The 997561-nt window shown below is 38.6% G+C and overlaps 1 protein-coding gene and 2 long non-coding RNA genes across 4 annotated transcripts; 2 read left to right on the forward strand and 1 right to left on the reverse strand.

Annotated features, from left to right (window-relative positions):
• Nucleotides 1–196252: 196252 nt before the first annotated feature.
• On the reverse strand, nucleotides 196253–774240 carry UNC13C (unc-13 homolog C). Of its 2 annotated transcripts, XM_004578069.4 has the most exons (33): nucleotides 773725–774240; nucleotides 736907–740147; nucleotides 646050–646072; nucleotides 645414–645478; nucleotides 580595–580673; nucleotides 579497–579502; nucleotides 578426–578497; nucleotides 569086–569305; nucleotides 556290–556517; nucleotides 554304–554445; nucleotides 504207–504376; nucleotides 500874–500989; nucleotides 498954–499117; nucleotides 472085–472241; nucleotides 461439–461507; nucleotides 459736–459825; nucleotides 454233–454361; nucleotides 418728–418861; nucleotides 393122–393207; nucleotides 349792–349918; nucleotides 343018–343114; nucleotides 342042–342185; nucleotides 333383–333460; nucleotides 328364–328441; nucleotides 313014–313102; nucleotides 309682–309831; nucleotides 303992–304115; nucleotides 300359–300415; nucleotides 293460–293540; nucleotides 283447–283594; nucleotides 201219–201311; nucleotides 199547–199706; nucleotides 196253–196811 (listed from the first exon to the last, which is right to left on the reverse strand). In XM_004578069.4, exons 2-33 carry the CDS (start codon nucleotides 739893–739895, stop codon nucleotides 196526–196528), a joined length of 6651 nt encoding a protein of 2216 aa, XP_004578126.2. In that variant the 5' UTR covers nucleotides 739896–740147; nucleotides 773725–774240; the 3' UTR covers nucleotides 196253–196525. The 2 variants fall into 2 exon arrangements, with proteins under 2 accessions (XP_004578126.2, XP_036351254.2); XM_036495361.2 differs by lacking the exons at nucleotides 579497–579502; nucleotides 773725–774240 and having other exon boundaries at nucleotides 736907–739929.
• On the forward strand, nucleotides 215663–220976 carry LOC131480533 (uncharacterized). The gene is made up of 3 exons (XR_009245597.1): nucleotides 215663–215777; nucleotides 216216–216361; nucleotides 220516–220976. It is a non-coding gene; the product is annotated as an uncharacterized LOC131480533 (long non-coding RNA).
• A 160089-nt stretch (nucleotides 774241–934329) lies between the features above and the next one.
• LOC105942227 (uncharacterized) lies at nucleotides 934330–937046 on the forward strand. Its single transcript, XR_009245540.1, has 3 exons — nucleotides 934330–934455; nucleotides 934926–935039; nucleotides 936876–937046. It is a non-coding gene; the product is annotated as an uncharacterized LOC105942227 (long non-coding RNA).
• The last annotated feature ends 60515 nt before the right edge of the window (nucleotides 937047–997561 follow it).

Consider the following 997561-nt stretch of genomic DNA (forward strand, 5'->3'; position numbering starts at 1 on the left):
TAATTAATATTTGTGTCCCACCTAGTAAGATATAAGTGAATCCATGCTGACCGTTTCCTGTCTGATTCTAAGCTTTCCTTGTTTTTCTCTGTCTATTCTAGATTTTTTGTTTGTTTGTTTTGAGGGGTTTCTGGAGCGATCCTGATGGTCATTACAAGAGAGAGTGGGAACCCAAAGTTGGAACTAAGTAAGGGCCAGAGAAAGCTCCCCTCCCTAGTCCCGAAGGAAGTTTACTATTCTTCTGTTTCTGTGGACCGCTCAGGGCTCCTGGCTGTTGTTCTGAGGACCTTGGATCCTGCGAGGAAGGATTTGGACTTCCTCCATCCCATGTGGTAGATCCAAGTGGGAGTGGATGACCTCAGAATTCTTGGCCTCCGAAGGCACTCCAATTCCCCATGGTCTCCTTGGCAGTTGGGATGTAGTCCTTGATGCCCATACTGATAGTCCTTGATGAGAATCCAGGTGTCTTCAGGGTTGGGATACAAGTCACTTCCTGTCCCCCTGCTGCGCTCTGGGTTTCCTCCACCCCTGCTCTGTGCATATGACCTGCTGTTAAGAGGTTGTCAGGATTGCTCTTGATTCCCCCTGATGTCTTTGTAGTTTAAACTATTGTCTAATGCTGATTTCAGTCGGTTGTCTATTAGTTACCAGTTATGTTCCTGGTATGTTGTCTCAAGAGCTGTATCCTCTGCCGGGAGAGAAGGCAAAGTGCAAGGTTTGTGCATTCCATCCACTGTACACAGGCATCTCTCCTGTGTTGCAGTGATGGATAAAGGACTGTGAAGTCCTGAAACCTTATTATTTTTTGGCTTCACATGAAAAGTGGTCACCGGTGACTGATTCAGAACAACAATGAAAAGTGGCTCTAGGAGTTTCTTTGTAGAACTCAAACTCTTCCAATCATTTGGTTTTCATGCTTGCTCATGGGCTCTGGAAGATTCACTGGGCCATTTTCTTTTCCAACAGTGTCAACTGAAATGCACCCAGAAGTTCAGGTTGTAGCCTTAGTATTGGACTTAGTGATATACTGTGGATTCTTCTTTACTTGGAAGCATTGTGCTTATTTTTTATGACTCTTTTGAAATAGTTAAGTGCTTGAGTACATCATCCTGAAAAAGTCATCACTTATTGAACCCCTGTTTCCATTAAGTGAGACATTGGATCTGCCCTGCAGGTTATAGTTAAAACAGTGCTGTACTCTTACAGTGTTTTTCAAAGCAGTAGATTGCTGTCAAGGGGCAGAAGTGCAGGTTTAGACTGGGATAGATAATAATCTACATAAGTACTGTTGTTTTAGGGGTAATTCTGTTTTTTTTTTTCCAATTTTTTCTAAGCCTCTGAAGCAGTGTGCATCAACTTAGAGGTGCTGTATTGTCATTCACATAGTAATTTGCTTTGGTAGCATGTGGAAGAACCGAGCTTTGCTGCTTCATGGCCAACTTTGGCTACTTCCAACTTGAAGGCTTCGTTTGGTCTTTCAGCTCAGTATTGTTCTTGTCTATTCTGCAAGGTTTGATGTCATTCCTTGACTATGCATGGCTGACTTCCCTCGGAAACTGAACAATTGCTGCTTTCCTCTCATTAGTCCCATGATTTAGAGTGACTGACAAATATGGCAAACTGGAGCTCCCTCATCAGGTTTAGGATTATAGGGTTTGCTTGAAGAAACCAAGGAAATGAATGAGTGGGTCACTTGGATGAGCTATTGCCCAATGCATAATTCTGTTGCAACCCACTTTAATGATAATATATTACAAGGATATTTTGATTTCAGGTTACAGTGACTAGAAGATTATTCACTAAAACTGTTGGACTATGGCTGTAGGAATTAAAAACTATTGCACCACTTGGTTATGATGAAAAATCATCTTCACTATTTTGTAAAACAGATACTCTTTCGCATAAAGACATGCTGTCTTGTTATTTAACGTGTACCCAAGAACAAATAGCATCAATATCACCTTGCATGTTGTTAGAAAAAGTCTGTACTCTACTGAAGACCTAATTTATCACCACGTGTATGTGCACAGTAAGATCTAAGCTGCACTGTTACAGAACTAGCCATTTTCTTTTTCTCCATTTTTTTTTTCCTGCTGGGGAAAGAGCTGAATCTCCTGTTTGAAGGTAGATACATTTCAGGGACTCCATCTCTCTTTCAATGCTCTGTCCCTCATAAAGATGGTGTTTTTTCATGGCCTTACCATTATGGTGTATGAGTGGGCCATACAGCGGCTGAGAGCAGGTGGTCCACTCAGTCCCTGCCATGACTTTGACAGCTTGTATAGTTCTGAGAGAGGTCTTGCATGCATGATTGAGGTTTATTGTATATAGGCAGTGAAAAATGGACCTGGCCTGCTCCTGTTATTTTGATTGCATGGTCACAGTATCTTGGAAAGGTCCATAAACTGTCTGTTCCTGAGGAATTGTCCAAGTGTATAGTCGAGTGTGGTGCTGCAGTGGCCTCCTTATGCTGTTGAAGGACCTGGAGGCCAGCCTGGTGCCAACTCAGAAGGCCTTAGAACTGCATGCACATCTGGAGGTTTGGCTTCCACTTTCCTGTTGGTTTGGCAGCCAATCTTGGCAAGCTGTAGGCTGCTTGGGGACAGTTGGCCTGGAAGTGAGCATTTCTGTCTGAGTGTCATTGGTAGGAAGAAACTTGTTTTTGCCTGCGAATGCAGATTAACAGGCAGCATAGTAGCTTGCAAGTCTGGGTTCTGATTTCACGCGTGAGTTACAAAAGCTTGAATAGTCATGTAACCTCTGTGGACCTCCGTATCTTTCTCTTTTAGGAAAGAGAAGGAGATTAGCTTTGTTACTGTTTCCAGTTGTAAAATTTTGAGTCCATCATGCTTTTGAGAATATTACAAGGAGCCTTTAGATTGTGGATCTGAATTTATGTCTTCAGTTGGAAAAGTGAAAAAAAAAACCTACAAAAGTTGCTGGGTCACATCATAGACGTTTCACTTGGATTAGTGCTAATCATCCTATAGAGACCTTGCTGTTCTGAGGTACATGAGGATTGCCTGATTGATCCTGGCTTGCTGTCAGAGAACTTCTGAAATATTGAGAAGTTAGGAAGATTAATGATAATTGAAAGGAAATATGTAGAGGATGAGTGAGAACAAAGGATTAGGCCTTGACTCTTGTGAAATAGTGTTTTTAGAAATAATCTAAGAAATGGAATTAAAAGGAACTAAATTTTTCCGTGGAATCAAAGAATCATCTGTTTGGCATAATAGTCAAGTTGTCATGAATTGAATCATTTATGAGAAGAGGGGAATCTGACTCCTATTTGTTTTTTGTTTCCATTTTCATTATGTTTATAGAGTACATTACTACTCTCACTTCATTCTTTTCAGCTCTTTTCCATGCCAATGCTTCCACTGGGCTTCCACTTAAAAATGGAAATGATTAGAAATTTCAGGTAAAGCTCTATTTGAGAGGAAAAGAGACAGACACACACACACAGACACACACACGCACAAACACACACACACACACACACACACACACACTGAGAGACCGATCTTGTGCACACCAATTCATTTCCTAAGTATCAGCAGTGGGCAGGGTTGCAATTACTGATTCTAGCCCAAAATTTGGAACTCGGAACTCCATTTGGGCCTCTTGAAGGCATTGCAAGGGTTCAGCCATTTGAGTCATCGCATACTGCCTTTTAGTGCACACATTAGCAGAAAGATGGATCAGCAGCAAAGCTGAGGTTGGAACAAAGTGTTCTGATCTAGGATGCTGGCATCCCAAATGATTTCTTAAATGCTGTGCCAAATAGGTTCTTAAATGATGTACCAAATACATACTCCTAGTTTTTTCTAATAAACAAATGGTCTATCAGTGTTATTGTAAAATAATCCTACTGTTGTTGTAAGACACCAAATTCTTACTCCTGTAACTGCAATTCCACAGTTTTAAAAAAATATTTGATAGAGATATTCTGTCAGCTGGTTCACTCCTCAAATGGCCGCCATAGTTGAAGCTGGGCCAGACTGAATATTTTCATTATTTTATAATATTTTAAAAAGTCAGATTTTGGGTAATTTTTTTAGTTTTTTTTTTTTTCCTTTTGATTGAAAAGCGCCTCAGACTACTCTTGCTTTCCTGTAGGTTTTAGTACTGTAATTTCTGTGGAAAAAAAGGTCATTGATTTTTTTCCAAAATGTAAGATACAGTTTAGCCACATTCATTTCATGTGTGGACATCATGCACATACCTGTATGTGTTATTTTTCTTAAAATTACAGAAACTAATGGCACAAAGTGAGGGATTCATGATTGTGATCATCATATGGGGAGAGATCTCCTGTACATGGCATAATTCAATTAAGAAATGTTTTCATAGGGCTTGTATCTATGTATCATTTTGAGCAGTATGGACAATTTAACATTGAGTCCTCCGAGTCCATGAACACAGTGTGCCTTTATGTTTCCTTGTGTCCTCTTGAATTTCTTTCACCAATTATGTCATTTTCATTGGAAGGATAATTTTCTTCTCTATTCTGAGGTTGTTTTTCAAGAACTATTGATAGTAGGATTGCTTTCTTGATTTCTTTTTCAGATAGTTTGGTATTGGTTTCATCAATGATATTGACTTTTAGATATTGATTTTTGTATCCTGTAATTTCACTGAATTCATTGATTTGTTCTAATAGTTTTCATTACCATAGCTCCATAGTAAACTTTGAGATATTGATGCCTCCAGACTTGTTATTTTTGGTCTTTCATTTTCCATGTGACTTTTTAAAAAAGATTAATTTCTTCATTTGAAAATTAGAGATTGATAAAGAGATCATCCGTCTGCTAATCCACTTATCAAATTTCTGTAACATCCAGTGCTGGGCCAGGCGGAAGCCTGGTGCAAGAGCTCTTTCTGGACCTACCACGTGGGAGACAGGGACCCAAGCATTCCTGCATGTCCCAAGCTGTTATGAGGAAGCTGGATTGGACATGGTGCCACTGGGTCACAAACAGGAATTCGTATGAGATACTGGTGTCACTGGCATTGTGATGTGACATTACAGTGCCAGTCCCTCTGTATAAACTATAAGATTTTTTTCCTACAATTTTGTGAAGAATGTGATTGAAATTTCAGTGGAGATGGCAGTAAATCTGTAGATTGTTTTGGGTTGTGCATTATTTCTGCTCATTACAACAGAAAATGTGAGCTAGCTAACATACTGAAGAGAAATGGTATATTTAGTTCACAGTTGCGGTGACTAAATAACCAAGCCATTTAATGCAGGCTTTGGTTATGGTGAGGATCACATGATGAACAGAAACACACGTACACAGGAAGGATCCCATAGCAAGTCAGAATGTAGAAAGGGGTGGGCCCAAGCTTTGGTTTTCAACATCCCTTTGAGGAAAGAACTTGGGAGGCCACGTGAGGACCACTTTGTAAGGACATGAAACTAATGACCAAACACCTTTCAGTAGTCTGCCACTTGCTCATGGTTCCACCACCTTTAACAGACAGCTGGGGGACCAAAAATGTAACACATGTGCCTTGGTGGGGAGTGGTGGGGATGCCTCTAAACTGATATCCAGTCCATAGCAATTGTGTGGACTTTTAAATAGTGTTGATTCTTACAACCCATGAACACAGGAAATTTTCCCATTTTTGGATACCTTCAGTATATTTCACCAGAGTGTTGTAATCTTATTGGAGAAATCGTCCACATTTTGATTAATGTTCTCCAGGGTTTGTATTTTTTAATATGTGTTATGAATGGAACTGTCTTATTATTTCTTTGTGAGTTCATTACTGGCAAATAAAAATGCTTTTGGGCCTGGCACAGTGGCTCAGTGGTTAAATCCTTGCCTCGTATGTGCCACGCTCCTTTATGGATTCTAGTTCATGTCCCATCTGGTCCACTTCCCATCTAGCTCTCTTCTTATGGTCTGGGAAAGCAGTAGAGGAGGCCCCAAAGCCTTGGGACTCTGTATCCATGTGGGAGACCCAGAAATAGCTCCTGGCTTTAGGTTGGTTTGGCTCCTGCTGTCGTAGCCACTTGGGGGAGTGAACCAATGGATGGAAGATTTTTTCTGTCTCTCCTCTTCCTATAAATCTGTTTTTTAATAAAAATAATCTTTAAAAATGCTTTTGAGTTTGTGCATTATCTTTGTATCTTATAACTTTATTGAATTTGCTTATCACTTGTAAAAGTCTTCTGGTTGAGTTCTTTGGTTTTATATCTAGTAAGTGATGTCATCCACAAAAGAGTATAGTTATAATTGTTAGTAGCGTGCCTTTTATTTCATTCATCTGCAGTTGCTGCAGCTAAAGCTATTTGTACTTTATTGAGTAAGAGCATGAAAGACATATCTCTTTTCTGATGTTAACAGAATTTTTGTAATGTTATATGTGTGCCGTAGCCATTTTTGTGTCTATTTTGTTTAATCTTTGATCTTTGCTATTGTATAGTTGGGTTTATATTGTTTTTTCTGTTTCTTGTCTAGATGTGTTAGATAATTCACATAAAACATTTTTACTTGATATAGGTGCTTTTTAATACCTCTTTGTTTAGTACTGGTTTTGCTGTAGTGCATAAGTTTCAGTATGTTATATTTCCATTTTCATGTACTTCAGGAAATTAAATCCATTTGATTTCTTTGGTATTCCACTGTTCTGAAAAAGTCCCAATGTATATGTTTAATGTCAAAGGTCTAGTTTGGTTGTGCTCAAAAAAGATAAAAGAAACTTTTTTGATACAAGAGATTTGTAATTGAATGTGCAGAAATGTTCTGTAGAGTATTCTGTGTGCTGATGAAAAGAATGTGTACTAGAACTGGTGGTTTACTATATTGACGAGATGTAATTCTTCTCTGTGTCTGATTTTCTATTGGCGTTTACATTTCCACCTGTTTTTCTGGTAGTGGTTATTGTTCTTTGGCTTGTGGTTGTAGCATTCTCTTAAGAATCCTTCCTAAGGTCAGTCCATGGTATTGTGATACCCTGTTTTGCTTGTGTTGAAAATCTTCATTTCTTCTTCATTTATGAAGAGTAGCTTCTCTGTGCTTAATGTTATAGATTGAAATTTTCTCTTTTGGGAGTTAGAATGTATCATTTAATCCTTTCTTTGCTTGCAATATATATGCTGAAAAGTCTGTCCAACAGAGAGTTTTTAATGTGACTTGGTATTTTTCTGAGGCAGTTAAAAGAATCCTCTCTTGTGCTGTACATTTTTTTTTAGGTTGGTATTATTTGTCATCATAATTTTATATGATCAACTGGCAGGCTGAGTACTTTGCCCAGGATCAAACAGCTATTAAGTGTCAGAATAAATTTTCTTTTAAGTATTCATTTATAAATTTCAGAGAGAAAGGACAGAGTGTCCTGTGGATAAAGGGGCCTGAAGCACTTGGGCTATCTTCCACTGTTTTATCAGGCACATTAGAAGAAAGTTTGATTAGAAGTGGAGCATCCAGAAGGCGAAGTAGCACCCATATGGGATGCAAGTATTACAGGTGGTGGCTTTACCTCCTGTACCTCAATACTGCCCTCCTGTTGCTTGTACCTGTACTTCTATAATATACTATGGTGAGAATCTTCACCGTATTTATGGTTCTGTGGATCTCATGTACTGAAATGTACCTACTGTGACTGACTGAAGAATTGTTTGACCATTATTTCCTATAATAGCTTTGTTTGCTTTTTTTCCGTTATTCCTCTTCCAGCATCCCCAAATTTAGAATATTTGTTGTTAAATGGTTTTCCAAAGGTCTTGGAGGCTGTCTTATTTACTTTTAAATTGTGTTTTGTCTGCGATATTTCAAATACTCTTTCTTCAGCTTCTGATAGTTTTCCTCTGGTTGATGTGTACTACTGTTGAAGATGTTGGTTGTGATTTATATTTGCGTTCCTTATTTACAAGATGCTGTTGCTTTAGTTTTTTAAGACTTTTAACTGTTGAATGTCTCATGCATTGTTATTTCAATTTCATAAAACTGTCTTTGTAGCGATTTTGCTTGCACTCATTCTTTTGAGTACTTTGACGTGTCCCCAGTCTTCTCTTTTTGCCCTCCATTGATAGTCACTGTATTCCTTTGGAGGCCGTGTGTAGCCTTGTTATTCCATGCTTGTTTGGTCCCTTAGTTGGTAATTATTCATGTGAAAGATTAGTGTCTCTATTCCTTTTAAAGAATAGCTTTCATGATAAATTTTTTTTTCCTGAAGATTTGTCTTTGAGTGTTGATTTGCTGGGCTACTTTGGCTTTATTTCAGTAGGACACTGTAGTGTAGTTTCCTTATACTTCTTGTAATGTGATCATTGGCAGTGATGGTTAGAGTCTGGGTGGTTGTATTATTCTCAGGGCTGCTCACTTGGGACCTGGCAGTGGCCCACATTGGTGGGACCAGAATCATGAAGGTGGTGTCATGTATGCGTGTATGCCTGGTATAGTTGCATGGGTCTCAGCAATGGCTCATGGTGGCATGAATGGGGCTGTTGATGGGGGAGCACTACTGGCAGTACTAGTTGGGCAAGTATGACTTGTTGGCAGCCCATGGCAGGCTAAAAAGTGCTGGGGTCATGGGATTACTGAGCAGGCAGTCCCACTGTGGGGTTGACAGTCCCATTGTCAGCAAATTGTTCTCTGGGTTGTCGGAAAAGAGGTGACTGGATCCAATTATTCAGAGCTAGGTATCTGTACTTCTAGTAGCAGGGTCTGCCTGATATGCTAAACTTCCTGTCACATGAATTTCAGTAAATATTCCAACAGTGACGACTTTCTCAAGAGGATACTTCATTGCCACAACCTCTGCTCTGATCGTTGGGGCAAATGTAGGTTAATTCTCTGAAGCAAAGCTACTGGTCATAATTGGGTACTAAACCTTATTGAGCTGTAAGCCACTGATGGCTAACCATGGATCCCTTATGTTGCTGAGTTTGACAGCACCCAAGGAGATGGAGTTGACTGGGCCTCTTCTCTAGACCCTTCTCTGGAACTTGGGTCTGGGACAGTTACTTGTTTTGTTCCTTTCTCTTCCTGCTACCTCTCTGGATCTCTGTGACCTGCAGGCTTCCCATATCTCCTTGCTGGGTTCTATTGTTCTCCCCTGAACCTTACTTGAAGTGAAGTTACATATTCATTGCTTTGGTTTGTTGTGGAGCAAGTGGTGAGTTATGGGCACTTCTCTTAGGCCAGTTAGAGTCTATAATCTTTTTGATCTGATCTTTTTGCGTGTGTCTTCTGAAAATCTGATGTTCTTGATCCTGAGGCACTCTGGTTTATAAATTCTTTTCTTTTCCAGATAATTGGCATTTTGGTATTAGAAGATTAATTTTGCATGCGGTTGCTGTCTATATTGATTAAAATTATAGCCTCAGAGTTCCTGCTTTTGAAACCTAGGCTCTCAAAAAGATAGGATTTTGTTTTTATTGGAAAGAAAAATGCTTCTGATAATTGCTTACTTGTACATATGCAATAGACATTTAGTAATGAGACAATCTGAGGTTGTGAGTTTCTTGGTGAAAAATCTGGACACTGACTTGGGGATGACTCAGGCATTCTAGATTCTAAAGGACTGACCTCTGAGACTTGAGAAATCCTACCCATTTTCAAGTCTTGAGTGGAAAAATGCTGTTCAATTTTGCCGTCTGTGTCTTATGGGAATTTTATGCTTCACTATTTCCTAGAGACAAACAGGAAAAAATAAACAATAAAGAATGACGTTAACTACAACTTTGCAGTTGCTGAAAGTGGCATTTGCTTATTGATGACACTTGAGAACTATAATGCACAGTTTATGTGGTTCTTCCTTTAAAAAAAGTGCTAATGTGTTTAAGGAAATAGGACTCAAGCCAGGGGAAGGGCTACTGATGTGCGATGCAGCCTAAGAGCTGTCAAAACATATAGCTTAGACAGATTTTGGCTTGCCGAGGGATAAACTTCCAGCGGCTTATGCTACAAAGTATGTGACAGTTAGTGACACATTTTTCTACTGCATCTTATTTGATGCCATCAGTTGGTAGTAACCAAATATTACCAATGCTAAAGGGAAAAGGGAATAAATTTTTTTTAGAGAATGAAATAAGCATTTGGATGAGTTAATGTTTAAAAAATATACAGATTGCTACTGTTAAGATTCCCAAGAAGGTATAAGTCGTACCAAGAATAGGATCATCAGCCCTAATGTTTTCTTGATTGCTGGGTTATAAATGAAATTCACTTATAAATTTTTTTTGAAGGACAGACTTTGTTTGAAAGGCTGAGTTAGAGAGAGGCATGGAGAGAGAGAGAGAGAGAGAGAGAGAGAGAGAGAGAGAGAGAGAATGAATGAATCTTCTGTCCCTTTGTCCACTTCCCAAATGAATCTGACTGCCAGGAGTGGGTTAAACCAAAGCCAAAACCCTGAGACTCCATCCAGATGTCTCACATGGGTGGCACTTAGGGCATCTCCACTGGCTTTCTAGATAAATTGACCGAGAACTGGATCAGAAGTGGTGCAACTGTCACTCTCACTGGAACTCACATTGGATGCCAGCATCAAAGGTGGTACCAAGATGTCAGTCTTGATTATGCATATTGAAGCAAATTTTTGTTGGCTAAACATTCTTTCCAGAGATGTGTATAGGAATATGGAAAAAATTAGGTGTATTCTGTAAAGGCTGTGCACTATTTTACTTGTATCAGATGCTATTAATTATGTATCTATATTTCCACTGGAAAGGCATATTTACACAGAAGAAAAGAGACAGTAAGAAAGATCTTTTGCCCACTGGTTCACTTCCCAAGTGGCCTCAATGGCCAGCACTTAGCTGATCTGAAGCCAGGGCCAGATCTTCTTCCAGGTTCCCCACATGGGTGTAGGGTCCCAAGGCTTTGAGCTATGCTCTGCTGCTTTCCCAGACCATAAGCAGGGAGCTGGATGGGAAGTAGAGGAGCTGGGATTAGAACTGGCACCCATATGGGATCCCAGCACATGCAAGGTGAGGATTTAGCCACTAGGCTATTGCGCCATGCTCTAATAATTTTATGTGTATTTTACTACAATAGAAATTTGACTAATAAAAAAAACAGGTTTATTATGCTCATTTGAAGTTAATAAACCTGTGTTTATTGTCTGCATCTGAAAAACCAGGTTCAGCAGTGAGACAGATAAAGTGAATAGGATGTGACACTTGTCCTTACAGATGCTGAATCTTCATTTTAGAATACTAGGTAATCAAAGAATTCTAAGTCATAGGTAAGCCATTATCATTCATTTTCAACTGAAGTTATTGGAAATCCCATCGAAGAGGATAACTTGAAGGATATTAGAAATTCAGCAGACAGATGAGGAAACTGACAAGGCATCTGAATAACTTGATGACTGTCACACAGCAGTGCCAGCAGAAATTGCAGGATTTATGGATACTGTATTTGTAAATTTTCCTACTTAGAAATATTTGACATACACTCATGGTCATCCATAGACATGCACAGGATGGCAAAGTTTGAGATTCCTACTTCACATTTCCCCAGCTGAAGTCAACCAAGATGATACTCTGCCCTTTTTTTTTTCAACTTTCAAACTATGAACATAAGTCTTTTTATAGTAATTTTTATGCCGTTTTCATTTTTGTAAGTTTTGTTGGTGATTTCACTGTTTAAAGCGGCTCCAACAGACACTGAGTCTCCTCAAGGTGATGCCTCTCTTTGGGATAACAGTATCCCACATTTGTGTCCTTGGGTTTGACACCCAGTGCCAGTTCCTGACTTCAGCTTCCTGCTTATGCAAACCCTGGTAAATGAGGTGATGGCTCCAATAACTGGGTTGGGCCACCCACATAACGGACGTGGGTGGAGTTTCTGGTTCCTGGCATGAAGCGTGCCAGGATGGGCCTTTGAAGGGTAAATCATTAGGTAGACAGTAGCTTTGTTCATATGTCTCAAAGTAGCTAAAAATGATTGGCAAGTGTATTGCTAAAGTGCTGTCTACTATTCATAGGTTATAAGAAGGCTAAGTAAGCTGACAGGGCCTTACAGAAAAAAAAATGTTAGATAAGCTTCATTCAGGAATCAAAATCATGCAATTGTGGAGCATCATTGATGTCTGGAGGTTAATGTGTGAGTGATACTTGCTAAGTAAGAGGTCTCTAAACAGAAATGCATACAAAGGAAGGTTGTATATCAATAGGCTTATAAACATGTTTCTGCCAGAGGCTTACAAAAGCCTAACCTTATATTTTCTCTAGGATTAATGGTTTGTGTTCACTAATTCAGAGTTTGCAATGATTTTATAGGCATGCTGTAATTACTTCATAATGAGAACAGACTGCGTTTGTCATTATTGTCTGCTGCTAGGGTTGAAATGCCCTAGACTTTCTCCACTCATTACTTACAAGAATTTACATTGAGTGCCTGAACACACATGCACACTTCTCCCCAGTGAGGGCTACACAGTTTTCAGGATCTGGAGCACAATGAAAAGACAAGCATCCTTGTTCATTAATTAGGGATTTTAAGACAAGGACAAACATTTAACATAGCAGTTAAGGCATCCTTTGGGACAGTCATATCACGTTTTGTGGAATGCCTGGATTCTAAAAGTGAGTTTACTTCTAGAAGCACTGGTGACTCAAGTGGTTGTGTCCCTGTCACTTTTGTGGGAAATGCGGATTGAGTTTCTATGTGAATAGCAGATGGTAGAACTCAGGCTATCAAATGGCCTTTCAAATAGGAAAACAATCATGTAGGAAAAAATCATATGCTGTTGAAGAATGGAAAGATGGGAATGAGTTTTATTCTGCAGGATGAGATTTAACAAAATAGTGCAGGTGGGATGGCCTATTGGTATTTTCAGTACTTTTTGTTTGTAATGAACTGCTGTCTCCATTCCTACCTCTATATGTAGTACCCAGTTCGCTAATGAAATAGATCGAGACAAGTATGTTTCCTTAAGTGAAATAAACCCAGTGCATTCTTCTTTGGGGTATTTTTAGCCCAATAAGCAAGTATGAAAAATCATGTGTAGCATTTAAAAGGAAGCAAATTTTGGAAAAAAAATTAGAGATAGCCTACAGAATGTCAAGGTATGTAAACTTTTTGTTGGAGTTGCAAAGCAGTAGATCAAAGGAACTGAATCAGTCTGTGGATAGATCTGCATGTATGTGGAAACTTGATTTATAACAAACGGCATTCCAAAGCTATTTGGAACTAGATACAAAAGTCAATTAAAATAAACATTTTTTGAAAGCATAATTTACAATAAAGCATATAAATTGTGCACTGCAGTTCTTTAGACTTCAGGATGGAGAAGAATTTCTTAAAATGAAAGCTAATTCAGTGGGATAAAGAACTTGTGGTTCATTAAATTAAAAATTGTTTTCTATCAAAAATGTTACACTATACATCTCTACTCCTGAATAAAAGGAGGATTCCCAACGAAACTGTTAAATATGTATCTAAATATGATGCTAGATTTTCTACCATTGCCTATAACTACAATGTCATGATACATTTTCTTTTATTATTATATTTTGGACAATCTTTACATAGTTAATTACGGTAAAAAGGTTCAAGGGCTACAGGGAAGTGAATGTCATGATACATTTAAATAGTAGAATGTTGGACTTTGTCCTATTGTAATACTATGGCAGAGAGTGGGAGGAACAAAGGACAGAAGAGGGCAGAAATTCTTACGCTTACAAAACTATCATGGAAAACAATAATAACGCAATATATAAAAAAGAAAAGGTAAGTTGCAAGATGAACGATACATTACATACAACTAAAAAATAATGTCCAAAGTGCATTAAAGATTCTTACAATCCTGAAGACTATCATCTAGTAGAAAGTGGTAAAAATCTGACAAGATAGTTGTCAAAAGCAGTCTGAGATAGTATTCATGGTTCCCTCAATCAGAATCAACTTGAAACTGATTCTGACTCCTGTTTTCTTTCAGCTTTCACTTTAGAAAACATCTACTTGTAAATCTGTTTACCACCTCCTTGAGATAGAGGTCTTCTCAAAATCGTTGGCTAGTTATATAATTGATGAATGTCTGTCTTAGAGATTGGGGATCCAACTTCTTTAAATGTAATCATCTAGGAGATCCTTTCCCTGTGTCTCAGTCTGTGGGAAGATAGGACTTAATATTAATGGGCCTTAATTGAAAGTATCGGTGACCTTGTCACATAGGATGTTGACTGCAAACTTGTCCCCCTGATCAGCCTCTCTGTTAGCAGCTTTTGCTACTAAATTAAATGCTCAAGACAATCTTTATGAATAAGAGATTCATTATGGTTTCTGTGTTGGAGAACACGAAATGGTCCAAGATTGGACATCCCCATTGGTCCGACATTTGGTGATCGTGTTCTTGCCAGGAGACATCCAATACAATGAGAGAATTACATCCTTGAAGGCAGGGGCTGCAGAGGGAGGATCAGATGGCTGATGAGGCAGGGAATGCAGGCAGTGTCTGGTTCTGACTCAGATTTTAAAACACTTTGTCAAGAACTGCTTTCTGTCAGCATACCCTAATGACCTAAGGATATACCACTAGGGTCCCACCTTTTATCATGATTGAATTGTTTCTAATCTCTTCGTGCCATTAAATTAGACTTTCTTGGTTGACATGCTTCTTAGTTTGGGAGCTAATTTTTGTTCAAACTACAGCAATGTCCATTTTAAACTTCTTCCACTAGTTTGCCACACTATTTAAAAATAGTCTCGTCCTTGCAGTCAGTGAAATTTTTAGATTTCATTCAAGGAGTAGCTTTGTATGGTTTTCCTTCATTAAACTTTGTCCATTCAGTTTTTATTTTGATATTTCTAATTAGGAAAATCTAAAAGCAATTGGTATGTGCTTAATGTTTCTAGAATAGCATACATTAGAATAGGAAGCAACAAGAGCTTTTTTGCAATTTCTAGAGAAGTTGAAGCCGAAGCTGTCATCTGACAGAACAACCCTGCTTACTGACGTACATCCCAGAGAAAATGTCCTTCAAGTTTGCAAGAACACTCACAGAAAAGTGTGTTTTGGCAGCTGTATTAGCAGTAACAGAGTGGAAACAGCCTTATGGCTTATGAGAAGGGGAATGTATTAAAAAACCGTTGTCTGCCTGTAAAACTGTTTATTATGGAGTAATGGATAAATCTCACAAATACAAACTTGACCCAAGAAAATAAACTTCAGAAGAATACACACAATACCCTGTTATAGAATCTAAAAACATGTTAAGTAATGTATCTCCTAGAGATTCATTCATTCTCTCTCTGTCTCTCTCTCTCTCTCGTGCACGCATACACACACACACACACACACACACACACACACACACTCTGTCTAATTCTGAGCATCGCCGCCTCGAGTTAGGGTTGGATGAAGAAAGACAGTAATGGATGAAGAAAGAACATGCGGGGGATTTCACATAGTTGTTCAGTGTTTGTTTCTGAGCCAAACAATTGAAATACAGAGGTTACAATATTCTTCAGACAAATGTTTTACATAAAATTTTTAAAATACAGAAATGATTCTAGGCAAACAATTTGTTTGCGTTTCACTACTGCAACATTTAGTTATCACTTTGATGTTTTACTGTGACCTTGAAGCAGAGTGCTATTAGAATTGCAAATGGGATTCTTGTAGATTTTAGTTGGTGTCTAGATATAACTCCAGTTCCAGCTCTGTCTGGAACATGGTGTGGTTGCTTAGTCACTTTTCAAACACTGAACCTTCCTTTAGGAGGAGGCAGGAATGCAATACTTGGGCCACTGTTCTTGGGAATAATGCTTCATGGGACAATTAGGTTTCTTTTATCTCTAAGGCAGAATAGTGAAAAACAGTCAAAGCAAAGATTGAAAGTAACCGTGACTGAGATGAAAACAGACAGCAGTTTGGAGTTGGAGATGAGCTTCTTGTAGGATTTCTATCTGTCATCTCCCTCTTCTCCTCAGTGGTAATATTAGGAACTATGTTTATCATAAGCATGGGAGTTCTTAGGAACGCTGAACAGTTCTGGCAGCGTTTCTAATGTCCTGGCAGGGAACAAGGGTTAAGAAGGATGCTTGTGACACACATGCAGGAAGAATGTGGAAGGACACATGCTCAACAATTATCACTAGTTACTCTAAAATGTGGAATAAGGAGGGGGGATTATTAGCATTTTCTTCATACATCTTCCCACGATTTTGTATTTCACAGTAATGATCTATCAGAAAACCACATGGTGATAGTCCTTTTAAGTTGTTGATGAGATATTCTGTTTGTTTTTGCATCCCTTCTCTGTTCTTTGGGTGAAATTTCTAGTCCCCATTTCTTCTTATTTCCAAACAGTGTTCTGTACCCTTAGGAAGAGTGAAGTGTAGCTCTTTGTTATGTGGGGATTAAGGGTCCTCAAAAAGCCCTGATCCTAAACTTTCAAATTTCTTTTAGTTTTACAATATGCACCTGTGTATTTTCCATCTGTGAATTTATCCTACATACTGTTTGTGTTTGTACTATATCCTAGAGACTGAGGGAGACCCTGGGGATAAAGTGGGCAATGAGCTAGGTCCAGTTTATGTCCTTGAGGAATTTATTCAGTGGTAGATGCATGCAGAGGGATGAGTGTGCTAAACAGGCACATTCAAGTTATTGTCTAAGAAGGGAACCAGAGTTAATACCCTGAAAGAATTTCTGAAAATATGGCAAAAATAACCGTTTACAAAGGCTTAGCCTAACAAATATCTCCCAGCTCATGAACTCTTGAAAATTAACTGTGGCGTTTAGTCGCATCCAGTGTTACCAAAGCATTAAGAGCTTGGGTTTAATTTGGTGAGAATGAGGTTAATATTCTATCAATGGCAACGAATAGCGACCAGCACTATTCAACAAGGGCACATAATTTCAACTGGAAAAACTGCAGGCTATGCATTCAGCTTCAGTTGAGGGAGAGGCGATATAGCATACAGTTTCTCTGAGATCCTCAGTACCCACAAAGGAAATGAGAGTTGCTAATGAAATATCCCCCTTCTTTCCGAGTGAATTTCATAGGAACTTGATTCAGCTCCATGTTAGATCTTCCTGTGTGTCAAAAGATGTCTAGAGACATGAAACGTTTGACCTATTTGCTGTTTCTATTAAAACTCCCTTATGACCACTCACAGTAGTAATCTCCAGATGAGCAGGAACTCTTCAGGGGGTTGTGGTACAATATGCAAACTTGGAGCATGTTGGAATCTTATTTTCAAATATCTCCAGTCACTGTGCTCTCTCATAGGACTCATGGACATAGTTATTGGGAGAACAACAGAACTGCAGTCTGGAGAAAAGAGATTTGAGTCAGGGTGGAACTCTGGTGGTATTAGAGAAAGGTGATTGGGGTCCTATCTGCTCTATACACATAAACTGGAAAGCGAGGTATGTGGTTTTCTAAAGTATTTCTGACCTTTAACTTGTTGAACTATTATGTGTTTATATTTACATGGAAATCATGATTTTTTAAAAAAATCTTCCTTAGAAAGGTATAACATTGTGTTCCACAGAATATCCCAAAGTACACTCTTCAAATTACTAGTTCTTGTTTTGGTTACTAAGAGATTGTATATGTCAACATCTGACCAGCATTAAACAGATTCTTTATTGTTAGCATTTATCACTTTTAAATATGCAGAGGTCCAGTTTAATCTCGAGGGTGGTGGCGCCAGTGCTAGTATCCTGAGGAGGGTGGTGGTTTAGTCTCCTGAGCCTTGGCCAAAGAAGGCTTTTGGAAAAGTATTTTGAAAATCTCTGCTTTAGCAAAAATTATGCAATAGAATTTACTAAAGTTTAGACCAGCTTGGTTTTTGTAGAGGAAGACTGAAAAGGAACAAAATTAAGGAAAAAGAACAAAAGTATAGAGAACTAAGCAAACTAAGCAAACTAATCTAGAATCAGTCTTGTGATTGGCTATTAGTGATGTGCCCAACTCCTACTTAATTAGTGATTAGCTATTAATAATGTGTCCAACTCCTATCCCCTACCTGCCTTATTTAGTCAGAGATATGTGAATGCCCTTTAGCATATGGCTCAGTAAAGATACTTCAATGTAGTGTCACGGTGGGTGTCTCTAGAGTGTCCAGGACTGCTGGAACTGTTTCGAAACTTTGGACTAATTTACAGTAGAACTATAAACGTGTTTGAGTTCGTGTGAAGAAACCCAGTCTGGATGGAAGAGAAGCAGATTGTTGCTTCTGTGTGTGGTCAGTCAGGGAGAACCTGCTCATAAACTGAGCAAAATTAGCCAGTGGAGTCCAGAAAGCCCAGAGCTAATGGGACAGCGGATTCTCCATATCTCTGTTTTATTTTGATTTTTAGAATTGCTACTTGGCTTATAAATGTGTCATGTCCTTGACTTGTAGGGCATTTGAGATGAAGATTTAGAAAGGATTCTTTGTTAGAGGTGCGTGAACACACACACACACACACACACACACACACACACACACACACACAGAGAACTGTGCATCCCATCTGTTGGTTTATTCCTAGAAATGTCCATGATAGTTGGTACTGCCCCAGGTGGAAGCTCAGAGCCAGGAATGAAGTCTAGTTCTCCCAGTTCCTACTGTGGGCATTACTTGAGTTTATACTGTACCTCCAGGGTCAGCTTCACTAGGAAGCTGGAGTTGTGCTAGTGCCAGGAATCTAGTTTAGATTTTGTAATGAATAAGGTCTGACTACGAGGCTAAATACCCACCGCAAGAGTGAGAGTTTATCACTACTCTATGCAATCAGGTGCTGGTATCTATAACTTTTGTGTTATATTTATTTGGTGCAAATGCTGAAGTAAGCATAAAACTTTGTGCAGTACTAAGCAGTCAGCAGAAATCCATGAGGATATTGTTTGGCAGATATATTTTTGTACTATTTTATGCATTTTTAATATATCACTGTTTTGACAAGCTACAGTTGCAAAAGTAATTTGCACCTTATTGTTGAAATTTTACACCTTAAAGCTGGGATTTTTTTTCTGGTCTGTGTATTGTTTTAAGTTTCAGGTTCATGTTCTTCAGAGAATCTTCTAAATTACAGAATTAATTTTGTTAGTTTCTGAAATTTGGGTTATCATCTGGGGGTAAATACAGATCTAATTTATTGAGTCGGTAGCCAAATGACTCTCTAGGAAGTTGTTGTTTTGTAACTTTGTAAAACTCTGAACTGGCAAAGTCAGCAAAACTTCAAGGAGATATTACTCCATTCCAGGTAGATTAGCTATTAGGAAAAAGACAAAAAGTAGCAGATGCTGATAAGGATGTGAAGAAAAGGTAACCTTTGCAAATGGTTGGTGGGAGTATAAATGTGGACAGCTGTAATTGAAAATAGTATAGAGCTCAAGAAACTAAAAGCAGAGTTACTGTCAGTGCCACAGCTAGAAAAGCAAAGCCTGGGTGTCTGCATTTCCACCTTTATGGCAGTACACTGTTCCCAACAGCCAAGGAACAGAAATAATCTAAATGTCCATTTACTAATGAGTGAATATAGAAAAATCATACATACATATATAATGGGATGCTACTCACTTGTGAAAAAGGATGAATGATTGCCATTTGTGCAGCACAGGTGGTACTGGAGGTCATTATGTTCAGTGAAATAAGCTAAGATCAGAGAGAAGTATTGCATGACCCCAGTCTTATGTATGGTCCAAAAAAGAAAAAAAGGTCATCTTGTGGAAATTAAAAGTATGACAGCATTTAGCAGAGAACAAGGAGGGTGGAGGGAAGGAAGAAATGGGGCTAGATCTATTTGGGTACTCAGTTACAGGTAAAAAAAAATAAGAAAGTTTAGCTTTCTATTGTATAATTGGATAACTATAACTATGAATATGCATATTTTTCTATTTAGAGAAATAATACCATTTGGAATGTTTCTACCATGAAGAGCAGGCAGATGTGTGAGGAAGTAAAGGTTTCTATGTTGGTTAACTACAATACAATGAATACACATATCCAGTAATAGATGTTTTGACTAGCTGGGAGTTAGAACATTGGATTGCCCATGCTTTTACTGTAATTCTATCTGCCTTTGAATTGGTCCTTCAATCATTGCATTAATGACTTTCTTTGTCTCTTTTAACAGCTTTTATCTTAAAATCTACTTTGATTTTAGGATAGTAATACCTGCTCCTTTTCACTTTCTGGTGCATAGAGTATCTTTTTCTATTCTTTTAATTTGTATGTGTATTTGTAAGATGTCTTTCTTGTAGAGAATGAATGATGGGTCTTGCTTTTTAATTCAACCAATCTGTATCTTCTAATTGGAATGTCTATTCCTTATGCGTTCAAGCTTATTATTGATAAGTAATGACTTGATCCCTCCATAAATATTCTTGGTTTTGTAACACCTTTGCACTATTAGGAGATTTTCTGCCTTCACATTTTTTGTTACCTTCCTCTCTTGCTGTGTATAGTATATACCTAATTATTATGTTCAAGATGGGCTGAGTGGTGACAATTCTTTGGATTTCTGTTTGTTTTGGAAAGTATTTCAACTTCATTTACAAATGACAGCTTCATTGGTTACAGTATTCTATTGACATTTTCTTTTTTTTCCTTTTTTATTGCATTTCATTTTATGACATTGTTTCATAGGCTCTGAGGTTCCCTCATTCCCCTCCCCCAACCCCTCCCCCCATGGTGGATTACTCCACCTTATTGCAGTATTACAGTTCAGATCCAGTCATGCTTCTTTCATTGCAAGCATGTACCATGCATAGAGTCCAGCATCTTATTGTCCAGATCAATTCAAGAGTTTCTTGGGGAGACCATCTCTGGTTTAAAAGCAGAGCTGGCAGAATATCATCCCAACCAATTAAAAGCCATAACATAACATCGATAACAGTTTACAACATTATGGAGTTAATTGAGATGGTATTGAGTGACTGATATGTTAGAAAATGCAAGTTCTTAACCATATTGACATCTCAATTTTAGTTTATACACAGCCAGCTTCTATCCACCTTAAAATGACTATAGGATACTATTTAGCTGTCTCATGTCTATTTTCGTTTTTGTATTTAGCATTATTTTTACTGAACTTGGCAGATTTTAGGATAGTCCAAACTGGCTTATAACTACCAAGGCATATGTCAACAGTTGAGGCACAGAACAGTTTTAGGAGGGGTGTGCAGAGAAATCTTCAATACCCCAGTGAAGAGTAACTTATTTTCATGTCCTACGTAGTAAGGTATATGTGAGTCCCCGCTGACCATTTCCTGTCTGGTTCTAAGCTTTCCTTGATGTTCTCTATCTAATCTATTTTGTTGTTGTTGTTGTTGTTTTGTTTTCTTTTCTTTTGTTTTTAGGGAGGGCCTCTGGGGTGACCCTGATGGTCATTGCAGGAGAGGGTGGAGACCCAAAGTTGGAACTAAGTAAGGGTCAGAGAAAGCTCCTCTCCCTAGTCCCGAAGGAAGCTTACTGTTCTTCTGTTTCTGCAGACCGCTCATGGATTCTGGCTGTTGTTCTGAGGTCCTTGGATCCTGCGAGGATGGATTTGGGCTTCTTCCATCCCATGTGGTAGATCCAAGTGGGAGTGGATGACCTCAGAGTTCTCGGCCTCTGAAGGCACTCCAATTCCCCGTGGTCTCCTTGGAAGTTGGAACGTAGTCCGTGGTGCCCATACTGATAGTCCTTGGTGAAAATCTGGGAGTCTGCAGGGTTGGGATACAAGCCTTCTCCTGTCCACCTGCTCCACTCTGGGTTTCCCCCTGCTCTGTGCATATGACCTGCTGTTAAGAGGTTGTCAGGATCGCTCTTGATTCCCCCTGATGTCTTTGTAGTTTAACTATTATCTAATGCTGATTCGAGTCTGTTGAAATTTTCTTTAGGATTTGGATTACATATCTCAAATCTCTTCTACCTTATAGAGTTTCTGATGAGGAATCTGTCTGTGTGATTGACGATCCATTAAATCTGGCATTCCTCCTTTGTACATTGTACCATATTTTCTTTTTGTTTGCTTTTGAATGTGCTACAGTGAAGATATTCTCTGATCATAAGTATTAAGGGTTCTGTGTGTTTCCTATATTTAGATATCCATATCTTTATCTAAATTAGGAAAATTAGTGTTGCTCTAATTTCACTAAAAAGGTTTTCAAAGTCATTCTGTTTTTCTACTCCTTTAGGAATGTCCAGTAGACATATATTTTGTCATTTGATGGATCTCATAAATCCTGAAAATTTTTATCAGTTTTTCTAATTTTTTCTTCTCTATCTTTTGTCCTATTTCAAAAAGTTTGTCTACTAACTTAGATATTGTTTCTTCTGCCTCGCTGATTCTGTTCTATGTTCTCTGAGTTATTTAGTAATCTTAGTCATTCATTTGAGTTGATTTTCTTTCATTTAGTCTATCTCATCTTCACAGTTCAGACTATTTGTGTTTTGCTTGGAGTCATGTTGTCTTTCTTGTTCATGATTCTTCTAGTTCTGTGCTTATTTTTATACTTGCTGATAGCTTGCAAAGCGTTTTCCTGGGGGAAACTGCTTCTAGGCACATTGGAAGGCTGGGTGAGATAAAAGTCCAGGGTATCACACAGGTTATGCATGGTAGCTCTCCTATGTAGTTTGAATTTGAAAAGGAAGAATCACCCTGGCTGATATGGTCATTGCTTCCACCCTTCTCAGCCAAGGTGAACATGTCTGTGCCTGTACCTTCCACTCATTCAGGTTCATGCATCCCATGAAGAATCCATGCCCTCGGTATTTTGAGCATGGAGCCCTCTGTGATTGCTGTTCCCAGTACTCGGGGAACTCTGAGCATCTGGAATTAAACTCGTTAATTGCTCCCAGACCCAGCCACACCCCATGTTTTCATCAGTTTACTTGCCTGTTGCACAGTCACAAGATTCCCACATCACAGGATGCAGGGTTCCTGTAGTCATTGACTGAAGGGGATTTACTCTCTGTCCTACAGACTTCTCCATCCAAAGACAGTCATCCTGGTCCCTGAGTTGGGCACTTTGGTGGGAGGAAAAGAAGGAAAACATGCCAAGTGGGCACCCTACCTCCTATCAACTCTCCAGGTCAGACTCTGCTTACCTTATTGAAAACAGAAAGCACTTTCCCTGATAGTCACTGGATGCCTTTGGTAGGGAGGAGAGGGAAGCAGGTATCCTCCATTCATGGAGTCAGGTGAGTACCCTCCTACCCACTGGCTCTTCCTAGACTCAAAGTCAGAGGAGAACCCTGAGACGCCTGTCCTGGACAAGGTGCCATAGGACCACAGCATCCTACTGACTCCTCTCATTTTGCTTTGAAAAGTGCTAGCCATGGGAGTTGCTGGAGATGATTCGCAGAACTGCTGCAGGCCTCTGTAATCCTTGCCGATCCTCAAAGTCCCCCCTCTTTCTGTAGCGTTCTCACTGAAAACGTCTCTTTAGCTATCTCCCGAAACAGTTCTTCCCTTGTTGCTTTTGGTATCTTTCTGTGGTCAAAATCAGCAAATCTTTTTCCTATTTAGCCATCTTGGATTCCTCCTTAATTTTCATTTACATGAAACAACATCATTGATTCATTTGGCACAAATTTTCTATGAACCTTTCTGGTATTTTCATGATGAGCTTCAAATGCTTTGTATTTCACGACTAAGATTTTTTTTGCAGGCCATTAACAAGCCTTTTTTTATTTTTAAAGGTTGTATTCATTCATTTTAAAGACAGAGTGATAGAGAGGGGAAACGAGAGAAAGGGAGAAAGAGAAATATCTTATCTTTGTTACATCATTCCCTAAATGGCTATAACAGTCAGTCAGAGCTAGGATGAAACCAGAACAGGAACTCAATTGGGTCTCCTACATGTGGGGTAGGGACCCAAGCACTTGGGTCTCTTCACTGCTTTCCCAGGTGCATGATCAGGAGTAAAATAACTGGGACTTGAGCTGTTGCTGTGACATGGGATGCTGGCATTGACAATGGCAACCCAAGTTGATATACCAGCCCATGCAAACCCTTTTAGACATTGCTAATATTGCAATTAGTTTTGCAATGTATCTGGGCCTGAAGTAGAGTACAGTTGAGTCACGTAAAATTTTTTTCCAACAAACTTGTATTTTAAAATAGGCACAAAACCATTTACCCATCACTTCACATACAAACCATACAAGTTCTTTTTAAAAAAGATTTATTTTATTTTTATTGGAAAGTGAGATATAGAAAGAGGAGGAAAGACAGAAAGGAAGATCTTCCATCCGTTGATTCACTCCCCAAGTGGCCGCAATGGCTGGAGTTGAACCAATCCAAACCCAGGAACCCAAAGCCTCTTCCCATATGGGATCCCATTACATGCAAGGCGAGGACTTTAGCTGCTAGGCTATCACACTGGGGTATGCAAGTCCTTTTAATACTTGTGCCAGGCACTCATCCTAAAACGTTCTTCGGTCAAGGTTGTATGTGTGCATTTTCTAACTAATAACCCCTGTATCTTCCCTTGCCCCACTCTTCCATGCCTAGTAGAAATCAAGGGACAAACATAGGGAAAGTGATTTTAGAGAAAAGCTTGAGCTTTGATAAGGTGAAGGTAGAGGAGCATATGTGAATTCCCTAGTTTTCTGGCATTTAGTAAATTTTAGAAACCTCTGTCTTCTATGTCTTGATGTTCCCTGCAAGATACTGAAGGCAAATGCCAACACAGGACACACTAGAGCTCTTAAAAGCATGGGAGAAATCTCAAAATTTTGGTTTGTCAAACCATGGGTTTCTCTAATACTGTCTATGTAAAAGCTAAGAAAATGTGTAAAGAGTTATGGCTAAACTCTCAGGAGAATATTATTCAATTGATCTGAAGTTCTTCATTAAAAAACTTTTAATGATGATTTATTTATTTATTTGAAAGGTGCATTTAGAAAGCTGAGGTAAGCTTCAGAAGCATCTTCCAGGTCTCCATTGTGGTACAGGGGCCATCCTCCACTGCTTTCCTAGACCATTAACAGGAAGCTGGATCAAAAGTGGAGTGGCAGGACCCAGTGCGGTGGCCTAGTGGCTGAGGTCCTTGCCTTGAATGTGCTGATATCCCATAAGGACACTGGTTCTAGTCCTGGCAGCTCCACTTCCTATCCAGTTCCCTGCCTGTGGCCTGGGAAAGCAGTCGAGGACAGCCCAGGGCCTTGGATCCCTGTACCCCCATGTGAGACCCAGAAGAAGCTCCTGGCTTTGGATTGGCATAATAACGGCCATTGTGGCTGCTTGGGGAGTGAATCATCGAATGGAAGATCTTCCTCTCTGTCTTTCCTCCTCTCTGTATATCTGCCTTTCCAATAAAAATAAATAAATCTTTAAAAAAATTGGAGTGGCTGGGGTGAAAACTAACACCATGTGAGGTGCAGGCATGGTGCCCCCTTAATCCTTTATCTTAAAACAAGAACTTTGAATTGTAAGCAGTGAATTAAAGAAATACTAGGAAGTAATTTGATTCAGGCTTATAGTACAAACTGAGAAAAATAATTTTAATTGTAAAACACTTAATGGGACTATTAGCAGTAAGAAATGAGACTATTACCAAGTTTTGATGGATTAAATTTTACTCTGCATGTGTCTCCGCTTTGGAAAGATAGCAGGAAATTTCATGTCATTAGTTCAGTGAGTCATACTTCACTTTTCTGACCCAAGGCTGTATAGAAAGGAACTGCATGGCTTTTCTTTGGTCCACATGCTTCCCCTTCTAAACGCCCATTCTTTGGTAGCAGCTCTCTGCTTGCCATGTAGAACTAACTGTTCATCCCTGTTCTAGTCACTTGAGCTAACTAAAGTCCTAATTCCATCCTCCATTCCTCTTGAATGCTTCCCTCCTGCCTGGCTAACTGGAGTGCTGTAGAGAGGTCACCTACATTAAACTTGGAGGAATATTGGTCTGTTTGTAGCGTCTTAGTACCCGACCCCAGAACACGAAGTGAAGGAGGGTAGCATGTAGAGAAGCTGAGATGACCTGGGGGAGAAGGGGAAGAGGGAAAAGAGGAGGATGTGCTCTGAGGTCATGGGTAGAACTGATCTTGGAGTCGGCATCACCTGTGATATTAGGGTTTGGTTGTATGAACCATTGTGATCCCTATTGTACGTAAGTCAGTTTAAGTGGCTTTTTGTCATCTGCAAAGAGAATTCTGGTTAATATCTTGGCAGTGCTTACTCACTTAGCATGATTGATACTTTAGGTTAAAGTTAAGTAACACTTCTTATATTCAAACAGGCAAAAATAAGCACCTAAAAAAGTAAAAGAGGAAACAGCGTAAACTCTGTTAGAAGAGGGAATCTTTTTTTTGGGTGGGTGGGGGTCACTCTAGATCTTTGGATAATCTTGAACTTTTCCCCCTCATAAAAGCCCATAGAATCCCATTCCCACTGTTTAGGGCTCATCTCAATCTAATAAATATGTTCTTCATGCTCTCATCAGAACGCTACTTTGATGAATCTGCCGGAGATTAATTTGGCAGGTTGAGGGCTCGAATATGCTTGCATTTGTAGGCAATTATGACCGAAATGTGTGGTAAGGAGTTGATTTGAGACATGGAAAGAGGAACAGGCTAATAATCGGGAATGCTGAATAGATTTCTCAGCATGATGGGGTGACTGGGGAACAGGAGCCTTGGGTATGAGGGGAATGTGTGGGCAAAGGATGGATCAAAAGTAAGATTGGTGACTAACAAGGAAACTAACTTATATAATGAGATTTTGGGAAAAATAAACAGCACTGGAATAGCTGAGACATAGAAAGGGAGAAAGCCATTGGGCAATAAACACAAGGTAGATTATGTTGTATGGGTTTCCAGGATCACTTAATCCATCAGCAAACCATGTGAACATTTAAAAACAGGATATTGAAGTCATGGGTGTAGTACTTTAACACAGTCGTCTGATAGTGTTAGAATCATTTGGTTATCAACTTTCCTTTGTTATGCTTGCGTTTACTTATATGTTAGGATCATACTTTCTATTGGACAGATGACATGAAGATAAAATTGTATTTTCTTCTCATTTGCATTCTGTTTTCAGTCCCCATGGTTAAATACTGTTTTATTTATTTCTCCAGTATAAATTGTGACAATTTTTTTTGTTCCAAATATATTAGCAAGATAGGACCATCTGGGAATAGCAATATGTTGAATGTAGAGGAAGTTGGTAGGCATACTCTAGTTAGGGATGAATGATAGGGCTCAGAAAATACATACAATGTAGTATTTTTCAGTACTTGGGTCGCCTCCTGTTATAATGTCTCCAAAATGATTGGACTCACATTACAATTTGATAATCTCTAATCTCGGAAATCATTGCATTTGAGTAACAGTGTTCTTCACGAAAAACAGTACTGCAATTTACATTTATTTTTCCTGCTGTGAAAATGCTGAATAAGAATATATAATTGTCCAATTTCATTTAGCATTTGTAAATTGGAGTTGTGCGTAACTCAAGATTGCCACAAAATTATGTTAGGATCCTAATTTGCCTGAAGGAGTAATTTGGAGGCTGATGTTTAAGGCTCACTGATTTGTTTTCTTCCTGTTGCTTAATTCTTGAGCTTTTGAATACTCTTCCTCCTACAGTTTGTGATGTCCCAAGTGCTTGCCTTTAGGTTATGGCTCTTCCAAACACTAACTCTTCTAGGTAAGCACACATACATTCGTATGTGTAGAACAGGGTCAGTCAGTGTTTTATATATGGGCAAATATTTTCTCTTCTGAAATTTTCATTTAATTGGTGTGCTAGTTTTTGCTCTGAATCAGTTTTCTCTTTGAGACCTGCTAGTCATTTAAACAGATGGATTAATCTTGGCTATACGGCAGTTTTTCTCTTGGAAACTTGTGAGAAATGATATACATTTTAAAAGATTTTTTTTTATTAGAAAGGCAGAGTTACAGAGAGAAGTAGAGGGAGGAAGGGAGAGAGTGGGGGAATGAGAGAGAATGAGAAAATATCTTCCATTCACTGGTTCAATCCCAAATGAGCACGAGAGCACAAGGGTTGGATGGGGCTATATGAAGCTGGCTGCCAGCAACAACTTCCTGGTTTCCCAGATGGGTGCAGGGGCTCAAGAACTTGGGCCATTCTTTGCTGCCTCCCCAGGCAATAAACATGGAGCTGGAAGTGGAGCAGCCTGGACTGGAACTGATGCCCATATAGGATGATGGTGCTGCAAGCGGAGGCTTAACTTGCTGTGTCGTCATGCCAGGCTAGAAACATGATACATACCGAGTTAATTCTTTGTAGTCATATCTTCCTGTTGAGTTGATCCCTTAGTCATTACTTAATGACCGTATTTTGGTCTCTTAACAGTTTTTTTTTTAAAATTTTAAAGTGTATTTTTTCTGATGTGTGGTGGCTGTTTGTTTGCTATTGATTTCTACTTAAGTGGAATATATTTTTTTCACCCTTTCACTCTCAGTCTGTGTATGTTGTTGTTTTCTTTGTTTTGTTTTCCCCTTAGCTTTTGCAGAGAGAAAATCTCAACCTACTTAATGACATGCACAATTCACCATTAACCATAATATTCAGCGAGTAAAAAGTAGACATTTCCACAGTGGTATAAACAAGGGCTAAAACCCACAAACCATTCTCAAGATGCCTCTTTCATTCCTGTATATACTTTTCATCTTCTATATTAACTGTCATATATTAGAGAAAACACTATATTTTTCTTTTTTGGGACTGACTTATTTTGCTAAGAATAATGGATTCTAATTGCATCCATTTTCCTTTTTTTAATTATTCATTTTATTACAGCCAGATATACACAGAGGAGGAGAGACAGAGAGGAAGATCTTCTGTCCGATGATTCACTCCCCAAGTGAGCTGCAACGGGCCAGTGCGTGCTGATCCAAAGCCGGGAACCTGGAACCTCTTCCGGGTCTCCCACGCGTGGGTGCAGGGTCCCAATGCATTGGGCCGTCCTCGACTGCTTTCCCAGGCCACAAGCAGGGAGCTGGATGGGAAGTAGAGCTGCCGGGATTAGAACCGGCGCCCATATGGGATCCCGGGGCTTTCAAGGAGAGGACTTTAGCCGCTAGGCCGCCGGGCCCTACATCCATTTTCTTGCAAAAGACAGGATTTCATGATGTATGGCTGAGTAGTAGTCCACAGTGCATGTATGCCACATTTTCTTTATCCAGACATCCATTGATTTGTCATCTGGACTGATTCCATCTCTTAGCTATGTCGAATTGAGCTACAATACACATGGAGATGAAGATACTTCTTTCATATGCTGATTCCATTTTCGTTGGGTAAATTTCCAGGATTGGGATGACTGGGTCATATGGTAGGTTTGTTTTTACATTTCCAAGGATTAGTCTTATTGGTTGTACTAGTTTACATTCCCATCAACAGTGTTAAGATACCTTTCCCTATGTCTTCACTAGCATTTTTTATTTTTATTTTTTATTGTAAGTGATAGCCATTCTAACCAGGGTAAGGTGAAGCAGCCTTGTGCTTTATATTTATCTTTCGCTGATAGTGAAGCGGAGATTTTTTTTCCTGGCCTGTTGGGTATTTCTCTTTCATACCTGGAAAAATACATGACAATTTTAACCCATTTCTTAATTGCATCATTTCATTGTTGTTTCTTACACTCCTTATATATGACAAATATTAATGTTTTATTAGCTATACAGCTGGCAAGTGTTTTCTCACATGCTGTAAGTTGCCTCTTCAATTCATGTTTCCTTTGCAGTGCAGAAGCTTCATTGTTTGATGTAATCCCATTGGTTCAGTTTTGCTTTTATTGCCAATGCTTCTGGGTTCTTTTACAAGAAGTCTTTACCTTTGACAATGTCTTGCTGGCTCAATATTTCCCCCTAGTCTTTTTGCAGTTTGAACTCATAGACTCACATGCTGGACCTGTTGTTCATTTGTTTAAGTTGTAAGGTAGGGATCTTGTTTCATATTTCTGCATACGTAGAATCCATTTTCTAGTATTTCCTATTGTAAAAGACTGTCTTCTGGGAATGATTTCTAGCTCTTTTGTCAAAGATTAGTTGCTTTTAGATGTGTGGATTAATTTCTGGGTTTTGTATTGTGTTCATTGATCTATGTGTCTCTGTTTGTGCCAGTACCAGGTTGTTTTGATTATAACTGCCCTGTTCAAATCTTGACATTTGATAATGTGATGCTTCCAGATTTGATTTTGTTGTTTAAAATAACTTCAGCTATTTCGGATCTCTTGTGTTTCTATATGATTTTAACATAGTTTTTTTCTACATCTTAGAATACTGTTGGTGTTTTGATTTGATGATATCAAATCTGTAAATTGCTTTGGGTAATATGGATATTTTTATTTTCTCCCAATCGACAGACATGGACTTTTTTTAACATTTTTTTTCACATTTGTGATTATTTTATTTTACTGGAAAGTCAGACATACAGAGAGGAGGGGAGACAGAGAGGAAGATCTTCTATCTGATGATTCACTCCCCAAGCTGCCACAGCGGCTGGAACTGCGTCAATCCAAAGCCAGGAGCCCTGAACCTCTCCTGTGTCTCCCACACAAGTGCAGTGCCTCAAGGTTTTGGGCCATCCTTGACTGCTTTTGCAGGCCACAAGCAGGGAGATGGATGGGAAGTGGGGCTGCTGTGATTAGAACTGGTGCACACATGGGACCCCAGCATGTTCAAGGAGAGAACTTTAGTTGCTAGGCTACTGTACCAGGCCCTGTAATTAGTTTTTGAGGTTAGTTTTCGTTTTTGGATGTGCTTGTATTTGTCTGTAAGGGTACACTCTTACACTGCATTCATCAACTAAAGTGCCTGTTATACCGTGTAATACAGTGTGGACTAAATTGTACCTGATTGTAAATTTTTTTCCACTTTTTCTATTGTTTCCTCGATACCTAGCCTCAAAGCATGAAGTAAGAAAGCCATCCTTGTTTGATTTGTGAACATTATTAACCTGAGTGTTAATTTCATTTCAAGAGGCCATACTGGTATGAGTCCATGCCTTCTAGTAAAAGGTTTACATGAATCGAGTGATAATTTCACAGATAACCATCTTTATCCTCTTGCGATCCAAATATCTATTTGCTATTTCTGTATTTCTTTTTTTTCTAAATCTTCACTAAAATGGTCTGTTTTGAAAGAGGAAATCTTTGTTTTTTTTGCATTTTTTGTATTATGATATGTTATTAATCTCTAGCATTTTTTTTGTTTCCCTTTTGATTTGTAATAGTGCTCATCAGGAGTCTGTCACTTGCCAAGTGCTTGCGTATTTTCTGGAGTTCACTGTTTATTTTCAGCTTACTCTAACATGGTAAGAAAAGTTATATTTATTTTCATTATGTTTTAAAGCTGTTGAGGCTTGCTTTATGGCCCAATGGATGGTCTGTCCTAAAGTAAGTTTCCTTGAGCTGGTGGAGAGAATGTACATTCTATAGCTAACGGAGTCAACATTCTGTAGGTATCAATGAGGTCCGTTTGGTCCGTAGTGTTTAGAAGTTCTGTTGTTTCTTTGTTTAGTTTTGTCCAGTTTTCTGTCCAGTGATGAAAGTGGGATGTTGAAGCCCCATATTACTGTATTTGAGGCTATGTTTCCTTTTACATCATTACCATTTGACTTAAATAACTGGGCAATTTGGCTTTGGATGCGTTTACTATAGTCACATCTTTGGAAATTTTTGTCTTAGAGTCTATTTTATCTGGTATAGGATAGCCACTCCGGTTTATTTTTGATTTCATCTTTCCATCCTTTTACTTCTAGTCTGTGTGTCTCTGTTGAAGTGTGTTTCGTATAGGTAGCATACAGATGAATCTTGATTTTTTTTAATCCATTAAGCCAGTTATTATCTTTTTAAAATATAGTTTTATTTTGAATTTTGAATTATGTGGTACAGTTTTGTATAGGCTAGGATTTCCCACCTCTCCAAACTCCCACCCCCATTAGATTTTTCCCATTTTGTTACTATAGTGTAGTCCTTCATAAGGAATCATAATTCTATCAGTCTATTGTTTAAGTGAGTTCTTATCTTTTAAATGAAGAATTTAGTCCACTTACATTCCAGGTTCCTGTGTGACTTGATCTTGACATTTTCCTGTAGGTATTCCTATTGTTTTGTGTCTCCTTTGTGCTGTTATTAGGAAGTGTTCAGCCTTCACATTGTTTCATGATGGTAGTTATCCTTCTATTTCCCTGTGTAGTACATCCTTAATTATTATTTACAAATCTAGGTGGGTGGTAACAAATTCTTCCAATTTGTATTTGTTTGGTTAAGTATTTATTTTACTTTCATTTATAAATCAGATCATTGCTGGATACAGTAGTTGACAGCTTTTTCCTTTAACTCTTTCTATTTTCTCCTCACCTGTAGGGTTTCTGATGAGAAATTTCCAGTCAGTCTGATTGAAACCCTTTAAAGGTGATAGGTCGTTTATCTCTTGCACATTTCACGGTATTTGGGATTTTCTTCTGCTTTACTTTTGAATGTTTGAGTTTAATGTGTACTGATGAAGATCTCTAGTAGTGTCTGTGGGGGTACTGTGTGCCTCCTATGTTTGGTTGTCCATCTCTTCATCACATTTAGTACATTGTCTACTATTATTTGACGGAGTAATCTTGCCAACTCATTCTGTAATTCATTCCCCCAGAAATGCCAAAATGATACATGTATTTTGTCACCTGATGGTTTCTCACAGAGCCTGAATGATTTCATTTTTCATTTTCCCCCCAACTTTGTAATTTCAAAACTTTGTCTCCAATTTCAGATATTCTTTCTTTGACATTATTGGATCTATTGTTTAGGTTTTTCACTCTTTTTTTTTTTTTAGCATAATGAGGTCTAAATTTCTAGTATTTCAATTTGAGCAAGATCTCTATTCCTCAGTGAAATTTCTTATCTATGGCTGTCTCTACCATTCTTGGTGTAAAGAGGAGCCTTTCTGCGCCTGTGTCAACTATTCAATCAGGTGCCTGCACTGTATCCAAATCTCTGTGTTACATACTGTGAGCATGGCATCCTGCAGTCTTATAACACAGTTTCAGAATTCCCACAGTCACAGGATGTTGGGGCTCCACTGTCACAGTGTACAAGTGTAGAGGGGGATATACTATCTGCCCTCAGGACCTCTGTATCCAAAGAGAAAGCCACTCCATTGCTCAGATGGGCACCTTGGTGAGGATAAGGTGGAAAGGCAATGTGCCCTTTTTAAACTGAATTAAATGGGTATCCTTCACCACCTCCAGTCTCAAAGTCAGTGGTGACCTCTGATTTCTTCTTGTAACAAAAATCCCCTGGTGTACTGATCCCCACAACCTCCACTCTCCTTGTTCTGAGGAGATGGCACTTTCCCAGCTGGGAATGGAGCAATGTGTCCTGTGTTTAGAGTTAGGTGCGCATCCTACCCTGCTGCTGACTCATCTACCCAGACTCCAAGTCAGTGGCAACCTCGATTTCTCCCTCTGACAAAAGCCATCAAAGACTTGTAAGGCTTTGGAAGCTTCTAGCCACTTTAGCATGAGAAGATGACCCACTTTTCCGATGGGTAGGGGGAGGGAGCAGTGTACCTTCTGCTCAGAGTTAAGTGACATTGCCCATCCACCAACTTGTAGACTTGGAGTGAGAGTCAGTGGGGACCATGAGTCTCTTCCCCAGACAGGATCTCCAATGGAGTACAAGTTTCTGTAGAATCTGCTCCCCTCATTCTGAAAGATGGCCTGCACCCCAGTTGTGGGTCACAGGGGTTAACACTTTTTGAGATTTATTTCCGGTGTGAGAATATTTCAAGTCCTGGCATATCTTTCATGTTTTCCATTCCTTTGCATGGAGTGTTCTGTGGTTTTCCTTAGGTCACCTTGGCTTGCAATTTTCATGTTTTGCTTTGTTGTACTGATTTTCTGTCTACTTGTTCTATTGACTACTCAGAATTATTGAATCTGCTGTTGTAATTGTACATCATTTATTTCTTCAAGTTCTGTCAGCTTTTGATTCATGCATTTTGAACTTCCATTACAGAAAGCATGTGTTTTGAGGAATGCTATGTCTTTTTGATGAATGGACATCTGTAGCATTATAAAATGTCCCTATTTATCCCTCATATAATTTCTTGATCTTTCGTCCACTACTATTTCATAGAGCCACTTTAGCTTTCTTAGGATTATGTTTGAATGTAATATTTTTCTACTCTTCCAGTTTCAAATATTCTGTTTATTATCTTTAAAGTGGGTTTCTTGTAGACAGTTTATAATTGGGTCTTGCTTCTTCATCCATTCTGACAACTCTACCTTCCAGGGGAGTGTGTACAATATTTATGTCTCTGTATCACACAAGAGTAATACAGGAACTTTGTTAAAAAGAATGAAAGTACCAGAGGAAGAAGGGAGGAACTAATCGGTCGACTACCCCAGCATATACTGACAGCAAATATCTGGGCAAAAGGAGACCCTCAGGTAGACTGTGTCAGCCAGTGTACTCTAGAAGGATTTCCTCATCGTTGGTGAGATAAACAGCATTTCAGAACTATGAAAACCACTTGACCAGAACCTTTGGAGCAGGCTCCACATCAGGGACCCTGGGGTGACATTGAGTGGCCATTCCCCATCGCTGGGTGCTAAGGTGATGGGAGGCTGGGTGTAGCTTCTCTCCTTGTCCCCCGACTCCCCAGATACAGGAAGAAGAAACAAACTTTCCCTTCATCCTCGACCCTTCACCTCCTCAACAACTATGTAAACATTATCAAAAATAAAATTTAATTAAAAAGCAAAGAATGAAAGGAAAATATTTTGGTGCAATAGTTTGGAAATCAGAGGGCAATGTTTCTATTGCATATGCTTTCTGTAAACTTTTTGAAGAATCCATATGATCTGATCTATTTTTGAAGTAGATGTTTACACAAAAAAGGCTGAAAACAATCTGGGTGTGCTTATACACAGTGAAATGATTATTCAGAGCATCATCTCACATACTGTTACTATCTTCTCCTGGTAAGACCACCTACTATTTCTTGTAGCAACTTTGTACTAGACAATGTGTTGTTATTTACTGTACTTTTCACAATTTAATCAGATTTCCTAGACATCCTGATCCTGAATACCTTGAACATTTTGCACTCGGAGTTGCCTGTTTTCTTCCCCTCTCTATCCCCTGCCTCTGTTACACTCCCTAGCCACTGTTTCTCTATGCTGTTGGCTTTATATATATATACATATATATACATATATACATATATATACATACACATACATACATATATATTAAGATTTATTTATTTTTATTACAAAGTCAGATATACAGAGAGGAGATCTTCCATCCAATGATTCACTCCCCAAGTGAGCTGCAACGGGTCGGTGCTGTGCCGATCCATAGCCAGGAACCAGGAACCTCTTCCGGGTCTCCCACGTGTGGGTGCAGGGTCCCAAAGCTGTGGGCCGTCCTTGACTGCTTTCCCAGGCCACAAGCAGGGAGCTGGATGGGAAGTGGAGCTGTCGGGATTAGAACCGGCGCCCATATGGGATCCTGGGGCTTTCAAGGCAAGGACTTTAGCCGCTAGGCCACACTGCCGGGCCCTGCTGTTGGCTTTTTTAGATGGTATTATGTAGGTGAGATAATGCAGTATTATCTTACTGTATAGTTTACATCTATCATCCAATTTAATTCATGCTTGTCACTTTTGTTATTTGTTCTATTTTCCCCTTGCTTTTTCTGATGTTAATTGAGCAGTTTTTAGTATTTTAGTCAAACGGTTATGGATTACAGTCTGGAATCTCTACACTCATTCCATCTGTTTGTTTTCTTTATTTTTTAGTATTGGGATTTTTATTCTTAAACAAATGTTTATTTCAAAGAATAATTTTAAAATTTTTAAGTTGCTGTTATCATGAAAAGCAGAAAAAACCCCACATTCATGCAAGTAAGCATACATGAGAATCCCAACATCTTTAAGTATTTTTTGTAGGGCAGATTTGAAAGAGGCATATTCTTTGAACTTTCATTACTGTGGAAGCATTATATTTCATTTTCAAAGACGAGGGAAAGTTTTGCTGGGTACGTTATCCTGGGCCAACAATTTTTTTCTTTTAGAATCTGGAATATGTCTCTTCATTCTCTTCTGGCCTGTAGAGTTTCCTGTGAGAGGTCAGCAATGAGTTTAATTGCCATTCCTCTATAGGTCAATTGCGTTTTTTCATGTGCACATTTAAGGATCTTTTCCTTATGTTCAATTGAAGAGAGCTTGATTATCATGTGTCTTGGTGAAGATCACTTTTGGTCAACCCTGTTGGGAGTTCTGTGGCCTTCCTGTATGTTGTTTCCCAATGCTTTCTCTAGATTAGGGAAAATTTCCCTTATTGATTCATTTAATACATTTGCAAACTCAGCTTCTCTTTCGGCACCCTCTGTGACTCCCGTAACTCTTATGTTTGGCCTTTTAATAGTGTCTTTTAATTCTTGAATAATTTTTTTGGTCTGATCCAGCTCTGCTTCCAGCTTTTGATTATTTCCCCCTAATGACAGGAAATATCTTCCAATTCTCAGATTCTTTCTTCTGCCTCCTTCATTCTGTTTTGGAGATTCTGAATTTGCTCCATTATATTCTTCATTTCTGATATATCAGCTCTCATTTGATTGATTTCCAGTGTGGCATATTCCTTGAATTCCTTGAATGCCTGCTTTACATGGTTCTCGTTGTTAAGAAGCTTTAAAACAAGTGTTTTGCGTTGAACTTGAACTGGACAAGTGGGATGCTGGACTCTGTATGGTGTGAACTTTTAATTAGGGAATCTCAACGGAACTTGAGCTGTGGTTATGCATCAAGGTGAAGGAATTCACCATGGGGGAAGGGTTTGGGGTGAAGGGGGTGGGGGGAATCCCAGTACCTATGAAATTGTGTCATGTAATACAATGTACTTAATGAATAAATGAATATATATATAAAAAAACAAGTGTTTTGATTTCTGTATTTTCCATTTTCTTGATGTCTTCTTCAGTTAACTCTGAGGTTGGCAAAGGGTTTTACTGCTTTCCAAGGGAATCTTCAGTAATACTCATTGTGCTTCTGTTTCTTCTTCTGTTCTTGGTCATTGTACTTCTGGATAGCAAATTCTTCTCCTGAGGGCAAGTCTCTAAGCTGTGTCTCTCACAGGTCTGCAATTTGATTTTATTTATCGTGGTTGGTACCCGGTTCTTTGTTTGCAGTCACTTGTGCCACTCCCTCCAGCAAGTTTCAGATCTGGGCTGTTAGACTTCCACGATGGACTCTGCAGTTCTATCTCCTTGCTCACCTCTCTCCACCCCCTGTGACCCCCTGCCGAGGCTGCATCATTACCTGTATAAACTTTCCCCCACTTCTGGTTAGGTTTGAGCTGTTCCCTAGAGTGAGACACCTGATGTCCTCAATAGTTAGGTTGTTAGCAGTGCTGATCTTGTCAGACCTGTTGGCAATCAGTTCGGAGGGCCACACAGAACTGGTTGCTGCTGGAGTTCTGGCTGTCAGTGGTGTTCAGATCATTGCTTGCTGAATGCCGCTGGAGTGTCTGGTCACTGCAACACCACACCAGTGTCTCCCTCCGCAGCTTTCCTGTGCCCATCAGTATCCAGGTGCACCTTTGCCGTCAGTCTGTTCTCTCCTGTATCCTGGAATCTGCCCTTTCTGCTTCATCCTCACTTTCCTTCTAGCCTCACTGAATGACAGTCTTCACTGAGGACCTACTACCAGTAAACCATCCTTCTCCATGTTTTGTGTATTATGCTGTTTGATACCCACAACATTGTTCTTTGAGCTACATTTTGCAGTCTGTAAAACCTCAAGGCTCAAGAGGCACAGTACACTTTCAAATACTTCAGGAAGTGAGTTTAGCTGTTAGAATATCAAATAAAATAGCAGAGGGGTAATGGGAAAAAAGTATTGAGTATGTTTGTGCTGGAAGTCCACAGCTGGTCATATCATGCTGCCATATTTTAGGTTTACTTGGGCGAAACCACTGTTGGGGTTCATGTAGGTCTGAGCATATTTGGGAAATGATGGGGGAAGCTGGGATGGAATCTACTTGTGTGAGGCATTCTGTTGGAAAGTTTTATGTCTAAAGAATGAGGAAATTCAAACATGATTGCTTCGTAGATGAGCTGAACAGTAAAAGGTAATAGGACAGGTTGGGTGCTAGAAAGTATCTAACCGGCTATGAGAATGATATTCTGTGCTGCCAAGGCACAACTCAGTATTGAAGAGATGACTGGAATTTTTTCCCTTTTTTTCTTTGTTGCTTTCTTTTGTGGAGCATAGGGAAACACATGTGTAAGGTTCATGGTTTTTGGACAGAACTGCTTTAATGGAGAATACTCTTTCTTTTGGAGGATATGAGGAGCCATTTCATCAGTGCTGTAATACTGTATTAGGGCTTAGTGGAAAGTGAACATTGAAGGGGAAGTTGTGAGAACCTAATGAAAGGGAAGAATCTGAGGTAACAAGTCACAAGGTTCCAGCTAGAGGCAGAATGTTTACTTGTGTGACAGCCTGACTTGAGTAATATAGTGGACATTTACTGATGCTCTGATGGAATTTCACTCTTGCACAGTATGATTTGAAGAAATATCCTCAACTGTTCTGTATGCTTGATTGACCTGAAAGTATTTTTCCCCTCTTGATAGAACCAATAATCTGTTTCGACAATAGAACCAAGAAGCTATTTCCCAGTGGACCTTTGATTTAATGAGATGTAAGGGAAAGTTTACTGGTGCATTTGGGAAAATGTTTTTTTTTTCCTCTTTAGAGTGTGCCTTAAGAAGTTGGTATTATTTGTGCTGATATGTACAAGTGGAGGGTGTCATCCTACTTGTCACCCACCACCCAAGGAGAAACAGAATTAAGCTGACCTGTTTGTGGTATCAGGGGAATAATGGTGAGTTTTGGATGATGTATATGAAATGCTGCATCAACCCATCTGGAAGTTTGATATTCATGATGTACGTTTTTTGAATTGAGTTCTTGCTTACTTTTAACGAAGTGTTCTGGCTTTGCTGTATAATAGAATTCAACAAAAACTTTTCAGTTTTGTTTTTATAACTTACAAAAACTTTTGAAAAATCTTTTGTTTTTATAACTAACGGTAGACCTACAAGTAAACAGATTATTTCTGCTAATGTACTAGAGGGATTAAATTTGTAGCAGGTTAAAGAGATCTTTGCAATAAAAGCATAATGAGAAGATAATGCCTGGCATCCAGACTGGATGAGGTGCTGACAGTCGATCAAATTAATGCCTTAGTGCATTTTGAGTCTTGGTTATTCATTTAGAGTGAGGAATGGTATAGGGAAGACTTGAGGCTCATGGTAAATGTTTCATCAACTAGCTGGTATTTAGAATGAGAATGCCATCCATGAAAAATCAATGCTGAGAAACACAGAGGGCCCAGCTGAGGCTGGAGATCATAAATTTACAATGGAACTAATCAGGTTGTTGATGAAATTTTCTTCATAATGTCTGTATAGGCAAAAGACAGAAGAAGAGTAAAGGATAGTAGGAGACCCTTCCAAGCTGAGAGCTGGCAGAATAGGTAGAGCAGAAAACATGAGAAGCCAGTGATGCATATTTTGCACAAAAATAGTTCTTAATATTAATTTAAGCTCTCAACAAGGTTTTGAAAAGCCTTGCTTATTATTATGGCTTTGTTTTTATCCTAGTTTGTTAATGAAGAGTTGGAGCCTGAAATTTGTGCATTTTTATATTCATTTACTATTTTTCATATACTTAGTATGTGTGTGTTGGATGCCAGATTTTTTCCTAGGTATTAAACATTCTGAAATGCAGAGCTTAGAGTCACAAAATACATACTGTCTGTGGAAATGCAGATGAAGTAGTAATGAAATATAAAACAATGCAGAAGAATTCACAGTTGGTTGCTGTGGAAGCACAAGCAAGATGGTTTTACCAAAGGTATAATTTATAAGTGAGGTTTGGGGAGTAGAAATTAATTGGGTAAAGGAAGGGATAGGGGGAGTAGAGGAGGAGGTACAATATTGTGCATACAAAGGAAAATAATATATCCAGGAACTGTGACCATTCTCAGATGCTCTGTTTCTGTTTGTTTGTCTCTGTCTCTTTTAAAGATTATATTTATTTATTTCAGTGGCAGAATGTTGGTGGTGGGGAGATTTTCCATCCAGTGCCTTACTTTCTCAATTTATCATAATGGATAAAGCTGTCCTATAGTCACGCCAGCAGCCTAGAACTCCATCTGGTTCTCTCATGTGAATGGGAAGGGTCCAGCCACTTAGACTTCGTCTGCTTTCACAGATGAATCATCAGGGAGCTAAACTGGAAGTGGAACAGGCAGGACCTGAACCTGTGCTCTGATTCAGGATGCTGGTGTTGCCATACCAGGTGCTAGATTAATGTGAGGCACTGCAATGCCTATAGCAACCGTTCTTCAAAATTGGGGACCATCATGCAAGAGGATAAAACTGGCAGTTAAGGCTGAAAGTGTATATTGGACCTTAGATAATAGTCTTACTGAGTTTGAATTTTACCATAAAACACATAGTTATTTAGCTCTGAAAACTCAGATAATGATCATATAGGGAAGGATATATGAAAGGTGAAATTTAGATGGGTTGGAAATGGAGACACTGGCTGAGATATCATTGTAGTCTTATAAGAACGGGTGGGTGCAGTTTAAGAGGAAGGTAGTGCTTAGCCATTGAAGATGAACCAACTAGTAATTGAGGGTTTACAGAATGAGGGATGGAACTCTAATACGAACATGGTTAGGAGCTGAATTACAGAGCCAATTATAGATCAAGTAATGGGAAGACTTTGAGGACTTTACTTGAAAACTCACGTATCATGCTTGGTACCTTTGAGATATTATCACTGTGTTATCTAACTGTAAAGACTACACAAAAGTAGAGAAAAGAACAAAGTGTTGTAAAGGCCAAATATAGTTGACTTATCGGGAGTAATAACATCAGTACCCTCAGTGCCTTCAAAGTCCACTTAGGTCTGTATCTAAAAGATTAATCTTTTCTACAATAAAATCATTTTTTATTTCTCTTGCTTTAGAGTAGTATTAATATTTGCAACTGTTGAATCCACTTAAAGAATGCCTGTTTGTGTAGCACTTTTTCACCGTGGTCCATTCATAGCCTCCAGCTCTTGCGGGATGTCTCGGTGTAGATAGTTAGGATCTTGAGTCTGAGCTCCACTTTCTCAACCAGCCTCTGAGTCACAGCTCAGCTAGTGGCAATAACTCAGCTTGTCATCTTCTAGTTCTGCACAAAATTTCCCCTGATGTTCAGAATCACAAGGACTGATTGATAACAATTCTCTGCCCCTCTTTTTGGTTCTACCCGCATTTTCCTTCTCCAATTATCTAAAGGATGAAATTGCCCCACAAAGAGCTTTAGAACATACCAATTAATGAACAAAGATTGGATTTCAAAGAGTTTTTAAGTCTTTAAAAAATATGTTAGGTAGGACTCTATTAATACATTCTGTGGCATTGCATTTTCCTGTTACATCTCCAATTCCAACTTTTTATGTTGTTCCACTTCCATTGTCTCGCACCTCTATATTCTTCTTTAGAATGTACATTTGTACTGAGGGTTGTTACTGCTAGTGGGTCCCATATCTTTACCACTGCAGAGTTCCAGAGGGAAAGACTGCTATAATGTCCTTTGTTACGGTCTTCCAAAACCTTTGGGACTTAACTGTGTAAAGACCCTTTGATTTTTGTTTTGGTTCTGAAGCAGTTGGTAAGATGCTGTAGCTGGTTCTTGTACGTGTCCTTATTTATGTGTTCTCCTGTAGCTTTGCCATACACATCATGTCCTATTATTTGTATCCTGGGTTGTATTCCTGTTATGAGAACTTCTATGGGGGAGCCCACTATGTCTGCCCTTCTGTGCCCTCACCTTGATTTGGAGATGAGAGAACTGATTCCCAGAGAAGGAAGTGGTATACGTTGGAGGTCAGAACAGAGCCAAGTGTCCACTCTCCTGACCCATTTACCACTACATTTTTGGCTCATGAGAATCAAGTGAGGCAAATGTACTTCCTGAAATCTGAAGTGTTCCTGTGAGTTTGTTGGAAGAGAAATCAACTGTTAACTTATTTTCAAGCCTCAGAAACACCATTGGAGGAAAACCTTAGTAAGACTTACCAACCTGACAGATATGTTTCATGTGTCAGAGCTTACCTGTCTGTGCTGCATGAACTTGGAGGCCAGGAACAGTGAGTGTATTTGAAGTTGATCATTCACGTTTTCTTGCCAAAAATGGATATCCCCTGTTCTGTCTGGCTGTGTCTTCTCTGATAGGCTGATTGCCATGGCTAATTACAAGTAACCATTTTTATAGCTTCTCATTTTTTTGAGGAAAATTAGAACTATTCTTCCTAATATGAGGATGATAAGATGTTGAAATAACCCTGCCATGAAGTTAGAAAGTTAGAATTGCTACTGCAGAAGCCCTGCCAGTTGTGTGCTTCTGGGGCACTAGGTTACCCCTTGGCTTTATGTGGGTGCTGAGTCCTCTATTGTCTGAGCTGAAATGTAGCTGCGAGAAACTGTGGGTTTCAGGTCCTCTGTTAACTGTTGTCAGGAACCAGATAATCTCTAAATCTCCTTCCAGCTATAGCGCATCAGATACCCTTTCTGCAGTGTTCCTGTGACTGTAAGCTAGATTCAAAGATTCATTTTTTTTTTAGTAAGAAACTCCATAGTTGTTTGATGAAATAAAGATGTGGAAGTTTTTTTTTTTCAAAAGCATCCATATGAAATAATAGGTGTAATTATTATGTAAGTAGCTTGGTATTTTCTTTTCTTACTAGGTAACTGCTTAAATAACACATTTTCTAATATGTCATGGAAGATATGATTAATTCCCTTTTGCAAGGAAAAGGATTAACATGAAGTTCTACATAGTCATTAAAACCTTGATTTTATGAAAAAATTATTTGAAAAGAAGAGCAATAAAGAAAGGGAAAGTATAAGGGAGAGAGTAAGAAATCATCCATCTACTGGTTCATTCCTTAAATGCCTACAATAGTTGGAGCTGAGCAGGTGGAATCCAAGAGTTCTGACCAATCTTCCAGATGGGTGCCAGGGATCCAAGTATTTCAATCACCATCTGCTGCCTCCGGATGCACATGAGCAGGAAGGTATCTCAGAAGAGGAGGCAGCACTTGATTCCAAATGCTTGGTGTGGGAGGCAGGTTGTCCCAAGCAGTAGATGAAGTCATTGTGTCATAATGCCCACCCCTGATTTTGTTACTTTACTCTGTGACTCAGACTACAGTATAGATAGAAATGAGTGTGACCCTTGGGAATATTGTGGGCTCTGTGTCACAGGACAGCTTCTAGCAATGTGGTCATACCAAAATGAGGACATTTTGTTCTTCTAAAATGGTCATGGAAACAGTTCTCTTTGGGGAGGCTTGGGTGTGTATAAGAAGTGGAAGATTCATGTAACTTAAAGTACAAGGGATCCACCGTATTGTCTGGTCAGAGATTTGTAGACACAAGATCTTGAGGTCAAGTGGATTGTGCTGGTAAATATTGAGAGCCAGGGCAGCGACTGTGTTGTGTTATGATGGGATAGCTGCAGTTCATCTCTGTTGTTTCCATGTTGGTTGTGTGGGACCAGTGTTACTGATACTTCAAGCAATTATGCTTTTTTTAAAGACTAATTTTCCTGATGTCTCAGTGTTGGAAAATGTGTTTTTTAAGCTGAAGATCGACTTTACAGACTACAGATGAGAGGTTTGACACAGATCAACCCTCTCACTTTACTTAAAATGTGTTTTATTCTCTTCTTCACCAAATATGTGTATTCACTGTATGTTTGTAACTTTCCCTAAAAATAGGGATACAAAAAGGAGTAGAGTCCAGGTCTATATGAAGCAACCATGTAACAATAATCATATCGTTAAATAGATAACTGTAATGCAGATGTATTTGAAGTTCAGTGGGAGATGACAGGTGACAGTCACCTGTATTAGGAATACTGCATTTTAAAAATCACACTTTGGATGAATTTTCTTTAATATCCAATTGCTCATGTTTATTCCACGAGTGATGACAATGTACCAAGTGCTTAAGTTGCCACTTGGGATATCTGCAACCTGTATCTCAGGAGATATGAATATATCTTCCTCAGGCATGATTATAGTTAAAGTATTTTCCTTCACGCTTGGGAGAGAATAATTGTGTCTATCAAAACAGCAAGGTAGCAGTTGGATCCCAGAACACTGGTTATTTTGCTTTTCTGGAAAAAAAGTGTTAGAAGTACCATTTTGTATTGCATTGATGGTCATTGCAGATGTGGGTTTAATTGTCCTTCTAGAAGCTGGACTTAGTCTCCCTTGACTGTTTCCAGTTTGCTGTCTGCTCCAGTTCCTTGAAGTGCTCCAGATGTTTGTCTTAATGAGTACCTGGTGGCCGCCTCCCAAAGTGGAAGATTGACACAACCTTGACTGGTCCCAGTGGTACCCATCCTCTGCATGGGCTGCATATATAGGCCATCTATGGATCATGGGTGAAACGTGTGTTTACCTGCTCTGAACCCAGCAGTTTGGTATAGTAGTTGAGCTGCCACTTGGGATACCCACATCTCGTATCTTAGTACCTGGATTCAGGAACTCTATTCCTACTTCTAGCTCCCTGATAATGGATGCCTAGAGTAGCAGGAGATGATGTTCGAGCGACCTGGTCCCTGTGACCCACTATGGGAGACTCAGATTGTGTTCCTGACATAGTCACACCTATTGTGAGTATTTTAGGAGTGAATTAGAAGACAGGATCATTTTGTCTCTCTGCCTTTGTAATAAATAAAATAATGAGTAAAAATATAAACCATTAAAAATTCCTTGTGAGAATCTTGTTAGTGGGTGGGTGTGGGCTGGTCTCTGTACACAAATAAAGACTTTGCTGCCTCTCATGCCCCTGATCCCCATTTCCTCTTTGAATATACATGTTTTAGATGTCTCCTCACTTCCCATTGGACCTGGTGGGGAGTGTGTGTGCTGTTTCTCTTTGGGATATTGAAGTAATAAACTGGGCTTCTAATTTCATGGGTTATACTAAATTGCCTCTTTTATGTCTCACCTAATTACCCTGTTTTTTCCCTATTATGCTCTCACAGAGGCCGAAGAGCTTAGCACAAACAAGCCAGATACAGAGAATGCAGGACACAGAAGGGCATCTTTCAGTGTGAATGAATGTCTTGTGAGAAGAACAGGTGATCACAGGCCAGTTACATAGGCCATCAACCAGAGTAAAGATGCAACTTATGGAAAATACAGTGATACCAACTGTGACTACATCCTTGGAGCCCCAGCAAAGAGGGGCTGGGGTGTACAAGGAACTCAGGAGAGAGTCCCCATGACAAAATTATAAAGAAAAAATTAAGGAATCAATGAGATCTTAATCTTCAGGATTAAGTGCATTTAATTTATGGATAGTCTTAATTGGAAAATATTTGGTAACCTTGATTGTCTGACTATGGTTAGTCTCAGATACCACCCCTCGCTCAACCCCCATCCCAGTCCAGGGATGGATGTGTCTTGGGGAATATGAGAGAGATTTTCTTTGAAGAAGTGTGAAAGGGAGATACTATATTTCCCAGCTTCTGCACATAGTGCTAACACCAGGAATCAAAAGATTAACTTCACAAACTTTAAATTTTTTACCTCTTAAATTATATGAGCAAATTTTCCCAAACAAATTGAGAGGAAGTCAAGCACTTTATTGAACGTATATTTATTGATGGAACTGTGTAGATTGTGTACGTCTGTATCAGGAAGCAAATCAAGACACAGAAAACATTTTCCTTGTTTCCCATTGGGATACAGCACACAGATATTCATAAACAAATGAAAATGGAGACAGGGAATTGGGCTTACAGTTGTTCTCACTGCTTTATTTGTACTACAATCACCTAAATTATGTTGGATTTTTAAGAGTGTATTCGGTTTTGGCTCACAACATCTCTATGCTATTATAACACACACACACAGACAATCATGTATTTCCAATGAAAGTTTGCCTAATTGCTTGAGATCATCCCTTTTTCCGGCGTGTGGCACACAGTGACAGTGAGAGCTGGCCTTGACTCAGCATTTGGAGAATTGGGTTCTGTGAATTGTGTGAATGCAATAGAGTGCTACATGTTTGTATGACTTCAGCATGTTCTTCGGAATCACTAGGGAAAGGTTCACTGGGCTATGAGGGTTTGAGAGTACCAAGTTAGTGACATCTCTGAATCACAAGATTCTGTGTTGTCAGTCCCGGGTTTTGTAGTTAATGGGTTGACATGGAAACTGCTGAAAGGTGGTTGCCTGGCAGAGATTGATAAAAGCTATTAATTGTGGAAAACCCTTAGCTGGTAAGAAGTAATTTGGGGTGACTGTGAGCTAGCTTGTTTTCCCATGGAAAAATGATGAAGTAAGCAAAATACAGGTGTCTGCTTTGTCCTCAAATCTGTTCCTACCTTAGACACACTTTTAGTTCTTCCCTCGGGCTGCATTGCATCCTGTCATTCCTCTCTTGTCTTTCCCATTATGTTTACTTGTTTCTCTTCTTTTTCTGATCCTGCTGAGAGCACAGATGCCCAGTGACTAGACCTGAATCTTCCCTGTCTTCCTGATCCTTGTAATCCTCAGACAATGCCCGGCAAATAACAAGCACCAAAAAACATTTTAGAAAATTAATAAGACTGATCCTACTTGGCAGTTTTTTAATAGAAATTTAAACAAAAAAAAAAACATGTTACATTACTGTTTAGAATTTTCTTTTTAAATGTTTACTTTGACCTAGTTGTCAACGTCAGTGAATTGGTAAGTACTATATGATTTCCCATCAATCTATCTTTGCCATGTTAGTATTAATCATGGCGTAGAGACTGAAAACAGTATATTAACATCAGCATAGTTAATCTACAGACATGACACATTTTCCTGTTTTGGTGTTTTAAAAATTAATCCAAAATCTCACAGCATATTTGCTTATCGGGTTAATCCTGAGACTATGCAGTTTTCTCTGTGTGTGTGTGTGTTTTGAAGACGTATTTATGTGACAGGTAGACAGAGATAGATGTAGAGATAGAGATCTTCCATATTACTGTAGGGGGTGGAGGCAGACTGAAGCCAGGACCGTGGGATTCTGCACAGGTTACCAGTGTAGGTTCCAGAGATTCAAGTTCTTGGGGGCATCTTGTGCCTTCTCAGGTGAATTTAGAGGGAGCTGGATCAGAAGCTAAGCAGCTAGGATGCACATTGGTGCCCTATGTTGGGATGCCAACATCACAAGTGGTAGCTTAACACACTGTGCCACAACACTGGCCCGCAACTTCTTTTTAGTTTAATGGTTTGAATCTGTTTAAGGAGCACTGAGTAGTTACTTCGGAGACTGTTTACTGATTTGGGTTTCTTGTTATGATCTTACAATGGCAATTAGAGTAAAGGTTATGCATTTTTTATGATTGTTTTCAGTCAATGAGTATAAATGCAGATTACAGATTCAATGTTAATCATAAATAAATTTCTAAGAATACAGGAATATCCCCTTCATTCTTGCTGCTCTTCCTTTTCCTGTCATTTCCTCTCTCCTTCCTTTCCTCCTTCGTTTAGGAAGGCTATGCATTTTTAGAAAAAGGTGCTATTCAAATGATATTATATGACCATGCATCACTTGACGGGGTACCCGATGTTGATTGGTCCCTCTCCAGTGAAGCCACTTCAAGTCACTTCGTTACAGAGGTCTTCAGCATATGTTTCAGCATATGAGGTTAGTGAGTATCGGTCAGGGAGATTCTATTTCTCATCACAGTTTTTTGCTCATTATTTTTTAAAAGATTTATTGTTATTGCAAAGTCAGATATATACAGAAAGGAAGAGAGACAGAGAGGAAGATCTTCCGTCCGATGGTTCACTCCCCAAGTGACCGCAAGAGAAGGAGCTAAGCTGATTTGAAGCCAGGAGTCCAGATCCTTTTCCAGGTCTCCCATGTGGGTGCAGAGTCCCAAGGCCTTGGGTCATCTATCTATTCTAATTTTTGTTGTGGTTGTTTTGTTTTTTTTTTGGGGGGGTGCTCTGGGGCAACCCTGATGGTCATTGCAGGAGAAGGTGGGGATTCAAAGTTGGAACTAAGTAAGGACCAGAGAGAAAGCTCCTCTCCCCAGTCCCGAAGGGAGTTTACTGTTCTGTTTCTGCAGACTGCTCAGGGCTCCTGGCTGTTGTTCCAATGACATTGGCTCCTGTGAGGAAGGATTTGGGCTTCTTCCATCCCATGTGGGAGATTCTAAAACTGTTCTGTGCCTCAACTGTTGACATATGCCTTGTTAAAGTTATAAGCCAGTTTGGACTATCCTAAAATCTGCCAAGTTCAGTAAAAATAATGCTTCAATACCATAAACTGCTAAATACAAAAATGAAAATAGACACGAGACAGCTGAATAGTATCCTATAGTCATTTTAAGGTGGATAGAAGCTGGCTGTGTATAAACTAAAATTGAAATGTCAATGAAATGTCAATGTGGTTAAGAACCTGCATTTTCTAACCTATCAGTCACTCAATACCATCTCAATTAACTCCATAATGTTGTAAACTGTTATCGATGTTATGGTATGGCTTTTAATTGGTTGGGATGATATTCTGCCAGCTCTGCTTTTAGACCAGAGATGGTCTCCCCAAGAAACTGTTGAATTGATTTGAACAATAAGATGCTGGACTCTATGCATGGTACATGCTTGCAATGAAAGAAGCATGACTGGATTTGAACTGTAATACTGCAATATGGTGGAGTAATCCACCATGGAGGGGCACAGGGAGGGGTTGGGGGAACCTCAGAGCCTATGAAACGATGTCATAAAATGAAATGCAATAAAAAAAGAACTAACAGTTATAATCCTGGCTCCCCTATGGGATCCTGGTGCTTTCAAGGTGAGGACTTTAGCTGCTAGCCATGGCGCCAGGCTCATTAATTTTAAAAATCCATGCATCCATGGATAGTCTGGCCCACAGCAGTTGTTACTGTGATGTGGGACTTGACCAGGGTTTCTATTTCTATCCGTCCTTTCATTTGGAATTCATTTTGAGGGAATTTCTGTATCTTCTTCCTGATTAGTTTATTTGGTTATATCAGAATAAATTGGGTATTTCTGTTGTTCCTGGAACAGTCATTCAGAGTGGCTGTTCATCGTTTTGCTCCAGTTGTCAGCACTGTCTTCAGGTTGGTTTCTGTTACCTTCCAATTTGACCTGTCAATTTTGGAACTCATTCATCCTAAGGTATTTGTAACATATTTTATATTTTCTGAAATTTAGATCTAGATCACCTATTTTAGAAAGAATTTTTTATGTATTAGAAAGTGGCATTTTTAACTCAGGATCTGAATTATGAGTTTTCTCATTGCTCAGGTGATGGGAAATAGGAATTATAATTTTTAGGCCCTTACAGTGGTCTGAAAATGTATACATGAGGAAGAACACATTCATAAGTGTGTATGTATATGTATGCATTATGTGTATTAATCTACATATCCATGAAGAGGTTGTGGGGTTTTAAATTTGAGTTGTTAGCTTTATAAATGAGAATTTAGATGTTAAAATGTTGCAATGATTTCCAATAATAGATTAGTGTCATACTAGTTGTTCCACTCTACTTTTGTTTGCCTAACAATTGTCACCATAAAAACTCTGTGTTGTGTGCATATTTATTAAGCATGTAGTGTGTGTTCCTATTATAAATGAGGGTTCCTTGATGTTACGTCTTCTGTAGATTGATTGTGGGTGGAGGGGCCAAGGTGTCCTTTTGGTAGACATGATTTTGGCTATGTTAGTGATCTTTTGGCTGACTTCCTTTGTGAATTTCTGTCAGTTGCTTTCAACCTCCTCTAGCTCACTGTGAAGTTTCAAGGTGAAACTTAAGACATTTGAAATGTCTTAAGTGTGAAACAAGGACATTTGAAATTGTGTGGTGGGTACAGTGATTTTTCTCTGTTAAAGTGCATGAAATACTGATATTTTGCATTGAATCTGAATGTGTGATTTTGCGCAGATTATTTTCCCTTGTTTTGTGTTTTTTTTTTTCCTTTTTTGGAGGAAATACTGAGAAACAAGTTTTGTTAGGTGACTCTCATTTTTTAAAAGCTACCTAGTTTTAAGTTAAATTCTTAACATTTTTGATGGGGACGTCATGATTATGTACATTTATGATGTACAAGTCATGTTTTGATATGTGTATACAATGGAGAATTATTAAATCAAGCTAATATATTTATTACTTGGTTAGCTTATAAGTTTTTATGGGGACAAAATTGACCTTTATTTTGAAATATGCAGCACATTCTTACTATCCTCACCATGGGATGCAGTAAATTCTGAAGTGTTTCCTTCCTTTCTGTGTGAAACCTGATACCCTTCCTTTCCATCTTAACTCCCCTTTTCCTCCTGTGCCTCTCTCCTCCCCAGTCCCTGGAAGCCATCCTTCTGCTTTCTAATGTGATGAGTGCAACAGTTTTAGGTTTTGCATACAGTTGAGATTCCAAATGTGCCTGGCATATTTCACTTAGCACTGTGTCCTGCAGTTTGATTGCTATTGTTTAGGTTTACATCCTATATATCTGTTGTTATTGATATTGTAACTGGAAATATTAATTTCCTTTTAAGATAGTTTGTTACTGATATAAGGGACATCACTAAGTTTTGTATGCTGATTTCATAGATAGATTCTGAAGCTTTATTTTATCATTTGTAATTCTGTATGTGTGTGTAGGTATGATCTTCTGTAATAGTATGACAACAGCAAATACAATTTCACTTCTTTAATCTAGGATTCCTTTTCTTGCTCTTGCCTAAGTTCTCTGGCTTGAACTTCAAGTATCACCTTTACCTTGTGTTGTCGCTGATCTTAGAGGAAAAGATTCCAACCTACCTCTAATAGGGATCTAAATAACTACATATTTGTTGGTACAGCCTTGACTGTTTGAAGTGCTTTCGCTTGATAGCTAAATTCACTAGAAGTTATTTTTTTGTTATCAGAGGTTTGAAATTGTGTCAGATGATTTTTCTGTGAATTTTGAACAGATCATAGGATTTTTAATCTTATTATTAAAAATTACATAAATACGTATACCTTGTACTACCTGTTTATAGACATAAATTGCATTAGATCATATTAAAGGATTATTGTTAAATTCATTTTTTAGTTTTCTAGTGTTGGGAATTTTTACTTGTATGTTCATAACAAGTGTATTAACTAGCAATTTTCTGTTCTTGTAGTGTTCTTGCCTGTCTTTAGTAACTGGGTGATTTTGACCTCATAAAGCCAGATCTTTTATTGTTTTGAATAATGTGATGCAAATTTGTGTTCTTCGAATATACCTATATATATGTTTTTCTTTGTTTTTCAATAATGAAGCTGTCTAATGTTTTTTATTAGATTTTTTGGGTAAGATTTATTAATTTTTATTGAAAAGTCAAATATACAGAGAGGAGGAGAGACAGCGAGGAAGATCTTTCATCCGATGATTGACTCCCAAAGTGACCTCAGTGGCTGGAGCTGAGCCAATCTGAAGCCAGGAGCCAGGAGCTTCTTCCCAGTCTCCCACACGGGTGCAGGAACCCAAAGCTTTAGGCCAGGCCACAAGCAGGGAGCTGGATGGGAAGCAGGGCTGCTGGGATTAGAACTGGCGCCCATATCTGATCGTGGCGTGTTCAAGGTGAGGACTTTAGCTGCTAGGGTGCCGTGATGGGCCTCTTTTTCGATTTATTTTACTTATTTTAAAGACAGAATTGCAGAAAGAAGATTACATAGATATAATATTATATACATTATATACACATGTTAGAGAGATCTTCTATGCACTGCTTCACTCCCCAGGTAGCATGAATGCCAGGGCTGGGCCAGGCTGAAGCCAGGAAACAGCAGCTTTTGCCAGTTCTCCCAAATATGGGTGGCATGGACCCCACATTGCATCATCTGCTGCTGCTTTTCCAAGCACATTAACAGGGACACTGGATTGGAACTAGAGAAGCTGAGACTTCAGTTGTCATCCTATAGGATGCCGACCTTGCAGGTGGCAGTTTAACCTGTAATGCCATAATACCAGCCCTGAGATTGTACTTTGCTATGGGATATTTTTAGTGTTGCTGGTTAGTTCAAATTTCCCTTTACTATAGTTGAGTGTTGGTTTGATGTGTTGGAATTTATTTCTTTATTCTAAATTACCCTGTTTGTTGGCATGTGATTGTGAATAGTAGTTTTTATTTTTAATTTATATAAAATGAGTCTATTTCACATTTTCACAATATATATGTAAAACCATAGGCTTTTCACCTCATCCCCTTTCTCTCTTCCCTCCCTATATTCTTTATTTCTTTCCCCAGAATTATTTCAATTGCCTGTTCATTCACATCACAGTCACAAGCTTAACTTTCCAATGCTTAAAGACATCATGGAATAGCACAAACCATGAGTATAGATTCTCTGTATACAGCAGTAAATTCCCAGTGTGCTAATCTTACTCATGGTATCTTAGGATCCTTTATATATCTGTGCTGTCCCTTATAATATCCCGTTTAATTTCTGATCTTAATTATCTGGTAGTCCTAGCTGAACTTTTTAATTTTCAGAAAGCTTGTAGTGGTAGATTTAGTCGGAGTGGCTTATTGTAAACTCAGCCTGTACTTTTTCTTAGTGTTTCCTTCCTTGCTTTGTTTTCCCCCTTAGATGCTGGTACAGTACAATATCGAGGGAGTTCAAATTGGAACCTGAGATTACAAATTTAGGGCTTACACGGCCAAAATAAGCAAACTGACTCTAGGACTGGGAGCGAAAATTGAGACGAATGTGAGCATGTTGGTTCAAAGCAGAAGAATGAGTGGGCTGCAGAATGAAAGGGGAAGGGTCTGCTGTGCGGCTGGCACCCAGCAGCCTCTGCGAGGCTGAGCAGCTCAGCCTTCATTCTGGCTTGGCTCTCTGCCTGGAGGTCTGTTACTTGTGGCTTGTGTCCTCAGAGGGAGAGTCATTCACCCTTCCCTAGTGGTGCCTCCACACGACCCAGGGGTATATGCAGCTGTGTATCTTTACAACTGTATTTCTGCTACTTCTAGGGAGGGAAGTGAGCGTGTCGTCCGCCTGGGAGTCTTCCCTTCACCTCCACTGAGCTCTGTGTGTCTGTAGCTCCAAGGGCATTTGGCTCCACACCTGCTGATGTTCTGATGGTTCATTCCCGTGTGATTCACTCTCCTTACAGCCTCCTTCCCCTTGCAGGAATGGTTAATAATTAATGAGTGATTTTAGGTAAACTGAGGCTTGGTGCTAGCAGTTAGGATGAATGTAGAAGAGTATTCTCTATAGATTTAGTACTAGATATAAAATACACCCCCAAGGACTTAACATGAAGCAGAAAGTACAGAAACATTTTAGTATGCTCTCCTCTTCTGTACATGGGTTAGGTCCAGCTCTGGGAAGGGGAAAAGTAGAGATGTGGGCATGTTTTCCTGTGCCCCTCCTTTACTCACAATTAGTCTTTGGGGTGTGGAAGGCATTTTTCCTCAACTCTACCCTCTTCAGTTATCTTGCTGTGGCTGCTAGATGCCAGCCAAGCTTCCTGGGCCAGGGCTGTCAGCCTCATTCAGAGCTCTTCACATACCCGAAGCTCTTTCTTTCACTCACGCTTGGCATACGGGTGATGTTCTCAGTTTCCAGTATCATGTGTGTTAAGTGTCTAACAGCATGCTGACCTTTCTTTGTTGCAATGAATGGATTGCAGGCTGAAAGAAACTCAAGTCTGAGTCTGTTTTCCTTTTGATAGTTCAAAAACACAGATGTTCTGATTAGAGGATGAGAATTGGGCCTGAAGTTAAATTGAGCTTTTCATTTTGAGATATAGACCTAGGATGCAAATTGTGGCAAAGGCTGTGTGCAGAGAGTAAGATCCAGGGTGTGTAAGTAGAATTTTTAATACTGCTTCTACAGCTTGAACAGGAGGCATGGAAGAAATGGCCATTGCTTTTCTGCCGGAGACCAGCTCCAGCTGACTGAGAGCTTGCAAAGGATGCGTGGATTGGCGAGACTGTAAGAGGAAAAGATAAGACACGGACCACTATGGCTTGATGCTCATAATGGACAATTCAGAAAAGTTGCCTCCTTTATTTATACACAAATCATCACAAACTTTTGCACAATATCCAATTGTTTCATTTTTACATCATGGTTAAGAAAATGCAAAAACAATCCTAACATATTATTTACTTTAAAGAAAACATTTTTGGCAAACCATTACTCATTCAAACCTGCAGTGACCTGGCTAAAGCCAGGAATTCCACAGTTGGCAGCACATGCAGTTACATAGTGAGAAGTAGTTTACTTATACTCAAAATTAATCTTATACTCAAAATCAATTTTTACTAAACACAAACTAATATTGATTAAAATATTAAGAATACAGAATTAAAAGATTATAAATGAAAGGATCTTATACAAGCATATAACATAGGTTCTTTGCTAAATCTTATGATCAAGTAATGCATTAATTACCGTCACCTTCACCTAGTGCTGATTCAATTGTTTTTTGTTCTTTTGTTAAAGGGCAGTGAAAGGGATCAAGGCAACTCAGCCAATCTACAGAGGGTCTTTACAAAAAACTTCCTTTTATCTATATAAACTGTTTTCTTTCCCTAAACATAAGTGCCAATATAAGACAAAAGTTTTTATAAACTGTTTTCTTTCCCTAAACATAAGTGCCAATATAAGATAGAGATTTTAAGCCATTTTGAGGGGGTTCACATTTGTTTCCCTTTAGAAGATGCCGCATATACTTTTGCTTTCTGTGGTGAGAAACTAGAATGCATCATATCATGTGTTGTAACAGTTCGAGGCGCATGGTAAACAAACTCTTTGTACCTCCATGATTGCCATCAGTTGCAAGATATTATCAAGCCATTTCTTAAGGAAAACATTACTTATACTAGGGCAAATTCCAGGACAAAAGTGGGCACATAACAGGATGTTTGGAGACACTGTGGGCTCAATTGTACTATTGTATACTTTTAGCTGTGTGTCATAGCCTTACGTCGCTAAAGATGTTTTTATCATAACATGATTGATCAATTTGAGGTGTCATACTAGTTACAGGAATCACTTCCCATTAGCAGAAAAACAACAACAACACCCTCAGGAGAATTCTATGAAACATCAGAGAGGTGATTGAGTGTCCATACAATGGGCTGAGGCAGCAATGAGGTGACCAGAGACATTCCTCCGGGCCTTGCCTCGCTGCTAGAAACTCCTCGTAGCCTTGCTAACCAAGGAGTAGTGCTCATCACACACCCATGACATCCGACCCAACTGCATGGCTCCCCACACTTTTCCAATACAGCAGACTTCTGCTCAGATGGTTAGACCCCAAGCACATTAGTTTATCACTGTTTCGTCAGTCCACATCGTGGTCTACTGTTTGGGCATTTTTTTGGAGTGCAGGATACACAAAGGAGGATTCATGGAAACGTGAGGACCATAGACCTAGTGGGACCCATGTAGCCTGTCTTTTGTATGCATCTCCACCTGAAATAAAGATGGCGAATGTTACAACTGAATAGTTCACATTGTGAACCGTTGCAAACCTGTTTCTGTTCTTTTTAACTCAGATATTAACTTTTTATAGTGACTTATCTGGGAACTAATTGTCTGGGCTGGTGTTGTGGCACAGAGGGTTAAGCCACCACCTGCTGGCTCAAGTTGCTTCTACTCTACTTCCAATCACCTCCCTTCTTCCCTGCTTCCAATGCATCCCAGAAAGCAGCATATGATGGCTCATATGCTTGGACCTCTGCATGCGCATGGGTAACCTTAATGGAGTTCCTGGCTCCTAGCTGCAGTCTGGTCCAGCACTGACCATCTAGATAACAAACTAACAGCAGAAAAGTTTTGAATCTTTTTGTCTTAATAATGAAGCTAATCATGGACCAGAACATTATCAGAGCACACATGATCTGGCAAAGAATTGTTTGTTTTTCCTTTAGGGAATTGTTTAGAATGTTAAGTTGGATGTGTGGTTATTAATTCTATTTTTAAGATCACCTCTTGCACGGGTGATTGGGCTGGTGAGTAACACTCAGGTTGTGGTGTTCACTTCGTACATCTGAGAGCTTTGGTTTGATCGGTTTGATCTCCTGATCCCAGCTTCCTTCTGATGTGACCCTGGGAAGCAGCATAGTGGCTCAACTAATGAGGTCCCTGCCATTCACTTGGAAGACAAGGATTGAATTCCTAGTTCTGTGCTCGATCTGGCCTAGCCTGGTGCCATGGTGGGCAATATATAGGAGTAATCTCTCTCTCTCTCCCTCGCTTGCTTGCTTATTCTTTTTCCTCCCGTCTTTTCTCTCTTCACTTTCCATGTCACCTTGTGTCTCTCAGTCTCTAAAACAAATGTAAAAAAAAAATCACATCTCTGTAAGGTGCCTGTGAAACTTACCAACAGTTGTGCCCCCAGGATGCTCAGAGTGTCATCTGCCTGATCAGAGGCACATTATACTGCAGTGTGAATAATCATGGATGGGAGTCAAAACTTCCTGTGCTCAGAGGGTCACTTCTACACTGTGGTTCTCTGCTCTGCAGCTCACCAACAGCCAGAGACTTCATCTGTGCTGTGTGCTTGACTTTTTTCCAGCGCATTGTCTAATTTATTTCAGTCATCTCTTTTTGAATCTTTAGTGTCTTCTAACTAGAACCTCCAGTGACCCCAGTCCCTGCTTTGTGATTGGATCTCCCCCTTTGTCTGCATGCAACTTTCTCCTTTCCTTACGGACGGAGTCCAGTTCTCTTGCCTTGTCAGTGCCTCTGACTTAGCTAAGTGTGAAAGAGGATTTCATTCTTCCCAGGGCCTGTGCTGCTTTCCAAATGGGGATGATGCTGTTCTGTAAATAATCAAGAAAATATTGGATTGCTTGCATTTATCTCCTTCTCCCTGCTGTGTGCCTTGTGGCTGATTTCATAATGAAATGCACAAAGGCAACACACCTTGCTAAGAAGGATATTAATGCTTTTCCAAAGCCCGTGCACCCAGGAGTAAGTTTTTCTTCAATTAACATATTCTTTACACAATTCTCAGTCTGGTGTCACTTCACTGAAGAGATATCTGCTTCTTTATTGGACCTGCTTTTGTTACTAACTACCCTATTGCAACCTAGAGCACCTCTGTCAAAGTTTTAAGCCTTCTAAGAAATATGGTATAAGTTTCAAATAGATGAAGTTTGTTCAGTTTCTTTTTAGCTTGCAGATGAGTGTGTGTGTGTGTGTGTGTGTGTGAGTGTGCACACACATGCTTGCTGTCATGTTGAGGGTAAGTGGGCATTTGTTTGCACCTGCTACACCCCAGAGCATATCACAAATAAAGAATTGTTGTTAAAGAGATTCTTTTCTATCTTTTGAAAATCGTTATTGTTTTGGGAGGGTGTGTGCTTGTATCATCATCAGGGACTCAGTAAGTGCCTCTTGATGGTGATAACCATGACTCAAAAGAATTGAATTACACATGCAAAATAGAATTCCTGCAAATGGTTGCATTATCAAGTGTCTGGGAAAGTAGTGTTGCTAGGCACTGAGGCTCATATCCTTAGGTCATTTCCTGGAAAATTATTATCATCCATTGTTTAAAGTTATTCTTGCAGTATACAATCCTTTTACTAGGCATTTTGAAATACATAAGGCATCGTGAGATTTAAATTAATATATTAGGTACCTAGTCTGGGGAGAACATGTTTCTGGGTCATTTGGGAGCCATTTGAGTGATGCTGGAGCATTAAATGGCTTTCGGCGCGTGATTAATTCTCTCCCTCCCTGCAAATAGGGATGATAGAAGTGTTTCTGAAGATAAATGTGAGGTGAGCAGAAATTATTCTTTATGCTTATTGACAAACAAAGCAACGTTGCATCTGTAGCAGTTCTGATTAGTATCTTGTGCCCTACCTCCTGGTGCAAGGATCACTCATTTTTTATAAAAAAAAATTTATTTTATTCTTATTGGAAAGTCAGATATACAGAGAAGAGGAGAGACAGAGAGGAAGATCTTCCATCTGCTGACGTACTCCCCAAGTGGTTACAAGGGTCAAAGCTGCACTGATTTGAAGTCAGGAGCCAGGAGACTCTTCCAGGTCTCCCATGCAGGTGCAGGTTCCCAAAGCTTTGGGCCATCCTCTCTTGCTTTCCCAGGTCACAAGCAGGGAGCTGGGTGGGAAGCGGGGGATTCCAGGTTACGAACCAACCAGTGCCCATATGGGATCTCAGCATGTGCAAGGTGAGGACTTTAGCTGCTAGGCTACCTGGGCCCCACTCATTTTTTTTAAGGTTTATTTTTGTTGGAAAGGCAGATTTACAGAGATGAGAGACAGAGAAAGATCTTCTATCTACTTGTTCACTCCACAAGTAGCCACAACAGCAGGAACTGATCCAATTTAAAAGCCAAAAGCCAGCATCTTCCTCTGGGTCTCCCACGTGGGTGCAGGATCCCAAGACCTTAGGCCATCTTCTACTGCTGTCTCAGGACACAAGCAGTGAGTGGGAAGGGAAGTGTAACAGTTGGAACACAAACTGGTGCCTGTGTGGGATGCTGATACTTGCAAGGCAAGGACTTTGGGTACTGGGCTACTGCGCCGGGCCTTAATTGTGTTTTATACACACAGTGTTATCATGTTTTGAGTGAATTCAAAAGGCAAAATGTTCTTTCCCTGTTGAGTTTGAAAGGTTTATGGCTCTAGTTCATCAGACAATTGAGAAAAGTAAGCAAAATTATCTGATGGAAATTTTAAGCAACATTATCAGTAAACTGTAGTGTACATGAAACAAGCATATCAATCTTTTGGCAGTAGAATTTTGCCACTTGAGTGACAAACATAAATAAATAAACATCTAAATAAAATGAGAAGCAATTAGAAAAACAAGCAAACGGAGAACATAAAGTCTTTGTTAAAGGCCTTTGCTGCCATTACTAGGACAAAAATGTCAACATGATACAATACAAGGTCTTGGAGTAGTCTCAGCCTTTAAAAAAAAATTATTTACTTGAAAGACAGAGTTAGAGAGACGTCAAGTGACAGAGATATCTTGCGTTGTTTGGTTTACTCATGGTCACAACAGCCAGAGCTGGGCCAGGCTGAAGTCTGGGGCTTCTTCCTGGTCTTCCCTAGGAGTCCAGGGGTTTGAGTCTCGGACCATCCCTGTTGCTTTTCTAGGCACGATATTAGGGGGCTGCATCAGATGTGGAGCAGTGGGGACTGAAACTCCCAGGTGATGCTGCCATCACAGTTGGTGTCTTGAACTGCCACTCCGCAATGCTAGCCCCTAGTCAGAGCTTTTAAGTGAATTTTGTATGTTACCTGTCTTCTCTGGGTCTCAGTTATTTTGTTAAAGATGATTTTGGGCTAATTGCAAGTGGTTTCAGAATACAGTTTATAGGTCAGTGTTATCTGATTAAACCTTAATGAATAGAAGGCAAAAAATTTAGAACATTTGAAAAAAAAAAAAAACAATGTGTGGAGGTGGGTGTTTTTCCTACTATTTAAGAAGCTGGCTAGGACTCTGGTGTCTCATGTCAGAATTCCTAGTTTGTTGAGCTCCCAGGTCCAGCTTCCTGTTCATGCAGATGCTGAGATCCTGGGGACATTTGGGCAGATCCTGTTCATGGCCAGCTCCCTGTCATGCAGAACCTGAGATCATGGGGGTATCTGGGGTGGGAACCGGTCCATGGGAGCTCTCTGTCTCTGCTCAGACAGCTCCGTTTTATTTCTCTTTGTCCCTGCATCTCAACTGAATAATGATTTTTTGAAGATTTATTTATTTATATTGGAAAGGTAGATATACAGAGAGGAGAGACAGAGAGGAAGATCTTCAATCTTCAATCCGATGGTTCACTCCCCAAGTGACCGCAACGGCTGGAGCTGAGCCAATCCGAAGGTAGGAGCCAGGAGCTCTTCCTGGTCTCCCACACGATTGCAGGGTCCCAAAGCTTTGGGCCATCCTCAACTACATTCCCAGGCCTCAGGCAGGGAGCTGGATGGGAAGCGGGACCGCCAGGATTAGAACTGTCGTCCATATGGGATCCTGGTGCGTTCAAGGCGAGGACTGCATTTGAGGGACTTAGCAGGTGCATGTACTGGTAGATTCATGGTGTAGCACACAGAGTAGGCATTTGTTCTAACAGTGTCATGTGGCATATTTGCATCCTGTGTTGGACTTCCTAGTTCAAGTCACAGATTCTCTGGCTGTCATCCAACTTTCTGCTGGTGTGTGTGCAGCCTGCGAGGCAGCAGGCAGTGGCTCAAGTGCTTCGCTGTGGCTCATGTGAGAACACTGGGTGCAGGTCCTGGCTCCTGGCGCTGGCCTCACCCATGCTTCACTGATGTTGGCGTTTCAGGAGTCAGCAGATCAAAGACTTCTCCCTGGCTCTCTGTCTGTTTTTCAAATAAAGTGAAATGTACATATTTATATTATGAAAATAGAATTAAAGTAAGCACATTTTGGTGTGAAAATTGGATTTGTGTATTAGTATGCATGTACTTCCAATTTTTGCTCCCCAATTTTTAATTTCTTTGTCCCTGTTGGTTTTGAGATACCTATGTGTGATTTTTTTTTTTTTTTTGGAATTAGAACTACAGTTCTGTTCCCTAGAGATAAAAATTAGATATTGATTCTCCCTTGCTTTTTATCTTATATTTTCTCTATCATTTCCAGTTCTTTATTTTTTGTCATTTTTCGAATTTTTCTCATTTCTCATGTTCTGTTACAGTAGTATATATTCTTCCTTGTGCTGTTTACAACATCATCATCTTCTCCACAATGATTCAAGTTTTGTCTCCTTTATGTCTGAACTCAGCTTGCTGTGTCTCTTCCTGCTACCTTTAACATATTCACATAGCAGTTACATGTCCCATTAGAACTATTTGTAATCAAGTACTTAATATTTTGAAGTCAATTGTTACATTCATTAATTCCATTTTTCTGAAAGTCACAATAATTTCATGAGAACTTTTTTTCACCCCCCAAATAAAAGCATTATGATATGCCCAGGTGGCTCTGTGGCTGATTTCCTTAAAATCACTACTCAGGTGGGCTTTTCTTGGACCACTAATTCCATAAAAAATCATGTTGGGAAAGAACCAATGAAATCGTTGAGTCTGGCCACGAGAATTCCTCCTTGCTATCCTGTAAAAATCCTGTCTGTGAGGCAGTTCTTTCCCCATGCTTGCCCCTTGTCTGCAACAGTAGGAAGCTCTGGGGATATGGGAAGATCAGGCCGAAATCTGTTTCCACTTCCTTTAGCTCTAGCCATCCTTGTTTCTCTGAGTGTAAAACCTCGATTAGCCAAGGTTTCTGGTAACAGCTCCTGGTTTTTCTCTGTTGCTTCGTTCTAGGCACTGTTGGCTTTGCCTGCTGGGTGGGTCACCTGTTGGAGGTCTTGCAATAGCCTAGCTTTGTTGTGAGTGCATCCTAGGCTATCTTCTCTGTATACTTTGCTATGTTTGACCCTAGGATTTTCATTATGTTATTTCATATGTTTCATATGTTTTGTTATTTAAGGTTTATTTGTTGCCTGTTTACAGTTGTTTCAATGCTGAAAGTAACTAGAGAGACCACTAAAAGTAACTAGAGAGGCCACTAGATAGTTCATGAGAAAAAAAGATTTCAGTTTAAAAGCAGGATTTACTCCATGAATACTTGTATGACATAACACAGCTATTATTCTTTTTTCCCTGATTACCACCTTTTTAAAAAGATTTTATGTATTTTTATTAGAATGTCCAATTTAAAGAGAGAAGGAGAGACAGAAAGATCTGCTGAATGCTGGTTCACTTCTCAAGTGGCTGCAATGGCTGTAGCTAAGCTGATCTGGAGCCAGGAGCCAGGAGCTTCTTCTGGGTGTGCCACGTAGGTGCAGAGTCCGAAGGTTTTGGGCTATCTTCGACTGCTTTCCCAGGCCACAAGCAGGGAGCTGGATGGGAAGTGAAGCTGGGAAACAAACCGGAACCCATATGGGATCGTGGTGCAAGCAAGGCAATGACTTTAGCCATCAGGCTGCTGCACTGGGCTCACCTGATTACTACTTTTACATAGAGAAGATATGTATGAGATTTTCAGTGTTGGTTAATTTTTCCTAGAAAGCTATAAAATGTGTGTGTATTAACATAGGAATTCTACATGCCAGAGGATTCTTAACTAAACAAACAAGCAATTTGATAGGCTCAACTATCTTACCAATATTTTTAGCACAACGTATTGAATAACAAAGTTGCCGGTTTCCCTTGAAATACTTTAATATACTCCTTCACATCACATATCAGAAACCTGTTTGTGCTTCTAGCATTATGTTAATATGGCCCTGTAAAATTTTAAAAGGAGCGAAAAGCCCAGCTGTCCCATGAAAGGCTTCTCAGATGAAGAAGCGGTGGGATGTGAAGAGATTCTGTGGGAAGCTGTACACGCTGCGATGTGCCAGCTGCTGATCCATGGAGGTGAATGCCTAGGATTCTGACCTGTGTGCAAACGAGAGCAGGGTGTCCCCAAAAGCCCTGCTTCAGATTCCTAGATTCTCTACTGGGTGTTGATCATGTTTGGAGTTTTCTCATCAAACGGCCTGGTTTTATCCATTTAGGAACCCTCGGGGTAAATGGTGTCCTTGCCACTGCACACACCCACAAATGGGCATTCAGAGTAATTATGTGATCTTCAAAAAGTCGTGTCAGCCAGTTCTTGCCACGGCTGGGACTGGTCGCGTGTTCTTAGACTGCTAATCTAATGCCCTTTCCACTCTCTTATCCTGCTCCTGGGCAGCTGTCTGGTTTCCAGCTATACAATTCTCACATCAAATGTACCCTCTTAACCTAGTTTAGTTTCCATTAATTTTATATCAAGCTTGACTTTCTGACTCCAGCTTTTGTTTGACCTCCACTGATGGTGGAGACCTGAACATCACGCTGACGATAAATGATTGAATCTCTCACAAGGAAGCTCTGTGGGGTCAGGAAAAGACATTTCCCCCATTCAATCTTATTGTGCCTGGGGCTGCCTAGATTATGGTTCTTTTATTGGGTCCTTTAATATCTTAGAAATGGTGTGCACGAACAAAGAAGTCTTTGAGGCACTAGGGACATTTTTAGAAATAAAGAAACATGTGAGGCCATCACATTTGGAGCAGGTAACATGCAGGACTGACAATGACAATGTGGTAGTGGGGCAGGTGGGGTGATTTTCTAAGAATTGTTCAGAAAATTCATGAAAATTGAATTAAAAGATAAATTTATATGAAATTCTTTGAAATACATATGTAGCTTAAATTTTTTTTATTTATTGTTATTGGAAAGGCAGCTATACAGAGAGGAAGTGCCAAGTGTTCAGCTCCTCCTTGGACATTTGCCTAATGGCTTCCTACGGTCCTTAAATCTTCATTCAAGAAAGATCTGGTCACCTTCTGAAATAAGCCTCCTTACTCTGTTATTTCTTGCTTTTGAGGCCTCCATATTCAAGTCTGATTCAGTTAGGGTATATTCTTCTATGTGACACTAGTTTGATTTTATTTCTATATAAGGAGCCAGTTTTCCCAAACACCTTGTCCTGAAAAGTTCATCCTTTCCCATATTGATTAGCTGTGTCACCATAGGTGTATGGATCTGCATATTCACTGTTTGGGAAAATTATATCAAAATAAAATTATATAGAAATAAAAATCAAGAATGAAGGTTTAAGGACAGTCAGCAGCCATAAGGCAAATGTCCAAGGAGGAGCTGATCACTTGGCACTGAGTGTATGAATCTCAGGAAGAGTACATAATTCAGTTTCCGTTTTTCCCAATATTATTGACAAAATTAACCAATTCTGACAGCTGGAAAGAGATTTCCCAGAGTTTCAGAACCAGGGACAAAACTAGTATTGGATCTTTAGACTGGCTGATAGGAAAGTTTAATTCTACAGTGTTTAACTGTGGAGTTAACTAGATGTTAGTTAAAATCCTTGACTCCATGTTTTTAAACAGTTGTTCCATGTGTTAACCACTGTCTCTGTGGTGGCAAGGGAATATTTTCTGCAAAGGGCTATTTACACATTTATAAACGTCATTTGTGGGTAATACAAAATTATTAACTGAAAAATTAACCTATTAGCCTGCTATGGTTTTATTGAATTTTGAGTCCTGCCTGTGGCAGCAGACCAGGTCATTTTGTGTAGACTTAATGATATGGCATGAAATTTAAGTTGTTGCTTGATCATTATATGAGTATTGTGGAACATGTCTTACTATATGCAGCGGAATGTGTAGAACTTCTTACAAGCTATTTCTCCAATCATTTAAAAATTGTGGAGACATTTTTGAACAACAGTTCTTGTGCAAGGGCATGGTGTAGTATTTCAAGGCACATACAATGGTTAAACTGCTCACAGCAGATGCTTGGTTTCTTATTTTCTCTTTGTAGTTGGAGCACACAGGTAATATTTTTTGAGTTCTTAGCAGTGCATATATCATATTTGGGATATAGCCACTGCTCTGTTTTGAGGAGCACAAAAACTTGTTGCTTACATCTGATTGTGTTTTGTGTCCATTACCCCACCTCCTTTTCGGTGCTTCCCCCTTTCTAGCCTGTCTTTAAGTTCGGATGAGCCTTTTTTTTTTTTAAAAAAGATTTGTTTATTTTTATTTGAAAGGCAGGTCAGATTTACAGAGAGTAGAAGAGACAGAGAAAGGTCTTCCACCCACTGGTTCACTCACTAAGTGGCCACAATTGACAAAGCTGAGTCGATCTGAAGCCAAGAGCTTTTTCTTGGTCTCCCATGCGGATGCAGGATCCCAAGACCTTGGTCATTCTGTACTGCTTTTCTAGGTCACAAGCAGGATGCTGAATGGGAAGTGGAGCAGTCAGGACATGAGCTGGTGTCCATATGGGATCCTGGTCCTTGCAAGGAGAGGGTTTAGCCATTGAACCATTGTGCCTGGCCAAGATTAACCAGTTTTTTTTTCTTTCTTTAAACCTCCACGCATGAGGAATGACAAGTGGTGTTTGATTTCCTATGGCAGACTTGTTTCACATCATGGTGATCCCCAGTTACATTTATTTTGCTGCGAATGTCAAGATTGCATTTTTTTTTTTTTTTTTTTGGAATTTGAGTGATACTACATTGTGAATACAAACCACATTTCCTTTATTCTTTTATGTATCAGTGGGCACTTGATTTCATCTTACCCATTGTGGGTAGTTGGGCGGCAAGCGTGGGAATGGGCATCTGTAATATGCTGGTTTTACTTTCTTTGGCTATATAGCTAGAAGTGAGATAAATTTGTTAAATGACAGGTCTATTTGTGTGTGTGGTTTTTTTTTTTTGGAGGGACCTCAATGTTCTCCTTACTGGCTCTGTGACACTGCAGTCCCATTACTAGTATATAAGGGTTCCCTTTCCTCAGAATCCTGACCAGCATTTGTTATGTTTGTCATTCTGATAAAACTAGTTGTAGTTAAAGTAATATGACATCTCATTTTAGTTTTGATTTTCATTTTCCAGTTGATTGGTGATATTGATCATATTTTTCATGTATTTTTGGCCATTTGTATATTAAGAAATATCTTCGTATACTTGGCTCATTTCTTCAGATTTTTAATTTTCTGTTTAATTTTGAATTTCTTATTTATTCTGGATATGAATTCTTGGTCAGCAGAATAGCTTACAAATGTTTTTTTCTCATTTTCTTGGTTGCCTTTTTCCTCTGCTAAAAATTTGCTTTCTTAGTTCAATGTGATCAGCTTTATTTTTACTTTTTCTATACTTTTGAGATCTTTTCCCCAGCATTGTTGTGTTTGCCAATATCTTGAAGTTTTTAACCATTTTTTCTACCATTTTCATACCTTTTCACCTTTTATTAAATCTTTGAGTCTTCTTGAGTACAGACTGAAAGAAAGGGGAAAGATCTAATCTTGTACATACGTGTATTCAGTTTTCCCAGCATTATGTAATGAAGAAAATGTTGTTTCTCCAGCTTATGTTTTGGGTACCTTTGTTAAAGACTGGTTGGCTGTATGTGCATGGATCTGTATCTAGGATCTTTCTATACTGTCTCATGTATCCATTTGTACTGTGCAAAAATGAACATACTTAGGGCCAATTGTGGTGGCCTGTGGCTAGAGTCCTTGCCTTGAACCTGCTGGGATCCCATATAGGCACCAGTTCTAATCCCAGCAGCCCCTCTTCCCATCCAGCATCCTGCTTGTGGCCTGGGAAAGCAGTTGAGGATGGCCCAAAGACTTGGGACTCTTTACTCAGGTGGGAGACCTGGAAGAAATTCCTGGCTCCTGGTTTCAGATTGGCACAGCACAGGCTGTTGCACTCACTTGGGGAGTGAATCATCAGATGGAAGATCTCCCTCTCTCTCTCCTCCTCTCTGTATATCTGACTTTGAAATAAACATAAAATAAATCTTTAAAAAGAACATATTTAATAGGTATAATTTGGTGAGCTTGATAAAATTGGTACATTCGTGTCACCATATTCAGTAATAAACATATCCCCTCAGAAAATATATCCTCTTTTTTATGATTATAGTATTAACATAAAATCTACCCTCCAAACAGACTTTTAAGTGTTGATATCTCCTTGTTAACTATGGGCAGTATGTTATACAGCAACTCCTTGGTGGATGCCCCTCATGGATGACTATAACCTTGTATCCCTTGAACAACATTTTCCCATTTGGCCATGCTCTGCTAACATCCTTTCTGTTGTTTACGTCTGTAGTTTTTACTTTGTTAAATGGCTCAAACCAAAGGAACTCTTCAGCAGTTGTCCTTCTACGAGTGCCTTATTTTACTAATCTAATACTGTTACAATCATCTCAACATCAAGACACCAGAGGATTGATCTATTCAGGTATAGCCTTTTGAGTTTTTCCCCTGTCTGCTAGTTATTATTGTTCTGTGTAGCTCAGTGGGAAAAATAACCCAAGATCACAGTTCAATTAAGAACAAAGCTTCTATCTTCAGTAGGTTACATTTTAGCATCAATTAAATGCTTGACACGTTCCCTGATTAAGTGAGAAGTAAAATTCTGTTTCATCTTCATCTTCCCTATTGGTTTCAGTTATAAGTATTTCGATTTAAAAAAATATTGTGTAGTGTGCCTTTTCAGAGACAAGAAAGCTACAAAGGAACAAAACCTCACTTTCCCCCTCAAAATAGGAAGAAAATTATGTTGAACAGTATGTTTTTGTGCTCAGTTAACTCACTTATGTTCCATGTAGTAGATTAAGAATGCTTTTATTTCAACCTGCTCTTATTTGTCAGTAGTTAAGTAAAAAGATGCTACACTGTGTATCATATTTTCTCTATTTTGAGAGTATACATAAAACAACTAGGTGATTGGTGTGTGTTTAAAATGTTTTCACCTATGTTGTATGTTGAGCTGTTTCATCCCAACATTGATATTTGAAGCCCTATCCGTTAGTATTCGGAATGTATCCGGTTTGGGGAATTGAGTACTTACAGATGCAGTAAAATCATATCGACTATGTAGACTGTTACCCAGTCTGTTTGTGTTCTAATGAAAGGGAAATATGGTCACACAAGCATACATAATATCATGTGCAGATGAAGGAAGGTGTGAGGATGATGAGTTTACAAACCAAGCAATGCCAAAGTTGCCATTGAACCACAAGAAGCTTGGGAAGTGGCTTCTCAGTCCTTGTAAGGAAACAAACTCAGTGACACCTTGACCCTGGATTTCTTAGCCTTCATAATTGAGGCCACAACGTTGTTGACTAAGCTTCACCCATCTTGCTGTGTTGTGTGTTAGTTATGGCTAACTAATAGAATTTGTGAGCAGTGCTTTGGAAGTGACATCTTCAACAGATGTTCTAGACTTGTTTTCATATTCTGTTTCTGCCGTATGCTAACTGGTGCACTTTTAGCAACTTTGCCAAGTTGAAAAATCAGACTTTTATTTTTTTGCATTGTCCCTGGGCTGCCACACAGTCCACCTTCACACCTCCTCCACATTTTTTTTTCTTTTTTGCCAATGAAAACTAGGGTAGCGACTTGGAATCTGGGTATTTCCTTTCTCAGTGTTCTGTTATTCCGTGAGAAATACATGGAGTAAGTTTTCTGGGGAAGTTAAAATGAAAATCATGTGATGAAACAGTCCTCCTCAAAAATTTTTTGGGGGATCAGAAGTTATTTTCTATATTTATTTTTAAAAGATTTATTTATTTTTATTGCAAAGTCAGATACACAGAGAGGAGGAGAGACAGAGAGGAAGCTCTTCTGTCTGATTATTCACTCCCCAAGTGACTACAGTGGCCGATATTGCAACTATCCAAAGCTGGGAGCCAGGAACTTCCTCCAGGTCTCCCACGCAGGTGCAGGGTCCCAAAGCTTCGGACCGTCCTCGCTTGCTTTCCCAGGCCACAGGCAGGGAGCTGGATGGGAAGTAGAGCTGCCGGGATTAGAACTGGTGCCCTTATGGGATCCCGGCACGTACAAGGTGGGAAGTTTAGGTGCTAGGCCACTGTGACGGGCCCATATTTTCTATATTTAATACTAAAATCGATTTAAATGAAAGATCACAGGTAGACGTGGGGCATATTTGGGGGAGAAGAAGGGGAGGTAGAAGGTGGGAAAATGGAAATTGTTTCTGCCTTCCATTCTTTGTCTGCAGGAAGAGATTGCCATTTGCATAGCCAGGCTTTATGATCTTGAGAAGGGAGTTGGTTTCATGATACTACCCTAGTGAGGAAAATGTGTCCTGGTGGAAGGATCATTGACTGACTTAGTGTGTGTGTGTGTGTGTGTATGCATGTGCTCTGGGGAGGAAGTGGTTACAGGATTTCTGATTTACACAGCTACAACCCTTGTCTCTGTGTCAGGCTAGCCAGTCAGAGCCTCAAGTCAGTCCATGCCCACATTGGGGATTAGCCGCAGGGGGAATTCAGCATAATGAACAAGTAGTAGAAACTTGGACTGCTTTGTCCAGTGAGAATGAAACTTTCCATGTGAATAACTTGAAATCCATGCATAAGAAGCTATCCATCCAGCTTGTGGAAAATGTGTATTATGGAAAAACATGCATGGAATTTTGAAGTTTTTGCTTTGTAATAATCTTGCCATTTAATTCCAGCTCTCATAAGCTTTTTGATGTACCTTGGATTTTGGGAGTAACTTCCTGCTTCCTATGATTTTCAGGTTAACATTGTAGTACCTTCTCGATGTATATGCATAGACAAGGCTGTCGTCTTATTACTGTGTAAATTTCAGCTCCTGCTTCTAGTGTCAGAACTTTTCAGAACTTAAGATGCTAGTTTTGAGAAGACATTGACTATATGACCTGTTGGATAATGTTCTTTGGAGGGGAGGTCAGTTTCATTTACTGTTGGCAGAAATCACAAGTCTATCATGTTCATTTTTCTGCTTGTGACTTCCATAACTCTTCATTAACACACAGCTTTATCAGGAATTGATTTTTCCTCCTGTGATAGAGACTAAACTTCTATGTTTTACTGTTGTGCTTCTGTTCAGGGCCTAGCTGAAACCTATGACCGCTAATAAACAGCCTGCCCCTATTGGAACCATTTCCGATGTTTCTCCAATAAACAAAAATATTTCTTCCTAAGTGAAATCAATTGTCATGCAAATACATATTTAAATATCAATATTTACATGATTTGTTCAGTTGGTGATATGTAGACATATTGAAATACATCATCATACCCCACAAAATATGCAAGTGTTACATGTCAATAAAAAAGATTTATTTATTTATTTATTTATTTATTTATTTATGCGCACAGAACCCTAGTCATTGGTCTTATTTATTTATGTGGGCCTTAGTGTTTGTTCTGCATTGTTATTCTCCAAGGACTTGCATGATTGCCGCTTTATGTAGCTAATAATAGGATCACGGACAAATAGCCTTTATAAAGCCAGCACCTTGTCTTCTGTTCTTTGTCTTTTATTTTTCTTCTGTATTTTGTACCCTTTCTTCTTTCTAGTTTTCTTCTTTAATTTGTCTGTGAAGCAGAAAATAACAATACCAAGAACTGTAATACCTGGTCTCACTTGAATTGCTGAGTGCTTGACTTGAAAAGCTTTTTTCTCCGTATTTTTTTCCACATGACAAGAATGCCAGATAGAAAAACAGGGCAGAAGCAAAATTTGTAGGAGGGGAAAACACTATTGAAACTCAAGAGTTGTCTGACTCTGGAACTCATTATTTTAACTCTTCTTTCAATCTATCCTAACTTTGAGGTTGTTTTGAGTTTTGACTTTGTGATTTATCATTACTCATAACTGTTTAACGGTTACTATGGGATGAATAATGTGGTAGATGAGGGAAATCCAGTCATTTCACTTAGTGGTCATCTACAAAGATGCTATCTCTCTTTCTCGCTGTCATACAAAACACACATACTCCAGTAGCTTCAAGAAAGAGGGTGAAGATCAAATGAGGTCAAGATGGGAAGATATCAATAGTTAGTAATAGAGCATTAAAAGAGGGACAGTCTTTTTATTTTTGTCTTTGTATCACTGATTCTCCACAGAGATGGAAACTGTCTTTTCATGTTATTGAATAAAAGCAGCTCCTTTTGGAGTAATGCTAGGCTCTACTTAATGTAATTCATAATAAATATACTCAGAATTTCAATCTCATTTTTCTTTTTTATTTTTCATGATACTTTTTTCTTTTTTATTATGTTATGATAGTTTCATAGGCTCTGGGATTTCTCCTCTCCCTCTGAAATTCCCCTGCCCTTTCCCCCGTCCCCTAGTATTACTGATTCCTCCCCCTGCCCCAGTATTGCAATGGGTAGTCTTCATGAACAGTTGTAAGTCCATCATTCCGCTATTTCATGATACAGTTCTGTGACTATAAGGATTCCTTCCTCTCTTCTTTCATTCCTTTTTCTCCTTCCACTAATTTCCCCCATATTATCACAGTAATAAATCCCTTAGTAACAATAACACGTTTAACCTTCAGCTATTTAAGTGTATCATGGCATTATGGGTATACACAAAGATAGAAAATCTGGTGTCACACTACAAAAGTGTATTTAAATGTTTCATTGGGAGTCCTAGTTTGATTTTGGAGTAGACATGCATACTGCAACATTTCTTCCCAGTTTGCTAGTCTCCATTATACAGTTCATCCATGATACTGTGTATGTACTTGATTACCCGTATGTATTTATTTTGTACTTTGCATAAAGACTGTCTTGTATCTGAAGGAACATACTCTACTGTTAGGAATACAATTTTTTACAGCTGTTGTGGAAGACAATGTGGAATGCTCTTCAAAAAATTAAAAAATAGAATTGTAAGATGGCCAGCAATCCCATTACTGGGATTCTCATTACTGCATACATGGCCAGGAAAAATGAAACCACGTATCAGAGGTATCTGGATGCAGATACTTGGTAGAGCAGTATTATGCCATTTGGATTATCAGCATCCCATATCAAGGTATGGAAGAGTCCCAGTTCTACTCCTATTATCAGCTTGATGCTACTCCAACCTCAGGGAACAGTGATTGATGATTCAAGTGGCTCAGTTCCTGTCACACTAGTAGGAGAGCTAGATTGAGTTCTTGGTCCATACTGAAGTGTGACCTAATTTTAGCTATCGTGGACATTTTAAAACGGGGAATGCAATGATAAGAAATGCCTGTATGAATCACATGGTCTCTGTTAAAAAACCAATTAACAGCTAAAACCAAACCGAAAAAGAAAAACCAAAAGTGAATTGAGCATTTTTTCTACTTACAGAATACCAGGAATTTTACCTGCATTAACTTATTTATTCCTCAGGGCGTGGCTTTGGGGTAAATGCTCATTTTGCATATGAGGAAGTAGACACAAGAACAAGTGACTTCCGGGAAATCTTACAACAGTGACAAGCTACAGGCAGGCGTCCCCTTTCAGGCACTGTGCTGTCAGTGGCTCAGTCACCTGCCGCCCCTCAGGATGCTGCCCAGGAGCTGCCAAGGCAGGCCTCTCCCTTCCTCTCTCGATTCCGCTTGACTTTCCTTCTCTTAGCCTTCCATGCTTCTCTTCAATTTTCATTCCAAAAATTATAGTTTGGTCCTGTTCTCTGCTCCTATTTCCACATCATTGTTTCCTTGTCTCTCCAGTACTCTCTTAAAGAGCGTACACCAAGCTCTTTAACATAATATGTGGAATAACATTTCATGAAAATTCTTACAGGTAAAGCCTTTATAGTAAATTGTTTGATATAAAGAGCACTAAACATTCAGGAGGGAGTGTTGTCTCCATGATCTTCTGACAGAGATCTTCAAAATACTTAACTATTAATAATAATAATTAATAAATGGTTGCTTTTCTAATTAAAATGTTGTAGAAATTCAGCTTAGGCATGAAAATACAGAGATGATGAGTAAAATGACCCTACACTTTGGCGCCGCAAAGGTCGCTACTATTAACATGTTTTGATGGAGCCACAGGAAGTAATTGACAAACACTGGTCAGGAAACCTTGTAGTGCCCATGTATGCTGATTCTAGCACAAGGTAGTCTGCACGCTATCTAAACAGCCTCACTTGTTAGAATTTGCTTTTTTTGAAAACATATGCGGCTTTCCAATAATAATAATAAAATCTTTAAAAAAGAAAAAAAGAAAACATATGGAAATATCTGACACGGGCATAGCCATTCTTTTTCTCTACACCTTGACAGAGTTCACTAATTGATCATGGTGCTTTATCCCTAAGCCTCAAGGTAGCCACTGCCAACTTTCAGAAATGGCACACACGACGAATTCTCTTTTCCTACTTTGCTCCATGCTGATTCTGAGTCATTGATCTCTTTCCTTGCAGACTTTTATTTAACTTTCTGCCAATATCTAAGTGCTCTGGGAAATCACCTGTAGATGTACGATGTGTTTTATTTCTTTTTATAGTAACAGAGTAGTGACTTTAAGAACTTTTTTTTTTTTAGCAAGACTCATCTTGATTTTATCTCCCTTTAAGCTTTAGAACATTGAAAGCCAACAAGTAACAAGACTCTTTGGTATGATAAAGTTTTTGTCTTTGACAGTCAGCTATGCCTAATTCAGTGCCCAGTGGTTGTCCAAGTACAGCTGTATTAAATGTGCTTCAGATCTATATGATGGAGGAAAGCTGGGTTCCGTTCTTGAAGCTAACAGGCTAACCTTGTGAACACTGAGTTCTGCCTAGATGAAAGTGTTTCTTACAATGAAACTGAGCCCTTTGTTAAGGTAAAGAGTAGCTGTGCATCACCTTTTGCTGTGTGTACAGTTTTCATAGGAAAATGAAATTTTGTTCTCTTGCTCAAGGAAAAGGCTTAGGAACTGGCTATTCCATCAACAGAAGGTAACAGTGAGATGGAGGAGTTTGGCTTACCCCTGATGCCTCTCTCTCACTGCCCACACCCAGTCTATTAGCAAGACTAGTTAAATCTGTCTGCAACATTCATCTTGGATCTGGGCACCTTTTACCTGTGTCAGTCTTTCCATGTTCATTGCCTGGCTCCTGACCACAACAGTGGTAGGATTCTGGGATCCTTGCTTTATCTTTGGTTGCCTTGCTCAGTTATAAAAGGAAAGCAGTAATGTATTACTGTGTCAGTGTTATATGGGAATCGACTGAGTGAGTATAAATAAAGCAACAAAAAAGTGGGTGCTATTTCAAGCGTAAGTGTTACACACACATCTTTTCCTGTTCTTACAGATGTGTGTGCCATGCATGGCTTGTGGAGTATCAGTGTTAGTGAGACTTTAGGGATGTGTCGGCCTAATAGCCTACATAAGAAACCCAAATTTGAAGCAGGTAAATTATCTGTGAATTCACATAATGAGTGGAGATGAATTTAAATTAGAATGAAAATGTCCATACTGTGTTGGGAGTCATGAGCCCCCATCTACTGGACATGCTTGGCGTTTAGAATCACTGTTTGATGATTTTCTTTCAAAAATTTCCAACCAGTTTCTTGACCCTCAGTCATTGGTAAGGATTGCTTTTGAATATTGTCAAGCTCTGTACTGAACTTTTAAGACTGTTAAGGGCACATTGACAACATTTTCTGTTACAGTAAATCCTTGGTCAGTTTGGTTCAATCCCCACTTTACATCCAAGTCTGTATATTGCTTTCATGACAGACCATATTTTCAGCTGTGTGACAGAACATATTCTCAGTGTGTGTTTTTTTTATTTGAAAAGTTTAAATGCTGCTTATTTGAGAGACACATTATGGAGGCAATGGAAGGAGAGGAGACAGACAGCCCTGTTGGGCCAGCAACATCTGGGGCCAGGTGGTGAGCCAGGACTGGAGCAAAGTGCTGGGAACTCAATCCAGGTATCTCATGTAAATCATAAGAACTTAAGTTATCAGCCCTGCTTCCAAGGATTTTCTTGATGGATCTGGGGTCAGGAGCCAGAGCTTGGAATCAGGCTTGTCCGCTGTGATGCAGGCATTTCAGCCATTGTTGGCTGACAATCTGATTCTCTGTTTTCCATATGGTTTTCTAGCAACTGCCCTTGGAACCTCTCCACACTGTCATTTACTTTAGGGAGGTTCTAATGAACTTATCCCAGATTTTCTGGAGGGACCAAGTAGTTTCTCACCAGAAAAGAGTGAATAGTGCTCCATTAGATCCTTGTAGGAAAACAAACAAACAAACAAACAAAAAACCCTTGTAATTGCTATCACAGCCTTTGAACTGCTGTGTCCCTACAGATTTCCAGGTTTTCATTACTGCTCACAAGGTCCTTTTTCATGCCCTGGGTCTGACTCTAAAGTGCATAAGTCCCTTTGTGCCCTGAACAAATGATCTTCCTTCTAATTCCAACTCAACACTGCAGATTCTGTTCTAGTTTTCCTTATTTTCATCTTATTCCTTCAACTATAAGAAATTAGAAAAAAATTCAGTTCACTAAATGATTTTTTAAATAAACTTGAGCTTTAATTAATTTTAGAACACAGAAAAGTTACAAAGATAATACAGAGTTCGTGTGTAACTTGCAGTGTTCTTACAACATGATCATTTTAGATAACCCTGATATATTGGCCGAAAGTGTAGAAAAAACATGATGGCACAACAGGATTAAATTTTGAATGTTACTCATATTTACCAGTTTTTCCTGATGCTCTTTTCTGCTGTTCCATAGCATTTAACCCTAAATGTATGTCAAAATCCTGTCCAAATAGTGCTGCTTCTGCATCTGAAAAAGGAGTGCCCAGCCTCCTTTCAGTGCTCTTTAATGTTTAAAAGGTAAAATTTTGTAGTATTTTTAAATAAAGCTAAATTTTCATCTCACTTTGCACAATATGTTGTTGAAAGGTGTCGAGACACAACACTATGAGAAGTCAAGGTGAAATGGACATTTTCCTAAGAGCAATAAAAACTTAGGGTCGTGAAATTATTTTCATCATAAAAGCATAAAATGTGTCAGTGTTGGCTTTATTATCACTGAGAGTTTTGTTGGATAAATTCTATTGATTCAATTTATATGTAAAATTATAGGCTCACAGAAAATAGGGTTAGCCAAGATAGGTAAGGAGATTTCAGCTCCTGGTAGATTGCAGCTGCCACTTTGCTTACAATTAGCCTAGTATTGTGCTGGGAGTTTTTATACACATTAACTTAATTTTATAAAATCTGATGTTAAGTCTGGAAAATAGGAGCTTCATTAACACAGGGAAATTAATTAATTCGTGAATGTTTCAGTACATAGCTTGTTTTACCTGAGTGGAGCGAAGGAAAGAAAGGATCTTAGTATCACAAAAAGCTGGTTCCTTGAATCTGAAGTCAGCTTCTGTTAACCTCTCACTTTCCTAGGCAGAGGAAGACATTTGAAATGCTTCTTTCACTGCTTTCTTCTGAGTCTCAAAACAATTATGCTACCTTCCCTTTCAGTTTCCAAGGTTTCTTTCACCCTGAGGTGTTCTACCCTTTTGCTCTCTGAACTTCTTTATTGTATAGGTACTTCTTTTCTCTAGGCTTTGCCTGAGCAAATCTGTTCTTTGATCTGCATTCTGTGCTTTTGAGTTGATTCTTCCTCTTCATCTTCAACATCTGGAGAGAGTACCTGCACTTTCTGAGTTCAGCATGGCTGAGGAGTCAAACACCTATGTTCTGATCCTAGGTCTGCACTTGATTGTGTTCATTTAGGTAACTGCCTCCATTTTAAGCTCATTTGACCTTTATCAAGTTGCAGAGAGCTCGTGGGTCTGATTTCACAGGCTGAGCTTGGGACATTTGTCACCCTCCCTTTATTTCTTGAAACTTGGGATTGGAGTGACTAGAGTTACAATGTTCACATCTTACTGTGAGCTTGTTCTCCAAACATGTTTGATTACCCATTGACTATAATTTTACCTGATTTTGAATGTTCTCAAGTCCCCTCCCTTTTTTGTTTCCACATTATTAGTATTATTTTTCTGTATCTTGGGTAAAGGGGGAGATAAAGGGAGAAGCCCCTCAGAGCCTCCCACCCATCCCAGGTGCCCGATGTGCGGCATGCTCTGAGTGTCCTGCTCAAGTGGTTTTGATAATTTAACAGTTCTGAATTGCTGTCAATCTGACTGTTCCAAGCACGATGAAATTGCTGCAGAATCCACTGGTTGACATAGTCCATATTAGAGTCTCCATTTGCCCAGATTTTCACTGCCAAAACGTGTCTGAGGTTGTTGATTGATTTGTTCTGTCCTCTGTCCTCTGTTGTGGTACCAGGTATCCTCTGCAGGTTCCGACGGACTGCCACATCCTCCATGTGCATGTGGATATGCAGTCTACTACTCTGTCTGAGCCTCTGAGGAGGCTTAGCTTTGACACTTGAGTTCCATGGTCAGACCATAGAACCTGCACTTCTCTTTATGGTTGGGGTTCTTAGTCTGGCAGTTCAACTGGGGAGATCCCCAAAGAAACTTTGGCTGAGGTGATCCCAGACCAGATTTTTGTGTGTACTTGCCAGTACAGTGTCCGGCACAGTCCGTTGCCCCACCCAGCTGGTGGTTGCAATGGCTGGATCAGTTCTGTTTCCAGCCCTGTCTTCCACATGACCCAATGGACAGCCTGATTCTGCCCAGTACACACTCGGCCCTCACACAAACAGTGATAGATGCAGCCTAGTCAGAGTGACCCACAATAATCCCCACCAGGCCTGCCCCCTGCCCTGGTTCCTGTGCTTGCCTGTATGTACAGCAGACAAGTCCAGTCTGTCCCACATCCCATTCAGCTCTCATACATGTCAAGGGGCCTTGAAGCCTAGGTCAACCCAACCAGCTCCACCATCGAGCCCATGCACATGTTGGTGGGTACTGTTCTGTCCAGCCAGGTCTGCCCCAGTCCTGGTTTTCATTCTCTCCAGTGGGAATAACCCAAGAGGGAAGTGCCCACTATTTCCCTCCTGTCAAGTCCCTTTCTTAAACAGCAAATGATAATCCTAAGTTTTCAATGAATTTGGTTTGCACAACAAATTAGCACATTGTCTAAGCATCTGCACTATGTGTAAAGACAGTGGCTTCACTCATAACCAAGCAGTTGTCTGCAGTGTGGTCCCATAAAGTAGTTACTTCCTTTCTAAGCATAATGTGTTTTCTTCCTATCCCACTTGATTGAAACTATAACCAGCTTACCATTGATAACATTTTTGATAACAAGTTTCCTGTATACCTTACAGGCACAAATTGGCATGATTTGTTGCTTCAACATGCTAGTAAGAATCCTACTAGGGCATAGAAGACCAAGAGTAAAGAAATATATTCTCTTCAAGCTAGCATTTCTTGAAAGTACTTGTCCACTGATTTTTTCTTCATTCAGCTAATACATTATGACTCATCAGAGAAACACAACAAATTAGAGGAGGTATGGAGAAGGATGATGATATTTATAATAAGGAACTGGCTCACAAAATTGTGGTAGGTGACAGGTCCAAAATGTGTAAAGTGGGCTAGTATGCTAGGGAAATGTAGGAGGAGCTGATGTTACGTTTGATGTGTCAAGGTAGTCAGCTGAGGGAGTCCAGAGGGATGCCCTTTCCTCAAAGGACAAGAGGTTCACCCAGAAAGCCAGCTTTCTCAGCCTTACAGTGAACTGTCAGTGAGCCAATAGACAGAAATTGGTGTGGCACATGCATTGTTAGCTACGCCCCATATTTCTGTTAATGCTTGCAGATCAGGAAGCAACAACATAACCCAAGCATAGAAGTTAGTATGCGAGTGTGTCAAGGACACCTTTAAATCACACTGCTTTGTGGCCTTGAAGCATTGCCTAACAATGGACTCTTGCCAACAGACATTGGCATTGGTCTCAGACTGTTGCCCACAGAGTTTGACCTTGGTCTCCCTTGCCAGTAGTTGGTGAACTGTAGATTCCAGCACAGGCTATCCTGCTCTTATGTATCAAGTCATGCTGTTTTTTTCCCAAACTGCAAAAATAAAAGGAAAAAAAAATCTGATGATATTTTTAAGACTTCATGTGTTGATTATGGAGGGCTCGAGATCAAATTTGTTAGGAAAGAATACTGGAATGCGGGGTTTTGTAGATGATGCTAGACCTCATATCTAGATCAATAAGCCTTGTGCTTTCTTGATAGTTGGGCATTTGATTATAAAGCCAACTGAAAGCTGGAACCAGTAATTTCATGAGGACTCCAAGAGGAGAGCATGGCTGTGCATGTTGGTTGTTTAGTATGTCATGCCAAGCTACTTCATTTCCATAGGAATGAGGATCAGAATAGAAATGAGCAAGAAAACCCAGCACTTCAAAGCAGACAATCCTTAATTTGAAAGCAATGAATGCCGATCAAGACATTAACAAAGCCAACCCTAGACCCTTACTATTGGGGTACAACACTCGTTACAGTGAACACATCTGAGACAGGGAGAATCAGGGTCAAGAAGCTGTTCAGGGTCTGATTATGAAAGCCAGTGATCCACAGTAAGCCCATTACTGTTTTTCTTTACAATTTGTTTTGCCTTGGTTGGTGCTCATGTTTCACAGCAATGAGCAGTTCCACACGTTCAGCTGACCTTTGACTCCAACCAAGTTGCCGTTTTCATTTTCTTCTATACTATTTCCAGTTGTTTCACTTTAGAAAATGCATCTTTGTGAAAGTGTAATCTTTCAGATCAGTGAGTCAGCTCTAAAGAACTCGGCCAACCTTCAGCCTTTAAGATGAGAGTCAGAATAGGAGCTACTCATCAGAGTCTGTTACTACCCGTGACCATGGGCTGAAGGAAATCATGGTTGCTCATTAAGCTCCTGTTACAATTATTCTACCAGCCATATGAGCTGTAGATAATGGGGGCAGAGATGAAAGAGGATGAGAGATTGTGTCAGAAGTAGGAGACATGCCATCTGACTTTAGGTTTGAGAACATTTTTTGTACCATGGTCCTGTCAGTATTCAGAATTGTGGTAGAGACATTCAGGGATTCAAGAGAAGAACAAGGTATGATCTTTCCCCTGTTAGTTTTACATTGTATCCCCTACCCATACTAACCTTGGTGGGTAGGGCAGGGAAGGTTCTCTCATATAGAAAAAAGCATAGGTGTTTGTGTTTTCATCCCCGGTGGAGAGAATTGGTTGACTGTGCCCAGCCTCTTTCTGCCAGACTTATAAAACATCATGACCATTTTACAATTGCTTTTCTCATCGTTATTTTAGATTTGGGTAGAAGATAGTTGACTATTCTTACTGTGTTTTCAAAAAATAGATTAGGGGCCTGGAACGATAGCCTAGTGGCTAAAGCCCTCACCTTGCATGTGCCAAGATCCCATATGGGCACTGGTACATGTTCCGCCTGCCTGTAACACATCCAGCTCCCTCCCTGTGGCCTGGAAAAGCAGTTGAGGATGGCCCAAAGCTTTGAGACCTTGCACTCCCATGGGAGACCTGGAGGAAGCTCCTGGGTTTGGATTGGCTCAGCTTCAGCCGTTGCTGCTACTTGGAGAGTGAACCATTGGATCGAAGATCTTTCGCTGTGTCTCCTCCTCTCTGTAAATCTGACTTTCCAATAGAAATAAATAAATCTTAAATAACTTTGTTTTCTTGCTGTTCTCCTAATTTGCTGCACAAATATTGGTAAACATTTGACCTTGGTGTTATGCAGGATATGTCTTATCAAGAGTTACGTTTGTTGGGCGGTAGTTTATGATTTCCTCACATGCAAGTTGCTTCTCAATGATGGCATATTTTTTTTTCTGACTCTTAGAGATATTTACACTTGATGCCTTCTGTTGGTGCCCACTGTTGGCTTGGAACCGGCCTGTATAACGCAGGTGAAAGGTGTTGTGGGGCCACACAGTGTCAGACTGGGTATGGAGAAGGCAGATATCTTCTTGTTCATGTCGAAATAATATACACAGAAAAACACTTTACAACTTTACAACTTTTACTTGGGACTTAAAGTATGTGAAAACATGTGGAAGGACTAAAAATTAAGTGGAGGAGTAGTAGTATTTAAAAGTATGCCCTGTACACCTATGAGGACACTTCAAATGCTTTTGGAAAATGAAAGGCGCAAAATAGTTTTGCTACAAAAATATTGTGATCTTTGCATAGTCTTTTCATAATATACATTTTATAATATACATAATATACATTTTTTAGAAATATGGAAGACGCCTTTTATACATGAGAATAACATATAAAATGTGAAAGTGAAAACATACCAACTGACGTCTTACGAAAGGCTACTGTTTGGAACTCTAGGCTACTTGGGAAGCCAAAGTTAAGAGTGACAAGGGACAGGTGAGATTTGACACTGCATGAAAAGGACAAATAACAAAGACTTAAAACCACGAAGAGCTGTGATAGGTGAAAGTACAATTTGGGTTTGCAATAAAGGCTTTGCAACTGGAGCAAGCAAGACCAGAATAAGAAAAGTACCCTAGTCCAGGGTAAAGAAGAGTTAGAGACATGGGGTGAATGTTCTGAGGGAAGGGAAGGAGGTTTAGCAAAGATATTTAATATACCAATTTTAAGGAAATCTTTGGAGTCAGGATTTGGGGTTCAAGTTTTAAATTGTTATGTATCATTCTGTGAAGTGAAATTATAGTCTGCTAATTTGTAAGATGAATGTAATGATACTATTTAGGGTTGGTAATAGGATTAAATGGGGGTTTTAAAAGTCTTTTTTTTTTTTTAAAGATTTATTATTATTGGAAAGCTGGATATACACAGAGGAGGAGAGACAGAGAGGAAGATCTTCCATCCGATGTTTCACTCCCCAAGTGAGCCACAACGGGCCGGTGCTGCACCAATCCGATGCTGGGAACCAGGAACCTCTTCCAGGTCTCCAACGCGGGTGCAGTGTCCCAAAGCATCGGGCCGTCCTCGACTGCTTTCCCAGGGTACAAGCAGGGAGCTGGATGGGAAGTGGAGCTGCCGGGATTAGAACCGGCACCCATATGGGATCCCGGGGCGTTCAAGGCGAGGACTTTAGCCGCTAGGCCATGCCGCCGGGCCCTTTAAAAGTCTTTTGTGCATAATAACAAGCTGTATCAGAGCTACCTTTGGTTTATTATAAATTAAATCTGAATGATGGCTTAGGCCATATGTGACAATTCAGGTTCAATAAGCCATTATAAAATGGTTATAAATTTGTGTGTTCTTTTTACTAGATGAGAAAGTGGCTTTGAGAATCTGGACACCATTTCAAGGGCTTACCTAATTAGTAAATAGAAGGGTAACATTTTTTCTTGTATGTATGTTATCCCTTCAAGTAAGAAGTCAAAGATATGCAAGGAAATCTTTAAAAACCTGAACCTATGTACTTTTTTGCTATGTAACTCACCATCACACTTTCAGAATGTCAGTAGGATCTATCATTTGTGAATTTTTAACAGACTCATTGGATAAATGATAGTTTATCAGACCCACATAAATCAGTTTGTTGGATTTAGTCCAATTTTTAAATGTCAGCTGGAGATGAAGGAGTAACAGTCAGTTTTCTGTATAAGTTTAAATATGCACACTGAAAGCAGATGGAGGAATGAAGTATAATAGAAAAAAATAATGTGAGCCAATAATAGATATCACTGGGTATAAGATTGAAATTTTCCTAAAATGTAGGTTTTAATAGGCTTCTTAGTTTTTCCTATTCCTTATGTGACAACAGTTTTGACCTATTGCTCTTTGTAAGCATTTTAAGTCCAAGAACTCTACCTAGTTCTGTACAGCAACTCCCTTGCTGCATATTCAAATCCTGCCATAGTCAGCCAGGACAGGTTGAATTTTGCTCTAGTCTTTAACAGCTTCCTAACTTAGTGGCTTTCTCTACATCATGTCGCAGATCCATTTTAGCCTTGCCATTGTTTCCATTAAGTGAGCAGAAATCCCTACTGGCTGAAAACCAAGTCCAGTGTCTGAATAAGGCCTGACTTTGCAAAAGAGAATCCTGACACAAGGATGCCAATGTTGGCAAATAGGATTGGCAACTATTAGCTACTAGAGAGGGCATTGAAAGTGGGACAGTTGCTGTCTGTGGCCTTGAAAGATGATCTCTTCCCAAGTAGATAACCTTGGAGGGAACTGAGAAAGCAGCCAGAGGGGGAAAGAAGAGGGATCAGTAGTCATCATTCTACCATGTAGGCTCATTATGTACCTTCCGTTTGGACTACAAGAGTTGAAACTTGGGGAAAAGAACCAAGGGAAACGGCATCAATTCCATGTCTATCGAATGGCCAAAGAAGCTTACCCAGAAAATTTTGCATTTGAGTTAACAGGGGTATATCATTCTGCAGCATGGGGAATTGAGTAGTTAACAAAACTTTAATCAGTCTTTCATGTACTGCTTCAAGTGGTGTTGTATATCAAGTAGTCTGTGGGACTTCAGGAAAAAGGCAAGATACCTCTCATTTCCTCAATTCATGACATGATTTTCATCTTAGGATTTGATTGTTTATGCCTACTATGGTCTGTTTGAGCTCCTCCAAATCAATCAAATTAATACCTAAAATTCTAACCCTTAAGTGGGGAGTATAGGATGCTGTGGACTTCAGGAAGTTTTTGCTTTCTTGAGTGAAGCACTCATGAATGTGGTCTTGGCTTAGTTTAAGGGAGACTCCAGACAGATTCATTGTCCTTTTGTGAGGTGAGGATTTGAGGCAATGTTCAGCTTAGAGGTGGGTCCGTGCTAGAGTGCAACCTTGCAGTACCCTCATCTTGTACTTGGATCCTCCTGAACTTTGATCCTCCTGAACTCAGCCACTCAGTTTGTTTTGCTTTGTAATAGTCTCCTAAATGGACTCAGTGAATGTTGTCCTTTCTGGATAGCTGATTGGTGACATATCTTGAGAGACAGGTTTATCTTACCCATTGACTTATGCCTAGTAATAAGTATTATGCTTGGAAAATGAATAATCCTTATGAACCATCCTTTTTGATGGTCTTGAGGAAAAGACTCCTTTGTGTGTCTATCCTGTGTAACAAAAAGCATCTTAATTATCCAAAGTATTATGATATAGGTAACAGGACGGTTGTATTAACAGAGATGGACCATACTCACCCTTTACCCCATGTTGTTGCTTCCAAATTGTAAATGGAAACTAATGAGTAGTTGGAAAGAGTGCAGATAATGTGGCACTTGGGAGGAGACAAGACAATCTGCATTTCGTCATGTCTTAGTTGGCTTTAGAGTGTGCAGCATACTTAGGGCTTCATCTACAAACCCTGTTTTTCTGTCACCTTTGGTCTAAGCAACTGAAGTTCTCCTTGCCAATTATCATTTTCAGAGTTCCTGATACCTTAAGTCTTACTAATGATTTCATGAACATGTCTTTTAGAGAGCAGTTTTAGATTCATAGCAAAATTGGGTGGAAATACAATTTCCTTATAACTCTGCCCTAGTTGTAATAATTTTAGAAGTTAGAATTCTGCATATGTTTTTAGTAAACAGGTTAATCCTTTTTATCTGGTTTCCATTAGTAGTATTTCCAGGTATTTTGGAAAACAAAAACCTCCATATTTTGTTTAAAGTTTTACCTACATTTATTTGGAAAAGGGTTGCGGTGGGAGAGTAATCTTTAGCTTCATTGTTCATTTCCCAGATGGCTACAATGGCAACCACTGGGTTAGGTCAAAGTCAGGAGTTTTATTTTGATATCCCACAAGTTGAGACAGGGCCCCAAAACTTGAATCATCTTCCACTTCTTTTTCCAAGTCATTATCAAGGAGCTGGAGTGGAAGTGGAGCAGCCCGGATATGAGTGTTGTAGGTGGCTATTTGCCACAATGCCAGCCCCCTCACTTGTATATCTAAAAGAGTAATACCCCCGTGCTTTTTTTTTTTTTTTTTAAAAACCCACTTACAGGCTTATTCAAAATCAGTCTCCAGTTAATTAATTCAAACATACATGTTTTATACAGGCTGAGAGCATCTAAAATTGCATAACAAGTAAAGCAATTCTATACTTGACAGTATGTATTATAAAATGCTAAATTTGAGAATAGAAAACATAGGGCATGGTTAAAATCAACATTTTGAATGTGTGAATACAAATGTTTGAAATGAACACAAATGTCTAAAATGATTAAAATGTAAATTTCTTTAACAAGTAAGAAACACCAGGAGAACATTTTTGGATAGTGTGTATGGAAATGGTAACCACCCAGTACTGTAGCTAGCGTAGTGCCATTGGATAACAGGAGTCTTATTTTTAGCACTGTTTTCTTTTTGCTTGCAATTTTCTAGGCTTTGAAATGGCAATGGAACATTCTCAATCTGACTTGATATGTTTCCAGTTTGCAGGTAATGTCGTTACCCTTGCAATTCTAATTTCATAAAGAGGATGAAGACATGAGTGACAGTAAAATATTAAAACTTTGCAATTATGTGCATACTGGTGTTGGAACAGAAGGTGAGGCAGGGGTCTGAAGATGAGAGCATGGAATGTGAGGAAAGAAAGCACAGAGTGATCCTGTGTGGCAGGTGCTGTTTCATAAGCTTCATATATCCTGTCTTAATTCCTCGCGCAGCCTTTTAAGACCGTAACCATCATACCTGTCTTAGAGAATAGAAAGCTGAGGTTGAGCGTGAGTGAGGAACAAGGCACCTTAACGCAGCCAAAATGAACATTCACAACTTTTCGTGCCAAGACTCTAGAGTTTATTCTCTTGTATTGTTCCTTGAGACCTGTAGAGAAATTAAGACAGACTTTTGCAGTTGCAAGTTTGGAATGAAGAGATACTTGGGTAGAAGGTTAAAATGCTCAGGCTTTGGTAGTAGTCATTGCTAGGACAATCATCCTGGCCAGTGTGTGAATCAAGGCAGCTGTGTAAGAAAATGGTGTTGTATCCAGCAGTGTACTAGGATGTCAGGGAGGTAGCAGTGATGGAGCACCTGGCTAAAGCTCTAGAAACTTTCCTTTTTTTTTTTTTTTTTTTTTAGGAAAAAATTATCTTGCTTATTGTAAAAAACAGGGAGAAGGAGATATATAGAGAGAAATCTTCCCATCTGCTGATTCACTCACACCCTAAATGGCTGTAAAGGACAGAACTGAGCCTAACTGAAGTCAGGAAGCAGGGGATTCTTCTGAGTCTCTCAAGTGGGTGCAGGGTCCCAGGGCTTTGGGCCAACCTCCACTGCTTTCCCAGGCCACAATCAGGGAACTGGATGAGAAGTGGAGCAGCTGGGACACAAACTGGTGCCCATATGGGATTCTGCTACGTGCAAGGCTAGGATTTAGTCATTAGGCTATTGTGCCAGCTTCCAAATTTCTTTTTGAGTGGGAGAATAAATTAGAATGTAACTGAGGAAAATGGTGTATGAGCTAACTGTGCAGTGTGAGTTTATTCCTCTTTCAAGGGCAGTTTGTGTGCCTACTGGGTTTTGAAATTCTCTTTGCTTCTAATAAAATATCTGATTTCAGTTCTTGGCTTCTTAAATTTTCAAGATGAAATGAACAGGCTTTGTGTATTTCATAGGTGTAATTCTAAGAAGATAACCATACTTCTCCCCCTATCCTCCCTTAACCACCCTCCTTTCTTTATGCTTTAATTTTGGCAATAGCATACTTTCAATTTACTTGATAATCACAGCCAGAATTTACCAAGAGCATTATATTATAATGTTCAGCAAGTAAAAATCAGGCCACCGTTCCACAGAAATATAGACAAGTACTATAAATAATAATCAAATTGTAAGTTGTCAGTTTCATTTTCATATACTTTTTTTGGTATTTTCTATTAACTACAACCAATCGAAGAAAACATATGGTATTTATCTTTTTGTTACCAACTTATGTAAGTAAGAGTGATGGTCTCCAGTAGGTGCAGTGATTACTATTTAGGGTGAAATCACTACATTTTTAGTGTTTGTGAATATTGAGAGAGAGAGCGAGAGAGCGAGAGAGAGAGTGTGAATGTGTGAATGAGGGAGAGAGAGCAGAGGGGAGGGAAGGGCCAGCATGGGGAGAAGAGGAGGAAGGAGAGAGAAGAGAGGGCCCATACTATCTCCCCAAATGCCCACCACAGCTGGGGCAGAATCAGGCTGAAGGTGGAGCTGGGATCCATTTCCATTCTGGCATCCCAGTTAGGCTGCCTCAGAGACTCAACTACTTACTCTATCACCTGCTGCCTCTGAGAAAACTAGAATTGAAAGTGCAGCTAGGATTTCAACCTAGGTGTGCTCACATAGGTATTCCATACAGTGGCTTACTAGCTAGATCAACCATAGCCACAAGATCATGATTATTTTGAAAGACAACATTACATATTTTCTTGTTTGTGAATTCATGTATAAAATCTCATAGCATACTGTTAGGTATTTAGTTACAAACATTGTTTCATGGAATCCTATATAAATAACAACATACTCTTCTTTCCACATATTATATCATTGTCACAAATCTTTCACTCTGATAATATCCCTATTTTCAAGAAAAAATGGTATAAACATGATGTATGTATGTGTGTGTATATAATACTACTTATGAAGTAAACATGGCAAAATGTTTCACTAAAATAACAAGGGACAATAGGGAAATGCCCGTATACTTTTATTGTACTTTTATCTTACTTCTCATCTGAAAAACAGAGTTCGAAGAGATTTGAAGTCATAGGGGTGCAGGGTTGCTTCATGTTAGAACAGGTATTTGAATTGAATCTGGAAGGCTGAATAGGATTCAGCAAAGAGAAAGGAAGAACAGACATTTTAGGTGTGAAGGCCTAAAGAAAGCTATAGCCTGATTTTGCTTTCATGTAAAACCACAAGGAATTGATACATTTTTGAAAGTTTTTATTGGTACACTTTGCAATAGTGTTACATGGCTAAATAATCGTGAGAAATAGGCCTTATATTTATGTTTTAAATTTCCCAACAGTGAAAGAATAGAAAATGTGAATTTGATAAGTGAAGTATACTAACCTGAGAAAACTTTAGACAGGTTTTTCCTGACTCAAGATGCCTGATCAATCTCCTATTTTTCTTAGGGCATTTATCCCAGGGAAATTACAAGTGTAAATTCCTTGTTTCTCGTTACATAATTTAAGTTGTTTAAAAGGTCTCCTGCAGGCTTTACAACTCTGGATGTGTTTCTCCAGGACCCGATGCTGTCCTCTGGTAATGTAGTCACAGGAAATCAAACACCTTGTCTTCTGATCTCAGTGGAAGGGGAGGAGCCCAGTGAGCTACAGTACCTTGATCAAAGTTGTGTAACTTCCTTCTCTCCTGAAAATGAGACCATGTGCTACTTTTTTGGATAAAGCCAAGCAGCAAATATAAATGTCCTAAATTCCCCTTTTTCTACTTTCTAAAATCTGTCATCTGTTAGTGGAGCTGAAGCGATTACATTCTGCAGTACTTTTGGAGTTAATTTTTAATGATTAGCTTGTTCAGTACTGATTTTATTCTGAAATGTGCTATCATTCTAATTATAGATCCTTGTGGACTTCTGACGCTAAGACCACCTCAGTACCAATTTAGTTTTTTTTTCAGTTAGATTTTTCCTACGGAGCAAATAATGTAAACTTGAACTATATATCCCTGTGAGGAGAGTCGTATGCTCACAGAATCTCAGAGAAAACTGTTATTGTTAATTTCTATGCAACATGTTAATAGGAATGAGCAGTTTCACTGGTGAATTCACAAGGAGGTGGGTTTTTTTCATCCTTGATTGAATATTTTCAAAATCTAAACTCTAGATGTGGCTCTCAGGTTTAAAATCTTCCTTCTAATTATTACATGCCCTTGGGCAAATCTGCACACATGCACATATCTCTATATATGTTTATATGCATATACATACATACATACATATGTACGTACATGCCTCCCATATATGTATGCATGCATACATAATTTCTGTTAACCAGTTAATAGCTAAAGTTTTAGTTGTCAATATTAGTCATTGTTCTAAGAAAACCTAGACTTTTGAGATCACTTAATATTCTTATTTCCTTTTTCTGTATTTGCTTGTTTGTTTTACTGTTTTTGTACTTTGAAACATTCTCTTTTTGGAGGAACTAATGCATTCAAAGCAGGGTACTTGTCACCCAAGGTCCAGAGGAATGTCCTGGTGCCATCCCTCCAGGGATAGCAGGAACGATAGATAACATCATCATTGGTGTTTATTAAATAGAAGCTTCCTGTAGACTTTGCAGTGAATTCACAAACTAAAAAAAAAAAAAAACTGCTGCCATTTTAAAAAACTTTAAAAAATTTATCTGAAAAGCAGAGAGACAAAGCAAAAGAGACAGATACAAGAGAGCTCCCATCTATTGATTTCCTTCCCAGAAATTTACAGCAGTTGAGATGAGAAAGGCTAGAGCTAAGAACTCAGGCTTGGCTTTCTAACTGGGTGATTGGAATAGAATTACTTGAACCATCAATGTTGTCGATTGGGGTCTGCATTAACAGAGACCTTGATCTAGGAATCAAACGTGATGTGTTATGGGCAACTTGTTAGGCCCAAATACTTACCCCACCTCATTTTTTTCTCTTATTGATAATTTGTATATTGTTAAAGCACCGAAGCAACAACAAGGTTCTTACTACCTTTTATCCAGTTTCAGGCAGAAACATTTCTGAAATACAGAATGGGCCAGTTTTTGACCTGTGTTGGGGACATGGCAATGGTAATGTTTTGGAACTCTCAGGGGGCATGGATTCAGACTTAATTGGTCAATAGTTTGTTTTAAGGGCTCAACTCCACTGAGAGAATGAGTCTCTTACAGTCAGCACTGTCTCAGAATGCTGCTTATCAATGAGTAGAATTTTTATATTTCAAACTGTGTTATGGAAAATGGTACATTCTGGATTCCCAAGAGTCAGCAGGATGGAAGGATGTAACACATTAATTATGAGAGCAACTCAAAATTTTTCCCTTGGGTGTTTATGTGACAGTTTCAAAACTGAATGGGATTCCTTTGGGATAAAGAAAACAGACAAATGGGTAAAATAAGAAAAATGATCTCATCCAATATGACTTGCAGAAAATTGGCAGCATCAAGAGTGAAATATTAGCTCAACACACACACATGCGCACACACACGTGCGCGTATACACACACACACATGCGTTCTGTCCCTCTTGCTCATGGCTTTTTGCGGCATGATACACATCTCAGGTGGATATTTTGAGAGTTTTCTCAGGTTTGGCAACAGAAAGACCCTTTTTCATGCTGGCTTGGTATCAGTTTATATGTGACTAACAGTGGGTGTTAATTAAAATTTAAGGTCTTTAGTGTCTGACAACTATGAAAATTCTTTGTGTTATAAAAAACTAGACTGCAAGTTTTCTAGTTGTCAAATCCAAATATTGGTATTTCCAGGATTTCTATGACAGAATACTGGGGCTATCAGGTGTGGCAGCATTGCCGGGGCAGGTGTTGTTTGTGGAATTGCAGGCATATTTGGGGAACCTTTGTTGACTTCCAAAGTAGATTATTTTTAGTATATTACAGATAAGTAAAGATATCAGGTATTAAATGTACTAATATGCCTAACACAGGATTGAGGAAAGCTCAGGATCTGAAAAACACTGTCTTTACAGTTTTTCTTTTTAAATTTTCTTCTTTTAAAATGCTATGTTCACATTGTTTTCTATTTAATGATAAAGATCCTTCAAAATACAGATAACTAAAATAAATTATTGTAAATGCATTTTTATCACCTGAAGCTATAATAGCTTTCCATAAGAGTGAGCAAATAGAGAAGAATTGCAAAAGTCCTTGAGGGTCTGGTGTAAGCTCTTTCTGTTCTCGTAAACCAATTGTCAGAGAACTGAGTGGACTGGTATCTGATTACCTATTTACTGCTGAGTGGTCTTAATATGAATTTTTAAATTTTTCTTTGGTGATGCAACTCAGATATGGCTTATGACCTCATTACCTCCTATCATTGATAAGCACCTCAGGATATGTGACTATATCAGCAAGTTCCAGTCAATAAATTGGTGCTCTGTAGTAAGTGCTCCTGGGACATCATCATAAGAGGAATATGGCCTTTATTCTCATTTTGCCTTATGCTGCTAAAATGTGATAGAGCACTGAAATTCTGTCTCGTGTAGTACCTTCTGTTTTAAGCTGTGAAGACATGAGGTGCACTGTGGAGGTGGTATAGCTGAGGATTTGAGTAAGCTGGGCCCCACTGACAATGTAGAAGTCATATTGCCACTGGACTGTCTAACGTCTGGAGTTCTAGCTTGTTGAGCAGTTGTTTTCTGCCATGTGAAATGGGAACTTACACAAGGCACACTTTAAAACATACTAAGGGCTTATTCAGTCATTCATATTTCCTTATCGCTTCTTATGGATTATGTGCTATCAATGGAGAGACAAATGAGACATATACTGCTTAACTTGAGCAAGTATGTGAGCCAGTTGGAGGTGGGGTTTGATGTGAACAAAGAACTGTGAAATAGAGTTGCAGTCATGGAGGCACGAACCATGGTTGGAAGGATAAGAGGACGTGGGCGATCTGATCAGAAGGAGGATTCACTCAAGGGGAAGTATCTGATTTTTGGGAATTTTCTTGATAAGAAGGTCTGGAGGAATGAAGGTTGTTTGCTCTATAGTTAAAAAATATTGCTTTAATGAAAATGCCATGCAAATAGCAATTTAATCTTCTTTCCCTGTATTATGATCAATCATGAATGCATCATCTTCTGATATCAATATTGCTTACGAGGAAAAATTGCTACATATCGTGTATATAATGGGTACATTTGAAGCGAAAGCGCTAATGTTACGACTTTAAAATAAAAAAATTAAAATTAATTAAATTATATAAATGCCTGAGGGCATGAAACAGAACGCCACATTAACAGAATTTTAATTACTTTGAAAGAAATTAGTTATAGAATGTGGTAGGATATTAGTGAATCAAGCCATTTTATGTTGGGTGAGAATGTGTGTGTCTTGCTTTACTTCTGTGGGCTAGGGAGGAAGATGGGGTTAGTTTTGTGTTCCAGTCAGCTTTTACTTTCGCAGAGCTTATTTTCACTCAGAATTTATCATGTGCCAGAATTATATTTCAGAAGCATTTTTTCACTTAATGCTCATAACATCTTTTCAAAATAAGCCTTATTACAATATTCTTTACATATGGGAACATGAAGACCCAGAAAAAGAAAAGCAACTTGCCCAACATTGTATGTTTAATAAGCATTAAATCTAAGAATCAGTTTTGGCCTTTTTGCTTCTGTAGGCCATGCTCTTAGATTTCATCTTTTTTTCTGCCTGTTTGTCTATCCACTTTCCATTCTACCACTCATTCATTGCAAAAAAGTCAATTATATATGAATATCAACAAAATTGAGTATGGATGATACTGCTAATACTTTGAGATTATTATTGTAAGTAATTCAAATACTTGATTAGCAGAATCTGTCACTGAAATTTTGCTATTGGCAAGCAATTTAAGAAGTATTAGGCCAAACTTGGTGATTTACAAGTATATATTTATCAGTATTTGTATCTAGATCTGTATGTTTGAATATCTGCCACTCCTCTATCTCATCACAGAAACATGCACCTGAAAACAAAACCCTTCCAGAGAAACTTAACTCTCAGAACTGTAGGAGAGCAATCATTGTTCCAACACAATTTGCATTTCTGAATTCTTGTCCCCTTAGCAAGCGGCTTCCCATTAATAAATGCCCAAGGACAGTTCTGAAGTACAGACATAATGTATTGATTTATTGATGTAGGTAATTCAGAGTCCTTTGGAATAGGAGAAAGCCTTTATAAGGTAATAAATAATGTATTCAAATAACATGCCAGCTGGGTGATGATGATCATTCCAGGGAGCCAACACAGTCATTGCTCGTTTAAGTGGTATTTTGGTTTCTTCAGGCCTCTGGACTGCAAATATGGGAATATTGTTCATAGGGAGGCTGATTCTGCAAGTGGTTAGACTCCTTTTATGGAGAAGGTAGCTGTGTGATGAAGCAGCAGACAGCTGAAGCTGTGCTTCTATTATGAAATCCTAGATCTTGCCCTCTACCCTTGTGAAAACATGTTTAAGGTCTTAGCTTTTTTTCTTTCTGATTATATTACTGTGAACCTTATAACACCAAAAGCATTGTAACTTTATTTCTAGAACAGATTGTACTTTTACTATATGTTGTCGTTCTTTTGGTTTCTAGAACAAAGCTGGAAATAAAACACATTTTCACTTAATTTTATAAAACTTCTGAGATGTTCAAACATATAAGTCTTACAGAAAAAAAGAAAAATAAGTTATGGACACAAAATTAAGCAAATGCATTTTTTTGATTCCCTAAAGGTTTTCATTCATGATTTCCATAAAAGCAGAGAATCTGGCATATACAAATCAGTTGGTAGACCCCAATCAGATGGACAGCATTCTCTTAAGAAGTATGAGGTTTGAGGTAGAAATAAAACATGCGCAAAAAAGAGTTTAACATCAAGTAAAGTGAAGAAAGCAGCTGGGTGACCTGTTTCCAACACTCAGATTGCGGTGTGTGAGTTTACAAATGGTGGAGTGAAGTGGTTTGAATCCCTCTCTTTCCCTGAACATAATCCAAAGCAGTAGTCATACTCATTGCAGCATACTCATTCTCATGACAAGAGGCTGATAGTTATAATTTTGTACTAGAATAAGTCAGGATAGATACAAGGATTGTTGTGGCAATTAATTTTGTCTTTCTACTGGAGAAAAGGGTCTGTATGTAGTTGCTGAATTGTTTGTGCAGTTCATGAGGATGGTTCCTGATGATAGTGCCATCTGAATAGGTGGATGGATTAAAGATCCCTGGAAGTAGTGTGAACTGAAGCATACATCATCTTCTGGCCTTGGTCCTCGTTTTTTTTTTTTTTTTTTTCTACTTGAATTGAGACTTGGTCCTCACCTGAGACATGGACTAAATGACATCACTGACTTGAGTGGATCTTTAGTCTGAAGACAATTTCTCTGCCTCGATATTCATGAAGGTCAGTTCTCAGGATTTATATAAATATTAATACACACACACATATAGCTCTGAATAACCCTGAATATTATGGTCTAGGTCATTGAGTATTCTGACCACAAGTAAGACAGTGTATAGATTATGGATATAGACTATGGGGGTGATTTGAAAATTTGTATGAAAGATGGTTATAGTCCAAATTTCTGATCCGTGCAGCTGCAAGTTCTTCCTGCTTTCATAGGAAACCAGAGATTGATTCTAGGAGAAACTGAACCACAAGTATTCCAATGTTGGCAATAGAGGAGAGAGTTAGATGCTATGTTGAAATCGGGCGATTGCGTCTGCATATTGAATGGGAAACTTTAGGCTATTTGTTTGACCCATCTTCACAATTTCAGTGCTCATGTTTACTTACAGCCCCCTCTGCCCCTCCCCAACCTGGCTGTTCAGGGTCATACTGGTACATCTCTGCTATTACTTTGAATTCTTCCGACATGGCCCTTTTCTCACTCCGGGCAACTAAAAGGATAATATCTGATAGGAAAGTAGATCCTGCTCCAGCCCTTCTGCGTCATGGCCTTTTTGATTGGATGGTTTGATTGTTCTAGATATGAAGTGTTTTCAAAAATTTTCCTTCCATCTTTACCCTGTCTTCACAAAGGATGGCATGAAACCTTCCATGGAGTCTTCTGTAACCAAGACTTAAAGGTATTGACATGGATATTTTTAGGTATACATCTCCAAGAGGCAGACCAGAAAGTTATACCATCACCCTATAATTAAATCTAAAATCTCCCCAGCACTTCAAATCAGTTTTATAGTCTGTGGATTAGCAATAACACGTTAGAAAATCCTCTACTATGAAAGAAATAAGATAAATACTATAGGCCACTGAAATAAGAAGAGGAGTGAGGAATTTAAAATTATTTTGCTAGTATTGACTGAAAGAATAGAAAGAAAGAAAAAAAGAAGAGAGAATAGACTTTATTCCTTCCTTAAAATATGAACAAAGTTGTACATGAAAATAATTGAGGAAAAGATAGTCTTTGTGGAATTGTGTAAAATAGGAAAATTCAGTGGACATGTTAGAAAATATTCAGAATGTCTACCAGCTAAATATATGAAAAGAAAAAGCTATGACTGAAACAATACCAAAAAAAAAAAAAAGTGAAGAAAAGATCCAACCGATCAACTGTTGGCTGTATACTGGTATCCGTATGGGTGTGGGTTAAAGATCTAGGTGCTCCACTTCTTTTAAATATAATTCACTTATTTAATTTTTTAAAAAAAAAATATATTTTTTTGAAAGATAGATTTGCAGAGAGAAAAATTTTCCATCTTCTGATTCATTCTCCAAATGGCTGCAAGGGTCAGAGATGGGCCAGGAATTTCTTCCAGGTCTCCTGTGTGGGTACAGGGTCCCTGGGCCATCCTCTGCTGTTTCCTCAGTCCATAAGTGGGGAACTGGATGGAAAGTGGAGTATCCAGAACACAAATGGTTGCCCATATAGGGCGCTGACACTTCAGATGGTGGTTGAGCAGGTACCCACCGCACTGGCCTCTGTTCTACTTCTGATCCAGCCCCCTGCTAATGCTCCTGGGAAAGCAGCATAAGATAACTCAAGTGCTTGAGCATCTGTATCCATGTGGGAGACCCAGAAGAAGCTCTGATCTTCTGACTTCAGCTTGACAAGTTCCTGTCATTGCAGCCATTTAGAGACTGAACCAACAGATGGAAGGTCAGACTCTGTCTCTCTCTGTCACTCTCCCTCTGCTTCTTTCTCTCTCTCTAGCTACCTTTCAGTAAGTAAGATCTGAATCTTAGAAGATTAGAGAAATACTGGTTTTAAAGTTTTAAAGAGATAGACCTTTAAGGACATGGGTTTTCAAATACACTGAAAGTATGTCATTGCAAAAGTTGAACATTAAAAAAGGAAGGTGGAAAGAGGGTGGGAATGTAGGTGGGAGGAAAGCTAGAGTAAGAAGTATTATTTTCTTGACATTTATATATGACGTAAAATTTGTCCACCTTACAGAAATAAAAATTTACAGCAATAAAAGAACACTTGGAAATTCCAAGCTTTGTGGCTGACTATATTTGAAGTAGCCAGAACAGAAAGACCATTGTTAAAGATTGCAGAGAGGGTGTCCCCAGGGCTAAAGCATTCACGGACAACCTATTTCTAATTCGGGGTTTCTTACGTAGTAAGATGCTCCCTTGCCACAAACTATTGAAAGTCAGCCCTTGACACAAGGATTTGAAAAAAAAAAAAGAACTTAAAAAATCAGAAAAAGCAAAGCATAACAAAAGATTGCAGAGAAAAAAAACTAGGCCACAGGCAGTACAGATGACATCAAATTTGCCTGTGGCGATGTTAGAAGCAGTGTTTCCAAAATTATGAATGAAAATATAATTGTCCATCTGTCAAGTCACTTTGAAACATGTAAGTGGTTAAAAATATACTTGCCAAGTGCCTTTCTTGAGAAGCTAATTAAAAATTTGCCTTCACAGTTTGAGTTCAGATCCCTGCTTCACCCCCTACTACTGTGTAAACCAGGACAGTATGCTTACTGTCATAGTTCTCTGGTTTTCTTGTCTACAAAATGGGAATAAATGTGTCTCCAACAGTATTGCATTGATGTCAAGATCAAAGGAGAAATAAATCTGAAGTGCTTAGAACAGTGAGTGGCATGTGGTTTTGCATTTAACGTTCAGTAAATGTGAGTTGTTACCATTTTAGTATTAATATAGCCTAACAGATTTTATTGTGTCTTCTTGAGGGTGTGTATATGTGTTTTACAGAGCCTCTAAGTATGGACAGACTCAATCATGATTAAAAGAAGATTGAATAAAAAAGGAGAGGCAATTGTTAATTCTAGGAGAAATTAAAAGAGAGAATGAAATATTAACATGCTATGCATGATCTTTGATGGCTTAAAAATAAAATGCATGTAGTAGTAACTGTACTTTGAGTTTAAATTTCCATTTGCTTACTGGGTTAATGATGGGACTCTCAGTATCCTGGGAGGTGATCATGAGCTGCAGATCATGGTCAGCAACACAATGACAAGGGTGAACAACTGAACTCCCTCAAGAGCACTGTGTTGCTAAGCTACATTACTTGGTAGGTTAGGTATGTTAAATGCATTTTCATTTAAGTGGTTAGTGGTTCAAGGGGGATTATGGCCCTAGTACAAGTTGAGGAGTATCTGTAGTTGGCTTGTCATTAACATTCACTTGACTAATTCATATATTTATGAAGAATATTGTGTAATGTAAATAGTTACATTGGGAAGATGACAGCAAAAGGAATTTGAGAAAAAAAACTTTATGCACTGTAACACACAATCATGCGTACTTCAATTTTTAATTGAATATAGAAATAACATGTTAAAACTTTCATTTTAAAAGATTTAAATACCAAGAATTAAAAGTTAAATGAATTGAAACTACTCACTTAAGTTTAGTATACTGTATATGAGTGAAAAACAAAAACTTTTAAGTATACCCACATTTAGAAAAATATGTATAAGAGAACACAATTGTGCTATTTATTATAAAATTCCATGTTTAGATTTACTTATCTGACAAGATATTTTTCTATTAGTTATTAAGTAGTATTTGCATGACTATCCATTAATACATCATTGAAGAAGCAGTTTTTCAGCTCATCTTTGGAGAAAGATCCAGAATTATAGAGAGTAAACAAAATCCTGTTTATTGCAGGGTGAAAAAAGATATTTTGAAAGGATAAAATGAGCTACTGTGATTCTCTTATTTTGTGCATTGGAGGAACAAAATAAACAATTTGAAGCTGTTTCCTATAACAGCCAAGGCTGGACCAGGTTGAAACCAAGTCCAGGTTTTTCTACCTGGGTTCCAGGGACCCAAATACTTAAATCTTCACCACTGTTCCTTAGAGGGCATATCAGCAGTGTTAAGTATGAACCTAACAAGCAGGAGGCTGGAACTGGAAAGGACTGCAGGACTGCAACCCAGGCACTTGGACATGGGGTGCGAGTGCCCTGGGAGACGAGTTGAGCTCTATGCCAAACACTGCCCCGTCCCTGAAATCCACCTGCTCCTGGTCCATGGCAGTGACATGCAAACAGATACATGTGTTAGATTGTCCTGATATGGTTTGAGACAATACAGAATTTAATGTGTATCAAGAAAGCTGAACTTTCATTTATTAAAAAAGGAATCAGACAATCAGATAAGGGGAACAGGAAATAAAAAATGGGGAGGGTGGAATAGAATATTGGTGAATATAGAATGATTAGAACAGAGAATGTTGACAGAAAATGCTTTAGGCAAAACATTGACTCTGGTCTCTACCTTAACTGAAATGGCTGGGTTTTGGGACTCTAGTTGTCTGTATATGCACATGTAAAGATCATCACAAAATTTATGAATAAAAGTACAAATATTAGCGTGAAAACCTTAAAAATAGTTATTTGATTAGGTATAGCTTTAAATTTTATATTCATTTCATGTTCTTTTATCTAACTTCTATTTTTATATCTAAATCAAGTCATAAAAATGATAATGCCCCAAAGAATTTTTGGAAGTGCCAGTTAACACCTAAATATTTGATTAAACAATTAGAAATTAAATGTCTCTCCAGGGAGCCTTTTATTTGAGGCACGAATTTTTATAGACATCTGTTCCCGTCTAAATATATTTTATTATTCAAAGGAAGGTGTTACTTAAAATCATAATCCCCTAAAAGAAAGAGAAGATATGAACACAACATGAAAGTAAGATTATTGACTTTTTATTATGTGTTTTATATTGATCAGCCCCTGCTAGTGACACTAGCGACCCATATCAACGTGTCAATTTGAGTCCTAGATGACTTATGTCTGACTCAACTCTCTTCTAATGTGCTTGGGGAAGCAGTGAGAAATGGCCCAAGTGCTTGCACCCCTGTCAACCATATGGGAGAGCTAGGAGTTCTAGGCTCCTGGCTTCAGCATGACTCAGCTTTGGCTGTCATGGCCCTTTGGGAAGTGAACCAGTGGGTGGGAGATTTCTCTCTCCTTACATCTGTCCTGTGACTCTGCCTTTCAAAAAGTGGACCTTATAAGTTGGAAAGTACTTTAACAACATAAATGTTTGACTGATTGTTCCATGGTTAATAATACTGAATATTTAGAACCAGAAGTGTTTGGTTTTTGTGAATTTAGATTTTTGCATGTACTTAGTGAGATACCTTGGGGATGAGATGCAAGTCTATGTAGGCCTTTCATTTCTGCCTCACATAAACTTTAACCACACAGGGAGAGGATAATTTGATGCAGCATGCTGAATCATTTTGTACATAATGCAAAGCATGGTTCATTGGAAACCAAAGTGTTTCTGTCTCAGCCACTCTTGTTCAATTTATTCATATTCTCATAAATTCCTGACTTCACATGCAAATGATAACCAGTCATTTTCTTATATGATTGTTGCCTAAGAATTCAACAATCAAGTTGATGATGCAGCATTAACACAGTGGAAAAACCAACTGAACAGCATGGTAGCATTTGCCAGAACACCTGTGCCAGCTATGGAATAAAGGCCCCAACAAACCACAGCAGGCTTCCAGTCTCTCCCTGCATGCTGTGTCTTGGTTAAAAGGGTACTTCCTACTGTAATTTATACTTTTAGGTGTGATGCCACCTGAGAAGCAGGTGAAGGACTAGGAAATGAATCCTGTAGGAATGAAGCATGCTTCTGGTAGATGGAATTTACAATACTGCTTCTGGAGTCAGCTGCCACCTTAATATTGATTTTGTACATTTCCCTTGTTGCTTGTTCTGTTTGAGTGCACACTTCTCTAGTCCTTCAGTAAGCCCATCGTGCTTTTAATCATGTTGCTTATTGGCAATTTTTATTCATTGTTAATAGCACCATGTTGTGATCACTGTTGCCACAATCACTTTGAATTAAAATTATTTTGGACATTTCATCATTGATCAGTAAATGAACAACCAGAGCCTTGTTACTGATGATAAAAATTGCTTGGATTTTCATGTGGTGCAGCTTATCAATGGACTCTGAAGAGGTTTGTGTGTGTGTGTTGCAGGCTTCATGTTGTATCAAGCAGGTATGATTGTGTCTGTCCTTATTCACTATATCCAAAGAACAGGCAGGCAACAATGTATATGATATGTTTTGTACCATTTGCAAATCTTTCAGGCCCATACCTCTGTCCATTGCTCCTATCAAAGCTATTCAACAGTCTGTTTATATGTTTATCCTTTATTGGCCTTAGGATATTCTAGTCCTATGTCTAGGTTAATTGAGTCAACCTTGCAGAATAGCAAGTGATACAAAAACTGTTTTCTTGAGAATTTCAACAGGGAAAATCAGTGGAACCATTTGTCAAGGAATGAGAAAATCTTGCTACCATCCAAATTTCTCTGAATGAAAATGAACCACTAGTACAAGCCATATGAGGAAACCAATGAGACAATATGTCTGTGGTGATTCATGCTTTGTGTTAGCGTAAATCAAGACTGGTAAGAAGTTCTTAGTTGTGAAACAGCAAGGGTGTGAGTTTGGGCCCCTTGTAGCAAGCTTTTACGCAGTGTGCCTGGTGTGTTAGTATATTCCAGCACAGTTATTCTGTCTGTGGTATCCTTAATACATGCAGGAGTGTCACATCCTGTAGTTACTGTTTTTCTTGAGCAATAATGCCAAAATGGTGATAATTCATTAGTACTTTAGGTTTGTTGTGGGGCTAGGTTTTTATCAGCAATGACTATGACTGATCTATCAGTGATGTTACCCATCATTTCATTATCAGTGGGTGCTTTACCATCATGAGCCTTTCAAATTTGAATGCTGTGAATTTTTCTCTTGAAACTTTGCAACCAGCTTGTTGCATGTTTACCGTTCCTTTGAGTTTCCACTGATAGTTGTCAACGACCTTTGTTTCAGGTTTAATGTACAAGTAAGTGCTATGTGTTCCCTGTGTATTGGTTGATTATTCTGTAAGTATACTTTGAGAACAAAATCATGATCTTTATTTTTGGCTTCATATGCCATTTCTTTTTTTCTATTTTTCATTTCTTTTGGTCATCACTTTCTGCTTAGAGTGTTGACCGCTTACTCTGGTTTGTTCAGGCCATGCATGTTGGACATTCTAGCACCAAACTCTTCTCTTTGATGTTTTATAATAACATCGCTGCTCAGTTTCTCCAATGGCTTGAACTTCACTGCTTTAAAAACATAAATGTTGCCTCCTGGAGACATGAGTAGTAAGTTGGGTGAGAAGTGAAGGAGCCAAGAAAAAAAAAGCAGCCAATATTGAAACCAAGCAATTTGATTTTGATTTTGGATGCAGCTTGAACCACTGGGCCACAATGCCTGTGCCCATCATTTTTATTACTTGTTTCTATAAAGCCTTTTAGAAATATGTTATTCTCTTCATGGTTGCTTAATCTGTTTTTCATATTTTCTGTCTCTTGGTCTTTTTAGGTATGACCACAGATCATCCTTTTAGTTTATTTAATCTCTTCAGAGTGATCTAGCAGTCTGCCTCTTAATCTGGAGAGTCACTGTTAGATACATATTTTAATCAGATAAAATCTTTATTAACAGTGCTATTTTATTTCACTATACTTTATGTATGTGTATAATAGACTACGCAAATTTTGTCAGTTGAAAGACCACAATTTGTATTTGTCATTCATATTATTGTCTCATTTTCCATCTTGTGAAAAGCATAACCTCTATTTAGTATGTCTTTTTATTAGTTCCTTTACAATCTATCATAAGTTATTTCATACATTTTTGTGATGAAATCATTTGCAATAAAATTTTGTACTCTCCTTAAAAAAAACATAAATGCTCTTTTATTTTTTGAAGATTTATTCAAAATACAGAGAGACATCAAGCTCCCACCTCCTGGTTATCCCTTGACCCCAACCCCACCCAATGACCAACAAGCTGGTTGCAAAGTTTCAAGAGAAAAAATTCACAACATTCAAATTTGAAAGGCTCATGATGCTAAAGCACCCACTGATAATGAAGTGATGGGTAACATCACTGATAGATCAGTCATAGTCATTGCTGGGACAGTCTGAAGCCAGTTCCACCAGGAACTCCATGGGTTTTCTGGAGTGAAGCACTTTGGCCATTTTTTGCTGCTTTCTCAGGCACGTTGGTAAGGAAGTGAATTGGAACCAGAGCAGTCAAGAATGAATCATCTCACAAGGGATGCTAACATCACAGGGGCAGGTTAACTTACTATGTAACAACAGATTCTTGCTTTCATTCTCATCACTATTACCAACAGGGGAATCTGTAAGCCTTTTATATTTTTAACAGTCTTCATTCCACAGAGAAAAGACTGAGCCAAAACAACAATAAATTAGAAGTACCACCAAATAAATCAAACCAACAAAACAGAAATGTGCATAAGGCTTGATTCCATGTGCAGTATGGCCGTAAGCCTGCCTTTGCTGCAGCCAGCCTGCAGGTGTGTGATTTTGCCACTGTTTGTTGGTGTGCTTGTGCTGGTGCAGTCTGGGCATGCTTGAGAAGATATAGCAGTTGAATGGCTAGATTTTCCTTTGGATACACTGAGTAAACTCTGCTGGGCCCTGCACTTCCGTTGTGAATCAATGTGTGTGAAATTTTCTGCTTCTGACTTCAGGTAAGTGCTCAGAGTATTTTAGATTTCTGGATTAAGAATGCTCAGTTTGCATCAAAGATTTGATATTAAACTGGTTATATAACTCTGAAAACATAACTGCTCTAAGCACATGGTGATGAGAAATTAGTCAAAATAATTGCCATCACACTAGGTCTCCTTTGCTTGCTTGTTTCCCTGAAGAACCTAATTCAGGAGATCTGATTTGACTCTCTGGAATCTGGGAAGTCCGAGGCTTCTGTTAGGTGCTGCCTTTGGTTATTCTGATGTTTAAGCAAGTTTGGAAAGCACGGATGATGTGCAGCACCAGCTGGGCTGCGCATTAGAATTTCCTGTGGCATTAAAAAATATTTGTGTAAGGGCCCTCACTGAATGAATAAAATGAGAATCGCAGCAAGTTGGGCCTGGGCATGGATGTTTTAATAGGTGACTGTGATGTGCAGCCTGTATGGACCTGAGTTAAATTATGATCCTAGCGAGCTTGTGGGAACCCAGAGAACCTGGGGTAATGTAAATATAGAAGTGTGCCAGGCATATGGTAAAGATGATTTAGAAATCCAAAGCAAGGAAAATTATATAATATGAAATTGATCAAGTCATAAAGGACCTGAATTATGCTGCCTCCATTGGGATACCCTCAACCCTTTCTAACAACAGTAGACAATTTTCCTCATTGCTTCTGGCAGGAATGATGGACTGTTGTTTCAAGTGCCATACACCTGTGTTTTCTTTAAGCCAGAGATAAAAACAAATATATCAAATTTAGTGAGCCTCTTCATGAAAAGAATCAACAACATAACAGTGAAAGTAAATCAACTTTGGACATATTCATTAGCATAATCTGAGGTTCTTTATAACAAATTAAAGCAGAACAGTTATTTCTGCACCTAATTTTCTTTATCTTTTCGTTCTTCCTTCCTCCCTGCCTTCTCCCTCCCTCACTTCTCTCTCTCTCTCTCTCTCTCTCTCTCTCTCTCTCTCTCTCTCTCTCTCTCACTCACTCACTCACACACACACACACACACACAATCTCCCCCACCCCAAGTTTACATCTACTGCTTTATTCCTCAAATGACAGCAACAGCTGTAACTGGGCATGGCTTCAGTTGGGAACTAGGAATTCAGTTCAAGGTCTCCCATATGGGTGGTAAGGACTGCAATGCTTAGTCATCACCTGCTGTCTCTAGGGTGTGCAGTATTTGAAGCTGGAATTAGGAGTTGAAACAGAACTCAAACTCAAACACAGATATGGCATGTGGGCGTCTTTTTTTTTTTAAGATTTATTTGTTTTTGTTGGAAAGTCAGATATACAGAGAGGAGAAGAGACAGAGACAAAGATCTTCCTTCCACTGATACACTCCCCAAATGACCACAACAGCCAGAGCTGAGCACATCCAAAGCCAGGATCCAGGAGCTTCTTCCAGGTCTCCTATGCAGGTGCAGGGTCCCAAGGCTTTGGGCTGTCCTCAACTACTTTCCCAGGCCACAAGGAGGGAGCTGGATGGGAAGTGAGGCTGCTGGGATTAGAACTGGTGCCCTTATGGGATCTCAACATGTGCAAGGCAAGGAAGGACTTCAGCTGTTAGTCTACAGCACTGGGCCCTAATGTGGGTGTCTTGTAGTCCCAACTACCAAACCATATAAGTTTTACATTTTGACTTACCAGTAAGTTTTATACTAAATGCAATTAATATGCATTTTCATTGTTGAGAACATTTTATATTTGAAGCAAAGAAAATAATATAATTACAAATCTGACTTCCACATTAATTTAAACAATGATGTCAAATTTCTAATGATTATTCTTGTTCCAAGTTGTCAGCCTAGGGCTGTTACGAATTAAATTACCAGCTCAAAATGGAAACATGTTAATGTCTTTTTTTTTTAATACTATTATGCCCATATTGTTTCCATCATGTATCTGAGGTAAAGGGGGATATTGAGGGAGAAGCCCCACCCGGTTTCCCGCCCACCCCAAGTCCCGGATGTGGGGCATGTTCTGAGATATTTGCTCAAGTGGTTTTAATAGTTCTCCAGTTATGAATTGCTGCCAGTTTTGCTTGATGAGGTCATCCACTGATTGATATGGTCCATCATAAAGTCTTCGTTTGCCCCATATTTCGCTGCCAACATATAGCTGAGATGAATGATTAATCTGTTCTGTCTTCTGTCTTTTCTTGGTTAGAGTTCTGAGTCCAGCAGTTCGATTGGGGAGATCTCCAAAGAAACTTTGAGGTATTCCCAGACCAGATTCTTGTATGTTCTAGCAAGCTCAGGGCCCGGCACAGTCCATCACCCTGATCAGCTGGTGGTTGCAATTGCTGGGTTGTTTCTGTTTTCAGTTCCGACTTGCACTGGAACCAATGGGTGTTGCAGTCCAGCCTGGTTCTGCCCAGCACATACTCGGCCCTTACATCAACCCGTGGGAGCTGCAGCCTAATTGGGGCGACCCACAATAACCCCCACCAGGCCCGCCCCCTACCCTGATTTGCCAGTATGTGTAGCAGTAGACCAGTCTGTGTAGCAGTAGACCAGTCTGTCCGTCATCCCATTTGGCTCTTGTACTTGTCAATGGGTATTAAAGCTTAGTTCCATCTAACCAACTCAACCATCCAGCCCTCACGGATGTTGTTGAGTGCCCTCGCGCGGGAGTAGTGACCCAAGAAGGGGGAACCCAATTTTCCCTTCCCTGTTCTCTCTCAGTCCCGGTTTATGCACTCTTTAGGTGGTTCTGTGATTTGACTTGACAGAATTAGTCCCCAGTGCCAGCTTCTGCCAGCTTCTGCTGCAGCTAAGCCCAAACATTCCTCACCCACTCTGATTTATGCTTGTACCGGCAGGAATAATCAGCCCAGCCTGGCTTTTCCCTGATCTGGTCCACATGCAGCCCACAGGTGTTGCAGCCTTGCGTAGTCTGGTCTGTCCCCATCCAAGCCCACGCTCTCCAGTGGGAGTAGCTGTCGGGCGAGGGGACCAGCACCTTAATCCCCCCGCCAGCTCTGCCCCTTCCTTCCTGGATCTCACGTGTGCTGGTTGGGTGCTGCAGTCAAATCCAGTACAGGCAACCTCACCCTGGCATTCCATATATGTTAATGTCTTGATGGATCCCTTGCTTTCCATTCCTGCTTGTCTGCATGCCCAGGTTATTTTGCTGCATAAAAACTTGTAGAGTACACATAAATGTGCACTGGAACAATTTAGTATTTTGGCATATTTATATTCTTGTGAAACTCTCAGGACTACAGAATATAACCTCCAGTCCCCACATTCTCTCTTGCTTTCTGTATGCCTCTGCTGCCACATATCCCCAATCTTTATAGATTCATATTGTCCTTTTTTAGTGTTTCTACCCAAAGTAGTTGTTTGGGGATTCATTTATACTGCTGAAAATACCAGCAGTTAATTTCCTGTTATTGCAATCCTTTGGTTATATAATATTACCAGGTTTTGCACACTTTCCTTAATGTTCATGCCGAGTGTCTTCGAGGTGTTGGTTGCTACCGATGAAGCCGCTGAGATCATGCTGTCGCATGCTTTGTATGGACATAAATGGGTCCTGGAGTAGAAAGACTGAATCCAATAGAATGCCTTTTTAAAATTGTTATTTTAAGAAGCTTAAAAAAGAACTTCACAAAGTACTTGTTCCATTTCATTCTCCCACCAAAGTTTTCTCCGGAGATGAATCCTCCAAGACCTGCATGCCAGTACGAAGCTGTCCTCAGTGCTTCCGATCTGGATGGGAGAGGTGGCATTGCACCTCATGCTTTCAGCAAATCCTCTTGTTAGCACGATATCTTACCCTGACTTATTTGGCTTCCTTGATTTCAATTCTGAGACTCTCAGGCTCAATTTACCCAAGGAAGAAAATCAGTTATCTCCCAGAACCCTGACTAGAGGAAATCACTTGTTTTAGTGGTGTTAAGGAAAGGAAACAGTCTAACTCCTGTTATCTAGACTACTAGGTAAACTCTCATTTTCACTATTATACCTTGCCCTACCCCACACTGTCACAGACCATTAGGGTGTCCATGACCTGATCACTTTAAGTGAGCTTATTTCTCACTGACGTTTTCCTTAATATTTGTTTTTGTAGTGTCCTATCACTTTTCAGTTTCTCATCTTTAAGCACTTGATTACCATATCGCTTGCTCTCAGTGTGGTGCTGTGTGATAGTTGATTGCTGACACTCGAAAATTGTTTGGAGAGGGAGAAGTGATGATAATTTCACTTCATGACACTGTTGCTGCAACAATTAAGGAATATAACCCGTATGCACTAAAAGACATCAAATTCAGATGAACAAACAGCTGATATTCTATCAGTGTGGGTTGTTAATGCTACCCAAGTTTAAAACACCAAAACACTTTATGCAGATAGGCTGTTAAAATCGGCCCCAAGCCTCTGGCCCTATGAAGATCCCTGTGGCATAGAATATTCATAGTATATTTGGACTTGTTTCTTTGTTGTTCTGCCATTGTTTCATGTTCTTAAATCTCTCAAGCCATCTTAGGACTTCCAGTGGCTTTTCTGAATTATACTGCTTTCCTGCCATTCACAGGAAGAATATAAAACTTCCCCCTTTTCTCCTTACTCATATCTAGGACAAGCTCGTGCTATGTCATAAACTTAAGTAAATGTCGATGGCTAGGAGGTAATGCCAGGAGGTGTATTCGACTCCACTTAGCACTGTTTTCTTTCCCTACCTAGATAGAGAGATAGCCCTGAGTTCCTGCCCAGCTCCTGGCACACTGCTGCTTGATTGCTCTGACAATATCCATTCCTTCACGGAAGCCCTCACCCCAGCTATCACAACGTGATTAGACTTTCTTGGCCCAGGAGATACGTTCGTGATGGGTTGCCAGTGCATTTCTCAAAAGTGGAACTATTCTGTCTCAATTTTTTTATGTAACTCCACCAGATTAGACCAAATATCTATTTACTGAGGGGAAAATGAAATCTAAATTTCCATCAGCCATTGTCCCTAAAAATAAGTATATTTGATTTACATTCTATTGCAGAATACATAATATTTCAGCCTACACTGTTTACCACAATTTGATAGGATTTCAGAGGTTTTTTTTTAGGTCCTTTATTTTTGTGTTACTGAAGCACCTGGTTTTGTGATTTTTTTTTTTTTAAGCAGGCTGAAAAACAAAGTTGCTAACAAAAAAAGTAGCAAATTACTGGTAGTGCAAGTGTTGTTTCTAATTTTATTTTTAAAAACAGCCTTATTGAAATATAAGTCACATATTTTAGAGCTTATTGAAAATGTACACTGAGGGACTGGTGTTGTCTCGTGGTAAGTTAAGCCTCTGCATGCAGTGCCACCATCCCATGTAGGTACCAACTGAAGTCCCATAGACTCTACTTCTAACCTGGCTCCATGCTAAGGCACTGGGAGATGAGCAAAATATGGGGTGAATCCTTGGGTCCCTGTACCCATGTGGGAGACCTAGATGAAGCACCTGGCTCCTGGCTTTGGATTGGCTGACTCCAGTCATTATCCCCATCTGGGGAGTGAACCAGTGGCCAGAAGAGCCTTCATTCTTTGAAAATCTGCATCTCAAAAATGAATCGTTTTTAAAAAAATAATGTATTCTCCTTGTGGGCATCTAATGTAGTGTTTAAGAAGCCACATTAGAAGCCCCATATTCAGGTCTGGCAGCTAAAGTCTTTGCTTGTGCACACCAGGATCCCATATGGACACCTGTTCTAATCCTGGTGGGCCCGCTTCCCATCCAGCTCCCTGCTTGTGGCCTGGGAAAGCAATCCAAGATGGCCCAAGGCTTTGGGAGCCTGCACCCACATGGGAGACCTGGAAGAGGCTTTTGACTCCTGGCTTTGTTTGGGCTCAGCTCCGGCCGTTGTGGTCATTTGGGGAATGAATCATCAGACCAAAGATCTTTCCTCTCTGTCTCTCCTCCTCTCTATATATCTCTCTTTCCAATAAAAAAAATAAATCTTTAAAAAAAAGAAGTCTTGTGTTCTACATCAGAATCTCTGCTTTTCAATACTCAGCTCTGAATCCCGACTCCAAGTTTCTTCCTTAGGAAGCAGTGTTCATAGCTCCAGCAGATGGGATCATCCCAGCATGTGAGGAAAACTGGATGAAGTCTCCCCAAACAGCCACTATGTATTAGAGAAGGGAACTAGCAAATGAGAGCTTTCTCTTTTTTTCCCTCTAAATAATAAACAACAATAACAGTAACATTATACAGTTCAGTGATTTTTAATGTACTCACTTCTCAGCAAACAATTCTCATCACAGTCTAGTCTAGTTCTCATTACTTACATTAGAGACCCATGCACTTCAGTGACAGCCTCCCTATGCAGCGTTCTCAGCCTCCAGCAGATGCCTGTATACTTTCCATAGGTTTGCTTGTTCTGAATATCTGATTGGTTTCTTTCACTTAGCACATATTCAGGGTTCATTCATGTAACACTATTCATCAGCACTACATTTCTGTTTGTGACTGAATAATTATTTCTTGTATTGGGACCTTTTTTGTCAGATGGATATGTGAATGATTTCTATCTTAGGACTATCAGTAGCATTGATGTAACCATCGTTGTTCAGTTCTTTGCTTTTTGAAGATTTGCTTGTTTAGTCAAAAGGTAGGAAGAAGGGGAGACACAGAGGGAATCTCTTCCATCTGCTGCTTCACTCTCCAAATTACCTCAATGATTGGGGATAAGCCAGGAACCTAGAACTCCATCCTGTACTTTGGCCTTAAACTGCATTCCTGGCATATTAGCACGGAGCTAGATCAGAGGTATTGCAGCTGGGACTTGAATTGGTGCCATTATGGGATGTTGGTTGTGCAGAGTTGGCCTGCTGCAGCATGGTGCTGGCCTTGGGTGTGTGTGTGTGTGTGTGTGTAGGCAGGCATATATATTTACTTCTCTCGAGCACATATGTAGGAGTAGAATTTTTGGGTCATAGGTAGGTGATAGTGTGAATCCTCTTCTTCTAAGATGATTCCTTGCTTGTTTATTTGAGAAACAGACTGACGCAGAGCTCTGATTCACTGGTTCACTCTGAATTCCCACAGTGGCTGAGCCTTGACTTGGACATAAGTGGGAAGAGGAATAGGATCCTGGTTTTCCACATGAGTTTTAGGGACCCAACTGTGTGAAACATCCCTTGCTCCTCCAAGGATCTTTACTGGCAGGAAGCTAGAATCGAAAGCCAGAGCAGTGTTAAAAGGGATAGAGAATGATAGTCCCACAGGTTCTGGGTAAATATGATAATCAGGAGTTCCTGAAGCTAGAAAGCCACAGGAAAAACATTGATTCTAGAATTTGGAAGATTAGTGGGGACGGGAAAAACAGACAAAATATAGGTTTTTCATCTTGGTGTAAAAAAAATTTCGTTCTTGGTGAAAATTGGACAATGTTTTCTTTCTCAGAAATTTTTTTCCTTGGTGCTGGCATTTTTCACAGCTAATGTATTGGTACTACCTGGGATATGTCTAATTTCATTTTATGCAACTCAAATGTTGCTCTTGTCATTAAGAGTCACTGTATTTTTAAAGTATATAGTCATAAATACCAAAATGCTTAATGAATTTATAAGAGAGTCAATGAAATGAATAACAACAAAAAAAAACCGCTGAGCAAGACATCAAACCCAGGCTGATGTCTGATATGGTATGTGGTAGTTTCCACTGCTGAGCTAAATACCTCACCCAATCCTGTTCTTTTTTAAAAATTAGTTATAGGCCAGCGTAATAGTGCAGTGGCTATATGCTGCCGCTACCAGTGTTAGGGCAGGAAAGAAAACAAGCTCTTGGCCTAGCTATGAGCTCCAGTGCCTCCTGAAGTCCAGGGGTCTCCTCCCAGGCCACTGCTTATCAAGCATCTAGACTTGCTGTGGTGAGATGTGGAGAATTGCATCCTAGAGGGACACTGTCATTGAGAAACTAACTCCACTAGCCGCCTGCACGTAACCTGGAGGACACGGGATTTAGATCCATTAAATTAATTAATTACTTTTGGTCACTCTTTGACTAAATCTAGGCAGATAGCAATAAACCACAGGATAATATCTTTGGACTCCATGATGGGTGCTGGCAAAGCTAACATTGGAAAGGTTTTGGCTGTCACTGCAGCTGCCTAGGCTGCTGCCTGTTCATTGAGTCTCTGGACCTTTCCTAGGGTTGTTGGAGTTCTGTGGCTCCAGTGGACTGGTCTTACATCCTGTCCACAGTCACCTGTGGGTAGTTGTGGTAGCTTCAGGATGAGTCCAAGTAGAAAGCAGAAAGCCCACAGCAGTATATGCTTTGCTGCATTGGCCTTTGACCCAGTGCTGAAAAGTGATAACCATGGGATTAAGCCCCAGGAAGAAGCTTGCAAGAAGACATTAGCCCTTTCTGAACACTCCCCCACTTAATTCTGAACGACTTAGCAGCTGGCAACTTGAGACAGATTTGGGCTTGGGGCCTCCTCTAGTCCTAAAGCAATAACGTCACAACAGTGAACTTGAAGCACATGTGGGTACAGGAAGCCATCTAGTATTGAAATACCAGAACTGTCTACATGCTCAGAAAATAAAGTTTGCTTAGAACTCAGACAGCTACAAATAAAGTTAGATTGTAAAAATGAGAAAAACCGAATTCTTCCATGCACAGATGGCATTGTCTATCAACTGTTAAGTGTTTTCAGGGTACCATGACCTCATGTAAAACACAATAAGATGTCACAAGCCAATCCGAAAGCAACTGACATTTGCAAAATTGTGGTTGAATTCAAAATAGTTTTATAGAAATTCAACACATTCAAGAAGACACAGATAAATGATAAAATACTGCGAAAATAATTAACAGAGAGTTAAAAGTTATTGTTTTAGAAAGAACATAAGTCCCAGAATTCAGAAGTATGCTAAAAGAAAGTGAAAATGTGATAGAGAACTTCAATAGCAAAATAGATCAAGCTGAAGAAAAGATTTAGTCAGCTTATACAGACCATGTATACAATTCAATCAGAAAGAAGGTCAAAGAATCAAGAGGAATGAAGAGTGCTTACAGGAACTTGAGAGAAAAATGCTAAGGGCATTGTTCAAAGTGAAAGAAATGCTAAGGAACAAGAAGACTATCAAAAGCAGAGAGCTCAATGGCAAGAGTAACTAACTACACAGCAACTTCTGAATGCTGTTATATTATAAACTTGCTTATAAATTGTTAATACCCAAAAATACCAAAAAAGGGAGTGGAGACAAAAACCTACAAAACTGTATTGTATTTAATAAACACATTAAAATATATAAATAAAATTTAGGCATAATAGATGTAAGTAAGGTGAGGTTTTTCCATTTCTGGTTCTTGGTTTCTTTATTTCATGGAGCCAGTAAGCCTTTAGTTACTTCATAAAAAATGAAGTATTTTTAAAAAGAAATAAAAAATCTTGGACTGTGGTGGAAGAATTGTTACTTTTGTTATCTTTCTTTGTTTTTTTAAAATCGATTTTAAGCTTTTCTCATTTTATAATGTAATATATAACCAAAAGAAGTTTCCTGCAAGTCTCATTGCAAACAAAACTCTGTGAGCTACCAAAAATAAGCAACAAAGAATCAAAACACATTATTACAGAAAATCATTTAACTCTTTTGAAAGATGGAAGAGTGGGAGAAGGTGCGATGAGAATTCCAAAATTACAGAACTCAAGTAGCAAAGTTATGATGGCAAGACCTTCCCTATGAAAAATTACCTTGGATGTAATTGGAGTATTTTCTACAGTTGTCCAGCTGACATGAAGCGACTGAACACATTAACATCCAGCTGTAGGTTGCTGACAGGAAACTAAGTTCTCTTCTAAAGGATGGAATAAGAATCCGTATGAATATAAAAAACAAAACCAAAATCAACAGTAGCTATATTTACACGGCAAAAAAGGATCACAGTAAGATGTAGTAAAAAGAGACAAGGGGCGCTCACTGTGTATTGGTGAAGGGCTCAATAGAGCAAGAGGAAATAATGCTTGCAAATATTTGCACCCACTTGTATTGGGGTTCACAGATATTATAATGCAAATATTAATAGACCTAATGGAAGATACAAGCTTTATTAAAACAGCAGTAGAGGACTTGAACAGCCAGCCCACTTTCCACACTGGGCTGATCATCCAGATGAAAAATGACGTAGTAGGAGAAAATTGCGTTTGCAGTGGCACAGAACATATTTTCTCAGCTGAACACTAAATGTTCTTTAGGGTGTGTTACATGGTAGGATTAAAAAAAGACTAAAATGAATTTTTGATTACAGTGAAATGAAACTAAAGAAGAAAAAAATTGTATGCTATCTACATAGAAATTTTAAAAAGTCATAAATACCAGTGGATGAAGCAGGAAAATTGATTTTGCAATGATATAACAAAACATAAGAAATATAGCAAAAGCAGAAAAAGTGGAAAATTTATTGGAATCAATGACTGTATCAGCAAAGGAAGTTCTTAAATGAAGTTATCACTGATTCTCAAGAAAATAGACAAAGAGCAGAAATAGAAACTACAAATACAAGATACAAGTGAGGCCTGGTGTGTGGTTGTAGTGGATTAAGTCACCTTCCTTGTGGATGCTGATTGGAGCGCTGGCTTCTTCACTTCTGCTAGCCTTCCAGGAAAGCACTGGGATGCAGCCCACGTGCTTGGGGCCTTTCACCCATGTGGGAGACTGAAGAGACTCTTGGCTTACACTGACCCAGCCTGGAGGTTGTGGCCATTTGGAGTGTGAGGGTAGTGGAACAGAGGATGGAAGATTTCTCTCTGTCTTTCTCCTTCTGTAGTGCTTCTTTTGGAGAAGAAAAAAAAATTATATCTATATATATATATATACACACACACGTATATACATATATATTTTTGGAGAAATTTTTAAAAAGATAAATTATATAAATAGCTGATTCTTTGAAAGAAAATTTGACGAATTTTGGTTAAACTAACAAAAAATGACAGAAGACTCAGATCTTTTTTGATAAATTTGAAACATTACAATTGACTGACACAGCTGATCAGCAATTGTGCATAATTTTATCTAAAAAAGATTTAAACCAGAAGAAGCAAATTGCTGAACACGTACACCTTATAAAGATTGAATCATGAAGAATGCCTGAACAGACAAATAAAATAGAAAGAGAGAGAATGAGAGTGAACAACTCTCAGCTTATGGTCCTCTCCCCCAGTTGCTGCAGAAGCCAGCAGGGCCACTCCAAAGGTAGGCAGGAACTACTCGATTTTCATTTTTTTAAATTAAGATTTATTTTTATTGGAAAGTCAGATATATAGAGAGGAGGAGAGACAGAGAAAGATCTTCTGTCTGCTGGTTCAATCCCCAAGTGGCTGCAGCAGCTGGAGCTCAGCTGATCCAGAACTAGGAGCCAAGAGCTTCTTCTGGGTCTCCCTCACAGGTGGTGGGTCCCAAGGCTTTGGGCCGTCTTCGACTTCTTTCCCAGGCCACAAGCAGGGAGCTGGATGGGAAGTAGAGCTGCCAGGACACCAACTGGTACCCATATGGGATCCTAGTGCGGGCAAGGTGAGGACTTCAGCCATTAGGCTACTGTGCTGGGACCAAGGACTCAGTCTTGGTATTCCACTTGCGTGGTAGGACCCAGGTAATTGCTTCCCAGAGTGTGCGTTAGCAGAAGTATGGAGTGTAGAAGGGAGGCAGAACTCGGACACACACCCTCCCCTGTGAGATGTGGGCATGTAAAGCACCGTGCTAACCATTGCACCAAACACCACCCTTAATTCTATTTGAATCTACAAGAAGTGTACATTCATTTGATCTTTAGGCTAAATTCACACAGTAAAGAGCTGATGGATCCAAGATTGTGAATACATTGCTAATTATAGACTGGGTTCTGTGACTAGATTTGTCAAAATAAATCCTTGGCATAAGTATTAAGAAAATGTGTGAATGGTGTATTAAAAAAACTGTAAAAGACAGCTGTTTCAGTCAAGATCATTGTTAAAGCTTTCAGCAGTTTTATTTGTGGGGAGGGAAGTAAGCATACATTTTATTTTTTATTTATAATATTTTAAGCCCTCAAATGTGGCATATGATTTTTTTTTTAGAAAGTGAAGCATGAGAAATAAATGGTAAACAAGGAGAAAGAAATAGGTGTCCAAAAGGCTGGGTCAAATGATGGCAAGAAGTAAAGGATGGCAAAGAGAAGTTGGTATTTGCTATTGTGCTCCTTTTCGCAACCTGACTTTGTAGTAAAATCAACATTTGTACTCTTTTCTGTCTGATCCGTGTTTACTTGGATGAAATGTAAATACCAGAACACCTAAAAGTCATTCTTCAGCAGGTGATTGTGGCTCTGTGGGGTCTTCTGCAGAGAAAATTTGTTTGCCATTCCGCTAGGTGGGAAAATGTGATTAAACAAAAGTATCTCTTTAAGTATCAAGGTAATTGGCGAGGACTTCAAACATTGGCAATAACTTTTTCACTGCAAAGATAAACAAACAAAACAGGAGATGCTCACAGAAAAAAGGTTAATTTAGAAACTGTAAGCATTGGTTCAAGTGCTCTAAAAGGAAGTAACATGTAAAAGTTGAAGGAGACAGTACCTTTGAAGATCTCAGCACTATTGCAGATATTTAAGTGTATCTGAAAATGATTGGGCAGAAGGAATAGAGCAGTGAAAGCTTTTAAGATCAAACCGCCTTGAGAGTGGATAGCTTTCAGAATTCTCATTGGCTTGTCTCTCTCTGACGTATTTGCATATATTCAGTGCTGTTCTTGTGTATTTTTCTCTCATTACAGTGTTAGAAGTTGAATTTACTGGTCATGGTTTTCCATTCTTTGCCGTTCCTAGAAGTAAAATCTTTGTATGTGAAGCAGTTTCTAGTACAAGTCTTCCCATAGGAAGGGAAAACTTAAGTGGATCTTAAAGATACATTTGTAACCTCAGGAACATGAAACATAATGTACATGAAGCATAACGAACTTTTGTTCTCAAATTTGGAACGGAGCACCTGACAGAGCTTTTTTTTCCTCTCTACAAAAATTCAAGTAAGCATACCCTGCAAAACTCTGCAGCAAGAAAATTCTGGAAACTAGAGATCAGAAAAGAGAAGAGGAAAAGTGATGTGTTGCAGCTAATTATTGAGAAAGTGCAGTGCTCAGAGAGTGAGCAAAGAGGTGGGCATTGATCCAGAGATTATGTAGTCTGTCTGCTCTACACGCCTTGCCTGGAAAGCTCCAGAAGACTGGCTTTGGAGCCACTGTACATCAAGAAGCAGATGTGGTGAAAGGCCTGTCGGGGTCTATGAGTGCAGGGTTGCAAGGGGGCATATGACTCACTCCTTTATGCTTATTCTAACTCTGCATTCTTAGTGGGCATCACTTAAATTGCTTCTTTTCTTAGTGTATACATGAATAAAGTTCTTGTCAAACTTAAAGGGTTCTGTGCTTTTGGAAGATGATTAATTATTCAAAAGACACATTTTAAAGTTTAATATACAGTGCTTATCTGTCCTGATCTTTAAATTAACCCTAGAAGTACAGAACGGAGAACATTCTCAACTCACAACTCAATGTTGAATCCAGAAATTGGAAGTGTTTAACTGAGTGAGCCACAGGAGTCATTTTATTTCCAAGTTGTTTTTTCCTCTTTAAGCAAGGACAGGATTATCCAGTTGCACTTTGGGTACCCTGCTTAAAAAAAATGACCAATGGATTTGAATTGCTTCAATCAATTTTTGTTTTATTCAAATAAATATTGTAAGATGTGTTTATTGAAAAACACAGTGAGAAAGAGAAAGAAGAACTTCTGTGTGCTGGGTCATTCCTCAGATGGCCTCAGAGACTAGGGTTGGTCTGGGCTGAAGCCAGGGGTCTGAAACCATCTGTGTTTCCCACATGATTGCTGGATGAGTAGTGGAGCAGCTGGGACTTGAACTGATGCCCATATAAGATGTGGGTATTGTAGGCACAGGCTTAATCTGCTTCACCGTGGTGTCAGCCCCTCAGAAAAACATTTCAGATTCACTTGACTCCCGTGTAGTAGCCTCTGTTGTCTTTCTAGCTTTCTCTCACCCACATGTATCCCTGATCTGTTGATTACATCGCAAATATGAACTGTCTGTTTTCTCCCTGAAATCGCTGTTTCTCCTTTTTGCTATAGCAGTTCCCTCATGTATACAAACAGCACTTAGCACTCTTATTTAAAGTCCACATTACTCTCTTCTTTGCTTTTTGGAAAATCGGAACTTCAGAATCAGAGGAGTTTCTGGTGCTTCATTCAACTTGTTGACCATCTTAGGGTCAGTTATTGCAAACTTCCCTGAGCCCAATTTCTTCATTTGTAAAATGGACTCATGAGACTATCTGGCTGATAAGCCTCCAAAGGTTGTAAGCAAAGGACTTACCCTGTTGTTGGCCCATAGTGGAAGTTCAGGTGATGGTAGTGTTGGACAAGGGGAACTGTAAAGGTATTAGAATAGTCTGTTCTGTCTTTGTTATGACGTCCTTCACATTGCAAATGCGTTCACATCTGCTTGAAAGCACCTAATGTGTTCAAGTTTGTTCCTTCTATATACTTGCAAGTTACTTTACCCCTAAATGTCCCTGATGACTTCTGCAAGGATAAGCTGATCTCTGTAAAAAGCAAAGGGACCCTGATGCCTGAGAGAAAAATAATTTCACAATGTTTCCATCCATGTTAGCTGTTTCTCTAAGTGTGACCTCCCCCCCACATTCCACTTTGTTTCCACTCTTCCTTGGCCTACCATTATATACTGGAGTACACTTTATTGAAATGGAATAATTCTATCATCCTTCTGATCTTCAAGCACAAGAATTCTGATGTGTGTGTTATGAGGAGTGGATTAGATGGGCCGGTAATTTGCGGTTCACCCACTCTGCCTTTGATTTTTAAATAATCAGACTGAAATTCACAGCAACTGGAGAAGAGTAGGCTCAACTGCTGAGTATGTCCTACATGTAACAGCTCAATGGTTAGGTGCACAGATAAAATTGGGAACATTTATCCTGTTGAATGTAGCTTGTGAGCACACAGAGTTCATTTTGGTTCCTAAAAATTACTGTAATGATTCGTGAAGAAAAAGAAAACATGTTTAGTTGTCCTATTAGACAAATTTCTGTGTTTTTACAGGTTTGGATTGTGTAGTTGCTTAATTTTAGTAATGCCCAGCACACTGAAATGATTGGTGACTGGTGGGGAAATCCTATTTTGGATCGGTACTTGTGTCTGTTATTGATGAATAATTACGGCTTTCTAATTTTTATCTGGACCTTTAAAATATGGTCCCTGTAGATTGCTCAGTTTTATGGGACAGGCATTTTATTTTGTCTTTATTAAACTGATAATCATGATGTAAACATTTATAAACAGTAAAATAAAAGTAATATACTAAAGCAGCATTGTTTTGCGGAAAACAAATGTTGGTAAGAGTGGTATTTTATTGTATTAATTTGTGATGTGCAACATGATGTTTTGATACATAATGGCCCTTCAAAAGTTTGTGCAAATTGGACTTGAAGATCAATTTGTTTTGGTGAAAACAGTTATTTTAAAAAGGATTTTATTTGTTCAAAAGGTAGTTATAGAGAGAAAGAAGTTCCATTCTCTGGCTTGCTCACTAAAGGGCTGCAGTGGCTGGAGCTGGGGAAGGCTGGAGCCAGGAAGCCAGGAGCCAGGAAGCCAGGAGCCAGGAAGCCAGGAGCCAGGAAGCAGGAGTCAGGAGCCAGGAATTTGGCCTAAAAGGCAACTGTTGTACTACTACTTTGTGTGTTTTTTTTTGGTTGTTGTTGCTTGTTTGCTTTGTTTAAATTTAAAATATTCTGAGATAAAATATTCTTAAAAGCTTAATGAGATCAAAGTAAGAGAAAGAGTGAGCAAGCGAGAGGCAGAGACAGAGGCATAGATGAGAGAGAGAGATTTCATCTGTTGGTTTATTCCCTAGATGGTTGAAACAATTGGGGCTGGGCCAGGTTAAAGCCAGGAGATTCACCCAGATCTCCTGTGAGTGGTAGTGGCCCAGGCATTTGGGTTTGCATCTACTACTTCTCCAGGAGATTAGAAGGGAGATGGGTTGGAAGTGCACAACTCAACATGCACTGGAGCCGTATGTGATGTTGATGTTGCAGGCTGCAGTTTCATCCACTAGGGTGAAATGCCAGCCTCTGTATTGTTCATGCGAGGAACCTTGATTTTCTTCACAAATGAAATGTGATTTCACATCTTTACACCTGTGTAAATCCTGAAATCACCAGTAAGGTCTTGAATTTTATTTGCTTTGGATTTCTAAACTTTATCCTGCCTCTCCATTTATTGTACCTCTGAAACGAACAGGAAATTCATGAACATAACAGTAGCACTTTAAGTAAGCCACTTGTTTATTGAGTAGCTTGTGCCATTGCTAGCATATTGAGCTAATGTATTTCCAAATGCTTGCGTAGCATGGTAAGTTTGGAAGCACGAGTGTATCTGTCTCCAGGGACATTTTATACACCTCTAATAAAATAGGAAAAATATACTGACATCGCAGGATGTTTGTATAATGTATCTGGTTATCATTTATTAGAACTATGTTAGATGAATTAATTACAGTGTGAATTTTAAAATGTCACCTGGTAATGTGTAAGACTAACACTAGTGAATTAAAATGTTACCCGTTCCTTCCAAATATGAAAACTCGTTGGCATTGTGATTACATTAGTTTATTTCTGTTGATTTCTATGTTTAAAGTGTGACTGCAGAGATAGTTTTGTTTATAACATGAACGAACCAAGAGGTAATTGCTGAGACCATACTGTCAGAGTTGGTCTGATTTATATAAAGTTAGTATTTTTGTTTGAATTCGGTGTTTATTGATGTCCATGTCATTCAAGGTTTGTGAATACTACTCTTAGGCATGGAATGTGATGAAGGAATAGCAGTGAAAGCTCCCAGGAGCATCAATCCCTTAAGCAAAATTTACTATTGTGCATCAAAATGTCTGCTAATGGATATCATTTCCCAGCACCAAAAATATACTGACATCTCCAAAACTTTTCAATCTAGGCATGCTCTGTTGAAGTAAGAATTCAGAAAACTCTGCCTGCCCATACTGGAAAGTTAAATGGTGAGTAGAATTTATACTTTTGAATTCTTCTAGTTTTTTTTTTTAAATTACTCATTAGAAATTTCAGAAACATATTTGAAAATGTGTGGTCAAATAGATGTGGCACTAACAGATCTATTGAAACAGTATAGTCTTAATTTTTAAAATAAAAGCTATTTAAAATGTTTTTGGGCGTAGACAGACAACATGGACATGTTAGACAAAAGGAGGGGAAAGGCAGAGAGAGCAAGAGAGAGATACAGCAAATGAGAAAATGAGAGAATATTTCTATTCATTCATCCTTCAGTTTACTCTCCAGATGGGCAGGCCAAAGTCGGGAGTGGGGGATGCAATCCACGCCTCACTAGTGGATGCTAGATTTCCATGGATTAGAGCCATCACACCTGCCGTCCAGGGCTGCATTAGTTGGAAGCTGAAGTTAGGCCTGAACCAGGAATGAACTCAATCCACTGTCCCAATGTTGGACTCAGATGTTGTAACTGCCACTAAATAGCTACTGCAAAGGCAGACTTAATAAAATGGATCAGGGCATATATCTCAACTCTATTTGCTTTGATTTAATGTAAGATCCTGTAAGAATTTGATTAAAGGAACTCATGGACCCAAATAATCTGTCGGTTAACTAAATGTTACTTCATATACTGAATTTGCAAGGATTGTCTCTTCTTTAAAAACATTAGTTCAAGGATAACTGGTAAAATTCTGCAGTGAATCTGGGTTCTGGTCTGGGTTAGTGGAGGCTTTTTATTACCAAGTAAATCTAGATACACTGTAAGTTTTTATATTGTTTCTTCATGATTCAATCCTGGTAGAATGCATGTGTTCAGGAAATTTTCAATTAATTTTTTTGTAATAGTCTTTTTTTCTGAAAAAGAAAGATTTATTAAATGGGTAGAATACTGGGAATAAAATGTATTATCAAAGTAAAAAAAGCTACATACACACACACACAGTCTTTCTTTGCTCATTCAGAACTTTCCAAGTTTTTGAAACCACGCGATTCACTTGAAAACTCACACAACACTATGAATTTGATGAATATCTTGTTTTGTTAGCATCAACTGGCATTAATTTATTCATTTTTAACTTTTGATAGTGCTTACATAGTTGAGAGGGATGCAACTCTGATTAGGTTGAAGAGAGAAGGTAGAGGTATGGAGGAAGGTGGGTGAGACAAATGTTTCAGTTAATTTTTTTTCTGTGTCTGCAGCAGGGAAGGGGTAGGGGTCACGCCTTGCTGTTAAGCTACATCAGCACGTGGGAGTGGGGGACAGTCATTTGATGATGCCTTAGAGACCCCAGTGTGCGGCAGTTTCCAAGGTTGTTGCTCCAGTGGTTTGAGTAGTTCTGTGATGTCCTTATCTGCATTGCACCAGGGTTGAGAAAAAGGTCTATTGGTTGACAAAGTCCACTTTTGTGCATCCATAGACCCAGGATTCTGCTAGCTTGACCAAGAGAATTGTCCACCCTGTTCTACTTTCCATCCTCTGATGAGACACTCAGTGTCCTCTCCTGACTTAGATGAACTGGCTGTCATGTCTCACATGTGCATCTGGGCATGCTGTACACTGCACACACATTGTAATGGCCTTTAACAATTCAGTATTTCTGTGGTGTCACTCATGATGTCTGTGTTTTCATGTTAGATTCTTACTACATTAATCTAAGAATTCGTGAATCTTGTTTATCTTTTCGGAGAACGAGCTCTGTGTTTTCATAGGTTGTTTATGCAGTTTTTTTAGTTGCTGTGTAATTTGTGCTATTTTATTGTTTCTTTTCACTAATTTTGGATCCTGTTTGTTCTTTGTTGTCTAGTTCCTTGTGGAGCAGAGGAAAAATACTTAGATCGCTTTCTTTCTTTGTTTTTTTTTTTTTGGAGGTAGGCAATGGCTGCTATAAATCTGCTATTTAATACCACTTTTAATGCATTCCACAGGTATTTGGCTTCTGTTTTCATTTATTTCAAGAGATTTTAAATTGTCCCTTGCCTTTCTTCATTGACCCATTGATTGTTCAAGATTGCTACTTATTTTCATTTATTCTGAGTTTGCATTTTACGGCATTGTCATCAGAAAAGATACTTGATGTGATTTCTACCTTTTAAAAATTGTCTGGTTTTGTGACCTACTGTATGGACTCTGCTGGAGAATGTTTCATGTGATGTGGAGAAAGTATGTGTTCTGTAGCTGTTGTGTGAAGTGAAATGTAGATACATTTAAGGTACAAATGATTGAGGGCAATTTAACCCTCCTGGGTTTTGATTTCCTGTGTGAATGATCTTTCCATTTAGAAGATAGGGTGTTAAAATCCCATTTGCTAATTTTATATAAGTTTATTTCTTACTTTAGACCCAGGAACATTTGCTTTATGTATTTGGTTAAACTAATAAAGATATATATTTATGTAAACAATATACAAGCTATAAATTTACATATTTATTTTATTCAATACAGAAAGTATTTCTTTATACTTAAATATTTAAGTATATATGTGTGTGTGTATAAAATTATATATTTCATCCTGATGAAATGAGCTGTTTATCATTAAGTTACCTTTGTGTCTTTATTCTGCTGTTGATTTATAATCTCCTTTATTTGTGAGTATAGATATCTTCAGTTTGGGGGGGATTTAATTTGCATGGTAGATTTTGCTGTTTCCTTTCACTTTAAGTCTGTGTCCTTAAAGGTGTAATGAGTTGTTGTTAAATAGCATATAGCTTGCATCTTGTTTTTATCCATTCAGTCACTGTATATCTTTTAAAAATTTTAAAGTTGTTGTTTGAAAGGCACAGTGTGTGTGTGTGTGTGTGTGTGTGTGTGTGTGTGTGAAAGGGAGAAAGAGAGAGAGAGAGAGAGATACTTCCTGTGCATTGATTTACTTCTAGAATACCACAAAACCTCAAGGTGCAGATGGTACAATTCCATAGGCTCTGGGATTTCTCCTATTCCCTCCCCAAATTCCCTCCCTCCAACTTATTTCCCCCATAATAGTATTGTATATACTATCGTATTCCCCCTTAATAGTATTGTATTGCCCCATGATAGTATTATAATACTATTATTATAATAGTATGGTACTTCATAAGCAGTCAGAAGTCCATCATTCTGTTATTTAAGTCTGTTCTGACATTGCTCGTACAGACAATGGCATACAGTCCAGCATGCTATTGTCGATATATCCAACAGTTTCATTAGGAGTCCATCTTTGATTTGGAAGTAGAGATGAATACTGCATGGTATCTTCACAACTGCATTTGGTAGTCTCTATTGTGCAGTTACTATAAATTCCCTTAAATGAGAAGGCATAAAGCAAAATCCACAACAGGAATAAAGAAAAAGCAAAATATTTACAGCACCATGGAGTTGGGTAACATGCTACTGAATAACCAAAGTGTCAATGAAAAAATGAAAAAGGAAATGCAAAAGCTTCTTGGGGAAAATGCTGCTACTGTGTGATTTATGAGCCAGTGAAGAATTTAATAAGAGAAAAGAAACTGTTTTGAAGAAATAAAAATAAACACAATGTCATAACCCATGGGTTGCAGGAAAAAAACAGTATTGAAAGGGTTATTGATTTTATAATTTGCATTATGCTTGCCTTACATCAGAGAGAACTACTACTACCATCTTGATACTTATTTTTGAGGTTTATTGTCATTTCTTTCTCCCTTTCTTAGAGACTATAGGCCAAGGTTTGGAGGAGCAATGGTAAAGGTGGTCCCTTGGACTGGTTTATTAACCCTACATCCAGCATGTTGATGCTGCATGCTTTGCCCATGTGAGGCTGGTAGTGATACATACCAAAGTGGGTCTTCATCTAATGCAGGGATATATAATTTATCTCCATCGTTGGGCTCAAGTTGAGGATAGAGGTCTTTAGCTTTCATCGTATGCTGGCCCTCATTTGGGTGAATACAGCTCTAATCTTGGAAAGGTCTAGGTTTTCATCTCCTACTCTGCTCTACTAAGGCTGCAGTGGAGGTGGTGTGCAGTCCTCTTTCCTAGGAGGGTCCAAACACTCAGCGTGCTGGTAAAGCTTAAGGAAGGAGCCCTGGGGCCAAATCTGACTCGGAATTCTATTGCACCGAGCTTGGTACTTGGATTCACGGGGATTTGGGATCCAGTTTGCATTTTCTTCTCCAAGTGAGAGACATCTCTCTTCCTCTTGGGATACTGGAACTGGGGGGAAAGGATGACACAGGCAGCTCTTTCCTCCCTGTGTTTCACTTCCCTTATTGTTATGCTAGAAGAAAACCTGGTTTGTGAATTGCTGTTCAGATTGGTGTGTCTGTAGCTAGGGAGATTTCAAGACATGTTACTTAGCAGCCTGTTTCCATGAGCCATCTTGCTCCCAGCCTCTGGATTTTAATTTTTTTATTCACTTTTTGTTACTGAATTGTGATAAGATGCTATGTTTCTTGTGTAGAATTGAGAATTTACTTTGTGAGTTGTTCTCATGAATTTTTCATATGCCATTAAGAATGAGTTCAGGGATCAGATTTTCAGGGAAGTAGTGATGGATGTGTTAATTTGATTGTGATAATCATATGGTACACATCTATACCAAATCATCACCCAACACACTTTGATTATATGCAGTCTTTATTTGTCAGTTAAATGTTTTAAATTGAAGGTGCTTTTATTATTTCAAATTATGAAGTATGATACATATTCATGAGCTCTAATGTCATTTAAGCCTTTTGTAAATCTCTGCATTTTTTTTCCGTATGACCTGTATTAAGCCAAAAGTGATGTTATACGTGTTAATGTGTCTTATTATGGGTGTATTTCTGTCATTTTCTATTTGTCTGTAGTTTGTGCTTTAAGAATGTCCACAGTGATTTTTTTTGTTACACAAATTTACAACTCACATTTTTATTGTAAATGGTGGCTTTTACTGTTTAAGCTATTATTTTGGTTTCAGGTATTTTTGCCAAAATTTTAGTGTTTTGACACAGTGTTGCGTGTCCTGCTTCAGTTTGGATTTCTCTTGTGCCCATTTGTTTATTCTTTATTTTTTGGTCTTTCTGGACCATTTTTGGTTCCGTCCTTTATAGAATAGGGCCTTATGTTGCTTTAACATACAACATGAGGGGTGATCTTAGTTGTAGTGTGGGTTGAATTGCTACTTGCAAAACCTGTATTCAATATTGAGCTGCCAGTTTGAGCCCCAGCTCCTCCAGTTTGGATCCAGTGTCCTGCTGTTAACAGACAGGTGATAATGGATTAAGAGCTTGGGTCCCTGGCCCCATGTGCTAGACCCAGATGGAGTTTGACATCAGCCTCACCCGACCCTGAATGTTGCAGGCATTTCAGAAAGAACTAGTAGATGGAAGAATGGATGTTCATTTGCTCTCTCTCTCTCACACTGTCTTTCAAGTAGCTGAAAATAAACAAAAAGTTAGAACTCAGTTTTTGAGTTAATGACTTTTGCAATTGTTGGTGTGAATTGCAAATGTGATCTCAACCTTGTCAATTTTATTTACTAATTTATTTGAAAGGCAGAGAAAATGAGAGAGAGAGATCGCCGTCCACTGGTTCATTGTCCAGAATGCCTCAACGGACAGAACTGGACCAGTTTGAAGCCAGGAGCTTCACATGTTGGTGGCAGGGACACAAAAACTTGCTCATCATCTGCTGATTTACTCAGGCCGTTAGTAGTGAGCTAGAACTGAAGTGGAGGAGCCTGGACATGATGCTGGAGTCAGTCAGTGGCTAAAGCCCCATAAGTGTACCACAATGCCAGCCCCTCAAGTTTGTCATGCTTTTTAATGTTGTTTTCTGCTATATTTGTCATATTTTTCCCTCTCTGAGTGTATTTCTTTTCCTCTTTTAAAATGTAATTTATCATTTTGGCAGGTTTGAATTACTTGTTGTAATTTTACATTTATAGAAGTAGTTTTTATGATGCTTTGTGCCCTTTTCCTTATTTGAGCTTGGTGTATTTCAGTTGTGCTGTTTGCTACCTACAAAGCTGTATTTTAGTTCCCCATCTGATCTCTGGGACAATCATTGTGCTCATGTTGCTTTCTCATCTCCTGTCTTCTCTATTGCTTTGTGTTATTGTTGTGTTAGTAGGGGGCAGCTGTCCAGCTATGACTCTACCAATGTCTTAAGATTAGTTATGTGTTTTCAGTACACACACTATTCTTTACTAAACTCTTGCCCATCATCTCTTGAAGGCATAAAACTCATTCTGTAGACTTTTTAAAAAGGCTTATTTATTTGTTTGAAAGGCAGAGTAACACAGCAAGGGGTAAAGGTCAGCCTTCCATCCTTGGGCTCACTCTTGACTGGGCACAGGGTCTGGGCAAGGCTGAAGCTGGGAGCCAGGAACTCCATCTTGGTGTCCCTCATCTGCTGCTGCCTTCTCTTGTGCATCAGCAGGAAGCTGGAGTGGAAGCAGAGCTACTGATTCATGAACTGATCTGCTAATATGGAATGTGCGATTCATAAGGAGCAACTTAACATGCTAAGGTAAAATGACAGCGCAGGATTTGCTGTAACATTTTTTTTATTTACTTGAAAGCTGGAGAGAGAGAGAGAATTGGGGAGAGAGAGGATGGCGTAGGGGGTCGAGGGAGAGAGAGAGAGAGAATGGGAGGAGGTGAAGAGGGGCGATGGAGAGAGAATAGGGGAGAGAGCACACAAGAGCAAGTGCTCTCCCATCCATTGGCTCATTCCTCAAATGGATAATATAGCCAGAGCTGGACCAGTCCAGAGCCAGGAGCTTCTTCTGGGTGTCTCACTTGGGCTCATGAACCCAAGAACCTGTACCATGCTCCGCTGCCCTCCTAGGACACTATCACGGAGCTGGAGCAGAAGCAGAAATAGAGAATTAGGGACTGAAACCAGTGCCCATTTGAAACACCAGCACTGCAGGCAGTGGCTTTATATACTATGCCATAGCTCTGTCCCCATACAAATCTTTTTAAATATATTTTTAACAGATATTTGATTAACGTGAAATACTTGTACAGTATTGTGAGATATAGTGCATCATTCAATATATGTTTATAGTATGAGCGCCACAAATTAGACAGTTACTGCTTCTGTCTCTCTGTTTTGTGATTGGACACTACCAGCTCTACTATTTAGTGTGTTACTACAATATAGGGTACCTGATTTGAAGATACATAGTGCTTCTGCAACCAAAACTGCAGGATACTTGGATAAAAATGGACCCATGGATCCCTGGAACAATACAAAGACCCAGTAAGAATTCACATGTTTATTGCCAGTTACCTCCCTACCAAGTTGTCAGTTTATACTTGTTTTTCTCCAGTTGCTATGGATATTTACTGCCTTTTGCTTTTGCTGTGTGTTTTTCTTGAGATATTTGGCAATCAGTTTTTCTCCTTTTTGATCACCTAGTTTTTTTCTATGGAACCCAAAGGATTATTTTATCTTAAACTTTTTGCAGAGTTTTTTGTTTGTGTCTTTGTTTCTTGATACAGTTTAGTTGGCACTGTGGTTTACCTTTCCCATCCCTAGGTCCCCTCTCCTCCCCTCTGCTGTCCTCTCCAGTCTTACAATGGGTGTCTCTTGAATTTTCACAAGTCCATCATGTTGCCACTGGGGTGTCTCCCATCAATGTAGGAAACTGTCAGTCATTTCATTGCTCCTGTGTCCTTGTGGTGCATGCCCGAGGACTGACTTCTCTCTGCACCTATGAACATACTTATTTCCGCTGCATTTCCATGATGTATCTCCTTGGGTACAATCCACCACAGAGAGACAAAAAAAGAGAAAAAGAAAGAAAAAAAAGACAGTGAACCTTCATGCACATGAGGTCAACGAATATATAACAATGGCATCATTGTGACTCTAGGGTTGTGAAAAAGAGTGTGTGGCATCTTTGCGTAGGAATATTTATCTTAAACTTTATTGGTTTTGTTCTTTTCAATATAGAGAGTTGGATTTTTGCTATTTCTGCAAAGTCTTCTTGGCTTACAATTTTAAATCTGTCTCTCCCCTCACTCATTCTCTTTCCGCTTCAGGGACTCCAGTAAGTTATTAAGTTAAAATTTTTTAAAAATTCAGTGAAACATAAAAATTGTGAATAAGCATTTTTATGTTTATTATGTTATGGGTCACCAGGTGATATATTGATACATGTGTACATTTTGTAGAAGGTAAGCATATCTTCCTCCTTAAATATTTACAACTTCTTTATGGTGGAAATGCTGAAAATATTCTCTTCTAAAATCTTTCAAAATAGATTTATGTTAATGCTACTTTCAATTATGTGATTGCAATAATATACTAGGTTCTTATTTATCTACTTATATTTATGTGATCTCCAAACTCTGTTGCATCTTTTTAAAATTACCATATTTTTTCTTAGTTTTTATATATTTTCATTTTTCTTAGTTTTCCTTTTAATGTTGTGAGCTGTGCCTGTTTTCCTACACAAATTATCATTTCTGAAAATGAATCTGCATTTCTTTGATTTCATTGGATTTCAGTTGTCTCATTGCTGGCCTTTTAAATTTTTTTCAAAAACATATTTTTATTTTTATTGTTAAAGCTGGTGTACAGAGATAAGGAGATACAGAGAGAAAGATCTTCCATCTGCTGGTTCACTTCTCAAGTGGCTGGAGCTCAGCTGATCCAAAGCCAGGAGCAGGGAGCTTTCTGGTCTCCCACCTGGGTACAGGGTTCCAAGGCTTTGGGCCATCCTCAATTGCTTTCTCAGGCCACAAGCAGAGAGCTGGAAGGGAAATGGAGCAGCTGGAATTAAAACCGGCACCCATATGGGATCCTGGTGTGTGCAAGATGAGGACGCTAGCCACTAGGCTACTGTGCTGGGCCCACTGCCCTTTTTTTTGTCTATTTGTATTCAGAGTCAAATATTTCATTCAAACCCCTTGAAATATTCCCAGGTGCTTATTTGAAGAGGCACGATTCAGGTTAGTATCTTGTGTCACAGTCTTTCCTATTCTTTGTGTTTGTTCATTTGAGCAGATATTTTTTTATCAGTGAAAATGTTTTCTAATTCTTTCTTTCTTCCCTGCCTTTGTTGTTTGTCACTCTTGTGAGTGCCTTACATTTTCAATGTCTGGCGTTATCAACTATTTCTGTTAGGAGTTTAGTGATTTGGATAGCTTACTGTATGACTTAAATCATTCTCCTCTTATGCATTTTATCTTATTAGAATTCTGTATTTTATCTTATTAGAGGGAAAGAAGAGGGAAGAAGGGAATGATTGTCGATCATGCTACTGTAAATATAGGAAACAGTTTGATTTATCATATGCATATTTCATTTCCTTTAGATATATTCCCAGGAGTGGGATAAATGGGTCACATGGTAGGTCAGTTTTCAGTTGTCTGAGCGTTCTTCATGCTGACTTCCACAGTGGCTGCACTAGCCTACACTCCCATAAAAAGTGGAGTAGCGTTCCTTTTTCCCTACATATTTACCAGCAGTTGGAGATTGATTTGTTACTCTTACTGTGGTTAGGTGGAACCTCAATATAATTTTTTTGTTTGTATTTTTTTTTAATCACAAGGAAGCCTTGGCATTTTTTCATGTGTCTATTAGCCATTTGAATTTGTTCTTTTGAGAAAGTCTGTTCATTTCCTTTGTCCATTTCTTCACAGTGTTGTTTGTTTTCCTGACATTGAGTTTCTGAAGCTCTTGTCAATCCTGGATATTAGCTTTCTATCGGTTGTGTAGTGTGTAAAGATTTTCTCTCATTCTGTCGGTTTTCTCTTTGCTTGTTCATTTCCTTTGCTGTACAGAGTCTTCTCAGCTTGATGTGGTCCAATCTGTTTTGGCTTTGACCACTTGTGCTTTTGGTGACTTTGCTAAAAAGTCTTTCCCAACTCCTATATCTTGCTTCCTATGTTCTCTTCTAATAGTTCAGTGATTTCTGGGTGCAAATTTATGTCTTTGATCCATTTAGAGCTGATTTTTGTGTAAGGTGACAAGTGTGAGGGCTCCTCTTCTGTGGGCTGCTGTCCAACTGTTCCAGCAGCATTTGTTGAAGAGAGTAGACTTTTCTCCTGGACTATTTTCAATTCTCTTATCAAAGATGACTTGCCTGTACATACGTGGGCTCCCTTCTTGGGTTTCTATTCTGTTCCACTGGTCTTGTTCTCTGTATGAATAACAGGTTTTCTTAAAGCAACGTGCACAAGTCTTACTACTTACTTGAAAAGAAGACTGCTGAGTGAATCTGAAAGAATAGCAACTGAAATGATCTTTCCATACAACTTAAGGATCTGACTGTGTTTTTGGTTATAAAACTTCTGGCACCAAAAGAAGACCAAATGACTTCATGTCCCACATTTTACTCAAGGTGTAATTGAGAACTGTCTCTAGGTAATTAGTTCATTAAACTGTATTTGCATGTATGTATTTAGAATAATACCTAATCATTGCAAACATAGACTGCCTTTATAACTACAGCCTTAAAATTGTCCTTTGGCCTTTTCAGCATTGTACATATACAATGAAGCTAATTTTCCTTAATTTTTTAGTATTGTACAACATTTTGGAGTATATTGTTAAAATGACTCAGCACTAATAATAACATAGTTAAAAATGAATTCATTGCTGGGAAAAATAATGTTACTGAGCATATATCAAATGAGTTATTCAAATAAAAGGATTACAGGTGTCAAAACATCTATAAAGTATATTATTTCACTGTGAAACCTATTAAAATGATTTGAGATTTGCAAAGTTTAATGTGACACTTAATATATTTAGAATTTTATTGGTTCTAGGTTTTTGTTAATTTATGAATTCTATGTGGCTTTACAGTTGTATAAAAGCTGCAAGTATAGGATTGTTTATTCTTTTTATATTTATATGTAGGTAAAATAAAACCTAAATTAGCTATATTCTAGGAGTACACAAGAATTGCTTTCCTCTGTAGTGTATCTGGTATTATTTAATTTTCAGAAATACTAAGTTATATAGCTTATAAGCTCTTTCTGTGTTTGATGGTACCGAATTCAATTTGCTGCTGGCTCGATAAATTACATGAGTTGTGTAAGTTTCAATTTCCATATATATACATACATATATATGTATATGCATATATGGAGAAACATTTACACATTTTAAGGTTACTGTCAGGTTTGAATCAACAGAATGTGCATGTGAAGCAATAGGCGCTTACAGAATTGGACAAATTTTTACATTTGTGACTTACTGACGCATAGGACTGTGAGCATGCTGTCTGTATTCTGTTAGATGTTTAAAAAGGGCCATCTCCCTGCTGTATTAACTCTTTAATTGTATTTCCTCACTCCTCTCATGATTTTATCTATAACTAGTCTTGCCTTGTGCTTTCAGGTGAAAATGGAAGCTATGAGGATAGGACTCTGTTCTTTCTGATATTAGTCTAAAACAATACCAGGATTCATGTTCAAGTTTCTGTTTCTTCTGATTGCAAAGGAGGTGAGTTCCTGCTCTTGTGAAAACCATTCTGTCCGAATGTTCTGTATTCTATGCTTCACTGCCTTTGCAATGAGCTCTCTCTCTGTCTTGTTGTGGGGTGGCATACTTTCTTCCTCTAGCATTTTCAAATGCTTTCTGTGTGTGATTTTTTTTTTTTTAATTATTTATTATTTAACTTCAGTAATTACATTGTATTATGTGACACAGTTACATAGATACTTGGGTTCTCCCCACCCCTCCCCAAACCCTCCCACCATGGTGGATTCCTCCACCTTATTGCATAACCACAGCTCAAGTTCAGTTGAGATTTCCCCATTGCAAGCGTATACCAAACATAGAGTCCAGCATCTTATTGTCCCGTCAAGTTCAACGGTTTCTTAGGTATACCCTCTCTGGTCTGATGACAGAGCCAGCAGAGTATCATCCCAGTCAATTGAAAGCTCCAACATACCATCAGCAAAAATTTACATCATTATGGAATTAATTGACATAGTAATGAGTAACCAATATGTTAAAAGTAAATGCGGGTTCCCAGCCACCTTCTGTGACCACCTCACCTATACTTCAATTTTAGTTTATACACAACATATAACATTCAAAACATAACATGTTATACATAACATCATATCATCTTAAATTAAGGCAAACATGTGGTATTTAACCTTTTGGGATTGGCTCATTTCCCTTAGCATTATGGTTTCCAGTTTGGCCCATTTGGCCACAAAGAACTGCATTTTGTTTTTTTTAATAGCTGAGTAGTATTCCATGGAGTAGATGAACCATAGCTTTCTTATCCAATCCTCTGTTGATGGGCATTTTGGTTGTTTCCATGTTTTTGCAATTACTGATTGTGCTGCTATGAACATAGGAGTACATGTTGGTTTCTCATAGAACAAGTGTTCTGGATATATTCCTAGGAGTGCTATTGCTGGATCATACGGTATGTTGAATTTGAGTTGTTTGAATATTCTCCATACTGATTTCCATAGAGGCTGTACCAGCCTGCAGCCCCACCAGCAGTGGAGTAGGGTTCCCTTTTCCCCGCAACCTCGCCAACAAGTGTCGTTGGTGCTTTTATTCATGTGGGCCAGTCTTACTGGCGTTAGGTGGTACCTCATTGATGTTTTAATTTGGATTTCCCTTATTGCCAGGGAACTTGAGCATTTTTTCATATGTTTATTTGCCATTTGGGTTTGTTCCTTTGTGAAGTGTCTGCCCATTTCCCAGAATTCATCTGGGCATTTTTGTTTTATTCCAGGGTCCTATTCAGGTAATGATTTTATTTTGCTTTCCTTTATTACTGAAACCCAGGCATTTTTCTTCATAGTTCACTGTTCACTCATTTTAAAATTCATTCTTCTTTAATTTTTTAACTCCACTTCACCCTTGAACTTGCTTTTTGGTGTATTGGCCAATGATCTCCATGTTGTCAAGTATAGGTAGGTAAATGTTATTTCTCTTCATCAGATACTCTTTCCTTTTGGCATCTAAGTTGGTGTGCCGACTGATTCAGCTCTTATTCTCTTAAGCTGTTTCTCAGCTTCTCCTTTTCAGACTTGTCTTCCTTTTAAATTTTCTACCTAGAAATATTAATCCATCTCAATCCTTTAAATAACTGTTTCTACTGTTTTCTGATCTAGTTTACTTTTCCTCATTATGAAGGTGGGATTCTTGGTCCTAAATGGTATTACTTGACCAAACAGAGGACACAGGGCACTGGAAAGGTGAGACTCTAACCACTGGACAGAGGATATTCACAATAGTTCACTAGTCACATAGCTTCAGAGCCGCAGGAAACACAACACCACAGGAAAAGCAGGGCCAGACGTGCACTGCACTCCAGGGTAAAACAAAGCAGCAAAGCTATCATGGGCAGGTTTTATAGCCATGGGAGGGTGTGCTTGACTTATCTGAATATGTTGCAGGATAGCAAGGAAGGGAAAACCTTTAATGCTGAGAACCAAGTAAGGTGTAGCTGGTCAGACTGTTGGATTTTGTGAGAGAGATCTTTTCCATACCAAGAGAAGAGTTTACTGCGGAAAAAAGGAGAGCTGATGATTAGGTCTGCTGCTTTAACCCGTAGTGAGGCTGGAAGATGGTGAGCTCTGACATTTAGTCTCACAGTGTGCATACATATGAATCTGAAACATTTCTCTTCACTATACACTTTTTCTCTATGCTCCATATTTCTTAAGATAGGCCACTCTATATTTGAAATTTTCCACTGAAATATCCCATTAGTTAAATCTCACATTTTCCCGGGTTCTGCTTCCCATCACTCCTTGTTGACTTGGTATTGTTTCCCTGTATTTCCTTATCTCAGTAAATGAAATCATTATCTACCCAATGATAGAAGTCACAAATTTGGCAGCAATATTCTATTTCTACGTTTCTTTAACCATCAGAATTTATGGAGTCTGAAATTATACTTTAAAAACATAACTTTTTTTTATTAATTATTTTGCATTATGTGACAGTTTCATAGGCTCTGGGAATCCCCCGACACCTCACCTCTCCCCTCCCCCCTGGTGGATTCCTCCACCTTGATGCAGTATTACAGTTCAAATTCAATCAAGATTCTTTCCTTGCAAATGTATACCAAGCATAGAGTCCAGCTACTTATTGTCCAGATGGGTTGAACAGTTTCTTGGGGGGACCATCTCTGGTCCGAAGTTAGAGCTGGTAGAATATCATCCCAGTCAATTAAGAGTCCCAATATAACATCAACAGCAATTTGCAACAGTATGGAATTGACATGGTTTTGAGTAACCAGTATGTTATAAAAAAACAAAAAAGCAAGTTCTTAACCACAACCTATGATTAGCTCATTGACATTTCAATTTTAGTTTATATACAGGACCGGCTGCTATATACCTTAAAATGGCTATAAAGGTACCATTCAGCTGTCTCATGTCTATTTCATTTTAGTATTTAGCCATTTGTTGTGTTGAAGTATAATTTTGCTGATCTTGGCAGATTTTAGGATAATCTAGACTGGCTTGTAACTCTAACAAGACATTTGTCCACAATTAAGGTGCAGAACATTTTTTTGGGGGGGGCGTGTGCAGGAAAATCCTCAACACCATGGTGAGGAGTGACTAATCTTTGTGTCCCACCCAGCGAGGCATGAGCCAATCCACGCCAGCTCTTTCCTGTCAGATTCCAAGCTCTACTCTTTGTTGTTTGTCTATTTATTTTAGTTTTTTTTTAGTTTGTATGATTGTTTGTTTGCTATGAGGGGTTTTCGAAGCAATCCCAATGGTCATTGCGAGGGAGGGTGGGGGTCCAGAGGTGGAGCCAGGCTCGGACCAGAGAAAGCTCTCCTCCCTGGTCCCGAAGGACGTTTATTGTTCTTCTGTTTCTGCGGACCGCTCAGGGCTTCTGGTTGTCTTTCCGATGATGTTGATTTCTGCGCGGTAGTGTTTGGACTTCTTCCATCTCCTGCGGAAGCTCCGGTTGTGGGTGGGTGACCTCAGAGTACTCGGCCTCCGAGGGCATCCAGTTCCCTGTGGCCTCCTTGGCAGTTGGGATATAGTCCTTGTTGCTCGTATTAATAGTTTGTGGTGAAGGTCTGGGAGTCTTGATGGTTGGGATCCAAGCTTCCTCCTTACCACCTGCTCCACTCTGGAGTGCCCCCCTGCTCCACGCACATGACCTCCTGTTAAGAGGTTGTCAGGATCGCACCAGATTCCCCCCTCATGCATTGGTATAATAGTTTTATTGTTGTTTAGTGCCGCTTTGAGTCTGTTGTCTATGAATTACCAGATTTGATCTTGATAGGCTATATTGTACTTTTTCCTCACTCTTTTTAAAAACATAACTTTTTATAAAGATTTATTTATTTTTATTAAAAAGGCAGATTTTTAGAGAGAAGAAGAGACAGAGAAAGATCTATCTACTGGTTCACTCCCCAGATAGCTGCAACAGCCAGAGCTGAGCCGATCCAAAGCCATGGATCCAGGAGGTTTTTCTGGATCTCCTAAGCTGGTGCAGGTTCCCAAGGCATTGGGCCATCCTCATTCTTTACCAGGCTACAAGCAGGGAGCTGTATGGGAAATGGAGCAGCTGGAACATGAACCAGTGTAGTCATGTAAGATCTTGGTGCTTGAAGATGGAGGATTAGCCAGCTGAGCCATTGCACTGCTCCCCTACCCCCACAATAATTCTTGTTTCATCACCATCCATCCCCATCTTCATGTCCAGATAACCATCATCTTTCCCGTTGGCAGTTATAATGGCCTTCTAGTAAGCCTCCTTGTTTCATTCCCGTCACCCTGATCCATTGCCATGGGCCAGCTGGAGTGAACCTCTCCAAGATTACTGACTCTGGGCTCTGGCTCAGTGTCCATCACTAAGTAGGACTAGTTTTCCTGGGTGTAAGAGTAAAGGCCATGATAAAAGGCTAGGCTGTGATGACATTGCTGATGCTGGGACAACTTACACAGGGCACATATTAAAAGATCCATGTTTTCAGTCTAGGATTCCTTTCAAGAGATGATGTGCCATCCCCAGATTCACTTTTGTTCTTGACATGAACATAACTTAATTAGATCATACATTTGTCTCCCTGTTAGTGTTTGTTTAATTTGGAGAGAAGGACCTGTAAGCCAGGCTGTCTTGGGATGGTGTGTGAGATCACACTCAAGTGGTTTCTGGCTAGTTCACATCTCTCTAATGTATTTCTTCTGTGTCATTACCCTCCTTAGCAAGCCTGTTTCTTCACAAAGTTTTGATAACGCATGTAGTTCTCTGGTTTCATTGCTTTTACCCTTTTTGTTCCCACTGGTTAACGCTGGTGGATTTCTTTTCTCTAATTGAACAAATTTATTTTTAAATGAATTCTGCTCACTCAACACAGATCATGGAATTCTTTTGCTTGGGATACTTAAAGACTTCCTACTAAACTCAATAAAATGTGAAGTTCTTACTGTCCAAGCAGGCATGCAAGAAAAAGCTCTTAGTTTCCAACTTCGTCGTTTCTAGTCTCCCCTTTGCTTATTGTAGCAAAGCTACCTTTTCTGGTTTCAGTTATTTGAATACCTCAAGCTGTTCAGCAACCTTACATGTTACAAATTATTCTATTTTCTCTGACAGATCTCCTTTCTATCATTAAATGCATTATTGTTCCTCATCCTGATTGTAACTCTCCTGGTGTTTCCTGGAGCTTTGTTCTTCTCTATTTTCCTAAGTAGTATGTTGTTCGATTTCATTAAAACTGTACATGTTTGTATTACATGTATAATATATTTATACTTTTCTGGCTTCACTATAAATAAAGGCTCTATATTGTTCATCACTGTGTTTCCAGGGCTCTACAGTGTTTTGATCAGAATAGGGCTCATAAATATTTATTGAACTGTGAATAATAGTATGAATACACACACATAATAAAAGATGTAGATGGAGCATAGAAATTTGTGATTGAACTCTCTAGCAGTTATAAAAAATTCTTCTTGGATTCTCTCCACATTCTTAATGGGGGATCCAAAAGAATTTTTTTAAAACATAAATTACATCTATTAATATTGATCATATTAATTAGATGAAGTGCCTCAAAGATACCTATTTTAGAAGAATAATAAAATAATTTTATTGATATAAACCTTTGAATATAAACATTTGAAAAATTTATGAGGTGAGAATTTTGGCTTTTCATGGTTTTTTCACATCTCTCTCGGTGGTAGCATTTAGATGAAGGTTGGAGATTCAGCGGTGTCACATAGTGAAGCTACTGCCTGGAACACAGGCACTGCACACGTTTGTGTCAGAGCTGCTCCACTTCTGGTCCAGCTCCTTACTAACAGTGCAGAAAAAGCAACAGAATCTCTCCCAAGTGCTTGTGCCCCTGCCACCCTGTAGGAAACCTGGTGAAGCTCCTGGCTTTAGCCAGAACCAGCTCTGGTCATTGTGGGCATCTGGGGAGGGAAACAGCAGATAGGTCCCCTTTATTCACATCGCTATAATTCTCACCAAAAGAAGAGCTGATTTTCTTAACTACATCTGATTCAATCCTTTTGTATAATCCATCATTTAATCCCTGAAAATCCTCACTATACACTCAGGAATGAATAAAAGTTGGAGAAAAATTTGCTAACATCTAGTGTGATCCCATGGAAAGTTATCCCAATACTATATTTTGAGAATTGCTGATCTAAACCCTCATTAATTGTTTGAGTAGATATGGTTTGTATAGTCCTAGAGGGGTCACTCAAAAGTTTTAGGTAAAGATTGGGGCAGTGTCAAGATGGAAAGGCATGCTTAAGAGAACTGGGCTGTGACACAATGTACTGCATTATGCATGCCTGCTTGTTAGGTCTTCCTTTGAAGAATGGAAGTAATTGTGTACCTTGATGCTCGCTATGATAATGATAAATAAGATACAGTAGGCACACATTGTTGGAAGAAAAGTCAGCAGAGGCGGGCAACTTTTGGACGCTGTAGGTTTTCTACCACCACCCTTTTTTATCATCCTGCCTCACTAAATGAATAATGCACGCAGGGTTTTTCCTCAATGTAACTTCTTTCTCTGTGAGTTTGGGTTTTCATTATATCCACTGGGCAAGAGGAACAGTATTACCCTGATTCTGGCCTTTGTGATGCTTTCTGTTGTGGTAGGAAAGTATGGAAATAGGTGAGAGAACTCCTGCTATAGTTTAGGAAGTCTGTTTTCCATGGAAATACATTATTCACCTCATGCAAAAAGTTACTTGTAATCTATTTCATGTGGATTCTCTATTTGCTCAACACCAGGAGATGCAGCGACTTTTTAGTGATTCAGCTGCCCTGACAACACTCTGCATGCCCACCTGCATGTTTTCTTTCTTTTTTTTTTTTTTTAAGATTTATTCATTTTATTACAGCCAGATATACACAGAGGAGGAGAGACAGAGAGGAAGATCTTCCGTCCGATGATTCACTCCCCAAGTGAGCCGCAACGGGCCGTTGCGCGCCGATCCGATGCCGGGAACCAGGAACCTCTTCCAGGTCTCCCACGCGGGTGCAGTGTCCCAATGCATTGGGCCGTCCTCGACTGCTTTCCCAGGCCACAAGCAGGGAGCTGGATGGGAAGTGGAGCTGCCGGGATTAGAACTGGCACCCATATGGGATCCCGGGGCTTTCAAGGAGAGGACTTCAGCCGCTAGACCACGCCGCCGGGCCCGCCTGCATGTTTTCTAAACAGTGCTCCCTTTGTGGAGTCCCGGATTAGTGTTAGAACAGTCCTCTTGTCTCTATCCAAAGTTTTCTATCCAAAGTTGAGTTTGCTGAGTATTTGTTGTATAGACACTTTATGCTGTCGATTGAAAATATATTTGTGAGCTGTAGGTACTCTTCCAATAGGTAGAAGGCCTGGTAGAATAATGTATTTAGGAGATTAGATAATCTTCCCTCCATGGTTTTGATAAAATCAGCCATTCTTTTAATTTTTACTTCTTGTAGATTTTATAATATTTGAAAGAGTTGGATATAGAGTGAGATATTTTCCATCTGCTGACTTACTCCCCAGACTGCTGAAGGTCAGGAGACAGAGGCTTTATTTGGATTTTTCCTGTGACAGGGACTCGAACGCTTTTGTCATCTTCTGCTTCTGTTCGCAGGGTGTTAGCAAGAGGCTGGATTAGAAGTAGAGCAGCTGAAATGTGAACTGGTACTCAGATGGGATGCTGGCATTGTAGGTGATACTTCACCCACTATACCACAATACTGGCCCTTTGGTTTTTAAACAAAAATAGTTGTTTGAGATTTTCCACAGCTCTTAGTGTTTTGCCTCAAGGCAAATCGAGTCAACTCCTGAGAAGTTGTAAGGTGGGCAAAATGCTATCTGCATATGTTTTTTAGTATTTCAGCCCAGTGTGGCATCTTCTCTGGCCTTGGTATGCTCGTCATTAGTGTTTAGGAGGACATCCTGGGGCTCCTGAAAGCTAAGCAAGCCTTCCTCCTTCCCTTCTCACCAGCAGATGCCATCTGATAGCTGTATCCTGCCCAAGGACTGCTGGACTAGTCCTGTTCCATAGTTCTTTGTTGAATTCAGCAATTATTCTGAATTCTAAGACTTGCATGTCATCTTCCAAAATCCACATTCAACCTTTACTATCCATAAACCTCTCTGTAATTTTATTTTAAAAGTAGAATTGAGTATTAAAACTGAGTGACGTTCAGAATGCCTCACACTATCAACAGGTAGGAGGTCTGGCAGTATAATGTATTTAGGAGGTTGCTCCTTGGAATAGATGGATCCCAACACTTGTTTTTTCCTTTCCCACATCCCAACACCTTCTGATGAACACTCAAGGGCTGAATGTCCATCATCAACTAAAACTTCTTCATTCTTAATCAGTCTGCCAAACGTTCTTTCACCTTGTTGGTTTCTGAAATGTAGCTTTCTCCCTCCCCCCAAAAAAATGCCTTCAAGGAAGCTGCTTTCAATTGGGATTATCTTCTGAGTATTTTTGAACCTGGGTTCTGGGATAGGTAAATATTCTCTTGACTCATTTGATGACTCTTCTTGAAGATACATGGTCTTGACCTTGATCATATGCTAGTGCCTTTCATTAATCAACCTTGTTGCAGGCATGTACATATTCCAGATGTTTTTCTCCTCCTTCCTCTTCCGTCAACACCTTAACGTCTATTCAGTTCTTCCCTTTCTCAGTAGATTTTTTTTTTTTTTTTTTGGTTTGGCACTTTTGTTGCCTAAATATCCATCATTCAGTTCCTAGACCTCCTCTCCTGCATGGATAATCCTTGTGCTATCTTTCTCCAGCATATACTTCCATGGTTATGACTTAGATATTAACATACTAGTAGTTTTTTATAGTTTTGTTTTCTAGAATTATGCTTTCCAAACATTGCTCCTCTTCTGTCTTATAACCTCCAGGTAATTTCCCTGACCCCAAGAATCCTTAAATCCTACTGGTAGCTTCAAATACGTTTCTTTTCCCACGTTGATAATGCTCTCCATATACTCTATGTCTTCACTTGCACATTCTTGTGGAATCCAGATCCAATCATTACAATCACTCCCTTGGGTATACCTTATGTTCTGTTTCTTCCTATGTTATATTTCCCTAGAAAAGAGTTCAGTGTGGCTAAATTCACTTGTCACTGTAGTTCACAGAACAAAGCAAAGACTGCCTTTATTTCTTCCATACTTTTCCTCTGTGACTGGTGGAACATCTGTAACTCTTGTCAAAGACCACCTTTTTGCTTCTGTACTGGAGCTCATGCTTGCTCAATTACATGACCCCAGTGATTGTACTGTACCCATTTTTTGCATCATCCCTTCGAGCTTATTTTTCCCTTTACTCAAGTGAACTGTAATATCTATATTTTAAAAATACAACCTTGTCAACCTCCCTCACATATTTTTCCACTTTAGTGTATCAATCTCAGATTTTTTTCTCAGCAAACACTTCAAGGAAGTTGTCTTCCTTGATTCTCCAGGTATGGGCAAATGCATAGAAGGTAGCCTCAAAACGCTCAGCGAAAACACAGGCTGAATACAGTGTCACAGATTGTTTTTGGGGGGCTGTTTTGTTTGTTCTTTTTTTTTTTTATTTTGCACTGTAGTAAGTTTACTTCTAAAATCTATTTGTTCATGATCTTAAAATATCCTGATTTTTAATTTTGTTTCTCCTGCTCTTGTTTGCATTTGCTTTAGTCACCCCTTCTCTCCACAACTCCAAAATTGTTACATTACTAATATGGTGCTAACACCAATGATTAATTCCTAGTCATTGTCTTTCCTAATTTTTGAAAACAGTAAAGACATTGCCTCAAAAATTAGGAGGCAAAAAATTAAAACACTGGAATATTGCAAAGTTCAATCATCAAGGTTCTGTTGTTTTGTTTCTGTGAATACTACTAAGTGGTTTAACAAACAGAAGTATTACAAATAATGCCAGTCAGATGATGGACTTCAATTTACATCTCCTCTTTCCCTAGAACACAGACCCATGTATTTGGTTACATAACCTCCCTGAAAATGCCTAACAGTCATTAGAATTTATCATGTTAGAGAATCCCAGCTAAATCATGTCTGGTTTTATTCTGCTTTGTTTTTCTCATCCCAGTTGGTAACTTTATCCTTGCGTTAGCCAAAAATCATGGAGTCATCATTCTCTTGTGCCATTCATCTGCAAATCCTATTAGCTCTATCTTCAACACACATCGGGAATCTAAGCACATCTCATCATTATGCAGCTACTGTCCTAAGGTAAATATCAACATTGTTTCCATTTTCTGGGTTATGGGAATTGCTTCATTGCTGGGCTCGAGGCTTGCGTATGCCCCATACCTTACAATTTATTTTCAATCTTTCATCCTCAGCAGGATTTCTTAAAAAGTTGGGCTCTGTTGATTTTCTGTTTAAATTCCCCCATGTCTTTGTATTCTTCAGGTTGAAAGTTTAAATCCTCACAATGAGCTGTGAGACTTTGAATCATTGTGAATCCATGAGTCCCATTATAACCTCATTTAGAACATGCGTTTTATCATTTCTCTGTTTTGCTCCAAGAATATCTTTGGAATTTTGTATTTTTTCCCCCATACAGTGGATACACCTAGCCCAGATATCTGCACAGCTTACATTCCTAATCCCTTTAGGTCATTTTTCAAATTCCATTTCATCATTCTGACAATAATACAGTGTCCCTTGTTCAGCACTTTTTCTCACCTTGTCGTATTTTCTGTCTCAGAGCTCTGCCACTGTTTGATAAATGTTAAATTTGCTTTCATGTTTAATTACTCTTACCAAGATGAAGTTTTTGCAAGTTAATATTTTGAATATACCATATACTAATACTAATTCCCACATACTAAACTGTCCTTGTCAAATATTAGTTACCACATAAATATTTATTAAATTATTTGAATGAGATTGGTGACTTTGTAGAACACTGAAGGTGACAGGGATGCTAAACTAAATGATCCATGTGCGATACAATTGGTTTTTATTTTGTGCTGGACTCTTTTTAAAAGATTTTGCTTGTAGAATCCTAATTCCCCAATTGCTGTGTGTTTAAGATCCTATAGAGCAGTCATGATGATAAATGATAATAATGACTAAAATTTTAGTAATGACAAAATTAGTTTCCAGTTGAAAGATTTGCTTTCAGTGAAATGTGGGAAAACAACATTGGCAGAGAGTTTGCAAAAGTTTTCTGTGTCCCTGGTGAGTTTTTCTTTGTTGAAATTGAAAAGATAACAGAAGCCAATTTTGTATTAGGAAATTAGACTCTGTCAGCTTAAATATAGTATTTAAATAGAAATATGGTTAGTTTTCTAATTAGAAAAATGGAACAGTTTCTTCATTAATGAAAGTAAGTTCTCTATGCAATTAAAAAAAATCATTCAGGATCTCAAATTCTCTCTACTGGCCTTCATTTATAGTAACGCTAAGAAGATGTAATGGAAAACCCGGAAACCAAGTAGGTATTCCAAGTAGACTCCAAGTGAAATAAGGAATTTTGGTTGACAAGAGCATGAACACAGGTGGAATGTAAAGTGTGTTTGAAGTTAAGTAGTCAGATGGAGAATAGGAAAAGTGAAGGAGTAGTGAAGAAAAAATGATTAAGAATTTGAGAAAATTGAGGAAAAACATGAAATCACAAATTCATACCCAAGGCACATAAATCAAATAGAAAACTATAACATATTATAGCAATGCTGCAAAGACAAAACTTGAAGTATGTATCAGCATAAAAAAAAACTCAACCATCAATTAGGGAAATAGATTTTAAAAATATTTAAGTACAAAAAAAAGAGGAGGAGTAAAAGAGGTGTTGAAGGGAGGGGAAGAAAGAAGAAAGAGAGATTGATATCTGATGATTTCCCGTCTCTTGGTTACCTGTACAAAAGGCCACAACAGTCAGGATTGGTCCAGGCTGAAGCCGGGAGCCAGGAATCGCATTAGGGTCTCCTGCATGATTGGCAATGTGTTGTAATTTAAGCATGATCTTTTTTTCTTCTTTCCATATATTTCTTTTTTAAATTATTTTTGTTTTTTCATACAGTTTAGTTGGCACTGGGCTCTCCTTTCCCCCTTCCCCAAGTTTCTTTCCCTTCCTTCTGTTCTCCCCTCCAGTTTTACAATGTGTGCCTTTTGTAAACTTTCCTAAGCCTATCATGCTGTCATTGGAGTGTCTGCCAACTATGTAGAAGACTATCATTTCGTTGTGAGTTCGTTTTTGAATCCTAGAGCCCTAATGTAGGTACAATGAGGATTAGATGTTTGTTATTTATGGGCAGTACCAATAACAGTGATGAAAGGGACATTGATCATCTCAGGTGATTGTAAACAGTCAGCCTCTTGTGGGTGGTTGACTAATGAATTACATCCCAAGATCTTGTTACTGAAGGTTCAGGTAAGTATGAAGTGATACAGAATAAGATTCACATATCATATCACTAGATTTGACATCATGTTATCTTATATTAGAGCCAACATGTGATATCTGACCTTTTGGGATTGGCTCATTTCCCTTTTCATATTGGTGTCTAGCTTGACCCATTTGGCCACAAAGTATTGTATTTCATTTTTTTAAATAGCCAAGTAGTATTCCATAGTGTAGAGGACCTACAGTTTCTTTATCCAGTTTTCTATTAATTGGCATTTAGGTTGCTTCTATGTTCCTGTGATTGTTGATTGTGCTGCAATGAACATTGGAGTGCAAGCTGCTTTCTTGTTTAACAAGTCTTTTGGCTATATCCCTAGAAGTAGTATTGCTGGATCATATGGTAGACGAAGTTTTAATTGCCTAAGTGTTCTCCATACTGACTTCCATAGTTTGCCACAGCCTACATTCCCACCAGTAGTGGAGTAAGGTTCCTTTTTCTCTGCAACTTCTGCAGCAGGTGTTGTTGGTAGTTTTCTGTATATGGACAATTCTTTCTGGCATTAAATGGAACCTCAGTGTTGTTTTTATTTGAATTTCCCTTATTGCCAGATCTTGTTGGGCAATCACCACTCTTAGACTTTCTCTCCTTGTTCTCTCCAGCTTTGGTTTAAATGCCTTCCTTTGCTGCTAGATCTTCATTCCTTTTTCCGTTTGTTTTCTTCAGTGTTGCTGCATCTCTGTAAGTGCACCGTTTTTTAAAATGCTGCTGATCAGGACAGCTGAGCAGGCCTTCTGATGGATACTCATTGCTTTCCATTAGCTTGGAATTAGAACCAAGATTTGAATCCCAGTTTGTTTGTAGAACTCCTGGACCATTACTACTGTGTTCAGACCCTCTGAATGTCTGTTGGATTCCTGTCCTTGTCTCCTGGGACATGCCAGTATGATTGCTGTAATTTAATGTCTCATTTTCCTCTTAGAAAAATACACATTGCTTTGGACTTCGGTTGCTATGAAATATTTGTTTGAACTTCTACTTGCTATTAAAAATTTTCAAAGCTGTGAAGAAATTTTCAATGTTCTAGTAATAGATTTATAATGAAAGCCAAAATCATACGTTTGTGCTTTTAAATGTGTAGGAAGATATACATCAACTCAGATTTTTACCCTGCTTATAGGACTAGAGCAGAATTTCTCCCATTTTTTGTTTTAATTTGTTGAAACTAATCACATAGAATCAGACATTTATTATTTTTAAAAATATATACACTTAAGCTATAGTTGGATTTTCTCATTTTAAAGAGATTTAATTATTTATTTGAAAGGCAGATTTATAAAAAGAGGAAGAGAAGCAGAGATCTCCTTGCCTGTTCATTTCATATTTCCTTGGGCCGGAGTTGAGCCTGAGTGAAGCCAGGAGCCTGGAGCTTTGCTTTCAGGTTTTCCACATAGCTGGCAGGAGCCCAGGCATCTTGGCTCTCTGTTGCTGTTCCTCCCAGGCTGTAAGCTGGGAGCCGGACCAGAAGTGGAGTGCCCATATGGAATGATGGTGTCACTGGTCTTGGCCTTACTACATCACAGCACCAGCCCCTACTCTCAGACTTGTTTGAAGGGGCTTATTAGAGAAATGTGGTATTAGATAAAATTGTATTGGGTCTGTTAAATTTGCTGTTAAAAAAAAGAGCAAACATGAGCAAATATTGCGCTTTATATTTGCGAAGGAATAAAGCATAAATACTAATTGATCATGTCGTAATGTGGAACCATTGGAAAATCAATAATCACATGTATTATAATATGGTATATATAAAATATATACATGGCCCAACTCATTCACAGTTTTTCCATGGCTTCAGTGTTGACGGTAATTTCTTATTGCTGATAATTTTTATTTGAAAGCATTTTCGATTTAGGTGATCAACCTACAAGAAGCCTCATGAATCACAACTTAAATGAGCCAGAGGAAGAAGTTTCATCTATTGTAATTATTGAAAGAGAATTAAATAAGTGTAATTTTAAAGCATATATGCTTAGAGAACATCTTAGCAGGTTGGTGTGATTCTGCAGATGGCTAGCAGTGAGGACGTCATGGAAGCTTGTGTGGCAGGCATTCTCCAAACAGGATTCTCTTCAGCCCAGGGACTCATTTCTCCACCAATATACCTGGGGGTATTTTCTCCCTATCTCCTCGAGGAGGTTGGAGACACTGTAGTTAATGGATGTATAAACACATAAGCATGTTTGAAGTGCTTTGCAGCCAAATTTTTATAATTCTTTGTATTGTGTGTAGATGAAGAGGTGAAAACCTTTATCTGGAGAAGTTCAGGCCTTCCCAGTCTATTAATATTACACGTGTAAACGAAGAATTATCGTAGCCAAGGACTTCGATACACATAATTTTATTTCATTCTTGCAAATGTTGCAAATGGTACAGCAGGAATCAATGCTTCCCTGCCTGTTTTTCAATTTATTAAAGTGGAGATTTAGAGGTATTTATTATACTTGCAACAGTAGTACAACCACAGTAGTTTGGGAGTATTGATCAAGTTATCTATATGGTAGCATAGTTAGATGACATACTGAGGGTGAGACAGTCACGCTTTGGTGATGCCTGGATTTGTGATAGGATCTTAGACAAACTGAGCTGCTTTCTAGTATACCATTGTCATCTTGTTATGTTTGCATTTTGTGTTTATCATTAGAGATATTCATTTGAGAGCTTTCACATTATTATTTCAAATGCAGTAGGAGTTTTATTTTTCTGAAATTGTATTAGAAAAGCAGGTGTTATTTGTATTACAGTGGTAACAGTGTGAAAGGGAGAATACAGAAATTGACATTGGTGAAGCAAGCATATACTGTTTTTGTGTTGTCAGGCTGTGAGTAATGCAATATACCTGACTATCTGGATAACACAGGCTTTCTACCATATTTTTCTATTTCTTATGTAAATTTGTTTGATCAATGGGGAGAATTAATAGGCTATGTTTTGGCAGTTGATGTTCATTTCTCAATTTTTCTGTGACTAAAAATAATAGATCAGAAATCTTAGAGATTCTTAAGCTATTCAGGACACAGCCAACCCAATTTCTAACCAACAGGTGAACTAATATTTGATGTTTGTATCTGGCTTGACCATATACACTGTCATTTAATATCTGTATTATTGCTTGATTTTTGCAAAAGCCTTGAGATAGAAATTCAAAGGAAAATGTCCTTCCTGGTTGTCTGATGAAACTGAGAATGTTGTGGAAGTGGTAATATTCATGACTGATATATTAATTCATTGAAGTAAAACAGCAAAGGAGACAGGCATGCTGCAGTAACCACTCTGGAAGGAACAGATGGGATGAGATAATTTCTGTTATCTCTACAGATCAACTGCCTTCAGAGTTCCCATTGTACGTGCTAGTAAGAAAAATATTTTGACCATGCACATCCATATTTAAGTATCAGCTGCACAAGTTCTTTCCTAAATGTCTGTTGTAGGTTTCCATCTTGCTTCACTTTGTATCAGTTACTTGTTTCACATAACTATCAGAAAATACTGTTCTTTTTAAATATGTTGTCCCAGAAGCCATGGAAATTCCTGAATTATTTTCTTTGAAATCAGGTTATTCTCTTTCTGAAATTATAAGGTGAATAAATATGAAAATTAAAGTATATATTTTAATTAGATATAATTATATATTCTATTCTATTCTATTCTATTCTATATAAATAATTATTCAGAAGACATAGAGAGAGGGAGGGAAAGGGATGCTAGTTCATTTCCCAAATGGCTGCCATGGCCAGACTGGGCAGGTACAAGGCCAGGAGCCAGGAGCAGAGGCCTAAAGATCTGTCTCATCCTCTGTTGCTTTTCTAGGCCATTAACTGGGGTCTGTATAGAAAGGAGCCACCAGGACTCGAACCCATGTCCATATCGGTAGCCTGTGCCACTGGAGGAGACTTAGCCTGCTGCACCATGAATCTGGCCTGGCCAGTTTTTAAATAGGAAAGCTTTAAACACATATCTTGTGTTTAAATGACATTACTCTAGACAAATTCCCACATATCATTTAACAATTTCTTTTGATGTTACTTTCTTCTCGTGTTTAAAAATAATGAATAGCTTTTCTGATTCATTGGTTACAATTATCTTCATTTTGGAAGGACAAATTAAAAGTGAGTCTGGTTTTAAAACCTGATTGTGTTACTTCTCACAAAAAAGATCAGGGAGTGTTTGTTCTCTGTGTAAGAATAATGTCTGAACTATCTTTTTATTATGCAGTTGTTTTAAGTTCTTTGCCATGAGTGAAATTCTGTATGTGCAAAAAACTTTAGTGCTTTCTCTCCATATCATTATTACTATTTAAAGGATTCTTCAGTATTTTAAAATTCTGTATTTTAAATTTCAACAATTGAGCACTTGATTATACCTGTTAGCAGTTAGTGCATTTTTAGCTGTAGCCTATTTTGTTGCCTTTGGATAAAATGAATAGGTGAATAATTAATGGATATAAAATATATCCTTTTTCTACTGTTCTAATCCATCAGTGGTTATATTTGCATTTTCCCATAAATCCTAACTAACAAGGGGAAAGTTTCATGAGAATGTATATACTTCCATTTAATAGCTGCAAAATACTAGCAAATGTCTCTTGAAGTTTTCTTAAAACACAGAGCTGTTGAATATGATGTGCCGAGCTGTTAGATTTATTCTTTGAAATGTTTAGCATACTTCTCATTGTCACATAACTGATTGAATGCTTGTTTCTTGAGGATTGCAGCGCTGTGTCTGTATCCCTGTAAAGCATCATCTGCTATTGAAATGACTTTTAGTCACCTCAGTGTACAATGTCCTATGCCAGCATGCACCTGTTTTTACTGCTTCAGGTGGAACAACTGCTGTCTGTAAAGCTAGTTTTCTTCCTCCTGAAGCCTGTGCTGTGTAAAGAAATCCTCAGAAGAGATTTTTACCGCAGCTCATGAAATTTGGAAATCCTTCCTTAAAAAAAAAATCCTTATTGAATTAGGAGCAACCATTACATAATTATTGATTCAGTTTGTTTTTGAAAAAGTACTTGTTTTTCATGACACAATTGTTTAGGCTCAAGGATTTCCCCCTCTACCCTCCCTCCCTCACAACTCTTTCTTTCCCACCGTATTTTAACAATAGTCCCTCAACAACAGTCACAACTCCATCATCCTACTATTTAGGTGTATCCTGCTATTGTAGGTATAGACAATGGTAGAAACCCCAACATTCTAGTGTCAAGACATATCTAGTAGTTTCATTGGGAGTCCTCCTACTGGGGGGTGGTATAGAGATGCATACTGAAATGTAAGCTTACTTCCTGGTGTGTTAGTCTGCATTATATAATTACTCTAGGTGGATATATGTATATACCTATTACCTATATATCTCTTGATCTTACATTTTGTATAAAAGTTGCCGTATGTCAGAGACAATGTATTATACTTTTCCTTTGGGGTTTGGCTTATTTCAGTGAACATAATGGTCTCTAGTTGGGACCATATTGTTGCAAATGGCAACAAATTGCTGGTTAGTACTCCATGGAGTAAATGTGTCATGGTTTCTTCATTCTTTCAATGGGCTTCTGGATTGTTTCCTTTCTTCATTATTACAGGTTGTGATGCTGTATGCAAATATAACATTACAGATCATTTTCTCTTGTGCAGATTTCATTTCGTTTGAATATATTCCCGAAAGAGGGACAGCTAGGTCATATGATAATCAGTTTTTCAGTTATCTTAGCACTCTTTTTTCTGACTTCTATATTGGTTGTACTAGCCTATGCTCCCAACAACAGTGAAGTACGATGTGTTTCTTTCTACTATGCCAGCAGGCATTGTCAGTAGTTTTCTGAATGTAGACCAAGCCCACTGCAGTTAGTTGGAATCTCAGTGTGGCTTTTATTTGTGTTTATCTGACAGCTAGGGAGTCTGGACATTTTTTCAGATGTTACAAATTTTTATAATTTTTTCTTTATTTTTAAGAATGTATTTTATGATAATGTTCCCTAGGCTCTGGGGTTTCTTCTTCCTCTCACCAAGTCCCTTCCCACCTCTGATTTCCCCTTTATTGCTACAATAGTCCTTCAAGTAAGTCATAAGTCCAACATTCTGGTATTTAAGTGTGTCCTAACATTATAGGTATGGGCAGTGGCAGAGTCCAGCATCGGATTGTCAAGATACATTTAACAGTTTTATTGGTAGTCAATCATAGATTTTAAGTAGAGATACATATTACATTGTATCCTCACATGTAGATATGGTTTCTATTATACAATTCCTCTAGATGACTGTATGTACATGCGTGCTTATCTATTGATCTTGTTCTTTGCATGAAGATTGCTTTCTAGCAGAGAGAACAGTATGATCTTTGTACTTTTGGGATTGGTTTATTTCACTGAGCATAATAGTCTTTAGTTGGGATCATTTTGTTACAAATGGTAGAATTTCATTTTTAATGGCTGAATAGTATTTCATTAAGTAGATGTATCATGGTTCTATTAGGCATTTTAATTTGTTCTGAAAAATGTTCATGTCCTTCCCCCATTTCTTCAGTGTTGTTTTGTTGTTTTTGAATTTCTGAAGCTCTTTATAAATCCTGTATTTAGTTCCCTCTCTGTTGTGTATTATGCAAAGATTTTCTCCCATTTTGTTGATTATTTCATTTGCTGTACAGAGGCTTCTTAATTTGACGTAGTCATATTTGTTTATATTGGCTTTGACTGTTTTTCGTAAATTTTCTAAGAAGCCTTTACCGATGCCTGTATGTTATAGAATGCTTCGTTATGCTTGCCTCTAATAGTTTTATGGTTTCTGGACCTAGATTTAGGTGCTAGATCCATTTGTATCCGTGTCAGTCCTGTACTAGGGAACTTCCCTTTCTCTAGTTGGCACAATACTGGAAATAGAGATTTGGCACAAAACTGGTGTTGATATGTGTAATGCATGAAATATAGTTCTGTAATTTTCTATACAATTGTGTCTTTCACTTAAAATATAAATGAATGTTCTAATATATTTCTAATTTTTGATGTTTACATATTTGATCAGTATTGCATGGATGGAGGGTTAGGGAAAGAGGGTGTGATCATTGTTTGCAAATTTTTTAAATTTCTTTTTCCTATTTCTGGGAGAAGGAGGGGAGACAAAGGGAGAAGCCACACCCAGCCTCCCAACAATCCCAATACCTGGGGATGGGGAATGGCTACCCAGTATCAACCCAGGGTCCTGATGTGGCACATGCTGTGAGAGATCTGCCCAAATGGGTTGGATAGTTCTGAAATGCTGTTGATCTCACCAGTTCAAGGATGAAGAAACCCTTCAGTGTCCATCAGCTGACAGTTCACCAGAGTCCATTCCCCCAGATTTTTGCTGTCATTGTTTGGCTGGGATGGTTGTCCAGTTTGTTCTGTTCTCCTGGCTCTGCGATCGTACCTAATGTCTTAGGTAGGTTCCAGTGGGCTGCCATATTCTCCGTGTGCCTCAGTGCTTGCTGTCCCCTGCTTCATCTTTTACTCTGAGGAGGACCAGTTCTCATAGGAGGGCCCAAGGGCCTGGAGCAGGAGACCTGGGGCTCACGGACCTGGCACTCATTGTGCAGGTGGACTCAATGACCTGGTCCAGGTAACCAGGGCCTCACTGGAATCCTAACCCCCCAAGGCTCATGTCCCTGGTGCCCCTTGTAAAGGCAGGCCCAAGGACTCAGGGTCCACTGGAACCCCGACTCATGGGGCTTAGGCATGTGGCACCTACCACCCCCAGACTGGCATGTTTTGCCTCATCTCGGCATCCACCAGCAGGTGCTGCTTTCTGGCTTGGTCCAGTCTGCCTCCAGTTCCAGCTCTTCATGGGGTGCTGCAGTCCATTCCGGCCCTGTCAACCATCAATCCTGGCCCTGATGTGAACTGCCTGGTGTGATGGCCTGACCCAGTCCCTCCTATAAACCCTGTTCATCGATTAGTCTTCTGTTGTCATTTTACTGAGATGTTTTTCCCATTTGCCTTCGATTTTGTTGGGTGTTGTTCCTCTTCTCTGTTAAGAGAACATCTTTATGTATCATTTGTAGGGCAGGTTTGGAAGAGGCAAATTTTTTTAACTTTTCTTTACTGTGGAAGAATTTTATTTCATTTTCCAAGACAAAAGAAAGTTTTGCTGGATATGTTATCCTGGGCCGACAATTTTTTTCTTTAAGAATCTGAAATATGTCACTCCATTCTCTTCTTGCCTGTAGAGTTTCCTGTGAGAGGTCTCCTGTGAATTTAATTGGCATTCTTTTATGTGTCCATTGATTTTTTTTTCACTGACACATTTAAGGGTCTTTTCCTTATGTTCAATTGAAGAGAGCTTGATGATCATGTATCTTGTTGAAGATCACTTTTGATTAAGCCTGTTGGGAGTTCTGTGCCCCTCCTGGAACATGCTTCCCAATTCTTTCTCTAGATTAGGGAAATTTTCCCTTGTTATTTCATTAAATATATTTGTAAAACCAGTTTTTCTTCACCTTCTGGGACTCCCATAACTCTTTTTTTTAAAGATTTTTATTTTTATTACAAAATCAGATATACAGAGAGGAAGATCTTCCGTCCAATGTTTCACTCCCCAAGTAGGCCGCAACGCGCAGGTGCTGTGCCGATCCGAAGCCGGGAACCAGGAAACTCTTCCAGGTCTCCCACGCGGGTGCAGTGTCCCAAAGCTCTGGGCCGTCCTCGACTGCTTTCCCAGGCCACAAGCAGGGAGCTGGATGGGAAGTGGAGCTGCTGGGATTAGAACCAGCGCCCATATGGGATCCCGGGGCTTTCAAGGCGAGGATATTAGCCGCTAGGCCACGCCGCCGGGCCCCTCCCATAACTCTTATACTTGGCCTTTTAATAGTGTCTTTCAATTCTTGAATACTTTTTTGGCCTGATCCAGCTCTGCTTCCAGCTTTTTGTTTGCTTCCCCCTAATGACAGGAAATATCTTCTAATTCTGAGATTCTTTCTTCTGCTTGTTTCATTCTATTTTGGAGACTCTCCACTGTACTTTTAATTTGCTCTATCGTGTTCTTAATTTCTGATATATCAGCCTTGATTTACCTTATTGTTGCTATTTCTTGTGTAACATTCCTTAAATTCTTTGAACTCTTGTATGTGATTTTCACTGTTGATCAGAAGCTTTATAATGAGTTTTATGGATTCTGTGTCCCCCATTTTGTCGATGTCTTCCTCAGCGAACTCTGAGGTTGGCATAGGATTTTGCTCCTTTGTAGGGGAGTCTTCAGTAATATTCATTTTGCCTTTGTGTTGCTCTTAGTCATTGTACTTCTAGTTATCAGATTCTTCTCCTTGGGGCAGGTTTCTAAGCTGTGTCACCCACAGGTCTACAGTTTGGTTTTACTTACTGCAGTTGGTACACAGCTCTTTGCTTGCAGCCAATTATGCTACTCCCTCCATTGAGTTCTAGGTCTGGGTGTTCTTATGTTAGATTTCCACCAGTGTCTCTGTAGCCCCAGCTCCTGGCTCACCAGTCTCCAACTCCTATAAAACCGTGCTGAGGCTGTACAGTTGTCTCTGCAACCTCTCTCCCACTTCTGGTTGGAGTAGTTGCCAGGATTAGGGAGACACCAGGTGTCCTATATAGTTAGGTTGTTGTTGGTGCTGATTTTGCCTGAACCTATTGGCCGTTAGGTCTGTGTGCCACACGGAGCTATTTTGACTCACATGATGCCACAGTCGATATTATTTTCCTGCGGGACCAGTGCAATCCACTGAACTCAGGGAGTTCTCGCAAGCTCAGCACATATGCAGTTCACTGTTGTCTACTGCAGTCCTAAAACTTTTGCCACACTATACAACACGTCCCAGTTCAGCGTATGCTCAGTCCTTTCCCTTGCCTTTGCCTCCTTACGCAAAATGGCACCCAATTTAGCTCTAGGTGGTTGACTGGCTCTGAAATCCACCCTGTTCTCGCACTGCCTGTCTGGGATCTGCCACTCTGTCTGTGCTCCCGGTCAAATCAAACAGACCAGCAGGAAGGACAGTTCTTTGTTTGGGCTCACCTCCTGAGCTCCTGGGTAAAGTCCCTTCCCACCTGGTTGCTGGTGGAGTTCAGATCACCATTTGCTGAATGCAGCTGGGTCATTGGTCACAGCAGCACCACTCCGTTGTTTTTGCTGCTTTCCTGTGTCTGCCAGTCTCTAGGTTCCCCTCTGCTCTTCTGTCCTCTCCTATTTCCTGGAATGTGTCCTCTGCTTCATCCTGATTAAATGTTTCTGTTTAAACGTGTCCATACTCTTTTCTGTCATCTTGCTTCCTCTATGCACTGACTTCTAATAAGTTCAGTCATACATTTAGGTTCCTAAGTCTATGTGGAGTGGTATGCTCTTGCAGCTCACAGCCTTTAAAAAGCACATAGCTACTTTCTTGGTTACAAATGTGAGTATTCTCTGAAAGAGGGATGGGTGATGTGAGGGAATCCTGAGCCCCTGAATCTGTCACTCTGGATTCTGTTTTATTATTGATTCACTATGTGTCAGCAGGTGGATTGTAAACCCACTGCCTAGTAGTCATCCTCTATTAAGCCACCTTAATTTTACTGATTCTAGTTTGTTGACAATGTTTATACAAAGATATTTTCTGTTTGCTATGTGAGACCATTCAAGTAATACAAGTATGACCAGTGACTGATATAAAACCGTATGTTCTCTGTGTAGGTCTATATATTTAGTATGAGTTGGATTATTCTCTCAGAAAATTCCAGTAACCTGTAGGACATGATATATCATTGATACTACTTCAGGGTTACCACTTTCATTACTCATAGTACTGGTTTCTTAACTTCCTCAGTGCCCTCTCCTCCATGACACTGATATTCTCCTAAGGCACATCTTTTGGGACCTGATGCAGTTGTGTCTGTTACCTGCCAGCCATAGTTGTCTTGCCAAGAATCCAGCTAGCTGGGTTGGTCTTTAAAAGTGAAGGCACTGAAGCTGCACATTCTTAGTGCTAAGGGCACTGCTGCTGCCAATGTTGTTGCCTCCTGACAGCATTGTTGAGATTGCAAAAGATTGATGAAAAGAGGGTGGTAATGCTTATAGGTCAGGCAACTTTGTGTTTAACTTAGCTTGATGTCTGTAATATCTGGACATGGGTGGATGCTTTCAAAATGCTAACTGAATGAACAAAAACTCGTTTGGTACTGAGCTAAAGGTGTTAAGGATTCTGTGTTACACTTTATTCAATATATAAAATCGCCACCAATGGAGTGTATATATAATGGTTGCCATCCTATTCAAAGTCTTTCCCTCTCAAGTTGGCTTTTGAGTGTTAGAGACCAAAACTATCACAAGCAGCCCTATGGGTGCCCTGGGCTCTAGATGTCTGGCAGTTATTTTGCAATTTGAATTAACTTTTTCTTTTCTCATAGTTTCTCAAAGGAAAATTAAAAGATATGCCAGATAGGTCATTTTAATGACAAACTCTGGAGATTTGACAGCCATTTGCATGTGCCTTGCAGATCTGCAGTGCAAGGAGTACAACTGCCAAAGGTGTTAGCCATTATGCTCTAAAATTCAAGCCTCTGTTTGTATGTAGGTATCCTTCTCAAAATTCCCTGTCAGCGAATGAGTGCAGAAGCAGGAAAACATGGATATCCTTTGCTGGCCAACTTTCCCAAGGCTTTGTTGAAGCTCACTTAGACTAGGACATGTCCACCCATCTGTGCTCTGTTCTGTCTGGAACATCATGTCCTCAAGATTCTTCCAGTCTCTCCTGGCTGCCTCCTCATTTCCTTTTATACAGGCATTTCTTCAGAAATAAAACATAACCCCTGTGTGTTTGATTCTTTGTTGTTGCTTCCTGTGTGTTTGATCCTTTGTTGTTGCTTACTCCTCGAAAAACAATGATTAAAACAGAAAGATCATGAGAAGATTTCCTCTCAGAGTTTTCCTTTGTGGTTGTTCTAATCTCTGTGTTACATGTTTTGATCTTCAGGTTGAGAGTATTTTTCTTGTATGTGTATAAGTTACTGAATGGCTTCTTTCCAAATTTCTCTGAACTTGTGTAAACACCCTATAATTTGTGGCTTCAGTGTATATTAGAATTATAAATGTGATAGCAGAGTTGTTTGCTTGCTGATGAGACAGAAAAAGAAAACAGGAATCAGTTTATCCTGACCCACTGAGTACAAAAGCAAGATGTAAATAGCCCTGCACCAAGTCTGCATGTTGCATTAGTTGGTGCCAAGATGTTTAAGAGATCACACATAGAAAAATTTCCATAAAATATCGCTGGTAAAGAGAACATTCTTGCTTGTAATGATTTATATTTTCGCTTTTTTTTCCCCTGAGAGTAGACATAAGCAGTTTTGTAAAAAGAAGAGGGCAAGAGAACTATCCTTCTTGAAAGTCAAATTGGCAAACATTAGTGGCCAAAATGAGAACATATAGGAGGGCCAAAGACAGAGTTAAGATAATGGAAAAACACAGAGTACTCAGGGTTTTAGTGGAAATTTTGTTCTCTGAAATTACAACTGTGTGAGACAGCTTTGCAGTTCATATCAACTACTGGCTTATATTGGCCTGAAAATTGTATCTTCTAGTCATATACATTGAAGTTGACCAATGGGGCATTAATTAAAAGTAAAACTGTCATGTAGTACATTTTGCTTTGTTGAGAATTCAAGGAACTTTGGCAAGAAATATACAGAAAATCAGAGCAAAATTTACAGTAAGTGCACAACTTAGGTTGCACAGAATATTAGCCACTCCCAACCTAAAACTACACAGGTAGTTGTTCTTAATCAGACTGAGTGAACTAGGTGCAATGCATTTGCTGCTTAGTTAAGAATCACCCAGATAAGACCCATGGTTTTCAATGTCTGCCTTTTACGTATGTGTTGTGTGTGTGTGTGCTTTGAATGCATGTTTAATACATAGTGGATACTTTAGGACACTTCAGGAGATGGCTGTCTCATGACAGAAAAGTTAAAAAGGAATTCTCTTTAGTGTCATGGAAGAACTCTGCTATTTTCGGAGCAGGCATGAAGGACTTGACCTGATTGTTTATAGCAAGAGCTGATTGTTGTCTCAGCACCATCATACATACCATTAAATCTAGAAGAGGGCTGTTCTAACTGGTTAATATTGTGCAGTTTGTGGGAAAAACCATGGAATGGTGTCTTGACTGGTATACTTTAGCAAACCTAAATGATGGAAAAAGATGACTTTCACTTAAGGAATCTTCAGAAAGTTCATGAAGATGTGTATTTAAAAGTAAAGTATATGGGTTTTAAGAAGTTTTTGCTGCAAAATAACTTTTTACTTCTATCTTCTCCACAAAGTTTCTGAAATACTCTCACAGGGTGTACAGTGAAACCCAGGACCTAAAATCAAACTGTGATGGACAGGACCAACAGCTAAGAAAGTAAGACTCACAACAAAATGTAGCACTTGTGGAACACTGAGCATTTTCGATTACTAGTAGAGATTGTTAGAGTTGAGTTAATTTTTTTCCCCTTTTAAGTAAGTCCTGGTCCAAGTTCTTGGAAAAGTCTAAGAGCTGTCAAGCTACCAGGCTGTGTACAAGGTGGATCCGGTTAGTAAAGACGGGCATTCTCGGGGGAAGATTTTCTGATTTCTAACCATAAAATATTTGCTAGAAAGGAAAAAAAAAATCTTGGTGTTGCATGTGTGTCGCTGTAAGTAGTGATTGGCCCCTGGGACTGGTACTAGGACATTCAAGGGAACAGCTTTCTTTTAAGGTTAGCCTCTGATCGAGGATGGGTGGGTGGTTGTGTTTTGGCTAGTGAAAGCTAGAGAGGGCTAGATGTTCAGCTCAGCAGGCAAGGCGCCAGTAGCCCATGGTAGAGTGTGTGCCTTTCACGCTCTCCTCCAGCTCCTAACTCCAGGTCCCTGCAGACCCTGGGAAGCAGTACTGATGGCTATGAGGACTGAACTCCTGCTACTTTTGTGGGGTTCCTGGATCATGATCCCCATTCTCTGGTTTTAGGGTGTGCTTTCAGAGTGAAGCAGTGGATGGGAGCATTCCCTTCTCTGCCTCTCAGACTGAAACAAAACAAAAGAAGGAAGGAATGGAGGAAGAAAAAAGGAAAGAAGGAAAAGGAAAGGAAGGAAAAGAGCAAACAGGCAAAAACCAAAATAAACCTGAAAATAAAGATAAAAGGGAGAAGAAAAAAATTCTCGGACTTCTTTTCCTGCTGAGAGATTTTCCAGATACTTTAAAAAGTGTTCTTTTTATTGCTCTCAAAAATGATTTCTTGTGCTTTCCATAATAGGGATATAAACTTTAGAGGTGTTTATTTACCAAATAAATATTATAAATGGATACTTTGTTTAGGCCTTTTGAAATTTTCATACAGCTTGAAGATGATGATTTCTACGCTAAGAAATTCTAGTTGGGATCTTTCTTATTTCTTTTTTATTTGGAAAGGCTAATTCTGTTAACCATATTATCCCCTAGTGTAGGGATAAATCACTGTTCCATTTAATCGATCTGCCCTACTAGGCTCTTGGTCATCATTGCTGTGTAACTTACATGCAGGTGTTGGTTTGTTTTGTACAGAATCTTTCTGGTCCCCTTCAACTGGAGTTTGGATAGGGCAATTATTTAATTCTTTATTATTATATTACACTTTGATTCCTCGAGAGCCTAATTATATTCTTCCTTGTTCTTACATGTTGCCTCTTGATGTTGTGAATGTGGGAATCAAATAATTTAAAAATGATAGTGAGGCTTAACTTCCTCATCAGACTATAATTACAGCAGAGAATCAGATGAGTCTTAGCCAATTTGTCTTTGTTTATTACATCCTCAGATTCTCAGTGCTTTAGTGTAACCCCAGCCCAGTCTGTTCTCTTGAAGATTTTTCCCGTTTCAAAAACTCAAAATTTGTTCTGGAAGGTTCTCCCTCTGATTCAGAAACCAGGAATTTGTTCTTGTTTGAACTGAACTTTCAGAGCAAGGTAGTCCATTTGACACAGCTGAGCTGTGTCCTCCAGTGTCCCCCTCCCCCCTTTTGTTTCCTCTCTGTAATTTCTTATTCAGATAGACTCTAATCATTTCTATTCCATCCCATCAAACTTTTGAGCTTTCACCTTTTAATTGATTTTCCCCGTCGGATTATTCTTTGGGAATTAAGCTTCTCTGAAGTTAGTAAAGTGTTTTCATCCCATAGACGACATATTTCTGTAATTTTTCTCACAACTGGGAAAGAAAAAGTGATATGTTCCTCCACATCTTATTTCCCTGTTTCTGTGAGCTGATGAATCAGTGTTACTTGAATCTTCACTAGGTACTTTGCTTCTATGCACTTCCTAATGCAACTACAATTTTTTTTTAGTATTACTTAAAATGCATTGTGTCCTGTTACCCTTTTATTTTGTTTGCTATTGGAGGAATTAGATGCATAGTCATCTTCTTCCTTAGGTATTCTATTGTGTTGGAAATTCAGTGTAGGTACAGTAGGTGGGTACCAGTGTTGACTGCCTGGAACAAGCATGATTACCAGCAGGTACATGACTGCCTGTATGTCTGCCTGTTTACTTTCTCCAGTCATTGTGGTTTTAGTCCTGCAACTTACTCTTACTCTTTTTCTTTGTGCATGGATGCCTCCTATTCTGATATTGTTTCTTGCTTTCTTCCTCTGTCCTGAGTGAAATGATCGGGGTCTGGGTCAGCTCTCAGAAATTTTCTCTGACTACTCTGTTATGTATCTTGAGGCATAGTTTATGTGCTTTTTTCCCTACCTTTACCTGGGAAGTTTGAGTTCTGATATGTATAAAGAACAACTCATGGTGAGACCCGAAACACATTCATCACTCGCAGTATCCTCAGTTGACCGACCAAACAGATTTCTGGGATGGTAATATTTTCTTCTTTCCTTTCGAAACCTATTTTCTTGCTTCAGTGAATGAATATCTTGTTAGGGAAGTTATGTCTGTCTTCTCCCAACACAGCCGCATAAATGCACTACTATTTTTAATGCCTTCTTTTTCTGAAAACTTCTCATGAGATTTTTCTGTTGCATAACAGACTACCCTGCATTTATGGGGAATGTGTGTTTGCTCAGTAAGTCCCTTCCCTTGTGTGCTGAGCTTGGAAATGTGTGCTTCTCCCTGCCTGTCTTGATTGTTTTGTCATCTTTGCAAGTCTGAGCAGGTGACTATTTTTCAGAAATGCACAATTACAGAAATCATCTCTCTTCTTTTCCTATTGCTAATAGCAACACCAGTAGGTTTGTTTTGGAAATAGTTGTGTTATTTTGGCTTATTACATTCTATATCCACATTTGATTTCCAGATCCACAAAAATGTGAATTTTCTTTCTGATCCTGTACCTTCAGTGAAAAGCATCCAGCTTTAATTCTTTCTTTCCTGCCATAATTTTATTTCATTTTGTACTCCTAGAGAAACCTGTTTTTTATTTATATAATATTTTGTTGCTGTTATAACTTGTATTCACTTAAATATATTGTTTTAAAGATTAGTGTGTTTATTTGCAAGACTGAATGACAGAGATAGAGGGAGAGAGAAAAAGACAGATTTTTCCACCTGCTGATTCCCCAGACAGCTGCAACTGCAAGGGCTAGGCCAGACCAAAGCCAGGAGTTTAACTCGGGTCTCACACATGGGTAGCAGAGACCTATGGATGTGGGCCATCTTCCATTGTTTTTCCCAAGACATTAGCAGGGAGTTGAACTGGATGTGGAACAACTGGGACTCAAACTGGCACCCATAATGGGGTCCTGGCCCCGCAGGTGTAAGCCTCAGCTGCTATGTCTCAGCACCACTCTTGTGTTCATTTTTCATTGAAGAGAAAGAAATACCTTATGATTTGGGGGATTTCTTTTTGCTCTGTGATCAACTGGTATCAAATGCATTTTTAAAAGATTTATTTATTTTTATGGCAAAGTCAAATATAGGAGGAGAGACAGAGAGGAAGATCTTCCATCCAATGATTCACTCCCCAAGTGACTGCAACAGCCAGAGTTGAGCCAATCCGAAGCCAAGAGCCAGGAGCTTTTCTGGGTCTCCCATGTGGGTGCAGGGTCCCAAGGCTTTGGGCCGTCCTCAACTGCTTTCCCAGGCCACAAGCAGGGAGGTGAACGGGAAGTAGGGCTGCCGGAATTAGAACTGGTGCCCATATGGGATCCCGGCGCATTCAGGGCGAGGACTTTAGCCACTAGGCTATGGCACTGGGTCCATCAAATGTATTATTTTTGTGAGCACTTTGAAATGGTGTCTGTGATGGATTTTGGTCACGAGGTTATGAAATCTAGTTTCTGTTTGCCTCAGTTTATTGCTCTGTAAAATGGAAGTAATAGCATTCAGAGTTTCAAACAGTAAAATTAAGAAAAGCATACGTAAAAGACCTTTTGGGAAAACATATGAAAGCATATATACTAAGAAGAAATGTGGAGAGAACATTCCTAGAATGTGACCATAGGAAATATTCTCCATATGGTCAATATTAGTATTGTTTGTAGCATGTGAACATTTCAGAGGACATCTAAATAAAAATTACACCTTTGATCATGTACTGCTTTGTACACAGATTATCACTGCTTTTTCTCTCCTCCTGCGAATCTTTCTACCTAATTTCAGGATCTTCCCATATTTCCTTGTACCGTTCTTTCACCGGAAATGCTAGGTTTCTAAGGAAACAGAACAAGAAAGCCAGATCTTCGCTTAGCCCTTCCTACTTCACTCATTTCTTGATTTCTGTATTTCCTCTGCTCTTCAGTTCGTTCTTTTTCAGTGTTTTGCTTTTGTTTTCTATTAGTTTGCATTTTCACATGACCCTCATCTCATTTGACAACAACCTTTCTGAATTAGGGTGGGGAAAATTAAATGAGGGAAAAGCTAATATGCAATCATAACCTCATAACCTCTAATTTAGAAAGTTTTTGTCTAAATTATTATTATTTTCCTGTTAGCATCTAATATGTTTCCAGTTCTCTTCCCATACTGTAGTCTTTAAATTATCCTAATACCATCGACTACATTCTTTTGCCTGTATAAATCCCATTGGATTAGAAAACTCATAGGATGTGGAACTCCTACTGTTTTATTTTTTTTTTAAAGATTTATTTTATTTTTATTACAAAGTCAGATATACTGAGAGGAGGAGAGACAGAGAGGAAGTGGAGCCGCCGGGATTAGAACCAGTGGCCATATGGGATCAAGGCGAGGACCTTAGCCACTAGGCCACACTGCCGAGCCCACTCCTACTGTTTTATTACTAAGTGAATCAACCACAGAAGTTTCTTGTTTGTTTGTTTGCTTGTTTTGCACTTGGCAAATAAAGCTGTCAGACATATCTAGTTCTCAATAGACTCCTACTTTGAGATATTTTTCCCTACCTGGCTTATAGGTCTCCTTAATTCAGTACTTACCAAATATGTCTTTGTATAGATATTGCTTGGCTGGGCAAGGGGTGGATTTTAAAATAAGATTAAATGCCTGAGTCACACAAGGACTGGCTGAGGATTACTGTGCCTGGGGATCAGGAACCGGCATTTTGTGAAAGCTTCCCACGTGAGTCTTCCTTGTGTGTAGCTGGCATTGAGAAGCATGGCTGCAATTAGACTTCTAATCTCCTTGGTATTTTTATTTCTAAATTCAGTTTCAATACTTTTGGAACCAAGGAAGCAATTTTTCCAGATGACATTTTGTTTTCTGGTGGAATTTTGCTGTTTAATTAAATGGAAAAAAAATGGAGTTGCTTTGAGGTAATACTTGAGATTTACTTAACTGGTTTCCTTTAAACCCCATATCAGAACCTATAATGCCTTCTATCATCTGCTTGAGAATCATTAGGCTAAGAATGGTGTTCAGCATCATTCTATATAAGGAACATAGTGAATGCATTTAGGGATACATATCATTTATTCCTCCAACCCCTACATCAAGTGTACAGTACTTGGCCAAGTGCCTCTGCTTTTCTAATTCTGTATAAACATTACAAGTTTCTACACAGATTATTATGCAAGAAATGTGGTAAGTAGTGGCTCAAGAGTTTATAAATTATTTGAAAGTAGAGTTGCAAAGAAAGAAAGAGAGAGACAGAGAGAGAGAGAGATTAGAGGCAGATGAGACAGAGAGCTCACTTGTGGTTACAACATCGTGGACTGTGCCAGGCCAAAGCCAGGAGCTTCTTCCTGGTGGCAGGTGCCCAAGTACTTAGGCCATATTCTGTTGCTTTCCCAGTATTGGTAGGGAGCTGCATCAGACAGAAAGCAGAGCCCATTTGCGATGCCAGGGCTGTGTGCAGCATCTTTACCCACTCTGCCACAGTGCCGACTCCTAAGAGGTTTGTTTGTTTTGTTTTGAGTTATCTCCCCTCCTATACCACAGTTAAGGCTAAAAATTTCACTGAAATGCAGAAATCCTTCCTGCTTCTGTTAAGAAAACTGCAGGTTTATCCACTTTCATTCACTCTGCTTTCTTTCCAGTGTGTGTTGGTACTTTTCAAAACATGTGCATACTTAAAAATGAATCCTCAACCAGTTTGTAACAGGTGGCACTCAAGAGGGGGATTTCATCATGGTTACTCAGGATTTAACAGTGAATAGTAGCCTTGCTTATATGCACGCTTTTATAATAGAAACTATACCCACAGTGGAATGGGTTTTTCCATCCAGGTTTCCACCTGCTTATAAGAGCATCCCAGAAGACAGGCATATATTCTGGGTCATTGATACTTATCTCATTTTGTGCATATAATGAATTACTGTTGGGTGTCGTTTTGAGGGCATTATAGCTGTCACCTCTAAGACAGTAAGCCTAGAATTAGATCTTGCCATTTCAAAAGCTATTTGTCTTCATTAGTCTTGATTTGTGTCCCTGTTTGTCCTACACAGTGTGACCTGAATAGCTTACTCGTGGTGGTGTTGTCAGGAGTCCTCAGTGTGACACACAGACACATCCTGTAAATGCTGTTCTTTGTACATCTGAGTAATCTATTCCTTTTGTCATTTTGTTGTTGCTGTGAGTTAGATTTTATTTTGCTATCTTATTGGTAAATTCTGCTAAGACTACTTATGTTTTCCTATTTTATAACTGGGGTGGTTAAGAACCAGTGCAGGCAAGATTCTATGATCTAAAGCAGTCACAAAATGTTTGCTTAACTCATCATCTGTCTTCTGAATGGTTCTTCTACTTGAATAAAATGTCTTTCAGATCAGGATTGTGTCTTTGTCTTCATGCTTTGTTGGAGCAGTTGATATGTTGTAGGCTCTTGAGTGGATAAACTTTTATGATGAACTAAGGAACTAGAGAATTGTTTGAAGCATGTAGCAGAAGTACAGGACAAGCTGATTATCCTTAAGTGTCATAAAAATGCATATGGGCAAAACTCTTATCCTAGAAATCTGTGTATTATTCATGTTAATCTTCCTCCCATAACAGAAAGTATGCATTATTATACTAGCGTGCCTTGGGGTGACGGGCTCCAATGAAGAAACACATGTTGACACTCAGTGTGTGGAAGGACTTTCCATGTAATCTGAAAAACAGTGTATGTAAGAAGACAAGAATGGTGTTTAATTTGTCCCTTTAACATTCTGAAGTAATTTGTGGCTTTCCTTTAGTTTTGTACATTTCAGATGAATTCGCTGCCATTTTGACAGTCTCTGAGAATCACTAACAATGTTTCCTGCAAAATGCTGTCACTAGGACTTCCTTTGACATTAAATCATGTATATTCATTATTTTTTGTTTAATTATTACTATAATTGCTTTCGGCGACTGTGTCTCTACATGAGAATTTTCTTCTGTCCTTTTGCTGCTAACCTGATAACCACTGTTTGATATTTTTGTTTGCTTTTTTTACATAAAATATGCATCTGAGTAAGCTCTCATAACCCTTGCCCTACCCTTCAGTTTTGCTACTTCTCCAAGAGGCACTGGTTCTAGTGGATTGTTCTTTGTAGACTATAAGCCAGGTGTTTGTGATGCTCATTGCAGCTGTGTTTTTAATGCTTTTAGGCTATTTGCTATGGGAATAACTAGAAAATATAAAGAAAATAAACTATTGCTTCAGACTAAACAATGTATGGTTTAAGTTACTGTAAAGCATATGCTTATATTCTTCCTCTTGAAATTAAGCGTCTTAATTCCTTATAACATTAGCGTACTTATTTGTCTTGTTCTATAATAGATATGTAATATTTGCAAAACAGCAAAATTAGTATTAATAGTAAGGCATAATATAAAACTGTATTCCTTATTTCCGTATAATATATTTGTGAGAATGGAGAGTGGTCACTGTTAGTATAGAAAGATATTTTCAATTTTTTATTTGTTTTGCCATATTTAAAAATTTCTTAAAATTGTGCTAACAATGCAATGTTATTGTGCTCTCAGATCCCCTTGATGGAATGCCCTTTTTTATTTTATCACATATTCTCTGCCATCCACTTTCAGTATAAATTTATATTTATCATAGATATACATATATACATGTTATATACATAGTATGTATTATATGCTTATTACTGTTATTCTTTTTGTGATCTGCTTTAAAGCAAATTATAGATATTATGTGCCATTAGCCCAAAATATCCCATTGCTTAATACCCCTACTGTTTGCTACAACACTACATAATTATCCATACCAGAAAATCAGCATGAACATAATAGTAATCTCTAGTTCACAGATCATATTTAAATTTCACCTACTGTCCCCAAATTGCCTCATTATTATATCCATTCCTTGATCCACATCATTATCATGGATAGAATTTAGTTGCTGTTTTAAGAATTTCCTTTAAGCAATTTTTTTGGCTTTCTTAGTTTTCAGAACTTAAAAATTTAATGAAAGAAAGACCTTCCAATTTGTAAGATGTCCCTCAGGTTGAGTTTCTCCATTGATCTGCCTGGTTACCTTTAAGTCACATGTCCTTGTCAAGAGTGTGATAAAAATTATGCTCTGCACTTTTCAAGAGCATCAGGGGCTGGGTGCTGTTGGGCAGTGGTTTAACCTATTACATGGGCTCCTGCATGCCATATGGGAGACTCTGATCTGGCTTCCTGGGATGCATCCTGGGAGGGAACAGAACGAGACACATGATTTGTTAAGACTGCTGTTTCAGGTTTAAGAATGTGTGCTTGGGTCCTTGCCAACCACAAGGGTACCTGGATTGAGTTCTGACTCTTACCTTTAGCTTAACTAAGTCCTGGCTATCGTGGGCATTTGGGGAGTCTAACGAAAATGGAAGATCCCTGTCCCTGTTTCTTTCTGTCACTCTGCCTTCCAAGTAAATAAAGAAAATAATCATTGAAAAAGAATGTGTTGGGCTTGGCAGCGTGGCCTAGTGGCTAAGGTCCTCGCCTTGATCCCATATGGCCGCTGGTTCTAATCCCGGCAGCTCCACTTCCTCTCTATCTCTCCTCCTCTCAGTATATCTGACTTTGTAATAAAAATAAAATAAAAAAAAAAGAAAAGAAAAAGAATGTGTTAAGATCTTATTATTGGTTAGATTAACCTTTGTAGTCTGGCCATGTTAGTCTCTTCCAGGCATCTCAAAAATAATGTCACCATTTCCCCTTCTAATTTATTGGTATTTTGTGGGGAAGTCTGTGAGACTCCATTAATGTCACATTCTTCATCAAGATGTATAGACTTACACTGTTGTTTATCGATAATTCCTGACTGAATTAACTGCTGTTAGATTGGCTTAAATATTGTTTTGCTATCATTCATTTTTCACATTTCATTTGTTGCTTGCTTTTTTTTTTCATGAGGAGTGGTTTTTATTTATTTATTTTTTTGTAATAGAAACTTAGAAATTCTCCATTCTTAAACATTTTGAGATACATTATTATTTTTAAAGCTTAATTAATTTGTTTGGACGTCAAAGTTGAATGGAGTGACAGAAAGAGATCTTCCATCCTACTATTCACTTCCTAGATAGCATCAGTGAGCAGTGGTGGGCCAGGCTGAAACTGGGAACTTTATCCAAATCTACCACCTGGGTGATGGAGATCGCTTGGGGCCATCTTCAGTTAATTTTCTCAGGCCATTAGTAGGGAGCTGGATTGGAAGTGGAGCAGCTGGGAAATGAACCAACACCCATTAAGCTCCATCCCACAGTGCCAGCCTCGGGAGATGAATTACTGTTTCTAGTATTCATTTTGGGGCTGCAAGTGTTGCTTATTTGAGAAGTGGGCACGCATTAAAGCTTACTTCACTCTTAAAAATTAAACAGTGTAGAGGCCCGGCACAGTGGCCTAGTGGCTGAAAGTCCTCGCCTTGAACGCCCCGGGATCCCATATGGGCGCCGGTTCTAATCCCGGCAGCTCCACTTCCCATCCAGCTCCCTGCTTGTGGCTTGGGAAAGCAGTTGAGGATGGCCCAAGGCTTTGGGACCCTGCACCCGTGTGGGAGACCCGGAAGAGGTTCCTGGTTGCTGGCTTTGGATTGGCTCAGCTCTGGCCACTGCAGTCACTTGTGGAGTGAATCATCGGATGGAAGATCTTCCTCTCTGTATCTCCTCCTCTCTGTATATCTGACTTTGTAATAAAATAAATAAATCTTTTAAAAAAATTAAACAGTGTGGTCAGTTGAGCTACTGGCATCCCATATGGGTACCAGTTCCTGTCACTGCTGCTTCATTTCTGATATACCTTCCTGTTAATGACTTTAGAAAAGCAGTGGAAGTTGGCCTCATTGTTGGGGCCCCTGCATGCATGTAGGAGAGCCGGTGAAGCTTTGACTCTTGGTCTGACTGGCCCAGCTCTGGCCCTGCAGTAATTTGAGGATTGAACCAAGGGATGGAAGATTGTCTCTCACCCATTCTCCTTTTCTAAATACTACCTCCCTCTCTGTAAATCTACCATTCAAAACAATAAGGTGATTATTTATAAAATCCACTACTAATACTATATAGGCTCTTCCTGAAGGCTAAAGGTAATCATCTTGTTCTGTATTTCATATTTTTACTAACAGTAGTTTTTAATATATTTTTGTTATTTTCCATGATGTAGTTTTGCAGGTATAGCGATTCCTCACCCTCGTGCCACATTCTCTTCCCATTTCCCTTCCACACACCATTTCCCTCCCACACACCATTTCTCTCCACATGATTATAGTAGTGTAGTCCCTCAGCAACAGTCCAGCATTCTGCTATTTAAATGACCATGGCATTGTATGTGTAGGCAATAGTAGAAAATCTAATATATATAGGTATATTTAACAGTTTCATCGAGAGTCCTCCCTTTATTCAGGAGTAGATATGCATAATGCAATACATCTCCACTTCTTGGTATGCCAGTATGCATTATACAGCTCATCTATGACGATATATGCATATACTTGTGTGACCATGTATTTATTTGTTTTTCATTTTGCATGAAGTTGCCTTTTATCAGAGAGAATAAGTTGTATTTGTCCTTTGGGGACTGGCTTATTTTACAGAGCGTCATGGTATCCATTTGGGACCACTTTATTATAAATAGTAGAATTTCTTTTTTAATGACGATGTAATATTCCATGGAATACATGTACCACAGTTTCTTTATGCATTCCTTTTTTGACAGGCATCTGGGTTGTTTCCATGTCTTTGCTGTTGTGGACTGTGCTGCTATACCTATAGGGATGAAAGTTGCTTTCTCATGCAACTTTCTGTTGGATATATTTATAGGAGTGGGATGACTGGGCATAGTTGTCTGGGCATGCTCCATACTGACTTCCATAATGGTTTCACTATTAGATTCTCTTGCCTCTCCCAAAAGGATAATGGTGAGATGATGAGTTTAATTTGTTTGAGTATGATAACAATATCACTGAGCATAAGTATATCATAATGTTATGTACTTTAAAATCTATAACAAATAATAAATATTAAAAATTCATTTCTCAAGGAGCATGAAGTATAAAAGTAATAGTTTTTAAAAACAGAAAATTATGAATTCATCTAAGGCCCATGCAACTTGCTTGTGGAAGTAAATTTTGGGGGTATTTTCTGCTTATCTACTAAGATCTCTAGCTCAAACATACTGTTTCTTTGACATCTTCCGTTCATGTGATTTTGTTGGCTATCCTCCCTCCTACGAAGAGCGTATCCTCTTGGGTGGTTTGCTTTTGTGAAACTAAGTTGAAAATCAATCAGACCTAAGGCTTTTTCTTTCTCTCCAGTGTGGTCATTAAAATGATGATCCTGAGTTATTGGCAGTATATATATATTTAAAAAAAACTCTATCAGACTTTATTGGGAACTCCCATTCATAGAGTTACTCAGCTATATGTTGTCCTTGGAACAGCAAGGAAGTAGCACACACTGAGTGTTTCTCCATTGAGCCTTTGCTTGCTCTGTTACACTGGGTTATCGTTAGTTTGCTCAGTCTCACTTAGTGATACCATTTCCATATTGTTAGTGAAGATGGTGATCAGAAACGTCATTTCCTTCCTTCATTTCCATTTCTGCACCAACCAGTCAATTGGATTCCTTTTGTATCGTTTATCTCTCCATCATTCTAGACAAAGATCATTATCTTTTACACCAAGGGCTCTTTTATCAAAGGCTCTTTCAGTAGACTCATCTTTGGAAAAATAACATTTGTGCGTTTAATTCAAACTTTGAAGTCCTAGATTTTGAGCTCTGTTATTCAGAAAGTGCTGTAAGGGATGCGTACTGTTTCATAGTGGGCTAAACTTCCAACAGGTATGCTGGCATCCTGTACCAGAGTGCTTGGTTCTAGTCCCAGCTACTCTGATGTGCAGGATAGACAGGAAATGATGTTCCAATTTTATAGGTTCCTGCGACTCCCATGGGAGATCTGGAGTGTCAGCCTTCTAGATTTGCCAATCTTAGCTCTAGCTGTTGGGGACATTTGTACAGTGACTCAATAGATGTAAGTTTCTCTGTCTCTGTCTTTCTCTGTCTCTCTCTCTCCCAATCTGGCTTTCAGATAAATGAATCTGTTTAAAACAAAGAAGAAGACAATAATAGTATGTCATTCATACATGTCATTCCAGCATTATGTTGACATTATATAAAATGATTAGTCATTAAGATGAATATTCTTAAGCCATTAACATTGAGAATTAGTATTCAGTGGTATACTGTGAGGTACAGAAAAAATATGAATAAATGGAATAAAAATCCTATTTTCTAAGTTTTTAAAAGTGATTCTTGGGTACTCTATGTGTTGTAATCATTCTTTTATTATCTGGTTGCCCTTAGAGTTTCATAATACCATCACAGAAAGAGAAGAAATATAATATCTTTATTAGTTTTCTGTACAACTTTTAGTATGTGGTCAGAAGCAGACTGCCTTGGTCTAAACCTGTCTTAGAGAAGGAACATTCCAAGGAGATTTTAAAAGTCTAGTAATAATGATTCTCATTTTTTTTTACTTTTTAAAATTTTTTAATAAAGGGAGCACACTTCATGTCTTTCATATATGCAGTTTTAATACTTTTCACCTTACCCTCCCTCCCCATCTTCCTCTAACCCTCCTCCTCCTTCATATTTTTATTTTTACAATGACAAACTTTCTGTTTACTTTATAATGACGAGTGAAACACTGCATTAAATACGAATTCAAGAAGTAGTAGGTGGAAAAACAAGTATTCCTCAAGAGTATAGACAAAGGCTATAAACAGTAATTAAATCTGAAAATGTCTTACTTGGTTTCCTTTTTGTTTTGCACTTTCATACGTATAACCAAGGATAGGAGACAATTCTTGTCTTCCTTTAGGGTCTTTATCTTACTGATATCCCAGAATGTTTTGATAATTAAACTGGCCAAGAATAAAAACAATCACAATTTTTTTTTTGCTTGATGTTTAGCATTGTTCTATTCTTGCCTTTGTTCAGGGAGACCTCATATTGGCTCTGAGAAAGTTTGGGAGGCTGAGTATTCTGGGATAATTAACAGGCACCACTGGAAAGCTCTCAGCAAACAAGTGCCTTTCAGCTCAATTCTAGAAAGCTTTGAAGATATAAAATCTGAGATGGGGAGTCAGCAGAAGGGAAGCTCAAAATTTTTTGTCTGAATCCATTCCAATTTTATTTAAGCTCCTAAATTCAAATTGAAAGTTTAAGGTTTTAATATTTCTGTAACTTTTAAACCTAGTATTTTTTATACCGTGAAACATGAAGATGGATTTTTAAAAGAATTGACTTTATAATATTTTAAACACTAGATGTTAGGTAACAATTAATATGTTGAAATCAATGAAACTATTTAGAAGTCAAATTAATGATTTATTAAAAATTACAGAATACAGGGACTTGTGTTTATGTGTAACACTCCAATCATCCATCTATCTATCTATCTATCTATCTATCTATATAAATCTATATTGTGTTAAAGTTGGAAAGAATGTATTTTGATGATATATAATTTGAACTTGATGTCTTCTTATTCATTTGGAAGACTGGGTTCAAAATGTGTCGACATTATTAGAGTTCCAATATCATTATTGTGGGAGAAATGCTTGATGAGAATCATGGAAGCAATCTTAAATTGTCTTAACATGCATCTTTGTGAGTGTCAGCCCTGATTTGCCTTTACTGAGTGGAAGCATCAGAGCATGGTACTTGATCAGGAAAAACTTGGAGTCAAACTGTGAGCTCCAGCCCTGTCTATTGTTCATTTTTGAGTGGGATACTTGGTCCAATCTGTGGGAAATGGATTAGAAAGGATTAAAATCTTGTCTGAAATCACCAAGTTGTGTCACTCGGAGTCTGGGAAAGGCATAGTCCGTTCTACGAACAAAGTGAAATGTTTACCTAAAACTTTATGTGCGGCCTGGGATGTTCATCATGGCATCATGCTGAAGTGCTTCCATCCTAGAATTGTTCATTCCTGATAAGCTGGTGCTGGATCCTAAGTTTTTCCCACCCTGCTTCTTTGTCTAAAATTAGGTAGACCTTTTTGTAGTATTGTGGCTCACAGGAGGTGCATTTTGCTCTCTCTTTTTCTTTAACATTAATTCATATTGCAAAGTCAGATATACAGAGGAGGAGAGACAGAGAAAAAGATCTTCTGTCCTCTGATTCACTCCCCAAGTGACTGTAACGGCCAGTGCTGCGCTGATCGGAAGCCAGGAGGCAGGAGCTTCTTCCAGGTCTCCCACGCGGGGGCAGGGTACCAAGGCTTTGGGCCATCCTCAACTGCTTTCCCAGGCTGCAAGCATGGAGCTGGATGGGAAGTGGAGCTGCCGGGACTAGAACTGGTGCCCATATGGGATCCTGGCATGTTCCCGGCGAGGACTTTCAGCCACTAGGTCACCGCCTGGGCCCGCTCTCAAGTATCTTAAAGCAGACTTTCCTTCGCTGTTGCTGGCCCTCTGGTACGGTTTGAAAATTGGCCATGAAACATCCTACTGGGAGATTCTGATTTATTCTAAAAGCTTGTCTGTGACAGAAAAACCAGGTGGTGTTTATGAACCCATATAGTCTACCTCTGAGTGTCCTATTGGTACAATTTAAGTAAAATAGGACCTTTGTCACCTTTTCCCTGTTGCTGCTTTATCCTGTAAGCACTGCATCTGACATCTAGAGCTTCCAGCACAATCAGAAATCTCCTGAAAGTTACTATCACTTGGGGTAGCCCCTTAACACTCACAGGTCACATGATGACACAAACTGATTTTGATTATTTACAAACTGTTTTTCGTAAACTAACCCATAACTGTGCTCTTATAGATCTGCAGTATTATATGAGTGTACCAACTATAAACCTGCGTAACTAATGTTTTTGTTAATGTGCTCAGACCCTAGGTCCTGAAATTTCTGGGATCTCCTTGATAAGTATCAGTGTCTTGGGACCATCATTGTCAGTCTCTCTGCCTCTCAAATTATTTGTTTGATCATCCCATAATTTTGCTGCAAATCTTCGATAAGCCTTTAGATTTACTGAGGATTATGCCTTACTAAGAGGAAGATGCATTGAGATAAACTTAGGCTACTGTCATCTCTTTCTATCAGCACCAGCCCCTTGCTCCCCTGGCCCTTTCATGCGGCTGTCTCATCATTTAGGAGACTGATGGAGAGGATGCAGTTTCACTCACTGTGAGCTCACTCCCAACTGTTGGGGAGTTCAGGACTCATGAAAAACTAATAAAGTCCTTGTGACAAGCGAATGTTTGATTGGCTTGTTCCCAGCTGCATGCACAATGGCACTCCCTGGACATGGCTGATCCAGTCCTGTGAGGGTAAGGGATTGATGTTCTGTCGAGTATTTAGCAGGTGGCTGGATACCAAGGCAGGTAGGAATGCGAATCAGCCCTACCTGCGTTCTGGAGCCGTTGGGCTCCACCACTTACTGGATGTGTGATGTATGATAAGTTATGTAACTACTCTAAACCTCAGGGTCTTATGTGATTAAAGATGATAATGCTGTTTATCTCATGCATCTGTCATGAAAATTATAAATACAAAATGCCTAAAAGCCTAGCATAATTTATGGTATGTGGTAGTTATTTCTCAAGCAAGAGCTTTCCTCCCATCCCAACTAAGAAAATAAAATAGTTTCGTGTTTTTAAAGATTTTTTTCCAGGCTCTGATTTAAGTTGTCTACAAACTTACCAAAGACTATCTTATAACTGCTAAATGATGGTCATAGCTCTAGAAAAAAAATGGTTCCAGATTCTAACTTGCTTTGAAATTATTAAATCTAAAGCAAGCAGTAAAGCACTTGAAATGAGACTGCTCCCAGATATAGCTGGAGTTAAATCATGGCCGTCGATTAATACCCTGCTGTCTTAAAGAAAACCTGAGATTGATTAATGCCTTTGACTGGATAAGCTTGCTTTATAGCTGCTGTTAATAGAACTCGTCTGATTGCACAATAGCCCCGTGGTTCTCAGAAAGGGTATTGTCAGTAAAATGTCAAAATGGATTAGACATAATTCTAGACCTGTCAGTGGTCATTCAATCCTCAAGGAAGCACCAGGGCAAACTGCAGACAAATTGTGGGTGCCGGCGTCTTGCTGAGAAGTCTTCATTTGCAGTGTAGGCAAAGCCATGGTTTGGGCCAAAAGCCCACTGACACATTTGGCTGTGTTTCCTAATACACTGTGAAACACCTGGATGTAATTGTCCACCTGCTTTCAGATGTGGAGCTCTCATCCCCTGGCATTTCTCTGTTGGGCACCTGGGGGGAACTAATAGCTGGCAGACTGGAGTTAAGCAGCTTGTAAAGGGAAAAGCGAAAGCCATTTGGGATTACATTTCATATCCTTGTGTCAGCCAGGCTTAACAAGACCTCAATAACAGAGTCAAACAGGAAAAAATAGATGTTGTTAATACCAGGGGAAACAGAGTATCTGTGTTGTGGGCTCCTACTTAGTGAACGGTAGTATCAGTGGAAGTGATCTTACTACTTTTCTATTTCAGCAATACGGATTTCCGTTGAAGCACAGAACTAAGTGGCATGTTCCTATTGTGAATATTCTTAGATTTTCTCTCTAAACTTACTCTCCACTTTTACCTTGTCTTGTGTTCTGTGAGGTTAATGTCTATGGGTTACGCGAGCCTGGCTCCTTTAGCTGCCAGTTTTGGATTGGACTGGGCCAGGGAGAGTAAGCATTAGGAAGCTGGAGTATGGGAAGAAAGAAGTTGGATCATTGTTAAACTCCTTTTAGCAGTCCATTTTGGGCAGGTATTTATTTCCAAAATTTATTCATTTTTATTTGAAAGGCAGGTTTCACACAGAGAGAGGAGGAGAGATACAGAGAGATTTTTGTTCATTCCTTGGTTCGTTCCCCAGGTGACTGCAGTGGTCAGAGCTGAACTGATCCAAAGCCAGGAGGCAAGAACTTCTGGGTCTCTTGTGTGGGCACAGGATTCCAGGGCCCTGGGCTGTGTTCTGTTGCTTTCCCAGGCCATAAGCAGGGATCTGTATCAGAAATGGAGCAATGGAGCAACTGGGACACAAACTGGCACCTGTGAGGGATGCCAGTACCACAGGTGAATGATTAGCTTGCGTGCTACCATACCAGTCTCGATATTGTTTCTAAATGAGGTGAATGTAGAAAAGGAATCATAAAAAATCATTCATGGATTTCTATCAGCTTTGACTAAATATCATTGCAACTTCTATATATTCTTGATATCTGTACATCTTCGACAGTGAGTTACATCCTGAGATGAATAGAACACTAAAATACATCTCAGAATAGACTAATGGGCAAAAACTTTCATTGAGAAAAATGTTAAATGTTTGGAAGTTGTGATATTATTAAATAACCCTGGGTCAGACAGGAAATAAGAAATTAGAAAACACTTGAATAATTCAAAACCAAAAGTAAAATCTATTTATTGTGTTATTTTCTGTAGCATGGATGCTTATTACATCAAATAATCCTTGATTTCTATAGTGTAGAAAAATGATGTAGAGGTGAAATTTTTCTGTTTGAAAATGCCATTTATAGGAGAAGAAAAGTAAAGGTGACACTTTGAACAAGCTATATGCCTGATATGTGCTCTGAATACTATAAAATATTGTTAGAGAATTTAAAGAGATCCACATGATTGTATTGTGGGTCAAATGATTCAACATTAAGGTGTCATCTCTTGTTACCATGCTCCATAGATTGACTGCAGTTTCAATTAGAATTATGTGGTCTTTCAGTTTTTGCTGTTCTTTTGGCATAAATTGACATTCCACTTCTACAATTTTCATGAAAACGAAAGGGCCTTGAATATTCTAGTTTGCTTATTTGAGAAGGCAAGGGAGAGCACAGAAAAGACAGCACACTATCTTTTGGTTTACTTTCAAGTTCCTACAGTGACTAAGACTGAGTAGAACTGAAACTGGAACCCCAGAAGTCAGTCCAGGTCTCCCAACTGAGTGGCTGAAACCCAACTACTAAGCACATTGTTGCTGTGTCCCAGGATCTGTGTTAGCACAAGCTGGAGTCAGGACCCAAGAGGTTGGATTGAACATCAAACCCAGGCACAGACACTGGGCTATTATTGAACAACACAGAGGGGGATAGCTTTGCAAGAACTTTTCCAAATGCATGGAAAATGTGGACTAGCTTATACATGGATTACAAGGACTTTCTATTTACATGAACATAAATGTAGTGTTAATTCCATTTTCTATGCATTTTTGAAGTCCATTTCTAGATACATATTTCTCATGGTTTTAGGATGTTTTGCAGGAATGAATCATATTTTAGTCAATTATTCATCCTACTATTGGCCAACTAGTTTGCTTCTGTCTTCTCTGTTTGCTATTACAGATAATGCTACTCTAAAAATCTGTCTGTGCTTTACGTATCCAGACTTTTAGCTGACATACAAATCAGGCCCAGGAGGGATGCATAGAACTGAGCCTGACTTTGATGTTGTCATTATTCTCTCAAGGTCTTTCAAAGATCTCTGCATATAAGGAATTCACTGCACTGGCCCTCCCTTGAGTTCCCTCTCCTCCCATCTACTCTCCCCCCCCACACCAGTTTCACAATGTGTGACTTTTGTAAATTTTCCTAAGTCTATCATGCTGTCGCTGGAGTGTCTCAATCATGTAGGAGACTGTCATTTTATTGTGAGTTTATTCTTGAATCCCAGGGCCCTAATGTAGGTACAATGAAGATTAGATGTTTGTTATTTATGGGCAGTACCATAACAGTGATGAAAGGGACATTGATCATCTCAGGTGATTGTAAACAATCAACCTCTTATGGATGGTTGATTAATGAATTACATCACAAGATCTTGTTACAGAAGGTTCAGGTAAGTATGAAGTGACATAGAGTAAGGTTCACATATCATATCGTTAGATTTGACATCATATTATCTTATATTATAGCCAACATGTGATATCTGACCTTTTGGGATTGGCTCATTCCCCTTTTCATATTGGTGTCTAGTTTGACCCATTTGGCCACAAAGTATTGTATTTCATTTTTGTTTAATAGCCAAGTAGTATTCCGTAGTGTAGATGAACCAGTTTCTTTATCCAGTTTTCTGTTAATTGGCATTTAGATTGCTTCCATGTTCTTTTTTTTTTTTTTTGGCTCTTTGAATCTTGCCTCTCATTTTATTATATTTTTGACAATCTTTACATAGTTAATTAGGGGGAAAAAGGTTCAAGGGCTATAGGGAAGGGGTAAGACTGTTATTTCCATATTGTTTCCTTCGTGCATCTAAGGTAAAGGGGGATATTGAGGGAGAAGCCCCACCCAGTTTCCCACCCACCCCAAGTTCTGGATGTGGGGCATGCTCTGAGATACTTGCTCAAGTGGTTTTGATAGTTCACCAGTTATGAATCGCTGCCAATCTCACCACTCCAAGCACAATGAGGTCATTGAAGAATCCACTGGTTGACATAGTCCATTAGAGTCTCTATTTGTCCAGTATTTCACTGCCAACATATAGCTGTGGTGGTTGATTGACTTGTTCTGTCTTCCGTGTTGTGATGGTTGACTGTGCTGCAGTGAACATTGGGGTGCATGTTGCTTTCTTGGGCTTGCCCGTCTCTCATGATTCTTAGGACTCAGTATATCCCACCTTTAAATATTCTCAGAGATTTTGATCTAGATGTCTCTGGAATAATATTTTAAGGAGCATTTAAATTCCAAGTATTCTGGGAAAGCTGCTTATTTCATTTGAGCTTCAGTCCCCACATTTTTTGATGTAGAATGCAAAATCCATCAGGCAAGTTGTTTTTGCCTATTTTGTCATTGATCAATCTCCAGGGCAGATGATAATGTCCAGGATATCAAACACTTCCCATCAACATTTGATAAACTAAGGAGTGCATAATTGATTGAATCTATGAATTGGGCGGATGCCTAAGGTTCTAATGCAATAGTGCCTTGTGGTGGAATGGCCTCTGGGGCACCAAGCAATTGTGAACTTTGCTATTTGCTTTAATGTTACAGTAACTAATGTACAGAGAATTCTGGCTGCAGTTTAATGGATGATGTCACTTAAAACAACAGCAGTCATAATACCATAAGCAAGATGACGTTGCCATTTCAATGGCACAAGTATTGTTTTTTTAGTGGAAGGATCAGTTTTTTTGATCTGTGCCTTATTTTTTACCAAAGAATCCATCAAGATGGGAGCATTCACTACGTGAAAATATGCTACAGGAAACTATACTAATGTTGCTTATTATTAAAAATCAGAATTTCTAAGTGCATTGCATGTGTGTGTACATGTACACATCTCTGTATGCCTGTTTGTAGAATAGAGTAGTTGTCAGAAAGGTGGAAGATCCATGTTTTTAACATTATCTTAAGTAGTCAGTTTAATTGGAATTAAACCAGTTCTTCCACACAGCATACTATGTGTTACCTATACAGCCCCTGATATACATTTCTTGTGAAGAGTACTAGGACCTCGCTCTCCCTTGTTTGCTGTGGAAATGCATTGGTTTAAGAAGAATACAAAGCTTTGCAAACTACCAGGTTTATTAGGGTACAATACAGAACTTCTGTTTCTCATTTTCACTTACTGTTTAATTGAGCATTTAATTTCATACTCCAGGCATTTCTTTGAAACAGTGTTGCTATTCAGGGAGTTGTGACTAACATGATTTTGCCAGGAAACTACTAGAATGGTAAATTCCCAGAATAGAAATCTAAGATTTAGTTTGAAGAGCCTTAGAGACAATCATAAACTTTTAATGCAGCGTTTAATGTTGTTATTTTGGAAAGAGAAGAATAAGATCGCAAGACACTTTGGGGTGTGTGAAACTCATGCTGATTAGTATGATTCATCATTTAATAGATATTATACTTTGAAAAAGTTCTGTCTTTCCCATCAGAAGTAAGACAGAAGGCGTTGTCTTTTGCCCATAAGCATGATATTCAGGTCCTGTCTTTAGGTGAAGTAGAGTGGGTTACTTGGAATGGAAGCAGATTAATGTGTTTATCATTCTTTCCTGGGAATTAAGAAATTTTTCCAGGAATGTGACCTGTTAAGGGTGATTTTATAGAGGAGATATTGGTAATGTAAAAAAAAACAAGAGAGCAACATTTTTGTCCTTAAAGAGTCAATGCCCTCGGCCCGGCGGCGTGGCCTAGTGGCTAAAGTCCTCGCCTTGAACGCACCGGGATCCCACATGGGTGCCGGTTCTAATCCCAGCAGCTCCACTTCCCATCCAGCTCCCTGCTTGTGGCCTGGGAAAGCAGTTGAGGACAGCCCAATGCATTGGGACACTGCACCGGTGTGGGAGACCTGGAAGAGGTTCCAGGTTCCCGGCTTTGGATCGGCGCACACGGACCGTTGCGGCTCACTTGGGGAGTGAATCATCGGATGGAGGATCTTCCTCTCTGTCTCTCCTCCTCTCTGTATATCTGGCTGTAATAAAATGAATAAATCTTTTTTTAAAAAAGAGTCAATGCCCTACAGCAAAATAGTTTGTTTCAGAGGAAAGCAGAGTGAACTGGATAGAAAGTAAATATTTTATTCAAAGTACAGGACTGTGAAAAATCACAACAGAGAAACACACCATCGACATAATATATTCCTGAGCTCCGTGATGTCTGTTTTAGTTATTAGTAAAATTGGCTAAAAGTAACTCTATATAATATCTTGATTGGAGAAAATTATATTGGAGAGCTTGGTATGTTTCCTGCACAACAGTCTATGGTAAGGCAGGTCTTGCCTGGCCTTGGCCAACTCCACAGATAATAATGGCCAGTCCACAGAAGCAAGATTGTAATGAGTGTATAGAAGAGCCATATGCCTTAAACACAATGGAACGTCTGAACTCCAGTTTCGTTAGGCTTTCTGGGTTTTATAACTATGCATCTGCATTTGTTTGAAACATTAAGTATTTTGCTGCTTTGAAAACAATTGTTGCTATAACACATTTTGAAGAGAAAAGTAGTAAGAAAGTAGTGAGCACATTGAATTAGAATACAGTAGCAAAGATATGAAAATATGTTAATTCAATACATACAGAACCAAAAACTTTTAAAATAGATATGATAGAGGCCATATGCGTGTAGTTGACAGAAAATATAATAGTGAATAGGCGAAATCGGAAAGAATTTACCTTGTAATTCCGAACAAGGCAAAGCTGCCCATTGTCATATATCTTCATTCAGCACATCACTGAAAGCCATAACCAAGGCAATCATGCAAGGAACAGTAAAAAACAAAAAGGAAGGCATTGCAATTGGGAAAGAGCAAGTCCTCTTGTCACCGTGTGCAGATGGCATTATCTTGTATGTGGAATGCTTCAGTGATTCCACCAAGGAACTCTTGAGAATAACAAATGAGTTCAGCAAAGCTGCAGGATATGATGTCAAGATACAAAAATGAATAATGTTTTTGTGTACCAATAGCATATTTTCTAATAGAGATCAACAAAGTAATACTACTTTCAGGAAACACAGGAAACCTGTGATAAATTTAATAAAAGGAGATATAGGGACCTGCAATAGCAATGACAAAGAAGTGGACAGCCTGTGTTAATGAATTAGAAGAATCAATTTTGGTAAAGTTTGCATACATACCCAGCAATCAGTAGACCGATTCTAGTGCCTGTCCAACTATCAATGAAATTCTTCACAGAACCTAAAATTCAGTCAGAATGATCAAATTTGTTTAGGCAAGTTGGTTTTAGTTAAAAGAACAAAGCAGGCAAATATACCACTACAAGACTTAGAAATCTAAACCTCATAATTAACAAAATGCCATGCTGTTGACATAAAAAACATGCATAGATGACTTGGAGAGTAAACCAAAGGGTCAGAGATTTTTCTCTATCTCTGTCTATGTCTTTGCAACAGTAACTGTCAAATAAATCTTTACAAGTAGTTTTAGTCTCTAGCTGGCTCTCAGGTGTCAGGGACCTCATCTCTCAGGAGTATCTTCTGAAAGTGAATCATCTGGGAGAACTGTAGGTCACACACTGGAATCCAGCTACTGCTACCCCAGCAGCTGGGACTGTCAGTGGGCTGGATTTGGTTGCAAAAACCATGGAGATGATAAATAACTCTTAGAACACATGACTCACATTAGAGTTCTATATCCCCAAGGGCCAAACTGGGAGGCTTGTTTCATTTCTCAGGTGGAGGACGTTTGTAAGGTCACTTTTGGGTATTGTGTTTGGACTAGGAAAAATGCACTAGGACAAATTATTCCAAGCCCCCAGAGAGTGGGAATCATTGTTGAATGATGGAAATAGATAAGGACCTGTGTCCATGGGATGGAGCAGGGGTGTCTGTGGGTGTGGGTGTGAGGAGATACTAAGGTTTCTTGCAGAAATGTGACTTCTGGGCTTGCCAATTAAAGGGAAGGGTTTAAAGCAAGCGCAGTTGAGACTTAGGACAGAACTTGAGTTTGAGCCCCATTTGTACTTGATTTGTTTTGTTTTGTTTTGTTTGTTTGGTCGGTTCTGAGAGCAGTTTACAGAATCATCAGTCCATCTGAAAGACAAGTCTCTCCATGAAATCTTTCTCTTACTCAAAAATGAGCTAACTTTGTCTCCAACGTGAGGGCTGACCATATCAGAAACCATCTGAAAGGGCTGCTTGGATCACTTCAATGTGACAGGTGATAGGAGAAGGCCCTCCAGGAGATGAGAGGCATCAGTGGGTTTACAGCTTCACTGGGTGTGCTAATGATGATGGAAGACTTTCAGAAAGAGCAAGGGTGCAAACTACGACCTCTATGGGTTTCTGAAATGAGCTTGTTTTTCTCTGTTTTAAAGGATACAGTATTGAGTAGAGAGGTGTGGAGTTCCTCACAGATGATTCAGCAGAGATGGATGAACTGTGACAGGAAGAACAATGTCCCAGTGATAAATGCGTGTTCCTGTTTGGTCCAGTTGCAGTGTCCACTGAGCAAAGAGCCCAGAAAAAAAAAAGACCTTTGAATAAGACATCTGTCTCAGGAGCTCACAGTCTCTCTCCTAGTGTCATGTCATATTTCAGTATAGTTTTTTCTCAGTCACAGTTGTGATGTGAAAATTCAGTGCAAGTCACACACTGACAGAGAAAAGCTACCACTCTCGATAGAAAGAAACAGAGATGTCGGTATGTTTGTGTTGCTTAATCAGTAGCTGAATTACATTAAGATAAAAGTAAGATTTTCCCCCCATGTTTGTTCATTAGTGAAAGATCAGTAAATGTTTCATAGTAACCATCAGGATGGTATAAGTGAAAGCTGTTTTCAAAGTCTTGTGTGACATTTTACTCTGAGATAACCATTCGTGGATGCCATCCTGACTTTTGGAAGTTGTTACTGTCATTATTTACTTCACACGCCCCCAAGCTTCATAAGTTGTTTGTGGCATATATTCAGTCATGACACTGTCCATAGTTTAACACTTGAGACTTCACATCTTTTGTGATGATGTTAACTCAAGTATTTCTCTATATCAAAAAAAATTAATTCAAACCGTGATTTAAAAGACACATCTTTGATTTAAATATTATTTATAATCTAATATAACTTTCTGAAAAAAGGGAAAGAGTGCTGATATTAATGAGTACTTGCTATGTGCTGGTAGGAAAAATCACAGTTTTTTCTAATGAATTCTTAGACCAATTGGGGGATGTGTTGAAGTTCTGAGGTTATAAAAGTTAACAGGGAGCAGGATCTGAGCTGAGGGCTATGGATGCCAGTTTTCTTCCTGTTTCTCTCATATCCCTTTCTCTGTCCCTCTACTGACATGCTAGACTGATTGAACTCAAACACCACTACCACAAAGCAGACAAAATATTCCTTGTTCCTTCCGACAAAATATGAGATTTGGGATGCTTCACAGAGGTAGTTTTAGAACCCAACCCAAAGTGATAAAGCTTTAATTTACTGATGAATAAGGAAAGGATTAAAAGATTAAATAAATGACTCTTTAAAAATAGTTAAAGAAAAATATTTGCTTGGATACATTAGCGTTTTTCACCAGGAATTGTATAAATATTTCACACTTCAAAACAATTTTAGTAGTTCATGCCATGTTTAATAATAATTTCAAGGTTTGAAAAGCCTCCAAGTAGTTACAGACATGTAAGAAGACTATGTGAGAGCTCTTAGGAGTAACTTTTCTCCTCTAACACGAGGAAATATTGCATTAACTGCCAGTTAAGTATGTTATTCTCTCCTATGTTTATTACACAATGTATGCATGTATTGAAACATTATGTTATGTGTTAATGGAGAAATAAATAATATGCATGTATTGAAACATTCATATTTTTATTTTTTGTTACCTACAAAATAACGTATTTGTAAAGGATATGAATTATCTGAGACAGATGCGATTTGTGTAAGACAGTTCTGCCTGTTAGCAGGAGGAGAGAACCAGCCAAGCACAGCGTAGGTCCATCATTAACAAAGAGCTCCATCGAGACAAATGAACAGGCTAAGTGACATGATGCACAATCAAGTTTACTATAATGTAAGCAAGTAGCCTAGGAAAGACTGAAATAAGCTGGTGTTTAAACGGTGAATTTTAAGACAGTATCTAGTATGCTGAAATTTTGCAAGTTCTTCATTCCTGGGAGGATCCTGCTCCTTTCTGTTTTATGAAATTGGCTGAAGATGTGCTTATGGAATGTGCACTTATTGCAAGTCTGGCTTGAAGATTTTTTAAAATTCTCTCTCTAGAGGTCAGGACTGAACTCACTGGGTCATGGATTGGGTGTGGAATTTGGGAGCGGAGCACATACTTTATGCCAGTAAAGTATGGTGGTTGGTTTGTTCGCTAACGAGAACATATACTCTGCTTGAAAGGAGTAAGTTGTGAAAGGAAGGTCCTGAATTTAGCTTCTGAAATGTTTAATTTAATGCTTCAGACTTTCACATTGCAATAGAAGCAAGTGGTTTGGCATATACAATTAAATATTCAATTGTGCTAAAATATTTGGGGTCCTGGCAGCAGATGATAATTGAATTTATAGATAAAAGTTCACCACTAAGATAGGGCCTTCTTCTTTCTTGTTCTTCTTTCTTCCTTCTTCCTTCTTCTTCAGAGCAAGGGACAGAAGGTGTTTCACTCCTCAAATGCTCCACAATGGCTTGGGCTGGGATGAGGCCAAAGCTGGGTCCAGGAATGTCATCCAGACATCTAATATCAGAGATAGGAATTGAATGATCAGAGTCACTTCTGCTGTCTCCCAGTGTGTGCATTAGCAGGAAGTTAGGAGATAGAGCTGTGGGTTATCAAAACTAGGTACTCTAATGTGGGACATGGGTATCTTATCTGTTAGAATAGCATTTTCTCTCTCCCTTTTTGTCACTCTCATTTTAAAAAAATTTCAGTTACACTCCCCTCTCCTTTCTTTCATCAGTTTTCCACTTAAGTAGAAAGCAATATTATCAAAAGAAATGTCTGATAACTTGTGGTGAGACTGAATAATTTGTTTCTTGAAAATGTTTCAAGTTGATCAAACACTAAATGCTGCAGATACTGGTAAGACAAGTTGCTTAAAGCATTTTTAAGCTTTTGTCCCATCCATCCTTAGACTGCAGTTTGGTTATCTCCCTGGTAGTTTAGAAGAAGCAATATACACAGGTTAAGTTTGTTTCCAATCTATATAATAGTAATTTGGATACACAGCGATTATTTTTCTTCATATGAGTGGGTCTAGAAGTTGCTATCTGTGGCTGGTTATATTAGTTCCATGGCTGTTAGGATTTTAGCTTAGAATATATTATTAAGGTTGCTTCTTAATCCAAGACATCTGCTACAGTTAGAGCCACGACATGTGCGTTCTTGGTGTGTCTCTCTTGTCTTTCTCATTGGGATGTATTTTGAGAGTTTTTGGAAACAAAATAGCCATACGATTATCAGAGTAGTTCTGATGAATCTGAACAAATGCCATGTTAAACAGGCAGTTGACCACCTGAAACATCTATCTGTTTTTCTGTTAGAAAGGAGGGGAGCAGCAGTGTGGGAGGATGACTAAGCCTCTTTGCCTGAGAGGGTCCAGTTATGTAGAGTCTGAGATTAGTTGTGGGCCATGTGGCTAATGGGATTTGTTATCATGCAAACTCCTCTCTGAAGAGTAACTGACATGCTGTAGGTTAAAATGATATTTCATAAAAGCATTGTACAATATTGCTATTGTTATTATACCTCGTGGAATTGGCTCTATGAGTACTTGAAAAATACTTGAATCTTTGTTACAAGTATTAAAAGACTACTTGAACTTAAATGTTAATGTTCTAGAAAGACAAGTTATTCCAATAAATGTATCAGCATTAGTTTTCCATAGTCATCCTGAAATAGAATTTTGGGTCTTGTTTTCCTACTTAATATTATATTTTAGGCACTGTCACATGTTTGCACATAATCTTTATTGTCATCCATTTTAGTGGCTGTGTAACAGAGTTCATTATTGCAAACCTGTTATTATTTTAGTATATGTACAAGTGAATCAGAAGTCACACTGTGTCTCCCACCCCCTGTTTCACTCATGCATTATTGCAGTCCTTCTGTTATCCGAGTGGATGGATTGTCTCAGTTCTTTTTTTTGCTGATGGAGTAATGAATTACAGTTTAGAGAGACAAAAACAGGGATGGCAAAGTGAAATTTGTTAAAGTACATGCCAAGGAAGGAAGGAACTGGCCAGTCCAGAGAGCATGCAGCCCCCCTTTCTGGTGTGGGGCTTGACTCCCCAGCGTACGATGACTCTTCATTGGTGCAGACATGATGCTCATGACTGGCACTTGGGGGAGTCTCTTGCCTTTGAGCTCCTGAGCATGTGTTAGCCATCTGGACTTGCCTGAGTTGCCTGACTCGCATTGTATTAGAATACCTTAACTAGAGTTGAACTGCATTGGACAGTCTTGATTGGGTCCTGACAGCAAGCAGGGTTCTGGTTTCATCTATGGAGGAGGGGCCTTTAACTCAGACACTCGTGGACATACTAAAATATCAACAAAGTGTTAGATACTGCCACAGTAAAAAAAAAAAGTCTTTTCCTCATCTTGAAGGGGTTAAGAATCAATCAACCTTTTAGCCAGCTGAGGGCTGAGGGGTGTTGTATACCAGGAAACAGAGATGAGGAGGGGGGAATATAGCAGTAAGTGGCAGGAATATCCATGGCTTCTTTGGCACATAGAAAATATAATTCTCATAACTGAGAGTTAGTTGCCTTGTTTCTGCACTCTATGATCTAGTCTGATGGATGTCATGGTGGTTGTCTACTGTCATGGCACTAGTCTCATTCAGCATAGAAGCCTGAGCTTTGGCAAGGTTGATGATTCAGCAGTGATGTGTCTAACTGGCCCTAGCCAGGTTGCTTACAGGGCAAAGGTGTTGAGTCAAGGTATCTTGTCAAAGAAAAACAAAGTTGAGGAGGGGTGGAAATTAACTGTTGAGGCTTTGCCTCAAGTTAGAAAAAATGACATTTTTTGTGTTTCATTCTGATATTTTTGTTAATGAATTTTCTATTAGATTTTTGTATTCTTGGTACATACTCTGGTGAGTAGATAGTTTTGATATTGCATGGGGCAAGTATTTCAGCACCAGGATTGAGAAACTGCTGAGAACACTAATGTCTCATATCAGAGTGTCTGGGTTTGAGTCCCAACTCTGCCTCAGGTTCTTGCTTGTGAATCTCCTCCTCTTCCTGTCCCCAAAAGCACCAGGTTGCAGTCATAGACCCAATTCCCTTGTTAGAGATATTTGGGAAGTGAACTAGTAGATGGATGATCTGTTTTTCTTTGTCTACATCTTTGTTTTTTCAAATAAAAAAATTTTGTTAATAAAGGCCAATTTTTCACTTATACCATCACTTACAGCTTAGTAGTAACATGCATATTATTTATCATATACCATTAGTTAAATACTTTACATACCAAATTTAATCTTCTCAATAACTCAAGAATTGTGTATATTTTTATCCCCAACTGATAGTTGAGCTGGCTGGGAAGTGATCAGATTAGAGACTAGTGTTAAATTAGTCTCATAACATAAATGGAGTCTTTTTCTTTAACTCCAGAACCATTCATATGATAGTAAGATGCTATGTAAACATTTAAATCAATGAGCTTAGAATTTCTCTAGAAGAATTTCTCTTGAAGACCTGGTGATGGTAACATTGCCCGTGGCTGCAGCTTCACTGTGAGTCATACTGGTTAGGCAAGCGCTGGCTTGGTGCTCAGTGATGCTGGGTTTCTTCCTGGAGAGCCAGGGCATTGCTGAGCATCCATTGCAGCCAGCTCAGGCGAAGGTGGGTGGGAGTGATGGATGCTGCTTCAGTGACTGCCAGAAAGGGTAGCATAGAACATTTGTGGTCAACCTCTCTTATCTGGATGGCTGCAGGTGGAGGAAGGATGCTCATGTTACTGCCTGAAGAAAAGCTGCCCAGAGGCCAAGCAACTCACTTGAGATTTATTCTAAATAAGAAAAAATATGGGTTGGTGACACTGTGCCATTCTTTTACATTGCTTGTTAGGGTAGATTATGTTATTCACTCCAATGAATTTTGTAAATGCAAGCTTCTCAGTACAACTGATTTTTTCACATTTTAATTTATTAGCATAATAACACATTTAATATGTAATAGGCATTTAACAAAATATTTGTGGTGGTTTCATTTTTTAAATAATCATGCCATTTATTTTTTTATTCCTAAGTTTGCTTATCGTGTAGCCCATAATTTCATTTTTTGTTTGCAAGAATTTTATTTTTATCTTTTATTTCTCTTGTAGTGTACTTTCTCTTCCTTCCCGCATTCTACCTTCTGTTTGTTAAAGATTCAGTTTTGTTGTTGTTGTTGTTGTTGTTTAAGGAAGAGTGAAACAGAGAAGGAAGGAGAGAGGGAAGAGGAGAGAGAGAGAGAGAGAGAGAGAGAGAGAGAGAGAGAGAGAGAGAGAGAGAGAGAAATCTTCCATCCTAGTTCACAAAGCCTACAGTGGCCTGGGATAGGCCACCACAAAGCTGGTAGCTGGGAACTCAACCCAAATTTCACAAATGGGTCAAAGAGGACCGACTGCTTGGGCCATCAGCTTTTGCCTCGCTAGGCATGTGCTAGTAGGAATCTGAGTTCAGTGCCAGAGCTGGGACTGAGAGTAGATGCAAACATTCAGCCAGGGTCTTAACCTCTAGGAGGAATACCTTCTCCAAGGCATGAATATCCTAATGGAAATTTCAGTGTTTAAAATAGTGAAAAGTTTGAGATTGTGCACCTGTTGTTACTTTTATACTTTTTAATGCTTTTCTAAAAACTTTTTTTTCCATTTTGCCTATTTATTGGAACATATTTCATAACTCCCTCTGTGCATTAAGTTGGTATAGCCAACAGTTCTCTTCATTCTGTGTTCTGTGCTATAATACCTTCTGCTTTTACTTTTTAGTCCTGGAAAATATTTACCTATGTAACCAAATTTTTCAAGGAGTAAAATTTTGGTTTGTTCAACTCCTAGGGGATTTCCTTCAGCTGGGTGACTTGTAGCTCTCATGTTCTTATGTTTCATTTTGTTGTTTCTTGACTTACTTCAGTGCTTGTTTTCCAATTTAGGGAGTTCATACAGCAGTCCACTGCCATTCCTCCACTGATGTGTATTTTTTTTCCTCAGCGGTTTTAGTTATTTAAAGGTACAAAAACTCAAAAACGGAAAATTTCTGAAATATAGGACACATTTTAAATTCCTCTCTGTTTTGATTAGCATGATGAAATCTTCTGCATTATCCCACTTGGTTCCACTCAGGGCATAAACCATTCCTTTGTTTTATCCGTGCAAAGTTACACTGTTTGCCTTAGCCTTGTAGTTGCCAGTTGGGTTATAGGATTAACTGTCATAGGTTAAATACAGATTACTGGGACAAAAACAGTATTTTACTATGAGTTGCAAAGTACAAGAGTAGCAACACTGGGAATTATGCTATAGTATGTTGCCATAATCATTGTGTCTTATCATTTGTTGTTAATCTCTTACTGTGATGACTTTATAAAATTTATAAAATACCTTGTCACAGGTATGCATTGAAAGGAAAAATATTATATGATGTATACAGCTGAAGGTTCAGTGCTTTTTGTACCTTCAACTATCCACTGGGGGTCATGGAACACATGCCTGTGGATAAATGGCTATCTGTAGTTGACATGTTTCTGATAATTCCTTGTCCATAAACTGTGTATGTTGAAATGCATATATTGCAATCTGTATGACTTTTATAGTTTCATGGGTAGGATTTTAAACTATAAATCACATATTTCTTAGTTGCGACTATGTTTTCTATTAAATATTTGAATGGTTACTGGTTTTCTAGCTCATGTAATTTTAATTTCTTTTTGCTAATTAGTACTTCATTGCATATTGTCAGAAAGCATAATTGGTGCTTCATTGATAATGACCTTGCCTTAGTAGTTAGCAATTTGTCTAGCTAGTATGCCTTTTCAGAAAAATTATATTCACTATAGAATACACACTACCCTTGATGTCCTTCAGCAAATACTTCCTCATCATAATAATATTACAAGTAACATCTAATAATGTGAAGTAAAACGGTAATAATGCCTAATTATTTTGGCTCCATCTATAAATATCTCACAGGCATATGCAATTCTTCATGCTAGGTTTGTTGGCTTTTGTTTACAATGTTACAAATATAGGTTAGTGTCATTAGGTGCAGGCCTGGATCTCCCAAGGATTAACTCCACAACTTAGCTTGTTTCTCAGAGTGTAACAGGATGGGCAATTTTGGCCTGGTACATCTAGCCACTGGCTTAACCGCAAGTTCCTGCTTCCTATTTGTCAAGTTATCTGCCAAGGGATTGGATAAACACTGGGAGGAACTCGAGGGATTTAGGGTGGCCACTAGAGGATTGGATAAACACTGGGAGGAACTCAAGGGATTTAGGGTGGCCACTACTGGGAGGAACTCGAAGGATTTAGGGTGGCCACATGAGTACTGGATAAACACTGGGAGGAGCTAGGCAGAGAATAAAAGAAAGCCTGGAGTTTCAATAAAAATCAATCTAGCATCGATCGGCATTCTGTGTACTGCGTGTAGTCTTGTCTTGTCTCACTGCGTCGTCTTTTTTGTAACCCTAGTCCCTACGCTCGGCTCGGGGTACGTGGCGATGCAGGCATTGCCAACAATTAGGCAATTATTTTTTACCCTAAATCACAACTGAATATTTCTCTCTACAGTATTTTCTCTGCAATGAATATTAGAATATATACCTCATGATAGTATTGAGGATATTAAACAAATTGGTGTATTTAACATTTAGTAGCATTGCATTAATGTTAGCAATTGATTGCTAAATGTTGAAGTCACCATGATTGTAGCTTTCTTGTTTTTTTTTTTAAAGTTCCCCTAGAACTTTAAAGTTTGTTGTATTCCCATTCATTTGTTTTCACTTTTGTTGCCTGTGGTTTTAAGCTCATATCCAAGAAAGTTATTACCTAGATGCGTGCCATGAGATTTCGTATTGTTTCCTTTGGGTAGTTTTATAGTTTTAGATCTCACATTTAAAGTTTCTAATGTGTTTTGAGTTGATTTTTATAGTGGTCTTAGATAAGGATATGGTGTCACTCGTAGTTGTGTACAAGTTTTCCAACATCTTTATTATAGTTTGAAGAAATCCCATTAGCATTTCTTTCATAACTTTTTGTTTTTCTAATAAATAATTTTAAGTTTTATTATCTATATTTACATACTCAAAAAGTATTATCATTCAGTCTGGATATCAAATAAAGAGATCAAGTCAGATTAATTAGGCCTCAATCATTCAAATATAATTTTTATAAGATGTGCCTGGTGATGTACTCCCTCAGTTCTCATTTGTTGGATGAAGTCTTCGTATTTTTGTTTTTGAAGGGCAGTTTTTTCTAGGTACACTGTTGGTGCAGGTGGTTTCTTTTTGGCATTTTGAATATATTCTCCTCCTGTCTCTTGGTCCATCTGTTGAAATGCCTGCTGATACTCTTATCAGAACTCCTCATTGGGCCTATGTCTGCATTATGGGCGCTCGTAGATCAGTGCTACTCCACATTGAGGATATACGTGGAGTTTACCTTCAATGCTGCTGCTTCATGGCAAGCAGGTAGGCAGCTGTGTTTCTGGGGAGCTTTGTGCTGCCAGGGGCTATTCTGGTCTGTGGAGCGGGCTGCCAGGAACCACGCTGGTTCCTGCTATCTGTGTGGTTGATACTGATGACTTTCGCCATTCTTTGCTTCAAGCTGTATCCAGGTGTATCAGGCATGCTGTCATGCTGGTCTCACTAATTTATTTTTTTTCTATAAGGATAGTCTGTGTGTGTGTGTTTGTTTTTTAAGATTTTATTATTATTATTGGAAAGCCGGATACACAGAGAGGAGGAGAGACAGAGAGGAAGATCTTCCATCCGATGTTTCACTCCCCAAGTGAGCCCCAACGGGCCAATGTGCGCCGATCCGAAGCCGGGAACCTGGAACCTCTTCCGGGTCTCCCACGCGGGTGCAGTGTCCCAAAGCTCTGGGCCGTCCTCGACTGCTTTCCCAGGCCACAAGCAGGGAGCTGTATGGGAAGTAGAGCTGCCGGGATTAGAACTGGCACCCATATGGGATCCCTGTGTGTTCAAGGCGAGGAATTTAGCTGCTAGGCCACGCCGCCGGGCCCTGTGTTTGTTTTTTGTTCCAATATGTTGCTACAGATGTTTCAGTGGGTTGCTGGTTCTTCATATCTCGTGATAGCGGTTTATATTTTACTAAATGTAGGGGCTATTAAAGGTGGTATCCCTTTCTATACCATCTTGGTGATGTTCCCTTCTGAATATGGTCATCTCTTAAATAGGCTTGCCTTTCTATCAAGCACTGATATTTTAGCTTGATTTTTTTTAAAGATTTATTATTATTGGAAAGCCAGATATACAGAGAAGAGGAGAGACAGAGAGGAAGATCTTCCATCCAATGTTTTACTCCCCAAGTGAGCCGCAACGGGCCGGTGCGCGCCGATCTGAAGCCTGGAACCTGGAACCTCCTCCAGGTCTCCCACGCGGGTGCAGTGTCCCAAAGCATTGGGCCATCCTCAACTGCTTTCCCAGGCCACAAGCAGGGAGCTGGATGGGAAGTGGCGTTGCCGGGATTAGAACCGGCGCCCATATGGGATCCCGGTGCGTTCAAGGCGAGGACCTTAGCCGGTAGGCCACGCCGCCAGGCCCGCTTGATTTTTTTTAAAATGAAATGCTCTGGGTTCCATTGAATCCTGTGTGAGTGCCTATAAGGCAATTTGTCAACTGTCTATATTCATAATTTTCAAACTCAGAGTATTTTTTTCTCTGATTTTGTGGTTTGTGATTTTCATTGACTTCTGAATTTCTAGTCAATTTTCTTCTATTGTTTGGACTATTTGTTGGCATTTGTCTTATTTCCATATAAATTTGGGAGATATTTTAAGTTCTTGTGACTGATAGCTTTTTTTGAAAGATACATATTTCTTTTATTGAAAAGGCAGATTTACAGAGGAGAAAGGAAAAGAAAGGGAGGGAGGGAGGGAGAGAGAGAGAGAAAGAGAGGAAAATATGAGACAAGAGAGATGAGAGAGATCTTCCATCTTTTGGTTCACTCACAAATGGCCACAATGCTAAAGCTGAGCCAATCTGAAGCCAGGAGCTTCCTCAGGGTATCCCTTGTGGCTTTCGTGTCCCAAGCCTTTGGACCATTCTCCACTGCTTGCCCAGGCCACAAGTAGGGAGCTGGAAGGGAAGTAGAGCAGCTTGAACATAAACCGGCACCCATGATGGATTCTGGCTCCTGGAGTTGGAGGATCAGCCAGTTGAGCCATCCAAGAACTATGTATTTATTTGAAAGAAGTTACAGAGAGGGGGACAGAGAGAGACAGAGAGAGGGAAGATAGTTATCGTCCACTTGGTATTTTACTCCTGAAGTGGTCCAGAATACCTGGGGCTCTGCCAGGCTGAAGCCAGGGGCAGGAGATTTTTGGGAGGCTACCATGTGGATTCAGGGGGTCCAAGCGCTGAGGCTAGCTCCCATTACTTTTCCAGGCACATTTGCTATATTGTATTTGAAGCAGCCAAGAACTGAACAGCTTCCCACATGGGATGCCATGTCTGTAGGGAGTGGTTTATCTTGTTATACAACAAAGCTATACTCCTTCTTTGTTCCATTTTTGTGATCAAATATCTACAGTGATGTTTATTTCAAATTATAAATACTTATATCTCTTGTTAAAAATCTCATTTCGTAAGTTTATCAGATAATTTTGCAGCAATGAATTAATTCTGTCATTTTGACTTTTTTTTTAGATAAGCTATTTTTTTTACCATGTTTTTGTAAAAGATTTATTTTATTTTTATTGCAGAGTCAAATATACAGAGAGGAAGATCTTCCGTCCATTGATTCAGTCCTCAAGTGCCTGCAGTGGCCAGTGCTGAGTCGATCCAAAGCCAGGAGCCTGGAGCCTTCCTTGGGTCTCCCATGTGGGTGCAGGGTCCCAAAGTTTTGGGCCATCCTCAACTGCTTTCCCAGACCACAAGCAGGGAGCTGGACAGGAAGCAGGATTGCCGGGATTAGAACCAGCACCCATATGGGATCCTGGTTCGTTCAAGGTGAGGACTTTGGCTGCTATGCCACTGTGCCGGGCCCAACTTTTTACCATGTTTTAGTCATTACATAAGTTTATTTTTATTCTTGCATGAATAGGTAATATTTGGTTTTGTTAATTTGTTTTGTTTATGACTTGGGCTTGACTGGCATCAATTCTTTTGCTAATGAAGAGCAATAGTTGAGTATTTATGTTGTAAGTATATGTCTTATTGTATATTCCCTTCACAGTTCTGAGATTGGTACAACAGCCATGGGGCAGATATGAAAATGAATTGAAGAAGTGTAAATAGGTGTGTTTGAATTGAGCCTATTGTCCATCTGTAGCTGTTCTTAACTTTGCAGTCATGGCTCTGAGCTGAGGTGAACTTCCCGCTTGGCTGTGGTGTCTTACACGTCAGGGAACATTCCTCCTTGTCGTGATCCGGGGATGGGGTTGTGATCCCGTGCTCGGGTGCTTACTCTCTTGCAGTGCATGATTAGCCTTGCACAAGAAAGGAGCATCCTGCTCCTTTGATGTCGTCTACATCAGCACAGCGGCTTTTGATTTCATCCAAAGTGCATCTCATTTTTGTCTTGGCTGCTGTATGACACTAATTCCTAGTCTTCCTTAAAGTGCATCATTTGACCATAAAGGAATTAAAGTGGAATTCAGAAAAACAGATGCGTAAAATCCAACAATAGTTTGAAGTGTAAGAAGATACCTACATGTAAGCCATAGGTCAAAGATGTTACAAGGAAAGATAAAGTGTTTTATCTCAATCAAAAGATAATACGGAACATCAAAATTTTAGCAAGACTTAGAGAAAAATATCACTTTAAATGCTTATATTTAAAGTCTGATCTTAATAATAGAATAATTGAAATAGAATTTAAACCCACGTGAAACAGATAAAAGGAAATAATATCAGAAAATGTTGAAAAACACACAGGACGAAAACAGAAAAGTCGATTAAATCAGACCTGATTGTTTAAATAACAATGGCTGAATCTTCGGTCAGATTGATCAATAACTGAAGTGATAAGAGTATTGCAAAACGAGAGTACAGTAAAATAAAGACCTAGAGAGGAGAAATCACTGCAGAGCAAGGATTTTAAAGATAATAAAGAGATATTACAGCAACTGCATCTCTTAATTTTGAGCATTTTAGCAATTACTTATAAGACACAGTTTGAGATCACTCGAGGTAACAGATAACTTTGATATTTAGTTTGAGTAGCTCACGTCTCTCAGCCGAGAAAGCAAGGTGATGTATCAGTGCTATGCATTTTGCCTCTCATAGAACTGGGCGCTGAAGGAGTACATTTCAGTTACACTAATTAAATGCACATACTTTAAAAATGCCTACAAATGACCTTTTATGTATTTTTAAATGTTGTTTCATGATTATATCTATTCATTTCCAAGTCATTCAGTGAAAGACAAACCATTATTTTATTGTAAGTAATTTAGATAGCAGAAAATGAAAATAAGATAACAGTATACCAAATGATTATGAAATGGTTTCTGATTTCCAAGTTTTTTTTTAAAATGGGCAAATTTAATTATATAGAATGTGTTACCTTATTTTGGACGGCATCATCTGTGAAGTCTCATGTCCCAGTTTTACATTCTGAAAAGCATAATTGGCCTGGACCAGAGAGGAGTCATTTGGGGTTTAAGAAAGTGAAGGAGCCAGCTGCTTCCCTTCTCTTTGTGCCTCAGGTCAAATATCAACTGAAAATATTTCCTGAGTTTGGAATAAATGATTCTTTCTCCATTATTAAGATTAGGGCCCGGCATGATAGCCTAGTGGCTAAAGTCCTCGCCTTGAATGGGCCGTGATCCCATATGGGCGCCGGTTCTAATCCCAGTGACCCCGCTTCCCATCCAGCTCCCTGCTTGTGGCCTGGGAAAGCAGTTCAGGACGACCCAATGCATTGGGACCCTGCACCCGCGTGGGAGACCCGGAAGCAGCTCTAGGCTCCTACTGTACATTGGCGCACATTGGCCCGTTGCGGCTCACTTGGGGAGTAAATCATCAGATGGAAGATCTTCCTCTCTGTCTCTCCTCCTCTCTCTATATGTCTAATAAAAATAGATCTTTTTGAAAAAAGATTAAAGCTGCTATAACAGTAAAAGGTATATCTTTATGGAATTGAGATAGAAGAAAATAAAGCTTTAAATTTTTTTTTTAAAGTGAAAGACAAATTTGTCATTTCTGAATATACCTCATTTCAGGTCTATGCAATAGTTCAGTTGTTTTAGAAGTGAAGCTGAGATGGTTCCGGGGTTATCTGATTAGCACAATAATGCATCAGCATTCCTTTGACTAGTGAATGTTGAATTGTGATTCAAATTCTTCTACCATCGCCAAAATTGATTGTAGCCACATATTTAATAATCTACAATGAATACAGCTTTTGTGCATTTTATCTAGACTATTATGGATAAATTGTCACACATGTTAATGAGATTTGGGGGTTGATAGATGACTGTGAACCTTAGAATTTTAAGGTAAATTTAATTTATTCTGAAGACAACGGGAATATTTCTGGGGAGGAAAAAAAAGTGTGCAGAATTCACAACCACTTTGAACTTAGTACCTGAGCTTTCTGATGGTAATAAAAAGGTTTTAATTCACACTGTCACTATTAGCCTCTGATAAATGCATACGGGAAAAAATACTTAGCTCATAACTTTTTAGTGCCAGTGCGAATCTGAATTGCAATTTATTCAGATGTGATTCATGACATTAATGTGCTCTTCAGAAGCTCAAGTCAGTTTTCTATAAAAACAAATCTCGACCCATCAATCAATTAAGACGTATGTGTTTTTGTCACACACATATTTGCTGAATCTATTTTAATGACTTTCAGATTCTAACAGTGTGAAGAGTATTGTATACAGCAAACAAATGCCTCACGTTTCACGCTGTGTGAAGTCAAAAGGAAGAAGGATCAAGAAAGGTTTGCATGTGCTTAATATATATTCATTTTATTTATGCAAAATGCCAGAGGATCACATTGTACAATGCATTTGGATAAGTCATTAACAAAGCAATTGTCTAACAATTTAGTATGGATTAGCTGATCTCACCGGGCTGTGTTTGTTCCCAACAGCACAGTTTCTGAGTACTGATACTGATCATGTGCATTTTGATCAGACCTGCTTGCTCACAAAACATTGCAGCTGTAATGGGGGGGGGGGGTTCTCTCTGCATTGATTGGGAGTCCACCAACAGTTATGACTTTAAGTTACAGTTACAACATACAGCCAGATATTTCGGGAACAGGCTGTAAACATCAATCATAAGTGTCAATCAAAAATAGTTTATGAAAACCTACATTTTCTATATCTTATTTGAAAACCAGTCTATATTTTTCTGTGCTGAGCTGTATTTTCCTGTCACATTGCTGTGTTTTGGGCTTGTAACAAACTAAAAGCTTTATTTTCCTTAGACCTTCTTTTTACATTTTTTACTGGATAGACAATGTTTGGCTTCAGTGCAAGGTAGTAATGCTGCATTCAAAAATCATTGATTGTTAGAAATATCTGCCTGATTATAAAGACAGTCATTAAGTGTTATAAGGAAAATGCTAACCATGTAGGTTCTTACCATAGACAGTTTGAAGAAAAGAGCCTATCTCTTCCCTTACAACTTCTCAAAAGTGAAATGTGGTAAAGCTCAGACTAAAATCTAGCATGGCAAATGCATCAATTTACCTTTTTGACAAATGTAATGTGACCTTGGCAGCGTTAAGGAACAAAGTTTTGTCAATATATCAAACATCAATAACAAACTATTTAGCATCACGTTGTATAAGTTTGCTTTGTTAGCATTTCTTCACAGTGATATTTCAGAAAGGTTGGAAACTGATCAGCATAAAATATTTCCCACCTTTTCTATTACAATTGTATGCAAAAAATCATCACAATATTTCTGCAGCTAGAAAATTACAAATACTTTCTAGAAGTCACTGCATATCTACCTAAGTTAGAAAAGGGCGTGATTGTAAGATGTCTAATGAGGTAAGTCTAATTAAAAGAAAATTTGGGTAATAAATGCTTCCTCTATGGGTGATACAAACAAAGACAGCTAATGGACTCATTTGAAGGAATGTGTGATATGTTTAATGGATTAGAGATTTGTCATGAAAGGAAAGGAACATTTAAAATATGTTCTTGGTATTTGACATAACTTTGGCACTTCATGGAACATGTATTCTCCCAGGACCAGAACTGGTAGAAAAGTTCAACAGATCTTCACATGCCTTGTACACATTGTACTTGAAAACGGGCAAACATTGAAACAGTGAAATAAACATTCCTGTGTATTTGCGCATGCATGCAGTAATCCAATAGTCATAGTTTTTGAATTCTTAAAGATTGTATCTTGCAGTATTCATTTTAAGAATTCTCTTCAGTGGATCTTGTTTCAGATTTAAGTCTTACAAATTCTTTAGCCACATCGTCGCTGGTCCTCTGAGAGAGTATTCTAAGGATGGTCAAACCAGTTTCATCCATAGAGATGCTTTTCAAAAGAGGGTACCACGCCCCATGACTTCCCTTTTCTGCTATGTTCTGTAACTGAATCACAGTCATCCCAATAACTCGATCTTCCCGGGCAAAGCAGTAATCCTTAACAGAGAGATGAAGCTCATAGGCCCCAGGACGGTTTTCCTTACCCAGGGTGCTGTAGGAAGTAGAAATTAAAATGATGAGTAAAAATTGATATCATTCTTGAGATTGACATACTTCTAAAATACTGCTGAGAACTGAATAAATTGCATACAATACTATATGTGCAGCATCGGTCTAGCTTAACATGAGAAATGAGAATTAAAAGACTTTGCTTGGTTTAATCATTAGAGGCTCGACAGCCCAGTGGTAACAAGATTGTAGGTACAATGGTGCTAACTACTTCTTGCAAGAATTTCTTTGCCAATATAGCCATGGTAACTATAATCTCTTCTTGACTGCAGAGACCTGGATGAGCTATTACACCCAGCAGCCTTTTCTCGGGAAAACACTGCACGGATCACGAAGCAGTAGTCACAAGACGCTAGAGCACTCCAGGCAATCCGGTCCTGCAGACTCTGCAGCTTCAAGGTCAGAGTTTTCTGTGCAACAGTTAGACCTGTCAAGTGTGACTGAGGATGGCCTTGGCCAGTAACAACCTGAGACAGCTTGTCACAGTAGAACCTAACATAGTGAGGAAAGCTGAGTGATGATCCACGGGAAATCATCTCCCTCTAACCCTTCCGTTCATTCATTCTCATCTATCCTTGCATTTCCAACGAATGCACCTCTAGTTCTCTGTAGTACAAGTTTCCAGTGAGATGTTTTCCGAGTGTAACTTTCCCATGTAGCAGATACTAATAGCTCAAGTGTACTCATTTTAGAGAAAATGTAAAACAATGTAGGTTGACCATAGAAACGAGATCATCTAGGGAATTTAAATTCAGCCATGTTTCCAAGAATAGTGGGACTGGTAGCTCACAGTGTTTCATCCACGTTTTTTTTTTAGGTGATTAAGGTAGAGCCAAGTATCTTTAAAGATATTTTAATTGGACCAATGGCTTGTTGTAATTTGGAAGGGTAAGTTGGTGCAATCTCTTGAACTGGCTTATTAGCAAGGTCTACTGATGTAGTAGTTCACTATTGTCTAATATGAGTTAAAAGTCTTCTGAGCAGTAAGAAAGTGAGAAATTGTTAAAGATGTGTGAGAAGGTAGAAGTACAGCGCAAGGAATTATTTGGGTGAATGTGTATGCAAAATCACTGGGGCTCTCTCCTGGGTACCCATTAGGTCTCCCTACTTGGGTCAGCTCACTTAGAGCTATGACAGTAAGTGGTATATCAATGCAGGTAACGCTCAAGTTAAATCCAACTACATTCTTGATATCATCTTTTGGGTGTCCAGTAGTCACCTCCAAATTAATGTCTTTAAAATAAAATCCTTGATATAATTTCCTGTCATCATGCTTATATCTGGGTAAATGTACTCAACCACTTGTGCTAAAATGCTAGGGGCCACTCGTTTCATTCAGTAGCAGATACCTTCTGTTCGCCTTATTAGATCCATTCTCTTGCTTGCCCTCTCACACTTGGAAAATGAAAGGCTGTAGTGCTTTCTCAGTAGTGTTTCCATGTTCTGACTTCCTACTGACTCTGGCCCTAAGGGGGTCCTGTAAGGAGCCTGCAGGTCATCAGGATCTGTAGCCCCCTTACTGCTAGTGTCTGAGGCTGTCCCTTCACGAGGCCCCATTGCTCCTTTTAAGATGCCTAAGTCAACAACAAAGATTTTATTTTCCATATTTCAGCAATGTGTATATCTCTCCTTTCTTTATGCATGAGAGTTGAAAGAGCATGCCTCAGCTCACATTTTGGCGTATTTTCTCCCTCTGATATTTTTCTTTGTTCAGTTATCTTAAATTAATTATTCCTAGGAATCCGAAATACTCTTGCTTTTGCATTCTACGTCCTGTATCCCACAAGAGTCTCGTTACAGGCAGACTGCTCTCATTTCCTTCCCCTTTTCCTCGAGAGGTGGGGAGTGCATTTTCTTGCCAAGCATCATTTGTGGGCCATCCAAAATCATCATGTATAAATTAGGCTGCTCTAGGTGTATTGAATTCTCACTCCTTCCTGCCAATGCCATGGCAAGGCAAGGCCAAATGATTTTGTAGGCCTTATACAGCCTGTGGAGCACACAGTCCTCACTTGGTCTCAGTCATCTCTGGCCTGGACTGTTAGAGCAGTCTCCTCATGTTCTCTTGACATTGTGGGTCTTGGTTTGCTGTGTGATTATTTGCACAACAAATGGAGTAATCATTACAGAGAAGAGATGGATAACCTGATCTGCATCTGTAAAACTGTCCTGAGCTTCACAATGCAAAGCCCCATGTGATTTGTCCTCACTGCCTCTCCAAACTCATCTTGCCCCTGACCAGAGTCTTCAGTGTTATCTGGCCTGTTTCTAGAGTCCTCAAACTAGCCTTGTTGTCAGGCCTGGAATGCTCTCAAACCTCCTCCATGCACCCCTATCTTCCCTGCTCTTAAGATCACTGACCCAGAGGCTTTCTTGCTCATTCAAAGCTAGGAGGAGTAATATATCAGTCTCTGCATTGCATCCATTACACAACAGCCCATTTTTATCCAATATTTCTCGTCTCCATCTCTGCAACTTCCGTGAAGGCAAAGACCTTACAGCGCATGTACCCTATACTGCTAACAATGCTGGATGCATTGCAGACACTGAGCAGAGAAGAGACAGGATGATCAACCTGGTCTTCGCCATTTGCCTGGGGCCTGCAATGAAAACATGTACTTCAACTGGTAGCTGTTTTCACTCCGAGTCCCTGAATAAGCTGTGCGCTGCAAGAGCTACCGTGTATGGCTGAAAGAACAGATTTTGTTTTTGACTTACAATTGAAAGGTCTCATTGTATTTGGGTGACCACGTGTTGCTCTTTGTCTTTGTGCCTTGTTTTCTCTTCTTTTCTCCGAGGTTGGGTCCCAGGATGAAAACTTCTACAAAGGGACGAAACATTGCTGTGGTCTGCCAGTTTAGATCATTGATAGCAATCACTGCAAAAATAAAAAGGGAGGAAAACAAGAAATTTCATAGAAAAGACATACATCTGGAAACTACATTTCCTAGTTGGTGTGTAGAATGAATTTTTATGTGCTGTATGGTTTATAAAGATTTGATTATCGTTTGGTAGCAGCATAATCCCAGTGATTGAGAAAAATGCTTTCAGAAAAACATTTTTTTTTCAAATACCCATTTGCTAGAATTTTCAGCTTAGTGGTATGGTGCTAGCATAATGAACATAGGTGGAATCAAAATGACACTGTACTACTGAATAGCCACTGTTTTCTTTAGATGAAAAATGGCATTTTTTATTATAAAATTTATATGTTCATCATGATATATTTCAAATGAAAATCAAGGTTCTTTCACCACTCAAAAGCAATGGCTTGGTACTTTGGAGTTGTGCCTTCAAATAATTATGTTTGAGATAGGAATATCTGCATGGATATTTCATCCTATATTTAACCAGCCACTTACTGTTAACCAATGGCTATTTCCTATTTTCAGATTTCATGAATAATACTTGAATAAATATGCTATATAAATTTGCTTAGCCTTTGAGGATGATATATTTAGAAAGGAGTCTTAGAATTGATAGTGCAAAAAAAGTCATTCAACGTGGTATACACAGGTTGAATATCTTTTAATTTGAAACTTTGAATGCCAGTGCTGAAAAATGTGGATTTGGGAGTATTTGAGTGTTTAATTAGATATATTCCGCTGGTGATTTTTTCCAAAATAGAAAAAAACATTGAAATCTGAAGCAGTTGTGGTCTCAGGCATTTTGAGTAAGAATACAACCTATGTTATGAAGTCATTTTTAATAAGTAGAATCCCTGAGGACAGGCATATCCAGATATGCGTCCCCAACTAGTGCAGCATTATTAGTGTACAGTACATGGCATATCTTTGTATTATAAAATACTAAGAGGCTGTGCCTCTATTCAAAATGGCTGCTACTGAAAAGTTACCAAGTCCATTATGTTAAAAACAGAAATGGATATAGTGAAAATAAACCTTTAGATTTTACTTCTGAAATGATCCCTGCCTTGGAAGCATTTAAAAGGAACAGACAGAGTTGCTCATTTGAAAACAAATGAAACCAGTCTTTGGAAATGAGTTAGCAAAAACGTAAGTAGATTATGTGAATAGCCATAGTGAGCTAGAATTTAAGAGTATGATCAACATGGTATGGAGCCAATGACAGTACTAATGTTCAATGTATGTCACAGCTTTAGCCCCAGAATAAATCTCATATATGTATGTATACACTTTAGAAACTTATTCATATACTTGGATAATTTATGTATTTTAAGTAGTATAGTACAATTTTTGTACTATTTTGTCAATTGTATAAGTTTTCTGGTTTCATGAAGAAATCCTGAATATATCCTATAATACACTGTATTTAACAACAGAAGAATAATTTGATTTTTTCATTATCCTTAGTACTGTGGAAGTTAAAGCTGATTAGGCTGTCTGACGGATGTGGACTGGAGACATACCTTTTACTGTGACTTTATGGTCTGCAGTTCCTGGGGTGGCAGTAATGTCCACATGAACAGAGATCTGACCCACTGCATCTGTGGAGGAGCGGCCTGGAAACAAGCAGATATGTATTGGCCCAAATTTTCAGACTATTATTTAATAGACATCCACACTTAATATGTGTTACCCAAACTTGGCAGTTTTTTATTTTACTGGCTCTTAATAGGTATTGGGTACAAGGTCACTCATTTATTTGATCTTAGGTGTTAGAGACATGATGTCATCTGCCTTTGCTTGCTATATTGCAAGTTTCATGTTGCGTACAGATAAAAGGTATTATGTTACTATTATTTCTGTTGTAAGATTCCTTACTAGGTGTATAAAACCCCATTTAGTCCTGATACAACTTTGCAGTGCTATGATCAGAGTCGCCAAGATGAATGTTGAGCAATTGCCCTTGAGAAGTTCACAAACTAAGAAATGACAACATGAAAATATATGGTTTTAAATTAAGGTGAGTTCTGTAATAGATTTGTTACATCTATCAATGACATAAAAACACATAGTCAAAAAAGAGAAACATAGCTTTATGCTATCATGAGTAACCAAGCAGTAACTAAGATGTACTGGAAATAGCTTGTGATGTACAGTCAGCAAACATGAGGTCAAATCATAGTTATGCCGCTAGTGGTTCTGGAATTCTAGATAATGCATTAATTTTAAGCATTAGTATTTTAATTTGTCAAATGAGACCAACCAGAATCCTTCAGTATGCACGCATTTACTCATGAATCTATGACCATAGACAATTTTTTCACAAGCAAATTTTTTATTCATTTGTTCACCTAAGATATGTCCTGGAGTACAGTTAAAGTACATAGAAAGTTGTATCCACATGGTTATATATGGCTTGGGGTGTCTCAGTGCAAATAAAGAACCAGTGTAAAATTCCTTGAAAATGAATCATTGAGCTGTTTAAAAGTATGTAAGACATATATTTGGCTTGTCTGTTCCATGAATTACATGTTTTGATCATGTTTTGAAGACTTAATTCTTAACAAATCTTTACTTTTTACCTCTACCAGTTTATTTGCAGTACAACTTTAAAAAAATGGTTTAAAAAAAGGAAAAAATGGTCTTTTAAAACTCAAGTTTATATACTAGCTAATATAAAAAAAATTGAAAAATTCTGAAGCATGAATCAGTTGGCTTTGTGTTTGGATATTTAAACTGGACTTGATGAAAAGAACGAGGCCATTACAAGGGTCTCACTCCCCTATATGTGTGTGTTTGCAAATAAAAGGACTGGAAGGAAAAAAAGTTATCACTTTGGGCATAAATGGAAAGCTCATTCTGTATTCTACTGGAAGGCAGAGGAAAAATATTTCCTAAAGAAAGAAAATTGAAGAAACATACTGAACTCTAGAAATAATAGTATAATGATCAGTTCCTTAGTGGACATATTGCTGACTTAGTATGATCTCAATAAGTGTGTGGGGGTGAAAAAAAAACACAGAAAGTCATTAAGAAATAACAATCCTTTCTATTCCAGAATGGAATATAGCCATCCATTGTTTCTATAATGGCTGTGTGTTCTGAAAAGTACATTAGTAGGCAAGTTTTTGTCATGTGAACCTTGCAGAGTGCACTTATAGCAACTTAGCTTGGCTACAGCAGCACAAGGAAATACAATTCTGTGGGGAGAAATCTATATCTATATGTATATCTAGGCCATTACTAACTGCAATTTCATTATATAACTCCTGTGTTTCCCAGTATTCAAATCATCTTGCTTAGATTATATCAGTTTGCTCCGACATGTTTAATTTTAGTGTGTTTTAATTGGGATTGGGTGGATTCCAATTATTAACAGTAATAGAGGTTGTTTAGTACTTTGTTTTTAGTCAAGCAAGGCAACTGACTAAGTTCATGAAGGATTTTTGCATAATTATTTTGATGTTGCAAGTGCAAAATTGCTTTCAGTCATTGAAAACGTTAGCTTTTCCTTTATTGTTTGCCTTAGCTGACTTTATTGGTTCTACTAATAAAAGTTGTAGCATAATGGTCTTCCAGAAACATATGATTGTGCAGGATCCTGTATGTTATCGCAATTCATTTTCTATGCCTTTGCAGACTTTATAGTATCATAGACTCATCTTTGTGGTAGTATCGGTAGTCTCCTCTGTACTCTAGCAGTCACTGTAGTTGGAGAAATGGAAGATTTTAGCCAGAGACCATTTAGGAGAAGGGGAACTGGGTCAGGTATCTGTTCTGTGGTTTCACATATGAGTGGCTAAGTCATGTAGGTATAAGCCAGTTTCCCACAGCCCAAGGGCCGTAGAGAGAGCGAGAGAGCGAGAGAGCGGCAGAGCGGCAGAGCGGCAGAGCGGCAGAGCGGCAGAGCGGCAGAGCGGCAGAGCGGCAGAGCGGCATTGTATTGTATTGTATTGTATTGTATTGTATTGTATTGTATTGTATTGTATTGTATTGTATTGTATTGTATTGTATTGTATTGTATTGTATTGTATTGTATTGTATTGTATTGTATTGTATTGTATTGTATTGTATTGTATTGTATTGTATTGTATTGTATTGTATTGTATTGTATTGTATTGTATTGTATTGTATTGTATTGTATTGTATTGTATTGTATTGTATTGTATTGTATTGTATTGTATTGTATTGTATTGTATTGTATTGTATTGTATTGTATTGTATTGTATTGTATTGTATTGTATTGTATTGTATTGTATTGTATTGTATTGTATTGTATTGTATTGTATTGTATTGTATTGTATTGTATTGTATTGTATTGTATTGTATTGTATTGTATTGTATTGTATTGTATTGTATTGTATTGTATTGTATTGTATTGTATTGTATTGTATTGTATTGTATTGTATTGTATTGTATTGTATTGTATTGTATTGTATTGTATTGTATTGTATTGTATTGTATTGTATTGTATTGTATTGTATTGTATTGTATTGTATTGTATTGTATTGTATTGTATTGTATTGTATTGTATTGTATTGTATTGTATTGTATTGTATTGTATTGTATTGTATTGTATTGTATTGTATTGTATTGTATTGTATTGTATTGTATTGTATTGTATTGTATTGTATTGTATTGTATTGTATTGTATTGTATTGTATTGTATTGTATTGTATTGTATTGTATTGTATTGTATTGTATTGTATTGTATTGTATTGTATTGTATTGTATTGTATTGTATTGTATTGTATTGTATTGTATTGTATTGTATTGTATTGTATTGTATTGTATTGTATTGTATTGTATTGTATTGTATTGTATTGTATTGTATTGTATTGTATTGTATTGTATTGTATTGTATTGTATTGTATTGTATTGTATTGTATTGTATTGTATTGTATTGTATTGTATTGTATTGTATTGTATTGTATTGTATTGTATTGTATTGTATTGTATTGTATTGTATTGTATTGTATTGTATTGTATTGTATTGTATTGTATTGTATTGTATTGTATTGTATTGTATTGTATTGTATTGTATTGTATTGTATTGTATTGTATTGTATTGTATTGTATTGTATTGTATTGTATTGTATTGTATTGTATTGTATTGTATTGTATTGTATTGTATTGTATTGTATTGTATTGTATTGTATTGTATTGTATTGTATTGTATTGTATTGTATTGTATTGTATTGTATTGTATTGTATTGTATTGTATTGTATTGTATTGTATTGTATTGTATTGTATTGTATTGTATTGTATTGTATTGTATTGTATTGTATTGTATTGTATTGTATTGTATTGTATTGTATTGTATTGTATTGTATTGTATTGTATTGTATTGTATTGTATTGTATTGTATTGTATTGTATTGTATTGTATTGTATTGTATTGTATTGTATTGTATTGTATTGTATTGTATTGTATTGTATTGTATTGTATTGTATTGTATTGTATTGTATTGTATTGTATTGTATTGTATTGTATTGTATTGTATTGTATTGTATTGTATTGTATTGTATTGTATTGTATTGTATTGTATTGTATTGTATTGTATTGTATTGTATTGTATTGTATTGTATTGTATTGTATTGTATTGTATTGTATTGTATTGTATTGTATTGTATTGTATTGTATTGTATTGTATTGTATTGTATTGTATTGTATTGTATTGTATTGTATTGTATTGTATTGTATTGTATTGTATTGTATTGTATTGTATTGTATTGTATTGTATTGTATTGTATTGTATTGTATTGTATTGTATTGTATTGTATTGTATTGTATTGTATTGTATTGTATTGTATTGTATTGTATTGTATTGTATTGTATTGTATTGTATTGTATTGTATTGTATTGTATTGTATTGTATTGTATTGTATTGTATTGTATTGTATTGTATTGTATTGTATTGTATTGTATTGTATTGTATTGTATTGTATTGTATTGTATTGTATTGTATTGTATTGTATTGTATTGTATTGTATTGTATTGTATTGTATTGTATTGTATTGTATTGTATTGTATTGTATTGTATTGTATTGTATTGTATTGTATTGTATTGTATTGTATTGTATTGTATTGTATTGTATTGTATTGTATTGTATTGTATTGTATTGTATTGTATTGTATTGTATTGTATTGTATTGTATTGTATTGTATTGTATTGTATTGTATTGTATTGTATTGTATTGTATTGTATTGTATTGTATTGTATTGTATTGTATTGTATTGTATTGTATTGTATTGTATTGTATTGTATTGTATTGTATTGTATTGTATTGTATTGTATTGTATTGTATTGTATTGTATTGTATTGTATTGTATTGTATTGTATTGTATTGTATTGTATTGTATTGTATTGTATTGTATTGTATTGTATTGTATTGTATTGTATTGTATTGTATTGTATTGTATTGTATTGTATTGTATTGTATTGTATTGTATTGTATTGTATTGTATTGTATTGTATTGTATTGTATTGTATTGTATTGTATTGTATTGTATTGTATTGTATTGTATTGTATTGTATTGTATTGTATTGTATTGTATTGTATTGTATTGTATTGTATTGTATTGTATTGTATTGTATTGTATTGTATTGTATTGTATTGTATTGTATTGTATTGTATTGTATTGTATTGTATTGTATTGTATTGTATTGTATTGTATTGTATTGTATTGTATTGTATTGTATTGTATTGTATTGTATTGTATTGTATTGTATTGTATTGTATTGTATTGTATTGTATTGTATTGTATTGTATTGTATTGTATTGTATTGTATTGTATTGTATTGTATTGTATTGTATTGTATTGTATTGTATTGTATTGTATTGTATTGTATTGTATTGTATTGTATTGTATTGTATTGTATTGTATTGTATTGTATTGTATTGTATTGTATTGTATTGTATTGTATTGTATTGTATTGTATTGTATTGTATTGTATTGTATTGTATTGTATTGTATTGTATTGTATTGTATTGTATTGTATTGTATTGTATTGTATTGTATTGTATTGTATTGTATTGTATTGTATTGTATTGTATTGTATTGTATTGTATTGTATTGTATTGTATTGTATTGTATTGTATTGTATTGTATTGTATTGTATTGTATTGTATTGTATTGTATTGTATTGTATTGTATTGTATTGTATTGTATTGTATTGTATTGTATTGTATTGTATTGTATTGTATTGTATTGTATTGTATTGTATTGTATTGTATTGTATTGTATTGTATTGTATTGTATTGTATTGTATTGTATTGTATTGTATTGTATTGTATTGTATTGTATTGTATTGTATTGTATTGTATTGTATTGTATTGTATTGTATTGTATTGTATTGTATTGTATTGTATTGTATTGTATTGTATTGTATTGTATTGTATTGTATTGTATTGTATTGTATTGTATTGTATTGTATTGTATTGTATTGTATTGTATTGTATTGTATTGTATTGTATTGTATTGTATTGTATTGTATTGTATTGTATTGTATTGTATTGTATTGTATTGTATTGTATTGTATTGTATTGTATTGTATTGTATTGTATTGTATTGTATTGTATTGTATTGTATTGTATTGTATTGTATTGTATTGTATTGTATTGTATTGTATTGTATTGTATTGTATTGTATTGTATTGTATTGTATTGTATTGTATTGTATTGTATTGTATTGTATTGTATTGTATTGTATTGTATTGTATTGTATTGTATTGTATTGTATTGTATTGTATTGTATTGTATTGTATTGTATTGTATTGTATTGTATTGTATTGTATTGTATTGTATTGTATTGTATTGTATTGTATTGTATTGTATTGTATTGTATTGTATTGTATTGTATTGTATTGTATTGTATTGTATTGTATTGTATTGTATTGTATTGTATTGTATTGTATTGTATTGTATTGTATTGTATTGTATTGTATTGTATTGTATTGTATTGTATTGTATTGTATTGTATTGTATTGTATTGTATTGTATTGTATTGTATTGTATTGTATTGTATTGTATTGTATTGTATTGTATTGTATTGTATTGTATTGTATTGTATTGTATTGTATTGTATTGTATTGTATTGTATTGTATTGTATTGTATTGTATTGTATTGTATTGTATTGTATTGTATTGTATTGTATTGTATTGTATTGTATTGTATTGTATTGTATTGTATTGTATTGTATTGTATTGTATTGTATTGTATTGTATTGTATTGTATTGTATTGTATTGTATTGTATTGTATTGTATTGTATTGTATTGTATTGTATTGTATTGTATTGTATTGTATTGTATTGTATTGTATTGTATTGTATTGTATTGTATTGTATTGTATTGTATTGTATTGTATTGTATTGTATTGTATTGTATTGTATTGTATTGTATTGTATTGTATTGTATTGTATTGTATTGTATTGTATTGTATTGTATTGTATTGTATTGTATTGTATTGTATTGTATTGTATTGTATTGTATTGTATTGTATTGTATTGTATTGTATTGTATTGTATTGTATTGTATTGTATTGTATTGTATTGTATTGTATTGTATTGTATTGTATTGTATTGTATTGTATTGTATTGTATTGTATTGTATTGTATTGTATTGTATTGTATTGTATTGTATTGTATTGTATTGTATTGTATTGTATTGTATTGTATTGTATTGTATTGTATTGTATTGTATTGTATTGTATTGTATTGTATTGTATTGTATTGTATTGTATTGTATTGTATTGTATTGTATTGTATTGTATTGTATTGTATTGTATTGTATTGTATTGTATTGTATTGTATTGTATTGTATTGTATTGTATTGTATTGTATTGTATTGTATTGTATTGTATTGTATTGTATTGTATTGTATTGTATTGTATTGTATTGTATTGTATTGTATTGTATTGTATTGTATTGTATTGTATTGTATTGTATTGTATTGTATTGTATTGTATTGTATTGTATTGTATTGTATTGTATTGTATTGTATTGTATTGTATTGTATTGTATTGTATTGTATTGTATTGTATTGTATTGTATTGTATTGTATTGTATTGTATTGTATTGTATTGTATTGTATTGTATTGTATTGTATTGTATTGTATTGTATTGTATTGTATTGTATTGTATTGTATTGTATTGTATTGTATTGTATTGTATTGTATTGTATTGTATTGTATTGTATTGTATTGTATTGTATTGTATTGTATTGTATTGTATTGTATTGTATTGTATTGTATTGTATTGTATTGTATTGTATTGTATTGTATTGTATTGTATTGTATTGTATTGTATTGTATTGTATTGTATTGTATTGTATTGTATTGTATTGTATTGTATTGTATTGTATTGTATTGTATTGTATTGTATTGTATTGTATTGTATTGTATTGTATTGTATTGTATTGTATTGTATTGTATTGTATTGTATTGTATTGTATTGTATTGTATTGTATTGTATTGTATTGTATTGTATTGTATTGTATTGTATTGTATTGTATTGTATTGTATTGTATTGTATTGTATTGTATTGTATTGTATTGTATTGTATTGTATTGTATTGTATTGTATTGTATTGTATTGTATTGTATTGTATTGTATTGTATTGTATTGTATTGTATTGTATTGTATTGTATTGTATTGTATTGTATTGTATTGTATTGTATTGTATTGTATTGTATTGTATTGTATTGTATTGTATTGTATTGTATTGTATTGTATTGTATTGTATTGTATTGTATTGTATTGTATTGTATTGTATTGTATTGTATTGTATTGTATTGTATTGTATTGTATTGTATTGTATTGTATTGTATTGTATTGTATTGTATTGTATTGTATTGTATTGTATTGTATTGTATTGTATTGTATTGTATTGTATTGTATTGTATTGTATTGTATTGTATTGTATTGTATTGTATTGTATTGTATTGTATTGTATTGTATTGTATTGTATTGTATTGTATTGTATTGTATTGTATTGTATTGTATTGTATTGTATTGTATTGTATTGTATTGTATTGTATTGTATTGTATTGTATTGTATTGTATTGTATTGTATTGTATTGTATTGTATTGTATTGTATTGTATTGTATTGTATTGTATTGTATTGTATTGTATTGTATTGTATTGTATTGTATTGTATTGTATTGTATTGTATTGTATTGTATTGTATTGTATTGTATTGTATTGTATTGTATTGTATTGTATTGTATTGTATTGTATTGTATTGTATTGTATTGTATTGTATTGTATTGTATTGTATTGTATTGTATTGTATTGTATTGTATTGTATTGTATTGTATTGTATTGTATTGTATTGTATTGTATTGTATTGTATTGTATTGTATTGTATTGTATTGTATTGTATTGTATTGTATTGTATTGTATTGTATTGTATTGTATTGTATTGTATTGTATTGTATTGTATTGTATTGTATTGTATTGTATTGTATTGTATTGTATTGTATTGTATTGTATTGTATTGTATTGTATTGTATTGTATTGTATTGTATTGTATTGTATTGTATTGTATTGTATTGTATTGTATTGTATTGTATTGTATTGTATTGTATTGTATTGTATTGTATTGTATTGTATTGTATTGTATTGTATTGTATTGTATTGTATTGTATTGTATTGTATTGTATTGTATTGTATTGTATTGTATTGTATTGTATTGTATTGTATTGTATTGTATTGTATTGTATTGTATTGTATTGTATTGTATTGTATTGTATTGTATTGTATTGTATTGTATTGTATTGTATTGTATTGTATTGTATTGTATTGTATTGTATTGTATTGTATTGTATTGTATTGTATTGTATTGTATTGTATTGTATTGTATTGTATTGTATTGTATTGTATTGTATTGTATTGTATTGTATTGTATTGTATTGTATTGTATTGTATTGTATTGTATTGTATTGTATTGTATTGTATTGTATTGTATTGTATTGTATTGTATTGTATTGTATTGTATTGTATTGTATTGTATTGTATTGTATTGTATTGTATTGTATTGTATTGTATTGTATTGTATTGTATTGTATTGTATTGTATTGTATTGTATTGTATTGTATTGTATTGTATTGTATTGTATTGTATTGTATTGTATTGTATTGTATTGTATTTCCTCACCTCTTGACAGAATGCAGGCTCTTCCTGTTTCATCTTGGAGAAAATATTTGCACACCATGCATGCGATGTACACAACTAGGTGCAACAGGGTTTCCACTTCCTAGACAGTGCAACGTAAACACACAGTGTGGATGCCACACAGATGAGGGATTGGTAGAAGTAATATTACAGAGAAGGCCGGTACCTGGAGTGAGTTTCACCGTCGTTTCACGATACACTAGAAATGCTGGGAATTCCTTGCGCCTGTGTAACTGGTTAATTTTCTCCCTTTCACTCTGTCACGCTTGATAACCTCAGTTTCACTTCCTTCCATCATACATCTTCACAGCCAAAACTTGTCTAAGATTCATTGGACCACCTTTCACTGTATCCACACTATAATTACTTGTATTCATAATAGGTCAACTAGTTTATTTTTAAATATTCTATCCACAATCTTTATTTTCTTGGTTTTCAATACTGTAGATAATACAAAGAATCATTTTATTTATTTTAAATTAGGACTTGGAGAGAATTTCCAGCTATTGATTCACTCGAAAACGGCCACAATAGGCTGGACCACAGTGCTTGGAATTCCATCTGTCTCTCCTATTGGTTGCAGGGGTTCAAGTGCTTTTTCTTTTACTGGTTTCCCAGGTACCTTAGCAGGAAAGTGCAGCAGCCAGGAGTGGAACCCGTGCTCATATGGGATGCTGTTATCAAAAGTAGTTGCTTAACATGCTGAGACACAATGCTATCCCCTTACTTCTGTTTTAAAGGGGGAATACAGCTACATAACATGATAAAAAAATTATTTAGCATGCATATTATTATAATTTAGTTCTTAAGATTCTATCCAGTCTTGTCAAATTCTTTGTATAATTTTGCATGGTTATAAATTTAAAGAGGGCCTGGCATCATGTCATATGGGCCAAATCTCCGCCTACAGTGCTGGCATCCTGTATCAGTGCTGGTCCAGCTTCTGGCTGCTCTCATTTCATCCAGCTCTCATTAGTGGCTGCAAGAGCAGCAGAGGATGGTGTAAATTCTTGGGCCCCTGTTTCCATGTGGGAGACTCAGAAAATGCTCATGGCTTTATATCAACTCAGTTCTACCAATTGTGGCTACTTGGAGAGACCCAGAGCATAGAAAATCTCTTTCAAATAAAATCTGCAAAAGAATCCTGTGGATATTATGAGTATCTGTAACTATCATCACAATAACTGTTGAATTCTTATCTGCTTCATTAAATATTAGTAGTCAAGAGTATAAATGTAAGAGCCTTCAATGAAAATACATTTCACGTGATTTTCATTTAGTACGAAAGAGTTTTCCAAAAACTATTAAGTGCCTTTACATGCATTAACTTATGGAATAACGTAGCAATAGTTATTTGATGTCACAAGTAAGCTCAAAGTATGGTTGAATTGTTCGATTTAACTATTTGTAATTTACAGAAATCTCATAGTCATTACGGTCGTTCTCAGGAATTGATATTCATCTGCGTATCCATTGCTATAACTGTTTATAGAATTAGAAGACATGTAATAGAGTGAAACTTTTTTTCCATCAGTATAATAGGTAATACATTGAGCAAAAATTACCATATTTGAAAACAAATAGCAGCTGACAAAAAACGTGCCCCAATCCTTTAAAGTACTGTAGTCTTCAAATGTATAAAATTTAAGTTTCTCCCCTTTCTCAAATTGCTTTGCTCAAGTCTTCCACTTGCGCATCCCGACTCAAGGTACGTTTTCTAAAGGGACAATGAAGGTTACACTATTTTAAAAACGGTGTTTGCAGATTCAGCAGCACTTGAGTCATGTCCTGAAATCTCTGAAAACAGTTTTCTCTCTCATATACAAGGTAAGCTGAGTGCTTAACAAAAGATACATATTAAGAATTGACTGCTTTATGTCACATAACAAACATGGATTCAGGAATGTAATCACATTCTGAAAAACTGGGATAAAACCAACTGATTAAGTTTATCATTTCTGACATCACTTTTTAGCAGTTATGCTCTTTATAACTACACATTTATGCTTGCCTGGTATTTACAGCACTTTGGTACCCATGTGTTATCTAATAGAGTTTTTAATCTATGTTCCATAATTAATGACAAGAGACCTCTTAATATACTATATCTTCTTCTAGCTACAGGTTCACTTAATGCAGCTTTAGTTTTCTTTGAACTATAGCCTAAAAAATCATGAGTTGGAAACTTCTAACAACTCATGACATTTAAGTTGTGGGTTGAGTAGCAGGATGGAATCTCATGACATTCTGTAGCATCCCACCTGGAATATGAATCATCTCTGTTCACCTAAGTGTACCTCCTACACTTGTTCGTCACACATTAGCCATCTTAGTGTCAGACTGCTTGTGTACTAGCGTGTGTACTGCATCTCAGTGACTACACCTTTCATCTTATAGCACACAAGAAAAAGAAGGGAGAGTGCAATACAGTGAGACACTGTTATAAAGCACCGCCCACCCCTGAAACCATCCCTAAGATCAGTTGCTTGGATAAGCAGCAAGCCAATCTAATCTGACACTGAGTGGTTAGAATAAAGTGGTTAATTATGCAATGAACAGAACAAGGAGTTGAGTAGCTGTTGCTCCAATTCTGAACTTCCACAGGAATTTAAATGTATTAAATCATAAAGCTCGGGATGAATAGTGGCTTCTCATCACTCCATAATGCTTATAGCCTTTTAAGAAATTTGTTAGCAGAGTTTTTTTTTTTTTTTAAAGTATGGATGGAAAAATGCTGTTTGACTCATCTAAGGGTGTTATCAATTGATTGGTTATTTTTTTTTCATTCAGAAATTTCAGATTTGAAATTTCTCTAAGTATCTCTAACATCAGGATGCCAACTAGAGAGGTGCTGAATAAATTCTGAGCCTTGAGTCCTCTGAGGCCATCCTGTGAAGCCTCATCGCACTTCCTACACGTAGTGAGTTAATCCGCAGTAACAAGTGGTCTTGTGGTTACTTGAAGACAGAGGAACTTCTGGCAGAGGGAGAGAAACTAACTTAATTAACTTTACATCAAATGAGGCAAGGGCTAAATTACAGATTTTGAGAGACCACATTCATATAAAATTTTGGCAATTAATGATTCAATGTCTTATAAATTATAAGACACTTTAATTTATAAATTAATTATAAATTAGGCTTTATTATATGTCTAGTACTCCCATGCTTAATGGGAGACTACTCAACTAATGCATGCTTTTAATCTAATTCATGCAATTCACATACAATACAAGTCAATTTGAACATAGCCTTCACTACAAAGCCTCCATATGCTTAATTTCGGCTTCCACAGTTTGTCATTATTAGTGTACATCAGATGGGTTGCATTTGCAACTATTAGACTTTATGGACTCATTCTTTACCCCATAAATCACTGGTAATAGGCCAGCACCAAGATCAGTGACCCTTCACATCACTTCTAAAGCTGAACCATTTGCCACTGTGTATCTGTTCAGGGCACACATACACAAAGTATTAGTGACTCGCATTTTACAAACATGGATCAAACTCTATCTTTGAGACAGCTGTTATACGTAATAGCTAAAGCTACTACTTGTGATGCCTGCAGCACATATGGAAACTGGTTTGTGTACTGGTGGCTCAACTGCTGACCCAGTTCCCTGCTAATGGGCTGCAGAAACAGCAGATGATGATGACTCAAAGTTTGGACCGCTGTCACCTGTCTGAGAGACTTGGTTGAAGCTCCTGGCTTTGGCCAGGTCTAGCAATTTGTTGTTACCAGATTTTTTCTCTTAATGATAAATTAGAAAGAAATCCAAGACTATCTTGGTCTGGAAAGGGCAGCTGACACAAAAACGTTAGACATGGAGTGAATTTTGAATACAGTGTCAGTGAGTTAACAGTAGAAATTACTGATTTTAAGAATGTCGACAGGGCTGTCCTTGAGAGGCTTAAGAGAAGCAGGCATTGGGCCCGGCAGCGTGGCCTAGCGGCTAAAGTCCTCGCCTTGAAAGCCCCGGGATCCCATATGGGCGCCGGTTCTAATCCCGGCAGCTCTACTTCCCATCCAGCTCCCTGCTTGTGGCCTGGGAAAGCAGTCGAGGACGGCCCAATGCATTGGGACACTGCACCCACGTGGGAGACCCGGAAGAGGTTCCTGGTTCCTGGCATCTGATTGGCGCGTACCGGCCCGTTGCTGCTCACTTGGGTAGTGAAACATTGGACGGAAGATCTTCCTCTCTCTCTCTCCTCCTCTGTGTATATCTGGCTGTAATAAAAATGAATAAATCTTTAAAAAAAGAAGAGAAGCAGGCAGGTGACTCAGTGAAGGTGAACTCATTGGCACAAGTGAGCAAAGAGAGGCTGATGTGTCGTCAGAGAACATACTCATGTTAAAGAAACTGTTAAAGAATAGAATACAAAGATATAACAGCCCAAGATTAAACAAGATACTTTCTAGGTACACAATGAGAACAAACAGGGAGGTGCTACTCAAAATGGTAAAAATTTTCAAAAACAATGTAATTCTCCAAATGTGCAATGATTTAATATGAATCTTTCCATGTTTCATACCTCTAGACAAGATTTGTTTGCTTTTTTCAAAATGGTTTAACAAAATTTTTTAAAAGTCAGAGAACTGCAATTTTCAAACTACTTGTCCAGAATGCTGTACATATTTTCATTATTCTGTATTTTTAGGCTATTATTTTATCAACTGAAGTGGCTGTGTCTATATTTAAGTTGATTTAATAAATTTGCAGATTTGGGAGCCATGCCAAATGCCAAATAGAAGAAGATGCAAGTTACATGTGCTTTTTCTTCCCATCAACAGGATTTGGTATATTACAGCTTCACCTGCTTTTCCAGATTTTTTGTGAAGGCTGAAGCAATGCAAATGTCTAGTATAGGACAAAAATGGGACTTAACAGCATTTTGAAGTCAAAGGTATTTCCATTTCTCATGGAATTGGATAACAATCTTGTGCTCATTACTCATTGATGTAATGACATGGTAATATGCATGCATATAATGAATGTTTAATGCAAATCTATGCCTGTAATAAACTTGTCTCTAAATCAGAGTTGACACAAGGATCTGGATGTACAGGATGCATTGTTTTTTTGTCACCAAGTCAATGTTTTAGGAAGGTGTCGGGGGCAAAGGTCAGGAAGCTCGAGAATTGATGGCCTACTTTCTTTAAAGACCTTTTTTAGAACAGATGCTTTTGAGGATAAAAGATACATTATGATAAACACTCTGCTACACTGCATCTCTTCCTTCCTACCCTTGGCATTCTCTGGAGAAAATGGATAATTTGTTAACATTTAACAACAACTATTAATGTAAGACATAATTGTTAATTTCTTGTAATTCCTCTTTCAGTACAAGAAATACTAGATGCAAAACATCACAACTTTTCCAGAGATCTCTGCAAGTTAACCAGATTGCTTCAACCTACGACAAAGGAGCAGGAACACGTGGACTTCAGTTGTGCTCCATGATGCGGGCAGTATCATGAAGCAGCACGGGTAAGCTATCCCCCTACACTGAATTCCGTAGGTCACTGGATTCAAGATGATAAAGGGTGGATAAATTGGACAATGAGTCCACAGAGGAAGCAATGAGTCCACAGAGGAAGCAGTGTCTGATCCTCCAACCTCTTCCCTGATTCCTCCTCTGCTTAATTGCTCTCTTCCCTTGTAATACTTTTTTCCACTCTTCCGAACTACAAAAAATCCCTCTCTAAAGTCTGCCACATCTTCACTCCCTTGTCTGTCACTGTGATCCTCCACCCTACCCCCCTCTTCCTTCCTCTTCCCGCCCCTCTCCTTCCTTCAGCCAGCCTTGATTACCCATGTCCCCCCTCGCCCCTTCTCCCACACACTCTCCCATGGTGCTACCCAAACCTACTCAGCCACTGAGGGAGGTGGTCAGAAAAGAAGACATCTGGTTAGGGTTTATATGCCCTTCTAATAGACCTTAGCCAGACTGAGGAATGTTTGGGGTAATTTTCACATTCCCTCCCAATACTGTAAGGGGTTTCTGTGTCTGACCTGGCATGGTCTCTCATTCTATATTCAACCTTAGTTCCAGATGCAGTTGAAGGTATTCGGCATGCTGCTGCACAGTGTTCAGATGAGATGGACTGCCAGGCTCCAGCAATACCCAACGTTACTTAGCCTATCCCTAGAGCCAATTCTAACCCAGATTTAATCTACTAACCTGGGGGTCCATGATCTCCTTGCCTGTTAGCAACTAGCAACAGCCCTAAACAGGTTGACTCTAGTAAGATTCAGGAGGTCACTCAGGGACTTGAAGAAACTTGTTCTAAGGCCTGCTTTACAGAGGCAATGACAAAAAATGCCAACACAGATCCCAATTCCCCTGACAGAGAGATGGCTCATTTTTAAAAACCCACTTTATGCCCCAGTAAGCCCCAGACCTCCAGTACCAATTCCAAAACTAGGATAGTGATCCACAGACCCCAGAGAGACCTCATTGATGTGGCTTTTCGTGTCTTTAGCAATATTGACAAGCAATGAAGGACTCAAAAGGTTAAAAATGCAAAATTAAAACGTCAGATGTTTTCCTTAGTCATCCTAATTGCAAGCCAAGTCCCAATCCTCAGGGAATCTTGTTACTGGTGTGGTACTGCAGGGCACTGGGACAAGGCCTGCTTCAGCTTCTGTCTAAATTGCTGCAATGAAGGAAAGGGGGCCAGGAACTGCCCTAACCAAAGAGCTTCAGCTGTGAACTCACAACTTATTTCCCAACTGTGGACAGTGGGGTCACTGGAAGATAGACTGTCCCAGAGAGGAAACCACTAAATCTGGGACAGCCCTGTGAACAGCCCCTTTTGATATAGGGCACAATGTCTCTGTAAAGTTTAACCAAATGAGGCGGCTCAGGTGCCACAGTCTCCTGAGCAGGTGAGTCCACATAACCTAGGGTTAGAGGGAGTGTGTCTGGAAAACAGATTTCTTTCTTGTTGAACACTGCAGCTGGATAATCTGTTTTAAATGTATGTGTCTGTGCACTCCTTCATTTCTGTGTCTCTTGTTGGCATGGAAGCCTTATCAAGACACTCCGTAAGATTCCTCCTTTATTTTCCTCCCTTGAAGATGCTGTTCTGCCTTCTTTTCTTGCCCCTCCTACTTCCTCTCCTCACTCTTTGAGCAGAGACCTTTCCTGCTGCCTAGAAGCATTGGTCTCCACCCCCTTGGGAATGAAGCCTGGACCTTTACACGTCCTCCTACCTAACTCTCCACTTCAATTGCTTTCTCTTCCTCTGGTTAATAAACTATGGGGCATTTTTCCCCTCCTGTGGTTACTACTCACAATACCCCCTGTTGACATTTCTCTGAAAGACACCACAAAAGCTGTTTCCTGATTTCCTTTGAGGCCTGAAACTTATTGTAGACTGTCCCATCCTTGCTCCTATACTCATTCCCATGTATTCTCTCCATAACATACCTACACTTCCTATTAAATAGCTAGATGGTACTTATCACCTACTATAGGATTTTCAGTGTCATCACTGCCCTAAGACCTATACCTTCCTCTTCCAAATACCTCCACTTTCTTCCTTTTTAGTCCTAGACCTGATGGATTCTTTCTTCATCCTTCGGCACTTCCCATCCTCATCCCCAACCATTCTTTGCCTATTCCGGTCTGAGCCTGGACAGCTTACCTGGGCAGTGTCACCCCCAAATTTTCACCATCAGCTCCACCTCTGTGGATTGGACCACAAGCCAGATTTAGCCTCTGGCCCAAAGTAGTCAGTAAACCCACTTCCCTTCCTGTGCTCTAAGCATGGCCTCTCCCTTACCTAGGGCTTGTGGGATACTTTTACATCTGCATCCCCAGCTTCTCCCTTACCATTAAACCTCTCTACAAAGGTACCAAAGGTCATCCACAGGAGTCCTTACAAGACACTTCACACCTACAGACCCCACCTAAAGCACAAAGAGGACCCTTTTACAAGCACCTGTCTGCTTTCTCTTGCCCACTGCCACCTTCCATCACTCCTCTCAACCCAGCTATCCATGATGCTACCCCCCATAGAACCCAATTCCTGCCCTCACTTCCATGACCTCTCGGACTATATTTCACCACTTCATGGACACTTGCATTCTCCAAGCCCTTGATTAGTTCTTTGATGGCAGTGCCTCCAACCAGACACCCTGCCTTTTCCTGCTGGACGTGCAGTTATTGTGGGTTAATGTGATAATGCCTCCTCTTTTCCTCCCCAGAGGATTATTGAGGCTAAGCCACTGCCCCAAAGCACTACCCTCAACAGGCCAAATCATTAGCCTTGATTGGAGCCCTGACCTTACAAAAGAAAAAATGGTCACTATATACATAGACTCCCAGTATACCTGTAACATCATCCATTCCAGTGACCAGATGGGCAAGAAAGGGCTTTCTGCCAGGTCAGGTGTCCTCTACAATAAATGGCATTCTAATCAATGGCACCTTTTGTGGGCATCTGAGTAGTCAAGAATGTCTTATTAACTACACAAGCCACCAGAAGGACAAATACAACCTGGCTCATCTGACAGCTAAGGCTGTCTAATCTGTTTAATCTAGCCCCTAAATACTAACACTCAGAAGTTTCTCAGCTCCAACAAGAGGTCTCTAAGGAGGACCTGTGGTGGTTTGTGGATAACAAACTGTTTCTCTCCTTTCTGAAAAGTATCCACTCTCATTCCAAAGTCTTCATTGTCTGGAATCACACCCATACCTAACTTTCATTGTGTAACTAATCTGTTTGGCAGATGCTACAAGTTTGAGATATGCTAACCTGGTAACCCCAATTTTAACATCAGACCACCCCTCAGTTCCCTACTCACCAGGTTTATGGATCCATGCCAGGCAAAAACTAAAGGTTGATTCCACACATACACCCTGGGTAAATGAATGTATTACCTCTGGTTATGGCACACACCTTCCTGGGCTCGGTGGAGACCTTCACTATCACTACTCAAAGGACTTCCACCAGTTCTATTATACTAATCAATTATATTCCAAGAGTTGGAATACTTCTGTGCAGTGAGTTATGAACCCAACTTTGCCTCTGAAATTACCTGAATGACAAATACCTTTCTGCATAGCGCATGGTATTCCCACCTTTCCTATCTCCTGTCTTCTTCAGGAAACTTAGAATGGATTTCAGAATTTTAAGATAGGGTCTGCATAAACTCTTCGAAGTCTCTTTCAGATTACATAAAACTCCTTTTAGTCTTGCTAAGGATTACACCTCTCCCAAAAGCCAATTACTGCTAGGCGCATTAGATATCAGAGATGGAAAGCCTTTCCTCGTACCTAACGTTCCCAGCTCCTGCCAGTGAAATGCCCTTTCATCACTGGGTCTATCCAGATGCACATCTACCCAAACTGCACTACCTACCTTTTGATTATACTCTTGCCACCTGGTGATGGGTCTGTATTAAACAAGATACGGCAGTCCTAAAGCCTAAAGGGAGGGGACATTACAAGGTGATATGAACTACCTCTGCCAGTGCCCAACTCAAAGTGCCCAGTACATTTTACCTTGTTATAACTAGCTATGTCTCTTATATAAGTCTACTCTCCCAGGATGCGTAACTCTCAGGTTCACAGGCTTCCTGGAATTTCAGAAGAAATGCCTTCGTCTATCACTGACAATCCCTTGATTCCACAGATTTCACCAAGTGATTCTACAGAAGAGCCATTGGTATTCAACTCCAGTCTACCTTCCTGACTTTGATTCCAATTGCTGGCTCCAGGGCAACTGCTGAGACTTCACACCTACGCAGATATCCTTTTTTATCTTCTTTTTTTATGTTCTCCTGTAAAGGCACTGTCCTTCTCTGCTACCGTCTGCAACCACAGTCATAGCCTTAATACTGCAATAGGTTTAGCAGTAGTCACCTCCACTGACTGAAGAAGTCCCCTTAGCAATCTCCTTCCTATCTGGGAAGGACACTTTACTCCTAACTTTTATCAGTCTCAATCTCCCACATGCCTCTCAAAATTCATACATACCTCTCACCAACATTTTATATACTATATTCGTAAATATAATCCCATTATGTATTCATGTTAGGTCTGTATACACTGTCCAGAGTACTGGAAGGAAATGCCCCACCCCTTTACTCTGGGGAAAAGCCCATGGGTGTGTTTAAGTCTTATGTACTAGAGCTATAGGAAATAATATCCATAGTGTCATGGAAAAGCATAGTGTCAGTTTCATCTGTTATTTTCATGCTAGTGCCCCACTGATTAGTTAGGCCCTTTTTGCATGAAGTGTGTCTCCTTTCTCTATTCTTAGGATGAGGGTTCATTGCCCCACACCTCCTGCAAGGATTTATCATTTCAGAGCCACCGTCTGACACAGCCATATCTCACATCCTATCGAAGAGGCCTCTATGACAGTAATCACGCTCAGGACCAGAACAAGGGGCGTTCTTGCCATGCATGGGTGTCTTTCTACTAACTGGGCAAAGACTTGTACTCCTGTCTTCCTGTTCCCTGCTTTGTGCTACACCCTAGCATCAATGTCTATATATCTGTCTAACCTAACATCAACAGGAGTTTTGGACTACTCTCACATTAACAGCATTGGATATCCTGGCAGGAATTGGGATAGGTCATTTTGACTGTCAAGCACATAAAATTGTGGACTTACCCCTCAACTCTCCAGGCAAACAAACCAACTAGCACTGGCACTCTCATCTGCAGGATCATGGGATACGTTGGTGGCTTTAGTCCTTTAAAACCACTGATTAGATCTTCTTACCCCGAAAGAGAAGGACTTTACCCAAAAAGAGACAGACTGTACTGTTTGCATAAAAAATGCACTAATGAAACATATTAAATAATTCTACCTCATGTTGGCCATCCTTTCCACCATGGACATTGTCTGTTATTTCCTAATATCCTTCTCATCATAGTGCTGCTATTTATACTATATTTAATAAATGCATTTTGAAAGCTTACTGGAACCAGTGACTGCTATATCCAGAGCCATCAGGCAGGAATAAAACCAAACACCTGTTCTTTAACCAATTCACAGTATAGAGAATCTTGTCCCACATCTATGCCCCTTATCAGAAGGCAGCCAGAAAGAAACCAGTGAGTAACCTATGTTATCTATACTCAGTCTGGATTGAGAGTGTAAGGATGCAAATTTTACACTCCTGACCTTGAAACAAAGAGCCCCTCAACAAGGATTTGCTCTTGCATTCCAAAAGACACATTTTAACCTGTGCTTCTACTGCCCTCATCCTCTGCATTCTTTCCAAACTCTAGGCCCCAGGGAGCAAGCTTACTGAGATCAAAATGACCTGGGAAAGCGACTCCAGCCTCACCCCCTTGCCCACTGCCCAAAAGGCCCACACCCCTACAAAACTATAAAATGCCTACCCTTGCTGAACCATGGGGCTGCATGCACCTCATATCTGCAGTCTGGAGGTTGGCCATCCTCTTCACAGACCAATGAGAATAAAATCTAAGTTCACTTTCCATTTCCTCTCTGTTCTGTAATTCTTCCTTAACAGTCTCCAATAGAACTGCTGCAAAAGACAGGATGTCATTCCTTTTATGGCTGAGTGGTATTACTTTATGTATATCTATAACCACATTTTCTTTATCCAGTCAGTTAATGGATACCTGTGTTGATTCTGCATTGTAGCTATTGTGAACTAAACTGTAATAAACAGGTGGCTACAAAGAATGTTAGTATGCTGATTCCATTTTGTGGGCATAAATTCCCAGCATTAGGGTGGCTGGGACAACTGGTGGTTTTATTTTCAAATGTCTGAGGAATCTCAAGGTGTTCTATCATGGTTGTGCCAGTTTACATTCCCACCAACAGAGTAGGGTACCTTGTTTCCCTATATCATCACCATGATTTGCTAATATTTTATTTTTGGATGACACCCATTCTAACCGGGGTGAAGTAAAACACTGAATTCCCCTGATGGTTGTAATTGTTTCTATGAAATACAAGAAATCTCCTCTCCTTGTATTAATAAAAATTTAAAAAGTTAACAGATGATTTATCCAAGGTTAGGTGGTAATTATGGGAACCAGATATTAAGTACCTGTGTACGTCCCTAGAAGATACAACTTAGATTTGATCTTGAGTTTCTGACTCAAGTAATGGTATATGCTATTCAATTACTCCTTTGTATAGTAACTCTCCCTACTCCTTCGCATCCATGTAAAGTCTCACTGAATTCAGTGCAGAACAAATCTAAGGGTGATACTCTAGCAGTGTCTCCTCCTAAACCAACTGCTTGAACTATTCATGTACCACGTCATCTTCATAAGAGCTACAGAAGCATACCTATGTAGATTACAGTGCCCAGTTTTAACATGATATTACAATACAACACTTTGAAGATAACAAGGAAGAAAAAGTATTTACGTTACCTCTCCCCCAGCTGCATGTTGCACAGTGGGGTAAACAAATTTCTTGCTGGAAAGAAACCAATGACCCTAAGCAATAACTGCACACTAAATCTACTGTTATTTTTAAAAAAATTTTTCCAATTTTCTTCAAAAGGCAGAGTGAAAAAAACATCTACAATTCACTGGTTCCTTCCCCAAATGACCTTACCAGCTGGGACTGGGCCAGGCTGAAGTCAACAGACAGGAATTCCATCCAAATTGCCTCCTAAATCTGCAGGGCCTAAGAATTAGACCATTACCTGCTTCCTCTCAGGAAGCTGGATGGGAAGCACTAATGCTGGGAGCACAGCTGGATCCAGCACTCTGATATGGGATGCTAGCTAACATCACAGGAAACATAAACTCACTGCACCACAGCATTAACCCCCCAAAGTACATCTCTGAATACTCCTGAGACATTTGTCCCGGAGATTCCATTCTCCATTCCTCCTCCTATCTTGGAAGAGAACAGAGTAAAATTTGAGTTGTTGAAATGAAAAGCTAAACATAACTTCAGGACTTGCTCTTGGAGCTTAGAGTTCCACTGCGCCCCCCCCCCTCCCACCCCCAGATCTAGTAATTTACTATATTCCAAGTACAAATGCTTGAACATGGAACCTGTACCTTTGCTTTGGCATTAGTAAAAATTTCCCCAAAATTTTTATTGTCATTTAGTTACCTATTTCAAAGACAGAGGGAGGGACAGATAATCCATCTATTGGATTTTTTCTCCCCAGTTGTCTGCCACGACTAGGGCTTGAAAAACCAAAACAAGGAGCTTCATTCAGACCTTCCACATTGGTGGCAGGGGCCAAAACATTTGGGTTCTCTGCTGCTGCTTTTCTCAGGCCATTGGCAGGGAGCTGGATTGGAAGTGGAGTAGCTGGGACATAAAACAATACCCAAATGGGATGCCAGCCTCACAGTTGGAGGCATTACTTACAACAGCGCAACAAAGTCTCCATAACACCAGCTCTTGGGATTGGGTATACACCTCAGACTGAAAAAAGAAGTGTGGCATATTTAATCTCAATGACAAGGGAGCAGCGTTATCACCCAACTGTAGAGAGTAAGAAACCACAGAGAACTCAAACAGGTGCACCCAGAACTGAGCAGATTCTAACAATCTGAGGTGGGATGAGACCTTCACAGCACTCAAGTGAAGGTGGGAGGGGATTACTGTCATTCTAGATGACTGTATTCAGCAAAGCAAGCCTTTAAGGAAGAGTAAAGTCATTTTCAGCTGAACAAAATCCGAGAAATGTACCACCACTAGTGCATAATGTAGTCAAGTAACTGGTAAACACTTACACATGCAAACTCACAATGCTCTAATATTGTAAACACTATAGGTAAACAAGAACAAAAACTACTGTATACTCCACAAAAATAGTGAGGAATCAGGCCTTGAATGCGCTGGGATCCCATATGGGGCACCCGTTCTAATCCCAGCAGCCTCACTTCCCATCCAGCTCCCTGCTTGTAGCCTGGGAAAGCAGTTGATGGCCCAAAGCCTGGGGACCCTGCACCCGCATAGGAGACCCAAAAGAGTTCCTGGCTCCTGGCTTCGGAGCGGCTCAGTTTCTGTCGTTGCAGTCACTTGGGGAGTCAGTCACATAGAAGATCTTCCTCCCTCTCTCTTCCTCTCTGTATATCTGACCTTGCAATAAATTTTTTAAAACAAGTCAAATGACACTATTATACACGCTTATAACCACACAAAAAGATGAAAGGAATAAAAATCAGCTACAGTGAAACTGAAAAAATATCCAATTCGAAATAAGCAATAGCTTATGACTAAAAATGAATAAATCTTTTAAAAATATTATTACAGCCAGATATACACAGAGGAGGAGAGAGAGAGAGAGGAAGATCTTCTGTCCGATGTTTTACTCCCCAAGTGAGCCGCAACAGGCCAGTGCGCGCCGATCCAAAGCCGGGAACCTCTTCTGGGTCTCCCACGTGGGTGCAGGGTCCCAAGGCTTTGGGCCGTCCTCAACTGCTCTCCCAGGCCACAAGCAGGGAGCTGGATGGGAAGTGGAGCTGCCAGGATTAGAACCGGCGCCCATATGGGATCCTGGGGCATTCAAGGCGAGGACTTTGGCTGCTAGGCCACGCTGCCGGGCTCATGACTAAATATTTTTAAAGCATATGTACTAAGTTCTTCAACTAAAAGGTAGCATAGTTATTGTGTTTTGAAAAAGTACGCAAGTATATGCTGCTTGCAGGAGACTTTCTTCACTTGTAAGGACATGTATAGACAGAAAGTAAAAAAGATTTTTATGAAAAAGGGACCAAAGAAACAGGAATAGCTACACTTACATTAAGTAACATACCTTAGACTGAAAGGGGTAAAAAATAAAATTACTATGCAATAAAATCAAGCAAGAAACATTGTACATATAAATACATCCATTATTGGAGCACCTAAATAATTAAAGGAAGCTGAGGTAAACTGAGAGGCACATTATAATAGCAGAGAACTTATCAACTTATCACCCCACTTAAACTAATGGACACGTAATCACAACAGAGCATCCAAGAGACAGAACAAAAAACTTTAAATTCAAGCTGAATAACAAATACAGACCGGAACACTGAATAGCTGCAGTGAGTGCATTGTTCTTAACAGCACATGGAATAGTAAATATCCAGTAGAGTGCAAATGGTAGGTCATGAAATTGGTCTCCACAAAATTTTTCCAAATCAGATTTATCTCCAAGTATCTTTTCTGATCATAATGCAATCAAATCAGAAATTAGTAACAAAGATGACTTGAGAACTATCTAGCTACATGGAAATTAACTTCTGAACAGTTAAGATGTCAGGAAAGAAATTCAGAAGTTTAAAAATGCTTTGATAAGAACAAAAATTGAGATATAGCATACAAGAACCTATTGGAAACAGTCAATTCAGTGTTAAAAGTTTACAGCAGTCACTGCCCAAAGCAAAAAAGGTGAAGTTCACAATTTATTACTGCATCTCAGAGAACCAGGGGACAGAAACAGATCAAATCTAGTACTGTAGTAGGAAAAATTAAAACCCAGAGAACAGATAACAGAAACAGCTGATGTTTTGCAAAAGTAAAATTTTCAAATTCTTAGCTAGACTAAGAAAAGATTCAAATGCTATGAGATGAAAAGGGAGACAATACAACTCACATGACAGAAACAAAGAATCAGAGATCAAGATAAACTACAGATGGACATTTGATCACTTGGAATAAATGAGCAAGTTCTTTGACCGTATTCCCAAATACAAATATGAAGCCATAAAGAAACAGAATATATAAATAAGCCAGTGATGATTAACCAAATTAAAATTAGTACTAACACATCTCCCACCCAAGAAAAGGTAGCTTAAGTCATAAATTTCAAAAAACATTTAAGAGCAGTTTTTTATATTATTCCTTATAAAGAATGCTTTTGAGGTTGAACTCTTCCAAACATATTGAAGGTGACCAACACCCTTGATGTGAAATCCAAATAAGGAGACACACATTTGAAAGCTGAGAAGCTTCTAGCATAGATGTAAAAATCCATTAGAGAATGCCATCAAATAAAATCTAAAAAACATTACTCACGTAAATTGATTTTCATCTGAAAGATGTAATGATGGTTCGATAAATATAAATCAATAAAGGTGATACACCACATCAATAGAATGAGGTAAAAACAATGAATAAATGCAGAAAAGGTAGTTGATAAATTCTAACTTCTTTATGATAAACCTCAAGAAATTAGGCATTGAAGAAGAGCACAACAATATAATGGTTGAGTATAAAAAGAGATAGCAAACTAAACCAAGAAAAGCTGAACAATCTACAGCATAATATCAGCTTTCACCACTTTCACTTAGTTGGAGCAATTTGGCAAGAAAAAAACAAGAACCCTAATTAGAGAAAACTAAAATCATTATTTGTAGATGACATTATCTTAATCATAGACTCCACCAAGAAGCTATTATAATTAATAAATGTAATTCACAGAGTTGTAAGACACAAAGCAAAGGAACAAAAATCAATACATTGTTACATGACAAATAGAATTTGCTATTTCCAATAGGTGCCAAAAACTAGAAGAATTAGCTCTATCATGTAAAGTATTAAACATTCATGAGGATGAAAATGGTGAAATGATCCCACATTCCTAGATTGAATGCAGCAACATCATTAAATTACCCATGTTATGCAAGTGCTTTAAAGATTTAATGCATCCACAGAATCAGAAAAAAGCCAAAACACTAATGTTATGCATAACCAGACTTCAAATAGCCAAAGAAATTTCTAATAAAAAGATGAATTAGGGTCTATACTACATGCCTTTCAGATATATTGCCAAGCTGAATTAAAATGTGGTTTTATTATGAAAGCAGAAACACAAAATCAACAACAAAAAATTGAAGCCCTAGAACTATACCAATGGATGTAAAGCAAACTGATCTTTGATAAAAATTCACTGGGAAACTTTTTTTTCAAATGGAGCATGGAGAATTATATGTCTACGGAGTAACATTTTTAAAAGTCACTTTAAGATGAAATAAAGATTTAGAGCTAAGATATGAACTAGTCAGTAACCAAACAAAGCATACCAGAGAGGCTCCAGGACACTGTAACAGCTGAAGTATTTTACATCAAACACTAAAAACACAAGAAAAAAACTGACTAACAGTGTGGATGACAGGGAGGAATGATGGAGAAAAGTTGTCTCTCAGGAATTACAGATATGGGTGGATACTTATGTTCTAATATATGATGTGAATAGTTAACATAAATATATGGAAGTACACAATATCCCTCAACAAGAAAAATCCTGGAAGGCAGTATATTGAATGTATATCACAAGGAAGTATTACCTTTATTATTAGTATTATTTATTTTTATCACAAAGTCAGACATACAGAGAGGAAGAGAGAGAGGAAGATCTTCCATCCAATGATTCACTCCCTAAGTGACTGCAATGGCCGGTACTGCACCAGTCTGAAGCCAGGAGCCAGGAACCTCCTCCAGGTCTTCCATGTGGGTGCAGGGTCCCAAGGTTTTGGGCTGTCCTCCATTGCTTTCCCAGGCCACAAGCAGAGAGTTGGATGGGAAGACAGGCAGTCGGGACTAGAACCGGCGCCCTACATGGGATCCTAGTGATTTCAAGTTAAGGATTTTAGCCACCTGGCCACCACACTGGGCCCAAAGAAATATTATATTAAGAGACATATATTCTGACACTGAATGAGATATTAGAATACAGTGTATGCATGTGTTGAATCACATAGTAAGCCCAAAATATCTAAAATTTTATGTGTCCATTACAATTCTTGCTGAACTAAATTGAACAACATAAAAACACATACTATTTAGTATGTCTTCACTGGATTACTGCTTAGATTCCTCATCCATTTTCCTATTGTACTGTGGTCTTTTAGTTTTTAAATGTTATTTACTGGAGTCTTTAAACCTTAGTGACATGCTAATTTTATTCAAAACTATCAAAATAACATCTAGATATAGTTAAGATTTTCTGCAATATTTAGCTTGTATTAAAATTATTCATTAAAATCCACACTAATCTTCCAAATATTCTATTTCCTTATTTTTGCCTCCTAGCACTCTGCTGTTTGACAGCTCTCTAAAGCTTTTTCATTAAACTTACTACTCACTGAACCAATTTATATTTGCTACCTGTTATGAGTCTCCATGACTACAGTTTGCTAACTTATGCTTAGATATGGGTTAAGTGTCAAATTCTTGCAGTTACTGTACTAAAGGGACTCTTTCTAGAATAACTTCAAAATTTTGATGTTTCTGATTCTTCAGATTTAAGACATGTTGGTGGTAGAGTGAGCTCTGAAGAAAACTGTTCCAATTTGTTTTGACAGTGAAGAAGTTGAGAATTAATACTTTGATGAAACTTCTGGCACTGGTATGTGTCAGTGGCAGATGCGATTATTTTCACTTCAGGATTCATTCTACTCACAAACTACAGCTGCCTTAAAAGTCTTCAAGGGCAAGAGAAAGGAGCCAGCACGGTAGCCTAGTGGCTAAAGTCCTCACCTTGCATGTGCCAGGATCCCATATGAGCACCAGTTCTAATCTCAGCAGCCCTGCTTCCCATCCAGCTCTCTGCTTGTGGCCTGGGAAAGCAATGGAGGACAGCCCAAAGCCTTGGGACCCTGCACGCATGTGGGAAACCCTAAGGAGGCTCCTGGCTTCAGATAGACTCAGCCCTGGCCATTGCAGCCGCTTCGGGAGTGAATCAACAGATGGAAGATCTTCCTGTGTCTTTCCTCCTCTCTGTACCTCTGACTTTGCAATAAATTAAATAAGTCTTAAAACAAAAATGTCTTTGGTGACCCAGAGTCCTGCACAGAACTCAGAACTCCTGCTGCAAGGGAAAGCTCTAAAGAAGTAGGAAGAATTTGTACTATAGAGCTTTTCTTTCCATTGTTTTTTCCCACTTTTCATGGCAGGAAGAAGTGGAAGGTGGAAAAGAATTGAGGCTTTGTTTCTTGGAAACCCCAGACTAGTATTATGAAGGATACCCTCTGAGTTTATTATTCTTTCATTCTAGTTTTATTATAAGGAATGGCAACTTGGCACACGTAACAAATTTCAAAGACATTTATAAAAGCCAATGGAATTGGTTCATGTACATAGTGATGATTTGGCATCTACTTTGTCACTCCTCAGAAATTCTGTGCTGAGTATATGCCCTCACTAGTCGACTCGATTTTCATACTTGTGTAACATTCATAGTGCTCTCTACCTTTAAAGAGTTTATATATAGAACACCTTTGCATCCTTTTATGAACTGGATATAATACAGAGCAAAATAAAATACTTGCCAGTTTTTCCTAAGTGATAAGTTTATTATAGAATAAATCCATAAATTTGGGAGAATCAAGATGGAGGAATAGGGTAAGGACACATTTAAACAGATGGAGAAATATTAGCCAGTGTGAAGAAGAGGGCACATTCCAGGAAATAGTAGAGGACAGAACAACAACAGATGGTTACCTGGAGACTGACAGACACAGGAAAGCAGCAAAAACAACGGTGTGGTATTGCTGCGACTGATAACCCAGCTGTATTCAGCAAATGGCAATCTGAACTCCACCAGTACAAGGTGGGAAGGGACTTTACCCAGGAGCTCAGGAGGTAAACCCAGACAAAGAACTGCCCGTCCTACTTGTCTGTTTGATTTGACCAGGAGCAGAGACACAGTGGCAGATCCCAGAAGGGCAGTGTGGGAACAGGGTGGATTTCACAGCCCAGTCTGTCTCCTAGAGCCAAATTAGGTGCCATTTAAGAAGGCGAGGGCTATTGGGCAGGACTGCATGTGTACTGAGCTGGGAGTGATCTCATTTCTGGCTCAGTGAACTGCAATGAAGTAGCATCTTACAAGTTCCACACAAGACTGGTCCTGGTAGCCCTCAGACCTGAAGGCCAGCAGATCAAGAACCCTAGTAGTGGCACATCAGGTGCCATTTCTTACAGTATGGCAAAGAATTTAACACTGCAGGGACAACAGTGAGCTGCACATGTGCTGCTGAGCACACCAGAACTCACTGAGCTCAGTACATTGCACTGGTGCCGCAGGAAAATAATACCCATGGGACCGTACGAGTCAAAATAGGTCCATGTGGCCCACAGACCTAAAAGCCAACAGGTTCCAGCAAGATCAGCATAACCAACAGCCTAGCTATATAGGACACCTGGTGTCTTCCCTAATCCTGGGACCTACTCCAAGCAGAAGTGGGAGAAGATTTGTATGGACAATGGTGCAGCCTCAGCATGGAGGTGGAGACTGGTGAGCCAGCAGCTGGGGCTATGGAGACCATGGTGGAAATCTAACATAAGAACCCAGACCTGGAACTTGCTGGAGGGAGTGGCACAATTGGCTGCAAGCAAAGAGTTGTATACCAACTGCAATAAGTAAAATTTAACTGTAGATCTGTGGGTGACACAGCTTAAAAAACCTCCTCCAAGGAGAAGAATCTGCTAACCAGAAGTACAATGACCAAGAGTAAAAGAAGAGATAAAGACACAATGAATATAACTGAATATTCCCCTGCAAAGGAGTAAAAGCCTTTGCCAAACTCAGTTAACTGAGGAAGACATCGAGAATTTGGGAGATACAAAATTCAAAACACTTGTTATAAAACTTCTTAACAATGAGAAACATGTAAAGCAGCATTCAAGGAATTTAAGGAATATATTACACTGGAAATGAATCAATTGAAAGCAGTTATATCAGAAATGCAGAATACAGTGGAGCAAATTAAAAGTACAGTAGAGAGTCTCTAAAAAAGAATGAAGGAGGCCAAAGAAAGAATTTCAAAATTAGTTATTTCCTGTCACCAGGGGGAAACAATAAAAAAGCTGGAAGAAGAGCTGGCCAAAAAAGTATTCAAGAATTGAGACACTATTAAAAGGCCAAACATAAGAGGTATGGGAGTCCCAGAAGGTGCAGAAAGAGAAGCTGGGTTTACAAGTGTATTTAATGAAGTAAGGGAAAATTTTCCTAGTCCAGAGAAAGAATTGGGAAACAACATCCAGGAGTGCACAGAACTGCCAGCAGGCTTGACCAAAAGTCATCTTCTCCACAAGACATGATAATCAAGTTCTCTTCAATTGAACATAAGAAAAATATCCTTAAATGTGCACATGAAAAAAATCAACTGACATATAAAGGTGTGCCAATTAAACTCACAGGAGATCTCTCACAGGAAACTCTACAGGCCACAAGAGGATGGAGTGACATATCCAGATTCTAAAAACAAAAATTGTCAGCCTAGGATAATGTACCCAGCAAAGCTCTGCTTCGTCTTTGAAAATAAGAATTCTTCCACAGCAAAGAAAAGTTAAAAGAATTTGCCTCTTCCAAACCTGCCCTATAAATGATACTTCAACAAGTTCTCTTGACAGAGAAGAGGAATAGCACCTACCAAAACCAAAAGCAAATGTGAGGAACATCCCAGTAAAATAACAGAAGACTAAATGAATGAACAAGCTGTTGCTAAAATGATAGAACCAAATTACCACCTATTTGTATTAACCCTTAATGTAAAGGGCTTAAACTAAAACATAGATTAGTAGACTGGATTAAAAAACAAAACCCAACTATTTATTGCCTACTGCAAACACATTTCACCAACAAATAGCGGAAACTGTATCTCATGGATTTTGATTTTTGTTAGTTTCAGCTTTTCAAAAACACTTTCTTCTGATCAAATTCTTCAGTAACTCCTAGATCATATAGTAGCATCATTTTTTTTCAAGAAAGTTCTTGATTTTCTTTTTCATTTCTTTAGCGACACATTAGTCATTCAGTAGTGTGTTATTTAACTTTATGGTGTTGTTCATTTGTTTTTTTTCTTCCTGTTTATTTTGTTCTGGGGCTTTTCATTTAAGAGTATGTATAGTAACTGTAATGGAGACTATCATATCCAAATGTGAGGATACAATTGCAGTATGCATCTCTACTTCCAGGCAAAGATGGACTCCCAATGAAACTGTTTACTATATCCTGACAATAGGATGCTGGACTCTCTGCCATTGTCCATGCCTGCAATGATGGACACATGGCTGTGTATAAAGCAATGATATATGGGAACTCAGTGAGGAGGGAGGGAATTGGGTTGGGATAAGGTAAATCCCAGGGCCTATGGAACTGTACTGTAAAACAATAAAAAGTAAAAAACAAAAATACGTCACATTTGGTGTTAAGTAGGCATCTTAGGATGTGACCGATGTTCCTACAAACTCACAGGTTGGAATAAATCTTGCTTGGTGCTTGGAATTATTTCCAATGTATTTGGTGTTTATTTTAGGTAAGCCATCAGCATCTTTCGACATTTCTTCATGCCCACATGATCAACAGCAAACTCAACTACTTAGTAGACAGAGGGTAAAGAATTACGTCATGCAGTAGCCTGTATTTCCACAGGCCATTACAACCAAGAAAGTACTGGGAGTGATGGATTTTGGGGATGAGATCTTTTGGATGTGCCTTACTTTTTTGATGGTTACCAGTCATTAAATAAATGAATGGGAGCAGTTTTTGCAAGAGAGAGGTGAGTCAGACTAGGGGATTCAAACTTGCACCACTGGATTCATATCATTGGTTCTATTTGTAACCAAAGAGCAAAGTGGGTAAGAAGGGTCATGCTATTTGCCTGCATGTTGAAAAACTGCATACGAATAGAGCTTCACGTCTGAGGATAAGTGAACACCAAGCTCAGCAAAGTGCTTCTGAGCACCACAGAAGAAGTAGGTACTAAGGACTTAAGGATTCAGAAGAGAATCCCTATCTGTGGAAATAAAATTTCTGAAGAAATCAGGAATAAAGTCAAGGAGCCACGATGGCAGCTGTAGTGAAAGCAACTCACCTGATCTAAATATTTAATTTTCAGAGTGCTTTTCTTTTCCCTAGGAAAATAGTCAAAATACCACCAGCCTATGGTAGGTTAAAATTTTATAATTTAAAATATATTGGTCAAAATACCCCACAAATACTTAATAAATATCTGATATACAAGGAGAGCTCTCCAGAAGGCCTATATTTTAAAACTAAGGAATGAAGCAATACTTCAATTATGGAGATCATCTGTATTCCCCAAATTTTAAATGCAGCTAGATATTGTCATACATACATATATCCTTTAATACATACATTTACCCTGCAAGAAAAAATGACTCAATGTTATTTCAGCAACGATAACCCTCAATTGAAGACTCTGTTGTGTAAAGTGTGACAGCATGGAAATTGTGTAAATGAGTAATGGTGCATATCAGATGCATTTATGCTGTTAGAGTTTATGAGAGCAGAGATAGTCTTATGTAATTTTGAATTCTCAGTGCCTCCCTGACAAGGCCTCCCTAACACAAACGCGCACGTGCGTGCATACGCATGTGCACACACACACACACACACATACACACGATGGGGGAGTTTAACAAAGGGCAAGTGCTAAAAGGGGTGTTTGAACTGTTTGCTCTCTTGGGTTTTAATGTAGGTATATTGTGTAAATCTGTCCATGGTTGAAACAATGAATCTCACTAGGATTTTTTTCTTAATTTGGTGTTTGTATATACCACCGCCCAGCTATGTTCTATATTGCAGTATCTCTGGACTTAAGCAAATTACCACATTTACAGAATAAAATGTGGATTCAAGTAAAAGAGTAATTCTTTGAATAGATGCTCAAAGACTGTAAATTTTTCTTTTAAGGAGCTCAAAAATTCTTATGTCAGTCTCACCTCTTAATTCTTGTGCGTGTGAGGTTGCAGATGTTGGTTATGGCCCAAGATCCATTCATTAGGATATTAAAGTAGAAGGAGAAAATATTAACAATCATGTACTAATAAATGCGGGAAAGTTTTAAAATGAGATAAATTCTATAAACTAGGTGCAAAATTTCTCCTGATCTTACTGCATTAAGAGTTTAACAGGAAAGCAATATAACTCTTTAACAATTACTTTCCACCAAATGCACCTGATAAACCAGTTTTATTGTTTAAATAGCTGTGTATTAGTGAGTTAAGGTAGAGCTGTTGCTATTATTATGTTTCTCAGCACATGCAAGCTCCTGGAAGGGACAGTGTTTGTTCTGATCACAAACAGTGTGCTAGTACCTAAAGCAATAGTATTTGTTCACTAAATACCAGAAATGCATAAGTAGGAAATTTGAAAAAAAGGATAGTAATCAGGTTTAATAGTTTTACATTATAAATATTAGTAAACAATGCTAAACTGAATTTATAATTTGTATGTTATTATCTACAGTTATCTACAGTATTTTGGTTAGCAGCTCAAAAATTTTCACAGAAAGTGTTAAGATCTCATGAGAACTCTTGTACCGTTTTCTGTCAGATTCACTGGTTGTAAAAACATTATGCATTTTATGGATCATATTTATAGGTTTAACATGTTTGAAAATGTTATCAAGAATATGTTTTTGTTCTCCCCATATTTATTGCTTTACAAGTTTACTTATGTTTAAATAAGTGTTGCTACACTTTAAATTCTTGTATTGGATACAATTCATTACCATTTTATAATTACCCATGCATTCTTTTTTTTTTTTTTTTTAGTAATCTGGAGCCATTTTAAGGTGTATAGAACCCAGTTGTATACAAACTAATAATTGAAATGTCAATGAAGAAGTAACAGGATGTGGTTCAGAACTTGCATTCTTTCCTTTTTTAACATATTGGTTACTCAATACCATGTCAATCAACTCCACAACGTTACAAATTGTTACTGATGCCACGTCAGGGCCTCCAATCGATTGGGATGACACTCCGCAGGCTCCACCCCCAGACCAGAGATGGTCCCCCAAGAAGCCACCGAACCCATCTGGACAACAAGATGCTGTCAGATTGTTAATATATGGCTTGTTAGAGTTAAAAGATTGTTTTGATTGCCCTAGAATGCATGCAGTTCTGTAAGATTTTGCTTGAATACTATAAACTACTAAGTTTAAATATAAAAAAACAATTGTCTCTAATCCTTTTTTCTTCATCTAAGATATTGAGGATGCCAATGGCAAGGGAATTTATGGGAAATATGATTATTCAATAAAATATTCTAAGTGAATTGGTTGCTATTTGGGTCAAAGAGTTCCATTTACATCTTGATCATATCTAATAGTAAATATAAATTCCAAGGAGTTTAAAAAGTTAAACATTGAACTGGGGAACACGAATAAATTTTTATTTTCAATGTGTGTGTGGAAAAGTCTTTAAACTTACAAAAAATAAAAAAACGTTTAAGACTCTTGTACATGCTACACTAGATTTGAAGTTAATTCATTAAATGGGAAGATATTTGCAATGAATGCATGTTACTTAAACATGATTCCTTCAATATATTAATCATTAATTACAAAAAATCCTCTAACATACTAGTACTTTCAAATGTGCAATTCACAAACTGCTAATCTTAAATAGTTAATCATTGGAAAATTTTAAACTTTTAACATCAAATTAATATACACTGAAAACAATATGCTGATATTTTATGCTGGTATTTTATATCATAGGAGCTGATATGTCATTTTTAATGTTTTAAAAATTAACATCTAGGATGGGGACCACCCCAAGCCTGGAATACACAGGCTAGCTGCCATGTACACATGGAGAGCTGCCCCCAGGCCATGCCGGAGCTCCCATGGCCTGCCGTCTTCGGGGGTGAGTGTGGGAGTTCTGTGAAGCAGGTCTGGACACTCACTCCTACTGCTCGCCGCGCGGTTTGAGCTGGGCAGAGGACCAGGAGGGGACAGGGCCAGGGCCCGAGGAGTTAAACCCCGGCAGCCACCCGGCTTCCGGGGGTCTCGGGATGGGGACCGTCCCAAGCCTGGAATACACAGGCTAGCTGCCATGTACACATGGAGAGCTGCTCCCGGGCGGCCAGTGTGCCATTTGGTGCCAGGCTCCGCCTGCTAGCCAACCGATCGAGGAGTTGTGGGATTTTAAAGTTTAAATACCACATGTTTGCCTTAATTTGAGATGAAAAGATGTCAACCTGCAAGATAGTACCTGTATATTGCAATATGTTTGCAATCTCTACCGACCTGTATCCAATGCAAGATAACGCGATGTAATCTATAAATCAACAATTAATGTCAGACTGCTTATGATCTGCATCAAAAACTGAAACCTAAAGCACTCTTAATACCCTATGTTACTCCATCACAGGGTGGGAGTGTGGAGCAATCTTCCATATCCCTAAAATCGTGAGGAAGATGTGTAATATAGCCTATCAAGATCAAATCTGGTAACCCATAGACAACAGACTCCAGTCAGCACTAGACAATAGTAAGCTACAAAGGCATAAGCGGGGGAAATCGACAGAGCGATCTTGACAGTCTCTTAACAGGAGGTCATGTGCATGGAGCAGGGGGAGTACTCCAGAGTGGAGCAGGTGGACAGGAGGAGGCTCGAATCCCAACCCTGAAGACTCCCAGATCCTCACCACGGACTATCAATATGAGCAACAAGGACTACATCCCAACTGCCAAGGAGACCACGGGGAATTGGAGTGCCTTCGGAGGCTGAGAACTCTGAGGTCACCCCCCCCCCCATCTGGAGCTTTCACAGGAGATGGAAGAAGTCCAAACACTGCCGTGCAGGAACCGGCGTCATCGGAACAACAACCAGGAGCCCTGAGCAGTCCACAGAAACAGAAGAACAATTAACTTCCTTTGGGATGAGGGAGGGGAGCTCTCTCTGGTCCTGGCCTAGTTCCGGCTCTGGATCCTCACCCTCCCTTGCAATGACCATCAGGGATCGCTCCGGTAACCCCTCAAAACAAACCAACAAACCAACATACAAACACAACAAAGAGGCCTAGAATGGATAGACAGGACAACAACGGGGAAAACTTAGAATCAGACAGAAATGACCAGCGTGGATTTACTCATACCTCACTAGGTGGGACACAAAGATTAGCTGCTCTCACACTGGGGTATTGAAGATTTCTCTGCACATCCCTCCCCCCAAAAAAATGTTCTGCACCTAAACTGTTGATACATGTCTTGTTAGAGCTATAAGCCAGTTAAGACAACCCCCCCCAAAAAACAATAAAGTTCAGCAAAATCAAGCTTCAACACTATAAACAGCTAAGTACTAAAATGAAAATGGTCATGAGACAGGTGAATGGCAATCTATAGCCATTTTAAGGTGTGTAGAACACGGTTAAATATAAACCAAAATTGAGATGTCTATGAATAAGTCACGGGATGTGGTTCAGAACCTGCATTTCCCTATTAACATATTGGTTAATCAATGTCATGTCAATTAATACGATAATGTTGTAATTGGTTGTAAATATTATGTTGGGGCTCTTAACTGATTGGGATGATACTATTCCGGCTCTACCTTCAGACCAGAGATGGCCTCACCAGGAAACCATTGAACTTACCAGGACAGTAAGATGCTGGACTTTATGCTTGGTAAATACCTCCAATCAAAGAGTCTCAACTGAATTTGAACAATGGTAAAGCAACAGGGTGGAGCAATCCACTGTGGGTTAGGGTTTAGAGAGGGGGCGGGGGGAATCCCAGTGCATACAAAAATGTGTCACATAATGCAATGTAATTAATAAAAAAATAAAATAAATAAAAATATTAATATCTAGGGCTACCTCAATGAGGTAGCCCTACCTCGCCTATCCTTTGCCTGCAAACATCAGCATCCCCTATGGGCAATGGTTTGAGGAATGGCTGCTCCACTTCTGATCCACCTCTGTGCCTACAACCCGGGAAAACAGGAAGGGTGGCCCAAGTACTTCTTTCCTTGCACCCACATGGGAGACCCAGAAGTAGCTCCTGGCTGGCTTCAGATCAGCTCAGCTCCAGCCTTTGAGGCCTTTCAGGAAGTGAACCATCAAATGTACTCTTTTCTTATTCTCTGTAGACTGCTTCAAATAAAAGTTACTGTTAAGAAACTGACATATGTTTTTATCTTGTACAACATGATGCTCCGAAATATGCACACACACACAGACACACGGTGGTGGAATGATCAGATCTGGCCATCTGACAAGCATACTATGAAATGCAGTTTTTGTTTTTGGAGGCAACACTTATTTTAAATACATGAAGTTACCTCATGCTAAGGAGGTTAATGGAGATATCTAGCCCATTGAGGATGAGTAGCTAAATTGAAAGACAATTTGGATTTATTGTTTTCTGCACATTAAGAACTTTGAATGCAATAATTTAAAAGTCCAGGTTTTTCAAAATACAATTTGACAGAAAATTTTTACATGGAGAAATAGAAAGGTATCAAATAAATGTTCCATTAATGTGTATCAAAGACCCAGAAAAAGCAATCATGTCAAAAATTTAGCAGAGAACTACCTGAATAAAATTGGAATAAAAATATGTGTATAAGCAATAAAATGAGGATTTTTGCATATTTTCATCAAAAATCATCATGCCAGCAAACAGGAAACATCTAGGAGAAATGGATTTCTGTACACATATAAAATCTACCCAACTGTCAGTCACAAAAACACCAATAGCCTACATAGTCCAATAACAAAGTCAGAGATGTACCAAGGATCTGACACCACCAAATTACTGGAAGAAATCACTGGAACATTTTCCAAGACATAGGCATAGTCAAGGACTTCATGGGAAAGACCGCAGAAACAGGCAATTAAAGTAAAAGTGAACATGTAGGATTGCATTGAACTCGAAAGCTTCTGCACTGCAGAGGAAATTGTCAATAAAATACACAGCCAACAGAATGGGACAAATATCCACAAACACCACAACAGAGGACTAACATCCAAGATTTAGAAAGAAATTCAGAAATTCAACAACAGCAAAACCCACAGTCCAATTAGGAAAAGCATGGAGAACAGGAACAGATATTTTTCAAAAGATGGATCTTTTTTTCAAAGATCGAATAGATACATGAAAGTGTTTAAGTTCTCTAGTTACCTTATGTTTACAACACTGTCATGTACAATAGCTAAGATATGGAACCAACTCAGATGCTCTTCAACTGATGGCTAAAGAAAATGTGTTATATACACACTATGGAAGACTACTCACCCATAAAGAACGAAATCTCATCATATGCCACAAAAGGCACCCGGCTGGAAACCACTGTATTTAGTGAGATACGTTAGTCCCATAAAGACAACTGTTGTAGCTTCTCTGCTCTGTGACAACACACAGAGCAAACAATATCTAAGATTAGCACACAGGGAGTAATACTGTACACATGATGTGTCTTTATTCCTAACAGTAATAGTTTTCATTTTTTACTTTTTCATCTTATTTTACTTTACCTTTATTTTATGTTTTTCGTCTACTTGTTTCTGCCATGACACATGTATATATTGGATAGTAAATCTTGTTACTGTGAAGAACATGATTATGCTATTGAACTTATTTGGTAGAAAAAAAATAGGGAGGATGGAGAAATCCATATTTCTAAATTCATGTCATGAAAAATATGAAATCTCATTTTACATAAAAAATACAAAAAGAAAAATAAGTCTATTTGCCTAAAAATTTTAGTAATACCCACAAATGACCAAGTCAGTGTGGTAATTTTAAAAATGGATTGGGAAATAATTCTGTTGATCCGGCAGAATTATGAAGTAGGGTACATATGAAGGAGCAGCTCAGACTATGATCTGTATTGCCTGTGATTGAATTGAGACAGTATTAGGTATTAGCTGGTGATGGTGGGCAAACTCCAACATCTTTAAGATTTACTTCCCTCATTGGATGCCCTCGGAGGCCGAGTACTCTGAGGTCACCCACCCCCAACCGGAGCTTCTGCAGGGGATGGAAGAAGTCCAAACACTACCATGCAGAAACCAACATCATCGGAAAGACAACCAGAAGCCCTGAGTGGTCCGCAGAAACAGAAGAACAATAAATGTCCTTCGGGACCAGGGAGGAAAGCTTTCTCTGGTCCAAGAGCCTGGCTCCACCTCTGGACCCCCACCCTCCCTTGCAATGACCATCAGGATCGCTCCGAAAACCCCTCATAGCAAACAAACAATCATACAAACTTAAAAAAAAACCTAAAATAAATAGACAAACAACAGAAAGTAGAGCTTGAAATCTGACAGGAAAGAGCTGGCATAGATTGGCTCATGCCTCGCTGGGTGGGACACTAAGATTAGTCACTCTTCACCATGGTGTTGGGGACTTTCCTGCACACCCCCACCCCCCAAAAAATGTTCTGCACCTTAATTGTTGACAAATGTCTTGTTAGAGTTACAAGCCAGTTTAGATTATCCTAAAATCTGCCAAGATCAGTAAAATTATACTTCAACACAACAAATGGCTAAATACTAAAATGAAATAGACACGAGACAGCTGAATGGTACCTTATAGCCATTTTATGGTATATAGCAGCTGGTCCTGTATACAAACTAAAATTGAAATGTCAATGAGCAAATCATAGGTTGTGGTTAAGATCTTGCTTTTTTTTTTTTTTTAACATACTGGTTACTCAAAACCATGTCAATTCCATAATGTTGCAAATTGCTGTTAATGTTATATTGGGACTCTTAATTGACTGGGATGATATTCTACCAGCTCTAACTTTGGACCAGAAATGGTCTCCCCAAGAAACTGTTCAACCCATCTGGACAATAAGTAGCTGGACTCTATGTTTGGTATACGTTTGCAAGGAAAGAATCTTGATTGAATTTGAACTGTAATACTGCACCAAGGTGGAGGAATCCACCAGGGGGGAGGGGCGTGGGGAGGGGTGGGGGGGATTCCCAGAGCCTATGAAACTGTCACATAATGCATAATAATTAAAAAAAAGTCAAAAAAAAAGTAAAAAAAAAAAAAGATTTACTTCCCTCTTCTATAATATATATTCCAATTTTATTCTGGAAAACACCTGTTATGAACAATTATACACAGATTTCACACTGTCTTGCATCAAAGTAAGTGTATCAGCTAATGGCAATTTCTATAACTTTTTGAAGTAAACCTGTACATTTATGCATCAAGGATTGTGAGAAAGGAAACATTAAATTCACACATCAGAGATGAAGTTGGCCAAATGTAGGAGCTCTGCCACCATACTTTCCTATCTTGATTATTTTTGTTGGGTATACCTTTTGATATATAAAAGGGAACCAAAAGATAGCAGGAAAATATCTATGGCAAACTTCATTAATATGAGAGTTAGTCCCTTCCGTTTAAAAACACATACTTCACTGATGGGGCTTGGCTATTTTGACCTGCACATTATCTACCCTGCTAAGCAACTATCATGAACAAATTGCTGAGTGCAGCATGCAAGCTAGTAATTGAACAGTGTTAAGAAGGAAATTGTTAATTTACACAGATGGGTGGATGGAGAAGTGTCCACAGTGATCCAATAATAGGCACCTGGATGACAGCAGAAGACAGAACTGCCCTTTTCCAGTAATCAGACAGGAATGCTTAGCCAGAACACTCAAGCAGCAGTAGTAAAAAACAAAAAAAGTAATAAAAAGATACAATCACTTTTGTTAAGAACACGCAGATAATTACAAGAGGTGACCAGTTACTAGCAGAGGTCCAGAACCCACGGCACATGGCTCACAATCTAATACCAAAACCCTAATTGCAAGTGAAAAATAAATTTCTTGGAAAAGTTATGTATTAATGCTGAGGTAGTAAGAATAACTGACCATCACCTTGAAACAGCTACTCTCCATGAGACCAATCTGTACAAATTAACTTCAGCCTCAGAATGGGAACCAGACTCAAAAATATACTGCTCTGACCTTTTTATCAGGAACAGACAGATGCAGCATACTTCTACAAGGACAGTATAACAAGATAAAGGAACTGTAATGCTCACAATGAGTAACTTGCATTGGGAACAAAATAAAGAACTGATACTATTCCAAACTCAGAAGATGGAGTGAATACAGAGGATGGAAGAAAACCATTGATTCCTTAGCTTCCCTTTATTTTGTACACTGCTGAAAAAAAAAGTTTGGGATCTGGAACATATGAAAATGTGAAGTATAAGCACCAATTTCTTCACTTGTTAGTCTGTTAAACTAACTTCTTTGGGTATCATGAGAAACCAAAAAAAAAAAAAAATACCAAGCATGTGGCACTCTTTTTTTTTTATAAAGATTTATTCATTTTATTACTGCCAGATATAAAGAGAGGAGGAGAGACAGAGGAAGATCTTCCGTCCGATGATTCATTCCCCAAGTGAGCTGCAACGGGCTGGTGTGTGCCAGGAACCTGGAACCTCTTCCAGGTCTCCCACACGGGTGCAGTGTCCCAAAGCATTGGGTTGTTCTCAACTGCTTTCCCAGGCCACAAGCAGGGAGCTGGATGGGAAGTGGAGCTGCCGGGATTAGAACCGGCGCCCAAATGGGATCCCGGGGCTTTCAAGGCGAGGATTTTAGCCCCTAGGCCACGCCGCCGGGCCCATGTGGCACTCTTTATGTCAAAGAAGAATAAAATGTATTTATAAAACTCTTCTTTGGATGGCCTGGTGCAATAGCTAAATCGTCACCTTGCAAGTGCCAGAGTCCCATGTGGGGTCCGGTTCCTGTCCCAGCTCCTCAGCTTGTCATCCAGCTTGCTGTTTGTGGCCCAGGAACTCAGTAGAGGATGGCCCAAAGACTTGAGATTCTGCACCCGAGTGGGAGCTCCTCGCTTCTGAATTCAGATTAGCTCAGCTATGGCCATTGCAGCCATTGCTCCCACTGGGGGGTGAATCAGCAGATAGAAGATCTTTTTTCTCGTCTCTCCTTTTCTCCATAAATCTGATCTGACTTTCTAATAAAAATAAAGCTTTAAAAATGTTCAGTAGAAAATGGTTTTTGTAAGATGAAAGATATGATTTGAATCCTGACTCCATCATTTACTATCTTGAACAGTTGTTTTAGCAGCTATAGTTTTCTGTAGAACAAATCTCAAGTTGTTAAACCTGTTAATTCCTTTCTATATTCACTTTTAAAATTTGAGCAAGATCTATTGCAGAACTTCAACAGGTTTCTGGAACAATGTTGCTAATGATAGCCGTAAAGGCCCATGTTTTGATACAATGGATGAAGCCTCTACATGACATGCCAGAATCTCCACATTCAAGTTCTGGTTGGTGATCCAGGAGCTCTACTTCTGACTGAGCTGCCTGCTAATGCACTTGGGAAAGCACTTACACACCAGCATACAGAAGTACACTCACTGCTTTTCTCTCTCTATCCTTTTGGCCCCAACCTAATTTTTAAAATTTAGGTTAGTGTAAGAAGTTTTCAAATTTGTAGCTTTCATAATGCAGATTTTGCATGAATTTTTTGCATTTCTTTGTATTTCTTTTAAATTTTAATATTTTTACTTAAAAGCAAGATTTAGAGAGAGCAGACAGAAACTATGAAGATCTTCTGTCTTCTGGTTCACTCCCTAAATGGCCACAATGGCTGGAGTTTGGCCAGTTTGAAGTCAGGGTCTCCCATGTGGGTTCAGGGGCCCAAGGAACTTTCCCAGGGCATAAAAGAGTTAGATTTTATTACATTGTATTATGTAACACAGTTTCATAGGTACTTGGGTTCTCCCCACCCCTCCCCAAACCCTGCCACCATGGGGGATTCCTCCACCTTGTTGCATAACCACAGTTCAAGTTCAGTTGCGATTCCCCCATTGCAAGCATATACCAAACATAGAGTCCAGCATCTTATTGTCCAGTCAAGTTCAACGGCTTCTTAGGTATACCCTCTCTGGTCTGAAGACAGAGCCAGCAGAGTATCATCCCAGTCAATTAAAAGCCCCAACATACCATCAGCAAAAATTTACATCATTATGGAATTAATTGACATAATAATGAGTAACCAATATGTTAAAAGCAAATGCGATGTGCGTGGAGCAGGAGGACACTCCAGGGTGGAGCAGGTGGTAAGGACGAAGCTTGGATCCCAACCATGAAGACTCCCAGACCTTCACCACAAACTATTAATAGGAGCAACAAGGACTACATCCCAACTGCCTAGGAGACCACAGGGAATTGGATGCCCTCGGAGGCCGAGTACTCTGAAGTCACCCACCCCCGCCGGAGCTTCCACAGGGGATGGAAGAAGTCCAAACACTACCGTGCTGAGGCCAATATCATTGTAAAGACAACCAGAAGTCCTGAGCGGTCCGCAGAAATAGAAGAACAATAAATGTCCTTCGGGACCAGGGAGGAGAGCTTTCTCTGGTCCAAGAGCCTGGCTCCACCTCTGGACCCCCACCCTCCCTCGCAATCACCATTGGGATTGCTCCGAAAACCCCTCATAGCAAACAAACAATCATACAAACTAAAAAAACCTAAAATAAATAGACAAACAACAGAAAGTAGAGCTTGAAATCTGACAGGAAAGAGCTGGTGTGGATCGGCTCATGCCTCGCTGGGTGGGACACAAAGATTAGTTACTCCTCACCATGGTGTTGGGAATTTCCCTGCACGCCACCCCCAAACAAACAAACAAATGTTCAGCACCTTAATTGTCGACAAATGTCTTGTTAGAGTTACAAGCCAGTCTAGATTACCCTAAAATCTGCCAAGATCAGCAAAATTATACTTCAACACAACAAATGGCTAAATACTAAAATGAAATAGACACGAGACAGCTGAATGGTACCTTATAGCCATTTTAAGGTATATAGCAGTCGGTTCTGTTTATAAAACTAAAACTGAAATGTCAATGGGCTAATCACAGGTTGTGGTTAAGAACTTTTTTTTTTTTTTTATAACACACTGGTTACTCACAACCATGTCAATTCCATAATGTTGCAAATTGCTGTTGATGTTATGTCGGGACTCTTGGTTGAATGGTATGATATTCTGCCAGCTCTAACAACGGACCAGAAATGGTCTCCCCAAGAAACTGTTCAACCCATCTGGACAATAAATAGCTGGACTTGATACTTGGTATATGTTTACAAGGAAAGAATCTTGATTGAATTTGAACTGTAATACTGCATCAAGGTGGAGGAATCCACCAGGGGGGAGGGGCGTGGGGAGGGGTGGGGGGATTCCCAGAGCCTATGAAACTCCTCTGCTGATGGGCATTTTGGCTGCTTCCATGTTTTTGCAATTACTGATTGTGCTGCTATGAGCATAGGAGCGCATGTTAGTTTCTCATAAAACAAGTGTTCTGGATATATTCCTAGGAGTGCTATTGCTGGATCATACGGTATGTTGAATTTGAGTTGTTTGAATGTTCTCAACAATTCCAATCAAATTGCCAAAAACATTCTTCACGGAACTGGAAACAATGATCCAAAGGTTCATCTGGAAACACAAAAAACCAGGAATAGCCAGAACCATCCTGAAGAACAGGAAGTTAGCAGGGGGAATCACAGTTCCAGACCTCTGGACATACTATAGGGCAGTGGTTATCAAAACAGCCTGGTACTGGCACAAAGATAGAGAGGAAGATCAATGGAGCAGAATAGAAACACCAGACAGGAACCCACACAGGTACAGCCAAATAATCTTTGACAAAAGGACAAACAATAATCCTGGCAAATGGGAAAGTCTGTTCAATAAATGCTGCTGGGACAACTGGTTGATAGCCTGCAGAAACAAAAAGATAGAACCACATCTCTCACCATACACCAAGATCAAATCTAAGTGGATGAAAGACCTAAACCTACATCCAGAAACCTTTAAACTTTTGGAAGAAAATGTTGGAAATACTCTGCAAGATCCAGGGGTAGGTCCCTACTTCCTAAGAAGGACTCCAAAAGCAATAGAAATCAAGACCAGAATAAACAAATGGGACATCAAACTAAGAAGCTTCTGTACAGCAAAGAAAACAATAAAGTAAAAAAGCAGCCCACAGAATGGGAGAAGATCTTCGCGCACTACATAGGGGATAGAGGGCTGATCTCCAGAATATACAAAGAACTACAAAACAACCAAAATGTCAAAACAAAGAAGCCACTCAAGAAATGGGCATGGGAAATGGGCAAACACTTCAAAAAGAACAAACCCAAATGGCAAATAAACATATGAAAAAATGCTCAAGTTCCCTGGCAATAAGGGAAATCCAAATTAAAACATCAATGAGGTACCACCTAATGCCAGTGAGACTGGCCCCACCAACAACACTTGTTGGCGAGGTTGTGGGGAAAAGGGAACCCTACTCCACTGCTGGTGGGGCTGCAGGCTGGTACAGCCTCTATGGAAATCAGTATGAAGAGTTAGATTTTAAGTGAAGTAGCTAGAACATGAATCCACGTCCATATGAGAAGCTGACAACACAGGTAGAGGATTGGCATGATATGTCACTGTGCTGGCCCCAAGTTCCCTTGTGTTTAAATATTAAAGCAAATTAGAGTACACTTTTTATGAATATATTTTGTGTAAGAAAAATATCTGGAATAATTGGAGTTTAGCAATTTAAGTTTCGACTAAGCTTTACATTTGACCAGACAATTAAGCATTTGCTCTTATATTATTTTCTTCCAAATATGTTGAACTTCATGTGAAAAACTGAGAGAAGCAAATTTCTCCAATTTTGGAGAAGACATAACATTTCAAAATAAACACAAAACCAATGATTTATCAAAATCCGTCAAAAGCAAAAACAACCTTAGAGACACAGGTTTCAAAAGTAGCTTTCTATTTTACAACTACTGTTAATCTAATAATTTCCTGCATTCCAACACTTCTGAGGAACTTGCTCGTAAGCAATAGAGCTAAAAGCTTCTTGTAAAAAAATATTGAGCCTTTGACATTGAACAAAAGTGCACAAGGAGGTGGATGAAAATGATCTGAAGACGTCTAAAAGAAGCCTTGTAGTCATTCATGTGGCTCAGACAGTGCTCAGTCACTTGGTCCTCACTTCATACTTGCTGGCATTCATACCGGGTAGTCCTTCCCTGACTACAACAGAGGGTAAGACTTCAGTTAAAGCCAGCCACTTTTTACAGTCATGTTGCAAGATTTGCCACAAAATTAGACTTGTCATTGTTTTTATTTCATCAATTTTTATTTACAACTTTTCAAAAAAACTTAGAAATCTGGGGATTGAGGCTGAAAATAAATGCCATTTTCACATTTCATTTTCTCTGATCCCTCCATATAAGTCATTTCATGCTCTTGTATCTGCTTACTGATTATAGTTATTGACATGCAAAATACATGTATTTCCAACTCAGTAGATTGTAAACTTCTGAAGCACAGAGCCTATGAAAAATTCATCTGTCCAATCCCTTGTCTTGCTCAACATCTTAAACTTAATTTACTCTCAGTCATGGAACACCGCAGAGGACTTGGGGACACAGACTCTGCAGTCACACACCTGCCTCCACTTTGAAGTTTTGCTTCCAAGTCAGCTTATGGCTTGGAAGAATTACTTTACCTTTTAAACTGTTTGTATTTGAAAAATACAGTATTTATCTCATAGGAGTGTTGCGAAATTTAACAAAAATTTACAAGGCACTGATACAGTGCCTTGTAAATATCTGCTCCAATGCCAGATAGAATCAGATTTCTGGGTTTGGTTAAGGCATTTGTGTAGCTGAAATTTACCTTTTTTTAAAAAAAAAACAATCAACCAACAAAAACAATGTTCATCTCTCTAGTTTTCCTTAGGGCACATGTAATTCGTATGGCAATCTTTTTAGTGACACATGACCTTTGGAGTTACTACTGATAAAAGTTCTGGCAAGATGGTTGACTAGAAGGACTGGATGTGCTTCTCTGCTTCCTCACAAAAAGGACAATAAAGATCCTAGAACAAATAGCTGCTATTATAGCATGACTCAAATAGAGATAATTAAGGAACATCTAGACCCCTGGTCATCTGGTAAAGGGGAAATCAAGTATCTTGCAATCGCTGCCCCATCATCCCTGTGTGGCTCAGTTTTGGACTCTTTCCGATGATAGGAAAAAAGTAGACTGGAGGTGCCCAATAACCCATGTTGGTGCCAACCATGTTGCTAGTTGCCTAGGAGATACTGAGCCCAGAAGTTGTTGTTGGGAAACGTACACTGTATCAACATTCTAGAGCACAGTACATGAAGCATCTTTGCTTACCCAAGCTCCTTCTGAACAGCACTGTATTAAAACAAAACTGAACCATACCCCACCCTAGTTCTCAGTTACCATTCACATCCTCCAGACTGGTGGAGTGGTTCTACAGTCCAAGATTTTTGGGATGTCCCTCTAACCAGTGCACACTGGATAAACCATGCTACATCACCACAGCAGGCATGAGGGATCCCTCTCCCTCAGCCCCAACACAGACCTGAGGCACTCTGTCTTTGCTGTACCTCAATCACCTGGGCAAACTTTGGTGACCTTAGTCCCACTTAGTCCTTAAATACTGGTCTATTACAAGCTAAGATCTGTCCTGCTCCCATTCCCTGTGGGCTGCCTGTCATTCACCTCAAAATGTGTGACCCCAGTCCTAGCCAGTCCGCGAGGACTGATAGATATGCACGGCTATGCGCTTACAGGCACTCGGCTCTGCTCCTTACAGTATCACTGTACCAGCCACAGCCTGTGGCAGCAGTTTCATGCTTGTAAGCTCCTGAAGACTGGCTAGTGTCTTGCTACTGCTGATACAAACACCACAACTGCCGTGAGCACACTCACATCTGTAGTGCTGCTTCAGATGTAACACTCCTGCCATCACTCATGTATACTGTACTGCAAAGCCTGGGTCTGTTGGAATGACCCTTCAACAGGTACTGTCATTTGGGTTCTAGGTGTACTACTATGACACTGAACTGTCCTTACCCCTGATGAGTGTTTTGTCGATGAGATGTATCCTTTTTCCTTGCCGCTGTACCAAATGCAGTCAGTTATCCATTTTGGTTGAAGAAGCTTTATATAAGCTACACTACAGTGCTTAATGGGAAAAAAGCAAATATTGCCTACCAAATCAACATCCTAATCTGTATCTCCAGAGGTAAGATTTTTACTATGAAAGTCATGCTATAAAATTAGGGATAACTTACTGCCAAAAATCAAGTGGCAACCTAAGGACAAAATAAGTGCCTACGTGCGCACACAGACACACACATACATGCACGCGCGAAAGGCAGCGTAACCTTATACCTTCCATGGGAAAAGTGACTTTAGTAATACACTATAAATAAAATTTGAAAAAAGAAAATGGCAATAATTGTAGCTTCATGATTCTATGGAAGCTCCAAGGTACAAAAGAATGCAATTAAATGAATTTAGGGAAACAATGTTCCGAATGTAAAATTCAGCAAACAGAGATCATGAAAATATGTAAACATTTTGGAAATAAACCCAATCAGAAAATCTAGTTGGGGGGGGGGGGTGTTTCAGGAATGGATTACATCAAGCAGAAAAAAGTGTGAACATTAAGACAGATATTTCAAAATAATGCAGATGAACTGGGGAAAACAAGAAAAGTTACCACAGTAAAGAAAGCCCCCAAGATTTTTGGGATGTCCCTCTAACCAGTGTTTTGGAATTAGGGGATTCCAAAAGGTGAAGAACAGGGAAATGTCCTGGAGATTCTATGCAGTTAAATGATAGCAGAGAATTGATCTAATCATGGAAAAGAATAAGCATTCAGGTACAGGCGGCCCTAGGAATCCAATACTTTTGACCAACCTCCTAACCCTCCAAAATTTCTCTTTACTACACGTAATAATCGAAATGTTGAAAGCCCAAGGCAAGAAAATTTCTAAAAATATTGAGAAAAATGCTAGATCATATTTGAGGGTCTTCCTACTAGACTATAACAGCAATTTTCAGAACAAGGCTTACAATGCTACAAGTGAATGCAGTGACATATTCATAGTTCTGAAGGAAAACGAAAGAATTTTTAAAACCTAGAAGGATAGCATATTAAGCCAATGAAACTGCATCAGGACAAAAAGAAGGATAAACCATCACATGAAATTAGTAAAGTAGCAGCTCTAAGTATCTGCATTCAAGGTTGTCACTGACATGTAAACATTAAATTTTCCATACAGATTGCTTGGATGAATCAACAAGCAAGGCCTAAGTGATATATTAGCCATAACAGCTCTTATCTTTAAAGACAAGCACACAACAAGTGAAGGTATTCCACATGTATGGAAAGGAATAAGAATGGTTTTACTTAGAATGAATTTATGTCAAAAAAAAATCAGACACAAGGAAGCTCACTATCTAATTAGGAGCAATTTATATGGTGAATATAGTAACTATAGTACCTGGGAACCAGATTTCCTAAAATGCACACCATTAGATCTAAAAGGAGACACAGGCTCCGTAACAGTAATATCTGGGGACTAAAACACTCTGTTTTGTCTTATCTGCCCATTGATGAAAGCAAAGTCAAATTTATCTGTACAATGGGACAAAATGACCTAATGACATTAAAAGAACATTTAACCTAACAGTTACACATTCTTATAAGCAGAGGGAATATTCACTCCACTATACATATGTTAGGACACAAAGCAAACCTCATAATTAAAATCATCATGTATTTATGTCAACCACAAATGAATAAAATTTGAAATCAATTTTACAGGCACTTTATATGAAAACTAGGAACTATGCTATTAGTTTAATAGGTCATTGAGGGAGATAGGAAAATAAAAACAATTCATTGAAACAAAAGTGAACATATCAAAAATATTGCATCACAGCAAAAGCTCTACTCAGAGGGAAACTTACAGAAGTACCCATATCAGAAAATACAACATTCAAAATAAAAGCTATAATGATACACCAACAAATTCAAAAAGAGCAAAGCAAACACAAAACAAGAGGGAAGAAATAGAGTAGAAAAACAAAATCCTGACCAAAAAAAAAAAAAAAAAACCCAAAACATTCACACAAATTTAATGAAATACTTGGCTTGTTGAACAATCACCTAGATCAACAAACCTTTTGCTATTATTAACCAAGGAAAAATGAGGAAAGGTTAAAATAACTGATGACAAAGAATTTGGTAAAACTGACACAACAGGGGCTGATATAGTGGCACAGTGGGCAAAACAGCTGCTGGGATGCCAACATCCCAAACCAGAGTTCCGGTTTGCGTTCCAACTGCTTTGTTTTGGATCCAGTTCTTAAAGCCTGAGGAGGCAGTGGAAGTTGCTCTGAGTGTTTGGATCCCTGATATCCTTATGTATTTCCTGGCCCTTGAAATTGCCAAGCCTTGGTTGTTGAGGCCATTTGGGCAATTAACCAGTGGAAATAGGACCTTTCATTCTCCTCTAGCACTCTGGCTTCCAAAATTTCGAACAACAGGTATCACAGAATTACAAAGAATCACTAGGAACTATTTAAGTAACAGTTTAACAACCTACTGGATAACCTACAAGAAAAGGATAGCTTCATAGACAAAAATTATATACTAGAAATGGAAAAAATGTACACATAAAAAACCTGAACTGATGAATAGTGAGTAATGAGACTGAGCCAGGATTCAAAACTCTGACAAAAGAAACTGAATCCTACCAAAATACTTGAGAAGGACAAACGTCAATTCTTCTCAAAACAATAATAGAGAAATAAATGGAAAGGGAGAAATTTTTTTTCTAATTCATTCTTAAGTGGTCAACATTAGCCTGATCCAAACATAGACAAATACATGACAAAAACAAAAGCAAAACAAAACCCACCAAGATTGTAGACCAATCTGGCTGATAAACACGGTTGCAAAAAAAAAAAACCTCAAAATGCCATCCAACAGAATATCACAGCTCATCCAAAAGGTCACACACCAGGACTAAGTGGGATTTCCCCCAGGGATTCAAGAATGACGCAACATTTACAAAATCAGTAAACAGTACAGATTAACAGAAAGGACAAAAATCATAACCATACCACTTTTTCAGTAGATGCAGAAAAAGCATTCAAGTAAGTCAAGAACTCGTAATACTAAAATCTCTCAATAAATGAGGGATACAGCATAATAACATAAACATATACATAAGTCCACAGCATAGTTCTTACTGAATGGGGAAAAACAAAGCATTCTCTCAACATTGTGCATCAAAACAAAGTGGTCCATATTAATTACTCACTAAACATAATGCTGGCATATTAGCCAGTGCCAATAATAGATAACAAATATATACATAGGAGAAAAGGAAGTCAATTCTTGTTTGCTGATGGTGCGACTATACACAGCAAATTTAACTTGAAGGAATTCCTGGGTCCTATCTTCAGCCTGGCCCAGCCTCAGCTGTTGTGAGCACTTGGAATCTTCCAGAAGATGCAAGGTTTTAGCATCTCCAAGAATTGAAACTGATTTTTAAAATCCAGTGGGGTCAATGTTTTGGTAGGAGGAATTGGGGCTTTCAGTGCAGGAGAGGCACTCTACTGGACCTGCATTAGATCGGCTCTGGGTGCTGCTGCAGGCTTTACAGAGAACTTGGGTCCAGATCTGAAACTCCAGGACCAGTGCCAGTAAATCGAAATGCGCTGGGAAGTGGCATGTTCCCTCTCACAGACCCTCCTGGGTATTTGTGATCGGATCCACACCGGAACTATGCTGCCTCAGTGATTGGAATTGGTTGCTATTTCATACTCCCCTGGTAGCACTGCTGGCTTTTTCCCCAGTAAATGTCACATTGTTTTCTCTCCCCATGATCTCACTACTCAAAGAAGTAGCGAGTGTCAAACTATTAATACGAGCAACAAGGACTATATCCCAACTGCCAAGGAGGCCACAGGGAATTGGATGCCCTCAGAGGCCGAGTACTCTAAGGTCACCCACCCCCACCGGAGCTTCCACAGGGGATGGAAGAAGTCCAAACACTACCGTGCAGAAACCAACGTCATCGGAAAGACAACCAGAAGCCTTGAGCGGTCCACAGAAACAGAAGAACAATAAATGTCCTTCGGGACCAGGGAGGAGAGCTTTCTCTGGTCCAAGAGCCTGGCTCCACCTCTGGAACCCCGCCCTCCCTCGCAATCACCATTGGGATTGCTTCGAAAACCCCTCACAGCAAACAATCATACAAACTAAAAAAAACCCAAAATAAATAGACAAACAACAGAAAGTAGAGCTTGAAATCTGACAGGAAAGAGCTGGCGTGGATTGGCTCATGCCTCGCTGGGTGGGACACAAAGATTAGTCACTCCTCACCATGGTGTTGAGGATTTTCCTGCACACACCCCCCCCCCAAAAAAAATGTTCTGCACCTTAATTGTCGACAAATATCTTGTTAGAGTTACAAGCCAGTCTAGATTATCCTAAAATCTGCCAAGATCAGCAAAATTATACTTCAACACAACAAATGGCTAAATACTAAAATGAAATAGACACGAGACAGCTGAATGGTACCTGATAGCCATTTTAAGGTATATAGCAGCCGGTCCTGTATATAAACTAAAATTGAAATGTCAATGAGCTAATCATTGGTTGTGGTTAGGACTTGCTTTTCTTTTTTTTTTTTTTGACATACTGGTTACTCAAAACCATGTCAATTCCATAGTATTGTAAATTGCTGTTGATGTTATATTGGGACTCTTAATTGACTGATGATATTCTACCAGCTCTAACTTCGGACCAGAAATGGTCTCCCCAGGAAACTGTTCAACCCATCTGGACAATAAGTAGCTGGACTCTATGTTTGGTATACGTTTGCAAGGAAAGAATCTTGATTGAATTTGAACTGTAATACTGCATCAAGGTGGAGGAATCCACCAGGGGGGAGGAGGGGTAGGGGAGAGAAGGGGAGGGGAGTGGTGGGGGGGGATTCCCAGAGCCTATGAAACTGTCACATAATACAAAATAATAAAAAAAAAGGAGTGAGTGTGTGAAGTGTTTATTTTCTTTTCCTTCTTTCTCTTTTCCAGATAGGCAAGTCTAACTCATCATCTTGGTCAGGTTTCACCAACAGATAGAACATCCTTGGAGATAAGGAAATTACTCTAGTTAAAAAACAAAAAATTATTTGGTATGCAGAGTGATAGAGGGGAGTAAGAGATAGAAAGAGGTCTTCCATCTACTGCTTTACTTCCCAAATGGCTACAACTGCTGGCTCTGTGTCGAAGTGAAGCCAGAAGACAGTTTCTTCTGGATCTCCCAAGTGGGTGCAAGAACCCAAGTACTCATGCCACTCTCCTCTGCTTTCCCAGTCACACTAGCAGAGAGCTGAACTGGAAGTGGAAGCTTGCACCCATATGGTATGCCAGTGTCACAGTGGCAGTTTGTTCGGCTACACCACAGTGCTGACCCGACAATTACTCTTCAACATAGAAAATATTGCTGAGCAGGCTTCAGTCAAGATTACCATAAACTTTTTTTCCCCTGTAGCATTAAAATTTTATTTATTAAAATGTTTTTTAAATTGTATTGGATGATTTTTACTTAGTTCATTAGGGTACAGTCAAAGGCTAGAGGAAAGTGGGTAAGATCATTGTTTTAGCTTTTTATTGTTTAATAAACAAGATGGCTATTTGATTTTGCTCATGCGGTCTATTATGGTAATAATCCCCTTCACTGGCTTCTCCCAATAGCAGGACATCATTAAAAGGTGTCCACGATGTTGCTATCCCAGTAATGCTCCAGACAGACAGTGGAAGGGAGTCTTAGAATGGAAATACCCTAAGAAAACAGCAGGGTCAGAGGAGCCTTATCTGATTATAGACATTAGAGAAGGGTTTCCCTCAAGGGAGAAGACTTATTTTCTGAGTTATGCATTACAACCTGAACTCCTTTTTGGACATCTGGGAACTTTCTAGTAAGGGGGGTCTGTGTCAGAGATCCTAGAAATCGAAAAATCTGTTACTGCCCCAGTCAAGGTAATGACTGTAAGTGAATATGGATCTAAACTTGTAGGTATTGTGTCTAAATGTGACATTTCCATTTGCTTAGGAATAAAATTTCAAACTTTCACTTTAATTTAAATCAAACTGAAAGAAACCTAAAGATGTTACTTAAATAAATACCTGTGAATAAATCTACATGGTTATGATATACCATCTAACTCATCATTAGAAATTCTTAATACATGAATGCATTAGGTTATGATGATACTATAAAAAGCAGGCTGGGCGGAACACATAAAATGATAAAGGACCAGCTGGTCCAGTGTGGAATTAAGAAAAGAGGGTCTCTCCATGAAAAGACAGGCAGGGGTTTGTGTCACAGATCACAAAGATGAGGGTTAAGGTCATCAGAGGCAGTGACAGGCCTGAAAGCCTGGGTGTCAGGCATCTATTGTCAGAACAATTGGGGAGCCTGTGGTAACTGCGGATAACCACTCAGACTGGACATATTGCACACTGGAAAAAAACTCCGAAGAGCTATGTTGAACAATGAGTTTTCATAAAGTCTATTTGCATAATTATTTGCATCTTCACAGGTCATGGATGGAGCCATTCAGGGGTGGGAATGCTTGTAACTCTGGACTGAAAGAGAAGAAGCAAATCTGTGTACTTCTGAATGAATGCAGACCTACTAACAAGGTTCTGGCAGCAACTGAGTGGCAGAATGATTAATCTCCAGAGAACGCATCTCTTCATATACAGCACAAATATAGTCACCCAAAGTTGCCACTACAGCAGTCTTTCTGAGTGGCAATTATTTTGTCATTAAAAAAAAATCCAGAAATCTATAACTTCAAAATTATGTCACAAATAATGAAAAAGTGTCATCTTTAGCTGAATTCCAGGCAGGTGGCCCAAATGTGACATCTCCATTTTTGAATCTTACAAAATTCAAATATGTATAGAGCCTTACTTAATAAAGTTAGGGAAAGGAAAAAAGTTAAGGGAAACATGGAACCACAAGCCAGCAGCCTTAAGGTCAGAAGTGGCGTCTGCGTGGAGGAGCAGCACAGGGGTGGAGAGACAGCATGAAAGGGCAGGAGCGCCTTGGAAGTCGTCATGCACATCCTACTTATCTCACTTGTGCGAAGCAATGTGAGCCCCCTCAGCTCTCAGGACCCAGCAGCTACCTTGGAGAAACACTGAAGCACATGGACATGTGGAATTAGATAGTGTGTTGATTGCCAGTCAGGTTGGAGTATCCAGGTTTTTGGAATTTTGTAACTAAGCAACAAATTACTCTTAAAAATTAAATTGTAAAGACATGAAAGAGTATAGAAAAATAAAATAGGTCACAAAGGATATAATTTCTACAGATTTGTTCTTGGGTATTAAAATTGGTTAGTAAGTACTGTATAGTCTAGATCAGAGAGCGCTAGAATCATGATTGGCATAGGGCATGTGGAGGAACTTGTGGAGTGGCTGGCAAAGTTCTCCTTGCTGATCTGCTTGGTCCTTGCACTGGTGCTGTATTTTATAATCAAAGTAAGAAAATACATAAAACAGTTGAAATACTCTTAAATACATTCAAGGCTTATTTCACCTAAAGTTAAAAAAAAAATGTTTAGAGGAAAGATCCATTGGCAACAAAAAAAGCTTCTCAAAAATTAAAATATAGGGCCTGGCGGCGTGGCCTAGCAGCTAAATTCCTCGCCTTGAAAGCCCCAGGATCCCATATGGTCGCCAGTTCTAATCCCGGCAGCTCCACTTCCCATCCAGCTCCCTGCTTGTGGCCTGGGAAAGCAGTCGAGGATGGCCCAAAGCTTTGGGACCCTGCACCCGTGTGGGAGACCAGGAAGAGGTTCCTAGTTCCGGCATCAGATTGGCGCATACTGGCCCGTTGCGGCTCACTTGGGGAGTGAAACATTGGATGGAAGATCTTCCTCTCTGTCTCTCCTCCTCTCTGTATATCCGGCTTTCCAATAATAATAAAATAAAAAAAATGAAAATATAAAAATATGCCTGTTTACATGGTATTAGAACGACGGTGGCCACTGAAAGAAAACTCCTTTGTCTCATTTTAGGGAAAGCTGTGAGTGATGGAGGATTGTATTCAGTGGTGAGCATTTTTTCTCTCCTATGCAAGTTGCTTTGAGCCTCACTTTCAGCCTAGTGAAATTAATGTTTTGTTCTGAAAAATGAAAAACAATTGTGTTTATTAATGAACAGTCTGTTACTAAGCTATTGTAGTGAATAAGGTGTTTCAGAAATAAAGTCATCCCTTTACCTGGAGTCTGCCAAGCTCCATGGAAACCACCTATGGGCTTGCTGCCTTTGGCAAATTAGAGTGCAGCTAATCTCTTCTCAACAGCTGCTAATTGAGGAGCATAAGCACAAACCACTGGGCTAGAGAGGGTCTAGCTAGGAGGGCAGGAATGGAGGACGAGGGAGCTGGCTTTAGGAACCAGCACTGAATGAATCAAGAGGGCCATGCATCAATGCTGGTCTTAGATGGGTAGTGGTGGCTAAGGCTGGGAATCACACAGCATACATACACCAGGGGGTCTTGTGCCATTTCTTCACCTTTGCTCCTCTTACTTCTCTATTTTAAATGGAAACAGTATCTTAGCTGAATGAGGAGGGCACGTGCTTCCTTATGACTGTTGTCATATTCAACAGTGTCATAATTTCTGGGCAGTAGTCGGGGGGGTGGGAGGACAACAGATGGTTTTCTGGACTAGTCTGTTATGTCCCTAAAGAGAAAGAGCCTGCTGGTAATGAGCAGAAAGAGCCTTGTGTTCTCTGTGAGCACCAAAATCTTAAGACTCTTTGTTGATGACTCTCAAAGGCAGTAGGTGCCTGTAGGAGACACTGAAGCAAAGAAGGGAGTTGCTACATGACTTTGACACCTTTCTTTTCTTTACAGGTTGATGACTCCCTGAGATCCCAACCCAGGCTAGGTCTCTGATCCCCCAGTGTCTTCTCAGTCCATTCTTACCACATTGTGCTTTCTCTTTTGTCTAAGCCCAAACACTGTCCTGGAACATCCTTTTAACTCTGTCTTGGCTTCTAATTAATGTGATTTGTGGCATATTTGCCCATAGGTTATTTGCTTCATGTTAGAGACCTGGTTTGATTACATTCTGTGTTTACCTAAAATATCCGTGACAGAGCTGGGCATAAGGGCCATCAAAGCACGATTATTACTTCCTGGATTTGTTTTGCTCAAGTTCACTGTGTGACACAAAGTGTTCTCTGGAACTACAGAATTGCAAGGAAGAATGTGTTCGTGATCTTTAAAGCCACATGTTAAACAAGATCAGGGAATAGGGGTTTAAGTACTCAATGCTGCATGCAAGTCTAGAATTGTGCTCAGTCCATGCTAAACACTAGGGTAGCATTTGTATCCTGAACAACCAATTATCAGTCTATGGAATTGTTATTAAAGATATTTTCTGAAGACAAAATAGACTTCTTACATAACACAAAACAAGAACCACCACAAATTAGGTGACAATTATGTTACATAATTCAGAAATCCTACCCACTAATAAGTACCTGAAAAATAAGGCACCCAAACAGTGAATTATAATTAATCAAAGTTAAAATGTTACAATTATGCATAGTCAGCCATTAAAGGCTTCTCAAAGTTCTCCTCTAACCCAGTCCCATCTGCTTGAGCTCAGCTTGCTCTCCAACTCAATCTTCTGTTTCGTCCCATTTGGCCAGTTCCATTTCTACCTCTTTGTCTTTGGTTGCTACCATTGTGCTCCTAGAAAATCACTTCTTGCTTAAATCTTTCTTATCACTACACTAAAATCTCTCCTTAGAGTCCCTTAATAGACCATTATCCTGGGTAACAATTCCACTCTTGAAATTTTAGTCAACTGAGACTGAATGACAACCTGGAACCTGCCACATTCTCCTATCTAGGTACTACTTAGAATAGCCTTTATGTCCCACTACAAATGAGATTACAAAGTACTCTGGATCAGGAGTGGCACATATTACTACAGTTTCAATGTATTTCATGTACAGGAGATTTTTATTTTAAAGATTTTATTTTTATTGGAAAATCCTATATAGAGACAAGGAGAGAGAGGAAGATCTTCCGTCTGATGATTCACTTCCCAAGTGGCCCCAACAGCCAGAGCTGTGCCAATCCGAAGCCAAGAGCCAGGAGCCTCCTCCAGATTTCCCACATGGTATAGGGTTCCAAGACTTTTGGCCATTCTCTGCTGCTTTCCCAGGCCACAAGCAGGGAGCTCGATGGGAAGTGGGGCTGCTGGGACACAAACTGGCACCCATATGGGATCCCAGTGTGTAAGGCGAGGACTTTAGCCACTAGGCTACCATGCTCGGCCCAAGCTTTTCTTCTTTCTTTAAAGATACACCTGGGATATTTCTTCCTATAAGTTGCTAAAATTAAATCAATTACTTTTTAAGAGATGTTAATCTTTTCACTATCCATTACTCTAAAAGCATAGATATTTACTGTTCTCTATAAATTTATTTTCAATAACTAGGAAAAGGTCAAAGTGAGGAGATATTATGATACCTCGAGTTACATGTAGTAAGGACCAGATGTTTTTAACTTTGGGGTACAGAAACATAATATAGCCCAGTACATTATCCAGAGAACATTCATTTTGAAGGGGGAATGAAATTTTTATCAACGAAGTGACTCAACATGGAGTTAGGTCACTTAAATTGTTATACAGAGCACACAGTGTAGACAATAAATTTTGGGTAGTTTAAACATTTGATTATTGTTGGGACAATTACTTTTTGAGGTTCTCCCATGTGTAGACCAAATTTAATCAGGCAGTCTCATTTCCAGAGGCAGAGAAATTATTTCTCCCTTTAATACTGTTTGTGGGTACAAATTTAACAATGATTCCAAATAAATTATTAGCAAATACAGATCACTTGCATATTTATAGGAGATTTAAGCACAGGAACCTGGTGCTCTGTGGTATAGTAGGTAAAACAGCAGCCTGTAGTTTAGGCAGCCCACATAGGCACCAGTTGGATTCCTGGCTGTTCCATTTCCAGGTCAGTGCCCTGCTGATGTGCCTGGAAAAGCAGTGGAAGAGGCTCCTGGCTTTGGACTGGTCACAGTCTGGCAATCGTGGCTGTTTGGGGAGTAAACCAACAGACAGAAGATATAATTTCTCTTTAGCTCTTTCAAGTGATTTTTCTTTTTTAAGATTCAAGCACAAAGTAAAACAAAGGGAAAGTCATGAAATTCAGAGGAATTCCTCAAGTTGCAATGTTTTTTCATCTGTACCTCTTCAATTCGCATAATTGCTCAAGTTGAGAGGACAAAACAGTAACTATATAATCATAAAACCTGTATGTCCTAGCCACTAGCTATGTGACTTTCAGTGATTCTTTAACCTTCAGGAACCTCTATGTTCCCTATTGATAAGCTGGCATTTCTCTACCATTTTTGTGATAATCAAGTAATATGAACATAGATATATTTCATAAATTAAAATCTGCAATTGACACAATCCATATGATTAGTGTAGGATTAGCTAAGAAATAGGATAGTGACAAATTCAGTATTACTTGAGTATTTACCTATTGTTACTTTTTACAATCCCGTAACTGTTGTTCCTTTTATTCACTAGACATTTATTGAGAAGTGGGCAAATAGGTACATAAATAAAAGGACCCTGTCATTTTTGATGGAAGACACTTATTTAAATATGAGCCTTTGTACCCCAATACAGAAAACACTTAGTGAGTACTTGCTAGACTACCATTGACACATGAATGTTTTTGCATAAATTGTAGGGGCTGACTCTTAGCACTTAAAGCAGCATTTCATCTGGGATCAGCCAAAGCAAGTTTTAGAATGAAAAACATAAGCTATTTAGCAAAAATTACATCAACAGAGATGGACATTAGTGCAATTTGAACTATGCAGAGCTTGATGACACTTTCCTAGGGTTGTTTACTTCAATTTGATTCAACAGAACTTAAATCTACTCAGATACTTCAAGCTGTGTTTTGTGGTTAGCCAGGCAAATTGGAAAATGGTTTTTTATCATTGATTATGCTCCATGAAAACTAGATATAATTGCAAAATTACTTTTGTTATTGCATATACCTAATAGTATTTTTATGTCATAATAAAAATTCTATAGAATCTATTTACTTTAACACTTGAAGTCATTGTTAATGTTTGCAGCCTGACACCACAGAGTACTACATTATTTTCTTATTTATTTACTCAAGTAGTATTTAGTTTTTAATATGTTTCAGGCAATTGGTTATCAGCCCATAAAAAAGATCAAGATCTATTTATTGTGATTTTTACATTTCATGAGATGGGACTGCCTTGTGCCTCCTGCAATGAGAACACTCTGTGTGCCTATCATTCCTCCCTTTCCATGTGTTCTCCCTGAGGCACACCAATGGGGTTCACAAGCAGTGGGAACGCTCAAGTCAGCAGTGGTTTAGGGGTGGAAGGTCTTTCTATTCTGTCCAGTTATCTCTTAATGAGCCAGCTGTATTTCTGGCATTCCATTGTCTTCGGTTTTAGCTTTCCTGAATATGGTCTGGACCTGCTTGTGCATTCTTGATTCTAGAGATCAATTACATTCAGCCTCTTTACTCATTGACACATGGACCCACGCATTCACAGAAAGCCGGGGATCTAGAAGTCATTCAAGTTTGCATCATGATCATATTCATTACTTACATTCCAGCTCATTGAGGCTAATTCAAAGTTACTAGAAATAGGTCTCGTTAAAAGATGTACTGAAATTATCTTTTAGCTGTATTTTCTAAAGATTCTTTGGAATATTTCTGGTAGGTAATTAAACTCCCACCAAACTAAAGCTACCATGATTGGTTGGCTTCCATAGCCAGTTTCCTTTGGAATATCTATTATCTAGGATTCACGGGGAGGAATGTTTGGTCTGTGCCTTACGAAAGATTCTTCATAATTAGCAGCTCTGTCAGGAGAAATGCCCATGTTTAGAATTAGTCTAAAAAATGCATCTTCCCAATAATGCTTTTCTGTTTTGAACTTTTCAGACTAAGCAATTCAGATCTTCTCCAATTCACCTGGAATGAGTCCTGTCCTATGTTTGACCAAAATTATTAGGCATTTAAAAACTCAAAGGAAGCCCCAAACAGGTAATTTTGGGCTGCTAATGAAAATGTTGCTGTGTTTTTAAGTTTTAAAACTAATCTTTACACTTAATATTTGTTATATGTTTCAGTAGAAGGCTGGCTATATAACAATCATTTCTAATGATTTATTCATTTACTTACTGAAAGTAAGTGGCAGAGAGGGAGGGAAGGAGGGAGGAAGGAAGGAAGGAAGGAAAACAGACACAGGGTGACCAAGATTTGTTTTGTCTGTGCATGCACTGTCCAAATGCCCTCAAGTCTTGGGGCAGGCTGAAAGCAGGACCCAGGAACTTCACATGGTTATCTCTTCTAGGTGGGAGAGGTCCAAGTACTGGATGTATCCTGTGCCTCCCAGAAAGCAGAGACACTCCACTATGGGATGCAACCATCACAGGAGGCAGTATAAACATCAGTATCGCAACACTCACCTCAAATTAAATCGTTTTGAGATCAAGCACTTAGCAAAATGAATACAAAATTAGTTCAATTATCTGGCTATCTTTTCTATATAAGATCAAGTGCAAATTATTTGAATAGGCCCAAGAATGTAATCAGTGGAAGCTGTCCAATAATTCTGAGTTATTTCTGGGGAAATTGTTATGCAAACGAATCCCTAAAATGCTTCAGTCTGAGTGGAAGTAAATGAATTTCCATATAGTTTTCATGAAAGAACAAAAAGCTAAATATGATTTACTTAGATCATTTAGATTAAAAAACAGTATCACTAATTATGTGATTTACAATGCACCTGTATTATGAGGAGTGGGTGTGATGGCACAATAGGTTAGTCCTCCCCCTGCTGCTGCTTGCATCCCACATGAGAGCCAGTTCATGTACTGACTGCTCCACTTCATGATCCAGCTCCCTGCTCATGACCTGGGAAAGCAATGGAGGAATAGCCCAAGACTTGGGGCCTCTGTAGCCACATGGGAGACTTGGAAGAAGCTCCAAGCTTCAAATTTGGGGAGTGAACCGTGGATGGAGGATCTCTGTCTCTCTCTGTCTCTAACTCTGATTATCTAAGTAAACTAAATACATCTTTAGAAAGGTAAAACTAAGTATTCATCATGTGCTAGGAATAATTCGAGGAGATTTACATAGAGTAATTCATTTAATCATTTCAACCACCACATTCATGGTAGTCTAAATTTTACTGGTGAGGAAACAGGCACTGAGAAATAATAATGTGAGGTTACAAAGTTAAGAATGGACAGTCAGCATTTACAGAAAGTAGTAATAGGATCATATTTTCAGAGAAAATCTTAATTTACTTCAGAAAATAAATTATACCACTAGGTCCTTTGCATTGGGACAGATAATGCTTTAACCCAGGACTATATAAACAAGCAATCGAAGCAAGGTGAGACAGATTTGGGTCAACCTGGAGTGGCAGCCTGCAACCAAAAGAACCTCAAGATCACAGAAGTAGAAGGCCAAGGACTACAGGCAAAGGGTATCCTGCCAATTTCCTAATCCTCTGCCTTCTTATCTAGGACTCTCCAACTTATGCCTTTTGGTTTTATGTAATTCAGAATATGGTATACAACTCTTCCCAAGACTGGTATGTTACCCATTCTTGGCGCCTAGAATCAACCTTGTTTGCTTTAAAACATGGCATAACGATGTACAACTAATTGCTTTCTTTTAAAAGTGATCATCAATGAAACATTCCCAACTGGATTTTTCTTCCTGTATTAATTATTCAATATCTCAGTATTTTACATGAACAGGTCTACTTTTTATTTCACTCAGGAGATGCTTGTCCTTTGTATGTAGAATAAGAAAATCAGAGGGGCAGTTATGGATTTGCAGACATACATTTACAGGTCATCTTACATTTACTTATTCTCTTCAAGAAAAGATAGCCTGGGGCAGGGGGTGGGAGGTGAGCCCCTACTTCATTGAAAATACCTGTGAATGGATAAAAGTGTGGATGGGTATACCAAGGTCTTGGGAACTAATCTAACTCCTTGGCTTTGTAGAGACCATCTAATTATGACACTTATGGAATTACAGTCTTTCCAATGACTGCAGAATCCTCCATACTTTGACAGGCATTTTGAGTGAGTCACACTGTATAAATTAGTTGGCAGTTCTTTTTAAGAATTGGCAAAGAATTTAGATGACTCTGTCCCTCATAGTAGATGCAAGCGTCTGGCTACATAAACATTTCATGTAGTTCTTGAACTGTTACAACAGGAAAATCCTGTCATCTGCTTTTCTGTCATTTCATTGTCTAAGTATTTGCATAAAAACAGCATCATGCAGTCTGAACAATCAAAACCTAATTTTGAATCCGAACCAGCAATTTCATATCACAAAATCTATAATAGCTAACGTCAGAAATACATTGTTTGGGCAGCTCCTAGCCATCCTGGTTTGTAAAATGAATCTATGAATGATTAAACAGAGTAGATGGATACTTGAATAAGTGAGTGGGATGCGTGTCAATTACTAGTGACCGCTATCCCTTTCCTATGTACAGCTTACATCACTGATTCACTAAGTGACAGCTTCCATGCCTTTACCATTCCAGCTACTTTCTTTCCAAATCAGAACAGTCCATTGATTCCTGTGCCAAGCAGCAGCTGCCTGCGCCCTTCTCATCCTGTAAATTTAGGACCACTCATCCCCATGTTTTACTTCTTTTGATTATCACTTATGATACATGATTACATGACTGCTTTCTTGTTCATATTATTTATCTTCTTGTAAACACAGCCCGTCCTATACAAATTCCCATTATATTCAAGAAGCTTCCAAAGTTGTTAAGAAAGATACTATCTTATTGTCCAGTCAAGGACAATAAGATGTTGGACTCTATGTTTGGTATACGCTTGCAATGGGGGAATCTCAACTGAACTTGAGCTGTGGTTATGCAACAAGGTGGAGGAATCCACCATGGTGGGAGGGTTTGGGGAGGGGTGGGGAGAACCCAAGTATCTATGTAACTGTCACATAATACAATGTAATTAATGAAGTTAAATAATAAATTTAAAAAAAGAAAGATACTATCTATAAATTAAGTGCACTAAGGCTACAACAAAAAAATGATGGGAGTACATAATATCTAGCACTTACATGGAACAAAATTACCTTATCATCAGCGGTTTAAAATAATTTCCTAATATATATTATTAGATTATCCTAATCAATTATAACTTACAATTATGTTAAATTATATATTATATACCCTTATACCATAAATGCAAAGTTCTTTATGAAACTCCCATAGTAAACATAAAGAAAAATACAGCAGGTACACAGATCAAAGAGAAAGGGATTACAGTTTGTCAATATAGGAAGCCAGCACATCACACAGGTAAACCACACAAGAGGAAGAACAGAACAGTGATTAGAAAACAAAATGACTGCCAAAGTGGCCTAGGTCCTTAACTATCAGTCATAACCTTAAGTGTCAATTAAGTTCTCCAATTTAAAAAAAGAGCATCTGAATGTATAAAAATAAGACACATATATGTAGGTGTTTCCCCTGAGACTAAGATGCCGGTTAGGCTCTTTGCATTCCATATCAGAGTTCCTAGGTTACAATGTTGGCTCTAGAGCCTGACTCCTAATATCCTCTTACTGCAGGTATTATGAGGCAACAGTAACAAGTGCTTTTGTGCTTATGTGACTGTCTCCCACATGTGAGACTTGGATTGCATTCCAAATACAATCATTGGGCCTGGCACAGCCCCAGCTCTTTGAGGGAATTTGGGCAGTGAACTGGCGGTGGAGAGTGCTCTCCAACTCATAAATTCAGAAAATTGTAAAAATACAAGACACATCTCTCTGCAGCCTACGTGGATCCAATTTATAAGTCAGTACACACAGAATAAAAATGAAGAAAGAGACATTCCATTAAAATGTAGACCAAAATGAAGTAGCTTACTAATTAGATAATATACTTCAAGTTAAATTTTACAATGATAGAGGGTCGTTATAAAATGATGAAGCACTCAATTCAGCAAGAGGATGGAATCATTATAAATGCATATGCACTCAACAGAGAAGCACCGAAGTATATACAGCAAATATTAACAAATCTAAAGAGATAGACTGCCATACATTAACAGTTAGGAATTTTAACAATCCACTCTTAGCAGGGGACAAGTTATTCAGACAGGCAATCAACAAGGGAACATTGGACTGAACAAGTAGACCTACAAATTTACACCATTTTCCATACCACCCAATGCATATTCTTCCTAATATCACCTATTTAGTGGGTGTCAGGATGGCCGAGTGGCCTAATATCACATATGACATTTTTCAAGATGTATATCTGGGCACAAAAAAATATTAATATTGACCACAATGGTATAAAATCAGGAATCATTTAATGGAGCAAATCTAGAAGTTTTTACCAGTGTAGTCACACACTGCAAAAAGGAATCTCTGGCCATAATGGGCCATACACAAAGCAGTGGACCTTAAAGACTGTATTGGGGGGCAGTGCACACTTGTGCCCTAGTGGTTGACATAATGGTTCAGACATCTGCATCTCATATGGGAGTGCTTGGGTTCAAGACCCGCCTCTCAAATGGGAAGACCCCCCCCACTAAAATTCATAAGAGGATAGTCAACCAGGCAGAGATTCTAATAGTCACAAATACACGCTTGCACACTTACATGCACTCATGGCAGCCCAAAATCAATTTCTCTCAATATTATCTCTAAACACAAATGGCCTAAACTCAACAATCAAAAGGCATAGATTAACAGAATGGATCATGAAACAGAAACCAACAATCTGTTGCCTACAAGAGACACATCTAACCAGAAAAGCCTCTAAGAATCTGAAAGTAAAGGGATGGAAAAAGATATTTCATGCCAATGGATGAGAAAAAAAGGCTGGGGTAGCTATTCTAATTTCAGATGATATAGACTTCAAGCTGACAGACATCAAAAAAGACAGGGAAGGGCATTATATATTGGTGAAGGGACTAATACATCAGGAAGTAATCACCATTGTGAATATATATGCACCAAATTCCAATGCGCCTAGCTACGTGAAGCAATTACTTACAGACTTAAGAGGAGACATTGATATGCACACAATAATAGTGGGTGACCTTAACACCCCGCTAACAATAGACAGATCAACAAAACAAAAACTCAAAGAAACAACAGAGCTCATACAAACAATAGAACAACTGGACTTGGTAGACATTTATAGAACTTTTTACCCCAAGGCCACAGATTATACATTTTTTTCAACAGTACATGTCACCTTCTCCAGGATCAACCACATGATAGGACACAAAGCAAACCTAAATAACTTCAAAAAGATAGGAATCATACCATGTACCCTCTCAGACCACCACGGAATGAAACTGGAAATCAGCAATTCAAAATGCCCCAGGAAATACAGAAACTCTTGGAGGCTGAACAATATGCTATTAAATGAACAATGGATCAGAGAAGAAATTAAAGATGAGATAAAAAAATTTATGGAAACCAATGAAAACTCTGACACAACATTCCAAAACTTGTGGGACACTGCCAAAGCAGTGCTACGGGGTAAATTCATCGCAATTGGAGCCCATGTCAAGGCCCAAGAGAGGCGTCAAATACAGCAACTAAACACACACCTCCAGGATTTGGAAAAACAGCAGCAGATGAGCCCCACACACAACAGGAAACAAGAAATCATTAAAACAAGGGAGGAAATTAATCAGATAGAAACAAAAAAAACTATACACAAAATCAATGAATCAAAAAGCTGGTTTTTGGAAAAGATAAACAAAATAGACACCCCGCCAGCCCGACCGACAAAGAAAAAAGAGAAAGCAAGAATTAACAGCATCAAAGATGAAGAAGGCAACATAACAGACATTACAACCATTAAGAACATAATTAGAAATTACTACAAAGCACTATACTCCAACAAATCAGAAAACCACCAAGAAATGGAAAAGTTCTTAGATGTATACAACTTGCCAAAACTTAGCCCAGAGGCAACAAACGACCTGAACAAACCCATAACTGAAGCAGAGATTGAATCAGTGGTTAAAGATCTCCCAATAAAGAAAAGCCCAGGCCCAGACGGCTTCACTGCAGAATTCTACAAAACATTCCGAACAGAACTGACCCCAATCCTCTACAAACTCTTCAATACAATAGAAAAAGAGGCAACTCTTCCAAACTCATTCTATGAAGCCAACATCACCTTAATCCCAAAACCCGACAGAGACCCAACTGAGAAGGAAAACTACAGACCTATTTCTCTGATGAACATCGATGCTAAGATTCTCAACAAAATCCTAGCCAATAGAATTCAAAAAATCATCCAACAGATCATTCATCCAGATCAAGCAGGATTCATCCCTGGAATGCAGGGATGGTTCAACATTCGCAAATCCATAAATGTGATACACCACATCCAAAAATTGCAAAACAAGAACCACATGATAGTATCAATAGACGCAGAAAAAGCTTTCGACAAAATCCAACACAATTTTCTGCTAAAAACCCTAACCAAGGTAGGCATAGATGGAAAGATCCACAACATAATCAAAGCAATATATGAAAAACCCAACGCCAGCATCATACTGAATGGAGAAAAACTGGAACCCTTCCCACTGAGATCTGGAACAAGACAAGGATGTCCGCTTTCTCTGCTGCTGTTCAACATAGTCCTAGAGGTACTCGCTGAGGCCATAAGAAAAAGAAATCAGAGGAATCCAAATGGGAAACGAAGAAGTCAAGCTTTCACTATACGCAGATGACATCATTCTCTACATAGAAGACCCAAGAGACTCAATACAGAGACTGCTAGATCTTATACGAGAGTTTGGAAGAGTGGCAGGATACAAAATTAATGAACAAAAATCAACAGCCATAGTGTATGCAAATAGCCCAAAGATGGAAAAAGACCTAACCAGCAAGATACCATTCAAAATAACTGAGAAAAGTATCAAGTATCTGGGAATAAACCTAACCAAAAATGTAGGAGACCTATTTGAAGAAAACTACAAACTGCTTAAAAAAGAAATTGAGGGCCCGGCAGCATGGCCTAGTGGCTAAAGTCCTCGCCTTGAACGCCCCGGGATCCCATATGGGCACCGGTTCTGGTCCCGGCTGCTCCACTTCCCATCCCTCTCCCTGCTTGTGGCCTGGGAAAGCAGTCGAGGACAGCCCAATGCATTGGGACACTGCACCCACGTGGGAGACCCAGAAGAGGTTCCAGGTTCCCGGCCTCAGATCGGCGCGCATCTGCCCGTTGAGGCTCACTTGGGGAGTGAAACATTGGAGGGAAGATCTTCCTCTGTCTCTCCTCCTCTCTGTATATCTGACTGTAATAAAAAATGAGTAAATCTTTAAAAAAAAATTGAACAGGACCTCGAAAGATGGAATAACATCCCATTCTCCTGGATAGATAAAATCAATATCATTAAAATGTCTATACTGCCAAAAGCAATATATACATTCAACGCAATCCCAATCAAATTGCCCAAAACATTCTTCACAGATCTGGAAACAATGATTCAAAGGTTCATCTGGAAACACAAAAAACCACGAATAGCTAGAACCATTCTCAAGAACAGGAAGTTAGCAGGGGGAATCACAGTTGCAGACCTCTGGACATACTACAGGGCAGTGGTTATCAAAACAGCCTGGTACTGGCAAAAAAATAGAGAAGAAGATCAATGGAGCAGAATAGAAACACCAGACAGGAACCCACACAGATACAGCCAAATGATCTTTGACAAAAAGAAACGACAACCCAGGCAAATGGGAAGGTCTGTTCAATAAATGCTGTTGGGACAACTGGTTGATAGCCTGCAGAAACAAAAAGATAGAATCACATCTCTCATCATACACTAAGATCAGATCCAAATGGATAAAAGATCTAAACCTACATCCAGAAACCTTCAAACTTTTGAAAGAAAATTTCGGAAATACTCTACAAGATCTAGGGGTAGGCCCCGACTTCCTAAAAAGGACATCAAAAGCATTAGCAATCAAAACCAGAATAAACAAATGGGACCTCATCAAACTAAGAAGCTTCTGTACAGCAAAGAAAACAATCAATAAAGTAAAAAAGCAACCCACAGAATGGGAGAAGATCTTCGCGCATGACTTAGATGACAGTGGGCTAATTTCCAGAATATACAAAGAACTACAAAACAACCAAAATGTCAAAACAAAGAAGCCACTCAAGAAGTGGGCACGGGAAATGGGCAAACACTTCACAAAAGAACAAACCCAAATGGCAAATAAACATATGAAAAAATGCTCAAGTTCCCTGGCAATAAGGGAAATTCAAATTAAAACATCAATGAGGCACCACCTGACGCCAGTAAGACTGGCCCACATGAATAAAAGCATCAACAACACTTGTTGGCGAGGTTGTGGGGAAAAGGGAACCCTACTCCACTGCTGGTGGGGCTGCAGGTTGGTACAGCCTCTATGGTAATCAGTATGGAGAACATTCAAACAACTCAAAATCAACATACCATATGATCCAGCAATAGCACTCCTAGGAATATATCCAAAACACCTGTTTTATGAGAAGCCAACATGCACTCCTATGCTCATGGCAGCACAATCAGTAATTGCAAAAACATGGAAGCAACCGAAATGCCCATCAGCAGAGGACTGGATAAGAAAGCTATGGTTCATCTACTCCATGGAATACCACTCAGCTATTAAAAAACACAAAATGCAGTTCTTTGTGGCCAAATGGGCCAAACTGGAAACCATAATGCTAAGGGAAATGAGCCAATCCCAAAAGGTTAAATACCACATGTTTGCGTTAATTTAAGATGATATGATGTTATGTAAAACATGTTATTTTATATATATTATATGTTGTGTGTAAACTAAAACTGAATTGACAATGAGGTGATCACAGAAGATGGGTAAGAAATTGCAATTGTTTTTAACATACTGGTTACTCAATACTATAACTATTAGTTACACAACAAAGTTAATTGCTGCTGAGGGTACGTTTGAGCCTTTAATTGATCGGGTTCATAGTCTGATGGTTCTGCCCTCAGACCGGACAGGGTCTCCCCAGGAAGCTGAGGAACTAGATTGGACTATGGGATGTTGGACTCTTTGGTTTATGCTTGCAAAGAGGGAATCTCAACTGTACTTAATCAGTGGATATGCAACAAGGTGGAACATTCCACATGGGGGGAGTGCGGGGGGAGGGGTGGGGTGATTCCCAGTTTCAACGAAACTGTATCACATAATACAATGTAACCAATGAATTTAAAAAAAAAGAAAAAAGACCCGCGGCTCGCTGCCTGCTAACACAGACCCTGGAGACAGCACTGATGGCTAAAACAGTTTTCCTACTCTTCTGACTTGGCCATTATGGGCAGGTGCACAGTGAATGCTTCCTGTCTCTCTCACCTGCTAAATTACTCACAGCTTTTTACTTTCCCTACTTCCCTCCTGTCTCATTCTTTCTCCGGTCTTGATCTTGCTCACTCGCTTGCTCTGCTCCCCCAGATTTCTGTCTCCTTACCTTACCAAACTCTTCCCACAGTTTACTTAGAAATTGGAATGATTGTTTTATTTTAAAATTATGGAGCTGAAAAATTCCTGTTGCTTAATCATATAGTTGTGTTATAACATTACAATGCAACACGTTTCTCAGCTGTTTGTGGTGATGCTGCAACAAACTTACTGCATTACCAGCCCTGTAATCACAGGAGTGCAGCACACATATTACCTACCGAGCATCGTACTTAATGCTTGACTCTGTCACTGGCTTACATATACAATGCTTGTGTTATTTTACAGCACACCACTTAGAAAAGATACTATAAAAACACTATGTTATATTGCATCAGTGGCAATCTACAGCTCACATTTACTGTGTCCTTTTTGCATAAAGATGCCACACTATGTGTAAACAACACCGCTTTTTACAATAAAACCCATTTTAGGGAACAAAGTTTCCACAACAAATCCTAATTCAACGTAATCATATCCTTTCAGATCCTACCTTGTGATAGTTTATGATGGGACCAAGGTTTTTGCAAATGAATTTGGCAGAAGCTCACTCAGTTTATTTTTTTTAAAAAAAAGTTTTTTTGTTTGTTTGTTTTTTGGTATGAGGAGGCAGGCACATCAGAGAGCTCTCCCTTCCCTGTGCACAGAGCAAAGGCCCAAAGAGGACAGAGTTATCAGCCAGCTATCAACATACATCTCAGCAGCCATCCTTGCTGTATCCTCTGTCTTGGACTTCCAGGTAGAACTGCGAGACATTAAGCCACCCAGCTGTGGTATTTTAAAGTAACTGCCTTTGTAACTGCTACAGCCTCCCACGCCTTTGAGCTTATCCTTTGTTTTCCTGAAATAAATGGCTTAAGAATTTCATGGAAAATGTGTATTCATGGATTCCCATTTTTTTTTGCCATTAAGTAATTTTAGCTTTTAATTGCATTTTCCATGGAGCATTTGAAATACCCTGATAGGTAAACCTCTTAAAAGCTAAATTAGTCTCTTCAGATTTACAACCCAGGAATGCCTCTGAAGGCCCCCAGAACCAGCTTTTGGAAACACATCATGGAAGATCGTGGCTGCAGCTGTGTCTTTTTCCCCTTCCAAAAGTGGAATAGGAATCCAAGTTCAGTGGTGTTTCATGCATCAAATTTCAAAATTACGTATTTACATCAAACTATTAGAAGCTTATTTTTGCCTTGCATAGAGATAGTTATCTAACAGGGATAGTTAATTCAATTACTAAGTACACTTAAGATAAGCTATGAGTAACAAATGCTATTCAATCTAACTTGAAGAAACATTGCGGGCTTTCAGAATACATATGTAATACTTTCTACCTGCTTGGCTATCCAAAAGTGTCAAGGTTTTTTTTTTGTATTTGTAAAATCTTAGCAGATTGTGATGTACATCATACTCTGGCTTAATATTTACTCAATATTATTCAAAACCAATATGCTTATTTCATCTATGTAATAAGTTTCCTAGGTTGGGAAAAGGTTTTGCTCTCAAGCACTTTTCTCTAACATTTTGCAATGCCAGGCCAACTGTAAGTCATTACATAAGTAAAAATGTCTGTTGAGGTACCTGTACTTTTCCATTTCTATCACTACAATATCCACACAATGAGAAGTTATGCTCAACTTACTTACACCTTAACTCTACTGCTTGTATCACACGAAGAGGAATACACTGATGAGGGATAAAAGCCGTACGCTAACATTGGCTTTATTCCTATGGCCATGGCACCAATTGCAATTTTTGGAAATTAGATTTCTTTGGTATGTGGGCTCATTTGTGCAAAGAATCCTTTGCTTGTAGCCTGAAGGATTTATATTTGAGCCCATTTACACCACCTATTTTCCATGTGACTTAAAATTCATTCTAGACTCTGGTCTTTTCATAGAGTTTCTTATATTTCTTACAGGTTCCAGAGAGGACTCTGTGGATCATCACAGATGTACCTGATAAAACATTTGGATCATTCTTTTTCCTGTATTAGCAAACACTGTTCTTCAGAGCAGCATTTCCCTATTTACAAACTGACTTAATTCAAAGAAAAGGAACATTGAGTTCTTCCCCATTTTACGTTAATTCTACTCCCTTGAATTTATTAGTAGTGCATCCCCTTCCAACATCATGTCATTTCCTTTCTTTAGTAATGTAGGACATAAATGCCTATAGTTTTGCTCTGTTTAACTTGGTTCCGTATTGGGAGTTAGGATTGCTAAGGAGGATGCTCTATCAGGTTATCTTGTTTGTTCAGTTAGAGAACTCAAGGTGTTTTTAAAGCTAGGGAATGAAATGACTTCAAGTGGAAAATAAAACAAAATGAAGCGTAACTGCATACTGCCAGATAGCAATGCAATTTAAAGCTAGAGTTGGCCTAGTGTGTTCTAAATCTATCATGAACACATTTTTGGATTACAAACACATTTTATAAGTAAACATTCACACTCTTGGTAATGATTTCTAGTTTCAGATTTCTTTCGAATTTGGTCTTGAATTTTGCTCTGTTGTGAGTGGTCATAAGCCAAGATGACCACCGTGTAAGGAGTGCCCTGATCAAGCAGAAGTTCAATTTAGACGCGTGTGTCAAGTGAGATCCCAGGATGGGGAACCAGCGTGCACAAAACATAAAAAAAACCGCACTACTTACACGTCCTAGAGAGTGCAAGGGTGCCTGTGTGAGTCCGGCGGGTCTGGCGGAGAGTTCGGTGGGAAGCCTGGAGGCAGTGGAGAACACGGAGGACTTATGGGATTCTGACTTAATTGGTGTCAGGGTGTTACCGTTCCGTAGGTGTTGTGGGTTAGCTCATTTAAAGAAAATGTGTGGAGGCTGAATGCACGTGATTCTGTAGTCATTGTAGGCAGCAGCTGTGGTGCGTGTTGGGTTTTGGGGCTGTGGGATGAGGAATTAATTGGCTAAATTGCAAACAACCACGAGAGTTTTAACCATACTTGGTGGTGGTGGAGAGGGGGGTAGAGGGGGCTGTGAAGAGATTTCAAACAACTTTCTGTAACCTAAATATGGATGACAAGACAACTGTATTTACCAAATTTTGATATTTTTCCATAGAAGCTGAACTTTAAATTAGCTACACAATATTTTATGTAAGCTCTAAACTTTACAAATAATTGAAAGTCACGCGTGCCGGTATCAGATTTCTAGTTTTCTATTATATGTAAAAAAGGTGGTGTCATCATTTTTGATGAAAACTAAGACATAAGAAAGATATGAAGAAAATATGTAGACCTGAACTTCAGTTCTGGCAAGTGTGTGTTTCTGGTTTTGTTTTACAAAGACCTCTCTCTGTTTCAGTTGTGCCATTGTCAGTGCCATCTACACGAGGGTCTTCTTTAGAGACCAAAAATATCTTCTATCATTTGGAAATAACATTTTTGTAGACCCTATTTTCTTGTTAGAATTGCCAGGTTTTTATCTGAAGGTTTCAGTCTACAAACACATTGGTAAAAATGCCTTCTATTCCAGCTGCAGCCAAGGTATTACCCTGAATTAGCTACAGCTGCCCTCAACCTTAGTGTGAGATTAAGCAGGGATTTTCCAAGAGTGGCCCCTGGTCTAGAAGTACTGCTGGCCCCTGGGACCTTGTGGTAAATGCAAATTCTCAGACCCCCAGACAGACTTCCTGAGTCAGAGGGGCCCAGTCGTCTGTGGCCTTGTATGTCCTTCAGATGACTCTAATGTGCTCTAGGCTTGAGAGAAATCACCCATATACCACAGTAGACATCTAAATAAGGTAGCCCATTACCTACATAGAGATAATCAGCCACTTACGGCTTTCCAGAGTGTGCTGAAGGCCGTTATTTTGTTTAGTAATGGGATCAGACTAAGTGTGGTTGTCAAAACTCTGGGCTGCCTGGATGTGCTTGATAGGCATCAGGACTTACCCCAGGGAATCCCAAGGAGTTGCAACCCTGGCCCTTCTGAAGTGCTCAGATTGAAGACTTTGAGAGATAGTAATCAAGACAAGTGTTCAAATGACACTTAAAATTATGTAGTGTTTATCAATTCAACAACTAGTTGTTATGTGACTTCTGCTTGTCTCCCCTCACTGTGAGCTTGCACTGGATCCCCAGGATTCAGTTATAACCTGCTGAATGTTTTTTCAGAAGCAATTGCTCTCTAGACTACATCTTTCGTCTGCACAGTGGACACAGTCCCTTAGCTCTCCTGCTATTAACACTGACACAAAGAAATACAGCTCAGTTTGTGGTAGCTTCAAAACTGCTCCTTCCAAATCTTTATACCTCAGTGACAGGCAAATTTACAGACCTAGTAGTGACCTAAGTTGACCACTCTTTTTACTGTACTTTTCTTATAAGGAACTATATCTCTTCCTTCATGACATTTCTTATTCATCCCTGTTTCTGCATTGCTTCTATTATTACCCTGAGACCGTGGGTTTTCAAGTCTTTCTTGGGCCCAGCGCAGTAGCCTCGCTGCTAAAGTCCTATCCTTGCATGTGCTGTAATCCCAAATTGGGCACCGGTACTAATCCCAGTGGCTCTGTTTCCCATCCAGCTCCCTGCTTGTGGTCTGGGAAAGCAGTCGAGGACGGCCCAAAGCCTTGGGACCCTGCACCCACATGGGAGACCCAGAAAAGGCTCCGGGCTCCTGGCTTTGGAAAGGCTCAGCTCCAGCCATTGTGGCCGCTTGGGGAGTGAATCAATGGACAGAAGATCTTCCTCTCTGTCTCTCCTCCTCTCTGTATATCTGACTTTCCAGTTAAAAAAAATAAATAAAAAGAAGGCTTTCTCTTATATTCCATCCTGTGGGATGTACGGACATTGTAAAAAAAAGTCTGTCTTACCTTTATTCCTTCTCAAAAGCACATGGCATAATGAATATGTGAACCTGTGTCATCTCCTCTCCTTCTGAGCCTCATAATAAGACCAAGTTTTGATAACAGCCAACTTTATTTCTGCCCTACTCTTTACTGTTCTGGCTCTCAAATCTAGCACCACCCCAGAATGTGATTAGAAGAAACTTTAGAACCCAACTCCTGTAGTTTCTCTCTCGGTAGTTTTAGGCTGAAAGCCAAGAACCTGGATTTCTAACCAGTTTCCAGGTCTCATGAATATAATGTGTTTGTCCCATGCCCATTCACTTGTTGAAGCTAACACCTTCAGTGTTAGTTGCATTTGGGATGCAGTCATGAGTGAGATAAGGTGAAAAGGTGGGCCTCTGGCTGTAGATAACAGGATTTGTGTCCCTGTGAGACACGGAACACCTTCTCTCTACCACAGGGAGGCAGCAAGCAGGAGGTGCTTTGCAAGCTTTGGAGAGAACACTCAGAAGAGAATGAGCTGGAACATTTCGAACTTGCCAGCAGTTGGAAGCACTAGTAAATGGAGGCGGCAGAAGGTGATCCTGATGCAACTGTTCCCAGCACTACACCTCCAGAATTCTCTACTTTTCCGGGGGTGCTGTCGAACTCTTTGCCCAACAAACCACCTTCTTCTCTCCCTACTTGCACCTTACAGGCTCACAAACTTTCTGAAGAACCCCTGCTATGCAAGTTGTGATCAATAATGTGCCGGCACCCATCTACGCCACATACCCCTCCATTCCGAGAACAGGTGCTCAGTAAGCAAACATGGGGATGATGGCTCGGGAAGGACAAGTAACTTGTACTGTTCGTTGCTTTCTAAACTTGGTGACTTGATGAATGTTTTTCTGATATGACATCATTCTCATAAGATTCTCAAACAACTGATTCTAACCACTGTTTTCCTTTATATCACACCTAAAAGTAACAGTAACAACACTAAGAGTATCATAGTTACCCTCAATACTATATATATTATGATACTCACAAGTATAATAAGCATTACCATATTATTATGTGTATTTTATGTATTAAATATTATAATATACATAATATATAATATTATATATATTTTGTATATATAAATATAGTGATTTTTAAAATAGCTACATTATCATCAACTCAGCATTTGCTTACCTTTAATAAAATAACTAAAATAAATTTTATAAGAGTAAATATTCTACACTTCATTTTTTACGTAGGCATATGTTTGTATATAAATGTGTATGTGTATATATGTATATATGTTCATATATATGTATGTGGGTATATATACACACATACACATGCATGTAGATTCTGTATGTGGCTCCCTCTCCAAAAATTTCTCCTACCCATAGTGCAATTTTGACGTCCTTTAAATCCTAAAGAGAACATTTAATTGGGCTTTGATTTAAATCCACAGATGAAAATCCAAGGCCCTAAAAGGCACAAAATCTATTACTTTGAATTAATTACATGTTGGTAATCGATCAAACTAATTTACCTTACATAACAAAATATGCTTTCTGTATTCTTTTTAAAAACTATTTTAAATGGAGTTTCAGGGAGAGGGGGGGAACAAAGATATTGGGCCATTCTTTGCTATTTTCCCGGTGCGTTTGCTGGATCAGAAGTTGGAACACTGGGGATATAACACAGCACCAATATAGGATGCTGGCACTGCAGGCAATGACTTGCCTGAGTCAACACAGCACTGGCCCTTTTCCATATTTCTTTTTGAAGGAAAATTGTGTCTTAAACTCCTAGGCATTTGGGGATAATTTGAAAATAGAGAAAATTTTAAGACAGAACAAAAATCACTGTAACTTACCATACAGAACATTTGTTTTATTAATTTAACCTCACTTGCTCTAAGCTAATCTGCTCAACTTCATTTTGAATCTGTCTACATCTCTCAATCTCTATTCTCACTACCCGCTAACTGAGCTTTTGCTACATCCTCCAACTGGTCTACTAGATTCTGGTTTGCTCTTCAGGCTATTATTTACACAGTTACCCAAACCATATCACTGACTGTCTCAAGGGGTACTAAAGACACAGAGGGGAATATAGAGTAAAGATCAAAAAGCCTGTCTCCCATTGTAGGGTTCGTCTGATGCTCAAGGGAGAAAAAAGCTTGTGAAGGTGGCTAGGAACCACAGAAATCCTCAAAGAGTTGGGACTCAGGTAGATCGGCATCCCTACAGAATTTTCGTTTGGGGAGTGCAGTTGTGGCACAGTGCATAAAGAAGTTGTCTCTGACATTGGCATCCTATATGGGCACCAATTCAAGTCTCGACTGTTCTGTTTCTGATTCGGCTCCCTGCTAATGGCATAAGCAAAACTTTGGAATGAGAAATGAAGCAAATTCATTGTACAAATACACATAGAATTGTCAATCTGGTGTTATAACAAATTTAATCATTCAGGTTTCACGCCAAACAGTGAGTAAATAGTAGAAGTGAATCTGTTCCAAGCTAGAGAAATATATTTAGTCTACCTGTAAACTAAAATGTGCCTTTTCCCCATTGTTTGGCATACAACAAACGTGATGATTCCATGCTGCTTCAATACTTATGATCTACAACTGATATCATCATTGACTCCCAGTTATCTCAATGTTATTTTGGTTTTCCAGATGAGATGAGGTGTTGGATAGGTAAAGTGTGAGAAGGGAAGGAGTGTTTGTGATTTTGATGTCCTGCCCAGAATGTAGTGGAAATATTCCCTCAAAATCTGTTTTTGTTCATTCTGGACAATTCATCATACGTTTTTCACTCTAAAGACATTTTTTTCTGAGGTTTGATCAGCTTACCTGCTTGTTTCAAAATGTGTTCTTTAGTATCCCCAGTGGGAAGAAAAAGAGTAGTCAGGGAAAAACAGCAGCAACATCACGAAGATTTATTTGCCTTTGTTTTTATGAAGGAATTAATACCAATTATATAGATATTCACATTACAGTAATTTTTAGAATAAATTAAGAAATAGTTTTAGTGGGTTACTAGAGAAACCACAACAGAGAGTGGAACTACCTCCACTTCTAGTTCACAGTTACTAAAGGGCAGAAGGAGTTATTTGAATTCAGAAAGAAAAATTTCTCGAAGAAGGATACATTGAGTGTCAGTGTTCCTGGCCAGCCTGAGCAAACCACTGGCCAGCCCAGAGAATTTCTGGAGAATGAATACTTTTCATGAAGAGGAATATCATTTGGCAACTTCTGGTATGAAATGACCGATGGTGCAAAGGAGATTTCTGTAGGTGGGGGATAAGGAAGCAATTTTACAGCAGCAAAATCCCACACTCAGATAAACACATTGCACACAGGAAAGGACTCAGTCTACATTAGAAAATGTTTACTATCAGAGAAAAACAAAGGAAGCATTCTTCAAGATATAAGAACTGGGAAAGCCTGCTTAGAAAAGTTACCAAAAGCACAGACAGTTAAGGCCAAAATAAACAAATGGGACTACATTAAACTAAAAAGCTCTGTACAGCAAAGTGAAGAAGCAACTAACAGAATGGGAGAAAACCTTTGTACACTACAAAACTGATAGATGACTAATATCCAAGATTTACAAAGAGCTTCAGAAACTCAATGTCAGCAAAACAAACAGCCCTGTGAAGAAACGGGCAAAGGAAATGAACATTTTTCAAAACAACAAATTCAGATGGCTAATAGACATATGAAAAAAATGGGCCAGCTCCCTAGCTGTCAGGGAAACACAAATAAAAGCCACGTTGAGGCTCTACATAACTCCAGTGAGACTGGCCGACATTCAGAATTCTACTAACAAATCTGCTGCTGTGGATGTGGGAAGAAAGGCATCCTTCTTCACTTATTGGGGGAGTGTAGGATAGTACAATCACTACGGAAGTCATAGAGAGTGCTAAGTGAACTGAAAATTGGCCTGCTTGTGTGATCCAAGTATCCTACTGCTGAGAATATATCCAGAGGGAATCAGTCTGCACATGAGAAAGGGATCAGCAATCCTGTATTTACAGCAGCACAGTCTACAATAGCAAAGACATGGGAACAACCAGATGTGCATAAAAGGAGTGGATGAATAAACCATGGTAAATCTACTCATGGAATACTACTCACTACTCAGCCACTAAAAAGAGTGAAATTCCACCATTTGCAACCAAATGGTCCCAGCTAGAGACCATTATGCTCAGTAAAATAAGTCAATCCCAAAAGTACAAATATTGTATTCTCTTTGATATAAGGCAACCTTCATGCAAAAACACAATATCAATAGCCCTTTAAATACTATTTTTGCTATATCACATGGATTTTAACATTTTTGTTTTTAATTTTCATTTCCTCAAAAAAGGTTTTTTTTCCTTATTAATTTCTTCACTGATCATAGGTCAAAAGGTATCATTGTTTTCTTCAAGAAGGTTTTTTGTTTGTTTGTTTCTCCAGCAATACATTGGTCATTTAGTAGCAAGCTATTTAATGTCATGCTGTAAATCTACTATTTCTCTTCCTGTTGTTAATTTTGTTTCATGGCTTTTCATTTAAGGTGATGTATAGTAACTGTGTAAAGAGACTATCATATCCAGATGTGAATAGACAATGTGGTATGCATCTCTATTTACAAATCAAAGATGGACTCCCAATGCAACTGCAAAATATGTCATGACAATAGGATGCTGGACTCTACCATTGTCCATGCCTACAATGTCAGAATGCACTTAGATGGCAGAATGTTGGACTTATGGTTTATGAGGGACTATACTATTATAACAATACAGAGGAAATCAACGGGTTGGGGAAGGGATTTGTGAAAGGGGCAGGAGAAATCCCCAAGCCTATGGAACTGTATCATAAAATGATAAAGTAGATGAGTATAAAAAAGAAATGCAAACATTTGGTCTTGGGAGATAGAGGGCAGAGCTATCTAGTCCAGTGGTTCTCAAGTCAGGCATTGACACACATATATTCAATAAGATCCCAGACCTCGGCTTATCTCTAAAGAGCTTGTTGGCTAAAATGAGAAGCCACTCTGTATTTGGAAGCAGCATCAAGTTGAAAAATGACCCAGTGGGTCATTACTGCCCCACACAAGCTAAAGATTTCCCCAGGATTTTTCCCACAGACAGTTATCTAGGTGAAGTTTCAGATGAGATCCTTTGCCCAAATATTTCATTTCCCTGTTTTACCACCTGTTCTGCCAAATACATGTCATTAATCCTAAGTTCCCCTGCATTTATGATAAACTGGATACGTGGCTCTTTTCTACCCCGGAACAGGGCTTCCAGTTTGACGAATGTTAATGCTTTCACTTGTGAACATGATTGTCTCGGAAACTACATTTTTCCCTCTGAAGAATACAAATATGCTTAGATACATAATTTTGCATTTAAAATTCTCATTCTATATTATGGTTATTATCACAAGTAATACAAATTTTCCCACTTAAATCATGAAAATGACCAATAAATTTAAGAGTGACCAATACAACATAGCATTAATCTAATATAATGACTGTAGTGAAATATTCATAAACTTCAAGGCATGAATCAATAGCTGTCTTCCATTTCAAATTTAAATACATTTTATACTGCTTTTTATAAGTTATGACTAAAATTACATGGTTTACATTTTAAGAAATCTCACGTAAGCAGGGCCTCAAAGATTTTAGTTATAAAAAACAAACAAGAAATTGTATATTTCAACTGACCTAGTCATTAATTTAAAAAGTTTTCTTTTTTTATGAAAGAGCTCTAATTACATGTAACATATCCCTTTTCTGTGTAAAGCTTTTGTGGCTGAGGTTTCTCAAACAAACAAACAAAAAAGAAAACAAAATAAAAACAAATATAAAAACACTCGGATAAGGAACCAGAATACAGCACAGGATGTCTGGGTAATTAATCATTCTGTACCTCACCCCAAATTGCATTACCCATTGAACGTCTCTGCTTAATAGGTTATAGTATTATACATTTCTCACTGTCTGCTACTGCATGAAATATTCAAAGAACTCTCTGTATAACAAAAGAGCTGTTAGGGAAAACTTTGTTTGGATGATGAATATTGCTATCAAGATATAAAAAATTATATTTCACATCTGTTTTTAAAACTGTAAGTAATACATTCTTCAGAATTAGTATAAAACTATCTTTTCAAGCACATACCCATATTAAAGCACAGCTTTCACAGCAAAAATATGTAATAGCAATTACAAACAGGAAAATCATTTCTATGAATATCACCAAATCTATGGTACCTTTGTTATATACAGTAATCATCCTTACCCATGATTTTGCTTTCTATGGTATCAGCTGCCACCGGCCAATCATAGTCCAAAATAATTCACTGAAAAGTTCTGGAAATAACTTATATGTTTTAAACCTCAGACATTTCTGAATAACGTCTCGGGCCATTCTGCTTTGTCTTGCCTAGGATGTGAATCATCGCTTTTCCCAGTGTAACCATATTTATTGTAACAAGAATTGTTCTATTTATCATAATTCTAGCATTGAACTTAGTTTACTGTCCAGTTTACCTTTTAGTAAAATCCAGTGTATTACTTACTCTGTGATGTCTGAGTGTCTATGAACTTCTTTATCAAGGCATCTGTAGTCTGGGTATATAGACTGAGAGCATATTTCAGAGATTGAAGATCTGGGCTTTTCTCCAAGAAATTCTTCTTCAGGCCATTTCCTCCTGCATGAAAGTATTGCTAAAAAGAAAAATAAATCATTTAATCAGAGGCAGTTTAAAAGAATTACTGGGTGGAGTGACTATGTTACACAAGTAATGAAACTCCAAAGATATAATGTAATATAACCTTTGCCAGGCAGTGGCACCTTTGGCTAACTACGACATCATTGTCATCAAGTTTAGATACTCGACATGTCTCTGAAATGCTAGTCTATGTCATGAATGCTGAATCTTGAAAGGTCGAGATTTTTTCCTTACATTCAAAAATCTTGTGAAACAAATGGAATAATAAAGACACTAAAACAGAATCCTTGCATGATGATGGATTTAGGTAACGGTTGTCTTTTGTTTCTAGAGTGTAAAGACAAAGTCTTAGGTTGTCATATGCATAGGTGAAGATAGTGCCTGGCGATATATTTCCCAGACTCTACCCTGAGATTTTAGGACAGATATTTTCTGATTTCTCTTAGCTACCCTCTATATGATACAGAGAGGGATCAACCTGGCAAAGCAGAGTGTTCTGGGAAATCCAGTGCCCTTGAGTCTGATCACTGAGTTCAACCTTTGCTATTTTCATCCAACAAACTCAGGGCATGTCAATAGTTAAATATTAGAGTCAGAATATATTTATTAACAATTATCATGGTCACTGACAGATATTGGTATTTTTCATGCTGTAGGTGTAATGTCACAGGCATCTCTTAGAAAAACAAAAAGTCTAAAATAAGTTATAGAACTAAGGATGTTTTATTACAACCATTTATACATAAAGATATTATATTTATAATAATCTATTAAGGTTAGATAAATGGCTCAACTACCCTGCACCCATTCCAAACACAAACTTATTGTTATTTCCTGTACTAACAATGCAGATGAAACACCCATTGGTAACTCTGAGTCACTGACTCATAACTTTAACAGAATGGAATATCCTGAAGAAACGCATCAAATGATTCTGAAACAATTGTTTAAATGGTTACTTATCATTTCTTTATTCAATCTTTCAGAATGTCTTAGGTGGAGAACTCATAATTTTCATTTCTCACCCATTCATGGGGGACATGCAGAGGTCTATTGTGGATATTTGCAAACTTCAGAGTAAACTTTCAAAGAGCATAATGTAGTGAAGGTTTGGAATACAGTTCCGAGAATGTACAAAAAGGGAATATAATCTGAAGAAAGATGATTACAATTGCAGCTACCCTTCTCAAGGCGAAAATCTTATAATCAGGTAAAATATCATTCATGGATTTTTAGATGTCAACACAGTGAAAACACAAATTATTGCAATGTCTGTGGAGAGTTAGGAAGAGGAGTCACAGCAAAATGGGAAAATGGAGGTAGGCATTGCGGCACAACAGTTAAGCTGCTTGTGGGATGTCCAAACCTCATACTGGAATTCCTGGGTTTGAGTCCTTTTTCTGTTTTGACCTAGCCTCTTGCTAATTCACCTTCCAAGAGATAGCAAATGATATCTCAAGTACTTGGGTCCCAACCATCTATGTGTGAGACCCATGTGGAGTTCCCAGGTCCTTAGTTTCGGCCTGTCCTGGCCCCTGCTATTGGGGGCACTTGAGCAGTAAACCAGGTAGGAGGCTAACCCCATCTCAGCATCTTCCAATTACATAAGAGTAAATGAATAAACAAACATTTTAAAATAAAATGGAAAATCTTTTTAATACCTTTAAGAAAAAAACAATATATAAACCTTTAAAAAAGAGTAAAGAATAGTATTACAAACTAAGCCTAGAAGGTAGGAACTCAGGAAGATACAGTATTCTCTCTGTCAATGTTTCTCATGAAATCTCAGCTTCAATAGGTCTCAGCATCAGTATCCAAAGATGACGATGACTAGGAGAATAGAAGAAGAAGGGTGGAAGAGAAGGTGGGGGTGGAGATGGAACAGGAGACGGAGGAGGAGATAGAGAAAGTGGAGGAGGAGAGGGAGCAGAAAGAAAGAGAGGAGGAGGAGTAACAGGAAGAGGAAGGGGGAGCAGAGGGAGGAGGGTAGGAGGAGGAATCGAAAAGTGGAGAGCTCCACAACCCACTTTAGGAAAAAGGGCAAAAAGTATGAATCAATATTTTCACTGCTGTGACCAGCTGGATTGTATTTATTTGTTATTGCCTTTGAATTGTTTAGAAACTCTATAAATTTAGTGGGGGTTTTTTGGTCCATAATAACACAAATTAATTGTTTCTCATGGAAATAGCTGAATGTTGCTCCGCGGACAGGAATATCTTGCTTATAAGTGCAGGCTTATTTCAGCTCTGTTTATTGTTTAGACAAGTGTTGTGGAGTCTTTGGAATTCTTTGAACCAGTTCGAACATCTCACGTGGTCCCTCTTTAATGAATGAACTAAGTAACATTCTCATAGATTTTATAACTCTACAGTTGCCACAATGACATGTTCTTTTAAACAATGTTCTTAACCAGTCTATATAGAGCATCACCTACATAAAGGATGACAGTTTTCACTTTCTAATCTGTGAGGTCTCAGGCCATATGGTCTCCTGGACAGCTTCAGCATAGTGCCTGCCATCCTACCTTATCAAATATTTATTAAGCCAGCACCCTGAGGCAGACCTTGTGCTGGATGCCAAAGATATACAGCAAAAGACGGATCATGATTACTTTCAAAGATATTTTACTCTAGTGAGAAATGTAACCAAAGTGGAAACATTTACTATAGGTATAAGAAAAATGCATTGAAAATGCAGATGATGGAGGGGATAAAGCTGTTAGGGAAGGAGTAAAGGCTTTGAAAGAGGACTACTGACATTGAGAAGCCAGTTTTAGATGACAAAATCTGATTCAGAAATGATCTTGGCAGTCTCACTTGGAGAGTCAACATTTACAGGATGAGCAGGCAAAGAGAAAAAAAAAGCCTGCTTTCATGACAAATATTCATGTTTGTTTACTGACAAGTAGACAGGATGGCATGTTAATATGCCTGAGTTTTTTAGAGATATAGTTTTATTTTTATCTTTGGTTCATCACATTTTAATACATTAGGGGAGAGTTAAAGTGAATAAAATCTGATCATATCAAAATACATTATCAACAGGCCAGATAGAAGATGTAACTTTTTTCCACTACTTAGTACATATATGGTATATTAGGTTCATTTCTAGGCCTCTTCATTTATAAGAAACATTACAAATGGAGGATCTCCAAAGGTGATGAAAGTTTGTCTTGGGATAAGCTCTTCAATGGGTAGCTACAAATGACCCAGGGCACCATAAGTGTTTTCTTCAATTGTGCGCAAGACTATCACAGGGGAAAGGGAGTAGAATAATTTTGCACTAGTTTCAAAGGAAAGGAAGATCAATGTACGGCTTGAAGCAGAGAAGCATTTTTTTTGTTGTTGTTGTTATTTGGTTAAAGAAACCCTTTAATAAAATTCTACTTTTCAAATAAAAATTGCTCCTTTACATTAAGTGATGGCCAGATCAGCAATTATAGAAGCCATCTCACTGTAAGCAGGAACAGGAAAGTTTTGGGCCATATTTCTTATTCTGAGATTCTAGAATTTTCACTTTTAAAGATTATTTATTATACAAAAAGAGGGAAAGACAGAGAGAATGGCATCTTCCATCCTATGGCTCACTCCACAAATAGCTGCAATGACTAGCACTGGGCGAGAGCGAAGCTGGAAGTGACGAAATTCATCCTGGTCTCCTATGTGAGTGACAGGTTCCCAAACACTTGGGTCATCCTCCACTGCTTTTCCCAGGCAATTAGCAAGGAGCTGAACTGGAAGTGGAGCCATGTGAACCATCATCAATGTGAGATGCTGACACTTAAGGTGGTGACTATACTTGCTATAGCACAGTGCAGGCTCTCTCTTCATCACTTAAAAAAATTGTTTATTTGTGAGGCAGTGACAGAAAGACACACAGAGAGACAGAGCAACATTAAGAGATGGGGAGACAAGACTGGTTCACTTCCTAAAGGCCAAGATAGCTAGGGTTGCACTACACTTAAATCAGGAGCTAGAACTTTATACAGGTCTCCCACACGGGTAGCAGTAACTCATGTACCTGAGTCATTATTCACTGTTTCACAGGCATGTTAGCAGGGAGGTAAATTGTAAGCCAAGTAGCTGGGACTCGAATTCTGATACGGGATGTAGACATACCAGGCAGGGGATACTGTGCCACAAAATCACTTCCTTCAATTTTCAACTTCTTGCTTTTTACTTTATAATATTCTAGCAAATATAATTTATCATCTGCCCTCCATACACTGTGATTTTTTTGAAGGTTATTTAGCCTCTCAGAATATAATTTCTTTCTTTACAGGATGGGTAGCTGATATATCCACATTGCTTGCAGTGTCACAAAGATGTAGTTAATTACTGTTTCTGAAAGAGCTTTATAAACTGTAAATTCTACAACAGGCTGGAGAGCAAAACCTCCAGGACTTGACCCATTGCTTGGGGTGAGGAAATTGCATCTAACAACTAGTTTCATTGAGAGACTGATGATTTATTGGGAAAGAAGGAACAAAACACATAGGATATAGCAAAATACGTAGGGTCTTGGATTTAAAGATGGAAAGATGGCTTTCTGAAATCAATAGCCATGCCTCAGACAACAAGGTAACTAATATTTATGAAGAGTTTTCTGTATGAAGAATTGATTTAATTATATTACATGTGATAACACATTTAACTTATTGCTAATTATGCCTTAAGTGGTATATTATTATTCTCATAGGACAGTAATCTGCTCACATGTACATTGCTAGCAATCATGATCCTGTGTCAGTGATATAATTCATGATTTAGTTTCAAATACTTTTAAATATTTATTTATTAATTTTATTATAAGGCATATCATATTTATAGAGAGATAGAGAGGCAGAAAGATCCTCCATCTGCTGGCTTACTCCTCAGCTGATCTGAAATCAGGAGCCAAGAACGTCTTCTGGGTCTCCTATGCAGGTACAGGATGCCAAGGTTCTGAGTCATCCTCAACTACCTCTCCAGGCCATGATCAGACAACAGGATGGGAAGTGGAACACTCAGCGCATGAACTGGCACCCATATAGGATCCTTGTGTTTACAAAAGGAGGGTTTAGCCATTGATCTATTGGCTAAAGAGCTCAGTTACGGTTAAATATGTCATTTGTTTCTACATTTACATTCATCCTCCTAGATGGGTGAGCTTCATGAATGTTAAGGGAGGTAGGTGAAGAGTTTTATTATTTCTGAATAGGGTTTGGTGTGAGCTATGCAGTAAATGTCTTCCCCTTTTCTCTATTTAGAAAAAAAAAAAAACAACAGAAGCTGGTGCAATGGTTCAACTTGCTAATCCTGCACATGCAAATGTTAGCATCTCTTATGGGGACCAGTTTGTGTACTGGCTGTTCTATTTGTTATCCTGGCTGTTCCACTAACCACCCAACTCCCTGCTTATGGCCTGGGAAAGCAGTGGAGGATGCTCCAAATTGTTGGGACGCTGCACCCACATGGGAGACCCAGAAGAAGTCCGTGGCTTCTGGCTTCAGGTTGACAGATCTGACCGCTGCAGTCATTTGAGGAGTAAAACAGCAGACGGAAGATGCTTCTGTCTCTCCTTCTTTGTGTAATTATACCTTTCCAATAAAAATAAATAAATCTTTAAAAAAGAATATTTTACTGTTTCTTGTATTCCTTATGAAACTACATAAAATAAAGTCCTTCAGAACTCGCTGTGATTTGAGAGGGAAAAAATAACACTGCTAAATAAAAAGATCACGATAAATATTGTCTGTCTGTGTGCTCAGCAAACCTTTCTTTTCATAATCCCAACAAGACTATAACTTTGTGTAACTTCAGATTTGTTATGTATTGTTGATCTCCCCAATCCATTTTCACAGATTGAGAGGAACAGCTTAATGTTTCTTTACATAATTGCAAACAAAATTTCATTTTTGGCTACATGTACTATTTTGGTAGCAATTTTCTGTCATCACTTTTTTTTTCAACACCTGTATCCTGCTTTGGCAAATCCATGCAGATAATTCATTTTGTGAACTGAGGCATAATCCTAATCCTCTTGAACCACTAAAGTTTCCGTTTTGGAATATTACATGATATTCAGAAATTCTTTTCTACAACAGCTGAAGCCTTTTGGGGGGGGGGGGGGAATTAAACCATTCATTATTTCCCTTTAGCTAACATGGTAACTTTGGGTTCTTTAGCTGAGTGCCGAAGCATCCTCTCTCTGGCATCAGCCTGACGGTGCGCTCTCTCCCTCTGATCTCTACACAGTCATGATCCACCCTGCATCTTCGTCTATTTGAAATTCTCTGGCTGACCGCACCTTCTATCCGGTCACTCAAGCTTTTTTTTTTCTATACCTACAATGTTCTCTGCCCTCTGTTTTCTCTTTTTCCTTTAAATCCTAGAATGTTCCTTTTCAGAAAGCCTCCCAAGAAACTTGCCTCAAACATTCAAGACAGACTCGTCACTCTCTGCCCACCCAGCACTCCGCCCCCATTTCATCTTCTTGATGGTAGATGTTTTGCTTCCACATCAAAAGCAACAGCTCTCATTCCCAGGCTCCTCTGTGCAGTCTAACACCTGCTTTCTGCATCTGGTGAGACCTCAGATAATGATTTCTGAATTGTGGTACTCTAACGAGGCAGGTTATTTGTTTTCCTAATCAGCAGTTGAATTTTCATCAATGCAAAAAACAATATAGTTACAAAAAAGAAGATACAGAGAATCGGTCACTAAAATTGTTTCACAGAGGCAGTAAGGATAAAGTAGACTTTCAGTAAGAATCTAAGAAGCAACAAGTTGAAGTTCAAAGCCATATTTTGCTATTTGAGCACAACAAATGGTGCAAGGATTTGGTAAGAAATTAATAACAACTCCAAAGTCATGGATGAGTTTATATTTTGCCCAGATTCTCTCTTTTATAAGAAATGCAGGATTTCTACAGGACCTTGATGTCACCTCACCTATTATTTTCAGAGAAATCTCTGAATTACCACTGTATGCTGTTCTGGTTTACATATGCAGTGAAGGTTCTGCAGAATTTCAGAAGGTGGGGAAACATCAAACCAGACAGGGTTTTCCTTTTATAGTTCAAACCTCACCATGAAACAATCTCTCAAGTCATGCTCAAGTTAGAGCTGCTTGGAAAAGTTTTCTCTTGGAAAGAAATCCTCATTTCAGGACATCCTATGGCAATCCTGAATCTTCTTGAGATATGAGATCAGTACACAAAAGCCAAACCAGTACACCATCCAGCTAGAACCTGTCAATTGGCATTCTGTTGGTTTTCACACATCTTTTAGGCCATAGGTTCTCTACCTCATAGCTGCCCCGTTACCACTTTAACTTTGAAATACTCTTGATTGCCTGCCATGGCTGGTGAACGGCATGTATCAAGCGCAACCATCCCCAACAGCAGATCATCATAATTTCTGTTACTTTTGCTATTCTTTAAACTCCTGATTTGTAGTTTAAACTACATGGCATGAATAACTGTTTCATCTCAATGAAAGTTTCAGTATTTAAGAGAATAAATATGTTTATCAATGCTTACAAGGAGATACAAATGTTTTAAACTCATTTGTAAATAATTAGAAAGTCATCTAAATTATTGAAAGATGGGATTATAATGTAGGAAGAAGTACTCTCTCCAGAGACACATGATCCATTCTGGTCTGCTACATTTCATTTACACTTTGTGACTCTTTGGTGAAATTGTGATAATTTGGAAGCCCAGACATTGACTCTAGAGTCTGTACATTGATTTTAGAGTCTGTAGTCTTTTTGCAGTTCTGCCAATTACTAGTAGCAATGTGTCCTGGGACAACAACTTAATCTCCGCTAATGACCAATATTCCCAAGTATGTAATGTGGTCATTCTGTACTTATTTAACGTCCAGTATATTCATAAGGATCAGGTGAGATTATAGGCATATAAGATAATATTAAAGAGAGCCACATATAAGGTCAGTTTATTTTCTTCAAACCATAGCTTCCTTATCCTTCCTTTCTCAGTTCCACCTTCTTTAGTTAAACGGAACTAAAGAAGAATTAAGGCACATCTCTTCGGCAGTCATTGGCAGTTAGCCTGAGTAACATCTGCTACTTTGGTCTAAGAACATCTTTCCCAGTGGGGCATTGCTGCAATTACTGAGCTCTTTTTGCTGGGCTCCAGACACTCACTGAATCTCTAGTTCTTGGAATTACATGTGTTTTAAGTAGTGTTCATTCTCCTCTGTAATTTCTCTGTAGTCAACATTAATCATATTTAGCACATGGTAGCTTAGTCATTTGGGGCCAATCTCAGAGACAAATGAGCACAAGGGAGCCTCAGTTTTGCCAAACTGATTACTAGGGGGCATTGGAAAGTAGTTATCAGGTGATAACTTGGCAGACCATACAAACTCCAATAGCAGGCCTGAAAGAAAAACTGGCATCAGGAAAGTTAGGAATAGGACAGCTGAAAACTTGACTCCTGGCTCAGGAGAACTGGAATCATTTTCTAGTAGTGAAAGAATGTACACACATCCGTTTGGTACATGTTGGATTCCATATGGGAACTCTTTCCCGAAAGGATAAGCCAGCTATCTCATAGGTGACACACTTTGGATGTGGATATCAGCAATCTGCTTGGAGATCAAGACTGTGCCAGAGTTTGGAGAGAACTAGACATGCAGGCAGTGGTCACATGACACGTCCAAGAATAATTAGCAAAATGTTGGGGCTAGGAATGAGAAGCAAGCCTGTTACTGCGAAGGATGCCAATCTTTATTTCCAAAGCACACATTTCTTTGTACTAGTACTTACTTATGCACAATTGTTAATCTTCCCATGACCTTAAAGATTAGTCATTTATTCCTCAATTAAAAAAATAACTTTATAAAAGTAGTTTTGATATTTTTACTGAACTGTTTCTCATGTGTTCCTGTTTTTATTTTCCTCAAAATTATTTAGCAAAAATTTCAACCTACTGAGACAATACTCATGCTACATTCTTAAGGCACTCTATTTTGGCAATATCACTGTGTCAATCCATGATTTTCTGGTGCCACCAGGCACCACAAAAGTCTTACAATGTTCATTTCAGTTTTCAACACTGAAGCACCAAGAGGTGAATTCATATTGAGCATGAAAATATACAACAAAAGGCACTTGCTAATAGTTTTGTGAAGGTCTACAATTATTACTCAGATAAGGCTCTGATTTAACAAACACTGTTTCATGTCTGTTGGTATCCAGTGGCACAGTTGTGTGCTCTAAAATAGCTCATGATAGATTCCAGTCCTTGGCTAAACTGTGCATGTATCCTGAATAATGGATGCTTTTCAGAGTGAAGAGTAGAAATACCTGACGGAGTTTCCATTCAAAAAATAAATTCATTTTCCAACTATTTTTTTAAAAACCCTACATATATAAATGTAATACTAAGCTACATCTTGGAACTGCATATGATAAGTCTATATTAGAATATCTTTTAGTCAGTCAATGGCTATGAAAAAATGATACACATAGTACAATATCTAGTAGTTGTCATAAAAATATTGTATTTACTAAAAAGAAAAGGTTCATACTTCAAAAATAACGCCAAAAATATATTTTAAAAGAAAATCCTGTTAACTCAAATTCCTCTTGAGGCATTGGCTTTAAGGAGTTTTCCTTTGAAAATTTTTGTATGTAACATAGGTTCCAAGGCATCATTTAAGGTAAAAGGACAAAGGAAGCAAGTCTAGAAATGGTGTGACAGAGATGTAATAAGGAGGTGATGTTCCAGGGTCCTTTCTATTCAACTATTCATGGTATTCTTGGATGACAAAGCTCTACAAATATGCACCAGGAGTATGTATCTCTTGGGGATCAGGAAGACTACACAGTCAGGGGGTCTATAGCCATACCTTGATGGTAGCCAGGACCACCTCCATTATTGCACATTGCCTTGGCGTTAGACCCTTGGCATCCTCCCGAATCATGTGCTCCTGGAAAACAGGTTAACAAGTACTTAGAAGATAATCAATTCAAAATTGTCAAGAACGATACATGAGGATAATTATAGTGATTCATAATTATCGTAAAATTTGCTGTAATTGACATCTTTTCATTTGATGACTGCATTCCTGCTAAACTATGGTGTTTTGGCTGTTGAAATGTTTATTTAGTATATTATTCAAGCTTTGACTATGATGTAAATTCAAACAGTACTAAAAGTAGCTATTTCATTTTTAAACAATTGTGTTTGAACAAAACCTATATAGTTCTCATAAGCATGGACTCCCAACTTGAAACATATTCCACATCCCCGTGCATTTTCAGTGATTATTTTTTTAAAGATTTATTTTATTTTTTATTGGAAAGTCAGATACACAGAGAGGAGGAGAGACAGAGAGGAAGATCTTCCATCCATTATCTCCCAAGTGACCGCAATGGCCAGTGCTGCAATGGTCTGAAGCCAGGAGCCCAGAGCTTCTTCCTGGTCTCCCATGTGGGGGTAGGAACCCAAGGCTTTGGGCCTTCCTTGACTGCTTTTCCATGCCACAAGCAGGGAGCTAGATGAGAAGCAGGGCTGCCAGGATTAGAACCAGTGCCTATACGGGATCCTGTTGCGTTCAAGGCGAGGACTTCTGCTGCTAGGCCACCATGCCAGGCCCTCAGTAATTATTTTGTCATATACTTAATAAATATCAATTTCACCAACAGGAGAAATGCAACACAGTGCTTTGATAGAGTTATGGTTTTACTTTTCACATGCAAGTTAATGTTATAAGCAAACAACAACAAAAACAGAGAGAGACAGAGAGAAAGGAAGAACTCTGGAAAATATGTTCCTCAGCTTTTCCACCTGATTTCTTTGACATGTGGTTTGTTAGCCATTTGATATAGGGTTTAAATCTCCTGTTTGAGACACCTGAATCCCACATTGGAGTACCAGCTCCACTCTCCATTCCAGCTTCCTGTTACTTCACTTCCTGGGAGTGGGGCCCAGGACAGTAATTAAGGACTCAAGTGGTTAGTCCCTGGTTCTCATATGGGGGACCCAGATTGAGGTCCTGGCTCCTGATTGCAGTCTTGTTCAGCACCCAGTGCTGCAAGCCTTTGAGAAATGAATCAGCAGAGGGGAGGGCACTCTTAGTCTGTTTCCTTTCTCTCTCTCTCTCCTTTCAAAATATAAAACAAAATAATATAACAGTAACACTCCCACTCTTTAAATTTTTCTTGGATTCCCTTAGTGTTCACTCATTACTGTGAAAAGCTATGAAGAATGAACTGCTTTGGCTAATAGAAATACAATATCTCAGTATAATTTTAAAAACTATACTACAACTGATTCTAAAACTAGATTCATTAATTTACAATGAGTTTTCCTTGTTATTTACCATGTCTGTCACTAGTAATCATACAAACCTTAGTTAAGAAAATGATGGTAGAGAAAATCAACAGGCTGATGATCCTCTACCTGCAAGTACAAGCAGGCCATATGGGCACCAGTTCTTGTCCCGACTATTCCACTTTCCATCCAGCTCCCTGCTTGTGGCCTGGGAGATGAGTGGAGGATAGCACAAGTACTTAGGATTTTGTACTTACGTGGGAGACTCATAAGAAGCTCTTGGCTTCAGCCTGTTGAGGCACCATGAAGGTCCCAAAGAATTCAAAATTCCTTTTTTTACCACTATCCTGTTCAATAACATTCAACACATACTTGGAGTTTTTATCATGGTCTAGTACTTCCCCAGGTGATTGAGAGCCCTGCTCAATACAATGAAGATTTGCTTTCCTGGAGCTTACATGTCAACTTAGGCTGGTGCCTTCATGTGAATCAGAGGAAAGGTCCCATGTGGGCAGACAGAACTCTAAGGATGCAGGGTTTAATTATTGGGTCAGTGTGTTTTCTTCAGCAATAAAGGAGCTTCTCTTCTACGACAGTACAGCTCTGAGTCAGCACACTGGGCTTGGTCAGTGCAGCATGGCTCCAAAATGCATTGTTACTTTCTTCCTGAGCTGTACATTCTATTTAATTCATACACAATATCATCAATCCAATTGTTTGTTTTGTTTCATCTTTAATTTTTATTTAGTACATAACATAGATCATCTCTGCCTCTTACTCATTCCTTCAATGTTTCAGTGCCTACCATGGTAAATGTAACCTCCTAGGCAGTTAATACATTTTTTTTAGTTATTTAATTGAGCTTCCTTCAACACTTCCAAATGTGCAGCATACTTGAATAGAATAATCATCATTGGATATTATTGAAAATATCATTTAATCTTTCATGGAAACGTGTTATACATTTATGCATTTTACTGCATCATTATTTGATGTAGGAATTCCAATTTAAGCATGCATATTCATTTAGCATTTTAAAAAAAAGATTATAAAATAGTCATTGAAACTCAAAGCATGAGGGGAAATTGTTGCTGATTATGGGATCAAATGTTGTGGGATAAATAATTCTAAATATGTAAAATAAATCTGCCTGGATTCCTCATTATTACTCAGTTTTACAATGTGGTCTCATATTTTTAAAAAGTACTAACGCATGTTGGCGCTACAGAAAAACATAATTCTTGCTAGAAATAACTTTCTAAAATTCAACAGCAGTTCCTTCAAATAAAGATATATTAAATATATGTGTATATTATGTATTTGTGTACATATATGTATATATTTAATATATCTTTTACTTATATAAATTACTATTTATTTAGTTAGTTAGTTGAAAGCCAGAGTTATAGAGTGAAAGAGAGGGAGATAGTAAGAGGGAAAGGAGTGGGGGGAAAGAGAAGGGAAGGAGAGTGAGGGGAAGGGGGAGAGAGACGGGGAGAGGATGGGGAGATAGAGGGGGAGAGGATAGGGAGATAGAGGGGGCGAGGAAGGGAGAGAGGAAGGGAGAGAGAGGGGGAGAGGAAGGAGAGAGAGGGAGAGAGAGTCGGGGAGGGTGGAAGGGAAAGGGAGGGAGGGAGCAAGAGAGAAAGAGACAGAAAGAGAGAGATTTTGTTAACTTCCCAAATGGCTGAACTGGGTCAGGCCAAAACCAGAAACCTGAAACCTCATTTAAGGTCTCCCACATGAGTTATACAGGCCCAAGTACTTGGGCCATCTTCTGTTCTTTTCCCAGGCATATTAGCAGAAAGCTAGATCAGAATTGGAGTGGCCAGGGCTTGAATTAGCACTCTCATAGTGGATGGTAGTATTACAGCTGTTGGCCAGAGCAGGGATTTCTGAAAGAGGCTGGCCAAGACTTGGTTGAAATGACTTAATATGTGTTTTCATGATTGTTTTTGATTTAATATCAATAAACCATGAAGACTTATACATATTTTAGCAGCATCAAATAAATCTGATCCTAATGAATAATAAGAAATTGGATATGCATAATAAACACATACTATAAAGTACCAGAGGGACATAATATTAAAAATGTTAAATTATTGAATACTTGTTTAATGAAATACTTGCTTAATGAATTCATATTAAATCATGGTAAAATGCAAAGCAAACAATAAAAAAAATAGCTTCCCACATTGCTCTAATTTTCTTGGTTTTGGGTTAAGATAGTTAACTGTTAATATTTCTATGTTGTAGTTTTGATACTATCCATCGCTATTTTTATTTCAAACAATTCCTTTTCCACAGATCAAATATTTCCTCAAATTAATATACAAAAATGTGAAGACAAGCCAGCACTGTTGCAAAGTAAATGACTGTGGTGCTGCCATGCCATTTAGGCACTGGTTTGAGTTCGAGCTACTCCAGTTCTGACATAGCTTCCTGCTAATGTGCCTAGGAAAACAGAGGAGAATGGTTTCAGCATTTGGGTCCCTGAACCCATATGAGAGATCCAGATTAAATTCTTGTCTCCTGGCTTTGGGCTGGCCCACACCTGGCAGTTGCAGCCATTTGGGGAGTGAATCAGTGGATGGCAGACATTTCTCTCTGTCTCTCCTTCTCTATATGACTCTACATTAAAATAAAGATTTATTTATTTTTATTGAAAAGTCAAATGATATTTACAGAGAGAAAGATCCTTCATCTTCTCTTCACTCTCCAAATTGTTACAATAGCTCGAGTTTAGCCAATCTGAAGACAGGGACCAGAAGCCAGAAGCTTCTTGTGGATCTCCCACGTAAGTCATGCGACCGAAGGCTTCAGTTAGCTTCGACTGCCCTCCCAGGACACTCTCAGCAAACTGGATGGGAAGTGGAGCATCTGAGAAATGAAGTAGCAAGCCCTGTGGGGTCCTGATGCTTACAAGGGAAGGATTTAGCCATTGAGTAACCATGTTAGACCCTGTAACTCTACATTTCACATAAACTCTACCTGCCAAAAAAATGAAATAAAAATGTTTTTTCAAAAGTAAAGACAAAATACTTAATATACAAAAGGAACTGATATGTTGGTAAAGTACAAGAAAATAGCTTTGTAAAATTTGAAGTTCTTCAAAGTAGCTAGAGCTTAAATTTTTACCAGAAGAATGTAAAGGATTTATTGATCTGTAGCCCAACAATATTAATTGGATGAGCTAATAATTTAAAAACTAGAAAGAATCAAGAGTCAGTTACAAAAAAGAATGATTAAGAACTTACTATTTTCTAAAGATCTTCTGATAGCAATATTCTATTTTAATCATCCAAATTATTTCAGTGTTAATGCAATAACCCTGACATGACATTTATTTATTGTTGGCTTCTAGGTGATTATAATTAACAGACAATTCACTGACATGGAAAAATCTTGGGTTCACAAAGGATGAGAATGTGTTTGGCTCTACTTTGGACTCCTAGCATGACTGTACCATCTGTGGAACCAGTTTCCATACCATTCATCTTGTAAGATTTTGGCAGAACTGACAGGACCCAATGCTCTGAAGTTTTCATAATTGTCTCTGATAGTAATAACAATAAACCATAAAGATGTGTGCATATTTTAGTTATGGCAAATAAATCTAATCCTAATGCATAGTAATAAGTTGAACATGCATAATATACACATATTATGAAGTATCAGTGAGAAGTAATTTTGAAAGTGTCAGATTATTGAGCACTTGTGAGTAAAGTCAGTTGGTACATGTCACTTCCCAGATCTGGTGATTAGCTTAGGGATGGTGACAGCATTTCCTCAACCAATGATTAGTCAGTGAAGTTCAAAAGGGGTAGAGGCAACCATCTTACAATCAGGAAAAAGGTCTGTTGTGGAACTACATAAAACAAGGAAAAGCAGACATTACTATCTTTAGTGCTGAGCTGAGTCTTTTCATAGTGCTTGGATCTCTCATCAAGCAGTGAGGAAAACCAGAGTTAAGCCTGGACCACAAAGTATCCCGTGCTAATCAATTACCTCTTGGCTTGTGTCACTTTGGTTTTCTATAGCTTGAAACTGGCACCATTTCAGCTGAAATGGCATGTAACTAAAGAAACAGGAACCTAAGGAGATGGAGTGTGTTTCATATCACACAGAGGCAAGACACAGACAAGGACTCATCTTTAGTCTTTAGGCCTGGGCTGTTTCTTCTGCATGGGTTTATATGAGAAATTCAGAACTATGTATATCCATTTTTCAAGATAAGGTCTAGATGACTCAGGGAGTCAACAAAAAGGGAGTCAACTAGAGGAACAGAGGTCCAAGATCCAAAGGGATATTAGTTCTATCTACTTTCTCCCTTCCTTCAGCAGCACTAAACACCTGTAAGAAACACTTTTAGATGAGTATGTCTTCTAGATGAATCACTGATTTTGATTCTTTTTTTTCCCTAAGGAGGTAAATAATGTAGATGATGACAAAAAAAGGCACATACTTTACTTCAGTAAATAATAATGCAAATTGATTCTTCTCCTCCAGTGTTAATACACACAAAACAATACTATTGATCTCTAACTATGAGTTACCAGCTCAGAGAGAAATGAAGACAGTTTCTTGTTTCAACATTAAGATGGCAAAATCTTCAAAGTGACCAAGCAGAAATAACACATGCATTAGTCATTTTATCGCACAGCAATCCTATGAACCCAGCGTTCAAATGTTCTGTTTTGCTAATGCCATCTCTGAAAATTGGAAAAATACTTTGGCCCATGTTACAAAATCAAAGTAGTTGAAGCGTAATTTTAATCCAGGTGTTTTATGCCTGGAACCTATCCCCTAAGCTGCATTCTAGGAGGTAGAAGTACTGTTTGAGCAGTCAAGTTTCTGTCCCAGAGTGACAGAGATGGAAATTCCCTGCATAGCTCTGAATTTTGGCAAATTTCAAGAGATAATTAAGGGAAGTGAAATTTACTTTGCTAATCCCCACTTCCAATGGCATTGAACATGTAGGTAAATTTGTATGTTTTGATAAATTTCATTGTCTTGACTTTATAACTTATCTAGACCAAAGTAGCTTTCTATGCTGTATTCAATTTTCCCTTTATTCATACACAATTTCAATATGTGAAAGAGAATTTGTGTTCTCAAACATGCTTCATAAGTTTAAAAATCCCAAGGCAGATTGTTACATTACTGGCATTTAAGGAGACATCAAAGATTTTTGCACATTATTTTGACCAAAATGCCAAGAAGTGATTAAAACGTTTTAGAAAAAGGGAGTAAAACGATAAATTTATTTTGATGTAATAATTAAAATCCATGCAAAGAAAGGATCTTCAAAAAGTTCTTAGAAAAGCATGAATTCCAAATATTTTATACCAAACTATTTTTTAAAATTTGATTCTTTTCACAAACTTTCTAAGGAAGATGGTTTCTTACAGAGATTTAGTTGGCACTTTTTTTTTTAATGGACAATCCAAAATTTCATTATTCTTTTACCTTCAGTTTGGATAATTGTCCAAGATCTTTGGCTGCAATGAAAATCATCTGAGGTCCCTAAGACGCAGAGAAAAAAAGAGAGATTTAGGGTTAAGATCTTTAGTATTATCACAACAGAAATGTGTAATAGAAAACTTTATTTACATTATTATTACATCTGTAGCTTTAGCCAGATACATTTAATTGCTCTATTTGTAAAAGCTGGATTTATTTGAAAAAGCAACAGGGAGAGTGAGATTGATCTATCAACGGTATTATCCTACAGAGGCCCACGGCAGCTGGGGTGGGACCAAGCTGAAACCAGGGTCCAGGAGCATCAGTGACGTTTCCAATATGGTTGGCAGGGAATCAGGTGCTTACTCCCTCATCAGCCGCCCAGGTACACTATAGCAGGAAGCTGGAGGTGGGGCTTGATCTCAGACACTCCCACGTGGGATGCAGGTATCCCAAGCAACACCCTAATAGTTGTCCCACTAAATGTTCTACTTTATTTTTAATGACTTCAAATGCATCTAGCAGTGCTCACACTATAACACTCATAGTAAGTGGTAAAAATCTTAACTTTGGGTTACTGAAAGAGTTGCTGCTACTGTAGCATTTTAATACAGAGGAAATATTTTCACTATTTTCGGAATAAGCCTGTACAAAATTTTAATTTATAAGACTGAAGAAGGTGGAAGTGCTCCAGGCTATTTAAGTCCTGTCTAGTTAGCCACTTCCTCAACAAAAGCTTTTCTCGACAATTAGAGAAAAGAAATGGAAAACACTAAAATAAGACATATAATGCACTATGAGGTTTAGACTAGAGCAGGTCTGTTGCCAAGTATAAAGTGGAAAAGTCCTAGTTTTGGCCCAGTTCATTTGTAACTCAGCATCCTAAGAGTAAGAAAACTCAGTAATTCTGATATTCTTTTATTTTAATGTGTTTTTTTGCAGTGCGTATACTCATTAGGAAATTGAAGACCATAAGTATCATTAGAACCACAACCATAGCTACTTTTGCTCATATTTTATTATTAATACCTAGCACTGTATATGATAGAAGCTCAAAAATTTTTCAATAAATGAATAAGCAATATAATGGATAATACTATATAAATAATATAACTTTACACTTGGACATGTCAATACAAGAAAAATTCAAGAGATTATAACCTTTCCTAGGGAAAGCCAATGTCAGAAATGCAACTCCTATACTCACAAAAATGCAATGTTGTGTATATTAGTTATGTTGTAACATGATTCCTTTTTAAGGATTTGTTTATTTGAATGAAGGAACAAGAGAGACAGAGAGACCTTCCATTCACTGGTTCACTATCCAACTGGCTGTTAAAAGCCAGGCTGAGCTGAAGTCAAAAAATCAGAAAACTCCTCCTGACTGTCCACTGAGTTGTTAGGGGCCCTACTCTTGGATGATTGTCTTCTGCTTTCCCAGGCATATTAGTAGGAAGTTCATTGAAAGCAGAGAAGCTGGGACTCAAAGCAGCATTTCTAGATGGATTGCGAGTGTGGCAAGTGGTGGGTTAACTCAATGTAAAACAAAGCTGACCCATGTAATATGATTCATTGAAAATATCATTGCATGCAACATTATTCGCTGAAAGTAACAAGGGCTAAGGGGGAAAAGAGCAGTGGGCACTGCAACCCCTACAATTCTTCTAAGAACTAACCAAAATCATAATTCCTGCCTTGAGGGATGGCTTGGGCAGTATTAGGGAATGCTGTGAAGCTGATGGCTGCTTCAAGGGATTTTAAAAATGTGAAATCAATAAGCAACAATAAAATGATCAAGTACAATTGTAGGCTGAGACCACACCCATGCAGTATAGTCTCAGCACAAGAAGATGGAGACCTGCTAGATGTCAGAACTTTGCAAGCTACCTTTCTCTAGAGAGGGAGCCTATGCATATGTGCTGTCACATCTTTTATAAGATTTATTTATTTTTATTGGAAAGTCAAGATATACAGAGAGGAGGAGAGACAGAGAGGAAGATTATCTGTCTGCTGATTCACTCCCCAAGTGGTTGCAACGACTGGAACTGCACTGAACCGAAGCCAGGAGCCAGGAGTTTCCTTTGGGTCTCCCACGTGGGTGCAGGGTCCCAAGGCCTTTGGATCAGCTCCTAGCTCCTGGCATTAGATCGGCTCAATTTCTGGCTGTTGCAGTCATTTGAGATTCAATCCAAACTGTTGCAGCCATCCAGCAGATAGAAGATCTTTCTCTGTTTCTCCTTCTTTCTGTAAATCTGCCTTTCTAATAAAAATAGATAAATAAAACAAAAAACATAGTAGGTTTATTCTATACTACTTCTATTCTCTAGTGGGTTTGCAATAAAATAAGTAAAATATACACGCAGACTACATAACCTTTTAAATTTAACTGGAATACTTTGGTTCAAGAAAAGAAAAGGTGAATTCCAATCAAGTGGAAAGTTCTATTGCTATTGTCACAATATTAAATAGATTTGGTTGAAATTTTTAAATTGATCAATTATTGTTAAGAAACTGCTTACACAAAAACTAGAGTGGGTGAGAGTTGGTTGGGTTTAGCCGCAGCATTAGCTGGCAGAGGCTGGCACTGGGAGCTAATTTTGTCAAGTCAAATGCCAGAACTACCTGGAGAGTGCATAATCTGGGAGCGGGTGTGGCTTAGAAGGGTAATAGTGGGCACCTCCCTTGGGGCTACCACTCTCACTGGACAGCATGAAAACCAGGACAGGGGCAGGGGTGGCTGGACAGAAAGGCATCTGCCAGTAGGTGTATGGGCTAGATAGTAGGTTGGTTGGGTTGAACTAGGCTTCAATGCCCATTGACATGTGCGAGAGCTAAACAGGATGTGGGACAGACTGGACAAGCCTGCAGTGTGTACTGGCAAGTATGGGAACCAGGGTAGGGGGCAGAAGTGGTGGGGGTTATGGGGAGTTGCCCCAACTAGGCTGCAGCTCCAACTGGTTTGGTGAGGATCGAGTATGAAGTGGGCAGGATCGAACTGGACTACAACACCTGTTGGTTCACAAGGAAGACAGGGTGGAAACAGAACGGATCCAGCAATCACAACAAACAGCATGTGCATAAGCAGATTAATGTGACGGACGGTGTTGGACCCTGTACTAGCAAACTCACACAAGAATCAGGTCTGGGATCATCTCAGATGAAGTTTCTTTGGAGATCCCTCCACCTGAACTGCTGATCTTAGAACCCCAACCATGAAGAGACTGTCAGCCAGCAGACTCTGAATAGGTTTCATTGCGATTGAAACTGCGAGATTGGCAGCAATCCAGAACTGATAAAATATCAAAGCTGTTTGAACAGGACCCTCGGAGCACGCCTCCCGTTGGGGATCTGGGATGGGTGGAAGGTTGGATGGGACTTTTCCCTTTGTTTCTCCCCTGACCCCAGATACAGGGAAAAATGATAATATTAGTGTGGAAACAATGGTATTACCCACTTTTACCCTGTAGCCCTTGACCCTTTGTACCCTAATCAACCAAGTAAGATTATTAAAAAAAAACTGCTTACAAGAGTGTGGTCCTAAACTGGATTTATCTAATATTTTATTAGCATCAAAGCCATTCATTTAAATGAAAATAATCAGATGGATTACTTTGAGTGTAACAAATGTGCAATACTTACTGTTTGATCTGTTAGAGGAGGCAGAACAATTTGTTTCTCTATTTTGTTAAGCACTAGCTTCCACAGCTCTTTTAAAACTCGCTTCAGCACTGTCTTCTCACAGATTTTTGCTGAGAGACTTAGTCTGAAATGAAAAAAAACAAATAATGAATTTTAAGTCTCTTAGCAGTATATTTCATGAATGTATTAATCAGAAGTTAACATTAATTTCTGAGATTCAAAGATATGAGTAGTCCTGTATAATTTTGAAGTGTTGAATTCCACTCACTGAAAAAGAAACATAATAACAAAAAGTCTATTTCCCCATGTTAAAGATAATGCAATGTTGGGGTAATTTATTGGAGTATTGCTTTCCTAAGTTTATAGGTTTCAGAGAGGAAAACATCTCTAACTGCAAAGATGCAATTTAAGGCTAGGCATCCCCCTTTGTTTGTCTTTGGTACCTATATTAGACAAGAACATTTTCTGAGATCAGTTAGTACGGTTTGGCTTGGCATGAAAGTTGAGAAAATGATGACACAACTTGATAGAAGCAGAAGGCTGACTTCTCACCTTGGTAGCTTAAGGCTAAAAAAAAAAAAAACAGCCTCATCTTCACCCTCTTGGGTTACGAATCCAGCACATGCCTTTTCATAGTCTAGGGCAAACCATAAAGGCAAAAAAAAAAAATCATCGAAAATAGCCACTGAGCCAATGTTGCAATATGACCAATAGGCTTATAATTCCACTCAAGAACCAAAATGAACCAACTTTGATCACCATTGGGTATTCTGTACAAATTTTTCCAAGTGAGGTTGTAACATCATATTATAAAGCATTTGCAGAAGAGTTTATCATACTTCCTCTTTAGAACCCTCTTCTACAAACAGGAGTAGTTTTTAAAGTAAAAAGGAGGCCCAGAAGGTTTGGGGTACTTATCCAAGGAAGGGAAGTTAGTAAATGAGATTTACAATTGAGCTGTCTTTTTTAAACTCCGCGTGTTTCCCAGTGCAGCTCACTGCCTATGATGAAAATGGCTGTGTGTGAAGGTCCAGTGACTGCAGAGGCTCAGTGGTGCCCAAGCATCTAGTAAACAGATTATAATAAGATACTGGAATATTTGAGACTCCTTTACTAAGCAGAAATTCAACCTGCTACATAGAGTTTCAGACAGGGTCATGTATTTCGGTGCTATCTCACTGACTCCTGCAGCTCTTTGAAGTTGGTAGGCTGTGGGACTCCAAAATTATAACCTACAGGAGCTTCTGATAGAATACGCTTGCCAATAATGAAATACACAAACAACATATTTGCATATAAAAATAATACATATGATATATACAATATCAATAGATATATACAATAACAATAGTTAATGAAGACAATTTAATGATTTAAAATTATTCATTAGTATTTAGGGGTATATCATGTGTGAGAGGCTTAGAGAAATTTCTAAAATATATTTTCATGTAGAAAGACTTTAAAAATTATCGTGTAGAAACACATTATATAAAAATACACAAAAATTGCCTCCTCTGGATGGATACTCTGGCATATCACAAAAATTCAGCTCCACTAATTCAGAAATACATGTTCAAGGAGAACTCATCAGCTTGGTGGTGAATGTTTGCAGTATGGACTGGGGTATGAATGAGCGTAAGTGTCACAGCTATTCTCAGAGAAACTCACAGGACAGTCTGGTATACAACACATCTGCCAGGTTTGCGGAAGGTGTGTAATTTCTGTTCACAAGGTCTGAGTTGAAGATCTAGATGTTGTTTATATGGTCAGGTCACACACTTGACATGCTAACTAACTGATTAGACAGCAACGGAATGAATAGCAACAAAATCCTTGACATATTTACAGCTATTTATGAGGTTTCTACTACGTGGTGACTGAGTTTACAGCTCAATTTATGAAGTCGTTAGTTCTTGGTGGAGAAGGTGAAATGTGAGAAAATAAGATATTTCATTTATATGGCTGCACAAAGGCAAAGCGAATCCACACATTTGTAACATAATAGGCTTTCAGGATCTTCTTTCAAAATCACCCAGAATGCTCCCATTCCTCCCTTGCTTTCAGTAGAAAAAAAGCACAAGTTAATAGTTTTTTAATGACTCAGAGTTAACTAATTTGATAATGCCAGCTCAGAGGCAAGAGTTTTGGAAGCTAAGTTATCTAAACTGAATGAACACAAACCACCTACCAAACATTTCCCAAGTGTTATGTGTGCTGGCTGGCAATAGAGACTTCCTGCTAAATACTTTGATATTCTCATGAAAGCTTACCCAGCTGTTTTCCCTCCTGCTGAATGCCTGTCCTTCATTTTTGTATGCAAAACATACTCATTCTTAAATATGTGGCATTAGTCAAATTTCTGCTTCATTGCTGGAGACACAGTTAGCACTTCATACCTTGCTGCGTTTATCTGTCTATGTCTCATTTCTTCTGTTAAACTGTTGGCTCTTTGAAAACAGAATCAGTATCTGACTTAAATATCTTCCTGATTCTGTAACCTTATACTAACACATAATTATTTAGAATGGAGAACTTCTACAACTTTCTATGTCTGATAAAATATCTCCCCCCAAAATAATCTAAAATTTTCACAGATTTCTTAAAGCTCATAAATTTTTCTCTGTCTTATACATTACGTTTCTAACTGTTATAAGAAAAGGCACCCCCTGCTGTAGGCAACTGCCTAGGTTGCATTGTACCTAGGTGAGTATTCCACTGCTGGGACAAAAGGAGTTAAAAGCTGGTGGACATTCTGGACCTGGGTAATGCCAATTTGTATTAACTACACCAGTGCACCATCAGAGTTGCCTTCTCTTTAAGATACGCAGGGCAGACACTGGCACCTGGCAGACAAGGTCTGGGGTCAAGGACAGGCGAGCAGGGCCCCAGAGTGGCACGACATACCTCTGGGAGGACTGGGTTTGGGGATCTGCATGCTTGGAGGTCTGGGGGGCTTTGGATTGCCCAGAAAGGGAATGTGGGGATATGGGGAAGAGAGGACTGCTGAGGGAGAATGTGACAGGTGAGGAGTGATTTCTGGGGGACAGGCCTGGCTGGACAGGCAGTGGCACCTGCCAGCATGAACATGGATTGCATAGTGGGATTGGTCAGGATAAGCTGGGCTCCAATGCCTGTAGATATGTGTGAGAGCAGAATGGAATGTGGGACAGAATAGACAAGTCTGTAGCATGGGCAGCAACCAAGACTGGGAGTAGGGTCTGGTGGGGACCATTGAGGGTTGCTCCCAGTAGGCTGCAGTTTCTGCTGATGTGCATGGGGGTTGAGGCATGTGATGGGTAGAGTTGTTCTGGGACACAGTAGCCATTGGTTTACATGAGATGGGGCTGGGAATAAAACTGACAGGGAAAGGCCAACAACCAATATGTTTGTAGGTTGATGTAGGTGATGGACTGAGCCAGAACCTGCACTGGTCGGCACACACAGGAGTCAGGTCTGGGGTTACCTCTGGCAGGTTTCCTCTGGGGACCATCAACTGGACCACTGGATTCAGAATTCCAGCTACAGGGAAAATCACAGGATCTGTGGTCTCACCGTGGAGTGCATGTGTCAGAACTGGGTCTCTTTGGTTGTTGAAGCATGTGTAATGGATGGCATGCCCAGATGCACATGGGGGACATGACAATTATTTCATTGAGGCCTACAGAGGACCTCTAGTATCATGGAGGGCAGAACAATTTGGACAGCTCTCCTGGCTAAGCTTTGACAGCAAGTATCTGTGAAAATAGAGACTCTGAGGTGGGCAATGTCAGCCAACAGACTGTGGAAGGATTTCCTCAACCTTGAAGCAATGAAATCAACAGCACCACAGAACTATCAAAACAACCTATGCAGTTTCCTTTGAACATGCTTCACATGGAGGATCCTGGGATGATATCAAGTGGCCATCCCCAATCCCCAGGTAGTGATGTGGCTGGGCTACTGGGGCAGCCCTCTCCCCTTCTGTCTCCACTTTCCCAAGATACAGGAAGAAAAAAAAGGATATTTAAAAGTTATCTCATCCACTTTCCCCCATTCCTTAACCCTCCCCACCATAATCAGTGATCCACATGGCATGCATTTAAACATCACCAAAAATAAAATAAATTATAAAAAGGAAATGACATGTATGGTAACATACTAAGGCATAAGAAGAAGGAAAAACTGAAGATTGAGTATATATAGATTAATGGAGTATGTATGGATCAATAATAAAAGTCAACCCATTTTCTTCCATTTTGTAGAAACTGACATGGATCCCAAGTCACTGCTAATACTTACTTGTATCAGGATTACTTTAAACTTTGGTTACAGACTACACAAAACAAATAGGTTTGCTGGTGATAAATGATGTGTCTCCAAACTACAGGTTGGAGTTCTAAAAACAGAAGGCAACTCAGTAGGGAGCTTTGGGGAATTATTACTGCTTGATTCACATTCACAATCAAATGCTGGTATGTTTCTTGTGATTCAATTCTGTATTGTTGAAAAACACAGTCATAGCCAAGATAAAAATTTCCAGAGAACATGCATGAAATAATAGTAGTTAATGTTTATGTCAAGAAACTAAAGGCATGAAAAAACTTATCTTTTTTTCTCCCTTATTTCATTTTTAAAATTCAGCTGCTAGTGTTGACCTAATTAGTCACCTTTCTTCTAGATATTTGACCTCCCTATGGGACTAGAAAATAAGACTTTAATCTTCTGCCAAACACTGAAATTAAAGTGAGAACATTAGTCCATTCACCGTAGTGACAGTACAACCAAGCAGAAATAATAAATAAACAGAAGAGATTTTCCATACTATTTTTTTCTTGTTCTTGTCTTAAAAGAAAAGCATCATGTCCTAAGTCCTTTTTTCATCTTGGGCCCTTTGGTATTAACTTTTGATACAGTACGAGATGTGATGTGCAGGAACTACACACAACATTGGTTTCTTGGTAGGCATTGGAAATCTACTTTTTTTTTTTTTCTGATTTTGGGTTTCAGTGTCTAAGAAATGCCCTATCTCTGGTTGCTCTTCATTAGTGATCCACAACTATGAACTCACATTTAAACAGATTTCCTGACTACACATAGGAACACTGCAGACACATTTAGATACAAACAGCAAGCAATCAATAAGCATTTACAGTAAAGCGCACCATTGCAGTGGGTTACAGAGGCCAGCATGCTCATCCACTTTCACTGGTAGTTGACTGCCTTGCCCATGGTGGCCTTGCCTTTGTTTTCCATCTCTGTCTACAGCTTATGCATTTGCTAAATAATCAGACAAGTCTGTTTCAGACATCTATCTGTTGGCTTCTGAGCTGAAAAAATTCTAGTCACATTCCTGCTATTCTCTTCTTCAACGGGTTTCTCACAGGAAATCACACATTCTGAACTCGACTCAACCTTTCTCAATATCTAGGAAGCTGCAAAAACAATATGTTATCTGGCAAGCATGAAATCCTTAATCTACTTGTGCCCCAGCTTAACAATATTTATTTTCGTTTGTTTCTTCTTCCCTGTAAAAAAGTGATTTTTCTTATCTATAATGAGTTAAAAGTGTGTTGCCTTTTAATGAGCTCATTTATTTCTATCAACGTTCTTTTAAAACTGTTTCACAAGAAGGAAAATGAATTTTTTTTCTTGAAACACAATCTGTTAAATTTAGGACAAGGATTGAAGAGAAAACTGGGTAGAAAACTTACATTTTGTCTAAGAAGTCCATGAGGGACCTCAGCACAATCTCGGCGTCCATCGCTGCACTGTTCTTATTTGCAGTGGCACTTCCGTTTGCTCTCATTTGGTTTAGTTCACCACTCATCTGTTTTATACACTCTTCAATTATAAGCTGAAAACTGAAAAAAAGTCTATAAATCCTAGGATGCAAGTAAACATTTTACCAGTGCCTACTGTAATTCTACCCTGAGGAGTCTGATCTGTTTCAAATGGCTTGAATCCCTCTGTTCATTGGTTTTCACACTTGTTCCTACTGCAAGCAATTTTGTGGAAATGAAAGATTACTAGGGACTCTATAAAAGAGTAGATAAAAGTGATGGTCTTCAGGCTGAATTAGTTTGAACCAGGGTCCACTGGGCCTCACATTCTGCCAAGGAGAGCAGACAGGCTCCCATCAGCGCTGCTTGAATAAAATGCCTAATCTTCAAAGGGTTCTTGCATACAACTTCTTCATGTTGTTTCTGTAACTTTACAACATGTTAGCTTTCTTCCAATCTCACCGGATACCCCTTCTCAATTTCCCAACTTCTAACCATGGGAGGAGGCTGATAGATCAATCAAACAAAACATAAAACACCCAGGGACATTTGAACTTTAGATGGTGAACATTAATATAAATATTCATTTAGCATTTGGGCCATAATTGTAACAATATAATCTTATTTATTTATCTGAAATTGACAGTTAAGTTGTTATCCTATACTTTTACCTGGTAACACTGCATATAATTTGGAATATGCCAAATGTCACTTTCTTCAGAAAAGTCTTCCTTGAATACCCAAGATAACAACATTTCCATCATCTTGTCTTACTTTGTTCTTTATTTTTCTCAGTTTCCCTATCCATTATTTGATGTCCTGCCTAGTTTTAGTTTGTCCATTGCATCTTGGCCTCACTAGAATATACACTCCATGAGAGTTGCTAAATGTTTTGTTCTGTGCTGCATGTCCCTATTATCTCATAGCGTGCCATGCCTGGCACAGGGGGTAAGGGGATAAATCTAGACACATAAGGAACAACTCTGTAAAAGTGATACATACATTACTTTTCTGAAATGTGGTGATTATTTCATAATGTATATGTATGTCAAACCATCAAGTTGGCATCTCAAATATATACATTAAAAGAAATACTGGGGCCTGTCTTGGTAGACTAGTGGCTAAAGTCCTTGCTTTGCATGTGCCAAGATCCCATATGGGCACCGGTTTGTATCCCGTCTGCTCCTTTTCCCTTCTTCCTCCCATCTTGTGGCCTGGGAAAACAGTGGAGAATGACCCAAGGCTTTGGGACCCTGCACCCATGTGGAAGACCCAGAAAGAGGCTCCTGGCCCCTGGCTTTGGATCAGCTTAGCTCTGGCCATTGTGGCCACTTGGGGAGTGAACCTACAGATGAAAGATCTTTCCCTCTGTTTCTCTTCACTCTGTATATCTAATAAAAACAAATCATTATTTTTAAAAAATTATTGACTATATTGATTCTATATATAGTAATTGGAGGCTGGTTCCATCACCGGAGGAGTAATGCAGAGAACGGCAAAGATCACTGCAGTATGGCAATCAAGCCAGTCCTGTTCTTGGTGCTTTTTCTACACCATGACTTCATAGTTAACATTTTTCTGAAAAGTATCCAAATTCATGGATTTGTCTAATTTTACAAAGAAGTTTTGAAATGTTTAGTATATAATGACTCGATTACTAATTTAAACTATGCATGCATATGTGAATTTTGTAAGTATTTAATATATTTGTACATGTCCCAATCATCATTTTAGATGTTGGGTATGTATTGCGAACCACACAGGCACAGCTACTTAGTATTATAGCATGTATGGGACATTTTATTTTAACATTCATATTCTGGTTAGCCTGTTGTCAGGTGGTGAGTTTTCTTTTTGTTGTTGTTGCTGTTTTACTACTTGACTTGGGAAATCTTTCATAGGTTTGAAATCCTCACAACTTGGGCAATTTCCTGCTCCCACATTTTTGATAGTAAGTTTATGAACACACTGAGTTATGATCTGAGCACACAGTCAAGGCTACATTCCACATCTGCCATCCCGCTGGGCCTGTTGTATCTCTCTCTGGCTGCTGACTTCTCTTTGACTTTCTTATTCCTTTGGAATTATTTTTGATGTTTGTTTACTTGAGTTTTGAATATCGGACAGGCCTTGTAGATATAGTTCATTTCTTTGTTCTTTGCATATTTATCTTGTGCAAGGGAACATCTTTCAAGCACTTTTCCAGAAACAACCAAATCCTTGCCTACTCGCTAGTATCTGCCTGGATCTGTCTGTGAAGTGCTATGAGGTAGTGACTGCAAAGGGCAGCAGAGAAAGTGCTGAGGAGGATACTGCTTTGTGATGGTGTGTATTTAATGGGGATAATTCCAGCTACTCAATTTAACACTTGATCATCAAAAATATTCTCTAGACAGCTAATTTAGACCCCAAGAATGGTTGACTCTGACTAGCTTTATCCGGTTTAACTTTACATGACTCATGTACAGGTGATGAGTGGCATTCAAAGAGTTAGCTCTTATTGTAACAGCAGTTTTTCTTTTAAGTCTCATGTGAGAACTAAGCATTGAACAATGAGTCAATATTGAGGCAATGCTTAAAGCAATTTCTCTATTAAGTGGATGAACTTCTTCAAAGCTATATTTGTTTTTCTCTCTATCTTAGTAGTTGTTGATGGGATGATGGCTTTTCCCTACATGATCAATATGAAGCTTATTCAGAGTAAATATTCTCTTTCTTTAGAACCACACCATAGATGAACAAACCATAGAGAAAATAGATTCATCAGTAGTCTCTGGCTGCCCATAGCATAGGTACTTCTGACTCCTATTCTCTCACACCAAGAAACCTGGGCTCAGTGACTTGCAAGTGCTATCATATTGTTACCTATACCATAGAACAGCTCACAATTCTTACATACGGAAATAAAATTTTATTTCTTCCTCTCTCCCATCCTCTCCCTATTCCTTCAGTGGCGAATTTCTAAGGTCAAAATGGTAGACCAGTTTTTGCTTTTAAGAATCATACATAAAAGTGAGGGAGGCACATCCAGGGAACCTGAGAGCAGAGTGTGAAGAGCTACTGAGAGAAGGATGCTCAGGGCTGAGGTAGGGGAGGGGGACCAGGGACGACACCGTTCGTTTAGTGGGTCATGGAAAACTTCAGAGGAGATGATGCAGACCTTAATATTAAATGGATTCAGCCAGTTGGACGATAGAAACAGCACTGATTTCCCATGCACTGGAACCTGTTACATTTTGATAATAGCTACACAGGCCACATACCTTTCCCCATAAGTGACACTGAGTTCATCCAGAACTCCGTTAAGTTTAACTTGAAGTTCTTTGAGAACAGTACTGGCTTCTGGATCTAGCTGCAGAGAGACAATAAATAATATTACTTGGGAGTTCTGGGAAAGCATGTTTGCATTCTTACAGTTTGCTTATTTTATTATAATCTTCAAAGACAACAAATATGAGTATATACTTCATTCTCACCTCTTTCATCATTGAAATCAAATTCAAAAGTTTAGGAATTTGTAAGAACACCAAGAAGACCTTCAAAAACTTCATGAAAAATGCCTCTGATTTTAAAAAAAAATGCACAGATTTAAAAAATCTTTACATCAAGATTATATAAATTCCATTTTCCACAAATATTTTGAAGTACACTTGTATATCAAAAATTGGCTGAAGTTCATGGCATGCACAGAAATAAGAGCTAGCTAGCAAAGCCTTTTGGTACAGCAAAGAGATGCAGGAAGGCATGGCAACAATACCTTCCAGAACATTTCATAATTCAGACAATCTCACACATACGTTGCTTTGAAATATTTCAATATTTAATAATCCTGTATAAAATACATAATGTTATACTTCTACAGATCTATTAAAATTACAAATGCAGCTAAATATTGGGGTTTGAGTATTCCATTATACCTTACTTGAAGGTGTTTATATTTTTTTTAATTTCTGAATTAAAATTATGACAAAGTTTTCCAAACACTTCTAGCTTTCTCTGTATATGATAGGAACTATTTTTCCTGGTTCTCAGTTTGCAACTCAGAGTTCAGGATTCCAGATTGCACATATTTTTTTATTATTCTTTCTTTCAGCATTTAAACATTTGTATTTGGGAATAACCTCATGAACAGATTTGAGAAAAAAAAAGAATTTAATTAAGTTAGTTTATTTTTTGATGCTTGTTCATACAGTGCAAATTTTAAAATCCCAATTTTTCTTATTAATTGATTTTCTCTCTTGGGACTTATCAAATTTGTCTTTTTAATTTTAATTTTTGAAGTAGTTTTTAACAGATCCAGCATGATTTGTGGACACAATCTCAGAACATTACAATATTCCTTTCCTCCTTCTCTTCCACTCTCTCTCTTCCTCCTTCCCCATTCTTTTTTTAAGAATTTTGAGACTACTTTAAATTTACATTACAGTAAAAAAGACTGAATACTATTTATGATTTATTCTAAGATAATATTATTTATTATAATATAATCAATATAATTTATTAATACATACAGATAAATAAGAATAAATGCCAGTTTATTAAGTTAGCAGAAATTGTTTTCATGATTAACCTGACGCATCAGCACATATTATTAGGAACTTATGAAATTTTATCCTGTTTGCTAACTGCAATTTAAAAATTATTTTTAAAAAAACCCTTACAATACTTGTATTACATCAGCTAGGCAGACATTTATGCAAAGAGTAATCTAGAATATTCTATGAAATTTGAATTTATTTTAGCTGTCCTTCTTTTAAGTCTTCAGAAATTTTGTTTACCAACATTAGTTCTTTTTAATTTTTGCACAAAATTATCTACACTGAAGAGAGGATAGGAGGAAGCTAACTCTTCAAGGTAAAACAGATTAAAGCATGACTTGAAATGAACAAGAGAGTCTGTGAAAGACAGGAGATCAATATAAGACTCAGTATCAGTTTAAATTCCTGCACCAGTGCTCAATCAAGAAAATTCCCTAAGACTGCACAAGAGAAATAAATCCTTTAGTCCTCTAAGAGCACCTTTGAATACTAAGATATGATTAGCAAGAATATTATATCCATACCACATTAGCTGAGTAGCTCTAGCTTGTAATGACAGGATTAAAATATTGGACTGGAAATTAAAAATTGTATTTGGAATCTCAGATATAACTGATTATTTCAACCAATTAAAAAATCGTTTTGTTAGAAAGGCAGATCAGATTTATGGAGAGAAGGAGAGACAGAGAAAGATCTTCCATCTGCTGGTTCGCTCCCTAAATAGAGTCAACGGCTGGGGCTGAGCTGATCTGAAACCAGGAGCTTCTTCTGGGCCTGCCACATGGGTGCAGGGTCGCAAGGCTTTGGGTGAACCTCCACTGCTCTCTCAGGCCACAAACAGCCTGTTGGATGTGAACCAAAGCAGCTGCGACATGAACCAGTGCCCCTATGGGATCCTGGCACTTGCAAGGTGAGGGTTTAGCCATTGGGCTATCATACTGGGACCTCAACGAATCTTGGTATCAATTTTGACTCAAATCCAGGTAATTTTCAAAATTGATTAGTTTTAGTTCCTCTATTGGAGCCAATCAGACAGACTTACAGTTGTCTACACACACATAGTTACAATAAACACTTCTCTTGGAGAGAGAAAAATTAAAATAGCTTGAGTATTGGGCTTTCTAGGAGTTTTCAGCTACAGTCAGTTGTAGGGCAGCAATTAAGGAGAAAAATTATATGGTGTTTAATTTAAGAAGGTTTAAAAAAAGATTGTCATTTCAACATAATTATCCTGACAAATCATAATTTCTTAATTCTTAAATAGGAAAATGCACATACTTCTTCTTCCAGTTCCAAGGCATCACATAAACTGATACTATCATTATTTTTTTTTCCTGCTACTGACCCATTATAACTTGACTTCAATTCTATAAAAAAATGCTGGGCCAGAGGGCCTGGCAGAGAAGGCTCCCTCATTCTTGCAGATACAAATGGCAGCTCCCATCACATTTCTGCTGTTCTGAAGCCCCATTTCTTGGGGGATGAGGTGCTTATTTCACAGGTGCATCTGGCTTTTGTATTAGTTTAATACACAATTGAGACTGTTTACTTGTGAAGATAACGACTTAAACGTCCTTCACAAATGGGTACATGGCTCTCTTATGTGGAATTACCATACTTTTCTCATAGAATTATTTTATTCTACCTTAAGTGTTTTTGGAAAAGCATTGCCTAAGTATTAATTGGTTAAAACTTGAAATCTAGGGCCCTAGCGACTAAAGTCTTCATCTTACATGTGTCGGGACCCCATATGGGTGCCGGTTCATATCTGGTGGCCCTGCTTTCCAACCAGTGTCCTGCTTGTGACCTGGGAAAGCAACAGAGGATGGCCCAAGGACTTGTGACCCTGCTCCCACGTTGAAGACCTAGAAGAAGCTACTGGTTCCTGGCTTTGGATTGGCTCAGCCAGCTGGGGAGTGAATCAGAGGATAGAATATCTTCCTCTCTGTCTCTCTTCTTTGTGTATCTGCCTTTCCAATAAAAATAAATAAATCTTTTGAAAAAACCTTGAAATCTGAAGCTGTGAAATAACAGTAGTTTAAACATTGATTTTTTTTATTGATACACATAGGTGTTTCTATGTAGGTTTTAAACAGAATGCCTCTGTCTTGTAAAGGGGATGAAATAAACAGGGTGGAGGGGGCTAAGGGAAAACTTCAGTTCCAGATAGGTATTTAACAATGATCTGATCCAGATAGTATTAGCAAGATTGGCAGAGTGATTCTGAAAGCAATATATGTGGCTCCTGCAAATTTCAGATCTTTTGTAATAAGGCAAATATGAGGTACAGGAGTCTTACTTATCTAATTATGAAACAGTCCCTGGGGCAACAAAATGATCAATTCTTAGGTTCTATTTTCTTTGTATGCCCAAATGAAGAAAATATTTCCTAATCCTACAAATTCCCCAAAGTCTTTGGAAATAATACACAGGAATTTGAGTGCTCCTTGCTTAAATTAGCAGCAGCAGCAGCTACCAAAAATTGGCTCCTTTAGAAATGCAAAAAAAACTACCTAACTTTTTGACAAAACTATGTGGTATATGCAGTCTCATTAAGGTAATAGTAGAACACCAAAATTAACTCAAATCTTTTCGTACTGATATTTAGAGCTACTGTCAAAAGCAAAAAAACAAAAACAAACAAAAAAAAAACCCGAGAAACATTAAAGAAAGAATTTTCAGTATTCAAAACATAGTCGATAGATTTATTTTTAATCAGCTTATTTATATATAATGAACAAATTTCATGTGTTTCACAATACAGACTTAGGGATGTAGTGATATTGCCTATACTACCCTGCCTCCTACGATTTAAAAATTGAATTAACATTTGTATTTGAACAGGCTAATTGACTAAATTCATAAAAGCTTTATGTAAACAGAAATACACATAATGAAAATTCAGCAATACTGAATCAAAGTGAATTTAAACAGGAAAAATTTCAAGAGATTTTACCCATACTCTATGAAAATATGGGATATTCAAAGCTAAGCTGGTAATGTATGGTTCTAATATCTAGACTAAATCATATGTATATGAGTATAGGTAGGAACAATTTTATGTCATAGAGATATTTTATTTTACTCCACAGCTGCGGTAATATAAATAACGTATCTGGGAGAGACAGGTAACAGTCAAAGTTCTTTCTCCTTGAGGCTCCCTTTTTACTTTTCTCTTAAAGGACAACTCTGTTATGCAAGTCTTCCCCCAGTCACCCACCAGAGGCAGGTAGCAGCTCTAGTCTGTGCACTAACTATGTGTGGATTCTTATTCTGTGTTTAGTACTTTCTGATAGTTGTTCTTGGACAAATTTATGTCATCCACAGAACTGCATTTTGTTTTTAATTAATTATTTTGTATTATGTGACAGTTTCATAGGTTCTGGGAATCCCCCCCCACCCCTCCCCCTCCCCTCCTCCCTGGTGGATTCCTCTACCTTGATGCAGTATTACAGTTCAAATTCAATCAAGATTCTTTCCTTGCAAACATATACTGGCCACCTGCCACAGTGTTCTGAATGCCTAGGCACTCACAGAATGACAGAGAAAGGAGAAAAGATTCCATCACACTAGTAGTCCTGATATTCAGAATGCTACTGCACCGAGACTGACACTTTGCATGAACTTATTGGGGCACTTTTTCTTTCATAATCTTTTATTCCCTAGCAACCATATATTATTGGAATTATCAAGCTTGGTCTTGAATTCTAATATTCGTCCTGTTGCCAGGGCATGTCAGATTATGCTCTGGCATTTCCTTGGTTCTGAAAAGATGATGACCATACTCACTCTGCCTTCTGTTATTGTTTGTTTTTTAACTGATTTTCCCTAAGGATCTAAAGATAATACATGCTGTTTTAGCCATTCATAACAGCAATTGTTACACTGATCATGAAGGTCTTGTTAGAGATACAGCTATGGGACTGCAGTGTGGCATTTAAACCCTTCAGATAGCTAAACACATAATTTTGAAAACATAAGACTTTGCATGGAAGATGTCAAAGATCTTTATTGTGAATTTTATTTCTCCACTGTATGCACTGCTGTCTCATTTCTTTCCTTTCCTTAGGCTATCTGGTTGCCTTTTCAGCTCAGCGATGCTGGGCTCTGTTATTTGCCCATCTGAAGAAATAGAGATTAAAAAGCAAAGTTGCTTCCTGGCTTCCATTTTCCCAGCATCGAAAATTTCGTAGTTACTCTGGTGGATTTCACATGGTTTTCAATGTTTTTGCAAAATGAAGGGAACTTTCACCGTTATTTCTATGAAACAAAGAGTGCCATTTTGAAGAAAAATGCTGCTTGTTTTCCCTTGTTTTGGATTTCTTTCTGTGAATTATCCCTTTCCCTATGCTTAATCCTTCAATCATTAATTTTATTAACCCATATTTAAATATGCTCAGACAACTTTTATGTTAAAATAAACAGAATAATGGAAAAAAATGTGAATCCTATTTGGAACTGCCTTCTCTCTCTCATTTACATTTTGCTCCAAACTATTTACAACATAAAATTTAAAAATAAAAATAAAGATAAAAAATAAAATTTGCTAACTCCACTTTCTTAGATCTTGAATTTTCATTGGCTCTCTGACATGTGGCCTCTACTCTCAGTTATACTACTGAAATGTATACCTACATGTTACTCTGTTCCAATTTTTTTATTATTTGGGAGTGAGATAGATACAAGTAACTTCTGTCTGATGGTTCACTCTCCAAATGTCTTCAAAGGCTGCAGCTGAGCCAACCCAATCCAGGTCTCACATACAGGTGACAGTACCAAACTATTTGAGTCATCACTACTGTTTCCCAGGGTAGTAATGGGGAGGAAAGTAGAATCAGGGACAGATCCAGGACTTGAAGCATCCCAGAGGGACATATGGATTCCAATCATTGGCCAACTGCTAGGCCAAACACTGATACATTAATTGTTGAATCTAGTATCTAATTAGATCTCTTGCTCAGCCTTCATTCATGTTGCTGTTTATTCTTATGTTTTTATTGTTGTCTCTACAATTTGTCCCTCTTGTTGACTTCATTTTTTGTGTATGTCCCTTTCATAAGAATGTGATACAATTTTCTCCTCTCAGTATTCTTTTGTTTCTCTCCCCAAGCAACTGAATTCATGACTTTGGTTTTGGCTATAACCTATATGCTAAAGTCCTGCAAATCTGTTACTTATAGCCTTAAAGCATGCCTGAACTTGTTAGACTTTTACAGTCTGATGGCCCATGGATACTTCAATCAAATGGAAAGTATTATCTGTCCATAGCTTAACTCATTTCTCTTCTTTTTGTATCCTGATTTGGTTAGTGGCAAACAACTATTTAACATCGAAATGTGAATATTATCTTTGACTTCTCTGTTTTCTTCCTTCAACTTTGGCTTTGATATCATTATGATTAATAGTATCTGAAATGTTTTCTCCACCAATCTTGTTTGTCCACTACCTGGTTCAATATTTTTTCTTGTCTAGATTATTATAATCATCTCCATGTTTTTTTCTTGTTCCACCTTTTTTTTCTCCCATCTTTCTTACTGTCTTAACGAAACACAAATCTGATCATTGCACTTTCTGACCCCTCAATCTATCTTTCAGCCAGCGAAGTGGTTTAAGCAATTTCTCACAGTCTTAATTGGGCTCTTGCTATTTCTTTTATTTTGAAAACATCAATTCTCTCAGACCCTTCCACTTAAATAGGATCTATTCCTCACTTATAAGGACTAGTTCAACTTAAAATACATAATGGGGAAATCAGCAAAATTTCCCAAGTGAATTCAGAGCAGGGAAGTATTCTGCAAATGCCCTACATCATTTGTAGGGTATTAGGATCTGCACGGATAGTGTGAAATGCTATCAGAAAAGACTACAAGGTCCACTGTATTGCAAATAAATGTGCCCCAGCTCTAACAATGGTATCTTTCTTTTTTTAATGTTCATCTTAGGAGAGACTTTCTCCAGGGAACTAATAACCACATTTTCTTTGTTTCATGTGGATGTGTGTGAACATTATGCCAGAGGAATTTAGCTATATGAATTCACACTTCCAAGTTCATGGTTTCAAAAAGCAGAACATCAGTAGTTGAGTCCTGTTCTAATTAAGGAGAGAATAAAGTAAGCCCAACTGTCATTGTACTTTATATCAACTAAATGCCTTTGAGATATGTTAAATTAGGTTTTTCAGCCTAGACACTGAAGAGAGAGAAAGATTGCCCTATCTTTCATCATTTACTCAGAGTTGTTTTGAATTAATTAACATACAGGACATTTTAGATTTTTCTATTTCTCTTTGGACCAGTTTTATTTGAATTACACATTGGAGCCTCATACAAATGCATGCCGTCATTGTTATCAGCTAAAATTTGTTTTTGCCCTTCCTTACCAGCAACACATTTACTCTCAATTGTGTTTTATGGAATGTTAATAAGGTTCTTGCCTTTAGATCACAGACCTGTAGAAAACCATGAATCTCAGAAGTCACACTGTTCAACTTTCTCCTTTTCACAGGTGGAGAAAAACAAGCCTGTGACCAGGTACTATGCAATTAGAGTCTCATGCAGCCTGGACAGCAGAATTTTTAAGACACTGTTTTCTCTCAAGGAATTCTGTACTGAACATGTTTAATGATAAAGCTAATATTCCCAAATAAGATGACTTGATTGGAAAGGAATGTATAGCTCATTAGCTGCTTCTGGCTAACTATACGACAGGACAGAAAAGGGATAGATTAGCGCTAGAGGATGAGACCCTATGTGCTTGGAATTTTATTCTGCAAAGATTAGGACAGCTGAGCCCTGAGTTGTCTCTTCCATTTGGCTTTGCATAGGGCTGTATCCATACTGAACCGCTGTTCAACAGTGGGATATGGTCTGTTCCTTTCACTGGATTCTGTACCTGCTGAACATTGAGGGATAGAGACAGCATTCCCTGAATTTTGAGCCTTTTGAAGTGGGTGTCTGGGGACCACTGTGTAAAGCAAAAGAGGGAGGGTCGACTGTGTTAAACTGCTAGGTTTTACTAGTGACCACATTGATATATATATACCTTGCTGGGGGAGGCATAAGCAATAAAAAGGGATCATAGCACAATAATGAAATGAATTTATCATAGAAGATGGCAGTTACAGTGAGATTCCATTTCTCTTCTTCCAGAAGGTAGCATGTCCCCTCTAGTTTTCACTTTTCTTAAGGTTCAGAGAGTTTGGTTTTTCAAAAGTAGTGGTGCTAGGTGGCACTCTGAGCACTCCTCAGTACTCTGGATGATGAGCTGTCTGGCCTGGGACTCTGCTTCATCTGCACATGAAATGCCAGTTCACAAAGCTCTCAACCTTTTGAACTGCACCTTTTCTTAATTTCACCTGCTTAGTAGGTAGCTGAACTTTATGTGGTAGCAGCACTGAATTCTTAATCACATTTATTAAATCACTTCAATGCAATTTGTCTTTTGACCCTCATTATTTTCCTAATTTTCTATTAAGTCCAATTTGTTAACTCTAATTACAGTGAGGATCAGAAGGAGAAAGAAATCCAGCAATATTTGCACACTGCCACAGCAAAAGCTCAGTACTTCAAACATTCAATCCTCCTGGTGCTATCAAATTTTAAAAACAATGATAAAGCAATAGTCAGACAAATGGCATCACACTTTTGACTTTCATTCATGCAGTCCTTGAGTTTGTGTGGCCTATTGTATAACAATTACAACTGTCTTTTGAAAAGTTATTTCCCAGTTAAGAAAAAGGTTGCATTTTTTTTTCTCCCACAAATCTTATTTCCTTAACTGTTCAGAATCCCCTAATAAAATCTAAGGTGTTTGAAGGTAGGGTTTACATCTTTGTAATTATTGTATCTTACACCCACAGGAAAATTTGCAGCCTTGTAATAGATTGTCATCAAATAAAATCTTTGTTGAATGAACTAATGGAGGAGTATACATTGTGTTCAAGTCTCATGTGCCTTTCCCTCTGCAGTCCACAGGTCAGTCAGCTCCATGTAAAGAGTCACTTTCAGCGGTCTAGGTGACGAGGAAGATCTGACTTCTGAGTCTTTCTTTCTTCAGGTACTGAAAGGTGTCTCTGGGGCTCAGTGCAATGGCTCAGTGGCTAAAATCCTCGCCTTGAATGCACCAGGATCCCAGATGGGAACTGGTTCACGTCCCAGCTCCTCCATTTCCCTTCCAGCTCCATGCTTGTGGCCTGGGAAAGCAGTGGAGGATGACCCAAAGCCTTGGGACCCTGCATCTGGGTGGGAGACCCAGAAGAACTCCTGGCTCTTGGCATTGGATCTGCTCCGCTATGGCTGTTGTGGCCACTTGTGTAGTAAACCTGAAGATGTTTTTTCTCTGTCTCTCCTTCTCTCTGTAAATCTTTCTAATAAAAAAAAAAACATAAATCTTTTTAAAAGGTATATCTGTCTTAATTGTTTTACAAAGTCTTATGTCTTCAAAGCTTGTTGAGGTAAGATATATCTAAAAATTGTTTTATATTTCCTACTCTGACCTTTGCCTCCCATCAATACAGCAAATGCAAGTAGGCAAGAATGAATATCTACACAGGAAGACTCGCCAAACTGCCTTAGAAAACAATTTTGCACTAAAAGAATATATAACTGATTGAAATAGTTTGTTTTGTTACAAAATAGTGTCTAATATGATTCATGATACATTCTATAATTTGCTTTATAATTACCAGAAAAGGTCAAAACAGAAAACAGATTCTGATTAAGTTATTAACTAGTAGATTATGTCTTAAATTACATTAAGGAAAAATATTGGGGCAGGATAAAAACACAAAACTAGTCTCTGAACATAACGTTTCTCCTTTTTACAACTATACTTCCACTTATGCAATGATTGGAAGTGTAAAGAATGTGAACCAAGATGCTGGACTTGGGACATGCCTGCAGTCAGCCGCCTACAGTCTGAGATGCCCATATTCTTTAATACAAACTTTGCTTTCACTCACTGTGACTGCCTACCATATCAGTGTCAAACACATTCACTCCCTTGTCTTCTCAATCTCCAAAACACAGAAAGTCAGTCATTTAAGCATGGTAGGCAAACAGGTTATTTTGAGCTATTTCATAATTATTATTATGAAATCATAATTCTCAGTACATAGTCCTCAGCCCAGCAGCATCAATATCTCCTGGGAATTTAATATAAGCAAAAATGATTGTATTCTGGCCAAGACCCACCAAATCAAATACTAAACTTAACAGGTAGTTTATTGCATAAGGAAGAACTATTGGCATAGGATAAGTTAGCCCTCAAAGCAGTGATCTCCAATCTTCTATCACCTGAGCACACATACATTTGAAACGGTAACACCAAGTGAATAATGTTGGAAGTTCATTTCTTCTCTTTTCTAGCCTGGGATTGCTTAACCAATTCCATAAGCTAATTGATTTTTAAATGAACTTCAATAAACTACATGTTCCCCACTCTTATGTAGTCCATTGTAATTTCTATTTGACACATTCAATTCATCATGAAAGTCTGGGTATATATTAAATATATAAAACTTTATGAAGCCAAGTCATTTCTTTTTTTTCTTGCCCTGATTGTAGATTCCTTGCAAATTCAGTCAATATTACTAGGCAATAAGAAATAATATTGTGGGGCCCGGCGGCGTGGCCTAGCAGCTAAAGTCCTTGCCTTGAACGCCCCGGGATCCCATATGGGGGTCAGTTCTAATCCCGGCAGCTCCACTTCCCATCCAGCTCCCTGCTTGTGGCCTGGGAAAGCAGTCGAGGATGGCCCAAAGCTTTGGGACCCTGCACCCGCGTGGGAGACCCGGAAGAGGTTCCTGGTTCCCGGCTTCGGATTGGCGCAGCACCAGCCCATTGCGGCTTACTTAGGGAGTGAAACATCGGATGGAAGATCTTCCTTTCTGTCTCTCCTCCTCTCTGTATATCCGGCTTCCCAATAATAATAAAATCTTAAAAAAAAAAAAAAAGAAAGAAATAATATTGTGAGGCCCAGCACAGTAGCATAGTGGTTAAAGTCCTTGCCTTAAACATGCTGGGATCCCATATGGCACCAGTTCTAATCCCAGCAGCCCTGCTTCCCATCCAGCTCCCTGCTTGTGGTCTGGGAAAGCAGTCGGGGATGGCCCAAAGACTTGGGACCCTGCACCAGCATAGGAGACCTGGAAGAAGCTCCTGGCTCCTGGCTTTGGATTGGCTCAGCTCCAGCAGTTGCGGTCACTTGGGGAGTGAACCATTGGGTGGAAGATCTTCCTCTCTGTTTCTCCTCCTCTCTGTATATCTGCCTTTCCAATAAAAACAAATAAATCTTAAACAAAAGAAATAATATTGTGAAGTAATGCATCTTTTGCCAACACAGACTAATCACTCTTATTCTAAAACAATTAAAAATTCTATAAAGGTTTATAACCAATATCTTATGACATTCTGAAGATAATTTTAGATTCATTTAATTTTTAAAATATACTCAAATAAGTTGATTTAATGATCAAGAATATACTGTGATTTTCATGGGCAGCAGCAAGTTTTTTTAAACAAATTAATATTGACTATTTGCATTTGACACATGCTTAGTTATGCCTAAGAAATAAACTATCGAAGTATTAAAAACTAAAATATGTAAGCTTTACTTCTGAGCCACAAGTTAATGAAACACTCATTAACTAATAAATAAAAAATATTACATGATACTTGGGTGATGATTTTTTATCTCTGTATAATACAGCCACATGGGATACCCTATGAGGATAGCAGTGTGCAAGTTAACTTTTAGGCTAAATCAGTCTTGGCATAGGCTGGTTACTTCACCTGCTTTAATGTAGTGCTTGCTGGAATGTTTTTTACATATAAATCACTTACTGTACATCTTTTAAAAGGGAAAGAAAAGAAAAAATCTAAGCAAACAAAAGAAAGCAAAACAGACCTCCTTCCTGAAGTTTACTTCTGTTTGATGACTTGTGCAACTTACTATTGTGTATCCTCCAGAAGAATCAGATTTATATTCTAAAACAAGTTTTTCATTTGTAGGTAGGGAAGAGTATTGTGGAAGTATGTATAGGGGCATACATTTGTTAATTTTCTCTTTTGACAATTTTTTCTCTTAAACAGAGCATTGGGGAAAAAAACAAAAGCAAAAACTTCTGAGTTGGCCCACAGGACACTGTGTACATAACTGATGCAGATTGTTCTAGGGGTCGACTGCTTTGGAAGCCATTGTTAGCAATTACAACCTCAAGATTGTCCCAGAAATGTCTCCATCCTGGACTCCACACATACAGAGAATAATTCCATCAAAAATGATTTTGAACACTACCAATTCTTGAAGGGAAAGCAGGTGATACTGTGAAGAAAGAGTAGCTTCCTGCGAACACAGATGATGTTTAAACAGCAGAGAGCTGCAGCATCATGCAGCCATGCCCACGAGCGGCCAGCACTTTGCAGATCTTAGTACAGGCAAGCAACGCTGTTGTTGGAAGCCAACTGATAGCCATAGGGCGCTAAAGTCTATTTCAAGCAAATGCACAGGCAATCATTTGCTAATTAAATTTTTTTTGTAGCAGGAAGTATGAGTCTCAGCACAGATGGTGGGGGACAAAATAACAAACTTCTGAAAGAATAATGATATCCAGGCTGTGAAGTTTCTCTTAACCACACCACTGGAGATATTCTAAGCAAATTCATTTGCCTTGTGAGGAAAATACACATAGAGGGTCACATGATGTAACCTCTGAAGGTCACTGAAGACGTTGTGCCGTAAATACTCCTCGTATCTTGTGGTGCTTTTGAGATACTCAGTCAGATTCTTTTCAATCTTTATAAAAGCCCACTTTATAAAATTCATTAGACAGTGCTGTATAGAGATATCTTCATTGGAAAGATGAGCTTGTTAAGCTGAGATACCAGTCCTTGGCATTTAGACATAATTCTGCATTATTAAGACATACCCCTGTCTGGGAGGCTGCGTGTTAGAGCCAGACTTAGATTCAAGTGCTGCTTTCTCCTGATACTTCATCAGTTCTGATGCCAAATTTGCCCAGCGCTGATTAAAGTTTTTTCTTAGCAACTGAGCAAAAGAGATGAAAATGGAAGAGAACAAGAGAAAAAGATACTATGCACAGAAAGAGAAACAGAAGGACAGGAAAGAAGGTAAAGAGAGAGAGCACAGATGGAAAATATTCAAATGTAGGAAAACAAAGGTGTTGGAGTCAATGCTACCAAAAAATGCATGACATCACTTATAATTTAACTTATTTAACTGAATTTTCCCTTGAGATTCTGTATGGGGAATTTAGCACATAGACATTGTATGAGTTATAAACGGAGGAGGCATCCAACTCACTATTTCTGTCTTCATTATTTTCTCCAGGAAAGAAGAAACATTCTGTGATTTAGTCAAAACCAAAATGTATTTTAGATATAGTCAAAGCTAAATTTATCATGTGAGACTTAAACATTTCAAGCTGGAAATCTTATCTTAAAGAAGCAGCACATTTTTGGTTGGTGAACGGGCCATTAACAACATTTTCAGTTAGGTTCTACACAGGTTCCTATAAGTGGAGGATTTGATTTATCTGTTTGATCATTCTTTTTGGATTTGTTTGCTAAAAACCCACTCAGCAATATACTTCTAACATTGGCACTGAAACACAAAATAGCAATTAAATAGTAGAAGCATGAAGAGAAATTTCTGGAAATATAAATTTTTAAATATAATTTCATATTTAAATGATTTGTGGTTTGAAATTTCACTGAAAGGAGATGATATTTCCCATAAAAAACAAGTGATTCCTTCTCTACTCTTCAAAGTAACAAACAGACTTAAAGTCTGGATGTATAACTAAAATTTAAAAAAAGCAAATCTCAGGTTATTGTTCCAAAATTATTTGTGCTCATTAACATAGAAGAATTCTGAAGTGAGAGCAATCCCCTCAAACCTAGCAATCAGGTTGACATACTTTGGGGAAAGCAGCTTTATTTTGCATAAATCAAACAGTAAGCAAAGTGCAGTTTATGAAGGTTCATTAAAAAAAAAAAATCTCTTGCACCATTATATATGTATTCTTGCTTCCCACTTGTAGAAAGCTCAACAGCAAATTCATTCTTCAAAGAACAAAGTGAAATGGACAACTGTTGAAAGCTGATTGAAAGTCAAATCATACATGAAGAGACCAGAAGGAAGCATTTATAGCCTCATTATTTAGAAAGACAAGGTATATGTGCTTTGAAATCCCACTTAGCTTCATACAGATCTTACACAGTGAGTCAGATAGCCTTGGAGAGAAATACCTACACGTTCTTGACAAAGCCACCTTGAGCCTGATACACTGGGCAGAAGGATAGGAAAACCCTGTTTCATGATCCTGCATCTGGGCATCTTTTCCCGTGCTGAACCTCCAGATGCTCACCTCGATTCAGGAAACAGACTGTGGCAGGCATGAACAGGCAAAGGCACAGCTAGCATTTCACTGCCTATCTGTTCCATTCAAGCAGATGAGAGTAAGGAGAAAATGCAATAATCCTTAGGTGTAGGGAAAGAAACACAGCCAGGTAAAGGATTAGATGCTTACTATCACAAACCTCATAAAAGAATCTTTCTCCTTCCTTCTTCTGTTCATGGAATTGCAAGTCAAAGGTGGTGGACAAAGACATGACACATTACAGACACAACACACATTTGGACACGCTTTCTTCATGTGACAAATAAGCCTCAATACACCAAAACCCATTACTGCCACAAAGCATAGGTCAGAACAAACATCAATAGCAAAGTGACCATGTACAATACAATAAAAAATGATAACTGTCAAACTTTACAGATCATTAGCATATTTGCATATATTTAATTGTGTTTATATGATTATCCTATTTAAAAAAGCTATTCTTTTCTCCCACTTGTATTTACCAAATGTACTACAGCATTCATTTGTGGATAATAACTGCCTTAATTTTAACAGGATCTTAAATGATTATCATTTTCTATTCATTGATAAACCATGTAAAATCTTGATTAACATACCTTCCATAGAAAAGATATGTACTGCTAATGATCTCTAAGTAGGCATTTGGAAAATATAAGAGTAAACATACACTCACCTCTTTGCCTCCCATTGATTCAAACATTTTTTCTAGCTGTACTCGTAATTGCTGAATATTGTTCATCAGGATGCAAGGCTATAAATAAAGAATATTTGAGTATTATGCATAGCTCTCATATATTACATTTTTCAATCCTTTTAACTTAAAATGATACTAAGAAGCTATCAAGGGTATCTTATTATATTGAAATTCTGTTATTTCAATTCTGCTTGTAATGAAAAAAAGAGAGGTGTATTGATCCTCGGAGGGGGATGAGTTTAAAAAAAAAAATATATATATATATATATATAGTCACATTTTTTGAAAGGCAGAAACAGGAAGATACAGAGAGAAGAGACAGAGATCTTTCATCCTCTGAATCATTCCATATGTACGTAGGCCAGGCTGAAGTCAGGAGCCAAGAACTCAGTATGGGTCTCGTATACTGGTAGCAGGAACCCAAATACTTGAACAATCCCTGTCACTTCCCAGAGTGCACATTAACAGAAAATTGGAATCTGAAGCAGGATTGGGCCTTAAGTCCTGTTACTGTGGAACTGGATGGGGGTGTGAATGTGCCTTCTTTACTACTATGCCAAAATCTTCAACTCAAGAAGGAATATAAAAGCAACCTGCACAAGCAAACCATTGGAGACACCCTACAGGAATTTCCTTGACATTGTCGCATTCTTTACTTGGAAGTTAACCACATACTGTCTTTAAAGATGTATTTCAAGGAAAATAGATTAAATTCTGCTATTTCACTGTTTTAAAAACAAAATGCCCCCTTTTCGGCTCAGGAAGCAGTGATAATAAAACACCTTTAATGAATTCTTCCCGGAGAGTTAAATTCCCCACCTGATATTCAAGGCCCTTTGCTAACATTATCATTGTCCTACGGACTTGAGCTATACCTACCATTCGGATTAGACCTTCTTCCCGTTTTATGATTTTATCACTTGCCTGGCATTTGTTTTGTGTTATTTTATATTTGAGTTGATTTTCACTTTCACTGTCTTACTAACTGTAAATACACTATGCATGCTGCTATTTCTTAGGGCAGCACTGTGCTGTAAATACTACACACTTAACAATTTTCTGATTTGTTTCCAAAGAGATAGAGATAAAATAATTACAAAGATATAAATCTTTCTGACAGAAATTGATCTGACCTTACAATGGTAGAATTATTTATAATTGGAAAATATGATTCACCATAATTACAGGATCATTTAGATTTCCTGCATATTGATTGCAGACACACAGCAGATCGAAGAGGGAGACAAGAAGCAAAGAAAACAGAGTGGAAATGTCTTCTGAGTTCCTAGGACACGAGCCAATAATGAAGTAGAGAGTCAGGTAAAGCACTTGCGGGATGTTGAGGAGGTACTGGCTCTTACAATTGGGAAGATTTTGCATTGCTTTAGCCACATAGTGACCTCTGAAAAACCTTCTGCTTGACCACATCCCTGCCTTAACTGAGGAAAACAATTTTAAATCTCTAATGGTTGCCTTGATGCCAGTCACTGAAATACCTTTCTAAAGACACACACAGGTATTTGAGCTGTATCCCCCAGGGACTGTGAATCAGTGCCACTGAATCAGAACGTTTTCCAGATGATTCTGATTCCCAGGCATGATCCACAGCAGCTCCTCCCAGGCTTAGTCCTTCCCACTGTGGGTTTGGGACAGATTTCTAGATGTTTTGGATCTTTTTCACAGTCTGCAAATCAAACCAACAGACTAGGTTTCTACTAGGAAATAAGGGTGGTGCAATTCCTTTTTCTTTGTAAAATGGGAATACTTGGGGACTCCTACCAGTGAGAAATCCAAGGTCAAAGATCATGATCTTAACCAGAAGCGTAAAGATTATATAAGCAAAGGTTTCTATCACTTTGCTTTCATGGTCTCAGCTGGTTTAGTGGACTCTTCTGTGATTGTTTTATTCTAGTATCTAGCTGAACTTTCTTGGCACAGGATTTGAGACCCAGCTTTGCATATATACAGGCCATGAAACACTACTGACCCCAAGTAAGCCACAGAGGAAAAAATAGATGTAGGCATCCTGAGAACTATAAATAAATCAGAATTTTCTCCTCTGCGACCTTGAAATGTACTAAGTTCAACTTAACTGAATGGGATTATCAAATCAGAAAAACAAATAGATATAAATTTATCATACATTTACTTACTTTCAACAACTCCATAGAAGACGAAGAAATAGACAATAGAGAGAAAATTACACAGGTTCATGAGCTTGTCAAGGAGCTCAGTGAAAAAAACCAACCTGTGTTTGAAATCAATGCTTCTATTTGTTGTACGTTTTGATTTTTCGCCTAAAAATATCAGTATATATTTCATAATGAAACAGTTGGGAACCTGAAGTATGATGAATGTGAACATCAATTTTCATTTAGACTAGAGCCATTTCTAAATGGGTAGCGTGTAATTATTATTTTAATAATGAAGCTTTGTTATATTTGAGAATGTGAAGTAAAATGGAAAAGATGCTGTGACCCATTTGCAATTTAACATGCCACAGTAGATAAAAATTATTCTGACACAGACATTTTGTTTAACTATGGTGCAAAATTGTACAAAATCAAATGTTCGGGTAATATCTTCAGTAATATCTATCTTTAAATGTGTCTCAATTTTAGATGATATACACGGATACATGTACATATATAAGCACATGTGCACTGAGAAATTATGATAATGAAATAAATTTGTACAGTTTTGTGAACTTACATAAATGTACAGAAGCACTTCTTTTTTAATTCATCTCTGGTGGAAGTAAAACTTAAGTAGCTAACTGATACCAGATGTTATAAAAGCTAATAGGTATATGAGTGATAGAGTGTAGGCTTGGTCAAGCTATTAGTAATCAGGGAAGTATGTCATTGAAGAAAGACCAAGAAATTTTCCATTTTATAATTGTAAACTTTTCTTTTTTTAATAATAAATTCATTTTATTTTTGATGATGTTTACATAGTTGAGAAGGATGTGGGCTGATATGCACCACTGATTAGGGTGGGCAGTGTCAGGGAATGAGGGAAACTGGGTGAGACTTTTCTCCTTAAAGATTTTAAATATAGAAATCTATGGAGACCACAGAAAAACATATAGACTAATACAATGAGTACTGACTTATGATTTTGATTTCAGTGTTTTTAAAATATAAGGAGCATTAGCACATCAAGCTTGCAGGGGCATTTAAAAGCTATTTTTGTTTAGTTTTCTGAATGACAGAAACTGAGCATTCATAGGCACATTTCACAATCTTCAGTTTGATTATCCCAACACAGAGAATCCTGTCTAAAGTTTTCAGACACTGATTTTTAAAATAGCATTTTAGCCATGTATTGTTCCTTGATTATTAATGTGTGTTTTCAAGGAACACTTAATCTTGATTTTGGGAGTGTTTATAAACGATAGTAAGTAGAAATCACTGCTGAGCTTTCAGAAAACTATAGTAAGTTTTCTGGGCAGCACAATAACTTAAGAGGAAGAAACTTCTAGAATTTCCAAAAACCAATGGGACAATCTTTCCTCAAGATGCTGTTAGTAAGAGGTAAGAGGTGTTTTAGAGAGCACACTGGTAGGATTCTTTAGACTTCCCTTTTAAACTTGTTGGATAGTGAGGACTATTTTTGTTTGGGTTTGGGGTGGAGATCTGGCATTCCTTAAAAAAATTTGGTAGTTGCTGTTTGAACACCTCCCCGCTCCCAGTGCTGCTCTTAAGAATTCTTACAGAGTTGCTAATATAATTTCTGCTATATAAAATGATGAAACAAAAAATGTGTCTTTTCCTGCCATGAAATTCGTGGTATTATATTCCAAATAACTTTAGCGCCTGGTGTGATAGCCTAAAGGTTAAATCCTCACCTTGCATGTGCCGTGATCCTATATGGGTGCAGGTTCGGGTCCCGGCAGCTCCACTTCCCAAATAACTTTGGTTTATTCTGCTTTTGTTATGTCTTGCTGATTGGGTTGAAATGCTGGTTTGGGGTTTATAAGTATTCCTCATTTATAAAAATGGGACTAGATTTGAGGTTGGTGTTGTGGTACAATAGGTTGAACCACTACCTATAATGCCAGCATCTGCTATGACTGCTTGTCGGTGTCTTGGCTATTCTGCTTCTGATCCAGTTCCCTGTTAATATGCCTGAGAACTTAGCAAAGCACGTCAAGTACTTGCACCTGAATCCACATAAAGGAGACCTGGAAGAAGCTCCTGGCTCCTGGGTTCAGCCACGTTCTCCACCTACTCCTCTCCCACTCCAGTCCCTGGACCACACCTTTGGTCTTTGTGGCTGTTTGGACAGTGAGCCAATGAGTGGAAGATCTCTCTCATTATTTCCATTTCTCCCACTGTCTCTATAAATTTGCCTTTCAAATAAATAAATAAATCTTTAAAAAGGGAGGAGGGGAAGCTAAATTAACAGTTCACAGTCAAAACCAACATTATTCCACATATTAAGCATCCTTCTCAATTTATTTGAAAATTAAAATACAAACATTTAAGTTGGTACCAAATCAAAACTATGTACTTATACCCATTAACTTTTAACTCTTTGGTCTTCAGCTTCACCATTCTATGAGCAGTATATTTTCAGTTACTAATGCTTGTCTTTTCCCTATCAACATGGAAAAACACAAGCTGGCTGTAGGCTCTCTCAGTTTTCCAGTGAATCCTGCGTTTAAATCACTTCCAGACCAGAGAAGCTTTTAAAGACTTTATTGAGTTCCCTTGCTTATCTTTCTTTATAAAAACTGAAAGTAGGGCTTGGTGGTGTGGCCTAGTGGCTAAGGTCCTCGCCTTGATCCCATATGGCCCCTGGTTCTAATCCCGGCAGCTCCACTTCCTCTCTATCTCTCCTCCTCTCAGTATATCTGACTTTGTAATAAAAATAAAAAAAAAATTAATCTTAGAAAAAAAAGTATATTAGGTTTAAAAAAAACTGAAAGTAAATAGTTTCCTACTTGTTCTTTATTTAAGAAGTGAGAGCAACTGAACAGACATTTTTACTTACCACATTTTCTTTATCACAATAGGAGTTGAAATCATTTTTGACAATCGCAGCATACTGGAGCAGCACTTTGTTGATCGTCTGTGAAAGAAAACATTATGACATTTATTCAGGAAAGTATACAGCTGTTGTTTGTTTTGCTTTGTTTATAGGATTGCTTGATTAATTTGAAAGACAGGGTGACAGAGGTAGATAACACTGAAAGGAAAAGATCTCCCTTTTGCTGGTTCATTCTCCAAATCCCTGCAGATGCTGGTATAGGCGAGGCTCAGGTTAGGAGCCCTCCAGGTCTCCTGTGTGGGTGGCAGGAATCCAAGCAGCTGATCCATGATTTGTTACCAGTCAGGTGCATCAGCAAGTAGTTGGAACTAAAGCACAGATTAGCTGGGACGTGAATCAGGCATGAGATGTGAACAACCCAAACAGGGCCTTAACCTTTCCCCAGTACATAACTAAACAGATTTACATTAACTTGGTCAATGCTGGGTCATGCATACTTTTCAAATACTTTTCTTCGGTCTGAAAGGGAGTCATACATAGAGATCAATTCTACATCTTACCAATAGAATGATCTCAACCAACAGAATGATCTCAATAGAATAGATTTTGAATAGACTAGGCTATTCCAAAGACAGTCGTCATAGTGCTGAATGCAACTGGAATACAATCCATATAGATTCTGTCCATTTTTCACTGTTTTCTCCATGGTAAATTTGTTTATTTCCCAAGAATATTGATGACGTTGTGATTACCTCCTCTATGCTTAAATAATTATCAGTGATGGTCCCTAATCTTTTTTTTTTTTTTTGTACTAAATAGACATCTTTGGCTTTGAAATACTATCTCATCATCCTTTTCCCATATTACACCTACCAACTTATAATTATTTTAATGCTCAGTTTTTAAAACATTCTCCTATGCTTTAAAATATCTTGTTTATAAGTGGGGTCAGAAAGTTCCTCTACATATCACTTGGTACTGACTACTCAAAAGAATTTTCTTTAATAATGAGTTATAGTAAACACCATCTAAGACACCCAGTCAAATCTGAAACTTCAATTTTCATTACATTGTGGCATTTCTATACTTCAACATATCCACCATTTGTTTACTAGATATTTAGTAATGGATTGCTTGCTAAAATGACTGCATAGTCATTGCCTTTATGCTGTTCTTTGTATCATAATTTTTATTTTTCTCTCTAATAAATACTGCTGAGCCCGAGGTTTCCCTCTATTTTCATTAATTAGAAAAAACAGAGAAAAATGAACCATGTTAATTAAATTTTATTTATTTAAAGATAAGTTGATGAGTTTGCATGCCACTGCTTTTCATATAACTTGAAGTATAATGAGCTAATGTGAATGTGAATTTCATATTAATGATGAAGTAACAATAGCAGTAGATATGTGTCATCTCTTTTCACAGAAGAGCAAAGGCTTTAATTTTCTTTTTTGTACAATATACTTGTCTGAACTTTTTTTTTAAAGTGTCTAGAAGTCAACTAGAAGAAACACTCCATGGAACTAAGATGAAAGAAAGATGCTTAAACAACAAGCCTGAATTTTCATATCAAATGTGACCATGAACTTGCTTTACTGACTTAAATTTATAATAAAAATCTAAAACGAGTGATAACACACAGATAGGAAATTGATAGAATTACACAGCAATGTGATAACATGCACCAATTTAAACAGAAGTTGACCTAGAAAAACATAAAATTCTAGCAAGGAATCTACTAATAGCTCCAGGAAAGCAGATGGCTAATCAGGCTGTAATTTCTTTCAAAAGCACCTACTCAAAGTATATACTATGTATAATGCTGAGTTAGCATAGGCTTGCCTATTCCATTCATGCACAAATGCTATTTCTTAATTCACAGTCTCTTCTTAATAATAGTGTAAACTTCAAGAATTATTCAGTGGTGTACGCGGACAGGAGGAGGCTTGTATCCCAACCCTGAAGACTCCCAGATCCTCACCAAGGACTATCAATACGCGCACCGAGGACTACATCCCAACTGCCAAGGAGACCAAGGAGACCACGAAGTGCCTTCGGAGGCCGAGAACACACCCCCATCTGGATCCACCACATGGGATGCAAGCAGCCCAAATCCTGCCTTGCAGAATCCAAGGTTATCGGAATGACAACCAGGAGCACTGAGCGATCCGCAGAAACAGAACAGTAAACTTCCTTCGGAACTAGGGAGAGGAGCTTTCTCTGGTCCTTGCCTGGTTCCAACTTTGGGTCCCCACCCTCTCTTGTAATGACCATGAAGATCGCTCCAGAAACCCCTCAGAACAAACAAACAAGCAAAAAATCTAGAATAGATAGACAGAGAACAACAAGGAAAGCTTAGAAACAGACAGGAAACGGTCAGCGGCGATGCACTTATACCTCATTGGGTGGGACACAAAGATTAGTTTCTCCTCACTGGGGTATTGAAGATTTCTCTGCACACCTCTCCGAAAAATATTCACCTAAACCGTTGACATATGTCTTGTTAGAGTTATAGAGTTAGACTACCCAAAAAACAGCCAAGTTCAGCGAAATCATGCTTCAACGCTATAAACTGCTAAATACTAAAATTAAAATAGACATGAGACAGCTGAATAGTAATCTATAGCCATTTTAAGGTGTATGGAACCCGGTTGTATATAAACTAATAATTGAAATGTCAATGTAGAATTCACAGGATGGGGTTCAGAACTTGCATTTTTTTTCTCTTTTAACATATTGGTTACTCAATACCATGTCAACTAATTCCATTACGTTAAAAATTGTTACTGATGTAGTGTCGGGGCTTTTAATTGATAGGGATGATATTCTGCCAGCTCTACCTTCACACCAGAGATGGTCTCCCCAAGAAACTGTTGAACTTATCTGGACAATAAGATGCTGGACTTTATGCTTGGTATATGCTTGCAATGAAAGAATCTCAACTGAATTTGAACTGTGGTAATGCAACAAGGTGGAGGAATCCACCATTGGGGGGGTTGGAGAGGGGTGGGGGGAATCCCAGTGCCTATAAAGCTGTGTCACATAATGCAATGTAATCAATGAATATATATATATATATAAAAATTTTAAATCTGTACAAAAAAAGAATTATTCTGCAATTTGGCACAAATACAAGACATTATCTTGACACCAGAAGCTTGGTGTAACTCAAATATTATATTTTATTCAATATTTGACTTCACAAAATTCCATAAAGACCATTGTTATTTGGGAATCTGCTGAGTGGCTTGTTGGCCAGCTTCCTCTTTCTCTCTCTCTCTCTCTCTCTTTTAATACACCTGATCTTTGCCAAAGGGCTGAAAATTGATTTTTCCTTTTTTAAGAGGGATGAAAGGGAAATTCTGACATGTACTCAAGAGCATTTCCAAAGTATATGCCCCTGCTTAGAGCTTGGCTTTACTTCATAGGAAAATGAGTTTCCCTTGAAACTTTGCTTAGAGAAAACAGATACTGGGATTTCATATCCAATAGCCTGAAAATGCCAGTGGATTAGTAAATCAGATGGTTTGCAAGCTGAAGCAGCACACAATCACAGGGGACATAGTTTAAGATGGTGCTTCCATAAAAACAGCAGACACCATTTCTTCACTGATATACAAAGCGCAAGTAAATGGGAATGTGCAATGCACAGTTCAAAAGCAGTGTCAGTTCCATCATAATGTATCCAAGGAAGTCATCAATATCAGACTTTTAGCTATCAACTAGTAACAAGAAACTGCCAGAGCATGTCTCGTAACTCATTTCTTCTCATAGCCTGATGCTGGGATTAGTAGCAGAATAAATTGCCTAGGCACTGGTGGAAAAGCAGATTCTCTGACCCCTTCCCTGATTCACTGGTCAGCAGTGTGAGGTGAGTTTCTGCAAGTTTACATTTTACTAAGCTTCCAAATGAAGTAAGACATACACTATTTGAGCACCAGGGTGCTAATGCACGGTAATGCGGAAGTGACTCTTCAAGGGCAACTTGTTGGTGAAAAAAGGACCTATCAAAGGTTTCAAGGTAAGATGTCCAGGTGTAAGGTCTTAGGTCATGATTTTAACATCTTGGGGCCTGTACATTTCTAAATGAGGACAGTGGAGAGAGGGGATGGGGACAGAACAGATGGCCTGGTGGAGGTTAACAATGTACAATGGGAAAAAAAAAAAACAACTAAAAGAACAATGTACACAAAGAGATAAGCATGAATGTACCACAGATGCAGCAGGTTCTTTGATAGAGCAAAACATCTCCTATTCAAAGAGCTCTGTGTTAAATAAAACAAAAGTCTAACAGGATTGTGGCAGGAAAACGAGTGATTCTGCAGACCTGAAAGGATCAAATAGAAAAATAAAATGTTTCCTGATTTCACAGGACAAAATTGTTGGAACATCAAGTAGGATAGCTATCAATGACTCAAAGGCACTTTGGTTTCCTGAGCTAATCCCACACATGTAAACATCCCACTATCATGACCAACAAGTTATGAGCTCTGATTCAAAATCCATCTTAATAATTCACATGTTATAAACAAAACAATGCAGCATTAAAGTAATACAAGGAAGAGAAAATGGTTGCATTGAAATAACAGACCTGATATGAAGGATTCCACTATGAGCTGGGCTCCATCTTAGGTGAGGTATCCCCCTCCACATGCCACACTTCCCAAACACACAGACCCATGAGACTAACTTCACTGAGAAAACTGCATCCTGCTTGGCATAAATGCTTGAATCCCAAGCTAGACTGTTCAAGCATGACTAGGAGAAAAAATGAGTTTCACCTAGTTCAGCAACAAAAGCTTCAGTTAGTAATTTTTTATCCTGAAGGTAGTTCTGCATTAGCTCAGTCCTCCTGCACCCCTCCCAGTTTGTGACTTTTGTCTCTATAAACCCTGCTTCTTTGAACTTCGGGGTCAAGAAATCCTTAGGGCATGAGCCACTTGAGAGATCCTTGGTGCATGAACCATTCTTGACTGCTGGCAATAAAAGACTTTGAAATCTCACCAGTGTGTGACCCTTCTCTGAATCAGCTCACTTGGGTACAAGAGTATCAGTTCAGTAATGTTGGAACTGTGAGTTTATTGCTTTATGTACTATATATATATATTTTAAAGATTTTATTATTATTGGAAAGCCGGATATACAGAGAGGAGGAGAGAGAGAGAGGAAGATCTTCCATCCGATGTTTCACTCCCCAAGTGAGCCGCAACGGGGCGGTGCACGCCAATCCGATGCCGGGACCAGGAACCTCTTCCGGGTCTTCCACGTGGGTGCAGGGTCCCAAAGTCTTGGGCCGTCCTCGACTGCTTTCCCAGGCCACAAGCGGGGAGCTGGATGGGAAGTGGAGCTGCCGGGATTAGAACCGGCGCCCATATGGGATCCCGGGGCTTTCAAGGCGAGGACTTTAGCCGCTAAGCCACGCCGCTGGGCCCTGTACTATATTTTAACAAAACCAACACGTGATGGAATCCTTATGTCTTCTAAAACAGATGCCTAGGTTTTACACTAGGGATCAAGATAAATGGTGAGACTCTTTGCTCCCAATTGCCAATGATTTCTAATTGCACCAAAATGAGAAGGAACTCATATTAGTTCTTGCTAAGTGCCTTGGTGTAGTTATCTAAACATTTTTAGCTCATTTCATCATTTGGATAATTAGGGGAAATATCAGTACCCACTTCATGTAGTGGTTGTGAAAGATAAGTGAGACCATGGATTTAAAGTGATTATAATAAGGCAATATTCATTGAATTGCTGTATAAAAGTTAGTATTAACTTCACAGAGAATAATGCATAGGAATATGTACATCATATTCACATTATCTGCCTCATTCATTGCATGTCCATTATATAGTAAATCAGAGTCAGAACCCAGGGGTCAATAAATATTTGTTGAATTGTTTTAAGTAATATTAAAAATACCATTACTTAGTCTTCCTTTAAAATGTAAACTATTAAATCTGTCAAAAATCAGTACATTTATAGAATGTGCCTATCATAGCCCTTGAATGTTCTTGCTATAGAATTTGTTAAAGATATTTTTTCATGTAATGTATTTATTCCTTGAAAGGAAGAAAGACTAACAGAGAAATAGAGAGAGTTAGAAATAAGAGAGAGTTAGAAATGAGAGAGAGAGAGAGAGAGAGAGAGAGAGAGAGAGAGAGAGAGAGAGAGAGAGACAGTTCTTCATGCAACAACCAGGACTGGCTCAGACTAAAGAGCCTATAGCTTAATCTGGGCCTTCCCATAGTTCAAGGACTCCAGTACTTGCGCCATCCCCTACTGACTCTCAAGGTAGACATTAGGTAGAAGCTAGAATTGAAAGCGGAGGTAACACTTGGGCCCAAGCACTCTGATACGAGATGTGGCCTTCCTAAGCCTCATTTTCACCACTGTGTCAAACACCCACAAATGCTGCAAAATCTTCAGTGTTTTTGTGTATTGACTTGGTCAATGCTACTGACACATCAGTAAAAGTGCATCACCCTTTACATCTTATTTTAGAATGCTAAATTCTTCAAAATATCTGTAGATACCAGGATGCATCTTTTCTCCAAGAGATGGTATACATCACTGTAAGTAGCTGACAGTAACAAGAATTCCAGCTGTAAGGATAGGGTATTCTACAGCAATGGTCACAGCTGACGAAATACTACCAAACTCCAATAGTCCGTTGTTATTGTGAAATGGCTAATTATTTTAATCACAAACTCCAAGTTTTAACTATTTTGTCCCATAAAATACAAATTACAGTCAAAAAAGGCTAGTACTGCTAAAATAAATTTGAATTGAATTGATTTTGCTTTTTATTTTACATGGCAAACCATGGTGAGAATTAAAAAAAACAAAGCTGGCAAGACTTTTAACCATGATTCTTATAGAATAGCACTTTTGTTTTTAATGACAACTACTAATTTCTACTTTCCTAGAAAACATTTTTCATTTTACTTACATAATTTTCCCTTTGCTAATAATTGGATTCTATTGAATTTTCATGGATTAAAATGTTTTGGTTGGACTTTTATTGCATCAATAAAACTACACACGTAGTTTTATTGATGCAATAAATTAGGCTACTACGTATAGCCGGAGGATAGAGTGTTTTCCTGAGTGTGATTCTAATACAGCACTTTGGGGCTTCTCTCTCCTTTATTATTCCCTGAAGTCCACCTAGTTATTCACTCAGCACTTTCAATACACCTAGATTCAGTTTCTGGGCCAGACCTGCTGAGAGGTGTGGCACAGACTGCAGCTCAGGACTCCAGAGGCGACTTGATCATCCTTATACTCCTACTGGCCTCCCCTGTCTCCCACATCACTTGTTGCATGACTAGTCTGAGTGAGAATCCAACTTACTTTACCAATATTGTGCATGGCAAGAAAAACATGTTACTAAGTAAATCTCCTCTGAAAATTTTAAATACTCATATGTTCACGCCTCCACCTTAAATTGTAGAGTACTCAAGCACTATCCTTTATGATTCTGTATCATTCTTTCCTTGGTATTCACCCAACATGCATCTGATAGTCAAGAAAATACTTAGAAAATTTCTATAGTGATTTTCCTGTGACTTCCACCATATTTGTAATCATGTACGACCAAGTTAAGTCCCCTCTAGGAAGAATGATCTTCTGCCTCTCAAGGTGGACATATTTGAACTATTATCTAAAAAATGTGAGTTTTTAATCTTTCAAATTAATAAATGTTATGATGAGTTTAAAATATTTCAAGGCAACTAAGTAATCAGTATACTTTAGGCTGATACTGTGTCTAACTAAAGGCATTCAGTATTTCCTATGAAACATGTTCGATTATTCTGCTTATTTGTTGTTTCCGTTGTTCACCAGCAAGTTATGTGTAAGATTCTTAATCCAGGAGGGAGAGTTGATGATCTGGGTTCACCTTCACTCTCCTGATAATTCCTTCTACTTTTGCCAAAAAAGGTTATTCTTCCTCCTTTGCCACTAAGTTCAACCTCAATTCTATCTTTGTTCCTGCTATTGTTTGGCTTAGAATACTTTTCCCAACTTCACATGTGCCTGTGTGTCTATGACTTAGGGTTTTATGGTGAAGCCTCATTTTCAGCTCTCATTAGTTTCCTTCCACTCTGCTTTTAGTGGGTCCTATCATAACAGAAGCTGATTTGAGTTCATTTTCTTGTCATCTTCTATCTACGTCATGTGTTCCTTGGTATTACATGTGTTTTCTGATAAGATTAAGGATATAGAGATTACTTCTATTACTTGCAATATTTCCTTTGAAACATTTGGCAAAGGAATAAGTATGGAGTAAGCTCCTGTATCCCGGCTTGACTTGGCCCAGCTCCGGCTGCTTTCATCTGGGAAGCGAACCAGCACATGAAAGATTCTCCCATTCCCTTTCTCTGTCTTGCCCCTTCTTGTCTCCCATTTTCCCTCCCTTCTCCCACTGCTCTCCGTCTCTTTCAAATGGAAAAACACATCCTTTTAAAATAGACTGATGAGCCCAATAAACATAAGTGCAGGAAATCAGATTGCAAATATGCAAACTACTAAACTTACGGAACAGAATGGCAAATTATATTGGAATAGCAGTTTTAAAGCAGAGTAACAATATAAAATAATAATGTCTTTAAGGTTGTCATCATTGCAGAGAGGAAAATTTATCCATTTAACTTACCTTCGCGAATCTTCTCATTAAGTGAGATAATGCTTCAGGATTAGGGCATTCCAGTTTCCTAATAATCTCAAAGCTCTGGTTAAGCTGAGCAAAGACATCAACCACAGAGCAAGAGAAGAGGGCATGATCGGATGTCTGCTGGAACTGAGGGGAGAGGAGACAAAACCAGGGTAATAAGCACATTATGCAGGATGTGGAAAGAGTATTCATCATTTCATAGAAACACCTGAGTCTCTCACATCATTTACACACATTCATCAAAAATAAAGTGCTTAGATACTTGGAAAAACTTTACCTGTTTTTTTTCCTAGAACATGTAATGAAACGAATATATCATTGTTCTGCTGAACTGTGGGACTGGCTTTTGTATATTGGTTCTTTCCTACAGGCATTAAGATCTCTTAGCAAGCAAGTTGTGACTGATGACTGAGCCTTTCTCCAAAGGCTCCAGGGGTGGGGCTAAATACTTCTAATCTAGAAATCCTGGCCAGCCTCCAGGATGAAAATCATGCTTTGCCCAAGCCCAAAGGACTTAGAGGTAGAGGCCAATTCAAGAAGAATAGAAGAGTATCAGGATCAAGAGTGATTGATGATTTCTGTTTCATTTTTAAATTTAAGAAATTCCCTAGGCTTTTGACTAGCCTTTAGAAATTATGCCCTAAAATTATTTGATAATGGCTACCAAAATGCAGTTGGGTGGAAATAATAAGTTCTGGTGTTTCACAAAAGAGTAGGATAGCCACAATTTTTGACAAATGAAGTGGAAGGGGTATTGGCCCAGTACAATTGGTTTAATTAAAATATTGCACAATACCCCATGAAATATGCAGATATTTTATGTTGCTATAATATCTCAAACAATTATTTAAAAATTTTTATTTTTGTCACCAGTGTTCTAAAACTGAACAAGCCTACAAATTCTTGCAGCTTAGAAATGAGTCATGACAATGAACAGTCTGACAGCACTTGAACTCACCCCGTCTTTCTTGTCTCTTCCCAGTGCTCCATGGAGGAACTCCATTGACACGTCTTCATTTTCATCCAGCCACTGCATGACAAAAGGTTCAAACCACCTGAAAAACATGAGAAACGTAACACATCTAATATGGCATGTGAATATCCCACACCATCCCTTAAACATTTTGCCATAATACCTATCACTAAATATCTTTTAGTTATTAACTCATACATCTTCAAATTTGGATGTCTTCTTGTGTACCTTATTTTTATTTAAATTTCCAGGTGTGTGTTTGTCCTATAAAGATAGCATATTTTTTTTGTTTATGTAACCATTATAGCTTTATGTTCCCCATTTGTCTTTGCATAGCATGAGACTCTTAGCATAATGTTAACGAAAGTGTTACTTTCACATACCTTACATTTTAAACTGTTTATTTACTTGAATTATAGAACTAGAGAGAGAAGGGAGAGAAAAAGAGAAAGGGGAAAGCTTCCTTTGGGTCTTCTGTTTAGGTGGCAGGAACTCAAGTGCTGGGGCCACCTTTTACTGCTTTCCTAGGCTCATTAGTAGAGAAAAGGGGCAGCCAAGACCTGAGCCAGCACCCACGTGGGATGTGGGTGCTGCAAGTGGCAGCTGAATTTACCATGGCAGTGTTGGTCCCCTGTTTCATTCTTGACGTATGCAAAGGCATTCAAGTTTTAACAAAATATTATGTCTGGTATAACATTTTTAGGAATTTCCTTAAACGTGGAAAATTGCTTCGTATGATTTTAAAATATTTATCCAGGAGTGGTGTGCTATGACACAGCATCCACTGCTCATACTGAAATCCTGGTTTGGCTCTGGCTACTAAATGCTTCTAATCCAGGTTCCTGTGAATTCACCTCGAAGACAGATGATCTCTCACTTTCTGTATCTCCCTCTTTGTTTTTAAAATCAATGAGTGGGGCTCGGCAGCGTGGCCTAGTGGCTAAGGTCCTCGCCTTGATCCCATATGGCCGCTGGTTCTAATCCCGGCGGCTCCACTTCCTCTCTATCTCTCCTCCTCTCAGTATATCTGACTTTGTAATGAAAATAAAATAAATCTTTAAAAAAATCAATGAATGGATGAATAATAAATAAGTCTTTCAAGAATATTTGAGCAGTTATATTACAGGACTCTTGGAGTCTGTATCAGATTTGTTTTAGAGATATGAACCTTTGCTTAGGTCATGGATTCTATTACCTATTATTTGTGTTTTTTTTTTGAAAATGATGTTTAGGCCAAAAGCTGGTTGGTTTTTGTCTTTATTTGTCACATTCTCAGTAAGAAATAGTAGTGATGCTGTGCTAACTTCCAAAAATGATTTGGGAAATTTTCCTTTACTTTTATGTAACAGTTTATATAATGCTTTTGATATTTTTTCCCTTTGGAAGCATTCCATTTGGCACCAACTAGGCCTTACATTTTTATTTGAGACATGAATTTTTTTTTCTTAATGAAGAATTTCATTTTTAAAAATAGCTCAGGTTCATTCAGATTTTATATTTTTCCTTTATCAGCTTAGTAAGTTCTATTTTAAAAGGAATTTGTACATTTTCTATAAAGTTCTGACTATTCAATCATATATTTTCTTCTTGGATTTACAAGTCTTTTTGATGCCATATTTCTGATAATAGTGATTTGTGGCCTCTCTTGTTTTATTAATTGGCCTTAAAAAGGACATTTTGATAACATCAGTGCTTTCAAAAACCAATTTGTGGCTTTGCTAATTTCTTCTATTTAACATTTCCATTTTATTTTTACTCTAGGTCATACCAAGCATTTTATTTCTCTTTTGTTGTGATTTCATTTTCTGTTGTCACAGTTTCTTCTGGTAGAGACTTACTGATTTTCTATGCTTTCACATTTCATACAAATGTAACTAAAGTTAAAAGTTTCCCTTTTTTCTGTTTTCAATGTGTTCCGCAAATTTCAATATAACATTTCATTTTTGCTTATTTAAAATGTTTTGTAAGTTAAATTATTTCTTTATTTTAGTCAAGAATTTTATGGAATAGTCTGCTAGATATTCCTGTCAGGTGATTTTCTAGTCATTTTCTGGAACTGGTTTTTGCCTTAATTCCATAGTAGTCCTAGAATATATATGTTTGCAGTCCTTTAAAATTCATTGTATTTGGGCCCGGCGGCATGGCCTAGTGGCTAAAGTCCTCGCCTTGAAAGCCCCGGGATCCCATATGGGCGCCAGTTCTAATCCCGGCAGCTCCACTTCCCATCCAGCTCCCCGCTTGTGGCCTGGGAAAGCAGTCCAGGACGGCCCAAAGCTTTGGGACTCTGCACCCGCGTGGGAGACCCAGAAGAGGTTCCTGGTTCCTGGCTCTGGATCGGCGCGCACTGGCCCGTTGCAGTCACTTGGGGAGTGAAACATCGGATGGAAGATCTTCCTCTCTGTCTCTCCTCCTCTCTGTATATCCGGCTTTCCAATAACAATAAAATCTTTAAAATAAAAATTCATTGTATTTGCTTTGTGGACCAGAAGACAGTATATTTTATTAAACATGGCATGCTTGCTCGACAGCACTGTGTATTTTGTCATTGTACATTCAACGAAGGGCCCTCTAAAAGGTCATGGGAAGTGTGCAGTATGAAGAATGAGTCATTGCTTTAATCTTTTGCACCAAATACAATTGACCGTTTTACATTTACATGAACATTTAAAGTGTCCCAATGTACGCATAGTCGGTTTATGTGTGTAAACAATGTCCATAAAATTATAGGTAGGTCTTTTGGACAATCAATACAGATTTATGTAGACATAGAGCTACAGAAAGAAATCTCTAAATGTACTGTTTATATTGTTCAAACTTCTGTTTTTCTTATTGATGCTTTGCCTGATGTTTTCAATCTATTGCTGAACAAATATCATCTTCACAAAGGATTTTGGATTTGTTGGTTTTCTTTTGCTTCTGATGATTTTTGTTTTTTATATTTGGCCAATACATTATATAACCCACAAACTGAGAAATGATATTTTTATGAAATTCATCCTTGAGTCATCATGAAATACTACTTATGTTTTATTTAATATCAGTGTAACTTAAACAAAATGTCTGCTTTAGTCTATGTTAGTATAGCTCTATCATATTTATTTCAATTTTTTTTCATAATTAGGCACTCATTAGTAAGCATGATGTTTTGGATTTTGCCATTTTATCTGGTATGCTAGACTCAATTGATCTGAATGTTAACCTACCTAAATTTAATCATTACACTGAATTTTAAATTTAATTTTATTGTCCCATTCCCTCACTTTCCTACCTGCATTTTTGAAAACTTTTTTCTTTCACTTTTTTCCTTTGCCACTTTCCTTACTAATACATGGGGGGTTACACTGCAGATTGCAATACACATCTGTAATGTTAGAGGCTTTTTCAAATAAGTACTTTATCTTTGCCAAAAGCTAAAGGATCTTAAAATGTATTACTCCATATCACGCCTACTAATGCTATTCCTATATGTTTATTCTACATGTATTTTATCATCTAAAACTTTTATAATATGTTCTAAAAATATTTTGCTTATTTTAATTGGAACGGCAGATTTACAGACAGAAGGAGAGACGGAAAAAGTTGTTTTCCATTTGTTCACTCAAAATGGCTATGGCAGCTGGAGCTTAGCCAATTCAGGGCCAGGAGCCAGGAGGTTCTTCTAGATCTTCCATGTAGGTTCAGGGTCCCAAGTTATGGGCCATCCTCTGCTGTTTTTCAAGACCATCAGCAGGGAGCTGGATGGGAAGTACAGCAACCTGGACAGGTGCCATACCAATACCCATATGAAATGCTGTTTCCCACAGGTGGTAGATTAGCTAGTTGAGCTATTATACCGACTCCAAAATCACTTGCATCTTAGCAAATTAATATATTTAAAAATTTTATAGTTTATTTCTTCTTCCAAATGCTTTCCATTAACCTTTTTTCTTCTTTCTATTACACTGATGTTATGGGGGGTCATTTTCCTTTATCTTAAAGTATGGTTTATGGGCCCGGCGGCATGGCCTAGTGGCTAAAGTCCTCGCCTTGAACGCCCCGGGATCCCATATGGGCGCCGGTTCTAATCCCGGCAGCTCCACTTCCCATCCAGCTCCCCGCTTGTGGCCTGGGAAAGCAGTCCAGGACGGCCCAAAGCTTTGGGACCCTGCACCCACGTGGGAGACCCGGAGGAGGTTCCTGGTTCCTGGCTCCGGATTGGCGTGCACCGCCCCGTTGCGGCTCACTTGGGGAGTGAAACATCGGATGGAAGATCTTCCTCTCTGTCTCTCCTCCTCTCTGTATATCCGGCTTTCCAATACTAATAAAATCTTTAAAAAAAAAAAGTATGGTTTATGATTTTGGTAAAAATCTGCTGGGAACATGTTTGTTGTGTTTCTGAGTTTTGTATAAGTCTTTATTTCAGTTTATGTTTGTAGCAACATTGTACACACATAGAATTTGCTTTCTTTGGGGATTTCAAAGATGATATTGCGTTGTATTCTGGTTGCAATCACTACTTCTGATGGATTTGCCATTTTGTGTATCCTCTGGAGGTAAAATTGTTTTCCTCCTTCAGTCTGATAAATTTTAAGATTAGTCTGATTCTTTTTGGTTTTAATTATCTCTCAGTAGTTTTTCTTGAATTTATCTTTCTTAATATTTACATAACTTCCTGATCTATAGCTTCCTGTTTTTTTTTTTTTTTATCAGTTCTGATATTTCTCTGATACTATTTTTTCTCTGCTTTACTTTTCTGGTATTCAATTCATATTAGTTCTTAATTTTTTGCCCTAAACCCTCATTTTTTAATATTTTAATATGTTTTATTTCTATGTATTTTACACAAATATATCTTTCTATAATTTTAGTCCCTTTTGTATTATGCATATTTATAAACGTATCTATTACACTTTTCATTTTATTTTAATTCTGTAAGTTCCATTTTATTCTTGTTATAGATCTCTTTTTTTCTGTTAAAATTCTCCAACATTTAAAGTATGCAACATAGTGTCTATCTTATATCTTTCTAATATTTGCCATTTTTTTCTTCTCCATTCTAGTTATACAGTCCTGCTAGTCATTTTCTTGTTGCTGCCAAGTATTTTTTTTTTAAAGATTTATCTTATTTTTGTTTGAAAGGCACAATTGCAGGGAGAGAGATCTTTCATCCACTGGTTCACTCCCCAATTGGCTGCAACGGCCAAACCCGAGCTTATTCGAAGCCATGAGTTTCCTTTGGTCTCTTACATGGATGTGGGGTCCCAAGGACTTAGATCATCCTCCACTACTTTTCCAGGCCATAAGCAAGGAGCTGGATGTAAAGTGGAGTTGCCAGGACATGAACTGGTGCCCATAGGGGATTCCAGTAATGTAGGTAGAAACTTAGCATGCTAGGTCATGGTGCTGACCCTGTTGTTGCAGATTATACATTGTCTAAAAACGTGAGCACACTGGTTGCACACTTCCTCCAAAAATTATTTAAATTTTTTTTTGTAGACAGAATGCAAGGTAAACAGCTTGATTCAGACAAGCTTGAGGTTCTGGCTGGTCTTTTTCTGATTGACACATTTTTCTAGGGGTCTCCCCTGAAAGCCTGGGGATATTCATAGTCTTCCTTTCCTTCTATAAGCCTTAACCTCTAATTTAACCCTCTTGCACAGTGAGACTGTTGATGCCTCTATGAACTTTAATGTCTACTTTCTATATGAATTTTCTGCTTCAGTCTCCACATAGAGATTAAGTGCATAACAGGAATCAGAAATTACTTCAAAGGAAACTCAGGAGTGCTTGGGCTGTCAGCTTCCCTTTTTTGAAGTTTTGGTTCCTCAAGTTCATGTCCTGGACACCAATGTTTGTTATGCAAGCTCAGGGAAATTTCTATAAACTCCAAGCTACTGTCATATTTGGTCTCCAAGCCCTGAATTACAAAGTGCCAAATATTCAGGAGTGTGGAGCAATGGGGAGAGGCCATAACTTGAACATCACCCAGTTAGGTACATTACTCTTTTCTCAGTACCTGAGCGTTCCCTGGTGCTGCTGAATTTTATTCTTTTTTCCTAGTTGACCTTTGAGTGACCAGACAAGTCTAATTTTAGTCCAGTGTAATAACTTCAGACAGAATCAGAAGCCAAGGTCTCTAGCTAATGACTCTTCTGCAATATTACCCTATTCCAAATAAACATTACCAGCTGGTAGTAAGCAACTGGCAGTGACTCATAACTGGAGAACTATTAACTCCACTTGAGCACATATCTCAGAGCATGCCCCACATCCGGGACTTGGGGTGGGCGGGAAACCGGGTGGGGCTTCTCCCTCAATATCCCCTTTTACCTCAGATACATGATGGAAACAATATGGACATAATAGCATTGCCCACCTCCCTATCCCCCTGAACCTTTTTTTTTTTTCTTCTCTTTCTTGATTTTCCTTCAACTATAGTTAACTATGTAAAGATTGTCAACAACAATACAATAAAATGGATTATAAAAAAAAAAAAAGTTTTCTTGTAGCTCTTTTATTAAGGATATAACCTCATCAAATGAGGGATATTTCTTTTTAAAGATGATATTCAAGTAAGGCATAAAAATGCAACATAATTCAGTGAAATATAGTTCTTAAATAACACAAACATTTTAATGATCACTTTATAACAGAAATATCTGCATGGCGATGAAGATTGTATGAAGAGATTTTAGTATGGCACAATTCAGCTGTAATTTTACTGTGTGTCTGTGCTGTGAGCTTGGAAAAAAGTGCCACAGTATGAAAGTCACTACTTACAAGGAGTATTCAGGTACAGCATCCTTGAAGGCAGGAAGTTCACGCACATATTCATTATAAAACCATTTCACTTTGAAATGCAAATTCATATAATCGGTGCTCTTGCATAATCTCTGCTTCTCATGTTCTGTAACAGATAAATCAAGCATTTAATAAAGTCTGGTATACCAACAATGCAGCTGTGTCCCAACTGACTTTTGTCATCCATATTTCTGAAATAAAGAAATGGTATGTTAATGGTAACACCAAAGATTTCTTGCTAAATGCAGACTTGAAGTTTTAGATGATATAAAAATAACTGTAGATGACACATAGTGTGGCTCCAGCAGTAATACAAAAATACCTTGATTATTCTAATGTGTTTTGCTGAGAAAGGTGAGAGTTTAGTTGTGGTTACAGAGTAATAGAACATTAAAAAATGTCTAATAATCTTCATGCTCATTTATTTAGACTACTTTTAGCCACATGCAAAGTGACAGAAGAATTAAAATTCAAAACACAAATAAAACCAGCAATCCCAATCATGGTTTAATATTACATATGTAAGTGAGTAAATCATATTCCATCCCAGTCATTCAATAATGAATTAAGATAGCTGGAAAAAGAGGAGACATTTCTAACTTCTAAATATGAATTCTGAAATACCTTAAGTTTGTTTAAAATTTTTGGTACTCTGTGACTTTTTTGACATTTATTTAGCAGTATTTTTTAATATGCATAATGAAATATGATTCTTCACACTACATTATGGAAATACGAAATGAATCAATTAGGACACTAGAAAACAAGTTAAGGGCTCCTTAACCTTCTTTGCAAAACCTGACTACAGAGGGACTTCAAATCTAATGGCAAACACAAGAGAGAACATAGGCTCAAATTAAATATTGTTTGAGTAGAATGGTCAATTCAGCACAAACTGCACATATCAGAGAGGAAGGAGGCGGCACCACTCAGAAACAAGAATAAACAAATACTTCTAGGCCTAACTCCTGACTCACAAACAACATTGCGAACAAGATGCTTTGCTTCAGATCCCTCTAAATTTATTTCATCTGTTTTTTTTTTTAATTTTTTTAACCATTCAATTCAGCTCTCTTCCAATCTCCTTTCAGGCATCTAGTGTCCTATCATATTTAAGACAAAGTATTTATTTGATAATCTTGTAAGTAGTAGCTTTCAAGGCATCTTCAAAAGGTGTCAGTAGGAAACCAGTGCCCTGGGATCCATGTATGTCGAGTGCTCAACCTTGCACAAATACAGACAGAAATTAGACCGCTTCTGGGCTCCTCTTCACTTGTGTCCCTATGCTTGGTGCCTGCACAGGGAACGTGGGATGCTCAGCATCTGCTTGTGGCTAACTCCACCTGCTCTTTGATGAATACCCTCTAAGACTGGATAAAACATGGTGGACTAATTTGGTTGCTGTTGCTGTTCAAGACCTGGGGGTGGCAGGTAAGGGCAAGATTGTGTTCCAACACGTCAAAGCTGCACACTGTGCCACTGCTAGCAGCAGAAAAAGTCACCACTTTGGTTTGTGGGGAGAATTATCACTGCAGAAATCCTGAGAGGAGAGAAGGATTTACAAAGTGGCGTAGCACAGCATTAGCTCAAAAATTAATACGCACTCATTTTCTTACTTTTCTTAGGTTTCAATCAGTGCTTCTGAAGGCACTCAAGAATCAAAAGAACTCATGTAAGAGCTGGGAAATACTTTTAATAAGAAGTAATTCATTTTTCCAATTCTTCTGTAGTTCTAGATGTAATATACATGAAGGCTAAAACTGATTGGCCAACTAGATGACCACTGATGCTAAAATTTCCATTATTTTAATTTTTAACTTTAGATATGAGACTTCATTAAATTTTAGTTTTAGTGTGATAATATAAATGGAGTCCAAAGGAAGACAAAAGCTTTTAAAAAGTAGAAAAAAATCCAAAGTGAAAAATTGATTACATTTTTAGAAACAAGAAAAAAAGGAAACTAAGCAGACATCACGTGACTCTTGTCTGGCACCACTTTAAATGGAGCACAAACTATTTCAAATATTTTATTTTAACTGCACAATTTGTCATTTTGCTGAAATAAAGGTGAGAAGCACATTTTATGGAACAAAGGTTTAACAATAGATCATTTACATAGTAATGTATTTTAAAACCCAACACTGCCTGTATAATGATAATGCCCAAATATGCAAGTAGTACCTATCTACATCTTAATAATTAAATCTTAACTTTGATGTTTTATGGATTTTTGGCATAATTAAAGCATACTTATATTAAACATTATTTCATTATGTTGCTGTGAAGATGTATTTAATGAGGTAGCAATATAAATTATATTTTAACACCAGGATTTGGAAATTTTATGTCCATGGTACATGGGCCTCTGTGTGTGCTCTTTCCTCTGTAAATGTTAAGAACAATCCTGACTTTACATGTTGTTTCTTCCAAGACCATTTGCTCATGAACCAAATGCTGAAGGGAAGGGGGGCTCAAGTTTATTGAATGGGATCCGTCTTTATTGATAGTATACCTTGTGCTGGAACATGGGTGAGGCACTGGGAAAATGAAGACAAAATATATATGTTCTTGGATTCGCAATGTCTTGAGCTTAAGGAGAAAGGTAATATGTTAACATCAACCCAATACTATATTGCAAGTGCCATGATTTTTCTAATATACAGTATGTCATGGTCTTGTGGAGAAATGAACTTAGCCCAGCTTAATGCTTTAAGTGACCATTTACAGAATTGATTTTCTCACAGTGAAACTTAATGTGCAATGAGGAATTTACACACACACACATTAGGATTTAATTTTCTTATTCCAAAGAATACTGATTTTATTTTCTATGAAAGGGAGAATTACAAGGAGGAAGAGAAGGAGAGACAGAGAGTAGGATCTTTCATCTCCTGATTCATCCCTCAAATGGCCAAAATGGCAGGTGCTGGGCATGACGGGAACTAGGAGTCTGGAACTCCCACATGGGTGGCAGAGGTCCAAGTAATTTCACTATCTTCTTCTGCATTTTCCAGGCAAAACAGCAGGGCACTGGATCAAAAATGGAGCAGCTGGGACTTGATCTACTGTTCATATGGGATGCCAGTTAGCTTAACCTACAGTGACGGAAAGCTGGCCTCCAAAAGGAATAATGTTTAAAATGTGTGTGCTCCTTCTGTGAAATTATGTTATGTTTCAAGTTAAAAATTTCAGCTTCTTTCTTGTCTTTTTTAGCCCATTTGGATGATCCTTGATAACACCTTATGCATAAAAGAAAAGTCTTCACCAGTTGCTGGTGCTGACAATGCAGCACCCTCTATGCTGCCGAAAGCAAGTAAAAGCTTTGCAGCCAGGGCCTGCCTGCAATTTCCTTGCCATTCCACTTCTCCAAAACCAATGAACTTGTCTATTGTTCATTTTGGGGACACCCTGCTCAGAATACATGAGATCTCTGGAACAATGTTTTCCAGCACTCAGCAAGCTCTCTGCATTCCTTCAGCCCCTCGTTCTTGCCGTTCCTGCGTGTCAGGACACACCTCTGTGTACCCTGTTTATTGAAGCCACACGTTGGCCAAGCCTCCACTCCTCTCCTAATATGAGCATCAAAAATGGATATGGGAAAGAAGATTGAAAGGATATCATTGATGTTTCAAAGACAAAATCTGGCTTTGTTCTCATCTGGAGACTATCCTTTGTAGTTTCTAAGAATGTGTCTCATACAGCAATGCTAGCAGAGTTTCTCCAGCCCATGTGCTGGAAAAATATCTTAGAATAATTACTGGATTTCTTTTTACACAAATTGTGAATTCCATAGGTGTTAGTTTCAGTCCTGTGACTCTGTGTTTCTCTCACTAATAATTACTGCTCCCCATGGGTAGAAATAAGACACCTGTGCCATCTGTTTTCCCCTTCTGTCAGAACAGCACAAGAGTAATTGACGTCTTTCCATGTGTGATAACACTTTGGCTGCTACAACCAGAAGCTTGCAGCTTGAGTCGGTTAGTGGTGAAAATCTGCACTTGAGGACACTGCAAGTAGTATAGGGAAGAAGGGTGTGCCCCTGCGTAATGAGGACTCCTTGTAGCAACTACAAAATAGGAGCATTTTCCCCATACTGACATCTAGTGATGGCCATTAACTTCAATATTAGTGAATAGCTGAATCAAATGATCACCAAAACATGTTTCATTCCTTGCATGCACACAATAAGACTATGTTTCCTGGTCTTCCATTTAAATCTTGGACTGAAATAATGTACCTCAGTTCTAATCTTGCCCTAATTCATTCCTTGTAAATCCTTCATGACCTCTTCATTCTCATGTATTTTTTCAAAGATTTATTTATTTTTATTGGAAAGGCAGATATACAGATAAGAGGAGAGACAGAGAGGAAAATCTTTCACCCGATGATTCATCCCTCAAGTGACCACAACGGCCGGTGTGGCATCGATCTGAAGCCAGGAGCTAGGAACATCCTCCAAGTCTCCCACGCAGGTGTGGGTTCCCAAGGTTTTGGGCCATCTTCGACTGCTTTCCCAGGCCACAAGCAGGGAGCTGGATGGGAAGTGGAGCTGCCGGGATTAGAACCGGCACCAGTATGGGATCCAGGCACGTTGAAGACGAGGACTTTAGCCACTAGGCCACTGCGCCAGGCCCATTCTCATGTTTTCTGAAGACACAGAAGGTTTAAATGCGGATTTCATTTCTCTAATAGGGCCAGGGAAACGTTTTTTTTTTTCTATCCAGAGCCATTTTGATATTCACTATTCCTGGGCCATGAAAATTATCAACTTTAATATTACATATTAAATATTAATATTCTATAGATTGAATTGAATTTTTAATACTGCCTGTGGTTGTCCTGGTATTGACAAACCAAATGATCCTGTTAGCTTCATGTGTCCCAGGGGTTGCACAATTCCTAATATTACTATAAAATGGTAGCAGGCTGGGTTTTCAAGAAACCTCTCAGAGAAGAGCTCCCCAAAGTTTGCCTTACACAAGCAATTCATGAACAAACTTGGACTGTGATCAACTGTTTGTTATGGAGTTAGAATATATGCTATTAAATTTGCTGAATCATAAAAATTGTTCTCAAAGACTGAGTTTCACTTGTCAATTGTTTTCCTTACTATTATATAATACATAGATGTGTTTATGTGTGTATACATGCATCTGTATATACACATGTGTCTATAATCTATCTAATATACAGTTGTATGTATTCAGGAATCTCCTTGCTTTGGGGAACTTTGCTGATCCCATTAAAAATTACTTACCCCCTCCCATCACAAAGACAATCCAGTTAACCAAACTTCATTGAGCTCAGGTAAAGATAGAATATAGGTGTGGAGTGAGGAAATAGCATAGAAGTCTGATACAAGAGTGCGTGGATGGATTAATATTGGTTTTTATCTCCCTTCCAGCCTTATTTCATTTATCTGAGTCCCCATTTATATCCTGGATGATTATCACCATTTAAATGATTCTATAAAAATGCACAGTTATTGTTACAAAATGCATTGCCTGTTTTCATCATCTTTTGCTATATTCCTGTCATAAACTATAATTACATATCATACAGGCAATTTTCGAACAAACCACAATTATATTCTAAAAGCTACCTATCAAACATCAATGAGATTTCAGCAAACTCAGAAATGCAGTTCAAATTATTTTTATTTATACTCAAATTCCACTTAATAGTACTCTGCTGAAAAATTGCATCTATCCCATTTGATGTGAATGCGTCTTAGAATTTATCTAGACATCAATCTTACATTTAAAATTTTTGACAACCAAGATTCAACTAGCTCGTTTCATTTACAAAACAAAACATTTAATTGGTTTTCCAAACAGTGAAATAATAATTCTGTTAAAAATTTAACCTTTGATTTGCATTAAGAAACATAAATATTTTAGTACTATAGTAAGAATGTTTCATTAATATTATATAATAAAAAGGTTTAGTAATTTAGAAAATATGACTCTTCTTTTAAATGGCACTTACTAGCATTTACTTGGAAAGAATGTATGCTTTTCAGAAAGTTAATGTGTATGCATGGAGTTTTTTATATTATGCATAAATGTATAGGTTTGCATTTGTTTGTATAGTAGGGATTATATACACTGAACTTATTTTCATGCCAAACTCAAATCTTCGCATGAGACATCTGCTTCATACATAATGGGCATCATGAATTCTCCTTTATACACAAAAAGATGAGCAATGAAATTGAAAATTACAAATAAAGTAAAATCTTAATTTTCCATTTTAGAAACGTATGCAGGTCATGAGCTGAATGTGCCTTTCTCAATAGTCTGCTCAAGGAAGGTCTCTGTGGAGATAACTGGAGAACGGGGTTAAATGAAATCAGAACATAAATCATACAGATGTCTCCTCAAAGAACATTAATTCATAAAAATTTAAATTTGAATTCATAAAAAGAAAGAAATAAAGAAAGCAATTACGTGACTCTCAAGTAGAGAGTATGCTAAACTAGGTTGAAGAGATGCAAGAAAGATTGGTAGAAGCCAAGTTAGGAATGGAGCGTTAAGACCTGGAGTTCAGAGAGCAAGCAAATCACAGAGCTCTATAACTCATGATAAACACATCTGAGCTGTAGAACTAAAACTGAGTGACTTTGGTCCAATTTACATTTGTAAAACATTTCTTTGGTTTCTATCAGGAGAACAGTTCATGGGAATTAAAACATGGTGCAGAAAAGCACACAAGGGGACATAAAAAAAATCGGGGGGTGAGGAAGCAGAAGGGACTGGCATTTACCTAGAGGTGAAGTTACTGGGCTCAGCACCATCTCCTGCTTCCAGCTGATGCAAACCTTGGGAGGCAGTGATGAAGCCTCAAGTAACTAGTTTTCATGCTATGCATGTAGGAGACCTAAATTGAATCTGCATTATCTTCTGGTGTTGGCCCCTGGTCTAGCCTATGAATGCTGTTTGTGTCTGTGGAGAGCCAGTGGGTTTACTCTTGCTAGCCACTAATTTGACTTTGGCTTTGATTGTCATTTTTCTTCCAGATCATGCTGGGAAAACTGTTTCTCACTCAGCTCCAGTTCTTTGAAGAAAACACACAGGATTTTGATCCCACAGGTGGAAAAGTTCCACTGAAATGTATATTTTTTTCTGCAATGGTTTTGGTACTCATTCGTTTACAGCTTTGCTTCACTTAAACTTTTCCAATTAGAATTTGTAATTTGGGGGCCAGTCTCTTTCTCTCTCTGTCCCACCCTCTCTCTGTTTGCCTTTTCAGACACTCTTCTCATATAAATAAATATTAAAAAAAATTTGGAGGGGGCCGGGCATGGTAGCCTAGTGGCTAAAGTCCTAGCCTTGCATGTGCCATGGTCCCATATGGGCACTGGTTTGTATCCTGGCTTCTCCACTTCCCATCCAGCTCCATGCTTGTGGCCTGGGAAAGCAGTAGAGGATGGCCCAAAGTCTTGGAATCCTGCACCCACATGGGAGACCCAGAAGAAACTCCTGACTCCAGGCTTGGGACTGGCTCAGTTCTGGCCATTTCGGTCACTTGGGAAATGGACCAATGGATGGAAGCTCTTTCTCTCCGTCTCTCCTTCTCTCTATAAATCTACTTTCAATAAAAAGTTAAAATTTTTTTAAAAATTTGGGGTGCTATTTTGGTGTCATAGTTGCTAAAGTTGCTGTCTTCAGGGTTCGCATCTCATATAGATGCCAATTCGAGTCCTGGTTGTTCCTATTCTGATTCAGCTTCCTGCTAATGGATCTGGAAAATCAATGGAAGATAGCCCAAGTCCATAATGCCTAGCTCATACTAAGCCACCTACAAATAATCATTTCATCTATTTCTCAGAAGTTTATAAGTTATTGCAAAATTATTGTTTGCATTTTTTGTTCAGAGTCAGATCTGTATGGAATCCACTTCCTCTAGTTTCCTGTGTATTTTCTCATTGTTTACTTAAATGTATCTTGTAGTTGAGATCCCATTTTAGGATAAAATTAATTTCTATGAATAACCTGCAACATAGTAAACATAAAAGGAATTTTTCCTTCTTGTAGATTTAGACTTTTTTTTTTTGCTTTCTGAGTTCGTCAATATCTATTACTCATTCAAAAGGAAGTAAAACTAATTGATATCATGAAGATAAAGTGACAAATATCTAACATGCTTTACCTGGAAGTAATCAAACATCTTAAATGTTAGATTATAATAATTTTTGTTACATGACAATAATTTTCTTGACTTACTGATATTTTTTAAGGAGTCAATTTTCTCACTCTGTATGCCTCATTTGTTTTGCTTTTATCTTGTTTTGTTTAGTTTGCAGGGCAGTCAGAAGTCTGGTACTTAGCCAATTCCAATTCTGTGCCATATTACTCAATGTGTGCACAATTGTGGATGATCATTTGCAGAAAATAATTGGCTAGAAATTGTCAGATGTATGTGTGAAAGGCTTAATTGTCATGATTGTATGCCTGGAAGTCTGGACCCTCCAGAGGCTTGCCTGAACCCTATTATGAGAACACTCTGCTTCTTGAAACACCAGGAAGTAAACAGGAGATAGGTAGTTCCTTGGAGTGTGAAGATTTACAGGATGGACAGCTACCTTCGGAGCATTCTGTAAACTACTGTTTGCACTGAAGTGAAAAGATCAGATACCTGTGCTTATACATTGTTAATCTTCACTACCTGCTTTTTGCTTTGTGTCACATAGATGTCCACTCTCACGTAGATACCCACTGTCACAATGGTCACCCATTGTTGCGTTGATACTTGCTATAAACCTCCCCACACACTTATTTTGTTCAAGGCACTTCTTTGTTCATGGCAAGAAGTGGCTGCCTGACTGAAGAATAAAGACATTTCATTTGCCTTGGAGTCTTGCTCAATTTCTTTGAACTCTGAGAGAGAGAGAGAGAGAGAGAGAGAGAGAGAGAGATTGTGTGTGTATGTGTATGCTCTGAGCATCTTTATGTTTCTGTTAGAGAAAAATACACAAAGAAGAGGAAACAGGGCAAGAAAGAAATGCCAAAGGTCTAAAGGACTCTGGGTGCCAAATTTAAATCACATTAGAATCCTATGTAATGACAAAGAAAGAGAATGAGTCATGTGGAGAAAACATTGTAGTGCTTATGAGAAATTAAGAATAAAGGAAAGGAAATGTCATGAAGTAGTGATTTTCACATTAGTCTGAGTTTGTTAAAATACAATTATGGAGTGGGCACTGGTGCAGCTATTAGTTTTTGTTTGGGAACTTACATCCCACACCTGCATGCCTGAGTTCCGAACCCAGCTCCCTTCCATTCCCCAGCTTCCGGTGAACCAACACTCTGGGAGGCAGCTAGTGCTGTATTGGGTAGTAGACTATTATTCATTCATCCCTGACTTCTGACTTTGGCTCCAATCCATACCCCACTATTGCAGGCAGCTTGGTGGTTTACTCCTGAGAGATACATCTACAGTATCCTCTTGCCCTTCTTAAAACATGTACACATTTGTAAACTGCTGATGTCTTGGTGACATTATCCCTTAAACTTTCTGTGAGTCATAGGGGATTTCACCATTCATTCACCCAAGGTTCACAACAACTTTGAAGTTGGTCCTTGTTTCAGTTTTAACAGTATTCGTGTTTCTCTACTAGGCATACTTACTAAGTTGATGTTTTATCCTTCTTTGTTCTAGGTAGAATATCTGTGTGTCATGGGGTTTCAAGAAAAAAAAAGTGCTGATTCCTGATTTCCATTCTCATAGAATCAGTAGGTCTAGAATGAGGCTTTGCATCTGAGCAAAACATAATTATACAACAATCAGCATTCAGGTATTTCTGCTGCAGAAATACTCAAAATAACTCAAAAAATACTCAAAATACTCAAAAAAACTCAAGATAACCTTAAAAATGGAAAAAAGCAACCCAAAAGATATTTTTCTTTTATGAAACAGAAACTACATAAGAGAGTAGGTTAAGGTGATAAGAGTATTAATTAAGGCAGAATTGCTGCTCTTACACTCAGTTTATTAGAAAAGTAATATTTGGTATGAGATTAATATTGGATAAGGGTAAAAACTACCGACAATTTTTGTAGCACTCTGATAGATGATGCATTTTTAACAAGGAACTTTATAAAGCAATTAACAGTTAATAAACCAGTTTATGGAAAGGAACAGGGAATTCATATAAAGAAGGAAATGGCCATTAAACTTATGAAAATGCATAAATGTGTTCATATTTGTAGAAATGAAAATACATAGGGATGATACTCGTGTCCCAATTTGGTAAAGAATAAAATAAATGTTATTTTGTCATATAGGGACCAAAAATAATGGCATAGCACATCAAAATTTTAAATGTGTAACTGGTTATCAATACCATTGGTAAGAATTTCATTTTTTTACATATTTGCATATATTAATAAAAAGTGTTAATTTGGAGATTCTTAGAAATGATTAAAATTAAATATTTATTGGCATAGGAGAAATTAGTGTGTTTCACATATCATTCAGTTGAAAACATTATGACAAAGAAAAAATATATCTAAATGATTTTATACGAGTTGCTTCAAAGGCTTATAATAGAAATACAAGGTAATATAATTTCTTCAGTTCTTTAAAGTCTCCTTTACAGCACTGATCTCAAGTTTGATTGGTAAGTAAACTAACAAGATAGAAAAAATAAAGTCACTTTCTCAAAGTTATAATTATATTTTTTTTATTATTATTGGAAAGCCGGATATACAGAGAGGAGGAGAGACAGAGAAGAAGATCTTCCGTCCGATGTTTCACTCCCCAAGTGAGCTGCAACGGGCTGGTACGCGCCAATCCCATGCCGGACCAGGAACCTCTTCCGGGTCTCCCACACGGGTGCAGGGTCCCAAAGCTTTGGGCCGTCCTCAACTGCTTTCCCAGGCCACAAGCTGGGAGCTGGATGGGAAGTGGAGCTGCCGGGATTAGAACCGGTGCCCATATGGGATCCTAGGGCTTTCAAGGCGAGGACTTTAGCCGCTAGGCCACGCCACCGGGCCCTATATTTTAACATCCATTAAAGTATTATTCATGATGCTCATGATCTGGGACTTCGGAAGCAATTGTTTGTTAGCAATTGAACAGATAAAACATATGGTATGCATATTTGATGGAATATTTGTCTTTAGAAGGTAGGAATGCTGCTATTTGTGTCAACGTGCATGAATGTTGAGGAAATGAGGCTAAATGAAATCAGGCAGGTAGAGAAATACAAACACAAGTTTTAGCAATTTTTTTATAAAGTACAGATTGTCATTCTGCATCTCACGGAGATGCGCAGGACGCCTAGGACATCAACTCTACCAAAATAAGAGAGACTGGTATTTCATAAGGCTGCTGTTTCAAGTCTCACCTGCTCTCCTTCTGATTCAGCTCTCTGATGGGTGCTATTGGAAAAAGCAGCAGAAGATAGTTTAAATGCTTGGCCCCTCCAAGCCAGCAGGAATCCTACTAAAAAAGTCCTGCCTGCTGATTTTGCTCTGACCCATCCTTGGCCATTGCAGCCATTTGGGGAATGAATCAATAAATGGAAGATCTCTGTCTCTCTTCTCTCTCTCCGTGTGTATGTGTGTGTGTGTGTGTGTGTGTGTGTGTGTGTGTGCGTGTTTCAAATAAATAACTATATTAGTGAGTGCATGTGTGTGCGAGAGATCTAAATAGATGCAATGACCAAGACTGGGCCAGGTGAAAGCCAGCAACTTGGAACTCCATCTGAGTTTCTCTCCCACATAAGCAGCAGGGGCCTAGGCAATTGAGCCATGTTCTGCTGCTTTCCAAGGTGCATTAGCAGGGAGCTGGATTAGAAGTGCAGTAGCCTGGACTTGAACTAGCGTCCATACAGTATTGGAGTTGCAGGCATTAACTTGCCCTGCTGTGTCATAATATCAGTCTCAGTTTTTAGTTTTTTTTTTTTTTTTTTTGCAATCAAATGTGATACTACATATTTTCCTTGGAAACTGTCAGTTTCAGAAAAATTGCAAATTTCTTTGCCTGCAATTTTGTACATTAATCTCTTGGAATTTAAAAAAAATTTCTTCTGTTTCAGTGACTTTCTAACTTGTGATTTTTAGTTTTAAATATTTATATTTTCTTCATTTTCTTAATTAAATGTGGTAAAGTTTAGTTAATTTTTCAAATTTTTTAATTTAAAAATCTTTCATATTTCAGATGGTATCATTACAAAGAAATATTATTCACTTGGAAATTCCTTTCTGAGCAATTTGCTCTTTGACAAACACCCTACCCTGGCTTCCATCTCCTTCTTTAATGCGCTGAAACCCATGTTTTCTCTACAAATACAAAATCTCTCCTTATCTAATTGCTTTGAGGCTGTAGCTCATGATCCCAGTCTCTCCTCCATCTATACTCTCAAAGGTTTGGCCAAGCTTGAACAAGTCCTCCTTCCTCATCTGTTGTGTGTCTGTATCCTTGTAAACCACTGACTGGAAAAGTATACATCCATGCTGACTGCTCAGATAGTAAAGTGATGGCCAGAAAGCTCAGAAGACCCTCCCTCCTGCCTGCTGGTACTGACGGTTATCTCTACCAAACTATGCACTTTTGCCTCCAAGTTTCTGAGGCCTTTATTTCATACTAGTATTTTCCTTTACCTCATTTTCAGCTGACTATTTAGGGTCTAGAGCTCCTACAACCACATTTATCATTATGGGTTCTTTTTTTTTTCTTAATTTTTATTTTTATTGGAAAGTCAAATTTACAGAAAGGAGGAGAGATGTAGAGAAATAGCTTGCATCTACTGATTTATTCTCCAAATGACTGCAAATGCTGGAGCTGAGCTGATCTAAAGCCAGGAGCCTGAGCTGACTCTGGGTCTCCCATGTGGGTACAGGGTCCCAAGGTTTTGGGCAATCCTCCTCTGCTTTTCCAGGCCATAATCAGGGAGCTGGATGGAAGTGTATAAGCAGGCTACAAATTGGTGACCTATATAGGGTGCTGGTGCTTACAGGCAAAGGATTAACCAAATGAGCCATTGTGTTGGTCCCACCAGTATGGGTTCTTCTGTAAGCTTTTGCTTTCTTTGTCTCTCCTTCTACCATGACTGAATTACCCATTCTACTAAGGCTAAGTTGTTTATGTGTGTACTGAATGCTCCAATTTCTCCTATTCAAAGACTTGTCTGTTGCAATTGGGTACTTGTAACAGATCCTATTACATTATCAATTTTTTTTTCTGTTACTGAATCATTCCTATAATCATATAAGCACATGATCATGGAAATAATATGAAATAATGGAAAACAATTATTAAATGGATTTTAATGCAAAAATGAAGAACAGTGGTATTAAAGAATTAACATTATTCCACTAGAAATAATCCTAGACTAACAAAATACTTTTATGAGATAATATTTAATTAAGCTAAACGAAACTAAAGAAAGAGAGAGAAATATCACAGACTAAAATAAACCTCTGTAACAAAAACAATGCAACATAAATAGGAAATACGTTGAGAAAAATACAGGCAGTGATTTTTTTATGTTAAGATTTGTATAATTAAGTCATATAATTAAAATGTAAGATGATATTCATTAAAGGGAATCCATGAATTTTTAAAAAAGCCTCAAGCAGAAATAAATTAATGCATAAATATATAACAAAGGATAGCTCCTTAGTTACTAAAAAAATTGAAGTATACACAATTAGACCACTTTCTACACTTTGCACAAGGACTAACTTAAGACCAGTGCAATATTCTATTGTGCCAAAGTGTGCTGAAATGAGAGTACCCATCCATTGCTGCCGACAGTGCACACTGTGAAAAACACGGGAAAGTATGTGGCAGCATACTTTAAAGGCACAGAGTGGCAATCATCGTTATCTCAATAGTTCTGCTCTTGATAATTTGCTAAAGGTTGTAAACAAAATAAGGAAAAAGTAAAGTAAAATAACATGTCATTTCAGCATTATTTATAATATATATACATTAATAATATAGTTTTAAAATAACAGCCTGATTACTCACAAATAGGGAGTTGTTAAAAAGTTGAGGTTTATGGACTTGGAATCATATGCAACTTCTCATGTGGTTTTGAGACTTTGTACTCATGGACCACAATGCAAGAAATGTGAAAATGATAGGAAGCACATCTTTACTATTGTTAAAATTATATAAAATCCAACATGCTAGAAAATGGAAAGTAAAATAACAGGTAACTAACAAAGAAACATTATTTCTGGGAACTAGCATTGTGGTGCAGTGTGTTCAGCTGCCACTTGTGATGCCAGTATCAATATGAGCTTCCCATCCTAACCCCTTCTAATGTGTCTACGGAGGCAGTGGAAAATGATTCAAGAGCTTGGGCTCCTTACATCAATGTGCAATCTTGGGCTCCTGACTTCAGTCTGGCCTTCCTCCAACTATTGCAGCCATTTGCGGAATGAACCAACAGACAGAAACTCTCTTTGTCTCTCTCTCCTCTCTGCCACTCTTTCAAATAAATAACTAATTTAAAAATGTATTCCTGCTACGCTAATGAGCAATAAAAACAACAAACACTATTTAAAGGGCTTAATAATCAGTTTTCATGGGCCCGGCGGCGTGGCCTAGTGGCTAAAGTCCTCGCCTTGAACACCCCGGGACCCCATATTGGGTGCCAGCTCTAATCCCAGCAGCTCCAATTCCCATCCAGCACCCTGCTTGTGGCCTGGGAAAGCAGTCAAGAACAGGTCAAGGCCTTGGAACCCTGCACCCACATGGGAGACCCAGAGGTTCCTGGTTCCCAGCTTCGGATCGGCACAGCACCGGCCGTTGCTGTCACTTGGGGAGTGAATCAACAGACGGAGGATCTTCCTCTCTGTCTCTCCTCCTTTCTGTATATCTGACTTTGTAATAAAAAATTAATAAATCATTATAAAAAATAATCAGTTTTCACGCACAAATTTTGTAGGTTTCAATGAATGTTTTGGATCACCTATCTAATGAAAAGTGGCAAAGGCACTGGGCTCTGATTGTCCTTTCAAGAGCCATACAATACTACATACAAATGACAATTGGTGAAGGGTTATGTATTCTTCTATCATAAAGAAGTTGTTCTTGATATTGTTATTAATGGGGTCCTCAAGAAATCTCAGTATTCAGAAAAATCTGAAGTATCAGAGCAGGAGGGAAAAACATTGTGAGCTGAGATGGGGTCATACGGCAGGAAATAGGGAATTTGAGTGACTGAGGGCTTAAGAAGGAAGATGTGAGAAAAATGAAGTCCTGCACCAGTAGCAATAGGTGGGTGTGAGGCGGGAAGGGAGAAAAGACTTAGAAGTGGGAACTGAGAGGTCTTTGACTTTGCAGTTGAGGAGTATGGGTACAAGTAGGACCACCTCGTCTGCTTTAGGGACCTAATCATGGTTACTGGGGTCAGTGTGAGACCATTAAATACAATAAGAAATGTAGGAGAAAGAGCAGCTTGGAAACCAGGTAATATTTGATGTGCATGAGGGAGTGTGGAGATTTTCACCTCCACCAATCCTCTAGAGGGATTAACTGTAAGTCATAAGCAGTTCAAGACATTGATAAATGGTTCTAGATATCAAATCCAAGAATGTGTGCTTTGTGACAGGAGTGTAGACATTTATAATGCATTCCATTTATCATTATTGAAAGGGAAGCAGCTTTTGGCTACATGGATCTGGTAGCACTGCAAGAGGATTCCTTGGACTCCTTATGTTTACTGTAGAGTAGACAGCTTGAACCAAATTAAAATGTACATATTAAGAAACGTGCATACTTACAAAGGTGAGCACAAAGCCTTGGAAACAAGGGAATTCAACATTTAAATTGCAACTCTCTAGTAGACAAGGCAGTGTTTATTAGCGAAAAAAGCAAGCAGATGGGCATCTTTATTGTATGATCTACTTCCATCCATATTTTAGTAGAAGAATCAGGGTCATTAGTAGACACATTTTTGGGAGCTGATTCAGTTTGAAAGATCTAATCACAAAATGTATGCAGCTTACAGTCCTTGGGGAATCAACCCTGTGAATATGTGAACTGAAAGAGCTACCATGGATAGGACCACTAATATGGGGGTGGGAGGGTAATCTATAGGCTTTCCTTAAGGATAGCCCTGCCAAATATTCTATAAAGAGATTAAACTGGTGACTGCTAAAATTGATTTTATATTATTTTCATTTTAAAAACACAATCATCTTTGTGAAATCATGAAATTTATCAGTTTCTGATGGTCAAAAATATGAGATAACATATAACAGTGTAAGAGTGATTTATTACTTTCATCATACATTCAAAATGCAATGATTTCTTGAGCTACTTTTCAGCAGTTTACTCCAAAAGTAATTTCAATTTTATGAGTCTCAAAAGTTTATTTTAACTGTGATCCTACAATATGTATAATACAAATTATTCCAGATGTGCCCTGGAGAAGCCTCAAAGTGCACTAGCTGTGTTCCAACCATCTGAGTAATTCTGAGTGATTCTGAGTAATCATCAATGCTTCCTTGTGGTCCTTGTTTGTCATTGGATGGAGTTGGACTAACTGATCTCTCTCTAAGGTCTTAAGTGTGAAGCTTCCCTACAAATAAATGTCATCATGATCTCATTTCTGGGAAAGCTTCCCAACCTTGTGGGAGGTCAGAAAGCAAACAGTCAGTCAGAGAAAGGCAGGACTGTAATGTGAACCATCAAATCAATCATGAGATCACAGTCAGATTTTAGGATAAAAACGGCAAATATGTTGATGTTGCAAGTTTTATAAATTTTGAAGTATCTGTTGAATTTCTTTGCAGCTTATGTAATAAATGCAACGATAATATTTAGATGCTCCTGAATATGTATGTCAAGCTTGCCAGCTGGAAAGTATTTCATAACTAAAATATCCTAAGCATAATCCAAATAACTAAAGATGGATAAGCATTTCCTCATTTGGAAAGCTGAGTACACACCAACACAGAAAATACTTGAGGCTAAATGATGACTGCTAAGAGCATTTATCCAAGGAGAAGCTAATTTGCCAAGGAAGAAGATACAGTTTTGCTTTTAGATACCAGAAACTGCTGAGTGCATAAGCCCATAAACCAAACAATCTGATTCCAACAACAGAGAAAGGAAAACGCAAAATTTTACAGGCAGTGTACTGATGGGATCAGTGTTTTTACCTAAGATAGAGTAGTTCCAAGGAAGTATTTTTTGCTTTCAAACTTTTTCATTAAGAAAGATCTCAACTACAGCCATAAGTCCATCATTCTGCTATCTAAGTGTATCATGACATTGTAGATACAGAAAATGACATAAAACACAACATTCTATTGTCAAGACAGAACTGACAGTTTTCTCGCAAGTCCATCTACTAAACTATTGTTACAACAGAGGGAAAACCATGGAGGAGAGGGAGTTGCAGAGGGCAAAAGGGGAAATACCTGAGCCTAAGGAACAGTATCATGAAAAGTGACTTAATAATAATTTTTTAAAATATTTTCCCATTCCTTTTCAAATCATTAACTCCCACTTGCTCTTTAGATCTCCAGATAAAAATCATTTCCCTGGAGACTACATTTCTAAATCTGACAAAGCAAAATCCCCCTCTTGAGTGCTCCTTTGGCAATGTGTGCTTGTCTTTTATGGCAGGCATCTTGGTTACTTTCATCTAAATAAGCATGACAACTTGATTGGTCCCTGTCTTCTGGCAAGACTATGAATAGCATATTTCTACTTTTTTTGGTCCAAGTACAGTGTCTGATACAAAATAGATATTTAGATGTTAATTTTTAAGTGTCCAAATAAACAAGTAGCATGTTTAATGGTGATAAACATGCATTTAAATACAAATGAAAGATCAGTTCTCATCTTAGGACTATTTTGAAATAGATACTCAAATGATTACACAAAATGCTTATTTGGTATGTTATGGTATTGTAACCGAGAAGATTATATGGTTCGAACTCCGAGGTTGATCCTATCAATATATGTTATTTTGCTGTATATAGAAGCTATCTTTTACTTGTCAAACCAAGTATCCTATTATTTTAATAACGTTTATTTATTTAAAAGGTAGGGAGACATGCAGAGATCTTCCATGCACTGGTTTACTCCACAAATGTTGCTAACAGCTGGGCTGCACTGAGCTAAATCCAGGAGCTAGGAATTCTATCCAGGTCTCCTGTGTAACGACAGGGCCTGAAAAACTTCATTCATCACAAATGCCTCACAGGAGAGGCAGCAGAGAAAACAGGAATCAGAAATGAAGCTGGGATCCATCCCACGCCCTTTTAAGGGATGAATGCAATCCAACTGCACCTTAATTGCTGGGCTAAACCCTTGCTCCCTGTATGTCCTGTTTTTATGTTTAAAAAGGTATAGTAACTGTAACTACATGATATTCTGAATTCTAGCAAATGCTACTTTTATCAAGGAAAACTACAGGTTATAAAATCAGCAAGCTTCCAAGCGACTTCTTCAGTTGGAATCAATTCATATCACAGATTATAGCACTTACATGAAGTGTGCTAGAGAAAGAGGATCTCACAAAAACAGTGAAACAGTAAAAATCCACTTAATCAAGAAGTATCAAGAAATGAGGTTTCTTTTTTTTTAAAGATTTATTCATTTTTATTACAGCCAGATATACACAGAGGAGGAGAGACAGACAGGAAGATCTTCCATCCGATGATTCACTCTCCAAGTGAGCCGCAACGGCCGGTGCGCGCCAATCCCATGCCGGGAACCTGGAACCTCTTCTGGGTCTCCCACGCGGGTGCAGGGTCCCAATGCATTGGGCCATCCTCAACTGCTTTCTCGGGCCACAAGCAGGGAGCTGGATGGGAAGTGGAGCTGCCAGGACTAGAACTGGTGCCTATATGGGATCCTGGGGCTTTCAAGGCGAGGACTTTAGCCGCTAGGCCACGCCGCTGGGCCCAAGAAATGAGTTTTAGAGTACATTTTAACATGCACACATTTCAGTGGACATTTTAATATGCTGGCAGGCAACGCCAGCATGTGACAACACATGAGACGCACTGAACGCTCAGCCATGAGAGCAATAGAAAGCAGGTTCTGAGACCCACTATGATTCACTCTCCAGGCAAGGGTAAAAAAAGTGTATGATTCAGACAATAGCATTGGCAGAGCTAGTCACACCAAATGATATAACCTATTTGAGTAGAATTAAGTTCAGGGATTTTTATTAACTATTTCAGGAAATTGATTGTTTTAAAACTGAATGAACCTTTTTCATTAATCTTATTGATTGTACAATTTACTAAACTCAAACATCTACCAAAATAAATCCTGATATCCAATTCTCTCTCAGCTGTAATTATTTTGAATATTACTCCTTGAGTATTGAGTTCACAGATTCTGTTGCTTCCAAGTACAGTGGGAAGCAACAGCGTATCAATGTTTCTACTTCGGGTGTTACTACCTCCTTTCCAGATTTTCTCCAAAGAGAATTGTCAATACGGCTCGTGATATCTGAAATTCCCCACAGCAAGAGTATTTGGATCACTGTGTAGGGAAGAGCTGTCCAAACCCACACACATACCAATTGTTCCATCAGTTCAATTAACTCTTTGAAGACAGATGCTCTCAGTAGAATAAAGGAAAGAGCCTCATCTCTCAGTAGGCTCATTCTATTTGAAATTCCTGAGGCAGTATTATTGACTGTGGTGATTAATCTCATGGGCCCCCTCTTCCATGTAGTGGCAACAAAATGTGATTTATATTCCCAAATAATTTTAGTCATTTTCTGACAATTTGAACAAGTTAGCTCTTTCAAATATAGTAATATGTAAAATATGACTTGAGGAATCATTTAGCCTCTATATATCTTATTTTTCTTAATATTTAATATTAATTTACCAGATCAGAGCATAATAAGCTAATGAATATGAACAATTAGGTCATTTTTTAAACATTTATAACTTAAAAAATTAACTATGTAAGAATCATTTTGAGACTGGATTTCTTTATATACTGCCAAAATTTTAGGATTCCTATCCAGACTTCCTATATGAATGCCTGATTTTACCAGGGTCTGTTGTCCAAGGTCATCAACTCAGGTTCCCTTCAGGGATGGATTTACTATGTGAAACTAAGAGCAGCTGTTTCCAAAGTCTTTCAGAATCTTTTATACTGTACTGCTCTTTCCCCTTGTATTGTTATCTTTGTGAGCCATTTTGTTTTGGACATGTACCCAGTTTAGTGTCTGGCAATGCTAGATATGTAACAGAGTCCCACATACTCTTTTTTAAGTTAATTGTTCCATTCTTCAAGAAAATGCTGCTTTAGCCATGCTGGACTTCTTATTGTCTCCTCTGTAAGCCAGACCTTGGTTATTCCCTAGCCTGGAGTGTCTTCTTTCTTCCTTGAACATAGATTTATATCTGCACCCTACCTCCCAATCCCTTGGCCATCTCAGGGTCCCAGTTAACTATTGTTCCCCTTAACTAAACATCTGTAGTAAAAATGGGGTGGTCTTCTTTGGGGGTTGATTCTGCGTGGGTTTGAAAGAAGGAATAAATTCATTCTCATTTATTTCCCTTTATATGGTCCCACTTGTTGGGAAATTCTGTCTCAGTTTTTCAAAAAGGTATTTCTACAGTTCTTCAGAACGTCCTCCTGGTTCATAACTTCTCCCTTGAATTTGGAATTAAGCAAGGGGTTAATCATTTTCCTGTTTTACTGTACTCTCAATTCCTAAGGAAGAAGGGCTTGAGGATTGATCCCCAAATTCCATCTGAAAGTAGAGTAACTACATGAGAACTACTAAATGATCACGAGTCTGGTAGCAATGTAGTTTTCCAGTTTCATCCTCACGATAGGACTTAATTCAGTAAAAAGTGAAACAGGATGAAATTTCAGTGGAGGAACATTTGAGAAAATTTGAGGACGGTGTAGAAGTAGAGGACAAAGTTTCTTGTGCTCCCTAGTTTTGACTGGGGTCGTTGGCCATTTTCTTCTGATTGTGCCTAGTGTGTTCCAGACACTTTGCAGAAGAACTCCCTGTGAGGTTTTATTTCTCTTCATAAACTTCAATGTTCTTTCAGTTCCTAATATCACTTGTGCTGTAAGTCCAAGCCATCTGCTTCCCTTTTTCACTTTTTGGTAAATCTCTCAGCGTTCCCTTCAGAAAGTCCTGAGACTTCTAGGTTAACAGCCTATCACCTTTCTCTTCTCCTTTCCTTAATACTTTCAATAAACTCTCAGCTACACTTAGGTATTTTTACTCCAGACTACTTTATATAAAATACTAGATTCACGTAAGAGATATAGTCTGGGCATGTGTGTATTCTGTCTGCCTTACTGGATTATAAGCTTCTTACAGGTAGCATCTTTTTCTGAGTCATCGTTGAATCTCACATAGTATCTTATTAAAAATATATTTTGACTGAAAAAAAACTAGAGTATGAGACACCTGATTCCAGTTGTGTTCTGTTCTCAAGCACTAACCAAAATAATATATTATCTTAATTTTCAGAGTGGGAGATTAAATAATGTTTTATTACCTTAAGAAAAGTAGAGTAAGAGTTGATAAATCAAACACAAAGAATAGAGAGTAAACTGATAGCTAATTAATTAAGAGTTTTTTTAATTTGAAAGGCAGCATTATTTATAGAGATGAAGAGAGAGGGAGAAATAGAGAGAAGTCTTCTACCTACTGGTTCACTCCCGAAATGGCAACAATGGCTAGGTGGGGTCTGTCCAAAATAAAGAGTCTCTTATTCCATCCTGACCTCTTGAGTGCATGGAAAATCTGCTGCCTCTTACAGATGTAATAGTAAGGAACTGGTTAGGTAGTAGAGTAGCTGGGACTCTAACTGGTATTCATATGGGATACGATCATTACAAGTAGTAGCTTAATCCACTATACAACTACACTGGACTCCCAGTTTACTTTCTTTGTTCACAAAAATAGTGAGAATAGATTATCAAATATGCCAACATACTGTTAGATTAGATACTGTTTCATGGTTAAAGACATGCTTGAGTATGAGGTATGTTTTAAAAACTGAAGTGATATCAACTATACATTTATTTCCATGTCCATACACTTAATTGCCATATTGCTTTAACAATAGCTTTGGTGACAAGTATACATGTTAGTATATGAAATGCCTTTAATTACATAAAAGATAAAATATTAAAATTCCATTTAATTATATAATTCTTACATTTTACCTACAGTTACATTATTTTTCACTTCCTAATACTTATTAAGTCACTTGACATATTTTCCCTTTGGCAAGCAGAAATAAATTACAGTAATGTGAAATAGTAATATTGTCAACATACTGACTTCAAAGTGTCAATGTCAATTTTCCATGGAGATAAAGAAAAAAAAATCAGTAGAGATAAAACCTGAAAGTAATTAACTTGAATATAATTCAATTAAGAAAGAAACTAATTAAAATTACAAGTGAGAGAAATTCACAAATGTCAGGACTTCTTTATAGTGGAAATTATCTACCTGTATTATGCTATGCATGAAAGAACTTGATAAAAAAGAAATAATGAAAAAATGCTAGTCATATCTAATATATTAGGGCTAAATATAACTACGTTTTTATATTTCACTACATTACTTCTATCATTTATGAGAAATAATTGTTGTGGCTTGGAAAAATAAGGACAGACATCACCGCATTTTTTTGTAAAAAAGTTAAAATTGGAGATATAGCAAATTGCTAATAGAATAATGGTTTAATCTATTGCCACTAGCATTTTTTCTGCTTACCTTTCAATAGCTTGGAAACACTTACATAATATTCTTCTTCCAAACTAGTTTTTATAACAGCTTTATGAGACAAAATAACAGAAAGTTCGTCCATTTAAAATGTACAGTTCAATGAAGATCAGGAGACAGGAAGTGATTATTAATGGGCACATGCTTTATTTCTATGGTGGTTGTTGCACAACCCTTGAAGACCTTAGAAGTCACCTTAGTTCATCTATAGATCAACTTTTCAGAGCCTAGGCTCCAGGGATGGAAGCCATTCACATGCAAGAAAGCATAATAAATTATGCAATCCATGGTAAACACGGGTCCGGATTAGAAGTTGTGCCCTCATGGGGACAATGTGAGCAAACCATGGCTGTTAAGAATGGGCCAGGAATGCATCAGTCCTTTAGCCTTCAATAGAACACTGTGCAGCAGGAGGCAGGGAGCCTCACCAGGCGGTAGGAAAAAATGTGGAATCTTTGAACCATTTGGAAAGCACACACAGGACCCAAGGGCACACTGCTGGGCCACTCTGCAGCATTGCCTGCTAACACATACTTTGCATTTGACACAAACACTGTACCAGGAAACCGCCCTGAGGAATCCTCTCCTATGACCTATGTGTTAGGTCGATGACATCCACGTACCAAGTACTTTTCCAGATGCTGGGAAAAAGTAGGAGAGAAGGCAAAAAAGTCCTTACACACAGCCCACATGCTCTACAGGCATAATGGGCAATAAGCAAATAAATCTATCAGTGGGTAAAAGGTTGTAGATGAATCCAGTCCCTACTTTATAACGTAGCAAAGCCTTCCTTTTAGAGAACTAAAGTGAATATGCATATCAATAGAGAAAGCAAGGGAAAAGACATTCAGACAGGTGTATGGCATTCAGAGTGTGTACAGCATTCAGAGTGGTGGGAATGGTGATTAGTGAGTGGTGGACAAGGGATATAGACGCCAGTGGAGGAATGTGCTTGGCGTTAGGAGACGCATTTAAAGGAAGCACCACCTGGGACTAGAGTTGTAGAGTTGTAGGCTGATGCCTGTAATGAAGTGGATGTCTGTAAAGACAGCATCACATATTGTTTGTGTTGCAGTTGTTCCAGTTTCCACCCAGCTCTCTGGATGGCTGCAGAAGTACTTGGGTCCTTGCCACGCAGGTGGGAGACAAAGAAGCAGCTCCCACCTCCTGGTCATTGGGCTATTTGAGGAGTGACTCTGCAGATAAAATTCTCTTGTGTGTGAGTGTGTGGCTCCTTCTATCTCTGTAACTTTGCCTTTCAAATACAAAATCTTTTATGTATGCTTTAAAGAAGCCAGCAGCAAGGTTGTAATGCCTCATTTAGCCCATGGTAAGAACTTTGGTTTTTATTCTTAGTGTGATGAAGGTAATGGCTGAGTTTGTCATTTCAATGTAAACAAGGCATAGCTATTTTCACAATGAAAAAAATAACCCACCTATCACATTTTAGAGATCTAAACTGTTATAGACAAAATTAATAGTGAAAGCAATACTTTGAAATTGTTGATCTTTGAAAAAAATAAGCACCCAGGTTAAAACAGAAGAGGTTGTATACAAAGCAAAAAACAAACCAAATAAATCATGTTGTGTCTATGTTTCATTGTTATAATCCTATATAACACAGGAGAATAAGGGTGAATTTTCTAAAAATACATGATGAAGCAATTACATCCCAAGTAGGTTCAGGCACAACTTAGAGATCAGTTCTCAGTTTAGATATATAGAGGTTCACAATGTATAATCATGTAGCTCATAACAATGACTTGCTTATATGTATACATAATAGATACATGATTAAATTAAGCATATATTTGACTGTAGAAAAACAGCCAAGCACAAAGCAGAATAGAATATATTTCACTGTTTCCTATAAAAACCATTTTGGTTAATTATCTATAAAGGAATAAATATAAATGCATTTATAGGAAATTGTATGTGTAAAATATATGCAACTATAGAAATAGCTTCTGGATTATGATAATAAGTGATCTCAGTGTTTCTTTATATATCCTAAACTTCCAGTGTTTTTTTTTAGTTAGAAAGATGATATGCTCACTCATTTTTCAATAGAAAATGAAGAAATAATCTTGCTATATCCTTTGATATTTACTAAAATTTTGCTTTGTAAAAAATTCTGTGCATTCTGAAAGAAAGGAAAAAATGGGGCCCGGCGGCGTGGCCTAGCGGCTAAAGTCCTCGCCTTGAACGCCCCGGGATCCCATATGGGCGCCAGTTCTAGTCCCGGCAGCTCCACTTCCCATCCAGCTCCCTGCTTGTGGCCTGGGAGGGCAGTTGAGGACGGCCCAATGCATTGGGACCCTGCACCCGAGTGGGAGACCCAGAAGAGGTTCCTGGTTCCCGGCATGGGATTGGCGTGCACCGGCCCGTTGCGGCTCACTTGGGGAGTGAATCATCGGACGGAAGATCTTTCTCTCTGTCTCTCCTCCTCTGTGTATATCTGGCTGTAATAAAAATGAATAAAATCTTAAAAAAAAAAAAAGAAAGGAAAAAATGAATTTGATGTCCTTAATGAAACTGAAGAATACTAATTCAGATAGGACTTTAGAGTATGTTTGAGAGTATTTTCACTCAGGATTGAGAATTCAATCTTCCGTTTGAGCAAAGAATTTCATCATCATCATCATCATCATCAAAGCCAGTATTTATTGAACATGTATTGCTGCACTAAAGACAATTCTGAAATGACTGCCTAGACAATATCTTACTTACTCATCATAACAACCTTATTTTTCAGCGGACAGGCACTGGGGTCAGCATTGTGGCACAGTGAGTTAAATTGCTTCTTGCAGTATCAGCAGTCCTTATTGCAGCACTGGCTTTAGTCCCACTGCTTCACTTCCAATCCACTTCTCACTAACCCACCTGGGAAAGCTTAGGAGGATGGCCCAAGCGCTTGGACCCTAGCTACCAATATGGGAGATGAGGAGGAGTTGCTTGTTTCAGGCTTTGGCCTAGATCAACCTCAGATTTTCTGCCCAGTTTGGGGGTGAACTACAGATGAAATATCAATTGATCTCTATTCTCCCTTATCCTTTCTTAGTCTCTTTCCAAATAAATAGTTAAACAAAATCAAGGCATAGTGTTAATACAGCCATGACTCAATGCCACCAGGCTGGTAAGTAATGAGAACAAAAGTTCCTCTTCGATCTGTCTGAATAAAGTTAACACTCTCTATATAAAAAGTAGGTCTATTTTTTTTTGTAATTAAAAAACACTTTGTTAGAGGCAGCCTCTAAAAGAACCTAAATCATCCCCTGTCTTCTGGGATTCCCACCCTTGGGTCAACCCTCTTCTTGGGTATGGACTTGACATGGTGACTGACTTGCAATGTCCAGAACACAATGAAAGTTACAAGCTAGAACCTTTGTGATTACATTGCAAAAGACTATGGATTTCCTTTCCTCACAGAAAGATTTCCTTTCCTCCTCTACTGCTTTCTTGGATTGCAAGCTTCTTTTGATACAGCAGCATATCATGCTGGAGAGGTGCAACTGTAAAAGAACTACAGGCGGCCACTGGCTAAGTGCCAGGGAGAAAGGCAGACAACTTCTGGCCTTAATATTCATTTGGTCAGTAAACATCTTTCAGGCTTGGTTGTATTATGTGGAGCATATGGTAATACTTCTCTAGCCGCTCATAACTTGGATTGTGATTCACATGCCCTGTTTGCTTTCCTGTTTGGAAACCACTGGCCATTTGTTGCTATCCTACACCTCTGAAGACTCTTCACGTTGCTCCTATTCCACTTTTTCATACCCAGAATCACTCCTGGTATTTCCTAGCTTTGTAGTCCTTAAATAGACCATTGCAGTGATTCCAGGATGTAGTGTTGTGGCAACCTGGTGTGTAGCAATGAAGTTTTTAGTCAATATGGTGATGCCATTCATGTTTGTAAATTATTTATTTATCCTTTTAAAGGACAAACTAAATGTAATATGGCCACTCTGATGGTCTCTTCTGCTAAATAGATTCCTGCAAGGAGAGACAATGCTTTCTTGCTGCTTATGGCGTTGTATTGTAGCTCATCAACATAGGCTCTAGTTGGGATCCACTTGAAGTCAGGGTCAGTGTTTTTGAGAAATTCCAAAGAATCCGTCCAGTGACAAGTGATGTAGAATACACTAAGATTTCTTGTGTTACAAAAGAGGATTGCAAACTGAGAGCACAGCACAATGTAATAAGCTTCCCCATGAAATCTCTCTGCTGTCTTTCAAAGTGTTCCTCACATTTCAACTTGAACCGTTCTAGCCATCAGCCTGCCAACAGATCTCATAAATTACAGGATTGTGTGAGCTGGAAGCTACTCTGACAAAGCATTTCCAGGTAGTTTCCTGAAAGCATGACACACAAGAATATTATCTATCACACTTGAAGAGCTCTTCATGTTGTGAGCAGGTAACATTGAAAGCCTATGTAACTGACAATCACCCAAGGAAAAGCAGTGGGAGACCGTTACTCCAGAGATTTTCCAAGATCGTCATATTAAACCATGCAAAACAAAACAAAAGCAGTGCAAAGGACATGATATTTTGTAGTCCTCCTCAGGAAAAAGTTACTGAAAAGCTGCCATCATTCCAATGCTATCTGGTTCCCACATTTCATATTTTGAAATAATTTCCACTGACTGATTAGCAATGGCCAAAGATGAATATTTTAGATCAATATATGACCAAAAAAGTCTGAGGTATTTTATTTTGTGGTTACATCTGTATAGATAGATATATTAGTGGGATTCTGATTGCTTTTACTGAATGGAGGAAACTAGATTTGCAAGTTTCACAATTAAAGTTTAAGTAGGTTAAAAACTGTTCATTTTTTCCAGAAGTATTCCTTCCCCTTTAATATCTGCCTAGGGTGGCAAGAGAATGGCTAATATCTAAGGCCAGGTCATGTAAATATTTCTATTTTCTTTTAAGCTGAGTTTTTTATACTCACTTTAGCAATCATTTTCAATTGACTATTGCTCTAAGTTTTTTCCCTCCAAAAAAGGCTGAATAAGGTCTCATGGCACTTTAAAATTTTATTTCATCCTCTAGCTTTTCTCACAAGAGACAAGGCTAAGAGAATACTGGCAAGGCAAGGTACTGCTAAATATATATAATATATATATATATATATATATATATATATACACACACACACACATATATATATCCACTTTGTGCACATGTGATAGTTTACTGTACAGTACTAACAAATGTAGACTGTAGCAAACTCCATTCCCTTATTTCACCCAAAGGTAACCTTGCTTTCTTGATTGTACTCTTACTACATTTTCAACCTGGAAAGTATCACTATAGTAAAGATTTAATTTTTTCTGAGATTTATTTTATTATATTTTTTTAGAAATTCAGATATACAAAGAGGAGGAGAGACAGAGAGAAAGATCTTCCACACAATGATTCACTGCTTAAATGGCCGCAGCGGCTAGAGCTGAGCCGATCTGAAGCCAGGAGCCAGAAGCTTCCTCCAGGTCTCTTGCATGGGCACAGAGTCCCAAGGCTTTGGGCCGTCCTCTACTACCTTCTCAGACCACAAGCAGCGTGCTGGATAGGAAGCAGCGCGGCCACCAGGATACAAAGTGGAACCCATATGAGATCCTGGTGCATACAAAGTAAGAACTTTTAGCCACTAGGCTACTGTACTGGATCCAAAGATTTATTTTATAAATGCTCCATTCAAATACCTTGCCAAGAGATGATAATTAGTCATCATTAGTCTTAAGCAAAAATATGTTATGCCTAATTATCATATTTTCATGATAGATGTTTAAAAATAAAAGCAAGCAATGCAGAAACAGGCACAAAAATATGGCAAACTTACAAATATTATTTTGGAAATCATGTAAATGCAGTTATTTTTGCAAATGTATGAATGTGTAAATAAGGTTTAAGGTTTTATCACAGAATATATTATAAAATTATTCAATGACCATATTTTGAAAACCAGTGTTAAATTATATATGAAAATAACTGGTTTCTCCACGAATAGCTAGAACCATCCTGAAGAACAGGAAGTTAGCAGGGGGAATCACAATTCTGGACCTCTTACATACTATAGGGCAGTGGTTATCAAAAACAGCGTGGTACTGGCACAAAGATAGAGAGGAAGATCAATGGAGCAGAATAGAAACACCAGACGGGAACCCACACAGATACAGCCAAATAATCTTTGACAAAAGGACAAACGACAATCCAGGCAAATGGGAAGGTTTGTTCAATAAATGCTGTTGGGACAACTGGTTGATAGCCTGCAGAAACAAAAAGATAGACCCACATCTCTCACCATACACTAAGATCAGATCTAAATGGATAAAAGATCTAAATCTACATCCAGAAACCTTCAAACTTTTGGAAGAAAATGTTGGAAATACTCTGCAAGATCTAGGGGTAGGTTCCTACTTCCTCAAAAGGACATCAAAGGCAATAGCAATCAAGATCAGAATAAACAAATGGGACATCATCAAACTAAGAAGCTTCTGTACAGCAAGGGAAACAATCAATAAAATAAAAAAGAAACCCACAGAATGGGAGAAGATCTTAGCGTACTACATAGGGGACAGAGGGCTAATCTCCAGAATATACAAAGAACTACAAAGCAACTGAAATACCAAAACAAATAAGCCACTCAAGAAATGGGCACGGGAAATGGGCAGACATTTCACGAAGGAACAAACCCAAATGGCAAATAAGCATATGAAAAAATGCTCAAATTCCCTGGCACTAAGGGAAATCCAAATTAAAACATCAATGAGGTACCACCTGACGCCAGTAAGATTGGCCCACATGAAAAAAAGCACCAACAACACATGTTGGCGAGGTTGCGGAGAAAAGGGAACCCTACTCCACTGCTGGTGGGAATGCAGGTTCGTACAGCCTCTATGGAAATCAGTATGAAGAACATTCAAACAACTTAAAATCAACATACCGTATGATCCAACAACAGCACTCCTAGGAATATATCCAAATCACCTGTTTTATGAGAAACCAACATGTATCCCAATGTTCATAGCAGCACAATCAGTAATTGCAAAAACATGGAAGCAGCCAAAATGCCCATCAGCAGAGGATTGGATAAGAAAGCTATGGTTCATCTACTCCATGGAATACTACTCAGCTATTAAAAAAAACAAAATGCAGTTCTTTGTGGCCAAATGGGCCAAACTGGAAACCATAATGCTAAGGGAAATGAGCCAATTCTAAAAGGTTAAATACCACATGTTTGCCTTAATTTAAGATGATATGATGTTATGTAAAACATGTAATGCTATGTATGTTATGTTATAAGTTGTGTATAAACTAAAATTGAAATGTCAATGAGGTGGTCACAGAATGTGGTTAAGAACTCGCATTTATTTTTAACATATTGGTTACTCATTACTATGCCAACTAATTCCATAATGATGTAAATTTTTGCTGATGGTATATGGAAGGGTCTCCCTAAGGAGCCGTTGAACTAGACTGGACAGCAAGATGCTGGACTCTATGTTTGGTATATGCTTGCAGTGAGGCAATCTCAACTGAGCTTGAACTGTGGTTATGTAACAAGGTGGAGTAACCCAACATGGGGGGAGGGTATGGGGAGGGGTAGGGGTATCCCAGTAGCTATGAAACTGTGTCACATAATACAATGTAATTAAATAAACTAAAATAAAAATAAAAATAAAAAAATGTATCACATAAAAAAAAGAAAATAAATGGTTTCTGACTGCATGAGGCTTATTTTTAGAGTGATATTTTTAAACTGTTAGTTGAAACTTATCAGTGAGTCACAATATCAATATGCAGGATTAAGAGCAGGACTTTAGTCTACACTCATTTATATGCATGTATACATATATGTATATGTATGTGTGTATGTTTGTATGCATTCTATATATATGTTTTATCTAGTCATTCCTCAGTATCTCTGGGAGTTGGTTCCAAGATCACCTTACATAGCAATATCTGGAGCTACTCAAATCCCCTATATTACCGTATTTGCATCTAACCTATGCAATTCACTCATATATTTTCAATTATACCTAGAGTACTTATAATATCTAATGCACTACAAATGTAAAATAAAAAGCTGTTTAGGGCATAATGACAAGAAAACACCTTGCTCAGTACAAACATAATTTTTTTCTCCATTTTTTTTATGTGTGTTTGGCTGAAGGCACAGATGCAGAACCCAGGGACACAGAGGGTTACATGGAGGAGATAAATGAGGTGGCATCTCAAAACATTCAAGGGGAAATGGAATTCAATGTTAAATTTCCTTTGTTGAAAAAAATGTTAAGCACGTGCACAGTTTTTAACATGCATTTTCATGAAAGCTTGAAGGACCCTCATTGATAAAACACATTTTGGAGTTTGTCGTCTTTATTTTTTTTTAATTAGGAAGTTTAATTTTTTTCTTTTTTCTTTCCTTCCTTCCCTACTTTTTTTCTTCCCTACTTTCTTGAATTCTTCCTAACTTTCTCGAATCCATCCATCCTCCCTCCCTCCCTCCCTCCCTCGCTCCTTCCCTCCCTCCCTTCCTTCTTTCCTTCCTTCCTTCCTTCCTTCCAACCAATGACACAGCAACAGAAAGAGGCAGGAGACAGTAACAGAAAAGGGCAGGGACAGACCTTTTGCATCCACTGATTTACTCCTCAGATGCCTACAACAGCTGGACCTGTGCAAGCATGAAATCAGGAGCCAGAGACTCTATTCCACATAGGTATCAGGGAACTAAGCCCTCAGGCCATCCTTCACTGCTTCTCAAGGACATCAGCAGAGAGCTGGGTTGGAGCTGGAGCAACTGGACCCATGGGCTTGTGGTTTCACACATTGTGGCTTAACCTATCTTGACACAATTCTCACCCCATATCACTTCTATCCTTCTCCAAGCTTCTGGAAGTTTTTATTTGGTTCATTATATCTATGCACCTATCTGTGTATGTGAATGGATTTTATCCACAATAAAAGTATTTTTTACTTTAGATTATAATTTAAACAATTATAAGCAATTCTCCAAAGAGAAAAAATGAAAATAAGTGAATAAATAACTGGGCTAAGTTACTAAGCACTTTGGAAAAAATTAAAATGATATGTACATATGGAAACATGGTAAGGAATGGTACTGTCAGGCGAAGTATCAAAGGAGGTGATGTGTGAATTGACATGCAAGAATAGAAAGCAGCTGCCCATGCAGGCAAAGGCAGAATTTTTCAGGAGGAAAAAAGAACAAAATGAATGTCTTAGTATGGAAACAAATTTGGTGTATTTGGGGAACAGACATGATAGCATTAGGGATAGGGCTATGTGAGATGCAGTCACTGAGAAGAATTTGCAGTGATGAGTAGAGCCCAGCCACATGGTGCATTGTAAGCCGTAATTTTAATTTTTTTAATGGACTTCCATCTATTAAGACAGGAAGCCTTTGGAACATGTATATATAGGAGAATGTCAATCTAATTTAAATTGCACAAGTCAACTTACAAGGCAGAAGCAAATGGATCATACAGAAGCAATAGTTGAGATGTGTATCTATTAAAGATATCATTGTGGAGAGGATCCGTAGATAGAAACAGTTAAAGGTAATAGAGACAGAAGGAATGCAAATGGGGATCCAGATACATTTTGGAGGTAGAGCAGGGAGCATTCATCCATGGATGTGCACACATTGTGTGTTGGGATGGGAATAGGAAGAGAAATAAAGGACTCAATGACAATGTCTCATACCACACAATGGTAGCATATGTTGATATAAAGGGAAAGGTCATGCTAGGACTAGGATCGTGATCGCAAGGTTTTAATCTAGAGGTTTACTTTTAGCATATAAGTTTGAGATGTCTAGTAGACACATTGTATTTCATCCATAATACTGAGCTTTTCATAAATATACATTTCTATAATTATTTGATTATTAGATTATAATGTAGAAGTTTCTCAAGCCTTTTTCTCTGAAGTTAAAATAGGAGTTTAAAAAGCCTGATTTGCATGTTGCCTGGCATAGAACAAGAATTCAAGGAATACCTTAAATAATGAGCTAAAATCTTTATTAAAAAGATGTATTTATTTATCTGGGCCCTGCACAATGGCTCAGTGGCTAAATCCTTGCCTTGCCTGTGCCCAGATCCCATATGAGCCCTGGTTGCTGTCACAGCTGTTTCACATCCCATTCACCACCTTGGTTGTGGCCTGGGAAAGCAGTAGAGTATGGCCCAAAGCCTTGGGACCCTGCATTGATGTGGCTACCCTGGAAGAAACTCCTGACTTCAGGCTTTGGACAGGCTCATCTTCGGCCATTGGGGTCACTTGGGGAGTGAACCAGCAATTGGACACTGTTTCTCTGCATCTCTCTTTCTCTCTCTGTGAATCTACCTTTCTAATTTAAAAAATGTATTTGAAAAGTAGAGTGACACACACATGAGTTGAAGGCAGGAAGAGAGAAAGAAAACTTCCTTCTGCTGATTCACTTACCAGGGCCAGGCCAAAAGTTGGTGGGAACTCTATCCATGTCTCCATATAGGGTGGCAGAGGTGCAAGCATCTGGACTTTTTAAACTTTTCCTGAATGCAGTGTCAGGGAGCTCAATTGGAAAATTGAGAACCTAGGATCCAAACTAGGGCTCTGATAGGGGATGTCAACTTATTTACAGGGTTAACCCTTTATAGACTTGTTAAGGACCAAAAAAAAAAAAAAAAAAAAAAAAAACCAAAAACCAAATTTAGAACAAAGTGTAACAACTTTTGAATTTCTGAATAGATGATTAGTAAATGAGAGTAATATCATGGGGATATTTTTAGAAGTCTAGATTCTATCCACAGTAATTCTAAAATACAGTGAGAGCTAAAAACCACTGTTCTGAAATGAAGATAGCACAGCCATGAGTAAATTCCTCTCTTGGACATTTGTGCTTATTTTATTCTCAGAAATCAGACTATTCTTTTACTGTGAGTAAAGTTCGGAAAGCCAGAAATGGCTATCAGGAGTTTCAAGCATATCGAAAAAGCATGTATTTTTCCAAATTATCACTTTTACTTTTCTCTCCTTTGCTTGTGGTCATAGAAGTGGCTGAGGAAAGGGGCACAAGAAGCTTGCTTTCATTCATGTTGAATAAAGTAATGATAACAGAGGCAAACATGTAAGGTGCTAGCCAGGCTCTAAAACGAGCTGAGGGTTTTCTGTTTTATTACGTTGGTGCTACTACAGGCTATCTCTTCATGTTTTTCTTTTCTGACACATTAAAGCCCAAGTATGATGGTTAGGTAGCAAAATAACAGCTGAAATAGTGGGTGAGCTGTAGAATGGACACAGTCACCTGAAATGGGAAATGCAAGAAAGCCCAGTGTTTCTTAACAGCTTGGATGGTCAGGGTGCCAACCAACCCAGTCAACTATTGGTTTCCATTGCTGTTGCTCATTTAAAAAGTAACTACAATTATGTGAGATACAACTACAGCCTGAGTCCAGGCAGGGAGAAAATATCCAGTATGATTTTTAGGTACTATTTATATTCTGACCATGTAGCAAATACATGAATGGTAACTCTCCATTTCTGGTTCTAATAACCCAAGCCATTTACCTGCCATTGATCATTGTGGGAAAACTGAATTAAGAGCCATTGAACTTATTTCAGAATGCACAAGAGCTGTGTTTGATAAATGCATTTTCTTGTATTGCTAGGAATACTATCTTTATAGTTTGAAAAGTTAGCTTAGCTCTATTTTAGCATTTCATTCTAAAATTTTAAAAAAGTTGATTAATTATGTTTATGTATTTATTTTGCTCATCTACCTGAAAGGTAAAGCAGGAGCAAGACCAAGAGGGAAAAATTTTGCATCTTTCCAGTCACTCCCTCAAAACCCATGAGAGAGAGAGAGAGAGAGAGAGAGAGAGAGAGAGAGAGAGAGAGAGAGAGAGAGAGAGAGAGAGAGAGAATGAATCCAAGGAAGGCAGGGCTGCAACACTCTATTTCAGTTTTCAAGATTTACTCCCACTTGTATCTATTTCCTCATTAAATGACATAGGGGATTTATTGGAATACTTTTACTCTAGATTATATAACTAGACAACGGATTTTTATTACCAGCCCATTAAATTTGTTTGATGGCTAAATTTGGCTCTTTCTCATGAATGTAGAGTTTTAGCGTATGTTCTGAGTGATGTGCTTGCTAATAGAAAATGGATTGTCAACAGCAGAAAGCCTTGGGCTAGGGATGTATGATGAAAGGCTCAACTGATGAAAGGCATTTTGATGAATTGAGGTGTTACTGTGCTGCTGTCCCAGTCATGTTATGGACAGTTAAACTGATGAATAATGTACTCTAACATAGAACAGACCGGGAAAAATACAGGAAATTTAACAATGTGCAAACCTTAGCTCTAATCTACATAAAAATCAATCTATACTCACAAGCTCCTAGTCAGTTTTAGTGTGACTCAAATTGTCACTCATTTGTGATTTATTGATCACCTCCTAAATGCCAGGTTTATGTTTGAACTTGGTTAACCTAATCCAGTCTCTGAAAGGGCTCATAGTCTCACAATTAAAAATATTACTCATGAGTCTATGTATTCTGCCAATAACAAGATTTTAATCTTTAAAATATATTCAAAACATGTCAAATAGGAGAATAAACAAATGTAATTATAGGAAAAATATTATCATAATCCTCAGAATCAACTCTGATAAAAATCAATAAAACACAGGTGTTAAATTATTAATCATCTTGTAGAAAATGTGGTTTATGTATTGTATGATATAAAAAAGCACAAATATTTAAAAATGCACTAAAAGAATTTAAGAAAGATATAAACACTAAAGAAAAATTATTTGCTTGGTAAAAATTGGACCCTAAGTCAAGAAAAATGAGAAATACTTGACATGAATACACTTTGCATTTCCATCTTTTCTATTAATAGTGGGTTAAACAAAACAAAGCCTGGAATGGAAGTAAGGTTCACTTCCCTGTTACCTTCCCACTCGTAAGAGCTGTACTTCAGTTTGCCTGAGTCATCAGTATCTCTTCCACTCTCATTACTCCTCCTACCGAATGTTAAGCCAATGGACTTGACCTAACTCATTTTCTTCCTCCATTTATTCTCTTGAGGCATATTTTTAAAATTTATTCTCCTACACATGCATAGATTTACATTGTTAACCTGATTTTCTTCTTTGGTTTTGTTTCTTTTGGAATTTGTTTCATTTTTATATGGTTAACATAACTATACCAGGTGCTATAGAAAAGTAGATCAGAGAGAGCGTTAACGAAACTCTTCTAGTCTCTCTTCCAACTACAGTCTTTTAGGTATGGAGTGGTGTAATATTTATTTCTCTCATCTGTTAAAGACTGAAATTAGGAAATAGGAAAATAAAACAGTTATTTCCAAAAGACACTTTTCATTATAAAAATTATTTTTTTCTGTATCAAAGTGGGGATCAAGTTCATTGGCTACAAACGATGTGTGGGACGAAAAGATCACTAGGTAAAACAGAAAGACATGAAGTATCAAAGTATTAACCTGAGGAAGACCAACAACATGGCAGACTAGACAGATACTACTATGAGAACACTGTGAGGCCAGAAGAAATTCACGGGGCTATGCATCTCTTATTTTGCTTTAAGCAAGTTTCAGCACGATCAGGAGAGCTATGGCCATGCTTTTATGACCTCATTATCTTTATTGTTATAAGGCCAGTAGCAATTTCCTGAATCTCACTGGGTGGCTTGAACAGGGAAAAAAAAAGGCAGTGGGGATAATACTTTGTGAGAGAAGCTCCACTGATCCTCCCAGAAATGTGAGGGGAAGAAAGTACCCGTGGAAGGTGCCTCAATTAGTAGACATTTGTAAATCAAAATTCGATAAGGCATGGTAACCATGAGAGCAACACCTGTGCATTTTAAGGTGCTGAGTTCACCAATTGGTGAAGTCCAGTGTGATAACTGAAGTAGTGGACAATGGAGATTTGTGAGTAAAAGATAAATCGGCCAAAGCTGAGACATGGTTTTGACTGCAGAGGTGGGGCTTCTCAGCTTGCAGTATACCAACCAGCTGTCTAAGCATCACCTCGGAATTAATTAGAAGGGAGAAAAACATCCTTTCCGCAGCTCAAGTCTGCTCAACCAGAAATTGCATTTTAATGAGGTTCCCAGGTGATCGTACACACACTAAAGTGCAAGGAGCATTTATTTAGAAGACTTGACTAAAGGGAGGTAAAAGATGACTGTGTTTTGCACTTTCCAGTTAATTCAGTTACTTCCTAAGTTGATTAGATGAAACAACCATTTTAACTGATCCATTTTTAGTGATTATTTTTTAATTCAAAGATCTATCTGAGATTTTGTCAAACGCCTTAGATTGCTCTTCATTATTATCCCTCAAATATAGCTGCCAATTGAACGATATAATTTGAAACTAGTCATGAATTTGAGTTTAAGAGCCAGTGTTTCAAAGAATCCCAAGTACTCATTTACAGAATTATTAATTAGAAAACCACCTGAATCTGTGTGGACCCAACCTACCATCTGGCCACTGTCTTGGGACATAGCAGGATTAACTCCTAATAAAGATTTTGAAGACACAGGCATATGTTACACAGTCAGTGTCCTGAATAGAAGGTGTCTTGATTTAAAAACTGCCAGACAACCAAATTCAGAATACCAAGATAACAAATGGGTGGAAGACTTCAAAATATTAATGGTAAAATGATTATTATGAAAAAATTATTATACATACATTTCAAACATTTTTGCACCAAAATAAATATATTGCCATTCTACTCTCCAGGAAATTTTTGACATGTCTTCAATATCTGTGCTCCACTGAGATTATCAATGAAATATTTTAGTTGCTGATAAGCATTCAGTAGTATTGTAAACATTCCCTAAGATATTGCTGAGTAAACTGCAACACTCTGGTTTAACATAATTTCTGTTATGTGTTCAGTATTTATTGTATGTTACTTCTGCTCCAATGTCTAACTTCCCCTTACAGCAGTATATAACACAATTTTTTAATCATGGTTTGTAAATGTGAAGAGTGAGACTTACTAACTTGAATATATTACTTAAAATCACAGTTAACAAGTAAATGGAAACTTAAATTGCCAAACCCTGCATTTATATTTACCAGAGTAAAGGCAGCAAAACTTTCAGGATAAATTCCTTTGAAGCTCTGAGAAGCCAACTTATTTTTATAATTACCAACATAAAATGATATTTTATCTGAGTCCTTTTTCTTCCTACACTCTTAATTCTTATGGCAAGTAAGTTTTAATATGTAAGATGATTTGGCAAGATTGTTTTCTATAGTGATCAGATCAGTTACTGTTGATTAAATATGTATATGATAATAAAATTGAAAAACAAATAATTTGGTTCATATAGGCTGAATAAATTTTGTAATTAGACTATTCCTATTGCAGCAGTGATAAGTTCATGAACTAAAGCAAAAACAGAACAAAACAAATAAAACTTCACAAACTCAAGATTGCAAGTTCCATTGGACTGATTCCTCTAGGGGTGGCTTATAAGTCAGAATCAGATGCTTAAATCACAAGACAAATTATGTAGCCTAAATTATCAAACAGCAACTCAACTTTCTAGGTCAGCAGTTAGAAGCTCTACTCCACAGTCAATTAATTTTAACAATTTTCTACATGGCAAATAGGGAGAACAGGAACATTGCTATCAGTGTGTAAAAACTTGCCAAAGGGATGCTTTCTAAATACAGTCTTCAGCTCTATCAGATACTCTCCGCTCTAATTTTCCTGTAATAATCAATCATGTTTTACATACTATTTTTTTAGAAAGGTATTTCTTTAAATTTGCTATTAGATTGAAATTATTTAAAGGAAGAGGAATGAGACAGAAAATTGACTATGACGCATTTATAAACTTTCTCCTAGAAGGTAAAACTCTGCTCCCTACAGGAGACCATTTGAGTCTGACAAGTCTTTCTCCCTTTCCAAAATAATAACAACCTTCTCTGATCATTAACATAGCGCTTTAGAGTTTGCAAAGTACATTAAGGATTCATTTAATTCTCACATCAACTGTGGAACCATTATCATCATTTTAAAAATAAGAAAACTAAACTTTGGAGAGAGAGGTTATGCATTAATTGCTTTACACAATTAGCAAGGGATAAAGTTTTCTATATTGTGTCTCCCAAACTTTCAGATTGTCTAGTGTATTTCAATTTGCAGTACCACAAAAAGTATGCACATGTGATGTGTTATGGGTGTGTTTGAAAGATTTTTGAAAGAATTATTTTTTTGCACACAGTTGTCCTATTTTGGTTCGATTCAAGGAAGCAACACACATTGAGCTTCATTAAGACTCCATGAATATAAGTATGCCAAATATAATATACAAAAAATCTTTTTATCTAGTGAATGAACATACAACATTTATTAACCACAATTAAAATAACTCCTTAATGTGTAAGAAAGAAATCCCTGAAAAAATAAATAGGCTTACAAATTAAACAACTTTAACAAACAACACACTTTAAGTGACTTGCACTGTGCATGAATCTCAATAAAATAAATTTCAGTAAGACTGATATTTTAAGAGCTTGAATTAAAATTATTGTTAAAAAAGAGGCTCCTGTTTCAGAAAAGCTAAAATAGTGACACAATTATTATTAATTAGACCATTAATCTTTGACCATTTTCGGTGACATAATATTAGCATTTGGACTTGTCTTTTGTACTGAGTTCAAAATTACTATTTTACAAGCAACAAACACCTAGCCAAAAGTTGTACACCGTTTTTCTTGCAGCAGTTCTTATTCCATTGTTTTACTTATATTAAAAATTTTATATTCATACTTCTTACACAGAAATATATTTCCCCATCTAAAATTGTTCTTTGTTGTGTAAGTAGAGGTAGTGCAAAGTGAAAGATCTAAGTCCTTGTACAGATGCTTCTGTGCAAGAGACACTCTGTTCAGCCAGAAGCGCACCAGGAGGCAGTACCAGCCTAGAACAGTCCCCAGAAGCACACCAGTAGGAGGCAGTACCAGCCTAGAACAGTCCCCAGCAGCGCACCAGGAGGCAGTACCAGCCTAGAACAGTCCCCAGAAGTGCACCAGGAGGCCGTACCAGCCTACAACAGTCCCCAACAGCACACCAGGAGGCAGTACCAGCCTAGAACAGTCCCCAGCAGCACACCAGGAGGCAGTACCATCCTAGAACAGTCCCCAGCAGCGCACCAGGAGGCAGTACCAGCCTAGAACAGTCCCATAGAATCACTCAGAGTCTGGGCAGGGACTACTCTTCCCTTCTCAGTCCTCCTATTCAACCTGAATCTTTCACTTTGAGGGAAGACAATAAAACACAAAGGTATCGACCTCTTAGTACGTAACACCCACAAAGATCACAAATGGAAGAATCTTCCACTTTCCTTCCCACTGTTCCATTCCATTGGAATTCCCTGGTAAAGATTTAACTTATTCAATAGATATCATTATATGCGACATAGATAATGTTAGTAAAAACCATAGACCAAAAAAAAAAAAAAAAAACACTTGCATAGACCAAAAAAATGTGCTGAGAAAAATACATTAAAAGTAATCATATTAACTAGCCAAGATTTTAAAAAAGATATTCATTTTGAAAAGAATTAAAGATATTCCCAGGGTAGCTATGCATATCTATAACTTCAGCCAGGGAAAACCTCTTTGAGGAAGTTACATTAGTTGAGACCTGCACAGCTGCTTGTGCAAGTAGGTGGAATAGAGAATATGAAATTAGAGACAAACAGTAGATAAACTGTAATGCAAGCTCCGCTTTGACTGTGGTGAAGACACAAAGGGAATCAGTGACAAACTCTCCATGTTTGCATCAAGCAACTGGCCAAGTGGTGCTTTTAGTAACTCCACAGGGAGCCAGGAGAGACAGCTGTTGGCAGTAGAGATAAAGAATTTTTCTTGACTCTGTAAAGTTTGGGATACCTAATAAGAGTGGAAGAGTACAGTCATGAAGAATCAAATGCAACCTTGGGGCTGGCATTGTGCCACAGTGGGTTAAGTTGCTACCTTTAATGCTGACATCATATATGGGGACTGGTTTGAGTCCCAACTGTTTCACTCCTGATCCAGCTCCCTGCTAATGTGCCTGGGAAAGGGATGGAAGATGACCCAGATACTTAGGCTCCTGTCAGCCACATGGGAGACCCAGTTGAAGCTTCTGGAAGTCATTGTGGCTATCTGGGTGATGAAACAATGGGTGGAAAAATCTCTGTTGTTCCCACTCTCTTTGAAACTGCATTTCAGATAAATAAAAACAATCTTTTACACAATATTCTCAAAAACTTTAATTGCCTAATTGTAGTTCTGGTTTGAGATTTTGTTGCTGTTCTGGATCCAAGAGACACGATTAAAAAAGGATTCTGTAAAGCATGTACTTGGAAGGAGGCTGAGATGGGGACAGAGGTGGACAATACTGGGCCATCAATATACTGGGAAAGGAATAATTCACTGTGGAATAAGGAATTTGTACCTCTGTACAGTTTCGTGTAATTTTTCTTTTGCATATTTTTTAAAAAAACTGATTTGTTTATTGCAGTTGGAAGGCAGGATTTCTCTCTCTCCTTTTTCTCTCTCTCTCTCTCTCTCTCTCTCTCCTTTCTCTCTCTCTCTCTCTCTCTCACACACACACACACACTCACACAGAGACACACATACACACAGACCTCTTGGATAGACTGATTGATTCATCACTTTCTTGATTGATTGATTTTCTGTGTGCCTGTAAAAGCTAGGGCTGAGGTGGGCCAAACCCTGGCATTCCCACTTGGAAGGCAGGGGGTCAGGTAACTGATCCATCCTCTACAATCTCTGAGGCTGCACTAGCCAGAAGCTAGATTGGTAAAAAGAGCAGCTGGGACTTCAGCCAGGCACTCTGAGATGCGAAGAGAGCACAGCAAATGATACTCTACCCTGTGCCGCACATCCTACCTTGCTGTAATTCTGAAATTAGACAAACCTCTCTATCTGCAGGTGGAGACTAGTTCTATGAGAAAGCACCAACCCTATCATTTATTACATGATTTCCTTCAATTAGAAAATCTTTTATAAGTCCTTTCTAAATACCACAACCCCAAGCTTACATTTTAGCAAAGGGAAAAAAAAAATGGCACAAAGAACAAAAGCTCCCGATCAATTTTACCCTACCAACCTATGTTTTACACCGCAGTCAAAACAATGTTCTAGCTTACAAATCTGAACAAGATTGATCCCTGTTGAAAATACTTTATGGTCCTTCTCTCTCCTGGTGGATCACAGCGTAATCACTAATTAGATCACAACATTAGTCTCCTCACCATGGCTGACAAGACACTGCAAGCAAGCTGATCGCTGCCAGTTTGTCCAGACGCAATTCCAGTTGCCTCTTTTTCAGTCAGCTTGCAGAGGTTTTTATTCTCATGTGACCTTTGAGTTCCTTGTAATTTTTACTGTTCTATTCTCCATCAGAAATTCTTCTTACTCCTGTTTTCCCTTCAGACCTTCATTCCTATAAACAGCCTACCTTGTTCCATCATCCTAGGTCTGATTTACTCCCCGTTCCCACAGACACCACTTTATCCTTAGCCCTAACCATTTCATATTGCAATTGTCTGCATACTGGTATTTCTAGAATCTTACTGACGGCAGGGACCACAGTTGTCCTGTTCATGACTATGATATCACACTTTGTATGTCTGAAGCTATTTATTATCTATGAACTCTAAATGCATTTTGTTGAATAAGTTCAAAGAAACATTTCTACAAGGATATGGACCTGCTAGATAGTTCAACCTCTAATTTTAAACAGCACACGTACTCAGAAATCATTTTCAGGATTATTTAACTTTGAGATATCTTTCTCTGATTGATATTATATGACCTGGATTTGTATTAAACAGTTTTGCCTTTGTTACTAGGTAGCTTTAATTAGCTTCTAACCTGTATACTCATGGGTACTCTTTCCATGTCATTTAGGCAAATTCCTTGAGTAATACAGTCACTCACCCACTAAGTTAAGTGTGTTTTGGTAAATGAACTGCCATAAAATTCCCTACATTTGAACATCATCATCCCACAAACTAGACCAAATGATTTAAAGTGTATGTGTATATGTGTGTGCGCACCCACATATACATATAGTATCCTATATTTAAAATAAATTATCCTTTATTTATATTTCAGATTTTAAAATATGCCCTTACCTAATGAAATGTCTTGGAGAGGAGACCCAAATCTAAATACAAAATTGGCTTATGTTTCATATACACATATCCTAAAGGTAATTTTATAAGAATATTAAGATAATTGTGTAGATAAAATTTCACAGTATGGAAATTTCAATGTACGATATCACATTGGTGCTATAGCAGTTTCATATTTTGAATATTTTAGAATTCAATTTCTAGATTAAAGGTACTCAACATGTGGCTCTTTAGGACTTTCATATATTTTGGGACATTTACTTTCATATCATGCAGGAATAAGTTTTAGAAGTAATTATATCACTATACGTACTAATATATACTTTTTAAAAGCTAAGAACAAATCACAAGTTAACTGAAACACGTGGTCTAGTAAGTATAGGTATATGTAATTACCTTCTAACGCATATTTCATATCCAGAGCAAAGAGAGTCCACATAATTTCAGCACTTACTTTCCCCATGTTCAGTTCTTGAGGAAACCTAAAAACAAAACATTTTTGTTTTAGTGCATCAAAAAGCAGGTATCTGAAAGTCCACATGCTATAATTTACATATATATGTCAGTTCTTGCAGTTCATAAATAGTTTCATTTCTGAAAATCATTTATGAAAAAATTCATACATGGGTCTTAAGAAAGTAGCATACCCAATTGCAGGGATAAGCAAGTATTGCATGATGGGGAAATAGATTTGATTATGTCAGAACCAAAGTAGTGGCACCCTGGACTCCCCCAGATGTGTGATGCTGTGCATGAAAGGCACCTTCAGATTTGTTAAACACTTCATCTTCCTATACCCTGATTATGAGTGTAAATCAAACAAGAGTAGCAAATACCATGTAACCCCAAATACGTACACGACACGAGCATCTCTGTGCCATTGTCTGGAAGAGTGCTTCAGGCCTTCTGTTCTCTATGCCCATGAAGTGAATTATTTCACAACTCCTCTCTCCCTCCAGTGAAAGAGCTGATCACGAAGCACTATTCAGCACTTTTGAACTCCCAAGTTGGGCTGTGTTTTAGATCAAACAGGCTCAGGCTGAGCACCAGAGCCCTTCTGCTACTTAGGACACACTCTGTTTATATGTTTCTAATTTCCTAATGAGGATGCTAATACAAGCTCAGTGGGTAGTTTGAGAAAAATCCTTCCATTACACTGCAAGTATGCCATGCCAGGTTGAAAACTGAAAACGTTTAGTCTTTCAACAAATATACATGTCAATATATGCACAACACATAATGCATTTACACACACATGAACAAATTTCACAAATACAGATATAGACAAAAATAGATCTGCCATTTATATTTATTTTTAATCCAAATCTAAAATGAGTAATAGAATCTTGTATAGGATCTTGTATAGGATCTAATGCACTATGATCTGAATATGACCTCAAGACACTGAGACACAGAACTATCTTAGCCCAACTTCCCACCAAAAGCAGGATGTGTTTCACTAATGTTCCTCAATGATTGTCATCTATCAATCTGTCTTACAATGTCAACTGATATTTTAACACCTACATGAAGAAGCTTTGAATTTATCAAATGGTTAAACTCAGATCTTTACTGTAATTAGAGAAAATTAACCCAAATCTATGCAAATTAGTTTACATTGCCAAATTCTATTTTATCAATATAAAGATTAGCATGGCACTCAATTTATTTCAAAAGATTTCATATGTAGGTAATGCTAACATCATGCAGTTTGTAGCATATTAATTTTGTGTAATAAATATGCAGTAGAAATTATCATTGCTAAATGTGACAGCTCTTTGAGCTCCTAAAAAGCGATAATTGATTAATCATTTTAATTTTTTGAATCAAGAATAATGTAAGTACATGTTGGTTAACCTCACAGTGCCCCAACATGAAAAACAAAGATATTACATAAAAAGGAAATCACAGAAAAATATTTCGCATAAATATAGATGCCAAATAATTAATATAAGTGACATATTCAATTTTTTAATATATAAAAAAGATAATATATTGTGATCAATTGATGGTTATCCCCAAATGAAAGTTGATTTAGTATTTTAAAAAATTAACCAATAAAAAACTTAACCAATATAACTTACTAAATCAAAATATTAAGAAAAATTTCAATAAATTTTCATATGCTCTCAAGACACATTAAAATGTACTTGATACACTTAATATACATTCAATATATTAAATAAAAATGAAAATGAGGAATTATAATGAATTTTTTAAATTTTATAACAAGATCTTACCAGAAACTATTGCTAACTTAACACTCATACTAAGATCACATTCAAAGCAATGAGGTTTATTTTGCTTCTACTAAACATGATATTGCACTTCCTAAATCTTGCCAAGTGCAGGAAAAAGAAGTACGTGACATATATACAGGGAAGAAAGAAATCCAGTTTTGTAAACTGATTTCTATTTGTAAATAATAGGATTATCTACATCAAAATGATAAAAAATTACTAACAGCATTATCTATTTAGAAAATATTCAAACTCACGGAATATAGAGCATGCTTCTTTATTTATATGCAAAGAATTCATTGGAGGTTCAAATTAAAATAACAGCAGTACTTATCATAGCATCAAAGTTTGTAAAATAATTAGATACAATATAACAAAAGTACAATACACATACAATCAAAACTACAAAATATTGGGACATCAAATATTAGTTGAGAGATATGTGTTGTATTCCTAGCTTTGTACATTCAATGTTATTAGAAGGTTAAGAGGTTAAGTACTTTCAAGTTACTTTGCAGATTAAGTTAGAAGTGCCACAAGATATTTAACAGAAATTGGTAAACTAATTTGAAAACTGACATAGTAAAGGCAAAAAAAAAAGCAGTGCTTAAAAAAAACCTGAAAGGATTCCTATCACCTGTCCTTGTAGATTTCTATGAAACTATACTTATCATTACATGTGTCATAAAATATGTCAACTAACTTTTAACAAAGTATAATAATAAGTTAGTGGAGAAAGTATAGATATCCAAGCAAGTGACACAAGGATAACTGGATATATGCATGCAGAACACACAGAGGAATCTTGACCCAGACCTTAGCACACAAGAAAAGAGATTCAAACAGTACAGAACCAGGGAGCCTCTAAAATAAAACAACAGAAAATCCCCTTGATCTTAACCTAAGTAGCAGCTGCTTATGTGTGCGATGTAAAAAGTACAATTTATAGAATAAAATATTACTAAGTTGTACTGTACAGATTAAAATTTGATCTTAATGATTCTGTTGAAGGAATGGAAAGATAAACTAATACAGGGACAAAGAACTAGGAACAACATGTGAATTCAAACACTTTTACTCAAAATGCATAAAATACACTAAAGATTTCTTCAGAAAGACAACTTTCCAGTTAAAAAAATGGAAAATTATTTGAATGCCACTTTAGAAAGAAGAGAATTAGATGGCAAATAACCTTCTGGACATGTGCTCACAGAATTAGACATTAGGTACTTATTAACAAGATTACAAAGTGAAACCACTACAAGAAGTCTGTTCGAACATTTAAAAACAAAATAAAAATAAAAATAAAAATATTAAAACTATATACAGACAGAAGGGGAGCTGAATGCACTGATTCTTACAGTGCAAATGTTACACTTGTGTTGGAAAACACATGTTCTAATTTCTTACATATTAAATATACAATTGCCAGCCCAGTGTGCTATTCACTGACCTCTTCCATCTGGACCATTGCACCACCAGGTCATGAGTGGTGTCTTTCTGGGACTCGCTATTGGGAAGAACTTTTCTCCTGTTCCTATGCTTTTACATTGTCAGTGTCTAAAGGGGAGAATACTGGCATATATTTAATAAGTTATTATTATTATATGACCTTGAGGTTCGAATTCATGAACATTAAAAATACCGTTCTGGGAAAAAAACACCATGCTGGGCCTGGCGTGGTAGCCTAGTGGCTAAATTTCTTGCCTTGCATCCACCAAGATCTGATATGGGCACTAATTTGTGTTGCAGCTGCTCCACTTTCCATTCAGCTCGCTGCTTGTTGCTTAGGAAAGCAGTCAAGGATGGCCCAAAGGCTCAGGACCCTGCACCCACATGGGAGACCTGGAACAAGCTCTTGGCTCCTGGCTTCAGAATGGCTCAGCTCCAGCTGTTGTGGTCACCCAAGGAGTAAACCAGCGGATGGGAGATTTTTCTCTCTTCTCTGTATTTTTTACTTTTCAATAAAAGCAAATACATTAAGAAAAACTACCATGCTAATAGCCCTGTGTGGGTGAGGAGTAAAGGGAATTGGATTCATAAGGTTTATGTTTTCATAAGGCTTTAATCAAGTCTGCAGTGTTTTGTTCATTTTGGAGAAAATCCCAAATCATATACATTTACATGAAGTAAAAATAAGAAGTATTATATTTCAAACAGCTGCTGATGTAATCGGCTCCTGCACTCCTTTAATAAGCATTTGTTGACAGAGGGCCCAGTACGCACCTTCTACTGTGCTAATGACAGACATCATGCTGCTAAATAAAAGAGATGTCTCTTTACAGTCTTATAGTACTCGCAACGAAGTTGCACACATACTAACTTAGCTTCATGCACATTGATAAACTATTATAAATCTAAGAAGGAAATCATGGGGTAAAACGAAAGAGATGTTTGTAGGATTCTCAAGTTTTGCTGTTAGGCACCAGCTGAGATAGAAGACTTGATAACTACTACACATGGAGTCCATCCAAGATGTCCAAGGGAATCAGACAGTAACCAACTTGAACAAAACGATTTTCTAAAATTCTATTTTAGATCATTGGGTTGATGCAGCTTCAATGATTATGGTTTATGAGAAATAAGTTAGACATAGAAAGATAAATACTGCATGTTCATAGTGATAAATAGAAAATTAAGGAAAAAACCCCTCAATCTGAATGCAATATAGTGAGTACCAGGATCTGAGAGGGATAAAAGGGGAAAGTGGGGTTTGGAGAATGGGTACCAAATCTGAGTTGTATCAAAGGATTAAGGTCCTGGTGCTACATATTGCAGTGGGCTTAATGATTTATTCAAAATGACCTTTATGTATTTTATGAACAAGTGGCAAGAGAGTTCAGGGGTCCTAATAACTAGGAAATATCAAAGAAGGGAAAAATCCTGCAACATATACACATACTCACTTGTCACATTGTAGCCCATAAATAAGCATGATTATTGTCAATACTAATTTAAAAAAATTAATGTGACTTACAATTAAAACAGGCATATCATTCAGCAAAAATTACTACAAATGATATAGCTAGAAGTTCAAGATGCAGAGAAATATCCTGATACAGTTATTCATAGAAATTAGTTGTTAAAAATAATACCCTATGAGTCACTGAAGAATTTAATCATAGATTATACAGTAGCATCATTTTCTTCAAGAAGGTTCTTGATTTTCATTTCTTCAGCTTCATGTTAGTCATGTAGTAGCATGTTATTTAACTTTTGGTGTTGCTAATTTCTTTTTTCTACCTGATGTTGATTTTATTTTGTGGCCTTATATTTAAGTGGATGTATAATAGCTGTGTAATAGAGACTGTCATATCTAGTAACATATTATTTAACTTCATGGCATTGTAAACTTCTATTTTTCTTCCTATTGTTGATTGTGTATTATGACTTTTCATTTGAGGGGATGCACAGTAACAGTGAAATGGAGACTAACATCCAGATGTGAGGATACAATGTAGTATGCATCTCTACTTCCAGACAAAGATGGATTTACAATGAAAGTGTTTATTATATCTTAACAATAGGATGCTGGACTCTCTGCCATTGTCCATGCCTGCAATGATGGACATACGTGTATGAAGAACTATACTTTAGTAATGATATAGAGAAACTAGGTGGGGGAGGAATTGGGGCTGGGATAAGGGAAATACCAGGAGCCTATGGAACTGTATCATAAAAAGTAAGTAAATCCTGGTTCATACCAAAAAAAAATGATTTTAAAAAATGAAAAAAATAATACCCTCTAAATTTGAAGGAGAATAAAAATAAAGTGATAGATTACAGAGGCTACATTACCCAGATAATGGTTGTAATTGTACCAGAAAAGACTCTCAAAGTCATCTCTAAAATATTTTTTCTTTAATGTAAAAGCTTCAATCAGATACTTTCAAAACATAGCATCTAAAATAAGATGTTAGTTTCAGGGTTTTCTCAGTTATGTAAGCACTGTCAAGTTTGATCTTCCTCCTTGAAAAAATGTGATTTAAATTTCTCATTACTACAGTTATATCCCAACATTGCAAACATCCTGGAAAAATACACACAAATTTATATAAAAGGCAAAGGAGTAATACTGTTAATAGTAAAAGAACTGATACAAATCTAAAAGATGAAATGTTGAGAAAAATGCTTATGGAGATGGATGTGCAATTAGCAAAGAAACAGTTGGGGCTTGGAAGATCTCTCTCTCCTGGTCTCTTCCTTCGTCTTCTCTTCTAAATAAATAAATAAATAATAAACAAATCTTCTTAAAAATAAGGATTTGTTATCGGAATTTGAGATATCTCCAATAGGGAAAAAACATATGTTCAAATTCCTTTGTACTTAGTGTAGACATAAAGCCAACTTACAACACACATTTATTTTTAACATGTTGGCTGCTCAATACTATGTCAATTAATTCCATAACGATGTTAATTGTTGCTGATAATATGTTAGTGCTTTTATTTGATCGGGATGATACTCTGCTGGCTCTGCCTTCAGACCAGAGAGGGTCTCCCCAATAAGTAGTTGGACTTGACTGGACTGTAAGATGTTGGACTCTATGCTTGGCATATGCTTGCTAAGAGGGAATCTCAACTGAACTTGAACTATGGTTATGCAACAAGGTGGAGGAACCCACCATGGGGGGAGGGTGTGGGGAAGCGTGGGGAGAATCCCAGTTCCTATGAAATTACAACACAATGTAATTAATGAATACATTTAATAAAAAATTCAGAATCATTAGAGATTAAGAAATGTATACATAAAAAAATCACTGATACAATGAGAAATACAGCATATGGTTCTTTGTTCATATTTCATAATAATAAAAATTCTAATCATTGAAAATTTCATTTAATTTTTCTTCCCTTTTTTGTATGGTCTATTGATTTTGCTATAAAATATCTAAAGTTCCAATTACTGGCTTGTTACTTTATGTATTAGTCTTTCTTCAAATTTAAACCTCAAGATATACTTCTTTTTAAATTATTTTTATTATCTTTACAGAGAGAGAGGAGAGTTAGAAAGATCTTCCATCTGCTGGTTCATTCCCCAAATGACCACAATGGCCAGAGTTGAGCTGATCTGAAGCCAAGAGCTTCCTCCAGGTTTCCCACACAGGTGCAGGGTCCCAGGCACTTTGGCCATCTTCCACTGCTCTTCCAGGCCATAAGCAGAGAGCTAGAGCAAAAACAGAGCACTCAGAATACTAACCTGCGTCCATATGGGATATATGACCATGTATCGCTATGTATGCTATAGGGTTGAGGATTGACCTGGTATGCCACTGCGATGGCCCCAACACCTACTTCTATATAGAAATCAGTCTTTTGAGTCTTAGACATCATATTAATCTGCATTGGAAGAAGTTTTGTTCCATTATAAGTATACAATAGTATGCTTGATTAAACTGGGCTGTGGTCATTATTAGCTATGAAAGCAATAAAGAGCTTAAAATAGAGCAAGAAAATTCAGAATTTACTTAACAGTTGCTCATGTTCTCCTGAAGTCTACATTTTCATTTTACTTTATTACCTCTTTATGATATTCGGAAGTATTATGTGAGCTTTGCTTCACTTTTCACTTGTGAATCTAGACAACAATACTATTCATCAACTTCTTCATAGTCTATGAAATCCCTTTTCTCCTTCTTTCTAGATTCGCTCTTGGTGTGTCTGTGTACTAAGCTCATCTCTTCCTTATTTCTATGGTCACATCACTAATTCAATTTCTAATTCTCATTTGTCCTTAGGATTATACTAGTTTATTAGTTTATCTCTTTGTGTATCATCCTCTTCCAACACATCCTTTTAACTTCCAAATTACTATTTCAAAGCAATTTCTTGTCATACAACCATTAACACACACACACATTTCAACTTATTAACATGGCTTTACTGGCATCCTTTGATACTATTTCTCTTTTTTAAAAAAAGGATGCATTATTTGAAAGCCAGAATGACACAGAGAAAGAGAGGGAAGAGAGAGAAGATCCAGCGGTGAACTGTTCAAACACTAAGCACAGTCACTGCAAAGAGGGCACAAAGCCAGGAGCTAGGGAACTCCACCTGTCTCCCTTGGCTGACAGGAGCTCAAATATTTGGGCCATCATCCACTACTTTTCCTCCGTGCAGCAAGCTGGATCAGAATCAGAGCAGCCATACTTGAGTAAGCAATAACTTAACCCACAGTACCACTAGTTCCCAATCCCAACTTTCATTTCTTCCATCTCATTTCCCAAACACTTGAGGTATCCAAGCCATCCAGATGATACATGATTTCTTGGCATGCCTGAGGTCCCATGTCTTCTGATCATTTTTTTCCTCTGCTCAGTTTTCTATTTCTGTGTGATCCTTACCACTCTCAGCATCTTCAAAGCATAGTACAAGTATCCCTTCTCTATAAAATCCTCTGTTGTATTTGGAAAAACACAGCATTAGCAATGATTGAACAGAGGCGATGGATGAGTGCAAGCACAGTTCACCAAGCCTGTAACTGGGTCAGAGCTCACCTAGTATAAAGAGGCAGTGACAGTGTTGGTGTTTTTGTACTGCACTGATTCTGTCATGTTATTTTTGACACAGAATTGAACTCATCTAGTATGATTTTGTTGACATTCCCTTTACAGTTCAAAATGGTTGAAATGACAGGATTATTTTTCTCTTAAATAATATTGTCTAACATGATAAATGTTCTTTTTTATTAACAGAGTTCAAGTCATACTTTCTCCCCAAATAAGGCACCATAGTGTTCTGAACATTTTAAGATAAAAGGATTTGAGAAGTGACAAGTGCAGGAAGACTTTCTTACATTGCTTTGACGCAAACTGTAAAATGTAGGAAAAAAGAAGGTGTTTGGCCTAGTGGCCAAGATACTAATTAAGAAGGTTAGGGGATCCCAGATCCCCATTCTAGCTTTCTGCCAATGTACACTGGAAGCAGATAACAGCTGACAACCATGTGGTGAATTAGATTGAATTTCTAACTGTTGAATCCAACCTTGATTCAGCCCCAGTTACTGTAGGCACTTGGGGAATAAATCAACCATGTGGGCACAACACACACACACACACACACACACCCCTAGGAAGGATTTTCTGACCACAAGAGCAGGTGAAGTGACCTGTGTGGGAAAAGTTTTACTCCTATGCCTAAGAAAAGGGTCTGTCTGATGTTTGATAATTGGATAGGAATATAAAGAAACAGGTAGTGTTATTTCCCCTCATTTAGTACATTTTTTCTTTGTTATTGTTCTATTAGATTTCTCCAAACCTTCCACCCTTCATCAACTCTAGGTTGGACAGTTACTCCAGTATGACCAATTTGGAGGATCTTCATTTGCTTATCAATGCTTCCATTTTTCACATGGTTGATGTGTTGAATTTCTGCAATTTTTTGTGCTCTTATGCTTTTCTCTCATTATCTGCCATTGGTTATAGAGATTCTAGCAAAGAATGCAGAAGGTATGCTTATTTCCATATCTCCTCACTACCAAATTGTACCAATTATGTTAATATCTTATATCTGTCATCTATTCTGTCAACATAAACTATTTTGTGAGAGAATATAATCTGTAGAAAATATTTGCAGGCCCAGCGGCGTGGCCTAGCGGCCGGGATCCCATATGGGCGCCGGTTCTAACTCCGGCAGCCCCACTTCCCATCCAGCTCCCTGCTTGTGGCCTGGGAAAGCAGTCGAGGACGGCCCAAAGCTTTGGGTTCCTGCACCCACATGGGAGACCCGGAAGAGGTTACTGATTCCTGGCTTTGGATCGGCAAAGCACTGGCCATTGCGGCTCACTTGGGGAGTGAATCATCGGACGAAAGATCTTCCTGTCTCTCCTCCTGCTTGTATATCTGACTTTGTAGTAAAAATAAATAAATCTTAAAAAAAAAGAAAATATTTGCAAAACTAATGGCTTCCAAAAGAATTTTTGTATTCCATTGTACTTTTTTAAGGGACAAAAATTCACAATTATGAACTATATATAACAAATGAAAGAAGAAAGGCTTGATGTGATTGGAGACAAATAACATATTACTCATAACAAAACTTATATCAAGGTCTGAATGATTATAGTATTAGCTAGACTTCACTTCCAATCTAAGAGATCTTAGAAAATATGCCCATACGAGTTTTCTTTTATTGCAATATGAGCAAATTTCTGTCACGGATTTGTAAATCTACCATATCAGTTTGACACTAAATTCATTTCTTAGCATTGCCATATTTCTAGCGCGATATCAAATGTAGAGTTGCTTTTTTTTCTAATTAACTCCACAGTTCTTTGGCCTAGCTTACACTTACTAGACCATTTTCCACAATTTAATGCATTTCTTGTTATTTCCTTAGCATAATCCATGGTACTATCATGTAGGAGATAAATCTCAACTCAATCCAAAAAATAGAGATTTCATTTCCCCTCTGCTATTTAACTAACTTACCCAGTGGATCTCTTTGAAACTCAATTTCCTTATCTGCCAAATGGGGATAATAACAACTACACCTTGGGGGTTTTTCTAGGACTACTAAGGAGAATTAAATGGAATTTTACATGTAAACAATCTGCATACTCACTGGAACATGTAAAGCACTGAGTAGATATTTGTTGCTGATAATGAAATTCTAGCTATAAACGAGCCATGCAGCTACCCCTCTTTAGATTCTAGAGATTTCAAACATGAAAAAATTATCAGAAAAAATAGACACTTATAATTGTTTTGCTAGTTCTAATCTGGGGAAATATGTGATTTTAATAAAATTAATAGCAATAATCTTACTGCTGAAGGAGATTTCTTATATATGCAGCATAATAAACTGGTTCCATATATGTCAGATATTCTAAGAAAGACATTAACAACTTACATGCCAATTATATTAAGTTCAAAATTATGACCCAGACTTTTCCACAACTGTGCCTAAACTGGAGGAACTATTCTATGTCCTTGCATCAATAATGCATAAATATGATACATTAAATATCCTATTCTATCATTTATACAGATATAATAAGTTTCACTTATTTCTTAGTGGAAAGGCAGATCTACAGAGAGAAGGGTATAAAGAGAACAAGATCTTCTGCCTGCTGATTTACTCCCCAGGTGACCACAACAGCTGTAGCTGAGCCGATCTGAAGACAGGAGGCTGGAGCTTCTTCCAGGTCTCCCCACGCGGGTGCAGGGTCCCAAGGCTTTGGGGCATCCTTGACTGCTTTCCTAGGCAACAAGCATGGAGCTGGATGGGAAGCAGAGCAGCTGGGACACAAACTGGTGCTCCTGTGGGATCCCAGCTACTAGGCCACCACACTGGGTCCTAGGTATAAATTTTAAGTTATCCTTTCATATGCTAATATGAATTTTTCAGCTTTTGCTACAAATTTAATTTTCTTTCTTTTTTTTTTTTAAAGATTTATTTTTATTTTTATTACAAAGTCAGATATACTGAGAGGAGGAGAGACAGAGAGGAAGTGGAGCTGCCGGGATTAGAACCAGCAGCCATATGGGATCAAGGCAAGGACCTTAGCCACTAGGCCACGCTGCCAAGCCCTACAAATTTAATTTTCTAATGTATATTTTTCTCATGTATATTTCCACAACAATGTATATTTCCTCCCACAACAAGGATGTGGCCTCTGCCGTGTGCTCCTTTGGCTACCTCCACAGTACCTCTGGCACCGCCCAGTACAAACTACACCGCCTGCTCCAAGGCAAAGAATGGATCAACACAGTGTACCTGCCGACTAACCTCTCACGGCTCAGGAAGGCCTACAATTATGTCACTGGTCAGCTGAAGCTATTGGGAATCCCCTTTCTCAGTGGTGGCGCTGGCCTCTACATCTGGATCAACTTGAAGTCGTACCTGGAACCATGTACATTTGATGAAGAACTGGCCCTCCATCAGCACTTTGTGGACATGAAGGTGATGTTATCCTATGGCAAAAGCTTCAAGTGTAAAGAGCCTGGCTAGTTTCGCCTCATGTTTGCAGAAAAGCTTCCAACGCTGGAAGTGGCCATGCAACGGTTGCACAACGCGTTACAGATTCAGAAACAGATTCAGGAACAGAAACAGATAGAGAAGATGCTGGCGGATGCGTCTGTTTCCTAGCCTCCGGCTCTATCCAATCATGTGCTTGGGGTTGGGAGGGACAGTGTGAAGACTGGGGTCCTGAACTGTTACTATGGACTAGGCAAACAGGCTCCTCCACGAACGGTCTTACCTGACCCATCATGAGCCTCCTCGAGCTAAGTATTTGCCATCTTTAGAAGCTTTGCCTCTTTTTACTCTTTGCTTTTACACCCAAAATGTTTTTATTGGGATCAGGACGGGAAGGTGTGGAGGTGCCTAGATGGATAAAGGGAGTTGCCTGGGTACCTATTTTAGATGGCTTTGGTTCTTGTGTTGATTATCTAATAAATTCCATATTCTCTTAAATCCCCCCCCCCCAAAAATCCATTCACACTCTCCCCGAGGGGAGGGCGAGTCCTTCCACCTTCACGCCCGGTGAAGGGCAGTTCACCTGTCTGGCGCCCTGCTCTCACAGTACCTGGGAGGCGACAAGGGGCGCTCAGGGTCACATTAACTACTTCCTCCTCTTTCCTCCGGGCCGCGGTCCGCCTCCCCTCTTGCCACCCAAGCCAGAGCTTCCGGGCTTCCCCTTGCTCCCCAAGCTCCCTTTCCTCTTCGGCCCTTGGCCGGGTGGCCCCCCTTTCCGCTTGCCTTCGGGACCCCCTTTCCGCTTGCCCTTCTGGCTCATCTTCCTTTTCTTGGCGGCCTCCTCTTGGTCCTCCTCCCTCATCTGCTTGTTGGTGGCCCTCGTCACGTCCAGCTTGGGCTTCTTGCTGTTCATGATGCGAAGGAGCTCCAGCTGGCTCTTCTTCTCGGCCGCGAAGTCCCCGAAGAGGGGCTGGAACTGCCTCTTCTTGCCGGGGCCCGGGGCGCCTTCTCTTTGGGGAGGCGTTCCTGGAAGCGCCCCAGGGAGGCGGTGGAGACCTTGGCCACCAGCATGGTGCGGCCCAGCTCCTCTTTGCTCTGCTCATTTTCAATGCAGTCGAAGCTTAATCTTTTATTTATAAAGAAGCTTAAAGAAATAAGTGATCCATTCCAGCATTATGAGAATGTCTCCTGTTTTAATTTGCAGCAATTAATACAAAGCATAAATGTTTAAATCTTGAGTCTTCGGAGACACAGCAATTTAGTAACCCAATTTATTATCCTGCAAATCTCCTAACGGAAAATAAAAAAAATCCACTTCTGCTAAATTTGATAATGCTGATTCATTAGTCACAACAGATAAAATTAGAATCCATTAAATGTGACATTATTTTGATATGCAAAGTTTGTCTTTGAAGAACAGTATATTCATTGTTTCAAATGAGTAAGCAATAGTTCTGTGTTATTGCCTGGGATGTATATGATAAAGCTTCATTATCATAGTTAAAAATTGAGACATTTAGTTTGCTGTGTTCTTCTCATACTATAAAAAAGACTTTGTTAATGTTTTCCACTTAAGAATAATTGACATGCATTACTGCAATTAACTGCCATTAATATGAGCAGTTAGGACAACCAAGAAAAAATGAATTTGATTAAGTAGGATCCTATTAAAATGTTATAAATTGGTTTTACAAATTAATGTTGTAACAAAGTGAAAGACTGAAACATACCCTAACGTTGCAACTAAGAGTGAACATCAACTTAAGCAATGGCATATGAACCTACCTGATTGAACACTTCTTGTAGTGATCCTATGTCATTTTTAACTATATCTACATTCTCTTATGCTGAAAACCAAGTGAATTTTCAACATCATTTAAAGACAATCATATTCTAGACCTTTTGTTTTACCTATATTTCTATTTGTACTTATACCTACTTCTACTAATTTCTACTAATATCTATTTCTATTAATATCTGCTAATCTGTTAAGAACTTAAGACATCGTTTTAATGAACCTGAGTCTCCATGTATGAATTTAATTTTAACATGGAAAGTAAAACTTGGTATGGGTCTAGATTAACTATTGAAGTCAGTAGATTTGTAAGATAAAGAAATGGCCAAGGTAGAGAGCACTAGAGCAAGGATAAGCACTTGTAATTTGTGCAGTGTCAGAATAACCAAACTGAGCTGATCAAATTCAGAGAGCTCTTGGGTAGACTGATGCAGTGTTTCTAATGGAGAGATCTGGGACGAGCTGGACCTTCTGCCTCCACTGTGGGGCAGAAAGCATCAGGCAGAAGAGCAGAGATGAGCGGTACTGCTGTGGCTGCGCAACACTTGATACAGACACTAGACCAAGTGCTTTCTAGGCACCGTGCCCTCGGTTCCTGATGATGGCCCTATGCATCACATTTTACTTACTGGTTTTTAAAATACTGAAAACAGCAGGAAAGATGTTGCAAAACTTTCCTAAGATCTCACAGCTTAGTCTGTCTTACTCAAGGATATCCAATATCCAATCCACTGAGCCATCTAAATCTTCCCAAGTTTCAAAACAGTGTATTTTCTTCATGTTTATATATACTTAATATACTCGCTTCACTCAAAAATATTAATTGACTTCTAAGATTATAATCATAAATTAGATTTAATGGGATGAAACCTAGAGGAAATTGGAAAAACAAAAATAAAATGAGATCAGATGGTCCTTATGAAATTATTAAGCATGAGTTCGGGTATGACATTCCTGTCACTAAATAGTGCACAGGGGAAAAGACAATTTGTAATACCTCCCCAATTGCCAGGGAAGCAAACTTACTCAAAACAATGAATGCAGAACCAAATGTCTTTTGTAATTTCTTATAATGGAGTCAGGGAGTCTACAGTGAATGTTACCATTTTTCCCCTGATAAATACACATCTCAATGTGTCTTTCGATTTAATCGTCTTTGATTGCAACTGTTACTTTTTAACATCTTGAACTTTATATTGCTGTAAGCTTATAATGAAATCATGCTACAGATTGAACATGGAAACATCAGAAATTTTTATGTTGAAGGATTGATGTCCATTTTTTTTACTAATAGAATTCTTTCATTGTGATGAATCATATTAATTTGAAGAGTGGCTTAGGTGCTTATTCTGTCTTTTGCTGGTTGTGTGTCTTGAGAAAGTTTCTAAGTTCCCTACTTGCCACAGTTTAATCATCTGCAATTGGGGGGAATGATAACAGTACCAACCTCATTAAAGTCAAATTTATGATTAAATATCACAGTGTCTGGTTCCAGTAAATTTCCATGGATCCCTATAGGATGACGTTAATATCTATCAAAACTATTAAGTTGCATTTAAATTTTCTAGCAAGCATAAAACCTTGAAAATCCAAAATTATTTTCCTCTTTCCACTGTAATGTGTAGTTAGGGAGGTGGCAACAGAAATCTTCACAAGAGTTGGGATTAGTGCAGTTCTTCATAAGTATTCTTACAACTGCACTCCCTTGCACTTAAAATACTCTCATCCTTTCCATACCATGTATTATTTGGGGAATTTGTAGCAAAATACCTGATTTGCGTTAAAATTCAAAAGGAATATGATCGACATAAGTAATAACTTCCAAATTTATTTTTCAATAATTCTAATATTAGCTAGGCATTTCAGCATAGATGCTTGCAATTTCTGGCTATCTCTTTTCCCCATTATATATTCTTGGTCTGTATAATCGATCTGTTTGCAAAGATCCTAAGAATTCAACATAAAGCATTCTCTTATACATTAATCTAACTAAAACTATATTAGAATATATGTGCTAATCCACATATTATCATACTGATCTATGCTACTTTGCTTACAAGGACCAGAGATTCAAAGGACAAATATTAAACAGATCATTTTATATAGACTGCCTTGTTGTGTTGTGCTGGAAGGTGAGGGAAGCTGAGCTTGCTTTAATGTGTGTAGTGCTAGAAGCTTCAGGCCTCCCAGAACCTTGGACAGAAAGGTGAAGTCAGCTCTGTGGAGGCAGCAAGTAGCCGTGAATGGAGATCTTCACTCCAAAAATCCATTACTTTGGTGCTCTGATTTCTGTGTTTCCTTCCTTTTCCTTCCTTTCATTGACAACTGCATTCTTGTTCAGCTCTTTATTTCCTAGTTTTTGCTTATATCCCCCCATTCATCTCTTAATTTCAAATCTTTCTGTACTTATCTCTAAACTTGAAACTAAGCAACATCCACTTTTTGCCAACTGTCTTATTCTCCGTGTTTGGGTTGCGTGAATGTAATTTTCCTTGTACCTATATTCTCATAGATTTATTTCAATGAAGGGGTGTAAGGAAAAGAATTCAACTCCAGAATGACTTATGAATATTGCAGGCACAGCAATTAGCCAGGTTCTGATTCATGATTAATTTTGCACATGTTTTCTGAAATAAATTTCTATGACATCAACTTTGTATAGTGACCAGTATATAATGATTCCTCAGTCCATATTCATTAAATTCAAAGTGTGAATGGGATTTTTGAAAGATGAAAGAGCAAATAAAGGGCCCAGCACCGTGGCCTAGTGGCTAAAGTCCTCGCCTTGAACACACCGGGATCCCATGTGGGCGCCGGTTCTAATCCCGGCAGCTCCACTTCCCATCCAGCTCCCTGCTTGTGGCCTGGCAAAGCAGTCGAGGACGGCCCAATGCTTTGGGGCCCTGCACCCATGTGGGAGACCTGGAAGAAGCTCCTGGTTCCTGGCTTCAGATCAGCGCAGCACTGGCCGTTGCGGCTCACTTGGGGAGTGAATCATCGGATGGAAGATCTTCCTCTCTGTCTCTCCTCTCTGTTTATCTGACTTTGTAATGGAAATAAATTAATCTTTAAAAAAAAAAAACAAACAAAAAACTTTAGGCTAAAAAAAAGATTTAAATATTAACCCTATCTTTCCTGTAGATACTACATATCAAAGTAACTAAAAAAGCAGTATCAATTAGCAAAGATTTTCTTTATAATTAATCATAACTAATAAATGTTGAAAGAGTGATAGTGTTATAAAACTAAACTTCATAGAACTGTAGTGTAATAAATGATTTTGGAATGATAAGTCAGTGAAACCATTCCAGGAAATGTTGATGAAGTTTGCAATGGACGTATCAGGCTATCAGCCTGAATATTAACCTCCAGAACTAAGTTCAGCCTGGAAAGCAATGACTTGGAGGATCAAGTCCAATAGCACCACAGGACATAAGTATAATGACCAAGAAAGTGACACATTATGACTAACACATATAGTTTAAGAAGTCAGTGGCATGGGTTAAAAATATATCAGGGGCTGTTTTGGGATGAATGAACTAGAATGAATAGACTCATAGCCTACAAAACCATACATTTTGGGCAGACATAATTTGGGTCCTAACTGAGAAGTATCAAATGTAAGAGTGAAAATACAAGAAAATCAGAGCAGGAATTAAAAACGGCACATATTGCTAATCACATATTACTGCTAGTTAGTTGTGATATATCATTTGAAATAAAGGAAAATGACCATCATGTTTAGAAATTATTAACAGTGAATGGATGAAATAATATTTGTCTGACATTTGTTTACAAGAATTCAGCAAATAGAAAAACAAAGCGGAAGTTCAATAGAGAAAACATTGTAAATTGTTGGATTGCAGGGATAGATATATAGTGTTCTAGTGCACATGTTGTATCCTTTTTAGTACTGTGAATACTCTGACAATGATTTCTTAAATAAAAATAACTTAGGAAACTATAGTGCAAAGAAATCAATAGTTTCATTATTTTAAACATTACTTTTGAATCAGTAAAGATGCAAATCCCTAAACAAAGTAGCTGAAAATCTTTTTCCCTGCAAAAAAAGTAACATATTGTATTCTAAAACAATTTGAAAACAATAGTCTGGCTTATCCCATAGCTCTGAGAAAGTAAAAGCAACATTTTATCTTCACAAATAAAATATCTTTTAAAATTGACCTATTTTTCTACTCCACAAATTGCATATTTTCTGATATTTATTATTAAAGAAGAAATAAAGTGAAATCTCACTATATTTATACTTTTGCAGGAGGCTGGATGAGATTTCAAACACAATACATACAAGTAAATGGAATAACTGCATGAATTGTATTTCTGCTCACATTTTGGTCAGCATGTAGAAAAAGCAACATAAAATCTAGAGAGTAAAAAATCTAGATTTATTTAAAAAATAGCAAGATTTCTTACTTTTCAGCATAGATACTAAACCTGACCTATATACCATATTTAACTGATATCAATTTAAAGATTGTTGTCTAAGTACACAGCTGCCTGCTGCATATGCAATTACTTCCCGAAAGTTAGGTCACTCAATCTTTATAAATGGTAACATAGGTCACTATATACATCCTCAAAGTGAAGCTTGCCCCTGTAATTCTGTTCACAGTTAAAGGTACTCCTATAAATATTACATTTTCATTGTCTCTACTGTCTTTTCCCTTGTTTTACTCAAGCCACGTTGTCTAACAGATCTGCTGATTTATGGCTCTTAATGGTTCACAGATCCTGACTCGAACTCTCCATCATCTTTCCTCTGGATTACTGGTATAAATACTTAACAGATATGTCTGCTGACAGAAGAAAAGCAATAATAATGACAGGAACTCAGTTAAACTTAAAAATGAAAAATAATTCAGAAACTTGAAATCTCAAACTGTATTTTTTTTTTACTCCAAAAGGCAATACAGTTCACAGATGCGCAGTTAGTTGGGCAGTACAAAAAAAAAGGAAAGAAAGAAAGAAAAGGAAAAACACAAATATGAAGTACAATAGGAAATCTGACAACTAAAATTGAATGGAAAATTCTTTAAAACATATAGACTACAAAAGCTTAATCAAGAACAAGTAGCTAACCCAATTACGTCTCCACATAATGAAGACAAGAAACTCTTGGTTTGAAAACTTCCTATGTAGAGCAGAAGTTCGGCCTGGTAATACGCCTGGGTTCTGGCTCTGCCTCCTGCCCGGTCTTCCAGCCAGTGCACACTCTGAGATGCAGCAGGGGTGTCTCTGCCGTTGGATTCCAAGCACACATTGAAGTCTCGCCATCGCCAACATCTGAGTAATGGACCACTGGATAGGGGTCTCTGCTCTCTCTTGCACTGTCTCCTCCCTCTCTCTTTCTCCTCTCCTTTCTCCTTCTCTCCTCTCTATTCCTCTCCTCCCTCCCTCGCTCTCTCCTTCCCTCTGCCTCTGTCTCTCCTCTGTCTTTCAATGAAAATAAATAAATTAGAATATTTCTACATAGAACACTCTAGGTCCAGGCACTCATTAAGGAAAAATTCAGATTCTACCAGAGAAACAACAGAAGATAACACTTCCTGACTCATTCTATAAATACTTTATATATAAATGCATTCTATAATTTATATTCATCTAAAAACCAGATGATGTCACTCTACAAAGATTTAGTTACACCGATCTAAAGACCAAAGATAACTTCATGAGAAAATCATGAATCAATATCCTCATAAACAAAGAGGAATAATTTTCAAACAAAATTTTATCAAAGAAATGTAATAAAATGTAAGAAGCAAGGTTAACTTAAAATTTCAAAACTATAAATACAAACCAAATAAACACCTTAGAAAATAAAATTACATGATTATCACAATGTGAGTGGAAAAGATACTGACAGACTGCAACACATTTATAATTAAAAAATACTCTCAGACTATCAGGAAAAGAATGGAACTTACTGAACTTGATGAAGAATTGTTTATGAAAAGTCATTCATTTAACAATTGGGATAATGTAACTATTCTTACTAGTTTTGTTCAGCATTCTCTTAGACAGCTTAGCAAGATCAACAAGCCATGCAAAAGAATAGAAGACATTCAGATGCAAAAAAAGGGGTAAATGTGTTTGTTTTAAACAAGAAGATCAATTATTTAAATAATCGTGAAGAATCAAAAGAAATAATAAAAGAAATCTCTCAAGGCTGCAGGTGTAAGAGGAACAGGTAGGGACCAGGGTTGTGGCATCTACTGAAGCTGCCTCTCTTATGCCTGTTGGTTTCAACTTCCTCTCCTGCTCCCTTGGAGGGGTACCTGGAAAGTGGCCTGGGACAGCTTAGTGCTCTGGCCTCTGCCACCCATGCAGGACATCTGTATAAAATTCCAGGTTCTTGTCTCTGGCTGTTATGCCCTTTGGGGAGTGGGGCAGTGGGGCAGTGGGGCAGTGGGTGACAATCCTATCACTCCCTCTCTATAATCCTGCCTTTCCAATCAATAAATTGGTCTTTAAAAAAGAGCAAGATATAAAAGTCAATTGTTACCTATAAGAGAAATATAAAAGGGAAATTGAAGTGAAATATAGTTTATGATAATTTAAAATAGCAAGTACTGAGAAAGAAAGTTAACAATTGATGCACAATACATATTACCTAAAATGATAAAAACTGATTTGAGAAGTCCAAGAGCTTAAGAAATAGATACATATGAATATATTATGTACTTTAAAAAAGGGATTCAATGCTTTATCTTTCTAGTTTTCCCTAATTAATATATTCCTATTCAAATGTTCAATAGATATTTTTCCTTGTAGAAATTGACAAACATCCAAAATTTAAATGGAGCTGCAAAGGAGCTAAACTTTTAAATTAGTATTTTGAAAAATATAAGAAACCTATATATATATAGGTATATATATATATATATATATATATACACACACACATATACATATATACTCAATTGATTTTTTATACCAGTGACAAGGCAATGTTACAATGGAAAGATATTTTCAGTACTTCAACAGAGCTGAAAAAATTAAACTTTTGCAAGCACATCAAAGAAGCTTTCATAGTTTATGAAAGAATTGACATGAAATCAAGCATAGATTTCCAAGTAAGATATGTAGCAAGAAACAGTGATGTTGCAAGTTGCTTATAAAGATTTCTTGATTAAGATACAAAAAGCCCACAGTACGAGGAGAGTAATCAGAAATTTGGATTACTCTATCAAAAAAATTTTAAAAGCTGCTCTTCAGATGATATTTCTAAGAAAATCTAGAAAGAAACTAACAGAAAAGGATAAATACATCGCATAATTGCTATCTGAAACATATTTGCATTTAGAATTTGTAAAGTACCATCACAACTCAATAATAATAAGTTAAACATCCCAATTTTGACATGGGAAGGTGATTTGAACATAAAGTTTACCAAAGACATATAAATTAAAGATAAGTACATGAAAAGATGCTCAATTTCATTGGAATTCTGAAAATTGCAAATTAAACCATAATGAGGTATTACAATACACCTATCAGAATGACCACATTTAAAATATTAAGCTTGCCATGCTATAAAGATGTTATGGTATATCTAAATGGAAAATTACTCAGAAATAAAGGAACTACATAAAATGTTCCAATCTCCAAATAACCATAACGGAGATGAAAGAGACGAGGCAAAAGAGTTCATGTGAAATATGATGATATTTATATATAACAATAAAACAGAAATTTCTGAACTAATGCACAGCACAAGAAAATCAAGGGCTGCCTAGTAGGTTGTGGAGGACAGAATGATCACAAGGCACACAGCAACTTTTTCAAGTGACTGATATTTTATCTTGAACGAGTGATGGTTTTGTGGCTAGATGACTATGTCAAAATGAATAAAAGTATCTACTTAAATGTGTCAGTTTTGGTAATGCAATATATGTGTGTGATATATGCTAGTGAAAAATGTAGAAGAAAATGTAGAAGAAATAATTTTTCATGTTTATATTTACAGTTACTATAAACTTATCAGACTTGAACACAGAAAAACTTACAGAGAATGCTCAGAGTCAGGATAATAAAACTTCATAAAGTACATTTTTATCAATAATTCTAAGATATACTGAAAGAAATGTGGAAATGAATTATATTTAGAAATGATTCATTTACTTGACACAATTTTCAAACTAAACCTAAACTTGTTTGAGCTTGACGACTCTTTCCCAAATTGCCTATGCCTTTGTATTTTAGTACTTACAAAACACACAAAACAACCCTTTAATAGTACTGTAGACTTGTGGGCGAGCTTCAGATTATCTGACTCCATGGATGTGGAATAGGGTTTAGAATTTGCAAACCCCACTAGGATCCTAGGGGTCCTGGTCACAGCTGTCTAGATGTCTTGTTCTTTGAAACACTTCAATACCGTAAGATGATGTTAAAAGACCCTAAATATGATAAGGCACTCTAATTTAACAGATGTAAATATAAACCTCAGGAAATTGTACAAAGGCAACACTGTACCCCAAGACTCCTTCTTTAGAGAACTTGACTTAAAGCACCTATTCAAGTAAAAGATGAAAGTAAATGTCCTTAAGCAAGTACAGAAACCTTGGATCGCCCTTAACATACAGTCATAAACTGCAGATTCCAGACATATGGTCAATTTCTAAAGGCCAAGTGTTCAGAGAAAAAAACAGTACATGAACTTTGATGTTAAACACAAAATTAGATTAAAAAGAAAATTAGATCCCTCCTCTTTTCCACTTGTCATTGCTTACGTTTATACTTAGCTTAATTTACTTTTATCACTATACATTTATTTTTTCCCAAAGACAAAGGTATTTATTCCACTTCCAAAGAAGTTCCTGGCTCCTGGGTTCAGATCAACTTAGTTCTGGCCACCGCCACCACTTAGGGAGTGAACCAGTGGACGGAAGATTTTTCTCTCTGTCTCTCCTTTTTCTGTAAAATCTGCCCTTTCAATAAAAATAAGTAAATCTTTTTTTTTTCAAAAAGGAAGATTTATTTTAAAGCATGGTTACAAAATGAAGGAGACATTCAGAATAAAGAAATTTTCTGTCTGCTGGTTCATTACCCAAATGGCCAGAACAGCCAAAAATGGGGCACCCTATTTCTATACCGACTTTCCATGTGGGTGCAGGGTCTCAAGAACTTGGGCCATCTTCTGCTGCTTTCCCAGACTCATTAGCAGAACTTGCTCAGAAGTAGATGCAGAAATTGATAGCAGTGGCTTAACCTGTTGCACTACAACTTCTCTGCTCCACTTCCTTGAAGGCTTATGAAACTCAACGACAGTCTTTATGCATTTTTCATGGTATATGTTTAAAATAAATGCAGAAGATTTTAATGTATGATTTTCTTATGTATTTTTAATGGTCATATCCAGATTTAAACTATTTGACAATGCAATGAAACGATTCTTTTAAAACAAGTTTTACTCATATGAAAGGCAGAGAGGAAAGAGCAAGGGATGCCTTTTGTTTGCCGATTTACTCTCCATATGACTGCAATGGCTCTGACTGAATCAGGCCAAAGTCAGGAACCAAAAACTCAGACTGGTCTCCCACATCTGTGGCAGGAACACAAATACATAGATCACAAACTCCTGCCTTCCAGGCACATTTGCAGGAAGCTAGATTAGAAGGTTGAGCAGCTGGATGGGAAGAGGAGTGGCCTGGGAAAGCAGTCAAGGACGGCCCAAAGCCTTAGGAGTCTGCACCCATGTGGGAGACCTGGAAGAAGCTCCTGGCTTTGGATCAGCTCACCTCTAACTGTTGTAGCCACCTGGGAAGTGAACCAGCAGATGCAAGATATTTCTTTTTCTATCCCCTTCTCCCTATACATATGCCTTCCAAAAAAAAAAAATCTTAAAAAGAAAAAGGCTTGAACACATGGAATTCAAAGTAAGCACTTAGATGTAGAATACAGATGACCCAAGTAGCAGCTCCTGGAATTTCTTTGGTAAAAACATAGAAGTCTTTCAAGTAACTTTTAATCTGAAATACTTAACAAATATTTGCTTTCATTCATATTTTTCAGAAGGCCTCCGGCAACTCAAGCACACAGTCTTGAAGCAAATTCCTGATTTAGCAGTCTTTAAGAAAACTACTGTGTCCTGAAGAAAAGGCCAAAAGGGAAGAAAATAATATTCTATTCCAAAGGCTGCCAGAGAGCTGAGCATGACTTCCAGGGTCTTTCATAGCATATAGACAAGTCAGGGCTTAAGAAATCCCATGGTCTCTGCTGAGCCATCAGGATAAATATGACCATCAAAGACAGATGCACGGTTTGGGTGTTGGGGGAAGAAAAACAACATGAAAAGCAAAGTTGACACTGTGTTGGCTGCATATCAAAGATAGGACTGTTTTTTTTCCACAAGTAAGATAGATTTAGGGCAGGTGAAATGGATAGTTAAGAGTCAGAGAAGAATGAAAAACAATGAACTAAATTCATTTTCTCTGGGCCCCTTGCAGTGATGCAGTAAGCTAATCCTCTGTCCTGCAGCACAGGCATTCACCTGTTTGTCTAGATGCTCTGGGTTCCAGTCCAGCTCTCTGTTCATGGCCTGGGAATGCAGTGGAGGACTTTCCAGGTCTTGGGCCTCTACATTTATATGGAACCCAAAAAGAAGTTCCTGCTTTTCGGATTCAGATCAGCCCAACCCTGGCAACTGTAGCCCTTTGGGAAATAAGAGAATGGATGAAACCCTTCTCTCTGTAAAATATGCTTTTCAAAAAAAAAATACATCTTTACAAAAATGTATTTCCCTTGCAAGTTGCGTTAAACGCAAACTGTGGCCTTATTTTGACTTGTATAAAGAACAAGAAATAGTACAACAATGTACATTTGAATTTGCTTTAGGGCTCTACTTCATTCTTTGTGTATTTCTGCTCACATCCTTTCAAATCCCACCAGAACATCAAGACAACCTCTTTATTTAATTAGAGGGTACGTGCCTGGTTGGCAGTTTACTATTATTTGGCTTGTATTGCCTTAAGTGTGGGTGTAAAATAAAATCTAAATGTTTAACATTAAATTTGAATTGGATCTTGAAAATCACTGGTAGTATGTCCTCATTTTATTATGGAGAAAATTGACACCCATGAAACTTAGACAATTTTCTCCAGGTCTCATAGCTGGTACCATGAACAGTCATGAATTTTAATTCATCTGCTTTGACTTGGAAGTATAGACTTTAGGATGTAATTTGCTAAAAAGGTATTGTCCTAATACTGAACTAAATTCTGAAACTAAATACTGAACTAAATTTTTTTTATTTTTTTATTTTTTAATATTTTTATTTATTTTATTACAAAGTCAGATATACAGAGAGGAGGAGAGACGACAGAGAGGAAGATCTTCTGTCCGATGATTCACTCCCCAAGTGAGCCGCAACGGCCGGTGCTGTGCCAATCCGAAGCCGGGAACCAGGAACCTCTTCCGGGTCTCCCACGCGGGTGCAGGGTCCCAAATCTTTGGGCCGTCCTCGACTGCTTTCCCAGGCCACAAGCAGGGAGCTGGATGGGAAGTGGAGCTGCTGGGATTAGAACCGGTGCCCATATGGGATCCCGGGGCGCGTTCAAGGCAAGGACCTTAGCCGCTAAGCCACGCCGCTGGGCCCTGAACTAAATTTTTAAACCCAATATGCACAACCACTTTGAAAGCACCTTTGGACAGTTAGTCTTGAACAGCTGGAATGGAGTCAGTTTATACTTGCTTTCCAGATTCTTCATAACCATGAAGGGGAGTATACTTCTTTTCCTTTGAGACAGTAGAATAGTTACGAAATGAATTAGAGGAAAGAAGAAATCTTTATATCAAATAAGAATCAAATATTGGGAAATACTTGTTTTCATATCCAAAGAACCATGGTCCTCAAACAAAAAGTTTGTATTATCATTGGCATTTCTATTGATATAAGTAGAAACTACTCCTTCCTACAGGTCAACTTTGGAAAAGTTCGTCCTTCTCATAAGAGTCTAAGCTGTGTGTAAGATGCTCAGTGTTAACCACAGTTTAATAAAATGCATTCATTCCTAAGGCAGTGTACTTACTGATTCAGGACAGGTGTGTAAGCAGTTTTATCCTCATCAATAATAGTGACCATCAGTGTAATAAGTTGGGGCCAAAAATCCAAATTCTTGGTAGTAGGTCCCTGTTCCTCCCGGGGAATGTCTTGTTTCTTGCTCTGTTCACAGGGTCACACAACATGCAAAAGAAAAGGTTAAATGGTTGATTTTAGTAAGATGTCACTGTCAGACAGAAGAATCAGAGTACAATAATCATAGAAAGCCATAGCTCATGTGAGCCAATGCTATTACCTCAAGCTTCCTTTTTCATTGAATGGCATCCCATAGGCTAAATTCACAGTGGTCAGACTTGTATTTCTAATCACTCTTATTTCTCATAAACTTCAATCGCTTGCTTTGTTTTGTTTTGATTTTGGTTCTGAAATGGAAGATTTTCCTCCCTTGATTATATTGGATGATCTAGTAATCATTATTTTAGAAACTACTCTTAACTTGGCTTCTTCCAAGGATAGAGATTGATTTTGTATGCACAAAGTTGCATGTGTGTAGAATTTAATCTGGCTAAATATTTGTGCAAAGTCACATTTGTAGTGTGCACAATTCAAATCTTCCTGATTAAGCCAGGTAATCAGTACTGTTACATTCAAAAATATGTATTTAGACATTGATTTCTCCATTCTGCCCACAGTTTTACTTAATAAATTATCTAATTCTGCCTTTTCCCCCCATCTTTTAAGTTACTTTGAATCCTTTCTAATTTATTTTTTTGCCTATCTGCCTGGTCATGTGTTCTATGGTGATCTAAATTTACTTTGAAGTTGGCAGAGGACAATAATAACTCTAATACAGAAAGAGTTCATATTTAATATATACAATTCTTTAAAATATAAAAAATTATTCTGATTAATTTGTGATTATCTTTCTTATGAATTTTTTTCACTTGAATTTTGGATTAGGCAAAAAATGAAAGGAAGCTATAATTTCCACTAAATTGTACAACTAAGCTGGAAGAATGATGGCTTCTGTGATAGTGCTAAAATATTGACAAATTTGTTAGCTTAGTATATCTGAAGACTGATTTTTTGGCTCAGGAAACTCAAAGACTGACAAAAAGCATGTTAGTTTCTATTTGGCTATTTGAGCTAGAGGGTAGGAGTCAAGCTTAACTCATCTGCAAATGTATGGCCAGGTTGCCCAGCACCATTCATCAAAGGAGACTGTCCTTTCCCCAGTGTATAGTTTGGGTGCTTATACTTAGGGGGCAGTTGGTTATCAAAGCATGAGTCATATCAGGGATTTCTATGTAGTTTCATTGATTTAAGTGTGTGTTTTAAAGCTATAACCATGCTGTTTTGATTACTATAACTGTGTAGTATCATGAAAAATATGTCGTGATAGGCCAACTGTTTTCTTTGTGTTTCAAATTCTTATGGATATTGCAAACCTTTGGGAATTCATGATGAATTCTAGTATTACAGTTTCTAGCTCCTCAAAAAATGGATATTTTGAATATCAAAACAGATTCCATGAATTAGTAAATTGTCTTTAGTGGTTTGAGCATTTTAACAGTAAGATTATTGAACTTGGTAAACCTTCCCATTTTTGAATCTTCTTCAATTGATGCTTTATAATTTTAATAGTAGAGGCCTTTAACATGCTTGCTTAAACTTATTCCATGATATTTCATTTTATGTAGCTGTTGAAAATGTCTTTCTCTTACACTTTTTTGCTATGATTTCTTTATCAGTAAATTTTTATTAGAATAAAATAATTGATTTATGCATCTTGCTTTTGTTTCCAGCAATTTTGCTTAGATTGTTGATTAGTTCTAGTGTTTTTCAGCAGAGTATTCAGATTTTTCTATACATGAAATTATACCTTTTACAAACAAGGATAATTTTACCTCTTTTTTTACTTATTGCAGGCTTTTTGTTTCCAACTCTTAGCTTATTTCCTTGGCTAACCCTTCCAATATTAAAGCAAATGAGTGTGGTAAGAGTAGACATTTTGTCAGGTTCCAGACCTTAGAAATTTTTATTGTGTAAAGCTTCCTATATAAGTGCTTCTCTGAACACACTTTGAGAAACAAAATACTACAAAAAGAAGATGGGGGAATAAGAGAAGATGGAGGGTCAAATTTAGAAGAATTTTGTGTATTTTGTCGAGTAGTTTGCATTAAACAAAATTTGATCAGGACTATGAAAATATTTTAAACATTGAAGGACTTTATTATACTTCTTAGATTATTTTAGATTATTTGTCAGAGCAGATTTAACAAAGAGGAAGGGACACATTTAGGGAAGTGTTAACAGCAAAACATGGAAAAACTCATTGATGAATCGGTAAGAAAGAAAAAGCAAGTAGGACTAAAGTGCAGCTTTCCAGAAGATAATTAGGTGAGTCTTACTTTGAAAAGCATCCAGTCTGCTGATGTAGACAGAATAAAAGAGTGTATGTAGCACAAGAAATCATGAATTGCCAGATACTCAAAGAGAGAGAGAATACAAGGCCACTGACAAAGTTTTGGTGAAAATTTTAAAACCGAGAGGATAAAAATTTTCAAAAAGAAGGATGTTAACAGGAGAAGGGCTTTTCCTAGCTAAATGACAGATGGGCAAGATTCATCAAATATGGAGGAAGAACACAGTTCCATGTGAGTCAGATGATGAAAGTCTGGAAGTCTCACTGATTCTTTGGAAGGACAGCTAGGAATTCTCATCCTAAGAGATGTTTAGGCAGAGTATGGGAGTTTGAAACAACACAGGCAAGGAATGAAAGAGACTTCTGAATTAACCCCATAGGGGTATTGCCACGTGGCTCAGGAACTCAGGTGAGGCTGGGCTGAGACCTTACAAGTTGGTTTTCTCCAGTCCTATATCCAGAAAACAAGGAAACAGAGTTGCATTAGCTATAAAAGTGCAAATGAAAACAGGGAAAGAGATTTGAATGTTGAGCAAGGACAGATGAAGTACTGGAACAAAATGAAAATCAAGGAAATAATTGAAAGAAACCAGATAAAAGATCTAGAGAGAGTGAGACAGAGGAAAGTACCAGAGATAAATTCTGTAAAATGTTTGTGTTTAGGTATTCAGACAATCTGAATGGGAGGCAAAAAAGAGCAATGAGATAAAGGGTTCTAGAGCTGAAGTTGGGGAAGCCAAGCAAATCATTCCTTACGACAACAAAGCCTTGATAATTTGTTTCTTAAATGAATTTTCCAATATGCATTTATGTGTATGTGCATGCAGGGGTATTTGCGTATGAGTAGGTAGATGATAGCAGTACGAGATGGTTTTATTTTAAGTGATTAATAATCTTGGCAACAGGCTTATTGATGCTAAGAATTTGAAATACCAGGAAAGGGATGTATATAAAGAAAGGCAAAAATAAGAAGACATAGGAATGAGTCTGGATATTTCAAATGTAATAAGCTCTAAAGTGTTACAAAATCAGCAAGGCAAAAATGAATATTAAATCAGTGGTTAAATCACCTTTATATGTTTGCAACTTCCTATTTCTGCTTTGATAGCCTATTTCAGCTCGTTTCCTAAGATGAGACAATTTTTGTCCTAGAAGTTTGCAATTTATAAAAATAGCAAGCTCATAAATTACAAAAACAGTAACTATGTCATTGGCATTGTGAAGAGCAATGTGTACAGTTTATTAGCAATGGGAAAGCATGGAAGGTTTATTTTATCCTACACTTAAACATGACCAAAAATATTTTTTTCTAACTGCTTCCTCTAGCTCGATACAACCTGTTGGGACAGTGTTGGCATCAGTGGACCCACCGTTGTTACTTCTGTCTTCCAGACATTGCTGCCTTTTACTCATTGCCTAATAAGTCCCAACCGCTTCCAGAAGCAGCAATGAAGATATTGTTTCAGGACCGGAGAGGTGGTGTTATAGGATAATTATTTGCCTGTGATGCCAGCATCCCATATGGGTGCTGATACAAGTCTTGGCTGCTGTGCTCCCTGATCTAGTTCCCTGCTTCAGAAAGAAGCAGAGGATGGCCTAAAACCTTGGATCCCTGTATCCATGTGGGAGAACCGGATGAAGTGCCTGGCTCTTAGCTGAAGATTGGCTCAGTTCTGGCATGGCAGCCATTTGGGGAGTGAACAAAAGCATAGAAGTTTTCTCCATCTCTCTCCCTCTCATTCTCTGTAACTCTTTTAAGCTAAATAAACAAATATTTTAAAAAGGTGTTCTTTTAACTCATTCTAACATAAATCTTTTAAAAATAAATTAGCTAGTTTTGAGTATTTAATACACAACTAAACAATGGCTGGAATTTATCTGACAGAACTCTGGCCCATGATCTCTGCAGCAGTAATTCCAACAAATTCAACTTTAAACTCTGCAGCTACTGAGAGACTAGGGTCAGCGAGCTCTCAATAGCCACTGGTTTCCTATCACTTCCCTGATATCCAACGCAGGACCATCCAGAGAAAGTCATATACACATCCCAATCCAATTAGATAAGATGTCCCACTTCTGTTTAACTAATTGCCCAGGTTCCCATGGCCAGTAAACACCAACTGATTGCTTCTGAAGCCTTCTGTTTGTTATAATGAGGTTTTCCCACTTTTCCTGTCTGTATTTGAATCTCTGACAAATACAAGTGATGATGATTTTTTTTTTGCTCTAGCAAGACACAAAAATCCTTTTCCTCATTTCCAAATATTAAGATATATTTAATCTCATTTTAGAAAATAGTAAATTGAGACTTAGCTTGATTGTTACTAGTTCTTCTTAACTGAAAATTAAACATACAACCTTGGTTTTCCCTTTTTAGCCCCAACATCTGGTTATATAGTTTACAAACACAGATAGCAAACTGCATTAATAACATGAGGAGATTAGTGTACTCTGAGTTATATGTCCTGAATTAAAAGCAAAAATTTCAGAGAACAAATTTATTAGTGCCTATGTAAAGTCTGGGTGCACTTTCCAAGTTCTTAACTGTCACAACTACCTAAGCATTCATTCACAGTTTGTGAGCTACTGGCACAATCAGTCTAGTTCCAAGTTTATTTTCAATAGATTTTTTCCCCAATGTTGGAGACTTAATGGCAGTGTCTTATCATCCTAAATGTTCCCACTACATTTGCTCATCTTTGTTGTTCATCAGATCATGATGATGTAGCTTATATCAATTGAATGGCATTCTCTTTTCACAACAGGATTGGCTTAATCATGTTCAGTTTTGAACAACAGAGATAACCAGTCACAGACACAAGGAGAAGAGTCCAGGAATTAAGCTTTCAGATTTCCACAGAATCGCTATTCTGCTTTCTAAAATAAAAAACCATCAAAATATATCACAACATCCAGAATACTTGTTTTAGCATAGCTTGTCTTGATAATCCTGCAAAACCAAATTCCAACTGCTTTTCTGATGACATGTAAGCAAAATCAATTAAATCTATTATTTTGGTGTGAAGAGGTGGACAAATGGTAAGACAAACAAACAAAAAAAAAAAACAAGAGAAACAAAGAAAGCAGGATATGAAAATATTTTGTGAAGCATTTAATCCAGACAAAATAAGATGGAACAGGAGAATATTTGCTGAGATATATTAACTTTATGTGAGCAAATTTTATTCCCTCAAAGAGATTTTTATAACCACTTCTCTTCATCAGCTCCTCCAAAGCAGTCAGATTTTATTCAGGATGTTGTGGAGGACCCTTAGACAACAAAAAGGTGCAAAAATCTTTGCAAAATTAATGCAAATATTTTTCCTTAATTCCAAGCTTTTGAGCACCTCTTCACAGCCCAACTCCCCACGCTGCCTCTTTTCCCCTCTGTAGTATCCAAAAGGCAACAAACAGCAGTGAGGACAAAGTCTGTGTTTCAATCTGAGATATTTTCAAGGGATCTATCCAAGATCATGTAAGGTGAGAAAAGAAATAGCCAGGTCTTAAAAATTTAATAGTCTCTAAAGAGTATACTATATCCATTTTCTTGCTTTTAAAGCCGAAATATCACTTCAATTAACAGACAACAGAACAACATTTTGCTTTCCAAGCATAAGGCAGCAAATCAAAGCACTAATCAATAGGACATCTTTCCTAATTAAAAAGTATGAAGGCCATTTCTAAATCGAAGCACAAATATTTTACATTTATGATGTAAGAAATCTTCCCACCTATCTTAAAACCTAATATAAATTTGGGTTTGACAGCCTGCACTTTGGTGACATCTCTAAGAAGTCTTTGCTAAGAGCTATAGCCTACTAAGACCTATATCTTACAGAGTGCTTCCTATGTTTTCCTCTAATAGTTTGATGGTTTCTGGATGCAGATTTAGGTCCTTGATCCACTAAGAATTGATTTTTGTATAGGGGAAAGGTGGGGATCTTGTTTCTTATTTCTTCTAGCTACTATCCAATTGTCCCAATGGCATTTGGTAAAGAGGCCATCTTTTTCCCTGGATTATTTTTAGTTCCCTTGTTGAAGATTAATTAATTGGTTGTGCATTTGTGTGCTCATTCTGAACAACCAAGGAAATGGTTAACAAAGTGAAAAAGCAACCAGTAGGATGAGAGAAAAGTTTTGCACACTATACAACAGATAGGGAACTAATATCCAGGATTTAAAAAGAGCTTCAGAAACTCAACAACAGAAAAAAAAATTAAAAAAGGTTAAGACATCAGCAAAGGACAGAAGCAGACATTTTTTCAAGAACAAATTCAAAATAAATGGCTAATAAAAATACAAAAAAAAATGCTCAGGCTCCCTAGTAGTCAGGGAAATAAAAATAAAAACCACTTCAGGATTCCACCTAACTCCAGTGAGATGGACCTACATTCAGAACTCTACTAACACCAACTGCTGGCATTGATGTGGGGAGAAAGTTACCCTAATTCACTGTTTGTGGGAGTGTTGGCCAATACAGCACTGTGGAAGTCAACATGGAAAGTGCTAAACCAACTGAAAACTATTCTACTGTATGACCCACATCTGGAATACATCCAAAGGAGATGAATTCCACATAGGAGAAAATTACCTGTAACGCTATATTTACAGCAGCATAATCTACAATAACAAAGATATGGAAACAACCCAGATGTCTGTTGAAAGAAGAATGGATAAAGGAGCCATGGTATATCTACCTCATGGCATACTACTCAGTCAATAAAAAGAATGAAATTCTACCATTTGCAACAAAATTATCTCAACTAGAGACCACTATGCTCAGTGAAATGAGCCAATCCCAAAAGAACAATTATCATATGTTCTAATAAGACATTCTTCATGCCAAATATAAGATATATACACACGCACACACACACACATATATATACACACACATACCTACCTAGGGGAACTGTATAATGAAGCTAGCATGCCAAGAAGCAAAGACACATGACTGTATGCATCTCTACAAATATACCTTGACAGTAGGATGCTGGACTTTCTACCATTGTCTATACTTAGAATATCATGATATACTTAAATAGAAGAATGGTGGACTTTTGTCTGTTGGCCAAAGACCATACTATTGAAATAATATGGAAGAAAATAGTTGGAGGAGAAAGGGAATGGAGATGGTGGAAGGGGGAAAACCCTGAATATATAGAACTGTAGCATGCAAATAAAAATTTTAAAGGCTAACATAAACAGAGCATCTATTTTAAGATTGTGCCAAAAATTTTTATTTACTTTTGTCCTTTCCTCCCTCTCTGGCACTCAATTTTGTGTCTTAAAATATTTTATGTATCTTCTGGGTCTTTCCCAATTTCAGTAACTTTGATCTACCCTATTTCCAAGGCTCTTCCCTTCATTAATATTAATGCAATCTCAAAATATTAACTACAAAAGCTCACCTTTGTATTATTTCAATTTCCCCACAAGTGTCTTCACTGTAAATATTATTTATTCATATTTAATGTTAATATGTCGTTTTAATCTGTCAGCTGAAAAATAATACTTTTAAATATACATAACAGAAGTGCCATGAGCATATGTGAATTACAGTAATAATTCAAAAGATAATCCAAAAGAAACTCACTGAGGAATGAGATTTAAGACTACATTCAGGACCTGTGGCATAATGGCCTGCTATGTCACAATTCCTATTACTTTGACTGATGCACTATAAATATATACGTGTGTGTGTGTGTGTGTGTATATATATATATATATATATATATATATATAGTATTATACACATCTATATATAGTATTATATACATCTATGTTTAATTACCACAGCATTTATCCCACATAAATACATGCAATTAAAAACATTAATGAAAAAGTAAGTTGACTCATTTAAAAAAATCTCTTCTGCCAGCCTATGCCTTTAATCTGGAATGCCAAACTTCACATTTCTAACATTGAAACACTTCTGATGATCCCAACAAGCACAGATGACTCCTATCTTACAATAATTTAACTTAAAATTGCTACTCTACAATATTGCAAAGCTATATGCATTCATTGCAAACCCTACTTGGGTTTCTGGAGCTGGATTGCTCCCTTGGCCAATATGCGGTTCAAAACTCTCTTGAGATACAATTAGTCAGTCATAGGGCTAAATAACCTAATCCATAGTCTATTGTGTTGATATTCAACATGTTAGGTGTACTAAATATATTTTCAGTATACGACAGTTTGAAACTTATGATGACTTTATTAGGACATAACCCTATTGTAAGTTAAAGAGCATCTGTATACAGATGTACTTCAAAAAGTTCATTGAAGGGGCTGTCACAATGTCTCAACTGGCTAATCTTTTACTTCCAAGTGCTGGCATCAATATGGGTGTTGGTTCATGTCCTGGCTGCTTCACTTCCTATCCTGCTACCTGCTTAAAGCAGTGAAAGATGGCCCAAAGCCTTAGGATCCTGCACCGACATGGGAGACCTGGAACAGGCTCCTGGCTTCTGGCTTCTGGTACCTAGCTTACGATAAGCTCAGTTCTGGACATTGAGGCCACTTGGGGAATAACCAACAGATGGAAAAGCTTTCTGTCTCTTCTTTGTAAATCAGTCTTTTCAATGAAAATAAATATTTTTTTTAATATTCATTTATTCATTAATTACATTGCATTACATGACACAATTTCATAGGTACTGGGATTCCCCCCCCTTCACCCCAAACCCTTTTTTTAAAAGTTAGTAGAAAATAGACTTATTATAAGCTTATTACAGCACAAAAGATTTCCAAATCCATGTATAAGTTTTATAATACTATTTTCACAAGCTTTTTAAAGGTTATCAATATTTATAAAATATTAATGTATATTTACTGCCATAATACATGAATGCTCACATTTAATTAACTTTTTAGTATATACCCTGCACAGCTGACAAAGTTCTTAGAAGAAACTTTGAAGATATACATATAAAATTTTCTTGGCTATTCAACATTACTACTATTTGAATGGATAGATTTTATGCTTATTCTTTTGTCTTTACATAAATTAGAATGAAAATGAAGAAGTAATAGCTCAAGCTGGTGGCAATTTATTTTTATTTGAGATGTCATATCTTTAAATTGCTGGGAATGTTTTAACCAAGGTAAGCAAACTTAGGAGAACATGATTACTTATTTCTAATACATGATGTATTATTGTATAGGACGAGATCAAAACATAAATTGGTACTAGTGCTTGTAAGTAAAATTTCCAACAGAGAAGACTCCAGTACAACATAACAGATTTTGTCTAAACATAGATGTTTCCCAAAGTTGTAAATTCCTAACACAGAAACACCCTTTGTTAGGGAGTGCTGTACAGGGAACCAGTTAAAACTGTCCACATGCTGAGTTTCTTTTTTAACATACATTTCCAGATTATATGCTTTCAAATGACCTCTCACATGAAGGCTTCTAACTTGAATGCTTAAGAAATAGGCAACCACCAATGCTGGTGTCTTGGGACATGTGCTCTTAAAGTACAGTCACAATGGTGTCAGGAAGCCCAAGCAGACTGTGCAAAGGTCCATGTGGAGAAAAACAGAGATCCAGTGGATTTCCCAGCCAGTAGCTGGTGCCACTTGTTAGCCAAGTAAGTAAACTGTTGGAAGTCTTTCAGCTCCAGTAAAACTATGCCAGCTGAAGCCAAATGGAACAGAGATACACTGTGATCATGCAGCTCTGCTTATGTATTTGTGAGTGAAACAGGCTATCATCATGATTTTGAAAAGCTAAGTAATGGGATAGTTTGCTATCACTGAATTATTGTTGTTATTTGATGAAAAACAAAACAGAATCTGATGCTGGAAGTGGGACACTAACAAAGCATAAGACAGATGATGCTGACTTCAGAATGAGACAGTGAGCAAAAGATGGAACGGCTTCGAGGAGATTGTTAATCACTAAGGAGATAAATTGGTGACCGCTTGTAATACAATGAAGAAATTATTATTTTAGGAGAACTAAAAGATTACTCCTTTTAATTTTGCAATGACAATATGGCCACATTGTCGCCTGCATTAAATATGAAAGGTAGGGAGCAAATTGCAAACTGGTAGACATGGCAAAATGCTGGAAACTACCCTGATTTTCTCATAGTCACATGGGAAAATGTGGAATAAGATATAGCAGCAGGGAGAAATGGCCTCACAGGCAAACTATTTTGGAAGATGAATTCAGTGAAAACGTAAAAACCCCAGGACACTCTGGACTCAAAAATATTACTTTTTCATCTTCAGTCTCTCCAGAAATCAAGATTCCAGATGTATAAAACACCTTCAGAGAACATGTCAAACTCAGTATGTTCACCTGGACAGGTTTTACTTTCTAAGATGCTTGGTTCTAAAAGAAAGTTTGCAGGTGGCTCATGGATATTTAGTATAAGCCTGGCACGGCCTCTAAGAATCTTAAGTTCATTGTTACACAGTCCCATATTTTTTATGTAAAAAAAGTACATACATTGCAGAAAGAAATGTAGGCGTTACTTTCACCTAATGGAATGTCCACATGCATTTGAAATAAGAACACAACGTTTTGAGTGAAAGTGATTGAATCTGCATGAAGTGAAATGCAGTCCTGGACTGTCCGTTGTCTATAAGTAAACATCCTAGAAAGCTACTTAGTTGTAATCATGAGCTATTCATTGAGTAAAACGTGAGTCAAACTCAAGACCAAGGGCACAGAGAATGAAGCAGGGAGCCAAGGAGAATCATTCCAAGAGATTAGGACTAAGCTATAAACAAGAACTGGGAATATGGTCCTGGCTGGATTTCAGAATTTCCACGGGCAATGGATATTAGATATTTTCTGTTTCCGCTTTTTGGAACAGAAATTCTTACTGCAGTGATTCAAATTCCACATCAATTCTGTGGAATACCACAGTTGGTATAAATGTCTTAATTCCTATTGACACTAAATGCTGGAACTGGTTTCAAAATGAAGAAAGATGACAAAAACAGAGTGTATTATGCTATAACATACTGAATTGCTTGCATTTTTCCTCTAAAAAACAAAGGCTTACTTTTAGTTCTTTCATTCTCTCAGTATTTAAAGCAGAAAGCATGTCCTGGGTATTGTATGTGGGCCAGAGGAAGGAGGCACTCCTCAACATGAACAAGATTCAGATTTTCTCTTTAAGTGTCCAGGGGTACAAAAGGGGCACTGAGGTTTGCCAACAAATAACATGAATTAGAATAAACTCTAAAAATAAATTAAGGTTTAGGAGATGTTTTTATGGTTATTCTATCAAGATATTTATAGAAAGGTTATATTTAAATATAACCTTAATGACTAGGTGGGAATAGGAAAAGTGGAAATGTTAAGAGGGAGGAGCTATGTAAGGGAATGCAACGCAGGGAGAATATGTGAGCCAAATACTGTGATAACTTTAATTTCCTTGAAATATAAGGTACGTGGGACTTTGCTCCTTAAACTTTATTTGTACCTTCTAATAGCTTATGAGAAATAATATTATTACAAATGTTTTAAATTCATATATTCAAACTGATAAATAACCATGATGTCATTAATAGCTGATCATATGCATAATTAAACCCAGGGAATTTTAGGGTAGTTTTGATCCCCTGAGATCTGATGACGGGAGTCTTCCTGTGAAAACACAGTGTGTGTGACAGCCAAATAGTTCCTAGACTGGGTCTCACAAAATAGTGTTGTGGTCTGTTAAAACAGCAACAAGAGTGTCTTGTATTCTGCACCTGAGATGTTTTCAAGTATGTTTTATAGGCAAGTCAGCTATTTTTCAGAAAAATGAAGAAAATATCTATTGAATATCTGTGAGAGCTAAGGCACAGTATCATAATCAAACACCATTAACACTCCAAAACGACGTTCAATAGAAACGCCAATCCAAAATTCCGAAATGATGTATAATAAAAACATCACTGAGAGGCTTCCTGTTTCCTTTCTGTCTCAGATTTGTTTTTTTTCCCCCAGCAAATCCTGACTTTCTTCATCACAGCCAGTATCCTGGGACAAGGGTCAGTTAATTTTTTTTAAAATAATGCTTAATATTTATTTAGCATTTTATCACACAAACACTGTAACCTGTATTATTAAAAATCAAGATGCAGAAGTTAGCCATAGTCATCTGGTTGCTGGTTGGGACACCTGTGCCCTTTATTGTAATACCCGGGTTTGAGTCCCATGTCTGCTTCTGATTCTAATTTCCTTCTAAATGTGAATCTTGGGAGGCAGTGGGAAATGGGTCAGACAGTTAGGTCCTCACTATCCAATGGGAGGTCTGGGTTGGATTCCCATTTTTTGGTCTATCTGTTGCAGGAATTTGTGAACCAAACCAACAGATGGGAAATTTCACTTACATGCTTCTCCCTGCCCTCATTCTTGCTCTTGCTTTTTCCCAAATTAAATTTGAAGTAATGAATAAATAAAAAGCTGCTATATATTAAATTTCTAAATTTTGGATGCATGCATGTGCATGCATATTGCTATGTGTTCCTATGTGTGTATAAGTAAAATGTAATTACACTTTTTTCACACAAGAGCGATTTATATCCTAGGCATATGATATTGGACTAAATGATGACTCACAGGGAAATACAAAATAGGACTAAAATCCACATGTGTAAAGTCATTAGGGAAATCTTAAAAGTCTGAACATATGTACCATAAAAGTACAAAAGTGAAATTCTGTATAGATGATACATCAGTAGTTAACTCAATATTAAAATAATCATCATAAACAAATATTTTAAAAATACATATTAATGCTTTGTATCTGAGGAATGGAGGCTTATTTTTAAAAACAGGATATAATTCCATTAATCACTCCCATTAATGCAGAACCAATCAATTATCAACCTTATTTTTCACTTGTGTTAGATTAAAATGGTTTCAAATGAAATTAGGACCATGGGTCAAACTTCTCATGTATCTTCAGTTGTGAAATGACTCAAGTGACTTACCCTCTTTTCCCTGTTCTTCTTCACTGTCACATGGGCAATATTTACATCAGCATTATGGCTGAAGTGGCAGCATTAAATAAAATAGCAGCTGTAAAACATCTCATAATGCAAACTTTCAATAAATACCACCACGTCATTCTATCGAGACTGCTTATGCTGCTTCATTTCGACTGCAGTGAAGAGATATTCAAATGTACTGATATATTGAACTTAACTACAATGCTACAATTTTTTTTTGACTAATAATGAGCTTCCAAGATATCTTATCATGGTTTCTCTGAATATCATCTGTCATGAGTTGGATTATTTAAAGCCACTTTTTCCAACTTGAGGCCATGGAAGTAACACAAAACAATGAAAAAAGCAACTACTAGGACATCCCATTGATGCTGACACCATAACCTTTGATACTAACACCATATGAAACAGAGGGAAAAAACCTGAGGTTTCAAGCAATTTCATGGTCCCACAGGTGTGCTGAAATTAGCACATGTCCAAGATCCACTTTGACATTGCAGTCCAACTCAGACCACCATGATTGCCTTAGCAGCTTAACCCTCATTAAAACAAAAATGGACTTTGGCTGCTGTCGCTAGGGATTGATTCCATCAAGGATTATATAAAATGTCACCAAACAAAAAGTAAATAAATAAAAACAAGACATATAAAATAATATAACCAGGCAATATAACAAATTGCCTTTTTTCTATGGAACAGCTACACCATCACAGAATTTCCAAAGTGACGCAAAGGTCAGAAAAGTTAACATATTTGTTTTTCTGAGGTGGAAAATTGGAAAATACTATGTGTCTTTTCCCTTATAAAAATACACATTGTTCTTACAAATGAATAAGATGAGCAGTCCAAGAACTGAACCTCTAGAAAGACATTGTACAACGGGCAAAAAAATTCTAAACAATGTTTCCATAATGGGCAAAAAGTGAGTGAGTTTCTGGGGTTAGGATTTTGTAGGGATGGTATCTAAAAAAATTGCCCTAGGATGACTAACCAGAATCAGAGTCTTTAGTGATACCATGGTTTGGCTGTGGTCAGCCTCCTAAAAGCTCCTGGGTTGCTGGCTTGGTCCTCAGCATAGCTATGCAGAGGTGGTGGAATCTTTAAGATCTGGAGTCAAATGGGAGCTACTTCAATATCTGGGAGCATAGCCCTTGCAAGAAATGAAAGTGGTTATTCTGGGACACTACTGATTTCCTTAGAGATGGGGTGAACATAAAAGAACGCATCTGACTCCTCCCTGATCTCCAGTCTCTTTTCTCCCAGGGTTACCTCTTCTTCACAGGATGCCCCTACTACGAGGACATCTGCTGACTATGTTCCAGCCAAGGGATTTCTCACCAGAGGTTGAACAATGGAACCACCTGATTTTGAATTTTCAGCCTCAAATGTTGTGAGCAAAATTAATCCCTTTTCTTTTTAAAGTGCTCAGTCTCAGATTCTATTACCATTAAGATAATACAAAAACAGCTTTATATATTTATCTCAAATCCTGAGTCTTCCATGATCACTTTTATAAAAAATCACAAATCCACATGAATTTCCACATTTTCCCAACTTCCTAGTTAATACAAAGAATATCTGGTAACTAAAAGAGAAATAAATTTGCGTGATAAAACCAAAACTTTTGAAGGTCTTTATGATGGTCATAATTTCATAGTTGTAAACTTAGTCTTGATTTATTGAGTTGTATATTTTAAGTGCATTCAGCTTTGAATATGCCAGTCACACTTGGCATATAAAATAGTTAAAAAAAAATAAAAGGTAAGGCTACAGGCCACATCAGTAGCAACTAGAAATGTTGGTACACCTATACATCGAGGTACAATGGAGATGAAGGGGAATACTTCCAATGGATACAATGGACTTAGCCAGTCAAGCTCCAGTAAGTCAAAAGCAAGAGTGGATTGAAGGCATGGATGTCAGAATGGGATTGTGTCCAGCGGAATCAGGAGCAGAGTTGACACAGGAAAAGACTGAGAGTACCATGACAACAATCCACTCCTGGGCCAGGCTCTGAAACTCTTGTGCGACATGGAATAGTGTAGTTCTCTCAGGAAAGTTCCTCCCAAAGACTAAGGAAAGGAAATGATTGTCAAATTTGGACTGGTGCTACGACTGTTCCGTGGCAAGGGCTAGAGTCTCAGACATAGCTAGAATACCAGTTACAACTAAGTCTGAATGATTTAATAATTGGCCCATGGCAGAACTAGTATGCTACAATTAGATCCATCCAAAGGTTTCTGGTTCATTGTTGATCAGTGGGAATCAATCACTAGATATGTGTGTTTCCAGTGGTTTCAAGACATAATTATAATGCAGAAGGCCTATTAACTCACTTAATGAGACCACGCTAAGTACAATCAGTACTCCATTGCATTTTTAGTGGCCTGATATGACTATCACACAGAATTACTATCTTTAAAAACATTTGAATTTCTAAATTCAGATCAGCATAATAATTTTTTCAAAAAAAGTTATCAAACTGAAATTTCAGGTTACTCATTAAAAACATTAATTGAAGAACTGGCATTGTAGCAAGTAAGTTGAATTATCAGCTGTGGTAATTGTACGTATGCCAGTTAATATCCCAATTGTTCCACATGCATTCCAGCTCCCTGCTATGCCTTAGAAAGCAACTGAAGATAGTCCAAGTGTTCAGGTCTCTGCCACACAGGTGGGAGACCTGGATGAAGCTTCTAGCTCTTAGCCCAATCCTGGCCACTGCAGCCATTTGCAGAATGAATCAGTGGACAGAGATCTTGCTCCCTGTCTCTCTCCGCTCCCATCCTGTGATTTCAACTTTCAAATAAATAAATAAAACTCTGAAAAATATTATCTTCAACTCAAATTATAAAAGCAACTGCCACTCAAAACACAATATTGAACTGAACTTGAATGTGTTGAAAATGTCATTAAATCCCAGTAGATTCTTCCTTCAACATGCCTAAGAAAAATGAACATTGAATTGGGTCACTGCTCAAATTCTGAGGACACAGGGCTTTTCTGAAAACGAATGCTTTTCCCTCTCATAGCACATTTGAGTATAATTGCTTACAAATAAAATGTGACGCTTCTCTGAAATTCTGAACTACTTTCATATAATTTAATTTCATTTTTCTCTTCGGATCTCTCTTCAGTCTAATGCTTGGGTGATCATCAAATTCACTTGGGCTTAGCAACATCATCTAATAGATAACATGCCATGGTTTTTAATCTTTAGATACAAAGATGCATATTATTCGTTTTCCTCACAACAAATTCTACTTCTCTTACTTTTTTACTCATTAAGCAAAAGCTAATTGAGAAAAAATTTTATATTCTCATGTTTGTTCTCCAGTTATACGTAAAGTGTAAATGGAAATTTCTAATCTGCCTTGAATAACCAAAGTGTCTATGATGAGTTGATGTAATTTCAGGCAAAAGAAAAAATGAATTTTGCTTTTATACAAATGTATGATTGATTGGGCTTAATACACTGCTAGTAACTTTTTATTCCTCATTGCTTTCCTTAAATACCTATGTTCTCCAAACTGGAAATCATTATTTAAGAGATAAGATTTTTATCTTTTTGTGTATGCATTATTTGTACTCAGCCTATATCACACAGCTAGAGCATATTTTATAATTGATTCTTGTAGCAAGAACAAAACAGCTACTAACAGGAAATTTCATGCAACAGATTATCCAAGTAACTTGTTAGTTGTTATCTTTTCTTCTAGGCTCTTCCTTTCAATTGATAATGCAGCCAGATCAATCCTTAAGACTACAAATCTGATCATGCCATATGCCTACTTAAAATTCTTAGTGGCTCCACATTCCTTTCAGTACAAATAAAATCCCTTAACACGGTTTACAAAACATCTGCTTTTCTTCAGCCTTATCTACCATCAGTAAAAGGACACTATTTGCTGTTCCGACCACTTTCATGGTTGTAAAGATCATCTGTAACATCCCTCCTTCTGGATGAGCTCTGATGATTAGCTCCACGCTGTGGCTGGTAACAGTTACTTCTGCCTTCAGCTCTGGGTAGCACACCCTATCACACCTCTAAGATTTTGCATAATTGCAACGTTCTTTTATTTACAAGAGATTCTCTGGCTCTTTGTCTAATCCAGCCCCAGATTTCTTTCCCTAATACACTCTTCTTCCTTGCCTTACTATCTTTTACCCATTTTAGAATGCACTTAAATTAAAATGGTGTGGTACTGGTACAGAAACAGAGAGGCAGTCCATCTTTTATTTAGAAGTAAGGATGGATTCCCAATGAAACGGTTGACTATATCTCAACAATACAATACTGGACTTCATTTATCATTCTATACCTACAGTATCAGGATACACTTAAATAGTACAATGATGGACTTGTGACTGTTGCTGAGGGCCTAAATTGTAATTACAATATGGGGGAAAACAGTAAAGGGAAGTGGATGAGGGAGGGTAGAAGGGGAAAATCCCTAAGCCTATGGAATTGCATCATGAAAAACAAAGAATTAAAACCAAAGAATGAAATAAAGAAAGCAAGGGAAAAACGAAGATCAATGGAATAGAATAGAAACCCCAGAAGGGAGCCCACACATGTACAGCCAGCTAATCTTCAACAAGATGGCTGAAAATAATCCAGGGAAAAAGGTTAATTTCTGCAACAAAGCTATTGGGACAACTGGATAGCAACCTGCAGTGGTAGGATATAAGATGCCCTATATATCATCTTATAAAAAAATCAACTCTATATGACTCAAGGACCTAAATCTGCACCCAGAAACACTTAAGCTGTTAGAAGAAAACATAGGAAACACCTCCAGGATATGGGTATTTATAAGGACTTATAAAAGTTACCAAAGCTACAAGCAGTCAAAGACAAAATAAACAAATGAAACTACATCAAACTAAGAAACTTGTGTACAGCAAAGGAAACTATCAACAAAGTGAAGAATCAACCAACACAATGGGGAAAAAAAATCTTTGCACACTACACAACAGATAGGGAACTAATGTCCACGATTTACAAAGAGCTTCAGAAACTCAACACCAGCAAAACAAACAACCCTGTGAAGAAATGAGCAAAAGAAACAAGCAAGCATTTTTCAAAAGAACAAATTCAAATGACTAACAGACAAAAAAAAATGCTCAGGCACCATATCTATCAGGGAAATACAAGTAAAAATCACATTGGGATTATACCTAACTCCAGCGAGATGGATCTACATTCAAAACTCTACTAACAACAACTGCTGGCACTGATGTGGGGAGAAAATTACCCTAATTCACAGTTTGTGGGAGTGTAGGCCAATTACAGCCATTGTGGAAGTCAGTATAAAAATTGCTAAGACAAATGAAAACTGCTCTACTGTATGATCCAGCTATACATTTGGATATATTCCCAGAAGAGAAATGTAATCCTATATTTACAGTAGCATAATGTACAATAGCAAAGATTGGGAAACAACCCAGAGACCCATTGAAAGAGGAATGGATAAACAGATTGTGGTAAATATACCTCCCCATGAAATACTACTCAGCCAGTAAAAAGAATGAAATTCGACCATTTGCAATAAAATGATTCCAACTAGAGACCATTATGTTTAGTGAAAAAAGCGAATCCCAAAAGGACAAATGCTGTATATTCTTTCTGATATAACGCATGCTTCATGGAAAATACAAGATCAATATATATATAGGTAAACATGTATATATACATATTTGCCTAACATAACTGTATAATGGAGACTAGCTTACTTAGAAGTCAAGATACATTGTGGTACATACATCTATTCCCAATTATATGAAGGATTCCCAATGAAACTGTTAAATATACCTTGACATTAAGATGCTGGAGTTTGTACCGTTGTCTGAACCTATAATGTCATGATATACTTAAACAGCAGAATGATAGACTTGTGACTGTTGGTAAAGAACTATATTATTATAATAACAGGGGAAATCAGTGTGTGTGTGTGTGGGGGGGGAATAAGGGATGTAGGAAGGTGAAATCTGGAGCCTATAGAATTGTATCACAAAAAGTAAATAAAATAAAATAAAATAATTTTAAAAGTCTTAGACCTTCAAGTTGCCACTTTCGTATAAAATTATTATTTTACTTTTATTGAAAAGAAAAATATCACAGAGAGAAGGAAAGAGACAGAGAGAAAAATCTTCCACCCACTGTTTACTCCCCAAATAGCCACAAGGGGTAGAACTGACCCAGTCTTAAGCCAGGAGTCACAAGCTTCCCCAGAGTCTCCTGCAGGGGTAACCATGGCCCAAGGACTTCGCCATTCTCTGCTACTTTTCCGGACCATAATCAGGGAGTGGGGAGCAGAAATGGAGCAGCCACAACATGAACTGATGCCTGTAAGGGATATTGGCACCAGTAGAGGGAGGTTTTACCTACGGAGCCGTAGTGCCAGTCCCTCAAGCAGCTACTTGTAACACAAGCATCCCATGTAGGCTACAAGTACTAGTTACCCTACTTCTGACCCAGCTCTCTGCTAATTTGCCTGGGAAAGCAGAAGACTCAAGTCTTTGGGTCCATAGTAAACCTGGCAGAAGCTTCTGACTCCTGGTTTCAGCTGGGCCAGGACTTGGCTGTTAACAGCTATTTAGGGTATGGAGTAGCAAGCAAATGGAAGGTCAGTCTCTGTCTCTGGTTCTCTCTTTAACTCTCTGTAACTGCCATTCAAATAAATACATAAGTAAATAAGTATATCTTTAAAAACAATTTGATCAAGGATATGAATAGGCTTTTTTTTAAAGAACCATAATTGGCTAACAGAGACATGAAAAAGAGCTCAGAAACACCAGCTTTTAGGAATATGAAAATCAGCCACTCCAGTCAAATAAAGTCTAGTGAAGTTGGGAAGAAAACTGTACCCTGAAACACTTTTGGTAGGAATGCAATTAGTACAAACTTCATGGAATACAGTAAGGATATTTCTCAGAAAATTAAAGAATATATTGTTCATGGGGCCCTGCTATACCTCTCTTCGTAGACTATCCAAAGCATGGGAAGTCAGCATTTATAAGAGGCACCTACATTCCTGTATCTATAGTAGTTCAACTCATGATAGCAAAAACACAGAATCAACCTAGATGCATATTACCTGGTAACTGGAGAGAAATAGTGAGGTATATACACAAGATGAAATAATAGCCATAAAAAATAATGAAATCATGATATTTGCAACAAAAGTGATGGAAACAGTCACCATGCACAGTGAAATAAGCCAGCCCCAGAAAAGCAAATATCACGTGACTATGGTTGTTTGTGGAAGTTAATGGAAAAAAAAACATTCGTGTGGCTGTCATATCATTTGTTAGAGTTAAAAATACTGCTTCACTGAAATCATACCATGTATGTGAAAATATATACGACATTATGACCATTATCATAAATCTCTCATTTTGTGAAGAACTGAATAAATGTTATGAGCTCTACATATGAAGCAAATGAGGCATAGTGCTAAACTTTTAAAGCTAAAAAATTAACTTAATTAAAAAGAAAAATGGTACCTTGAAAGCAAGACTTAGAGTTATTCACCTGACATATGTAGTACTTAACACATGTCAATGGCAGAAGAAGCATAAATATTTACTGCACAAATTTGCAAATTTGGAATGTGCATATATTATCATACACTTAGAGGTAATGCATTGCTTAAAAATCTATGTGACGTTTTCCCAAAAATAATACAGGATGGCAAGACTCCCTAGTCTTTCCACATTCACTGCTACAGCTACTACACTGTCACGTGGTCAACTTTGTGGCCTCTAAATTGATTAAGAGGACAATTTAGGTTGCATAGTGATTAAATGCAGAGTTCCCTCGATTATTCCTTTTTCTGATGAATTAAAGAGCTAAAAGACGTCTTTGAGTTACACTAATTAGTATAGCAAAGGCCCCATGGCTTTTGATGAAAACTGAGAACAGACTACACTAATTTGAAGAAGAATATTTGCTTTGTAAAAAAAGTTCTATTTTAAGACCAAGTAGGAATTTATACAGACACTAAAAAAGTGCTTACAACAGAATGAGACAATGTGCAGAATTTTGCCATCTATATTTCCTCCTGGTTTCTCAGTGACTATTTATTGCTGTGGCTTGCACAAACTTGATCTCTCCAACTTACACGCTTACATTCAAACCCCTAAGTCATACATTAATGGTGCTAAAAGAGTGTTACATCTTGACACAGTGATAGTAGGTCATGGCCTTAGGCAGTTCTCACAAGCAGGTTAATTACAAAGTTCCAGTTGGACTGCCCTGCTTTCTCTGAATCCTAACTGGCCATGTGATTTGATTATTCCTCTCCACATTCCCCAGCATTGCCAGGCTCCAACCTTACCAGGCTGTTGAACCAGTGGGGCTGTCCTGAGCTTCGACTGCATACCTTTACAACCAACAGCCCTTCTTCACAAGCAGCTGGTCTCAGGAATTTATTGGTAGTACCAGAAATCTTCCTTATACACCTCTCCAAATTACTATCACTCAAAAAGATTAGACCATGTAGACTGTTTATTTTTACACTAATTTGAGTTATCTTTTTGATGCATGAGTTTGCCAAATTGTCTTCAAATTTTGTTTTGTGTTTTAAAAATGTTTATCAGAGTAAAATACATAGGTGAAAATTGTGTAGTGCTAAAGTTTAGCCGCTTTCCTTTAGAATCCCAAGTAATAAGGTAGAAATGGAAAATTTTTTAGCTCTAATGCTGAGCTTGACAATTATTTCCAAATTTAATATCTCATGAAAACAATTTACCAAGAGTCCCTTTGGAGACTGGAAGGAAACTAGGAAACATTTCAGAGTCCTCTGGGTTGTGTTTTAGGATGGACTGAAAGCTAAGCAAAAATGTTATTTATTTATTTGATCCTGCTTTACAATTCACACTTAACATTTTCCCCCAAATTTGTAAGTAAACTTTAAGACAGTGTTTCTGTCATTCTTGATACCAAAATAAATCCATGTGAATTATAAGCTTAAATTTAAAAAAATTATAACATTCTACATATAAAGATGGGATAAGATTTTAAAACAATTTTAAGTGGGTATGGCAAATCATGATATAGCATATCCTACATCCATTAAACCTAGTAGCCTTTATTAAAGCAAGCCTTGCTATGTCCCCATTAATACAGAATGAGATCTTAATGATCAGAATAACATGGTCCAATAAAAATCCAAGACATTTGTCAGACATGGGCTTTTTAATATATGAAACATATGGGCAGGCACTGTGGGACAGCAAGTTAAGAGCCGCTTCTTGTAATGTCTGCATCTCATATTGGAACACTGACTCAAGTCCTAGGTGCTCTGCTTCCAGTAGAGCTTCTTGCTAATACAACTGGAAAGGCAGCAGAGACAGCCCAACCACTTGGATCCTGCAACCCCTGCGGAAGAGCAGGATGCAGTTTCTGGCTCTTGGCATCAACCTGGCCCAGACCCAGCTGTTGCAGACATTTGGTGAATGAGTCAGCGGATGGATGATCTCTTTCTCTCTCTCTTTCTCTGCTCACTCTTCCTTTCAAATAGATAAGTGATTTTAAAAAAAGAAGAAATGTTTAGACTTGTTAATATCAAAAGATACATAATTTGAAAGTTCCCCGTAATATTTTTGCATATATGAACCTAATTCAAAAATTGATGGCTAAAGATAGGTGTTTGCAACTGAACTTGAACTGTGGTTATGCAACAAGGTGGAAGAATACACCATAGCGGGAGGGTTTGGGGAGGGGTGGGGAGAATCCCAGTACCTATGAAACTGTGTCACATAATACAATGTAATTAATGAATAAATTTTTAAAAAATTTTTTTAAAAAAAGAAGAAGAACTAGCAAATTTGGAAGCAATGAATTCACCCAATTTTCCCTAAACTTCAATCCTTCCTACCTTGAGCAACCATGTAGTTATTATTTTAAAAATAAAATTTATTTTAAAAATTCTAAAAATAAAAAAAGATAGGTGTTTGGCTTAGTAGGTAAGATTCTGATTAAGATATTTATGTCTAGGCTGGTATTTTGACATAATGGGTAAAAGGTGCTTCTCATAATTGGTCCGAGACACAGTTGCTCCACTTCTGATACAGTCTCCTGTTAATGTGTGTGGGACAACAGTTCTTGGATCCTTGTTCTCATATGCAAGAACTGTAAGAACCCCGAAGTTGCTGGTTTCAGACTGGCCCAACTCTAGCTACTACATCCAGTTGAGGAGTGAACTGGTGGATGGAATATTTATGTCCCTCTATGCCTCTCCCTTCTCTCTATAGCTCTGCCTTTCAAATAAATAAGAAAGTCTATTTAAAAAGATATTAGTTTCCCAGGCAATAATGCTTGAAATTGATACCTCACTCTGGTTTTCCTCATTCCAGCTAGGGGAGACTGTAGGATGAAGTGTTGGTAGCTCAAATAACTGGCTTTCTTCCTGTCATGAAAGAGACCTGGATTTCATTAGCTCCAGGCTTTGGTTCAGTCCTGAGGACTGAACCAGCTAGTGAGAGCTGTCTTTTTGACTCTCAAACACATAAGTAGAATTTAAAAACTCATTGTGTTCTTTGCCCTTGGAGTGCATGGACTGCATGGACTGGGACTGGGCTTCCCTACTTGCTGATGCTAGTGCAGTGAACAGCATGCCCCAGATGCACATGGGGGGCATGACAGCCAGCTCATCTAGGCCAGCAGAGGACAATGAGTGCCTTCTCAGAGGACGAAAAGCAGAACAGATTGGACAACTCTCCTGGCTTAGCTTTGCAACAGGTTATGGGGTCTGTAGTCATTGAGGCAGACCTGCTCAGCCAATAGGATTTGGAGATTTTCTCAACCCTAGTGCAATGAAGCAAACAATGTCTCTGAACTGTCAAAACTACTGAAGTAACACCCTTGAAACACTCTTCCCCATATCAGGGTCTCTATGGTCTCATCAAATGACCATCCCCCATCCCTGAGTGCTGGTGTAGTTTGATTGCAAGGAGTGGCTGGCCCTCCACTTCTTCACCTGCTGCAGATACAGGAGAAAAACTAGAGCCGAAACATCTATCCCACCTACCTTCTTCCATACCTCAACTTTCCTTACCCTAATCAGAGTCCCAAATGTGCATATATCCCTCTCAACTATGTAAACAATATTTTAAAAATTAAAAACAAACTTCATTGTGGTATGAGTGTTAGTGTCCTCTCAAAAATTCTAGACTGGAGCTTAAAACCCAATATGATTACATTAAGAAGTGAGAGATTGGGGAAACTGGGAACGTCTTCAGATCTCTACCCTCATGAATGACATGAGCACTCTCACAAGGAGAACAGATGGAGAGAACGTGAGAGGCCACACCTGCTGGTATCTTGTCTTAGATTTCTGGGTCTTCAGAACTGTTTGTCTTTTTCCACCCATTACCCAGTCTAAGATAGTGTCATTAGAGAAGCCCAAATCAATTAAGACACCTGCTTCAGTTGAACAGCTTATGAGTGAGATGTAGAGCAATGGCTAGATGGACTGAAAAATTAATAAAACCTGTCTTAGTCTATGTTGCATTGACATAAGAAAATATTTGAGGCTGAGCACTTTGAGAGAATTTAAGAGGTTCAGGGCTACCACACCAGTATCTCCCTAGTTCCAATGAGGTACTCAAAACACATGGCACCATGTGACAAAAGTGCATCTGGAACAGGTGAAAATCAGATGAGGAAGAGGGATTCATGGGACGTTCCAGCTCCATTATAACAACCCTTCTTTCCAGAAACTGGTGCCACAAAACCTGCTTAACTTCCACTCAATGGTAGTCACTCCCATGACCTATTCACCTTCCATTTGGTCCCTCTCGTAATAGCTCCATGACCTCAAAGCTGCCAAGCTGGAGGGCAAGCTCCTGATACTTGAGGCTAAGGGGGAGAAGCCATATCTGACCCACAGAAGTCTCTTGGAAAGATAGCTGGCTGGTAGTCATTAATATTACAGATTTATTTTTGTCTTTTGTTACAGCAAGCATAACTTTTATAATTTCAGCCAAGAGATGTAATTTTCATCAAAAGTTAACAGTATGATATATGTACCACTTCCTCCAGTTTTATTCATAATAGCATTAAAAACTCTAAAATTCCATCCATAGGGACAGAGCAAATAGATAGTAAGATATTTATCTTATTAATACTGTACAGACACAAAAGTGAGAATTTTTAATCCCAATTTATGTCTTATGCAGAATTTGAAGGCAATATCTTTAAACTGTTTTCCTTGGATAATAGCTGAGTTATATCTCTGGCATTGGGAATGCTTTTATAACATTCTGCCTGTCACCAGTTCTGAAAGGAATCCAGGCCAGAAATTAAGCCAATGCAAAGAAGGAAAAGAGTGAAAGACATTTCCCACAGTGACAATTCTGGAAGGATTTCGGTGCCAGTTTGAGGTACAGGACACATTCCAGTGCCCCTATGTACCTGGAGGATGCTGTGCTGGCAGGTGGGGAGTGGCAGCAATGTGCACGTCTATATTCCATCAGTGAATTTAGTACAAGTACCTGAATACAACTGGGTCAGCTACAAAGCTTGATCTCTTCCTAAGAAACCACCATTCCAAGTCAAAATGAGACAAGTTCAAGAATGAACTGTGAGAATATTTTACAATAAAAAAGAATGCTTTGCTTTTTCCTCCTGGGCTAGATAAAATCCCTGATTTCCAAATGTTTAATGTCCTCCAGGTGTTCAAAAAAGCTGGACAGCCTTGTGTTCGAAGCACTGGGCTGAATAACTAAGTGTAGCTAGAGTAAGAGCCAAGAAAAGCAGTCAGGAAACCAATATCTAAAGGCCCAGTGAAGGAGGAGATTTGTTAAAAATGATAATAATGAAAAATAAAGAAGGGAATGCCTAGAAAGCCAGAATAACTCAAGTAACAATGATTAAAAATTTATAAAATGAACTATTACAGGAGGATGGAGTAGCCAATAGCCACCGATGCTTTTGACCTATTGAATGAGATTATAGAACTAAGCACTTGTTCAGGGAGACTGGTCAAACAGCTGGGATAGTATTAAGAGAGGTTGTGTCTCTGAGGCCCAACCAAAGAGAGAACAGGTTACCTCTTCTAGGATGAAAACCAGAACTGCTCCTTATGACAGCTAGCCTCTGCCACACTGTGATTTTTGAATGGAGGTAAGACAATGTTTTCTTTAGTTTTAGCTTTACATCATATTCTGGGTCTATCTGAGGAGACATCTCCAGAATTACCACCTCTTGGGAGAGAGGGACCTGAGCGGCTTTGAAAGAGAATCCATATTCTGCTCAGCTTCTCCGTGGGTTCTTGACCAGGACAGTGATCCCTTTTAGGCACTCGAATGCTACATGGTGGTTTTCCTTCCTAGCATGGGAACATTGTTTAGTTATTGTGATTATTTTCTTAATGCCTGCCTTATGGAAATATTGTGAGTCCCAAGATGACTGAATACAACTTGTTTACTGTTCCTCTCATGATTTTCAAAGTGTCTGGCCCATAATAAAACACCACGCATTTCAACTTTGTACGTCTGTCAATGAATGAAAGACTTTCAAATTTTTTTCCTGAAATGGAACCTATTATGTGTAAAGTGCTATATCATGAAGAATTATATAGTGAAAAACAGAACAAATGTCCTATTCTATTCTGGTGAGATTTATAATCTGCTCCACCTATCATACGAATTTTTTAAAGATTTTATTTCATTTTTATTGGAAAGTCAGATATACAGAGAGGAGGAGAGACACAGGAAGATGCTCTGTCTGCTGATTCACTCCAAAAGTCACTGCCATGGCCAGAGCTGAGCCAATCTGAGGCCAGGAGTCCACAGCCTCCTCCAGGTCTCCCACCTGGGTGCAGGATCCCAAGACTTTGGGCCATCCTCCACTGCTTCTTCCGACCACAAGCAGCGAGCTGGATGAGAACTGGAGCCACCAGGATTAGAACCGGCACCCATATGGGATCCCAGGTGTACAAGGTGAAGACTTTAGCCACTAGGCTACCATGCTGAGCCCCCTATGATTTTTTTAAAGATTTATTTTTATTGGAAAGGCAGATTCACGGAGAGAAGGAGAGACACAGGGGAAAGATCTTTCACTTGCTAGTTTACTGCCCTAGTGGCCACAAAGGCCAGAGCTGAGTCAGCTTAATACTAGTTTGCTGATTGTTTTTAATCACAAAGTAAATGAGATATCACCATATATATTCTCTCTTTATATATATTTGTGCAAATATGATATTCCTTCTTTGACTAAATGCCTTATTAAAATTATTTTGATGTTGAACTATCTTTGCAAGTCTGGGATAAAATCACTTTTATATTTTATATCTTCAAAAATGTAATTGATTTAGTCATTTCTCTTCAACATTAATCAGCAAGTTTATAATTTCCTTTTCATGCAGTCATAATTAGTTCTAGAACAAAAATTACAGTTATAGTGATACAACATATTCTTTGTTTTATTAATTCTTCTAAAACGTGTTAGTTTCATCTGTGTTTTAATTTACTGATATCATTATAAAGGTTTATTTGTTCTATTTGCAAGTCAGAATGACAGACAGAGAGAGAGATCTTTCATCCGCTAGTTCATTCCACAAACTGCTGCAATGGCTAGAGCTGTGTGGTCTGAGTTTGGAGCCAGGAGCTTATTTCAGGTCTCCCATTGGGGTACAGGGACCCAAGGACTCATGCCATTAGCATGCCATTAGTAAAGCAGCCAGGACTCAAACTGATACCCATATGGGATGCTGGCACTGCAGGTGGAAGATCACCCTAGTACCCCACCTGCTGCCCCACAGACCTCATTTTTATAGAATAAATGAAACATACACTGATGGAAATAGAACAGTCTAATATTTAGACTTTGGACTTTTGTATTTCTTCTCCACATATATTCAACTCACACTGAGCAACTTTTTATAAATAGGATTATTACATTATGAAGTTGGCAAAAAGAAATTCACTATTTGTCATCTTTATTCTATAAATTTAGAATAATAAAATTGTGATAGAAAATTAAGTCTATGTATGTTCACATTTACTCAGATTTCATGCCAAGCCATGCTACCATGAAGTAGTCGAAAGGCAACTTCCTTAAGAGTGAACCTAACTGGGGCCTTGAGATACAGCATAAAAAGCTGCCACCTGTGGTGCTGGCAGCCCATATGAGCCCAAACAATCCACAGGGGAAACATAGAAGAAGCTCTTGGTTTCCATGGTCCAGTTTTGGTCATTGTGGCCATATGGGCAGTCAACCAGCAGATGGAGGAGCTCTCTCTCCTCTTTGAAATAAATAAATGAGTCTTCAAAAAAAATCAGAGCAGAATGAAATCAATTCCCTAACTAAAGAAAATGGTTGTATAAGAAAAAATATAATTCAAAGAGAAAAATAACTTTTAAAAATTTGGGTGTTTCTAGAGAGTTCCTTAATTATTTCCATTTAAATATTATTTAGAGTTACAGGATTTTAGATTTTTTCCCTACCAATATATTTCATGGGCACATTTTAATTGTTACTTTTATTTTTCCAGTACTGAATTACTTACAAATTGGCTAGAAGCAAAGCAAAAGACAAACAGCTAAACCACTTTTTGGTTGAAATAATAGGAAAGATTCTACTAATAAGGCATGGATTTTCAGAAGTTGTACAAAGAAATTGGTGGTGTAAAGTATTGTTGGAAGGTAAGTTCTTTCTCCCAAGGAATTTTCAAAAAATTAAGGAGTAAGGTCCTTCACAGACTGGTTTTCACAGAATGAACAGTTGCTGAGATTTTTCGCTCAGCAAGGTCCCTTCAGAAATGTTTTTACAAAAAGGTCCAGGCCTGAGCATCTGGCCTAGTGTTGTAGGGATGCAGGTTCTGTTGCTCATGTCCCTCATCAGAATGCTTGAGTTTGGCATATGCTTCTGACCCTTGACTCCAATTCCTGCTGGAAGCAGGAATAATACTGGAAGAAACTCAGTTCCTGAAACTAACATGCAAGATCTGGATGGTATTCCCAGCACCTGGCTTTGGTCCCTGCCCAGCCAGCTGGGCAATGAACCAGCAGAGGAGAGCTCACTCTTGTTCCATTTTCCCGCCCCTCAAACAAAACAAAACAAAACAAAACAACAACAACAACAACAACAACAACAAAAATATATATATATACACACACATATATAATTTAATTATATATAACTTAATTGTATGTATATAACTTCATTATATATGATTATAATTAAATCATCCCCATTTACAAATATGAGGTCTTTTCTTAATGTACTTTAGTATGATGAGCATGTTCTTGCTTGGAGATAATTTCTGCTGAAGCTTCCTAACTACCTTTTCCTGTGTTTGTTTATTTATTAGAAATAATCTGTCATTTATCCCCTGAGGTTCCCTTGTAACTTACACTAGTGCCTAGAATACACTTACATTAACTTCTGTTTAGTTCTTAGCTATGCTACTGGCATTCATGGCACCTGTTGATTTGGCCAAGGTAAAAACCACCTATGAACTTCAACTTGCCACAGAACATCACACTTCTACTCTAATTCAAAATATTTCAAATTCTCCATCAATTTTCCTCTTTTTCACTCCAAGAGTTTTATTTTAATTTATTCTCCAGTATTTATTTGAGGAGGAAAAAGTATGTTTCCATGTTGAACTATAAATAACACCATGTGCAACCACCTAAGACTTCTTCAGTTTTGGTGTTAGATGTTATATCGTTCAGCCAGAATTTAGACAAAACAGAAGCAGCATAAATATGAAAATTAAGCTTTGATGAAGAAACAGAAACCTGGGGAGACTCAAAATCTCACACACACAGGCACACTAAGTATTGAACTTCGGATTTGTATCTAGAATATTTGGTTGCTTCTATCAGATATCACAGTCTTGCCAGTCACATGATAGACAAAGATTTTCTGTCTGCCTCTTCATCACCCACCAAATACCTTTAAGAGCTGGGGCAGGGGTGATCCAAAGCCAGGAGTCCAGAACTCCATTTGGAGTTCTTGTGTGGGTGGCAGGGTCTCAATCACCTAAGCTATCACTGCTGCTTGCTAGGGACCCATTTGCTGGAACTGGCAGTGGAAATGTGGCTTGAACCAAGGCATTCTACCACGGGACACAAAACCCCAAGTAGCATGCTAATCATTGCTCCAAATGTCTGCCACCCTAACATAGGTATTAGAGTGGTTGAAGGACACTAACCATAACTAATGAGGCAAGCTGCGTTCACAGACTCTACTTTGAGATACTTACATTGTTTCTCAACCATCCTGTGAGTCAGATTCATCACTGGGTACTGGGAATACAAAAATGAAACTCACAGTTCTATAGGGATGACAGGTCAAATTTAACACACATTAGGAGCCTAATGAATTCAGTATGCTACATACACTGGTGGTGCCATGTGAGAACATTATGAAAACAGGAAGCTGAGATACCCAAGTTGGGTAGGAAAGTTCAAAAAGACTTTCTGAAGAGAAGTGGATGCTCTGGAGTAAGTCATGAGCTGGGGCCTTGAGGACATGACACACTGCCTCAGCAGGTAAACACACAGGCAACGGCACCATAAAATTTAAGGAGCTGAATCACAGGATGAAAGATGGAGATGATGTTGAAATAAAAAAAGACAATCAGGACTCAGACCTTGAAGGTCTTGAACAATGGCAAGGATTCTAACTTAGTTTCACAAGTGAATGGGAAGCCAGTTGAGTTATAAACAGGATAGACACATGAGGATGCATATATTTTAAGGAGATAATCCAGGTGGCAGGTTAGAAAGTTATTTGAAGTCCATTAGTCAAAATAAGCCAGGTGGTCCTTCACTAACAAATGATTCTCCAAATATCAGCAGCTTAATGGAATGAAGGATTATTTCTTAAGCATGTGAAGTCTGAAGCTTGCTGGGCAGTCTTTCCCATCTGGTAAGTAAGGATACCATCTGGAGTATGTGTTCTTACAGGCTATTGAAACAGAAGAGAAAGCGGGAGGATACTGCAAAATGTTTTTACACATTGGGGTGAGAAATAGCTTGCATCAATTTCCCCCAAATTTCATTGTCTACGGCCTGCCAGATGTCTCAGCTAACCGCGTGAGGCAAAAAAGCAATCAATGATTGTGTACCATAAAACTGAGCACTTCTGCCAGTTGTGTTTATCATAGGCTAAATATACCTTTATGCTTTTATTTTTCAGGTTGAGAAAAATCAGCTTATAAGCTTATTGATCTAGTAAACGTTTCTTAGCAGCTACTAGGCTCTATCATATGTCATGAGCATTATCACAATAATAAATAACATGATAAAGTTTTGTTAGCATTCCTTTCTGTGTAATTCTGCATTTGCTTTCCACTTACATAGTGACTTGTGTGAAGGGGAAAGAACATATTGATTGGAAAGTGTAACATGGGTCAGATTATGTGGGGTTTTATCATCCTTTGTAACGACTGTGTATGTAGCTTACACATAGGGTCTTCAGAGCAGTCAGTGTGAGACTTTTTTTTTTAGTGCAAATGTGTTTTCTTTTTTTTTTTAAACACACTTTTATTGCATTTCATTTTTTCAAAAATTAATTACATTGCATTATGTGATAGATTTTTTATGCACTGGGATTCCCCCCGCCCCTCCCCACACACTCCCCCCACGGCGGATTGCTCCACCTTGTTGCATTTCCATAGTTCAAAATTCAGTTGACATTCTTTCATTGGAGGTATTTACCAAGCATAAAGTCCAGCGTCTTATTGTCCTGGTAAGTTCAATGGTTTCTTGGTGAGACCATCTCTGGTCTGAAGGTAGAGCTGGCAGAGTATCATCCCAACCAATTAAAAGCCCCAACATAATATTTCCAACCATTTACAACATTGTGGCATTAATTGACATGGTATTGATTAACCAATATGTTAATAGGAAAATGCAGGTTCTCAACCACAACCTGTGACTTCTTCATAGATATTTCAGTTTTGGCTTATATTCAACCATGTTCTATACACCTTAAAATGGCTTAGATTGTTATTCAGCTGTCTCATGCCTATTTTTAGTATTTAGCAGTTTATAGCATTGGAGCATGTTTTTGCTGAACCTGGCTGTTTTTCAGGTGGCCTAACTCTATAATTCTAACAGGATATATGTCACAGTTTAGGTGAGCATGTTTAGGAGGGGTGTGCAGAGAAATCTTCCATACCCCAGTGAGGAGTAACTAATCTTTGTGTCCCACCCAGTGAGGTGTAAGTGCATCCCCGTTGGCCGTTTCCTGTCTGTTTCTAAGCTTTCCTTGTTCTCTGTCTATCTATTCTAGATTTTTTGTTTGTTTGTTTGTTCTGAGGGGTTTCTGGAGCGCTCCTGATGGTCATTAAGAGAGGGGGTGGGGACCCAAAATTGGAAGCAGGCAAGGACCAGAGAAAGCTTCTCTCCCTAGTCCCGAAGGAAGTTTATTGTTCTTCTGTTTCTGCGGATTGCTCAGGGATCCTGGCTGTCGCTCCAATGACCTTGGATTCTGCAAGGCAGGATTTGGGCTTTTTCCATCCCATGCAGTAGATCCAAATGGGGGTGGGTGACCTCAGAGTTCTTGGTCTCCGAAGGCACTCCATTTCCCGGTGGTCTCCTTGGCAGTAGGGATGTAGTCCTTGGTGCTCATACTGATAGTCCTTGGTGAGGATCTAGGAGTCTTCAGGGTTGGGATAAAAGCCTCCTCCTGTCCGCCTGCTCCACTCTGGGGACCCCTCCCTGCTCTATGCGCATGGCAGAAAGAGACTTTTCGAAAGGGTTGTTTCAGACATTCTAATGAGAACAAACTTAGATGGTAGGGAGAAAGCATGTATTTCCTTTAGGATGCTAAACTTTCACAGTAATCCAAGTGAGCAGTGATGGTGGCTTGCACCAGGATATAATTATATAGTTAGTGAAAAGTATTTAGATGTTTTGAAGTCAAAGTATTGAAGTTTGAAGATAAAATCATCAGAATTTGATGACAGGTCAGATATATGCAATCAGATGAAAAGGCCTGGAGCTTTAAGAATGATGTTGCAGTCAAGTGAGCCGTAATCACTTGATCATTCCTGGGCACCTGCAGAAGGCTCTGGGGAGAATTATAATCCTAAATCATTCATATCAGATGGTACTTCCTTTAGAATTTAAGAAGGGTGCTTACAGAAAAAAACAGCTATTTTTAAAATCTGAAGTTTAGCTTAAATATTTTCCATACTGATTAAGTTTGATATTAAAAAAATCTAGAGATCTACCTATCTAGAAAATAAAACTGGGGTGGGTGTTTTGTTGTAGGATTAAGCCTCTACTTGAGAAAGACAAATGTAATATCAGAGTGTATGGATTCAGACACTGCCTTAATCTCCACTGCAGTTCCCTGCTACTATAGACCCCGTGCAAGGGGTACAGTGAGGGAATAGGTAACATCTCAAGCATTCAGGTCCCTACCACTCATGCAGGAGACCCACATTGAGTTCCAGGTTGCCACTCCAGCCTGGCCCAGCAATAGCTATTTCAAGACATTGCGGGGTGTGAACCAGCAGAATGATATCTTTTTGTCTCTGTCTCTCAGTTCTGTAGCTCTTTTAAATAAAAGATACAAAAATAAACATTTTAAAAGATGTATAAAAGAAAAAAAATATTTAGTAACGTGAACTTCTTGTGTGAAAGCCACATTAGAAAATACTGTTATACTGCATTTATTTTTGATGGGGTACAATTCATTTACTTTTTCTTAGGGGTGTATTGATCTTATCAGAACCTCTGATGAGGCTGTCTGATAGAAATAAACAATTTTATGTGGCTATTATTATTATTATGATCCGCATCATCTTAGTAAGTCACTGAGTGTAGGACATATCCCTTTTGTCTTGACTTGTCCATTATGTGTGGATTAGTAGGCCAGGAACTGCCCACGTTTGTTTGGCTATATTTGGTCAGAATCTTCTAAGTTTTATTTTAATTGGATCTATATTTCTGGGCTTCCATGGAAGCTTTTGTGTTTTCCAATTGTAGAAAGAATCCTATGCTAGTTTAGCCAGAATATTTATCATCACCAATTTCTGACCACCTTTTAATATCCAATTTGATTTTCTTCTTTTTATCCTCCAGCTGTTATCTAATCATCCCAATCTTTCTTCACTAAGAATCCTGTAGGATCTGTGTAGTCAGAATCCCTCACTTACAGCTAATATCCTTTCTTACCGATTTCTACCCAGTGACACCTCTTCCCCCATCTTAGTTTCTCTACTATAAATTCCTGATTGTGCCTGTGTTATTTGGAGTTGAGCCCAATCTCCCTCTCCCTTATAAGACCCCATTTTCACGGTGCCCTATAGCAACTGCAGAATACTTCCATTTGAGTCGTCTACTTGACCTTTGTTTAACAAGTACTAGGAATATGCTTTCTCTTTATCCGAGGTAAACTAAAGCTATATTTTGATGACAGCAGGAAGCAAGGAAAGAACATTCTGAGCATAAACAGTAGGTTGCTTCAGTGCATGGATATAGAGGAGGATGATCAATTGTTGAAATTAGAGAACTTGGGATTTGTGAGGCAGACTGGTTTGGAATAAAAAAGGGCATGAAATGTAGGCTGATCACTGATTATGAGGTTATCAATGGGAACTTCTACTGTAGAATAAAAAAAATCTCTATTTTCTTTTTCAAGTCATATTTAAAAATAATGTTAAAAAACAGAATAATTGAAAAGGCCTTGTTAAGCATGTGAAGTATACAATAGACAAAGGAAAAACATTAGGAAGCCACATACTGGCTTAAGAGAGTGTAGTGAGAATTTAACACCTAGACAGTGAGGGGAACGAGGTGTCCGCACACATGGTCTCAAGTCTGCCAGTTACCACTTCTACCCTTCCCCTTGGCAATTCACTCCATGCCTTAAAAACTGATGACTCACTAGATATGCTTGAACATTATCATCTTCCTTAACTATACAATGTTGTAAGTAGTGAATTAATTTGAGAATATGAAAGTGTTATTTAACTGTGATGTCAAGGATGGAAATTCCCACACCTGTGATTAATATATATATGTATATAATGAACATTACTTCTCATTGGTTTTCATCCTAAATGTTTTTGAAATCCACATTGGAAACAGACAAGTAGAGAGTACAAAACACACACACACACACACACACACACACACACACACACACACAAATACACTTTTTCCTTACCGGGTCTATTAGTTGAGAGTAGAGTTCATGGCAATTGTCAAATATATATTTATATGTGGAATCCAAGCATGCTCTGACACAGTCCTTCACCACCATGCTGGCCTTCGGTGGACTCTGCAGCTCTAGAACCTGACAAACACACACATTTTAAAAGGCAACAATGGAACGTTGTGGCCCACTAAAAACAAGAAAAATAACATTCAATAAATACTTTTGGCCAGTTTTTCTGTACTCTAGATATGTTGCTAGAAATGTTTTTAATGTTTATTCGTTATTTTCATTTGTTTGAAAAATAGAGTGATGAGAGGAGAGAAGAGGTTTTTATCTCATGGTTAACATCCCAAAGATCCAGAGCAGGTCCAGGTCAAAGCTCATAGCTGGAAACTCTATCCAGGACTCCCATATGGCTTTTCAAAGCACTTTAACCATTATCTTCTACCTCAGAGAATGCATTAGTAGAAAATTGGGTTGAAAATGGAGTATTCAAGACCCAAACCAGCATTCCACTATGGGATGTGGCATCTTAAGCAAGACATGACCTGTGATGCCATAATGCCTGACTCTGGTAATATTTTAAATACAAAAAGAGATGTCCATCATTACTTCCAGATAAAACAGCTTATTTTAAACTATTCATAGCTGTAATTACTCAAATAAAAACACAATGCAATTCACTACATCATTCATTATTCAAAAAATATCACTTACCATACGCCACTTGATAGTGATATTGTAATGAATAAAAGAAACAAAATTCTCTTTTCCCATGGGCTTACATTTTAGCTTGTAATAAACTAGGCAAGTTAAACAGATAATTTTCTGATGCATTTTCAAAAGAAAACAGGAGGGGAATAGAAATTCTTTCAATAAAATAGAATTAAACTGATAACACATGAAGTTGGAGCAGTTTATGGCATAGGAAAAGGGAGAAATCCATATTGGCTTTGGCAAGAACCCCAGCTTTGACTAGAAGGGAAGAACTTGAGCCATTTCAGCAAGAGTAAAATTCAACAAGCTCTGATACTTTATGAGGTCCTTTCGTGTCGTGTCAAGGTAGGCTATTGATAAGGAAGACAGAGCAGATAATAGGAATAATGCAAAGAAATCAGTCATGAGAAGATGATGCTTACACCAAAGTGGTAGGACTGTAAGCTGAAAAACAAATCATAAATACAACCTAATAAGAAGAGGGCAGGCACTTGTTTCAGCAGTGAGAGGCTTCTTGCATGATAAAGGCACACAATTTCTTTCCACAAGAAGAAATCAAACTAATAAAAAATGGAAGCATACTCAAGTTTTTTCACAAAAGAGGAGATTCAGATAATAAATAAATTTGCTCAACATTATTTATTTATAGAGAAATAAAATTAGGACTATAGTAATGTACAACTTTACTCCTGCTAAAAGCATGACTCAGTATATACACAGACAAATGAATAGAAAAATACAAAAAGAATCACTACAAGATACAGAAAAACTAAAACTCTCATACATTGCTACTGGCTATGCTCATGTAATTAAGCTATACATTGATATTTATAAGTTTTACTTGTAATAATTCAAAGTTAAATACCTATTAAGTAGGGACTATGTGAGCAATACACAATACATATAAAACAAAGAATTACTATTCTGTATTTAAAAAATATGAAGCTGGAGCTGGCATGTAGTTGGTGGCATAGCAGGTACCACCTGAGACAGTGGCATCCCAAGTGAATGCCAGTTTGTGTCTCAGCTGCTCCACTTTAGATCCAGTTCCCTGTTAATGGCCTTGGAAAAGCAGCAGTAGGAAACAACCCAAGTATGAGGGTCCTTGCTCCCTATTATTAGGTTGGACAGAGCAGGATGGACTCTACCACCCTACCAAAGTCATGATGACACCCCTATTCAGGAATGTTTGGGATGCAGAATCACCCTAACCTTGTCTGCTCATAATGTCAACACCTGCCATGATGCTGCATACACATCATATACATGCGCAAATCAAGGAGCTGCTGCCTTTTCCAGCCTCATTGCCTAAATTGTATAAAAGTCCAATGCTGCATGCCCTGGGCAGCCATTTTCCTCATATGGTCACCCAGCCACATGGATGTGGTCCTGAGCAGTCTCCCACCCGGAAGCAGTCTGTCAGACTCTCTGCCTGATTAGTGAAACTCTGCATGAATCACAGTCTCTCACTCACCCTGAATGACCTCTGAACCTTACACCTAGGCAGAAGACTGGAAAGAACTTGGGACTCTTGGTTTAGGCCTGGCCCAGCCATAGCCATTGCAGTCATCTAGGTAATGAAGCAATGGACAGAAAATCTCTCTCTTTTTTTCTCACTCTCCTTGTCTCTTCTCACCCTCTCTTTCTCTTTCCTTCTCCTTCTCCCTCTTCAATTTCAAATAAGTAAATAAATACATCCTTTAAAATAAGAGTGAATCTTTGAGAACACTCCACAAAATGGAGGGATTCCCAATGCATTGTGTGACACATGTACCACTGTCTCATTGAAGTACTGTTCTGGCAGAGGGAAACCCGTAAGTGGAGAACATCAGTGGTTGCTAGGGTGTAGGAGATGGTGGGTGATGAAGGGCAGTACCAGGGACTCATGCAGGCTGTGGATCTGTGCTATGTCTGATCGTAGCAGTAATTCTGCAAAGACACTCTTATGGAAACTAACATAAGTGTACCACCAACGGAGCTGCTTTCATTGTTTGAAAAGGGAACAAAAGACAATAGGAGGAGGAAATGTGTTTAAAACATAATGAGAGGAAAGAAATTGAAAACATCTAGATAACTATTTTGAGATGTTTAGCTACTGAGAGAAAAGAGAACCTGGGGTGGTAGCTACCGGATAAAGTGAATCAAGCAATACTTTAAAAATAGGAATTAATAGCATGTTGAGTACTGAGAAGCATGCGGTAGCGGAGGGAAATTGATAATGTAGAAGAGTAGGGAAGGCTGTCGAGGTGAAATCAATGGTACAGGTCAAAGAAGTGACCTTCCCTAGGACTAATAAAAAGAAGGCCCAGAGCAGACACAGATGCTCATAGCTGCCACGCCGAGTGGGTGGTAGGAACATGTAATTGGAACCTGAGGATGCCCTCTAGCTTTCCCTTCTGTTCAGTGCAAGAGGGAGCAAAGTTATCATAAGTTGGGCATTGGGACTGTGCTTTCTGAGCCTCATAAAGCTTGTGAGAGAGACCTGGCAGATATGTAGGGTGGAGCTATGACTCCCTACGTCACACCCACTCATCCCCTTGGCCCTCAGTGCCAACAGTAGACATCCGTTAGTCAACTTTACTGCTTTCTGGTTGAGTTTCTTGCTGTTATTCTCTACACTCTGCTCTAGAAGCAACTGTGGTAAATCAGATTTGATGGAAGTTCTCCTCATCTCAGAGGCCCAAATCAACCTTACTTCAAACTAAACAATATTAATTAAATTTAAGGATCTCAGTTGCTATTGACATACTATTGTTTTATTTTCTCTCTCTTACATTATAAGATACTGTATTTTTAATGCTTCTGGGGAAAAAATCTGGGCAACTGACAAGATAAATATAAATATTTCATTTTTGGTTTCTTAGTTGTCTTTCCATCTGGTAAGCTTTTGAGTTATATCAGAATTTAATCTTTCAAAAAGTAAACTTTCTAAACTTTTAGCTTGGAGACCAGCATTGATGTTACCTCCCTGCTGGTCTTCCATATGGTTGCTGGTTTGAATCCCAGCAATTCTACTTATGATCCAGCTCCCTCTAAAAGGTCTGAGATAAGTAGCAGAAGATGGTTCAAGTGTTTGGGCTCTTACACCCATGTGGGAGATCTAGAAGAATTTCCTGGTTCCTGGTTTTAGCATGAGCCCACTCTGTCCTAACCCTGAACATTGTGGCCATCTGGGCAATGAGCCAATGGATAGAAGTTCTCTCTCTCACTCCCTACCTTTCCTTTTCTCTATGAAACTCTGAATTTAAGTAAGTAAATCTTTTGAAAAGTAGCTCTTTTGTAAAGGCTTTATGTTTGTGGCATTACTGGCAGAAATTACGAATGCAGAGAACTTGACTTAGAGCAGAGGAGGTAAATTTAAGAGAAATGCTTCGTAGATAACAGCCAGTTATATCAGTTATGTCAGAGGATTAAATGAATACATAATTTTTCTATGTAGATATTACCAGGGCTACAAAGCATGATGGCACAATTAGGATAAATGTAAAAGAAGCTATTGAGAAAAAATGTAAACAAAAAGCATCCATGTTATACATCAATTAAGAGAACTTCATTACTATTTAACATTCTTGACAATCTATGAAAATGTGCAATGTCCACTCAATCAAGAGTTCTGTTTAAGATGAACCTAGTATTTTTTAAAAGTATTATTTATTTTTATTGGAAAGTAAGATATACATAGAGAAGGAGAAACAATGAGAAAGATATCTTTTATTCACTGTTTTACTCCCCCAAATGACTGCAATGGCTGGAACTGAGCCTACACAAAGCCAGGATAACGGAGTTTCTTCTGGGTATCCCATAGGGTATGGGATCCCAACGCCTTGAGCCATCCTCTGCTGCTTTCCCAGGCCACAAGCAAGGGACTGGATGGAAGTAGAGCAGCCAGGACTTGAACCAATGCCCATATATGATCCTGGTGCTTATACGGGGAGAGTTAGCCAAGAGACCATCATGCCAGGCTGTAGATGAATTTAATTTATTATTATTATTATTTTTAGCGTTTATTAAGGAGTCTTTATTAACCAAGCTTGGTGATAACAACAGGGCCCACTGGAAATAGCAAATCTCAATCCCATATAAACACAACCCCAAGAGAAACAAATGGTCATTACCCTCAAATCCATCTGTTAAGCTAAAGACCTATGTCCCATCTTCCCCAACAATATAAGTTGAGACATACAATGAACAACCTGGACACACTTCCAAAGCTGCAGACATTCACCTTTCCCTGGCTTCTCTGCCCACATTCCATTACTGCTAGGCCTCACCTCTCCTGGAACTCTTGAAAGTATACATTAGAAACATAAAGCATTTAGCATTGCTATCTTTACTGTCCCACCTGAGCAGTGAACAGAGGTGAAGAATACAGACACACAGGGGCCGTGCTCAGGGGACACCTGTCCTCAGTCTGTCTTTGGAAAACCAGAGAGCAAACAGGTACTGGGGAGGCCAGCAGTCACAGTGCTGAACGATGGAAGAATGGGACTAGGAGAGCAAGCCCTTCCCTTTCGTGGGCCTCTCTCGGGCCTTGTGAGGGGAGTGGTTTGAATTTAATTTAATTTAAATTAATGTGATGAAGTTAATTTAAATTAAATTTGAACCAGATGTACCAGGGTATCTTAAGTGCACAGAATAATCCCTTCCTCAATACAGCTTGTATTGGAAGACTCAGTGAGCTCAGGCAAATGCAACATTGCTTGATCTCTGATGAACATTATTGATCCACAGGAGATGTAACAAGATTGTATCAGTGAATGAATGTGTTCACTGTGACATGAACAAAAGTATGTACCTTCATCCTAAAAAACGTGATGCTTGTCAGAAGGTCAACAGTTGACTTCAGGTCTTGCAGTCTTTCATTATTGCTGGCAGGAAAGTTTTCCTGGTTAATTAGGAAACAGAAAATTGGTAAGGTTTTTAGCACTAAAATACAGTGGGAAAATAAACCAAAAATAATATTCTGTAAAAGAAAATGGGCAGAAAACTGTGTAAAAATTGAAAAGATCCCTAAGGTATTCTTGAAAAAATTTTAACTCAAAAAACAGAATAGGAAGTAAAAAATTTGGAGATGTTATTTTTGGTCTTAGAAGGCATACCCTTTTTTAACCTCACAATGTATTAAAACTATGCAAAATACCATTTCCACAAGGTTATGATATTACTAATTCATATTTATCAAAGAATTTCACTACTTAATGAAGGATAGGTAATGTATATTTGACAATGTATTCATGGTTTTCTCAAGATAGTCACATTTGGTTTCCAAGAATACTTTGGGCATTGTACATGTGCTGCATTAAATTTACTCTTAGTTGCCAGGGGAGTTTTACTCTTGAGAAGGTTGCCTGCTTAATCCCATAGTCTCTCCTAAAATATCATAGTTTTCAGTGAAAAGTTTCATTACGTGAGACTTGCTATGAAGTGCCATGCCAAAACAGATATTCAGAATATTGAAAAAGAAAAGGCCTGGTTATGAAAATGTTTGATCCAAAGACTGCATAGACATTGAGAAATTTCTCATATTAATATTCTCTCAGCTTGGTTTCCTAAAGAGCAACCACATTTAATTTCTGGATATTCATGAACTCAAGAGAGTTCAGGCACCAAAAAGATGGTGAATGATGTGGCCTCTGGGTCCTTCTGGATCCCAAATGACTTTGCTAATGGTTAGAATGGCAGTTCTCTTCCCATCATGTTAGCCCAAGTTCCTCAAACAGGATTTTGGTAAAATTTGGCTTATAATTTCCAGAAACATGAAATAAAGATATCTGTCAATATAAGAGTAGTTAAAAATGAATGTAGGACAGATACCTATGTGAAAATAAGGAAATACTTACGACAAATGGCTGAGGAATATAAAAACGAAGAGGAGCAGCTTTATTTTGGCTATAGATCATTTTGTTTTAAAGATATTGATTGAGTGGCTAAAATTATATGAGGAACTTTTTAAAAGTTCAGAGAAAATGGAAATCATGATCATCTTTATGAATGTTCTGAACTCTCCTTCTATGTGTAGTTATGTTTCAATCTGAGATGAAATACAAAATGACTGCCAATTAATTCTGAACAGTTTTGATGAAGCACATTGAGGATCTAGCGGACAAGATTAAATAGTAAATTCCAGTAGCAACCTCAGAAGCTAAGAAACGTAGTAGCCCAAAAACCAGTGGAAAAGTTTTGAAAAGTGAACTGGTCTAAACATCTACTTTATGAATCAAATGAAGGTCACTAAACATGATGTTAACTTAAAACTTTAACTGTACACGAACATAAGGAGAATCACATCCACAAATATACACAGACACACACAGCCTTGCAGGTTTAGGTCATACAAAAACATTTGACAAAGGAGAGCTGTTGGAATACTTTTACTGTGACAAGACTCAAAATCAATCTTTTTACTTTTACATTACCTGTAATATTTTGTACAATATGACAAGAAATAATATAGGCCAATTACAATAGTTTACTTTTTAGTCATAATTTTATACATACCCTATATTTTGACAAATCAATCCTCAAAGAGTTATGTAACTGGTCCAGTAGTTTAATGAATTTTTCTCTCTGCACAAAGAAAACAAAAATGGGAGAATTTAAGAAATGGTTTTTCTAAATGTGGGACTTGTCACAATTACATGGGTTATTGTTCCCATTTCATAAAGAGATCAAAGGTGTAGACGACTTGTACAAAACCACAGGGCTAGTCTACAGCAGAGCAGTTGTTCGAACTCAAGTTTCTTCTGACAACAAATCCACGATATAACAAATCACAATGTTTTGTGGTGAAAGAAAAATGTACAACGGTTTTAACAGATTTCTAGAAGCTGCTTTCCACAGAAAGAGCTCAAACGGATTCCATTCCATTTTTCTCTATGTAACGATTTACAGGCATATAATGCATCAGTGAACGAAAATACATTCCACTCCCCACTCTATTCTCACACACCATACCAGACAATGACAATTTTCAAAATTTCTTCCGCCAATGGTAGTGGCAACAGCAGCTGATCTTGTTAGAAAACAATTTCAAAATATGATCTCCTTTTGGAAGGCAGCATAAACTTTGTATTTGGAAAGGATCTGTTGCTTTTAAAGATGTTTATGATTTTGCACTAAGAGTATAAAATCAGGGCAAAAAAAATGTTGCTCCCTCCTTCTGATGCTGTTTTAGTACTAGAATATTCTCTTCATAATTGGATTTGAAAAATGTGTGAGTAAGGAATTTTGGTAACAAGGGTAAGAATCAAACTGTATAGATCTTTGAAAAACAAGGTAAAAACATCAAGACCACACAAATTTTGTTGACATGCCATGACTAGGGATTAAATGATAGAAAATACTTCTGCCTATATTAATATTCTTCAAATATCAAATTATACTTTACGGGTATATCAGTGCAATGGCTCAACAGGCTAATCAGGCACCTACAGTGCCAGCATCCCATATGGGCACCAGTTCATGTCCCAGAAACGCTACTTCTGATCCAGCTCCTGTTTATGGTCTGGGAAAAGAGAATGATGGCTGCAGAACTTTGGCCCATGCACCCATATGGGAGACCTGGAAGAAGCTCCTGGCTTCAAATTAGCTCATTTAGGGAGTAAACAAACAGATGGAAGATCTCTCTCTCTCTCTCTCTCTCTCTAAATCTGCCTCTCAAATAAAAATAAATAAATCTTTCAAAACTGCATGTACTTTGGAAGATAGTGATGGAGACAAACTTCCTGGCAGTTTGATTTAGGAGATGTATTTATGAGCTATAAACCTCATTCCTTCATGGCATTAATCTGAATAGAGTGAGTTGAATATTAAGAGTAGTCCAAGTGTTTCTAAGCTGAAGCTTCAATATTCTGAGTAAGGTGTCTTCATCAGATTTACACTTCAGTGAACAAAGTTTATATATTCCCTCTGTGTGAATCCCTGTGGAGAAAATAAAGGGAACTAAGAACTGAATCTTGCCTTCTAGAAGCTTGCCATCTTGTTAGACTACCAATAGAGATACAAAAAAATATAGATGAGCCATATGGCTGATTTTCTCTGCCATTCTCCATTAATACTTCCCAGGAGAGAAGACAACCGATGTCCTCTTTTATTATCTCTGCAGCTCATCCACATGGGTCAGTAATTCTCAATTAAAATGGAAAAATAAAAGAGCTACTACAGTCATTAACTTAGGGCACAGAGAAGTCAATCATTCAGATGAGTATAAAAGTCAGTCTGACTCAAGTCTCTGAATGCTTCACTTGATCTCTGATTGGAACTGACTCCCTGTGGGATGTCCCACATCACTGGCCCTATTCTACTCAGTGGGGCAAACTATGCTGGCTGTCTTCCCAGCATCCAATCATCCACTCTTCTTTGGTATCAGGACCTCATGGATTAAATGTGCCCAATAGAAATGCTCACCTTCCCAGATCTCATTGTTTTCAGGATGTTTAGCAGGGGTGGAGGACCATTTTTCTGCCAAGGACCACTTAGATATTTATAACAACACTACCGGGCCATACAAAGTCATCAACTTACAGATTAGTTTGCTTTAGATTTTCTGAATTTTGAGCCCTGCCTGTGGTTTCCTTGGCAAAGCCAGGAATTGTGAAGACTTTATACAGTCAATGGGTTGGGCATTTTCCACTGTAGAATAAGACTGAAGCCAATTAAAAGTATATAGTTTGTTAAACAGAATGGAGTAACACCCTAATATCAATAAACCATCATTTGGGAAGATTCTAAAAGAGAAACTGGCATATAATGCTTGTTATAGAAGTATGTGCAACAGCTTCTGCGCTCAAAGTTTGATTGTTTGCAGCTTGTGAGCCTCTACTTTTTCCACACTAATCATGGATATTAAAATGTAGTGCTGGGCCCAGTGCAATAGCTTAGTGGCCAAAGTCCTCACCTCACACGTGCTGGGATCCCATATGGGCACCAGTTCTAATCCCAGCAGCCCTGCTTCCCATCTAGCTCCCTGCTTATGGCCTGGGAAAGCAGTCAAGGATGGCCCAAAGCCTTGGGACACTGCATGTGTGTTGGAGACTCTGAAGAGGCTCCAGGCTCCTGGCTTTGAATTGGTCCAGCTCTAGCCGTTGTGGCCATTTTGAGACTGAATCGATGAACAGATGATCTTCCCCTCTGTCTCTACTCCTTTCTGTATATCTGACTGTCCAATAAAAATAAATCTTAAAAAAAATGTAGTGCTGTTGCTTCATGACTGTAAAATGAAAAGCTAACCAATAGGAAAAGTATGGCAGACGCAGAAACCAGAAGGAGCTCCCACATTCTCCTCCACCTATCTAGTCCTTATTTTTAATACATAATTAATTTATTTAGAGATAGCTAAAGAAGGGAAGGAGACAGAGGGGGCAGGAGGTTCTATCTTCTGGTTCTCTCCCCAGATGGCCCCGGTTGCTAGTGTTGGACCAGGCCAAAGCTGAAGCTTAATCTGGATCCCACGGAATCAGATATGAAGCAGCTGGGACAAGGACCGTTGACCACACGGCATGCATGCATCTCAGTTGGCGGATTAACCTGAACACCACATTATTTCCCACCTGCCCACTCCTTAAAAAACAAAAATCTTATAGCTGGCATTTGAGCTAATACTGAGGATGTGCACTAAGAGGCCTCTGCTGACTCCAGTTCCTGCTAGTGCAGACTGGGAGGAGGCAGCGATTACTGAAGTAGTTCAGTTCCTGCATGCCATGTGACAGGCCTGGACTTAGCTTCTGATACCTGGCCTTCATCCCAGTCAGGGCCCTTGTGGGCATTTGGGGAGTGAATCAGAAGATGGGATTTCTGTCTTGTTGAGTCACAGATAAAGAACAAAGATAAGCAAATTGGGCCTGGCATGATAGCCTCACTAAATCCTCGCCTTGCATGAGCCAGCATCTCATATGGGCTCCAGTCCATGTTCAGGCTGCTCCACTTCCCATCTAGCTGCCTGCTTGTGGCCTGGGAAAGCAGTGGAGGACGGCCCAAAGCCTTGGGACCCTGCACCCGTGTGGGAGACCCAGAAGAAGTTCCTGGCTCCTGGCTTCAGATTGGTTCAGCTCTGGCTGTTGCAGCCACTTGAGCAGTGAAACATCAATTGGAAGATCATTCTCTCTGTGTCATCTTCTCTCTGAATAGCTGCCTTTCCAATAATAAATAAATAAATCTTTTTAAAAGAATAAAGATAAGCAAATAAATAAATACTGGCAGCTCCACTGACTCTGAAAGCTTTACCTTGGGACTTAGGATGTATGAAGGAAAAATCCTCCATGAAGTTTGTTTAGTTGAACTTCTGCTTTACACAATCTAATAGAATTCTAACAGAGATCACATATTAAATCTCCTGATTTGGATCTTCAGTGCCCAGCTGGAAAATTTACATTCCAGGAAAATAAAAAACCATGAAGACTGTTGGGCTTCTTGTTGCAGGATCCCAAACAATATAGGATGATGGGAAATTAACAGTGTGCTGCTGATTAAATTTTCAAAGAGATTCTTCCAACAGCAGGACAGCTTGAAATTTGATTTTATTTACTGTACTATTATTTAACTAGAGTGACTTTATCCTTATGAGAACAGCAGAGGCCTGTAGCCTGTAATATGCAATTTGAGAAACAATGAAAGACTGAGTGATATAAAGCATTTCTTCTGAGGGCTACATGATTTAGTTTTTTATATTAGAGAAAGGTCACATAGGTCCAGTAAGAGACAAATTAGTGATAAATATACTAGGCATTGTTATTTATCACAAAATCAGATTTAATGAGTTGATCAGAAGAACTAGGCCAGAGGTCAGCAAACTGTCTACAAAGGGCTAGAAAACAGAAGCTGTCGACACTGTTATTTCTCCACATCAACTCACTTCTGACACTAAAACACAGTAACTGCTACAGATAAAATACTGGCTGTTTTTTCAGGTAGAATCTTAACACACATTTAAATTTAAATTTAATACAATTTTCATGCATCAAAACTGGTCATTTTAAATTTTTCCTCAACGTTTAAAGAGAGAAAATCATTATTAGATTCTGGTTCATGTGAGCCTGATTTAGCCATTAGGCAGAGGGGAGATTTTGGGAGAAAGAGAGCAGGTGCACTTTTATAACTTCCCAGAACTCTAGCAACTGCTGAAACAAGCTTTGGCATTATCCTCAGCTTCCTTTGTTAATTTCTTTATAGCTTCCTGTTTCATTCCTGCAGCAAGGGAGAGTCGTGCCAGAGGCTAATGATGCTCAAGTTTCAGGGCTCTCACCTGCCTCCCCTGAGAAGCCCCAGCTATGAATTCACATGACCTTAGGTCTTCCTACAGTCTGCATGTGTAAGACAAAACTTCTGGATCTATGCTAGCACACTGCTAGACTTTTTTCCCAATAATTTTACTGAAAACAACAATATATTAAAAAAAGACAGACAGAAATTATAAAAAGAGAATAGTTTATTTTCAGTTAGTGCTTTGATAATTTGATCATGTTAATCACAGCAATACACTGGACATAAGTTTATGTTATTTAATTATTTGAGCTTGATACTAATCCCAACAAAGTTAACATAAAATTATAAAATACCAAGGGTGGGTGACACGGTGTAGGACATAAAGCTGCTAACTGTGGTGCCAGCATTCCACCTGGGTACCACTTTGAATCCTGCCTACTCTACTTTCAATTTGTTCCCTGATAATGTAACTTGGGAAGCTGTATGGCCTGCGTGCTTGGAACCCTAAAGCCATCTGGGAGATCCAGAAGAAGCTCCTGGCTTCTAGCTTCAGACCAGCCCAGCTTTAGCCATCATGGCCATTTGGGGAGTAAATCAATGGATAGAGCTCCCTTTCTGTCTTTAATTCTCCCTTTCAAATAAAGAAGGATTTAGAAATTATAAAACATCACTATACTGATGCTTCCAAAGTGTGTTGATTCACATACTTCACAAGGCATGAAAGCACCAATATGTTGGAGTTCACTCAACAGGACTTAAGCCTGTGAAAGCAGGACCCATCCTTCTAGTCTGTCTCTCTCAGCTGGGTGTGTCCTTGCCCATCTTTTATCCAATGACTTGAGAGGGTGATTGTGTTGGTCCTAAAGGTTCTGAACATTTGCCTATGCAACTGACAAGAAAACTAATGGTCAGATTATCCAGAGGGGTTTGTCTTGAGAAATTCTAGGTTCAAAATGTGATTTCCACCTTCAAATAACCCCCAGACCAACAGGAGCCTATCTGGCCATCACAAATTCCCTAAAGAGCATGGCATTGTTGAACAATCAAAGGAAAATCCCAAGTATTACTAACCAGGAAGGAAGCTGGACACAAACTGACCACATACTATTTAGCCCCACTGTCACTTTTACCCCAAATGTCTCAGGGAACCTAGGGATTAAGCAATAGCTTCTTGGCTCCTTGCTCTGCACTTTGTAATAAACACTGACTTTCTTCCACCACCCCTATGTCAGTGATTGCTTTTTTACCCTAGTTCGTAATTTCTATAGCAACACCTTTGACCAATTTTTGGTGTTATACAGCAACAATGCTACTTTTTAAAAAAAGACAGTGTATCTTACACTTCAATCCTGTAATATCTCAGCCCTCTGCAGTGGGAAGGATACATTCTGCTCACTTTTTTCAATTTATTTTCCATCTTTACTTCTCCTTGGTTTCCCTCAATAATGTGCGAGGCTAATGGCAGCTGTTTTTTTATTACTTCTTAAACTCTGAAATGGCAGCAACGCCTAACAGTACTGTTTCTTTGAGTATTGCCATGAATCTCTGAAGAGAGTTCTTAGTTCTTGGTCAATGACAAAGTTTTTTTAGGGTTGGCAAAATTCCTTTGACATTATCATATTTTTGGAATGATCAATCAGTATTTTTTACTTCTTTATGCGATTTACTCACTATCAAATAAAGATTCAGATGCCAAATGTATTTTAATACAGTACAAATGAATGAATAAGTGAACAAATACAAGAACAGTGGTACTTTAAAGGAAATATTTATTGGCATGTTCGTTTTGGCTTAGTACTGGCTATGTCAAAGAGAATGGAAGTAAATAACTATAATTTTTTTATCAATTATTTCCGTCACAATTATACCTTAAGATAACTCACTAAATATACTTCTAAGAATATGCTCAGAGTTGAAAATATTGATCCTCACCTTATGAAAAGTTTCTTCCTTTTCAAGCTCTGATCTACCTGTGATTTATTCCAGTATCCTTGGAGACATTTTCTCCAATAAAGTTCTTTGATCTTAGCTCCAAAGAGTATTTACACTCAGTGGGGTGCTGGTAAACTGGTTTTCTGAAAGCATGAAGCTTTGATTTTAGCATTTGTCAATGCCCATGATGCAAATACTCTCAATATGTTAAACTTCAGTGATGTTTGTGTATAACAACCAGCTTTCAATATTTCAAATAAATTTAGGAATTAGTTTATGGGAGCAGGTATGAGCCAGCTGTAGCCTACAAGTTTTAGGTCCAATTTTCAACAATCTATCACCAGAGTTATACCAAAACTTTCTCCTCTGAAATACTAACTTATGGGTAAGACATTCTCTCTCCCTCTCTCCCTCCCTGCCCCCTTTCTCTGCCACAGTCTTCATAGTGCCACTTATCAGAGAGCCCATGACAAATTGCTTCAACTTCTTTCTGCACAGTATCCTCTGCATACAAATTTCCTCTGCTTTGGCTGCTTATTTTCTGAAACATTTCATCCTTGAGCCCATGGAACCATCTGTCATGTCTTTTATGATATCAATGTCAGAATGCTGACAAATCCTGACAAAAATCTCAGAAGCCCATGAAATGTGTGATATCAAATTTATAGTGCCCAACATCAATGGTTACCTTCAGATTTAGTAGGAATTCTCCTGCCTGTTTCCTACCATTCACTTCAGTAGCTTATCCAAGCCATTACTACCATCCTCCACCCCATATCCTCACATTGCAGGCCTTGTTTTATAGATAAAGCACTTCTGGCCATTGCAGACACTCAAAGAGAAGTGTAAGAAAATACATTATGGTCTCCCTAACTTTGTACTTCTCGATTGTCAACAAGATTCTCTGTTGAAAACAAATATTCCTCCACATTTTATCTAGGACATACATTACTTACGAGAACTCTTTGTTAAAACTTGATTAGATCTTAGTGAACAAATGAGCTTTAGTTCATACAATTGGTCATCTATTAATTCCCTGAATAACTCCATTAAATTAGGATTTAATATCAACTGTTTCGCTGAGTCATTGTTCTAGTTGACAAATCTCAGTGGTTAATCTCCTTGCACACCTCACCTTAACATTTTACAATAACTGATGCTACTATTCACTCCCCTTTTCCAAAAATAGTTAACCATACATTCCACACCACATCTTTTACCATTTTCATTCAGTTTCTACAGCCATTTTATTCAGTAAACTTGGTCAGTCTCTTTTGCCTACACCGAAAGTTCCTGTCCTTGTCAGTCTATTTTGAGTGTTTTTCATCTACATCATGGCTTAAAAAAATTATATAAAAAAGACCTGAACTTATCAATGTTATAGTTCTCTTATAGGTTTGCTTTATACTTGTTCCAGGTAGGAAGTCTTTCTACCCATTTTATTGTTTGGGATGCAAAGGGTCTTGTTTATACCTAAAGAAGAGTAAGAATGGATCATATGACTGTCCCAGGACCCCAAGTGACATTGTCAATGTCAGCAGTCAAGTAAATAAAAACTTGGATCTCCCAACAGGAGGCAGAGACATTATACTCTGTAGATATTGGAATTAGCTGGTAATAGTAGCTTCAATATTTAGAGAAAAATACAGTTGTCATCACATAAATAGATGAGGCTGATGAATATATACTGTCACAGATAAACAATATAATAGAGACTAGCACACTGGGAAGTAAAGTTACATTATAGTACGCATCTCTACTTTCAAATAAAAGTAGGACTCCAATTTTGAAGCATATAAAATTGTCCATACAGCATGAGATCAGATTTTTTATCTCTACCTATACATACCATGTCATGATATACTTAAAAAGTAGAGAGTTAATCTTGTAACTATTACTGAGGGACTATACTACTGCAATCATTCAGGGAGTAATAGCTGGGATGGGGAAGAGGAATAGGAGAGGGAGGGAAAGCCCTCTACCTGCAAAACTATATCATGTAAAATAATAAAACTATTTTTTAAATATATAAATAAAAACAAACAAAAAAGATGTAATTGGAAGAACTATTTTGACCCTACTCTATAAGCTTTTCAATGTACAAAACAAAGTTTTTATAATCATGTTGCCACTGAACTACTGAGTTGTACTTAATCACGCTGTTTTCTCCTCTTCCAGTCTGCTTGAAGTAAAGAGGCATGCCCTCTAATTTCCCTCCAGGTAGCTTTTATGGGGGATATTAATCATATAAACCCATATTCTTTCTCAGTGTTCCACAAGTCTGGCTTATTCCCCACAGTGTATCCACACAAAATAGTTGAAGCCAAAACAATTCCATAACACAAAATGTTTTATGTTATTTGGAGAATCCCCAGATGCATACAGTTACCAAGCTGACGTTTTTGTAAGAAAACGCTGCTGTGATCTGGTGTTTGGTCATAACAGTGTTTTGCTGAGCTGGGAAAGCTCTTTGGCCCCGGGTTTTACAGAGCCAATCTTTCTAGCCAAACTAGCTGATGACATAGCGGTTACACTGTAGTGGGGCACAGAGAAAAAAAAAATCCTCTACCTTACATAATTTCAGCACCTTGAAATTGCTTCCCATATTTTATGTCACTTAATATTCATCAATTTGAGAAACAAATTAGAGCACAAATTATTATCTTTATATAACATGTTTTGGAAGTAAAGCTTGGATAATTCAACTGACTCTTGCCACATTTGAATAAAAGTTCCAACTTCCAAAGCCAGCTCAGACTATTGTTTGTCACTGGTATTGACTTCTAATTGTCCAGTAAATCACAACTATTTGCTTTTATCATGACGCTCAACTCACATACAGCATCCACATTCCTTTTCAGAGGAAAAGGACAGAAAAATAATCATAGACATACTATCTTTGGTTTTTACCTTTTTATTTTCTATACTTCGCTGGCTTCTTTTTTTAAAAATAAAAATACAACAAAATTGGATTACTAATAATAGATTCAATAACAGAGACCAAATCAGTGAAGCTATTTGGAAGTGCTGTGCAAAAAATAATTCTGGTGTCAGAAACCACTTTTCTAAAATGGAACTTAGTTCCTACCAGAGAGAAGAAACAAAAAAAAATGTTTCACTGGGTATTGGATATCAGTGCTGCCATCCACTTGGCCTAGCTGCAATTTTGGGGTTTTCCAGGCATCCTTCCCTCATTGCCTGCCTCCCCACAGATACCAAGTACTTCAGACGGTCTTGAGTTTACAGTCTCCAATGACCTGGAATCTATCCTTTTCTCTTTATCACCTGTAACTCTGAATTTGAAATCCTACAATTTTTCTGAGTTTACTCATGGATTACATTCTATTTGCATTCTTATTCATTTAGATTTTATTATAGGGAATGAGTTCTAGGGACAAATGCAACAAATACATTCTTGAAACATCTTGGAAATACTGCAGTACTAGTTTTTAGGTGTGTCATGATGTCTTTGAATTTTACAAGTGGGCAGTCTTAATTAAGTGCAGAAAATTCTCTAGGATTCTTTACGCAACTACTGATTTTGACTTGCAGTATGTGTCATTATCTGTCAATGTCAGTAGCCACCAACAGGAAATAAATGCAAATGGAGCCACGCAGGTGTCAGAAAAAGCAGCTATGTTAGTTATCAGGGAACTCTAGCTGAAAGTAGGTCATCTAAAACAATGAATCCCATGTTTATATATACAGAGACATCCCTGCCGGACCCTAGTACTCTCTTTAAATACTCACGTCTTGTTCTGTTAGAAAAGATCCTTTCAGATATGGGGATCCAGTTTAGTGAAAAGGCCTAGTATCAAAGACAATTGCACTGAAGATGTTTCAAAGGAATTTTGAGCTGTATGCTACAGTGTATGATTAGTTGTATTATACTAAGAGGTAATCTGTAAGATTCCCTTCAACAATACAATTCAAGAATATCCTGAGTCCAAAGCTGCTTGTAAGTGCCGTCCCACAAATTCCCAGGACTTTCAAAACACAAAAATGATACTTACACCAAAGTTGGTAGCGGCGAATCGATCTGAGGCAGAAACCTGTACAGTGGTGGAGACGGTTGTGTGAGCGTAGAAAGCATTTATATTAGCCAGCAGAGTGCTCATGACAGCCGGGACACCAGGGCACATGTATTTAGAAGATAGACATGAAAAGTGCCTGAGGGATGAAACATAAAATGTTTCTAAAACAGGAACTAATTAATTCATAGAACAGCATGTCTTCTAACGCCAACAGTTAATTCAACTTCATCTATGGAAAGGGTAGAGAACTCTCACAATGGAAAGAGAAAACAGTGTCAGCCTGTTGAAAATCTCTCATTCATAAACGAATGTGATTTGTCAAAGGGATGTGCCCCACTCCTTTCAACCTGGGGCCCGCTGCAGATGTGCAGTACCCTCTGGAATTCAGCATGTCTGGAAGCAGCAGCAGAGGAAGAGGCTCCCTCCCTTCTCCAACTGCCCTCCCCCTGACTTCTGTTCCTGGAATTCTGTGTTCCAGTCAAAACACTCTTGCATAGTTGTATGCCTCTGACTCTGAAGAAGTAGCAAGAGGCTCACCTGTCATGAATCATTAACTACACAAGTCAACTTCATGGTTGACTTAAGGCAAGTCTGTGACGTTTTTCAGAAACGAAGATCTTCCCTGAGCAAATCTGTTTCCCAAGTACTTTGTTACAGATATGATTTAATTAGGCAAACATGAATAGTGGGGACAGATTGAATCATACCAGCTTTGTGATTCAAGACCATTTCTTTTAAACCTTGAATAATAGTACCATTCACAACCGTCATAAGCCTCAAGTGTTCAATCCTGTTACTTTTGTCAAGGAAACTTGTTTCATTTGAATTATAACAAAAGATGTGAAAACTGAAAGCATGGCTTACGATAAAAGTAAATGATAAAATATTTATGGAGGAAAGAAACAGCCAGTACACAACCAATTTGCTCTCACAGCTTAGTAATTTATCCTTTTTGATATCTCTGGATTTTGTGTTACTGAACACAAAAACAGAATATACAAAAATATCCCAAAAAGTGGCTATGAACCAAATATATGGTAGTCTATAGATTTTTGCTGCATTTTAATGCTAGGATAGCTTACTATTTATTATGTCATGATACTAGCCAATGAACATAGCATAAATTTCTAAATATAGATTTCTTCAGTCCTGAGTGATAACTTTAACCATGAGCAAGATTTGACTAATGTATTTTCACCTCAAAATTTGATTATCATTGATTGCCTTTTGTTTTTAAAGATCTATTTATTTTTATTGCCAAATCAGATATACAGAGAAGAGAGAGACAGAGAGGAAGATCTTCTGTTTGCTCTTTTACTCCCCAAGTGACCACCACGGATGGTGCCGTACAGATCCAAAGCCAGGAGTCAGGAACTTCCTCTGGATTTCCCATGTGGGTGCAGGGTCCCAAGGCTTTGGGCCATCCTTGACTACTTTTCCAGGCCACAAGCAAGGAGCTGGATAGGAAGCAGGGCACCTGGTACTAGAACCAGTACCCATATGGGATCCAGGCGCGTTCAAGGAGAGGACTTTAATCACTAGGCCACCGCACTGGGCCCCATTGATTGCCTTTAAAAGTTGAATAGCATATTTTGTCTTCAATATGTTCTAACACTATAATAATACATATTGAGCACAGAAATTATGTAAAACAGAAGTTAAAAACAAAGCTATGTTATTATTTTCTTTTGAAATCTGCAAGTAATTAGATATTTAAAATCAAATCACAGCTCAAGAGTGGCAAAATTTGTTATGTCCTGGGTGATTGTCAAAAGGAAAAATATATATATACCAGGGTTTAGGGGACAGAAGGGACATGCTTGTCAGTTGTTAAAGCGAGTCATCAAGTATCTCAGACTGTGGTGGGTGTGGAGGGTCTGCTGGCATTGTGGCATAGCAGGTAAAGCCATTGCCTGTAATGCCAACATCCCAAATGGGTGCTGGTTTGTGTCCTGTTGATCTGCTTCTGATCCTGGGAAAAGCAGCAGTAAGTGGCCCAAGTACCCAGGTCCCTGCTACTCATGTGGGAGACCTGGAGGAAGCCACAGCTCCTGGCTTCAGCCTGGCCTACTCCTAGCCATTGCGGCCACTTAGGGAGTAGAACAGAGGATAGAAGATCTCTCTTTGTCTCTTTCTCTCACTTTGTAACTCTGACTTACAGACAACCAAGTATCTGAACCCAGCTTTGTTTACTATATCCTGAGTTGATTAAGCAAATATTTTTAAAACTTCTTTTTAAAAATTTTTTCAGTTGAAAGTATATGGTAGTTTTTTAAAGGCTGCTGGCATGGTAATTGTAAATTCAGAACTCTACTGTGAATTAAATATACTGTGGGACTTAGCTTTAACCATAACTTCCGGAGAAGAGTATAATTATACTTCAACAAGACTTCATGAGATCCTTACTGAAGAAAAATATACAATGAAATTTTAAATTAAAAAAAAAAAATCAGTTGGAGAGCCAGTGCTAAGGCTTGGCCTGCAATGCTATCACATATGGGTGCCGGTCAGTGCCCTGGCTATTCTGCTTTCAATCCACCTCCCTGCTTTTGGCCTGGGAAAGCAGTTGGTCTGGTCTGGGACGTTGCGGGAGAAGCAGAAAAAACCCCTGGTCCAGACTGACTCAGCTCCAGCCACTGCAGCCATTTGGGGCAGTCATTGTTGCCACTGTCTCTTCTCTGTCTTTTTCTGTAACTTTGTCTTTCAAATAAAAACAACAAATTAAAAATTAGTTGAAACACATAATTGTATACATGTTTTACTACACATATATTGAAATATATATTCATAGATGTATGGAGATATCTATGATATTTAAATATGTTACAATGTATACATTATACTATATATTTGAATACATATAGTATATAAACATATGTACACATATTTTTTAAAATTTCAAATATATGTACATACACATGCATTTCTATAAAAACAGGCATTTATAAAATGCCGTTTATTTATTCTATGGTGTTATTCATATTTTATTATATTGTACATTATACACACATATAAATATATACCTACATAAAGAAAGGATATAAGTAGTAAATTAACTTTTTAAAAGACCTATTATTTACATTTTTATTTGAAGGGAAAAGCTACACAGAGAAGGAGAGAAAAAGAGAAAAAGGCGCAGAGACATTTTCCATCCTTTGTTTCATTTCCCACATGGCCACAAGAACTAGAGCTGAGCTAACCCAAAGCTAGGAGCCAGTACCATCCTTGAGTCTCCCACGTGGGTAAAGGAGCCCAAGGCTTTAGCCCATCTCCTGCTGTTCTCATAGTCCACACGCAGGAAGTTACACGAGCAGTGAAGCAGCCATGACACAAACCATTACCCACATGGCATGGGAGTGCTTCAGGCAGAGTATTAGCCTACTATACCACAGTGCTGCTCCCCCACAAATTAGGAGAGTTGTCATAATGCTTTTATAGAAATGTTTTATCTCTTTAAATTTTAGTATATAAAGAGAACATGCAAATGGCTGAAGATATTATTGCATTAGAATCCCACAGAAATTTTTCACAGCCAAAATGAGAGTTTTAGTGAATAATTTATAGATTAGATGATAACTTGAGGATAATATACCAAAGCCTCCAAAAGTATTTCATTTTGAATTATCTAGTTTCATATTATCCTTTTTTTCTGTAATTAATAATATGCATGATGGAAAGAAAATTTGGGAGCACTGACAATGAATTCAAGCTTCTATTTATACTTTCATATCATTACAAAATAAAGTCAAGTTATACCTCAGCAATAATCATAATAGTTTTTCTTACAAAAATTTATTAGACTTAGAATCAATTTCATGCCTTTATGCTCTTTGATTTTTAGTTCTTTTTTCAATATTAAAGACCATCAGACTCCTGTTTCTTCATTAACTCTATCACAGTTCTGGCACTTCTTTTAGTGGAAAGGGTCTGGAGTTGATTAAACATGTTATTGACATAAAAACTACATGCATCTAATTGGGAGGCACATACATTAAACCCTAACTTTGTCATGTAGCAGCAGAAAGTGGTACACAGATACAGAAAAAAGGTTTGGGTGGTCTACAGGACAAGGCGTAACACCTAGGAGTATAAGACAGATCTCCAAAATCTGAGTTGAGTTTACTGAAAGTAAAGAGAGAATCCAGAGGGAAATGTCTGTGCTAAGATGCAGATTAGAAGTTCTTGAGTAATGAACTGGAAGAGCTTAGTGTCCCTGGAATGCTGCTCAGCAAATATTTATTGAATATGTTCAAATGGCAAGAGTGTGTAAGTACTAGACCGTGTGCATACAATAATGAATCTACTGATGGCTTAGTAAGAGATTCAATCATGTGGTAATTTTAACAGAATTAGGAGGAACATATAAAGCTTATTGAAGTTATGAGACACAATAGAGTGCTATGACAGAATTTACATATAATGTCCTGGTTAGGAGGGTCAGAGAACTTGTCATGAAATGAGATGAACTGTTCATTAAGAGAAAGCAGAGACAAGTAGGACTTGATATCAATGATCAATAAGGAAGGTAATCCAGACAAATGGAAAAGTGAAAACCAAAACCCGGAGCCACTGTTGTGATTCAGTGGGTTAATCCTCCACATGCAACACTGGCGTTCCATATGGCACCAGTTCAAGCCCCAGATGTTCCACTTCCAATCCAGCTCCCTCCTAACACACATGGAAAAATCAATGAAAGAAGGCCTGACTATTTGGACCCTTGCCACCCACAAGATTGGCCCAAATGCATTTTTTTAAAATAAAAATTTTAAACACCTTTATTTGCTTTAAAAACATAAGACTTCTTGTATAATAAAGCACAAGCATGTTTCATCTACAAAGTCAGAATATCTTCCTCATGGAACATGCAGGAAGAAAGGAAAAACACACACATGGCAAAGTAGTCACAGATTACCTCTAAAATAATTAAGACTTTCGGCCAGAAAAATTAATCTTTTGAAAACAAAAGTATAACAATAACAAAAAGCCATATTTCACACCTGGTACTAACAGTAAACATTCATAGTACAAAATTATCTATTAAAATCAAATTCCTATATATTGAAAGTATTAATATCATCAAAATACCCATCGTACTTAAAGCAATTTACAAGCTTATTGCAATCTCAAAATACCAAACACATTTTTTTTCTCATATCTAGAACATTTTTTTAACTATTTTTCGGATTGACATCATTTCATAATAGCCACATCAATCACAGCATGAATAAAAACAGCAACAACGTCAACAACAAATTGTAGCACCTTGATTAAGTAATGTGCCACTGAGTAGGCAGCACATGCTTAACTAAAAGGAAACACAGAAGTCTCTTAGGAACTATGCTGCCATCACATACTTCATGGGCACTTGATGAACTCCACTAGAGAAAAGAAATTATTTGGAAGCAAACAAACCGACATAAAAACATCAAAACATCTGAGATTCAGCCAAAACAGCCAACAGACGCTCAAAAAAACAATATAGATTGGACTATTGGAGTTACCCTTTCCAAACGGATTTTAGATTCCTGGTTTAGGCCTGGCACAATCCTGGCTATCTGGGCTATAAGGGGAACGAACTAGTGGATAAAAGATCTCTCTCTATCTCTCCTTATCTCCTTGGCTCTTGACTATCTACAACTCCAACTTTCAAATGGATGATTTTTTTAAAATTAAAATACAATGGAAAGAAAAAATTATGACAGATATGAAGAACATTACCAATCTCAACTTTCCAGATTTCCAGAACATTTCACACTTGGAATGGCCAGATCTTTTAAATTTTACAGTGACATATATTTTATTAACTTCAGGATTATAAGCTTAACCTTCCACTAAATGAAGGATTTGACAAGTAGTGACTAGAAAAAACACTAGGGCTGTAAATAATAATCAAATCTCAAAACGTATGAGTATCAGAAAAAAAAACATTGCCAAGGAACACTAGCTCGTATGAAGTAGGAAGCGATATATCAGTCTGTAATTAATTTGTACAGGGATACAAGGAGAATAAAATCAACAAAAAATAGAATTTACAAGGAGAGTAAAACAGAGTTCAATTTGGAGGCTAGGAAGTTAAGAGATGATAAATATCCTAGCTAAGTCAGAGGTGTGGAAACAAAGAGGGGTTAAATTTGATAAATGCTGAGTTGAAAAGCCATCAGGAATTTAATTTACTAAGGAATGAGGTATGGGGGTGTGAAAATTTGAGTTCCAAATTTATAGTTTGGATGATTGGATATGTAGTGCATCTTCCAAATGAGTTTAGAAACAAAGGAGATGTAATTCGAACGTGGTAATGATTTTGTTGACTCTGAGCTTAATGAGCTTATAGAACTTCCACTTAGGAACGTTCCTGGTTACAGGACACTTAGATCTGGGAGAGTCATCAGGACCCATGAAAAATGATGAGACAGGATGAGATCATCCAGAGTATGTAGAACATAAGAATGGGAATTGAGAATCACTAATAAAATGAAAATTATGGGAAAGGGAAAAAAGTAATTTCTATGACTGACACCAAATATAAAAGCAGACAGGTTAATGGCAAGTTGGGAAGTAGGAACCATAGAAATGATAGGAATAGGAAGTCTGAAGGGGGAGGAGGCTGGATAGAGTGCAGTGAGAGCCTTACAAAGGACAGAAAAGTTGTTATTGGACTTGGTAGGTTCCTATAATTGTGATCTCAGCAAGATCAATGTCAGAGGAGTGGCAGGAGTTTGTGTGAAGAAGAAATAAAATGAACATTAGGAGGGGACTGGGAATGACGCTGGTTACACCCAGTAATTGGTATTTAGCTGTGTAATTTTGACGTTTTCTTTTTTTAAAGATGTATTTATTTTTATTACAAAGTCAAATATACAGAGAGGAGGAGAGACAGAGAGGAAAATCCTCCATCCAGTGATTCACTCCCCAAGTGAGCCGCAATGGCCGGTACTGCGCCGATCTGAAACCAGGAGCCAGGAATCTCTTCCGGGTCTCCCACGCGGGTGCAGGGTCCCAAAGCTTTGGGCCGTCCTCGACTGCTTTCCCAGGCCACAAGCAGGGAGCTGGATGGGAAGTGGAGCTGCCGGGATTAGAACCAGCGCCCATATGGGATCCCGAGGCGTTCAAGGTGAGGACTTTAGCTGCTAGGCCACGCCACCGGGGACTAATTTTGACTTTCAAATGTGGAAATTTGAGGTTTTTGCGGAGGATTGTCATGTTACCAGATGAATCTACTTGATATAAAGGTGGGCTAAAATAAATAGGTAGTGGAAGAAAATCACAACAAACAGTGGGAAAGTGAAAACTGACACTTCTGTCTTGCTGGCAACATGATAAAATACGTCTAGTTGTACACTCAAGAAAAAACTGTGCTCTGTACTTTGATAATCTCTAAGTCACAGGATCACATCATCTTCTTTGGAACTTTAAAGTATACAACCTTAAATATTGCTCCAAAACCTGAATGTCCTGAAAAACAATCTTAAATCTGATTTAGACAGTTATCAATAAGCGATTATTATGACCTCTAGGAATATGAAAAACAGGTGGGAAACTGCTTTTTCACCACAAATGATATATAATAAAAAGTAATAATAAGCCCTACAAGCAAACAAGGTATCCTAGGCATTTGGGTTTTTTTTTTTTTCTTTAAATGTACCATTACCTTTGTTTTCTGTCTTTAATGTTTCTGAGATCTGACATCTTTTTTGAGATTAAAAATTTTCTTTCCTTTCTTTTCCTAATTTTCTCCCTAAGTTCAAGTAATGTACTTAGATTTCCAACATTTAAGTTTAGAGATGTCTGTTAACAACTAACATATGTCTTCACCTCATTGATCTTCCTTTTTAAAGACAAAATGTTAGAAATAATTTATGTAATGCTAACAAAAAATACTATATCTCTATTCTGTGTAACCTTTTGCCATAATCCTCAAGTACTAATGGGAAATAAAATTAAACAAATGTATTTTGTTCAAAAAGTTTTTGAAATCCATGTATAATTCTACATAATGTACATTCTGGTGAACCTTTTGAAGATTCCTCATATACTTGGATTTCAAAAACTTTCCTTTTAATTTCATTTTCTACAACCCTTTCGAATCTTTTTTGATGAATCCAAGCTAATTAGCATAGGTATTTCTTCACACCCTTCTTGATGAAAGGATGCAAAATTAACTCTGATCATTTTTCAAGAACATAATACATTGCCATTTGCTATAATGTCATGTTTAGAATGGGTCTCTATCATGCATCCCTCCTGTTTCACTGAAATTTTGTATGATATGACCAACATCTCTCCAAACCATCTCTCTCCCACAACCTCTGGTAACCACCATTGTATTCTCTAGTTCTTTGCGATGGCCGTTTTTAGATCTCACATAAGAATGAGCTCATGTGGGATCTTTCTGTGTGTGGTTTACTAGACTCAAAATATCCTTTGGGTTCAATCATAACATTTCAAAGAGCAGCGTTTCCTAATTTTTGAAGGTCAATAGTTTCCACTGTGACATATATGTATTATATTTTATTTACCCACTTTTTGCTGATGGACACTAAAATTCACAATTTGGCTATCTGAATAATAATGCAATGAGCTTACAAATGCAACAGTTCTTAGACATCCTGATTGAACGCTCTTCGGTTCTCCTCCCTGTGTTCAATGCTGCATATTGTGTTTCGTAGTCTATTGCATTGCATTTTGTTCATACTTTGTTGTTCTTTTATTCAACACACATGCATCACAGTGTTTTTCTGGATATAGGAATTGACTAATGTTTGCTTCTTAATGAAAATAAATTAGAGTAATATAAATCAAAATTTAGGAAGAGGTGTTTAGGAAGAATTACAAAAATACTGAATATTGGCTTGAGTACATAGAGTATAACAATTTGTCAAAACATCCAACTACTGAGCATTTGATTAAAATACACAGCAGTTAACACTGTAATGACAACAGCTACTTTGAAGATTAATATTATTCCACTTACAGGTGATATGCTGATAGCAGTATTTTAATTTTTCTAGAGTATTTAGGCATGCATTCATCTTGGAAAGTTGAGGAAGATATTTTACTTTTGGATGAAAATTTAACTGAGGTAATTTCTAGGGTTGATGTGCAGAAGATGGTTATTTACAGTTTATCCACTTGAAGTAACCCTCAGAACTTTCAAGGAAAAAAAAGCATGTAAAATCACAGGAGTATTTGCCATTTTGGGCAGCAATGAAAAAGTTTCTTAGTGTTCAGGGAAAAAAAATTCTCTCGCTATAGGAAAGTTGGCTAGAGTGAGAAATACTCGGTGATTGACTGGTGTCTGAGTAGAAAGGAATAGGAAATACGTCTAGAAGCCATCCCCTACACATGGATGTGTGCAGACCAGGGATCTGGGGCTTAGGCTGCCTTCCAACTAGGCTATCAATCATTCTGTATTCCATGGTAAAGGCCTCTCGAGGCAGTAAAGCTCTCTCTCATTTCCCACAGCTTTTCAATCTATATCCATTAAAGAGTCTACCACTCCCAAGACTGTAATACAACTCCTGTGTTACAGAATGGGCGATGCAGTAGCAATGGTCAGAAGAAAGGGAAAGAAGAACACTAAGAGTACACCCTGGGGCTTGTGTATCATATTTTGTGTTCTGCACCTTGCAAGACAAAGTTCACAGGCTGTTTATATTGTTCAAATAGCATAGCAAACCAAAAACAAACAAACAACAATAACAACAACAACAAAAAAAGCCCACAAAACCAAATATAACAAAAAGTCAAACCATCAGGGATGCTTCAATAGAAGCAGGTGAATGATTTTCTCCAGTCCGAAAGAAAGCTACACTGGAACAAAACCATTGCAAAGAGTGGAGAAATGTTACAGGTTTGCCTTTCAGATTAAGATCTGCACTGCACCTAGATACTGACAATTCCCAGGTAAGCAATCAGCAAATAGGTATTTCACATAAACTTTGTGTTGCCAAAGCCTGTAAGATGCAAATACATTTGCTTATCCTTATCCTTATCAGACACATGCATGAGTACCAGGCAAACACCTGGCCAAAACAGACAAAAAGAATCAAAATAAATGATCACAGTGTTTTGTTTATAGTTGAAGCCAAAATTCTTGTGATTTGAAAAAACATGCTGAACTTTCAGAAAATTCACCATCTGGAGACCAGCACTGGGGCACAGGGATTAAGCTGTAGCTTATCAATCAGTGTTGGCATCCGCATCAGAGTGCCGGAATCCTGCTGCTTCAGTGACGATCCAGGTCCTTGCTAATGTGCCTGGAAAAGCAGCAGCAGAATGTCCATGTATGTGGGCCTCTGCAATCTACATGGGAGGCCTGGATGAAATGTCTGGATCCTGGTTTTGATCTAGCCCAGCTCTGGCTATTTCAGCCTTTTAGGAAGATCTGTCTCTCTCACTCTTATTCCATCTTTCAAATAACTACATCTAAGAAATGTACTATACTAGCTTAATCAGAAACAAACATTTGCTTCTCGGCTTTTTGGCTAAGTTCAAGTGTAGGAAAAAAAAAAAGATGTGTATTCTACATTTTGCTGACTTAGCTTTTGCCTTTTGTGAATTGTATCTATTGTTGGTTATTATTTTTTTAAGTCAGTGGGAATTTTTTTTTTATTAAATGATGCTGGGAAGAAATTGAGTTAAGAAATCACAGGTCTACATCACTGTTAATCTTATGTCTCAATCCCATTTAAATAACTAAGTAAGGTCTTGTGATTACACACAATTTAATGGCTTCTTAGTTATTGCTATCCAACATATTGATTATTAAAGCCTCTGGAATCCTGGGCCCTAAAAGGAACCAAAAGAGAATTCAGCATTAAAAAAATTCCCTATGACTAATTCTTATTTGACTACTTGGTTTATATTAAATATTAAATATTAAAATATTAAAATATCTAATGTAAAACCATATGAGCAAGTATTAAATAAAATGGTTTTGAATAAATCAAATCACACATACGTTTATTTAGTTATTGTATTTTTTGAAAGGAGGAGGCGTGGAGTGGAGGATAGAGAGAGAGGGGGAAGGAGAGAGGGAGAAGGGGAAATAGAGAATGACAGCAAAGGAGAGGATGGAATCTGATGCGCTGGTTTATTCCCTGAAGGTGTAAAACAATCTGAGCTGGAGCAGGTTAAAGTTAGCTGCTGGGATTCAAACCATTTCCCCGTCCCAGTGGCCAAGACCCACAAATTTGAACCATTATTGATACCTTTCTGGTTGTTTATTAGTAGGAAGCTGGAATCGGGAGCAAATCCAGGACTTGAACAAGGCCCTCTGATAGGAGAAGCAGGTGTTCCAAGTGACATCTTACCCACTTACATAAATACCCTCCCCACTAAGGTTTTTCCCTTTTGAACTGATCAATCAGCAAAGCTTTGTGATTTGATAAGAGGGGAAAAGTCGATAGATAAAAATCACAATATAACCTGCCTAAATTGGTTCAGAATTAAATTTTACACATTGTACCACACTTGGGGGTTACAGATAAAACACTTGGGAAATAGTTTCGATCTCCTAGCACTTGTATTAAAAGGCACTGGCCAGCACTGTGGTGCAGACAGCTAGGCCTCTACCTGTGATGCCAGCATCTCCTATGGAGGCTGTTTCATGTCCCGACTGCTCTGCTCCCATCCAGTTCCCTATCTATGGCCTGAGCAAGCATAGAGGATGGCTCAAGTCTTGGCACCTGCACCTGAGTGGAAGACCCAGAAGTTCCTGCTTCCAACTTCAAATTGGCTTAGCTCTGTTCCTTGCAGCCATTTGGGAAGTAAACCAGCGAATGAAGATCTGTCTCTCCTTCTCTCCATAACTCTGCTTTTCAAATAAGATTAAAATCAAGTTTGGGGTTAGGATGGAGAACAACAATACACTGGACAGCAGAGTTGACCAGAAACAATCATTTCTCTCTTTAGGTATCTCCATGTTACACATCTGGCTAAAATATCTCCCTCTGAACTTGGGTGCACTCTGTCTGTATGTGTGGTTATAGTAAGGTAAATTTTCTCTCACTGCTAACCATCTTTGATAAAGACCACAGTTGCAATTCTACATGAACAACTTTTGTGATTAGAAGTACATTCCACAATTTAAAATGACTGAGAATAGTCCTGTTGAAATCAATTCTTACAAAATACCCCTTCAGGGATCATTTTGATGTAGCCAGTTAGACCACATCTTGCAATGACAACATCCCATTTCAGAGTGCTGTTTCATGTTCCAGCTGCACTTCTTCTCACTGAACTTCCTGCTGATGCATCAGAGGAGGCAGAAGATGATGGTTCAAGTTGTTGGGCTCCTACTCCAAGGGAGAGACTCAGATGGAGTTCTGAGCTCTTGGCCCAGCCACGATTATTGCGGGCATTTGGAAATTAAACTAATGAATGCAAGATAGAGACAGACAGACAGACAGACAGACACACACACACACACACACACACACACTACCCTTTCAAGAAGAGTAAAATAATTAGGTAGTGTTTCAATAAATTAGGTCACAAAGTGCTACTGCAAACTCTGGAAATATTTAACACTTTCTGCCCAAAGGTGTGATTAAAAACAATGGATGACTTTACTTTTGCAAGTAGATGAGGTTATTGTCAAAATGATTTAACAAATGGAATATCAGTTCCAGGGGCAAAGGTAAGTAACCAGTTCCAAAATAATAATGCTTAAATTGTGAATACTGAAGCATTGGCTTAAACAGAAACACATAAACCAATGCAACAGAATTCAGAGCCCAGAAATAAATTCATGCATTTGTCTCCAACTGATTTTCAAGAAAGGTGCCAAGAACATGCAAGGAGGAAAGGACAATCTCTACAATAAATGGTGCTGGGAAAGCTGGTTATCACCTGCAGAAGAATGAAACTCAAACCTTACCATGCACTATAAATAAATGATAGCACAAAATGGATACTTGCCTCAAGTATATGACTCAAAAGCACAACACTACCAGAAGAAAATACAGCAGAAAGTTGCCATGACATTGGTCTGAGCCTGATTTCCCTGATGGGACTCCAAAAGCATGGCCAATACAAGCAAAAAATAAAAGGACACAAGGAATTATTCACATCAAATTATATGGCATCTGTACTGTAAGGGAAATAATCATCAGATGAACATACAATCAACCAAAAAAGAAGAAAGCATTTGAAAACTATACATCTGATAAGGTTTTAATGTCCAAACAATTCAATAGCAATAAAACAAACTAATCAGAAATGAGCAAAAGGCTTGCATACATGCTTCCCAAACAAGACAAATAAATGGCCAATAGGTTTATGACAAAATGTTCAACATCACTAATCATCAGGGAAATGCATATTAAAACCATCGTATCACCTCACTCCGGTGACAAGGTCAAAGTGGTAGGCATGTAGCACGGCAGTTAAGACACCTGCACCATATTCACAGACTGCATAGGTACATTCCTGTCTTGATCTCAGCTTCCTACTGCTGCAGACTTTACAAGTCAGTGGTGACAAATCAAGTGGTGGGATTTCTGTTACTCAACTGAGTCCCTGGCTTGCAGCTTCAGCCTCAGTCCAGCCCTGGTTTTTGGGTAGTTGGTGAACCAACCAGAAGATTGGCACTCTGTCTCCCCTCACTCCCATTCTCTCTCCTTGCTTCTTCATTTATAAACAATAAAAATGTAAGACAGGAGATCATGTTGAGGAGGATATGGGAAAAAAGAAATCCTTTCACATGGTTGGAAGGAGTGGAAATTAGTACAGCATTGTGAAAATGCTATCTGTCCAAAGGAAATGAACTCCATTTACTGAAGAGCTGCCTGTACTCTTATGGTTAATATGGCACTATTTGCAAAGGTCAAAATAAGGAAACAACCTATGTGTATACTGAAGGATGAGAAGATGAAGCAGATGTGATATAAGTACAATGGAATGCTACTGAATCATAAAGGTAGAGGAATCCTGTCAGTTTGTAAACTGGAGGACCCTCTATTAAATGCAATAAACTAGGCATGAAAACCAAATGCCACACAAAAGCAAGGATGGGGCTACAAATTACTCTCTCTTCAATGCACATAAACTGTGTGTGGATCTATTCCTTCATGTGTATGCTCTAATGGCACCCTATGGTACCTCAATTATCACTGTTTTGTTTGCATTGAACTTCTCTCTCTTCCACTTAAAATAGGAGCTCCTTGGATTCAAGATCTGTTACTCATTCATTACTGTGTCTCCATAGCTTTTACCTATGCATCTCAGTGTTTGTGTCCCCACCAAATTTCTATGTGAACCCCAAAAATCAAGGTTATGACATAAGCAGATATTGACTTTAAAAGGTGATTGGGTCATGGCAGTAGAGCTCCCATGAATGGAATTACTGTGCTTATTAAAGAGGCTCCAAAGAAATCTCACACTGCCACTCCAGCCAAAGGAAGACATGCCTGCAAATCACGAATGGGTCATCCCCAGGCACTGAATGTGCCAATCCTTCCTCTTGGACTTTGCAACCTCCAGGACTATGAAGAAGAGATTTCTGCTTTTTTGAATTACCCTGGTTATGCTATTTTGTTCTAGGAGCCTGTACAGACTAAGAAACACTATTTCCTCAAATTATATGCTCAGGAAAGGTGTTTTTACTTAATGATGATTCTGAATTCCTGTTGTATCCATATGCCTAAAAAAGTTCTGGCACATAGTCAACCGTCAAGATGGATTTCTTGAATGAATGAATGATTCAATAAAGTGATATTCTCCTTAGAAAGATTATTAATGCAAACAGCTAAAAATGCTGGTGACTTTAAAATAAACAGCGTCCTAACAATTCTGGTCATAATACAAATTAGATGAAGATGTCCAATGCCAAAACACAAAGTGGTTGTTAAGCATAAAGATCAAAAACAATGGTCTAATTTCTTTCTTTCATTTGATAATGTGGAGGCATAACCATAGAGTCAGAAAATCCTCACATTTTGTTGAGACACCTTGAGCTTCATTTTATAATAAAATACTCACTAAACACTCAGATAAAATGTGTTTGTTCCACAGAAATCACCTCCCTGTATGACTAAATCTTTCAAACCTGACATGAAAGTCCCAGAAAGTGCTGGGTGGTGAGTACCTCACCTGTCAGAACATTATTAGAAATGTGCCTGTTTGCATAAATAGACGAAAAGAATCCAATTCCACTCAAACTCTCATGATATAACTAGTCACTCCAACTGACCCCACAATCTAAAATATTTGAAGCAGCCTTCTTCTCTGAGAAATGGAACAGACTATCATTCTTACTGTCACAAATTAGAAAATTGCTTTTGTGTTAGATGGATGACAGCATTCACCATGTGGAAACTGATTCTTCATGTCCTTGATAAAACACTCATTCAAACAGCAATATGTAATCCTTTTCTTTCCTATAATGGACCAGAGGAAAGAACAGCTTTTTATGTAACAGACCTAAATCAATTGTACCCTCTTAGAAAATTCTCCAGGGTGAATAGAGAATGCATTTATAGTAAGCGTGAAGAGTCTTGCAGGATTAGGAAGTTAAGCCTTAAGGTTCATGTTATTTACCAGCAAAACAGATTCAACACTTTCTTCTATGATGTGAGGTATACAGGAGAAAGATTTAAGAAGGTGCTACTAGCCACTGATTTAATACATACTTCCTCTTATGTATCACTTCTCCAAACCCATCTTCAAAGAAATAGGAATACACTTAAATGAAGACAAGGGATAGCTAATGCAAGGAAGATTATGAAGCTGTGTTGGACCTGAGGTGAGTTGTATAGGGTCTTTAAGAATCAAAACAAACTGTACTTTGAGTTCTGCTTTTCATTGCGTGGCATGGAAAAGGAAAGTCCACAAGCATTAAGTAGGTTTGTTCTTTCCCAAGGTCACAGACTTCACTGCTACACACACAGCACATTCTTCACTGAATTCCTTCATTTTGGGTTTCTAAGAACTTGAAGGCAGTAATTCTGAGACAAGTTTAAAATCTCAGTTTCTGTGTTGCCTTGTAGTTGTTGTTGTGGGTGGTGATTCGTTATTTTCCTTGGGATTTTTCTGGTGCCCAGAAGCAAGATTTGAAAACAACAGAGCAATATTGACTCACTAGCCAACCAGCTTGAACATGAAGAGAGTTTTACTTATAAACATTATTTTTTCTAGTTTTATTCTTTGCTGGATAACAGCAGGTTGGGACTCAAGTTAGCTTAGTTGCAAAAGTGTCACCTTTTAAGTATGACCAATACTATCTCTGAAATGTTATTTTAACAGAGAATGAAAAATGCTAGCATTTTAAAACTCTCCCAATGATTAGAAATGAAAAGAAATGAATAATCAATGTGATATGCTTTATAATAATTAAATGCAACAAAATGGTTAAATGGATATCTTTAACAGCTGAGTGAAACTTGTCATTTCTTTTTTGTTAACTTGAACCTTCTGAAAATCTTTGACATCCAGACATATGGCAGAAGTTCAGACAAAAGGTATTTCTGAAATAAAACTTCTTATTCTGATTTATTTAATTATAAGTATGTAATGAGCTTCATTGTGTACTCAGAACTTTTGCCAGGTAGTAATGAAAGATACAATTCCATTTCAAGATTTCCTTTTGAAAATGCTTGAACAGAACTCAAGTGTGCTTCTAGGTTGTTTTATTTTATTCTCACTTAAACCTAATTTTTTACAATAGAGTTGTATTAAATATCAATATAAAAAGGGTACATACAGGTTTTTCTGGAAAGTTCATTTATTACCAGGATCTCATGACTATCAACAAAAGTAAATGAAGAATTTATATGTATATTGAGAGTAATTTTTGCTCCCAGAATTACTGGATTATCCAGCACTCTTTTTGTTTTGACAGGATGGCAACAAACTGTTTTATCAAAGCAAAATTGTACACAAGTGTCAGAAATTTTTGTTTGGAGCTGGCTCTGCGGCAAAGCAACTTAAGCCTGTGCTTGTAGCACCTGTATTCCATGTGGACCTGGGTTCATCTCTTTGTTGCTCCACTTTTAATTCGGCTCTCTGCTAAAGGCCTGGGGAAAAGTGGAGGATGGCCCAAATTGTTGGGCTCCTACACCACAGCGAAGATCTGGAAGTTTCAGGCTCCTGGCTCTGGACCAGTCCAGCTCCAGCCTTTGTGACTAATGTAGGGGAGTAAATCAGCAGATAGAAGATTCCTCTCTCTTTCTGGCTCTGCTTCTCTCTTTGTAACACTGCTTTTCAAATAAAAATAATTATTTTATTAAAAATTCCATGAAAGACTATTACAATAAGGAGCAGGGTTTAACAATCTTTACAGGGGAGGAAATGTGGTCCAGCTGAGGTCAGCTAAGATGCATGCATCTGTGATCATAATACCTGGGTTCATATCCTGGTACTGGCTTCCAGTTTTGCCTTTTTATTAATGCAGATCCAGGGAGGATACAGCAATGGTTCAAGTGATTTGGCACTTGCCACTCACGTGGGAGACCAGGTTTGAATGTCCGACTTTTGGCTTTGATGTGGCCAGTCCCAACCATTTCAGACATGTGAGAAGTTAATCAGCTGACTGGAATATTCTCTTTATTGCTTTCCTCTCTTCTTTCCTCCCACCCTTTCCCTTTCAAATAGTAGCAGAAAAATGAGATCTCTAAGAAGTAGTGAAAAATGTATATTTATAAGTTTTCTAAAGTAAGCGCCCTAAGGAAATGGCAAGCAACGGGTCTTTGGGATGAGGTCATTGGATTTTTTTCTTTTTTTTAAATTTATTTATTATTTTTAATTCATTAATTACATTGTATTATGTGACACAGTTTCATAGGTACTTGGATTCTCCCCACCCCTCTCCAAACCCTCCCACCATGGGGGATTCCTCCACCTTGTTACATAACCACAGGTCAAGTTCAGTTGAGATTCCCCCATTGCAAGCATATACCAAACATAGAGTCCAGCATCTTATTGTCCAGTCAAGTTCAATGGCTTCTTAGGTATACGCTCTCTGGTCTGAAGGCAGAGCCAGCAGAGTATCATCCCGATCAATTAAAAGCTCCAACATACCATCAGCAAAAATTTACATCATTATGGAATTAATTGACATAGTAATGAGTAACCAATATGTTAAAAGTAAATGCGAGTTCCTAGCCACCTTCTGTGACCACCTCACTTACATTTCAACTTTATACACAACATATAACATTCATAACTTGTTATACATAACATCATATCATCTTAAATTAAGGCAAACATGTGGTATTTAACCTTTTGGGATTGGCTCATTTCCCTTAGCATTATGGTTTCCAGTTTGGCCCATTTGGCCACAAAGAACTGCATTTTGTTTTTTTTAATAGCTGAGTAGTATTCCATGGAGTAGATGAACCATAGCTTTCTTATCCAATCCTCTGCTGATGGGCATTTTGGCTGCTTCCATGTTTTTGCAATTACTGATTGTGCTGCTATGACCATAGGGGTGCATGTTGGTTTCTCATAAAACAAATGTTCTGGATATATTCCTAGGAGTGCTATTGCTAGATCATACGGTATGTTGATTTTAAGTTGTTTGAATGTTCTCCATACGATTTCCATAGAGGTTGTACCAACCTGCAGCCCCACCAGCAGTGGAGTAGGGTTCCCCTTTCCCCACAACCTCGCCAGCAAGTGTTGTTGGTGCTTTTATTCATGTGGGCCAGTCTTACTGGCGTTAGGTGGTACCTCATTGATGTTTTAATTTGGATTTCCCTTATTGCCAGGGAACTTGAGCATTTTTTCATATGTTTATTTGCCATTTGGGTTTGTTCCTTTGTGAAATGTCTGCCCATTTCCTGTGCCCATTTCTTGAGTGGCTTGTTTGTTTTGGTGTTTTGGCTATTTTGTAGTTCTTTGTATATTCTGGAGATTAGCCCTCTATTACCTACATAGTGCGCTAAGATCTTCTCCCATTCTGTGGGCTGCTTTTTTACTTTATTGATTATTTCCTTTGCTGTACAGAAGCTTCCTGATTTGATGAGGTCTCATTTGTTTATTCTGGTCTTGATTTCTATTGCTTTTGGAGTCCTTTTTAGGAAGTAGGGAACCTAACCCTAGATCTTGCAGAGTATTTCCAACATTTTCTTCCAAAAGTTTGAAGGTTTCTGGATGTAGGTTTAGATCTTTTATCCATTTAGATTTGATCTTGGTGTATGGTGAGAGATGTGGGTCTATCTTTTTGTTTCTACAGGCTATCAACCAGTTGTCCCAACAGCATTTATTGAACAAACCTTCCCATTTGCCAGGATTATCGTTTGTCCTTTTGTCAAAGATTATTTGGCTGTATCTGTGTGGGTTCCCGTCTGGTGTTTCTATTCTGCTCCATTGATCTTCTTCTCTATCTTTGTGCCAGTACCACGCTGTTTTGATAACCACTGCCCTGTAGTATGTCCAGAGGTCTGGGACTGTGATTCCTCCTGCTAACTTCCTGTTCTTCAGGATGGTTCTGGCTATTCGTGTTTTTTTGTGTTTCCAGATGAACCTTTGGATCACTGTTTCCAGTTCCGTGAAGAATGTTTTTGGCAATTTGATTGGGATTGCGTTGAATGTCTATATTGCCTTTGGCAATATAGACATTTTAATGATATTGATTTTACCTATCCAGGAGCATGGGATGTTACTCCATCTTTCGAGGTCTTGTTCAATTTCTTTTTTAAGTTGTTTGTAGTTTTGCTCAAATAGGTCTCCTACATTTTTGGTTAGGTTTATTCCCAGATACTTCATGCTTTTCTCTGTTATTTTGAATGGTATCTTGCTGGTTAGATCTTTTTCCAACTTGGGGCTGTTTGCATATACTATAGCTGTTGATTTTTGTTCATTAATTTTGTATCCTGCCACTCTACCAAACTCTCGTATAAGTTCTATGAGTTTCTGTGTTGAGCCTTTTGGCTCTTCTATATAAAGAATCATGTCACCTACGTATAGTGAAAGCTTGACTTCATTTCCCATTTGGATTCCTCTGATTTCTTTTTCTTGTCTTATGGCCTCAGCAAGTACCTCTAGGACTATGTTGAATAGCAGTGGAGAAAGTGGACATCCCTGTCTTGTTCCAGATCTCAGTGGGAAGGGTTCCAGTTTTTCTCCATTCAGTATGATGCTGGCGTTGGGTTTTTCATATATTGCTTTGATTATGTTGTGGATTTTTCCATCTATGCCTACCTTGGTTAGGGTTTTTAGTAGGAAGTGGTGTTGGATTTTGTCGAAAGCTTTTTCTGCGTCTATTGATACTATCATGTGATTCTTGTTTTTCAGTTTTTGGATGTGGTGTATCACATTGATGGATTTCCGGATGTTGAACCATCCCTGCATTCCAGGGATGAATCCTACTTGATCCGGATGAATGATTTGTAGGATGATTTTTTTGAATTCTGTTGGCTAGGATTTTGTTGAGTATCTTAGCATCAATGTTCATCAGAGAGATAGGTCTGTAGTTTTCTTTCTCTGTAGGATCTCTGCCCGGTTTTGGGATTAAGGTGATGTTGGCTTCATAGAATGAGTTTGGAAGAGTTGCCTCTTTTTATATTGTATTGAAGAGTTTGTAGAGGATTGGGGTCAGTTCTGTTTGGAATGTTTTGTAGAATTCTGCAGTGAAGCTGTCTGGGCCTGAGCTTTTCTTTGTTGGGAGATCTTTAATCACTGATTCAATCTCTGCTTCAGTTATGGGTTTGTTCAGGTCATTTGGTGCCTCTGGGCTAAGTTTTGGCAGGTGGTAGAAGTCTAAGAACTTTTCCATTTCTTGGTGGTTTTCTGATTTGTTGGAGTACAGTGCTTTGTAGTAATTTCTAATTATGTTCTTAATGGTTGTAATGTCTGTTGTTATGTTGCCTTTTTCATCTTTGATGCTATTAATTCTTGCTTTCTCTTGTTTTTTTCTTTGTCAGTTGAGCCAGCAGGGTGTCTATTTTGTTTATCTTTTCAAATAACCAGCTTTTTGATTCATTGATTTTGTGTATTTTTTTTTATTTCTATCTGGTTGATTTCCTCCCTTGTTTTGATGATTTCTTGTTTCCTGTTGTGTGTGGGGCTCATCTGCTGCTGCTTTTCCAATTCCTGGAGGTGTGTGGTTAGTTCCTGTATTTGGCGCCTCTCTAGGGCCTTGACATGAGCTCCAATTGCAATGAATTTACCCCGCAGCACTGCTCTGGCCGTGTCCCACAAGTTTTGGAATGTTGTGTCAGAATTTTCATTGGTTTCCATAAATTTTTTGATCTCATCTTTAATTTCTTCCCTGACCCATTGTTCATTCAATAGCATATTGTTCATCCTCCAAGAGTTTCTGTATTTCCTTGGGCATTTTGAATTGCTGATTTCCAGTTTCATTCCATGGTGGTCTGAGAGGGTACATGGCATGATTCCTATCTTTTTGAAGTTATTTAGATTTGCTTTGTGTCCTATCATGTGGTCGATCCTGGAGAAGGTGCCATGCACTGCCAAAAAAATGTATAATCTGTGGACTTAGGATAAAAAGTTCAATAAATGTCTACTAAGTCTAGTTGTTCTAATGTTTGTATGAGCTCTGTTGTTTCTTTGTTGAGTTTTTGTTTTGTTGATCTATTATTGTTAGCAGAGTGTTAAGATCGCCCACTATTATTGTGTGTATATCTATGTCTCCCCTTAACTCTGTAAGTAATTGCTTCACGTAACTAGGTGCATTGGAATTAGGTGCATATATGTTCACGATTGTCATTACTTCCTGGTGGATCAATCCCTTCACCAATATATAATGTCCTTCTCTGTCCTTTTTGATGTCTGTCAGCTTGAAGTCTAGGTCATCTGAGATTAGGACAGCTACGCCAGCCTTTTTTTCTTGTCCATTGGCATGAAATGTCTTTTTCCATCCCTTCACTTTAAATTTCTTACAGTCTTTTCTGGTTAGATGTGTCTCTTGTAGGCAACACATAGTTGGGTGTTTTTTGATGATCCATTCCGTTAATCTATGCCTTTTGATTGGTGAGTTTAGTCCATTTGTGTTTAGAGACAATATTGAGAGGGTGTGATTTTGGGCTTCCATGAGTGTGTGTAAGTGTGCAAGTGTGTATTTGCGACTATTAGAGTTTCTGATTGGTTGACTTTTCTTGTATGGATTTTAGTGGGGAGGTCTTCCCATTTGCCATCTTTGATTTTGGTTTGTATTTTTTCTTTCTGGGTTTAGCACCTTCCTGAGGAGATTTTCCAGAGCTGGTTTCATGTTGATGTATTCTTCGAGTTTCTCTTTACTGTTGAAGTATTTCATTTCATTCTCAAATACAAATGAGAGCTTTGCTGGGTACATTATTCTTGGTTGGCAGTTGTTTTGTTTCAGGATTTGATAGGTTTTACCCCATTCTCTCCTTGCTTGGAGAGTTTCTTCTGATAGGTTGGCTGTGATTCTGATTTGCCTTCCTCTGAAAGTAATCTTATCCTTTTTTCTTACTTGTCTTTGAATAGTTTCCTTATATTCACTTGAAGGTAGCTTGAGGACCACATGTCTGGGTGAGGATCTGTTTGGATCAAATCTGCTGGGGGTCCTTTGTCCTTCCTAGATTTGTGCTGGATTTATATTTCCAGTGTTCTAGAAGTTCTCCTGTATTATCTCATTGAGCACCCGTTGCAAGCCTGTCTCCTTTTCCACTTCTTTGGGAAGGCCTATTATTCTAATATTTGATTTTTTGAGGTTGTCTTTCATTTGCTGTATGGACCTATTGGCTTTCTCTAGATTTGTCTCCAACTGCTTAATGAGCTGCTGCCTTTCATTCTGATTGTCTTCCAATCTGATAGTCTGTCCTCTGCTGTGTTCATTCTGTTGGTTAGGCTTTCAATTTTGTGCTCTATATCGAGGATTCCCTTTTTGACTTGATTTATTTCTGCAGTGACATGGTTTTCGAATACCTTGGACTCTTCCCGGTGCTTCTCACTGTCTCTGATGAATTTCATCACTAGTTTCTTAAAGTCCTTATCTGGTATTTCCTCTATGTCATAATCTTGCATCTCAGATATTGAGATTAGTTTTTGGTTGTATTGGGAGGGAGTGCTTGATCTTTCTTCTGGGTCATTGCTTTTTCTGATACTTCTCCTCATTGTGTTTTTGCTTCTTGTTGTTTTGGAATTTTAGCGTCTGACTTGTTTGTCCACAGCTGTTGCCCTCAGTGCTGTAATCTATAGGTGTGATCTAGCTGCTGCTGTATGGGGTGCTGGCATAAGCGTTATATTTCTTACTCTATTGGGGACAGCAGGTGATGGTGGGGTTGTTGTTGGGTTGCTCCGTTTGCGCCTGGGTTTATATTTCTGCCACCTGGCTCCGTTGCAGCTAGTTGGTTAGGAGTTGTCCTACGTGCGCCACCACCTCTGAGGCTCCAGCTGAGTAGAGCAGGGGGTGCTGCCTGAGTCACCAGCTGCTTGCTGCTCAGAGTTTGTAATCTACAGCCCTGAGCTGGGTCAGGAGGCTTTGTGGGCCAGCCCTAGTGCCAGGCCCCTTCCCCTGCAGCACCCTCTCAAAAGCTTTGCCCCACTGAAGACTTCCACCTCAGTGCCAAGCCGATACACTCCTTCAGGGCTTGAGGTTAGCACAGCAGAGGCCTCTGCTGCTCGAAGCTTGAAATCCCCAACCCCGGGCTGGGTTGGAAATTTCTGCGGGCCTCAGTACCGAACTCTGCTCTCCAGAATTCCCACTCAGAAGTGCTGCTCCGCTGAAAGGTGCAACACCGCCTCCACCACCGGGCAGGCAGGCTTTTCTGAGTGGGCTCCTGCTGGGAGAACCTGTCTGGCCCATTTGGCTGAGCCCAGCAGGGGATTCTGCCTGAGGCAGTGGCTGTTCTCTGCTTTGAATTCACAGCCCTGGCCCTATAGGAAGCTACTTTCTCAGTTGCACTTTCCCAAAGGTGGAAGCGGAGCCCTGAGAGGCACAGAGCTGTGAGGGGCACACAGCCATGCCCCTACTAGTTTGCTCTTCTGCCCAGGTCGTGAGGTTCTTCCGAGTGTTGCCCAGCCTCTGGAGGCCAGGCTGAGCCCAGCAATAGGATCCACTGGATTCTCTAGCAGCTAGTCCACTGTTTGGAGCTGATATGGGGATTTCTGAGCCCCAGTCCCACAGCGCCGCTCCAGTTCCCTCTGCACTCTCTCAAAGCTGCTGAGCAGTTGGGAGGGACGCTTCTGGGAAATCTCCCCTGCTTGTCCTCCACTTCTGCAGGGGATGATGCCCCCTATAATCAGTCCAGTAGCCTCCTCTCAGGGCTCCTGCCCTCCAGTGGACTGGTGCCCCTGTCGGTGTGGGCGCCTATCCTTCCAGCCGCCTTTGTTTTCCCTGGGACAGTTGAGACTCTGCCACCTTCCCCCTGCCTGGGATCATGACTCACCAAGTTTCTCGCAGCATGCTGTATTTTCTTTCCCACTTTTTGCGGCTGTTTCTTCACGCTGTGTAGATCTTCTTGCTTTAGTGAACTCCAGTGACCTTCCCACTCTTCTCCCTACAATTTTGTGTTTCCTGGCCTGTTTCTCTGCTGGATCGGTTCCCCTCTTTCCCTACTCCACCCTACACCAGCTCTCTGCGGTCGGCCATCTTTCCCCCCTGATCACCTCTAGGTCATTGGATTTTGCAAGGACCACAGTGAAAGGGATGCCAAGGGTCTAGAGAGAGAAAGAAGCTTGTCTAAAATTCTATCAAGCTGAGAGAACAATGAAGGTTGTCTTGAGCAGTACCCAAGGCTAAAAGAAAGGAGTAATAAAAATCCAATATTAATCAGGGAGATATACACTACCATATCTTGGTAAGATGTATATCTGTTAGTTTGTAACAATAAAATAAGATGTTTTGCTTCTACATGTCTGTCTGCATTTCTTTTATCCTTAAGACTTATGTTTGGTGACATATAGCCCTCAACTCAAATCTTGACTATGATTTGCTTTATTGTGAACAAACGTATTTACAAATTTTATTTCTAAGAACTCAGCTATGTCTTTGCATTATAGGGTTCACAAAATGTTTGCTGTCTCTATCTTTATAGCAAATAAGTACCAACCTTTTCCTTAGATTGTTATTTAGTATTATCAGGGACTTGTCAAATCTGAGTCATATTTATCTAAGACTCAATTTATCTATGAATCACTTCATAGTCAAAAAGTATTTATTCTCTTTGTATTCTTATGGTTTATTCTGATTAAGAAGCAAAAGAAAATTACATGTTATAAAACAAATGTTTGTTTTCTTTCAACTTTCTGACATTTAGCATTTTTTCGTTTTATTGTGACTGTATTCTTAGAGACAGGAAACATAGAAATAATTTGACAGCTGCTCCCATAGATACTTTGGGATAGATTTATCTGTGTCATTTCTTTGACCAGGAATCTTGCCAGAAGCAGGTTTGGATACAACAGTTCATTTGCTTTAGACTGTTAATCATAGATGAATTTTAATCGTGTGAAAATTTGCACTAGGTGTTCTCTTGAGTTAGAGCCATCCTTGCAGGAGACAGAAGATGCAGCCACACATCTGCTTATGGATTCTCAATTACAAAATAAGTTGCTGCAAAAGGTGTGATCTCCCTGATACTGGATTTGAGCCAGCAGAACAATCATGGTCAATCCATCACAGAGATTCCTGATTTGGGAGGCACATCTAGCTGGATGACTCCTAATGTCCCATATGTGCCTAAAATTCTGAGTATCCACATCAATTTTGCTTGAAATTTACCTAAAGGCTGTCTTATATCAGAGAGAACATGTATTTGTTCTTAAATATATTTATGCAGCATGATGTTGGATATTCTACCTCTACCCACACCTAACACTTCATGATGCAGTGAAATAGCAGCTAATCTTGTAACTGTTACTTAGGAACTATACTACTGTAATCAGTTGAGGAATAATATCCATAACAGCAGAGGTTGGGGAATGGGGTAGAAAAAAGGGAAAAGCCCTATATCTACAGAACTGTATCTGGTAAACAATGAATACATTTATAAAATAATCTGAATATCTAATCTATATATTATCTAGCATCAGGACACTTAATAAGCTGAAAATGCACACACAATTGCTCTATCAGTAAGTAAAAAACATATATTGCTATATTTCATTGTTCTCCAATTGTTAACAATGATTAAATGGTATAAACATTAGGTTCTGAAGAGGAATACTGGTTTTGGTCCAATTCACATCAATCATTAAGATGATTTAAATGTATTTTCTGATCCAGGATTTATTCAATTTATATGAAATTGTGATCTTATTTTAATATAAAAATCTATTTAAGCATACAAATAGAATGCAGGTTACACATGCTATATATGTGAAAAAACATGTAGTTATACTAAATCTCAAAAAGTAAATTATAAGGAAGTAATGACCCAACTCTAAATCCCCACTGAAGCTCCTCGGTATGAATTAGCTATTTGGAGGAAGAATATTGTGTAGAATCACATTTATTCTATAGTGTTTAGATTGTATACATGCTAAGGAAATAGTTATTTTGCTTAATTATTTGGGGCAAGGGACTGTAAAGGCTCTGGATAGGTCTCTGATATAGAGACTCATCTTAACAAATCAAAGGTTAAGTTTCTCAGATATCAGAGAAGGCATTGGTTTTCAAACTTTAGAACGTAAGAGAATCACCTGGAAGGCTTGTTAAAATACAGAGCTCAGAGCTCTTGGAATTTCTTAGTGGGTCTTTGCTGTGTTGGAGAATGTGTTTCTAAATTCACAGATGCTGCTGATGCTAATGGTCAGGAACATATTGGGAATGATCAAATCTCTGATATTTTACAGCTATTAGGCAGAGGGAACACAGTGTCATTACGTACGATAAAATGTAACTGCATTTTAATCAAAGGTTCACATGAAACAGAAGAGAGAGGAGTGTTCTTTTTCTATGTAAATATTCTTTAGTACTTACGTCATAGCTTGATATATGGATTCAATTCCATAGCGCATGGCAAATTCATCAACTATTTCTTGGGAGGCATCATCAAAGAAAACCTTCCAGGCCTCATCGCCTTTCACCTCTGGGATTTTCACGGCACCGTTACATTTCACTTCAGTCAAGTAGTGGAATAGATTCTAAAAGCAAATAGTTTTCAATTGTTCATTGATTCCAAAGAACGGGACAAATATTGAACTATACATTTGCATTATCATCACAGCTATCTATCTCCAAGCGAGAGGAATATCTTGGATTTGAAACTAACACCAACTTTGATGCAAAATCTCTTTTTATTTCTGCCTGAGTCTACACAGAGTCACTGGTTCAATGTTTCGTACTTATCACATAATTTTACCAGGAAATAACCATTTCTGCAGGTAACATGTGCATAAGACAGACATATTTTACATTCAGTGATTCCTGAGTAAGCAAGATAAAAGTGTGATGTTGACTGTGTTTATTCAGGATGTTATAATAGCAATAAATCTGGAGGATTAGCTGCAAAAAGATTAAGATTCAGAACAATACAAAGTTTGAAAACAAAAGTGTGAGAGAAAAAAAGTTCATCCCTCTCCTAATTTCTGTTAGCTTCTAAAAAGTTCGGTAGTTGGTACTTGGATTAAGCCTAGGTCAACCAAAGATCCACTTCCCAGATTTCCATTCTCTCAGGATTTTGCTCTGAAATACAAGGCATGCTGCAGGTTTCTAATCTATATCTTCTTCATGCATATTTAAGGCCAGAGGACCACATCACACCTGTTCAAGGGATTTCTTACAATTGGTCTGCAGAATTGTTTGTATTCCTTGTGTTAAAATGCCAAACCTTAGCCTTATACTACAATTTTATGATATGTAAATGTCTTAAATATCATACTACTTATTTAATAAAATGGGCTGTGAGTATTCATGTGCATAAATTTTCATAGACATATGTATAAAAAATATGTAAAAAGGGAAACTGTCTTTCAAATGTCCTTTTCCATACTAAGTAGGCATTTTTATCCTTTTGTGTATATATAAATGTACATTCTTCATATTTTATCTCATTTATTTGAAATATGGCACAACTATCATTTGAATTAGGGAATGTCTCTAGTGATACTTCTAGATAATTTCTCAGAAATGTATTCAATAGAAGCAAAGATCATTTGTGTGTCTGTACTAAGGAAATAAAGCAAATTGGCCAATATGCCGTGCACATTCATGCTTGGTGCTCTGTTTTTCTTTACAAGGCAGCCGGGCCTTATCTTTTGGGTAGGTGTGTAGTGTCCATTGGTGAGTAAACCCATTTTTATCCTTTCTATAGCTATATGTGTTTGTGCAAGGAGTTGTTAACATGGGGAAGAGCTAAGTAGTATGAATCCCTTCAGTGTACTCTGAATTAGGGGAAAATGTAACTACTATGACACTAACTCTCAAAGCCACTGTAACAGCATCTGTATTTTCAAGGGAAGGAGCATATAGTCACAACAAGCCTCAATGAGAACTGAAGCTGAACTCAGAATTCACAAAGCAATCATCATTTGGTCTTCTTCTACATTGCTAAAATACTATAATTTTAATGCTTCCAAAATATTTGATGGAGATTTATTCATTCAATTGATACTTTTTACTCCTTTCTCCCTCTTCAAATAATGATTTATCATATTTCAGCTTATAATCTATTAATACCTGTTTTATGGGATTCCTATAAGATGATTATAGAACAAGCTCTGCATGGAGATAAAGCACAGGATTTTGACATGTTAGCACATCACCTGTTCTATGATAAAGTCAGAACTCAAAGAATTGTACAAGCCTTATTGGGTTTTAATCAAACACTCTGTCTTATGATCCATAATCAATACCATTTTGTTCTTCAGATTTATTATCTATAAAATTCAACATATTTACCTCATGTAAACATGTATATTGTATATGGTATGGAGCAACTTTCTCTTCTCCTTTAATTTCCACATTGATTTTCAACCTAATGGCACCAGATACAGCAGATTTATCTGTCCGTTTTTCTGTTTAAACAAAAAAGTAATCGTCATTTTCAGCAACACTGCATTTCCAATAGAAGTTCTCAGAAACTTTGAAAAAGGGACCAAAGGTTAAAAGTCATTTTTTTCCTAGCTCTTATTTAACTAAGTAACCATGACACCAATAAAAACAATACAAAATATTTTCCTATTGTGCCCTTATTAACTGTATTTCAAGAAATATCCCAATTTGAAAACCCCATCATTCTGATATAAATACATGTGTTCTTGCTGACTTGGAACAATGAAATCAAATAAATCATTTGGCACTTAAAAGCAAGGTAAGTAAAGTATGCAGCTAACCAGGAAAGTATTTTATTTAAAGGCTTCCATTGCTCAATTTATTCTCTTTCTTTCTGCACTTGAAAAGATAGCCTGAAATTCAGGTAAACAAAAATCCCTCTATTCATACATAATTGCCACTGTTTGTGATTCATAAAGAGATATTGTGTATAGCTCAGGTTTTCACAGAACTTTTATATATATATATATAAATCATATATAATTATGGTTTATTCAGCCAAATACTGTGAGTCTAAAAATGGACATCAGCTGTGAGCTAATCAACAGCTATGAGAGTAACAATGTTACAGTGAGGGAATTTTTAGAATAGAAGTTCAGTCTGATATCATTTACACAGGTCAAATAATAGGAGCAAGTTAACCCACATGCTTTGTAAGATGCAGCTAAATCCTGAGGGCTATTTTCCTATTGTAGAATGTCTGCTGATTTCTTATCATTATCATTTAATAGTCCTTGTGTTACAATGATCCTTCCCTTAGCAGTGTGGGATCTTTGGAGCATGGCCTACTTGCTGAGAAATGTTTGGTTATTGATAAGGATTAAAACACTGTGATGAGGTCAGGGGTCTGGGTTTTCCTACCCCACACCTCTTCCTCAGGAAGAAAACAAGAGAAGTGTTACAGTTCTTAGGCTGTAACTACTGCCGTCGTAATGGATCCATGGATGTATGCGTGACTTGGACACCAGGGCTTTTAGCCAAGTCTTTCTTTGTACAGTAGAATGAGTTCTAAGAGATGAAGCAAGGGGGAAGTTATACCAAGACTGAAAGTGTAATAACTGTGAGAACTGAACCTAAGGAAAGATTTCATATAAATTTTAAGAAAATTAAACCTTGTTCTGTCTTCTCTCAATGACCGAACACCAGCTATAAGGTTGCAACTGAAGAGAGGTTGGCAATGGTTTACAATATTGGATTGCATTTGTTCCTCCCCTAGGCCTGAGGGGGCAGGTTCCACATAGGGGTTGATTAGCTAATATTTCTAAGAGCTCATGAAAATTTTCCCAGCAAACTAAATATGCTCATATTTTTTAAGAGAATCAAATTGTTCAACCTCTCCTTTGAATTACATTTTTGCCTTGTCTCAAGTACATGTTAAAGTAGTATAGATCACTGTCCAGATACAGGTAGATCTCTTTAATAAAAATGTAACTTGTGAATCTTGCAGAGACAGTGGCCTGAGGTTTACCTTTGTTTAATATATTTATCTTCATATCTAAATTTATATAATAATTTAAATAAGATAGGGAAATATTCATTATAATTGAAGTAAAAAAAAAAAAAGAAAAAAAAGCCCTAAACCAGGACCAGTATTGTGGCATAGTAAACTAGTCCTCTACCTGCAGTGCTTCATGTCCCTGCTGCTATATTTTTTATCTAGCTCCCTGCTTATGGCCCGAGAATGCAGCAGAAGATGGCTCAAGTCTGTGGGTCCCTGGACCCATGTGGGAGATACAACTGAAAGCTCTAGCTTTGAATCAGCTCAGCTGTTGCCATTGTGGCCACTTGGGTAGTGAAATAATGGATGGAAGATCTCTCTCTTTCTCACTGTCTCTCTGTAAACCTGCCATTCCAATAAAATTAAAGATTTCAAAACATCCTACACCAAAAATACAGAAGTATCAATTTTCATTAGAGAGTATGTCTTAAAGTGTTTTTATATGATTTTAGTCCAGCATGAATCATGCACATCCATATAAGTTAAATATTTTTAAAGATTTATTTTAATTGGAATGGCAGATTTACAGAGACAGAAAGATCTCCCATCTGATGCCTCATTCCCTAGATAGCTGCAACCACTGGAGTGGAGCCAATCCAGAGCCAGAAGCCTCTTCCAGGTCTCCTATGTGGGTGCGGGGTCCCAAGGACTTGGCCATCCTCTGCAGGGAGCTAAATAAGTAGATTGGTTAGGACATGAAACAATGCTAATGTGGGATGTTGGCATCGCAGGAAGGAGGATTAGCCTGCTGAGCCACCACACCATTCCCTGATAAATGTTTAATTAATATATAAATTAGAGTTTTATGGATTACCTGTGCATTTTTCCCATTACTTCATTCACTGTCATACAGCTTGAAGTATGGAAGTTTTGAAGAATACAAAAATGATGTTTTGGTTTTGTGAAATATGAGAGAATACTAGACAGGACTGTGCCGACTAGTCTTCATTTCATGAGCAGCATGCTCTCTAAATAATTTAATTAAAACATTTCTGAAGATATGATTAAGATATTTTTCAATCATGTCCTTTGTGGAAACTGAGATGATCCATGTATGTTTACCATAAATCACTATTCAATATCCTATGTTATTATTTAATGCTTGCAAAAATAACATTTAAATTTATCTTTAATTTCTGATTCTATAATAAAATTTCAATTGAAAACTATGTCTATTAAATTTGTTTGGAATATCATTTTCATCAGTTAGCTGAACCCCACACAATACTTGCCTTTTCTATGTGAAGACTACTTTTTAAATAAATATTTTTTAAAAAATTAAAGCATGCTATTCCTTTATTGTCAAAGTATTCATTAACAAGCCAGAAGGAACTATGACAAGCAGTATTAACTTCTGATCCAGGTTTCTGCTGTGCTCCATATACACTGAACAGATTTTTTGAAGCTGTACGAATTAAACCATTAAGTACATTTTTATCCTGCTAAGGATATTTTGTGTCTGTAAATGTTTTTGTTTATTCATCTAAGAATTACCAAAATGCTTTTTTACTAATGCTACATTTGAATAATTAATAGTTTCTTGTTACCAATTAATCCATCTAAAGACCAGTAGCATACTGTAGGGCAGAACTGGTTATTTTTACTTATATGGGAATATAACACATCACAGATGTCCTGCAACTTGATTTAATTTGCTTTGAAACAGCTATAAAGATACTCACCTAAGTTGTACCAGACATCCATTTCTCCACTCAAGGTTCGCACTTCTACAATTGTCTGTCCCAGAAAATCATCTGATTCCTTTTTAAAATGTTGCTTGACTCTGGATTTAATGTCATCATCTTCATCCCACACTCTGACTTTGATTCGATCTGTGGAGTTATGGCACTCACTGAAAATAAATGTGGATAAATTAACAAGCACCAATGACTGTCTTACATAGAATACAATATAAGTTACTTAGTATAGAACTATTAAATACAGAAAAGCATGGTATTTTATCGATACATTTGAGTTTCAATTCACAAATTCCACCTATGTTGCAGGTATTTAATGTGTGTGTATGAACAGAAGTAAATAAATAAATAAGAACACTCTTATTTCTCCTGTATTAGAGTTGGAACATAATGCAATTTTCAAAAAAAATTTATGTGCAGGTTCAATCATATATTATATGGACTGTGCATAAGATAAGTAATTGTAAGTTATTTAATATCAAAGGGTTCATTGGGTCTGATAAGGCTGAAAATTAGCAACTAGTATTAATTTCCATGGATCTCAGCTTAGCTATAAAATGGAAAATGGGTATTACCTGTCCTACGAGTTGTTTATGGTTAATTACTGAGATGGTGCCAGATACATGGTATTTAGCCTATAATAATCATTATTATTGTATTATTATCTCATGAATTTTTTTAAGTTTTGGCCTGTGTTTGCTAATAATTTATTCTTGACAAAATTCATAGCATACATCTCTCAAATGAGAGAAATTTTCTAAGTAAAATGTGGTAGAGAAGGAGAAAGAAGGAGAAAGGTAGAGAAGAAGATAAGAGGTAACATTACTCCTCAATATTATGTCTGTGGCAGCTAACAAAGCTCACTCTCCACTAGAGAGATAAGTCAGAATAATGCAACTGTTCCCCCTGTTCAAAACACACAGACACAGACACACAGCCATACACCAACACATGCAAACACATACACACCACATATACACACCCCTACACACCCCACACACACATACACATACATACCACACACACATACATACCACACACACATGCAAGTACATACACCCATACACACATATCACACACACCACACACATGAAAGCACACCCACATGCACACCACACACCCATACATATACATTACACATACACGCATACATGCACATCACATGCACACCAACACACCACACACATGCAAACATGTACACACCACATACCCACACAGACCATACCACACAGACCATACCACACACACATACACACAAACCACATACATAGACATATACCCCACATGCATACCATAGACAAACCCAGAGTACACACACACATACTACACAAAGTACACACACACCACACACATGCACCATATGCATACCTGACACACAGATCACAAACAAACTCCAAACACAGACATACCACACACACCACACCACACACGCACTCCACACATACACACCATAGACATACCACACATACATGCTCCACTACACAGTCACACCAAGCATAGACATACCATAGATATACACCACACATGCAAGTAACACATATACCACACACACCACAGACACACATACCCACACATACACACCATACATAGCACACACAAACACAACATACACACGCATCACACACATGTACACACAGCTGAAATTATTGTAACCAGGATATTGGAATAGTATAAAACTGGCAATTTCACTAAAACTGATATTAAAAATTGGTAAAATTCTAAATTCTTTCCCTTGAAACAAAAGACTATATAGACACAAAATCTACTGCTAGTTTGTTTGTTTCACTCTTATAGCAAGATTTAAAGCAATTTTAGAGGACTGAGAAAAACTAATTTCATTGTCATAAGCTTAATATTTGAAGCATTGCAAAGAGAGAAACATGTTCTTATTTATCTTCTTTTGATTAGATATATTACAAGAGTTCATGCATTCTTTAGGAAATAATTATCTAATGTACACATACACATGAAAATATATACATATTTCCATAAATTGCCATTACAGAAAATTTTTCTAAAATATATCCCTTCGAAAGATTAAAACATCCCATCTATTTAGAAAATGTTTTCAAATTCTTTTTTATTATATAAAGTAAATGTTTTACTAGCAAAAAAAAAATATAAACAAGTGAGAATCCAAATAAAACAGAGATAACATAGACAGAAGGTCTTTAGAAAGATCATGAAAATGTATATTACGGAATTTTTATGTACTGATGTCAAAACAGTTTTGTATCAAAAGAAACTTAGATTTAATTCCATTTTCCATGAACTTTGCAAATACTCTAACGTACATGGCAAAAATAATGTCTATTTATATATAACTCATCAACACATGGACATTTATGCATTATGTGTGTATATTACCTATACATAGTGTAATTGAATATATATTATACAGCAAAAAAGAAAGCAATAACACTACTTTTTTTCTGATTCTTCTTAGCTGTGCACATTTCTGTTACTAAATTTTTACTGAATTTCCATGTATTATTTTAGTTATGAAACCAGAAAGGTCAATATCCCTAATCCATGCATACATTCAACCAGTCAACCATTTAGCACATAGTGAAGACTTACTATTATGTTAGGAACAATTGGGATTTAGTGAGACATACAAATCACTAAATCAAGTGTTTCAATTTGTTGAAGAGAATTTGAGTCTTACTTCATTGTTTTCACTGTTACTGGTTTCTCATCTTTAATTAAATTCCCAATTTTGGAATGATTGTGCATTTTCTTAATTGCAACAACAGAATAAAGAGTTCCTGTAAGTCCATTCCAGAATCCCCAACTGTTAACATGTTACATTATTGGCTCTTTGTCACAACTAACACTGGTTTTAACTTCTGTTTCCTCATATTGCTTGATCAGCTACTACTACTTTTTATTTTTCCTTTTTTGTTTTTCTGGGTTTTTTTGTTCAAAGAGTTGTCTTAAGAACTTTTTAAATAGTAAATATTTATTTTCATTACCTTTAAGATAAATCCTGTCAGAAATTTGTATTTTTTCTCTATAACAGAAAGACAGCCAGGACTGCTGTTTAGTAAGCACAGCAGCCAGAGATATAACTTGTGATGGTGTGGGAGGTATAACCCCAGGCTGTCCACATTTCTGATTTCTGCTTCTATTATAGCTGTCTCCCGTTCTTTATTCATCTCCTCAAAACTGAAGCTAGATAACCCACATTTCTAGATTTCTTTTTAACAATAATCCAAATGTTTGCCCTGCACTCAACCAAATGTGAACTTGGAACTGAGCACAGGGATTAAATGGCTTTATACATGGGAATTGTCCTTTTGGCAACCATGACTTTGGGGGCTTGACTAGTTTTCTATTGAGTTTCTGGTATTTAGTCCTGAGGAGTGAAATAACTGAATGTAATGGTGGTTTCTCCAAAGCATCTCCATTATATAATCAGACATTGTTAATACATAATAACTTGAGTTACTAATTTCAAGGCATAGAGGGATCTGAAAGTAACAGGACACAAAGTATGAAATACACTCTGTGGAGGAAATGGGGAGACAGTGAAGAATCAATCATAGCAGGTTGGAATATACCAGTACAGAACAGCTGGTCAAACTGTTGAGTGTTAAGCATGTGCACCCTAGCCATATACTACATAGATATGTTTATTAGTGATAACAAAAGGAAAAAAGTTATGCATGTTTACATGTGCTTATCAAATCATGCCACAGGGAAAAATACTTTACAGAAGAGATTTTCATTCATATATTAGAGGTGGACAGGTTGTAAACAGGATGCTGAGTAGCACAAGGTATACCATAGAGCTTAATTTTATCTGTGCCTTGAAATAAAAATTGACCAAGAACATCAGATTTGGGAACCCTTCAGGGCTGAGAAAAGACATCTGCTCTGGGATCTAAAGAATCACTTGTATAAACAGATTTCTAAATGCAATTTCTAATAGAGATGAAACTGTTGGTACAGTGTTTTTTCAAATACCATTTTTTAGGACTTCATTCAGTGATATTGAAGGGGAGGCAAGGTGAAGAACAAATCAGATTAAAGGTGCTGCTTTTTCACTTTGGTATATTATTTTATTGAACCCAAGTTTGTAATCATTGTATTAGGGGACAGGAATTAAAAGAAAGGAGCCCAAAGGGGCTAGTTAAAAATTTCAGACTCAAGAAATTGCCTTAAATTTTGAATGCCTAATAAATTTCTAAGAGAAACCAGTATTCCTGAATGCACCTAAAAATTGGCTGGCATCAGCTGTTCTTATATAATGGCAAGTCCCAAGAGTCAGAGCAATAGACAAAGAGCTCTGTGTGCAATGTTCTTCAGCTAGAAGGATCATATGCCTGGATTTTCGGGGATGGCTGCAGTTTGTGGATATTGTGAATAGTATTACACTTTAAATGCATTTTAAGAGTTCTTTTTCATTTACTTTTATTTTACACAAAACCCACTTTGAGTGTAAGCAATGACAAAACTGGAGGGGGAGGTGGTGGAGGAATCTATTCAGATGTGAACTGTCGGACTTGGAGGAAAGTGGATAAAGGATATTCGGGAAGACTTTCCAGAGTCTGTCAAGTTGGCCAATAAAGGAACAATTATTGCTGCTGGACCAAGAAGTTCATTGCACATCTGTCCAGCAGTACCATACTTGTTGTGTACCAAGAAGGGTCGGATAGTTTTCATTTTCCCACTTAATGAATGGAAAGCTTAGAAAGTTCAATATTGTAGCTAACCTGTCTTCTCTCTTCACAAGGACATGGGGTGGGATGAGGGCATGGGGTGGGATGAGGGCGAGCATTCGGGGATAATTTATTGGTTTCAAAATCACTACAGAATCAAATATGCCACTCTCTGGAAAACTAAGTGATGATCCTGGATGGTAATGTTATAAAGAGTAACTGGCTATAATTTGGGGGTTTCTGAGATTCGAAGGGGAGAGGATTAATTCATTGCATTTTAAGTATGGACAGGAAGGATATAAATGCTGTGTAGCCAAAGAGGTGGTGGCAAGCATATTGTAAATCTGCTTGTCTAACAACCACTTCTTTTCAGTCTCTCCGCCTTTCTTTTTCCTGGCCTTAAACAATTTCCCAACATCCCTTCAATTAGACATGCACACTTGCCAATGTTTTGCAGTGAGGTATAAACTACAATTTTCTGGTGCAATCTCTCCTGCTTTCTTCATTTATTATCCTGTCACATGAATGTAGAAGAACTTCCACTAAAGATATTAAAGTAGAAACAAGAAGCCGTGACAGATCTTTCAGTCTGCAAATGCCAAACACGGGAAATGTGTGTTGAATGAAATAAATAAGTCTAGCTTTTTATTATTCCCAAGCTGTGGCTTAATGTGAAAAGGAACAAAACGTCGATAGAACCAGATGGGAAATAAGTGAAAGTTCCTTGTGTTTCAATATATCCGAAGGGATATATGATATGTTCAGTTTATGAACTTACTATTTCTTATACATACTGTGTTGTAGGAATTCTGTAATTATTTAAAATGTGCTTCAAAATACTGAAATTTTGAAAAAAATTAAAAAGCAAAAAAAAAATTAAAAAGCTACATTTCAATGAAATTATAGATCTTTGTAGTAGGCAGAATTTGGTAGCAAGACAAGTAACTCTGCATTCATCAGGAAAAAAAATGTATCTGTATTTTAGATAAAACATGGTGTTACTAAGTCTTTTCTGCTAGAGCTTGCCAACGTGGTTAATTAAACAATAATCCCTAATTTAGCAGTTTATGAAGTTGGCATTTTTTAAATAAACAGAAACTTAGAACTTAAACTAAACCTTAATAAATAAATACTATGCCAAATGATCTGCTTTTACAGTATTGCTTTTAATTAAGAAAGATTCCTTTCATAAAATTTGATTTATATATTTAAGATTATATTTTTCATTAGAGAAAGGATTGGTTTTGTCCATGGGGAAAAAAAGGATTCAATTCTTTCCCAAACTAACAGAAAGCATTTTTCCCCTTCTGGACATGTATTACTAAATGTCTGGATTTTGTTTTGCTTTTATTGTTTGTTTTATATTCATGGATGCCCTATATGTTCTAAGCCAGTCACTATTGGCCAGGTTACTTTCAAAAGCCATCCAATTGACTAATTTTAAATAATTACTTATTTCAACTTTGCAAATGGACCCAGTATAAACATTTTTGGATTTAGAGTTTTCTATATGTGGCTAATAGCTATAACCCCTTTAATTTGAAAAAAAAATTCTCCTCACTCTGAATTATTAGAGCTTAACTCATTCTGAGATGGACTATCTTACCTACAGAGATGTGCTATGGCTACAAAAAAATCAATAATGCTTCACTGCCTGATTTTAATAGAACTGGAAGCAAGTTTCTACCCAAGTCATCATCCCCTGATGTGAAATCATTACTAAAACAGCATATTAACAAACATTTGTTTAAAATGTGGATTTCTATTATAATGCAGCTAGATCTAATGATGCAACTAAAATATATCTCATGTGGCAACTATGTCAGAAAAAAAAAGTAGTAATCATGTCACCATTGAAAACAGGTTCTTGAAGAATATGAGACATTCGTGCCCGCATCATTTTAGTATGTCAAATGTGATTCTGCAATCAGATGAACAGTGTTGTACTAGGCATCGCTAAAAGACACACTGGTGAGAGAATCTTTAATCTGTCTGCATAAATACAACTACATAAAATAAGAGGTGCATATATATCAAAACGTAAGTGGTGTAATCAGGGGAATTTTCTCCTTGATTCTTTATACTTTTCTGTTATAATAAAAAATGTAGTTTGACAAAGTTCCTAGTAAGTGTAAAAAAAAAAAAAAACCTCATTTTAACTCAGACAGAAAAAAAAAATCTGCCAGAAACTCCTGTAAAAGCCTTCCTGAGGCAGAGAGCAGTGACAGCCTTTTAAACAGTAATTAAATTATCCAGTTACAGGGTAATTGCCTAAACTGTGGCCCACAAAATGGAAATACTATGAGACATTCAACATTCACATTTCCTCTTACTAATTTATTATGAATTCTGTAACCCATTTCCATTGCAGTATTACTGTCTCATTTGCCAGTGAATCAAGATCCCTAACCCTGTTATCTTTGAATTCTATTACAGCAGAAGCACAAGTTTTAAGTTCAAAACGCAAGGACAATGCAGAGAAACTTTTGCTAGCTGCATTTAACCAGGACATTTAATTACAGAAATTAGGATAAAAGATGATGCTGTCCAATATGTGATGTGGCAAAGGACTTTACAAAATAAAAATAAAACAAAATTAAATTAAATTAAATTAAATGTTACCCTAGGATGGAATGCAGCCTTCACACACATGCTAGCAACAGTTCCAACTTCTGCACACAAGGACAACATGTTCCTCAGAATGTGTGTGGAAAGAATATTAAGTGTATAAAGGGATATTAGTTAACAATTTCAGTAATCTACTCTGACCCTCACAGTTCTGGGTAATGACCCTTTTGTATTCTGCAATACCAGGACTGTAACCACTAGATCTAAATTTCTTAGTTCCACTGTAATTTACCTGGACATAGAGAAGAACCTACCAGCATCACATCTTTGAACTCAGAATCACTAGACTACAATCTGCTGTTTACCTAACAGTCACCGTGTAGAACTGGAGTAAGTTCCAGTTTATATCTCCAAGTCCCAAAACTAGATTATTGGTATTATAATTCAACTGTTAGACTCTCCTAAGAGGACCCAAGAGAGTCCACTTGCATCACATAGCTTGAAACAAAAGTAATTGGTTTTAAAAGCTCCAGCATCACTCAGGCTTGCCAGTGGGACAAGTGCCACCTTTGTCTCTTTCAGGATATGAAAAACAAGAATAAAGTTGTGTCTGTCATAACCCCAGGGAAACTGACACAAATCTGTGGGGAAAGATGTGCACCTCAGGACACCATCTGCCTCTCCTAGTCACTCTCGTATCCCTGTGACTTGCAACAGACTACACCACTGAATCACTTACAGACACAATCAAAACTATCAAAACAAAAGAAATCACACAGAGGCTACATTTCTAGGCTTACCTAGGATCAAAGCCAAAACAAGCCAAGTGATACTCTACATTCCAGTTAAACCATAAACTCTGTTCCATAAAACCTACTCTATGAATCAGAAGGAGTGATACCACGAGATGAGGAGATATCAGTATGGGGACTGAGGAGACATACTGAAGCAAAGTGGTATGACACCTCCAAAAGAACACAACCCCCCCACAATTAGATCCTGATCTGAAGGAAACCTATGACATGCCATACTTCAAAATAATGACTATAAGGAAAACCAAATGATGCAAGAGAATAAAAATTGATGAACAAAATGGGGAAATGAATGACTTACATGATTGAAGACAGTACTAAGAAGGTAGAAACCATTAGGAACTACACAGAAATTTTGGCAATAAAATATTTAAATAGGATTGAAAGCTTTAGCAGTCACACAGGGCAAATAAAATAAAGAATTTCTGACCTCAATATCTGACTTTTGATATAACATAATCAGTCAAAAATAAAGATGAAAGACAATGAAAAAATCTATGTGAAATATGAGATATCATTAGATGACTAAATTTTATATTATCTACATCTAAAGGAAAAATAAAGGAAAAAGTAGTTGAGAAACTCTCTTTTTTAATTTTACTTCTTTTTACTATCAATGTTATTATTATTAACATTTTATGATACAGTTCCATAGGTCCTGGGATTTCCCTTATCCCCCCCCCCCCAATTCCCAACCTCCCTGAGTTTCTCTATATTATTACTGTAGTATAATTTTTCAGAAACAGTCATATGTCCATCATTGCAGGCATGAACAATGGCAGAGAGTCCATCATTCTATTGTCAAGATATAGTGAACAGTTTCATTGGGAGTCCCTATTTCGTCTAGAAGTAGAAATACATACTACATTGTATCCTCACATCTGGATATAATAGTCTCCATTACACAGTTACTATATATCCCCTTAAATGAAAAGCCACAATACAAAATCAACAACAGGAAGAAAAATAGAAATTTACAATGCCATGAAGCTAAATAACATGCTACTAGATATGACAGTCTCCATTACACGGTTACTATACATCCCCTTAAATGAAGATTCACAGAACACAATCAACAGGAAAAAAGTAGAAATTACCAGCACCATGAAATTAAATAATATGCCACTGAATGACTAATGTGCCATGTGTGTGGAGAGGCTGGTGGGGACTGCTGCAGTGAAACCACTGGGGAGGTAGGTTCCTGGAAAGGGCATGGCCAGGAATGTTAAGGAAATCTTTTTTATTTACTACAGCACCAATAAATGTCTTGCTGTTAAATTAAATTCTCAACCAGGACATCTGCTCACAATTGTATGAAATGAAATGAAATGAAATGAAATGAAATGAAATGAAATGAAATGAAATGAAATGAAATGAAATAGAAAAAGAAAATCAAGAACCTTCTTGAAGAAAACGATGCCACTGTTACAATCTATGAATCACTGAAGAAATTAATAAGAAAGTGTTTTGAAGAGATGAAGCTAACTTTTAAAAAAAATCAAACTCCATGAGATACAGTTTCCACTGATTTTTGTTGGTGAGATGTATCTTCTGTAGACAACAAATAGATGGGTTTGTTTTTACTAATCCAGTCCACTAATCTATGACATTTGATTAATGAGTTTAAGCCATTTACATTTTGAGTTAATATGATTGGGTGGTAACTTGGTCTGTCCTTTTAGCAATGGATTGTTACTAGCAGGAGACCAAATCAATTATTTTCTGGGATGTTCTTCCATTTACCTTTGGTTTCAGGTGGTGCTATTCTTTTCTCTGTCAAGAGGACATTATGGTTTGTAGGGCAGGTCTGGAAGAGGCATATTCTTTTAATTTTTCTTTACTGTAGAAGAATTTTATTTCACTTTCAAAGACCAAGAAAATCTCTGCTGGGTACGTACTTTATTCAGAGCTGACAAATTTTTGCTTTTAGAATCTGGAATCTGTCACTCCATTTTCTTCTGGTTTGTAGAGTTTCCTGTGATTCTAATTGCCATTCCTCTATATGTCATTGATTTTTTTCACGTGCACATCTAAGGATCTTTTCCTCATGTTCAATTGAAACAGGCTTGATTGTCATGTGTGGTGGTGAAGATAGCTTTTGGTGAACCCTGTTGGGAGTTCTTTGCCCCTCCTGGATGTTGTTTCCCAGTTCTTTCTCCAGATTAGCTAAAATTTCCCTTATTAGTTCATTAAATACATTTATAAACCCAGCTGCTTTTTCTGCACCTTCTGGGACTCCCATACCCTTTATATTTGCCCTTTTAATAATGTCTTTCAATTCTTGAATACTTTTTTAGCTTGACCCAGGTCTGCTTTCAGCTCTTATTTGTTTTCTCCTGGTGACAGCAAATATCTTCTAATTTTGAGATTCTTTCTTCTGCATCCTCCATTCTATTTTGGAGACTCTCCACTGTACTTTTAATTTGCTCCACTGTATCCTTTCTTTCTAATATATCAGCTTTCATTTGATTCATCTCCTGTGCAACATAGTCCTTAAATTCCTGAACGCCTGCTTTTTCTGCTTCTTGTTGATAAGAAGCTTTATAACAAGTGTTTTGAATTCTGTATCACCCATTTTCTCTATGACTTCATCAGTTAACTCTGAGTTTGGCAAAGTGTTTTGCTCCATTGCAGGGGAGTTTTCAATAATATTCATTGTGCCTCTCTCCTCTATTGCTCTTGGTCATTGTGCTTCTGGTTAGCAGATTCTTTTCCCTGGGGCAGGTTTCTAAGCTCTGTCACCCACAGGTTTAGAGTTGGATTTTACTTATTGCACTTGGTATACGGCTCTTCATTTTTAGTCACTTGTGCCACTCCCACCAGCAAATTTCAGGTCTGGGTTCTTATGTTAGATTTCCACCATGGTCTCCGTAGTCCCAGCTCCTGGCTCACCACTCTCAACCTCCTGTGAAATCATTTTGAGGCTGCACTGTTGTCTGTACAACCTTTCTCCCATTTCCTGTTGGAGCAGGTCCCAGGATTAGGGAGATACCAGGAGTCCTATATAGCTACATTGTTCGTGATGGTAATCTCACAGGAACCTGTTGGCTATTATGTCTGAGGGCCACACAGACCTATTTTGACCCATAAGATGCCATAGTTAGTATTTTCCTGTGGGACCAGTGTAATGAACTGAGCTCAGTGAATTCACTCCCAGTTTAGTGCATGCACAGCTCACAGTTATCCCTGCAGCCTTAAAGCCTTTGCCACACTATACAAAATGTTGCCTGATGTGCCACTACTAGAGTTTTTGATCTGCCAGTCATCAGGTCTGGGGGCTACCCAGACCTATCTTGGGTAGAAGCCGTAGGATGCCAAGTTGTTGCAGTTCACTGAACCAGAAATGAATTCACTCCCAACTCAGTGCATGCTCAGTACTTTCCCTTCCCTTTGCTTCCTTAGACAAAATGGCACCTGATTTAGCTCTAAGGGGTGGACTGGGCTGTGTAATCCACCCTGTTCCTGTACTGCCCATCTGGGATCTGCCACTCTGTCTCTGCTCCTGGTCACATCAAACACACTAGCAGGATTGGCAGCTCTTTTTCTAAGTTCACTTCCTGAGGTACAGGTGAACGTCCCTTCCCACCTTGTTGCTGGTGCAGTCCTGGCTGTCAGTGGAGTTCAGATCGCCATTCATGGAATGCCGATTGGGTATCAGTCACTACAATACCACACCATTGTGTCTGCTGCTTTCCTGTGTCTGTCAATCTCCAGGTACTCCTCTGCTGTTGTTGTGTCCTCTCCTATTTCCTGGAATGTGCCCTCTCTGCTTTACACTGGCTGATGTTTCTCCATCAGTTTAAATGTTTCCTTACCCTATTCCCAAGAAACTTTCAATTGAAATAACGGCTGGAAAATTTGCAATGAATAAAGAGACAAGAACATTCAGATAAAAGATGCTCAAAGAATTTTAAGCAGAACCAATCAATAAGGATCTCCAAGGGCTTACAGCTGAATTGTCAGAAATTAAGAGCAAGGAGAGAATCCTAAAAACAGTAGGAAAAAGTGTCAAGTTTCATGTTAAGATAAACCAATTCGATTAATGTGACTTCTCAGTGGAAATACTACGGGCTGTAGAGAGTCGAATGATATATTCAAGGCCTTAAAGGGGAAAAGGAAAATCTTACAACCAAAATGGTACATTCAGTGAAATTATGCTTTAAAAGTGGAGGAGAAATACAGTATTTTCCAAACAAAACCACAGAGACGAGAATTCACTAGCACCTTATGAGACTTACAAGAAAATTCCTAAGGGGAATCCTGCATTAGAATTAAACATTATTAAACACATGACACAACAAAACTCAATAAGAAAGCAAGTATAATCAGTATCCCAACACAAAACTCAGTCAGAAAGCAAGAAGAATCAGTATCCCATCAATAAAATGGCACATGTGAGTCATTTTTCCAGCCAAAAGACTTAGATTTGCTAAATGGATTAAAAATAAAGACCCCATAATATCTGACTGCACAAAACTCACAAACTCACGTTAAAAACAACCATACACATCGCTTCTCGGCCTTTTGGCTAAGATCAAGTGTAAAAACAACCATACACACAGACTGAAAATAAAGGATCACAAAAAGATAAACCAGGCAAATGGAAATTCAGACACAAGCAGAAGTAGCCATTCTAACACCAGGTTAAAGACTTTGTATCAAAAACTGTAGTGGTGAAGACAAAAATCATACTTTTTCTGTTTTCATTTTTTATATCATCTTTCACATTCTCAAAAATCATATTCGCAAAAATCATAAACATAGAGGCACTCAACAAAAGACTACCAAAAATATACAGAAAATACTATTTGACCTAAAGGAGAAAAAGATAGATTTGAACACAATATTTGTGAGTGACTTTAACTCCTCAGTCTCATCAGTGAGCAGATTATCCAGACAAAATTTCAACAATGGAACAACTGATTTGAAGTACACAATCAAGCAAATGTACCTGTATCAAACACTCTACCCAGTACTTATAGAATACACATCTGTCTCATCAGCACATAGAACATATTGTAGGATGGAGCATATACAAAACCCCAAACCAAGCCTCAGTACATTTAAAATGACTGAAAGCATATCATGGATCTTCTCAGGATATGAAGAAAGAAAACTAGAAATCAACAGGAAAAACACCAGAACCCTCATAATACAGGAAATTAAGGTTGATGAGTCATTGAAGAAACTACAAAAATAAAAATTTTCTTGAAATAAATGAAAATGAAAATGTAGCATATCAAAATTATGGGATGCTGCAAGAAACAATAGTAAGAAGGAAGTTTATAAATACATTAAAGAAAGAGAAATGTCTCAAGGCTATGATGCATCATGAAGAACTGAGAAAAATAAGAACAAACCAGAAACCATTGGGAGGTGAGAAATAATAGGAAATTAGAATCCAAACAAAAACATAGGCATATAGATCGATGGAACAGAATAGAAACCCCAGAAATTAATTATACAGCTATAGCCAACTATTGGTTGACAAACTGAAACAAATCCCTGAAAAAAGGACAAACTGTTTAAAGAATAGTGCTGATAAACATGATGCACACAAACAGAAATGTGAAAGAAGAACTCTACCTCACACCTTATGCAAAAGAAATCTACTAACAAAGGATCAAGGACTAAAACTCAGAACCTGCTACCATCAAATTACTGGAGAGAAACATGAGGCAACTCTACAAGACTTCCCATAGACAAACATTCTCGGAAAAGATCCCCAAAGCACAGGCAATTGAAACAAAAGTAGGTAAATGTGATTACCACAAGATGAGAAGATTCTCCATAGCAACAAAAACACCAAAGTGAAGAGAAAACTGACAGAATGAGAGAAAACATTTGTAAACCAGAAAAGAGATCAGTAAAGAGCTCAAGGAATGCAACATCAATGAAACAAACAAGTCAGTTAAGAAATTGGGAAAGACCATGAGCAGGTATTTTCAAAAGAAAATCCAAATGGCCAACAGACACATGAAAAACTGCCCATGATGTCAGCCATCAAGGAAATGAAAAGCAAAACAAAACAAAACAAAAAAAACCAACAAAGAGGTGTTATCTCCCAAAAATTAGAAAGGCTATCATCCAAAAATTTTAAAACGAATTATAAATGCCAGTGAAAATTGGGGAGGGAGAGAAGTATCCCAAAACACTGGTTGTAGTAATACAACTCAATACAACTATCATGGAAGACAGTATGAAGATTCCTAAGAAGTCTGAAAATAGATTTGCCATATGACCTGGCTATCCCACTCCTGAGAATTTACCCAAAGTTAAAGAAATCAGCCTATGAAAGAGTTATGTGTTCAATCCAGTTCAAATTACAACAGCTATTGTTTAGAATCAGCCCAGATGACAATTATTTGAAGACTAAATTTTAAAAAGTGTATATATACACCTAGAATGCATATGTACACCATAGAATACTATTCAGTCAAAAAAAAAGAATGAAACTCTTTTGCAACAAAATGTATGCAACTGAAAATCCTTAAGCTTAGTGAAATACGCTAGCCTCAAAAAGATAAGACAAGTAGGGGAGATATCGCAAGATGGCCGACATAGGAGGAAGACTGTGAGAGAGCTCACAGACAGAGAGGGCTAGAACGCGACAAAAGCGTAAGTGGAGCAGCATAGAACTACAGGGAGAAGAACGTGAAGTTCCCTGGACAGTGTGGAGCCAAAAAAATCCACACAACTCGGAAGAGCAACCAGGGAAAAACAAAGCAAAGGACAGGGAAGACGACTTTCCGCTCCTGACCTGCTGAGTCACCTCTTGAGTGCAGACGCTGAAAGCCGCCGAACCCACCCAAAGACCGACCTGAAGACGCTGTGGCCGTGAGGACCGGAGGTGATTGGGACCCGCTGGCATCTGCTCACCCTGGTCACCAGGACTCGCCAGGACCTGCCCCGCTGCGGACACCAGGACCCTGAATCACCGGGACCCGCCGGCATCTGCCCACCCTGGTCGCCAACCCCCGGGACCTGCACCAGCCGCAGCCTCCAGGCTCCATCGCGACCCGCGCAGAGACCAGCAACGGACGCAGCAGTCGGGAGACGCACTGGCGGCCAGGATTCCCACCAGAGGAAGAGGCAGACTGCAAGAACCTGAGGTTTGAGTGAGTTGGGTGGGGACAGTGGTGGGTTGGAGGCTTCGGGAGTTGGCCCCCCAGGGGCACGGACAGAGCCTGAACACAATTGGCCTCCCCGCCCCTCCCCCCCCCAGGCTCCAGCCTCTAGAGACACAGGGCGAGTGCCTTGAGACTGCCAAAACTGTGTCTGGGAGAAAGGCAAAAGGCACACTGGATACTCCCCTGTGCCTTTGCGGTGTGGCACTCAGCTGGGCGGTGCTATCCCACAGGAACCCAAGCACGCCTCTGGGCTGGGCAGTTCCCTGCTAGCGCCGGGGCGGTCGGTCCCCTGCAAGTGCTGGGGTGGGCGGACCTGCGCAGGAGGCGTTTCCAGAGAGCACCTGGAACACGCCCTATAGTCCCTTGCTCCGAGCCCTGTGATCCAGTAAACAGGGTGCGCGCACAGAGAGTGCCTTCACTCCCCCACGCCCTGTGGTAGCATACCTGTAGGGGACGAGCTGAGAGTGCGCTTTGAATCCTCTGGGCCCTGGAAGAGGCGCCCTGAGGTCCAGTGTTCTGGAGACGCACCAAAAGTGCCTTGAAAATTCCCACACCCTGCTACTCCACGCCTGCAGACTCCGATCTCTAGAGGATAGTGCTTGGAGACCCCTCAGCACACTGGTGCCTAGGTCTCTCAAAAAAGAAACACTAACACAATGGGAAGAAATACCAGAAAAGGTAATGATCCAGATGAGAGTGCCAACACCCTACCAATAAAGGATCGAAAGCCAATGTCTATTTCGGAGATGCAAGATGAAGACATAGAAGATCTACCAGACAAGGAATTCAAAAAAATAATGTTAAAATATGTCAGAGACAATGAGAAGAATTGGGAGGACTTCAAGGAATTCAAGAACCACATAGCCTCAGAAATACAACAAATGAAAAGTAAAATCCTTGACTTAGAGCACAAAATTGAGAGCCTAACCAACAGAACAAATACAGCAGAAGAGAGGATCTCTGAAACGGAAGACACACAAAACGAACACACCCAGTTCATGAAACAGCTGGAGACAAGTCTGAACAAAGCCAATAAGACCATACAAGAAATGAAAGACAACCTCAGAAAATCAAATATTAGGATTATTGGCCTTCCTGAAGGAGCGGAAAAAGAATCAGGAATGCAAATGGTGCTCGACGAAATTATACAGGAAAACTTTCAAAACACTTGGAACATGAATCCAGCTCAAATCCAGGACGGTCAGAGGACTCCCAGCAGATATGACCCAAAGCGATCTTCACCCAGACATATGGTGCTCAAGTTCCACTCCAACGAAGACAAAGAAAGAATCCTGAGACAAGTACGAAGCAGAGAAAAGATCACATACCGGGGAAAACCAATCAGGATCACGGCTGACTTTTCTGAAGAGACCTTACAAGCAAGAAGAGAATGGACAAAGATCTTCCAAATCCTGAATCAGAACAACTGTCAACCAAGAATATTGTACCCAGCAAAGATCTCATTCGTATTTGAGAACGAAATCAAATACTTCCACAGCAAAGAGAAATTAGAAGAATATGCCAGCACAAAACCAGCTCTACAAAATCTCCTTAGAAATGCACTAATTCCAGAAAAAAAGGAGGTGAATCATAAGCAAAGATGGCAAACAGGAAGGTCTCCCCACTAAAGTCCACACAAGGAAGGGCAATAACACAGATATCAACACCCACAAAAACAAGTATGGCAGGGCAAAATCACAACCTCTCAATTTTAACTCTCAACACAAATGGCCTGAACTCACCAATCAAAAGGCATAGATTAACAGAATGGATTATCAAACAGCACCCAACTATCTGTTGCCTACAAGAGACACATCTAACCAGAAGAGATTCAAAGAAGCTGAAAGTGAAAGGTTGGAAACAGATATTTCATGCCAATGGACGAGAAAAAAAGGCTGGGGTAGCTGTCTTAATTTCAGATGATGTGGACTTCAATCTGACACACATCAAAAAGGACAGGGAAGGACATTATATATTGGTGAAGGGACTGATCCATCAGGAAGTAATTACCATTGTGAACATATATGCACCAAATTCAAACGCACCTAGCTACGTGAAGCAATTACTCACGGACTTAAGGGGAGACATAGATATGCACACAATAATAGTGGGTGATCTTAACACCCCACTAACAACTATAGACAGATCAACAAAACAAAAACTCAACAAAGAAACAACAGAACTCATACAAACAATAGAACAACTGGACTTGGTTGACATTTATAGAATTTTTTACCCTAAGGCCACAGATTATACATTTTTTTCAGCAGTACATGGCACCTTCTCCAGGATCGACCACATGATAGGACACAAAGCAAACCTAAATAACTTCAAAAAGATAGGAATCATACAATGTACCCTCTCAGACCACCACGGAATGAAGCTGGAAATCAGCAATTCAAAATGCCCCAGGAAATACAGAAACTCTTGGAGGCTGAACAATATGCTACTAAACGAACAATGGATCAGAGAAGAAATTAAAGACGAGATCAAAAAATTTATGGAAACCAATGAAAACTCTGACACAACATTCCAAAATTTGTGGGACACTGCCAAAGCAGTGCTACGGGGTAAACTCATCGCAATTGGAGCTCATGTCAAGGCCCAAGAGAGGCGCCAAATACAGGAACTAAACACACACCTCCAGGAACTGGAAAAACAACAGCAGAAGAGCCCCACACACAATAGGAAACAAGAAATCATCAAAACAAGGGAGGAAATCAACCAGATAGAAATAAAAAAAACCATACACAAAATCAATGAATCAAAAAGCTGGTTTTTTGAGAAGATAAACAAGATAGACACTCCACTGGCCCGACTGACAAAGAAAAAACAAGAGAAGGCAAGAATTAACAGCATCAAAGATGAAAAAGGCAACATAACAACAGACACCGCATCCATTAAGGCCATAATCAGAAATTACTACAAAGCACTGTACTCCAACAAATCAGAAGATCACCAAGAAATGGAAAAGTTCTTAGACTTCTACCACTTGCCAAAACTTAGCCCAGAGGCAACAAACGACCTGAACAAACCCATAACTGAAGTAGAGATTGAATCAGTGATTAAAGACCTCCCAACAAGGAAAAGCCCAGGCCCAGACGGCTTCACTCCAGAATTCTACAAAACATTCCGAACAGAGCTGACCCCAATCCTCTACAAACTCTTCAAAACAATAGAAAAAGAGGCAACCCTTCCAAACTCATTCTATGAAGCCAACATTACCTTAATCCCAAAACCAGACAGAGAACTAACAGAGAAGGAAAACTACAGACCTATCTCTTTGATGAACATTGATGCTAAGATTCTCAACAAAATCCTAGCCAACAGAATTCAAAAACACATCAGACAGATCATTCATCCAGATCAAGTAGGATTCATCCCTGGAATGCAGGGATGGTTCAACATTCGAAAATCTATAAATGTGATACACCACATCCAAAAACTGAAAAACAAGAATCACATGATAGTATCAATAGATGCGGAAAAAGCTTTCGACAAAATCCAACATCACTTCCTACTAAAAACCCTAACCAAGGTAGGCATAGATGGAAAAATCCACAACATAATTAAAGCAATATACGAAAAACCCAACGCCAGCATCATACTGAATGGAGAAAAGCTGGAACCCTTCCCACTGAGATCTGGAACAAGACAGGGATGTGCACTTTCTCCACTACTATTCAACATAGTCCTAGAGGTACTCGCTGAGGCCATAAGACAAGAAAAAAAAATCAGAGGAATCCAAATGGGAAACGAAGAAGTCAAGCTCTCACTATACGCAGATGATATGATTCTTTATGTAGAAGAGCCAAGAGACTCAATACAGAGACTGCTAGAACTTGTACGAGAGTTTGGTAGAGTGGCAGGGTACAAAATTAATGAACAAAAATCAACAGCCATAGTGTATGCGAACAGCCCCAAGATGGAAAAAGACTTAACCAGCAAGATACCATTCAAAATAACAGAGAAAAGTATGAAATATCTGGGAATAAATCTAACCAAAAATGTAGGAGACTTATTTGAAGAAAACTACAATCTGCTTAAAAAAGAAATTGAACAAGACCTCAAAAGATGGAGTAATATCCCATGCTCCTGGATAGGTAAAATCAATATCATTAAAATGTCTATACTGCCAAAAGCAATATATACATTCAACGCAATCCCAATCAAATTGCCCAAAATATTCTTCATGGAACTGGAAACAATGATCCAAAGGTTCATCTGGAAGCACAAAAAACCACGGATAGCTAGAACTATCCTGAAGAACAGGAAGTTAGCAGGGGGAATCACAGTTCCGGACCTCTGGACATACTATAGGGCAGTGGTTATCAAAACAGCGTGGTACTGGCACAAAGATAGAGAGGAAGATCAATGGAGCAGAATAGAAACGCCAGAAGGAAACCCACACAGATACAGCCAAATAATCTTTGACAAAAAGACAAACGACAACCCAGGCAAATGGGAAGGTCTGTTCAATAAATGCTGCTGGGAGAACTGGTTGATAGCCTGCAGAAACAAAAAAATAGATCCACATCTCTCACCATACACTAAGATCAGATCTAAATGGATAACAGATCTAAACCTACATCCAGAAACCTTCAAACTTTTGGAAGAAAAAGTTGGAAACACACTGGAACACTTAGGGGTAGGCCCTCACTTCCTAAAAAAGACTCCAGATGCAGTAGAAATCAAGACCAAAATAAACAATTGGGACCTCATCAAACTAAGAAGCTTCTGTACAGCTAGAGAAACAATCAACAAAGTAAAAAGGCAACCCACAGAATGGGAGAAGATCTTCGCACACGACATAGGTGATAGAGGGCTAATATCCAGAATATACAAAGAGCTACAAAACAACCAAAATGTCAAAACAAACAAGCCACTCAAGAAATGGGCACGGGAAATGGGCAGACACTTCACAAAGGAACAAACCCAAATGGCAAATAAACATATGAAAAAATGCTCAAGTTCCCTGGCAATAAGGGAAATCCAAATTAAAACATCAATGAGGTACCACCTAACGCCAGTAAGACTGGCCCACATGAATAAAAGCACCAACGACACTTGTTGGCGAGGTTGCGGGGAAAAGGGAACCCTACTCCACTGCTGGTGGGGCTGCAGGCTGGTACAGCCTCTATGGAAATCAGTATGGAGAATATTCAAACAACTCAAATTCAACATACCGTATGATCCAGCAATAGCACTCCTAGGAATATATCCAGAACACTTGTTCTATGAGAAACCAACATGTACTCTTATGTTCATAGCAGCACAATCAGTAATTGCAAAAACATGGAAACAACCAAAATGCCCATCAACAGAGGATTGGATAAGAAAGCTATGGTTCATCTACTCCATGGAATACTACTCAGCTATTAAAAAAAACAAAATGCAGTTCTTTGTGGCCAAATGGGCCAAACTGGAAACCATAATGCTAAGGGAAATGAGCCAATCCCAAAAGGTTAAATACCACATGTTTGCCTTCATTTAAGATGATATGATGTTATGTATAACATGTTATGTTTTGAATGTTATATGTTGTGTATAAACTAAAATTGAAGTATAGGTGAGGTGGTCACAGAAGGTGGCTGGGAACCCGCATTTACTTTTAACATATTGGTTACTCATTACTATGTCAATTAATTCCATAATGATGTAAATTTTTGCTGATGGTATGTTGGAGCTTTCAATTGACTGGGATGATACTCTGCTGGCTCTGTCATCTGACCAGAGAGGGTATACCTAAGAAACCGTTGAACTTGACGGGACAATAAGATGCTGGACTCTATGTTTGGTATACGCTTGCAATGGGGAAATCTCAACTGAACTTGAGCTGTGGTTATGCAATAAGGTGGAGGAATCCACCATGGTGGGAGGGTTTGGGGAGGGGTGGGGAGAACCCAAGTATCTATGTAACTGTGTCACATAATACAATGTAATTACTGAAGTTAAATAATAAACAATTAAAAAAAAAAAAAAAAAAAAAAAAAAAAAAGATAAGACAAGTAGAAACAGACCAGAAAAAGAGTCTATGGAACTGAACCATATACTTATAATTATAATAAACAGCAAATGAGAAATATACATATTTAAGATATAGAAAGTATCAATTAGCCAACTTTTTAAGTCAGTTAATAATCATATACACTAACAATATTCTATGATAGCATTAATATTGTAGAAATGTACTCATAATTGTTAAAACAGATCAATAAGACAATAAATACCTTAATGTAAAAAAAGGTTATGGGCTTTTGTACGTAGTCATGAACCACATAATGATGCTTCCGTCAATGATAGACCACACGTGAGAGTGGTCCCATAACATAAAAGTGCCAGTGAAATTGCAGCTATGATGTTCACACAATGAGGAAAACAACGACATTCTGAAAAGCATTCCCATTGTTACGTGACTGATGACACTCTGACACTTATTCTTTCTTTCTCTCCCTATTATCTCTGTGTATATTCTTGCCAATTTGGCATGCATGCATATATGTGATTGCATATGTATATGCTGAATATTTACTTACAGACCGACATACAACAGAGATATACAAGGTGTCTTCAAAAGTCTTATGGAAAATGTACATCCATGATTTTTTTTTCCTTTTTAATGTTAAGGTCTTTTTTCTATTTATTGTTATTATTATTATTGATATTTTATGATACAATTCCATATGCTCTGGAATTTCCCTGAATCCCTCTCCAAACCCCTTTCCACCCATTAATTTCACCTATATTATTACAATAGTATAGGTCTTCATAAAAAGTCATAAGGCAATCATTATAGGCATTGACAATGGCAGAGTACAATAACCTAATGGCAAGATAAATTTAACAGTTTAACTGGGAGTTCATCTTTGATCTGGAAGTGCAGATGCATACTGCATTGTATCCTCACATCTGAATATGAAATTCTCCATTACACAGTTATTATACACTCCCTTAAATGAAAAGCCACAAAACAAAATCAACAGGAAGAAAAATAGAAATTTACAATGCCATGAAGTTAAATAACATGCTACCAAATGACTAGTGTCATGGAAGAAATGAAAAAGAAAAGCAAGAACTTTCATGAAGAAAATGATGCCGCTTTTATGATCTATGAGTCTGTGAAGAACTTAATCAGTCCAAGCTGACCATTTCCTGTCTGGTTTTAAGCTTTCTTTATTGGTATCTATCTAATCTAATTTTTTTGAGGGGGGGTGGCTCCGGAGCTACCCTGATGGCCATTGCAAGAGAAGGTGGGGATCCAAAGTTGGAACTAAGTAAGGACCAGAGAAAGCTCCCCTCCCGAGTCCCGAAGGAGGTTTACAGTTCTTTTGTTTCTGAGGTCCACTCAGGGCTCCCGGCTATTGTTCTGATGACATTAGATCCTGTGAGGAAGGATCTGGGCATCTCTTACTCCTCATTAAGGTATTGAAGATTTCTCTGCACATCCCTCCTAAAACTGTTCTGCACCTCAACTGTTGACATATGCCTTGTTAGAGTTGCAAGCCAGTTTGGACTATCCTAAAACCTGCCAAGTTCAGCAAAATTATGCTTCAACACTATAAACTGCTAAATACTAAAATGAAAACAGACACGAGACAGCTGAATAGTACCCTATAGCCATTTTAGGGTGCATAGCAGCCGGTTGTGTATAAACTAAAATTGAAATGTCAATGAAGCAGTCACAGGATGGGTCACTCAATACCATGTCAATTAACTCCATAATGTTGTAAATTGTTGTTGATAATAGGTTGTGACTTTTCACTGGAGGGGATGATATTCTGCCAGCTCTGCTTTCAGACTGGAGATGGTCTCCCCAAGAAACTGTTGAATTGATCTGAACAATAAGATGCTGGACTTTATGCTTGGTATATGCTTGCAATGAAGGAATCATGACTGAATTTGAACTATAATACTGCAACAAGGTGGAGGAATCCACCATGGGGGGGCGTATGAGGAGGGTTGGGGGAATCCAAGAGCCAAGGAAACTCTGACATAAAATGAAATGAAGTTTAAAAAAAGAACTTTACGAGAAAAAAAATGTTTTGAAGAAATGAAACTATAAAAAAAAAAACATCAAATTTCATGAGATATACTTTCTGCTGATCTTTTTTGGTGAGATGTGTCTCCCATAAGCAACAGTTATATGGGTTTTGTTTCCTAAATCAAGCTACCCAATATGACCTTTAATTCATGAGTTTAATCCGTTTACATTCAGGGTTAATATAAATAGGTGGTAATTTGGTCCTGTCATTTTAGCAATGGGTTATTAATTGTTTGATTTAGTTTCCTGTTGTTATTTTGATGGGATGGTCTTCATATTTGCCTTTGGTTTCAGGTGGTGCTATTCTTTTCTCTGTTAAGAGAACATTATGGTTTGTAGGGCAGGTCTGGAAGAGGCATATTCTTTTAATTTTTCTTTACTGTAGAAGAATTTTATTTCACTTTCAAAGACCAAGAAAATCTCTGCTGGGTACTTTATTTAGAGCTGACAAATTTTTGCTTTTAGAATCTGGAATCTGTCACTCTATTTTCTTCTGGTTTGTAGGGTTTCCTGTGAGAGGTCTCCTGTGATTCTAATTGCCATTCCTCTATATGTCATTGATTTTTTTTACGTGCACATCTAAGGATCTTTTCCTCATGTTCAATTGAAAAGAGCCCGATTATCATGTGTGGTGGTGAAGATAGCTTTTGGTGAACCCTGTTGGGAGTTCTTTGCCCCTCCTGGATGTTGTTTCCCAGTTCTTTCTCCAGATTAGGGAAATTTTCCTTATTAGTTCATTAAATACTTTTATAAACCCAGCTTCTCTTTCTGCACCATCTCCCATCGAACTCCTGTAACTCTTATATTATCTTGAGTATATTTCTTAGCTTGACTCAGCTCTGTTTCCAGCTTTTTGTTTCCCCACTATGACAAGAGATATCTTCCAATTCTGAGATTCTTTCTTCTTTCTCACTCATTTTATTATTGAGAATTTCCACTTAATTTTTAATTTGATTCATTGTGTCCTTCATTTCAATAATTTGGCTTGATTTTCTTTCAGTGTTGCTATTTCCTCTGTGACATACTCCTTAAATTCCTTGAACTCCTGTATGTGCTTCTCCTTGTTGTTAATAAACTTTATACTGAGTTTTCTTGATTCTGTATCCCACATTTTCTCAATGTATTCCTCAGTTAACTCTGAGATTGGCAAAGGCTTTCGCTCCTTTGCAGGGGAGTCTTCAGTAATATTCATTGTTCCTCTGTCTCTTCTTTTGCTCTTGCTCATTGTACTTCTGGTTATTAGCAGATTCTTCTCTCCTTATGCATGTTTCTAAGCTGTGTTACCCTCTGGTCTACAGTTCAATCTTACTTATTGCGATTGGTACCCAGTTCTTTGCTGTCACTTGTGCCACTCCCTCCAGTGAGTTTCAGGTCTGGGCTCTTTTGTTAGACTTGCTTCAGAGTCCCAGGCTCACCACTCTCTACCTCCTGTGAGGCTGCATTGTTGCTTGTACAACCTTTAACCCAGTTCCTGTCAAGCAGTTTCCAGGATTAGGGAGACATTAGGTGTCCTAAATAACTAGGTGGTTGGTGGTGCTCATTTCGCCAGAACCAGTTGGCCATTAGGTTAGCGGGCTACCCCAACTTATTTTGACCCGTAGACATCGACACTTTTATAAGTTTTCACATATAGGATTAGAAATGTACAAGAATGCTTTGAATAGTTCACAGAACAACTGAATTAAAAAGTTTACTTTGTCAAAATTTTGAAGTCTATGCAAAATACCTTTCATAATTCACATTTTCTATGGATTTTAAAAGGAACTATTGAGACATGCTAAAAAGTGATGAACCTTAAAAACAGTCTAATGAACGAACATAGTAAGACACATCCTTAAAATGTGTGAATCGTCTCATGTGTAAATTAGGTCATATTAGAACTGCTACAAAAAGTAAAAATGAGAGCTCAGTTCTAATCCAGTTCTAGTGTTAATTCTTTCTTAATAACAATGTTGTAAGAATTAATTCAATTATGTGTGTATCAGTGTGTGAATCACTTGGAATCGCAGTTAGGAGATTATAGGCACAGAGTTTGCTCATAAATATCGGCTGAATAAATCCAAATATTCTTTTCAACCTCATTTCTGACTAGACAGTCTTGTTTTCAGCCTTTCTCCAGTTGTTGCATTGTGAATTACCTGTGAACTATAAAAGCAGAAATCTTCCAGGAAAGCATACCTTTTATTTTTATTTTTATTTTCACCTCTGTGTGATATGTTTGGTTTAAAATAACTGCTGCGATATAACTTACTTTAGTCTTATTGTCGATGTGAAAAATCAAATACTATGAGCTCATTCGAAACATGTGATACTTTCAGCCATTTTCTGTAAATGTAGGGTACATTTTGGTAAGGAAAGTATGAAGGGACCTCAAGCAAAAGAAACAGCCAACAGCCTGCGTGGCAGTAAAGCTGTAAGAAACAGTAGTAACCTCCATTCTATGGCCCTTCTAGGACCATGAAGAGCAGCCAGTGACACAGACAGACCCTCTGCTTTTCCCTTGATGAGAAGTTTGTGTGAAAACATTGGGTTTTGATCAAGACCAAAGGCATGTGCTCCAACCCAAAGCACTTTTTGCTGTCTAAAACTGCTATGCTTTGCTGGACCATCATTCTGGACTCTTGAGTCCTGTTCTACAGATGAAGTTTCAGTTGTGACCTTTTCCAAATGGAAATATTCTGATATTGCTTGTATCTCACTCCACATTAAAAAAAAAAAGACACAGACTAAGCAATCTACTTGAGTAGGGATCATGCCTCACTCATTTCTACACTCCAAGTGTGTAACTCACTGTCTACTAGCAGATGTTGGATACATCTGACTAGTGACTAGGGTTCAAATCACTGCAGTTCAACACAATGCATTCTGGCAGTTCAATTTTGCAATTATTTCATAGAAATGCAGCATAAACATTCTTAGATCTTTTCTTACTGAGAAATAATTAACACAGAAAATGATATATTCTACTCTTTCTTGAATGTCACAAAACATGAAACATCTATACAAGACATTGCTCTTCCCTGATCATGTGAACCATTCCTTAATAAAATTCGGGGGAAAAAAAGGAGTACTCGAATGTATCACTAGAGTAGATACACAGTTGGCAAGTAACAACATGAAATAAGCTCAATGTGGAATGTCACTAAAGAATTCTAAATTAAAATTACAGGGAGCTAGTACTATATATCTATGAGTGATCAAAAAGGTTTCAGAAAAATGTACATGATACTCAATTCCATTTTCCCACACACTATTAAAAGTACCTTGAGAGTAAAATAACCTAACTTCAGAACAGTGGGAAACATAAATGCTGGCAAGGATCTAGAGCAACAGAAATCTCCTTCATTATTTTCGGGAGTACAAAATTGTACAATTGCTCTGGAAAATAGTTTGGCATTTTCTTACAAAATTTAAACATACTTTTCATATATAGTCCAGCAAGTATGTTCCTTGGTATTTATGCAAAGGAGCTAAAATTTACATCTATGCAAAAAAATCTGTATGTTTAGAGCATTTTTATGCATACTGGTCAAAACTTAGAAGCAATCATGAGGTCCTTCCTTATGCAGGAAAACATAAAAATAAAATATGGCAGATGAAAAATTAAGTATGAGGAAGTACACCTGAGCAAATTTATCAGAACATACTGACTAAATTGATTTAGTTAATATCAGAAAACACTCTGGGAACTTAATATAAAGAGTTTCTTATACTGGTACTAGAATATATGAGAAGCCAAACAAGAGAAGAGGACATTCCAGACATTAGTAACTACAAAAGTTTCTATGAATCACCTTTGTATTGGGTGGACATAAGGAAGAAATATACAAGAACTTAGAAGCAGGGGCTAGAACCCTGAGTAGGGACTGGAAAGAGGGGAGGGAACACAGAATGGGTCCACCCGGCAAGGGCTTGTGTCAGAGAGGAGACCCAGACACTTGTTGGGATGCCACCTACAGGAAAGCGAGGAGGGGGATGTCCTGGCTCCTCCCAGCCTTGTTCCTTTAGTATTGTTGCAGCTCTTCCTCACAGATACCAAATGGTCAAAGGGAATCTGAAAAGGATAGCCTGTCATGTTGCCTGAGATAAGAAAAAACACAAGAAACTTCAGGAGAAATTAGAATAAGCACATGAAACCATAAAAAAGATACATTATACCTGACTTAAAATATTTTATTGATTTCCTGAGTCCTATAAGCTTTTTGTTTGTCATTCCATGAATATGTTTCTCATTAAAAAGACATTTATCTATTTTTATTGGAAAGGTAGGTTTACAGAGAGAAGGAATGATGGAATAATTTTTCCATCTGCTGGTAGAATCCCTCAAAGGCAGCAGTGGCAGAAGTGAGCCAATCTGAAGCCAGAAGGCTGGAGCTTCTTTTTTGTCTCCCATGAAGGTGCAGGGTCCCTAGGCTTTCGGCCATCCTCTGTTGCTTTCCCAAGCAACAAGCAGGGAATTGGTTGAGAGGTAGAGCAGCTGGGGGCTGAGACATGAACTAGCACCCTAATGGTATCCTGGTGTTTGGAGGCCAGGATTAGACAGGTAAACTATTGTGCCAGCCCAGGTCTTAGCATTTTACCTTAAGAGAAAAAAATATTAAATGCTAAGGCATTTTTCTAGCATATATCATTCAACTCCCATTATTTCAGAAAAGAAAATTGATTAAAAAATTATAAGAGATATACTAGTTGACACAAAGAGTGAATTGGAAATGAAGAAAAAAACCATGAAAATGCTTTGGGTTTGAGGGAATCATTTGGCTTGGCAGCTGAGCTGCCAGTTTGGATCCTCCAACTCTATATTTGAGTATTTGACTGACATACATTGTGGTGGCTCCCAGTTTCTGTTCCTTCTAATGCAAACCTTAGCAGAAGTAATGACAGCTCAGGGAGCCATATTCCCATGACTCACATGGGAGGCCTGGATTGTGCTCCCCACCCTGTTCTTCTGGTGCATCTGGGGAATGAGTCAGAAAACGGCATCTCTCCCCTTCTCCCTCTTGTTTTCTATCACACCTAATAAAATAAATGTAAATAAAATACTTTGGAAAAACTGTACTGCTTTATAAACTATTATATTGACATTATTATTAATTACTGCATATTGCTGGAGACTTTAAAATTTTTAAAGTCAGTGTTGCTAATAATGGTTAAGTATTTCTTTACCAATTTTCATCTGCCTCAAACATAATTCTTAGCATCATATCTTCAATGCATCATTTGACTCATTACATGTTACTGTCGATATTTAAAGGAACATTTTTACTGTATCTTCAAAAGGTTAAGTATATTGCTTTCAAAGTAGTTAGGTATTTTTACTTTGAATTTTACAGATATGGAATAACACTATGTATAATTTGGCACTGTAGTTTTCACAAAACTCAGTATATCAGACACATCCTGATTTTAATATGTGTGTATCTTCTTTAAAAATTATTACACATTATTCCACTATACAGATGTATACTAATTTATTTAATTTGCCCTTTAAATACAATAATTGAGACATTTAGGTGATTTTTCAGTAATTTGCTATTCAAAATTTCGTAAAAATATCTTGGTCAAGGGGCTGCTGCAGTGGCTCAGCAATCCAATCCTCCAACAGTACAGGCATCTCATATGGGCTCTGGATAGAGTCTCAACTTCTCCACCTCCAATGTAGAGTCCCACCTATTGCCTGGAAAATCAGCAGAGGATGAGCCAAATCCTTGCACCCCTGCACCCATATGAGAGACCTGCAAGAGGCTCCTGGTTCCTGAGTCCTGACTCAGGATTAGCTCAACTCTAGCTATTGTGGCCATGTAGGGAGTAAACCAGTGGATGGAAGCTATCTGCCTCTCTCACTGTCTCCTCTTTCCGTAAGGTTTGCCTCTTAAATAGAAATAACAAATCCATTTTTAAAAATGAAAATAATAAAAAATATTGGTCAAACAAAAGATTTTACAGGATGAAAAGTATGCATATTCATTGCATATGAATACACATACACCCCTAAAATGTCAGTAATACATGTAAGTCTCAACAGTTACTGCCTAGACTTTATCTGAACACCAAACGTAAATCAGGAAAAGCAATCATAAACGTTAACACAATTAACTAACACCCCTCTCAGCTCAAATATCATAAACACAATAACACAGAAGCAGGCTTAAAGAAAACTTCTACATTAATCACCAGGAAACTGCTGAAGAAAAGAAAGGCTAAGACATGCCATAGTCTGATTAACTTTTTCACTTAAATCTAAGCTTCAACCAATTATCTAGAGTAGAACAACTATGCTTTAGAATTCACAAATACACATAGCGCAGTAGCCTAGTGGTTAAAGTCCTGCCTTGCATGATCCAGAATCCCATATGGGCACTGGTTCTAATCCCGGCAGCCCCACTTCTCATCCAGCTCCTTGCTTGTGGCCTGGGAAAGCAGTCGAGGAAGGCCCAAAGCCTTGGGATACTGTACCCACAAGGGACTCCCAGAAGAAGCTCCTGGCTCCTGGCTTCAGATCATTGCAGCAACGGTTGTTGTGGCCACTTGGGGAGTTAAACAGCAGCTGGAGGATCTTCCTCTCTGTTTCTCCTTCTCTGTGTCTTTCCAAGAAAATAAATACAACTTTTTAAAAGAAGAATTAACAGTGTTGTTGGTTTATCTCAGTAGCCTATACCCTTTCACTGGATGGTATAAACAGTGCAAAGAGAAGGAATACAAAATAGAAAATAATATATACCAACTCACTGCACAGATAGAACAAAATAAGGAGGGCTGAGTTGCTAGTACTCATACTCATCTGGAATGGTCACGCATCACCCTTAAAATGCAAACATTGCTGCCGTTAAAACTTAAGTTGCATATATACAATAATGAACAACTGGATAAAATTTCTATCAAACACAGCTTTGAATGTATTCAAAACTTCTAAGGTTGGCAATGAAAACAATTAATTTGAATGCTGAAGTTTTCAAAAAGTACCAAAAATATTGTGCTTTAGGTACTATAAAGAGAAGACTCAGATGGAAAGTATAGTTGCTCTTTCTGTTGACATTAGAACCATGCATCAGTAATTTCCATTGATCACATTTCCATATAGGAAGCCTTCTCTGGTATTGGTTCCCTAAGACTGTTCATTGGTTACCACCTACATTTAAAAATATCCTTGTTGCAGAGGAGCTTCCAGCCTGAGATCAGGAGGGCCTCTTCTGAAACATTATCTGCAATTTAGTGTTCCTACAATGTAGCACTTCCCCCCTTTATTGTTATATCAAAAAAATTAGTTTTAGGCCAGTGTTGGGCCACAGATAGTAAAGCCACAACCTACAGCACAGGTATCCCAAATGAGTGCTGGTTCAAAATGCAAAAGCGCCACCTTCAACTCAGCTCAACTCTAACACACCTGGGAGGTAGAAGAGTACTGTCCAATTACTTGGGCCCCTGCACTCATGCTGCGGACCCCAAAGAGGCTCCCGTCTCTTGGTTTCAGTATGGACCAGTTACAGTAAAACTGAGCTTATATGGAGAGTAAACCAGCAAATGGAAAACCTCTCTCAGTGTTTCAAATAAATAAGTCTTTAAAAATGTTTTTGCTGAAATCAGCTGGGCTCATTTCAACTAGAAGCATACACACAACTAGAATGTAACAAAACAATGTATAAATAAATAATAAAATCAAATAGCTTTGATGTACAACTAGAACATAACAAACAATCTATAAATAAATAACAAAATTAAGTAGCTTACAAAGCATACTTTATAGCATTTTAAATATGGCTTTGTGCTAGCAAAGTTAAAAATATGATGTCACTTTTAATTCAATTTTTCCAACACATTTTATCTCTCAGTAGTAGAGTTTTTTAAAAGTCATGAAGTCAGAGTGTTTTATGAATCATTGATGATAACATGTTCCAAAGGCCCCCCCAACACACACACCCAGAATTATGGATAGCTTTCCATCCTGTGCTTTCTTAACTTTCTACTTAGTTCTCAGAGGACAGAATGAAAAGAGATGACATAAGCTCAAGTACCAGAAAAGTTCAAGAAGTTACCTCTCTTTTCCTCAGTGCTTTAACCAAGGCAAAGTATACTCTGTCCTTTTTATTGTCCCTCCAAGCATACTTCTACTCAAAAGTACCATCCCTGTTTATTGGATAACTGTAATTGGAAGAAAATAATAACCATCTCTCAGGTAGGGAAACATTCTGGAGATGTTAATAAAAAAAAAGCCAACATCTGAGTTCACTAGAATAACGTCCTGGTAGTGCAGGTGGACAAAAACGACAGGGATTTTGAATGTCTTGGAAGAAAAATAACTCAAGATAAACTAAGAAGAGAAAAGAAAGATGAAGCAACAGTGCCCACAGATGAAAAAGAATTAAAAGTTTATAGAAGCATTTTTTCATGGCAAGAAGCTTGGAAATTTTCATTTAAAAATAAGCACTAAGTAGATCCGGGGGATTAATTTTCAGACAATTCTATTTTATGAGATACAAAGTCTTTAAGAAGCTCAACACATGCATGATAGAATGTTAAAATAGATAAGGGACATGAAAATCACCAGGCACTATATTTTTAAAACGCTCTAAAATACTGTAAGACCAATGGGAAGAGTAGTAGATTCAAAAGAATGTGCATAAACAAGACAACATGCTCTTTAGAGTACAAGCTCTGCATATACAAGTACTAATTATGAAAAATTTCTAATTACTATTTTCAATTTATACCTCTAGTATGATCAGGAATATTGCATATCATGTGCTTTGAGTAAGATGGCAGCAATTGGGGTTCTGGCTCTAATGTTTATAACTTCAAACAGAGCTGAGATTCATTTACTCAGCTATGAATATAGAGACAGAAGTTCTCCCAACACCTGTGTTTCCTGTAAGGTTGAATTTATTTTGGATGGGTGGAAGAATACTCTAAAACATGAAATGACCAGAGCACAAAATTTGGTGAGGTAGAAGTCAGTGACATCATTTTCGATGTTTGTCATTATAGAAGGACATTATGACCCTGGAAGGTCAGTGAGCACAGGATTACAACTGATTGAAAACATTTGTATGAGAACAACCAAATGGAAACCTTTTGTATAACTGTGGATATCATTTGTATGAAAACAGTTGAGTGGACAGCATATGAATAAGAACACTTCGTGGAATATACAAAAACCAAAGGAGTTCCAAACAAAAGTATAGAAACAGTTGATGGGTTTTGTTGATAAGCTCAACACTTCCTCCCTTATCCCACTGACCCTCAGTGTATAAAGTCTGATGCCACCAATAAACTTTGGCTTTTGACCATCAGTCAGAATCTATGCAATCTATGCATGTTATTATCAGCTCCATGCACCAAGTCCATCACTGCAGCATAGCGACAAGTGGCTCCTGAACAGGGACTTGAAAGAAGAGAAAGTGCAACGGAGACCCACACAAAAGTGGGAAACTGGGCCAGAACCAGTGTAGAGCACAGTCTTTTATCTCTCTTATGAAGAAATTTTTAGTGAAAAGTGGAGCAAAGGTAACTAGGCAGCAACTGCATTCTTATTTAAAGCTTATTGGTGAATATAACCCGTGGTCTCCAGATGAATAGACACTAGACACTAGAACTGAATTTAAGAATTTTACTCAGAAAAATGGTGAAAAGGCGGAAGGATAGAAGATATTCATGTTAGTTTTTGATTATATGGGCTTTAACTAAAGCTGTTATAATTTTAGAAGGGGAACCTGCAAGAAACTTGTCTAAAAGGAGACACCCCCATAATGTAGCTAAAAAAGAAGTGTTTCATAGTATGGACAAGGAAGAAAGAGAAAGGGAACTCTTAAGAGGTCCACCTAATTGGAAAGGCCACTGTAATATGGCAAAAAAAGAAACATTTCATAGTACAGATGAGGAGGATGGCAAAGCGGAAACCATGAAAGCCTTCCCTAATGGGAGACACCACCATAACATGGCTAGGAAAGAAACGGCTTATACTACAGAAGAAGATGGAAGAATGTGTGAGACACCCTCCTATGAGGAGACACCACTGCAATGCAGCTAAAAGAGAAACACTTTATACTACAGATATGGAAATTAAAAAAAGAAAACTCAGGAGCGATCCCCCTGATGGAAGATATTACCATAATGTGACAGAAAATGAAATTAGATCTAAGAAAAAGAAGAAAATTTTCAGTGTTAAACCACAGGATTTCTCTAGTGAGGTAAATGAGGATGGGATAAAGGAACAGTTAAATATCAGCCCCTGCCGTCTCACTCTTAAATCTGATCAAAGATGTTTCCAAATGCCTGATGTTCCCTGGAGACCTCATGAATTCCACTTTCTTTTTCCAATTATACTTAGTCAAGAAAATAATCAACCTACCTATGAAAGGCTAAATTTTAATGCCATTACAGCTCTTAAAAAGGCTTCGTGTCCTATGGACCTGCTTCTTTGTATGTGTGGGAATATTTAAATGGCTAGAGCCAAGGAGCAAACTGGATTCCATATGATTCTGAAGTAATAGCAAAAATAGGGCTTTCTCCTTCTCAGTATTTACAGTGGAAAATGTGGAGTGGAAAAGTGATATGGCTAAGGAAAAATTCCAATCCTTAGGAGCATCAGGTCGGCAACTTCCTGGAGGGGGGCAACTGACCTATGATATGTTGGTTGGAGATGGGCAGTGGATTACTACAGACCAGCAGATGAAACTATCTCAAGCTGCGCTCACCCATTTATGAGATACAGCACTGTGAGAGTGGGAGAAAATTGAAACTGGGTCTGAATTTGCAGGCAGTTATACAAAGTAATCCAAGTAGCCAGAGTGATCGCTGGCCTGTATTCCTGACAGGCAGCCAGGGTCCATTCTCTGGGAAAAAAAGGATGTTGAGGAGCTAGATGCGATGATAGGCAGCTAGGGTATGTGGTCTCTGGTGAGGTCATCTTTGTATAATATATAATATTGTTTCTCCCCATTTTTCTACTCTTCCAAGAACGTGTTCCCCCTCGCTACATCTTTCAGGCCTAATTTTACAAAACACAGAAGGGGATTTGTAGCAGGACATTATGACCCTGGAAAGTTAGGAGCACAGGATTACAACTGATTGAAAACATTTGTATGAGAACAACCAAATGGATACCTTTTGTATAACTGTGGATATCATTTGTATGAAAACAGTTGAATGGACAGCATGTGAATAAGAACCCTTGGTGGAATATACAAAACCAAAGGAGTTCCAATCAAAAGTATAGAAACAGTTGATGGGTTTCGTTGATAAGCTCAACACTTCCTCCCTTATCCCACTGACCCTCAGTGTATAAAGTCTGATGCCACTAATAAACTTTGGCTTTTGACCATCAGTCAGAATCCACGCATGTTATTATCAGCTCCATGCACCAAGTCCATCACTGCAGGATAGCAACATGTCATGATCATCTACCATACACAGTAATTGTACATAAGGTCTAATTTGTGGGACTCAAAAATTAACAAAATACTGATCTGTTAACAATTAGACAAAATATATTTTGAGCAAGAACTTTGTATATTTAACAACTTACTGAGATATAATAACATATAACTCATTATGCATCTTTAAGACATACAATTAGATTTTCATCTATGTATCTATCCATGGATCAATCCCTGTGAACAACGTTATTTATATAAGTTTATAAAAGTGTCCATGCAGTTCCATTTTAACTAATCCTGCTACCATTTCTGTTTCTCATTCTCCAGGCAACTACCATTCTGTTTTCTTATACTATATATTAGTTTATACTGTCTATAATTTTACATAAATGTAATTATACTGCCCTTTCTGAATTCTGCCATTCAGCATGATTATTCTGAAATTTAACTATCTTATGTGTACTCATGACTAAGTAGTAGTCCAGTCTACACATAACTTGTAAGTCAAATCAATCTGTTGAACATGTTGAGTGTATTCATAATTTTTACTTTTTCTAAAGAAAAAAATTATTAGTATATCTATACAAGTCTTTGTATTGTTACATGATTTCCTTTGGGAAAATGAACAGACTACTCTTCCAAACAATTTTGCAATTTTATATTCCAACCAGCAGTGAAGTAGGATCCTCCACATTCTTGCTAACAATCAATAAGACCAGTGTAAAACTCTGGAAGAGACCATTAAACATGGGCTCTTGTGATTTTCTTATACTTCATGATCAGCAATATAACATCACCAGTAGGTTAACTATGAAAATATAAAGCATATGATAGAAAATTTGAGGAAACTACTAAAATAACAGAACAAGAAAAGATTAAATGAAATTATAAGTAGTACTAAATGGTCCAGAAAAAAGGACAGAAAAACAATGAGAGGCAAAAAGCACAACATTCTACTAGGAACCAAGTATTTTAAATCGTACTTAATGTGTATTTCCCTAATGATAATTGAGCATCATCTCATATATTTACCAACAAGTAACATGGTCTGTTGAGCACTTGAGAATGTGTTTTCTATTGTTGAGTGAAGTACTCTACGCAGCTGACCTATAAGAAACACACCTATTTGTGTCCCTAAAGTTTGTTTCTTAAACATAGTATACTTGTTTTTTATATACAGTTTGACAATATCTGCCTTTCATTTGGGACATTTAGGACATTTAAATGTTTATGTTTAATGTGTCCATTAACATACTTAAGCCCAAGCTATTGTCTCTTATTGCTTATTTCTCCATCTGTTTTATTTTTATTTAAAATTTTTGAATTATGTGGTACAATTTTGTACAGACTGGGATTCCCCCGCCAAACTCTCACCCCTCAACAGATTTTTCCCATTTTACTACAATGATATAATCCTTCATAAGGAATCGCAATTGTATCAGTCTCTTATTTAAGTGTAACCCGACATTGCTGGTTCAGTGTCAGACAGTCCAGCATCCCATTGTCTACACATGTCCAACAGTTTCATTGAGAATCCATTTTTCATCTGGAAGCAGGCATGAATGTTGCTTTATACCCCTGCATCTGGATATGGTGGAGCCCAGTACTCAATTAGTAATACATTTCCATAACTGAGAAGCCATGAAACAAGGTCAACAACTGGTATGACTTAGAACAACCGCAACAACAACAATGACGACAAAAACAAATTACAGCACCATGAAAAAATGTGCCACTGAGTAATCAACACATGGGTAACAAAAAGGAAACACAAAAGTCTCTTGGGAAAAATGACACCACCATGTAATTCATGAGCCATCAATGAATTCGGCAAGAGAAAATAAAGTTTTTGGAATAAACAAAACTGAGATAAAGAACATCAAAACACATGGGATGCAGCGCCCCCGCCCCCCCCAAAAAAAAGAGAGAGAGAGAGAAACCAGTATGGATCAGATTATTGAAGTTATTCTTTCCATGTTGATTTTCTTATATAAGGGAGAACACATGCTATTTGTTCTTTCATGATTCACTCATTTCACTGAGAATAATGGTCTCCAGTTGGGAATACCTAGCTGTAAATGGTATAATTTCATTCTTCTTAATAGTTGAATAACATTCCATGGAGTAGATGTACAACAGTTTCTTTAACTACTCTTCTTTGGACAGGCATCTGGATTGTTTCCATGTCTTTGTTATTGTGGATTGTGCTGCTGCAAATATAGGATTACAGATCCCGTTCTCATATGCAGATTACACTTCTATTGGGTATATTCCTAGGAGCAGGACAGCTGGGTCATATGGCAGACTGATTTCCACAGTGGTTGTACTAGCCTACACTCCCACCAGCAGCAAAGGAGGATACCTTTCTCCCTCCATCCGCTCCCCATCTGTTTTTAACTTACTTTATTCTTTTTTTTTTTTGCCTGTTTTGAGAGTATTGAGGCTATATGGTGCATTTTTATAATTTTGCTGACTTTTAAAAATTATTTATTTTTACTGGAAAGTCAGATATACAGACAGAAGGAGAGATAGAGAAGATATTCAGTCTGATGATTCTCTCCCCAAGTGGTCAATGGCCAGAGCTGAGCCAATCCAAAGCCAGGAGCCAGGAGCTTCTTCCGGGAGTCCCATGTAGGTGCAGGGTCCCAAGGTTTTGGGCTGTCCTCGACCACTTTCCTAAGCTACAAGCAAGGAGCTGGATGGGAAGCAGGATGATGTATTAGAATCGGTGCCCATATGGGATACCAGGTACACTCAAAGCGAGGACTTTAACCACTAGGTTACCACACCAGGTCCCTTTGCTGGCTTGCTTATTTATTTATTTATTTATTTATTTATTTATTTATTTATTTATTTTTATTACAAAGTCAGATATACAGAGAGGAGAGACAGAGAGGAAGATCTTCCGTCCGATGATTCACTCCTCAAGTGAGCGCAACGGCCGGTGCTGCGCTGATCTGAAGCCGGGAATCAGGAACCTCTTCCAGGTCTTCCACGCGGGTGCAGGGTCCCAAGGCTTTGAGCCATCCTCTACTGCTTTCCCAGGCCACAAGCAGGGAGCTGGATGGGAAGTGGAGCAGCTGGGATTAGAACCGGCGCCCATATGGGATCCCAGTGTGTTCAGGTGAGGACTTTGGTTGCTAGGCCATGCCACCAGGCCCACGTTTGCTGGCTTTTTAACTATATTTTCTCACTTTAGTGGCTACTTCAGAATTATAATATATCAAGTTAATATAGTAATAGTCAATGTACAATGGTAATTTGCACCTTTGTGGGTAGTATACAACCCTTATTGTTGTATACAATCAGTTCTACCCACCAGAAGGCTATGTAATCTCTATCATATATTTCATCTGATAAGAACCCAGGAGCAAATTTTTATCATTTGTGTTTATGCATTCAGCAATTTTTACAGAAAATCTAAATAATATGATTTTTTTTTGTAGTTAACACTACTACTGTTCTTCACTTATCTTCATACCTTTCCATAGGTTCATGTTTGCCTGGCATTACCTATCTTTTCACTAAAGAGCTTCTTTTAACATTTTAGTGCAGGAATTTTTACAACTTTTCATATTTGAAAAAATACTTATTTTTTGTTTTTCAAGACTACTTTCTTTCCTTATTTGTTTGTTTGTTTAAGATTTATTTTTGGGCTCAGGATGGTACCCTATTGGCTAAAGTCCTCTCCTTGAATGCACCAGGATCCCATGTGGGCATTGATACTAATTCTGGCAGCCCTACTTCCCATGTAGCTCCCTGCTTGTGGCCTGGGAATGCAGTGGAGAACGGCCAAAGGCCTTGGGATCTTGCCCCCATGTGGGAGACCAGGAAGAGGCTCTGGGCTCCTGGCTTAGGATTGGCTCAGCTCCTGCCACTGTGGTCACTGGGGGAATGAATCATCAGATAGATGATCTTCCTCTCTGTCTCGCCTCCTCTCTGTAAATCTGACTTTGCAATAAGAACAAATAAATCTTTTTTAAAAAGATTTATTTTTATTGGAATGACAGGTTTACAGAGACAAGAGACAAAGAGAAAACACCTTCCATCTGTTGGTTCACTTTCCAAATAGTGTCAATGACCAGAACTGAGATAATTTGAAGTTAGGAGTGAGGAGTTTCCTCCATGTCTTGCATGTAGTTCAGTGACCCAAGAACTTAAGTCATTCTCAGCTGCTTTCCCAGTCCATAAACAAGGAGCTGAATTGTAAGTGGAGTAGCACCCATATGAAATGCTGGCAACCACAGGTGGAGAATTAGCTTGCTATGTCATTGCAATGGTCCTGCCTTTGTTTGAAAAAAAAAACAAACACATTTCCTATGAGTATACAATTACAGTTTGATGCTTTCTCTTTCTATAACATGCTGTTCCCCACTATTATCGTTTTCATTGTTTCTATCAAAGTGAGATGATACTCTTATTTTTCTTTCTCCATGTGTGTCTTTTTTGTCTGGCTGCTTTCATGTTTGCCTCTATAATGGAGGAGATCATAATGTGTCTGTGTAATTTTTTGCAGGCTTTTTTCGTTTGGGGTTCATTAAGTATCCTCTGTCTATGCATTTATCATTTGGATCATATGCACAAAATAATTGGTCATTATTTCCCTAAACAATTTCTATTTCTCTCTCTCTTTTCCTTTGGGATTTCAATTAAAAACATTTTAGGCTATTTGAAGTGGTCTCACAGTTGCTCATAACACTGATTTTATTTTTTTGGTTTCATTTCAAATTTTTCTATGATGTTAGTTACTTATAATTAATAATCTTCTCTTTTGCACTCTGACATTTATGTAAAGTGTAGTTTCCACTTCGTACGCACTATAAATTTCTGGACATTCAATTATACTCCTTTTTATGGCTTCCGTACCTTTGTAGCCTTGTCTAAGTGAAGAGTCTTGAATTTTCCCAGGACTCTCCTTGGTAGATGACTTAGAGTAACTGGCATGAGTGAAAGAATGCCGGAGTGCCAAAAGAGCATTTATTGTAGTAATGTAATTAATGTATAGGACCTCTCCTATTTGTTGGACAATCTTTAGCAAAATCAAAGCAAGCAGAAAACCTTCAATTTCCCTGAACCTTATCTTCCTCAGGTGCAAAAAGTCAAAAAAAAGTCATAATGATAATACTTTATAACTTATTGTGAAGTGTAATGCATGTGAATGGAGTTGAGACACTATAAATAGGCACACAAAGTTTGTGTCCATCATTATGCAATAATTTTCACTGTGGTTTTTCTTCCTATTCAATATTTCTTCAAAAATTGCTTCTCCACCTAAAACTACCTTTCCAAATTCACAAAACAGAATATTTATGTTTATAATATTTCAGCCACAACTTGACTAATAACCCATGACGTATTTGATCTGTTTTACAAACATCAAGGGCTAATTGGCTAAAAAATCAAACATGGTTCTGGCAGCAAACTGTTGCTGTTGGAATTAGGAGAGACACGAGTCCTCAGAGATAACATGGTGTTGAAGGCATTGGATCAGTAATCAAAAGGTATGAAGGAAACAGAGTTGGGAAATAAAAAGAGGCTGGGAGACATAAATTGAAGGAGGGTGGAATAGATACAGATGAATGTACTGTTCAAGAAAATAAAGGTGAAATAAAATAAATGTTTCTGCCCTTGTTGTCTTTTTGGTGTTTGACCTTGCTGTTACTCTGGGACAACTCTTGTTCCCACGCACTGAAAACCATCCTTTGCCACACCCTTTACTATAGATTAGTTAAAGGGCCAGGTGTTCTGATCAGAACAGATTCTTACAGAACAGATCCCATAGCCACAAGCACTGCTGGTTCTAACTTCTTGCTAACAATTTGGAGGACTGAATTGTTTGATTCTTCACTTAAAACTAAGAAAATTCATTCTATTCTACATCTCTCTCTACAGAGTGTCACAGTGGTATCTCAAAGGAGGCAACTGATCCCTTTGATGAAACTAAGTTTTTATTTCATGACATTCACTTCAGATTTCTTTCCAGAGCCCATCCCACTCCTTATTACAAAACTCTTAAGTTCCTGTGTGAAAAAAATAAATGCTATTGCATTGGCTCTGCTGTGTGGCTGGGTAATGGTTCAATCTCTTTTGGTAAGTGAAAGGCAACAGTGGTTATTCTATTCCCTGAGTACAGGGCATTTTCACAATGCAGACAAAAGCTACCTTAAGCAATTCTAATCTCCTAAAATTTAACTGCACTCATTCCTGCTTTAGACTACTGTGCGACTGTCCTTTGTGACAAATAACTTGCTGGTTCAGGCAACTATGGAAATACTACCTTCCATTGTAGTTAAAGGAAGGCCTGTATCCCTAAGCAAGGCAATAAATGTAATTCCCAATTACATTCAGGCTGCAATTTTAAAATGTTAGTCCACTATGCTATGAATATATTTTAGTTAATTGCTGGATTAAATAAGCTGTCTACAAATGAATTAGTTTATGCTTAATTCATCTTCATCCCCGGCTGTGCTGCCACTGCTCTGATGGACAGCAGACGGACTGAGGCTCCCTGCCCTACTGCTCAGTAATTAGGAATTGGATGCTGCTTTGAAAGGGTCAAGGCACTCATTCCTTGAAACCACTGCTGTATGAATTTATGGGGCTTTCCATGGCTGTTAGGATAGTGCTTAGCATACAATGATTACCATGGCAACACTGGTGGAGTTCAGTTAATAACCAGAGAAGCAAAGGAACTAGGAGCATGTTTAAATAACACTGCTTTGCATTTTCTGTTCCACAAAAAATAAGACTGTCTTTGCAATTTTAGCCTGGGAATCAAATTGAACAGACATCCTGTTACTAACAAAATTATTTACTCCAATGGTGAGTACCAATTAGAAGGATTTAAAAGCACATCACAATGTAAGCTTTAGCACCCTCTCTTCTCTCAGAAGAAACCCAGTACAGATTAATCTGTATTTGAAAAGTTTGTAAAAATGAAACAACTTATATCAAATATAGTACCAAAACATAAAATGGAAGTTTCTTAACTTCTAATTTTCATATCCAAATGAGCAGATGGCATTGCTATTTCCCCTTTGCAACCTATTGGGAGAGTCTGTTTTTTTTTTCTTCCTGAGGAAATGGTTTATGATAAGCATAAAACATTTCATTTACGATAGCATAGGAAAGTGAAATCAGATGTCAGAATTAATCTTGAAATGATCAGCTATACAACATATCAAAGAGCAGAGGTAATGAGTACCTTAGTTCATCATTTTCAAAGCAGTTTCATGTGCATTATCCTATTTAATCTTCATGTTTTATTTTAGAAACTAGACATGTGTTTACAACTGTCCCTAACCCAGATTCCTATTAAGCCTTAATTAGCTGTTCTTTGCTGTTTCCTGCAAATATCTTTCAAAATGCCCCATGTCAGCTTTACAAAGTATCTGTGGGCATTTAAAGATTAAAATTTCAAACTCGTTTAAAACTATAACAGAATAAGTAAAATTTAAATTATTTAGCATTAAAATTTCCAAACGGGTGGATTTAGTGTGGTGGTTAAGATGCAGTTTGAGGGAATTGAGATGGATGAATAAGGTAAGGACACGTTTAAACAGAGACAAACATGTCCATGGGAAAACAGTGAAAACAACAGTGTGGTGTTGCAGTGACCAGACATCCCAGCAACATTCAGTTAGCAGAGATCTGAACTGCACTGGCGCTGGAACTTCACCAGCAACCAGGTGGAAAGGGGGAGTTCACCAGGAACTCAGGAGGTGAACAAAAACAAAGAACTACCCGTCCTGCAAGTTTGTTTGATTTGACCAGTAGCAGACAGAACAGCAAATCCCAAACAGGTAGTGTGGGAACAGGATGGATTCCAGATTCCAGTCCCCCCACCTGCACCCCCGCCTAGAACTAACTGGGTGCCATTTTGTACAGGAGTGTTAAGGCTATGGGACAGGACTGTACATGCACTAAGCTGGGAGCAAACTCATTTCAGGCTCAGCGAATTGCAACAACGTGGATTCCTACAGGTTCCACCCAAAACATGTCTGAGTAGGCCCCAGAGCTAACAGCCAATAGAGCAACAATTCCACAAGTGGCACAACAGGTGCCATTTTGTAGAGAGTGGCAAAGGCTTTGACACTGCAGGCACAACAGTGAGCCAGGCATGCACTGAGCTGGGAGCGAACTCACAAGCTCAGTGAATTGTGCTACTCGCCACCTATTGATGGGACTGGCACAAGTGACTGCAAGCAAAGAACTGGATACCAACTGCAATAAACTCAAATTGTAGACCTATGGATGACACAGCTTACAAACCTGCCTAAAGAGAGAAGAATCCGCTATCCAGAAGTACAATGAGCACTGTCCACTACTGCAATGTTGGACTTATGACTGTTTATGAAGAACTATACTGTTGTAGTAATATAGGGGAACTCATTGGAGGAGAGGGGAATTGGGGAGAAGTAAGAGAAATCCCAGGCCTATGGAGCTGTATCATAAAATGATAATAATAAAAAAAAGACAATGAAAAAAAAGATGTATCTTGAGACACCTATATCCCATATCAAGTGTATGGATCTTTTCCTGACTCCACTTAAATTCCAGCTTCCTGCTAAGCACACCCTGGAGGCAGCAAATAATGGCTCAAGTACATAGATTGCTACCATTCACATGGGAGATCTGCATCACATTCTAGTCCTTGGGCTTCTACCTGATGCAGTACCAGCTATTGTGGACATGTGGAGAATGAACTAATGCTTGGAAGATATTCTCTCTCTCTCCTCCTTTCTGCCTCTGTCCCTTCCTCCCTCTCTCCCTCCTCTTTCATATCATTCACCTCCCAAAATAAATAAGAACAACATTTTAAACATTCTCTGGAGAATACCCAAATGCCAAAAAAAGGAGTGAGGAGTCAAATTAAGCTTTCGAATCAAATCTCGTTGTTGAAAAATTATTCTAATTACATTTTTATTTCACCTGCTTTTTGACTGCTTGTGTTTTCAGGTCACAGCCCCACCCGCCCTTTCTTTTAAGTAAAACTTCGGATATAGGAAAAAGACACACTTTTAAACTTCTATTTGTTTCTTTTTTGTGATTTCAGAACAGGGAGTTGCTCTGTAACAGCACTGGCTCTGCTGTAACCCATCTGAACTTTAATTTTCTCATCAGCATAATGATGGACTTGGTCAATCTATCAGGCTGTTTGTTCAGTCTCACTTCTCTGACTTGTATCATAGCAAGACTTTCCTTTTCTTTTTATAGCATTCTACTTATTGATTCTTTCTTGACCTTGCCATTTGGGGCACAATTTCTCTGGCACAAGAATACTGCTGTTACCTTTGTACTAAAGTCCTGCAGCTCAGTGCAAAGGAAATGACTGTTGAATATGTACTCACAATAATAATGTTAATAATACAACTGTCATGCAATGTATATACATTATCTCAACAAAGGTAACAATGCTGTGAGATATGAATTATCATCCTAATTTTTCATACTAGAAAAGCACCAAGTCAGAAAAGAATTACTTGAAATGAAACGTAAGCTCATGCTGTGAATAAAGCATTCCATGTTCAAAATGACAGGGCACCTTCTCACATCCCAGTTTGAAGGACAGAGTAGGGGAAGGCTTGGTTTAGTTCATTTGTAACAGAAACCTATTTTTCAATGTTTACTCAAAAACACAATAAACTGGTTTTCTTCTTCTGAGAACAGTCATTTGTAAAGCAAAGGTAACTCTTGTGCCATTTTCATGGTAAAATGAAATTCTGCATAGGAACCATTCTTACAGGATTCCTGCAATTAGCAATATAGGCCCTCTAGTAACAGAGGCTAGTAACAGAGGCTCTCTATTAGACACAGAATTTCAGAGTTCTTAAAACTGGTGAAAAAATGTCTACAATATATTGGCACTTTTTTGATATTAAAAAGATGAACAACTACAATTACAAATGTATCTTCACCAAATTCAACAAAGTTAACACATAAAGATGATGTTAAAAAAAAAAGTAAGGGACATACATTCCATGCTTGACAGGCTACAATAGATTTTAAATTAAATTTCTTTTTATATGAAAGTAATATTATATAACAAGTGCATATGCTGTTATTGCCAATCCAAATGGTTCCTTTTATCAAAAGGAAATAGAGGAGTGGAACATGCAAAATACAAGAAAATAAATTATTGTTGAAATAAGAATGAGTCAACTGAAAAAGAGAAAATGATATATAACATGGTGCTTTTCCCAACTTCTTTAAATGATGAAAAGAAAAAAAAAACCCAAGTTCTATTGGGTTTATAGTTTAATGGCCCATTCTACTACATACTTCCCTGCAAAGAACAATTATGCTTTCTAGCGTGTGTGGTGGGTAAAAGCATTTCTGCTAACCTGGATAATACTGCAAACTCCCATGTCTACCTACATCTTTCAGATGAACTTTACCATAGCCTTGGGTAATTTCTCCATATTCATGCACTTATCAGTGTGCATGATTACACAAGAGGAAGGCTCGTCAGGATAAAGCATTATCACAAATAATTGTTTCCAAAGATCTACTTGTTCTTATTGCAAAGGAAAGCTTGCAGAGAAAGAAACAACACAGTGGGAATGGAGGGGATGGAATCTGCTGGTTCATTTCTCCAAGTGACCACCATGGCCAGAGCTGGACTCTTGCAAAGCCAGGAGCTTGCTCCAAGTCTCCCATACATAGGGAGAAGAGCCCAAGCACTTGGGCCATCCTGCAAAGCCCTCCTGGGATACTAGCAGGGAGCTGGAATGGAAGTGGAGAAGTCAGGACAAGAACCTCCACATCCATATGTGCTACCAGGGCCGCAGGTTGATGCTTGATTTTCTACACCATGACACTGGTCTGTTTAACAAATCATTTTACATCTGAATTCATCTGCAGCGATATTTTTTATCATACAGACCATAACTGGTAACTGATGGATAAAATACCTCCAGACATGTCCTCCACTGGCTCTCATACTGCTTTATTTATTTTCTCATCAATTACATTTAGATGTCCAGACTTTCTAGTCCAATCTAGAGGGACTAACTAGGGATCTAAGATTCTTCCCATATGAACAATCAAAGTGAACAAGTAACATAAAGCAATGCTTTCAACACAGTGGCACTCTGAAAATCAAGAACAGTGATCCTGGAGAAGCAGAACAAACAAAATAAATTTTAGGGTTATGTCATTTTGAGAGAATTTCCCAGCCATTAACCAAGCAAGGAAAACCTAGGCAGAGATGGTAAAACTCTCTGAGTTTAAAAGACAAAACTAAGGACTTGGAAAAAATGCAGGACCTAGAAGTCATGGAGCACAATGCTGGAAAAATGAAAGAGTGATGAATGAAGAAATATTTCAACCATCAGTAGGTAGTTCTTGAGGAACTAGCTACATAATTAAAAGTACATCCATGTGAAGAAATTATCAAAGGCCAAGATGAGAGTCCTTAAAGCAGGAAATCTTTTACTCAAACACCAGGTCCACAAACAACTTTGGACAGATTAAAAAAACCATGAGTCAGTAAGCAGAGGGAAGTCCTTCCTGAAGAGTGAGGAATAATTACCTGTCACAGAGCACTATTTCACTCTCATCTAACATTTGCAAATCTAAGGTTCAATGAATTATACAACTGCTGTGTACTTCCCAGGTAAATAAAATATATCCAAAATAATACTTATAAGATGCCAAAATATCCAGGAACTAACAAGGTCATATTTCAGTGTCTATAATTTAATCTCAAATGACTGATCATGCAAAGTAGCACAACATAAAAACATATAATGGGATAATATATGAGTCAAAAGTGACCAAAATTACAGAAACGTTGACTGACCAGTTAAGGACATAAGAACAGTTACGATAAGTATTACATATTTGGAAAGTTAAATAGAAAACAAAACATCGAACATAAAAAATGAAGTGTCTTCGGTACATTTCAAACACACTAAAGAAGAAAAGGCAGTTAAACACATTGTAGTGGAAATGATCTGAAATGAAACACAGAGGGAAAAACCAGAGATAGAAAAAAAACAGAGAAACAATATCAATAAACAATTGATCCACTTCAGGGTAGACACATTAAAAAATAAACACCCAGAAATTAATCTATCTACAACCAACTAATTTTTGACAAATGAGATGAAATCTCTCCCTAGAGAGAAGACAGACTCTTCCACAAATTATTTCTAGAAAAATTGGGTTTCTATATGCAAATGTATGAAACAAGAGTCCTACGTTATACCTTATTCAGATATTAATTCACACTAAATCAGGAATCTATATCTAAGGCCCTCGAGCCATCAAAGCACTAGATTTTGGAAACACAGAAGAAATACCGCAAGACATAGACATAGGCAGACTTCTTCAGTAAGTTCCAGCAGCACAGGCAATAAAGGCAAAAATTGAACCAAGCTAAAAAGCTTCTGCACAAGAAAGGAAACACTCCACAAAGTAAAAACAGAAAGATTGGCAGAAATCATTTTAAACTATTCATCTGATAAAAGATTAACATAGGGAAATATAAGGAACTGAGAAACTCAATGACAATAAAACAAACTGTCAAGAAATAGGCTAAGGATATGAAGAGCAATTTTTTGAATAGGATAAAATACAAATGGGCAACAGGCACATGAAAAGATGTTCAGAGTCAGTAGTCATCAGGAAAATAAAAATAAAAACTGCTATGAGGTTTCACCTTACTCCAGTTCAAATCACCATCATTCAAAAACCAAGAAAAACGATAAATTCTGGCCAGATACTGTTGATGGGAATGTAAGAATGTAGAGATTCTTCAGAAAGAGAAAACAGACATACCATATGTCGATCCATTCCACTCCTGGAAATTTGCCCAAAAGAAATGAAATCAGCATATTAAAGATTTAGATGTACCCATGTTCATCACAGCTTCACTCACAATAGCTAAGATGTGGAATCACACAAAACGTTTAGCTAGTGACTTGTTACAGAAATGGTGGTATACACAGGATGGAATACTAATCAACTGGGAAAACAGTGAAGCTCAGTCTTTTGCAACAAAATGAATACAAGTGAGAATTAATCATGCTTAATAAGTCATTTCCAAAAAGACAAAACTGAAAACAACCCAACATTCTATCCAGAAGTGAATGCATAAAAAAAATATCTAGGCAGCAACATTTAACCAAGTATTAAAAAATTATCATACCCTACAATACGAATGGATTGCAACAAAATTTTACCGAATAAAAGGAATCCTATGGAACAAAATAAATTTTTCTACAAATTCTACCATTCCAAATTCAAAAAATAATAAATTTTATCAAGTATGTTGGAAAACATTATCCAAATCCAGTCTTGGTGTGTTTTTCTACCCATGTATTTTGCAGCTCAATTTACAATAAATAAGAGATGAAATCAACCCAGATATCCATGAATTGATCACCAGTATACATTATCGAATATTATTCAGCCACAAAAAGTAATTAAATCCTGCCTTTCACAACAAAATGGATGCAACTGGAAATAAATGAAACTCGAAAAGAAAGATGTTTCTCTGACTTGTAGAAGCTAATACAGAACATACAGTACAGTACAGTAACAAAAGTGTCACTTTTGGATGGGACTGTCATTATGTGCATGATTAGACAGCATTGGAGATGGGGTCTTGTGCTGAGTATGTTTACTTTTTATTTGTTAAATAATATAAGTGGTGAATTAATACTGTAAATATAGAATGAATGAAAATTATGACTGCAAATACTGCTGAAGAGAGGGAAGGAGTGAGGGTTTGGGGAGAAACAGAGGCACAAGGAAAGTGTGATTATCTTCTTGGAACTGTACCTTTGGAATGCATATAATCCTTTCTCTATATGGTAATTTAAAAAGAAAGAAAAGGCAAAGTACAAAGAAGTCTGTATCACTGAGCAGCGGATTTTGGATAGCAGTGACACAAGGACGTTAGGATGGTCAACTTTCAAAGGGGCATGAAGAACAGTCCAAGGGTGATGGTTACCTCTGACGGTATCTGTTTTGACAATTTCACAGAGGTACACCTATGTCAAACTTGCATGTTATGCTTTATATATGTACATCTAATGTTATGTCAATTACATACAATTAAATTGTTTTCAAATTTTTAAACTCACAGCCATTCCTGGAAAACATGCACATGTGTACATACACACACACACACACACACACCTGGCAGTTCTGGCTGCATTGTGTTTGCCTGACTGCATGGCAATGGAAGTTGTCTAGGAGTTATGGAATCTGATTTGTCAGTATCTCTACCTTTCCTCTGTTGTCTGTCTGCTTTATTGAATTACTTGATGACATAAGGGATGTTAATTTTCAACTGCAACTTTTCTCTTCTACTTCTAAACACAGAGGGATACTGGTGTCTCTCGTAAGTCTGAAAGCAAAAACAGCCCAATTCTCTAATTAATTCTGTAGTAATCTGTATTTATGTCTTAACACTTTACTTCATCAGAGCATATACACCAGAAAACTGCTTCTTGCACACTACCACTTACAATTCCAAATAAGCTGTTTGTCCTGGGTTCACTTGCTTAACATGGTAGCCAGATTTGTTTTCAAGTCAGTTGTAAACAAAGTAGAAAACAGAAATCACTGAATTTAAAGTCACTTAGCGGAGTGGATTTTGCGGCTCATTGGCTTAAGCTGCTGATTAGAACACCTGCACCTCACATTACCAAGCCTGGGGCAAGTCCTGCTTTTTAAAACTTCCAATTCAGTTTCTTGCTACCATGTCTAGGAGACAAGAAATAGTGAGCCAACAATTTCTTCTCTGTCCTCCACGTGAGAGACCGAGTTAATATCCCCGGCTCCTGGGCCAATGTTCAGAGCCTGCAAATGAACATTCCACTTCTCCCTCACTAGATAGTTTCATTTCTATCAAGCGATAATTGAAGTTCCTTATTCTTTTTTGATTTTGTTTCTCCAATGAGGAATAACAGAAAAGAACCCTTAAGAGAAAACATGTTTTCTGATGTTAGGCAGAAGATATCAGAAGTTCAAAAAGCGATGTTCCCATAAAATATGAGAATTCATGAAAGTTACCATCAACCATCTCGCCAACACAGATGCAATAGGCAAAGTTCTATTCCAAGACATGGGCCAGGTGACCCTTTAAGTCTTTCTGTTGCCATTAAGCTGCATCTACAGACAGTGAGATATTGCTGAATGATGCCAGGGAGTTCTAAGCTGTTTTGGATCAACTCAAGTTATAGTTCAAGATAATTACAAGAAATTTAATTTTTCCTTTCTGAAAACTGATCACAACTGAGCCATCTAAAAATGTTTTACAAAGTACTTTTTTGTATATTCTTTTTGTTCACTCTTTTTAAACACACAGAAAAAAATAACTATAATGAGATGCTAATGGCATAACAGTTTCACTCCTCTTTAAATTCTGATATGAGATCATTAAAACATGATATAATCACCACTTGTATATATTGAATGCCTGTTTTAAACTTATTCTCAGAATATTGTAACGTTTGTAACAGTGTCACAATATCTACTCACAAATGAAACTTTTCATCCCATACTGGATTCAGGTTTCCAAAAATGGTTTTAGTTCTTCTTTTGTTCTTTCCAACTTGAACTGTAACATAAGGGTCACTGGACCCCGTTTTGTCTTTTGCCTGCAAGCCTTGTGCAGAAACCACTGAAATAAATCAAAATAAGCATTTCAAAATAATGCTATCTGGGTTAGCAGATGCACTGGCATTGCTTCTAATCTCAGGACATTAAGAAACAGTTGAACTAAAGACAAAGTAAATACTAAAATCTTCCTTTTGTGTTTTATGGCTGAATAGCATTTTTGAGTGTGGATACAACATGTTCTTTATCCATTAATCCACTGATGGACACTCAGGTGAGTTCCCTTTATTGGCCACCATGAACAATGTAATAATCATGAAAGTACAAGGTGTTTTCAGCATAAATACATTTTTTGAATGTATGCTAAGTAATGGAACTGCCAAATATTCAAGTTCTCTTTTTACCTTTTTGACCAACTTTCATCTCATTTTCTGTAGGAGATGGGCTAATATACGTTCCTTCCAACAATGTGCGCAAGGTTCCTTTCTTTCACATCCTCAACAGCATGTTGTTGCTTATTTTCTGAATAAGGGCCATTAGAACATGTGAAATGATTTCTTATTGTGTTTTTAATGTATATTTCCATAATAATTAATATTGTTAGACATATTTTATATATCTATTGGCCAGTTGTATGATTTGGGGGGAAATATTTATTTAAAATTTTTCCCATTTTTAACTAAAAAGGATTGAAATCCACTATTTTCAATCATATGGAAGGACATGTTGTTAAAGAAAATAAACCAACACAGAAAGACCATTACTGTATCATCTTACTCATTTGTGCTATCCGACAAAACCTAATGCCTTTAGAAATGGAGAGTGCAATGGAGTTAGAACTTAGAGGAAGTAAGAAGTTGTCAAAGGGCACATAAGCAGTTAAAGGAGAGACAGACTTTTAGAGATTATGGCAGCAAGGTGACTGCAGTTAATGACAACTTACTGTATTCAAGAAAGACATAAAAAGAATGTGCTCTCAGCAAAAAATTCTAATTCATGCATTTGCTAACTGGCTAGATTTATCTATTTATATATGTGAATATATACACATAAATGTAACTATATAAATATACATGTATTTTTAAGATAGCATGTTACACATTATTGTAAAAGCATACACTTTTGTTTCTATTTTTTTTTAAAGAAGGTTAAGTTCTCCTTTGAGCAACATTGGCTTCTGTCTCTAATAAACTTTGGTTGCATGCATAGATGTATTACCTATATGTACCAAAACATAGTATTGTAAATCTTCATAGATTAATGAGAAAGAAAATGAGAATATAAATGCATAGAATGTGAAAAACATTATCCAAGAGAATTCAAAGGTCTAAGATTTAAATTTTACTTATTTATGAGTTTCGTTGTCAGTAACGAACAACTCATCCTAGTGAAAGGACAGTCTTGTAAAGCCAATATGAATATTTTAAGAGGCTTGGTAAATGTTGACATGATGCATATGTTCCTTGTTGCTGTATTACAAATGTACAAACGACAAGAGATCACTAGGCCCACATTTCCTTTGCTTGAGGACCAAACAATGAGCAAACAGTGAATAAGTTAAACGCTTTGTCATTTTTTTTTTAAATAACAGAAGAAGTATTGGCTGGCTGGCTGTAATTTATGTCACAGTTGGCAGCAAAGCAAAGCAAATCATGTAAATTGCAGAGAACTGATTAGTGTATTGAAAACCAGGAAGGGTTTTCCGATGAAAGAATTTTTAATGAGAATAAAAGGTGGAAACTACTGCAATTACTTAGCACATATTTTAGCAATCTGAAATACCAACTAGACCTCTTGTCAAAATTGACAAGATTAAGTTCTATTTACCTATAATTATTAGTGGTGATTTTCTGAGACACATAAATATCTTCTCATGCAATAAAACTTGTGAAGAAGACAGGGTCTTACCTGTGATGGTTATTTTTGCAGACCACTTAGATGTCCCGTCCAGAACACTTTGTTTGGCTGCCTTTGTGTACTGCACAAAATCATCCTTAGGAATCTGAAACATTTCCTGAATGACTTCAAACACTTCCGGTCTGTTTTTCTCCCTGATCTTCATTCTTTCTTTCATTGCTGTGATAATGGTCTGGGTCTTATCTTCTGCACCATGCTTAGAACTCTTCTCTGCTGCTCCTGTAATGGAGAGGTCAGTGATGATGACGTGAGCACACACACAGTAACTTTCTGCAGGTTTGAGGGGAAAAGAGAAGGAGAAATACGAGAAAGATTTTTAAGCCTGTGAATTCAGGTTGGCTTTTTGGGGGAACAAATTACCAGGCAGAGATGCAGAATAACCTGTCCTTGTTTTTGTTAATGCAAGTAAATGGACCTTTATGGTTCCCAGCTTTTGTGTTTTTTTTGGAAGAAATTATGGATTGTAGTTTTGCTTGAGTTTTCAAAACAAAATCCAAGAGAATACACACAATATTTTATGAAAGGCATATATTTGTCTCCCGAGTGAATATAAATAACAAACATCAGTTACAAATCAGTTCTCTGACCACCTGAATTCATCAAGTTATTTTTCTCAACTGGATTTATTATGATTAAATGCATTCAACTTTTTCTTTACAAATTTTCATTTTCATTTTTTGTGCATTGAAGTATGGACTAAAATCTCAATTGAAAAAAATATAATTCAGTTAGTTTAACAAAATTAGAAGCTAGTGGAGATAATATCAAGTGTCACATTGAGGCTTTTTTCCTCTTGCGTATCCATATTTATGAACATCTGACTTCTCACTTGTTGACATTTAAGATATTGCTTTTTGATCCTTGTGGTCTCTCTGAGCATTTTATCTGTGGTGCAGATCCTTCTGACAGTGGAGCATTTGCAATATTCCCTTCTCAGTTCCTTTATTTCTATATCCAGCAGATATATTCTTGTTGCTATGGGGAACCCCTCAGTTGCTCAGTATTACCCAAGTAAATAGTGAACCAAGATTCCAATCAAAAATCCCTTAGTGAATCTCAAGTGAGAAGATAAAAGCCTTTCTCACGACTCTGTAGGAACTGCCACTCTTAAAATCTTTTATGATTGCAGAGAGGCAACTAAGATTTCCTGTAGAAAAAAAAAAAATCCGACAACATGTCAAAGAGTCAACAACAGCTTCAATTTTAATCTACATGATTGTAAACACTATGAAACTTATAATTTTTCTGAAATATTATATTATAAAAATAGGCATATATCTCATAAAAATGTTTGCAGATTGATGGGATCAATTATCTGCATATCTTAAATAATATGCCTTGAATCGAATTCTGTGAGTATTGAACTTGATTCAAAAATAAAAAGATAAAAAGAGAGTAGTCAACTATCAAATTTTCTCTTGAAGCATTTTATATAGTTTGAGAACAAAAACTTAGTAAAAGAGATTATTTGAAAGTTTAATGTTTCCTAAAGTAGAAAACAAATATTGACAGTAATTAGGATATGTACCATAAAAACTGAGATTAAAATTCCAGCGGTACTAAAGCAGATAACCCACCTTAACCTTGATTTTTAACTTTATGGACTTAAGCCACATATTTAAATGAATTTGGAAAATGAGTGATTTACACTTAATGTAATTTAAAATAAATTCTGTGAGTTCTACTCATTTATTGAAAAATGCCCTAGGATACACATTTTTGTAAATTTTGTACCCTTAATCAATTAAGTGCTAATTTATTAAAATGGCTTAAACAATTTCTCTTAGAATGTAATTTACTTTTAAATATGTATATGTTAATTTGAAAGGTATGGTTACAGAGAAGGAGAGATACACAGAGAGAGCTCTTTCAACCACTGGTTTACTCCCCAAATGATTGTAATAGGCTAATCTAGACAGGTGTTGGACACTAGAAATTTCAAATAGGGTCTCCTGACTTGGTGGCAGGGCCAAAGCGCCTGGGCTGTTCTCTACTGCTATCCCAAGTGTATTAGCAATGAGATACATTGGAAATGGAGAATCTGAAATACAAACCAGTGTCCAAATGGGATGTTAGTTTCCCAGGTGGCAGTTTAACTTGTAACACAACAGCGCAGGTGTCACAATGAGTAATTCTGAAACAGTGAAACTTTTTATTCCTGAACTAAATACTTGCAGCTACCCACAAGTAAAATGTTCATTAAATGTAAGGGATATTCCTGGCTGGAAGACATTATCCACTTGTTTCAAAGGGCTACAAAATTTTGGTCTTTGATAGCCATTCAAAAAATGCTGTGGATACAGTGTCTTATAAATGTTAACTCTTTCCAAATTTAGGCTTTAAACACTTATCATTAATGTGGTTACTAGTACACTCAAACACTTAAGTAAGAGTGCCCAAGTCCTGCAGGGTTAGATGCACTTTGGATTATTTTTTCCAAGTTCAGAAACAGCCCAGTTAATGGCAACCCATACAATATATATCATTTCAAGCAATAGCTTCAAAAATCAAAGGTAGAGTCTGGAGTGATTTCTCCCCCAAACAAATCCGATTCCTGGTCTCAGAGTGCTTCTTGAAGGAAGGGAAAGAAGAGAAAGAGGGAGGGAGAAAGAAAGAAAAAAAAATCTTGATGAATAACTTTGAAATTTTTTATCAGTGTCCCTGGTGTGGATATAGAGTATGTTCAAACAGAGACAGATTCACAGACCAAGATCCTCAGAGCATTTCAGCAGGGACCAAAGTGTTTTTATTTCTGCTATTTCTAGAAAAGATTTTCAGCTTTAAAGTTTTTCTGCTATTACAGCTTTAAACATCTTTTATTTATTTATATTTGAGGAACAGAAAGGGGACGAGAGAGAGAGAGAGAGAGAGAGAGAGAGAGAGAGAGAGAAGTGAGAGAGAAATGAGAGAGAAATGAATTACTTCCATCTACTGTTTCAGTTTCCAAATATTCAACAACAACCAGGGACAAAGGCAGTAACTGAGAATTCAACCAATGTATCACATGTAGATACCAGAACTCAATCACTTGAGCCATTGGAGTTGCCTCCTCCTAGAACTCACATTATTAGGAAACTAGATGCTGGAGCCAAGTGTCTCCTAACTGGTTCCTCCACCACTAGGCTAAATGCCTATTTCTACGTTACAGTTTTTATCTACAGATAATAAACTGATTCAACTTTGATTTGCTTTCATTCATATTAGACACGTAATTTGTCACTGATCTATAAGTATTTTTAACTTCCTACTGTTTATTAAACCCACACATCTTTTCTTATTTTCCTAATCAAGCTATTTCTTGATCATTGAAATTTGTCAAGACCTTGCATTCATTTGAGTATATTATTTTGTTTCAGTATTGTTTCGCTTATCTCTCAGTAATCAGAGATTGGTTCAAATTTGCACACGTCTTTCTACAAAGTAGAAGGTCTAGTAGTTTCATGTAAATATAGTAATATGTCAACAGGAAATAGAGATCAGCCATAAAAGAGATGAAAGGAGAGAAAGAGAAGGTCAAATATTTTAAAAGATAACACACTATGCAAATGAAATGCTCCACTGTTACTTCTAAAAACAACAGATCATAAAATACAAGAATGGACTTTGGCATGGAAAGAGAATTCAACATCAGAGACAAACTTATCCTAGACAAGTCAAAATATTTCTCTTTTACACAGTTTATGGAACAACTAATCAGAAAGCTACGTTTAACAATCTTAAATTACCACCAAAAATATCTGAATGTCTCAAAATCTACATGGAAAAATTCTAACTTTAGTGTTTTTCTAAACAACTGTCTAGCTACATATAAAAAACTTTAATATTCTCCCTTGATCTCTTCTTTCTTAGTTCTCTCAACAGGTGTCCCAAAATATTTCTATTCTGTTACCTACCTCACTCCCACTACCCATCAATACGCTAAGCATAAAATCAAACTTCTCCTTAGAAGAAAGTGGGAATCTCTCAAACTTAATGGCCACAGTTTGCTCTCCTCCCCTACAGAAAATGAAACGAAACAAAACAAAAAACCAAAGTAACCCAAACCTTATTTATGGTATCAGCAGATTTCCGTGATATGAATGACCTAGACACGGCTGAGAAGCACAGATCTAATACAGCCTCAGCTCCACTCCAGCATGACTCCGTTTCTGATAGCAGAAGTAGGCAGGACTCTGCTTCTAAGTAACCACATTTCACTGTAGTTTATTCTGCCACCAAGCAAAATCGATCAATCACTTCCTGCTGCGCCATCTCCAAATCATGCAGTTAAAATATTGCTAATAAATGCAACTTTCAGAATGAATTTGGAAACAGCAAAATGTTGAAGAAATAAACATCTGACAATGTACTGCCATAATCATATGTTAAAACAACTTAGATTTTTAAAAAATGTCCCAATGATCACAAGAGCTAAAAACTAACTGACATGATTCAGGAAAGAAAAAAAAAATTAATTGTAACAGAATTTTTTCCATTTTCAGTGTATTTTATTTAGCAAGGGAAGAAAAACAGAAAATGTGAGAGAAGGCAGGAAGAAAGACATTTTTGTTTTTAGCAAATTTGGTAACATATTGCTTTATATCTTTTAAGAAATAATAATAACTCAAACTCAAATTTTATAATATTTTAATGTATATCCTATTTTTTTCTTTCTTAACTAAAATCTAGCCAGCGACAACACTGTCACTATTCAGTGTTGTTTGTACCTGGCCTCATGGTCATAGCTTTGGCATACTGTTTTCCTGTTGCACTTGAAGAGTCAACTCCACCAGCCACCTCAATAATGCTCACTATATGGTAATGTTGATGGCAGGTATAGAAGGCCACTTCATTACTATGAGCCCAGAGAGAAACCTGTCAAACACAAAATACCAAACATTCCTTTTAGGGCTTAATAAGTGCAACCACTGCTTCTTCACCAAGAACAGAGGTTGCCTCGCTCTAGTCTGACTTTCTATTCCAGCTAACATTTATAAGCTACCAGATGATGGACTTGTCTTTACTTTCAGACAACAGCTAACAGAGCATGCCTGTTTTTTAGCATCACCTTGTTGAGGTGGCATATGGTTCGCCTGCATGTGCACTCTCTCTTTTACAGTAATGGGTAAAACCACTATCAGTGTGTTCCTAGAGGGCTTCAGTTGCTGGCCCAGGACAGCTATTATTCACTCATTTCAAGTATGAAGAAAAGAATGCTCAGGGAGATTTAAAAAAAAATTCTAGTAGTCACAGACACTGAAAAAGCAATCTCAGGCCCGGCAGCGTGGCCTAGCGGCTAAAGTCCTTGCCTTGAAAGCCCCGGGATCCCATATGGGCGCCGGTTCTAATCCCGGCAGCTCCACTTCCCATCCAGCTCCCTGCTTGTGGCCTGGGAAAGCAGTTGAGGACAGCCCAATGCTTTGGGACCCTGCACCCACGTGGGAGACCCGGAAGAGGTTCCAGGTTCCCGGCATTGGATCAGCGCAGCACCGGCCCATTGTGGCTCACTTGGGGAGTGAATTATTGGACGGAAGATCTTCCTCTCTGTCTCTCCTCCTCTCTATATGTCCGGCTGTCCAATAATAATAAAATCTTTAAAAAAGAAAAAAGAAAAAGAAAAAGCAATCTCTCTAAAGTAGTTCAAGACTACCAAAATGTACATTAACATCCAATGAGCATATTATGTAGACTTCACTATGATAACGCACAGGATATTCACATCTCATAGTTCATCTTGAAGAGCCAATCATAGTTTCTGGAAATGCCCTATGACCAGTCTGCTCCTTTAGGTTAAGGAACCAACTATTGTATGAAGGTAATTAACTGTTGGTTCTATTTTACCCAAATTAACATATCAGATTATTTCCATCTTGCAGTTGTTGAAAGTCAAGGTAGTAACATGTAGGGAGGGGGTGGTGGCAGGATCTATGGTGTGTTGGTGGGTTAGCCACATAGATGCCAGGTCTTGAGAAGAGATCATGGTGGGAAATTCTGAGAAGCCAATGTTTGGGCATCACAGAAGGTCAACAAGTCAGGGGAAGAAAGTGGGAAATAACTAAACACAATATTACAACTTTCCAACTATTCCATAGGATCAATCTTACATACTTAGTAATGTTAGGAAAGAAATACTAGACTTGGAGTTTGTGGAAACAGGAACAAAATCAGGCTGTAATATTCACTTGATTTTGTTTTTATAAGACACTATAAAGGGAGGAAAATTGGATTCACTTTCATAATTCACTCAGAGTTCCTCTATTATCAGTTGCTCAGATGGAAAAATGATCTTCAAACTATTACAGGCTATTTCTCATTGTATTTCTCATGACTATCTACTGTCTAATTAATATCTAACAAGCTACTTCCTGTACTTAAATGTGTGTTACTTTCTATGGAGATCAGTACTATACTATCTGCTGTGTAGCAGTGGATAAACTGCTTGTTGAACATTATGGGCATCGTCATATCTTGTCCAAGTGCTGCTCAAACAACTGCTAAAGTACCCCAGAGATGTGGTCACTTCTTTCATTTTAGGGTTCATTCCAGAAAATATATCACTTATATTTTCTACCTCCAAAAGACCAGAATAACATTCCCAACCACAGGAGTGGTTAAATATTTACAAATGCTTGAAGGTCTTGAAAGACCATGGTTGTAAAATGTGGCAATAGGACAACAGAAAAGTGAATCAATGCCTGTTTTGCAAACAAGAATATCAAGTCAGATTTTACTAATGTGAATTTCTAATCGCTTGTATTAGTACACAAAAGGGCTAACAATGTAAATGGAAAATGGCACAGAACTAATGAACAGGTCTTGCAAGATGCTGTTTCACTAAACTTGGTGAAATCAATTTTAACCTTACATATAGGTACTTCAAATTTCTAATAGACAATTAAAATCAGGCAAAATGTTTTCTAAGTAAGACTTTGAAATTCCATCCATAGAGACACATAGAAAGTGAAATCCAGCTGTGTTAGGTACCAAGATTACTGGTATGTTTTTCAGTTGCTGGGTTTCTTGTTTTTTTGTTTTGCTTTAAAAATATTTTTATTAATTTTTTTTTTTTTAAAGATTTATTTTATTCCCATTACAAAGTCAGATATACTGAGAGGAGGAGAGATAGAGAGGAAGTGGAGCTGCCGGGATCAGAACCAGCAGCCATATGGGATCAAGGCGAGAACCTTAGCCACTAGGCCACACCGCCAAGCCCTATTTTTATTAATTTTAAATAGGGTAGGAATGAGAGAGAGACAGAGACAGAGACACAGAGAATGAATCAATTTTGGGGTCCACTCATTAAGCACCTGCAACAACTAGGGCTGGATCAGGTAGGTGCCAGATACTCGCTATGCCTCCTGTGTGGGTGGTAGGAGAGCCATTACCTGCTCCCCACCCCCCCCCCCCGCCAGGGTGCATACTAACAGAATGTTGGAATCAAAAGCTGAGCTGCACCTCCATCTGGGAGACTCTAATATGGGAGGCAGGTGTCTGAAGCAGTGGCTCAAATGCTGAGCCAAACAACCAACTCCTCCTTTTTACATTGACAAAACAATCAAGGAAAATATTTAATATACTATCTCTCTTCAACAAACAGACTCAGCCCAGCCAATAGGCTCTTTTTCTTTTTCAATGTTGCTTTATTTATTTATTTTTTCCTGGTTTAAAGCTGCCAATACTGCTCATGGAAGTTCCTTATTGGTTATATTATTGGTTTTATCATTATCACTTAGGGTCATAATATGCTCTTCTATTTTCTACAGTTCAATTCTTCTACATCTGGATACGTTTAGCAAATAAAAATAAAATGTCTCTCTAAATGATAGGATACAAACTAAATATGGATATGGCAGGTGAACTCTGGCTGCTCCCACTGGCTTGGAACTGAAGGTGAAGTAAATCAGTTCTCCTTTCTCAGATTGTAATCCCTGGTTCCTTTTGTTCCAGTAAACCATGCCCACAACACTATGGCTGCAAGTCTTGAGTCAGAACTGCAGGAACTTGCAGGAACCACTACCAAATGAGATCAACCAGAGAGGAAATGAGATGAAGTTACGTGTGAGTTTATCTAAGACCTTTCAGGCATCTCTGAATCTGCATAGAATCATTGATGCAATGAGTGGCATTTCACCATCACTTCGCTTTTACTGGACTGCATGTGTGCAAGACACAAACCTTACATGTGAAAGAAATGGCAAGCTCACATCAGTGTGAAGTAATTGAATATAATCTTTTGCATGGGTCATTAAATAACATGGAGAACTTTTCTATCAGAGAGAGAGAATGAAAGAGGAGATAAACTATTGTGACTGCAGAAAAAAAATCAGTAAAATAATGCAGGTTCTAGAAATCCAAAGAAGGTGGAATAACTATTTTTAAACACCTGAAAAACCATCATATGCAATGGAAGCCAATTTGTTAACTATTTTCTGAGGAGATAAGGCACAGCTCAATGGCTAGAAAGTATAAAGGGGTAAATTTCAGTTTAAATTTTAATTTAGAAACTAGAATCTTCTAACAATGAGTTAAGCCGTTTTATCACAGTGTTAAATTTTCTCTAGTGGCATTCAAACAGATTAAATCATGTTTTTAAAAAGAAAGCTACAGACCTTACATCTACAGGAAGCTTAATTAGCTAGATCTCCCAAATCTGTTATCTCTTAACCTTTTTTTGTTTTGTTTTTGTTTTTAAGATTTATTTTTTTTTCTTTCTTTTTTCTTTTATTTTTAATTCATTAATTACATTGTATTATGTGACACAGTTTCATAGGTACTTGGGTTCTCCCCACCCCTCCCCAAGCCCTCCCACCATGGGGGATTCCTCCACCTTGTTGCATAACCACAGTTCAAGTTCAGTTGAGATTCCCCCACTGCAAGCATATACCAAACATAGAGGCTAGCATCTTATTGTCCAGTCAAGTTCAAAGCCTTCTTAGGTATACCCTCTCTGGTCTGAAGACAGAGCCAGCAGAGTATCATCCCGATCAATTAAAAGCTCCAACATACCATCAGCAAAAATTTACATCATTATGGAATTAATTGACATAGTAATGAGTAACCAATATGTTAAAAGTAAATGCGAGTTCTTAACCACCTTCTGTGACCACCTCAATGACATTTCAATTTTAGTTTATACACAACATATACATAACATAATATGTTATACATAACATCATTTCATCTTAAATTAAGGCAAACATGTGGGAAGTGGGCAGACACTTCACAAAGGAACAAACCCAAATGGCAAATAAACACTTGAAAAAATGCTCAAGTTCCCTGGCAATAAGGGAAATCCAAATTAAAACATCAATGAGGTACCACCTAACGCCAGTAAGACTGGCCCACATGAATAAAAGCACCAACAACACTTGTTGGCGAGGTTGCGGGGAAAAGGGAACCCTACTCCACTGCTGGTGGGGCTGCAGGCTGGTACAGCCTTTATGGAAATCGGTATGGAGAACATTCAAACAACTCAAAATCAACATACCGTATGATCCAGCAACAGCACTTCTAGGAATATATACAGAACACTTGTTTTATGAGAAACCAACATGCACCCCTATGTTCATAGCAGCACAATCAGTAATTGCAAAAACATGGAAGCAGCCAAAATGCCCATCAGCAGAGGATTGGATAAGAAAGCTATGGTTCATCTACTCCATGGAATACTATTCAGCTATTAAAAAAAAAAACAAAATGCAGTTCTTTGTGGCCAAATGGGCCAAACTGGAAACCATAATGCTAAGGGAAATGAGCCAATCCCAAAAGGTTAAATATCTCTTAACCTTTAAACTCCTTCCTTTGTTCCAGTGTTGGCGTACATGGAGCTATCAAGCATGGTGTGATTATTGCACATTGCTCACTTAAAATAACAAAAGAGTAAAATTTCTTAAGGTAATTTTGTTGATTCTTAGAGACAATTGTAAATTTTATTGCTAGGTATACCAAGCAACAAACGGAGAAACACACATTTGCAGAGCCATCTTCTGAGCAATGTGAAAGCATCAATTTTAGGGAAAAATACAGGGGAAGGATTATTAAAGAAAATGTCTCAGCATGGATACATACATAACTGACCTTACGGTTCTCTGATTTTTGTTCTTCCAATTTCTATGTGCATTTTACTGAATGCTCTCAGTGGAAATTTGGGATTGCATACCTCATTTAGCAAAGATTGGAAACACATGCTGATTTAAGAAAAAGGAGACAGATTCTGAAGGCATTTCTAAGTTTGATGAATGGGTGTCAACTTAAAGACCAAGAGAACAAGGAGCTCCTGGATCTATCTCTTGGATATGAGTTCCATTCTTTCTCCCTGAAACATTCAAGCCTTCATTTCTAGAAGGCAACATTCTATTTTCTCAAACACCACTATCCTAGTATGTGTGTTTCTTAAGATATGTTTGCAATTCATTTTTTTAAATCAGTAAACTTTAATTCTAATAGAATTAGGTTTTGCAAGTGAATTAGATAAGTAATGCCAAATCAAGCCACTATCATTTTAAGCAATCATTTTTTAAAAAACATCTAACCATCTAACTCCTCAAACTAATGCTTTCTGATACCTTAAGCAATCATTTTTAACCCAAACGTACCTTGTTTTGTCTCAGAAAGGTTGTTACTTTTTGTGGGGAGAAGAAATAATTTATTTTAATTTACACAATTTCAATTTGATATCTGTAAGGACAATACAAATTTCATAGAAGAAATTGCAAAACATGAGATTTCAACTACAACAAGCCAGTTGTGACAGTATCTCTGATTTCGTCTTCAATATGTTTTTTCTGTTTTCTCCTCAGTAGTAGGCAAGCTTACATTCTACACTGACTATATTCATTTAAACAATAAATGACACAATTTTTAAGTGTAAGAAAAACTTATGGTGAAGTGAACAACCATGGTTACTATGTTAATTTGGCAATTTTTTTATGGTAATGTCCATGGGAACTACTCAACAAATACATCAGTAAAAAGTCAATTACATATGTAATTTAGAGTCTGATATTTTGACATTCCTAAATGTCAGAAAAAAATGGAAATGAAAAATGTAAGCTAATTGGTCATAAAAAGTGAGGTGGCACAGATTCATTCAAAACTATGAAAGGAATAAAGAGTCATTAAAATTCACTGAGTATCTACCACGGGCCAAACTTAGCACATTTCATGTATCATTTCATTTAGCCTTCCCAATGATTCTCAAAAATAAGCGTTATTATAACTAATTGAGGACCAGGAAGCCTCCAGAAAAAAATTTTTTAAAACTCCACCCAATGTCACATATCTGTTAAGTTTTATTGCTCTTTGACATCCAGATCAAGACCCTCAATTCCAGTTTCTTGGGTTCTGTCAGACTTGCAGTTAATGTGACTGCATGGGGGGGCTGGTTCTTAGACACTGTCTGGAGACTACTTTCTTTTATTCTGGATAGCCTGTTCTGTTTCACTGAAACATGTAGGCCCTGGAGACAGTGTCAGTACACTGGGCCTTCAGTGACTCAGTCCTTTTTTGATGATGTAGGCAATGACCCCCATGCCTGGTATATGTATTCTGTCCAGAGAATTCAGCATGGCTTCAGATATCACTTCAAACACCTTAGAGAACATGATTTTCCATACTCTTCCATCCCCCTTGACATATGTGGCTATTCTGAACACCAGTAAGACACAAGCTGGAATACCCACTGAAATTTTATTCTTGATAAATTGTTTTCCTCATCAGGCAATCACTCAGGATGCTGACAGTGCCTGCTTCAATGCAGTAAAAATATATCATCAACAATGATTTGGCAGTTAATATATATCACTTAGTGTCAGCAGTAGGAGGCTCTGACTAGGCTGCAGTTCCCACTGGAATACATGAGGGCAGAGTGTGTGGTGAGCATGGTTAAGCTGGGCTGTAGCATCCACTGGTTTGTGTATGAGTTGAAAGTGGGAACAGAACTAGCCAGGTTATTGCAGCCATCATGGTGTGTATTAGGCTGGTGTGATTGAGCTGGACTTTGCACTGGCTGGCACACAAAGGAGTTAGGATGTGGTCATCTTTGGCAAGGTTTCTTTGGGGTCCCCCAATCAGATCACTGGACTCAGTACTCCAACCATGGAGAAACTACAACATTATGGGATGTATGTGTCAGAACTGGGTCTCCACGATTACTGAAGCCTGTGCAGAGGATGGCATGCCCAGATGCTCATGGAGACATGACAACCAGTTCACTGAGGCCTGCACAAGACATCTAGTACCATAGAGGGTAGAACAAATTGGACATCTCTGGTCAAGCTTTGACAACAAGGATTTGGGCGAATAAGTACTCTAGGTGGACTACATCAGCAAATGAACCTTAGAAAGATTTCCTCAACCTTGAAGCAATTAAATCAACAGCACCTCACAACGATCAAAACCACTTAAGCAGTATCATTTGAACATGCTCCACATTGGTGACCCTAGATCATACTGGGTGGCCATCCCTCATTCCCATGGACAGCTGTGGTTGGGATGCTGGAAGCAGCCTTTTTCCCTTCTCTCCTTACTTTCCCCAAACACAGGAAGAAAAGAAGATTAGAAGAAGTCATCTCATCCCATTCCCCCTGTTCCTTGACCCTCCCCACCCTAATCAGTGTCCACACGGGCATGCATCCCTCTCAACTATGCAAGCATCATCAAAAGTAAAAAGAATTTGTTTTTAAAAGAAGTGGAAGAGATAAAATGAGTGGGAATTATCGAAAACCCCAAGAGAGGAGTATCTGATCTAGAAACATATGGGATAAGACAGGCTTTGCATACCACTTCCTCAGTCAAATCAAGTACTCACTCTGCAAACAGTCAGCGTTTAGGAGGTCCTGGCACTTTTCATGGCATTTCACTCCACATTCCAAACACTTCATGCCTTGCCGGGCAATGCCCCACAGGAGCCCTTCACACTCGTAACAATATGTGGGCGTCGTAGCTGTCCAGACCTCAAAATTGTGTGGAGTGGTGGAAGACATGGGGTAGATCAATGCCTGCAAGGTCTTCTTGAAGACATGCATTTTCTGTGAAGATGAGAGAAGTCACCAAGGCAAGCCATGTCAGTGAGTTTGAAGAACTGCAACATAAGAAGAACCCTTTTATCACTTTTCCCTAAAGATGCTGTTTTCAGAGACTCCCCTGGATGATAGCAAGAACAACTCTGCCCACTTACACTTCACTCAGTATTTTAGAGACCAGTTCCATTCATTGAACATAATGAAATCCTTGATCTTGCAGATTGGACTTGACCACATAGGACAGCTTCTCTTACAGTACCACACATTTCCAATATGCTGGTATTTATGTCTTGTATTTATATCACAAACTCCACGTGGGCCAGAATGATAAATACTGTGTTTGTACTAGATCAATTCTCAGAGTCTAGCAAAGGCCCTGAGGTGAAAAACATGGTTGAAATATTAATTCAAAAACTAGATCCATCTTTGAAGTCCAAGTTGGCTTTGGTTAAGTTGTGAAATGTATAGAAAGTATTCTCCATGCTGACCCTAAACTCTCTAGAAATACCCCCATCCTTCTTTCACATCCTTCCTTTTTGTGTGTGATTCTTTGGGCTTCACTGACATTTCACCACTCCTTATCCCCAACGTGTGCTTCTTCCTAGTCATTCTGCAGTGAAATGCTTCCAACACCAGTTAAGCAGAAACGATCTCAACAGCTAAGTCACAAGAAAATACTAACAGAAGGCAAATATGACATGTGTCACTCTCCTGTGATCATTTCTATTTTAAAGGTGTGTGATTTTTGATAGTACATGGACAGAATTCATAACCACAAACCATCAGTGAATTGGAAAATGCACTCAACAGGCTGCCAGAACATCTGTTTTTGTTTTGTAGACTTGGTTGATTACAAAATATTTAAAATGGGTTCTTTTAGTTGGGGACTACCTTCTGTTTTTCTTTCTTTCATGCCTCAATATTGATTATTATTTTTCTTTATCACAAGGTAGGGGTAGAAATGATTTTTTTGAAAAATGAATGGTATCTATTTATGAACCCCTTCATGCACAGAGATGTGAAGTCTCTAAACTTCCTTTCTCACTCAGCTCTCCTACTGCATGCATTTTTTGGAAGATAATCATATAATGGTAACAAAATCTTATATAGGCTTCGAAACACTAAAAAATTCTAAGTATAGTACTAACAGATTTTTAAAAAATACTGGGTGGTAAAAATTAAGCTTACTGATACACTCTTCTCTATGTTTCTCATACCCCACTGTGACAGTGACCTCCTAAAAGAAATACTAATATCTCCAAGGATATATTTCCAAATAATTTCACATGACTACCAATGTATAGTGGATGCTATTCTCACAGATGCTCTAAGAACACTGCTGACGAGAGATGCTTGAATAGAAGCACTTTATTATGCACTAATCACTCTTTAATATCTTTTCAGAATATCTTTCTACAGTGTTGACATGACTGACTTTCCATTCTTTTGCAATTCTAAAAGGCAGAAACAGCGTATTGCTGTTTATTAGTGTGTTTTCCTTACTATGTGTTCTCCCAGAACATGTTGGGTAATGGTGTCAGAGGAATCCTGCAAGGGAGTTAAAGTTTGAAGAACAATTTTCTATCTTTGAATGTTCAGCTCCATATATTTTGCCAAATCCCACTTTTGTTTCCCTATTATGCATTGCTTCATTGCAGTATAAGGTGACTATATACATATACATACATATACACATGTATTATATATGTATATACATATATAGATTTAATATAATAATCAAATCCGTATAAGTACTATATCCATTGCCTCTGATATTTATGTTGTGTGCTATTTTTCAACATTCCTTCTTCTCTGATGCATGAATTTAAGGTCAACAATTTTTCTTCTGCTTACTCATTTTGTTATAGGCCATTAGTCTTCATATTTCTTGTCTTCCCATGGCTTTTTATACTTTAAGTGAGACACAGAGCAGTATGAACATCATGGGTAGCAGCCAAGTGGAAGACCTCAGGACTAGGGTTTATTTTAAAAGATCAACTGGACCCATCACTTTTTGGTGCAGATAGTCTGAGCCAAAGAAATTTCTAGGCTTCATTTAATAATGAAGGTGTCATTCTAAGAACTGTTGATACTTCTTGTAGAAACAGGAGTATGTATTATTCACTTTAGCTGCCCAGCTACATTCAATTCCATTACAGTATAGTGAGCAATCCTTGGCACAATCTATTTCTCTTTAGCCATTCACACTCACTAATTCTCCTGTCCCACCTGCTGAGTAAGGCTCTATGGGCTTTGTGGTCAAGCCTTTAGTATAGCATTTGTAGTCTAGTTGAACATCTAAGGAAGGATTAAGTTATACTTAGAATTACAGGAGTCAATTTGACCTAGGTCCTAGTAAAAAAAAAAAAAGCAATTATTCTAACAAAATGGAATACTAAATAGCAGTATAATAATGTACTGTTGGTGAATACAAAAGAAGAAATTAATATAATTTACAAAGCAGACCTACGCAATGGGTTATTTGTGAACATCAATTTCTCTCTTAGTTCAATACTAAATGAATATTCATGTATTTATCAATTGCCCTTTGTTTATTTTCTTTTTATTAAATTCAAGTATCAGTTCTATAAGTCCTTCAGTTCTATAGTAAAAGAACAAATACGAAAAACGCTTGCTAAAAATTAACTGGTCTTGGACCCAGAGGCGTGGCCTAGCGGCTAAAGTCCTCGCCTTGAACGCCCCGGGATCCCATATGGGCGCCGGTTCTAATCCCAGCAGCTCCACTTCCCATCCACTCCCTGCTTGTGGCCTGGGAAAGCAGTCGAGGACGGCCCAATGCATTGGGACACTGCACCCACGTGGGAGACCCGGAAGAGGTTCCAGGTTCCCGGGATCGGATTGGCACGCACCAGCCCATTGCGGCTCACTTGGGGAGTGAATCATCGGACGGAAGATCTTCCTCTCTGTCTCTCCTCCTCTCTGTGTATCTGACTTTGCAGTAAAAATAAATAAATCTTTTTAAAAAAAAATTAACTGGTCTAGAGGAAGTTGATAAAAGCTCTGAATAGATCATTTAGAAAGTTTTCTGGAAGTGTTACGTTTACTTTGGTTTTGTTTAAAAAAAATACACTATCCATCTTATGCAAAAGCAGAATTATACAAATGGAAAATTTATTAAACAAACCATGAAAATCAGCTGAATCAGCATTAAGACTTAACCCAATACACAGAAGTTATAGATGCTGACAAAAAAAGCTTGAGCTTCTCATTAAAACATGTGCATCTTGACTTTTGAAATATGAACATGTGTTTGTCAAAACTGAAAATTATTTTTAAATGAAAATGTTACTTATTTCAGCAAGTACAAAATGGGATGGTGATCAGTTCAGAATAAAGAATGTAGGAAGAGGAAAACTTGCAAAAACACATTTTATAAAATGGGATTCTTACATTTAACCGTAACATGGGATCTGAGGGAAAGAACGTGCTTTCTTAGCAACAAACCCAGGTTACTTCTCACAGGACCATCAGACAGAAAAAATGTCTAGAATTTTTGTTGGGTGAGAAAGTAAATTAAAAAAACAATTGATAAAATCATCAAATGCAGACATCATGTCAAATGGAAAGTTGTAGCTTATCATTACATTAGGACCTGGATTAAAGGAAAGAGAGTTTCTGTCTTTTGTGTTTTGCTTTTTTTAATGTAGCACCTAGAGTAACCAGACAGGTAAAGCCAGTAGAAAGCAGAACATCAGCTGAAGAAGATGAAAATGGGTAGGCAATCTAGAGAGACACTCTGGCTTAGGCATTCAATGTGGAATCAGAAACCGTTGAGCCTCTGTACTCTTAGATCCCACGTCCATGGGTTCATCAGTGGATGAAAAAATCAAGGGAAAACACATGTATTTAAAATGTACAGATTATTTTTTCTTGCAATTATTTCATAAACAATATAGTACAATATCTATTAAAACAGCATATATATGACACTAAGTACTATAAGTAGGCCAGAAATGATTTAGAAGTATATAGAGATTGTACAATAAATACCATATTATTTTTTTAAAAGATAACTGAGCATGTGCAGATTTTTATATCCTTTGGAGACTGATAATCAATTCTTCATGGATATAGAGGAATGATTTAGAACAACAAAATGTAAACTAGTGTGATTAGGACCAGAAGACAGACCAATTCAGTAATATGGGTGAGTTCCTGCTAAATTATGTTAAATATGTTTTTTAAGCTTTTTAAATCTTCTATAGAAAGCACACATTTTCAAAAAATGCATTTGTTTCTACATATATGTATATGAAAAATATATAAAGTGCATATTCACTGAAAAACTTATTGATAAAAACTCACTGAATCAAAAAATAAAAATTATATGATTGATTTTTTAAAGTTAGGAATGGTTTAGTATATGTCCTTTCAGTATTTTTCTCTGCATAGACAGGAAGAAAAACTTGCATAAGGAAGCAAACAACATTATTCTTATATTGCTTAAGTGATTCTAGTGAAGAAGATAGCTTTTAGTGTTCAAGGATGCTGTTTGAAGCTACAGAAATAAGATTAACAAATGCCTCAATTTATGGATCAGTCTCTGTTGCCACATACAATCAATAGACCACAAAGAAGAGGATGTTTACATCCTGGCCAAGTATTTTGTCAAAAATTTCTTCTCAAAGAAATTATGTAGAGTGAGTTGTACTAACGTATCACATTGTTTAAAAAGCAAATAACATATTATAAGGATATTAGTTGTCTCTGGGCCCAGCGCAATAGTCTAGTGGTTAAGTCCTTGCCTTGAACATACTGGGATCCCATAAGGGCACCTGTTCTAATCCCGACAGCCCCACTTCCCATCCAGCTCCCTGCTTGTGGCCTGAGAAATCAGTTGAGGACAGCCCAAAGCCTTTGGATCTTGTACCCAGGTGGGAGACCCAGAAGAGGCTTCTGGCTCCTGGCTTTGGATTAGCTCAGCTCTGGCTGTTGTGGCCACTTTGGGAGTGAACCATCAGATGGAAGATCTTCCTCTCTGTTTCTCCTCCTCTCTGTAAATCTCTCTTTCTGATAAAAAAAATTCCTTAATTTTTTTTAAAAGTTACCTTTTGCATTCATAGCCTTCTGAAGAAACTACAAATGAGTCTGAGAAATAAAGCAATCAAGCTTCCTGCCAAGAGCAATACTTAGGTTTTTAGACTATCAATATCAAAATTTATCAACTGTTAATAAATGTACTGATTGCCTCCATTTGCTTTATTTTTTTCTCTTTTTCTCTCATTGTGTTGACCAGTGACTAAGTTAATAAAGTAAATTCTCTTTCATTTTGCTGTGAATTCCCCTGATGTGGTTATGTAAATTTTCATTTGGTATACTCAAAAAGCATCACATTTTTATAATCTCAAGGAAAGTATGTGCTTTTTTGTACTGAAGTGTCTTTTATGTACTCGTGCATGCTCTCTTCAGGGAAAAACATATTTTACTCAAGGACTGAATAAAAAAATGAGAATTATTTGCAGAGCAAATGTAATTAATGAAATACAGCATAAATGTGAAGAAAAATAGATGCCAGAATAAATTCCTGAGTATTGTAAAAATACAATTTTAGTGTTGATTTATTTATGTTAATAATCATCAATAAAACTGATTGTAGAAGTTAAACCACTCAAGTAAAAAGTTTTTGTACCAGAGAGTACACACACACTGCAAGTTATATGCTCATCTGTGTGCAAGACATTTTCTTTTCCTTATAATATTTTGTAACAGATATTAATTATCATCATCCTAAGAAACCTATGTGGTAAGTCAAAATGAAGAGGACAGAACAAAGACCAAGTACATGATTAATTCATTGAAAGACAGCACAATATAGGACATGCCATCTGTTATGCTACAGGGTATATTTTATAGGTACTATTGATGTAATTTTTCTCTCGACTTCAAACTTTCAGTGAATAAGCAAATTTTATAAACTGACTCAAGAACAAACATTCAAAGATCGCAAATGAATTGCTATATTGAGTTGCTCAAAACAAACACCAACTCCACATGATTTTAGAGGCACGTTTTCTAATCCTTCAAAGTACAGCAATTTATTTATGGAAAGCATTGTGGAGACGTACAAGGAAAGTTTGCCATCATATTTTATGTAGCAAGTTCCATATTGATGCCCAAATTTTGCAAGGCCCTGTTTATTTGTAAACATTAGCACAAAATATATGATTAGTAAACATATGAGAAAAGAGTGTTCCCTTAACTTGCCCAATGACTCACAGCTTGTATTGTGAAGCTGGGACAAGACCTATCTCAATAGGGCAACAGCAATAGTGACACACCAGAGATACTCTTCAGGCATGATTACTGCCTGTTTCCTGGTCAGCACTCCCTGGAATGGAAGCCAGCCTTGGCTGTGAACAAGAGGAGGCACTTATGGAAACTGTGGCCATGTGGACCTCACCCAGGGTCATCTTGTGTCACACCCTAGAGCCTTCTACTTCTTTGGAAGAGATGACTGAAGTTTCTATTGTGTGTTTTCTTTAATTAAAACACAAATTATACTATTTGGTATCTCCCACATGGAAAAGTCATCTCGCTGCACGCAAAAACAAGTATTTCATGCTTTTACTCAGAGCGTATCTAGTAAGACTTCCAGCACCAAAGCATGGAAGTTATGTGTTTCACCATTTATGAGAGTTGCCTACGAAATGACTGAATATGACAGCTTGTCCAGAGTGACATTTAATATGCGTGTTACACAGAAATCATATTTCATTTACTTTTTGAGATATGGGCCTCAGGGAAATGGTCTTTATGAACTTGACAGGGATCTGATGTACTTTATTTGTCATGGCAATGCCTACACAGAAAATCCTTTACTGAGATGTCTGAAAGAAAAGAAAAGATTTGCCTAAGATGCTAAAAGTTGAATCTATAGTAAATTGAACCATAGAGTAAGGATGTGTTCTTTGTGCAGACATTCAGAAAATGTAGTTTCAATCTAAAATTTCTATTGTTTTATTTTTAAATAGATATTTGTAGGTCAAATGAAATACCATATTTGAAACACAGGAAAGGAATCCTATAGTAGTTGATCACCACAAGTCCTTTAACCTTGATGCTGTCCTAAAGAATAGAAGATTATAGGTTCTCAGATCCTGCCAGCAAGACAGGTTTCTTTAAATATACACATGTATAATTAAATCTTTTCTATATTTATTATTGTATCATATGTTTTATATATTTTGCATATAGTTTTTATATTTCATTTTATTTATTTTACTGTCTATACATTATATACCTTAGTATATTTATTAAATATTTATTTAGTATGTTTTAATATAGAAGATATTAAAATTCACAGGTCATATTTATAATATATTATTTTGTATATATTACATTTATTATTGTATCATGTATTATATTGTAGATATTAAATGTATACATATATATTTAAAGATTTATCTGTTTTTATTAAAAAGTCAGATTTACAAAGAGAAAGAGAGACAGAGAGAAAGATCTTCTGACCGCTGACCACAACGGCCAGAGTTAAGCTAATCCAAAGCCAGGGGCCAAGAACTTCCTTTTGATTTTCGATGTGGGTATAGTTCCCAAGGCCTTGGCTATCCTCTACTACTTTCCCATGCCAGGTTTCTCATATATTTTTAAAGATGCTTATTTTCTCACATACCCAAACTACATTCAAAATAATACTGGACATCATAAACCTAATGGATCATAGTGAAAATAAAACTTAAGATAACAGTCACATTTTTATATCTTGTTGCACAACTATACATGCATTCACTTGGCTGCAGCTTCCAGGTTTTCAATAGACATTCTCAATGAACATGAATGTCTTCTCCAACATTTTATGCTTCTCAGTGGTTACCTGTGTATTGTGGTGAAAGGAGCTTGCTAATGAAAAAAAATGTAGGAAAGGTTGATATTTGTGTGACAGGAACAAGGCAATGAGAAATATAGACAAATAATAGTTAAATATGAAATACACATACACATTTTAAAGTAATATAATTATGGTGGATTATGTTTTTGTGTGTGTGTGTTTAGTTTTTAATGGCAAAGTTGCTGAAATAGAGAGAGGTTAGGTATATTAAATTTCATATAGGAGGACACAGGTGAACTGTCCCAAGCAAACATTCAGTCAAGTATGGATAGATTTGCCTTAGCATAACACATGCACATGTGGGCATACACATATTAGGCTTTTACAAAATCTCAAACCTATTCTACATGTAGGGCCAATGAGGTTAGAGTGAAATCCAAGCATAGATATATTTTAAAACTCCTCTGGGTCCTCTGATAAATCATATTTATTGATTACTGACAAAAGCATTTCTAGCCTATGTGTACCTGCCAGAGAGGCTGTTTTTTCATGCAACAAGAATGAACAAAGTATCTTTCTTATAATGGATGAAAACATTTAGTTTAAACAACAAACAAAGCTGAGTGCTACTTGTAAGGAGCCTTAAGTCTAAAGAGAAAGTTTGATACCTAACAATCAAACTGATTTTTAAAAAGATAATAGCAAAGTAGCACCCATGAACTGCTGACTACATTGTAGGCTATGCCCAATGGCAATGAAGTATCAGTCCCGCCCACCCCCACCCAACCCTCTAGGTTTTATTGTTGCTGCACTTTATAGATGAAGGAACTCTGGTACAGATAAGTTCAACCTGCCAAATATGAGCCTGCTAATTGAGCACCAGATGGGACTCACACCAAGCAGTCCTCACCTTTATCCATCATATGTTGCAAAAGTCATGATGAAATGCTTTAAAACCCCACAGGAGGAAGCCAATATTTCAACCAGAAGGCAAGGAGGGCATTTGGAGAAAGCCTCATTAGAAAAGTAAAACTTAACATGTTGATGATGGGAAAAAAAAGTTGTTTTTCCATGGGGAGAAAGCAGGAGACTTATTTTAGGTTGGAATAGCACATCTAAAGATGGGAACGTACATGCGTTTTTCAAGAACAGAGTTTGTGATACTCAAGTGCAGGATCTGGGGACATTTGTGGTCATGTTTTTGTCATGCTCCCAGTTACTCCCAGAACTTTGGAATAAATATTCCAAAGAAAAGTTCAAGTAGAATGGCTTTTCTCCTATGACTACAATTAATACACAGCAGTTGACACCGTACCTACCAGTTCCTCATTGTTCAGTGATGTCCTAATCACCATGGCTAGAGAAAGACCAGATTTCCGGGCAGCCAGTGTCTAAAAAAGCCAAATAATAATAACTATTATTATTATTAAATACATGAAGAAGTTGCCAGAGCACACTGCTTAAAAGAACATGAAAAAGAAAAAATATTGACTATCACTGTTCATGTGTCAGTCAATAGGAACCTGCCTTGGTTTGGAAGTCGACCAATTCACCAAGAACATGGAACTGTAGCATTAAAGTTAGAAAAGATTCCACTAACCATCATGTTTACCGTCTGTAGTTTACAGGTGATGGAACTACAGCCCTAAAAGGCCAGGCCATGTGCTTGAGTTCTCTAACTATTAAGAGCCTTCCAGGATTTTGTTATCATCCAAAGTAGTTATATCACATTCCTTCATTTTATGAACACTGACACAGAACCAACCTGACTTGGGTAGTGGTCCTCAGTCACAACTGGTATTACATGATTCTTGGGTTATTTTTCAACCAAATCAGAATTCTTTCTTTCAAGAGCCCATTTCATTTACTGAGACTCAAGATACCTGGAATTCATCTCCCTGACTTAGTGTTAAATTAAATGAGCCAAATGCCTTTAGTTCCTACAGTTGTAAAATAGGACACCTGTCACCTGCTCCTACCTATAACATATGTGATACAATGTGATACACAAAACTCTGTGAGTTAGAAGTTCCCTAATGGGATAATAAATCTTCTATCTCAGTAGGATTGGAATTACTCATTCCTGATCACTCCTCCTTCCTTCTGACCCTCATCTCAGCCTTGGCATAAAGCTTACCTCCAAGGATTCATCCATGATAATCTTCATAAAGTAAGTGATTCCCCACAAAATTATTTGTATTTTTAGTCTTCATTTACATAACAAAGTCTTTTTCCTAACTGAACAAGGGGTTAAGTTCTTTAAAAAACTGTACTTATTCCTGCATGTCTTTATCTCTTTATTCTCCCATTACGGGTTCTTTTATCCCATGAGCAATTACATTTTGTTTGAGATCAATAAAAGTTAACTAAATAAATTGAAAAATACTTACCATTGCCTGAAGATTCCAGGGGTGAGAGGAAACAAAATGCAAATGATTAGACACATGCAAACTGAGAAGAGAACATAGTAATGTTAAATTAGCCTAACACTTTAAAATAATACCTGCATTATAACAATGGGAATTTGAGTTTATTGTACTATCATGATATGATTTCCAGTAAAATATGTTCCAAGTCATATCTTACTGTGAAAGCAAAATGATAGTATTCACCTGCAGATTTTAACAAAATTAAAAATTTCAAATATTAAAAAGCATACACTGTAATTAAAATAGAAATTTATGTTTCTCTGGAGAAAAATACATTTTCATGTTGTTAATGATTAAAAATTCGCTAACAGGAAAATGTGAATAAGTTTTAGGTGACTTAATACTGGTAACTTATATGAACTTGAATAAGAGTCAAATCTATTTTCTGCTTTCATAAAATAGTATGCTTATCACTTCCCTCATGCTAATGGGATTTTCAAACACTGTAATGCAGACTATTATCAATTCTTTTAGTTTCTAGGTGGTCCCCAGCACATATCATTACAACAGAATAAGTTGTTCAGAACCATGCACTAATAAAGGACTAATCATGATTTTAATGACTCAGAGACCATGGCTTCCTTTAGATACAAGAACTTATTAATATAGTTAGAATTGACCTTAATACAATACAATAAAGAATTCATTAATATTATCTGCTTGTTTTATAAAGTGTTCAAGTCTACTGGGTTAAGGTTAAAAAAGCTAAAGGCAAACCCTAAAAGTGTGCAAATTAAATTTGTGCTCATTTATAACACTGAACACATCAAAGCTCAATTGTAGATGCTTATGCGACATGCTGTATCATTTCTTTTCACTCAATTAAAGAGGCATTTTTAACTCAATCTTTAATTTTAGCCAATGTCAAAACTATCAAAGGGTTGGAGTTATCTCCTTTGTCAAATAGATTTGAAACAAATAGTAAATAAAATACTGGGTAGAATTTGGCTTTCTATGAAACATTTACAGATGAGGCAATTGATGAGCACACAATCACATTTTAACAGAGAAGAAGTGAACACATGAAATCAAAGACACCAACAAACAGGTACAGCTTACCACATCTCGTACAATAGGCAAAGTTTTCTTCCTCCGGAGATCTGGCATGCTGTCGATGCCATACAGCCCCCGCGCAGCTCTGGAAGAGAATACAGAAGCAATCACTTCAGCAGGTGAAAGGATGTCTTATTTAAAAATAATAAAAAGTACTGTTTGTACTACACAGACTGTAACAAATCAGATTACATGTAACCACTGTTTTCAGCAGATTTTCACATCAGCAAGATCCCAGATTCCAGGACTTTGTCATGTGTATGGGAGTGCTACTATGCCAGTCATGATGGCTATTCACTTGCCCTGTTGGACAGCTCTATATGCTGAGACTTTAATACATACATGACCCATGTGCATACATGAACTTATCAGGGTGACATACAACCCAAACTGTTAAGCATGGAAGTTTTAAAACCCTAGAAGAAAAACAGAATTAAACTTTTTGATGGGATTTGGCTTGTTTCTCTCCTATGGTAAAGGAAATACAAAAATAACACTGTTTTGTATGCTGTCCCTTCAAAGATTAAACTCCAAAATGCCATCAATGTCTTCATAATAAATATGATTTTCAACAGAAAAAAAAACATTTTAAAGTTGTACGTATCTAAAGGATCCATCTAAAGGATGCCTTCTAAAGCATCTAAAGGATCCATCCAGAGATAAAGGAACAAAATCAAAATAATTTATTAAATAAGATGTTAACTGTCTTCTTTTTGTAGCACCACCAAAATGTAGGTAACATAAGAAATTGCCACTCAAATATGGACTAAATGAATTTGAGATTATAATATCTACAGTGAATGAGGTAAACAAGCATATGCATGAAAAAATGCTTAATATTTTAATAGAAAGAACAAGTAAAAACAGAATAAGTTTATGCATTAGTTAAATGTCATCTTCTATGTATGAGGCTACACATGAGTATATGCTCAAAATACCTAGAAAGAAATGTACAAAACTGAGAAAATTGACACTACATAGCAAAATTAGATGTGAGAAAAACAGAAATCTGACTATGTTACAGATTTGGTAATGTTCAATGTCTTCATAATAACCATTATTTTCAACAGAAAAAAAACATTTTAAAGTTGTATGTATCTTTGCTGCTTAAAAGTGAGATTGGTAAGTTGAATTTGGTTTCTATGACATAAAATCTAGTCATTTATACAGCAATAAAGTACTACAATCACAAGTAAAACAACTTCGTTTCATGCCCATTTTAATTCCAAATTTCTTTCTGACTCCTTTTGTTAGCATCAGTTTTATTTTTCCATAAAAAATACAGTTCATGCCCTACGTTCTTTGTGGATAGTTCTGCCAAGGAACTGCCCTAGAACAGCTGCTATAGCTTATGAGCAAGTTATATTCTAGGTATACAATAACAGACAGGTAGCTGGATGTCCTTTCTGCTCAGTGTTATGGAGGGCTTCCTGTCATACTGGATTCTTCCTAATCTTCATGGTCCTAAGTCTACAACTTCCTCTATGTTTTTATTACTACTTTGATAATAATCTTGGATTATTATAATAATAATCTTGAATATAATCTTGGATTATACACTGAACTTATCATACAGCTTATAATAATGAAAGTAAAATAAAAAGAAACTAAACAGCAATGTCATCATCTATGTGTTTTGCAATAAAGATTAAATGCAATATATAAAAAATATTAAAATCATTGTGCATGTGTAAGGAAGTGTCAAAGATAAACATTGCTTTTATAATCAGGTATTTAAACCACAACTGATCTTAAATTTAGGTCACAGAATAAAAGTAAAAGAAATACATGTGGAATACAGCTTAAGATAGAGGAAAACAAGAGAGGCAGATAGCAAGGAAGTAAAGAGAGATGTATTCAGGGGAGAGGTAACATTTAAGATACTTTCATAACTGATTTTTATTATAAATGACTGTAATTGTGCATTTCCCCAAATAGTATCAATTGGTGCTCTGCAGGTCAAGAGCTGCAACAGTCAGTTAAACTTGGGAATTTAGATGCCCCCGGAGGCCGAGTACTCTGAGGTCACCCACCCCAACCGGAGCTTCCCCAGGGGATGGAAGAAGTCCAAACACTACCGTGCAGAAACCAACATCATCGGAAAGACAACCAGAAGCCCTGAGTGGTCCGCAGAAACAGAAGAACAATAAACGTCCTTCGGGACCAGGGAGGAGAGCTTTCTCTGGTCCGAGCCTGGCTCCACCTCTGGACCCCCGCTCTCCCTCGCAATGACCATCGGGATCGCTCCGAAAACCCCTCATAGCAAACAAACAATCATACAAATTAAAAAACCTAAAATAAATAGACAAACAACAAAAAGTAGAGCTTGGAATCTGACAGGAAAGAGCTGGCGTGGATTGGCTCATGCCTCGCTGGGTGGGACACAAAGAGTAGTCACTCCTCACCATGGTGTTGAGGATTTCCCTGCACATCCCGCCCCCCCAAAAATGTTCTGCACCTTAATTGTCGACAAATGTCTTGTTAGAGTTACAAGCCAGTCTAGATTATCCTAAAATCTGCTAAGATCAGCAAAATTATACTTTAACACAGCAATGGCTAAATACAAAAATGAAATAGACACGAGACAGCTGAATGGTACTTTATAGCCATTTTAAGGCATATAGCAGCCGGTCCTGTATATAAACTAAAATTGAAATGTCAATGAGCTAATCATAGGTTGTGGTTAGGACTTGCTTTATTTATTTATTTATTTATTTTTTAACATACTGGTTACTCAAAACCATGTCAATTCCATAATGTTGCAAATTGCTGTTGATGTTATATTGGGACTCTTAATTGACTGGGATGATATTCTACCAGCTCTAACTTCGGACCAGAAATGGTCTCCCCAAGAAACTGTTCAACCCATCTGGACAATAAGTAGCTGGACTCTATGCTTGGTATACGTTTGCAAGGAAAGAATCTTGATTGAATTTGAACTGTAATACTGCATCAAGGTGGAGGAATCCACCAGTGGGGAGGGGCGTGGGGAGGGGTGGGGGATTCCCAGAGCCTGTGAAACTGTCACATAATGCAAAATAATTAATTAAAAAAAGAAGTAAATCACTGGCAGCATGCTCTTTCACTTGATAATTTTGTTTCCACACTTAAATTTTTAAAAAAATGTACTTGAAATGCAGAGTGACAATGGGAGTGGCAGAGGCAGAGGCAGAAGGAGAAAGAAATTTTGCTTCTACTGATTCTCTCCTCCAATGCCAGTGACAACTGAGGTTGGACCACACTGAAGCCAAATGCCAGAAACTCCTTCCAGGTCTCCTCTGTGGGTGGCAGCAACCCAAACACGTGGACATCATCTGCTGCCTTCCAGGCACGTTAATAGAAACTGGATCACAGGGTGAGCAACTCGAGCCACACTATGTCTGCATCCCAAGCAGGAGCTTCACTTGTATCATAATGCCCACCTCTGCATTATTTTTAACTGGCAAATAATAATGTTGCTTATTTTTTAGGTAAAGTGCAATATTTTGATCTATGTACACATTGTAGAAAACTGAATTCAACAAATTAACATATCCATGGCCTTACAACTTTATAGTTTTGTGTGTGATGAGAATTTCAAATGCTCCTCTGAACTTTAAGAAATGTCAGTGTGTGGAAGACAAAGATTTTTTCCCTCTTAACTCTCATTTGCACAAAGTACATCAAGTTCTTTATCAACATGACTCCTTGTTTCCTTCTGCTCCTGTGTGCTTATCACACCCCTCCCTGCCAATCCATGCTTGACACTCTAAAACATTAAACACCAAATAATAGGAAATGAGCTGTGTGAATGCTTCACGGAACTTTTCCACAGTCATTCCTTACGCTGTATTTCCAATCAGTGTGTATGCTTTTTCTTCTGTGAATAACAACAACATTAAGGGCACATTAACAAATTCCAACCTTTTGCCTATCAATCATTAAATAACTGCTTTTAAGTGTTTTGAAATGTTTTGACTTCTAATAACGTGACTTCCACAGTTCTGTAAAGAAACATGTTGAATTGAGATAATGATTAACAAAATGATTTACAAAATACAAAGTGTTACATAAATGACATATTTTCCCCATCAAAGATCTTGTTTTCTTTGTTTTCCTTCTCAGATTCTCAAAGTGCACACTGAATTGTAAATCCCGTATAATCACAAATTTGTGGATCAGTTGGCAAACATACTTTCTTGGTTCTGGCCTTTCATTTCTGTGCTTCTATCTGCAGATCAGAGTTTTCCAAGTTGGAATACACGCATCCAAAATCCATTCCTGTATCATCTAAGGCTGTCATTTAATTTCACTGAACTTACCTTCTGTAATTCGAAAAACCCACAAGAGAGGGAAAATGTTCTCTTAAGTCTTAAATAAAACCCTCATATTTTTTATCAGGCTGTAATTGCTTGTATGTCTTCATTTTTATCCTTACTATAAGGAATTTATTTGAATATTTACACTCATGAGTATACTCAAGTAATAATAAATATTTTGCTCCATATATAGATCCTAAAAAATGTTTGCACTACCAGTTTCATCTCATGAATTAACAAACACTGGATAAAAAGTATGAAGCTTTACACAATTATTTTGTATAGCTTATTTGGAAGTTTCGTAGAAGATATGACAGATGTTAAACAACACAAATGGTGAGGACTGGAAATATTAGCAAAAAAACATTATTGACTTTCCAGGCCAAAGATCATGTTCACATAAACACACATAGTTCAGTTAAAATTTAGCAGAAATTATCTAGGCTTGATGAGAAGGTCTGAGGCCACCAAATCAAACCATGGCAGAATGGGCATTTGGTCTTGGGAGTAAGACCGCAGCTAACACATGCACATTCCATATGGGATTGTCTGGGTGAAGGGCCAGCTCCCTTCCTCACCTCCCTTTCCTCCTCCTGCGTGCTCCAGGCAGCAGCACATCATGCATCAGGCAGCTAGCCCTGCCACTCACGTGGGAGACATGGATTGAGTTTTAGGCTCCTAGAAACTCTAGCTATTGTATTTGTGGGAAGTGAACCATGGTTGAAAACAAACACGTTTTTTTCTGTCTCTCTTGTCTCACTGACTCTCAAATAAATTAATTAATAAAACAAGTGACAGTAGACAAACTATGAAAATGAGGCCCATTTTTAAGGAAGAATATGTTAGATATCAGCCACTTGGGGTTAGACTGATTTGCTAATATGCGCTTCTACAAACCCAATAAATTAGTAAACAGATGACCTGTAAGTAGTGCTTAACAAGGAACACAATTAATGCAAAACCATATATAACTAACCATTATGAGCACCATTACTCTAAGTGATATACTTGCATTTCTCTATTTTACTTAAAAGAAATCTTAAGAACATGTGCCATTCTTTCTATTATTTTGTCACTGAGGAAATGGAGACATAATATCTCTCAGAATCATTTGCAGAGTCACCTCATCCATCAAAGGTGGAAGTATTCCCACTAAATCAGGTCTTTATTGCTTGTCACTTGTTAAACTTCTTATTTGGTGAAGTATTAAGCCCTGTTACTGCAATGACCATTTAAAACATGTTATCTCAAGAACTAAAAAGAAAAAACAATTTAAGAGGAAGAAAGGAGAATGGGAGAGAGGAAAGCAATGTCATTATGCTAGTACACTTGTTTATGCAGCTCATAATAAATTGGTAAAAAAAAAAAAAGCCCACCTAGGGCCTGGTGCAATAGTGTAGCAGCTAAAGTCCTCGCCTTGAACATGCCAGGATCCCATATGGATGCCAGTTCATATCTGGCAGCCCTGCTTACCATCCAGCTCCCTGCTTGTAGCCTGGGAAAGCAGTCGAGGACGGCCCAAGGCTCTGGGACCCTGCACCCGCATGGGAGACCAGGAAGAGGTTCCTGGTCCCGGCATCAGATTGGCAGTAGCAGGATTTGCACAATAGACCATGGGGCTCACTATGCTCTCATACTCACATGATTGGGTCTTCCCATGTCTGTGTTGGTGACAGGAGCTGGGGTCTACAATTAATGCCATTTTACATACAAATGTCAAATACTGGACATGCACTGCTGCCTATTATGGTAAGCCACTGTTTGCATTGCCAGCATCTCATACTAGAACATCAGTTCAAGTGCCAGCTACTCTGTCCCATCCAGCTCCTCCTCGCTGTGCCTGGGGTGGTTGTGTCCCAGAAGATGATCCTGGTAGGCCCCTGCTACCTACAACATAGATCAGTAGTGAGTTCTCATCTCCTGGCTTCAGTCTGGCCTGCCCTGGCTGCTGTGGTTATTTGGGGGGGAAATGAGCCAGCAAATGGGAGATCTCTTTGTCACTCTGTCTTTCAAATAAGTAAAATATACCTTCATAAAGAAAACACATCAACCTCCATCGAAATATTTTCAAACAACAGCAACAAACTAAAGTCCAGGAGTTTAACCAGGTACAACTATATACCAAGTATAAGATAATATTAGCGCTTGATTTTCAAGGCAGCAATGTCTCAAACTGAATGCTCTTTATAATCAATGGGTTTTCATCTAAGAGGAAGTACAGGTCTGTCCTGGTTGTTCAGTGTTACCATCATCGTGTAGATATTTCTTCAGTGCTTCTCAAGAAAACCTTCTCTTTAACCAGAATTTCTGTTTCTCTATACAATACCCCAATCCTTCCCCATATTCCGCAAACTATGCAAGTGTTCTTTCCAGGAAAAGGGAGCTTTTTAGATTAAAAGTATTGTAAAGGTATGGTAGAATAGGTAGAGAGCATGGAGAAATATCTGCCTGTAAAATTGACACAATAGTTTTATAGGCTAAATTAAGCAAGGTTTACTACCATTTAAGATTTTCATTATTAAGGAATTTTAACATTTACATTCTACTTTAAAAATAATTGCATACAGTTATGAGCACAATGTGAGATTTTGCTGTATGAAGAGTATGAATTGGTGAGTCAAACTAATTATAAAAGTATAAACAAATGTCTGTATAAGTGGCTATTTACTCTATACACACAATTTATTGCCAACTCATTTTAAAATTATTTACTTATAAGAGGAAGAAAGAAGAAAGAGGGGCAGACAGATAGCCTTCCAGCCACTTCCCATGTGCTAATTCATGGCCCGAATGCCTGATAGCCGGAAATACAGTCCAAGTCTCCCGCACACTCCAGTTCTCTTGTGTTTTCATATGAATTTGTTATTGTTTTCTCATCTAATAGGATATCTTTGGTATTTTGATAGGGAACACTGAACCTTTAGAACTCATTTGGTGATAAGGATATTTTGGTGATATTAATTTTCTCAATCCATGAACAGAAGATTCTTCCATTCTGTTTCTTCTTTAAATGTTTTATACTTTATTTTTCAGAGATATTTCCCATCCTTGATTAAAGTTATTTTGGTTTTTTTGTAGCTATTGTGAATGGTACTGCTTTTAACAAGTGCTTTCTCAGCCACAGCATTATTTATGCATAAAAAGGCTATCAGGCCCAGCACGGTAGCCTAGTGGCTAGATTCCTTGCCTTACATGCAGTAGGATACCATGTAGGTGCCAGCTCATGACCTGGATGCTCCAGTTCCATCCAGCTCCCTGCTTTTGGCCTGGGAAAGCAGTTGGGGATGGCTCAAGACTTGGGACACTGCAGCTGCATGGTAGACCCAGAAAAAGCTCCTGGCTCCTGCTTCAGATCGGCTCAGCTTCAGCTGTTGCAGCAACTTGGATACTGAACCGGCAGATGGAAGATCTTTCTCTCTGTGTCTCCTTCTCTCTGTATATCTGCCTTCCAATAAAAATAACCAATTTTTTCTTAACAAAAAGGCTTTGGGGGTGATTTTATAGCCTGCAATTTCAGAACCAAACTCTTACATGTATTAATGGAGTCTTCTGATCTCCTTACTTGCAGGAGCATGTCATCTGTAAACTAGGATAATTTTATTTCTTCCTTTCCAAATTGCATCACTTGATTTCCTTCTATTGCCTAATGGCTCTGGGTAAAATTTCCAGAACTGTATTGGATAGTGATGGTGAGAGTGGGCATCCCTGTGTGGTTCTGGATCTTAGTGCAAATGCTTTCAACTTTTCTCCATTCACTGTGATATTGGTTGTAGGTTTGTGATATATTGTCTTGATTGTGCTAGAAAAAATGTTCCTTCTATACACAATATGATCGAGATTTTTTTATGAAAGGATGTTACATTTTGTCAAATGTTTTTTGTGTGTCTACTGAGATTATGATTTCTATTTATTTTGTTAATGCTTTCTTAAAATGAGTTTATTCCACAGATCCTAAATGAAAATAAGCTACTGTTTTTCCTTAAACTTCTCTGAATTCAATGTTATACAATTTCTCTTGAATTTAGGATTATTAATACATGCTATATTTTCTAAATTACTGCCCTTATGTCCTTCCAGAACCACAGAGATTCTGGTTATTTGCCAGGTTTTTTTTTTATTGTGTAAAATTGTTCAATTACAGTTACTTTTTTTCTGTGCAGCAAACAGGTGTGCTGCAGGTTTTGAAGCTGACAGGCTTTTCATTTTATAAAAATTACAAAAAGAGAAAAGCAGGGTTCCCCTCTTTCTCAGATCATCCTACTTAGCAGGTGCTCTGCTAAAAAGCAGCATCAGCAACAGTAGCAACAAACCTAGTCACAATGTAATCCTTTTCCATGTGTGTACAACCAATGATAACTACCAATGCTGCATGGTGGTCAGTATTTTCAATATCATTAATTATTAAGAGGCATCTTAGTTGATTCTAATAAGCAAATGAGTGTTGCAGAACTGTGGGCATCTCTTTCCTGAATTTCTTCAACTCTTAAATATCTCTATTCATAGTTACCATCCTGACTGAATCTCTAAGCTTTGGTGCCACCGTATTTTTTTTTCATTGCCAAAAGAGTTATTTTTCAGTAAAAAAATGCATCCATTTTCTGTAACACAAATATAAATGCTTTTTCATACTCAGAATACCTTTTTGCATAAGGCTATAAGACAAACCTGTTCACATCCTGTCCCTCCACAGTTGTTTCCTCGGACTTCTCCCAACTACTCCCTTACTCCAGCAACTTAGGCTTCAGTGCAAATCCTTGGAATCAAAACACTATTGCACACCTCACTGCTTTACTGCTCCATTCCTTCTGCTGGTACTGGCCTCCTCACTGAGCTGTCATCACCTATCTGTCATTCAGAATTCCAACATACCACTTAATGATCCCAAAGAGAGATACAAGTGCTTCCTCCCAATGGTAAACTATCTCACTCTCCTGTCACAATAACATCAGAGAAAATATGGGAAGAGGGGAAGGAACAGAAATTCAAAGCTATTACGTTTCTGTTGGGCTTTTCAACACCTGCATAAATTGAAGATAAACATGTTGCTGGCCAAGTTTTCAAACAAATCAAATAAATGCAAACATGCATAAATTGTATTCATTTCTACTTTCCTGAAACCAACTCTGGGAGGTAGCAGGGATGATTCAAAACTGTAGATCTCACTAGATAAACTTGGACATTAGAAAGACAGATATTAAATAAGGCAGACATTAATTTCTAAAATAATAAGTTAAAATATCAAATCAGCAGCCTGAGGATGAGAAAGTTGGAGACCTCATTAACAGGGGCGAATAGTCAGGGGCCGAGTCACAGGAAAGAAGATAAGAAACTACCATTTACTAGGACAGTTAATAATTTCTTTTCGATGAATACCAGTTACCTCCTGTGGAAAATGAAAACTATTGCCTGCTTTACAGCACTGTTGGGAGCATTTAATGAGATGAGCAAGTAGGTTATATACTACTGGAGCAATTATTATCAACTTTGTAGGCTGCACAGTGTTTCAGTTGGCTGAATCAATGCCTGTGGCCTGCTGCCTTGGGGTTACTATACTCCTCCAAACCATGCCTCTGCAGATATAAGCCTGAAGGTAACTGTCTATACACAGAATGGGAGAAACAGCAGGCCATGACATCAAGATTTTGATGGATAGTAATTTCAAATTACTCCAACTTCTCTTTAATAAACCCAGGAATTGTCCCCCCATACAGATGGATGTTTTTATTGGAAAGTATATGCTGTACTCTACTGTAACACTGAATCTCCTTGAGAAAAAACATGTAATCTTTTAAATCAGACCAGTACAGCCATGTTTTTCTTTTTTTACCTTGAAGTGATCACTAGCTATTTGGTTGAGCATAAAAGGAAATATTTAGATTCAGTTTAGAAATTATGATTGAATGGAATATATTTCAATGTCAGGAGTCAGGGATTAACTTCTAATTAATTAATAATATATACCTTTTAGAACTCAATTCCTTAAAAACTCTTTTATCAAATAAATAGTTAGCATGCCCCTCCCTCAGATACAGGAAAAAAAATTGTCTAAAAAAAAATTATATCTGACGAAGAGGGGAGAGAGATAAGGGGATTTCAGGGTAGGAATTCAGGGAATAAGCTAAGTGTGGTGTGTCCTTGGGATTGTATGGAACAAATGAAATCTTTCCTCTGCATATTAATACATTGAAAAAAAAACAAGTAGTATAGCCTTTGGGGTGGGCCCTGCAGTTCCTTTTTCCATTATATGAACTTACATTCAGGGAAACAGCAATGCTCATGCTTAGGACCAACAGGAAAATGAAATTCAAAAAGAGAACAACATATTGGTATCTTTCATTTTGCTCCTTCGTGGCATATGTTAGCAATATAGTGGAAACTCTAAAATTGCTGCATGTTATGGATATGGAAATGAGCTTCAGACACTTACGTGCTTCTTCAATACGACTGACAGTAAACTAAACGTACACAGGATCCAGGAGGCCTGGCTGTCTATATTCAAGCGCCATCTCATTATCAAGCCTTGTCCATCTCTCTCCACAATCTTTTTTGTCTTTCTCACACACCCTTACACACTTTCTCATTCATGTCATCCTTCCTATTCGAATTACCTTATTTTTGTTATAAATTTTTACCATGTCTTTTTTTTTAAATGATTTTCCTCATCTCCAATTTATCTCACCTTCAGTTCATGATAACCCAAGCTACCCCAAAAATCTTCATACACATCTTTAGTCACGAGGCCAATATAATGAAAGTAGTCCTTAAGACCATCTGGTACCACTATTTATGATGTATTGGAGCATAAATAATAGAGAGGTAGTCTAAGAAATTGTTGAATAAACCAGAATTCTTTAATATGTTTCTTAATGGGGGCTTGACTGAGGTGGTCTCAGGTTTGTTTGCTTTTATATAGTTCATTCAACTTCACAAACCTTGATAAAACTCCTAATTTAAAGTGCTATAATGTTTATTTTTAAAGATTTATTTTATTTTTATTGGAAAGTCAGATATATAGAGAAGAACAAAGACAGAGAGCAGGATTTTCTGTCTGGTGATTCACTCCCCAAGTGGCCTCAATGGCTGGAGCTGAGCCGATCTGAGGCCAGTAGTTTGGAGCCTCTTCCAGATTTCCCACACGGTACAGGTGCCCAAGGATTTCTCAGGGTCCTTGACTACTTTCTCAGGACACAAGCAGGGAGCTATATCGGAAGCGTGGTTGCTCAGATTAGTTCCGGCACCCATACAGAATCCTGGTCATTCAAGGCGAGGACTTTAGTTGCTAGGCTACTATACCAGACCCAACGTGTTCTAATATTTTAAAAAATGAATGGTTTCATTGTCAGATAGAGGCTTAGTTTCTACTAAATTACCTCTTTTCTTGGTAATTTGACCACTTAAAGCTCCGTAATGCTCCTTAAATGGGTTATTTATTTTTTCCTTTAAAATCTTACTCCTTTAAAACTCGATTTTAGAACTACTGGTTACCTCATTATTCATCTTTACATTATTTTTTGTAAAATAATGTAATGACACTTTTGGTTCTTAAAAGGGTTATGAAAGACATCATATCCTGGTGAGAAAGAGATGGCAAATTATATTTCCAGCGAGTAAAATATTTTCCATAGCAAAATTACTACTCAAATGTGTTAGATTTTTATGATGAGTCAGGATAAAAAACCCAAACTGAACTTCAATGCATTCTTGAAGGTTTTCTCTAGATTAAGCGTGGGGACACATCAGGTGCCAGGGATTAATTTTCAACAATTCAATCATAGCATATACCTTTTAGGGCTCATTTCCTCAGAGAATTCAAGCAGATACCACAGCCCTCAGAGGGAGGGGATGTTTATTACTGATACCAAAATTCTTTCTCACCCTTCCCAGAATGTTATCTGCACCTAAGTTCATTTTAGAAAGTATTATATGGAACAAACCTCAACTCCCAAACTTTCTCATAAATTATCACCAATTCTTGTTTGAAATATAATTCTCCCTAAATCAAAGTTCATACCATATATAAATTCAATCTAAGATAATAATTTTTAAACTTCTAAATCATGCATCTGTGACTTAATGTTAAATATAAAATATGAAATCGTGTCTTTAGTCAACTCCTTCTGAAAAGTCTCAGAATCCATTTACAGTTATTAAAACACAAGAATTTACAATTAAAGGTGAGTTTCTTAAAAGTATCCATTTAGGTATCATTAAATAGAATTAAATATCCAATAGCAAGAAAACCACATTTCTTAGAGCTGAAACCTGAGGTTTCTTTTAATTATACAGTTCTTTCAAAATAAGCCACTATCTAAGTCCCTAAAAGTTTGGACAATTTTTCTGTGACTACTAGTGAAAATTAGCAGAACCTGAAGGCAGAGAACAAATAAGGCTTTCTTATTATTAAGAAATATTTCTGGCATTCTTCCTAGCTCCCTCCTGACAGGAGTGAGGCGTGTGTTGTGGTTCAAAGTGCTAAACCTCCTCTCACATGACCACATCCTAAATCAGAGTGCTGGTTCAAGTTCTGCCTGCTTGGCTTCTGATTCAGCCTCGTGATGACATGCCTAGAAGGCATCAGTTAATGGTCCATGTGCTTGGATCCTTGCCACCCATAAGGGGGGCCCACGTGCAGTTTTCATGTCTGTTTTGGCAGTTGTAGCTATTTGGGGAGCGAGTCAGTAAATGGAGGATCTCTCTCTCCTCTGATCTACTGCTCTTTCAAGTAAACACATATATAAATGCATTTACAAAAACAATGAAGCAAAGTGAAGAAAAGGGAAATTTGGCATTTCAGATTCTGCTTGGGACTTCCACATCCCATAACATAGTGGTCTATGAGTTCAATTCCATCTGCACACCTCTGCTTGAGGTTCCAGCCTCCTGTTAATGTGCACCCTGGAAGCAGCAGATGATGGCTCAAGTACTTGGTCCCTGACACCCATGTAGGAGACCTAGATCAAGCGCTGGTTTCATGGCTTTGGCCCAGCCCACATTCAGCTTGTTTGAAAGTGAAGTGACAGGTGGAAAATCTCCCTCCTCTGTCTATTTCTGCCTTTCAAATAAAATGAAAAACAAACTTTAAATTAGAAAGAAAATTTACTCTGTAAATTTCAAAATGTAACCTACTCAAAGATGAGGTAACTGAAAAAAGCTCTATTTGTACATTATCCCATGACTGGTTTATCTTTGAAGACAATTTACAAACATCTAAGTATAGTATTATAATCTAGCTTTAGAAAATTCCATCAACACCTACCGGGCATTGCTTTGATGGATAGTACATGGGTATTCGAGGAATCCCAACTCACCTAAATAAACAAATTTGGGATGTAATAATGTTATACTATCAGTTACACTTCTAACAAGTTTCACTGAACAGGGCAGATATTATAGTGCAGCACGTTAAGCCACCTTGACATCCCAAATCACAGTGCCAGTTTGAGTACCAGCTGCTCTGCTTCTAATCCCACTTCTTGTTGCTGATCTTGGCCTAGATAAACTCTGGCTACTGTAAACATGCGAAGAGAGAACTAGCACAATGGAAAACAATGTCTTCCTCACCTGCTACACTGGCGCCCATTCCACCCTGGAAATATGATCTCAAAATAAAGAGTTCAACAGTTGTGTGCTAAAGACATTCTGTCATCTCCGGAAGCTTCTTACGTGATTATGTGCTTTGGCAATTTGTGAAATGGCTCCCCCAATCTACTCACCTGGTAAAAGAACTTGCAAACTATAAAAACACACAAGAGAATGCCTGATCTCTTTTTGCATAAATGACAAGAAGCTCAAAAGTTGACACAACTCAACTGCAGACACTCAAGTAATCTTATTCCATAGCCAAGGATCAACGTGATTATGATAATATTGCACTCAATATATTCCCTTTATAACAAAGGTTGACAAGAAAGGTTAAGCTTAGTTCTAGATTTATTTTTTCACATCTAACTTTCACAGACTATGAATTAATCAAAATTAGGGTATTATAAAACTTGCTTCCCATTGCTATTGTTTAAAATTCACACATATGCAAGTAAGTTAACAATAGAATTAATAGAAATTTCTCTTTAAATATTCCATACTAAAGCAATGCATAAATATGCACACACACATTCGAATCCCTTGAGTCATTAGGAATTAGAAGATGACGGTAGTTTTCCTTTCTGCCTCCTGATATGACACAGACTACTGCTCTAACAGATCATTGAAAAACAAATTGTTTCTCTAATACAAATGCATTATTTAATGTTCTTGGCAGTGGCGTATTTTGCTTTGTCAAACAAATTGTTTCAAAATTTAATGTATATGAGTGAAATAGACATTTTTTAACTTGATTAGTATTTATAGCCCTTGTTTATATTCCACTCAAACAACAGCCTTTATTATTTTGTTGAACTCTTTATTTTGTTAAGCACTAAGCCTTTGAGTATAATAGACATTAAAAATAAGTTGAAAAAAATAAAGCTGGAGGCTTACGTGCCTTATAATGACATAGTAAAAAAAACAGAAGTCAGGAAAAACAAATCTGTTTATAAAATGCCTTATATTTTCAGTTATAGTTCTTGGAAGTGAAACAGAGCTTAATCAAATGCACAGCTGTGAGGAAATAAAAATGTATGGTTCATTTTCAAAAGTACGTAAAGTGGTGTCATGGAATCACTAGCAAGTCTCCTCTAAGTGTGGACATCATAAGTTTAGCATTAGCTAGCATGGAGCAAAATTGATTTAAAGATGTTGGAATGGGATAAGTTCAGTTTAGCATGGCAAACAACCCACTTCTGAGAAGTAACAACTTGGGTAGTGTAATTGGAAAAACTTAGTCTAACGCACACATTCATTACACAACACTACCTACAACTATGGGTTTCACACTGAATTAGTCCTGCAAAAGCTTTTGACCTTTCTATAAACTAGAAACTTTATGGGCTAAGGGGATTTCATCGTACTTAACCAGGGAGAATGGGACAATCTTTGGCAACTTCCAGGAAGAGTGTAACCTGCTGGGCACTGACTCGATGAGGAAAAGAGGAGAGGGACTTGTATGCTAGGCAGTAAGTACCTTGTGCCTGTTCTGCGTGTGCCCTCCTAGCATTCGCTTTCCTTGCCAGCCTGTGAACAATACCTTGCTTTTTACTGACCTTCCATGCCAGACTCCGTCCTTTGGTGAGAAAGAAGGGCACTGGTGAGCCTCATTTTCCATAACAACCAAAAAGCAATTACAGTTATATAAATGAAGGCAAATCCCTTCACATTTAACTTAACATATAATCAACTCTGCTAGAAGACTGCTAAATTAGTATTACAGAAACACTTTCTTTAGAACTAGAATTTAAAATAAACCAAGATTGATCTAATTTGGACAGAGGGGGAATAAATAAAGGAGGCCAACCATGAAAGTTTGGGACAGGACTAACTGAAAGAGAAGGAAATACTTGTTTATTTTTCCCAGCTTCTGTAAGGAACACATTGTCCTACATGCACAATTTTGTAGTCTTCTTTAAACATGTGTCTACAATCAAGCTGGTTTTCCTGACCATATATGAATCTCTAAGCTTAGGCTGGAATTGTCTGGTCAGTGCTTACATGACAACATGCATATTTCTGACTTCGCTCAATAATTCAACCAGGCTACAAAAGTCTACCAAAATTTTGCTTTGTGATTTTGCTCACCTAATTTTTGTCTACAGCACTCCCCCAGCACAGAGATTTTTGCTCAGCAATGTGACACGATGATTATTTCACCTTAAGAACTGAGATAAAACGAAATATATATTAAATATGTATGAAAGGTACAAATACTAAAATAATGAAACCTGTGCAGCAATTGTGTACCAATAAATAAGTGCTACCCACAGAATATATTTGTACTGGAATGGTAATTTGGTCATTTTTCCTCCCTGTACAAATTAAAACAGTTGATCTAATGATAGTCAGGATATCATACAAAATAAATGTGGGCTGGGGATTAGTAAGTCAACAGACAACATCCTCTGGTTTTAAGTTACAACCCTATACAATGTTTCAGAGGAGTGGATTTTTGCCTCTGATAATAAAAAGAGTGTTGTAGGGTATGGTATAAAACCATTGTAAGGTCCTGCTCAAAGGTTAGAAGGCTATGAGGGAAATCCTTCTTTATTATTTTTCTTTAGAAAAAGCAACTAAGATTATACTTGCCAAATGCTTCATATCCCAAGAAGCCACACTAATGCTGCTGCATCACTTTGCTTATCCTGGGTTGTGGTGGAGGGCGATGGGGAGAGAACAGAACAAGACTTTAGGAGCAGTGAGCGTCTGTCTGGTGCTGTTCCTTCCAGGTTGTTCAATCCTGCAAGTGTCGCTCTGGGACTTACTCCTATGGTCTTATCTCCAGATTTCTCTTTAATCTTTCCTTCCCTCCATATTCAGAAAAGAGTAATTTTCACAGTTAGTGATTTGTCATAGGAACATAACCCAGAACAGAAATAGACAAATCTTACAAATTCGTCCTTTTCACTGCACACCTCTCCAGTGGAGTGCCAGGGGCGGCGACAAATTTATCAACAAATCACTAACCACAGCTCTTTCTAGGATTCCAGTAAAGAACATCTATGATTTGTCACTTCACTAAGTGAGCCAACTCTTTATTCTCCCTCATCTCTACCTTTGATTGAGATGGGTACTTGGAATTTTTCATCGTTATCTTTTCATATATACCTGAGTTCATAATACATTCAGGGCTGATGCTTTGCCTGTCGCACTCGCATCCTATGATCACCAGTTCATGTCCTGGCTGCTCAACTTCTGATTCAGTTCTGTGCTTGGAGAGAAGGCATTGGAGCTTGGCTCAAGTCCTCGGACCCTGGCAGTCACCCAGAAGAAGTGGACAGAAGTTTTATTCCCTCTCTGCATCTGACTCTACTTCTCTATCTCTGCCTTTCCAGTAATAAATTTTTAAAAAAAGATAAAATAAACCTTTTAAAAATAAAAATAAATACTATTCGCAGAAACAACACTGAAAGGGAAGATATCATAGAGATACACAGAAATGTAGTTAACAGTAACAGATTCAACTCAGGGCTCTCTTGAGATGATTCTTTGGCCAAATTAATTATATTCAACATCTAACCAAGCTCTTGTTCAGTTAGTTTATATGCACCTTGAGTACCAAGTTGTGTGAAATTTTAGGGACAAAATCCTTTATTATTTATTTTGCATTTCTCTACATCTTACTAGTAGAGACACTGATTACTTTTTGTGTGTCTCCTACTTCGGAGTAAGCAGATTTGTTTGTTGATCTATGTAATATGATCTATCCCTGTGAGGTAAAATTTGGTTTGATTTTCTTTGAAAGATTGCTCCAAGTTAAAAAGTGATGTTTGTTCACTGCACATGTGTGTAGCTATGTCTCCACCAATGTCATCTTGTAGGACTTAACGAGCGAATAAAACATGCAAACTTGAAACTAATGCTGCCTGTTGTTCAAGAGTAATGAAATAATTTGTCTCTGGACAAGCAGTCAGGTGTCTTCTGCTAGCACCTGTGAAACTTGAGGAAGGTTAACATATCAATTCTCAAGTAAACAGAATTTCAGAACCCTTACAGTTCTTTTTTTAAATTTTTTAAATTATATTTTTGACAATCTTTACATAGTTAATTAGGGTTAAAAAGGTTCAAGGGCTATAGGAAAGTGGGTAAGACTATTATTTTCATATTGTTTCCTTCATGTATCTGAGGTAAAGGGGGATATTGAGGGAGAAGCCCCACCCACTCTCCCACCCACCCCAAGTCCCAGATGTGGGGCATGCTCTGAGATGCTTGCTCAGGTGGTTTTGATAGTTCACCAGTTATGAATCGCTGCCAATCTCACCACTCCAAGCACGATGAGGTCACTGAAGAATCCACTGATTGACATAGTCCATCATAGAGTCTCCATTTGCCCAGTATTTCGCTGCCAACATATAGCTGAGGTGGTTGATTGGCTTGTTCTGTCTTCTGTCTTTTCTTGGCTAGGGTTCTGAGTACGGCAGTTCAATTGGGGAGATCCCCAATGGAACTTCGAGATATTCCCAGACCAAATTCTTGTATGTACTAGCAAGCACAGGGTCTGGCACAGTCCATCACCACGATCAGCTGGTGGTTGCAATTGCTGGGTTGGTTCTGTTTTCAGTCCCGACTTCCACTGGAACCAATGGGTGTTGCAGTCCAGCCTGATTCTGCCCAGCACATACTTGGCCTTCACGTAAACCACTGGGAGCTGCAGCCTAGTCAGAGCGACCCACAATAACCCCCACCAGGCCCGCCCCCTACCCTGGTTTGCCAGTATGTGTAGCAGACTAGTCCAGTCTGTCCCACATCCCATTTGGCTCTCGTACATGTCAATGGGTAATGAAGCTTAGTTCTATCTAACCAGCTCAACTATCCAGCCCTCATGGCTGTTGTTGAGTGCCTCTCTGTCTAGCCACCCTAGCCCCTGTCCTAGTGGTAACCCGAGAGGGAAGAGCCCACTATTTCCTTCCCAGGTTGCTCTCACTCCTGGATTATGCACTCTTCGGGTGGTTCTGTGGTTTGACTTGACAGAATTAGCCCCCAGTGTCAGCTTCTGCCACCTGATGCTGTGGCTAAGCCCAAACAACCCTCACCCACTCTAATTGTAGTTTGCACCAGTAGCGACAATTAGCCCACGCTGGCTTTTCTCTGTTCTAGTCCACATGAGGCCCACAGGTATTGTAGCCCTGCTTAGTCTGGTCTGCCCCCATCCCAGCCCACACTCTCCAGTGGGAGTAGCTGTCTGGCAAGGGGACCCCCCTTATTCCCTCTGCCGGTTCTGCCCCCTCCATTCCTGGTTCTCACGCGTGCTGGTTGGGTGCTGCAGTCACATCCAGTACAGGCAACCTCTCCTTGGCATTCAATATTATGCACTGGTTTTTGTCGCGACCAAACCTGGTTCAACCAACACTCTGTTCTGGTGCTCGGATTTGCCAGTGGATGACGTGAACTGATTCAGCCTGGTCTACTCCCAACCCATGCCAAATGTATTCCAGTGGGAAACTTTCCATGGCCTATTCTGGGCTGTTTTCTATCATGCTTCTTGTGCTAACCTGCAGGGTCTGTGTCCTGCCAGAGGAGTTGCCCAGGCTCCTCCATCAGAACCCCTCCCAATGCCAGATTTTGCGCATACCAGGGGTTCCATGAGCCAGCACTACTTAATCCACTTCCTGTCCTAGCAGGAACAGTGGTTTTTCTTGACTGGCCTTCAACCCAATCTGGCTCTTGCTGTTGGAAGTTTCAGCCCAGCCATGGCTCATCCATACCCACATACAGCTCACATATGGCCCAGTAGGGGTTAAGACCTAGCCTAGGGGCCCGGCGGCGTGGCCTAGCGGCTAAAGTCCTCGCCTTGAAAGCCCCAGGATCCCATGTGGGTGCCGGTTCTAATCCCGGCAGCTCCACTTCCCATCAAGCTCCCTGCCTGTGGCCTGGGAAAGCAGTTGAGGACAGCCCAATGCATTGGGACACTGCACCTGCGTGGGAGACCCGGAAGAGGTTCCAGGTTCCCGGCATCGGATTGGCGCGCATCAGCCCGTTGTGGCTCACTTGGGGAGTGAATCATTGGACGGAAGATCTTCCTCTCTGTCTCTCCTCCTCTGTGTATACCTGGCTTTAATAAAATGAATAAATCTTAAAAAAAAAAAAAAAAAGACCTAGCCTAGTCCATCCCACATTTCCCCTGGTCCTCCAGGACACCAGACGGTGTGTTGGGGTCTGACCTGGCCTGGTACATCCAGTCCCAGTCCACACTTGTGCCAAGGGAGACTATAACCTTTTCCTGATCAGAATGCAACCCCCATTCCAGCCCACGTGCCCCTTGGTGAGAACTTCAACCCAGTTAGGGTGTCCCCTTAGCTCCCCAACCGGGCCTGTTCACAGGCATAGATCACATGCATGCCAGTGGTTGCTCTGAGTCAGCTTAGCTCAGCCCCTCACCTGTCCCAGCCTCTGTCTTAGACACTGTGGCTTAGTGCCCCTGGCTCACGCAGACCAATAGGTCCAAGAGTCTAGCTCGGCATGACCTGTGCTCCATGTTGGTTTCTAGTTTTGTTTGTGGGCTAAGATTTGCTCAGTCCTGCCCAGTACACCCTGTTCCAATACCAATTCACACATTAGCCAGCTGTTGGAGCTACTTTGCCCAGCTTGTCCAATCCCCAGGTCTGGACCACATGTTCACCAGCGGGAGCTAAGACTTGCCAGGGGCGTTTCCCAAGTTCCTCCACTTGATCCACTCCCAGACCCAGTTCTCATACATGCCAATGGGTTTTACCAGTGCCCAGCTCAGTCTGGCCTTCCATTTGGCTGTGTATGAGCTGGTGAATGTTGCAGCCCGGCCCACCCCACACCCCATTCAGGATGCACATTCGGGTGCTGCTGCCTTGACCAGTCCAGACTGTTGCGGGTTCCTTTCCCTATGATTGATGGCAAGCTTCTTGGTCACACCTAGCTTAGTCCATCACCACCCAAACTCTTGAGTTAACCAGTGGGACTAGAATTTCCACAAGTTGTGGCTCACACATCCCCCACAGAATCCACCCCCGGATTTGGTTCTCAAGTGCTAGTTAATGTCATGGCCCTGCCTAATGTGACCCGTTTGCTGATCCATCATCATGTCAGGTAATAGGACATCTTGCTGGACAAGCCCTGAGCCTTAGCTTTTGCATGAACTGGAGTTCGGTGCTCAGCATTGTTAAGTGATTACAAGTGCTTCAAAGGAAGAGTTACTGTCATTGGGAATCTTTAGGATTGACTCACATCCCAGAAGCATTGTGGGTTCAACCTGGAACTACCTAAGCAGCGATTCAAATAATCAAAACCTCAGAGGTCCAGGCCGGGTGGTGAGCAGGTGGAGCCTGGCGCCAAATGGCACACTGGCCAGCCCAGGGACAGCTCACTATGTGCACATGGCGGCTGGCGTGTGGGATCCAGGCATAAGACGCCCTGTCCTGAGGCCAACCAGCAGCCGAGAGGCTGCTGGAAGTTTAAACCCCCAGGCCCAAGGTCGCACCCTTCCCCAACCCCATTCACTGCCCAATGAGGGCGGTGGGTGGGCCCCGGACCTACCCAGTCATGGAGACTTCCCCCTTCGGTGTACTCACTCAAAAGGGAGCAGCCCCCAGAGCCCAGGCAGGCCCAGGGACAGCTAACCATGTGCACATGGTGGCTGGCGTGTGGGATCCAGGCATGAGACGCCCCATCCTGAGGCCCCATCCCAGCAGCCGGGAGACCCCTTACAGTTCTTGAAATGGACAACATAAAACAAGTTAATTTTGACTTCAGGAGACATATAAACTTTGGGGGGGGGGGGTATGTGGTGACTCTTGGTCCACTTAATGGTAAAATGTTCAACTGCACAGAATCAACACATTTGTAGGTGTGTCAGTCAAATCAGAAGCGAAAGCCTTGGAGCATATGACTTAAATCTCTCATCATGAAACAACATACGAGATAGCAATGCATGTCAGTACAAAATGAGTATTTTTTCCTTCATGATCATGTGTATTACACTACCAATACAGCAACATACACATTACTTCACGCAACAAATCTGTGAGGCCAAACTAATGCTGTTCTGATTCCATAGTGTAGCAAGCTAAAGTACTTAGGGTGGATGCATATTATTTAAAAGCATACAGCTAAGAAACCAAGAGCTGAGATTTGAACGCAGAGAGTCTGGTTTGAAAGGCCATCTTCAATCACTGGGATATTGGCTGATTTTTGCAGCAGGGAATTGACTGGTTTTAAGAAAATACACACATGATATTTTAACACAATTGGTTCTCTGTATATGCAGTTATTTCATGGTAAATTTACATGACTGTCCTTATTTTTAAAGCTTCAATAATTACACACTTTCAGCTGACCTATTTCTATTTCTAAGACTTCTGCTCTTTCCTTTCCATAATAGTCATCCCTTTCCTTTAACACTCCTATAATTCCCTGTCTCAGGAAACAGGCAGACTAATTGGAAAACACATTTCTCAATCACTATGGAAATAGGAAATACTAAGCATTCTGAGAAATACTAAGTATTTTGAGAAAACACATACATAAGGTTTTTAACACACTTGATGGCATAGTCATCAAAGGCATCATCACCTTATTTATAAACATCATGTCACCACTACATTAAATTAGCGCAGTGCTGAGCCCACGGATGTCAAATCATGATATTCACACTTGCATTAGGGACTCAAGATATTCTTGCTACTTCAAATACCTCGGGTTTTATTTTTATCAGGCGTGTGTTGTGTTATTAACAACCGCAGCTCAACACTTTATATAGGGAGCTACACACACAACCACAGGTCACAACATTATAAACTTCTGACATTCATGAATTATGTTCTGATGAGGGCAATTTAATAAGGCAAGAGCTTGGGCCTAGCAGTTTCACTTTGTTGGGATTCTCCAGTCTGTGATTGTTTGACCAAACTGAGCTGACTCTTTAGAAGCATGAAGGGGCTCAAGAAGTTAATGGAAAATTGTATTACAATAAAACCTGTGCATGCTTTCAAAATTTTTTGCAATGAAAGCATCTTAGCCTGGAATTCTAGTTCCTAAAATCCCTTGAAGTACCCTCTTACATCTATTAATAACTATGTGAAGTTTCCATTTTCACATCACATTTGCTGACAAGCATCATAGATAGCTGTAATACAATTTACTCTCAGTCTAGACAGAATCAAATCTGACAGGTATTTTCATCACTGGATCCTGGCTTACTGTCTGACTTGGAGGATGATCTGCTTTGTCTATGGAAATAAAAGCTACATGGTAGAGTTCTTATATGCTAACTCAAGATCCATTTTGTTATAATCATAAGTCATTTAAATTTCAAAATAAAAATTTCTATGATTCCAATTATGAATCTTATTTTCAGGATGCTATTATCAAATTGTTGTTTACACAGGTTAGTTGAGAGTAACCCCAGTAGGAAAGAATTCGACCCTTGCTATTGTGGGTGACAACTTCTATTCATGTGAGTTATTATTTAAGTTCAAGTATGTATAAGGGATAGCAGATTTTTAAAGGTCAGTTTAGGAGGATGAAATGGCTGGCAAACAGAGTTCAAAAAGAATAGAGCAGCACTGTTATTAAAAAAAACAGACAATTATCATCTACAAATATTGTTAGGAAAATAATGCTGAGATTTCTGATGACCACGAAATCAGGAATAATTTTACCTTTATTCAACTAAAATTTAAAATCACTGATTTTATTATAGAGCTCTTGGAAGAGAGTAAATCATTAACCAAAAACTAAATTATGTCCTTCTCCTTTCAAAGCAATAACTTAATAGTTCAGGTAGCTATTTGTCTTAGATAAGCCCAGTTTAATTAGGTGGCAGTAATAAATTCCCAGAAGCGGAGTTATATTTTCAACAGACTGACTTACATCTTTGTCACTGCACTGGTAGTCAATTTTGGATGCATATGACTGCCGAGCCAAAAGAAATACTAATAGAACGGTACTCCAAAAGTGAAATATTTACCTTCCAAATTATACTGAATGGTTGTAAGGACCGCAGATATCTGTGAACCCGTAGAGATTAAAAAGTGGCCTGGCAAAGCTCTTTAAATTTTTAAGCAGACTTTCCTAACACAGAGAAAATGCACCTGTTCTCTTTTTTATTCAACAAAACAAAGGGTAATACAATTGTTTTATTGTTGTTGTTGTTGACTAGAACAAAACAAGGGGCAATCTGAGAAAGCATTGGGGAGATAGCTGACTCCCCATTAATCACAGCAGCTATAGGCATCATTGAACTAGCATAATTGACAGAGTTCTTCCCAAGTGCTGAGTGAGAGGTGCAATGCAATGAAGAGAATGAAAATTGTCAGGCCATTTTTTGACTGTTAATATTTTCAGACAATAAGAAACTAATATTAGCAATTAGTATAAGAATTGCTTTATGAAAAAAAAAGAAAAAAAGAATTTTTATGAGTACCTTGCCAATACAAATTCACAAATTGAGATGGACTGACTGTCTTTTAAAATAACGACAAAAAAAGAAATCTTTTACTGGAGGAAATTAATGAGAATTTCCCTTCTTTTCAAAACATGTTCAATCGGACCAGGTGCAATGGCCTAGTGGCTAAATCCTTGCCTTGAAAGTGCCAGGGGATCCCATATGTGTGCCAATTTGTGTTCCACCTGCTCTGCTTCCTATCCAGCTCCCTCCCTATGGCCTGGGAAAACAGCAGAAGGTGGCCCAAATCCTTGGGACCCTGCACCCATGTGGGGACTCCCAGAAGAAGGCCTTGGTTCCTGGCTTCGGATCAGCCCAGCTCCGGACATTGCAGCCACTGGGGAGTGAACCAGTGGACGAAAGATCTTTCTCTTTGTCTCTCCTTATCCTTGTAAATCTGCCCTCCCAATAAACAAATCTTTTTAAAAAAAAAATAACATATTCAACCATACAGTTTAATGGAATGATTTTTATATGTCACACTTTTCTGTTGGACAAAAACTAACATTCATATCATATTTGTAGGAGAGCCTTTCCCCATGGTAAGGCATCACTCACTTGGATATCCACAGGACAGAATTTGTAGGATGACTGAGTTTGAAAAGGAGGTAAATGTTGTCATGGCTATGAGCATGTAGTCCTACGAGAAAGGTGGGAAGTTTTGCACATAAGGATAGACAGTGAAGAAAAAAGTCAGTAACAAGACACAATAGAACATATTTTTGAAGAAGCTGAATAGCTTATTTTAAATTCAGCTTCTGTATTGTAAAACAATACAGTTAAGTGGTTTACACCAATGATAGTCATCAGGGCTGTTTTGGCTTTATTTTCCTGACATCTCAAGTGGTACTACTTAACACTGGGCACAACTGAAGAGAAACTACCGGTAGAATGAGAAATTGATCTGCTAAGACCATGAAGATTGAAGAGTAATTATTAGATTTTAATGTTCAGAAGGGGAACTTAAGTAACATGAAGTTTGACTTGTTTTTGGATCGGGTAACTTCTTGATATTAATGCTGTATTTGCTGATTCCTCTATAGCTGCTTGTCTCCTGATACTGTACCATCTATATGGCCACAAGGTACAGAAGTGCCTATAAAACACTGTTTACTATAGCTTCCCAAAGTAGTTTGCCACACTTTCTATTCTACAGAGTTCTGCATTATTCTATTCTAACCAGAGAAGCAAACACTATCAAAAAAAATTCCATGACAGTAAACATAGAAAATACTCCCTCAGAGTTAATTAAGAGTGTCCACTTTAAGGCTTCTCTTCACAGTTTCATTTTATACTAAAATATTTAATAATGAAAATATAGATCAGTATTTATCTCAGTACCAAAGATAGCTATTAACTTCACAATATAAAAGTAGTCTACAAATGAAATTCAAGATTGCCACTATGACGGCTCACCTTCAATAAAGATGAAAAAACAGATACTAGCGAAAATAGAAAGTGAGGGAAATAGAGTAAGATTTGACTAAATACCTTGCAGGGCTTCAAGACACCGGCATTTGTGTCTATCACTGTCATAGTTGAATGCATCATTCTGTTTTGTATTTAACTGATCTAACTTGTCTACACTGAACAACCAGCGTGATGCCTGCAAATGTAGGTCAAGTTTCCTAATTAAAATCCTCTACCTTCTAGTAAGTCCTTTACTTTCTAGTAAACTGAGCATGAAGTCCATTCACTTCATGAAGGTCTTTTGGCCCTCAGTAATAATACCTCTATATCTTCACAAATTCATCTTCAACTTCCCTTACACTTAGTTCACTGCATTGTATTGTCCAAGACTTTTTTCTGTCCCTCCACTTAGCTAAATTAATTTCCTTCTCTCTCCTGTCAAGGATCTTTTGGGTTACAGAATTCATAATCAAATCTCACTGTATTTATCACTTCGAGTGGCCTGTCTTGTGGTGCAATGAGTTAAACCATTGCCTGTAGCACCAATACTTCATTTGTGTGCTGGTTTAAGTCTTGACTACCACACATCTGATCCAGCATTCTGCTACTACACCTGGAAAACCAGCGTATGAAAGTCCTTGGGCATCAGAACCCATGTAAGAGACCCACATGGAGTTTCAGGCTGTAGGTGTTTTCAGACTTCAGTGTAGTGGAGTCCCAGCAATGGTGGCCATTGGAGAATGAAGCAACCAGTGAACGGTTTCTCTTCTCTCCTACTCTACATACCATCCCCTTTTCACTAGCTAAATAAATCCTTAAAATTAGTGACTAAATAATTTCAATTAAATCAACGGTACTCACTATTGGAAAAGCAGATATACAGAGAAGGAGAGACAGAGAGGAAAGAGTTTCCATCAGCTGATTCACTCCCTAAGTGGCTGCAATGGCCAGTGTTGAACTGATCCTAAGTCAGGAGTCAGAAACCTCTTCCGGGTCTCCCATATGGGTGCAGGTCCCCAAAGCTTTGGGTCATCCTCGACTGCTTTCCCAGGCCACAAGCAGGGAGCTGAATGAGAAGCGGGCCACCAGGATTAGAACCAGCATCCATATGGGATCCCGGCACGTGCAAGGTGAGGACCTTAGCACATATGCTACCTCACTGGACCCTGAAAAGCATTCTAGAAAGTCATTTTGATAGTGCTTAGTATTTATTACTTTTTCCTCCATGACATTTAACTTTGCCCACTGCTTGTTTGTTTATTCATTTTAACCAGTATAATTGAATTGAATTCCCTGAGAGTGAAATTTTATTTGTTCTGTTTGACTATTGTATCAGGTACTAAGACATTGCTAATTCGTTTAATCAGTATTGCAACAAACAGTATTATAGAACTACCTCTGTGCTTTTGAACCAATCACGATTTGTTGAACAAATCAATCAAAAAATTTCTTCAACAGTAGAGAAGTACATTAGCTTCCAAGACCAGAGATAAATTGCTCAAACACAGAGAGAGCATGTGAAAATGTATTTCAGATAAAGCCGATTGATAACAGGGGCTCATAGAAAATCAGTATAAAGTTCATTACTAAGCTGAGTTTAAGTGAAGAAAAACAACTGAGAGAATTTACATTGTCACGGAGCAAAGATGGAAAAGTTTAACAACTACTGGGAAGGTCTTAAATCCTTGAAAACAGGTAAAATGGGTTGTAAGTAATTGAGGGAAACAGATGTGTATTTTTTTTTCTCTTTGAATGGAATGTAGGATAGAGAAAGAAAAGTTAAGTGTAATTTAAATAATTATCATTTGTATATAAGCTCATTAGAACCTCATTAGAAATAAAAGACTTAATTGCAAATAAGAAATCAAGCCCAAGTTTGTACATTTAGCAATTGATGCACACAGGGAACAGGGACATTTTGGCAGAGAAATGCACTTCCCTTAATAAAAAACCTTTTCCTCAGCTAAGACTAGGTCACTTAACCTTCTGTTGTTTCTATTTGCTTGTGATAGCAAATTGGCTCATTCTTTTAAGGTTTTTTTAAGTTGTTTATTTTTATTGGAGAGACAGATTTACAGAGAGAAGGAGAGACAGAGAAAGATCTTCCATCCGCTGTTTCACTCTCCAAATGGCCATGGTGGTCAAAGCTGAGTTTATCCAAAGACAAGAGCCAGGACTTTCTTCCAGAATCCCATGTGAGGTACAGGGTCCTCTACTGCTTTCTCAGACCCTAAGTAGGGCTCTGCATCTGAAGAGGTGCAGCCAGGACATGAAACAGCATCCATACAGGATGGCAGAGTTTGAAGGTGGAGGATTAACTTTTTGGCCATGATGCTGTCCCTAATTACCTAACTTTAATATTTGCAACAGGGAACTAGAACAGAGCAGATTGGAAAATCAGGAAATTGGGCATATTGTTTTTTGATAAGTGTGACAAAGGAAAATGCTGTAAAGTAGAAAGATTGATAGGTTGCTCATAATATTAAGAAGGTTGTAGAGCTGAGTTGGATAGGAAAAAAGGGAGAAAACCAGAAAGTACTTGGAAAAGCAAAAATTGTAGGCTTTTGAAAAAAAAATTATGTGCTCAATGAGGCAGTATCATCACAGATGGGACATCTGTGCCTTAATTAGGCTTCTTAGAGAAAGAAAGTTGTCAACTGGATAGATACATCTGATCGTGCACGACCAGTAGTAACTAGTTGCAAATTTATGACTTCTAAGGAAATATGTAAAGATTTGAACATTGAAAGAGAGAAACCAACCTGTCTGCCATTGTGGTATCCTTTGCTATGTATTCACCATCATTTCTTTTAGAACGTCATAACATAGATGAAAATTACAATTTTGTACATACCCGATAATACAAATTGGAGCAGCACAAATTTAAGATGGTAGATTTCTTAGAAAAATGGTAGTACATATTGATAATACGGTATAACTGGGTAACTGAAAATATGAAGTTGAGGTCTTTGATTTCTACCTACACAACATAACCAATCCCAAAAGGTTAGATACCACATGTTTGCCTTAGTTTAATAGGATATGATGTTAAGCATATCATGGTATGTTATGGATATTATGTCATTTGTAGTATATAAACTAAAATTGAACTGTGAATGGGGGGTCACAGAAAGTGGTTAAGAAATCGCATTTATTTTTAACATGTTGACTGCTCAATACCATGTCAATTAATTCCATAACGATGTTAATTGTTGCAGATGGTATATTAGTGCTTTTATTTGACCGGGAAGATACTCTGCTGACTCTGCCCTCAGACCAGAGAGGGTCTACCCAATAAGTAGTTGGACTTGTCCGGACTATAAGATGTTGGACTCTATGCTTGGCAAATACTTGCAAAGAGGGAATTTCAACTGAACTTGAACTATGGTCATGCAGCGGGGTGGAGGAACCCACCATGGAGGGAGGGTGGGGGGAGAATCCCAGATTCTATGTAATTACAACACAATGTAATTAATTAATAAATTTAATTAAAAAAAAACAAAACAACAAAAAAATAGCATTGTGTTCTTCCTTCTTAAATGAGAGCAAGACGGAGATACAGAAACAGAGAGATGAGAAAATTGTTTTAAGCAGAAGCAGAAGAAATATAGTTTCAGCTAAAACTTATGACACAATTGTCAAATGTAATGAAGTCCAAATGAACTGGAATAAAAGGAGACCCCTCAGTTTTGCAGTTACAGATTTCCACTGACATGATTTTAAAAGAACATGATTTAAATTTCAGATCCCATTCTGTGTAAGAAAACCAATTATTGCTCAGAGTGCAGAAAAACACGTGACTCAGACTTTGTGTGGTAGTGAAATAAATGAAGAACCTACAGACAGAGGAATCACCCCAGGCATAATAACTTGAGGGGGGAAAAACGGAGATTCAGTGTGGATAAAGAAATCACAGTGTGAGGCGTGTGGCACCTACCAATGTTAGCTGCCAGTGGAGAAATAAAAGGTAAAAAATTCAGAGAAAACACAGCTCCTGTCAGCAGGTATGACCCGTGAAGAAAGGACTGTTGCCAGTGAGGATCTTCAATTGGTACAATCTACAAGAAAAGCTCATTTAGTTCTGCTTTCTAAAAAATGACTGAAATTCGACAACAACAATAGTAATGGGAAGATACCACAACAATAAAGGATAAAATGAACAGAAGAATAAACAATAAGGAGGAACGCTGTGAAAGTACAGATGTTCCCCATTGAAGCAAAATTGGGGTGAGAACTCTACTTCTAAGAATTAGTTCAAGAATTATGATAAAGTGATTGTCCCGCATGAGAACCAAGAATATCTAATGCAATAGTATCTAAATTATTGGCAGACAAAATGGAAGAAGGAAGAGGGAAAAGAAAAAAATTTGTAGAAATAAAGAATGAGAACAGGGTGAAAAACACACATTTTTGAAAATAAATATCAAGAAGGAGAATAAGATTAAAAGAGTGAGCAGACTAACCTGGACATAAATGTAGTGTCTCAGCGAAAAGACTCATTCAGAAGGCCCACATGAAAAATCTCATGTGTTTCCCAAATGCTTAAAGGTGAAGAAATCGTAACATGCTTAAAGATAAATTTAATATTTTCAAGAAATAATGAAATTTTGCAACATATTTAAAGATGCATTATGCTTCAGAACGAAAACAGCATTAAATGATCAATATCAAGACGTAGCATGGGGGGGGATACGGAAATACAGCAGATTAAGATGCTACTTGGGTTACCCACATTCCACAGTGTTGGTTTAGGGACCAGCTATCACACATTTTGGATTCATCCTCCTGTTAATGTGCCTGGGAAGCAACAGGTAATGGCTCCACACGTGGGCTCCTGTCACCCATGTGAGAGATCTTAGATGAAATTCCTGGCATCTGGAGGCAGGGGAAGTGAGCCAATAATTATTATTTGATTCCACAATACTCATTTCTTAAAGTTGAATATAAGGGTGCAAAGATTCTTTAAAAACTTCACAGTAAAACAATATAAAAAATTAGCTTATTTTTGGTTCAACTTTTTAAAAAAAGCTTTTTATTTACTTGAAAGGCAGAGAGAGAGAAGGGTAGTACAAAAAGTTTTGATACCCATCCATATGATAGGTGTTCACAACAGATCATGAAGAATGTGTGTAATGAATAAGATATGCCTGGATTTTAATTTGCTGGCACCCAAGCAATTTTTATCTTTTGAAATCGTATTTTCCCATGAACTTTTTGAAATATCTTTGTGTGGTGACATGAAAGTTTATGGAATAGTAGAAGTGAGCTCCAGCTGACTAAGAGGCCAATGGAAAAACTATTGCAGAAGAAATAGGAAAGAATACTAAATCATTTTATTGTCATACATAGCCAAAGCATGCATGTATATAAATGAAACAAATTCCTTGTGCGGTAATGAAAATAATAGTCCAAGCAAAATCAATTATTTAAGCTGTCCAAAGGTATCAGAATACCAGAAGAGTGACCTAACATACTACCCTATACTTCTGTGCCAGGAGTAATTGTCCACACAGGACAATTTGAGAGAATCAGGTTAGTCTTTGAAGCTTTCTTCCAGATGGAAAAACATAGTCACTGGTAACAGGACAGATCGCTTGAAATGTTACATAAAATTTTTATAATTATTTTTGCAAATTATATACATCAATTATGTTGTTTACAGAACTCCTTCCAAAATAGGATTTTTTTCCTTGATGTGGGAATCAAGTGAAATCACAGAATAAAGATGTCATAATGAAGCAAATACTGATGCTGCTTTCCCTTGATGTAAACTTGATCTGAATATGATCCTATAAAATTTGTAACTAACATTGACTCATGTCCATGAAATCTTTTCAGGCAAAACATTCAATTATCTACATTATCTTGTTTCTACTTACCTAAAATATCTAGAAAATTACTCCAATTATTTCATTCTGTGGCTGAAAGCACAGTTCCACAACCTGATACACTTAGAATTTCCCAATAACTTCTACTCAAATAGTTACTGCTTTTGGAGATCATTTTCCTAATAGTTATAAAAGATTCATAGACAACTTTTGCTAAGAGCTACTCTTTTTCTTGCAAGTATTATTAAAATCAGTTGAATTTTTAAAGTGATAACATCAAAGGGCTTACTTTATAAGGAAATTCTAAATAGAATATGAACAGGCAAAGTGAATACCCACATTCTCCAACTCATGCATGCCTCTTGGGGCCAGAGAATGTCTGTATACTGGGTTAGAAGACAGAATCTGCTGAGACATTTTGGATGCTCTATTGCAGTTCCAGACATTGAACTGAGGAACAAAGAAAATAAGTTTCTTATATATCACAAGGACCGATGAGCAAGAACTATAGCAGCCAGTGGCATGCCCTCACTATTTTTTTTCCAATTTCAAGTAATATTTGACTATTTTAGGGATATATCATTTGTCCAAATCCATCATTTAAAGCAATGATAGTGTTGACTTTTAATTGAATTTCATCAGTAAACATATGCACTACTATTGCAAAATTTGGAAGCAATGAACCAGAAGGATAGGCTCATATTCCATCTAAAGAACAATTTCATTTTTAGAAAAACTAATAACATTTAAACTTTAATGATTTCCCATTATTTATGAAAAGAAAAGACAGAGGAAATACTGCAAGGCATTGGCATAGGCGAAGACCTTTTGGATAAGACTCGGAAGCACAGAAAATAAGGACCAAAATAGACAAATGAAATTACATCAAGCTAAAACACTTCTGCGCAGCAAAGGAAAGATTAAAAAAATAAAAAGGCAACTGACAGAACAGGAGAAATTATTTGCATATTATACATCTGATAAAGGATTAGATAAAGGATTCATATATGTGAAGAGACGCAGAGAGTCACTAGTTGTTGGGGAAATGCAAACAAAAACTACAATGCGGTTTCACCTTACGCCAGTTAAAATGGCTATCAACTAAAAAAAAAAACCTGCTGGTGGAAAGTTAAACTCACACATTAGAAAACAGTTTGGTGATCCCTCAGACAGAAATATGAGATAAATTTATATCAACCAGCCAAACTACTCTTAAAAAGTTACCCAAAGGAAATGAAGTCAACACTTGGACAAATTATTTGTATCCTGTTTTTAGCAGCTCAACTCACAACAGCTAAGATCTTTAGTCAAACCAGATGTTCATCACTGATGACCAGGAAAAAGAATTGTGGTACATATGTACATGATGCTACATATAAAAAATAAAACCATGTGTTTCACAGCAAAATGGGTGCAACCAGAGACAATTATGCTCGTTGAATTATACCAACTATCTTATGTTGTCCTTCATTTATGGTAACTAATATATAGAACACAAGAAAATGAATGTGTATAAGCAAAAGTGACATTTTGAGATTATTTACATCCAATGCCTATACTCTTGAGGAACAGTGGTTTTCTACTTGATACTTGATGAGTACCCTGCTTCAAAGATTTATATTTATTTGAAAGTTGGGCAGAGTGAGAGAAATCCTCCATCTCCTGGTTTACTCCACCAATGGCCATAACAGCCAGGGCTGGGCCACGCTGCATCCAGCAACCAGAAGCTTCACCTAGATCTCTCAAACGAGTGCAGAGAATCAAGGACTTGTGTGTGTGATGAGGATGTCTTCACACTGTTTTTCACAGCCATATTATGGGTGCCGGATCGAAGTGGAGCAACTGAGCCTGGAATCAACACCCATACGGGTGTTGCAGGTAGCAACATAATCATCTATGTCACAACAACAGCACCTTGAATTCTTTATTTAATGAAGGGCTAAGTTTGCCATTCTACAGAAAATTATATCATTGTAAAAGTTAAAAGAAAATTAAGGAGGAAGGAGGGTGAGAGTGAGGGAGGGTAATGTGGAAAGCATTAGTATGTTCTTAAAACTGTTTATATGAAATATCATGAAATTTGCTCCCCTCTATAAATTTTTTCAAGTAAAAAAACACAAACATTCATTCTAGAGTTTCAATAAATATAAGATACATTCAAATTAACGTACCTATCCAGCCAAGATTATCAAGTGAGACAATGTATATAAATGCATGAATAAAGCATTTGTCACACACCGGTGCTAAACATTGATGATTAATATTATATAGATTATATGTTACCACAGCAAAACAGAAGGGTAATTATTAGAAACAGTTTCTCTTGAGTCAGGCATTATAGTTTTGAATCTCTTTAATTGCTTTAAGGAGAGTTAAAAGAGGTAATATTTGCTAATTATTTAGAAGAGTACTGTTCATCTTATGAATTCCAAATAAACGTAGTTTTCTGTACTTGATTATCATTGTCACAAATTACATTATGTAATTCTATGAAAATTGCATAAGTCTTGATAAGAAAAAAAAACTTTTATCTAATTACTATTGTCTGCTTCCATTGCATGAACTCAATGAATAGTTTGCTCTTATACAAGCACAACCAGAAAATTACTTGGCAAAGTTTGACCTTATTCTAAACAAGGTCAGCTTGTGCCTTTTTGTGCAATTGAAATTACTGTAAGTGTGATGATTTTCTACTTAATTAAATGGTAGAAGGAGATGAAATAATCACTTATTGAATTTTGCTGTGTACTAAACACAATATTCTGGATGCAAGGGAGCCAACAGTGAGTAAAAACACACACAGTCTGAAATGTTGCAGACCTCACCGCCTTGTGAAGAAAGATGAGATTAGTCAAATTATTATGCTGATAATCTATGAATACAATTAACTAAATGATGAGGTCAAATGCTCTTGATGCCATGAGCATTTTATCATAAAAAATCACGCTACAGAAATTGGAAAAGACTTTCCTAGTGGACAAATGGGCAGAAACTTGTTAGGTGGATGGAAGAAGCTGACTGTGCAAGGCAGCAATAGAAAGCAGAGAATGATCAGAGATGAGGGATCAGTGATCAAAGAAGACGGCAAAGGGCAAGACTAAGAACGTTACAAGATGTCTTGGTATCTTACGGACGGATTTGATGTTGAAGAGTAATGGAATAGCACCAAAGAACGTTAAGAAACAACACATGATCATAACTGAATTTTAAAATACCCATCCTGGCCAGTGTATATAGAACATCTTGGGAAAAAGTAAGGAAGGGTATAGGTATTTGAAAGATCCATCAGATAGACACAATATGACTTTAGATCAAAAAACTGCTCTCAGAACACATGCATGAGCTCTCACGAGTCCAGATAAATGCTACAGTTTTCCTTGTCTATGTATCACGAAACACAACAGCAGGTAGAAAAGGGCAGAATGCATTATCAGTTAAGTCAAATGCATTGTTCTCTTCTTCAACTACATAAATATTTTTTTTTCCAAAAAGTCTAAGCAGTTCCTTAGTGGAAAGCGCATGTCATCCACCCTTCTCACAAACATTGGATTACTTACCACAATGAGGGTAGGTTTCTGTAAAATATTCTAAAAATCAAGTCATCTTCACTGAGGAAATTCTTATGGTGAGATATAAAATTAATAACCAAATTTACTTTTATGATTCTGAGATACATTGCAAAATTAAGAAGAAAATATTTAGTATTGTTAAACTTGATTGATTCCAAAATTATTAACATGATTTTTCAAGAAATAAGTACATACAAAGAAATTATTATTTTATCTATTTCCCTTCAATGAAAAACAATTAAACCATAGAGCAAACATATAAAGAATTAGGGCCTGGTGCAGTGGCCTAGCGGCCAAAGTCCTCGCCTTGAACACCCCGGGATCCCATATGGGGCCCGGTTCTAATCCCAGCAGTTCCACTTCCCATCCGCCTCCCTGCTTGTGGCCTGGGAAAGCAGTCAAGGACGGCCCAAAGTCTTGGGACCCTGCACCCGCATGGGAGATCCGGAAGAGATGCTGGCTCCTGGCCTCAGACTGGCTTAGCACCGGCCGTTGCAGTCACTTAGGGAATGAATCATTGGACAGAGGATAATCCTGTCTGCCTCTCCTCTCTGTATATCTGACATTGCAATAAAAATAAACAAATCTTTAAAAAAAAAAAAAGAATTAAATAGCTAAATACTGGAAGAGTCAACATAGGAAAACATCTTGACCTGTTTCCTTTTAACTTTCATACTAGCAATGATTACTTCGGAAAACAAGCCAGACTCTTAAAAACAAAGATATACATAGACATGGTAAAATACCATCAATTTTAAGACAATTTTTAAGGCTAGCATGGTGCCACCTGCTACCCTGATATCCCAGAGTGGAGTATTGATTTGATTCTCATCTGTTCACTTCCAGTTCTGCCAATGCTCCTGGGAAAGCAGTAGATGACTGACCTTGCTACCACTGTGACTGACATGGATGGAGTTTCAGGCTCTTGGCTTCACCCTAGCCCAACCTTAGCTACTGTAACCGTTTGAAAGGTATCCCAGTGGATAGAAGACCTCTCAGAGATAGATACATAGCTAGATAAACAGACACTCTTTTTAAAAAGATTTATGAAAAATGTAACTATAAATAAGTTTACTTTTAAAAGATGCTTTTTATTTTTTTTTTTTAAGTTGGTGATCTCAGGTGCATTGTATATCAGTTAAGAAGCAATGTGGGATGCTGTGAAGAGTATTAGAGTATCTAGATTCAAGTCCTGAATCTGGCCCACTTCTGAGTCCAGTTCCTACAATGCAAGGCAAGGGTGATAGTTCAAGGAATTTGGTCACTGACAACTACACAGGAACTGAATTATTGGCCCCTGGCTTCTGCCAGGTCCAGCTGTGGCTGCTGTGGGCAGTGAAGGAGTGAATCAGCTGGTCAAAGATTTCTCTGTGTGTGTGTCTATTTTTACTCTTCCTCTCCCTGCCTCAAATCAAATAAACAAAAATCTCAAAAAAGTTAGGTATGCAATTACATTATTTTTCTAAACTGGTTAAACATTTTTTTTCAGTTTTTAAGATATAGATAATGTCCCTGGTCCTTTGTGAAGACTTCTAGTTGTTATTCTGACAAGACCAACTGCTCTTTTACACCATTGGACAATACAGGGCTTCGGAGTTCACAATCTCTCATCTCTGTTTGCAATATGAGTCTCCACGAATAATCTGACACGCTTCTTTCATCTCACAGTGCCTGGTGCCTAACATAAAGAACTAGCATACTAGGAGCTCAAAAATATATTAAACAGTTGTTTCACTATTTATTCTCCAGAATATAATCTCAATAATCATTGTTCCTCAGATCTTACAAATTTACTATAGGGGTAAATTTCTTTCTTATATATTTTAACACAAAAAGTAGCACAATGATACTTATCATCTTATTTTGTCATTGCTTATTCCAGGATTGTAACAATAGTTTCCATTAAAGGTCGATAATTATCTTCCATCCCAAAACCCATATATTTTGTTGCTGTCTGCCTTTTTAGACTAACTGTAACCTTGCTACAAGTATTCACCTTTTATATCTCCCTAAATCACCACTCATACCATATACATACCTTTTGTACAAATCAATGAGGTTGGAACACTTATTGGAAGTTCTTAAGGATCAAGCTTTAATTCTAATGATATCAATAGAAAGAGCAGAGAGAAACAATACCTATATTTGAGCCTAACAAGCCACCATTCACAAGTTTGCCATTGCAGAATAAATTTTAAAATACTCAATAGTACCAAACATGTATACGTAGGATATGTTTTTTATATCTAAGCACTAACATACTTGATCTACAATTAAATATGTAATTCATTGTGTAGTAATTGTTTCACTTTGCTACATGGAGCACAAAGATGCATCATTTATTTAGATATGATTAGCTTTTTGATTAAGAAGGGACACAGAGACCATAAACCCACTCTGGAAAAGAGAAAATGGAACCTCATTTTTCTCTGTTGCTTTAGTGTGAGCTCTTCTGTTGGCCTGTTTCCTGATAATTTAATATGAAAACAAGTTTTTACTTAAACATACGTGTCAGGGTTCATGAATTGCCAGAAAAAACCTATAGTGAGCTCTTGCCTCCAAGTTATGATACAATATCTGGTTATTGCCACATATCCGTCACTAAGTTGTAGCAGTTGGTTTTGTTCATGTCCAAAGAGTGATTTCTCTATTTCAACAAATGAGGTGCCATAGCTTTCATGAGCCTCAACAGAAACCCTTGACTTTCATGACTCTTGCTATCTTTTTTTTTTTTTTTTTTAATTATTTATTATTTAACTTCAGTAATAAAACCATGGGTAGTAAGTAGTTCCTAAAAAGAGGGATCAATATAACTAAAGTATATTAACAAAACATCAATTCCAAAAGGGGCAATTTTTTTTTATGGTGCAAAGTGGACACCTTTTCTTCCTTTTTGCTAAGGAGTAGTTAACAGTTTGGGTGTTAGATTAAGGATCCAACTTGGCTCATATAACACAGAAGATGAAAGAAACAAAGGAAATTTCTGTGCAAAACTTCTATCAGCTTTTAGAAATTCTGGGAGCTCAGAATCTTATTGTTCTTCCCTAAGCATCTTTGAATGCAGAGACCAGGCTGAAGGCCAAGGAGATTCCTAAGGTCTGACACTTTCCCATACTTTTACAGAACTAAGGAAATAAAATCCCACAAGAAGACTGCCTCAAGCTACACCTTAGGAATGCAAGACCAAACAGCAAATCTCAAAACCTTCAAAAGGCTGGCGGAATCTTCCAAAATCACTTAGGAATAAAGAGATAAACACCTTCTGGTGTCTGAATAAAAATGCAAAGCCTGAGAAATTAACAGAAGAACAAGGAAGAACTGCACAAATTTTCTTAATATTAGTCCTGCTCAATCCATAATTAAGTAGAAGTGACTAATAACCAATTCTCACTCATACCCTCCCTGCCTTCCAGAGGAAAAGGAAATCATATCTAGAAATAAATAAAAAATAAGCTAGAGCCTTTTTATTTCCTGAATGCATAATATGCACCTACAATAAAAGTTAACTAGTCATGCAAGTAGACAGAAAAATGTGATCAACAATTGAGCCCTTTCTGTGCAAAAGCCTCTTAGCTTGATGATCTCATTTTCTATGTCTATTCATTTTGTATTATTGCCTGGGCTTTAGGGGTTTTATCCAACATGATTTTAACTATGCCAATGCCTTTCAGTAGTCTTTCTAATTGTTGAATTATTTGTTATTTACATAATAAATAATAAAATTTATTATTTAGTGGATAATTCAGTTTGTTATAATGTAAGTTATGTCGTCACAAAAATTAGAACAAAAAAAGGAAGGAAAAGGGAAGGTTGCTAGGATGTATCAGTAAGTTCTTAAAAACCTATGCGTGAAATCTACCAGATCTGCTCTCAGTACAGAAATAAATATAAATATACATACATACGTACACATATATAAATGTTTTAAATTATGGTTTACATGTAATTGTTATGTAACCTCACTGTTGTATTAAACTTTTTTTTTCTACTCCCTTTCTTTGTTACTTCCACTCCCCACCCTAACCAAGTCTTAGGGAATTGTGGAGCTCAGAAAGACACAGGCACACATCACTCCGCTTCTTTCGGCCACTGGCATGAAATCATGCAAATGCAAGGAGAAATGAGAAGGGGTCAGTGGACTTGAACTTCTCCCAAGAAAATTCACAGAAAGTTTGTTAAAAGCAACACTTGGTCTTCGGATGAATTTAAATTCAAAGTTTAGAAATTTGGCACAATTGGCCTCTCAGTGAACCTGAAATTAAGATAATTATCTTCATTTTAATCTGTTCTATCAGTGAATGTGCTTAAATTGTTCATCAGTGGAAAAGGCCGTATGAGAACACTGTTTTGCTTATGAAATGATGTTACTTCAAAAGAGTTAACTGGGTCTGGGGATGACAGAGTTCACACATGATCTGTGTTGCATTTTGACTTACTTGTTCCAGAATTTCATACTAAAATATTTATTTATACTTACTAAAGAAGCTGATATGTTCTAAGTACAAATTGGTTTTAATTAACTTGCTCTGAGTTTTACTTCTCATACTTCATTGTTGTAGATACAATAATTGAATCATACCTGAATTGGTCCATTTATTGATTTAATTAGGAGATAAAACAGTGAAGATACATTAACAATAAAATCAATACGGAATGTGAATGATCTATTCACAAATGACAATTGATTACACAAATGAACCAGCTCACTAACTGAGATATTCTGGGTAAAAAGATAAAAGCCACATGCTTTCTTTTGTATGTGGAGTTAAAACTGAAAGAAAAAACTTAAAAACAAAACAAATCCTGTGTGTATCAACATTTTGTCTTCTTTCTTTTTATTTCTTTGACAAACAAATGGTTAAGAACTTTACACTACCAATATTTTAAAATTTATTGTTGATGGCTGTCATTATTATCTATTCCTTTGATAATTGTTTATAGCCCTGCCTCTATTCCCATTGAACTAGGACCTTCCTACTTTCATATCCCCTGATATGTTACACCCTGAACTGTAATGTAAATTAAGAGTATGTTAGTTCAAGCACAGAAAAGAAAGAGTGGGAGGGAGAAAGAGGACAGGAACAGCATTGTATTCACAGAACTGTACAAATGGGCTATAGTGACTCTCTCCCTTATCACATTCATCAACATAAAAAATTAAGTTTCAGATGGCAAGAAATAAATACACTCGCACTCCATTGAAGAGCAAGCAAACTATTTTTAAAAATCAAGAAAGAACACTCTCCTAATTATTTTTATGAGGACAGCATAATCCCAGAACTAACTACAAAGACATTAGTGGAAAAGAAAACGTGAAATAAATTTCCCTCATGAAAACAAAACAAATATAAAGTCTTTATAGAACACTAATAAATTGAAATCAGCAAAAGACACAAAGAAAAATATAGCACACCCAAGATGAATTTATCCTTGGGAAGCAAGGCTTCCTCAATGTTTGAAAATCATTTAGTATAACCCACTAAATACATAAATTAAATGGAATAATACATACTAACCCTCAATGAATAAATAAATCACATTTGATAAAATCCGACACAAAGCACACAAATTTATGACGAAAGGTTTTTAGGAGCAGAAGAGCAAACAAGGGGAAACTATGAGAAACCTATTGCTAACATATTGAATGATAAAAGCCTGAATGCTTCTCCAAAAATTCATATGTTCTAAATAGAAGTTGGTTTTAATCAACTTGTTCTTAGTTTTTACTCCTTGACAATACATTGAGTTATGTAGCAGGATATCTCTTCTCTTCAACCATATTTAGGCCCTTCTTATTGTAGTGAGGCAAGAAAACAAGCAAAACCAAAAAAACCTATTCATACTGTAAAGAATGAAATGAAACTACAAATGCAAAACACGAGCTGGACACAGAAAAATCCTAAAAAAAAAGTGCAGAAATGTTATGATAACCATTGAGTTTGGCAATGTTACAAGCTATAAGTGCAACATTACAATACTAAATTCAATCTCAATGGGAAGCAAGACACTGAAAACCCAAATTTTAAAATGAAATTTTACAGCACTATCTCAAACCATGAAATACAAGATGCATGCCATACTGTGTGTTGTAAACTACAGCAAAGTACACAGAGAAATTGAAGATTTAATTGGAGAGACTGGAGAAACTGTCCATGTCCTTCCAACAGAACAGCTATTATTTTTCTTTTTCTTTCTTTTTTTTTAAGATTTATTTATTTTTATTGGAAAGTCAGATATACAGAGAAGAGCATAGACAGAAAGGAAGATCATCCATCCGATGATTCACTCCCCAAGTAAGCACAACGGCCGGAGCTGCGCCGATCCAAAGCCAGGAACCTGGAACCTCTTCCAGGTCTCCCACATGGGTGCAGGAACCCAAGGCTTTGGGCCATCCTTAACTGCTTTCCCAGGCCACAAGCAGGGAGCTGGATGGGAAGTGGAGCTGCCGGGATTAGAACCGGCACCCATATGGGATCCCGGCGCATTCAGGGCGAGAACTTTAGCTGCCAGGCCACGCTGCTGGGCCCCAGCTATTATTTTTCAAAGGACAATTCACCTACAACTGATCAAGAGGTTTCATGCATCACCAATCATAATCTCTGCACACATTTTTTAGTAGAACACATATAAAAAATTTATACAGAAAATCAAAGGACTTAGAACAGCTTAAAATATATAATAGGAGAAAATAAGAGAAATAGACTCTTCTCTAGCCTTACAACAAACCTGTGGAGACTGTACCACTGGCATTGAGAAATACAAACAGAGCAGTGAACAGGATAGAATCCAGAATCCATATGAGATGAGCACATTTTCAACAAATGACACACAATGCAGGTGCATTTTTACTTGACAAAAGAGAATATATTTCTTACTTTTAGAGTTGAAACACACAGACAAAAATAATTCTGAATGGATCATAGTTCACAATACAAAGGCTAAAATTATAAAATTTCTCAAGCATATCAGAAGAAAATCTTCACAAACTTGGAATGAGAAAATATTTCTTAGAAGGCAACGCATTCTATATAGTAAAGAAAGTAGCCATATGAATTTGACATGATACAGATAAAATCTTAAGCAAGAATGTTCGTCGAATCTATATTAAGACAGCAAAAACAAACAAAATAATAGCCTCACCTAAGCTGGAAATACCTCAATCATGCTTAAGTGGAGGGTTCATCAGCTGTGCTATGTACAGTAGAGTTTACTATTCAGCAATCAACAAGAATGAACGGTTGATACAACCAACAATATCATTGAGCTAAAGAAGCTTGGGTCAAAGAATCCTTACCTCGTATATATAACATTCAAGAACAAGAACAAATTATCTGTATTTGCTATTAATTAAGCAACGGTTGCTTGCAACATATGGTTTTGAATTTATTACAAAGGAACATGAGGAATGTTCTTCAATGAAGGCAATAGTCTGAGTGGTTACTGGTTACACAAATGTGTGAACATGTGAAAGACTGGTTGAATTGTCCACTTGAAATGGATTTGCTCTCTATGTATAAATATTTGCCCAAGCCTAGTAAATTCTCCAACCTCACACTTGGAAATAGTCCTTTGCAGATAAAACTGTAATTCCATTTTGTAGATACCATCTGCTTATTATTCATTTCTCCACAGGAAGTTGTTAGCAATTTGACTCATGAAGCCACTTTACATATTAGGCATTTGGGGAAAAAATGAAAATTTTAGAAAGGATATAAATTTAACTAATAAAACTGTAATGTAGTGAAAAAAATAAATGCACTTAAATAAAAAGGTACACAAGTAAAGATGTACAATTTGTGAAATTATTTAGTTAGTACCAGTGCCTCCAACATCTAGCCCAAGAAATAAAATATTTTCCATAAAAAAAGATAGTTTGAAAGGAATATCCTGCAAGGTACACTCTAGAGCATTATTTTTGCAGGGCACATGCCTTCCTAATACAAGTATAGTCTCTAACCTAAAACCTTCTTGTACAAGGTATCAATTGTGACCAAATCTCCCAACCTAACAAATTAAAAGGGCTATCTATTATGCAGAAGGAGAAACATTTAGAAAAAGAAGATAAGAAAAGCCTTACCAACATTTTGAATGTCAAAAGGGGCATAGGGTGGCTGTCCTGATGCAGTGAGTTAATTCACCAACTGATAGACCCACAGTCTGGATTGGAAGGATTGTGTTCTCCACTCTGTTCCCAAGTCTGTATTCTGCTAAGGTATTTGGGGAGACAAAAGATGGCTGTCGTGTTTAAGCTCCTGCTCTTCTCTTGGGAGACCCAGAAGGAGCTCTATGCTACTGGCCTTGGCTTGGTCCCACCCTGACAGCTATGTGAATCTGGCAAAATGAACCAACATACAAGAAGAAATCTGATAGTCTTCCAGTACCACATATAATGATGACAATGGCATTTTTGGAAAGTCCCTGAAGTATGACTGCTCTCCTTTTACATATTTATGCTCCTGTCATACTGTCTTGATATTGGGTCTTACCTTTTTAATGAATGTGGAACTCATGGCCTGTGTATTGTGATCCAAATGATTTTTCCTTATTTTTTTCCTCTCACTGTTCTTCAGTTTTATATTTGAAATTTCATCATGGACTGTTTATTCAACTGATGTGTGTATTTCTCATATACACATGCTTTTCACATGGAAATCAATTTAATCACTATCAAACAGATATCCTTGTAGGAACAAGTATTTCTCCTTTCCTTTCAGACAGACACATGGAGCACCTACTATGTAGTATGCATGATGATACATGTTGGTACAGTGATTAGAAATATATCCTGACCTTGTTGATATGGAGTTTGCAACCTTGTGGGAGGGCAGATAAATATCCAACCCATTAATGCACAAAAGATGAGATTTACAGACCATGAAAGTTTCCCCAAAGGCAGGGGGAGGGGAAAGCACCTGGCCAGGGAAAACATCTTGGATGGAAGATCTCCTAAACAGAGGTCTCCTTAGATGGTGAGGAGAAGGCGGCTTGCTAAGCGCACTCCAGGCTCTGAGCACAGAGCATTGAAAGCCTTACCTCTGGGAAGGACAATAATCACACAACAGAAAACAGCATAGCGCAGTGATGAAAGGCAAGAGGGGCATGAAGTGAGCGTGGAAAAGTGCCCAGACCTTACAGGTCAGTGAAGTGTATTGAATTTTAATTCTAAATGTCCTGGGAAGTCATTATTTACAGACAAGTCATCTTGCAAAGTCCAGTCATCAAATGAGTAATCACTGGAACTGACAGGAGGGCAAAGTACTTAAAAGATCAATAACTTTTCTACTTCTTACTTGTTGAATATTATGGTTAGTGATGCATTAAGCCCACAATTATAGCATGCACTGAAACTTCTTTCATAATAATTACAGATAAAAAAAAGGAAGGAAGAGAGGGTTGAGGGAGGAAGAAATGAGGGAAGTATAATTGTTTTCTTAGAACGGTACCTATGAAGCACATGAGATCTCTTTATATTAATAAACCTAAAAAAATTTTTTTTAAGATTTTTGAAAAGATCAACAGCTTTTCTACACAGAGACAGATCCATATTTAGGAGCAAGCTAGGTTCTGAAATGTGGTTTGTAGTTCCATTAATGCATAAGATTCCCAATGACTAAGCGAAACATAAGCTTACGCTCATGAAATGCGATGCCACAAGTCATCCATCAAAATCATTTAATCACAGAAAAGTGATCTAAATATTCCCTCAGGATTTTATAAAAGGAACAACATTCATTAGTATTTTTTAAATTAAGCAATACGTTTGCCCATTTGATGGTGTCAGTGTCTCATTTCCACAGTAACTGGATTATCTGTGAAAGTTTCCTTGCCATTTAGTTTGAGATTAGAAAACAGATGGATGGAGAAATATTTATGTGTTATAAGATTTAAAGTGTGCTAAGAGTGATGCAAACTATTCAGTTTAATGTTTTTAAGAATGAATTAGAAAATATCCATGATTTTTAAGTATAAAAGCATGGAAAAGTCTTGGAATAATTTTTCCAGATGTTTTATAACATCATGCTTTAGCTAACAAAGTAACAATTGGTTATTTTGGAACATCTCATAATTTTTAAAAGAAATTTTATTAAAAAGGAAAATATAAGACAGTAAATTGTAATTACTTCTAAAATTCTATAATACATATTAGAATGAATAGTTGGCATGCATACCTGTGTGTGTTTATTGTTTTAAAATAACCCATGCTCACTTTAAAATTTCAACGAGCTATAATAAAATAAAATTTCCACCCTTCCACTTACAGTATATTTATACTGTATATACTGTATATATATACATTATGTATATATACTGCTCCACTTACTACAGTAGAGTTTTATTTGTGGCTTTTGAATACTGCCAAAGATACTTCAGAGTGAAGCATACGCACAAATAAAATGAAGCATGTGTGCATGTGTGGCAGTTTAATAAATGTGGTTAGCACATGTATAAATCTAATCATTTTCACAAATATTAACAAAGTATTCTGGGCATTTATTTAGAAAATTCTGAAAGAATATACCACAGGTAAAATGTTCCAAATGTTATCTATGTTCCAGGCACTGCCAATCTTAATCCAATCATCTCATTTAATTTTCACAACTCTATGTTTTCCCAGTTGGTAAAATTTTACAGAGGAGGCAACTGAGGGGTGGCAATGAAATTCCAGCACAGTAAGAGGAGCTTCAAATATTACTTAAGGAATTGTTATGTTTGATTTATCACATCTAAACCCAAACTGTTTACTTACATAGTTATTTCAATTTTCTTAATGAAGGGCCTGAACATATTTCAAGTATACTTACAATGTTAGCTTTTTAAGTGGCACAAGTATCACTGATATGTAATCAAAGTTTTAACTGCCCATAATGTCTAACATAAAACAATTCTATGGGTGTTTTAATTTTATCTGAATAAATCCAAGCATGGAAATGATTGTTAATAACATTGGTGAAAAATTGGTTTATACATATTCTAAAAACATCTATAAACTCATTAATACACATTCCAGCACATATCTGCACATCCTTGTATTTCTTTAGTGTATTTCTGGGAGAGTTTTGAAAAATTATGAACAAAGGTTTATTTTGGAAATTGGCACATAAACTACTTTGAGTAGAAGGATAAGAAATTTATTTTATTCTTGAGACCTTTCAAAATGTTTTAGTGGCCATGGATTGTTTTTTAAACAACACACACAAGCCAACTATTCATTTAAGATTTTTATGATAAATAGAATTTTTAAAATGACTATGATATCTATGACATAAGTTTTAAGTGTTCACAATGGGAAGTATAGGGTGCAGGCGAGTTTGGGGCATCAGGGAATCATTAGACAGGGTGAAGCACAAGCAGCAGATTCCAGGAAAATACCAAGGTCAGGCAGCTGGCAGAGAGGCACCTGGACACACCTGAACACAGGGAAGCAGCAATGACGGGGGTGTGGTACAGTGAACAGAAAACCCACCAGCAGCTGGTGAACAGTGATCCAGACACCGGCAATCTGGACTCCAGAGGCAGCAAAAGATCCGGCAGGGGCCCCGGCACCTGCAGCAGCCAGACGGGAGTGGAAGTTCACCAGAAGCTTAGGAGGTGAATACAGGCTAGGAATTGCCCATCCTGCTGATCTGTTTGACACAACAGTGAGCAACAATGAGCAGAAAAGGAGCAGCAGATTTCAAGGGGTATTTCAGGAGCAGGGTCGATATCACAGCACAGACTCTCAGTATTACCAGATTGGGAACCATCTTGTACAGTGGGGCAGAGAGTGTGGATTTGAAGGGATGGCCCAGAGCAGGCTTATTTCTAGCTAATCGCACTGAGCTGATCTCACAGGGAAAACAGCACAAGCCTTGTATCTTGCAGGGTCTGTGTGGTCTCTGGATATGACAGTCAGCATTCCCGGATCTCCATCAGTGCCCCCCCAGGTGCCATCTTGTGCAGAGTGGCAAGGACTGTCGGGACTAGAGGAACAGCAATAAACCATGCATGTGCTGAATAAGGGGCAATCAGGTGCCATTTTCACAGGACCAGACACTGTGGTGCGCAAGGGGAGCTGCACAAGTGCTAAACTGGGAGCAAAATCACTTCCGGCTTAGTGCATTGCAAAGGCCCCTCAGAGAAAACAGTTCCATCGTGGCACTCTTCAAGCTTCACCCAAAATAGTTCCAGGTGGCCCTAAGACTTAATGTCCTTCAGGTGCCAGCAAGATGAGTGCCACCAACAACCCAGTTATTTAGGACAGCTGGTGTTTTCCAAACCTGGGACACTGCTTGAACACAAAATCGACTTGTAGACTTGTGGGTAACACATCTTAGAAATCTGCCCTAGGGAGAAGAATTTGCCAACCAGAATTGCAATGACCAAAGGTAAAAGGAGAGACGTAGGCACTAGGAACATTACTGAAGACTCTCTGGCACAGGAGCAAAAACCTCTACTACTCTCAGAGTTAACAGAGGAAGACATTGAGAAAATGGGAGATGTAGAATTCAGAAAACTGATTATAACGCTTCTGAACAACAATGATAAGCACATACAGGTGTTTAAGGAATCTAAGGAATATGTCACATAAGAAATAGAAGCAATGAATCAAATGAAAGCTGACATATTAGAAATTATGAACACAGTGGAGCAAATTGAAAATGCAGTGTAAAGTCTCCATAATAGAATGAATGAAGCAGAACAATGAATATCAGAATTGAAAGATATTTAATGTCACAATGGGGAAACAATCAAAAAGCTGGAAGCAGACCTAGGTCAAGCTTAAAAAGTGTCCAAGAATTAAAATATATGATTAAAAGGCCCAACATAAGAGTTATGGGAGTTCCTGAAGGCACAGAAAAAGAAACTGGGATTAAAAATGTATTTAATGAAATAATAAACAAAAATTTTCCCCTATCTGGAGAAAGAATTAGAAAACAATATCTAGGAGGGGCATGGAACCCCCACCAGAGTTGATCAAAGGGGAACTTCACCACAACACACGATAATCAAGTTCTTTTTAATGAACATAAGGGAAAGATCCTTAAATGTGCATGTGAAAAAATTGACCTATAGAGGAACCCCCATCAAATTCACAGCTGACCTCTCAAAGAAAATGCTACAGGCCAGAAGAGAATGTTAGCCCAGAATAACGTATCCAGCAAAGCTCTCCTTTGTTTTTGAAAATGGAATAAAATTCTTCCACAGTAAAGAAAAGCTCAAAGAATGTGCCTCTTCTAAACCTGCCCTACAAATGATACTCAAAGACATTCTCTTCAAAAAGGAAAGGAAAAGCAACAACCAAAACCATAGGCAAATGTGGAGAGCATCCCAGTGAAAGGCCAAAAAAGACTAAATCCAAGAGCAACCCATTGTTAAAACAACAGGACCAAACTGTCACCTATCCATATTAACATAGAATGTAAATGACTTAAACTCATCAATCAAACGCTATAGATTAGAGGACTGATCAAAAATCAAAACCCATTTATCTGTTGCTTACAGGAGACACCTCTTACCAACAAATAGCAGAGGAAACTAAAAGTGAAAGGATAGAAAAGATATTCCAAGCTAATGGTAAGGAAAAATGTGTGGGTGTAGACATTCTTATATCAGATGATATCAATTTTGATGTAAAAAAACATTAAAGGAAATGAAGAAAGACAGCAATTATTAAATGATCCATTCATCAAGAAGGTATCACCATAATGTATATACGTCAAATGCAAAAGGCATCTAGTTACATGAAACAAATATTAATGGATTTAAAGGGAGAAAAGACTCCAATACAATAATAGTTGGGGACTTTAATACCCCATTAGCATCAACGGACAGATCAATCAGACAGAAACACAGCAAAGAAACAACAGAACTCACTCAGACATTAGAGCAAACAGGCTTAGTTGATATCTAGTGGAACTTTCATCCTACAGAGAATACACTTTTCTAAATCAGTACATGGATCCTTCTTCAGAATTGACCATGTTATAGGCCACACAACAAGCCTCAGCAAATTTTTTTAAAATCAAAATTATACCATGCATCTTTTCAAACCATCATGGAGTGAAATTAGAGACCAATAAGCCAAAAAACCCAGGAAGATATGCTACTAAATGAACAATGAGTTAGAGAGGAAATCAAAGGGGAAATTTAAAATTGCTTGAAACAAATCAACACAACATAGCACAACTTATGGGATACAATCAAGGTACTGTTAAGAGGAAAGTTCATTTCAATCAATGTCTATGTTAAGAAATTAGGAAAACACCAAGTAAATGAGCTAACCTTACAGTTGAATGAGCTAGAAAAACAGCAAAGCAATCCCAAAATTACTTGAAAAAAATTAATCAAAATAAGGGAAGAAATAAGCCAAATAGAGACCAAAAGAAAAATAAGTAAGATCAATGAACCAAAAAGCTGGTTCTTTCAGAAAACAAACAAAATAGATTTCCCACTAGCCCAACTAATCAAAAAAAGGAGGGAGAAGATACGCATCAACAGTATCAGAGACGAAAAACGAGATATAACAACAGATACCTCAGACATACAGAGAATTTTTAGGAACTATTACAAGCAATTATATGCAAACAAATCATAAGACCTAGGAGAGATGGATAGATTTTGGGACACATACAATCCACCAACATTGAATCAAGAAGCAATTAAAAATTAAACAGACCTATAACATGGACTGAGATTGAATTGATAATTAAAGCCCTCCCAACCAAGAAAAGCTTTGGACCAGATGGTTTCACTGCTGAATTCCATGAAATGTTTCAAAAGGAACTTACCTAAATTCTCCACAAGCTTTTCCAAACAATAAACAGGAAGGCAATCTTTCCAAACTCTTTGTATGAAGCCAATATTACCTTACTACCAAAGCCAGAAAAAAAAGAAAAACAGAACTACAGACTGATATCCTTGATGAAAATTGACACAAAGATCCTCAACAAAACACTAGTCAACAGGATCCAACACACATCAGGCTGATCATTCACCTGGACCAAATGGGATTCATCCCTGGTATGCAGGGATGTTCAACGTTCGCAAATCAATAAATGTGGTACACCACATCAATTGAAAAATAAAAATCATATGATCATCTCAATAGATGCAGAGAAAGCATATGATAAAATCTAGCACCATTTCATGCTGAAAACCCTAAGATAGGCATAGAAGGAACATTCTATAACACAAAGCAACATGTAAAAAACCCAACGCCAGCATCATATTAAATGGGGGAAAGACTGGACACTTTTCCACTAAAATCCAGAACTAGCTATGGATGTTCCTCTCACCACTACTCTTCAATATAGTGTTGGAAGTCCTTGCCAGAGATACTAGGCAAGGAAACAAAATTAAAAGAATTCAAATTGGAAATAAGGAACTTAAATTATTTCTATTTGCATATGACATGATTCTCTACATAGAACCAAGACTCAGTCATGAGACTATTGGGACTCAAAAGAGACTTTGGCAGGGTACCAGCATACAAAATACATGAACACAAATCAATGGCACTAGTGTACACAAATAATTCCATGACTGAGAAAGAAATTGTAAACATCTTTAAAATTGTGGAGAGGAATCTTAAATACCTAGGAATTAAACTAACAAAATATGTAAAGACCTCTATGATGAAAATTATAGAGCATTAACAAAAGAAATAAAAGAAGGTATTGAAAAATGGAGAAACTCATCATGTTCCTGGATTGGCAGGATCAACATCATCAAATTGTCCACATTACCAAAAGTAATATACAGATTCGACATAACCCCAATAAAAGTTTCAACAGCATTCTTTTCAGAAATAGCAAATAAAATACAAAAGTTCATCTGGAATCACAAAAGACCACGGATAGCCAAAGCTTTCCCGAAGAATAAAAATCAAGCTGTAGGAATCACAGTTCCAGACCTCAAGACATACTACAAAGCAGTGGTCATCAAAACAGTCTGTTACTGGTTCAGAAACAGAGAACAATGAAACAGAATAGCAACATAGGAAGGGAGCCTACACACGTATAGCCAACTCACCTTTGACAATCCAGGCAAAAAGCCTGGTCTCTTCAACAAATGCTCTTGGGACAAATGGCTAGCAGCCTGCAGAATAAAAAGCAAGACCCACACCTGTTGCATTATACCAAAATCAGGTATAAGTGGTTCAAAAACCTAAACCTACACCCAGAAACCATCACACGATTAGAGGAAACCATAGGAAGCACTCTCCAAGATATGGACCTGGGGAAAGAATTTTTGGAAAAAACACCAAAAGCACAGGCAGTCAAAGACAAAATAAACAAATGGGATTACACCAAACTAAAAAGCTCTGTACAGCAAAGGAAACAATTAACAAAGTGAAGAAGCAATAAATGGAATGGGAGAAAATTTTTGCATACTACACAACTAATAAGGGACTAATATCCAGGATTTACAAAGAGCTTTAGAAACCCAGCAGCAGTAAACAAACAAACAAACAAACAAACAAAAAAACAGAACAACACAACAACAACAAAAAAACAACCTGTGAAGTAATGGGAGAAGGAAATGAAAAGACATTTTTCAAAAGAACAGATTCAACTGGCTAATAGACATATGAAAAGATGCTCAGGCTCCCTAGCCATTAGGGAGATACAAATGAAAACTATGTTGAGGTTCCACTTGACTCCTATGAGGTTGGCCTACATTCAGAACTCTACCAGCAACAACTGCTGGCATGGATGTGGCCAGAAAGGTACCTTCCTTCACTGTTGGTGGCTAGTATAACCACTATGGAAATCAGTATGGAGAGTTCTTAGAGAACTGCAAATAAACCTGCCACATGACCCAGCTATCCCACTTCTACTAATATAGCCAAAGGAAATGAAAACTGCATATAAGAAGGGGATCTGCAAAGACATGGAAACAATCCAAATGCCCATCCAAAGAGGAGTTAAAGAAATTGTGGTAACATTTACTCCATGGGATTTTACCCAGCCATTAAAAAGAATGAAATCATACCAATTTCAACTAGGTGGTCCCAACTAGACACCATTATGCTCACTGAAATAAATCAATCCCAAAAGAACAAATGCCATATGTTCTTTCTGACATAAGGCAAACTTCAGGCAGATTGTAAGATCGATAACCCTTTCCACACTATTTTTGCTGCATGCCGTGTGTTTTGATGTTTTTATTTTTATTTTCATTTTTTCCACATAGTTTCTCTTCTTGAATTAATCGCTGACTCATGGATCACACAACAGCATTACTTTAACCAAGAGGATTTTGTGTTTTGTTTTTCATTTCTTCACCCGTGAGTTGGTTATTCAGTGGCATGTTTTCCAACTTCATGGTGCTGTAATTTTGTTTTAACTTCATACCTGTTATTGACTTTGTTTCATGGCTTCTCATTTAAGGGAATGTATAGTGATAGCGTGATAGAGACTATCATATCCAGATGTGAAGATACAATGCAGTAGCATCCCTACTTCCAGATCAAAGATGGACTCCCAATGAAACAGAAGGACATATTTAGAAAACGGAATGCTGGACTGTATGACATTGTCTGTACAAGCAATGTCAGGGCACACGTAAACAACAGATTGAAGGTCTTATGACTGCTTGTGAAGCACTACACTACTGTAATAATATGGGGAAAATCAGTTGGGAGGTTGGAATTTGGGGAGGGGTAGGGAAACCTCAGACCCTATGGAATTATATCATAAAACTCAAAATTTTTAAAAAATTAGAAATAAATAAAAATGTCTATAATATCCCTCAAAAATATTCACAATGTTGAAGTCATTATATCTAACTTAAAACACACATTTTTCTGTGTTTTCATTTTATTTGATGAGTGGGCAAAGAGATAATGGTCATCCATGTATTATTTCACTTTCAAGCTGTCTACAATGATCAGGAAGGGCCAGGCTAAAGCAGTAGCTAATTTATACCCTGGGAAGTTTGCTGCCCCCCAGGTATCACATCAGCAGGAAGATGGACTCAGGAGCCCACCTAAACCACTCTGCCAAAGAACAGCCTCAACAGTCTACTTTTGGGCCAGCGTGGTAACCTAGTGACTAAAATCCCCACCTTGCACGCACTAGGATCACATATGGGTGCCAGTTCTAATCCTGGTTGCCGCGCTTCCCATCCAGCTCCCTGCTTGTGGCCTGGTAAGAGAGTCAAGGACGGCCCAAATCCTTGGGATCCTGTATCCACGTGAGAGACCCTGAAGAAACTTCTGGCTCATCCCTTCAGATTGGCTCAGCTCTGGCCATTGTGGCCACTTGGGAAGTGAATCAATGGATAGAGGATCTACCTCTCTATATTTCCTCCTCTCTGTATATCTGACTTTCCAATAAAAATAGAAATCTTAAAAAAAAGAGAAGAAATAATTGTCATAAACTTGAAGTGCAAAAAATCATAACATTACAAAAAAAGAATCTACTTTTAAAATGTAGTTTCTTTTCTCTGTTCCTTCTTTTCTTGCCATTTTCCCTCACTCTTTTCCTCTCTCCCTCTTTTCTAAGATGCACAATATGATGTGGCTATTTTATTCTAGCAACATAATTTACAGCTTGCATAGCTACATTTTTTTTAGTGGTAAAAACATCTAAAATCTACTTTCTCAGCAATTTTCTATTTTATAATATTATAACTATATTCCATATATTGCATATTACATCTCTGGGCTTATTCTTCCTATAACCCCACTGTAAGATAACTTTACAACTTAAACTAAAGAAAACAGTTTTAAAACTACGTTTCTCTCATATCTCATGGAGCATTTTAACCCTGCAAATTTATTTCTCAACTCGTGATTTCAACAAAGATTTTAATGTCTTAGAAACACTGATGTATTAAAATAATACCTAGCACAGCATTCAGAACCTAGCAGTTTGTGTCAGATTGATAGAGCATTCTCAAACTTTAAGAAGTGGTAGAGAATTTAGACAAGTGGCTTTGTTGATCATACTGTATAGGAAAGCAGACGTGGTGCACACAGAAAGAGAAAGAAGAAAATATTCTCAAATACAGTTCAATAGTATATTGAGTGCTTATTTCAACAATTCACAGAGCACAGATTAAAAGGATAAAACTAAATTTAGTGAGTTTGGATTGTTCATTATTTACTTTCTCTTGCTTTCTTTCTCTTATTTAATCTTACTGAAATAAGGGAGGAGTTGGTGCTGTGGCATAGTAAATAAAGCCACCAGCTTGATGCCAGAATCCCATATGGGGACTGACTCAATTACCATCTGCTCCTCCTGATTTACCTCTGGAAAAACAACGGAGGATATCTCAAGCCCTTGAGCTCCTGCGCCCAAGTGGGAGGGACCCAGAAGGAACTCCCAGCCAGGCTGGTCCAACCCTGGCTCAGTGGCCAAATGGAAAGTGAAATGGTGTATGGGAGATACCCTCTCACCCTCTCTTTGTAACTCTGCCTTTTAAAGAAATCAGCTAACTTAAAAAAAAAAACGGAGAACTTAAAAGATTACTTAGGGACTATTCTAAATCCAGATGAGAATTTTTCTCTTACATCTCTGTTAAGAGACTAGTGAGCAAGTGTATTAACATGAAAGTGAAAAATATATAAAACAAATTATAAGAGTTTGTGTTGTGTCCAGCGAAAGGGAATAAAGACCCAAGAAATTGTTCTCATTACTTGGTTGGAAATGGTTTTCTTGAATTAGCCTCTATGAAGAGAAGATACAATAGAAGTTAATTTACAGACAGGATTCTGGATTTGATACAGCTTTATCAGACTGAGAAGGTGATAAAATATTGAACTTGTTTCTGAGGGAGAAAGGCTTGAAGCCTGCTGGCCAGGAGGTATTTCAGAGTGAGGATGTGCTGCCAGTGGATCTGCTTGCAAGCAATGGCCTGCAGAATCTCCATGAAACTTTCCATAAGCCAAGTTTGTCAAGTCTCTACATTCTGCAACCTCAGGGCACATGTGCCAAAGTGAGCCACCTGGAAAATAGATCTATATCTGCTCTTTAGTGAAATTGGTGGTGGTTACTGGGCACTTTGAAAGTTCATAGAAAATAAAATTGGATGATGTTTGTTTAGAAGCCAAAAAACCAGAATGCATTCATAAGAGAAATTCTTCCAATGTTCACAGAAAATGTTTACTATGAAAACGTTACGTGCAAATTTCAATTATTTTTGTGCTAAAATAAACGTGTTATCTCTACTTTTTCAAAAACGTTTGAAGTGCCTTCAGATGCTAATGCTTGCTTCAGCTCTGATGTAACAGAAAACAAAACCAATATTCAACAGTGGACATTTGCTATCCATAAATGCTCACACACATGCACACACATGACAAATTAACCAATAATGACAATAGGGCTCTAACATGTGTAACTTCCTATAATTTTCTAATGACCAGAGAGCAAGCAGAATGGAAATGATAAGATTGGGTACCCACATAAAACGTATGCTTCAGAAAAATAAAACAAATCCCTCCAGGACACAGGCCATTGCTTGGAAATAGCCACATTTCTAATGGTACTTAATAAAAGGCTTACTGTATCTCATATGAAACAAATCCAAAAGCATTTTAAAATCCTCTAAGCTCTTGAAAATATTCAGATTTTATTCCCATTTTAAATAATACCATAGCACTATTAATTCTACTAGATCACTGAAATAAGCTGAAATTAATATGCAATTAAATTGGCCAATTACAATTATACTGGACAATATCTTGTGGCTAAGGGCATTTTCTAGCATTGTCAAACTGGGTGTTTGTGCCTGGCATCAAATTAGTGTTGAATGACTAATATACAGAGTATAAGACTTCTCTGTTTGCACATTGGTCAGTCTTAAGTTGCTGGTGACTGATTTATAGAATCACCCTGAGATGAGAGAAAGACTCAAGAAATTTCCAATCTGGCACTGAGTTATCTTCAAACTCCTTATGTCCGCCCAAATCAGGAGCCTGCTGCATCTACCAAACCAGAACATTTGTGTCCATATCTAAGTGATAAAAGTATGCCAGGTAATCACTTAGGCACCTTTTAACCACAGGGTCACCTGATGCTTCAGTGTCTCTACCAAAGTCAACATGAACATGGAAAGAGGCATCTATATACTTTTGTATCCTTTCCCAAAAACAAATCATGGAAGAGCCTTTACACTTGGCAGACCCTTAATTAGTATTTTTACTTTGATTTAGTTAAAATGACAATATTCCCACTTTTGTTTTCTCCTATCTATTAAAATCTATCTGTTTTTATGCTGAGTCAGACTTTTACTATGTTCATTCTCTCCATCTAGTGAACTAAATAGCATTTACTGCTAGGGAAACTTATAAATTATTCTATCAGTGAGCTTGCTGGACAGTTCTCTTGCTGCCTGCAAAATAGGGAACATAAAATAGCTAATTTATAATAAGTGAGACATGTTGCCAGTAGCAAAATGTTTAATGGTGTGGTGCGAGGAGTGTCAAGTTTCTAAGCAGTGGCAAGATTTGTTTCCGGCTTTAATGGCAACAAGAAGTGGGCCTTCCTGACAAAGAAAGTGGAATAAATGCTATCCATGCCCTGGTTTTCAATAACAGGAAGAAAAGGGCTGCAACCAATGGCCAAACAATCACAGCTAATGATATACCATAGTAGGGGGCTGGAGCAGGCAATTATTTTTCTAAGCTTGAATCCATGCATTTTCTTGGTCAGAAGCTTGGCGAAGCAGAGCTGTACAGATAAAAGTACATGCCTAATTTCTCCAAATTAGAGTGTCTATTGAGCGGCACAAATTTAAATTGTGGGGCACGGTGGGGGGCAGTCAGAACTCCCCAAATCCCATGGGGTAACCAGCTCATTTAATTGTGTAGGACCTGCCTGATTTTACAATACAAACTGCATTGCTGGAGACCCTTCAATCCTAGGAAACCCTGTCTCTAGTCACCTTGAACTAAGTCTATTTTTTTCTAAAATGTATCATAAAACATCTCTGTTTTATAATATGTGCTAAATAAAAAGGCTGAGAGTCACTGACTAGCCCTGTGATTATATTCTGACTACAAACTGTACTTTTCAAATGAGTCTGGAACAACCATTCGAGCACTATTCCCTGAAGAGATGTTTATAGGCAAAGATGATGTGGCAGATGATATCACATTGTGGAAAAAGATTTGTGGTCCCATCATTCCAAGCAGGATGGCTTCTGCAGATCTCATTCTTTGGCTTTTCCTACCTGGCAGCTTAGCGCCTAAACATTAAGATAATGAGCAGGAGCTTTGGTGACGCTGATCGCAGCTGACACAGTTGTGTCAAAGTCCTTAACGCAAAGGAGATGCCTGCTGTGCCTGAGTGCACTTGCTTCTAGATGAGTGTCTTTCTAAAAATTAAGTTTCTCATCTTTCTGGCAGCTGATTCTGCCTAATGAAAACTACCCATTCTTGTGAGTATAACTTCACCTACTTCGTCTTTCCCGATATTACAATTACACCACTTGTAATTACTTAATTCTATGTCCCCAGGACAATTGAGTCACTTTGTGCAGCATGCAGATATTCTAAAGTATGAATGCATTTTACAAAAATTATTATACTTAATAACTTAAGCACAGATTCACATTTTTACAGACATGCCCAAACAAGACTTCCACATTTCATTTCCACTCAGTCTGCTTAAGACCTAACACCCTTCCATGTGCTCAACATTACCTACTTGTTCTTAATGCTTTCTGGGTTGCATTTTCTTTTCCACTCACACAAGTTAAAATTATAGTTGAACTCTAAATTCTGATTCAATGCTTCCTTCTTCTTAAAGTATGACCTGATAACTGAAAGTCAGAAATATCTCGACCCTCAAATTTTCAGAGACTTATCCATCCATCTAAAAAGTAAATACTCTGCGCCCTATGCTGTAACTGAGATAATGAAGCAAATACCCATAAGATAATGATATTTTATAGCAGTTTTTTATTATTCCAAACATAAAAACACTATGTTAGATGAGGACAAAAATTAAAAATGCTTTAGCTTTTTCAAGTTGTGAAAAATATATAATTTGGAGAATACGTAATTGTAATCTAACATAATCATGAATAAGTATAAACAATGGCCTGAGTCATTCATTTCTCTGACAAGGAGGTAGAGTCTACGTCCACATTTTTTGGACCCTGATTGGACTTACAGCTTTGTGTGAAATAAAACAAGAACGAACACACAAAAAGGAACCAGAGCCATAGCCTAGTGGCTAAAGTCCTTGCCTTGCATACACCAGAATCCTATACGGGTGCTGATTCATGCCCCGGCTGCTCCACATCCCTTCCAGCTCCCTGCTTGTGGTATGAAAAAGCAGTGGAGGATGGCCCAAAACCTTGAGAATCTGTACCCGTGTGGGAGACCTGGAAGAAGTTCCTGGCTTCTGGCTTTGGATTGGCTTAACTGCAACCATTGTAGCCACCTGGGGAGTGAAACAGTGGACAGAAGATCTTTCTGTCTCCCCTTCTCTCTGTAATCTGACATTCCAATAAAAAATAAATTTTTCATTTTTGATTGTTATCATTTTATGATAGAGTTCCATAGGTGCTGTGATTTCTATTACCTCCTCCCAAAATCCCCACACCAAGTTCTCTTATATTATTATAATAGTATAATTCTTCATAAACAGTCTTAAGTCATTGCAGGCATAGACAATGGCAAAGAGTTCAGCATCCTATTGTCAAGACATATTTAACAGTTTCATTGGGAGTCTATCTTTGGAAGTAGAGATGCATACTGCATTGTATCCTCACATCTGGATATGATATCCTCACATCTCCATTAAACAGTTGTTATACATCCCTTAAATGAAAAGCCACAAAACAAAATCGACAACAGGAAGGAAAAAAAGAAATTAACAATACCATGAAGTTAAATAACGTGCTACCAAATGACTAATGTGAAGCAAAAAAAAAAAAAAAAAAAGAAAATCAAGAACCTTCCTGAAGAAAATGATGTCACTGATGTATGAGTCAGTGAAGAACTTAATGAGAAAAAAAAGTGTTTTGAAGAAATGAAACTAAAACCAAAAACATCAAAATCCATGAGATTTAGTTTCTGCTGGCCTTGCTGGTGATGTGTCTCCTGCAGGCAACAAATAGATGGATTTTGCTTTTTATAATCCAGTCTACTGTCTATGACATTTGATTGATGGGTTTAAGCCATTTACTTTCAGGGTTACTATGAATAGGTGGTAATTTGGTCCTATCATTTTAGCAATGGATTATGCATTGATTTAGTCTTCTGTTGTTATTTTACTGGGATGTTCTTCACATTTGACTTTGGTTTTGGTGGGTCCTATTCCTTTTCTCTGCTAAGAGAACAAAAAACTCTGTTAAAAAAAAAATAGAGTTACCAATTTCAGTCTTAGAAAAAAACGACATATGCATTTTCCTTTGCTTCCTTAGAGTTCTGTCACCACCACATGAACAAGTTCGTTCTGGTCTTCTGGAGAAAGACATAGGTCAATTCCTTCCTGTTGCTCCAAGAAGAACAGGACAGTAGCCCAATGTGCAAGGACTGAAAACTATGACAAAACAGCAACATGATAGAAAAAACATTAACTCAAATGTTTTTAGTTTTATTAATTATCTGTAGCTATTCCTTCAGGAAAATATATACAGAAAAGAAACTCCTGATGACCTAACTCACAAAAATACTCTGTTTAACCTGGTTTATGCAAGAAAATGTAAAGTTTATTCCTACTCGCTGAGCTGCTGCTGCTAATTGTATTTCCCATGAACAGAGCTAACAGTGTGCCTGCAATGCCTTTCTTGTGAATCCACACAGTGAAATCGTCACTTTGGGTCCGGTCACTATGACTGATAATCAAAGCCTACACCAATGATTTCATATCTCTCTAACCAGAGGCGATACCAAATGTTGCTAATTTATCTTTCAAAAAAGCTTACTGAGGCAGCTAATTGTATCTAAACTAGAGAACTGAGAGATACGGGGTAGGCAAGCATTACATAGACAGTATTCTTGGCTACATGACACTAATGCCCCAGTAATCATTTCATGATAAATGAGGTTTAGAAGGCTGGATGGCAATTTTGTTTGCCTGATCAGGAGTATCTTTCCCTGAGCCAAGTTATGGTATTCAGGATATGATGTGTTTTCTCTGGAAGTTTTGCAGGCAGAATGCAGGGTGCCAGAATTATTGATACAATCAGGACTCTCCCCAGTCTTACTTGAGGCTTGGTCTACCTGCTGCTATTCCCCTGTGATATGATTGTTCCTTGATACAAGCAAAGAGATGTAGGCAGCACTATTTCCTAGAATGCCTTAAGCAAATCAATTGTTTTAAAATGCTAATAATTTAAAACTTGGGACATCAGAATTGTGTTGAATGCATACAACTAAAGAAACTGACACATAACACAGGGATGACACAAGCATGTGAACGCTCAGGAAAGAGAATATTCTACCAACAGAGACAGAAAAAGCAAGCAGGAAAGCTAGCTAAGGTCATGTGGGGAGATTTATAATTCACATGGTAGAAAAACAGGAGAAATTAACACATCTAAGCCAACAAGGACTGTGTTTTTTGGAGATTAGAGCAGTATGTAGAGAGCATGCAGAAATGAACTGAGGGATCAAGAACAGTCAGAGATCAATTTGCAATTGCCCAATTATCATGGCAATTCAAGCCAGGCTTCTGTTAAGCAACAGGAGTACAAGTAGGTAAAAAACAAAAATAACAGCCAAGGTGATGACATTGATATACAACAGTGAATTGTCAAAGTGGACAATTCACTGTTTGCATCTGATAACCTTTACAATAATGAAACATTTCTAATTTACTCCTATCTAAATCTGTAGTGAACTCCTCTAGATTAAATTCTCTAGAGTAAAAAGGAAAGCTTCCATAAAAGCAATTAACTGGGAAGTTAAAGACAAAAGCTTCCATTTCTGTAAAAGATTGACCTGCTGCTGTGATTGAAGCCAACTGTTACAGAGGAACTGACATTTTCTTTGATTCAGAGCATGTGAGGGTGTTTGGGCAGCATGAACTGTCGACCTGTGGGGAAGGGATTATACTATTAGAAATAACTATTGTTCAGGTTTAGGAGAATTTCTGACTTTCCAGAAGTAGTGAGACTAACCAAAGACAGGAAAGGTTTGAATTGTGTAATAGGTAGAAAATAATCTGAAAGAGTTCTTAGCTACTGGAGAGACCATTGTTAACAAGGAAAGGCAAATAAAGAACCTCTATTGAGTCAGAATAAGCTTATCTTCTATGGATGATTTCAGGCCCAGGCTAATTATAACAGAAATATCAAGATTATATAAAACTAATTATACACACATATTGTTCAACCTAAATCATGTTAGTTCCTAGAGTAACAACAAAAAGTGCTGCATTTAGTCAAGGCAAATTTAAAAATAAAGAAACACTATGGTACTGAAGCTGATTCAAATCCTTCAAGTTATTTTTTTTCATAACAATCACTGAACTACCTTGGAAATCATGGAACATTTTTCCCTTTTTGGCAGTTGTACATATTTGAAAATGAGGTTGAGACAGAAGCTGGCTCCTCTCCGCTTGGCAGTCTCTCGGTGCCCTGCCTTTCAACAGTATCTGCATTCATTTTTCCATCTGTGCTTTTTCTCACCTTTCTCATAACCTTTTCTTCCCCAAGGGGATTCAGTAACTCTGGTTGTGATGGACAGCAGTCAGTCACCAGACTATTGAGGTTAAGGAAAGCAAAACAGCCTGCTTCAGAGCCAAGCAAAGAGGATACACTTTCTCTTAGATGGGGTCAAGAAACTCAGTACTCATGAGAAACATTCTCCGAAGCTGAGGAAAACAGACATGATCACAACCTCTTCCTCCAATTGTCTTTCCCTACTCTACCACTGTTTCATATATTTGCCTGAATTCTGATACACAAAAGGCTAACAAATGAGAGATAAAAAGAGAATAACATCTATATAAACCTTGAGATGGTGTTCCAAATTCCACCAATGAAACTTTGACTACAATTATCCATCCGGGGAATGGTGAACTCAGATCATAGAAGTTCCAAAGGATTATTAAATTAAATCTCAAATTAAAACAATGATTCGTATTTGGAGAAGATATTCAATGATTTCATTCACCATCGCTTGTAATATAGATTCATAAAGTTCCTGAAGGGTAGACATGAAATTTAACTCCGACTTCTTTGAGCAAAATGTACTTTGAGCAGCACTGATCACAGTTCCAGCAGGAACACCTTTAAAGTTGAGCTTTCATGGAAATGTACATTATTCTAACCTCTATCTATCTCTATTATCTCTCTATCTTTATCTCTATCTATCTCTATCTCCATCTCCTCTCTATCTCTTTATTCACTTTCAATTGCCCTCTACCATTTTGCTTCCCAGAACCTGCCTGGATATTTGCCTTGGCAGATGGCATTTTTTTTCCAGCAACACTTACAGGAAATGTACAAAGAAGTGAGCAGGAAACAGAAGACGAAATTCTTAAGTTTATTATCTGGTTTCAGTGGGTATGAATTACTCTTTCACTGACACCTGAGAGGAAAGAAGGATGCATATGCTTTCGTCCTGAACTGATGAGAAATGTTGAAGGCCAGAAAGTGAATGATATAATAGCATTGTCATTAAAAGGTGGTGACTTCCTATTTTAAGGTTTCTGCATTGCCTGTTTTCCAGGACAGTAGAAGCTGTGCTACTTGGAAGAAGTGCAGCTGTTGCTCATGTTAAGAAATACATTTTAAATGTAAAGTAAGAAAATATCTCTGGAAGAGCTTTCGACTGAGCACTCATATTCCAACAATAAACCACAAGTGCTTCAAGAGGAAATGAGTTCAGCTAATCTCAAGCTACCTAGATGACTGAAATTGTCACTCCCTTCTCCTACCATAAGGATGCCTAAATCCCTTGGAAAGTCCTTGAAATAGTTTCTCTAAAAACAATGATGTACAAAGTCTGTAATACAAACATGACCTAGTTCAGACAGCCATTTGGCACAACATAAACTTGGCAAAAAGCATGGATGTAGTGTAAATCTGATACTTTAACCACAATAATAGCCCATCTTCAGACATACATTAGGAAGTCAAGATGTCAGGAAGTTACTGATAGGATTACAGTGAGTGAGAAAATGCAGGGTATAAAAGATCATTAACTCAGTTAAACCTCCAAGACCTTGACATGGCATTCCAACATTTTCTTATACTTAAACTGGAATCCAATGTAATTACCTTCCAAGCTAATCATTTTATTCAATTTACCAATTATTATTTTTTGTAAATAAGAAGTAAAAAGTATCTGGGATAATAGAGATTAAGTTATTTAGTACCTGAAATTTCTGTAGATGAATCAAAATAATCTGACCAGAGGTGATTTCTATAATCTATTTAAACCATTGTGACACCAAATAAAATGTGAGTAAATCTTAATTTATTCATAATAAGAATAGTGCTATATATATTATCCTAAACCATATCTTAATCACTTCTATTTGGAATATAGATAGATGGATGCTGGTTTAAATTAGAAAATTTAAATCTTATCAATGTCTCATTTAAAATAAACAACATGCAGACATGCATACAGAGTCACCAAAAATATTTTTCATGGAATTATAAAACTAAATTATTCCATAAATTTCCCTAAAACGTATCTATTAATTTTGCTTCTATTAATATTGTACACAGCTACATTAATACAACATTTATCCCAAACTAAATATATATGTATGGATATTGATAGAGATACAGATGGATATGGAAGATAGGTAAATAGACAGATAAATACTATGCATAAGCCTTGGCCTACATATTTTACTTTAAAACTATTACATTATGTTTGTTACAATACCATTTACACCCATAAATAACCTGAAAAGTATCTGATAGAATTCAATGAGAAATTATATAAATTCTTGAAATATTTTTATTACTTAGAAACAAGAAGCCGTTTTACAAGCTATGATTTTCAATGTTAATATGAGAAAAAAAATTATAAGTGAGAAGGAATATAACAGTGGCTCAGATAATAGACTTTAGAATGAGATTAACTGAGTTTTGATACTGATTGGCACTTCTTTGCAGTCCTGCTAGAAAGTTTTCTACATGTTTGTACTTTAATTTCCTACTGTGTATAATAAGAAGAAAAATAGCACTTACCTCATAGACTACTGTAGGGATTAGATGATACATTTTATATAAAGCAACTAATATTTATTAACATATCAGCAGTAAATTAGTGCTTATATACTTACATATGGAATTACCTTGTTTATGTTAAAATACACAGACATCATAAAAGTCACTTATTTGATGAGATCATAGATACATGTTTGTACACACAGAAAAAATATGAGCATATGAGTGAAAATGACTCCAGTGTGTACTGTGGGGTGTTAAAGTGATGCTATCACTAAATTTTACTCTGATGTGTCTAGGAAATGTAACTTACTGACATGGAATGATATCTGCGCACAAATCATTGCATGAAGACAAGTGTACCAAACAGAACATGTGATAATATACATTTATTCATGTAGAATTATGTAGTTGTATTTGCCTACTGAATAATGAGTACACATGCAGGTCCTTACTGTTTAAAACTTCTGTCATGCACATGTATCATCTTTTTAAAGGGAGTTGCTTTATTATGAAAATAAGCGACACTGCAGCTAGACAATTATACCATCATGCGCTATACTACATTCAAACAATACAGGCTGAGAGAATGGCTAAGTACTAGCAAATCAAAGAGTACATGACAAAGACACTGCAAGTACTTACCCACCAAACACCTGCAGAGAAGAGAATTTGGAAGCATCCAAAGCAGTGCCATTTACTATTCGTGCCTTAAATGAAGAGTGAGAGAAAACAAAACAGTCTTTTAGCATATCTAGCTAATTACACATGAATTTAGGACACGGGTCAACTGCACTACACATGTAACACCTAGTATGACAGATGCTAAGCAGGGTCAGCTCCAAGTCAAAGCTGTGTTTTGGGGAGCGGTGGTTTGGAAATTGGCTGTCAGCATTTAAACAAAAGCATTGGCAGAGACCAGTAATATAGATCATATTCTCTATACAATTGACCCTTAAAACTTGATATGCACAGTGATGTTCATGAATCAGTCAGGAAGGTCATGATTTAGCCAGACTTAAGAACAGATGCTGGGTTTGACCGTAGCAGACCCTAGGTAGGCAAGTGTAAGCTAAAGTAAGCGCAGCTGGCAAGGTGTAACCTTTTCAGAAATGCAACATATCAGGGCACAATTAAAAGACAACCAAAGAATGGAAAGCTGGGATAACATGCACATTTCACAACTGAAACAAAGGAACCAAAACAAGTCTAGTGTGTCACAAACAAACATGTACAAAAGACAAGATCCCTCAGGAGGGAAGAAAAAGTATGATTTAAAACCTTTTCATCCACAGAACTGCTATCTGAAAGAGAATCAGGAAAAGAAGGGATACATGTTAGATGGAATACATTTCAAGAAATCATAGAAACACACATATGAACAAGTGTTACTGTTACATTGTTTTAAAAACATGTATGAAGTTTCAACGGACAGGGCAGTCCATTATAATTTAGAAAGCTAGAAAATGTCACAGAACAATTGGAAAGTATAAAACATGATTAATTGAAGAAAGCATATCATATCACAAACAAATTAGTTGAATCAGAGGTCCTATAATCTAACTGGGGCTCTGAAACAGGAAGGAGACAGAAATTTCAGTCATTATTACATTGCAAAACTGCTTCACAGTACTACACTGAAAGAACCAAGGGAGATCAGCTGCTTAGATCAGCTGACTATCTAGAATTGTTTTCATAAGGAGTTATTTATCACAGAATATGAGAATCCAAAGGCTAATTACATTGAATGTCTGCTACAAATAAGAAACTACTATCAGAAGGTATACAGATCACAGACACAGTAAATGGCACAAATGGAATACAAATGCAAGACGACTCCTCCTCCTCTGCAGCTTTTTAGAGTCAATGTTTCAGGTTTGGATTGGTTTTCCCATAGCCTCCCATTATAAGTTAAATTATAGGGGCAAAATTTCCCACTTTCAACCACTCGTGAATCCAAATTGTTGGACAATAGAATATAGTGTGAATATTTGGCTAGTTTGTTTGATAAATTCAGGTTTCAATCTTCCAGGGTCATAAGGACATAGTACATTTTTACTTAACATACTGGTACTCTCAAATGTATTCAGCTTTGTTAATTAGCACAAAACTGGAAGACTTCTCTGAGGATTCAAATTAGCAGAATGCAAGAGCTTAAGTGAACTTGGAATTCATTGCATTCAAATAATCGGTCTATGTAGATGAGCCTGACAAACCGACAGATTTGCCACAGGTCATGTAGCTCAAATATGAACCTTACTAATGGAATCTGAAATATGTTCATATTTTTGACTCATTGTGATTGGACTGAATGCTGTGACTAAATGCTTCTGTACAATTGCTCCAATTTCTCAGAGCTATATATTCAAACACAAATCATGATAAAACAATTACATAATAGAAAAACAAATCTTATTCATGACCATTAATTTTTAATGTACTATGTAATATATGCCAAATTTTAAGTGCTATTCAGACTAACATACCATATCCAATATGAGTTTATCCCAAGGATGATTTAAAATCATGCAATAACAAATTGAATATGATTCATCAATTACTCTGAAAATTCATCATAGCTGAATTTCAACAGTTAGTCAAACAAAACCTGAAACAGTTTCAAGGCTTTGAAACAAAATTTTTTAAGACCTAAAAAATAATAGGATTGGAATAGATATTCCTTAGGTCAAATATATTCTAATCAGCTGCCTTTCAGGAACATTAACTTGTATGTAGTCAGGCACTTCCATTATCGCAAAAAGTCTAACCAAGCTGTTTACTATTAACATTTGCTTCTGGAAATTCTATCCAGTATACTAAAACATGAACAGAAATAAACAATACAGCTATTAGAAATCAGAAACAAAGTTATTATTTTCAATTATTATAATTTCATATGCAGAATACAAAATTTCCCTGGAAATTTTTAAGAATTAATAAGGCACTTGGCAATGAAACTGTTTGATTAATAATATAAACAAAATAATAATAATAGTAAAAAGCTGTCTCTTACATACTAGCAATAACTAGTTTGTACATTAATAAAATTAGATTGATTTCAAACATCCCAAACTAGGGTTGGCATTGTGGCATCATGTCAAGCTGTAGAAGGTAACACTAACATCCCATGTTGGAGCTCCAGGTCATGTTGTAGCTGCTCCTCTTCCAATTCAATTCCCTGCTCATGTGCCAGAGAAGGCTTATTGAATAAGATGGCTGAGAGAACAACAGGTATCAATGGGAGAGAATGAATAAGGTCCATTCATTTACTCATTTTATTTGATAGGTATTGCCACAGAGAGTTGGATTCAAAGAAAGAGAAATTTCATTTCCTGATTGACTCCTCCAAATTGTTGCATCAGTTTGGGTGAAACCAAGCCCAAGCAGGAGCCTGGGATGCCATGCAGGCCTTCTTCCTGGACAGCAGCTGCCCAAGTTCTTGGATCGTCACCCACTGCTGTCACATCTCAATATCATATTCTCTATCTACCAAACATTTAACAACTGAAATGGAAGGAACCTAACAATGAGTTAAAGAACAAATAATCCTCACGATTTCCTAAACAAATGAAGTAGAGGCAATACTTTCAACCTTGTTTTGCAAGGCCAGCCTTACTTACACTTTTGTGATATATAAAGATACTACAAGAGAATACTATTATAGATTCATACCCTTGAAGCAAACAATCAAAAAATTCTCAACAAAAATGCTATCCAAGTAAAATGTAGAGCATAACTATAAAAATTGAAATAAACATAAGAAAAATAAAGGGTAGGATGACAAAAGGTAGGAAGAGGGCAGGAAACATTATTATGCTTCTTTTTAGCATTTATTTTTTTAATATATTTTTATTTTGAATTTTGAATTGTGGTACAATTTTGTATAGGCTGGGATTTCCCCTCCAAACTCCCACCCCTGTCAGATTTTTCCCATTTTGTTACAATAGTGTAATCCTTCATAAGGAATCATAATTAGCATTTGTTTTATTTTATCAATTAGAAATCTTTTTTAAAAGACATAAAATCGCACACATTTATAGCATGTGATGTTCTGAGAGTATATATTTAACATGCTCATTTAACACTTGTCTTTTTGTGAAAACAATATTCTATGGTTCATTTTGTTTTTGAATAGAGAAAAATGGTGTATTAATAATATAGTCTACTGAGTAACAGAATCCTAGAACATCTTTCACCTATCTAATTATGAGTTACTGTGCATTAATCAACCTTTCCTTTTCTCTCCCTCCCAGTTGACCGCTCCAAGGTCTGGAAACAGCACTATAGTTTTAACTTCTCTGAGACTATGCTTAAAATAAATTCCATACGTAAGTGAGATCACATTGATACTTTTCTTGCTGTAATTGATTTATTTCATTTTCTTCCTTATTTTTTTAAAAAAAAGTTTGTTTATATAAAGGAAACAAATTTCACGTATACAGTTGTAGAATACTTCCTACTGTATACTCCTTCCCTCATATCCTCCCTCATCTTTCTTTATTTTTTTATGATTTTTAAAGCTATATTATTTATAAAAGATGAGCAAATTTTTACAATACAGATTTAGCAGCACAGTGATACTTTCATTGCTACCTCCCATCCTGTTTGTTACCCACCCTCCTTCCTCCAACCTTAGCTATTTTTCTTTTAATTTTCACAATGACACACTTAATTCCTCAGTTGTATACATGAAATTTGTTCCCTTTACATAGACTTGAAAAATGCTAGGAAACCAAATTTAACTGCATATTTAAAAGATAATATTTAAAATCAAGTTGGATTTATCCCTAGATGCAAGAATGGTTCAATATATACAAATCTACAGGCATAGTATACAATGTTAACATAATGAAGGGCAAAAGCCATATAATCATCTCAATAAGTGGGGAGAAGTATTTGGCAAAACACATGTTTCCATGATTAAAAACTCTAAAAAAATCAGTGACAAAGGGAACAGATCTGAGAATAAGAACACTATATATCCACAATTAACTCAGCAGTGAAAAATTGAAAGTTTTTTTTTGAAGTCAAAGATTGGAAGCAAGCCATTCTCATTGCTCCTATTCAATGAAGTACTAGAAGTATTACAGCAATCACACTGGTAGAAAGGGAGCATTTAAATTGCAGAAGAAATTGCTAAATTCTCTGGGTGGAAGTAATGCGGTCTTACATATGTATCTACCTCTAGAAAAAAATTCTAAACACACCAGAAAAAAATTCTTAAAATAAAAACACATCAGTAATATGATAACAAGGAAAAAATATTAAATCAGCAACTTTTCTGCATATTATTAATAAAGTATATGAAAATAAACTAAAGAATATTTGTCATTTATAATATCTTTAAAAAGATAAAACACCTGGATATAAATTTAACCACAGTGATGAAAACTGTAAAACTACCCTGAAAACTATTAAGAAATTTATGAACTCATTTGCAGAAAATACAAACAATTAGAAACATACCCAAAATTTACACCTTGGAAGAATTCATAACACATTATATAGCTTATGATGTTTTCACTTAATAGTTTCTGATTTTAAAGTGGTGCAAAACTGATAAGAATCCAGTAAATTATACTTCGAGTCTGATTTCGTTCTATTACCTGGTAGTGATATAGGTTACAATACTTAATAGTGATGCTGGGCAAGGAATTCACATGCTAATAAGAATAAATGACCAGTACTCTATGGTATAGTGTGTTGTTTAACTATGATGTTTGCTATGCTATCTTATAAAACTCATTTCTAATCTGTGTTATTTTCCATTTCTGATGGTTTTATTAGGCCATAATCCCAAGACAAATCCAGGAGAGTTTGTGTTATTAAAATCTGATACTATACAAACTGATGTGCAGATTGAATGCACTCTCCATCCAAAAATTCATGTAGAACCTAAGTATAAAAGGCAATCTAGATAAATAAAATGTAGTTTCAGGCCATCTCTCTCTCTCTCTCTCTCTCTCTCTCTCTCTCACACACACACACACACACACAGAGAAAGAGAGAGAGAGATACAAGGAATTCTACTGAACCATAAAAAAGAATGAAAGCTTGTGTTCTGTGACAAATTGGATGCCCCTGGAAACTATTATGCTTTTTGAAACAAGCCAGCCTGAAAAAGACAAATGTATGTTTTTTGTGATATTTGGTAATTTATACACAGAGTACCAAATAAGTATAATCTAAATGATTGAAACTGATATTCCATTGTTCATAGCCTTTGTTCATACTGGCAAGGAATAGCAGATTTTTATTTGTTTTCTTTCTATTTGCTGCATGTTGATATCTTTACCCAGCGGAGTGTTAAGCTTGGATTACTAAGTGAAATGAAAGTATACCATTGTAAAAAATATTTTAAAGAAAGAAAGAATTGGTGGTGGAGGAGGGTAGGCGAGGAACATGGGCAGGAAAGATAATAAGGTGAAAAGTATCATTCAATTCCAAATTTGAATTGTGAGATATACCAAGTTTGTCCACTTTATATAAGTTATTTTTAAAAATCTGTAGAAAAGAGGAAACCTGGAGCTATCACATACCCCACATTCAAGCCGTATTACAAGGCTTTGGGCAGTTAATACAGAATACAGAAAAATCTATAGGGATGAAACAGATTTCTCATTATCTGATAGTCAATTTTCAGCTGTTACTTTTACTCCTGTGGAACTGCGATCTTCCTGCTTTTACTTGTTAAATATTATGGTTAGTGATGAATTAAATCTGTGATTACAGAGTAGATTAAAGTGATGTCTTTGCAAAGACTAAAGAAAAAATGAGATAAAAAAGAGGTGGATTGAGGGAAGGAGAGGGAGGGAAGCATAGTTATCATCTTAGAACTGTACCTATGAAAGACATTAACTCTTCTCTCTCTTTATATTCATAAATATCTTCCAAAAGAAACCAGTCAGTACACAAAAAGTAGCACCCCCACCAAAAAAGAAAAAGAAAATCAAGCAATATTATACTTGTATAAAACAAAACAGAGAACCCAGAAATAAACCTGTGTGCATATGGTCATCTAATCTTTGATGAGGGTGCCAAGAATACAAAATGGGGAAAAGATGGTGAAGGAAAAATGGTGTATAATTGGACTGCTATTTTATCATACATAAGGAAAACTCAAGGCAAAATGAATTAACGTGTTAAATGTAAAACTGAAACCACAAAACTCCTAGAAAACCATGAAGAGGTGATGGAGAGGAGGGGATCCTTACAAAGATCTTGGCATTGATTTTTTGGACATGACATCCAAGACAACAAAAGCAAAATAAAGAGGTGGAAGGCTTTATGCCAAACTAGAAGATTTCCACATAGCAAAGGAAATAATAACAAGAAAGGCAGCTTTCATGCTAACAGCTCAAATATACAGGAGTACACAGAATATATGTGCTTCTTTTGAGTTTACATCCAACACAGGTTCCAATGTGCATATCCCAAAGAAATGAATTGAAACATGATCTGAAGCAAAATGTTTTCTCCCTGATCCTCAGTGCACCTTCAAGGATAAAGATATGCAGAGCACATTATCTAAGGAATCTAGCTGTAAACTCCAATTTGTTTCACCTGGGTAGTGATGTTTCTAACAAGGAATACACATTCACTAATTACTGACAAAAATATTCAAAATTAATCCCTAATGTCTAAATTTGAAACATATATAATCAATTTACAATATATGAGACAAAAGTTAAAATGTTTGCGTTTCCTCACTGGATATTTCTGAAGGAAATTTAGATAGAAAATATTTCCAGGAGGGAACAATTTGATCTCTAGCCCATCTTGCATAGAGCTCCCATAAATCTCCCTGTTCTAAAATGCTTCCTAATAGCATCAATTCCACCCCTTGTCGCACTACTTTTCACTATCATTTTTGGGAAATGGTTTGCTTTATTTACTGTCATACCCCAAAATGCATAACTATAGAAATATGGAAATTTGCCTAGTAGGTCTGAGAAAGCCATCACATGGGATATGAAAGCAATACCAAGAATAATTATTAACATCACTAGAGGAAACTTGAGATGCCATTAGCTTTTACAGACTACCCATTGTGTACAAATTAGTTTTTGCCCAGCCAATAACTAAATTATTTGAACTGTCTTCTAAGGTAGCAATATTTATTATATGCTACCAGCACAGAGAAGATTTTATGCCACAGTGTGGCATTTTATAAACTGCATGTGTATTTCTCAATACAATTGTATGAATGCTGACTGAGGGATTAATGTAATTCATTTCTCATTCACCACTGATTTCTCATTTACGGCCTGGGGTAACCTGAAATACTGAGTCAAAATGACACTACAACGTATTAAGGATACATGGAGACCATGAATGAAGTGATATGAGAATGTATTTCACTAATGAAAGAAGTCAAAGACATTTACAAATAGATTCGTGTTCACGGATTAGAAGAATTGCTAAATGACCATATTGCTAAATGACCATAATACCCAAAGTGATCTAAAGATTCAATACAATTCCCTCAATACAATTTTATTCGATACAACGAAAGGGGAAATGACATTGTTCTCAGACAAACCAGAGTCCTAAAAATTATCCACAGGAACAGAAGGTTCCTAAACTGTCAATATAATCCTGAAAAAAAAGAAAAAAGATGGAAGTATTGGTGCATCTGACTTCAAAACATAGCTGTAGTCATACAGTCAATATAACGCCGGCATAAAAGTATATATTTGAATCGATGGAAGAGAATGGGGATTCTGAACTCATCTTTCTACAGCTGACTTTATTGGGTGTTGAGGGGCAGGCATTGGTTTGGCTTGATTCTTCTGTTTTTACAAAGTTTATAAAAATAGACATTAGAGAAAGAAAAAAATTGCTTTAGTAACTTCTATTTGGAAAACATTCTTCATATTGAAAACAAATGAAACCAGAAAACATTCCTCTCTCGTCATGTAGAAAGATCAACGAATTAAAGATAAATCTTATGAAGAAAATTTAAGAGAAATGCTCAAGACCTTAATTTGGGAAAACAAAAAATTGGGTAGGACCCAAAAATCATAGGCAGCAAAAACGGACAAATGGGATTATGTGAAACTATAAACTTTCTATATATCAAAAAATAATCAACAAGAAAAGGCAGTTTGCAGAGTGAAAGAAGACATTCTCAAGCTATTCATATGACAAAGGACAAATACCCAGAATATGTATATATAAGTATACGGAAAAAATGCTCAGCAACACAAGTTATCAGGAAATGAAAATCTATAGCATAACGGGCCAAACGTTGACCCAGTCATGATGCAATAACCAAAAGGATAAAAACTTCACAAGTGGTGGTAAAGACGTTGTAAAGAGAACCTCCCTTAAAGTGTTGGTGAGAATGTAAAACAGTGCAGTCATTATGGAAAACAGTATTAGGTGCCTTGATAAACTCGAAATAAGTGGCCAGTGTTGTGGCACAGGGGTTGAGCTGTGGATGTTGACAGCAACATTTCAGAGTGCTGCTTCTAATTCTACTGTTCCACTGCTGCGTTTAGCTAACTGCTAATGTCCCTAGAAAGCAGAAGACAGTCCAAGTGTTGGGCCCCTGCCACCTATGTGAGAGATCTTAATGGAGTTTCTGGCTCCTTCTTCAGCAAAATCCAGCTCTGGCCATTGTGGCAATGCAGGGATGGAAGACTTCTCTCTCTTCCCCTATATGTAAAGAAATGCATTAATCTTTTAAAAATCATCAATAGGACTATTACCTTAAGTATTGTCACTACTACTTGGTAAGTAGTCAGGGAAAATGAAATTGGAATGTAGAAGATGCATCTGCACTTGTCCGTTCATTGCTGCACTATTCGTGATGATCAAGTCAGGGAATAACACTGGGAGAACACCAATGGATGGACAAAGAAAATGTGCAAAATCAAAAAATATTAATCAGAAAAATAGAAATGGCATTCTGTTTTTTACAGTAATGTGGGTGGAACTAGGTGCCACGATGTTAAGTAAAAACTAAGTTTAATGAAACAAATGCAGCATATCCTCACTCACAAGTGGACATTGAAAAAGGTCATCTCACAGAAGCAGAGACTATAGCTACCACCACCTGCTAAGAGTGGGATGGTTAACAGATAAAGTTGTGGAACTCGATGCAAAGTATAACTTCTAATGTTTTATAGCACAGGCTAATTATGGTTGACAACAACTGTAATTTCAAATTATTAGAGAAGATATTGAAATTTTCCAACATGAAGAAATGAGGTGGTGTGTATGGCAATTACTCTGATGATTACACATTGTATAAATGTGCTAGAGTATCACTGTACATGTTTGAGTATGTATTGCCAAACATATTGGAAAAACTAAACAAACCAGTAATTACTAAGGAAATTGAATAACTAGAACCATTTTTTTTCCTGAGGAAAGGATATGAGATAGTTTAAGCTAAGTTTTATTAATTTTATGTGAAACATAAAATTCCATTGTAATACAAATGTGATTATTAAAATAGAATGGACATAGAAAAATTACACCCACGTAATTTTCAAATTAATAGAAGCTTGAACCTGAAATGAGAAAATGATATTACATGATAAAGTTATAAACTAGTATCACATATGTACAAAATACCAAGTAAAATTACCTCAATTAATATGGCATCCACAGGTATAAATGTATGCACATTTTACAAAATCATGTATGTATAAGTCAAAACACTGCTATAACAGGATAAAAGTATTAATGAATTTCTGTTACTAGGAAAATATAGACACTCTATTATTCTCATTAAGTGCAACTGAAAACTCCAGCTATCATATACAAAACATAAGATACCCAAAACTAGACAGAAGAGGGCAGATCAGCTAGACTCCTTGGGAACAAAAGTCTGAACTTCATACTGAAAATATATTGTTTGAGTTTTTAAAAAGTTTGTATGTGGAGGTAAGTTTCCTAAGAAGTGAGCCTTAAGATAGGAGTATGAGTTACAGTTATCAAGAAAAGCCAATATATAATCAACAGGACCCTTAACAATGGATGGAATTCAAAGAGAAGTCAGAGTTCTAAATTGTGAAAGAGAAAATCAACAAATTCTCGATGGATTTGAAGACAGAAACTACAACTGGCCTCTAGCAGCCAGAAAGTCATATATAGGTTTATCCTAAGCCTTAGGAAGGAAAGTAGCCACACTGATACACTGACTTTAGCCCAATGAGATCCACATCTGAATTTTTACCTCCAGAATTCCTACATATAAATTTATGCTGCTTCAAGTTTGTGGTAAATCTTTAAAAGCAACACTAGAAAAAGAATCCACAATATTCTAGTAACAGTATAAAGAAATATATTCAAAAAGTAAAGTATGAATAACCTACAGCAATGCAGGAAAAATACTTGGGTGAAAACCACGGGAAACAAAAGAATATGATGATTGTAATGATTAACAATACAATCATGACAATGAGTGTAAATTGTCTAAATATGCTAAATATAAGGTGCTTAACAGGATCGTTGGAAGCATCACAACTCAGCTATAGGGTGTGCATGAGAACTTAAACACAAATATAGGCAAACTGAAAGTAAAAGAAGGAAAGAGATATACTACACACACATCAATGAAAATAAAGCACTAGAATCTGTGCTAACATCACATGTACTAAAATGCAGACTAAAAGAGTCACACTATTTAATGATATGAAGATCAATCCATCATGAAGTCACACCAAGCAGGAGTGTATATCCAACAAATGCAGAGCTTCAAACTATGTGAAAACCAGACATAACTGAAAAAAAATAAAGTAACAACTCCTGTCAGAGTTGAATTGTCATACATTGGTAAAATACTCAAAAACATCTAGTTATAGAGAGGTATAATTTCCCTACAAATTTACATGGGAATTTGATATAATTCTTATCTAAAACTCAAAATGACTTTTTAATAATTATAAACAGAATAGCCCTAAAATTTATATGGATAAGTAAAAGAACTAGAATAGTTAATACAGTCATGGCAAAAAATTACTCTATCCAATCACACAATGATTTTATGTTTATAGTAACAAGGAGTCTAAAGTATTGGTGGAAAGAATGGCACATGAAACTAACACAGCACATTTAAGGAAAACTGACTTTTTGACAGAAGTAAAAAAGAATCAAAATGCTATCTAGTGAAGGGTAATCTCTGAGCAACTGATGAGTTACTGAATATTCACAGCTCTCTCCAAAAAAAGCAATGAAAAAAATCGGTGGAATCTCAACTTAAAATCTCACATTTTAGGAATATGTTAAACTTACACAATTCCTTCTTTTTTTGTTCCTTTATTTTTTTAAAGATTTTATTTATTTTTATTGGAAATTCAGATATACAGAGAGAAGGTGAGACAGAGAGGAAGACCTTCCATCTGATGATTCACTCCGCCAAGCGGACACAACATCCGGAACTAAGCTGATCCAAAGCTAGAAGCCAGGAACTACTTCTGGGTCTCCCATGTGAATGCAGGGTCCCAAGCCTTTGATCCGTCCTTGACTGCCTTCCCAGGCCACAAGCAGGGAGCTGGATGGTAAGTGAGGCTGCCAGAATTAGAATTAGCACCTACATGGGATCCTGTCCCATGCAAGGCAAGGACTTCAGCTGCTAGGCTACCATGCTGGACCCTATTATTTTTTTCATAATGATTACATGGTTGATCATGATTACATGGGAGGATCTAAGTTTAGGGAAAATTGGGTGAGCTCATTGTTTCCAAATTTACTATTTCTTCTTGTTTCTGGGGGAAGGGAAGAGACAAAGGAGGAAGCCACATGCGACTTTCCAAATGTTGCAGTACCCAGGGATGAGGAACCACCACCTCATATCAACCCAGAGTATCAATGTGTACATATTCTGAGGGTACTGCCCAAGTGACTCAGATAGTTCTGAATTGCAGTTGATTGCACTGATCCAAGGATGATGCAGCCCTCCCAATGTGCATTGGCTGACACAGCAAGGCTCAAGTCTCCACTCACCGAGATTTTTTGCTGTCATCGTTTGACTAGGGTAGTTGTCCAGTTTGTTTTGTTCTCCTTCTTCTGCTATGGCACCAAAAGAGTTGTCATATTCTCCTTTTACATTAGGGTCTGTGTCCACTGCTACACCTTTTTCACTAACGGGGGTTTGGGCCACGTTCTTGAAGGCAAGCCCAAGGGACCCAGGCCAGGCGTCTCAAGCCTTACCAGATTCCCCACCCATAGGTGGGGTGTCTCAAGCCTCATCCCCACTCATTTAGGTGCTGGCTCATGAACCTGATACTGACCTCACAGGCAAGCCAAGAGACCCAGGCCAGGTGACTTATGACATAAAATAACACGAAAAAAAAAAAAAAACAGTAAATGTTGCTCTTAGGAAGCTTTGTTAAAATAAAGTATAAACTTGAATAAAATATTTACAAACTACTATTCAACAAAAACCAGTTGCAGTATACACATAGATACCTTCAAAAGTCACACACACATATATACATACACACACAAATCCAATTAGAAAGTTTGGCCATGTCTTACATTAATTTCACAGATGAAAACATATGGATGATAAACAAGCTCATGACAAGCTATTCAACATGGATACCTGCTTATAAAAATGCAAATAAAATCCTTGACAACATATCTCTACATATTTACTAGAAAGCTAAACAAACAAAAACAACAAACAGCAATTACAATACAAATTGCTAAAGAGAATGCATTAAAACTGAGTCTCACACACATAGTTATAAAACTAAAGATTTGCTCAAAGTTCAACTAGCAACTACATTTTTGGGTATTTTTCCTGGAGAGAAAGATGTGTTCACGCAAATACCTGCACATAATTGATCATAATGATTTTATTTTCTTGGTCAAAACATGTAACTAACCAAAATGTCATTCAGTGTTAAATAATTAAGCCAGTTTGGGGCATATCCATATCGTGGAACACCAATTTGAAACAAAACTAGATCTCAAAGGTAAATGAGAAAGATCATATCGCCTTAAACCTCAAGCTTCTCCCAATAAGGCTTTCCTTACTGGCATAACCCCACTTAAATCCCTCAGCACCAAGCACCACTGGCCAAGCAGACTGACAATGAATGCTCTGTGGGCCAAAGATTCACGCTCCAGGAATCTCTTGTTCATCTCAAAGCCACACTTCTATTGGTATGAACTAGCAGTCTAAACTACTACACCACTTATAGACACAGTTCACATTGATTAAGACTATATTCCTGAGCTCACCAAATCCAAATCAACAAGCCAAGTGAGGCTGAGCATCCCACCTAGCCCATTTTTCCCCAATAAAACCTACTACATGAAAAAGGGAAGACGGCAAATGCCAATGTAACGATACACGGGACATGAAAAAGCAAGGCAGCATGACACCTCCAAAAGAATCCAATTCTCCAATATTACATTCTGAACTGATGGAAACTTATGAAATGTCAGGCACAGAATTCAAAATAATGGTTATAAAGAAACCCAATGAAATGCAAGAGAATAAAAGTAGACTCATTGCAGAAGTGAGGAAATCAAGTGAATCAGTGGATGGAAGATCTTTCTGTCCCCTCTTAATTCCATAAATCTACTCTGCCTTTCCAATAAAAATAAATAAATCTTAAGACAACAAAACAACAAAAAACCTGATACTTAGATCAATGGAACAGAAGAGAGAGACTGGGATTAAGTTACATATACAAGACAACTAATTTTTGATTAAAGTACTCAGACCACACAAAGAAGTAATCTTTTCAACAAATATATTGTTTGCAAAAATGGATGCATATTTATATAGAAGAACTAAATTAGATCCAAATTTCTCACCATATATAAAAATCAACTCAAGATTATTAAAGACTTAAATTTAGGACTTGAGACTGTGAAGTTACTGAAAGAAAATTCAAAGGAAACACTCCAAGATATTGAAATAGGGAGGACAATATCTTCTTCTGTATCTCCACCATTCAGTTTCCCTGACACCTGAAATGGGTGCAAGTGTCCATACAGGTGTGCTTTGGCTTCTGTTTGCCCAAATGGTGCTATTCTTTTTACATAACAGAGACCACTCCTGTCATTTACTCACGAGTTACATCAGAGGACAAAACAGTGTCGGCACTAGTTAGTAACTGCTTGTTGGAAGCATAGTATCTGTGAAACACAGATCATTCAGAGATCAGATTGTCCACCCTTCTCCAAATTATGTTCCGAGAAGCCCTAGGATTCTTCAGAGATGCCATCAGCAGGTGAGATATGATCCCGACTTCCAGGATTCTAAATTGACTGTCTCTGATTCAAGAATAGCTCTTACAATATTGTTTTATAACTAGGATTCCAATTAAAACTTTGGTTACAAACAGTTCTTTAATTTTAAAAACATAAAAATAACATTTAGCTTGGGCTAAATGTTTGTTGTTGTTGTTAGATACTTTATTTTTTGTTAGATAGAGAGAGAAAGATAGGCACACAGAGATCTCCCATCTGATCTGTTCACACCCCAAAGCCTACAACAGCCAAAACTGCACCAGGCAAAAGTCCGGTGTCTGGCACTGAATCTGGGTTTCCTATCTGGGTGTCAGCAACCCAGGAACTTAACACCAGTTGCTGCATCCCAGAGGATGCATTAGCAGGAAGCTAGAAATGGAAGCAGAAACAGGCCTTGAGCCCACATACTCCAGAATGGGATATGTCAGTTGTGGCCACTATGCCCAGTGCAACTCATTCCCCTTGTGTTGTGCTTGGATTGTGTTAGAGGATGGATGGTAGAAAACAATGGGCACCACAATCCTTCCTAAACAGTTTCCCAAAGTGCTAAGCATTCCTCTATAAACATCAAATCACACGTACAACATCTGCGTGACCTTCACAATACAAGCTGGAGGATAGTTCTCTAGATGCAAAGTAAGAAGTGACAAGCTAACTAAGATTAATTTAGAAGCATAGTAATTCTGACATTCAGACAGGGGTAGAGAATAATGTAGAATTTGCACCCTGAAACTTGGCATGTATCAATTTTTCAAAGTAGTTTGAGTTACTTGACCAAGTTGCAACCTGTAAATGAGCTTTTGCTATTAAGTATAAAGGTAAATGTGAGCTTTTCAAATGCAATTGTGTGCTCTGTGCAAAGACAAATAAGAAAAAGTTACAGCTTAGATTTTCCTTGATGTTAAATCTTCTACAGGCTTGGGAGGAATACCTGTACAGTATGGTTAACAGCACTAGGAGAAAGTTAAGAGAATCTGCCATGATTTGAGACTAAATTATCAGATTTCCCTTCCTGCCTATTTCATCCTGGTGAATTTTAATAGAGGACATTGCTTAGAAAATTCCATCCAAAAGGGACAGTTGTACTAAACTTCCAAATCTACTGAGAACACAAATGAACAACACACACACACACACACACACACACACACACAGCTCTGGCTAGGTTATTTAGAAATCTAATATTCAACAAATTTTCCAAAGGGAGGTCATAAAGCTTAAACCTACAAAATTTTCAAATAACATGTGGTTATATTTTGCTTAACAATTGGAAGCCTCTTTAAATAATTTTTAAATCAATTACCACAATGTATCAAAATTCTTATAATACTTTTGCCATAAGTCTCATAAACAAGGAAAACAATCTCATTTGCACAGCTATGTGGTACAGACAGAATTTGATTTTGGATTCAATTTCACTTGGGCTAAAAGAAAGATAGTAATATTTTCTTTATTATTCCTGGGATAGAATCTTAGCAAAGTATTATTTGTCTTCTGTGGAATTTCCTTAGGTAGGTTAGAAATTTTCTTTATGTTGTAAATGTATTTGTAGCCCTACTTGGTTATAAAGTTTAAAACAACCTATTCTTCTTTACTGTTAATCAAGATACCTCGCTAGTCAACAGAGTGAGTTTGATAGTGATAAAAATGTGTCAATTGGGAGCAGAGGTTGTACCCACAATCTCCCTGTCTACACTCCAATAACTAACTCATAACCCATACTTCTTTTCATAGACAATCTTCCTCTTCTCAAGAAATACTATAAGTATTTGTAGCAAAAATAAGTATTTGTATACTATTAGTATCTGTAGCAAAAATCTATTTCTATTGATGACATATTTATAAAAAGCTCCACTCTATTGATAGAGATGTTGTTGGCTATTTTTACCTTTCAGTTTGGCAATGTATTGGCATTAAATCTGGAAAAAGATCTATGACCCTGTGAAGGAAACTTCAGTCAATGCAGGGAAATGCAGCAGAGAAAGTGGGCCAGGAGGTAAACACTAAAACTCTACTACAGGGTAAAGGACTGGAAACTTCTGGCATTTTGAGACTCAGACTTTTACACCTATACTCAGAGTATACCCTGGGTGAGTATGTAAAAGCAAGTCCAAGAAAGAACTACAGAAAATGCTTCCTCCTTCAGTTTGCTGGAGAGGGCTTCTATCTAGATATATCTGAACTTGTAACTTCTCCTTACAGCAAGCTACTTTTTGTCGTCAATAAGTCTACAACTGGAAAGAAACTCGGTTGATTATACTCTTTCATTTATTTTTCATCTTTCTTTTTCCCATATATAAAAACAGTGAAGTGAAACTGAGGTTACAGCTTAGATTTTCCTTGATGTTAAATCTTCTACAGGCTTGGGAGGAATACCTGTATGGTATGGTTAACAGCACCAGGAGAAAGTTAAGAGAATCTGCCATGATTTGAGACTTGAAGTTCAAACCTACTACAGGACAATGACTATTAGGTAACTTGCTGACATATGTAGTTTCAAGGCATTTTTATGTGTGACTCAGTAAATATGTACAGAAAAAATATGGCCATCAAATCATTATCTCCACATATCTTGATATGGATTAAAAAAACTTAATTCTGTGAAGCCAAAGAATATCAGAAAATTTATGTGTATTGTTAGATATTTGAAAACATTTCTCTGAAAATGGTCTCTTTCTATTTCACAAACTGTCAAAGTTGTGGAAACTATCACCTGTGCTTTCCTAGGTCAATGTTCAATAATGGCTTGCATAAAGGATTGCAGTTGCAATTCTCTCAAGACTCAATTCAAATATTTTAATGGGAAACTTTACTTGAAATGATGTTTTTTGTCCTTTTTATATAATGGAATCAAAGAAAGGCAACCAATTCTCATGTTTCCATAGAAGAAGAAAGCAAAAATCCATTCAGCATGATGGGAATACTGCTGTTTATTACAGAGATTTGAAAGAAGACTCTGTTCTGAGATGGTCTCCCCAACAAGCCATTGAACTTATCTGGACAATAAGGTGCTGGACTCTATGCTTGGTATATGCTTGCAATGAAAGAATCTCAACTGAACTTGAACTGTGGTAATGCAACAAGGTGGAGGAATCCACCATGGGGGGAAGGTTTGGAGAGAGGTAGGGGGAATCCCAGTACCTATAAAACTGAGTCACATAATGCAGTATAATTAATAATAATAAAAAAGAGCAAATAAAAAAGAAGAAGACTCTGTTCCTTCAGTATTATGGTCACACTGATTCCCTCCAATAGCTGAGCTCTCTATGTAAAAGAAGCATTCCGTCTTAAACTCAGCTCAGCTCCTGTTCCTCGTAGGGTTCCCAAGTGGAATTAGCACCATAAACTTTCTAGACTACTTCATTTGCTCCCTGTCCTGTACATTGCTTGCTCCTTGGGAAATGGGAAGCAGGCTGTCATTTTGATATCAAGCTCCAGCTCTTAATTCAGTTTCTTTAATATTACTAGTGTGTACATGCCAAAACACAAGATGTATTTCAAATTCTCAGAGATTAAAGTGTTGACTTAGAAATATTTGTACCAATATTTAAATATTGAAATATTATAATAGTATTTAAAAATTGAAATACAAGTTAAGTGCTTTTACTTTGGTAACACATTTTTCTTTTCCCTCATACCTGAGTGGCCTATATTATTCAGCCATATTTTACTCAAATAATTGTGTGCTAGAAAGCAAAAATTTGACAAAGGCTTATGCATATTGATAAAGGTTATGAACTGAAATAAAGAAAATTCATGAAAATATTTAATATATATTTTTTCTTTCAAAACAAGTTAGGTTTGGTTTATAATTTGTGATGAATACATTATGCTAACATATGATTTTAGTAACCAGGGAAATTGGCTGTGGTGTAAATGGCAACAGTTTGCACTATTTCACATGCTCTTGCTTTATAAATTAAAACTACACAAATAAAATGTGTTCAGAACAATGAAATTAGGGCACAGCACAATAGCCTAGTGGCTAAAGTCCTCACCTTGCAAACACGGGATCCCATGGGGTACGAGTCCCTATTCCAGCTGCTCCACTTCACATCCAGCTCCCTGCTTGTTGCCTGAGAAAGCAGTAGAGGATGGCCCAAACCTTTGGGAGCCTGAACCTACATAGGAGATCCAGAAGAAGCTCCTGGCTCCTGGCTTCCAATTGGCTTAGCACAGGCCATTGCAACCACTTGGGGAGTGAACCAGCAGATGGAAGATCTTTCCGTTTCTTCTTCTCTCTGTAAATCTGACTTTCCAATAAAAAAATTCTTTAAAAAAATTAAACATAATAGTGTATTTTCTAACCTTCATAATTATTCTGTACACAAATATATTTCATTTCTTCCTGGTTAGATGGTGGCTATTGTGCAATACCATGTGAAACTAGCTGCTTTTTTTTTCATTTTACAGTATCTGTCAGCACACAGTATGACAATATAGAAGAGCATTAGTATCTTGCATAATCTTTTTGATGAGTCTTTGTCTGAAAAACTATAAAGCACTTTTTTTGCATCCTCTGTCTGCCTGTAGTATCTTCAGATTGACTTTATTACTATCTAATTGCCATTAACCATGTGGGTTGACCTGATACCGTGACCTGTTTAAGCCTGGGTTATGTGCCAGATGAAGAGAATAATGGGGAAAAAAGACATCTGAAGGAAAAGGTAAGAGATGGTCCACAGAACTGAAAGCAAAAGAGAAGGGGAATCTATGTGAAATGCGAACATTCATTCCAAACAAATTCACTGAAATCATGTTAACTGTCAAATCTGAATCAACCTTTAACAAGAGACCTGAGAATATTCTTCTGATTTGGAGGACATTAGGTACTCACTGGGGTATTTCAGGTTCTCAGCTTAATATTTATGCTTTTCAGAAAGACTTCAGTATAAGCAATGATTAATCTTTATACAAAAGTACATCAACCACCCTGACAAGCACCAAATCCAGGCTTTGGAGCTTTGCTACACACATTATTTGCTGTTTCACTAAATATGAATCACAGAAGGCTTGTAATTCTTTCTCATTTCCAGTGAAGGTAAATGCTTCTGAAATTTGAATCACTGTATTACTGAAACCCACTTAATGAGACAAGGGATCTAGAAGGGTTACTGTGCCAAGAATCAGAATCATTAGAGTTCATTACAACTGCATCACTGCAGACAATCAGCACCGGTTTGCAGTCACAGCCTTGTGAACTGCAACAGCAAAGTATCCACCTGGTGGCCATATCCTCTTGAGCGGGCCCAAGCATCTAGGATCATTAAATTTACTAACGTTCTATTACTCAACTTTTCTTACTGTAATAGATAGTGGTCAGGTTCAGGCTAGGCCAGTTCACACAACACGGGTAAATGTGAGAACCAAGATAGGGTAAGGGACAGGATAGGTTGGGCTGCAACACCAGCCAGTTCACATTATGGCAGGCACTAACGGCTGGTTGGCATGTACTAGGCTGAAGCACTTGCCAGCATCACCTGGAACTGTGGGCAGGCTGGACTTGGTGAATGCCAAGGTGAAGCAGACAGTGCCACACTGGGCTACAGCAGCCAAGAGTACTAACAACCCAGTGGAGGGGTGAGCCCAGTAGAAGGGCTGTAGGGGTTCTCCTGCTAGGCCACTCTGCCCACTGTTGATCGTAAGAGCTAGGATTTGGGGCAGTACAGGGTGGGCAAAGCTCCAAATTTAACTGGTCTGTATGCAGGCTGGGTTATTAGGAGAGCCAGGCTGGGCTAAGTGACTGTATCCATTGGTGCATGTGTGAGCCAGAGTAAGTGCGGGCTTGTCAGGCCTTGCCATAGCCTCAGCTGACAAATGCCAAGACGATGAGCAATTCCTGTCAGGCTGGACTGCAAACCATCTGGAAAAGAGCAAGATCTGGGGCTGGGAGTGAGCCTGGTAGGGAAATTATAGGTACATCTCAGATGAACTGTAGCTCCCATCAATGAGCATGAGAACTGGAGCTGGGGGCAGGCATGACTGGACAGGTGGTGGCAACCACCACCATAAGTGTGGGCTGGATAGTGGGGTTGGTTGGGCTGAGTTGGGTTGCAGCAGCCATTGATGTGTAGGAGAGCCAAATGTGATGCAAAACTGATGGGACCAATCTGCTGCATATACTGGCATATGCAGGAACCAGGGCTTGGGGTAGGCCAAGTAAGGGTTGGGGGTGTGTCACACCAACTGGGCTGCAGTTCCCAATGGTGTGCATGAGGGCCAAGTGTGCGGTAGGCAGGGTTAAGCTGGATCACAGCATCCATTCATTTGAGATTGGGGGCTGTGGATAGAACTGACTCCACAACTGCAACCATCAATGTGTGTGTAGACGGATGTGGGAGACAGACTGAGTCAGACCCCACACTGGCTGGCATACATTGGAGATAGGTCTAGGGTCACCTCTGGTGAGGTTTCTTTGGCTCTCCTACCCCTAACAAGACAGCTGGACTCAAAACTCCAATCACAGGAAAAACCATATGATCTGTGGTCTGTCAGAACTGGAACTCCTCAGTTGCTAAAGTTTGTGCAGTGGACAGCACACGCAGATGCCCCTCACTGACATTACAGCTCATTGAGGCCTGCAGAGGACATCTAGTACCATAGAGGAAAGAACAAACTGGACAAATCTCCTGTCCAGGCTTTAACAGCAAGTTTCTGGACAAGTGACTAGTATGGGCTATGTCAACCAATGTACCGTGGAAGAATCACCTCAACCTTGAAAGAATGAAATCAACAATATCCCAGACCTACTACAACCAATTGAACAGTACCCTCAGAACATGTTTCCCATGGGGGATCCTAGGATGACATCAAGAGGCAGTCTCCCATCCCCAGATACTGATGTGGTAAGGCTGCTGGGAGCAGCCATCTCTCCTTCTCTTCCCCCTGCTCCCAGAAACAGGAAAAAAAAGGACATTGGAGGCAACTGTCTCATCCAACTTCCCCCATTCCTCAACTCTTCCCACCCTAATCAGTGGTCCTTATGGATGTGCATCCCTCTCAACTATGTAATCATCAGAAAACAAAACATTAAAAAAGGATATTGATGACTCCTGCCCAGTCATCAAGTCAAATCACGAAGTCATCCTCAATATTTTATTCCCTTAACTTATTCCCATTATTACATTCTCCATATCTAAACAGTCACCAAGTCTGGTCAAAATTATATCTCACTCATATTCTTTGATCCATAGTATTATTACCACCACAATTCATATTTTTCCTGACTTCTGTAATAATCTAGTATGATTTTCCTGTCTCTGATTTTCAACAGAAACTGGCAGAAATGTTTTTGTCTTGGTTTGTCATTCTCAGTGAAAGGAAGTTAACACTTTTCTACCACTGGAACCCTAAAGCACAACTTGGGACTCATGTTCGATGAACAGGCCACCAACATACATTTGTGTTATTGCCTTTTGTGACTTTATTAAAATGAAAGTGAAATCTAAAATATGCAAAAACCTTAAAAATGAAGACAGCTACAGGGAAGAGCCCAAATGGGAAGATACGGCAAGAAGTGTAGCCATACTATCAGTGCCTTATTGTTAAATATGAACCAATAGACATGAATTGCAAGGGAATGTGGAACAAACTACTAACATGTGCATGTGTGTGCCTCTACCTCTCAAAAACAAAAAGTAAAAGGGGGCTGAGATATATTGTTGAACAGGGATAAAAAAAACTAAGAAATAGTGCAGTGGTAAACAAGATTATAACTTAAAAGAAAAATCTGCACACTAAAAGAGTTTGTAAAGTAAGCTCCTTTGGGAGAAGGGCAATAGCTATCTTAGGAAAATGTATATGAAAGTAATTCACATGGCCCGGCATGGTGGCCTAGCGGCTAAATTCCTCACCTTGCTCCTGCCAGGATCCCATATGGGCACAGGTTCTAACCCCAGTGGCCCCGCTTCCCATCCAGCTCCCTGCCTGTGGACAGGAAAGCAGCTGAGGACGGCCCAAAGCCTTGGGACCTTGCACCCATGTAGGAGACCGGGAAGAGGCTCAGGACTCCTGGCTTCAGATTGGTTCAGCTAAAGCTGTTGCAGCCACTTGGGGAGTGAATCATCAGATGTAAGATCTTCCCCTCTCTCTCTCCTCTTCTCTGTGTATCTAACTTTGCAATAAAAAATTTTTTTAAATAAATTAAAAAATCTTTTAAAAAGCAACTCACAAAATTTGTAGGTAAGTTTGAAAGATTAATCTTAGTTCCCAAAATTTTGAAATTCATGCAAAGGAGCTCTTTAAAAAGCACATAAAAATACAAGTTATGAAAAGACTATGCAGGACATTCACATTTTTGTACTAAAATAATCTTTTTAATTATATTTTCTATGAGGTTTTTGGAGTGCCTTCATATATACCAGGTGATCAAAAAATATTTAGATACTCATCATGCTGGAATGAAACTATAAACACACTACCGGTAAACACTGAAGAGGAATGATGGAATTATTTCTTTTGAGCATATAAAGAAAAAAGAGACTGCTTCCTGAGTTCTTTTCAACTCTGACTTTTAAAAAATAACATAGGGAAGAGCAGGCATTTAACCCTGTAGTTAAAGGATCCGTTCAGATGACAGTGTCTCAAATTGGTATATATACCTTTGTCTGATACTCAGAGCTGACCCCAACCTCCTGTCATAGATGACCCTGGGAAGCAGCAGGAATGGCTAAGGGAACTGACTTCCTGTAACCCATGTGGGAAGACTGGATTGAAATCTGCTCCCAGTTTCAGCTCCAGTCTTTGCCGGCGTTTAGAGAATGAACAAGCTCTTTCTTTTCTGTACCTTAAATAATCAAATTTTAAAAGCCTTCACAATGATCTGTGAATGTATTTGACTGTAGAGAAGTAGATTCAAGTATTACAGGTAAGCAGTTTTCCTTCTATCCTCACAATCCACCTTACTCAGATTAATGAAATTATTAATTTATCATCTATACTTTATTTTTTAATTAGGAAGGAATTTATTTTGTGGAGGGACAGAATGGGGTGGAGATGAAAAGAGTGGAGGTTGGGCCATTCCAGAGACATGGCAGGTGTGAATCTAGGATTCATTCCCTATCCTCCTCCTAGTTATTAAAGAACATTTGAATATACATGCATGCACATGGGAAAACAGAGGACTTTTTTTTGGCCTACATCTTATACTTCATTCTGTCCATAGCCTGGCAGACCAGACTACAGTGAATCTGGAATGTAAGGGTGTGAAATAAGGTGGAGAGAAAGCAAAGAGCCAGACTATGTTAAATATCAGGAACTGGTAAGATTAGTGCTTCCAACGAGGGTATTATAATAATGTGACTATGCCTAAAGGCCACTCTACCTGCCTTATAAACTCTGTCAGAAGCAGCCCACTCCACACTGAAGCAAGCAAGGGGACTGAAGATTTGTGTGTGGTATTATAGACAATTAAAGAAGCTTCATTATCAAGAGCAGAAGAAAACTGGCACTTCTCCAAAATACTATATCCAGGGCATGCCTCTCTCCAAATACCACTGGGAGTACTTGAGACTATACTTCTTGATCTATGAATGGTTAATTTTCTTTCAAATAGAGAAATGAGCAAGACAAGATCACATAAACAGCTTTGGGATTCCTGACACAGCACAATCCAAATTCCCATTTATAGATTCGTATTTTCTGTTCCAGCCAGAATTTAACTTCAAAACCATATCAAAGTTTCAGGTCATTAGATTTTTATACCAGTCCAGCTGAAGATAAAGGAAAATCTTTTATTTCATCTGCTACCAGACATGCCATTTTAAGTAAAGCACAAGCTACAACTCAGCACTCTAACCCTTAAAATATTTTTTAAGGCACTCTACATTACTGCCTTTGACCACCCCCCTCCTTGTAAAAAAAAATAATTACTCTTGGTACCTTTGCCTATTTTTCCCCTCTGCAAAGCACACTGATTGTTTATACTTTAATCCCTCTACTCCAAAAGACCACTTTTTTCATTCCACATAGCAAACTCCTTCCTACATGGCATGGATGGCTCCATTCAAATCACTTTCTTTCTGAATATCCATCCCAAACTTCTTCTTCCTCTAAAATTCTACAGAATTCTATCACTTTCTTAGCATCCCAATTTTATAATTCGTATTACGTTTATTTTTTCAAGCTATGTTCAAGAACATGAATCTTTTCAATATGTCTTTTGCCTAATTATGGTCAATCAATGTGCTGCATAAATATTTGTTGCTATAATAGATTGCCCAAAAGGGCTGCATTAGCTAAACGTGCTCAGCTAGTGTATCTCAAAAGTGACAGAATACATTTCTGCCACATACTAAATAAATATTCAGATTACGGTTCAGTAGTTATAAGATGGGGGGTTAAGATTCAGTACATCTATAAGTTTCTAGACTGATACAATCACTGGTACTCAGATCATATTTTCACTAGCAACCTACTGAACAGATAACAATTTTTCTGACCTTACGAAATGGAACCACAATAGCAGAGGGTTGCTTAACATTGCAAAATTGGTTACTTAACACCAGTTTAATGTCACAGATATGAGGCAGAAATCTACATTCAACTTTTGACAAAGGGTAAACTTCATGGTTTCTTATCTCCCCACTCTAGGGAATAAATCTTGAAAGGATTGATAGAGATTTGAGATGGATTTAGACTGACTTTGAGATTGGTTGATATCTTTGGTAATTCAAGAGGTATAATACCTGAGAGATCTAAAGGCAGAGAGACTAGAAACCTCCTGTGTGAGATGGGCAGTGTTCTGCACTGAGACTATCATGTTGAGAAATCTTAAACTTCCTGAGTTCTTGAACAAAGGATTTGTGATCACTTCATACGGAACACAAATGTTCCATACCTATGAGAAAGTCTGGGTTGTCATAAACATTGTTCAAGAGGGCCACTGGAATGCATTTATGTACCAGAAATACATTTAGATATCAAAAAATGCTGGAGCTATTCAGATAGACAATTCAGGGCTGAGAGAAATGTGGATAATAGGCAGATTCACTGGTAATTGGGTCATAGCATTAGCACAATGGAAGATAGAAGTAACAGCTTTAAACACTTGTTAGAAATGCTAGAAATGAAGGGAAGGAACAATTTTAACAGAGTTTCAACAGATCTTTTGATTTCTTAATGGAGGTGGGCATTTGAATTGATAGACTCTCTAGAAACGTGTGAAAATGCATTTTTATTATCTCATTTTTATTATTTCAGAATTTACGTGAAAGCCAGTGGCATCTGTTCAAGTTTACATATTAGCTGGTGGCAGAAGCAGGTTTTATCAACAGGCTTGAAGGGGCAATACAAGATAAAAATACTGCCAAGTTTTACCCTATGAATATACGCATTGTTGAAGGATATAACCATACACATTAATTCATAGCAGTTGACCTTAAAATTAGTTGAGTAAGACCACTTAACTTGCTGTAAGAAAAATAGATCAACACGGACTTGATCGGCAATCAAAGGCAACATCTACAAGGGGGAGAAATGATAGATCCAAGAGAATCTATCAAACTACCATATAGAATTGACTGTTACACTCATGAGAGAGAGGGTTTTGGGGAAAGATATTTGGATGGAAGTGTCTTGAACAGCAGTGTGCTTCAAACAAAGTTTAGCAAGCCCTCTCGGGGGTTCTTGAGCCAAAGCTGACTGTCACAGGAGTTTCATGTCACCCAGGAACAAGTGTGTCTTTGCATTTCTGCTCTGCTCACTTACTGGGCATGGCCCTTGAGAAGTGTGTCCTCAGTAGAAAATGCACTAATAAATGTCAAACATATCAGTTGGAGCTGCAGGTCAATTATGTTCTCTGCAGCTTGAGAACTGCATTCTGATAACTGCTGCGGTGGTTATATACAATATCATTTACTCATTCATTTTTCTCATGAGATCTTGAACTATGAAATAAGGATTTTGAGGATGATTTACAGTTTATGCTTTCACATTTTAGGTGTTATCCAATTGCTCCTTGGACAGGATAATATATGAAAAGACTTTGGAAAATTCAAGGGAAAAAGAATTAAAGTAATAGATGGATTAGATAGATAGATAGATAGGGATAAATTTAGATTTTAACATACACTCTATCACATTCAGGACACCACCTATTTAGTGTATCCTCAGAGGATGGAGGATCCTGAGAATGTCAATGCAATGTTGTTTACATAGTTAACAAAAATAGGGCCCTTGAAAGAGTTTTAAGGGCACACAACAAGCAGAAAAAGCCAAATCAGAACTATATGATGAGTGTTTAATAATTCTCCCCCTGAAACTCACAAAATGACCCTTATTTACTGAGAGAATCAATCAGGAGCATTGTCCAAGAGAAAAAGGATTGGAGATTTCCTGGTGTTTTTCTGCTAAAACAGCCTGAATTTCTAAAAACACTCTTAAGAGGCAAATGTTATTGTTCTTTGGTCCCATTGAAAGTTAACAGGCCTCGGCCATTCCAAAAACCTTTTGTTGTCACATTTCTTCTTGAATGGTTTGCTTCTGCCAAGATGTAATAACTTTAACCTCCTGCTACCCATTGCTTGGATTATCTTTTCTTTAGGACTATAGTGTAAAGCATGTTTTACCTGCTTTTATGTTAAAAAAAAAAAAACAACTTCAAAGTTCTATTGAAAACTTTGATTTTGTCTGCAATGCATCTACGTACAACAATTTTGCATTCATCAAGCATAATTTTCTCTTGTGATTTTTTTTTTGGTCAGTATCATGCCAAGCAAATAAACAGAGATAGGTATTGTGCAGTATTAGATAATTTTTCTGCCATTAATCACACATCATCTTCAATTAGCACACAGACAAGTTGTATGTTTCCCTTGGAAATTGATGTAGGTACTCTACCATTGAAGGTTTTATCATCAGCATTGTCCTGTCTCTTCTCAGAATGAGTTATACATTTATAAGCTGATTACATTGAAGCATTGCCTCTATAAGCTTTTCAAAAAGTCTCAGTGATTTCACCATTCTTCGATCTAAACTTCACCATAAATTTGAAAACATTTTTGGTTTTATTCTAGCAGAGTTCATGTTATCCAAATAGGAATTTTTTTTCAAATTGGTGCTTTGTTCTTCTTAGTTCCTCAAACTAGATCCTGTTTAAATGTTTTATCAAGTTAAGTTTATTTCCAGTATAAAAAAGAGCAAAAAGTCCATGCACAATTTTTCATAGCATGGATTTTACATAAATCTTTGAAGATCTTTCATATTCAGAGGCTGAATGGGACTTCTCATAGGAATTCAAAATATTATCAATAAGTAGACACAATTAAAAGTAACAAGAGTCAGTCACACAAAATCTAGCACACACCCATTATAGCAGGAAGAATCGCATTTTAGCTTTTCAAAGGCACTTACATCATGCTAGGGTTGTCACTGCAGCACTGAATACAGCATTTGGTATTTAACTTCCCACATTAACAAATTAAAACAACTAATAATAAAATATTTTTTCATTAAACAGCTTATTTAAATGCAACAGCATTAACATTCAGCTTGATAAATGTTCTCATCTATGCTTATCAGTTGTTAGTGATCAAATTACACCTTTGCATAATAGCAAAGGACAATTTTAGGGGCAAGACAATGCTAAGCAAGCACCAGGCTAACTGTTTATACCATATCTACATAACTATACACAAAACTAAAAGCTCCAGAGAAATAAAATAATAATAATAATAATAATAATAATAATAAGTCTCTAAGTTGTCTTATCTGAGCAATAAGGAATAAGTAAGATACACAAGTTTTATTTGGAAACAGCCTTTGAATGTATTTTCAAAATACACAAGATGGACATATTTTAAAAACATTTCCATATGGCTTCCTGTAAACAAAGCCTTAGGGATGAATAATTACAGCATAAACCTAAGTTTCAGTAGGACTAATAATAAAGAATAGGTATCAAATAAGGAAAGGACCTTAAGGAACCTAACAGAGTGGAACATGAATTGGAGGAGGCCCAAGGGAAATAGGGTGTGTTATCTTGAAAGCCAGAGGGTTCTTCCTATATTTTACCATCATTTTTATCTGAAGAAAGAAATTGTCAGATACATAATCCCTAAGTAACAACAACAAAATTAATTGCCCTACTTTTGTCAGAGTAATCAGAACTTTAAGACTCGTTCATGGTTGATACCTCCTATGTGGTAGAGTCAAAATACACACAAAAAGGCAAATGCTGACAAGGTCATAAGCAATTACGCTCTCATATTCCCATCACAAATTGTACATACTTTCATTTGTGATTTATTGTTTCCATTTACATATTACTCAAGAGTATCTTTCCAGTAGACTTTTCAACATCTTTAACATAAAGCATATTGCTGTCCAACTTACTTGTAACTGATTAACGACAAGCTTTGTTCATGGTGACTAAGAGGAAGGATATGTCAGCTCTGTACCATTGTTCCAACACTAAATGCGTTTCCCTTAGCTAGTAAGTCAATCTTGTCTGTGCCATTTAAAAACTGTAGTGTCAGCACCATTTTAGGATAAGCATAAAACAGTTGTAAAGACTTAGATCATGCATAGACATTATTTTCTATTACCTTAATCATGTTTATGAATTTTAAAATTATACCAGGTGAACTATAAATAATTGAATAAATGTATTATAGCCTCATCAGCATAAGAATAAACCCAAAATTTCAAGAATATCTCCACAAAAAATAATACTAAACACTTGATTTCATAATATCATTCCTGTCATTCTTGAATTATTTGACCTAGTAACAGCTAAATGATACAACTTCAGTTAAGAAGTTTACTTGCATTTAATATCCTGATAGTGGAGTAGGTAAAGACTCAAAGGTTGTAATTATTGAGGAAACTTTAAAAAACATGACTGATTAACTCTCTTAAGAAGAGGATTCCATGTCTTAGTTTTCTTTTCTTTTTTTCTTTTTAACATTTATTTATTTTTCTTGGAAAGGCAGATATACATTGAGGAGGAGAGGCAGTGAGGAAGATCTTCTGTCCGATGGTTCACTCCCCAAACGGCCGCACTGGCTGGAGCTGAGTTTGAAGCCAGGAGCTCTTCTGGGTCTCCCACGTGGGTGCAGGGGCCGAGGCTTTGGGCCATCCTGGACCACCTCCCCAGGACACAAGCAGGGAGCTGGATGGGAAGCAGGGCCATCGGGATTAGAACCAGGACCCATATGGGATCACGGCACTTGCAAGGCGAGGACTTTAGCCACTACACTATTGCACTGGGCCCCATGTCTTACTTTTCTAGTCTACAAGGTTTGGTAAGATCCAAATACAAGTCAGTATTGGTATCAAATAATTGATTTATTCTTTTCTTGTTATATTTTTGACAATCTCTACATTGTTAATTAGGGTAAAAAGGTTCAAGGGCTATAGGAAAGTGGGTAAGACTATTATTTCCATATTTTTTCCTTCATGTGTCTGAGGTAAAGGGGGATATTGAGGGAGAAGCCCCATCCAGTTTCCCACCCACCCCCCAAATCCCGGATGTGGGGCATGCTCTGAGATGCTTGCTCAGGTGGTTTTGATAGTTCACCAGTTATGAATTGCTGCCAATCTTGCCATTCCAAGCACAATGAGGTCGCTGAAGAATCCACTGATTGACATAGTCCATCATAGAATCTCCGTTTGCCCAGTATTTCACTGCCAACATATAGCTGAGGTGGTTGATTGGCTTGTTCTGTCTTCTGTCTTTTCTTGGTTAGGGTTCTGAGTCCGGCATTTTGATTGGGGAGATCCCCAATGAAACTTTTTCTGAGGTGTTCTCAGACCAGATTCTTGTATGTACTAGCAAGTATAGGGCCTGGCGCAGTCCATTGCCCCAATCAGCTGGTGGTTGCAATTGCTGGGTTGGTTCTGTTTTCAGTCCCGACTTCCACTGGAACCAATGGGTGTTGCAGTCCAGCCTGATTCTGCCCAGCACATACTCGGCCTTCACGTAAACCACTGGGAGCTGCAGCCTAGTCAGAGCGACCCACAATAACCCCCACCAGGCCCGCCCCCTACCCTGGTTTGCCAGGATGTTTGGCAAACTAGTCCAGTCTGTCCCACATTCCATTTGGCTCTCATACATGTCAATGGGTATTAAAACCTTGTTCCATCTAACCAGCTCAACTATCCAGCCCTCATGGCTGTTGTTGAGTGCCTCTCTGTCTAGCCACCCCAGCCCCTGTCCTAGTTTTCGTGCCCTCCCATGGCAGTGGTAACCCAAGAGGGAGGAGCCCACTATTTCCTTCCCAGGCCTCTCCCACTCCCAGATTATGCACTCTCCAGGTGGTTCTGTGGTTTGACTTGACAGAATTAGCCCCCAGTGCCAGCTGCTGCCAGCTGATGTTGTGGCTAAGCCCCAACAACCCTCACCCACTCTAATTGTAGATTGCACCAGTAGGAATAATCCGCCCAGCCCAGCTTTTCCCTGACCTGGTCCACATGAGGCGCACAGGTATTGCAGCCCTCCTTAGTCTGGTCTGCCCTCATCCCTGCTCACGCTCTCCAGTGGGAGTAGCTGTCCAGCAGGTGAGCCCCTCCTTATTCTTCCGGCCCTGCCTCCTCCCTTTCTGATTCTTACACGTGCTGTTGGGCGCTACAGTCACATCCAGTACAGGCAACCTCACCTTGGAATTCTGTGTTATGCAGTGCTTTTGTCGCGACCAAACCTGGCTCGACCCACACTCTGTTCTGGTGCTTGGATTTGCCAGTGGATGGTGTGAACTGATTCAGCCTGGTCTGCCCCCGACCCATGCCAAATGTATGCCAGTGGGAAACTTTCCATGGCCTGTTCTGGGCTGTTTCCTATCATGCTTCTTGCGCTTACCTGCAGGGTCTATGTCCTTAGTGCTAGGAAAATACACCTTGGAGTAATAGGAAAATATAGAATAGTAGAAATGAGAGCACTCATCATTGTAAAAATATCAACTCTTGTCAGATATACCTACAAATGTAAAGCATCTCCAATATAATTTTCAACTGATGAATTAAAACCCATGAAATGACGCTAACATCCATCCGGAAGAATAAATAGAAACAATATTGGGAAAAAAAGATTAAGGGTCTACAGGGTAGAAAAACTATGCAGATGTTTTGAGGTTTGTTTGTTGGTTATTTCATTTGAAAGAGAGAGAGAGAGACAGACAGACTGACTTTCAATCTGATGGTTCACTCCCCAAACGGCTATAATGGTCAGACCTAAATCAAGAAGCTCGAACTCCACGCACCATGTCTCTCACATTGGCAGCATTTGGCCATGTTCCACTGCTTTTCTAGGCACAGTAGCAGAGAGCTGGATCAGAATCAGAGTGTCCTGGACTCAAAGAGGTGCTTGGACATGGGACACCGGCATCGCAGGCAGGGCTCAAGAGGTTGAGGGACAATGCTGGCATCTAAGAAAAGATTTTAAGCTGAGACACTATGAAATAAAAAGAGCTGCAGATAGGGCAATCTGGGGAAAGAGGTAGTTCTGAACACAGGAAGGACACGTGCACATCCTAATCTGTAAAGTTCAGAGTTTGGATCATACTAGCAGTGAGCTGAGCTTGAGCCAGGGAAAATCAGAGGAGATTCAGTGAGGAGGGATGCCGATGGCTGTAGAGACAATCTGACTTGAGGATGAGCTTTAGGGTTTACAGTGAGCAGCAACAGCATTATCACTCTGCACACAGGTATCAACCACTTTAGAGTCCCTCAGTTATAACAACATCACATGCCTACAAACATGTTCCAATCCCATCATGAATCCTCAGTCACAGAAAGACAAGGCATGCTTGCCAGAGCTGATGCACCTGCTGTATCTCAGTCAGCTGAACCAAACATCTAGCACTTCCACTTTAATGGTGTCAACATACAGATACATCAAATGCTGTAGCACTCTCCATCTCTATAGAATATATTGACATCCAGATAGAAAAAAAGGAATAAATAATTCCTATTTCTCTGATATTCTCAAGCATTTCAGTAGATACACTTCTTGGTGACTGACTGAATATTAATTAAAAACATGAAATTGAGACAGAAGGTATGAGTTCAAATCTTGACTTTATGGCTTTATGAATGTGGCTGGGCACTTGTATTTCTCTAGTTCTACCTTTAGTAAACTGCAGATGGTACTTACTAGATCATTCTGAAAATTATTAGCAATAATATACAACACATTTAAAGGTGTGTTCATTATAAAATTTTGTATAAAATATTTTTTCTTAAATAGGACACTTACTGGGTAGGCAGGGCTTTTGCCTCTCATTCTTTAGCAATTTTGACAAAACTTTTGCTCTCTACAGAAATAACGGAGTTCTGTAACAGAAAAATCTGTTCTCAAAAAGAACCTGAAGAAGCCCTTCAGCGTGGCCTAAAATGCCCCCAAGAGATCGACCCTACAGAATACATCCATCCCCAGCAATTCTGAAATAGTTCGATTTTCAGTGAGCCGATTCCTCTTGGCTAATGCAGAATAATCACCTGACACGTGCCGGTGATGCACGTCCTCAGAAAAAGAAAATTTAACCAATGTCACACTCTGTACATCAGCAAAGGAAACACATGTGAGCCCCAGGCTGTTTGTGTCATGCCAAAATCCTTCCCAGTAATATAGGTCAGAGCTCATATGTGACCTGCATTTTCCTTCACATACTTCACCAAGGACAGAAGCAGTGCATTTGGAAGTTCAGTGACTACTTGTCTTGGTCCCATGCCAGCAAGGTTGTTTGGGGACAAGGGGACAAGATGCCATATTTACATCCTTGAAATAGAATTTGTATAATATGTGGGATTTCTGTTCCTTACATACATTTTTTTTAAACTTTCTCTCTAAATGATAGAAACCAGTGTCTCATTCTGAATCCAATTACGAGATGAATCAAATAACAACCTAGGAAATCATTCACATAGGGGAGAAAACAGTGATTAGAAACATTCACCCCAATGTTTTAAGTACACTAAATGAAAATTTTGAAATAGAAAAGATTACAGAAAGACCTTATATTCTTACTCAGTTCAACAACTTCTGTACAAATACATAACAAATGCACACACAGTGACACATGCTTACTCACACAGTATCTCCTCCAACCTTGGAGAGAGCACCTTGTGAAAAGGATACTGTTTGAAACTTGCATGTGAAAATTTCTGGAATTGCAATGAAGTTTTACTCCTTAGTTATTCAGTCCTAAATACAAGTTAGGTCAGTCTCAAGCTTTCTTTCATTTCACTAGCAGGAAATTAGGTGCTTCTTTTCCTCAACTATATCCCTACAGCCCTAGTTCTCACAGTACTGGAAGAAAGAGAAATAAATAAAGCAAGTAAAAGTATTACCTTCATTAAATCATTTCTGTTATACTTTATCCTATAATTGATTTTAAAAATTACCTACGTCCTTTCATAGTTTAAAAATATTCTTCATTGGTGGTGCTGGCATCGTGGCGTAGTAGCTTTAGCCTCCATGTGCAGTGTCAGCATCCCACATGGCACCAGTTCAAGTCATGGCTGTTTTGCTTTCAATCTAGCTCACTGTTAATACACCTGGGAAAACAGGGAAGGCTGGCCCAAATTCTTGCGCCCTATACCAATATGAGAGACCTAGGAGAAGCTCCAGACTACTGGCTTCAGACGCCAGCTGTGGTGGCCATTTGGGGAGTGAACCAGCAGATGGAAAATTTCTTTGTCCGTCCTTTTCTCTCTGTAAATCTGCCTAACAAAAATAAATAAATCTTTTTCAAAAATCTTTATTGAACAATCATTTTAGAGTGTAAGTTGCTTCCTTTTGGTACCATACAATTTCTTTTGTTCAGGTTCCTCCAGCATCCTCTTAGGAAGTCATCTATTAGTCTAATTAATTCCCATTGAAATAAAATATTATTTATTAGTTCTACCATTTTTATCTGTGATTTTGCTTAAAAGTTCCATTGTGACATGGCATGGTTGCAATTATTACTTACATATGCTACTAAGGGTTTCACAAGTCTTTAGAATCTTGGACTTAATTTCTGCCAATACCAAAAATTCTCAATCATTAGTTCTTCCATTAGTACTTCTTCCACATTCTTACTAAATTCTGCTGACAATAACTATAACATCTATAAGGCTTAATCACTGAAACTTTAAAACATTTTTACCCTCAGCTCTGGATCTTCTATTGTTTTATGCTCCACTTGGGTTATTTCTTCTGATTAATATTCCAATATCTGCTTTCCACTGTACCAATTATCTTTTTTGCTATATAAAATCTTCTTGCAAATCATTGTAATCTTTCATATACAGATGTGCCAATATCCCGTTGTAAGTTGAAAATACAGTAATTAAGAAAATGTGCTTAGGACATATAACCTAAAACTACACCACAGTCAACAGCGTACACTGCGAAGGGTCTCTCATGTGTTCACTTGAACAATCTTGTGACTGGAACCTGGGCTTGCTGCCATTTCCCACCACTGAGAGACAACCACACTGCATAGTACCTGACCAGGAAAAACAACACAATCAAAGCTTAAAGCAGAGTTTCTACCCAACGCGTATCACTTCAACATCATCCTAAAGCCAAAAAAATTTAAAAATTCAATGTGGAAGTTTCTATCATATTTTCAACTCAAAAATTTCCAGTTGGTCTTTTTTCTAACATGTCACTTTTTTTTACAGCTCCAAGTTCTCAACTTTGCCTTTCGCTTTCTATAGCAGATAATCATTTGAAAATCTATGTCCAATCTGGATGTCTGTCACTTTCAACCCTTGTTCATTCTTGTTCTCGTTTTTCCCTCATGTGTTTAGTTGGGTTTTTTTTTTTTTGTCTGTTTGATAAACACCCCATTTGAAAAATTCAAATTGTAGAACTGAGTCCAAGGCTGATGTGGATGATATAGCTGCCTTTCTTTAAAACAGATGTGTGTGTGTGAGAGAGAGAGAGAGAGAGAGACAGCGCGTGCAAGAGCGCCTTCCATCTGCTGGTTCACCACTTCAATGGCCACAACTGCCTAAGCTGGACAGGTACATCATCCATAGCCAGGAGTCACAACACTCCTCTGGGTCCTCCCACAAGGGTACAGGGGCCCAAGCATTTAGCCTATCCTCCACTGCTTTCCCAGGCCATTATCAGGGAGCAGGATCAGAAATGGAGAAGCCAGCGTTTGAATCAATGCTCATATGGGATGCCAGCACTACAAGTAGTTTTACTTGCTATGCCACCTGACCAGAGCTTCGTAACTGATACACAAAGTACAAAAAATATGTAGTTTATATGAGTGTGATTGACATTTTGAGATTTATTATTGTTTACAACCTTAGTCTATACTCTTGAGGAACAGGAGGTCTTTTTTTCTATTTTGTCCGCCTTGAAAACTTTACCTAATGGAGTGTTAAGACTGTGATGGTGAAATGAAATGAAAGCATACCATTGTAAAAATTTACAAAAAAAAACAACATGAGGAAGGAGAAGGGTGGGTGAGGAATGTGGGCATCACTCTTCATGAGTTTGATTAGTCATGTCTTTCAAATATTTTCCCCAGGTTTTTTATTTGTGCTGAATAGGAGTGTTAGCACAAATGACTACAATCCAATTTTAGTCTTAGCAAAACTCTCCTTAGTGGCCATTCAAATGCCTACTTATGATAAATGCTAATTTGAATTAACTGAATTCTATAACTTTTTCAGAATTTATCTAAAATGGGAATATAGCAGCCTTACACTATTTTTAATGAAAAATGAAGCATCATTTTGCTTTAGAATTGTGGAAACTATACTGTTGAAACGCAAGGACTCTGATTTTAAGCCATGAAAGGGTGATCCACTGGCATTAGAGGAAATGCATCAAATTTCATCTAACAAAGGGGAGTCCTCAATGTGTTATATGTCTTCACATATACTTTCTTACTTTATATTTGTAATACAAATTGAAAATAGACATTAGTTATCCTTTATTAATACTAAATCTCACTCAGAAATACATATTAAAAGCAGCAGTAACAATAGGGAGGGCAGATGTAGAACCAGGGTGTCTTATTGTAAGAATTATGTATCAACTGACACAGTAGTTACAACTACTACTGTGTGCATAAGCTGATGTGAATGACAGAATGAGCCAGACCCCGTACTAGCAAGCACACAAAAGTCAGGTCTGAGATCACCTCAGAGGAAGTTTCTTTTGGGATACCTCCAACTGGACTGCTGAACTACAACTCCAACCATGGGCAAAGTGTAGAATCTGTGGATTGACTATGGAGTGCATGTGTCAGAACTGGGCCTCCTCAGTTGCTAACACGGAGCAGTGCTGTATGCCCACATGCACATGGAGGATACGGCAGTCCATTGGGGTTGCCAAGGACATTTGGTACCATAACAGAGGAAGAAGGGCAGAACAAATTGATCAACTACCCTGCCAAATGTTGGCAGCAAACATGTGGTTGAATGGAGACTCTAAGGTAGATTATGTCGGCCAATGAACTCTGGAAGAACTTCCTCATTCTCAGATTGGCGATATTGATAGCATTTCAGAAATATAAAACAACTTCAGCAGAACCCTTGGAGCATGCTGCACATCAGGAACTCTGGGATGGCATTGGGTGGCCATTCCCAATCCACAAGTACTGAAGCAATGGGAGACTGGGTGCGGCTTCTCCCCAATCTCTCCCCTTCCCTCAGATACAGGAAGATGGGAAAACGAAAGGGAAAATTTGGAAACAATGGTCTCAGCCACTTTCTCCTCACCAACTATGCAAACATCCTCAAAAAATAAAAAAAGAAAGAAAAAGAAAAACAAGTAAAAGAAAAAGAATTATGTATCAAATGTGATGGTACAAATTTGTGAAGCCACAAATCAATAGTTTAACTCAAATCCATTGAGTACAGAAGGGACTGGCATTGTGGCAGTGAGTCAAGCATCATTTACAATACAGATTTGAGATCAGGCAACTCCACTTCTGATCCAACTTCTGCTGATGCACCTGGGAAGGCAATAGAAAATGACACAAGTGGTTGTGCCCCTGGCAGTGACCCGGATGGAGCTCCTCCCTCCTGGTATTAAGTAGCTGGTTCTGTCCTGACTACTGCGGTCTTCCCAGGAACTAATCAGCAAACAGCTCCCCCTCCCCCTCTCTTGCACTGTTGCACTGCTTTTCTATTGAATAAGCAATTGGTTTTATTTTTAAGAAGGAAAGTACATAGACCTCACATTTCTTAATTCTGAACTATAAGAATAATGCACAAAGCCATAAAATGCAATTACAAGACAAGATCTTCGAGATTACTCACCACTACTCATTCTATTACAAATGACAAGCTTAGATCCAACTGGCTAAAAATAAAACAGAGCAGAAAGAGTACAAAAATAAAACATAAAGGTGATGGGGAAAGAAAATTATACAAGCTTGTATGTTTAGGTAGCAATTTCTTATTTAGCAAGTTGGTTGGTAATTACTGTTATTAAATTTAATTAGGTATTATGTGACCAATAAAGCTGCAGCTATTTGTGCCAATTACAGAATTAGATGTTTTCAGAATAGAGTCTTGCTGAAGAAATGCAATTTACAAATAAGAAAGTGTATTACAATGTACAGTAAAAAAGAAGACTTGTGAGATCATTTGTACTAAAAATGCAGTTATAGTTTACTAAGCAAGCTCTTCAGCTTTAAAAATTGGCCTATTCATGATGTTCAGTCCTTTCCTTTCTTCTCTTCTGCATCCAAAGATATTTTGAGACTTGAAAATGTAAGGACAAAAGAATTCATGGCCTTCCCATGTTCCTGAAATTGGTGCCTAAAGGCCAGAAACTAATTAAAAACTTATATCAAGACAGTAAAATAGTCCTTTAGGATATCCCGAACTCATTATTACTCAAGGGATAGGATGACAAAACTGAGTTCCTACATATTCAAATACCTTTCTCAACTTGTCTCTACCTAGCCTAAGCTGAAAAACAAAAACAAAAACAAAAACAAATAATAATGTCTTGAAAAAAATACGGGAATTGAAAATCCTTGTGTTGGGCCTGGCACAATAGCCTAGCAGCTAAAGCCCTCACCTTGACCAGGAGGATCCCATATGGGTGCCGGTTCTAATCCTGGTGGCCCTGCTTCCCATCCAGCTCCCCGCTTGTGGCCTGCGAAAGCAGTCAAGGACAGCCCAAAGCCTTGGGACCCTGCACCCATGTGGGAGACACAGAAGAAGCTTCTGGTTCCTGGCTTCAAATCGCTCAGCTCCAGCCATTGCAGCTGATTAGGGAGTAAGCCATCTGACGGAAGGTCTTCCTCATTGCCTCTCCTCCTCTATGTATATCTGCCTTTCCAATAAAAATAAATAAATGTTTAAAAAAATCCTTGTGTTGTCCATGCAAATCAAAACCAACATAAATATATACTAGAAAACTCCTAAACTCATGGGGTGACCTGCAAAGTTTCTCCTTTCAGAAGCCCTATTGCCTCTTTTTAAGTGACAAATGAACATTAAAGGAGAGTCATAGCTGCTGCCAGGACTTGTTCTGGGCATTCTATTGCACAACTCAGGTTATTTTAGGTTTCTTTTAACCAGAACTGTTGAAACTATCAACACTGTACAACTGAAGTTTTTGTTTTTGTTTTGGATTTAGAACTGGTGTTTTGGCCTCTCAGACATGCCAGAAATAACAACTGAAAGTGTAGAGCTTCCCAAAGGAAATGCATCCCTTCTTTCTACCCACTACTTTCATGGAATAGCTACAGATCACAGAGCAGGTTCTTGGCATCTACTCATAGAAGTAGGAAAAATGGGAGATACAGTCTACGTTAGAATGACAAGAGAACGAAGAATTCTCTTCAGATACCTGTAATATTTCACAAGTAAATCCAAGGTCATCTCAGGATACCAAATACAATGAAATGGGTTTTCTTGGCAAGCCCAGACATGGAAAGCACTGGGCCACAAGTGGAGAGCAAGAACCTTAAACAAAAGTGGGGCAGATTTGACTAAGACTAGGGCAGCACAGGGAGAGGTTGGCTAAGTTCTCCTAAAAAAGCAATCAATGATCATGTCACATGCAATTGAATTGCAATAATTCAATTGTGCCATTACAAAGTAATTGACAACATGAAATTGTGATGGGCTATGTTTTAAATATTTACAGGCACTAAAATTTGAGTTTCATGTAATACTCACACCATGACAAATTGTTTGGAATTTTTCTCTCAACAATTTCAAAATTTAAAATCCATTCTTATCCTGATGTCTCTACAAAGATGTAAAATACATAAGGCCCATGAATAATTATTTCTTGGTCCCTGGGTCAGAGTAAGCCACTTAGAACTGGTTATGTAAGTGCTCATTTTCTATGTGGTGGTCCTATATGCTCAATAATGGGCACACATTAAGAATTTGCAAAAGAACGTAGTAAGTATACATTTTACTCACAAAGAAAACCAATAACAGGACCAGTGGTCATATTTAGATGGTTCTTACTATGTTTTACTTATTGCGCTTCAAAAATTCAAAGAAAATGGGGATACGTTTATTTTGAAAACCATACTGTTTTTTGTCATAGTACACATATTTCAGGGACTTCTGAAGATTTCTTAAATGCATGGACTTCAAAATTTTTACAACAAAATAAATTTACCTCTTAATTCCATTTTCCTTGCACTTTTTATAGTATTCTCATACTAAATCTTTGATAAACTAGGGAATATTATCCCCATTTATAGATAATGAAACTATGTATTGGATATAAGCAAACTCAGAAATCTATTCATAATTTATAATTTATCTAAAATTCAAAAATTTGCTAATAAAATAGAGCAAACTTGATTACAAACCTGACTTAACCTAAAAGTCTGCGTATTTTTTAAATCTCCCCTCAGGGGAACCATTCACACATTACATGCTAGAGAAATTAATGTGCTTAATTATTAGATGTCATGCTGCAACCTGTTGGACTTTGTACTAAGAGGTGATACATCGAGACTTTTAGTTTTCTAAGATTTAAAAAAAAATCTGAGTTTTCAAACATATATTGCCCTGTGGACGTTTGATAATGATTATATATCTAACTAAACTTCCTATTCTCTACAAAAGTATAAAGTAATCTTCACATTGATAGTGTTGTCTATAAAAAAGACAATTAGATTAATAGAAAAACACAATTTGGACTAACCCAGACTATTACTACTTAGCTGATATGTTGTTTCTGATATTTCTTTTTATTGGAAATGTAGATTTACAGAGAGGAAAGACAGAGAGAAAGATCTTGCATCCACTCCTCAAATGGCCACGATAACCAGAGCTGAGCCAATCCGAATCCAGGAGCATCTTCTGGATCCCAAGGCTTTGGCCATTCTCCACTGCTTCCCCAGGCCACAAGCAGGCAGCTGGAAGGGAAGTGGAGCTGCCAGGATATATGAGCCTGTGCCCATTTGGGATCCTGGCAGATGCGAGAAAAATTTCAGCCATGAGGCCACCACGTCTGGCCCTTAGCTGAGATTTTTTAAAAGCTCATTTCCCCTTTATGGAGCTCAATTTCTCATCCCTACTAGCAATTACAAAATTCAAATCTATACAGAGTCAGGAAAGAAGTGTACATGAAAAAGTGGAACAGCTTTTGTTCCTGGGAGGGCAGAAAGTACAGCAAATGGAAAATACAAGCCCTAACTTATGTGGACATTCATGTTCCTGATGTTGGAAACATTTTTGTACTAAAACAAAAAACTCAGGTGTTTATGCAAAATGACTTAAATGGAACAAAATCAGAAAACAATGTGGGCTAACAAGGCGGTTTTGTGGCTAAGTGTGATGTTCAGGCTGCATCCCCAACTGACTGATGGGCAGTAATAATGTCCTTTATTACAGTCACACTCAGTATCTTTCCCTCTTGGCTCTACTTGTGGTGTGTTAAGTGATTTTCTGTTCTTTAATCCCTGTGACCCTTACATATTCCATTTAATTAGCATTTAACATAGGACAGCTTCTATTTTTAGTTACTTTACTATCTTCATATCTTCCTTTTTAAACCAAATTATAAGATACTTGGGGGTGTTGAAGTATTTCTGATTTTCTGTAACAATTGGCTCAGTGCCTTGAACACAGCATGTGTTTAATGAAACCCTTTGGACTGATATGAAAGCAAACCATACATAGCTATGTCTAAAACAGAAAGCCACAGGCTGATTTTCTCAGATCCTTGAATGCCTGGAGCAGACATTGTAGTCAAATCACCCAAACTGAGGGGCTTTCAATCCAGCAGACCTAACACCAGCTCTACCCAAGTCACAGGAACCTGAGCATATTATGTAACCAAGGATCAGTAACCTCATTTGCAAAAGGAAGAGCTAACAATGCTCATCTCATTCTACAGACTACACAAGATAGTGTGTAAAGTCTGGGGCATGGAGCAGATGTCAGTAGCTGCTGATTCTCCTCCTTAGTTCCATAATGAAGAGAAGAGCAAGGTTCATACGAATGTCCAAGGACTACTCCACAAATGACGCTTCGTCATCCACAGAAATCAAGTTCAATATCTGATTTGGGATCCCCAAGTGTCAGGTACACTGCTCACCACAGCTATAAGACACTACATAACTTTACAGTGCCTTAGAACCCTATAATTTCAAATTAAAACCAAGCCCTATATAATATCTTCGGTGCAGATTTCACTTTCTGGCCCTAGTTTCCTAAGGTCTTCCACCAGCCTTCCCTGAAAGTTTTCATGTTCTGTTTCTACGATGGCAAATCAATCTCTTTTTAAAATTAACTCATTAAATAAGGTGGAATAACTAGCCTACAGAGTACTAGTTCACATGACTTACAAAGCATTTCCCCCTTTATTGATGGTCATTCTCGAATGTTTTCCCAGGAATCCCTGTTTTTCACTTTCTATCAGCTCAATAACAAATTTTAGCAGGCGATGTACTAAGTGAGTAGGCACAGTTTTTATTTAGGATTCTATAACAAAACCAACTATGGTTTTCTGGGTTATCTTGAAGAGTCATTTTTCTCCTTTGAAGAAATCAAAATTCCTCTCCAAATGCTTGGCTTGTGACAAGATGTTTGTAGCTTCAAAAATCTTTTTGAGATAAACTTTGCAAAGCACAGAGCCATGTGTGATTTCCAAAATACACATCACGCAATGAAGGATGTGGTCCCTTGGGTTATTTTATGCAGAATGCAATAAAATTCTAAAATAAACAGTCCTGTCAGAAAAATGTGCACAGTTGTTCAATATTCATAGACACATTTGTGATGTTACATCTACACACTTGGGTTGCTTAAGCAGAAGATTGCAAAGACTGTGATAAAAAGAGGACTACAAATAGAACTTTCAAACTGCAGACTATTAATTATAGAATCTGAGGAAATTTGTAGAAAGAGGCTTTAATAGTCCTCTATTCCAGATTTTGCAACTTCCCAGTGGGCATCTTAGAGCTACTTTCACACTCAGCTAGAAGGGGAACTCGTTTCTTCCAATGAAAACTTTTACTATAGTAGCAAGCATAAAAACAAAGATTCTGGAACTGATCCTTATGCTCCTTAGTCTCATCTTTGCAGATGTAAAGCAGAAATTAGTATGCAACCAGCCATGTCTGCATGCAAGTCCTGAATATCCCACTGGTTCCTGGAATTATTTAAAATGTTGCAGACAGTGACAGACATTTAGAACAGTAGCCAAGATGCCAACTGGGATGCCCACATTCCAAAGTCCAAGAACATGCCTCTCTCCTGATTGCAGGTTCCTATTCATGAAGACACTGTGGGGCAGCACGTGATGCTTCAGGTTGTTGGATCTACGCAACCCAAGGGGAAGACCTGGGTTAAGTCTCAGACTCTTGATTTCCATTTGAACCAGCCCTGGCTGTTGCAGACATTTGGAGAATGAACTAGGAAACAGAAGATGTCTTTCTTCCTTTCAAATAAACAACAATTTTATAATGTGACAGACAGTATGTATAATTTCTAATTATACTTGTATTATAATTACATATACAATTGCATGTATAATTTCTAATGTATAATTTCCCATGTTTACCATCTTGATGACAAAAATCTACTCACTGAACTTTGCTTAACACAGACTTAGTGTCTGTGTATAGTAAAACATATTACTTATTAATTATGTAATTTGTCCTTAACTACAGGATCAAAACTACGAAGAGAAAATAATTTTAGTTCTGAAAGTTGTCGTGTAGTATCTTGAGATTCTATGAACTGCTACAGTTATGATTACCTATGCTAATCATTCATTGCTCTATGCAGCTTATGCTTTGTTACTTTTGAAAAGGAAATTAAACATTTAAAATGGTTCTTCTTATGACAACTAGAGAGCCAAACCGAACTGTTGCCCTGGATGCATAAGGCCCTGATCGTGTCACAGAGTTAAAGATTGAGCTTGGGACACTGCATTCCATATAGAAGTTGTGATTCCAGTTGCAACTCTACTTGCATCCCTTCTCCCCACTACACTAGTGCACCTGAGAAATCAGCACATGATGGGCCAAATACTTGCATTTCTGCCACCATATTCTAAGAGTTGAATGTTTCTGGTTCCTAGCTCTAGTTTAACTCAGCCCCAAGTTGTTGCTACCATTTCAGGATAGAAGATATCTTTTTCTTTCTTTCTTCCCTCCCTCCCTTCCTTCTTTTCTTCTCTCTTCCTCCCCTCCACCCCCTCCAGCTCCCTCTCTTTCAATTTATCCTTCATAAATGAAGCTTTTAAAATAAGCCAAAACTGGGGCTAATACAGTGGTTCAGCAACCTAATCCTCTACTCTGTGGCACTAATGAAGCATATGGTTGCTGGTTTATATCTCAGCTGCTCCACTTTCATCCCAGCTCTCTACTTATAGCCTGGGAAAGAAGTGGAGCATGACCCAAGTCCTTGGAAGTCTGTACCCATGTGGGAGGCCCAGAAGAAGCTCCTGGCTTCCAGCTTCAGAACAGCTCAGCTCTGACCACTGTAGCCATTTGGGGAGTGATTCAGTGTTTCTCTGTCAAAGCTGCCTTTCAAATAAATTAAATCTTTAACAAGACAGAACCTTGAAATACAACTCTTTTTCATTTTAACAGTAACCAACATACTTTGTATAAACAGCCAGGTAGTAAAAAGTCATACATTGTTTTTGCTACAACTTATCAATCATGCCATTTAGGTGCACCGGACACAGACAATATGTAAGTGAGTGGGTGTGGCTGAATTTCAAACAAAAACCTTGCCTACACAAACAGGTATTGCCTGAATTGAGATCCCATGCTAAGTAGGAGGTGTCAGGAAAAATACAGACTTAGGAGTCAGGAGACAGAAGTAATAGTTTCATCCTTCCCAAGTAACCTGTATTATAGAAAGTGATTATTTAACTGGCTGAATATTCTTTTTTTTTTTTTAAGATTTATCTATTTTATTACAAAGCCAGATATACAGAGAGGAGGAGAGACAGAGAGAAAGATCTTCCATCCAATGATTCACTCCCCAAGTGAGCCGCAACGGGCCGGTACGCGCCAATCCGATCCCGGGAACCAGGAACCTCTTCCGGGTCTCCCACGCGGGTGCAGAGTCCCAGTGCATTGGGCCATCCTCGACTGCTTGCCCAGGCCACAAGCAGGGAGCTTGATGGGAAGTGGAGCTGCTGGGATTAGAACCGGCGCCCATATGGGATCCCGGGGCGTTCAAGGCGAGGACTCTAGCCGCTAGGCCACGCCACCGGGCCCCTGGCTGAGTTTTCATCTCAGAAAGGAAATTGTGTGATTTTTAGTTGAACACCAATTTCAGAGTATTAATTAATCAGGTCTTAAACTGTCTCAAACCATTCTTGCTACCCATTTTCCTGATTTTACTTCAGCCATATGTTCAGCACTATCAATTAGTACTATCCATAAACACAGGCAACAGGAAGAGATGGGTCAACACTTGTCCTTTGAAAAGGGACACAGACTCTTCAATAATTACAAGCTAAGGGCTCCAGATTAAGAATGCACTATTTTTTATCAGAAATACACATTTAATTGGGCACCTTGTACTTTGTCTACTGTTATGGTAATTTCTTTGAGAACAGAGTCATGCTGCAGACACAGTTAAATACCTATTCTCCCATGCATTCATCTCATTACATCTCACAGTATCCCATTTGCTGGGCACAGGAATCGTTATCTTCCTTCTGACTACAGAAAAGCTGAAGTCCCAGATTTAGGAGATACCCACTTGCACATGAAGCATGACAAGTCTACACAGCCACTAGTACTTAATTTCTGACAGAACTACAATCTAGTTTTTATAATACATGCCCATGATTATACCTGTAAACATGTAAAACTTCAATGACTCTTCTGTTTTGTTAACGCTGGGTAAGATGTACAACTAGTTCCAAAAATGGTATTCAAATGACCAATAACCGGAACAAGCTTTACCTATCACGATAAAGCTCAATAACTCAAACAACAATTTCTCTTTCTCTAGAGAAAGAATATATTTTGGTGGATTATGTCAATCAGTGAATTCTGCAGTGACCTCATCGTGCTTGCAGTGGCGAGAATGGCAGCAATTCATAACTGTTGAACTATTAAAACCACTTGAGCAAGACCCTCGGAGCATGCCTCACATTGGGGACCTGGGATGGGTGGGAGACTGGGTGGGGCTTTATCCTTTATCTCCCCCTTTACCCCAGATACAGGAAAAAATGTGGAAATAGTCTTACCCACTTTTCTGTAGCCCTTGAACCTTTGTGCCCTAATTAACTATGTAAAGATTGTCAAAAACAAAGAAAAAATGAAAAAAAATTTTAATCAGTTGAAGAAAGTTAAATATTAAACAATTTTTATAAAGTCATTAATTAAATTTGAGAATGGAGAATCCAAAATTAGGTGTGAAATGTGTGGCCCTGAGCAACAAACTAGTCAATATGCTTATTCTCTCGGTAGACAAAGCAAAAGGTTAAAGTGCACTGAAATATAGCACTGATCTAAATATTCAATAATGTTGATGTAAAGTCAATTCCATTTTTCATAAGGTAAATTTAATTACTGAGGTGACATCACATTCAGGAATATTCAACCATGATAAAGAAAAGAGTTATCAAGTTAAATGAAATAGGGGCATGGGGAAGAATTACTATCTTAATAATTTAAGAAACTCGTTTACCTTGAAAAATATCAGCATTAACCATGGCTTTAAACTAAAAGACTATCAAAGCAAGCCAAGCATTATGGAGTAAATGTGCCAATACCCTGTATTAATAAAGCAAAATTTATTCTGGCAAGATTTAAAATAACCAGATACAATTTTCTCTATTCTGCTTCAGGCCTGATCTGCAGAATCTAGGCAGTGAATGTAACATTCCCGCAGGAGACCAGCTGGCTGAGCACCATCGGATGGGCGCAATGGCATTACCATCTCTAGTACTTCCTTTCCCTGGCTCCACAACTGAGTACTCACAGACACCACTGACCTCACCTCTGGGTTCAGCTCCTGAAAAGACAGAGATAGCTGCCCAGTTTGGTCATCAGCTCCTTAGAAATCATCTGATTTCAGATCTGCTCAGCATCAGAAATTTCTCTTCAATGAGTATCAGTTTCCTCACATGGGGAGTTCTTTATAGAACTGTGTGCCTCTCCACCCCTCGAGGTAAGACCAAGGCCTGGGGGTCCAATAAGACCCTAGACCTACGGCACCTCTCCATGTTTACACTTAACATCAGATTTGAATACTGAATGTTCACACTTGACAAAAATGTTTACAAACTGGAGTAAGATGAACTGACTGACAACAAATCTAAGTTACAAATTCATGAAACAAAAGAGTTCAACCCAGATCCACTGGAAAAATAATTAATCAGAGGATGGAAAAGAAACATTTCACTCAGTATCTATTATATTTTAGCCTGCTAGCCATCATGACAGACGGCAGAAAAGGTCTTAAATATTACCTGAATTGATCTACAATCACTGGTTTGCTAAATTATATGATCCACTAGAATTTTCTACTGACATTAATTAGCATAGTAAAAAAGTACTCCACTCAGCCATAAAAAAGGATGAAATTCTGTGTTTTGCCACAAAATGAATACAACTAGAAGCCATTATGCTTAGTGAAATTTGCCAGCCTCAAAAAGACAATTACCATATGTTTTCTCTGTTTTTTGGCAGTTAATACAGAACACAAAAAATACCAAAGAATGGAGTGATCTCTGAGGATAGGATTGCTGTTTTTAGTCCTTGTTAATTTCCTGTTTTAATGTGGTCTTCCTAATTTTTTACCTGTTGAACATTATGATTAGTGGTGAATTAAGCCTGTGGATACAGAGTGGATTAAATTCATGTCTGCAAAAACTGGTGCAGAGAGCAGAGTAAGGAAGGGACATTTGAGGTGGGGAGCTGGGGAGTGAGGGAGGTCTGATTGTCTTCTTGGAATTGTAACAATGGAATGTATAAAAATGTATTCTCATTTTAGTAACACTGTAATATATATAACTATATTATATAACATAATATATAATATATATTATTTTTATATATGAATTATATAGAAAATATGTATTATTCCTAAAAGGTGTTCATGAGCTGCCTTTGCTTACTGAATTAAGAAGTTTTCACACTCACTATATTTGCATAGAACTGTTTATGTAGCATTAAATTCTTAATTTGAGAAAAGCTTTTCAGATTTTCACAATTTTACCAGAGTGTTCATTCTAATACACAGTAAGTATCATTTTGCAGAAATGGCCAATTTATCACTCAAGAAAAAAAAATCTCAAATGGTGCTTGCTTTCATTTAAGTTTGTTTTGTACTGTAACAGACTGTCACAGACTGGGTAATGTGTAACCAATAAGTATTTAGTTTTCACAATCCTAGAGGTTTAAAGTCTGATATGTAGATCTTAGTATCCTAGTATCTGGTGAAGGACTTTGTGCTGTTCATGATACAGCAGGGGACATTACTTGGTGAGAGAGCAAATGTGCCACCTTGGGTCTCTCTGTGTCTATGAAATCGCCAACGGGAACAGATGTTGTGGTCCAACAGATTAAATTGCTCCTTGAAATGCTTATATCCCCAGAGTGCTGGTTCAGGTCCCAACTGCTCTGTTTCTGATCCAACTTCCTTTAATGCATCCTGAGAGGCAGGGGATGATGTCTGAGCTCCTACCACCCATGGGAGACCCACATAAAGTTTCAGGCTTCCACCTGCAGCCCAGGTCAGTTCCTGACTGTGGCTCTCCAAGCAATGAACATGGGAAAATTTTGCTTTTCTGTTGTTTTCTTCCATTTGTTTCTTTAATGTTTGTACTTTTATTTTTAAAGATTTATTATTTTTGTTGAAAGGCAGATATACAGAGAGGAGGAGAGACAGAGAGGAAGATCTTCCATCTGTTGATTCACTCCCCAAGTGGCCACAGTGGCTGGAGCTGAGCCAGTCCAAAGCCAGGAGCCTGGAGCTTCACCTGGGTCTCCCACATAGGTGCAGCATCCCAAGGCTTTGGGCCGTCCTCGACTGCTTTCTCAGGCCACAAGCAGGGAGCTGGATGGGAAGAGGGACCATGGGGATTAGAACTGGAACCCATACATGATCCTGGAGCATGCAAGGCAAGGACTTTAGCCACTAGGCTACGGCACTGGGCCCTCTTTGTAGTTTTTCATTCATGAAAAAATTACACCTCTTTGGTTAAGAGGGAAGTTCATAACAGTGCTTACATGAAGAGGAAACGCATCGAATAAATGATCTTTCAATGTATCTTCAGGACATAGAAATACAACAAAAAACTGAGCCAGTAAGTACTAAGTAGAAAAAAATAATTAAAATTAGAATGGAAACAAAAAGAAGTGAGAAAAAGAATTGAAAAGATCAGTGAAATGAAGAGTCGGGTTTTTGAAACAAATAAAAATTGATATACCATCGACATAATTTCAACATTGGAATATAAAGAGACTGATGAAATACCTGAAAATGAATTCATAAGAATGATAAGATTGCTTAAAAACAGAGAAAAAATTGAATAAAATAAGGAAACCCACACATAATATGGATGAAAATGTTGCCAAAAGTTTGAGATAGTGCACAGAATTCAAACTGAAATATTAGAGATAAAGAATTCAATGTGCTAAATAGAAAACAGAGTGGAAATCTTCAACAACAGATGTGGTGACACAGAAGAAAGAATACTGGAGTCAGAAGACAAATCCTTGGAAGTTTACCAGACACACACACATACACAAAGTTAGTGTTCAAGATTTAGGGATGGTATCAAATGACTAAACAAATGTATCTTTAAAAGACCTGAAATGTGGAATGAGAAACCAGAACAGAAGGCCTAATCAGTGAAATAATAGTAAAAACTTACCTAATTTTGGAGAAAGAAGAGGACATTGATATAAGGAAACACATAGCAATCCTAATAGACATGAATGTAAAATATCTTCAGCACCAAATGTTATAGTCAAACTTTCACCGTAAAATGCCAAGCAAACATTCTGAAAGGTGTATCTTCAGAGGATCCACAGTACAATGGCAATGGGGGACTTCAACACCCTGCTTTCATCAATGCACCAAAAATCAGCAGAGACAATGGAGCTAATCTACACTATAGACCAAAAGGTTCTAACTACTATCTACAGAACATTTCATCCCACAGTTTAGAATATACACTATATTCGGCAGTACTATATTTCTCTAGGATAGACCATGTGCGAGACAACAAAGCAAGCACCAGAAAATTAAGTTTCAGAACTATATTGCATAGCAGCTGTTAAACTGACATCCTTGAGGCATGCGGCAGGACGGCTTCAGGCGCCCATGGGAGACCCTAGAGGCCTGCAGATAAAACACACACAAAAAAACCCAACAACAACCCCCCAAAAACCCAAAAAACTGGACATCCTTGTCTAGTGCCAGATCTTAGTGGAAATGCTTCAAACCTTTGTCCCTTTGATAGAATGTTGACTGTGAGTCTTGTATTTTGCCTTCATTTATTTGAGTTATTTTCCCTCTACATACAATTTACTTAATGTTTTGATTATGAAAAGATGTTGTATTTTATCAAATGCTTTCTCTCTATCCACTGAGATATTCATATGGTTTTCATTCTTCGGCTTCTTAGTGTGATGCATCATGTTTATTGAATTGTAAGAGTTGAACCAATCCTGCATACTTTTGGGGGAATCATATTGTCTTCCTTGCCCTTCTCATATTTCCCTGTTTGTTTTTAGACATTTGTGAAAATATTTTTTTCTGTTTCTGCCTGTGATAGCTTTTATCCTTAAAATATGCCTCTTTGGCTTGGTGGGAGAGTGTCTGCTCCTTTAGTGCATCTACAAAGGTGTGTGTTGCATGAAGCCAAGGAGCTCTGGTCAGTGCTCAAAGGTAATGTTAAAATCTAGGGTGATGTTCAAGTTGGGCATGGTAGATCTCCTCTATGGTCAACAGGGGAGGAGGGTGTTGTCATTACTGTTGATGCAGTCACAGACTCACATTTTCTTTTTCATGGTGACTGATACCTCAATTAGCCCATAGCAAGTACAACCTCCACCCACAGAGGCACATGAACTACACAAAGAAACTGTGCGATCTTCAGTTTGAGCACAGAATCTCTGCAATGTCCCACTCTAGGCAGTCAAGGAGCTATGGATTCTGAAGCCTGCAACACTGATTTTACAGAGACCCAGATACATCCCATACTCTATCAGACAGCCACAGAATTCCTACAGTCATAGTGCACAAGGCTCCCACAAACACAAGGCACAGAGGATATAAGCTGTCAGTCTTACAAACCTGCCCCATCCACAGAGAGAAAGGATGGACATTCCCAGAACTAACTGTGGGTGCTCCACATTGGCACTTTGAATCCTGGAACCCATGATAGGGTGGAGAGATGAGATCACTGCACAGTCCTAAATGGGTGCCCACCCCTCCTCAGCCCTCCAGGCCAGACTCAAAATCAATAGAAAACTTGGATTTGTTACTCTAGTAAATCTACTGTGTACACACACATACACACACACACACACACACACGTTGTCATAGCATCTACTGGCACTAAAATAATGCTTCACCCATGCTTATTACCAGGTACCTTTGAGGGGGGATGAGAAGAAAAAAAAACACGGTTCACAGAACTAGGTGGGCTCCCTGCCTCCCACTAGGGCCCCAGGCTAGCCTGAAAGAAGATATGGTTCCCCAGGCAGTATTGCAGGCAACTGCAGCAGTCCACTCTCATCTCACTCTCAGAAGCTGCTGTCTCCTCCAGCCCCAGGTTGTAAGAGGTTTGAGTGTCATCCCTGCTCACAGATGTTTTTGTACTGTCCACACTGCCTCATGGCACCTCTCGCCATTCTGTAGAATTTACATGGCAAACTTCTAACTCCTGAGAATGCACTTCCTCCACTTTTTTTTCTAACATCTTTCCCTGGTCAAAATCAGCACATTTTTTCTCTATGCTTCCATCTTGGAACTCCTGGAATATCTACAGTTACACCAAGACACAGCAGTACCTCTTTGAGTTGTCAATAGTTGCAGCTGTCAATCATACAAACAGTCCTCAAAATATGAGAAAGAACATCACCTGAAGGGCTTATTAAAATGAGATGCGGTATATTCTGTTGGGGTCATATTTTTCATGACTAACAAGTTCCCTAGTGATGCTGAAGTTTTGATTCAAGGACAACGTATTAAGAACCACTTCCATATACTAAACTTCTCTTCCACATGTAAGGAAAGCAACGTTCCAAAAGGAGAAAAAGTAATGATGTGGAAAGCATGGTATTTCAGAACCACTTCCATTTTGCTCTCTGGAGATTGACCTTTTGGGAAAGACAGAAAGAAATTGGAGTTGAGAAAGCTGAGGGCGACATCAGTTTAGAAAGCACTACTGAGACTACCCTTTATAGAATACTTGACTTTTGATGTGTTAAAAGTAATTGAGATTATTTATTGATGACAGAAAACTGTTAAAGATACATGAGGTCTACAGAAGGAATCTTCATTTTGTTAAAAGCTAAGAATAAGTTCCTGATTTATGACACAAGCTGCTCAAATTCTGTGGTTATTTTTAGCATGTTCCCAATTTAAATGGCACACCTGTGTCGGGGGGAAAAAAGGAAACAAACTTTCTGTATATTCCTTTTCAAGATCCCTCTCTTTCCACACACCTCAATTCCCACCTTCGAGGCATTTGAGGAATTTATTAGGCTACAACCAAAGTGAGGAAGTCCATGTGCAGGAAAAGGGTTTCCGGAATGCAACCCTTCTGTTTTAAATCAGACCATCCCCATGCTGAAGGACTTAACTACCTCAGTATCTTGTTGCTTTTCTCTCTCCCTTCTTGCATACTAAAAGAATTGCTGTGCCATTTTGCTAATAAAGAATGTGAAATTCTGTGACCTAGATATGGACACAGGGAACTGTATATTTCCTTACAAACATGGAAGTTTGTGTTTGTACTCCACCCAATTTTAACAGAGGGTGATCTCAGGTGAAGAGAAATTGTCTATTGATCCAAATAGTAGAAAAATATCCAATCTACAGCATAGGTACACAAGTCTCCAAGTGAAAATTTTTTCTTTTGCTTCTAAAATGACAATGTACTGGATAGAATATTATTGTTCTTCCAGTAACTTGAATTCACAGGAAGCACATAGTACTGCTTACCTTCTTCAACTGGGTTCTCCCATAATCACATTGTGAATTAGGATTAGGAAGTACTGTCAGGAAACAGGGTAAGTAGGGAAAAGGGAGAAACTAGCAGAGAAAAGAGAGCTTTATGGGGAGCTGGGACTGATCCCTGGAAAATGGCAATGGAACATGTGATATGTTTCTACCAATTTCCTTTAACTGTCAGTTAAGTTTCACTCTCAAAATGGTAGTTTGCTTGATATTTCTGATCCACCCTCAAACGGCCATGAGTGGTTCATAATCAGAGAAATCAGTCACTAGAACTAGTGGCATCCAACATTTGTGAAGAGAATGTCTATGATTCTCTTACAGTCATTTGGAGTTTTCTCCTTTTCCTTGGTTTAATTGTTCTGAAATTCCAATGTATCAATAATAAATTTATCCATTAAAAACTAAGCACAAAATTTTAGTTTCAACACTTTTTTACCAGTATCACGTTAATTCTGTTTCATTCAGTTATTCGATAGAATTAGTCTTTCTAGAAAATGTATGTAGGAGTAAATTTATTCCCAAAACTAAAACACCATCTAGCAAAGATATCTTAAAATACTTGCTAATTCATTCTTTAAAACAGTTAGAGGAATACGCTGAACATTTCCCAAATGCATACTGACAGCAAGAAAAAAATATCAAATACCCACATTTGCATCTTGTCTAGACAGGCTTCCAGACTAAAGTCTCTCAGATGATCAGCTAGAAGTATCAAAAAATCTTTGAGGTCAGAATGATAATAACCCTAACTTGTTTTATTAGTAGCAATGCAAATGACCAGGAGACTATCAACTTTAAAAATATAATCTCAAGAAATACATTTTCTCAAGTTAGACACACACTAAAATATAAATTGTTAGTCTATATGGCTTCACTGGAAAAATGACAGAAGAGAAGGCAGAACAAAATAGGATAACTAGTTGGTAAGTACCAGCTCCTTAGTACCTAATTTAGTGTTCAAAGAAAACCAAAAATACAGAAACATGGTTATTTTCCACTTCCAGTGTATCCACATGCTAAAAATACTCATTTAAATTAATTTGGAAGTAAGAAATAAGTAAAACTATGAATAAAAAGTTGACTTGTTACACTGTAGAACTAGTAGAGACGATGGAAAAGTGATTAAGAAGTAAAGAAAGTAAAGAAAGCCTTCCAAACTAGCACCACATTCCTGTGTTTTTATTATAATGAGTGAACAGATGTGGAATAGCCAGTTTAGTAACACTAGAGCTACTCATTGAAAAAAAATTTAAAAATTTAAATTTAAAATTTAAAATTTAAAAAAATTATTTTTTTTTTAGAAAGAGGCAACAAAAGTCCTGAACAAACCCATAACTGAAGCAGAGATTGAATCAGTGGTTAAACATCTCCCAACAAAGAAAAGCCCAGGCCCAGACGGCTTCACTACAGAATTCTACAAAACATTCCAAACAGAACTAACCCCAATTCTCTACAAACTCTTCAAAACAATAGAAAAGGAAGCAACTCTTCCAAACTCATTCTATGAAGCCAACATCACCTTAATCCCAAAACCGGACAGAGAACCAACAGAGAAGGAAAACTACAGACCTATCTCTCTGATGAACATTGATGCTAAGATTCTCAACAAAATCCTAGCCAATAGAATTCAAAAACACATCAGACAGATCATTCATCTGGATCAAGTAGGATTCATCCCTGGAATGCAAGGATGGTTCAACATTCAGAAATCCATCAATGTGATACACCACATCCAAAAACTGAAAAACAAGAATCACATGATAGTATCAATAGACGCAGAAAAAGCTTTCGACAAAATCCAACACAATTTCCTGCTAAAAACTCTAACCAAGCCAGGCATAGATGGAACAATCCACAACATAATCAAATTAATATATGAAAAACCCAACGCCAGCATCATACTGAATGGAGAAAAACTGGAACCCTTCCCACTGAGATCTGGAACAAGACAGGGATGTCCACTTTCTCCACTGCTATTCAACATAGTCCTAGAGGTACTTGCTGAGGCCATAAGACAAGAAAAAGAAATCAGAGGAATCCAAATGGGAAACGAAGAAGTCAAGCTTTCACTATATGCAGATGACATGATTCTTTATATAGAATGAAGAGACTCAATACAGAGACTCCTAGAACTTACACGAGAGTTTGGTAGAGTGTCAGGGTACAAAATTAATGAACAAAAATCAACAGCCATAGTGTATGCAAACAGCTCCAAGATGAAAAAAGATCTAACCAGCAAGATACCATTCAAAATAACAGAGAAAAGTATGAAGTATCTAGGAATAAATCTAACCAAAAATGTAGGAGACCTTTTTGAAGAAAATTACAAACTACTTAAAAAAGAAATTGAACAAGACCTCAAAAGATGGAGTAACATCCCATGCGCCTGGATAGCTAAAATCAATATCCTTAAAATGTCTATACTACCAAAAGCAATATATACATTCAATGCAATCCCAATCAAATTGCCAAAAACATTCTTCATGGAACTGGAAACAATGATCCAAAGGTTCATCTGGAAACACAAAAAACCATGAATAGCTAGAACCATTCTTAAGAATAGAAAGTTAGCAGGGGGAATCACAGTTCCGGACCTCTGGACATACTATAGGGCAGTGGTTATCAAAACAGCCTGGTACTGGCACAAAGATAGAGAGGAAGATCAATGGAGCAGAATAGAAACACGAGAAGGGAACCCACACAGATACAGCCAAATAATCTTTGACAAAAAGACAAACAACAATCCAGGCAAATGGGAAGGTCTGTTCAATAAATGCTGTTGGGACAACTGGTTGTTAGCTTGCAGAAACAAAAAGATAGACCCACATCTCTCACCTACACTAAGATCAAATCTAAATGGATAAAAGATCTAAACCTACATCCAGAAACCTTAAAACTTGGAAGAAAATGTTGGAATTACCCTGCAAGATCTAGGGGTAGGTCCTGACTTCCTAAAAAGGACTCCAAAAGCAATAGTAATCAAGACCAGAATAAACAAATGGGACCTCATCAAACTAAGAAGCTTCTGTACAGCAAGGGAAACAATCAATAAAGTAAAAAAGCAACCCACAGAATGGGAGAAGATTTTTGCGCACTACGTAGGTGATAGGGGGCTAATTTCCAGAATATACAAAGAACTACAAAACAGCCAAAACACCAAAACAAACAAGCCACTCAAGAAATGGGCATGGGAAATGGGCAGATATTTCACAAAGGAACAAACCCAAATGGCAAATAAACATATGAAAAAATGCTCAAGTCCCTTGGCAATAAGGGAAATCCAAATTAAAACATCAACGAGGTACCACCTAAAGCCAGTAAGATCGGCCCACATAAACAAAAACACCAACAACACTTGTTGGCGAGGTTGCGGGGAAAGAGGAACCCTACTCCACTGCTGGTGGGGCTGCAGGTTGGTACAGCCTCTATGGAAATCAGTATGGAGAACACTCAAACAACTCAAAATCAACATACCATACGATCCAGCAATAACACTCCTGGGAATATACCCAAAACACCTGTTTCATGAGAAACCAACATGCACCCCTATGTTCATAGCTGCACAATCAGTAATTGCAAAAACATGGAAGCAACCGAAATGCCCATCAACAGAAGACTGGACAAGAAAGCTATGGTTCATCTACTCCATGGAATACTACTCAGCTATTACAAAAGCAAAATGTAGTTCTTTGTGGCCAAATGGGCCCAACTGGAAACCATAATGCTAAGGGAAATGAGCCAATCCCAAAAGGTTAGATACCACATGTTTGTCTTAAAATGAAATGATGTCAATATGAAAAATGGTACCTGTAAAATGTAATATTATCTCAACCTCAAACAGCCTATCCCACATGCAATAAGATATTGTGAAATAACCGACGAAACAAATCAATGTGAGTCAGACTGCTTATGATCTACATCAAAGAACTGTAAAACCTAATTTACTTTTAATACCCTGTGTTGTTCCATAATGGAGTGGGAGATCAGAGAAATCTTCCATCTCCCTAGAATGTGTGAGGTAGATGTGAAATACAACCTACCAGGATCATAACTGGTAACTCATAGACAACAGACTCAAATCAGAATTAGACAATAGTTAAACTACAAAGACATATAGGGGGAATCAAGAGCGATCCTGACAACCTCTTAACAGGAGGTCATATGCAAAGAGCAGGGGGCGACTCCAGAGTGGAGCAGGGGGACAGGAGGAGGCTTGATTCCCAACCCTGAAGACTCCCAGATCCTCACCAAGGACTATCAGTAAGAACACCAGGGACTACATCCCAACTACCAAGGAGACCATGGGGAATTGGAGTGCCCTCAGAGGCCAAGATCTCTGAGGTCATCCACTCCCGCTTGAATTTACCACATGGGATGGACGAAGTCCAGATCCTCCCTGGCAGGATCCAAGAGCGTCAGAACAATAGCCAAGAGCCCTGAGCAGTGCGCAGAAACAGAAGAACAGTAAATTTCCTTCGGGACTAGGGAGGGGAGCTCTCTCTGGTCCTCACTTGGTTCCAACTTTGGGTCCACATCCTCTCTGGCAATGACCATCAGGATCGCTCCAGAAACCCCTCAAAACAAATAACCAACCAACCAAACAAACAAACAAAAATCTAGAATAGATAGAGAACAACAAGAAACGCCTAGAATCAGACAGGAAACGGTCAGCGTGGACTGACTTATATCTTACTAGGTGGGACACAAAGATTAGTTACTCCTCACTAGGGCATTGAAGATTTCTCTACACACCCCTCCTTAAAACTGTTCTGCATCTAAACCGTTGACATATGTCTTGTTAGAGTTATAAGCTAGTCTAGACTACCTGAAAAAAAAAGCCAGGTGCAGCAAAATTACGCTTCAATGCTATAAAAAGCTAAATACTACAATGAAAACAGAAACGAGACAGCTGAATAGTAATCTATAGCCATTTTAAGGTGTATAGAAGTCGGTTGTATATAAACTAAAATTGAAATGTCAATGAAGAAGTTACAGGATGTGGTTAAGAACTTGTGTTTTTCTAACATATTGGTTACTCAATACTATGTCCACTAATTCCATAATGTTATAAATTGTTGCTGATGTTATGTTGGGGCTTTTAATTGATCGGGATGATACTCTGCCAGCTCTACCTTCAGACCAGAGATGGTCTCCCCAAGAAGCTGTTGAACTTATCTGGACAATAAGATACTGGACTCTATGCTTGGTATACGCTTGCAATGAAAGAATCTCAACTGAACTTGAACTGTGGCAATGCAGCAAGGTGGAGGAATCCACCATGGGGGGAAGGGTTGGGGAGGGGTTGGGGGAATTCCAGTACCTATAAAACTGTGTCACATAATGCAATGTAATTAATAAAAAAAAGAGAAAAAAATTTAAAAAACGAAAAAAAGAAAAATGTATATATGCATATACACATACACACATGTATATGTATATATGTATATATACATATGTTTATATGTACATACACATACACATATATATATGTGTGTGTTTGTGTATGAGGGTATGCATTAGCAAGAAGCTAAAATTGGATTCAAACCAAGACACTTTGGCATTAGGTTAGAGATAGCCTAAGCACTTGTTTAATCTGTCTCAAATGCCTGCTCCAATCCTAGTTTTTTCATTACACAAAAGCATCAGAATTTTTCTAGTACTACATTGTAGATTTATAAAACTTAATTCTATGTGCATGACATCATCCAATGACCATCGAATTAAGCTCAATCTTAATAAAACAGGTTATTGTGATAGGAGATGTAAAGACAAACCAAACATACTGAATTCCCTTAACGGAGCTTATAGCATACAAAGTAGACATTGATAAGAGCAAAGGAGTGGATGGTTACTCTGACAGAAACATCAATAGGGTAATTAGATGCCCAGACAAGGAAACACTCAAAGCATATGCCCCAAAACCTACAAAAAATGTGACACTATGGTCTGGTGTTGTGGTGTAGTTGGTGAGGCTGCCATCTATAATGCTGGCATCCTCTGAGTACTGGGACACGTCCCAGGTGTTGTTCTTCCAATCCAGCACCGGCATCACATATGGTGCCAGGTCAAGACCTAGCTACCCCCTATCAAGCTCCCTGCTGATGTTTCTGGGAAAGCAGAGGAAGACAGCCCAAGTATTTGGGATCCTTAACTCATGTGGAAGACCCAAATGAAGCTCCTGGCATGGCGCTGCCCTAGTTGTCACCATTTGGGGAGTGAATCAGTGCATGGAATCTGTCTCTCTCTCTCAACATGTGCCTCTCTCTGCCTCTTTCTTTCTCTTTCAAATAAATAATTTTTTTTAAAAAATCCATTAAAATGTAATTTTCCAGAATAAGCAAAATAACATGAAAATACGAGACAAAATTTGCAATATGCTTCAGTTAAGGTCTGATGAAGAATATGTCCACTCAGAAGATACATACTTCATAATAAAAATTGTATCTAAATTCTAATCTCTATAAGCAATTGCAAACTATTAGAAATTGTCTATCTCATAAACAAGACATTAGTGGAATCACACTATTGCAACTCTACAGAAAATGGCACTATTTAGTAAAAACAGTGAGAATGGTACTTACAAACTATTAATCTCCAAGACAGACTACCAAAAATAAATCATGAATATATATACTGCTCTCAGTTTTATGTAGGTCCACAATCTATATAAGTTTATTTTTATATATGGTAGAAGAAGAGGATTCAGTTGATAGGGAAAAAAATCTTGAGGGTAACTAACCTAAGACAAAGCAATTCATGTGATGAAACTAATCCAGAAATTCTAAAAATCTGTACTTTAGAAGAATCCAGGGTACTGTGAACCTGGCAGCCCTAGTAGCAAAATATTTCTCTTGGCAAGAAACAAAGAATCTACCCAAATATGACAAAGAATCTACCCAAATATGTAGTTTGCCACAGATTCCTTTCCCATTCTTTTGGGTCTAGGAAGATGGTCAGAGGAGAAAAGCAGCACAAACTTGGGTTGGTAGAAATACATCCCTCCAGTTTCCATTTCTGTGATGGCTATCCATTACTGGGCTCAGAGTGAAAACAAAATGCTACAAAGAACTGAAAAACCTACACCTGAGCTTCCAAACTCAAAGTCCATGCATGTGTAATTGGCAGCACATAAAGTAATTCAAGCTCTGGTATCTACTGGCTAGATTCCACCAAAAGTTGTGATGTACATATTTCCCAGGGTTTCCATCTACAAGATGGACTCTCCTGATAGAATTCACACACTATACAAAGCCATTTCAGACTCCTAAGAAAAGACACTTACATATTTACTTCTCAAAAACAACAAGAAAAGTTAAAACCCACATATGGATAAGAAGAAGTCAAGTCAACAAATGGTTACCCTATTGAGTTCTGATAACATTAACTGTTCTGTAGTAGTCACATGTCAAAAGCCTTTCCCTAAAAGCAACTGGAACCATGTTTCCACACTGCATAAGCAGTATCCAGCAAACTTTTTAAAGGAAAGAATTGTGATAGGCTCACTTTGCAATCTTGACACCCAATGTTGTTCAGGGCACAAGCTCATTAAATATTTTCAAGATGCTAAATGAATGATCAATTAATTGAATTTTTGAAGTCCATAGCTTATTGTCTTCTTCTAGGTTTCAACTTTTCAAACATCACTTGTTTTATATATTTTGCATTTTCATCTTTATTCTTACATAGAAATAATTCTGGTTTCTTGCAATATCATTCTAGTAATCTATTATACAAAATCTGTATGTGAATTGGAGTTAAATTTTTGCTTTTAAGGATACTACTAAGGAATTCAATTGTCGATTCTAAGTTCATAAGAAATCAACAATATATTTTCATTTAATGTTTCATGTCAAAAATGAATCTTCAGAAAACATGATACTCCATAGCACTGTGTCTTTTTATAATACCAAGTCCCAGTTCCATCATGCTAAATTGAGAAGTACAAGCCCAGGTTTAAAATGTTATAGTCTCTATAAATCTTACCACCAAATCCTCTTCAGCACTGAAAGTACTACAGCCTCAGGACAGACGAGATTCAGTAAGAATGAAGTGTGAGAAATAGCCCATTATTCAGAATTGTGCCCAGTGACAGATGTTCAACAGATGACATTTTATTCATATGAACCCAGATGTTTCATGTGCATTTGAGAACATTTATTCTGTAGCCTCTCTCCAAATCTGCCTTCAAGTTAAAGTCATGTGAGTGCTCACCATTTCAACTATCAAGCAATTCCACTTACTCCCCATGCCAACTTCAAATAGCACGAGGAATTCTATGCATCTCTGAGGCACATGCCATATGATTTATGGCTATCAAAGCTAAAAATTTAGCATAAAATATTCAATTAGGAAAACATTTCCAAAGAGACTAATATCTTTACTATACAATTCAATAACATAAAACTTAGAGAAATTAAATTCTCAAAAGAAAAAATATGAATGATAAACATAACAGCAGAACTTCACTTCTGGAAGAGAGTTCAAAGGCAAATTAATATAAACTGAAATCATGTATTCATTTATCAACTCTTAAAAGTCTCAATAAAACAAGAGCCTTGGGGTTGGTATGGTGGCATAGGAAGTGCCACCTGCAATAGCATCCTTTACAGTTGCCCCTTTGTGTCATGGCTGCTCCATTTCTGATTCAGCTTCCTGATTATGGCCTAAGAAAGCAGTGGAGGGTAGGCCCTTGAACCCACATGGGACACCCAGAAGAAGCTCCTGGCTCTTGGCTTTGGATTAAATCAGCTACAGCCATTGCAGTCTTTTAGGGGGCAAACCAGCAGATGGAAGACCTCTCTCTCTAAAAATCTTCACTGCAAATAAATATAAATACTTTGAAGTAAGAGCTTTACATGTATTAGTTATTCATCTCAGTACTTCACATACATTAATTTAAACCTCACAGTAACTCTGTAAAACAACATTGCTTTCATCACTCCCATTTAACAAATGCAGAGTGAAGTTCCCATAAGTTAGGTAACTTGTCCAAAATGATACAAGTCATACAACAGACAACTGGCCTTTACAGTTCATCCCTAGAATCACACTCTTCTGTGCTATACTGCTTCAGGTTGATGGGAAGAATCCAATATTTCAAATAGACTAATTCACTGGATAGAAGTGCACAGTGACACAACAGCTGAAACACAATTTCATGTGAATCCATCAAATATTCTTGCAGTAGGGTGGACAATTGCAATGTGCACTGGTTAAGATACCACTTGAGAGGTTGGCACTGCAGTTAACATGGAAATTGGCCATCTACAACACTGGCATCCCATACAGGTATCAGTTTGAAACCCAGTTACGTCACTGTTGATTTAGCTCCCTGCTAATGCTCCTGGGTAAACTTCAGCAGATGGCCCAAGGGTTTGGGTACCTGCATCTTCATGCAACACTTGGAAGATCCTGCTTTTATCCTGGTCTACTCCAGCTGTTGTGGCCATTGGTGAAGAGAGCTGATTAATGGAAGATTTCTCTCTCTATCTTAAAATGCATACATACATTTTTTAAAAAGAGAATACCAATTGGCACACCTACATTCCTTTTCAGAACACCTAGGTTAAAGCACCAACTCCACTTCCAATTCCAGTCACCTGTTAATGCAAAGCCTGGGAAGCAGCAGTGATGGATTAAGCACTTGAGTTTCTGCCACCGATGGGTGACATGGATTGAGTGTCTGGCTTCTTGCTCCAGCTTCACCAGCCACAACTATTGCAGTGATTTTGAGGAGCAAACCAGAAAGATCTTTAAAAACATTTCTTTAAAAATATACTTAGTGTAGAAATAAGGAACCTCAGTTTCAAAATCCCAACCATTTGTTCATGGCTCATTGCTACTAAGAAATGGCATGAGCTTGCAGGCCAAAAGACCTATGTGACCTTTAACGGCCTATGTGACCTATTGCACTGATACATCCCAATCCTCATGAATCAAGTCTGGTTATCTCCCAGGTGGCTCCAAGTAATTAAGTGGGTGCTTACTTTAGTTGCTGGAGGCATGGTCTGTGCAGTCGAGACAGGTAGGGAATGTGTGCTATTCCCCTCACCTTGCAGACTATTGTAAATTTCCCTTTTCAGGCTATTGTGGACTGCCCCTATAAAAACCCTGTGAATGTTCTATTTGGGGTCACACTCCCGGTAAAGGGTGTTGGTCCCAGCCGGCCCGCTGGCCGATCGGTCAGCCAGCTGCCTGCTTTCAACCAAGAACCCAGGCTCGGATGTGCTGAGCTTGAATAAACCATTCTTGTGCACTTGGATCGACTTCGGACTCCTGGTGATTTCTGGGGATCTCAAAATCTGGGCACCACAGAAAGTGCTTGTCACAATATTTTCACATCTAGAATTATTTCTTTAAAAATGATATTTAAAATGAAACAGACTTATGCAGAGAAGGGTATGACAAGCATTACTTATAACCATAGAAAATAGGAAATAATCCAAATGCCCAATATTATGAGAATGTTTGAATTACAATTTGACAATATATTATATGGCAATCAATAAAATATGTAAGAATTCTCATATTATGAAAAATACTTACAAAGCCAACCAAAATGCAGCATAGGAAATTTTATGCATATCATTATCTTTTACAAAACAATTATAGAAATTTACTGATTCCACAATTATCAGAGAACTCCTGTAGGAAATTCATCAGTAAGCAAATCAGAATTCCCTCTTCCTGTGGAGCTGAATTTCCAATTGAGCAGGCAAACAATTAACATATTAAATAAACAGATTATACATGAATTAGAGGGCTAAATTCAATTGAAAAGTGAAAAAGAATAGCAGGGAAATGGGAATTGGAAATGCTGGCTTGACACAAGCAGGTTGTACAATTAAATAAAAGTAAATCTCATTGAGAAAGTGAGATTTGAGCAGAGGCTAGCAGCCGGTAGAGGACCCAGCCAGCTACTGATCAAGGGCTGAGAACAAAGCTTCAGGCTGTTGGTAATCTGTGCTCATCCAAAGTGCTCAGTATATAGTCATGACAGAACATAAATTTATCAACTTCTTTATCTCTTTCATACAAAAAGAACACTGCTAAATATCAGTGGGAAAAGTAATTAAAATTGAGTTTATCTAGGGGGCAACAATTTACATTGTTATAGTGTGTTTTTCATGAATTTTTGAAGGTCCCTTATAGTCTTAAACTGGCAGCAACAGTAAAACAACTAGTGTATTTATTGTGTCTCAGAGTTGCCTTTTTGGGGAATTCTGCACATAATAATGTACCTGGGGAGCAAGAGGAGCACAATATATCCAATTAATCGAAGCCAAGTAACTAGAAGGATAAGAAGTAAAAAAGTAAAAGTTGGAACTAGCATTGGCAGTTAAGCCTGCAGCCTGCTATGACTGCTTCCTATATGAGCACTGGCTCACATCCTAACTGCTCTACTTTAGCTCCCTGTTACTGCACCTGGGAAAGCAGTGAAAGATGGCCCAAGTGCCTGAGCCCCTGTAACCCGTGTGAAAAACTTACCAGAAACTCCAGGCTCCTGACTTGGGTCTGGCCAAGCCGCACTCATTGTGGCCATCAGAGGAATCAAACAGCAGATAGTAGATCTCTCTGTCTGAACTCTGACTTTCAGGACATATAACAGTGCTGTGAACATTTTGGCTCATTCCCAGAGTATAATTAAATATTTTTGTTTTTCAGAGGCAAAGATACAGGAAACTCACATCCACTGGTTCACTGGGTGATTTTCTACAGTGGCTTAGGCTGGGCCTGGCTACAGCCAATAAAAGAGTTAATCTGGGTGTTTTACATGGATGGTAGGGATCCAACTATTTACACCATCAGCTGTTGCCTCAAAGAATGCACACTAACAGGAAACTAGAATTTGGAACCGGTCCCAGGACCCAAGCCTGCCATTCAGATGTGGGAAGCAGACACCTTACCTAGCATCTGAACCCTTAGTCCAAACACGTCCCTTCATTGCAGACTTTTAAACAGAGAACAGAGAATGCAGAAAATTGAACCGTAACTATCTCTAATGTTAAAAGCCTCACCCTGGCTATGATGAGGGTCAAGTGAGGAAGCAGGAAGTTAAGTCAGAGGCTGCCTAGCAGTAATACTGAGTCAAGGTGATGGAGACTTGGTGAGAAGCAGTTCGATTAAGGGTACCAATGGAGGCAGTCAAATTAACAAGTAGTTGTCATCAGCATGTAGGTAGCATTTAAAGGCAAGGGAGTGATGCAGATCACAGACCAAATAGGGATAAGCCAAGAAAAAAGAGCCAAGAACTTAGTGCTCAGTCACCAAGTAGCAATGACCATGTGGAGGAATTTGGAGTGGCTGCTACTTTCTTATTGTGTTAGCTTGACTTTAGTGTTAGTCGAGAGTCTAAGAACCAGAGGATATGCAGCATGTGTCACTCTACTCACTGCAGTCCTGTCAATTGGGAAAGGAATACAGCCTTGGTGACTCACATTAACCAACAAAGTTGAACAAGATTTTAAAAGCATTACATATGAGTGTGTGAATGCAAGGGAAAAAAATGCAAGAAAAAAATTAAGTGGAAAAATAAATCAAAAAGTATGAACAGAATCAAGTAAGTGCATGCTCTAACCCAGTGTTAAAAATAAATGCAAACAACCTCAGTGGAAGGAGACAAAAATGTGCATTAGCAACCTTAACCTAAGAGAGGACAAATTTTGCTTTCTCTAAAGACCATCCAGTACATGTTTTCACAATCAGTGCATATATTCGGGCAATGTGTAAATAAATGGCATGACAAGGATCAAAGATCTCAGCCAAACTTCAAATCTCCCAGTGATTTATAGCTTATACTCGTCTGAAAAAATATATTCATCTTTTCAAACAGAAAAGCTTGGAATTTATCATAAGGAAGATAAATCAAATCTAGAATTAGATTTTGTGAAGCTCTGGAAAGTGACTTTTTTTACAAAAGTAGAATAAAGTATTGAAATACTTAAGCTTAAGATTTGCTAAATAAAACATATAATTTGCTACCTATAATGGCAGAGCCTTGAGATTCTAAGATTACATATGATTGATTTTGGAATTGTCATCTTGGCTTTTCAAAGAGAAGTATATTGGAAAGTGGTAAGATATTTAAGAGAGTTTGATATTCCCTTTATTTATAAGTCAATTTGGGCATTTAAAATAACTATTTAATCATATAAATTCTTATCAGTAAATTAACGTTCTTAGAAAATAAACCAAACAATTTAATGTATAGATGCAGTTTAAGCAGCTAAAATCATTTTATTAACCTTATTTATGAGTGGTGTATAAGGTAGTGGCTTCCTTTAACCAGTAATTATTAAAATTTACCACTTCTAAAATAGAATTAGGTATACAACCTATACTTAAAGTAGAAGGAAATATTTTCAAAATTTTATAACTGTAATAAATTGAACATTACACTTAAAAAAATATGTGTAGGACCTAGCACTGTAGCCTAATGGCTAAATTCTTGCCTTGCATGCACCAGGATCCCATATGGGTGCCGATTCATGTCCCAGCTGCTCCTCTTCCCATCCAGATCCCTATTTATGCCATGGAAAAGCAGTATAGGATGTACCAAAGCCTCGGGACCCTGCACCCATGTAGGAGACCTGGAAGCAGCTCCTGGCTCCTCAGATCAGCTCAGCTCAGCTCAGCTAAGCTCTGGTCATTGCAGCCACTTGGGGAGTGAATCAGTGGACAAAAAATCTTTCTTTTTGTCTCTACGTCTCTGTTTATCTGCATTTCCAATACAAATAAAATATTTAAAAAACAAGATGCATAAATAGAATATTCTTGCTGAAAAGTCGCTATCGAAGACATTAATACAAAGTCAACCTTTGCTTTTCTACTTCTTAATACAAAGTCATTAATACAGAGACATGAATACAAACTCAACTCCCTGCTTTTCTACTTCTTAAAGATTCTGTGGCATATGGTCAATTTCAAATGGCCTCAAATATTCAAAAATCTTCTAAAATGAATGTACTCCATTAACTGACTTTTTTTCTCTAAATGCCAAGTACATAGTGTCAAAATACTTATAGAATAATTAATGAGAAGATCTTGTATAAATTAGTCTATTTTAAAATGAAAACCACTTGCCAAAATAAGCCAAACTAATTCCAAATATTGGACATAAGTTTTAAGGCCAATGTTGTGACACAGTGGGTTAAGCCTTTGCCTGTGATACTGGCTTTCTATATGAATGCTGATTCAAGACCTGGCTGCCCCATTTACAGTGCAGTTGCTGCTATTATGCCTGAGGAAAGTAGCAGATAATGGTCTGGGTTCTTGAGCCCCTACCACCTATATGAGACCCGGATGATATTCCTGGTTCCTGGCTTGAACGTGGCCCAGCACTAGCCACTGGGATCGCTGAGGGGCTGAGCCAGTACACAGACAGTAGTTCTCTATTTCTCCATCTCTCTTTGTAACTCTGCTGTGCAAATAATTATGCTTTTAAAAACACTAAATAAGGAGCCAGCATTGTGGCATAATAGATAAAACTACCAACCATGACATTGGTGTCTCATACAATCACTGGTTTGAATCCCAGCAGTTCTACTTTTGATCCAGGTCTTTGATTCATCTGGGAAAATTAATAGAAGATAACCCAAGTGCCTGATTCCCTGCTACACATGTCTGGAAGAAGCTTCTTGCTCCTGATTCTGGCCAGGCTTAATCCCGGCCATTGCAGCTATCTGAACCAGTAGGTACAAGACCTCTCTCTCTCTTTTTCCCTCTCATTTTCTGTCACACTCTCTCTCTTCCTGTAGCTCTTTAAAATAAATAAATAATAATTTTTTTCTAAAATAAGAATTTTGATGATTGCTCTGTCAAGTAGGTCTCTGCTACTACCCAGTGAACACATATAATGATGTTGTAAATTTAAACATATTAGTGAATTCAAAAATGCTTTTTCCTATCAACAATAGATATTAAAATAACAAAAATAATTACTGACTTTTTTATTACTTATCCAATGAAAAGCATTGTACTAACACTTTTGGACAAGTTTTTATTTCTACATGACAACCTAATGAGGAAAATGCTATTATATTGCACATTTTTAGAACACAGGTAATCAGGAAAAAGAGGGTTTTTTTTTTTTTTTGAATGGAGGGTTTAACATGCACTATGGAGAATCTGAGAGTGGAACACTCATCTTTCTATGAATTAGCTACCTTTAACCAATTCACTGCAAGAAACTTGCAGAGTTGCATGAATGCTGTAAGGGAGAGTTAACACCCAAAACATCCAGAAGCCATGATGGTGATATCCAGGAAGCCACTTCTGTTTTAGGTAGCACTGGGGGCTCTACAACATTGTTTTAACTGTGTACTCTGTATACAGAGTACACAGGGCAGATCCCCTCTGCAGTGTAGGCCCAAGCAATCTAAAATAAATCATACTGAGTCTTCACGTGGGGCTCAATTTCTTGGCAATAATCCCCCTCATATAAACAGAATCACCTGCTTCTCCTGACTTAAATAATGGCCAAAATGTCATTAGTGTAACTCCTGTCCCAACAGTATCCTGAATCCTCTCAACTGAATCATGGGAGCTTTCCCAAGTTTATATGGTCTCAGAAATGCAGAAACTAAAGACCTTTGAGACTCCCCATCAGTTTTCATCTTCTAATACTGCAATTTCATTTTAATTTAGTAAACTGCCCCAAATCTACAATGAGGTTGCCAGATTAAGCCAGCTGGGAACGGCAGAGGAAATAGGACAAGGCTGCATTTAGCATGGTGAAGATGGGCATCATGTTCCTGCACAGACCCAGAACAAAGAAAGAGATTAAGTTCCACCTCATCCCTCGGAGCTATCATCACCTCTCCAGGGACAACGGCACGTATGATGGTTGGAATAGGTGAGATTTAAAAAAGGGACCTTCCCCTACAGAGTATCTCTTCATTGGAGATAATGAGCTGCTATGAAGTTAGTCAATTGATCAGTAGTGCTTTCTGAGTTCTCTTAAAATTTTATCATCTCTGGGTCATTTTGTTTTGTGTAATCTTTAAATAGTCTTAAGATTTTTAAAAAGAAAGGAAAAAATCAAAGCAGGAATATAATGAGATAAACAAACAAGAATAGTTCCAAACCTCTGTGAAAATGGAATTCAAGTAAGTTCATTCTAATGTAGATAATTTTCTCCTTCATAATACATCTTCACTATACAAATCTTCTATGAATGTTTTGAAGACATCTCATAAATGGTCCTATAACTCATGCTAGTCAGCATTTGGACTTTTTTTTTAATTCAGTGTATCTCATGCATCAAGAAATGCCTCATTATTTAAACTGAGTCACCTGTGGTCTGGATGCATCATACGTTTAACAAATCACCTTCATTCATGGTTAGGTTGCATACTTTGTTTCATGTGATAATCTGTAATAGCCCCACATCTGTACATCTGAAGAATCATCCATAAAACAAAAAATTAAGGGGAAAAAGATATGTGCATTTAAAACTTTGGGAAGTATTGTCCAATTATCCTTGAAAATATTTATAATGATTTACATGCCTCTAAGAATGTTTTGAATCTGGCATCAGAAGTTTCAGACTTCTAGGCCATAGTGTATTTCAGGTTATGAGAATTAGGTAGATTGGGTTCTTTCCATTCTGGTTTTCTCTGTAGTTCCCCTCCAATTTGTGCTGCCAATTGCAAAGCTGAACTGAACTACAGAAGGAGGTGCTGAATTGAGAAAAGAACAGGCAGGCGAAATTATCACTGAATTATGTTTTGGTTTGTGCCAACTAATTTGTATATTAATCTAAGTTTGAAGCAAATCACATAAATACACAAAGTAAAATTTCACATCACTATATTCTAAAAATCATTTTCAGTTCTGGTAGGTACTGACACTTTCTGGGAATTCAAGAATTCATAATTGTTGTGGGAAACGAAATTAAATTACATTGCCCATTTTATGTTAATCTAGTCTCAAGGAAACAGATCAGAAGCCAGAAGTTGAAATACATTTCTTTAACGAAGGGCCAGTTTTGGAGGTGTGATCAGGGTTAAGACAATAACAACAAAAGTCATGGCAAGGCTCTAAAGACTAGATTCCACCAGGACATGGTTAGCATGCTTTAGCACTTCAGGACAAAGGGAGCCAGGAGTCTAAGCAGCACCCCAGGAGAGCTGCTGTGTTGGCTGATGGAACAGTGAAGCACAGAGGCACAGCAGGAACTGACAGAAAAATGCCCTGCCCTTTCTGCCAGGTGACCTCCTGCAAACACGGCCAACAGCTTGCTGGCAAAGGAGACTGACTGGTGTCACAGACAGAGGTCAGCTCCTTGAAGCTAGGGCAAATCAGAGAAGTCCATTCTGGAATAAAAACTCTTCGAATGGGCTGGCCAAAGGAATCACTGATGCTATTTAAATTGATTGCCCTTTCCCCCTCCTCCTTGCTAGTGGAACTGAGCCCTGTGATGAGGCAGCATTGCATATAGTAGAGGATGACACTAGATAGCTTGTTGCTGCTGGGCACTCCTGGCTTGCAAAGATGATGGTGCTAGGACACACAGGTCTCCTGTCCCAGCACCTCAGGGGAGCATCTTTGTGAACTATGTATTTGGATCAACTTCCTAGATCCACAATCCTTCTCCCTTGTGCTCCCCTAAAAGAAAACAAAACTGACCCAAGCACATTAATCTCTCTTGGTTTCATCTTGGTTTCATTTGTAAAATGATGAGACAGAATTAGATGACTTTAGAGGTAACAAGGAGGTCTACAACCTAGCCAGCTTTTAAAAAGCTAGGGCGGGCCCGGCAGCGTGGCCTAGCGGCTAAAGTCCTCGCCTTGAAAGCCCCAGGATCCCATATGGGCGCCGGTTCTAATCCCAGCAGCTCCACTTCCCATCCAGCTCCCTGCTTGTGGCCTGGGAAAGCAGGAGAGGACGGCCCAAAGCTTTGGGACCCTGCACCCGCGTGGGAGACCAGGAAGAGGTTCCTGGTCCCGGCATCGGATTGGCGTGTACCGGCCCGTTGCGGCTCACTTGGGGAGTGAAACATCGGATGGAAGATTTTCCTCTCTGTCTCTCCTCCTCTCTGTATATCCGGCTTTCCGATAATAATAATAATAAAAAAAAAAGCTAGGGCAACCAATTGGCAATACATATTCCCAGGTTTTTCTTCAAACCTAATAACTCAGAATGCCAAAGAGTAAAATCCCAGGCTTCTGAACAATAGTATTTAAAGATCTCCAAGAAGAGTTCCAACTGCAGAATTTCATGACAATAATATTATTACAAGATATGCTGAAGAAGCATTTTTTCTTCTACCCAATGGAGGAAATCAAGAATTATATCCAAAGAAAAAATGTTTCTGTAATGTCTTTGAAAATGTTTTAAAATTTCCTTACTGATTTCCCATGCTCAGATTTCCTTTTGTAACAGTGGTATATAGACACTAGTATTGTTGCACAACAAGGAATCAAATTGTTGCCTGTGAGACCATATCTTACATAAGCATCAGTTTGAGCCCCTGCTGCTACACCTTCAAGCCAGCTCCTTGCTAATGCACAGGAAGAAAAAACAGAAAATGGCTCAATTACCTGGGAGACCAGCATAAATTCCAAGTCCCAGGACCTAGCCCTAGCTGTTTGCGAAGTAAAACCGCAGATAAAAGATTTTCTCTGTTTTTCCCTTTTTCTCTATAACTTTGCCTTTTCAAATAAGTTTTTTTAAGATTTATTTATTTTTATTTGAAAGGCAGATTTATAGGGAGAAAGAGGTGCAGAGGTGTTGGTTCACTCCCCAACTGACTGCAGCAGCTGGAGCTGAGTTGATCCCAAAGCTGGGAGACAGGAGTGTCCTCAGGGTCTCCCATATGGGCGCAGTTCCCAAGGCTTTGGGTCACTGTCTACTGCTTTCCCAGGCCTCAAGCAGGGACACAAAACAGTACCCACATGGGGTCTTGGTGCATGTAAGGCAAGGTTTTAGCCACTGAGTCTTTCAAATAAGTTAATAAATCTTTACAAAGGGCAAGTTTTAAAATAATGATAGAAATAGTAGTAAATAGAAATACATTGAGCATTTTTCATTTGCATTTCTTTCTGTAAACTAAGAGTTGTCTGTGAAGCATTTATTTTCATTTTTAGTCACATGTACATTACAAAGGGGACAGCAGTGTCCTTCTACTGAAATCAAACATTTACTCCTATGTGGGGCTACATGGGGAGAATGAATTTGGAGAACGTTCTCTAGCACAATTATCTCTCTGATCTTAAACAAAATATTTACCTTCCAGGCCAACATTTACCTCAAATGCCAACTAACAGAATTCACCTAAATAATTTAGCAGGCCCCTTATATCCTAAAATATGAGTTTAAGAAATGCCACATTAAATCAACATGTCATCCTTTGGTATCTACTGTTACATTTCCATTGAATCTTCAAAATATTTAAAAACCTGGGCCCATGTGATGGCTCAGCAGCTAAATCCTTGCTTTTAAAGAGCTAGGATTTTGTATGTGTGCTGGTTCATGTAGCAGCTGTTTCACTTCCCATCCAGCTTCCTGTTTGTGGCCTGGGATGGCAATAGAGGATGACTCAAAGCCTTGCGACCTTGCACCTTTGTGCGAGATCCAGAAGAGGCTCCTGGCTTCAGATCAACTCAGTTCTGGCTATTGCAGCCACTTGGGCAATGGACCAGCTGATGGAAGATCTCAATCTGTTTCTCTCTCACCCTTCCTCTTCTCACTAAAAATAAATAAATCTTAAAAGAAATCTTGAAAACCTGTTAAATAGAATATGAGAACTAAAAAGTTGTGTAATCATTATTAATAGTTACATTTCAAACCTGGGAAACCATTCCCCTATACAAGGAGGAAGTTTAAGTAGTTTTACAGTTGTCCTCCAGGGCCAGAGTATGGCCTGCTTGTTAAAATCACTGCTTGAGGCAACAGCGTCCCATATGACTGCTGTTTTCATGTCTGGGCTGCTCCACTTCAACGTCAGCTCTTGCTATTGTGCTTGGTAAAACAGCGTAGGATGGCTCAAAGCCTGGGGACCATGCACTCACATGGCAGACCCAGAAGAAGCTCCTTACTCCTGGCTTCAAATCAGCTCAGCTCCTGATATAACAGCTAATTGGGGAGTGAACCAGTGGATGGGGAATCTTTTTGTCTCTCCCCTCTGTAAATTTGACATTCCAATAAAAATAAATAAATCTTTTTAAAAAAATCTTTAAGAAAGAGTAGGCGTCTAGCCTGTCAAGCTTTTTCATATTTATTTTACACTCTCATTTTTCTATCAACTGATTTGACATTCTTAACATGGAAATGATTGACCTCCACACAAACTTCTCTCCAAATCACACTAATACCCAGAGCAAACAAAACTATTAATACTCAGAGTTATAATAAAATATAAACATTCATAACTCAGTACTGGTTAGAACAATGCAACTCTCTGACCTTGAACTTTGAAGTACCTATAATTGCATTTCCTCCTCCTAGAATAGTTCTCACTTTTAAAGACATGTTGGACTTTGCCATCTTTGCCATAGGAAAGGAAATCTTTCAAATACTTCAGCAATTATTTATCTGAGCAGCAGAGCATAGGATTAAGCACCTGAAATTCATTTACTAGAAGGATAACAGCAGTCAAGGTGACACCTTGGAAAAAGAGAGTAACTCTCAACCAGAAAAATGATTCATTTAAGACAAACTGTCAGAGATATGTAAAAATTGATCTTGCATAATAACTTTAAAATATGATCATGTTAAATAGATAACACATTTGACTATGGTATGATCCTGGTTAATTTATATTTTTATATATTATATAATATACATATTATATATAACACACTATACAAAGTTTATCACATTTGAACCTTATTTCTTTAGTATTTGTAAAAAGCAAAAAAAAAATACTAGGCCAATTATGAATGCAGGTATATCATTATGCATATATGTACTTGTATTCAGGCAAACACACACATGTATGCCTCCCAAATATTCACCATCAGAGCTAATATATTGGTTCTTTCCATGTCTGTCTTTCTGTATTAACTCTTCTTCAAATTATATACATTTCTTTCTGGTTAATCAAGATGTTTTTATTCTAGCCAAGACTATGTGTTGCTAAAATGGTGTGAATTCAGAATATTTTTTAAAAGATTTTTTTAACTATTTTATTTAAAGATTTATTTATTTTTATTACTAAGTCAGATATACACAGAGGAGGAGATACAGAGAGGAAGATCTTCTGTCTAGTGATTCACTCCCCAAGTGACCACAACGGCCGGTGCTGAGCCGATCCAAAGCCGGGAACCAGGAACTTCTTCCAGGTCTCCTACACAGGTGCAGGGTCCCAAAGCATTGGGCTGTCCTCGACTGCTTTCCCAGGCCACAAGCAGGGACCTTGATGGTAAGCAGAGCTGCTGGGATTAGAACCAGCGCCCATATGGGATCCCGGGGTGCATTCAAGGTGAGGACTTTAGCCATTAGGCCACACCGCCAGGCCCAGGATACTTTTTTTTTAAGATTTATTTTTATTGGAAAGGCAGATGTGGAGAAAAGACAAAGATGTTCCATCTGGTGGTTCATTCCCCAAGTGGCCACAACAGCCAGAGTTGAGCCAATCCTTCCAGATCTTGGGTGTGGGGTCCCAATCCTTGGGTGTGGGGTCCCAAGACTTTGGCTCATCCTGTTTCCTCAGGCCAAAGTAGTTAGATCTGTGGCAAATGGAGCAGCTAGAACATGAACCAGAACCCATACAGGATCCTGGTACATGCAAAGCAAGGATTTTAGCCACTTAGCCATTCTTCCAGGCCCCCAAATTCAGGATATTTAAACAAACTGTTGCACTAAAACTGTACTCTATTGGTTTACCAATGCCAAGAAATGACTTTATAGGCAGAAAATTTTTCATTGCAGACAGAAGAGACATAAACTGTGAACACACCCCAGAAAGGCAGCTTACTAACTGAAAGTCAGTATAGTAAATATCATAGTCCTTCTACAAATCAGTGATAAGCAGGTCTATAGAGGCTAAACCACAGAGCAACTGGCTATAGGTTACTTGACATTTGGAAGACACAGTCCTGCCAGTGTAAGAGGCTGGGAGGCAGAAGGCACTGAGAGGTTGGGGGATGCACTTGTTAAGTTTTTATTACCCTTAACATTCATGTTGTGATATAATTCCCCATGCACAACTATGGAGAGCCATGTTCTTTGTGAAGTGACTGATGTAGGATGAACCCCCCCTCATTAGCAGGACAAGGTACCATTATAAAAGCCTTAACAGAGTTTTCCTCCTTTCGCCCCTCCATCTAGCCATCTAAAGATCCCACGTCCCTTCCCCTCTTAGGACATAGCACTCAAGGAGTCATCTTGGACAAACAGAAGCACTCACCAGAAAAGTGAAGATGCCAGCAACTTAACTTCAGACTTGCCAGCTTCCACAACTCAGTTTTTAATTAGCAAGTCTCAATATTCAGTATAGCATCATACAAATCTAGGATGAGAGCAAGAGAATAATGGAAGTCCTACTTACTTCTATCGTTTTGTCCTGATGCTTTTTCAAATGTGTGAAAGTGGAGTGCTCTCTAATTACTGCCACTAACAGTAATTCCCGACCCATTTAACCTTATTGTGAGTTCATTCCTAAGCCCTCTTAGACTGAGGTGGCTGGAATGCTATTCGGCCTGTTTCCCAATTTGTTTCAAATCCTTTATTAGAGACTGCATTACAATTAACAGTTAGGATGGGTGTTCAAACTGTGGCTGTGCTGAAGGTGCATCGCCAGGTAAGTGAAGTTCACCTTTGCACCTAAGGTTTTGTTATTTCTCGGCAAAATAAGGATATTAAGATTGATGACCTAAGATACTCTTTAAAGTAAAGCCTGATCCCCTATCTTCTAGGGCAGTTGTTCCTGAAGGTGGAAAGGAGGGGTAGAGAGAATGAGTTGGAGAAGGAAAAGCCACTGTTTGTATCCTGCTGTAGACAGAGGCTTGCCCCCACTCAGACCTCCAGAGATGAGTTGAGTGTGTTGCCCTGAATTGGCTGCCCGCAGAGCACAAAGCACCAGCATTTGTGGAGTCTATTGTATCCTCTTCCATTTGAGAGCTGCTGAGGAGTTATTCCCCACTGTAAGACACGGATCTCAGAGGAGGAAGGTGCCCATTTGAGTGACAAATGAGGCTGAGAAAAACCATATGGGTCATCCCAGTTGCAGCCATATCCAGGATGGCTCAGTAACAACACACAGGGTTGGTTTCACAAACATCTGGTATATCTTACAAAAAGTGAGGTACAGGCTTAGGTGGGAACATGAACAACAAACACTGCTATCTGCCATGATGTGTCATCTGTGTTTGAGCTAAGTATGGCTTATTTTAAACAGTAACATTTTAGGCTGTCTTGTAATTGACATTAGGGTGTGGGCATTTTTAGCTTAGTGGTTGGAACACTAATTTACTTTGATCAGTTACCCTTGTTTAAAATGATTTGTGTACTAAATAAGACATAAATATTGTCTTTATTGAATTATATAAAACATGACAATATAGTTCTTTCCTTACTTTATAATTGACATAAGTTCTACAGAATCTGATATTTGTACCTGTTTTAAGAAAAAAAATGGTATATGTGTGTGTATATGACATCTACAAATGAAGTGATTAATGTTAAAGTTGTTAAAATATTAAAATTGTTAAATCTTAATTTTAAAACGTCCTTCTGTGAAAACAAAAATAAAATATTTTGTAATTTAAAATAAGTAAAATTCTTTCATATACTTAATGACAGAGACTTAGTATAATCTGTTACTATTACTCCCAGATGTTAAGGCAATTACTAAGAATGAAGGAACTAGAACACCGATTAATGCTTACAGAATAAAGGCTCATAATAATACAGAATTGGTAAGATTGGTGTGATGGCATAGTGGGCCAACCCTCCTCCAGCAGTCATGTCATTGCATATGGGCACTGGTTCAAGTCCCAGATGCTCCACTTCCAAGTCAACTTGTTGCTTATTACCTGGGAAAGCAGTAGAGAATGGCTCAAGCCCTTGGGTCTCTGCAACCACATGGGAAACCTAGAAGAAGCTCCTGCTCCTGTGTCTGGGCCAGCCCACCTCTTTAGTAGACCAATGGATGGAAGATGCCTTTCTCTCTCCTCTATGTAAATCTGCCTCTCAACTAAAAGTAAATAAATACTTAAAAATATACAGGATTGGGAAATGGGAAATTAACACAAAGACATGGATAGGAAAGCATCAATAGAAAGATGCTGACTCAAGCCACTGAAACAAATGGAATCACTCAAGAGTGAAAAGAGGACATACTTAATTCATGCCATTAACTATCAACCACCAAGCATTTCTTAATATCATTCATGAACCACAATACATCAGATTCAACTAAAGATTAGACCAAGGGATCTACATTTTTAACAAATGACACCTGATAATCCTCAGGTATCCTAAAATCTAAGAATCACAAGCTTTAGAATTCAGCAGAGCAGTAGCCTCAACACAATTCCAGCAGTGTGTTTCATAGACTAGGCATCCACCTTCCTGAAAAAGGAAGTATGAATACATACAAGCACCTAAGAATTTACACAATAGTGCAAGGACTGTTACAGAAGGATTCAAGAAACCTAGAACTAACACCCGTGTGCATCATAAGCTTATTTTACACCTCATAGCTACTTATAATTATCTTAAGGGGAAAAACATTTGTGGATTTTGGATATCATTACAAGTCTATTGAAACTTCATCTTCATTCAAAACACAACACAGTTAAATTTTTAAAATATTAAAAATATTAAATTCACAGAGAATCAAGATGGCAGAATAGCGCGAGGACACAAACAAATGGAGAATGACTAGCTAGGGTGAAGCAGAGAGAGGGTACATTCCAGGAAGTAGGAGAGGACAGACCAATGGCAGAGGGTTACCTGGAGACGGTTGGACATGGGAAAGCATCAGAGACAACACCATGCATGTTGCAGTGACCAGACACCCCAGTGGCAGTCAGTGAGTGGGAATCTGAGCTTCATTGGTGGCCACATCTCCACCAGCAGCCAGGTGGAAAGGGGAGTTCACTGCGAGCTCAAAAGGTGAATCCAAGCAAAGATCTGTCCACCCTGCTGATGTGTGTGATTCAATCAGTAGCAGAGACAGAAAGGGGAAAGCAGACCCCAAAGAAGGAGTGGATATCATAGCACAGAGCCCCACCAGAGCTGCACTGGACACCATTTTGTGCAATGTAGTAAAGGCTGGAGGAATAACAGCGTGCAGTTCTTGCATCGAGCTGGGAGCAAACGCAATTCCAGCTCAGTGCACTGCACTGGTCCCACAGGGAAAATAATTCTGATCTTGACATCTAAGGGTCAAAACAGGTCCAGTGGCCCTCAGACCTAATGGCCAATAGCTTCTGGCAAGAAGAGCACCACCAACAACCTAGCTATTTAGGACTCCTGGTGTCTCCCTTATTGGGGGAACTGCTTGAACTGGAAAGCTGGAGAAAGGTTGTACAGACAATGGTGCACTCACAGCATGAGATTGCAGGAGGTAGAGACTGGTGAGCCAGGAGCTGGGGCTACAGAGAAAGTGGTAGAAGCCTAACACAAGAGCCCAGATCTGAAAATCCCTGGAGGGAGTAGCACAAGTGACTGTAAACAAAGAGTTGTGTACCAACCACAATAAGTAACATCAAACTGTAGACCTATGGGTGACACAGCTTAGAAGCCTGCCTTAAGGAGGAGAATCTGCTATTCCGAAGTACAATGACCAAGTGCAAAAGAAACAGGAACAATGAATATTACTGAAGACTCCCCTACAAAGGCGCAAAAGCCTTTGCCAACCTCAGAGTTAAGTGAGGAATACATTGAGAAAATGGGAGGTAGAGAATTCAGAAAACTCATTAAAAAGCTTCTTATCGACAATGAGAAGCACATAAAAGGTCAAGGAATTTAAGGAATATGTCACACAGGAAATAGCAACACTGAAACAAAATCAAGCAGAATAATTATTAGAAATGAAGGACACAATGAATCAAGTTAAAAATTCCATGGAAAGGGGCCTGGCGCGAAAGCGTAGTGGTTAAAGTCTTCACCTTGCACACGCTGGGATTTATATGGGCGCCAGTTCTAATCCTGGCGGCCCTGCTTCCCATCCAGCTCCCTGCCTGTGGCCTGGGAAAGCAGACAAGGACGGCCCAAATTCTTGGGACCCTGCACCCGCATGGGAGACCCAGAAGAGCTCCTGGCTCCTGGCTTCATATTGGCTCAGCTCCAGCCATTGCAGCTGCTTGGGGAGTGAATCATCGGAGGAAAGATCTTCCTCTCTGTCTCTCCTCCTCTCTGTATATTTGCCTTTCTAATAAAAATAAATAAATATTTAAAAAAAAATTCCGTGGAAAGTCTCAATAATAGAATGAAGGTGGCAGAAGAAAGAATCTCAGAATTGGAAGATATTTCTTGCCACAATGGTAAAACAATCAAAAGCCTGGAGGAGAAATTGTGTCAAAATAAGGAATGTATTTTAAAATTAAGGGACACTATGAAAAGGCCCAATGTAAGAGTTACAGGAGTTCCAAAAGGTGCAGAAAGAGAAACTGGGCTTAAAGATGTATTTAATGAATAATGAAGAAAAATCTTCCTATCTGGAGAAGCAATTAGGAAACAGAATATAGTAGGGGCACAGAACTCCCAATAGGGCTAGCCAAATGCAATCTATCACAACACATGATAATCAAGCTCTCTTCAGTTCAACATAAGGAAAAGATCCTTAGATAAGCTTATGAAAAAAATCAATAGAAGAATGGCACTCAGACTCACAGCTGACTTCCCATAGGAAACTCTACAGGCCAGAAGAGAATGGAGCAACACATTCCAGATTCTAAAAGGAAAAAATTATCAGCACAGAATTATATGCAGAGCAAAATTTTCCTTTGTGTTTGAAAATGGAAACAAAATTCTTCCACAGTCAAGAAAACTCAAAGAAGGAGCCTCTTCCAGACTTGTCCTACAAATGAAACTTAAAATTGTTCTCTTGACAGAGAAAAGAAATAGCGCCCAACTAAACCAAACGCAAACGTGAAGAACATCCCAAAAAATAACAGAGGACTAAATCAATGAACAACCCATTACTAAAATGTCAGGACCAAATTACCACCCATTAATATAAACCCTTTATGTAAATGGCTTAAACTCATCAATCAATGGTCAAAGATTAGTAGATTGGATTTTAAAAAATAAAACCCATCTATCTCTTGCCTATAGCAGACACATCTCACAGACAAAGGTCAGGGGAAACTATCTCATGTATTTTGTTGTTTTTGTTTTTATTTTTGTTTCTTCTAAATTTTTTTTCTTGTACTAAATTCTTCACTGACTCATGGGTCATACAGTAGCATCATTTTCTTCAAGAAGGTTTTGATTTTCTTATTTCTTCAGCAACACATTAGTCATTCTAGTAGCATGTTATTTAACTTCACGGCATAGTAAATTTCTATTTTTCTTCCTGTTGTTGACTTTGTTTCATGGCTTTTCATTTAAGTGGATGTATAGTAAGTGTGTAATGGAGACCATCATATCCAGATGTGAGGATACACTGCAGTATGCATCTCTACTTCTAGATCAAAGATAGATTCCCAATGAAACTGTTAACTATCTCTTGATAACAGAATTCTGGACTCTGCTATTGTCCATGCCCATAGTGAAGGACTTATGACTGTTTTTGGAAGAACTATACTATTATAATAATAGTGGGAAAATCAGTGTGAGGTGGGGACTTAGAAAGGAGATAAGGGAAATCTCAGCGCCTATAGAACTATATCATAAAATAATAATAATAACAAAAGAAGAAGAAAAAGAATCTGGTTATAACATTAAAATTATTTGTCTGACTTTAAAAAATTCCATTCACATTAACAATGGCTATGTTGATCAGCTTGAGAATTTTGTATCTGTTTCTTTTATATAGTAAAATACGAATATATTAAGCATAAAATAAGTGCTCATTTTCTGTAGTTGTATAAGCATGAGTCTTTGTCTTCCAATGCAACCACTAAAGAACAAAAATGTCAAGCTAAAACCTTAGGGCTCCCACAGGATGTTACAAGCAATAGGAAAGGAATTTAGGAAAGGAAAGGCTTAACCTACATCTCTTGCAAATCCTTTTCAGTCTGTCATTTTTGTTGCCACTAGTATAAGCCATTAATGTTTTCTTAACACAAGATACAGGAAATTTGCATGTGGATCATCACATTGCTTGTAATAGTATCATGTAAAATTGTAGAATAATCTGATGGCTGGAAAACTAGTTTATGATTTGGAAACACAGCTTGTAATTGCAGCTTACTGACAAACTGGTGCTGTCAGGTAAAACAGCATTTTGCCACCTTAGTCTCCACATCTTAGAAAGTTGAATATCAAAAAAAATGATTACTGAAATCTTCAACTGAGCTACACAGGGTAGTAGCCAGGCATACGGAATCTGAAAGAGAAACACTAGCATTGTAATCTTGGCCTTTCATTTTCTGCTTTTGTTCCTTGCCATTAAATTAACATCCCTGTTTCTGACCTGTAAAATCGAAGTGATAACAGTACCTATTCCATCAGATTATGATTTAAAATACTAGAAATATTTTTAAGAATGTTTGGAACATTATAAAGGACCTAACATTGAATCCATTACTAAATCACCTACCTTATAGAGTCCTTAAGAAAACTAATGCAATTATGTGTGTGTCAGTGCTATATTAAACACTCTAGATGCACACATCAGCTTTCACATTTCAAAATAAGAGCCATCCATTTTAAGTCATTGTGGTTGGGACAGGTACTGTGTGCAGATCATAAAGCTTCCGCTTGAGTTGTCTGTTTCCCATATTAGAGCACTTGGTTGTAGCCCTGACTACTCTGTTCATATCCTGCATTCTGCTAATGTGCTGGGAGGGCAGCAAATGCTGAATGGAGTATTAGAGTCCCTGCCAGCTGTGTGACAGACCTGGATTAAGTTCCCACCTTCTGATTCTAACCCTAGTCCCCAGTTCCAGCTTTTATGGACATGTGAATAGTGAATCAGCAGATGGGCACTCTGTCTCAAATCAACATTAAAATAACATCTAGAACTCAATCAGTTAACACTCACCATATAAACATATGACTTCCTTCTCATTTCCTTAAGCCTTATATCAGAGGAGTGTATTTTTTTTAAAAGATTTATTTATTTTTATTGCAAAGTCAGATATACAGAGAGAGGAGGAGAGACAGAAAGGAAGATCTTCCGTCTGATGTTTCACTCCCCAAGGGAGCCGCAATGGGCCCATGCTGCGCCGATCCAATGCTGGGAACCTGGAACCTCTTCCAGGTCTCCCACGCGGGTGCAGGTTCCCAATGCATTGGGCTGTCCTCAACTGCTTTCCCAGGCCACAAGCAGGGAGCTGGATGGGAAGTGGAGCTGCTGGGATTAGAACCGGCACCCATGTGGGATCCCGGGGCGTTCAAGGTGAGGACTTTAGCCACTAGGCCACACCGCTGGGCCCAGAGGAGTGTATTCTAACACAGCTCTAAGTAGGACTAACCTACTAGACATATCATCAGCCATCTTCCTTTTCCATTGATTAATGGAGATTTACACTTCTTTTTAAAATTCCAGTCCAGTCTTCTTGAAGCATTAACCCTGTTGCGTATTTGGGACTATAACTCCAGCAATATATGGTGACCTCAGATGATTCTCTGCTGTCTCCAAGGGCCTTTGGTCATTTTACCTTCTCAAGACTTATTCTACTCCAAAATCACAGACAAAAGCAAAATCTAACAAATGGAACTAAATCCAACTAAAGTGCTTCTGATGGCCAAGGAAACAGTCAACATAACGAAGAGGTAACTTCCAGATACGGAGAACACATTTTCAGGCCATACAGCTGATAAGGGATATTATCAGTCTAAGGAACTCAATCCAATAGCATTAAAACACATGAACTAGAGACCTGAACATGCACCTCTCAAAAGTGATACAAATGGTCAATACACACACACACACACACACACACACACACAAATGCCAAACATCTTGAATCATCAGGGAAATGTAAATTAAAACCACAATTGGATATTAATTCAATCCAGGTAAAATGGCTACTAATAGTGCAGATGTATGACTCCAGTGACTCATTGTTTGAGATATTGTGATTGGCTAATCCTCCCCTTGTGAGACTCAGGATCCCATATGGGTGCCCATGTGTGTCCTGGCTGCATCTGTGTCCCTGCTTATGGCTTAGAAAACCAAGAGGATGGTCCGAAGCCTCAGGACCCTGCACCCATGTGAGAGACGCAGAATTCAGCTCCTGGCTTCGGATTGGCTTAGTCCCAGCCTGTATCAGAGTACACCAAGCAGAGACACTGCTTGGGGTGTCCACATCCCATGTTGGAGTACATACTCTAATTTTGAGTCTGACTCTTCATTCCAGCTTCCTGATCATGTAACTGTTGCAAGCAGCAGTGGGTTTCTGCCACTTATTTGGAAGACCTGGACTGAATTCCAGTCTCCAGGCTTCAGCCTGCACCAGTTCTGGCTGCTGCAGACTTTGAGCAAGTTAACCCATAGACCGAAGGTTGAGGATAGCTTCTCTCCTTCCCACCCTCTCTTTTTTTGACAACATACACGGAACTGAAAGAGCCCAACACAGAAATATAGATACTACATGACGTCACTTACATATGGAAATCAAGACAACCAATTTTGCAGAACCAGAGATTGGAAAAATAATTATCAGAAGCCAACGAGAGGAGGAGGGAAAAGGAGGTTGATTAAAAATTAACAAGTTTGTTAGAGTGGAGGACTATACTGTATGATGAGCACAATTAATAAAAATATACTATTTTGAACTATTAGAAGAACTGATTTCCAAAAACTCTTATCCAGAAAAAAAATGTATCAGTGAGGTGTCACACATTATTCAGCATGAGGAATCTTTTTACAATGTATAAAATAACCCATAGTACTCAAAGTTACCCAAGTATTGTCTGCCAAATAAAAATACTTAAAAAGATAATTGCTTGATAGCAATTCTATTTTAAGACGTAAACCATACCAAGCCAAAAGGTTGTTGCTAAGCAGTGCATTTCAAGCAGCCTATTTCATTATTATTATTATTATTATTATTATTATTATTATTATTATTATTTGGAAAGGCAGATATACAGAGAGGAGGAGAGACAGAGAGGAAGATCTTCTGTCCGCTGATTCCACAAGTGGCCGTAATGGCGGGAAATGCACCCATCCGAAGCCAGGAGCCAGGAATTTCCTTCGGGTCTCCCACATGGGTGCAGGGTCCCAAGGCTTTGGGCCATCCTCCACTGCTCTCCCAGGCCACAAGCAGGGAGCTGGATGGGAAGTAGGGTTACTGAGATTAGAACTGGTTCCCATATGAGATCCTGGTGTATTCAAGGCCATGACTTTAACCAGGCCACTGTACCAGGCCCTAGGCAGTTTATTTTAATGGAACACTTTTGCAAATTGATTGTCTCCATTGCCAGCACTACTATGTCTTTTGAAAGGAGATTTAAAATAATTTAAAAATAGCCTCTCAGGCCTGGCGCCATGGCCTAGCAGCTAAAGTCCTCACCTTGGACGTGCCAGGATCCTGTATGGGCATCGGTTCTAATTCCAGGAGCTCAACTTCCCATCCAGCTCCCTGCTTGTGATCTGGGGAAGCAGTGGAGAACGGCCCAAAGCCTTGGGTCCCTGCACCTGCGTGGAAGACCCAGAAGTAGTCTCCTGGTTCCTGGCTTTGAATCAGTGTAGCACCGGCCGTTGCGGTCACTTGGGGAGTGAATGATCGGATGGAAGATCTTCCTCTCTATCTCTCCTCCTCTTTGTATATCTGACTTTGCAGTAAAAATAAATAAATAACTTAAAAAATAGCCTCTCAAACTTGCAAAGATAGATAAAATATGGAATGTTGTGGATTTATTTGTTGATCTTGTACATTGATTTCAATAACAAAATCTCAGATTTTTGACGGAGTGATTTCTGAATTTTTAAATTAATATTTGGTGTTCCAAGCCAAAAAAAAAAAATTACTTTTTTAATATGTACCTTTTCACAAAGTACAATCAGCTGCCACTCCGGAGAGCTGCTAAATGATTCTTTATTTGGTTTTAATAAAGCCATTTCTACATTTCCTTGGATTGATTCTACCCCTTCCGATCTAAAAAGAAGAAATTAAACATTGCTGTGTCAGTCAGTGTATTTGCTACACAATGGTTGGTCACGGAAATGCATTTTGAAGATGGGCTGCGTTAAAGCCCAGGGACTATGATAACAATGCTGAGTCCTTCTTGTGGCCAGGTGAGGCACAAAAGCTTTCTAAAGTTTAAAAAACACTTCTCGACGAATTTGGGACAGCAAGATCCCCACAATTGGAGAAGGCCTGAATGCAAGTATGTATTTGAAGAATACTTTTTGAGTAGTTGCTTTGTGCCAGAGACCAAGCCATGTTCTGGCACCTCAAAAGCAGTAAAAACACAGAATCACTTGTTGACTTTCCAATCTAGTCCATGGACAGAGATAAACCATAAAACAACAAAAGGACCTACATAAAACAACCAAGGGACCCAAATATAAATTGAGAACTACAACATGTGGTGTGAAAATAAAATGCTGAAAAAAAGAAAAAAAAGAAAATGCTGAAATGTATGAAGGGTTCATGAGTTCCTAACTCTCCTAAACCATAGTAAATCTCTTTACTCCATAATTCTCCATCCTGGAAATTCACCCCTATCCATGCCATTTCATTTGTCCAATGACATATAACAGGGTTGCATTTCCATCAGTCTCTAAGCAATGCTGACTTTCAACTTTGAAATAATAAATAAATCTTAACAAGAAAAACAGGAATGACAACATACTGCAAAAGCTTCAAGACATTGTTACACATTGAATTTCATATCCTATTCTGAATCATAATATCCTGACAAAATTCTATAGCCAATAGAATACAAGTTGTACCTTGATACTTTTTTGTAAATCAGTAATTATGTTAATTAACATCACATTATCTTTCAGAAAAATATTCTTTTTAAGATTTATTCATTGTTATTGGAAATGTCTGATTATAAAAGGAGAGACAGAAAAACAAAATCTTCCATCTACTGGTTTACTTCCCAAGTGGCCACCATGGCCAGAGCTGAGCCGATCCAAAGCGAGGAGCTTCTTCCAGGTCTCCCACATGGGTGCAGGGTCCCAAAGGTTTAGGTCATCCTCTACTGCTTTACCAGGCCACAAGGGGAGGAAGTGGATGAGAAATAAACTAGCTGGGACACAAACCGGTGTCTATATGGAATGCCAGCGTATGAAAGTGGAGGATTAGGCAGTTGAGCCATTGTGCCAGCCTCCAGAAAAATAATTTTACTCTGCTATCTAGGAAGGTTACTTGAAACTGACATTGGGTGTGAATTCAGGTAAATCGTACTCAGACTTCATATATATCATTCCTCAAGCAGTTTTTGTTAGATAGAATTTATCTTGCTCTCCAAATTGTGATTTATACAATGAATCAAGGACTCAAAATGGAAAAAACTGAGAATGAATCATTTTACATGAAAACCTCAGTGTGCCAGTAAACTTGGCACATTTGATATTGGTACCAGCTTCTCCAGAAAGTCCCTGAAGTGAAATAAACCTAGTGACTGACTCCATTCTTCAACTACAATTATATTTTCCAAATCAAGTGTAAACAAAGCCAGCTTAGTGATCTGCCACTTTGTATGATTAGTTTTCAGTTTCTCAACTTCCTCACCTGTAGAAATGGCATATAATAAAATCAAATTCATAAAGACTTTCTAAAAAGTAAAGGAATGAGTACAGGTAGCTGCCTGGAAAATGCCTAATAGTGGCTGAGTCTCTAGCCACTCATTTGTTCTTTCAGGAAATAAAATTAAACATCACAGTTTGAATTTGATTTTGAAGCCTGTACTTTTTCATCAATGTCCTGTCCTCTTTGATTTAGGCTCTTGTCCAATACATAATCACTCAGTGCCACCTCTGTATAAATCAATGCTCTGGAATAGCACAAATGAAAGCATTAGAAAAGTAGGCCCTTCTGCTCCATATGTCTGGAAGAGAAAGTAAGAAGTGAACACAACCCTAAGCTGGAACACAATGCCATGGCAGAGAGGAGTGTGCGAGTTTAGCGTATACAATATTAGCAGGTGATATATGATACAAAAGTGAAGATAGGATAGATATCAGAGTTCCCATGATGGTGTGGGATTCAGTTCAGACACAGAAAGGGTACTTCTTGGCAGGTCCCTAAAACAAGGGCAAAATTAGACCTCACAGATATCCAGGCACATATTCACAAGATTTCTTTCCCTCCTAGAATGCTGTTTAAAGTAAAGGCTCTCACAATCAGCATCATCAAATACCCACATATAGGAACTAGAACCTGAAGGCAAGCATTGAAGAAAATAATTCAGATTTAGCTGGAGGAAAAAGAGCCATGGATTTTTACAAAAAGAGCTCTGTGGTGCAATATGGCCAGGTTGGACAACAGGAAGACAGGCACTGCCACCTCCAAATGACTGGGAGCCCTGGAGAGAACAATCTGTTGGCCTCTGCCCAACATTCAGCAAAACAGATGGCACTGGGCACAAACCCTTCATGACGAATGACACCTTGATGGGATACTCTGGGGAGGGAAGAGGCCTGGAAAAGGTCCTCCCTTGGCTGCCCTTCCTTTTGCGGCATATTGGTGACCCAGGATAGGGAAGATTGCCTGGTTTCTGCCAAGGGGAGAAGATGGCCTTTAAAATCTAGGCAACTGCATCCTCTAGGGTTGTCAATCTGGTGCATTTCAGCAACAGAGAGAAACTTAGGGATGTGCATTGATTTCAACAAGGGAAGATGATACTGACAAATTCCATGCAATGTTGGCTCCTGGGGACACAAAGCCAAGATCTGAGAAGATGAAGGGTTTGGAATTCATTATGGCAGGGCCTGATAATGTCAGCTGCAGGACACTAGCTTGCTTCCTCTGTTGCAGATTTCTCAAGTTGGTGGTGTAAAAATAACTAAGTGTGCTTGTGTTTCCAAGGAGAAGTACCACTGGATGACTGGTACATATGCTATTTTAAGGATCATTACAAGCCACAGTCCTCTTTGTAGAAACATGTACTTGGGCATTTTTTTCTTTTTTTAATTGGAAAGGCAGATCAGATTTACAGAAAAGGAGACACAGAGAAAGATCTTCTATCTGCTGGCTCACTCTCCAAATGGCTGCCTCAGAAGGAGCTGAGCCAACGCAAAGCTAAGAAATAGGAGCTACTTCTGGGTCTCCAGGTGGGTGCAGGGTCTGAAGGCTTTGGGCCATTCTCTACTGCTTTTTCAGGCCGTAAGCAGTCAGGACATGAACCAGCACCCAAATGGGACCCCAAAGTTTTCAGGGTGAGGATTTAGCCATTGAACCATTGTGCTGGGCTCAGTTTTCGAATTCTAACTTGTTGTCCTTGTTATTTTTAACTTAATTCCTAAAACAAATGCCACCGGGACAGGCATGTGGATTGGTTTCACCAGGGCCTGCAAAACTGTCATCCCACAGGAACATCAGTTTAAGTCCCAGCTACTCTTTCTGATGCAGCCCCCTGCTAGTGTGTGGGAAAGCAGTGAAAGCTAACCCTCGTGCTTGGGTTCCTGCTCCTAAAAAGTATGTAATACTATGAGATAGGACACAGCATAGTGGCCTAGTGGCTAAGTACCAGGATCCCATGTAGGTGCTGGTTCATGTCTCGGCTGCTCCACTTCCCATCCAGCTCCTTGCTTGTAGTCTGGGAAAGCAGTGTAGGATGGCGCAAAGCCTTCAGATCCTGCAACTGCGTGGGAGACCCAGAAGAAGCTCCTAGCTCCTGGCTTCAGATCTGCTCAGCTCCAGCCATTTCAGACCCTTGGGAAGTGAATCAGCAGATAGAAGATCTTTCTGTCATTCTTCTCTCTGTAAATCTGCTTTTCCAATAAAAAATAAATGAATCTACAAAAATATAATAAAGTACATAATAGTATGAGATAGAGGTGCTTAATAAAATGACCACTGAAATTAAACAGATCAAAATAACCCTCATCTCAAAATTACCCTTTGTGTGTATGTTAGTTGTAAATATGTATAAACTAATTACATAAGAAAAATAAAGGTTGGGACTGTGATGTAGCAAGCTAAGCCTCTGTCTGCAACACTAGCAGCTCGCATGGTGCAAGTTCGTGTTTCAGTGGCTTCATTTCCAATCCAGCTCCCCATTAATGACCTGAAAAGGCAGCAGAGAATGGCACAAGTCCTTGGGGCCCTGCACCATGTGGGAGACCTGGAATAAGCTAACTCCTGACTTCAGACTGGCCCATATGGGGAGTAAATCAGTGGAAGAAACATCTCCCTCCATCCCTCCATCCCTCCCTGCCTCCCTCTTTTTTGATGGAGCCTCTCTCTTTCTCACTTTCTCTCCCACTCTCTGTCTCTCTGTGTATCTGTCTCTGTGTGTGTCTCTACAACTCTGCCAACCCTGTCCCCGCCCCCCGGCAAAAAGAAAAATCCTTTACAGAGAAAAATATGGAATGTGCAACTATTAACTATAGTTCTAATGCTACACATTAGATTTCTACATTTGTTTATCCTACTTCTCTGCTAATTTATACTCTTTATTGTCTTCCATTACACCCCTTCACCAATTCCTGGTAATCATTGCTTTGTTTTCTCTGTATATTTGAAGTTGGTTTAAGATTTCACATTTGAGAGATTATGAAATAGTTTTATTTCTACATCTGCCTTATTTCTTCTCATAATGTCCTGCAGTGCTACTTATGTCATGGCAGATGGCCAGATATCCTTTGTAAGGCTGAATAATAATCTATTATAGATACATATAGATTAGATCTCCTTTATTTTATGTTTTATGTTTCTTTTTTAAATATTAAAATCAAATTTTCTGCAACATATAGCTTTATCTTATTTATACTTCCTAACAGTACAACATAATATCTTAACTAATTAGAATTAAAATTTGTATCTATTAAATCATCCTCTCCCCTCACACACATCCACAGTTTAGTCTTAACTTGACTTTAAGTAAATCTCTCTGAATCAACTGCGAATCAAAATACAATGTCAAACTACTGGCCTGCAATCCAACAAACTTTGAATACTAAGGACTTCTAACTGAAAAATCAATCTGCTATATACACAAATTTTTCCAGTATAAGTTATGTTGATATGTTTTAATATTTGGCATTTTTGGATCAAATCTAAATATTTTTAACACCTACCACTACCTTAAAAATGCAGTCATAAAAAATCAGTTAAGGTACTCAAGCTCCTCTTCATTATGTTGTTCTTTAACTAGTTTAGGCTGTGTAGCTTTCATTTAGACAGATTTTCAGAGCAGACAACTCCAACTACTATTTTAATCTTCTTAGAGCTTGAAACACTTCAGTAACAAACATACCTAACTGTTCAGTAATCCATGCATTGAGATGGATAATGGAGAATCTGGAAGAGTCTCTGATCACAACTTTGATCCAAAGAAGCTATAATCAACTACTGGTCACATAAATTACTATATTATATTAGCTTATCATATCAAGTACCAATTGCATAAATACATACCTTGAAGAAATATTATGTGAAGATTTTAGTTAAAAATAACACTTATCACTTAATATTAGGTTAGAACTCATTGAAAAGTAGATCATAATAAACTATCTTCAAAATAAGTGATAGGCATGCAAATAAAATAAATGCAAGCAATTAAGGTGAGTGTAGATGAAGTTAGGTTGACAAAAGAAACTAACAAACTCATATCATTTATATACTTTTCAAAAGGGTGTGAACCAAAACTATTTCCTCAGGCAATCTGGTAAAATTTTAGATCATACACTCCTCTAGTTTCACTTCTACTCCACTCTTAACTGAGAGAACTTTTCACTTTTCCTCTTTAATGATTCTCCTGAAAGATGGGCTGGGGGTCTTAGCTCTATTGTTCTCCCTCATCTACACCATAAAGGAAGTTCAGTTTCCCCCAGAGGACTAGATAGGGATGGAAAGCCTCAGCTTTTCCTTACATCAAACCCCAAATTGCCCATCTGATGGGAGAGAAAGGGCTGAAAGCTGAGAGTCCACCTTCCCATAGCACCTGTTTCCCCTGATAGTATGACCCATTTGAAATAGATTCTGACTTTTACTCATTAAGCCCAACTTGTTGGGAGAGCTTTGTGAATGAAATAAAATCTTTCTCAGAATAAATGTGCAAACTCATTGCAAATAAATTCTTTCCCCTCTGAATAAACACAGAATATGCTTTAAAACAGCTTCAATCAAAATGAAAAAACAAAAAGGAGCTCAAAAGTAGCATTTAAGCAGAAGTACCTCCAGCCAGGATCTTCTCTTCCAACTCTGCCATCTGGTTCCTGTAGGCTCTTAAAGCTGCTTCTTTGAAAGAGGGGCGGATTCTCTTTGGCTTGGTGACCTCCACGGGCTGTTCAGGGATGTTTTGGTTTTCATCTTCTTTAATCTCCACTTCAGCTGATGGTTCACTTAAGGCTTCCAAGTCCCCTTCACTAACCACATCATCTGTCTGTCCGTCATAACCCTCATCCAGTGGTGTTTCATAAGGTGTTTCATAGGAAGGGTGATCGTATTCTTGCATGTGTTCATCTGTTTCAGTCATACTAGTCCTGTTTTCTAGCTTAGCAAGGACTTGTTCCATCACTTCAACGTAATCTGTTTCATTATCAGCCACTGGTTCACTGTAGTCCTCCTCATCCTCTGCTTTGTAGTAATAGGGCTCTGTGTAGACATCAGAGTCAAGGGTTGTGCTGGATTCGTTTGCAGTTGATTGGGATAATGTCCGAAATCTCCCCATTAGGGAAGAACCACTGTCCTCATAACCACTGAGACTCTGTGTACTTTTGTTCCATACCACTTCCAAAGCTGATTTAGCCCTCTGCAATGTAGATCCAAACTTGGGGAAGCTGAACGTTTTATCGGAAAGGTCAATGCTCAACCGACTATGCCACGATTTGGGTGGGGCATCCCCTGAGTCATCACTCTGCAGTTCACTTTGACTTTGATACATCATGGACAATGGGCTTTGATTTCGGTACAGCTCATTAGAATTAGTTTCCTGATAAGCATCATATTTCCCAACCCATTGGCCTTGTGGTTCATTATCTAATCCAGGGCATGGAGATGAGTTGTCATCCTGGGTTAAATCATAGCTCTCTGAGTCATCTTGAAGGTCACTGTGGCACTTGCCCAAATCTTCCAAGTCTTTGTTGTAAACATCCAGCTGTTGTTCTGATAGGCTATTGGTGTCATAGTCAAAGGTTTCCTGGGTGGATGTGTCCAACGCCAAGTTAGCTGCTTGCTCTTCTTGATCCCATTCCTTCCACGGAGAAAGATCCTCATGTAAAGAGAGCTGAGAACCACTATAATGAGTTGGGTCCACAGACATACACACCACGTCATTACTCATTCCACTGTCAACAGTTTCTGTGTTCTCATTTTCTCCCTGCCCCAGGACACCCTGAACACTCCTATTCAAATGTTCCCGAGGGCTGTCATAGAAAGTAGGTATGCTGTCCTGTTTTCTCTGCCAAAGTTCTCTGTCTGAAGAAGACAAAAGGGAGCTTCCATTCGTTCTGGTGAAAAACTGATTTTCAGAAAAATCCTCTGAATAAGATTGACACAATTTGGAAAAATCAGACTCAGAGCGACTAAGTTTAGCTGTAAAAAAATCACTCTGTGAGTGCCAGAGAGGCGTTGCATCTGCATATTGGGCTCTGGTTTGCTTTTCTACATTATCTGATTCTGACAGTTGAGAGGGAATTTTACCATAATCTGATTTATTTGAACTTCTGCTGCTATTAACAGTTTTATTCTTGGATTTGGAACCATGAGATTTTGAACTTGATTTGGAACTACTTCCCTTTGATGGCAAGTCAGACTTGGAGAACACAGCGTAACTGTTTCTGTTAAGGTCACTTTCAAGCTCTGCATCACTGTCTTCTGGTGACTGCCAACTGTTCTTCTTGGTTTTGGGTTCTGGAGTAGACAACTTTATATCCATGCTCTCATAGGTCTGTGAAGATGGTATTACTTTCTCCTTTCTTTCTCTAATGTCATGAGTCAGGATATCTGTTGAGATTCCAATGCCTGTTCCTTTGAGTTTATATGATTTTTTTAAGACACAATCTCTCTGCTGAGGGGTTTCAAAGTACACAAGGATGGGCCTAGGCTTTGCATTTGGACAGTCCCTTTGGTGCCCGATCCTCTGAGCAAATTCAATTTTAATAGCATTTGGTACATCTGAAAAACCCATTTTATCTGTTAGAATTTGGTACACCACACTTTCAATATACTCAAATCTTTCTTCAGGCACATTTAAGAATCTCAGGCTTGCCTTGCTTCCCATATGACCTAAGTGTTTAATATAATCATGGATGTCTCTGGTTTCCCTCCGGGACTGGACGAACCCTGTACGCAGTTGTTCAATTTCACTTTGTACAACCTCCACACTACTGGAGATCTCATCGATTGAGTGCTTGAGAGCATTGACGTGGCCTCGTAGCTCAGAAAGTTCTGTTTCAATCTGGCTTATTCCCTGAAGCTCCTTAAAGATCATTTCCATGACCTCATGGGTTTGGCTAATGCAGCCAGAAGAACTGAATCCTGGTTCTAGAGTATTTGTCTTTGGGTTTCGGGCAGTTCTGTCCAAAGACTTGCTTCTGATTCCCCAGGATTTCTTCATGGTACTCAACTCTGAGTCTGAGGAGACACACTCTTGACTCTTCTTCCATTTCCGCAGTTTTCGTAAAGCTCCTAGTTTTAAGCTATGTAGAGTGCGTTCTCCATCAGAGCTGCCCTCAGAGGGCGCCAGACTGCTGGAGCTCTTCCGGTTGCGTCTTACAGGCATGATGTGTGCTGGCTGTACTTCGTTTTCGGTACTACTCCTTAATTCATTTAATGACTCTGAATAGGAACTCTCAATTGAAGACAGCTCAGGAAGCGGATCCTCATTATCACCGTTGGTTACGCTGATGTTCTTCTGCAGACCATTGGCTATAGCTACTCTGTAACTGAATGTTGGAGAGAGGGAAAACTCTTTGTTAGCCTCGTCTTCTTCAGTAGATAAGTTGCGAGCAGATGAACACTTTGCAATCTTCTTTACGGTGCTTTTCAAAGTATTAGAAAATCTGGGAGTTTTGGTCTGCGTAGCTGTGGGAATGCCTTGATCTTTTTTCTGGGAAAGATTTTCCTTTTTTTTGGTTGTATTTCCCAATTTCTTTGTAAACATTCCTCTGCAAAGCTTATGTAAGTAAGGTAAAATCAAGCTCTTGAAAAGATTAGCCACCATGGAGAGTGATTAGGGCAAGCTTTTCTGCCACAAAGAAGTAAACAAGCTATCAGGAAGCAAACCTGTAAATCCAAGGCCAACATCACTATTCAATGTTTGGCGATCATTGAAAAGCGCTGGAAGTACAGGCGTGGTTGTGCCATAGGGTCAGTGCCCTGTGAAAGCGTCAAGGCAAGCTGCATTCAGGAACACACTCTCCCAGACGAGGGGTTTTGCAAATCTCTCTCTGGGCCACATAGCTTCACGTAGTGTCTAAAAAGACAGAAATGTTGAAATGATCATCACAATCAATGGTACACTGATCGCATTTCCACAATTTTTTCAAAAAAATACTCATATTCCTTATGTGAAAAAATCTCAGAGGGTAAAATCTGAATGTCAATACAAAATTGCTGTCAAAAGAAGGAAATTAAAAGCAAATCAGAATCAAAGTTTGAATTGTATTTTTTAACAAATCACTTCAGCGTAGACACAACTGAAATAGTAATAAAAGGTCATAATTCCTACAAAACTTTGTGAAAGTTGACAATTTAAATAGTGGCATTCTTCACGGAATTTCATCTTTATAGCCTTGGCTAAAGTTGTGTTTACCTACACAAATTTTAGGATATAAAAATATAGTTCTCCTGTGTCAGATATTTAAAATCTTTTAAATAAATAGTATCTGCATATGTAACACTTCTACTTATTCAAACAATCTTTTACTTTTCCAGATAGTCAATGATAGGGAATTTCTGGAATAATGACAAAAATAAACCAGTTTAGGGCCCGGCAGCATGGCCTAGCTGCTAAAGTCCTAGCCTTGAACATGCCGGGATCCCATATGGGCGCCGGTTCTAATCCAAGCAGCTCCACTTCCCATCAAGCTCCATGCTTGTGGCCTGGGAATTCAGCCGAGGACGGCCCAAAGCCTTGGGACCCTGCACCCACGTGGGAGACCCGGAAGAGATTCCTGGTTCCTGGCTTTGGATTGGCACAGCATGGGCCATTGCGGTCACTTGGGGAGTGAATCATCGGATGGAAGATCTTCCTGTCTCTCCTCCTCTCTGTATATCTGACTTTCCAATAAAAATAAATAAATCTTTAAACAAAAAATAAACCAGGTTAAATATTCGGTAAATGAAATAAATGCCAAGAGAAAAATAGATCTTTTATTGTCATCTGATATGTCAATGGAATATCATGAATTAAAAAAATCATTGATGGTTCTATCACATTAAACATTCTAGTGACAATAAAAATGAGATCATAAAATATATTCTAACTACAATAGCGTTTGTTAGTTTTAGAAGCTGGTAGTCTTGACCAAAATCTAGGTAGTCAACTAGCATAGACTTGTCATAGACAGCAAAAAAACTTTCTTTGGGTTTAGGACCATGACTGAATAAAGGTATGAGGTCACAAAAGCAAGATGTACCAAAGATAAAAATGAGTATCCAAACTAAAGAGAAATGGAGCCTGGCACAGTAGCTTAGTGGCTAAAGTCCTTGCCTTGCACGCGCCAGGATCCCATATAGGTGCCACTTCATGTCCTGGTGGCCCCACAGCTCCCTGCTTGTGGCCTGGGAAAACAGTTGAGGACAGCGCAAAGCTTTGGGACCCTGCACCCATGTGGGAGACCCAGAAGAAGATCCTGGCTCCTGGCTTTGGATTGGCTCAGCTCAAACCCTTGCGGCTACTTGGGAAGGGAATCAGTGGATGGAAGATCTTCCTGTCTGTCTCTACGTCTCTTTGTATATCTAACATTGCAATAAATAAATAAATAAATCTTTTTCCAAAAAAAACAAATTAAAAGGAGATGGTAGGTTAAAGTTCATTCCTTGATATGGTGTTTTATAATGCAAGTAGCTATACACTAAGTAATCTGATACCTGCATACCTGAATTAAATCAAGGGAAAATTTATACCAGCTCTGCTGGCTCAGTGACAGAATATCTTGTACGTGGAAGGTATTCCAAATTTTATTGCATTGAGTTTAACATTTTATCGTTCAAATGCAACTATGAGTAACAGACAAAAGCCTTTGCTGATATTTGAGTATGTACTTGAGTAGATACATAATCTAATTCACTAACCAATACATCATAAACTACATTTTAGTTTGGGAGCCTTCTTACTCTGTCAGCCCCCTCCACTTGGAAAACCACCAATTCCACCTCAGTCAGGCTCTGTGGAGACTTCAGGATCACATGCTCTGGCTGGAAGCCATGCTTCTTCAGCAACCAAGACATAAATAAGAAGGCACAGAAGACAGAGGGCAGAAAGAGATGGACTCTGAATGTCCAGTCTTTCTGGGCTTCATAAAGTCTTCTCTGAAGCAAACTGGTATCTGTTCACAATTACAAACCAGGATCTGTGTCCTGTGAACAAAAGTGTCAAGAAATGGATTCCCGAATTAAATTCAGAGAATATCTATTTTGACCCCTCTGTGATCTCTTTATACAAAAGACTTTGAAAATTTAGCTAGCAACAGAGTAAAGACATTATTCTAAAACATTTTTAAAGCAATTTTAAAAGAATACAGTGTTCTACCAATGACTCAATATAAACCCAGAAACAAATTTGTGCTAGTTGTTCAACTAAAAGAGGTGATGTTCTCCTGTCCAGACTTTATGACCTGCATTGCTAGTTTAGGGCTATGCCAGGCAGTGATTGCCACAAACACTTGTGCTGACAGGTCAGTGTGAAGGAAGCGCTTCCCCAACGCCCACAAACCAAACAGCATGTGTGCACAGTTGTCTATATGAACTTACTTGCTTTGTATTCCAACCACACAGAAGGATGTGTTATTCACTCAGGACCCTACATTTTTTCACATCTCAGCAACTTTTATCTGCTGTCTTCCTAGCGAAACATTTAAACTCAACCTTGCTATAAAAATTGTGTTGAGATTCCAAAATCATTTGTTCTGTGCAGAGCTCACCAGCTGCTCATACTCAGCTCTTCATTCTAATAGATACAACCTCCCTGAGCCCAGTGTGCAGATCATCAGGATTATTGGTGTTATATTTCTTGTTCCTTCCTTTGAATCAAGTCCTGCTTAACTGTAAAAACCACATCCAACTATAAATACCTGAATCAGATGTTTAACACACTAGCAATATTCAAATATTTAATGATAAATTTCATTCTCTAAGTATCTTCACTGAGTTGCCCCAAATTAAAATTCTTCCAACAGTTAATCATTTTCCTGAATTCCTAATCTCAACTAATGTTATAATGATACACTTAGTATATACAGAAGTTGTTACAACCTCAGGATCCATCACTTCTCCACACTGGAAGTGATTCTGTCACCTCAGCCCATGATTACGGAATCTTGACTTCCTAATTTCCATCCAAATAATTACACTCTTATCCTAAATATTTCCCAGTGTTAATTTAATATTACTTTCAAATTCTAAATTTCCTTAAAGTTAGTACATTAAGAAATATATATATGAATGTATGTATATATATATATGTATGTATATATATTCTCCTACTTAAAATTCTGAGTTAGCTGTCCTCTCTCTTATTCTAAGATTTATTTATTTTTATTGGAAAGTCAGATATACAGAGAGGAGGAGAGACAGAGAGGAAGATCTTCCATTCACCAATTCACTCCCTAAGTGGCCACAATGGTCAGAGCTGAGCCAATACAAATCCAGGAGCTTCTTCTAGGTCTTCCACATGGGTGCAGGGTCCCAAGGCTTTGGGCCGTCCTCTACTGTTTTCCCAGGCCACAAGCAGGGAGCTGGATGGAAAGTGGGGGTAGCCAGGACATGAAGTGGCACCTATATGGGATCCCGGCATGTGCAAGGCAAGGACTTTAGCCACTAGGTTATTCCATTAGGCCTTTAGTTGTCCTCTTTTCTGTCACTCTCATAAGCATATTAGTTCCAGCTCTGCAAAGTACTAGCAGGTCCTTGAATATTAGATTTCTGTCATGCTAGTGTGTGTTTTGCCAAGTTATTCCCCTACATCTTATTCCTTCTCCTTTCCCTGTCCTCCGTTACACCTCATAATTATCTACAGAAAATTTGCCTTAGACAGTCAGAGATAAGCATTAGCTTGTTTGTTCTCTGAGTCCCACACTTCCTTTTCTGTGCTCCCATAGTACCTTGACCATACCTGTGGTATGACTCTCATAATAATTATGTGAAATATGTGTGTATGTGTGTGTGTGTGTGTGTGTGCCTCTCCAAACAGTTTGTGAGCTCTTGGACAGAGCAAGGAGAGGACTGATCTTGTGAAGTGAATTGAAAGAATGACATTGTAAAAGAAATTGAAAACTGTAAGGCAGAGGGAAAGTGGGAACAAGGATAGAATGGAGAAGATATCTGGGTGAAACACATGAAATTCATTTACTATATATATATATACCACATGCACACACACAACACACACTATATATATAGATACACACATATATACCTACACAGTATATGTAGGTATATATGTGTGTATCTATATATGTATATATATGTATGTATGTGTGTATCTATATATAAATAAAATTTACACCATGCATATATAATAAAGTGAAAAATCCATTTTGCTTGACACATAGACTTAAAACATTTTTTGGATATTGAATGTATATATTAACAAGCAAATGTTTGGACAAATCAATGTGCCCATCAATGAATATACAATAAAATTTCCTCCCCCCACAAAAAAATAGCTGAACTGGTTCTTAAGTGAGTCAGAGGGCGGGGAAGCAGTGCTGGAAGCCAAGCATCACAGACATTCATGTCACAGCCAAAGATAAGGAAGTATCTACTTTGGCCAGAGGAGAATTTTAATGATGGAGACCAATGAGAGGGAAAAAATGCAGAGTTCGTAAATTTATGTTCAGAAGGTCCATCTAAGGAGAAGGTGTTAATGGTTACTACTGGTCACCTGCATAGGAATCCCACTCAAGATCGCCCACACTGTGTGATCTTGGAAAAGATACTTACCCCCTCAACCATCTTAGTTTGTAACTTTATGACATTGGGACAGAAACAGTGTCTCCTAGTGGCACAGCAGGAGGAGGTAAATCAGTTAACACATGTAAAGTTCTTAGAACAATGTCTAGAACATAGCAAAGCCCTCAAAACATCAGTCGCAATATCAGGAAAGGTGACAAAGAGAAGTGAGAAGTCATCTCATCAGGTACCACTTCAGACAAGAATCTGTCAACACGTGGGACCCACCTAGGCACCCTGCTAGGTCACAGGATGCAGTGAGGAGGAAAGACACGGTAAAGAGGCAGCTGGAAGGGCTAAGGAAGACACTTTCCATCTCCATGCTTCAGTGACAACTTTTCACTACTGAATATTCATCTTTCCATCACTGTGTTCCTATTGGGGTTGTGTGTGTGTATACACGTGCATGTGTGCATTCTGGAATTTACAGAAGTAATCACTTGCATAAAAGTGAATATTACCAGTAGTAACTGAAACATGGCATTATAATTGCCCTTATTAAACCCACATTTCTACTTTCTTATTTGAAATCAAATTTTTTGAAAGTATATAGGCCACTTCAGAGCAAAAGCAGTAGGAGTGGAAGGCAATTAAGGCAGGTAAGAGACCAGGTACCACAACAGCATCAAATGATTCTCAATTACTATAACTTAAAAGCTCTTATTAATGCTTTAGTTGTCATAACTTTAATTATACAGTCAAAAATTATTTTCAGTAATGGAATTGAAGTAAGTTATAAGATGTGGTAAGAAAATGTTGAGAGAGGTCAAAACACTAGATTGTAGTTACAAAATCCTAGCAATAATATTTAATTATGGCTTACAACATGCCAAGTACTGTGTATGCAATTTTCTAAAATCTACTTCATTTTCTCAGTTTAAGCGTTATATGGAATAAATATCACCATTTTTCAGATAAAGAAACAGAAGTGTTGACTATTGTGAAATTTGTTTCAGGCCAGCAATTGACAAACAACACAGTCTTAACTCAAAGTTAGACACAATGGTAGGTTAAACAGCTGAGGAACTTTAAGCAGTCTGCAGTTTGTTGCTAGACCAATACCATAATTCAAGCATTTTCAGATCAATGAACAGTTTTGTGTTCCTTATCAAATGTAGTCAAATAGGCTAACTGGGTACACAGGAGTTAATTTTCAAGAGAAAGAAGTCACAGCAATGAGGCCCTTCAGCATCTGAGTCAGCTAATTCTGCTCCCCAAGTCCAGTCCTCATTTGCCTTGACCCTATACATGTACTCTTGACCTTGACATACGAATGTCATATTTACCACCTGAGTTTGTGACTTACTTTTTTTTTCTGCTTGATACTAGAGTAATACAATAAGAACAATTTTTAAAAAAAGATTTATTTGTTGGGCCTGGCAACGTGGCTTAGTGGCTAAAGTCCTCACCTTGAACACGCCAGGATCCCATATGGGCGCTGGTTCTAATCCTAGCAGCTCCACTTCCCATCCAGCTCCCTGCTTGTGGCCTGGGAAAGCAGTTGAGGATGGCCCAAAGCTTTGGGACCCTGCACCCGCGTGGGAGAATTGGAAGAGGTTCCTGGTTCCCGGCTTTGGATCGGCGCAGCATGGGCCGTTGCAGCTCACTTGGGGAGTGAATCATCGGACGGAAGATCTTCCTCTCTGTCTCTCCTCTCTGTATATCCACCTTTCCAATAAAAACAAATATATCTTCTTTTTAAAGATTTATTTATTTTCATTACAAAGTCAGATATATAGAGAAGAGGAGAGAGAAGATCTTCCGTCCAATGGTTCACTCCCCAAGCAGCTGCAATAGCTGGAGCTGAGCCAGTCTGAAGACAGGAGCCACGAGCTTTTTCAGGTCTCCCATGCGGGTGCAAGGACCCAAGCCTTAGGCCATCCTCAACTGCTTTCCCAGGCCACAAGCAGGAGCTGGATGGGAAACAGGGCCACCAAGGCAATGAAATGACACCCGTATGGAATCCCAGCGCATGCAAGGCAAGGACATTAACCACTACACTATCGTGCCGGGTCCAAGAACACTCTTAACTGATCTTTCATTTGCATTTAGTCTGTTACATATCCTAGAATTTATTTAACTGATCTACCACAAGAATGTAAAACATTGTTTATGACTTTAACAGCACCCCATCAGTAAATACCTTCTATTATACAGTATGAAATTCTTTCATAAACAAGGTGACATATAAATATGGTCATCAAATCTCTATCCAACAGTAAATATTCAGTGATTTGGAAAGCAAATTCCCAATAATGTTGGTAGACAGAGTCATGGCAGCAAAGCAGCAAAACTAACAGAGTGCAGAGAAGATGCATTTGAGCAAGAAAGAGCCAAGGGAAAGCAGTATTGGCTAGCATGTTGTTCAGGGAAATTTAGCAGTGTCCTTAAATAACAGCAAAGGATGAAAGCAGGATATCTGATGATAAAAAATAAAGAAAATCACACTAACAGTCAGGGAACAGGTAGAAACAACAGTTCAGAAAAGGCAAGTGATGAGCAAACAGGATTCTACTCAATTTCAAATTTGTTTGTTTGTTTGTTTTTTTAAAAAGCATGTTACAGAATTTTGTCATTGGGCCAAAGCAGATATTACATATTTCGTAGATATTTTTTGAATGGATGAATAAATGCATTACAGACATTGTTCCCCTATGTGCATCACAGGTGAGGCCACCATCTATGGCGCCAGCATTGCATATGAGCACCAGTCAGGTCTAGATCGGATTCAGCTCCTTTACAACACTAAGCAGAGAACTAACCCAGTGTCTGGGCTCCTTCCTCCCATGTGTGAGACAAAAGTGGAGTTCTAGGCTCCTGGATTTGTCTTGGCTCAGCCCTGGCCAGTGTGGTCATTTGGACAGTGAACCAGCAGATTGAAGACCTCTCTTCTTTCTCCTTCTCTTCCTATTTTCCCTCACTCCTTCTTTCCGTCTCTCTCCATTTCTCCCTCTCTCCTCTTTTCATGCAGTTCTGCTTTTCAAATAAATAAGTCCTTTTTAAAAGGACTGCATGGGGACCTGGTCACTGAGTCACCTGAATGGTGGGTGTTGGACCCTTGAGCCCTGGAGGTGAAGGGTCCAGCGGATGCCAGGTCTCAGGCCCACTTGTGACGTAGGTGCTGGATGCGTGAGCCCCAGGGGTGGTGGCCTGGCAGGGTTCAGGACATCTGGCCAGGGACCTTGGACTCATCTGTGCAATGGGTGCTGGGTCCATGAGCCCCAGGGGCAGGTGGCTTGGCAGGCCTGGGTCACCTGCCCTGGGTCCTTGGTCCTGCCTGCACAGTTGATGCCAAGTATATGATCCCCTGGGACGGGGTTCGGCAAGGCCTGGGTTGCCTGGCCCAGGTCCATGGATCCTCCTGTGAGAACTGTTCTTCAGTGTAAAGGATGGAGTGGTGGACAGCAGGCCTTGGTGGACATAGAGGATATAATAGCCCATTGAGGCCCGCAGAGGACATCTACTACCATAGCAGAGAGTGGAGATCAAAACAAATTGGACAACTACCCCAACCAAACAATGACAGCAAACATCTCCACAAACAGAGACTCCAAGGCCATCTGTGTCAACCAATGGACATAGGAAGGGCTTCCTCATCCATAGATTGACAAGATAAACAGCATTTCAGAACTATAGCATCCACCTGGGCAGAACCCTCGAAGTGTCCACCACATCAGGACCATGGGTAGATATCAGGTGGCTCTTTTTTTCCCCATCACTTGGTACTGGGACGATTTGGGAGGCTGAGTGTGGCTTCTCCCTTTATCTCCCTCCTCCCCACAGAAATGGGAAGAAGAAATAAAAAGCTTGGAAACAAGGATCACATCCACTTTTCCCTAAGCCTGGATCCTTCCGACCAAAACTATGCAAACATCTAAAATTGGAAAAAATAGTAACACAGCAACACAATAAGTAATGTTTTGAAGAGCTATTACTTCTAAACAAAAATAGACCAATACCTATTAAAACATTTCAAAGGAGACTATCAAACCAGAAAGTCATTAAAAATTGTATAGTAAGCTAATAAATGGTTTTTTTAAAGATTTGTGTCCCCAAGAATGAAAGCCAGATGACTGAGATAGTTTGTGGGTTTCTTCATTCAATACAACAGAATACATTCTTTATTTGCTCCTATTGCTGTCGCTTGAAGAACAAAAAATGACATTCAGTGACGAGCACCCCTTTAACATTTTAGGATTTACAAAATACTTTATTCCTCATGTACTTTCCACAATATTATTGAGTTTATATTTAAGAATGTTAAGTTGCCTAAGTTGCCTAAGTCTTCTAACTGCAGTTTTTCATTATAATAATCTATGTCCCTTACTTTTAGACATTGAAGTGAAATACTTAACTGATCTACTAAAGAACTACCATACATCATTATAAGCCAAGAGTAACTTTTCACCTAAATTTCCTTACATATAATTTTTTTCTCATTCTCTTGTGGCAGATAATTATATACCCTGTATTACAGAACACTTCATGATACCAAGGACCCATGGGTATTATTCACAAAATTGAGTCCTTGTTTCCTTAGTCTTGTTTCTTACCTTGAATGTCCTCCACAAAATCTTTCCCCAATCATTCAAAGATCAAAACAAGATTCATCTGCCCCTCAGGTTTCTTTAAAGAACTCTGTCACTTTGTAAGTATAGTCCTTAGGGCTTGAAATTATAATATATAGCACTTCATCATTTTCCTAGCCTGTCTGCCAAGGTTCCAGCACATGTTTGTTTGTTTGGTTGGTTGGTTTGGTATGTACAAGACAATGACACCAGTGCTTTGTATAACTGACAGCATTAACATATGATAGTGTTATTAATATCCATTTTATAGAGGGTGAAACTAAGCTTGAAAGTATTGCAGCTATAATCACTGCCCCAGTGTTTTACAGGTTTCTGAACCCTTTTCATTTACACTACACTCTACCATTAGGCCTTGCAGAAACAACCTGTGGGAAATAGGGAATAACCTTTATAGATACGTGAAGAACCTGTAGTGATTTCTACCATTTGATCTTTATTCATTTTGTCTATTGCTTCAGCCTTGGTTGAAATGTAAATCTCACCAAGTGGTGCTATATTTGAAAGTTTATCAGAAATCTTGCATGTTGGTATAGGTTAATGAGAAAGTCCTTTCAAGACTGAAACCAGAGGCAGAAAGAACTTGTCAGTGTCTGGGAATGGGAAACGTCCATCATCACAGGAGGTGAGCAAGGGGATAGTCCAGGAGTGAGAATGAAAAGCTCTGAACAAGCTTTGCCAATGTACTGCCTTGATGGCCCTGCTCCCACTGTAATCGTACATTCCTTGGGGAAACAGGTCTCACTTTTCTCCTTGCAACCTCTGCTCATTCATGTGCATAGCTACCTTGGCTTCCAGGTGAACAATTTAGGGAAATACCATTTCAGAGCCAAATTATTTGTATTGCTTGCTTTTATCGTCAGAAACCAAAATTTTCAGACTGGAATTTCACTAAATTTATCTGTTATCTTGCTGGCAAACTTGTCTATTGATCAGATGTCCACATTATTTAAATAATGAAGTCTAAGGAACTCTGCATTTAAAATGTCTCAATAAAAATCTGTTCAAAAAGCACTTCTCATAGACAATTGGGGCCTCTAGCTCACTTTGCTAAGTTTTATTACTTTAAACCTGCTCATAAATTCACTGTAATATCAAGAGCGCATCCTTCAAATGAGCACAGTTTGATAATTCGTGACAATTTTGGACACATTTCTAACTGGATTTCAAAGACCTTGTCAAAGAATAAAAAGAAGACTCAAATTCCATGAGATTTAAAAATACTTAGTGGACAATCTAGAATTACCTTCACATAAATTTGACTAAACTTAGCTATACATGGATACTATAAAATTCCAACCTACGTTCCATGTGACTCATTTTTTCCATATTTACTGATTGTTCTCACATTCAACACTTCATTAAGTGACAGCATTCACAAAAATATCCATATATAAGAGGACCTAAAACATTAATGGAAAAATCTGATTTAAAACTGTGCACTACAACAACTTCAAATCCATTTATAATTTTTTCATAGTATGTACTTCTATGAACTTTATGAAGTGACCATCTTATGTTAATAAATCTCAACTTTTTTGACACCAAAATGAGCTTATCTTTCAATCCCATGAAGGTTTTGAGGCCACTTCATGTAGTCTGTTGCTTGATTCTAAGAATGGGGAAAATGCTTAGCTAATGGGCGAAAAGTCATTATCTCTAGAAGATAAAAATTGGAGAAACTAATTATCTTACTTATGTAAAAAGCAAAAATCCAGTAAACCCAGTTTGTGGAAACAGACTTCTATTATATCAAAGCATTGCTCCTTAACTTCTGTCTTAGGATTACTGTCTAAAGCAATCTGGCTTTCTTTGAAGTAGGAAATTTTCCAAATTTTATGTCCAAGTATTTTGTACTCAGTACATGCAAAAATTATACAACCACACTCTTTTCATGTGCACAGAGCCCACTAACAAAGATAAACTTTATACTTGACCTTGAAACAGCCCTCAATAGTTTTTGAAAGATTGACAAGGCAGAATATTTTCTGAAGAGAACAAAATAAAATGTACTAATAACAGGATATCTGGAAATATTGCTGTCCCCGATATGTTGACATTAAATAACCATCTTCCAAGTAACCTGTGGCACCAAAGGAGTGGGGGGGATCCAGAGGAAACAAATACTTTGGGCTAAAAGATAGTTTTACCTCACAATCTATGGGAACCAGTTACAATAGTGCTTAAAAGGCTATTTACAGTAGTAAATCTAAAAATCTATCATTTAATTTGGAGTTGAGAACAAAATGAGAAGAATTCAATTTTAAAAAAGGGTAAAATTTGGGACAATGTGGTGTCCTAGTCACTATCACTCCTGTGTGGGAGCCAGTGTCTGCCTGCTCAAATTGTAGTCTAGCTCCTGCTAGTGCGCTTAGGAAAGCAAGGGAATGTGGTCCAAGCTCTTGGACCGCTGCCAGCTTCTTGGAAGATCTGGAAATCAGCCTGGCCATGTGCTGGTCATTGCAGCCATTTAGGGAGTGAATCAACAGATAGGAGACCCTTTCTCTCTCTCTCTATCTGTGTGTGTGTGTGCGCGCGCACTTGTGTCTCTGCCTTTCAAATAAATAATCAAACTTTAAAATATATCACTAAAATAAATTCCCCCAGAAAATCTATGAAGAAAACACATATGAGTTACCAACATCTGAAATAAGAGGGAATATAACTACAAATAGTATATACATTAAAAGTGAGGTGCTATAAAACTTTATCTCAATAAGTTCATTAATGGGTAAAATAGTTTATCATGTATTTTAAAGAAATCCTTGCTAACTCTGAAAGAATTTCTCTTAGATATCAACAGACTCATTAATCATTACATAGCAACCTTCGTTGTCACTTTTAACAATTTTTGCCTTAAAGTCTATCTTGTCTGACATTAAAATAGTTACCCCTGCTTGGCACAAAAATAGCATGTAAACCAATGAAAAAGAACTAAAACCCCATAAATTAGCTCACACATCTACAACCACCTAATCTTCGACAAGTAAGTTAAAATTGCAGCCTAAAGAAAGTACAGTTTCTTCAATAAAATGGGTTAGGAAAATGGGATTTCTGTATGCAGAAATGTGAAGCAAAACCTCTACCTATCTTAGGCAAAAATCAACTCCCGATGGATCAAAGATCTAAATCTATGACCAGATACATGAAATCACTAGAGGAAAATATTGAGGAAACTCAGCAAGACCTTGGGATAATCAAAAACGTTTTTGGAGAAGATCTCAGAAACACAGGCAATAAAAGCAAAACCAGAAAAAGGGGATTACATCAAGTCAAGAAGCACCTGCAGAGCAAAACAGTCAATGCAATGTAATCAATACAATGGGATAAAATAGATGCAAGCTATGCAACTGTCAAAGGATTAATAACTAAAATCTAAAAAGAGTTCAAGAAACTGCACAAAAACAAATGATTCAGTTATGAAATAGGCAGAGTGACAGAGGGAGCAGGAAAGAGAGAGAGGGAGAGAGATACTCCATCTGCTGGTTATTTCCCCATGTGGACAAACTGCCAAGGTTGAGCTATCCAGAAACCAGGAGCCTGGAGCTTCCTCTGAGTCTCCTAGGAACATTTTCTAACTTGATGTATTTGGTTACAAAATCATGATCCTCAACCTTAACAAAAATATCTTAAGAGAAGAAAAAAGTAGATTAGTGGATTACATGAACTTAGATGAAAATTTCTGAGCAAACTATTGGCAAATAGAAATCTAGGAATGGGAGAGAAGTTAATAATCATTAAGTGTGACTTATTCTGCAAATATAAGACTGATTTAATCTTTGAGAATTATTGGTGCAGTTGAGTATAAAAAAGTGTAAGCAAGGAAATTAACATATAATCTCACCTCCTTACATGCAAAAAATACAGCTGATGAAGTAACTCAACATTACTTCATATCATTAAAATTATATTCGCAAAATAATAGAAAACACTATCAATTTGATAAACTAAAAATTCTGTAATCAAAATTATGGCCAACAATTGAGACTGCAATCAATGGTACAATATGTAAAACTTTCCCCTTGTTGGCAATCACTTGCATTCAACACTAAATTGGAGAACTTTGATAATGCCTTAAGGTAAGATAATTAAATAAAATGTGCAAGTATTATACAATAAAAAGGTACTTCATAGTTTTGCAGAGTTGATGTGATTACTTCTGGGAAAGTCTTAAGAAATCTTCAAAAAAGCTATCAAAACAAAAAGCAAATTTATCAGAGTCATAGAGCTATACTTAGTACATGTAATCAATTATGTTTCTCATTATTGGCAGCAAAAGAACCTTAAATTCAATGTATAACATCAAAATCATAAAATTATTAAGAGAAAATGTGCCAAAATATGTGGAATTGATCTACACTGAAAATTTCAAATAATAGCTGAAAAAAATTGAAAAATTAAGAAAAGGAAGAACTAGTTTAAGTTCATAAGTCTAAAAAATCAGCATCAGTATTACATCAGTTCTCCCTAAAATTACCTATAGGTTAAATAATACCTATTTCAGTCCCAACATATTACTTTTTGATGATTTGGAAAGTAATTACTAAAACATGTATGGAAACCTAACACCTCTGAGAAAGAAAGCATATTCTGCAAACATAACAGAACTGAAGTATTCACACTATTTGATCTGAAAATATACTAATAACTATAGAAATTGTTGTTGATGTTTAGTGGAAACAAAAAGATTTTTGAGATAAAATGTAAAGTTCAGAAATAGACACCAAAGTACATGATCATCCTAGTTTTTTTAAGGGCACAAAAGAAATTTCTTGAGGGTAGAGTAATATTTTCAACAAATTATTCAACAAATGATGAGCATAGGGGAGAAGAAAGCATATACTGCACCCAAAACTCATTCGTGCTGAAGGAAAAAGAAAACCTTAAAGCTCCTGTAGAAAATAAAAGAATATTCTCACAAACTTAGGGCTCAGTAAAATTTCCTTAGAGTTAATCCAAATTAAATGTTTATCCTCCTTCAAAATCATTAAGAGAATAAAGAGACAAAGCTGGGATTCTGTTTAGAACTCACACATCTGACGTATATCACATAAACATATGCCAGCATACACACAATAACCAGAAAGCTGAACAAGAATATAACTACAAAGAAGAACAGGTATTTCATCAAAGACAACATTCAAATAATCAGCAATCATATAGAACTGTGTAGGACAGTATAAACTGTAAGGAATACGCAAGTTAAAAATTGAATGAGTTAACTATTACAAATAGATGAATGGCTAAAATTCCCAAAGAATGGTTACCTTATCCACTGGAGAGAAAACAAAGCCCCTGAAACTGTCAGATATTTCAAGACGGTCAAAAATAATAAGCCCACTTTACAAACGCTGAATTCCTTATGGAGTTAAAATTACTCTTATCCTATGATTCAGAAAGTATAGTCCTCCAAGTATTTACTTAAGAGAAATGGAAACACGTTTTATTATATTTGTAGAAGATTGTTTATGGTAGCTTTAGAGTTGTCATAAAAAAAGCATTATAATTTTCCATCAGGAGGAATAGGGGCAAAATAAATTATGGCATGTTTAAATCAGAAAGATCTTGTCAATAACAACAAACTACATAATCACATAATAATAAACAACCACCTACGCATAATCAACCTGATTTCTTTTGTTCAGTATAATGCTTTTGAGAGTCACACGTAATAATATTTACTTTTCAAGGGAAGACTGATTTTAATAGTATGAATCCAAACATTTGTGCTTATGAAATATGAAGGGCTGAAGGGCTGCAGGGCTTCGTTCTGAGACACCAACTCCTCAATTAACTTTTAAGTTCAGTCTTTGCCTGAGGGGAAATGCTTAGCTCTGTAGTCTTCTGTGTAGGGAAAAGGGAAATATGTGAGTAGGAGGTCAACATTTCCATACACACATGTGCATTGTTTTAGCTTTTCAACTCACCTCTCTCCCACCTAGCATTCTTACAGAAAGATTCCCAAGCTGCATACATTTTGGCTTCTCTTTGAGTATTTTCTAGACAATGTCTTCCTCTTTTCTATTTCACAATTATCACTCTCTCATCTGTTTTTTTTTGGGGGGGGGTGGGTGGGAGGTGTTTCTTGTCTTTTGATTTGTTTGATTTTTTGGCTCCCAGAAATTTGTTGAATTCTCTTTCCTACTCAGGGACTACAACTCATTCCATGCAGTTGCATGCCCTTCTTCAAAACAAACTAGTGGTGGGGAATTTGGAGGATTCTACTAGGTATTACTGCAAGCAAGAAGAGTACAACCAATCAGAGAAAATAGTTGAATCTCTTTTATGAGATAAAAACCAATAATGGCACCTAATTGTGTTTATGTGAGAATTAATATAAGTAAGGTATGTACAGTCTTGGAATTGTGCCTACTACAACGTAAATATGTAAATGATAGACATTGTTAAGTGTTATTAATAATTGCTAATATTATTGGAGGAACTACCCATAAATACATTTAGTCAGTCTATCCTTTTGAACAGGGATCCAAAAGTACTGATGTGCTGAAAGAAAATATGCTTTTACCAAGGGCCAAGGAGAATCTTTAGCCTATTACAGGTCATTAAATATCAGAGTTACTAAAGAGAAATTATTTAAATTATAAATAAAAGAAATTTGGAGGACTGACTTGAAGGGGACACAGAAAAATTTGAGCAGTGACAGGAATATTCTAAACTTTAAACAAAATGGAAGGCTTTATTTAAGAAAGAAAATCTTCACATATTGTATGACTCAAATCACACATGATTCTGGAAATGGCAAAACTATGGATTCAGCAAAGAAGACCAGTGATTTTGTGGGGTTGAGCGGAAGGAGTTCAATAGGTGTTCCACAAGGATATCCAGGACAGTAACCACACAGAATGGAGAATACCAACTGTGAACCCTAATGTAAACTACGATGATAATGATATTACAATGAAGTTTCACTGATTTTATCAAAGAGGTTACTCTGGTTGGATGTTGCTGATATTGGGAGATGCTATTCATGTGATGTGGCAAGAGACACGTGAATTATCTCTGCAGTCAATGCAGTGGCATGACACATTAATCCTCCATCTGCATCCACAGATCCCATATGGGCACTGTACCTATCCAGCTCCTTCCATGTGGCCTGAGAAAGCAATGGAGGATGGTTCAGGTCCTCAAGCCCCCGCACCCACATGAGATACCTGGAAGAGCCTGATGGCTCCTCACCAGATGACCTCAGCTCTGGGCATGTCGGCCATTTGGGGAGTGAATCAGGGAATGGACAATCTCTCTCTGGTTTCTCCTTGCCTCTCTGTAACTCTGCCTTCCCAATAAAAATAATAAATATTTTTGGGTCCGGTGTGGTAGCCTAGCAGCTAAAGCCCTTGCCTTGCACGTGCTGGGATCTAATTCTAGCAGCCCCACTTCCCATCCAGCTCCCTGCTTGTAGCCTGGGAAAGCAGTCAAGAACAGCCCAAAACCTTGAGCTCTGCACCCACATGGGAAATCCAGAAGAAGCTCCTGGCTCCTTGCTTCAGATTGGCTCAGCAATGGATGTTGTGGCTATTTGGGGTGTGAATCATTGGATGGAAGATCTTCCTATCTTCCTCTCTGTCTCTGCTCCTCTCTGTATATCTAACTTTCCCATAAAAATAAATCTTTCGAAAAAATAGTAGTTTTCTAAAAAGAGGAAGAAAATGTCTTCTTTTTCTTGCCCCATTTATGACACTGCAGAGTATGCAGCCATAGAGAAATGGAAAGACGTAAGAGCCTAAACCGTGACTGAGGCAACAAGATACTCTCTGGACATTTATCCTCATTATCAAAATCTGGCTCTACCTCTAGAGGCTTCTTAGGAATCTCTGTTACATAAAAGCCTCCTTAGCTAAAACCAGTCTGAAGTTGTCCTGGGGCCCAAAGTCATCCAATGGGAAAAACACAGTAAGTAATACATTATTTCAGGAAGCAAAGTTGGTATGCATATATAACACACAGGAGGTATATCTTGGCTCTCTCCTTCCAACAGTCTCAACCCCTGAACTCAGTGGAGTCATCTATTGCCATCTCTAAAACACCCCAGAAATTTCCACTTCTCTTACCCATATCTTCAGTCTTTCACTATTGGCCCATCCAACCTAAGCAACAATTAGGCACACATTTTTTCTTCCATAAACGATAATTTATAAAATGAAAAATAGTATCAGGTCTCATTCAGTAGTGTTTCCCCATCAGTCTACTATACCTCCCAAATGACTTTTCAGGGGTATATCGGGATCTGTTATCTCGCTTCTCCATTAATTCAATTATCTCCCATGCCCTGGCATCTGATTCTAACTCCAGCACTCTACTAAGATTTTCCTATAGTTGGGCATTAAACAATATTTGTATACACTCTTAATCTCCCTGTGGTCTAAGCACTACAACTGAAACCATAAAGTGCCTGGCAATGACACTATAACCTTTTAGAACCTTTTTCTGACCACAGCTATTTCTATTGGGTGGCCACATGATCAAAACCTGGGCCAGAGGTAAAGCAACTTCGTGTTTATCTGTCCCCCTCCATCCCTACTAAGAATTTGGAATAGAACTGTGGAGACTGTCACATTTCTTCCAGCATCTCAACAAGAAAACGACACCAAGTTTGGACCTAAGCACTCAAGTTTGAAAACTGAGCAAGAAATAAGAAGAAATAGAAAAGGTGGTAGAAGGGGGACAAAAGTAAAGATGAAAGACCAACATGATACACTTAAGTGGCAGAATGATGAACTTGCTGAAGGATTACACACTATTGTATTAACATGGGAGAAAACAGTGTTGTAACAGGTATGAGGAGGATGCAAGGAGGAATCCCTTAGCCTATGTAACCATATCATGAAAAATAAAAATTAAAAAATGATAAGAAAAGAAAAAAGAAACGAGACACCAGATATCCATAGAGAAAACATGGCTTTGTTTCTGATTATTTTCTAGACATGAGTTTTGACTAAGGTGTGGGAAAATGTCACTTGAAGCGGGTTTCCTTCCTTAAAAGAAGCCCTGGCAAAGATCTTCACCAGTCTCATTTCCTCCTTCAGCCTTTTCCCTCTTCTCTGCTGAATGCCAAAGTAACACATCTAGCATCAATCCAGTCTGTTGACCAGTTGGGCCTCCACGACCCTTGACATTTTAAGTCAATGAGCTCTAACAGTCTAAATGTATTTCAAAATGCTTATTAACAAATCCAGCGTTCTTCCAGCTGCACAAACTGAAATCCATGTCCACCTTTGATTCTTCCATCCTTTCCAACTAATTTCTAAATTTTCTGTTCTTTTAATCGACATATCACCTTTCCATTCCCACAGGTACCACTTCAGTTCACGCTCTCATCTATGTTTGAGAATACTATCTTCTTTTGGCAAGTAAAAATTCACGAAAAAAGGAAGCATCTTTAAAAGTTCTGAGACATCCCAAACATTATTTTTACAGGTTAAAAGATAAATGTGCTTGTCGGTTCTGTATATAAAACTAAAACTGAAATGTCAGTGGGCTAATCATAGGTTGTGGTTAAGAACTTGCTTTCTTTTTTTTTTTTTTTTTTTTTTTTTGTAACACACTGGTTACTCAAAACCATGTCAATTCCATAATGTTGCAAATTGCTGTTGATGTTATGTCGGGACTCTTGGTTGAATGGGATGATATTCTGCCAGCTCTAACAACGGACCAGAAATGGTCTCCCCAAGAGACTGTTCAACCCATCTGGACAATAAATAGCTGGACTTTATACTTGGTATATGTTTACAAGGAAAGAATCTTGATTGAATTTGAACTGTAATACTGCATCAAGGTGGAGGAAGCCACCAGGGGGGAGGGGCGTGGGGGGGGATTCCCAGAGCCTATGAAACTGTAACATAATGCAAAATAATTAATAAAAAAAAAAGAAAAAAAAAGATAAATGTGCTTAATCCTCACCACACTTTCACACTAGACATTTGCTATGCCTGCTTGTTGCTCTCTGACCTCACTCACTGTGTGTAAGTATAGATGTGTCCTTGTTCTGTAGTAAAAGTGAGAAGTTTAAATTTTAATGACTGTTGCACAGCATTGCAACCAATGAGAACTCAGATACTTGCATAAATAGTACCTTCCCTCCCTTGCCGTCTGCAGTATTAGAGCCAATGCAGTTCTCCTCACACAATGGAACTTCATTTGCTTCTAATCCTCGGATGGAAGCCAATTATTTGTGCTTGAGAGCACTCAAAACAAAATGGGTGGGTGGGGAGAACCCAAGTACCTACAAAACTGTGTCACATAATACAATGTAATTAATGAATTAAAAAAAAAAGAAAAAAAAAAAAAAGAAAAAAAAAAACAACAACAAAAAAAAAAACAAAATGGGTGTGGCACATACAATTAAAATTTAAACTAGTGTCACTAAAAAGCGCTGTAATTTCATCCTTTTCCTGTATTGCAGAGGCTTTTAATGTAAATCTATAAGGAAATTTCTAGATGTCTAATAGCAAGATTTTTGTAAAAAAAAAAAAAATGTTCAGCAGTGACAGAGCATATTCCACTTCATAAAATAAATGACTAAAAAATTCAGACATCTGGTTCAGTTCTTTAACATTTTCTGATATTATGAAATGTTAAATTAGACATGTAAAGTTTCTTCAGTTGAAAACTAATACATGTTTAGTATCAACCAGCTTTTACCTCAAAGGAGAACTAGGAATAAACCATCACAACAAATGAAGTTGATAGGCAAATTTGTGGCAAGTCTATAAATTTATGGCAAGTCTAGGTGCTAGTATAATTCAAATAAGGAACTAAAAGGAAATATAAAAGGTGACATGGGAATTTCAGCTCTATGATAAATAGAAGTGTAAAAATATACAATGTCAATCCACCCAAAATAACTTCTCCCAAAGGATGAAAAATTTTTCCTCCCATATAACCACATTACCATTAAATCCAAATTGTACCTGTGCGTTTCTGGTCCCCTACTTCAGCCTATATCATTTTCTTAGGCCTTATGTATAGATAGAAAGCAAAACCCCAGAAGAATGCTCAGAGGAATTAGAGAAACTCCCTTCGTAATCAGGAACCATAATCTTGTACTTTTGGAAAATCAAGTAATTAGACTATTTTGTAAATAAAATTCTGTATCTTTGGAAGAAGAATAGAAATGAATATCACTGAAAGAGAACACTTTCTGAAAAACCTTGATGGTATACTCATTCTAACCTTCCTCCCTCCATCCAAGACTACCCTCAGAATTAGTGGAAAGAAATGATGCAGCAGATATGTGAACTAGGCAGCTATCCCCTTCAGAAATAAAATCACCCATTTATCTGGCTTCCAAGAGGGTTATGCTGGTTGTCAGAGCAAACACCTGAGTCATTCTCTAAGAATGGTTCATGGTCAAGCAGTCATTTTTCCTGACCCTGGAGTAATCTATATCCTAAGACCAATGGTTGTGCAGGTTCAAACCTCTGTCCCTCTAGCTAATATACAGGGACCTTCCCAGCATCATGGATTCCTGTAGGATTGGTTAAGAACTTTCTTAAAAACTCACTGTAGGCCCGGTGGCGTGGCCTAGTGGCTAAAGTCCTCGCCTTGAAAGCCCCGGGATCCCATATGGGCGCCGGTTCTAATCCCGGCAGCTCCACTTCCCATCCAGCTCCATGCTTGTGGCCTGGGAAAGCAGGAGAGGACGGCCCAAAGCCTTGGGACCCTGCAGCCGCGTGGGAGACCCGGAAGAGGATCCTGGTTCCTGGCTTCGGATCGGCTCAGCACCGGCCATTGCAGCTCACTTGGGGAGTGAATCATCGGACAGAAGATCTTCCTCTCTGTCTCTCCTCCTCTCTGTATATCTGACTTTGTAATAAAATAAATAAATATTTAAAAAAAAAACTCACTGTAGTTCAGCCTCTCCTTCCACCCAGCTGAAAAGAAACTATCTATACATATCTCTGCTTAGTTCCCCAGAGAACTTAATAAAGTTGTCACTGAGGAAACACTGAGAAATACTCTAAAGCAGATATTTTAGGTGTGTCCTCTGATGAAAGGCCATGAGCACACAGTAACCAATCCTGTTTACATACATAAACCTCATGGTGTTTTAGCAGCAATGCAATTGTTAACAGCTTTACTGGATATGAATTGGGCTGGGATGTTAAATAGAAAGAAACACATCAGTGAATACAGTAATCTGGTCATTTCAGTGGGTTAGGAAATAGGTGACCAGCACTACAGAACAAGTAACTATTGCTTGGGCTTCTTGGAGCAGAGGAGTCAGCCATCAAAAGCCTATGTGTGTGGGAATTTAGGGGCTGGTCCCCTCACCGGACAGCTGCTCCCACTGGAGAGCGTGGGCTGGTTTGGGGACAGACCACACTAAGCAGGGCTACAACACCTGTGTGCCGCATGGGAACTAGACCAGGGAAAAGCCAGACAGAACAAATTATCCCCTACTGGGGCAAGCATAAATTAGAATGGATGAGGGGTGTAAGGACTTAGCCTCTACACCAGCTGGCAGAAGCTGGCTCTGGGGACTAATTCTGTCAAGTCAAATCGTGGAACCACCCGAAAAGTGCATAAACTGGGACAGTGAACGACCCAGGAGGGAAACAATGAGTTCCCCCTCCTTGGTCACTGCTCCCGCGGGAGGACATGATGACTTGGAGGGGGGCAGGGGTGGCTAGACAGAGAGGAACTCAACGACATCTGTGGGGACTGGATGGCCGATCTGGTTAGTCAGAACTAACCTTTAAAACCCAGGGACAAATACAAGAGCTAAATGGGATGTGGGATGGACTGGACTAGTCTGCTATACACACGGGCAGACCAGGATAGGGGGAGGGCCTGGTGGGGGTTATTGTGGGTCTCCCCAACTAGGCCGCAGCCCCCACTGGCTGACGCAAGTGCCGAGTACGTGCTGGGCAGAACCAACCTAGTCTGCAACACCCACTGGTTCCAGAGCAACTCCAGTCCGAAAACAAACCACTCCAGGAATTGCACCTACAAGCTGATTGTGGCGATCACCAGCTGGACTCAGAACCCTAGCCAAGAAAGGACAGAGGACAGGGCGGGTCAATCAACCATCTCGGATATATGTTGGCAGCGAAAACCGGGCGAATGAAGACTCTATGATGGACAGTGTCGACCAGTGAACTCTACAACGACCTCATCGAACTGGGAGTGGCGAGACTGGCAGTGATTTATAACTGGAGAAATATTAAAACCACTAGGGATTGATCGCAGCTAAATAGTCTCCCCAAGAAGTTGTACATTCCATCTGGACAATGAGCAGCTGGACTATGTGCTTAGCATCTGTTTGCAAGGGAAGAATCTTGATTGAATTTGAACTGTAATGCTGCAACGGGGTGGGGGGTCCACCGTGGGGGAGGAGCATGGGGAGGGGTGGGGGGGAACCCCAGAGCCTATGAAACTGTCACATAATGCAAAATAATTAATAAAAAAGCCTATGTGTGATTAATAACCAACTTAAGTCTATGTATAAAGATAGCAGACCTCCTTGTCACCATATAAACACTTTCTCACTTATTGCAGCACATCCAAGAAAAAAAAATGGAGCACCAGACTCAGCAATTAATTATATGAGTGGCAGATCTCCAGAGAAGTTTTCATTTTCAACTTATGCAGATTGGCTATGCCAATGTCTTGGTCTTAACTGGAAAAAAAAAAGTAGGACCATGAGCCATGAGACAGGATATTTGGGTTAATTCACTCAAGACTTTTGAATCCTTGGATTCCCTCCTAGCTTGTGCCACTCTAGAAACTGGTATTACCAACTCAGTTGAGAGTCATTGCCAGAGGATAATTCAGGCATCACATTCTGTTATCTACCCTGCACTTAGTTCAAACCAACTTGCCTAATATGGAAAGTTTATGCCAATCAGTATGGTTCATATATGACTCTGGCTGGTCTTCTGTCAAGCTACAGAAGAATCCTGAACTTAAATCTGGAAATTAAACCAGAGCCCCTTAAGTTGTCAACTATCTTAAGGCCACAGTGCATCATTACTCTCTACCCCCATCACTTACATCTGTTTCAGAGGCCTCCCCCATACGGTTTACATCACTGTATGTGCAACTACCTAAAAAACATAGGTCAGGAAAACATGACCTAATAAAGCTGCATGCATATATGATATTGAATACACCAATTATGAACATTTGAAATGTTGTGCTGTAAAGGCTCTGTGTTGATATATTGTACAGAACGGAAGAAATCATTCTTCATGAAGAGATATATTCCATCTCCCAGATGAGATTACACCATATGTCTAGTGATCTAACAACTGCCTAGCCCTGAAAATATCACGTTTGTGAAATAAATAAACCTGTTGGCAAAACCAGTGTCTCTTTTTATCTTTCCTGCTCTATTTAATGATACTTTTCTCTTACTAAAGCATGTTTTCCTTCTACAAAACATTAACATTAAAATTCTAATTGTACCTATATTTTTCTGATACTCCAACTCAGTCCACATTATATCCTCCTAGATTTTACCAAAAACAAGGAAGCAAAACCCTAGAAGAATGTTTTGGGGAATTAGGAAAAAGCTGTGACAAACACAAATGATTTACTACCACTTTCAAGAGAGAATTTAATGCCTGCTTAAGGTTAATGACTGTTGTATCCCAACATGCTTAGTTTTACAGCAGATTTGTAACAAAGGATCAGTAGCATGACAAAAGGATGAGTATGTATTTTTTTCCAACCATGAGAGTGTTACATCTCTGAATTCTTAAGAAAACAGTTTCTCTACTGCTAACATACTTTGTCTCTTTTCCCTTTTAAGCAATTTTTCATTCTCTAGAAGCTCAAACTTTAAAGCAGAAAACCTTGAATCCATTTAAATGGTAAAATAGAAAATACAAAGAAAAATTTTAATTTGAAAGGTGGTATAAGATAGGAAAAAGGCATGCATCCATCAGCTTTGAAAATGACAAAGTTCCAGTATTATAAAACATACATGTTCTTTGTACAAAAGAATGAAGAGAACAAGTGGAGCTAGCAGTGTCACTAGATTCCCAGGCAGCAGAGGGCAAAGAAAGAGGCTTTACTTTTGCCCTGCATTTAATTTTCTTAAACATTTATTGGGCTCTCTTGATCTCTTGAATTTTTTATTCATGGTCTCCTTTTCATAGATGAATTCACTGGTGAATGCAATTAATTATCTGTGTGTTGGGAATAATTTAGAAAATCTCAGGTAGGTAAAAGAATGAGACACAAAATACATAAAAAGATCCTTCTAAAAATGTATGTGATAATGTGAAAAGGCAAACTTAGCTGAGATTCAACAGAAACAATCATAGTTAACATGGGTCACTTTCATTTGAGATGAACTCTCCTGTTGTCCACTTCTGAGTTATTTCTCAAATAAGTAATCCCTACCTCATTATCCCACTTAGAAACAATGGCCAGGACCACAAAAAGAAATATGAATAAAAAGTCATGTTAAAAATCCTCAGCTCATTTCTTACTTTGCAGTATCAGAGATCTTTGCTAAAACTCTAAGACACAAAATAATTGCAATGTTATCTATTAGCACCTAGGATAGTTCCTTTTTCAAAACCACGGATGGAACAGAAAGGAAGGTTCAGGATAAGCAGGTTCCTAGTTAGAAAAAACGGGTACTAGGTAAAAACTGCCTTATAAACACACCTACAACAATTTCCCAAAAAGAAAAGGCCAGGGTCCTAGAGAATGACATTAATTTTAATATGAAGTATTTTACAAGCACACAGAATTTATTAAAAAAAAAAACTGAACACAAAATCAGAAATAATCCCCCCATAGTGTGTATTTTCCTGTGTTGTAAGCAGTAACATCCATAACAAAAAAATAAGTTTTATATGGAAAAGCAAACAAAACAGCAATATTCCACGTTTGCCAAAGAAGAAATCTATACAGCTAATGGGAAAAAAGGTGAAACATGAGGAATTATGGTTTTCATTTAAGACTATTGTGCCGTTGCAGTGCCTTTAGAGACTACTTGGACAAATGATTTTTTTTTGTCTATTTTTATTCTTTAATTTCTTACTAAGCTGTTGTTTCATGCAGAAACCAAGATATATTACCTAGATTTAATTTTCCTAACAAATTAAGCATTGCTTGATAATCAGACTTTGTTGACAGTTTTCTAAGACTTTAACTGAAGTTACATAACTTGGCCTTCACTGATAAACTCAGATTGAGCCTCAGGTGAGAAATAACTGATCACAATTGGGACAGAGATATTTAAAGAACTCCAAAATATTAAACAATGTTCAGATATTACACAAACAGCTCAAATTCCACGATGTTTTGTCACCATGCCTGACATACATGTCTACCTTTCCTCAGTAAGGCTATAAACCTGTTATGTACAAAACATCACTTGGTGAACCCAGTACCTATACAGCTGTTGACACAGAGTTCAGTAGGTCACTACTGCTTAAGAAGTAAGCAATAGATTCAACAGGAATCTAACCAGCTCAAAAGCTGAACTTGAATTAAAAATCTTTTAAACATACTGCTAGTGTGGAAATATCAAAACTTCTCATTTACCCAACAAATGTTTATTGGCCACTGGCTGTGTGCTGTGATCTGTGTTAAGTTAGAGGGTCGTAATGGTAAATAAAACAATAGACCCTGTTCCCTGTAACACCAGAAGGAACAGGGAAGTGATTTGGTCAGATAATTGCATTACATACAAAACTGGCTTCTCACTGCCTAGTCAGAGGTACCAACAACGCCATTCCTCACCATATCTCTGCTCCCATCCAAGATGTTCCCAAATCCTGCACTCTGTTCACAACTTTGTTACTTTCTTTTGACTCACAAGCATTCCCTTTGCAATATTTGCTCTGACCAGTAATCACAACACATGCAACCCCTTCTCTTTAAAACATCAACAAAACTCTTCCAAACACTAATTTGGTTAGTGATAATGTCAAACACAGGAAACTTGAATGTTTTATTCCTAGAGCATCATTTTAGTTCACCAGGTTTTTCCTCTCACTACTATTAAGTCTTTTAGTGGGAACAATAGCACAAGATTTACCCTCAGGGAACTCACCATCTAGGGAAAAGTAGGAGAGAAGGCAAGGGAAGGCACTGGAGATTCAGATCAGTCTGGTGACAAGGAAGAGGGGGTGGAGAAAACTAAGCCTTGAGGCCTCTGCACAGGTAACCACACAGTAAATGCACACAGACACATCTTGTCTGAAATTTAACTGACTTGATTTCTCCTGCATAGAGCTGCTCACACCTATTTAAGTAACCTAGAAGAAACCCCTGAGATGCCAAATGTTTTATAAATAGTCTGATGATGACAAAAACAGCAGCCACAGAGACAGGAGCTCTACCTCCCCCACCAGACAGACATGGAGATGTCCCTCAGACAGCCAGAAGCCCAAAGCAAGAACAGAAAATGCAATCAGTCTCCTCATTGCGCAGCGATTTCAACAAAGTGGATTTTGTGGTCATCTTTCAAATTCCAGATTGGTTTTCTCCTGTCGTCTATGAAACTCTTGTTCTACCATCCACAGCTAACCACTGAGTCCTCAGGACCTACAGGCTAATTTTAGTGTAACTTAAGCAAAGTGTAATTAAGACAAATGTGCTAGTCCTCAAGCATATGAAAATGTACTGTCTTTCATGCACAGAAAGGATGTTCTAGTTTCCCTTCAACAGCATTCTGGCTTTGAATTGCTCTTCTGGAAAAATGATAGATTTTATATAACTGCAATCAGTCTTCTGTTCCTCTTTGAGATTGTCTTTCTTACAATATAATATGGTAATCCAGAACTGTGATCCTATGACAGACTTAACTTACTTTCCAAAGGTTCATGTCTACTAGCTCTAAGCTAAGTAAACTTATCCAGACAACTTCCTCACCATTAACATTGTATTATGTGATCAACCAGGAGATGCCTATTGAACTAAAATATCTCCTTAGCAATTTTAAATAGTCAGTAGTAAACCACAGAGCAGTTATGCTACAGTATTTTATAAAATACTGAGAAATATCTAAAGAGAACTTTTGAATATCTCCAATGGGTCATCATGAATATATTTTAATACTGTAAAATACTACAAACAAAAGATGACAAATCTTAATCTGTAAGTAGTATCTTTACCTATTACTATATATCATACTTCTCCTTTTTCTAAAACTACTACAAATCAGCTAATTTTTCACTAACGTTTTAATTCTTGATCTATAAGAATATCCATTAGATTCAAATTGGTTGGTTTTACATTATTTTTTTTTACCACATACAGTAACAGATTTAATTAAAATCTTAACAGACTTTGCTTTTTGGTCCATATTCTTCTGACATTAAGCAGAATGACAAACCACCATTTGTACTCTAAGAATTCTTGATAACTAATTCACAATGAAAAGCAAAACAATATGCTGATTAAGCAAAAATTAATGTAAAAAAGGACATTCAAAAACAAATTACTTTGACAACTACTTACTTGATGCATTGTAATTTTTTTAACTGAATCTAGCATTTTAGAAATCTGACCAAATTTGTAATTTAATTTGGAATATGTGTCACATTTTCTGGACTTCTCAAATCTTCATTCTAGGAAACATTGTTTTTCATAGAAAGACAATTTGTATTCCAAGAAAACAATCAGCAAATAAGGTCTTCAGTGTAGAACCTGAAGCATAGAATAATTGGAGTCAATTCTAAGAAAAATTCATTAAGGTGCATGTGATAGCCATTAAAGTTTGTGGGAGATGGCAGGAATCTGAAGACCTCTCAGATGCTTGGGTGTCAGTTTTTTTAAATATTTTGTTTTCATCTCCATTTATTTGTGGTTATAAATCTTGCACCTCTAGGTGGCTGTGCTTGTGAGCTGCAAGGACACTCATTAGAGCCTTACGTGGACTATAGAATGCCCCCTCAAAAGTTCTAAAGAAAAATTCAAGCTTGCTGATTAGAATCTAATACTTCTTGTTCCCAATAGAATCCCACTGTACTGTAGAATGTCACTTAGATTTGCTGTCATAAGACTACGGAAAGCACACAGCTTCTATTGAAATCTCAAGGCACTTAGTTTTACCAAAAATTGGCTGCCCAAAGCAGTTCCAACATGTCCTAAAAATAGTTGCTGAGGTCATTACCATCAGGACACAGTAAATGTTTGAGTTGCCTTTCTGATTTTTATCTTTTTTTATTGCTATTTCCTATTTTGTATACCATATACTCTCCTTCCTTTACCAATTTTCCTCTAATAACTGATATTACAGAATGTTAATCAAACATAAAAGCAAAAGCATATAGACTGTGCATCCAGCTATACAGAGATTATGAAGAATAACATAACTACAAATAATTGCTACAAGTATTCCTTGATTAATTACTCTGATTTTATTTTAATCCTCATGAAAACTCTGAAGCAATAATTTTTATTATAACATCATTATTTTCTGGTTAATAATTGAAAGGCAAAGATTCTAAGTAAATTGTCAAAGCCTGCACAACCATGCTCATAAGGTGGTTGGTACTCTAGCTAGGACTTTATTAAAAGCTAAAATGATAGAATAACATCTTAAACTATAGATCAACAGCAATAGAGAATTTTCATTAGAAAGTACACAATTTGATAATTAAAGACTGCGCATACAACTTAGTCCTATGGAATTGTATAAAACATTACTATTTGGAAACTGCAGGTAATCAAAGTAGGGCAGATACTGAATAGGAACTAGAAAAAGATACATTTGGAAAGGTAATTGGTAATCTAGTTGTAAAAAGCACTTTGCCACACTAGGCATTTTAGGTTTTATTTCACACAGAATATCTTGTCCCTGAGATGCTTTGCGCAGGGAATGAAAGGCATGTCACAATGTAAGCATTTGTAGGACAGTGATTCTGACAGCAGTTTGCATGCCTGATGCTCAGAGGAGAGAGAGATAGCGGGTAGATTTGAGTCTAATTTCAATCTTATCATTTTAAGGAGATGGAATAGAAGGAGAGTAAGTACAGCTGGAATTAATGCACAAAAGGAAAAATATATCAGCTGATGCATCATTGAGTAAGACCATGAGGAGGAAGGTAGAAAACATGATGACTTCAGATTTGAACCTGAAAGAATGGGGACATCACCCAGATGCTTTGGGGGAAACTGTTGGAAATCAAATCTCTTGCTTGGTGAGGCAGTGGAAATCACCTCAAAGAAGTAGTTGAGGCCACTAAAGTAATTGAAGTCACTTATGCAAAAAATGCGAGGGAGAAGATCAAGGAATGGTCCTAACACAGGATATGACAGCAATTAAGAGATGCATTTACTACAATTTTCTCTACTTACTTACCAGCAACTGTTAATCTCTGTTATTTCAAAAACCCTGTTCTTGGACTATTTGCCAGCAGTACCGTGGTTAGTCACTGAAGCACAAGTCTCTAGTCTTACAGATCACTTGTAGGAAACACTGAGTTAAATTTTAACATCCAAATATATGAAACAATCTATATATTTTTGCCTTCTGCCCATCTAAGTCTTTTGAAATTAAAAGTTGGCATAAATTCTTCAGAGGGTTCCCTCAGCTTCCCTTCTAAGCTTGCTCCTCCTGCAACTTATCTCCAACCCACCACTCCACTCACTCATTAGCATATTGTTGCATTACTCCCTCTACACAGACAGCTGGAGAGAAATATTCAACCTATTCTGATGTGATGAACAAACAGAGCTTGTACATATGCTTTTTTTTGAAAGCACTGTTATATGAATGACTAAAAAAATGACCGGCCGTTGCGCTCACTTGGGGAGTGAATCATCGGACAGAAGATCTTCCTCTCTGTCTCTCCTCTCTGTATATCTGACTTTGTAATAAAAAATAATAAATAAATCTTTAAAAAAATGACCACTGAAGTATTCTGATGTCACTTACATTTTGTTAGAGAAACAGCAATATGTCAACATCTACCAAAGCTGCAGTAATGCATGCTGATTTATAAACACAAGACCTTATACAAAATAGATCCTACCTTTTGTGTTTGTGGGTTTCACTCCATGGAATCCATCAATGTTTCTTGGAAAATATTCAGAAAACAAAGTTGCATTTTTATTACAATGCATGGTTTATTTTAGGCTTTGTGTGTCAGTAAGTAATACAGTGTGACAAGTGTTTATATAGCATTTCCATTTTATAAGGTGTTATAAGTAATCCAGAAACAATTTCAAGTATAGAAATGGATGTGCATAGGATATATGCAAATACTACACAATTTTATATAAAGGACTGGAGTGTCTGTGTACCTAGAGTTACATAATAAGTTCATAAGGATATTGAGAGCTGACTATCAAGTTACACGGAATACAATTATGCCTATGCTTATGCCTATTTGTCTAAAGGAAAACAAGTTGACAAATGTCCTCAATTCTAAAAGGATGAATACCCATATTGCACAAGGCTAAGGGAGACTAGAAAATAACTGAAAGAAAATCATGCTTTGCATAATTACTTTTTTAAAGATATTTAAAAGGCCCTGAGTACAATCTGGCATGAGGGATCTGGTCTATGAAATCCTTTCTTAACTTTCCACACAGTCATACAGAACTTTATTCCATACCACAATTACACTGTTTGTAGATGAGGCTAACATGTACAACAGAGCTAGAACATTCAAGAGATTGGGAACACTTATGCTTTTTGGATCCCAACAACTTTTACTTGAGAAGAAAAGATACTTCAGTGTGGTTTTAGGGCTACTTTTTCTCCAGAGTGCTTCTGATCTAGAGAACAGAATGCCTACTCCCGTCTTCCGAATTCTGGTGTACGAGCACACGTGCAGTTAACAAGCTACAGCACCCATCCTCTCTGCAGAGATTACAGAAATGGGTGTTCAGTCTGTTGCCCACTCAGATCCACTTGCTGAGAGGGCTATCAAGAAATCCTGAGTTTTTCACTCTGAAGAAGGATAAAAGAAATTGGGACCTAGAGAAGCAACAGCAGACAAGATCCAGAAGGAATTTTTAAAAGTAACAACAAAGATACAAATTGAATTCCTTGAATTGGCAATTATGGCTTGGGTGATAGTATTCAAAATGTTGGATGGTGGGTAAACACTATAATCTAGTTAGATAGAAGGCAACACACAGGTGGCGCAGGGCCTAGAGAACTCACAGCCGACTTTGTGCAATGCATCAGCTCAGAAGCTCATCAAATACATGGAGAATTAGGAAAAGAGTATTCATCGTCATACCAAACACGTAGTTATTCAAAAACATAGTTTTGCTCTAAGTCAGCAAAAACTTTGAAGTCCATCCACTCTCCACAGACTCTCTTCTCTATTCCCAACACTTCACATGATATCTAAGAGTTACATCATTGTAGTTGTCACCTGTTTTACTACAATTCAGAGGATCTTAGGCTATTAGTTCTGTGTACATAGCTCTCATTGTTTAACATTTACAGTCAGAAAAGATATTGTATAGCTTTGGAAGGAAAGAAGCTTACTTAGTTAATGATAACTATATGGAAAGTGATTTTTTCTAACAAATCTACATAATAGTTCATCTGGGCATGGATTTAACCAATCACTTGGTGATGATGCTTTCTGGAGAAAGTTTCCAAATCCCTTTAATGGAATTATAGTAACAAATAACTGAATGCTTAAAAATAAACCTGTATCTAGTTATCCACTATCCAATCCATGTTCACAATTATACTAAAATTATTTTCTCAAAAAATGTCTTTGTAGTTTGAAAGACTTTATAAATGACAGTTTCATTCTTTGATTATTTTGTATAAATTTACTTATCAATTTAACAAATGATTCTGTAAACCATCTTATCATTATTGCTGTGTTTTGTTTGCAGATATTATAACCTTTCCCATATGTCAGCACAGAAGAAATACCAATGTTTTTTACTCCCTTATAATTAACATGAGCTTTCCACTTGGCAAAATTCTAAATCACTCCTGTAATCTCAAGAATTGCCTATAGTTACTTTCTATATTTTGATGTTGTTACTATAACAATGTGTGAAATTTTGCAACAACAGTTGTACGCATTTTGTTGAACGATCCTACTCAGTTATTCAGATACTTAAATTTGGCAAAAATGAAAGCTTTCTTTTATCAGAACAGGGTGATGATTCACCTTATAGCATGCACAAACATTCATTTAAGTCCCATTGACTCTTATTCCATGTGGAGCTTTATATGATTGGAAAGTACGACCAAAAAGAACTAGGACAAAATAGAATCCAGGGTCTCAAGCTTTTGTACTAAACACTTGCATTGAGAAAATTCTAAACACTCAATAAAATGTTTAGATACCGAAGTGTGGTAAACTTTTTCATTGCCTTATTTTTCTCTTCCGGAAACAATCAGTTTAAATACATATGCATTTAATTTATTGCCAATTTTCCCACATTTAGGAAAATAAAATATTGATGGCTGAAAGATGGCTAGATTAATTGCTAGAGCACTGAATTTATTTAATTTCAAAAATGACACTTTTTTAGTTTTCCTAAATAAATGCAAGTGCTGTGCTGTTTTTTTTTTTAAACTCACCCTTATGTTTTTCCACCTAACTGTTCCATTCTTTTCTGATAAACCTGATAACGAAAATTAACATAAAGCTTTGTCATCTCATCATAAAAATTGAAGGCAGCCAACACTAAAATTGTTGCCGTATCTTTTTCTTACACAAGTATGTGGATGATGTAATTGCAGAAGTTAGGGTTTACTCCTGCTGTTGGATCAAAGGATTTTTTTTTCTTAAACTGCACCCTTCAGCATCAGTTCTGCAGAGAACAGTTGTAAGATAGAAGCAAGAACAGAATTTAAGCAATTTATCTGGTGAAAGTCCATCTGCAGGCTTTTTATGTTGGAGGACTGATCAAGAGCTTCAGAGGCACAGAGGTTAGCAAGGCTCAATTTGCTCCAGGCTGAATGCTAAGCTTGAAAAACACTACAGTGAGGCAATACTGGTATGTGATAGATTGGCTTTTAACCCTTTCCTAAAAGCCCTCAACTTTTCTGCTCTTTAATCTTCTACCCTAGAAGGGATTAAGTAATATCCCAGCGTTTTTGTCCCAATCCCATTTGTCCTTAAGTATACATTCCCCTGAAAGTTGACAAGAAACCACGCATTCTTTATTCTGCATTTAAAATAAAGGACTGAAAAGTCTGTAGCCTTCAACAGAATCCTTTCATAAGCACAGGAGAACTCAGCTTTTATAGGAGCATTTACTACACCAAGACAATCCCCGGGTTGTGACTCAAAGTGCCAACAAAAACACTCAACAAGACTGACACAAAACATATGTAAATGGAGCAGCACATACAGAGGGAAGAGAACGTACCTGAGGGATTCTCCTTTAAAAGAAAAAAAGAAAAAAAAGAAAGACGCACACACTGGCTGGACGGTCCCTCCCCTCGTTTTGGTCTGTATGGGTTTCCCTTTCAGGAATCCCACTTGCATTCGTGTTTCTAGTCTCGTTTTCTTTATTCAGCCACGGATAGTTAGAGCAGAAGCAGGGGCTGCGTCCGTCCCAGCCATCCGGCTCATGTGCAATCAGGCATGTCTTTGGTCTGCATCGATGTCTGCTCCGCTCTTGTCAATTCTCTGGAGCTCCTAGGCAGCCTCCAAAGCGACTCTACAACTTAGCCGATGGCACGAAACTGTCTTTCCGCTCTCCTCCTTACCAGATTTCTTGGGCAGCTCGTTTCTCATTCTTTGCTCTAAGAAAGCAAAATGGGATCTCGTTTGCCATTTGTTGCAGAGTGCCCGGGCTCATCAACAACTGAGGGTGAAGAGCAGAGGTGCAGGGTGCGTGCTGGGAACTTCACACACATCCCAGCTGCGGCGCTGCTTTTCTGAATGCAGCACCAACACTGCGCTTCTCCAGCCTCCTCCACCGAGAGCCGTGCGGCTCCCTCTGCTGCCGAGGTGGCTGCACAGAGCAGCTCAGCCAGGAGGAGCCACAGCCCCTGCTCACAAGAGATGCGCTGTGACCATGGCCAGGTGTGGCCGCCAGGGCTGCACTAGCAACTGGCTGTGTGGGGCACAGCATCCCTGTCAAGGCAGTGTCTGGCAGCTAGAGCATCCCGTGCCTAATCTTGATCACTGGAGACTGACACAGGAGACAATCTCCCTGCAGACCCTGATAGCCATGGCAGCGAAACAACACGGATAACTATCACATTATTTAAATGATTTCATTATTGCTATTTCAGCTGGAGTTGGCTATGCTTCGTCTTCTGAAAAGTACATGGCACACAGCAGAATTCCCAATTACCCACCCACAAACATCTTACTGGGCTCTGTATTTAGAAAGAGGACAGGCTGACATCTCAACCCAGGTGGGTTCTCATATTTCTCTCTATCTCTATCCCTCTGTTTTTCTTTCTTTACCTCTCTTCACCTACCCCCTACAACCCACTCTCCTTCCCTCCCTACCTCCTTCCCTTAAATTGTGGAAATCCACTTGAAGGTGTTTCAATAACAATTTGAATTAAAACCACATACTCAAAGTGAGAAGTGGTGGAAAGCTTACAATTACAGGAAGGTTTCTTTGCTCACTTATGAATAATCTCTTCCCACTTGATGTTAACATTGTAAAAATCTGGCTAGAATGTGTTCTTTTTCTTTTTTAGTTGTGCTGAGTAGAGGAGGTGGGGGCGGGGAAAAGTAACAGCTCCTACTTTCCATCAATAAAGCATCTTCAGTCCTGAAGCCCTCCTTTGGAACGTATAAAACAGTCCTGCAGCTTAAAATAGAGGCTTAAAGAAGCTCAAGCCCTGGAATCATTTGTCAGTTTTAAGCAGCATCTGGCTTACCGCCTTACTTATTTAACTTTGCTTTTTAGAAAGGAGAAGGGATGTTGCCAGGACTGAAAAACAGTTGACCTGTAGCTGAAATTAAACAGTGTGAGAAGCATGAGGCCTCTTTGGCATTGCTCAGTACTTGCAAGGATGAATGTATCTTTTCTAACTTTAGCACTGACTTTAACTAAATAACAGTGGTCAGCAAAATAAACAGCTAAGCCTGATAATGACAGTTTTTGGCAAAATGCCTGATAAAACATTTTCAACCTACCATCTTTGATAATCAATTACTGTATTTCTTTAGTATTAAAAAAAAATATGTGCCACGTGGTGGTAGTTAGGCCCTCCCCATTCCCATCTTTTCGGCCTCACCATTAGCTCATAGCAGCACAGCTTCCCCAACCTGCTGCTTTAATGATTGTTAATGGACTTGAGCAGCTGCTCAAGGTCCAATGATTTGCATCATCAGGGTGAATGCCAGGGCAGTGTGAGCCTTGCCCTCAGTAGTGACTGGAGTTGCTGGCAGGACAAAGCTCTGCTGCCCCCGGCTGTAAGTATTCAGATTAACAAAGGAAAATCAGTTAGATCTAGGAGCACAAAATAAAGGAAAACTTGAATTTTGTATACAGAAAAATCCAGGCAGGTAAATAGACTCTTTTGAAAAATATCCTCACAAAGAGGAAAGCCTATCCATTCACTCTGTGTTGCTTTTTATTACAGCATGTAACACCAGACAAAATGCTGAAGCTGTGCTCAGCTGAGAACTCCAGCACCCAGCAGAGTGCTTGCTGCTAGATCTCAGGAAATTGGAATAGAATATCACATACATTCTAAGATGATGCTAATCCAACAGTGATCTCTAGAACATCTATGTAGTATAATGAAAAGACTTGTGAACACGTTGCTCTAACTCGAATATTCTCATGGAGGCAATAACACTAGGGGTAGTGGTCATCAGTCTTTGTTGGTAACAAGGTTTCACAGGTGCTCTGTAATGCCAGGCAGCATGTGTGTTCTGATAAATGCTCTGCTCCATCTCATGATCAGAATTCTGGTTGCATATGTCAACATGGCAGTTGTTTATATCTCAGAAGGTGGCAGGGATCGTGCACCTGAGGCACACCAGCTGTAAATACAGTCTCACTACAGGAGACAGTGGCACAGCCTCATGACTTAACTGACCTGCAGGGACACCAAAATCTCCAGTAAAACTTCCTTAGTTCTGGATGGATACTCTTCACCTGCTGACTACCTGATCTGAACAAAGTGTAACTACAATAAGTGAATGTAACATTGAATCTGAGTCCTCTACAGTCTTTCCACTGACATAGGTTCTATCTCTACAATGAACTTGCCAAAAGTCTCTAATGAATAGCATGAAACAAAATAGATTAAATAAGTCCACTCCAGTTCTATACCCACCACTCCACAGGCACATATCTCAAAACTCACTCACAGAGTAACTGATTACATGAGAAGATAATTGCAGGGCAAGCACTAGGTGCAGCAGCTAAAATCTACTTGGGATGTCTGTATCCAATATCAGTGTGCCTGGTTTCCAGTTCCAGCTGTTTCCAAATCCAGCTTCCTACAAACACAGACCCTGAAAGGTAGAGGTCATGACTCAAGTACTTAGGTGTCTGTCACCATGTGGGAGACTAAGGTTACAGCCAAGTTCCAGGCTCTGGACTAGAGCCTTTGCCAGCGCTGGCTGTTACAGACATTTGGGGATTGAATAGCCAAATGAAGATGTCTCTCTCGTTCTGTCTCCATCTCTCCTTCCCTCCCGCTGTATCTCTGGAATAATATATTTTTTCTTCAAAATAAAATTTCTCCTCCAGATCTTCAGCAGCTATTTCAGGAAGAAGGAAACCACTAGGGGACAATTTACCTCCCACATCTCAAGGCATTACCACGGCCAGATCATTTGTCTCATTTATGTTTCAGGTGTGAGACAAGCTGGGTAATAATTTTTCAATATTTATAAAATTAGACTAAGTCAAAAGAATCAAGTAAAGGGGTCGTTTGTAACATTCTGACACTGTCTGTGTACCTGGCTTTAAGCAACAAATACATTCTTGAAAAGTTATGAATTAACCTTAAATGTATTACATTTTATTTTCAGAGTTCTAGAAGTTCTCTTTATTTGGGGAAAACTGGCAAGCAATTATTCAGTCTTACTGTTTTAAAAAAAAACTGATCACCCATTCACATTTCCTATTTCCATGCATATGGATTGGCAAAATGGATTGGCAACATAATGAGTGGAAAAGCATGACTGCATCTAAAATAGAAAATTAGTGTTTCTAGTCCCAAATATGTAAGTAATTTATAGGGGGATAAATATTTGAAAATAAAGTAGCTAATTGAATTTGGAAACATTTTCATATTGTAGATTACATAGTAGTAAAACACACATTCATCTATTTTTAAGTGAAGCCATTCTGTTAAATCACAGGTCATTTGGAGGGTTAGTTTTGAGCAGAATGCACTACACACAGCTTCAGAGAAGGGGCCACACAAGTGACTGCATCTTCCTCTTACCTGCTCTCTCTAGGTTTGCTCACTGTGGGGAAGGGACTCTGCCATGCTATGAAGAACACAAGCAGCTAATGCACAGAGTGCAAGGAACAAACGTCTCCTGACACCAAGCGCAAAAAATTGTGCAACTGCCTGCCCAGAGTCCTCCGAATGAGCGATTTGGGGAGTTAACACTCTAATGATGCTCAAGCTTTCAAAGGATCACAGCATCTGCTGCCATGAGAAGGCAGATACATGAGCCAGAACGAACTCTGTAACTATATATTCTATGAGCACCGAGTCAGTAGCACAACCATAACCCTAAGTTTTACTATGCACTTTTTCTGTTAGATACTAATCTCTAAAAACCTACAAACCATTATCCATGGTATTATTATCGTTCCTATAATAAAAACATGAAACAGACCATCTGTAGGGCTTGCCTGATCATGCAGAACCAGTAAGTGGAGGATAATTAAAAATCAGGCACTGAACTTCTACTTCTACAAGATAGGTTCCTTTTTATTTCAGCTAACCTTAGAATAGGTGCTCAATTTTTTTGTTTGTTTTCTGCTTAGTAACTAAGAGAAGTGAAATTACACAAAAAGCATTCCTTTTAATATTTCTTCTTGCATAGTGGTGATCGTCAGACTTTGAATTATGATTGTTAAATGTTGAATGCTGTTTGGTGTGGCTTCATTTTCTTGTTGCCTGTAATAAAATTAGTGTCAGCTCTGTACTCCAGCAAATTATCCAATAAAAGCATTTTTATAGAAGCTCTAGGTTTTTTAAATGAATGCATATGAACAATATCAAGTTAAAAATCGGATTTTTATTCTTTTGACTCTGGTCAGAAAATCTATGATTTAGTAGTATTACCCAATGCTGCAGAACTTAAGATCTAGAATTGGGGTTTTGGTTTTTTAATCTTTGGCTCTATTATGAATTATCTTTCTGATATTGCTCAAATGTCTTAACCTCTCAGTTATTTTATTGATAAAAATTGCCTACTCATACTCTTCATTATGAATCAAATAATATAGGAAGAGAAAAAAAAATTTAGAGGGGCATCTTGGCTAAAATCCAGCTGGGAAAACCTTTTCCCATGTCATTATGCCCAGCTTTGAGCTCTGGTTCCATGTCTGATTCTAGATTCCTGCTGGTATATAACTGGGGAAGTACCTGGTGATGATTCAAGTAGTTATGTCCCTTAAAATGATGTGGGAGACTTCGATTGCATTTCCAGTTTCCAGTGTCAAGCTGGTTCAGCCCAGGCTATCAAATGCATCTGGGGAATAAGCCAGCAAGATGAGAGCTTCACTCTCCCTCTCTGATTATCAGCCTCTCAAGTAAATAAAAATGTTGTAACTCAAGCAAAACTGGAGTTAAATGATAGTGCATACTTTCCACTAATTTTTTTTTTCATCTTAGGAGATTTATTCCAGCGCAGCAAGAACGTGGTGGGGGTGGTGGAAAGGTGAGGAGGAAAAAGAGAAAGGGGAAGGAGAAGAGAGAGAGAGCCCCACCCAGGGGCCAGTTTGTCTGCAAGGTGTGGGGGGTGGGGATTGGGAGGGATTGAAGGCAGGCCCCAGGGGATTGGTGCCTGCAGGTGAATGCACAGGGATGATTGGTGAGTGGGCGGGGTCGGGAAAGGGGCTGGAAGATTGGGGTGGGATTCTCAGGTGAAATGCTGGATTACATCTGATTGGTGGATGGCTGGACTGGCGTGAATTTCGTGAGCTGTGAGGAAGAAGAAATGGCACCGGGTCCAGGGTGGGATATTCAAATAACTCCTTACATTCCTTTCTTTTATTATATATAAAGCAAGAGGGGCATTGTTCTCTATGGCTTCTAGGAGCTGTTTTCTATTGGCAGTGGTTGCAGCCTGGTGGGAGGAATGGGAGATGGAGGGACGTTTCTAGTCCTGCAAAAGAAACTGGCTAATGGTTTGATTATAAGAAATTTTACATTTCAGTGGTTGGGAATGGAGGGAAGGGTTATTAAGAGTCCTTTTGAAAAGGTGGCTTGAGTTGATTTTCTCTTAGCCAGGCCTTCTTCTACTCGATTCTTCACTACTCCTGAATGGTCGAGGTAGACAGGGTAGCTTCACCAGGAATCAGAGACCCTGACTGCCAATCATCCTATCTCACTCCTCACATTTCCAAACAGAGGAGTGAACAGGGATAAAGGGACGATGACCGCTCTAGCTTCTTCGAGCTGAAAGGGGGCGTTGTTGAGCGACTGCAGCAGTAGGGGGTTTTAGAGGTTCCTGGCAGAAGGTAGAAGTCATCAGATGTCTGAAGTACTGCCTAGCACTTTCCACTAATTTTTAAAGATTCTTTGTAAAGCTACATTGTACATACATCTGTCATACAGTAGATGCTCACCAAATAATAGTTATTAGTAATAAACATATCCTAAAGCTTTACATATCATCGCCACTGTATTTTATTGCTATCAGCCTGTTCTCCATTTGTAGCAGTAAAACTTTTACTTTTTAAAAATGTTATTTGAAAGAGAAAGGGAGAGAGATGTCAAAAGATGGCTTTAGGGCTATACCACAGTGCTGGAACCGATACTAATTTTTTTAAAATGATAATTAGGGTTAGAATACAAAGGATTCAGGGTAGAGCATGACCTAGTGGGCGAGGTCTATGAATACAGTGCCAGGCTCTCATGTGACTGTGGGTTTGTGTCCTGGCTGCTCTAGTTCTGAATCCTTGCTTATGATCTGGGAGGGCAGCAAAGCCTGGCTCGAATTCTTGGGCCTCTGCATCATGTGGGAGACATGGAAGAGGCTCCTGGCCAACTTTGGATAGACCCAGTTCTGGCCGTTGGGGCCTGGGGTGAACCAGCAGATGCAGGCTTGCCTGCTCGCGCTCTCTCTCAAATAAACCATTAAAAACAATCAAGAATACAAAAGGGTCTATTTTTTGTAGGTCTGTTGCTTTCTACTTTTATGATCTTATTGATTGCAGATTCCTTATATTCAAATTTCTATTTATATATTATGTACCCAGAATGTTCTTTTTGTTGTTCTATTCTTTACGGATTGCCAAAAGCACATTTTAATTTGAATTCACAGAAATAAACATTACAATTTTAATGGTTTATATTTGATTCATAAATATCTTAGGCCCACTGCATATTTTTGCATGCTTAACAATCAAGTTCATGTATGAATTGTGTTATCTTGTGCACTATTAGAAGCAGTAAAAAATAAATGTCTCCGATAAAATATTTATTTATGTAGTGATAAATAAATGCTTCTTGGGTTTTCCTTTCTTCCAAGAACAACAGTGACCTGTTTTTCTTTCTTTCTGAGACCAACCAGTGCAATTACGAACAACACTACACACCAATATTGTAGGATCTATTCAGTAATTTCTGATGACTCCAAAGTAGTGAAAACAACCTCCAGAAGCCACATGGAGATGGAGTAACGGGCATTTCTTTTTACCACAAGTCTTAGAAACTCAAAATCTATTAAGATATGTTCTTTTTCTAGTTGGATTTCAAAAATTATACAGATTTTAATTGCACAATTTATGGTTATAATCATGCCTCATACTATAACCCAGCAATCCTAACTTAAACAACAACTGTGTTCACAAAGTTTACAAATCATAAAGTTAAGAATACATTTCTTTGAAGGATAATATAGCACTCATATCAAGAATAGTTTCACTTACAGCATTTTATTTAATAAGACTGGATAATTGTTGCTTTCCTTTTCATGGCACTTAGTACTCTTTTCCCTCTTGCTGCCCACAGACCCCCAGAAGCACAATCACATGCTCTGGAGAGCCTAAGAGCAAGGGCAGGGGCCCCCTGACTCCTGGTCTTGTGTCAAGAAGAAGAGATCTATTATTATTGAGAAAGATCAATTTTAGATCTGGTGTAAAGAAACGGATGTTTGTCTTCAGAGTTCTTCTCTTTCTAGGCTTATGGTCTTCATCGTTCTTCCCTAACTTTTTGGCAATAACTTTTTTGTGTTACTTACCTGTCTCTATTTAGGAAAAAATCTTTATATGTAGATAGAAGCATGTTATAAGTTAATAAAGTATATCATATAAGAGGAAGAGGACATTAAGGCAATGAACCAGCAGTCTTTCAAAATAATTCTGATAACAGCCTTTAAGTAGAGTTGGTCATCTTGATTGAAGAGCCATCTAATTTGGAAGGAAATTTTAAAATGGCTACTCATTCATAAAGTTGCCTAAAAATTAAATAATTTAAAAATATTAAATGGAAGGAATAGGACTAAACATAATAGAAGCTACACAGGGAAGAACTGAAGTTAGCATCACAATGAATAGGGTAAGATGGAAAACGGTGTTGACTCTCAAAGCTGCTGTTTAATAGTGTACTGGAGGTTTTAACAAAGAAGGCAAGAGAAGTAAGTAAAAGGAATTCAAGAAGAAAATGAAGAAGTCATATTATTGTTACTTGTGGATGATCTGATTTGCTACAGAGAAACCAAAAGACTGAGTGACTGTTAAAACGGATGGAGGTGTTTACTTACCCAACACAAAAAGATAAGTAGCATATTTTATACCAATAATGAGCTCATTAAAAGTAAAAAAAATAATATGCACCATAACTACAGCAAATAAAATACCTTGTAATAAATCTAATGAGGAATATGCAAGACCTTTACAAGAAAAATTACAAAACACTGATGAAAAATTGAATAAGACATAAAAACATGGAAGGAGCTGCCATGTTAATAGTTTTAAAAATTAATATCACTAATTATGTGTGTGTTCCCCACAGAAATTTATAGGTTCAACCAAATAACCATAAAAATATCAATTATACTCCTCACAGAACAAGATATACAGTTCTAAATTCCATAAAGCATGAAAGCACCAAATATCCAAAGCAGTCTTAGAAAGTATATAGCAAAGTAGGAAATACCACAATACCAGATTATAAAGACGTATTAAAGAACTACTGCAATTAAAACAACATGGTACTAGAATAAAAAGACTCATAAACCCAGAAAACAGAATGGAGACATAATAAATTAATTCACAGAGGTGCCAAAAACAAGCATTTAAGGAAGGTCAGTTTTTTCAATAAATGGCAAATGGAAAATTACATGCCCATATGCAAAAGACTGAAACAAAATCTCTTTTTCTGACCTTGGCCAAAATCAACTCAGTAAGGATCCAAAACCTAAGCATAAGATATAAAACTATGAAAAACTAGAAGAAACCTGAGAAAGTACTTCAAGACAATGGCAAAAGCAAAAAAGGCAAGACTACAAAAGGGGAATTATTTAAAACCAAAGAACTTCTGCACAGCAAAATAATAATAATAAAATACTAATAAACAAAGTGAATAGATAACTGAAAAATGGGACTAAATATTTTCTAGTTAGGCATCTAACAAAGGATTGATATCCAGAATATGTAAGAAGGTCAAAAACTTCAAAATAAGGGGCAGGCAGGGGCTGGCAGAGTGGTTACGATGTCTCGTCTCATAACCAGAGCCCTGTGTTCACATCCGACCTCTACTGTTAGTTCTAACCTCCTGATTAGGAGCATTCTGGAAACAACAGATTAGTTCAAATAATTGGTTTACTGCCACTCATGGGGGAAATCTGAATTGAGTACCCAAATCCCAGCCATTTGCCGAATGCAAGAGTAGATGCAAACTCTCCCTCTTTTTGCCTTTCAAACTAATAATTACAACCAATTTCAGGGTCTGAAGCTATAGCCTTAGTGGCTAAATTCTCGCCTTGCATCCTCTGGGATCCCATATGGGTGTCACTTCATGTCCCAGCTGCTCCACTTCCCATCCAGCTCCCTGCTTGTGGCATGTGAAAGCAGTGAAGGATGCCCAGAAACCCTTGGGCCCTGCACCTGCATACACAAGACTCAGAAGAAACTCCTGGCTCTTGGCTTCAGATCAGTTCAGCTCTGGCCATTGCAGCTACTTGGGGAGTGAACCAGTGAATGGAAGATCTTTCTCTGTGTTTCTCTTTCTCTCTATAAATCTGACTTTCCGATAAAGAATAAATAAATCTTTTAAAAAAAATCTTTAACAACCATAACAAAAAGCAAACAATTTAGTTAAGAAATGGACAAAGTAATAACTTTCAGAGGAAGAAATACAAATCGTCAATAAATGTGAAAATGAAAAATCAAACTCACAAAGAGGTCTTATCCTACTCTATTTGGGATGAGTATTATGAAAACAGCAAAAATACAGAAATACTAGTGAGAATGTAGAGAAAAAAATGCCCTTAACCAGAGTAGCAGTACGGCAGAGTCATAGCACAGCCATTTTGAAGAACAATACGGAAATGCCTCAAAAAAAAAAAACCCTAAAAATTCCCTTTTGTGAGCTATATCACTTCTGGTTATCAATGAGCATGCGAGATATCTGCATTCCCACATTCTTTGTAGAACTATTCACAACAGTAAAGATATGGACGCAGCACAGATGCCCTTGATGGTTACGTTAAGTGTGAATGACATGCATTAATTGGATAATGCACACAAACGTACTGTTAACATAAAAATACACAAGTACTGAAATATTATGTAGGCATAGAGATAATTAATTCCTGGGGCTGGCATTGTACGAAGATTGAGTTATCACCTTGAATGCAAGTGTCCAGTACAACCACAGGTTCAATCCCAGCAGCTCCACTTCTTATCCAGCTCCCTAATATTTATCTGAGAGAGCAACAGAAAAAGGCACAAGAGCTTGGGGGCTCGGACACATATATGGAATATTCAAACGGAGTTCCAGGCTCCTGGCTTAGGCCTGGTGCATCCACAACCATTAGGAAATAAAAGCGGTTTTGGAAGACCTTTCTTTCCTACTCTGTCTTTCAAATAAATAAGCCTTCAAAAGCAAAAAGAATCAATGACAGATAATCCTGTATTTACAGCAGCACAAGCTACAATGGCAAAGACATGGAAACAACCTGGATGTCCATCAAAAGACGAGTGGATAAACAGTGATACATCTATTCCATGGAACACTACTCAGCCATTGAAAAGAATAAAATTCTACCATTTGCAACCAAATGGTCCCAACTAGAGACCATTATGCTCAGTGAAATAACCCAGTCCCAAAAGGACAAAATCATGTTTTGACATAAAGCAACCTTCATGCAAAATACAAGATGAATAGATATATAGGTAAACATGCATGTACATATATTAATGTAGAGGAGCTGTGTAACAGAGACTAACATACCAAGAAGTGAAGATATGTTGCAGTACGCATCTTTACTCCCAAGAAAGGACTCCCCAAAAAACTGTTAAATAACCATCACAATAAGATGCTGCACTTGCTTACCATTGTTTATGCCTAAAACTGTCATGATACGTTGAATACAGGATATTGGATGTTGCTGAAGGAATAATATAGGAGAAATCAGTGGGTGGAAGGGGCAAATGAAGAAGTGGGAGGGGAAATCCCTAAGTCTATAAAACTTAAATAAATAGTCCTAAAAATCAGTTAAAAGGAAAAATAGTCACATTATCCACATTTTGTCATGAATTTTATACTAGAAAAGAAAGTAGTAGTACAATTAAGATGCTTCAACTTAGAAGATGCGGAGCATAAATTTGATATTCACACAGAGTATCAGGGATAAAGTCAATCTGCTATAAGCACAGAATATTTCAGGAATTTTATTCTTGCTTTTTCTTTCGAAAAAAATGCACTATAAAAAAGGAGCATCAGATGACCAAAATAAAGGTACGTGTTTTGACACTAAACTCATTGACATTGTGTATTAATAGTCGCTAATATCACAAAAGGAGAGATAGCCAAATGTCATGGACTTTCCTATGGAAAAATTCACAATCAGTTTAAAAAAAAATAGTCCTACAGGAAAAAGTTAGAGTGTAATTAAGCCAGTAGATTCAGATGTAAAAAAAGATAAATAATAGAAGAATACATTAATTTTAGCATAGGAATCTGACCAACAAAATCCAGAATGTGGGAATTCCACATAATAACTTCTTCAAATGATAAATCTCAAAGGAAAGATAAAAAGAACAGTATAAATGAAGGGAGACATCAATAGATAAAAGTACCATAACAAATTAAATATTTAGACTTGATTTGCATTAAATTAAAAGGACCAAAAGAATGACAATACTTGTGAGATAATTAGAAATTTAAGCATGCAAATAGATCTCCATTGTTACTTACTACCAATTATGAAGCAATTACACAGAAGATAAAATAATTTAAATGTTTTTTGTTTTTTGACAATGAATTTTTAAAATTTTTAATAACACCCTTTTATTTTCTAAGTTAACAAAACACAACTTTTTGATGATGATTTTTACATTGGGAATTAGGGTGCAAAGGGTCAAGGGCTACAGGAAGGTGGGTGAGACCATTATTTCCACAATCTCTTTTTTTTCCTTCCTGTATCTGGGGAAAGAGAAGACACAACCAGCCTCCCAACTGCCTCCTCACCCTGGGATGGGGGACGGCCACCCAACATTAAAAAACTGAAATAATTTATAAGATATATACTGAAATAGTTAAAGATATAATAGTATAATGTCTAAGATTTGCTTCAAAAGCAATAAAGGATGAAATAGAAAGCGTGGCCACGGGTTGATAATCACTGAAGTCATAACAGACTCCTGCAAATTCACTACAATGATAAGCTTACTTTTCACATGCTCAAAATTTTATACCATCAAACATAATTCTCAGGCACATCAGAAGACAAATCAGAGCTGGTACAGTCAAGGCACAAAGCAACACAGATGAGGGATGCCAACACTGCCACAGCAACTTAACCTGATATGTTACAACAGTCCCATGTTATCAATTTTAAATGTTTAAAAAGGTAAAAAACAAACCTTTATGAGAATCAATTATAAATGAATTGTATTTGCAAATTAGCATAATGAATTGCCCGTCTTCTGAGATCTTAGTTATATATATATATATATATATATATATATTTTGCCCATAGCTGTTGGACTTCTGTATTGTTTAGAGACTGCTGGGTTACACATACGACTAGAGAAAGCTTTCCCAGACCACAAGCAGATTGCTGAATAGGATGTAGAGTAGCCAACACAACTGGTCCCCATATGAAATGCTGTGCTTGGAGGTAGAGGATTAGTCAGCTGAACTAATGCACCAGTCCGGGATCCATTTTTCTTAAGCCAAAAATTCAACTGATCATTGTAATCATTGTTTTAGGTGATTTTCATAACTTATGATGTACTAAAGGTTAAGAATTTTTTTAATCTATTTTATTGTGTTGTTGTTGACAATCTTTACATAGTTAATTACAGTTAAAGAAAGAAAAAGAAAAAAAAAAGGTTCAGGGGGATAGGGAAGTGGGTAATACTATTATGTCCATATTGTTTCCATCTTGTATCTGAGGTAAAGGGGGATATTGAGGGAGAAGCCCCACCCGGTTTCCCGCCCACCCCGAGTCCCGGATGTGGGGCATGCTCTGAGATATGTGCTCAAGTGGTGTTAATAGTTCTCCAGTTATGAATCGTTGCCAGTTTCGCTCGATGAGGTCATCCACTGATTGATATGGTCCATCATAAAGTCTCCGTTTGCCCCATTTTTCGCTGCCAACATATAGCTGAGATGAATGATTGATCTGCTCTGTCTTCTGTCTTTTCTTGATTAGAGTTCTGAGTCCAGCAGTTCGATTGGGGAGATCTCCAAAGAAACTTTGAGGTATTCCCAGACTAGTTTCTTGTATGTTCTAGCAAGCACAGGGCCCGGCACAGTCCATCACCCTGATCAGCTGGTGGTTGCAATTGCTGGGTTGGTTCTGTTTTCAGTCCCGAGTTGCACTGGAACCAATGGGTGTTGTAGTCCAGTCTGGTTCTGCCCAGCACGTACTCGGCCCTCACACAAACCAGTGGGAGCTGCAGCCTAGTTGGGGCGACCCACAATAACCCCCACAGGGCCCACCCCGTACCCTGGTTTGCCAGAATTTTTAAAATAGCACTTCTTGTTTTCTGAATAAATATTCCCTTAAGACAACAATGCCATACAATTTCCTTGTTGAGAATTGAGTCTAATTATTGCAAAGTAACTATGGTTCAGACAAACAGCTTTTCAGATGTATTTGCAACTTTGTTATTTTAGTAACTTTGCTGAACTTCTGTCTGCAGGAAATCAGATAGAAAACCTAACTGCAGATCATCCTCATACTGATCCAGTGCATTCTGCTCCTGAGCTAAAATGTTCACTGCTTTCCTGAAATGAGGAGATAAACATGAAGCTCCTGGCTTTGATCTGGCCCATCCCCGGCTAATGCAGCCACCTGCAAAGTGGACCAGCAGACAGAGGATAGCTCTGTCTCTCCCTATCTCTAGGTACTTATGCCTTTCAAGTAAATACATAATTCTTTAAAATTAATAACATTATATAATTACAAAAAGTGAAAGAAGCTAGTGCTGTGGCCATCCACACTGAACAAACCTGTATGTGCTGTGTTTCCTGTGTAGGTAAAAGGTATCATATATTTCTAAACCATTATAAATAAAAATTGTATATGGTTTATTGGCATGATCAGAGAGGAAAACTTGTGATGTTGACATTGATTTCCTGCCCAACTGTGTTGGACTAGCTCCAAGATGTACGTACAGCTCAGGGCAGGACACAGACAAAACTGTCCACCTTAAGAAGATCAGAAACAATTTCTTAAAAAATAATAATTAATTTACTTATTTCAAAGGCAGAATTACAGAGGAGGAAGAGAGACAGCGAGATCTTCTATCTACTTGTTCGCTCCCCAAATAGCCACAGCAGCCAGGACTGGACCACACTGAAGCCAGAAGCCAGGAGGTTCATCTAGATCTCCTTGGGTACAGAATTCCAAGGGCTTGGACCATCTCCTATTGCTTTTCCAGGTGCATCAGCAGAGAGGGAGTTGGATTGGAAGTGGAGCAGCTGGACTCACATAGGGATGCATATAGGATGCCAGTGTTGCAGGTGGTAACTACCTAGTCCACCATAGCCCCAGAAACTATTTGTGAACACCTGGTACAACAACGGGGACACTTAATATAAATGAATCAGGATGACAAAAAGTATATTATGATAGCAGCAGTATAAATCACAAATATAGCTTCATGTTGAAGAACTAAACTTTTTCTAAGTTGCTGCTTTCACAAAAAGGCATGGCCATTCAAAAATCATCTTCACATGTAATGCACTTGTAAGGTTGTGGCTAACATGGCTAAGCTGTACTATCACTTCCTTCCAGTGACATGGCTGTTGTCAGAGCCCCTAAGGGTTCCACATTGCCATGCTGCTTGTCAAATCTTCACCTAACTCTAGGTGAAATGCTATTCTCGAAAACATTACTTGGAGATGTCTCTAGCTTTTTGAAGCATGGTATTTTACCTATCATCTTGAATAAAGATACTGAAATCTGTTGCATATGATAGATATATATTTAAATATATCAGAATATTTAATATCATTTTAGGATTCAATTCGGCTTATGAAGATGCATTCCATTTTTTTCAGAGTATAGATAAATTGGGGGGGCCTCATCTGATTTTCATATGAACCTATAGAGATAACTGTACAAACAGCTTAAAAACAGTGTTATCTTAAGTATAATTCTTGGAGTTAAACTATCATTTCCATAGATCAAGATCAGGTCATAGATTAAGGAGGTGCAGATCAATCATATGGACTCTTGGCAGTAACTCAATATTTGAGAAGCTTTTTATTTTCTTTGAGAAGCTTTTTATCAGGTTATTTGATTTAGTGTTGCCATGATACACAATTCAGGATGAGGAAGATACAATCTCTTGCAAACAATTTTTCAATATTCCTTCTATTCCATAAACATGCTGGTCTTTCCTGATTTTGCTTTCTGAAATTATAACACGTTTTTGCTCCCCAAGCTCACATTTTATTTTTTTCATCTGTCAATACTCCAAGCTGTAAAAGGACAATGGAGAAAGACTACTTCTTCCAGACAGATGGGCCTAGTTGTGATTTGCCAAACTCCGAAAGATATGATCACTCTTGAATCCTGCCAGGAAGAATTGAGTGCTAAAATAAATGCAGAAAATCCATCTTGACATAATTGCCTGACTGTAAATTGTTTCTAGATATAAAACCATCCAGTTTGTTATATTTTTATTCCCACGTGTAGCATTCAATTCCCCTGACAATTTTTGTGTCGTTTTAAGTTTGTGAACCATGAACTTTAGTCATTGGTTCCTTGCTCTCGTAGATTTGCCTGTTAGCTAAAACATGCATCAGTTTTCCTTGAGCATCTCATCTCCCCATTCTGCGCAATGATCCTTTCAGAAACCCTCCCAAATCCACTCTTGTTCAGGATTTTTAAAAAATATTTATTCTTATTGCAAAGGTAGATTTACAGAGAAAAGAAGAGACAAAAAGATCTCCTAACCATTGGTTCATTCCAGAAGTGGCTGCAACAGCTGGAGTTGAACTGATCTAAAGCCAAGAGCCTCCTCCAGATTTCCCACATGAGCGCAGGGGGCCCAAGCCCTTTGGCCAACCTCTACTGCTTTTACAGGCCATAAGCAGAGAGCTGGATGAGCTGTAGAGCAGTCAGGACACAAACCAGCGCTCATATAGGATTCCAGTACTTGGAACGGGAGGATTAGTCAATTAAGCCATTGTACTGGTCTCTAATAATAAACATCATTACAATATTTAAATGTTTATATTTTCCAAGTATTAGTTCTAGCACATAGCATATAATACTTGTCAAAATTTTACCTGTATTGTCTCATATATATGTATCTGAATAATGTTAGGAAAGTGTCCTAGAAAAAAGAAGAGAGACTCATAGCCAAATCAAATTTATTATCAGAGAAAATAAACTCAAAGAGTTAACAGCTACCAGTGTAGACAGAATAACCATGTGGCTGAGCCTCAGTTTTTCTGGGATGTTCTGAGGGGTGTGGGAGTCTGGAGAAATGGGGAAGTGGGTGGGGGCTGATGTAGTTTTTCATGAGCACTTTCAACCTTGATAGGTTTTGCCCCATGTGCAGGTGGAAGGAAATGCAGGAAGGCTAGGGGATCTTATTGAAATGAGATAAAAGAGTTCCTGAGGCAGCTGCATTTGTTCATTGTTTTGGGGAAGTCAAATGACTAAGGAGCCAAATGCAAAGGATCTATTGAAATGCCGTGCAAAGACCCTCGCAGGGTCTGCAGTTGGGGATTCTAATGGCTGCAGGGAGCCAGATTGTGTCCCTTGGACACACTGAGAACTGTATTCATCTCCTCTATCTTTTACTAATGACAAAACTGAAGTCCAGAAAAGTAGGAAATTTGCTTTGGGTCATACTTTTGTTATGGGGTCATACTTTTGCTTTGGGGCTCTCACCTCCCATGAGATCCAAACTCAGGCAACCTTGATTTAACTCAAATTCTCAAAGCATTCGTTTATGCCAAACTATCTTCTCCAAATCTAAAAGTGTTTTTTTACAAAAGTAATCTGGTTATAATATTGGCACATATGGAAACAAAAGCTGAGGATCCTTATATAATTTTAATTTTAGATATAATTTTAGAATTATAAATTTAGAAAATATAATTTTAGTTTTGAAACTTGTTAAAACAAGATTTGCTCAGAAATTGTGTGTGACTGTACATGGGGCAATGTGTGCCTTTGCCTTCATAAACTCAACTGTTAATCTGAGTCTTTCTCATGGCTAATGCTTGCCCCCTGCTGGTGATGCTAATTTATGCCTCAGAATGAAACACTCGTTTACAATATGGATTGCTCTGGAGGACACTGTTAAGTCAGTTAAAAGATGACAAAATGCTCATAATCTCACTCACTCAGAATCTAAAAAGACTGATCTCCTAGACTTAGAGAATAGACTTCTGGTTACCAAAGGTTAGAGAAATTAGTGCAGAGTGGGAGGTAAGAAAGAGAGGAAAAGTTTTTGGCAAGAGAATATAAAAAATTAGGAGAAATCATTCATGGAATCCATTATACAACACAGTGACTACTGCTAGCTAATGAAAAACATTGTATTCTTTGAAAACTCTAGAGAATAATTTAAGAGATTGACTCTGTGGTGCAGTGTTAAAAGTATTGCTAAGGGCTGCCTGCATCACAAATCAGAGAGGAAGCAGATGACAGCTCAAGTATTTGACTCCCTGTTACCTGCTTGGGAAATTCAAATGAAGTTCAACCCGGCCCATCTCTAACCATAGCAAGCATGGGGGGAGTAAACTAGTGAATTTAAGCTTGCTCTTTCTGTCTTTCAAATAATCACTCACACACACACACACACCCCCAATGATTTTTCAAAGGTAAATTTTAAATGCTCTGACAAAAACGGTAACCATCCGAAGTAATGTGTGCAAATTAGCTTGATTTAACCAGTTACAATGTCAATACACTGCTGTTCTTTGCTATGTAATCTCCCTGACAGCCTTAATGCAGGACCTCATGAATTTCAAAATCTGTGGTTGACCAAGTCCTTTACATAGCATTGTATACTATTTGTATATAATCTGTGCATATCCTACAGTTTTCCTTAGCTTTTTTCTGATAATTTATTTTTATTTTAATGTATGAGCACAAACAGAGCAGATCCAATAAGGTTAGTAGGTACAGTAAGTAGAATGCAATGAAATTCCCTCCAGCCCTTTCTTTTGTTTTGTCTTTCTCTTTTGGCTTTTGAGATAGCATATTTTTAAATAATATTCTAGTCAAGGGCTTAACATTTCACTAAATAAAGATATAAATGAGTAAAAACTAAAAAGATCCTAATTGAGAAGCAATATGAGAAAGGGCATAAGCAATAGTTAAACTGAAAGATGACCGTTTCACCCAAATACAGTAAATTTCAGAAAAATCACAGATTAAAACCATAGCAGTATAATGTCCTTCTTAAATAACATTTATTCATTATTTTTATTGGAAAGGCAAATTTACAGAGAGAAGGAAAAACAGAGAGGAAGATTTTTTCATCCGCTGGTTCACTCCCCCAGTGGCCACATGCAAGGTAAGGATTTAGCCACTACACTGGGTCCAGTAAAATGTTCTTAACAATTGGTTTTGAAAAACAGACAAAACAAAGTTGGCAAAAATATATTTACAGCAGCATTGATATACATAAGTTTTTCTTAAATTTAAAAAGTTAACTCTGTAATTATAACTTTAATTTCTATATGTAGAAGAAGGAAAACATATCAGCATCTTTCACCATATACAAAAAAAAAATCAATTCAAGTGTGACTATCTAGACCTAAATTTAAGGCCTGAGGCCCTGAAGTTGCAGGAAGAAAACAGGGTAACCATTCCAAGACGCTGGTGTCCATGACAGCATCTTGGATGGGATTCCATGAGCACAGCCAACAAGAGTAAACTAAACAAACAGTTCTATCAACTCATAAGCCTCTGCACAGTAAAGAAACTCATCAATAAAGAGACAGCCAACAGAATGGGAACAAATATTTGTGAGCTAAGGATTAATATCCAGAATGTATCAGCAACTTAAAATAAAAAACTCAACAAAGGACCAATCCAGTTAACTTAGCATCTCAAAAGACAAAGGCTGAAACACAAATGTGAACAAATGTATGAAGGAACAATCAACATCATTAGCCATTAGTGAAACGCAAATCACTGAGAGATGTTACCTGAACCCCCTCAGAAGGCTCTTATTGACCAAAAGACAAAAATCAACAAATATTGGCAAGGAAATGGAGAAAGGGAACACTCTTATACTGTTAGTGGGAATGTAAATTGATGCAGACACTGTGGAAAATGATATGGAGCTTTCTTACAAAATCAGGAAACTTGCCATATGAGAACAATCCCACTACTGGGTAGATGCTCCAAAGATATGAACACTTAATATCAAAAACATAATCCTAACCACCATATTCAGAGCAGTACTGCTCGCAATAGCCAAAGTATGGAATCAAACAAGATGCACATAATTAGATGAATGGATAAGAAAATGTTGTGTATAAATGCAATGGGATATCATTAAGTTCTTTAAAAAGAAAGAATTTCGGGCCCGGCGGCGTGGCCTAGCGGCTAAAGTCCTCGCCTTGAAAGCCCTGGGATCCCATATGGGCGCCGGTTCTAATCCCAGCAGCTCCACTTCCCATCCAGCTTCCTGCTTGTGGCCTGGGAAAGCAGTTGAGGACGGCCCAAAGCTTTGGGACCCTGCACCCGCGTGGGAGACCCAGAAGAGGTTCCTGGTCCCGGCATCGGATTGGCGCGTACCGGCCCGTTGCGGCTCACTTGGGGAGTGAAACATCGGACAGAAGATCTTCCTCACTGCCTCTCCTCCTCTCTGTATATCCGGCTTTCCAATAATAAAAAAGAAAGAAAGAAAGAAAGAATTCTACCATTTGCATCAAAATGGATACAATCAGAAAACATCATGCTGTGGGAAATAAGCCAGATACAGAAAAACACATACTTCCTTTATACTTTAAACCAACTTTAGATTATTTATAATACCTGGTGCAATATAAATTCTATACATATACTAATTATATTGAATAGGAAATAATAAGAACAAAGTTTGTGTTGCTCAGTACAGCTTTGGGGTTTTATTTTACTTATTTAGGGAATTATTTTATTTATTTGAAAGACAGAGGGGAAGAACCAGAGAAATAGGCATCTTCCATCACTGGTTCAGTCCCCAAATAGCCACAAAAGCTGAGTCTAAACAGGTCAAAGCCAGGAGCCTAAAACTAAATATGCATCTCCTGCATGAGTGGCAGGGATCCAAGTGCTTAGGTAACTATTTGCTGCTTTCCCAAGTACATTATCAGAGTGTTGGACTGGAAGTGCACAAGTTAGGGCCGGTGTTGTGGTATAATGAGTTAACTTACTACCTGCAATGCTGACCTCCTAGATAGGTACCAGTTTGAGACCCATCTGTACCACTTCCAATCCAACTCCCTCCAATGCACCTGAGATAGCAGTGAAAAATGACCCAAGTGCTTGGGCCCCTGAATCCCTGTGGTGACCTGGGAAAAAACTCCTGGATCCTGACTTTGGACAAGCCTAGTGCTGGCCATTGCAGGCACTGAGGGGTGGGAGGTGGGGTTCAACAGTAGAAAGACTTTTCTCTCTTTTTCCTTATCCCTCTGTGTGTGTGTGTCCCTGTTTTTCTTCTCTAACTCTGCTTTTGAATAAATGATTTTTTAACTTTTAAATTTATTGTTAATAATTTTTAAAAGGAAAGTTAGCAGCTAAAAATCAAACTGGTGCTCATATGGGATGCTGGCATCACAGACAGTTGCCAAACATGCAGCACTACAAGTTCCAATGCAAGATTTAAAAAGGAAAAAAAATGCCAGAACCCTGCTATAGGGCCATTAGAACATAACCTACTTTCTGTTGTTGAGAATCAGTTCATCATAAACAGCTTTCTGTTCTCCCTAAGTCAATGTGAGTAACAAAGAAAGCACGTAACAGACAGAGGTCAAACATAATTTCTCTGCAGGTGAGCGTTCACTTGCTCTCTTTGATTTCCAAGGAGCCCGCATTTCCTCTTGTACAGAATATGACAGGTGAACTCTGACTGGCTGTTCCCTTCAGGTGCTCTGATGAAAGCAGAGAATAAAGGCCAACATTGCAGCCGAGGAAAGAATTAATTAGAGCAGAGGTTCACCTCTGTGATTCCATTTTATGTCTGAAAAAGACACCAAAAGCCTTGACATATGCTTCGATCTATTCCCCCTTTCCCTTTAACAATGCAGTGCTCTCTTTTTGCAGCCAGTGACCCGGGGAACTCTGCTATGCTGAAATGGATCAGTTAGCATCTTATAGTTCAGTCTGTTTCTTGAGGGAGATGACTGTCATTAAGTATGACACGGTGTCTTTTGATGCTAAAGAAATCCTGTGTTTCTATTGACACAATTATCAAATCAGACATATTCCTTGCAAGAAGCAGGAATCTAAGTGTACACTCCGTTACCATACTTGAAAGTAAGTCTTAACACAGTTGAAATAATCAGGTTTACAATAAAATGGCTATATAAAAAGATTAATTTACTCAGATATTCCCAATATTAAACAATCATTGGCAAATTAATCCTAATGCTACCTATTCTATTTCTCATACAATGATTCATTTGCTTTTTTTTGTGATATCCTCATTTCAGTTGTCATTGTGGAAATTAAGCTAGTGTGATGCACAGTATTTTCAAATAATAGCTAGAGTTTTAAAAATACAGCCAGGATCTAGGATTATAGGTGCTATAATAATATAAGCAATATAAAAATATAAACGTTTCAAACTTTGTGAGTGATTAAAAGAAAAAAGGAAGTGGTATCTTTTGAAAAAAAATTACAAATCAGTTTCTCCTAAAGTTCCTTAATATAAAAACATGTGAACAAATGAAAAAGAAATACTAAAGATAATTGAGAAGAATAAAGAAATACAGCAAAGAAATGTAATTTTCATGCTTTCTTCAATCCTCAAAATTCTTGACTCTGCGGGGTTGCTTTTGATTTCCCATGCTTATGCACCATTGGAAATGCAGTTTGTTCTGCTTATTATGTGTGCATAAGGTCAATTATCTCATATGTGTATGGTAAATAGGAAGCAAGATGTAAGGTGTCTCAGAACTGCTTGATTTGTTATAGCTATAACATTACCCAGTGCTTAAAACTATCTTCTATGGCAAGCAATCACCATCCCATTTAATATATTCTGAACGTCTCGTTTTCCTCTGCTTTACTGTTAGGAAAAAAGGCTTGGAGACATTATGAAGTAACAAAAGCAGGATTCAAACAGATTCTGGGTTCTCAACCAATGTGCTCTTTCTGCATGTAAAGCTGCTCTCAAACATGGTGTGTTATGTCTCTGAGACTCCACTGATAAGAGCATCATACTGACATCTTATCCATTCATCTTTTTTCATGAAGACAAATTAAGGATTTTGTTTGTCAGACACAACATCTGAAACCCAACCATCTATAGCCCTTTTGTGCAAATAGAACAACTTCTTTAGTAAAACAATTTAAGACAGTAAAAGATGACAGTGTCAGAAACTGGAAAATGGGCAAGATTTGGGAGCAACAGATATCCCTCCACTGGTCCATGATCTAGTGTCTGAAGTGACCCATGGACTTCTAGTGAATTGTTCACTGTCAGCCACAACAAAAGAAAAGGAACGGGGAAGGACAGCAGACCTAAGGACCAACAAAAAGTAGCCAGTTAATCCAAGGTTGAATTTTGTCCATTTGTACACTTGATGTAAGGATTCATAAATACTTAGTAAATAACTTTGGAAAGTGTTATGTTATTTATTAATTTTTCCAGAACCTTTTAATAATTATAACACTTGAATTACACCTGTTGCCTACAATGGAGCACATAAAATTAGGGAAGACAATGGTGCATAATTTAGAAAAGTTGGTAAGAGGGTAAGAAGCAGTCTGCAGGGAAGATGAGAGTGCTTATTACATGGGAATTGATGAAGAAATTGTATTTTGATGTCAGCATTACCTAAAATGGGTATGAAAGGACTTATTGAACATGATGAAAACTAGCTAACTAAGCCCCACCCTCTGAAGGGAAACTACTGTTGGTTCCAAGCTGCCATAGTGTAGACTACATCCATACTTGACATATCAATACAAGTTTGCAGCAAAGCCAAATGGAAATTTTTGGTTATACTTTATGTGCATTTTTGTTTCTAATTATAAAGGGTTTTAAATACCAGATCAGACAAAGACCACAAAGCAACTTCTTGGAGAAGAGGGATTCCCTGGCTCCCTTCCTGAAGTCCTATACAACTCAAACTATCATGAACAGGAAAGTGATCCTGTGAGCAAAAATTCATGTAGAGTCTGACAACAATATCTGAAGATAGGAATTACTTAACCTCATAGAAAAAGAGAATATGATGCCCAAAGTTATAATAACAAAGTGGGGACTCAAACTCAGATTTGGTTTGACTCAATTCAAATGGCCTTTCAGTAATTGTATGAAATGGGCAAAGATGATACAGAAGAGCCAGAGGTATGGTACAGTGGCTAAAGATGCTGCCTGCAACACTGGCTCCCACATGCACATGGGTTTAAAACCCACTGCTCCATTTACAATCCAGCTCCCAGTTTATATGTCTGAGAAAGCAGTGAGAGAAATTCTGAGTGCTTGGGCCTCTTCACTCACATGGGATACCTGGAAATATGTTCTGGTTCCTGGCTTTAGACCAGCCTAGCTCTGGTCAATCCAGCCAATTGGAGAATGAGCCAGCAGGTGGAAGCTCTCTTGCCCACTAACTCTGCCTTTGAAAACAAATGGCACAGCTACTTAGAAACAGTACATCTTAGTGCTTGCCTTCAGCCAACACAAGGGGGTGATATCTTTGTTCTTTTCAAGAATGAACTAAAAAAATTAATGGGGGAAAAGGTTTATCTAATAAACTGTATTGCTGCCTACTAGCTACTACACTATGTTCATTAGGACGTCACCTTTTCTGTCCTAAAATGTGATTTGTAAAGATTTGTTTCCTCAATTCAAAGTTATTACAGAGACAGATGATCAGCTCTCAGATATTATAATGAAGCCCAAGGAAAACTGTAGAAAGAAATTAACTTTATGAACAACTCAGCCATGAAGTTTACCATCAGCAACATGATTCACCTGTACCATACTGAGTAGTCCACTTGAACCTTCCATCCATTTTCTGCTATGAGAATAAACAAAACAGTGACATGAAATATCTATCAAGTGATCTTATAAACAAAAAAATCATGAAGCTGAATTTAAAAGTTTTGGTGTGAACCCCCAAATCCAAAGAGAACACTCAATCTTTTAAAAATTGTGAGCAATTGGCCATTACAGCCTCTTGGGGAATGAACCAGCAAATGGAAGATCTTTCTGTCTCACCTTCTCTATGTAAATCTGACCTTCCAATAAAAATAAACAAATCTTAAAACAAAAAAAAATTGTGAGCAAACTACTAGCTACGAGTGCAGAATCAACAATGAGGATAAAACCATTCTACGGCATAGCCAGCTAAGCCTCTGCTTGTGGCTGCTAGTTCAAATCCCAGCTTTTCTTTAAAAAAAAAAAAAAGATTTATTTTTTTATTTTTTATTGGGAAATCAGATATATAGAGAGCAGAAGAGATAGAGAGGAAGAGCTTCCATCTGTTGATTCACTCGCCAAGTGGCCGCAACAGCCGGAACTGTGCCAATCTGTAGCCAGGAGCCCGAAGACTCTTCCGGGTCTTCCATTCAGGTGCAGGGTCCCAAGAATATGGGCTGTCCTTAACTGCCCTCCCAGGCCACAAGCAGGGAGCTGGATGGGAAGTGGGGTGGCTGGGATTAGAACTGGTGCCCACATGGGATCTCAGCATGTCACGCCAGGCCCAAGTCCCAACTTTTCTACTTATAATCCAGCTCACTGCTAATGGCAAGGGGATGTGACAGAAAAAGGCCCAAGTAATTGGGCTCCTGAATGGAAGATCTGGAAAGAAGCTCTTGGCTCCTGGTTTTAGACAAGCACGGCTCCATCCACTGCAGCCATTTGGGGAGTGAACCAGTGGATGGAAGGTATTTTTCTGTCTCTCCTCACTATGTAACTCTGCTTTTTAAATAATAAATAAAATCTTTAAACCACACACACAGGAAGAACAGCACGAATAAGGAAACGGGCACAGAGGTGGCAACCACAGGGAGTAACCTAGACAGGGATCCGAGAACCAGTTAACATTGTTCAACCATCAGAAGATGGGAGAACGCTGAACAAGTTCAAGACTATTTCCTCATTAATGTGTCAATATACCCAACACTTTCCTTGGAGTATAAGTTTTGTTGCACTGAAAGTCAGGCAATACATATAATAGTCGCTTGCAATGCCCGCATCACATGTTAGAGTACTGACTCCTATCCTAGAAAGTCTGCCTTTCACCCAGCGCCATGCTAAGGGACCTAGGAAGGCAGTACTTGTTGGCCCAAGACAGACCACTGCCGTTCATGTGTGAAATCCAGATAGTTTCTGGTTCTGGGACTTGACCTCACTAACCCTAGCTGTTGCAGGGATTGGGAAAATAAACCAACAGATGGAATATTCCTCTTTTTCTGTCTTTCAAATTAAAAAAAATAAGTGAAATAAAACAAAAACTCCATAGTGAAGAAACCACAACAGTGAACACAAGCATTCATTTCATTCTTGTTTCAGGTGGTTGAGCAAGCAAGGATCCAAGTAATTAAATAAATTAGTCATGGGCAAGACTGAGGTTAAGCTCACTTGAAATTAGCCAAGTTTTGTAGACTTCACTCAAAAGCTTTGCTCAGTCCAGAAACAACTCCCATTCTTTTCAATTACCTTTAAAAAATGTGAGACACTCCCCAATACCCCCGCTACACACACACACACAGAGCTCCCATACACTAGTTCACTCCTAAAATGCCCATCGAAGCCAGGACTGTGTGAGGCTCAAGCCAAGATTCAGGAACTCATTCCAAGCTTCCCATGTGTGGCATGGATCCACTTACTCGAGCTATTACTGCCACCTTTCAGCCACCACATGGTGGGGGGGGAGGGGCAGAGTCAGGATGGAGACCTGAATTAACGCTCTCAGATATGGCATATGTGTGTGTTAATAGTTGGGCCAAATATATAACAATGATCTCACGTCCTTAAACATTGTCATAGGTAGTTAGGGTGAAGAAAGGGGATTGAATAACAAATTTTGTCTCAAATTCTCTCTAGGCCTGTCAACTCTAAGTGGTGGCAGCATAAATTTTTATGACCCTTCTAACTGAGATGGAAAATAACAGCAGTATGTTAAGATTATTCTGGAAATAGGCAACAATGTCATAATTAGCTTCTTCCTTTTTTTACCACCAAAACGAACTGAGCCCAAGTTGTAATTATTAAACAGTTTACTTCATAAGAGAAATATTCATCAATATCTCTGTGTTCTCACTAGACCATGAATGACTCATGGTACAAATTGGGAGGTCTTGGTGTTTCTTGCCATCTCCTACATAAGGCTTGCTTAACACTGTTTTTGGCATCTACTAGAAATCCAGTAGGTGTGTGCTAACATGAGTGAAACATAAAAGAAGCCGAAATTCTTCTCTTTCCCTAATGCAATTACCATAGTAAAATGGAACATTGAACAGTAACACCAGAGTGTCATTGGTATTTATATTACTGTAGTTAAAAATCTCTGGGCTGTAAAAACTAATTTGTTTCAGGCGAGCATAATATATATATATATATATATATATATATATATATATATATATATATGTGTGTGTGTATGTATATATATAATTTACTATATATATTATATATAGATTACTATATATATTCTCTCTCACTATATATACTATACATATATACTATAAATACTATATATATACACACACACACACACACACACACACACAGTACTATAGTTTGCCATTAGTGGCATTTAGTACTTTCAGAATGTTATGAGAACAACATAAAAATGAACATTAAAATTGTGTGAAAGTCTAATAAGAAAGTATAGTATTTGCAAAGAAGCCATCACTCTTAAAAACATGACTTTGGCAAATATTCTCATTTCTAAACTTATCACGTTGCGTATCTTATACTTTCAAAGTAGTGATGGTCCTAATTACCACACACACTGTAACAGCTACATACATTGGCATTTATTTTAATGAAAACATTCCTGTGAAAGCAGCATCCAAATGATCTGAGAATCACAAGCTAATTCTGAGAACACTCACTGGAAAAGCCTAGAGCTTCTGGGCCTCTATGTTGGTTTTACAGACAAGTATGCACCCTTAAGGGCAGTTTTCCAATGGATGACCCTGTCAACAATACTGCTCCTCAGTGGCATGCCTTCCTTGACTCTGATGAGCTTTTTCCATTCTGTTTCAACCATCCATTGCCCAGACCACATCATGACACTGTCTTCACCAACCACACCTCCAACTTCACATTCTCTGCTCAGTTTTCTTTGGTTTTCTTGTGCAACTCTTCTCAGGTAATGTATTTTCAAACTCAACGAGCTATCCATCCCTTAGTGCTCCTGACTTTATTCACAGTCCACAAGCTTCTTTTTTTTTTTCCACTCCCCAACATAAAACATCTTAAATTCTAAGACCTATTATCTTGGTAACAGCTGTATCAACACCTGAAACTTTTTTCTCCTATCATTGTCACATAATAGCTGGAAAGAGGAGGCTGGAGCTAGAAATTAGGTCTATTTTTTTTAATTCACTGAGCAAGCGCTCAGTGAACCTAGCAAACTGTCTTAACATTGGAAGATACAAATATCCAAAGACCTACCAAATATGTAAAATCTGGTCTAGATTACCAGGAAGCATTAAGATGGGGAAGCTTGGTGAACATCATAATGCTAAACCATCAAGCTGACTAAATGTGTAAAAGCCACAGCCTTATTTGAGCAACCCATCCCTTTCTCTCCCCAAGCACTCTATTCCATACAAACTTCTTAAAATTTTTAATTTTTATGTGAAAGGCACATTTACAAAGAGAGTGGGGAGACAGCTCTTCCACCTGCTGGTTCACTTTCCAAATGGCCTCAATGGTCATAGCAAAGCCAATTCGAAGCCAAGAGCTTCCTCAGTGTCTCCCATTTGGGTGCAGGGGCCCAAGGATTTGAGCCGCCCTCCACTGTACGCTTTCTCGGGCCACAAGCAGTGAGCGGAATCACAAGTGCATCATCTGAGACAGGAATCATCACTCATATGGGATGCCAGTATCACAAGCAGAGTGTATTAGCCTTCCAAAGACACCATTCCTACCAGGCATTCTCTTGGGGGAAAAAATCTATTATCTATTTGCAAGTCAGAGATACAGATAGAAGCTGAGAGAATGAGAGAGATCTTCCATCTGCCTACTTACTCTCCAGATTGCTGCAATGTCCAGGACTGGACCAGGCTGAAGCCAAAAACATTATCTGGGTATCTCATGTGGGAGGCAGGTACCCAAACACTTAGGGCATCCTCCACTGCTTTTCTCAGGCCATTAACAGGAAGCTGAGTGGTTAACTGAAGCAGCCAAGAATTGAACAAGCACCCATATGGGATGTTTGCATAGTAGGAAGTGGCTTAACCCATTATACCATAACACTGGTCCTTTGCTATGTTCTTCGGTTTCAGCCACCAGTCACTTAAACCCACCACATCATGACTGGCCTTCATTTCTGAAGGAATACTCTGTGTCTAAATCTTCCAGAGTTGAAATTTTAGCAGCTGTGTCATTTTGTTTGTGTTTCTGTCAAACATAAACTGTTCTAATTGCCTGCATCATTTTGGCTAAACTAGTTGAAACTTTTGTCATTTCCAACTTTTTTTCCCTCTAATGAAGTAAGAATAATACAGCATCTTAAGCATCCTGTCTTACTGATTTTATATTCTATAAATCAATACATTCATTATCAACAATTATTTCTAGGAGTAGAAGTTCAGTGTAGTGGTTTGGATGTCAGTTAGCTTCCTTATATCCCATATCGGGATATCCAAGTTCACTTCCCTGTTCCAGCTTCTGACTCCAACTTGCTGCTAACAAAGACCTGGGGAGGCAGCAGTGATAATCCCTGAGGCTGAGTTCCTGCCACTCAAATGGGAGAACTGGCTTGAATTTCTGGCTTGGGATTTGGGGCCCATATGGCCTTAGCTGCTGTGTACATTTGGAAAGTAAACTGGCTTATGGGTTATCTAACAAAACTTTAAAATTTATAAAAGTATATGTAAAACTTCTGTTTTGATACATTGTACTAAAGGAAGAAGGAATAATCACATATAAATACTTTAGCTTCATGCAAGGGAAACAGTTTAAAATATCACCTAGATAGATCACACTCAAATATGTACATTTGAAATTACCATGCAATCAATGACACTGTTTGGTACTTCTATAATAAATATACATTTCCAAGCTCCTTTATGACATTCATTGAGATTCCCTAAGGATAGCCATGAGTTGATGTCAGATATCCTTGCCAGATGATCATTCTGACATTGTATCTGGGCTGTGAAATATTCTGGTTATTTGTCCATGTCTTACCTAGAACACTGACATCGTCCATCTAATGGTTCACTCACCAAATGCTGGGGCTCAACTAGGCCAAAGCCAGGAGCCAGCAGCCAGGAGCTTCATCTGAGTCACACACCTAGGTGGTAGGGACACAAATACTTGGGAGATGCTCTGCTGCTTTCCCAGGCCATTATCAAAATGCTGGATGAGAAGTGGAGCAGCCGTGACATGAATCGGTGCTCACATGGAATGCAAGGTGGAGACTCGGTTGTCTGTATCACAGTGTGGGCTTGATCCCTTTATTTGCTGTTTGTACTTTTCTTTGGTGCTGGCATTGTGGTGCAGCAAGTTAAGCTGCTGCTTGAGATGCCAGCATCCCCTATGAGAAGGCCATTTCTCCAGTCCCATCTGCTTTGATTGGAATGTAGCTTTCTGTTAATGCAACTGAGAAAGCCACAGAAAAAGGCCAACTATCTGGAACCCTACAATCCACACAGCATATCAGAATGGCATTCCGGGCTCCTGGCCCAGTCCTGACCATTGTATCCATTTGGGGTGTGAACCAGCAGACGGGAGATCATTCTTTCTTTCTCCCTCCCTACATTCCTTGCTCCTTCTTTCTCCCATCCCTTTCAAATGAATACATATTTTAAACATTTTATTTCCTTGGCAAACAACAAATAACAGGCAATACATTTCTAAACAAATTTATAATTACACCCACACCTATCATTGTGTGAAAAATGTGTGCTAAGCAGTAACAGTTCAGAGAGAAAACACTGTCTCTACTGGGTATGAGCCCCATCTATTCTATTCCAGTTCAGCTTGTCTGATAATGTGCACCCTGAGAATCAGCAGATGACCACTGCAGTACTTGGATCCCTGAATTTACATGTGAGCCTGAGACTGAGTTCCTGTCTCCTGGATTCAGCCTGAGCCAGTGAGCCTTTATGGAATGAGGCACTTGGCAAACATAAGATCTCTGTAACCTCATTCATTCATTCTCATTCTCTCTCTTTATCTCTAACAAAATGAGACTAAATAATATTGACAAAGAATAAAGGACATCCATCCCAGATTTGACCTGAGGAAGTAATAGCATCTTTCTACAGGTTGAGTTAATGAGATGACATATGTAAAAGGCAAGTAGTATATTATTCCTCCTATAAGCTATGGCTATAAGAAATCCAGGATGTTTGAAGGATGGGTAGGAAAGGATGACTGAGGAGGTGAGGAGACAAGGAGAAGAAGAAAAGCCATGCTGCCTAAGTGCTTGGTGCATCTGGAGGCTTCAGGCCAGGCATCCTAGCCCAGCCATGGTGTGTTCCTTTAGAATCACACCATTTTGTTCATGCACAGCTGCATAGGGCATTTCCCAGCCAGTTAACAAAGCATCTTGAGATTCTGTTTTGACACTACTTCTGTGTACATAAGGGCAAGGGGAGATCTGTGATGAGGAAACCCATCAAACTGACATGGCTTTGGGGCAATGTAGCAGGAGGGCCCTAGGATCTCTTCAGATCCCTTTCACTCCTATGACTTTGTGGGCTGAACTAGCATGGACTGTGTTGCCATGCATACTGATAAATGCTGTTAGACATGAAGATTCCAGCTAAATATCGATTCTGCTCTCAGCCATTACCTCCCAGCCACAGAACAACTGCCCCCAATTTGCAATGCATCCATTTTTAAAGCAAACTTGTTCCAGCTTTAGCCAGGTCCGAAGTTGACAGTCTTAATTTTATTTGTTTTGTAATACTCTCAGATGATGCCTTGATACAGCTCCTTGAAAAAATATCCCTGAGTCTAAAGATTCCTCAGGGTTGAGCTGGACAGACGCTGGAGATGCACTAATTGGCCTTGACTTTCCAGGAACCACCTGGAGCATCCAGCAGCCTTCCCCTGTCAGCACAGCCCAGCTCCAGGCTCTCCCACCAAGAATCAGCCTTTCCCTGTCAGCACAGCCCAGCTCCAGGCTCTTTCATCAAGCATGAATAAGCAGAATCATCAATGACTCAACTCCCACAGGATCTGAGAGTGCTTATTTTGCATCAAATTAGTGGAGGTTTTTCCATAGAAAAAAAGGTGATCTCTGCTGATATGAATCCAAGGAACAGAATTCTCAGAGTGAATTTTAATATTCTCTCATCAGATCAAAGTCTGAAATATGGTATAAAAAGCAGCTTAAATTTTCCCTTGATTGCATCTGTTGTGAGGTGCTAATTCAGTTACAAGTTGGTTTATTCACATTCATTATTTTATTTAAGGTTTTGAGCATCAATGTGCCAGGTATTTTATACTGTGTACTTCACAGAAATACAAGGCACCAAAGAAGTCTTAACGTTTACTCCCTTAAGGTTCTTCTAACCTCTCAGGAGAAAAAAAAAAAAAAAAGCAGACATTCTGAGAAACTGTATGGTTTGCAGCTTTTATTTTTTAGTCCTTAAATATTATGGGTGCCTTTATTTAATGTTTTCTTTGATTGTTTAATTAAGAAAGAAGGACTGTGAATACATTGTTGCCTTGCAGTTTTGAAAGCGTATCATTTGTGCCTGGCGGCGTGGCCTAGCGGCTAAAGTCCTCGTCTTGAATGCACCGGGATCCCATATGGGCGCCGGTTCTAATCCTGGCAGCTCCACTTCCCATCCAGCTCCCTGCTTGTGGCCTGGGAAAGCAGTAGAGGACGGCCCAATGCTTTGGGACCCTGCACCCATGTGGGAGACCCAGAAGAGGTTCCTCGTTCCTGGCTTCGGATCGGCACAGAACCAGCCGTTGCGGCTCACTTGGGGAGTGAATCATTGGATGGAAGATCTTCCTCTCTGTCTCTCCTCCTCTCTGTATATCTGACTTTGTAATAAAAATAAATAAATCTTAAAATAAAAAAAAGAAAGAGTATCATTTGCCTCAGTCATTTTGTTTTCCCAGCTCTTAGTTAAGCAGCAGGACAGAAGATTCCTAATCTGGTTATAGATTATATTCTTTTGTGGAGCTTTTTAAAATGTAGCACTGATGTCCAGTTCACAATCCATACCAATTACAGCAGAATGTTGAAACTTATAACCAGGCACACAATTCAGTATTTTTAAAAAATCTCATGGTATTTTTAAAAAGCATCAGATTTGGGAATTACTGCGCTAACCAAGTTGATCTTCAGATGTTTATTAATTTGCAATACAAGTCAATTGAAGGGTAAAACCGTAGAGTATGATGCAAGAGTGAATGAATTAGAGAAGTGTTTAAAACCGGAAATCTTGAGTTCAAAATCTAGTTTATTAACAGATGATAATATTTTCTGAACTAACACCAATCTATTCATCACTGTCATCCCATTTACTTCTTGTGACCCCTTGCTTTCCCACCATTGAATTACATGGGGCAATAACCTTGCAATTCCACATCATGCATCCCAGGTCTTCAGAATCCCTACTCTACATAACAATGACTGCAATGACTGTCCAAGAATGGAGTGCTTGGTCATTTTCCTAGGTAACACCACCTTAGCCTTAATATTTCCCAAGCCCTTGTATCATCCTATGGTAGATACATAAACCTAAGAGGCCTGTCATCCCATAAAACACCTATCCTTCACTTTCTGCAGTCAAGGTTTTCAATTTATAAAGGCTAAAGAGATGCATACACCCTGAGCAGAGATAAAATTCCTACGACCAGCTAGGAGCTAGAGTACAGTCATCAAAATTGCAGCAAGATGGATTTGATGTTAACACGAGGAAAACTGTTCTGAGGAGTGAATGTTATTCGCATTAAATAGTAAATAAAGGCAATAATAATAAACTCAATGTTGTAAGGAATCCCGCCTCCACTGTTAGTAACAAAAGGAGTTCTTCAGGGTGCTAGTTAAAAACATGCATTTTGGAATCAAACAGAACTACATGTTCATCCCAGCTATACTGCTTCATAGCATTAGCAAGTTGCTTAAGCTGCCAAAATCTATTTCCTCATGTATAGGATTTAGGACACCAGTACATATTTTATGGGTGGATTGTGTGATCTTACATTTTTTTATTCTAATCAGGATCCTTTGAGAGGTTTTAATTCATCTATAATAGAAGAAAATTAGATTTAATCAGCCCCCATAGTAGCATCCTAAAATGGTTTGGTTGCTCACATGATTTGATTAAATATCATACCATTTGTAGATCAGACAAGTCAAAAATCAGAGTAAAATCTTGAAACAGTTCAAGCCAGCATCGCCTATCCCTAAGACAGCATGCATACTGACTCTGTGAGGAGCCACTCCTGTGTTCAACAAGCAACATGATCATGTAGGTTCGCTGAGTTAAACTGAATAGAGATTAAGAAAAGGTGTTTTTGCATATGGTACAGACATACAGAAACAATCTCTAAAGAAAGTTTAGCAAAATGGAACTTAGAAACTACCTAGCGCACTGACCATATTTTATAGTTTCGGAAACAACTTCACAGAAAAGCATCCTCTCCCAAGTTTCTTACCAAAAACAGAACGTAACTGCAGGATTTTTTCCAACAGATTATTATATTAAATTTGCCTTTGTACTATATCAGGGTACCTAGTTACATAAAAAACTAACACTTTGTGAAGCAATGCATTTGCCTTAGCTCATTTGCTAAAATCCTGTTTAAACACAAACGTGTCTGAACTGAGCATAAAGCATAATAGTGCAATGCTAACTCTGAAGTGTCTCAGGGGAAAAAAAAAAGAAAGAAAAAGAAAAAAAAGAAAAACAAATGTAGCTACTACTCACTGTCTTTAGCCCCAAATGAAGACTAAAACAGACTTTTTCCAGTCAGCACTCTTACAGAAGCATTCCTTCTGTAACTGAGCTCATGGATGCTAGAGGTGGGCCCAGTGAAACGCAATCCAAAATTAGTATTTAAAAAACCCTGAAATGCCAATTGATACCTTTGATTTCCCAACCGTTCTCTTCAGTTGTTACAGAAATCAAAGCAAAATTACACTACTGAAGAATTATACTAGAAAAGACAAACATTACATTAGCTACTAAACATCACAATCTACAGAGGCAAAAGTCTGTAGCTGGGCCTTTTTGCTTTGTTGTTGTTGATCCTATTTTATTTAGACAAAGGAGAAGAAAGAGAGAGAGAATGACAACTTACTGAACACAAAGAGGGAAAAAATGGAACTCTGGAAATTTTCATAGCTTATCCAAGCCTCAATTTACTGTCTATAAAATAAAACTGTCTACTTCACATGGCTAATTCTCCTCCCTGTGCCACCACATCCTATAACGGTGCCGGTTCACTTCCCATTTGCTCCACTTCCAATCCAGCTCTCTGCTTTTTGTCTGGGAAAACAGCAGGGAATGGCCCAAGTTCTTAGTACCCTGAACCCATGTGGGAAATGCAGAGGCAGCTCGTGACTCCTGGATTTGGATCAGCTTAGTTCTGACTGTTGTGGCTACTGGGGGAGTAAAACAGGATGAAAGAACTTGTCTGTCTTTCCTTCTCTCTGTAAGTCTGCCTTTCCAATATTAACAAATCAATGAATCCTTTTTTAAAAAGATTGCTGTACAGATGACTTTCAGCTACCTGGCTGGCATTAATGTGGATTTTTCCTTTATGTGTACTGATAATGTATGAGGTAGCATGTCACAGGTACAAATGATTTCCCAGATACTTATCTGTGTATTGACATTCGTGTCATCTTCTTGTGTTTATGAGTTTGAGAAGAGTGGTTCCAAAAATAGCAAAAGAGAAAAAATAGACACTAGACATTTTTCAGATCAAGTATGTTTCTAGAACCTGAATTTGTTATAAGATACAGTCTCTTTTCCAGTCTAAAATAAGTTTTCCAACATTGATTCAATAACCAACATTATACTGAGTGTTAACTATTTCAATAGCTTGAGTATAAATAATATTTGAAGCAGTATATTTAAGTGCTACTTCCAATTTCTACAATATGAAATCTTATAAATGGGAATGAAGCATAACAGAGGGGACTTGTATTTTAAAAGACCTTGATGTGATTGTAGTCTGGTGTTCTGAGAAAAACATTTCTGGGGCCTGGCACAATAGCCTAGTGACTAAATCCTCATCTTGCATCTACGGTTCATATCCCGGCTGTTCCACTTCCCATCCAGCTCCCTGCTTGAGACCTGGGAAAGGCAGTAGATGGTGGATGGGTCAAAGCCTTGGGACCCTACACCTGTGTGGAAGACCCAGAAGTAGCTCCTGGCTCCTGGATTCACATCAGATCAGCCCTGGCTATGGACACATGGGGAGTGAACCAGCAGATGGAAGATCTTTCTCTTTGTCTCTCCTTCTCTCTGTAAATATTTCCAATAAAAATAAAATAAATTAAACAAATAAAATCTTTCAGCTCCTCAGACCTACATGGTGGAGTCAAATGACTACCAACACAGAAACAGATTTTAACAGAGGCCTACCTGGGATGCTGCAGAGAAACAGAAGAAAAACTGACTAGCACCCTAGATCACCACGAACATGTTTGAGAAATTACTCTATACGAGCTGCCTTAGATAACCTGTGGCTTTGTCCTTTTTCCCTTAAAATAACCAGAAAACACAAAATCAAAAGAAATGTGTATGGATTTCCTGAGCTATTTCAATAGGTTATCAATCAAATGCTAACTAGTATTTTTTAAAAAAACATTTCGCACTCTCCTTTCCAGACAGTATGAACTAGCCCAGCGTTTAGAACAATGGCTAAGTGTTTATTACGCAACATGTCAAATCACCTAAATATAGGGTGCTTAGTCAATCTGTAGCCATCCTCCAGACCGCGCAAGAGTAAACAACCTAAAATATGAGACACTTTCAATGAAGTGTCAACTTCTCCACAACCATGATAATTTTTTATATTGTAGTAAAAGCCTGTTTTTTTGCACCTTTTGCTAGAGTAAAAGTCCCTTGAGGAAAGGTTGTGTGTCTTAGCCACTGCTCTATCTGAAACACCAAGCACAGTGTGATCAACAGTTACAAGTCCATAGATGTCAATACCTTTACTGACTTATCCTGCATAAACAATGCAAAGAACTTGAGATGCACTGTGCACGGCTCTAGAGTCGCCTCTCAAACTCTGGTTTCTGATATTTTACTGATGAGCATATCAGCTTATATTCTCCCCCACAACATCCTCTATATGAGCAATAAATCTTTACACATCCATTTCTTTTATTCAAAAGATTTTCACCATACCTGGATAATTCCTACAGATTTTCTCAGGAGCCCTTTTAGTCCCCCTTTATCTTGTTTAAATTTAAGAACTCAAAAAATAAAAATCCAAGGGCTAAAATAAGTTTTCTATTTCAATTGTTCATTCAATTGACAAGTATTTATCAAGTCCTTTCTATATATGATAAAGTCTAAAGCATAACGGTCCCTATTCATCCCCTTTTCTCATTTCTTCACCTTGAAAGTTTGCAACACCAAACATGTGAATGTTTTATTTGTGTGCTCATATAATAAGCAAATCTCTTCATTGCCAGTGACTAGGCTACTTGTTCATAAATTTTTAAACAGTGAGCCAAACAAATGACATTATCAAAATAATTGTCTTTTTATTCTTTCTGAAATTCTAAAAGACAAATACAATCAGAAAGATTAGAGCCATCCTCAGAAGATTAAAATAAGCCTTTCATATTAAATAAAGATGCTACACATACATCATCTAAATTAAACCCAATAAAAGGCTGACATTGACAAAGTAGGTTTTAAAATGTGACTCAGTTGGATACTATCTACAACAAATTCACTTCAAATACGGACATGTGCACACTGAAAGCAAAAGGATGGGAACGGATAAATTATGCAAACATTAGTTAAAAGAAATCAGGGGGGATACTTTGTGTTTGTAGAACCAAATACAGAATCATAAAAGAGAAATAAAAGCATGCTTTCTTGACACCAAATGTTACTTAAATTAACAGCTGAAGACCAAGAATTATTTCCCCATGCCTTCCAAGGTGAAGGATGAAATGTTTTCATTGGTTAAGTAAATGTCATAATGGTGACACCTTCCTCCTCAAATCAGGTAGCACTTAGAAATTTTAAAAGAATGGTAATTAAGTAATGGTAATGGTAATTAAGTAATTAAAGTAATAAAGAAAATAACATGGAAAGTTATGCCTTTGGCCACCACTAGCCAAAGTTGAACTTCCTAGTAACCCTGAGGAAACTCTTTCTGCCTCTGTACCTCTACAGGGAAATTAGAATAGTTACTGTAATACATTTAATACATGTGTGTGCAACTCCCCAAATTCTTATTTCAAATGTTGAATTCCTAATCTCTCATGTGCTGGGATTTGGAAGTGGGACTCTGAGAGGTAGTCAGGTCATAAGGGTAAACACTTCATGAAAGGAATCACCATCCTTACTACAGAGGCCCCAGAGCCATCCTCTGCCTCCCAATGACGACAGGACAGAATGAGAGATGGCTTTCTACAAATCAGAAAGCAAAACCTCAACAGATACTGAATCTGCTAGTGTCATTATCTTACATTTTTCAGTCTTCAGAACTGAGAGATTTGCCATTACTTGCAACATAGTCTATATTGTCTACTTATGCAACTGAAACTAAACATGTACCTGCTAAGATCATCAGGACTTGGCTATAACACCAATTAAGAATACGCTGTAATTAGTCATACATAATTGCCCCTCATTGATCAACAATTTTGCTTGTAATCCCAGGACTGTTACTTTGTGGTTTGAGGGTAATTTTATTATATTCATTCACTGATCCTTATTATGTACCTATTATCTGAAACTTTTTGAGATGCTATGCATATCAAGATACGGAACAGGGATGACAAAAGGATTAAAAACAGCCCTGTTTTAACAAAAGTATGGTCAAGTATTGGTAGAAAGTTGTAGGTACAAGCAAGTACAGTGAGCTTGTCTGGATGTTCTTGTGGTTATGAATAGAGAATTATTAGACGAAACTGCAGGAAAAGATTTACAAGCCAAGCCCTTGTAGTTTGATAAATGGTAACCAAACAGGCCAGGTTAGGTAGTACCTTTTAAAGGCCAGGCATGGTAAAGCACAGGCAATAGCATGGTACAGCCAGGAGGCTGCAGGGGTTCACCATGACTGAAACATAGCATGCTAACAGCAAGTGTGAACTCCAATGGCTACAGAGGCTTGGAGAGATAACATTATGTAAGGTTGATTAAACACTTTGTATTTCACCCAATAGCTCAGACTTCGCCATCACCAGAGAATTCACTACCAGTGCTATTGTAGATAGTGCTGCAATGGAAAGGTAATATTACACTAATTGCCTTTCTTCTGGTCATATCAGTTTTTATTGATGTTCCTTTTATAATATTATTTAAACTGCATGTTGATAGTTTATAAGTGAATGAATAAACATCCATGTATTAGTGAGAAGCAACTTGTCATTTCTTCATAGAACCCATTGGCTTGACTTCCCTCTCATCAATTCCACAGGCCAGAATCAAAGGAATCAGGGACCATGCATTTCTCCCTCAGAAAAATGCTGTGGGCCACAGAAGCCTTCATTCACCTTCTTCTGGAAAGATGGCACTTTCTCCCCATTAGTCAATCAGCCCCATGGTGGGCCAAAGGGCAGAAATCCATGTGATCTCCTTGTACCAGCTTAGGCAGGTACTCTGCCCTGATCAGTTCCTCAGACCAGACCCAAAGTCACTGGGGACCATGGAGCTCTCCCTCAGATAAAAGCCTCAGTGGTACGTGGGCTGCTGCCGATTCCTCTCATCTTGGTCTGAGAATCTGCCTTCTCCCCAGCCACATGAGTCACTGGTGGCATTCTAGCAACTGCTATGTGATTGTCCAATATTTCCTGCTCTGTAGACTTTTTATTCTCTATAGACTTTCACTGAAAACTTCTCTTCAAATGTCTCCTGACCAATTTTTTTTTTCTCATATCTTCCTGTGGTCACAATAAGCCCATCTGTTCCCTATTCAGTCATCTTGAATGTGAGCTGTTTGTTGTAATAATCCATCACTATGCAGGTAGATGGGATAGTATGGAGTATACGGTAAACACTTGCTAGGTAGCTTCTTTAATTTGTCTGGTATAATAATGAGAATCTGAACTATAAAAATAGATTTGTAACTGGGAAGGAAGGTATGGACTGTTCTTGATTTGTGGAGAATAATTAACATGATGTAGGTGCTTACAAAGTGAAGCAAGTGAAAAGAGGGAGACATTTAGAAATGAAGCCTTTGTTCTTGGATTAAGTGACTGAATGGTTGGTGGCAGTGAACAAGGGGTTTGAAACTTGAGAATGGATAAACTTCTGTGGCAAAAGGAATGAGCTCCTCTTTTTACTATTTAGTTATGAAATCCTTTTATAACAAGTCCATGGAAATGCTTGAAAGATTAAGTCTTTCTGACTTGCTTACATACAGGGGAGTCACCAACAGGGATCCAACTGGAAACGTATCAGCCAGAAACCTTTCAAGGGAATCTAAGTGTGCACAGAATAAAATGAATGAAAATAAGAGGGGTACAAGCTAAGGCACCGCTAATAAAGAAAATATACTGAATAAAAGGTAAAAAAGAAAAAAGGGAAAGTTTAGATTAGCGGGAACAAAGTAGAGATGAGTGTCGTTCTATCCCACACAAGAAATAGTACCATGAAGAAAAACGATTTTCTAATTGAGTCAACAGAAGCTTCTATTCATTCTATTACCAAACTCAAGTACTTATTATCTGCACTTTGACTATTAACTTCAAAATAACAGAATTATGAACAGTCTACAATTACAGCAGAATAACGTTCTTAACTTAAACATTTTATCATTTAAATGTTTTACTCTCACACTGGTAACCCAGCACCTAGTATATGATAAATTTAAAGTAACATGATTGCATTATGAATGGGTTAAAAATACGAACACTAATGGTGGACCAGATGTTATCCCCAAAATCAAGTTAACCCTCTCCACTTTGCTAGATGACTTTATTCCTACAATCTGAATCACTAGCATCTTACTCCAGGGACTTGACTTACAAGATGTATGTTACTGTTGGCATTAGGCATACTTTCTGCTGGAAAAAGAGAGGATTTCAACCCAAGGACAATTGAACTGATTCCACCCTGCATATCAACAAACTCAGAGTCTTCTACAAAATACACCTAGAAAAACACCTTAGTTTATTGTCTTTATAATGTGTTTTACATTTTACACTATTCACGGAACCCAGGAGTCCTGATGACCCAATAAACCAGATCCCTGCCTTGGTTCACCCACAAAAATGTGTTACAGGCACAGAAACATCTAAGACAACTCACATACTACTTTATTCTTCAAGCATTATTATTAATAATTAATACAAAGACAAGAAAATCTACTGCTCAAAATGGCATGCTCACCTCACTTAAGGAGAAGTTATCTTTAAATGGTATTATTCAGGTATCATCTGCCATTTCTCTAGGAAAATTTTGAAGCATTATTTTCAATTAAGCATATGCAATTCAGAAAGAACCCATTAGACAATGACCAGAGAGGATTTTTAATTTGATAAAACTACCTGTTCTCAGAAAAGTTAACAATAAATCTATGTTTCACATCCTTGCTCTACAGATCTTGACAGTTAAAATGTCTTAAAAATCTCAACATGTAAGTACCTGTGGGAAGGGACCACATCTGTACTGCTCATGGTTGTATCTCCAGCATTGCACTTAACATCTAATAGGTTATCCATGGTTGCTGAATGAAGAAACTAGAGCTCAGTATCAAATCTACATAATAATGACTCCATCCGGGAATGAGTATCACATTCAAATAAAAAGAGGGCAGGGTGGGGGTAGCACAACGGCCCAGTGGCTAAATCCTGGCCTTATACATGCCAGGAGCCCATATTGGTGCCAGTTCATATCCTGGACTCACCATTTCCCAACCAGCTCCCCTGTTTGTGGCCTGAGAAAGCATAGAGGACGGCCCAAAGCCTTGGGATCCTACACCCATGTGGGAGACCCGGAGGAAGCTCCTGGCTTCTGGCTTCGGATCAGCTGAGCTCTGGCGATTGTGGCCAGTTGGGTGAGTGACCCAGTGGATGGAACATCTTTCTTTCTGTAATTCCTGATCTTTGTAAACCTGTATTTCCAATAAACAAACAAATAAATCTTTAAAAATAAATAAAAATTAGGGCCTGGCACGGTGGCCTAGTGACTAAAGTCCCCACCTTATGTGCACCTGGATCCCATATGGGCACCGGTTCTAATCCCAGCAGCCCCGCTTCCCATCCAGCTCTCTGCTTGTGGCCTGGGAAAGAGCAGAGGATGGCCCAAATCCTTGGGACCCTGCACCCATGTGGGAGATCTAGAAGAGCTCCTGGCTCCTGGTTTTGGATCGGTTCAGTTCTGGCTGTTGCAGTCACTTAGGGAGTGAATCACCGGACAGAAGATATTCCTCTCTCCTCTCTCTGTCGCTGTCCTGCAGTGATGGACTTGGTGCACGGAGCTGATAATAACATACGTGGACCCTGACTGATGGTCAAAAGCCGTAGTTTATTAGTGGCATCAAACTTTATACACTGAGGGCCATACAGGATAAGGGAGGAAGTATTGAGCTCATCAACAAAACCATCAATGCTTTTGTTTGGAACTCTTTTGTCTTGTATATTCTACCAGGTGTTCTCATATACATACTGTCCACTCAACTGTTCTTATGCAAATGATATCCAATAAGGTATACAAAAGGTAGCCATTTGGTTATTCTCCTCCAAGTATTATCCAACCAACTGTAATCCTGTGCTCACTGACCTTCTACGGTCACAATGTCCTCCTACATCTCTCCTCTCTCCTCTCTCTCTCTATATATATATACATATATATATACACATATATAATGACTTTGCAATAAAAATAAATCTTTAAAATAAATAAACACACAAATAAATAAATGGAAACTAAAAAGATGGCCTGGTGTGGTAGCCTAGTGGCTAAATCCTTGCCCTGTACACGCCAGGATCTCATATGGGTTCCGATTCTGATCCATCTATTTCCCTGTTTGTGGCCTGGGAAATCAGTCAAGGATGGTCCAAAGCCTTTGGACTCTGCACCTGTATGGGAGACCCAGAAGAGGTTCCTGGCTCCTGGCTTCGGATCAGTGCCACTCCAGCCATTGTGGCCACTTGGGCAGTGAATGAATCGATGGAAGATCTTCCTGTCTCTCCTCCTCTCTGTATATCTGGCTTTCCAAAAAAAAATAAAAATAAATCTTTAAAAAAATTTAAAAAGAGGAAGATACAAATCAAATCTCATGAGGGCAACTGAGAAGCCATTCCCCTCCACCAGAGACAACAAAACAACGGTGTTCCTGATAAGGATCAATACTTTATACACTTTGTCTATCACTACCCTACAAGGAGCCAAACTCAACTCCTTCCCAACATACCTGTTGTTAATCATGTAGCATCTCCACTCAGACACCAACATTTATATCCATTCTTCTAGTCACAGGTTACTGCCATCAGCAGTGATGATTAGTTTCCCTTCCTGTGTATCTGGATGGACTGTGGACTAATAGAAAGCATGGCAGGGTCTTGGATGACTTAGGGTGTGGTCATTAAGAGAACTGGTAGCATCTTTTCCTTCTATCTTGGAACTCAACTGCCATACTATAAGGAAGCTCACACTTTCATCCTGGACAAAATGGCCACATGGCCACATGGAAGAAAACTAAGAAAAAAATAAAATGTAAAAAGGGACCCTGAAGAACTGAAGCAGCTAAGGTGACTGACCATCAGCTCCAAATCACAGGTACACAAATAAGGCTGTCTCCGATGATCCAGCCCTGATCTGTAGCCAATTAAATACACCCAAGTAAATGACACCCGCTGTTGCACAATGGCCACTGATGCAAACTGGAATATGGAAAGATATAATAAATCACTGTTAATTCTATGTGTTTTGGGTAGTTTCTTACACTGTACTAGATAACTGAAATGCATGACTTCACTGTTCTCCCCTTAGCATCTTATTTTTTTTTTCTTTTTGACATTCTTCTCAGAAATTCCACCCTCCTTCTTTTAATGGTAATTCTGAAACCATTTTCTAGAATGAAGAGTTGTACTTGGAAAATCATGGCTTCTGCAATTTTCCTAGGAGTATGGTACCAGAGAAATGACATAATAGACATTTTATCTCTAAAATGCTTATAATCAAATTCACAGTATCTGAAATATTCAGATACATAGTTTATTCTTAAAATTCAGCTGATGTTTAAGTAGTATTACAAAAGTAAATATAGTCTATCCTATCAACTTCACCAAATGAACACTAATTCAGCTCTAACCTGATCCACCATATAAGCAACATGTATAAATCTTATTTTTTTTTTCTAATTAGGAATAGTATCTTAATGTAGAATTCAGCATTTCAATGCAAGATGCTCTGAGACTACTGAGAATGGACACACTAATCAAATAACGTCTCTGGCAATGTCAGGTTTACTCAGTGGCAATTTCAAATAACATGACCCAACAAGGTAAACTCCCTGTAATGCCTCCCAGCAAACATGGAATGGGATCTTCAGTGATCCCTGGCATGACACAACCCTTGCTTCTTTCCTCAGGTCAGAAATTCAGTCTGGTGTCTTCCCAAAGATAATGTCAATGGTATGACCCCATCCTGAAATTGTCCAGTTGTCCACTGTAGTAAACCACCCTTTGTACATGAGGACTACTCACACAATGGGTACATTAGACATTCGTATACTCAGTGAAAGTGACAGTCTCTCCATGATTATTTCAGCTTGCCCGTAGAAAGCTATTCACAGTCACCCATGCTATATTATGTATCCCAGCTGCAAGTGCCCACAGTGACACTTGCTCATCACAAAGCTGAAAGCAGATATAATCAGGTTTCTCCTAGGAGGAGATAAACAGAATTTTGTTTTTGAACAGCTAAGATATTCAGTCTCTGTGCTGACATGCTTTACATTTAATAACCCTATCCCTTTTTAAATCAATTCTAATTCTAAAGTTCTCCAACTATTTCAGCTATAGGATATGCTAAATATGACTTCACAAAGTCTATCAGACTTTGCTTCTTCTTATGATCATATTGTAAAAGGTTACAGTTTTATTATAACTCACTTTTAGCCATTTATACCAAATGAGATAAATTCAAATATCTGCAGCAGAGCAAAACACTACACATCCATTTCCAAAACTATCCTGGTCAATACAGGTGCACATAACTTCCAGAGATGACGCTCAGATGTAAGTTTGAGATTTGAACTCTTCCTATTTTTAGGATATGTTTATCTGAAAGGCAGAATGACAGAAAGGGGGAGAGAGAGAAAGGGAGGGAGGGAGAGGAGGATCTATTAGTTCATTCCTCAAATGCCTGTAACAGCTGGGGGTGGGTGAAGCTAAAGCCAGAAACCAGGAATTCCATCTAAATCTCCTGATTTGCAGGATCCCAAGTGCTTGGACCAGCATCTGATGCCTCCCAGGCACATCAGGAGGGAGCTGGGTCTTGAACCCAGACACACTGATGCTCCAACAAGCAACTTAACCTGCTGCTCCATGCCTGCTCTTAACTGTATTTGAATCCCAGCTCTACACCCATCTTGTCCATATGACCGTCTGCATATTCCCTAGCAGTTTTAAAATCTACATGACCATTCATCTCCCATTATTACTCTAGTACTTCCTCTTTTTAACAGAAGCATCCCCTATTTGGAAAGCTAACAATCTTACTCCTTGACACTTCAAGGTCTCTCCGCACTAATTTCTACCAATCTAGCTCCAAAAATGTTCCTGCAATCCACGGTTTCCTCTCTAACCTCACTGACTCACCATTTCTTTGAATTTTGGTATCCCTCTCTGTAGCCTCGCCTTTTGTCTCAGCTATTCTAGTCACAGCAAACAGAATGAACCTTGTACGATGTGAAAAGAATCCTCAGTGGCAGCATAGTACAATAAGAATAAGAATTTGACGGCCTGATCCCATCACTTTAGGAATACTATCCTCTCCATACTTCATTCTCTTTAGAAGTCCAATAGGAACACAAATAATATCTGTATCATCTGGGTTTATGATGATGAAAGGAGTGAGAAATCATAAATCTTCCAAACAGAGCCTGGAACATAGAAACTGCCATATACGGTTTCAGTAAGTAAATGGATACCAATTTTCTGCCTTAAAACTTTTTCCAGAAAAAAAGTGCTTATTCAGGGAAAGTTACTCTCCATAACCTGGCACTTGGCACACCTGTGTAGTTCTGGTTCACTCACTCTATCTCACTTCAGAGCTCCTGACACAGAACTCTTGTCAGATTCTGATATCTGCTTAGCATTGGATCGCTCCACACCCCTATCACTGGAATGGCCTTCTTTTCAGAATTCAGCAGCAGTTCCCACCAATCCTTCAACCAGCAGGGGTTAGACATCTTCCATGTGAAGCCCTTCTAGACTCACTCAAGGCAAACTACTCACTTCCTTTTGGGTGTTGTTCTTCAATACAGTAGTTATTTCTCTACTCCTTTTGCCACCTGCCCTACAAAAAGGTTTTTGACAAGACTACCAGGTATATTTTTTGAGGTTAAGGACTATGCCTTTATTCTTATGTCTTTCACACACACCATAACATATGCTATGGACAGAGAACACAGTAAGTGTTTGCATGTAATTATTCTCTATGTTTTAATCTCTCAATAGTACTACAAAAGACAGTGACAGCTAACTGCCTGAACACATAAAATCTTGAAAACACTGTATCATTTTATTTTGATGCATATAAAAGATGATAACGTTGTCCCTACTTTGCTAGGGAGAAAACCAAGGCTTTCAGAATTGAATGGTTTCCCAAGGTTCCAATTATTACTTAAATCCACTACTTAAATCCACTACTTAAATTCCAAATCCTGGTGGTTGTTGTTTTTCACAATCACAAACCCCTCCCTCAAAAATGACCATTTTATATTAAATTCTGCAAAATTAGTGATACTACCTTGTACAATTCCTTCAAGATGTACCTTCACTTCAATGTCTTTAAAATGAATATATACCTTGAATAAAAGAAAGAAAAGCAAACAGCGCTCCTGTTCCAGTAATCAAGAACAGCATTATTTCTGGTTAAAGAAAAAAATCTATGACTTACAAATGTCTTGCAAACTTCTGGATAGGTGTATTTTTTAAAACATTTTGCATTCCTACAGGGGTATGGACAAAATCCTTTGGTGCTATTCCAGGGTAAGGAGTCCTTGGAGCCAGAGAAGAAAGCTTTGCCTGCAGTGTCATTTCATATATTATGGAGGTCCAGTTAGGAACCGCCACAGAAACAAAGCACCTGTCCTGACATGGAGATTTTTCATGAGATGTTAACAAAGAAGATCTCAGGGGGAAAAATGGAGGGGTGGGGTTCTGGTAGACACCTAGAGATTAGGCCCAGCTAGTGTCAGTGGTAATAGTCTGCTGTTTACATTTACACTGGGGATTGTTTCCCCTGACACCACAAATTAAATGAGCCCGCAAGACTCAGAGCCTGCGATTTTACCAACAGAGCTGTGCCTTTAAAATCTAAACAAAGGGGGCTAACCTGCCATCCCAGGGAGTTTCAGAAACACCATAATTTAACATACAGAAACACTTGTATCCAGCATGATGAAGGGCTTTATAGAAGCTCTAAAAGGAGTTCTCTCACCTCTACAGCCCTTCCAAAGGCAGGTGTGTGGCAACTGCTAATTGCCACAGAGAAAACAAGCGTCCCCCATGGGAAGGGGTGGCTGTGTTGCCAAACACAGGCCTTCTGGGGTTTGGAATCCTGACAGGTCCAAACAAAGCATTTTGTTTCTTTACAGACTGCAGTGCTTTAACTCTTTAAAAATGAAAAAAAAAATACAATACAAATGCTTTATTTTAGCCTGTTTTTGAAAATTATCCTGGGAAAAACTATCTGAAAGCAGAGTTCAATGTCATTGCTATAAAATGTCCATGAATTCCCTAACAAATCATCTGCTGACATTTATCCAATCACCTCTCCACCAAAAAAGCAAAATAATGCAAACAAAATCCTCTTTGTTCTCAGACATCTACCACAAAAATAAGTGGTTGCCTCTCTTCATAAAAATCATTGGCTACAACCACAGTTGGTCAGCAACAGCTGTGAAGACATGGTTTTCTATTGATAGCTTCACTCAAATTTCACCTTGGGATTCTGAGCAATGGGTAGGCTCTAGAACACTTGTATATCCACATATCCTCAGCACATAGTTTATAAACAACATCCCATCTTGAAAGAAGCATTAGTTTTTGAAATCAACAGAATTTATTCATGCTTAAAGAAGGACATTTCAATTATGATAATAAGCAGATTCAGGGTTGAAGCATCCGTGATTGAAGGGGGTCTACTAAAATGTAGACCCCCTTCGGGTTTGGCAAAGGATGCTCTTGTATTTTAATTTTCTGACTGAAAGCCAGTAAGTATGGCTTATCAAGTCTGTAAGATTCGCATTGAAATAAGTATTTAAGCACAAGATCTTAAGTCAGTGTTCTCTCTAAAATTTATTCTCAACACAAGTTAAAAATTGTGCAGCCTGTTATTTTCTTTGTTCATGAAAATAAAATATAAATGAAAGAGGCTAGAAATAAACATATATAAGTATGCATCTATTTTCCAAAATTTGTATACACGTGATTTATTTGTGGAGAAGAGACAGACAGCTAAAGACAGATCTTCCAACTACTGGTTCTTTCTTCAATAGTTTACACGTGGTGCAATTAGGAGCCAGGAATTCAACCTGTGGGGGGGCAGGTATCCAACTACTCGAGCCATCACTGCCAGCAGAAAGCTACAGTCGAGAAGAGAGTCATTTTGAACGCAGGCACTCAAACACGGAATACAGGCATGCGAATTAGCAATGCATCCTCTAAGTGCTTGCCCTTATTAGTTTATTTTCTACATTAAGCCTTATAACAATTCCATGAAAAATCCAGGGGAAGGAATATTTATCTCATTTTGCCAATGCTCATTCCAGTGTCAGAAAGCTTACATGGTTCCTGCCTGATCATACAGCTGGGACATGGCGAAACTGGACAAATCTAGTCTGCTGGCACTGAAATGCCCCAGACTCTCACTTTATTCAGGAAACTTGCCTCTCACCTAGAGTGATCAACTCCAAATCCAAACTGTTGTCGCTTGCCTATCTGCTGTAAACTAATTCTGGGACCGTTTCAGAGTTTGGTAACCACATGAAGAGAATTCTACAGAAAACAGCTGCAGAATAGTCATACACTGAAAGATGATTCTTGGGGTGATGTCTCAATTCAAGGAAGACTCACACTGTTCCCTCATGTAACTTATACTCTCGCTGCAGTCATCATTTCTCAGCTGAATTCAACTCTCTGCAGCTCTACAGTAACTTTTTTTTTTTTACTAGAAAACAAATCACCTGAGCTCTACAGTGACAGCTAATATAGAAGAAAGTTTTGATACATGAGGTTGCACAGATGTTTTTTTCAGAATGAGCCAATGCCCATAAAGGTTATTTCCTGTGAGTTACCCAGGGCCTCAGTTGCAATCCTCCTCATTAAATTATTTCTACCACAAGCACATTATGTCTTCATTGTTAATTTGCACTGAAGACATCCTCAGAAAAATACGAAAATTCTTCTATTCATTTTAACCAGAGATCGACACATGCAGACAGATTTTTAGCCTTTTCAACTAATAATTATTGGGAATAATTATGTATCAGACACCACAACAGATCCTAAGGCTGCAGTCATTTAAGTAGGAGGTGGTGTTCCAACTAAGTGTTCTAGTCAAGTGTGTTTTCACCTGAGTCAGTGGGATGATTGCACCGAAATTACATCATTTCATCTGTCTCAGACACAGAAAATACAAAGGATAATAATTTACTCCTGCTGGACCTCACACACCTATAAGTTCAAATGAATGCATTAATTTCCACAGGGAATTATTAATCCAAGGTTGAAACAATTTTAGAATAACATGCACAACAATATAGTAAATAGTAATTATAGATCATTTCATGGACATCATTGCTAATAACTGCTTCTGATTAGTCACGGGAATAGAAGTTATATTCATACAATTGTCAAATATTAAGGATAGAAGAGTTCCTAAGTTCATCCTTTTTGCTAAGAATGGACACATAGTCTTATTGTAAAACCAAAGCCACTGAAATGAAAAATATTCAAAAGCGGGGACAAGCATTTGGCAAGCATAGACATTGCTTAGTATGCTCAAATCCCATAAAGGGGTGCTGGGTTTAAGCTCCAGTTACTCTTTCAATTTCAGCATACATACCCCGGGAGGCAGCAGGAGATGGTGCAAGATAGGTCCATACCATGCATATGAAGTTTGTACACCAGGATCCTGCCTTTCACTCACTCGCTCTGATTCTTGCTCTTTGCTCTTCTCTCCTCTTCCCTCTATTTCAAACAAATACACACTTTTTAAACAAGTATTCAAAATTAAATTCTGACATCCAGTTTAGCTTCATTAATATTACATACTCTTATTTTAAGTGAGTAGCTTAATTTATGGATATATTCTGTAAAACATAACAGGTTGGTTAGAATAAGTTAATCAAATCCACATCTACAAATATTTACTTTGTGTATTATGAAAAATAACTCTCTAAACAGAAGAATCTGAAGCAGGGAATGAAATCCCAAAGGTGATTAATACTGTACTTTCTGAGTATAACCAAATGCACACAATTCTAACCACAAATACTATTGAAACAAAAGTTTCAGAATGCACCTGATGCTTGCTTCACTCTGACACAACTCTGTTCCTTTTTTTTCCTCTAAATACTAGCCACAACCCACTACAATTAATCACATTTTTCCATCAACAGTGAATCGCAGCATAGTTCCTCTACATGCTAGAGTGAAAGGCCAGGCGTTTGGAGTCCTTTATAGCCCAAAGGAAGATTAGGTTATAAATAGCTGTAATTTATCCTGACATTTACAAAGCTGATATCCCACAGAAGAAATTATTAGGTTGGAGAGCACTGAGAATAATAGATGGTTAAGCATTATGACTTACTTTCATATGCAATCTGTAAACTCTATAGAGATTTGTCTAACTTTAATGTTAGCTAAATATTTATATTAGTTTTATTTGGCTTAGAAATTATATTTAATATGAAATATTTAATATTGACAGAAAATCAGATGTGAATCCCACTGTTAAAAATAATGTCATAAATGAGGACAACCTTATTTATTGCAAATGGATATGATAAATATAGACCACCAACCAACACTGAAGTCTTTTGCCTGCCATAAAACCAATTTTTGCAGAAGCACTGTGAAGCTTATGGAGTTAAAAGTAATGAAAATATTAACTTGATTCTCTCCTTCAAATCTGTATTCAACTTTGTGGGCCTTAAATCCAGATGCTTTGCTAACTGCCTAGAAAACTCTCCCATCTCCTATTCAAATTCCTACTGACACTGCAAAAGTTAAACATCACAGCCTCACAAAATTTCCCCAAATCCTTTGCCTTGGCCACCATATTATGCACCCTTAGTTAACTGTGTCATATGATCACTTCATTGCTATAGGTATTAGAAGTATGGTTACTCGAGGCAACATTGTGGCATAGTGAGTCAAGATACCACCTAGAAAGCAAGCATCCCATATGAACATCAAATGGAGACGTGGATGATATACTTCCAATCCAGCTCCCCATTAATGATGATGCTAGGAAAGCAGCAGCAGCAGGTGTCCTAAGTGCTTGGATCACTGCACCTACACGGGAAACTCAGAAAGAGCTTTTTGTTCATCTGACTTCAGTCTGGCCCAGCCCCAGCTGTTGCAGCCATTTGGGGAGTGAATCAGTACAAAGAATATGTCTACCTCTATTTCTCTGTCTCTGTAGCTCTTTCTAATAAGTAGCATTTAAAATAAGTAAAAATAAATATTTTTCTCAAAAAACAATAGGCATGATTATTGATTTACATGCAACTTCGATTAAAAATGATTGCCTAGACAGATTATATAACTCACTATCCAATCCCCAGTACTTTCAATAGTTCCTAGAACACATAAAATATTTAGCTGATGATTTTGTGAAAATAAATGTCTCTTTTCTTGGGAAAATTTCATATACTTTTCATTGCCAAGCTTCATATTCTCCTTCAAGCTCTACATTTGGGTGTTTTATTATTAACCAGCCTTATATAGCAAGGTGCTAATATATTTTTTAAAGATTTTTTTTATTGGTAAGTCAGATTTACAGGAAAGAGACTGAAAGATCTTCCATCTGCTGGTTCACACCACAGTGACAGTTGGAGCTGAACTGATCTGAAGCCAGGATTCAGGAACTTCTTCCTGTCTCCTACACAGGTGCAGGATCCCAAGGCTTTGGGCCATCTTCAACTGCTTTCCTCGGTCACAAGCAGGGATCTGGATGGGAAGTAGGGTAGTCAGGATAGAAACCAGTGCCCATATGGGATCCCGGCACATGCAAAGAAAAGGCTTTTAGCAACTAGGCTACCGGACTGGGCCGGGTGCTATATTTCATAAGAATCAAAAATCAATTATAAACTTACAATTTAAATGGATGCTTCCAGAAAATATCTAAGATAAAGGTAAGGATAATTATGTATAAAGTTATATGCTATAGTGTTACCAAAAACAATATAAAAACAACTTTTACACTCAACAGTAAAGAAATGGCAAAACAAGGTCCATCCTTTCAGCAGAATGTCTATTCTTGCACATTGAACTGAATAAATTTGAAATTGCCATAAAAAGAAACCTATTTGTGTTAAATAAGGCTCTAAGAACAACACAGAATTCTGTACCATCTTTTAATGTAAAAACTGATTATCTAGAGAAGATGAATTGGAAAGAAAGGTGAAAACAGAAGCAAGCTGATGTTGCATAGTTCAATTATTTTATCATAATATTTGTATCAAGCTAATCATTTAAAATGCACATGAAATATTCAGTGGATGAGTGAAGAATATTATAATCAAACTTTAGATCTGTATCTTGAGAATGCTATATCCTGATACATGTGCATCATATTTTTTAGCATAAAGAATGACTAGATTATGCCTTTGAATGAAGACTATCAGTACCAATGCATTCCTAGTCTTGTTTCTAGAAATTCTATGATTTACAACTCAACAATGGTATGCCTGGCTGCCACCTAACATCAACACAACTTCACTAAGCATGGGGAGAGTTTGTCAGCATGCTTCCAGCCACATGATTATACCAGAGACAGACATGTAATGACCTAGAACACAGACAAGCTCAGACTCAATCTGTTTAGAAATCAACACCCAAGCAACTCCAAAAATCCATTGTATCAGTACCTCTCCCTGCTCAGGGAGTTAAATCATTACCCAATCAGCAGGACTCTACTTGAAGAGCACCGTTTTCACAAAGGCATGGATTGTCTCCTATGAAAACAAGTAGGCTCTTCTAATATTCAAATCAGCATCTAAACTCTGAGCAACCTCATTTCATTTTTATAGCAACTCTGTAGATTAGGCAGGATTATTTACCCCTACTTTTTAATAAAAGGAACTGAGATACCACAATCTTTGTATAAATGGCCAAAGTCACGCAGCTAGTATGTGAGTCAGGAACTAAATCAAACCCACACATTTAAACATAATATTGTAATACTACATATATGTGAGCTTTACAAAACATTTTTAAGTGCCTGATAGAAAACACTTACACAGTGCATTATGAAATTTCTATGGCTTGCAAAGCCTCCTGTACCTGCACATATAATTAACACACACAAGAAACAAAAATGGCATTGTTCGTGTGTTCCTCTAAGAGTCATAAAGGTACATATCCTGGGAGCTTAGTCGAATCCTACTAAAAATCACACCAACACAGTTCACAATACTGCTGTACACTAGCAGACAAGCTCCATAGCCTGGGAGATACTGCCTCTGATGTGTGGCTGTTGCAGGATGAAGCCCGGGCAGACAGCCCATTTCCAAGCCCCGAGAGATCAGCAGTCACCATGCAATGAGAGCACATGGTCTCCGCAAGCCATAGACATCGTGTAAGAATCAGCTACAAGGACTGGAACAGTCCCTGTGCTCAACAGCTGATGTGGCAGCCATAACTCAGACAAAAGTATCAAGGTCTTGGACTGACACTCCTTTGAAGAATTTCCAAGTTGTGGAAGGTGAGAGGTTGAAATACTATTTTCACCTCTTGCTTAACCAAAAAGTCTGTTTGCAAGCTGTTAATAAGTATGACTTGTGACAAGAGGGTGAGAAGGGAAAAAAAAAAAAAGAATATGAGTAGCAAAATAAACAGTTTGCTGGCAGGTGATGAAAGACAACTGGGCCTGAAGCCAAATACCCGCCCTCCTCCCTGGAGCTGCAGCTTGGCCTATGAGAGTAGCACACAGGACCTCAATATTCCACTGATTAGAGTCTGCTGCTTCCACAATTGTGTGGCTTTCATAAGAAAAACCAAACAAGAAACAAACGAACGAACAAACAAAAAGCCAGTATTGAAAAGTGAACAAACGTCCCCATTAGAATTTAAGCGTCCACCAAATTTGGAGCAGATAAAATCCTGATAGGAGACTGTTGGTGAAAGGAGAATTTACTCTAATAGTCTACCCAAGGCTTTCTCCCAAAGTCTCCCTTCTCCTGGATTCTCTTGATCCAACTCTCACCATCACATCCAAGGTACCCCTCACCAGGAGTGTGTCACACTCCCTAAAACATGTAAACTCAGCTTGATATTTACATCAAGCACTTTTTCATTCTTTATCTTATCTCTGCTAGGGCAAATAATTGTGTTTTACATTACTTAAAATGTAGCGGAACAAAGAAGGAAATAGTAAAGTCATAAAATCATTATAGAAATAAGACTTTCCAAACAAAATATCAGTGAAAGTAACCAAATACTTTATCAGCGCCAACTTCTTGAGTTCTAAGTCTATAAATGGTTTTGTTTTTTTAAATACTTGGTGTGTCTTACTTTCTGACCTTCAAGAGAAAAGAACTGAATGATGAAAATGTATGTGTGTATGTGTGTGGGTGTATATGGGGGTAGGGGAGTAGCGTCTGTTTTTGTGTGTGTGGTTTGAACTCCCTGGAAGAGTACGGGAGATGGGGAAGCACCCTAACCTGTGCGCCATGCAAGTTTCTGTGCCATGGGGTGCTCATTTACCTGGCTCTCCACCACTTTGAAGCTTGCTTTCACACTATCCCAGACCACTTGGACTATCCCAGACTACTTGTTTCCTAGGAAGCAGGATACTCACTGTTAGAAGTTGTTCCTGGAGCCAGTAAGAGAAGCCAACTTTCTTTCCTTCCTCCATTTTCTTTCTTTTGGGAGCTTCGTGTCTTCTTGCTTTCTTCAGGCTTCCATTTAAAAGTGGAGACAGTTGGGAGAAAGGCGAGTCACTCCACAGGTTTCAGCTGCAGCTGACTTCAGACTGCTGGGAGGTTCGACCAGCTGAAATCACTTCTCTCATTTAGGAACTGAGCTTACAAGTGACTCCACTGCAGGTTATCAACCTATATCACAAGTTATGGTGTAAGGAGGAGAAAGAAAAGAGCTTTACACACTGTTTTCATACGACGTGTACACACATATTGAAGCTTCTCCACGGGGCCATTGCTGTGGCTTACCGACTAAAGACACTGCCCGGGACACCCCCATTCTGGTGGCAAGTTGAGTCCCAGCTACTCCACTTCTGATCCAACGCCCTGCTCATAACCTGGGAAACTAGCAGAGGATTGATCAAATACTTGCTGCCACCCACATGGGAGACCTACATAGAATTGTAGCCTCCTGCCTTCAGCGCTGCACAGTCCAGCCATTCAAGTAATGTTGAAATAATTGAACGGAGTTTCTAGCTACTAGACTGTGCACGAATCTCTACCGCCCACCTCTTCTATTATTGATAGGCCTCAGTTTTCCTACATCTTGTAAGTCCTGGTCTCTCCCTGTTCTCTCCACAGTGCTACTTTTGCCCATTTTAACATTTCAGGGCAGTCTACTCTTCAAACTCAAGTGCTAAAGGGAACTTCACCATAGAAATAAGTCACGAACAGAATTCTTACAATGCAGGAGGCCCTTCTCAAGTAGTTGGGCTATTCAAAGCTGACCTCAGGGCCTTGCCACCAAACCTTGACCCTTGACCAAAGCTATAGGGCCAGCTTCCCCTGAGCTGCTTTCCAAGCTGAAGTATAGCTCAGTGACTCAAATTGTACTCTTGTAGTCTCCCTACACCACAACAGTCTATGTCAAATTTGCCAAATTTTTCCTTGAAGTGCATATTTCACATTTTTTAATAATTTTTATTTTTTTAAGATTTACTTATTTATTTGAAAGTCAAAGTTACAGAGAGAGAGACAAAGGAATCTTCTCCCTGTTGGTTTACTCTCTAAATGGCCTTAACAGACAGAGCTGGGCTAGTCTGAAGTAAGGAGTCAAGAACCAGAATCTTCTTCCAGGTCTCCCAAAATGAGGATGTGGGCCGAAGCACTTGGATCATCCTTTCCTGTTTGCCCAGGTAGCTGGTTCAGAAGTGGAGTACCTGGAAACAAAGCAGTGCCCATATAGGATGCTGGCACCTAAAGCAATAACATTGCCTGCTATGCCACAGTGCCAGCCCCTGATCTTAAATAGGATCTCTAAAAATCTATTTAAATAATATGAGCAATGTAGGATTATATTAGAACTTTGGGGTAAAAAGAGGATTTTGAACAAAAAAATTTTAATCAAGTATGTGTTTCTTCTCAGTAGTACAGATGGAGAAACTGAGATAAAGAAATGTTCATTTATCAATATTTTTCACAAATGAGGGAACTCCAGAAAGTTCACGCAAAACGTAATTAAAAGACATTCATTTTGGTGCAACATTTTTCTAAAAATTCATGCACCTGAGATGGTCTTCAAAAGGTTTATGGGAATGCATATTATAAAAAATGCATAGCTGAAAAGGAATTGTTATGAAAAGCATGGATATATAGTCTTAATGAATGATTCTTTCTGCAAGAATCAGGAGAGAGCTGATGATGACGTTTACTCTGAAGCAGAACTTGGGCACTAAGAAAGTGCAGTCCTGGTACCTGACTCAAGAATTAGTTTACTTTTAATACACTTTTAGTACTAGTACTTTAATCATGCATATGAGTGTTACATGTATATACATACATATTTGCAGTATACACTGTATATATACTATACAAATGCATTTATTAAACTTATGATTAATATTTGTGCTAATGATAAAATCATACCTAATATTTCACCATTTTGCTGAAACACTCTAAAATCAGCATGCATTATTCATATCACACCACTCAACCAATGCTAAAAATATCCTAAGCGTTTTAAAAAGTAAATTTCTGAATACATTAAATAAAGCAAGCTATTTATATAAACATGTGATGCTACTCTGACCATATTTTTATAAACCTGAAATAGAGCTTTTTGTGTTAACTTTACCTTATATTTCAAGTTTTACACATTTTTTTTTTACTTGCAACTTCCCCACACTGCCTATGCTTTTACTAAAATGAAAGTCTGTCTACAAAGCTATATCATGGAAAATAATAATAATAAATTTAAAATAATAATAAATTTTAAAAGAACTAAACAATTCTTTTAAAAAATACTTGGGGGCAATTTTGACCCTCTAATAAATAAGTAGTGAAAAACAAAAGTCTCTAACGCCTTGGTAGGGTAAAATAGAAGCAGGTGCAGTGTAGTTGGGTTCCTGCCACAATGTGAGAGACCTGGATTGAGTTCTGCGATCCCAGGCATTCGGGGAGTGAAGCAGTAAAAAAAACCCATTCTACAATATCAATGTATGTATGTTCCTACAAATACAAAGGATACTAAGCATGCACCTGACACTGCAGAAATAACATTCCCAAGAGCCTATTATCCTCTTGTATTGATAATCACAGTAAGATATGCTAGCAGGCGTTAAATATTCAATTGATTGAAGAAAAATCTTCCTACTATTTCTTTATAACATCATAGTTTAAATGTGGTTAACCCTGAAATGTCAAAATACAGGTCTTTTTAAAAATTTATCTATGAGAATTAGAGATTTCTTAATTTAACAAAAACGAGAATAAATTGAAACTCAAGAGTGATGGATATGTCTAAAATGGCTCTTTTGTCATTTTGCTTTTCTTTCTTTTTCTGTCAACAAACATTTATTCAGCAATATTTATATTGAGCTTTAATCTTTGAACTGAAGAAACAGTGGTTTAAAAAATATATGTGACCCTGCTGCCTGATAAAAGACAAATACATGAATTTTAATTACTCAGGTGATAATAAATAAATATTGTTATAAAATTCTTAACATGCATGGAATTGCTTGCTAGGGCACGTTCAGATGTAACATCTTAGTCCATAAGTACAGCAACATTTGTCTTTGTCAAATTTTAACAAGGGTAATAATTGGTTTCTAAGGCAAACTTTAAGAAGAAATATTCCAATCTAGATTTCTTTCTTCTTTCACAAATCTTTTATTCTTAGTCTGCTTAACATTTGTATCACAATGATTTATTATGAAAGTTCAACATGATCTTTAGTGTCTTATAGTCTCAGCTAAGTATTTAAACCAATTATCTAAAAATAGAGAAAACCATGGAGTATTCACTTTAAAAAGTAAGTTTCTTTCATACAGTAGAATATTCTCTAAGTCAAAAATATGGACAATAGGCCCAGCGTGGTAGCCTAGAAGCTAGAGTCCTTGCCTTGCATGCACCAGGATCCCATACGGGCACCAGTTCTAATCCCAGTGACTCTGCTTCCCATCCAGCTCCCTGCTTGTGGCATGGGAAAGCAGTCAAGGATGGCCCAAAACCTTGGGACCCTGCACTCGCGAGGGAAACCCGGAAGAGGCTCTGGGCTCGGCTCCAGCCATTGTGGCCACTTGGGGAGTAAACCAAAGGATGGAAGATGCTCCTCTCTGTCTCTTCTCCTTTCTGTATATCTGACTTTCCAATAAAAATAGAATAAATCTTCAAAAATATATATTGACAATATGGGAGGGATACTTGATGAATAATTAAGAAACTTCTAAAAAAGGGAATAAATGGCATGGCTATAGGACACTTAGCTACAGACTAGAATGATAATAATACACATTTCTTTCCTATCATGACCTGGAATCATCAGTGATACCATGTCAGGCCTTGAGGCAGTCTGCTCAAGACTTGATATTTAGGAGGGAAAATTCGACTGTCCCAACTGATCCCTTGGCTAAGATAAAATGGGATATCCAGATGGACAATTCCATCCACAGTGGAGGAGGAGAACATCACTAGAAGAAAGAATAGTTACCACATGACACAGTGTCATCACACCTAGACAGTAGTCACTATGGAGAATGCTACACATCAGAATTTGCAAAAATTCAGAGGAACCAATGCGAGCTCCATGTTGGATTGACAGCCATGGGGCTGTCCTGTTAAATCCACTACAGGAGATTTTAATGGTTGCCCATAGATCCAAATATCTCTCTCCAGAAAGAGCTTGGATATTCACAAGCATGTTCTTCAAGTTTGTCTTACACTACGTGTGCTTCAACTCTGTTGAACATGTCAACATAGTCATGTGCCTTCTTTTTAAAGCATATAATATAATCTTTCCTCTTTATGCATGTCTATGATAAACTTATATGCATGTGTGTACAGTACTGTACATGTATGTATAGTTATATATATATATATATATATATACAGCACATATTGTAATTGCAATAAAGCTAATTAACATATTCACCACCTGATTTTTCTCTTTTGCATGTATGGGCATGTGTATGTGGCATGTGTATGTGGTAAGAACATGTAAGACCTACTCTCCCAGGAAATGGCAAGAATAAATATAATAAACTTTACTTACCATGCTGAGCATTAGATCTCTACAATTTAATGATTCTGCGTAATAGAACTTTGACCAACAGGTATCCATTCCCAACACTATCCAGCCCCTGGCAACCACCATCGTACTCTTGACTTCTATGTGTGAAACATTGTTATATTATGCATCCAAGTGGAATTATGCTGTATTTGTCATTACGTACCTATCTAATCCCAGGTAGAATAATATAACCCAGGCTCATCCATCCTCTTTTTACTATAAATAATACAATTTTTCATATAGTCTTTGTCAATGAACACTTTTATATTGTTTCCATATTTCTACTGTTGTCACACTTCTGTGCACATGGAGGAACAGATAGATTTATGATTTACTGATTTATTTTCCTTTGGATATATATGCTTATATTGAAACTACTGCACTATATGATACTTCTATTGCTCGTTTTTTGGAGAAACTGTGTCCTATAATTGCTAAGCTATATTTTTTATTGTTTCTTCAAATTTTTACTGAACTAGTTAAGTGGTCAAATAAAGCAGTTGTTGTAGCATGACCATCGATAGCTACAAACCGTACTGATGTATTAACCATGATTTTAGATTTTTGCCCATTCGTGGATATTACCTGCAGAGTTTGACTTTGGTCTCTGGTACTAACAGTCTATGAGCGCAACATTCCAGGCACAGTCTGCCCTGTTCTTTTTACCAAGTCATGCTCTATCTATCTATCTATCTATCTACCTACCTACCTATATAACTACCTGCAGCATTTAGAGACATTGGGGTCACTGTAGAAATGAATTGACGAATTGACGAATGGGGGGTCGTTTTGTTCTTCTCACTAGCTCCTCAGTGCTTGCTTGCAGACTTTGAGATTTAATTATATTCCTAATCGCCACACAGTAAGGACATATTAGATAAAAGAAATTAAATTCAATCAAATGTCTCCCCCAAATGACCTATATTATTATTTATGTGCTTTGGAGGCTTTTAAGATATTAAGACTTGTGTTAGCATAATATCAATTTTCCTTTAATCTTTAAAGTGTCACTCCAAATCCACTAAACTAGTAATATCAGTGCAGTGCTGAAAAACATACCGATGATGAATTTGAAAATTAAAATATTGTCAAGTGCTTGTCAAAAAGTAGAAAAATGATTTACTGTTAATTTAGTAGATAAGATGAGAAAGTAAGAAGAATTAACTAAGATTGTGTTATGATGATGTCAGATTTATGCTGTTGGAAATGCATCATTCCAAGCATCATTTAATTCTAAGTATTACTTTTGAGTAACATTGATTTTAAATTTGCAAGGACTTAGGAAAACATCCCTCATGTTGACTCTTCTTTAAGATTACAATATTTTTTGTATTGTTTCTTTCTCATGATCCAGGATTTATGTTTTAGAAACTATGAACATTAGACCGTACTTAGTTTCATTTTTATCATTCTTTCTACCTTCATTGTGTCTTAATGTAATATGCTATCCTATAGATTACTGTATTGGTTTTCCCTGTAAACAAACATCAAACATCCCCTTGATGGTGTATAAATGTATTCGTGTGTGTGTGTGTGTGTGTGCAGGTATTGTGGGTATGTGTATATTCATGCATGAACCATTATTGACAGAAATAGTATTATAAATGAATCTATAAGAAATCATAACACTCATTTTGAAAACCAAATCCATTTCAAAAATGGCTGCCTCTGGGACAGATCATAGGCCCTGCTAACCACTATGGACAGAAGCATCTCCCTAAAACGTATATCATGAAGTGCTGACCATCAATGGAACTCTCCTTGAAGATAGCACTTTTAAGAAGGTAATTATTGTCAGATTACATAAAAACTGTGAAGCTCTGATTCAAGCTGACCTATGTTTTTGTAAGAAAGAATACATGTGAACAAGCAGCAAGATGGTGGCTGCTTGCGAACCAGAGAGACAGGCCTTAGCAGATACTAAACCTGTTATCACCTTGCTCTTAAATTTCAATCACCAGAACTACAAGAAATAAATTACTGTGATCCAAGATACACACTTTATAGAATTTTGTTATGACAATCTGAGCAATATACTACATTATTATCTGTGCCCACAATTCTGCAGCCAGTGAAAAAGAACCCATTATTATAAGTAAAATACAGAAATCAAAAGCTATGATTTTAGATGGTCAAAAGGTGACCAAAGAAAAATATGAAGTAAGAAATCTAAGCACTCGTCTCCAGGACCCAGAAAAACAAAAAGGGACCAAAGCAGGGGAGGTTAAAGGAAATTCATAATAAAGATCAATGAAGAAATGAATAAAATGAATATTAAACTATATTAAAGATAAATGAAGTGAAACATTGGTTTTGAAAAGAAAAACAAAATTAACATTATTTAACTAGATTAAGTAAAAGTAGACTCAAGTAAATAAAATTTTATGAGAACATATTCCAATTAATATTAATGAGATAGAGTAGATCTCTATGGAACGCTAACAGCAACAATAAACAACAAATCAAAATGAATGATTAATTGCTGAATATTCTAGCCTACCAAAATGAACCAGAAAGACATTGAATACCTGACAAGACCAATAATGAAAATGACATTGAATCAGGAATCAAGTCTGCAAATGAAACATGAAAACCAAATGACATAGGTACAAAATTCCAACAAATTAGAATGAAACTTTCTAGGATTATCCTAAAAAATTCAAAGGGAGAAAAACCTAGATTCTAGATTCTAAAACCAGACTGCATCAGCAGATGGAAGATCTTTATGTCTGACTCCCTCTTTCGATTTGAAAAACACATACAACAGGGTTGAACAGTTGCATATTTAAAATGCATTATGCATTGCTGCACAATTATTTTGTGTAATGTTTACTTCCCATGCCTTTTCTGAAATAAATCACTCCCCGTCAAAAAAGAAATTATAAAATCATAGACCAGAATACCTGATGAAAATTGTTGCAAAAAATGATCATAATACGTGCAAAATCAACCCAACAATACATCAAAAACTCAGACATTATAATCAGGTCAGGGAAAAGGTCAAAGTAAGAGAATCAATAAACCAAACACTTCATATCAACAGGAAGGATAAGCACCTTTTAAAACCATCTTAATAAATGTAGAAAATGTGAAATGAAATTATACATTTATTTATGAACAGACATATAAAATATTTATGGAAGGTATGTACCTCAACAAAATAAAGCATATGACAAATCCCTAGCCATTACACTCTCAACTGCCAAAAATGAAAAGTATTTCAGCTAAGATCTGGTACCAAATAGGAATGCCTACTCTTCAGTGTTATTCAGTTAGAGATTTGGCCAAAGGAAGTAGACAACAGAAAGAAATAAAGGTACAAAAATAGGGGGAAAAGATATTCACATTATTTTTGCTTATAAGTTACCTGATTCTCTAGTCATAGAGAAGCAGCAATAGACTATAAGAATCGGTAAGTGAATTTAATTACGGGGAGTTACACAAAATGTACAAAGGAAATCAGAAGCACTTTTATATAGCAATAGTGAACTCACTGAGAAAGTCATTATAATAACAATCAATCTGACAGTAGCTGTGAGAAAATAAAATCTCTTGAGAAAATTTCACTCAGGGTGTAAAAGACCTCTACAATAAAAATGTTAAAACTCTAATTAAAGAAATTGACCAAAGGAAGGAAGTTCCCCTCATGTTCCTGGACTGGAAGAACTCATCACATTTCCATGTTATAAAAAACAATTTATGGGGCCAGGAGCGATAGCATAGCGGTTCAGGTCCTCGCCTTGGAGTGAACCATCGGTTGGAACTTCTTCCTCTCTGTCTCTCCTCCTCTCTGTATATCTGCCTTTCCAATAAAAAGAAATAAATCCTTTTAAAAAGGCAATTTATGGATTTATCACAATTCCATCACTACATCAACGGAATCCTTTACATAATTAGAAAAAGCAACCCTAATTGAGAGCACCTCTCTCCCGAGACAAGTGCTTCCATATGGGTGCTGGTTCAGAGCCCTTGTCTCTTGGGGAAGCATGTTCCTGATATGTTAAAATATCCACTTGTCTCGGGAGAGAGGTGCTCTGGTGAGTCCAAGACATGGATTTTCCAAAGGAAAATACCCCTTTATATTTGAGGAAAAAATGACTTGGGGACCCAGAATACCCTAACTGCCTACTATCCAGTCTAACTCCTCTCTCAATCTGACACCATGCTACAAGAGTAGTCCAGACCTCCTGGAGTAGTTTCCTGATACATTCTGTATCCTGGGTGCCTTCAAGCCCAACTCATTGTGCTTTTCATGTTCACAGCAGTGGTGTAAAATAAGCACCTCATATTCACATTCCAGGTGCAGTACAGGAGGAAGCAGTATAAATTATGGAATAGCACCTGGTTGATAAAAATCGTATCTTTCTAGAAATCTCCAGTAGTTACTCCCTTCACTTGGAAGGAGGCTGGAAAACATGAATATTGGTTATCTGAGCAAAGTGCTGACCTGACCAGCACTTGGTTCACTTTCAAGAAGAGGAATCAAATGGACTTTAAGTAAGCAGCTAGTCTTCCATAAGGCTCAGGGATAGACATATACTGACCTCAGCACTCCACGTCTTGTTACAATAGTAGCAAAATTAAATGCTGTGAGGCCATTCATAATAATATCTAACATCAAGAGCACAATTTTAGTTCACACAGAAATAGCTACAAGTTACACTTTCATACTCCATGCAAACTCAGAAAAATCTAAACTGAATCGGAAGTACTCTCTGGCTTGAGAAATTTATTAGTTCAGATATTCAATGTTCTTCAAAGAGCACTGCTTCTCCAAGGTTTGAAAATCTTGGAATACACAATACAAACCTGGGAGAAAAATTAATAAATTAATTCAGAAATGAATAAATCTTTTCTCCTCTGCTGAGAAGCAAAGCGCTATTTATTCCTTAGCTATCTGCACACATTCTAATCTCACAGACAGCTGGAGAATAAAGAATTCATTTACATGGATTTATATACATTAGTAATTAGATATGCAACTTACTGAGGCTGGGATATATTTTATTTATGTTTACAGAAACAAGTTTGCATAGAAAATATTTCCTTATTTTGTCCATTTAGGGACATTCAATTACCTCATCTAAGATTTAAACAGTATTGGACTGTGCCTGGATCTTGTATGAACTAACTTTCGGAAGAAAAGGTCATTATTAATTGACTCGGTGATTGCATTTCTAAGGAATAATATCAGAAAAAAGGCCATATTCATAAAAATGAGCACTAGATAATTATATACAATATCGAAGCTTTGTTACATTATAATCACTGATATTATACTTGCAGAGTAGAAAGGGGAGGGGAAGTCCAAACCATTTAAATGAAAGAAAATGAGCTTTGATTATTGTTGAATTGGTAATGAGTTTATGAGTTGTAATTAATGGTAGTTACTTTACTTTTAAAAATATGCTTTTGTACACTTTTCTACAAGAAATGTTAATAAAATACTAGAAAACATAATAATGGAAAATATGTATTTTAGAAAGCAATATTTTTAGTGACAAAATGAATTAAACAAGTGGTTATTTCCATAATAACAAGATGTCTCAAAATACTCATTGTCACAGATGATACAACTTCTACCATCTGATCTATATTCAAGGTATAAGATATCAAAGTAATTGTTCCCCCAGACTTCTACTCCCGAGCTCAGGTCACACACATGGTGAGTATTTGTTGCAAGGAAAACAGGGAAATTGAGTATTTGGTTTCCATATGCTTTGTAGTAGTCAAGAAGGGAAGAAAGCAGTTGACTTTAGGCACTGGGTGAGCCAACCTTAGGGTGTCTTCCAAAGCAATCATTAAAAATATCTAAATAAGTAGTTGTATAATTATTCAACTGGTTGTTACTAAACCATAAAAAACTAAATGTCAAGCAATCACACGTTAAAAAAAGCAATAAACTATTGCTAACTTCAGATCAGATAATACTGTAATTAGCTAAAAATCAAAAACAAAATTTATGTATTCAGAAATAAAAAAGATACGTGGGGGAAATGTTAATAACATTGTGTGTACCTAACTTGGAGTTGTTATTTCATTATTTTGTTTCTTCACATTTCTTATGATTGAATTAATTACTTCAGAGTAGAAAAACAAACATGCTAAGTAACAAAGGATTATAACTATACAAATAATTGGTGTGTTTAATAGACAATATTCTAATGTACCTCATTTTAAGATCTGTTCTAGATGTACAAATGAGAGGATAATATTCATAGTAAACTAACAACTAAAGTCCACTGTTGATTCAGATTTTAGATTTACTCAGAGTTCTTTTTGTACACCAGGACTTCATGAAGAAAACCCACATCACATTTAGTGGTCATATCACTTTGGCACTTCATGGCTACAACAGTGTCTCAGCTTTTTCTTAGTTTTGATGTCCTTGAAAATTTTGCGTATGTGGCCTTTTAAGTTACTTAATTTTAAAAAAGGTGTTTGAAAGGCTCATCTATGTCTTTTCACAGCTTGATATTTATTTTTATTGATAGACAATATTCTGTTATACAGATATGCACTAGAGTTTCTTCATTCACCTGTTGAAAATATCTTCATTGTTCTATGTTGAAGTGATTATGAAATTTGCATTGCAAAAACCAATGCAAAGTTGTTTTTGTGAGGCCATGTTTTAATCTCAACTGTTTAAATATCTGCAAGTACTTCTTGGGTCATATGCTAAGACTACATTTAGCTTTGTACGACATCGTGTCACATTTCCACTGGTAATGAACAGTTACATTTGGTCCACATTCTTGTCAGCTTTTGATGCTGTCAGTTGTTTTCTCTTTTTGTTGCTGTTTTATTCTGCTTTAGTAGTTCTAATCAGTGTTGTTCTGATCGCTGCTGTTGTCATGCATAACTCCCTAATGATGATGACATTGAGTCTTTTTATACATGCAAATTTTTTCAAAGTTATACTACTTATTGAGTTTGAAAAATTCTTTGTGTATTTTATGTAGAAACTCTTCATAAGATATCTGTCTTACAAGTATTTCTTCCCAATCTGTGGCTTGTTATTTCATTCTCTAAAAATTATCTGTTACAGAGCCAAAGATTGAATTTTAGTCCAGTTTGCCAACATTTTCTGTCCACGTCTTCTATTCTTGGTATTGTATCTGAAAACTCAAGGGCACAGAAATTTTCTCCTACTATATCTTCCATTTAGATTTGTGCCTATTGTTTCCACTGTTTCAATTACTACACTTTTATAAAATTACAGATAAGATATTTTATCTTTGTTTTTATTTCTGCTATCTTCGAACATTTTTCTCATTGCCTTGTTTTTTGTCATTGAAACATAATATTCTTACATTAAAATTTTTTGGTATTTAAGTCCTCAGGTATCCTCTGAGCTTCCTTGTACGCATTGTATGCACTTTACTGTTATTGCTGATTTTGAAACCTCATCTATTATTACTTCAAAAATTTCCTGTTCCTTTCTCTTCATATTTCCTTTATGCACATTTTATGTATTTTGAAATTGTTCCACAGTTCTTGAGTCTTCATTTTTTCTTCTTTTATCCTTGGATTTTAGCTGTTGCTAGCTTTTTAAAAGTGCACTGATTTTTTTTTCCTTGACCTTATCCAGTGTGCTGATGGAAATAGCAAAGGCAGTCTTGATTTCTGCTACAATCTTTTTTTTTTAAATTTCTAGCATTTCATTTATATTCATTCAGAGTTGCCATTTCTTTGCTTACGTTACTCATATTTGCATATAAAATTGTCTGGGTTTTCTTTTCATTAGACCAGTTAACCTGAGTTATACTTATTTAAATCTCTTAACTGGTCAATCTAAAAATTATGCTATATGTTGATGATTACTTTGTACGTGAATTTATTATGGTTGCTTTTGATGCAATTGTAGTTCATTGAAATTCACATGTTGCCACCCTAGTTCCATAATAATTGAGGTTAAATAAATTATATAATGAGGTTCTAGCCTAACAGGTTAGTAGATTGCTCATTATGTAAAAGAGGACTCTGTGTGTGTGTGTGTGTGTGTGTGTGTGTACAGACGAAAGCCCATGGTGATTCATGTAATGGAACAGCAAGAAGGCTGCACTCCCAAAGCTGGGCTAGAAATGCACTAATCAACACTCCAGTCTTAGACTTAGTATCCTTCAGCTCCAAGAGGAAATAATCTGTGACTTTGTATTTTTAAGCTATTTAATGTATGCTTTTAATTGCGGTAGTATAAGAAGATAAACGAGGAAATAACCTATGGTTTTGGTTTTAAACCATTGAACACACGATATTGATTATGGTCATCTAGGAATATAAAGACAATGAGGTTTCACATTTATCTGCTCTGGATTAATCCAGTCGATGTCTTGTAGGTGACAGAGGCTCCCATTGCCTCTGGCATCTTCGTTTTGTTTCTCCTATTTATTTTCTATTTCCCTGAGAACTCATTCTCAGACAGTGTCTGCATCACACCGCTTTCAGCTGTAATCCACTGCTGTTAAATTGGACGCCTGTCGAGGCAAAGATAAAGTGCTAAGGCAGCAAAGTATTCGATGATGTGATTACTAAACCTCAGACTTTGAGTGAGTGTTTGGCCCCTGAAGTGTGATCTCTGCCAGAAACACAACGGGATTTTTCTTGGCTCTTCACCGAGACAACCTGCTAGGACTCGAGTTCTTGGCTCCCGTGGTTACTGCTTTTCACTGCTTTAGGTGAACTTCATTGCCTGTACGATTTTCTGTATTCACCTGTACTTCAGATTTAAGTGCAGAATTTTTTCTGTGAACTTCAACTATTTGATGGGGTGCATACAGTCAGGGATTTTCAGCTTCCACAACTTTTTTCTTGCTGTGACGATGGGTGTGAAAATTTTCCAGTTGAAGTTTCCAGTCAAACTTAAAACCAAAAGTTTTATACAGAACATCTAAAAATTGAACTTTGTCAAAAATCTATTCCTTTGGGCACAATTCCTGAACAGAGCTTGGAAGTAAATGTAAACCAATACATCATTTTTCTCCTGCAATTTCAAAATGCAATTCAAGGGCCCAGTGGTGGCCTAGTGGTTAAAGTCCTCACCTTGAATGCACCAAGATCCCATATGGGCGCCGGTTCTAATCTCAGCAGCTCCACTTCCCATCCAGCTCCCTGCTTGTGGCCTGGAAAGGTAGTCGAGGATGGCCCGAAGCCTTGGGACCCTGCACCCATGTGGGAAACCTGGAAGAATTTCCTGGGTCCTGGCTTCGGATTGGCACAGCACCGGCCATTGCGGTCACTCAAGGAGTGAATGATTGGATGGAAGATCTTCCTCTCTGTCTCTCCAACTCTCTGTATGTCTGACTTTGCAATAAAAATAAATAAAACTTTCAAAAAATGCAATTCAAAATGCAAGGTATATGCTTAAATGAGATCAATGCCTCTATTTTAACTTTTCTCAAAAATCATTACACCCTTCCCAAATAATTTTTGAGGGTACAAACATATTGTCTGTCCTTAAAGAAACAAATGCGATCTGTTTATAGTGAAATTAAAAATTTAAGCATTGTCTAGCAAGTCTTTTACTCATAGGAATAAAAATCTAATTCAAATAATATTCTTCAATTTAAAATGTAACTCAGTTAACAGTGATTCAATTAACTAAAGTTTCATTTAGGCTATAAAGAAAAAATATTTAATAATAAATTTTCACCTTAATGGACTAGTTATTAAAACATAATAGCATAAATAAGATACATATATAATATGCACATTTAAAATATATAATCAAAAGTCTGGAAGTATAATATAATTTCCCCAGGTAACATTATTTCACAAATTAATAAAAATTATGCTGTATGTAAAGTACTTCAAGCACAAGCAAAAATAAACATATTACACATTGATCAATAGAGATGGCAATATAATGGCATTCTCTAATTTGGATTCAAAAAAACAAAAGTACCTGCCAGTGTTGTAGAATGTCATCCATCCCCACTAACAGAATAGAAACCTTTGTCTAAAGAAAAATTTATAATTATACATTTATCCAACAATCTGATTCATTTTCTGCTAAATTTAAATTACACCACATAGTATCCAAGAGAAAACTGAAAATAAATCCATCCTTATGTGTCTCTAATTTGATCCAAACAAGTACATCAAATTGCTTTATGGAATTAGAAAAGTCCTCCTACATTGGTCACTCCTCAAAACACTATGACTGTGGCAGTTCTAACATTTAACATACTTAGGCTCTTCCAACATTTATCCTTAAAAATATACCATGAAACAATTATACAGACATTGAGAACAAAGTTTAAGAACTTTTAAAAGGGAAAAACTTTCAAAATTCCCCAACACCTCCAGATTTTGCTTCTCTCCAAACATTCCCTTTCATGGGTCTGGGTGCCTGGAATAAACACATCACAACCACCTAGGTCTGCCTATGTCTGGTCCTAAACAGCTGTTCAGTTGAGTAAAGTCTAACACAACCTTGAAAGCCACTGCCTGGACCTGGCCTCCAGGAGTTAGGAGAGAACTGGGTGCAAAGCTCTGCATATTCAGGCCCACAGGATACAGGAAGGAAGAACTAGTGGGCAACCAGCAAGACATTCTTTGCTGGGAGCAGTGGCATCCATGGAAAGAAGTGGTGTCCGTGGAAAGAAGAAGACATTGCGTGATCCAGAGGAGAATGGAAGCAAGTCACTGCCTCATGCAGGGCACAGGGGTAGGCCCCTCATGGCTAGCCCAGAGGTAGGCCCCTCATGGCTAGCACAGGGGTGGGCCCCTCATGGCTAGCCCAGGGGTAGGCCCCTCATGGCTAGCCCAGGGGTAGGCCCCTCATGGCTAACACAGCAGGCCACTGCTAGAAGTCTACAGAGGGTAAACAAGCAAAAACCACTCTTGAAGCATCACTCACTTTAACCCATTTGATAGATATGTTTAATCCATTATTTTGTCATTTTAACCTTGTCACTTTCAGAACAACAGAAATCTAAATTCAGAAGGCTGACATATTTTTAAAGAAAAATTAGAAAGCTTAAATTCAGCTTCATAGAAGGAATTGTTTTTAAACAAAACAAACAAACAAAAAACTTTGGGTACACATTTGGCCCAGTGGTTCTGTTGCTACTTAGGACTCCTGCATCTCATATCAGATTACCTAGCTCAAGTGCCAGCTACTCTGCTTCAGATCCAGTTGGCATATGTTGACCCAGACACTGAGTCCCCACCACTTGCATGACAGTGTTGGGCTCTTAGGGTCAGCATGGTCAGCCCTGGGAAATGGACCAACAGATGTGATATTGGATATGTATGGGGTTGTGGTGATGCTGAAATAGGGAGTGTGGAGGTCTGAGGGTGGGTGGGCAGTGGATTGTGGGTACTGAACCTAGACAGCAATGGTTTGGGATAGGACTGTCTCCCAAGTTCAGATTAGGTGCAGTCAATTCTGAGAAAAAAGAATTTATCTGTTCTAACTGGACAGATTTGATTTCCCTTTGGGATTCAACAAATAAACTAAGCAGATATCACCTAGGTTTTTCACTTAATCATGAGGTGGAAGAATCTGTTGGATCTTTCTTAAAGAAGAGAAAGTGTGACCCTTCCACATTCATCAAGGCATACGGGGACAGGGGAGTCCTTCACCAGAAACGGTCCAGTCACTGGGAAATAGGAGAAATGAAAAACTCAGGAAGGCACATATTTCCAATTTAGTCTGTGTGTAAGTATGTACGGTAAGGTACATACTTATGTTAGAGGAAGGAAGACTCTGGTGAGGATATCTGAGACCATTGTCTCTATCTTAGCCCCCTGGAATGAGAGAGGCTGATGATACACATGGAGATGGAAAGCTGGTTCCAAATCCTTAGAGTGTTGTGAGTAGCTTTGTAGTACAGGCAAAGTTAACCTCTCCTACACAACATTTCTAATTGTGTGAACTTGAGTGAGCTACTGAACTTGTTTCTAAAATGGGAATGAAATCCCCTATGTCACAAAATTGCATGAATCAACCGAGGCAATAAGTGTGACATTTTCTAGCACATTCATATGCAAGTAATAAACATTCGCTTAATATTTTCCCTCCTTTTCTATAGTGCAGTGAAATACACGCCCAGAAAATACTGACTATAGGTTTACTAGGTCAGACCAGTCTAAATAGCTTCAGATCTAAGAGGCCACCAACAAGGTATACATAAGGTAGGTGCAACCTGCGCCGGCTTTAGGGGCAGCAAATGTCCTTTGGCAGTTGGGATAAATGCTGCTACAGATGCCTTCAGACTATGGTGCCATTGTGACGGTGGGTATGAAATGGCTCAAGGGGAATTTGTTCTTTGAGCTACGTAAGTGGGCAGCTTTACAAAGATGTAAATGTGGAACAATTTGTATACCAAACACATCAGAGTAGTCTAAGATCTGGCCTTATAAAGGCTGATACTAGATCTAGTTTCACATCAGAAGTTACTGTTTCAAGGCCTGGTGCAATGGCTCAATAGGCTAATCTCCCCTCTTCAAATGCCAGGATCCCATATGGGTGCTGGTTTATGGCCTGGGCAAGCAGGAGAGGATGGCCCAATGCCTTGGGATCCTGCATCTGTGTGGGAGACCCAGGCTCCTGGCTCAGCTACAGCCATTTCAGCCAGTTGGATGTGTAAACCAGCAGATGGAACCTCTTTCTCTCTGTCTCTCCTTCTCTCCCTAAATCTGATCTGTCTTTTCAATAAAAATAAATAAATCTTTTAAAAATTACTATTTTGGAAAAAATAGATCCTGAATCAGCTAAAAGAGTAATATGTAACAGTTCCTAGTCCCACTCCCTGAATGCGTAGCAGAATAGGCCCACAAATAGCTCCAGGAACAGAAAGCTGGTAGCTCCTAGAACCAGACAGGTTCAGAGTACAATGTCTCTTCGGTTAATGTTGACTACAAATAACTCACAGAGGAGATTTTTAGGAGCCAGAATCCCCTAAGTACTGTAACTGGCAATGATTTTTTTAACTCTAACCCTGAGCTTTCAGTAGTCTGAATAAGAACCAAAAGCAGGGCCTGGCGCTTTGGCCTAGAAGCTAAAGTACTTGCCTTGCGCTGGGATCCCCTATGGGTGCCGGTTCTAATCCTGACAGACCTGATTCCCATTCAGTTCCCTGCTTGTAGCCTGGAAAAGCAGTCAAGGACGGCCCAAGGCCTTGGAACCCTGCACCTGCATAAGAGACCCCGAAGAGGCTCCTGGATCCTGACTTTGAATTGGCTCAGCTCCAGCCATTGCAGCTGCTTGGGTAGTGAATCAGTGGATGGAGGATCTTTCTCTCTGTCTCTCCTCCTCTCTGTATATCTGACTTTTCACTAAAAATAAAATAAATCTTATAAAAGAAAATAACCTAAGGCATCGTGGAAAGAGAATTGATTTTAATCTCAGATCTGCCACTTACAATTTTAAGATGATGAAGACATGGATTGATAGCTCTATGCTTGAATTTACTTGATTAAAAGAGGGCTATGGAAAAAAAAATTCCCACCTTTAAATGACATGCAAGTTGTTTTCATAAAGGACAGTGTCTGGAAGAAAGTAGAATCAAACAATAGCAATAGCAGGTGCAGAATTGAAGCAAACAAGGCTGGAACTAAAGAATGGCTCTTGCTGTGGGAGTCAGGAACTACAACTTCCAAAAGAGTAAATCCAAGACATGGTTCCTCAGGGAATACTAGCATTCCAGGTGGAAAAATGGGTCTGTATAACCAAAGGACACAATTAAGCCCAAAAGAGTAGCACCGTTGGGACTGGGGCCAGTACAACGGAATGAAGCAAACCAAGAGTGAAGTACAATGTATGCTGGAAAAAAATGCTGCATGGAGAACCAATCTAGATCACAGTTCTGAGAGCAGCTAAGCACAGACCCCCAAGAAGCCCCCTGGCAAAGCTGATTGAGATGATCCACTTGAGCCTAATTCCTCTTTTATTAACCATTGTAACAGCAGCAGTGTTCTCAGGAGACCAAGCAGACACCCAGATTCAACCATGCACAATGCCAGAATTTCTGCTCACAGATAAGCTTTGACATAAAAGTAACTCAGTAACACTAGAAAGGGTTAAAAAAACAGTGGAAGAAACTTATCCCTAAACTTCACTAGAAACTTCACTAGAATTTTATTCCCAGAATTGCAAGGGAAGACAGGTAACAGTACCCTGAAAGGTTTTACACATTTATTTCAAATATCCAAATACTTTGAAAAAGTCTGAGATTTTTCAAAGTTGAAACAAAGCCAATTTTAAAAGATAAAGTTCATTGTTTGGGGTTTATGCTCTTCTAACAAGCAAAATGGAGACCGGAAATTTCTTTTCTGAGATCTTGGCAGCAGGAAAAAAAATATGGCTTCTTTGACAAATAACTGTTCTGTACTATATGATGGCTTAAAAATTTCTGTCATAAAAACCTAATCTTGAGAAAACACATACTGTGTCTGCATTTAATAGCAGTAATGGAAGCAGCATCCATCATTCCTGTCCCTTCTGTATTTAACTGTCTTACTAACAGTTCTGGGAGAAAACATGTGATAGACCTGTACTGACATTTGACTCTCTCCTTGTAAGAAAATAAGACTAGGGCCCGGCACAGTAGCCAAGCAGCTAATGCCCTTTGCATGTGCTGGGATCCTAATTAGGAGCTGATTTGTATCCTGGTTGCTCCACTTCCCATCCAGCTCCCTGCTTGTGGCCTGGGAGGGCAGTCAAAGGCAGCCCAAAGCCTTGGGACCCTACACCTGTGTAGACCCAGAAGAAGCTCCTGGCTCCTGGATTGAGGATCTTTCTCTCTGTGTCTACTTCTCTTGTACATCAGACTTTCCAATAAACATAAATAAATCTTAAAAAAACTAACTCTTGAATATGATATAAAAGACAGTATTTGTTAGGGTTTTTGCTTGTCAATCCACCAAAAAGCCTAAGAAATATATTCTTCTAGTCAGCTCTTGCAAAGTTATAGGCGCTATCAAGAAAAAATATTTCAAGGCAAACAGCAACAATATTTGTTGTCATAAATAAAAATTAACAAATTTCTCCTTTTCTAAAAGACTTAATTTTATTTGAAAAGCAGAGTCATAAGGGAATGACAAAGAGAGAGAGAAAGGTCTTCCAGCTGCTCGTTCACGACCCAGATGGCCATAATGGCAGGAGCTGAGCATATCTGAAGCCAGGAGCCAGGAGCTTCTTCCAGATGTCCCATGTCACAGCAGGGACATGAACTAGTGCCTGTATTAGATGCCAGCACCGTAGGCTGTGCCTAAGCCTACTGTTTCAATTCACTGGCCCCCCAAATCCTCCTTGATGTGCCCAGTGCCACCACCTGCAACCCAGACATACCACTTTGCTATACTGATTATTTTTCTAAAGTAGACAGTAAAGCTTCATGGTAAAATAATATATCTTTGCCATTTTTAAGCTCTAAAAAAAATGGAGCTTACATCTTTTCCTTGTAGGTTAGTGTCCTCAGTGTTAATGCTGTATTATTCTTCCTAGGTTACTGGGTGTTAGAAAACAGACGACCGGATATTGTCACCTCATCAAAGTAATAATATCGTTCTCAGTGGGATCACCATTTTCCCAAAGGTAGCTTGGCTATTTGAATACTTTATAACCTACCTAGACAGCATGCTCGCCCATACATCAGAAATATTACATATCAGCCAGGAAAATAAAAAAGAAATCTGGTTATATTCACTGCACAGATTCTGGGAAGAGAGTGAGCTTCTGGCACCAAATTTACTTTCGAGCAATGCAGATCATGTCTCATTTGGTAGTTTGTATCTCAAAGGTTCTTTCTCAAAGGACCACTCCATTCATCAAGTCTTATCAATGCAAATAATCCTGATCCCCTGTCATTATTCTAACATGTTATGAATCAAGTACACACACACATACACACAAATCTAATAGAATTATGGTCTTGGGCATAAGAAATATTATGAATAGTGAGTTATAGTCAAGTTAACTTTTATGTATACTACTTTCAGCAACAATAGAATAAAAAAAAAAAACCCAGATTCTACGCTTGCCAATATCAAACATAATAGCACATTTTATATGGAAGAATACAATGAAATATGTTGCAGCCATAAACCAAAGTAAGATTTCAAAATGACTAGTAAAGTAAATAATTACTCAGGAAGTAGGCATTTGGCCTGCCTCCCATTGTGGAGTTCCTTGGTTCAATTCCAAGCTGTAGTTTCTGACTCCATGTACTGACCATGCAAACAGCATGAGGAAACGGTGATGGCTTGTGTAACTGGGATCCTGCCACCTGCCCTCCTACACACAAGATCTGCTTTGAATTCAGGCCTCTGACTCCAGTCCTGCTCTATGGCCTATTGCGGAGGGAGCCAGCAGATATGAGCTCTTATTCTCTCTCAACCTGACCCATCTCTCAGCCTTTCAAACAGTGTTTCAATTTTGTTCAATATTTGAACATTTTCATTGTAATAGCAATAGTTGCAAAATTAGTAAGCATAAAAAAGCTGGACACTGTATTTAATAACTTAGAAGACATAATGCTAATTAATAGTATAAAATTTTTTGACCCAGGGCCCAGTGCGGTAGCCTAGTGGCTAAAGTCCTTGCCTTGCACAAGCCGGGATCCCATATGGGCGCCAGTTCATGTCCAGGCAGCCTTGTTTTCTATCCAGCTCCCTGCTTGTGGCCTGGGAAAGCAGTTGAGGATGGCCAAAAGCCTTGGGACCCTGCACCCGTGTGGGAGACCCAGAAGTAGCTACTGGTCCTGGCTACAGATTGGCTCAGCTTTGGCCATTGTGGCCACTTGGGGAATGCATCATCAGACAGAAGATATTCCTCTCTGTATTTTCTCCTCTTTGTGTATCTGCCTTTCCAATAAAAATTAATAAATCTTTAAAAAAAGTTTGGAGCTAAATATAATTTATACCCATATTACAGAAGGTATGCCCTACAATTGTGCAAGTTCTGAAAATCCTCCAATCCAAGGGTCCAAGTGTTAGGTTGGGCAGAGTTGGAATCCGGCCTGAGGCAGAGTGAGAGTGCACAATGCAACATCCTGGCTTTACCTCCTCCGGAGTGTCCAGGACGCCCTACAGGAACCACTCGGGCTTTGACTCAGCCTCCCAGGTCACTCACATGCACAAATCGAGGAGCTCCCACCTTCTCCCATCCCCGGAACTTAAGCTGTATACCCTGGGCAGCCATTTCCCCCACATGGTCATGTGGAAGTGGTCCTGGGTCGTATCCTGCCAGGAAGCAGTCTCTCCAACTCTCCCTTCTGATTAACAAAATTATTTGCCTGAACTAAAAGCCTCTTTTTTTTTCTCTCTCTCTCAACTGCCTCTAAATCTAACACAGAACACCTAGGACCTTTTTTTCATGGTCTGTCAAAATTACTCTATGCCTTTTTATTTTTAGATTTATTTATTTTTATTTGACAGGCAGATTTTATAGCAAAGAAGAAGAAATAGAGAAAGTCTTCCTTCTGTTTCACTCCCCAAATGGCCACAATGGCCAGAGCTGAGCCGATCTGAAGCCAGGAGCCAGAAGCTTCTTCCCATTTCCCCATGCAGGTGCAGGGTCCCAGGGACTTGGGCCATTCTCTGCTGCTTTTCCAGGCCATAAGCAGAGCAGTACATTGAAAATGGAGCAGCCAGGACATGAACTGGCACTCAACTGGTATTCTGGCTTCACAGGGTGGAGGATTAGCTAGTGGTGCCGCAACACCACTCCTGTGGTGTCTTTTCTATCAAGTTGTGAAGAGGTTGCTAAGAAAGCAGAAAGTAATTAATGCTAAAGAGACAAAATGGGTTACAGAGATCATGTATAATCCTTGGTGCTATTTCCACTTTCATAAACTCCTTCATACATCTGTATAACTAATTATAAATTTACTTTTTGCAAAGACAGTGGTGATATTTGAGAACATGAACCTTCTACATACCTTCCAACTCCTTGGTGGGAGGAATAGTATGAGTTTGGATAAAAATTAATTAGGGAAACTGTGGTTCATTAATCATAATAAATAAATCATGCTAATATAAAATATTAGTAATAGGGAAAGCCAGATGTTGGGTATCTAGGAACTCATTGTACTACTGCATAAGTTTTATAAACGTAAAATTATTCTGAAGTAAGAGTTAAAATCGATGAATAAATAAATGCCCATAAAACTAATAAAGCTAGTGGTTATAAACTCTACAAGTGACAAAATTCAACTTTTCAAAACTCATTCTTCCATGACAATGACAAACTGGCTAATGAGCTGTGTGATTCAGTGCTTAAAGGCTTTGATCAGGGCTACATAGGGAGTTAAGCTGCCACCTGCAATGCAGGCATCACATGTGGCATTAATTTGTGTCTCCACTGTTCCATTTCTGACCCAGCTCTCTGCGAATGACCTGGGAAAAAACAAAAGGGCACATCGCAAGTGCTTGGGCCCCTACCACTTATGTGGGAGACCTGGATAAAACTTCTGGCCCCTGGTTTAAGCCTAGCCCAACCCTAGCCATTGAAGCTCCCTGGGGAGTGGACAAAGTGGATGGTGTGAGGAGTGACTCAAATATTGACCCTGCAGGCCCTCACCATTTTGGACATAGTATCATTTTAAATATCTACATCCCCTAGGTCTCAAATTCCTTAAGATTCCAGTGCCCTCTAGGTTCGTATTTTGTTGTCTGACAATCCACTCTAAATTTGTAACCCTATTGCCACCAATCTGCTGTAATCTCATGGCACCCTACCCGACAGCCCTATTCACCAACCCCTCGTGCCCTTCGCCCCTCGCTGCCCCTGCCAATCCACTGCGGCCCTAAGGGTCCTATCCACCAATCCCTCACGGTCCTGTGGCGCCCACGCCCGGCCACGAAAAAGGCATACTCTCACGTGCGTGAGGCCCTTCTGCTTCCCTCTTTCGTCTTGCTGACGCTCTCCCCCCACTCCTTTCTCCTGGAGCCCCCTCCTGCCACTATGGCAGGAGATGTTTCTCTCCCTCTGTCTCTCTGCGACTGCTCCCATCCCTGGGTCCCTCATCCTTGTTGGAATAAAACCTCCTGTGTGACTCGCTGCATCCAGTGTTTTAGCTGTACTGGTTAACTGAAGAGAGCTTATCTGAAAAGAGCTAAGCCGAAAAAAGTAGAGAGATGGAAGAGCTCTCTCTTTCCCTCTTTCTCTCTGTAACTCTGATTTTCAAAATAAATAATTTCTTATTTAAAAAGAAGAAGAAGAAGAAGCTTTTCTTGATGGCTAAAGAGTTTACAAGACAGAAGTTCTTGAGGCTGGCAGACCCTGTCCTGGAGCTGTTCATGCTATGCCCTGGAGGATACTTCTCACTGCATTCTCATTCATGCTCGCCTGGCTTGACCTGGGATAAAGTGACATAGGGGTAAGCACAACTCTCTAAAAATTTACATGATTTTTTTTCTCATTTCAAATGTCTTTAAGCAGACATTATAACATAGATGTAGGACAAAGCATTTAAACCCAATATATTATGAATGATCACTTTAGCAATATCAGAGAGGATAGAGAAGGAGTGATAGCATAGACACAGGCACACAATTCAGTTATCTCAAATTTCCTACACATGGAAACTTGGGTAAGCAGTCAGCTGTCCAAACAGAATTGTTCCTCTAGAGCTCTAAATAAGGAACTTAGATGCATCCTAATTCCATTTCTCCCCTTTCACAGAAAGAAATAGAATAATTAGGTTTAGATTTCACACATAAATGAGCATGTGCGCGCACACACACACACACACACACACACACACACCATTTCAACTTTTCCAAGAAGCTTAAAGGGCTTAACACAGCTCTTAAACGAAGGGCTTCTTTTTTTTTTTTTTCTTGCTAAAGCTGAAACACTGCTGAAAACTTGACTTGAGCTGTGATGTATTTGACAAAGCCAGCATTGCTTGGGGCACTGCACAAGAAGGATGGCTTCTTTTCTATCCCACCTCCAATTCAGCCCCAAGTCCTTTCCCTGTTGATATGTTTCTTTATTGCCTTCCACATTCAGAGTCTTGCTATCAGGCTTCTTCTTTTATTCATGAACATTAAAATCAAGCCATTGTTTATCCTAAAGCCTACCGGAGTAGTCTCCCAAGGAAGCCAGAGGCCAAGCTGCTTCCCTGCTCTCAAACACTTCCTTTGTTATGATCTCAGTTGCAGGCAGGCGTGGGGGGAGACAATTAAGAGGAAGAAGCCTTGGTTAATTCCTGTTAGAAATCCTCTCATTTCAAGGTTATCTTGGTAAGAGACTGGATTGGTCTCAAGAGAAAGCCCCAGTTGACCTCACAGGAAGCTCGCTGTAGCTAAAGACTTTTCATGCTGTCTGTCACCAAAATGCTGAGCTGCCTTATGTCCTCAAGTGGGACACAAAGCGCTCTCTGGACGCCAGATGTGCAGGTCAGGCACTAAGAGGCTGCTTCTTTCAGCTCTGTAGAAAACAACTGCCAAACGGCTGCAACAGAAATTGACTTCTTTGAAAAAGAAGTGATTGGTCATTATAGTATATCCTGTATGAATATTGATTTATTGTTCTACAATGTAAAACAACCATAAAAAGCACACACAGTAATTGCTTCAGTTTATTAGATCACGCTGTGAATGAAAATGCAAATTAATATACATGAACTGTGCAAGAGAGGCTAGCCTACTGGGAAGTAAAGATACCATGCAGTATGCATCTCTACTTGCAAATAAAAGCAGGACTCCCAATGACACTTTTAAATATACTTCTGAAATACGACGCTTGGTTTTCTACCTTTGCCTGTACTTTATTTATAAACATCATCCCTGGAAGTTGTTATAAGAACAATCCACAGTGGAAAAACCCACCACTGATGTCAGTCCTTGTTCTCACTTAACTTCCAATACAACATATGGCATGAGCACTATGAGATTCAAGGCTTTTAGGAAAAAAATTGATCCATGTCTAGAGCAGTCTCTTAATGCTTTAACATGCTAATGTTTGGTTATGGTAGATAACACGGGACGGCTAGATTGCTGGACTGTGCACTGCTCCTACAAAGATAAACAAGCAATGAGTCGATCCTTCTAGCCTTCACTCTAAAATACAAGATTGCAGTAGGAAGTTTCGATTTTGAGAAGGGCTCGATTGCGATGGTACCGCTTACAGTCAACTGAAGTTCACTCCTTGAGTTTTGATCTTTCTACTGAGTTAGGAAAAAAATAGACTCCAATATATTGATTAGTCAGCTTAGCACTACATCCTGTCAAAATGCCTGTGCAATACTGGACTTCAAAATACAACGCGAGCAGAAGCTAAGAATAGTCATGAATAATTCAGATCACACCATGCATGTCAAAATAGAAAAAGATGTTTTCTCTTGAGTGGGAAAGATCATTTAGCACTAAAGGTCATTACATGGGACTGAGGCCAAACACAAGCATTTTAGAAAACTTACCCTGTGCCCAGATATCCGAGAGAATTTCTAATGTCAATTGACATTGCACATTAAATTAGCATCCTTTTCTCGACTCTTCTTGTTCTAGCATAAGTCAGGTCACTATCTAGGGACTGCCTGCCTTGTATCAGCATTGTGTGACACATACTGGCTGTAAGGCTTGACCCCAAATCTCCAGGGTTTGAATGAAAATGTGATCACAGAAAAAAATAGAGAAATTAGGATAGGGCTCAATTACATATTGCAGACCCTGCAAACCATGGCAGAATTACAATCACATGCCAGAGGCAACCAGAGGATTGGGTGAAGAACAGAACATTAGTGTCTTTCTTATCTGCCCTCCTACACAACCCTGCACATCTACTGTCACTCATTGCAGCTTCCAACATTTTACGCTTTAGTTCAAACACCTGAGTTACTCTCCAGGGATTTGCTTGATTGAAAATCCTTACTCTGACATTGAATTGACTTCCAAGTCATCTTACCAGTCTTCTCTTTCTCAACTCACATGTTTTTTGGGCCCAGTTGGCTAAAAAAAAAATGTGGGCCATCTGCTATAAAACTAGAGACATCAAGCAGGTGAGGTAGGGCATACCTAAGACCTAAACACTTAGAGCTGAAGGGACAATCTTGTGCTGGCCTAGCAAAATGGGCCTGTGAGCCTTGCTCCACCTGCTGAGCCAGCGCACTGCAACCCAGCCAATCATCAAGCACTACTATGCTTTACTACTGCTGCTGCTTTAACACGGAATACTCAAACATCCACACCTTTACTGTCCCGGCCAATGTTAATTCTACTTGCTCTAAGAAGCGTCTTGTATTCCTTCAAATCATGTCTTTTCTAGTTTCATAGCTATGACGATCACATAACCTGTTTTCAAGATAAAAGTCTGTAAGCAGAAGTTGTCTTTACCACACAGGAGATGTTCCTTGAGGTTAGAGATGTTCTTACTCATCTCTGAATAATCCGTGTTAATCTTAGTCGATGTCCAACATGCTATCAGGTAAACTGAACCGAAAAACATCATCTTTCAGGATATTTTGTAAAGGACTACTCAGGGTACTGATATGCGAGAGGAAAAGTCATATGCAAATAAATTATTTTTAAAGCCAGTCATGTGGCAAATCAAGAAATGCCAAGACAGGATCTGTGGAAGTGCCAAGTGAATGGAACTTTTAGTAGGTTTCAGAGGAATGCGAGACCACTAAGAACCAATCAGAATAGGAAAGGTTTTGGGAAGAAGGAGCTCTAAGCTAGCTATTGAAAACCACATGGTCTTAGGATACATAGGCTGATAAGGAAAACATTTCAGGGGGAAATATTCAGATGTATGACTGACTTTGACATTCACATTTCCTCTGTAGGTGAAAACTCTTTCATCTATATGATGAAAATAACTAACTGAATACTTTCAGAAATCCAAGTTCAACAATGTGAATTGAAAACACAGTACAAGATGTGCTTGTATGGGTACACCCTAGGCATAGAGAACATGGGCACTAACTGGACCGTAGCTTTGGGCAAAGTTTATAGTTTTTGTAAGCCTCAGGTGTTCTCATCTTCAGAATGAACATATTAGCAGTATTAACAGGTCAATAAAACAATTAATAGATGATGCATTAAATTACTTTGAACAGTACTGACCACATAGTACATGCCCAGTCAAGCATAGCTTTTTGTATTGTTATTTGAAATACCTTTTCACAAAGCTATAAAAACACTAAGTTGAATAGTTCCTGTGTTTCTCAGAATGTGGATTAGACCTTAAAGAGCAACAGCTCAGAACAGCACGTTCTGTAAACTACATGGGCCACGACAGAAAAAGAGATTCACCCTTGTCCCTCCTCCTCTTTCTCATGACAAAGGACCAGGAGGGGCAGTAAGCAAAGGACAGTGGTAAGCGGTGACTTCTCTTCCTGATGACCTCCTACAGCACAGATGAAGGGTGTGGAAGTAGAAGAGAGGAAATGCGACTGTACAATTGCATTGGATGTGTAAGAGTTAGAGCAACCAAAAAGCCAAGAAGCTATGAAACATGGCTTGTCAAAGAATTTTAGCTTGATAGTGAACCTGACTAAATGAAATAATCTCCTGTGAGGCTCCAACAAAGTCAGTGTAGCTGTAGTCATCCCATAAGGAGCAATAAGATTGGGACAGGTAACCTGAGGCCAGACTGAGAGAATCCTGGAGAATGTTGAAGGTCTGAGGCTGGAGCAGACCGGCTCCCTGCACTGTCCTATGGAAGGGAGATCGGAGGATGCAGAGAGCGCGGAGAGGAAGCTGTCAAATCATGTTGATGATTCAGTCATTGCAGCCTACTCCAAAATGATGATGGGTTAAAATAGAACATAGGGAACAGATAGTAGGCATGTTATTCACGCAGAGTTTTAAGATCTTGACAGCCATCTACATTGAAGGGCTTAGAATAAAAGAACTCTAACTTGATAGGAAATTCTTTAATGCAGGTAGTTATTACTTTTAGCCACTCTTGGCCCACTTTGGCAAACCCTCATCTTAAGAATAAACTACAGCATCGTTATGTTCTAAAATCATTTCTCCTTTTCAGATCACCAAAAGCCTCAGTGTTCCCAATGCAGCATCTCCCATCCAGGAATGCTGCATATCAACACCAGTCACCCTTCCTCTCAAAGTCAGGCTGCCACATTAGAGTGAAACTTATCGAATGTGCACATGACAAAACAAACAAGAGCAAGAACAACAATAACAACAAACACAGCTCTCTGAGAGATTAAAAAAAATATCCAGTTAGCCAGATTTCCTGAATTTTTTAAAGATTTATTTTATTTTATTTATTATTGGAAAGGCAGATATACAGATAGAAGGAGAGACAGAGAGAAAGATATTCCATCCATTCATTCACTCCCCAAGTGGCTGTGACGCTCAGAACTGAGCCAATCCAAAGCCAGGAGCCAGCAGCTTCTTCCAGGTCTCCCACATGGGTGCAGGGTCCCAAGGCTTTGGGCCGTCCTCCACTGCTTTAACAAGCCACAAGCAGGGAGCTGGAAGGGAAGTGGAGCAGCTGGGACACAAATCTGTGCTTATATGGCATTCCGGCAAATGCAAGGCAAGGATTTAGCCACTAGGCTATCCTTCCTGGCCCAGATTTCCTGAATCTTACATCAGAGGTCACGGTAACATATCCCAATGATTCTCTTCGCAGTTTATCTCACAGATGGGAATTACTGGCCACTTGTACTCCATCTGCCCACTACAGCAATACCCCAGCATCAGCTGTAGGAACCAGCAACAGAATTTTTTTTTTTCCATGTTTCTGTGGGGTGGTGAGTACAGTGCATTATTACAAGTTAAAGGGTTAAGACGCATTGCCTGTATTGTCAATAATCACCCCTGTTGATATCACTCAGCATTGGGAAGAGTAACTTTAAGTACAGAGATACTTTACAAAGTTCGTGGAAAGTAGGATTACAATGTAAATTGATTTTGGTACAAGAATATACCGAAATCTATGTGTTGCTTTTGCATGATACTTTCTGAAGATCATGTACATGCAGGTTTCAATGTTTTGACTCTTCTCTCTAAATATTTATTTAATGAACTTCTCTCTCTCTAAAAATTTGTTCATTTTTATTAGAGAGAAGATTTACAGAGGGAAGGAGAGGGACTCCCCATAAGGCCAAAATGGCCAGAGCTGAGTTAATCTGATGCTGGGAGACAAGGACTTGTTATTGGTGACCCTCATAGGCACAGGGACCAAGGCCTTGGGACATTCTTTACTGCTTTCCCAGACCAGCAGGGAGCTGGGTTGAAAATGGAGCAGCCAGGATATGAACCTGTGTCCAATATAATAAGATGCTTGCAGGTGGATGATTGGCCAGTTGAATCATTGAGCCAGTACCAACTTGTCTTTCAATATCATTTTCTGCGCAACTGTTTTGAAAAACCTCATGCTTCTTTCAATCAAGTTGTTACCTGTTTATGAAGAAACCACAAGAAATCAATGTTTTCATTTTTCTAGAATTCAGAATCTATGCGCTGGACCAATTCAGAATTTATGGGCTTGAGATGATTCCCTGTGCTAAAGCTCATGAAGTCCTCAGTACTGTCCAGTACATGTTAGAAGGGATACAGAATTCATTTTAACAGAGTTTTCTCACTACACTGGTTTCAATAATGGGTAAGCAGTCTTAGGGACACAAGCTGAATGACCACGGACTCATGCATTTCTTGCTGCATTGTCAGTGAGATAGGCACTCGTTACATGGTCCAGGGCACCTCTGGTCCAGTCACTACAGTTCAACTGCAAGAGTGAAGAGCTAGCAAACCAAGGGGCTCAGCCCTGTGGCATAGCAGGAAAAGCTGCTGCATCCCAAATGAACTCCAGTTTGAGATCCAGCTGCTTTATGCTGATGGGGTCTCTGGGAAAGCAGTGGGCGATGGCCTAATGCTTTAGTCCCTGCACCCACTTGAGAGACCCGAAAGAGGCTCCTGACTCCTGGCTTTGCATTGGCTCAGCACCCATCACACTGGCCATTTGGGGAATGAACCAGTAGGGGGAAGTGTGCTGTCTCTTCCTCTTACTTTGTAAATAACTAAGCTAAAAAGAAAAATAGTACACTCAACAAAATTCAGGAGTTGTGTCATTTGTTAGAGAGAAAGAAATAAGAGGAAAATATAGATCGGGAGATATCTAGCCATTAACTGTACTCATACATATGCATTAATATTATGCAAAGATAAACATTGCTTGACAGAGAGGATGAAAGTAGACACAACACACTTTTGGTGGGTAAAACTTGGTGAGTTCAAAAACTAAAAAGTCAACTTAAAACTCATCTGCTTCTATTGAGGGGAAGGATTTGGATAAATTATACTCTATGAGAATAATGAGGAACCCAAAGGATTTATTTTGCTGTGAAAGGGATAATGTGAGAATTAAAGAATTTGGAAGAAAGCTTCAGGAACTCTTGAGTACTATTATGAGCTGCATTTTGGGAGGAAGTATTTATCGCCTAAGATTGAAAGAAAAGTGATTAAGCTGATTAGGGAATTGCTGTGGATCCCTTTCACTGATATGACATTGTTGAAGGGAATATGAACATCTTCTTCTGTTCATGAAACGTATTCAAAGGAAAATGAAGCTTTGAATGTTTTTGCGAATATATGAACAATCGGTATTAGGTGCATCAAGAGACAATTATCTTCTGAGCCATTCGGTGAAGTGGCCCAGCCAAGATTGTGAAGGTTTGCTGCCCCCTTGTGGCAGTATCCATAATTTCAGATCACAGGCAAAACCCACACCCTCATCAGTCTTTTGCCTTCCCAAATGGGCAGTTTTCAGTTTGTTTTCTGAGTTTATGACTATTATACGTTTAAATATTACTCTTATAGTGTGTCTACATAAAACCTGAATTGAATGTTAATATTCTTGAGTAATGGAATCTCAGAGAATTTATTAAGGATTGGCTAGAAGCAAATTAGCAATGCAACCACATTTGCCTTAGACTGAAAGAGATGCGTGCTTTGGGGCGAGGGCACTTTTCCAAACACGGGGGCCTGATCTCCAAGTGAGTTAAGGATCCTGCTGGCGTAGGCTACCTAGGGATCAGGTTTATCCTGAGCCCTTGCTCTTCTGACTGCTCCTCCAACAGTGACATGGTGAACGTACGTTGCTCCAGTCTCTTCATCTTTGTCTGCAAAGCCTGACAGGGAGACCATGGACACTTCTAGGAATTAGAAAATAACACCTTGGCCTTTTTTCTTTAACAGATAGACTTACGAAAAATGAGGGAAAGAACACACAAAACAACACAGGGTGATTATTTAGTAGGAACTAGAACCAAAATCACATTAGTGGGTAGGAAGAAAATCAACAGGGACATAGTGTAGTTATTCTTAGATAATTAGGTGGAAATGCAGCCACCTGCCACAGGGTTAGAGTTCTCCTTTCATCTCATCCATCCCAGTGTCCTTGGCTCAGAACTTTCCCGTTTGTTGAGTTTGATCCTCTAGAGAAAGTCCCTCCCCTCTAGGGAGGCCTGAGGCATCACAACTGTGAGGAATTCGCTGAAAGGCACTTTTCATTACTCCCCGGAAGTGGACACCTTCTGAAGCACAGGAAGGGCTTGAGCAATGGCAACTGGATTAACAAAACTGAACAATATGAATTTTTATAGGTAAACATTACACTTATTGTAGCCTTGGTTTTGATCATATTTAGCTAAAGATGAACTTGTTTTTATCATGTTTATTATTTATTGATCATTTGCATTTCTTCTGTAACTGCTTGTTTCCAACCTTTGAACTCCAACATGATAGTGAATCGTGGTAATAAGAGTGCGACATATTGCTTTTATTTCAATTTGTTGGGAATTCCTCTATTCTTTCTCCATGTAGCATGATCTTTAAAATGAGTTGCTATAAAATGCTGCTTTAATTTAAGCTTATTGCTTTTCATTCCCAGGCTACTCCGGAGGCCATTCCTCAGAAGTAGATGTTGAACTTGATCAAATATCTCTCCATGTCTCTCTCTCTGATGACTGATGCAGTGAATTGCTCACTAGGTTTCTGAATGCTGAATCTGTTTTATTAATGTGACACAGTGTTGCTTTACTCTTTTACTACATTATGGCGAATTTTAACATTCTTGTGTCTATGCTCGTGTATGGGATAAATTAATCAGCTTTTTTGTTTCATGTCATTCTGCAATGCTTTTCTAACCAGTGGCATCACTTTTAAAGAATAAGCTGCCAGCCTCTAAGGGGGAGTTAAATGAATTGCTAATAACTAATTTATCTGTTACTTGTAAAAGCTTAAATAGGTCTCAGTGATTCTTAAAGATTGGATTCAAAACTACCTGACCAGTCAGACAAGATACAATGTCTAAGAAATGAAGTGAGAGAACTCCTGGATGATTTTTTAATATTTTTTAATCATTGTTGGATTGAATTGCTATTTGTTAGCAAAGTTATTTCATCTGTATTATAATTAATTTAATTTTCAATTTATAGAGAGTATTAAAATTGTTGAATCTTTTATTATCTGATTCAACAATTGCTAATTACTTATCTTAGATATTTGTGTGATCTGTATGGATTTAAAGATAGCTATAAATACAATGTTTTTATTTTCCTGCTTTATTAATTTTTGCTCTGATTGTCATTAATGCTTTTATTCTCATTTCTTTATAACCAGTTCATTTGCCTTCTAAGATGGAAATCATAGCAATATGTATTTGAATATTTAATTTTCCAAAAATAATATAAAGTTTTAATGTTTTGTCTGCACTATCATACATTTCTTGGTGTTATTTAATGTTGTCTAATCACAACCTAATTTCTGAGTATTTAATAACTGAAAAGTTTTCTTCACTACTCTTGTCAACTATATAATTTTAAAAAACAGATTTATTTGGGTATTGAAGGTCAGAGATAGGGAGAGATGGGGAGAGGAGCAGAGATCAAGCTTCTGTCCACTGCTTCACTCCACAGATGGCCACAATGGCCGGCGCTGGGGCAGGCCACGGTCAGGGGCCAGGGGCATCACTCAGGAGCCTCCTATGTGGGTGGCAGGGGCCTAAACAGTTGAGTTGTTTTCTGCTGATCCCTCAGGTTGCTGTCAGGAGTGAACCAGAAGAGGAACATCCAGGACATGGCTGATGCCCATGCACCGTGCCAGCATCTTAATGCCACAACACCAGCCCCAACATACTGTTCATTTGTCTCTTTGATCTAAGTTATGAGAAGCTTATTTTGGAAAAACTATTTCTTTGTGCCTTTTTGGTGCCCTCTTCATTTTTTTCAAACTATTTTTTCAGTTATTAATTCCTTGTTCTGTTGCCTAGTAGGTTTAGAATTTCTAATTTGAGAGATATATTGATATTTTCTTTTGGCCTAATATAGTCAAATTTTTTTTGATGACTGTTTCAAACTCAATGTGCTTCTAAGTGCAGCTTATTTTTAGCAAGCTCCTATATTTACTTTTACAGCAAATAAATATATCTATAGAAAACATGCACGTCAAGATTCTAAGTGAATTTTGACTAATCATTAAACTATGGGTGTCAGTGAGAAGCTTGATATCTAAGCTTTAAGTATTCATCTGTCTTCTTACTTAGGCTACTGCACATATTGAATTATGTCCCCCTTAATTTACATGTTGCAGTCCCCACTCCCATATCCTACAGTGTATCCTGGCCAGAGATAAGCTCCCTGGTAGAGGTTACTAAGTTAAAATGAGACTTTTCGGGTGAGGCTTTCATCCAACAGAGTTCTTTATCACCAAGAACCAGTGATCACGGGGGCAGGCACACAGAAAAACCGGCCATGAGAAGCTCAGCCAGAGGTGGGCATTTACAGACCAAGCAGGCAAGCCCGGGAGGAAGCAGGCACACTGGCCTTGGGCTGTCACCCTCTGCTGTGTAAGCCCACTCTGTGGACTGACTCAGTCCCACAGGGGCTCAGTGCACATTTACTCTCCATCACTCCTACCTACGTGCACTGGTGTTCTTAAGCTGAAGAAATAGTTCTCAGGGCCCCACTGTTCCAGGGAAGATGAAAGAACAAAAGCCGGTCCAGGTAAGGCCACTGTACTTTATGCAGCTTGTCTGTTCCCAGTGAGCATTAGCCCATTGCTTTAACAAGCTCCTTCCTTCTCCCTTTGTTAGGATTTAACACTCCTATAGCTGAACACGTTGTTAATGTGAAGAACTAGGCTCTTGTTGTCTCCTACTCACTACACTCTTCATCATATGCACAAAGATTTGTCCTGAAAATCACTTCTCCCTCTTTCTCTATAAACAGAACAGCATAGTTCAACAGCAGCCGTTTTAGGCTTTGTGAGATGAATGTCTGATGCTCATCGTAATGTCTGATGCGTGTGTTTGTTACCTGTTAGGAGTCAGTGCAGTAATACAACCTAGGAAGAGGGTGGGTTTTTTTTTTTCCAGACTTTTATACTCAAAATTCTGCAAACTTGGATCTTAGCATAGGTTAATTCACTTCTGATGAGCCAGAGACTTTTCTTACATTTGAAATATTCAAGGATGTAGCCAAGGCAGAGAGAATATTGAAAGTTTAAAATTGACATTCACTTGCTACAGGAACTGCTTGAGGCTTATATTGCCCTTAATATTCTTTTGACTGGAAGCCATTACATAATCATGAAATAAGTTTTTTACTGTCAATGGAACTCATGTTGATAGCTTTCAAGGAGCTAGAAGAGGAATGGGATGCAAAAAGAGTGAACAGGAAAAAAAATGAGTGATCCTGTTTTAAACACTTTGAATTTTGTCTTTCTTCCAGGTTTGTAAGAGACAATGGAGATAAGAAAAAGAAGAAGAAAATAACAACTACCTATTATCTCTTACGAGTAATAGCTAATCCAACCTTCATATTTCTAATCAGTTTTCTACAAATATTACCTAATTTGTAATGAAACTTCCTTTGAATTAATAATTCTAGGTTTACTGGAAAATACCTTGATTCAAGAATTTAGCTTCTAGCTACTCATTTGACTGGTGAAATCAAGATATACAAGCAAAAGAGTAGAAAAATAAGATAGAAAGAATTTTTGGCGTTGATGAAGTTACTGCTCTAGATAACTGGAGTTTATCCTAAGGAGGAAATATGAGAGTCTGTATTGAGCATGAAACTCGAAGCTTTCATCAGCAAAGGGGTGAATGACTTGGGACATTTCCATGTGAACTGGATTCTTCTGTTCTCTGCCCTACTAGGCCCGAGGCAAAGAACACTGAGACAGGGAAGTTGGTGCTGAGAACTGACAGTAGTACGGGTAAAGATACGTGGCTGCGACTACTAGAATCTGTTCCAAAGAGGAATGTTTTCAATACATTTTTCTTATTCATTGACATGTCCTCATATGGTAGCATCCCTTTGGCTTCCTACTTTCCTACAGAATGATTGTAGCAGTCTCTGTGGATACATGGGAATGTCCAGCTTATTCATTGACATGTCCTCATATGGTAGCATCCCTTTGGCTTCCTACTTTCCTACAGAATGATTATAGCAGTCTCTGTTGATACATGGGAATGTCCAGCTTATTCCATTATGATATGCAGATTGTGATAAGCTGTCTTATACTGACCTATTATGTTCATGTGTAACAGCATCATTGCAATAAATAGCTAACACTTGAATGACTACATTAAAGGATGTGCAAAATTATTTCTTTGATTGTGAAACTGCTCTTAGAAAAATTGCTTGAATTTACATGGAGCTAGCTAGTGTGTCGTTGCCCAGCATTGAACAGCAGGAATGAGGTCACCATGAGGAGCCCTGGGGTGACACTGCGCCCAGGGGATGTGCAGGGCACAGCACAAAACCACACAGACCCACCGAGAGGACCCTTAGGATTGAAGGGAGTTTGGTTTCTCAGGTGTTGTTATCTGTCACCCCTTTCTTTCTTCCTTTTATTCGCAAGGAGAATGTCTTTTCTAGGCTACTTACCATTGGAAACACATAGCTTTTCTGGTTTCACAGGTTCACAACTGGAAGGGAATTCTCAGGTTGTATCAGGCCTCCAGCCTCATGCACATCTAATTTGCATGACAGGTAGTTGAGACTCCGGACTGTCAAACTAATGCTGGAATAAGTTAGATTTTTGAGGGGATGCTGGGAAGAAGTTTTTCATGCAAGCAAGCATGACATTAATTCTAAGAGCAGAATGCTATGACCTGGATTGCGCTCCCTCAAATTTCCTATGTTAAAACTAACTAGCAAAGAGACGGCATTTGCAGAAGGAGTTTTTTGGACATGGATACATTTAAGATAAGATCATGAGGGCATGGCCATTGTAATGGAAATGATGAAATTATAAGAGGCGACAACAGACAGCCAGTTCTCTGTGTGTGTGTGTGTGTGTCCTTCTCTTCCTATCCCATTCTTTCTATCTTTCTCCCATATGAGGACAGAGCAAGGAGATTTAATGAGTATTACTGACCACATTTATTTTGAAAATAAAACTGTATGGGGGGCCCGGCGGCGTGGCCTAGCGGCTAAAGTCCTCGCCTTCAACGCCCCGGGATCCCATATGGGCGCCGGTTCTAATCCCGGCAGCTCCACTTCCCATCCAGCTCCCTGCTTGTGGCCTGGGAAAGCAGTTGAGGACGGCCCAATGCATTGGGACCCTGCACCCGCGTGGGAGACCCGGAAGAGGTTCCTGGTTCCTGGCTTCGGATCGGCGCACATCGGCCCGTTGCGGCTCACTTGGGGGGTGAAACATCGGATGGAAGATCTTCCTCTCTGTCTCTCCTCCTCTCTGTATATCCGGCTTTCCAATGATAATAAAATCTTAAAAAAAAAAAAAAAAAAAAAAAACTGTATGGGGCCCTGCAGCGTGACCTAGCTGCTAAAGTCCTCGCCTTGGAAGCCCCGGGATCCCATATGGGCGCCGGTTCTAATCCCGGCAGCCCTGTTTCCCATCCAGCTCCCTGCTTGTGGCCTGGGAAAGCAGTCGAGGACGGCCCAAAGCCTTGGGATCCTACAACCACATGGAAGACTTGGAGGAGGTTCCTGGCTCCTGGCTTCAGATCGGCGCAGCACCGGCCGTTGTGGTCACCTGGTGAGTGAATCATCGGACAGAAGATCTTCCTCTCTGTCTCTCCTCCTCTCTGTATACTTGACTTTCCAATAAAAATAAATAAATCTTTAAAAAAATAAAAAAATAAAACTGTATGGGCGAATTAGGGAAAATGGAAAAAAAATATAAAACAGGTAACCAATAAAAAATCTTCACTAATGTCTTCACTCTAAAATTTTTGAAAACATCATACCATGAAACAACCTGTAAAATACTTGAAAATATTGCCATGTTAATCTCAACTCAGTAATTTTTTTTATTTTGATATTTTAAGTTGTTTTAATTTGTAAGCAATCTGTTAAAACATTGGGTTTTCAAGGTCATAGTAAATGTTTGATAACTGCCATAACATAATCTTCACATTAATGTGATATTATACAAAGAGAACAGATTTCACATGGTTCATAGCCCTTGCCTATATTCCCACTGTACTGTGTTCTTTTACTTTTTTTTACTTGTCAAATTATTTAGTAAATATTAAGTCACTGACTATAATGTAAATAATTTTAAAAAAGAAAATTTACACATGTCTTCACAATTTAAGACAGTTAAACAACTATATTATTTGAGTAAATAAAATGCCTTCTTATCCTCAAAGTCAATGGCAACAAGGAAACATTATACCTAAGAAGGTTCTGGGCACTGTATTGCAGTGGTGTTAAACCATTGTTTGGGATACCTGCATCCCATATCGGAGTACTCATTGAGTCCTGGCTACTCTGGGATTTCCATCTAGTACCCTGCTAAAGCACCTAAGAGGCAGCAGATTAAGGCCCAAGTACTTAGGCTCCTGCCTCTAGGAGATCCAGATGGAATTCCTGGCTCCTGGCTCGACCTGGTCTAGTCCCAGCCATTGTAGGCAACATCAGAATGAACCAACAGATCAGATTTGTCTCTGGAGATGGCATTGCGATGCAGTAGCTTAACCTACCTCTACAATGCCAACACCACATATAGGCGTCTGTTAGAGTCTCTACTCCTCTTCTGATCCAGCTCTCTGCCAACGTAGTTGGGAGAACAGCAAACGATGGCCTAAGTGCTTAGGCCCCTGCCACTCATGTGCGAAATCCAACTGAAATTTCAGACCCCTTCATGGCTTTGACCTGGCCCGGCACCTGTCATTGATGGTGCTAGATTCTGTTTCTCTCACTCTCTGTAACTTTTTCTTTCAAATAATGTTCACTCCTCAAATGTCTGCAACATTGGGACAGGGCCAGGTGGAAACCAGGAGCATGGACCTCCATCCAAGTGCCATGTTGGTAGCAGAGGCCTACACATTTCCATCATCTTCCACTGCTTTTCCCAGATGTGTTAGCAGAGAGCTGGATTGGAAGTGGAGCAGTAGGGAATCAAAACAGGCACCCATATTCGATGCTCATATTTCAGGCAGTTACCAGTTACCAGTAAATCCTGATATACCACAATGACCGCCCCATAAAAAGGGTGAATGTGGGCATTTGCTGTTCTCACATTTATTAAGGATGGAAAGACATAAAGATGGATCTATAACTGCAGGGGAATCATACGGGAAAGGGTTAAAGTTGCACAGTCTCAGGACCTTGACACACAAATGACAGTGAGCACAGGTAGCTCTGGGCTCCCAGCACTTGTGTCATGGGACTGCCTTCTTAACTTGGCCCTGGGGAGAACTTTGGATCCATTTCTAGGAAGAGGTAACTGCTCCTGGGCTTGGACAGCCTGACTGCCCACTGCTTACCCAAGACAAGGCATTGTGACACAGCTTAGAACCTGATGATGTCACTGCTGCCCAGCATGCCTTGCATGTCAACTGGCAGTTAGAGGACACCTGAGTCTGGTGAGGGAATGAGCAGTGTTTTCTAGATCAGAGTTGTCCTCAACAGAGGTGGACAGGACACTTTCTAAGAAAGTATACATTGGGCCCTGCTGAGTGCTCAGCTGCCATCACCCAGGGTAGCAGCCCTGAGAGGTCACCTTGCACAGGGCAGGGCAGAAGGAAAGCTCCTCCTATCCACTGCTGCCAAATATCTGTCCACCTCTGGTGAGAACAACAGTTTAGAAAGTGGAGGCCCTTGAGAGTTTTGTGAGGCCTGACAGTGAGTAGTGATTATTGTCACATGTTAGTAGGTGCAGTCCAAGCAGATGCTCAGAGCAGCCAGGGGTCTTCCTCATCTGTTAGGCCCTGACTACAGTGTCTGCACTCATTTGCTCTGCACGAGAAGGTGAGGCTGTCCTGTTCCAATCATTTGGGGCTCTGGCCTCTCACCCAGAGGCCATGTGGACTGCCGTAATGCCAAACAGGGACGATTGGCAATGCCCTATAAACAGAAAGATGAGAATGCCTGTCCATTGATGGATTGGCTGGGGACCTGCACTGCTGTGAGCTGTCTGCACCATCTCATCTCAGGGTAAGTTCTGTTTTCAGAAACTCCTCTTCTTGATATAGACCATTTATGTCCATGGCTGGGATCTTGTTTCCAGCCTCATCCCAGTACAGGCTCAGGTCAGTGTTAGGCTCTTAGTGAGCCACTTAAGAAAGTGGGCTGTGGATTGGGACGGGATTGGATCTGGGGTAGAGACCTGGGCCCTCAGTCATGTGACCTCTCAGCACAACCCTGCCCACCACACACTAAGCCCTCATGCACACAAGTAGGAACTTCAGCCCCAAGTAACACCCACAAGACCCCAAAACCAATCCCAGTTCTTGCACTTGCCGGTGTGTGCAGCAGACTGGTCTAGTCCATCTCACATTCCACTTGACTTTCACACACATCGATGGGTTTTGATGCCTAGCTCAGCCTGACCAAACTCACGATCCAGCCCAATCTCATTCTGGCAGGTCCCACTGCCTGTCCAGCAAGACAGCCCTGGTTCCCATGCTCACTGCTGGGAGCTGTAGTCCATCAGAGCGTGCCCACAATTTCTCTACTAGCCCCACTCCCAACCCAGGATCTTGCACTTTCCAGGTGGTTCTTAAGTATAGCAAAAAGGACTTGCCCCCAGTACCAGCACCTTATAGCTGATGCTGTGATTCAAAGCTAGACTAGCCTGCACTTACTCTAGTTGATGCATGCATCATTAGATATGGTTACATATCCTGACTCTCCCCCTGACCCAGCTCATATGCAGGCCAGTGGATTTAATAGCCCTGCCCAGCATTATCTGCCCCAGTCTCAGTCTCATGCTCACCATCAGCAGCAGTGGTCCAGCAGGAGAATCCTCATAGTGCCTCCTACCAGGCTCGCTACTCCCATTTGGGTTGTATGTGTGGTGGTGGATACTGCAGACCAGTCTGGGATGTCTTACCTCATGGTGGCATTCAACAATAGGTGCTGCAGCCTGGCTCAGCCTGATCTACCCCCAGTGCCAGCTCATGCTGGTGGATGCTACAGTCTAGCACAGCCTAGCCAGTCCCCAGTACTGGCCCTAATGTGTACTGGCTGGTGTTGTGGTACAACCAGGCCTATCCCACGCCTCTTCAAGTTTTCACGTCTTCCAGTAGGAGTTATGAACTGGCCCAGCCTGGCCTGCCCCTAGACATGACCCACATGTATGTCAGTGGGTACTATAACCTGGCCTTGTATGAGCTGCTGCCAGACATGGTTCTTAAGCTCACTTGCAGGGACTATGTCCTGACAAAGGAGTTCCCTAAGCTCCAATAACAGGTCACTTACCAGTCACAGACTTGCACACACCAGTGGGTTCTTGGCCTTCCCTGACTTGGCCCACTTCCTGTCCTGGCAGGTCTAGCAGCCCTGCCCAACTGGCCCACACCCATTCTGGCTCTTACCAATGGGTACTACAACCCAGCCGTACCCTCCCACTTCCCTAGATCCAGCTCTCACATGTAGGTGCAAAGACCTAGCCCAGCCTGTCCTACACAAACCCTGGCTCTGGTGAGCAACAGGTGCTAAAAATTGATTAATTTGCACTTTTTTGTTGTAAAGATTAGTATAAAATATGCTTTTTAGTGGTTAGATTTCATCCAAAATACTTGCTCTGCATTTAGATTTCATAAAATTTACTGTTGAAGTTATTCCAAGCATACTTAAAGGTTTCCTAATTGTGAAATGATATTTAAATGTATTAAAATTCTTGAAACATAAAATCATTTTTCAGTTGCAGCAGCCACATTTCAGATGTTCTGTGGCTGCGCTCCACGGAGCAGAGCTGGAAGCCCAGGAGCTCGGGCCAGGGCGCTCTCGGACATGCCTGGCACTCTGAGCAGGCCTGCAGCTGGCTCAGACTATCCACCCTGTCATCAGCACCGCGCATGTCATGAACGTGAGTCAGGGTTCCCCTTGGTAAGCGGGGTTTTCTAGGGAACTGAGCTGCATTCAGGTTTCCTGCATGAATGATCTCTGATGCGTGAGGAAGCAGCTTGTCGTGACAGGGACTGGAGAACAGTCAGAGTGCTGAAGCCCTGCAAGACTGGCGGGCCCACTGGCTTTTCCAGAGCAAGGATGAATGATCTCTGGAGTTTCCTAGAAGTCACAAAGCGAGACTACTGTTGACTGTGCTTTCACTCTGCAGCCTAGCCCAGTCTGGCATACCCCAGACCCAGTCCACACTCATGCCAAGGGATCCTGCAGTCATGTCAAAACCAGTTCACTGCACCCATTCCAGCTCTAGTGTTCACCAGGTAGAACTGCATCCCAGCCAGGGCTTCCCCTTAGCTCCCTGAGCAGGCCTGCTCCCAACCACAGATCTTGCGTATGCTGGTGGTTGCTCCAACCAAGCCCAGTATAACTTCTCACTAGGTTTGACTTTTGGCATCAGATGCTGCAGCCTGGCTTGGTCTTGTCTGCCCCACCCCCAACTCTCACTGGTGGGTGCTGCAGTCTAGCCCTGCACAGCCTGCCCCCACACCTAGCTTTCATGCAAACCAGTAGGTGCAATAGCCTAGCCTAGCATAGCACACACTCCATCTTGGTTCCTGTGGGTGTCAATGTGCTACAGTTTGGCCTAGATCTGCCCGATCCACCTCCCCCTCCTCCCCAACCCCAGAGCCAATCAACATACCTGCCAACAAGTAAAACAGCCCTGCCTATCCTGCCAAACACCCAGCTGACTCACATGTTTACCAGCAGGAGCGACAGCCCACCAGGTGAGTTCCCCAAGTTCCACCAACAGGCCTATTCTCAGACCCAGGACTCACATATGCTAGCAAGTTAGGCTCTTATTCGGGACAGTTTGTCCCCCAGTCTGAACCTTTGTGTGTGCCCATGGATGCTATATCTTGGCCTGCCCTGCACCGAATTCTTGGGTGTACCTGTGGATGTTGCAGCCTGGACTAACATGGCCTATTCCAAACACCAGCACCCATGAGTGTCAGTAAGTTCCCTGGTCATGCCTAGTTCAGCCCATCCCCACTCCCAGCTGTCAAGCAAACCAGTTGGTATGGCAGTCCCCCAGGTATGAGCCCACAAATCTCCCACAGAATCTTCTCTTAGACCTGGTTCTTTCACATACTGGTTAGTGTCATGGTCAAGCCTAATGTGACCCATTCCCCACTCGAACACTCACTGCTGGGTACGGTGTTTTGGCATGGCCAGGTAGGCCTCCAGCCCTAGATTAATGTATGAACATGGGAGGTGGTTGATGCTAAATAGCCCAGCTCAGGTCTCCAACATGGGTAGATGCACTGGTCTGACCCAGAAAGACTCTGTAATTTTCTTCCTCTAAACCACTTGATCTCAGACACTTTGCTTACCTGCAAGTACAGTGGCCTTGTTAATGGAAGTCCCCTAGAAGTCATTCCTCACCTATTCCCTCAATGGTCTTCCCTCCCACATATCCCACCCACTTCCCTGAACCTTCCACCGTCCTCATGCCTGTGAGTGCCCGGGTCCTCAGTCCAATCTTGCATCAGGGTGGTGTATGGCCTGGAGCACTACTTACCTACCCAGGAACCAACACATGCAAAATCCCATATCCATTCCTCTGGCACATATGCTGGTTTGGGACCCTACCCCTTTGCCAGCCTGGGACCAAGCATGCACATGATTACCCAACCTGTTCCACCAGCATAATACACCAGCCTGCCAGTCTGGAGTGCCCTATTCTCCACTGCTGCCCATTCAGAAACCAAACATATTTGGGAGTCTCGAGGTACACTCCACTGGGATCAGCCCCTGGTATAAGTTGCCTGACCCCCTAAAGCATGCCACTCATGCAGTGTGGAAGCAGTCACTCCTGACATGGAGAATCAATTGGAGATTTAGGATGTATGTCCTGACTACTGATTTACATTCACTCTGTCCTGGGCTGGGCTTGGGGTAACTACCTAATGAGATGGAAGTATAAGTGACACCTATATCCTTACCAAATAGAAAGGTACTGTCCCATCCTCATCTTTCAGGAGTATGAATTTCACATTCTTAAGGTAAGTTGAATGTTGAATCCAAAAGTCATGGAATATGGAACAGACTTTCTTCAATTGACAGAAGTGAATACCACGTCTTCACCTGGAGGGAGAGAAGGTACTGTTTTCAACCTTAAAGTGTGAATATATAGTTTCTTACCAAGTATGGGGTGAGAGTTACTACATCAAATGGAAGCAATGTTAATACACTGACTGAATACAAATGTTCTGCAATGACTTAGAGGGAGGGAATAGACCAAACGCTAGTGTTGAAAGTGAAAATATTGCACGCTTATGTGAAGGAACGGAAACACCTTGTCACTGAATGGACAAAAAATTCTACTGCAACAAAAGGAATGTTTCCATATAAGAACCAGCTGCCAGTAAAATAGATGGTGAAACAAAGAATAAGAAGGACATAATAAAGGCATTAATAAAATGACTAAAACAAGAAACACAACTTAACCTTGAGGTAAAACTGAAAATCTGTACTGATCACATGAGTCTAACTTGAAGTATAAGAAGAAAAGGAGGAACAGGTTGAATGAAATGTTACAAGGTGAACACAATATATTTATAAATGCAGTTCTACATATTTCAAAAAAGAAAAACAATCAATTTTCAAAATCAGACGGGAAACCTAAATCACGTTTCAGTAAAATAAACGTAATTTCTCTTGACATGATTGGGTGAAGATCTCGTATTTACAAGTAAAAATAATGACTGTGCTTTGCATAACAGAGCATAAGCAGAACGGCTGGTACAAAGCTTGCAAAAGGGAGGCTAGATCATATGCTGATAGGTTCAGTTGAACGGTGTGTTTTTATGCTGTTGGGTTAATACTGCATTAGTGTATGATTGCCTGTATCTACCTGTTGGGAAGATATGTGGGATGTACCTGACTGTGGAACGGGTCAAGCTGCTGTCTTCACCAGAGGGATGGCCGAATGTCCCTTTCTCCCTGGAGAGAGGGAATTCCCTGGCACTCTGCTGTGATACAGTGAAGGCCATCTCCTGAGCTCACAGAAGGATGCAGCCCTGATTTCGCCTGACCAAAGGATGACACCATGTCCCCTCCCTGGAATTTGAAAATGCCTTCTCTTCTCAAAGGTGAGTGTGACATGTACATGCACTACACACTAACCGACGATCACATGATGCATGACTGAAGCATGCCTCCCTACTTCTCCTCACAGGATGCAAAGGACCAGGACATGGTGTGCATATGAGATCCAGGCAAATGACGTGTCTTCCCATGAAGACAGGATCTCGAGGCTTTCCTCATTTCACACTGGGGGTCCATGTCAAGGAATCAAGCCAGTGCAAGGCTGAGAGCCCACGGTTTGTGTGAAGGAAGATGTGATGGCCTGAGTGTCTTTGAATAAGCTGTAAACACCTGCTTTCAGCAGGATAACTGCTTGTATACGTCCTTTGCTCTGATAAGATGCAGACCGTGTCATCCGCACCGTGAAATGCAAACTGTCTTTTCCTACGATGGAGAGAGCCCCTTTGCGCTCAGACGATGAGCACGCTGAAGCTCTGTCTCGTCTCATTTAAAAGTGATCCTAAGGACGGCTCTCTCTCAATGACCCTCCGGATCGTTCTGGGAATCGTCCCAAAACAAACAAACAAACATACAAACAAACTTTAAAAACCTAAAATAAATGGACAAACAACAACAAGGAAAACGTAGAATCAGACAGGAAATGGCCAGCATGGATTTACTCATACCTCACTTGGTCGGACACAATGACTAGTTACTCCTCACTATGGTATTGAAGATTTCTCTACACACCCCTCCTAAAACTGTTCCGCTCCTTAATTGTTGACAAATGTCTTGTTAGAGTTATAAGCCAGTTTGGACTATTCCAAAATATTCCAGTTCAGCAAAGTTATGCTTTAACACTATAAAATGTTATATACTAAAATGAAAATAGACATGAGACAGCTGAATAGTACCCTATAACCCTTTTAAGGTGTATAGCAGCCGGTTCTGTATATAAACTAAAATGGAAATCTCAATGAGCTAATCACAGGTAGTGCTTAAGAACTTGCATGTTTTATTTTTTTAACATACTGGTTACTCAAAACCATGTCAATTCCATAATGTTGTAAATTGTTGTTGATATGATGCTGGGACTCTTAATTGATTTGGATGATATTCTGCCACCTTAACTTTCAGACCAGAAAGGGTCTCCCAAAGAAACTGTTCAATTGATCTGGACAATAACATGCTGGACTCTATGCTTGGTATATGTTTGCAAAGAAAGAATCTTGATTGAATTTGAAATGTAATGCTGCAACAAGGTGGAAGAATCCAACATGGGGGGAGGTCATGGGGAGGGTTTGGGGGATTCCCAGAGCCTATGAAACTGTCACATAATGCAATGCAATTAATAAATAAAAAATAAATATATAATTAAAAAAAAGTGATCCTAAGGACAGCTCCTGCTGCATGAATGAAGACCATTGCCAGTGCTGACACAGAAAGTGGATACAGCGTGGTCACAAGGAGAAAGATGAACACTGTCCATCTGCTGGAGGTTGGAGGGTGTGTTTGTTGCAGGTGGGTGGGTGGGGGGATCCTCTGTTGTGATGTGTCTGTCGGACAAATGCATGTCCTCATGTGGTGACAGGGTGAAGATCATGTCTCCTCATGGAGGAATGCTTTTTGTCCTGTGTTCTATGTACAAAGGGAGAAGGGCTGGTTCCCATGTTTGGAAAGGGAGGCCGTGTGGTACTGTTACGGTCCTTTCAATGCTGTGTTCACTGTGTGGGATATGATTGCCTGTATCTACCTGTTGGGAAGATATGTGGGATGTACATGACTGTGGAACGGGTCAAGCTGCTGTCTTCACCAGAGGGATGGCCAAATGTCCCTTTCTCCCTGGAGAGAGGGAATTCCCTGGCACTCTGCTGTGATACAGTGAAGGCCATCTCCTGAGCTCACAGAAGGATGCAGCCCTGATTTCGCCTGACCAAAGGATGACACCATGTCCCCTCCCTGGAATTTGAAAATGCCTTCTCTTCTCAAAGGTGAGTGTGACATGTACATGCACTACACACTAACCGACGATCACATGATGCATGACTGAAGCATGCCTCCCTACTTCTCCTCACAGGATGCAAAGGACCAGGACATGGTGTGCATATGAGATCCAGGCAAATGACGTGTCTTCCCATGAAGACAGGATCTCGAGGCTTTCCTCATTTCACACTGGGGGTCCATGTCAAGGAATCAAGCCAATGCAAGGCTGAGAGCCCACGGTTTGTGTGAAGGAAGATGTGATGGCCTGAGTGTCTTTGAATAAGCTGTAAACACCTGCTTTCAGCAGGATAACTGCTTGTATACGTCCTTTGCTCTGATAAGATGCAGACCGTGTCATCCGCACCGTGTCAAATGCAAACTCTTTTCCTACGATGGAGAGTCCCTTTGTGCTCAGATGATGAGCACGCTGAAGCTCTGTCTCGTCTCATTTAAAAGTGATCCTAAGGACAGCTCCTGCTGGATGAATGAAGACCATTGCCAATGCTGACACAGAAAGTGGATACAGCGTGGTCACAAGGAGAAAGATGAACACTGTCCATCTGCTGGAGGTTGGAGGGTGTGTTTGTTGCAGGTGGGTGGGTGGGTGGTGCCTCTGTTGTGATGTGTCTGTCGGACAAATGCATGTCCTCATGTGGTGACAGGGTGAAGATCATGTCTCCTCATGGAGGAATGCTTTTTGTCCTGTGTTCTATGTACAAAGGGAGAAGGGCTGGTTCCCATGTTTGGAAAGGGAGGCCGTGTGGTACTCTGTTACGGTCCTTTCAATGCTGTGTTCACTGTGTGGGATATGATTGCCTGTATCTACCCTTTGGGAAGATATGTGGGATGTACATGACTGTGGAACGGGTCAAGCTGCTGTCTTCACCAGAGGGATGGCCGAATGTCCCTTTCTCCCTGGAGAGAGGGAATTCCCTGGCACTCTGCTGTGATACAGTGAAGGCCATCTCCTGAGCTCACAGAAGGATGCAGCCCTGATTTCACCTGACCAAAGGATGACACCATGTCCCCTCCCTGGAATTTGAAAATGCCTTCTCTTCTCAAAGGTGAGTGTGACATGTACATGCACTACACACTAACCGACGATCACATGATGCATGACTGAAGCATGCCTCCCTACTTCTCCTCACAGGATGCAAAGGACCAGGACATGGTGTGCATATGAGATCCAGGCAAATGACGTGTCTTCCCATGAAGACAGGATCTCGAGGCTTTCCTCATTTCACACTGGGGGTCCATGTCAAGGAATCAAGCCAATGCAGGGCTGAGAACCCTCGGCTTGTGTGAAGGAAGATGTGATGGCCTGAGTGTCTTTGAATAAGCTGTAAACACCTGCTTTCAGCAGGATAACTGCTTGTATACGTCCTTTGCTCTGATAAGATGCAGACCGTGTCATCTGCACCGTGTCAAATGCAAACTGTCTTTTCCTACGATGGAGAGAGCCCCTTTGCGCTCAGACGATGAGCACGCTGAAGCTCTGTCCCGTCTCATTTAAAAGTGATCCTAAGGACGGCTCTCTCGCAATGACCCTCCGGATCGCTCTGGGAATCGTCCCAAAACAAACAAACAAACAAACATACAAACAAACTTTAAAAACCTAAAATAAATGGACAAACAACAACAAGGAAAACGTAGAATCAGACAGGAAATGGCCAGCATGGATTTACTCATACCTCACTTGGTCGGACACAATGACTAGTTACTCCTCACTATGGTATTGAAGATTTCTCTACACACCCCTCCTAAAACTGTTCCGCTCCTTAATTGTTGACAAATGTCTTGTTAGAGTTATAAGCCAGTTTGGACTATTCCAAAATATGCCAGTTCAGCAAAGTTATGCTTTAACACTATAAAATGTTATATACTAAAATGAAAATAGACATGAGACAGCTGAATAGTACCCTATAACCCTTTTAAGGTGTATAGCAGCCGGTTCTGTATATAAACTAAAATGGAAATCTCAATGAGCTAATCACAAGTAGTGCTTAAGAACTTGCATGTTTTATTTTTTTAACATACTGGTTACTCAAAACCATGTCAATTCCATAATGTTGTAAATTGTTGTTGATATGATGCTGGGACTCTTAATTGATTTGGATGATATTCTGCCACCTTAACTTTCAGACCAGAAAGGGTCTCCCAAAGAAACTGTTCAATTGATCTGGACAATAACATGCTGGACTCTATGCTTGGTATATGTTTGCAAAGAAAGAATCTTGATTGAATTTGAAATGTAATGCTGCAACAAGGTGGAAGAATCCAACATGGGGGGAGGTCATGGGGAGGGTTTGGGGGATTCCCAGAGCCTATGAAACTGTCACATAATGCAATGCAATTAATAAATAAAAAATAAATATATAATTAAAAAAAAGTGATCCTAAGGACAGCTCCTGCTGCATGAATGAAGACCATTGCCAGTGCTGACACAGAAAGTGGATACAGCGTGGTCACAAGGAGAAAGATGAACACTGTCCATCTGCTGGAGGTTGGAGGGTGTGTTTGTTGCAGGTGGGTGGGTGGGTGGTTCCTCTGTTGTGATGTGTCTGTCGGACAAATGCATGTCCTCATGTGGTGACAGGGTGAAGATCATGTCTCCTCATGGAGGAATGCTTTTTGTCCTGTGTTCTATGTACAAAGGGAGAAGGGCTGGTTCCCATGTTTGGAAAGGGAGGCCGTGTGGTACTCTGTTACGGTCCTTTCAATGCTGTGTTCACTGTGTGGGATATGATTGCCTGTATCTACCTGTTGGGAAGATATGTGGGATGTACCTGACTGTGGAACGGGTCAAGCTGCTGTCTTCACCAGAGGGATGGCCGAATGTCCCTTTCTCCCTGGAGAGAGGGAATTCCCTGGCACTCTGCTGTGATACAGTGAAGGCCATCTCCTGAGCTCACAGAAGGATGCAGCCCTGATTTCGCCTGACCAAAGGATGACACCATGTCCCCTCCCTGGAATTTGAAAATGCCTTCTCTTCTCAAAGGTGAGTGTGACATGTACATGCACTACACACTAACCGACGATCACATGATGCATGACTGAAGCATGCCTCCCTACTTCTCCTCACAGGATGCAAAGGACCAGGACATGGTGTGCATATGAGATCCAGGCAAATGACGTGTCTTCCCATGAAGACAGGATCTCGAGGCTTTCCTCATTTCACACTGGGGGTCCATGTCAAGGAATCAAGCCAGTGCAAGGCTGAGAGCCCACGGTTTGTGTGAAGGAAGATGTGATGGCCTGAGTGTCTTTGAATAAGCTGTAAACACCTGCTTTCAGCAGGATAACTGCTTGTATACGTCCTTTGCTCTGATAAGATGCAGACCGTGTCATCCGCACCGTGTCAAATGCAAACTCTTTTCCTACGATGGAGAGAGTCCCTTTGTGCTCAGATGATGAGCACGCTGAAGCTCTGTCTCGTCTCATTTAAAAGTGATCCTAAGGACAGCTCCTGCTGGATGAATGAAGACCATTGCCAATTCTGACACAGAAAGTGGATACAGCGTGGTCACAAGGAGAAAGATGAACACTGTCCATCTGCTGGAGGTTGGAGGGTGTGTTTGTTGCAGGTGGGTGGGTGGGTGGTGCCTCTGTTGTGATGTGTCTGTCGGACAAATGCATGTCCTCATGTGGTGACAGGGTGAAGATCATGTCTCCTCATGGAGGAATGCTTTTTGTCCTGTGTTCTATGTACAAAGGGAGAAGGGCTGGTTCCCATGTTTGGAAAGGGAGGCCGTGTGGTACTCTGTTACGGTCCTTTCAATGCTGTGTTCACTGTGTGGGATATGATTGCCTGTATCTACCTGTTGGGAAGATATGTGGGATGTACCTGACTGTGGAACGGGTCAAGCTGCTGTCTTCACCAGAGGGATGGCCGAATGTCCCTTTCTCCCTGGAGAGAGGGAATTCCCTGGCACTCTGCTGTGATACAGTGAAGGCCATCTCCTGAGCTCACAGAAGGATGCAGCCCTGATTTCGCCTGACCAAAGGATGACACCATGTCCCCTCCCTGGAATTTGAAAATGCCTTCTCTTCTCAAAGGTGAGTGTGACATGTACATGCACTACACACTAACCGACGATCACATGATGCATGACTGAAGCATGCCTCCCTACTTCTCCTCACAGGATGCAAAGGACCAGGACATGGTGTGCATATGAGATCCAGGCAAATGACGTGTCTTCCCATGAAGACAGGATCTCGAGGCTTTCCTCATTTCACACTGGGGGTCCATGTCAAGGAATCAAGCCAATGCAGGGCTGAGAACCCTCGGCTTGTGTGAAGGAAGATGTGATGGCCTGAGTGTCTTTGAATAAGCTGTAAACACCTGCTTTCAGCAGGATAACTGCTTGTATACGTCCTTTGCTCTGATAAGATGCAGACCGTGTCATCTGCACCGTGTCAAATGCAAACTGTCTTTTCCTACGATGGAGAGAGCCCCTTTGCGCTCAGACGATGAGCACGCTGAAGCTCTGTCCCGTCTCATTTAAAAGTGATCCTAAGGACGGCTCTCTCGCAATGACCCTCCGGATCGCTCTGGGAATCGTCCCAAAACAAACAAACAAACAAACAAACATACAAACAAACTTTAAAAACCTAAAATAAATGGACAAACAACAACAAGGAAAACGTAGAATCAGACAGGAAATGGCCAGCATGGATTTACTCATACCTCACTTGGTCGGACACAATGACTAGTTACTCCTCACTATGGTATTGAAGATTTCTCTACACACCCCTCCTAAAACTGTTCCGCTCCTTAATTGTTGACAAATGTCTTGTTAGAGTTATAAGCCAGTTTGGACTATTCCAAAATATGCCAGTTCAGCAAAGTTATGCTTTAACACTATAAAATGTTATATACTAAAATGAAAATAGACATGAGACAGCTGAATAGTACCCTATAACCCTTTTAAGGTGTATAGCAGCCGGTTCTGTATATAAACTAAAATGGAAATCTCAATGAGCTAATCACAGGTAGTGCTTAAGAACTTGCATGTTTTATTTTTTTAACATACTGGTTACTCAAAACCATGTCAATTCCATAATGTTGTAAATTGTTGTTGATATGATGCTGGGACTCTTAATTGATTTGGATGATATTCTGCCACCTTAACTTTCAGACCAGAAAGGGTCTCCCAAAGAAACTGTTCAATTCATCTGGACAATAACATGCTGGACTCTATGCTTGGTATATGTTTGCAAAGAAAGAATCTTGATTGAATTTGAAATGTAATGCTGCAACAAGGTGGAGGAATCCAACATGGGGGGAGGTCATGGGGAGGGTTTGGGGGATTCCCAGAGCCTATGAAACTGTCACATAATGCAATGCAATTAATAAATAAAAAATAAATATATAATTTAAAAAAAGTGATCCTAAGGACAGCTCCTGCTGGATGAATGAAGACCATTGCCAGTGCTGACACAGAAAGTGGATACAGCGTGGTCACAAGGAGAAAGATGAACACTGTCCATCTGCTGGAGGTTGGAGGGTGTGTTTGTTGCAGGTGGGTGGGTGGGTGGTTCCTTTGTTGTGATGTGTCTGTCGGACAAATGCATGTCCTCATGTGGTGACAGGGTGAAGATCACGTCTCCTCATGGAGGAATGCTTTTTGTCCTGTGTTCTATGTACAAAGGGAGAAGGGCTGGTTCCCATGTTTGGAAAGGGAGGCCGTGTGGTACTCTGTTACGGTCCTTTCAATGCTGTGTTCACTGTGTGGGATATGATTGCCTGTATCTACCTGTTGGGAAGATATGTGGGATGTACATGACTGTGGAACGGGTCAAGCTGCTGTCTTCACCAGAGGGATGGCCGAATGTCCCTTTCTCCCTGGAGAGAGGGAATTCCCTGGCACTCTGCTGTGATACAGTGAAGGCCACCTCCTGAGCTCACAGAAGGATGCAGCCCTGATTTCGCCTGACCAAAGGATGACACCATGTCCCCTCCCTGGAATTTGAAAATGCCTTCTCTTCTCAAAGGTGAGTGTGACATGTACATGCACTACACACTAACCGACGATCACATGATGCATGACTGAAGCATGCCTCCCTACTTCTCCTCACAGGATGCAAAGGACCAGGACATGGTGTGCATATGAGATCCAGGCAAATGACGTGTCTTCCCATGAAGACAGGATCTCGAGGCTTTCCTCATTTCACACTGGGGGTCCATGTCAAGGAATCAAGCCAGTGCAAGGCTGAGAGCCCACGGTTTGTGTGAAGGAAGATGTGATGGCCTGAGTGTCTTTGAATAAGCTGTAAACACCTGCTTTCAGCAGGATAACTGCTTGTATACGTCCTTTGCTCTGATAAGATGCAGACCGTGTCATCCGCACCGTGTCAAATGCAAACTCTTTTCCTACGATGGAGAGAGCCCCTTTGTGCTCAGATGATGAGCACGCTGAAGCTCTGTCTCGTCTCATTTAAAAGTGATCCTAAGGACAGCTCCTGCTGGATGAATGAAGACCATTGCCAATGCTGACACAGAAAGTGGATACAGCGTGGTCACAAGGAGAAAGATGAACACTGTCCATCTGCTGGAGGTTGGAGGGTGTGTTTGTTGCAGGTGGGTGGGTGGGTGGTGCCTCTGTTGTGATGTGTCTGTCGGACAAATGCATGTCCTCATGTGGTGACAGGGTGAAGATCATGTCTCCTCATGGAGGAATGCTTTTTGTCCTGTGTTCTATGTACAAAGGGAGAAGGGCTGGTTCCCATGTTTGGAAAGGGAGGCCGTGTGGTACTCTGTTACAGTCCTTTCAATGCTGTGTTCACTGTGTGGGATATGATTGCCTGTATCTACCTGTTGGGAAGATATGTGGGATGTACATGACTGTGGAACGGGTCAAGCTGCTGTCTTCACCAGAGGGATGGCCGAATGTCCCTTTCTCCCTGGAGAGAGGGAATTCCCTGGCACTCTGCTGTGATACAGTGAAGGCCATCTCCTGAGCTCACAGAAGGATGCAGCCCTGATTTCGCCTGACCAAAGGATGACACCATGTCCCCTCCCTGGAATTTGAAAATGCCTTCTCTTCTCAAAGGTGAGTGTGACATGTACATGCACTACACACTAACCGACGATCACATGATGCATGACTGAAGCATGCCTCCCTACTTCTCCTCACAGGATGCAAAGGACCAGGACATGGTGTGCATATGAGATCCAGGCAAATGACGTGTCTTCCCATGAAGACAGGATCTCGAGGCTTTCCTCATTTCACACTGGGGGTCCATGTCAAGGAATCAAGCCAGTGCAAGGCTGAGAGCCCACGGTTTGTGTGAAGGAAGATGTGATGGCCTGAGTGTCTTTGAATAAGCTGTAAACACCTGCTTTCAGCAGGATAACTGCTTGTATACGTCCTTTGCTCTGATAAGATGCAGACCGTGTCATCCGCACCGTGTCAAATGCAAACTCTTTTCCTACGATGGAGAGAGTCCCTTTGTGCTCAGATGATGAGCACGCTGAAGCTCTGTCTCGTCTCATTTAAAAGTGATCCTAAGGACAGCTCCTGCTGGATGAATGAAGACCATTGCCAATGCTGACACAGAAAGTGGATACAGCGTGGTCACAAGGAGAAAGATGAACACTGTCCATCTGCTGGAGGTTGGAGGGTGTGTTTGTTGCAGGTGGGTGGGTGGGTGGTGCCTCTGTTGTGATGTGTCTGTCGGACAAATGCATGTCCTCATGTGGTGACAGGGTGAAGATCATGTCTCCTCATGGAGGAATGCTTTTTGTCCTGTGTTCTATGTACAAAGGGAGAAGGGCTGGTTCCCATGTTTGGAAAGGGAGGCCGTGTGGTACTCTGTTACGGTCCTTTCAATGCTGTGCTCACTGTGTGGGATATGATTGCCTGTATCTACCTGTTGGGAAGATATGTGGGATGTACCTGACTGTGGAACGGGTCAAGCTGCTGTCTTCACCAGAGGGATGGCCGAATGTCCCTTTCTCCCTGGAGAGAGAGAATTCCCTGGCACTCTGCTGTGATACAGTGAAGGCCATCTCCTGAGCTCACAGAAGGATGCAGCCCTGATTTCGCCTGACCAAAGGATGACACCATGTCCCCTCCCTGGAATTTGAAAATGCCTTCTCTTCTCAAAGGTGAGTGTGACATGTACATGCACTACACACTAACCGACGATCACATGATGCATGACTGAAGCATGCCTCCCTACTTCTCCTCACAGGATGCAAAGGACCAGGACATGGTGTGCATATGAGATCCAGGCAAATGACGTGTCTTCCCATGAAGACAGGATCTCGAGGCTTTCCTCATTTCACACTGGGGGTCCATGTCAAGGAATCAAGCCAATGCAGGGCTGAGAACCCTCGGCTTGTGTGAAGGAAGATGTGATGGCCTGAGTGTCTTTGAATAAGCTGTAAACACCTGCTTTCAGCAGGATAACTGCTTGTATACGTCCTTTGCTCTGATAAGATGCAGACCGTGTCATCTGCACCGTGTCAAATGCAAACTGTCTTTTCCTACGATGGAGAGAGCCCCTTTGCGCTCAGACGATGAGCACGCTGAAGCTCTGTCCCGTCTCATTTAAAAGTGATCCTAAGGACGGCTCTCTCGCAATGACCCTCCGGATCGCTCTGGGAATCGTCCCAAAACAAACAAACAAACAAACATACAAACAAACTTTAAAAACCTAAAATAAATGGACAAACAACAACAAGGAAAACGTAGAATCAGACAGGAAATGGCCAGCATGGATTTACTCATACCTCACTTGGTCGGACACAATGACTAGTTACTCCTCACTATGGTATTGAAGATTTCTCTACACACCCCTCCTAAAACTGTTCCGCTCCTTAATTGTTGACAAATGTCTTGTTAGAGTTATAAGCCAGTTTGGACTATTCCAAAATATGCCAGTTCAGCAAAGTTATGCTTTAACACTATAAAATGTTATATACTAAAATGAAAATAGACATGAGACAGCTGAATAGTACCCTATAACCCTTTTAAGGTGTATAGCAGCCGGTTCTGTATATAAACTAAAATGGAAATCTCAATGAGCTAATCACAAGTAGTGCTTAAGAACTTGCATGTTTTATTTTTTTAACATACTGGTTACTCAAAACCATGTCAATTCCATAATGTTGTAAATTGTTGTTGATATGATGCTGGGACTCTTAATTGATTTGGATGATATTCTGCCACCTTAACTTTCAGACCAGAAAGGGTCTCCCAAAGAAACTGTTCAATTCATCTGGACAATAACATGCTGGACTCTATGCTTGGTATATGTTTGCAAAGAAAGAATCTTGATTGAATTTGAAATGTAATGCTGCAACAAGGTGGAAGAATCCAACATGGGGGGAGGTCATGGGGAGGGTTTGGGGGATTCCCAGAGCCTATGAAACTGTCACATAATGCAATGCAATTAATAAATAAAAAATAAATATATAATTAAAAAAAAGTGATCCTAAGGACAGCTCCTGCTGGATGAATGAAGACCATTGCCAGTGCTGACACAGAAAGTGGATACAGCGTGGTCACAAGGAGAAAGATGAACACTGTCCATCTGCTGGAGGTTGGAGGGTGTGTTTGTTGCAGGTGGGTGGGTGGGTGGTTCCTCTGTTGTGATGTGTCTGTCGGACAAATGCATGTCCTCATGTGGTGACAGGGTGAAGATCATGTCTCCTCATGGAGGAATGCTTTTTGTCCTGTGTTCTATGTACAAAGGGAGAAGGGCTGGTTCCCATGTTTGGAAAGGGAGGCCGTGTGGTACTCTGTTACGGTCCTTTCAATGCTGTGTTCACTGTGTGGGATATGATTGCCTGTATCTACCTGTTGGGAAGATATGTGGGATGTACCTGACTGTGGAACGGGTCAAGGTGCTGTCTTCACCAGAGGGATGGCCGAATGTCCCTTTCTCCCTGGAGAGAGAGAATTCCCTGGCACTCTGCTGTGATACAGTGAAGGCCATCTCCTGAGCTCACAGAAGGATGCAGCCCTGATTTCGCCTGACCAAAGGATGACACCATGTCCCCTCCCTGGAATTTGAAAATGCCTTCTCTTCTCAAAGGTGAGTGTGACATGTACATGCACTACACACTAACCGACGATCACATGATGCATGACTGAAGCATGCCTCCCTACTTCTCCTCACAGGATGCAAAGGACCAGGACATGGTGTGCATATGAGATCCAGGCAAATGACGTGTCTTCCCATGAAGACAGGATCTCGAGGCTTTCCTCATTTCACACTGTGGGTCCATGTCAAGGAATCAAGCCAGTGCAAGGCTGAGAGCCCACGGTTTGTGTGAAGGAAGATGTGATGGCCTGAGTGTCTTTGAATAAGCTGTAAACACCTGCTTTCAGCAGGATAACTGCTTGTATACGTCCTTTGCTCTGATAAGATGCAGACCGTGTCATCCGCACCGTGTCAAATGCAAACTCTTTTCCTACGATGGAGAGAGTCCCTTTGTGCTCAGATGATGAGCACGCTGAAGCTCTGTCTCGTCTCATTTAAAAGTGATCCTAAGGACAGCTCCTGCTGGATGAATGAAGACCATTGCCAATGCTGACACAGAAAGTGGATACAGCGTGGTCACAAGGAGAAAGATGAACACTGTCCATCTGCTGGAGGTTGGAGGGTGTGTTTGTTGCAGGTGGGTAGGTGGGTGGTGCCTCTGTTGTGATGTGTCTGTCGGACAAATGCATGTCCTCATGTGGTGACAGGGTGAAGATCATGTCTCCTCATGGAGGAATGCTTTTTGTCCTGTGTTCTATGTACAAAGGGAGAAGGGCTGGTTCCCATGTTTGGAAAGGGAGGCCGTGTGGTACTCTGTTACGGTCCTTTCAATGCTGTGTTCACTGTGTGGGATATGATTGCCTGTATCTACCTGTTGGGAAGATATGTGGGATGTACATGACTGTGGAACGGGTCAAGCTGCTGTCTTCACCAGAGGGATGGCCGAATGTCCCTTTCTCCCTGGAGAGAGGGAATTCCCTGGCACTCTGCTGTGATACAGTGAAGGCCATCTCCTGAGCTCACAGAAGGATGCAGCCCTGATTTCGCCTGACCAAAGGATGACACCATGTCCCCTCCCTGGAATTTGAAAATGCCTTCTCTTCTCAAAGGTGAGTGTGACATGTACATGCACTACACACTAACCGACGATCACATGATGCATGACTGAAGCATGCCTCCCTACTTCTCCTCACAGGATGCAAAGGACCAGGACATGGTGTGCATATGAGATCCAGGCAAATGACGTGTCTTCCCATGAAGACAGGATCTCGAGGCTTTCCTCATTTCACACTGGGGGTCCATGTCAAGGAATCAAGCCAATGCAGGGCTGAGAACCCTCGGCTTGTGTGAAGGAAGATGTGATGGCCTGAGTGTCTTTGAATAAGCTGTAAACACCTGCTTTCAGCAGGATAACTGCTTGTATACGTCCTTTGCTCTGATAAGATGCAGACCGTGTCATCTGCACCGTGTCAAATGCAAACTGTCTTTTCCTACGATGGAGAGAGCCCCTTTGCGCTTAGACGATGAGCACGCTGAAGCTCTGTCCTGTCTCATTTAAAAGTGATCCTAAGGACGGCTCTCTCGCAATGACCCTCCGGATCGCTCTGGGAATCGTCCCAAAACAAACAAACAAACAAACATACAAACAAACTTTAAAAACCTAAAATAAATGGACAAACAACAACAAGGAAAACGTAGAATCAGACAGGAAATGGCCAGCATGGATTTACTCATACCTCACTTGGTCGGACACAATGACTAGTTACTCCTCACTATGGTATTGAAGATTTCTCTACACACCCCTCCTAAAACTGTTCCGCTCCTTAATTGTTGACAAATGTCTTGTTAGAGTTATAAGCCAGTTTGGACTATTCCAAAATATGCCAGTTCAGCAAAGTTATGCTTTAACACTATAAAATGTTATATACTAAAATGAAAATAGACATGAGACAGCTGAATAGTACCCTATAACCCTTTTAAGGTGTATAGCAGCCGGTTCTGTATATAAACTAAAATGGAAATCTCAATGAGCTAATCACAAGTAGTGCTTAAGAACTTGCATGTTTTATTTTTTTAACATACTGGTTACTCAAAACCATGTCAATTCCATAATGTTGTAAATTGTTGTTGATATGATGCTGGGACTCTTAATTGATTTGGATGATATTCTGCCACCTTAACTTTCAGACCAGAAAGGGTCTCCCAAAGAAACTGTTCAATTCATCTGGACAATAACATGCTGGACTCTATGCTTGGTATATGTTTGCAAAGAAAGAATCTTGATTGAATTTGAAATGTAATGCTGCAACAAGGTGGAAGAATCCAACATGGGGGGAGGTCATGGGGAGGGTTTGGGGGATTCCCAGAGCCTATGAAACTGTCACATAATGCAATGCAATTAATAAATAAAAAATAAATATATAATTAAAAAAAAGTGATCCTAAGGACAGCTCCTGCTGGATGAATGAAGACCATTGCCAGTGCTGACACAGAAAGTGGATACAGCGTGGTCACAAGGAGAAAGATGAACACTGTCCATCTGCTGGAGGTTGGAGGGTGTGTTTGTTGCAGGTGGGTGGGTGGGTGGTTCCTCTGTTGTGATGTGTCTGTCGGACAAATGCATGTCCTCATGTGGTGACAGGGTGAAGATCATGTCTCCTCATGGAGGAATGCTTTTTGTCCTGTGTTCTATGTACAAAGGGAGAAGGGCTGGTTCCCATGTTTGGAAAGGGAGGCCGTGTGGTACTCTGTTACGGTCCTTTCAATGCTGTGTTCACTGTGTGGGATATGATTGCCTGTATCTACCTGTTGGGAAGATATGTGGGATGTACCTGACTGTGGAACGGGTCAAGCTGCTGTCTTCACCAGAGGGATGGCCGAATGTCCCTTTCTCCCTGGAGAGAGGGAATTCCCTGGCACTCTGCTGTGATACAGTGAAGGCCATCTCCTGAGCTCACAGAAGGATGCAGCCCTGATTTCGCCTGACCAAAGGATGACACCATGTCCCCTCCCTGGAATTTGAAAATGCCTTCTCTTCTCAAAGGTGAGTGTGACATGTACATGCACTACACACTAACCGACGATCACATGATGCATGACTGAAGCATGCCTCCCTACTTCTCCTCACAGGATGCAAAGAACCAGGACATGGCGTGCATATGAGATCCAGGCAAATGACGTGTCTTCCCATGAAGACAGGATCTCGAGGCTTTCCTCATTTCACACTGGGGGTCCATGTCAAGGAATCAAGCCAGTGCAAGGCTGAGAGCCCACGGTTTGTGTGAAGGAAGATGTGATGGCCTGAGTGTCTTTGAATAAGCTGTAAACACCTGCTTTCAGCAGGATAACTGCTTGTATACGTCCTTTGCTCTGATAAGATGCAGACCGTGTCATCTGCACCGTGTCAAATGCAAACTCTTTTCCTACGATGGAGAGAGTCCCTTTGTGCTCAGATGATGAGCACGCTGAAGCTCTGTCTCGTCTCATTTAAAAGTGATCCTAAGGACAGCTCCTGCTGGATGAATGAAGACCATTGCCAATGCTGACACAGAAAGTGGATACAGCGTGGTCACAAGGAGAAAGATGAACACTGTCCATCTGCTGGAGGTTGGAGGGTGTGTTTGTTGCAGGTGGGTGGGTGGGTGGTGCTTCTGTTGTGATGTGTCTGTCGGACAAATGCATGTCCTCATGTGGTGACAGGGTGAAGATCATGTCTCCTCATGGAGGAATGCTTTTTGTCCTGTGTTCTATGTACAAAGGGAGAAGGGCTGGTTCCCATGTTTGGAAAGGGAGGCCGTGTGGTACTCTGTTACGGTCCTTTCAATGCTGTGTTCACTGTGTAGGATATGATTGCCTGTATCTACCTGTTGGGAAGATATGTGGGATGTACCTGACTGTGGAACGGGTCAAGCTGCTGTCTTCACCAGAGGGATGGCCGAATGTCCCTTTCTCCCTGGAGAGAGGGAATTCCCTGGCACTCTGCTGTGATACAGTGAAGGCCATCTCCTGAGCTCACAGAAGGATGCAGCCCTGATTTCGCCTGACCAAAGGATGACACCATGTCCCCTCCCTGGAATTTGAAAATGCCTTCTCTTCTCAAAGGTGAGTGTGACATGTACATGCACTACACACTAACCGACGATCACATGATGCATGACTGAAGCATGCCTCCCTACTTCTCCTCACAGGATGCAAAGGACCAGGACATGGTGTGCATATGAGATCCAGGCAAATGACGTGTCTTCCCATGAAGACAGGATCTCGAGGCTTTCCTCATTTCACACTGGGGGTCCATGTCAAGGAATCAAGCCAATGCAGGGCTGAGAACCCTCGGCTTGTGTGAAGGAAGATGTGATGGCCTGAGTGTCTTTGAATAAGCTGTAAACACCTGCTTTCAGCAGGATAACTGCTTGTATACGTCCTTTGCTCTGATAAGATGCAGACCGTGTCATCTGCACCGTGTCAAATGCAAACTGTCTTTTCCTACGATGGAGAGAGCCCCTTTGCGCTCAGACGATGAGCACGCTGAAGCTCTGTCCCGTCTCATTTAAAAGTGATCCTAAGGACGGCTCTCTCGCAATGACCCTCCGGATCGCTCTGGGAATCGTCCCAAAACAAACAAACAAACAAACAAACATACAAACAAACTTTAAAAACCTAAAATAAATGGACAAACAACAACAAGGAAAACGTAGAATCAGACAGGAAATGGCCAGCATGGATTTACTCATACCTCACTTGGTCGGACACAATGACTAGTTACTCCTCACTATGGTATTGAAGATTTCTCTACACACCCCTCCTAAAACTGTTCCGCTCCTTAATTGTTGACAAATGTCTTGTTAGAGTTATAAGCCAGTTTGGACTATTCCAAAATATGCCAGTTCAGCAAAGTTATGCTTTAACACTATAAAATGTTATATACTAAAATGAAAATAGACATGAGACAGCTGAATAGTACCCTATAACCCTTTTAAGGTGTATAGCAGCCGGTTCTGTATATAAACTAAAATGGAAATCTCAATGAGCTAATCACAAGTAGTGCTTAAGAACTTGCATGTTTTATTTTTTTAACATACTGGTTACTCAAAACCATGTCAATTCCATAATGTTGTAAATTGTTGTTGATATGATGCTGGGACTCTTAATTGATTTGGATGATATTCTGCCACCTTAACTTTCAGACCAGAAAGGGTCTCCCAAAGAAACTGTTCAATTCATCTGGACAATAACATGCTGGACTCTATGCTTGGTATATGTTTGCAAAGAAAGAATCTTGATTGAATTTGAAATGTAATGCTGCAACAAGGTGGAAGAATCCAACATGGGGGGAGGTCATGGGGAGGGTTTGGGGGATTCCCAGAGCCTATGAAACTGTCACATAATGCAATGCAATTAATAAATAAAAAATAAATATATAATTTAAAAAAAGTGATCCTAAGGACAGCTCCTGCTGGATGAATGAAGACCATTGCCAGTGCTGACACAGAAAGTGGATACAGCGTGGTCACAAGGAGAAAGATGAACACTGTCCATCTGCTGGAGGTTGGAGGGTGTGTTTGTTGCAGGTGGGTGGGTGGGTGGTTCCTTTGTTGTGATGTGTCTGTCGGACAAATGCATGTCCTCATGTGGTGACAGGGTGAAGATCATGTCTCCTCATGGAGGAATGCTTTTTGTCCTGTGTTCTATGTACAAAGGGAGAAGGGCTGGTTCCCATGTTTGGAAAGGGAGGCCGTGTGGTACTCTGTTACGGTCCTTTCAATGCTGTGTTCACTGTGTGGGATATGATTGCCTGTATCTACCTGTTGGGAAGATATGTGGGATGTACATGACTGTGGAACGGGTCAAGCTGCTGTCTTCACCAGAGGGATGGCCGAATGTCCCTTTCTCCCTGGAGAGAGGGAATTCCCTGGCACTCTGCTGTGATACAGTGAAGGCCATCTCCTGAGCTCACAGAAGGATGCAGCCCTGATTTCGCCTGACCAAAGGATGACACCATGTCCCCTCCCTGGAATTTGAAAATGCCTTCTCTTCTCAAAGGTGAGTGTGACATGTACATGCACTACACACTAACCGACGATCACATGATGCATGACTGAAGCATGCCTCCCTACTTCTCCTCACAGGATGCAAAGGACCAGGACATGGTGTGCATATGAGATCCAGGCAAATGACGTGTCTTCCCATGAAGACAGGATCTCGAGGCTTTCCTCATTTCACACTGGGGGTCCATGTCAAGGAATCAAGCCAATGCAGGGCTGAGAACCCTCGGCTTGTGTGAAGGAAGATGTGATGGCCTGAGTGTCTTTGAATAAGCTGTAAACACCTGCTTTCAGCAGGATAACTGCTTGTATACGTCCTTTGCTCTGATAAGATGCAGACCGTGTCATCTGCACCGTGTCAAATGCAAACTGTCTTTTCCTACGATGGAGAGAGCCCCTTTGCGCTCAGACGATGAGCACGCTGAAGCTCTGTCCCGTCTCATTTAAAAGTGATCCTAAGGACGGCTCTCTCGCAATGACCCTCCGGATCGCTCTGGGAATCGTCCCAAAACAAACAAACAAACAAACAAACATACAAACAAACTTTAAAAACCTAAAATAAATGGACAAACAACAACAAGGAAAACGTAGAATCAGACAGGAAATGGCCAGCATGGATTTACTCATACCTCACTTGGTCGGACACAATGACTAGTTACTCCTCACTATGGTATTGAAGATTTCTCTACACACCCCTCCTAAAACTGTTCCGCTCCTTAATTGTTGACAAATGTCTTGTTAGAGTTATAAGCCAGTTTGGACTATTCCAAAATATGCCAGTTCAGCAAAGTTATGCTTTAACACTATAAAATGTTATATACTAAAATGAAAATAGACATGAGACAGCTGAATAGTACCCTATAACCCTTTTAAGGTGTATAGCAGCCGGTTCTGTATATAAACTAAAATGGAAATCTCAATGAGCTAATCACAAGTAGTGCTTAAGAACTTGCATGTTTTATTTTTTTAACATACTGGTTACTCAAAACCATGTCAATTCCATAATGTTGTAAATTGTTGTTGATATGATGCTGGGACTCTTAATTGATTTGGATGATATTCTGCCACCTTAACTTTCAGACCAGAAAGGGTCTCCCAAAGAAACTGTTCAATTCATCTGGACAATAACATGCTGGACTCTATGCTTGGTATATGTTTGCAAAGAAAGAATCTTGATTGAATTTGAAATGTAATGCTGCAACAAGGTGGAAGAATCCAACATGGGGGGAGGTCATGGGGAGGGTTTGGGGGATTCCCAGAGCCTATGAAACTGTCACATAATGCAATGCAATTAATAAATAAAAAATAAATATATAATTTAAAAAAAGTGATCCTAAGGACAGCTCCTGCTGGATGAATGAAGACCATTGCCAGTGCTGACACAGAAAGTGGATACAGCGTGGTCACAAGGAGAAAGATGAACACTGTCCATCTGCTGGAGGTTGGAGGGTGTGTTTGTTGCAGGTGGGTGGGTGGGTGGTTCCTTTGTTGTGATGTGTCTGTCGGACAAATGCATGTCCTCATGTGGTGACAGGGTGAAGATCATGTCTCCTCATGGAGGAATGCTTTTTGTCCTGTGTTCTATGTACAAAGGGAGAAGGGCTGGTTCCCATGTTTGGAAAGGGAGGCCGTGTGGTACTCTGTTACGGTCCTTTCAATGCTGTGTTCACTGTGTGGGATATGATTGCCTGTATCTACCTGTTGGGAAGATATGTGGGATGTACATGACTGTGGAACGGGTCAAGCTGCTGTCTTCACCAGAGGGATGGCCGAATGTCCCTTTCTCCCTGGAGAGAGGGAATTCCCTGGCACTCTGCTGTGATACAGTGAAGGCCATCTCCTGAGCTCACAGAAGGATGCAGCCCTGATTTCGCCTGACCAAAGGATGACACCATGTCCCCTCCCTGGAATTTGAAAATGCCTTCTCTTCTCAAAGGTGAGTGTGACATGTACATGCACTACACACTAACCGACGATCACATGATGCATGACTGAAGCATGCCTCCCTACTTCTCCTCACAGGATGCAAAGGACCAGGACATGGTGTGCATATGAGATCCAGGCAAATGACGTGTCTTCCCATGAAGACAGGATCTCGAGGCTTTCCTCATTTCACACTGGGGGTCCATGTCAAGGAATCAAGCCAGTGCAAGGCTGAGAGCCCACGGTTTGTGTGAAGGAAGATGTGATGGCCTGAGTGTCTTTGAATAAGCTGTAAACACCTGCTTTCAGCAGGATAACTGCTTGTATACGTCCTTTGCTCTGATAAGATGCAGACCGTGTCATCCGCACCGTGTCAAATGCAAACTCTTTTCCTACGATGGAGAGAGTCCCTTTGTGCTCAGATGATGAGCACGCTGAAGCTCTGTCTCGTCTCATTTAAAAGTGATCCTAAGGACAGCTCCTGCTGGATGAATGAAGACCATTGCCAATGCTGACACAGAAAGTGGATACAGCGTGGTCACAAGGAGAAAGATGAACACTGTCCATCTGCTGGAGGTTGGAGGGTGTGTTTGTTGCAGGTGGGTGGGTGGGTGGTTCCTCTGTTGTGATGTGTCTGTCGGACAAATGCATGTCCTCATGTGGTGACAGGGTGAAGATCATGTCTCCTCATGGAGGAATGCTTTTTGTCCTGTGTTCTATGTACAAAGGGAGAAGGGCTGGTTCCCATGTTTGGAAAGGGAGGCCGTGTGGTACTCTGTTACGGTCCTTTCAATGCTGTGTTCACTGTGTGGGATATGATTGCCTGTATCTACCTGTTGGGAAGATATGTGGGATGTACCTGACTGTGGAACGGGTCAAGCTGCTGTCTTCACCAGAGGGATGGCCGAATGTCCCTTTCTCCCTGGAGAGAGGGAATTCCCTGGCACTCTGCTGTGATACAGTGAAGGCCATCTCCTGAGCTCACAGAAGGATGCAGCCCTGATTTCGCCTGACCAAAGGATGACACCATGTCCCCTCCCTGGAATTTGAAAATGCCTTCTCTTCTCAAAGGTGAGTGTGACATGTACATGCACTACACACTAACCGACGATCACATGATGCATGACTGAAGCATGCCTCCCTACTTCTCCTCACAGGATGCAAAGGACCAGGACATGGTGTGCATATGAGATCCAGGCAAATGACGTGTCTTCCCATGAAGACAGGATCTCGAGGCTTTCCTCATTTCACACTGGGGGTCCATGTCAAGGAATCAAGCCAATGCAGGGCTGAGAACCCTCGGCTTGTGTGAAGGAAGATGTGATGGCCTGAGTGTCTTTGAATAAGCTGTAAACACCTGCTTTCAGCAGGATAACTGCTTGTATACGTCCTTTGCTCTGATAAGATGCAGACCGTGTCATCTGCACCGTGTCAAATGCAAACTGTCTTTTCCTACGATGGAGAGAGCCCCTTTGCGCTCAGACGATGAGCACGCTGAAGCTCTGTCCCGTCTCATTTAAAAGTGATCCTAAGGACGGCTCTCTCGCAATGACCCTCCGGATCGCTCTGGGAATCGTCCCAAAACAAACAAACAAACAAACAAACATACAAACAAACTTTAAAAACCTAAAATAAATGGACAAACAACAACAAGGAAAACGTAGAATCAGACAGGAAATGGCCAGCATGGATTTACTCATACCTCACTTGGTCGGACACAATGACTAGTTACTCCTCACTATGGTATTGAAGATTTCTCTACACACCCCTCCTAAAACTGTTCCGCTCCTTAATTGTTGACAAATGTCTTGTTAGAGTTATAAGCCAGTTTGGACTATTCCAAAATATGCCAGTTCAGCAAAGTTATGCTTTAACACTATAAAATGTTATATACTAAAATGAAAATAGACATGAGACAGCTGAATAGTACCCTATAACCCTTTTAAGGTGTATAGCAGCCGGTTCTGTATATAAACTAAAATGGAAATCTCAATGAGCTAATCACAGGTAGTGCTTAAGAACTTGCATGTTTTATTTTTTTAACATACTGGTTACTCAAAACCATGTCAATTCCATAATGTTGTAAATTGTTGTTGATATGATGCTGGGACTCTTAATTGATTTGGATGATATTCTGCCACCTTAACTTTCAGACCAGAAAGGGTCTCCCAAAGAAACTGTTCAATTCATCTGGACAATAACATGCTGGACTCTATGCTTGGTATATGTTTGCAAAGAAAGAATCTTGATTGAATTTGAAATGTAATGCTGCAACAAGGTGGAAGAATCCAACATGGGGGGAGGTCATGGGGAGGGTTTGGGGGATTCCCAGAGCCTATGAAACTGTCACATAATGCAATGCAATTAATAAATAAAAAATAAATATATAATTTAAAAAAAGTGATCCTAAGGACAGCTCCTGCTGGATGAATGAAGACCATTGCCAATGCTGACACAGAAAGTGGATACAGCGTGGTCACAAGGAGAAAGATGAACACTGTCCATCTGCTGGAGGTTGGAGGGTGTGTTTGTTGCAGGTGGGTGGGTGGGTGGTTCCTTTGTTGTGATGTGTCTGTCGGACAAATGCATGTCCTCATGTGGTGACAGGGTGAAGATCACGTCTCCTCATGGAGGAATGCTTTTTGTCCTGTGTTCTATGTACAAAGGGAGAAGGGCTGGTTCCCATGTTTGGAAAGGGAGGCCGTGTGGTACTCTGTTACGGTCCTTTCAATGCTGTGTTCACTGTGTGGGATATGATTGCCTGTATCTACCTGTTGGGAAGATATGTGGGATGTACATGACTGTGGAACGGGTCAAGCTGCTGTCTTCACCAGAGGGATGGCCGAATGTCCCTTTCTCCCTGGAGAGAGGGAATTCCCTGGCACTCTGCTGTGATACAGTGAAGGCCATCTCCTGAGCTCACAGAAGGATGCAGCCCTGATTTCGCCTGACCAAAGGATGACACCATGTCCCCTCCCTGGAATTTGAAAATGCCTTCTCTTCTCAAAGGTGAGTGTGACATGTACATGCACTACACACTAACCGACGATCACATGATGCATGACTGAAGCATGCCTCCCTACTTCTCCTCACAGGATGCAAAGGACCAGGACATGGTGTGCATATGAGATCCAGGCAAATGACGTGTCTTCCCATGAAGACAGGATCTCGAGGCTTTCCTCATTTCACACTGGGGGTCCATGTCAAGGAATCAAGCCAGTGCAAGGCTGAGAGCCCACGGTTTGTGTGAAGGAAGATGTGATGGCCTGAGTGTCTTTGAATAAGCTGTAAACACCTGCTTTCAGCAGGATAACTGCTTGTATACGTCCTTTGCTCTGATAAGATGCAGACCGTGTCATCCGCACCGTGTCAAATGCAAACTCTTTTCCTACGATGGAGAGAGTCCCTTTGTGCTCAGATGATGAGCACGCTGAAGCTCTGTCTCGTCTCATTTAAAAGTGATCCTAAGGACAGCTCCTGCTGGATGAATGAAGACCATTGCCAATGCTGACACAGAAAGTGGATACAGCGTGGTCACAAGGAGAAAGATGAACACTGTCCATCTGCTGGAGGTTGGAGGGTGTGTTTGTTGCAGGTGGGTGGGTGGGTGGTTCCTCTGTTGTGATGTGTCTGTCGGACAAATGCATGTCCTCATGTGGTGACAGGGTGAAGATCATGTCTCCTCATGGAGGAATGCTTTTTGTCCTGTGTTCTATGTACAAAGGGAGAAGGGCTGGTTCCCATGTTTGGAAAGGGAGGCCGTGTGGTACTCTGTTACGGTCCTTTCAATGCTGTGTTCACTGTGTGGGATATGATTGCCTGTATCTACCTGTTGGGAAGATATGTGGGATGTACCTGACTGTGGAACGGGTCAAGCTGCTGTCTTCACCAGAGGGATGGCCGAATGTCCCTTTCTCCCTGGAGAGAGGGAATTCCCTGGCACTCTGCTGTGATACAGTGAAGGCCATCTCCTGAGCTCACAGAAGGATGCAGCCCTGATTTCGCCTGACCAAAGGATGACACCATGTCCCCTCCCTGGAATTTGAAAATGCCTTCTCTTCTCAAAGGTGAGTGTGACATGTACATGCACTACACACTAACCGACGATCACATGATGCATGACTGAAGCATGCCTCCCTACTTCTCCTCACAGGATGCAAAGGACCAGGACATGGTGTGCATATGAGATCCAGGCAAATGACGTGTCTTCCCATGAAGACAGGATCTCGAGGCTTTCCTCATTTCACACTGGGGGTCCATGTCAAGGAATCAAGCCAATGCAGGGCTGAGAACCCTCGGCTTGTGTGAAGGAAGATGTGATGGCCTGAGTGTCTTTGAATAAGCTGTAAACACCTGCTTTCAGCAGGATAACTGCTTGTATACGTCCTTTGCTCTGATAAGATGCAGACCGTGTCATCTGCACCGTGTCAAATGCAAACTGTCTTTTCCTACGATGGAGAGAGCCCCTTTGCGCTCAGACGATGAGCACGCTGAAGCTCTGTCCCGTCTCATTTAAAAGTGATCCTAAGGACGGCTCTCTCGCAATGACCCTCCGGATCGCTCTGGGAATCGTCCCAAAACAAACAAACAAACAAACATACAAACAAACTTTAAAAACCTAAAATAAATGGACAAACAACAACAAGGAAAACGTAGAATCAGACAGGAAATGGCCAGCATGGATTTACTCATACCTCACTTGGTCGGACACAATGACTAGTTACTCCTCACTATGGTATTGAAGATTTCTCTACACACCCCTCCTAAAACTGTTCCGCTCCTTAATTGTTGACAAATGTCTTGTTAGAGTTATAAGCCAGTTTGGACTATTCCAAAATATGCCAGTTCAGCAAAGTTATGCTTTAACACTATAAAATGTTATATACTAAAATGAAAATAGACATGAGACAGCTGAATAGTACCCTATAACCCTTTTAAGGTGTATAGCAGCCGGTTCTGTATATAAACTAAAATGGAAATCTCAATGAGCTAATCACAGGTAGTGCTTAAGAACTTGCATGTTTTATTTTTTTAACATACTGGTTACTCAAAACCATGTCAATTCCATAATGTTGTAAATTGTTGTTGATATGATGCTGGGACTCTTAATTGATTTGGATGATATTCTGCCACCTTAACTTTCAGACCAGAAAGGGTCTCCCAAAGAAACTGTTCAATTCATCTGGACAATAACATGCTGGACTCTATGCTTGGTATATGTTTGCAAAGAAAGAATCTTGATTGAATTTGAAATGTAATGCTGCAACAAGGTGGAAGAATCCAACATGGGGGGAGGTCATGGGGAGGGTTTGGGGGATTCCCAGAGCCTATGAAACTGTCACATAATGCAATGCAATTAATAAATAAAAAATAAATATATAATTTAAAAAAAGTGATCCTAAGGACAGCTCCTGCTGGATGAATGAAGACCATTGCCAATGCTGACACAGAAAGTGGATACAGCGTGGTCACAAGGAGAAAGATGAACACTGTCCATCTGCTGGAGGTTGGAGGGTGTGTTTGTTGCAGGTGGGTGGGTGGGTGGTTCCTTTGTTGTGATGTGTCTGTCGGACAAATGCATGTCCTCATGTGGTGACAGGGTGAAGATCACGTCTCCTCATGGAGGAATGCTTTTTGTCCTGTGTTCTATGTACAAAGGGAGAAGGGCTGGTTCCCATGTTTGGAAAGGGAGGCCGTGTGGTACTCTGTTACGGTCCTTTCAATGCTGTGTTCACTGTGTGGGATATGATTGCCTGTATCTACCTGTTGGGAAGATATGTGGGATGTACATGACTGTGGAACGGGTCAAGCTGCTGTCTTCACCAGAGGGATGGCCGAATGTCCCTTTCTCCCTGGAGAGAGGGAATTCCCTGGCACTCTGCTGTGATACAGTGAAGGCCATCTCCTGAGCTCACAGAAGGATGCAGCTCTGATTTCGCCTGACCAAAGGAGGACACCATGTCCCCTCCCTGGAATTTGAAAATGCCTTCTCTTCTCAAAGGTGAGTGTGACATGTACATGCACTACACACTAACCGACGATCACATGATGCATGACTGAAGCATGCCTCCCTACTTCTCCTCACAGGATGCAAAGGACCAGGACATGGTGTGCATATGAGATCCAGGCAAATGACGTGTCTTCCCATGAAGACAGGATCTCGAGGCTTTCCTCATTTCACACTGGGGGTCCATGTCAAGGAATCAAGCCAGTGCAAGGCTGAGAGCCCACGGTTTGTGTGAAGGAAGATGTGATGGCCTGAGTGTCTTTGAATAAGCTGTAAACACCTGCTTTCAGCAGGATAACTGCTTGTATACGTCCTTTGCTCTGATAAGATGCAGACCGTGTCATCCGCACCGTGTCAAATGCAAACTCTTTTCCTACGATGGAGAGAGTCCCTTTGTGCTCAGATGATGAGCACGCTGAAGCTCTGTCTCGTCTCATTTAAAAGTGATCCTAAGGACAGCTCCTGCTGGATGAATGAAGACCATTGCCAATGCTGACACAGAAAGTGGATACAGCGTGGTCACAAGGAGAAAGATGAACACTGTCCATCTGCTGGAGGTTGGAGGGTGTGTTTGTTGCAGGTGGGTGGGTGGGTGGTGCCTCTGTTGTGATGTGTCTGTCGGACAAATGCATGTCCTCATGTGGTGACAGGGTGAAGATCATGTCTCCTCATGGAGGAATGCTTTTTGTCCTGTGTTCTATGTACAAAGGGAGAAGGGCTGGTTCCCATGTTTGGAAAGGGAGGCCGTGTGGTACTCTGTTACGGTCCTTTCAATGCTGTGTTCACTGTGTGGGATATGATTGCCTGTATCTACCTGTTGGGAAGATATGTGGGATGTACCTGACTGTGGAACGGGTCAAGCTGCTGTCTTCACCAGAGGGATGGCCGAATGTCCCTTTCTCCCTGGAGAGAGGGAATTCCCTGGCACTCTGCTGTGGTACAGTGAAGGCCATCTCCTGAGCTCACAGAAGGATGCAGCCCTGATTTCGCCTGACCAAAGGAGGACACCATGTCCCCTCCCTGGAATTTGAAAATGCCTTCTCTTCTCAAAGGTGAGTGTGACATGTACATGCACTACACACTAACCGACGATCACATGATGCATGACTGAAGCATGCCTCCCTACTTCTCCTCACAGGATGCAAAGGACCAGGACATGGTGTGCATATGAGATCCAGGCAAATGACGTGTCTTCCCATGAAGACAGGATCTCGAGGCTTTCCTCATTTCACACTGGGGGTCCATGTCAAGGAATCAAACCAATGCAGGGCTGAGAACCCTCGGCTTGTGTGAAGGAAGATGTGATGGCCTGAGTGTCTTTGAATAAGCTGTAAACACCTGCTTTCAGCAGGATAACTGCTTGTATACGTCCTTTGCTCTGATAAGATGCAGACCGTGTCATCTGCACCGTGTCAAATGCAAACTGTCTTTTCCTACGATGGAGAGAGCCCCTTTGCGCTCAGACGATGAGCACGCTGAAGCTCTGTCCCGTCTCATTTAAAAGTGATCCTAAGGACGGCTCTCTCGCAATGACCCTCCGGATCGCTCTGGGAATCGTCCCAAAACAAACAAACAAACAAACATACAAACAAACTTTAAAAACCTAAAATAAATGGACAAACAACAACAAGGAAAACGTAGAATCAGACAGGAAATGGCCAGCATGGATTTACTCATACCTCACTTGGTCGGACACAATGACTAGTTACTCCTCACTATGGTATTGAAGATTTCTCTACACACCCCTCCTAAAACTGTTCCGCTCCTTAATTGTTGACAAATGTCTTGTTAGAGTTATAAGCCAGTTTGGACTATTCCAAAATATGCCAGTTCAGCAAAGTTATGCTTTAACACTATAAAATGTTATATACTAAAATGAAAATAGACATGAGACAGCTGAATAGTACCCTATAACCCTTTTAAGGTGTATAGCAGCCGGTTCTGTATATAAACTAAAATGGAAATCTCAATGAGCTAATCACAAGTAGTGCTTAAGAACTTGCATGTTTTATTTTTTTAACATACTGGTTACTCAAAACCATGTCAATTCCATAATGTTGTAAATTGTTGTTGATATGATGCTGGGACTCTTAATTGATTTGGATGATATTCTGCCACCTTAACTTTCAGACCAGAAAGGGTCTCCCAAAGAAACTGTTCAATTCATCTGGACAATAACATGCTGGACTCTATGCTTGGTATATGTTTGCAAAGAAAGAATCTTGATTGAATTTGAAATGTAATGCTGCAACAAGGTGGAAGAATCCAACATGGGGGGAGGTCATGGGGAGGGTTTGGGGGATTCCCAGAGCCTATGAAACTGTCACATAATGCAATGCAATTAATAAATAAAAAATAAATATATAATTAAAAAAAAGTGATCCTAAGGACAGCTCCTGCTGCATGAATGAAGACCATTGCCAATGCTGACACAGAAAGTGGATACAGCGTGGTCACAAGGAGAAAGATGAACACTGTCCATCTGCTGGAGGTTGGAGGGTGTGTTTGTTGCAGGTGGGTGGGTGGGTGGTTCCTCTGTTGTGATGTGTCTGTCGGACAAATGCATGTCCTCATGTGGTGACAGGGTGAAGATCATGTCTCCTCATGGAGGAATGCTTTTTGTCCTGTGTTCTATGTACAAAGGGAGAAGGGCTGGTTCCCATGTTTGGAAAGGGAGGCCGTGTGGTACTCTGTTACGGTCCTTTCAATGCTGTGTTCACTGTGTGGGATATGATTGCCTGTATCTACCTGTTGGGAAGATATGTGGGATGTACCTGACTGTGGAACGGGTCAAGCTGCTGTCTTCACCAGAGGGATGGCCGAATGTCCCTTTCTCCCTGGAGAGAGGGAATTCCCTGGCACTCTGCTGTGATACAGTGAAGGCCATCTCCTGAGCTCACAGAAGGATGCAGCCCTGATTTCGCCTGACCAAAGGATGACACCATGTCCCCTCCCTGGAATTTGAAAATGCCTTCTCTTCTCAAAGGTGAGTGTGACATGTACATGCACTACACACTAACCGACGATCACATGATGCATGACTGAAGCATGCCTCCCTACTTCTCCTCACAGGATGCAAAGGACCAGGACATGGTGTGCATATGAGATCCAGGCAAATGACGTGTCTTCCCATGAAGACAGGATCTCGAGGCTTTCCTCATTTCACACTGGGGGTCCATGTCAAGGAATCAAGCCAATGCAGGGCTGAGAACCCTCGGCTTGTGTGAAGGAAGATGTGATGGCCTGAGTGTCTTTGAATAAGCTGTAAACACCTGCTTTCAGCAGGATAACTGCTTGTATACGTCCTTTGCTCTGATAAGATGCAGACCGTGTCATCTGCACCGTGTCAAATGCAAACTGTCTTTTCCTACGATGGAGAGAGCCCCTTTGCGCTCAGACGATGAGCACGCTGAAGCTCTGTCCCGTCTCATTTAAAAGTGATCCTAAGGACGGCTCTCTCGCAATGACCCTCCGGATCGCTCTGGGAATCGTCCCAAAACAAACAAACAAACAAACAAACATACAAACAAACTTTAAAAACCTAAAATAAATGGACAAACAACAACAAGGAAAACGTAGAATCAGACAGGAAATGGCCAGCATGGATTTACTCATACCTCACTTGGTCGGACACAATGACTAGTTACTCCTCACTATGGTATTGAAGATTTCTCTACACACCCCTCCTAAAACTGTTCCGCTCCTTAATTGTTGACAAATGTCTTGTTAGAGTTATAAGCCAGTTTGGACTATTCCAAAATATGCCAGTTCAGCAAAGTTATGCTTTAACACTATAAAATGTTATATACTAAAATGAAAATAGACATGAGACAGCTGAATAGTACCCTATAACCCTTTTAAGGTGTATAGCAGCCGGTTCTGTATATAAACTAAAATGGAAATCTCAATGAGCTAATCACAGGTAGTGCTTAAGAACTTGCATGTTTTATTTTTTTAACATACTGGTTACTCAAAACCATGTCAATTCCATAATGTTGTAAATTGTTGTTGATATGATGCTGGGACTCTTAATTGATTTGGATGATATTCTGCCACCTTAACTTTCAGACCAGAAAGGGTCTCCCAAAGAAACTGTTCAATTCATCTGGACAATAACATGCTGGACTCTATGCTTGGTATATGTTTGCAAAGAAAGAATCTTGATTGAATTTGAAATGTAATGCTGCAACAAGGTGGAAGAATCCAACATGGGGGGAGGTCATGGGGAGGGTTTGGGGGATTCCCAGAGCCTATGAAACTGTCACATAATGCAATGCAATTAATAAATAAAAAATAAATATATAATTTAAAGAAAGTGATCCTAAGGACAGCTCCTGCTGGATGAATGAAGACCATTGCCAATGCTGACACAGAAAGTGGATACAGCGTGGTCACAAGGAGAAAGATGAACACTGTCCATGTGCTGGAGGTTGGAGGGTGTGTTTGTTGCAGGTGGGTGGGTGGGTGGTTCCTTTGTTGTGATGTGTCTGTCGGACAAATGCATGTCCTCATGTGGTGACAGGGTGAAGATCATGTCTCCTCATGGAGGAATGCTTTTTGTCCTGTGTTCTATGTACAAAGGGAGAAGGGCTGGTTCCCATGTTTGGAAAGGGAGGCCGTGTGGTACTCTGTTACGGTCCTTTCAATGCTGTGTTCACTGTGTGGGATATGATTGCCTGTATCTACCTGTTGGGAAGATATGTGGGATGTACCTGACTGTGGAACGGGTCAAGCTGCTGTCTTCACCAGAGGGATGGCCGAATGTCCCTTTCTCCCTGGAGAGAGGGAATTCCCTGGCACTCTGCTGTGATACAGTGAAGGCCATCTCCTGAGCTCACAGAAGGATGCAGCCCTGATTTCGCCTGACCAAAGGATGACACCATGTCCCCTCCCTGGAATTTGAAAATGCCTTCTCTTCTCAAAGGTGAGTGTGACATGTACATGCACTACACACTAACCGACGATCACATGATGCATGACTGAAGCATGCCTCCCTACTTCTCCTCACAGGATGCAAAGGACCAGGACATGGTGTGCATATGAGATCCAGGCAAATGACGTGTCTTCCCATGAAGACAGGATCTCGAGGCTTTCCTCATTTCACACTGGGGGTCCATGTCAAGGAATCAAGCCAGTGCAAGGCTGAGAGCCCACGGTTTGTGTGAAGGAAGATGTGATGGCCTGAGTGTCTTTGAATAAGCTGTAAACACCTGCTTTCAGCAGGATAACTGCTTGTATACGTCCTTTGCTCTGATAAGATGCAGACCGTGTCATCCGCACCGTGTCAAATGCAAACTCTTTTCCTACGATGGAGAGAGTCCCTTTGTGCTCAGATGATGAGCACGCTGAAGCTCTGTCTCGTCTCATTTAAAAGTGATCCTAAGGACAGCTCCTGCTGGATGAATGAAGACCATTGCCAATGCTGACACAGAAAGTGGATACAGCGTGGTCACAAGGAGAAAGATGAACACTGTCCATGTGCTGGAGGTTGGAGGGTGTGTTTGTTGCAGGTGGGCGGGTGGGTGGTTCCTCTGTTGTGATGTGTCTGTCGGACAAATGCATGTCCTCATGTGGTGACAGGGTGAAGATCATGTCTCCTCATGGAGGAATGCTTTTTGTCCTGTGTTCTATGTACAAAGGGAGAAGGGCTGGTTCCCATGTTTGGAAAGGGAGGCCGTGTGGTACTCTGTTACGGTCCTTTCAATGCTGTGTTCACTGTGTGGGATATGATTGCCTGTATCTACCTGTTGGGAAGATATGTGGGATGTACCTGACTGTGGAACGGGTCAAGCTGCTGTCTTCACCAGAGGGATGGCCGAATGTCCCTTTCTCCCTGGAGAGAGGGAATTCCCTGGCACTCTGCTGTGATACAGTGAAGGCCATCTCCTGAGCTCACAGAAGGATGCAGCCCTGATTTCGCCTGGCCAAAGGAGGACACCATGTCTCCTCCCTGGAAATTCAAAATGCCTTCTCTTCTCAAAGGTGAGTGTGACATGTACATGCACTACACACTAACCGACGATCACATGATGCATGACTGAAGCATGCCTCCCTACTTCTCCTCACAGGATGCAAAGGACCAGGACATGGTGTGCATATGAGATCCAGGCAAATGACGTGTCTTCCCATGAAGACAGGATCTCGAGGCTTTCCTCATTTCACACTGGGGGTCCATGTCAAGGAATCAAGCCAATGCAGGGCTGAGAACCCTCGGCTTGTGTGAAGGAAGATGTGATGGCCTGAGTGTCTTTGAATAAGCTGTAAACACCTGCTTTCAGCAGGATAACTGCTTGTATACGTCCTTTGCTCTGATAAGATGCAGACCGTGTCATCTGCACCGTGTCAAATGCAAACTGTCTTTTCCTACGATGGAGAGAGCCCCTTTGCGCTCAGACGATGAGCACGCTGAAGCTCTGTCCCGTCTCATTTAAAAGTGATCCTAAGGACGGCTCTCTCGCAATGACCCTCCGGATCGCTCTGGGAATCGTCCCAAAACAAACAAACAAACAAACATACAAACAAACTTTAAAAACCTAAAATAAATGGACAAACAACAACAAGGAAAACGTAGAATCAGACAGGAAATGGCCAGCATGGATTTACTCATACCTCACTTGGTCGGACACAATGACTAGTTACTCCTCACTATGGTATTGAAGATTTCTCTACACACCCCTCCTAAAACTGTTCCGCTCCTTAATTGTTGACAAATGTCTTGTTAGAGTTATAAGCCAGTTTGGACTATTCCAAAATATGCCAGTTCAGCAAAGTTATGCTTTAACACTATAAAATGTTATATACTAAAATGAAAATAGACATGAGACAGCTGAATAGTACCCTATAACCCTTTTAAGGTGTATAGCAGCCGGTTCTGTATATAAACTAAAATGGAAATCTCAATGAGCTAATCACAGGTAGTGCTTAAGAACTTGCATGTTTTATTTTTTTAACATACTGGTTACTCAAAACCATGTCAATTCCATAATGTTGTAAATTGTTGTTGATATGATGCTGGGACTCTTAATTGATTTGGATGATATTCTGCCACCTTAACTTTCAGACCAGAAAGGGTCTCCCAAAGAAACTGTTCAATTCATCTGGACAATAACATGCTGGACTCTATGCTTGGTATATGTTTGCAAAGAAAGAATCTTGATTGAATTTGAAATGTAATGCTGCAACAAGGTGGAGGAATCCAACATGGGGGGAGGTCATGGGGAGGGTTTGGGGGATTCCCAGAGCCTATGAAACTGTCACGTAATGCAATGCAATTAATAAATAAAAAATAAATATATAATTTAAAAAAGTGATCCTAAGGACAGCTCCTGCTGGATGAATGAAGACCATTGCCAATGCTGACACAGAAAGTGGATACAGCGTGGTCACAAGGAGAAAGATGAACACTGTCCATCTGCTGGAGGTTGGAGGGTGTGTTTGTTGCAGGTGGGTGGGTGGGTGTTCCTTTGTTGTGATGTGTCTGTCGGACAAATGCATGTCCTCATGTGGTGACAGGGTGAAGATCATGTCTCCTCATGGAGGAATGCTTTTTGTCCTGTGTTCTATGTACAAAGGGAGAAGGGCTGGTTCCCATGTTTGGAAAGGGAGGCCGTGTGGTACTCTGTTACGGTCCTTTCAATGCTGTGTTCACTGTGTGGGATATGATTGCCTGTATCTACCTGTTGGGAAGATATGTGGGATGTACATGACTGTGGAACGGGTCAAGCTGCTGTCTTCACCAGAGGGATGGCCGAATGTCCCTTTCTCCCTGGAGAGAGGGAATTCCCTGGCACTCTGCTGTGATACAGTGAAGGCCATCTCCTGAGCTCACAGAAGGATGCAGCCCTGATTTCGCCTGACCAAAGGATGACACCATGTCCCCTCCCTGGAATTTGAAAATGCCTTCTCTTCTCAAAGGTGAGTGTGACATGTACATGCACTACACACTAACCGACGATCACATGATGCATGACTGAAGCATGCCTCCCTACTTCTCCTCACAGGATGCAAAGGACCAGGACATGGTGTGCATATGAGATCCAGGCAAATGACGTGTCTTCCCATGAAGACAGGATCTCGAGGCTTTCCTCATTTCACACTGGGGGTCCATGTCAAGGAATCAAGCCAGTGCAAGGCTGAGAGCCCACGGTTTGTGTGAAGGAAGATGTGATGGCCTGAGTGTCTTTGAATAAGCTGTAAACACCTGCTTTCAGCAGGATAACTGCTTGTATACGTCCTTTGCTCTGATAAGATGCAGACCGTGTCATCCGCACCGTGTCAAATGCAAACTCTTTTCCTACGATGGAGAGAGTCCCTTTGTGCTCAGATGATGAGCACGCTGAAGCTCTGTCTCGTCTCATTTAAAAGTGATCCTAAGGACAGCTCCTGCTGGATGAATGAAGACCATTGCCAATGCTGACACAGAAAGTGGATACAGCGTGGTCACAAGGAGAAAGATGAACACTGTCCATGTGCTGGAGGTTGGAGGGTGTGTTTGTTGCAGGTGGGCGGGTGGTTGGTTCCTCTGTTGTGATGTGTCTGTCGGACAAATGCATGTCCTCATGTGGTGACAGGGTGAAGATCATGTCTCCTCATGGAGGAATGCTTTTTGTCCTGTGTTCTATGTACAAAGGGAGAAGGGCTGGTTCCCATGTTTGGAAAGGGAGGCCGTGTGGTACTCTGTTACGGTCCTTTCAATGCTGTGTTCACTGTGTGGGATATGATTGCCTGTATCTACCTGTTGGGAAGATATGTGGGATGTACCTGACTGTGGAACGGGTCAAGCTGCTGTCTTCACCAGAGGGATGGCCGAATGTCCCTTTCTCCCTGGAGAGAGGGAATTCCCTGGCACTCTGCTGTGATACAGTGAAGGCCATCTCCTGAGCTCACAGAAGGATGCAGCCCTGATTTCGCCTGGCCAAAGGATGACACCATGTCTCCTCCCTGGAAATTCAAAATGCCTTCTCTTCTCAAAGGTGAGTGTGACATGTACATGCACTACACACTAACCGACGATCACATGATGCATGACTGTAGCATGCCTCCCTACTTCTCCTCACAGGATGCAAAGGACCAGGACATGGTGTGCATATGAGATCCAGGCAAATGACGTGTCTTCCCATGAAGACAGGATCTCGAGGCTTTCCTCATTTCACACTGGGGGTCCATGTCAAGGAATCAAGCCAATGCAGGGCTGAGAACCCTCGGCTTGTGTGAAGGAAGATGTGATGGCCTGAGTGTCTTTGAATAAGCTGTAAACACCTGCTTTCAGCAGGATAACTGCTTGTATACGTCCTTTGCTCTGATAAGATGCAGACCGTGTCATCTGCACCGTGTCAAATGCAAACTGTCTTTTCCTACGATGGAGAGAGCCCCTTTGCGCTCAGACGATGAGCACGCTGAAGCTCTGTCCCGTCTCATTTAAAAGTGATCCTAAGGACGGCTCTCTCGCAATGACCCTCCGGATCGCTCTGGGAATCGTCCCAAAACAAACAAACAAACAAACATACAAACAAACTTTAAAAACCTAAAATAAATGGACAAACAACAACAAGGAAAACGTAGAATCAGACAGGAAATGGCCAGCATGGATTTACTCATACCTCACTTGGTCGGACACAATGACTAGTTACTCCTCACTATGGTATTGAAGATTTCTCTACACACCCCTCCTAAAACTGTTCCGCTCCTTAATTGTTGACAAATGTCTTGTTAGAGTTATAAGCCAGTTTGGACTATTCCAAAATATGCCAGTTCAGCAAAGTTATGCTTTAACACTATAAAATATTATATACTAAAATGAAAATAGACATGAGACAGCTGAATAGTACCCTATAACCCTTTTAAGGTGTATAGCAGCCGGTTCTGTATATAAACTAAAATGGAAATCTCAATGAGCTAATCACAGGTAGTGCTTAAGAACTTGCATGTTTTATTTTTTTAACATACTGGTTACTCAAAACCATGTCAATTCCATAATGTTGTAAATTGTTGTTGATATGATGCTGGGACTCTTAATTGATTTGGATGATATTCTGCCACCTTAACTTTCAGACCAGAAAGGGTCTCCCAAAGAAACTGTTCAATTCATCTGGACAATAACATGCTGGACTCTATGCTTGGTATATGTTTGCAAAGAAAGAATCTTGATTGAATTTGAAATGTAATGCTGCAACAAGGTGGAAGAATCCAACATGGGGGGAGGTCATGGGGAGGGTTTGGGGGATTCCCAGAGCCTATGAAACTGTCACATAATGCAATGCAATTAATAAATAAAAAATAAATATATAATTTAAAGAAAGTGATCCTAAGGACAGCTCCTGCTGGATGAATGAAGACCATTGCCAATGCTGACACAGAAAGTGGATACAGCGTGGTCACAAGGAGAAAGATGAACACTGTCCATCTGCTGGAGGTTGGAGGGTGTGTTTGTTGCAGGTGGGTGGGTGGGTGGTTCCTTTGTTGTGATGTGTCTGTCGGACAAATGCATGTCCTCATGTGGTGACAGGGTGAAGATCATGTCTCCTCATGGAGGAATGCTTTTTGTCCTGTGTTCTATGTACAAAGGGAGAAGGGCTGGTTCCCATGTTTGGAAAGGGAGGCCGTGTGGTACTCTGTTACGGTCCTTTCAATGCTGTGTTCACTGTGTGGGATATGATTGCCTGTATCTACCTGTTGGGAAGATATGTGGGATGTACCTGACTGTGGAACGGGTCAAGCTGCTGTCTTCACCAGAGGGATGGCCGAATGTCCCTTTCTCCCTGGAGAGAGGGAATTCCCTGGCACTCTGCTGTGATACAGTGAAGGCCATCTCCTGAGCTCACAGAAGGATGCAGCCCTGATTTCGCCTGACCAAAGGATGACACCATGTCCCCTCCCTGGAATTTGAAAATGCCTTCTCTTCTCAAAGGTGAGTGTGACATGTACATGCACTATACACTAACCGACGATCACATGATGCATGACTGAAGCATGCCTCCCTACTTCTCCTCACAGGATGCAAAGGACCAGGACATGGTGTGCATATGAGATCCAGGCAAATGACGTGTCTTCCCATGAAGACAGGATCTCGAGGCTTTCCTCATTTCACACTGGGGGTCCATGTCAAGGAATCAAGCCAGTGCAAGGCTGAGAGCCCACGGTTTGTGTGAAGGAAGATGTGATGGCCTGAGTGTCTTTGAATAAGCTGTAAACACCTGCTTTCAGCAGGATAACTGCTTGTATACATCCTTTGCTCTGATAAGATGCAGACCGTGTCATCCGCACCGTGTCAAATGCAAACTCTTTTCCTACGATGGAGAGAGTCCCTTTGTGCTCAGATGATGAGCACGCTGAAGCTCTGTCTCGTCTCATTTAAAAGTGATCCTAAGGACAGCTCCTGCTGGATGAATGAAGACCATTGCCAGTGCTGACACAGAAAGTGGATACAGCGTGGTCACAAGGAGAAAGATGAACACTGTCCATCTGCTGGAGGTTGGAGGGTGTGTTTGTTGCAGGTGGGTGGGTGGGTGGTTCCTCTGTTGTGATGTGTCTGTCGGACAAATGCATGTCCTCATGTGGTGACAGGGTGAAGATCATGTCTCCTCATGGAGGAATGCTTTTTGTCCTGTGTTCTATGTACAAAGGGAGAAGGGCTGGTTCCCATGTTTGGAAAGGGAGGCCGTGTGGTACTCTGTTACGGTCCTTTCAATGCTGTGTTCACTGTGTGGGATATGATTGCCTGTATCTACCTGTTGGGAAGATATGTGGGATGTACCTGACTGTGGAACGGGTCAAGCTGCTGTCTTCACCAGAGGGATGGCCGAATGTCCCTTTCTCCCTGGAGAGAGGGAATTCCCTGGCACTCTGCTGTGATACAGTGAAGGCCATCTCCTGAGCTCACAGAAGGATGCAGCTCTGATTTCGCCTGACCAAAGGATGACACCATGTCCCCTCCCTGGAATTTGAAAATGCCTTCTCTTCTCAAAGGTGAGTGTGACATGTACATGCACTACACACTAACCGACGATCACATGATGCATGACTGAAGCATGCCTCCCTACTTCTCCTCACAGGATGCAAAGGACCAGGACATGGTGTGCATATGAGATCCAGGCAAATGACGTGTCTTCCCATGAAGACAGGATCTCGAGGCTTTCCTCATTTCACACTGGGGGTCCATGTCAAGGAATCAAGCCAGTGCAAGGCTGAGAGCCCACGGTTTGTGTGAAGGAAGATGTGATGGCCTGAGTGTCTTTGAATAAGCTGTAAACACCTGCTTTCAGCAGGATAACTGCTTGTATACGTCCTTTGCTCTGATAAGATGCAGACCGTGTCATCCGCACCGTGTCAAATGCAAACTCTTTTCCTACGATGGAGAGAGTCCCTTTGTGCTCAGATGATGAGCACGCTGAAGCTCTGTCTCGTCTCATTTAAAAGTGATCCTAAGGACAGCTCCTGCTGGATGAATGAAGACCATTGCCAATGCTGACACAGAAAGTGGATACAGCGTGGTCACAAGGAGAAAGATGAACACTGTCCATGTGCTGGAGGTTGGAGGGTGTGTTTGTTGCAGGTGGGCGGGTGGTTGGTTCCTCTGTTGTGATGTGTCTGTCGGACAAATGCATGTCCTCATGTGGTGACAGGGTGAAGATCATGTCTCCTCATGGAGGAATGCTTTTTGTCCTGTGTTCTATGTACAAAGGGAGAAGGGCTGGTTCCCATGTTTGGAAAGGGAGGCCGTGTGGTACTCTGTTACGGTCCTTTCAATGCTGTGTTCACTGTGTGGGATATGATTGCCTGTATCTACCTGTTGGGAAGATATGTGGGATGTACCTGACTGTGGAACGGGTCAAGCTGCTGTCTTCACCAGAGGGATGGCCGAATGTCCCTTTCTCCCTGGAGAGAGGGAATTCCCTGGCACTCTGCTGTGATACAGTGAAGGCCATCTCCTGAGCTCACAGAAGGATGCAGCCCTGATTTCGCCTGGCCAAAGGATGACACCATGTCTCCTCCCTGGAAATTCAAAATGCCTTCTCTTCTCAAAGGTGAGTGTGACATGTACATGCACTACACACTAACCGACGATCACATGATGCATGACTGTAGCATGCCTCCCTACTTCTCCTCACAGGATGCAAAGGACCAGGACATGGTGTGCATATGAGATCCAGGCAAATGACGTGTCTTCCCATGAAGACAGGATCTCGAGGCTTTCCTCATTTCACACTGGGGGTCCATGTCAAGGAATCAAGCCAATGCAGGGCTGAGAACCCTCGGCTTGTGTGAAGGAAGATGTGATGGCCTGAGTGTCTTTGAATAAGCTGTAAACACCTGCTTTCAGCAGGATAACTGCTTGTATACGTCCTTTGCTCTGATAAGATGCAGACCGTGTCATCTGCACCGTGTCAAATGCAAACTGTCTTTTCCTACGATGGAGAGAGCCCCTTTGCGCTCAGACGATGAGCACGCTGAAGCTCTGTCCCGTCTCATTTAAAAGTGATCCTAAGGACGGCTCTCTCGCAATGACCCTCCGGATCGCTCTGGGAATCGTCCCAAAACAAACAAACAAACAAACATACAAACAAACTTTAAAAACCTAAAATAAATGGACAAACAACAACAAGGAAAACGTAGAATCAGACAGGAAATGGCCAGCATGGATTTACTCATACCTCACTTGGTCGGACACAATGACTAGTTACTCCTCACTATGGTATTGAAGATTTCTCTACACACCCCTCCTAAAACTGTTCCGCTCCTTAATTGTTGACAAATGTCTTGTTAGAGTTATAAGCCAGTTTGGACTATTCCAAAATATGCCAGTTCAGCAAAGTTATGCTTTAACACTATAAAATATTATATACTAAAATGAAAATAGACATGAGACAGCTGAATAGTACCCTATAACCCTTTTAAGGTGTATAGCAGCCGGTTCTGTATATAAACTAAAATGGAAATCTCAATGAGCTAATCACAGGTAGTGCTTAAGAACTTGCATGTTTTATTTTTTTAACATACTGGTTACTCAAAACCATGTCAATTCCATAATGTTGTAAATTGTTGTTGATATGATGCTGGGACTCTTAATTGATTTGGATGATATTCTGCCACCTTAACTTTCAGACCAGAAAGGGTCTCCCAAAGAAACTGTTCAATTCATCTGGACAATAACATGCTGGACTCTATGCTTGGTATATGTTTGCAAAGAAAGAATCTTGATTGAATTTGAAATGTAATGCTGCAACAAGGTGGAAGAATCCAACATGGGGGGAGGTCATGGGGAGGGTTTGGGGGATTCCCAGAGCCTATGAAACTGTCACATAATGCAATGCAATTAATAAATAAAAAATAAATATATAATTTAAAGAAAGTGATCCTAAGGACAGCTCCTGCTGGATGAATGAAGACCATTGCCAATGCTGACACAGAAAGTGGATACAGCGTGGTCACAAGGAGAAAGATGAACACTGTCCATCTGCTGGAGGTTGGAGGGTGTGTTTGTTGCAGGTGGGTGGGTGGGTGGTTCCTTTGTTGTGATGTGTCTGTCGGACAAATGCATGTCCTCATGTGGTGACAGGGTGAAGATCATGTCTCCTCATGGAGGAATGCTTTTTGTCCTGTGTTCTATGTACAAAGGGAGAAGGGCTGGTTCCCATGTTTGGAAAGGGAGGCCGTGTGGTACTCTGTTACGGTCCTTTCAATGCTGTGTTCACTGTGTGGGATATGATTGCCTGTATCTACCTGTTGGGAAGATATGTGGGATGTACCTGACTGTGGAACGGGTCAAGCTGCTGTCTTCACCAGAGGGATGGCCGAATGTCCCTTTCTCCCTGGAGAGAGGGAATTCCCTGGCACTCTGCTGTGATACAGTGAAGGCCATCTCCTGAGCTCACAGAAGGATGCAGCCCTGATTTCGCCTGACCAAAGGATGACACCATGTCCCCTCCCTGGAATTTGAAAATGCCTTCTCTTCTCAAAGGTGAGTGTGACATGTACATGCACTATACACTAACCGACGATCACATGATGCATGACTGAAGCATGCCTCCCTACTTCTCCTCACAGGATGCAAAGGACCAGGACATGGTGTGCATATGAGATCCAGGCAAATGACGTGTCTTCCCATGAAGACAGGATCTCGAGGCTTTCCTCATTTCACACTGGGGGTCCATGTCAAGGAATCAAGCCAGTGCAAGGCTGAGAGCCCACGGTTTGTGTGAAGGAAGATGTGATGGCCTGAGTGTCTTTGAATAAGCTGTAAACACCTGCTTTCAGCAGGATAACTGCTTGTATACATCCTTTGCTCTGATAAGATGCAGACCGTGTCATCCGCACCGTGTCAAATGCAAACTCTTTTCCTACGATGGAGAGAGTCCCTTTGTGCTCAGATGATGAGCACGCTGAAGCTCTGTCTCGTCTCATTTAAAAGTGATCCTAAGGACAGCTCCTGCTGGATGAATGAAGACCATTGCCAGTGCTGACACAGAAAGTGGATACAGCGTGGTCACAAGGAGAAAGATGAACACTGTCCATCTGCTGGAGGTTGGAGGGTGTGTTTGTTGCAGGTGGGTGGGTGGGTGGTTCCTCTGTTGTGATGTGTCTGTCGGACAAATGCATGTCCTCATGTGGTGACAGGGTGAAGATCATGTCTCCTCATGGAGGAATGCTTTTTGTCCTGTGTTCTATGTACAAAGGGAGAAGGGCTGGTTCCCATGTTTGGAAAGGGAGGCCGTGTGGTACTCTGTTACGGTCCTTTCAATGCTGTGTTCACTGTGTGGGATATGATTGCCTGTATCTACCTGTTGGGAAGATATGTGGGATGTACCTGACTGTGGAACGGGTCAAGCTGCTGTCTTCACCAGAGGGATGGCCGAATGTCCCTTTCTCCCTGGAGAGAGGGAATTCCCTGGCACTCTGCTGTGATACAGTGAAGGCCATCTCCTGAGCTCACAGAAGGATGCAGCCCTGATTTCGCCTGACCAAAGGATGACACCATGTCCCCTCCCTGGAATTTGAAAATGCCTTCTCTTCTCAAAGGTGAGTGTGACATGTACATGCACTACACACTAACCGACGATCACATGATGCATGACTGAAGCATGCCTCCCTACTTCTCCTCACAGGATGCAAAGGACCAGGACATGGTGTGCATATGAGATCCAGGCAAATGACGTGTCTTCCCATGAAGACAGGATCTCGAGGCTTTCCTCATTTCACACTGGGGGTCCATGTCAAGGAATCAAGCCAATGCAGGGCTGAGAACCCTCGGCTTGTGTGAAGGAAGATGTGATGGCCTGAGTGTCTTTGAATAAGCTGTAAACACCTGCTTTCAGCAGGATAACTGCTTGTATACGTCCTTTGCTCTGATAAGATGCAGACCGTGTCATCTGCACCGTGTCAAATGCAAACTGTCTTTTCCTACGATGGAGAGAGCCCCTTTGCGCTCAGACGATGAGCACGCTGAAGCTCTGTCCCGTCTCATTTAAAAGTGATCCTAAGGACGACTCTCTCGCAATGACCCTCCGGATCGCTCTGGGAATCGTCCCAAAACAAACAAACAAACAAACATACAAACAAACTTTAAAAGCCTAAAATAAATGGACAAACAACAACAAGGAAAACGTAGAATCAGACAGGAAATGGCCAGCATGGATTTACTCATACCTCACTTGGTCGGACACAATGACTAGTTACTCCTCACTATGGTATTGAAGATTTCTCTACACACCCCTCCTAAAACTGTTCCGCTCCTTAATTGTTGACAAATGTCTTGTTAGAGTTATAAGCCAGTTTGGACTATTCCAAAATATGCCAGTTCAGCAAAGTTATGCTTTAACACTATAAAATGTTATATACTAAAATGAAAATAGACATGAGACAGCTGAATAGTACCCTATAACCCTTTTAAGGTGTATAGCAGCCGGTTCTGTATATAAACTAAAATGGAAATCTCAATGAGCTAATCACAGGTAGTGCTTAAGAACTTGCATGTTTTATTTTTTTAACATACTGGTTACTCAAAACCATGTCAATTCCATAATGTTGTAAATTGTTGTTGATATGATGCTGGGACTCTTAATTGATTTGGATGATATTCTGCCACCTTAACTTTCAGACCAGAAAGGGTCTCCCAAAGAAACTGTTCAATTCATCTGGACAATAACATGCTGGACTCTATGCTTGGTATATGTTTGCAAAGAAAGAATCTTGATTGAATTTGAAATGTAATGCTGCAACAAGGTGGAAGAATCCAACATGGGGGGAGGTCATGGGGAGGGTTTGGGGGATTCCCAGAGCCTATGAAACTGTCACATAATGCAATGCAATTAATAAATAAAAAATAAATATATAATTTAAAGAAAGTGATCCTAAGGACAGCTCCTGCTGGATGAATGAAGACCATTGCCAATGCTGACACAGAAAGTGGATACAGCGTGGTCACAAGGAGAAAGATGAACACTGTCCATGTGCTGGAGGTTGGAGGGTGTGTTTGTTGCAGGTGGGCGGGTGGGTGGTTCCTCTGTTGTGATGTGTCTGTCGGACAAATGCATGTCCTCATGTGGTGACAGGGTGAAGATCATGTCTCCTCATGGAGGAATGCTTTTTGTCCTGTGTTCTATGTACAAAGGGAGAAGGGCTGGTTCCCATGTTTGGAAAGGGAGGCCGTGTGGTACTCTGTTACGGTCCTTTCAATGCTGTGTTCACTGTGTGGGATATGATTGCCTGTATCTACCTGTTGGGAAGATATGTGGGATGTACCTGACTGTGGAACGGGTCAAGCTGCTGTCTTCACCAGAGGGATGGCCGAATGTCCCTTTCTCCCTGGAGAGAGGGAATTCCCTGGCACTCTGCTGTGATACAGTGAAGGCCATCTCCTGAGCTCACAGAAGGATGCAGCCCTGATTTCGCCTGACCAAAGGATGACACCATGTCCCCTCCCTGGAATTTGAAAATGCCTTCTCTTCTCAAAGGTGAGTGTGACATGTACATGCACTACACACTAACCGACGATCACATGATGCATGACTGAAGCATGCCTCCCTACTTCTCCTCACAGGATGCAAAGGACCAGGACATGGTGTGCATATGAGATCCAGGCAAATGACGTGTCTTCCCATGAAGACAGGATCTCGAGGCTTTCCTCATTTCACACTGGGGGTCCATGTCAAGGAATCAAGCCAGTGCAAGGCTGAGAGCCCACGGTTTGTGTGAAGGAAGATGTGATGGCCTGAGTGTCTTTGAATAAGCTGTAAACACCTGCTTTCAGCAGGATAACTGCTTGTATACATCCTTTGCTCTGATAAGATGCAGACCGTGTCATCCGCACCGTGTCAAATGCAAACTCTTTTCCTACGATGGAGAGAGTCCCTTTGTGCTCAGATGATGAGCACGCTGAAGCTCTGTCTCGTCTCATTTAAAAGTGATCCTAAGGACAGCTCCTGCTGGATGAATGAAGACCATTGCCAGTGCTGACACAGAAAGTGGATACAGCGTGGTCACAAGGAGAAAGATGAACACTGTCCATCTGCTGGAGGTTGGAGGGTGTGTTTGTTGCAGGTGGGTGGGTGGGTGGTTCCTCTGTTGTGATGTGTCTGTCGGACAAATGCATGTCCTCATGTGGTGACAGGGTGAAGATCATGTCTCCTCATGGAGGAATGCTTTTTGTCCTGTGTTCTATGTACAAAGGGAGAAGGGCTGGTTCCCATGTTTGGAAAGGGAGGCCGTGTGGTACTCTGTTACGGTCCTTTCAATGCTGTGTTCACTGTGTGGGATATGATTGCCTGTATCTACCTGTTGGGAAGATATGTGGGATGTACCTGACTGTGGAACGGGTCAAGCTGCTGTCTTCACCAGAGGGATGGCCGAATGTCCCTTTCTCCCTGGAGAGAGGGAATTCCCTGGCACTCTGCTGTGATACAGTGAAGGCCATCTCCTGAGCTCACAGAAGGATGCAGCCCTGATTTCGCCTGACCAAAGGATGACACCATGTCCCCTCCCTGGAATTTGAAAATGCCTTCTCTTCTCAAAGGTGAGTGTGACATGTACATGCACTACACACTAACCGACGATCACATGATGCATGACTGAAGCATGCCTCCCTACTTCTCCTCACAGGATGCAAAGGACCAGGACATGGTGTGCATATGAGATCCAGGCAAATGACGTGTCTTCCCATGAAGACAGGATCTCGAGGCTTTCCTCATTTCACACTGGGGGTCCATGTCAAGGAATCAAGCCAATGCAGGGCTGAGAACCCTCGGCTTGTGTGAAGGAAGATGTGATGGCCTGAGTGTCTTTGAATAAGCTGTAAACACCTGCTTTCAGCAGGATAACTGCTTGTATACGTCCTTTGCTCTGATAAGATGCAGACCGTGTCATCTGCACCGTGTCAAATGCAAACTGTCTTTTCCTACGATGGAGAGAGCCCCTTTGCGCTCAGACGATGAGCACGCTGAAGCTCTGTCCCGTCTCATTTAAAAGTGATCCTAAGGACGACTCTCTCGCAATGACCCTCCGGATCGCTCTGGGAATCGTCCCAAAACAAACAAACAAACAAACATACAAACAAACTTTAAAAGCCTAAAATAAATGGACAAACAACAACAAGGAAAACGTAGAATCAGACAGGAAATGGCCAGCATGGATTTACTCATACCTCACTTGGTCGGACACAATGACTAGTTACTCCTCACTATGGTATTGAAGATTTCTCTACACACCCCTCCTAAAACTGTTCCGCTCCTTAATTGTTGACAAATGTCTTGTTAGAGTTATAAGCCAGTTTGGACTATTCCAAAATATGCCAGTTCAGCAAAGTTATGCTTTAACACTATAAAATGTTATATACTAAAATGAAAATAGACATGAGACAGCTGAATAGTACCCTATAACCCTTTTAAGGTGTATAGCAGCCGGTTCTGTATATAAACTAAAATGGAAATCTCAATGAGCTAATCACAGGTAGTGCTTAAGAACTTGCATGTTTTATTTTTTTAACATACTGGTTACTCAAAACCATGTCAATTCCATAATGTTGTAAATTGTTGTTGATATGATGCTGGGACTCTTAATTGATTTGGATGATATTCTGCCACCTTAACTTTCAGACCAGAAAGGGTCTCCCAAAGAAACTGTTCAATTCATCTGGACAATAACATGCTGGACTCTATGCTTGGTATATGTTTGCAAAGAAAGAATCTTGATTGAATTTGAAATGTAATGCTGCAACAAGGTGGAAGAATCCAACATGGGGGGAGGTCATGGGGAGGGTTTGGGGGATTCCCAGAGCCTATGAAACTGTCACATAATGCAATGCAATTAATAAATAAAAAATAAATATATAATTTAAAGAAAGTGATCCTAAGGACAGCTCCTGCTGGATGAATGAAGACCATTGCCAATGCTGACACAGAAAGTGGATACAGCGTGGTCACAAGGAGAAAGATGAACACTGTCCATGTGCTGGAGGTTGGAGGGTGTGTTTGTTGCAGGTGGGCGGGTGGGTGGTTCCTCTGTTGTGATGTGTCTGTCGGACAAATGCATGTCCTCATGTGGTGACAGGGTGAAGATCATGTCTCCTCATGGAGGAATGCTTTTTGTCCTGTGTTCTATGTACAAAGGGAGAAGGGCTGGTTCCCATGTTTGGAAAGGGAGGCCGTGTGGTACTCTGTTACGGTCCTTTCAATGCTGTGTTCACTGTGTGGGATATGATTGCCTGTATCTACCTGTTGGGAAGATATGTGGGATGTACCTGACTGTGGAACGGGTCAAGCTGCTGTCTTCACCAGAGGGATGGCCGAATGTCCCTTTCTCCCTGGAGAGAGGGAATTCCCTGGCACTCTGCTGTGATACAGTGAAGGCCATCTCCTGAGCTCACAGAAGGATGCAGCCCTGATTTCGCCTGACCAAAGGATGACACCATGTCCCCTCCCTGGAATTTGAAAATGCCTTCTCTTCTCAAAGGTGAGTGTGACATGTACATGCACTACACACTAACCGACGATCACATGATGCATGACTGAAGCATGCCTCCCTACTTCTCCTCACAGGATGCAAAGGACCAGGACATGGTGTGCATATGAGATCCAGGCAAATGACGTGTCTTCCCATGAAGACAGGATCTCGAGGCTTTCCTCATTTCACACTGGGGGTCCATGTCAAGGAATCAAGCCAGTGCAAGGCTGAGAGCCCACGGTTTGTGTGAAGGAAGATGTGATGGCCTGAGTGTCTTTGAATAAGCTGTAAACACCTGCTTTCAGCAGGATAACTGCTTGTATACGTCCTTTGCTCTGATAAGATGCAGACCGTGTCATCTGCACCGTGTCAAATGCAAACTCTTTTCCTACGATGGAGAGAGCCCCTTTGTGCTCAGATGATGAGCACGCTGAAGCTCTGTCTCGTCTCATTTAAAAGTGATCCTAAGGACAGCTCCTGCTGGATGAATGAAGACCATTGCCAATGCTGACACAGAAAGTGGATACAGCGTGGTCACAAGGAGAAAGATGAACACTGTCCATGTGCTGGAGGTTGGAGGGTGTGTTTGTTGCAGGTGGGTGGGTGGGTGGTTCCTCTGTTGTGATGTGTCTGTCGGACAAATGCATGTCCTCATGTGGTGACAGGGTGAAGATCATGTCTCCTCATGGAGGAATGCTTTTTGTCCTGTGTTCTATGTACAAAGGGAGAAGGGCTGGTTCCCATGTTTGGAAAGGGAGGCCGTGTGGTACTCTGTTACGGTCCTTTCAATGCTGTGTTCACTGTGTGGGATATGATTGCCTGTATCTACCTGTTGGGAAGATATGTGGGATGTACCTGACTGTGGAACGGGTCAAGCTGCTGTCTTCACCAGAGGGATGGCCGAATGTCCCTTTCTCCCTGGAGAGAGGGAATTCCCTGGCACTCTGCTGTGATACAGTGAAGGCCATCTCCTGAGCTCACAGAAGGATGCAGCCCTGATTTCGCCTGACCAAAGGATGACACCATGTCCCCTCCCTGGAATTTGAAAATGCCTTCTCTTCTCAAAGGTGAGTGTGACATGTACATGCACTACACACTAACCGACGATCACATGATGCATGACTGAAGCATGCCTCCCTACTTCTCCTCACAGGATGCAAAGGACCAGGACATGGTGTGCATATGAGATCCAGGCAAATGACGTGTCTTCCCATGAAGACAGGATCTCGAGGCTTTCCTCATTTCACACTGGGGCGTCCATGTCAAGGAATCAAGCCAATGCAGGGCTGGGAACCCACGGTTTGTGTGAAGGAAGATGTGATGGCCTGAGTGTCTTTGAATAAGCTGTAAACACCTGCTTTCAGCAGGATACCTGGTTGTATACGTCCTTTGCTCTGATGAGATGCAGACCGTGTCATCTGCACCGCGTCAAATGCAAACTCTATTTTCCTAAGATGGAGGGAGCCCCTTTGCGCTCAGACGATGAGCACGCTGAAGCTCTGTCCCATCTCATTTAAAAGTGATCCTAAGGACGACTCTCTCGCAATGACCATCCGGATCGCTCTGGTAACCGTCCCAAAACAAACAAACAAACAAACATACAAACTTTAAAAACCTAAAATAAATGGACAAACAACAACAAGGAAAACGTTGTATCAGACAGGAAATGGACAGCATGGATTTACTCATACCTCACTTGGTGGCACACAATGACTAGTTACTCCTCACTATGGTATTGAAGATTTCTCTACACACCCCTCCTAAAACTGTTCCGCTCCTTAATTGTTGACAAATGTCTTGTTAGAGTTATAAGCCAATTTGGACTATTCCAAAATATGCCAGTTCAGCAAAGTTATGCTTTAACACTATAAAATGTTATATACTAAAATGAAAATAGACATGAGACAGCTGAATAGTACCCTATAACCCTTTTAAGGTGTATAGCAGCCGGTTCTGTATATAAACTAAAATGGAAATCTCAATGAGCTAATCACAGGTAGTGCTTAAGAACTTGCATGTTTTATTTTTTTAACATACTGGTTACTCAAAACCATGTCAATTCCATAATGTTGTAAATTGTTGTTGATATGATGCTGGGACTCTTAATTGATTTGGATGATATTCTGCCACCTTAACTTTCAGACCAGAAAGGGTCTCCCAAAGAAACTGTTCAATTCATCTGGACAATAACATGCTGGACTCTATGCTTGGTATATGTTTGCAAAGAAAGAATCTTGATTGAATTTGAAATGTAATGCTGCAACAAGGTGGAAGAATCCAACATGGGGGGAGGCCATGGGGAGGGTTTGGGGGATTCCCAGAGCCTATGAAACTGTCACATAATGCAATGCAATTAATAAATAAAAAATAAATATATAATTAAAAAAAAGTGATCCTAAGGACAGCTCCTGCTGGATGAATGAAGACCATTGCCAATGCCGACACAGAAAGTGGATACAGCGTGGTCACAAGGAGAAAGATGAACACTGTCCATCTGCTGGAGGTTGGAGGGTGTGTTTGTTGCAGGTGGGTGGGTGGGTGGTTCCTCTGTTGTGATGTGTCTGTCGGACAAATGCATGTCCTCATGTGGTGACAGGGTGAAGATCATGTCTCCTCATGGAGGAATGCTTTTTGTCCTGTGTTCTATGTACAAAGGGAGAAGGGCTGGTTCCCATGTTTGGAAAGGGAGGCCGTGTGGTACTCTGTTACGGTCCTTTCAATGCTGTGTTCACTGTGTGGGATATGATTGCCTGTATCTACCTGTTGGGAAGATATGTGGGATGTACATGACTGTGGAACGGGTCAAGGTGCTGTCTTCACCAGAGGGATGGCCGAATGTCCCTTTCTCCCTGGAGAGAGGGAATTCCCTGGCACTCTGCTGTGATACAGTGAAGGCCATCTCCTGAGCTCACAGAAGGATGCAGCCCTGATTTTGCCTGACCAAAGGATGACACCATGTCCCCTCCCTGGAATTTGAAAATGCCTTCTCTTCTCAAAGGTGAGTGTGACATGTACATGCACTACACACTAACCGACGATCACATGATGCATGACTGAAGCATGCCTCCCTACTTCTCCTCACAGGATGCAAAGGACCAGGACATGGTGTGCATATGAGATCCAGGCAAATGACGTGTCTTCCCATGAAGACAGGATCTCGAGGCTTTCCTCATTTCACACTGGGGGTCCATGTCAAGGAATCAAGCCAGTGCAAGGCTGAGAGCCCACGGTTTGTGTGAAGGAAATGTGATGGCCTGAGTGTCTTTGAATAAGCTGTAAACACCTGCTTTCAGCAGGATAACTGCTTGTATACATCCTTTGCTGTGATAAGATGCAGACTGTGTCATCTGCACCGTGTCAAATGCAAACTCTTTTCCTGCGATGGAGAGAGCCCCTTTGTGCTCAGACGATGAGCACGCTGAAGCTCTGTCCCGTCTCATTTAAAAGTGATCCTAAGGACAGCTCCTGCTGGATGAATGAAGACCATTGCCAATGCCGACACAGAAAGTGGATACAGCGTGGTCACAAGGAGAATGATGAACACTGTGCATCTGCTGGAGGTTGGAGGGTGTGTTTGTTGCAGGTGGGTGGGTGGGTGGTTCCTCTGTTGTGATGTGTCTGTCGGACAAATGCATGTCCTCATGTGGTGACAGGGTGAAGATCATGTCTCCTCATGGAGGAATGCTTTTTGTCCTGTGTTCTATGTACAAAGGGAGAAGGGCTGGTTCCCATGTTTGGAAAGGGAGGCCGTGTGGTACTCTGTTACGGTCCTTTCAATGCTGTGTTCACTGTGTGGGATATGATTGCCTGTATCTACCTGTTGGGAAGATATGTGGGATGTACATGACTGTGGAACGGGTCAAGCTGCTGTCTTCACCAGAGGGATGGCCGAATGTCCCTTTCTCCCTGGAGAGAGGGAATTCCCTGGCACTCTGCTGTGATACAGTGAAGGCCATCTCCTGAGCTCACAGAAGGATGCAGCCCTGATTTTGCCTGGCCAAAGGAGGACACCATGTCTCCTCCCTGGAAATTCAAAATGCCTTCTCTTCTCAAAGGTGAGTGTGACATGTACATGCACTACACACTAACCGACGATCACATGATCCATGACTGAAGCATGCCTCCCTACTTCTCCTCACAGGATGCAAAGACCAGGACATGGTGTGCATATGAGATCCAGGCAAATGACGTGTCTTCCCATGAAGACAGGATCTCGAGGCTTTCCTCATTTCACACTGGGGGTCCATGTCAAGGAATCAAGCCAGTGCAAGGCTGAGAGCCCACGGTTTGTGTGAAGGAAATGTGATGGCCTGAGTGTCTTTGAATAAGCTGTAAACACCTGCTTTCAGCAGGATAACTGCTTGTATACGTCCTTTGCTCTGATAAGATGCAGACCGTGTCATCTGCACCGTGTCAAATGCAAACTGTCTTTTCCTACGATGGAGAGAGCCCCTTTGCGCTCAGACGATGAGCACGCTGAAGCTCTGTCCCGTCTCATTTAAAAGTGATCCTAAGGACGACTCTCTCGCAATGACCCTCCGGATCGCTCTGGGAATCGTCCCAAAACAAACAAACAAACAAACATACAAACAAACTTTAAAAGCCTAAAATAAATGGACAAACAACAACAAGGAAAACGTAGAATCAGACAGGAAATGGCCAGCATGGATTTACTCATACCTCACTTGGTCGGACACAATGACTAGTTACTCCTCACTATGGTATTGAAGATTTCTCTACACACCCCTCCTAAAACTGTTCCGCTCCTTAATTGTTGACAAATGTCTTGTTAGAGTTATAAGCCAGTTTGGACTATTCCAAAATATGCCAGTTCAGCAAAGTTATGCTTTAACACTATAAAATGTTATATACTAAAATGAAAATAGACATGAGACAGCTGAATAGTACCCTATAACCCTTTTAAGGTGTATAGCAGCCGGTTCTGTATATAAACTAAAATGGAAATCTCAATGAGCTAATCACAGGTAGTGCTTAAGAACTTGCATGTTTTATTTTTTTAACATACTGGTTACTCAAAACCATGTCAATTCCATAATGTTGTAAATTGTTGTTGATATGATGCTGGGACTCTTAATTGATTTGGATGATATTCTGCCACCTTAACTTTCAGACCAGAAAGGGTCTCCCAAAGAAACTGTTCAATTCATCTGGACAATAACATGCTGGACTCTATGCTTGGTATATGTTTGCAAAGAAAGAATCTTGATTGAATTTGAAATGTAATGCTGCAACAAGGTGGAAGAATCCAACATGGGGGGAGGTCATGGGGAGGGTTTGGGGGATTCCCAGAGCCTATGAAACTGTCACATAATGCAATGCAATTAATAAATAAAAAATAAATATATAATTTAAAGAAAGTGATCCTAAGGACAGCTCCTGCTGGATGAATGAAGACCATTGCCAATGCTGACACAGAAAGTGGATACAGCGTGGTCACAAGGAGAAAGATGAACACTGTCCATGTGCTGGAGGTTGGAGGGTGTGTTTGTTGCAGGTGGGCGGGTGGGTGGTTCCTCTGTTGTGATGTGTCTGTCGGACAAATGCATGTCCTCATGTGGTGACAGGGTGAAGATCATGTCTCCTCATGGAGGAATGCTTTTTGTCCTGTGTTCTATGTACAAAGGGAGAAGGGCTGGTTCCCATGTTTGGAAAGGGAGGCCGTGTGGTACTCTGTTACGGTCCTTTCAATGCTGTGTTCACTGTGTGGGATATGATTGCCTGTATCTACCTGTTGGGAAGATATGTGGGATGTACCTGACTGTGGAACGGGTCAAGCTGCTGTCTTCACCAGAGGGATGGCCGAATGTCCCTTTCTCCCTGGAGAGAGGGAATTCCCTGGCACTCTGCTGTGATACAGTGAAGGCCATCTCCTGAGCTCACAGAAGGATGCAGCCCTGATTTCGCCTGACCAAAGGATGACACCATGTCCCCTCCCTGGAATTTGAAAATGCCTTCTCTTCTCAAAGGTGAGTGTGACATGTACATGCACTACACACTAACCGACGATCACATGATGCATGACTGAAGCATGCCTCCCTACTTCTCCTCACAGGATGCAAAGGACCAGGACATGGTGTGCATATGAGATCCAGGCAAATGACGTGTCTTCCCATGAAGACAGGATCTCGAGGCTTTCCTCATTTCACACTGGGGGTCCATGTCAAGGAATCAAGCCAGTGCAAGGCTGAGAGCCCACGGTTTGTGTGAAGGAAGATGTGATGGCCTGAGTGTCTTTGAATAAGCTGTAAACACCTGCTTTCAGCAGGATAACTGCTTGTATACGTCCTTTGCTCTGATAAGATGCAGACCGTGTCATCTGCACCGTGTCAAATGCAAACTCTTTTCCTACGATGGAGAGAGCCCCTTTGTGCTCAGATGATGAGCACGCTGAAGCTCTGTCTCGTCTCATTTAAAAGTGATCCTAAGGACAGCTCCTGCTGGATGAATGAAGACCATTGCCAATGCTGACACAGAAAGTGGATACAGCGTGGTCACAAGGAGAAAGATGAACACTGTCCATGTGCTGGAGGTTGGAGGGTGTGTTTGTTGCAGGTGGGTGGGTGGGTGGTTCCTCTGTTGTGATGTGTCTGTCGGACAAATGCATGTCCTCATGTGGTGACAGGGTGAAGATCATGTCTCCTCATGGAGGAATGCTTTTTGTCCTGTGTTCTATGTACAAAGGGAGAAGGGCTGGTTCCCATGTTTGGAAAGGGAGGCCGTGTGGTACTCTGTTACGGTCCTTTCAATGCTGTGTTCACTGTGTGGGATATGATTGCCTGTATCTACCTGTTGGGAAGATATGTGGGATGTACCTGACTGTGGAACGGGTCAAGCTGCTGTCTTCACCAGAGGGATGGCCGAATGTCCCTTTCTCCCTGGAGAGAGGGAATTCCCTGGCACTCTGCTGTGATACAGTGAAGGCCATCTCCTGAGCTCACAGAAGGATGCAGCCCTGATTTCGCCTGACCAAAGGATGACACCATGTCCCCTCCCTGGAATTTGAAAATGCCTTCTCTTCTCAAAGGTGAGTGTGACATGTACATGCACTACACACTAACCGACGATCACATGATGCATGACTGAAGCATGCCTCCCTACTTCTCCTCACAGGATGCAAAGGACCAGGACATGGTGTGCATATGAGATCCAGGCAAATGACGTGTCTTCCCATGAAGACAGGATCTCGAGGCTTTCCTCATTTCACACTGGGGCGTCCATGTCAAGGAATCAAGCCAATGCAGGGCTGGGAACCCACGGTTTGTGTGAAGGAAGATGTGATGGCCTGAGTGTCTTTGAATAAGCTGTAAACACCTGCTTTCAGCAGGATACCTGGTTGTATACGTCCTTTGCTCTGATGAGATGCAGACCGTGTCATCTGCACCGCGTCAAATGCAAACTCTATTTTCCTAAGATGGAGGGAGCCCCTTTGCGCTCAGACGATGAGCACGCTGAAGCTCTGTCCCATCTCATTTAAAAGTGATCCTAAGGACGACTCTCTCGCAATGACCATCCGGATCGCTCTGGTAACCGTCCCAAAACAAACAAACAAACAAACATACAAACTTTAAAAACCTAAAATAAATGGACAAACAACAACAAGGAAAACGTTGTATCAGACAGGAAATGGACAGCATGGATTTACTCATACCTCACTTGGTGGCACACAATGACTAGTTACTCCTCACTATGGTATTGAAGATTTCTCTACACACCCCTCCTAAAACTGTTCCGCTCCTTAATTGTTGACAAATGTCTTGTTAGAGTTATAAGCCAATTTGGACTATTCCAAAATATGCCAGTTCAGCAAAGTTATGCTTTAACACTATAAAATGTTATATACTAAAATGAAAATAGACATGAGACAGCTGAATAGTACCCTATAACCCTTTTAAGGTGTATAGCAGCCGGTTCTGTATATAAACTAAAATGGAAATCTCAATGAGCTAATCACAGGTAGTGCTTAAGAACTTGCATGTTTTATTTTTTTAACATACTGGTTACTCAAAACCATGTCAATTCCATAATGTTGTAAATTGTTGTTGATATGATGCTGGGACTCTTAATTGATTTGGATGATATTCTGCCACCTTAACTTTCAGACCAGAAAGGGTCTCCCAAAGAAACTGTTCAATTCATCTGGACAATAACATGCTGGACTCTATGCTTGGTATATGTTTGCAAAGAAAGAATCTTGATTGAATTTGAAATGTAATGCTGCAACAAGGTGGAAGAATCCAACATGGGGGGAGGCCATGGGGAGGGTTTGGGGGATTCCCAGAGCCTATGAAACTGTCACATAATGCAATGCAATTAATAAATAAAAAATAAATATATAATTAAAAAAAAGTGATCCTAAGGACAGCTCCTGCTGGATGAATGAAGACCATTGCCAATGCCGACACAGAAAGTGGATACAGCGTGGTCACAAGGAGAAAGATGAACACTGTCCATCTGCTGGAGGTTGGAGGGTGTGTTTGTTGCAGGTGGGTGGGTGGGTGGTTCCTCTGTTGTGATGTGTCTGTCGGACAAATGCATGTCCTCATGTGGTGACAGGGTGAAGATCATGTCTCCTCATGGAGGAATGCTTTTTGTCCTGTGTTCTATGTACAAAGGGAGAAGGGCTGGTTCCCATGTTTGGAAAGGGAGGCCGTGTGGTACTCTGTTACGGTCCTTTCAATGCTGTGTTCACTGTGTGGGATATGATTGCCTGTATCTACCTGTTGGGAAGATATGTGGGATGTACATGACTGTGGAACGGGTCAAGGTGCTGTCTTCACCAGAGGGATGGCCGAATGTCCCTTTCTCCCTGGAGAGAGGGAATTCCCTGGCACTCTGCTGTGATACAGTGAAGGCCATCTCCTGAGCTCACAGAAGGATGCAGCCCTGATTTTGCCTGACCAAAGGATGACACCATGTCCCCTCCCTGGAATTTGAAAATGCCTTCTCTTCTCAAAGGTGAGTGTGACATGTACATGCACTACACACTAACCGACGATCACATGATGCATGACTGAAGCATGCCTCCCTACTTCTCCTCACAGGATGCAAAGGACCAGGACATGGTGTGCATATGAGATCCAGGCAAATGACGTGTCTTCCCATGAAGACAGGATCTCGAGGCTTTCCTCATTTCACACTGGGGGTCCATGTCAAGGAATCAAGCCAGTGCAAGGCTGAGAGCCCACGGTTTGTGTGAAGGAAATGTGATGGCCTGAGTGTCTTTGAATAAGCTGTAAACACCTGCTTTCAGCAGGATAACTGCTTGTATACATCCTTTGCTGTGATAAGATGCAGACTGTGTCATCTGCACCGTGTCAAATGCAAACTCTTTTCCTGCGATGGAGAGAGCCCCTTTGTGCTCAGACGATGAGCACGCTGAAGCTCTGTCCCGTCTCATTTAAAAGTGATCCTAAGGACAGCTCCTGCTGGATGAATGAAGACCATTGCCAATGCCGACACAGAAAGTGGATACAGCGTGGTCACAAGGAGAATGATGAACACTGTGCATCTGCTGGAGGTTGGAGGGTGTGTTTGTTGCAGGTGGGCGGGTGGGTGGTTCCTCTGTTGTGATGTGTCTGTCGGACAAATGCATGTCCTCATGTGGTGACAGGGTGAAGATCATGTCTCCTCATGGAGGAATGCTTTTTGTCCTGTGTTCTATGTACAAAGGGAGAAGGGCTGGTTCCCATGTTTGGAAAGGGAGGCCGTGTGGTACTCTGTTACGGTCCTTTCAATGCTGTGTTCACTGTGTGGGATATGATTGCCTGTATCTACCTGTTGGGAAGATATGTGGGATGTACATGACTGTGGAACGGGTCAAGCTGCTGTCTTCACCAGAGGGATGGCCGAATGTCCCTTTCTCCCTGGAGAGAGGGAATTCCCTGGCACTCTGCTGTGATACAGTGAAGGCCATCTCCTGAGCTCACAGAAGGATGCAGCCCTGATTTTGCCTGGCCAAAGGAGGACACCATGTCTCCTCCCTGGAAATTCAAAATGCCTTCTCTTCTCAAAGGTGAGTGTGACATGTACATGCACTACACACTAACCGACGATCACATGATCCATGACTGAAGCATGCCTCCCTACTTCTCCTCACAGGATGCAAAGACCAGGACATGGTGTGCATATGAGATCCAGGCAAATGACGTGTCTTCCCATGAAGACAGGATCTCGAGGCTTTCCTCATTTCACACTGGGGCGTCCATGTCAAGGAATCAAGCCAATGCAGGGCTGGGAACCCACGGTTTGTGTGAAGGAAGATGTGATGGCCTGAGTGTCTTTGAATAAGCTGTAAACACCTGCTTTCAGCAGGATACCTGGTTGTATACGTCCTTTGCTCTGATGAGATGCAGACCGTGTCATCTGCACCGCGTCAAATGCAAACTCTATTTTCCTAAGATGGAGAGAGCCCCTTTGCGCTCAGACGATCAGCACGCTGAAGCTCTGTCCCATCTCATTTAAAAGTGATCCTAAGGACGACTCTCTCGCAATGACCATCCGGATCGCTCTGGTAACCGTCCCAAAACAAACAAACAAACAAACATACAAACTTTAAAAACCTAAAATAAATGGACAAACAACAACAAGGAAAACGTTGTATCAGACAGGAAATGGACAGCATGGATTTACTCATACCTCACTTGGTGGCACACAATGACTAGTTACTCCTCACTATGGTATTGAAGATTTCTCTACACACCCCTCCTAAAGCTGTTCCGCTCCTTAATTGTTGACAAATGTCTTGTTAGAGTTATAAGCCAGTTTGGACTATTCCAAAATATGCCAGTTCAGCAAAGTTATGCTTTAACACTATAAAATGTTATATACTAAAATGAAAATAGACATGAGACAGCTATAACCCTTTTAAGGTGTATAGCAGCCGGTTCTGTATATAAACTAAAATGGAAATCTCAATGAGCTAATCACAGGTAGTGCTTAAGAACTTGCATGTTTTATTTTTTTAACATACTGGTTACTCAAAACCATGTCAATTCCATAATGTTGTAAATTGTTGTTGATATGATGCTGGGACTCTTAATTGATTTGGATGATATTCTGCCACCTTAACTTTCAGACCAGAAAGGGTCTCCCAAAGAAACTGTTCAATTCATCTGGACAATAACATGCTGGACTCTATGCTTGGTATATGTTTGCAAAGAAAGAATCTTGATTGAATTTGAAATGTAATGCTGCAACAAGGTGGAGGAATCCAACATGGGGGGAGGCCATGGGGAGGGTTTGGGGGATTCCCAGAGCCTATGAAACTGTCACATAATGCAATGCAATTAATAAATAAAAAATAAATATATAATTAAAAAAAAGTGATCCTAAGGACAGCTCCTGCTGGATGAATGAAGACCATTGCCAATGCTGACACAGAAAGTGGATACAGTGTGGTTACAAGAAGGATGAACTCTGTCCATCTGCTCGAGTTTGGAGGGTGTGTTTGTTGCAGGTGGGCGGGTGGGTGGTGCCTCTGTTGTGATGTGTCTGTCGGACAAATGCATGTCCTCATGTGGTGACAGGGTGAAGATCATGTCTCCTCATGGAGGAATGCTTTTTGTCCTGTGTTCTATGTACAAAGGGAGAAGGGCTGGTTCCCATGTTTGGAAAGGGAGGCCGTGTGGTACTCTGTTACGGTCCTTTCAATGCTGTGTTCACTGTGTGGGATATGATTGCCTGTATCTACCTGTTGGGAAGATATGTGGGATGTACATGACTGTGGAACGGGTCAAGGTGCTGTCTTCACCAGAGGGATGGCCGAATGTCCCTTTCTCCCTGGAGAGAGGGAATTCCCTGGCACTCTGCTGTGATACAGTGAAGGCCATCTCCTGAGCTCACAGAAGGATGCAGCCCTGATTTTGCCTGACCAAAGGATGACACCATGTTCGCTCCTTTCAGATATAAGTTAAGATACACTTTATGGCTAATATAATCTTTCTGAGTATTACCTACCTCATTCATGGTTTATCATGTTAACTTGCAGGCTTTTACACATATGAGATCATGTCTTACATCTTTTCTTTATATGAATACAGGATTAGATTCTTTGATCTTTTGAATTTTTGAACCATATCTCAGAGCTGTGCAAGTGTAATATTTATCTGATTTTTGACATATGATGCAATATCATGAGTTGCTCTAAATAAATGATAAAACAATGTTTTCAGAAGCATGGCTGGACAGTATTGGTTTTTACCTAATGATGTGCCAAAAACCATTTCATTTTTACACTTTTATGCTAAAAACCTTTTCCTACCCTTGGAAAAGGGTGGCTTCATATGTCAGCAATTTGTAACTCCATCATATCAAAATGAAAAGTGATCTTACTGAAATCCCTCATATGGTTAGTGAACACTCTAGTGGTAAATGATAGAAAAAAAAATCCAAATCTGTATATCACATTATAGAAGGGTCTTTATTGTTCATGCAGTGGATGAAAGAGAAAATTGTTTGTAGTGTGTTCTTTAAAGAAGTTTGCTGACTCATGTATATGTCAATGTGATGAGTGCTGTGCTTGCATTGTCATAAGATGAATATATCTTTTCCGTAGAAATGAATTGTGTTGGGCTTTACCTTATATTTAAATAAAAGGAATAATTCTTTGTTTACATTTTTTAAGGGTAAGGCCAATTAATGCTTTTGTGTAGTTTTCATGCTTTGGTCAATGCATAAATATTTGAATCCTCTTGCTTATCTGTTTAATGATAAATTAACTTACATTCCTGAATATAGATTAGATGCCCTATCCGCATCTGTGGGAAGGCAAGCAACCCTTTCTTGTCTGGTGGAAGTTTTTTTTAACAGACCTCTACTGTTCAGCCTTCTAAGTCACATTTTTCTAAGTTTGAGACCCAATCTGTGAAATCACTGGACTAAGCAACCTCTTTTCTCCATCCAAGAAACTGTGAATAATTTCTCTTCATAAAGGTAAGTAGAAATAATCAAAGTCCATTCTAGACTGAATAATGATACCTAATAATCCACTGCAGAATGCTAAATAGCTCCTCTGCATCTGACACAGGAGTGAAACTTGTGTTTTTGTGGGAATAAGCTGAATGGTATGTTATTACATAAGACAGCCAAAAAGACTTGTGCTCATATGATGTATAGTTGAATAGAGTTCTCACATAATAGTAAACCACATACTCTGACCTCTCTAAATGGACTGTGTCTTAATCTGATGAAAGGATGATTGACCTGCTTTGATATGAGTGTTGAGTGTGTTGGGATGGGTCCTCACTTCACAATGGTGTGAAGGTTGTACTGTCTCCTAACTGGATGATGAATGCCCTTGTCCTCAGCCCTAGAGTACTGTATCGTATCACCTCATTTGTCAGAAATTTATATGTGGTGACCTCATTGGATGGGACCTGAGTAGCCCATCTGGGCCTGACACATGAGGAAAGGTCTATCCTCAAATAAAGGAAATAAGAACATATTTCTTCAGCTGGAGGAAGGGTGATCTCTTTCTTTTCATTTGTTGGACACCAAATCTGCTTTCTCACCTGAGGAAAGAATGGCTACATTTACTCTACATCAGTTGGGTGAACACTGTCTCTTTCTGCGGTGATAGGGTGAAGGCCATGTCTTCATGTGAAGAAGAAAGGAGGCCGAATCATTCCCTGACAGACACGTGAATTTCATTTCACTTGGTGTTAAAGTTCTTGCTCCCACAAGAGACAAAAGGTAAATGCCTTTTCCAGTCCTACAAAAAGCAAAGGCACTGTCCTCACTGGAGATAAATGTGAATACTCTGTTGTGTCATCAAGGAAGAGTAATTAAACTTACTTGTTTGGGAGATGGTGAACATTTTTTCCTCTCTGAATGAAAGTGAAGTCTGTGATGTCATACACAGAAGGACAAACAGCATGTTCCCATGTTACAGAATTCTGAATGCTTGTCCTCACTAAGGAACTAGGAACATCATGTATAAGTACTATCATCACCCACCATTGCCTACTACAAGGTATGACAGAAAGGTGTAGGCCATTTCCTAATGCAAGCATAAGGTAAATGCCATGGTCTCCTGAATACATGGTAAAGGCCTTCACTTCATGTGATGGATGAGTGAACATAGACTCTACAAGAGATGGTAGCATGAATGTGTTGTTCTTGCCTGCTGGAAAGTTAAACATCCTGTTTTCATCTAATGGAAGGGTGAAGAAATGCCATGTGAGTGCCAGCTGAATGCTGCATCTTCACTTGAAGATAGGGTCAAGAACACTCTAACATGATGGAAAACTGAATTCTCTGAACTATGCCATGGAGAGGTAAGTTCTCCAGCATACATGTGAAAAATCTGAATTTCTTTTCATCATTAAATAGGAAGGTGAATATCCTCACTGCACCTGTGGGAAGGATGAAGGTCCAGTCTTACTCTCAACTAAGGGACACAGGAGTATGATTTTCTCACCTGTGTAGTCTGGTGACTGAAGGTGGAATGTGTTTCCTCACCTGAATTATAACTGTACACCTTCATTTCATATATAAATATGGTGGAATCTATGACCTAATATGTTGGTAGAGTGAAGATCATGTCTTCCTGTGAAGGAATGGTAAAGGTCCTGCCTTTAGTTGTGGGAAAGTGGAATTCCATGTCCTCACGTGTGAAATGTATGAGTGCCATTGCATCTTTCAGGGTACAGTTAACAAGTTGTCCTGAAATGATGGAAAGATGAGCTCCATATCTTCATGTGGTGGAAACACATTCCAGTCCTGTGGGGAAAGTAGACACACTGATCTCAGCTGAGGAAATGTCCATGCCTTACTCTCTGCTGATGTTAAGAGCCATCACTTAGGTTTCTTACAGGATTGTGAACACCTTTTCCTCACCACATGAGTGAATTATGAGTCCTCATTGAATGAAAGGGTAAACACCGTGTTGTGGCCACATACAAGGAAGTCTGAGTGCTCCCTCCTCACTAAGGGAAGTATGAGAACCCTATCTTCTACTGAGTGAAGGATTATCATCTAGTAATCATCTCACAGGAGGGCATATGCCTTCTATTCATTCACTTAACATAAAGGCAAAAGTCATTTCCCAATTTGAGAGTAAATTGCTTGCAAGAACCTTATGATGGAAAAAGAATGCTGGAGCACCAGCTTAGGGTGAATGCCTTGTCTTCCTAAGGGGTGGTTGTGTGTCTGTGATCACCTCACTGAAGGGGGAGGGTTATGCTGTCAAATGCGTGTTGGGTGAAAACAGAGTCCTCATATGATAACAGGGTGAAAGTCCATGTCGCATGATGGAAGGGTGAATGAATTATCCTATGCAATGGAATGTTCAACCCAATCCCTCCACACAACAGAAGCACAAGCGAAGTATCCTCCAAAAATAAGAAGATGAATTCCATGAACTCATGTGGGGTTAGCTTGAAGGTTCTGCGCTCAACTATGGAAGCATGAATGAAAGTTGCATCACATGTTGGAAGGGTGAACTCTGTGTACTTGGTGAATGGAAGGATGAACACCCTCACCTCATTTGTCATCAAGATGAAAGCTGTTTGTTCAAATGGTAGTAGAATGAAGGCTATGACTTCCAGGAAGGAGGAGTACTGTGTCCTCTCCTTAGAGAAATGTGTATACCATTTCATTTGGTGATGGTAGAGTTAAGGCCTCTCATATATTTGGGAGAGGGAAGGGATCACCTTGACCTTTCTATTGGAATGATGATTGTCTCTAAAGTGCAAAGAAGGTTGATTGCACTGTCTTTGCCTGATACAGATGTGAACCTCATATGCTCACGTGACAGAAGGATGAAATCCCTGTCTTCAGAAGAAATCTGTGCCCTCAACAGGAAGAACAGTGAAAGCTGATCCAACCCATGGCTTATTGTAGTGCCCTGACCTAATGGAATCACAAACACCATATTCTCCTGTGAAGGCCAGGATGAATACCAGGTCCTCAGTGGACAGACTGGTGAATGCTCTTCCTCCCTGCATAGAAGTTTGAACTGCCTTTCTTCACCTAATGGAAGGGTAAACACTGTCCTCATCTGTCAAACTGGCAAATTCAATTTGCCACCCGAGGATGGCGGGGGCGGGGGGGGGCTAAGACTCTGTCCTCACCTTATTCAAGAGTGACTGTCCTTTCCCCATGTCATATAGGGTGAAGGAAATGTGAACACCATGTCTGCTCATCTGAAAGGGCGGAGCTCCTGTCCCTAGCTTCTACAAGACGAACACCTGTCTTCACCTCATGAATGGTGACTGCAGTATTCTCATGAGGATCTAGAGCGAACTCCATATTCTACACAGATCAAATGCTGAACTTCCTGTCCTCAAGTAACATGATATGATGGAAGGATGAACTTTGAGTCCTCACAGGACAGAAGTGAACACCATGCCCTTTCTTGCAAGAGAAGGCCAGTCCTGTTTATTCAATGGAAGCAGGAAGGTCCCGTCTTCATGTGACTGAAGCATGATCATCATGTTCTCATTGGATACAATCACAAATTATCCATCAGTCATTTCCCATTGCTTTCCCAGGCGCATTAGCAGGGGACTGGATTGGAAGTGAAACAGTCAGGACTCAGGACTCTAAAAGGCACTCATATGGGATGCTGGCATTGCAGGTGGCAGCTTATCCCACAATGCCATAACACTACTCCAATAAATAAATCTTTTTTAAAGTACTTTCTCACTCACTCTTTCCTTTTTTGTTTATCTGAAGCAATAACAAGGGGGGAAAGGTTATAATATATTGAATTTTGAATCAGGTAGAAAACAAGATGTTTGAATACTTTTTGGAAAATGAGGTTATCACAGCTCAAATGTGGTTTTCACGGGGCATGAGGATAGCACAGGGCATTCTCATCTGAAAGCAGTACAGAATGACAAAACGGGAGAACTGTGCATAGCCCCAAACCTTTACAGAAACCTAGGTCAATAAACCAACAGTGGAATAAGAAGGATTAGCAATGGAAAAACAAAACAAGCAGAGGAGCAAAAAATTTGGTTAGGAAGACAAGGGCAGAGCCTCTAAGAAGTTTTCTGAGTATGAGGTCTGAAGTTCCCATCATGAAAAATGAAAAAATGAAAAAAAATTACGCTAACACTGAGTGAGCATGTGTGTGTCATCTACTAACTGTTTAAGTATAGACTCTTCCAATGCAAAACTATAAACCACCTTCCTTTATTTTCTTACTTTTGATGTTTAACATCCTCTGTCTCATGAAATAATAATTTTGTAAATAAATTGTTCTCCCTGCCAACAGGAAAAACTGAGAAAGTTGGACCAATCTCTGCATTTGTTTTCCTTTTAATTTCTGATTCTGTGAACTTAAAAATTTGGAAACAACTGGCCCAAACCATATTTATTTATAGTTGGCTTTTGTTAGACAGGATGATAATGTTATGTTTGGATGAAATCAGAAGATAGATAAAATTAATCAACTCACTATGCAAATGAATAACAAAAGTTCCATTTTATCAACCAACGTCATGAATGTTTAATTATATAAAGCAACATGAAAGGTATATGGAGAGTACGCAGAGCTCTTTTGGTTTCTTTTTGTTTTACTGTTGGCTATTAACTGCTTTGATAAATGCCAGTTCTCCAGCTTCACTTTTGTGTGAGTAGTAAATGCTCAATAATTTGAATATTTAATTGTAGCAGATTTCAGGTAACATAAGTGCCAATAAATTTGGTAAATATACACAGAACTTCTAGTAGTGAAATCTCAAATAAAAATTTTCTGCACAAAATGATTATCTGAATCACTGAATGAGTACTACTTGATACTTATTCTAGCCAATTCAGGGATTAGATTGAGGATTAAAATAAAATCACAAATATTAACTGTATGTATCTACTTTGGCATCATTTCAAGAGGCAGGAAATAACCAGTTGGCCACAGTGCAGTATATTCTTAATAAGTCTGTTTCTAAGTCTCTTAGGCAGGAAAAATGAAAAAAGTGATACATAATAAAACTCTAAGTTGTTTCTATCACTCAAAATCTTATCAGTCATGCCACAACAGTAAAATAAAACCATTTTTATTTAATATCCCTAAGTGAATAAATCAAACTGCATATTAAAATCTAATACTGCTATCTTCAATTCTCAATAAAAATAAATGTCTTAAAAATAGAGTTGTAATTGATGTTGCCAGAAAGTGCCTCAATTCTACTGAGCTGCTAATATTTTGATGTATATATCAAAAATTAAATGTTATTTTTAACATTCATATACAATAAAAAAATAACATTTCTGCAAGAACTAAATTAGAAGCCCCAAAATAATGTATCCTTTTTTACACTCCTATGGTTCAAATTAAGACAGTAATGTGCTAAACATAAATATGAATGCACGAACCACTTTTGGGAATAAAATAAATTCTGGGTGGGTTGTTTTAAAAATAATTTGCATGCAATCTCTAACAACCTGTATCCAATGCAATAAGATAATGCGATATAATCTATAAACCAACAATTAATGTCAGAATACTTAAGATCTACATCGAAAAACTGTAAAATCTACTATACCCTCAATACGCTATGTTAATTCGTAATGGGGAGGGAGTGCAGGGAAGTCTTTCAGGACCATAAACAGAGTGAGGAAAAAGTACAATAGAGTCTATCAAGATCAAATCTGGTAATTCATAGACAACAGACTCAAAGCGGCACTAAATAATAGTAAAACTACTATACCAATGCATGAGGGGGGAATCGGGTGCCATCCTGACAACCTCTTAACAGGAGGTCATGTGTGTGGAGCAGGGGGGCACTCCAGAGTGGAGCAGGTGGTAAGGAGGAAGCTTGGATCCCAACCATGAAGACTCCCAGACATTCACCACAAACTATTAATACGAGCAACAAGGACTATATCCCAACTGCCTAGGAGGCCACAGGGAATTGGATGGCCTCGGAGGCTGAGTACTCTGAGGTCACCCACCCCCAACCGGAGCTTCCCCAGGGGATGGAAGAAGTCCAAACACTACCACGCAGAAACCAACGTCATCGGAAAGACAACCAGAAGCCCTGAGCGGTCCGCAGAAACAGAAGAACAATAAATGTCCTTCGGGACCAGGGAGGAGAGCTTTCTCTGGTCCGAGCCTGGCTCCACCTCTGGACCCCCGCCCTCCCTCGCAATGACCATCGGGATCGCTCCAAAAACCCCTCACAGCAAACACACAATCATACAAACTAAAAAAAACCTAAAATAAATAGACAAACAACAAAAAGTGGAGCTTGGAATCTGACAGGAAAGAGCTGGCGTGGATTGGCTCATGCCTTGCTGGGTGGGACACAAAGATTAGTCACTCCTCACCATGGTGCTGAGGATTTTCCTGCACAACCCCCCACCCCCCAAAAAATGTTCTGCACCTTAAATGTCGACAAATGTCTTGTTAGAGTTACAAGCCAGTCTAGATTATCCTAAAATCTGCCAAGATCAGCAAAATTGTACTTCAACACAACAAATGGCTAAATACTAAAATGAAATAGACACGAGACAGCTGAATGGTACCCTATAGCCATTTTAAGGTATATAGCAGCCGGTCCTGAATATACACTAAAATTGAAATGTCAATGAGCTAATCAGAGGTTGTGGTTAGGACTTGTTTGTTTGTTTTTTTTTTTTTAAACATACTGGTTACTCAAAACCATGTCAATTCCATAATGTTGCAAATTGCTGTTGATGTTATATTGGGACTCTTAATTGACTGGGATGATATTATACCAGCTCTAACTTCCGACCAGAAAGGGTCTCCCCAAGAAACTGTTCAACCCATCTGGACAATAAGTAGCTGGACTCCATGCTTGGTATATGTTTGCAAGGAAAGAATCTTGATTGAATTTGAAATGTAATACTGCATCAAGGTGGAGGAATCCACCAGGGGGGGAGGGGCGTGGGGAGGGCTTGGGGGATTCCCAGAGCCGATGAAACTGTCACATAATGCAAAATAATTAATAAAAAAGAGGGAAAAAAGAGTTCATGGAAAATTAAAAAAAAATAAAAATAAAAATAATTTGCATGCATTATTTTTTAAAAATATTTTTTAAATTATTAAACAAGCTCACCACAAATACTTTGGTAACTGCCAAGTGTCAATAAAAAGAACTTAGTGTATCATGTAGCATTCTTATTAAATCACTTCATTTTCTGGAGATTTTCCCTCCTAATCTGATGCAAAAGTCTGAGGAAGAGATGGAATCTTTTCTCTGCATAATTTTCCCCCAGTAGGCAGACACTGCCAGCAGCAATCCGTTATTAATAGACATTCAGTGACTCCCGGGCTATTACAACAGTAGGCAGTCCAAGACTTAAAGTTAACACAGTAGTCATTTAAGGTCATAATATTTTGCAAATAACTCTGTTCCTTAGATTTTTGAAAATCTTATGGACTTCTGGATAATTCAAGGGAGTTTATATGACAATTTGAGTCTGAGCTTTGAAACATGAGCTCAGAGTAGTCTTCCTATACTGACATGCTATTTCTGTTCTGCCTCATGTCAGCCCAAATGTGTAAACTAATTATCCTCATTAATATCTATAAAATTCACTCATCTAATTTTGTTTCTAGCAAATTCTACTAAAAATTTGATGCATCCGAAATATTTATGTCACAGAAACACAACTTAAGATTAGGCATTCAATTTTCTCAAGTACTTCTCCATTCCTTAACCTCCTCCTCTTGTTCTAATTTCCTATTTATGGCAATCTATAAACTGAGTTTCAGCCTCTCACCAAGTTATTTTATCCCTCATTCGAGCTTCCTCCTCTTTTTCAGCTATGCTATATTTCTGTCTTGTTTATTCCTCAAGGGTATGAAATATAAATAACTCAATTTTTTAAGGCAGTGTAGCTCAAATTCTTCTTAACAGAAGTGCTTGCCTGAACAAACAGCATCAAAGAATCATTCCTTTGGGGGTGATGGGTATTTCTCAATTCCAACACACTCATTTAAAATTCAAAACTACCTAGAATGGCAAGTCTTTCAGCTAACATGGTTCAAATAACCCTTGTGAACGATTGTGGTGGGGAATAAATTCTCTAGTGGTGACCTCAAGCAATTAGCTCCTCCCAAAGAATACACATGCCTCGGGAGGCTGGAGGTGATGGTGCCAGGACTCCTGAGCTCTGGGCGTGCTCTGTGTATATATTCATGTGGGCTAAGTACTCTTATTTTTCACTTACATGTCCAACCAGGCTAGCAAATCAGTTTTAAAGATGGTCTCTTAAAACTCTAGCAAGTTCTATAGCAATTTGTTCAGACAAATCATACTTTTTCTTTGTTTTAACATTAGCTACAAAAAAAACCCTAATAAGCAGATTTCCACTTTGAATCATGAAAGCGTACCAAAATATAAACTGTTGCCACCGTCTATCAAGACTCTAGAAAAACTACCAGAAGTAACAACTATTTCAGTTACTGGACTATGGGGAGCGCAGGACTGTGACGCCAGAGACAGAAAGCAAGGGAGGTAAACCTTGTTATTCTCCACATAGTCTGCCTCAGGCCATTAGCAGGCAGCAGGATAAGCCAGGGAGATTCAAAAAGACCTCAGGTTGCAGAGAAACTGAGCTGGTAGAAATTTCCATGGTCACGTACCTGAGAGATAACTTATAGAGAAAACTCCAGAGATTTATCTTGTAGTAACTTTAACCCGTTAAGTTCTATAGATAAAAACTTAAATTGAGCAATAAATATGCTCAATTAACTTGGTACTAAATATTATTTGGAGGTTCTATTATTTTGAGAAATGCAATAGGCAGATAATTAGAAGATTATTCAAATTAATTGCAGATATCCATGAATTCATTGTGAAAACAGCATGAACTGTAATGTTACTATTGCTAAAAGACCATCTGTTCAAAAGATTGTATATGTAACTGATATGCAATATGAAAAATATATTCATGAAAGGGTTTTCTATCACTTCCAGACTATCTTAATGCAACTGTGTCAATTTCATTGAAGTATCTACAGAATTGACACCTTGGAACTTCATGGGTTAAGTCAGTAGTGGAACCTGTGCACAGGTAAATGGAAATCTCATACAAGCAAGTCAGGCTAAACTTCTAGGAAAAGAGTAACAAAACAGCTGTGAAAGAAAAATTCTAGAAAAAAATGTCATCTGGAATCATTAAAGATCTCAGCACCCATACAAAAGGCCCCAGTGAACACCAACCACATTCATTAGAAATTTTAATGAAGGCCAGATATTAGAACTGAGAAAAAAATGTAGACAACTCTGTGGTCACCCTCAAGAACCTTTAAAGCAAACCTCAAAACAATCAAGCAGGTAATGGGTTAAACTTACTATCTGCCAGAACAAAACCACACTACTAAATGAGGAAATAGCAAGATTTTGGATTTGAAAATTCTGTCATTCACAGAAAATTCAGGATCCAAGGAGAGGATGGGGGAGGAATACTTTGGGTCTATCCTGTGCCAAAAACTTAGGAAAACAATTTATACAGGAAAAAAATAACACACACAAGAAAAACTTCAGATTTTATCAATGCATCCTTTAAAAATGTAGTTTTAAATTTCTGAAAGCAGCTTAATGTGAATCAAAAGCAGTCCCTGAGTAACTGCAGTAAACAGTCTTAAAATATATGCATGTTGGGGGCCCAGTGGCATGGCCTAGCAGCTAAAAAAATATATATATATGCATGTATACACACACACACATACATGTATATGTAATACATATAGTTCGTTTGGGTTCTGCCTTAATTTACCTCTGCAGCATTTCACTGACTCAGTCCCTTCCTTCTTTTCAGTTCCCAACGTGCAAGTACAGCATCAGCTCTGGGAGACAGCATGGTGCGGATGTTGCCTGTCACTCCCGTATGGTCATCTGCATGGCTGCTAGGCCAGGTTTCTAGAGTCACTGCAGGGCGCATTTCTCTTTAATCTCACAGAACACGGATGGCCACAGACACCTCACAGTTTTCTTCTGTGACTTCTACTTGTACCCTACATCTGCAAGTTTAAGAGGGTGCTTTAAAATAAAGGGTGACTTTTGCTCAGCTATGTGTCCTGTGTTTCCTAGGAAAATAAGCAGCGATAAGTACTGCACTGAATGTTGATGGTCTTGAGGCCTTAAATAATAAAGAGGGAACATGTTTGCAGAAAGCTGCGTGGGGATTTATATGCAGAATTTTGTCAGAAGACAATGGAGTTGTGTGTTCTCTTTGAGTGCAAATACATACTGCTAAGTTTTTTTAAAGATGCCATACGCTTTGAAAGAAGAAATTGCATTGTTAGGAGCTTAAAACTTGTGAGTGCAAAATATAAGAAATCTTACTTATGTTCACCTCTTCAGAAGAAATAAAATGTTTCTCATGTCTTCTCTAGTATCTGTTACTGTCCTTGGCGAAGTGATAATCACTGCATAGAGACTGAAGATCCTAAATACAAAAAAGTTCTGGAAACTGCACTGTATCTTGTTCCTAACAGGATCAACTCACTGTTTATCTAAGACTTTAGATGTCTTGTATTAAAAATTACACAAAACAGTAAAACTTTTACAGATATTCTTCTAACTGGAAAAAAAAGAAAATTCAGTCATTCAACAAAAATAATCAGATAAATGAAGCAAGAAGAATGAGAGCAACGAGCAAAAGAAAAAGCACCCAATTAAAACACACTAAGACATAATGGAGAGGGCAAAACCAGTTGATGAGATGTTAGAAGCTTATTTGTGGTATCTATGTTCAAACAAATAAAAATATTTTAAACAATAAGAGAAGTGAAAGATGCCAAAACAAGGAAAATAGAACTTGAAGAGAAACAAAAATATAGACCCTGAAATTTTTTTTAATCACATGATAAGATTAACAGTGTATTAGACAATGTAGAAATATAGATCAGTGATTTTGAGGATATTAACAGGGTACCTCCCCCCCATAACAAAGATAGAGAGGAAAAAAAGGGTGGGAGGCTCTGAAAAAAATAACCAAAACCTCAGTGACATGTGAGAAAAAAAAAAAAAAAGGATTGAAACACATGAGTAATTTTCTTTCAAAAAGAAAAGATGGGAAAAGACACAAAGGAATAGCAGGAGAAGAAATATGGCCAGAATTTATGCAGTTTTGGCGAAAATGATAAATCTGCAGAAGCAACAGGTCAAAGGGTTGCAGGTAAATTGAACAAAGCATCACACCAAATAATCATATTCAAATTGTGAAAAAAATTAGTAGAAAAACATTTTAAAATATCCATACTAAAGGGAAAAATCATGTCCAAACAACTAGGAATGACTGGGGATTCCTATTTAAGAAATGATGAAATTTTAAGAAGACAACAGAATGGTCATCTCTGAAGTGCTTACACTGGAATGAGGGCTGTCATTCAAACTGGAATTTTATATCTAGAAAAACATCTTTCAAAAATGAGGGTAAACAGACGATTAGGGCAGACGTACTAGACAACAAATCTGAAAGAAATTCTTCAGGCAAAAAGGAAAATAATGCTATGGAAAAATGCATACTGTATTATATAAAATATTCTGTATAAATAAATATGTAAACGTTTAATCTCTTTAATACATAAGTGTCACTATCACATGGTCACAGGATGTATTGCATCTGTGTCCACAAGTGTGCGTGTGCAGCATGGCGTGCCTGCATTGTTGCCGGGGCTCCTCACTGCCTTCATCTCAGGAGGACCTGCAATGGGAACAATTCCAGAAAGCACAGGAGATGTCTTCCAAGGACAACTGGTGGTTGCTGTCAGAAAGCATTTTGTGGAAAAGAATGTCTTGTGATCCTCACCATCACCTGGGCTGTTTGATTTCATTAAAAGTGAAAGTGTGCGATGATAAGCATATAGGATTGTTTAAAGTAAAAACATTGCAATGCATCATGAAGTTAGTAATTATGAAAAATTGAAAAACATAGCAATGTTTATAAAAATAGAATCGATATCAAAATGCAGTGTAAGATTCATACTTCATACACAAAGGATTTATAATACATTGGAAAGGTAATCTATAACAATTAAAATTTCACGACAATAATCACGAATAATAAAGACTATCAATAATAAGTTAAGGAAAATGTAGGGGCCTGCACCATGGCGAACAGGCTAATCCTCCACCTTTAGCATCAGAATTTCACATAGGCAATGGTTCCTGCCCCAGCTGCTCCATTTCTGGTCTAGCTCCCTGCTTATGGCCTGGGAAAGCAGGGAAGGGTGACACAAAGCCATAGAACCTCTGCGCCCAAGCAGGTGATGCAAACGAGGCTCCTGGCTTAAGATCAGATCAGCTCCAGGGGGGCACTCCAGAGTGGAGCAGGTGGTAAGGAGGAAGCTTGGATCCCAACCAAGCAGACTCCCAGACATTCACCACAAACTATTAATACGAGCAACAAGGACTATACCCCAAATGCCAAGGAGGCCACAGGGAATTGGATGGCCTTCGGAGGCTGAGTACTCTGAGGTCACCCACCCCCAACCGGAGCTTTCCCAGGGGATGGAAGAAGTCCAAACACTACCACGCAGAAACCAACGTCATCGGAAAGACAACCAGAAGCCCTGAGCGGTCCGCAGAAACAGAAGAACAATAAATGTCCTTCGGGACCAGGGAGGAGAGCTTTCTCTGGTCCGAGCCTGGCTCCACCTCTGGACCCCCGCCCTCCCTCGCAATGACCATCGGGATCGCTCCAAAAACCCCTCACAGCAAACAAACAATCATACAAACTAAAAAAAAAAAACTAAAATAAATAGACAAACAACAAAAAGTGGAGCTTGGAATCTGACAGGAAAGAGCTGGCGTGGATTGGCTCATGCCTTGCTGGGTGGGACACAAAGATTAGTCACTCCTCACCATGGTGCTGAGGATTTTCCTGCACAACCCCCCACCCCCAAAAAAATGTTCTGCACCTTCAATGTCGACAAATGTCTTGTTAGAGTTACAAGCCAGTCCAGATTATCCTAAAATCTGCCAAGATCAACAAAATTATACTTCAACACAACAAATGGCTAAATACTAAAATGAAATAGACACGAGACAGCTGAATGGTACCCTATAGCCATTTTAAGGTATATAGCAGCCGGTCCTGAATATAAACTAAAATTGAAATGTCAATGAGTTAATCATAGGTTGTGGTTAGGACTTTTTTTTTTTTTTTTAACATACTGGTTACTCAAAACCATGTCAATTCCATAATGTTGCAAATTGCTGTTGATGTTATATTGGGACTCTTAATTGACTGTGATGATATTATACCAACTCTGACTTCGGACCAGAAATGGTCTCCCCAAGAAACTGTTCAACCCATCTGGACAATAAGTAGCTGGACTCCATGCTTGGTATATGTTTGCAAGGAAAGAATCTTGATTGAATTTGAACTGTAATACTGCATCAAGGTGGAGGAATCCACCAGGGGGGAGGGGAGGGGGAGGGGTGGGGGGATTCCCAGAGCCTATGAAACTGTCACATAATGCAAAATATTAATAAAAAAAAAAGATCAGATCAGCTCCAGGCACTGCAGCGATTTGGGGAGTAAACTAGCAGATGGAGGATCTTTCTATGTTTCTCCTTCTCTGCATAATTCAGATCTGCCTTTCCAAATAAATCTTTGAAAAAGAAATTTTTAAAAATAATACAAATATGTACATTCAGGCTCACTGCTTCATCACATGGATTCTGACCTACATCATATTTCAGTTGGGATTTAAAAAGTCAAATTTCAATGTGGTAACAAATACTCCTTGAACAAACTCCAGTATGCTGTATGAATTCTATCACACCACTGGGATGATGACCCTAGTCCCTATATCATACTTGACAGAGAAAATTGAACACTGCAAGAGGATGTATGGTTTGCTCCAGCTGAAAACTGACCATAGGCTTCTGACTTCCCTGTTCTCACCTACTTTCACAAACTTGCAATCTTAAGTTCTTTCTCTGTCCCTTTGAGATGCATCTATTCCAAGCAACTAGATGTCCTTTCAAGGACTTGAGAGCATCCCTTGGAACTGTAAGCATCAATAAAGAGGCCACTCTTGACTCCCAATCTTCGTGGGAGTGCAGTGCTATAACTTTAGTCAGCACCATTTAACAGACATATATGGGCTCATCACAGAGCAACCTTCCCAACTCAAGCATGCTTCAGTACATTGCCTTTGGCACACCTGATAATTTTAAAAGCTTCCTGCCTTTGCTTCAGCTGAATGGAGCTCAGCGTATTTTGCAGCCCCTCTCACTTACTGCAGAAGCCTGAGGAAAAGCTGCTCTGTTGCCTGTAACTAATATCTGGCTCTGCTTCTCCTTGACAGCAGCCAATGTCTTCATCTTACAGATGACCTTTCCTTCTACTTCACTGAGAAAATTTAAATTATCCATGTGATCTCTCCGAACTTTGTAATTCTCCACCAAGATTTCTATTGCAGTTACACAATTGCCTTCCCTCCTCTGATTTCAGAAGTAGTGTTTTCTGCTGTTTAGAGTAAAAAACAAAACAAAACAAAAACACTTTTAAGGGTTCTGATACTCATTTTCTTTATCAATCTTGCCTTTTTCATACATCACATATCCTATGAACTGAGTTCTGCCTCTTAGCACAGCAAATTGCTCAGGCTCTTCCTTGATGATAAGATTACAAACTCCCCAGATCCTATTAAAGTCACTTCATAAAAAGCCAAACTGGCCACTAATTTCTATTTTCCACTCTCAGGTCAAAATTCTTTCAACTGTGCTTCCCAATCTCATGTCCAATGGGAATAAGAGATCCTTCATTTTTCACAGTGTCAAAGAGAATGACTTTATTGAAAGTTTTCATTTATGCAAATACAAGTATATTACGTTTTATTTTCACTCATGTTCTAAATATGAAATAGACATCAAAATACGAACAGGTATTAATACCTGGAGCTAACATCTTGAAAACTCTTCACTCTTATGTTCTTGTGATTGGATTTTCTTCAAAAGGCCCTCAATTTTTCACAACCAGCTTGTACTGAAGTCTACAAGGAATTTTCCCAACGGTTCATAGACTTCTCCAATCTAGTCCATATCAAAATCTAACGAAATTATAACTCTCTGTGTAATACCTGATGTCATAATATCACTGAGGCAACATAACCTTGAAGAAAAAGATGCAAATTTTGTCCTGAAAACTAATCAATTACAGTGAAAATCTATCTTCCTATGCCTGGCAAGTAGTGTACATCCACCTAAGTCTCCTGGCAATCTTCAAATCCTCACCGGCAGCAAATATAGCAGATCTACAGTAAATTAAAGCAGACTTTTTTCTCAAACCAAAATCACAAACCTTCTATTGTCACGCCACCTCATGGGAAGTTAAGTGTTGTGAACAAGGATCAAGCTAATTAGAAGTGGCAGGGCAAGCACTGTAGTGCAGTTTAAAATCAAACCATTTAGTACACTAATGAAAACACACTGTGAGCCATGGAACTTTTCAAAAAGGTAATCAGTCCTTGATGTGGTGGATTATTCATCAACAACACAGACACACCTGCAGGGCAGTAAAGGGAGACTGAATATGCTGTTGGCATGTTCTAGCAGCAGACACAGGTGTCTAATGAAGAACTTGAGACTTCTTCAACTGTGCACTCACAGAAAGTGATGGTTCTACCTTACAAAACTGTGATTTGGGCTCAACACCCTCGGACTGCTAGGTTAGGTTTTCTTTAGTCTTTTATTTTTTCCCTTCCTGATTTGTTTTCGTTATATATGAAGCAATTGCTCCATCTATATAGGTGTGTCATGCTTTATATTCCAGATTAGTGCTGATATTATAAAAAGTAACATTACAGCATATTTAGAGAACACGCTGGCTGTTATTTGTAGTTCAAAATGCAGGCAACTCCTCATTCCATGACAGAGTATTAGAGCTCTGATGAGTTGAGCAGAGGAGGTTGGATTCTAAGGCAGAGGGGAGCTGATAAACACTACTGTACTCCCCACTTCTGAGATTTCAACCTTTTTAGATCTCAACATATGAATGAGATTATATTGTATTTGTCTTTCTGTGTCTGGCTTACCTCACTCAGCATATTGTATTCTTATTCTAGGTCCATCTATGTCACTATAAATTACAGGTTTGGGAGAGCGTGGTCAATGGATATAAAGTTCAAGAGACACGAAGAATAAGTTTCAGTGCTTCATTAAGCAGGTGTTCAAAGAGTTCTTGTAAGATGCGCATGATGTTTTCGGTCCGACGCAGTAGCATAGCAGCTAAAGTCCTCGCCTTGAACACACCAGGATCCCATATGGGCGCCAGTTCTAATCTCGGCAGCCCTGCTTCCCATCCAGCTCCCTGCTTGTGGCCTGGGAAGGCAATCGAGGACAGCCCAAAGTCTTGGGACCATGCACTCAGGCACTGGAGAGCCAGAAGAAGCGCCTGGCTCCTGGCTTTGGATAGGCTCAGCTCTGGCCATTGCAGCCACTTGGGGAGTGAATTAGTGAATGAAAGATCTTCCTTTCTGTCTCTCCTCCTGTTTGTACATCTGACTTTCCAGTAAAAATAAATAACATCTTTACAAAAAAGAAAAAAGATGTGCATGATGTTTTAACTTGATATTTCCATAAGCATTTTGAATTTTCCTCATATTACATAATGGGGCAACCTAAAAATAGTGTATTTTTCATAATACTAGAGGATTTTGAATGCTACCACCACAAGGAAATGATAAGTGATTGAGGTGCTATAGATGCTAATTATCTTGAATGAATTTTTATATTAAGTATTGATGAAGCATTTCACTATACCCCATAAATATGTACAATTATCATATGTCAAAATAATGTAAAAATTATTGGAAAAAAGACTGAAGGAAATGAAAATAGGTAACAAAAATTGGTTTGGTCTTCACAAGATCTCTTTTGCTACAAAGTTAAAATTAAGGGAATTTTTTTATGCTGATTCAAGAACACTTAAATCTCCATTTTGGAAAGCCTGCCTGTTTCAGAGTTTAACCTATTTGTTTACTCAGCACTTAGCATGAATCATACACCTATTTTTCTCTGGCACGGCACCAAACCAAAAATGTTGATGGCAAATTCTGTGAATGTCTCCTGGCTGGTTTAATCTGTTCTGGCTGATGTCTATGATTCTGAACCCTCAGAGAAGAGTCAAAATTGGGTAACTGGCAGTCTCACAACCCAGGCAACAGCAGTCCTGAGCAAGTTTCTACGAATGAGAATGAGAAGTAATGATGTGAGATTTTAGAAACTGTGTTTGACACCTAGGACTATGTTCATGTAAAACTTCCCAGTCGATGGGTTACAGAATGATATATGTTCACATAAAGCTTCCCTGTGATTCACATAAAGTTTCCCACAGGTCACAGAGTGGATATAGATATTTTAGGCATTTGTTACAATAACAGGCTTCTTCCTTTCCTGCAAAACCTTGAGAGTATATGCAAATAAATTTTTATTCTGTTGAAGATAAAAGATGAAGAATTTTGCTGTTACTGAAGATCCTGATCCTAAAGAAAGTTTACAAAGTCTTACTATAAATATATATCTTAAAATAAAAATGAGCATCAATCATATTTTTGTCCAAAAAGAATAGTGTGTTCTGTGTGCCAGGTGTCAAGGTCGGTCCACATATGGACAATGACAATGATATTATTCAGTGATTTCAAAGGTTTTTGTCCCATGGAGGCTCTTGAATACTTTGATATCATGATGATCATAACTGTCGGAGGATTTGTGCTACTCTGTTTGTCTTTATGTACTCCTATATCAACAATCTTTAAAATTTTGTTAAGTCTGCCCCTTGATAATTCCTTTCCACTTTTTTCACACTGATTTTTCTTACAGCTCTGATACAGTCAGGGACCAAAAATTCCTCCCTTCTTCCCTTCCTTCCTCCCTTTTCTCCCTATACAGGTGTTGTCTGTCCTGCCCTGAAATACATTTAATTAAACCACCCTTGCATATTATGAGGACTGTGTGTCAGGCACACTGCTAAAATCTTCAAAATAGGGACTCAGCAAGGTAGCCTAGCAGCTAAATCCCTTGCTTTGCATGCTCTAGGATTCCACATGGGTGCTGGTTTTAATCCTGGCAGCCCCACTTCCTATCCAGCTACCTGCCTGTGGCCTGGGAAGGCAGTAGAGGATGGTCCAAAGTCTTGGGACTCTGCCACCCACATGGGATACCCAGAAGAGATACTGGCTCCTGGCTTCAGATTGGTGCACCTCCAGCCATTGCAGCCACTTGGGGAGTGAATCAACAAATGGAATATCTTCTTCTCTGTCTCTCCTCCTCTCTGTATATCTGACTTTCCAACAAAAGTAAAATAAATCTTTAAAAAAATCTCCAAAAACAAATAGCTTGCCAGGGTGGCAGAATGATAGCGATGGGAAGCAATAGATATTTGGATAAAAAAGAAAAAGCATATTTCAGTGGTCCACCCTGGAGACAGGTACAAAAGGCCATGACAGCACTGGTGCTTGCTTTACACAAGACAATCGAGGCAATGCACCACAGGCAGGGGAAAGGTAAAGCTGTTTCTTGCTGGTCATATTTTCACAATGTTTACTCCTTTGGGTGAAAACACAAAAAGCTCTCAGAGGAAGTAATGTGATTTCTGGTGGATGCCAATCTTTCTTCACCCAGAATCACAGGGCAAGAATGGACATCCCTGGAAGAACACAAGAGTACAATCTCTTGGCAAACATGCAATGATGAATTTTTAAAAAAACATGGTTCCTTGATAATTTTCTGTGACAGTAGACTGTAAAAGCCACAAGGACAGAGCTGTGCCCTTGGTACTGCATGTAGCTAACATAATATCTGCCACCTTAAGATGTTCAGTAAATGTGTCTAACAAGGAATTGATAAATGATGACATAATCTACCAAGTCACACATAAACTTAGATTCACGAATTATGTTATCTTCCCAACAACCATTTTAAACATAAGGTAAATGCCTTCTTTAAAATGTTTTATTGAAAGAGAACTTTAAACCTTTATAGGTACAATGTGATGTTTTGAAACATCGCTATGCTGTGTTTTGATGAACTCAAATGCTTTGATGATTATCCATAATCTCAAACATTTACCAGTTCTTTGTGATAAGAACATCCAGAAACCTCCCTTCTAGCTATTTTGGATTATATGATACAATATTATTAACCATAATTGCCCTCTGTATAGAAGAACACCAAAATTCATAGCTTCTAACTGTGACTGCTCCCATTAGGCAATCCCTCACCAACTCTCCACCCCTGGTCTTAACTCAGCCTCTGGTAACTCCTCTTCTGCTAAGGTAACTGAGTCTTTGAGAGCTGAAAAATAGCAGTGGGAAGATTTGGATCCAAGTTGGTGTGGCTTTTCTATAGTCACACTCTGAGTCCTAATGCTGTGCCCACCTCACATAAAGATCTATGTCCTCAATGGGAAAAAGGGGAGATGGCTAACACATGAAGTTTCCAGAAACAACAGGAGCTAGAAACAACATAGACATTATGAAGAGTCATTTTTTTTGGCAAGGCCATCTGACAACCTGAGTTCTAAATTCCTCTACTTTTTATTTTCTACAGTGAAGCAAAATTAGAAGTTATATATTACTTATGTATCCAAAATAAGATGACTGTGAAGGCAATTACAGCTCACTTATGTGATTGGATACTATATAACTGCTTAAAGCCATGATGGGAATATGAGAAAATGTTCAAGATGTACTATTAGATACAAAAGGTAGAGTATAAGCTAAATCATGATTTCAGTTTGTTAAATGTTTATGCTTTTAACCACTGGTATATGTACACATATTTTAGAAGGGTATACAGTAAAATGCCAATAGTGATATTATGGATAGTAGAAATATGAATGATATTTTCTATTTTGATTGTTTTTCTTGTTTTCCATAATTATCACTTATTACCTTTAAATTCTTGCAAATGGCATTTATATAAATTAGCTCAAATATTAAAAATGATTTTGATATTTTTATATTTTAATAAATGTAGACAACTAAAAAGGTTTAAGATACTGAAAAAATCCTCCAAAATGTTTTGACAGTCACTGAAGCTCAAAATAGAACAGAATCACTGTTTCTCTTCTGCTTCTCTCTCATAATTCTGCTAACTGAGGTGATGCTTTTAGCAACTGCTCATGACTTACAGTTTCTGCACTAACTCTGGGGTTCTATGATTTTGTCCAATACATACATACATATGCCAAAGTGTACATTTTCCAAAAATGTGGATCTTAAAATAAAGAAATGAATTGCCTCCATAGCACAGCTAAACATCTCACAGCTCCTGAAACTATACCAGGTTTATTTTTATAGTTGACGTTTGCCTTTTGGCTGCCTTGGATTCTGACTTCACTCCCAGGTTACATCTTGGCTCCTGTTAAAGAGTCAGCCAACTGCTGAAAACGCCGAGGCTGCGTTTGGTCAAGGGAAGCAGAGGAGCTAACTCCATTGATCTGCTGAAGAGGGCTCCAAGGTGGGTCATGGAACATCTGGGATGAGTTCAGGGAGTTCAGAGGAAGGAGGTTCCAAATCTGAATTTGGACTGTCATCTAATTATACCTGTTACTTGAATATGGCCCATGAGTGTCCTTCCTTTGATCTTCTTTCATAGTGTTTTCTACTATTTTACATTCTATGATAATGATTCTTATTGTAGTAGGTATTAAAATTTGTCTGCCTTGTTATATGTCTGAGTAGAAATGAACTGGCTTAGCCCCTGGAAGTCTATAGCTACTGTAAAATACAAAATTCCTGAAAACATCAGGAAGCCCTTAAACCTCCTATGAACTCTAAAAATCAGAACCCCTGGAAAAACCTAAGGACTTCACCACTCTACGTGGGCTAGTGAGGAGTTCATTTTCTTGCATTCATCAATATGTGAGACAGTGAGCAATGAAGCACAAAGGAAGTATTGAGCAAGCAATGCATAGATGTGGATTCCTGAGGAATAAACGGCAGATAAAACCTATTCCAGCAAACAGGCAGCAGCTGGAGGAACTCTGCCTAACCCCATCTCTAAAAGCAAATGAGGGGGTTCTTAGAGAAGTCTGTGGGATAATACAAGCATTTTGTTTCAGAAAATTTGCCCTTCTGAGAGGTCTTCAAGTCTTAAGTATGGATAGTATTTTAATTAGGTCTAAACTATGCATCGAACTTTACTGCTACACTTCTCATTTGCTAAATATTCTACACATCTATTTTGAGTTAATGAAGTCTGCAAGAAACCTTTGTGGTATTAGAACTGTTTAGTTTCTGGATTCTAATAGTAAATACATGAACTTACATAAGTATTAAAATGTATAGAATTAAATATGCATATATATGCCAGTAAGTATAAGTAAAACTGGGGAAGCTGAAATAAGATATCCAGACTAAATTTCTCTATCCTATTTGTAATATTATTTAATAGATTTACAAAATATTACCACTGGAGGAAACCAGGCAAAAATATATGAGATCTCTCCACATTTATTATAAACATACATGAATTTATCATTATCTCAATTCTTTTTAAAAACTATTTAAAATATGTTGTATATTCCCTAGTTTGAAAAATGCAATTCAAAACTGGTTTCTGTGACTCCCAGGGGTTGAGTGCTGGAGCATGGCTGCCTTAGGAAAACAGTGCCCACCCTCCTATCTCGGGCGTCAGCAGCATTGTGTAAAGTGCCTGAGCGCACATTTATGAATCTCCACATTTGTGGAAAACACAAGCTCCAGACGCACCCCTTCCACCTCTCAAGGCATGCTTGCTTGGGCAGTTTTGGAAAGAGCAAGAATCTCATAGACATAAATTGTTTGGTGGAGCTCTGTGGTTTCTGAGTGGAAAAAATCTTGATTCTCTACCTTTTCAGATCACACAGAGAGGCAAAGTCAGAAAACTGCTCAGAGTAGGATCCAAGAAAGGGATCTTTCTGTTAAAGGCAATATATCAGTCATTGCTGAAAATTGTAATTAGATAAATAATGTTTCCTGCAATTAATGGAGAACAGGTACTCACAGCTTTCTAGCCAGATTGTGTGATAATGCCATCATGCATGGAAACCTGAATAAAATGCCCATTTCCTATCTTCGTGGAGTCCACTGTCATTGTTTTACCTTCTCACTGACTCCCTGATTGTGAGCCAGAAAGACAAGCTGTCTACCTCAGGAATTATGTCATTCATTTCATAAGACAAATCACTGAAATCAAATGTAATTAAACAAGAAATTTTTGAGAACCTACTCCACAATCATGTAGACATTATTCATTATTTTTAGGCCCAGGTCATTAATCTCAGTTCAAAAACAGCAACAACAAAAACAGCAACGACAAAAAATAGATGCTAATCCTATAGAAATCTACTGTTTTGAAATCATTGTAGAAAGTAATGCTTTAGAGGGCATCTCTTAGATCACGCTATGCACTTTGCTTTGTGTGTGGTTTTTTTTTTTTCATTTCTAGAAATTCTCCCTATTTTCCAAGATTGGATTAAATAGAATGATTATACACCATTCCTCTTTCCGGGTAAGCAACAGGCAGTACAGAGAAGTGGAAATGGAGACCTAAAGGGAAAGCTTAGGTATTAGAAATATTTTTTCTGATTTGTCAACATCAGTCTTCCCAGAAGCTGACTCTATAAGTGTAAGAAAGAACAATAGCTCCTTGCTCCTTTCAGTCAAGAAAGTCTCATTCTGTTTCAGGAAGTATCTTCAACATTTCTTATTGATGGAGGGATTTAGATAGAGTGGAACTGACTCCATCCTACATCACACTCAGCATGCTGAGTGTCCAATTTAAAATCTGGGGAAAAACACATTCTCCAAATTCACTGGGGTAATAATGGGAATACTCAGAAATGAGCAAAAGTGTGAGCCTCCTGCCATATTGTACCATGGAAATTTGTAAAATGTTTCTTTAGTCATACTTTTTTCTTTTAAATGAGTGTAACATACCCTGCAGGTAGCACAAGAATCAAGACCTGGAGAAGCCTGGACCAGGCCAGGTTGCAGTACCCACTGGCATATGTGTGGGTCAGGTCTAGTAGTAGACCAGGCTGGGCCAGGTCATAACCCACACTGGCAGATATGAGAACCAGGAAAGGATGCAGGGCAGGCCAGGTTGGGCTGCAATACCAGCCAGTTCACACGAGGGTCAGAACTAGGGGGATGTCAAGGCTAGGCTATAGGCTGCAGTATCTGCCAGAAAATGCTGAGGTGAGGCAGGTCATGCCAGAATGTACTGCAGCTCCCACCAGCATATCAGGGGTGGGACGGCAAGCCTGATAGCGGAGCAGTGAGAACTCCCCTGCTGGGCCACTGCTCCCACTACAGAGCGTCAGCACTGGGACCAGGAACAAACCAGGCTAGGTAGGGCTATAAAATCTGCTGGCCTGAATGTGAACTGGGTTAGGGAGAGAGCCAGGCTGGGTTAATCTACCATACCCACTCACTGGTGCATGCATGAGCCAGAGTAAGTACAGGCTGGTTGGGTTTTGCCACAACATCAGCTGGCAAATGCTGGAAATGGAGGAAACCGGACTGCAGAACCACCTGGAAACTGCAAGATCTGGGGCTGAGTGTGGCCTATTAGTGGAACTTTGGGCACCTCTCTGATGGGCTCTAGCTCTCACTGGTGATCATTAAGAACCAAAGTTCTGAGTGGAGTTGGCTAGACAGGCTGTAGCACCCATGGGCATAAGTATCAGCTGGACAATGGGGTTAGTTGGGCTGTTAGGCTGCAGCACCCATTGATAGGCACAAAAGTCAATGGGATGTGGGACAGACCGTACAAGTCTACTGCATATATTATCATGTGTAGGAGCCAGGGCTGGGGATGTGCCTTGTGGAGGTTATTGGGGGTTTCCCCAACTTGGCTACAATTCCTGCTGGTGTGTGGGGTGGCCAAGTGCGTGGTGGGCAGAGTTGAACTGGGCTTCAGCATCCATTGGTCTGCGGAGAAGATGGGGCTGGAGATAGAACTGAACCAGCAACTGCAACCACCAGTTAGTTTGGGCTTGTATGGGTGGTGGACTGAGCTGGACCCTGTACTGGCTGATACATTCAGAAACCATGTATGGAGTCACCTCAGATGAAGTTTCTTTGGGGATTCCCCCAACAACTGAACCACTGGACTCAGAACTCTAACCATGGGGGAATTCACAGGATCTGTGGTCTGACTTTGGAATGCATGTGTCAGAACTGGGCCTCCTCAGTTGCTAAGACAAAGCAATGGATGGCATGCCCAGATGCACATGGGGATATGGCAGTTCACTGAGGCCTACTGAGAATATCTAGTATCATAGCAGAAGTTGGAGAGCATAATAAATTGGATAACTCTCCAAGCAAAATGTTGACCTCAAGTATCTAGATGAATGGAGAGTCTAAGGTGGACTATGTCAGCCAGTGAACCTTGGAAGAATTTCCTCAACCTTGGATCAACAAACAGCATTTCAGAACTATCAAAACCATTTGAGCAATGCCCTTCAAGCATGCTCCACATCATGGACCCTGGGATGATATCAAGTGGCCGTCCCCCATTCCCAGGTACTAATGTGGTTGGGAGGCTGGGAGCAACCCTCCCCCAGATACAGGAAGAAGAAAAAGAAACTTGGAAACAATGGTCTCATCCACATTCCTCTATTTCTGGCCCTTTCTACATGGGCATGCATCCTTCTTAAGTATGTAAACATCATGACAAATTTTAAAAATTTTTAAAAAGAAAAAGAAATGAAGGTGTAACATGTGGACATTAGGACATGAGTTGGGAGCACGTTTTCTAAGACAACCCCAAACCCCTTTTGTGCATTACATTTTGGCAAGGTTCCTGAATCTGAAATCTTTAGGTAAGAAAATGTGACCATAGCAAGGTAACATTTATAGAGGAAAACACTATAGAGGAAAAAAGGTGTCATAAATGTGGATAAGCAAATGTGATAAGGTTAAATTGTTGAGATTCATTTACACCCAAGCTTTAGTATTTCTTTTAAAATTCTTACTCATTAATACTATGCTGATACATCTAAAATGAAAAGAAAAAACAGAAAATTTCTCTCAAAAAATACATGACAAGATCAGGGATGTTAAATTATCAGAAAGATGTAAAATGAATTCACCTGTAATACTTTTCCTAGTACAGAATGTGCTGAGAAAGAATGGTACTAGTGATGTGAAGGGGATTAGAAAGGACTGAATGGATGACAGAAGAGTGGAAAATGCCAAGCAAGGGGGTCAGTGAAAAGGGAACAAAGCAGGAGCACAGGCCACCCATGACAGTGAGGCCAGGGATGGGTTTTCTGCAACACAGAGAAGTCTAAGAAATAGACACTGCAAAAAACCTCACATGACATCCTGCTACAGTGCTGTCCTCTTCCTTCTTTTCTGAACACATTTACCAAGGTCCAACCACACAGCCCAAGAATGTCTTACTATATTTGAAAAAAAAAAAAACCCACAAAGCTTTTCTTCCCATGCCCTCTAGTTTTGTATGATTCAGTGCCACCTCATCTCTTCAGTTACAGTTCCCATTATACTTCTCTCCAGTGCAGTCTACTTGATCCACGTGGACCAGCCTGCTGCTCCTCTAGTACTTAGCTCTTGTTACCATTTCAAGAACTTGGTACTTCCTCTCTCCTTTGCCTGAAATGTTCTTTCTCTAAGTAAATTACACAACTCCATTCTCCAATTAGTCAGTTTATCTTGCCCAGAAACACACATAAATCCACCTAAATTTCTCTCCTTCCTCTTACCTTCACTATTCTGTCTTTACAATAAGGAATACTGAGACCATGTTGTTATTGTTCATTTATAGTCTACACCACATTCTGGATTTAAAACTCATGGAAGCAGACACTTTAGATGGCATCTATATCTGCAGAGCCTCCAACACACACAATGTATGGAGAACACTCAAGAGCTGAAGAAGCAACAAGTCAAATCAAGGGAGCACTCTGTCTTGAACTGTAATGTGGGAGGAGACAGGTCATATCAAATCCCTGAAACCCTTAATGATGAAATGAGTTTAGACAGAGGCAGTGGAACTGATGAAGAACAGGGTTGAACTCCTAGACACAGCACAATTCCTGGCATATCAGATGTTTCGTGGTGATGCTCTGTGGGATGTTAAACACATGAAGAAACTCTTTAAGAATGCACTCCTCTGGGCCCGGCGGCGTGGCCTAGCGGCTAAAGTCCTCGCCTTGAACGCACCGGGATCACATATGGGGGCCAGTTCTAATTCCGGCAGCTCCACTTCCCATCCAGCTCCCTGCTTGTGGCCTGGGAAAGCAGTAGAGGATGGCCCAAAGCTTTGGGACCCTGCACCCGCGTGGGAGACCCGGGAGAGGTTCCAGGTTCCCGGTTTCAGATCGGCGCGTATCGGCGCAGCACCGGCCGTTGTGGCTCACTTGGGGAGTGAATCACCGGACGGAAGATCTTCCTATCTGTCTCTCCTCCTCTCTGTATATCTGACTTTGTAATAAATTGGATAAATCTTAAAAAAAAAAAAAAGAATTAAAAAAAAAGAATGCACTTGTCGATTGCTCTACCTGTTAGGAAGAGCTTCATGGCTAACCCAACTGTGCAATCCTGTTGACACAGCATTGCCTCAGCGTATCCCATGTTTTCTGTTTGGAAAATATGCAGACTTGGATGGCTGAACCAGGGATTCACTTTGAGAACACATTAAGGTTCTAGGAAATTCTTAACCCACTAGTGGGACTGGGCCATGGCAAAGCCAAGAATTCAGTCTTGGTTCCCTGAAGGAGTAACAAGGCCACAACTACTTATCCCATTACCCACTGCCTTCCTGGGTGCACATTAGCAATAAGGTAGATTCAGAATTGGAGTAACACCTTGAACCCAGGCACCCAGATATGGGATTTGGGAATGTCAACAGGAATCCTAACTGCTATGCTTAAGTTTTGCCCATTAAGTAGTGTTTTATACTTTCACCTTGAAATAATATGCATATTTCTGCTAAGATAATATACAGAAAGAAAACATAAAATGGAACATTTGCATTTAAACTGCTTAAGTACCATGGAAATGACTCGCTTCTTCAAGTGAATCAGCATTTTCACTTGGAATGTAATGTGTTATCATGCATTTCTTATGTTATTCACTTGAGCAAAATGGCTCTGGAGGTGGGTGAGCCAAAGGAAGCAAAACAAGGTAGTTAAAATAAACCTTAGCAATGCCTATACTGTGTGTATGTTTGAATTAGTATTTCCTGGGCAGTGAATTTGGTCAGAAATTCAGAGCAAATCAACTACAAATTAAAAATGGACATGCTCTGTTGACTCATTTATCTTTTTTTGCCACTTGTTCTGCTTTTAGAAAAGTGCTCTTGATTTATTTTTGATATGCAACATCTATCAGTAAGACAAAAGTAGAATGCATTCCAAAAATATACATCCTAATAAGTATTTAGGGGCCAGTGTGATGGCTCAGTTGCCTAATCATCCACCTCTAAGTGCCAGCATCCCACATGGGCACTGGTATGTGTCTTGGCTGCTCCACCTCCTCATTGCTTGCAGCCTGGAAAAGCAGCAGAGGATGGCCAAAACTGTTGGGATGCTGCACTTGCATGGGAAATCTGGAAGAGGTTCCTGGCTCCTGATCAGCTCAACTTTAGGTGTTGCAGCCATTTGGAGAATGAACCAGTGGATGGAAGATCTTATTCTGTTTCTCCTCCTCTCTGTATCTGCTGTTCCAATGAAAATTTTTTCTAAAAAATACGCAAAATATGTATACATGGGGGGGAAAGTTGAACATTAAAGAAAAGACATAGAACCTTACAATAATTTTGAATTTTAGATTGTAGGGCTACAGGTCATGACATTGTTATTTTTATTTATAATATGACGAAGGGCTAATATTAAGAAATGGTTTACTCTTTTTCCATTTTGGGGTTTGCATCTTTTGTTTTTTCTTCAGTCTAGGTTTCTTTGTAGAGATGTTTGCAATGTCATTTTGCTTATAAAACAGTAAAGTATACAAATGACTAGTAAATCTAGCTAGACATGCACACTCTGTAATTCCTTATAATTTGCTGGAAAGTAGGGAACCTGGGAAGAGGGTGGCTTGAAGTCACCTGCCCTTCCTCATGTCCCATGCTTAGTAACCATGAGCAATGACTCAGACTGAGGTTGGGAAGCAAGGTTCACTTAAAAGTGAATATTAGGAGCGGTGACTTTCCTTCTTTATTTCCTGAACAAAATTAATGGCAATTTAATACATTCTTTCTAAACTATGTTTAGAGTAATGGTTGTTCTCACAGCATAGTCACAGGAATGAAAAAAGTTTTTGAATCACAGTTAGCAAGTATGTAATAATTGTAAAGTAGGCAAATTATGTTTTCATTTGCTACCTCCATTGTTCCAATAATCACGTTTGTGGTTTCTTAGTCATAATTAAGCTGGTACTAATTCATGTGGGGAAAGTGAAATAAAACACTATGACTGTGGACACTGTCTAAAAAAAAAAAAAAAAAGAATGCACTTGTCCAGATCACTGGAAGGACATACCCTGAATTCCTCTTCATGCAAATGGAACTTCTGAAGTTATTGTGAGCTTCCTTTTTGCTCAGAGTCCTCTGGATAGCCTATACTGGGTAGGGATGGCAACTGGTGCTGGAAAAAGGAGGAACATGTGGCTGTCTCCCTTAGAGGCAAGGACTTTATGTCACATAACTGTCGCAAAAACAGCCAGCGCGAGGACTCCATCAGAAGGGCCCTTAGATGATACCTTAGGAGGGGGTGGGGAAGTTGAGTTTCCCTTGAGCCAACCATCTGGTTTTCACTGACACTGTGCTTTCCCACAGGTGAGGGGTTGTCCTCAAAGGCTTACATCAATATTCTCAATGAGGCGACCATATGGAGAAGTCATCACATCACTGACTGAGTGTGATCATCCCATATTGGAATGCCTGGCTCAAGTCCTGGATTTTGCCATTTCTGATCCATCTTCTTGCTCATCCTACAAGGGAGCAGATGGTAACCCAAGTGGTTGGATCCTCATCACTTAAGGGGAGACCTGGGTTGAGATTTGGGCTGCTGTCAGCCTAGTCCAGCCCTGGCTGTTACAGGCATTTGGGTAGTGAACCAGCAAATGAAAGATCCCTCAGTCTCTTTCAAACAAATAAACCATTTTTTTTAAAAAAAGTAATTCTCTAGGAAAAATACTTTAAATGATTTCCATGATCCCAGCAAGGTTTTCAGGCCAAAGTTTTGTCTGCGTTTATTTATTTATTTATTTATTATAAAGAGTAACACTCTTTAGTGGTAAGCATTATCAAAATTATTTTTTTAGGAATAAAATCAGCATGTGTACATACATACTTATAGAACAAATGCTACAAACAAGTGAGGAAAAGCATAATAGCAAATCATTAACAGTGGCAGTCACGGATGTTCATAGAGCCAGTTAATCTACCTGAACACACATTTCAGCTCATAATATTCTTACAGTATAGTTATTATTAAGATCATCTCTATTTTGCTAATATAGAAGCTGAGCCCTGATAAGTAAAACAGCATTCTCAAGTACATACAATTCATAATAGATACAGCTAAGATTTGAATCTAGTCAGACCCCAAAGTCTGTGCTGCAAACCATTACACAAACTGCCAAGGACATGAAATTAATTCCTCCTCTACTTTCCCACTTTCTATAAAATAGATATGTTTTACTTTCATAACAAAGTATATATAACATTTCTTGCATTTTTATTTTTATATCAAAAGCCATAATAGTACTAAAGGGCTATAATATCAAATTTCAGGAGATATGCAACACATATCCTAAAGTGATAGCCTGGTTTATAGAACTGTGCCTTGCATGAATAAAATGGCATGGTCTGCTTCCTGTTTGCAGATTGTTTTCAGATCAGGCAGCTGCATGTGTTCTGATGGAATGACCAACATTTTCCAAAGGTAGCTGGCCAGGACCACATCTGCAATGTGAATCCTAATTTTCTAAAATAAAATCGATTTGTAAGCATGGGCATTGTGGTGCAACTTATAAAGCCTCTGCTTGAGATGCTGGCATCTCACACGGGTGCTGGCTGTGTCAGGTTGCACCACTTCCAATGCAGATTCCAGCTCAAGGCCTGGGAAAAGTAGACAAAGACAGTTGGAGTCTGGAAACACCTGTGTCCCATGAAGGAAACTAAGATGAAGCTCTTGGCTTCAGCTTCGGCCTGGCCCAGCTCTGACCATTGCAGCCACCTGGGGAGTAAATCGACAGACACAAGATCTCTTACTTGGTCTCTTCCACTCTGACTTCCAGTAAATAGGGACGAAATAAATACATAAACTTGAAAGAAAAAAACTACACCAGCATAGAATTTGTGATTTAAAATAAAGCAATGATGAAAGTAGTATCCAAATCTATATAAAGTTTTTCTCAACCCAATTTAAAATTACATGCATTTTTAAATGCTGTATCTTCTGAAAGAGCTACTGATCATGTAGGCATTTTTAGAAAAATGTGTGAAGACAAAGAACAAAGTTGGAATCTACATCCAATACACACTTTAAAAATCTATGACTGCAGTCCATTTTACCAAGACCAAACTTGGACACTAATCTCACACCCATGATTTGGGTAACTTCTATGCATACCTCCAAGCACTACTGACCATGAGTTCATCTCTGTCTACTTTTACATGCTTTGTATTATCTTAAGGAATAGGTCAAAGTATTTTCTTTTTTAAGTTGACTTCCCTCTGGTCAACATTTATATCAGAAAGGAAAAAAATAAATTCTTTAAATATTCAATCCTAGTTGGAAATGATAGATCTATGAACCACTGAGAAAAAATGACTGGTTACTTTAAAGCCATGCTTATTTTTACTTGCAGAAATCCTCCTTTTTGTCACTCAATCACCTACTATGTTATTCATCATTCACTTACTAGGTTCTAACTACATTTTAAATTTAGTAATCTGGGTCTGGCGCAATAGCATAGTAGTTAAAGCCCTCGCCTTGAACACGCTGGGATTCCATATGGGCACCAGTTCTAATCCCAGCAGCCCCGCTTCCCATCCAGCTCCCTGCCTGTGGCCTGGGAAAGCAGACAAGGATGACCCAAAGCTTTGGGACCCTGCACCTATGTGGGAGACCCAGAAGAAGCTCCTGGCTTCTAGCTTTGGATCAGCTCAGCTCCAGCCGTTGCAGCCACTTGGGGAGTGAATCAAGGGACAGATCTTCCTCTCTGACTCTCCTCCTCTCTGTATATCAGCCTTTCCAATAAAAATAAATAAATCTTTAAAAATAAATAAATAAATTTAGTAATCTATTGGTACAGATTTTCAGAAAAAAAATACTTAAAAATGCTTTGATTTCATTTAGCTGTTCTGTAGAAAACTGATCAAACTCCACCACTAATACCCACTGGCATATGAGTGTAGAACAGAATGTTCCCAAAACACAACCAAGCAATGATGCTCCGACCAACAGAAAAGTAGCTTTTTGTAGTTCAAACTCATCCCTCTCAGAGGCTAGCAGGAGTACTGATTCTGTCAGAAGCACAGTCATAAATCTAATACTTCATAAACATGAAATAAAATTATAAAAATAATCATATAAAATAATTCTTAAGGGTTTATCTCTCTAATAGGTTTATTAAAGCATATCCAGATAATCAATATATTTGAAATTTTGTTATGGGGAAAAAATCCTACAGTGCATATGAAGAATGGATCTACTGCTAATGGACTCTGCATTCCTGCAATTATTTTTAAAAATATAATTTATAGAATCATGGTCTAATGAGAAAAGCTCCTTGCTGCTCACCAAAGGCTAATGCAATAAAAAAAAAAAAAAACGTGAACGTGACTTGTTCTGTTTTATAATTAATGAATATACTTCAAAGAATTATATGATAATATTTTATTAAGATTTATTCATTTTATTGGAAAGGCGGATATAGAGAGAGGAGGAGAGACAGAGAGGAAGATTTTTTGTCCGATGATTCACTGCACAATGGCCGGTGCAGTGCCAATCCAAAGCCAGGAGCCAGGAGCCTCTTCCAGGTCTCCCAAGCGGGTGCAGGGTCCCAACGCTTTGGGCCATGCTCGGCTGCCTTCTCAGGCCACGAGCAGGGAGCTGGATGGGAAGTGGAGCTGCCGGGATTAGAACCGGAGAGCATATGGGATCCTGGCGCGTTCAAGGCGAGGACTTTAACCATTACACTATCACGTCGGGCTCAATTATATTCATTTTTAAATGCTGATTTTTTTTTAAATGAAAGGGACTTTCCCCTAACAGTTACTTACTTTTGCCTAGACATTTGAACAACAACAACAAAAAGTATGAACATCCTGGAAAAAAACATGTTAAAATTTATCCTAATTTCATATAAACTCCTTAATAATATGAGGGACATGCATTTTGCCCAGTGGCCAGGACGTCTGTGTGCCATATCAGGGTTTCTGGATTCAAACAACTTGGCTCTGGTCCTAACACAGGTTGCTGCTCATGTAGACCCCAGGAAACATAAAGTGATGGCTCAAATAGTCAAGTCCTTGTTACCCACATCAAAGACCTCCACTAGTTCCTGGTTCCCGGCTTCAGATTCAGCTTTAGCTTCAGCATTTAAGGAGTGAACCAACAGCAAGAAGCTTACTGCGTACAACACTCTGCCTCTGGCTCTTTTTGTATGTCTGCGTTTCAGATAACTAAATATGTTATAAGTATTATTATGAGATTACTGAATGATTAAGATTCTTAATTTTAAAAATTTGGATTATGATGGTGGGCCTGTTGAGAGATAGGAAGAGGATGAAGGCCAAAAGCACAAATAATAGGTGGTTGAAAGACAGCTGTAGTCTTCATGACACCATGTTTTAAAACTACAACAGTTCAAGGTAAATTGCTTTTACTTTGAATTCCATAATCAGCAACATTCAGTTCACATAATGTAAATGTCCCAATGGTTCTAGTAAACGAAGCTGGTGAAATAAAAACAAAACTAAAATTAAAGTGGTGTCAGGCAACTGTTTAAAATGATACTTGGGGCCCTCCTCATCACATTTAGTGATGCCCAGTTTGAGTCCTACCCACTCTGATTCTCATCCATCTTCCTTCCAGTGCATATTTTGGCAGGGTAGGGTTGCAGGAAAGGGGAACAGGTACTGGTTCAAGTACTGGTTCTGGGATCCTGCCTTTGCAGTAATTTGGGGAAGTAAATCATGAATGGAAGATAACTCTATCTTTTCCTATATCTCCTAACCAGTGGGGGGAAAATTCCCAGAACAAAAAAATGTCATCATTGAAAATTTTATTTCCTGGCCCAGCGTGAGAGCGTAGTGGTTTAAGTCCTGCTCTTGCATGCGCCAGGATCTCATATGGGAGCTGGTTCTAATCCCAGAGCCCCCGCTTCCCAACCAGCGCCCTGCTTGTGGCCTGGGAAGGCAGTCGAGGATGCACAAAGCCTTGGGACCCTGCACCCGCGTGGGAGACCCAGAAGAGTTCCTGGCTCCTGACTTCGGATTAGCTCAGCTCCAACCGTTGCGGTCATTTGGGGAGTGAACCATTGGAAGCAAGATCTTCCTCTCTGTCTCTCCTCTCTGTATATCTGACTTTATAATAAAAATAAATAAATCTTTAAAAAAAGTGAAAATTTTCTTTCCTTGAGAGGCGAGATAGACAAAGCAATAAAAAAAAATACAGTAAGTTTATGTCAAGTTATTTCAAGTTCCTTCAACAATTAAAGCAGGGCCCTACACGATAGCGTAGTGACTAAAGTCTTCACCTTGCATGCGCCAGGATCCCACATGGACACCGGTTTGTATCTCAGATGCTCCACTTCCCATCCAGCTCCCTGCTTGTGACCTGGGAAAGCAGAAGAGGGCGGCCCAAAGTCTTGGGACCCTGCACCCGTGTGGGAGACCTGGAAGAGGCTCCTGGCTCCTGGCTTTGGATTGGCTCAGCTCTGGCCGTTGCAGCCAGTTGGGGAGTGAATCAGCAGATGGAAGATATTTCTCTCTTTCTCTCCTTCTCTCTGTAAATCTAACTTTTCAACAAAAATAAATCTTTTTTAAAAGAAAAAAGAATTAAAGCAATAAGAATTCCATTATCATGTCACTTGAAATTGACTTGTTTGAGAAATTATGTCTGAAACCCAGATTTCTCAGAAATTCAGATAATACATCTTAGTTTCAGTTTAGTGGCATGAAACATTAACATGAATGATTCCATTTTGGTTTCCAACTAAACCGTTGCATAGATGGTACGAAAGCAATGGGCTCCTGCAATCTTTATATAGCAGCAAGAAGGGACAGTATGTGGTTGGGTAAGGAACGGAGACTATAGGAATTGGGAAAAGTTGGGAACATAATATTTAGAATTGAAACAGCAGGACCTTTTCAGACTTAGAAACAACAGGACTTACCAAGTTTTGATTTGAACCTTGTAAATCAGTGACTTCTAGATATTTTTTACTTCACTTTTTGATTAATCAGTTTAGTATATATTTGAACCTATGCTTTTTGAAAGATTTATTTCTTTTTATTGGAAAGCCAAAAATACCACTTCTTAATGTCAGTGAATAAAGGAGTAACACTTGACTCCATCCAGAAGCAACTGGGGACAAGGAGAAGAGCAGGGGTCGGAAGGAGTTAAGAAGTGATAGCCAGCAAAGTTGGCTGCAAGAGTGGTGATCATGGCAGAAATATTTTTTTCCAGGCACATTCATTAAAGTGATTATCTTAATCATATTCCTTATTGATATATTCCTGATAAAATAATTATTTATTAAAAATAGCTTTACACAGGAAATTAAAGCAATGAATAATTTTAGACAAGGAAAAAAAGAAGGAAATAAATGGATGTAGGTAATACAGAAAAGGACATTTAACTCCTTTTAATATTAATAAATGTTAACCAGGATCATGAAGTGCAGTAAGCCTTCCACATCCATTGTTTCCACATCTGTGTATTCAAGCAACCACTGACTAATCATATTAGGACAACAACGGGATTTGTACTATTACAGGCTTTTTCTTTTGTTGTTATTTCTTAAGCATTATATACAGTAAGATAACTATTTTGATAGGATTAAACGATTTACAAATAAAGAATATGGGAGGGCTGTGTAAACTGTATGCAAATACAGCATAATTCTGTAACAGACCATTAAAAATAACAATGGACAATTATAGGTGGTTTTCTAATATTTTGTGGGACAGAGACTAATGAAGTAGTTAGGACACCTATTCCCAGATGTGTCAGCTGGCCAGCCAGAATAATTCAGAATAATGCAAAAAGTCTCCTTCACCTGCATATCAGAAGTTGCTTTAGATCATAGAAAAGCCAACAAATGCCAACTTAATATTTAGAAACACAAGGAAAACTTTTACAGATAAGTCAGTAATGCTCTCTCTCTTTGGCAATACACTCAAATACCAAAAACACTTAAATGAAGCAGCTAGAAAGAGGAAAGGCATAAATTCACAATGAAAGGTATACTTCCCCTGTTAAAAATGAGATTTGGGTGTCTGTAAGGACAGTGTATTAAGCCAACACCTGCAACAACAGCGATCTCTGTGCAGGTGCTGCTTCCAGTCTCAACTGCTCCACTTTCCAATGCAGCTTCCTGCCATTGTACCAGGGAAGGCAGCAGAGAATGGCCCCAGTGCTTTGACACCTTGCCACCATGGGGGAAACTCAGACGGATCTTCAAGCTCTTTGTTTAGCATAATCAGTTTTTGACCACTGCAATCATTTGGGGAAGTGAATCAGTACATGGAAGACTCTCTTTCTCCCTATCTTTCCCCCTCCCTCTCCCCCCTTTTAACTAAATTCTTATTTTCTTTATTTACTTTAGAAAAGTTTTCACTATGACTACTTTCTCCACTTTGAAGTATATATGAATCCTTTAAAAAACAATTGAGTTACTTTGGAAGCTGTATCAACTAGGAATGTCTTTCTCAAGGAATCCGGAGCCTTTTCCTTGAAATAGACCTGTTTCTCAGTGTCTCTGCCATGGCAGGAGGCTAATTTACATGGGCATCTTGCTACCGCTCTCAAAACTACTTTTTTTCATAAAATTAACGAAAAGTCTGAATTTCCATCAGGAAAAGCCAATTAGCACAGATGTCACCACAATTAATGAGTAAAGTTAGAATGAACTTCAGGTGGCAAATAGTGCTGTCAATTCCTCTTTATCGCTTATGATGAAAACATGCATGCGGCAGGTTTTATCTGGTCGGTCACAGATCATTGGATTTCTTTCTATTTTAGCTTCGGACTAAACAGTTTAGTCTGGCAGACCGTTTGCAATGCACATTGTATTCTGTATCAATGTGTATGCAATGATTAATATGTCTTCCTTTCCTACTACCTGTGTGGAGATTTCTGGATAGGGAATACTTAAGCTATATATCTCCAACAATACCTATTTTTCATGTAAGCTAACCATCTGCCTTAATTAGAAGCTAAACCAAAAAGTTCTCTTGTTTGTGAAGCCTCCTCTACCCAGTAAAACAAAGTTAAAAACTGCTGGAAAGCCAGATTTTGTGCAGCCAAACTTACTTGACTGATTTTCAATGCAATTATCCTAGGTGACAGCTTTCCTTACTTTTCTTCCAACATGATTATTTGACATGAAAATGCGTAAGTGTGTTGTATGATGGAAGGATAAAGACATTTAAAGAAAAAGCACATTTCTGGGCCCAGTGTGGTGACCCTAGCTGCTTAAGTCCTCGCCTTGAACGCCCCGGGATCCCATATGGGCCCCAGTTCTAATCCCGGAAGCTCCACTTCCCATCCAGCTCTCTGCTTGTGGCCTGGGAAAGCAGTAGAGGACGGTCCAATGCCTTAGCACCCTGCTCCTGCGTGGGAAACCCGGAAAGAAGCTCCTGGCTCCTGGCTTCAGATTGGCACAGCACCGGCTGTTGTGGTCACTCAAGCAGTGAATCAAGAGATGGAAGATCTTCCTCTCTGTCTCTCCTCCTCTCTGTATATCTGACTTTGCAATAAAACTAAATAAATCTTTTTTTAAAAAAGTACATTTCAAATATAGTTTATTCTACGAAAAAGAAAATAAGGATCCAGTTCTTTCCAAGTTCCCGTTGCTGAGTGGGTAACAGGCTGAATAAAGACAGATAGCTTCAGTTCCAGGCGTGCTCGAGTCTACCAGGGAAGAGAACTATTACATCTTCAATTAATTTTGCATACAGAAATATTAATAAGTGGAAATGCCTTAATTTTTTTTGCCATTGTATTTATTAAGGAAACCACTTTCTGCTTGAGACAAGAAGCCATGGATGCCTTGTCTCATCATTTGGATTCAACATTGAAAGAAAACAATGTCATTTCTTATAATAAGACAAAAAAGAAAAGGTTTACAGATGGGAAAAATAATCTACCTTTTTGTTCATACAACATGACTGTCTATGCAGAAAATTTCAAAAACTCAAAAGAAATTTTCAGGATATACAGCTAATATATGAAACTGAAATGCCTTCTATATGGTAGCAGTGAACTAAAACATTTTCAATCAAAAGCATTGTGTTCTAATGGTACCAAAAATTTAATGTTCAGATATAATTTTAATCTAATACAGAGTCTACATATGGAAAACTGTAACACACTGATAAAAGAAATACCTAAATAAAGGGATATTGAGGCTTATGGCTAGAAAAACATCATTGTTAATATGTCAATTCTTCCACTATAATTTGCAGTTTCAACTCAGTGCCAATTAAAATTCCAACAAGCATGTAAGCAGGTTATCAATTAACTGATCCCAACATTTATAGGAAAAAGACAAAAATCAAGTAACCTGTAATCAACACAACACTGCACAATCAAGCTGATGACTCAGCTTGTAAGAATTCAGTCTTACTTTAAAGCTACCCTAATGAATGATGTAATATTACAGACCAACATCATTCAATAAGGGACACTGAAATGCATTCATACAGTAGTAGTTACGAAATCTTGTATAACAAGCAACGCCAAGGGATTGGAGAAAGTATAGTCTTTCCAACAAATGTGCCGTGGCAACTGAATAAACATACGCCAAAGAAAGCTAAACACAACATTTCATAAGCACAAGTTAAAATAAAGACAAAAGACACTTAAAAGGGATCATGGGCTTGAACATAGAACACATATATAAAACTTACAGAACAGTCAGAAGAAAATATAGATGATGTTGGTTTTAATGCAGATATCTCAAACTGAACTGAAAAGATAGTGGACAGTGCACACCAGCAATATTGCTACAGGAGTGCAAGTTTTCAAGATCAGTCAGAAGTGTCTATTATAATTAGACTCACATTGGAGTTTTAAGTTTACTTGCCCATGATCTTCCAAGAAAATTTTCCAGTACGCATGATCTTTATTTTAGGTGCTGCTTAAAACAACTATCCATATACTTAGGGCACCAGACTTAGTAGATGCTCAAGAATAGGTTCAAACCTAAATTATCTGTGTCAGATATGTATCATAGCTTTCTTTCTTTCATATACTAGAGTTGAAAAAGTTTAACTTTGGCCTGGGGAGGTAGCCTAGTGGCTAAAGTCCCTGCCTGTACACACTTCAATCCAATATGGGCACAGGTTCTAATCCAGGCTGCTCCACTTCCCATCCTGCTCCTTGCTTGTGGCCTGGGAAAGCAGTTGAGGGTGGCCCAAAGTGTTGGGAACCTGTAGCTACATGGGAGACCTGGTTCCTAGCTCTGGATCAGCTTAGACCCAGCCATTGCTGTCACTTGGGGAGTGACTCAGCCAACGGAAGATTATTCCTTTCTGTCTTTCCTTCTCTCTGTAAAACCTGACTGCAATAAAAATAAGTCTTAAAAAAAAAAGAAAGAAAACATAACTCAAATTCTATAAACACATCTAAATTTTTTAGCTTTGATTTTTAAAAACTGGATTCTTTACCACCCAGACAAAATCAAAGTCTGCTTAGATTTATGTTCAATTTGGATTTTTCATCTCTATCTTCCAGCTCCCATTTAGTAAAGTGGATTTTACTCCTATTATTTCTTGCAATGTAGAGTTTATTATTCTTTTTTTATTATATTTTTTTATTAATTATTTTGCATTATGTGACAGTTTCATAGGCTCATTTTTGCACTAATGATTGGTCATGTCACAACTTGAACTACACGGTGGGGAAACATCTTTGAGGCCATACATGAAGTTTGAGTTTCTCTTCTGCTGCTTGTACAGGCTGGAGGGTCTGAGTACTATTGCCAATCCTTTTGTTCCACACCATGAAATGGGCATACAAATTTACAATGCTTTTAGGAAGCCTTAGGAAGCAGGAATCACAAGGACAATAATAAAATATGTAAACTCTCTGTTAAACGGAAAGTCATTAAGTACCCATTCCGTTCTATGCTCTTGAAAAAGCTGAAATTAGGCCAGGTAAGCAATTGTCAAGTATTCTGGGCTTTTGACTCTTAAAAAGTTAGTGACAGGGCCCAGCGGCGTGGCCTAGCGGCTTAAGTCCTCGCCTTGAACGCCCCGGGATCCCAAATGGGCGCTGGTTCTAATCCCGGCAGCTCCACTTCCCATCCAGCTCCCTGCTTGTGGCCTGGGAAAGCAGTTGAGGACGGCACAAAGCTTTGGGACTCTGCACCCGTGTGGGAGACCTGGAAGAGGTTCCAGGTTCCCAACTTCGGATCGGCGCAGCACCGGCCGTTGCGGCTCACTTGGGGAGTGAATCATCAGACGGAAGATCTTCCTCTCTGTCTCTCCTCCTCTATATATATCTGACTTTGTAATACAATAAATAAATCTTTTAAAAAAAAGTTAGTGACAGTTACATATCACTTATGTCTGTCAACATTTACCATATTAGGAAGCAAAATTAAGAATTAAACTATTCAATTTATTATTTTGTAAAGATTTATTTGTTTAGCAGGCTGAATTACAGGAAAAAAAAAAAGGAGGACAAAGACATGGAGATCCCATCTGCTTCTCACTGCCCATATGACTGCAATTGATGGACTGAGCTGAAGCCAGGAGCCTGGAACTCCATCCACAACTCCCACATGGATGGCAGAAGCCCAAGCACTTGGGTTCATTAGCAAGGATCTAAATCAGAAGTGGTGCAGCCAGGACTTAAACCAACTCTAATATGAGATGCCGGCATCAAAAAACACAAGAAGGCCCTTTGAGATAACAATCATAAGGACAGAGATTTTGCCCAGGTGTAAAGCCTCCAGTTGAGCCACCATCCCATATCAGATACCCAGGTTAGAGTCCTTGTTCCAGTTCTAATTGCACTCCCTGCTGCCTAGGAAGCAACAGTAAAGGCTCAAGTATTTGGGTGCCTGCCACCCATGGGGGAGAACTGAATTTGATTTCAGACTCCTGTTTTCAGCCTGATCAGCCCTGACTGTTCCAGGAATTCTGCAAGTGAACCATCTGTTAGTCTTTCTCTGCTTCTCAAAAGCTAAAAACAAAAACAAAAACAAAACAAGTATGCTTCAAATGTTTTTAAAATGGGCCTGGCACAATGGCCCAGTGATTAATCGTCACCTTGTAAGCTCCAGGATCCCATATGGGGGCCAGTTCACATCCCAACTGATCCACTTCTAAGATGGCCCAAAGCCTTGGGACCCTGCACCCACACAGAAGACCTGGAAGAAGCTCCTGGCCCCTGGCTTTGGATCAGCTCAGCTCAGGCTGTTGAGGCTACTTAGGGAGTGAAACAGTGCATGGAAGATATTTCTGCATCTCCTTCTCTCCCTAAATTTGATCTGCATTTCCAATAAAAAGAAATAATTCTTCATAATTATTTAAACTTAACTTTTGAAAACTGCCTGATTTTCAAAAAAAAAGTTGGTGAGGGAAATGATGTCCTTTCACATTTTTCAAAACTGTTTTAATGTAAGGGTTTGATAGAAGACAATTCATTTTGCTTTCTCTCTCTGATCTGTTTTTAATCCTGCTGTGGCTGATGAATCTATGCTCTGATTGCCCACAGATACGTTCTTAAAAAAGAGACAGTGGTATTGAAAGAACCTTTTTGATGATTTTATCAATGTTTTTGGTAATATCATACCAAAAATCAACATGTGGCATTTTTTTAGGTTACTTGCAATGCGGAATATAACACTGAATAATTAAACTTTTCAGACTGTATTGCATGAAAATCCTCTGCTCACTTTTTTTTTTTGCATTTTGAGTGCATCTTTTACTCATGTTTGATTTTATATTGGTCATTTGTAAAATACTGGCTGGCAAAGTTAGTCATATCTTCCAAAATGGACACATTTCATTATGTGACATTTATTATAATCTCAGATTACATATAAAGAATATTTAACTTGGGATGCTTTTAAGTTCCTGTGGCATATACCACAGTTGCTAACAAAATAAAGTACAGAACTACAATCCATTATTCCTATACAGATATATGTTAAGTCCAATGTCCTAGGTGTAACCAATTTTCTAATAATAGGAATAAATATAAAGATCTTCATGACACATAATCTAATGTTGAAATTGTATGTCTGTATTTGCTTCAAAATAATTCAGAGGATGAGAAAAAAAGGTGACTATGCATTCGGCAAGATTAATCATCACTGATGTACATTCGTATTAGCACTTATCAGGAGTTACAAAGATTACTTATGATTTTGATTTTTCTTGTGTACACGTCTGAGGTTGATCCTAGTATTTCATGGGGCTCATACATTTATGATTTCCCTTTTGGGTTTCATTATTAGTAATTAAGAATCATACCATACATTTAACTTCAAATGTTTAAACATTTTTAAAGAAGTAATAAGATCCATTTTATGACTATTATGTGTTACATGGGAATACTTCTCAAAAATTTGACAAAAACAATATATTTTTATAATCATAATTACTCAAAAGAGCTTTATTGAACTAATGCGCTACTTCCTATAACTACAGCACATTTTCTATTTTCAAACAAATAATTCCAATGTTTGTTTTGTGCCCAAATTAAAATATAGCGCTATATAACACTTGGCTAATTTATCCACTGAATTTTGAACATTGGAGACCAAATTTGAACAGATGGCATCTTGTTCCATACGTTCCACTCCAAAATAACAAAATTTGTTTTGTTTTACCATATTAGAGAAAATTTTCTTCTTGCGGTTTTTCTTTTTCATCTTTCTTCATTCCCTTTAGCCTTAATATAGAACTGATAACTAAAGGCATCATTAAATTGAAGTGAGACAGAGAAAGTTTACTGGAATTATTTCAGAGTTTTCTCTGCCAGCATTAAAAAAAAAAACTCATAATGTTTTCTAACACTGAAATGCAGTCTTATTGAACTACATACATCAAGAGTAGACAGCTCTTTTTTCTAAGTTGCAGACTTCTCTTGTTAAAAAAAAAAAGATAGTAGTTTAGTATTCCATTAATGTAGAATTGTTCTTCAATCTTTTGTTTCATAATTTTTAGAGGCCTACCAGATATTAGACAAACGTGTCTCAATTTGGATTTATCAGATTGCTTCATCAAGTTTAAAATCAGGTCAAAATTTTCTTATTGCTAAAATGTGTATATTTTCCCTTTATTAAGGCAGACACAGAGAGCTCTTCCATCCTCTGAAGCTCTTGATTCACTTCCTGAACATTGGTTAAGCCCCAAGCTAAACCCAGGTTTCTGGAACTCAATCGGGGCCTCCTACATCGGTGGCAGGGGTTGAATAGTTTAAGCCATCACCTGTGCTTCTCAGGATGCAAATCAAGCAGAAGTGGGAGCCAAGAAGTAGAAATCAAAACCATTGCTTTGATATGGGATGCAAGTGTTCAATGCATGGTTTTAAGTACTGTGCCAAATGCCTGCCCCAGATAAAATATTTTTGCCAGAAATTTCAACAAAGGCCAAGGTGCGTCCCTTTACATGAATCATACAATGAGCACATGATACTTTGTACCTGTACTGGTGAAGTCCAGATTGTTTTTAAAGGTAGTATCTCCTGGATTTCCCCAGTGTAACGATAAATTTACCTTTACCTAACTGTGAGACGATACCCTACATTCCAACAAACTTTGGTTCACTGATTTAATATCTGTTGAAGACTATCTTAAAGCAACCTCACCATTTTGGTTGTAAAACCATTCCATTACCTTCCACATTTGACAATATTCTTTAAAAAGTTTTCACATGTCTTCCTTTTTAACTTACTTTCTAAACTATAGACTTAGAAAATATTTTTATATTGAATGTATTACTCTCGATTTTTGCCATTACTGGATTTTCAATTATCCTCTATCTGTCCAGTGGGAACCTCTTCAACCTAATCTATGAGCTTTTTGATTTGTTTTGTCACTCTAGTGGTTCCCTAGGGTCTGAAACTGTGATATGCTCAAAACATTTTTTTATGCCTTCTCTTTTTTTTTTTTTCCTGCAAAGAATATGTTTATCCTTTTCTCTGCAACACTGGAATCAGTTGTTTCTCCAAGGACTCCTGCGTTCTTTATTGTGAAGAGCAATATTCAGGAAACAAGATCTGGCAGCACAGGCATATGTACCAGTAGTTAAGATACTATCTGGGACATCCGCATCTCATCGCACACAGCCTAGGTTCAGCTGTCAGCCCACTCCCAGTGCCAGCTTTCTTGGAGGTAGCCACTGAAGATTCAAGCACTTGGGTCCCTGACACCAGCATGGGAAGGCCAAAATGGAGTTCCTGGCTCCTAACCTCAGCCAGGTCCGGCCTGCACTGTTGTAGACATTTGGGAAATATCCCATATCTACTACCTCTACCTTTATTTCTGTATCTTTCTACCTTTCAAATACATAAAATAAGTAGAAATTTTAAAATAATTAAATACAAATAAAATCCTCATCTGGTTACAGGCAGAGTTTGAGACAGGCCTCTGGCTTCTCCCTCCAGCCTTGTTCTAATGCAGACCCTGAGTGATAATGCCAGCAACTTGGCTCAGGCCATCCACAGAGGAGCCCCAGCTTGAGTTTCAAATCTTAGCTTTGAGCTTGGCTTTGGGCCAGGACAGTCTACATCACTAGAGACTTTTGGAGGTTGAACTAGCCCTTAGCTAGAAAAGAATTTGCAGCTACATAGTCATACAAGAAATGCATCTTAGGTTAAAAAAAAAAACTGAAGAAATTCAACATAATTAAAAAGGAAATACTTCATTGCCTTCAAATTTATATGACTTTCCTGAAACATATTCCATTTTCATTTTATTCTTGGATGTGATATGGGATACGGAGTTGTTTTGACCTCTTTACAAATGACCATCAAGCTACCACAATAACAATTACTTATCTCAGGGCCTAGCGCTGTGGCCTAGCGGCTAAAGTCCTGCCTTGAATGCCCTGGGATCCCACATGGGTGCCGGTTTTAATCTGGGCAGCTCCATTTCCCATCCAGCTCCATGCTTGTGGCCTGGGAAAGCAATTGAGGACGGCCCATAGCCTTGGGACCCTGCACCCGTGTGGGAGACCCGGAAGAGCTCCTGGTTCCCGGCTTCGGATCAGCGCAGTACCGGCCATTGCGGTCACTTGGGGAGTGAATCATTGGACGGAAGATCTTCCTCTCTGTCTGCCCCAGCCTCTATGTAAGACCTAAAACTTCACCAAATTGCACCAGTGTATGCACTACAGGTTATGTTACATATCTTCATATTCAATTGTTTCATGCTGAATAAATTGCTTTTATCCTTTCTGGGACTAATTTCATATAATAAAGTTGATCAGAGAATGAAAAAAGAAAAATACCCATAACTAAAGGAAAGTCAGCCTAGGTCCTTCTCTGTGGATCTTAAGAATTCAGAGTGACATCTAGTGGACACAGTCCTAACATATCCAGCAAAGCTAAATTCCTATCAGAAAGTCGCCTCATTAATGGTTCTGAAAGATCTAAGAAGTCCAAGAGGAAGCAATGGCTTAATTGAGCAGGAAACAGAGTTCACCCCAAACACAACACATTAGCCCCAAATGCAAATGCTTCCAGGTAAGCCCTCCCAGCTGAGTCACTCCACAAGCACCATTAACACACATTTCCAAGATCATGACTACGAATGCCAAGAATGTGGTTGGTTTCAACAAAGAATACTTTTTGAAAGATCACATAATTCTGACACTCATAGAGACATAAAATGAACTGTGCCAAATATTTAATTCTTTAACTACCCGAGTATAAGGAAGACAATGGCATGAATGTATACATTTTAGATTGCGCATTCCAGTGTTCTCTTCACGTTTCATATAAAGCTGCCAGCAGGTAAGTGTGACTGCTAAGAAGATGAGGTGCAAGGCGGAAAAGCTGAATGGAAGGTCCACATACAGAATGACTGAGTCCAAAGTCAATACAGAATACTGGAATTTTTTTAACAAAAAATAAGAAGCTATTGGGACACAGTCATGGGATATAATATTGCAGAAACCGAACTACCGTTCATGTGGAGAATGGATTGAAATTTTAAGACAGAGGTAAGATTCAAGTGAAGAGGTGAGAAAACCAAATCCCAAGATGGGTAGTGGCATTGGCAGGGCTAGCAGTGAGAAGCAGACAATTATGAGATAGTGTGGAAACTATCTCCCTTCACAAGCCTGCAAGGACAGGTTGAACATGCTTTTTTTTCTGCTCTAATTCTGCAAGCTCCAAGGGCCACCTCGACCAGCAGGGCTTTTTTCCTCACACATTCTCTCCAAAACACCTCTGGGAGTTTGCAAAGGGTTTTTTTTTTTTTACTACCTGTGTTGGCAGAACCACAGAATAAAAAGCTTAGATTGCTGTTTGCCACCAAAATCTTCCCCAGCACTTTTACTTTCCACAGTTCTCTCTGCTCCTGGACCTTTGAGTGCAACAGAAGCTCAGCAATCTATTTTGCAGTGTGAGACAGTGTTCTGTGTGCAGCCCCCTCCCCATTTTACTGCAGAGTATCCAAGGCAGAGGAAATGGAGCGACGCTGTGCTGTGAGGCTTAGCGAGAAAAGCTGTTAGCACTCAGACCGTCCATTTCTTCTAGGGTACACACGCAACCCGGACAGCCACATCCAGCCAGCAGCATGTGTCTTGCAACACTCTGATCCTACGTCCCTGTTGCTGAGCCTGAGGGTTCCTGCTAGATGCTTACTCTCTGCTTAGAACAACTTCTCCCTTCGTGGACTTTATCTCTTCCAGAAATCTATCTTTTCATCTGGCAGTCCTGAACTCCAGATGTGTGGCAGGTTCATGCTTCATCCATCCAAATCCTCAGTGCTCATGCAAATTAAAATCATTAGAAGTCAAGGAGACACGCTAAGAGTGGAAAAAAAGCTCTGCACACCAGCCATATAGAATCCAGTTCTAATATAGCTGAAATTCCTATTTCAGTTTAGGAAAAGGGAATCATTAACCAGCTAAAGATGGAATGTGAAGGAAAGAAAATAACCCAAGGCCGCCATCATTATCATCATCATCATTATCATCATCCTCCTCAATTTATGAAACCAGGGATTCCAGTCATAATAAAATGGAATATACAAATGAAAAAGCTGACATTTGGATCATGAGATGGTCTTGTACTTATATATACATTACCCAAAGTAACATACCTATAATTAAAGGAAGGTTAGCTCTTTTTTTGTCTTGTATGGATCTTAACGCATCACCTTACCCAGTATCTTTCAGGATGCCCAATAGGTTTCATGGCAAGCTACCGGGACATTCAAATGCAGATACTCAAACATTGAGAGGCACTTCTGCTGGATGTAAACCAAGGTCACATGGAGAACTTCAAGTAACAACTAGGAAATTTTAATTGGGAGCCAGATTTTATTTTTTTATTTTATTTATTTATTTTTTTGCACATCAATATCATTTTACCCTGTATCTGGGATCAGGGAAAAAACAAAGGGAAAAGCCCCACCCAACCTCCCACCCATCCCGGAGCCCCAACGGGAGGCGCGCTCTGAAGGTCCTGCTCATACAGTTTTGATAGTTCATCAGTTCTGGATTGCTGCCAGTCTCGCAGTTCCAATCGCAATGAATCCTATTCAGAATCCACTGGCTGACAGTCTCTTCATGGTTGGGGTTCTAAGATCAGCAGTTCAGTTGGAGGGATCTCCAAAGAAACTTCATCTGAGATGATCCCAGGCCTGATTCTTGTGCGAGTTTGCTAGTACAGAGTCCGACACCGTCCGTCACACCAATCAGCTTATACTCATGCTGGTCACTGGGATTGCTGGGTTCGTTCTGTTTCCAGCCCTGGCCAGACAGATTTTTTTAAAAATTCTTTAAAATTATTATAAAGCCCTCATAAATTTACCAGAATAGCATCATTAGTTGAGACAGGGAGAAGATGCTCTTGGCGAGACTTTTAGTTTCAAGCATTGATAAATAGACTCTGGTTGTTTTACATATAAACCAGATTTTTTAAAAGCTATATTCAGCAGTTCACAATATCTTCAGGCTGCTGTGTGCAGCAAGTGCAAAAAGGACTAACAGAAAGCCAGGAGCAGTATTCAGATGCTTACAAACCTTCCCTAGAGCAGCTCAGTCAAGTCTCCACTGCACCATGCACTGTCCAAAAGCTCCTGGAGTTTGTGGATAGATATCAACGTACAGTTCCTAGAAACCCAAGAAACCCCAGTTTTCCAATGAGATGGGCCACGGACCCACACACTTCACTGCCAGAACACTAACACCGTCACCTCAGGAGCCGCGTGGGTGTGGTTACACTACCAATGCGAATGTTTCCTGCCCTTGCTTTTCTGAGATGCAGCATCAGTCACACGTGCACACACCAGGGACCAGGGGTGGCTAGAACAGGCACACGAACAGGCACACGAACAGAAAAGAAATTTGGCTGTCCCCAGCTAAGAACAGTGAAAAATGTTCACAAGAGTGGTATTTGAGCTGGGAGCCATGGGCTTCTTCTTCCTGGCCTCGCTCCTGGACACAGGTACCCAAAGCCTCAGAACATCCTCCACACTGCTTTTCCTGGCAATAAGCAGGGAACTCGGTCAGAAGTGGAGCAGCCAGGACACAAACCATATGGGATGCTGGAACTTGCAGGCAGAGTATTAGCATGTTGTACCATGGTGCCAGCCCCATTTTCCTTTTTCTTGATGCTTCTGTTGCATCCACTCAACCAATAAAACACAATGTCACACTCACCACAGTTTTATTACACTGAGAGGTAAGGCAACCAATCGACTGACCAGGACCAACACCCCTTAACAGAGTGCAGCCCTGAACAGTACATTTACAGGTTTTTATAGGTGCAGCTTACAATAGCTTGTTGTTAGCCAGTTAGCCTGTGCCTGACTCTTCTCTGGTTTAGTAATTAAGATAACCAGACTCAGTCTTGGAGCCACTTGTGAGATAACCAGACCTTGATTCCTGGGCACTGAGAACTATCTGTGCTGAAGGTCATGTAGGCGGCTGAGCTCACACAGTTTCATAGCCAAGCGAGTAAAACACAAGGTACAAAAATGAAAAGTATTGCAGCTAGCAATGAAGCATGTTAACTCCATTTTGTTTTCAGCTCTACATTTCCCCCTCTTTTAGGCCCTGATCAAATACTTAATTTACCTTAATCATAGTCTCCTAGTGGCATGTAACCTGCTTTTTTTTTTTCTTATACAGTATCGATGTATTGATGTTTAAAATTGTTTTCCATGATACAGTTTTTTTTTATTAATTATTTTGCATTATGTGACAGTTTCATAGGCTCTGGGAATCCCCCCACCCCTCCCCTTCCCCTCCCCCCGGTGGATTCCTCCACCTTGATGCAGTATTACAGTTCAAATTCAATCAAGATTCTTTCCTTGCAAACATATACCAGGCATGGAGTCCAGCTACTTATTGTCCAGATGGGTTGAACAGTTTCTTGGGGAGACCCTTTCTGGTCTGAAGTTAGAGCTGGTAGAATATCATCACAGTCAATTAAGAGTCACAATATAACATCAACAGCAATTTGCAACATTATGGAATTGACATGGTTTTGAGTAACCAGTATGTTTAAAAAAAAAAAAAAAAAAAAAAAAAAAAAAAAACAAGTCCTAACCACAACCTATGATTAGCTCATTGACATCTCAATTTTAGTTCATATACAGCACCGGCTGCTATATACCTTAAAATGGCTATTAGGTACCATTCAGCTGTCTCGTGTCTATTTCATTTTAGTATTTAGCCATTTGTTGTGTTGAAGTACAATTTTGCTGATCTTGGCAGATTTTAGGATAATCTAGACTGGCTTGTAACTCTCACAAGATATTTGTCGACATTTAAGGTGCAGAACATTTTTTTTTGGGGGGAGGTGTGCAGGAAAATCCTCAACACCATGGTGAGGAGTAACTAATCTTTGTGTCCCACCCAGCGGTAAACTGCTTTTAAGATCATTAGTTTTACTGGTTTTATCCTGTGTGTGTGTGTGTGTGTGTGTACCTACTAATACAACTGACAATCCATGGGCCTAAAAGCAATGTTGAGAATATTAACATGAAAGCACCTGCTAGAGCTGACAACAGGGTGGTGAGCCAGGGGGAGTTTGCAAACCAGCTCTGGAATTACCTGTGGGTTTTTTTGTCTCACTTGTTCTCTGTGTCTAATATGGTCTCTCACTAATAACCCCCGATTGATATGTTGAGTCTGTCCCTTTGTCCTCCCTCAGGGGAGGAATGTGCTCCTGGAAGGGTAAGAAATGTGCAGAAGTATGATTTTATATCTTAAAAGGCAACTTTATCAGAAACCAGAGACCTTAATTGCCTATTATCCTGCCTGACTCCTTACACTTCTCTCAGTCTGCTACATTTTTCTAGAATAAATACTACTCAACAATCATGAAACAATTTTGGAAAACAACTTTAACACTGGATTTTTTTTTCCCCCAGGCGTTTCAAACAGAAAAGAACTGGTATTGCTTCCCCCTCTAGTGGTGAGAATCTGGAAATACATGGAAGGGCGTTAGGTTTTTGTTTTTTCATCAGATCTTTGTAAAGGAATCCTTTCAGAAGAATACGTGTTACCACTCCATTTTATAGATGAATAAAGTGGGGCTGAAAAATCTGAAGTCTTACACAAAGTTAATGGTACAGCCATCCCACGATCAGGATATCTGTATTTAAGTGTCTGTGTTGGCTCCTCCTATTGCTTATTTAGAACAGCACTGCAGGGTCTGGCGCAGTAGCCTAGTGGCTAAATCCCAGCAGCCTTGCATGCTGCAGGATCCCATATGGGTCTTGGTTCTAATCCCAGCAGCCCTGCTTTCCATCCAGCTCCCTGCTTGTGGCCTGGGAAAGCAGACAAGGACGGCCCAAAGACATGGGACCCTGCACCCGCATGGGAGACCCAGAAGAAGCTCCTGGCTCCTGGCTTTGGATCGGCTCAGCTCCAGCCGTTGCAGCCACTTGTGGTGTGAATCAAGGGACAGAATATCTTCCTCTCTGACTCTCCTCCTCTCTGTATATCTGACTTTCTAATAAAAATAAAATAAATCTTAAAACAAGAAAAAAACAGCACTGCCTTATGGTTTGAGGGACATGCAGAATCTCCATCTCTAAGTCTTGTGGTACTTTGGAAATAGCCCATAAGAATAACGCACGGTTTCAGCAGTGACCTAGGTTCAGCTGTTAGCATCAGTACTTCATCTTCAGTGAAAATAAACTCGAGAGGAAGCAGAATTCAGAGTCTGAGCACAAAGTTCAAAACAAAACTGAATCTGAATCGCTATGCTACAGACTGCTTGCTGCATGGTTTTTGGAAAGTAAGCTAACCTTTCTTTACTTTTGCTTTTCTGTGGGCAAATAGATAAGGGATAATTTCCAAGAAAGTTGTTACCGTGAAATAAATGAGTTAGAATTCCTAAAGCAGTTAGAGCAATATCTGGTACTTGACAATTATGATGTGACAAATAAGCAAGGGGCAAGGCGAGGTCTTATTTTAAGCTAGACTAAACTTTGCTGAACCTCTAAAAGGAATTCACTGATAGACTTTTCTATCTACTTAGGGCGGAGCGGCTGCCCATCCTGCAGGGATGGAGAATCTTTTTTTTTTTTCTTACAGCCAGGGATCATTTGAATATTGAATATTAATGACATCATTCTTGGGCCATACAAAATTTTCAGTTTACAAATTAGCCTGCTAGGGATTTATTGAATTTTGAGTTCCACCTGTGATTGCCTTAGTGGGGCCAGTCCAGATGATTTTGTAGGTCTTATATGGTCGTCAGGCCACATGTTCCCACTCTTGAAAAGTTATCAAACTTGAGGAAACTAAAGAGAAAATTCATCTCTAGGCACTGAAGAACATCTAGGAGCTGGTAGAAATGGGAGGAGTTGAATGGTGGAACAGGAAGGACACATAAGACTGGGGAATTGACAGCTTCTTCCTGTCAGACATACATCACTCTTTACAATCAGGGCAATGGAACAGCACATTCTCAGGCGTAAACGGCCAAATTTCAGGGTGTGAAAAACAGCCAGAAAACTTTGAAGGCAAGAAGTCATATAAGACCCCCACCTATAGGCAACTACATAGGTTGCATTGTTACACGGTTGGGAGAAAAGCAGCTAATAGTTGGCAGGCATCCTGGGCCAGGCCAAATTTGCACTAACTATACTAGTGTGCCAGCAGAGTTACCTATTCTTTTTTTTTTAATATGTGAGGGGCAGATGCCAGCACACCAGCAGACAGAGTCTGGGAACCCACATGTGAGTGTGCATGGGCCCTGGAGAGGCAGGAGGGCTCCAGGCTGGCACGACACGCTGGCAGGGGATCGAGATTGGGAATGTATGTGCTCACTGGTATGGAGGACTGTGGATCACTCAGAAAAGTGGATCTAGAGATGTGTGGGAGGGAAGACTGCCAAGGGAGAACAAGACAGGTGAGGAGTGACTTCTGGGGGACTTTAACCAACCAGGCTAATACACTTGCAGGTAAATGGGGGAGCTAAGACTGGGTGGTTTAGAGGAGGGAAACCAGAGGACCTTTGGGGGCTAAACCAATACACCCACCTATGTGGGAGACCTGAGCTGGTTTGTTAGTATCAACCACTGCGAACCACTGCACAGAAAAACTATGGCTGGAGGGCCTGCCTGGCAGGGCTTGACAAAAGTAGTCAACAGTGAGTGTCAGGGTAGGGTGTGGACCATGAGAGGCTAAGCCATGACACTAACCAGTACACAAGAGAACTGGGGCTTGCAGCAGATTCTGTGGGTGATAGTAAACTCACCCCTGTGAGACTGCCATACCAGCTGGTTTGCTCGAGGGCTGGGAATGGTGATGGGATAGGCTTGACACGACCATGGAACTCACCAACACTCATGGGTAATGGGACTGGAAACAGGCTGAGCTGGTCCAGGCTGCAGCACACACAAGTGCACGTTTGCAAAGAAAGAATCTTGATTGAATTTGAACTGTAATACTGCATCAAGGTGGAGGAATCCACCAGGGGGGAGGGGCGTGGGGTGGGGTGGGGGGATTCCCAGAGCCTATGAAACTGTCACATAATGCAAAATAATTAATTAAAAAAAAGAAATTCTACGCAAAAAAAAAAAAAAAGAATGGAGTGTGGGGTGGGCTGGGACACCACTTCTACCAGCATATACAAAGACCGACACTGGGGCAGACTGGGCCAAGAAAATGCCTAACACTCGCTGGCATGTGTGAGATCTGAGTTTGACAGTGGGCCTAGTTGGGGAACTTGGGGGACTCCCCTGGTCACTCCTACTTGTGAGTATGTGAGTCAGGGTTTGGTATTGGTCAGGTCTGGCAGGACTGCTTCATTTGTTGACAGGTACGAGGGTTGGCTCTGAGGGAGAAAGGACTGGGCAGGACCACGACAAACCTTAGCATACTGGCATGCACAGGAGCCATGCTGGGCTAGGCTACTACCCCTATCAGTTTGCATGAAAGCCAGGGATGGGGCTAGGCTGGGAAAGGCTAGGCTGCTGAACCCACCAGTGAGAGTTGGGGCTGGAGGCAGGCCAGGCCAGGCCAGGCTATAGTATCTGATAACAAAAGCCAAGCTGAGGATGAGTTACAATATTCCACATCCCCTTAAATACGGAAAGTCTTGAGATAGATAATGTCAACTTCCTCCTTAGTATTATGTTGGCTATTCTAGGACATTTGCCTTTGAATATAAATGTTAAGATTGATTTGTTAGTGTCCAGAGAATAACATCCCCCCCCAGCATTTTAGTTGAATGTATAGAATAAGTTTAGAAAAAACTGATCTCTTAATAATGTCTTTCTTTTCATGAACAAAGAATAATGCTTTTTCTCAATAATATTCTATTCCTATTTTATTGTATGTATTCCTAGGTACTTCAAATTTTTTGGTGCCAACAGAAATAGTAATGCGTTTTTAATTTCAAACTTTTGTTGTATTGCTTATATACCTGAAAGTAAGTTTTGTGTTTAAACCTTATAGAATCTAACTGCAAAGCTCATTTATTGTGGGGAGTTTTTGGCTCAATTCACTGTTTTTAAAGTGGTCAATCACGTCATCCGTAAAAACAGTTTTGCTTCGCCATTCCTGACTTACGTAACTGCTCTATCCTTTTCTTATTTCACTATGATATCCTAGCACAATGTTGAATAGGAATGGTGAAAGGATACATGTTCATATTATTTCCAATTTTATAAGGAAATATTTGTCTCTTGCCAGTAATAATTATGTTAGCTGTGGAAGTTTCAGATGTTCTACAATAAAATAAAGAGTATCACTCATTCTAATTTGAGTGGGGTTTTTATCATGAGTAGATTGTTTTGTTTTGTTTTGTTTTTGCCAAAGGCATCTTTATCATTAATATATGGCATTTTTCCCTTAATGTGGCTGATTGTTATATTACTGATATTAAATGTTATGCTAAATTCTGCTTGGTTCTGATATATAATTCTTCTTCTACATTGTTGAATTTTTTTGCTATTATTTTGCTGAGGATTTTACAACCATACTCTGACAAAGAGTCATATGAAGTTTTCCTTTTATTCTTAATCTGTTTTGGGTATTAGGATAATTCTGGCCTTATAGCATTTTGTAGAAAATTTTTACTCTGTGCCATGTTAATTATAAAGTGACAATGGTACATATGTGCAAAATTTAATTCTTAATTTCTTTTTTTAAAGATTTGCTTATTTTTATTGGAAAGGCAGATCAGATTAATGCAGAGGAGGAGAGATAGGAAGATCCTCCATCTGTTGGTTGACTCCCCAAATGGCCACAGCAGCCAGAGTTGAGCTAATCTGAAGCCAGGAGCTTGTTCTGTGTTTTCCACCTGGGTGCAGGGCTCCAAAGACTTGGGCCATCTTCGGCTGCTCTCCCAGCTGGGTGGCAAGCGGAGCTTCTGGGTCAAAAACTGTTGCCCAAATGGAATTCCAGTGCTTCTAAGGTGAGGATTTAGCTATTGAGCCATCATGTTGGGTCCTGTATCATTTATTTTTTAGTTCATAGAGTTCATTTGTGAGACCAACTGAGCCTAATGCTTCAATTTTTTGAAAGTTATACATTTTATTTAATTTCTTCAACAATACAGTCCTATTCAGCTACACATTTTCTAAGTATAAGCTTTGGTAGTTTGCAACATTAAAATAACTTGTCCATCTGAGTTAGCAGAATTGTGGGCATAGAGTTTTTCATAACACTCATTTATTATTTATTTACTGCCTATGGTGTCATCAGTGATAACTCCCTCTTTCCCTTCTAATCCTAATAATTTCTTTTATTGCTTTCTTAGTCTGAGCAGTTTATCAATTTTCTTGATCTTTTGGCTTTATAGATTTTCCTTATTAAGTTCCTATTCTCTATTACTTTAATCTTGCCCTAGTTATCATTATTTTTTTATTTTGCATACCTTGGGTTTATATTAGTTTGCTTTCTCTACTTTCCTAAGACCAAAGTTTAAGTTAATTTAAAATCGACCTTGTTTTCTAATATATCCATTCAGTGCTATAAATATTCTTTTAAGCACTGTTTTCACTTCATCCAGCAAATTTGATTAAACATATTTTCATTGTCATTTAGTTTAAAATACTTTAATTTCTGTTGATACTTCTTCTTTGACCCATGTACCATTAAGCAGCATGTTCTTTAGCCTATAACCACCTTACTATGATTTATTTCTAATTTAATTCCACCGTGTTCTGAGAACATAGTTTTGGTGATTTCTATTCATTTAAATTTTAATAGGCATTTTATGGCCCACAACATGGTTAATCCCAGTGAGCTTGGGACTAACGTGTATTCTACTGCTGTTGGATTGGAGGCTTTCAGTTCATTTCCTGTCTTTACTGAATTCTGTGCCTGCTTGATACATCAATTGCTAAAAGACAAATGTTCAAGTCTTCAACCAAAACAATGGATTTCTCTAGTTTTTCTTTGTAATTCTGTCAGTCTTTGCTCGGCATATACTAATAATACTCTGTTGTTAGACACATATATATCTCAAGTATTATTATAATATCTTTTTGGAAAATTTACACATTATCACTAGGATATCCTGCCCTCTTTATCCCTAGTATCTTTCCTTGTTTAAGTTTGTTTTGTCTGATGTTAAGATAGTTTCTTTGATTTTTTTATTAATATTAGCATGGCTCTTCACTCTCATATTCTTTCATTACCTTATAAGGATATGCATAGTTTTTATTTGATTTGATTATCTTCATTTTATTTGAAAGGCAGACACACATTTTCTTCCAACTGGTTCATTGTCTAACTGCCTACAGCTTCCAGGTCTGGACCAGGGTGAAGCCAGGAGCTCAGAACTCGATCTGTGTCTCCCACATGGGTGGCAGGTACCATCCCATTCAAGCCATCACCAGCTGCCTCCTAGGGTGTGCATTCGCAGCAAGTTGAACTGGAACAGGAAGATCCCAAACTTGCCTCAAGCACTTCAGTACGGAATGTGGGAGTTCCCAAATGACATTTATTTGCCCTGTCAAACACTCCAATTATCTCTGCATTTAAAGTTAGTTTGTTTTAGACAACTGATATGGATCTTGTATTTCGATTTTCTGTTATGGTATCTGCCATTTAATTGGTATATTTATAACGTTCATATTTAAAGCGACTATTAATATAAATTAGTTAATCTACATCATGTTTTTAAAAGTTTCTACTCATTTCATTTATTTCATGTTTCCTTGTTAAGAAAAAACAATAAAAACTTTTCTTGCTCTGCTATCTTCATTTTAACCGAACATTTCACATGATCCCAACTGTTTTTCCTGTCATGGTAAATTCACTACACTTCTTTCGTCACCACCCTCAGCCTCTTTAGTAGTTGCCCCAGAGTATGCTAATCCATATTTAAAATTAATCTATGTCCCCAAACTAAAGTGTGCTACTTCACCAGTAAATTTTACAGGTTTCTAAGTTCTGAAATTTGCTGATTAACCTGGTGTGGAAGGCTCACATACTGTTCTGGTCCCTCCATTTTTCACAGAACTAAAGGCTTAAGTAGAATTGCTTTATTCATAGCATGATTGTTTTATAGGGGTGCTATGTAGTTCCATTAGGAATCATATCAGTGTTTGGTTTCTTCCTTTTGTTGCAACAGTAAGACTGGGCAGTGGAGCTGCCCCTTGTCAGCCTGACTCACCATTATAAAGCTACCCATCATCATTTAGCCTATTTTTTTTTATAGTAACTAATAATCACTGCTGAATTCATACTCTTCTTTAGGAATTAAACGGTGACAATCTAATTATACAAATTCTTCCACATTTATTCAACATTATTTTAAAAGGTCTTTCCAAATTTGTTAACCTTCCAAAATGACTGCAATGGCTGGACTAGGCCAGACTAGGGCCAGGAACTTGGTATCTTATGTGAGTGCAGAGGACTTAGGTCATCTTCCACTACTTCCCCAGAATATAAGCAGGGAGCCAGTTTGAAAGTGGAGTAGCTGCAACACAAACTGGCACCATAGATGGAGGGTTAGCATGCTGTGCCACTGTGCTGGCCCCCTCATTCATTTGTCTATAGGAGCAAGTCTGTAAGGCTGACTTAAGTTCAAGAGGAGGGTACTGTTTTCCACCTTTGGAGAGAGGAGTATCAAAGAATCTATAAAACTACCATGTGTTATAACAGATTTTTCATTATCTAAAAAGAGGTAATATATCCAATTTGTCCAAGTTTATATCAGATACTGACAGTCTTTTGTTTGAAGTAACAGGGAAGATTATCCAACATGTGAATGGAGGTGAACAGGAGGAGAGAGAAAAAGAAATGATGTTTGGAATATGTCTTCATAGGAGCATAAAACACCTATCCTGCAGAGCCAGGCCTCTTGAAACGTAGTCTCAGAAATGCAACATCGGGCCTGGCGCCGTGACCTAGCAGCTAAAGTCCTTGCCTTGAATGCACCAGGATCCCATATGGGCGCTGGTTCTAATCCCAGCAGCTCCACTTCCCATCCAGCTCTCTGCTTGTGGCCTGGGAAAGCAGTCAAGGATGGCCCAAAGCCTTGGGATCCTGCACCCCCGTGGGAGACCCAGAAGAGAAGTGGGAAAAACAAACCTGGGAACAGAGTTGTAGGTGCTGCCTCCAGCTTATACGCTGCCTGGACCTAAGTAAGACGTGGGGGGAAAGACTCCCACCGTGTTTCCTTACCCCTCACCACTGCCACCATGTGCACACCATGGGTATTCTGGACCCTGGCACTAAATAACCTGAGCAATCTCACACCTTGTGATAACCTAAAAATGTTCCCAGAGATCAGTACTGCCCCCCCAGTACAGATCTTCTGATGTTACCTTTCATGTCCCTAACTATTCTATTCTCCGGCAACAGAAGCAGAGGTTTAATTCTAGTAGATTTTTGCGAGTTTTTTGGTTTAAGCCAAGTGATCAGGAGGTACAAGACTATGGGTGCCTTGATTCTATAGGAAGGGACACAGGACGCCCCCAAACCTCTGCTATTTCCTGTAATATCTAACAGCGAATTAAAACAAACAAACAAATAAAAGCCAAGCAGAGGCAAGCCCTAAGCTCTATAAAACAGGAAGCCTGAGGGGACAGTCGTCCTCGTCTCATCAAACTATTAGTTTGTCCTAGTCCACAAGCTACTAAGAGCTTCCTATGGACTCTTTATTACTGTATTTCTAGCACCTAACACAGCAGACACTCAGTTTATGTTAACAGAAACAGCTCAGAGTGAATCAATGGACGAAAGATCTTCCTCTCTGTCTCTCCTCCTCTCTGTATATCTACCTTTCCAATATAAATAAATAAATCTTAAAAAAAAAAAAAAAAAAAGGAAATCCTGTTGCAAGCAGTATTTAGCAAGTGTTAGGTTTTACTCTTAAACAATGTACCATGCATAGCCTAATCTTTAGGACTGTCCTGGGAGGCAAGTATTATTTTCATCACAGGAAACTTGAGGCTTAGAGACATAAAAGATCTTGCCCCAAATTACACAGCTTTCAAGAAAGATAGTGGGACTCCAACTCCTACTGTCTTGCTCTGAATTCCAAGTTCTTACTGCATGGGGCTGCTTCTCATTAAGCAACAGGGACAGTGGGAGAATGTGACAGCAGAGCTCAGGGAGTGCTTGAAACAAAAGAGCACTTTCCAAGATTGATGGTCAGTTCCAGATCCAGGTTAAACCTTGAGAACTGCAGGAGGGCAAGGAAAGGACAAAAACTTGAGCTTTAACCTCCAGAACTGTTAGCTCAACAACTTTTTCTCTTTATAAATTTAGTTTCCTCTGGTATTTTCACTATAATACTGGAAAATTATTAAACTTACTTTGGGATAAAAAAAAAAAGCTCTAGAATCCAATGCCCCAGTGCTTACAACCATGCGCATTTGTACCCCACCTGTGTGATTTGGGGAGCAGCGAGCAACTTGTGAAACTCAGCTGGTTTCTTATCTTCACAGCAGGATGACAGTGGCCATCTCACTACTGTCATGAGAAGTAAATTAAAACAATTCACATGATCCGTGGCGTGCAGTGATGAGAACTCCACATGCGTTGGGTGTACAGAGAATCGTAACACCTATGGCCATACCATCTCCCATAATTCAGTCCTCTCCATTTCTACCAACCACTTAATCCATGAAATGCCCTCACTCAATGAACAATGAATTCTCAGCTATAAATGCAATTTTTCCTAAATCAGGAGAAAGGAAAAAACCAAAAGCTCTCAGAGAGTGACAACAGTAATTTCAAGATCTGTCTGTTTGCTTCTGTTCCTGCTCACCTCCAAGGTATTTTGCATAGTTATGATTACAACTAGATCTCATGGCTATCCTACTTTAAAATTTTACAATGTTGTTCTGCTGCTCTCAGAGAAATAACTGGATTTCCCATTAGGAACTAAAATTACTGATTGAACTAGTTCCTCCTGCATCTTCAGCCTCAGGCATAGATTCAGTCATTGTACACATGTTATGGAGAAAGATGTGAAAAAAGTCTGAGATTATATGTGCCACAATGTATTTAACACTGTGTATTCATATAATATTCTAATAAAGATTGGATCAAGCCTAACACTTTCATGTGACTTTGGCTGTTTTCCTCTCTGTTTGGAAATATATTATGAATATCTTTTAAACCCATAAATACAGTTTACAACATTTTTTTTGGTACCACAATCTAATTCATTTCCTGGAACCAGACCATCAGAAACAGTGTTCACCACCATAAAAAAACAAGCTGCATTGAGATCACCTTTGTGGCTGAAACTTCATGTAATTCTTGACTATTCTTTCAGGAAAAAGTCCTATATATGAAATTGTTGGATCAAAGGGCTAATGTATTTTTGAAATTTTAGTACAAGTCACTATCTAAAAACACTTTATTGACATACTGGCAAACAGTAAGAATGCTACCTTCCTGGTTGTCAGTTCTTCAGTCTTATTTTATTAATTTGATGGTCAAAATAAACAAGTAAAACTCCAGCCAGGATACTGCCTTAATTAGCATTTCTCTGAGTATTAGTGAGACTGTCTACATTTTTACATATTTACTGAGTATTTGAGTTCTAGATAAAATGCCTATTTATTTTCCTTGTCCATTTCAAAATTGGGTTGTCTTATTTGTAGTCGTAACATCTCATTTCCTTGTCAGACACTTAGCTCCTACATCACCTTCTGGTCACCATGTTTTGTGTTGAGGATAAAAGGAAGAAAGATCAATTCAACTTTCTCAGTTTCCTTTAGGAACTTTCTGTTTTGGTTCTGACCTAGCACAAAAGCAAGGAATAGATTTTTTTTTCCTATGTTTAATTATGGCAGTACTGTAGCTACCTAATTCCAACTTAGTAGTTGATAACTGCTTTAAATGACAATCATTTTTAATGCTCTCATGTCTGGGGTTTTATAGATTCAGGAAAAGCTGTTCTGCTGGCTTCATTTGAGAGCTCTTACAAGGATGATATCAGACAGCATTTCATGCAAGAGCTATTCCAAAATGGGCCCGGTGCGATAGCACAGTGGCTAAAGTCCTCACTTTGCACACCCGGCATCCCATATGGGCACCAGTTCTAATCCCGGCGGCCCTGCTTTCCATCCAGCTCCCTGCTTGTGGCCTGGGAAAGCAGTCGAGGACGGCCCAAAGCTTTAGGACCCTGCACTCACATGGGAGACCCACAAGAAACTCCTGGCTCCTGGCTTTGGATCAGCTCAGCTCCACACATTGCGGCTCACTTGGGGAGTGAACCATCAGATGGAAGATCTTCCTCTCTGTCTCTCCTCCTCTCTCTATATCTGCCTTTTCAATAAAAATAAATAAATCTTTTTTTTTAAAGAGTTATTCCAATGATGAAACAAAGCCAATGGATGGCTTTCTTTCTCTCCCCACGTAGTACTGGGTCTCCTGGCCTTTCCTTTTTCCGTTGGTTTTCCCTGTATTCTTTCCATGTGTTGCCTCTAGCAACCTGGTGGGCCTTTTGCAATGACAACACAAGACTTTCCAAAGCAGACACATGAAAGCCACTGGTCCCTCTGAAAGCCTACACACAAACGGGAGAGTGTCACTTTTGCTGCTTCCTATTGGTGAAATAGTCATTTAGCTAGTCCAGATTCAAGAGACGGAAACAAAACAAACTGCAGCTCTAAACAGAGGAGTGACGAAGAAGCTGCTGTCACCTGGCTTCCATATGACTTGAATGTATTTTTCCAGGTTTGCCACTTGATTTTTAACTTTATTTGCAATGAATTTAACATATAGATTATTTTTAAATACATATGATTAACAGCCTTTTCACAGTTGATTTTAGTTTGTGGCACATACAAAAAAAAAAAGAAACAAAAAGATTGTCTTGGGGCCTGGTGCAGTGGCCCAGTGGTTAAATCCTCACCTTGTGACATGCTGGCATTCCAATGGCATTGGTTCATGTCCCAGCTGCTCCACTTCCCATCCAGCTCCCTGCTTGTGGCCTGGGAAAGCAGTAGAGGATGGCCCAAAGCCTTGGGACCCTGAACCCACGTGGGGTATGTGGAAGAAGCTCCTGGTTCCTGGCTTGAACTAACTCAGCTTTGGCCATTGTGGCCACTTAGGGAATAAACTAGCAGATGAAATAAACTTAAATAAATCATAAAAAATATTATCTTGGCTCATGTGAGATGGAGAAGTAAATTAATAGATGGAACGGAATGTGAAGGGATTCCTGTTTTTTTTGACAGCCTTTTGCATTTTTAGATAAAATTGGGTATGGTTTTTGTATTTCCATTCTACAGACAAGAAAAAGAAAGAGGAGACACAGGAGGAGGAATGGAAAGAGGAAATGAAAAAGATAAGGAGGGGAAAGAAGAATAAACATATACAAATAGAAGCTCTTCATCACACCACAGTTTAAAAATACTTACTAATATTTAACTCAGGGAATACCACAGTATTTTTTTGCTTCTGAACATTTAATTCAGTTGGAACTTATTTTGTAAGACACAAGTTAAATTCTAACTTTATTTAAAAATGGTTAACTGGTAAGATAAATTTGATTATTCCTTTTGTTATTTGGACATTTTATTAAGTACCCACTATTTTCTAAGCACTCTAGTAGCCTATAATTATATAGTATTGAAAGAAAGTGAGTTAATCACTGTCCGCAAGGAGCTTGTGATACCCCAATAAGCAAAACAAGTAAATAAGCAAATGATTACATAAACACTGTTTTAATAAATGCTGTCAAGCAAAATATGAGATCTATTAGGAGAAACCAAGAAGGGAAATAATGACAAGAGAAATGCAGAACTAAGTACAGCGTAGAGCAGGTGTAGTATGAACGGGAAAATCATGGGTGGAAAAGGATAGATCAACTGATGAGAGTGGGCTGATGCGAGGTGATCTGGAGTACTTCACGGAAAGAAGCTGAAGAAAGCATTCGCTTAAAGAGCCCAACACATAAATGATAAGCCAAAGCAAACAACCTCTTGTAATGTTAATTTAGGGTTAACCTCACAAAATGATTCCATTTTTAAAATTACTATAAAGTAGACAAGAATGGGTCCCAGGCATGGTGGCCTAGAGGCTTAAGTTCTTGCTTTGAACGCACCAGGATCCCATATGGACACCAGTTCTAATCTCAGTCCCCTGGCTTCCCTTTAAGCTCCCTGCGTGTGGCCTGAGAAAGCAGTAGAGGACGGCCCAAAGCGTTGGGACCCTGCACCCAGGTGTAGAAGACACAGAAGAGATCCTGGTTCCTTGCTTCAGATCGGCTAAGCTCTGGTTGTTGCAGTCATTTGGGGGAGTGAATCATTGGACAGGAGATCTTCCTTTCTGTCTTTCCTCCTCTCTGTATATCTGATTTTGCAATAAAAAATAAATAAATCTAAAAAAAAGAAGTAGACAAGAATCAAAAAACATAATTGCAGCAGCATGTTTTTCTCTGTTGTTTGTGCATTTCCTCCTTTTATGAGATCAGTTAAAATAATAAATGTGGAAGTTTGTTGGAGAAACACAGTCCAAACATAAGCCATTGCTAATGTTACATATTAGAGTTTAGTCCTAGTTCTCCAACTGATTGTCTCAGGATAACAAATACAGTGCTAGGATACTTACTACAGACTACTTTGAGTCTTGACCCTCCCTGGGCTATTACTATAATTAAGTTCTGAGAATTACCTTCCTTTCATGTGAGACTGTGTGAAAATCTATGAGACAGTTTTTCTTCTGAAAACGTCCATTTGCTGATGATTAAGTACACAATGCCACAGTCATTTATATAGACAGTTGAGAACTCACAAGGAGACGACAAAATTCAGACTGGATCTGGGTCATTTATTCTCTCAGGTAATTATTCCTCTCTTGCACGAAGCATTCAGAGCATGGAAAATAACTAGGATTTTTGCCGTTGTTGTAGTTATACCTTCAAATTGTTTACTGTTCACCTTTTTTAAGACCCTGATTTTGATCATTTAAGAAATACATTGAGTTGTCTTTCCTCATTTTGTTTTCTATGTGGGCCCTTTCAAAACATGAAGAAGAAATGTACATGACCTTGAAATCAGGTGCTAGAAAAATAGCCTGTCTAGATGTTACTTGTTACTTTTCACCTAAAATATTACATTATAGAGCTGCTCGATGGCACTGTTATAATCAAGAATCTGCTATAATTTTTTTTCTTTTTTTCAGAAGCTTACAATTTCTTTAAAAGTCAGTCCAAGAATCTTCACCTATGCTGCCCTTTCAGCAAGACACACACCCCCTGTACTCAAACAGGTCCACCAGTGGTCTATCTGTAATTTCAAGATGATCATACATGCCCAGAGATCTTTTTCTGCTCTTTCATTTCCCTTTTAGAGACTCCGCCCTACACTCCCTTCTGCTCTTCTGTGTGGACTCAGTCACCTCCCAGGCTCCGCCCATATGGCTTAGGTTGTATTTTCCCTTCACCTCCCTCACCTTGACTGGGATTCCATGGACCTTGAATATTGTGTTCTCTTTTCCAGCACATACCTTTGTTTTACAGTAGTTATCCTCCAAGACTCCTTAAAGCACATATGGGAAGGCTTACCCCATTGTTTTCGCAAATTATGCACTCTCCAGGT

Source organism: Ochotona princeps, chromosome 6, assembly GCF_030435755.1.
Source record: "Ochotona princeps isolate mOchPri1 chromosome 6, mOchPri1.hap1, whole genome shotgun sequence".
NCBI classification, from domain to species: Eukaryota; Metazoa; Chordata; class Mammalia; order Lagomorpha; family Ochotonidae; genus Ochotona; species Ochotona princeps.

What these genes read in the sequence shown, in the direction of transcription:
- UNC13C (XM_004578069.4), bottom strand. Translation starts at nt 739,895, where the DNA reads ATGGTGGCTAATCTTTTCAAGAGCTTGATTTTACCTTACTTACATAAG. An exon ending in TCGCCGCTACCAACTTTGGT is followed by an intron (nt 461,508 to 472,084) that starts GTAAGTATCATT and finishes TTCTTTGTGCAG; the next exon opens with AGAGAAAAATTCATTAAACT. An exon ending in TCACGTTTTTTAGGATGAAG is followed by an intron (nt 454,362 to 459,735) that starts GTACATACTTTT and finishes TGTGTTTGTCAG; the next exon opens with GTTCTAGAGCTGCAGAGTCC.